The sequence below is a fragment of the Microcaecilia unicolor genome, chromosome 1, assembly GCF_901765095.1.
Source record: "Microcaecilia unicolor chromosome 1, aMicUni1.1, whole genome shotgun sequence".
NCBI lineage: Eukaryota > Metazoa > Chordata > Amphibia > Gymnophiona > Siphonopidae > Microcaecilia > Microcaecilia unicolor.
Window position 1 is genome coordinate 251,352,348 of NC_044031.1, and position 1,153,433 is coordinate 252,505,780.

A 1,153,433-nucleotide genomic window follows, 5' to 3' on the forward strand; every position below is an offset into this window, starting at 1 on the left:
ATAAAAGGAGAGCACGTTGACACAGCAGAACTGTGTTATATATATATAGGGGACGTCTCATAAAGTCACGTAGACACTTACATGTGTCTGGCTTATATTAAGCCAAAATGTTTGTGACAGCATATAATCATTGACTGCCCCCAACCTCCAATGGTGCACAGTATTTGCTTTTTATGAGATTGCTTGTGTTCAATTTTTAAATATATGTGTCTTAATATCACACTGTGTCCATATCACTTTTTTATATAATTATTTTTTGTGCACTCAAGGAGTTTTAGATCTTCAAAACCTTCAGCTCTGTTGTAGTCAACTAAATCAGTGCAAGCAGAAACATAAATATATATAACTTATCTCGGTCTTCTTAGAAGCTGCGAGTCACTTTGTATTGCTTTAAATCCAGCGATTGGAGTGTCCCTCGTGCTTCATAGACTTCACTTATCGAGTCCTGATCAGATCTCCGAGATCAATGCCCACCCGACAGGAGCCTGTTTCGCAGTTGTTTGCTTTGTCAAGGGCAATAGGCATATATCTATTAGAACACGGAGAACATATGCTTAATTTACATATCTGCTTGTTTTTACTGAATTTTTACATACCGTGTAAGACTATGGCGTCTGGTCTCACTTTAACGGTGCTCAGTATAGGCAGGATCTGATAAAAAATGGTGCTGGCGTTCGTCTTTTCAAACACATAAGCTCCGCCTATCAATCATGACGTAGGCATCAGCTGAATGTGCTAGCCATTACAGGAAACAATTCCAATGTAAATAAGTATTAAGTCCATGGGGTTCTAGTGTATTGAGGCGATAAATCCAACGTGTCTCTCTTTGTAACAATAACCTGTCAATATTGCCACCTCAGGTATTGGGGATAATGTGATCAATAACCATACATTTTAAGGACTCGCTAGGGTGTTGTTTGCTAATGCAATGTTGTACTAATGGAGCACCTACAATGTTGGCTGCTATACGTGATCTGTGCTCAACCATTCGCGCATTTAATGATCTTTTGGATTTGCCAATGTATATCTTCTTGCAAGGACATATGATATAATATATGATGTATGTTGTGCGACACGTAGTTTGATGTTGCAGTTGATATATTACGCCGTTGTGACAGAACTGGGTAGATTCAATAGTTAGGGCACAAGTTTTGCAGCCTGTTTTATTGCATTTGGTATGGCTGCCTTGTTGTCTGTTGGGTGCCGGTGCAGTTGTGGGAAGATCCGCTGGACTCAATATTTCGCTTAAATTGCGGGCCCGTGAAAAAGCTGTTCTCATCCGATAGTTTTCAAAGACGGGGATGGGCACGCATAATATCCCAGTGTTGTTTAATAATTTTAGATGCTATTTCACCACCTTGCACATATTGCATAACGAATGTCATAACTTGATCTTGAGACTCTTGTTTTGCATCCTGTAATAGTAAGTTTCTATTGACATATTTAGCTCTAGTATAAGCTCGTTTAAGGACCTTTTTGGGATATCTTCTGCGTAGCAATTTTGAACTGAAAATGTGAGCTTGTTGTCTAAAATCGGCATCTTCCATGCATATACGTTTGAAACGTAAAAATTGGGAAAAGGGCCGACTGTCACGAAGTGTTCTTGGGTGGCAGCTGCCGTATTCCAAAATAGTATTCCTGTCTGTAGGTTTTGAAGATCTAAAACTCCTTGAGTGCACAAAAAATAATTATATAAAAAAAGTGATATGGACACAGTGTGATATTAAGACACATATATTTAAAAATTGAACACAAGCAATCTCATAAAAAGCAAATACTGTGCACCATTGGAGGTTGGGGGCAGTCCATGATTATATGCTGTCACAAACATTTTGGCTTAATATAAGCCAGACACATGTAAGTGTCTGCATGACTTTATGAGACGTCCCCTATATATATATAACACAGTTCTGCTGTGTCAACGTGCTCTCCTTTTATAGATTTGCGTATCCCAGAAATAAGCAGTGGATTATCCCCAAGTCAATTTAATAATGGTCTGTGGACTTTTCCATTAGGAAGCAGTCCAGACCTTTTTTAAACCCCACTAAGCTAACCGCCTTTACCACATTCTCTGGCAACAAATTCCAGAGTTTAATTACACGTTGAGTGAAGAAACATTTTCTCTGATTTTTTATTAAATTTACTACTTTGTAGCTTCATCGTATGCCCCCTAGTCCTAGTATTTTTGGAAAGAGTAAACAATCGATTCACATCTACCCGTTCTACCCCACTCATTATTTTATAGACCTCTATCTAATCTACCTGCAGCCATCTTTTCTCCAATCTGAAGAGCCCTAGACGCTTCAGCCTTTCCTCATAGGGAAGTCGTCCCATCCCCTTTATCATTTTCATTGCACTTCTCTGTACCTTTTCTAATTCCACTATATCTTTTTGGAGATGTGGCGACCAGAATTGAACACAATATTTGAGGTGCTATTGCACCATGGACCAATACAAGGGCATTATGACATCCTCACTTTTGTTTTCCATTCCTTTCCTAATATTACCTAATATTCTATTTGCTTTTTTTTAGCCGCTGCAGCACACTGAGCAGAGGGTTTCAATGTATCATCAACATCGATGTCGAGATCCCTTTCTTGATCGGTGACTCCTAATGTGGAACCTTTCATTACGTAGCTGTAGTTCAGGTTCCTCTTTCCCACATTCATCACTTTGCACTTGCTCATATTAAATGTCATCTGCTATTTAGACGCCTAGTCTCCCAGTCTCGTAAGGTCCTCTTGTAATTTTTCACAATCCTCTTGCGATTTAACAACTTTGAATAACTTTGTGTTGTCAGCAAATTTAATTACCTCAATAGTTACTCCCATTTATAAATATGTTAAAAAGCAGTGGTCCCAGCACAGACCCCTGGGGAACCCCACTATCTACCCTTCTCCATAGAGAATACTGACCATTTAATCCTACTCTCTGTTTCCTATCCTTTAACCAGTTTTTATTCCACAATAGGACACTACCTCCAATCCCATGACTCTCCGATTTCTTCTGGAGTCTTTCATAAGGTACTTTGTCAAACACCTTTTGAAAATCCAGACACACAATATCAACCGGCTCACCTTTATCCACATGTTTGTTCACCCCTTCAAAGAAATGTAATAGATCGGTGAGGCAAGATTTCTCTTCACTAAATTCATGTTGGCTTTGTCTCATTAATCCGTGCTTTTGAATATGCTGTGTAATTTTGTTCTTTATAATAGTCTCTACCATTTTGCCCAGCTCTGACCTCAGGTTCACCGGTCTATAATTTCCCGGATCCCCTCTGGAACCTTTTTTAAATATCGTCGTTATATGGGCTGCCCTTCAATCTTTCAGTACCACTTGATTTTAAAGATAAATTACATATTACTAACAATAGTTCCACAAGTTCATTTTTTAATTCTATCAGTACTTTGGGATGAATACCATCTGGTCCAGGAGATTTGCTACTCTTCAATTTGTCAACTTGCCCCATTACATCCTCTAGGTTTATAGAGTTTTCATTTAGTTTCTCCGACTCGTCAGCTTTGAATACCATTTCTGGCATCGGTATCTCTCCCAAATCTTCCTCGGCGAAGACCGAAATAAAGAATTAATTTAATCTCTCCGCTATGGCTTTGTCTTCCCTGATTGCCCTTTTTACCCCTCGGTCATCTAATGGTCCAACCAATTCTTTTGCTGGCTTCTTGCTTTTAATAAACCTAAAAAAAATTTTTTACTATGTGTTTTTTGCCTCCAACGCAATTTTTTTCAAAGTCCCTCTTTGTCTTCCTTATCAGCTCTTTGCATTTGAATTGACATTCCTTATGCTGTTTCTTCTTATTATTTTCAGTCAGTTCCTTCTTACATTTTCTGAAGGATTTTCTTTTAGCTCTAATAGCTTCCTTCACATCACTTTTTAACTATGCCTGCTGTCGTTTGGTCTTCCTCCCTCGTTTTTTAATACCCGGAATATATTTGGCCTGGGCTTCCAGGATGGTATTTTTTAACAGCATCCATGCCTGGTGTAAGTTTTTGACCCTCGCAGCAACTCCTTTTTTTTTCTCCGTTCTTCACATTTAATCATAGTCTCCTTTTTGAAAGTTAAATGCTAACGTGTTGGATTTCCTGTTTATACTTACTCCAAAGCTAATATCAAATGTGATCATATTATGATCACTATTATCAAGTGGCCCCATCATCATTACCTCCTGCACCAGATCATGCGCTCCACTAAGGACTAGGTCTAGAATTTTTCCTTCTCTTGTCGGCTTCTGTACGAGCTGCGCCATAAAGCAGTCCTTGATTTCGTCAGGGAATTTTACCTCTCGAGCATGTCCCGATGTTACCTTTACCCAGTCAATATCGGAGTAATTGAAATCACCCATTATTATTGTGTTGCCCAGTTTGTTAGCCTCCCTTATTTCCGATAGCATTTCTACATCCGTCTGTTTATCCTGGCCAGGTGGATGGTAGTACACACCTATCACTATCCTTTTCCCCTTAACAAATGGAATTTCAATCCATAGGGATTCCAAGATGTGTTTTGTTTCCTGCAGAATTTTCAATCTATTTGATTCAAGGCCCTCCTTAACATACAATGCTACCCCTCCACCAATTCGATCCACCCTATCACTATGATTTAATTTGTACCCTGGTATGACAGTGTCCCACTGGTTATCATCCTTCCACCAGGTCTCAGAGATGCCTATTATATCTAATTTTTCATTTTGTGCAATATATTCTAACTCTCCCATCTTATTTCTTAGGCTTCTGGCATTCGCATATGGACATTTTATGTTTATTGTTCCTATTTACATCATGCTCAGTACTTGACAGTATTAATTGGCAATCTTTTTAATTAAAGACACCTGATCTACTATGGCCTCTTTTGCAACCTCACTATCAGGATTTTTTTTCTTTTTCTTACATTTGTACCCCGCGCTTTCCCACTCATAGCAGGCTCAATACGGCTTACATATTATATACAGGTACTTATTTGTACCTGGGGCAATGGAGGGTTAAGTGACTTGCCCAGAGTCACAAGGAGCTGCCTGTGCCTGCATTGGGAATCGAACCCAGTTCCCCAGGACCAAAGTCCACCACTCTAACCACTAGGCCACTCCTCCACTCCCTATCTTCTCTGTTTTGGTGATATCTTTAAAAGATACCTTATTCCGAACTATGCGCTTTTGAGTGATTGTCGGCCTTCCCCCAGTCTCTAGTTTAAAAGCTGCTCTATCTCCTTTTTAAGTACTGATGCCAGCAGTCTGGTCCCACCCTTGTTAAAGTGTAGCCCATCCTTTCAGAATAGGCTCCCCCTTTCCCAAAATGTTGCCCAGTTCCTAACAAATCTAAAACCCTCCTCCTTGCACCTTCGTGTCATCCATGCATTGAGACTCCGGAGCTCTGCCTGTCTCTTGGGCCCTGCATGTGGAATGGGTAGCATTTCAGAAAATGCTACCCTAGAGGTTCTGGATTTGAGCTTTCTACCTAAGAGCCTAAATTTGGCTTCCAGAACCTCTCTCCCACATTTTCCTATGTCATAGGTACCCACATGTACCAAGACAGCTGGCTCCTCCCCAGCACTATCTAATCCTATCTAGGTGACACTCACCTCAGAAGTCCGAAGCAGCAAACAGGACACAGCTCGTCAAATGTTGAGATTGATGAGCCACATGGTCTCGACAGCACATGTCAATTCCATGGCATGTCTCCACTTGAGGGAATCCCAGTGAACCCTAGCTTTCCATTGGTCTCAGGTTGCTGGGTGTCATCCAAATTCCTCCAGAGTTGATTCATGCCTTTCTCTATTGGACCATTCAGATTAATTTGACTGTGGGACTACCATTCAAAATTCTACCTCCTCAAAACATGCTGACAGTGTATCTGACCTGGGATGGAGAGCTCAAGTAGATGGGCTCCACACCCAGGGGACTTGTCAGCTCAGGAAACATATCTCCATATCAATCTCGAGCTCAGGGTCATTCGGAACTCTCTAAATGTGTTCAGAGATCGGTTGCAGAACCAAATTATTCTCATCCAAATAGACAACCAGGTTGAAATGTTTTATGTAAAGAAGCAGGGAGATATGGGATCCTACTCCATTTGTCAGGGTGCAGTGGGGATATGGCTGTGGGCCTCCTTCATGAGATGGTCCTCCGAGCCACAGACCTCCCAGAAATGGACAACTGCCTAGCAGCCAGACTTAGCAGGGTTTTGCAATTACATGAGTGGTCTCTCAATATGGACGTAGCCCGCAAGATCTTTCAAGAATGAGGCACCCCGTCAGTGGATCTTTTTGGCACTCCTCAGTTCTGTTCCAAGCTCAGATTGCATGGCAGACTAGAATCAGATACCTTTCTGCTACATTGGGGGTAGGGACCTTCTGTTTGTGAATCCTCGAGCACCTCTCATAGAGAAGACTTTGCTATAACTCAAGCAAGACCAGGGAACTATGATTCTGATCGCGCCTTACTGGCCAAGACAGGTCTGATTTCCTCTTCTTCTAGAGTTATCCTATGAAGTTCCATGGTGATTGAACTAGTTTCCGACTCTCATCACATAGAACGAGGGATCTCTTCTACATGCCAACCTTCAATCCCTGGCCCTCAAGACTAGGATGTTGAGAGAATAGAATTTGAAACCTTAAATTTGCCACTTTGTGTCTTCTGCATCTTGCTTGCTTCCAGGAAGGACTCCACAAGAAGTGTTACTCATTTAAGCGTAGGAGGTTTTCTGTCAGGTGTGAAGGCAAGGCCTTAGATCCCCTCACTTGTCCTGCCAAAAAATTGCTTGGATACCTCCTACACCTCTCTTAATCTAGAACCAACTCTGAAAGGGCTCATCTCAGTGCAATCAGTGCTTATCACCGTGTCGGGGATAAGCCCATCTCTGTGCAGCCTCTAGTTTCACATCATGCGAGGTTTGTTATTGACAGAGTCATAAGTACATAAGTACATAAGTAATGCCATACTGGGAAAAGACCAAAGGTCCATCGAGCCCAGCATCCTGTCCCCGACAGCAGCCAATCCAGGTCATGGGCACCTGGCAAGCTACCCAAACATACAAACATTTTATACATGTTATTCCTGAAATTGTGGATTTTTCCCAAGTCCATTTAGTAGCGGTCTATGGACTTATCCTTTAGGAAACCGTCCAACCCCTTTTTAAACTCTGCCAAGCCAACCACCTTCACTACGTTGTCCGGCAACGAATTCCAGAGTTTAATTATGCGTTGGGTGAAGAAAAAGTTTCTCCTATTTGTTTTAAATTTACTACACTGTAGTTTCATCGCATGCCCCCTAGTCCTAGTATTTTTTGGAAAGAGTCCCCTATCAAACCTCCATCTGTGTCACGGAATTTCATCCAGCTGATGAAAGCTCCTTTTGAGCTGCTTGATTACTGTCATCTGAAGTATTTGACCTGGAAAATTGTATTTCTGGTGGTGATCACTTCAGCTCGCAGGGTCAGTGAACTTCAGGCACTAGTAACTGATCCATTTTACTGCACACACTCTAATTTGCTTCTTAAAGTAGTGTTGGAGTTCCATCTTAATCAGTCAGTCATTCTACCAACATTTTTTTCCAAAACCTTATACCCATCTGTTGCGTTTTTCGAGGGCCTAGGCATTCTTTCAGGTCCTCGAGGCAGGACTGGAGTACGTGAGCCCTTAGGCCACTGCCGAGGAGCGGCAGCGGCAGGCAAGACCACCTCGGGACTGGAAACACAGAAGAGCAGTACTGGAACACTGGACTGGAGTAGTACAAGGCAAGCAACTAGAACAGATGAGACAGGAACAGCTTCACCTGCACCTAGCCACCGTTCCTCCGGAGTTGAGCTCCGAAGTGCAGGCGGCCGGCAGGACTTGCAGGATAAGGCAGGAACTGAAGATCCAGAGGACCCACCCTGGGTCTGGGATACACGAGGGCGACAGGGCACGGAACTAGACTCAGACAGGGTGCTGCTGCACAGCCACTAGCAAGACCCAGCAGACAGACCAAGGAACACAAGGCATACAGAAGCTAGCAGGAGCAAGGACTAGGGCAGCAACACACTAGGCAGAACGGGGATCAGGGAATACCCACAGGGTAAACCCTCTAGCTAGGTGGAGACAGGATACAGGAAACCACCCAGGAAATGCACACTAGCTAGACAGATACAGGATTCAGGATATACACTCAGGATATACAAGCAGGGTAGGCACACAGGCTAGGCAAGGCAGGGTTCAGGGTAAAGAGAGCAAACCAGGAATAACAGGCCAAGGGTCTTGGGCAGACAGGAGAACGGACAGAGTAAACCAGGACAAAGGCTTCACCCCAACCCAGGGTAAGCCAGGGACAGAGGCTTCACCCCAACACAGGGTAAGCCTGGAGCAGAGGCTTCACCCCAAACACAGGGTAAGCCAGGAACAGAGGCTTCACCCCAAACACAGGGTAAGCCAGGAAGGACCCGCAGTCCACAGACAGACGGTGGCAGGGAAGACCCCCCCACGGAAGGACAACAGAGACACAGACACAGAAAGAAGCTGGGCTGGAACCCAGAGAGAGGCTAAGCAGTAGTGCAGCAGACACTTACTAACCTGACCTGGCCTAAGAGCATAACACTTATGCAAAGGCCCTGACTGCAAGCACAGCAATACCTTATGAAGGCTCTCACTGATGAGTCACCAACAGTAGGACAGAAGCAGGAAGTACACTGACCCCAAAGAGAGGCTTGACACACATAGGAAGTGAGCCCACAGGAAAGACAAGCAGGAGCCATCTTGGAAGCTGGCACATTGTTGGTGGCAGCAATCTTAGATGCTGGCTCCCTAGAGAGGCATAGCCCACACAGGTGAGGTCTAGTGAAGCAATCAGCACAGAGACTAGAGACAAGACAAACACAGACAGAAGCCAGCAGAGCTGCTGACCCCCAGAAAGAAGGTAAGGCTGAGGGTGGTCACGGCCACAGACGTGACACCATCTTTTCAAGTGTATACTGCATACCTTGGAGATTGCAAGCAAGCCTTAGCCTTCTGGCTGAAGCGGACTAAAGCCCATAGATATTCATAAGAATATAAGCGTTGCCATACTGGGACAGACCGAAGGTCCATCAGTATCCTGTTTCCAATAGTATCCAATCCAGGTCGCAAGTACCTGGCAAGATCCCAAAACATTACAATATATTTTATGCTGCTTATCCTACAAATAAGCAGTGGATTTCCCAAGTCCATTTTAATAATGGCTTATGGACTTTTCTTTTAGGAAGCTATCCAAACCTCTTTTAAACCCCGCTAAGCTAATTGCTTTTGCCACATTCTCTGGCAACAAATTCCATAGTTTAATTACACATTGGGAGGACTTCCGGTGGTGCCATGAGCTAAGCAGCAGCAGCTAGCACGAGCTCCGGAGCCCCCGCCCCACCATTAACGAAAACACCAGAAATTCACATTGTTTCTCTTCGTCTAAGGGGAATATAATAACTTATGGACAGATATCTGAGGACTAACTCGGCCGGAATGGCGCAACGCTCCGTCAAAAAAGAAAAAATAAAATCGAATGGAGAAGAACCCAAGATGGCCGACGACATGGCGGCGGCAGCAAAAGAATTTACCGAGGTACAATTAGAACAATTAACTGCAGCCATCGCAAAGGCCTGGGAGCCCAAATGGGCGGCGTTAGACCGCAAACTTGAAGGCATTAACTCACAGCTTGACGGGCTAAAAACTCGGGTGGCGGATGCAGAGGTCCGGGTATCTGCACTGGAAGATGATTCGCAGGGCTACGCTCCAGATATCATTACATTAAAACGGCAAATCTCTGAACAAGAAAATAAGATCGAGGATCTCGAGAATCGCGCCCGTAGAAATAACATTCGTATTGTGGGATTGGAGGAATCCCTCCCTGAGCGCAACCTAGAAGTATGGCTAGAAAATTGGCTTTCTAAAGAACTTGCCTTAACAGACACAATGGGCACGTTGGTAATTGAAAGGGCCCACCGTGTAGGCCGGAAACAGGAGACTCAAAACAGGCCACGTGTTGTGGTGGCAAAGATTCTAAACTACAGGCACAAAATTGAAATCTTGCAAGGATTCAGACTTAAAAGAGACTCACTTAAACACAATGGGAGAAACATCCTCATTTTCCAAGATTTTTCGGCAGATGTACAGGAGCGGAGGAGGCAATATCATCCGTTGTGTACAACCCTGGTGGCGAAGAAGATACGTTTTGCAGTACAATATCCAGCGAGACTCAGGATCATGATAAAGGACACATGGCGGACATTTAACACAGAATCTGAAGCTAAAAAGTTTTTGGTAGATCAAAATATCATGGATCCTTTGTAATGTGGTTCTGGGTCCAAAGAGTAAGTGTACTTTTGGAAGGTTTGATGTGATTTACATGTATAATTTCTGTTTGTGAAGGTTGCCGTTATAGCACACAGGTGGGGTGGGGCCCCAGGCACAAGACGGGATTGTCTAATTCTTTCCCTTAAAAGTAAGGGAGGGGAAAGGGTTACTTGGAGAGGGAGGAAAAGTTGGGGGGGGGGGGGGAAAGAGGAATTCCCTGTAGTTCTGAAAATTTAGGTATGCGATGGAAGATTAAGCGGCAAATGAAAATGGATGGTTTAAAAGGAAGGAACGGGGTATGGAGGGTCCGAGGGGAAAACAATAAGTTAAAGAAACCCATTTTGAAACAGACCGCGCTAGCCCCTTTGAGTGAACGTGAGAGGATTATAGCATGCCAGCCCGAATAATATCATGGAATGTGGGGGGCATTGGCAACCCCATAAAAAGAGCAAAAATATTGCAAGCCTTAAACAGGCATAGGGCAGATGTGGCATGCTTGCAGGAAACGCGCTTGAATGACATAGAACACTCAAAATTGTGTAGAAGCTGGGTAGGAGAGTGCCTTTCAGTCGCAGCACAAGGAAGGGGGGGGGGCCTAGCTATCCTAATTAGGAAAAGAATATCGTGCACTGTAGAGGTATTAGAAAAGGGTAGACAGGGCAGATATCTCGCTGTGAAAATCTGGCTCCAAGGGATGGAATTCGTGTTAGTAAACCTATACGGTCCAAACAAATATATCCCTGGATTTCTCAGTGGATTGGCTAACAGATGTTTACAGTATAAAACAACAAAAATAATGGTGGTGGGAGACTTCAATCTAGTTTCAGACCCACATCAGGATACTACAAGCTTGTCATCATCTTATTATTCAGGGCAGAGGAATAAAGAGTTTTCCGCCTTTCAAAGAACATTGGACCTAGTAGATGCATGGAGGATATTGCACCCAGATGAGAGAGAGTACACCCATAGATCTAGAGCACACGGCACGATGGCACGGTTAGACCACACAATGGTAGAAAGATCACTCTTCCCTATGATAATAGCAGCAGAGGTGGGTCCGGAGGAGATATCGGACCACTCTTTAATTTGGATAGACTTAGAAGTGCCCACAGACAAGCAGGGAGGAGGGGGCTGGAGATTCCCAACGTTCTTATATAATGATCCACACTTTAAGGCATTTCTAGGAAAAAAATGGGAAGATTATGAAAAGAATAATAATGAATACACACAAAATAAAATCAGTCTATTCTGGGCCGCCTCAAAAGCAGTCATAAGAGGGGAAGTTATAGCTTATTGCAGCAGGAAAAAAAAAACAAGATTGGCGGGTATCTTGCACTTAGAACAAAAACTACAGAAGGCAAAAAGGAGATACACAAACAACCCTAATCAGGCAACACTAGATGAACTAAAAATTATACAAACAACATTGAACTCCTTGCTACATGAACGAGCAAAAAGGTCATCCCTTTATTATAAATACAGGTTACATAGATTTGGAAACAAATCAGGAACCCTCTTGGCGCGGCTCATCAGGAATTGGGGGGGGTCCAGGGCGATACCAGTATTGCGGGACACACAGGGCACAATCACTAGCTCTAGAGAACGTATCGGGCAAATGTTCACTGAATACTTCTCGAACCTATATGAAGCTAATACACAGTCACCACCTCAACAAACACAAAGATTCCTAGAGGGTCTGAAATTACCCAAGTTAGCAGACCTAGAACTCGAAAAACTAAATGCCCCACTGACTATGTCTGAATTACAACAGGCCATCAACTCTCATAAACTCCGTTCGGCACCCGGTCCGGACGGGTTTACAGGGGAATATTACAAACTACTCCCCCCCAGGGCACTATTGGCTTTGCTAGAATATTATGAAGAAGTGATCAACCGGGGTTTTTTCCCTAAGTACGCTAACGAGGCCCTGATCACGTTGATCCCTAAACCTGGGAAGGAAATGGATAGAGTGGAATCATACAGACCAATATCATTGTTAAATGTAGATATAAAATTACTTGCCAAAATGTTAGCTAACAGATTGGCAGACATTTTACCTAACCTAATAGGCCCAGAGCAAGTAGGATTCGTGCGGCAAAGACAAGCAACCCAAAACGTACGTAGACTATTACTGGCTATGGCAACATGCTCGGAAGAGAAGTGGCCAGCATTGGTGGTGGCCTTAGACGCAGAAAAAGCATTTGACCAGGTCAGTTGGGACTACTTATTCAATGTATTGGGTCAAATGGGATTTTCAGGATGGTATTTACAAGCACTCAAATCCCTATACTCCCATCCAACAGCAAGAGTGATAGTCAATGGGCTCCAAGAAAAAGAGTTCAAAATAGAGAAAGGCACCAGGCAAGGCTGCCCCCTTTCGCCACTACTTTTTGTATTATCTTTAGAGCCCCTAATGTGTGCATTTAGAGAGGAAGATAAAATCAGAGGTGTTTTCATAGGTACCCGGTGTGTCAAAGTACTGGCATACGCAGATGACTTGCTGCTGACCTTGACAGATCCAGGGCGGTCCGTAAAAGAGTTATTGGATAAAATTACACAGTATGGGAAACTCTCTGGATTTAAATTAAATGTGTCTAAGTCAATAGCGATGGGAATTGGAGCAGATGAAGGGAAAGACTGGGGAGATAGGTTACCTTTTCAACAAACGAGGGATCATATAAAGTACCTGGGAGTGGTAGTCCCAGCGGATATTAATAACATGTATGATCTAAACATCAGTAGGCTTCTGAGGGAGACAGACACCAGTCTGAAGGCATGGGCTGGGCTCCCTCTTTCGCTATTAGGCCGCATTGCTTTATTCAATATGATTGTAGCTCCCAGGTGGCTATATGTATTGCAAATGTTGCCATTGTATATCAATAACAAACATGAACGAAAGTTGAGGACTATGATACAGAAATTCCTCTGGCGGGGGAAAAAAGCCCGTCTTGCCTTTAACATGCTTTGTGTACCAGTGGAATATGGTGGCCTGGGCCTGACAAATATAAGGCACCTGAACATTGCTAGTGGCATGAGGACAATTAATGACTGGTTCCGGGGCACAACAGATTTTACTGATACTCCACTGGAGCTCGAACTCACAAAGGGGACTCATTTCAGCAACTATTTACACTCTACTGGGACGCCGATACCTCGAGTTTTGAAACGGACAAGGATTATGCCCTGTGCAGTGGCAGTATGGAAGTGGATTTGTAAACTTCATCATTTCTCCTCGAAAGTGACTCCATACTTACCAGTATGTGATAATGCAGCTTTTCCCCCGGGACAAATGTATGCGGTGTTCCATAGGTGGAAGAGACGAGGGATAAGCTACTTAATGCAAGTAATCACAAGAGAAGGTCGTATGCAGCCATTTACGGAATTACAATCAAAATATGGAATACCACAAAATGAACAATTCTTTTATGAGCAATTGAAACACTATGTGGCTTCACTGCCTTGGGAGTCTTTGGCAGAGGACACACAGGAGGAACTGTCCTCGGCGTTCTCACTTGGAGCACAGCAGAAAGTGCCTTTATCTTACCATCACCGCCACATAAAAGATACAGCGGAAGAGCCGGATTACTTGCGTCTGGCTCAACTGTGGACAAAAGACCTCCACACTGAAATTAATGCAGCGCAGATAAGGTCACACGTGCTGTCAATAAGGCGAACCACTTACCAATCAACACATTGGGAACTCCAATATAAGTTTGTGCTGCGGGCACATGTGCCCCCCAGACGAGCCTTTCATATGGGACTCTCCCCCTGGGGGGAATGCCCAAAGTGTAGAACAGAAGGCGCAAATTTGGGGCACATGTTTTGGCAGTGCAGCGTAATAGAGAGATTTTGGAAAGAAATCATCAAATACACGAATTCGCTTTGGAGGCAGCGTTGGATTTATAAGCCTACCTTTCTGTTTGGTCAACTAACAATGGGCCCCCACCTAGAAAAAGGTTTTACGTCATTTGTTCAGCGAGCAATTATTGTGGGCAAACAAGTTATATTAACAGAATGGTTATCGATGAGAGGCCCGACTCTCCAGCAGTGGAGGACACGTATGTTGTGGATGGTGCGAATGGAAAGACTGAGTGTGTCGGATGTCAATTCACCAATAGGAATACAATTTCAGCAGCGGTGGGCACCATTTTGGAGCACTCTAACCCCGTCAGCAAGAAGTTACCTTTTGAACTTGTAATAGCATATAATAGACTTTTAAGATTGACTGGTAAAGTGAAGGGAATGTTTCGTACTCTTTTGGGGGGAAAAAGGGGGGGAGGGGGGAAAAGGGGTACAAAAAAAGAAAAACAGGAGGTTAACAGTTGGATGACAGTTAGTCAATAATTGTGTTAAGAGATTCTATGTTTCTGTTCACCAATAAAAAAGATATAAACAATTAATTACACATTGGGAGAAGAAATATTTTTTACGATTTGTTTTAAATTTACTACTTTGTAGCTTCATTGCATGTCCCCTAGTCCTAGTATGTTTGGAAAGAGTAAAGAAGCGATTCACGTCTTACCCGTTCCACTCCACTCATTATTTTATAGACCTCTATCATATCACCCCTCAACCATCTTTTTCCAAGCTGAAGAGCCTTAGCTGATTCAGCTTTCCTCATAGGGAAGTCATCCCGTTGCGAGGCCCAGTTGACCAATGTTCATTGTTTTGGGTGAGCCTGGATGCTAGGGATACCCCAATTGTGAGAACAAGCAGCCTGCTTGTCCTCGGAGAAAGCGAAGATACTTACCTGTAGCTGGTATTCTCCGAGGACAGCAGGCTGATTGTTCTCACAAACCCGCCCTCCTCCCCTTTGGAGATGTTATTATGGTTGTTTCTTGTTTATATTCTTTTTGATTAAACTAAGGAGACACGCTCGTGCGGTGGGCGGGAAGCCTTTCGCGCATGCTCAGTCCATCCTGCTCGCGCGATGGAACGCTCCCGAAAGTCTTTATTTTTGCTGACAAAATTTTTCTTCCGGTTCCTGGGCCGCCATGGACGACGACCCAATTGTGAGAACAATCAGCCTGCTGTCCTCGGAGATTACCAGCTACAGGTAAGTATCTTCGCTATATCTGCCTGAAGGTGTCTCCCAAGTTTTGCTCACTTCCAGGCGAGATTCCACTAGAAGGTCTTATAGTTTTTAGTGGAGGAAGTTTGCCATCTGGTGTGAGGGCAGGACCATAGATCCTTTCTCATTTCCTGTTCCTGCTCAAGAACTGCTTGACTACCTTCTACACCTTTCTGAGTCTGGTCTATAAGCCAACTCTGTAAGGGCTCATCTTAGTGCAACTGGAGCTTATCACACTGTGTAGAGGGTTAAGTCCATCTCTGTTCAGCCTATAGTTGTTTGCTTTATGAGGGGATTGATGTTACTAAAATTCCTTATCAAGCCACCCACAGTACATAAGAACATAAGAATAGCCACACTGGTCAGACCATTGGTCCATCTAACCCAGGATCCTGCTTCCAACAGTGGCCAATCCAAGTCACAAGTACCTGGCAGAAACCCAGTTATTAGCAACATTCCATGCTACCAGTCCCAGGGCAAGCAGTGGCTTCCCTCATGTCCATCTCAATAACAGACTATGGACTTTTCCTCCAGGAGCTTGTCCAAACCTTTTTTAAACCCAGATACACTAACCGCTGTTACAACATCCACTGGCAACAAGTTTCAGAGCTTAACTATTCTTTCAGTGAAAAAATATTTCCTCCTATTTGTTTTAAAAGTATTTTCATGTAATTTCATTGAGTACACCCTGGTCTTTGTACTTTTTGAAAGAGTGAAAAATCGATTCATTTTTACGTGTTGTACTGTACTCAAGATTTTTGTAACTTCAGTAATATCCCCCCTCAGCTGTCTCTTTTCCAAGCTGAAGAGCCCTAACCTCTTTAACTTTTCCTCATTTGGGAGGAGTACCATCCCCTTTACCATTTTGGTCGCTCTTCTTTGAACCTTTTCTACTATATCTTTTTTTGAGATATGGCAACCAGAATGAAACACAATACTCATGGTGAGGTCTCACCATGGAGCGATACAGAGGCATTATAATATCTTGGATTTATTTACAATCCCTTTTCTAATAATTCCTTGCATCCTGTTTGCTGTTTTGGCTGCTGCCGCACACCGGGCAGAAGATTTCAGCGTATTGTCTACAGTGACGTCTAGATCTTTTTCTTGAGTACTGACTTCTAAGGGGGATCCTAGCATCAGTTAACTATGATTTGGTTTATTCTTCCCTATGTGCAAAGGTCTTCCTGCAATTTTTCACAATCCGCATGTGTTTTGACAACTAGTTTTGTCATATGTAAATTTAATCACCTCGTTCCGATTTCCAGATCAATTATAAATATGTTAAATAGCATAACCGGTCCCAGTACAGATCCCTGCGGCACTCCACTATTCACCCTCTTCCATTGAGAAAAATGGCCATTTAACCCTACCCTCTGTTTTCTGTCCAGCAACCAATTCCTAATCCACAGAAGGACATTGCTTCCTATCCCATGACTTTTTAACTTTCTCAGGAGTCTCTCTTGAGGAACTTTGTCAAAAGCTTTCTGAAAATCCAGATACACTACATCAACCGACTCACCTTTATCCACATATTTATTCATGCCTTCAAAGAAATGAAGCAAGACTTCCCTCGGCTGAACCTATGCTGACTCTGTCCCATTAAACCATGTTTGTCTAAGATTTCCTTTTTTGTGTAGGTAAGCTGCAGATATTTCCTTATGTTTCTAGAGCAACCCAGGCTAGGAAAACAGTTTCTTCAGTTTAAGTCAAGAGTTTTGGCTCTAGGGGTTACGTTTTTCCTAAAGTTTCCCTCCAAATGTGTAATTTATTTTCCTGATACTCAATTTGTCTTCTTTGAACCAGATCAGCTAGAAATGTTCTTGTTTGATAGGGAAGTTAAGTAGTCAACTTAGATTGGTGTTTGTCTTCAAGTTGGCCTTAGGATAAAGTCAGGAAGAATGATAGTGTTCAGAATTTTCTCTATTAATTTTATGTTTTAACTTTTTTTTCTTGTTTTTCTGATGACATTAGCACTACATCTACTGTTTCAACCACATATACCCTGATGATTGTATCATTTAGCAATCCCACTCAGCACAACTGGCATGTAATGCAGTGCTCTTTATTGATACTTGTATAGGTAGATATACAATCATCTATTTCAATCATAACTGTTGCAACATACCAAACCCCCTTTAAATATTAAAGCTAACAACATTAAGCTGATCAGATTACACCAATTTCAATCAAAGAAGCTTAGAAAAAGTAACTGACTAAGAAATTGCACTGATAAAACATATATTTAAAGCAAGCCAAGCTGTTTAAACAGTTGTTAAGTTCCTCACCTGGTTCCAGGCCTGTGCGGCCGATTCGCCGGCGAGGTGCGGTCTGGCTGAGATAGCCGGCTATCTTGGATGTGGTTTCTCCAGGATGGGTCTGTTTCTGTTTCCTGTTTCTGGCAGCCGTCATCTTGGTTGGATCAAGGACAGCAGCCATCTTGGCTAGCTCAGAAGGGGGCAGTCATCTTGGAGTAACGAGGTCAGGAAGGAAGCCCATATTTGGACATAGGCACCTCTGCTGATGGGGGCAGCCATCTTGAATCAGCTGCACATGCTTGAGCCTAATTCCTCCACTACTTAAGGCCCTGCCTTCAGTCCTTCGTTGCTTCGGCCTCAGTTGTGTTCGGGGTCCACGCCGGTGCTCCTTGCTTTCAGTTCCAGTGTTCCAGACCTCGGCTTGTTTCCCGGACCTCGCTTGTTTTGCTGCCTGCCTTGAACTTGGACTGTTTTTGACTACTCTTTGCCCTACGGATTTACCTGGCTTTTGGACTGTCTGTTTGCCTGCCTGTCTGGTCAGTGGTCATGCAACCCCGCCTGTTCCAGAAGTCCTGGTGGCTGCCCGAACCTGGGGGCTCAACTCCCAGGGAACGGCGGTCGCTCCCCAGGTGAAGCTAGGGGTTGTCTGGCTGCCTGACCGTGTGCGGTGTCACTCCATCCTAGCCGTGATCAGTCGGGGCACAAGGGCTCACATTTCTCCAGTCATAACAACAGTACATACCACAATCTAAATTCCATATGGAGCATCTTATCTCCTACCTTACATAAGTGCTTCCCAAGCTTAGTGCCAGTTGGTATCCCACCTGAGATCAGCCTCTGTAGAAAACATTTGCAAAGCTGCAGTGTGGTCCTCAGTCCACACATTCACATTTCATTTCTTCTTAGAACAGGATTCCTGACACAACAGCTGGTTTGATCAGAATTTATTCAGGATCTAGTATCTGACTCCAACCCCTAGGCGCATTTGTTTTAGTTCCAGGCTGTCCTTAAAAAAAAAAAAAAAAAAAAGGACTGTTGTTTATAGTTCCTACATTGTTCATTAGAGTATGCCTGTTGGAAGCCATATCTTTCCCTCCCACCCACCCATATTTTTTTTCTAGACAGCCTGATAGCTCCTGTCAATTAGAATATTGCTTCCTGCTTGTTTTCAGAGAAAATCTGTAGTAGATATTCTCCAAAGACAACAGTGTGCTTATTTTGACTGCTCTGCTTGGAGTTGCACTCTATCAGCTATTATATTAGACTGCCTAGTCCCCTCATGATAACGGTGGACGGGAACATGCATGCATGCGCAGTAGGATGCTTCTGGAAATAGAGAGCATATGTCAGGGCTCTGTCAGCGATCAGTCAGAATAAGCATCCTTGTTTGCTACAGGTGACTAACTGCTTTATCTCCTTGCAGGGCTGGATATTTAGCACAGCATGTAATATTTTTCACTGCACTACAGCAGTTTTTGATCTCTTGTCAGTGAAGGGACCAGTCCCTGTTCATTACTGTCGTTGCAGGACTATTGTAATACATAGAGGGGCATTTTTGATATGACGTCTAAGTCCGACTTTAGACATTTTGCAAAAACGTCCAAAATCTGAATAGGAAAGGAAGTTCATTTTCAAAAAAGGAAAATGTTTCTAACTATGTTTTGTGCTTTGGACATTTTGGGTTTTTTGTCCATTTTCGGGGAAAAAAATGTCCAAGTGCAAAACGTACAAAATCAAGCCATTGGGATATAGGAGGAGCCAGCATTTTTAGTAGACTGGTCCCCCTGATATCCCAGGAAAGCAATAGGGCACTCTAGGGGGCACTGCAGTGGACTTCATAAAATGCTCCCAGGTACACATCTCACCATTGCTCCTTTACCTTACCTGCTGAGCCCCCCAAAACCCACTACCATAGCCCTTACAGGTAAAGGGGGCACCTATATGTGGCTATAGTGGGTTTCTGGTGAGTTTTGGAGGGCTCAGTTTCTTCCACAAGTGTAACAGGTAGGGGGAGGTAGGGGCCTGGGTCCACCTGTCTGCAGTGCACTGCACCCACCACTAGACTACTCCAGCAACCTGCATGCTGTTCTAATGGACCTGAGGCTGGCAAGTAATGTTTTTCATCACATTTTTGGGGGGTGGGAGGGGGGGATTAGTGACCACTGGGGGAATAAGGGGAGGTCATCCCTGATTCCCTCCAGTGATCATCTGGTTATTTTAGGTACCCTTTTGTGCCTTATTCGTTATAATGAAATCAATGAATATCATGGGCAAACTCATTCCAACTGAAACTGAACACTGAAAAAACACACTGCCTCATCCTCTCATCTCAACATAACAAGTACAAACCTACATCCATAAACACACCTTCCCTACCTCAGACAGCCTAAAAATACTCGACATCATAATTGACCGCAACCTTACCTTTGAGAGCCAAGTAAACTCCGTAATAAAGAAAATGTTTTACTCAATGTGGAAACTCAAACGAATAAACCCTTCTTCCCAAGGGAAATTTTTCGAAACCTAATACAATCAGTGGTCTTAAGCCATACAGACTACTGCAACGGAATCTATGCGGGATGTAAAGTACAACTTGCAAAAAAAACTCCAGACTGCCCAAAACACAGCTGCCAGGTTGATATTTGTTAAAACACGCTTCGAAATCGCTAAACCCCTCCGAGAAAAGCTACACTGGCTCCCAATCAAAGAATGGATCATCTTCAAAATCTGCACCTTGGCCCACAAAATTATCTATGGCGTAGTCCCAGGATACATGACAGACCTCATAGATCTACCAACCAGAAACAGATTCGGATCATCACGATCATACCTAAACCTACATTACCCAAATTGCAAAGGACTGAAATACAAAACAATTTATGCATCCAGCTTCTCCTACTTAAGGGCACAACTATGGAATCGACTCCCTAAAGCTGTGAAAATAATCCATGACCATCTAAACTTCAGGAAATCATTAAAAACCACTGTCTTCAAAAAGGCTTACCCCACCTATCCAGCATAAATCCCCACACCCAGCAACACAACACAACCAGTGATCGTATTGGACAATATACAATCTTCATCCCTTCCATCCTCATGGTGCCTGATACACACCTACCTCACTTCGACCACAATATAACCTGTATTTGTTATCAACCGACTGCCGAACACCTGTATGGTACTATGTAAGCCACATTGAGCCTGCAAATAGGTGGGAAAATGTGGGTTACAAATGTAACAAACAAACAAAGAAATAAAAACAGGTCTGGCTCAAAACGTCTTAGTTTTAGTCCTGGACGGTTTTGTTTTGTTCCATTATGGCTGAAAAATTTCTGAGTCTTAGGAACGCCCAAGTCCTGGCCTGAACACGCCCCTGACACGCCCCCTTGAGATTTGGACGCACTTCTGACGGACCTCATAGAAAAACGTATAAAAATAGGTTTTGAAAATACTGATTTGGACGTTTTTGTGAGAAAAACATCCACTTTTTAGGCTTTTTTTCTGCTTTGAAAATGAGCCCAATAATGTACTGAGAAAGTCCGCTTACTGTTTCTTAATGCATGTTAAAAGAAAAAAAAATGCTTTACTTCCATTGCAATAAACCAATATTATGCCAAGTCTGGTGGCATTTAAAAAATGTGCAGACAAAAAAATATACACACAGATTTCCTTTACTATGTATCCTGCTTGTTTAGCATGCATTAACAAACTGGGTGGAAGTTATCAACATGGGTTACTGTTAAGATGTGTTATTGTATCAGTAGCACTAACAATTTTAGCACAGGTCCCACTTTATGCAGTGAGACATAATTACTACTTCTGGGGAGATTTTGTGCAAAAGTTTTGAAAATTCTGTACACAATTCTTAAAATTTTGCAAAATTCTACATTGTTTATTTGTAGTTGTTTTGCACAGAATTTCCCCATCGTAAGGCCTGAAATTCCTTCCTGTCTTTTTCCTCCTCAGCTCTAAGAAAACAGCAAGGCAAACGATCCACAAGATCCAAGATGGTAATGAAAACTGAGCAGATCAATTGGACGGTAAAATAAAATTTATTAAAAACATGTAAACAAACAATGCCCAAAGTGCCAGACACAGGCCGTGTTTTGCCTACACAAGGGCTGCATCAGGGGCTAAGTGGTATGACAGATGAAGATTACAATAGTGGTCATAAACTACAGCAAATAACCAGAAGATGGCAGCCTCCATCCGAGATACAGCATGGATTTCTGATGGAGGCTGCCATGTTCTGTTTTTTTAGATGTACTTTATGACCACTATTGTAGTAATCATCATCTGCCATGCCACTTAGCCCCGATGCAGCCCTTGTCTGGGAAAAGCACGGTCTGTGTTGGGCACTTTGAGCATTATTTGATTGCATGTTTTTAATACATTTTATTTTACTGTCCATTTGATCTGCTCAGTTTTCATTACCTGCTCAGTTCCATCTCTCCCTCTAACTCCCAGCAAGACCCCTAATTCTGTCCCCAAAGTCTTCTCCCACATGCAGTACCCCCACCTCTCATTCTCTCATTCCCCAGGCACTCACCCCACACTTTTCTTTCTCCTTCTCCTCTCCCAGCTATCATTCTATTTCTCCCTCCCTCCCCATGATACACTCTTAAGCTTGATTTTCCCCCCACACCAGTGGCACACACTCAACTTGCTCTGCCTTGTTCCCCTGAAACCCCTGAGCACGATCTCACCTTGCTCTGCCCCCTTCCCACCCTCCCCACATGACATACTCATCTTGTTCTGCCCCCTCCCACCCTCCCTACATGGTATATTCATCGTGCTATTCCCACCTCCCACCCTCCCCATGTCATACTCATCTTGCTCTTCCCCTCTCCCATCCTCCCCACGTGGCATACTCATCTTGCTCTTCCCCCCTCTCACCCTCCCCACGTGGCATATTCATTTTGCTCTTCCCCCCCTCTCACCATCCCCACGTGGCATACTCATCTTGCTCTGCTTCCCTTCCTACCCTCCCCATGTGGCATACTCATCTTGCTCTGCTTCCCCTCCCAACCTCCCCACATGGTATACTCACTTGCTCTGCTTCCCCTCCCACCCTCCCCACGTGGCATACTCATCTTGCTCTGCCTCCCCTCCCACCCTCCCCAAATGGCATACTCATCTTGCTGTGCCTCCCCTCCCATCCTCCCCACGTGGCATACTCATCTTGCTCTGTCTCCCCTCCCATCTTCCCCACATGGCATACTCATCTTGCTCTGTCTCCCCTCCCACCCTCCCCACGTGGCATACTCATCTTGCTCTGTCTCCCCTCCCACCCTCCCCATGTGACATACTCATCTTGCTCTGCTTTCCCCATTCTCCCCACGTGGCATACTCATCTTGCTCTGCCCCCCCCTTCCCTTCCTTCCCACGTTGCTTAGCCAGCATCTGCTGCTCTCCCCCCTCCCCTGCAGAGATTACGCAGCAGGAGAAGAAGATTGTGAACCCTTGACAGTGGGTCACTTCCTCTGCCAGCTTAGACCTGACTGTATATTGTACACTGCTGTGCTATACTGGCTATTAAGAGCGGTAAATTAAGCCTGGAATAAACTATAATAAACTATAAACCGTGCAGTTCAGATACACAGTCGTGTCTAAATGAATATCTGTTTGCAAGTTTTCCTTATGTCCTTTTTTAACTGCTTTATGTTAACATATAAGTGATTGCTGTCATTTTCAATTCTTCCTCTCTGTGTAGAGAGCACTGTATAGCGTGAGGTTAGTTATTCATCCATGTGAGCCAGCAGAGCAGGTTTCATGAGGGTGAATCTAATAATTTTTAAATTCTGACTATAGATCAGGAATCAGTATCCTCCTTACACTTTTTACTACCACAATTTTCCCTTTTTTTTCTACCTCAGTCTTCATGGGCATTCTTTGAATTTTTGGGTGCTTGCATGGACATTTCTGAATAACTGGTAATTTTATAAAGCTTTTTCTGTGTATGAAGGTTTTGCACACTGAAGAGGACTTTTAGAAATTTGCATGACTGCACACCATATGTAAAAAGGAGACACATGGAAAGGCTGCTTCTACTTTATGTAAGCTGCACATTGGCATTTTCTGGGGCATAGTTTGGATAAAGAGGAGATGGAGTTGTGATGTATGCATATACACACTTTACTCTTTTCTAAGAGACAGAGGTGATCCCTGAGGTACTCCGTAGTCAGTTTCCCAGGGTGGAGAGATGTTGGAGTTTGACTTTACTTGATATGACCTTGTGGTTAGGAACCCTTTGATCCATTTGAGTATATTCCCTCCAATTCCTATCTGTCGAGTATATTTAGTAATATATTGTGGTCTACCATATTGAATTATATTGTGGTCTACCATATTGAATGCGCTAGACATGTCGAATTGAAGTAGGAGAATGTTTTTACCTAGTGCAATTTCTTGCTTCAATTTGGCAAGGAGAGATACCAGTACAGTTTCTGTACTATGGAGGGGTCTGAAACCAGATTGTGATTCATGAAGTATTCAGAATTTGTCGATATACTCAGTGAGTTGTTTGGCTATGATACTTTCCATCAATTTGGTTGTCAGTGGGATGGATGCCACAGGACGATAGTTGGTGACATCATTTGATTTATTCTTAATGTCTTTTGGTAATGGTGTAAGTAGAATGTTTTTGTCCTTGGGGAATAAATTGCCTTGTTGGATAGGATGTAAGATCTGCAATGAATCGGTTAGGTGGTGATTTCATTAAATAGTTGGGACATGCGTTGAGTTGACAATGAGCAGATGAGAGTTTTCTGGTCATTTGTGCAACTGTTTTGTCTGTAATCTGGGTGAAGTTTGACCAAGACCGATCTGCTGGATATTCTGCAGAGTGTGGGTCTAGTTCATCAAGGAAGGTATCAAGGTTAATGTTTTCATGAGACATGGTTTTGCGTATGTTGGAAATTTTTTCTTTAAAGTATTTGGCAAGTTCTTCTGATGGTGGAGTGTTGGTATTTGATATGGTAACTGGTTTGGTGTCAAGTAGTTTGTCAAGTAGTTTGTCCAGTAGTTTGTATAATTTCTTCATGTCCTTGAAGTCTGTTCCAACTTGTGCTTTATAGTAATTCCGTTTGGATTTTTTAATCTCATTTTTGTATTTTCTTTGTGATTCTTTCCATGTGTTTAGTGTTTGGGCATTTCTATTTTTTCTCCATGCTCTTTCAAGTCGTCTAGATATTGTTTTTAGTTTTTTCGAATTGTCATTGAACCAAGGTGTTTTATTGTGTTTGTATGAGGTTTTTGTTTGTATAGGTGCTATTTCATTTATAACAGAGATGCATCTCTTTTCCCATTCTGCGAGGAAGTATTCAGAATCAGCTAAAACTGACCAGTTGTTGTCATATATCGATTGCCAAAATGTTTTTGCATCTAAGTGACCTCTTATATTGTATGTTGTTTTTTCTTCTACTTGGTGAAGTCCCTTCTTCAGCCAGTGTAAGGTTAAATTTAGTTTGAAGTGATCGTACCAAGGAATGTCCGACCATTTTTGTTCTGTTATTATGAAGTTTTGGTCTGTTGTAAATTTATGTACAAGTAAATCAAGTGTGTGACCTTTTATGTGGGTAGCGTTCAAGTGTGGCCATTTGAAGTCCCACAACTGGAAGAATTCCACGCATTCTTGTACACCGTTTGCGTTAGGGTCTTCTAGGTGGACGTTAATATCTCCTAAGACTAGTACATTTAAATTAGATGTACAAGAATTTGATATGAAGTCCATGAAATTTGTCTGGGCATTGTTCCATTTCCCCGGTGGTCTGTAGAATATGGCACAATTCAGATGGCCAGATAAGGTTTTATGTTGAATCCTGATTGAGGCAATTTCGAGTTGAGATGTAATTGACTTTGTAGTGGTCTCAGTGATGAAATGAGATCTGTAAATTATGGCGATACCTCCTCCTCCTCTTTTTCCCTCTCTGGTCCAATGTAGGATTTTGTATCCTGGTGGGCATAGGTCCAAGATTATGGGATCAGTTTGGTCATGTATCCATGTTTCATTGATGAACAGTAAATCAATGGCTTCATTTGTGATCCAGTCTGTTAATGTTTCTGTTTTGTTTACTGCAGATCTGGCATTAATGTAACCTATTTTAATGATATGGTATGGTATGGTTCTACTATATTTGGGATTGTGGCGACTTTTATTAGTTGTCGTTTGTTTATTGGTTTATATTTGTTAAATCTTTTTTTCCCAGTTTGTACAGTTTGATCATAATCAGATGATTTTCTGTTGTAGGTTCTATTGTCAGTTTGATGGAAGTTGGTGCGTCTGGTTATTCGTGGTTGGTTGTGTAGTATGGTGTGGCCATTATTGATTAGATCAGAGTTAAGGAGAAAATTCCTTAGAGTAATTTTACTGTGTTCATATTGGCTCCTGTAGCGGTGTCTTGAGTGACTTCGGATGGGTTTTTTTTCGGATGTTTTTTTTTTTTTTATGTATGTGTAAGGGTGTGAATGTGTGTTTGAGATATTGGGTATTTCTAGTTGTGATTATGAATAGGAGTATAAGCTTGACTGTCTAAGATTTCCTTTCATAGAGAAAATGGGATCTCTAGTAAGCTATATTGCTTAAGATACTTCCTGAGATTTATGTTGATTTATCTGGTTGGCGGCTTTCTGTGAAAAGTGTGTTGTACTGGAAAGCTTCTACTTAATTCTATTAAATGTATGGGTAAAGGTAAATTTGTTCTGACTCCTAAAATTCACACTTATAATTTTGAGCCGGTGATGGATTTGATCAGCTGCTTATGGCAGTGTTGGATTATGTGGCAGTGCCGTTGTTCTGTGACCCTCCCTCGTCTTTACTGCTGCGTTTGCTGGAGGCTCCTCCACTGTCTAACTAAGTCCCTCGGCTCTCGGTGCAAGCAACGACCACTCGGGTGATGTGACCAGACCCTGTGCAGTCCTCTGCTCAGCCTCGATCCCACAGCAACCCTGCTCCACTCCCACTCGTGCCCGCGCTGGAAGCTCTGTTAAAAAGCTAACCATGTGGAAGTACTTATATGGTTGTCATCATGGTTATTGATATTTTTTTCTGATGATCCTGTATATGAGAGCTAATTGAAGCCACCACTGTTGTTAATGTATAAGACAATTTTAAATCTTTATAAAATAAGTACATTTTTAGATTTCTGAATAGGCACCCTATTTATAAAGTTACCCTGCACCATGGCTAGAATTAAATACTGCATCTAGTTACTGTTTCTATAGATATAGTGTCCTCTGCAGAGAAAGCTTTCTGTGTATGCAGGTACCTGGAAGACTTTTTTAAATGTGATTTTTATATGCTTCTTTTTTTGTTACAGATAACAGCAATTGAACTTCAGGTAAGGTTTGCATTTTATTTGCTGCAAGTTAAAAGGCCATTTTGGTTGGCCCCTTCCTTCTTCAACCAAAAAAAAGCCTCTTGGTGGCATGGATGCCAGTGCAATACATGAAGGCCAGATGTCTGTCATTTTTGTTCTGTTTTGCCTTTAGACGCAGCTGGCACAGAAGACAACTCTAGTCAATGAGGCCAGACTGAAGGAGCAGGAGTTCAAGGAGCAGGTAAAGGGTGATATACTGGCTTCCTGTGGTACAACCAAAGCGGTTTACATTTTTTAAAATTTGAATCATTTTTATTGAACAAAACATTAACAGAGTCCGAACCATGTATCTACAGACTTTCTGAAATACAACGTCAATCCTTCAACATTCTCACACACCTTGAGTTATTTCTTTTTGTTGTTTCCACTCCTCCCTCCCCTATTTCATGCTTAATACATTCATCTGCCTATACAACATAACAATTAACAACGTATCATAGTTTCCTGTCTCCATTCCCCTGAATCTCCTTACCCTCCCCTCACCCACCCTGTTCCAACCCCAGCCCAACTTCCCCTATTGTTTCCTGCAATGCGAAAATCTTCAAAGGTTCAGCAGATAGCTGCGTGCTGCAGGTGAAATAGTGTCCCAAAATGGACGCCATCTCTGTTGAAACTTTTCACCCATCTTTGAATCAAGGTCTTTTATGGCCATACGCAACAAAAGTACCATGCGAGTCCGCCACTGTTGCCATGTAGGATATTGATAGGACATCCATTCAGTTAATATTGTTTGCTTGCCAACAATTATTGCTCGCAATGCAAATGCAGTATATCCTTTTCTAGGCCTTGTCCCCAGTTTAGGTTGTCCAAAGAGCAAAGACAAGTCATAGTGCCATGGCTGACCCCATATTCTGGTCACATAAAGTATAATCTGTTTCCAGAACTTCTGGATACCCACACAGGACCAATACATGTGGCCTAAAGTTGCTCCATCAGCGCCACACTTTGCACATTCCCCCCAGGGTGATAGTCCCATATAAAATGCTCTCTTCGGTGGGATGTGCAAATGCAGAGCCATCTTATACTGTAATTCCCAGTGTACAGTGAAATCTGTAACTCGTCTTATCTGCAAGATATGGGTTTTCAACTGTTGTGCTGTCACTGTATCCTGCAAATCTATTAACCAGTGTTGCGCCAGTCTGTGATATTCCAGCTCCAGGGCCGCGGTTTACATTTTTATTACATGTAGGTATTTTCTCTGCCCTTAGTGGGCTCACAATCTAAGTTTTTGTGCCTGGGGCACTAAAAGGTTAAGTAACTTGCCCAGGGTCACAAGGAGCCATAGTGGGAATCAAACCCAGCTCCCCAGGTTCTCAGTCCACTGCACTAACCATTACGCTCCTCCTTTACTCTAGTGTATGAATAGTGTAAAACAATGTGACTTGTGTTTTCCTTGTTTATATGTTTAGTTTATCAAGTTATGGCTGCTTGCATTTCCCTAGATCCATACGCTGGAAGACCAGTTGAAAAAGTATGAGAGAAATGTATTTGTCACACCGCTTGGAATGCCGTACCGAGGTGAGGAAGTTTTTCTGTTTTGTTAGCACAATTATTGGATGTAAGTAACAGATTCTTATAATTTCCTGTTAATATGCTCTTATATAGTACAATTATAGTACCAGTAGAAAAAAAATACTGGTACTATAATTGTACTTGTAGGTCAATCATCCACTAAGAACAACAATGCCTCTTAAAATAACTAAAAAATGTGACAGCCTAGCAGTGTTATAGAGAGAGAAATTATCACGCTGTATAACTCTCTCATCATTGAAATCTACTGCAGTCAGTCCTTCCTTCAGATCCCTAAACAGGTCGGGTTTGAAACATGATCAAAAATGTTAATCTATTATTATAATTTTATGTGGTCTATGTGGCCATCTGCCAGGGTTATGCCTAGATTGCTGGAATACAAATCATGCTATGTAAATAATTAACTACATATATAAATACCACAACAGCTTAGGCAATCTCAAGGACATATCTTGAAAATCCCTGCAAAAAATCATCATAAAAATAAAGGTCTATGATATTACATAAACATATAATTTTGCATATATTTATATTATTTTTGTGGTAGTCTCTTAGAGTTCAAAGCTGGTTATCTTTCCTATTAGGTTCTAATCTGCCTCACTAGGTTCAGGAGGTCGATCTACCACTTCTCCTCAGCATCTGCTGTGCTAAGACCTGGAATGGGGTTCTTTGTAATTAGTACCTCTGTTTCTGAGTCTGTTGGTGATCCATTGGCTACCTTAGGTACAGAAGTAAGTCCAGTGAAGTTCCTTTCCCTGTCATGGTTTCTAATTTAATATCCTCAACAGAAGTAATGACTGAGCAGAGACCGCAGTTAAGAATCTCCTTGGATGATATGTGTACAGTAGTGACAATTTACTGAATTTACTAAATCTTGGAGAAACTGACTGAATTGAACAGTAGAGTTGGTGGGGTGGAACACCGTTTAACGCAAATAGATCAACAAATTACCTAGTTTGACACTGCATATATATCTTCTTATGTTCTTCATTCAGATCCTTTTTCCATTCTTTGAAGGATACTCTTTTGGCGCTAATATACTCTTTTACTTCACCTTTTAACCATTCTGGCTGTCGTTTTTTGTATTTGATAATAGTGTCTTTTTATATTTGTGTGGAACATTATAATGGTCCATTTTTTGAGTGATTACAGCATGTTGTTTACGTCTGTTTTTTTAATTCACTGCATTTTAACATTTTATTGCAGCAAGACCCTCACTTCCATTTCTATACCTCACATTTTTTTCAATACTGCATGCTTTTGACACTTTTGTGTATTTAGGGTTGTGACTTGTTTGTTTGTTTCATTGTACGTTTGGATACTTTTACATTTTGCATTTTTCATGGCATACTTTTATTTTTATTATTACATAACTTTTCCCTTATTTCAAAGTTCTCCAATATGATTATTTTACATTTGGATTAAGGCAGCTTTTCATGCCCTGTTAGCAGAATGAGGTATGGGTTTTTATGGGTTTTTTAAAAACCTTTTTTAATATAATTATATGTTTTTGACCCTTTCTACCATGGCGGTCTGCAGCGTTGTCTGGTCTATATGAGATGTGCCTTTGCATTCCAGCTGTCACATATGATGTATTTACATTTTGGTAAGTTGTGCCTTTTTGCCAAAATGAGACTTAGCAATTTTTTCAGTCGCCATAGGTACATAAGTACATAAGTAATGCCATACTGGGAAAAGACCAAGGGTCCATCGAGCCCAGCATCTTGTCCACGACAGCGGCCAATCCAGGCCAAGGGCACCTGGCAAGCTTCCCAAACGTACAAACATTCTATACATGTTATTCCTGGAATTTTGGATTTTTCCAAGTCCGTTTAGTAGCGGTTTATGGATTTGTCCTTTAGGAAACCGTCCAACCCCTTTTTAAACTCTGCTAAGCTAACCGCCTTCACCACATGTTTGTTTTTATATATGGAGGTGTTATGGAGAGAACTACTTTAAAGCTGAAGGAGACCGTGTGGCATATGGTTCTCGACACGTCAGCGTTCAGTGTTGCAGTTATTCAGATAAGTTCAAGTTTTGAAATTAAAAATGTTCTGTATGAGAAGATTTTCAATTTATTATGCGTAGAGAAGTCTTGTGAAGAAGGATTGTGAAATTGTTATATAAAAAACTAGGACCAATGAGGAAGCTTAGCAGCATCATGTGTATATTTAGGCACTAAAACTATAAAATCTTTGAAAAATCAGCATGAATGCTTTTGAGTAATTTGAGCAGGTGTATGACACATGAAGGAATTTAAATAGTGAGATATGTTTAAAAGTAGACATCAGACACCTCTGCTTCTTTAGCATTAAAGTTGTTCGCAGTCATGCTACTTTGCTATGGCTATGCCGCTTTTTGAGATTTTGTATAAATTGGTAAGTTTGTTCACAAGCCAACATAATTCTCTAAACTTAGAGTGAGATTGTTACATTGTTTCCTCATCTAACATTTGTAGGCTAGCATAGCTTTTCAAGTATAGAGTGTTTTTGCTACATTGTTATCTTAAATGTGTGGGCTGTTTTAGTTTATAGAGTGGAGCAGAGTCTGCTTTTAGCTTTGTATAAACACACACCTTGCTAAGTCTTGTGTGAAACTGTTTTTGTTTTTATTTTTGTTTAAACGCACAGCTTACTAAGGTTTGAGCGAAATTGTTTAAATGCATGGACCAAGCGTATTTCCTCATTGGGCATTTTTCAATTTCATAGTTGGTTTTTACTGTGTAGCCGTTCGATCAAAAATGCATGATTAGTCTCCATTGCAATTTAAGTGGTATGAATCTTGTTTCAGTTTCTATTTAGTATAACACATTGCATTTGTTTTGCCTTTTTTATTGTAATAATCATTGCATAGATTTTTTTTTCTAGTTGCCAGAGAATGTGGTAAAGGCATTAGCTTAGCAGAGTTTAAAAAGGTTTGGACGGCTTCCTAAAGGAAAAGTCCATAGACCATTATTAAATTGGACTTGGGAAAATCCACTATTTCTGGGATAATCGGCATAAAATGTTTTGTAAGGCTAAAAGAGAATATGAAGAGAAACTTGCCACAGAGGCAAAAACTCACAGTAACAACTTTTTCAGGTACATCAGAATGCCTGGAAGGGAATCCGTGGGACCATTAGATCACGAAGGAGCAAAAGAGGTGCTCAGGGAGGACAATGCCATAGCAGACCAAGTTGGGGGAGTAAAGGGAGGTCATCCCCGATTCCCTCCGGTGGTCATCTGGTTAGTTTGGGCACCTTTTTGAGACTTGGTCCATTTAAGAAAAAATGGACCACATAAAGTCGGCCAAGTGCTTGTCAGGGATGCCCTTCTTGTTTCCATTATTTGTTATTGGCTGGATCTTTCCGGTTTTCTCTAGTAACCATCCTTCAACCCACTGGGATTTGCCTTCTAGGGTACTACAGGGCTCTGTATTGAGCCCACTGCTATTAGATATTTTCATGGACCCTCTTGCCACATTGATGCTTATGTACATGGGTGACATTCAGCTTTTATATTATTCGAATCCAGTAGAAGGTGAATCATTTAAGAGTCTAGATAAGTGTTTACTCATTGTAGCTGTATAGCTTTCCTCTCATTGTTTGGAGCTGAATGTATTGAAGTCTGAGACCATTTGGTTTCTGGATAGGCATAGTAGTAGTTAGTCAACAAAAGCATTACATTATGACTGTAGTACAGAAGGGTGTGTATATGTTGAGGATTATCCAGTGCATTTGTCCTTATTTGAATGAGGTGTCATCTTGGAACTTTGGTCCATGCCCGTTTCTTAAAAATGATTGGACTATATTGCTGCTCCCTTATGGCTAGAACTAGTTTAGGGAATTTGAAGCATTTGCAGTTGTTTGAACACTGCCACCTATGCTTTTGTATTGAGCTAAATCGTATGACACTGCAGCTGAAGGCTGACCATTGGCTATCTGTAACTGCTAGGATTAGATTTAAATCTTGATCACCTTTAAAGTTTACATTTATGCATAGGAGCCAACTTTTCAAAATGATTGGGAGTGCTGAATTTTTTTTTAACAGGTGGTGCATTCCCCCGTCCCCCCTCCCTCCCCTCCAAGTTCCAGGCCCCCCTTTCCTCCGAGTGCCAGTCCCAACCCCAGCCTGACCTCTTCTCCCACAACAGTCCTCGGTTGGTCCGTCCTCGCCTTCCTGCATGCCGCCCAGAATTTTAAAACTCATCTTACCTTGGGGTCCTGGTGCCAGCAGTGAAAGGCGAGCAGGCTCGGTGCTTCAGCCTTCCCTTCTCTCTCAGCTCTGGTCCACGCCCTTGTGGAAACAGAAAATGAGAGCGGGACCAGAGCTGAGAGAGAAGGGAAGGCTGAAGCGCCGAGCCTGCTCGCCTTTCACTGCTGGCGCCGGGACCCCAAGGTAAGATGAGTTTTAAAATTCTGGGCGGCACGCAGGAAGGCAAGGACGGACTGGCGGAGAACTGAGGGAGAAGAGACGCGGGCACCGGGCAGGTAGGCTGGCTGGGAAGGAAACTTCCGACTTCCGGCGGGTGCAGAGCCGGTCCTAGGGTTTCTGGCGCCCTCCTGCAGCCTATTAGTCGGCGCCCCTACACATCCAGGAGTGGGATCACTATGGCTCCGCCCCTACAGTAGTCACAACCCCTTTTACCAGCCATGGCGTCATTAAAAATATTACACCAGTATAGAAGAAAAATAACTTTTTGTACTCTAATTGACACAAACCAAATTGGCATACAGACCATGAATTATGAGAACAGACAGTCTTGTCAACTCTGAAAAACAATGTGTTAGCAAAATCTCAGAACCTAACAAACAGATCCCTATTCAGACACTTGGCCTTGCAGTCACACATGCAGAACAGAGATAGCCCCTCTTCAAATTCTTCAAAAATTAACCTGAAATCCTAAGACGTTAGACCCTGCATGCAGCACAATACCAAACAGGAAGAAACACGTTGCTATACATTGCAAAATAAGACAACAGATGTAGCAGATGTAAATTCTCAAAGTGGACATATTCCAAACACTAAAATGAAAATAAAATGATTTTTTTTTCTACCTTTGTTGTCTAGTGACTTTGTTTTTCTGATCATGCTGGCCCAGTATCTGATTCTGCTGCTATCTGTCCTCTTAACTCCGTTTCCTGGGCTTCCTTTCCATTTATTTCTTTACTTTCCTCCTTTCTTCTTCATTTCTTGCTCTATATCCATAAGTAAAAGCTGGGTCCTCCGCAGACTTGACTGTCCAGTGGATCCAGCTTCTGCCTATTTTCTCCATCCATGTGCAGTTTTTCTCCTCTCTTCCTTTTCCCTCATCTCATCTCCTTCCTCTCTCTTCCCTCACCTCCATCCATGTCCAGCATTTCTTCTCTATCTCCCCTCTATCCATGTGCATTTCGTTCCTGTCTTCCCTTCCCTCCCCTCCATCCATGTCCAACAATTTTCTCTCTGCCCTCCCTTCCATCCGCCCATGTCCAGCAACCCTCCTCTCTCCACTGTCCTCCCCTCCATCCACCTATGTCCAGCAATTCTCCTCTCCCATGTCTTCCATCCACCCATGTCCAGCAACTGCTCTGCCCTCCATCCATATCCAGTAATTCTGGGCCTGCCCTCCCATGATCCATGTCCATCGATGCTCCTCTCTCCCCACCTACATGCTCCATCCATCCATATCAAGCCATTTCCCTCCTCTCCCTGGGCCCTGCCCGCCCATGATCCATCGATGCTCTTCTCTCCCCACCTCCATGCTCCATCCATCCATATCAAGCCATTTCCCTTCTCTCTCCCTGGGCCCTGCCCTCCCATGATCCATTGCTGCTCCTCTCTCCCCACCTCCATGCTCCATCCATCCATATCAAGCCATTTCCCTCCTCTCTCCTTGGGCCCTGCCCTCCCATGATCCATCGATGCTCCTCTCTCCCCACCTCCATGCTCCATCCATCCATATCAAGCCATTACCCTCCTTGGGCCCTGCCCTCCCATGATCCATTGCTGCTCCTCTCTCTCCACCTCCATGCTCCATCCATCCACATCAAGCCATTTTCCTCCTCTGTCCCTGGGCCCTGCCCTCCCATGATCCATCGATGCTCCTCTCTCCCCACCTCCATGCTCCATCCATCCATATCAAGCCATTTCCCTCCTCTCTCCTTGGGCCCTGCCCTCCCATGATCCATCGATGCTCCTCTCTCTCCACCTCCATGCTCCATCCATCCATATCAAGCCATTTTCCTCCTCTCTCCCTGGGTCCTGCCCTCCCATGATCCATCGATGCTCCTCTCTCCCCACCTCCATGCTCCATCCATCCATATCAAGCCATTTCCCTCCTCTCTCCCTGGGCCCTGCCCTTCCATGATCCATCGATGCTCCTCTCTCCCCACCTCCATGCTCCATCCATCCATATCAAGCCATTTCCCTCCTCTCTCCCTGGGCCCTGCCCTCCCAAGATCCATCGATGCTCCTCTCTCCCCACCTCCATGCTCCATCCATCCATATCAAGCCATTTCCCTCCTCTCTCCCTGGGCCCTGCCTTCCCCTCCATCGATCAATGCTAGTTTTCTCTCCCCTACCCTCCTGCTCCCATGTTCACCTGCCCGCCCTCTTCTATTTAAACTTACCTCCGTCGCAGCGTCAGTGAAAGCACTGGCCGCCCGCTAGCTGCCTTTGCTTCGCTAGACAGTGTCCCGCCTTCTTCTGACATCATTTCCGTGAGGGCGGGACACTGTCGAGCGAAGCGAAGGGAAGGCTGCTAGCGGGCAGCCAGTGCTTTCACTGACGCTACGACGGAGGTAGATTTAAACAGACGCTCAGCTGTAGCCTGCGATGTCGGAGGGGTAAGCGGCAGCGGTGCCCTTCAGAGGTCAGCGCCCCCCACCCCTGCCAGTGCCTGAGCAGCTGAAAATATTGGGGGTGCTCGAGCACCTACAGCACCCACGGAGTCGGCGCCTATGCATTTATGTAATAAGCTATAAACCATATATGGGTTTGCCCATATACTTGTCTCCAGCAGTGGTGCCTAATCAGCTGCTATGACAACTGAGATTGTCTCAGGAGTATTTTGTTGACACTACTTCCCCCCCCCCCCCCACCCCCACCCAAAAAAAAATTAGGCTGTAGGATCATCATCCTTTTCCTGCAGAGTCCTTACTGCTTGATTTGAGAATGGAAATGTTTTAAGTGGTTTAAGAAGTGTCTCAAAATGTGGCTGTTTCCACAATTTGTTGGTTTTGTCTAGGTGATGATCTCTGCTTCTGTGGTCCATGTTTGAATTTTCCCTCCTTGAAGCATCCTTTTATTATTTTTTCAAGATTATAAAATCTTTACGTCAGATGTTGATGAGCTTTCATTATTCTAGTCCTTTATTTGTAATTTTCTTGTTTCATTTTTGTTCATTACTCAGATGTCTGCAGTATTGATTGCAGTATATTAAATGGTTTTAAGTAAATAAATATGCCCCTCTTGTATTTGGCATGTCAGAATCTATATTGATGTTCAGTTTCCTTCAGCTCCTATAGGTATCATGAATTACTGTTTTATATTCCATAGGGAATAAAATCAGCTGTTGCCAAGTTTTAAAAGTGATACTGCTGCACTTAGAAACTGAGTTACGGATGGAAGAGCGATCATCTTTTTTCTTTAACAATTCATATTTGTTTTCAGTGATTGATGACTTTTGAGGCCTGTTGGGAATTCTGTGCTGAAGTTTCATCTTTCTTGCTGAATCCTAATACCCTTTTGTTCACATTTTTTTTAATATTCATCTAGTCATATTATGAAATTATTCTGCAAACAAAATAGTAGCTGACAGGAATGAGAGTCAATGAATATGGGATCGTTAAAGGAGAACCCTTCTTCAGTGCAGCTAATTCGGTTGGAGATGTCAAGTCAAGGACAAAAGTGTGTCTTTGAACAATAGCAGATTGAGTTTAGGTAATAAGAGTTAAACTATGATAGAGAAAGATGTGGGAGCGGTGGGGGAAACTGTTGCACAATCCACTTCTGAATATTGCTGGCGAATGCAGGATAGTCTGTGATAATCATTTAGCTGATAAAGTATTTGTATAAGTTTAATGGATTTTGCAGTTGTAATTTTGGATTTTGTCCCAGGTAAGGTAATGGTTTAAAGATGCTGAATATACTGAAATCCAGAGGTAGCTACTGAGAAGTTATACGTTGGGAATTTTGATTATATTTTTCATGATAATTAGGTTGTATTTCCTCAATCAGAAAACAGTTCTACTCCCTCCCACCAAAAGAACAAGTGAGCATTGACTTATTTGAATATTGGTCAGTCACAAACCAAAGCCATTTTTGTGCTGACCTTTGAAGACATTTCCTGTGGGCCTCCTCTCTCTACTCGGCCAAAAATTGTCCCTTAACAACCTTCTCATGGGACCCATAAAGATGGCAGTTTTGTACACATTTCCTAAGGTTAAAAATGTGTGTTGTGTGTCAAATGGCCTCCTGAGCATTGCCCAGTCTCATATTAAAAGTGTGTGTGCTAACAGTACACATAATTTTAATGGCTGCAAAAGTGTACACATTGCTTCATGGTGCACATAAATTTGTCTCCTCGAAAAAGTGTATGTGCCCTGTAATGGGGTGTACATTTTCAAATTTTGAGAAAAGGGGTGTTTCTGGGATCAAAGGGAGATCAGGGATATGATTGTACATGACTAAATGCTTTTTCTCCCTGTTATTTTTTATGGACTCGTACACTAGTAACGGAGACACTCACTGTTGATTAGTTTAATGGGAAATAACTTGAAGCTCAAATTTCATCCTGTATTGTGCTATTAGTACACAAAAGTTTCAAGTTATAATGTTATAAAGTAAGGTAGAAGTGATATAAGAATATGCACAGTGTCTGTAGAAAGTCTACATTCCCCTGAATGTTTTTCACATTTTGTTTTTATTAGTGCGTCAAACCTGTATGCATTTAAATGGCACATACACCACACCTTTCAGGGAAAACATTTATTGGGCAGCAAAACATATACCCAGAAAACAAAACTGAAATGCAACACTTGGATAAGTTTCCATCCTCTTGAGTCAGTACTCAGCACATAGACAAACATGGTTTAATGGGACATAGTCAACATGGACATAGCAAAAGGAAATCTTGCCTTACCAACTTGCTACATTTTGTGAAGAATAAACATGTGGATAATGCTGAGTCAGTTGATGTAGTTTATCTAGATTTTCAGAAAGCTTTTGACAAAACCTCTTATGAGAGACTCTTGCCACTGCTTGTCCCGGGATTGGTACATAAGTATTGCCATTCTGGGATAGACCAAAGGTCCATCAAGCCCAGCATCCTGTTTCCAACAGTGGCCAATCCAGGTCACAAATACCTGGCAAGGTCCCAAAAAAGTATAAAACATTTTATGCTGCTTATCCCAGAAATAAGCAGTGGATTTTCCCCGAGTCCATTTTAATAATGGTCTATGGATTTTTCCTTTAGGAAGCCGTCCAAACCTTTTTTAAAGCCCGCTAAGCTAACTGCCTTTACCACATTCTCTGGCAACGAATTCCAGCGTTTAGTTACACGTTAAGTGACGAAACATTTTATCCGATTCGTTTAAAATTTACTACTTTGTAGCTTCATTGAAGCCCCCTAGTCCTAGTATTTTTAGAAAGAGTAAACAGATGCTCCACGTCTACCCTTTCCACTCCACTCATTATTTTATAGACCTCTATCATATCTCCCCTCAGCTGTCTTTTCTCCAACCTGAAGAGCCCTAGCCGCTTTAGCCTTTCCTCATAGGGAAGTCGTCCCATCCCCTTTATCATTTTTGTTGCCCTTCTTTGCACCTTTTCTAATTGTACTAGCATGGAATGTTGCTACTTGAGTTTCTGCCAGGTGTTTGTGACCTGGATTGGCCACTGTTGGAAGCAGGATACTGGGCTAGATGGACTATCGATCTGACCCAGTATGGCTATTCTTATATTAAAAAAACAATAGTATAGGAGGTAATGCTTTGTTTGAGATTGGAAACTGGTTAAAAGATGGAAAACCTTGAGTAGGGTTAAATGGCCAATTCTCTCAATGGAGGAAAGTAGATAGTGAGGTACCACGGGTAACTGTACTGGGACAAGTGTTTTTAACAAATTTATATATGATCTGGAAATAAGAAGGAGAACAGATGACACAAAATTATTCAAAGTTGTTAAATCGCATGTGGACTGAAAATTGCAGGAGGACCTTATGAGATTTGGAAGACTTGCCATCCAAACAGTAGATTCAATTTAATGTGGGCAAGTTCAAAGTTGGGAAGAGTAACCAAAATTATAGCTACTTGATGCTTGTTTCTACATTAGGAGTCACCACCCAAGAAAAAGATCTAGGTGTCATCGTTGACAATACGTTGAAATCTTCTGATCAGTATGTGATGACAGCCAAAAAAGCAAACAGAAAGTTAGGAATTAAGGAATAGAAAATAAAACATTGTGTGACCACGCCTTGTGTGTTGTTTACAGTTTTGGTTACCACATCTCAAAAAAAGACATAGCAGAATTACAAGGAAGGCCAACCAAAATGATTAAGGGGATGGGAGCGTATCTCATATGAGGAAAGGCTTAAGAGGTTAGGGTTCTTCAGTTTGGAGAATAGATGTTTGAGGAGGGTTATAATAATGGTCCACAAAATCCTGAGTTGAGTGGAACAAGTAAATTGAAATCTATTGTTTATGCTTTCAAATAGTACAAAGACTAGGGGACATGCCCATGAATTTACATAGTAATACTTTTTCACGCAATGAATAGTTAAGCTCCGGAACTCATTGCTGGAGGATATGGTAACAACAGCTAGCATAACTGGATTTGAAAAAGGGCTGGTTATGTTCCTGGAGGTAAAGTCCATAAACTGTTATTAAGGTAGACCTGTGGAAAGCAACTGCTTACAGGTGGGTCAGTAGCTCCTTGCTTTTTTGTATCCTTTGATCCTAAAAGGTTGGGAATTCCCATCACCAAGCATACAATCTCCACTTGGTTGGCTGACCCTCCTGTCCCCCTGCCCCCCCTGCAGCTACCCATGTCCAGCGACCCTCCCCCCCCCCCCCGGCGCATCAAACCCCCTCGCCACCCGCAGCTGCCAGTGGTAACGCTGTCCGGCTGCTGCTGCTTCTCCTGTTGAGCAGCAGCGGCCGCTACAAAAAGGAAAAAAGCGATAAATGTTTTTAAACCCAGCCCAAATCATTTGCAAATGCCCGAGTCTTAAAACGCAGTCTCTGCAGCCGCTCCTCCTCTCACCTCTCACGTCACTGCGCTCCTCCGGGGTCTTACTCCAGGGGCAGTGGCGTGGAGGCGAAAGGAGGAGCGGCTGCAGAGACTGCATTTTAAGACTCGGGCATTTGCGAATGATTTGGGCTGGTTAAAAAACATGTATGGTTTTTTTTTCTTTTTGTAGCAGCCGCTGCTGCTCAACAGGAGAAGCAGCAGCAGCGGCCAGACAGCGTTACCAGTGGCAGCTGTGGGCGGCGAGGGGGTTGATGTGCTTCGAGTGGGGGGAGGGGGTGTTTGATGGGCCTTGGGGGGGGGGGGGTTGATGTGCCGGGGGGGCATATCAGAGGCTTTGGAGTGGAATTCAAATCATCTTTTTCTGTCAGGTGCCTCTGTCATGGCAGCAGGAGTTAAGTTGCTTGTGTCGCTTTCGTTCATGTTTTTTTTTCCCCTGTTCTGTCAGGGGGTGGTTCGGGAGGGCGTTCGGTGAGCGTGGCAGGTTCGGGAGGGCGACAGTCTCGGTTGGTTTTTGTCCTTTCTTTTTCTTAGCTTTTATTTTCCATTAACGTTCAGTGAAGCTGCCTTTGCCCGCACTGCTGTTGCTTGGGTTCTCTGGATGACATCATCCAAGGCTTCAGTCCCAGGCACAGCCAATCAGAATGGAGGCACGGGCCCAGGCAGCTTCATGGAACGTTCATGGTGCAAATTATTATATAGGATTATAATTATGAACATGTGAAGATATGTGAAGAAATTGAATATTAAAGAATCAATTGTATATAGAGGAGTTTTTGAAGGATCATAGAAATTTGAGTGGGGACTTATCTGCAGTCTTTTTATCTCCTCCAATAATATAACATTAAAGGAAAAAACTTCAACTACACAACTACAGACGAAGCTGCTGTCTATGTATTTCTAAGCAAAATAACATATTTGGTTGGCTGTAGTCCAAGATTGATCTGTTGGAAAACATAAGTTCAATCATGTCACTCCTTTACTGCAATCTCTTCATTGGCTTCATATGGAAACACGATGTAAATTTAAGCTTTGTACACTTATCCACAAATTATTCTGTAGTTTTGTGGTAGAGTTATTTACTGTAGGAACAGCAGTTTGTCCTCTTAGATCTAAGGACCATTGTTTGCTGCAATTTCCTTCAGTAAAGTATGTGAAGTATAAGTCCTATCATAGCTCCGGTTTTATCTATTGTTCGGTGCAATGTTGGAACTCCCTTCCTTTTGAGTTGAGATTGGTTGAATCTTATCTACACTTTTGTAAATTGTTAAAGGCTTATCTGTTTACCATTTATTTAATGCAATTTTGTGCTTATGGTACTGAGATTGTTCTGATTGGTCTCTGTGTAACCATATTTTTTGTATCTTTTTTCCTAGTGATGGCCTAGTTTTTTTTTTTTTATTTAATTTGTAATCCACATTGATCCTTGGTTGGTATATAGCAGAATATAAATTCTGTTGTATTGTTTTCTCATCTCTTTTGTTGCAACTCAACCTACTGTTCTTGCCAAAAACTCTCATAGCTGCTGTAACCTCTTTGTAAGTGCAGGAGAGACTGGTTATCTATTCCTCCTAATAAGCCTCTTGCTATTTATGGGTCTGATTTTTATAACAAGATGCCTATGTTTGAAGTCCAAAGAGGTGTCTGTCTGAAGCCTGTTTTATAAAGACACATATGGGAAAATTTTGTAAAAGATATGGTTTCTTCAATATGTAAAACAGCCTTTGTGTGCAGAAGGTAATTTTATAAAGTTATTTTTGCATATATGTGGCCACAAATGTGCATAAATTTTCACCAGCTTAAATGGTTGCACCTGCAGTAGACCAGGTGAAAGTGTCCACACCTGCAAGGTACGTGTGATTTCTGCCATTTCTGCTAATATTTTATGAAGACAAGTAGGCACCTACTTATCTTTATAAAATACCATTTAGGCACCAACGTATCCTTTTAAACCAGATGCCCAGTTATAAAATTAACCCTTATGGCGCCTAAAATTAACATGCGCTAGGCAATTACGCCTAAGCATATTCTAAATACTACACGTAAATTTACGCACGGTATTTAGAATACGCTTAGGTGTAGTTTATGCGACTGAATCTACATGCGTCCATTTACGCCAATGAAAAGCTGGTTTAAATCCCTGGCCTATATTTTATAACAACACATGTAGATTTTGGAACACCCACAAAACGCCCATTTCCATGCCCCTAAGCACGCCCCTTTTTGCCTGCGTGCGTTATAATTTAGGTGCAGTACATTACAGAATACGCTTAGCAATGTACACACGTAAATTCTCATTTTTGCCAGTTAGTACTCGTTGTTGCTTGTTAAGAGCAGATAACAATGCATAACACCTTGAGGCTTATTTTCAAAGCACTTAAATGCTTTGAAAATGAGCCCCCTTGTTAAAACAAATCTACGTGCATAGTTATAAAATACACCATAATTTATGCACGCTATATAGAATCCGGGGGTATATGTGCCAGAGGCATTTGTTCTTTCCTACTGATGGACTTCCTAGCACATTATTCTTAATTTGCTGGTGATACATACTGTATGTCACTTGGGAACAGCATGCTGCTTTTCATGACCCTTAATGTAGCTCTTATCTCTCCAAAGGTTTTAATTATTTTTTAGAAGTAGTGTTGCTCAGCAATTTTGTTGTACTCTTTTTGGGTTTCCGGCTGAATTGAAACTCTTCTGTGTTGGGCTACAGTTCCAGGAATATAACTTGCCTTGAGTTTGAGTTTAGAAAGTCAAGTAATTAAATCTAAAATCCAAATGAGCCTACTTTTTCAACTTCCCAGGGCTTTTTCCTTTATTCTTAACCTGGCCATCGCAGCAGTAGTCCTCAACTAGGATCCACAAACCATAGCTTATTGTGAAACGTAGGCTAACCTGGACTCTTAAGTTTGGGTTATTAGACTCTCTCAATACTTCACCCCATAGGATATGTGAAGATGACTCCTAATTTGGCTTACTCTTTCTCTTGGAATGTTGTAGACTGTTTGTTTACAGTTAATTAGCCTGAGTAAGTGAGTGCATGAATCTTATTTAACAACTTAATCACTTTTTCTTTAGCTGACGGAAATCATCGGCACACTGATGTCTCTGTTTCTGTCTTTGGTGAACCCACTGAATTTGAATACTTGCGAAAGGTGCTGTTTGAATATATGATGGGTCGGGAGACAAAGGTAGGAAGTCCAAGAGACATAACCATGTGCTTTTGTTTACATCCAATCAATGGGAAAAAAGCGATTTTATGTTTAGCATAGGTTCTATATATATTCCTTTTCTTAGAACAATTTAACATTTTAAAAAGAAAGACACCTGCTTTCATCTTTCTAGTGTATTGTTTATATCAAGATTAGGCACTAAGGAAGTTGCTGTTGAAGAAGTTGTACAGATAAAACAGGTTAAAAAATATTGGAGCTCACAAGTCAACAGCTTAAATATAGCCTTCTCACTTGTGGTAAGCTCATGAAAAATGTGTTGCAGTGTGAACTGCAATATAAATGTTTACTTTGTTTGTAATTTCACCCCATAGAGCATTCAAGGCTCCTCTTCGACAGAATGATGCATGCTTGAAATGTCTACCACCCAGGGCTACCTTGGGTTATATATTTTAGGCTTGCCCAAGGGTGTTAGCTTTTTGGGACTGTATCAGTATACATCTCCAAGCTATGGCATTGTAAATGGCACTCCATCACATGCTGTTTGATAATATTCTTTGCAATGAGCCTGCCCAGAGAGGCTTTAAGGGGTTTGTGAAACGTGCTATCTTACTGGGTAAGAAATGTTTCTTGCAATTCTGACTTATATCGGACTTGCTCACATTGGACCACTGGTGGCCACTGATCATTAACCGGGCATCTCTGGAGCATCAAGCAATTAACAGACTTGGAATCATCTTTGGGGAGTCAATTTTGTCAAACTTGGGAACCGTTCTGGACTACACTTAAGCTGTTTGCGCGTAGTAGACTTTTGAAAACTTAATGGACTTTTATTGATAACAGTGACTTTTCTTAATACGTTGCTTGCGCACAGAGCCTTTGGTTTGGGGAGAGATAGAAAATGCATACAAAAGAGTTATAGTTTATGTGCATGGATATGCTTTTTGTTTGGGATTCACTGTAAGTGGAGATTGGATACATTCTTGTATCTGATTTGAGAACTGTTAATAAAAATGAAATAAAAAAATATTGCAGTAGGAAAAGCTTATTGAAGGTTAGGATTAGGACATTTTTCTTGCTGATAAATAATTTAAACAGCATTTTCATTTTTTTTTCTGATTTCATTTTATTGTCTTAGATTTCCTTTCATTTGGTTATCTTTTATTTTGTAGTTTTGAGGCTTTTGTGTTAATTGATGTCTGTATTTTTCTTACCGCAAGGCAATGCTGTAATCATACATGAGGGTGTTTAGTTTCCTGTACTAGACCTTCCTGAGATAGATTTTCACAACTACAACATATGCTTAAGAAAATATGGTGATAATGCAAATGCAGTGTAACTTTGGAGCCTATTTCTTTTGCAGATATGAATAAAAGTTTTTTTAATTGCAATTATGATCCTTTGAAAGAAATATTTTCTTCAGTGTATGCCATACTGCTCCTTTGCATTCACCTGCTAGTATATTTAGGCTCAAGTACAACAGGACACAGAAAACACTTATCCTGGATAAGTAAAGTAGAAAGGGGAAAAAAAAACACTGTCTGTGCAGGGCTGGCCTTAACAATTGCAGGGCTCTGTGCTGACCAGGTGGGGCTCGCTACCAAGGACTTAAGATTTCAAATGAGGTGTCAAGATTTATTTATGTATTTAAACATAATTCTTTAATTGCTGACTTCTATTGTAATAAGGTTCCTTTTAGTAAGCTGCGCTAACAGATTTAGCACGTGCTAACGATTTAGCTTGTGTTAATTGCCATGCAGTTGAATATCGTAGAAAAAAAATAAGAGGGAATCATCTCCACACCTCAAAGCACAGCGACAAACAGTGGAGAAGGCCAAAGTGGTCTTTAAAAAGGTCCTTTATTAACTCATAAAGTACAAAGAGCAGCACATTTCCACTCAAGAGACTCAACATGAGCCATGTTTCGGCTATGCTACATGCATCAAAAGTTCAAAATAAATCCAAATGTGCATATGTTGAATGTAAAGTATTATGAACAGACCACAATCTGCAGTATAGAAGCAAGCTGAAGTTAAAACACAAGCATCAGCAATCTCACTTTTACTCACTTTTACCATGCAGCCCATTTTATTCTTATGGGCTTCTTAGCATTTAGCACACGCTAAATCTGTTAGTACGCTTTAGTACCGTGAAAGGCGTTCGCCAAGTTGGTTGATAATTTATTTTATCATTCATCATTTCTTAACTATTGTTGTATATGATGTACATTGTTTTTACAGGCTTATAAATATTTTATCTCAACATATGGCTCTTATACTTATATAAATGGCAGTACTTCACTTTTTGTAAAATATACGTTTCATTTCAATCCATTTCTTATATATATTGTATACGTGTCTTAATGTGGTCACTCACCTCATCACACAATTATTTATAATGGATGTCTAGGGTTGTTATTTGCAATTATATTGACTGTAAATGTCCTATTTTTATGTACTGGGTTTATCCTATCCTTTATGAATGCTGAATATTCATTCTTCAAGGTTTTAAAAATATTGTTTATGTATCTCTTGTTACTGATTATTGATTATTTGCTATATGAGTTGTGTAACTTTATGTATATGGCACTGTCACACAATGTTTGGTAACACTGTTATTTTATATTCTTCAATGGTAACATCACTGTTATTGTATATGGTTTTTCATGTTCATCCTTGATATATAATTTTAGTTACTATTTACAGCACAATAGTATAACATTTATTCTCCGAGGACAAGCAGGCTGCTTGTTCTCACTGATGGGTGACGTCCACGGCAGCCCCTCCAATCGGAATCTTCACTAGCAAAGTCCTTTGCTAGTCCTCGCGCGCCCGCGCGCACCGCGCATGCGCGGCCGTCTTCCCGCCCGAAACCGGCTCGAGCCGGCCAGTCTTCTTACGTCCGCACTCGGTACGGCTGTGTTTTTGTCGTGTCGAGCCCCGGAGAGTCGACCTCGCGCGTCCGTTTTCTATTCGACGTGTTTTTTCTTCGGAAAAGTTCTTACTTGTTCGGGAAGTGCTCCGGAAACCCCCTTGGGTTTCGTTTGCCCCTTCCCGTGTTTCTTTCGTCGTCGGGGTAGGCCTCTTTTCGGCCTCGGTCGAGATTTTTCTTCCCTAAAATTTTGGTGCTCCAAATTCGTCATTTCGGATTTTGATTTCGCCGGCGTGATTTTTCCGCCCATGACATCGAAGCCTTCCAGCGGCTTCAAGAAGTGCACCCAGTGCGCCCGGGTAATCTCGCTCACTGATAGGCACTCTTCGTGTCTTCAGTGTCTGGGGGCCGAGCACCGTCCTCAGAACTGTAGTCTGTGTTCCCTGTTACAAAGGCGGACTCAGGTAGCGAGATTGGCCCAGTGGAACGTTTTGTTCTCGGGCTCTTCGTCGGCATCGGCACCGGGGTCATCGCGTGCATCGACGTCATCAGCGTCCGGATCTTCATCCTTGGCCGCCAGTGCATTGAGTGCATCGAGGCATCGGCCCTCTGCATCGGCGCCGAGACATCGGATAGCTGCATCGACGTCGGTGGTACCGGGACCTCGTCTCCTGATGTCGTCGGACGGTGGTGCATCGAGTGGAGTGCAGGCGAGGGCTGTCCATTCCCCTGCTGGTGGCGGTGAGCCTTCGGGTGGGTCTCCCCCTACCCTGAGGGCTCCTGCGGTACAGCCCCCCCGGGATCGACCTGCCTCGACCTCGGCCCCGAGGAAGCGACGGATGGATTCTACGTCCTCTTCGTCGGTGCCGGGGAGCTCCGGTGACATGCTTCGGAAGAAGTCGAAGAAGCATCGACACCGGTCTCCTCCCCGCGTCGGCACCGAGAGCTCTGGGTCGCCGAGGGAGTCGGCACCCAGCAGGCATCGGCACCGAGAGGACCGCTCACCCTCTGTTCAGGAGGTGTCGATGCGCTCCACTCTTGACAGCCCGGAACAGCCTCCACGCCCGGAACAGGTTCTGACGTCGACGCCTGCATCGACCTCTCTGCCTTTCTCTGCAGCCGCTCTGAACGAGAGCCTCCGGGCCGTTCTCCCAGAGATTCTGGGAGAGCTGTTGCGCCCTACCCCTCCGGTACCGGCGGTGCTTGCGCCTCCGGTACCGTCGAGCGTGGCGCCGGCTGGCCCATCGCCCGGGGTGAGGTCCCCGAGGTCGGTACCGCGTGCGGCTGCGGCCACCTCCCAGGAGGGCTCCCCGACTACGTCGGCGGAGGGAGCTTCGCCGATGCGGGCGAGGGAGTCTACCTCTCGACGCCCCCATCGTGGACGTGGTTCCACCGAGTCGAGCCGGGCGAGGTTGCAGACACAGGTTCGTGAACTTGTGTCTGACACCGAGGGTGAGGCCTCGTGGGAGGAAGAGGAAGACCCCAGATATTTCTCTGACGAGGAGTCTGAGGGTCTTCCTTCTGATCCTACTCCCTCTCCTGAAAGACAGCTTTCTCCTCCGGAGAGTCTGTCTTTCGCTTCCTTTGTCCGGGAGATGTCTACGGCCATCCCCTTCCCGGTGGTTGTGGAGGACGAGCCCAGGGCTGAAATGTTTGAGCTCCTGGACTATCCTTCTCTACCTAAGGAAGCGTCCACTGTTCCCTTGCATCATGTCCTAAAAAAGACATTGCTTGCGAACTGGACAAAACCATTAACTAATCCCCACATCCCCAAGAAGATCGAGTCCCAGTACCGGATCCATGGGGACCCAGATCTGATGCGCACTCAGTTGCCTCATGATTCTGGAGTTGTGGATCTGGCCCTAAAGAAGGCTAAGAGTTCTAGGGAGCATGCTTCGGCGCCCCCGGGCAAGGACTCTAGAACCTTAGACTCCTTTGGGAGGAAGGCCTACTATTCCTCTATGCTCGTGGCCAAAATCCAGTCTTACCAGCTCTACACGAGCATACATATGCGGAACAATGTGCGGCAGTTGGCGGGCTTGGTTGATGCTCTCCCCCCCGAGCAGGCCAAGCCTTTTCAGGAGGTGGTCAGGCAGCTGAAGGCGTGCAGAAAATTCCTGGCCAGAGGGGTGTATGACACCTTTGATGTTGCGTCCAGGGCCGCTGCTCAAGGTGTGGTGATGCGCAGGCTCTCATGGCTGCGTGCCGCCGACCTGGAGAATAGACTCCAGCAGCGGATTGCGGACTCGCCTTGCCGTGCGGACAACATTTTTGGAGAGAAAGTCGAACAGGTGGTAGAGGCTCTCCACCAGCGGGACACCGCATTCGACAAGTTCTCCCGCCGGCAGCCTTCAGCATCTACCTCTACAGGTAGAAGATTTTTCGGGGGAAGGAGGACTGTTCCCTACTCTTCTGGCAAGCGTAGGTACAATCCTCCTTCTCGACAGCCTGCGGCTCAGGCTAAGCCCCAGCGCGCTCGCTCTCGTCAGCAGCGTGCGCCTCAGCAAGGCCCCGCGGCTCCCCAGCAAAAGCAAGGGGCGAGCTTTTGACTGGCTCCAGCAGAGCATAGCCGACATCCAAGTGTCAGTGCCGGGCGACCTGCCGGTCGGGGGGAGGTTGAAAGCTTTTCACCAAAGGTGGCCTCTCATAACCTCCGATCAGTGGGTTCTGCAAATAGTCCGGCAAGGATACACCCTCAATTTGGCCTCAAAACCTCCAAATTGTCCACTGGGAGCTCAGTCTTACAGCTTCCAGCACAAGCAGGTACTTGCAGAGGAACTCTCCGCCCTTCTCAGCGCCAATGCGGTCGAGCCCGTGCCATCCGGGCAAGAAGGGCTGGGATTCTATTCCAGGTACTTCCTTGTGGAAAAGAAAACAGGGGGGATGCGTCCCATCCTAGACCTAAGGGCCCTGAACAAATATCTCGTAAAAGAAAAGTTCAGGATGCTTTCCCTGGGCACCCTACTTCCCATGATTCAGGAAAATGATTGGCTATGCTCTCTGGACTTGAAGGATGCCTACACACACATCCCGATACTGCCAGCTCACAGACAGTATCTGCGATTTCAGCTGGGCACACGTCACTTCCAGTACTGTGTGCTACCCTTTGGGCTCGCCTCTGCGCCCAGAGTGTTCACGAAGTGCTTGGCTGTAGTAGCAGCAGCACTTCGCAGGCTGGGGGTGCACGTGTTCCCATATCTCGACGATTGGCTGGTGAAGAACACGTCCGAGGCAGGAGCCCTGCAGTCCATGCAGATGACTATTCGCCTCCTGGAGCTACTGGGGTTTGTGATAAATTACCCAAAGTCCCATCTTCTCCCAGCGCAGAGACTCGAATTCATAGGAGCTCTGCTGGATTCTCGGACGGCTCGCGCCTATCTCCCAGAGGCGAGAGCCAACAACCTGTTGTCCCTCGTCTCGCGGGTGCGAGCGTCACAGCAGATCACAGCTCGGCAGATGTTGAGATTGCTGGGCCACATGGCCTCCACAGTTCATGTGACTCCCATGGCCCGCCTTCACATGAGATCTGCTCAATGGACCCTAGCTTCTCAGTGGTTTCAGGCTGCTGGGGATCTAGAAGACGTGATCCACCTGTCCACGAGTTTTCTCGAATCCCTGTATTGGTGGACGATTTGGTCCAATTTGACTCTTGGACGTCCCTTCCAAATTCCTCAGCCACAAAAAGTGCTGACAACGGATGCGTCTCTCCTGGGATGGGGAGCTCATGTCGATGGGCTTCACACCCAAGGAAGCTGGTCCCTCCAGGAACGCGATCTACAGATCAATCTTCTGGAGTTGCGAGCGATCTGGAACGCTCTGAAGGCTTTCAGAGATCGGCTGTCCCACCAAATTATCCAAATTCAGACAGACAACCAGGTTGCCATGTACTACGTCAACAAGCAGGGGGGCACCGGATCTCGCCCCCTGTGTCAGGAAGCCGTCAGCATGTGGCTCTGGGCTCGCCGGAACGGCATGGTGCTCCAAGCCACATATCTGGCAGGCGTAAACAACAGTCTGGCCGACAGACTGAGCAGGATTATGCAACCTCACGAGTGGTCGCTCAACTCCCGAGTGGTGCGCCAGATCTTCCAAGCGTGGGGCACCCCCTTGATAGATCTCTTCGCATCTCGAGCCAACCACAAAGTCCCTCAGTTCTGTTCCAGGCTTCAGGCCCACGGCAGACTGGCATCGGATGCCTTTCTCCTGGATTGGGGGGAAGGTCTGCTGTATGCTTATCCTCCCATCCCTCTGGTGGGGAAGACTTTGCTGAAACTCAAGCAAGACCGAGGCACCATGATTCTGATTGCTCCTTTTTGGCCGCGTCAGATCTGGTTCCCTCTTCTTCTGGAGTTATCCTCCGAAGAACCGTGGAGATTGGAGTGTTTTCCGACCCTCATCACGCAGGACGAAGGGGCTCTTCTGCATCCCAGCCTCCGGTCCCTGGCTCTCACGGCCTGGATGTTGAGAGCGTAGACTTTGCCTCTTTGGGTCTGTCGGAGGGTGTCTCCCGCATCTTGCTTGCTTCCAGGAAAGATTCCACTAAGAGGAGCTACTTCTTTCTATGGAGGAGGTTTGCCGTCTGGTGTGACAGCAAGGCCCTAGATCCTCGCTCTTGTCCTACACAGACCCTGCTTGAATACCTTCTGCACTTGTCTGAGTCTGGTCTCAAGACCAACTCTGTAAGGGTTCACCTTAGTGCAATCAGTGCATACCATTACCGTGTGGAAGGTAAGCCGATCTCAGGACAGCCTTTAGTTGTTCGCTTCATGAGAGGTTTGCTTTTGTCAAAGCCCCCTGTCAAGCCTCCTACAGTATCATGGGATCTCAATGTCGTTCTCACCCAGCTGATGAAACCTCCTTTTGAGCCACTGAATTCCTGCCATCTGAAGTACTTGACTTGGAAGGTCATTTTCTTGGTGGCAGTTACTTCAGCTCGTAGAGTCAGTGAGCTTCAGGCCCTGGTAGCCCAGGCCCCTTACACCAAATTTCATCATAACAGAGTAGTCCTCCGCACTCACCCTAAGTTCTTGCCGAAGGTTGTGTCGGAGTTCCATCTGAACCAGTCAATTGTCTTGCCAACATTCTTTCCCCGTCCTCATTCCTGCCCTGCTGAACGTCAGCTGCACAAATTGGACTGCAAGAGAGCATTGGCCTTCTACCTGGAGCGGACACAGCCCAACAGACAGTCCGCCTAATTGTTTGTTTCTTTTGATCCCAATAGGAGGGGAGTGGCTGTAGGGAAACGCACCATATCCAATTGGCTAGCAGATTGCTTTTCCTTCAATTACGCCCAGGCGGGGCTGGCTCTTGAGGGTCATGTCACGGCTCATAATGTTAGAGCCATGGCTGCGTCGGTAGCCCACTTGAAGTCAGCCTCCATTGAAGAAATTTGCAAAGCTGCGACGTGGTCATCTGTCCACACATTCACATCTCATTACTGCCTGCAGCAGGATACCCGACGCGACAGTCGGTTCGGGCAGTCAGTTCTTCAGAACCTGTTTGGGCTTTAGGATCCAACTCCACACCCCAGGGCCCTGTTTGTTCTGTTCCAGGCTGCACTCTCAGTTAGTTGGTAAATTTTTTTAGGTCAATCTCAGTTATGTCCTCGCCGTTGCGAGGCCCAATTGACCATGGTTGTTGTTTTGAGTGAGCCTGGGGGCTAGGGATACCCCATCAGTGAGAACAAGCAGCCTGCTTGTCCTCGGAGAAAGCGAATGCTACATACCTGTAGAAGGTATTCTCCGAGGACAGCAGGCTGATTGTTCTCACAAACCCGCCCGCCTCCCCTTTGGAGTTGAGTCTTCCCTTGTTTCTCTTTTGCTACATACGAGACTGGCCGGCTCGAGCCAGTTTCGGGCGGGAAGACGGCCGCGCATGCGCGGTGCGTGCGGGCGCGCGAGGACTAGCAAAGGACTTTGCTAGTGAAGATTCCGATTGGAGGGGCTGCCGTGGACGTCACCCATCAGTGAGAACAATCAGCCTGCTGTCCTCGGAGAATACCTTCTACAGGTATGTAGCATTCGCTTTATTTTAAACTGGGTCGTCCGTTACACTATAATAATAAATAAATCTTGTTCTGCCACAATCCTGACTAAATATAGGTCGCTTCACATACAACCTAGATACATCTGATTTCCCAATCATGCAATGGGTACTCCTAACGTAGATTATTTAATTGGTAAGTCGTTTTTTTTCCAGCCTACACAACATATTGTTTCCATATTTTTCTTCATATTCAGTTATATTTCCAATCATTTCAACTTTCACCCATTTTGTCAATAATTCAAGTAATTACATTACAATATCCAGTACAAAAGGTCTTTATTTGTAAGACACTGTTCATATTAAACACCTCTGTGCTGATTGTTCACTTGCCTCTACACGTCACTCACACACACTATTCACATAGTTTTTCCATATTTCCCACACTCTGTTTTAGCTTCAATGTGTGCAGCGCTTTTCATTTCAGCTACGTCACGGATTCACTTTATTTTATTTTTTTAGGTTTACTTCTGTAGATGTTCACTGGTTCCATCATGTCCCCTCCGATGTTTTTTGTTTTATACATATAGGATACATACATTTTGTATAAAATTATCTACATTTCCAGTACTCTCGTGGCACGTCATCGTGACGTTACAACCCTTGCTTTTCGCGCACTTTTTCTTTTAAAAGTGGGTCATTGTCTGACAGCTGTTTTCAACGCTGTTCACTACATTGCCTTGCCTACGATCCAGGCATACTTTTACAACAACGGTCTTTTTAAAGATAAGATTCATGTGTGACATAGTTGCTCTTAGTTATTCGTACCTGTATTGGTATACCTTAGCTACTACAATGATCGTGTCATTTATTGTTTTTTCCCTCTTTATTCACAGTGCACCGCTGCACTGCTACAGCACCTTTCTTTGGTCCACACTATTACTAGTGCCTACATTGTTGCTTACCACTGGCACACATGTTCATTTGGATTTTGTTTTTGGCCAAAAGGGTTTTGATATATTCAATTCATTTTATAAATCACATTTTCGTCCACAGTTTTTTTTGTACGATGGTGCAGCATAAACTCTTTTTTTTTTCTAGTCCGCTTTTTCCTACCACCCACTTTTTTAGACGTCCTGTTTTGTTCCCCCCACTGTGTCCAGCACAATTCGGTAGCTTTTATTCACTCTTTTCATTTTTATACCTCAGTTATCACAGTATATGGGTTATCTCTTATTGAAGTATACTGCCACACTGCTACGGCACGTTTTTCTGTTTACTACTAGTGTCTATATCAGTACTTAGCAAAGGTGCACAGGTTCATTTTTTTGCATCACATATTTTGCTTTACAGTTTTCCACTCACGTGGGTGCGGCATTTTTTTCCATACCGTTCACATTTTTCCACCATTATTATTATTTTATTATTTATCCGGACGTTATGTTTCCTTCACTAGTAGCCTTTTTTAGCGTTTGTATTTCCTTAGACATTTTTTATTATTCATTTTTTATTTATTATTTTTTATTTTTTCTACTTTTTATTCTTTCAAACCATCATAATTATTATATATAATTTTTCAGACCATTAGAACCAATCGTCGCCATTTTCTTGGCTTTCTTTCTGATATCAAGCATACAGGTCAGTCTTTTTAGAGTTTCCCATTTTAGTACAAACACACGTATATTCTTTACACTATCACAAGTCTGTGTGGATTTCACATCTTTTGGGTCAAACACATATAAGTGGGTGTTCAATTTCCTACCGGTAGATCACCAAGGCCATACTTCATGTTTCTCCATATGAGCATCTTTTTTCTTCTATACATGTTTATTACATTTGTTATATTCATTTTTTTGCTGTTGATAAGTTTGGTAAATATGGGTCAACGTGTACTCATGCAAAAACAATACCTTTCTGTCACATTTATGTTTCATTAATTAATTCCTTTATGATATATCAATGTTCTATCAGGTCCTTCATGGAAAACCTAGAAATTTTTGTTGCATTTATACCAGAAACAGATGGAGTATGATATACACATGTACATTTTATATATTATATTTTTCTTATTTATTTTATATATTTGTTTACTTCAGTATGTTCATGTTTTCTGTTTTAATTTTGTTTTTATGTTTTAAATTTCATTTTTCTATATATTGTTTTCAATCCATAGACTCCTGATGTAGGTCTTTTGTCCGAAACACAACGTTGTGTTGAGTCATTTTATTGTTTAATAAACTTTGCTTCATTTTCACTACTGCTGTGGTCCGGTCTTTGGGAATCCTGGTTCACATTCCCGCTTCCCTCTGTTTTTTTAAGTGGCTGAGAGTAACAGATTATTAGCAAATAAACTACAAATAATGTGCATATGGGTAGATTTGCAATACAGGAAAGAGACAAGATTATCAATTGGTTATTGTTATATTAACTAATGTAATAAATTCTGGAATGAGTTGGTGAAGAAATCAGTTTTTAGCAATTTTCGGAATTGTTAGTAGTTAGGAAGAAATCTAATAGATTTTTGGAGTTCCAACATTTGGTTCCAATATAGATGAAATCAGCAGAAGGTACTGATTTATATACCACATTTTAAAATTTGGTGGAAGAGGTTTAGAGAGTCCCTGGCTCCAAGGAAGGCTTTATGTAAAGATATTTCTATTAAATGGTTCATATAATCTGGAGCCAGTTTATGCAATATCTGGCATATAAAGGTTCATAGCTTGCACGAGATCCTGGCTTTAATGGGGAGGTGTCATGCCGCTACGGGCGATCCAGAGTACTGAACCCTTGGGCTGCTGCCAGCGACCGGCAACAGCAGGAAAACCACCCAAACTGCTGGAACAGACTTGGTTTGGCTGTAGTGGAGCCAAATACTGGAACAGACTTGACTTGGCAGAACTGGAACCAGATGCTGGAACAGACTTGACTTGGCTGGACTGGAACCAAAGGCTGGAACGGACTTGGCTTGGCTGAGCTGGAACCAGATACAGGAACAGACTTGACGTGGCCGGACTGGAACCAAAGGCTGGAACGGACTTGGCTTGGCTGAGCTGGAACCAGATACAGGAACAGACTTGCGTGGCCAGACTGGAGCCAAAGGCTGGAACGGACTTGGCTTGACTGAGCTGGAACCAGATGCTGGAACAGACTTGGCTTGGCCAAGCTGGAACCAAATGCTGGAGCGGACTTGGCTTGGCTGGACTGGAACCAAATGCTGGAGCAGACGACTTGACTGGACTGGAACCAGATGCTGGAGCGGACGTGGCTTGGCTGGACTGGAACTCAGGATTCACAAATTAGGCAGACCCAAGCAGGGTAGGGTAGAAGCAGGAAGGGAGCGGGAGCTGAGGAGAGACAGAACAGAGACACACAGGAAGGAGCTGAAACTAAAGACACACAGGGCAGCTAGATACAAACAGTAAGGAACTGAAGCTTAAAGACTCACAAAGCAGCTAGATACAAACATTAAAGAACAGAAGCTTAAGACACACAGGACAAGAACTAGCAGGGCTAGAACTGCAACAAACACTCCCAGACGAAAGCACATCTGAAGACCTCTGTTGCAAAGTCAAAGCCTGAAAGTTTCGAGGTGCTTAATAAAGGCAATTACAGATGAGGTCTCAGGTGAGGCTTGGCAGCAGAAACTTCGGGGCAAGTCTGGAGTGCTGGAACATCAGGACCGGAATGGAACCTGGAAGATGTCTGAGAAACAGGGAAAAAACAGTCCACAGCAACCACAAAGCTCGATCCCCCGGGGGCAAGGTGAGTGTCGGCATGGAATATAGTCACAGTCGTGACAGGAGCCAATGTAATCTAATTAATAAAGGAGTGGCTCGCTCAAAACGGGGTACTTTAAAAATAAATCGAGCAGCTGAGTTTTGTACAGTTTGGAGTCTTTTTAGGACCTACTCCTTACATCCCGAGTATATAGTGTTACAGTAATCCAACTGTGAGAACTAGAGATTGAACCAGTAGTCTAAGGGTTCCAAATGTAAAGTAGGGTCTGATGCACTTAAGCTTCCAGAGGTTTGTGAGTGATTTGAAAATGACCTGCGAGACATATTGTTCAAATGTGAGAGCTGATGATCAATGATAACACCAAGGATCGTCAGAGTGAATTCTATAGGATAGGAAGTTTGATCTTTCTATCCCCACTTCAGTACTTATTATTCTGTCATGTTCCCCCACTCTTCTTTTACCACCTCTGGCTCTCTCTCACAGTTACTCTCTGTTCCACTCCCAACTGAGCACCATCTCAGCTGTCTTTATTTCTTCCATGAGCAGTCTGACCTTCTTTCACACAGACCCTTCCCTCTGGTTCTTGTTAATTAGTGATAATTGGTTGTTAGCTAATTATCATGACTAATTGGCTTGTTGCTCAGTTTTATTTATTTATTAGAATTTACTTACTGCCTTTTTGAAGGAATTCACTCAAGGCGGTTTACAGTAAGAATAAATCAAACATGAGCAATAGACAATTACAGCAGTAAAAATATTCAAGTAACAATACAAAGTATGGCATAGTATACTACTTACAATGTCAACAAAATATGGAATAGAACATTTTAATTGACAGTGTAGGGTATAAGCAAAGGTGGAACATATAGATAGGTAAGAGTAGCAAGTGCACAGTTTGACACGTGCTACTTGCCGTGTCTTACATAGAATCCGGGGGATAGAAGGTCATTTTATAACAGGGTGTCTACTAAAACCAATGTTTAAGTTCCTATTTTAAGCCTATTTTTTTAAATGCATGTACCTACTTTTATTTATGAAATACTAGCACAAATGACCAAAATGCTATTTAATTAAAGGTGTGATCACGTATACCAGTTTTGTAGATGATGTTTGTGCCCATGCCTAGATAAGCATAAGAACATAAGCCTTGCCATACTGGGATACACTGAAGGTCCATGAAGCCCAGTATCCTGTTTCTAACAGTGGCCTATCCAGGTCACAAGTACTTGGCAATATACCAAAAGAGTAAAACAGATTTTATGCTTATCCTAGAAAAAAAAGTAGTGGATTTTCCCAAGTCCATCTTAATAAGGGCTTATGGACTTTCAGGAATTTATACAAACCTTTTTTAATCTCTTCTTAGCTAACTGCTTTTACCGTATGCTCTGGCAAATGAATTCGAGTTTCATTACACTTTGAGTGAAGAAATATTTTCTCCTATTTGTTCTACATTTACTACTTAGCTTCATTGCATGCCCCCTAGTCCTTATATCTTTGGAAAGAGTAAACAAGCGATTCATGTCTACCATTTTCACTTCACTCAGTATTTTATAGACCTGAGCCATCTCTTCTTCAGACTGAAGAGCTCTGGCTTTTTTTAGCCTTTCCTCATAGAGAAGTCATCCCATCCCCTTGATCATTTTCATCGCCATTCTCTGTACCTTTTCTAATTCTGTTATATCTTTTTTGAGATTCTGGAATTGCACACAGTATTCGAGGTGCGGTCTCACAATGGAGCAATACAAAGGCATTATAATATTCTCATTTTTGTTTTCTATTCCTTTCCTATTCCTAACATTCTGTTTGCTTTCTTAGTCACTGCTGCATACTGAGCATTTTAGCCAGAACATGCATACAGTATAATATTTCATAGTATACGCATTTATGTGCTACCGACAAAATATATGCCATCATATCTTAGTGCGTACTTCTCCACTAGTCAGTATTTTATAAGTCATCATTTTATGCAGATAAGTGGTTAAAATACCAGCATTTACTTGTGTTTTTAATGCCTAACTAAGTGCCCCCATGTAAAATTACCTCCTTTAAGGTTCAGTGCACCATCCAAAAATTGCTTGTCCAAGTTGTGGTAATATGGTTAACATATATACATATTTATATCTTTTAATTAATTTAGTGCATTTTAAGTTTGTGCATATTAGGTTCTGTATCCGCTTTGTTGCTTATAGGCTGATTGCTCTATTTTGCAGACCATGGCAAAGGTTATTACCACGGTGCTGAGGTTTCCAACTGACCAAACACAGAAGATTTTAGATCGAGAAGAAGCTCGAGCAGCGGTAAGTCCCTGTGGCCATTGTAGAAATTAGCAGGTCCAAATATACTATATTACATTACAGTAATTGAGAGCTGAAGTAATCAGAGTTTGCATAAAATTGTCCAAAAATCATTGGGCTGCAAAAATCAGTACCGGAAAAGATATTTGTATTACAAATTGCATTCAAGAATCCTTGGCCTAAAGAGTTTATTTTTTTATTTGTACCCCACATTTTTCCACCTATTTTCAGGTTCAATGTGGCTTATACAGTACCGTCAAGGTGTTCGCCAAGTCGGTTGAGAACAAATCCAAGGTTGTATAGTGATCGAATGAGGTAGTTGTGAAGAGTCAGGAGGGATGAAGATTGTATGTTGTCCAGTACAATCATTGGTCATGCTGTGTTGCTGGGTGAAGGAGTTTATGTAGGATCGTTGGGGACTGATTTACTAAGCTTTTTTCCCATGGACACAGAATGGAGAAAAAGCCTTACAAAATCAGACTCTAAGGGGCCCTTTTACAAAGCAGCTCACTGCAGGAGCTGGCAGTATTGCCACCTCCCAGCATGCCCCATTTCCAGCGTGATCAGTACATTTTTTTTTTACCACTATGGGGTTACCCAGTGGTAATCGAGCAGTACTACATGCTGCACGGTTACTGCCAGGTTAGCATGGGAGCACCTACCACCTCCTAAATAGGTGGCAGTAAAGGATTCCCCTGGAAATCGCCGCGCAGCAAGTGTTTATGTATCGCACGGGCATTTCTCTTTTTTGGGGGGGCTTTTTACCTGGTGTGGTAAAAGGAGCCTCAGTGCACAGTACATCCACACGCTGATTCTACTGCAGAGCCTCTTTTACCACAGTGTAGTCAAAGGGCCCCTAAGAGAGGAACTGCACCAACAGGAGATAGTGGCTTGGCCATGTCCCAGCAATGGCAGAAGCAGGACTTTAATGCAGGCCTCCCAGCTCATTATTCTAACCGTTAGGCCCCACTCTGTAGTCTTGGAATGGTGCAAAACAAGCTTCATGCATTAGCGAGCACAGCTTTTTGCAAATAAATTTATTTTCTAAGATATATATATATATATTTTTTTCACTACAAGATCTAAAATTTTGCTTTACAGATGTCTGTGCATTCTCCCCTACTGCTTTAGGTGCATTAATGATAATGGGGCCCTTTTACTGAGCGACAATAAGTCCAACGCGGTCTTACTGCTTGCTCTTTCAGGACTGCTGCTGGCCCAACATGGCTGCTGGTGGTAGTCCCACCCCGAGCGTGCGCCATTTCCAGGGGAAAAAGAAAATCTCCGGAAATGACTTGCATGGCGGTAACCCGGCAGTAATTGGGCATTGCCGCTCGTTGCCTGGTTTGCACCGGGTTAGCGTGGGAGCCCTTATCGCCACTTCAATGGGTGGTGGTAAGGGCTGTCCGTCGTGTGGCCATGCAGTAAGAGTTCTTTTACTGCATGGCCATGTGTGCTAGGGGGTTTCTACCTGCTGCAGTAAAAAGGGCCCTGGCGCATGGGAAAAACGGCCCTCACCACCAGTGCAGGGCCCTTTTTCTCACTGCTTGGTAAAAGGGCCCCTATGTGAGGAAATTATTAAAAAACGGATGAATACAACTAAACAAAATATATAGTATATAGCGCTTAATTGAAACCACTGACATGAGAGGAGAAAGCAGGAATTAGGTAGACATTCTTAGAAGTAACTTTTGGCATTGGTTATACAAGGTAATGGCGATAATATATTCTGGATTAGGGGACTATGACTCAGATCATGCCATCAAGGCAACATATTGAACAGAATTTAATTGTACTCTGTGATGTGTTTTCTACACAGAAACACAGTGAAGGAAAGAGAGATGTGCCTCTAGTAGTATATGAGGACCATCTGCAACTTGATTACTTTCTAGTTGCAGTTAGTTGTGGAGAGCAAAAGAATTGAACATTGATGTTCAGTGTTGCAAACAGATCCACATTACTCAGGATATTTTCCTGCATACAGTGACTCTGATTTGCGGCTTGTTTATTTGTGTTTGTTGTCCTGAAAATCAAAGATTGGTATCCTTGTCACAGATTTTGTTGAAAATTTGTTCCCATGAATTTGTGGATTTTTTTCTTTGAGACCTTGGCCTAATGAAGATAGCACCAACTTCAAAATTGGTTCATTAATGAAACTGAGGCTATCAATGGATTACCTCAACTGAAAGCACTAAAGCGCAGGGCCAATTCATTCTTTTGCAGGGCTACATTTTAAAAATGCATTGACTTAAAACAGATAGTTTATGTTGCCTTTACCACAGAGCTATGTAGGGAATGTTCTGAATGTCCAAGGCAAAATGACCTTTTCATCCCCTAAGCAAATGTTCAGGGAAAAAATAAGCCAAAGAGTGATAGTATTGGATTAAAATGATTTAAAATCCTCTGATTATTTTTCGCTTTTTAGTGAGTGAAATGGGAGAGAGGTTTGCTGCACTATGGCTTTCTTTGTGCTTGGTTTGCATGTATTTTTGTTTAAGGAAAAGTTTTGTTTAAGGAAGCAGAAAAAGAAACATTCATTTTATTAACATCCTGGAACTCTATTTCTCATCCGTTGGTTATTTAAGGTTGTAAAATGTAAGCAGTGGGTAATAGATGGAACGTTTTCAATCTATATGGGAACAATACTGGAACACCCTTCCTTATAGAGAATGGAGCCTACTACTCAGCAGTTTTGTACATCATACCCATAATTTGTGATATTTGTGTAAGCAACATATAGTAAAAGTTGTCTTATAGGATTTGACAATGGAAGTTGGGTTCCAATGTTCCTTTTGTGGTGAATAATTGACTCCTACTAGTTATCTATAGTGTACTTTTTGTCACATGGTCAAGTGCGTATGCTCTGTACCTTTCTGTATTTTTGTATCTTTTTGTATACTTTTGCTGGCTAGGGTATGAGGGGGGTAAGTATATGGTTTATAACTGAAAAAAATTGTTCAAGGTAGGCCAGATATATCACCTGGAGGCTGCACTTATGACATGTTCTGTTTGGCCATTTGGTAATGTTGACTCGTAGATAAAAAAAAAAAACAACTGCGTGCCATTACTTGCAGTCCTTTATTGATATGTTTTCACTTATATGTTGTGGTTATACCTAATAAAGAGGGTTCAAAAACAAAGTTCATAAAATATTAGGTTAAAACATATGCTAGCAATAAATGTATATTGGACTTGCATTATTTAACAGCTTACAGTAGAATTCTTGAGAACCTTTTCTGCTGACATTTTTTTCTACACTGATTGTTTTCTTTTTGCAGAAGACAGCCGAGAAGGCTAGTTAAAACTATGATATAAAATTAGTTGTATTGCATAATATGTTTACTACTGCTGTTTTTTGGCTTTGTGCTGACACTGTACTCCAAGTAAGCAGAAATATATCAAGGGTGAAGTAAAGAATTTCCTATGAAGTAAAGTTAATAGCTGTCCGGGGCATAGGCCTGAAAAGGGCATTTGCCCCTCTGTGTCAGTGGCACTTTTTTACAAGTGCCACATGGCCTAAGCAGCATCCTGGCAGACATTTTTCCTTCAAGGTGCAGGGGCTAGTAGCATTCGGAACATTTTAAACTAGAATTTTTGCAGGCCCAGTCGTTTGCTTTTAAATGGGTGGGTGTGATGATGTGCTGCCACTCAGGCCAAGTAGTACTTGTGAAAATGGTGCTGGGACAGAGCAGAAAGCACCCCTTCCAGTATGGCACATGTTTGGAGGAAGACCCTTTCCTGGTACCCTCCTACATTCTTGGGGAGGACCTCTTCTCTGAGCCTATGATAAACTGAGCCCTGAATTCAAGGTAATGCAGCTGCAGTAAGTAAGTTCCATTTGAAAAGCTTGCAGTTTGAGGGGAGGGATAGATAACTACAAGAAATGTGTGAGTCACTTGCAAAGATAGTTTAGTGATAGATTATTCCATAGAAGGAATATAAGAAAATCAGTTTCCCAGGGTATACTGAGACTATTAAGGCATAGACTTTATAGAATGCCTCTCTGGAACTTCAGTCAAAAAGTCGGAGAAAAGTTACTTGCAGTGGCAGGTGTTCTCCATAGGACAGCACGATATAAGGCCTCATATACGGGTAATGTCATCAACTGAACCTGTGAGGGAAAGCTTTTCCAGCTTAGCATGCACTAGGATGGCAATTGTTTAACTTGGTACCAAAATTTAGGTGCCCTAATGCCATGCGCTTAGCACCAATTCTATAACGACTTCTTGGTGCCAAGATTCCGTTATAGAATGCTAGCCTAAGTCAGCCTTGGTGCACCTAAAGTTAGACACCAACAGTTTTAGAGAGTTCTTCTTTTTCAAATTTTAGGATATTCAAACTCAAATTTTTATTTTGGATATGTGTAGTTATTGAGTTATCTTATACAAGTTTTGGTTTCCACCACTTTTGCTATGTTGGAGCACTCCTTTGTTTTGCTGCACTTTCTTGATTTGGAGTGACATTATTTCCATTGTTTTTTCATGTGGCTCTTTGGGATTCTGCCAGGTGTTTATGACCTGGATTGGCCACTGTTGGAAACAGGATACTCGGCTAGATGGACCATTGGTCTGACCCAGTATGGCTAGCTATTATTATGTTCTTATGCCCCTGTTACCTTTCAACACCTGTGCATAATGATATTTCTCCGAGGACAAGCAGGCTGCTTGTTCTCACTGATGGGTTGACGTCCTCGGCAGCCCCCTCCATCGGAACGTTTACTAGCAAAGGCCTTTGCTAGTCCTCGCGTGCCCATGCGCACCGCGCATGCGCGGCCGTCTTCCCGCCCGAAACCGGCTCGAGCCGGCCAGTCCTCTTTCGTCCGCGCTCGGTACGGTCGTGTTACGCCGTTCGTGCCCCAGAGAGTCGACCTCGCGCGTCCTTTTCGACGTGTTTTTTCGCTGTTTTTTCCTTGAAAAAGTTCGGGAAGCGCTCCGGTAGTGTTCCGGAAGACCCTTTCGGGTTTTCTGCCCTTCCCGTATTTCTCAGTTTTTGCCCCGTAAGTTTTCTTTCGTTGTCGGGGTAGGCCTCTTTTGGCCTCGGTCGAGATTTTTTCTCCCTCTAAATTTTGGTGCTTCAATTTTCGCCATTTCGGCTTTTGATTTCGCCGGCGTGATTTTTCCGCCCATGACATCGAAGCCTTCCAGCGGCTTCAAGAAGTGCACCCAGTGCGCCCGGGTAATCTCGCTCACTGATAGGCACTCTGCGTGTCTTCAGTGTCTAGGGGCCCAGCACCGCCCTCAGAACTGCAGTCTGTGTTCCCTGTTACAAAGGCGGACTCAGGTAGCGAGATTAGCCCAGTGGAACGTTTTGTTCTCGGGCTCTTCGTCGGCATCGGCACCGGAGGCATCGAGTGCATCGACGTCGTCAGCGTCCGGACCATCTTCCTTGGCTGCCGCTCCATCGACTGCATCGAGGCATCGGACCTCTGCATCGGCGCCGAGGCATCGGGCGACTGCATCGACGTCGGTGGTACCGAGACTTCGTCTGCTGATGTCGTCGGACGGAGGTGCATCGTCAGGAGTGCAGGTGAGGGCTGTCCATTCCCCTGCTGGTGGCGGTGAGCCTTCGGGTGGGTCTCCTCCTACCCTGAGGGCTCCTGCGGTACAGCCCCCCCGGGATCGACCCTCTTCGGTCTCGGCCCCGAGGAAGCGACGGATGGATTCTACGTCCTCCTCGTCGGTGCCGGGGAGCTCCGGTGACATGCTTCGGAAGAAGTCGAAGAAGCATCGACACCGGTCTCCTCCCCATGTCGGCACCGAGAGCTCTGGGTCGCCGAGGGATTCGGCACCCAGCAGGCATCGGCACCGAGAGGACCGCTCACCCTCTGTTCAGGAGGTGTCGATGCGCTCCACTCTGGACAGCCCGGAACAGCCTCCTCGCCCGGAACAGGTTCTGACGTCGACGCCTGCATCGACCTCTCAGCCTTTCTCTGCAGCCGCTCTAAACGAGAGCCTCCGGGCCGTTCTCCCAGAGATTCTGGGAGAGCTGTTGCGCCCTACCCCTCCGGTACCGGCGGTGCTTGCGCCTCCGGTACCGTCGAGCGTGGCGCCGGCTGGCCCATCGCCCGGGTTGAGGTCCCCGACGTCGGTACCGCGTGCGGTGCCGACAGCGGCCACCTCCCAGGAAGGCTCCCCGACTACGTCGGCGGAGGGAGCTTCGCCGATGCGGGCGAGGGAGTCTACCTCTCGACGCCCCCACCGTGGACGGGGTTCCACCGAGTCGAGCAGGGCGAGGTTGCAGACGCAGGTTCGTGAACTTGTGTCTGACACCGAGGGTGAGGCCTCGTGGGAGGAAGAGGAAGACCCCAGATATTTCTCTGACGAGGAGTCTGAGGGTCTTCCTTCTGATCCCACTCCCTCTCCTGAGAGACAGCTTTCTCCTCCCGAGAGCCTGTCTTTTGCTTCCTTTGTCCGGGAGATGTCTACGGCCATCCCATTCCCGGTGGTTGTGGAGGACGAGCCCAGGGCTGAAATGTTTGAGCTCCTGGACTATCCTTCTCCACCTAAGGAAGCGTCCACTGTTCCCTTGCACCATGTCCTGAAAAAGACATTGCTTGCGAACTGGACCAAGCCACTAAGTAATCCCCACATTCCCAAGAAGATTGAGTCCCAGTACCGGATCCATGGGGACCCAGAGCTGATGCGCACCCAGTTGCCTCATGACTCTGGAGTTGTGGATCTGGCCCTAAGAAGGCTAAGAGTTCTAGGGAGCATGCTTCGGCGCCCCCGGGCAAAGACCCTAGAACCTTAGACTCCTTTGGGAGGAAGGCCTACCATTCTTCTATGCTCGTGGCCAAGATCCAGTCTTACCAGCTCTACACGAGCATACACATGCGGAACAATGTGCGGCAGTTGGCGGGCTTGGTTGATGCTCTTCCCCCTGAGCAAGCCAAGCCTTTTCAGGAGGTGGTCAGGCAGCTGAAGGCGTGCAGAATATTCCTGGCCAGAGGAGTTTATGACACTTTTGATGTTGCGTCCAGGGCCGCTGCTCAAGGTGTGGTGATGCGCAGGCTCTCATGGCTGCGTGCCGCCGACCTGGAGAATAGACTCCAGCAGCGGATTGCGGACTCGCCTTGCCGTGCGGACAACATTTTTGGAGAAAAAGTCGAGCAGGTGGTAGAGTCTCTCCACCAGCGGGACACCGCATTCGACAAGTTCTCCCGCCGGCAGCCTTCAGCCTCTACCTCTACAGGTAGACGATTTTTCGGGGGAAGGAATACTGGTCCCTATGCTTCTGGTAAGCGTAGGTACAATCCTCCTTCCCGACAGCCTGCGGCCCAGGCTAAGCCCCAGCGCGCTCGCTCTCGTCAGCAGCGTGCGCCTCAGCAAGGCCCCGCGGCTCCCCAGCAAAAGCAAGGGGCGAGCTTTTGACTGGCTCCAGCAGAGCATAGCCGACATCCAAGTGTCAGTGCCGGGCGACCTGCCGGTCGGGGGGAGGTTGAAAGCTTTTCACCAAAGGTGGCCTCTCATAACCTCCGATCAGTGGGTTCTCCAAATAGTCCGGCAGGGATACACCCTCAATTTGGCCTCAAAACCTCCAAATTGTCCACCGGGAGCTCAGTCTTACAGCTTCCAGCACAAGCAGGTACTTGCAGAGGAACTCTCCGCCCTTCTCAGCGCCAATGCGGTCGAGCCCGTGCCATCCGGGCAAGAAGGGCTGGGATTCTATTCCAGGTACTTCCTTGTGGAAAAGAAAACAGGGGGGATGCGTCCCATCCTAGACCTAAGGGCCCTGAACAAATATCTCGTAAAAGAAAAGTTCAGGATGCTTTCCCTGGGCACCCTTCTCCCCATGATTCAGCAAAACGATTGGCTATGCTCTCTGGACTTGAAGGATGCCTACACACACATCCCGATACCTCCAGCTCACAGACAGTATCTGCGATTTCAGTTGGGTACACGCCACTTCCAGTACTGTGTGCTACCCTTTGGGCTCGCCTCTGCGCCCAGGGTGTTCACAAAGTGCCTAGCTGTGGTAGCAGCGGCACTTCGCAGGCTGGGGGTGCACGTGTTCCCATATCTCGACGATTGGCTGGTGAAGAACACATCCGAGGCAGGAGCCCTGCAGTCCATGCAGATGACTATTCGCCTCCTGGAGCTACTGGGGTTTGTGATAAATTACCCAAAGTCCCATCTTCTCCCAGTGCAGAAACTCGAATTCATAGGAGCCCTGCTGGATTCTCGGACAGCTCGCGCCTATCTTCCAGAGGCGAGAGCCAACAACTTGTTGTCCCTCGTCTCGCGGGTGCGTGCGTCCCAGCAGATCACAGCTCGGCAGATGTTGAGATTGCTGGGCCACATGGCCTCCACAGTTCATGTGACTCCCATGGCCCGCCTCCACATGAGATCTGCTCAATGGACCCTAGCCTCCCAGTGGTATCAGGCCGCTGGGGGTCTAGAGGACGTGATCCACCTGTCCACGAGTTTTCTCAAATCCCTGTATTGGTGGACGATTTGCTCCAATTTGACTCTGGGACGTCCCTTCCAAATTCCTCAGCCACAAAAAGTGCTGACCACGGATGCGTCTCTCCTGGGATGGGGAGCTCATGTCGATGGGCTTCATACCCAAGGAAGTTGGTCCCTCCAAGAACGCGATCTACAGATCAATCTTCTGGAGTTGCGAGCGATCTGGAACGCTCTGAAGGCTTTCAGAGATCGGCTGTCCCACCAAATTATCCAAATTCAGACAGACAACCAGGTTGCCATGTACTATGTCAACAAGCAGGGGGGCACCGGTTCTCGCCCCCTGTGTCAGGAAGCCGTCAGCATGTGGCTCTGGGCCCGCCGTCTCGGCATGGTGCTCCAAGCCACATATCTGGCAGGCGTAAACAACAGTCTGGCCGACAGACTGAGCCGGATTATGCAACCTCACGAGTGGTCGCTCAACTCCAGAGTGGTGCGCCAGATCTTCCAAGCGTGGGGCACCCCCTTGGTGGATCTCTTCGCATCTCGAGTGAACCACAAAGTCCCTCAGTTCTGTTCCAGGCTTCAGGCCCACGGCAGACTAGCATCGGATGCCTTCCTCCTGGATTGGGGGGAGGGCCTGCTGTATGCTTATCCTCCCATCCCTCTGGTGGGGAGGACTTTGTTGAAACTCAAGCAAGACCGAGGCACCATGATTCTGATTGCTCCTTTTTGGCCGCGTCAGATCTGGTTCCCCCTTCTTCTGGAGTTATCCTCCGAAGAACCGTGGAGATTGGAGTGTTTTTCCGACCCTCATCACACAGGACGAGGGGGCGCTTCTGCATCCCAACCTCCAGTCTCTGGCTCTCACGGCCTGGATGTTGAGGGCGTAGACTTTGCCTCTTTGGGTCTGTCAGAGGGTGTCTCCCGCATCTTGCTTGCTTCCAGGAAAGACTCCACTAAGAGAAGTTACTTCTTCCATTGGAGGAGGTTTGCCGTCTGGTGTGACAGCAAGGCCCTAGATCCTCGCTCTTGTCCTACACAGACCCTGCTTGAATACCTTCTGCACTTGTCTGAGTCTGGTCTCAAGACCAACTCTGTAAGAGTTCACCTTAGTGCAATCAGTGCATACCATTACCGTGTGGAAGGTAAGCCGATCTCAGGACAGCCTTTAGTTGTTCGCTTCATGAGAGGTTTGCTTTTGTCAAAGCCCCCTGTCAAGCCTCCTACAGTGTCATGGGATCTCAATGTCGTTCTCACCCAGCTGATGAAACCTCCTTTTGAGCCACTGAATTCCTGCCATCTGAAGTTCTTGACCTGGAAGGTCATTTTCTTGGTGGCAGTTACTTCAGCTCGTAGAGTCAGTGAGCTTCAGGCCCTGGTAGCCCAGGCCCCTTACACCAAATTTCATCATAACAGAGTAGTCCTCCGCACTCACCCTAAGTTCTTGCCAAAGGTCGTGTCGGAGTTCCATCTGAACCAGTCAATTGTCTTGCCAACATTCTTTCCCCGTCCTCATTCCTGCCCTGCTGAACGTCAGCTGCACACATTGGACTGCAAGAGAGCATTGGCCTTCTATCTGGAGCGGACACAGCCCCACAGACAGTCCGCCCAATTGTTTGTTTCTTTTGATCCCAATAGGAGGGGAGTGGCTGTAGGGAAACGCACCATATCCAATTGGCTAGCAGATTGCATTTCCTTCACTTACGCCCAGGTGGGGCTGGCTCTTGAGGGTCATGTCACGGCTCATAATGTTAGAGCCATGGCTGCGTCGGTAGCCCACTTGAAGTCAGCCTCTATTGAAGAAATTTGCAAAGCTGCGACGTGGTCATCTGTCCACACATTCACATCTCATTACTGCCTGCAGCAGGTTACCCGACGCGACAGTCGGTTCGGGCAGTCAGTTCTTCAGAACCTGTTTGGGCTTTAGGATCCAACTCCACCCCCCGAGGGCCCTGTTTGTTCTGTTCCAGGCTGCACTCTCAGTTAGTTGGTAAATTTTTTAGGTCAATCTCAGTTATGTCCTCGCCGTTGCGAGGCCCAATTGACCATGGTTGTTGTTTTGAGTGAGCCTGGGGGCTAGGGATACCCCATCAGTGAGAACAAGCAGCCTGCTTGTCCTCGGAGAAAGCGAATGCTACATACCTGTAGAAGGTATTCTCCGAGGACAGCAGGCTGATTGTTCTCACAAACCCCGCCCGCCTCCCCTTTGGAGTTGAGTCTTCCCTTGAAGTGTATTGTCTTGCTACATACGAGACTGGCCGGCTCGAGCCGGTTTCGGGTGGGAAGACGGCCGCGCATGGGCGCGCGAGGACTAGCAAAGGCCTTTGCTAGTAAACTTTCCGATGGAGGGGGCTGCCGAGGACGTCAACCCATCAGTGAGAACAATCAGCCTGCTGTCCTCGGGAGAATACCTTCTACAGGTATGTAGCATTCGCTATCTGGATGAGACCTTGATTTTCTCCAAAGAACCAGATCATGACTGCCAAGTTTGTCAAATATTGGAGTGACTGAGGAAGCACCAGTTATATGCCAAGCCATAAAAAAATGATTTTGACAAGAAATCTGCTGAATTTATGGGTTACATCATTCCGTGAAGCCATCTGGATGGATTCCCAGAAGATATGGCACAGTGGCCAGTTCCAAAGGATATCAAGAGGATCCAGCAATCTTTAGGATTTGCAAATTTTATTCCAGGATTCTCCAGGGTAACCACTGCACTAACAGACATTCTGAAGACAAGAATCCTATTCACTTGGGTTGGAGAGCAACAACAGTCATTTGATTGTCTCAAGACAGCACCTGCATGTGCTCCCATCCTCATATATCCTGATCCAAACACTCTTTATCACATAGAAGTGGATTCATTCAGAGGATGCTTGGCACTGTACTTTCCCATTGGAAAACACCAGGGAATCTTCTCCACTCATGCATGATCTATTCCTGGAAGTTAACTTCAGGAGAAAGACTTCAAGGAGTTATTGGCCGTTGAAGTGTTGCCACCTCCTTAAGAGAGCATGTCACAAAGTCCAGGTCTACACATCTCAAAAGAACCTGGAATTTCTGAAGAACTCTCAAAGTATAAGTTCACAACAAGCCTGGTCCCCAGTTCACCATGGGGGGATAAGGTCTGGGTCTCTACCAGATATAAAATTGATCCTCTGGTAAAATGGTTCAGAAATTCATGGGACCTTTTTGTGATCCAGGAACAAGTAAATCCAGTGGCATACAGAGTTCAACTTCAGCTAACCTTCTCATCCACATCATATTCCCTGTTACTTTTATTGAAACCTTATATAGTAACATAGTAGATAATGGGAGGTAAAGACCTGCGTGGTCCATTCAGCTGTGCAAGAAGATAAACTCATAACGTATGATATAACGTGATATAGCCATACTCGATTTTGATCTGCCCTTGCTATAATCAGGACACAGACCATAGAAGTCTGCCTGGCACTGATCTTATTCCCCAACTACTAGAGTTTGTTTGTTTATTTATTTATTTATTTATTGCATTTGTATCCCACATTATCCCACCTCTTTGCAGGCTCAATGTGGCTTACAATTCATCATGGGTACTGGAAATAGAAGTGAATATACATTAGGTTTACAGAGGGTTTGTGTTACATGGTGGTGAATTACATGATGGTGTTAAAGCAAAAGACATTATAAGACAGTACTAGAAGTTTAAAAGATTATACAGTTACACATGTTGATCTTTGTGATATATCTTGTCGAAGAGATAGGTTTTTAATAGTTTGCGGAAATTGGTCAGTTCATAGACCATTTTCAAGTTACGTGACAGTGCATTCCAGAGCTGCGTGCTCGTATAGGAAAAGGTAGATGCATGCATTGATTTGTATTTCAAACCCTTACACTTGGGAGGATGAAGATTGAGGGGTGTGCGGGAAGATTTTTTTGCGTTCCTGGGTGGTAGTTCTATTAGATCTGACATGTAGGCTGGGGCATTACCATGGATGATTTTATGGACTAAAGTGCAAAGTTTGAACGTGATGCGTTCTTTTAGTGGGAGCCAGTGTAGTTTTTCTCGTAGGGGTTTCGCGCTTTCGTATTTTGGTGTTACCATCAAAGCCCACTTCAGCCAATCAAATCTGTCCAGCATTAATCAGGACATAGAACATTGAAGTCTGCCTGGAACTGGCCTTACTTCATAGCTACCAGAGTTGCCATCTAAGTACCGCTAAAGTTTGTTTTGATTCCATTCTCTTTCCGTATAGGAATCCTTAGTGTTCATCCCACTCATTCTTGAATTTTTTAAAATTTTTGTTCCTACCATCTGGCATCCATTCCACCACTCTCTCTCCATGAAAAAGTATTTCCTGATGTTATGCCTAAATTGACATCCCTGCAACCTCAATTCATGTCCTCCCATCTCTGGAAATATTTGGTTGGATATTAATAACTTTCAGATACTTAAATGTCTGTATTATATCATTCCTGGCCCTCCTTTCCTCTAGGGTATACAATTTAATCTTTTGGTGCAAACCCCATATCATTTTTATTGCTTTTCTCTGAACCACTTCAAGTCTTTTTATATGTTTAGCAAGATACAGCCTCCAAAAGTAAACATAATACTCCAAGTGGGGCCTCACTAACAACTTGTGCAAGGGCATTAACACCTCCTTTATTCTACTGGTTATACATTTCTGTGCAGCCTAGCATCCTTTTGGCTATGGCCACTGCCTTGTCACATTGTTTCATCATCTTGAGATACTCAGACTAGACACATCACCCCAAGATCCCTCTCCTGAACTGTGCTTATCAGTCTCTCGTATCCAGTCTGTCCCATTTGCTTTGGATTTCTGCTTCCCAATTCCATACATTTCAGTTCTTCACATTAAATTTTAAATGCCAGACCTTGGGCCATTGTTCTCATTTTTTTCTTCTCCTTCTGGAGTATTTACCCTGTTAATAATATTTTTGTCATCCGCAAAAAGGCAAACTTATCCTTACAAGCAAAGCCCCTTTCTGGCTTGGCAGGTTGTGCCTCTCCGGCTAGTGACTATCCAGAGTTATCTTGAATTGACGATCAGTCAGAAAGGAGGAGAACCTTGAAAAGAGGAGTGAGTTACTAACTTAATCAAAAGCTACAGTAAGATCTAAAGAAATCGGGAGGGTGATATTGGCACAATCAACAGCAGAATGCAATTCATTGAGAAGAGAAGTGATAGTGGTCACAGTCAAGTGGCAGAAATCTGATTGGAAGGGTTGTAGTAGGATGATGTGACCCTTTCAATCAACCAGGGAGATGTATAACACTACAAGGTCTTTATTAAAGAACATCAAGCGGCTCGACACAGCAGCCGTGTTTCGGCGCCTATGCGCCTGCTTCAGGAGCCTTAAGGTGTTCCAAAGATTTATACAGAAAAGAAAATAAAGTTTTTTGTGTGGTTAAGTTATTGGATATAACAATCCAAACAATACGAAATGATACTTCCAAAGTCTGCAAACAGCAGTTTAGGTGCCGAAACACGGCTGCTGTGTCGAGCCACTTGATGTTCTTTAATAAAGACCTTGTAGTGTTATACGACTCCCTGGTTGATTAAAAGGGCCAGATCATGCTACTCCTCCTTTGTTTGCACTACTTCGACATAGGAATTGAGGGTTCCTCCACTTTCTGTGGTTGCTGCTCCTTTGGAAGGGTTGTAGGACATGTGATGCCTCTACATGTTGGTCAGCTGATTAAAGACCACCCTTTCAGTCAGTTTTGAGAGGCAGGGAAAATTAGAGATGGGTCTGTAATTAAAAGGGGTGTCAGGATCAAGGGAAGGCTTCTTAAATACTGAGTTTACGTATTTAGACAGCCATTTTGTATAGGTCATGAAGGGAGGAATTGGAACATGGACTGGGATTTTCACAGTTTTGATGGTATTTTACAAAAGGCTCTGCTGAACCTGGAGCCTTTTGTAAAATACATAGAAGGACTTGGGTAAATAAAAGTTTGTGGACATATATGATGGAAGCAGCAGTTTTAAAAAGCTATATATATTCAATCATCTCTCTGACCTCGTGTTCAACTTCCTTTAAATCAGTCACCTTACTTTCTTACTCTCGTACCTATCTATATGTTACATCTTTGCTTTACCCCTCACTATCAATTACAATGTTCTATTATGTATTGTGTTGACATGGTAAGTAGTATACTATGCCATACTTTGTATTGTTATTGAATATTTTCACTGCTGTAATGCCTATTGCTCATGTTTGATCTATTCTTACTGTATACCGCCTTGAGTGAATTCCTTCAAAAAGGCGGTAAACAAATCCTAATAAAATAAATATATGGAAACATCATGTAACATTTTCGATATGGAAGTGGCAAATTTGCAGTCTCCTTGAATAACACAATACCCCTGAGTTCTATAAATGGCAAAAAAATTTATGTGTGCAAATTTGGATGCATGCCCAATTTTCATGTGCAATTTAATTGAATAACAAGCCAATTAACATCAGTAATTGGGTCCTAATAATCAGTTCTAATTGGCATTAATTAAAATTTACACAGCTCGATCCGCGCATAAAATTTACATGCGGATCCAAAACGAGGGTGAGGCCATGGGAGAGTCATGGGTGGATCAAGGGCATTCCCACAATTCATGTGTGCTGTTATAGAATAAAGGGTATCCATGCTGAATTTAGTTGCAGGGATTTACACCAGGGTTTCATTGGTTTAAATGGTTGCTCCTAAAAGTTGTCGAGATTCCTGGTGCTAAACGCTATTCTATAAATGGCACCTAACTTTGAGTGCCATTTATAGAATGGTGCTAAGTGCTGTTTTTTTAGGCACCATTTATTGAATTTAGTCTGCAGAGGGCAATTCCATAACAGTGTGCACTTATGCCAGCATTAGAGGTTGTGTAAGTGCTCATTCTTAAATGCCAGATATACATGTGTAGCTTGTAGTATGCTATAAGTTAGGCATGTGTGAGTCCTTCCCATGCTGTCCCAAGACTCCTCCTATTTATATACCTTCCTATAAAATGTACACCAAGGGAGTCACGTGATGGGCTGAGGGAAGAGGTCGCATTCCTTTTCACTCTCGGGTTCTCCCTCCCTCGAACCCTCCACAAACGGGATTGACTTGCTGAAAAACGAAGGAACGTAATCGGAAACAAAATTAAGACACATGGACTCTTATATCATCCGCGAAACTAGAGCGATGACGGGGAAAACAACAAAAAAAGAGCCAGAGAAGCAGCGAGGGGTCGGCGAAAACAAGATGGCGCCGAGCCCTGCGTCAGACTCGACGCCAAGGTTCCACCAGGCTCAACTCGAACAGCTCACAGAAGCGGTAAAGTCCGCTTTGGAACCGCAACTAACCCAGATTGCTGAAAGGCTAACAAGCGTAGAAACGAAACTTGGTGAAACAACAAAAAGAACGGGCGAACTTGAAGCACGTGTGTCGGAAGAGGAGGACGCCGCAGTTAGCGCTGTGGCGTCGTTGCAAGAGATACAAAAAGAATTGAAAGCACAGGCAATGAAAATGGATGATCTTGAAAATAGATCTCGAAGATCCAACTTGAGACTTATAGGTATCCCGGAGTCGATACCGGATCGGTCTCTGGCGGAACAATTAGAACGCTGGCTAAAATCAGAATTTGCCCTTTCTGACAGCTTGGGCCCACTCTGCCTGGAAAGAGCTCACAGATTGGGGAAAAGACTTAATAATGGAACTCGACCAAGAGCAGTGATTGTTAAAGTACATAATTTTGTACATAAAGAGAAATTCTAAGGGGAGCACGATTAAAAATGGGATTCCTTAAATCTGGATGGAGTCAGTATTAAAGTGTTCCAAGACTATTCTCAGGCGTTACAGGAACGCAGGAAAGCTTTTACCCCGATTTGCAGACAACTTGCAGAGAGGAACCAACGGTTTTTGCTACTATATCCAGCGCAATTAAAAATCAACATGGACGGCACTTGGAGATCCTTTGGCTCTCCAAAAGAAGCTCAAGAAGCACTACAATTCCAGGATCATAAAAACTCTGAACAGGGGGGAAACAACAGTTGAAGAACATAACATAACTCTCTGAGAGCTAGAAACTCAGTAATCTAAAGTTAAGTCTAAGTTGGACGCCAGAACGTTGGTTGAATAGCTAAATGTTGAATAGTAAGTACTATATGAAGTAATTTACAACGCTGTGTTTTTCCTGCAGAGAGAGATGAACAAGTTTGAAATGTGAGCTACTATATATGGCAAGTGTGGAGGGGGGAGGGAGGAGACCCTACCATTGTTGACTCAGCACACCTGATCTAAGATAAGAGAGGGGAGTGCAAGGTTGGAGTCAAGGGGGACAGGGGGGGGAGGGGGGGGGGGGGAGGGGGGGGGGAGGGGGGGGGGGTCGGGAGAGAGGGGGGGATGGGAAGGAAAGTAAAGTGCAAGACTTTCTGGGACACAAATAGAGAACAACACGCTTTTGGACACATAGAAAGGGGAAGGGTAACAGAACAGATCACTGGAGGACATGTGGTTAGATAGGAAGGAACACGGGTGGAGCGGGCCCCGGGGTTCTTACTAAAAAAAAATTTCACCGCTACACGACACTGGACATAGTAATGACTAAGCACAATTTAGTTAGGTTCCTCACTTGGAATGTGGGAGGTATTTCATCCCCAATCAAAAGAACAAAAATTCTAGCAGCCCTTAAAAAACATAGAGCAGATGTATTGCAGGAAACCCGTCTCAATACAGAAGAACATCAGAAACTGAAGCGGGCGTGGGTAGGAGAAGTCCATGCGATTCCAGCTGAGGGGAGGAGTAAAGGAATAGCTATTCTGATCCGCAAGGGATTAGTGGCCAAATCGGAAGTTATAGAAAGAGATTCTCAGGGGAGATATCTGATGATTCATCTATGGATTCAACATCGAGAATATATGCTGGTAGCACTGTATGGGCCAAATCTATTTGACAAATCATTCTATGAGCGGGTGGCTCAGCGATGTCTCATTCGCAGAGCTATCCCCCTAATTATAATGGGAGACTTTAACCTCGTAGCAGATCCAACATTAGATTGCTCAGCACCTAGATGGGCCAACAGGGGAGGTATGAGATCGAGAGCCCTTCCACAATTCATGCAATCACTAAATTTGGTGGATACGTGGCGGACTCTTCATCCAGACACACGAGACTATACTCACTTGTCACGGGCACATGGCAGCTGGTCAAGGATAGATTACATTCTTGTAGATCAAAACATGTTTCATATGGTAGCAGACGCAGTAATAGGGCCAGAAGAGGTCTCAGATCACGCGATGACATGGATAGACTTGACAGATCCAGAATTATCTGGAGTCGGGGCGGGTTGGCGCTTTCCAACATACTTAGCCGCAGACACTGAATTTAAACGATATATACAAGATAGCTGGGAGGAATATGAAAAATTTAATGCAGCCCACAAAAGCCAGCCATCCTTGTTTTGGCAAGCAGCTAAAGCAGTATTAAGAGGGGCAATTATAGCCTTCACAGCTAAAAGAGAAAGGCGAACCACTAGAGCAATCACCAACCTAGAAAAAAGACTCCAAAAAGCAAAGCGTAGGTACATTAATAATCCAATTCATTCTTCAAAGAGCAAATGCAGTCTGCAAGAATAGCGTTAGATTCCCTCCTACAGGACCGAGCCTCTAGGGCATTAATACGTAGGAAATATCGGTTACAACGCTTTGGGAACAAATCGGGAGGCATGTTAGCACGCGTAATAAAAACTTGGGGAGGAAGCAGAGTAATAATGGCGGTCAAGGACAAGGAGGGCCATATTCAAAACCAAAGAGACAAGGTAGCGAAGGTGTTTCGAGATTTTTATCAAGACTTATACTCCTCGCCAATGCCCCACTCTACAGACTCTATTAATCAATATCTAGAGCGGGCAGGGCTAACCAAGCTAGGAGAGATAGAGTTAGAGGAACTTAATTCACCAATAACAGGGAAGGAACTACAGGATATAATTAAAACGTTGCCTAAACACTCGGCTCCGGGGCCTGATGGGTTCTCTAGTGTATTCTACCAAATGTTAAACCAGCAAATAATAAGACCTCTTCTCTCATATTATGAAGAGGTGGTGGAACTGGGAGAATTCCCAATTTATGCTAATGAAGCGTTAATCACATTACTTTTAAAGCCAGGAAGAAAAGCAACTCAGGCAGACTCCTATAGGCCCATATCACTAATCAATGTGGATACAAAAATCATGGCCAAGCTTCTAGCGAACAGAATCCAGAGAGTGTTACCGACATTAATAGAACCAGAGCAAGTGGGTTTTGTACGAAATAGGCACTCCGCAGTAAATGTGAGGCGCCTACTCATGGCAATGGGACAATGTAGTTGTACAGAAACAAAGGCAATCTTGGTGAGTCTGGATGCTGAGAAGGCGTTCGACAGAGTGGAATGGGAGTACATGTTTGCAGTGCTACAACACATAGGTGTCAAGGGATGGGCATATCAGGCGATTCAATCATTATACTCGGGGCCCCACAGCTGCAGTACTGATCAATGGTTTAAGAACAACTCAATTTTCAATAGCAAGGGGCACGAGGCAGGGCTGTCCATTATCTCCGGCCCTCTTCCTCCTTTCGATAGAACCCCTGCTGAGGAGCCTGAAACGAGAAAGGGAGATAGCTGGGGTAGTGGTAGGGGGAGAGACTGTGAAAGCGTTAGCGTTTGCAGACGACTTATTGATAATGAACCTCTAATCCAACAACGTCACTGAGTGTGCTGATAAGCAGGGTCTCCCATTTGGTAAGCTATCAGGCTTTAAAGTCAATCTAGAGAAATCTAGTGTTATGCACATCCAGACCAGCCCCGATGATATGCAGAGATTTAAATTCCCATTACGCAGAGCGGCAGAACCATCAAATATCTGGGGGTGCAGATCCCGAGCGACTTGTCCCAACTCTATAATCTGAATATTCAAAACTGCTGACTGAAACAGCAACAAGGCTGGGTCATTGGCAGGGGCTACCTCTCTCTCTCGCAGGACGCATAGCGTTGTATAACATGATGATAGTCCCACGCTGGCTGTATATCTTTCAAGTTTTGCCATTGTACCTTTCTAGTAAAGATGAAAAGCAGTTGAATGCAATGTTAAGAAAATACCTCTGGCAGGGGAGAAGACCGCGACTGCCTCAGACAGTGATGGAGATACCAAAAGAATATGGGGGAATGGGAGTGCTGAGCATGCGGCATATGACGGTGGCCTGTGCAATGAGACACATCAATGACTGGTTCCGTAACACATCAGATTTTTCAGCGACTCAAATGGAGAAAAACTTATTAAAACCCCTTCACTTTAGTAGTGCCCTTCATGGTTTGGGTAAGAGAGCATTCCCAGTTTTGACGGCCACTAACATTCTACAGACTGCGCAAAAAACCTGGAAGTGGATTTGCAGAATGCATCAATTCTCTTATAAAACTACTCCATACTTGACATTGAAGGGGAATCCAGACTTCCCTCCAGGAGATTTATACACGATGTTTAAACGCTGGGAAGACAAGGAATAATTTATCTTCAACAAATACTAACAGAGGAAGGGAAACTAAAATCATCTACAGATCTTCAAAAGTCAAAGCTGATAACTCCGAAAGATTATTTTCACTATTGGCAGTTACAACATTATGTGTCTAGCCTGGAATGGGAAGACCTAACAGAAGATGTCCAAGTGGAAGTGGCGGAGGCATTCTCATTCAACTCTCAACAGAAAGTACCTTTGAAATACCATCACAGACACATCAAAGATCATAAACTGGAATTGGACTATGATAAATACGCTGGGGAATGGGAGATTGACTTGAATATTACAGTAACGTCTGACATGTTCAAAAGACATGTCCTGACAATCCAGCGATCCTCCTTACTATCAGCACATTGGGAGATGCAATATCGATTTGCCCTTAGACTACACATTCCCCCACGGCGAGCGTTTCACATGGGAGCCTCCCCAGATGGAGAATGCCCCAAGTGTGGGAAGGAGGGAGCGACTTTGGGCATATGTTCTGGCGTTGTGCACAGGTGGAGGAATTTTGGAAGTATCATTTTGAGACAAGTCTCTAAATTGTGGGCTATAGATTGGCGATATTCCCCGTTGCTGCTATTTGGTAATCCTGAGGTGACAGCCCCGGTTCCGGGAGGCTGCATTGCATTCATAAACCGGGCCATAGTCATAGCGAAGGCATCAATTCTTGTAGATTGGCTTTCTCCAGATGGTCCCTCAGTACAGGTGTGGAGAATGAAAATGGTGGCTTTAATGCGTTTGGAAAGACAGATGTGTCAAGGCAAGCCAGAATCAGACTTGCAGCAATTCTTAAAGAAATGGAACCCATTTATACAGACATTACCACATGCTTCAAAGAGTTACCTGTTGAACTTCTAGTGACAACAGCTTGTATTCAGACTGTCTGAAAATATCCTAGATTTTGAAGGGAAGGGAGGGTAGGGAGGGAGGGTTTGATAACTAGGAAAGGCAGGAGAAAGGGGTTAACTACGGATTAAGGAGTTACACTATGGTTCAGGGTGGAAAGTGAAGCGAAACTTGATAATTCCACTATATAAGATTGTTTATTACTATACGTTCTGAAATAGTATGTGTGGTCTCTGTTAATATCAACTACAACGAGTTAAATATAAACAGATTTAAAGCAGAGGGATAAGAAACGGGGTTGGGGTGTCTGGGGATAAAAAAAAGAAATTTCATTGACTGTGAAGTGCTGACTGATGTTCTTGTACTAGATTAGTGTTCAAGTTGATGTTTTTGGTTTATATGTATTGAAATTTCAGTCAATAAAAACGATTTAAAAATATAAAATGTACACCATAGGGCTGATTTTCAAAAGAGAAAAACATCCAAAAAAGTGTCATAAAGCTGTTTTTGGACAATTTTCTTCTCAAAACATCCAAATCGGTATTTCCAAAACCTATTTTGCAGATGTTTATCTACGCAATTCATCTGCAGTGCATCCAGATCACAAGGAGGGGCATTTCATGGGCAGACTTAAGGCGTTCCTAACACTTGGACGTTTTACAGCCATAATAGAACAAAACAAAAATGTCTAGGACTGAAACTTCAACATTTTGGTCTAGACCTGTTTTTAGAAAGAATAAGGCACAAAAAGGTGCCCTAAATGACCAGATGATCACTGGAGGGAATCAGGGATGACCCCCCCCCCCCCCACCTTACTTCTCCAGTGGTCATTGACCCCCTCCCACCCCCCAAAAAATGTGAATAAAAATAGTACTTACCAGCCTCTATTACAGCCTCAGATGTTACAGCCAGGTCTATTAGAGCAGCATACTGGTCCCTGGAGTACTCTAGTGTTGGTGAGGGCGTGCACTGTAGACAGATGGACCCAGACCCATACCTCCCCCTACCAGTTACACTTGTAGTGGAGAACTGTGAGCCGCCAAAACTCACCAGAAACCCACTGTACCCACATATAATTAACATATAAGTAGTGTAAATTTTAAGGGGCTTTGATGTTAGCTTCAGAGCTTAGTACAAGAACAGTGCTGGGTAGATTTCTACAGTCTGTGTCCTGAGAAAGGCAAGGTCAAATCAAACTCAGGTATACATATAAAGTATCACATGCCATATAAAATGAGTTTATCTTATCTGCCGTCATTTACTATGTTATACTCCACTGTTAATTGCTGCCAAAGACAAACTGGCTTTTTGTTATACTGAATAGCTAGAGAGCTGTGTAATCTTACTTTAAACAAGAATGTGCTTTGGTCTAGTAAACCAAAAATCTGCAGACATCCCAATAATCTGGGGAAGAAGAAACAAGAGACTCCCCCATCTGCCTAGAAGACATATACCCAAGAGGCAAAACTCTTATCTACTACTACTACGTAACATTTCTAGAGCGCTACTAGGGTTATGCAGCTCTGTACAGTTTAACAAAAAGGACAGTCCCTGCTCAAAAGAGCTTACAATCTAAAGGGCGAAATGTCAAGTGTCAAGTGGGGGCAGTCTAGATTTCCTGAATAGAGGTATGGTGGTTAGGTGCCGAAGGCGACATTGAAGAGGTGGGCTTGAGCAAGGCTTTGAAGAATGGGCAGGAGGGGGGCCTGGCCTATGGGCTCAGGAGTTTATTCCAGGCATGGAGTGAGGCGAGGCAGAAAGGGGCGAGCCTGGAGTTGGCGGTGGTGGAGAAGGGTACTGAGAGGAGGGATTTGTCTTGAGAGCGGAGGTTACGAGTAGGAACGTAAGGGGAGATGAGGGTAGAGAGGTAAGGAGGGGCTGCAGATCGAGTGCATTTGTAGGTTAATAGGAGAAGCTTGAACTGTATGCGGTACTTGATCGGAAGCCAGTGAAGTGACTTGAGGAGAGGGGTGATATGAGTATATCGGTCCAGGCGGAAGATAAGATGTGCAGCAGAGTTCTGAATGGACTGAAGAGGGGATAGATGGCAAAGTGGGAGGCCAGTGAGGAGTAGGTTGCAGTAGTCAAGGCAAGAGGTAATGAGAGAGTGGATGAGAGTTCGGGTGGTGTGCTCAGAGAGGAAAGGGCGAATTTTGCTAATGTTATAGAGGAAGAAGCGACAGGTCTTGGCAATCTGCTGGATATGCGTAGAGAAGGAGAGGGAGGAGTCAAAGATGACTCTGAGGTTGCGGGCAGATGAGACTGGAACGATGAGGGTATTATCAACTGAGAGAGTGTAGGGAGAGGAGAAGTGGGTTTGGGAGGGAAGACAATAAGCTCGATCTTGGCCATGTTTCAGTTTCAAGTGGCGGTTGGACATACAGGTAGCAATGTTGATAGCGAGCCGATACTTTGGTCTGGGTTTCCTGCAGTGATGTCTGGTGTGGAGAGATAAACTGGGTGTCATCAGCATAAAGATGATATTGGAAACCATGAGAGGAGGTTAGGGAGCCCAGGGAAGAGGTGTAGATTGAAAAAAGAAGGGGTCCAAGGACAGATCCCTGAAGGACTCCAACAGAGAGCGGGATGAGGGTGGAGGAGGAACCATGAGAATGTACTCTGAAGGTACGGTGGGAGAGATAAGAGGAGAACCAGGTGAGGACAGAGCCCTGGAACCCAAATGAGGACAGTGTGGCGAGAAGTAGGTTGTGATTGACAGTGTCAAAAGCGGTGGATAGGTCGAGGAGGATGAGGATGGAGTAGTGACCTTTGGATTTGGCAAGGAACAGGTCATTGCAGACTTTAGATAGTGCCGTTTCTGTCGAGTGTAGGGGGCGAAAGCCGGATTGAAGCAGATCGAGGATGGCATGAGAGGAGAGAAAATCAAGGCAGCGGCTGTGAACGGCACGTTCAAGTATCTTGGAGAGGAAGGGTAGGAGGGAAATGGGGCGGTAGTTGGAGGGACAGGTAGGGTCAAGTGATGGTTTTTGAGGAGTGGTGTGACTAGCAGGTTTGAAAGTGTCAGGGACAGTTGCAGTGGAGAGAGAGAGGTTGAGGATATGACAGATGGGGGGGGGGGTGACAGTAGGAGTGATGGTGTTAAGTAAGTTGGTGGGGATGGGGTCTGAGGAACGTGGTGCATTTCGAGGAGGAGAGGAGATGGGCGGTTTCCTCTCGGTGATATCAGGAAAGAGGAGAAGGAGGCCTGGGTTGGTTGGTTAAGGGAGTGGGTTATAGGGTGAAGAGGAGATGGTTTGGTGGTGAATTCGAGGTTGATCTTCTGCACCTTGTTGCGGAAGTAGTCAGCCAACATCAAGTGACTCATAAGACTACACTACAACCACAAACAGGCCAGTACTTGGAAACTTGGGCCTAGTAAATACCAGATCAGCCATAAAAAATTTACTGTGATCCAGCATGTCATCAATGAATACCACTTAGACACCTTAGGAATAACTGAGACCTGCTGGATGAAAGCAGTGGTGTACCAGTGGCTGAACTGTGCCCCACAGGATTCACTATCCTGCACCAAGCAAGACAAGGGAAGTGGGGGTGGAGGGGTAGCAGTCCTGATCCGAGAGACAGTCAAACTGCACAGAGTCTCCGTCCCCACCTGTCTGAGTCAAAATGCCTACTAATCCAGCTGGGAAACAGGAACCAGTGTGGCTGCTTGTGGTCTACAGAGCACCTTGTAACACCATATCATCAGTGCAAGAATTTCTGAATCTGGTGACTGAGGTAATCTGAGCTACCCTAGGTTACTGATCATGGGAGACTTTAACCTACACATTGAAATTCCAGACACCACTACTGATGCCTTCCTTGATACAATCACAGTAATAACTAGGCATACATACAATTTAGATAGTGAAGGGAGTTATCAATCAACCAATCTCACTGTACTCAGCTTTACATGATAATAAGGAAGTGTTTCATGTGAAGCTGAGTATATGAGATTGATTCCTTGATACAATGACAGCTCTAGGATTCATTCAGGTGATCAATTCTTCAACCCATGAAAAAGGGCCATATGCTAGACTTGATGTTCTGCAAAGTGGTCAACATCTTGGAACACAAGGCTGGTGGCATAGAGATAACACCCCTATCATGGACTGATCATTTTCTAATCAAATTTCTATTAGGACTACATAAAACAGATGGGCCCAATCAAAGCTTGGAAGGAAGTCTGAGACATGTGAAATCTGACTGCTGAAAACTTCCTGGAGGCCTTGTCCTAACCACCACGTGGATGAAAAGATGATAACCGTGTCAGAACAGGTTGATATCTAGGATGCATGCTTAGCAATGGCATTAGAAAAAACAGCTCCTCTAAAGAAGGTCTTATGCTCCACAAACAAACGTTCACCTTAATTCTCCCCAGAACTAAGGGTCCTTAAGCGTCAAGGACGTGAACTTGAAAGAAAATGGAGAAAATCTCATCTAGATGAAGAAGGTTCACTGTAAGAACACATGACAATGTACCGCCAGGCCGTAACAACAGCCAAAAAACAATATATTTCTCAACACATAGAACAAGTTGCAAATTTAACCAAGCAGCTATTTGAAATAGTAAACAGCTTACTGCGAACCCCACAACAGAACCAGCCTTCCCAGTCACAACTAAGCAGCAATGATTTTGCCACTTACTTTCCCAGCTAAACTAAAGGTCTCCATCAGGATCTACAGTTATAAAAGATCAAACAATAGTGCCTTATAATAGTTGCTTACATATGGTTGCAGGGTAGGTGTAGAAGCTACTACATGTTAACAAACAGACTTAGCTTTATCACTGAACGTTCTAAGCAGTTGTGATGTTGAAAGTACAAGAAGCGTAAAAATGGTCAAAGTGAGTAATAATTACTGCAAAAATATATTTATGGGTTGTTGCAATAATTGTTGAGAGATGCCCATGTTTTCTTGATTTGAGAAAAGTTGAGAAGACTTAATGCTGTGGCATCTTCATATTTTCAGATAGTGCAGAGTTTGGTATAGTTTTTGAAGATAGCAGTTTCTGGCGAAGAAGCTCTGAGAATCACAATGGAGTAAGAGATGGGGACAGACTTAACCAGCGGAACTGTAGCATTGATTCTTTCCAAATATAATTCCAGTATAGGCAGAGGTTAGCACAGTGGAATAAGTGGGAAAAAGTGCCTGGTTCTGAAGAACATGACCAACAAAATTTTGAGGAAGAATCACTGGAGATTTTGCTCAGTTTTGCAGGGGTCCAGTATGCCTTGTGTAATATGAAGTAAGATGACTGTGTAATTCCAGCTGAGAGGGTAGATCTTATGGACCTGGACCATAAAATTTGCCAGTTTATGTTAACTGAGTCAATATTAAATGCGCTTTCCCAATATTTTTCCCAAATAATTACATGTAGTAATGTCCGATACTTGAAGTTCTTTATAAATTTTCAAGGCCGTTTTAGAAGTTGCTAATAGCGCTTGACACTAATTCGAAAAAGTATTGGAGAAAAGATTGTGCTCAATATATTAATACATTTTGATATACATGAGGTAAATGATAACTGTTTGTGATTCAGACTGTAGGAGATTATACATGGACTGAATAGTGCTGAATGGAAGAAAAGATCCATTTTGGGAGACCATTTACCAACAGATTCCCAGTCTTGTCAGTGTAAGCAGGATTTGTCTAGCTTGAGAGATGGATGTAATCAGAGTGATAAATCCAATGGGTATTTTAAGTACAGAAGTATTGCAAAACTGGGAAAGACCAAAGGTCCATCAAGTCCAGCATCCTGTTTCCAACAGTGGCCAATCCAGGTCACAAATACCTGGCAAAATCCCCAAAAAGTACAAAACATTCTATACTGCTTATCCCAGAAATAGTGGATTTTCCCAAGTCCATTTAATAATGGTCTATGGACTTTTTCTTTAGGAAGCAGTCCAAACCTTTTTTAAACTCTGCTAAGCTAACCGCCTTTACCACATTTTCTGGCAACGAATTCCAGAGTTTAATTACACGTTGAGTGAAGAAAACATTCTCTGATTCGTTTTAAATTTACTACATTGTAGCTTCATCGCATGCCCCCTAGTCCTAGTATTTTTGGAAAGCGTATCAGAACGCTTCACATCTATCCATTCCACTCCACTCATTATTTATAGCCCTCTATCATATCTCCCCTCACCGCCTTTTCTTCCAAGCTGAAGAGCTCTAGCTGCTTTAGCCTTTCCTCATAGGGAAGTCGCCCATCCCCTTTATCATTTTTGTCCGCCCTTCTCTGCACCTTTCTAATTCCACTATATCTTTTTTGACATACGGCGACCAGAATTGAACACAATATTCGAGGTGCGGTCACACCATGGTGCGATACAAAGGCATTATAGTATTTTAAAAAATAAATTGAAGGGAAGATTTTATGGTGTAAGAGACTGTTGATAATGTATACTTAGTCATTGAGGGTAACATAGTAATTTGAATGGATGTAGGGTAGACTTCTCAAAGATGAGCAAACGAGGTGTGTCAAGGAGTTCTCGTTGAGCAAACCATTTAGCATTTGTGGCATCTGAAAGGCAAGATACATTTTGAAATCTGGTAGGTTGATGCTTCCTTTAGATTTAAGGAGTTTCAGTTTATATAAGGAATGAATTTACTGATAGCAGTATTTGTTTTGTTGTAAAAATTTGAGGGAAAGTATAATGGAACCATGCTTATATAGTTTATTTTAGGGGCTAATGCCATTTTTATAGCTTCTGTTCTCCCCCACTAACTGAGATGTAAGGGGTGCCATTTAGTGAAGATTTCAGTGGTCTGTTCAGTAATGTATTCCATGTTAAGTTTCAGAGTTTGTTTAGAGGTGTTGCTATTTCAGACACCTAAGTATTTTATTTTGGTAGGCCCTCATTTCAAAGGATAGTTTTGTAAGTGATGTTTCAGTATATATGAGAAATACATTTTTCACTAAGACGGTGGCAGATGACTGGAACAACAAAGTTTATAAGATTGAAAACTTGGCAGGGTTCAGTGTATATGTGATAGACACTTGATGGTATGTCCATAAGGAGTTGTGTAGATTTAGGCGGCAAGCACACATATAATGCAGTAGTGTTCAAGTCATTTACAGGCATAAATAATAGTAATCCAGCTACATGCAATTCTATAAGTACAAGTCTATCTTCAGTGATGTGTACTTTGCAGGTGGGCAATCAATGGGCAGAGTGTGGATGGGGCATACACTTCCATTCATAAATTATAATTTATTTGTGTGTCTCTCCAATTCAGGTATGAGCATTTACACAAGCTCTGTAGTTGGTGTAAAAGGCTTGTTCTTAAAAACATATGCATGTTTTTACATGGTTACACTAGTATTCTATGAAGAAAAATAGACAGTTACTTTTCTTTATAGAATAGACACTAAATAGGTGTGTTCATTGTGCCTAGATATAGACACCATCTTATAGAGTTACCTTCATAGTCACCTTAGTGGCAGTGCAAGAGGGGATGACAGCAAATGGGTAAGACCTGTGCAAAACAGCAGTGTATGGACTGAGTGATCAAAAATAGTCCCTTTTTGCCAACATTTTCTGTTTTTTCTATGTGTTGTTTTTGTTGAACTGTAACCTAAAGAACTCGACCTAGAGGATGCATAGAAATTAATTTCTTTTGATATCCTGTATCTGTGATGGCTTTAAAATTTATCAACAGTTGTACATAAAGCATGTTTACTAACTTGTGTTCTTTCATATGTACTAACTTACTTCTTTCATGTAGGTCATTACCATTCCTGAAACAAAACCTGCTTTGATGGACTTGATGGACTAACCTTTTAATGAACTTACTATAAGAGATAAATAAACATAGGCTTTTGGAATTAGACCAAACTTCCCAGGGTAATCCTGGAAAGGCTCATTTTCATAAAGTGATAATCACCCAGTTAAAAGTCACTTCATCAAACGATAACATTTTACAAATCACTTTAATGAAAAAATTCTGAAGATAACAAAAATATTTGTATAACTTAAATTCTTACCGAGGACTGTGGAGGTTCTCTGTATATACTAACACTATACATATCTGAAAATTTTAGTTCATGTAAAATATTTATACAAATATTATTGGCTGCTTACTCAAAAAAATAATTGTGGACATAATATAACAATGATCACTTCAAGCACTGCTACAAGAATGTTTTGCTTGCACTTTTTCATAACCAGTGAACATGTTATTTTAAATTTACCTCATGGATTGATTTATGCTTATATGTGGTCATTAGTGTTAAGCTGTTAACAAAATTGTAAGTTTTATGTCCAGCTATACCTGTTGTAGACCACCTTGGGCGAATCTCTTCATAAAGGCAGTTAGTAAATCACAATAAATGAAATTTTGAAACATGTATTTCTAACATATCTTAGTTGATATGATTCTTTCACAGCTAATATTTTATAATGGTCCCTTGTGGATATTTCCTGTTTTTTCAGTTAGTCTTTTGGTCTGATTCCATGAGCTTTAAGTATATTATCATTTTTAACTTCCATATTGCTTGAACTCATATTATGCTCTTTATAATTCAAGTCCACTAAGCTGTTTTCTTCCTGGCTTTGTAGTTTACCGCACCTCGCAGTGGTATCTTCTGATAACCATCAGTCTGTCCTTAGTTAGCATGTGGGTGAGTGAAGCATAATATGATTATTATCTTTTTATATATAGAGAAAATCTTTGCATGAGATTAATCCTTGGTTTAAACTTTTTTAATGGTCAAAATGTCAGCAGCAAGTAGTTGGTTCTGTGATCCACTTATCCTGTTTACTGTACATTATTATGCCTTCAGAAACAGACCCATTAGACTTAATTTAAAAATGGCATAACATAGTTCAGTTTTGCTGGTTTTTTTGCTTAAGTCCTTGGGTAAAAGGAAATTGTAAATATGTGTTTAAAGTAATAATTCTTACTTTATTTTCTTTCTTTTTGGGGGTTGGGAGTTCAGGGTTTTTTCCCCCTTTCTCCTTGGCTTGAATAGCTAAGGTCACTTTGCCTGATGAAAGTCGCAGTTCCCTCTTAACAGAATCCTTCCTTTCTGAAATGCAGGGTTTCAGCTTATACTGAAACCTTCCATTTATGTTAGCTGTCTACCTGAGATCACCTGCTCAGTATCAGAATGGAATCTCTGCCGCACTCTGTGTAGGACAATAAGAAACCTGAGGACAACACATTCACTTGAATGCCTGGACCATATATATCCACGTCTCAGAAAAATCTCAAAGACAGGGGCCTGATGTGGCATCTCCTGGGGGGAGGGGTATGAATTTCCAGGCCCGGTGTGTTCAGTTAACTATACAGGGAGACACTATAGAGGCAGTTCTGGTTTTCAAAAATAATCATTACTGGGGACAAAAAAATTTTCAGAGAAAACTGTGACAAACAGTTTTTGTTGCACCTTTAAAGTAGCCAGTTACAAAGCAGAATAGGGGTTTCTGATCCTTGTTTGTTCTCTTTCCTAGGATACCCTCCTTTTTTTTTCCTCTGGACTCATAAGTTCACTTTGGGTTTGTGCTATGATCCTTGACTTCCCAAGGACCCTTTGTGATACCGGTTTTCTGAATTCTTGAATGTCTATTCACTTTTTCCTCATTCTGACTCTTGGACAGACACTGAATGTCCAGTTTATTTTCCTTTCTTATCTCCTTCCACAAGCTTGGCACCTGGCACGCACACTCCTTGCTACTCCTGCAAAAGATCTTCCTTATACCTGAAACTCGGATCATGGTCATCTTGTCCTCCCATTTAAGACAGATCCAGTGTGAGAAGTTTACTTCCTCGGAGCAGGGATATTTTCCATTGGTGAATAGACTTCCAGAAGTACCAGCAAAGAGATATCACTGTGTAATTCTCCATACTTATTTTAGGACCCTGGAGATGTAGAGCAGAAGAGTTTTCCCTTTTCTTCAAACTTCAGACTCCTTGGGGGAGACAGGAAGCTGATCTCCCTCCCTCCCTCCCTCACCTTCAAGCCCTCGCACTAAAATCTCAAACTGCACTCACCAACACCTTGAACTACACCATTGTAGCCCCTCTTGGAGAGGAGTGCCATGGAAAACAGTTCAGTCCACTTTTACACTGAAAAACACCTTATGTTCTCTCAGGGAACACAATAGATCTTAGGCTCCCTACACGTAGAATTAGGTTATCTTTTTTAGTACAGACACGTGTAATTCCATTCCTTTGTTTTATTCTTTGATGTTTTTATTTTAAACTGCTTTGATGGCACATTGTGAAAAAGCAGTATATTGAGCACCATTAAACATTCAATTAGAAACTGGATAAATAAAATTATTAGTCACAAACTGATGGTGCAACCAAGTACATCCAGCAAAAATGCTAGATCATGGATACACACCTATGCACATAAAAATAATCTAACACACCATGCATATAGTTGATTATTTTAAGCCAGTGTCAAACCATGCAGTGTTAGGAAGGAAAAGACTTCATAAAACTCCAAATAAGAGCAAGAGGCTTCTACTATATAGAGTTTCCAAATAACCATCAATCTAAATCTCCTCTTTTCAAAATTTTCTAATCAAAACAGTTCTTAAATGACTGCACAAAATTATATCTAAATCAAAATCTAGTGTTTAAAAATAACGTAAAAAATGTCTCTGGTGCAGCCTTGGTGAAATACTAGCCATGAATTCTTTTTTAAGTATATTTAAATTAATTTTCAGCACTGCTGTGATTTGGAAATGTTTTAGACTGATGGTGATTTTTGAAAACTGTAGGGAAGTCTCTTGCTCTCATTTGGATTTCTCTTAAGTCTTTTCCTCCCCTTTAAGAACTTTGTGATTGCGATTTTAAATTATTTAGGGGCCCTTTTACTAAGCTGTAGTAAAGGGACCCTATGCTAGCAGCAACAGCCATTTTGCTGTGCACCAGGGTCTCTTTTACCGTACAGGTAAAAAGGCTATAAAACGAAATGGCTGTGTGGTAAATTCGCACTTGCCGCACATCCATTTCAGGGAAAGCACTTACCACCACCCATTGAGGTGGCTGTAAGGGCTTCCAAGCTAACCGGGTGGTAACTGGGCAGCACGTGACTCTGCCCAATTACTGCCAGTACCCCCTGCCGTAAATAGGCACGTGCTGGGGGTGGAACTACTGCTGGCACCTGTATTGGACCAGTGGTGGTTCTGGGTTGCCATGCGCAACCTTTTAGTAAAAGGCCCCTAAGTGATATACGTGGGTGAGTTTTTACTTGGATCCAAGAGCATGCCAAGAATACAGACATAGGCCCTCACTTACTGCAGGCAGCCAAAGTTGCACTGGGAAAGAATTGGGAAACACCAGCCAGCGGTTGAACAGTGTCTGGGCCGAAACCTCAGAGATAAAAATACTGGAAACAATTGTAGCATCGTTTGAGAATAGTTATAAATCTATTTGGACTCCCTTCCCTGAAACAGTGAAAAGAATCTTTGAATTTGACCCATAACATCAAATTCTACAGCTAGGATTCTAGGACAAAGTATTAAAGAGACCGATCAACTCCATCAAGCCCCATAAAGCACTATGCTGAGATGTGCACTGTGTTTCAAGTCAATATTTTTTTTTTTTTTGGGGGGGGGGGGGTTACCAAAGACATTTCTATACAGAGCATTTGCTTGTCCCTTAAATTAGCTATAATAGTAACACAGCAACACAGTAAATGACGACAAAAAAAGACCACACGGTCCACTCAGTTGCCCAACATGATGGACAAAGTCACGCTCATCACTTTGTATGGCCCCAGACACCCATGCTTAACCACTGGTGTCAAGTCTCCATCATGCCCACCATATAGGCAGCCAAGCATGATGGAGTCTTGGTTATAACCAACATATCATCCCCAAGTATTGTTGATAGTATCCAGTCAAGATATCTTCCCTTCCCCTGAGCTGCACAGCACCTTCACTTGCAGCACATAACAAAAAAGTGATCTACAGCACTCCCCAAAGCTTCACCTGTTTTATCATTGCAGGACACAGACCGTAGAAGTCTGTCTGGCATCGACCTCAGTTCCTCCATTCTGGATTTGACTAATCTTCTTTCAGTGTTTTGCCATTTGCAGGACACAGACCTTAGAAGTTTGTCAGGCATCGGTCTCAGTTCCACTACTGTTACCCAAGATAACACCTTAACAGCCATGTTGCGTTTCCATTCTCTTTCTATTTAGGCATTCCCTGTGTCTATCCCACACATTTTTTTAATTCTCTCACCATATTAGCTCTACCACTTCTCCTGGAAGGGCGTTCCAGGCGTCTACTGCCCTCTCTGTGAAAAAGTATTTCCTGATGTTACTCCTAAGTCTACCTCCCTGCAACCTCCATTCATGCCTTCTAGTTCTACCGTGCCTACATCCCAGGAAGAGATTATTCAATAGCATCAGTCAAACAATTTTTCTATGTTAAAATCTGAAGTATTGAGGTTTTAGGATAGGACAGAACCTTAAAATAAGTTTTGCACTTCTAATTCTATAACACATGCTCAGCATCCAGAGAAATTCCATCACCAATGGATGCAGAACATGACTAGTACATTCAGATTTTGATGTCACCTCAGTAACACCACCAACAATACTACCTCAAATCCTTTAACCTTATATGTCACAGAAATGATCAATTTCTTACATTTATGGACCATCATAACTGAAGCAGGTATTCAGCCATCAGTAATCAGTTACTTCTGTGTTTAATCCATAAATTCCAAAAAATTTCTCTTTTTTATAAAAAATGTTTACATATATGCACAAAATCCCCAGTGTTATACCAACATTATACAGGTGTAAAACTAGTACTTTGCTAAAAAATGCCAGTTGCCAACACAATTATGTTTTGAGCAACTACTCTGTATCAGGGTAATCTTCACCATAGACACTTCAAGCTCAACATAAACACTTCAGTGCAGGTAAAAGCCCCTTAAAAAGAAATGGCCATGCGGTAAGATTACCGCTAGGTTAGCACCGTGCTATTTCTTTAGCACCATAAATGGCACGTGCTCGAGGTGGAATGTTGAAAAACTACAGTGCTAAAAAAGAAACTGATTATTCAAATTCAGCCATCTATATCATGACCACTGATGGTGTCGCTCCCATCGCAGTACCATTGATTTCATGATAGAATTTACCTTTAAAGAAAAAGTAATTCTGAATTAAAACCAACTTGCTAAAGATAGCAAAAATTCAGAAGTGCAATAAGTGGTCATTTCATTCAACAAAGCATTTTAAGCAGTATTCAGTGCTTCATGTTGAGGCATATGTGTTTATAGAGATGTTATATCCATAGAAACAAAGCATTGTATCATCAGCAATTCCTTCAGTATCTCTCAAGAGCTGAAGCAAATGAGATGTATCTGAAAGAAAGATTACACTTGCAATAAGTTTCAAAAAATCAATCTAAAAACTTTGAAAGCAGTTCCAAACACTGATCCCTTAGTGGAAACAATCAATCTCCAAGGTTTTTTCAAATCTTTATGAATCTTAGGAAGAAAATGTATAAAGGGTATAGAAGGATGTAATTCAATCAAATATTCCATTTCCTTTTTTGTTTATGAGATATTTATCAAATGCATCTTTCACCTTCTCTTCAATTAACTGTAACAAATATATGATAAGGTCATTATATAACTTTGATAAAAAGGTGGTCCAAAAATTGATGATAAACTTCTTCTAAATATAAATATTTATGCATGACCAATACTGGTCTCCCCCTTATCCACTTTTCTGATAATCAGATCCTCATCCAGATTAAAGAAACATCTCTTGAACAGATAAGTATCCTGCACCTGTTTAAGATCTTGCAGTTCTAATCCTTAAACATCAGTACATGCAGATCCATGTTCTTGGTGGAATCTATCAGGATTTGGAAGTAATTAAAGATTTCATGTAGTGCAGTAGGGTTGTTAGAAAAGTTAGCTTTCTTTGAAGTTTTTGTGAAATTTGGACCAAAAAGATATGCTGAAATGTTTATGGTGAAGACAAGCTTCGAAGCATTTATGGTGAAGATTACCTTGATGCTGAGTGGTAGCGCAAAAATGCCAGTTGCCGGCATGATCATGTTTTGAGCAAAGTACCAGTTTTACACTTTTATTATGTTGGTATATCATATATCACATTGGTGATTTTATACAGATATATGTAAAAAATAATATGCAAAACGATATTTTGTTTAAATGTATGGACTGTTCAGATTTGGTCACCTTACCTGCAAATTCTTAGTCCCAGGAGACGTAGTTTGCTCATTAACGCTGAAGGGAATTAAAAGGTGACTTTGGAGCTGGTCTAACGTTATAGGAGCTGATTGACAAGGGAGGTAGGAGGGGGGGGGGGGGGGGAGGGGGGTAACTGACAGAATGGATGGCTGGATAGGTTGTTAGTGGATTGCAACAAGGTGCATGACAGTTGTAAAGGCTATCATAGGAATGACCACACGAGCATTTGTTAATAATACGGTCAAAGGGGGGTTAAACTCACTAAGGTTTCGTAGCCATAACAGAACCTATGAATGGTAGCCAACACTGGTGGGGGAACAAGGTTATAATTTTAAGTTGATCTTTATGTATTCAGGAACGCCCCATTAGCAGGGGAATAAAGAATTTTAATTGTCCCAGTCTTGAATGCCCAGTGTTGCTTTTTTTGTTGTATACTTTCTGATGTTACATTACCCAGTCAACATCAGGGCACTTACCCACTAATGGTTAATGCAGTGGGCTGAGAAACTGAGGAACCAGGTTCAATTATCACTGCAGTTGCTTCTGAACCTGGGCAAGTTGCTTAACCCTCTATTGCCCCAGTGCAAAAACTTAGATTGCTAGCCCACTTAGCACAGAGAAAGTTTCCTTTATATAGGTCCACAGAGCAACTGCATTTTGAGTATTGTGTTCAATTCTGGTAACTCCATTTCATAAAATATATGTCAGCCCTAGAAAAGCTTCATAGAAGAGTGAGAAAAATGAGAAAGGGGATGGAACAATTACTGTTTGAAGAGAGGCTAAACAGGCTTGGATTCAGATTGGAAAAGAGGAAACTAAGAGAGATATGATACAAGTTAACAGGTACAATTGTTTAACCTTTTAAACAATACTAGAACAAGAAAACACTCCATGAAACTAACATGCAACAGATTGCAAACAAATCATGCAAGTGTTTTTCAGGCAGCGCATAAGCTATGGAATCTGTTGCCAGAGGATATGGTCAGGGCAGTGAAGTAACTAGTACTGAATGGGCCCCTAAAACATCATCTCTCCCTAGTTTAGGAGGGGGGAACCCTTCAGAGCTCTAGTAACGACAAGAAAAACACATTCCAGACTTAGGAGCATGTAGTTTCTATATAGAACAACCTACCTTGATCCAAAATACAAGCAGAACCTCAACAGCTGTGACACAAAAGATGACAGATCAGAGAGAGACATATGAAGGCAAAAAACTGAACTGAAAACCTCAAGAAATCAGAATGTATGTATAGCAATACTAGAGAAATAAAAACAAATGCAAGGTATTAGAGAGGCACATTTCCTAAACCTGACATATTCCACTTAATAAATTCAGAATAAAATACTTTTTTCTGTCTTTGTTGTTTAGGCATTGCTTTGATCCCAGTTTCTCTCTATTTTTTCTGTTTTTTTTCCTAACCCTCTTTCCAGGGTCTACTGTATTTTGACAGTTCTTCTCTCTCCGTATTCACAATCGGTCTTTCCTCTGTGTCCCTATCTATGCTATACAGCATCTCCTCTCTGTCTCTGTGTCCCTAACCTCTCCGTATCCCTGTTCTCATCCCATATTCAACAACTCCCTTATGCTTCTCTATTCCTCCCCCTTTGTCCATCATCGCTTCTCTGTGTCCCTGTCCCTTTGCTACCTCCATGCCCAGCATTGCTTCTCTGTATCCCTGTCCCTTCCCATTTGTAGCTTCTCCCCTCCATAATCCCTTCCTGTTGTATCCCCAGGCCAGCATTTTCCCTCTTTCCCCTGCCGCCTCTTACCCCTCCCAGGCTAGCATCTCTCCCTCCTCTGCCCATTCCCCCACCTCCACCTCTCTTCCTTTCGCTCCCTTTCCCCCCATTTCTTCTCCTCTCCCCCACCGCCAGTCTGATCTCTCTGCCCCTACTCCACTCCCCGCCCTCCTCCCCTAAAGGTCTAGCATATCGCCTTCCCATGGGTCTGACATTTTTCCTTCCCCCCTCCTTGCTCCTGTGAGTTCTGCATCCCACTCTGACTCCGTCCCTGCTGTACTCCACATCGTGGATTGCTGGAAGAGGCCCTATCAAAACAGGCTACTTGAGGCTGGCCTCAGTGGGGCCTTCCTTTTGTTGTGTCCCACTCACAGGAAGTTGCATCAAAGGAGCCTGGATGTGGCAGAGGGAAAGCCCTGGCAGGGCCGTCCTGAAGCAATCTGTTTTGATTGGTGTCACTGCTGGTGACCAGTCATGTGTGGAGAACCACAGGGGGAGTTGGGAAAAGGGGAGTGATATCAAATCCACCAGGGTGGGCAGAGAGGGGAAGAGTGATGTCAGACCCATGGGGATGGAGAGCAAGGAGCTAATCCATTAGAAGAGGGTACTTCAAGCAGGTTGCCCCAAACATTGGGCAGCCCTGGCTTTTTGCCAGGCTCCTGGGTCAAGGTCACTAATTGAACAAGTTTCTTAGGAAAACTCCATAAAAATTATTAGCCTGATAGACTTAGAAAAGCCATCACTTACCTCTTAAAATGAGCTACGAGAGACTGATCTGCTTTTCAGGATCTGCTGGGTAGTTCTTACAGACTGACTATTGTCAGCAACAAGATGATGGACTTGGTCTGACTAAGCATGGCTTATCTTCTTATTTTCTTAGCCTTATAGCTAGCTGCAAGAGCATTTGTAAGCAGCCACTTTGTCAAACCAGGAACAGCATCACACTTTGTAAACTGGTTTGATAGTGGTACAGGCAAGCATCAAAAAGGAGAAAAAGTCCCATGCAACAAAATACAGACGAAAAGGAAGTAGGTGAGGACCAAAAAAAAGGAAACCTTGGAGTCAATGAATGGCAAACATAACTATAAAAAAATAATAAGGTCTTTGCAAAACAGTAGTAATCCAGACGAAGGACTCAACACAGTGCTGTTTTTCAGCACAACCACCTGCATCAGGAGTCACAACAATCTGAGTGGTTCTAAACACAATTATCTTTTTTATTGGGGGTTAAATAATCCTCAAAAGGAAATTATTGGTGTAAGTGCTTTCCCTGCTATACACTCAAGTCCTTCTTCTAAACTCTTTACTGTTTGAGGGGATTTGTTTTACATAGACCTGTTTTTTTGTTATTCTTTTTTTATTACAATAAATTTTGTCATTCTTTGACTCCAAGGTTTCCTTTTTTTCACTTTTTATTGGTTCTCCCCTACTTCCTTACTTTTGTGATAATGGTGCAGGTCATAAGATCCAGGTTCTTGCATCTGATAATATTTATAGCTATTTTATAATTTCTTGGCACTTAAGCACTGAAATAGAGCATGTAATGAAAATATTTGCTAACCAGTGAGTGGATGGTTTATTATTCTGTTACTGATTTCCTGATGAAAACCTGAAATATCATCCCCCATAACTCAGGTATCATTTTTGTTCGCAGAACCCTTCCAGTAAGCCAGTTGACATAGTCACAGTAGTCAATAAAAATCCTACATTCTATCCTATGAGTAATGAGTCATCAAAAAAAATTATATAATGGGTTACATAATCTCAGAAATATAAAATCTGCCTAGCTCTACAACACAGTGACCATTAATCCGTTTGAAAATACACATTAAATATGGTTTTACCATAGTAATGCCAGCTTCTCCTCTTGAACCCACTAGAAACAACCTCCTCCCAACCCAGTGAACAGAAAACATCACCACCACCCATTTAAGTACCCCATCTCCAAGAGCAGAATGCACCCCATACTTAATCATTAAACCTTTCTCTCTCTCCCTCCCTGAAAGCACACTCCCTAAAATGGTCCTCCTACTCAATCTGGTGAGGTTCCTGAGTCTTAGGGACGAGGGCAATTCCTACTCACTTCTGCATCTCACATTCCACAGGCTGACTTCATGATCTGCTGTTCTGCTTTGCCTTGCATTCGTTTGGGGGGGGGGGGGGAATGAATTCTGAAGAAGCTGGGTTACGTTTGGTTGCTGATAACTTTGTAGAAAGGAGATCATTAGGGTCATCAGAGTTATGTTCTAAAGTTATAAATAAAGAATTATAAGAATTATTTTAAATGCCCTAAGGTGGATGACAAAATACATTTCTAAACATCCCTACATTTAATTTCCTAACAAAATACAACAAAGTACTAAAACACTTCATCAATAAAACAAGTGTTCACCTTCTTGTGACATCTCAGACATTGAGATTCCTGACACATCTCTATTGACAGATTATTCTGTAACACTGGGGTATGACAATGAAAAGCACAACATTTTGACATTAATGATCACCATAATGTGTGCTTTGCATTAATATGAACTGAGTTCATTTAATTGAGCTGTTATGGCATATGAAGTTATTCAAATGTTAATACAAGCATTCATGTTTAAAAATGTTTTAAAAATGACCTATGTTAGAAATTTTTAGTGCATATTAATGCCATTAACTAAATATGCTCCAAAGAGGCTGAATACTTCAGCAGCCTCCTGCGTCTGGCAAGGCAGAACACATTTACATTTAAAGCTATTTCCAAGGCTGTGTTTTGATTGCCACTATGCATATATTTCTGTTTCTTGCTGTCCTTGGGATGCCACTATAACTTGAGCAGAATTTCCATATTTGGTTGGCTTAATTTAAGAGTCAAGCCCAATAATTCTGTAAGGCAGGGCTTGACAACTCCCAGACACCAGGTCACCATAGCACCTAGGTTTTATAGCCTGAACAAATGGGTGTCTCCATTGTTCTGCAAAAAGCAGGTAGAATCTGCTGCCTGCTCTGAAGTCATTTACCCCCCCCCCCCCCCCCCCCCCACTGTGGCATCTCTAACATATGAGCACAAACTTCCTCCCTTCCCAAGTTCTTGGCTTGGTGCTGATCACAAGCGGAAGAAATGGACAGCTGCTGAATATGAGGCTACAGCCTCCTCTTCTGTCACCCAGTGTCGATTGCAAAATTTGAACCATGGGGCTCAAACCTTGCATTCAGTGCCAGATTGGCAGAGGAGGACAGAGCCCAATATACAGCCACACTCCTTTTCTTTCACTTGTGCTCATCATCTCAGCTTTGGCCAGGGATGGTGGTGGGGGGTTGACAGCTAGATGAATGGGTGTCTTTGTGCCACCAGAGAGAAAGCAGAGAGGGAGAGAGATCTGGGTGTTTGTATGTCATTGGGCAGGGGAGAGGGAAAGAAAGCTGGGTGTCGAGAGCTGGATTTTGAGTGCCATGTGTTGGGAGCGGTGAAGAGAAGAGTGAGTTTTGGTATCTCTGTGCTGCAGAGGAGAGAGGCTACTGCTTTTGGGGGGGAGGGGGAGAACAGATTCAGAGAAGCTACTGCTAGGGAGATGATGCCAAGGCTGCTTCTGCAGAGGTTGGGTTGGTGATGAAAAAAGACTTTAGGCTGCAGCAACCAGGAGCGGGTTGGCAAGAAACGGGGAGTGACTAAAACTGAGGCTTCTGGAAGTGGGTGGACAATGGAGAGAGGCTAGAGCTGTAGATTTGAGGAGGCAGATGGGTGGATGCCCCCCCCCCCCCCCCACCAGTTGCAGCTTATCCTCTCTCCCATTGTCCCACAGCAGCAGCCTAAAGCTTCTCTCTGCTACCAGGCTGCAGGCAGGTGGGTGGTGTGGTGAGCAGTATCTTCTTATTCACTCCTTCCCTGCTACTATAATAAACATCCCCTTGAGAACATTATGAATTAGCAATTTATAAGAAAGCATAAATAAATAAAATTCCAGTTATTCTAAGTGTGCCTTCTAGATTTTTGGGCTCCTAGATCCTAAGAAAATTTGTCAAGACCTACTTTAAGGTAATGTAAAGCAATAACCTGTAGCCTGTTGGACTAGTGCTTTATGCAAGTTTGTGGATATTTTGCAGAGAACATTAAAAAACAGTTATACAAATGTATAGAACCGTGTCTTCCAGCCATAAAGAATGACTTCATTGTAGACCATTGTGTTAGCTTCAGCCTAGTAACCCAAGAGCTAAAGGCAAGGATGAAAAAGAGGGGAGCCTAGCTCCATAAACAGATGTTTTATTTTCATATGATTATTACCCAGGGGATGGTGTTGCCCTGTTACATTTGATAATTGGAAAACCAGACATATGCCTCAAAAAACATAGCAAGATTTAAAATACTATTGCCTTCTCTGTCATTACCATTTTAGGGCTCTGAAAAATCACTTATGAATAGGCAGATTTCTTGAATTCTGACAACTATGAAAAAAGTCATAGGTACTACAAGTATGCATGTCAATCTCACCTGAACTGATAACAGTTTAGGTTAACTTCTTTTTGGATTAGTACCGTATTTTTCGGACTATAAGACGCACTTTTTTCCCCCAAAATTTGGGAGGAAAATGGGGGGTGCGTCTTATAGTCCGAAGGTAGCGTTTTTTTTACCTCCGTTCCGTACTTACAGGATTCCGTGTTCCCTGGTGGTCTAGTGACGTCGGGGCAGGAAAGAGCCCCCTCTTTCCTGCCCATCGCGCTGCTCTCCGTGCTTCTCAATGCTTTCCGACGGTCTCGGCGAGATTCAAAATGGCCGCCTCGGCGGCCATTTTGAATCTCGCCGAGACCGTCGGAAAGCATTGAGAAGCACGGAGAGCAGCGCGATGGGCAGGAAAGAGGGGGCTCTTTCCTGCCCCGACGTCACTAGACCACCAGGGAACACGGAATCCTGTAAGTACGGAACGGAGGTCCAAAACCCGGTCAAGACGCACCGGAGCACCTAGGTTTTAGAGGAGGGAAAGAGGAAAAATTTTTTTTTCCTATTTCCCTCCTCTAAAACCTAGGTGCGTCTTATGGTCCGGTGCGTCTTATAGTCCGAAAAATACGGTAGTTAGCAAAACATGATTTCAGGCATTGCAGGGAGGAAAGGCAATGAAATGGTTCAGTGTTGTTGTCAAGGACAAGGGCTAGGGTCAAAAGGGTAACTTTCCCTCTATGGTCAATGCATTCATTTCAAATGACTCAACTGTCATGTTTTGGCTGTCTGCCCCTGTACTATCTTATATCATACCTTATACTGCATATTAACTAAACCACTTATTCTTTCTCTTTCTGATTAATCTTTTTGTTTGTCATGCTCAATTTCCGTAAAATTTAATTTCAACAGAATTTAGTTATGTATATTATTTTTTTAGCACCAGAAACTCAACTTTGATTCATAATTAACATTTTCTTACTGTATTTTTATTTTCTCAGTCTTGGCTTCGAAATTCATCTTGAAGACCATTTTTTAAATGCTGACGATTGTAGGACGATGCTGCTTAGAATCTATTTTTATCTCTGCTCTTCTTCCAAGAAGGGGCAATAGAAGAAGACAATCTGTCATTCGGGGTCCCAGGAACAGCCAAGAAACTTAAAAAAATGTATTGGGCCATGAATACAGGAAAAAACTGCCTTTAAACATGAGGATGTTATTGCACTTTCAGACCATTTAATGACGAAATAGCTTTTTCTTTTTCGTTTTCTTTTTTTTTTTTTCAAGGATGTCTTCCTCTGGAGCTTTACAATGTACTCTTGTTTTAAAGAATTATATTTATGAAATAAAAATAAAAGGAAAATCTGGCCCCTAGGCTTGGAAGACTGATTGGGTAATTTTTGGTTGAATGGACTGTGCAATAATTTTGTGGGGTAGCAATTTAATGAATGGTTTATTTGTGCATTAAAATAAATTTTCTTGTTAATTAAATAGTTTAACTGTTTCCTCTCCCCCAGAATACCCATTTATTTTTGATTGTTAGCTATAGGCCTAATCAACATGCTTTCACTTATAGTGAAAATCCAAATTGCAGTACCTCATTTGTTTACTCTTAACTTTTGTACTTATATTTTCCAGAGATTAAATACACTACTGTAAATTGTAAATAGTTAATACATAACTGTATTATAAGCTGGTCTGTGACTGTTGCAATGTTGATCTGGGCAGAACAGAAATAAAGTTTTATTTCCTATACAATACTTGGATTTGGTTTGTTTCTTAATATTTTCTTTTTTTTTTTTTTTACTGTGATCTCTATTAAAACATTTTTAACAAACAGTAAAGCAAACTGCTATAACCAACCAAGGTGTTCTGTTATAGCTATTATCCAACTCAAATACAAATATCAGATGTATCCTCCCCCCACCCAGCAACTTCCCCACCCTTAAACTCTCTACCTCCCCCCTTTCTTCCCTCTATCCCTTATATCTAATACCCCACCCAAAATAACCTCATATAGGTGGTCTTTTACAAAGGCGTGCTAGCATTTTTAGCACTAAAAATTCACATGCACTAAACGCAAAGATGCCCATAGGAATATAATGTGCGTCTTAGCATTTAGAGCGCAGTAAAAATGCTAGCGTGCCTTTGTAAAAGGGGCCCATAGAACTTAACCTAGCACTTAATCTAGGTGGAGTCTACCTTAGGATCTACATTGGGACCACAGCCCAGGTTTCCTCATATTTAGCACTGTTGTCCCACAATGCAGAACCTTTCATTATTGCATCAGACTGTGGTGCAAGATGTGAATGCAGCTAGAATTATAGTTTAAAGTTCTGTGTATTGTAAGTTTGCTAGTGTTTAAGTTAACAGGAGAAACTGTGTAGCAGTTGTCTTAGATGGGTGTGTGCTCATCTCTAAGGTATGATTTCTAATTTGATGTAGGTGAAATGTAAATATATGCTGAAACCTATAGTTCCACTCACTATACTTGTATGGTTCCAGTTTTAAAATATATTAATTCCTGTCTTCTGCTTTGCCCCAGACAAAGGTGCATACTTAACATGTGATAAAAGCCTTCTATTTATAGGGTTTAATTTTCAGAACCTTTAATTTCAGCACATCTTTTTCTTTTAATTTTAAAACTGAAGCAGTCTATTAGGAAAAATAAGCTTCAAGTGGCAGTCTAGTTATTTTAAGAAAGGTTATGTTGTCTAGAAATGGTGCCTTGATATAAAAAGTTCAGAGGCCTTTTTCACTGTAAATACTCCGTTCAGAAGCTAACAAATTCCTGTTTTTAAAAGATTGTCTATCCTTTTGTGTCCATGACAAATAGATTCACCCCACCCTCATCCTGTGAGACTGTCATTGGAATGCTTTTGTGTTTCACTTAGATATTCTGATATTTGTCAACATTTGCTTATTTCTGATCTGAAGAAGGATTACCTTCGAAAGCTAATCAAAAAAATGTATTGTTAGTCCAATTAAAAGGGTATCATCTTATTTTCTTTTCTCTGTTTTGATTTGTTTCTATTTATTACCTTTAATTTTGAAGAAGAAATCAAAATATGGATATGTCAAATGCAGACAAATGAACATTCTTTTACACACCTAATAAAAGATGGCAAAAAAAGAAATCTATGCTCTGCCATTATGAAGTGTACGTCTTGTGTTTTTCTTCACTATATTAGTTGGTAGAGTCTGTCTGCAGCACTATATGAAGCTCTCTCTTCCTTCCCACTCATTGATCTGTCGGTGCCTCCTGTCATCACTTTTCGCTCACATTCCTGTGCCAGTCTCATTCCTCTATTCACTTCCTTCTACCTAATCCTTTGTGATGCCTCCTGGTTAAGTTACCTTATGACAAAGGGCAATGGCATTGTTATCATTTTCCTGTTTGTTTATTAAGAGGCTCTTTTACAAAGCTGTGGCAAAAAGTGGCCTTAGCGCCCCCTACTGTAAGGCCATTTCTACTGCAGTCGAAAAATGGATGATTTTTCTATTTTCCGATTTAATGGACATACACTAATGTTGCCATTAGCACATGGCCACTACTACTACTACTACTACTACTATTTAGCATTTCTATAGTGCTACAAGGCGTACGCAGCGCTGCACAAACATAGAAGAAAGACAGTCCCTGCTCAAAGAGCTTACATTAACAAAAATTAGTATGTGAGTCCTTACTGCCACCTATTTTTTAGGCGGTAGGGGTTCATGCGCTAATTCTGAGCTAATCAACATGTGGCAATTCTGACGCGCTAAGGGGGTCTTTTACTAAGCTGCGGTAGCGTTGTAAGCTCACAGTAGAAATCAGTTGGCAGTAAACAGTATTCCTATGGGCGTCTCTTTGGCCTCTTTGAAAATTTACTAGGGCTGAGTGCATAAATTTTTACTCAAAACTTCACTGAACTGTTAAATTTAGGAGCGTAAAACGTAGGTAGTAACAGGGGCAGATTTGGGGTGGGGAAAAGAAGTTAGGAGCTTGGCGGGCCTAAATTTATGCTCCTAACTTAATAGGGCACAAATTTAGGAGCTGAGCCTTTTTTGAACATCAGGCCCAATAGTTTTCCTATAGCTTGAAAAGCCGTAAGGCAGATTACAAGAATATCAATTAATAAACATCTCTATGGGGCCCTTTTACTAAAGCTTAGCACACTAACAGACATTAGCACACATTAAGGAGTCCTTTTACTAGACGGGGGCTGTTTTTTGCCCGCAGCCAGTAAAACCCGAAAAAAAATGTCCATGCAGTGAGATAACTCTCACCGCGTGGCCATGCAGCAAGGAGCCCTTACCACCACCCATTTAGCTGGCGATAAGGGCTCTGGTGCTAACCCAGCAGTAACTGAGCAGTGCGCGGCGATGCCCGATTACCGCCGGGTTACCACCGCGCTAGCCATGTCCAGGGGTTTTCTTTTTCCCCCGGAAATGGTACATGCTCAGGGCAGGACTACCGCCAGTAGCTGCTCTGTAAAAGGGCCCCTAAATGCTGTATATCCTATTTTTACCTATGGGCCATGTGGCACTTAGCACATGCTAATATTTTTTAGCACACTAAGCTTTAGTAAAAAGGTCCCTATTTGTGAAGCAGCATTTTAGAAAGGATGTACAAATTGGAATTGAGACATCCAGGTCAGGATGTGTCCAGTTCTGCTAGTATGTTAGAACAGGATCTAGTGATGTGGAGTCTATTCTAAAATACATAGAGAAATGGACATTTACGCATCTGTTATGCGCAGCAGGAGCATCCACTTTAGAACCATAAATGACAAAAATGTCAGCTAGACCAAAACAAGCATATAAATGTTTGTATGCCAGTACATGTTTATGTTCTGAATGTTTATGTAGTGAAATATAAACATTTATGTTAGCCATTTTAGAAACATAAATTTTTTTGTACCTAAGCTGTCAGAGTCCACTATTCCTTGCTAGTTTTACATTCAGGGGGGACAGCAGCCACCGATGGATTTAAGGGGATGTCTTCCCCTAATCTCTTAGCAGAGCACTGCATAAAATGAGGACCTTTCTGAAACCAAGGCATGCATTCTAGGTAGTAGGTGTAAATCCCACCCTTGATCTTTATGTACATAAAAATGTATTCCCATTCTGAAATGTGGCATACTCACATTTTTTTTTGGTCCGCCCAAAACATGTCCAGACCACATCCCCATGCCATATGCACATTTAAAAAGTTTTATACATGTATAAGCCAGCTTTTTTGGTTTAGACTGCATTCATTTAATTAAATATCAGATATACAAACAAGCCAGAATACAAAATAAACTATAGAAAACAACACAAAACCATTACGTAATAATAAAACTCAAAATTCATAACAGCTTCTGAAATGAAGAGACCTTCAAAGCTGTAGTAGTAAGCCCTCACTAAAATTATGAGGTTTGAAGATGTTATAATTTTATTTTTAATTTAGGATAAAGTAATGTGGTAGCTGTGTTAATAAAGTCTAATAAATGCAAATAAAACACAAAATAGAAAATAAGGTGATACCTTCACTGATTTTAAAATATTTTTGATTAGCTTTCAGAGAGCAAGACCTCCCTCTTCAGGTCAGGAGAGGATACCAAAACAGTATTATACTGACCTGAGGCAGGAGGTTTTGGCCTCTGAAAGCCAATTGAAAAGGGTATTAGGTTATTTTATTATTATTATTATTCTTTCTATTTATGTTACACATGCATTAAACTTGTTACATGCAACAATAGGAGAAATACAACATATTCTCTTATACAGAGTAAAAAAGACAAAAAGATTTTTAGGAAACAATATAATAACTTATTTATCCCTTCCTTAGACAACCAATAATGGGAGAGTGGCAAATAAGACGAATAAATCAAATTGGTATAACATTAACAAGTAAAGCCCAAGCCCTTACCCACAGCTATATTACATATACAGCCTATTAAACAGATGTTACTTCCCAGTCACATTCTTCAGGTCTATAAAAGCTCTAAACTGATCTAGTACAAAGAAAACATTACACGACACTCCAGATTGAGGGGGACTATACATTTGCAGGGATAAGCTAGAAAAAAGTAGCCCCCAAACATTTTCGTCTATCCTGAGTGGATTTGGTAACATCAGGAAATATCCATAACTTTTGTCCACAGAACCTTTGATGGGCATTCTTAAAGTACAACTTCAAAATTGCGATGAAATCTTGCTCAAATACCAATGAAACCAATAGTGTAGCCCTATTGGTTACTTCTCATAACGAGTCTTCTAAAATCTGGGAAATGTCACAAGTCATTAAATATCTCCTCCTCCTGGACCGGTTCCAAAACTTCAGGAGACCTCCCCTAGCTGCTTCTTCATGGGGAGAAAGTATATCTTATTTATAGGAGGAATATTTTGAGAGGAAATCTTTAAATTTTCAATGAGGTATTTCTTAATTCTAATGGAAGGACTCCAACAGGCCTTGGAAAATTTAGTATCCTCAAATTCAAACGTCTATTATGATTTTCAATTTGTTCAATTTTCTGATGTGTAATCAAATTGTCCTTCATAACTGCTGCCGTGTTATCCTTAATATTGGAAACATCAATTTGAGACTTTTGTCCATGATCATTAAAGTCCTGCTTTAATTTGTCCATCGACTTGGAGAGCTGCTCCACTGTAGAAACAAGGTTCGCAGTTTCCTGAATTGACTTTGTAACCGAGAAATTCAATCTCTCAATTGCCTGCCAGAGGGTGTCTAGTGTAACCACCACAGGAGGGTTCAACAATCCCTTCCTATCCAGGGTCACAAGTACCGCTGCTCAATGCTACGAGGAAAAGCCATTACCACTGGCCCCGATCTGAGCGACTTCCGCAAGGTTGGGGCCCATCTTCTCTTCTCGCGTCACAGTGGGGTATGGTGGTGTTTCGGCTTCCAGAGGTGAGAGCGTTGTCTCATGTTCCTGGAGCATTGAGGTTCCTCCCTCAGTGCTCAGAGCAGAACCCCCTTAGGTATTGATCTGTGGGTGCCGGAGTGCAAAGCTGTCTAGGGTTTGCTGTATCGGGGCGGAAGTAAGGGCAGGTAATGGTAAAGCCCTTTCTATCCCCTTTCTCATAGTATGAGGCATAGTAGGAGAAGCAGGAAAAAGAACCGAAGAAACTTCAGAAATCCCCTTTTCCTTCATCTCCCTGGTCTGGTATCTCTGTTTCCCTTCCCTCCCTCCTTGTACTGTTCTAGCAGTTCTCTCCCTTCCCTCCAGTTCTTCTCCCCCTCTTCCTCCCGTGTCCAGCAGTTCTCTCCCTTCCCTCCAGCCCCTTCTTGCTCCCACATCCAGCAGCTCTCTCCCTTCCATCCAGATCGCCTCCTCCCTCCCACATCCAGCAGCTCTCTCCCTTCCCTCCAGATCCCCTCCTCTTCCTCCCAGTCCAGCAGCTCCCTCCTTTCCCTCCAGCCCCCTCTTCCTCTGGTCCAGCAGCTCTCTCCCTTCTATCCAGTCCCCTCCTCCTCTTCCTCTGAAGTCCAGCATCTCTCTCCCTTCCATCCAGTCCCCTCTTCGTCTTCCTCCCATGTCCAGCAGCTCTCCCCCTTCCCTCTAGTCCCTTCTTCCTCTGCCTCCCATGTCCAGCAGTTCTCTCCCTTCCCTCCAGTCCCTTTTTCCTCTCATGTCCAGCAGTTCTTCCATTCAGTCCCCTCCTCTTCCTCTCATGTGCAGCAGCAGCTCGCTCCCTTCCCTCCAGCCCCTTCCTCCTCTTCCTCCCATGTCCAGCAGCTCTCTCTCTTCCATCCAGATCCCTTCATCCTTTTTCTCCCACCTCCAGCAATTCTCTCCCTTCCATTCAGATCCCCTCCTCCTCTTCCTCTCACATCCAGCAGCTCTCTCCCTTCCCTCCAATCCCCTTTCACAAAGTCCGGCAGCACTATCCCTTCCCTCCAGCCCCCATTGTCCCCCAACAAGTCCAGCACTTCTGCCTTCCTCCAATCCAGCCTGCCCCAATCCAACATCTCTCGCTGCCTTTACTCCCGTGGCTCCGGGTCCAGCCTCAAATTATGCTCCTCCCCGCCGCTGCATCGGTCCCTGCAGCTTTCTTGTTTGGGCTGTCGGTGGCAGCGCTGCGATTCACACAGGCAGCTAACCTCCCCCCTACCACATCCATCTGGCCCTGCGTAAACAGGAAGTGCATCAGAGAGGGCCGGATGGACGTGGCAAAGGGGAGCAGAGCTGCCTGTGTGAATCGCAGCACTGCCGGTGACGGCCCAAAAGAGAAAGCTGCAGGGACCGAGGCAGCGACGGGGAGGAGCAGAATTTGAGGCAGGCAACGCTCTCAGACGGCCGAACCTGGAGCCGTGGGAGAAAAGGCAGCAAGGGATGCTGGATAGGGGCTAGTTAGGGTGGGCCTTGAGCAAAGGTGGGTGGGCCTGGGCCCACCCAGGCCCACCTGTGGCTACGCCCCTGTTTTGCAGTGAATTTTGGTGCTGATTCGCAGGAGCTGAATTCTCACACCTCTATCTGCTAAGAGCTCTTGAATGCTCCCCCTTTTGTTTCTAGTTTGAAATTTTTCTTATTTCTCATTTATTCCTTTGATGTACTAGATGTTGGTTATTTTTCATTATATTTTTAAATTATATTTATTTATTTATGAACATTTATACCCCACTTTTTTCCACAACAAGCAGACTCAAGGTGGCTTACAATGTACAGGAATCAATTACAATTACATTAGATAGGGTAAAAGGAACAGGGTAGGAAGGGAAAAGGGAAGCGGGTCTAAAATGGACTGTGGAAGTAGCTGTCAATGCACAGCAGCCGGGACTGGCAATGTAGAAGACGACCCCAGCCTGGTCTGGTGACTAAGTGAGGCTGCAGGCGGCTCAGGCGGAGTACGCAGGAAGAAGATCCAAAGGTACTCTGCCTGTCTTAAGGGAAACTTCAGAATTCTGGCGTCTGGGCTTGGCCCTGTTGACTTTGTGGCTTGTGGTCAGATCTTGATGCAGGAGACCATCGTTTCATCCTCTGCAATTGCTCCCTCAAGACTAGAGAATATTACCTGATTTTGTTTATTTCTTTGTAATTTTCTTTATGTAGCTATTGAGAAATGTAAGTTTAATAAAAAAACTAATAAAAAAATAAAAGATATGCCCACTCTATCCTATCAAATGCTTTCTCTACATATAAGGCTACAAAGATTGCAGGAGAAAATTTGCTATTGGCCATGTGTAATATATAACAAAATAAGGGGGTCTTTTACTAAGGTGTGCTAGCGTTTTTAGCTCACACTAATATTTAGGGTGTCCTAAATGTTAGAGACGTCCATATATTCCTATGGACATCTCTAATGTTTAGCGCTCCCTAAATGTTAGCGCATGCTAAAAATGCTAGTGCATCTTAGTAAAAGAGACCCTAAATGATTATCTGCTCCCTGATGTCCCTTAAGAAAGTTGGCTTGATCTGAATGGATAAGAGTGGTGAAAACCTCAGCTTTATAGAACTGGGATTTAGATCTTAATGGAATATAAATGTCTAAGGGGAGGGAGTGGTATCAATGTGATGCTACTGTTAAGACAGCTGAGTATATGTTAACCTAGATTATTAGTTACTAGGGGGTCCTTTTACTAAGGAGTGCTGAAAAATGGCCTGCGGTTTTGGGTGCACGCAGATCCATTTTTCAGCGCACCTGTATAAAATGCCTTTTAAAAATTGTTGCCGAAAATGGACATGCGGCAAAGTGAAAATTGCCACGTGTCCATTTTGTGTCTGAGAACTTACCGCCAGCCATTGACCCTAGTGGTAAAGTCTCATGCAGTAACCAGGCGATAATGACCTACGCATGTCAAATGCCACTTGGCACGCATCCAATATGTGCATCCAAAAATAAAAATTATTTTTCGGACGCGCGTATCAGATGTGCACCAAAATTGAAATTACTGCAAGAGCCACTTGGTAGCCAGGTGGTAACTCCATTTTGGCATGCGTTGGGTGCACATAGATGCTTACGTGGCTTAGTAAAAGGGTCCCTAGGTCTCAATGCATAAATTGGGTCTTGTCCTAAAATAGCATAACCCCTCTTAATAGCAGCCCACATTGATAATGCCCCCTCTAAGTGCCAGTTTATGCATGTCTAAAAGGCAAATAGTGCTTCTGAAATTATTACCATAATCTCCTAATAAAATACAGCAAAGTATTCAGACACTTACTGAAAAACCAAGATTTCACCTTCTTTTGGAATCTCCAAAGATAAATTAAAATCTTTTTGCTATTTAAGCAAGTCGTTTAAATACCATATATTTGATGGTATTGAACTATATCCAGGAGCTCGTGGAACGTTGCTACAGACCAAGATCATTGAGTATACTGAATACTATTGTAACACCTTGACAAGTGATTGAATTTTAAGGTGTAGCTACTGAGGTCTTTTTTCCTCTTTTAGTTTTTTAATTTCTCAAAACATTATTTTCAATTGTTTAGGAAATGTCTTTGTTTGAGACAGGTTCGTTCATGATTTCTATTTGGAAAATAGATTTTATACGTATAGAAATAACAATTTTAGAAAGATGGAGATTTATATGTGGACATGCCATACATATCTATATGCCCACAAGTATAAAAGAAGCACTGTTTTTTACACATGTAGAATATATTTCACAAATATAAATGTACCGATTTACAACTACTATAAGTTATATCCAAATCCCAGCTTCACTTGTGTTGAGAGTCATGGCGTGGGGGAGTTATCAACGTGGGCTACCCTTAACACATATTATTTTACCACTATCTCATGTCATTTTAGCACAGGTCTCATTTTATACAACAAGGCCTGGTTAATAATTGAGGTTAGCAGTGAAATAACACATTTTAACAGTAACTGTTGTTGGTAACTCCCCTCCCCCCTTCATTAAGGAAAAAAAGAAATGTCTCTACAAATCAGTGATGAGGTTTACTCATAGGCATTGGTAGAATGAGGCATTATGACATCACAGTATCAGTTCTGGTTACCAGAGACTGAAACTCTTCATACTAACTTGTGATATTTGAGCACAGGTCCTGTTTTATGCAATAAAACCTAGTTACTAATAATTGGGGTTAACAGTAAAATAACATGTTAATGGTAGCCCACATTGATAACTTCCCCCTGATTCTGTTGTTGCTAACTGGAGGAGGTCTGATTACGAGTCTTTGGCCTGGTTGTTGTGTTTGTGTCCATGCTTGTCTGTCCTTGGCTACCTATTATTCCTCTGTGTGGTGTCCTATGCTTATTATTTCCTATTGTAGACTCCCTCTGCAACCTCCAGTGTTTTTCAATTCTCAGCCCCCCTCCCTCCAGATTTCTTTGTATGGGATCACCAAGCTGCCAAAGTAAGCATCATTCTTTTGTCTAATGTGATCCTTAAAGCCATTCTTTGAATTTTCCAGTGTCATCTCATGTTATTTATGTGAATAGAGGGAACCAAGCCGAGTGGCCACGCACCAAAACTACAATGAGTTTTGTTTTTTTTCTTGCACATTCTTTTATGAATCCTGGCCAAGTCTGCTTTTAATTTTTCACTTAGTGCTTTGTACACATTTTTATTTTTTAACACACTTTTAAAAAAAATTGGGTCACTTTATTGTAATGTGAGTTGGTCTGTTACAGGAGCTGTCCAGATTGAGTGGTGCTGAACTGCAGTGATGTGCTTTAGTAAACGCTCCATTACTAGTCAGTCTTGTTCTTGTTCTTTTGTTTATTTTAATTTGTGGAGAACAAATTACTCTTACAACTAAAATAAAAGCTTCACATTACTTCTATCTTTCTGTCTATTTTAAAATTGAAATATGATGAGAGAAAAGCAGAAATGATAAACAAAATACTTCAGCCTTGTACAGACAGCAGATTGCTGGCAAGGGTATATATAGAAATTACTCCATTTACAGAAGAGGGTGTTTATGTAGAACTGACAAGACTGAAGGTAGACATTCAGGTGGAATGTATCATATTATACTAAGAGAGCTCAGAGGGGTTCTGGTGGGTCTATAGCTGGACCTGTTCAATATATTACTGCATACTGGAGTGGTTCCATGAGACTGGATACGAGTAAATGTAGTTACTCTCCATAAAAGAGAAGAAGTTGGAGACTAAAAGCCAGTTATTCTTACATCAGTTGCGGGAAAATGAATGGAGATTCTACTGAAGCAATGATAGTGAACTACTTGCAGTCCAGTGTGTTGCATGACCTAAGGCATTATGGCACTTCCAGAGGCAAATTCTGTCAATTGGTTGACTAAGGAATTACATCAAGGACATATGCTGGATGTGGTTTACATGATTTCAGCAAAACCTTTGATGCTGTTTGACTTAGGAGGCTCATGAACAAACTGAGCAGACTGAGGGTGGATATCCAACAATGTTCCCTCTCAGCTGTGTGAGAGTCCTCCAACTGCATTCCTGCCAGTGGTGAATGAAGCTTCAATATTGTGTTTTCAATCACTAGGGACAGGCAAGTCCTCTGGAGTTCCTTAGAACTTGCCTGTCTCTTGCTATTGAAAATGTGATATTGAAATAGCACTCCAAGGCAACAAACCAAAAAAGGACAAAGATTCCCCCTATAGATAAATAAGAACAGCACAAAGTGTAGGGGTGGACCAATAGGTGTATGTTGGAAAGACCACCCCCCCCCCCCAAATATATATTTATATCTAGAGGGTCCACAAAAAGAAGTTCCAAATAGGCAATTATTGAACAAAGGAGGTCATAGAAAATATTACACCCCTTACATCCTTGCTCATTTTTTTACGCTCATTGAATGACTATAGATTAGTGTTACCACAACCTAAGAGAGTATTTTGGGAATCAACAAGAAATAGCACATTTTTTTCTTATTTTGGCACCATTTTTGTGGAACACTTTGCCCCTGGGGTTGTGCTCAGAAACATCAGTGAATGATTTTAAAACAAAATTAAAGACTCACTTGTTTACAACTTTGTTTGAAGCTGATGATGCACAGAACTAGTACTAGGTTTTAGATTTAGGATAATATACAGAATACATTTTATGTTTTATTGGATGATTAGAGAATCTGGTATGAGTGTTGTCCTTTCCTATATTGCTATATAGTTCCTTTCTGTGTTTTAATTGTTTTTAAAATCACCCAGACTTGTCTTTTTTTTTTCCAAATTTGGTGATACATCAAATATATGAATAAACAAACATATTTAGAAGAAGGACTCGACATGGTGATGTGTTTCTGTGTAACTGCCTGCATCAGGAGTCAGAATCATCTAAAACAAGGCAAGTATCAAAAATATAGAAATACATATATATTAATGTAAGTTTTTAGATGATCATCTGTAATAATTTCAAAATCTGTTAATAAAAACAAAGACAACATGGGCAATTTCACAGTCAGCCCCCCCCCCCTTTCAGCCACAAATGACATAAAAACAGATATTAATGGAAACATCAGGGCCATAGCTTTATTGTTCTTTACAGAATTTCTGAATAAAACATATCAAACACATTCATTGCCCCTCCAGCCATTGTTAAATATATCACTAAAATTCTTTTATTGTTTGACTAGACAGTAACATCTTAGTATTACAGACATCAAAATGTGACGTCCGGCCTTCCTGAAACCCTTGTGGTGATATAAAGGGCCGTTCAGATCAAAAACATCCATATATACTTTATACTGTATACAATTTTAGTCCTTTTAGTTAGCTGGATGGAAAGAACAGAATATAAAAAAACTCCAAACAGCCCAAAATACTGCCGCCAGACTCATATTTGGAAAAACTAAATATGAAAGTGCAAAACCCCTAACAGAGAAACTTCACTGGCTCCCACTTAAGGAGCGCATCGCGTTCAAGGTCTGCACGATTGTTCACAAAATCATCCACGCAGATGCCCCAACCTATATACTAAACTTCATGGACCTGCCTCCCAGAAATGTCAAAAGATCATCCCGCAAATTTCTGAATCTACACTTCCCCAGCTGTAAAGGACTAAAATGCAAGCTGATGCATTCAACTACCTTCTCTTACATGAGCACGCAGTTGTGGAATGCATTACCTACTACTTTGAAAACTATAGACGAAATAACCAACTTTCGTAAATCCCTGAAGTCACATCTGTTCAACAAGGCCTACAAAGAAAACCAACAACCTTACTAAATCCACCCAGTTATGAAAGTCTACTTTCTATACCTATCCGCCTAAATCTTCTCTTCCTTCCCTTATTTAATATTTTCACATCACTAATTGTATCTGGCATCCTGGAATGACAAAGCCATAACAGGAATCTGTAAGCTGAGTTCGATTCCCACTTCAGGCACAGGCAGCTCCTTGTGACTCTGGGCAAGTCACTTAACCCTCCATTGCCCCATGTAAGCCGCATTGAGCCTGCCATGAGTGGGGAAAGCGCGGGGTACAAATGTAACAAAATTAAAAAAAATAAAATAAATAAGCCACATTGAGCCTGCAAATAGGTGGGAAAATGTGGGATACAAATGCAATAAATAAAATAACTAAATAAATAAATAAATAAATACTAGCACTCAAATCGTTCTCAAGTGGTAAAGCAAGAGAAAATGTAGATTTGTGCTCAAATCTAATACATTATAGTCATTTGGCTGGAATATATCAGGAGATACCTTCACCTCCACCAAAAGCAAAGATATCAAATTCCTTGTCTTCAACTCCACACATCTGCTGCGAACCTGACATTTTTCCCCCAATAACTTCCAAAACATCTTCAAAGCCATCAAGAAAATATCTAGACCAATCTCCAAGAGATGAACCCCATCAGACCAATAAAGTCCAGGGCAAGCAACAGTTATTAGATTATCATGAACAAAACAACCTTTTAACAACAGGATCAACTTGTTCATTTCAGAATTCACCCTTTTCCTTAAACACTTGATGACTTTAACTTTCCAAGCACCATGCCACACTCTTCTAGGAATGACGTTTGACCAAATAACACAAATATTTGAAAACATAAATCTCCAAAATATCCTTTTTCATCTGCCTAGTGAGGTCCACTCCCTTAACGATATATAAATCGTTACTCTCCACAGTAACAACAAAATATAAGGCTCAGCAAACCAACACCTTTCATGCAATAAAATAGGGAACAATTGATCCTGATGGATTCCTCTGAGTCCCAACTAATAAATCCAAAATCCTTCTGCTGCCAATCCCAAATGTTTTTCCATTTTTTATTTTACCAGAATATATACGAATCTCCACAAATCCAAACCACAATCTCAAAAATGCGTGTGATAAACACAAAGGAATCCTGTATAGAAGGTGTGGAACCAAACAAGCTTAGCGGTGATTAGATGACAACAACAATAATTGGAAAGTGAAGCCAGTGCTGGGTAGACTTCTATGGTCTGTGCCCTGACTGTGGCTGGTCTGATTCAGCTTCTGTAACTGGAGAACAAGGCCAGTGCCAGGCATATTTCTTTGGTCTGTGCCCTGAAAATGGCAAGGACAAATCAAGATCTAGTATATGTATCATACCTTATACTCTGAGTTTATCTTATTGTGCAGACTGGATGGACCATACAGGTCTTTATCTGCAGCCATCTACTATGTTACTATGGGCTCCTTTTACCAAGTTGCAGGAAAAAGGGCCCTGTGGTAGCAGCAGTTTACCGTTGCAGGTAAAAAGCCCTAAAAAATGGCTGTGCTATAAGATTACTCTTACAGTGTGACATTTTTGAGCCCTTGGCCCAGAGGTGGCCGCATGAGAATCACCCAACCACCTCTGTCCCCTCAGAGCTAAGAATGCTCTCAAGAACTGGACCGGACCACACGTGGAGATGAACTGAGGGAGCTTTATTAGCAGCAAAAAACACAGGGCTAAAAGGGTAGCCAAACTGCACAGAAAGGAAAACAGGCAGTCTAGCTACAGCCTAACCTAGCTGAAGCAAGGCAAACATAAAATATAGAATAAGGTAAAGCAGAACAGCCTGCATCTCAATACTAGCGAACACAATGCAAAACATAAAGTATACAGTAAAGGTAAAGTGGAACAGCCTAGCTGTATAGGGAAATCAAACATAAACAGCCTAGCTGCACATCTCAATACTAACAGAGCAATGCAAACATATGGCATACAGTAGAACACAATACACTTGTCACATCCCCTACCTCGACGTCCTCGAGCAGCACGGGGCTCCACTGCAGCGCCGTCATAACCAGCGTGGCTGTCACGTCTCCTTACCTCGACATCCTCGAGTGGTGCGGGGATCCACTGCAGCACCTTCATAACCAGCACAGCTGACACATCCCCTACCTCGATGTCCTCAAGTGGCGCGGGGCTCCACTGCAGCGCCGTCATAACCAGCGTGGCTGTCACGTCTCCTTACCTCGACGTCCTCGAGTGGCGCGGGGATCCACTGCAGCACCTTCATAACCAGCACAGCTGACACATCCCCTACCTCGATGTCCTCAAGTGGCGCGGGGCTTCACTGCAGTGCCGTCGGAACCAGCACGGTGCACTTCCAGCCTCCCCGGACAGCGCTGCCCTTTGCCTGCTTGGCGTCTCCGCATTGCGATGCTCCGCACATTTGCGTAGCTCCGCCCCTATCATCCCATGTGGCCTTTCAGGTTGCTCCCTTTCCCTTGCTCCTTTCCTATTGGATACTGCTTGTGCCCTCCTCCTGCTCTCACCCTGCTAGGCTCATGCTGACATCAGACGCCAGCACTTTACCTGCTGATCTATCCTTGGGCTCCATGCTTCGGCTTCTACTTTGGTAGGTGTTACTACTCTGTAGTCTGCTTCTTCTGCTGGTCCCTCGTTGCTGACTTTGCTTGTACCTGGATTACTATCTCGCCTGCTGCCTGCCTGTTGACTTTGCTTGTACCTGGATTACTCTCTCGCCTTCTGCCTGCCTGTTCAACATTCCTTGTGCCTAGATTACTCTTTTGCCTGCTGCCTGACGGTTGGACATTGCTTGTACCAGGACCGTTCCCCTCCGGCTGGTTCCTCAGTGCCTCTCTCCTCAGCTTCCCGCAGAAGTCCTGCCGGCCGCACGCACCTGGGGCCTCAACCTACCTGTTACATTTGTGGAGGAAACAGCAAGCCCTCCAAAACCCACCAGAAACCCACTGTACCCACATCTAGGTGCCCCTCTTCACCCGTAGGGGCTATGATAGTGGTGTACAGTTGGGGTTAGTGGGTTTGGGAGGGGGGTGGGGGGCTCAGCACACACGGTAAAGGAGCTATGTACCTGGGAGCAATTTCTGAAGTCCACTGCAGTGCCCCCTAGGGTGCCCGGTTTGTGTCCTGTCATGTCAGGGGGACCAGTGCACTACAAATGCTTCCAGGATTACTTTTCACTGCCTGTATGGGAGGCTGAATGTTGTGGAGGGGTGGAGGATGCTAAGGGTGGCTGACACTGACTTCTCCCGTGCCAGTGTGCTCTCCCTCTTTCTCTCCTGCTGGAGCTCTGAGAACCACAAGAGGAGGTGAACAGGCTGCAGGATGCCATCTGTCGGTCCCCCGGGTGTCAGCAATTGATGTCTTGGACCTGTGGCAGAGCACACCCTGGAGCAGTGCTGGAGCAGTAGTGGAAGACACAAAGAATACAGAAAGTTCTTCGGGGCGAGGGAGGACCTGCAGCCAGGGTGACCCATAGACTCCAGCTGCTTCCCCCATTATTGAGAGCATCTGGCAGAAGGCAGGTTGGCCTCTGTAGGACTGTAGTGCAAGGGGACCATCCATGAAGAGGGGAGGAGTGCAGCCCATGGCTAAAGCTACACCTGGCTTTTATACACTCAGCTTGTATGTATGAAAGCTGTGTTTAGCACACGCCATTCTAAGCATGTGCAGAAAAGCCAGGCTTAGTGATTGGCTGTTCTGCACATGCAGAGTTTAGTGACTGGTCAAGCTGTTTGCTGTTTTTGCAAGCAGTTCATTTACATGTAATTTTTTTTTGCATGTGATTACTATTTCTATCTCGGTAATTTTTGAAACCTATTTTTCAGATGTTTTTCTATGCTGTCCATCTGCAGTGCATCCAAATCTCAAGGGGGGCATTTCAGGGGTTTGTTAAGGGCGGGATTTGGGCATTCTTAAGACATGGACATTTTTCAGCCATAATGGAACAAAGCAAAACCGTCCAGGACTAAAACTAAGATGTTTTGAGCTAGACCTGTTATTATAATGAATAAGGCACAAAAAGGTGCCCTAAATGGTCACTGATCCCCCTCCCACCCCCAAAAATGTCATTGGAAACATTACTGACAAGTCTCTATGCCAGCCTCCGATGTTGTACTCAGCCCATTAGGGCAGCATGCAGGTCCTGAGTAGCCTAGTGGTGGGTGCAGTGCACTGTACACAGGTGGACCCAGGCTATACCTCTTCCTACCTGTTACACTTGTGGTGGAAATTGTGAGCCCTCTAAAACTCACCAGAAACCCACCATACCCACATATCCTTTCACCCAGAAGGACTATTGTAGTAGTGTACAGCTGTGAGTAGTGAGTTGGGGGGAGGGGGGGGGGTTCAGCAGACAAGATAATGGAGCAATGGTGAGATGTGTACCTGGAAGCATTTGTTTGAAGTCCATGCAGTGCCCCTTAGGGTGTCTCCAAAGATGGGTAGTAGCAAAGTACCTGTACTTTGTTACAGTTCTTAAGTACAATTGGCAGTACTTTTACTTGTAATGAGTTACATTCTATTTTTTGCAATACATTTTACTTGTAATGAGTTACATTTAAGCTGTACTTTTGTACTTAGTAACAAAGTACACATTTGGAAAGTAGTTTTTAAAAAGAAGTTTATCCATCCTTCTGATTCCCCATCTACATGCTTTCCAAGCAATGTCAGAAGTGGCTTGCAGCTGATTGGGCCTGAACTTCCAGTCCCCAAAACAGCTGAGCTGGGACCAGAAATTTTGACCGAATCAGATAGAAGCCAGGATCTAACATCACCTGGAAACCCTAGTCCCCACCCTCTACACCTGCCCAGAACAGCTGTTGATTGGCTATTAGGAGTGGAGGAGTGGCCTAGTGGTTAGGGTGGTGGACTTTGGTCCTGGGGAACTGAGGAACTGAGTTCAATTCCCGGCACAGGCAGCTCCTTGTGACTCTGGGCAAGTCACTTAACCCTCCATTGCCTGCCGCATTGAGCCTGCCATGAGTGGGAAAGCACGGGGTACAAATGTAACAAAAAAAAATAAAACATTACTTTGCTGTCAGGCTCAGCTGCCTCCTCAGCCTGAACCACACCTTCACTGCACAGTCTTGCTCCCTCCCTCCCATTGTACCTCTGCTGGACTTGCACTAATAAACTACCATGGGAGACACACAGTTTAATCTTTTTCTACATATTTCTAATTTTAGTTTGTGGTTACTTATTCTATACTTTGTGAGAGGCTACTTCTGTTCATGTGTGAAAAAAGGCCGGGTATTCTGTTAGCATCAAGTGTCTGTGTAGGACTGATCTGTACTAATCCAGCTTGCTTTGTTTTCCAATAGGTGTATTAATGTTCTGCCCACTGCAATGATCAGGATGTTGTTTTTTTCTCTAGGAAGGACCTTGTGTCACCACCTGGAAGTTTGCTTGTAAACATACTAGATTCTGTGGTCCGATTTGTTAAGAATGCTTTTTACTTTGTAGTAGAAAAGTAGTTTAAATGGTACTTTACTACTTTTACTTGAGTATATTTTTATATTTCAATATATTTATTAGACTTTCATATATACACCAAGAACACTCTTGTACCACTACAGGAGAACAGTATTTACATATTATACAGGAAATAACAAAACTTCACAATTACTATACCGCCTCCTTCCTTAGTCCACACCTAGGAAACCCAAGCCACAGTTCTAGGAAAAGAATTGTAAATCAAAACCCCCCCTAAAGGGGAGACACAAATAAAGCGACTCAAAAAGGAGATGTAGAGGATTATTATAACTGAGGTGCTGATCTTATCTCTGCTCCAGTTACCAGAGAAGGGGCACCCGCGCCCCCCCGAGAGTCCAGGAACGTTTTCAACTGCAAAGGTTCAAAAAACACATACTTCACAGCCTCCATCTTCACCACACATTTACAGGGATAATTGAGCCAACAAAGGCCCCCCAACTGAAACACAGTAGGGCGCAGCTTCAGAAAAGCTTGCCGCCTCTTCTGCGTTACCTTGGTCACATCAGGATACATCCGAACTTGAACATTCAAAAACTTTTCCTTCCGAAATTTAAAGAACAGCTTCAAAATCTGATCTCTATCAAAATGAGAAATAAATGTCACAATAAGAGTAGCGCGCTCCTGCCGCTCCTCCTCACCCTCCAGCTCCCTAATGAAGTCCAAGGTGTCAAACCGCACAGCAGACTCCTCAACACCAGCCTGCACGCCCTGCACCACTCGTTTAAATGGTTGCAAATAATATATCTGTGAGATAGCCGGGCATGCTGGTTCCGGCACCTTTAACACTTCCAATAGGTATTTTTTAAAAGTCAGAATAGGTGCAGTCAGTTGTTGTTTAGGAAAATTTATCACTCGCAGAGTGTTAGCCCTCTGCCGATTTTCAAGAGCCTCAATCTTCCCATGTAACCACTTATTTTCTTTAATAAGGGTAGCGTGCACCGATTGAACTGACTTAATGGCCAACTCCTGGGCCTCAGATCTTTCTCCAACCTCCTTCAATTGCTGTCCCATAACAGAAATAGTCTCTAATGGTAGCTGTGAGGTCTGTGACAAAAGCAACATTTTCTTAGAAAGAGAAGTTTCCAATGTCAGCAACGCCTCCCATATTGTTTCCAGAGTGAAATTCGGCGGTTTAGGTAAAAGTGAAGACTTACATAATTCTTCAACGCTCCTCGCTGACCCCATGGAGAGACTGGCCCCCTCCTCCAGCAGTCTTCCCCCCAGAGCACCGCCTCCCGACATGCTGAACCTGCTCCCTTCCAGGGACTGCTGTCCTCTCCTATCCGATCCAGGTCCTGTCCCAGGGCCCTCCGCCCCCTCCTCGGAGGCCAGGAAACCCTGTCCGGCCGCATCTCGCACCGAGGCAGGCATGGGAGGCGGCTCCCTCACCTCCGGGCTAAGCTCCGTCTCAAGCGGCTGGGACGCTTCGCCTCTCTCCGTCCCTCCCGACACCGAGGCACCCGAACTCAGCTGACTTCCTCCCACCACAACGAAGCGATCCATTGTGCCAGAAGCAGGCCCTGCGGGCGCCGCTGAACCAGGCACCCGCTTGCCCTTCCGCTTCGGCATTCCTTAGGTAAGCTTTTTTTAGGCAAACGATCTCTACTGAGCTGCCGCGCTGCACTCCCTTCAGGCCGCCATCTTGGGTCTCTTGAGTATATTTTTAATGACCTTCTACTTTTACTTCAATACTTTTAAAGCTAATACTTTACTTTTTATTTCAGTACTTTTAAAAATTAACAAACCCATCTTTGGGTGCCTCATTGCTCTCCTGGGATGTCTGGGGGACCAGTCTAGTAAAAATGCTGGCCCCGCCTATATCCCAATGGCTTGACTTTCTATATTTTCCATTTGGATGTTTTGGGGTTTTTTATGAAAGTGGTCCCAAAAAAAACAACATAGAAAGCACAAAACTTCATTCAAAATGGTATTTAAAAAAAAAAAAAGACTTTTTCCTTTTTTCAAAAATGACCTTCTTTCCAAAACGTCCAAAGTTGGACTTAGACGTCATATCGAAAATGCTCCCTTTTGTCTGCTTTGTGGTGCTTTGGAATAGTTATTTTACTGTGCTTTAATGGGGATAAGATACCAGATATGTTCCTGGAGATCGGGTCTGCCAATTACTCATCATAGATTTTAGAGTGCTTAGAGGCAATAGAATTACATACTGTCAATAACTCCCCTTCCTCCGAGTGCCCAGCCTTCACCCAGAGGAAATGCTCAATGAGAAAGCGTAGCCACTCTAATGGCAAAACAGGAAATGTCCTAACATCAAGTACAAACCACTGTGATAAGAGCCTCTTCCCACTCCCTAACTGAAGAATAGCTGAACCCCATGTATGTGATATATTCCATTTCCTTAACCCACCAAATCTTCCCCAAACTCCCCCTCCCCCCCCAATTGTCTCCATCATATAGTGAAACAATGCCTGCTTCTATCAACAATCATGAGAGCAGCCAAAGAATTAAGACTATGTGTGCTGCCGGAGCCTCCCGCTCTACAGAGCCCCGCCCAAACGAGACACTTCCCTTAGACTCAATAATACAGCATAAAAAATATCACAGACATCAATAGGAAAACGTAAGCATTTTTAGGCAACATAGAGTTAGTTAGACTGCTTACCAGATAATTGTGAGTGTAGATTCCCTGCAGTTCAGTCTCTGGAAAGATGGTGACCTATCAAATTTTCAAAGGCCAAAATCGCCAGTTCATAGGGCGGTTTCTCCATCCCACTAAGCATGCCCTATGTTAAATGTAAGACCCAAGCAGTGAGAATACAAATACCATATATATTGATTGTGAATCAGAGAATTTATATATCCATGTAAGTCGAAGGAGATAGTCGATTCAGAAAATCTAGTGCTTTCTCCACAGAGTCAGAAGTCATCCACTCTCCCTCATGAAAGATCACTAAAAGTGCATGCTACAGCAGCATTGTACTGTTCTAGGCAACGTATAGAGTAGCTTAAACAGCTGGTATAAACCATCCCCAAGCAGAAGCTTCACCAGTAGACTCTCAATTCTTAAGCAAATCTTCTTTATTGTAGTACTTGGAATAAACAAAGAAAATCCAATTTACAGTTTGCTCGCTTGTAAAAGAATTGTGGCCTTCTGCCCATAAAGTCTGAATCTAGCCACCTCAGAGGCAAGGAGATGGCCAGAACCTCAGCCCAGCTGAGAGGAAAAGCTGCAACACTCAAGGAAAATAAGGGGGAGAACTTGGGGGAAAATAAATGGGGAATGACTTGGGGTAAGATGTCTTTGGGAGATGACTTGAGGAGATGGTGAAAAATCTTGATGGAATTACAGTAGATTAAGGAAGGATCAGCTCCTTGAACAGCTGCTGATCACAAAGGCATGCTAGGAAGACTGGGCTCTCTCACAGAGCCTGCAGGGGCAGAGAGAGAGTGTTGGTCCTAGCTCAGAGCTAACAGCCAATAGGGAACATTCACAAGGACTCAATCACAGGAACTGCAAACTATAGGAAAGTCTGTCCTAATACACAGTGCTATCTATTTCACAAACAATGCAATTAAATAGAAATAATACTCATATTAAATATACATCACAATATACCCTGCCTCTGTGAATATGGGGGCAGAACAAGCATGAACCTCATGTACTTTTCAAAGGTGTCATTGTGGACAATATATTAAAGTCTTTTGCTTCATATGTGGCGGTGGTGATAAAAAAGGGAAACAATGTTTGGAATTATTAGGAAGAAATCAAACATATAAATGACGAGTGATCGTACTCACCCACAAATGCGCAGTAGAGACTTCCTTCTCTGTCCCGCCCCCGCGTCAATACGTGATGACGGGGGCGGGACAGAGAGGGAAACTGCACGAAGAGGAGGGAGGGAACCACTGATATCGCTACCGCTCCCCCCTGAGGTCGCCGCTACCGCTCCCCCCACTCGGAGTTGCCGCCGCCGCCCCCTCTCCACCCGGCCCGAGCACTCTCTTTGGTATTGAACTTACATCGCCGACACGCAGCAGGCAGATCAGCTGAGCTCCCATCAGCCTTCCTTCCCTGCCTGTGTCCCGCCCTCACCAACATTACGTCACACGTTTCGGCGACGTAAGTTCAATAGCTAAGAGAGGGCTCGGGCCGGGTGGAGGGGTGGCAGCGGTGGCAGCGACTTGGGGGGCCTTGCAGCGGCAAGGGGAGGGGGCCTTGGAAAAACCCCATACTAGCCCGTTTTAACGGGCTCAACGGCTAGTAGAGAATAAAACAAAGATTATCATAATTCCTCTGTATAGCTCCATGGTACAACTGCACCTTGAGTATTATGTGTAATTCTGGTCACCACATCTGAAAAAAGATGTAGCAGAATTAGAAAAGGTTCAAAGAAGAGCAATCAAAATGATTAAGGGATGGAATAATTCTTATATGGGGAAACACTAAGGAGGCTAAGGATCTTCAGCTTGGAGAAGATTTTCCAAGGGGAGATATGATAAACATCTTTAAAATCCTGTGTGAAGTGGAACAGATAAAAACAAATCAATTGTTTACTCTTGTAAAAAGTAGAAAGACTAAGGGATACTCCGTGAAGTTAGTAAGCACAGTAGAGTCTCGATTATCTGATGTAAACAAGATTGACAGGTGGCTGGATAATACAAAAAAAGTGGAGGAGGGATAAAAGAAAGGTATATTGAATGCATAGTTCAAAAGAAGAAGCAGTAACAAGAGTTTACAAGCTTAATGTGCCCCAAAATCGTCCCTAGCACTGCTGCCTTTTAACTGAACAGGACACCAAAAAAAGAGAGAGAAACCCGTATGTATCTCATTAACGACGCTGTGATATCACCTAGGGGCCCTGTTTACTAAGGTGCGCCGCGTTTTTAGTGCACACCAAAATATTCCATGAGTGTCTCCAGCATTAGTGCGTGTTAAAATACTAGGACGCATACAGCGCGGCTAAGTAAACAGGGCCCTAGGTTCGTTGCATAATCCAGAATGATGGATAAGCAAAGGTCAGATAAGTGAGACTCTACTGTAACACATTTAGAACAAAGAGGAGAAAATATTTTTCACTCAATGCATAGTTAATTTCTGAAACTTGTTGTGGGGGAGGGGGGATGAGGCAAAATCAGTTAACAGAGCTGTTTTGTTTGGACAAAGTTCTAGAGGTGAAGTCCATAAACTATTATTAGAGTATACCTGAGGAAAGCCATTGCTTGTTCCTGGGGTAAGTAGTGGAATTATTCTACTTTTTGGCATCCTGCCAGAAACTTGTAACCTGGATTGGCCACTTTTGGAAGCAAAATACTGAGCTAGGATGAACCTTTGGTCTCGGCCACTATATCAGTTTTTATGTTCTTTTAATAGAAAACAGAGAATAGGACTAAGTAGTCTGTTATTCAGATGGAAAAGAGTACCCCAAAGATCTGTACTGGAACCTGGAGACAGCAGTGATGAGTGCAGTGATCAAATTGGAAGATGACACAAAATTATTCAAAATTGTTAAAACAGCAGAGTTACAAAGATTTACAGAAGGATGTAGTAGACTGGGCATCTAAATGGTAGATGAAATCTAATGTGGTTAAACGTAAAGTGAAGTATATAGGGGAAAATAATCCTAACCGTAGGTGGAAAATGTTGGGTTCTCATTTAGAGGTCACTACTCAAGTAAACGATCTTGGAGTCATTGTGGACAATATGTGAAAATATTTCGCGTACTCCATAATAGCTAATAAAAAACAAATAGCATAGGGTTTATTCAAAAAGGAATGAAGATCAAAACTGACTACCATTATGCCTGTGTCCATGGTACAACCACACCTTGAGTGTTGTGTACACTTCTGGTCGCCCCATCGTTTTTGAGATGGGCGTCCTCAGTTTCCATTATCGGCGAAAACCGAGGTCGCCCATCTCTAAGGTCAGCAATCTCAACATTTAGGTCGACCATCTCTAAAGTCGACCTAAATGTTGAGATTTGGGCATCCCTGACCGTATTATCGAAATGAAAGATGGACGCCCATCTTGTTTCGATAATACAGGTTTCCCCGCCCCTTCGCGGCGCTGCCTTTAGAGATGGTTGTCCCCATTTGATTATGCTCCTCCACGTGTATTCTATAATTGGTGCCTAGATTTAGGTGCTGATTATAGTATATGCTTAGTTGATATTTCAGTGCCTAAATCTATGCGCATCCATTTACATCAGCGAAAACATGGTGTAAATCCAAGCATGTAGATTTAGGTGCATTGGGCCATACTTTATAACTAGGTGCATACATTTTGGAATGCCCGTGAAACGCCCATTTCCCCACCCATAACCATGACCCCTTTTGCCTGCGCGCATTAGAAGTTTGTCACACATACGCTTAGCGACTTGTGCGCCTAAAATTCTAATCAGTGCCAATTAGTGCTCACTATTGCTTGTTAAGTGCTGTTTATCAGCGCTCAGTAGCTTGTTAAGTTATGCGCATTGTTATAGAATCCGAGTGGAAGAGGAGCCTAATAGTTAGTGCAGCGGGCTTTCATCCTGGCAACCTGGCTTCAATTCCCACTGCAGCTCCTTGTGACTTTGGGCAAGTCACTTAACCCTCCATTGCCCCAGGTACAAAGACTTAGATTGTGAGCCCTCTAGAGACAGAGAAAGTGCCTGCATATAATGTGTACAGCACTGTGTACATCTAGTAGCGCTATAGAAATTAGTAGTAGTGATTTTGGCACAGATATCTAGGTGCACTATATGGAATCCGGGGATAAGCGCACATTAACTATTTTAAAAGACTATTTTTTAGAGGGGGCATATCATGGGCGGAGAATGGGTATGGAATTGTTAACCAGCTAGCCTGTTCACATTATCGCTTGCTAGCTGGCTAGTGCTGAATTAACATGGGAGCACTTAGTACCTCCTAAATAGGAGGCTGTAAATGCTCCTATGGACTAATGGAAACATTAATGCAGGACCTGCAAAATAATAACATGAAAAAATACTGCCATTTTGAATCTGGTCTTGGCGTGCAAGAAAGCCCAGATTCTAACACCCTTTAGTAAAAAGTCCCCAAGAAAGGTTATTATTTCCCTGTTGGATTTTAGGCACTATTATATACCTGACCCATAGCAATGCAATAGAATGTAACTTTATGAATCGAGTCCCTTTTCACCAAGAATGATGAAAAGAACCTCTTTAAACTTTTTAGGGAGCTGGTAACATATTGTTCATCTGAACTTTTCACATAAAGTATTGTTTGATAGTGAGTCTGTGAAATAATAAACACGAGCTGGTGAGCTAATTCAAAGCAGATGTGCTGCAAATTCTTTGCTAATGTTTGATGATATGGTTTGAATTTAAATCACTGGATGAGTGACCCAGTGCTTGTGTAATCATCATTCTTTAGCTGATTCAGTTAAGTTCAGGCAAGCTACTGAATGACAGAGGGTTTAGGATACCTTTTGTGAGCCTTTTTGCTGTAAAAGTGAGCTATTCCCCTGCAACCTTTGCAGTAGTTCAAAAGGACATTGGCATGTGGTTCTCATCCTATGTTAATTAAATAAATGTGACAACCTGTGAAAAATTGCAGAAATTATTATTATTTTGTTAAATTTTACGCACACTCAGCTTTTGGGACAAGGGGAGGAGATCCTTCAGCCCAGTTCTCGCTGTCTCTCTCCTGCTGCTCAGGGAGGGGATCTCTGAGTCAGTGGTCATTGTACTAGGACCAGTTTTGCTTAACATATTTATTTATTTATTTATTTTTTACATTTGTATCCCGTGCCTTCGCACTCAAAGCAGGTTCAATGCGGCTTACATATTAATAGTGAATACAGCATATTGTTTGAGAAAGTATAAGTTAAGTAAAGCAGAATAATAAAAGGGATAAGTAGGTAGAGATAGGCAATGGAGAAGAGAGAAAGATGGGAGATATAGTCTGGATCAAAGTCGTTGTCATCTGGATATGTGTTGGGTAGATGTGTTCATAAGATTAGTCTGGGCCATTTGGATAGAGGCTTCCTTGAATAGATGTATATTCATTAATGAGCTGGAAAAAGAAGTAACGAGTGAAGTAATTAAACTTGCAAATGACACAAAAGTATGGAGGAGTAGCCCAATAATTAGTGCAGTGGGCTAAGAACCTGGAAAACTGGGTTCAGTTCCCAGTGTGGCTCCTTGTGACCCCTGGTATGTTACTCACCTCCCCCATCACCCCAGGTACAAAACGTAGGGGTCCTTTTACTAAGGTGCGCTAAAAAATGGGCTGTGCTAGTGTAGGCATGTGTTTCGGGCGCGTGCAGATCCATTTTTCAGTGTGCCTGTAAAAAATTCCTTTTTTAACATTTTTGCCGAAAGTGGACATGCGTCAAAATAAAAATTGGCTTGTATCCATTTTGGGTCTGAGACCTTACCGCCAGCCCATTGACTTAGTGGTAAGGTCTCTCACATTAACCGTGCGGTGATTGCCTACACAGATCAAGTCGGAGTTAATGCCTGATTTTCACTGCGTGGGAGAAAATAAAATATATTTTATGGCACGGGTCAAAAATGAAATTACCGCACAAGCCATACAGTAGCCGGGCGGTAACTCCAAATTGACACATGTTGGGCACCCGTAGGTGCCTACGTGGCTTAGTAAAAGGGCCCCTTATCACTAGGGACAGAGAAAGTACCTGCCTACAATATAAACCACTTTGATCTTACCACAAAAAGACAGTATATCAAATCCATGACCCTTTAAAAAAGGAAATATGAAAAGTAATGCATATAGGGGAAATCATCCCAATAGTATGTACTCAATATTGCATTTAATATCTTATCACTCAGGACAATAACCATGGTGTCATTGTGAAAAATACATCAAAATTATCTGCTCAGAAAGTTAAGAATTATTCATAAGGGTGAGACTGTGATTATCAGAATGCCTCTATATAAATCCATGCTGTGTGACCGCACCTTGAACAGGGTGTGTTATTTTGGTTTCCTATTTTTAAAAAAAACAACAAAATATAGCAGAACTAGAAAAGACAGAGAGAAGGATACCAAAATGATAAATGCGATAGAACAACTCCTTTAAGAAAAAAGGCTAAATGAGTTAGGGACCATAAAAAGTGGGTTAGGGACTGTAACAAATTGCAGAAAGTCCTTAGGAAGTTGGGAGACTGGGCATCCAAATGGCAGATGGTTTAATGTGGACAAATGCAAAGTGATGCACATTGGGAAGAATAATCCAAATCGTAGTTACTTGATGTTACAGTTCACCTTAGGAGTCAGCACCCAAGAAAAAGATCTAGGTGTCGTTGTAGACAATATGCTGAAATCTTCTGCCCAGTGTGCGGCAGCAGTCAAAAACGCAAACAGGATGCTAGAAATTATTAGGAAAGGGATAGAAAATAAGATGAAGAATATCACAATGCTTCTGTATTGCTCAATGTTGTGACCTCACCTTGAGTATTGTTTGCAATTCTGGTCACCGTATCTCAAAAAAGATATAGCAGAATTAGAAAAGGTTGAAAGAAGGGCAACCAAAATGATAAAGGGGAAGGAACTCCTCTCATATGAGGAAAAGATAAAGAGGTTAGGACTCCAACTTGGAAAAGAGACAGCTAAGGGGGGATATAATAGAGGTCTACAAAATCCTGAGTAGTGTAGAATGGGTAAAAGGGAATTGATGCTTTACTCTTTCAAAAAGTACAAAAACTAGGGGACACTCAATGAAGTTAAATGGTAATACTTTTAAAACAAATAGGAGGAAATATTTTCTCACTCAACAAATAGTTAAGCTCTGGAACCCATTGCCAGAGGATGTGGTTACAAAAATTAGCATATCTGGGTTTAAAAAAGGTTTGGACAAGTTCCTGGACGAAAATCCATAGTCTGCTATTGAGATAGACATGAGGAAGCCATTGCTTGCCCCGGGATTGGCCCAGGATTGGTAGCATGAAATGTTGCTACTATTTGGGTTTCTGCCAGGTACCTGTGATCTGGATTGGCCACTGTTGGAAACAAGACACTGGGCTAGATAGACCACTGGTCTGACTAGTATGGCTATTCTTGTTATGTTCTTATGACCCTTTATACGGTGTTGAACAAATTATTAATAGGGAACAACTATTTACCCTTTCAAATAGTAGTAGGACTTAGGGACATTCCATAACATGACCTAGCAGTGGATAGAAATTTAAGACATTGCTTTTCCCAGTCAATGTACAATAACTCTGTTGAATTTTTTGTTGGTGAATATGATCAAGGTTACTAGCATAGCTGGGTTTTAAAACATTTTGAGAGAGATTTCTGTAGAACAGATCCATTAGCAACTATCAGCCAGATAGACTTGAGTATTACCACTCAAGGAATTAGCAGTAAAGAATTAATCTTCCATTTTGGGTTCTGCCTTATAGGCTAGATTTTATATACGGCACCTAAAAAATCAGCACCGAAAAATACCTGCATAAACGAACTTTTATAAGTCATGCATAAAGTTTGATGCAATTTATAGAATAAACGCTTAAGAAGAGAGGTCATGCGTAACTGTCATTTGCACCAAAAAATGGAAAACAAGATACTGGGCTAGATGGATCATTGGTCTGACCCAGTATGGCTACTCTTATGTTCATATTCTGTTATTACACACGTAACTCAAAACCACACACCCATTCTACCCTGAAACGCCCATGACTCTCCCATTTCCACGCTCCCTTTTTGGGCCATACGAAAATTATAGGCGTGGATCCCATGCCTAACTTTATGCACTTTAGTGCCAATTAAATTTAATCAGTGCCAATAATTACTTGTTAAAAAAACAATTATTGACACTAATTGGATCATGATTCTATTAAATTGTGCGGACTGAAATAGCCAGAGCTACTAAGAGGGGCATAATCGAACGGCAGTGGCCAAAATAGCTGGCCAGCCATCTTCGGGGTTGGCGCCGAAAGTGGGTGGAGCCAACCGTATTTTCTAAAAAGATGGCCGGCCATCTTTTTCTTCGCTAATACGGTTGGGCCCAGCCAAATGTCAGAGTTTGCCGGGTTTGAGATGGCTGGCATCGGTTTTTGGCCATAAAGGCAATCTCAAACCTGGTGAAATCCAAGGCATTTGGTCGTGGGAGGAGCCAGCATTTGTAGTGCACTGGCCCTCCTCACATGCCAGGACACCAACCGGGCACCCTAGGGGGCTGTCGCGTGCTCGAGGACCTTGGCATACTGTCAGGCTTCTTCCCCGGGAGCACTGGGTTCGTGAGCCCATGGGCCACTACCGTGGAGCGGCAGTGGCAGGCAAGATCACCTCCAAGGTAGAGATGAGACAAAACTGGACCGGAACCCCGGACTGGAGTTCTACACCGGAATACACGGAACTGGAACGCACCGGACGGGTGCGCACTGGAGTGGAGCCCGCTGGACTGGAACACACTGGAGGGCCCCACAGGACTGGAACCTACAGGAGTGAAACCCGCTGGACTGGAACACACTGGACCTAGGCTTCACCTATGCTTGACCACCTTTCCCCGAGGGTTGAGCCCTCAGGTTCTGGCAGCCGGTAGGACTTACAGGAAAACCCGGAACTGGAACTTGCAAGCAGGAACAGCAGGAATGAAGATCCAGGAGTGCCCCCTGGCACCTAGGCGCAGGCAAGGCCGACAGGCAGGGACTGTCCGGGTTCTGGCAGTCGGCAGGTTTAAACACAATGACTAGTAAACTGTACCTAGGCTAATAGAAACGCTATACCCAGGCAAACCAGTCATACACAAGAAACATACACAGAGCACACTCAGGAGACTTGAAAGCTATACACCAGCTAACAACAAAGCTGTGCCCAAGCTAACAAGTCATGCACTGGAAACAAACACAGAGCACTAGCAAAGCTATACACAGGCTAACAAGCCACACGGTGCCTAAGCTGGCTAGTCTAAACAAACACAGAGCACTAGCAAAGCTATACACAGGCTAACAAGCCACACGGTGCCTAAGCTGGCTAGTCTAAACAAACACAGAGCACTAGCAAAGCTATACATAGGCTAACAAGCCACATGGTGCCTAAGCTGGCTAGTCTAAACAAACACAGAGCACTAGCAAAGCTATACACAGGCTAACAAGCCACAGGGTGCCTAAGCTGGCTAGTCTAAACCTAGGAACAAACACAGAGAACTAGCAAAGCTATACACAGGCTAACAAGCCACACGGTGCCTAAGCTGGCTAGTCTAACACTAGGAACAAACACAGAGAAGTAGCAAAGCTATACACAGGCTAACAAGCCACACGATGCCTAAGCTATCTAATCAACCATAGAAACTCACACAGAGCAAACACTGAAACAGTGTACAGAGCACTCTATACACCAGGGCCCTAAATGAAATGCAAAGGCCAGGGCTGTAGTCTCTAAGTGATTAATAAAGCCCTTCCACACCAGAGGCACAGCTGCAGCAATCACCTTGCATCCAAACAGAGGCTTGACACACAGAGAAGTCAGCCCAGCGGGAGCCATCTTGGATACTGGCATAGAGGAGTCGGCGGCAGCCATCTTGGAAAAGGCATAGCCCACACAGGTGAGGTTCAGTAGGGCAATCAGCACACAGAGCCAGAGAGAAACTAAGACAGAGACAGACACAGAGACAAGCAGAAGCCAGCACAGCCACTGACTCCCAGAAACAGGGTAAGTCTGAGGGTGGTCACGGCCACAGACATAACAGGGACACTTCTAAAAATTAAAAATAAAAATAGCTCCCAGGTGCATAGCTCCCTTATCTTGGGTACTGAGCCCCCCAAAACCCACTCCCCACAACTCTACACCATTACCATAGCCCTAAGGGGTGAAGGGGGGAACATACATGTGGGTACAGTGGGTTTGGGGGGGGGGGTTGGAGGGCTCAACATTAACCACCACAAGTGGAACAGGTAGGGGGGGATGGGCCTAGGTCCACCTGCCTGAAGTGCACTGCACCCACTAAATACTGCTCCAGGGACCTGCATACTGCTGTCAAGGAGCTGGGTATGACATTTCAGGCTGGCATACAGGCTGGCAAAAGTCTTTTTTTGGGGGGTGGGAGGGGGTTGGTGACCACTGGGGGAGTAAGGGGAGGTCATCCCCATTTCCCTCTGGTGGTCATCTGGTCAATTGGGGCACTTTTTTGTTACTTGGAACTAAAAATAAATGGACCAAGTGCAGCCGTCAAAATGCTTGTCTGAGCCGGCCATCTTTTTTCAATTATGGGGTGAAGCTGGCTATCTCATAACCATGCCCCTGCCCCGCCCCTCGCCCCCTGTCCTGCCTTCTGTACCCTCCCTTGAAGGTTGGCCGGCTTTCGATTATACAGATTTGGCCGGGATCAGGAGATCGCCGGCCATCTCCCGATTTGTGTCAGAAGATGGCCGACGATCTCTTTCGAAAATAAGCTCAAATGTATCCCACAGTGTGACAGTGAACACCAAGAGAAACTTACTTTATAGAAATATATTTTTTTAAAATCTTTATTTTAGAGCAATGGTCAATGTGAACAACAGCAAGAAAAATGCTACTGGACAAGGTACAGCAGAATAGTGAACCAAATGCCAATTATCACAGTGAAAAAACTCCCATGAAACACTAAGAACCCAATAAACACAGTTCCCCCACATCTAACCATTGAAGCAATTTTTATTTTACCCCACCATTCCAGTGTAACCCCCCCCCCCCGAAAACATCCCAGCCTCACATGCACAACCCCCCACACAACCACCCCATACACATGAAACCCCACCCCCTCATAACATCCCCACCTACTGTCTATGCTGTTGTGCAGACAAAAAGCAAAACTACGCGTTTGTGAGGAAAGTATCCAAAAATGTTTGCCACATGAAACAACACCAGCAAAATACCTTAAGAGCCCAGGAGCAAAGCTCCATAATCCCAATCAGGAGAGTGCTGAACAATCTAGGCCAGCAGTGGCAACACTGCCTTCAAATACGTAATATGTCACATTCCTAGAAAGAGTAGACCAGGGACCTCAGACAATAAACCATCCTTTGCCCCCCTTACCCTAGAAATATATGCTGTATGAAGTATTTTAAATTGTACCTCCTACAGGGCTACTGACTTAGGGGTCCTTTTACTAAGGTGTGCTGAAAAATGGTTTGCGGTAGTGTAGGCACGGCTTTTGGGCGCACACCAATCCATTTTTCAGTGCACCTGTAAAAAAGGCCTTTTTAAAATTTTGGACGAAAATGGACGTGCGGCAAAATCAAAATGGCTGCGTGTCCATTTTGGGTCTGAGACCTTACCGCTAGCCATTGACCTAGTGGTAAAGTCTCATGCGGTAACTAAGGGACTAGCACTTTCCATATCAATAATGTGAAAACATCATGTAGACACATCTAAAATGATGCATAGAAAAAATGGATACATGAAAGAGAATGCCTAAAAAAAATGTGAAAATGACGTACTAAAAAGGGGAGGTATTGAAAATGGTGTGGTAGAAAACATGAGAGTCTGTAATTAGAGGGTTAAGAGTCTTGCCAGTACAGTGTTTATAAAATAAGGTAAAAAAGAGGGACTCAGTACATAGGAAAGCATCTAACAATGTAATAGGTATGAAAAAGGAAAATTGTCCATGAATGTGCTGACTGTATCTGCCATGAAAGAGCACTTTGCCGTGAAAAATAAACCAATAAATTGTATTGTTGGTTTATATCCAGGAATAACTAAACAATGGCTCACCACTGCCAGCTGAATATCTATCCTTAAATATATAAACATTTTAGAGCTTCAAAAAAATTGTAATGAATTAGAAACATTGGGCTTCTTTTACAAAGGCAAATGAGAGGAAGCCCATTCAGTTCCTGTGGGCTTCCTCTCATTTGCCGTGTGGGAATCGCTAGCTCGGCTTTGAAAAAGAAGTCCAATAGTCTTAGTAAACTTCTGGGGTTTATATTTATTTATTTATTTGCATTTGTATCCCACATTTTCCCACCTATTTGCGGGCTCAGCGTGGCTTACATTACTTTGAGAATGATGGAAGTACAATTGGTTACAGTACGATTATGGATTACATTATGATGAGTTATAGAAGACAGAGTAGATACAGGATATCATTTGGGAATAGAACATCATAAGATAACAGTGGTGAGTTGAGAGGGGGACAAACAATATCGAGGGAACATAAAGGTCTAACATTCTTATTTGTGGGTAGGGTTTTAAGGGTGGTGAGGATAGGGGAGAAGAGACTTCAGGATAGAGTGTTTTGGTGCGTATCTATTAGTTTGTATGGACTTCATGTGTTTTGATCCTTGCCGTAGATTTTCGGTCAGTTTATAGATCGTTTTCAGATTGCGTGGTAGTGTATTCCAGACTTGTGTGCTCATGTATGCGAAGGTCGATCCGTGCAATGCTTTGTATTTTATTCCTTTGCACTTAGGGAAATGGAGATTGAGGAAGGTTCGGGAAGATCTTTTAGCGTTTCTGGGTGGTAGGTCTATTAAGTCAGACATGTATGCAGGGGCTTCTCCGTGAATGATTTTATGGACTAAGGTGCATACTTTGAAAATGATGCGTTTCTTGAGTGGTAGCCAGTGTAGTTTCTCCCGTAAGGGTTTAGCACTTTCGTATTTTGGTTTTCCGAAGATGAGTCTGGCTGCTGTATTCTGGGCTGTTTGAAGTTTCCTCAGTATTTGTTCCTTGCATCCTGCGTATAATGAGTTGCAATAATCCAAGTGACTGAGTACGAGTGATTGCACTAGACTGCGGAAGACAGATCTTGGAAAGAATGGTCTAATTCTTTTCAGTTTCCACATGGAGTAGAACATTTTTTTGTTGTGTTGTTCGCATGAGTCTCGAGTGTTAGGTGGCGGTCAATAGTGACTCCAAGGATTTTTAATGTTTCTGAGATTGGCAGATTTAGTTTAGGTGTGTTGGGGAAAGAGGTGTAGGTAGTGGCTACCCGGATGTTTTATACATTACGTTTGATTAGATCTATACGACCACTGCTTGAACATTTGGCTCACTATATTAGTCCACTCTCTTGTGATCTCAAAGTTAGGTTATTGTAACCTTCTCTATAAAGGGATGGGAGTAAAGGACCTTAAATGGTTACAATTATTTCAAAACCAGTATAAAAGGCCCGTTTCGGTAGGCAATGAAACGGGCGCTAGCAAGGTAATCCCCCCCCTGCAGCGTCCTTCCTGTCTCCCCTGCCCCCCCTGCAGCCACCCATCTGGTCTTAGGAACCCCTCCCCACCAACCCTCCTCTGCCCCTGCAGCCACGCATGTGCAGCGGCCCTCCTCTCTCCCCTGCTCCCCCTGCAGCCACCCATGTCCAGCGACTCTCCTCTCCCCCTGCCCCCCCTGCAGCCACCCATGTCCAGCAACCCTCCTCTCCCCCTGCAGCCACCCATTTCCAATGACCCTCCTCTCCTTTCCCCTTGCCCCCCCCTGTAGCCACCCATGTCCAGCAACCCACCTCTCTCCCCTGCCCCCCCTGCAGCTACCCATGTCCAGCGACCCTCCTCTCCCCCTGCCCCCCCTGCAGCGTCCCTTCTGTCTCCCCTGCCCTCCCCTGCAGCCACCCATCTGGTCTCAGGACCCCTCCCCACCTCCCTCTTCCCTGCCCCCCCTGCAGCCACCCATGTCCAGCGACCCTCCCCTCCCCCCTCGGCGCATCACCCAAACCCCTACCTCCCAGCGCATCACCCAAGCACCTACCCCCCCTCGGGCACATCAACCCCCTCGCCACCCGCAGCTGCCAATACTAACGCTGTCCGGCTGCTGCTGCGTCTCCTGTTGAGCAGCAGCGGCCGGTACAAAAAGAAAAAAGTCAAAAAAAGATTTTAAACCTGAAACACGGCTCCATAGACAGCCATCTGGCATTGGCTGTCATCTCTGCAGCTGCTGCTCCTCCTCTCCCCTCTGACGTCGCTGCGCTCCTCTGGGGTCTTCCTGCAGGGGCAGTGACGTGGAGGGGAGAGGAGGAGCGGCTGCAGTGACGACAGCCAATGCCAGATGGCTGTCTACGGAGCCGTGTTTCAGGTTTAAAATCTTTTTTGACTTTTTTCTTTTGTACCGGCTGCTGCTGCTCAACAGGAGACGCAGCAGCAGCCGGACAGTGTTAGTATTGGCGGCTGCGGGTGGCGAGGGAGTTGATGTGCTCGAGAGGGGGGGTAGGGGCTTTGGTGATGCACTGGGGGGAGGGTCTTGGGTGATGCGTCGAGGGGGGGTAGGGGCTTGGGTGCTGCGCCGGGGCGGAGGGGCTTGGGTGTTGCACCGAGGGGGGGGGGCACTGAGAGCTGATTGGTAGGCAGGGGGAGGAGTAGTGAAACACGCTCCGCGTGTTTCCCTACTCCTCCCCTTGCCTTGGAATCAGCTGTCAGTGACATCACTGATGTCAGTGCATTCTAAACTGCCTAGCAGACCACCTCCGAGGGAGCCACGGTCCCAGGCACATTAGAATGTTGGAGGTAAGAATTATTGTTTAGGATACTGATTTATGATTGATATACAGAATAGGTAAGTTTGATCAAATTACGCCTCATATGAAAACAGCCCATTGGCTACCAAAAAAAGGATCATTTACAAACTTCTTCTTTTGGTTTTCAAAACTTTACAAACAGAAGAACCCTTTTATCTTTATCATTATTTAATTCGCTATGTCCCTGCCCGCACTCTTTGATCTCTTAATCAAAATCGTTTATGTATGCCCAGTCATAAAGAAATACTTCATGAACATATCAGAGAATGTATTTTTTCAGTACAAGGCCCACTTCTGTGGAATTCACTTCTATCTCATTTGCATCTCCAAACATGCTTAGCTCAATTCAAAATACACTTGAAACCCCATCTTTTTTAGATGCGTATACATAAGGCGTTAGCCTGTGTGAATCCTGCAGAACATGAATTCCCTTGTGTGTATTCCTCCCCTTTGCTTTTCTATCAAATATTGTAGTTTTGTCCTTCTTCCCTCACTGTGGTGTGTTATTCAGACAGTTTCCCTCTATTTTTTATATTCATTTAGAATGTAAACCGCCTAGAAGGCATAGCTGTAGGCTCATGGATTCTATATAGTGCGCTTAGAGATCGGTGCTGAAATTGGCACGGATTCTATAACAATGCGTGCAATTTAACAACTTAACAAGCTAAAGAGTGCTGATAACAGCACTTAAGCAATAATGAGCACTAATTGGCACTGATTATAATTTAGGCGCACAATTCGCTAAGCATATTCTGTAACGATGTGCGCTGAACTTCTAACACACGCAGGCAAAAAGAGGCATGCTTATGGGTGGGGAAATGGACGTTTTGTGGGTATTCCAAAATGTATGCGCCTAGTTATAGAATATGGCCCAGTGCGCCTAAATCTATGCACAGAGATTTACACTATGTTTTCATTGGTGTAAATGGATGCACGTAGATTTAGGCACTGAAATACAGTGATACCTCGATTTTTGTCGATAATCCATCGAAAACAATCGGCGAAATCCGAAACTGACGAAACCCGAGGCAATTATTTTCATATGAAATTGTTTGGCTAGACGCGCGGGGTGATGCTCACAAAACGAGAAACGCGTGGGTCGCCCCTTGTTTTCGCAAAATTAGCAGCAAGGTCATGTGGGCACGCCGACGAAATCCGAGACAAATTTTTCACAGAAAAAAATCGACAATAACCGAAGTCAAAGAAAACCGAAGTACTACTGTATAAAGTAAGCGTATTCTATATTCAGTGCCTAAATTTAGACACTGATTATAGAATACGCTTAGTTGGCACTGATTTCAGCACAGAGTTTTTAGGTACCAGATATAGAATTTGGTCCAGAGCGGGGTAAAAAGCGTGAAATAAACTTGGAAACTTAGAAAGAAAAGGCTCCAAGACTCTATTCCTTTCCTTTCATGTTTTATGGTGATTTGACTGGGTTGGTCCATCACAAAAACATTATGACACATCACTTAAAAACATGTGAAACTTGGTTTTCCAATTATATGAATTATGGGCTTGTGTGACAAGTGGTTCCAGATGTAATCTGAAATAAAGATGGTTTGGAAGAGCATGAAAGGACCTCGAAACCAAAGTTTGAATTGGAAGTTTTCTTTTCTTTTTTTTTTTTTTATTTCTTTTATTGATTTTCAATACAGAGGTAAACAAGAGCTCACAACATAGCAACAAGTAACAATTTACAATACATGGCAAAACAGGAGCTCACATTCAAGAAACAACAAACAATTCCAAGGAGGAGTATGAAAGGACCTCAAAAGGAAGTTTTCAACAGTCCTTGAGATGCATCATACCTTTCAAAAAATAACTAATGAAAATGTGTAAAGTTGAAAAAGATGGTGTTGCTTTTTCAGTTTTCTGTCATCTATTTTTCTTTTTAGGATGGCTGCTGAAATATCTATAAGACCTTAGTGATTTTGATGCTGCAATGAAAAGAGACTTTTATTCAAGAGTGTATGGATACTGATGCTGAGTTAAAAGTAGAACCGAGCTGTATATATTTATATAGTGAGTTGACAGTGTTTATGAAAGTTAATATTCATATTGCCTAGCAACTCTGAAAAATTCACATTATCCCTCAGAAGCTAAGTGGGAGTCCTTGCTCAGACTTGAAGGAGCTGCTGATTGAAGTGGGTGAATATTTCACCACATGAAAATACTCCTGTGATTGAATAGTTTTGGATTTTTTCCTGTTGGTTTATTTTTGGCCTAGTAGTTTCATCCTGTTCTTTTAGGCTTCCATTTCAGTCTAAGCTGGCCTCTAGTCAGCTACAGTACCATGGCTATCATTTAGAACTGTGAGAATTGTTTCTGGTTGTTTTTGGTGTGCCATGACCTTGCCAAATTACTCTAATTTTAAGGGAGCTTCATTGGCTGCTGATTGAGCAAAGAATTACCTAAAAAATACTATTGTTATTATTTAAAGTACTTAGGGCGTCTTTTACTAAGGCGTGCTCACGGTTTCAGCGTGCGCTAAAATTGTGGGCTCACTAAACATTAGAGATGCCCATGGGAATGCATTGGCATCTCTAACGTTTAGCACGCCCACAATTTTAGCGCATGCCAAAAACATGAGCGTACCTTAGTAAAAGACGCTCTTAATAAGTTAGTTTCCTTGGTTATTGCTTCAACACTGAGAATTTATCAACTCGCTAGAGCACTTACTCTGAATTTAATAGAAATACCATCTTTTCAGCAGATTAGACTTGTAGAGTACCAGACTACAATGTTCAAGGTTATGGGACCAAAGCTCTGGAATGAATTGCCATCCTCACTGAGAGGGTTACAGAACTGTACTGAATTTAAACATAATTTTAAAACTCTTTGTTTCAGCAGGCATTTCAATATTAGAGGATAATTCATGAATGGTATAGTTTTTTGGGGAGTGAAATCATTTCTATAAGGCATAGTGTTGAGGTGGGGCATTTTATATATGATATGTTCTTTTGTAGTTTATTTCAGGATGCCTGATACTGAACTGGAAGTTTGAGGACTATATAATAAGATATCTGTTGCTTGTAATTGCTGTTTTGTTGAAAGAACATGTGTTGATAAGTACTTGTTTTGTTTTATGTTGTTATTATTGCTTGTAAACCACCTAGAATATTTGATAGTGTAGTGTAGAAACTATGCAATAAATAAATACATATGTATGTCTTTGAGTTTTGTATTTTTATTAAGGATGTTAATTTGTTCGCCGCCAGGGATTGTGTAGCTAATAAATATTTAAATAATAAAATAAAATAAAATATATAAATAAACTACATGAGAGCTTTATCTCTCTTTGACTCAGCCTACTCGTGACAGTTATTGATCAGGGCCCACAATTAGATTGTGAGCCCTCCAGGGACAGGGAAATACCCAGTGTATCTGAATGTAACTCACTTTGACCTACTACTGAAATAGGTGTAAGCAAAATCCCCAAAAATAAAATAAATAAAAAATAAATATGTGGCTCCCACCAAAAGACAGCTAACATTTATGTTTAGTCACTTTGGCCACTAGATATTGCCATCAACCCTGGGATTCTATATAACTCGCTGAGATTTCTGTGCAGAAATCAAGCTGAATTCCATAAGCAATGCGCATAACTTAGGGGCCCTTTCACAAAGCATGTAAGGGCCTACATATGTCCAGCATGTGCCAAATCAGCATTGCCGCCCTGCTACCGCATGCCTCAGGTGGTAATTCTGAATTTGGCTCATACCGAAAACACAAGGTAGAATATATTTTCTATCACATGGCACTTACCTGGTGGTAAATGGCAAAGGACATGTGCTGAGTGCCTACTGCTCAGGTAGCGTGTGAGACCTTACCACTAAGTGAATGGGTGGCGGTAAGGTCTCAGTCGAAAATGGATGCCTGCTGGTTTTTATTTTGACGCATATCCATTTTGTGGCCCCTTAAAGAAGGCCTTTATTCCAGGACGTTGCAAAAACTGGCCCTACGTGCACCCAAAAGATGTGCTCGTACTGCCACAGGCCACTTTTTGCCGCGGCTTAGTTAAAGGGCCCCTCAATTAATTAACAAGCTTATCAGCACTAATTGGCATTAATTAGAATTTACGCACACTACAGTCTAAGCATGTTCTGAAATGTGATGTGCGTAAATTCTAAATCGCATAGTTGAAAATGGGCATGGTTATGGGTGTGGAATGGGTGGGTCATGGCATTTCTAAAATCTATGCATGTTATAGGATACTCCTGCTCTCCTCCATGCTTAATTTAGGCATCAGGATTTACACCAGGTTTTAGTTGGTGTAATTGACTGGGACTAAACTTAGTCGCATGGACCAGTGCTCGGCATATTCCATATGCCACGTGGAAATTTAAGCCTAGTCTATCAAATTTAGGTGTACTTTAGAGAATACGCCTGTGTGGAATTTTCAGGTGCCATATCTAGAATCTAGCCCCAAGTGACTTCCTCCCCCTCAAGGAGTTGTATCTGTTACCTCTGTTGCATCCACAAGCAGGATTTTTTTAATATTCATTTTTATTTCAAATTAATTTTCAAAGAATGATTTAGGTCGTCATTTACCCAACTGCACTAGAGATTCCCATGCAGCAATGCCAATGAAGCCTGTGTTTTAGTAAAGAGACCCTTGATGAGTGCCTGCATTAGTGACAAGTGCAAATGTACTTTTCACTAAAGGGGTTTTGCTGGATTTTCAAAATGAAAGTCTGTAGGCATCTTTTCTTTGAAGGTTACCCCAATATAACTATATATTTATACCTGTTGTTTCATGCACATCATTTTTCTGGGTTTAAATATGTATAATCAAACAATTGTATATCAGGGAAAATAATAAAGCAAGATGCTGAAATCAGGGTTGCTTAACCTATTACCTAAATAACAAAAGCATCAAAATTAATTTCTATTACATAAAAACCATCACAAAAAACGTTTATATAATTATTGAAATATAAATCATATTGTGAAATGTGCTCAGTTCACCAATGTAATCACCTACCATAAAAGTGTATTCAAAACTCAAATTGGAGCCGACAATTTATATATGCAGTATATGCTTATTAAGCTACTCTTAAGCACAATTATTGTTTATATACTAAGAGGTCTTTGCTGTCCGCATTTAAATGCTTTGAACTAAAGTCCACATATCTGGTTCCAGATGACAAGCATATAATCGAGATGGTACATGAGCTACAAATGATTTTAAATATCTCAATATGCTGATTTTTATTTAAAACCATTTGTAGCTCATGTACCATCTTGCGTTATGGGTTCTCAACAATTTTTACAAGTTCTTCAGTGAGTACAGATATGTGATACTGACCAGATAATATTAGCAATTTTAGATGTTAAAGTTTTGTATACACATGTTCCACAAAATCAAACCATTAACATATCTTATTGATATTTATCTCAAGCATCAATTTCTGGGGAAAAATGAATTTACTCAAGCAGATGATTGAATTAATGATTAAACATAATTATTTTACATTTGAAAAGAGTTTTTTTTGTACAGGTTTAAGGAGTGGCCATGGGGACCACTAATACTCCATCAATAGCTTGTTCATATATGTCAGAGTTTAAGGAGAAATATGTGTATACATGTAGCGAATATGCATCTGTAATATTGTGGAAACATTATATAGATGATGTGATCTTCATTTGGAAAGGTACTGAACCACAGTTAATGTCATTTATACAATATTTGAATTTGATGTCAACATTTAATTTATCATACTGTATACTGCATAAGATCAAATTACATTTTTGGATGTTAAAATTCAGATGTTTATATTTAAAACATTTTCACCACAGGTATCATAAACCATCAGATCACAACACACTGATTCATTATTCTAGTTACCATCCAAAAAATCTTAAGAATAAAATTTCAGTGGGTCAATTCTTGTGCATGCAGTGCCTATGCTCTACACGAGAGGAATTTCAGCATCAGGCTGAATTAATATTAATGGTTCATAGGTTTACTCAACGTGGTTATCCACATGAAACAATTCAAAAAAATTATAAGAGGGCGAAATATGTACACAGAGAATGGCTATCTGCTCCTTCTCAACATTCTGAAGCAGATAGTTTGGAATGCATGCTTCCCTATTCAAAGTATGCTTATGCTATCTCCAAATCAATCCACACTTATTGGCATGTGTTGGGTATCCATTCTAGTTTGAAAATGTTTCCTAAAATAGCTTTGACTTCACATTGGAATTTAGGGGAAATGTTGGCATTTATCCCACAGCAAGTAGATGAAAATCTGGGCCACTTCAAATGTGGTCAATGTGTTTATTGCAAATATGCAATGGAAATCACTAATATACAGATTCCATATAGTACCAAACTCTTTCCGTTTAGACACCATACTGATTGTAACAGTGCACAGGTTGTGTGTTAATAAATGTTCATGTGGACCATATTATATTGGTCAAACACACCATAAAATAAAGGTATGCATAGCGGAACATAGAAGCAGTATACGCAAGTGCAAATATGAAGTCCCTTTGACTCAACATTGAGAACAATATAAACATTCCCTTAGTGATGTCAGATTTGCAGTATTGATAAGAATTGATTTACAATGAGGGGACAATATTTCCAGGATACTCATTCAAAAGGAGCAGCAGTTAATTTTTTATGGGATACCATTTCTCCAGCAGGTTTAAAAAAATAAGTGGAACGGGTTGTGTAAGTAGGCTTTTGGATTGGTTTATTTAAGGCGCATGCGTTACTGCTGACATACTTCAATATGTGGATTTGAACTTTATATCAGCATCTTCTGACGGTTGTTACCGCGGGATATTCGGAACTTGGACCTATGGGGGTTTCCCGCCTAGTAAGCGGCTAAAAACAGTATTGATTCTTTAATAATATGTTGTGGGTATAGGTGAAATGATGTTAGTTCATTGTTTTTCCTCCTGCTGAAGCTCACAGCAAAACCAGATCTGTTCTGAGGAAATTTGAGCAAAAACAAAAAGCACAGAGAGACCTTCAGGAGTAGAACAATGGGTGAAGAACCAATTCTTTATTATAGGGACCTGGCACAAGCCATGTTCACCTGCATAAGGGGTCAAACAGAATAAAAAATAATAGCAATAAATAAAAACATATATATAAAAATGATAATGATAAAACATATCTAACAATGATATTACATATAAATACATATCATATTACATAAAAACCTGGTGATTTACTCAGTATAAAAGATGAATCAAAAGATTAAAAAAAATAATAGACTAAAAATAATCATATTAACGTAATCATAATCAATGAAAACAAATGCCATTAATATACAATGAACAATAGACATATAAATTATATCGTCATAAACAGAAGAAACATTTAAAATACATAATAATAAAAGCAAAACATGACATCATGAAATAATGCTGCCCAGTTTACCATAAGGACTTGCAGGGTTGTTTGAAAATAGTAACAAAACTAGCCACTAAACAAGGAAAGTTGTAATAATGGCATTGCAAGATAGTATCAGTGAAAATAATAAGTAGAGGATTAACATATGTGTGTGCTATAATATCTCCAAAAATGACAGAAGGATAAACTATTGAAACATACTGAGACAAAATAAAAAGCTAGTATTAAAAGTGAACATTAATCAGATCTAACCAAACTGGATAATAAAGGATCACAAAGATGTATGACTATGATCAACACTGTTACAATCTAAAATCACACACATAAAACGCGCATCATGTGAAGTGAACCAATTAATAAGTAAATAAAAATGGAGAATTCCCAAACAAACATGACTCTCCACAAAAATGTCCGTTTGTGAAAGACACCCACCTAGAGTTGCACAATGGCTTACCGTTGCAAGTTCAATGCTGATAAAAAAACTTCTGAAACTAGAACAAGAAAAAAAAATAAAAGAGGAGGGTAAGATAAAAAAAAACAGATCTGCAACAGGAGTAATGTACCTAATAAACCTTAAAAAACAAGGCTTACTGTGTGAAGAAGATAAAACATTTAATCCAGAGGACACTAATGGTGCTAAGAAAAAAACACCAAAGAAAAATGAACAAGGCAGGAGCATATTGCTTCTAAATAAAAAAAATCAACTTAGTACTGTACACGTCACTAATGACGCGGTGATAAGCATTACTGATAGCAATGTTAAAATGTTAAAATAATCTCATACACAAATAGTCCTTGTCCACGGAACACCTTACCAAATGTAAAACTATAAGAGATTTCAAGAGTATACCACTTAATACAGAGCCAACCTCATGCAATAATGATTTTAACATACAAGGTTAAAAAAGTGGAAAGATAAAAATCCATGGTTATATCAGGAACCATTGTTGCCCCCATTTCAGTTCCTTTTATCTTTTTATAAAAACGTCGTTGGAAGCAAAAATAATTTGCTTTGAAGGCTAAGTTGTATTGCTATTATCTTTGTATTCTGTTAGACCTCTGATGCAGGCGAACATTCGCTGAAACACAGCCCATGTCTGGTCCCTTTAATGAAGGATTGGTTCTTCACCCATTATCCTATCCTGAAGGTCTCTCTGTTCATTTTGTTTTTGCTCTGTGTAATTGGTGTACTTTGTACCCTCTCTTTTTTTGTTGCGTTTTATTGAGGGATGACCTTCAGGAATTGAGATAATGTGTTAGGTTATTCAGAAGATCATCTGCAATACCTTCTTCAGGAACCAGAAGCCTTTGAAGAACAAGATAATGAATATTTGGCAGATAAATGGTATGACTTTATTGATTTAAGACAGGATTAAGTCAGATTCCAATTACATTATGTAACTCTTATCCAAATTGTAGAGGTCAGTGCATCCCTAGGGGACTCAGAATTCAAAAGTAGCCCCAATTTTTTAAAGATTATAAAGATTTTTTAAATAAGCAGTGTGCAGTGTTCTCTTGCTCTCATGATCCTCCTCCTTGAGACATCAAAGGAGAAATTTGATCATTTTAAAGAAGAAGTTGACAAATGAGTAGAGAGCCTCAAGGTAGAAGATCATGATTTTGAGGAACATCTAGCATCTTTATGTTCTAAACTAGAGAACTTTAGAAGAGATATTAAGAAGATGAAATATGACAAATATAAGCATGATGAGAATGATTATAGGAGAGGTAGTATCTATCCATGGGCTGTTCCTAAGAAGAACTTTAACAAACATAGATATAGTCACAAGGAGAGAGTTGTACCTACTCAAGAAGATACTACAAAGAATGGTAGAACATCTAACACCACTGGTGAGAGGGCCAGGAAGAGGATACAAAATTACTCATATGAACTTTTTATGTCCCCCAGCTCCACTTCTGTTAATGACTGCACTGTGATTCCAAGAGAGGAATCTAATCCCAGAGATTTTTTAGACAGACTTTGGGAGACAAGGAACCCCAAGAAAGACACAGAAAGGAGATATCAAGACAACCATACAATGAGAGACATATAAGGAGACTATCGAGCCAGCTACAGGATGGAGTTCAGAGGAAGGGGATGGGGGAGAGGTAGAGGGGAGAGGATGGAGGATGAACAACTACCGACGACAGTCATACTGGAACTCGACGCCCTAGTAATTAATTTATCAAGAATAGAATTAACAGACACTGAACTTCCTGTCCTAAAAAAAGGCCTTAAGTTTGTACCGACAACTACATATGACCCTTTACAGACAAGAATAGATTTGTTTCAGTTTCAGAGGAAACTTAAATCCAACACTATTATGCTGGGCAGATTCCATTCAATAATGAAGCTTCAGTGGTCAGATGACAATCCAGATGGATACCACTGGGACCAATTGGCCCTCTGATCACAGCTTTATACCAATGCGCACTAAGGGATTTGTCATGTTTGGAGAGCAAAAAGAAAAGTATTTTCTTTAATCTATCAAGGACAAAATAAGGACATCACAATCAAACCTGCAAACAAAGGTGGATGTATTGTCATCATGAATACGGAGGATTATGTTCAGGAAGTTAATACAAAACTATTGGTGGTTTGTGAACCACTGTTCCAGTCCAAAATGGTTTACAGTCCGGGCCACAGGTTCTCAAATCTGACCTGAGGGACCACCAGTCAGTAGGATTTTCAGGATATTCCTCATGAATATGCATAATCCACAATGGCAGGGTTAAATCTCCTTGAAATTAGTCCACAATATATCAATGTATTTCTATGTATGACTAATACATTTTTCAACAATTTTAATTCTTGATATTTTTACTTAGATAACTCACACCACAGTATCACAAATAATTTTGTTAATACATATATAACTTATCACACCTAATCATACATACTCTCCAAAGGACTCCCCAATGAAATATACATCTAACAGAGACAAACTATTATATACATCAATGGTAAGGACTGAACCCGGTGACCAAATTCACCTCTAATTCAGCATTAGATGTCGCCATGTCGATTGCTGAGAGTGTCGATGGTGTGCCTTGCGCTCTAATGAGGTTGATAAAGGTATTTGAAAAACACTATTTTTTTTGCATTTATATTATGGAGTAACTAGTATGCTTGTTGGTAATAGTGTGTATCGTTTATACAAGGTCTCCTGAAGAAGTTATATGAAACACGGCCTGTGTAGAGACCTATCATGGATTTGAAAGGAGTGTACGTATGAAGATGTTTCAAAAGGTGTTCTGATAAAAGACACGTTGAGCAGAGAATTGATATCAGCAGTTGCTTCAGTCTGAGAACATCTGAAAAGGCTCAAGTTCTGAGTATCAGTTGATTTTTTTCAATTTATCGAAATTATTGGATGGAAACACAGCAGTAACAATACTGTGATTGCAGCATCAACTGTATAATATATGAACACTAGTAAAAAAGACCCGTTTCTTAACGCAATGAAACGGGCACTAGCAATGTAATGAGTTCCTGCCATTAATGTTTCCATGGTTGTATTCTGAATATAATTGTTGTTTACATGTGTAAGATTTCTTTATATACAATATTTTTTGTGTAAACTGTGTTACAATGTGGTAAACGTTTTCCTTGTTCAGGCCCTTCAATCAGTTTAACAATCACATCAGAAGAGCTCCTTACTTGTGATAATGCAACATACAGTTGCCCATGTGAGAGACTGAGAGTGACAGTGTGTTTTACAGCCAGTGTAAGAGAGAGATACACAGAGTGATTTTGTGTGTGTGTGTGTGTGTGTGTGTATGTGATGTGTGTGTGTGTGTGTGTGTATGTGTGATGTGTGTGAGTGACAAAGTGATTAAATGTTTGTCTTCCCTTCCATTCTGTGCACTTGCCTCCACTGATGTTTGTACCTCCCTGTATATGATTGTTTGTTAGAGATTCAATCCACTCCACTTCCCTCCTCCAAGTTCCGTTCTGTCTGATTGGTGAGGGCGGGGACAGTGAGAGCCAATGAAATGCTGAACTACAGACTTACGAACCCTACACTGCCACGGAGTCAGCTTCAGAATGTTGGAGGTGCTTTTTATTATATAGGATATGAGAATGCTATTTGAAGCTTATTAAAAGTCTGGACATATGCTAATGCTAAATTAGAGGTGATTTTGGTCACCGGGTTCAGTCCTTACCATTGGTGTATATAATAGTTTCAGTGACGTTCCTAGGGTGGCTGACATCTGGGGTGGATCGCCGATGCGCCCCCCCACCCCCGGCGAAACGACGGACACCTCCCCCCCCAGCGAAACAACACCCCCCCGGGTGCATTTTTACCTGCTGGGGGGGGGGGGGGGCCGCACGCCTGCCGGCTTCGCTCGTTCCCTGCTCTCTCTGCCCCGGAACAGTAAGTAACCCGTTCCGGGGCAGAGGGAGCAGGGAACGAGCGCTGCCGATAGACGTGCGGCACCCCCCCAGCGGCGTGCACCCGGAGCGGACCGCACCCACTGCCCCCTTAGTAGTACAACTCTGAATAGTTTGTCTCTGTTAGATGTATATTTCATTGGGGAGTCCTTTGGAGAGTATGTATGATTAGGTGTGATAAGTTATATATATATTAATAAAATTATTTGTGATACTGTGGTGTGAGTTATCTAAGTAAAAATATCAAGAATTAAAATTGTTGAAAAATGTATTAGTCATACATAGAAATACATTAATGAATATGCATGAGAGAGATTTGCATATAATGGAGGTGACAGGCATGCAGATCTCTTAATCATATTCTCTTCCCCTCTACCATCTGTCCTCCCTTTCTCTTTATTTCTTTTAATTGTAAACCACCTAGATACATTGTTTATGCAATGGATGATATATCAAATATTTGTAAATAAAAATAAAATAATGGAGGGTGAAATGACTTGGGAGAAGTGGGATTTGAACCCTTGCTTCTCTAGTTCAGAAACCACACCTTCAACCAGTAAGCTACTCCTAAATCTCACCATAAACAAGAATGGAAACCCCAAACAACAGTGGGGGCTGAGGGGAGATATGATAGAGGTCTATAAAATAATGAGTGGAGTTGAACGGGTAGACGTGAAGCATCTGTTTATGCTTTCCAAAAATACTAGGACTAGGGGGCATGCGATGAAGCTACAAAGTAGTAAATTTAAAATGAATTGGAGAAAAGTTTTCTTCACTCAACGTGCAATTAAACTCTGGAATTTGTTGCCAGAGAATGTGGTAAAGGCGGTTAGCATAGCAGAGTTTTAGAAAGGTTTGGATGGCTTCCTAAAGGAAAAGTCCATAGATCATTATTAAATTGGACTTGGGAAAAATCCACTATTTCTGGGGATAAACAGTATAAAATATTTTGTACTTTTTTGGGATCTTGCCAGGTATTTGTGACCTGGATTGGGCACTGTTGGAAACAGGATGCTGGGCTTGATGGACCTTTGGTCTGTCCCAGTATGACAATACATATGTACTTAATGTAACTCCCAAAGAGTTCTCTTAAATATAAACCTCTTACAGTACTTTCCAACTATACATACTTTAATTCACGCTTTTATTATCTCCTGCTTGGACTAATGTAACTCGGTTTACGCTGGTATTACACAAATCCAACTACGTCTTCTCCAGACTCTATAGAACCCAGTTGCCTATTTATTATTAAATGCCAAAAAATACACTCAGTCACTCCTTTATTACTTCAGTTACACTGCCTTCCTATCTCATACAGATCCTGGTTTAATACTTATTGTATAATTATACTACAGGTGACATGTCTTTATTTTATTTTATTTTTTCTAGGTTTAATTGCATTATCCTCACCCACAAGGTCTTCACTCTGGTAGTACTACTACTACTACTACTACTATTTAGCATTTCTATAGCGCTACAAGGCGTACGCAGCGCTGCACAAACATAGAAGAAAGTCCCTGCTCAAAGAGCTTACAATCTAATAGACAAAAAAGTAAATAAAGTAAGCAAATCAAATCAATTAATGTGAACGGGAAGGAAGAGAGGAGGGTAGGTGGAGGCGAGTGTCGGACCTTTCCTCAGTCATCATTCCCTATACATCTGCCTGCTCCCTCCATTCTTTCGATGCTCACCATTTAGTCACCCCTCTCCTCAGTTTACATCTTATGAGTCTACTAGGTCTTCTGCCTTCTTCTTCCTGGCTCCTAAACTCTGGAACGACTTTCCCCCTCCAAACTTTTTCTCTCCAGATTCAAGTCTTCCGTTACAGCTCACTCCTTCCATCTAGCATTTGGCACTTCTCTGGACTAGCTTTGCAGGCAGTGATTCTGTGATGATTCTGTTGTTGTTTTGCGCATGTGTGTGTGCTTATATTTTGATTATTTCTTGATATTCTAATATGTTTGTCTCTTTCCCTCCAATTGTATGGAGTTCTTTTCTTTCTTTCTTTTCTAAACCGTTTTGACCTCACCTATGTAAAGGCAGTATATCAAGTGAAGAAATAAACATTAACATACATCTGACCTCAGAAATCTTTTATATATATGGAAAATTGAAAGAAAATATTCAAAAAAAGCTAACATTTTATACTTGTGTTCACAAGGGCTGCCTGGGAGTTTTCCAGAAACGTAGCGAGATCCAAGCTACCTTCAAAGAAGACTACATTTCCTTTAATATTCCCCCCACCCTCTTACCATTACTTGAAGGGGGGGGGGGGGAGAGAGATAAATGACCCTTGTTAAGGGAGGTAAAGACTGAAGGGGATCTTGAAGACTTCATTATACTATCTCCAGTGCTTACTGGGAGTTATTTAATGGTGCTCTAAGAAAATGTAAAAATCTCAAATTCACCCTCAATATAACCAAAAAATACAAGTGTATAATAGATTACAACACATTCCTAGGGGGGGTGGAGGGTTTAATCTGTTGAGATGATGAGGCAGCAAAATTATTTATGGCAGGGAGTTTTCAAATATCCCAAATCTATCTTGAATCTTTTTTCTCTGTATTCTGCATCTATTTTTTGTATATCCTGATTATTAAGTCATTCATGGCTTGTCTTGGTCTGGCTTCACACTAGCTGCCGCCTATTACCATTGCAGTGCCATGGGTTTTAACGGTAGCCTCAGACAGAAGAAACACAGGGAGAATCCTTTTTGGGAATAGCTGCTTCTGTTAAACTTGCTTTCAGTTGGGGAGAGGCCGCTGTTGGCCTCTAGAGGGCGCCAGTGCTCTAAGATTCAGCCGGTTGTGGGCAGTTCCGAGCAAGCGGCTGCCCTCCCTGCGCCTGGGACTGGAGTGAGAGAGAGTCAGAGAGAGGAAGTGTCTGCCCAAGTCACTAGTTAATCAGAAAACATCACGGGCTCCAGCCACAGCTAGCGCTTTCCTGCTGCGCTGTTTCTGTACTTTTGCATCTTTTCTCTTCAGCCCGTTACTTCTCTCAAGAGATAAATTTGATTTCATTGGACTCGTTTTTGATTAATCTCGTGTAAAGATACTTTTTCTGCAGTTTGCCTTCTTGGATCTTTTACTACTATTATTATTATTTTTGTGCAGGGAAGAAGTTGCATTTTGCTTCTCTTGGACACACAGGGAGGGGGATGGCTGGAGCCGGGCGCCGGGGAAAGAAGGGACTTTGCAAAGTGTTGCTAGTGTTCATCTCAGTGGGGCTGGTTTATTCCTACAACATTGATCTGGATCATCCGGTGGTCTACCAGGGACCCAACGGCTCCTTCTTTGGTTACTCAGTACTGGAGCACTACCACGACAACACACGCTGGTGAGTGAGAGCGGGGACCGATTGTTGGGGGAGGGGGTGCTGCTGAGTTTTTACTGTCTGCTGAGCAGAACGAGTCTGAAGCACTCCGGGGATCAGTGGGTATCCGGAGCATCCCCGGTGGGGGGGGGGGGGGGGGGGGGGGGAGCACTGGCAATTATATCCTGGTGAGCAGGGAAAATGTGGAGCATCTCTGGGAACAGGGAGTCAAATGGACACTTCAGCGAAAAGGCAGAATCTGGAGCAGCCCTGGGAGCAGGGGGATTCAGTAGCATCCCAGGATATAGGGAAACAAAATCCAGAGTAAACCAGAGCCCAGCCAGGGAGAAACTGGGGCATCAGTGCACCCCAGGGAAAAGGAAGAGCCTGGAGCAGTCCAGGGAGCAGGGACACTCCAGAGCATTTCAGGGTACTGAGATCAGAGACTACAATAAGGACCACAAAAATTGTATCACCCACGGAGCAGGGTGAGCAAAGGGCATCCCCACTTCTTATGAAAAGCCCACACCCAGAGAGGCCAGCATCCATTCCCCATGCACATCAGGGACTCATCCAGGAAACTTGGATCTCTTGTTCACCTCTCCCCCCCCCCCCCCCCCGAGTGCTAGTGCTTCTCTGGAGAGACACTTAGGGGCGGGAGGAGAAGGGGTTCAGTTCTTTTCTGAATGGTGTGGAGCTGAGATTGTTCAGGCTGCCTCCACCTTAGCTCTCTCTCTTTGGGAGAATGGTGTACACAGATAACCCTCTAAGCAAGGAGGAAATAAGCAGGCAGTAGTAAACGGTGAGGAAAGACAGGGATGAGCAAAGAAGCACTCCAATTAGACTTCAGCCTTGATCAAGAGGCAGTGGCAAGAGAGCCTGAATAGGCAGCCCAGGAACTGAGCGATGAGACTTCCTTAACCCTGTGATTCAAAAATGGGCTCAGACCCTGCCCTTTTGCAATTGCTGACTCTTAGCAGCTTTAAAAATTGTTTTGTTAGCTGGTTACTTATCCACATCTTGGGTATTCTAGCTTGGTTCACATGCAGAGACTTCACGCCTCTCCCCTTCCCATCCCACAACCCCCCTATGACACATTTTTTCTCAATCACGGCTCAATCTAGCGCCTCCTCAGATGAAGGATTGGACGCTGCACGTGAGCCAAAAGGCTGCGTAGTGATCCCAATCTGTGTCCCTGAGGCCAGAACACATGTTTATGTTCATCAGTGTGTTTATTCTTTTACCTTTTAGCAGCTGTGTTAACTAAGATGCCCTGGTGTTTTGTTTTATTGTATTTGAAAATCTTTTTTATTGAAAATTGGAAAATAGAACAGTCCCCAAAGTCCCCCCCCCTTACCCCAACCCCAATGGAGTAACAGTCAATACAGCAAAACCAGATGGAAAATAAACACTGCTTCTGGGGCTAGGACTCTTATGTCCTAGGTTATGCTGTATGTGGTGTGCGAGGTCCTACCCTACCCTCAAAACCCACCTGTAACCCCCCCCCCCAAGGGAACCCATTAAAAGAGTTATCTTACGGTTCTGCGTGAAACAAGCACATAACTAGGTGCCCTCCTAGGCGATAGTTGCTGCAGGTAGAAACCCAAAACCATAGTAACATAGTAAATGATGGCAGATAAAGACCTGCATGGTCCATCCAGTCTGCCCAACAAGATAAACTCATTTTACATGGTATGTGATACTTTATATGTATACCCGAGTTTGATTTGGCCTTGCCTTTCTCAGGGCACAGACTGTAGAAATCTACCCAGCACTGTTCTTATAGTAAGTTCTGGAGCTAACATCGAAGCCCCTTAAAATGTACACTCCTGCCCATCCCTATCTATTCAGTCACAATCAGGGCATAGACCGTAGAAGTCTGCCTAGCTCCTGTTTTGTTTCCCAATTACCGGCGTCGCCACCCAATCTCCGCTAAGATTCCGGGGCAAGAACTTCTTTTCTCGTCTAAGAGAGAGGTGCCCCCCCCCCCCTCGAGACTCCCAAAACATATGCCCTGGCCTTTTAAAGGATGGGAGGACTTCCTTTAACTCTGTTTAAATCCACTGTGGGTTTTTTGAATGGCTGCCTGGAACTGACTCAGATAGCTGCAGTTAACTTCCACTGGGTTCCTGGATAACAACTTTTTAGGAAACTTTTGGAGTCCAGTTTCAGGATCATTTTTTTTTACAGGTATTTATAGGTTCAATTTAGTTGAGCTATAGTGTAAATCAGGGCTGGCTCTAGAAGTGAGCTACTGCTTTCCGCATGTGGTTAAGCTTTTCAGCACCTAGGGACCTCTGCAAATGAGGTTCTGCAGCAAGTATTATACATTGTTTTTCTTATATGCTTGTTTTCACTGTCAGGGCCGCTGAGAGACTAGGCTGGGCCCGGGGCAAGGCCGCCCCGCCTCCGCCCCCCCACCGCTGCCACCCCCCATCACTCCCCCACCGCTGCCGCCCCCCATCACTCCCCCTGCCGCTGCAGTCCGTGTCTCACCTGCCTGCCTCCATGGCTCTGGGCCCCCTGCATTCAAGGTGGCAGTGGCAGATCGCCTCTTTTCTGGCCTTTCCTCCCTGTGTCCCGCCCTTGTCTGATGTAACTTCCGGTTTTCATGAGGGCGGGACACAGGGAGGGAAGGCCCGAAGGGAGGCGATCTGTGACTGCCGCTTCAAATGCAGGGGGCTCGGAGTCGAGGAGGCAGGCAGGTGAGACCGGGGACTGCAGTGCCAGCGGCCTGACTCCGGCGCCGGGCCCCTCTTAGAGGTCCGGGCCCGGGGAATTTTGTCCTCCCTGCCCCCCCCCATCTTGGTGGCCCTGTTCACTGTGCCTGGGAAGCCACATTGAACCAGAGGTTCCTCGGGATCATGTGTGGTAAAAATGTCATAAATAAATAAATATGTTTCTGCACATGCTTCTGCACCCCCACAGGCTGCCCTGCTGTAAATTTCTGAAGATTTCCAGGATAAATAGGGCTGTGTTAGACACTCTGGGGCCCAGGGCAGAAGTTTGGAAGGGTCCACAAAACGTTTACTAATATAGGGCGCTGTTTACAAAGCAGCGCTATCAATTAGCAGTGTGCTGAATGCATTCAGGGGTTTACTAAGGTGCGCTGAAAAATGGCCTGCGCTGGTGTAGACGCATGTATTGGACGCACACAGGTCCATTTTTCAGTGCACCTGCAAAAAAGGCCTTTTTTGCCGAAAATGGATGTGCAGCAAAATAAAAATCAGTGTGTGTCCATTTTGGGCCTGAGACCTTACTGCCACCCATTGACTTAGCGGCAAGGTCTCATGCGTTAACTGGACGCTAATTAGTGCGTGTAGACTGCCAGTTGCTGCCCGGTTAGTGCCATGTGGTAGAAAATAAAAACTATTTTCTGCCGTGCGTATTGGACATGCGTAGAAATTAGAATTACTGCCAGGGGTGTGCGGTAGCCGGGCGGTAGTTCTGATTTGATGTGCGTTGTACGTGCATAGGTGCCTACGCTTCTTAGTTAAAGGGCCCCTCAATTCCCAGGGGCTTCTTTGCATTCAGCGCATGCTAATTGGTAGGTGTCACTATGTAAAAGGAGCCCTTTGTATCTATTGTTTTATAAAATTCTTTAGAACAAAGACCTGGTAGTATCATTAAAACGTAATCAATTAGAGGAATGAATACCACTTTAATAGTATTAATCTGCCCCACCAAGAAAGAAACAAAGGGGACCATTTAGTTATTGATTCATCTATTATAGTAAGAATTTTGTTTTAGCGTTAATTAAGATAGTGGTAGCTCTGGATCTTTATTAAGCCATATACCTAAATATTTTAATTGTAATGGGGATCATTTAAAATTATGTTATCCAGTATTAGATTGGGTTGTATATGAATTGAGGGGCATTATTTCTGGGTTTTTTCCCCAATTAATTTTATGTCCTGAAAAGAGAGAAAATCTTTCAACAGTATTCATTAGGTATGGAATTGATACATGTGTCTGCGCTAAAAATAAGAGTAAGGCATCAGCATAGGCTGCAACTTTAATTTGGGTATTTGGGGGTGAATTATATAAATTGCACCTGAAAGATTAGTACCGAAAAAAACTTGCTTAAGAGCTATTCTGTAAGCCACGCCTAAAGTATAGCACCTAAGCACAGTGGTTGTGCGTAAATTTGGGCGCATCCATTTGCACCAACGAAAATGTACAAATGCCCCACCTAAATTTATACGTGCAACCTCCTTATTCTATAATTGCACGCATAACTCAAATCCACGCCCATGGCAACCTCCTTATTCTATAATTGCACGCGTAACTCAAATCCACGCCCATGCTCCACTCTGAGATGCCCATGATTTTCCCATTTCTGTGCCCCCTTTTCTGGGACATGCATAAAATTTAGGCATGGATCACACCAACAATTGCCCGTTAAGCCGATAATTGGCACTAATTGGCTCATTATTCAATTAAATTGCACATGCAAATTGAGCACATGTCCAAATTTGTGCTTACAATTGTTGGCAACTTTTATAGAATCAGGGTGATGATGTACCAGTGCCAAAAATATTTGGATTTTGATGTATTGCTATTAATAATGGTTCAAGGGCTAAGTTGAAATGGAGAGGAGACAGAAGGCCAAGACAAGGTTGTCCACTATGTAACTGAATATATTTAATTAAGTTAATGTTTATTAGTATCCGAGAAGATGTATTATGATAGTATTTTAAGCCAACTAGTGAAATTAGGGCCTAAATTAAACCATTCTACAATTTAAAAATAAGACCATTCAATGTGATCAAACTCTTTTTCTGCATCAGGGAGAGAGCCACATGTAAGTTTTTGTCTTGAGAAGCTATATAATTAAGGGAGTGGAATAATCTAAGATTATCACCTATGAATCTTTTTTTTTCATGAATCCTACTTGATTAATAGTTTACATCATTTCATATACCACTCTTCAAAACAGGCCAGAGTGGTTTAAGAAATAAAATACAAAGCAAGGAACACCAATCAATTAAGAAGATTCACTCACACCAGACACATAGAATTTACAACCCCACAACCATTCAAAGTCTTTCAAAACACACACCAAGTCTTCTGAGATACCCCAGGGGTCAGCCACCCAGACCTAAGGCTTGCCTGAAAAAAATGTGATTTTAATTTTGATTTAAATTGAACCAGAGAGGTCTCCATCCGTAAAGAAACAGGGAATTGGTTCCAAGCATACGGAGAACACCAAAAGTAGGCACTCCCTTATTTAACAGAGAGACGAGCCTGCTGAGTGCTAGGAAGAGCCAACAAGGCAAAATAAGCAGAGTGTAATGCTCACCGTGGATGATAGAACTGAATGAAAGGAGCCAAATAAGTTAGTGAACCCTCATAAAACACTTTGGGGGAGATTCTATATATGGCACCTAAAAAATCGGCTCTGAAATCAGTGCCGCCTAAGGGTATTCTATAATTGGTACCTAGATTTAGGCGCCGATTATAGAATACGTTTAGTTGACATTTCAGTGTCTAGATCTATGCGCATCCATTTACACCAGCGAAAATGTGGCGTAAATCCCGGTGTGTAGATTTAGATGCACTGGGCCATATTCTATAACTAGGTGCATAAATTTTGGAACGTCCATGAAATACCCATTTCCGCCGCCTATAAACACGCCCCTTTTTGCCTGTATGCATTAGAAGCTTGGCGCACATTGATACAGAATACAGTTAGCGAGTTGTGCACCTAAATCCTAATCAGTGCCAATTAGTGCTCATTATTGCTTGTTAAGTGCTGTTATCAGCGCTCATTAGCTTGTTAAGCTTGTTAAGTTACTTGCATTGTTTGCATTGTTATAGAGCCTGCACTGATTTCGGCGCAGATCTCTAGGCGAGCTATATAGAATCCGGGGCTTTATGGGTTAATAAAAGTTTATACAGGGGCCTAAACTCCATGGGAAGCCAATGGTACTGGACATACAAAGGCGTCACATGATCTCTCAGTCCTATTCCTCCCAACAACCTAAACCCGACATTTTGTAAGATATGCAACCTTTTTGAAAAGATAGTAGGCAATGCCCAAACAAACAATATAATCCAGCTTAGAAATAACTAGAGAATGCAAAAGTAGATGTGAAGTAGCTTCATCAAAATACAATTAGGATGTATAATTGAAGTCAAGATTTTATTAGGCTGAGTGCCAGTGTTTTAGTGAGAATGTTATAATCCAAATTAAGAAGGTCTATAGTTTTGAGGTAATGTATGGTCTCGTCTAGGTTTTGGTATAAGGTTTATAACAGCAGTAGCAAAATTGCACTGACTGAATCATGATACATAGAATTATAATATTCTAACAGAAGAGGTATAATTATAGATTGAAAACTTTTAAAATACTCTGCTGTGTATCCATCTGGACCTGGTGTTTTATTTGCCATCATTGATTTAATAATGAAGTTCTTTCCCGGTATAGAAGTTCCCAAAATTTCTTTCTGTTTGTCAGTGAAAGTAGGATGATCTAAAATTTTGAGGAGTCTATCATATCTGTATTATGATTAGATTCAGATTGAAAAAGACTATTAAAAAAGTAACTAAAGATTTTTCTATATCTACTTAAGAGATACATATTTGTGAATTGCTATTTTTAATGGAGGAAATGGCGTTTACCTACTAAGTATTTAGATAATAAATGACCAGCTTTGTTATTTCCAATGTATTTACCCAATTTTTGAATAAAAATTTCTTGACTGGTTGGTCTTTTACAAAATGCTAGGGACGTCCATAGGAATATATAGAGCACTTTTGTAAAAGAGGCCCTAAGTGTTGTTGATGAAGAGAATGTTTGATGTTTAGCTTCTAGAAGTTTCTTTATTAGAAGTATAACTGATTATGTCTCCTCTAAGAGTATCTTTAAATGTTTCCCAGAGTAATACAGCATCGTAGTAAGCAGGAAGACTGTACAGTAAGAAATATTTGATAAAATTTTAAATATGTTGAAGAAAATCAAGGTCAATCTCTATTGAGATTTCCTGGATGAGTCTATACCTAGACGTAATGTCAAAGATATAGCAACATGATCACAGATCAGTATTTGGAAAATTGTACAGTCAACCACATATAATATCACATTTTTGGATATAATGAGGAGCAGAGTAAAATGTATAGTCTCTACCAGTGCGCTTAAGCATCCTTCATGGGTCAGCGAGATTTAGATTGGAGATGAGGTTATGAAGCTCTCTCCATAAATGAGATTTTCCACATTTTGAAGAATACTAGCCAATATTCAGAATGTGGAAGGCAGGCAGGCTAAGTCCCTCAGTTGGCACTAAGCCCAGATATTGAATTCCGGTTTAAACTTAACTGACTATGTCAATATTCAGTGCTGGCTGGTTAAGTTTATAGCAGCCCAAGATATAACTGCTATTTAGGTGGTCCACTTTGGCCACTAAACATAACCGGTGAAGCGCTGAATATTCGCAGCTAGCCAGTTATATCGCGCGATATAACTTATTAGCTGCTATGTGCTAATGGCGAACTTTCAGCCGTGATACCTGGCTATCTTGTACTGAATATTAGTGCTTAGCCGGTTAAGTGCTATTTAACTGGCCAGTTAAATCGTACTGAATATCGGCCAGTGTCTATCTAAATTTAAATCTAAAGAGAGATTGAAATCACCAGCTACAATAAAAAAACAGTCATTATTTTCAAGCTAAAATTGGGGCAGTTCTCTGAAAAATCATGGTCACAAATAGATATTTAACATTATTAATATAGAGGGGCATAATCGAACAGAAACGCCTATCTCCATGGGCGTTTATCTCCGAGAACGGGTCCGTGAAGGGGCGGACCCAAGCGTATTTTCGAAAAAATTAGACGTCCATGTTTTATTCGCCAAGTTGTGAGCTGGGCGTTTTTGCTTTTCAGCGATAATGGACAATGAAATCGCCCAGCTCAAAAACGAATAAATCCAAGGCATTTGTTCGTGGGAGGGGCCAGGAGTCGTAGTGCACTGGTCCCCCTAACATGCCAGGACACCAACCAGGCACCCTAGGGGGCACTTTTACAAAAACAGAACAAAAGGTAAAAGAGCTCCCAGGTGCATAGCACCCTTCCCTTGTGTGTAGAGCCCCCCAAATCCCCCTCAAAACCCACTGCCCACAAGTCTACACCATTACTATAGCCCTAAGGAGTGAAGGGGGGCACCTACATGTGGGTACAGTGGGTTCGGGGGGGGTTGGACGACTAAGCATTAAGCAGCACAATTGTAACAGGTAGGGGGGGGGGATGGGCCTGGGTCCACCTGCCTGAAGTCCACTGCACCCCCTAACAACTGCTCCAGGGACCTGCATACTGCTGCCAGGGAGGTGGGTATGACATTTGAGGGTCAAAATAAAAAGTTGTGAAACATCATTTTTTGTGGTGGGAGGGGGTTTATGACCACTGGGGGAGTCAGGGGAGGTCATCCCCGATTCCCTCCAGTGGTCATCTGGTCATTTAGGGCACTTTTTGGGGCCTTATTCGTGAAAAAACAGGGTCCAGGAAAAGTGCCCTAAATTCTAGCTAAAAACGCATACTTTTGTCCCATTATCTGTGAAATGCGCCCATCTCTGTTCGGCAGATAACCACGCCCCAGTTCCGCCTTCGCCACACCTCTGACACGCCCCCATCAACTTTGTCCGCATCCGCGACGGAGTGCAGTTGAAAACGTCCAAAATCGGCTTTCGATTATACCGCTTTATTCGTTTTTGTGAGATAAACGCCCATCTCCCGATTTAGGTCGGAACTTGGGCGTTTTTCTCGTTCGATTATAAGCTGGATAGTCTATTACAGCTATCCATTTATTATCTAATATCTATCAATGCTTTTTGAGATTCAAGTTAAAAAGGAAATGTTTTGCTAAATTGTATAGAAACACCTGTCTTCTCGTGAAGTGCAGAAGAGTAAGCATGAGTAGAGATCCAAGGAAATTGTATTTTAAAACATTCTAATGCAGGTAAATGAATTTCTGGTAAAATTATAATATCAGGATTATGTTTTTTTTTTAATATAAGTAAAGATTTTCTTCCTTTTCACTGAGTGATTAAAAACCATTGACATTTCAAGATATGTTAGCATAGCCATAATCTAAAAATAAAAAATGAATTCCATCATTGGGTATAAAGTAATTTTGAAAGAGCCACCAGGAAGGTAAGAGAAAGGTATATTGTAGGAACAAGAAAAGAAATTGTAAACTTACACCATTGGATATGGAATGCAAAATGGATGAGAAAAGACATGATATGAAGAAGTATACAGGGAGTCCTCAACCATTAAACGGATTCAAGTGCCAAAAATAATCAAAAGAAAAATATGTATCAAACATGGATCGTATAATAAATACCAGATCTGGATATATCTGGCAAAGATGTAGAATAACATATTTAAAGAAAATTAGGTAGATCATGCATCAGTTTAAACATAAATCATCAGAACAGGCAACCATGTTAGAAAACGATTATGCATATATACACAAGTACACAAGTAATGCCACACTGGGAAAAGACCAAAGGTCCATCAAGCCCAGCATCCCATCCATGACAGCGGCCAATCCAGGCCAAGGGCACCTGGCAAGCTTCCCAAACGTACAAACATTCTATACATGTTATTCCTGGAATTGTGGATTTTTCCCAAGTCCATTTAGTAGTGGTTTATGGACTTGTCCTTTAGGAAACCGTCTAGCCCCGTTTTAAACTCTGCTAAGCTAACCGCCTTCACCACGTTCTCCGGAAACGAGTTCCAGAGTTTAATTATGCGTTGGGTGAAGAAATATTTTCTCCGATTTGTTTTAAATTTACTACACTGTAGTTTCATCGCATGCCCCCTAGTCCTAGTATTTTTGGAAAGCGTGAACAGGCGCTTCACATCCACCTGTTCCACTCCACTCAATATTTTATATACCTTTATCATGTCTCCCCTCAGCCGTCTCTTCTCCAAGCTGAAAAGCCCTAGCCTCCTTAGTCTTTCTTCATAGGGAAGTCATCCCATCCCTGCTATCATTTTAGTCGCCCTTCGCTGCACCTTTTCCAATTCTACTATATCTTTCTTGAGATGCGGCGACCAGAATTGAACACAGTACTCAAGGTGCGGTCGCACCATGGAGTGATACAATGGCATTATAACATCCTCACACCTGTTTTCTATACATTTCCTAATAATACCCAACTTTCTTTTCGCTTTCCTAGCCGCAGCAGCACATATGTATGCCACCAAAGCACTCTTCTATAAGCCACGGTTAAAGTTAGGTGCAGTTTATAGACCAGTGCTTACACATGAGAATTGCGTTTGAACCTACTGAAATGTGGTGCAAATATATTAGGTGTGTATCCCAGATATTTTATAATAATGCTCGTTAGCTTTAGGAACGCCTCCATTCTACCCATGGCCCTCCCATTTCTATGACCCCTTTTCAGATCCTGTGCTTAAATTTATGCGTGTAATGTTCAATGTAATTAGTGCCAATAACTGCTTCTTAAAAAGCCAGTCATCGGCATTAATTAGCTTGTTAATTAATTTGTGCATGCCTAAATTTGCGTGCACAGTTTTTGGTGACTTTTACAGAATTAAGGAGGGGTCAACGTTTATAACCTATACATATTAGTTCAATGAGAACAGGACAAATGTGAGCTCACAGATCAGAGGATCAAGCCTGAGGTAGTATCTCCTGATGTCTTCAAGAAAATAAGGCAGTATATCTGGAACACAATCAATTAAGTATAAAACAATAGGTCATTTTGACCTGGAATAATCTTATATATATTTCAGGTATCTAAAGGTGAATTGCAGAGAAATTTGTTATTGCAAATCAAGGGTTCAATACCAACATTCCAAGATAGATTAATTCAGTTTGAAGGCATGACGTTATATTCACTGCATTTTCCTCTGGATTCTGTATAGCGCGATTTAAGTTGCGCACACAAATTCAGTCGTATTCTGGATTTGCGCTCACAACTTAATTAGTTAACAAGCCAATCAGCACTAATAATTGCCACTTAACAATCAGTTATTGGCACTAATTGACATTAATTAGAATTTATATGCATAACTAGCTGTGTTCTATAATGTATTACTCATAAATTCTAATTTGCATAGTTGAAGAGGGGGTGTGGCTATGGGTGTGGAATGGGCGGGTCGTGGGTATTTCTAAAATCTATGCGTGTTGTTATAGAATACACCTGGTCAGTGTCTCATTTATACGTTGGTATTTACACCAAGTTTTACTAGGCGTAACTGCCCACGAGTTGCGTGTATGGACGCTCAGCGTATTCTGTAAACCGTGTATAAATTTAGGTTTATTCTATAAAGTACACCTACATTTAGAATTCCTTTCTAGAATACGCCTAGGCATATTTTGTTTCTGTGCCAATTTTTTAGGCGTGATTATATAGAATCTATTACTTTATGTCTATCAATAAAATCTTGTAGAAGATCAAGAACAATATAGGTAGTAGTTTTATTTGCATATATCACAATCATCCATATGGGGAACAGCACCCCAAATTTAGCTTCTAGATCTTTAAGGTCTTTTCTCATATTCAGGATTAATGAGACAAAGCCAACATGGATTTAGTGAAGGGAAATCTTGCCTCACCGATCTGTTGCATTTCTTTGAGGGGGTGAATAGACATGTGGATAAGGGTGAGCCGGTTGATATTGTGGATCTGGATTTTCAGAAGGTGTTTGACAAAGTACCTCATGAAAGACTTCAGAGGAAATTGGAGAGTCGTGGGATAGAAGTAGTGCCCTATTGTGGATTAAAAACTGGTTAAAAGATAGAAAACAGAGAGTAGGGTTATATGGTCAGTATTCTCAATGGAGAAGGGTAGTTAGTGGGGTTCCCCAGGGGTCTGTGCTGGGACCGCTGCTTTTTAACATATTTATAAATGACCTAGAGATGGGAATAACTAGTGAGGTAATTAAATTTGATGACGACACAAAGTTATTCAAAGTAGTTAAATCGAGGGAGGATTGTGAAAAATTACAAGAGGACCTTACGAGACTGGGAGACTGGGCGTCTAAATGGCAGATGATGTTTAATGTGAGCAAGTGCAAAGTGATGCATGTGGGAAAGAGGAACCCGAATTATAGCTACGTCATGCAAGGTTCCATGTTAAGAGTTACCGACCAAGAAAGGGACCTAGGTGTCGTCGTTTATGATACGTTGAAACCTTCATCTCAGTGTGCTGCTGCGGCTAAGAAAGCAAATAGAATGTTAAGTATTATTAGGAAAGGAATGGAAAACAAAAATGAGGATGTTATAATGCCTTTGTATCGCTCCATGATGCAATCACACCTCGAATATTGTGTTCAATTCTGGTCTCCGCATCTCAAAAAAGATATAGTGGAATTAGAAAAGGTGCAGAGAAGGTCGACAAAAATGATAAAGAGGATGGGACGACTTCCCTATGAGGAAAGGCTAAAGCGGCTAGGGCTCTTCAGCTTGGAGAAAAGGCGGCTGAGGGGAGATATGATAGATGTCTATAAAATAATGAGTGGAGTGGAACGGGTAGACCTGAATCGTTTGTTTATTCTTTCCAAAAATACTAGGACTAAGGGGCATGCGATGAAGCTACAAAGTAGTAAATTTAAAATGGATCGGAGAAATCTTTCTTCACTCAACATGTAATTAAACTCTGGAATTCGTTGCCAGAAAATGTGGTAAAGGCGGTTAGCTTAGCAGAGCTTTAAAAAGGTTTGGACGGCTTCCTAAAGGAAAAGTCCATAGACCATTATTAAATTGGACTTGGGGAAAATCCACTATTTTTGGGATAAGCAGCATAAAATGTTTTGTACTTTTTTGGGGATCTTGCCAGGTATTTGTGACCTGGATTGGCCACTGTTGGAAACAGGATGCTGGGCTTGATGGACCTTTGGTCTGTTCCAGTATGGCAATACTTGTGTACTTATGTAATGTTTTTTCTTATAAGTACAATTGTTTTCACTAGATTCAGAACAAAAAGTATTTTCTTACCCTGAAAGAGGATATGTTGTTTAGACTTCGCAGTAGTGAGAATTTTCAGAGCATGTTGGTAGCGAAGGATTTTCGCTACTGTAGGCCTTGGATGTTTAGCAGTAGAGGAAGGCCTTGAGGCTCAAAGGAGAGATCTAGTATTTTCAGGAGCTAAGAGGAAAGAAAGGCAATCATATCAGAGCCCTCTGAAATTTCTGTCAATCCCAAAATTCTGATGTTGCTTCTATGACTGCAGTTAGAAAAGTCCTCCAGATCGAGCTGAAGCTTCTGGATGTTGTTTTCATTTTGCTTAGTTTTCTGTGTTGTTAGTTCCAAAGTCTAAATTTTTTAGTTGTTAAGATAGATTAAATTTAGCATTGAAATTCTTCAGTTCTCTTTGAAGATTTTTGGTGAGTTCCAGGTGCATTCTAAGCAGTGGTGTGCTGGTAAATTTTTAACAACAGGCTCTCTCCCTGGTCCACCTCTGCGCCCCCCCCCCCAAAATAATTGCAGAGCTGGCTATACCCCGGGGGTGTGGGGGGCGGCCAACACATTACTCTCTCCAGGAAAATAAAATTAAATTATCCCAGGTTCCAATCTAATTCATGTTTAGTATGGGATAAAATGCCATAAATAAGTAAATAAATAAATATAAACTTTTAACGTTCAGCACCTGATTCTCAAAGTGGACATATTCAAAACACTATAATGAAAATAAAATTATTTTTTTTCTACCTTTGTTGTCTGGTGACTTTGTTTCTCTGATCATGCTGGTCCAGTATCTGATTCTGCTGCTCTCTATCTGTTCCCTTGACTCCGCTTCCAGGGCTTCCTTTCCATTTATTTCTTTTCTTTCCTCCTTTCTTCTTCATTTCTGGTCCTCCGCATACTTGACTGTAGTGGATCCAGCTTCTGCCTATTTTCTCTATCCATGTGCAGTTTCTCTCCTCACTTCCTTTTCCCTCATCTAATCTCCTTCCTCTATCTTCCCTCCATGTCCAGCATTTCTTCTCTCTCCCTTCCCTCCCCTCCATCCATGTCCAGAATTTCTCTTGCTCTTCCCTCCATCCATGTCCTGAAACTCTCCTCTCTCCCCTGCCCCTCTCTATCCATCCATACCCAGCAATTCTTTTCTCTTCCCTGCCCCCCTCTACCCACCCATGCCCAGCAAGTCTCTCCCCTGCCCCCTCTACCCACCCATGCCCAGCAAGCCTCTCCCCTGCCCCCCTCTACCCACCCATGCCCAGCAGGTCTCTCCCCTGCCCCCCTCTACCCATCCATGCCCAGCAAGCCTCTCCCCTGCCCCCATCTACCCACCCATGCCCAGCAAGCCTCTCCCCTGCCCCCCCTCTACCCACCCATGCCCAGCAAGTCTCTCCCCTGCCCCTCTCTACCCACCCATACCCAGCAGATCTCTCCCCTGCCCCCCTCTACCCACCCATGCTCAGCAAGTCTCTCCCCTGCCCCCCCCTACCCACCCATGCCTAGCAAGCCTCTCCCCTGCCCCCCTCTACCCACCCATGCCCAGCAGGTCTGTCCCCTGCCCCCCTCTACGCACCTATGCCCAGCAAGCCTCTTCCCTGCCCCCTCTACGCACCCATGCCCAGCAAGTCTCTCCCCTGCCCCTCTCTACCCACCCATACCCAGCAGATCTCTCCCCTTCCCCCCTCTACCCACCCATGCTCAGCAAGTCTCTCCCCTGCCCCCCCTACCCACCCATGCCTAGCAAGCCTCTCCCCTGCCCCCCTCTACCCACCCATGCCCAGCAGGTCTGTCCCCTGCCCCCCTCTACGCACCTATGCCCAGCAAGCCTCTTCCCTGCCCCCTCTACGCACCCATGCCCAGCAAGTCTCTCCCCTGCCCCTCTACCCACCCATGCCCAGCAAGTCTCTCCCCTGCCCCCCCTCTACCCACCCATGCCCAGCAGGTCTCTCCCCTGCCCCCCTCTACCCATCCAGTGATTCTCCTCCCTCCCCTGCCGCTCCGAAGCATGTCCAAAGATGTCCTTCGCTCCCACCCTCCCATCCTGCTCCCCTCCATCTTTTTTTAATTACCTCCATCGAAGCGCGTGCCATTTAAAGCCCTGCTGCATGCTGGCCGTCTCTCCAGGCTTCCCCTGCTTGCTTCGGATGATGTTCGTGCCTTAGTCCCGCCTTCACGAAAAAAGGAAATGATGTCAGAATGAAGGCGGGACTAAGGCACGAACATCATCCGAAGCAAGCAGGGGAAGCCTGGAGACGGCCAGCACGCAGCAGGGCTTTAAATGGCGCGTGCTTCGATGGAGGTAATTAAAAAAAGACGGAGGGGAGCGGGAGGGGAGGGTGGGAGCGAAGGACATGGTTGGATATGCTTCGGAGCGGCAGGGGAGGTAAGCATGGCCTGTGATGGTGCCCCCCTGCCATGCTTACCTCCCGCAATGGAGCCGGCTCGCCCCCAACAACAACCGGCTCGCAAGAGCTGTCAAAATTTAACAAGCGGCTCTTGCGAGCCGGTGCGAGCCGGCTCCAGCACACCACTGATTCTAAGCATGTCTTTTTTGTGAGTGAATCTCTGCTAGAATAGGGTCCGGCGGTTTCAATTGTCTCTGTCCGCCGTCTTGTCTGGAGTCAGAGGATTAGTTTTTTGGTCTTTTCAAATTGGAGGACACTGAGAATTGTTGATCAGATTTTGGAGTTTTGTTCTCTGCCATATCCAGAAAGTGGTGAGTGAGAGTAGCAAGATGTAAACAGATACAGTATATTTTGGCTACAATAATCAAACTCGATCAGGCTGAGGATCACTCATTCCATGCGTTTGTTCACATCAGGCTCTAAACTATGCACCCAGTTTGGAAGGATCCAAAGCCATCTGGCAGGCTGTACTTCAACTTCGGTAAGGTGTGGGGACCTCTGTGGCAGGGGGCAGTTGTTCTGTTTGCACCCCCCCCCCCCCCAAAGCTGACCCTGAGTATAAGACAAGAGTATTTACATCTAGATTAGATCTGAAAGATGAATCTTTCTGTCCTTTTCTCAAATGGAGCTGCATAAGGAAGAAATTGTAAGAAATTTCATAAGAAATTGTGCTGATTACCTGTATCAGAAAGAATTAGCTTTAAACTGTTGACACTATGATAAATTAGTGTCAACAGTTTAAAGCTAATTCATTCTGATACTGTGCTTATATCAGAAGTCATCACATTATTTGATTAGTATAAACCTGTACAGGCGCTTCCGTTCTGTAGCTTCTTGTATGCTGAAAGTACCTGATTTTTGGCTCAGTTTGAAGGAAGAGGATTTTTTTTTAGTTAGCCAGTCCAGTTGAGTGGAACCAACTAATATATACAACAGAAAAAGTAGAGATGGACACAATGATTTCCAACCAGGGAGTAAGAACCAAAACAGTCTTTATTAAGCCAAGCCATTTTTCTTAGGAAACAAACGAACTTTCTGGCATTTAAAAAGCTCTCGAAACAGCATTTGTTAGATTAGAGCATGCAACCTAGTGCTTCTGGACCAGTGACTGACCTTGCTTTATGTGGGAATTGAATGGATGCTGATTGAATTGAATATGTTTATTGATAGCCTGTTCAGAAACTATGATTAATAGTATTGTATTGTTAAAGTTTGTTTGGATAATTTAATTAAAAAAATTAGATAAAAAATTACCTAAACCGGTTCTTCAAGTGATTTAGACATAGTATAATTTGTACTGCGTCCTACCTCAATTCAGATTATCTGAACTCGTTCTTGATTTGGGTGGTGTATGAACTAGTTATAGTTACAGAGATGCCAAATTGTACAGAACCAGGAGGGAGGTTTAGTTAATCCTGGATTTACTACTATCGCTTATTTCAATGTATGCTATTAGAGGTATGTAGTACTATACACAAGAATCCCTGCTCCACTGAGCTTACAACCTATTCAAGGCAAACAGGTCAGCCCCATCCTGGTGCATTAGGAGACCTGCAGCCCTGATTCCAGTGGATAGAACTGGGAACTACAAAGCCCGCACTGCTTTGGGATGTGAGTTCAAAACCCTTATTGCCTCCTGGAAATGGGTAACTTGACAACTTTGTGCTCGATCTGTCCGTAGGATTTTTGATACCATTTATTCCCTTCCAGTTTTAATTATTGCTGCTCATAATTTTTGCAAGTAAAAAAAAATCAGCGTTCTCTTATTCAGGGGCAGCATGTCCTGTTAACGCATTCTTGTACTGTCCACAGTGAACGTGATGCCTCTTCACCATGTTAAGACATTACACTTAGGCAGGTGTTCTCAACCCAGTCCTCAGGACACACCAAGCTAGTCAGGGTTTCAGGATATTCTCAATGAATATGTATGAAGTAAATTTGCATATAATGGAGGCAGTGTTGATTCAATGTGGGCATGCTGAAAATCTGATTAACTTGTTGTGTCTCAAGGACTGGGTTGAGAATCCCTGTCCTTAGGAGATAGCGTTAAACAGGACAGGTTCCTTTTACATCCATCAATATGGTTTTCCTGAAAAATTATATAATATTAATAGACACTTGCAGAACTTTCTGGGGGACCCCACGGCTTGTCCTGCTCCCCCCTCCCACTGATGGCACTTGCTGCTGTTCCCTTCTTGTTGCAGTTGTGCTCCTGTTGCTGCCTCCTGAAGCCCATGTGGGTTGGGGATGCCAAAGTCAGCTGGATTGCAGCAGTGGCAGGGTACAGTATCCTTTAAATGGGGGAAGGGGCGTGAATGGTGGAGCTGCTTCAAGTGTTTTGTGATATCTGCAGGAGTCTTCTGATCCCGATGTCACAGGAGGTGGGGGTCCACATCCACTCACATCCTGCATTTTTCAGTAGACAGTGATGGAAGAGCAAAACATTCTGCTTCTCAGGGAAAATACATTCAGACAATATATGAATGGTTCTGAGCTGCTTCCTTGCTTTGCCTTTATGCCTCCAGGCTGCAGATTAACTCTTTCCTTCCCAATTTGAGCAAAGGATGCAGTTTACCAGTTCAGATGTGGCTTTTCCAGTGAATTCTGCTGATGGTATATACCTAATTCTTCCTTCCACTGCTTTAGTGTGAAGATAATCGTAGTGCTTTATTTGCCCACTGGTAGCGTGTGGGATTTATTTCTGAACCTTTAAGAATCACAGTGCTAAAGGTTGTCCAGAGTTTTGTGTTCCCAGACACTCAGGCTGGCTTTTGGTCCCGTGACAGTCTCTGAGACCCAACATTTCGGAACTAGGTAGCTGTTTCTATTCTAGAATGCAGGGGTGGACTGACAATGATCTGGGCCCTTGGGCAAAAAGGGCCATGGGCCCCCAACCACCTTTCAAAAGTGAATAAATTATATAGAAGGTAGGGCACAGTGGGCTCCCTGCTGTTGTGGGCCCTTGGGCACTGCCCTGTTGTTCCAATGGTCAGTCCACTCCTGCTAGTTTGCACTGGTAGAGGGAGGTGGATGGATCCCCTGCTGGTGACAATGAGATGCTCATATGTGACTCATTGGACTTTAGCTGCCATTGTGTCAGTGTCCTTGGCTGAGGTCAAAATGTCATAGTGACAAACTAGGAAGTTTTTATAAGAGCTGTTTCCTTTACCGCCCTGGAAGCTGGCCATGGGTGTTGGTGCATTTGCTGTTTGCTTTCCACTGCTTTACGGGAAGTTAGTGGCTTGTCTTGTCCACAGGGAAGCTAACACAGAGTATGGAGTGAATGTTATAAAACCCTTTCAGGCCAGGACAGTTTATCCTGCATGTGAGCTGGCCGCTGTCTTGCTCTGTAACTACCAAGGACAGATCACTCTTGCAGACCCTGGGGAAATAAACAGCTTTTAAAACACTTCTCAACCCGTGATCTAGGTGAACATCATGTTATAAGTTTTACAGCTATTCATTAGCTATCGTCAGTGTCCCTCTCATGTATTAAGGCTGAAAAGGAGCAAGCTGTAATAAACAACACAGCAACAATTCTAACTCTGTGGGTGCTGGATAAAATCGTTCCCTTCTGAAGATAACCAAGTCTTTTCCATTGCCATTTGCATTACTGGTGTGCTATGGAGATGAATGATTGATGCTTGAGGTGCATCTTGGAGTCCTGGTGCAGTTCTGCATACAAAACATTAAGGGGGTCAATATTCAAAGCAATTTAATGGTCCAGAGATGGCTTCTGGCCGGTTAAATCACCTTTTCGGGACTAAGCGCTAATTTTCAGTGCCACTTAACCAGTTAGTGATGAACTGAAAACTAAATATTTTGGGGGAATTTCAAGGGTAGAGTCAGCACTTGGCCAGTTAAGTGTCGATATTTAGCTCTTAACCAGCCAGGTTAAAAGCTTAAATCGGACTGCATAAAGGTCAGTCCTATCTTTGGGGCCCTTTTACTAAAGGGTTGGCGCACAGCAGCGGACTTACTGTGCGCCATTCTGGAACTACCATCAGAGCCTGGCAGTAGTTCTCACTCCCAGCGTGCGCCATTTCCGGTGCTACGGTAACTTTTAAGATTTTTGTAGCGCCGAAACTTAACTGACTCAGGCAGTGCTGTTCACTGCCCGGTTACTGGCGGGTTAGCTTGGGAGTCCTTACCTCCATTTCAATGGGCGGCAGCAGTAAGGGCTCCCCACCGAAATGGCCTTGCCACATGGCCATTTCTTTTCCCCCAAAATGCCCAGCCTTTTACCTGCTGCAGTAAAAGACGGCCTCAGTGTGCATCAAAAACACACAAAATAACACAGTACAGGCCTAATTTTATTAGCACACCGTGGTCAAGTCAGCAGGAACATGCATATGTGGAAGGCAATTCTGTAAGGTACGCTCAGATGTCAATGATGTGTATCTATTTAAAGAGTAGCACTTATATGCATTGATGGATGTCAAGAACTGGAAATTACACCTGCAGGGACTATGCAGTGGAGGAGTGGCCTAGTGGTTAGAGCACTGGTCTTGAAATCCAGAGGTGGCCGTTTCAAATCCCACTGCTGCTCCTTGTGATCTTGGGCAAGTCACTTAACCTTCCATTGCCTCAGGTACAGACTTAGATTGTGAGCCCCTCCTGGGACAGAGAAATATCCACTGTGCCTGAATGTAACTCACCTTGAGCTACTACTGAAAAAGGTGTGAGCAAAATCCCCCCCCCCCAAAAAAAAGAATAGGCACTATTCTGTAAAATGTGTGCTTAAGCCCCTTAGTGCTCAGCTGCATGGGGGAGGGGGTGTTAACCTGGGCATTTCACTAGCAGTGCATGTGGCTTAAAGAACAATGAACTGTGTTTGTGATGAGCTGAACTTAAGTGCACCCACTTACACCTGTCATTGAGTTGACATAAGTGGCCATGCCTATATTTTGGTGCGCCAATGTTGTAGGCGTGCCTCACCGCTGTTATAGACTTGCCACCTTAGGCACCTGCTTGTAATTACAAAATTCTCATGCAAATCCAGCAGCCATAGCATCTAGATTGAAGGCACAGCATGCTGGTATAAACGCACATGTATAATTTAGAGACTAGGCATGTAAATCATGAATCCATGCACGTTCTGCCCTAACTCCATCCCTGAGCATGCACGCACTGGCTTGCATTGCACATACTTTCGGCATGACCTAATTTTATCCAGAAGCGTAGCCAGGTTTGAAGGCGCCGGGGGAGCGGAGAGCAGTGTTCCACCAGTGCGTGTTTTAAATGCAACAGACCACATAAAAAAATAGGCGCCGTCACCTCAGAAGTTCGTTTTGGGGAATGGCCGCTCCCCTGGCGCTCCCCTAGCTACACAACTGATTTTATCAGTCCACTTACATGTCTACAATAGCTTTCTGAGTGCAAAACTGGAATGACCTTTGCCTTTGTCAGTCTTTAAGAATTCAGCATTTCTAAGTAGCAAATTTCCCATTTTACATGTTAAATTATTCAATCTTTATGCAGAATACACTATTAAGAGCTGATCATAACGCTGTCCCTTCATCTTTTCTTGACACCAGGCCTTTCCACTCATTTTTTATGCCTTTGCTTTTCACCCTCCCCCCTACATAGGAAGCATAACAGGGTGGGCCACAGGGGCTATGGCCCCCTTCCAATGTTTTTTCTCTCTCAGCATAAGCAATCAAGGAGTTGGGAAATTTCGGAGCAGGGCTTGGTTTCTTTGGATCTCCCAAGCAAAAAGGTGTTCTCCTACCCCAGGGTTAAACTGGGTGTCTTCTGCATGGCACTGTGTAGCAATTACTACCCGAGTCACCAGACCAGCCCCTTCAGGTTAGAATGAACCTGGTTTTATAAGCCGAACTGGAATTCAGCAGGTGATAGCTGGCAAGGCTCTGATATAAGGAGGAATTTTCAGTGTTAGTGAAAGTTTATAATGTGTGGCTGTGTTTTACTCACTTGGTATACATCAATTACTCAGCTGCTGGTCCTGGAACTGTAGCACAGTGTGATATAAATTAGTGTATTTAGGCTGGTTGCCATATCCAAAAATGAGTTGCTCTATACCCTCAAAGTCTGAAGTTCTTGTATTTCTGTGGTGACTTTGTCCATGCATTCACTGCCACAGGCTGATCAGTGAGCAGGCTGAAGACAAGCTGTGATCTCTGAAAGTAATGGCACTACACTAGGTTTGCCTTGGCAGGTCTACCGCGTTTTTACTTTATTCCGGATCTAGAGGTTGGGACTTCAGCAGATGTGCACACTGGGATTTGTGTATTCTGATAACCTTGCTGGTATGTTTTGAAGCAGATTCATAGGCGCAATGGTATTTACAGCTTTACACAGTTTCCCGACACTGAGAAAAGCTTCATTGAAGCCTGGGGCCAGATGGGTTACTCCTTGCTCCCCATGCAAGCTCTGTATTTCCTTATCTTCTCAAATCTTTCAGGTTTATGAGCTGTTAGCTAGATACAAGAGATCTTGACATTATGGACATGTGTATATCAAACAAGAAGCATCCTTGCTTTAATATAGTGGAATTGGTGAGCCTTCTCAGAACAGCTGTCACTTTTTTATCACACCTTATTTATTAGGGTTTATTTACTACCTTTTTGAAGGTCACTTTTAACTTTAAACAATGTTTTTATTGGAAAACAAACACCACAGTACAAAAAGTGTCAACACACGATATGCCATATAAGACAAAACTGGGTAATGACATCATAGCATGTTGACAACAACAACCAAAGAGTACAGTTCCCAATTTTAAAGGTAAGAATCCCAAACCCCACTCCAAGCTAATCATAACTCCCAACAACTTCATCATGTGCCAGAGGGCCCTGGTTCTTATAACCCTGTGTCTAAATAGAAAAGCACTAAACAACCCATCCCCATCCCCAACCCTAGACCCGCACCCTCCCATATTGAAGGTCTCTTTTTTTATGAATGTGATTTTATGTAAACCACTTTGAACAAGCAGTTTGTGTTGGTATAAGCAGCATAGAAGAATTGTAATAAAGAGAGAAATTCACCCAAGTTGGAGTACAGCAAGAATAGACCAAACATAGACAATAGACAATTACAGTAGTAAACATTCAATAACAATATACATGATGGCATAGTATACTACTTACAATGTCAACAAAAGACACAATAAAACATCTTACTAGAAAGCATAGGATGAAAATAGAGGTGGAACATATAGACAAATAAGAGAATAACAGAAGTTAGATGAAATAAGGGTGACTAACTTAAAGAAAAGTTGCACGTGGAGTCAGAAGGTGCAGAAAAAGAATTTCAGCTAGACTGAGGATGAAATGGTGCCATCCTTAAGCTAAAGCACTTTATTTGCTCTTGAATGTGCTGACCAAATAGGACAATGCTTTTCAACGCAGTCTTTGGAGAGTATCAAGCCAGTAATGTTTTCAGAATATCCACAATCAAAATGCATGAGATTTGCATGCACTTCCTCCTTGGTATGTCACAAAATGCCTAGCACCCACCTGGGCTTAAACCTGCAGCCACCTGGAGGGTCTGTCCCCAGCACTGCTCAGGCCCGCCTGCACCTGGGCACGTGCTTTATACTAGCTCCCTCCTCCCACTGACTGGGTCCCGTTTGCCTCTGGACTAGTCTCGCACTCTCAGGTTATTCCCCAGTGATTTCTAGGACACTGGGACCACACTCCAGGGGTCCAACAGCTTCCAGAAAGCACCCACAGACCCAAAAGCACAAACCAGGATTCTTAGTCCAGGACAGCAGAGTCAATAAACTAAAGAAAGGTTTATTGTCACAGAACTTCAACAGTGAACAGAAAAAGGTGAAATCAGCAGACAATAACAGGCAACTGAATATGGATCAATTATAAAACTATCTAAACATTTGTTTACTACCTGGGTAGGTCAGGAAATATAGCTGCTCACAGGTAATATCATATAACCACTCACAGGGTCTCTCAGTAAAGAGATCTTTCTCTCTCCGCTCCCTGGCTGAGACTGGGGAAAATCCAGTACCTTCAGGTTAGATTTGAAATCCATAATCAATCAGAGCCCGGGGCATCAATTTTGAAAGTAGCTGCCCAGTGGTACTGCAGATTGCCTTTTCATAAACTGAAACTGGAAGAGAGAGTCTTTTTCTGCAACAGCTTTAAAACTCAAAACAAGCGCCATCTGCTGGCCAATTAGGAGAAATACACTTCATGAAATAATACAGTTTTCAGTCTCAGAAACCCACTGTTTCATCACAGTATTCAAATATATCTTATACACATTCTTTGTGAATATCTTGAAAAGCTGACTGGCAGGGTATGCCCCAAGGACTGGGTTGAAGCACTGAAATAGGGATTCCTTGAGCTAGAAAAAGATGTACCTAAGTGTTATGGGAATGCTTCTGTTGAACCTCCTCCCCTCCCCTGACTGGTGGCTTGACCCAGGGCCACCGACAGACCCAGTCTGGCCTGGGGCAGGACCAGACCATTGTCCCCCCCACACCTGGAGTGCTGCCGCCCCCCACTGCTCAGACCACCACTGCTCCCTTCCCTTCCCATGACTGCTGCTGTCTTCTCCTGTGTGCCAGGAGTCAGGACCCGGATGATTGCATGAAGAAGCTTGCTGGTGCCGGGCCCGGGGAATTCCCCCCCCCCCCCCCCCCCCCCCAGTCCTGGCTTGACCTCATTCAGTTAGTGTCTGGCAACAGATTGGCAGTAATTCTTTGTGAGCCTGGCTTTTGGATTTCTTTCTATATAATGTGGATTACAACCTGTGTATTCCATTTTTTTTCAGAATTCTGTAATGCTTTCTAGTGTTTCTGTTCTGCTTCGTGTTATGAGTCTGCAGGGTCAGGGACTTGATACTGAAGCCATGTGAAGTAACTCTGCAATCACCATTGTAAGGTGATATTAATGCATTTGGTGCTTTTATTTAATGCGTCGTTAACACCTGCCACTTTGTCATATGCTTTTGGCTCATCGCATGCACCGTTCCAGCTGGTGTATGTGATTGTGTGTAAGGAAGCGAGGCCAGCAGTTCAGTCTTCTTCCCACACAAAAACTATGGATCTAAGCATTTGGCTGACCACCTTGGCTTCTTTCTCCCATGCCCCTCAACACTTTATTCTAGGAACTGAAAAGTCTTTGTGCTACTTTGTGCCCATAACAAGCAATTTCTAGCAAGCAAGGATGAATATCTGAATTTTTCTTTATTTTATTTTTCTTTATTTGGATTTTGTTCACACCTCAAGGTGAGTTACATTTAGGCACACTGGGTAATTGTTATCACCATGAATAGCACAAGCATCAGAAGGCCTTCAGCTCTCTTGATTCAGTGTGCTGGTTCGACAGTGATCACCTGACTGTAGTTTCTGAAGATTAGTACTGTCTCCTGAAACTGCCCCTTTTTCATGTACAAAAATGCTTCTCCCCTTTTTTGTGTGAACTGTCTGCAGTAATAAGCCAGTGTCTCTTAGGAGTTTTGCCACTTTAACCTTTATATTCCTTACTTGAACTCAGTGGCGTTCCTAGGGGGGCTGACACCCAGGGCGGATCGCCGATGCGCCCTGCCCCCCCCGGGTGCAGTGCCCCCCCTGGATGCAGCGCGACCCCCCCCAGTGAAAAGACACCCCCCCACAAAGGAACCCCCGCCCGGGTGCACGCCGCTGGGGGGGTGCCGCGCGCGCCTGTCCGTCGTTCGTGCCATGCTCCCTCTGCCCCAGAACAGGAAGTAACCCGTTCTGGGGCAGAGGGAGCATGGAACGAACAATGGACAGGTGCACGCGGCACCCCCCACCGGCGTGCACCCAGGGCGGACCGCCCCCCCTAGGAACGCCACAGCTTGAACTCCCATCATTTGGAATGGGATTTTGGATTTAGCTCATGCCTTCCCTGTCGCTGGAGGGCTCACAGTCTGTATGTGGGGCAATGGAGGGTGGAGTGACTTGTCCAAGATCACAAGGAGCTGCAGTGGGATTTCCACCAAAGCTTCTCTGGTTTTCAGCCCACTACTGTAACCATTAGGCTATTGCTCTGCTCCCCTGGTAAATGTGGTTGAAATTATGGACTTCATAGTACCCTCAAATCTTAGCATACATTGAGAGCACAGGTCTGTGTAAAGGTCAGAGACTTTTTTTCATTTGTTCTTTTTTCCACCTTTGGTCTTTGAGGCATCTTCGTACGATTATGCATCTGTAGCGCACTGGCTTGCTGCAGACACTGTGGTTTTGGGTTGGTGCTTTCACTGGTGGTTAGCTCCTAGTGAAGACTTACCACAGCCCTGCAGAACTTAGAAAACAAATACATTGCCCCTCTTTTAAAGTCTGAGTACAGCTTCTGTTAAATTAGGTCACAGAGGTAGATTTTGACTTTTCAAAAATGAGATCTTTTGGTAGAATGCTTGTGAATTGGGGAAGGGATAGCCAGAAATGAAAAATACATGACAGGCTGTTTTATAGCTGCAGATATTCACAGGAAACTACTTGCTGATTCCTTACCAATTGTCTATGGATTGGCCAACGAGGAGGAGAATCTATATATGGCACCTGAAAAATCTGCTTGGAATAAAATTACGCCTAGACATATGCTATAGGATTTAGGTGCGGCATATAGAATACGCTTACTTTATATCCCAGAGCCTAAAACTATGCACATCCATTTACACCAATGAAAACATGGCGTAAATCTCTGCATGTAGATTTACATGGACTGGGCCATATTCTATAACAGTGCATGTAAATTTGGGAGCACCCAGAATGGGTTTTAGACATGGCTGGAGCCTGTGAGGGAAACATTACTCATTGGCCTTCAGTCTGCAGCATAGCAGTAGTAAATCTCCAGCTATAAAATAATGAGTGGAGTTGAACGGGGCATGCGATGAAGCTACAATGTAGTAAATTTAAAATGTATCAGAGAAAATATTTCTTTACTCAACGTGTAATTAAACTCTGGAATTCATTGCCAGAGAATGTGGTAAAGGCGGTTAGCTTAGTGGAGTTTAAAAAAGGTTTGGAAGACTTCCTAAAGGAAAAGTCCGTAGACCATTATTAAATGGACTTGGGGAAAATCCACAATTTCTGGGATAAGCAGTATAAAATGTTTTGTACTTTTTTGGGATCTTGCCAGGTATTTGTGACCTGGATTGGCCACTGTTGGAAACAGGATGCTGGGCTTGATGGACCTTTGGTCTTTCCCAGTATGGCAATACTTATGTAGCTTTGGGATGGGCCTTCTTTGGTATATCTGTTAATAGTGAAGATCACTGACTAAGACATCCACAGGTTGTCAACATCTTAATACCGAGGTACTTCCGCCCCAGTGACTGGAGCAGTTGCTGATTTCTCAGAATCTCCTACTTTTAAGGAGGTTATTTTGTATGCTGTAGTATGTGCTCGATTTCTTTTTTTATTTGGTGTCCAGTCCACACCACATTTACAGGACCTCATATCTGACGGGACATGAGGACTCTGGTAGAGGTGGTTTTTTGTTGCACTAGTGTACCTATGCAGATGCACTTAAACACATATTTCCGACTTCATCAGTTTGAACTGCAACATCTTGCTTTTTGTTTGAACTAATAGAAATCTGAGTCATTCGACACCCTTATATTTCTGACACCCTTATATCAGGATCCTGGAAAAGATAAGACAGGGTGAAAAATGCCATTTGCCATAGATGCCCACAACCTCGTGATTTCCGAGCAGCTCAGTCCTGGCCATCTTATTACTTGATAAAACAAACAAGAGTTTCATTCCATTCCTGCTGAGGCCTGGTACAGTTTCCTATCGTATTCGTTGTCATGAGGTTATGGACGATGAGATGTAGGTATCAGTAAGATTAAATCCAGCTGTGCTGTCTAACCTATACTTCGGTTAATTTGTACATGTAGATAAAATATTGTAGTGCTTCTAAATCTTTTCCCTAACAGGGCTAAACATGTGTTGCTAATCTTGAGTTGGCTAGATGCAGTTCTAGTTTCTAGTTTCAGTAGCTTCCAGCTACAGTAGCAGTGGACGGATTTTTACATTTTCACAGTGGGGCTCTCGTTGTGCCCTTACCCAAAATGCTGTCAGGATTGTGTATTTTTGCAGTGAGGGCTATGTCTTAAAATTCTCTTACAAGGAGGGTAATTCTATAAGGCAGTGCATATTTTTAGGCTCCAAGAGTGTCTTTATTTGGAACCTATTTTATAAGGAAAACTGGGCGCCTACTTTTCTGTATAGAATACTAGTGTAATAAGTGAAAAATGGGCCTATATTTTAGGTGTGATCACTTAGTCCAGCCATAGAGTTGGTGTAAATTCTCGAGTCTATTGCTAAAGAACACATGTACGTTATGGCATTTTATAAATATAGAAAACCTCTAAGACTAGATAGGGAATTTCAAAGTTGATCAAAAATATATCAATACCCCTAGGAAGTTTGAAAAATAACTTTGTATTTCACTCACTTGTAATCTTCAAATTTCAACCAGGAAATCACTTAATAGAAATTAAGCTAACGGGACCTCAAAGCTCCTGATAGGGAAAATACATACAGTATTCACAATACACTATCCAAATTAGGAGGGAGTAAAATCATAGGTCCCCAGGGGGGGAAAAATCATCTGCAAAAACTCACAATTAAAGGAGAAAATCAGATTATTTAAAAAAGTGGGGAAAAAGTTTTTTTAATTCATCTGATTTTTCTCCTTTAATTGTGGGTTTTTGCAGATAATTCTTTTTTCCCCTCTAGGGACCTATGATATTACCTCACCCCTAATTTAGATAGTGGATTGTGAATACTGTATGTATTTTCCCTATCAGGAGCTTTGAGGTCCCGTTAGTTTAATTTCTATTAAGTGATTTCCTGGTTGAAATTTGAAGATTACAAGTGAGTGAAATACAAAGTTATTTTTCAAACTTCCTAGGGGTATTGATATATTTTATAAATATACACATGTAAATGTGCATCCTGCCCAAACTCTGCCCATTTGAATGCTCACCTGCAAAATACACACCACTGAATGTTAGCGCATTCTCACAGAATAGTGCTGAGATGGAAAAGGTCATATACACGCATATGCATCAACACGCACATATATGACATGTATAGTGAGCATTCTTCCCACCTAAATCTAGGTGACTCCTCATAGAATTACACCACTCCTCATAGAATATACTGTATGGTCCTGGAACACCACCCCCATCCTTAACTCAACACTATGCCATATAACAAAGAAGCCCAGGTGGTCTGCTGAATATTGAGGCTACAGCAATGAGAGGTTATTAGAAATGTTTGCATAGACAGTGGTTCTCAGATCAATCCTCAGTATCTAGCTAGCCAGTCTGGTTTTCAGGATATCCACAATGAATATGCAAAATCTAGCTCTGCAAGCAATGTCTAGAACAGCCATTCCCAAACCAGTCCTTGGGACACAATGAATATCCACAAGATAAATTTGCATGCAATTGAGACAATACATACAAATCTAACTCATGAATATTCATTGTGGATATCCTGAAAACACAAATGGGACTAGGTGTGCCCCGAGGACTGGGTTGGGAATGGCTCGTCTACAATGTATGTAGATCTATCTCATGCATATTCATTCCGTGTATCCTGAAAACCCTCGCAAGACTGTCGCAGGAGATCCTGGTGGCCATTTTGAGTACTGGAACATCTGCAGTACTCAAGAGAGCCACTGGGACGTCCCACAGCAGTCTTCTGAGGCTGCTGTGGGAAATTCTGGCAGTCATTTTGGCTGCAGAACCGGTGGGGACAAGAGCGTCTGGGGATTGTTCTTGCCCTGAAGACCCACTAGACCACCAGGAGGTTTAAAGGTACACCCGTGAAGAGCCTTTGGGTGGTGGGAGGGAAGGACAGGAATGTTAAGAGTGATCATGGGGAGGGGGGGGGGGGGACAGCGGTGACAAGAGTGATTGCGGGAGGTAGGGAGTTTGTTTTTGGCTGAAACGGAACGGCAAATTTCGGTTGCTGGTTTGGTTTCTGTTGAAACCAAGAATCCCTGTTTCAGTCGGCCTCTACACTAATTTATAAAGGTTCCTCTGTTGTTACTATAACCCATTCAGACAGAGGCTCAGTTTTATCTGGCATTTTACACATCTTTCTATTCGTGATTGACCTATTAGAGTCCATTCTTTAGTACTATGATTTTTTTTTTCTTTGAGTTCTCAAAAATATATGGGTTGGAATTCAATGCAATTTAACTGTTGCCTGCTTAAATCATGCCAACTAGCTCAGGAGCAGATATTCAGTGGCACTTTACTGGACATGCCGCCGATTTTCTGCTGTGACCATGGCAGCACTCTGGCTAGTGGTGGGGCAGTCCAGGGTCAGAATCAGGGTGGAGCCTGGGTTATGGCAGAAGTACTGATATTTGAGGCCAGTGCCCACATAGCTAACTGGACATTCTGCACCACCAAAAAAAGCAGCCCTAACTTTGCCCAGTTATCCCTGCAGTTATAGCACTGAATTTCGGCTGTTCCCATCTAGCTTCAGGGGCCGCCAAAGACCTAGTTAGGACCGAGCACTGAATATCCTGGTCTAATTTACTTGGTGGCGGTCAGTGTTTAAAGAAACACTGCCTCTGAGTGAATATTGGCTGAATAAATATTAAGATGGGTAACCTGATATCCTGTTCTGCCTTGTGAAATTGATTTCCCTTCTCATCACTTTCCAGGGTACTGGTTGGTGCTCCAAAAGCAGAGTCGAAATTTAGCACCTCCATGAAGTCCCCAGGAGCCATCTTTAAATGTCGAGTTCATACCAATCCTGACAGACGGTGCACAGAGCTGGATATGGGGCGAGGTGAGTAGTCTGCTAAGTGTTTTATTTAGGCAGAAAAAAAATCAGTGTTCTATTGGGGAAGTAAGAGGAAGGGGTGAAAAACAAAATGTGTTCTTTGCCTTATGTGTGGTATATGGTTTTCATTGTGTAATATTAATAAAATTGTTTGAAACATAAACTGATTGTAAAACTATAAAACTAAGTGCTGTGCCACATTGAAAGTTTGACTTGGGCCAGCCTGGTGGCTCAGTGCCATGCCACTTCCACTCTCTGGGTTGCTATGGTTGGAGATGCAGAAATAGCAGCCAACAGCCTCTGGGTAGGAAAGATCATGCTCGTTGCTCAAGGGTGACACCTAGTGGTTGGATTTAGGGCCCATGATTGCAGGGTTCTAGAAGGACTCCTGATGCAGGATCCTCAGCCCAAGATGTTGCAGTGACCAGACTAAAAAGGGTAGTTGTGTATGAAGGCTCATGGTGTCAGGGTCCCAGCTCTTTCCTGTTGAGCTAGAAGTACAAAAGAGCAGGAGGAAAATGCTAGGTTAAAAAACAAAAATCCTTGCACCTGCCACAAATCATATGTGGCTCTGGCCTGCAAAATTCTTGAGTCATGGAAATGGCCAGATGTTTGGCACTGGTCAGCCCAGAGCAATTTTTTCTCCTGAACAAATGCAATCCTCATTCAACCCCACAGAGTGAAATATTGTAACTATCAATACGGGTCTGGAAGTCATAGATCAGGTGCACAGAGGCAGTGTAGAGATCTGGCAAAGGAAATGTTTGTGCTGCATGGGTCCCTTGAACTGTTCAAGGGATGTAGTTTTGAGGCTAGATATTTGTATCTGTAAAGTTAATCACTGCTATGAAATTCTTACCAAGGAACTCTTGCCAATACTGAGTTTCTTCTCAGTTCTATAAAGATTGCCAAAACTCAGGTGTCAAGATATAGTGTGAAATTGTTAATTCTTTAATGGTATCTGAACACCCAGATTTTGTTATAGGAGCCGAGCATGTTGGCACTTAAGTTGTGGCACCTTAAGGGTAAATTCTACATATGGCGCCTTAAAAAACGGCAGCATAAAACCACGTGGTTAGCATGATTCTATACTTAGGCGTCGTTTACAGAATACTCTCACACACCATTCTTGCGACTAACATTTAGGCACACCCATTTAGGCCACCTAAAACCAGGCCTAAATACTTGCGCCTAAGTTAGGCACAGATTGGGTGCATTCTATAATAGTGCACATAGTTTTTTTTGAAACATCCAAACCCATCCATTCCACACTTATGGCCCCCTTTTCGACCGTGTGCATTAGAATTTACGCACACCGCGTTATAGAATACGCCTAGGAAGTTGTGCGCTTAAATTCTAATTAAAGCCAATTTGTGTCACTAATTGGTTGTTAAGTACCAATTATCAGTGCTAATTGACTTGTTAATCAGTTAAGTTGTGTGTTTAGTTTGGCTGTGCGGCCAGTTTAGTGCGCACAACTTAAGGTGCCATATATAGAATTTGGGGGTTATAGTATTCTGTAATTCAGTTGCATAAATGTAGCAGGGGTGTAGCCAGACAACAGATTTTGGGTGGGCCTAAGCAAGAAGTGGGTGGGCACCAAGTGTTTTCCCCCTCCCCCACTACGCTGGCGAGAAAACGCTTCTTTCCACCTTGGCAGGCTGCAGCAGGCATGCACTGAAAACTGAGCATGTGCAGGTGCCGGTATCGTGGAGAGTAGCGTTGTTACAAAGGTGATAATTGCAATAAATTAAATAAATTAAGTATATATAAAAGATACCATATACTCAGAACACAAAGAGACCGTATTTTTAGCTTCAAAGAGGTTGATTTAATATACAATTGCACACGAGAGGTAGGTTTTAAGAGATCTTTACAGATAATCTGTGCTTAAGTAAGGCAAGGTAGCAGGTCTAGATCAAAAGTTATGTTACTTACAAGTCCTTGTTACACAGTATGAACAGCATTAGGTAAGCACATGTTTGCAGGACAGGAGAGCTTCTGCAGTGAGTGGATTCCTGAGTTGCTTGCAGTTGAAGAGAATCTGAATCTTGGGGAAACAGCTTTTGCTTTTATATCTTGCAAGCTGCAGGAGGATATGCCATGTGGATCTTTGTCCTGGTTTCCTGGTTTCCACATGACCCTTGGGCATTTGCAAAGCATTGTGGTATCTTGGTCTCATGTCTTATGACATCACAAGACTTGCTGTCTGGATCTTGCTGACAAATGGTCTTTTGATGTGAAAAGGCTTCCTGCTCAGTCTCTGGAGCAGATACACATTACAAGTCCTTCCTTTCTGCACATGTCTGAAAGCTGATGGGAGGGGCAGGTATACATTTGACAAGCAAATGTCTTGTTTATGGTTTCCCCTCTGAAGTCTTTGTTTTCAATGGGGTATTCACACCTTTCCCACCTGCTTGTCTCCTTGCCTCTACTGGTTAGGTCCAATCTTTGTTGTGTTGATCAGAGGAATAGAGTCAATTTAAAACTTTAAAGCAGTCTTAAGTCTTTTGTTTAAGGAATGAGATTCCCCAAAGGGAGAGGGAAGAGGGCTTTTGGAATGAAAGCCAGTTCTGCTGCAGTGTATTTTTAAAAGCTGCACAAATATATTGGTATCTGATCCAACACAACATCATGCTACACATTTAATTCTGATGATTGGCTTATACCATAACAGCGTTTTCATTACCATCAGGGGGGAGTCTTCTGCTGGCAAAGCTTGGGATCCCTACCAGCTACCGCTAAACATGTGCTACTGGTGGGTGGGCCTGAGCCCTAAGTGGGTGGGCCCTGGCCCACCCAGGCCCACTTGTGGCTACGCCACTAAAATGTAGGACCTGCCAATTCCCCGCCCATGTACCTCCCCCTTTGCATTTAAGTGCAAAGCAAGTTGCATGCTAACATTATAGAATAGTTTAGTTTTGTTTATTGCACATTTGATATACTGTCTTTCAGACAAAATCAAAGTGGTTTACACAAAAAAAATCTGAAAAAAATTAAAAGAACTACAAATTTTTGATAGGACAATTGGAAACCAGCAAAGGGAGAGGAGCACAAAAAAACACCCCACTATGCACCGGCTGGAGGATAACCCATCTTCAAGAACATGGGAAAGCTAGGGAGAAGAAATGGGCTTTCAAAGAAGCCTTAAATCTTGGGTAAGACTGCTCGGCACAGAGCTCCAGAGGAAGTTCCATAAGGAAGGGGAAGCATAGAAAAAAGCAGAATTATAGGTTGATTTGAAATGGGAGGCAGAAACAGACGGTGGGCAGAGGCAGAGTTGAGGGCACGGGAAGGGACATAGGGAGAAATAAGAGAGGAAATGTAGAGGATCTTATAGGCGAAGTGAGAATCTTGAAAAAGACGCAGAAGATAATGGGTAGCCAGTGGTGCTTTACCAGAAGGGGAGAAACAGTCTGGTGCTGAGTGTGGGAGCAAGTCCCGCCTTCTAACTCCATCGTCAGACGCCGCGGGAAGTTTAAAACTGCAGCCAAGTACAAGAGCTCTCTTGAGCAGTGTGGAATTTGGCTCCGCACTGTGCATTGACTAGTGACTTTTTAGGACCACTAACTTTTCCATCTTCATTGCGGTGTGGGATCACACTCCACCCACTTCACCCTCCTGTCATCTGGTGCTGGGCACAGGAGCAAGCTCCGCCCTCTAACTCCATTGTCAGACACTGTGGGAAGTTTAAAATTGCGGCGCTGCAATACCTAAAAGCGCAAGCCGAAGGCACGCACGTGAATGCAAACCTTGCAGCACCAAGTGCAGTACCAGGTCTGAATTAATTGTATAATAAGGCTATTTTTGTTAGCAGTTTCTTACAAATTGTTTTTATAATATTTTAATTTATCTGGGTGTAGTGCTGTTATAGCACAATTTTGTCATGGAATGGTTCATATGGTTTATAATTTGGTTGCTTTTGGTAGGAAGGCAAGGTGTTAAGTTTAGTAATGCTAATCCCAGGTACAAAAACTTAGATTGTGAGCCCTCTAGGGACAGAGAAAGTACCTGCATATAAAGTGTACAGCACTGACTATGTATGTCTAGTAACGCTATAGAAATGATTAGTAGTAGTAGTAGCCAAATAGAAATATTTTGAACTGATTGTAGATTTTTTAGGAGAATGGCTGGTAAACCGGCATAAATGATGTTACAATAATCCATCTGTCATCAAGGTAACTGTAATCCGTATAGCACTAGTCTTAGAGGGGATTAGGACAAGATGATTTGAAGACAACCTAACTTCAATGGATTTTAGACAGTTCTGTAGAGAGGATAAGAATTTGTGTCCTGGAATGATAATAGAAGATATCATCAGCATAAAAATACAACAGCATGCTGGTTTCCTGGACTAAAGATGCTAGTGGACTCAAGAATATGCTAAAGAGAAGGGGGTGGGGGGGGGGGCAGTATGGAGCCTTGAGGAGCAGAGTGGAGGAGTAGCCTAGTGGTTAGTGCAGCGGGCTTTGATCCTAGCGAACTAGATTCAGTTGGGTTGCAATACCATACAAAATCTGAAATATGAGAGCACAGAGTTTGAATACAATCCTGGCCCTAATGGGAAGCTAATGCAAATGTATCAGCAAAGGAGTAGCCCTCTCAAAGCGTGAAAGACATGAAAGAGTATTGAACGAATGCCCAGGCGTGATTGGAAAATTACACGATATGCATGAGTGTGGTGGACCTATTAATTTGTCTTTCTAAGACTGTAAGTATAGGTTTTACATGTATGGTATGAGCTTTAATTGTAACAACTATGTGTTACCTTTTAAATGGGAGAGAAATGTAGTATTGATAATGCAAACAGAAATAACAATCAATCATCCATTTTTATTCAGCCTGTCCAAAATTATGCACGTTTCCTTCCTTGACTTCTGCCCTGGGAACATTCAATCACATCCTGGCTCAGCAGTGTTCAGAGGGGGTGATTCACTCAAAGATAGTCAGTGGTAAATGTCCATGAACAGATTTTGTATGTAGAGTTCTACAGCAGGATTACTTGATCCCAAATCCTAGCAGCAGTATTATAAAATTCTGGAGCTATTAGAGAGAAAATCAACACCCTTAGGGGAAATAACCAGGCTTCTAGAGGCACTCAGTCCATCTTGGATTGTTTCGGGCAACTGCTGTGAGCAAACCCTCCCCTGCCTCCCCCCCAAGCTGCCAGTATACCTAGGCACAAAACATCACAGAGCATATGCTTGGCTGCTAGAACATGCTTCAAATACAGCTGGGAGCAGAAACCCAAATGTATCCAGAACTGTCTTATAATGCTTTCTTGTTATTTCACTATTATGCTTTATCATTATCATGCAACCCAAAATCCTTCTGTAATACCAATTGTTTATTCTCTTCTCATTTCCACTATTCAAGATGTATTGTAAGCCACATTGAGCCTGCAAAGAGGTGGGAAAACGTGGGATACAAGTACAACAAACAAACAAACAAACAAACCAACCCAGGATGCATAAGTTACATCATCAAGAAACCAAGTTCTTGGTCTATGAAATATCCACAAATCACCTCTTAATTTTGTTGAGAACTCTAGAGCCTCATACAACACTCATAACCAGCACATTTTGACACAGATTCAGATTGCTGTCATTAGCATTGGGGTTGACTTATGAAAACAGAGGAATTTATCACTGAGCTCCGCTCCAGGAGATGACTGAGTGATCATCACCCTCCAGGAGTCAGGTGAGAGCAGGAAGCAGTTTTTAACTGGGAAATTGCCACTGCAGCAGTAGCATTATCATAGGCCTATTCCTCCATGAACAAAAAAACCCCAAAAGAAATAGATATCCATATGTGATAGTGGATTTTAATTTGGATATTGATAAGTATGTTGTGTTTACTTGGTGGATGGAGGAGAAAAGATGGATTTTGTGTAAAAGAAAAGAGGTTGTGGAGGACGTCTAAGAGAAAGGTGTGATGTATGGTGATGAAATTGTGAAAATGGGTCGAGTGAGTGAAGTGGGCCATAGTGGAGGGAGAAAGAAGAACTTTGAAATGGCAGTGGGACACAAGGGGGAATGTGATTGTTGGTGTGTAGGAGAAGACAATGGCAGAGAATGACTAGACATGAGAGAAGGGTACAAAGGAATATAATTGATGAGACTGTTGGAATAGGGATGAGGATATGGAGAAATTGGACATTCATGAATAACACCGATCAAATATATGCATATATGGCTGACCTGGTGGCTCAGTGGACCTGGATGTAGAAGACCAGAGATTCTCAGGTTAAGCCTTTTGCTGCCAAGTACAGGCAGCGCTCACAATCCTTGGGCAGGAGAGGAAGGAAATCCCACTCATTACGTAATAGTGACATCTAGTGGCCAGAATATAGCTTTGTTCTAGAATCTCAAAAAAGATATAGTGGAATTAGAAAAGGTACAGAGAAGGGTGACAAAAATGATAAAGGGGATGGGACGACTTCCCTGTGAGGAAAGGCTAAAGCGGCTAGGGCTCTTCAGGTTGTAGCAAAGACGGCTGAGGGGAGATATGATAGAGGTCTATAAAATAATGAGTGGAATGGAACGGGTAGACGTGAATCAATTGTTTACTCTTTCCAAAAACACTAGGACTAGGGGGCACGCAATGAAGTTACAAAGTAGTAAATTTAAAACAAATTGGAGAAAATATTTCTTCACGCAACGTGTAATTAACCTCTGGAATTCGTTGCCAGAGAATGCAGTAAAAGCAGTTAGCTTAGCGGGGTTTAAAAAAGGTTTGGATAGCTTCCTAAAAGAAAGTCCATAAGCCATTATTAAAATTGACTTGGGGAAAACCCACTGCTTATTTCTAGGATAAGCAGCATAAAATGTATTGTACTTTTTTGGGATCTTGCCAGGTATTTGTGACCTGGATTGGCCACTGTTGGAAACAGGATGCTGAGCTTAATGGACCTTCGGTCTGTCCCAATATGGCAACACTTATGTACTCTTACAGAATACTGACCAGTGGAAGAGTGTGCCTTCTTTTCCTTTTAGAACAGGCTTAAAATAGGCATCCTGTTACAGAATTAACCTTCATAGAGCCAAAAAAAAAAAAAGGTTGGGGGGAATAGATCCATAACCTGTTCCAGAAAAATGTTTGACGCTTGTACCATTTAATTTTCTCTCATCCTTTTCCCAGGTAATGATCGGGGCACACTGTGTGGGAAGACCTGCAAGGAGGACAGAGATGATGAATGGATGGGTGTCAGCTTGGCAAGACAACCAAAGGCTAATGGCAGTATTCTAGTAAGTCCTAGCTTTCTCTCCATTACACTAGAAAGATTGGTGTTATGAAGATGATGCCATTGCATGTGGCAGGATTGACAGTATTACTAGTGACAGAACCCAGCTTGGAGAGCTGGCTCCATTGTCCTTTGGCAGGAAGGAAATCTTTAACAGAGAGCCAGTGGCGTTCCTAGGGGGGCGGATCGCCGATGCGCCCCGCCCCCCGGGTGCAGTGCCCCCCCCGGATGCAGCGCGTCCCCCCCCCGGCAAAAGGACCCCCCCGTGAAAGAACCCCTCCCCCCGGGTGCACGCTGCTGGGGGGGTGCCGCGCGCGCCTGTCCTTCGTTCGTTCCATGCTCCCGCTCTGCCCCGGAACAGGAAGTAACCTGTTCCGGGGCAGAGGGAGCATGGAACGAACGACGGACAGGCACGCGCGGCACCCCCCCAGCGGCGTGCATCCGGGGCGGACCGTACCCACCGCCCCCCCCTAGGAACACCACTGCAGAGAGCTAACTAGAGACAATGCATCACTGAAATCCTACCCATTCAGAGCTCCAGGCTCATTATTTAGCTAAGACCTCTATGCACTGAAGCTTTGAAACAAACTTTTTTCCCTGAACATATATACCCCTGTTCATAGAGTAAAATACAGGTACTGCTAATTTTAACTGAAGATGCTTTTACAAGATACCATAAACTGTTTTGCTAGGATCTATTAGTAAAGAATAATTAAAGCAAACAAATAAGCCAGGACTAGGGTATTAAGAGTTTGCAATGTTGTGAGGAGGTCATGGAGCTAATTATTTTTTTTATTGAGTTTTCAAGTTAATTCCAACGTACATTTGAAATTGTGCAAAGATGATTTTAAGTCAAAATACATATATCAAAGGAAAACAAAATATTAATACATTTCTAACAAATTAGTAATGATCTATTACTCATCTTTAGTCCAAGAATTGGAGGCATTACACTATTCTTAAGGAAACCATGTTTAAGGTAGATTTAATAGCATCTAACACTTAAAGGGAAAAAGAAAGACGGCCGAGAAGGTTCACTGGGTTATATGTAGTTTATGGAGTCGATGTTATTACACTACTTGGCTATATCACTGGCTGCTCAACCAGCTTGGCTTCCAAAAAAGAATTTAATTGTTTAGAATCAAAGAAAACATATTCAACAGAATTAAATTTTAAGACACATTTACAAGGGAAGTGCATCCAGAATAAAGCACCTAGCTGAGTCACTTTTGGACGCAGTTTCAAAAACTCTTGTCTTTTCCTCTGTGTTACTCTGGAGATATCTGGGTAGATGGAGCTGATTTTTTAAGTGCAGCAAATAGCTCAAGAAAACATTTATTGCAATCTAAATTGTGCTTCCTGTGGTAACTGAAATGTAACCTGGCAGTGGGGTCGTATACTTTAGTTACATTTTAATTGTACTGTTTTAGTGTATTTTTATTGTATAGTATGTGTTTTATGTTATTATTTGATTATGTATCTACCTAAAACAGGCTAGTCCAAGTTCACTCCTCAAGGGTTGCAAACAGGCCAGGTTTTCAGGATATTCTTAACGAATATGCATGAGAAAGATTTGCATGCCCACTACATCCGTTGCATGCACATCTCTCTCATTCATATTCATTACATACAAAAATACCAGCTTCAGTGCTGCAAGAAACCTTCTCTAATTTGTATCAGTCACTCAATCCTTGATATTGTCAGTTGGGATCTCTGCCTCAATGTATCACCTCTTTCCACAATTGCACAGGACTTCGGTATCACACACAGTGTTCCAGATAAGCTTGATACTGATGTCTCACAACTTCATGCCAGTGTGATCCTTCATACCAGTGTGGTCTCAACATTGGCCTTGTTTCACTTAACGCTGAATGGGGCTATGGCAATGGTTCCCTAACCTGGTCCTGGAGGCACCCAAGCCAGTCAGGTTTTCAGGATATCCACAATGAATATTCATGAGAGAGATTCACATACACTCCCTCCACTGCATGTAAATCCATCTCATGAATATTTATTGTGGATATTCTGAAAACCTGACAGGCTTGAGTGCCTGCAGGACCAGGTTTGGGAACAACTGGGCTATGGAATAGAGTTTACCCCCCCCCCCCCCCCTTCTTTATGACCTCAGGACTTCCTAAAGATAAAAATGAAGATTTCAGCACTATGGCATACACTGGCCCACAGGGCATTGCTAGCTATGGGCACATGAAGTCCGTGCCCTGAATCCTGGATTTCCTCTCCTGGAGCTTTGTACGTGTCTGCATTTCTTGTCCCCAGTTGGCCTTCAGCAACACTCCAGTACTGGCCTGGCTCTCCCTCCTCTTCCCACCTCCATGTTCACGTTCTTCAATTTGCCACACAGTACGTACAACACGTTTTTGAAGCAGGTAGGCCTCCATAGAGAGTGGTGAACAGTTCAAAAAAGCTGGTGTATGAAGAGTGCAGCTGGAAGAGCAAATTACAAAAGGAGCTGGCAGACTGCAGAATGAAGAGCTAATTTTTAGAAGCTCTGGGCAGACAGGAAGATGAAGAGCTGTAATAACATACCAGTTTCCTTCCTCACAGTAGCCCCAGAGCTTGTTGAGGATATGGTTAAGAGCATGGTCCCCATATTACTGCTGCACTGACACTTCTACCTGCTCATTGATGCAGCCTCCAACATTCTTACAGCCTCATCCCTAGACCACTACCTGCACAGAGCATCTGGAGCTTCCTTCACCTCCCCTCTTCTCCACAGGCTGCTGTTGGATGCCTTGCACTCTAGCCTACCCCTTCCTTGTGGCCCTACATGCCTCAACTGTTCACTCAGGCCGTGGCACATAGGGCTTCCATGGTATTCACTACTCTGTACCCTAGCTATGGCAATCACTGTTGTGGTGGTCTTTTTTTCTGCAGGCCACGAGCTTCAGAGCCTTGCCAGAAGTGGGAGGAGTTCAAAAATACTCCCTGCTTAGCCTTTGCCACATAGACCAGGTGCCCCAACAAAAAAGCAAAGTGTCCCCAATTTCTAGGGTACTAATAGCCCCACTGTACCTGTTGCTCCAGAGCCCAGCCTTACACCTCCAAATACAGTATCAAATTAAGTATTAAAATTGTATGTTCATTCATGTTTTTAATGAGGCTGGTGGCACCCATTATGATTAAAACGATTTCTGAATCTCTGATTGCATTTCTTGGTATTTAAATTTAATTTGAAATAGGATTTATTTCCCACTTGTAATATAATAATTCAAAGCACTTATAATTTCAATGCAAATTACAAAATGCTATAAACACATTCATATGTCTTTAAAACATGACGCTTCTAACTATCCTGGATATACTCCATTTCACAGCCCATCCTTAAATTAACCTACAAATCCATACCGGTTGCCATCACCCATATTCCAATCTTAGTGGGCCCATTTGACCTACTATCACCTAACATTTGTTAATCTAGGATTACCCTAAATGTTCATAAACAAGGTGAAAGCCATCAGTTAAAACCATCCAACTATTCTATCAAGCTGTAGTAGAAAATAACTAAGTCTTTCATTTGTTTCTAAAAATGCTATGATTAATTCACTCCCTTCTTAACTCATATGGTAATTTAGTGAATCCACCCTGGGATCATCCAGCTGGGAGTGATCGCCTGCCAACACTTCCTGGTAGTTGGTATTTCCAGTAATGGATCATTCTGTGGAGGCGTGGCCTAGTGGTTAGTGCAGTGGACTTTGATCCTGGGGAACTGAGTTCAGTTCCCACTGCAACTCCTTGTGACTCTGGGCAAGTCACTTAACCCTCCATTGCCCCTGGTACAAAATAAGTACCTGAATATATTTATTTATTTATTGCATTTGTATCCCACATTTTCCCACCTTTTTGCGGGTTCAGTGTGGCTTACAATATGATATAAATGATGGAAATACAATTTGTTACAACTTGGTTATGGATTACATTGTGTAGAGTTAAGCTGCTTTGAATGTAGTTGCAAAAACCTCAGAAAGGCGGTATATCAAGTCTCATTTCCCTTCCCATAATGATTCCTGAGGAAAATATACCATCCCACCGAGACCCCAAATTATTTTATGGACAAGAGACAATATTTTAAATCTTTCCTTCAGTTGCACTGCAACCTGTGCAACTTGGTGAAATAGGGGAATGGCCGTATCCCATTTGTTTTTTGCATTCAGAATAATCTTAGTTGCAATGTTTTACATCAGTTGAAGCCTCAAGCTTTGCTTCTTGTTTAAAATAAACCCCTTTACAGTAATCTAGATTTGAGATTATCAGATACCAGTTTGAAACATGTATGTGACAGATAACTCCTTATCTGATGAATTAATTTCAATCTCAGTAGAGATTTTTTTTTCTTACCGCTGCTATAAAATCATTCTTAAACCAGAATTTATTAATTCACCGACTGTGGACCTCAGGCACCAGTGGGATTAGCATCATATTAACAGTTGGCTCTTTCAAAGGCTTTTGTGCCTTTGTTCCTCCTACGCATAATTTTGTCTTATCTGGGTTAATTATCAGGCAATTATTTCTTGTTCATATTTGCACAGTTTTTACAAATGTATTGAGGTTTTCATAAGCAACCTGTACTGACTTCATTACTGGAAACATCATCAGAATGTCTTCTGCATACGAATAATGGGTGACCTACAGTGATCCAAACAGAGAACCTAATGATTGTAAATACATGTTAAACAAAATGGAGGATAAAGGTGAACTCTGTGGTATTCGACTCTCTATAGAGTCCACTGCTTTGAGCAGTTATCACCATTCTTCACCATATAAGCTCTTCCTCAGGAATACCTTCTCCCAAATTCCCATATCAGGAAGCTTACCTAATATTAGCTCATGATTGACCATTTTGAATGCAGCTGACAAATCACTTTTGAGTTGATCACCCAGAAAGCCCCCAAGCTAAGAAAGATTGCAGATTATCCAATAATGTTAGCACAGCCTTAGTACTAAAAGGTGATCTGTAACCAGCCTGTCTCAGCTAATACCTTGTGAAATTCTAAAAATTCCTGTAGTTGCTTCACTGTAACAACCTCTAAGGGTTTAGACAAATGACGTACTTGCATAATTTGTGAGACTTGAAAGATCTCCCTTTAAATCCTTTACATGCAGCTTTAATATAATATGTTTAAAAGAGACAGGATATTAACCTTGGGTTAGTGCAAGATTAATGTTTTCAAGGCAGTTTAGCACATTTTTCTTTCTGATGTTTCAATAGCTTTGCTGGATAAGGATGCACTCATTTTCCTCTGCCAAATTTTACAGCAGAATGTAAGACCTCTTCAGTGCCCACCCTCTGAACTGAGACCACACATTTCCAGCTCTTATTACAGTTTCTGTTAGTGAAGGAAGATCAAAGCTGTACCCTATCATTCAACTGCTTATGGATAATTACCCATTGGGATTGTCGTTTCTAAGGGTCCTGTTTACTAATCTGCGCTAGAGGCACTCTAGCGTTTTAGTGCGTGCCAACCGAGTAGATGCCCATAATATTCCTATGAGCGTCTACACGGTTAGTGCATGCTCATTTTTAGCATGTGCTAAAACCACTATCGCAGCTTAGTAAACAGGGCCCTAAATATTTACTAGAATGCTTGTCTAATGCATCTTTCATGACAATCTCAATTTTTTACATTTTGGATTTCAGATTGTAACCAGCTGATAGATTTAAACCTAATTTTGATTTTTTTTAAACTTTGAAGCACTCAGCAACTCATTAGCTATTTTAAATAATTCCCTTAGATCCACTCTTTACATAAAAAACCTGCCTGCTTAATTGCTTTTGCTTGAGTAATTTCCTGTTTATGTAACTTTTTGTATTTTCCATTCCATCTGGTATGGCATTTGACCCGGTTTCCATTGTCTTTCCAGTCTCATGTGTTCTCTTTTCCTATTTTTTAATTGAGTAGAAAACCAAGAGGATGCTCGCTACCTAGATGAGCTAACCCATTTTATTGGAGCTAACATATTAAACTGAGAGCTCCAGTAAATCAACCACTTGGTCAGCTTCCATAGGCTGCAAATTACAACATTTAGATTTATTTATTATTTATTACATTTGTACCCCACATTATCCCACCTATTTGCAGGCTCAATGTGGCTTACAGAGTGTTATTATGACACATTCATGAGAGGATAATAGATATAGTCGGTGGTAAGACGAAGATATTTGAAGAAAGAGAAGGGGTGAAATTGGTTGTGTGGGTGGGTTGTGTGGTAATTTGTGTCTTTATAGGTTCTTTTTGTAGGCTCTGTTGAAGAGATGTGTCTTCAAGGATTTGCAAAAGTTGCTTAGATTGTCCATGGTTTTTAAGGTTGGGGGTAACGCATTCCATAGCTGTGTGCTTCTATACGAGAAGGTGGTGGCGTATGCTTGCTTGTATTTAAGACTTTTACAGCTGGGGAAGTTCAAGTTGAGGAATTTGTGGGCTGATCTCTTGGCGTTTCTGGGCGGTAGGTCCACTAGGTTAGACATGTAAAGTGGGGCATCTGCGTGAATGATCTTGTGTACGATCGTGCATATCTTGAATTTGATACGTTCCTTGAGTGGTAGCCAGTGAAGGTACTCTCTTAAGGGTGTCGCACTTTCGTATTTGGTTTTACCAAATATGAGTCTGGCTGCGGTATTTTGGGATGTTTGGAGTTTCTTAATAGTCTGTTCTTTGCAGCCGGCGTACAGAGCGTTACAGTAGTCCAAGTGACTTAATACCATAGACTGTACCAGGGTACGGAAAATGCTTCTCGGGAAGTAAGGCTTGACTCTTTTGAGTTTCCACATCGAATATTTCCACATCGAGATTCAATAACATTTGAAAATTCCTCCATATCAATCCTTCCCATTACAGGAATTTTCTTATCATACAAACTGAACATAATGATCTGTACACCTCCAAACTTCTGTAGGATTGTAGGAAAGGGAAGAGGCAATGCTGGACACATGGGGGGTAGGCAAGTGAAGGGGAGATGCTGAACATCTGGATAGGGGAATGGAAGGGGCAATGCTGGGGCCTTGGGGGAGATGGTAGGGAAGGGAAGATGCTAGACATCTGGAGAGGGGAATGGAAGGGGCAATGCTGGACCCTTGGGGGGATGGTAGGGAAGGGGATAGGCTAGTTATCTGGGAAGCAGGGCCAACCCAAGGATACTGGATGCCTTAGGTGAACTTTCCACCATGCTGCTATCTCCCCCTCCTCCCTGTTTTCCAGCTTCTCATCTCCTCTTCCCTACCCCCACCCCGCATCCCACATTTCCCCTCTTCCCTTCTCACTACCACCTCCTACCTCCTCAAGGGCCAGCACAAAGATTAAAGAAGCGTTAGTGCTGCATGGGCCCTGTAAGCACAGACTCCTGTGCTGAAACATTGCTTTGTCCTGCCACAGAGAGGGCAGGACAAAGCAGCACTGACAGGGACCACATAATGCTGATGCCTCTTTATATTTTTACTGCTGTTGTTTTCTGTTGCTTATATTTGACTTATTCTTGCTGTACACCGCCTTCAGTTAAATCCTAATCAATCAATCAATCAATAATCTATCTTGGGGCCTGCCTGGGAGGATGTATGGGGTTGGCAGAAAGAAGGGAAATAGAGAAGGCTGTCATCATCTGTATCAGAGCCACACTACTGCCTCCCAAATTCTGCCACTCTAGGTGGCCACCTAGTCTACCTGGTGCCTGGGCTGGTCCTGCTGTGAAGGGTAAGTTACAAAAAGAAAGGTGTTAAGCTTTACATCTGGGAGGGTAGGCAAGGGAATGGGTGATTCTGAATTCCCTTGAGGGGAAGGCTGGGGAGATGGACACCTGGTGTAGGAGAAGAAAGGGGGGAGATGGTGAACACCTGGGGGGAGGGGAGAAGAGAAGGGGAGATGGAGAGAAAGGGGGGTTAATAAGAAGCTGGGGAATGAGAGAGAGAGATGGGAGGCTGGGTGAGACAGATGAAAAGCTCTGGATACATTCAGTAGAGAGAGTGAGGATCAAATGGTGAGGGGTGAAATCTGAGTTGATGTTTTTCTTTCAGCTATTTTTTCTGTTTCTCTAAAATTGAAAGATCAATGTCTGAAATGGATATAGGGGAGGAAGTAAAGTCAAGAGAGAAAATAAATAGCAAATGGACAAAAGACCCTGTGAACAGAGTTAAGAGATAATAGAGGAAAGCAGAAACCAGAGTCTGAGAGAGAGAAAGAAAGAAAGAAAGAAAGAAAGAAAGAAAGAAAGAAAGAAAGAAAGAAAGAAAGAAAGAAAGAAATGATTAGAAAAATAAAATGGCTAGACAGTAAATGTATAAAATAATTTTATTTTCAATTTAGTAATCGGAATGTGTCAATACAGAAGCAAATGTTTCACTGTTAGTATTTAGTTGGTGTTATACTGCATGCAGAATGTATCATCTTGGGTTTCAATTTAATTTTTGTCTGCATATTCTATTATTAGTTTGTGGTAACTTATTTTGTATTTGAGAGTCTATCTGTGGTAAGCATGTGTGACTAAGGCCAAATGTTCTGTTAGCATGGAGTTTCTATATAGGGATGTATAGTAATCTGGCTTGTTCAATTTTTCCAGTAGGTATATTGATGATCTAAAGCCTACTGAAGTATTTAGTGTTGCCCTCTTCTGGGTAGCTTGCTTGTGAGCTCTGGTCCTGAGTGACTTATGCAGAGTTTTGTATTCATAATATGCCTGGTACTGTAGAGGGCTTATTTTGCTGTTACTGAGTTGAAACTAGGCATTATTTTTTGGGAGGTGAGTTCTAGGTGAAATGCCCTTCTGCTTTGCATACTTTGTTAGCTAAGGTGGGGCGTTCAAAAAGAAATGAAGCTGTTGGGGGTAGTGTTTGACTATAGGCTGTCAATGCAAAATCAGGTTATGAAGGTCATTCAGCTTTTTTTTTATGCAGGTCCATATGTTGTTTATATTGAAGCCTATGTTGTCACTAGGTGACTTTCAGGATGTATTACAGAGTATGATTCTTTCCAGATTGGATTACTGCAACGCTCTGTACCTCGAGCTGTCTAGTGTGAGGTGCAGGGCGTTGCAGATGGTTCAAAATGCGGCGGCTAGACTTGTGGTTGGGATTCCTAGGTCTGAACACATAACACCTGTTTTGAAGCGGCTGCGTTGGGTGCCAGTGCTTTTTCGAATTCGCTTTAAGGCACTGGTTTTGATTCATCATGCCTTGTATTCAGTGGCTTCGCTTTATTTTACTCAAACTATTCATACGTATTGTTCTCAGAAAGCACAATGCACTTATCTTTGGATACAGTAGCAAAAGTTCAGTATGTTGATACAAGCTTATCTGCCTTCTCTGTTGCTGGGGTTTGTTTATAGAATGCCCTCCCTGGACAATTTTGTGTATGCAGCAGTACGGTTCAGTTTATGAAATTGTTAAAAAGGCAGTTGTTTGTCAAAGATTTTATGTAGGAGCAATTGGTTATATTATTCATGAAGAGCAGTACTTGCAGTTTATGGTTGGTTTTGTGATATGTGTTATGCTGTGGTTGTTTTTAAGTTTTGTTTATTATGTATGATTTGTAAACCACCAAGGTTACAGGTGCTATATAAATTTTTAAAATAAATAAATAAGGGGAACTTCTGGAGATGCAGAGTACGGAAACAATTAACACTGTGACAGTTGTGACCAGTTGCACCCTTGACTCCCCCATTATAGAGAGAACCTAAAGGGATTGGAGCCTGGGCAGGATTCCTCAGAGGGGAATGGATCAGAGGCATGTTTATTCGGCTTTCTTCCCTAAAGGCAGGTTGTTCCCTTCAGGACCCTCTGAAATCCTCTCTGAGTCTAGGGAGACAATTAGATAAGCCATAAAAATATGACTACTGGAGAAGTAGCAACAAGATATAGGATAAAATTCTAGGAAAGGAAATGTGGTGATCTTTTAGGGTGGGACAGTTGCAGAAAAGTCCAAAGAAACAGGCAGGATCAGGCAAAGTGGGGAAAGGAGGCCCAGGAATTCTGGGAAATTGAAAACAGTAACGGAATTCAAACATGCATGGGATAAACATAAAGGAATCCTGTTCAGAAGGAATGGATCCTAAGGAGCTTAGCTGAGATTGGGTGGCAGAACCGGTGGCGGGAGGCGGGGATGGTGCTGGGCAGACTTATACGGTCTGTGCCAGAGCCTGTGGTGGGAGGCGGGACTGGTGGTTGGGAGGCGGGGATAGTGCTGGGCAGACTTATACGGTCTGTGCCAGAACCGGTGGTGGGAGGCGGGGCTGGTGGTTGGGAGGCGGGGATAGTGCTGGGCAGACTTATACGGTCTGTGCTCTGAAAAGGACAGGTACAAATCAAGGTAAGGTATACACAAAAAGTAGCACATGTGAGTTTATCTTGTTGGGCAGACTGGATGGACCGTGCAGGTCTTTTTCTGCTGTCATCTACTATGTTACTATCATTTTCACCCATAGGGAGCTCAGCAGCTCTGATATCAGACCCAGAACTAGGGAAAGGGGTATGGCTAGAACCTTCACTAGCCTAGCAGGAGAATATATATAGCAAGCAGCCTTGGTGTGAGGGGAAAAAGAGGGAGAGAAAAGCTAGACTGTATAGGCCTCAAATCCCAGGCCAAAGGGTCTGTTTGACCAGAAGTAAGCACATGTCTTCAAATCCCAGAGCTGGAAGGTACCTAAAGAAGCTGCTAAGGCAGGAGCATGAAACAGGCTGTAATCCTTAGAGGAACAGACCCTAAGGTAAAGCTGCAGAAAGAATTAGGCAGTGAAACTTAAGCAGAAGGGTGAACTCTGGAAAACCTATTTCTGCTGTTCAAATTGTGTATTTGAGAAATAATAAGAAATTTGCCAAGCACAGCCAGAGGGCAGGATCTTCACAGTGCCTCTATCCAGTTCCCAAACAGGAAGGCACAGATACGGAAGGGCATGGTGCAAGCCTCTGGAAAGATAGTGTTTCTCGAATTTAAAGTGCCCTGTAGGCAGAGATGGACAAAAGCCCTGAAAGATGATGAAAAGCAAACTATGGAAAACTGCAGGCATTTGCTTGCAGCCCTGATTAGGGAATAAAGGTGCTGCAGCTTTGGGCTAATTAGTCCAGCTGTGGAATTTTGCCTGGAGAAGCTGCAGCAGAACTGTGGTGGGTGGTTGTTTGGAACTTGTGCTGCATTCTGAATTAAATACTATACCTTAGATCCAGTAAGGGAGTCAGGAAAACCTGGAGTGGAGTGAAGTTAGTTCTCCAGCCTGAATGATGTTATTAATTTACAGTTTTGTCTAGCTGGTCTGTTTATTGTGTGCTCAAGGAACTGTCTAAAACGCCCTAAGAGCTAGCCAAGTTTTCATTATCTGGAAGCCGCTATAGCCAGAAATAGAAAGTTTTTGTTTGATGCTTACAAGATGTTCTCCTTGCTGGAAGTTTAAGCTGGATAGGTATAAAAGAATATATGTAATAAAGATACTTATTTACAGCGCAACCACACTTACTGCTTTTCTGGATTCTTGGTGTTTCACCTCCTACAAAGTCCAGTTCAACTTCTTGCAGACCCCTGCCCATCATTACAGGATCCCAGCTTGCCACCAGCAGGGGGTGACAGTTCAGTGTACACAGCTGCCAGTCTTTTTTATATTAAGAGGCCTAAGCTATATAATGCTACTGCTACAATTCGGGCAGAGTATAACCATTAATTGCAAACTTTTTATTTCTTTATAATATAGCCTGGGAATATAAATTGCTTGCTTTTTTTCTTGGAGCAAAACACTGACCAATGTTCTGAGTGAGGGAACCCTCACTTTCTCCCTGCTTCCTAATCCTAACCAGAGATCTTTTGAGGCCCTCCATTTTGGGTGCCTTTGGAAGGGCATCTTTTCCCTTGCCTCAGGTGGGAGATTGACTTTAGATGTGCTGGGAAGGGAGGAGGGGAGTGCACACGGCTGAAAGTTAACCTAGTGTCTCTGGCAGCAATGAGATCCATAACTGTTTCCAGTTCTGTGCTACAAAATCTGCATACATCTGTTTTACCAGTTTTTATTTTTCCTACACTGGTTGTTAAGCATCTTGTCCATATTCAAGGGAGGAAACAGGTCTATTGGGGACTAGGGCTGGGGGGGGGGGGGGGGGGGGGGGGGGGTGGAGAAAAAGAGACAGGCCCAGACAGGAGCATACAAAACTCCAGGAGAGAAGAACCAGGACTCTTCTTGAGAGAATGCTAAATCAGGAATGGGATGGGTGAAAAGAGTGGGGATGCCATGATTTGGAAACGGAGCAGTGAGGGTGGTCAGAAGGGATTTGGTTGTGCATTCCTAGATTAGGTGGGGAGAATGGGCACTCAGATCGTGTGGAGATCATATAGGAGAGTTGAGAAAACTAGAGACTCAGATCAAATGGGAAGAGTGAGAACTTAGAGATGGGTAAGAGGAATGGGGACTTAAAAACTGTACAGGGATTTGGGGGCAGGAACTCATCATTTGGGGGGAGGGGTTAGTTGAGTTGGAAGTATGAAACCTGGATATGGATAAGGTGAAGGTGAACAGAGGTGAAGATATGGTGTGGAGGGTTGAGGAGTAGTATGAACAAAAAGGACTTTGAAGGGAGTGAGAGGAAGTAAAAAGACAGAAGAATGAAGCTTGAGGAAGAGAAGATGAGCAATAAATGAGAAATGGGAGGGCTGGAGAAGAGATGAGTACAGAGGGTTTGGGGGGGAGTCAGGAGTAGATGAAGGACAGGAAAAAATTGGTTGAGGAAGAAATGGGATAACAGGAAAAGTAAGAGAGCAGGGAGATAAAGTGAGACATGACTAGAAGATGGAAAGCTGGTAGGTAGGTGAAAAAGCAAGTGAAGACTGGAGAACGAGGGGGGGGGAGATCTGAATGGATAAAGGGAGATAATAGAGAAACAAAAGAGGAGAGATAAAAAGGAAAGAGCATTATCAGAAGAAGAGATATTGGAGAAAGTGAAGAAGACAGACAACAATTAGAAGACACATAAGAGAAAAACAAGAGACTGGGACTAACGTGATTAGATTAATAAAATGAATAGACAAAGATAGAAAACATACTTTAGGGTCCATATTCAAAAGGAGTTTTACATTTACTGGTGGATGATAAACACAACTCCTTTAAAATACCTATTTTCAAAGGTACTATCCATATTGTACCTGGATGGGGTTAGGGTGGAGCATGAATAGTAACACCTAACTGTGTATATGGTGGTGATATTCAGCTTGTAAAGGCATAGCTATGCAGTTTATTTTAGGCCTGATTAACACAGTTAGTGGCACTGTATATATGTAGATGGGAGTGCTAATTATACCTGGAATATGGTGACAGCTGGTAGCAGGCCTAAACCACATGGCTATATGTATATCTACCAGCTGTCACTTAATTTCATGCATATTAAGCATCTTTGCCTATGTAGACTTGATGCTGCTGCTGCTGCACGTGACACATGGATTTATATATTGATCCTTATATTCCAGTCACAAACTTGGAAATGCCAGCCTTGGGAATGCACGTCTCATACCTTTACCTGTTGCCTGATAGAGGAAGTTGTGCTGCATGCAGTCTGATTTCGCAGGAATTCCATTTTGATTTCTATCTGGACATTCTAAATTGTACTTGGGTATTCTTTTGGTAATATTCAGCCTGTGATGGTCAGCGTTTTTAAGCCGTTTACCCCTGCAGGCTGAACTGAGTCTGGGTATTCAATGTATTTGTACTCCAGCATTTAATATCTGAGTTGATGCAGTCAACTGAGGGTTAACCAGCTTTTTTTTTTTGCTGCCCTAACTTTATCCGCTTACTTAACTGGTTAGCACCACCGCTAACTGGTTGTGCCCAAGCTCTGTCCCTGGACTGCCCTGGCACCAACAGGACACTGCCTGGGCAGTAATGGGCAATATTCAGTGGCACTAACAACTAATGTGCTGCTGAATATTGCCATATGGCCAGCTCAGTGGGGTTTAACTAGGCAGGAGTCTCTCCTGCCTAGTTAAAAACCCTTTTGAATATTGGACCCTGTCTTTTGCAGCATTCTGCTGGTGTGTATTTTGTGTGGGCATCTGTAGCAGTCTGGCTTGTCTTGTTGTTGTTGGGTTTTTTTTTTCTGTAGGAAGTGTTCTAGGGCCTGGTATACTAGTTCCTCTGTTTGCTTCCCTCCTGCCCCTTCCAGCTAGAACCTAGTCCAGTATTGATGTGTTGCTCTCGTCCTAACAAGTGTGGGTTGTTTGTCATTTGTATATTTACGTATTTTTTAACCTTTGTTATCAGCTCTGTTGTGTGTACTTGAAAGGTGGCATAGCAAAATTTAAATAAAATGAGCTACTGCATTAGTGTGTGTTAATACCATTAATGCATGTTGGTTGTAAAAAGTCACTGTTGCATAAAACAGGACTTGCAGTAAATAAAATCTGCTAATGTGTACAGTAACATGGTGACATCTTTTAGTAACTCTAAGCCACGTTTTTCAGAGGTGCCTGAAATATGGTCTCTTCTATGCAGTCAGAAGTGCACGTTATGAAAGTATGAATGTACTTTGTGAGGCTAAAATTTTGTTTAGCCACATTTGATTTAGGAAGAAACCTATGGAAAAGGTACCTAAGCAGGGCTGGACTTGCCAGTACAGGAAGAGGGGTATAAAGAATCCCTCTAAGAATGCAGGGTATGGAGGAACATGGGAGGCTTACTCTGAAAATGCATTGCACTGAAAAGGTGCACCTCCTCACCTCCTCTGTTACGGCAGAAACTGCATTTGCTATAAACAAGTGTCTTACCAAATCTGCCCCTGCTACCTGGCCTATGAGCCCTGGTGTCGCCATGTGCCTGAGGGAGTTTCCATGGAGTGGTGCATGTGAGAGACTGCATCTAGACAACTGTGTACTTCTGCTAGTGGAAAATCTGGGTCTGTGTGTAGGCCTCTTAAAATTTCCTCCATTGTCTGCATTTAAATGTGGTCATTAAGCACTCCACAGTTACGTTTGGTAGGGGGGAAGTTTCCTATGCACCTTTAGCGCAGGACAAACAGCAAACAGGATGGAGGAATGTCCCAATTACGAACAGAAGTCAGATATCTTCCAATAAATTTATTCTCCTTAAAAAGTCACATGAGTCATCTGGACCCGACACGGTCCGTGCTTCGGCTGTTATGCCTTCTTCGGGTATCACAGTTACATAACAGATACATGAACAATATGTAAGAACAATATATAAATAATATGTAAAAACATTATATGAAAAAACATATGAAATGCATTTAAAATAATGGTCAAGGAAAAGTTGGTGAATAGTGTAAGGAGTGTGATTAAATGTGAAAAAAAAATATATATAACTGAAGTGGTGAACGAGAATGATAGGTCAGTGGATTGGTGGTAAGGTCTCAGGCCCAAAATGGACATGTGCCAATTTTTATTTTGCCGCACGTCCATTTTGGGCTAAAAAAAAAAAGGCCTTTTTTGCAGGTGCACTGAAAAATGGACCTGCATGCGTCTATACCATCACAGGCCACTTTTCGGCGCATATTAGTAAAAGGACACATTATCATTTCTTAACAGTTTTTTTATTTAGGTCCACACTATTTTACTGCATTCAAGATGAGGGATTTTCTCCTAGTAGCCATGGTCACACATCCTCGGGTGTCAATTTTTACGCCCTTCACACTTTAGTACTTTTCTTTCTTGGTAGCTGTATGAGTTTTCACTCAGCACATCCCACATTTTCCAGTTGTCTCCATCTTACACTTAGTTTTCATCATTCTCATTCACCAATGATATATATTTTTTCACATTTAATCACAATCCTTACACTATTCACCAACTTTTCCATGATCATTATTTTAAATGTATTTCCTGTTTTTTTCATATAATGTTTTTACATATTCTTACATATTCATGTACCTGTAAAATAGCTGTGATGCCTGAAGAAGGCATAACAGCCGAAACATGGACCGTGTCATGTCCAGATGACTATGTGACTTTTTAAGGAGAATAAATTTATTGAAAGATATGACTTCTGTTCGTTCTTTGGGACATTCCTCCACCCTGTTTGCTGTTTGTTTGATTTTTGTGGAAGGGCTGTTGCTTTTCTTTCATTTAGTGCAGGAAACATTTTGCAAGGTCTGGGGCAGTGTTAGAAAGGTGGTTGAGAGGAAAGGTGTCTAGTAGCTCCCGTTCTCTCCCTCCAACCTGATTGGACTCCTAAATATAAAAAAAAAATAGCTCGTGGTCTAATGGCTCCCACCCCCTTTTAAACATTGGTCCTGACACTCCCAGCCCCCTTTCCCCCCCAACCTAAAAAAAAATGCCCTGGTGGTCCAGTGGCCTCTCTCCCTCCCTCTCAGGCACAGAAACAGTGGTGGTCCCGTACCACCCCCCCCCCCCGGCTGACTCCCTCCCTCCTAAGTAAAAAATTGCCCTGGTAGTCTAGTGGAACCCCCCCTCAGCTCATGTACCTATAAGGAGGCAGGAGTGATGTCATCTCCAAAATGGTGGTGTCACGCCCCCACCTGGTGCATTATGGGATGCTGTAGGCAGGGCCTATCATAAGGGAGTTTTTTCCTTATGTGGTAAGTCCCGCTCAGTGCATCCGAAAAGAGAGGGAGGGAGTCGGCGGGCAGGGGGGCGGGGCATTGGACCACCATTATTTTTGTACCGGAGGGATGGTGGGGGCCACGTGACCACCAAGCCCCCTTAGCTTACCATTTTCAGCATACCTGGGAACTTTTGAATTGTGGTCACCCTGAAATTGCTGTTGATCAGGGCTACTCCTCTCTGTTTTCTCACCCCCCTTTTTCTAGGGATCTTTTCAGCACTCTTGCCCATTTGCCCCTCCACTTGTGCTACCCTACTCTACTCTTAGCTGAGTCCCCAAATCTTGAAATTATTGAGCTCTCCAGCCCTTCCAAGTTTTTCTCTACATACTGCCTGTTCCCAACTGCATCCCCTCTCTTGCTGTGTCATTTTAAGTAATTGTTTTGCTTCCTTCCCCTCCTGCTTTTCTCTCTCTCTTTTTTTTCATGTGCCTGGGAGCAGGATCAGGAGGGGAAGTGGTATTATGCTGTTTCCTCCAGGCCCTTTCTTCCTATTTACTGCAGGCTGTCTGAAGAGAAGAGGTTGGAGCAGTAAATACTAGGGCTACAGTTTGATTAAAAATTTTGATCGCACAATTAAAGTTATTTCATTACTTACTTATTTCCCACTGCTGCTACTTCTGCCTCTGGGCAAGTAACCCTCCATTGCCCCAGATATAACATAAGCAACTGTATATAGTATGTAAACCACTTTGACTGTAACCACAGAAAGGCAGTGTATCAAATTCCATTCCCCTTCCCTAAAAGTCCGATAATCTCCCTCCCTTCCACCTCCAGATCTAACATTTCCCCTTCTCTTCCTTCCCTCTCTCTCCTCTTCCCCTAGGTCTATTATCACTTTCTTTCCTGTGGTCCAGAATCCGTCTTTCCTCCCTTCTCTCCACTCCCATCCACTGCCTCCTCTCCACTCCTATAAGCAGCGACACAAACTTTGTGGTGAGCAGCATCAAGCCTTTCTCTTGGCTGCTGCAGCTCACCACTTAACTTCCACAAGTGGCTCCTCCAGTTCAGCTCGCTGGTCTGCAGCTCACTCCCATCCCCCCGGTCTACGTTAAAGGTGGTCTTCTCTTGGTCCCCAGAAGTAGAAGTGCTTCTCATATGCTACCTGTGGTCTGGTCTGAAGGTTTCCCTTTGGCCCGTCCCACCTGTGACATCACTTCCTGTTTCTGCATGGGCAGGACAGGCCAGAGGGAAAGTTTTGGACCAGGCTGCAGGCAATATGCAATACTGCCACTGCCAGAGATCAACAGAAGACCACCTTTAAGGTAGACTGGCACGGTTGGGGGGGGGGGGGAGAGAGAGAGATGCCAGATTGTGCCAAGGACATGGAGTGGAAGAGAGCAGAAGAGATGTTTTGGAGAAGACAGGAGACACTGCAATGTGTAACTTTTTAAAATCGCGATTGATAATGAATGCACTAATCAGAGTTAACTGCGATTAACTTGCAGCCACAGACTGTTGATATTAGAATTAATTAATTGATTGATTAATATATATTCTTTGTGTAAATTCTAGGGTTCCTAGGAGCCAGGTTGGCTTAACAATAAGGGAAATTAGGTACATGCCTAGGATTAAAGCTGCAGTAAAAGAGAAATGATAGATCTTGACAGTCGCACTAACTCAAAGAACCATTAGCATGTACTTTTTTTCACAAGGAGGGTGGCGTTTTATGTAGCCTCTGTAGCCAGGTAAATGGCGTTTGGAAACTGGCATGATTTATTATACTATCATTGTAAATTAATGCAGATAAAAGGCCTATATGACTCATCCAGTCTTCCCAGTAAAATAACCAGTCACTCCATGTACGTTAATCCCTCCCATGCCTTATTTGATATACAAGTTATTTAACTGACTGTGAATTCAAGATGTAATTAAGTTTGCCTGGCAGGACCGTAGCAAGCTATGTGCTGGCGGTGCAGTCGCACAGGGGGCAAGGGAAGCTGGGGTTGAAAATCACGCCCCCTTCCATTGGCTTCCCTTGCAAACTGGATGGGGCGAGGGCATGTCAGCAGTGTTTGGGGCGTATCGCACAGGCCACATGTCGGACTTGCTGTGTTCCTGTTGCCTGGGGTACTTGGTACCTTGTACAGCTCCTGTTCCTAAGTTTTACTGTCAGAGACCGCATAAACTTTTTTGGACTGAGTGACTGACACATTTTGGAAGTTCTGGCTTGTCTCAAGATGGCTACCTGGATAACTTAAGATTCTCTTACCTACATACCCTGTCAGACAGAGCTAAACCTAAGTCTCTTTATGCTTCAGTCCTGCTCCACAGTGACATGGCCAGGCTACAAGTATTTATTTCCCTTTAATCTTTTTTTTTTCTTAAATTTTGTCCAGCTGCTTTGTTGCTAAAGAATGTTCATACTTAGAAGATATGAGCCATCACTTACTAGAAGTGTCTTGTAAAACTTATTGATGTTAAAGCTAACTTTCTTGTAAAGACCAGTAATTTGGGCTTGTAGCAGGGGCGTATCTGCGTGGGGCCTCAGGGGCCTGGGCCCCCGCAGATTTTGCCCTGGACCCCCCTACCGCCATCAACCCTCCCCCGCTGCCGTTCTTACTTTTGCTGGCGGGGGACCCCAACCCCCGCCAGCCGAGGTCTGCTTCCACCTGCCGCTGCCTTCAAAACTTCTTCTTCAGCCGGCGGGGGACCCCAAACCCCCGCCAGCCGCCCCGCGCTGTTTAAAATTCATCTTCGGCCTCCGTGGCCGTGCTGCTGGGATAGGCGGCGCTGTTGAAATCCACTTCGGAGTCTGACGTCGCAGCACGTACAACGTACAACGACGTCAGACTCCGAAGTGGATTTCAACAGCGCCGCCTATCCCAGCAGCACGGCCACGGAGGCCGAAGATGAATTTTAAACAGCGCGGGGCGGCTGGCGGGGGTTTGGGGTCCCCCGCCGGCTGAAGAAGAAGTTTTGAAGGCAGCGGCAGGTGGAAGCAGACCTCGGCTGGCGGGGGTTGGGGTCCCCCGCCAGCAAAAGTAAGAACGGCAGCGGGGGAGGGTTGGCGGCGGGAGGGGGGTGGAGAGACTAAGTCATTGGTGGCGGTGGGGGCTCGGCGGTGGGGGCGGCGGCGGGGGGGGGCGCTAAAATGTGCCCCCTCTCTCTGGCTCTGGCCCCCCCTACCGCCGGAGTCCAGATACGCCCCTGGCTTGTAGTAGGCCTCAGTTTCTGGAAAATTCTGATGCAAGAAAAATGGAGGGATGTTTAGGGATATGTACAGACAAAGCATTCCTCCCGCCTATCCTTTTCTGTGCCTGAAATAGATATTCTCAGTTATACCCTGCCCTGCTGAATTACCAGTTGTTTCTGTGGCACATGGCTCCCTTGGCAGTGGAAATGTATCTGTCTGTCTGCTGACAACAGCAAAGATGGCAAGTTATCTAGTTCCAGGCTGGAAATTTTAGGATAGTCCTGGTTTTCTGACCATTGTATCCTGGTGCATTATGGGACCTGCATCACTGATTTCAATGGGCAGGATCAGGCACTACAAATCCCACACTGCTTTGAGATGTAAATTTAACAGCAGGACTGTTCCAAAATCTATTCTGGAGCTGAGTAACTTGCATCTCTGCAACAGCTCCTGCGTTGCACCCTTTTCTAGTTTCAAGTTTTGTATTATTAATACCCTGCCAGGGCTGCCACAGGGAATCTCTCGCTTCCTTTCCCAAGTCAGTGTTGTAGGCTGATACCCCAAAAAAACCCCTGCTCTCTGCCCAGCATCTCTTCCCCTCCCACAGACAATATGGTCTCAACTCCCCCCGCACCCCGCATACCTTCTAAGTGTCACTTCTTCGCCAGCAGCGACTGGTGCACGCTACTCAGCACCAGCTCACAGCCTGCCTATGTGGAAACAGGAAGTTGCATCAGAGGGAAGGCCATGATCTGGCACTGAGCAGCATGCTTCGGTTGCTGCTCGCTGCCAGTGAAGAAGTGGGGTGTAAAAGGTTCATGGGGGGGGGGGGGGGGGGGGAGGAAGACCAGAAATTTTCAGCTGGTGAGGCTTAAGGATCCCCACCAGCCACATCATAGGTCTGTGGCAACTGGGTGGGCCTGAGCCATTGTCCCAAGTTCCCCTCTTTTCCCTGCATTCTACTGCTTGCCCAGGAACCCCTTTTCCTTGCCCTCCAACCATCTTTCTCCACTGCTCATTCCTTCTATGCACCCCCTCTTTCTCCTCCATACACTCCTCATCTGCATGCAGCTTTTTCTCCCTTTATTGCTTGCTCTGAATTCCCCCTTTCTCCTCCTCCTTGTCCAGTGCTGGTCTCCGGCATTCTGTTTCACTAAAAGGAGCGTGCTGGATGTGAGGGGAAGAGAGAGCAGGGTAGGCAATGCAGTGGTGCCGCTGCAGACCAGTGCTGGACAAAGTCTTCAGCTGGCAGGGGTTGGGGACCCCTGCCAGCCAACCAGGAGCCCAGAGCAAATTTGATCCCACCTAGCTACGCCACTGGTACACACATTACTACCCCACTGTACCCTACACCTTAGACATCTCACCCAAGGTTGATACACCCAAACAGTCTACTGTTTCAGGTTCCCCTACAACCCCCCTACATTTTAACTTTATTTTCCAAACATGAGCTAAACAGTTTGAACCAGTTCATTGGCGTTTGGAAGGAGAGATAAAAACCCAAAGGGGGTTCACGCTTGTTGCCGTATCTCATTACCTTGATGTTTTTTTGCTTTGACGTGCCTTGTGTCTCTTAAAATCATGTGACGGAAGTATGTGAGCATCACAGCTCATGTACAGTAATGTCTTTGGGTGGTTCTGTTGTTGGTCCTGTAAAAGATTTCACTAGCTTACAAAGAATTCCAAATCCTCATTCCAATTCTTCTGTGCTGACCACAAGTTTGTTTCACAGGAGGCTGAGGATCATGCTGTACCCTTTGACTCTTGTTCATCCCATGGTTATTCTCCCGAATGTTATTTTTCCCAGTTAAAGACATGACCTTCAAAGAAGCGGGTCCATTCACATTTATTGCTCTTCCCTGTGTTCTTTCCATGTTCTTTAGCAGACTTTAGAAGAGCGATTCATGCCTAGTATTAAAAGATCTTCAGCAAGATATCACTGGTATAATTAATTTATAACAAGAAACACATGACTTCTTTGTATCACATTAAGGAAAAAAAAGGACTCTGTTTGTAGTATAACAAACCCCAGAAGTTTCTGAGAGATTTTAGCAGATATCAGAATTCCATTTTTTAATTCCCTCTCCCGCCCTCCTCCCTTCCACTCCCAGGCTTTTCTTAGGCTCAAGGTACTCCACGTTCAAAAGATTTGTAGGAACAGCAGAATGGTAGTCCTTAGAAGAAAGAGACCCTAGTTTATAAAATAGGTCAGTGTTCTGTTGATGCAATAATTGAACTCATTCTTCAAACTTAATCTCCGTCTCAAATTAAGTGTTATAGTGTGTCAATAGAGAAACTGTGAGACATAGTACTGCATTAAATCTTGGAGGTTTGCCACATACTAATACCTTTATATATCCAAAGTGCTTATACCGTTTATCATTTAATTTTGTTCTGTCTTATTGCAGCAGCTCTGTTTTTATTGTAGACAGTTTTGCTGTCATACTTCATTTTTGCCATGTAGTCTACTTACTTGTGCTGTGTGCCAATCCCCACTTCCCATTCTCTCATTCTTTTCCACACTAGAAAAATGTCAAAATATTGTATACAGTTTTCTAGCAAGAATTGCATGGGGTTAAGCAGACTTTTTTGCGTGAAGTCTTAATAGATGTATGACTGGACTTAGTCTATATTTTGCTGTCTCTGTGGTTTCTATGATGGCAGATGAATGCAGCAAGACCGATTGAATCTTTCTGTTTCCCTCTTCTTCATAATCATAGTTCTACTCGGTCTCTGGCCAAAGAATTCTTGCAGGATTCCTAAACTTTCTGTGCTTTATCACCTCTCTGTTGGGAGTTGCTGCCCTGTGCATCCATCACCCCTTCAATGAAGAAATGCGTGCTTGTAGTATTCTAGAATCTACACCTAAGTCTTGTATTATGGCTCCTGTGTTCTAGAACTGTTTCTTTAGAAAAATCTTTGTGGTTTGTGCATTGTTTGTACTTTTGACATATTTTAAGAGTTTTCTCATACCCGTCTCCTTTCCTGTACGGCAGTGGTTCTTAACCCAACCATCAAGACACAGCATACTAGTCAGGTTTCCAGCATATTTATAGTGAATAAAGTGGAGGCACAAATGTATCTTATGCATATTCATTGTGAATACCCTGGAAAACAACCTAGCTGGGTGTGTATTGAGAACCATTGCTTTAAGGTATTTCATTCAGCTGCCATTCCTCTGGCACCTCCAGATGATGCTTGTGCTATTATTATTCAGGTCCTCCAGCCCCCCATCACTGCTGCTAAGTCGGAGGTGGGTTTGTGACAGCACTATCACAAAGCATTGCCATGATGGAGTGTCTGCATTGGCATGTGTGCAGCTGACATAGCAGTGCCTTGGATGTGCCTGAATAAACCATTCCTTAAATTCTCACAACACCTTTCTAGCACCTTGCATCTAATTCATCTAATTTCAGCTTATGTATTTAAAATCAAGTAATGACCTTGCATCTTATTCATTTACTTTCAGCTTAAGTATCTAAGACCATGTAATGACTACATCATAACAACACTCTGTAAGCCACATTGAGCCTGCAAAAAGGTGGGATAATGTGGGGTACAAATGCAATAAATAAAAAAGAAATAAAGTACTGACACATCTGCAAATATAGCCAACAATAACCTGTGATGTCACAAATGCTTTTAAAATATCATTCATGTAGCTTGGGTACAGGTATGGGGCCAATCACATCACAAGTCATCCAATCAGAGCTCTCAGTACATGCCTCAATTTTAAACCACATCTCCGCAGTATCTGAAGTGCTTTGTATCATGTTTTTCTTGTGCCCTTGCATTTAGAACTGGGCTTCTGTTGCTTTTAGAAGGCAATTCTATAACATTGCACCTATCTTTAGATACCTACCAGCCAATATTGGTGCTGAGCCCGGATATTCAGTGCCGGGCAATTTCTGTTGACCTGCATTGACTATCTGGGGGGTTTTTTTGGCCGGTTTAAATTCTGACCAAGTTAATATTCAGCACTGGCTGGTTAAGTTTATAGTGGCCAAAGACAGGACTGCTATTTAGGTGGTCTGATTTGCCTGCTAAACTTAGCTGGCAATGCGCTGAATATTTGCAGCTAGCCAGTTAGCCGCTATGCAGTAAGCGCCATCTCGCACTGACTGTTAGCACTTGGCCTGTTCAAGGTGCTATTTAACAGGCTGGGAGCTCTTCCTGGCTGGTTAAATAGTACTGAACATTGTTTGGCTAGACGGCACCTATGCGGTGCCTGTTCTATAAAAGAAAGTAGAATACTAGTGGAACAGCTAAATTTAGGCCTATAATTTAGGCGTGAGCACTTACAGTAGCCAGAGATGGTATAATGCATTTTCCTACATTGCTGAAACACATGTGTAAACTATAGTATTCTGTAATTTATTGTGTAACCCTGGGCCCAGCCCCTGCTCCAGGCAGGCTTTGCCTCTGTGTAGGCCTACCTGTGAAATGTGTGCTATGCGAAATATGCATGCGTTTACAGAATATTGCTTGGGTGGAAATTTGGCAGTTATGCACATGTGTGCACCTTTACACACCTGTATGCCACTACTATAATCATTTGCGCATGTAATTGTTAGTGTCTTATTTATAGAATTACCCCCTTAATGCAGAAACAGGCATTGGAGGCCTTTTCTGCCTTATTTTAATTTTGACTTTCCAGAATCATAGAACTGCTTTAATTGATTAATAAAAGGTTTGAATAAGAACTTTCTCACTATATGAATTTTTATATCATTGCATCAAGTAGAAATCAAGAAAAATAAAGAAAAAGCATATGGTATGTGTAAATATAAATATTTTGAGCTCTCCTGATACTACTGCTGAATGTTTATATAGTGCTATAGGATGCACAGAGACAGTCCCTGCACCATGGAATTTACAATCTAGTGAACAGATTTGAGGGCATAGAGATAAAACAAGAAAGCATTTATGGGTTAAATTGGTGAGCACTAAACTAAGTAGGCTTTGAGCTACAATTGAAAAAGGTGTGAGCCATATAACATATCTGTATACCTATATCAGATAGATTTCTATATGTAATCACCCATTACATGGAGATTACTGAGGGTGTTGGTTTTCCCTTGAGTCACTGGGTAGAGAACATGGGATGTGCATGAGTGGGAAGGAAGCCCAGGCCAGGGGGGTGTGGTATTGAAATAAACTGCAGAAAGAAAGTGGGTTTGTTATTTGATTGATAAGGGAGGTGGAGCTGGAGGTAATAAAGGCTCTGACTTGTGGGGGAAAGTGGTCTTTGGTTGCCTGTACTCCCGCAAGGACGTGTAGTGGAGAGGGGGATCCCAAAGTGGCTAAATAAACTCAGGCTGAATTGAGGAGTAGTTGGTGCTCCATTCAGTGACTACTGTGAAGGAGTGAGAGCTAAGGGTGGGTAAGGGGAACCCAGCCCGAAGCACGAATTAGGATAGAGGGAGCCTGTGCGAGGCCATGTTGCAACTCGAGAAATGCATCACTGGAAGAAGGACAGGCTAAAGGGTATGTGCTTGAGGAGATGAGGATTGTGATCAGAGGAATAAGGAGCAGGCTTGGGTTATCATCACCTTCTGGGCGGGATGGATAAAGGACAGGAGGTCTTGTATATTGTGTAAATATAGGGAAAATACAAAGAAGATTAAGTTGAATAAAAGGACTAAGGTTGTGAAGGAGTTATACAAATGGTTTGCCTGCTGCCTGTTGCAGAAAGTTCAGTAAAGTTGTGTGTGCATTAAATCAACATCCTTGGAGTATTCTGTAGTTTTGAAGTGGGAGTGAGGATACTTGCTCCCTGGACTGGTAAAGCATCATTGAACAGCCCGACTTAAAAATTTCCCAATCCCTGGATCTCTATTCTGGACCTTGACTCACTCCCAAGCTCAAACTGGAGGGACTAAGCTGAATGGAGAGGGTGGAGTGAGCGAAAGTGTGGTGAATAGAGAGAAAGTGGTGGCTGGAGGTTGGAACTGAGCTAGTGGTAGTGGAGAGACCCGGGTTACGTATATATCTAGATAGATAGATAGAATTGAGGAAGGGGCAGCTTTAATTGGGTGAGGCTTCTTTCTAAGAGGGTCCAGTGGAGTGGGTGGGACTCTAAGTTCTAGTTTAAAACTATGGTCTGACATTCTAAATTGACACTTAGACTTACCAGCATTTTAAATCTAGCATAATAGAGTTCTCTTCAACTTTAATCAGTTCACTTGGGAAGGAATGATGGGGTGGGAGTCACTTGAGGACAGGAATCATTTAAACTAATTCTATAAAGCTGGACAAAATGAAGACAACCAAGTTATGACTCAGAAAAAGTAAGTAGGTGGTTATAGATGGGATAACTTGAGGAAAGCGTAGGTTCAATTGAATAAAGTGACAAGGAAGGAAGCTTTTAAAAAGTCTGCCTAAAAGTCTGCCTAAAAGTCAGCCAGTAGATAATGTTAACAGATGGCGGTTAATTAGAGACAGGGATCGATTTACTTAATGGGTAATTCAGCAAGAAATTAAAACTTTGACCCCAGAAAAATCTGTGTTCTGGAAAACAGAGAAAGGAGTTGGTGGGAGGTCATATGTTGTATAAATTGGTCCAAGAAAGACTGCCTCAAGTGCTCCAACCATTGAGGTTGAGTACACAAGAAAAAACAATTCTGGTTAGAAGTCACAGAACTATTGTCAAACACAGGAGGAGAACACTCGGAAAAAGGGAATTTTGTTTTATTATGTGGATACAGTCGTGTAGCAAGACCTGCCATTTTGGATGGGCCTACAGTAAACATGGGTGGGCTCTTCCAAGTACTCCCAGCCCCCCCCCCCCAATCCTGCATTTCTCTACCTCTCCTTCACCCTCAAATCCAGCATCTGTCCTTCCCCTGCCCACAGCCATCATCTCTTCCTCTCTCTGAACCCCCCCTCCATGTTGTATCTTAGAACTGTTGCTGATAGCAGCAGCAACTCCTAACCGCTGCCTGTGCCTACTCCGCAGGTTTCCCTCTGCTGCATCTTGCCCTTGCTGATGTCGCTTCCTGATTCCTATCTAACGGATGCGGCACAGGGAAGCCTGCGAAGCAGGCGCAGTCAGCTGATATGAATCACTGCTCTCACAGGTGATGGTTCTGAGGTCGAGCAGTAGGGGAGGAAGTCAGAGAGAAAGGGGGAGTTGTGGGAGGGGGGCTGTGGGGGCGGAGTAGATGCCAGATGGGGTGGAAGAGAGAGAGACGAGGGAGTGAGGTGGCCACTGATGGAAGTGTTTGGGGGCCTCATTGGCCTCCAGACAGTGTGGTCTGGGCTAAGAATGTGTGAGCCCGTGGCCACCCACACCCACCCGTAGCTATGCCACTGTGTGGAAAGCAGGCCATAAGGTCTAAAACTGAGTATTCATGGAGGCATATGGTTAAGAAGTGCCTTCAGTTTAAATTATTACTATCTAAGGAAGCCTTCAGCTGTTATGATGATAAGCTCACCAATTTCACAGGTGGAGACAAAGAACAAGGAATAATCCGTGAAGGGGCATAATCGAACGGAAACGTCTATCTCCATGGGCGTTTATCTCCGAGAACGGGTCCGTGAAGGGGTGGACCGAAGCATATTTTCAAAAAACATGGACGTTTATATTTTTTTGAGCTGGGCGTTTTTGTTTTTCAGCGATAATGGAAACCGAAAGCGCCCAGCTCAAAAACAAATAACTCCAAGACATTTATTCGTGGGAGGGGCCAGGATTCGTAGTGCACTGGTCCCCCTCACATGCCAGGACACCAACCGGGCACCCTAGGGGGCACTTTTACAAAAAAAAAAAAAAAAAAAAGGAAAAACAGCTCCCAGGTGCATAGCACCCTTCCCTTGGGTGTTGAGCCCCCCAAATCCCCCTCAAAACCCACTGCCCACAAGTCTACACCATTACTATAGCCCTAAGAGGTGAAGGGGGGCACCTACATGTGGGTACAGTGGGTTTGGGGGGCGGTTTGGAGGGCTCCCATTTACCAGCACAAGTGTAACAGGTGGGGGGGGGGGGATGGGCTTGGGTCCACCTGCCTGAAGTCCACTGCACCCCCTAATAACTGCTCCAGTGACCTGCATACTGCTGCCAGGGAGGTGGGTATGACATTTGAGGGTGAAAATAAAAATTTGTGAAACAGCATATTTTGTGGTGGGAGGGGGTTTGTGACCACTGGGGGAGTCAGGGGAGGTCATCCCCGATTCCCTCCAGTGGTCATCTGGTCATTTAGGGCACTTTTTGGGGCCTTATTCGTGGAAAAACAGGGTCCAGGAAAAGTGCCCTAAATTCTCGCTACAAATGCATATTTTTTTTCCATTATCGGCAAAAGGCGCCCATCTCTGATCGGCCGATAACCATGCCCCAGTTCCGCCTTCACCACGCCTTCGACAAGCCCCCATCAACTTTGTCCGCATCCGCGATGGAGTGCAGTTGAAGACATCCAAATTCGGCTTTCGATTATACCGCTTTATTCGTTTTTGTGAGATAAACGTCTGTCTCCCGATTTGGGTCGCAATATAGGCGTTTTTCTATTTCGATTATAAGCAGGATAGTCACTTACATGTTGGTGCTGAGCATGCTGGCAATATATGATATTTGTAAATAAATCTGCTAACACAAAAGAAATGCTGTCTTGCTAACCCAGGAACCTGCCTGAGCCCTGGCAGGTCTCCGTCAGGCAAGCTGCAGTGGCAAAAAATGATGCAAATTAATTTCTCTTTGACAGCAGCTATAACAACAGTGACCTTCCATCTTTGATCACCAGGCTCTTAGGCGCTTTTCCCATTTTGCATTTTCCAAGTAGGTCTGGATACCTACTGATTGATTTAAAAGTCCCTCAGTTCCTTCTATAGCATAACACTTACATGCTAAATGGTGGCAGAAATACCTGCTGCTTTGTCTGCTCCCCTCTCCCCTCAAACTCTCCCTTCCCAGGCCCATCTCTTAGGAGCTTTCCTTTCTATCTTGGAGTGTTTCTGGAACTTTTGCAGTAAGATCATTTTTCTTTCTGGGCCCATGCTTCTGCTTCTGAAGAAGGCCTCTCACTTGGTCTGCACTGCAGCTATTTCAACTCTCTCTCTCTCTCATATAGACACACATTGTTCAGGTCATACTAATTTCTCATTATTTGTAGGTTTACAAAACATAGGTTTTAAATTATTTTTATTTGGGTTTAGCTTACAGCTTTTCAATAGTAGCTTGCCTGACATTACAATGAGCAGCAGTGGGATTTGAACTGGGTCTCTGGTTGTCAGCCTGGTTCTCGGAACAATAGGCCAAGGGGTCTCAATCCAGTCCTCAGGACACTCCTAGACAGTCTGGTTTTCAGGATATCCCCAACGAATATGCATGAGAGAGATTTGCATCCAATGAAGTTAGTGCATGCAAATGCATATTTGTTGGGGATATCCTGAAAACCAGACTGTCTAGGTGTGTCCTGAGGACTGGATTGAGAACCCTGCTCTAGGCAGCTACTTCTCTTCATTGGTCATAGTAACATAGTAGATGACGGCAGAAAAAGACCTGCACGGTCCATCCAGTCTGCCCAACAAGATAACTCATATGTGCCACTTTTTGTGTATACCTTACCTTGATTTGTACCTGTCTTTTTCAAGGCACAGACCGTATAAGTCTGCCCAGCACTAGCCCCGCCTCCCACCACCGGCTCTGGCACAGACCGTATAAGTCTGCCCAGCACTATCCCCGCCTCCCAACCACCAGCCCCGCCTCCCACCACCTGCTCTGGCACAGACCATATAAGTCTGCCCAGCACTATCCCCGCCTCCCACTACTGGCTCTTGCCACCCAATCTTGGCTAAGCTCCTGAGGATCCATTTCTTCTGGTCCAGAAATATATCTATAAACTTTGTACATTGTACATAACCATTAGCATAGGGGTGTGTATGTGTGTACAAAATTATATAGTTAAATCAGTCAAATAGCAAAGAAGGACCTGGGGAGCTTGACCTGGACAGAAGCATGGTGTAAGAGCTCCTCTGAACAGAGACTATTTTGCTAGAAAATTGCTGGATTTTTTTTTCACCAAACTTACCAATAAATATCCCTATTTTTCTATCAAAGAATTCTAAATCTGATCAGTACTATTCAGTTTCTTCTGGAGTAAAAAGACAAAAAACAGCACCACTGGCCCCTGACAAAATGACTGAAAGGGTCAAATTGAAAGTACAATATTCAGGCCTAGAGATAAGCAAAAAAAAATAATAATAAAAGATGGAAAAACTTAATGCAAAGCTAAATATTTCTCAGCATAACATAGAAGATCCGGAACAGAGAGCTACCAACCTGGAGTCCAGCATGCAACTTTGTAAGAAAAATGAAACAGATATCAAAAACATCTGGACCTGGAAGATCTCTTAGATAGAAACAGAAGAAGTAAGATCAGAATCCTGGGTTTACCAGAATTATCTGAAGGAAATGATTTGATTGCACTTCTAGCTGCATGGCTAACTGCTTTGATCGTGAACTGGAAATAAAGCACATAGAGTTCCCTCTAGGCTATTCGCGGGAAGGAAATAAACACCCAAGACCTGTAGTGGATGTTAAGGAAGTTAAGAATAGTTCGTAAATATTTTGAACCAAATACTTTCAGACTGTTGGTTCAGGCTTTACTATTATCTAAGCTGGACTACTGTAATATCGTTTATATTTGTTGTACCAAAACATTGATAATGAGATTACAGTTAGTCCAGAATACAGCCGCTCAGTTGATTTTTTTTTCCTTAAGCAGATTTGATTCAGCTTCAGAATTGTTGCAGAGACTTTATTGGCTACCCATATATGCAAGAGCCAAATTCAGACTTTGCACATTGACATTTAAGATTATATATTTGAGGCCCCTCTTTGACGAATTGGGTTACATTGCTGCATATGAAAACTGGAGTTAGAACCAGAAATGTAATGTTATTAGCTTTTCCTTCTGTTGGACAAGTTATTAAATTTAGGATAGTTAATTTTTCTCTTTGTTATCAAATTGTTTCAGTATGGAACACATTAACATTACAGCATCGTTATCTTGTCCAATTATTATGTTTTTAGGAAAGCTCTTAAGACATTTTTATTTACAGGAATCAATATGAGTTGATTTTAATGCTAGATTGTGTATGCTGATTTGTGTTCAGATTATTTTGGTTTTTATTATGAATTGCATTGAACCATTCGTGGTATTTTTGGAATATAAGCAGTGAATAACATATAACCTAACCCACCCCACCCTCTTCCTGTGAGACTGTCATTGGAATGCTTTTGTGTTTCACTTATATATTCTGATATTTGTCAACATTTGCTTATTTCTGATCTGAAGAAGAAGGGTTACCTTTGAAAGCTAATAGAAAAATGTATTGTTAGTCCAATAAAAATGGTATTGTCTTGTTTTCTTTTCTATGTTTTGATTTATTTCTATTTAATACCTTTAAAAGTGGACTAACACAGTTACCATACCACTTTACTCAAACATTTCTAAAAATCAACAATTCAGTTTTGCTATCCATCATCACCCTACGTTGAGCACATCCTTCTAGATGAAACACAACATTTTTGACATGTTAATTGTGCTTGCAATCCAAATCATTCTAGGTTGTTCAAAGACCACCACTACTCTAAATGACATCTTTTGGTGGCATACAATTTGTCTTTCTATAAATATGAACTTAAGGCTGTGGAAAAAAACAATAGGAGTGTATCTAGCATTTACTGTGGGTTTACTTTGGGTGTATCTATTTACTATGGGTGTATCTAGCGTTAACACATGCTAAAAACGCTAGCGCACCTAAAGTGCAGCTTGGTAAATAGGGCCCAAAATGTGTAAGATTTTGAAACCTCTTGAAACGTATATTTCACGGATTTAATATACTTTCTCATCAATGGGTATTATTGTTTTTCTGTTAATTATAAACGGATTATGATTGCAGTATTTCTTCCCGTCTGACAATGATATAATTGTGTTATTTTATCTTTTATATAGTTCTCTTCAGTTGTATTTTGTTTGTTATAAAAATTCAATAAAAGGTTTGAACTTAAAAAAAAAGATCAATCAAATAGCAGATGAAAAAGTGATCATCATTTTATAAAGATATAAGGAAAGAAAGATTTAGAAAAAAAATAAAGGCAAAACTGAGTAATAACAGAAATGTGATGCAGACTGATTTGCAAATAAATTTAAACTTGAAAAAATGCTATTTGGGATCTTGCAGTGAATTCTGTCTCTATGTTCCTGGCCTTGACCCTGGCTCTAGCCCTGTAAGAGAGTGGTCCTCTCTTAAAGTAGCTGCCCATACACTGGGACCTGCCCTTTCATAATAAAAGAACAATTAGAGCTATTGATAGTCTACATCCCTGTTAATTAAGGTGAGGACCCACCACCCCAGGCCTCTCTATGGCAGAAGTTCAGAACCCCCAGGACAAACCCCTCCAGTCTGGTTTTCAAGATATCCACAACCAATATTAATAGCATAGATTTGCATACAGTGGAGGCAGTGCATACAAATGTACCTCATGCATATTCATTCTGGATATCCTGAAAAATCAGGCATGTGAAGGGGGGAGGGGGTGTCCTGAGGACTACTGTGTTCTGGGAATAGTTTTTCTCCTTACTGATGTCCACTGGAAACAGAGAAGATCTAATGACATACAAAGAAAGCTGCTTGTGTTTGGTGAGGGGTTATTGTGGTTGTGCACTGTCCAGGTGTTGTATCTTAGGTTGTATGCACCATCAGGGAAGGAACTAAGGGCCCCTTTTACTAAGCCGCATAGGTGCTTATGCGCGCCAAATTGGAGTTACCGCCCTGTTACCACATGGCTCTTGTGGCAATTTCAGTTTTGGCGCGCATCCGCTATGCGCATCTGAAAAATATTTTTTATTTTCTGGCGCACGTAACAGACACGTGCCAAGTGACATTTGACACATGTAGGTCATTCCCGCCCACATTATTTACCGCTAGGTCTATGGCTGACAGTAAGGTCTGAGACCCAAAATGGACACGTGGCAATTTTGATTTTGCCGCACGTCCATTTTCGGCAAAAAAAAGAAAGAGGCCTTTTTTACAGGCACGCTAAAAAAATGGATCGGCACGTGCCCAAAACCCGCGCCTACACTGCCACAAGCCATTTTCAGTGCGCCTTTGTAAAAGGGCCCCTAAATTAGGTTGCCTTATACGTATTATATTTTAGGAAGCTGTCTTTGGCAGAATGCAAGTATTATGCTGAGTGTTAGCAGTAGATCTGAGGTACTGAGATCATAAGGAGCAAAACAGTAGTGAAGAGCAAGAGCCACTTGTGGAACCAAAGGAATTTTATTGCCAGCATCAACAGCATATACACAGCGACCCAACATGGCCATGTTTCGGCACAAACGTCGCTTGCACCAGGGGTCTATACAGTCTGTGATTGTGTTTCTGATTTAATGCGAAAGTGAACACTGGTCATAAATCCTGAGCCAACTGCAACTAATTCATGCTGCCCGACAGATGATAAGCAGAATGGGATGCTTGTGGTTTTTTTTGATGGAACTATATAATCCTTAGCTCAACTACAGTCAGTATGTTTTTTTTAATGAACCTATACCTATCAGTGGATATACCCTGATTAGTATTGATTGCAGAATAGAACTAATACACTAATTCCTGAAAACAGGTTTAGATAGCTAAGAGGGGCATAATTGAACGGCGCTGGCGAAATAGATCGCCGGCGATCTATTTTGGCGGCTGCACAACAGCTGGCCGTAACTGTATTATTGAAAAAGATGGCTGGCCATCTTTTCTTTCGATAATATGGTTTGTCCCAGCCAAATGCCAGAGTTTGCTGGGTTTGAGATCGCCTGTTTTGTTTTTCAACGATAATGGAAAAAAATGCCGGCCATCTCAAACCTGGCAAAATCCAAGGCATTTGGTCATGGGAGGAGCCAGCATTTGTAGTGCACTGGTCCCCCTGACATGCCAGGACAGCAACCGGGCACCCTAGGGGGCACTGCAGTGGACTTCATTAATTGCTCCCAGGTGCATAGCTCCCTTACCTTGGGTGCTGAGCCCCCCAAATCCCCCCCAAACCCACTCCCCACAACTCTACACCATTACCATAGCCCTTATGGGTGAAGGGGGGCACCTACATGTGGGTACAGTGGGTTTTTGGGGGGGGTTTGGAGGGCTCAACACTTACCACCACAAGTGTAACAGGTAGGAGGGGGGATGGACCTGGGTCCACCTGCCTGAAGTGCACTGCACCCATTAAAAACTGCTCCAGGGACTTGCATACTGCTGTCAGGGAGCTGGGTATGACATTTGAGGCTGGCATACAGGGTGGCAAAAAAGGTTTTGATTTTTATGTTTTTAGTGTGGCAGGCGGTTGGTGACCACTGGGGGAGTATGGGGAGGTCATCCCCCATTCTCTCCGGTGGTCATCTGGTGAGTTGGGCACCTTTTTGAGGCTTGGTTGTGAAAATAAAAGGACCAAGTAAACTCGGTGAAATACTGATTAACGCCGCTTTTTTTTTCCCTTATCCGCGAAAGCCGACCATCTGGTAGCCACGCCCATGCCCGCCCATGTCCTGCCTTTGCTATGCCGCCGACACGCCCCCTTGAACTTTCATTGGCTCGGCAACGGGAAAGCGGCGAAGGTGTCAAAAAAGCACCTTTCGATTATACCGATTTCGCCGCTTTTGAGAGATCGCAGGCCATCTCCCGATTTATGTCGGAAAATGGCCGGCGATCACTTTCGAAAATAAGCCTGTAAGTATATGAAGAGGATTTCACTTGAAAGATCAGCGAACAATGTGTGAGAAGAGGCTGATAATACACGTGTCCCTGCATGACATTTTATCATGCAAGGGAAGCGTGTATTGTTGTTTATGATCCTACTGGGACACGCACGGTAGTGACAGGGTCTTGATCCTGATTGACTATGGCAGGGATTGGGCTGATGTCAGAGGCAGATGATGTCAGATGCCAGACCCTATTTAATCCTACCTCTGCTTGCATAGGACCTCTAGTGTTAATTCCTTCAGCTGTAAGCTTACCTTGTGATTCTCTGTTATCTGTGCACATGGCACAGTGTGAGTTCTCTCTCTCTGTGGTTAGTCTTTAACCCTTTACTTTCTGTATTTACTGTTCAAGTCTGTGGGAGCTTGCTTCTTTGTCTACTTGTGCTGTAGCTCAGCTGTGAGCTGTTTCTCTGTGTGGTTTACCTGTTACCCTTTACTTGCTGAATCTGTTGTTTGGATCCTGTTTGGGTTGCTCTTCTGTTCAAACTCTGAACTGCCTCTCCGTGTGGTTTCCCTTTAACCCTTTGCTTGCTGTATCTGTTGTTTGGATCCTGTTTGGGTTGCTCTTCTGTTCAAACTCTGAATTGCCTCTCCGTGTGGTTTCCCTTTAACCCTTTGCTTGCTGTATCTGCTATTTGAATCCTGTTTGATCTGCTCTTCCCTTTAAGCTGAGTGGCACAGCCATGAGCTGCCTTTCTGTGTGGTTTCCCTTTAACCTTTTACTTGCTATCTGTTGTTTGAATCCTGCTTGGGCTGCTCTTCCATTTAAACTGTGGGTTCTAGCCCAGCCCTGAGCTGCCTCTCTGTGTGGCTTCCCTTTTACCTTTTACTTGCTGTTGTTGTTACTGTTAGGACCCGTGTGTTTGGTCTTGTGACCTTTCGTTGGTGACTGTGTTTTGCACAGTGTGCGCGGCCTAGTTAGTATTCCCTTCAGGGACTTTGCTCTGTTCCTTTTCCCCTTTTTTCTTGTCTGTTTGGGTTCTAGTTCGGCCTTGCAGCCCATACGTTTGGACTCTGTTACGTGTGGGTTCCGGTTCAGCCTTACGGTCCTGAGTGTTCTATCTTTCCTTTCTGGTGGTGCTCTTTGGTCTCCCTGAGCGTGCTGGGCTTTTTAGCCTTTTGTCTCTGTACTAGTGTGGGCTCAGTCTAACCTAGGCCTCAGCCTAGGTCTAAGGGCTCACAACCAAACAAAACAATTTTACATCTTGGACATCTTTCAGTGACTTTTGACAGTGGTCCTTTCTAATACCTTCTCTGTATTTCAGAATGGGTTATTCTGAATCTGTATTTACTGTATTGTTCATGACATAGTTTCCCTACTCTTGTCTATGTGTTATACAATTCTTACACATACAGTACAGATTCGAAATGTACATCAGATATATTTGCTATCTGATTTTGCACATCCTTTTTCCAGGAATCTGAAGGCTATTTCATACAAGAGGAATTCACCACATATTAATTCTGATCAAGAGCACATGGGAATTTATGTAATTTAAGATTATACGATACACTTTGCCTGGAATAGTAAGCTGAAAGGCGTGATAAACTTAAGCTGTCAAACAGAATGCAATTATACACACTCCTTTTTCTAATATATTCCTGACACTGACACAAAATTAAACGCAGCTGACTTTTCAGCAGTGGTGGCAACCAAAATAATTCAAACACCATATTACTAGCGTATTTCAGCGCTGCTGTACATTATAGATAGCAGCACTGAACACATGTATAATGCAGTTAGTGCCGCCATTACTGTAATCTGTTTATTTAGTTCTGCTGATCAACAGGCCTAAAAAGACAGTGTTGGCCAAAAAAGGGGGATGAGGACAGCAGCTTTATTGAGCAAGAACTAAAGACCTGACATGAGCTGTGTTTCAGCAATTCTGCTTGTGTCAAGGTCGTTCTCAGTTATGTACTGTAATCTGTAGGAGAACATTGTGCTTCCTTTAGTGACATCCAGCTATCATCCCAAACTGCAGAAGGTGAACCTTAATTGGAGTTAACAGCCAATTATTAGCTTTAATTGGTGCTATTTGGTACCAATTACCAGTCATGTGCATAACTGCCCTTAGTTGCTATTCGATAAGTTGCACGCTCAATTTCTAGAGCGTGCAAATTTAAGAGGGCATGGACCTGGGAGGGGCATGGGCAGGTCACGGATGTGTCAGGCAGTTATGTGCAAGGGTTATAGAATCAAGGAGGAGGTGATCCACCAAGGTGGATGAACACTAACTCCCACGAGAAATCAACAGTTAGAGGGAAGTGGGAAGTGGACCAATGACTCCAGGGAGACGGGATACTGATGTATAAAGTACCACTTTATTCACAGACTCAGGGTTATAGAATATCATTTATGCTCCTAACTGCCTACAGTTAGGTGCACCTAATAAAATTCACTATTTTTGACAAAAATAGTACAAACACTTTCAATTTATAAAAAATACAAAATATTTTTTTATGTGCTCATAGCTTTTCTTAAAGACTAGCACAGACTGACTTGGTCTTATATTATACTAATCCTTGTGCATGTTTTTCTTTATTCATACCATAAAATGCAACCTTATGAATAAACTAATAGTGAAAATATGCCACTTAGCTTAAATGGTCCTGCGGTTTCAAGGGGCAATTAGTTGCCTATGGACAATAGAAGACTAAGTTAGTCTGTGCTGGTCCTTAAGAAAATCTGTGAGCACATAAAAATATTTTATTATTTATCAATTGAAAGTGTTTGCACTATTTTTGTCAAAACAGGAATATATGGGAATTGTATTAGGTGATTTCACAGGAAAGTTTTTCCCATTGGTTTGTGATGGTTTTACAGTTAGGTGCAAGCATTTACACCAGCCAGCATTTACACTAGCCATTGAGCTGATGTAAGTGGTCGCACCTAAAGTTAGGTGTGTAAATGCAGACTTACACTAGTATTCTACAATGGCAGTTGCACACACAGCTGATCCTATATAATAAAAAGCAACTCCAACATTCTGAAGCTGACTCTGTGGCACTGTGGCAGTGTAGGGTTCGTAAGTCTGTAGTTCAGCGTTTCATTGGCTCTCACGGTCCCCGTCGAGGAAACGGAATGCTGCATAGTTGCCAAGCAAACAAACATGACGTCACAGGAACGAAGAACCAATCAGACAGAACAGAACTTGGAGGAGGGAAGTGGAGTGGATTGAATCTCTAACAAACAATCATATACAGGGAGGTATGAACATCAGTGGAGGCAAGTGCACAGAACGGAAGGGAAGACAAACATTTAATCACTTTGTCACTCACACACATGACACACACACACACACACACACACACACACACAATCACTCTGTGTATCTCTCTCTTAAACATTGTAACACAGTTTACACAAAAAATATTGTATATAAAGAAATCTTACACATGTAAACAACAATTATATTCAGAATACAACCGTGGAAACATTAATGGCAGGAACTCATTTAATTGCTAGTGCCCGTTTCATTGCGTTAAGAAACGGGCCTTTTTTACTAGTATTATAGAATTTGCACTTAGCAAATTTTTGTAAGGGGATGGAAGCTTAAAATACAAGGTCTTGGTGGTCCTTGTTGTCCATGCTACTGTTAATAGAGTTGCATGGTAAGATACAATGGCAGGCCAAGTGTTAAAACTGAAGTGATTATGGACGTTATCCAATTAATTAAACAAATAAGACTGATTTTTTTTTTAAAGTAGGGTGGGATGGTTGACAAAGAAACCTCCTATGCTATTTGTGGCCTGTGGGGTCAATAATGTACTGGAGGGTCTGTATTCTTGAATTGAATTTGAGGTTTCTTGGAACGTGTGTTTTTCCTTGCTCCGTTGAATTTGCTAAAGATGACACAGCTGTGCTTGGATTTGAATATATTCTTAGGGGCTCTTTGTTTCTTACCAGTTTTGAAAGTTGACACTCTGTGCACAATCTCCAAATCTCAAAAGAAACAAGGATAACCTTTCTCTACTGACTTTTAAATTAGCACTTCTGCATTCACTAGAAATCGGCCGGTTCAGACTATACAGTGAGGATTCTGTGTAAGCAATCTGGGCTTAGATTTATTCCATGGTCATAGTCTGAGCTTTTTCTTTTTTTAATTAGAGCACTCTGTATATTATCAATGACATGTGATTGGTCTTGAAAATATATTGAGTATTTAAAAGTAATGTTTTTATGACCTCGAGTAGGCTGTTATAGAATTTCCAATGTGTACTCACTTAAAAATGTAAGAACAGAGAAGTCATAGCAGCTACGTTTACCTGATGTATGTGTAGACCAGTGTTTCCCCTATGCCTGTGACCACGTGATTGTAGCCAATTGTGTGACCCCTGGAGGTGCAGGATAATGATGTTCCTATGGACAGTCTACCTGGATTGCTACCTCAAAAGTGGGTTCTGTGACCCCATTTGGGGTCCCAACCCACATTTTTGGAAGCTGTGGCATAGACATTCCTGAGGATGGACAATAGGCTGAACAGGGGTAGAATTAGCACTTCTGTTTGCGGAGATGTCAAGTTAGCCAGTTCCAGGCTGGAGATTTTGGGACAGTCCTGGATGTATGACTAAGGCTCTACTGAATATTCGTATTTGATTCAATTTGGCCCCGAATACATAATTCGTATTTGGCTGAATAGTGATTTAAATTCGAATACGAATAATGCAGGGCTCTACTGTGCTAAATCCTACTGAAATAAACAATCTTTGATTTCATGTTGCTTCTTTTATTATTTGTTATACGTTAAAGCTAGGTGCCCATTATTCATATTCGGCCAAATAATATTTTTCATTCTTCGTATTCGGCCATTTCTGACTGCTCCATCCTGTTGCATTATGAGACTTGCAGCACTAATTTCAATGGGCAGGATCAGACACAACAAATCCCACACTAGTTTGGGATGTGAGTTCAAAGCAAAGACTGGCCAACAAGTCTCTAGCCTGAAACTGGGTAACTTGGCATGTGTGTGTGTATTTTAGTAAATATATGCTTATGCACCTGTTCTTAATGGTGCAGGGCTTCTTAACCCAGTCCTTGGGACACACCTAGGCAGTCTGGTTTTCAGGATATCCCACGTGGAATATGCATGAGCTAGATTTGCATGCACTGCCTCAATACATCTGCTCTCAATTTCCCAGGGGTTCTTTTTTAAAAAAGGCATATAGGTGCATTTCCTTTATAAATAGTTGCACTTATATGTGCCCTGACCGCCTGGGGTCCCTGTTGTAAAATTACCTTCTACACGTAAAAGACACCTTTGTATTAGAGCCAGAATATTTTGCTCCTATTGTGGGTGGTTGATGATGGGTTTGGTTATTTGGATGTTTTATTGGGTTATTTTGTGATGTGGCCATTGTTGTTATAATGTTTTTGTTACCGTATTAATTATTTGGGTTTGTATTTACTGTGGTCTCTATTTGTTGTTTATAATTTATTATTCATAGTATACTGTTTTAGCGTATAACTTGAGTGCTGGTTTCTACAGATAGGCTGCAGAGAATACCTTCTCCTGCTTTAGACTTAGCCTGGCCTCAGAATGACATCCTATAGCATATCTCCTATCAAACTGAGCTCTCTCTTTCATCAAGCACTGCCATTTCCTCCCTTCCCCCCCCCACAGACAGTTTGAACTTTGTGGGTGTGGCTTGTATCTCTTTCAGGGAGAGAAAACTAACACTATTGTTGCCAGGGTTGCGGTTTTCCCGCCCAATTGGGCGGGTTTCCGCGAGCGGCTGTGGGAAACTTTCGGCGGCTGCGGGGTGCAGTTTTTTGGGTGGTTTTCCCTTGGCCGCTGTGTGGGTTTGGGCGCTTTTTCCGGGGCTTCTATTGGTCCAGTTTGGTCCAATAGAAGCTTTTCCGGGGCTTCTATTGGTCCGATGTGGTCCAATAGAAGCTTTTCAGGGGCGGGGTTGACGTTGGGGGCGGGGTTAATGACATCAGGGGCGATGCCAGGGACGGGGTTAATGACATCAGGGGTGACGCCAGGTGCGGGGTTAATGACATCAGGGGTGACATCAGGGGCGGGGTTGGTGACGTGGGAGGCGGGGTTTGACTTTGGGCGTTTTTTGGACGGGTTTAGGGCTGATTTTGGGCTGGGAACATTTTTCCCATCTGGCAACCCGTTATAGCAGCAGCTTCAGAGAGCATTTTCCATCTCACAGATAGGCTGCAGAGAATACCTTCTTCTGCTTTAGACTTAATCCCGCCCACCCTACCCCTCTACCCACCCACCCCTAGAGTGACAGGTCTTATATAACCTCCCTATCAACCCAATCATTACTTTTACCTCACCCAAGTACACCTATTTCTATTCTTCTATCACCTTCTCCCACTACTCCAACCAGAGTTACACCTGATCACACTGACCACCCTTCAACATCTTCGGTCCTTCTGTGACTGTTCTCTTGTGCTTGACTGCTTAAATACTTTAAATTTAAATGCTTTTCTTTTTGTCTATTAGATTGTAAGCTCTTTGAGCAGGGACTGTCTTTCTTTTGTGTTTGTACAGCACTGCGTACACTTTGTAGCGCTCTAGAAATGTTAAATAGTAGTAGTAGTAGAATACGATCAAATATATACATTGAATAAATAAATCACAGTTGAACCTATTTCATTATTTAATAGCTGATCCATGTATGCTGTAAATATATTAGTAAAATAAGTCCACTTGCCTGTTCTTTAGGGGAGCCTGTATATTTACCCATATTCTTTATTTTACATACCATGGTGTTCTTTATATTGTCTTGGGTGTCTGATCCATCTCCTGCGATGCTCTGTAGTGGAGAGCATGTCCGAAAAAGTGCTGTGATGCCGGGAGTAATGCTTCCCTGTGCTCTTGTTTGTAGGCCTGTGCACATCGCTGGAAAAATATCTACTATGAGACGGAGTACATCCTCCCCCATGGTTTCTGTGCCATCATCCCACCCACTTTGCAGTCCAATGACCGAAAACTAATACCTTGCTATGAAGGTAAGCGAGAGACTTAGCAATAAATATTTCTCATACCTCCTAATGTCTTTTTCTCGACAGCTTGCTGGTGCAGGATTTCCTTATGTTTCCCAAGTGCTCTATTGAGGGACTTCCTATATAGACACATGCAATTGGTCTTCATCAGCAAACCTCTCACTGTGTAATGGCTGTTTCAGCAGGGAGAAGTGCAGTATTCTCATTCAGTACAGTGCTCCTGTATATGAGGGGGACAAGGTAACTCATTCTAGGCTTTAAAATGAGGTTTCTTCGATTTCTGATATGATACAGTTTATGATTCTGCTTTTAAAAATAAAGGGTGCTAAGCCCTTAGGGCCCTGTTTACTAAGCAGCAGTGTAGGCGGGTTAACATTTTTAACGCGTGTTAACCATGTACGTGCCTACAATATCCCTATAAGCGCCTACATGGTTAGCATGTGCGCTAAGTGTAGGCGTGCTAAAAACACTAACACACCTTAGTAAACGGGGCCCTTAGTGCATGCTTAGGACACGCTAACAGGCTACCGCAGAAATGCCTTAAAGCGTTTGCAATATTTTGCCCATTTGCATGCACATTAATAACCCACATGTTGTGGATTTTTAAACAATACATTTGGGAGGGGCCATGTCATAGGCAGAGAGTGGGCATTCCTGTGTTATCCAGTTAGCATGTTATGATTAGAGTATGCTACTGGATAACACAGAGTTAACATGGGAACACCTAGTGCTCCTGCGTTAGTTTTTTGCAGGTTCCGCACTATAATGGGAACATTGGCGAATGACCTGCAAAAAAAAAAAAGCCCTACAAAATGCCGCATTAAGGGGCCCTTTTACTAAGGCATGGTTGGCCTAATGTGTGGTAAAAGGGCACTACTGCTGGATGTGATGAGGCGTCCCGCAGTAGTGTGAGCTGCAACGCACTAGTTCCATGGTAAAAAATATTTTTAATTTTTTGCTACGGGAGGTATGTCTGGGAGCGGAGAGTAGGCATGCCTGTGCTGAGTATTGTGGGAGCCCTTACGTGGCAGTAATGGCCATGCCCTAATGCAGAAATTAGCTCGTGGCCATTAAAAAAAAAAAAGCCGACTGCGGCCATTTTTCAGTTGCACTAGGCCAGTCCAAAACTGAGGAGAAACGAAAGTTTCTCCTCAGCCATTCGTATGTAGACTTGCTTTTGTGTTTTGGATCATTTCCTGCTAAATAATCCAATTATGCTTTGGATTATTTAGCAGGGCCACTAAACTATTTAAGTGGCCCTTTGTGGCCCTTTTATGCTTCAGCTCACGATGACTGGACATTCTGCTTAAGAATTTTCTGATGCAGTGCACAATTCATGGTTCCTTCAATAATAAGTTTTCCAGGTCTTGAGTCAGCAAAGCATCCCCACAACACACCAGGGGCAGAATGACCATACGGGCAACCAGGCAGTGACCAGAGCGGTGACTGGTTTGCGCGCGCCAAGTACCGATTACCGCAAGAACTGGCGTGCATAGGAGGAAATAAATAATTCATCCAGGTGTTATTGGCACACACCACATCTGAAATTACTGCCAGGAGGTAGTCTCATTTGGACATGCGCTGCACACGCGTAGAGCTTACCACAGCCTAGTAAAAGGGCCCCTAATTTTTTAATTGCTGCATGGCCATTTACTGCCCTTTAAAAAAATACACTTTTGCCTGTGGTGGTAAAAGGTGACCTCAGTGTGTGGCGATCCCATGCACCAATGCCACAGCAGGCCACATTTTACCATCATTTGGCAAAAAGGCCCCTTAGTCTCTATTTCTGGTTACCTATGATAAGTAGAAGTGATACTTAAAATAATCTGTTAAAGTGAGAAAACTTTGAAATCAGAAAGTCATGTTCTGTGACAGTAACTAAATTGAATGGAATAATTTCTCTGAAAAAGGTTTAGAGAGAATTAAAAACTGCTGAAGATTCATTACTCCCATTCTGGAAAGATTGGAGTTACAGATATCCTGATTCTCCTGTCAGGAACACAAAGTTAGTACATACACTCAGAGATAGGTAGGCAGTCTTTGTCCTTTTATTTTATTTAAAGGTAGTAACAGGTATGAAAGAATCCTTCATTTGGAAAAGAAAGACCAGCCCTAACAAAGAAGAAAGACAAGACAAAAGTTGAAATCAGATAAGTCTTGTCAACAAGTGCACACCACATACATCACATATAAGGACTGAATAAGGAAACACTTTAAAAGTTTTTCACTTAATTCAGAAAGGGACTGAGTAAAAGAAAGAGTTAGATACTTACCTGAGAAAGAGGTTTCTCCTATATACTTACTTGAAGAAGTTTCCTATATTTAAGAGAAGTTTATTGTACACCTAAAATAACAGAAGATAAATGAAAGAAAAAAATCAATTCTTTACAGTTAATATTACATGAAAGTACATAAGTAATGCCATACTGGGAAAAGACAGCGGCCAATCCAGGCCAAGGGCACCTGGCAAGCTTCCCAAACGTACAAACATTCTATACATGTTATTCCTGGAATTTTGGAGTTTTCCAAGTCCGTTTAGTAGCGGTTTATGGACTTGTCCTTTAGGAAACCGTCCAACCCCTTTTTAAACTCTGCTAAGCTAACCGCCTTCACCACTTTCTCCGGCAACGAATTCCAGAGTTTAATTACACGTTGGGTGAAGAAAAATTTTCTCCGATTTGTTTTAAATTTACTACACTGTAGTTTCATCGCATGCCCCCTAGTCCTAGTATTTTTGGAAAGTGTGAACAGACGCTTCACATCCACCTGTTCCACTCCACTCATTATTTTATATACCTCTATCATGTCTCCCCTCAGCCGTCTCTTCTCCAAGCTGTATAGCCCTAGCCTCCTTAGTCTTTCTTCATAGGGAAGTCGTCCCATCCCCGCTATCATTTTAGTTGCCCTTCGCTGCACCTTTTCCAATTCTACTATATCTTTCTTGAGATGCGGAGACCAGAATTGAACACAATACTCAAGGTGCGGTCGCACCATGGAGCGATACAACGGCATTATAACATCCTCACACCTGTTTTCCATACCTTTCCTGATAATACCCAACATTCTATTCGCTTTCTTAGCCGCAGCAGCACACTGAGCAGAAGGTTTCAGTGTGTTATCGACGACGACACCCAGATCCCTTTCTTGGTCTGTAACTCCTAACGTGGAACCTTGCATGACGTAGCTATAATTCGGGTTCTTTTTTCCCACATGCATCACCTTGCACTTGCTCACATTAAACATCATCTGCCATTTAGCCGCCCAGTCTCCCAGTCTCGTAAGGTCCTCTTGTAATTTTTCACAATCCTGTCGCGATTTAACGACTTTGAATAACTTTGTGTCATCAGCAAATTTAATTACCTCACTAGTTACTCCCATCTCTAAATCATTTATAAATATATTAAAAAGCAGCGGTCCTAGCACAGACCCCTGAGGAACCCCACTAACTACCCTTCTCCATTGTGAATACTGCCCATTTAACCCCACTCTCTGTTTCCTATCCTTCAACCAGTTTTTAATCCACAATAGGACATTTCCTCCTATCCCATGACCCTCCAATTTCCTCTGTAGCCTTTCATGAGGTACCTTGTCAAACGCCTTTTGAAAATCCAGATACACAATATCAACCGACTCCCCTTTGTCCACATGTTTGTTCACTCCTTCAAAGAATTGAAGTAAATTGGTCAGGCAAGATTTCCCCACACAAAAGCCATGCTGACTTGGTCTCAGTAATCCATGTCCTCGGATGTGCTCTGTAATTTTGTTTTGTAGAAATAAATATAGCTAGATCTACTTAAGAGTTATTCATACTTATCAGAGAAATATCCAGAGTACCTGAATGTAACTTACCTTGAGCTACTACTGAAAAAGGTGTGAGCAAAATCTAAATAAATAAATAAATAATCTAATCTTTGGATGGAATTTTCCCTGTTAACAGCTTCCTTAACTGGGTCAGTGTTGCCAGGTAGTCCTAGGAAAAAAACCCACATTTTGCTTAAAAAAAACAAGACCAAAACAAGCAATATCAGTTTTTTAAAAAGCCCAATGTTTTTTTTTATATGCTGTGAGGTTTAATCATACGCTAAAACACTCTATGATAAATAGCTGGCTAGCCTGGCTTGGCTTGCTTACTTGCTGGCTAGTTGGGCTGACTTGGCTGGCTTGCTAAGTGTCTGGCTTGGCTGGCTGGCCTCTTTGGGGCTGGCTTGTTGGCTGGCTGACTGGATGGGCTTGGATAGCTGGTTGGCCACAGTAGCACTGGAATCATAACTCCAGTGGCTGGCTGGCTGGGCTCGCTGTCTGTGCTTGACTGGCTTGCCTCTTTGGGGCTGGCTTGCTATGCTGGCTTGCTTTGCTGGCTAGCTTGCTGGGAAGGGCTGGCTCGTTGCACTGGCTAGCTTACTTGCTGTCTGGCGTGCTTGCAGGGCTTAGCTGGCTTGCTGGCTGCTTCTGCAACCAAAGTACAATGATCGGACATTCTGTCTTACTCGTGTTTCCAGTTTCCGCAAGGGACAGAAGACAGAGACTCTGATGTGTTTCTGGTTTCTGCATGGGATGGGTCACAGCACCGAAGAGAAATCGTCTCTGCAGAGACTGATGTGTTTCCTACTTCCAGTTTCCATATGGGACGAATGGCCAGGTCGCATTGTAGCACTAAAGAAAACTTGTTCAGAAAACCCCCCTCCTCCTTCATTCATTCATGCACTGCCTAACTGTGGCTGTGCGAGCACCTGCAGCTCCAATGAATATGTTCAAAGAGCTAGGATGAGCGGGAGGAAAAGGGTCAACATGTGCGAGCTGGAAGGGTCTAGATAATGGTTCACTGACCAGTTGGTGTAAGCACTTGCCGGTCTCCAGGGCAGTCAACACACACCCTCCATTCTGCCCTGCTGACCAATCAGCGTGAGCCTTGGCTGGGGTAAGATCAGTTGCGTAGATTAGGGTAAGGTCCTTCTAACTCCCAAGACCAATCAGAGGGAACACCTGCAGGTATAATGAACATGCGTGAGGTGGAAGCTGGCGCACGAAGTAACTCTGTATTAGAAACCTCATTTATTTCCCACTAATGGGAAAAAGTCCCAAAACAAGCGAGTTAACCCCCCCCCCCAAAAAAAAACAAGCTACCTGTGAATTACAAAAAAAAATCCTGCGAGTTAAAAATAAACGAAACCCAAATTCATGGGAAATAAGCGAGGTTGGCAACACTGAAATGGGTTGAAGAAACTATTTTAAACTGTCATGTGAATTCTCCAATGAGAGTATCTGTAAAAGAAAACTAATTCAGTTATTGTAAAAGTTCAGCTGAATTTATTAAAAGAAAAAGAAGTGAAATCAACCTTGAATCGTTAAGAACTGTTTTGCTGGGTTTATTAATTTTGGAACATTTTCCTATAGTTAATGGAATTTTAACTAAAATTTATTATATTTGCATATCTATCTTAATTAATAATTTATACAATCTATAGAAAAATAATGGACTGTCTTAAAGACACTATATTTATATTATAATTATATAAATCAGAGTGTAACATCTTTCTCTGCATATATTTGCATGCACTGCCTCCAGTGTATGCAAATAGATCTCATTCATATTCATTGGGGAAATCCTGAAAACCCGAATGGGTTGTGGTCCTCAAGGACTGAGGTTGCCTACCCCTATGCTAGTAGAATCCTTCACCTCAGAATATGGACAGACACTCACCTGGTACAAAATAGGGGACTACAAAAAAACATGCAGACAAAACCCTGAAATGGAGATCCCCAAGAAAGCCAGACTCTTTAAGCAGGGCAATATTGGTAAAAGAGAAACAGAAATGAACTTTCCCCAATACTTTGCAAATAACAATAGAAAAATGTACATTTAACAAAGCAGACACATCTCAGTCCTTAAAAAGTATTAAATAAAAATATATGTTTCTTTTCTACCTTTGCTGTCTGGCAATTTTATTTTTCTAAATGAGCTGGTTTTAGTCTCTTCTCACTTTTCAGGAGTCAGTCTTCTCCCAAATTCTTTTCCACGTTTGTCTTTCAATTTCTTCTCTCTCCTCTGTCTTCTACCTTTTTCTGTCTTGCACTGATCTTTCATTTTGTTTTATTCCTCCCACTTTTCTCTGCATTTATATCCACCTATTCACTCATTCGATTTTATTCTCATTCTCTCTTTCTCTCACCTTCTAGTCCTTACTCTCCTTTTCACGTCTCATCTACCAACTGGCTTTTCCCATCTCCCTCTCCAGCACTTTGCCCCTCTGTATCTCTCCTTCCTTAGTCTCCTATCCCCCCACCCATATTCTACCCACTTCCTTACTCTCCCAACGCCATCCCCTGTACTCATCCTCCTAACCAGTGGCGTAGCTAGGGGGGGGGGGCACAAGGGGAGCGGCCACTCCCCCAATGATTTCACATGAAAACAGTGCCTACCTCTGCTGGTGCTGAGCCGCCACACAGCAGCATGGACTAACACCGCTTCAGCGTTTTCGCTTTCACTACCCCCTCCCCCTTGGTCCCTCAAACCTGCTTTCTTTAGTGGCACGTCTCCCTGCTGCCCTTTAGCGATCACAGGTTGCCTGAGCCGGCGCCGAATGCTTCCTTCTGCTCCCCTCCTCTGACATAACTTTCTGTGTACGCGAGGGTGGGACGCGGCAGAGGGAAACATTCTGTACTGGCTCAGGCAGCTTGTTATCGCTGCAGGGGCTCCCTGCTAAAGAAAAGCAGGTTTGAGGGATGGATGGGGAGGAACAAGGAGGTTAGATTGAGAACAGGAGTTGGTATCAGCCAAGGAGATTGGACGGAAACAGAAGACAGGGTGAGCTATCTAGCCCATTATATGAAATAAAAATTGAATATCACTACGTCTTAAAAAAATGTGTAGCTGATAGAAACAGCAGTTAAAAACGTTGTATTTTGTGCTCATTTTTCTACACTATTCTATACAATACAGATTACGAGATTTCAGTGAGGATATCCTGTTTCTTGATGGGTTCATCTTAACTGTTGTAATCTGCCTTGGGAAGCCTGGTGTTATAAAGATAATGGAATATATTGAAACTAAATGGAAGTAAAATTAAAAACTCTCCTTTCATTGGGGCTCATGGAATCGCATTTTCACTTCATGTTTTGTAAAAGGTTACATTTTAGATACACAGATTATTCTGTTTTGAGAAATTTCACAGACAAGTGGTTTTATAACTCAAAATAAAATATTTTGTTTCATGCAGATTTCTTTTGTTTAAACATAACTAAATGCCATTGGCTTTCTTATATTTTGTTCTTGTGATGACTTATACTGTGCCAAAACTGAAAACTCATGATCTCTTCTATCTGGTCGATAATAAAAGGAGCTCATTGTGAACACTATCCACCCTAAAAGGTTGTTTTGTGGCTGTACATGAGGAATTGATATTGAATAAATAAGTTTGTTTTTGTTCCTAGTCATGCATCCAAATGTTATATAATCCTTTCAAGAAATCCAGTTAATCATTTATTAGTGGAACATAACCATAGAGGCATGGTATGGTTGCATTTTCATTATACTAGAGCCCAGCTAAGGAACAGGTTATTTTGAGCTAGTCTTCACTGGACCAAACTTGCTTTCCTTGTGCCATCTCCATTCTGTTGGATAGGCAGTGTCTTAAAAGGTGGAGGATAAAGGATTATATATATATATATATATATATATATATATATATATATATATATATATATATATATATATATCCCACATTATCCCAAGCAAACTTGGGTTACCACCCTTAGGATTTGCCTAAAGCAAATGACCTTAATATGTAATACTAGGTAGCAGTAATGAAACGGTGATGGAATATTCACATAGCAAGCAGCCTGAGCAAACAGATTTATTTTCCACTGATCACACATATGCCCATGAGGATTTTAACTGTTCCCTCTCTCCCGGCCCTTCAAGCCTCGCACTGGCGCCTATTTTACAAAAGTCTGCTCCCCCTGATGTCAAAACCTGGCTCTGCTGCTAGCCCTCATCTACCCTTCACTGCCTCTCATTCTCTTACCAGCCCCAGCTCCATCCTTGTCTGTTCTTCCTTCCCTTGTCTCCAGGCCTCACTTTTATCTCTTACCCTATACTCCATGTCTATTGCTTCTCTTTCACCATCTTTTTAATCCCATTTCCACCCTTACTCAACCCCTTCAGAGACCCATCCCCTTCCTAGCATACTGGTAACCATAAAATGATTTGATTAGTAATGTGTTTTTAGTAGATTGCCAGATGGCCATCAGGTTTGAAATTTCCTGCACTTTAGTTTAGCCTTCTCCCTCTCTCAGCCATCCAAGATCTTTTCTGTCTGTCTCTCTCCATCTGCCATGCATGACTCCCCTCCCCCCCCCCCCACATACACTCTCTCTCTCAGCCATCCAGGATATCTTCTGTCTCCCTCTCATGCCCCCTATTCCAACATGTCTCTTTCATCCTCTCACCAACTAATATCACCTCTCTCTTTTCCCCATCACATAACCCTTCTGTCTCTCATTCCCCAGCATACAACGTTACCCTTTTTCTTCTCCTCTATCTAGCTTGGCCCCACCTCTCACGCTCTCTCTCTTTCTGCCCTCTCCCTCAAGCAGGATCCCCTCTATCGCTCCTTCCCCCCCATCTGCCATGCATCTGTCCCGCCTCTTCCCTCTTTCAGCCATCTAGGATCTCTTGTGTCTCTCATCCCTTACTTTCAGCCCGTCTCTAGTACCCTCTGACATCAGCCCTAGTGCCCAATTCCAACCTTCTGTACTCAGCCATTCCCTAGCTCTTAACTACTTTCCTCTGCTTCCCATCATCTACTGGCCCCAGCTTCCACCTTGTTATTCTTCTCTCCTGCCTCCAATCCTTGTCTTCTGTCTCCTGTCTCCCCAAACCAGCTTCCCATTATCCCCTTATCATCTTTCCCAGCTTAATTTTCTTTTTTTTTCTTTTTATTTATTCAACATTTCAAATTTTCCATCCAAGAAATCTCTTGTACAGTAAAGTATTGCTATCCAACATAATTAGTTACATTTTTTTTTATCATTGAAGATGTCCATTAAGACAGCTTAACTCAAGTCCACAACGTTGGATCTAAGATTACATATGGTAGAGTAGTAAAGGAAATTTTTAAATTGAAGATTTAGTTCCTGAGATACTAAGAAAACCCCCTTCTTAATTAGAGCTATTTACCCCCACGATTCGTGTACCTGCAATGAAAACAGTGAGTTGAGAAAGTTCAAAAAAGACATATTTTACAGCTTGATGCCTAACTACACATTTACAAGGATATCTTAAGTAAAATGTAGCTCCTATCTGAAGGACACCTGGTTTAAATAAAAGAAATTGTCGACGTTTCTTTTGAGTTTCCCTTGTTACATCCGGGAAGATCTGGACTTTAAAACCCAGAAAAGATTTTTGTCTATTTTTAAAGAATAATTTCATCAGCCAGCCTTTATCTGGTGCAAGGTTAACAGTTACAAGCAATGTTGAAGGTATCACAATTTCAGTGTTCGAGGACTCCAAAATATCCAAAACATTCAGAGGTAAATTGTCCTGAACCAAATCTTTTTGTTGACCCTCCAAAATTTTTATTTTCTGGTAGATAGTACGCTTGAGAAAACGGAGGTATATTATCTTCTGAAACCCCTAAAATTTCTTTAATATGATGTTTTAACATCTCTCTAGGAGATGTAGAAAAACCTTTGGGAAGTTCAAAAAGCGTAAGTTATTTGCTCTTGTTATATTCCCCAGTGTTTCTATCGTCCCGCGGAGCAGTGGCGTAGCCAGACAGCCAATTTTGGGTAGGCCTGAGCACAATGTGGGTGGGCACAAAATTTTCTCTCTCCCCCCACTCCCAGCCAAGCATCTGTTCCCTCTTTCTACCCTCCTCGCCCTCATAGCCTATTTCCCTATACCTTTTACCTCCCACCACCAGCATCTTCCTGTTCCCTCTCCCTTCCCCCATTGTCCAGCATTTTCCCTTTCTCTTCCCTACCATCCATTGTCTAACTTCTCTTCCTGGATCCATCTTCCCTCTTTCTCCCCTCCCCCGCTTGTGCATCTCTCCTTTCCTCTCCTCTTCTCCACCTTCTTCATGTCCAACTTTTCTCCCGCTCCCTGCCTTGAGCCCCTGGTTTAACATCTCTCTCCCCCTCCCACCATCTCTCCATCCTTCCTTTCTCTCACCTCAATGCCATGTTCAACATTTCCCCTCTCATCTCTCCCTCCCTTCCACTTTCATGTCCAACACGTTTTTTTCTCTCATGCCCTTTCCCTCCCTCTCCCCATCCCACCCATATCCAACCATTCTCCCTCTCTTTTCCCTTGCAGCATCTCTCCGTCCCTCCCCCTATCTGTCTCACTCCCTCATCCCAACAGTGCTCCTTTCTCTCCCTGACCCCCCCCCCCAGCACACACACACACACACACACACACACACACACACACACACACACACACACACACAACAAACCTACCACCCGCCAGCATGCTGCAGGTTTTTTTTTCCCTCCCTTTCCCCAGACACCACTCACTGACATGCATGCTGCAGGCCTTCTTTCCCTCGGGCCCTCCCTCCCCTTCGGGCAGCGCCGCAGTCTACCTGTACAGGAAAGCTGCACGGCACCGGGTTGTCCTGCCGCTACGCTGCTGCCCTCCGCTCCAGTCATCATCTTTCTGGCACAGAGTTCTTCTGCTGCTTATCTGCAGCGGATCCGCGCGCTGCCAGGGCTGTATGCTGCTGCGACTGCTTCCTCTGCGCTGGCCCCGCCTTCCGCCTCTTCAAGAAGGCGGGGCCAGCGCAGAGGAAGCAGTCGCAGCAGCATACAGCCCTGGCAGCGCGCGGATCTGCTGCAGATTGTTGGATTATTTGTAGTAAATAATTAGCAGATTTTAGTACACACAGCTTCAGCTTTAGAAATGTTAATTTCTTTCTTCATCTCTCTCTCATTCACCCCTGAATAATTCACTGCTGAGTCACTTTAAAGTTGAAGTAACAAAACATCTGTTTACTCACAGTTTGTAGTTAGATTATAATCAGACAGGCTTATATATACATATTACTATACATTTGTATTATCAGCTCCTTCCATGTGCTTAGATGGTAATGGATGCTCACACCACCATAGATCCTCTCAGGTTAGGAGAGATCATGAGCTCCATGTGCTCCATGTGCTGCATCTGCTGCATCTAACCCCCACAGGAAGTTGCATAGCTGTGTGACCTCTCTAAGTAATTCACATCAGAGGTCACAGAGTAATCACAGAGAAATAATAGGTGACAGGCAATGCATGTAAAATACAATTACATTCCAACAAACCCCTTCTCATGCATAACTGTCATGCAATTATTTATTCATACAAAGTCCAAGCTTTATACGCAGATTCACAAAATGTTCTCTGGGTAACGGTTTGGTCATGATGTCAGCTGTCATCTCACTGGTGTGACAATAGTGTAGACTGATGACCCCTTCTTTCGCCAACTCTCGCACGTTGTGGTATTTCGTTGCGATGTGCTTGGTGCGTGACTGAACCTTGTCATTCTGTGACAGTCGGATGCAGCTCTGATTATCTTCCATTATCTGGATTGGTCTCTTTTCAGCTATTCCGAAATCCAGCAAAAGTTTTTCAATCCACATCAGTTCTCTGCACGCTTCCGATACGGCCACATATTCAGCTTCTGTAGAAGACAAACTCACAATACTTTGTTTATGACTGGCCCATGAAATTTGTACATTTCCATACATAAACACATATCCACTTGTGGATTTATAATCAGAATGATCCCCTGCCCAATCTGAATCACAGTAACATATTAGTTTTGGATTACTATTGGCTGAAATCTTTAATTTACAATCAATGGTACCCTTTAAATACCTTACCATCCTTTTAACTGCAGTCCAATCTGATTTGGTAGGTGAGCTGACCCTTCTGCTCAAAATTCCTACTGCATTTGCTATATCAGCCCTGTATGTGGTAGCTAGATATAAAAGCTTACCTATGGCTGATCTATATTGGATGTTATCTGGTAAAGGTTCTCTTACTGTTTCATCCTTCAGAAAATCAGTGATCATGGGAGTGCTTACAACTTGGGCATCTTGCATACCTAAACTTTCAATAAGCTCATTTATTTTCTGCTTCTGGCTTAGAAGATAAGAACCATCATTTTGTTTCTCAATTTCTATACCAAGATAGTATGACACATTACCCAGTTCTTTATCTCAACATTGAGGTTTAAACACTTTACAATGTCCTTGTACTCTTGCTCACTTTTGCTTGCAATGAGCAGATCATCAACAAAAGCTAAAATGTATGCATATTGTCCATTTCTGCACCTAGTGTACAAGCATTTATCTGCTTCACCTTGCTTAAATCCTAAATTTGTCAATATTTCATGCAATTTATCATTCCAACATTTTGCACTTTGCTTTAATCCATAAAGACCTTTGTTTAATTTACACACTAGCTGTCTTTGTTTTGTATTTATGAAACCTGTTGGCTGTTCCATGTACAAGTCTTCAGTTATATCTCCGTGAAGAAACGCTGTTTTCACATCAATGTGGTTGACTTGCATGCCTTTTGAGACTGCAATGCTCAGAAGTGTTCTGATTGTCGTGTGTTTCACTACAGGTGCAAACACTTCATCAAAATCTTCTCCATATTTTTGAAGATATCCCTTTGCCACTAATCTGGCTTTATACCTTTCCACTTTTCCTTGTGCATTCCTTTTTAACTTGAATACCCATTTGCATCCTATAGCTTTCTTGCCAGGAGGTAATTTTGTAAGAATCCAAGTATTATTTTTATCCAATGCATCAATTTCTTCTTGTGCAGCTTTATGCCATTCAGCAGCTTCTTCTGCTGGCATTTTCTCAATCTCATCCCATGTTAAGGGCTCTTGAGCTTCTGCTGACTTTGTTAGGTAAGACAGTCTTGGGGGTGGAACACCTTTGTTTTCCCTGGATGAGCGTCTGACAACAGGTTGGTCTGACCTTTCCGCATCCTCTAAATCTGAGAGTCCTTCTCCAATTGATTCCCCTTCTCCAACTGTACTGTCTTCTTCAATGATCCTTTCTGTGTCTGCTTCCTCTGCCTGTTCCTCGTTAGATACAGATGAGTTGCTTTCAGACATCTGCCTTGGTATGGCATTTATATACACTGGCATGTCTATTATGGTTCTAGTTTCATATTCTGGATGATAAGGCTCATCTGGGATAATCCAGCCTTTATCAACCCTTTTGTTTTCATCAAAATATGTAACATGTCTTATGCCAACAATGCCAGTTTTCAGATTCAAAATTCTATATCCTTTGTGTCCTGGAGCATAGCCAACTAAAATGCCCCTTTGTGTTGTGGAATCCAGCTTATGCCTTCTTTGCTTTGGTACATGAGCATATGCTGTACTTCCAAATGTTCTTATGTGTGACAGGTTTGGCTTCCTACCATGCCATGTCTCATGTGGTGTGCGCTCAGCGCCTTTAGTTGGCATTCTGTTTTGTAGGTACACTGCTGTGAGAATGGCTTCCCCCCATAGTCTTTTAGGGAGATTGCTATCTGACAGCATACATCTGGTCATTTCCACAAGTGACCTAAATTTTCTCTCTGCAACAGAATTTTGCTCTGGTGTATAAGCTACTGTTGTGATATGCTGAATGCCTTCTTGTTCTAGAAATGTGCGCATGCTTTGTGAAGTGAACTCACCACCATTGTCGGTCTGAAGAACCTTTGGTTTTCTTTCAAATTTATTGCTCACCATGGCTACGTATTTCTTCAGCATGTCTGTGACTTGACTTTTTTCTTTCAGCAAATAGGCCACACAATATCTAGAGAAATCATCCAAGAATATTAGCACAAATCTGTTATTTCCCAATGATGGGATATTAAACGGTCCACATAAGTCACTGTGTATTAAGTCCAGTATTTTATTACTCCTATTTCCTGTGTATGCAGGAAATGAGGGTCTCACACCTTTTTGAGTAACACAGTCTATGCATTTCTCCATTTTACCAGCATCTGCACTTATCTGAATGCCGGTGGCCAGTTGCTTACTGTAAAGATCCTGGATCACCTTAGAATCACGATGTCCCAGGCGGCGGTGCCAGATTTCCAGACTACATTTACCATCATTCTTCCTTACTTGCGCCATATGTGAGGCTTCACCTGAAATGTTCAGCTTATAAACATCATTATGCATAAAAGCTTCAGCATACACTTCATCATTTTTAGAGATTGTGCACTTACTGTTTTCAAAATGAATCACAAATCCCTTCTTATCTAATGTAGATACACTAAGCATATTACAAACTGCTTGGGGAATATACAAGACATCACTTACAGGAATTTCTTTAACTTCATTAGACACTTTGCATTTTAAGAATCCAATTCCTTTTGCTTGGATCTTAGCAGTCCCTGCGTTTGCAGTTTTAAGAATACCTTCCTCTGGACACATTTCCTGAAAGAAATCTTTACAATTGGTTAAATGGCATGTGCTCCCCGAATCCAAAATCCAAGTACTTTCATTTGAATTATTATTTACCATAGTCAAAGATTTTTCTGCCATTAGAAAGCCCTTGTGTTTATCTTTGTCCTTCATACATTTCCTGGTTTGAAAATTCTTTAGTTCCATTGGCTTAGGTGAGCTAGAGGGAGTGTTTTGTGTTTCCTTACACCATTTAGATACATGTCCCTCCTTTCCACATGAGTAGCAAATCAGCTTGCCCTTGGGTGGAGTTTTCCCATAGCTCCGCCTTCCTCTGTTCTTTGTCAAGAAATTTGTTTCATTTCTCTCTGACTTGCTTTGAGAACACATCTCCTCAGAATCATTTATTATGCATTCCTGCCTTAGTTTTGATGTTGTCTGTTCAAAAGATTGCCCTTCAATGGCCTCATTTACAGACCTAAAAACATCAAACTTCTTTGATAGTGAGGTAAAAAGAAATGCTCTTTTCAATGCATCACACATGGGAATTCCTGAAAGTTCTAACTTTTGAAATGAAGACATAAGATGCATAATGTGATCATTACATTTACTTTTATCCCTTAATTTGGTTTCATTCAACTCTGCTAACCAAATTGGTTGCTGCTTTGCATATGTAGTTGCATACATAGTTCTTAGTTTATATAAAATGTCCTTTGGTGTATCTTTTCCCTCCACTAATATGGCTTGTTTCTCTGAGAGAGCTTCCAAAAGCATGCACTTCACATAATAGTTTGCATTGTCCCATTCAGCCATATTTTCAGCTGTTCTGTCTTGGTCTAAGCATATATGTAATCTTTTTGCTCGAAGGAGACATATGAATCTTAGTTCCCACTGCTGATAATTAAACTCAGTTAATCTAGGCACCTTGAGAGAGTAGAACAATGGTGAATTTCTTCCCTCAGCCATTTTCTTAGCCTTCTGTCTGCTGTGTGGGGGGAGAGAGAGACAGACTGAATCTTTCCTTTAAAACTTAAGAGAAAAATGTGGCCTTTTTTTCTGCCTGGTAATATTTCTCTTCTTTTTCAATTCCTGGCCCTGGGCCCATAACCCTTTTGTTGGATTATTTGTAGTAAATAATTAGCAGATTTTAGTACACACAGCTTCAGCTTTAGAAATGTTAATTTCTTTCTTCATCTCTCTCTCATTCACCCCTGAATAATTCACTGCTGAGTCACTTTAAAGTTGAAGTAACAAAACATCTGTTTACTCACAGTTTGTAGTTAGATTATAATCAGACAGGCTTATATATACATATTACTATACATTTGTATTATCAGCTCCTTCCATGTGCTTAGATGGTAATGGATGCTCACACCACCATAGATCCTCTCAGGTTAGGAGAGATCATGAGCTCCATGTGCTCCATGTGCTGCATCTGCTGCATCTAACCCCCACAGGAAGTTGCATAGCTGTGTGACCTCTCTAAGTAATTCACATCAGAGGTCACAGAGTAATCACAGAGAAATAATAGGTGACAGGCAATGCATGTAAAATACAATTACATTCCAACACAGATAAGCAGCAGAAGAACTCTGTGCCAGAATGATGATGACTGGAGCGGAGGGCAGCAGCGTAGCGGCAGGACGACCCGGTGCCGTGCAGCTTTCCTGTTCAGGTAGACTGCGGCGCTGCCCGAAGGGGAGGGAGGGCCCGAGGGAAAGAAGGCCTGCAGCATGCACCGTTGCTGGGTGGGCCTGAGGCCAAAGTGGGTGGGCCCCGGCCCACCTAGGCCCACCCGTGGCTAAGCCCCTGCCGCGGAGATCAGTTGTATCTTTAATTATATCTTCCTGTGTCTTCTGTATATTTTCCATTTCTTTCTCCTGTTTTTCAACCCCTTCCTTTAAGCGCTTAAATTCAGTCAACAATTTCTAACTTTTTCTTTTGAGAAACAATTCATTGTTCTAATTTTTGAATTTGAGGAAACAGCTCCTTTCTCAGATTTACAGTTAGGACCAAAAGAGTGTCCAAGGTCACTTCAGCTGGTTTACTACTCAGAAAAGAAGGAAATTGTGAGGAAGGCACCATCCCAGCTCCATTTTCAACATCTTTTCTCTCACCAACCTATTACTTTCATTTCTAAGTCTCTCTCAACCCTGCAGCTCCCTCCTTTTACCCCATTATCAAGCCCCCTTCCTCCCACAAAGTACACACTCGCACACTCACTCGCTGTCGCTTCCTGTCCAGCTAATTCTCTCTCGGTGTCTGCCCAGTACTTGATCAGTCTTTGAGTCCCCACTCTCAACCCCTGTCCAGTTTTCAGCTCCCTGGTTCTTGCTGTCTCCACCCACAAGTTCCCACTCTTCCCCACTGAATAATCCCTGTTCTCCCACCATCGTCTTCATAGTCCCCTTTCCCAATACTAAAGTCCCACTCTCTCTTGGCCCCCTCCCCTTCCTGGTCACTCACCGACACCTCCTCCCAGCCACTGCCTTCGTGGGTCGCAGAGGCCTAGAAGAACACGAGTTTAGCTTCCCTTCCCCACCCCGTCCCTTACTCACTGACTTCTCGATTTGGCAGCAGATAAAATGAAGCCGCACACGGGGTCATATAGCCCTATGTGTGCTGCTGCCGGTTTCCCTCCTGAATCAGGAAATTACATCATGGGAGGGCGGAGGAGGGAAACCAGCAGAGGCGTGCATACCGCATAGGGCTATGTGACCCTGTATGTGGCTTCATTTTATCTGCAGCCAAGTTGGGGAGGCAGTGGCAGAGCAGAGACGGCTTAACCTATAGCGCATAGTCACAATTTTCTTTCAAAATGTGTTTGGGGGAGCGAACACTCCACCCTTCCTACCTCCTCTGAGAGGTAGGTCCCAACATTTCTTTAAAAAAATGATTAGGCAGTTGGAGGGGGATCTGAAGGTGGGCCATCATTTTATAAAAGAGATTTAGGGAATCTCTGGGGTGGCAGTCTTCATTTCCAAAAGGAACTTGTGAGTGGGTGGGTCCAGAGAGGTTTCTCTTTATTGAACAAGCTTTTACTTTCACTGGCCCTTTTTAAAAGAAATCAGGACCAAGTTGATGCTCATTATTATTGCCTTTTTGAGACAAGGAACGCTGATAAGGTTGCCAACTGGCTGGTATTTGGCTGGTCTGCTGGCTTTCAGAGAGGCTGGCAAACATCAGGATCCTAAAGTCAGCCAATGTAAAGTCCTTTTTTTTTTTTTGCTGACTATTGGTCTCAAGATCAACTTCCTCCCCTGCTCTGCAGATCCTTTCCTACTAAGAAGGGTCCCGTCTGAGGCCCAATCTCAGCTGGATCAGCCACAGTTAGTTGCCAACTTTGACAGAGAAAAACCCCACCCCAAATTCCTTGCCACACCTATTGTTGCACCCTTCTGCCTGTCCCTTTACAACCAACTATCCACACCAGAAGAAAAATTGACACGTATATATGTTCTATGATTATTCACAAACCCTGTCTGATATTATGATAAACTATAATTAAGTAAAGTTTTGATGTCCCCTCAGTAAGGTCAGCAAACAATCCCTCCACTGGAAAACACTATGCACAAGCACCTTACTATACCAAGTACTCAAAGAACAACCTTATGCGTGATAAAGCAGCACTGTAAATATTACACCGGGTCCTGAAACACCAATATACTATCTAGTGAGAGAACAAATGGGAGTGAACTTCTAAGGATCTTAACATCAGGGCCGTAGCAAGCTAAGTGCAGCCAGTTCGGCCGCACAGGGTACAAGGGAATCGGTCCATTGGCATCCCTTTTGCTGATGTAACAAAGTGGGTAGGGCAGGAACGTACCACATCAGTTGGGGACGTGTCAGGGCTTCCAAGAGACTGGGCCGGGCCCGGGACAAGGCCGCCCCCGAGGCCCTGCTCCCGCCACTGCCCCCCCCCCCAAGGTCGCCTCTGCAGTCCCCAATCTCCACCTGCCCACCCCTGGCCCCGTCGACAGCCCCCCTTCATCCGCCACTGGGCCAGGCTCCCTGCATTCAAATCACAGCGCCTCACCTCCGTGTGAAAGCGCAGCAGTGGCAGATCGCCTCCCTTTGGGCCTTCCCTCCCTATGTCCCGCCCACATCAGACGAGGCGATCTGCTGCTGCTGCGCTTTCACACGGAGGTGAGGCGCTGTGATTTCAATGCAGGGGGCCTGGTGGCGGACGGCCGATGGAGCCGAGGGCGGGCGGGTGAGACAAGGGACTGCGGCGCCGGGCTCCCCTTGGAGGCCCGGGCCTGGGGAATTTTGTCCCCCCTGCTCCCCTCTCGGCGGCCCTGGTTCTTGTTTCTTGGATTGATGGGGGCAGGGAGTCTGCAGAGGCAGTTTATACAGCCCCTAGTGGGGAAGTAATGCCTTTGCAGTTCACCAGGTTCTGAAGAGCTTCATGGCTTGAGCAGGGATGCTGGAGTGGCTGAACTAGAGGATAGGGAGGGAGAGGACAGAAATGGTGAAAAAATGGATTGCCATGGAAGAGGTTCTGTGGTTCCATAGGCTCATTTGGAGGTTTCGATTGAACACAAGACATAAAAGAGATTGCTGGGTGAAAGACAACTGATTATTTTTTTCACCCTGATATTTAAACATCACGGTCAGCATGTTTGTCTAAAACTTCGGCCACAGCATTTAATCGATATATTTTCAGTTCCACTATCCAGATTGCAGGCAACACTGAACATACATTTGGGAGTAATTCTCTACAGATTGCCAGAATAATAAGGGCAGTTATACGTGTAACTGCAAATTGGTGCCGATAATTGGTTGTTAGTACCAAATAGCAGTAATTGTCAATTTAGTTACATGTATAATTGTAGGTATTTTATAACCTGCATGCACAATTTTGCTTGCTAAACTCCAAATTCAATAAATGATGCTCAAAACTGCATGCACAAATTTGTGTGCACAATTTAATTGAATAGTGAGCCAGTTAGTGCCAATAATTGGGTGCTAGTAATTATTGACATTCGCAACAATTTGAACTTACACACGCATCTTGCTAGGCAGTATTCTATAAAAAAAAGTATGCATGATTTTTTTTAGCATGCAGTTGAAAAGGGGGCATGGCCATGGAAGGAGCATTGGCAGATCAGGGTGTTCACTATAGATGCACACAGTATTATAGAATCCAGAAGATCTGTCCCTAATTTAGGCAGAAAGATTTACACCTGGCTTCAGTTGGTGTAAATCCTGGTGCCCAAAATTGGACACGAGTCCTGGTGTTAAATGCTTTTCTATAAACATGGAAATACTTTAAAAACAAATAGGAGGAAATATCTTTTTCACTCAAAGAATAGTCTGGAACTCATTGCCGGAGGATGTGGTATCAGCAGTTAGCGTATAGTGGAATTAGAAAAGGTACAGAGAAGGGCGACGAAAATGATAAAGGGGATGGGCCGACTGCCCTATGAGGAAAGGCTGAAGCGGCTGGGGCTCTTCAGCTTGGAGAAAAGATGACTGAGGGGAGATATGATAGAGGTCTATAAAATAATGAGTGGAGTGGAATGGGTAGACATGAATCGCTTGTTTTCTCTTTCCAAAAATACTAGGACTAGGGGGCACACAATGAAGCTACAAAGTAGTAAATTTAAAACAAATCAGAGAAAATTTTTCTTCACTCAAGATGTAATTAAATGCTGGAATTTGTTGCCAGAGAATGTGGTAAAGGTGGTTAGCTTAGCGGGGTTTAAAAAAGGTTTGGCTGGCTTCCTAAAGGAAAAATCCATAGACCATTATTAAAATGGAGTTGGGGAAAATCCACTGCTTATTTCTAGGATAAGCAGCATAAAATGTATTGTACTTCTTTGGGATCTTGTCAGGTACTTGTGACCTGGATTGGCCACTGTTGGAAACAGGATGCTGGGCTTGATGGACCTTTGGTCTGGCCCAGTATGGCAATACTTATGTACTTATGGGTTTAAAAATGGTTTGGACAAGTTCCTGGAGGAAAAGTACATAGTCAATTTTGGGTGGGCCTGAGCCCAAAGTGGGCGGGCACAACATTTACTCTCTTCACCTCCCAACTCAAAATATACTTTAGTTCATGAAGATCTCCAAGCTCTGTTAGCTGAAAACTTCCTCCAAAGACAGCCAGAAATCCCTTTTACCAAGCTTGGCAGGCAGCAGTAGCAACAACTCCTTGAGTCACCAATTCTGACATTAGTTATCAGTGGCTCAAGGATGTTGTCGCCATCTGCCAAGCTTAGTAGAAGGGAATTTTGGCTGCCTTCAGAGGAGATCCTCAGCTGATGTAGCTTTGGGATCCCCACCAGCTACAGCAAGGGTAAGGACTAGTGTTAGACATTCTAGGGCCCAGGACAGAAAATAAAGAAGCCCCCCTTCCAATTTCCTCTTTTTCATTGCGTCCCCTCCAGTCTTCCCACCTACCTTTACAATCACACTGGCACTCTCACCAAATACAGAACAATGGATCACAAATTAGAAATAAAAATATGTAGACAAAAATTGAACTCAGAGCCTCAGTATGTACTGCTACTGTAGAGAAATAAAAATAGAAATGCATTTCCTTTTCTACTGAACATAATAAAATGACATCTGCTATGCACATTTCTGAAGCTAAAATATTTCAGTTAATAAATTCAAAATAAAATGCCTTTTCTATCTTTGTTGTCCAGTCATTTTATTTTTCCATCATGTTGGTTCCAGTTTCTCTTTTCCACTTTCCTGTCTCTCTGTTAATTCTTCTTCAAGCAGCTGCTGTTCGTGTTTCTCCACTCTCATTCCATTCCCTCACTACACTTGCCTCTGACCAGGGCCTGTCCTAGGGTCTCTGGCGCCCCCCAGCAGACTATGAGTTGGCGCCCCCCCCAATCTCCTTTCTCTCTTCTCCCACCCTGCCCCTGACCAGCGATTCTGCTTCGCCCCATCCCCCGCCATACCGCGCCGCCCCCTTGGTACTTTAAATCTTTAATTTACCTCCGTTCCAGCAGCCACGTCATTTGAAAGCCCAGCCCTGTCTCTAGCCTTCCTTCCCTCGTGAGTTCGTTCCCTCAGAGTCCCGCCCTCAAGGAAATGACATCAGAAGGCGGGACTGCGGAACGAACTAACGAAGGGAGGGAAGGCTAGAGACAGGGCAGGGCTTTCAAATGACACGGCTGCTGGAACTGAGGTAAATTAAAGATTTAAAGCACCAAGGGCGGCGCGGTATGGCGGCGCCCTTGAAGGCAGGTGCCCCCTGCGGTGCTTACCCCGCTTACCGGGTTTGACCGGCCCTGCCTCTGACACATTGATCTTTCATTTTAGCTATTTCCTTTTTTCTTTCCTGCTCTCTGTCCATTCAAATTTCATCCTCTAGCCCCTTTCCTTTTTACTTTTCAAATACCTATCAGATTTCCATCTCTTTCTTTCACCCACTAGCTCTCCTATTCCCCATCTCACTCCCCCAGCCTTCCATGTTCAATCTACTTTCCATTATCATATTTCTACCCTCTGTAATCACTATCCTCCTCTCATTCATTTCCTTACCACTCCACTTGGCCTCTCCCACTTGGTTCCACCATCCAATTGTCTCCCTCCTTCCAACCCTTCTAGCCCAGCATCTGCTCCTTCTTTCTCCTCTCCCCCCTCCTAGCATCTTTCTGTCCCTTCTTTCTTTCCTCTTGCCCCTTTCCCCAGGGGCCAGCATTTCTCCCTCTCTTCCCTCCCACCCATAATCCAGCATTTCTCCCTCCCTTCTACCCCTGGATCCAGCATCTTCCTCCTTTTTCCCCCTCTGGTGCAGCATCTCTCCTTCACTCTCATCCACTCTCATGTTCAACATCGTTCCATCTCTTTTTCCTCTTCCCTCTCTCCCGTTGTCCACTATCTCTCTCTCTCTCACCCTTGTATCCCAAGTCTAACATCTCTTTCCCCCTTGCAGCATCTCTCCATCTCTCCCTTCCCTCAACTACCATGTCCAACAATTCTCCCTCATCTCTCTCACCCTTTTTCAGCATCTTTCCCTCCCTTCCCTCTCAGGTCCAACGTTTCTTCTTCTCTTGGCCTTCACCCCTCCTTCCCTCCCCACCCAGCCCTACATTCAACAATTATACTTTTCTCCCCCTCCATGCAGCATCTCTCCCTCTCTCCCTCCATGTCCCAACAATGATCCCTCTCCTCTACCCGTCCATACATCTCTTCCTCCCCTCCACTCCCATGGCCAACAATTTTCCCTCTCTCCTACACCCCTTGTGCAGCATCTCTCTTCTCTCCATCCCCTCCACTCCCATGCCCAACAATTTTCCTTCTCTCCAAACTGGCAGCATGTAAGAAAGAATCACTGCATTGCTGCCAGCTGACCCAGAAGTCTTCCCTCTGCTGTGTTCCTCCCAGGAAATTATTTCATTGTTTGGGGGGGGAGGGGGAGATGCGGCAGAGAGACGGTTTTTGAGTCATCCGGCAGCAGCAATTATTACACGCTGCCATTGACCCTTTGATCAGGCGCAGCGGAAGAGGGAAGGCTTCTGGGTCAGCCAGCAGCAGCGATTCTTACATGCTGGCAACCCTTTGAACGGGAGCTCTGGCCTTGACAAGGGTGCACTCATAGGCGTAGACTGGGGGGGGCGAGGGGGGGCAATGCCCCCCCAAACGACGAGGACGTGGACTGGCGCTAGAATGGAAAAAAAAACCAAAAACAAGCAGGTACGCGCTCGTCTCCGTCCGCTTCGCTGCTTCCCTGCCCTCTCTGTCTGCATCCCGCCCGAAAGGAAATGACATCAGAGGAAGGCGGGACGCAGACAGAGAGGGCAGGGAAGCAGCGAAGCGGACGGAGACGAGCGTGTCTATCTATCCCCTCTCTTCCTACCCTCCGGCGCAGGCAGCACCAATCTTCTCTAAGCCTTTCTTGTTCCTGGCAGCGGTAGCGACGTACACGCTGCCTTCAGCTCTGCCCCGAAGCCTTCTCTTCAAGTTCCTGTTCCCGCATAGGTGGGAACAGGAACTTGAAGAGAAGGCTTCCGGGGCAGACCGAAGGCAGCGTGTATACGTCGCTACCGCTGCCAGGAGCACAGAAAGGTTGAAGAAGACTGCTGCCTGCACCGGAGGGAGGGAGGAAGAGAGGGGGTAAACGGAGTCACGATCCTGGACCTCGCGGGGGGGGGGGGGGGCAGCAGAGGGAAGATGAATGGGACTGGGAGGGTGGAGAGCAGAGGGAAGGAGTAAGAGATGGATGGGACTGGGAGGGTGGGAAGCAGAGTGAAGGAGCAGGAGATGGATGGGACTGGGAGGGTGGGAAGCAGAGGGAAGGAGCAAGAGATGGATGGGACTGGGAGGGGTGGGTGGGGAGCAGAGGGAAGGACCAGGAATTGGATGGGACTGGGAGGGGTGGGAAGCAGAGGGAAGGAGCAAGAGATGGATGGGACTGGGAGGGGTGGGTGGGGAGCAGAGGGAAGGACCAGGAATTGGATTGGACTGGGAAAGGAGGTGAGCAGAGGGAAGGAGCAGGAGATGGATGGGACTGGGAGGGGTGGGAAGCAGAGGGAAGGAGCAAGAGATGGATGGGACTGGGAGGGGTGGGTGGGGAGCAGAGGGAAGGACCAGGAATTGGATTGGACTGGGAAAGGAGGTGAGCAGAGGGAAGGAACAGAAGATGGATGGGACTGCGAGGGGTGGGGAGCAGAGGGATGGACCAGGAGATGGATGGGATTTGGAGAGGTCAGGCACAGCAGAGGGAAGGAGCAAGAGATGGATGGGACGGAGGGATGGTGAGCAGAGGGAAGGAACAGAAGATGGATGGGACTGGGAGGGGTGGGGAGCAGAGGGAAGGAGCAAGAGATGGATGGGACTGGGAGGGGTGGGTGGGGAGCAGAGGGAAGGACCAGGAATTGGATTGGACTGGGAAAGGAGGTGAGCAGAGGGAAGGAGCAGGAGATGGATGGGACTGGGAGGGGTGGGGAGCAGCGGGAAGGAGCAAGAGATGGTTGGGACTGGGAGGGGTGGGGAGCAGAGGGAAGGAGCAAGAGATGGATGGGACTGCGAGGGGTGGGGAGCAGAGGGATGGACCAGGAGATGGATGGGATTGGGAGAGGTCAGGCACAGCAGAGGGAAGGAGCAGAAGATGGATGGGACGGAGGGATGGTGAGCAGAGGGAAGGAACAGAAGATGGATGGGACTGGGAGGGGTGGGGAGCAGAGGGAAGGAGCAAGAGATGGATGGGACTGGGAGGGTGGGGAGCAGAGGGAAGCCTACTGGAAAGAAGACACTGCATAAAACAGAAGACACTGGGATCAAAGCGAATAGAAAAACTACATGATCAGACAACAAAGGTAAATAAAAGTTTATTTTATTCATAATTTATTAATTGAAATGTGTCAGCTTTTTGAAATGTGCATCTGTGATATTTTGCCTGTAAATTTCATTTCCTTCCTCCATATTAGCATATTCATTTGCATATGTATATATGCAAATGATATGCTAATATGCTCCGCCCATTTTTTGCCCCCCCAAATGAAACAGTCAAACTACGCCTATGGGTGCACTGCTGCCAAACTGGGTGGGCCCGTGGCTACGCCTCTGCTATTGAGCTGAACATGGGGGAAGCTATTGCTTGCCCTGGGATTGGTAGCATGGAATGCTGCTACTAATTGGGTTTTTGCCAGGTATTTGTGACCTGGATTTGCCACTGTTGGAATCAGGATACTGGGCTAGATAGACCATTGATCTGACCCTGTATGGCTAAGAACATAAGAATAGCCATATTGGGTCAGACCAATAGTCCATCTAGCCCAGTGTCCAGGTCACAAGTATCTGGCAAAAACCCAATTAGTAGCAGCATTCCATGCTACCAATCCTGGGGCAAGCTGTTGCTATTATGTTCTTATGTTCTTAAACGGGCCCAACTCGGATTGTTGTTTATAGAATAGCAATCAGCGTTCATTTTATTGGCACCCAAATTTGGATGCCATTTACTGACTCTAGTCTTAAGTGTAAAATTGTGCATGTAAGATTATAGAAAGAGGGGGACAGAGCAGTCAGCACTCTATCCGGATAGCGACAATATGTAGCCTGCTGTCCAGAAAAATTTAGGGCAGTGTCCAGAGAGTTATCAGAGAACGGACTGAATATTGCTGACTAGTAACAAAGGCCCATTTCTGGTTCTAATGAAATGGGCGCTAGCAAGGTTTTCCACTGAGTGTGTATGTTTGAGAGAGTGTCTGTGAGAGTGACTGTGAGAGAGAGAGAGAGAGAAAGAGTGAATGTGCAAGTGTGTGTGTGTGACAGAGTGAGGTTGGTTGCGACTGTGTGAGAGAGGGTGTATGTGAGAGTGAGTGTGTATGTGAGACAGTGAGTGTCCTCCCCTCTCCCCCCTCTCATGTCTCAGGACCCCCTCCCCTTTGGTTTGAGGATTCCCTTCCCCCCTCTCTGTTATTTGGGACCCCATTCCCCTCCCCTCTCCATAGTTTACCTTTCAAGTTGTAAGGTGCCCCCTTTCTTTCCTTTCCTCCCTCCCTCCCAGTTTCAGGGTTTGTCTGATTCCCCTTTCTTTTGTAGCGGCAGCAGCTCCTATGCTTGTTTTTGTGTTGAGTGTACCAAAGGGCTTCCTTCCTTAGTGTGGTGTTGCTTGGCTCTCTTCCACTCTTGTGGGTTATACTCCTGAGGCATGTCATAGGTTTGTTTGCTGGCAGCGCTGGAGTCTGACCCAATGCTCTTTCCCTCCCCCCTGTTGTGAGTCGCCAGTGGACCCTGTCCGTGACCCCCGGCCTGAGCCCTCCTCTGCCGGTGCCCTCCCTCTTTTTCCTGTTTTTCCGTTTTTGCGGATGGGTGGGGGGCGGGGCGGGGTTTTGTCTCTGAGGGGTCTCCTTGTGGAGGTCTGTTTCTGTTGTTACACCCTGGATTCGTTTAGGCATTGCTGCTCCCACGACGTCATCACGTTTGACGCGTGGGCGGAGCAGGCATTCATGTTGAAAATAAAACGCACCCTCGTTCAGATGCCCTACTGTTGTCGCTGTGTGTGTGGGGGGGCTGGAGGCCCTGCATAGGTCGCTGTTTCTTGCTGTGCGTTGGGGGGGGAGCATCGGAGGGCGGTGGAACAGGTGATTGGCTGAGTGTCATAGCCCCGCCCTCCACGTCATCACGTTGTGATGCGAGGGCGGGGCAGACACTCATGGGATCTTGCAACTACAAATTTACATTTAGAATGTTGGGGTTGTGAATTATGTGTGGATGGGGCGTGGCTGAGGGCGGGTCTATGAGTGAGAGTGAGAGTGAGTGGTGCTGACAGCCTAGAAGACTACAGGGCTTCAGTGTTTCCCTGCCACACAGTGAGGTTCAGAACGTTGGAGGTGAGAATATATAGATATCTGGATAATTTCTGGGAACACCCACAGGCCACTCTGGTGAAAGGATTTTCAGAAGCACTCTCCATATAGTGCTGCTGAAAATCCATGGATAGTGCTGGCCAGTACAAAAATCCAGATAATTATTCAGATATTTACTTTTTGAAAATTGATCTGTTTGTTTCTTGCCAATATCATTTCTTCAGTTTGATTTTCAGTTTTGTTCAATTTGAAATAACTGTTTCAAAAAGGCCTCTGGGATGGATGAAAACCGTGTTTCATGTTTGTCATGTCGTTTTTTGCTGGGCTGCTGCTATCTGACAGGGATTTTGCCAAGCATTGTAAAAAAAAAAAAAAAAGTGTCTGGGGCTGGACTTACAATGCAGGGGACTGCCAATGGAAAATTGGCAATGGGAGAGGATTACAGCACTGGCTTCATTGCATGAGAGCAAGTATACTGGAGTCTTGGGCCTGCTCTTTGCTTTATTGTTTGGCATTGAGCCTGTGTTTGTAGTAGCCAACACTGTGCAACCACATTATGTAATCTGTAAGAGATGTTTATTGGCAGTGGAAAATTAGATTTCAGGTTGAGTAGGGGAAAGGGTTTGAATGCAGAAGTTAGATCTGATCAAATCTAAGACCACCATCATCATTATCTACACATACATTCAGTCACTTTTTTTTTTCGTTAACATAACTGTTAACATTGCTGTACTTTCAGAAGTACGTCTTTGGTTATTTCTAGTATGGAGAGGCTGTGAATAACTTACATGGAAATGCAGTACAGCACAGTTCACAGTGAAGCAGGAGATGTCTCTAGATCGCACCCCCTGAACATTCCTCGAGAGTAGAGTGGAGACTCAAGTCTCATGGATGTCAAATGCTAAGCTGGGATCGTGAAACATATACAAGGGAAAATTGAACTAATTTTTAGTTTCTTTTAGTTTCTCAAAGATATTAAGCCATTCTTGGCATTTATAAGGATAACATACTAAATTGGCCTGGCTTTTTTTAGATTCTTGTACTTTGAGGCTTAATAGGGCATTTTATTGTTTCATGCTTATGTATGAATGGCTCATGGGATTTTTGAAGTCTTCCTCCTTCAGGAGAGTGAGTCAGCATATGAGGGAGGAGGAGGGACAGGCTTCATCATTTTCCAAAATGTAAATGGGACTTTGGGCTGTAAGCCAGTTAAGACTAAGCTGAGGTTTTTTGAGGAGGACTGCCTTTAGCTGTCTGCTTATATTTATGTGCTCTGGCCTGATGTGCATTCTGAGCCCTGTTTTGAAGTCTTGCTGTCTGTAGAATGACTTTGCTAGAGACTAATCTTCATAGGCAGTCGGTGGCCCAACTGTTTGGGGAGGCTAAAGGGGCGGGGCTAGGGGTGGGGTCAGGGGTGGAGCTTACATCCATAACTGTCTGACAACACACAGAAAAAAAAATAAGTAAAAATAAAATAGTCACAATTATTACCTTTTACTAAATTTAGATATTAGATATGTATCATATGTCAAAGAATAAAGTGGTTGCGCAAAGCATATACTAACCACAATCGCTCAACTGCAAAACACTATGCACAAATTTGTTCAAAAACACACTCAGAACCTTACTGTACCATAAATATTACACTGGCAGACCCTAATACACCAATATACCACCCATACGGAAAATGCAGACCATCAACAACATGAAACAAGGGATCATAATATCACAATTCTCATGTAGAGCCACAAAACACCATTTTAGGGTGGATAGTGTTCACAATGAGCTCCTTTTATTAACAACCATATGTAGATCCTTCAAGAGGTAGTGTGTCATGATTTAGGCTCTACACCCTTTCTGATGTTTTGATGCCACCTCAGTAAGGCCAACACACAATCTCTCCACTGCAAAACACTATACACATATTTGTGCAAAAAGCACACTCATAAACTTACCAAACCATAACAGCACTAATTCCAAGGACAGGACGAGCTACAGCCTTATGCGTGGAAAGGCAGCACTGTAATTACACCGGGCTCTAAAACACCAGTACACAACCTAGTGAAAAAACAAACCAAAACAAAAAGGGCTGCAAATACTACACGCTAGCAGAATACTGCACCTTGAATACACATGAAAAACACATGACAACAGATATGAAGGCAAAATATAAAGGCAAAATACTGAACTGGAAAGTTACCTCAAGAAGTCAGATCAGCATGTAGCAATACTAGAAAAATTGAAACTTACATGCAAAATATCACAGATGCACATTTCCAAAAGCTGACATATTCCAATTAATAAATTCTGAATAAAATACTTTTTTCTACCTTTGTTGTCTGATCATTTAGTTTTTTTTATTCGCTTTGGTCCCAGTGTCTTCTTGTTTTATGCAGTGTCTTCTTTCCATTTGATATTTTTTTCTCTCACCATGTCCACCATCCTCCTGTGTCCTTATGCGTCCTGTCTACCATCTGTAGCCCTGTCCCTATCCTTCCTCGAGTTTCAGTATCTGCCCTCAAAGTGTTCTGAACCAGCCCTTAAATTCAGCAGTTTCCCCTTCATCCATATCCAGCATTTCTCCTCACTCCCCTCCCCTTCATCCATCCATTTGCATCTACTTCCTCTGTCTTCCCTCCCCTCCATCCATGCCCAGCATTTCTCCTCTCTCCCTTCCCCTCCATCCGTGTGCATCTCCTTCCTTTGTCTTTCCTTCCCTCCATCCTTGTCCAACATTTATCCTGTCTTCCATGCCCTCCACTCCATCCATGTCCAGCATTTCTCCTCTCTTCCCTCCCCAGTGATCTCTTCTCTCCCCCTGCCCTCTCCTCTCCAGCGATTTCTTCTCTCCCCTGCCCTCCTCTCCAATTCCAGCGATCTCTTCTCTCCCCCTGCCCTCCCCTCCCCTCCATGTCCAGTGATTCTCCCTGCCCTCCCTCAGCTCCCTGACAGCCCTCCTCTCTGTTCCTTCCGCCCTCCCCCCGCGCGTTTAACCCTTTTAGTTTCAGGCGCAGTGACGGCAGTGGAGGACAACACAGCATCTCACTTCCCACACACAGTGTCTCACCCTCACAGAAACAGGAAATGCATCATTGCAGAAGGCAGGACACTATGTGAGGGAAGGGAGAAGCTGTGTTGTCCTCTTCACTGCCATCGCTGCGCCTGAAAGTAAAAGGGTTAAACACACGCGGGGGGGGGGGGGGGGAGAGGAATGGAGAGGAGGGCTGTCAATCGGGGAACTGAGGGTGGGAAGGAGCGGAGGGACCGTCCGAGAGCTGTCTGGCTGCAGTGCTGCTGTGCCAGGCATCCCTGCATTTGAGGGGGGGGGGCAGCAGCCAGGGGATGGTCAGCCTCCCCAAGCCTCTTATACGGGGCGCCTATGCTAACCTAACTTTTGGAAGGGAACCTGTGAATTACTCTCTTCATTTTGTTCCCCACCAAAGAAGAAGTGAAAATGGAGAAATGGTAGGTGACTGGTCAGAAAAGAGCAGCCTTTGTGAGGACGATGGTATTGCTAACAATGGAATCCTGTTACTTTCTGTATTCTTTTTGTAATGACCACTGCGCCTAATCTTTTATGTTTAAATCTGTTTATTGGTATAACATAGACAACAAGAACCATACAGATCACATCTGCCAATACTTGATCTACCAACCTCTCTCTCAGGTGGTTATCTAATTACTTCAATTATGTAGTTGCACAGTTCATAACCTCAAACTATATAACTGGGTGATAAAAGGATGTCAACATGTAACCTGTATTTAGTATTTCAATCCCCATTCTCTTACCCTCCCTTGCCCTCCTGCCCTCCCTTTTTTCTTTAATAACCCTTTCGGTAGTTGAGAGTGCCCAGACATATATAACGAAAGAAAAAAAAGGGGGGGGGGGAAGAGGGGGGAAGGGCGAACTTAGTGCAATACATATAATAACTTTAATAGGTTTGTCAATTCAACAGTCTGCTACGTGCCTGATGGGATAGGGTCAACCAAAATGGCTCCCATGTATCTATAAATCTACCACCTTTTATACTATCTAAGTCAGAAATTCCAAGTCTGTCCATCCTCAGTTGTTCCAACATATACAGTTTCCAACGTTGTAGGTTAGGAGGGGCGGACTGAAACCATACACACAGTATAGTCTTAATGCCAAATGTCACAGTGTAGCGGAGGAAAGAACAAAAACCTCTAGAGGCAGACATTCCTCCCTCTAATTGGCCAAACAACAACACTGGCCTAATAGTCACTGATTGTTTCCACCATCTTGATATCATTTTCATTAAAGATTCCCAGAAAAATCGGACAAGCTTGCAATGCCAAAACATATGCCCTAATCGTGCTCCCTCCATTCCACATTTAGGGCATTTTCTATCTCTAGAGATCCCAGCTTGACTCGCACGATGTGGAGAAATAAAGAGTCTCATGATAAACGTATATAATGTCTCTTTGTGTTGAATCGAGGTCATTTGCTTATGTATGTAAACAATAGAGTCTTGCAACACAGTATGGGTGATCTCCGTTTCCAAATCCAGGGATCAAACACACGCCAGCTCTTTGTATGGGATGTCTGGAGTATTGTCCTGTAGATATCTGTGGTGATAAGATAGTGGCACTCCCAGTGTTCCTCCCAAAGTGAGTGCTTCTGATAGCACCTCCTGAACATCTTCAGTTAAGTCAGTTCATTGATGTGAGTCTACATAGTGGTTTTTTTTTTCGTGCATGCTCTCGTTTTAATGAGACTGAGCATGCTCGTGCATGCTCAGAGTCATTAAAACAAGCATGCAGTGCACAGCGCGCTGAAAACAGGAGAGGAAGCAAGTGCGAGACCAGCACAGGACAGATAAACGCTTCAGCTGGCAGGGGGTTGGGGACCCTCACCAGCAAAGGCACCTTGTGGCGGAGGAGGGGGGGGGGGGTCGGAAGTGGTGGGGGAGGGGCGGCTGCTGAGGGAAGTGACGTAAAATGTGCCCCCCCACTTTGGGCTCTGGACCCCCCCCTTCCACCAAGGTCTGGCTACACCCCTGATGTAGACTGTGAAAAATTGCAGGAAGACCTTAGGAAATTCAAGAGTGGGTATCCAAATGACAGATGAAATTCAGTGTGGACAAATGCAAAGTGATGCATGCTGGAAAAAATAATCCAAATCATAGTTACCTGATGTTAGGTTCCACCTTAGGAGTCAGCACACAAGAAGATCGAGGTGCCATCGTGGATAATATGCAGAAAGTTTCCACCCACTATGTGTCAGTAGCCAAGAAAGCAAACAGAATGCTAGGAATTATTAGAAAAGGGATAGAAAATAAGACAAAATACTATAATGCCTCTGTGTCGCTGCATGGTGCGACCTTACTTGAGTATTGTTTGCAATGCTGGTTGCTGTATCTCAAAAAAGATATAGCGGAATTAGAAAAGGTTCAAAGAAGAGCAGCCAAAATGATAAAGGAAGGCTAAAGAGGTTAGGGCTCTTCAACTTGGAAAAAACATGGCTGGGGGGGGGGGGCTGTGTTGAGGTCTGTAAACCCTGAGTGGTGTAGAACAGGGCCGCCGAGAGATTGGGCCGGGCCGCCGCCCCCCCCCCCCGAGGTCACCGCCGCCCCCCTCCACCTGCCCCCCTCCATCCACCACCGGGCCAGGCCCCTCTAAATTCAAATCATAGCGGCTCACCTTGACCTCACTCCATGTGAAAGAAGCGCAGCAGCAGCAGTCTGCAGATCGCCTCCCTTCGGGCCTTCCCTCCCTATGTCCCGCCCTTGTGAAAGTTACGTCAGACGAGGGCGGGACACAGGGAGGGAAGGCCTGAAGAGAGGTGATCTGCAGACTGCCGCTGCTGCGCTTCTTTCACACGGAGTGAGGTCGAGGTGAGGTGCTATGATTTGAATTCAGGGGGGCCCGGCCTGGTGGTGGACGGAGGGGGGCGGGTGGAGGGGACTGCGGTGCCAGGCCCCCCTTGGAGGCCCGGGCCCGGGGAATTTTGTCACCCCCCCTCCCTCTCGGCGACCCTGGTGTAGAACGGGTAAATGTGAATCATTTGTTTATTCTTTCAAAAAGTACAAGGACAAAGGGACACTTGCAGTTACATGGTAATACTTTTAAAAAGAACAGGAGGAAATATTTTCAATCAATGACTATTTAAGCTCTGAAACTCATTACCAAAAGGTGGGGTAAAAAACGGTTAGTGTATCTGGGTTTTAAAAAAGCTTGGACAAGTTCCTGGAGGAAAAGTCCATAGTCTGCTATTGAGACAGACATGGGGCATGGAATCTTGCTACTATTTGGGTTTCTGTGAGGTACTTGTGACCTGGATTTGCCACTGTTGGAAACAGGATACTGGGCTAGATAGATCATTGGTCTGACCTAGTATAGCTATTCTTTTGTTCTTATGAGCAGGGCTGGTGTTAGGGGTGGAAAATAGGACAGTTGTCTTGGGCCCCCATATCATAGGGGGTCCCAAACCTGTCTCATGCTAAAGGAGGTATAGGCTGAAGGCCATCTGTTGGGCACCGTCTCCAGTTTCTACTGGGCCTCTGAATGTTTAACATCAGCTCTGCTTAAGACAGGAAAAATTGGGGTAATGGCAGTTAAGGAAGGGGGTGGTAAAGGGAGGTAACTGAGGTCAGAGGGTGGAGGATTGTTTTTTGGGGGAGGGTTTGTTAAATACATTAACTGCCATTTTAATGTATCTCGCTGTTTTCCTACTTGTTAAAAAAACACCTTTATTGAAATACAGTATTGTTCCTATACACAAGCTACATTTAGTGTGTGTTTTTTTCTAACACTGACATGGGATGGCAGGAATGATTCATGTTGCTCCGTATAGAGGCTGACAGAGAACAAAGTAAAGGGGTTGCTGGTATGGTGGGGGGTAGGGGCCATATAGGTTTATACCGTGGAAACGATAAGGGAAATTTTCACTCATTTATCACTCTTTGGGATTGGCCATCCTTAGTGTCTCTGAGATACCTCAAGCAAGCCTCACTCAACCTTTCCCTACAGATACTTTGGAAGTCTTCAGTGGCAGGAGGGGGATGGTTTTTCTCTTGCTGGCAACAGTGTCAAATTCCAAATAGTCTTGTTGAAACTCTGACTTGCTCTGTTTTGAACTTGGCACTGTCTCCCTCCTGTAGTTAGAATCATGTTACATGAAGGACATCAAAAACCAAAGTCTTACATTTTCCGTGAATACGATTTGAAATAACTACAGTATCCCATACTACTATTTTTCAATGCTGATTTTAATGGTGGTGGATACATTGAACATCCTCCTGAGTAGCAGAGACTAAGACAGTAGTATCTGATTTCAAGAAAGCATGGTGGGACAAGCATGTAGGATCTGTAAGAGAGAGGAGGGGAGAGCCTGCAATATGTTTGGGGGAGAGGATGGGCCATTTGGTCTTTATCTGCTGTCATTTTTTCTGTTTCTCTGTTTACTCTTTTTGGAGGGAGCTAAAGTTTTACAATGAAGAAAACAGAAGGCGTGTCTTTAAAAGCTTATTCTTGGTCACTGCTTTGTGTACATTTTTCTCATTTCTTTTGATGGTCTTCGTTATGTTTATGTTTCTTTTATTGTTTTTAATATTTATTGCAAACTGCTCTTTTGTATCTATAAAGGGTGACGTAGCAAATCTTATTAAACTAAACTATTTGAAATCCACCTTAGACTGGTAAGGATAACAAGGTTTTATCATTTGAAGTCTATTGGGTGCACAGTTACAGGACAGGGTTGGTTATGCATGTAACTTAATTGTCTAAGTAGCACTAAATTGGCACTTGATGATAAGTACCAATAATTGGCCTTAACAAGCATTAATTGGCATTACTTTACAGTTATGTGCATAACTTCCATTCTCCAAGGACAAGCAGGCTTATATTTCTCACAAGTGGGTGACGCCGACCCGCGTCACCCGGTCCAGAATTTACCAAACTCTAATGAGAGCTTTGTGGAGTGCGAGACGTGTTCCACTGCGCATGAGCAAGTGCCTTCCTGCCCGCCACAAGAACACAGTCTCCTCAGTTCTTTCTTTACCACGTTGAGGACAGGGCGTGTTTTTTTACCGTCTTCTCACATCACTGGGTCCCAGAGAGGTTTTTTGTGCCATTCTGCTATTTTTCGTTTATTTTTCCTTCCTTAATTGTGTTCCTGTTGTGGAACCCCCGTCCCTTTAAGTTTTAGTGATTTTGCCCAGGTTTAAGTTTCCTTTATTTTCTGTCATCATCTGTCCATGTTTAGACCTTGACTTCGGCTGGAAACTTTCCTTTTCTTTTTTGCCGTGCCATGCCCCTTTTTCAGGCACCATCATTTCATTTAATTTAGCCGAGGAAGTTTTTCCTTCCATGTCCACCAAGGTTCCTAGTGGCTTCAAGCGCTGTACCCTATGCAATTCGACAATCTCTGGGAAAGACACCCATTCTTGGTGTCTACAGTGGCTTGTGCCTAACTATAGCTCCACTAACTGTGTCCTCTGTCTTTGCATGAAGAAGAGGACCCAGGTTTCCAGAGTGGTTCAACGAGAGAGGATTTTTGGAGCCAAGTCCAGTTCCTTGAAGTAGGCATTGGCATTGGGGTCGGCATTGAGGTTGAGCATAGCACCAGCCATAGGCACTGACTCCGTGGGTGCTGTGGGTGCTCGAGCACCCCCAATATTTTATGGACTGGAAGTTCCCTTCCAGCCCAGCCAGAATTTTAAAACTACTACTACCCTCTGAGTTCCAAGGCCACCCCTCCCTCCGAGTTTGAGTTCCAAGGCCCCCCTCTGTCCGAGTTCCAAGGCCCCCCTCCCTCTGTCCGTCTGAATTTTAAAAGCCCTCTTCTTACCTCACGTCAGTGAAAAGCGTGCACTGCAGGCTCGTCGGCGCTTCAGCCTTCCCTTCTGTCTCTCGGCTCTGGTCTGGTCCTGCCCTTGCAGAAACAGGAAATGAGGGCGGGACCAGAGCTCCTGGGACGGGGAGCTCATATAGATGGGCTTCACACTTAAGGAGCTTGGTCCTCCCAGGAAACGAATCTTCAGATCAATCTCCTGGAGCTCCGGGCAATCTGGAACATGCTAAAGGCTTTCAGAGATCGGCTATCTCACCAAATTGTTCACCAATAGGATTTATAACTGAACCATTTGTAGGAACTTTTATTGTTATCAGTATTTACTAGCTTAGATAAATAAACTACTAAATTATTCCAAATACTGGGTGTCAATCTCTGTTGCCAGCATATCAGAGACGTCTATTGAGGTTGGGGCTAGGGGAGTGTGATAATTACTCTTGGACACCTTGTGAGCTACAGTCAGACCCCTATTTGCCTTACACAATAATAAGTCGTCATTTCCACAGAATGTTCCTACCAGTGAACAGAGTGAACTCTTGACCAGGGACAAATATATAATTCCCTTGGCACTGCAAACTTGAGGATCCTTTTACTAAGGTGTACTAACGGAGTTAGTGTGTGCTAAAATTAGTGTGTGTTAAGTGCCATGCAGGCCATAGGTATACAATGGACTGTGTGTTCGTGAGGAGCTGGCTATTCTAAAAGTAGACAGTGAGGCTTATTTTCAAAGCACTTAGCCTCCCAAAGTGCTTTGAAAATATACCAAAGTGATGCGGCCTGATGGAATACATCTGAGGATACTCATGGAACTTGGAGAAGTTCTGGCGGCTCTGCTGTCTGACCTGTTCAATGCTTCCCTATAATCTGGAGTGGTCCCAGAGGACTAGAGAAGGGCGGATGTGGTCCCTCTGCACAAGAACGAAAGCAAGGAGGAGGTTGCGAATTACAGACCGGTTAGTCTGACCTCAATGGTGAGTAAACTAATGGAACCACTTCTAGTGGAGGATTTTGAGGTTTCTTGAATTGAATGGACTGCAAAACCTGATATAGCATGATTTTACTAGAGGTAGATCTTGTCAGATAAATCTGATTGACTTTTTTGACTGGGTGACCAAAGAGTTGCACGGTGGAGGGGCGCTAGATGTGGTGTACTTAGATTTTAGCAAAGCCTTTGACACAATTCCGCACAGGTGACTGATAAGCAAATTGAATGCCTTTGGTATGAGACCTAAAGTGACTGACTGGGTTAAAAACTGGTTAAATGGAAGGAGAGAGAGGGCAATGGTAAATGGAGTTTGCTCTGAGGAAAAGGATGTTACAAGTGGTGTACCGCAGGGGTCAGTCCGTGGGCCGGCTCTTTTTAACATCTTTGTGAGTGATTTTACAGAAGGGCTGTCTGGTAAGGTTTGTCCCTTTGCGGATGATACCAAACTCTCTAATAAGGTGTGGATAGCATGAAGAAAGATCTGGCGAAGCTTGAAGAATGGTCCAAAAATTGGCAACTAAAATTTAATGCTAAGAAAGGCAGGGTCATGCACTTGGGTCACAAAACCTGAGGGAATGGTACAGTATAGGGGGTGAAGAACTCTGTATACGAAAGAAGAGCGGGACTTGAGGGTGATTCTGTCTGATGTCCTTAAGGTGGCCAAACAGGTAGACAAGGCGACGCTCAAAGCCAGAAGGACACTCAGGTGCATAAGGAGAGGGATTACCAACAGGAAAAAAGAGGTGATTGTGTCCTTGTACAAGTCTCTGGTGAGGCCCCATTTAGAATATTGTGTGCAATTCTGGAGATTGCACTTATGGAAGATATAAACAGGATGGAGTCAGTCCAGAGGGCAGCTACAAAAGTGGTCAGCGGTCTGAGTTATAAAACATATAGGGACAGGCTCATGAACCTCAACATGTATACGCTGGAAGAAAGGCGGGAGAGAGGGGATATGATAGAGACGTTTAAATAACTCAGTGGCGTTAATGTACAGGAGGTGAACTTTTTTCAAATGAAGGAAACCTCTGGAATGAGAGGGCATAAGATGAAGGTAAGAGGAAATAGGGTTATGACGAATCTGAGGAAATACTCTTTCACGGAAAGGGTGGTGGATGCGTGGAAAGGCCTCCAGGTGGAGGTCGTGGAGATGAAGACTGTGTTGGAGTTTAAGAAGGTGTGGGACAAACACATAGAAGTTAGTGGTTACTGAGGATGGGCAGACTGGATGAGCCATAAGGCCCTTATCTGCCATCATGTTTCTATGTTTCAACAAGCAAGGGTTGTACAGGATCATGCCCTCTGTGTCAGGAGGCTGTCCGGATGTGGCATGGGGCTTGCCAACGTGGCATATTCCTTCAAGCCACTTATCTAGCAGGCAAAAACAATACCCTGGCCGACAGACTGAGCAGGATAATGAAACCACGAGTGGTCTCTCAATATGGGCATAGCCCACAAGATCTTCCGAGTGTGGGGCTCCCCCTCGGTGGATCTGTTTGCCACTCAGATCAACCACAAGGTCCCTCGGTTCTGTTCCAGGCTTCAGGCCCATGACAGACTAGCGTCAGATGGCTTTCTCCTCAATTGGGGGACAGGTCTTCTGTATGCGTATCCTCCCATATCTCTAGTGGGAAAGACTTTGTTGAAACTCAAGCAAGACCATGGAACATGATTCTGATTGCACCGTATTGGCCGAAGCAGATATGGTTCTCTCTATTTCTGGAGTTATCCTCCGATGAACCATGGAGATTGGAGTAGTTTCTGATCCTCATCATGCAGAATGAGGGATCCTTTCTTCATCCCAACCTCCAGTCTCTGGCTCTCACAGCTTGGATGTTGAGAGCCTAGAATTCGCTTCCTTGGGTCTTTCGGAGGGTGTCTCCCAGGTCTTGCTGGCTTCCAGGAAAGATTCCACTGTGAGGTGCTATTATTTTAAATGGAGGAGGTTTGCCATCTGGTGTAAGAGCAAGGCCCTAGATCCCCTTGCTTGCCCTACACGGACTCTACTTGAATACATTCTACATTTATCAAAGATTGGTCTCAAGACCAACTCCGTAAGTGTTCACCTTTCAATTAGTGCTTATTATCAACGTGTAGAAGGTAAGGCCATTTCTGGACAGCCTCTAGTTGTTCGCTTCGTGAGAGGTTTGTTTTTTTCAAAGCCCCCTGTCAAACCTCCACCAGTGTCATGGGATCTCAACATCATTCTACCTAGCTGATGAAAGCTCCTTTCGAGTCACTGAATTCTTGCCATCTGAAGTACTTGACCTGGAAGTTCATTTTCTTTGTGGCTGTTACTTCAGATCGTAGAGTCGGTGAGCTTCAGGCCTTAGTAGTGGATGCACTTTATACTAAGTTTCATCACAACAGAGTAGTCCTCTGCACTCACCCTACGTTCCTGCCAAAAGTGGTATCGGAGTTCCATGTGAACCAGTCGATTGTCTTGCCATCATTATTTCCCTGACTTCAAGCCCATCCTGGTGAAAGCAGCTTGCACACCTTGTACTGCAAGAGAGCATTGGCCTACTACATGGTGCAGACAAGGCCTCGCAGACAGTCCGCCCAGCTTTTTGTTTCTTTTGATCCCAACAGGATGAGGGTCGCCATTGGGAAACACACCATTGGCTGGCAGATTGCATTTCCTTCACGTATGCTCAGGCTGGGCTTTCTAGTCTAGTAAAAGCAGAGTTTTTGTTCTCTACTTTTACTAGACTAGAAGGCACACATTACTTATCTATAAAGGTCTTTGTCAAGACCTGATCTATCTGGAAGTGCTTCATATCTGAAATCCTGAAGTAAATTTTACAAAAAGTAAGACTCCTGAGGCAGGCCTTGTGGCCGAAACACAGCGTTGTGTCGAGTCTTTCATCAATAAATGTTTTCAGCTCAAGATTGTCTCTCTTGCTTCCAGAACCTGTGGTCCATCACCCACTATTTCCTGTTGTTTAAAACAGCATTAGGCAGCAAAATTGCATATATGCATATAAGTTTTAAAATACTTATTCCGCATGATCTATACAATTCCAAGTGGATAAAATACACACAATAATAATCAAACAACTTATATAACAATACAACATACATACTGTCATTACTGAAATACTTATTTTCTCCTGATTCTTATAACACAAGACTCACTATGCAGAAAATCAATTTCAGACTCAACCATATGCCCGAATGAATAGATCTGTTGCTAGAATTCTTAACATTCATGTACACATGCAACAAGTGGGTACATGTTAGTGCTTAGTTTATAGAATTGCCCTTATGGAAGATGGGCAATGTTCAAATAAGCCACTTGTAGGTAAATGGCTTTAGAAACCATCCTCACTGGAGGTAATTTCCTAACAGGGTGCTTATGTGACATGAATATGCTACTGCTGGAGAGCTTGGCTACTTGATATGTTCCAATATGCTAGAGATGGGGTATAAGTTCTCCTAGCATGCACAAAGTCCATATGTGTATGCAAAATAACTTTTAATTGAAAAGGTATGTTTGCCTTTCTGAGGTTGTAGAGAGCTGCATTTTACAGCTATAGACTTTCAGGTAGCATGTGATGATTTAAAGGCATAAAACATTGTGGTAATAAATTGCGCAACCCCTTTTTTTGTGTGCTTGTGATTCTTGTCACCACAAAAGTAAATGAAAACACAGCTCGGTGCTGGAAGAGTTGTTGTGGTAGAAACTTGCTTACAGAACTACCAGGTCTTGAATTTCCGTGGTTCCCCAGAAATCCTGCAGGGTTGTTTCCTTGGCTCTCCTGCAACTGAGATGTGTGGAATGAAATGAGCAAGAGTGACTGACAGTGGCTTTCAGACTACAACAATTTCTGATTTGTAAAATTTGATTCTCTCTCTTTTAGAATATAAGAAGAAGTATGGGGAGGAGCATGGCTCATGCCAGGCTGGAATAGCAGGCTTCTTTACTGAGGTTAGTAGCGAGCACTGGCTGCTTCTTCATTATCACCAATGATTTATTTTTTTCATTTCTACTCTGCCCTTGTTATGATCAATATTCATATGCACTCAAGCCACTCTTTAACTACATTAATGAATTCCTTTCAACATACCTTTCACAACAAAATGACTATACTTTTTAATCAGGCTCTCCTCCGTGTGAGTTCCATTTAACCAAACAAATGTGATAACTAGCACTAGTCACAGAAGTGCAGTTTACCTGTACCCATGGAAGTTTTGTTTGCATTTGCTGGGTCCTCCTCCTCTCTAGGAGCAGACATCTTAACTGATAAGTTTTTTTAAAAAATCTCTTCAAGTTCTATTTCATAGGTTTCCCATGCTATTAAAGGCTAGCTTTTTGCTGTACTCTGTAGATTTATTATTTATTTTCAGCATTTATATTCCGCTGTTTTACCAATTCATAGTTACATACATTAATTATCAAACATAAAAACAAAATAAAATAAAATAATTATTAAAAACAAAAGTCATAACATCAGCATATCTCTTTCAATAAAAATATTACAATAAAGGTCAAAGCGTTCCATCAACAAACCAAAATCTGATTTTATCTCTTCAGGCAAACAGTAATGTATCATTACTGGTCCATCATTACAGTCATACATGAAGATGATCATACACTGATATTATATGCCTCCTGAAATAGCAAGGTTTTTAGTATAGATTTAAACTCCTTCAGGCCTTGGAAAGATTGAATTTATCAAGGAGAGAATTCCACAATTGTGGACCTTTTATATAAAAGCTAGAATTTCTGTATCCATCCAAAAATACTGAATAAAATGAAGCTACATCAAGAACATTAAACATTAATGAAGAAGCAATAACAGTTTTATATCGAATTCAATAGAAATCAAACAAAATAAAACATGGAAAAGAAAATAAGATGATACCTTTTTTATTGGACATAACTTAATACATTTCTTGATTAGCTTTCAAAGGTTGCCCTTCTTCGTCAGATCGGAAATAAGCAAATGTGGTAGTAGATAGTATATATAAGAGAAACATCAAAGCATTACTTTGACAGTCTGACAGAGTGGGAGGGTGAGGGTATGCATGGGGACATCAAAGCATTTCATTGATATTCTAACAGGATGGGTGTTGGTAGGTGAGAGGAGGGTTGGCATTGGCCCCATCTCTTTTCGGCCCCGACACTGTCCTATCTTCCCCAAATCACCTGACCCTGTTCTCTCCCACCTCTGCAATATTACAAAAAAATTCCCATGGCATACCCTCTTCCTCCCTCCCTCCCTCCCTCAGGAACAAATTGATGCCCTGATTGATATTTGAGATGGATTCCTGGTGAAATTTCTGGTGTAAAGGGGTAGATTTGGGAGTCATAATCATAAAGGCAATGCAGGAGGATGCACCAGAGCATATAGAAAAAGTGCAATGGGAGGGAAAAAAAACTAAGACAAATCAAAGTCGCATAATCTAAGTGAGGACAGAACATCTAGCACTAAGTGGTGATTTAACAATGTTAAAAAGAATAGTGGATGGCTCAAAAAGGATGAAGATTGACTAAAGAGCCAGGAACAGATTACTGAAGACTTTGGCAAGAGCTGTTTCTGTTGAATGTAGAAGGCAAAAGCCAAATTGGAGTTAAATCAAAGAATGGCTAGAAAAGAAAGTTAAGATGGTAGAGGTGAAAAGCAGGGGTGCAAAGCACATGTGAATAGTTTGGACGTGAACAGGAAGAGGGAGATGAGACAGTAGCTAGCAGAGAATGCAGGATCCAGTGAAGGGTTTTTTTGAGTTATGTAATACACAGCAGGAATGGTTGATGGTAGTAAGTGATAGACTGAGGAATTATGACAGATGGAAAGGATCAGAACAGAGGAGAGAGAGATGGGTGAGAATGGCATCAAAGAAACAGGTAATGAGTTTTGAGGAGGAGAAAAGATGTTCTGTTCCCTCTTCTGTGATTTTAGAAAAGGAGGAAAGGGCAGCAGGGTTGAAGGAAGGGTGTGGAAATGAAGTGGAAGAAGGGGAGATGAAGGCCACCTGGTGGAGCGCTCAAATTAACCTTATGAATCTTGTGGCAGAAGTAGTCAGCCATAGTTTGGGCAGAGAGTGAAGGCGTTAGAGGTAGAGGCACTTTAAGGAGGGGGTTGAGTTTTGGGAATTGGTGGGGAGGCTCAAAGGCAAGGGAATATGTCAGATGGACATGGAGGGGCATAATTGAAAGGGGTGCCCAAGTTTTCCTGAGTACGTCCTCGCAGGACGTCCTGGCGAAGGGGCGGGGAAACCCGTAATATCGAAACAAGATGGGCGTCCATACAAATTGCGAAATTTAGGTCGACCTTAGAGATGCTCGTCCCCGATTTTTGGCGATAATGGAAACCGAGGATGCCCATCTCAGAAACGACCAAATCCAAGCCATTTGGTCATGGGAGGAGCCAGCATTCGTAGTGCACTGGTCCCCCTGACATGCCAGGACACCAACCGGGTACCCTAGGTGGCAATGCAGTGGACTTCAGAAATTGCTCCGAGGTGCATAGCTCCCTTACCTTGTGTGCTGAGCCCCCCAAACCCCCCCAAACCCCCTCAAAACCCACTACCCACAACTGTACAACATTACCATAGCCCTAAGGGGTGAAAGGGGGCACCTAGATGTGGGTACAGTGGGTTTATGGTGGATTTTGAAGGGCTTACATTTACCACCACAAGTGTAACAGGAAGGGGGGGATGGGCCTGGGTCTGCCTGCCTGAAGTGCACTGCACCCACTAAAACTGCTCCAGGGACCTGCATACTGCTGTCATGGAGCTGGGTATGACATTTGAGGCTGGCATAGAGGCTGGCAAAAAACAATTTAAAGTTTTTTTTTTGGGTGGGACGGGGTTGGTGACCACTGGGGGGGAGTAAGGGGAGGTCATCCCCGATTCCCTCAGGTGGTCAACTGGTCAGTTCAGGCACCTTTTTGAGGCTTGGTTGTAAGAAAAAATGGACCAAGTAAAGTCGCCCAAGTGCTCGTCAGGGACTCCCTTTTTTCCATTATTGGTCGAGGACGCTACGGTTCCGACAAGCCCCTGGGAACTTTGGTCTTCCCTGCGACGGAAAGCAGTTGAGGACGCCCAAAATTGGCTTTCGATTATGCCGATTTGGGCGACCCTGGGAGAAGGACGCCCATCTCCCGATTTGTGTCGAAAGATGGGCGCCCTTCTCTTTCGAAAATAAGCCTGATAGTGGTCTTGCTTGAGGAGTGCAATAGCTGATTAAAAGGAGGTCAGTATACCCTGTAAAAGGGAGTAACATTAGATGGGGCAGGGAACCAGTGGAGCCAACAGCTGCACAATTGCTCCGTGCCACCCCCTTGCTGCTTGCACCTGGGGTGGATCGCTCCCACTGTCCCGCCCTTGGTATGCTACTGGCATCATCGCATCTTGGTGTGTACTTTCAGAATACCGTGTAGCTGGAAATTGTCATTTCCACGCACATGTCCCCATATGCATCTAAATGATTAGAATACCAGCATTTACGTTCATTATTCTGCCTAAATCTAAGTGGCTTCTTACAGAATTGCCCCCTGTGGGAGCAGTTCTATAAGTAAGCATTCCTTTTTAGGTGCCTTGATGATGTGCATGCAGAATCTATATAACGGCATCTGGGTGCCTGGATTCTGTTATAAAACACTACCATATCAAATTTTGGATATTCACATTTTTAAATTAACAGTATTCTATAAGTTGTACATGTGACTGGCAGCTCCATCCATGTGAATGCCCCCCTCCTTTAATTTACATGCTAGGCAGCTTATTCACACTCTTACAGAATACCACCTAGTTGGTTTGCTGACACATACATAAGTGTACACTTACCTTCAAAAGCAGGGCTGTGGAGTTAGTACACCAAACTTTCGACTCTGACTTCTCTACTTTTCTACTATCCGACTCTGACTTCAACTCCAACTCCTATTGTGATTAGGCTTTAAATGTTTGTTCTGGATCTAAAGTACTGGTAAGTATAACTTAAAATATTTATTACCAGTACTAGTATATGTATACATATATATATGTACAAATTTACGACATAATGTTGTAAGTTTTTTTATTTTGAAGCTGGAGTCAAGTTGGTGTATTTTTACCAACTCTGACTCTACCCAAAATTGCTTCAAACTCCTGCTCTACAGCCCTGCATGAAAGTACCAGTATTCTATACATTTATGTGCTCAAGTGGTAAGTAAAAGCTTCCACAGAAAAGAGTGGGAAAATAACCAGGCTGACCAGGAACAAACGAGGAGACTTCTTAAGGTAAATAGATGTTTATTGATGAAGACTCGACTCGGCACTATGTTTCGGCGGTGAGCCTGCTTCAGGAGTCTTCATATGTTGTAAGTTAAATGCCAAAGGTTAACAATCTTTGCTGTTAATCAATGAGAGGAGATGGTCTTGAAAAAGACCTTTGTAGTGACAAGGAAGATGCAGCATCAGTGAAGCAGGCTCACCGCTGAAATACAGTGCTGTGTCTTCATCAATAAACGTCTATTTACCTTAACAAGTCTTCTCGTTTGTTCCTGGTCAGCCTGGTCATTTTCCTGCTCGTTTCTTCTTGACTTGTGTACTGTGGGATCTTAGGGTTTCCCTGCTTAGGCAGATTCATACTGCGAGTAAACGTTTGCACCCAGTTAGAGAATTTCCTTTTCTATGTCTAGCAAAGCTATAATTTATAAAATGCACTCAAGTCGCAGCCTTAACCTGATTCTTGATGCAAACTTGGAGTGAAATAAAACTCTGAGATTCTGTTCCACTAATTAATGCTGGAAATGCTAGATCACCAACCATTAATTGGGTACCAGGTAGAATAGGAGAGGAACAGCCAGCCCATAATACTTTAGGGACTCTTGGTAAAATTTAGATGCACTAATGGAATTAGATGTGCTAAAGGCTAAGAAGCCCATAGGTATAAAATGGGCTTCTTAGCATTTCGCACATTTTATTGTTCAAAAGCCAGATTGTGATGATGCATCCACTCATTGAGAGCAGAGATATAATCTGGAAGGCCATCACAAAATCTAGGGCAGAACTGGAGGAGATCCATGGGCCCTTACCTAGGGGTTTGCAACCAAAGAATGTTTGTTTCTGGGAATGTTCCTTTTTTTTAATGTTGTTGCAGGAAGGAACAATGTTAATGTGCAGGCTTTCAAAAAGTGCACGTAGTCTTTCTAAAAGTGTGCACTATTAATGGCAGATGAAAAACACAAAATTTCATATTTTTTGTGCATGTTTACTAATAACAGGAAACGACATGGGATATGTTTCAAAAAGAGAGTGCATTGCTTGCCACAGTAGGGACTTAGCTCCCCTATCCAAGTGTCTCATTACCATAGCTGGTGTGTGGAGTGGAGGAGTAGCCTAGTGGTTAGTGCAGTGGACTTTGATTCTGGGGAACTGAGTTCAATTCCCATGGCAGCTCCTTGTGACTCTGGGCAAGTCACTTAACCCTCATTACCCCTGGTACAAAACAAGTACCTGAATATATGTAAACCACTTTGAATGTAGTTGCAAAAACCTCAGTAAAAGGTGGTATATCAAGTTCCATTTCCCCTTCCCCTGTTCACATGGAGGCATATTTTCAAAGCACTTAGACTTACAATTTTACGTGGAGGGGCATTTTTGATATGATGTCTAACTTTAGACATTTTGCTAAAAACATCCAAAATTCAAGTGGGGAATATAGCCATTTTCAAAACAAAAAAGTCTATATTTTTTTTCAAAAATGGCTGTTTGCTAGATGTTTTTGTGCTCTATGCATTTATCTTTTTGGTCCATTTAAAAAGAAACAACATCCAAGTGAAAAATGCACAAAATCAATCCATTGGGATGTAGGAGGAGCCAGCATTCTTACTAGATTGGCCACACAGACATCCTAGCAGAGCAATGGGGCAGCCTAGGGGGTGCTACAGTGGACTTCAAGTAAATTCTCCTAAGTACACATCTTACTGTTGCTCCCTTGTCTGCTGAGCCACCCAACCCCCCCAAAACCCAATACCCCCAACTGTACACTACTACAATTGCCCCGATGGGTGAAAGGGTCACCTGTATGTGGGTTTCTGGTAAGTTTTGGAGGGCTCACAGTTTCCACCACAAGTCTTAACAGGTAGGGGTAGGTATGGGCCTGGGACCATTTGTCTGCAGTTGCACTGTACTCACCACTAGACTACTCCAGGGACTTGAGTATAACATCTAAGGCTGGCACCTTCCAGATGGTATTCAAAGTAACCTCCACGGGAGCCAAAAACTCCAAGTTGATTTCTCTTAGGTGTTTAGGAGTAGTTCTGCCGATTCGGGTTCTGCTCTAAACGTCCTCCGTTTCAGCATATGCCTCTAACTCACTACTCCACTCCTTTGGACATGGTGGTTGAATAATTCGGGAGCGATGGAGTTGTTTTTTCCAGGTCCAAGAGCATCGACGCTCCTTCGCTGGCGCTAATCAAAGGACTCGCAGTTCGTCGCGCAGCGGTCCCGCACTTGCTGCTCGGGGACAAAATGCTGGCCATCGGCGGCTGACCGCCGGTTGTCCCCTTCCTCTCAGTTAAGGTAACTGGAATTGCAGAGAGGAAATTTATGTAAAGAAGACGAAACTTCAGAGGGCAGCTGGGCCGTTGGGCATATGAACTTCAGGTCGCCATCTTACCACTCTCCCAGTTTGGGACACTCTTTGTCTGGTTTCTCCTCAGAGGCCTGTCTAATATGGGTAACCCTTCAGCATAGCCCTCTGAGTCATTGAAACACAGAAGCCCCTCCACCACTACATTTTTGAGATGTGTAGACCAGAATTGAACACAATATTCGAGGTGCGGTCCCTCCATGGAGCGATACAAAGGCATTATAACATCCTCATTTTTGTTTTCCATTCATTTCCTAATAATACTTAACATTCTATTTGCTTTCTTAGCCGCAGCAGCACACTGAGCAGAAGGTTTCAATGAATCATCAACGACGACACCTAGATCCCTTTCTTGGTCTGTGACTCCTAGTGTGGAACCTTGCATGACTTAGCTATAATTCGGGTTCCTCTTTCCCACATGCATCACTTTGCACTTGCTCACATTAAACATCATCTGCCATTTAGACGCCCAGTCTCCCAGTCTCGTAAGGTCCTCTTGTAATTTTTCACAATCCTCCTGCGATTTAACAACTTTGAATAACTTTGTGTCATCCGCAAATTTAATTACCTCACTAGTTACTCCCATCTCTAGGTCATTTATAAATATGTTAAAAAGCAGCGGTCCCAGCACAGACCCCTGGACTTCCTTTCCGAATACTGTTATCAATCCAATGGACAGTCACCCCAATGTAAAGGTTTCTACGGGATGACCAGCAGTCTGTTGTGGTAGAGCCATGTGTCTCTGTTCACCAGCTTCAGCTTCATCGCTGCTTCAAAGTGACCCAGCTCATCCCTGTTTGGCTGGAGACCAGTAACCAATTCAACAAACACAAGTAACTCCACTGTTCTCATATACACTGAACAGCAACATTTAGGATGAGATGATCTACTGTTTGTGTGACCAGGTTTGTGATAGCAAAATTCTGTTCCTGGTTTTGCTGCTTCATTTGGTTTATTGAGGCATCATCATTTATATCTCACTTCTGCTTTTATTTTTATGTTTAACTGCAAGCATCAGATGTAACTGAGTAAAAGTAGTAAAAATTGTTGAAATACCTGTACATCTTTACAAGTAAAAGTGATAAAACTTTTACTTAAATACAGTAACTAATTACATTTACTTAACTACTATACAACACTGCCAGGGAAAAGCTGGGCTGAAAAAATGCCTTGTTAAATTATGCTACAGGATAAAAGAGGCTTAGTTTAGGTTTAGGATACCATCCAGCCTATGCTAAATATATAACACAGCCTAAACAATAGTTTTGCCTCCTTTGTATTTTTAGAGGCCAAAGAGTCGTACTGAAGGCAGGAAGGAAACAGGTGTATGGTAGGTGCACAGAGGTGATAATGATCCAGAGCAAAAGCAGCCATTTCCTGATTTCTCTCTGCAGTGTCAAATACGCTTTTCCCACATGTTTGCACTCAGTCTGAAAACATGTCTTTGTACTGTTCATATTATGACTTGCTTATTTCTAGGGACAAGCAGCATAAAATCTGTTTTACTCTTTTAGGATCTTTCCAGGTACTTGTGACCTTGATTGGCCTCTGTTGGAAACAGGATACTAGGCTTAACAGACCTTTGGTTTGTCCCAGTATGGCAATACGTATTTTCTTATGCTGGAACTTGGCAAATTACATGCTGAGCAGGCAGGTAGATTGCTATTAAACTTGCAATTACAACACAGTGTTGAACTTAGAGGATAGCTGACTATTGTCTAGGAAATTACTCATCCAAAGAGGCAAAGAGAAACACCTTTGTTGCAGAATGAACAAATGGCCAGGCGGAGGAACACTCGGTCAAAATAAACCCAATACATGCAGTACGGCTGTATCACAATTTGATATTATAAAACACATAAAACCTGATGCGGCCTTGTTTTGGTGATTGTGGCATCAGAGTATCTGTAAAAACATAGATAAATGCATATAAAAGCATATATAACATAAAATTGTATCAGTTACAAATAATACAAAATATCACTGAAAATAAAAACACAAATGAGAGAAATTAAAAAAGGATATAGAAGCCATACCACGCGAATGTAAATGTTCAATTCGTAACATGCATAATCAGTTTTTACAGTACCATGTCTATAAGTGAAATAAAAAAAGTTCATACTGACTTAACTGGCTATAGGTTACTCCATCAGTGGCGTTCCTAGGGGGGCTGACACCCAGGGCGGATCGCCGATGCGCCCCGCCCCCCGGGTGCAGCGCCCCCCCGGAACAGCACGATGCCCCCCCCGGGTGCACACCGCTAGGGGGGGGGGTGCCACGCGCCTGCCGGCTCTTCGTTTTCATGCTCCCTCTGCCCCGGAACAGGAAGTATGTTCCGGGGCAAAGGGAGCATGAAAATGAAGAGCCGATAGGCGCGCGGCACCCCCCCCAGCGGCGTGCACCCGGGGCGGACCGCTCCCCCACCGCCCCCCCCTTGGTACGCCACTGTACTGCATAAAGGTAGGACTGACTTTTATGTGGCCCTATTTATGCAGGTTTCTTGGCCAGTTAAGTGCTGAATATTGGCACTTAACCAGCCAGGTGCTCTGACTCTGCCCCAAAAGAGCCAGTTTTGAGTGGGCGCTAACTGGTTATTTTCAACAGCACTATCCAGTTAAGTATCACTGAATATGACCAATTAGCCATGAACAAGCAATTTAACCACCAGGAGCTGTTTCTGGCTAGTTAAATTGCTTTAATATTGACCCACTTAAAATTGTTAAGATACTTTATTGATCTCTGCTCCTTCTAAGTGACTTATGTTTGATAGGGTCTTCCACTACCCCAGTCTCCCCTCCTTCTCAGTCTCTCAGTGTACTTACAGTACATTTGTACCCCACATTTTCCCACCTATTTGCAGGCTCAATGTGGCTTACATGGTACCATAGAGGCGGTTGCCAGTATGATTGATAACAAATACAAAGTTGTGTTAAGGTCGATTGAGGTAGATGCGAATCAGGTGTTATGGGGTTGAGGGGAATGAGGATAGTAGATTGTCCAGTACGATCATTGGTTATGCTGTGTTGCTGGGTATGGGCCTTGGGATAGACCCTGGCTAACTATAGTCTCTTCCTGCTTCTTCTGTGTAATCACTCTACAGAACAGGTAAGTCCCATGTCCTCTGATAGACTTTTTCTCTTCTCAGTCCAAAGTACTGGGCGCTGCACTTGTACTTACAAATTTGTTAATAGCATAACAATAGTACAATAACCAAATTTAAACATAAATTCAATATATGAGAAACTTGGAAATGACACCCCACGTTTTGCCCCCTTCCTGTCCTTGTTTCCTCCTTTATTCTAATTGATTATTGTGAAACATTTAAATCATTTATTGATTGGCAGTATATCAAATATGAACTGTGAAATTAAATTAAACTACCACACCATAACATCTTTAACTCTCAGGACTCAAATTACAGCAACCTTATCTATTAGAAGGCAGCACTGAACACATTACACTCAACTGTTACTGGGAAACAAGAACATGCTGGGCAGTTAACAGAACCCTAGACAAGAACTACAGGTTAGCAGAATCCTCTATGCCTCAGTCAAACAGGCAGAACATGGGTAGATACTTACCTAATACAGAACAAAACATGCAGACAGAAACTGAACCAGAAACCCCAGTGAAAGCCAGAGTTTCAGAGGTAATGTAATAAAGGAGGTTTTTATGTATAAAGCCACAGGGATTACATGCGTAAAGTGACAAGGCACGTGCTACAAATCCCATGTGGCCAATACTCAGCTGGTGGTGGTCAGAGTTTTATTTTTTTAAACATTGACCGTCACTGGCTAGATTAGCTCTGGATATTCAGTGCTGGGGCATGTGTGGACCCTGGCATTGAATATCCAGGGCTAAATGGTGCTGTTCTGGCCACCGGAGCTTATGCAGGTCCCTGCTGATATTCAGCAGGGACCCACCTAAGACAGTTATATGGGAACAAGCTGAATATCGGCTTGGGACCTGTACACTACTGGGGGTCAGTGAAGGAACCTATTTTATGGAGGCACCTGTGTTGTTTTTATAAAATAGATGCCTTTTGGACATTTCACATAGGTGCTTTGTTATGAAATTAGACCATATGAGGGTAATGTTATAACCGAGCACATAGTTTAGTATCAGTAACTCTGCTGTTTAGTCCTGTATCCTGCTGCTAATGTCACCACCTTATTCTTCTATAGCTTTCATGTACTGTACTTTTCTTTTTTTATAAGTTATGTAAGCCACATTGTGCCTGCATTTGTGGGAAAATGTGGGGTAGAAATGAACCATAAATAAATAAATAAATTTTATTGATGTAATGATACAGAACAGTATATGGAGAATCTCCTCAGAAAAATTAATGCATCTCCAATCATGCTCATAACCACATTGGAATTTCAGTTCATATAAAGGAAACAAACATCCCCTAGAAACAGAAAAATGTAAACAGATAAAGACCGTATGGCCTATCCAGTCTGGTCATCCATGCCATATACTCTATCAGTCCCTTAGAGATCCTTTGTACTTGTCCCAAGCTCTCTTGAATCCACTTCCACCGGGAGGCGTTTCCACTAATTCACCACCCTTTCAGTGGCATATTTCCGCTGGTTACTTCTGAGTGTATCCCATTTTACTTTCATCCTATGCTCCCTCGCTCCAGAGTTTCCTTTCAATTGAAAGAGACTCGCCTCCTGGGCATTTATACCGCATAGTATTTAAATGTCTCTATCATATCTCCTCTTTCCCACCTTTCTTCCAAAGTATACATATTGAGATCTTTAAGTCTGTCCTCATACACTTTATGACGAAGACTACTGACCATTTTAGTAGCACCCTCTGGACTGACTCCATCCTGTTTATATCTTTTTGAAGGCACTGTCTCCAGAATTATACACAATATTCTAAATGAGGTCTCACCATGGTCTTATACAGGGGCATCATCACCTCCTTTTTCCCACTTGCCATTCCTCTCTCTATGCACCCAAGCATCCTTCTAGCTTTTGCCATTACGTGGTCTGCCTGTTTGGCTACCTCATCACATACAATCACACCCAAGTCCCACTCCTTTTTTTGTACACAAAAATTCTTCACCCCTAAACTATACCATTCCCTTGGGTAATGAATGACACTTCATTTTTTAGCATTAATTCTAAGTTGCCAAATTCCAGACCATTCCTCTAGCTTCACTACATCCTTCCTCATGTTATCCATACCATCAGGGTTGTCTACCCTAGTGCAGATTTTGGTATCATCTGCAAAGAGGCAAACCTTACCAGATAGCCCTTCAGCAATATTGCTCACAAAAATGTTAAAAAGAACCGGCCCAAGAACCGAACCTTGCGGCACAACACTGGTAACATCCTTTTCCTCAGAATGAGCTCCATTTACCACTACCCTCTGTCGCCTTCCACTCAACTAGTTCTTAACCCAGTTGGTCACTTTAGGGCTCATACCGAGAGCAGTCAGTTTATTTATTAGTCGTCTATGCAGAGCTGTGTCAAAGGCTTTGTGAAAATCTAAATACTCCACATCTAGCACTCTCCAGTTACTCCACAGAAAAGAACGGGAAATGCAGTATGAGGAAATTACATGGAGAAATGCACCAAGGTCATTTATGTGTGCTAGACTGCCACTAAAGCAAAGCAATAGTAGAGAATGCCACAAACCATGACCACAGCTTTTACCATACCTCTGTGGCTGGTTGTGGTTTGTGGCATCCTCTACTACTGCTTTGCTTTGTTGACTTTTCGTGGAGGCATCTACCTGTTTGTGTGTTTGCCTTCTGTTAAATTGCCACTTACATACACAGATGATGAAAATACCAACATTTATGCACATTGTTCATATCCCAAACCAGGAGCCACCTTATAGAATTACCCCCCAAGTGTCTATTGGAAAAATTCTTAATTCATACATAGGGCCCACAGTGAAGTGTATTTTAAGCAGCACCAAAATCTCAAATTGCCTGTTTCTAACAACTAATGCTTTCCAGTTTCATTTTTTTCCTATGTACTCTTCCTCTATTGGCATATTATATTTTATTTCTTAGAATTAGGATTATATTTTGAATAAACTTGCACATTCCCCCATTTTTATGGGTCTAATTTTTTCAGCCTCCTTCACAAGGCTTATGCTGATACTCTCGTGCTGTACTAGGGTGAGGCCTGCATGGGCTGTTCTAAGGATCAGTGCAGCAGTCTGACTGAATCATTGAAAATGTGGGTGTAGCTGGGTTAGGAGATTCCGGAAATGTCTGCTTCTAGTATCCCCTAGGAGCAATCAGAGCATGTCGAAGGAGAACTGAAACGATGTACTTGCTGGCTGAACTATTTGAAACATTCTTGATACACAGCTGCTTTCGGGTTAAAGGGAGTAGAAGGAAGTCGGAAATGACTTTACAGATAGCGGGATTCCAGAAGTGAGAAAAATCAACCTGAAGTATCTATTTAGAGCTTGCCTCCCTCAGAATAATTTGTTTTGATTTATTGCAGAGGCTTGGGTGGTTGGCAGCACGCCTCAGATCCCTAAAGTCATCTTTACATTTTGCCATGTGTGTGTATGGGAGTAGTGAGCCCACCTCTTTTTCATCCTTTCTGTCCAGGAAATGTAACTTATTCAACTGCACTTGTGAATTAACACCTGATATTAAATCTTATATTTATTTATTTTACAAGTGAAGTAAGATTTGAAAAGGTAAACTAAATTCCATGAATCATAAGCTATACTCATGAACAGCATTTCATTGCCTTGAGGAGTTGTCAGGTTTACTGTGAGCCAGTTGCCCAGCTGTATTGATATTATTAGAAATTACTTCTCTTCTAAGAGAAGATATGTTTCATAAATTAAAGAAGTGTTTATTTTATTTTTCCTGTATTACTGAAAAATAAATGTGAACATCTGAGTTCTTGGATACATTCTGGGCATAGGAACTGAGTTTTTGAAATGATTGGGGGTGTTAAATCCATTGGAAATTACTCCCCCCCCCCAGGACAAAGTCAAGGAGTTTGCTCAATATTTGGGGCTGTTCAAACACTCACAGCACCTATGGAGCTGGCTGCTATGATTCTGGGTAACTGATGCTTCCAGAAGCATCTGGAGCTACAGCAACCAGCCAAGGGGACGCCATTCTCACTGATTGCTCAAAGTTGGATTAGCATACTGCTCACAAAAGGAATTCCGTTTAATATAATTTTAAAAACATTTTTATTTTGGTTTTTGTCTTTCAGGAGCTGGTGGTTATGGGAGCACCAGGGTCTTATTACTGGACTGGAACAGTCAAAGTCTTAAACCTCACTGATAACATGTATTTCAAACTGAACGACGAAGCGGTTATAGCCCAGCGCTACACATACCTAGGCAAGTAGCACCAATTTGGAAGACATGAAAGTGGTGATCCCTGTAGAGAAAGCATCGGTTCATTGTATGCTATAGTACCAGGTTTGAGTCATCCAGCTCCTTGTAATGGCTGTTCGTTATTGCTGTAGACTGCCTGGATGTGGCCTGAAATGTTAGGATGAGAATCCCACGCTCTAAGCATCTTGATTTCGTCAGCATGGTCTATTATCTCCCTGGTTGGGACCTCTGAAGCAAACAGCAACTCTGGAATAGTTGGGAAATGCAGCAGTGATATTTCTTCTAAGATGTACTTTAATTCTGTTTTACAGCTACTAGTAATGATGAGATGCAGGGTCAGGCACTTCCTGCTGTTAATGTCCTGGTGGGATAATAATCCTTGAGTTTTACTTTCCCCTCCTCCCAGGGCACTAACTGTAAGGAAATGACCTCCTCATCAATCACTAATTATCTGCATTGTTAGTTTAGAATCAAGGCTGGTATTTAAAAATATATACTTACGAATATTGTAGGGAAAATGGCATCAGAATGATGTTACTGATCAGCTTACCAGTAGTAAAGTCATAACCACAAAGTTTATATCATTGTTTCAGTGTGAGAAAAATCATCAGGGTTAAGAACCCTTATCAGATTGTTTACAATATACATTCCAGCACAGGAAGCTATTTTTTGCTTTTCTTCAGAGAACTGGTCCGGTTTGTTTCTAAAGAAACCTGCCTTCCTTGGCTTCCATGTTGTACAAACATTCAGTAGCCACTGTTAATCGTATCCAGCTTACAGAGTACAGGACAGTGCGGTTGTACAGATATTGAAAGGGGGAAATAGACCCTGGTCAGCTGAAACTATTTTTGATAACCAAGAACTGCTTTTAAAATATAAGGTCACACATAAGAGGGAGCAGTTCAGAGATCTGTCACTTTACCCGATGAGTAAAAAATGTTTTTTGAACACCGAATTTGAAGTTTGCATTATTTCATAGTAAATGTTCAGGTGACTGCTAGATGGAGATTTCCCATGGCCTGTGAGACCTGCACTGCCCCCCACCCCAGGCTTTCTTCAGACAATGCATTTTCTTAGTTCAACTTTTGCAGGTAACTTAAGTCAAGGAAAACAAATGCCTACCATGAGAACCCCTAACTAACTTTAACACAACACCTACCCAACTTTATTTAGAATTTATCCTTCTGCAACTGTCTGAACAAATCCTCTTGTCTTCATTAATCTTCTTTGTAACACCAATTGTATTATTCAACTTGGTATGGCGATGCCATAACAGGTCTTTGTAAGCCACATTGAGCCTGCAAATAGGTGGGAAAATGTGGGATACAAGTGCAATAAATAATAATAAAAGAGAAATTCAAAAATTAGGGAGGCCAAAGTTGAACTTCTGGATGTTGCCATATTAAAGCACCCCTATAACAATAGCCCTGCGTGAACTAAAACTTGCACTTGTTTTTCATCTGTCCTGTGTATCGCATAAAATATCACACACAAGACGTTTGTAGCCAGCAGCAGTGCCAGTGTTAGCAGTTTAAAAATCTCTCCCATGAATATTCATTGTGAGTATCCTGAAAACCTGACTGGGGGGGGGGGGGGGGGGGGTGCCTACAGGACCAGGTTTGGGAACCACTGGATTAACTCATATCTTTTTTTTTTTTAGTAGTAATTAAAGGTGAATTACATTCAGTTACAGTAGGTATTTTTCTGTTTCCAGGGGTTTCACAATCTTAAGTTTGTACCTGAGGCAGTGGATGATGAAGTGACTTGCACAAGATCACAGGGAGCTGCAGTTATTGAAGCAGGATTTAAACCTTGGCTTTGCTGGCCACTGTTTAACTACTAGGCCATATCTCCAGCTTGGCCTAATCCCTATCCCTGTCCCTGTTCTTACACAGGCTTAGGGTTACCATTTTGTGTCCTCTGAAAAAGAGGACACAAATGTTTAGCCCCCCCATGCCCCCGCCACTCCCCTTTCAGATCCTCATTCCGCCCCCTTTCCCCTCCCCCGTCACATAGTCCCCTCCCCCGCGCCCCCCCATCACATACTCCCCTCCCCCCCATCACATGCTCCCCTCCCCTTCCTTACCATCTTCCCTGGTGGTCTAGTGACGTCTTCAGGGAAGGAAAAAGCCCCCTCTTTCCTGCCCGGAGCGCTGCCTGCCCTTGCCTACATCCTTCTCGGTTTGCTGGCGATTCAAAGTGGCCGCCGAGAGTTGAAGCGGCCTCGCCATTTTGAATCCCCAGCCGAGACCGAGAAGGAGGATGGGCAAGACAGTGCTCCGGGCAGGAAAGAGGGGGCTCTTTCCTGTCCCGAAGACGTCACTAGACCACCAGGGAAGATGGTAAGGAAGGGGAGGGGAGAGCCACAGCGCCAATGGATCGCAAACCGCACGCACGCCCTCCCGCACGCACGTTTGTCCAGAAATCTGGACAAACGTGCGTGCGGGTAAAACCCGCCGGACGCCCCGGACATGCCCCCAAAAAGAGGACATGTCCGGGGAAATCCGGACGAATGGTAACCCTACACAGGCTATAACTTGTTATTATTATAAGCTTTAATGCTGGATGGTGTCTGTTACCCTTAAAGTGCATGCTTTTTGTGCAGAGGGATATATACCTTATTGTTTGCCGATACAAAAAGCCTTATTGATTTTAAACCACACACAGAATTTTCCCCATAAATACTGTCCAGTTTGTTTCAGGCCTGGCTTTGTTCCACTGCATGTATAGAAATATATTTCTGATTTTTGTAGGGAAATCCAAATGAAAGTCAGTATCAGGTGATGAAGTAAAACCAGGACTGGATTAGTCTGTTCAGTTGACTTGGAGTTGGGTGGCATCCAAGCCATGAGCATTTTCTGGTGTGGTGGAATACATTTCCTAAAGAAATATGTCTAGAGAGAGAATACCTTAACAGTGATATCCAGCATGCAGTGGTCTGCATTTCTTTAAATCCTGGACTTTGGTGGCTAAATTAGACCCAGATATTCAGTACCGCTGTCTGGTTATGTGCCACTAAATATCCTATCAGGACCTGGTCAGCGCTAGTCAACCAGGTGGGAGCCTCTCAGGAGCACTGAGTGTTGTTCCCATGTTTTTATGTCTAATCTAATCTTTGGTGATTTGGGAGGAATTCTGAAGTGTAAGAGTTAGGTTTTGACAAGAACTGAATGATCAGCCCAGTGTTTCTCAGGCTGATCTTGGAGTATTCCATAGCGCAGTGATATTACTACTACTACTTGTTAGTCCCTGAGGGCCACCAACAAGTCAAGTTTTCAGGCTATCCCAAATAAATATGATCTCTAAACCAATTGACTATTGTTATACTAAATCACTGAAAACATTTTCATTTTGACTTATTAATATATCCCAATAAACACATTAAAATTGTGGTTAAGGTACTCAGTACATCCCCACAATTTCCCACTCCAATTTCATCCAACTCCTTGTAATGGCTGTTCGTCCCACTGGGACATTATCCTGCTTATTTTTGAACGACACAAATCAGGAGATGGCCGGCCATCTCGTTAAGCTGACCAAATCGGTATAATCGAAAGCCGATTTTGGCCGGCTTCAACTGCTTTCCGTCACAGAGCAGGCCAAAGTTAAAGGGGGCGTTTCGGCAGGGTAAGGAAGGCGGGACGGGGGCATGGTTACGAGATGACCGGCTTCGGCCGATAATGGAAAAAAGAAGGCCGGCTCTGATGAGCACTTGGCCGGCTTCACTTGGTCCATTTATTTTTAGGACCAAGCCTCCAAAAAGTGCCCCAAACTGACCAGATGACCACCGGAGGGAATCGGGGATCACTTCCCCTTCCTCCCTCAGTGGTCACCAACCCCCTCCTACCCAAAAAAAATTTTTAAAACATTTTTGTGCCAGCTTCTATGCCAGCCTCAAATGTCATACCCAGCTCCATGACAGCAGTATGCAGGTTCCTGGAGCAGTTTTTAGTGGATACTGCAGTGCACTTCAGGTAGGTAGACCCAGGCCCATCCCCCCCTACCTGTTACACTTGTGGTGGTAAATGGGAGCCCTCCAAAACCCACTGTACCAACATGTAGGTGCCCCCCTTCACCCATAAGGGCTATGGTAGTGTTGTACAGTTGTTGGTAGTGGGTTTTGGGTTTTTTTGGGGGCCTCAGCACCCAAGGTAAGAGAGCTATGCACCTGGGAGCAATTTCTGAAGTCCACTGCAGTGCCCCTAGGATGCCTGATTGGTGTCCTGGCATGTGAGGGGGACCAGTGCACTATAAATGCTGGTTCCTCCCATGACCAAATGGCTTGGATTTGGCCGGGTTTGAGATGGCTGGCATTAGTTTCCATTATCGGCGGAAACCAAAGGTGGCGATCTCTAACGCCGGCCAAAATGTTGAGATTTAGCCGGCCCTGACCGTATTATCGAAACGAAAGATGGCCAGCCATCTTCTTTCGAAAATATGGTCGGGTATGCCGCTTTACGGGGCCGGCCTTAGAGATGGCCGCCCATATAGATGGCCGGCCCCGTTCGATTATTCCCCTCTATGGCAGCTTGATGAACATCATCGCACCGTCAGTCCATTTATATTAATTGTTTTGACCATTTATATGCTGAAATTATTTCAATCTAAATACTTATCTTTGTTGAGATCATTCACGGCTGCTGCTTTGGGATTTCTGATGACTTGATCGACATTATTGAGACTCCTTGTTTCACATACAGAGGATTTACTTTGGATCATCTTCATATTTTTCATTTATTTTATTGTATTACACATTCTCCGAGGACAAGCAGACCTTCTTAATCTCACATCTGGGTGACATCATCCAACAGAGCCCGTTGCGGACACTGACTAGCTAGTAAGGTAGAAAGTTCTAGTAGTGTCCCACCGCGTATGCTTGTGCCTTCCTGCCCGACATGCAAGTGCAGAGCTGAGAGGATGTGTTTCGTGTTCTTTCCTTTATGCTGCACTCCTTGTTTCTTGTGAGTTCCTTCCCGTGCAGGTATTTTCATTTTTTTCATCTTTTTGTTATTTCGGTTTTTGCCATTCCATATATATATATATATATATATATATATTAAACAGTACTGTGCATATGTTTATCAGATGTCAAGCTTCTTTGGGTCACAACAGTTAAGTGCACGCTCCAGTTAACTGCATGTATTTCTTTGGTCCCAGACCCTTGCACTTAAGCGGATTGCACTGTATGTGTGTGTGTGTGTGTATATATATATATATACACACACACACACATACAGTGCAATCCACTTAAGTGCACTGTATGTGTGTGTGTGTGTGTATATATATATATATACACACACACACACACATACAGTGCAATCCGCTTAAGTGCACTGTATGTGTGTGTGTGTATATATATATATATACACACACACACACACACACACATACAGTGCAATCCGCTTAAGTGCAAGGGTCTGGGACCAAAGAAATACATGCAGTTACCTGGAGCGTGCACTTAACTGTTGTGACCCAAAGAAGCTTGACGTCTGATAAACATATGCACAGTACTGTTTATTATACGTACAGTATACAGTCTCCGTTAACTGAGGTTAGGCTTTCTTGAAGTAATCAGTCATAGTCCTCTGTACACTCTTGTATCTGTGAGTTCCATAGACTACGTCTGCCAGATGGTAAAAACTGCCTTCTTTTTTCTATTATCAGCCGAAGCCGGCCATCTCGTAACCGCGCCCCTGTCCCGCCTTCCATACCCTGCCGAAATGCCCCCTTTAACTTTGGCTGGCTCTGCGACGGAAAGCAGTTGAAGCTGGCCAAAATCGGCTTTCGATTATACCGATTTGGCCGGGTTTAGGAGATGGCCGGCCATCTCCCGATTTGTGTCGGAAGATGGCTGGCCATTTCCTTTGAAAATAAGCAGGCATATGTGTTTTAACTGGGCTTTAACTTGTTTTGAATATCAGTTGGTCTGTTTTATTTTTATATATTTTTTAATTTAACACCCCTTTGTTTAATTAACAAAGGCTTCATCAACAGTATACTTTGCTCTATATTCAGTGCAAAAAAGCAAGATCTTGGGTGTTTGTTTTCATCAGTACCTCACATTCTACAAGTAGATTTCTCTTGTTAGGTCATCTTTCTTTGTGCTAAGATAACTACACATAGGGGGTTTTTTACTAAGCCGCTGTAGCGTTTTTAGCTCGCGGTAGAAATAAGCTAGCGATAAATACAGAGACACCCATAGGAATATAATGAGCGTCTTGGTGTTTACCATTTGTTGATTTCTACCGTGAGCTAAAAACGCTACCGCCTGGTCTTTGAGCTGCTGTTTATCCATTTAATTATTGCTGTTCTTTGTATGTTGGCCTGACGCAAACATCGGTGTGATGTCTAGAACTCATGCAAAACACTGTAGCATATCTACTGACTGGTAAAGTAAATATGAGCATATTTCTGCCCCACTCAGGCTTCTCCATTGGTTACCTGTTCTTTCTATTCAGGGTCCCCTAGTTATCTGGTACCTCTTCTAATACCATACAGCTCCTTCGTTTCAAATTTATCTCGACACAATTCAACGTTCAGCCTTTAATGGTATTGCTCCAACTTACTGAATTGCTCTTCCCTTCTGTTTTATGCTCTGAACCCAACCATAAGAATTTTAAAAGTAATCTTAAAACATTTTTTTTTGTTTGGCCAGATTTTTGGTGAGTGTTTTGTAGTCTCCTGGGGACTGTCGGATATGTATCTCTTCTATTTTATCCTTCATAATTTTGCATATTGACCTTTATTGTTGTAAACTGCTTTGTTGACTTGAGACTTACATGGTTATTATATTCTAGCTTTTGAACATTGTTAGCCACTGTTTGTTTAGCTGTCATTTGCATGCCATTAGTGTACTGCATTCGAAATATGTTTTTTTAGCATGTGCATTAGAATTCTTTGTGCTGAAGCTTAGCACTCAGCTTATTGCATCAAGGCCCTTGCTTGGTTAAAAGCACTCATTTTCTTTTCTTGTTAAAGACATGGGTATTCTATAAGGATGTACAAAAATATTTAAGGATGTAGTCTAGCTAGGTTATTGCAGAACAATTAAGAGAAGTACATATAATTTTTTCACACTACCTCCTGGGGATAGATTAGAATTAGAGAGCTTGATGTGCAGACCAGATACTGTTGCCCTATAATTCAGCAGCTATTGAGGAGTGAGATAAATATAGAATGCCTTACAAGGGAAGGAAAAGCCAGCGCTGTCCCTAGCAAGGCGCCTTTGTACTTACTGGGAGTCATTTTTTATGGATGGTGGTAAACAGAACTGCCCATTTCAATTTTACCTCTCCCAGAGCAGAACCTCGGAAAGCCTTTGGGCAACATGTAATAACCTTTCTTTGTTGAAAACTTGGAAAACATTTACTTTTCTTGTCTTTGAGACACCTTTTATTTAAACATGACATAAAGGCCTCAAAGTGCCTACTTTTCATTTCCACATCAAGAGAGCAATTACCTTGTAGAAGAATCTATGCTGTTTGCCAGTGACCTTTCTTTCTGCTTAATTTTCTGCTTGTACACGCTACAGAGCAGCCAGACAGCTTCCCTTTAAATGAGATGTGTGTCTGAAGTAAACTGTGTTCAAGACTCGAAATAGAAATGTATTTGAAATTCATGTGATGGAAAAGTAAATCAGGACTGTATCGTTTTGTTTCATATTTCTTTTGTTCAGATGCATCCACCACGTATGGCCATTTTCCTCCATGCTTACAGCCCTTCTGCTTTTTTTTCTTATCAGTACCTCACTAGGAGAACAATTGAATATGTCCCATAGTTTCCTGCTATTACAATCTAGAGTTACATTTTTGCAAGTTCCTGTTGAAAGCGAAAGGCTGCCTGCTCCCTGTACCCTGACCCCCCCCCCCCCCCCCCGAGTCATCACACTCCCACATGTACTGTGATAACCTGCTTAGTGGGATCCAGATGGCTGAGCTGTTTCCCTGTATACTTTAAGTTCTGTGACTCTGTGCCCCCTCTTCTTCCATTCTCTTTACAGGATATGCAGTGGCAGCAGGACATTTCTCCCAGCCCACCACCACTGACATCGTGGGAGGAGCCCCTCAGGATGGAGGCATCGGAAAGGTACGACTTTGAGTCAAACAATAACAAAACTTGTAAGCAAATGAGATGCACATTGTTTCATCTGTGAATCAGTATTATCCATCACTCACCAAGTCAAAGGGATAAGGTGCCTCGAGGTCTTCTCAGCTCCCACTGCAGTAAGACACTGTTCCACTAGTCTGTTTTGGTCACGGTCAGGACTGGTGTTAGGGGGTGGCAAACATGGCAATTGCCCTGAGCCCTCATGCCACCAGAGACCTTGAGCCTGCCTCTTGGAGAAGGAGGCATAGTCTGCAGGTGAGCTTTGGGGCCATCTCCCCAGTTTCTGCCCTGTGCTCCTGCATGTGTAACACAAGCCCTGGTCAGTGCTCTCTTTTTGGAAATATTTCTTGTTGAATGAAAAAACAAACCTATGGGCCAGGTATTCACTGTTTGGCCAGTGTCAGGGTGGATTTTTTTTTTTTTGGGGGGGGGGGTAAGGGCGGGGCTGGGAGTTATGTAGGCACCAGCAATATTAGATTGTAAGCTCTTTGAGCAGGGACTGTCTTTCTTCTATGTTTGTGCAGCGCTGCGTACGCCTTGTAGCGCTATAGAAATGCTAAATAGTAGTAGTAGTAGTAGTAGTAGTAGTGCCGGTGCCCATGTGCCTAACTGAGCATGTTGTCATTAAATATCTGGGTCTAACTTAGGTTCAGTGGGTATGAGTAGCTGGACATCATCCGCGTAGATATAGAACTGAGTTTCCATTGACCAAATCAGCTCAGCTAGTGGCTCGAGATAGGTATTGAACAGATTAGGTGACAGTATCGATCCTTGTGGTACCTCACAGGTCAGTGCCCATGTGGCGATGAGTTGCTGCCAAACTTGGATTGTTGCCTGCCTGTCTGACAGATAGGATCTGAACCAAGCAAGTACTGTTCCTCTGATACCTGTTTCTGTCAGTCATGCTAACATATCATGTTCCACAGTGTCAAAAGCTGCTGAGAAATCTAGCTGTACTAAGACCAAGGCAAATCCCCTGTCTCGGTTTCTGTGAAGATCATCTAGTAAGGATACAAGGACCGTTTCTGTTCCATAACCAGGTCTGAATTCAGATTGACATGGATCTAGCCAGTTTCTCTCTTCTAGCCAGTCATTGAGTTGAACCCAGACTGTTTGTTTATATTTCCCTAGAAATGGGATGTTGGATACTGGCCGGTAACTTTTCAAGTTTGTCCTGGTCAAGGTTGTTTTTCTTTGGCAAAGGGTGAACCATTGCCCTTTTTAATGCTGTTGGTAGCTGCCCATTAGAAAGAGAGGAGTTCACAATTTTTGTGGCGCCTTCTATGAGGCCTATACTTGCCTGCTGCACTATCTTTGATTGGCAGGTGTTGAGGGATGAGGTAGTTGGCCGAAGGTCTCTTAAGATTTTGTCAAGGCTCTCTCCTCTGTCATTGGGTTAAAAGTGTCCCATCTGTCTCTGTCAGGAGGGGGTGAGTTTGTGCACTCCTGGTTAACTGATTGGAGACTGGGTGGGATTGCTTGAAATCCTGGCGAAGACTTTTAATTTTGTTGGCAAAGTATGCAGCAAAATCATTGCAGTTCAGTTTAGACTGGGCAGGCTGGTTCTGTTGTGGGGGTTGCAGTAGGCTGTTTACTAATCTGAACAACTGCTTGGTTGAATTGGTGTCCTGTGCAATGCATTGAGAGAAATATTTTTTTTGGTTGCTGTTAAGGCTTGGCGGTACTTTGTCGTGTGCTTCCTACAGTTTAGCCTGTCTTCATCCAGGCAAGATTTACGCCATTTCCTTTCCAGTTTCTGTTCTTTGTGTTTAAGGATCCGAAGTTCTGGAGAAAACCAAGGTGAGCATTTGTTAGTGGGGCATAAGACCTTTTTTTTTAGTTTTCTCTAATGTCTTGGCTAATTGTGTATTCTAAATATCAACCTGTTCTGACACTGTGGTTGTCTTTTCATCCATAGTCCAAGGCCTCTAGGAAATGCTCAATGGTCTGTTTTTTTTTTTTTTTTTGCCTGATCTCCTTCCAAACTCTGGGAGGTGCCATTTGTTTCAGGTGGTCAGTTAGGGAAAGTTTAATTAGAAAATGGTCTGACCATGATAGGGGTGTTATTTCAATACTGTTATCCCAGAATTCTGGGATGTCAACCCCTTTGTAGAATAACTTGTCTAGTATGTGACCCTTTTTATGGGTTGGAGAATTGATCACCTGTGTGAATCCTAGTGCTGTCATTGTGTCTAGAAAGGCAGCTGTGGTAGATGTGTAGATTGAAATCTCCCAGTAATTCAGTGTCACTTGAGTAATCAGGTCTAGGAGTTCTTGCACAGATAATGTGTTGTTACGAGGTGCTCGGTATACCATGAGCAACCAGATTGGTTTCTCTTCTTCAAGCTGGATTAAAAGAGATTCTGATTTATTTACCTGGAGGATAGAGATTCTGCGCAGTTTGATAGTATCCCAAATCAAGACTGCTACCCCTCCACCCATCTTCCTGGTCTTGGTTGATGTTGGATGTTGAAACCTGTTGAGCATAGTTCAGCCAGTGATAAACCCCCACTTTCATCTAACTAGGTTTCACTTATTCCTAGGATGTCAAGATGCTGTTCATGTATGACATCATGGATCACTGAGGATTTCTTTGCAGCTGATCTGGCATTCACCAGCCCTATAGTTCCCAAGGGTGGTCTGGGGGTGCTGGGGATAGCTTTCGTGTGGCAATGAGGTGATCCTTTAAGTACAGTTATGTAGGTGTTTCATCTCTTGCACTTTTGCCTTCTCTGGTTGGTGGGGATTATAGGTTCCTCTCCCACACACCACTGGGATCCCCAAGGTCTCTTGGTCTGCTGGACCCAAGGCACATTCTTTGTGTCAGAAGCTAGTTAGGCAAAATTTCACTGGGTGGCAGTGCAGTTCACCCTGTGGGGTCCACCCTGTGGATCAGCAGTCTTACTAGTTGGCAATGCAGAGAACAGACCTTTTTAAAGTTGTAAATTCAGACCAGGCCTGGGAGATCAGTGGTTTCCAGCAATACAGAAACAAATGGCTGTACTTAGCACTTCTATGTGAATTTCTTTGGAGACTTAATGCAGAGGAGGTTGATGGTTGACTATCAGGCTTATTTTCGAAAGAGAAGGGCGCCCATCTTCCGACACAAATTGGGAGATGGGCGTCCTTCTCTCAGGGTCACCCAAATCAGCATAATCGAAAGCCGATTTTGGGCGCCCTCAACTGCTTTCCGTCGCGGGGACGACCAAAATTCACGGGGGGGTGTCGGCAGCGTAGCGAAGGCGGGACTGGAGCCGTGCTTAAGAGATGGGCGTCCTTGGCCGATAATGGAAAAAAGAGCACTTGGCTGACTTGTTCCATTTTTTCTTGTGACCAAGCCTCAAAAAGGTGCCCGAACTGACTAGATGACCACCGGAGGGCATCGGGGATGACCTCCCCTTACTCCCCCAGTGGTCACCAACCCCCTCCTACCCTAAAAAAAAACTTAACATTTTTTTTTTGCCAGCCTCAAATGTCATACCCAGCTCCATGACAGCAGTATGCAGGTCCCTGGAGCAGTTTTAGTGGGTGCAGTGCACTTCAGCCAGGCGGACCCAGGCCCACCCCCCCTACCTGTTACACTTGTGGTGGTAAATGTGAGCCCTTCAAAACCCACCACAAACCCACTGTACACACATGTAGGTGCCCCCTTCACCCTTTAGGGCTATGGTAGTGGTGTACAGTTGTGGGGAGTGGGTTTTGGGGGGGGGTTGGGGGGCTCAGCACTCAAGGTAAGGGAGCTATGCACCTGGGAGCAATTTCTGAAGTCCACTGCAGTGCCCCCTAGGTTGCCCGGTTGATGTCCTGGCATGTGAGTGGGACCAGTGCACTACGAATGCTGGCTCCTCCCATGACCAAATGGCTTGGATTTGGTCGTTTCTGTGATGGGCGTCCTCAGTTTCCGTTATTGCCGAAAACCGGGGACAACCATCTCTAAGGACGACCATATCTAAGGTCGACCTAAATGTTGAGATTTGGGCGTCTCCGACCATATTATTGAAATGAAAGATGGACGCCCATCTTGTTTTAATAATACGGGTTTCCCCGCCCCTTGGGTGCCCCGTTCGATTATGCCCCGCTATAGGTTTAAGGAATCTGAGTCAGAATTTTAGAAATAGCAGTGTAGTTAAAATAAAACTTTTAACTCATGGATTGTAGGTATGCACTTTATAGTTTCTGGTTCTGATATCCTTGGATGGTCCAACTGATGCAGGTCGCTGTAGGTTTTTTTCTTTTTTGTTCAGGAGGAGGATTAGATGTAAATATAGATTCAGCTCAGATCACAGGGCATGAGGAAAGTATTTTGTAATATGAAGGGAACATAAAAGTTTCCTTTCTCTAGCCAAAATAAATGAAAGTTCATTGAGGACTGGTTGCCTCAACACACACTAAGCAGAAGTTAGTACAAGTTTGGGTTGTAAATAAGCAAAAAGTGTATTACTTAATCTAACTTGCAGAGCCTGATGTGAACCCAGCCACCCAACATGTTAATTCAAACTTTACAAACCAAAATAGAATAAACAAAACCTAAACTAGAAGAACATAAAGTGAGGCTTCAAGCATTGCAAGGTTATGATAAATCGCTGTCTTTTTAATGATAAAATTGAAAAATTTAGAAGAGATTTGAAAGCCTCCAAACAGAAAAAGTTGCAGCGGGATAAAAGAGATTATTCTGATGGTTGTGTTTATTCGTGGATAAGGACCCCAGAGGCACAAGATGGAATTAAAACTAAAAAAAAAAAAAAAAAGGTCAGGTTTGGCATCTCTTCGGGTTTATCCAGCGGGGAAGATGATACTAGTGACCAGGTGGGGGCAATCAGTGGTGCCCATCAGGGCAGAGGTGTTATGACGAACCAGAGGAAAGCAGGACCAGGGTATGGCCAAACCAGAATGAAAACCAGATGACGGCAAAGAGACAAGTCACTGTGATTAATTTATCTTCACATCAAGTGAATTGAGTGTTTTATCAAAAGGTCTCTCCTTTGTTCCAATGGCTAGGCATGATCCTTTTCAACTGAGAGTGGATCTGGCAAGATTTTTTCAAACTTTGCATTTACGTTTATGTTTTAAAGATGCCCTGATTCATGATAGTTTTTACTCAGGGGTTTGGCAAAAAAGTTCCTGGTCCCCTCCAGGACCTATGGACCCAGCCTTGGACACTTAAAAAAAACAAACTAGTGTTACAGGATGTAAGATTGAACAACAAGAATTTTATTACACAAAAAAATTTGTCTTATGCAGAATGACAAGTGTTAATTCAGTTGAAAAACAATAAAGAAATTGTGATTCGACATGCTGACAAAGGTGGAGCCATTGTGGTGTGGGCCATGAAAGATTATATGGTAGAAGCCAGAAAACAACTGGAGGATTGAGAAGTTTACCAGGTATTACAACAGGATCCCACGCAGGTTCTTCTTCGACAGATCTAAGGAATAGCACACGAAGGATTGATGTTAGGATTTGTGTCTAAAATTGAGTATACATTTTGATACATATTTAGTACCAAAAATTCATAAGAGCTTGGTTAATCCACCTGGCACCCCTACAGTGCTGGCACATGATTCCCTGTTGGAAAGAGTATGTAAATATGTGGATATTTAGACTTTGCTCACACCTTTTTCAGTAGTAGCGCAAGGTGAGTTACATTCAGTAGTTCCCTGTCCCCAGAGGGCTCACAATCCAAGTTTGTACCTGAGGCAATGGAGGGTTAAGTGACTTGCCCAAGATCACAAGGAGCAGCAGTGGGATTTGAACTGGCCACCTCTGGATTGCAAGACCGGTGCTCTAACCACTAGGTCACTCCTCCACTAGGTTTCTAGGACCTCAGTACTTTCCTATGTGTGAGATACCACTCATTTTCTTAATAAATTGACTCAATTGAACATTCAAACATCTTCTTGTTTATTAGTTACGCTAGATGTTCAATCTTTATATACAGTCATTCCTCACAAGAAGCTTTAGAGGTTTTATTGGTAGCTTTGGATGCTTGTCAACAGTACTTACAAATTATATTATACAATTAGCCGCAATAGTCATAAAGCAAAATTATATTTTGTTTGAGTATGAAAAGATCAAGTATAGCCATGGGAGTTTCTTTTGCACCATCTGGCAAACTTGTTTATGGCTGGTTTAGAAAAACAATGTATTTATTCTTTAGAGGGATTTGAATCAGTGATATGCTGGTGGCATTACATGGATGACATTTTTGTGATATGGCAAGAATCCGAACAAAAATTGAAAGAGTTGTGTGTTCATTGAACAACATACCTCCAAATATCCAGTTTCAACGTGAGAGCCATAGTTCCAGCATTAATTTTCTGGATGTTAATGTCCACTATGATAGTGGCACATTTAAAACTTCGGTGTATACTGAACCCATGGATTGTAACTCCCTTTTGTTTTTTGATAGGTCGCATCCAGCTCATATAAAGCAAAGTTTGCCAGTATCTCAATTTTTGAAATATCATAGGATATGTAATAATGTTTCCACTTATAAAACTGAGTCCCAGTGTCTTCAAGAAAAATTCTTGGAAAAAGGATACCCAAAGCAAGCTTCCAAATGTGTGTTGTTTAATAACAGATCTTTTGCTGCATCCCAAACAACGGGCGATATATTAAAAAAAAATCTGTAGCTTGTATATTATAATATACAACAATAACCCCAAGAATTGCTAAAATTGTAAAAAAAAAACATTGGGGGATCCTGTCTGTGCATTTACAGTTTAATCAAGTCCAATGCAGGATAGCATCTAATATAATAAAACGCACCGTGAACGTTCTGAAGACAACGTTCTGTGAAGTCGGAAGCTTGAAGCCGGAAGCCTGAGTTCTGAGGACAACGTTCTGTGAAGCCGGAAGCTTGAAGCCGGAAGCCTGAAGCCTGAAGCCTTGAAGCCTTGAAGCCATCTGACGTCACTCCCAGGCTGAGGCTGAAGGGTTCGTGGATTCGTGGTGTGAAGCCTTCAAGCCAGCCAGCCGTCTCTGCCCCGCCCTCGCGACAAAACAAACAAATCCGGAAGCGAAACGTCAGGGAAGGAGGCGGCGCTCCCGACGTCTAGCCTTCCCTTCGCTGTGTTCCGCCTTAAAAAGAAGGCGGAACACAGCGAAGGGAAAGCTAGACGTCGGGAGCGCCGCCTCCTTCCCTGACGCTTCGTTGCCGGAAACGCCACGGAGGTAAATTGAAAAAGAAGAAAAAACAAAACAAAACAATGCATGGATGCGAAGGGGGGGGGGGGGAGAGAAGAGGGCGGGCCAGGCTGGGACATGGGAGAGAGAGTAGCATGGATGCGAGGGGGGGGCATGGAAGGGCGAGAGGGGACTTGCTGGAAAAGGATGAATGGAGGCGGCAGGGGACAGAGGAGCATGGATGGGTATGGATTAGGAGGGCAGGGCACAGGGAGAGAGGGGAATTACTGGAAATGGATGAATGGAGGGGGCAGGGGACAGAGGAGCATGGATGGGCATGGATTGGGAGGGCAGGACTCAGGGAGAGAGGGAAATTGCTGGATAGGGAAAAATGGAGGGGCCAGGTGACAGAGGAGCATGGATGGGCATGGATTGGAAGGGCAGGACTCAGGGAGAGGGGAATTGCTGGATAGGGATGAATGGAGGGGACAGATGGGCATGGATGGATATGGATTGCAGAGCAGGCCTCAGGCAGAGAGGGGAAATGCTGGATAGGGAAAAATGGAGGGGCCAGGTGACAGAGGAGCATGGATGGGTATGGATTAGGAGGGCAGGGCACAGGGAGAGAGGGGAATTACTGGAAATGGATGAATGGAGGGGGCAGGGGACAGAGGAGCATGGATGGGCATGGATTGGGAGGGCAGGACTCAGGGAGAGAGGGAAATTGCTGGATAGGGAAAAATGGAGGGGCCAGGTGACAGAGGAGCATGGATGGGCATGGATTGGAAGGGCAGGACTCAGGGAGAGGGGAATTGCTGGATAGGGATGAATGGAGGGGACAGATGGGCATGGATGGATATGGATTGCAGAGCAGGCCTCAGGCAGAGAGGGGAAATGCTGGATAGGGAAAAATGGAGGGGCCAGGTGACAGAGGAGCATGGATGGGCATGGATTGGAAGGGCAGGACTCAGGGAGAGGGGAATTGCTGGATAGGGATGAATGGAGGGGACAGATGGGCATGGATGGATATGGATTGCAGAGCAGGCCTCAGGCAGAGAGGGGAAATGCTGGATAGGGAAAAATGGAGGGGCCAGGTGACAGATGAGCATGGATGGGCATGGATTGGAAGGGCAGGACTCAGGGAGAGGGGAATTGCTGGATAGGGATGAATGGAGGGGACAGATGGGCATGGATAGATATGGATTGCAGAGCAGGCCTCAGGCAGAGAGGGGAAATGCTGGATAGGGAAAAATGGAGGGGCCAGGTGACAGAGGAGCATGGATGGGCATGGATTGGAAGGGCAGGACTCAGGGAGAGGGGAATTGCTGCATAGGGATGAATGGAGGGGACAGATGGGCATGGATGGATATGGATTGCAGGGCAGGCCTCAGGCAGAGAGGGGAAATGCTGGATAGGGATGAATGGAGGGGGCAGGTGACAGACAAACATGGATGGCCATGGATTGGGAGGGCAGGGCTCAGGGACAGAGGGGAATTGCTGGAAAAGGATGAATGGAGGGGGCAGGGGACAGATGGCCATGGATTGGGAGGGCACGGCTCACACTCTCTCTCTCATATACAATGTCTTTCTGACTCTCACTCTCACACACTCGTCTCACACAGTATCACATTCACTCTCTATGTGCCACACAGTCACTCACACACTCGCTTGGTGTCATACACTCACTCTCACAGAGAATCTGTGTCTCACACACACTCTCTCTCTCACACTGTGTCTCACATACACACTTGCACACACTCTCATTCTCACATACACTCTCTCACAAACACACTCACACCCAGACTCACTCTCTCTCTCACACACTCACACTTTCACTCTGACTCTCAAACAGTCACTCTCACATACACTCTCCCAAACATACACACTCCAAGGAAAACCTTGCTAGCGCCCGTTTCATTTGTGTCAGAAACGGGCCTTTTTTACTAGTATGCACATAATAGGAATTTAGCTGATATTGTCTATTTCATATGTTTGGACAGAATAAGACATGATGTTTGAAGGACACAAAAAATGCGGATGTTGCACATTTTGTGGTAACATGGAAGAGGGTCGAGAATTCTTTTTGGCCTCTGGGACAAAAGACCATACAGTTTGTTGTTCCACTACATGTGTATCTACAGCCGTGGTATACATGATTTGCTGCCCTTGCAACATGCTATATATAGGAAAGACAAAACGACTTTAAAAATTACATTAACAGAGCATAAACATTGAATTACTACATGTAAATTGGCAGCTGATATGGTAGATATTGCATGGATTTTCAACACCAGTTTGGTGAATTGAAATGCATGACTATAGATCAAATTCGAGTGACCAAACATGGAGGTGACATTTAATGCTGGATTTACAAATTACAAACAATACAACTGCATGGTTTAAATGGACCTCTGGAGTGGGAAGCGTTCTTTTAGGTTTATATAAAGGATTTCTCTTTAAGAATTGTTCAAGTTTTGATCGGTTGAGACACGGCAGTGTTCTGTATTACACTTGTCGCCATCTTGGGTTTTTTAATCTGTTGGATAGTTTCCTCCTTCTGGCGCCGCTTTGGCAAAATAGAAGGGCCCCTGGTTGGGGTTTTTGTAAGCTCTTAAGATTCGGAACGTCTTGTGGCATATTGGCAGCTGTGTATTATCAGGCACAAGAAATACAGTGTATTGATAAGAGGAAAGTTAAGTACTGCCTCTTTGTCTTCACGGTCCATCGCGTCTGCCTCGGCGCCCTCCTGGTCTGCTACGGTTCTCCATGGTTTGTTGAATTTGGGGCGGAAGGCCGCCATCTTGCCTGCAGCTGCAGGTATTACAGCGCGCGAGCTCTCTTCTGATAATCAGTCTTCAGGAGTGCAGAGAGAAACGGAGGCAGTGTCCCTGGTGCAGTCTGGAGGGACTCAGAAGGGGGGTTTTCCCTCTGAGTTCGTCCTCCAGATGTACCAGGCGTTCTTGATGAAGAAGTCTGGTCTTGGGGCAGGAGTTGCAGGGGAGTCCTCCAGGTCTTTTCCTCCTTCAAAAAGACCTAGATGTTGGGATCCACAAGTGGATTTACTGTCTGACCAGGATCAGGATGTGCCCTTCCTGGAAGAGGAAGAAAGCTTAGCAGAGGAGTTTTGGGAGGACCAAATTCCTATGGATCCTGCTGCAGAACCCTTTCCCCAAGGAGAAGATCCTTCTGTGGCTAAGATCTTTCATAAGGAGGACTTACAGGAGCTCATTTCCTTTGTTTTCTCCACTCTGCATTTTGAGGAACAATACCCGACTCCTGAGGTTCGCAAGGTTGACTTGTTGGTCAAAGGCACTAGATCTTCAGGGAGAACTTTTCCCATGCTTAAAGTCAGACCAGCCAAAGTTATTCCACCTATTGTGGCTGCCAAACTTGGCCAGTCTGGTTTTGAAAATTGGCGGATAGCCAGTTATATCGCCCGATATAATCGGCTATCTTTAAGCTGATAACTGGCAATATTCAGTGCCAGACCGCCGGCTGGCACTGAATATCATCGGACAGCTGCTTAAGTGCCGTTTTAGCAGCCATTTGCTTTTAAATATCAGGCGGATTGTTTTGAGAAGTGTTATATATGGTTAATGAAGAACTGTGAAGAATAAGAAGGCTAATATTAACAATGTCAAACATATTTAACTTGTATAGTAGTGAGTACAGCATGCAAGATATACTGAACAATTAGCATATAACCTTGGGGTGCCTGCCCCGCCTGGCTGCACCAGTGGCCTTCGCCCGGTGATGCCAAACTGGTCCATCAAGAGTGACAAGGCCTCGTCACCACCAGCAACCTGTGGCCCGCCAGCGCAGCCGAGCACAGGAACCCCCACAATCAGCCTACATACTAGTACAAAGCGTGGGTGTATTGAAAGACTTTGTATACATTACAAGTATGCAATTAATGTATCTTGAGCAATACAGAACGGCCATTTATGCTGTTAATGCAGCTTATATTGATTTAAATAAAAGTCTATAATAAATCAGGGAGCTGTGTGCGTGATATTTGTCCATATAAGGGAAAGGGAAATGGGACTTGATATACTGCCTTTCTGTGGTTTTTGCAACTACATTCAAAGTGGTTTACATAATATATACAGGTACTTATTTGTACCTGTGCAATGAAGGGTTAAGTGACTTGCCCACAGGGCCGTGCCAACACAGTAAGCGGGGTAAGCACGGCAGGGGGGCGCCGTCCTCTGGGGGGCGCCGCCACACCATGCTTACCTCGCCCTCCCGCTCCCATTGCCCAACTGCCTGCCCTCTTCTCTCCCGCCAGATCCCTTTCCTTTTTTTTTCTTCTTTTAAATTTACCTCCGTCCGGCAGCGCAGCGTCAGTGAAGGAGGCGGTGCTCCCGACATGTCTAGCCTTCCCTTCGCTCAGTGTTCCACCTTCTTTTGACATCAAGGAAATGACGTCAGAAGAAGGCGGGACACTACGCGAAGGAAAGGCTCGACAAATCGGGAGCGCCGCCTCCTTCACTGACGCTGCGCCTGCGCTGCCGGACGGAGGTAAATTTAAAAGAGAGAAAAAGGAAAGGGATGTTGGGGGGGGGGGGGGGAGAAGAGGGTGGGCAGTTGGGACATGGGAGCGGGAGGGCAGGGGAGAGAGGAGCATGGATGCGAGGGCAGGGTTCATGGAAGGGAGAGAGGGGAATTACTGGATAGGGATGAATGGAGGGGGCAGGGGACAGATGGGCATGAATGGATATGGATAGGAGATCAGGGCTCAGGGAGAGAGGGGAATTGCTGGATAGGGATAAATGGAGGGGGCAGGGGACAGAGGAGCATGGATGGGAGGGAAGGGCTCAGGGAGAGAGGGGAATTGCTGGATAGGGATGGATGGAGGGAACAGAGGAGCATGGATGGGAGGGCAGGGCTCAGGGAGAGAGGAGAAATTGCTGGACATAGAGGGGAGGGAAGAGAGATGAAGGAGATGAAATGAGGGAAAAGGAAGAGAGGAGAAAAACTGCACATGGATGAAGAAAATAGGCAGAAGCTGAGGACCAGAAATGAAGAAGAAAGGATGAAAGGAAAGAAAGAACTGGAAAGGAAGCCCTGAAAACAGAGTTAAGAGGACAGATAGCAGCAGAATCAGATACTGGGCCAGCATGATCAGAAAAAGAAAGTCACCAGACAACAAAGGTAGAAAAAAATAATTTTATTTTCATTTTAGTGTTTGGAATATGTCCACTTTGAGAATTTACATCTGCTATCTTATTTTGCAATGTATAGCAATTTGTTCCTAAGAATATTGCTGACAATTCCTGTCAGTGTGGCATGTGGTGAGCGATCATTTTCACGGGGGGGGGGGGGGGGGGGCGCCAACTGATAGTCTGCAGGGGGGCACCAGAGACCCTAGTCACGGCCCTGCTTGCCCAAAGTCACAAGGAGCTGCAGTGGGAATCAACCCAGTTCCCCAGGATCAAAGTCTGTTGCACTAACCACTGTAGAAAGAAAAGATTGATAAATACTTTGAGTCACCATAAAATATAAAGTCAAGTTTCTGAGTCCTCAAAGGAGTGCGTGTTATTGTGAACGGTGATGCGCATAGGAGCCGACACTGTGGGTGCTTCAGCACCCCCAATATTGAGAAAATTCCTTGTATGTGTACAGGGAAGGGTTATTTCCACTTGGCTTAGCACCCCAAATAATTTTGGCTCCTATGATGATGTGCATAAGCGCCGGGTAAAGTAGTCCATATTGGGCTCCTAGTGGTTTCAGCAGGTCGCGGAGTACCAGGAGTCGTTTCCTCTTCTGTACCGTATTCTTGCTGAGGTCCAGAATGATCATAATCTTCGTCCCCTCCAAAGTAAGTGGTGATTTGAGTTTTGCTTTTTGTAAAATCTGCAGTACTTGTGGGTATCAGAGAAGCTTGATGGCGAAAGGGAACGGTTGATTCTGTGATCGTGAGGAAGACACACGATGTACGTGTTCAGTTTCCAAGGGGTGCTCGAACTTGATATCCATTAATATAGGTAAAAGATTTTCTAGGAATTTTATGGGGTTCGGACCTTCCAGTCCCTCACGAATGCCCAGAATACGTAGATTGTTCCTTCTAGAGCGGTTATTTAAGTCCTCTAAATCTTTGCACAGGGTAGTCAGTTCTTTCTTTTTGTGCTATAAAGCAGGAATGGCTTCCAAGTTAGCTGCACCATGTTGTAGTGCGAATCTGCATCTGTGATAGCTGGTTAAGTTCTCCAGTGTCATATATAACAGTTCCTTGATTGTCTTGCATAATTTCTTTAAATGCGTTAATCTCGTCCTTTAATGATTGCATTATTGCCTGCAAGGAGGGATCATCATGTTTCTCTGTTGATTGTGGTATCAGTCTCTCTTGTTTGGGCCATTTTGAGGCCTGGTAGTGCTGAGGCCCCCCACTTCAGTTTTTTAATTTCTTGAGGCCATAAGGATTATTGACCAGTTATATGAAGTATAAAAAGTGTCCACAGTGTATTGTGTCATAAGATGTGTAAGGATTCTTTGTTGGATTCTTAGGAGCTGTGAGTTCAGGCAGCAATTCCTACCAGGCTAGCTAGTGCCCCCCACCCACCCCCCAGGTTAAACCCTTTTGAATATCAACCCCTAAACAGTACCCCATAAGTCTCTCTTTTGGAAATATAGCTAGCTATTTATTGTTCTGTATAGAGACAGGGAGGAAATCTGTCTGACATTCATCCTGATTTTGCAATGAATCCTTCTCACTTTTGCAGTAGTTTAACATCAGGCAAAGTTTCTCTGTTTGTCCTGGTAGTATCACACCATTATGTAAACCACAAGGCCAGCTGTTAGCTGGCAGCAGTCACAGCTTGGGAAGGACAGTGTTAATTGAGGCCTGGTCTGGCTTCAGGTTCTTATCACACCACAGACAGGAAATGAAGCTCTTTAAACTAATATGGGAGCACTGCATCCCTGCAAAATCACATGAGCTGTACTTAATGCAGGAAAAAGTAAATTGAAATTACTTTTTGAAGTTGGATAATTGTGCTCACCATCCTTGTGTCACAGTTTTATAAACATTACTTTTTAAATGTACTTTATTAACAAAGCAAAAGAATAATGAACTGTTCAATCATAAGCCAGTTCTATATGCAGATGAAGTGAAACATAATATTTATTGGCCTGTACAAGTCTGAATCCATGTTAGTGTTTGAAGCAAAGTTTTGTCTAATTGTAACATGTAGCCCGGCCCAGCTAACATCGACTGTTTTATCCAGTAGCAGCATCTTTTTATATCCGGCCTGGCCTTCCTTTGCCATGGTAATTACTTCCAGACATGCAACCTGAGACATTCCCAAACCTTTGCTTTGAAATGTCCTAGAAGATGAGTTTCAAAAGAAAGGGCAACAAAGGCTCAGATTGTGGCCATTATTTTAGAAGCATATTCAGGCATGATTACCTACATCAGAAAGCTACTGTTTCCATGTGCTTATGTTTATTATCAGTCTTAACATACCACCATTCAGAAACATCAATGGTTATGAACAATTTTAGGGGGCATGGCTAGGGTAGGACTAAAATCTATACATGTATTCACCATTTTACACGGGGTAAAATTTCCATGCCAGGCTTTATACCAGCTCAAAAGCATGCGTAGCAGGGTTGGCCCAACCCATAGGCAAGGCTAGGTGATTTCCTAAGGCAGCAGCTTTTGGGAGTGGGGGTGGGAGCAATAAGCAGCTACAGTCAAAGCAAAACATTAGATCCTGACAGCTGGACAAACTCAAAGAACTCTCCTTGCATGCCATTAACCTGCATTTTTGTAGAATGTTTGTTGATGATCATGATTGAGTTTAATTAACAAAATTTTTTGTGTGGAGGGGGGCTTCAGGCTAGGGGCCTGAAAGTTAATTGGGGGGGGGGGAGGGAGTGGAGGTAAGGTTGAAGGTATGCTTAGAGTGTTCTGTACCATTTGCAGTGGCTCTGACATGTGAAGAGACGTTTTTGATATGATCAATGGCGTACCTAGCTTGCTTGCCACCTGGGGTGGGTTGCTGCTGCGCATCACCCCCACCACCCTTCCTCTTAAGCAAGGGAGGGTGCACAGAGCAGTCGTGCGGCTGTCGACTCTGCCGGTCCCCTGCCCTGGAACAGGAAGTAACATCAGAGGGGGCAGAGAACTGGTAGAACCAACAGCTGCACAACTGCTCTGTTTACCACCTTGCTGCCTGCACCCAGGGCAGACCTTCCCCATCGCCCCGCCCTTCGTGTGCTACTGGATATGATGTCTAAGTCGGAATTGAGATGTTTTGCACAAAATGTCTCAAAGAAACATATAGCTCACAGCCACAATCAAACCAGAAAACATCTACATTTCTGGCTCGATTATGACTTTCATCTACACACTTTCATGCTCAACATATCCATCTGTAAGTACCATTTTCCAAAAAAAAAGAAAAAGTCCCATAGAAAAACAGGCTATAGGAACGTCTGTCTGGCCATAGGCACCGACTCCGTGGGTGCTGTGGGTGCTCAAGCACCCCCAATATTTTCACCCGCCGGAAGTCGGAACTGGAAGTTCCTTTAGCCAGCCCGACCTGCCCGGTGCCCACCCTCTTCTCCCTCAACAGCCCTCTGCCGGTCCGCCCTTGCCTTCCTGCGTGCCGCCCAAATTTTTAAAAGTCATCTTACCTTGGGGTCCCGGCGGCAGCAGTGAAAGGCGAGCAGGCTCGGCGCTTCAGCCTTCCCTTCTCTCTCTCTCAGCTCTAGTACCGCCCGCAAGGAAGAGAGAGAAGGGAAGGCTGAAGTGTTGAGCCTGCTCGCCTTTCACTGCTGCCGCCAGGACCCCGAGGTAAGATGACTTTTAAAATTCTGGGCGGCACACAGGAAGGCGAAGGCGGACCGCCAGAGGACTGTTGTGGGAGAAGAGGTCTGGCTGGGGTTGGGACTGGCACTCAGAGGCAGGAGGGGTCTGGAACTTGGAGGGAGGGAGGGAGGGAGGGAGGAGGCGGCCTGGAACTCAGAGGGAGTGTCGCATTCCTTACCTGCGACTCTGCTGGAGGGGGCGCTGGTCGGGAGAATCAGTCCGACGCTGGTCATCGCCATCGCTCCAGGGGCGTTCTGTCGGTCGTCTGGGCTGCTCCGGCTCTTTGTTTTACGGCAGTTGTGGCTGGGGAGCGCCGGCCATGTTGGCAGCCCTGGCGTTCCTGAGGAAAGGGATCTTTTTTGGGGGCGCGGAGCCCAAGAACATGGAGGATTGGCCACTCGCGGCTGACGCCACCTCCTTCTACTGGTCGGCCAATCCGGGGCTCTTTGGTAATTGACTGGGTTGCTCCGCCTCCTCACAGCTGTTCCCTGCCCTCCTGATGGGGAGGGCTATTTTAGAGCAGCCTCTCTTTGCTTCGGCTTCTACTGTGTAGACTCCTGGGCGCTTGTTACTCTCATTGTTTCTTACTGCTTGTCCTGTTTTGAACCTTTGCCTGGACCTGGACTGTGCTTTTGCTTGCCGCCTGCCGTTGAACCTTTGCCTGGATCTGGACTGTGCTTTTGCTTGCCGCCTGCCTTTGAACCTTTGCCTGGACCTGGACTGTGCTTTTGCTTGCTGCCTGCCTTTGAACCTTTGCCTGGACCTGGACTGTGCTTTTGGTTGCCGTCTGCCTTTGAACCTTTGCCTGGACTCGGACTGTGCTTCTGTTTGCCGCCTGCCTAGAGACTTTTGCTTGGACCTGACCACTGCTTCTGTTTGCCGCCTGTCCAGTGACTTATTTAGACCAGACTCTTGCCTGGGTTCGCTGCTCTACTTCTTTACTTCTGGTAAGACGGGGGTTGTTCGGCCGCCAAACACTGTTTGGCACAAGGGCTCACTTCCTGTCATTACAGTTGGCGACAGGGAGGGAGGGGGTCTGGACCTAGGAGGAGAGGGGGGGGGGGGCCCGGAACTCGGAGGAGGGGGAGGGGGAGAGGGAGGAGAGTACGTGGGGAGGGAGAAGAGGATGGGAAGAGGGGGGAGGAGGACGGGGGAATGCACCACCTGTAAAAAAATAAATAAATAAAAATTTCAGCACCCTCAATCATTTTGAAAAGTTGGCTCCTATGTGTCTGGCAGCATTCCTAGTGAACTGGCCACACAGACATTCCAGAAAGGAAGCCTAGTGGTCAATGCAGTGGACTTCATGTGAAGGGACCCAGGTACAAATCTCAGCTAAACCCCTTCATATTGTATGATGAGCCCTCCGGGAACAGAGAACCTACCTACCTAAAGGTCCACCACTACAATAGCCCTCTGGCTTGCAGGTCACTATTATATATTTAGGTGCAAGAAGTATATTTATATTCCAGGAGGGCTCACATATTTGAGGACTGGACGACTTCCCTGTGAAAAAAGACTAAGGAGGCTAGGGCTTTTCAGCTTGGAGAAGAGATGGCTGAGGGGAGACATGATAGAGGTATATAAAATAATGAGTGGAGTGGAACAGGTGGATGTGAAGCGTCTGTTCACGCTTTCCAAAAATACTAGGACTAAGGGGCATGCGATGAAACTACAGTGTCGTAAATTTAAAATAAATAGGAGAAAATGTTTCTTCACCCAACACGTAATTAAACTCTGGAATTCGTTGCCGGAGAACGTAGTGAAGGCGGTTAGCTTGGCAGAGTTTAAAAAGGGGTTGGATGGTTTCGTAAAGGACAACTCCATAGACCGCTACTAAATGGACTTGGGAAAAATCCACCATTTCGGGAATAACTTGTATAAAATGTTTGTCCTTTGGGTAGCTTGCCAGGTGTCCTTGACCTGGATTGGCCGCTGTCGGGGACAGGATGCTGGGCTCGATGGATCTTTGGTCTTTTCCCAGTATGGCATTACTTATGCACTTATGTATGTACTTATGTACTAAAATGAGAGTTAAAGTGGGAATTGAACCTGGATCCCATTGTTCACTGTCCACTGCACTGACCACTAGGCAACTCCATCCACTTGCCTGCTGCTTTTTTAGGAATGGCCAAAATATCTGGAGCTGTCATATAGCCTGGACGTATGGTGACATTTATGGAGGGTGGAAGTAAGTCAGTGATCACTGGGGGATTAAGGGGGGTCATGCCTTAATTCCTCCAGTGGTCAGCTGGTCAATTAGGGCATCTTTTTTTTACTTAGTTGTGGCAGAAACAGGTCTAGATAAAAGCATATGTTTCTGCCATGTACCTTTTTTTTCTGTTCCATTATCGCAGAAAAACATCCAGATTGTAAGTCTGCCCAAAACACGCCTCCAAAATGCCCCCTTGCTATTTGGATGAACTCAGTGAAAAATGTCCCAATTCTGCCTTTTTGAAAATTGCAATTTAGATATTTTTGTGAGAAAACCATCCATCTGCCGCTTTGTGCCTCTCTTTTCTCTTTTGGAAATGAATGCCGTAGGTTTTAGAGTGCTAGTTTCAGCCAGGGCTTTACACAAGTGATTAATGGAGTCATTCTTCTTAATTCCCTGTTTATTTCCATCTCCAAAATAAAACCAAATTAAAATTGCAGCCTCCCTACTTATTTGTTGGCACATATGTTCAGGTTCAGTTTATTTTATATTCCGCAAATGACAGACAAACGTAAAGCAGACAAATTTTTAAAAAAAGATACAAAAGGGAATGTAGGCGGAGGAAACATTTACAGTGTAGTAAGGGGAGTTAAGGGGAGGAAAAATACAAAAGGGAGGATTATAAAAACAGCTCTATTGATAGTTTATAGACCTCTAGAAAAAATTTAGGATGGGGAGAATTGGTCTCAAATGTAGTAGAGAAATAGTAAGCCTTTATAAGCTTTTAAACTTACACATATAGGTTTGTAAAATGGAGCAGCTGCAGGTAGATGCACCACTTATGTGAAATCATCACATTGGACTGTAAGTGCCAACACCACCACATGGAAGCTGCCATGTTCATGCCGTTCATTTTTTTCATGTGTATCATTGTAAAATGGCTGCTTCTGCTGCATGTGCCAGCTAATACACATACCCTTCTGCAGGTGGACCTCTCAATTCTGCTCTGTGTTAAATAGAGTAACAGTCATTGCCATCCCTTCTTCACAAAAAATGTTTAAAACTATCATAATTGCAAGTGCTATGCAGAAAGGGTTCATTTTTTTTTTACATTCTCCTTAGCCAAGAGAAACTAGGGGGCTCATTTTCAAAAGAGAAAATGTCTAAAAAGTGGCATAAAGCAGCATTTGGTTGTTTTGCTTGCCAAAACGGACAAATCACTATTTTTGAAACCTATTTGCAAATATTTATCTATGCAGTTCATCTGCAGTGTGTCCAAACATTAGGAGGCATGTTGGGGGCGTGTTAAGGGTGGGATTTGGGCGTTCTTAACACTTGAACATTTTTCTGCCATAATGAAACAAAACAAAAATGTCCAGGACTAAAACTAAGATGTTTTGAGCTAGACCTGTTTTAATAACAACTAAGCTAAAAAAAAAAAAAAAGTGCCCTAAATGACCAGATGACCACTCAAGGAATAAAGAAATGATTCCCTCCCCCTTACTCCCCCAGTTTGACTGACAGCGGGATGGATGCTACTGGTCGGTAGTTGGTGATTTCATTTGCTTTTTTCGTGGTGTCCTTCGGTATCGGGGTGAGTAGAATATTACTCTTTTCCTTCGGGAAGAGACCTTTCTGAAGCATGTAGTTTAGGTGGGGTGTGAGATCTACTATGAAGCGGTCAGGGGCTGATTTCAGTAAGTAGTTGGGACATATATCCAGTTTGCAGTGAGTGTTGGCAAACCTTCTGAGCGCCCGTGTTACAGTATCAACGGTAAGGAGGGCGAAGTTTAGCCAAGTGCGGTCCGCTGGGTGTTCTCCATTTATTGGGTCCAGCTCATTTAGGAAATTTTCGATGTCTGTGTTGCCTTGGGGTAACTTGTTACGTAGGTTTACAATTTTTTCATTGAAATACTTTGCAAGTTTGTCTGCAGATGGGGTTTCTATGTTCGATGCAGTGACCCAGTTGTCCTTTGACACTCCTGTGTCTCTCCTCCATCTCTGTCTTTCTCTTGCCCCCTTCACCCCTTCTCACCCACCTGGGTGGTTTGCCTCTTTTCTTGCCAAACTGCCTTTCTGCTTCTTTGCCCTCCATCCCTGCTTCATCCCCCTTCTCTCCTTTCCTTTTCTGCTTTTCCTGTATCTGTTTCTTCCCTATGACATTCCCAACACCACAATGTATAAGTGGTGTGGGATGCTCCCTAGAGAAACCCTATTTTACATCCTCTTCTTTCTGGCTAGCAACAGTCATTTTCAGATCTTGTTGCCTGGGAGTATGCTCAATGATCTTATGATGCTTTGTGAAAAACTGGTCGCCTGCACATTTTGAAAGGGATCATAGAATGGACAAAAGTAGAGCAAAGAGTCGGTGGGCATGACGGTACAGTTTTGGTGTAGGAGCAGAATTGCTAGGTGGGAACAAAAGGGGTGGGCCTCCATAGCTCCTATCAGGGGTAGGGAGAGCAGGAGTTGTTGAAAGTTCTTGAGTCACCTGTAGGATTGGCTCTGTTGACTGCAGTAATGGTTGCTGCTTTTCTATGGGTGGCATGTTTTAATTTGGTTGATTTCTATCGATTACCTTTGGGTGGCAGAATTTGCACCATCTTTCTCTCATACTTGTTCATACTATATTCTCTTTGTGGCAGAAATGTTATGATGTGCACGTATGTGTGTCAGAGGAGCTCCAAATGTGTAAACCTGTTCCTTCCAGAGCTGAAATCCTAACAAATTTTATTTGAAGTCCAGCCTAGGTGAAGAATGGAATGGATTTGATGTCTTGATGTACTGTATTCATGTGACTGTTGTGGGATACTGCAACCGTAACCTTATTTTTCTGATGTATATTCTTTTTGTGTTTTTAAAGGTTTATATTTTCAGAACTGACAAGCGGTCTGGGTCTTTAATAAAGATTTTCCAGGCATCAGGTAAAAAGGTGAGCCATCAGTACCATTTTATATACAGTGCGTTGCTGTGATGATATGGGCAACATGAAGAGGGAACTAGCAAAGCTTTAAGGAATGCTCTTTAGTTTAGCATCTAAGATTTAATGTTAAAAAAATGCAGGGTCATGCATAATTCAAGGGATTGTGTGGTACTGTGAGTGAGGGCAGGCTGTGGACCCCAGTAAGGCAAGCCACAGACACTCCACAAGGTGTCCGGGAAGTGCTCCTGTTCACTTCACAGAAGGGGAGAAAACAATATTCAAAGCGCAGAGGATCTCTAAGGGAGAGGAAGGGATTGTAGAGCTTAGTAGTTGGTGTGATGGGCAGATTGGATGGGCTGTTTGGTCTTTATCTGCCATCATTTTCTTTTTTTCTGTATTTCTACACTATTACCGTATTTCTTTTGACATTTCTTTCCTTGTGTTGCTGCTGAAACATGACTCCTGGTGGTCAAGTCATATTGCATGCTGTTAGCTGCATTATTCTTCAGTCCTAGGATGGAAATCGAACCTTCACTTTACATTTCGATCAGACTGGACTGTATGGGGGCAGTTCTGTAAGTGGTCCCCTCCTGTAGAGCTCAACCTCTTCTTCCACCTCAGTCTCACTGCTTTTCTTCTTTCAAAGTCCACTCCATCTGTCTATTCACTCTTCTGCCTCTCTGAGTAGCAGCCATCTATTGACCCCCCTGATAAGTCCCTTTCTTCCTTTCTCACTGACATTGACGCCTGACTTTCTTTCTTTCTTGAATCTTCATTTCCTTTCCTTATTCTTGGGGATTTTAACATTCATGCTAATGATCCCTATAACTCTTATACTTCTCAGTTTCTCGCTTTAACATCCTCTTTCAATCTTCAACTGTGCTCCACTATCCCCACTCATCAGAATGGTCATTGTCTTGATCTTATCTTCTCCAACTGCTCACTCTCCAATTTCTGCGCCTCAGCTCTTCCCCTCTCTGACCATCATCTGATAACTTTCACACTTAAACACCCTCCCCCCAGTCCCATCCAATCTTAACTAATATATTTAGGAATCTTCAGGCTATACTGGCCCTTCTACTCTGTCCTCCAGTGTTTAAAATCTCTTCTCAACCACCATGTTATCTAAGTCTGTCAATGAGGCTGTCTCTTCATATAGTACTACTCTCTCCTCTGCTCTGGATACTTTCTCTCCCATTCCCTGTTTTGTAAGGTGTACCAAACCCCAGCCTTGGCTGACCTCTAGAATCCGCTACCTACGTTCCTGTGCCCGCTCTTTGGCTGAAATCCCATGTCCATGCTGACTTCATACATTTCAAAATCTTGCTGACCTCCTTCCAATCTGCTCTTTAACTTGCTAACAGGACTACTACATCCAGTTGACAAATTCTCTTGGCTCAAACCCTTGACATCTCTTTGCCACAATGAACTCTCTTCTCAAAGTGCCTTCACCTCCAACTCCCCCTTCACTTTCTCCCCAGACTCTGGCTGAGTACTTTGATAAGGTCCACAAGATTAATCTTGAATTCTCAACCAAGTCATCTCCATCTCTCCTTCCCTCAGTCCATTCTCTCAACCCTCCTTCAACCCCTGCCTCCTTTTCTGAAATCACTGAAGAGGAAATGGCACATTTTCTTTCCTCCTGGAAACTAACTACCTGTTCCCCTGATCCTATCCCTACCCATCGATCTTTCCTCTGCTTTTGACACTGTTGAGCACCGCTTACTCCTTGATACGCTGTCCTCACTTGGATTTCAGGGCTCTGTTCTTTCCTGGTTTTCTTCTTATCTCTCCTATCGTACTTTTAGTGTATACTCTGGTGGATCCTCCACTCCTATTCCACTATCAGTTGGTGTACCTCAGGTATCTGTCATGGGACCTCTTCTTTTCTTCTTCTGTACTTTTTCCCTTGATGCTCTGATCTCATTCCATGGTTTTCAGTATCACCTTTATGCTGATGACTCCCAGATTTACCTCTCCATAGCAGGAATCCAGGCCAAGGTATCAGCCTGCCTGTCTGATGTTGCTGCCTGGATGTCTCACCGCCATCTGAAACTAAACATGACCAAGACAGAGCTTCTTATTTTTTCCCCTAAACCATCCTCTTCTCTTCCCTCATTCTCTATCTCTGTGGATAACACTCTCATCCTCCCTGTCTTATCAACTCATAACCTTGGGGTCATCTTTGACTCCTCTCTCTCTCCTTCTCTGCACATATTCAACAGACTGCTAAAACTTGTCATTTCTTTCTCTGTAATATCTCCAAAATCCGTCCTTTCCTTTCTGAGCACACTACCAAAACCCTATCCACACTCTTATCACCTCTCATTTAGACTACTGCAACTTGCTTCTCACATGTCTCCCACTAAGCTATCTCTCTCCCCTTCATTCTGTTCAAAATTCTGCTGCACAACTTATATTCCACCAGTGTCACTATGCTCATATTAGTCCTCTCCTCAAGTCACTTCATTCACTCCCTATCTGTTTCCACATACAGTTCAAACTCCTCATTGATTTACAAGTGCATTCACTCTGCAGCTCCTCAGTACCTCTCCACTCTTATCTCTCCCTACACTCCTCCCCAGGAACTCCATTCACTGGGTAAATCTCTCTTATCTGCACCCTTCACTGCTAACTCCAGACTCCAGCCGGTACGTCAAGCTCCATATCTGTCTGTCTTCAAATCTAGGCTAAAAGCCCACCTTTTTGATGCTGCTTTTAACTCTTAACCCCTTCTCGTTCAGTACCCATGTTTTATCATTCCCACCTTAGTAATATCCTTATCCCTTATTTGTCCTGATTGTCTGTACTAATTAGATTGTAAGCTCTTGTCGAGCAGGAACTTTCTTTTCATGTCCAGCGTACAGCACAGTGTACGTCTAGTAGCGCTATAGAAATAAGTAGTAGTAGTAGTAGTAATGATGCGTAGTGAGAACCTACTTCCCAATATTCAAAACCATTTAACCGGCCAGAAATGGTACCAGCCGGTTAAATGGCACTTAACTGTCTATATGACAATATTCAGCAGGTGATAGCCAATTCCTGGTTAGCACCTAGGAGATAACTGGCTATATCACATGAAATAGCCTGCTATCCCCAAATATTCAATTCATATCTAGCTATTGTAAGCAGCCACATCGGTCCGCTTAAATATATGGTATATCTTTAGCCAGTCTGAATATTGACTTAGCCAGCTAACTTTAAACTGGCTAAAAATAAGCAGGATATTCAATTTCATTCAAAGGAAATGGCCTGGCATTGAATATGCTGGTTGACTGCCAACTGCGGGAGTTAGCTGGTTTCCCTACCGCGGACTGAATATCGGCCCCCCTAGTCTATAACAGCATCTGCGTGTCCAGACTCCATTATAGAACACTAGTGTAACCTGGTATTGGAGCGCCTTACATTTATGCGCTCACAGTTACACCTGCCATAGACCTGGCGTAACTGCAGTCATGTATGTGAGGCATTTTTGAAACCCCCTCAGTCCTACAAAATTTTAAAAATATACTTGTTGCTATTAAACATAGATTAAACCATGCTAGTTTAAAAAACAGTAGATGTGATGTTCCTGTTTGGGCAGATCCTGAATACTCTGTTGTGACTCGGCTTGGTTACAGATGGGCTCTTACTTTGGCTCCTCCTTATGTGCAGTTGATCTGAACTCTGACGGCCTTTCAGACTTGTTGGTTGGGGCACCCATGTATTCGGAGGTGAGAGATGAAGGACAAGTCACCGTCTACATCAACAGAGGCAATGTAAGTATAAGGAGTGCTGTGATAGGGATCATGGTATCTCCTGTAAGATTAGTGATATGACTGGCCGATAAGCCCTCTAGTCTTCCATATTCTTTGTGTACATAGATTGCTATATCAGCAGATGGCTGTTGCCCACATCCCAACACATCTTTCCAGGAAAGATTTTATTCCACTGATGCCTCTCAACTTTTTCCTTTCTGCCTGAAGACCCTTTTAATGTTACTTGTTTGGTACAAATATTGATCTGGTCTATAAATGCAGGAGCTCCCTTCAAGGTTCCTGGTTTTGAGATTTACCTAGAAATCTGAACACGGTTTAGATTTAGTTCACACTTCTATGGCTTATCCTATTTGGGAAGTCTGAGGAATGTTTGTAGATGATAATAGCTTTAGTTTAATTTATTACAATATTTTCTATACTGCCCTTGTGAATACTTACCAACATGGTTTATAATAAGTAACAATAAAGGAGTTTTAGGCAGGAAAAAGAGAATAAAAAGTCAAAATTAGTCAAGAACAAGGGCATGAAACAGTAGTTTGACCACAGTCCATCATATGAAGAATTACTGTAATCAGTGCAGTTTAAAATTACAGCAAGGATTAAAATAGGAAGACCATCATTATGAAGGTATACTCTGATGCCAGGATTGCACCTAAGTTCATGGTAATTAGGAGTGTGCAGGCTAAAAATGGTTGTTTTTAGTTTCCCATGTCCTTTACAGAGGGGCAGCCTACTGGTCAGTTCAGTGGACTTTAACAAATGGCACCCAGGTACAAATCTCATATTAACTCCTTTATTTTGTATTGTGAGCTTTATTTTGTATTGTAACTTCTCTTACTGACCTATAAATGCATTCACTCTTCCATTCCCCAGTACCTCTCCACTCTTATCTCTCCCTACACCCCCCTTCGGGCACTTCATTCTGTAGATAAATCTCTCTTGTCTGTGCACTTATCCAATATTGCTAATTCCAGACTCCGTTCCTTTTACCTCGCTGCACCTCACGCCTGGAATAGACTTCCCGAACCTGTACATCTAGCCCCGTCTTTGGCCGTTTCAAATCCAGGCAAAAGCCCACCTCTTTAACACTGCTTTTGACTCCTAATCACTGCTCACTTGCCTGTACCTTTTATCCCCACCTCTTTAATTCCCTTACCTCTTAATTGTTCTTTTGTCTGTCTTATTTAGATTGTGAGCTCTTTGAGCAGGGACTGTCTTTTCGTGTATGGTGTACAGCGCTGTGTATGCTTTGTAGCATTATAGAAGTGTTAAGTAGTAGTAGTAGTAGTAGTGAGCCCTTCAGGCACAGAAAAAAAACCTACTCTACCTAACTGTACAGCACTACAATAGCCTTCAAGCATGCAGGTTTCTCCTATATATTACTACTACTACTATTTAGCATTCTTATAGCGCTACAAAGCGTACGCAGCGCTGCACAAACATAGAAGAAGAAAGAAGGCACAATAGGTATTTTATTGTATTTGGAGGGCTCACAATTGTCACCAAAAAAGAACTAGTTATAGTGGGATTTGGACCTCAGTCCACTGCACTGACCACTAGGCTAAGAACATAAGAATAGCCATATTGGGTCAGACCAATGGTCCATCTAGCCCTGCATCCTGCTCCTAACAGTGGCCAAATCAGGTCACAAGTACCTGGCAGAAACTCAGTTAGTAGCAACATTCCTTGCTACCAATCCCAGGGCAAGCAGTGGCTTCCCCCATATCTATCTCGATAAAAGACTACGGACTTTTCCTCCAGGAACTTGTCTAATCCATTTTTAAACCCAGATACACTAACCATTGTTACCACATCCTCCATCAATGAGTGCCAGAGCTTAATTATTCTTGTGAAGAAATATTTCCTCCTATTTGTTTTTAAAGTATTTCCATGTAATTTCATTGCGTGTCCCCTGGCCTTTATACTTTTTGAAGGAGTGAAAAATCAATTCACTTTTACCCATTCTACTCCACTCAGGATTTTGTAGAGCTCAATCATATCCCACCTCAGCCGTCTGTTTTCCAAGCTGAAGAGGCCTAACCTCTTTAGCCTTTCCTCATATGAGAGGAGTTCCATCCCCTTTATAATTTTGGTTGCTCTTCTTTGAACCGTTTCTAATTCCAGTATATCTTTTTTGAGATATGGCAACCAGAATTGAACCCAATACTCGAGGTGAGGTTGCACCATGGAACGATACAGAGGCATTATAATATTCTTGGTCTTATTTTGCATCCCTTTCCTAATAAATCCTAGTGTCCTGTTTGCTTTTTTTGGCCACCACTACACACTGGCCAGAAGATTTCAACGTATTGTCTACAATGACACCTAAATTTTTTTCTTGAGTGCTGACACCTAAGGCGAACCCCAGCATCAGGTAACTATGATTTGCATTAGTCTTCCCAATGTACATCACTCTGCATTTGTCCACATTAAATTTCATCTGTAATTTGGATGCCTAGTCTTCCAGTTTCCTAAGGATTTCATACAATTTTTCACAGTCCACATGTGTTTTGATAAATTTGAATAGCTTTGTGTCATCTGTAAATTTAATCACCTCACTCATTGTTTCGATTTCCAGATCCTTTATAAATATGTTAAATAGCACTGGTCCCAGTACAGATCCCTGTGGCACTCCACTATTCACTCTCCTCCACTGAGAAAAATGGCCATTTAACCCTACCCTCTATTTCTGTCCAATAACCAATTCCAAATCCACAGAAGGACATTGCCTCCTATCCCATGACTGTTTAATTTTCTCAGGAGTGTATCATGAGGAACTTTGTCAAAAGATTTCTGAAAATCTAGATACACTACATCAACTGGCTCACCTTTATCCACTTGCTTATTTACGCCTTCAAAGAAATGAAGCAGATTGGTGAAGCAAGACTTCCCTCGGATGAACCCATGCTGACTCTCTCCCATTAAACCACGCTTGTCTGTGTGTTCTGTAACTTTATTCTTCATATTAGTTTCCACTATTTTGCCCAACTGTCTGTAATTTCCCAGATCACCCCTGGAACCCTTTTTAAAAATTGGCGTTACATTGGCCACCTTCCAATGTTCATTTACTATGGACAATTTTAACAACAGGTTACAGATCACTAACAAGAGATCAGCAATTTTTTGTTTGAGTTCTTTTAGTACCCTGGGGTGTATGCCATTCGGTCCAGGTGATTTATCATTCTTTAACTTGTTGATTTGGCTCAGTACGTCTTCCAGGCTCACTGATACTGCTTTCAGTTCCTCCGTATTGTCACCCTTTAAAACCATTTCTGCTACAGGTAGGTATCTTACATCTTCTTCCGTAAAGACCTAAGCCAAGAATTCATTCAATCTCTCCGCTATGGCCTTGTCCTCCCTGAGTGCCCCTTTTGCTCCTTCATGATCTAACAGTCCCATGGATTCCCTCACAGGCTTTCTGCTTCTGATGTACCTGCAAAAGGTGTTACTATGAGTTTTTATTCTCTTTTGCTATGAGTTTTTAATCTCTTCTAGCTTTATCAATGCGTTCCATCTAGCTTGATAGTTCTTTTGTTATTTCTTATTTTCTTCATTCGGATCCTTTTTCCATTTGTTGACGGATGTTCTTTTGGCTCTAATAGCCTCTTTCGTTTCACTTATTAACCACTTTGGCTTTTGTTTGCTTTTCTTTCCACCTTTGTTAATACATGGAATGCATCTGGTCTGGGCTCCTTAGAGTGTGGACATTGCTCCACCAGGCCAAGGTTGGTACAGACTCATTCACCTGAACCTGAGTATGGGGAAGAGTCTGAATGGGACCACTCATGGGAGTCAGATGAGGATCCACATTACTTCTTGGAGGAGGAGTCATATGGAATTCCATCTGATCCTTCTCGTTCTCAAGAGAGACAAAAATATCCAGCTGAGGTGCTCTCTTTCACTAGCTTTGTGAGGGAGATGGCTGTGGCCTTTCCATTTCAGCTGGAGATGGAGAAGGAGTCCAGAACAGAGATGTTATATGTTCTGGGCTATAAGTCACTATACCATTGCAACCTATCCTTAAGGATACACTGTTGAAGAACTGGGAATCTCCCCTCACAGTGCAAGTCACACCCAAGAAAGTGGATACACAGTATAGTATCTAGAAGGCTCCCAGATTTGAGAAGGCACGATTGCTACACAACTCCATGGTGGTCGAATCTGCTCTGAAACTGGCCAAGAGTTCTCGGTGTCACATCTCAGCGCCTCTGGGATGAGAGGTCATGACCTTGGATTTGTTTGGGAGGAAGATTTTTCAGTCCTCGATGTTCGTTGCCCGCATCCAGTCCTACCAGTTCTACATGAGTCTTTACTTGGAGTCTTTAATGAACAGTACCCTGACTCTCTCTCTTTGGAGCAGGCTGCAGAGCTTCACCAGCTGGCCAACAAGCAAAGGGAGTGTAGGCATTATCTTAGTCAGGGGCACCTATGATACTTTTGATGTTGCATCCAGACTCTCTGGCATGGGTGTAGTGATGTGCAGACTCTCATGGCTTCATGTCTCTGACCTGGAACTCCTGGAACTCCGCGTTAGGAGTTACGGATCAAGAAAGGGATCTGGGTGTCGTCGTCGATGATACGCTGAAACCTTCTGCTCAGTGTGCTGCTGCGGCTAGGAAAGCGAATAGAATGTTGGGTGTTATTAGGAAGGGTATGGAGTCCAGGTGTGCGGATGTTATAATGCCGTTGTATCGCTCCATGGTGCGACCGCACCTGGAGTATTGTGTTCAGTACTGGTCTCCGTATCTCAAAAAAGATATAGTAGAATTGGAAAAGGTACAGCGAAGGGCGACGAAAATGATAGTGGGGATGGGACGACTTTCCTATGAAGAGAGGCTGAGAAGGCTAGGGCTTTTCAGCTTGGAGAAGAGACGGCTGAGGGGAGATATGATAGAAGTGTATAAAATAATGAGTGGAATGGATCGGGTGGATGTGAAGCGACTGTTCACGCTATCCAAAAATACTAGGACTAGAGGGCATGAGTTGAAGCTACAGTGTGGTAAATTTAAAACGAATCGGAGAAAATTTTTCTTCACCCAACGTGTAATTAGACTCTGGAATTCGTTGCCGGAGAACGTGGTACGGGCGGTTAGCTTGACGGAGTTTAAAAAGGGGTTAGATAGATTCCTAAAGGACAAGTCCATAGACCGCTATTAAATGGACTTGGAAAAATTCCGCATTTTTAGGTATAACTTGTCTGGAATGTTTTTACGTTTAGGGAGCGTGCCAGGTGCCCTTGACCTGGATTGGCCACTGTCGGTGACAGGATGCTGGGCTAGATGGACCTTTGGTCTTTCCCAGTATGGCACTACTTATGTACTTATGTACTTATGTAGGTGATCTGACATGCCATGCTGATGGGACAACTTGTTTGGACAGAAAGTGGAAGAGGTCGCTGACCTCATTAAGAAACATAGGTTTGGATAACTTCCTAAAAGAAAAGTCCATAAGTCATTATTAAGATGGACTTGGGGAAAATCCATTGCTTATTTCTAGGATAAGCAGCATAAAATATATTGTACTGTTTTGGGATCTTGCCAAGTACTTGTAACCTGGATTGGCCACTGTTGGAAACAGGATGCTGGGCTTGATGGACCTTTGGTCTGTCCCAGTATGGCAACACTTATGTTCTTATGTTATGGATACTATCCACACTACAAATCAAACGCTCCAGTCCAATTTTTTAAGGTGTTTTGTCGTATAACAGAGAAAAAAGCCCTCAGAAGCCACTGGTAAATTACCTGTGGTTTAGTGCATAGTTATAGATGATTGATTTAAATAACTTATGCAGTGTTTCTATCACTGGGCAAAAAAACTCTGTTATTTTGTTTGTGGCTAAATTAAAAAGCCTCAATTTAATATTAACTGGCAGCACACAAAATTATGTTGACTGACTGCATTCAATACATCAGGCTCAGTTGAGAAAACCTGAATTATATCAGCAAACCGAAAAACAAAAAACTTAGCTTTAAGCTGGTTTCAAACACTTGTCATAATCCGTTCTACGGAGATCGCCGTTTCACCTAAGACCACGGCTTCATCAGGAACGGAATGCTGACCGTAAGTGGTTGCTGAAGTCTGAAACAAAGGTTATAAATCAATATAAATTGCTGTCAGAAAACAATATAAATGTAAACACAAAAGAATCACACCACGAGCAGGCATACTGATGATGAAGGTTCAATCTCTTTTCAGAAAATGGCGCCTTGGCGTTCTCATTAAAGCAGCTGGTTAATATGCTATCGTCGTAATGACGTATTTGAACGTTAGTAAAAATTGAACCAATCGATTGCATTGTTAAGTCCATTGGGTTCCAACGTGTCCCATTCAAAAATCCACTTAGCTTCCCTTCTTGCAAGTGCAATTTTGCGATTGCCTCCCCGATGGAATGGCTTAATCCAATCAATTGCAAGGCATCGTAAGTCTTCAAACTTATGCTTGTGTTCAATGCAATGTGCAACAATGGGTTCTTTGATCGCTGATCTTCTAAGGTTAGACCTGTGTTCGAGGATTCTAACCTTGAGGGATCTTGTAGTCATGCCTATATATTTTTTGTTGCAAGGACACGTCAAACAGTAAACAACATGATTGGAAAGGCAATTAGTAAACTGCAAGAGTTTATGAATTTTATTAGTTTTTGGATTTATAATCTGTTTGGTTTGCGTGGTAATATTGCAAATTGAGCAGTGGCCGCATTTAAAGTGTCCATAAATTCTGTTTTCATTTTTATCTGTCGAGAGTTTAATATCTGCGGGACTGAGGATCTCTTTGATATTTCTTGTCCTCGAGAAAGCAATACGGAGGTCCATATTTCAAAAACGTGTGATGTTTTCATAATCTCCCATCTTTTCTTAATCATTGTGGCGAGATTCTCACTATGTTCACTGAATTGCATTACCATAGTGAACTTATCGGAGTCTTGACGTTCTAAATGTTTGGATAAAAGTAAACTTCTATCATTGTATTTTGCCCTTCGATATGCTTTTTTCAAAATTGATCTACTATAGCCCCTATCTTGTAAGTTTGACATTAGATTGTTAGCCTGAACTTTAAACATATTGAAATCAGAACAAATCCGTCTGATCCTAAGCATCTGTGAAAAAGGAAGACTATCTTTCAAGTGTTTGGGATGACAGCTGGAACTATGTAAAAAAGTGTTCCGGTCTGTCTCTTTTTTAAACACTTTAGTAACAAAGCCCTCTGATGTTTTGTTAATTTCAACATCTAAAAAATGAATGTTGGTGGATGAATGTTGTTCCGTAAACTGAATGTTCTCATCGCAATTATTGAGCCATGTCATGAATTTCTGAAGATCTGTGGCTGTACCTATCCAAATCATGAAAATATCATCGATATATCTCCACCACTGTGCGATAATCTCAAAAAAAGGGGATTTGTCTATCCATGTGGTCTCATATTGGGACATATATAAATTGGCGATGGACGGAGCAAATGTAGCTCCCATTGCCACCCCACTTGTTTGTAAGTAAAGTTTATCAAGAAAGAAAAAATAATTTTCTTTCATCGCTATTCTTGCAAGCGAAAGGAGAAAATCGGTAGGGATGTGATGCGGTCTGATTCTGTTTTCAAGAATATTCCTTATGTTGTTTAAAGCTTCATCTTGGGGAATGGATGTGTATAGTGAGCATACGTCCAATGTAACCATGAGTGCATGAGGGTAATTAGATCCAACTTCTTCAATTTTTTCAAGAAAATGAGTGGTATCCCTAATATATGATGGGTATTTTGACACTTCTGGTCGTAGAAAAGTGTCAATGAAGGAAGATAAAGGTTCTAGTATGGAGTTTCTTCCCGAAAGAATCGGTCTGCCTGGTGGATTCTCAAGACTCTTGTGAACCTTCGGTAAAAAATACATTACCGGTATAGTTGGTGAACTGCGACACAAAAATTTTTTATCTTTAAAAGTGATATATCCTTCTTCTAAAGCTTTGGTGGTAATTCGATTAATCAAAGATTTGAGCCTATTAGTAGGGTCAAGCATCAATCTTTTATATGATTTGATGTCATTTAGTTGTCTTAAAGCTTCATTGATGTAATCACTCCGATTTTGTATTACAATACCTCCACCTTTGTCCGCCTTTTTAATGATGATGTTATTATCATTTTTTAAGGTGTTAAGAGCTCGCATTTCTTCCTTTGAAATATTGAATTTCTTGAAGTGCAGAAAACTATTATTACGTTTATATTTATCTAAATCACTGAGAATCATGGTTTTGAATGTATGCAACACAGGATTCTGTGAAGCAGGAGGTCTCCAAATGCTCTTTGGTTTTATAATGGTTCTGTCATAGGTGGTATCTTGACTATCAAAGAACAATTTTATCTCTAGTTTTCTAATGAATTTCTCTAAATCCACGTGAAATTGGAAATCCTTAAAATGTGTTGAGGGGACGTATGACAGACCCTTCAGTAAAATAGATTCTTCAACTGGAGTTATTATTCTGTTAGATAAATTAATAACGACAGATTTTATTTCTGAGACCGTGTACGGGGTCTGTTCCATTGTCCTACGTTCCCTCTTCTGTTGACTCTCCCTTGTCTGTTCCCTAAAAAAGGCTTTTGTCTATTGAAATTACTCACTTCGCCACTACTATTGGATGATGAGGAATCATAGAAAGAAGTGCTTTTCTTATTGGAAGGTAATTCTACATCGTCAGTTTGCATCCAGGGGTAAACTTTATTTGTGGTGTAATCTTTTTCGTCCCTGATTAATTTCTTGGTTTTGGATTTTTTAAGATTTTCCCGAAATTTATTCACATGATCTTTTAAGATTGAGTGTTGTTGATCAAAATCTATTAATGTGGTACTAGCCTTCAGTTTAGTTATTTCAGCGTCTAATTCTTCTTTTAATGTGTTTAAATTACTTTGGCTTTTTTCAATAATGAGTAGCATTAAATCAAGGGAACATTTATTCAATATTCTATTCCACTTATCAATGAATTCCTTGTCTTCCGTGAAACACTGAGGGGCTTTGTTGACACGAAGTCCCCTTGGAATTCTTTCTGTTTTGCAATATTGAATTAACAAACCACTGTTTAGCTCTATTTTAACAATATTTTTTGATTTTAAAGTAATATCACTCCAACTATTTTCAGTAGTTGGAGATTCTGAATCTATGGAGAAATCTGACGGAAAGCTAAGCAAGTTCTTGAATTGATCATTGGAAAAACTATAGCCTGTGCTCCATGGATTTTGTGACATACTGCTGAAAGACTATATCAAATAGTAACTAGAACAAAGTGCAGTTTACTGGAGCAAAAAAATACCACAGTACAAATCAAACGCTCCAGTCCAATTTTTTAAGGTGTTTTGTCGTATAACAGAGAAAAAAGCCCTCAGAAGCCACTGGTAAATTACCTGTGGTTTAGTGCATAGTTATAGATGATTGATTTAAATAACTTATGCAGTGTTTCTATCACTGGGCAAAAAAACTCTGTTATTTTGTTTGTGGCTAAATTAAAAAGCCTCAATTTAATATTAACTGGCAGCACACAAAATTATGTTGACTGACTGCATTCAATACATCAGGCTCAGTTGAGAAAACCTGAATTATATCAGCAAACCGAAAAACAAAAAACTTAGCTTTAAGCTGGTTTCAAACACTTGTCATAATCCGTTCTACGGAGATCGCCGTTTCACCTAAGACCACGGCTTCATCAGGAACGGAATGCTGACCGTAAGTGGTTGCTGAAGTCTGAAACAAAGGTTATAAATCAATATAAATTGCTGTCAGAAAACAATATAAATGTAAAACACAAAAGAATCACACCACGAGCAGGCATACTGATGATGAAGGTTCAATCTCTTTTCAGAAAATGGCGCCTTGGCGTTCTCATTAAAGCAGCTGGTTAATATGCTATCGTCGTAATGACGTATTTGAACGTTAGTAAAAATTGAACCAATCGATTGCATTGTTAAGTCCATTGGGTTCCAACGTGTCCCATTCAAAAATCCACTTAGCTTCCCTTCTTGCAAGTGCAATTTTGCGATTGCCTCCCCGATGGAATGGCTTAATCCAATCAATTGCAAGGCATCGTAAGTCTTCAAACTTATGCTTGTGTTCAATGCAATGTGCAACAATGGGTTCTTTGATCGCTGATCTTCTAAGGTTAGACCTGTGTTCGAGGATTCTAACCTTGAGGGATCTTGTAGTCATGCCTATATATTTTTTGTTGCAAGGACACGTCAAACAGTAAACAACATGATTGGAAAGGCAATTAGTAAACTGTTTACTGTTTGACGTGTCCTTGCAACAAAAAATATATAGGCATGACTACAAGATCCCTCAAGGTTAGAATCCTCGAACACAGGTCTAACCTTAGAAGATCAGCGATCAAAGAACCCATTGTTGCACATTGCATTGAACACAAGCATAAGTTTGAAGACTTACGATGCCTTGCAATTGATTGGATTAAGCCATTCCATCGGGGAGGCAATCGCAAAATTGCACTTGCAAGAAGGGAAGCTAAGTGGATTTTGAATGGGACACGTTGGAACCCAATGGACTTAACAATGCAATCGATTGGTTCAATTTTTACTAACGTTCAAATACGTCATTACGACGATAGCATATTAACCAGCTGCTTAATGAGAACGCCAAGGCGCCATTTTCTGAAAAGAGATTGAACCTTCATCATCAGTATGCCTGCTCGTGGTGTGATTCTTTTGTGTTTTACATTTATATTGTTTTCTGACAGCAATTTATATTGATTTATAACCTTTGTTTCAGACTTCAGCAACCACTTACGGTCAGCATTCCGTTCCTGATGAAGCCGTGGTCTTAGGTGAAACGGCGATCTCCGTAGAACGGATTATGACAAGTGTTTGAAACCAGCTTAAAGCTAAGTTTTTTGTTTTTCGGTTTGCTGATATAATTCAGGTTTTCTCAACTGAGCCTGATGTATTGAATGCAGTCAGTCAACATAATTTGTGTGCTGCCAGTTAATATTAAATTGAGGCTTTTAATTTAGCCACAAACAAAATAACAGAGTTTTTTTGCCCAGTGATAGAAACACTGCATAAGTTATTTAAATCAATCATCTATAACTATGCACTAAACCACAGGTAATTTACCAGTGGCTTCTGAGGGCTTTTTTCTCTGTTATACGACAAAACACCTTAAAAAATTGGACTGGAGCGTTTGATTTGTACTGTGGTATTTTTTTGCTCCAGTAAACTGCACTTGTTCTAGTTACTATTTGATACTATCCACACTCCCTCTTGGCGTATTCCATCTGCATCTTCTTCAGCAAGAAAATTTTGACTGGGTCTAGGCAGCGTTCCTACTACTCTGAAAGGCATAGGTTTCTACCTCCTGCTTGTTCCATTCAGGCAACTCAGGCCCAGTGTCCCAGGCCTCACCAACCCCATCCTCAGAAGTCCCAGCCAGCTCCCCTGTCAAATCAGGGCATGGGCTTTTGACTGGCTGCAGCAGAGTATAGCCGCTCAAAAAGTATCCATTCAGGTCGAGAGGCTCATTTTTTACCAGCACAGATGGCTCCTTGTAACCTCTGACTAGTGGGTTTTTCAAATAGTTTGTTTCAGGTACGCACTAAATTGGCATCAGAGACCTCCAAATTGCCCACCAATGAGAGTCTTTCATCAGCTCTCAGCATAAGCAGGTAGTTGCAGAGGAAATCGCTATCCTTCTACAGGTCCGAGCAGTCGAACTCGTACCACTAGGGGAAGAAGGGAAGGGATTCCATTCCAGGTACTTCTTGTGACCAAGAAAATGGTGAGATATCAGCCCATCCTAGACCAAAGGGCCCTGAACAAATTGCTAGTCAAGGAAAAATTCAGGGCGCTTTCCCTGGGCACCCTTCTTCCTCAGGAAAATTACTGGCTGTGCTCTCTGGACTTGAAGGATGCCTATACCCACGTTTCAATACTTCCAAGTCACAGGAAATATCTCAGATTTGAGTGGAGAAATGCCACTATCAGTATCGCATTCTGCCTTTTGGCTTGGCATCTGCAACTAGAGTTTTCCCTAAGTGTCTTGTGGTAGTCGCAGCATATCTACACAGACTGGGGATGTATGTGTTTCCTTACCTAGACGATTGGCTGGTCAAGAACCCAACTCAGAAAGGAGTCAAGGACTCAATGAGGATGACTATTCAGGTGTTGGAGCTACTAGGGTTTGTTATCAATTACCCCAGCTACATCTTGGCCCTCACAGCTTGGAGTACATAGGAGCCCTGATGGATAGAGCACAGGCTTGGGACTGCCTTCCTCAAGCGAGAGTGGATAGCTTGGTAATGCTTGCTCCACAGGTCCACAACAGCCAGCAGGTTTCAGCTAGGCAAATGTTGAGACTGATCAGCCATGTGGCCTCGACTGCATGTCACCCAATGGCAAGGCTCCACTTGAGAGTAGCCCATTGGACCTTAGCTTCCCAGTGGTCTCAGGTGACAGGAAACCTAATGGATGTCATTTGCATACCACCAGAACTGGCCCACACCCTTCTCTGGTGGGCAATCTGGCCCAGTTTAACTCTGGGACTTCCATTCCAAATTCCACCGCCTCTGAAGGTATTGACAACAGATGCATCCAACCTGGGTTGGGGAGCTTATGTATAGATGTGCTTCACCCTCAGGGCTGGTGGTCCACTTAGGAGGTTCAGTCCCACAGTCTCCTTGAGCTCAGGGCTATTTGGAATGCTCTAAAGGCTTTCAGAGATTGACTCCAGAACCAGATTGTTCTCATTCAAACAGACAACCAGTTGCGATGTTCTGTGTCAAAAAGCAGGGGGTACAGGATCCTACTGTTGTGTCATGATGCGCTAGGCATGTGGCAGTGGTCTCTACATCATGGTATGGACCTCTGTGCTTCTTACTTGCCAAGCAAGAACAACTGCCTGGCACACAGATTGAGCAGGATATTGCAACCACACAAGTGGTTTCTAAACATGGGCATAGCCCAGAAGATCTTCCGAGAGTGGGGCACCCCCTCAGTGGATTTTTTCGCCACTCATCTCAACAACAAAGTCCCTCAGTTCTGCTCCAGGCTAGGGGCATAGCTACGGGGGGGCTCAGGGGCCCAGGTTCCCCGAAACCTGGCTCAGGCCCCACCTAGTCAGGCACACAGGCTTTCTATACAGGGCCGCTTTTAGAAATGGCAGGTTTTACCCTGAGTCTTTCCCCTCTCTATCTCTGTTCCCCCTTTTCTGCTTCCTTCCCTACCCCCTCCAGTCCTGCATCGCTGCCTCACCCTTTCCCTTCCTCCCCACCCCCCATGGTCTTCCCTACCTCTCTTCTGTTTTCATCAGTGGCAGTGATTAGAGCAGGCTGCTTCCAGCTGGAGTCGGAGCTTTCTCTCTGCGAGGTCCCACCTATACAGGAACAGGAAGTTGCATCAGATTAGGCAGGACCCTGCAGAGAAAAAGCTCTGACGCCAGCTGGAAGCAACCTGCTCTAATCGCTGCCACTGCTGATACTAGAAGAGAGATAGAGAAGACCGCAGGGAGGGGGAAAGGAAGAGAGAGGGCAAGGGAGCGATGCTGGACCCACGGGGAGAGTGGTAGGAGGGGAGACATCATGAGAAATGCCAGACCATGGGGGGAAGGAAGGGGAGAGAGAGGGAATGATATTGGCCTGGGGGGGGGGGGGGGGGGTCAATGCTGGAAAAGAGGGAGATAAGTGCCAAGGGGGAAGGGCAATACTGGAAAGAAGGGGGCAAGGGGGGAGGGCAATGCTGGAAAAGAGGGAGATGGGGGCCAAAGGGGAAGGGCAATGCTGGAAAAAAACGGAGATGGGGCCTGGGAGGGGAAGGAGGGAAATACTAGAAAAGGGGGAGGAGGTTGAGAGGACAGATGCTGAACATGGGGGAGAATAAGGATAGGCACACAAAGGGGAAATGCCGGACCATATGGCTAGGGATGCAGATTGAAGATAAATGATGAACATGGAGAGAAAAGAAATGTCAAATGGACAGGAGACCCTGCAAGGACAGGAAAAAAAAAGTGAGAGAAGCAGAAAACAGACACTTGAAGCAAACTGAATGGGAAAATAAAATGCTCAGACAAGAAAGGTATAAAAAGTATTTTGAATGCATTAATTGGAATGTCAGCTTTGGGAAATGTGCATCTCTGATGTCTTGCATTTTAGTTTTTGATTCTCTGTTTTCTTGAGGGTTCATTTCAGTCTTTTTAGCTCTATATTACTAATCTGTGGTCCTTTGTTTCCTATTTGTTGAGAGTCTGTTTGTGTTTTTTGCATTTGACCAAGATGTGGTATTCTGCTAGCCTGTGGTTCCTGTGTAGTGATCTGTAGCAGTCCTGTTTTTTTTTTGGGGTGGGGGGGGTGGGGGTTCTCGCTAGGTAGTTTTTGGTGTGGGAGTGCTGGAGAGGGGATGAGAGGGAAATGGGGAAAAACAGTAGGTAGATGAGACGTGAAGGGAGGAGACTAATGACTAGAAGGTGAGAGAAAGGGAGAAAGAGGGTACATAAGTACATAAGTAATGCCATACTGGGAAAAGACCAAGGGTCCATCGAGCCCAGCATCCTGTCCACGACAGCGGCCAATCCAGGCCAAGGGCACCTGGCAAGCTTCCAAATGTACAAACATTCTATACATGTTATTCCTGGAATTGTGGATTTTTCCTAAGTCCATTTAGTAGTGGTTTATGGACTTGTCCTTTAGGAACCGTCCAACCCCTTTTTAAACTCTGCTAAGCTAACCGCCTTCACCACTTTCTCCGGCAACGAATTCCAGCATTTAATTATACGTTGGGTGAAGAAAAATTTTCTCCGATTTGTTTTAAATTTACTACACTGTAGTTTCATCGCATGCCCCCTAGTCCTAGTATTTTTGGAACAGACGCTTCACATCCACCTGTTCCACTCCACTCATTATTTTATATACCTCTATCATGTCTCCCCTCAGCCGTCTCTTCTCCAAGCTGAATAGCCCTAGCCTCCTTAATCTTTCTTCATAGGGAAGTCGTCCCATCCCCGCTATCATTTTAGTCGCCCTTCTCTGCACCTTTTCCAATTCTACTATATCTTTCTTGAGATGCGGCGACCAGAATTGAACACAATACTCAAGGTGCGGTCGCACCATGGAGCGATACAACAGCATTATAACATCCTCACACCTGTTTTCCATACCTTTCTTAATAATACCCAACATTCTATTCGCTTTCCTAGCCGCAGCAGCACACTGAGCAGAAGGTTTCAGTGTATTATCGACAACGACACCCAGATCCCTTTCTTGGTCCGTAACTCCTAACGTGGAACCTTGCATGACGTAGCTATAATTCGGGTTCTTTTTTCCCCACATGCATCACCTTGCACTTGCTCACATTAAACGTCATCTGCCATTTAGCCTCCAAGTCTCGTAAGGTCCTCTTGTAATTTTTCACAATCCTGTCGCAATTTAACAACTTTGAATAACTTTGTGTCATCAGCAAATTTAATTACCTCGCTAGTTACTCCCATCTCTAAATCATTTATAAATATATTAAAAAGCAGCGGTCCTAGCACAGACCCCTGAGGACCCCACTAACTACCCTTCTCCATTGTGAATACTGCCCATTTAACCCCACTCTCTGTTTCCTATCCTTCAACCAGTTTTTAATCCACAATAGGACATTTCCTCCTATCCCATGACCCTCCAATTTCCTCTGTAGCCTTTCATGAGGTACCTTGTCAAACGCCTTTTGTAAATCCAGATACACAATATCAACCGGTTCCCCTTTGTCCACATGTTTGTTTACTCCTTCAAAGAATTGAAGTAAATTGGTCAGGCAAGATTTCCCCACACAAAAGCCGCGCTGACTCGGTCTCAGTAATCCATGTCCTCGGATGTGCTCTGTAATTTGGTTTTTAATGATAGCCTCTACCATTTTCTCCGGCACTGACGTCAGACTCACCGGTCTATAATTTCCCGGATCTCCCCTGGAGCCTTTTTTAAAAATCGGTGTTACATTGGCCACCCTCCAATCTTCCGGTACCACGCTCGATTTTAAGGATAAGTTGCATATCACTAGCAGTAACTCCGCAAGCTCATTTTTCAGTTCTATCAGTACTCTAGGATGAATACCATCCGGTCCAGGAGATTTGCTACTCTTCAGTTTGCTGAACTGCCCCATTATGTCCTTCAGGTTTACCGTGAAGTCAGTAAGTTTCTCCGACTCATCCGCTTGAAAAATGGGCAGATAAAAAACACAAAAAAGAGAACAGTGAAAAAATAAAGATTAGAGCCCGACAGACATAGAGAAGCTAGAAGGAGAGAGAAGAAATGGAAAGGCAAACCTGAAAAAGAATTTAGGAGAAGGCTGACATAAGGAAAGTGGATAAGAGACCAGCCCAATTAGAAATAAAATTGCCCAGACAACAAAGGGAGAGAAAGGGATATAGTAGACATGGGGGGAGTAAGGTGACAGAATGGAGATGCTGAATTGGATTGGGGGGGGGGGGGGAAGAGAAGGGATGTACTGGAATGAGATGGAGAAAGATGCTGGCTTGGAGGAGGGGGGAAGAGATGATGATAGATCAGGTAGGGAGGAAAAAAGGATATTGGAGGGGAGATGCCGGACATGTAGTGAGCAGAAAGATCGGAGACACTGGAAATGGGGAGGAGTAAGAAGGGATGGGGACAGAGAGGGGATATGCTGGACATGGGAGGAATAGGGATATAGGGGCGATACTGACATGGAAGGGGAGAGGGGCATGGAGGGGTGCTGGATATAAGGGGGAGTAGGGTGACAGGGGGAGATGCTGGATTGAGGTAAGGGGAGGAGGATATGCTGAACAGAAGGGGGTGAAAGAGAAGATACTGGTCAGAGGAGTGAAAATAGATTGTGTGCTGTACTGAAGGGAAGAATAGAAAGAAAGAGTGCTGGAAGAGGAGAGAGTTATCAGAAAACAGGAAACAGGATGAAGAATGGGATGGTTGGGGTGAGGCTGGAGATGAAAAGCTGTAGGTAGATGTGGTTTTTAACAAAAGGAAGATTGAATACTAACGATGAAGTCAGCAGATTGAGAGATGGTAAAATAAATGAAGGAAAGTTGAAGGGAAAAGATCAAAGTCAGAGATGGATATAGGAGAAGAAGTGAAGAAGGCAGGAAGAGAGAGAGAGAGAAGTAGGAGATGGACTTGAGATCTTGTAAAAAAAAAAAAGTTAAGAAAAGCTAGAGGAAAGCAGAAACTAGAGACTGGGGCAAACATAACCGGGAAAAAACCAAAACAACAAAGGTAGAAAGAAGAATTCAGTGAATAGAAAATTTCAATTTTACAGTAAACTTACACTACTTTCTTTATAGTTTGAAGAGTTCAGGGTGCTGTTTCTGTTTCTCTAGTGTTGCACTGTCAGCAGAGTGTGGCTTCTTGGGCTTTAAGTTTAATTTTTGTCTACGTATCCATATTTTAAGTTTGGTTTGTGGTTGCTTATTTTGTACCTGGCAATGGTCTATTTGTGTTCAGTGTTTGTGACTGAGGCCAGGTAGTCTGTTTGCATGGAGTTTCTGTTTAAGCCTCTGTAATAATTCAGCTTGTTCCGTTTCCCAATAGGCGTATTGATGTTCTAGGTCTGACTGCAATATTTATTGTGTTGCATTAACCTAGGTAGGGTCCTTGTTGTGTTACTTCTGTAAGTTAGTGGTGTTATGGTAAAGTAGATTAGCTCTGTAGGTCCTGAGTGATTTTTGTATTATAGATACAGTACTTCACAATATGCTTGGAACTGGGACAGGATGTATGTTTCAAATTCGATAGCAGATTGCTTATGCCCAGGCTGGGCTGACTCTTGAGGGACATTTCACAGCTCAATGTCAAAGCCATGGCTGTGTTGATAGCCCACTTTGAGATCAGCCTTCATAGAGGAGATTTGCAAGGCTGCAACATGGTCTTCAGTTCAGAAAATCACTTCCCACTACTGTTTGGATCAGGATACCCGATGTGACAGTCAGTTTGAACAGGTAGTTCTACAGAATTTGTTCATTGTCTAGAATGCAGCTGTACCCTTCTAAGCCCTGATTTATTCTGTTCCAGGCTGCACCTACATAGCTAGAATGTATATAGTTTAAGGTTGATCGAAGTTTTAGTCTCAACTTTTTAAGGCTCAATTATCCTAGCTTTCTTGTTTTTGGTGAGCCTATTAGCTAGGAATTCCGAGATGTGAGAATAAGAGGGCCTGCTTGACCTACCTGTAGCTGGTGTTACCTGAGGACAGCAGGATGATTATTCTCAGACTTGCTGACCTGAACATGTATAACCCTGGAGGAAGGAGAAACAGGGGTGATATTTTTATTTGTACATTTATATCCCACTTTTTTCCACACGCAAGCGGACTCAAAGTGACTTACAATGTACTGATTAGGCCATCGCCAAATCAGCGGATACAGAATTACAAATCACAAAAGAAGGATAGACGGAAAAGGGTAAGAAGAAAAGGGAAAGAGCTAGAACAGACTGAAAGTAAGATGAGGTGATGCAGAAGTAGGCTATCCGAGACAGGCCGGTCAAAGGTGAGTCCAGTGCTGAGACGGTGCTGATGGCAAGAACAGCTTCCAGCAATGTAATCTAAAAGAGGGGCTGATGCAATACCCCAGAGGGGCCTTCAAGAGGGGGGGGGGGGGGTAGGATAGCTTGAGGGAGGGGTTACTGCCTGGGGGGGTTGGGGAGTTGCCACTAGGGGAGCTCTTTAAGTTCATGGGAGTCTGTTGGAGTGGCACAAAGGATGAGCTCTTGATTTTGGGCGGAGCTCAAGAGGGACTTTCAGCCTTGGGGGTGGGGTTCAAATATTTGAAAGGTATTAATCCGCAAACGAACCTTTTCCGGAGATGGGAAGGCGGTAGAACTAGAGGACATGAAATGAGATTGAAGGGGGGGGGGGGGGGGCAAGACTCAAGAAAAATGTCAGGAAGTATTTTTTCACGGAGAGAGTGGTGGATGCTTGGAATGCCCTCCTGTGGGAGGTGGTGGAGATGAAAACGGTAACGGAATTCAAACATGCGTGGGATAAACATAAAGGAATCCTGTTCGGAAGGAAGGGATCCTCAGGAGCTTAGCGGAGATTGGATGGCAGAGGCTGGGCTGGTGGTTGGGAGGCGGGGTTAGTGCTGGGCAGACTTATACGGTCTGCGCCCTGAAAAAGACAGATACAAATCAAGGAGCTGGTGGTTGGGAGGTGGGGCTAGTGCTGGGCAGACTTATACGGTCTGTGCCCTGAAAAAGACAGATACAAATCAAGGAGCTGGTGGTTGGGAGGCGGGGCTAGTGCTGGGCAGACTTATATGGTCTGTGCCCTGAAAAAGACAGAAACAAATCAAAGTAAGGTATACACAAAAAGTAGCACATATGAGTTATCTTGTTGGGTAGACTGGATGGACTGTGCAGGTCTTTTTCTGCCATCATCTACTATGTTACTATCAGGCATATTTTCAAAGCACTTTGGGAGGCTAAGTTCCATAGGTTTCTATGGAACTTTGGGAGGCTAAGTGCTTTGAAAATGAGCTTGTATGTTACATAGAGGGGCATAATTGAACGAAAACGCCTATCTCCATGGGCGTTTATCTCCGAGAACGGGTCAGTGAAGGGGCGGACCGAACCGTATTTTCGAAAAAAATAGACGCCCATGTTTTATTCAACAATGTGTGAGCTGGGCGTTTTTCTTTTTCAGCGATAATAGAAAATGAAAGCGCCCAGCTCAAAAATGAATAAATCCAAGACATTTATTCGTGGGAGGGGCCAGGATTCATAGTGCACTGGTCCCCCTCACATGCCAGGACATCAACCGGGCACCCTAGGGGGCACTTTTACAAAAACAAAAAAAAAGGTCAAAGAGCTCCCAGGTGCATAGCACCCTTCCCTTGTGTGTTGAGCCCCCCAAATCCCCCTCAAAACCCACTGCCCACAAGTCTACACCATTACTATAGCCCTAAGGGGTGAAGGGGGCACCTACATGTGGGTACAGTGGGTTTGGGGGGGTTGGACGACTAATAAGCATTAAGCAGCACAATTGTAACAGGTAGGGGGGGATGGGCCTGGGTCCACCTGCCTGAAGTCCACTGCACCCCCTAACAACTCCTCCAGTGACCTGCATACTGCTGCCAGGGAGCTGGGTATGACATTTGAGGGTGAAAATAAAAATGTGTGAAACATCATTTTTTTGTGGTGGGAGGGGGTTAGGTACCACTGGGGGAGTCGGGGGAGGTCATCCCCGATTCCCTCCAGTGGTCATCTGGTCATTTAGGGCACTTTTTGGGGCCTTATTCGTGAAAAAACAGGGTCCAGGAAAAGTGTCCTAAATTCTAGCTAAAAACGCATACTTTTTTTCCATTATCGCTGAAATGCGCCCATCTTTGTTCGGCAGATAACCACGCCCCAGTTCCGCCTTCGCCACACCTCTGACACGCCCCCATAAACTTTGTCCGCATCCGCGACGGAGTGCAGTTGAAAACGCCCAAAAATCGGCTTTCGATTATACCACTTTATTCGTTTTTGTGAGATAAACGTCCATCTCCCGATTTAGGTCGGAACTTGGGCGTTTTTCTCGTTCGATTATAAGCTGGATAGTCTCCCACCTCCCCTAGGAGTTGAATTTAGTTGTAGGCTTTTTGCTTTTTCACCTGACTAGAGGACCAGCATAATCGAACGTCGCCGGCGATCTATGTTGGCGGCGGCGCTACAGCTGGCCGGAACCGTGTTATCAAATGGCCGTCCATCTTTTTTTTCGATAATACGGTTTAGCCTGGCCAAATGCCGTGGAGTTCGCCGGGTTTGAGATGGCCGGGTTTGTTTTTCAGCGATAATGGAAAGTTATGTCGGCCATCTCAAACCCCCGCCAAATTTAAGGCATTTGGCCGTGGGAGGAGCATACAGCCTCTAGGACTTATTGCTGCTGTATAACTTTGGCACACCAGTTCACACCTGAAGACTAATCTCTCTGAAAAAGTCCTTTCTTGAAATAAGCACGTTTACTCACATTTAACTGCAGATCAGAGGTTGTGCCCCACTGGCAAAGAGTCCCCTGGTACTAAGATTAGCAGTAGGTCAGAGCTGGCACAATGGTGTACAATGCCCTCTTTCAGCACCATTCAAGGTAAGAACTACGTTCTCTAACGTGGGTAACACAGGAAAGAGAACTAAAACTGGCTTACAAAAATGGCCACTACCGCATGGACTACAACAGGAAACAAAACAGGGCACACTCTGACCCAGTTAGCTGGGGGGAAAAGCACCATGGGAGTAGAGTCCAGTACCCTACACCCACCACAATGCATTGCTAATGTGACTCTGCAGGGCACCTAACAGAAAAGGTGTCACACTCACCCGAGAGCCACATCGCAACCAGGGAAAGGCTGTCGGAGGATACAACACATTCTGCTGTCATGGAGGTGGGTACGGCATTTGAGGCTGGCATACAGGCTGGCAAAAAAGGTTTTTAGTTTTATTTTTTTAGTTTGGAAGGGGATTGGTGACCACTGGGGGAGTATGGGGAGGTCATACCCCATTCCCTCCAGTGGTCATCTGGTCAGTTGGGGCACCTTTTTGAGGCTTTGTCGTGAAAATAAAAGGACCAAGTAAAGCCAGCGAAATACTGCTTAACGCCGCTTTTTTTTCCATTATCGGCGAAAGCCGGCCATCTGATAGCCACGCCCATGCCCGCCCAAGTCCTGCCTTCACTAACACTGGTCTACAAAAAAAAACTTTTTTTCTGTAACAAGAACAAAACATACATTTTCTGGAAGATAATTCTTCCCTGAATCCAGATCTCATTTCAGAATTTCTGTATCAGCCTCAGTTTTCATGTGATAATGGTTTTTGTAAATGCTTGTGTCGGCGTATGTAGCTATTATATGTATCTGGCAAAATGACACGCTTCTGCTACAAGAGTTCCAAAAAAACTGTGTCAGTTCACAAAGAAATCAAAGATATAAGCAACATAAGAGTAAAAGACCAGTAAAAGATCATTATAAAAGACCATCCTGCTTATAATCGAACGAGAAAAACGCCCAAGTTCCGACCTAAATCGGGAGATGGACGTTTATCTCACAAAAACGAATAACGCGGTATAATCGAAAGCCGACCTTGGACGATTTCAACTGCACTCCGTCGCGGATGCGGACAAAGTTGATGGGGGCGTGTCGAAGGCGTGGTGAAGGCGGAACTGGGGCGTGGTTATCGGGCGATCAGAGATGGGCGCCTTTCGCCGATAATGGAAACAAAATAGCGAGAATTTAGGGCACTTTTCCTGGACCCTGTTTTTCCACGAATAAGGCCCCAAAAAGTGCCCTAAATGACCAGATGACCACTGGAGGGAATCGGGGATGACCTCCCCTGACTCCCCCAGTGGTCACAAACCCCCTCCCACCACAAAAAATGATGATTCACAACTTTTTATTTTCACCCTCAAATGTCATACCCACCTCCCTGGCAGCAGTATGCAGGTCACTGGAGCAGTTATTAGGGGGTGCAGTGGACTTCAGACAGGTGGACCCAGGCCCATCCCCCCCCTACCTGTTACAATTGTGCTGTTTAATGCTTAGTCGTCCAACCCCCCCCCCCCAAACCCACTGTACCCACATGTAGGTGCCTCCCTTCACCCCTTAGGGCTATAGTAATGGTGTAGACTTGTGGGCAGTGGGTTTTGAGGGGGATTTGGGGGGCTCAACACACAAGGGAAGGGTGCTATGCACCTGGGAGCTCCTTTACCTTTTTTTTTGTTTTTGTAAAAGTGCCCCCTATGGTGCCCGGTTGGTGTCCTGGCATGTTAGGGGGACCAGTGCACTACGACTCCTGGCCCCTCCCACGAACAAATGCCTTGGATTTATTCGCTTTTGAGCTGGGCGATTTCATTTTCCATTATCGCTGAAAAGCAAAAACGCCCAGCTCACAACTTGGCGAATAAAACATGGACGTCTATTTTTTTCGAAAATACAGTTCGGCCCGCCCCTTCACGGACCCGTTCTCGGAGATAAACGCCCATGGAGATAGGCGTTTCCGTTCAATTATGCCCCTCCATGTCACCCTCCTTGGAGAAATATTCAGAAAAAATAGCATGTCGGTCACGAAAAATACTTACTTTCGTATCGCAAGAAAGAAGATTCCATCCTTTTAATGTCAAACCTAAAAGCTCAGCCTGTTGCTTCGACAAATTTAAATCACGAACAAGATCGTTGAGATCCCCTTGTGTCAAAAAGTGGGGCACATCTGATTCACAGAGGTCCTGAAATGATGCATATCCCCTTCTCTGTTTTCTGCACGTTCGTCACTGTATTCATCTTCACTCACTATCAAATTCTCAGGAGGCACTGGTACTGGCAATTCTTCACTGTGACATACAGGTCTTATAGCAGATGGTAAGTTAGGATATTGCACAGTTTTCCTTGTTTTCGAGGTGATTCCTGCTATTTTTGTCAGACAGAAATAACAGTCTGTTGTGTGATCCGTTGGTTCCCTCCAAATCATGGGAACAGCAAAGGGCATGCGACGTCTTCCTTTTAACCAGCCTGTCAGGAGTGTAACACACATCAAACAGCAAATGTGGGAATCCCATTTGCGGTCCTGTTCACCAACCTTACACCCGAAATATAGTTCGTAGCACTTTTTTAGAAGAGGATTAAGTTTTCATTTTTGCGATTTCAGAGTAAACTTTCCACAGATATAACAAAAAGAATTTGGGCTATTTGCACAGGTACGAGGCATTTCTTCTGAAATGACACAAAACAGAAACCTTCACAAACGTAGAACTACAAGCAGTCACTTCCAACAGCAATTGTTGACTGAACTCTCAATGCTGAGATACAGGTGGCAACTGACGCAACAGAACATGTTTGAACATGTTCGAGCATGACTCATGGGCAATGTTGCCAAACCTCCCTTATTTCCTGGTGGTGGCTTTCTAAACTAAGGGTTTTGTATTGTAATTCCTAGTATATTTCAATTGTTTTTCCAACAATTACAACTGCTGAATTAAATTAATCCACAGCAGCTGGGCCGCCGAGAAACTTGGCCGGGCCCGGGACAAGGCCGCCTCGCCCCCGCTGCAGCCCCACCCCCGAGGTTGCGGCTCCCCTACCCCCTCCGAGGTCGCCGCTGCTGCTGCTGCTCCCCCAAGGGCGGGATACAGGGAGGGAAGGAGACCCGAAGGGAAGGAGAAACTACACTGGCTCCCACTCAAGGAACGTATCACTTTTAAAGTATTCACCTTAGTCCACAAAATCATTCACGGTGAAGCCCCTGCATTCATGTCTGATTTAATAGACTTGCCACCCAGAAACGCGAAAAGATCATCCCGAACCTTCCTCAATCTCCACTTCCCTAAGTGCAAAGGCATAAATTACAAAGTACTGCACGCATCAACCTTCTCTTAAATGAGCACGCAATTCTGGAATACACTACCACGCAACCTGAAAACGATCTGCGAACTAACCGACTTCCGCAAACTATTGAAGACTCATCTCTTTGAGAAAATGTATTGCAAGGATCAAAACACATGAAGTCCATACACACTAATAGAAATCATCAATACACTGTCTTCTGAATTCTCTTCCCCCGCATTTTCACCACAGATAAAATTGTAATACCATAATGTTCTCTTGCTATTGTCTTATCGCCCTATCAAATCCCCATTGTTACATTCCATTGCTCTATTCCCAAATGATATCTTGAGTTTGACTTTGTCTTCCCATAACTCTTCACAATGTAACCCATAATCGTACCGCAACAAATTGTATTTCCATCACTCACAATGTATTGTAAGCCACACTGAGCCCGCAAATAGGTGGGAAATGTGGGATACAAATGCAATAAATAAATAAATAAATAAGGGAGGAGTTCCGCCTCACAGGGAGATGAGAGGGAGAGTCGCACCGCGCGGTGATTTAAATACAGGGGGCCGGCCCGGTGGCAGACGGTCAGAGGGCGGGTGGGACTGGCACCGGGCCCCCCTTGAAGGCCCGGGCCCTGGGGATTTTGTCCCCCGCCCCCCTCTCGGCGGCTCGCACAGCAGGGTACCAAAATGCAGCGTTTTCAAGAATTTTTATAAAAAGGGTAGCGTGTCACAAGAAAACTGAGCCCGATAGGCAAAAACTGATTTCATTTTCGAATTCAGCACCCATGACTTAGCTAAGAACACGATTCACATTCTTTGTAACAAAAATGCCATTTACCAGTGTAATCTACCGACACTCCCCCCTTGAACTTTCGCCGGCGAAGCGACGGGAAAGCGGTGATGCTGTCAAAAATGCCGCTTTTGATTATACAGATTTGTGTCGGAAGATGGCCGGCGATCACTTTCGATTATAAGCTGGATAGTCTCCCACCTCCCCTAGGAGTTGAATTTAGTTGTAGGCTTTTTGCTTTTTCACCTGACTAGAGAACCAGCACTCATGCTTTGGGTGGGGAGGCAGCAGCGAAAGTGTGGTGGGATGCTGCTAGAATTTTGTACTGTAATAGCTAGTCAGCATTCGCACCGGGCTCAGTTGGATGATGTCAACCAGATGTGAGAATATTTGGCCTGCTGTCCTTGGAGAACACCAGTTATCTTTGCTTTATGTGCATAATTTTTGTTACAGAATACTAGCCTAAGTCCACATTAGGCTTAACTGCTTATACCACGTGAAAGGCTGGTGTAAATGCGCACACCTAAATGCTCTCGGTTACGTGCCTAACTGACAGTATTCTATAACTCAGGAGTTCTCAACTGACACACCTAGCCAGTCAGGTTTTCAAGAGTCCCACAATGAATATGGGAACAGACAAAGCAGTGGCCAAAAGGCGATGGCAACACACCAGATAAAAAAACCCAGCACAGTTGCTTTGTCAGAGGTAGAATCGCTCTCCAGGTAAATGCTGCATGTAACCACGCACTTCGGTATCGCCATTAACCACATATGGAGTTAACTAGGCTATACGCTGTTTTACTATTTTGTTGATGAAGATCATATTTTAGCCCCTGACGTAGCCCTTTTGTGCGAAACGCGGCCTTTGTTGGGCATTTTTAACTCTAGAATAAAGATTGATTTACACTACTTACTGATCTGATGTGTCTGTTTTCCACATTGGATTTTGTGGATCGCCTGCCTTGTTGTTTTCTGCTACCCACAATGACTATACATGAGTTAGATTTGCCTACCCTGCCTCCATTGTCTATCTCAGGCTTATTCATTGTGGGTATCTGGAAAACCTGACTGGCTTAGTGTGTCCCAAGGACTGAGTTGAGAACCCCTGCTATAGCCTTAAGTGCAAAAATGTGCACGGAATATTATAGAATGAGGGGGTATTAGTGCAATAAACCCAGAGGCCCCGGTGCTCAAAATTCCAGCATCGAATGGCTCCGTAAAAATACTACCAGAACAGTGCAGAAGAACAACGCCCTAATGCTCAACGCTAATGACATGCAAATATAAGTACATAAGTATTGCCATAAAGACCAAAGGTCCATCAAGCCCAGCATCCTGTTTCCAACAGTGGCCAATCCAGATCACAAATATAGGCATTCTCATAGCGCTGAGCATTAGGGAGTGCAGGAGGATTGTGCTTTGTGCATGCGCAGAAGAGTTCTGTAGTAAGCTTAGCTCCTATGTGCATGAACCTGGTAAAACCCGAACATGAAGCACACATTGGCGTCTGTTTTCTGCAGCATAAATATAAGCGTTAAATTTTTTTTTAGCTTTGACGCTTATATTTAGATGCAGGAAACAGACACCAATGTGTGCTTTTGCTTGGGTTTGCTGTTTCTCATGACCAGCACTTAATGGCTTGCACGGGCTTCCTCCTGCTTCCAAAAGCAGGCAGATTTTGCAGAGAGATTCATGAGAGAAGCATGAGAATCATGAGAAATCCTCCCGTCCAACAGCCTAATGCCTGCTCTGACGTGGCCTTATGTTTTGCATCGGTAAGGCAGTTTTGTTTCGGGTGCACTTTTCTGATCATTGGGGAGGAATACAACATGATCTCATTAATATGAGCTTGACTAGATTAGCATACTTCTTGCATTGTTTGTCTGCGCACTTGTTTATTCCCACGCTCCGGGCCTCTGAACATTCTGCGCAAGTAAATGCAGGCACTAGTCCGGCGCTAATGGCCTCTAGCGCCTGCATTTATTTTTGCGCATCGGGGCCAGAGACTGCTACAGACATATAAAAGTAATAAGACGCAAGCTTTTACATGACCTGTGTGTAGGCATGTTGAGTGCAGAACATGAGCGGAATCTAATTTTATGTGTGTTGCTCTAAAATATGCATGTACGTGCAAATATTAGCACCTGCTCCTCTGTAAATGTCCGCAGCTTCAGGCTTGGTTTGATTTCTGCCGCTTCGTTTCTAGTATATTATAAAGATACATATTTGCCTTATAAAATAAATGCCAATGTGGCCTTCAGATATAGGTGGCTTCTTATAGAATTACCTTCTTACTGAATCAAAGAGCCGAGGGCTGACATCTATCAGGAATTTCCATTTGCATGGAGAAAGGACTGTAGTTTTCAACCTAGAGGATTAATTGTGCCAAAAGAAACCAGTTCAGCAATGGTTCACTGCAAACCTTAAAGACAGTTTTTCTGCCTTGGCTGTTCTGCTCCCCCCCCTCTCTCTCTGTTTTGGAATTATTGATGCATAGTTCATTGTAGGCTTCTCTTTCCCACTGGTTGGTGACAATGCAGAGCAAGTCCTGGCCACGGAGATGTTGCATAGTAGAAGCTGAGACCCTCCCCCCCACCAATGTTTTATTTAGCTTATTCTGGGACTTGGAGACTTTTCTCTGTTCTATTCTGCAGTTGCTGCTTTCAGACGCACACACATGTTTCCTACAATTTTCCTGTTCCTCAGATTTCGGAGTGCAGGACATTTGGCTGCATTCCAAACACTGCTGATGTCATGGTCTAGTTTTAAATAAATCATACATTGCCTTGTGCTGAAATCTAATTGGAACTTATGGCCTGTCACCATAGGGTACCTTGATTGCTCTTCATTTTATTTTCTCCCCATCCCAGGCTCTGCAGTGTACAGGAAATAAGCTCTCAAGGCTGTTGCCTTCCAATCATTGGTAATGGTGCTTTTTATGAAAGGTTGGGATTGGAGCCTAGCTCCTTGTGATCCTGGGCAAGGCACTTAACCTTCTATTACTTCAGGTACAAACTTAGATTGTGAGCCCTCCAGGGACAGGAAAATAGTTACTGCACCTCAGTGTAACTCACCTTGAGTTACAACTGGGAAAGTCCTGAGCTGATCCAAATTCCTCCACTCACACAGCATGACAGGACCGAGTAATAATGGGATGCATATGTGCAGTGTGGAAAAAAATAGGGAGGGTCTCCCTACTCGCTCAGCTGGGGTAGCTGCTCCTTTAGCTCAGAGTAGCCTCTCTGATTGAGAGCCAGAGCGGTAGCCAGACCCTGAGATATAAACCTAGTCTGCAACACTGCAGAGTGCACAGCTGTGATAACCATAGGCTTAAATTCCTCTCAGCATCTGCTAATAATGCAACTGAATGAAGATTTACAGTGTAATAGTAGTACTTCTGGTGTATAATAACTGCTTTAACATGGTATCACAAATTGAAAATCCACAAATCCAGTCAAAATCTGAAGATACCTTATATTTACAGATGATGCAATTGTTATGGCAAGATGTGTACATTCAGACTGTTCTATATCAGCTCTAGTTCCCATTAAATGCTACTTTAATTCCCCACGTTGAACAGCTTCTGAGCAGATCCTTCTATGCATGTCAGAAGGCTTTATTATGAGGCTTTATTACATGTCAGAACTATTTAAAGTGTTTTTGGAAACTGTTCGGTGTAGAGGAAGGGCTGTGTTTTGCATTTCCAGAAAACCCACCCATTTGCCTCATGGGTGCCCTGGGTAGGGTTAAAAGTCACTGATGTGACCAGGTGTTTCCTCAGATGTGTGCCGAGCCCCAGCTCCTTGCCAGCAGGCAGACCCAGGGACCTTGTGACACTTGTTCCTCAGCTTTTTCTATTTCCCTTTTGCTAGGGAGTCCTGGAACAGCAGCTCCTTCTGAGTGGTGATGATGCTTACAACGCCCACTTTGGGGAGAGCATGGCTTCCCTAGGGGATATCGACGATGATGGATTCCCAGGTCAGTGCATTTTCATTCTCCAGTGGGCAGGCAGACGCCAGTTTTATTTAATTATAAATATATACTTCTTGTTGTCTAGGTCCAGAGCTTCATTACATCACTAGAGTTCGTTACAGCAGACCGAGAAATCATGGACTTGAAATCTGCTTCATAAAACACATTCTGCTTTTTTTGTATTTGAATGTTTATTTTGCAAGCAAAATGGATTCACAGACAGTGATGGAAAGTCAGTACAATTAAAGCCCCCCCCCCTCCCAAAAAAATTCCCGATACCCAGGAATGAAAAAACACTTTTTAAAAAAAATGTCAATGCACATTTATTTCTAGATTTATAAGAGAGCGAGTTAGTACACAGTTATAGGTCACGGGAACTGGAAAGCGAAGCCCTTCCCATGCCTTATCAGGTGAAGCCGCCCAAGGGATGAATGCATTTTCTGTGACCATCAGCATATCAGCTGGTAACATAAAAGGATGAAGGAAGGAAGTATCCCCATTTTTTTTTTAATGCTGGAACCGTTTTCTGTTGCTCCTCACCCACCCATCCATTTTGATAATAACATTTGGCAGGACGTGGAAAGTCTACTTGTGCTGCTCACGTGCAGTCCAAAGATAGGCAGGATGGCCATCGTTTAGCTGATGTGGAATTGGCTTTACGAGGGTCGAATGATAAAGCAGTGCAGTAGTCTTATTAGTTCAAAGAGGTATACGGTGAAACCTTTGTATTGAGACTAATATAATACATTTTTTCACTAGCTTTTGGGAGCTACAGTACACTCCCTTCATTGGGTCAAAATAGAATGAGCAGGTAAAGACAAATAGTAATATTACCTGAATATCCAAGCTGATGACAGCAATGGCGTACCTAGTGTATTTGACACCTGGGGCCAATCATTTTTTTAACACCCCCTCCTCTATATGAAAATATTATTTTTAGTAATAATCCACGAGTCACGCAACAAGGGTGTACCTAGGAAAGGCAGCATCTTGAACACTGCAGTGAGTACTAGAACATCAATATACCCATTGTAAAACTAAACTAGACATTAGTAAAAATAATCCTGCCAACACAAAACCATGTCTTTTTCACAAACAGAGAACACAGATACATCCTCACCAAGTATAGAATAAGTAACCACAAACAAAAATAGAAATATGTAAACAAAAATTAAACTGAACCCCGAAGAGGCCAGATTCCGCATACAATGCAACACCACAGAAACAGTGATGCATGTCCCCTAGTACTGTGCAAAATATAAAGATAGCAGACATAAATTTGAAAAAAACTGACAAGTACCAATCACCACTTTACAAATTAACAAATAGAAATAAAACAAAACATAGAAAATAAGAATACCAGTTTTTTGGACTAATATATTTTTCAGTTAGCTTTCAGAGGCCAAAACCTCCTTCCTCAGGTCAGTACAGTATACTGCTGTTATGGCCCTGTCCTGACCTAAGGATGGAGGTCTTGGTCTCTGAAAGTTAGTCAAAAATGTATTAAAATTAGTCCAACAAAAAGATCTTATTTTCATTTTCTGTTTATCACTACAGCTACAATACTACTTTATTCTAAAGCAAATAAATAAATACATCTTTTTTTCTACCTTTGTTGTCTCTGGTTTTTGCTTTCCTTGTCTTCTCTTCACTCTCTCCCTTCCTTCCAGCATCTGTTCTCTTTCTCTCTCCCTTTCATCCAGCGTCTGTCTGCTTTCTCTGCCCCTTCTATCCACTGTCTGCCCTCTTTCTTCCATCCTGTGTCTGCCCTCTCCCCCTTTCTTTATGGTGACTGCCAGCTTTCTCTGCCCCTACCATCCACTGCCTGCCTTTTCTTTCCCTTCTGTCCAGCCTGTGCTTCCCTCTCTCCTTTTTACATGGTGCATTCCAGCATCTCCCCCTCTCTTCATCTTTATCTCTCTTCTCCCTGTTCCCCATCTATATCCATCTTCTGCTTATCTCCTGTCTATTTGACCTTTTTCTCTCCATGTCCACTGTCATTCCCTTTAACTCCCTATTTCTCCTATCCATAACCTCCCCTATGTGTCCCTGTCCCTATTTCCCCCATGTTCAGCATCTGTCCTTTCTGTCCCCTTCCCTTCCCATGTTCCTCACCCTTCTGTCTCCCTCACTCCTGCACTCCCATCCCAGGGCCAGTATCTCTCTCCCTCTTCTCTCCCCTGCTTCATGGTACTGCATCTCATTCTTCCCCTCCCCAGATCAGGTTTTTCCCAGTCTCCTCTCCCTCATGCGTCCCACCTTTCTCTCCCCTCCCCCTTCCTTTTGATCTGGCATCATGCTCTCCGTTCTCCACCCCCCTTTTCCCATTCCCCTGTCATCACTTTCCTTCCTCTCTCCACCACCCTTTCCCGTTAGGTCTGGCATCCTTGTCTCTACCCCCTCTTCCCCTTAGATCTGACATCACATCACATCCTCCTCTCTCCACTCCCCTTTTCCTTTCCATTTGGTCAGGCTGGCATCGCTCTCCCTCCTTCCTCCCCTGTCCCCCTCCCCCAACTAGTGTGGTATCGCTCTTCCCCTCCTCACTCCATGCCTGCTCTGCTCCTATAGGCCTCCAAGCTTCTAGGCCCGCCAGCAGCGTCAGCAATGAAAGTGCTGCCTTCGGCCTGCCTGGAAACCTCCTCTATACAGCTCCCATGTAGGTGTGATGCTGTACAGAGAAGGCTTCCGGGGCTGGCCGAAGGCAAATGCTGCCGGAGGCCTTGAAGTGTAAAGACCAGCAGAGTGGGGAGAGCGATTCCGCACTAGTCGGGGGTGGGGTGGGGGGAGATGAGACACCCATGCAGTACTGCATCAGTCCGGGGGGAGGGGGGAAGATGTCCATGGCAGCACCACCAACGATCTGCACCTGGGGCGCCCGCCCTCGGTATGCCACTGGATGACAGATTACATTACAAGGGTGGTGTGAGAGCAGAGTAGTGAGAAGACTGATAGGGGATAGGATTACCTCTGATAATGGACATGAAAGTTTGTCTCTCTGGGGTCAATGCTCAAAGCCATATGCAGATGGGTCCACAATGCAACAGCAGCGTAAACAAAAACAGTGCTGCAATGCTTGAAACAAATCGTATTTACATATTATGCATGGCTAAATCACACTATTAAACAGAAAACTTGCAGCTAATGGGGGGAAGTTGGGGGGGGGGGGGTGAAGAACGTGCCTGGCACATGCTCACAAACGTTTTACGGTAAGCGTGGCTCTTGAGTGCACGCCCAGATAAAAATGGAAGTGTCAGCACACATCGGCAGTTCTTCCGTGCCTCACAAATATTACTAGCAGATGGAATTTTTGCAAGGCTCATATTAAGCTGCAGAAGAACAGGCATGGATGTGTGCTTTTATGTTCTGTTTTGCTCAGACACGCACAGGGGCCTCCTTCCAATTGTAGAAGAAGACAAAACTGGCAGTTCAATGTGAAAAACAGACAAGAAATTCTCTCCTAAAAACCTTTTATGCTGCCCCTGATTTGGGAAAAAACTTTTTGGTGTTATAAGCCATCATTTCCTTCTATACATTGCAGCGCTCCCTTCTGTACATTGCAAAAGAATACTTACTGGCCTTATTAACATCCTTTTTGAATACATATTAATACAATTTGCGGCCAGATGTACTACACATGTTAATACCCACACTCGAGCCCTCTGAGCATTCGACACACGATAACATGCACGCACACCCGGCATTAACCACATATATACACTCGCAGTATCTTTGAACATCATGGCCTCTGTTAGAGAAGGGATTTTGGATTTAGTTCATGCCATTTCAGTGGTAGCTCAAAGCGGGTCAGAAAACAAAGCAGTCGGTCCGCTTTCACTGCAACCATAGCGTTTTTATTTTTAGAGACTGTTCCCAAAATCTAGCTTTCTATTTTTTAACAGCCACACCAGCCTGTTTTTTTTTTTTGAAGTTTTATATCAGCTGGTGACACACTGCCCCTGACACAGCCATTTTTATACTGGCAAAACATGGCCATGTTGGGCATTTTATGTTGATTATGTGGTAGCTTTTAATTTATTAATAAAGACATTGTTTTTTTTACAAGGTCTGCCTCATTGTTTTAGCTCAAAGCGGGTTACATCCAGGTACAGTAGGTATTTCCTTGTCCCCAAGGGCTGACAATTTTAGGGGTTGAGATTGAAAAGCATTTATCTGGTTATTAATACCTGCTATCCAGATAAATGATATTTCTTGTGCAGATTACCCAGCTTGTCTCGGACTCTCTATAATGTTGGAGATTGTGGCTGTTGCCATTGCATTGGAGGGGGTGGGGGTGGGATAAAGTTCTAAAATATTGTGTTGTAGTACATACACATGTGGTCAAGGCAGTGCATATTTCTATGCATACTGTGTGCAAGCATTCTCTTGTCGTCCCCCTTCTCCTCCACTGCTAACTCCAGGCTTCGCTCCTTTTCTCTCGCAGCACCTTATGCCTGGAATAGACTTCCTGGACCTATACGTCTAGCTCCATCTCTACCTGTTTTCAAATCTATGCTAAAAACTCACCTTTTCACTGCTGCTTTTGGCTCCTAGCCACAATTGCCCTCCCCTTGTCCCTTCCTCCCTTCGCACCCATTACTTCCCTCACCTGTAACTGTCTTGTCTGTCTGTATTATTTAGATTGTAAGCTCTTTTGAGCAGGGACTGTCTCTTTGTATCAGGTGATCAGCGCTGCATGCGTCTGGTAGCGCTATACAAATGCTAATAATAATAGTAATTCCAGTGGAGTTCAAAGGGTAAATACTTGGTTCCTGTCAACAACACTGCTGATTATATAAGTTTCTCTCAGTCGTCCCTTCTCTGAGCTAAAAGGCTCAACATGTTAGCACTGTTACATCTAAGCTGAACGGGAGTCCTCCAACTGCATTGCTGCCAGTAGGGGGTAGTGCTTCAATATTATTTTCAATCCCTAGGGACAGGCAGGTTCCTTGGAGTCCTGAAGAGCTTGCCTGCCCCTCACTGTTGAAAATGTGATAGTGAAACAGCACCCCCTACTGGCAGAACTGTAGGTGGAGGACTTGCACTACGCTTAGAGGGAACAGTGCATGTTAGGACTCTTCATAATATAGGTCAAGCAGAGAGGAGCGATGAATGAGAAGAAACTGTTTTCACACTTAGTTTTTACCATCTATGAATGCCATCTTGTTTTCCATTCAGATGTTGCCATTGGTGCCCCAAAAGAAGATGACTATATTGGAGCCGTCTATGTCTATCATGGAGATGTGGAGGGCATTGTGCCTCAGTATTCTATGGTAAGTCTCTCGTTCGTGCACCTTAGAGCAGTAAGTTTCACAGTAACATATTGAACATCTGGAAAAATTCCTGAGACACTATACAGGAAATGTGGAAGAGGCTGCTGTTCTTTTCTTACAGGTTAATGATTTGGGGGCATTTCTTTTGTAGAAGTGAAGAGAATATATAAATAACAAGGATTGTCATGAAGTTTTATGCAAGTAGGGGCAAACACTGGACAGAGAATTATTCCAGTGAGGGTTAGAAGTTGATATATATATATTTTTTTTTTTTGGCTGCATTAACATTGGAAATGCCAACAACATGATGTGCTTGTGAGACAAATACACTTGGCCCTGTGTGATACATTTTAAGAACTAAAATAAGTAGGTATTATATGTACACTTAAGCAAATGTACATATAATACCTACTTATACCACAGAGTACGGAGTTCTATTACTGTATGATGTTCCCATTTTATTTTATTGTTTTGACTTTACAGCTTCCACTACAATTGCAATGTGCCCCAACTACAGCAATAGCAAAATGAGCCTTCATTTGGGGCTGCTGGGGTTCTCTCTGTCCCCATTTTTATTCTTTCACACTTCTTCCAGCCCATGTAGTATAGCCCTCAGTAGGGGACCCACAAACCATGGGTTCCCTTGATAACCAATATAGATAGATTCTGCATCCTAATTGAAGATGTCACTGTTGTTTAATGACTGCAGTCCTGTCCCTTCAGAGGCTCACTGCTAACTCTGCCACCTACATACATTTCTCTGGATCTGTCATTCAGATTAGCGAGTCAAACATAGGTGTTCTGCAGGGCCACCACTAGGCCATAGGGCTGCTCAGTTTTCTGGTATTTAAATTTGATGACGTGTCGAAAACCTTGGCTTCATATGATCGGCATGGAATGAGCGATCGGCATGGAATGAGCCAAACCTGGCTTTTCTCCCATTTAATGAATGTGTGTCTAGTTCTGCCTCTGTAAGAGAAATTGGAATGACAAGTCCAAGATGCAATGGAGTGAAATCCAAACAGGCTCTAACTATCAAGGTGACATGGGCAGTCCTATATCTAACTAAGGGGGTCTTTTACAAAAGTGTGTTAGCGTTTTTTTTCACGCACTAAAAATTAGCACACGCTAACCATATAGACACCCATAATATTCCTATGGGCATCTACATGGTTAGTGCATGCCAAAAATGCTAGCACACCTTTGTAAAAGGGGCCCAAAGTGAAGGGCAGGTTCTTTTCCAGAAGATCTCCTAGCCGTGTAGTGTACCTCTTGAGAAAATGGAATTTGAAAAAGAAAAAATGAAAACTATTGCTTCCTTGAAGTGACTTGTAATACCAAATACTATATAGTGTATGTATCAACACTATAGCCTGTTTTGGGCAGGGCAGTTCCTGGCAGTTAGGGGGCAATTCTATAAATAGGCGCCTGGTAGAGTTTATTCTATAAAGGAACAGAGGCACCTGCTTTCCTTTATGGCATAATAGTTATAATAACCAATAGCCTAGGCATTTGTAGTTAAATGCTGGATTTCATATAATTCCAATCAGAGGTAGCTACTATACTTCATAGACCTCCGTATACTCCAGTAATAACAGACAGTGTTATGGTGTGAGCTGGTAAACCTCAGTAACAACGCACTGTGTTTAGCCGTCTTATACCCAGTGTCTTACTTATTGCAGTCCTCACCGGTTTCTGGCCACCACTACCCTGTACAACTTGTTATCTTACAAAATCTCATTCAATGATTTCAACCACTTTATACTTTTCATGACAGTATACTTCATCTTCATGAAAAGAATAAAGTAGTTTAAACCATTCAATGAGATTTTGCAGGATAATAAATTGTACAGAGTAGTGGTGGCCACAAACCGGTAAGGACTGCAATAAGTAAGACACTGTGTATAAGATGACTAAACACAGTGCGTTGTTACTGAGGTTTACCAGCTCACACCATAACACTGTCTGTTATTACTGGAGTATACAGAGGTCTATGAAGTATAGTAGCTACCTCTGATTGGAATAATAGTTATAATATGCACTTAGAAGCTAGGTAATAATGATATTATGTACCTATAAGTTAGGTGTGGTAGAGCTGGCAGAAGTATGTCCGCCTACGTTCCGGTGATACACACGTACTTTATTTACGGGAGAGGCTGACAAAAAGGCGCGTTCATATCACCTGGAACTTAGACACACACATCTAACAAATGAGCACATATTTATTTAAGGTGCTAAACCAAAACACTGCCGAATTGGAATTTCAGGCCAGTTTTGGCACCAAAACTAAAATTCGGGTGGCACACCCAAAAGGGATTATAGTGTTGTTGATAAACTACAGTTGGTAACATAAAAGAATGAAGAAATAAGTAAATAAATAAATTCTCTTCAGAGAATCTTTCCCCCATGAAACTTATCTAAACAAACATGTATGATCTGGGGCATTTCTAGCGGTTTAGTACCCTATCTTCTCCAAACCATGCTGAGCATTCTGTATAGCTTCTAGCATTTGATAAGAAGGGGAGCCAGAATAGGATCATGATTTTTGTTCTGACAACACATAAGAAAGCTCTGTTATCTCTGCATTGGTACAATACGAGTGAGCGTAGAGATGTGTTATTTCGGTGTCTGCAGGCAGCAAATTTAAAATCACCCATCCTAGACCTATGAAGTAAGAAGTGTTGATTTTTCACTCTGGTCTTGTCTGTTCAAAGTGATTTTTTTTTTTTTTTGGTGATTGTTTTTTTTCCCCTGCCTGCTCTGTGTGTTTCCTGTCACAGGATGTCAAGCTGATAGTCATTCCTCATTCCTGGTGCACCCCCATCCTTTTGAGCTTGATTTTAAAGGGATGCTGTCTCCCAAGACTATTCTACAGTGATTGATATGGGAAGCTTGACGTTATTTTTAATTGATTTAAATGGCTGTCTGGCTGGATCTTTAACTATTTATTAACACGCTTGCATTTTAAAGGGACTCTTGTCATTATAGAGCAGATACCAGGATAATGTGCTAGTTCAATATCGCATCCTGTTCAGGAAATGTGCTGTAGTTTTTATCATGGCACTGAGGTTCCAGCGGGTGTGCAGTCATTGCTTCTAAGAAATGCCCTGTGAGGGACGTGCAGAAGTGCTCCTTCACTGTGCATGAAGGCAGCGTGTGAGAAAAAGGGGAGTGTATGGAATTTTCCAAAGACACTTTTTTTAAATGATAGATCAGAAGCATTATTGTACTTATTTTTATTGGACAATGATGTGCTATATACAGTGCAGAACAAAAGTAAGAAATTCATCTTTGCCTTTGTATGGTTATTTCAGTAAGGATTTTTACCCCCATCATTTTTTTAAACCGTTTTTCCTCTTTCCTCTGCCATCAATGCTCATGTCAGAAGAAGAAGGAATTCTCCTTAATGAGGCCTGGAAGGGAAACAGCCTCTGAAACGAAACCTTTCTGCTTTGCTCTGTGACTAGTAGGCCTCACCCCTACAAATAAACATCTTCCTCCAACCCCTACTGCCTTGCAGCCCAGGCATGTCACCCCCCCCCCCCCACCATGTGACTCTGTTCTGATAGCTTGAGGTACAGGAGATCCACATTTACCCCCAGATGCTGCATAGATTACCCAAAGTTGGGTGTGCACTTTTGGGCATAGAGCACAGATCTGTATGTAAACTAATTAGCTAATAGGCAATAGCAAACAATTCTTGGTGCTAACAAGCACCTAATTGGCAGTAATTAGGAGTTAAGGATAGATCTATCCTATGCCCTATTCTATAACATGTGTGCCTAAATTTCATAGTGCACAAGTCCAAAGGGGGCGTGGCCATGGAAGGGGCATGGGTGAGTCAGGGCCATTCCTAGAAATTAGGCATGATGTTATAGAATACCTGCATTTGCACGCCTAACTGCCATCAGTCGGGCTGCACCAGCCTTTGACAGGCATAAATGCTCGCACCCCAAGTTAGGCGTGAAATGTGCGTTAAGCTGATATTCTGTAAAGGTTGTTCCGCGCAGAGTGCCCTTTACAGCACCTGTCTTTGGGTGCCATTTAGTGAATCTAGCCCTAAGATCTCCTGTATATTAGCTCACATCCACTTTAGCTAATATCTAATAAAAACAAAGTTGAGAGCCTGAAGGGTGATTAAATTTAGAAAACTTTTCAGCCAAACTGTTTCTGAAAAGTGATAATAAGTATTGTTTTTACACTCTTTCCAAGCATGCCTAGTTTTTCCCAAGGGGGTGCTCTCCCCCCTTCATAGAAACTAATTCTCTATATCTAAGAATCTTTCTTTCTTTCTCTCTGTTCTGTGACCTTTGTATGAGGAACAAACTTTTCTTCCCCCCTTTTCTCTTCTTTATATAATTAGTATAATTACTTATAATTACCAGAGGTACTAATGTTAGATTTTGTAAGTCTGTCATAACTTTACAACTGATAACTGATGCTGTGCTGGTGGGTGAGTAATTAAAGACTTTTAATTCTCTCTAATTCCTGTTGAATTTTTTGCCTGTAATATTTTGTAACATGTTTAGAGAATAGCAAACCAAATACGCAGCCTAGTACAGTATTAAATTTAGGACTGTCACCCACATTTACTGTCTTAGCACTGGAAATCAGAACTAAGCATCTAACTTGTTTCCCCTGAATTGGTCTCACCTTCATTTTACTTGGCAAGGAGTTACCAGTATCTTAACAGACTTGACTCTTCATTCAGTTCTTTAATGCAAATATTTCAAAAATAAACACTTAAAATTGAGATGCTGCTGAAATAGTCACTGCCCGTGCAGTAGTGCTGTTCAATTTGATTTAGCTTAACTGAAATAGAGGGGCCAATAGCCTCAGACTTGTACTACTATTATGACAGAGTAACACAAACCGGCAGCAGCAATTGAACAAGGACTAAGTTTAATATGAACAACTTAGTGTGAGCAGGCAGTCTAACATAATGTTAAAAGGGAAGTAAGGTCGGGTCCTACATCTTCCAGTTTTTAATGAGAAAAATCATTTTGTCCGCTTTGGCTGGCTTCAGACAACTGTGTCTTGCAGCTATAATTTGTCCAGCAGCAGAAAAAAATTCCGAAGGTGCAGAAGTGGCTGGCATACACAGAAATTTCTGTGAAAACCTGTTCACTAGCAGCAGTTTCACTTGTCTTTGCTGCCAGAAATTAAAAACATCACCGCTAGTTTCCAATTGATCTTTGTGTTTATAGCAGGCAAGTTCCACACTGCATGTGGTTCGAATATCACTGTCATAGTCTGATTGTGATGGAAGCCTGGCTTTCTTAGCTGAAATAGTGGTATCTTCCACTGTTTCCCAGAAACAACGTTTGCGTTGAGGCTTATCCACATCCTGTGTTCCCAAATCTCCATAGAGGCTGTGCTACCTCCGACTGGCTATGGTACATCTGTGGTTTGCATTTTTACGATCTCTTGAGTTGCAACTGCAATGCATCTGATACTTTACCATAGGTTGACTTCAATCTTGGATCCAGGAAGCTGCTTAATCTGTATAAATTATCAAATAATATACTATGCAGTAACTTTTTCTTGTACCTTCAGTAACAGAGTCTGTTTCAATGTCATCATCGGTATCAACTTCCTCTCCTGATTCTTCCCCGTACCTTACATTGATTGAATTAATCAGGTGTTCAACCAGTGGCTGAACAACAGACACAGTAACATACTGTTCTCCAAATGCAATTGTTGTGGTGTCTTCAAAAGCCTGCAACACATCAGTGAGTTAAATTGTTGTGGTTTCTTCAAAAGCCTGCAACACATCAATGAGTTTGTGGGCCAGATCATAGTCAAGTGCTGCAGGTACAGCTTTGTTTGTGATTTTATTACTGCTGCTTAAAGCTAAACCAATGGGTTGCTGCAATTCAGCTGCACTTCGTAACATAATGCAAGTACTGTTCCAACGTGTTTTCACATCACCAATTAGTTGCTTCACTGGCATTCCCAGCGTTTCTTAAGCAGTTTTCCAACTTTCAGTGAGGATAGTACAGTGATGGAAAGTGCTGACAATATCACAGAATCTATTAATGACATCATAGATTGCTAGATGAGCCCATAACCCATCTTCCACACATAACTGCAGAGTGTGTCCAAAGCAGCTACGGTGAGTGGTACAGATTCCTTTTCGAATACCTTTCCCAACAGCTTTTTTCATTGACGCAGTATTATCCGTAGCATCTGCAAATATTTTGCCTTCTAACTTCCATTTTTTCACTGCACTTTCCAAGCCTTCTGCTATATTGTCACCTTTATGTCTCTCTGGCATGTACTGTGTATCCAGCACAACATTTATTGCATGAAAGTTATCATCTATATCATATGCCGTAATTGTAATATAAGCCGCCATGGTTCTGGTGGTCCAGAGGTCTGTGGTAATGCTTACGTATCTCAGACTTTGAAGCTGACTCAAAACACAGGTGGTCATCTCATCATATTTAGCTTCGATCATTAAGGTTTGACGTGATGGCACGGCATAACATCTGTTGAGAGCCTTAGAATGGGCCAGGTGTTCCCAAACATTTTCGGTTCAGAGCACCCCACCACCACCACATAGGTCTCCCTTTCCCTGCAGCCCCCTCTTCCCAAAAAGTCCAGCACACCATTCCCTGCAGCCCCTCTCCTCCAATAAATCCAGCACACTCTGCCTTCCCCAAATCCAGCATCGCTCGCTACCTTCTTTCCTGCAGGTCCAGGATCAATGCTGCTTCCTTCTCCTTCCCCCGCTGCCGCTGCAGTGCTTGCAGCTTACATTTTCAGGACATCCGCGATTCACACAGGCAGGCACTCCAGGGCCTTCCCAGTCTGCTGCATCCGGCCCTCTCTGACGCAACTTCCTGTTGCAAGGGCCGGCATTAAGCCCCTTTCTGTTCTTTAATAGAACTCTAACACTATATCAAAGACAATAGCGGCTGTGCCCTAATTTATGGGTACTTCTCCTCCAGTACCCCTACCTACAAACAAAACATTCCGTCCCATTCACTTGATAAACCTCTATATTCAAACAATTAAGCAGTTTACAATATATTCAGCACAATACAATGCCAATGACACAAGCTAGAACAATGACCAACTTGACTTGTACACAGCAGCTTGCATAAAAGAACATTTATTAAATCACAAAATAGTGTACAATTATAAAGAATTTTTGAGTCCTGGTTCTCCAAATGGGCTGGGCTTGAGGGACTGTCAGGAATGGATACAAAACTAGATGCATTATTTAGGCAGGCCTACATACTGCACAAGAACACACATAGGAATAACAAAATGTACACACTGCACAGTACACAGACTGCACACATACCTTCTGTCATTTGATTGTGACTCCTCTCGGAGCTCTTTTCCAGCATGGAGCTGTGGAATCCAAAAGCGCTGTTGTGCTCTGTGCCCAGCCAACCACATCCTTCATGGGGGAGAGGGGCATCGAAGGGGAAGGTGGCAATGTGGATACTGTGGAGGGGATGGGCCACTGCATCCTTCCAATTTTATAGGTGTGGGGGACAGGGGTGCCGAAGTGGAAGATGGGAAGGTGGCGTACAGTGAAGGCATAGGAGGTGCACATGCCGCGCAAAGGTGGTGAGAAAAAAATGATTTGGGGGGGGAAACGGATCGGCGAATCAGACAGCACTACCATGCAGAAGTCTGTTCTTCAATCCAGTGCCCTTAGACTGGAGAGGTTGGGAAATCAGTTACAGAGCTTGCTGGTGACTGTTATATAATACTGGTAAAACACAATGCACCCTCAGGGATTTTGAAGAGGACTGAGAGCAGAAGGATTGCAGGGCTCAGGCAAGATAAGATCTTCTTCTCTTGCTTTCCTCTTGAGGGGGACTGCTTACCCAGCAGGCATGAAGCCCGAGTCTGAGCCAATAAAAAAGTACATAAGTCAGTAGGAGCAAAGAACATGTGCTCAGAAAGAGCCAATAACAGTAGAACTAGAAAATATAGGAAGTGATAGCTCACAATACATTTCAATGGAGGCAGAACACAGGTGGGCATGCACTGATGGTTTTTTGAGTTAGTGTGACTGTCAGAACCCATTGTTTTGCTTTGTCTGCAGTTGCCCCTCAGAAGCTGCAGCCCTAAGTTAACGCCTAGTCGTGCCTAATGGTTAGGCTGGCCCTGTTGGAAAGCCTCCAGTGTCACCTCCTTTGGTTGGATAAATTAAAATACTGAGCATAGGGGAAATTTGAACCATTAGGGTTTTTCCTGCTAACTCCAAAAGTTCCCAAATAAAAGTCCATGTAGGTTCCAAACACAAAATGTCCAGCTCTGCAAAGTAATGGGTAAAATATGTTCAGTGCAGCCCATTGGTGAAAGAAATCTCAATTCAAAAACAAACTTATCGCCTGATATTTAGCGCTATTTAACCAGCCAGAACGGCTGCTGAATGCTTAAATAACGCTTAACTGGCTATCCACCAATATTCAGCAAGGGATAACTGTCTATCCCCTGCTGAATATCACCAGTTAGAGAACAGTGGATAGCTGGTTATATCGCACGGTATAACCGGCTATCTGCTGATGTTGAACTGCCATATTTGGCCGCTTGAAAACCTGTTGTATCTTTTGGCCAGTTTGAAGATAACCGGCTAACACTGAATATTGACTTAGCCGTTTATTTTGAAACCGGCCAAAAATAAATCGGATATTCAGTTCCGGTCACCGGAAACGGCCTGGCATTGAATTTTCAGGCTTAGCTCGACCGTGGGAGTTAGCCAGTCTAACTCCTACGGTCTGAATATCGGCCTGTTAGTTCTCAGCATTTTCTGTTTGCTTGCATATAAAACCTGAACCGGATAAACACAGCTTTTAATTTAGAAAAGCCCACCTCTGATTCATCCTTGGTCAGTGTGCAGCTTCCAGCAATCCAGGCTTAGTACTTCCAACTCCCAGGAATAGGGGAAAACCTGTCAAGTGTTCATTCAGCAGGCTGGGGACCACAGCCTTTCTCCAAGCTGGCCCCCGAGCTTCAGCCCTGCCTTCTCTTCCTCTCTGATCCAGACAGTAACTGAGAAATCCTGCAGGCTCAGGAACGGACCTTTTCCTCCAGCTGGCTTCCAGAGAGCCACACTCCCTCTCTCATCCTCTCAGACCCAAATGGTAGCTGAGAGACCCACCCTAGCGAGGTGCCTAGGACTCAACAAATCCACCCAAATTACCGGGTAACAATACAAGGCGGACTACTTACTTTATGATTGTCCATTCCTTCTCAGGTTATTTACCCCCTTCTTCCTGGGGAACTTGTCCAGCTGGGTCCCAGTCCAATCTGTTCCTTATGGGCTCTTTCTTTTGCAGTCTCCTCCTTGGCAGCTCTGTTTGGCTGCTGTCCTCCATCTCCCTTCCTGTCCCAATTCTCAGGTCTCACACAGGGTCTCTTAACCAGGGTAAGCCAGAAGCTGGAAACAGTCAAACTCTGGGGCGGAGAATATAGTACTGATAGGGGCTTCCCTGCCCCTGAGGTTCCTGGAGATCCTGGAACTGCCTGCTCAGGGACTGGGCTTCTTTCCTCCCCTTCACCATGGTAACCAAAGTCTATCCTGTGCTGAGTGAATCAAAGGAACAGTGCTTTGGAAGGAAATCTAAGGGTTTCTCAGTATGCCTGACACTTTCCTTGTCACACTGGACATTCTTAAATTGAGGACCAAGGAGGTTAGATTGAGAACAGGAGACAGTACGAGGCTATCTAGCCCATTATATGGGTTGAAGCCAGTAGGCGTAGCTTGCTGGTAGTAGGTGGAGTCACAAGTACACCCAAAACAATAATTGAAAGCAATAGTAAAAGATTATTAGAAATAATGCACTGCCTATGTGCATGGTCCATCTGTAAAAGTCAAAAGCTGTTCCAGTTGAATAGGCAGTGCCTTTTTTAAAAAAACTTATTTAAGCTTTTTAATTTATTTGAAATCGTTCCATATGTAGATATAAATATCATGAAATCCAAACTGACTATCACTAAAACAGCTTCAAAAATTATTGTAGCTGGTGGAAACAGTACTAATAAAAGCTGTATTTTGTGCTCATTTTTCTACACCAGTCTATACAATACAGTAATACATGGCCAAATTTCAGTGAGGATATCTTGGGTTCATCTTAACTGTTGTTGCAATCTGCCTTGGGAAGCCTGGGGTTATAAAGATTTTTTGGAAGTAAAATTAAACTCTTATTTCATTGGGGCACATGGAATCACATGTTTGCCTCATCTGTTTTGTATACATGGATTATTCTGTTTTGAGCATGTTTCAGGGACAAGTGTTTTTCATAGGCCAAAATAATACAAATAAATATTTTCTTTCATGCAGATCTCTCATTTGTGTAAACATAACTAAATGGTTTTCTTATATTTTGTCCTTGTGATGACTTATACTGTGCCAAAACTGGAAATACAGTGAGAATTCAGTAACATCCAAAACTTATTAATTAGCATTATAATTGTGTTTGCATTTGGGTAATAACTATGCATGATACCACCTTCTCGTACATGAGCATGAAGTTATGGAACACATTACCCAGAAACTTAAAAACAATCAGCGAAACAACTATCTTTCGCAAATCCCTCAAGACATATCTCTTCAACAAAGCATACAATGTAAACCCAGAACCTTACTAATCCACTGTTGAAAACCTACTGTCTATTATACCTAATAAATGCCTTCCTTCTACTCTCTACTTCTTCCCTTAACTAATATCGCTATAACAATAACTGTACCTGACATCCAGGACTAATTGTATTAACAAAATTATGTAAGCCACTTTGAGCCTACAAATAGGTGGGAAAAGGTGGGATACAAATGCAATAAATAAATAAATAAAAATAAATGCTGTTGAAAAACTTAACTTGAAGAAGAAATAAATATGTATCACAGAACTGAAAAATGTTGGTACATTTAGATTGACTCTGGATTCTGTATGAAGGTAGCTCTGCTCTCATTATTTAATACCTTTCTTTTAAATAGTAGTAATAAACAATATTAAGTGCCTTTTTATAATATACCACCGCATTCCACAAAACAAAAGGAGCAAGTTCCCACAAACCGTCTTGCTCTTTTGATCTAGGTACAGGAAAAAAAAGATTTTAAATGCTCCCAGGTTTCAACCTAATTCATGTTTAATGTGGGATATAACTGCCATAAATAGATAGATAGATAGATAGATAGATAGATAGATAGATAGATAGATAGATAGATAGATAGATAGAAACTCTGAATGTTTAGCACCTGATTCTCTTAACATGATGTCTGTTTTAGTGGCCCTTTATCAGGGGAAAAACATCTCTGCACCAATATAACACATGCTAGAGTTTCCCTATAACCAGTCCCTCCAAATGACACACTGATTACAATTTATAACAAATTACTACTCTACCTATGAGAAGTTATTCCGTTATTATCCTTCCTCTGTGTACATCGGTATGGTGCACAAGCCGGCATGTTTGAAAATATAAGTGAGATTAAATAAAGATGCTACCAACAATCAAGAACGACAACGTGGATGCAGCAGCTCATAGGTTTGTTTGCTTTGTTTTAAGTAGAAGCAGAACGACAACTGCGCAGGGAATGGGAAACATAGACTAACCTAAGTGGCTTCAACGTTTTGACGTCATGCCATCTTCTGTTCTCAGTCAAACCTCCTTGTTGAGGACAGTGTCTTTGGTTAAGTTGTTCTGGCCATTCCGTCCCTTTGAGCGGACACACTCATTCTGTCAATGCAGGTTGCTCTTGAAATTGTAAAACAGCAAACAGATTGAGCAGCCCTAAACTTGGGAATCACCCACTTATCTGCTTGACTAGATCCTGTTTGTTGATGGAAAAAGGAATGTTGCTTACCATATTAGGTATTTTCGATAGCAGGATTGACCACACACCCAGTCCCTCATGCCTCCCCAAGAGTCACTTAATAACTTATGCTTTGCAACTGAGTAGCTGAGGAGACCACTGTGCGTAGGAAAGGCCTAAAGTTGTGAGCTATGGGAGAGCAGTTCTGTTGTTGTGCCATCAGATGACATTGCCCACTTGTTTTATGCAATACAATATGACATCGCCTGCTTGTGTGTCTGATCAATCTTACTGTCTATGAAAAACCTGTTAGGTGAGCAACATTGCTATTTATTATCTTTCTATATTATTTGGAGCAAATATGTACCTTTTTATCAGGCTTATATATTCTTGGATCAATATTCAGCTGCTGTGGTCAGTGTTTTTTTTGTCTAAATGCTGACTGCAGTGGTCAGAGAAATCTCATTTAGCACCACTATTCAGATAGCAGCTAGTGCTGAATATCCGGATAATGCAGGCAGTGCTGGAGCTTATCTGGATGGTGGCAATATTCAGATAACTTAGGACAGCCTGTATGCAGTCTTAAGTTATCCAGCTAGAAGACAGTGCCTGGGCAGAATGTGAACTATCTGGAGACTGCTTCTGAATATTCTGGTCCGTGGCACTTTATCCGGATAGCAGGTGCTGCTATCCAAATAAGTGCTTTTGAATACTGACCAGCTAGTAGAAGTCTCTGTAATGTGTGCCTGCTAGAGTCCTTGTAGGAATCAGTGCAAGCCAAATCCGCAATTACTTTTGATTGCTATGCTGAAGTAGGGAAGCTTTTAAAAATATTAAACCAGACATTGGCAATGTAAGCACCTGCCTGTGTGGTGCCAACTTTTTGATAGGTGTTGGATCCTTGCCATTGCTGCATTAGCTCAACCTAGGCTGAGCAGCACCACCCCAGAGCAGTCACTCCAACAGGAGAATTCAGCTTGGTGTCTGCAAGTTCTAGAATGCTGGCAGGTCCCACCCCTTACATGGGTATCCATGGAAAAGCCTAATGGTTAGTGCAGTGTGCTTTGATCCTGACAACTTAGATTCCCACTGCTGCTCCTTCTGACCTTGGGCAAGTCACATAACCCTCTGTTGTCCCAGGTACAAAAAGTTAGATTGTGAGCCCTCTAAGAACAGAGAAAGTACCTGCATATATGTGTACAGCACTGCGTACATCTAGTAACGTTGTAAAAATGATTAGTAGTAGTAGTCTGTGGGCGGAAGGGACAGGACAACAGAGGGTCTGTCACTGTGTGGGCACTCACAGGCTTTGTGCTGAAAGTTCCTGCTGCTCCTGTGGGACCAGGACTGCTCAATAGTACAGTGGTGGAGGTGAGGAAGGACAGTTGGGGGGGGGGGGGGGGGGTTGCTTGCCAGACAATCCAGGAAGAACCTTCTCTAGTGACTTTATGAGCATCCACAATTTAAATCTGGCCCTGTGTTGAACACTGATCCCCTTTGGGAAAGGAAATACAAATCAGAACAAAAGTGTATTAATACTGCTGTTTGTTTTCACAGTCCACTGTGTATGCACTGTATGCCTATAATATGCTTTGAAAGACTTTATTTGGATATATGCTGGCAACAAGAAGGATGAACTGGAATAAATGACTAATCTCTGTCTTCTGTAAATAAATTCTTCTCCTCACACTAAGCTTCCCTCTTCCTGGTTTGCATTTCTTGTTTTGAATAGACGTCAACCTTATGCCCTCAAGTTAAGTCGAGGCCAAGCATGCTGTGAAAGACAGAGCCGCCATGAATCCCTTTTTATCAATTTGATTCAAATCCCGTGATTATTTGTTCTATATTTTCTGTTTCAGAGGTTGTCTGGACAAAGGATAAACCCACTGTTACAGATGTTTGGCCAGTCCATATCAGGAGGAATTGATATGGATGGAAATGGGTATCCAGGTATGTTGAAGAGGAGATAATTCTGACTCCTTTGTTTTTTTGGAAGGCATTTAAAGTTCTTTAAAGCTCTGCATGGCAATTTTCCTGCTGCTGCTGACATTTTCTGTTGCCACAGTCTGCTTGAGGGATGGAGGTAGGGTCTGTTGATTTTCTTGTATGATTCTTACCTCTATGGCACATTGCAGCTTTAGGTGTCTGACCTTTTCTGTAGTTAGAGTTTGGGGGGGGGGGGGGGAGAGGGGGCACCACCTTGTGTGAACTGGAATCATTCATTGGATCATAAACTTTGGCATTCCCTCTTCCCCCTTAACTGTGCGCTGTGTGTTTGTGGTGATGGGGACACATGATAGTCCATTTTGTGGAGTAGCCTAAAAGGTTAGATCAGCGAGCTGAGAACTAGGGAAGCCAGGATTCAGGTTCTACTAGTGTTTATTCTGAAAGGGAAATGCTATAGGAAAAACCTTCAAATTATGCAGGGAAGAAAAGAGGGAGGTGTTGGGTGGGGGATCGGACATGAGAGGAGATTGTATGTTTTGGGGGACTATGGCAGTCATATGCTTTAATTATTTTACGGCTGTTGATTATTTGCATTAACTAACACAATTAACGCATTCATTTTTAATTGTGATTAATCAACAGCTTGGGCTGGTGCCGTACATCTGACCTCCCCTCCCTCCCTGCTGGACTGGCAGTTCTCTCTCTCCCTTCCCACCTCCCTTTCCGGCCCTATTTAAAACTTATCTGGGTTGTGGGCAGCATCTGCAAGGCTAGCAGGCTTCACCTGCTGGCCCCAATAGCCTTCCTGCAGCTACACCCTGCCCTCCTAGAAATAGGAAGTTGCAAGTGAGGAGGTGGAAAGCAGCTGCAGGAAAAGTCTTGGGGCTGGTGGAGGAAGTCTGCTTGCATTGCAGGCACTGCCCATGACCCTGGAGGGAGAGGAAGGAAGGGAGAGAGAGAGCTGCTGGACCCCGGGGGGGGGGGGGGGGGTCGGGTCGGGGTTGGAGGCAGAGTTAACTCAAGATTAAAAATTTTAGCCATCAGAATAATCAATTGTCCAACATCCCTAATTTATTTATGATTGGGCCCGCATCACATTACATGCAGTGGCAGCATGGAGCACTATCTGGCACAGCGTGTAATGTGGTGCCAAGCGGCAACTGTTTACTCTGTATGTTAAATGTAGAGCAGATGTTGAACAGGGCCCTGCATTTGTAAACCGCATTGGTAGCATATCTTAAAAGACGATATACAAAAACTAATAAACATACCGCAGAAGCTTTGTTCTTGCCGTGCGCTAGTTATTGCAACTAATGCACACTAAGTGCAAGAATTTACACAGTTTAGCAAAAAAGCCCCTAAGAAATTAAACAAAGATACTAGAACATTGCAATGTAATTAGAGTTTCTGGGTGTAGGTTTTTATAAACTATACATTTAGTTCTCCAAGGACAAGCAGGGCATTAATTCTCACAAGTAGTAAGTGTGTAACGTGACTCTGCGTTGCCTGGTCCGGGCTTTATAACAAGTTTTAAGAGCTTTGTGGAGCATGAGGCACGCTCCACCACACATGTAAGGGTGCCTTTCCGCCCACTGCAATGGCGCAGTTACCGCAGTTGTTTTTCTACCGTGGTGAAGAGAGGACTGTGTCTGTAGTTTCTGTTCATGTCCGGTTTGGAAGAACTTCTTTTTGGTACCTTTTCAGCTTCTTTTTTGTGCGATTTTTTTTTTTTGCTTTGCTTTGTCAGGATTTTCTCCCCTTCACTTCCTGTACATTTTTAGATATTTTTTACCAGTTTTTAAGTTTCTTTATTTTCCGTGTTTAGGCCGCATTTAAGTCTGCTCTCCGGTCGATCTTTCCCATGAATTTTTCTGTGGTGCCTTGCCCTTTTTTCAGGCACCATCGCGTCTTTTGGTTTGGCTTTGGAGGTTTTTCCTTCCATGCCCACTAAAGCTACCAGTGGCTTTAAGTGCTGTTCCCGGTGCAATCGGATGATCTCTGGCAAAGACACTCATTCTTGGTGTCTTCAGTGCTTCAGATGAAGAAACAGACCCAAGTTGCCAGAGAGCCTCAACTCGAGAGGATTTTTTGAGCCAGATCTGAGTCCTCAACGTCGGCATCAGCATCGAGGTCAGTGGCGTCGGCATCAATGTCAAAGACTGCATCGGCATCGGGAGCATTGGTGTGTTGAGTGGGTCTCCATCTGTCTTGACGCCGCCTGCTGGACAGGGCTTCCAGGACTGGCCAGCGTTGGACTCGACCCCAAGGCTACGTGAGGATTCGATATCGGCACCGAGGAGTCTCAATGCTGAACTTCAGGGAAAGTCCAAGAAGCTTCGACATCAGTCGTCCTCCATGGATGGTACCGGGGACTCAGGGGCATTGAAGGATTCAGTACCTGAGAAGCATTGGCACCTGGAGGATCGCTCACTCTCTATCCAGGAGGTGCCGAAGCACCTGTCTCCAGGCAGCCAGGACCCGGCCCTCGATGAGCATATCCGGGCTTTGCTCCCTGAGCTGCTGAATGGCATTTTGCAATGGTGTGTTTTGGTATCGGGGATGCTTGTGCCCACCATACAGCCCATTGTGTCCCCACTTGGCCCTCAATCTGTGATGCGGCCTCCAATGCCAGCACCACGTACAACCCCAGTGTTGATTGCCACCCAAGCCGGTACCCCTTCGACGTCTGTGGAGGGCTGATGTGGATTTGGAAGTGGAGGACAAACCCAGGGCTAAGATGCTCAAGGTCTTGGACTATGAGTCCCCTCCTAGGGAGGCTGTGACTGTCCCTCTCCATGAGGTACTCAAGGAAGTCCTTGATAGGAACTGGGACTCCACTCTGTCAGTCCCTGACCTGCCCAAGAAGATTGACACCCCGTGTCAGATCCACAGCACACTTAGTTTTTATAGGCCTCAGTTGCCTCACAATTCCATGGTGGTGGAATCCGCTCTCAAGAGAGCCAGCAGTTCTAGAGACTATGCCTCGGTGTCCCCAGGCAGAGAAGCTAGGATCTTAGACTCTTTTGGGAAGAAGGTGTTCCAGATCTCAATGCTTGTGTCCAGTATACAGAATTACCAGCTCTTTACGAGCATGTACTTGCGTGACTCAGTGCGCAAGCTGATGGACTTGGCAGACTCTCTCCCATCGGAGCAGGCTGAATCAGTGCACCAGCTGGCCAAGCAGCAGAAGGCGTGTCGAACGTTCTTGGCCAGGGACGCCTATGACAACTTCAGCGTGGTTTCCATGATCTCTGCTCAAAGTATAGCAATGCGCAGACTCTCATGGCTGTGTGTTTCTGACTTGGAACAGTCGGTTCAGTAGAGGTTGGTGGGTTCCCATGCCTTGGGGATAACCTTTTTGGAGAGAAGGTTTCTTCTGTCTTCCACCGGGTGCCTTCTGCATCAGCCTCCTCAGCTAAGGGTTTTTTTGGCAAGTTGAAGAGAGGTGCCTATTACTCACAGAGACATAGGCGCACACAACTTCCTCTCACCAGCCTACTCAGGTTCAACCCCAGCGCACTCGTACTCGTCAACAGCGCCTAAGGCCCCTGCTGCTCCCCAGCCTAAGCGAGGGGTGAGCTTTTGACTAGCTCCAGCAGAGCATAGCTGCTGTCAGAGGTTGTGCTGGTCATGGGGAGGCTGAAATGTATCCATGAAAGGTGGCCCCTTATAACCTCCGACCGATGGGTTCTCCAAATAGTCTGTCTCGGGTACTCACTAAATTAGCCTCGAAAACCTTCAAATTGCCCACCGAGAGCTCATTACTTCAGCTCTCAGCACGAGAGGAACTCTCTGCCCTTCTACAGGCCCATGCGGTTGAACCCGTTCCACCAGTGGAAGCAGGGCAGGGATTCTATTCCAGTTACTTCCTCATGCAAAAGAAGACAGAGGGGATGAGTCCCATCCTAGACCTAAGGGCCCTGAACAAATTCCTGGTCAAAGAAAAGTTCAGGATGGTTTCCCTGGGCACCCTTCTTCCCATGATTCAGGAAAACGATTGGCTATGCTCTCTGGACTTAAAGGACGCATATACTCGCATCCCGATACTTCCAGTCCACAGGAAGTATAAGTACATAAGTAGTGCCACACTGGGAAAAGACCAAGGGCCCATCGAGCCCAGCATCCTGTCCACGATAGCGGCCAATCCAGGCCAAGGGCACCTGGCAAGCTTCCCAAACGTACAAACATTCTATACATGTTATTCCTGGAATTGTGGATTTTTCCCAAGTCCATTTAGTAGTGGTTTATGGACTTGTCCTTTAGGAAACCGTATAACCCCTTTTTAAACTCTGCCAAGCTAACCGCCTTCACCACGTTCTCCGGCAACAAATTCCAGAGTTTAATTATGCGATTTTGGCTTGGAACACATCACTACCAGTACCGCATGTTGCCTTTTGGCCTCACATCAGTTGCCAGGGAATTTACCAAATGTCTAGTGGTAGTCGCAGCATCTCTGTGCAGACTGGGAGTCCATGTGTTCCCTTACCCCGATGATTGGCTGGTGAAGAGCACGTCGGAGGACAGTGCTCAGGAGTCCATGTGGAGAACTATTTGGGTGCTGTAACTCTTAGGGTTTGTTATAAACTACCCCAAGTCCCATCTTCACCCTGCACAACAATTGGAATTCATTGGAGCCCTGCTCGATACGCAGCAGGTTTGAACTTTTCTCCCGGGCCCGAGGGTGAACACTGTAGTCACTCTGGCCTCTCAGGTTTGCTTGCATTGCAGGCACTGCCCATGACCCTAGCCTACCAGGTGTACCAGGCTACTGGAGAGCTGGAAGATGTCATCCGAGTGTCTCTAGACCTAGTTCATTCTCTGCTCTGGTGTACTGTTCGATCAATTCCTCAGCCTCAAATTTGGGAGCTCATGTAGATGGGCTTCACACTCAAGCATGGCCCTTCCAGGAAACAGGTCTTCAGATCAATCTTCTGGAGCTCCGTGCAACCTGGAATGCTCTAAAGGCTTTCAGAGATCCGCTGCCCAACCAAATTGTGCTATTTCAAACAGACAACCAGATTGCAATATATTACACCAACAAGCAGGGGGGCACTGGATCACGCCCTCTGTGTCAGGAGACTGTCCGGATGTGGCGCTGGGCTCACCAGCATGGCATGTTCCTTTGGGCTACTTATCTGGCGAGTAAAAACAACAGTCTGGCCGACTGAGCAGGGTAACGCAACCGCATGAGTGGTCTCTCAGTATGCGCATTGCGTACGAGGTCTTCCGAGCGTGGGGCATCCCCTCAGTGGATCTCTTTGCCACTCACCTGACTCACAAAATCCCTTAGTTCTGCTCCATGCTTCAGGCCCATGACAGACTAGTGTCAGATGCCTTCCTCCTGCATTGGGGGATAGGTCTGTTGTATGTGTATGCTCCCATTCCTCTTGTGGGGAAGACTTTGCTGAAACTCAAGCAAGACCATGGGACCATGATCTTAATCGGGCCTTACTGGCCTCGGCAGATCTGGTTCCCTCTTCTTCTGGAGTTATCCTCCGAATAACCATGGAGATTGGAGTGTTTTCCGACCCTTATCACATGGAACGAGGGATCTCTTCTATAGCCCAGCCTTCAGTCTTTGGCTCTCATGGCCTGGATGTTGAGAGCCTAGAATTTGCTTCTCTCTGTCTGTCAGAGGGTGTCTCCCGAATCTTGTTGGCTTCCAGGAAAGATTCCACTAAGAGGTGTTATTCTTTCAAATGGAGGAGGTTTGCCATCTGATATGAGGGCAAGGCCCTAGATCCTGTTTACTGTCCTACACAGTCCCTTCTTAAATACCTTCTGCATCTTTCCGAGTCTGGTCTCATGACCAACACCATAAGGGTTCACTTCAGTGCAATTAGTGCTTATCAACGTGTACAGGATAAACCCATCTATGGACAGCCTCTAGTTTTTCGCTTCATGAGAGGTTTGCTTTTGTCAAAGCTTCCTGTCAAACCTCCGCCTGTGTCATGGGACCTCAATGTCATTCTCACCCAGCTGATGAGAGCTCCTTTCAAGCCACTGAATTCCTTGTCATCTGGAGTACTTGACCTGGAAGGTCATTTTCTTGGTGGCTGTTACTTCAGCTTGTACGGTCAGTGAGCTCCAAGCTCTAGTAGTGGATGCACCTTATACTAAGTTTCATCACAACAGAGTAGTCTTCCTCATGCACCCTAAGTTCCTGCCAAAGGTTGTGTTGGAGTTCCATCTGAACCAGTCGATTGTTTTGCTAGCATTCTTTCCCTGACCTCATGCCCATCCTGGTGAGAGCACCTTTCATGCATTGGCCCACTATATGGAGCAGACAAGGCCCCATAGCCAGTCCGCCCAACATTTTGTTTCTTTTGATCCCAACAGGATGGAGGCCACCATCGGGAAACGCACTATCTCTAATTGGCTGGCAGATTGCATTTCTTTCTCTTATGCTCAGGCTGGTTGACCCTGAAGGGTCATGTCAAGGCTCACAATGTCAGAGCCATGGCTGCATTGGTAGCCCACTTGTAGTCAGCCTCCATTGAAGAAATCTGCAAGGCTGCGATGTGATCTTCAGTCCACACATTCACATCTCATTACTGTCTCGAGCAGGATACCTGACGCGATAGTTGGTTTGGGCAGACAGTGTTGCAGAATCTGTCTGGGGGCACACAAAATTGTGTCCCAGTCTGTTCCCTGAAAATGGCAAGGACAAATCAAACTCGGGTATACATATAAAGCATCGCATACCATGTAAAATGAGTTTATCTTGTTGGGCAGACTGGATGGAGCATACGGGTCTTTGTAGTGATAATAAATGATAGTAAATGATGGCAGATAAAGACCCCCCTGCGCCCGTTTTATTCTGTTCCAGGCTGCATTCTCACTCAGTTTGTATATAGTTTCAGGTTAATCTGAGTTATGTCCTCACCGTTGCAAGGCCCAATTGACCAATGTTTGTTGTTTTCGGTGAGCCTGGATGCTAGGGATACCCCACTTGTGAGAATTAATGGCCTGCTTGTCCTTGGAGAAAGCGAAGATACTTACCTGTAGTAGGTATTCTCTGATGACAGCAGGCCTTATATTCTCACAAACCCTCCTACCTCCCCTAGGAGTTGTCTTCTATTTTTATTTTTCTTGCCCTAGTATTTAACTGCAGTAACAGTGCCCTTGTGGCGGGTGGGAAGGCACCCACACGTGCAATGGAACATGTCTCATGCTCCACAAAGCTCTTAAAGCTTGTTATAAAGCCCAGACCGGCAATGTGGTGCTGCGTTACCCACTTACTGCTTGTGAGAATATATAGCCTGCTATCCTCGGAGATTATCCGTTACAGGTAAATATCTTTGCTGTATCTATTTTTGAACTGATTAAGGGTTCTTTGAGGGTACAAAATCAGAGCTTAATGGTGTTTGTGTGCACAGCCACTATATTGATGGTACACATGTTACTGAATAGTCAGCACAGGAGAAGCACAAAGAGTGGAGGGCCCAAGGTAGAAAGGAGGGATGAGAGAGTACTAGAAACAGTGGTGTTTTTTCTGGTATTTTTGTAGTATCTATCCAGTAAACCTCTTGGACCCTATACTCATCTGGCTGCTCCAGGGCATGAAGTCCTATCAAAAATGTGCACACCGCTAGAGACGTGGAAGCTTTCAGGAATGAGGCTTCCAAAGATTAATTTTTGTGTGACTGGTATAATGTACAGACAGTTGAGGAATATCGGTAGTAAGCCTTAGAAGCCCACCCTGGATCAGATTTCCATGGATTTCCTGTGTGCTTAAAATTGGTTCCACAACAAAAGACTGACAGACTTTTGATGCTGTTCTTGGGGAAATCCACTCTCTTTCTACAAGGTTTGATTTTATTTTTCAAACTCTGAAGTACCACTGGCTTGAGTTCAATTGAAACCAGCCTCTACATTTTCTGGTTGGAGGAGCAGCTTCTTGACTCCCTGCATCCCGAGAAGTCTGGCAATCTGACAGTTTTTCATCTCTGGTTTCTTTACATATGTTCTTCATGTTTTTGGTGAATTTATTTATTTGTTGCCATGCAACATAATCACAGTTGATTATGGCTTAGATGCGTGAGTGTTAGTGACAGATAGGTCTGTTGGAATAAGTTAAGTTGGGCAATGGCTTGTTTCCTGCATTTTGTTAAGCTGTTTTTTTTAACATGATAAATCATTCCTTGTAGATATAACCATCGGAGCCTTCATGTCGGACAGTGTGGTGCTGCTAAGGTATGATTGAATATACCCCCTTTCTTTCTAATAAATCTTCCTCATTTTATGTGGCATGGTGTCAAACTGTGGATGAGTAATTGCAGTTGGCTGCATTTATAATGAATTTTACTACATAAGAAATTAAGCTTTGAAACTGAAACAAAGAAAAGAAAAGCTCCAAGTCACAGAGATCAGTTTAATGATCTATAAAGGCAAGAAAAGTACAACCCCCCGGATTCTATATAGGGTAATGGACCTCCCTCCCTCAGACAGGTTGTTAATAATCAGAAGAGTGTGTCACAGAAGACTTTGAATATTCTACTTGTTAACCAAGCTTAGTTATAGGCTAGGTAGGAAGCTTAGGTCTAGTCAACACTGTATTCTGTCCATTCCATCTATTTTTTAGATGAGCAATAAAAAAGAGTGAGATCCAAAAAAAAAAGAGTCCAAGATGTAAAAGTCACATCAATTTATTAATAATCGTACTATCATAAGACAGGACTAGACACCGCTGTGTTTCAGCACAAAGACCTGCATCAGGAGTCCATCACAACTATTGATGTTATCAATCTAATAGATATATAATAATCGCTGTCTATGCTGTGTAAGAAGCACTATGACCTTCACATTGGCACACAGACTCTCCTTTTGTGCTTGAGGAAACATTTGATCTTTATTTCTTATTATTATATATGTGCTCACACTTTTTCCATTGAATGATATATACTACATTTGAAAATGAGCACCTGAAGGTGTCCCTTATGCCGAATGGACTAGATTCAGCAAATCGGGCTGAAGAACTGGTGCAGAAAAAAATTATGTATTGAACGCTAATCTATAAAAGGAATCCACACTTTATAGAATAGCACCTAATCTGTGTCTAACTTAAGGGACTGCATTTACGCCTGCTAAAACCATGTGTAAATACCGGCACCTAAAGTAGTGTAAATACCGGCACCTAAAGTAGGCATGGATCATACGTATTCTATAAAAATGCACGTTACTCATAGGAATGCTCCCTGAAATTACGCGCTATAGGAGTTATGCATACATTGTTATAGAATATGATGTATGCGTAACTCTCAGTTAAGGCAGATTAACGTCAGCAATGGGTTCTTAGCAACCAATTATTGGTGTTGATTGGCTCATAAGTTTGTGCTCAAATCAGCTATGCGCACTGATTTGCATGTGCAATGTTAGTTGCCATATATATAGAATCTGGGGGAATGTTTTTCCCAGTAAGTGACTGTGGGATCCTGTGAAATGTGTTGGCACAGTTTGCAGCTTGGCATATTGCAGGGACTTGTGCCATTCTTTTCTTTTTGAGCTTGTATTTGGATGTTTGCTTTTCACTAATTTGTGTTTTGGATTAGGTGGCTGTCGGAAGGCCAGCACTGGTGGAGCTGGGAATATCTCTTTCAGTAATTCATCTACCTTAGCTTTCTGAAGAGGCTAAAAGCTTTCCTATTTCCTAAGTCTGTTTTATAACATTTAATACGATGCTTTCCCCCTTATCTCTCATCTGACTTTCCTATAAGATTCTTTGATTTTATGTATCCATTCTAACAGTATCAGCTTTGTTACACTTACTATATAAACCGCACTGAACCCTAGTGAGGGGATTTTAGTGGTATACAAGACCTGATTTGATCCTCCTGGAGTAGTGGTTGTAGACCTTTTATGATTCTTCTCCGTTTTTCTAGCTCTGGATTGTATGTCACTACAAGGGGGACTCTCTCTGTGGTTTTCTTTTCTTTGTACTGGGTATTTTTGAGTTTGTATCCTATTTGAAGAATTCAGTAAGGATTTTGAGGTGTTTGTCTCTTGAGTCAGAGTAGATATGATGGTATTACATGACTTGACTGTGTATAATGGATTTTCTTGTATGTGAAGGGTGAAAGCTGGAGCGGTGGAGGTAGCTGCATAGGTTTCCTATATATAGATGTTTATATGTTGATGGAAACTATGGTGTTTAGAAAGCTGACTTTTTCTGGGGAATAATCAATTTTGAATTTGATTGTAGGACGGTATGAATTGAAAGAACTGTAAAATTGTTTGAGTGTCTCTTCTTCATAAGTATGTAAGTATTGTCACACTGGGACAGACCAAAGGTCCATCAAGCCCAGCATCCTGTTTCCAACAGTGGCCAATCCAGGTCACAAATACCTGGCAAGATCCCGAAAAAGTTCAGTACATTTTATGCTTCTTATCCCAGAAATAGCAGTGGATTTTCCCCAAGTCAATTTAATAATGTTCTATGGACTTTTCCTTTAGGAAACCGTCCAGACCTTTTTTAAACCCCGCGAAGCGAACCGCCTTTACCATATTCTCTGGCATCGAATTCCAGAGTTTAATTACACGTTGAGTGAAGAAACATTTTCTCTGATTCGTATTAAATTTACTACTTTGTAGCTTCATCGCATGCCCCCTAATCCTAGTATTTTTGGAAACAGTAAACAAACGATTCACATCTACCCGTTCCACTCTACTCATTATTTTATAGACCTCTATCATATCTCCCCTCAGCCGTCTTTTCTCTAAGCTGAAGAGCCCTAGATGCTTCAGCCTTTCCTCACAGGGAAGGAGTCCCATCCCCTTTATCATTTTCGTCGCCCTTCTCTGTATCTTTTCTAATTCCACTATATCTTTTTTGAGATGCGGTGGCCAGAATTGAACACAATATTCGAGGTGCAAAGGCAATATAACGTCCTCGCTTTTGCTTTCCATTCCTTTCCTAATAATACCTAACATTCTATTTGCTTTCTTAGTCCAAATATTAAACATGTCATCAATATACCAGTAGTATTTTAGGGGTTTAGTCTGATATGTATTAAAAAATGTCTCTTCCAGTTCTGCCGTGAAGAGGTTAGCATATTGTGGTGCCATCCTGGTGCCCATAGCAGTGTCTATGATTTGCAGATAGATATCTTTGTTAAAGTGGAAATAGTTGTGAATTAGAATGAAGTTGATTAATTTTGTTATAGTTTCCAGTGAGTATTGGTGGTCCAGGGTGGATATTTTTAGGAATTTATCACACGTGGCTATGCCATCTGAATTGGGAATATTGCTGTATATGATTCTATATCCATTGTGGCCAGAAGAGTATCCGGTGATAGCTGCTTGATGCTTTTTTAATTTGTTCAGAAAGTCTGTAGTGTCTTGTATGAAGCTGTTTGTCTTGTGCACAAAGGATTTAAGAATCCCCTCTATATGTCCAGATACATCCTGTTCCAATACCAGATATCACTGGTCTGCCAGGGTTTCCAGGTTTATAGATTTTAAGTAGCATGTAGAATGTGCTCACAGAAGGATGGTTCAGTATGAGTTTTTTTTTTTTTTTTTTTTTAAAGATGTGGCTGTATGTGCTTTGGAAATGTTTTGATATGATTTGATATGAAAGGCCTTTCAACTGTTTTGTATAATCCTGTGTGGGTTTTCAGTCAGTTTTCTATAGTATTTGTTGTCTGAGAGCTATCTGTATCCTTCAGTGTATTTTTGTGTGTCCATAATCACTACAGAGCCTCCTTTGTCTGCAGGTTTGACAACATTTTGGCTATTTTGTAGGTTTCTAATGTTAGCTGTTTCTTGTGGAGAGAGGTTGTACAGAATTATCTTTTGTTTGCTGGAAAGTTGTGATTTCACTCTGTATGAAACTTTCTGTGTAGTTCTCTAATTTATTGTTTTGTCCATTGTGGAATGAAATACGTGTTCGTTTAAAATTGTATACCAGTCTGTTGGAAATTTCTCTTTTGTGGAAATGCACTTTCAAGCGGAGTTCTCTAAAGAATTCTTCTAGGTCTGTGTACATTTGAATTTCATCTAGTTTGCTGGAAGGACAATGAAAGTCCTTAGACAGTACAGAGAAAGTATTTAGCTTAGTAGGGTTTAAAAAAGGTTTGGATAATTTCCTAAAAAAAAAAAAGTCCGTAAGCCATTATTAAGATGGACTTGGAAAAATCCACTGCTTATTTCTAGAATAAGCAGCATAAAATCTATTTTACTGTTTTGGGAACTTGCCAGGTACTTGTGAACTGGATACTGGGCTTGATAGACCTTGGATCTGTCCCAGTATGGCAATGCTTATGTCCTTATCTCATGCTGTGATAATTGGTAGTTGGAGAGTTTTACTATCCCCATTTGATTTGCATTTCCGTTAGTGTGATCAGTGGGAGATTGCCTGCTGGTCATCTGCTGATTTTCAGGATCTTCTGGTTTGTTTGAATTCTGATTCTCATATACTTCAGATGAATTGGAAAGTAAGCTTTTTTTCTTTCTTATAGACAGCAATGTATTGGTTTTTTGCTTGAATTTCTTGCATGTCCTCCTTCAGTTGGCTCATAAGCTAGGGATTTAGTTCCTGCATGTTACTTATGATTTCATCTCTTTGGATTGTTATCATTTTCTTATGTTTGTAGATTTGTTGTTTAAGTTAATTTCGTAGTTTCTGATTAGTGCATTTGCAGAGTTTGTCTGCATAGTCAGAATTGTAAGTTGTAGGTAAAGAATTTTTGATCTTGAGTCTTTTGGCAATGATATTTTTTTTGCATATTGTCAGAAAGTAAGGGTGACTGTTCAGTTTTGTTTTCTTTTTCTGCAAATTTGCTCATTTGCTTTCTCATACGGCTGAATTTGGTATCTTGAGTACAGTGGTGCGGTAGCCGTGTTAGTCCACTTTTAAAGGTAATAAATAGAAATAAAACAAAACGTAGAAATGAAAATGATACCTTTTTTATTGGACTAGCTTAATACTTTTGGATGCATTTGAGAACTAGGATATTTTTTTTAAACTTCAGTTCCAGTGCTATGGAATAGTTTTCCATTGAAAATTATGCAAAAAAAAAAAAAAAGGCTGGCATAATTGTGAACAGTTTTAGGCTTTCTTTGGGTCACTAAAAAATATGAATTCTGATCCTTAAGTTGTTAGGTATGTATTGAGCTGCTGCAACTAGTTTTCTGTGAAATTTTTAGTGGCTGTTATTCACTGTGTTTGTATTTATCATTATTTATGCTCATTTTAATTAGATATGTCTGTGTGTGTTATGATTTGTTCACCGTTATAGACAGTGACAAGAATGGCAAATATAAAGTAAACTGGAGACCTGCTTAGGAGGTGGGAGTGAGCTGGAGGCACTTGCAGTGGAATTGTGTGCTTTTTGAGGTTAGGTTGGCAACCCTTTTTTGGAATGAAAGATATAATTTTGTCCATCTTTTTAAGAAATGTCGTAAAATTGCTTTGGAGGTGTTGGTGCTGCAAGAGTCAGAGAGTTAACCAAAAGAACAGTTGTTCTAAACAAGAACTAGAATACTGTAGTAATTATAATAGATCTTGCAGTTAGAACATGAGGGGATAGTTCAGATGTGTTACAGCTCTATTTCATTTTATTTACTCCTTAACATATAGGGTAATAACATGCATTATGGTAATATTTAACATCTCTTTGACCTCATGTGCACTTTTCTTTAAATGTCACCTTATTTTCTGACTCCTCTTACTCTCTTATCTATCTATATGTTCCATCTTTGCTTATACCCTACACTGTCAATTAAAATGTTCTATTACGCATTGTGTTGGTATTGTAAATAGTATACTATCCTGCTTATAATCGAAAGAGAGAAACGCCTATATTGCGACCCAATTCGGGAGATGGGCATCTTTCTCCCGTGGGCGCCCAAATCGGTATAATCGAAAGCCGATTTTGGGCGTTTCCAACTGCAATCCGTCGCGGAAATGGGTAAAGTTGATGGGGGTATGTCGGAGGCGTGGTGAAGGCAGAACTGGGGCGTGGTTATCGGCCAAGGAGAGATGGGCGTCTTTAGCTGATAATTGAAAAAAAAGGCATTTTTACCGCAATTTTGGGTCACTTTTTTTGGACCCTTTTTTTTCAAGAACAAGTCCAAAAAAAGTGCTCCAACTGACCAGATGACCACTGGAGGGAATCGGGGATGAGCTCCCCGGACTCCCCCAGTGGTCACTAACCCCCTCCCACCAAAAAAAACCCACTTTAAAAACTTTTTTTCCAGCCTCTATGCCAGCCTCAAATGCAGTACCCACCTCCATGACAGCAGAATGTGTTCTATCCTGTGACAGCCTTTCCCTGGTTCTGATGTGGCTCTCGGGTGAGTGTGACACCTTTTCTTTTATGCGCACTGCAGAGTCACATCAGCAATGCATTGTGGTGGGTGTAGGGTATTGGGCTCCGTGATTCCACTAGCTTGTGGCAAATGCTCACGATGTTGGTAGTTGGTAGGCTCTACTCCCATGGTGCTTTTCCCCCTGATTACTGGGTCAGAGTGTGCCCTGTTTTGTTTCCGGTAGTCCATGAGGTAGTGGACATTTTTGTAAGACAGTTTTAGATCCCTTTCACGTGTTAGCCATGTTACAGAACTTAGTTCTTACCTTGAATGTGGCTGAAAGAGGGCATTGTACATCATTCTGCCAGCTCTGACCTACTGCTAATCTCAGTACCAGGGAGACTCGTTGCCAGTGGGGCACAACCTCTGATCTGCAGTTAACTGTAAGCATGCTTATTCCAGTAAAGGATGTTTTCGGAGAGATTGGTCTTCAGGTGTCAACTGGTGTGCCAATGTTATATAGCAGCAACAAGTCCTAGAGGTCTGCATGTATGCAGGTCCCTGGAGCACTTTTAGTGAGTACCGCAGTGCACTTCAGCCAGGTGGACCCAGGCCCATCCCCCCTTCCTGTAACACTTGTGCTGGTAAATGGGAGGCCTTCAAAACCCACTGTACCCACATGTAGGTGCCCCCTTCACCCCTAAGAGCTATGGTAGTGTTGTACATTTGTGGGTAGTGGGTTTTGGGGGAGGGGGGTTGGGTGCTCAGCACCCATGGTAAGGGAGCTATGCATGTGGGAGCATTGTCTGAAGTCCACCACACTGACCTCTAGGGTGCCCAGTTGGTGTCCTGGCATGTCAGGGGGGCGAGTGTACTACGAATTGTGGCCCCTCCCACGACCAAATGGCTCGGATTAGGACGTTTTTGAGCTGGGCGTTTTTAGTTTCCATTATCGCTAAAAAAAACAAACGCCCAGCTGAAAAACGTCCATTTTTTTGAAAATACGGTCTGTCCCCCCTCTTCACGTACCCGTTTTCGGACATAGACGCCCATGGAGATAGGCGTTCGCATTCGATTATGCCCCTCCACGCCGTACTTTGTATTGTTATTTGAATGTTTTTATTGGTGTAATTATATCACCCTAATGCATGTTAATATTCCATACAACAGTAATGAAAGGAAAGCACAGAATGCTAAATAACCCATCACTATGAAAATGGAATAAAGTAGTTTGTGGTGAACACTGCAAGCTGTGTTTATTCCTGCAAAAATACCTCTAGCAAAATGCTGGCATTTTTCCTTCCCAGGAACATTGAGACACAAAGCCGCACCCCAGTGCTCCTAGGCCACTTCTTAAAGGGGCTGGTGGTAGTAATTCCCCATGCCCCTTCCCAAGATGATCCCCTAACCCTACAGAGATTACTGATTTCTTGTAAAAGCTTAGTGGTGCTAGCCACTTGGAAGGAGATCAGTCATTTGCCGAGTCCAAGGCTGTACAGCAGGGGTTCCCAAAGCTGTCCTGTGTGAACCCCAGCCAGTCAGGTTTTCAGGATATCCAGAATGCATATACAGGAGTTAGACTTGCATGCAATGCTTCCTTGGATGCAAATCTATCTCATGCATATTCATTGAGTGCCCCTTTAAGTAACCACTATTTCAACCTTATAATCAAAATTATTCGTTTTTTTAAATTAATTTTTCATATGCTATTAACACATTTTATCAAGTTTTATCATGAGTAATATCAACTCTTATTTCCCTCTACACTATTAAAATTCATACACTCATTCATACTATACCTATACGCAATTCCACACTACATTTGAAATAGTGGTTACTTAAAGGGGCACTTAGTAAATATTTGGTAACCTCTAAAATTTAGTCGATCTCATTTAGTAGTATATTATACATATACATTGTGGATATCCTGAAAACCTGACTTGGGAGGCTCCCCCAGGACAGGTTTGGGAACCCCTGCTGTACACTAATGAGGGGAAGGTTAAGTGTGGCTGATATATCTTTGTACAGCAATGAATTCTGCATAGTGGAAGCCTTAAGACAAATTTCACCGTACAAACTGAGAGGTAGAATAGAGATCATGTTGGGCCCTCTGCTTCTTAAATGTCTGAAATATACTAGTCAATATTCAACCATCAGGGGTCAACAGTTCTTTAAATATTGACTGCCACCGGCTAAATTAGGCCCAGATATTCAATGTCAGGTCATGTCCAGGCACTGGCGTTGAATATCTGGTGGACCTGGAAATTATGCAAGTGCCAGCCAATATTCACTGCTGGTACCTGCATTGCTAATTGGGCAAAGATAGTACTACTTTGTGTGTAGTCCTATTTGCTTGGTTAGGTATGTGAGCTCCAGCACTGTATATCACTGGTGCCCACATATCTTCTGGCTCCGCCCTGACTCCATCCTGGACCACTCTGGCACCGCCTAGGTTGCCTCAGGGAGGTCAGAGCCAATATTCAGTGGCACTACCTGGTTAAATGCCGCTGAATATTAGCAGACGGCCTGCTCAGCATGGCTTCAACAGGTCAGGATCCTCTCCTGACTGGTTAAACTATGCTGAATATCAACTTCATAATTTCTAAGACCTGTGTTTGTTAAAATTTGGAGGTGATGATGGTCTTTGGCTGAAAAATTTGTATTATCAAAGATTCTCTCCTTAATTACCAACAAAATTCAAAACATTCTTATTATGTGTAGTCAAATATTTTTTTTTGTTACATTTGTACCCTGTGCTTTCCCACTCATGGCAGGCTCAATGTGGCTTACATATTGTATACAGGTACTTATTTGTACCTGGGGCAATGGAGGGTTAAGTATCTTGCCCAGAATCACAAGGAGCTGCGTGTGGCTGAAGTGGGAATCAAACTCAGTTCCTCAGGACCAAAGTCGACCACCCTAACCACTAGGCCACTCTTCCATACAGAGTATGATCATAATTTATTTTTGGGGGGAAGCCTTAGAAACCCATTCTCACTTTTAGTATGTAAAGGGACATCAAGGGTAGTCATGTCTCTGAAAGAATAAAACCTCCCTGTTTGAATCATTAAAACTCTGGTGATACTGAAAAGACAAAAGTGCGAGAGAGCCATTTGGATCTGAGACATAAGTACGCAAGTACATAACTACATAAGTATTGCCATACTGGGACAGACCGAAGGTCCATCAAGCATCAAGACACCTTGAAACAGCCATAGGTGAAACTTTAGCCACAGTCGGTGGGGTCTACAGCATGACATTCTAAGCACTTCTTTTTGGAAAGTTAAGTTTTTGATTTATTCAATTAGTCACAGTGAATGTGGGTTGACCAATAAACTAGTATTACACCGAGTTTTGATGATTCATATGGGGAGGTTTTTTCTGCCAGTGATGTGACTACCCTTGAAGTCCCTCTACATACTAAAAGTGAGGGTGGGGTTTTGAGGCTTTTCCCCCCCACAATGATTATACTCTGTGGTTTATATATTAAAACTACACATAATAAGAATGTTTTGAATTTTTTTGATAATTAAGGAGAGGATCTTTGATACTGAATAATAATCTCTTCTGTCCTCTGTTATATATATATATTTTTGAAAAATTTGCATTGACACAAATGTAAAGTGAGCTCGGAGCCCAAACCTTTTCAGCTGAGTGACTTTTGAGCATCTACATCAGGCTTGTCCAACCTTTTTCTATTGGGACTACATTTTATGTTTTGTAACATTTGGAGAGCCAAAGCATGCACCAATGTATTTTGCCACATGTTTTCTCAAATAGTGGCAAAATATGATGGTGCATTGTCTGCAACTTTCACCCGGTCTCATTCATGTAACTCTCTCCCCAGCTTTCACCCAATTTAGCTCTTGCTCATGTAAGCCCCCCCCCCCCCCAGCTTTCACCCAGACTCTCTCGCTCATGCAACCCATCCCTCCCAGTCTTTTCCTGCATTTGGCTTTAGGTGCAGAAGAAACAGTGAGATTAAAATGTTAGGAGAAGTGATCTAGGGGTCCTTTTACCAAGCTGTGGGAAAAAGGGCCCTGTGCTAGTGACGGGGGCTGTTTTTCTCGTGCGCCAGGGCCCTTTTTACTGCAGCAGGTAAAAGGCCCCCAGACAAACATAGCCATATGGTAAGAGAACTGTTACCGCATGGCCATGAGGTGGGGAACCCTTACCACCACCCATTGAGGTGATGATAAGGGCTTCCGTGGTAACCCGGCGGTAACTGGGCAGCATGCAGTGATGCCTGATTACCATTGGGTTACTGCCAAGCAAGCCATTTCTGGGAATTTCTTTTTCCCCCGGAAATGGTGCACTCTTGGGGCAGAACTACCACCAGCGGCTGTGTTGGACTGACGGTAGTCCTGATTTATTATTATTATTATATTTATTGCTCTTGTATCCCACATTTTCCCACCTATTTGCAGGCTCAGTGTGGCTTACAAAGATCTGTTATGGCATCGACATTACAGGGTAATAGATACAATTGGTGTTACATAGAGATCAAGGATGTCATAAAAGAATTAGCAAACAGTAATAGAAAGACGTTCAGTAATCCCGTGTTGGGCTTACCGATGCTTGGTAAAAGACCCCCCTTAGTAATTATGCAGGGGTTCTTAACCCGGTCCTCAGGACACACTAAGCCAGTCTGGTTGTCAAGATATCCAGCAAAAAAATATACATGAGAGATTTGCATTCAGTGAAGGCAGTGCTTGCAAATTTATCTCCTGCATATTCATTGTGGGTATCCTGAAAACCTGACTGGCTGGGTGTATTTATTTATTTAAAAATGTCTATTCTGCCTACATACTAAGCGGATTATAAATAACATACAATACAAATGCAGTCTTCAGATACTATGACATCTCCCACAAGGCAGAAACCTTAACAAAACATGTTAACATAAAAATGAATGTTCAAGTGTTATCTAAACTGACTCACACCACGACATAATCGTAGAGTTCCTCGCAAGTTATTCCACAACAGTGGTCCCGCTATGGGAGGAGCTGCCGCATGTGTTTCTGCATATCTGGTTTGTGCCAGTCTCTCAGTAGAAAGCCTCATTGCTGTTTCAGATCTGGTTGGTAAACTGCCAAAGCCTGTTGGAAATACCAAGGTGCGATTGCATATAAAACCAGATTGAATTATTGACAAACTTTTGTATTGCACTCGACGTACTATCGGCAACCAATGCAGTTGTTTCAACAATGGAGTAGTGTGTTTAAACCTCAAAGCCGAGGACTGGCTTGAGACCTACTGAGTTAGAGCAATGGGCAGAGGAACAGGGAGGCCAGAGTTCAAATTCTGCTGCTGCCAATACTCCTTATGATCTTGAGCAAGCTACTTTATCTTCCATTGCTGCATAAACTCACTTAGAATACAAGCTCCCTTGTACCTGAATACTTCTCACCACTGCATAACACTGTCTGTGATTAGTTGCCCTATAAAAATGATACATATTATTATTATTATAACTAGGATGTGTACATGGCAGTGACTGGTTGAAAGCGAGCACTGTGAATGTTTTTTTTAAATGTTTATTTAAAACCAAGTGTCTGCTTCTCTTCCTTAATTTGTAATTAGTGGTATCTGTCTACCAGTGTAACTAAATTATGCTGGGTTTTCTTTGTTTGCGTGCTCCAGAGCTAGACCTGTCATTACCATGGATGTCTCCATCTTCCTACCTCCATCTATCAACATCACAGCTCCCCAGTGCCATGACGGTGTACAACAAGTGAACTGCCTCAATGTTACTGCCTGCTTTCGGTTTAATGGCAAGCATGTTCCTGGAGAAATAGGTAATGCGCATGCAGCCTACTTATGGGACTGACAAAGTCCTGTCTTCTCTGACATCTTTTTCTTCATTCTGTGATATCTCTCTGCCTCTTACAGAAAGACACAAAGAATGAGTATCTTTTTATTTGTATGCGTGTTAATGTATACATAAAGGTTTGCTAAAGGATTGATGCCTCATTCTAACCTTTATGAAGCACACTGATGGGTTTTAGCTGCAAATCCATGCCGAAACGTGTTCTTGCAATGGCAGTGGTAACATGGTTCTTTAAAGAAAAATCAAAAACACAGGAGCAAAAATAGCAAAAACCTGAATCAAAACCAATCATTTTTGCTAAGTCACTTCAAGGGAGCTTATGGCTGGCACTCAAGCAGGCCAAATATTAAACAAAGGAGACCTCAATTCCCCAAGGGTGCCAATAGGCAAATGTAATAACCCCAACTAGGAGTCTGTTACTAACACTGGTCTCAATAGGTGCATGGAGAAGAGAGGAGGAAGAAACTCTATACAGAGAAAAACCTCTTGCTCAAAAAAAACAAACAGTGCACCACAAATGGTCCCATATTCACGTATGCAAATATAGACATGGAAATGAAGGATAATGAGTTATTTAGACACTATCCCCCTCTCCTAAAGTACATTACGAGGTGCAGTTTGTAAGTGGATGGGTTTTTTTTTTGCTGAACTGACCGTTTCTTCCTGTTCCTTAATATTTCCAGCTCAATTGGAACTAAGGCTGGAATCTAGGGTCATGAGCCTTCATTTGCAAATGTCCAGGGATTTTCCCCCAATTTTATATCCCCGCTCCTCCTACAACAGACTTAGTCTGATCAGTACAGTGCATTTAGGCGCCAAGAACTTGCACAAATGGCAAGAATACTGCTGTGGCATAGCCACAGAGGGTGGGGGAAACTGCCCCCCCCCCACACTTTATGCTCAGGCCCTCCAAAATTGTGGCACCATCCACTGGTATAGCTGTCGGTGGTCCTCAAGCTCCAGAAACTCTCTATTGCTGGCAGTCGTTGACATTCTCCATGGGTCACTGCTGCACTGCCCCCACCTCCACATACTCAGTTTTCATGCCTAATAACATATTTGCAGATGTATACCCAGTTATGCTGCTATCCTATAAAGGAAAAGGAAGTGCCTACTCTCCTTTATAGACTAGTGTTCACATAGGTGTCCTCGAAATGCCTTTTTATAGAATTGCCCTCTTTGTGTTCTTCAAACGCCACATTTTTTAATTAATTTGCATTGTTATCAAAGTAAGAGTGAGATAACAAGTCACTCAAATTATGTCCACATTTAAGGGTAAAAATAGGGACCCACTAAAAAACATAATGTCACTGTAAAATATCCTGGTGTTTTCTAATAGTCTGTTGAATCAACTGAGACTTCAGCTTGAATGGTAAAACACAAAAAAGGCCCATTTTAGATTGCTTATGGAGAGGGGGAATTGAGACATCCACATCAGTATTCACTCAGTTTCTCTAGTATTTTACAAAAGGCTCCACTAAACACAGAACCTTTTGTAAAATACCAATATTGGCACTGGCAAATATGTGTATTTTCCCAGCATGTACAGGGGCAACAGCGATTACAGCAAAATTTTGATGGGAAGGCATTTAAGGATAAGGAGATCCACGAGAAAACTCTAAAAGAAAAGCCACAAGCATAATATACTTCAACCAAATTTCCAAGTTCTTTTTCATATTGATGAAAGCCTTAAGTTGCTCTGGGACAAAGAAAACATATTTAGTCCCACCCAGCCTGACCAAACATTTACACGGGTATGCGAGAAGGAATGTTGCTCCAAGATTTCTTGTTTCTTGTTGTAACGGCAAAAACGCCTTCCTTCTGTCTTGTATAGCCCTGGTAACATCTAGATATATCCAGACTTTTTGTCCACTAATGCTTTAGAATTCTGAAAGTAAAGTTTCATTGCCAAATTTAAGTCTTTTTCAAAGACAAAACTCTTCCCCCCACCCACACACACTTCTGTGGTCTAAGGAGGACTGAGTATATAATTACTTGTTTCCTTTTTTCTTTTTCCTAATACTTTTTGCTATGTTTTGCTTTCGTGTTTCTCGACCAAATGGATACTTGTTTTATGTATTATAAAATTGCATAAATAAAAAAAATTTAAAAACTGACAGATAAAAAGAATGTGGTCTTGCAGCGATTTTCACATGTAAGTGCTGGCAATTACATATTCAGATGCCAATTTTGCAAGTTGTATCATAGTTACTGCGCTTATACCACCCAGTACTGACATCTCTCCCCCCCCCCCCCCCCGATCCCTGCTGATAGCATCAGCATCCTTCTTTATGCTTCCCACTTGGACTCCTGTCCCACCGCATCAGTACCCTTTCCCAAAACCTGGACACCCCCCCCCCCACAGCTCCTTACCAGGGGCTCTCCTTGGTGCTCTAGAGGGGAGCAGGAGTGATCTGTATATGCTCCTGTTTTGTTAAGCACCCGGCTTCAAAATGGCGCCGCTGACCCCTAATGTCAGTCTTACCGTACTACTGCTCAGGGTCTGGCTGTCAATTTAGTAGCTTGACCCCCTAGCAGTAGTACCATGAGATTATTGTTAAGGTATAGAGACACAATTTTGAACCCAGGCTCCTGAGCTAGGGGAGAGATTGGGGGTGAGGGATGGAAGGTATTGATGCTGTGGGGATGGGGGCTGTTGATGATGTCAGGTGGGGCAAAGGGGTCCTATCATCCTATACAACTGTTCCTTCAAACTGGCACCTGTGCATGCCTCAGGGCAGGCATGAAGACTGACTGGATTTTTTTTTTCTAATAGACTTGAATTCTTACTGTAAAATGGGAAGACCAAGTCTATTTGTTTGGCACACCCAAAGTATATGAAAGCCATGCCTCCGCTATGAACTCTCGTGGATCTCCACGGGTAAATAGCAACTTTCTGAAATTGCATTTATATGTGTATGATGATCTGCATGTGCAAATGCCACTAGTTACATGTGGAGATCTTCTAAAATTACCTTTAAACTATTTTAGATTCTGAAGGTTATTATACAGGTTGCAAGAGCAAATTTCTATTGCCCGCCAGGCATGTTTATAAGATCTTTTAATAAAGAGTAGGCAGATAATGACATTCAGAAAATATAATCCCAAGAATATAGAAGGAAAACTTACCAAACTTTTCCAGGACCTTGGCAATTCCACTCAGGGCTCAAACATCTCACAGCCACTAAGCTTTATGTACCCCTGGCCGAGTTGAACATCTTTAAACTAAGATAAATAAAGATTTAACTTTAACCGTTAAGAATTTGGCTGTGAAATTTAAATAAATACAGTGAAAGACCAGTGACGAAGCAAGTACATAAAGCTTAGTGGCTGTGAGATGTTTGAGCCCTGAGTAGTGCTGTTGAGGTTCTATGAAAATTTGATTCTTTTCCTTCTATATTTTTTGGATTTTGTTGAGGCGTAATATATATATCCTGAGATATTATACAGCAGTCTGTCACAAGGTTACAATTTGGAAAATCAAGCCATCAAGGTCACTTAAGGTTTAAATTCAGCTATTGTAGAATATAATGTAAGGTGAAGAAATCACCCCACAGATACATTTATCTCAGAGGGTTTGCATTGCATCTAGAATGTTCCAATAGTGTATTTTGTTCTGTGGGTTTATGATAAATTGACAATTGAAAACACCAATCAGAAAAATTAATGGAGATATCTAGAAAAGGACAGGCATTCAACGTATTCTATAAGCCATGAGGAAATGTAGGCTTATTCTATAAAGTACACCTAAATTTAGGTGTACTTTATAGAATACACCTAGGCATAATTTGTTTCGGCACCAATTTTTTAGGCGTGATATAAAGGATCTAGTCCTTAATGCAAAAGCACTCCTGCATTGTTTGCACACTCATTCCCATGTTATCAATTAGCGTTGTATTATTATTTGATAAATAGTTTGCACATGGAGTGTTAGACATACCTATAAAATGCTCATTTAAAAAAAAATGAAAAGAGGTTTTTGCATGCTATTCCTTCTATGACCAGCTGAAAAGATTCAATGTTTTCTGCTGTCTATGCCTTCAGATGTTATGTAGATAGAATGAATTGGAAATAGGTTGCAGAGATGGGAAACTGAAGATGTGACTTCTTGGCAGTTTCTCTCTTCCTGTGGAGGGAGGCTTTAGAAGTTACGCAGTGTAAAGGCCCTCCTTTGTAAATCAGGTTTTCCAATGACATCATGGGAAAGAGCTAAAAAATGCTAGTTCTGAAAGCATGAAAACTTCTGGGTAGGTTTGTGAAGTTTAATCAAAACCAGCAGCTGAATTGTGGGAGGGTTTTCAGTACAGATGGCTGGCACTTAAAAACGATGTTTTACACATACCATTTTAGTGCATAGGTTTAGTATCATTGTGATTTACATGTTTTTTTTTAAATAGATTAATTTTATTGATTTTGAGAGCTGGAATTTACAGGTACCCTGGAGCTTGTGCAGCTAATGAAGGTCTGGCTAGAAGACAATCGGTGATATAAGCATTTAATGTAGGTAGATCATCTACTTGGAGGTAAAGCCAGACACAGGCTCTAGAATTCGTAATTGTCAGTGGCCATCCAAAGGTTGTATTGTAGGATGAGGTGAATCACTCCATGCTGCTTTATGATAAGACTTCTATCGGAATGGTTAACACTTGACTGAGTGGTATAGATTGTACCTATATGAAAAGAAGTCACTTTTTAATCTCCTGTAGATATTCATGTAATGACTATCCTGCTTATAATCGAATGAGAAAAACGCCCAAGTTCCGACCTAAATCGGGAGATGGACGTTTATCTCACAAAAACGAATAAAGCGGTATAATCGAAAGCCGATTTTTGGACGTTTTCAACTGCACTCCGTCGCGGATGCGGACAAAGTTGATGGGGGCGTGTCAGAGGTGTGGCGAAGGCGGAACTGGGGCGTGGTTATCTGCCGAACAAAGATGGGCGCATTTCACCGATAATGGGAAAAAAGTATGCGTTTTTAGCTAGAATTTAGGACACTTTTCCTGGACCCTGTTTTTTCACGAATAAAGCCCCCAAAAGTGCCCTAAATGACCAGATGACCACTGGAGGGAATCGGGGAATACCTCCCCTGACTCCCCCAGTGGTCACTAACCCCCTCCCACCACAAAAAAATGATGTTTCACAACTTTTTATTTTCACCCTCAAATGTCATACCCAGCTCCCTGGCAGCAGTATGCAGGTCACTGGAGGAGTTGTTAGGGGGTGCAGTGGACTTCAGGCAGGTGGACCCAGGCCCATCCCCCCTACCTGTTACAATTGTGCTGCTTAATGCTTATTAGTCGTCCAACCCCCCCAAACCCACTGTACCCACATGTAGGTGCCCCCCTTCACCCCTTAGGGCTATAGTAATGGTGTAGACTTGTGGGCAGTGGGTTTTGAGGGGGATTTGGGGGGGGGCTCAACACACAAGGGAAGGGTGCTATGCACCTGGGAGCTCTTTTACCTGTTTTTTTGGTTTTGTAAAAGTGCCCCCTAGGGTGCCCGGTTGATGTCCTGGCATGTGAGGGGGACCAGTGCACTACGAATCCTGGCCCCTCCCACGAATAAATGTCTTGGATTTATTCGTTTTTGAGCTGGGCGCTTTCATTTTCCATTATCACTGAAAAACAAAAACGCCCAGCTCACACATTGTTGAATAAAACATGGGCGTCTATTTTTTCCCAAAATACGGTTCGGTCCACCCCTTCACGGACCCGTTCTCGGAGATAAACGCCCATGGAGATAGGCATTTTCGTTCAATTATGCCCCTCCATGTCATAACAAAACTCTGTAAGCCACATTGAGCCTGCAAATAGGTGGGAAAATGTGGGATACAAATGCAATAAATAATATTCTGAGACATTGTAATGATTGCAAATTGCTTGGTGGGGACAATTTTATAAGTGACTTGAGCATGCTGTTTTACATTATGAAGTAGGCACTTATAAAATTGTCTTGGGATATTCACACAAAAAAGGAATAGAGAATTAAACAAAAATATCATAATGCTTCTATATCACACCATGGTTCGACCATGCCTTGCATGTTGTATGCAGTTCAGGTTCCCACATCTAAAACAAAAATGTAGTGAAATTAGTAAAGATACAGAAAAGGGTGACAAAAATAATAAAGCTTCCAAGGAAAGGCTATAGCGGTTAGGGCTTTTCAGCTTGGAAAAGAGATGGCCAAGGGGAGATATGATAGAGGTCTATAAAATCCTGAGTGGAGCAGAATGGCTTAAACGTGAATTGATTGCTTGCTTTTTCAGAAAGTGTAAAGACTGGGGACACGAGGACATGAAGTGACTAAGTAATACATTTAAAACAAATAAGAAAATATATTTGTTTACACAGCACATAGTTTTTTTTATTTATTTATCAATATTTCAATCATTAAACAAGCAAAAGAATACTACTTGTACAGAAAAGTATGATAACATTAAGCATATAGCAATATTAAATAAAGCATTAAAGAAATGAAAGAAAAAGAAAACTTTTCCATTAATCATACTCGTCTACAATTAGACTCCAAGATTCCAAACAGTGGAGAATTAAGGAAATTGTAAATGCAAATTATAACCTAACGTGCCCATGGAATCCTATTATAATACGAGAGCCAAACACTAGATAGATCACCCCCCAGTGTTCCGTTTAGATGATACAAATGCTGCAAGATGGGAGGATTCATAAAAAACATATTTAACCGATCTGGAAAATTTGAATTCTCAGACCCATGAAAGTCTTTTCCTTATTTTTAAAGAATATTCTCAGTATCCACATTTTATCTGGTGCCAACACCACTGTGGCTACCAAAGTTGATGCAGTAACTAAATCTGTGTCTGAAGTTTCTAGAAACGTGGAAACATCCAACATTTGCTTATCTTGGGGTTGCTGGTTATCTACAGGTTTAGTAGGCAAATAATACACTTGCGAAAAAGGATGAATAATTTCTTCAGCAACCCCCAATATTTCCTTAATATAATTTTTTAACATTTCATGGGGGGGGGGGGGGGGGGACTGCAAATTGTTTAGGAAAATTTTAAAAAACAGAGATTATTACTCCTAGTATAATTTTCAAGCAATTCTGTTTTCCTCCTCAAATTAGACAGATCTTTTACTATATTACTTTGAAGTAACTGTATTTGTTGAAAATTTTTCTCTTGTACTTGAGTTTGTTGATTCAAAGATTTTAATCCAGCGTCTGTTTCTTTTAATTTCCCTTCTAAGATGGTCATATCTTGACTCAATGTTTGGACCTGGGGGCATAATGCTTTACCCAGGTCTGCAATTAAACACCATAAACTGTCCAGAGTTACCTCAGGAGGCTTAGAAAATGAAGTAGTAAATTGGGTGGCCAGTACCTCAGATTGCTGCTTAGAGTAGTCTCTCTCCTTACTTGTAGTTTCCATCTCCTCCGAAGCTGAAATAGCCGTTTCAGCCCTTGCTGGTAGAGTCGGTAGTTCCCAACTCCCCAGAACTCCCTCGGGATCGCAAACTGCCTCTCGTCGCTCAGCTCCAGCTGATCCCTTCACATGCAGGTCCGAGGACGCCGACATCGGGCCGCTGATTCCACGCGGCTGTGGGGGAGGGGCTCTCTCATTGGGGCTGAGAGAAACCTCCAGCCCAGAGATCAATCCGGTTCCTCCATCCACCCCAGGTTGATCCAGTGGGCTACTCTCCGACGTCGCTGGAGTCCCGGCTCGCTGCAAAAAGGTTTCAATGGAACCTATCAGAGAGGGAGGATTCTGCTGCAGAGAGGCTGCAGCAGCAGCCCGACCCCTTCTCTTCGGCATAGCGAAAAAGGTAAAATTGCAGAGAGCTTTCATGCACATCTGGTTCACACGGTGGCCATCTTGGAATCTCCATAGCACATAGTTAAGCTCAAACTTGTTGCTGGAGGAGGCGTTTGAAGCAGTTAGCGTAGCTGGATTTAAAAAAGGTTTGGAAACGTTCTTGGAGGGTAAAGTCCATAAACTGTTATTAAGGTAGATGGGAAAAGCCACTGCTTTGGATGGAGTTTGCTATAGTTTTAAATCCTTTTGCAGCGACAGTTCAAAATCATATGAGCATCAGCATCAGGTGCAAGAACTGTTTAGCCAGCGCTGAGCCTGCTAATGCAGCATAAATAGTCGCTTGTTTTTCCTATTCTCTTTCTTTTCTAAATTTCTGTGTTTACTTTATGAGTAGTTGTTTGGTACTCCAATGAGGGTTTTTGTTTAATGCCCCATCTGAAGTAATTGTAGAAGCTATTTCTGTACACTGATTTTTTTGCTTCAAAAAAGTTTTTTTTCCAATTTATTTGAATTTGAAATATATGTATAATAAAAGGCAAAAATAAAAAGTTAATGAATAATTTAAAGGTTTTGGCCACTGAAGGCAAATGATTGATTACATGCAGTAGCCTCAGGGGTTTGGAATAGCTTTGTGCTATAGGAGACCTAAGAGCCTTGCCACTGATGGATGTCTGATGCCTCCAGGTCCTTTCTCCTCTTTTTTTTAGTGATATGTTATAGTGCTCTTTGTTCCCTTGGGTATACAGCAATTTTTGTGGAGCAACACTTATTGCATTAACTTGGTGCTTTTCCTCCCCTTTTTTTCTGTTTGTTATTACTTCTTGGGATCCTGCCAGATATTTGTGGTCTGGTTTGGCCGTTTTTGGAAACAGGATGCTGAGCTAGATGGACCTTTGGTCTGACCCAGAATGGCAATTCTTATGTTTTTATGTTGTGTTGACGCATTCCCCTGCCAAGATGACTGCAATGGTTTTGCCTGTAGTTATATAAGTCAGAAACCCCTAGGATGTGTGTGGTTGCTTGAGTGGATCTTCTGCATGAACTAGAGCCTCAGCCTTTGAATCTAGTTAATGTCCAGTGTGGCACCTCCCTTGAGTTTTTTAGCATCTGAAGTGCATGTGAAAGTCAGAGGTTTTTTCTCATCCCTCTGCCTGATTGACGAAGAAAGGAAAAGCCATCAGCCAAAGGAGAAGAGAGAGAGAGAGAGGAGCACCAACTAGAAGCTTAACTACAGGAGAAGCTACTTTGGGGACAGAATTCTCATATAGAGGGAGTCTGTGTGGAAGAAGATCCCAGAGAGAAGGGAGAACCATATTAAGTTTCGGTCAGAGGGAACTAGGTTTGCGTAGCACTCAGGAAGCCACTAACCCAAAAGAACTAACACACAGTGAAAGGTCACAGACAGAGATGAAGGAAATATGATTTGTGACTACAGCTTTTACTGAATGTAGTACAACCTCAAGACAGAAAGTCTACATCAAAGCATTATCTGTTTTGCCCAAGTCACTGATAAAGGGTGTCTTTTAGTAAAGCTTAGCTCAACTTATCTGCATCAGGGCCCATTTTATTCCTACGGGCCTTGCTGCAGATAACTCTAGCTAAGCTTTAGTAAAAGACCCCCCCAAGTTATTTGAAATACCACATTTCTGTCTTGGAATACTTGTCTTGAAGTGTACACCTGGCACTTGAAGACAATTCTTTTCCCTGCAGAGAGAACCTACTCACTTGGAAAAAAGTGTGAATTCGCTGAGTGAAAAAGAGGAGAGGACTGGGATAAAAATGCTGTTTGGGCTAGGCCTTGGGATAAGAATTGACAGATGGGACCACCTATTTTTGTGTCTGTATCTCTATTCCATCTGTCTTGATTAGATTGTAAGTTCCAAGGAGCAGGAACTGCTTTTTATTGGTCTGCATGCCTTGTAGCGCTATAGCAATGCTGATGCTAATGAAAAACAGAATGGATCATAGTATCTGTAAACTTAGAGAAAAAGCAAATTTTTTGTGTATTGATGTTTTGGACGGGCAGTTACTGTTTTATTAACATAGTTGAATGTGGTCTACCTTTCTGTGGCCACAATCAAATCCTTGGGTTGCCTAACAGTAGAAATCAGCTTGGTGTTACTCACTGCCCAATTCAGTCCCTTCTTAAAGTAATACATAAAAATGATTACAATTAAGCACAAGCAAGGATCTTTGCAGGACTGTCACTAGCCTGTATGCTCTTGTACACAGGACATCTCAAAAAAGATATAGTGGAATTAGAAAAGGTACAGAGAAGGGCAATGAAAATGATAAAGGGGATGGGACGACTTCCCTATGAGGAAAGGCTGAAGCGGCTAGGGCTCTTCAGCTTGGAGAAAAGGCAGCTGAGGGGAGATATGATAGAGGTATATAAAATAATGAGTGGAGTGGAACGCGTAGATGTGAATCGTTTGTTTACTCTTTCCAAAAATACTAGGATTAGGGGACACGCATTTAAAATGAATCAGAGAAAATATTTCTTCACTCAACATGAAATTAAACTCTGGAATTCGTTGCCAGAGAATGTGGTAAAGGCAGTTAGCTTAGTGGAGTTTTAAAAAGTTTTGGACGGCTTCCTAAAGGAAAAGTCCATAACCATTATTAAAATGGACTTGGGGAAAATCCACTGCTTATTTCTGGGATAAGTAGCATAAAATATTTTGTACTTTTTTGGGATCTTGCCAGGTATTTGTGACCTGGATTGGCCACTGTTAGAAACTGGTCTGTCCCAGAGTGGCAATACTTATGTACTTATGACTATACCAGGTCAGACTGGAGAGGAAGTGTATGTCTTCTGGTCACAAGATCTCCCCTTCTGGGATGACTTCAGCGGTACTGTCTGCCACACTATAATTCCGAGACCTGTAGTATGGTGATGGTGGTGTTTTGTGTTCAGAGATGTATGTATTTATTATTTGAGGAATAGAGCAGCAGTTTGGTCCTCAATAGGACCAGCAGAAAGAAGCCCCAAGAGGAGATACAGTGTATGAGATTATTCCTTTTTGGGAAGGGTCATAATGGAAGTAGACTCTGGATTTCACTCAGAGAGGGATTGCCCCAGAATTTGAGAGAAAACCAAAAAGGAAACAGACCTTGTGAAGAAAAACACCCTTTATTAATTCATAAAAACTCCCAGAATTCAAATACAGTTGCCCGACATGGCCATGTTTTGCCAAACTCCAGCTGCATCAAGGGTAAAAAACCTGATGCCAAGCATAAAATGAAACATTTAGGTATACTTGGAATGAATGAATCCAAATACAAAAATTACACTTGAACTCCTAAACATAAATAAACATGTAGAAAAAAGCTTTCTGATATAATAACACTTAGCTGGTGTAAAACCTCAAACTTCACTAGAACTGGTCAGAACTGATAAAAAGAGTCAAATAGCACTAGATTACAAAGATGTCCATATATTACATGAGAGATAAAACAATAAATACTGGGAATAAACAAAAAAAAATCATAGGAAAATTCCACTTACAAGTTACTCCTCTTGGGTCTGTTTGGAAAAGTATTTAAACAAGCTTGCTGTAGCAGCCTAACTTATATGTTTTAGTCATGTCATACATGCATAATTAACTCCCAGTAATGATGAACCTGCAAATAATGTATAAAGTGGCTATTTGGTAGATCTTTTTTAATCTTTTATTTGCGCAAAAGATGGAAAACCATCTTCCACCAATTGTAATACATCCTCCAGGGTATGAACCCCTTTTGTCGACCACTGTTGGAAGGGTGTAATGCCCAGTTCCGGTTGAAATTGAAGAGTTCCCACCACTGCAGAGAATGGGGAGATACGACTAGATAGTTTCCAGGCTCTACGCCACCACCTCCAGGCCCACTGTAAGGACCTAGCTAATTTCTGTTAACCTTTCGTCCATGAGGATCCTCCTTTCATATGCATTATGGTAAGGCAATCTTAACCCTGTACAAGGGCAGTCCCCAATTCCCCTGGTGAATAATGGTGATCCCCCCCCTATATAATTCTCCTATCCAGTGGAGTAAGGCTGCCGCATTGTACAACCTGAGATCCCGGAGGCCTACATCTCCTCTGTCTTTACTCAAGGTCAGTTTATGATAACTCAGTCTATACTTCTGTAAATTTGTTTCTTCTCACTCTAGCATGTAGAAAGGGACCACCTGAATTGGGTACAACATTTTGGGGAAGGCTAATCTTAAGCAAAGCGTTATGACCCCAAATGGATAGGGCTAAATCTTTTCATTTATCACAGAGATGCTTCAAGTCTTCGCGTTTCTCCTGGGCATTTAACTGATACATTAATCCTGAGTCAGTACTCATCCGTATCTCCAAATGCTTCAAACTACCCTGAGCCCTTTTAAAAGGTAAATTAGTTACTCACTCCATGTACACAGTGTTGGCATACAACATTTCAGACTTGTCAAATTAATGTTTAGACCAGATAACTGCCAGATTGGTCTAGCATTTGCATGATTCATGGCAAAGCCTGCTCTGGAGATCTCAAGGACAAAAGTATATCATGAGCACAGATGTATCTTGTGTTCATGGTTCCCCATCATGATACCCATTATTTCTGCCATTGCGCTAATTTTAATTGCCAAGGGCTCTAGAGTGAGAATGAACAAGGGGGGAGATAGAGAGCAGCCTTAACGGGTGCCCCTATGAATTTCAAAGGAGGGAATGAACTACCCATTGATTCTCTATTGTAACTTTGGGTTAGTGCATAGTATTTGTATCTAGCGCCAAAACTGTGCTTCCGGATTATATTGACCCATTATCCAATCCATATATACTTAGGCTATCTGATTGAAAGCCTTTTTCAGCATCTAGGTTTATTAAAACCTATGATCCCTGTGCCACAACACCATGACCACTTGGATAACATTTACTGAGGAGTATTGCCCTGAGACAAACCCCATTTGGTCAGGGTGGAACAAGGTGGGTAAGAAATTAGTCAGTCAAGTAGCTATTATATAAGTCAAGATCGACTGGTGAGGGAAATGAGCCTGTAAGATCCAACTAGTTCTGGATCCTTGACCGGTTTAGGGAATATTATCACATGTGCTATGTTATGGTGTACCCGAAATTTGCCTCTAACACATCTTGAAAAATAGATTGTAAGGGTTGAACTACCAAATCTTCCATAAATTTCTAAAATTACCCCCCCCCCAACACCCATTTGGGCCAGGGGTCTTTGTCATTTTCAGCCAGCATATAGCCATGTGTATCTCCCCAGAGCCAAGAGGGGCTCCATGGACATGCAGCTTGGTCATCCGTCAGCCAGGGAAGACAAAGATCCAAGAAAATATCATCTCTTGTTTCTAAATCCTCAGGCTCACTAGCATATAGCTCACTATACAATTGCATAAAAAATTGCATTCTCTCATCTTGCTAAGTTATAAGTCCCTATGAAGACCTTATCATTGTGATTTATTTTCTCCCCTTACTAGGCTGATCTAAATTAGTTAAAAGTTGCACAGTTTTTTTGTCCCCATCTATGCATTTTATACTTGTACAGAAAAATATCCACCTCTGCACACTGCATTGAAAGATTATTCACCCTATGTTGCAACTGAACCATCTCCAACCGCTGTGTTTCTTTCAAGTTTCTAATATGCCTACTACTAACCTGCATTAGTTGGCAGTCAGTTCAAAAAGGTCCCTGTTTTATCTTGCAAAAATAGCAGGTAACTACAAATAACAGAGTTATAAAGCATAAGAAGAAGATATAAGTATGGTATGTTTGCAGCCGAAAGTCATCCGCTCAACTGAAACAATTTCCACTGAGAAAATGGTGGTGCTTGTTCTAGTAGGAATGTCATATAATGGCAAGATAGAATTAGCAATAAGAATACTCTAGATCTTCCTGTCCAGAGGTTCCATTTGCTAGCTTGTTGTGCTGCCTTCGCCCTGGGCTGTGAGAGTTCAATATAATAGTTCAGACATCATACATCAATACACAGTGTTAACTAGGGCAGATAGTCACAGGAGTCTTACTAAAAGTTAAAGAGTTAACCATCCCTTGGGATGTGACCATTCAAAAGTCAGAGTATAAGCCACTGGTCAGCACAATTCCAAAGGCTGCAACTTAGCCTCCCAGCGTTAGCTATGAGGAATTGAAATTGGCCCAAAACTTTTGTAATTCTGAAGAACTCCCTTTAACTAACCTCACCAGCAAAAAAAAAATAATAATAATTAATTAATTTTTTAGGTATTAAGGAAGAAATAGGTTTTTCCTTAAGAAAAACTGGGCTCCCCAAAAATAAACTGATTGTTCCCATATATCACAATACACTACAATGATATTTAAGAAAGAAAATACCTCCCATAGCAAGAACCTCAGCCTTCAAACTGAGGCAGGATTTCCTTTGAAATTGAGTGCATCTAGCGACATCAGGAAACATGGAAATTGCCTGTCCATTAAAAAAAATACAGATTTCTTAGACAAATACAACTTGAGGATGGAGAGCTTTTGATCTTCAGAATGAAAAACTACATCTAATGTAGCTCTTTTAGAAATTACGTTTTGAGAGGATTAAAGAAATCTGCAAATATCCAGACTATCTGGTGATGTGATTTGATCAAGGTCTCCTTCCTCATTAACTGTCTTTTTACCCAAAGGCATATAGTAAGCACTGACAATAGCTAATAAATCCAACTAAGAGTAACACAATACATCTTTTACATAGATCTTAAAAAGCTGAAAAGGAGAGACATAATGGGTTACTGGAAAGTTTAAGGGTCTCAGAATCTTTGCCTGAGATCTATTTTCAATTGCCTCTAACTTTATATTTACTGACAAACTGTCTTTCACCGACACTTCTACAGCTGCTTGCAAGTTAGACAACTGAATTTCTGATTTCAGTACATGATGTTCAGGTGTAGTTAATCTCTTTTCTTGTTCTGCTATTTTACCAGAGGACTCCTCTGTAAATTTGCAGAACTGAGGTAATGTAGACTCCAAACTTTTTTCCAATCTAGTCACAACAGCTAGAATGTCTTTAAGAGTAGGCTCGGACTCAGAATGAGTCTCAGTGAGCAAAAAAGAATGCCATATTAGAAACAGGTTTTGGGTAAGGAAACTTATACCCAGAGTTAGAACTTTCAGGCAATACAAGGGAAGGTATCCCGAGGAGACTCAACTTGATTGGGAATACTTAATCCATTAACATCAACAAGCCAATTTCTTTCCAAAGTTAGCCACAGTAATATTACTTTTTACCTTCTTCCACTTGCCCATTGATGACAGAGTTCCTGACTCACCATCTCCAAAGGTGTATGCCCCTTTAGGGCACATACCCATGGCTTTGTCCCACAGTAGGGCTGGAACTAAATAGCAGTCAAATCCTTGCTGCTGATGGTAACTGCCCTTGTAGCTGTCCATGGCTTGTCTGTGGTCCAGCACAATGATTACACTCTCTGGTCTGCTGCTTTCTGGGGTTTCCGCAGTAGGGCTGGAACTAAATAGTGGTGAGGTCCCCGCTGATGATGGTAACTGCCCTTGTAGCTATCAGTGGCTTACCTACAATCTAGTGTAGTGATGACACCCTCTAGTCTTATGCTTCCCCTCTGTTCATTATCTTTATTACCTTTAATTACACTTATACAAAGCTTTGGTCTGAGTGTCTGTTGTTACACTGACGATATTCTCATCATAACTCAAATGTTACCTAAGATACTAGAATTATTATCTCTCCAGAATGGTCGTATTGCAGTAGCCACCTTGTTGGCAGATCATCATTGGGCTTTTAAATATAAATAAAGCAATGGTCTGCTGGATTACATGACCCTGTGAATACCCTTCACTGAGTCTTGTTTATTGAGCACTTCTGTTGTACCAATGGATAGCTTAAAATATTTAGGAGTCATTATTGACTAAAACCTTAGCTCTTATGATCAAGTATCTTCACTGATTAAAAAAGAAACATACTCTCTGGTAGACATCTTTTTGATGAGCCTACTCTTCCTGTTTTACTGCATGTCATCTTGGTTTCTAGATTAGATTATGGAAACATTATGTATGCCGATTTGTCAAACAGCAATCTCAGACATTTGCAAACATTATAAAACTCAGCCATTAGAATATTGGGCAATATGAGAAAATTTGATCATATCAACCCCCCTTTTTCAAACATTTTCACTGGTTGTATATTCTTTATCGTATAAAATTCAAAATACTCTGTATTACTTATGAACAATGACCAATTTATCTGACTTTTATGACCATTCCATACATTCCTACTGGATTACTTAGGTCACTCCAGGACCCTACGATGGTTATGCCTCACCAACCTAGACCACAATGGGACTGTACTAGGGAGAAAGCATTTTTTTTGGGGGGGGGGGGGGGTTAGCACCCATGATGTGGAATGAGCTTCCAGAAAGAGATTCATACCGAATCAAATCCAAAAATGTTTAGGCTTTTATTGAAAACCTGTTAATTTTAAGAAAGCTTTTAATGTCCAATGGAATGGGGAGGAGGCATTTATTAGCAACCATGAAGAATACTGGTTTAACTCCTGTCTGATTGTATTTTATGGCAAACAACAGTGAGGCTCTTCAGATCTGCACCAAAACTGATTTAAAAGAAAACAAATTCCAGTTGTACTGCTCCAAAACAGTTTTAATAAAGTGATTGTATTTTATTTCTTTTTTTTCTCTCTTTGTATAAATGATTTATTTCTTTCCTATCATTTTCAATGGAGTTCCTTTCCTTTGATTTATTTTGTTTGATTATTATTGTAAACTGCTTTGTTCTTGCAAACGTTGAGTGATATATCAAATTTAATAATTATAAACACATCCAAACACAAATCATAAATAGAAGTTATTAATATACATATATAGTATACAAATCATACATTTCCAGAAGGAAACATTTATTATATTATATTAAAAGCCTGAAAAAAAACAAAAAACGTCTTTACCTGTTTCTGAAAAATACTTAGGTAAATTATATCTCTAATAGCAACTGATAGTGAATTTTGCAACTCAGGTGTAGCCACTGAGAAGATCTAAGCATATCTCCTATACTTTTTAACCAGCCTGAGGGCATTAGAAAGGACCTACGAAAATAGGGCATCATCAGAGTAACAGGCTGTGTGTATCCTATCCCTTTACACTCAGTTGTAAAGGTGTCATTCCTCCTGCTCTTTCACACCTTGCTGGAAATGTGTCATTTCTCCTGTGATTGGAGAATGCACCAGAAAACAGGAATGAACTGTATCCCTGGCTCAGCTTAACTATATTCTGAATAAATTGCTATAAAAGTTTCACTTATACACGGATGTGATCAGCAAATACACGAATGCTGTTCTGGAAGCCTTTGCTGGTGCATTCCAATGTATTGGGCTGCATTCTGCCAGTCCTTGCTGCTCAGTGTAAACCCACTTGATCTGCAGAGAATTAAAATCACACGGGGAGGGGGTGGGGGGGGGGGATGATTTGCTGTCAGTCCAACAAGTGTCATGTTCTACTTCTGGCAGCCTGCTCATGGTCTGGATTGTATAACTGCCTTAACTTGTAAACCACTCAAAACCACTCAAATGTTCTAATACATTATCTGAACTGCTCCTTCCAGTCACCCTGCTCCCTTCTCTGTGTTCATAAAGATGGGCATCCCAAAAGTTTTGCTTTGATTCAAGCGTGATTTGCATCATTGTTCATTTTGTTTTGTTAGTCTTCATTTTCATTTTGGGGAGTGATGACATTAAGAATGCACGCTTTTTTGAAAGAGAGTGCCCTCTTTGCAAACAGTGTGCACTATTTGCAGAAACAGCATGTGCTCTTTCCCAAATAGTTCACATATGTGTGCAGGACTTGCAAATGCACACTATTATTGGTGAATGAAAAAACAACAAAAATAAGGTGTGTGTGGGGGTGTGGGGGTTCTGCTTATTTTTGTTAATGAAATAGGACATGTTGTTGACATTTGCTATATCTTTGCAAATAGCCCATCCTTAGATGTGCAGCAATAGCAGGAGGCTAAATGGCACCCCTGGAGGTGAAGGTGGGGTCTCTAAGTTATGTGATTGCTGCTGCTGGAGCGAGGTGTGGCATATCACACTGATCCTTCACTCCCATCCTGACATCCCAGATGGACTTCTGGTTTTGCCCATGTAACTTCCCAACTCTATGAGATCAGATGGTTTCTGTCTGTACTTACATGAGGAGGCTAGGAATGTGTCCCTATATTTGGTGCTGCATTACTTAATAAAAATGATCTCAGGGCTCTAAAGCTATAAGTCATTAGTCCAAGTTGTGTCACGTGCCATACTCTTTCTGATAACATACATTTATTTATAATTTTGATTTCTAAATTGTTGCAAGAATAATGGTGATCCACCTATATAATTCTCGTATCCAATGGAGCAAGGCTGCCACATTGTACAGCCTGAGATCCGGTTGGCAATTTGCAATCATCAAATAATCTATATAATATTCTAGAAGTTATACCATTAATAATCCTTCCCAGAGCTTTGTTTTTGGCTAAGGTGCTGTACTCACATACAGGGGAGAGTGACCATACATGAACCTGCTCCCGCAGTAGCCATGTCCCCTGTAACCAGACTCAGAGCCTATGAAAAGGCATCCTTACACGTGTTATACCAGTCCTTACAGTACCCTTGTTGAGAAAAGAGAATAAGCCAGATTGGTACCTGGGGCAGCTTGTGCATGATTTGGAGGGGTATGGGGCCATGTTCCCAGACTGGGTGAGGGCCTCACCTGTATAAATCAGTAGGGACTGAAGCTCAGTGGTAGAGGCAGCCCTGACTTCTGGAAATCCCCTGCACAAAAACTACATGCTCCTAAAATACCTCACCTTGGTTACATATTTAGAACATTGATAGATCCTCATCAAATACATAATAGACGACCACATATTAGAAATAGAAATATGCAGATAAACACTAAACTGTAAACTCCGAGAAGCCAGTCTGTCTATGCAGATGGAGCAGTGGCGTGCGGTCAAGGCCTTCAGGGGATTCACTGAATCCCCAGCTCTATAAACTTGCTATTTTACCTTTGATCCAGTTGGTCCCTTCCCTTGTCAGCAATAGAGCAGATAGCATGATTTGTGCAAAGGAGTAATCCCGGTCAGTGGAATGCAGTCAGGGCCTTCAGGAGATGCACTGAATCCCCAACCCTTGGAACCATTAAGGCATAGGCCTCAGGTCCAAAAGTTTAAGGGAGAGGGGCCCTAATAGATGTGCTGAGGACTCAGAAGCCTTGGATTGCCATCTGTTTTGATTTTTTAGGATTTTACAAATTTGTAATTACTGGGCTCAAAGTCACAATGATGGCTAAGCTGTTTGGATATTTTTCACAGTTTAGCTCTCTGTGGCTCTCCAATCTTCCCCCCTTCCAGTGCAGAGAATGTGGTAGGATCCAGCCAGTAGGTGGGGGGGGGGGGGGGGGGGGGCTTCTTGTCACAGGAAGGCGGGGCTGAGCTGCAAGGGCTAGAGAAGCTGGAGGCTGAGCCCTGCATGGGGTTGTGGAACCAGTGAGTATTGCTGGGGAACAGGATTGCTGAAAGGGAGCAGGAATTTAAGAATGGTAAAAGTATGAAGGGTCTGCTGCAGGCTGAGGAAAAGAACTGGCAACAAATGGAGACACTGTACATTCAGATTTCCACAGCTGGCCTATTCACAAAACCAAAACTACATTTTCCATGGCTCATGTCTCCCAATTTTACAGTGGTTGGGATATTATGTGCTGGATACAGCATGTGGCTCCACATTCTCTTGTGAGTCGGTGCAGATCCATGAAGTTTTCTGGTGGACCAGTGGGGATTGGCTGACAACAATCCGGTTGATATTCAAAGCTATTTAAATGGCCAGCAGAAACTTTTGGCCATTCAAGTTGCTTGTCTGGGGATAACTTCGGATATTCAGCAGCACTTAACTGGATACCATGGCTGAATATTTGCAGTTAGTGCCTAAGTCCACTAATTTGTTGGTAGTCTGGGGGCAGAGTTAGTATTTAATTAAAAAATGCATGATCCATTTAAATGTATCCGTTCATTGAAAAGTAAACCTGTGTAACAGGTCGGGCTCCCCTTTCTCTAGCCATCTTCTGGTTCTGTAGGCCTGCCACAGTACAGTCTTCATAACCATTGTCACATCAGTCAAAACTTTTTAACGTCTTATTCTTTTTAAGGGCAAATCTTGATTAACATAAAAATAAATACAGTATTAGAACAACATAGCAGAGTGTTAACATGACAACATGACATAACAGATCCTGTCGTAAGATAATATATGTTCTGTCTTGTTTATGCGAGATTACTTCCACGGAATTAGAGCAAAAAGGTTTAACTGGCTCCCATATTTTAATAAAGTTATTGATGTGATTCAGTTTTTCAGCAATCCTCGCCCCATACTTATAAAGAAAATTGAGTTCCACCAAAAGGAGAATGAGACTCATCTTCGGAAAACCAAAATATGAAAGTGCAAAACCATTACGAGAGAAACTACACTGGCTTTCACTCAAGGAACGCGTCACTTTTAAAGTATGCACATTAGTCCACAAAATCATTCACGGCGAAGCCCCAGCATACATGTCTGAGTTAATAGACTTACCACCCAGAAACGCCAAAAGATCATCCCGAACTTTCCTCAACCTCCACTTCCCCAATTGCAAGGGCTTGAAATACAAGACGCTACACGCGTCAACCTTTTCTCACATGAGCACGCAGTTTTGGAATACACTGCTGCGCAACTTAAGAACGATCCACGAGCAAGCTTCCTTCCGCAGATTATTGAAGATCCATCTTTTTGAAAAAATTTACGGAAAGAGCCAAAACACATAAAGTCCACACTTACTGTTCATTAATGCATCATACATCCACTTCTGAACTCTCATCCCCCGTAATCTCACATCACTCATACCTTTACTCACAGAAATATGTACACCATATGTTTTTATGCCTTAATATTGCCCTTTAAGCTCCCATTGTCTCCTTCCAATGTTTCAATGTTTGTGTTCCATTGTTACATTCCTTAATGACACTTCGATTGTCTCGCATAACTCTGCACAATGTAATCCATAACCAATTTGTAACAAATTGTATTTCCATCATTCATTTCATATTGTAAGCCACACTGAGCCCGCAAAAAGGTGGGAAAATGTGGGATACAAATGCAATAAATAAATAGACCTTTGTGTTATCTTTCCACTCTGTAGCAATTGCCAAAATTATGTCTCACAATCTACTTTGATCAGCAGACAGGAATCGAGGACAACTAAAAGACTTAAAAATAATGATTTGAAAAGACAAGAGTTGATATTCTATCCGAAACTTGATTGCAAAACAATTTTAGATTGGGGCAAGAAAACAACATTGTGCCAAGCACGGATTTACAGGACCAACATAAATTAGAGGAGTCACTATTTAATCTACAGGGGTCCAGATAAATTTACGCATAAGAAAGAAGAGGGATTGCAGAATATTAGCAAATGCTAATGGTTTGTTAACTTTAGACCAGAAAGTGTACCATTGCTGATTAGTCAAAGAAAACGATAGGTCATTAGACCATATGTTCTGCAATTCTATGACATGCTGAACTGTGGAGGTGAAAATATTATATTATTTGGAGGCAGAGTTACCTTTAGATAGGGCCTCTGTAAAAATGGAATAGATATCCAGAAGCTCTGGGGAGAGATTGTTAAGTAAAGAAATGGAGGTAATGGCAGATCTGAGTTGGAGATACCTAAAACATTGTGAGTTGGGTAGAGAAATTTTTAAGCGTAAAGTATCAGATGACACCATAACCAAATAATCGGAGATGTCATCTACAGATTGGATACCTAGCAAGATCCACAAGTTATTAATTTTAATCTTGGAATTGTTCCATAAAGGTGTGTATTTAGATTGTGATATGGAAAGTTTATGAGTGGCATCTAGCCTTTTAATGTCTGTAATTGTATCAAGAATTATATCTGTATCAGCCACGATATTACCACAAGAAGATGTAGCCAATCTAATTTTTAAGGGGATAGGATGGGATAGCTGTTGTTCTATAGAAAGCTGCCATAGAGAAGAGGTTACTTTGGGAATGTCTAACATCCACCATGCAGCTGCTCTTAACAAGAAGACCTGATTATATAGTTCAAAGTCCGGAAACTTAATGTCCCCTTTGTCCTTGGTAGCCTTTAATTTCTGGAGCGCTATTCTAGGGGGTTTATTCTGCCACAAAAACTGAAGAGTTTTTCAATATTATTGAAAAATGATTTAGGAAATTGTACTGGAAGCATACTCAATAAGTACAAAACTAAGGGGGTCTTTTACTAAGCCACAGAAGCGTATCCCAGTATGTTATGTTTCCTGAATGGAAGACTTAAATATAAGTCTCAAGTATTTGATACCTGTATAACACCAGCATATTGGTATAAAGGGAAAATTGTCCTTAACACAATGTTGGGCCCTTTTACAAAGCTGCGGGAGGTCTAACGCGTGAGTAGTGATGGGGGGAAATGAAAAAATAGACTTTTACTTCAGCAGATTTAGCCCATACGCAGCAGAGCTTTAGAAGTGTTAACTCCCATTTTTTTGTTCTTTTTCTCTCTCTCTCTCTTTCACACAGACTCTTGAATAAAAGATTCAATTACTCTCTCTTCTTTAACTTCCAAACAAAAATGATGTTTACTTACAGTTTCTTCAGATAACTATTTACATCATACTTGCAGTAGACATGGTAAAACTACTGAATACAAAAATTCTGTCAGTTGGTTATCATACAGCTTGAAGAGAGATTGCTAACACCATTTTATGCTGACACAGACTGACTCACTCTCAGAGCAACTAGAGTGACTCAGACACACCCACAAGACATTACACTATATCCAATGACATCATAGCTCATAGAATTGTTGACAGTTAATGCATGCAGCACTTGTCTTTCACATATTCCTACATACCCCTTCACATGCATTATTGTCCAACAATTCAATTCTTATATATTTATTTATATACATACAGTCCTAGTTTTTCTCGTAGATTTTCAAAATTTCTTACAGCTAGCGGTTTCGTCAAGATATCAGCAATCATTTGGTCAGTTTGTTTATATTGCAAACTTATTACTCCTTGCCTTGACAATTCTCTGACATTATGGAATTTTGTTGCAATATGTTTTGTTCTAGACTGTACCCTGTCATTTATTGACAACCTTATACAGCTTTGATTGTCTTCAAAAATCTGTATCGGTCTCTGCTGTTCTATACCAAAATCTGTACACAGTTTTTCTATCCACATTAGTTCACGACATGCTTCAGACACAGCAACATATTCTGCTTCTGTGGATGATAAACTTACAATGGTTTGTTTATGACTTGCCCATGAAATAGATGTTTTTCCATACATAAATACATACCCACTTGTGGATTTGTAATCTGAATGATCTCCAGCCCAATCAGAATCACAGTAACAAATCAATTTCTGATTACTATTTACCGGAATCACCAATTTACAGTCAATTGTACCTTTCAAATATCTTACCACTCTTTTTACAGCAGTCCAGTCAGTCTTAGTAGGCTTGTTCACTCTTCTACTTAAAATAGACTTTTACTTCAGCAGATTTAGCCCATACGCAGCAGAGCTTTAGAAGTGTTAACTCCCATTTTTTTGTTCTTTTTCTCTCTCTCTCTCTCTTTCACACAGACTCTTGAATAAAAGATTCAATTACTCTCTCTTCTTTAACTTCCAAACAAAAATGATGTTTACTTACAGTTTCTTCAGATAACTATTTACATCATACTTGCAGTAGACATGGTAAAACTACTGAATACAAAAATTCTGTCAGTTGGTTATCATACAGCTTGAAGAGAGATTGCTAACACCATTTTATGCTGACACAGACTGACTCACTCTCAGAGCAACTAGAGTGACTCAGACACACCCACAAGACATTACACTATATCCAATGACATCATAGCTCATAGAATTGTTGACAGTTAATGCATGCAGCACTTGTCTTTCACATATTCCTACAAGTAGTGCGCTCAAAATTGGCACTACCACCTGGGTAGCACGTGTTCCCGGGGGTAATTCCTAGTTTGGCACGCGCCGAACCCCGCAGTAGAAAATAGTTTTCTATTTTCTACTGCGGGGGCATTCTCGGCAGTAATCAGCAGCACGGCCACATCGGCACGCACTGCATGGTTACTGCATGGGTAGCGCGTGACTCCTTACTGCTAAGTCAGTGGCTGGCGGTTAGGGCTCAGGCCATAAATAGGCACATGCTAGTTTTAATTTTTACGCATGCCCATTTCCTGGCCCATCAAAAAATGGCCCTTTCCCCAGCCTCGGTAAAAATTGACCCAAAAGATGCACCTACACTACTGCAGGCCACTTTTTACCGCAGCTTTGTAAAAGGATCCCTGTATGTCTTGTGGAAAAATCTTCATTTTTGCTCAATTAATGGTATATCCAGATAGTGTACCAAATTGTTCATTAAGTTGGAAAATGTTGGGGATAAAGGACTCTGGGGAAGATACATATAACAAAACATTATCAGCATAGGCAGAAAGCTTTACCAATGAATTTGCAGTATTTATACCCTGAATATACTGTGAGGAATGAATAGCTATAAGTAAAGGTTCAAAGGCAAGGATGAAAAGAATTGGGGAAAGGGGGCATTCTTGCCTAGTGCCATGTGTTTAGGTAAATTGTTTGATAAGTGTGTCATTAATAAACAGGCGGGCCATGTGGTGAGAGTATAGAATTTTAACCATGTTAATAAAATGTGCATCCAAGCCCAGCTAATCCAAAACTGAAAACGAAAGCTGCCATTCAGTATAATGCAAATAGGTGGAAAATGTGGGATACAAATGCAACAAATAAATTAATAAATAATCAAAAGCCTTATTGGCATCTAACGAGATAACACACACAGGTGTGGACATTTTTTGAGCAGCTAGAATGACATGGGAAAAAATCCTTGTATTATCAAAGGCTAGTCTATGTTTAACAAAGCCAGTTTGAGCTAAGTATGAGATTGCTAATTACTTTTGATAGCCTTTCGGCCAAAATTTTGGCATAAATTATACAATCGTAGTTTAATAATGATGTAGGTCTGTAATTTTTAGCGAGCAGCAGATTACTACCAGGCTTTTCTAAAATAATGATGTTTGCCTCCGCAAAAGAGTCTGTGCTTTCGGCAAAAATGGTTGTAAAAGTCTAGACGTTTGAGTGATATTAAATTTAAAAAGTGTTTATAAAATTTATTGGAAAAGCCCGTCACTACCAGGGGCTTTCCCAGATTTCAGAGACTTGATAGCAGAATTAATCTTGTCAGTTGTGATCGGACTATTAAGTTGTTCCAACTGTTTTTTGTGATATTGATGGATTTGGAAGAGAGTTAAAAAAATTAACAATCTGATCTTTAGTTGGGGGAACTATCCTGCTTATAATCGAACGAGAAAAACACCCAAGTTCCGACCTAAATCGGGAGATGGACATTTATCTCACAAAAACGAATAACGCGGTATAATCGAAAGCCGAACTTGGACGTTTTCAACTGCACTCCATCGTGGAAGCGTACAAAGTTGACGGGGGCGTGTCGGAGGCATGGTGAAGGCAGGACTGGGGCATGGTTATCACCCGAACAGAGATGGGCGCCTTTCGCCGATAATGGAAAAAAAGTATGCGTTTGTAGCTAGAATTTAGGGCACTTTTCCTGGACCCTGTTTTTTCACGAATAAGGCCCCAAAAAGTGCCCTAAATGACCAGATTACCACCAGAGGGAATCGGGGATGACCTCCCCTGACTCCCCCAGTGGTCACTAACCCCCTCCCACCACAAAAAATGATGTTTCACAACTTTTTATTTTCACCCTCAAATGTCATACCCACCTCCCTGGCAGCAGTATGCAGGTCCCTGGAGCAGTTGTTAGGGGGTGCAGTGGACTTCAGGCAGGTGGACCCAGGCCCATCCCCCCCTACCTGTTACAATTGTGCTGCTTAATGCTTAGTCGTCCAACCCCCCCAAACCCACTGTACCCACATGTAGGTGCCCCCCTTCACCCCTTAGGGCTATAGTAATGGTGTAGACTTGTGGGCAGTGGGTTTTGAGGGGGATTTGGGGGGCTCAACACACAAGGGAAGGGTGCTATGCACCTGGGAGCTCTTTTACCTTTTTTTTTGTTTTTGTAAAAGTGCCCCCTAGGGTGCCCGGTTGGTGTCCTGGCATGTGAGGGGGACCAGTGCACTACGACTCCTGGCCCCTCCCACGAACAAATGCCTTGGATTTATTCGTTTTTGAGCTGGGCGCTTTCATTTTCCATTATCACTGAAAAACAAAAACGCCCAGCTCACAAATTGTCGAATAAAACATGGACATCTATTTTTTTCGAAAATACGGTTCGGTCCGCCCCTTCATGGACCCGTTCTCGGAGATAAACGCCCATGGAGATAGATGTTTTCGTTCGATTATGCCCCTCTATGGGATCTATAAATCTCCGAGTAAAATTCAACAAGTTGGTCTAGAATTGCATTCTTATCTGTCAAAAGGGTATTAGAGTCTTTACGTATGGTTGCAATGCGTGTGTTTTCCTTTTTTCTTTTAGATAGTGGGCTAACATTTTACCTGCTTTATTGGAACCAGCATAATAGGAAGCTTGTTGGGAAAATAGTATTATACCAGCTGATGCGCTAAGTGCTTGATTAATTTGAAACTTCAGTTTTTGAATTTCCACCAATAATGGTGCATTAGGTGTTTTTTTTTTAAATAAGAGTCTTGTGGAATTTTAAGTTCCTCTTTCAAATTATTGATGGCATTTCTCCTGTATTTATTGATGTGAGAACTACATTTGATGATTTCTCCCCTCATGCATGCCTTATAAGCACCCCATACAACAACAAAGTCAACATCAGGAGTAGCATTATTTAAAAAGAAGTCTGAGGACCATTTAGTGATATTGTTGCAAAAATCGCTATTTTGAAAAAGCATGGAATTAAACCTCCAGCCATGCTTGGGAGAAACAGAATTTGATAAACGTAAAGTGATAGTAATGCAAGCATGATATACGTATAGGTTCAATGGACGAACCAGCTATGTCTTGTACTAATAATTTTGAAATAAAAAAGTAATCCAGTCTTGATAGAGAATCATTTGGCGTAGAATAAAAGGTGAAATCCAGGTCAGATCAATGATGGAATCTCCATGAGTTTAAAAGGTTCCAGCTTTGGAGTAGGTTCCTTAAAGATATGTTGGCTTTCAAAGGTCTAATCTTTACTTTAGACCTACAATCCATAAAAGGGCCCAATGGGGGGATATTCATATCTCCGAAGAAAACCACCTTATCAACCTTTAACAATGCCAGTTGAGCTGACAGAGAATCAAAAAAGGCAGCGTTGTCAGTGTTAGGAGCATATACATGAATTAGTGCCATTTTTATTTGATCAATCTGAATTGTAACAATAACCCATCTACCTTCTGTGTCACAAAGGTGTGACAGGACTGAGTATTGGAAAAATTTAGACAGCAAAATCGCTGTCCTATTCTTTTTACCTCTAGCAGAGGAAAAATAACAGTCCTGAACCCAGTCCTGCCTCAGCTTTCTAGCTTCACTTGCAGATAGATGGGTCTCCTGCAAAAACAGAACGGCAGGGTGAAACATTTAGAGATATAATAGCAGTTTCTTTTCCTTTTAATAGGGTGTAAAACCCCTTTCACATATAAAGATAATATCGACAAATCAGAAGACATAATAAGCAAATTATATATGACTAGTAAAAAAGGCCCGTTTCTGACACAAATGAAACGGGCGCTAGCAAGCTTTTCCTTGGCTCCCCTGCAGCTACCCATGTCCAGTGACCCTCCTCTCCCCCTGCCCCCCTGCAGCCACCCATGTTCCGCGACCCTCCTCTCTCTCCTGCCCTTCCTGCAGCCACCCATGTCCAGCGACCCTCCTCTCTCCCCTGCCCCCCTCCAGCCACCCAGGTCCAGCAACCCTCCTCTCTCCCCTGCCCCCCCCTCCAGCCACCCATGTCCAGCAACCCTCCTCTCTCCCCTGTCCCCCCTCCAGCCACCCATGTCCAGCGACCATCCTCTGTACATGGATCAACTGTGAGGCATGTTTTCTTTCCCCGGGTTCTGAAGTTGACATCATAATGGCTACGGTGATGTCAGCCTGATCTACGGAGCCGTCCTGACCAACTCGGAATGAGCCATGGTCCCAGGCAGCAAGTCAGAACATTGGAGGTGAGAATTATTATATAGGATATTCTACTTAAAAAGTCAAAATAATATTTCATCATGCAAAATAGGTCATTAAGTACCAGTAACACATAGAGAGCCATTGTTAACTTGTGAGAAAGTCAAGATCTGTATGAAAACAAGCATATAAAAACTATAAGAAAAATCAACGACATCAGGCAAAAATCACCTGCCCCTCAACTGAGGCAAAGTTCAGGGGTCAAGAACTAAGGTGGAGAAAGAGGTTAACTCCATGAATCTACTTAGAGCATAGATGATGGAGTGATCCAGGCTAGAAAAGACAGAGTGACATTAGGCAGAGGATATTCCTTGTGACTCATGTTCATCTAGAAATTTTTCCTTCAGTGCTGGTTCTGAGTATGACTTCATGGAATTACAATAAGTAACCTTCATGGTGGCTGGAGAAAAGAGCCCATATTTGGCATTGATATTTTTAAGTCTGGGACGCAGGGCCAAGAAGTGCTTGCGTTTATCAACAGTAGTTCTAGCAAAGTCACTGGTGATCATGATATATGTCCATTCCAAACAAGCTACTGCTTGGATTTAATAGCTGACGGTATTTCTATGACTTGTGAAAATCGAAGAATTTTACAGACTATAGGCCATGGATATTTCTCCGTGGCTGAAGCATGTGCAGGCACTCTATGAGCTCCCTCTAGTTCAAACGGACGGTCAAAATGCAAAGAGAGGAGTGATGGAATAAATGTTTCCAAGAAACTCACACATTTATCTTTTTTTGATCCCTCCAGGACCCTCAAAATTCTTACATTATTCTGCTGATTGCAGTTGCTGGCATCCTCCATTGTTTGTTGCAGGCTCAGAATTGTTTTTTGTAGTTTGAGGCCATGTCATCTTCCAATTGAGCGATTCTCATTTCTGCTTCAGTAATATGGTATTCAAAGGGAAGCAAATTTTGAATTAAACTGTATCATTTCTGCCTTAAGATCTTTAATAGAGGACGTGTTTTCAGACACCATTGTAGTAATCTCCTGCAGTCTGGCCACAACTTCGGACACGGAGCCGGTGCCTTCTTTTTATTCCATCGACTTCCATGGTCCGTTTTCTGCCTTTTGTTGGCAGAACTTGCTGCAAACGCCGCTTCTAATTTACTTTGATGGTGGAAGGCCATTGTGCAATGAAGGAATTCCAATTTGGAAGCCTGGTGAACATATTAATTATTATTATTATTTATTGCATTTGTATCCCACATTTTCCCACCTATTTGCAGGCTCAATGTGGCTTACATTGTTCCGTCATAACATAGTAAAACATAGTAACATAGTAGATGAAGGCAGAAAAAGACCTGCACGGTCCATCCAGTCTGCCCAACAAGATAGCTCATATGTGCTACTTTTTGTGTATACCCTACTTTGATTTGTACCTGTGCTCTTCAGGGCACAGACCGTATAAGTCTGCCCAGCACTATCCCTGCCTCCCAACCACCAGCCCCGCCTCCCAACCACTGGCTCTGGCACAGACCGTATAAGTCTGCCCAGCACTTTCCCCGCCTCCCAACCACCAGCCCCGCCTCCCACCACCGTCTCTGGCACAGACCGTATAAGTCTGCCCAGCACTATCCCTGCCTCCCAACCACCAGTCCCGCTTCCCACCACCGGCTCTGGCACAGACCGTATAAGTCTGCCCAGCACTATCCCCGCCTCCCAACCACCAGCCCCGCCTCCCGATCTCGACTAAGCTCTTTATGCTTATCCCACGCATGTTTGACAATCGCTATTTCCGGAGTGAGAGATACAGTGGTATTACAGTAAAGGGCTTAATTGATATAGTAGATTGAGCAGTCAGGTATAAGGAGTGCTTACTCGGAATAAGTGGTAGGGTGGTATTGCGTTAGAGTTCGTTCGTGGTAGAATGGGCCTTGGTAGTCAAGTATAGAGAGTTAGGTTTTATCCAGTTCAGGCTTGGATTTTGTTGTTTGGTAATTAGGATGGATCGTTGTTGTATGCCTTGTTGAACAAGCTGGTTAACCGATGAGTTTAATGGAGATTTCAGCGGAGCTCATAGCTTACATGTCCAACCTCATGTAGTGCTCGAGTGCCCCACCTTGACTTCTTATTCTTAATTACTTTTCTCAAAGTGTTTTTAGTGGAGGAGTGGCCTAGAGGTTAGAGCACTGGTCTTGCAATCCAGAGGTGGCCAGTTTAAATCCTACTGCTGCTCCTTGTGATCTTGGGCAAGTAATTTAACCCTCCATTGCCTCAGGTACAAACTTAGATTGTGAGCCCTCCTGGGACAGAGAAATATCCAGTGTACCTGAATGTAACTCACCTTGAGCTACTACTGAAAAAGGTGTGAGAAAAATCTAAATAAATTTTTGTTGAAATGTTATGTAGATCAGTAAAACAAACTTCTATTGTCTGGATTGTGGCGCTTATTTCAACTCTGGTGGTCAGTATTTTAAAAAAGAAAACACTGACTGTCCTAGCTGAATAGTGAGCCCTATGCTTCAAAATTTGTGACCATCTCTGGGAAAAGGTGACTAAAGTAGTGAGTCCAAAATGTTGAGAATGGATGATTTTTCATGTCTTGGGTCTATAAGTAGTCAGAAAAAAGTGTGAACTTCTGTAACTTTTTTTTTTTTTTTTTTCACATAAAAGGATTGGGTTTAGACTGTTGTATTACAAACTGTTTGCTGTAACAGAAATAATTAAAATCTCTTTTTTTTTGTTTCTGGTGACTTTAGTCACCTTTTCCCAAAGATGGTCCCATTTAGGATTGCTATTAATTTGCCTAGCTTTGGAAGCCTAATGTAGGTGCCTAGTGCAAGAATTCAGTGCTAAGCTCTTAACTTCTTTTTCCTTGCCCTAAATCTGCCCCTGTTGCCACCCACTTCTATGATCCTACATTTAGGAGAAGCAAGAATTCAGGCAATCAGCCCCAGTAAGTTTTCAAAAGGCCAATTTATTAGGCTAACCCTCAAAGGCAGCTAAACCCTTTGCATATTGGTTTCTATGTAGGGATAAATATTCAGCTGATGGCGGAGAGCTGTTTTTTTTAATCTGTCACTAGCTTTGTGCCCCAACTTTCAATTCCAGGCCATGTCCGGGCACTAGCATTGAATATCTAGGTTTGTGTGGCCGTCTATCCCATATCCAGTTAAGTGTGATATTCAGCTTTTAACGGCCTAAGTGAAGTTGGACAAAGATAGGACTAAGTTTTATGTAGTCCAATTTGTCTGGTTCATTTAGTCGGTTAAGGGGCCCTTTTACTAAGGCGTGTAGGCGCCAACGCACATCAATTTGTAACTACTGCCCGGCTACCAAGTGCCCCGGATGGTAATTCCATTTTTTATGCGTGTTCAATACGCGCGTCAGAAAATATTTTTTATTTTCTATCCCGTGTTGCTAACCTGGTGGTAATTGGCAGTGTACGCGTGCTGATGATTACTGCCTGGTTAACGCGTGAGACCTTACCGCTAAGTCAATGGGTGGCGGTAAGTTCTCAGGCCCAAAATGGACACGTGCCAATTTTTATTTTGACGCAAGTCCATTTTCGGCCCCCCCAAAAAGTCCTTTTTGCAGGCACACTGAAAAATGGACCTGCGTGTGGCCAATACACGCACCTGTTTATTTATTTATTTATTACATTTGTACCCCGCGCTTTCCCGCTCATCGCAGGCTCAATGCGGCTTATACAGTGGTGGAAATAAGTATTTGATCCCTTGCTGATTTTGTAAGTTTGCCCACTGACAAAGACATGAGCAGCCCATAATTGAAGGGTAGGTTATTGGTAACAGTGAGAGATAGCACATCACAAATTAAATCCGGAAAATCACATTGTGGAAAGTATATGAATTTATTTGCATTCTGCAGAGGGAAATAAGTATTTGATCCCCCACCAACCAGTAAGAGATCTGGCCCCTACAGACCAGGTAGATGCTCCAAATCAACTCGTTACCTGCATGACAGACAGCTGTCGGCAATGGTCACCTGTATGAAAGACACCTGTCCACAGACTCAGTGAATCAGTCAGACTCTAACCTCTACAAAATGGCCAAGAGCAAGGAGCTGTCTAAGGATGTCAGGGACAAGATCATACACCTGCACAAGGCTGGAATGGGCTACAAAACCATCAGTAAGACGCTGGGCGAGAAGGAGACAACTGTTGGTGCCATAGTAAGAAAATGGAAGAAGTACAAAATGACTGTCAATCGACAAAGATCTGGGGCTCCACGCAAAATCTCACCTCGTGGGGTATCCTTGATCATGAGGAAGGTTAGAAATCAGCCTACAACTACAAGGGGGGAACTTGTCAATGATCTCAAGGCAGCTGGGACCACTGTCACCACGAAAACCATTGGTAACACATTACGACATAACGGATTGCAATCCTGCAGTGCCCGCAAGGTCCCCCTGCTCCGGAAGGCACATGTGACGGCCCGTCTGAAGTTTGCCAGTGAACACCTGGATGATGCCGAGAGTGATTGGGAGAAGGTGCTGTGGTCAGATGAGACAAAAATTGAGCTCTTTGGCATGAACTCAACTCGCCGTGTTTGGAGGAAGAGAAATGCTGCCTATGACCCAAAGAACACCGTCCCCACTGTCAAGCATGGAGGTGGAAATGTTATGTTTTGGGGGTGTTTCTCTGCTAAGGGCACAGGACTACTTCACCGCATCAATGGGAGAATGGATGGGGCCATGTACCGTACAATTCTGAGTGACAACCTCCTTCCCTCCGCCAGGGCCTTAAAAATGGGTCGTGGCTGGGTCTTCCAGCACGACAATGACCCAAAACATACAGCCAAGGCAACAAAGGAGTGGCTCAGGAAGAAGCACATTAGGGTCATGGAGTGGCCTAGCCAGTCACCAGACCTTAATCCCATTGAAAACTTATGGAGGGAGCTGAAGCTGCGAGTTGCCAAGCGACAGCCCAGAACTCTTAATGATTTAGAGATGATCTGCAAAGAGGAGTGGACCAAAATTCCTCCTGACATGTGTGCAAACCTCATCATCAACTACAGAAGACGTCTGACCGCTGTGCTTGCCAACAAGGGTTTTGCCACCAAGTATTAGGTCTTGTTTGCCAGAGGGATTAAATACTTATTTCCCTCTGCAGAATGCAAATAAATTCATATACTTTCCACAATGTGATTTTCCGGATTTAATTTGTGATGTGCTATCTCTCACTGTTACCAATAACCTACCCTTCAATTATGGGCTGCTCATGTCTTTGTCAGTGGGCAAACTTACAAAATCAGCAAGGGATCAAATACTTATTTCCACCACTGTATAGTAACAAGAGAATACAATCTATAGTATCAAAATCAACAAAGGAGGTATGTGATAGGACAAATAAACATGGAGTAAATGGGATAAACGAGGTATGAGTGAAAGGATAGGGATAGGTAATGAGGTGGATCGATAAAGGAGAAGTTGAGGAAGAGCATAGAGGGTAAGAAGGTTGGTAGGAGATAATATCTGAGTCATTGTTATTAATGATTAGATGAACCAGTATGTAGATGGGTTACTTATGTTTGCTTATGATAGGTCAAGTCGTTCGGGTAAACCTGTTTGAATAGATGGGTTTTCAATAATTTCCTAAAGGGAAGATATTCACTAATTGACCGAATATATCTGGGTAGAGCATTCCAGAGTTGGGATCCCAGGTAGGGGAAGTTTGCATGGTAGGTTTTGTATTTTAGTCCTTTGCAATTGGGAAGGTGCAGGTTAAGGTATGATCTTGAAGATGTAGACATGTTTCTGGTCGGAAGGTTTAATAGATTGACCATGTAACTTGGTGATACAGGCCATTTTTCGGCGCACTTTAGTAAAAGGTGCTGAATATTTGCACTTCATGTGTGCTGACTCATTCTCTGGACCACCCACAAAATAGCTGGCCACAACTTTAGCAATTAGTCCCACTGAATATCAGCAGATAGCCACACACAGATGATTTAACTGGCCAAGAGCCTCTCCTACCCGGTCACATTGCTTTGGATAGGAACCTCAATGTTTATAGGAAGTCTACCAAGGAATGAATATTCCAACTACCATTTTCAAGATAAACAGGATTGAGGCCTTTGGGGGTAATTCTATAAGAAACACCTAGATTTAGCCTGCAAAAATGTGCATAAGTGACTAGAACTCTGACATGTACGCGTGTATGCGAACACATACGTGTGTGAATGTCATTCTGGCTATTCACAGTTCTGTAACATTAGGGCCATGGTATACTGTAGGTGATTGTGCCTAGATTATAGGTGAATTTTTGGCATGTTATGCTAGCATTCCATGAAGACAAGTAGGTCCATTGTAGGCGTTGTAGAATTTTATTGAATTACTCTCTTGGTGTTCAAATGCTGCTAAGAGAAATACCTCCATGGAGTAAGGTTGGGAGGGGGGTGGGTTGGTTTAATTTTATGTTGTGTGGTGTTTTGATTTTTGAATGTTTATAATCTGTATTTAGATGCTCTAGATTGCATTGAGCGGCAGTAACTAATATTGGGGCTCTTTTACCAAGCTGCGATAAAAGGAGCCCAGCGGTGGCACTGGCGTATGGATTTGGCACTCAACAAGGTCCCCTTTTATTGTAGTGGGTACAAGGCTTTAAGAAAAAAAGAAAATGGCTGTGCGTTGTTAAACTCCTGCCGCATAGCCATTTCCTGGGGGAGCCCTTTCCACCATCTATTTAGGAGGCGGTAAGTGCTCCCAGGCTAACCCGGCAGTAACCTGGCAGTGCTGCCCAATTACTGATGAGTAAGCCCCTGGCGCTAAAAATATAAAAATGTTTTTCAAGCACCGGCCGTGGCATGCAGCCAGACTCCTGCAGTAGCCCGGCGATAGTGCCAAATTGGCATGCAGCAAGTCCGCAGTAGACTTTTTGCACCTTTGTAAAAAGGGCCCCATTGTGATTAAAAACAACAAATAAATAAAACAAACAAACAGCCCTCTCTTTATTCATTTTGAAGGTTTTTTTTTTCTCTAATGGCAGGTCTGATATATAATTTGGTGGCAGATGTGGCCAAGAAAGAACAGGGCCAGCAGGCCAGGGTTTATTTTGTGTCTTCTGGAGAATCCATGGGCCAAGTCACAGAGAAGATGCAGCTCTCGTACATGGAAGAGAAGTGTGCGGACTATCCAGCCTATGTGAAGGTTAGTTGGTTTTACTTTTCCATCTCACATGTTAGGTTGTTAACTTGTCCATCACTGTGTGCTCTGAATATCCTTTTAGAATGATACCCATGGAATATCAGACCAAGTGGATTTGTTTTTTTTCCACTTTGTATTTGACTGTTTCCGGATGATTAGCTTTGCCTACAGTGCCTTTTTAAAGAATTATTGTTCACTTGAGGATGCAGTTTAGCTTTGGAAGATGGATAGGAGTAGCTCTTTACTTGCTGTCTAGCCGCATTGTACTCTTGTGAGCTTTATTGTTCTGTCCATTTAAGATTCCTTACTTCTTGGTAATGCTATTCTCGCATTTTCTTGTGCAACGTCTTGATGATGGTATTACATTTTTGGTTAGTAAAATGGATTCAACAGAGGAACTACAATGTATATTGTGCAACAAAGCACATAAATTCTGGAAAAAAAAAACCCTGGAACGCCCCAAAATACTAGCAGTCATGTCTCCTTACCTGAATATATGTAAACCGCTTTGAATGTAGTTGCAAAAACCTCAGAAAGGCGGTATATCAAGTCCCATTTCCCTTTCCCTTTCCTTGAATTTATGCACTATAGGATTTCTTTGTGCATTGTTAGAGAATACCATGTTTGCATAAATCCCAATTAACTCTAATAATTGCTTGTTAGCAGCCAATTATTGGCACTATCAATTAATTTGCATACGCAAATTGTCAGTTTATGCTGACTTGTGTGCGCAAATTTAGTTACCATATATAGAATCCAGGGGTTTCTTAGCGACAGCAGCAGATGAATCCAGAGATGTGTGGGCTGTGTCCATCTACCAGCAGGTGGAGATAGAGAGTACTGAACTGAAATGGTACCTGAGACGTCATGCGCCTAGTCCAGTCTCCAGCAGGCGAGTGTTCCTGATGTTCCTGGATTAGTGGCTGCTGGCTCCTATTCTGTTGTCAGTTCAGTGTTGCCTGGGGTGTGTGGCTGATCGGTACTGACTTTGGGGATATACCTGGTCCCACTAGGTCCCTTACCCACCCTCCCTCCTTACTGTTGCCCTTTTCCTTCTCCTCCGTCACGTTAAAAAAAAAACTGGGCAAGGAGACTGATAGAGTTGGGCAGCAACTGACACTTCCCTTCCACAGAACCCTTGATGGCAAAGCTGGGTGAGTGAGACTCCTCAGTCATTTTGGGAGTGCAACCCCCCCTCCCCAAAATCCGGTCTCTCCACAGAATGCTGCTCCCACTGTAGGGAGCAGAGAGCAGTTTCAGGGCAGTATCGGGGAGGTTTCGCTGGGAACTGGCTCTGGTGTCCCACGCTGCCAAAAAAGGTAGATGCCTTCCAGCCAGTACTCGACCTCAAGCGAGCCAACCGGTTCTTGAAGGTCTGACATTTTCACATAGAAACACTACGTTGGTTATTTCAGTGGTACAACCAGGTGAATTTCTCACGGCCTTGAATCTCAAGGAAGAGTAGCTACACATTCCCATTTGACCTCCTCACCGCAAGTTCCTTCATTTTGCTGTTCTTGGGCAGCACTTTCAGTTTCAAGTGCTCCCATTTGGACTAACCACCGCTCTTCAGACCTTTTCCAAGGTCATGGTGGTGGCAGCAGTGGCCTTCCTATGCCAGCAGGGCATACAGGTTCACCCCTATCTGGACGATTGGCTCATCCGGGTGCAGGAGAGCAGCTGGGCCACCACTCAGGTCATTTCTGTTCTTCAGTTATTGGGGTGGATCATCAATCTTCCCAAGAGTCAGCTGGTTCCCACAAGGATATTGTGGGGGTCTGGATCTATATGAATCTCAGCAAAGTGTTCTTACCGGAACACCGCTGCAATAAGCTGCAATTTCAGGTCCAAGCTCTGCGTTGGAACGCAGCTCCTCGGGTGTGGGAATACGTTCAGACTCTAGGATCCATGGCGGCATATGTACCCATTGCAACAGTCTCTTATGGGCCATTGGTCTCCAGTGTCTCAACGTTACCATCTGCGGTGTGGTTGGATGCCGGAGACTCACCGCAGTATGCAGTGGTGGCTTCAGAGGCCCAACCTTCGGCAAGGCCTTCAACTGGCAATCCCGCATTGGACGATTGTGATGACTCAGACAATGAGCTCTCGGGGTGGGGAGCTCACTGTCTGAGTCAGGTGGTGCAGGGCCTCTGGTTTCCGGAAGAGTCCCTGTGGTCAATAAATCGTTTGGAGCTTCGAGCAGTTCGCCTAGCTCTTCTGGCATTTCTACCCCTGGTGTCAAGCAAACCGGTGCGAGTGTTCTCAGACAACTTCACTACGGTGGCCTATATCAACAAGCAAGGGGGCATTTGCAGCACATATCTGGCACAGGAATCTCAGATGTTCGTTCAGTGGGCAGAGACCCATTTACAACAGCTGTTGGTGGCACATATTGCAGGCACACTGAATGTTCGGGCAGACTATGTCAGCAGACATGTGTTGGACCATAGAGAATGGGAGCTGGCAGAGTCAGCTTTTCGCTTGATCACTTGTCATTGGGGGATGCCAGTAGTAGATGGCGACTCATCTCAATACCAAGGCCCCTTGCTTCTTCAGCAAATGGCTTGGAAGGGATCGATGCTGTACTCCAGCTATGGCCGGCGCATGTCCTTCTCTACATATTTTCCCCTAGCCCATGATAGGGCGGGTTCTCTATCGAGTTCGACTCCATCTAGGAAGAGTGATTCTGGTGGCTCCAAAATGGCCCCATCGCCTCTGATATGTAGACCTGATCTGATTGCAAGTGGACAAACCCCTTCCCCTACCAGATCTTTCTGGACCCATTCAGATGGAGGATCCCTCCCGCTGTGGTCTTGAGGCCTGGCTCTTGAGGGACTGGACTAGGAGCATGCCATCCTAGGTACCACTGCAGGTCATTGCTACTGTTCTTCAGGGGAAAAAATGGTCTACCTCTGCTGCTTATGCCCGAGTGTGGAGACTGTTCGAATCTTGTGGATCGAGTGGTTTCTCCTTTTCAGACCTCGCTTCCACAAATTTTGGCCTTTCTGCAGGCTCACGCATGGTCTTGCTTACAATTCTCCTCTACAGGTCCAGGTGGTGGCTGTGGCTTGTTATCATGGCCGTTTTCTTCATTTTTCATTGGGAACACATCCGGATGTGGTGCGTTTTTTGAAAGGAGTGAGTAGGATGAAACCTCCGGTCCACTCTGTGTGTCCAGAATGGGACTTCAATCTGATGTCAAGAGTCTTTCAGCTCTCAGAGTTTCTGAACTCCAGGCGTTGTCGTGTAGGGAACCCTTTCTCCGGATTTCCTTGGAGGGTTATGGTGCATACTGTTCCCTCCTTCCTGCCTAAAGTGGTCTCGTCATTTCATCTCAGTCAGCCTTTATTCTTAACAGCCTTTAGAAAGGAGTCCTACCCTAGAGATTTTGCTTCTTTGCATCTTCTGGATGTTCGCCGGGTCCTTATTCGCTATCTAGAAGTCATGCGTTCCACCGATCGGACACCTCTTTTTTTCCTTCTAGTGGGTTACCATAAGGGAGTGGGGGCCTCGAAGACCACTGTTGCCCACTGGGTCATGGACACAATTGCATCAGCTTACTTGTTGGAAGGCAAGCCTATGACAGAGCATTTTAGGGCATGTTCTATGAGAGTGCTCTCGTCCTCTTGGGCCAAGGCTTGAATGCTTCCGTTATCAGACATTTGCAGAGCAGCAGTGTGGTCGTCCCTTCACACTTTTTCTAAGCATTACCGTTTGGATGTTGCAATGCACGCCAATGTGGCCTTTGAAGCGACAGTCCTTTCTTCGGGAGTGTTGGCTTCTCACCCAGCTTAAGGAATTCTTTTCTACATCCAAGACGTGTCTGGATTCATCTGGTGCTGTCGCTAAAGAACAAGAAATTATGTCTTACCTTATAATTTTCTTTCCTTTAGACACAGCAGATGAATCCAGAAGCCACTTATGGATTCTACGCAGTTATGTTTGTTGTTTGGGGGTTCTTGTTTGTAGGTTGTTGGTTGTTGCTGTTTCCTTTTCTTAGATATTCTACAATCAGTTTTTATCTCGTGGAGGAGGAGAAGGTTCTTTGTCTTTTCTGGGATTTCCTTCTGCTGTATTTGAATACTGACTGGACTAGGAGCATGCCATCCTAGGTACCACTTCAGTTTGGTACTCTCTATCGCCACCTGCTGGTAGATGGACACAATCCACACGTTTCTGGATTCATCTGCTGTGTCTAAAGGAAAAAAAAATTAAGGGACCTTTTACTAAGGTGCGCTGAAAAATGGCTTGCGGTAATGTAGTTGCAGGATTTGGGCGTGCGCCAATCCATTTTTCAGCATGCCTGTAAAAAGAGCCTTTTTAAATTTTTTGCTGAAAATGGACATGCGGCAAAATCAAAATTGCTGCATATCCATTTTGGGTCTGTGACCTTACTGCCAGAGATCAACCTAGTAGTGAAGTCTCACGCGGTAACTGGGCAGTAATGATCTACGTGCGCCAATTGCCACTTGGTGCGCGTCCGATACACACGGCTGACAATAAAAATTATTTTTCGGTTGTGCATATTGGACGTGTGTCAAAAGTGAAATTACCGCAAGAGCCACGCGGTAGCCGTGCGGTAACTTCATTTCAGCACACGTAGATGCTTACACAGCTTAGTAAAAGGGCCCCCTAATTTCTCGTTACTTTGTAAATGTAGTCAACAACTTATAGAATGGGGGGAGGGGAGTACAGTCTACAGTATGCACCAACACATTTCAATGTTATTTTAAAATAGCCTGGTTAGTTTTTATTTTATGTCAGAATGGTATTATGTTGCTGCTAATTGTTAATTGAATTTATGTTTATTTAATTTACTATATTGCATATGCCATACGTGATGGATCTAAGCAATGTACAATTGTAATTAAAATAAAACAAAATGTCCCCTTCCTTAGGCTTATGCTTTTAAGCTGTAAAATGGTGATATTATGGCACAATGAAATGGAATGGAAAATATGAAGTGGGTTTACAGTAGGGTTCACCTGAGGAATCCCATCTCATCAATGATGAGCAGAGCTAGTCCTGGTTTTTCCCTGTTACAGCTACAGACTTGTAGCGCTGTTTTTCTTAGAAAAATCTGATGCAGATTGCCAAAGAATCTGATGACATAAAGTCAGCTTGTAAATGTGAAAAAAAAGAGAATGGCTAGACAGATCTTTCAAAAATGTTAAACATTTGTCCTACTTCGGTAATACAATAAAATGGAAAATGTTCATCGTATTCTTTTTTTTTTCCATGACTGCCTGTTCATTTGTTTAAAAAAAAGACTATTTTTGGTTCTGGCTCTGCGTTGGTTCACAGGTTGATGTTACTACTGTTTTTCTTTCCACTCTTGACATTTGTTTAATGTTCAGAAAATATTTTTTATTTTTTTTGCTTCCATTGAAACTGGGTGTAGATATTCTGTGCCCGTGAGTGTTAAGCTTGTACTTATGTATGAGGTGGGTTGGGGGCTCTGAGACAAGGATTACAATGTTTACGGGTTTGAAAGGAAGCCAGCATAACTTAAAATTCAATAAGAATATTGCCCTCTTCATGCAAAAGGAGGACCTGGCTTTTTCCATAGCATGGGGTGCTGAAATGGTCTTAACATTTATTTATAGAGCGAGCTTTACTACTAGCTAGTTGACATTTAGCAGTCAGGCAAATGGTCTAAAATGATCTAAGCCAGTGGTGATATTTTGGTCTGATAAGGATAAGGGGATTTTTGGTTTGCTTTGTTTGTGTCTTTGCCTGTGACTCCTTTACTTTTGCTTGGCTATTTCTAAGTCCTCATATAAAGATACATTACACTGTTCTTGCTATTAAGTAAGTGAAAAGGGAATGGCTGAGTTGTGGGGTGTTTTTGCTTATGAGGATTGCAGAAATAAAGGGCAGCAAATGATGACACCTTTAATTGGTTTCTTACTCATCTATTGGGCAACATCACCCTTGGGGCTGACTCTAAGGAAAGAAAGTGCAGGGCTTGGTGTGCATCAGCCACGGTGGGATTGAAGGTAAAAATGGGGAAGGGGGGGGGGGGTCTCTTATGGTAGGGAAGGAATGCTCATTAGGACTGTCAGGTGCTGGCCTGCTGCTAATCACTCTGTAGCATCAAATTTTGTATCTCCTGACTCTGTAGGGCTCATGTGTACAAGCAGCAGCTCTGAGATTCCTGAGGCAGTGATAGGAAAAGGAAGTGACAACCGACATCAGGTGGTACAGCTCTGGTGCTGACAGGAAACTGTAGAGCTAGGAGTGAAGCGGCTATCTTTGGAGCATGGGGCACAGGGCATTTGTTCCTCACTTCTTCCTGCTTCCACCTAAAGAAGGCTCTGATCAATATTAAGTTATTCTGCACAGCCTGATTAAGGGAGCCTAGCTGAAAAACTCTAGTTACAAATGTGCTGAATTAGTCCAATAAAATAGCACCTACAACTTGCTTGGTGACTTGTCTGCCTGGTGCAAAGGTGGTAGATGTTACATAAGATTTTAGACAGTGATGGGGAGGAGCCGGTGACATAGGAAAAATGTGGGAGGGAGGTTCTGAAAGTCAAACATCCAGAACTTCCAGTGTGGCATTTTCAAATCTTCCCAGCTGCACATGCAGAATCCAAGGGGCTGCATGATGCAAGGTTCCTCATTGGGAGTCACCACCCAAAAACAGAATCTAGGTATTATCGTGAACAGTAAGTTGAATTCTGTTTAATATGTGGGGCAGCCAAGAAAGCAAACAGAATAGTGGGAATTACTAGGAAAGGAGTAGAGAATAAAATAATATTATAATGTCGCTGTGTCACTCCACGGAGAGACTGGCCTTCGCATCTCAAACAAGATAGAGTGGATTTAGTAAAGGTACAGAGAAAGACGACCAAAATGATTATGGGGATGGAACGACTCTCCTTACGAGGGAAAACTATAGAAGTTAGGGCTTTTCAGTTTGGAGAAGAGACAGCTGAGGGAAGATATGATAGAGTCTATAAAATTTTGATTAGGAGACATGCCATGAAGTTAGAGTAGTAGTATATTTGAAACAAATAAATAAACAAACAAACTATTTTTCACTCAACACGTAGTTAAGCTTTGGAACTTGTTGCCAGAAGATACAGTAAAATCAGTTAGCATATCTGAGTTAAAAAAAGGTTTGGACAAGTTTCTGGAGAAAAGGTAGATAGATACTTATGCACTCTTATTTGTAATAATTGTAAAATTATTATTCCGTTATTATGATTGCTTTGATATTCTACGTACCCATCTGTATCTATATTTTGAAATTCGTATCCTATAATGTGTACATGTTGCTACAACATTTTGTGAGCCACATTGAGCCTGCAAATAGGTGGGAAAATGTGGGATACAAGTGCAGCAAATAAAATAAAATAGACTGTTTTTAAGGTAGACCTTTCTGCTGAGAGAGGAAAGGTGAGATGCTACTGCTCTGCGCTATGGAACTGTTGCTTTGTACAAAAGTGCTGTTAGCTGCTGTCTTGGATGCACAATTGCAACATAAGGAGCAGTGTTTTTTAAACCCCTTTTGGCTTAAACTCCTGACACAGCCTTTGGGTAAAACATGGCCACGTCGGGTATTTGTTTAATAAATTGTTTATTTTCACGTCTGTTGGTTTGCTTCTTGCTGTTCACTGTTCTACCTATCTGTAGATCACTGCCTCTTCGGTAGGTTGTTTGGTTGGTTGGTTGCTTTATAGAATATTAGCATGACAGAATAGCGAGCATGGTATTTAGATGCGTCCACTTACACCAGCCATAGAGTTGTTGTAACCGTGGGTGTTTGAATGCCACAGATATTAACATATGTTAGAAACATAACGCACTACTATATAGCTGTGTCCGCATATTGTTTCATCAGTAGACATCCTTCCCAAACACTCCCTCACCTTCAAACCCAGCCCCTCCCTCAAAGTTATGTTAGTATAATCTTCAGGTGAATTCATTCTTCATGAATAGTGTCATACTGACCGTGATGCCCAGTTCTGTAAGGTGGGACCTGAGGTTTGTTTCCATTTAGCTGCCATCTTGTACTTGGCAGCAGCCATTGACTTGGTGTAACTGCGGTCACAGAAATGAAGCACGGGCGTTCATAACAGACAGTATTTTGTAAGTGGGAGGTATGCATATGTACTGCCCACATGTATGGCCCTTTGCACTTATGTGTTATGCCACTTGCATGGAAAAGCGTGCACTTATTTGTGTAAGTGCTAGGATTCTGTAAACTTGTATGTGTAATTTTGGGTTATAGAATTGCCTTTTAGGGCTTAGATTCTATATATGCCACCCCCCAAAAAGTGCTATTTTATGAGCCAGGATTAAAGTTAGTCACGGTTTATAGGATTGCGCTTATGCCCGGGAATCGTGCCTAACTTTACTTACACCAACTGAAATGTGATGCAACTGTACTTGCCTAAATTAGGCATGTATCCCTGTTGTTCTGTAACAATGCGCATTAATTTTAGGAATGCCCCTGTTATGCCCATGATCCTCCCATTTCTGTGCCCCCCTTTTTCAGATTGCAGGTAAACACCCAATTAAATCTAATTAGTGCTAATTGCTTGTTAAAAAGCCAGTTATTGGCGCTAATTAGCTCATTAGTCAATTAAATTGTGCATGCAAATTGGCTGCATGGCTAAATTTGCAATCACAATGTTTGACGACTTTTCTGTAATTAGGGTGTTAGTGGCTACCGCTAAATGTGCAAACCTGTTTAAATATTTGACTCAGTTCTTTTAAGTGGCAAGATCTGTACCCCATGGCTGCCCAATCATTGGGCAGTAGTAGGCATTGCCTACGACAGCAGGCCTGACAGACATAGAAAGTTAAAGAACTGGGGTTACTTTTTACCAGCAGTGAGGGTGAACAGTGTTCAAACTGCTCATTTACCCAGTGGTATTAAGGTGGTCATGATATTAGGGGGGAGGCCAAGGGGCTTGAAAATTAATTGGTGTGGGAGGTGCAAATCTGAAGATTTGCCTTGCACTCACCCTTCTGTACCCCTTATATAATTTCCCGAAAAAGGTCTAGCTTGCATTGCGTGCCTAATAAAATCCAGTCTCCGATATATTTTACTGAAAAGTTTCATCAGGGAAATGATAGAGAAAGCAGCACTGAATGCATCTTCAAGAACTGCTTCAACAGCTTGCTGCAATCCATGACATTATATTCCTAAAAAACAATTCAGAAAGAAAGCTGAAAGTACAACATACATTCAAAAAATAGACATACAAAATATTGGTTCAAAAAGATACTTTCATGGGGGCAACATACCATAAAACATGGTTCATCCACACAGATAAATGCAAATTCAGCATGAACAGATGTTGGGGAGCAATCTCACTTTTAAAATCTACAAATAACCAGTCCCCGACTACTTTGCCTGCACAATAAACCAATCCCACATGTGAGCCAGAAGGGCAGTGCAGGAGATGTATAACTAGAGTAAGTAATGTGCACTACTGTTTTTACTGCATGCTAACACTTTTTTTGCCAGCCTCTATCATACCCAGCTCCCTGACAGCAGTATGCAGGTCCCTGGAGCAGTTTTTAGTGGGTGCAGTGCACTTCAGGCAGGTGGACCCAGGCCCACCCCCCCACACCTGTTACACCCTCCAACCCCCTCCCAAAACCCACTGTACCCACATGTAGGTGCCCCCCTTCACCCCTTAGGGCTATGGTAGTGGTGTAGAGTTGTGGAGAGCGGGTTTTGGGGAGGATTTGGGGGGCTCAACACCCAAGGTAAGGGAGCTATGCACCTGAGAGCAATTTTTAAAGTCCACTGCAGTGCCCCCTAGGGTGCCTGGTTGGTGTCCTGGCATGTGAGGGGGACCAGTGCACTACAAATGCTGGCTCCTCCCACGACCAAATACCTTGGACTTGGCCGGGTTTGAGATCGCCGGCATTAGTTTCCATTATGTCCGGAAACCAATGCCGGCCATCTCTAAAGCTGGCTCAAATGATGAGATTTGGCCGGCTCCAACCGTATTATCGAAACGAAAGATAGTCGGCTATCTTTTTTCGATAATACGGTCGGGGCGCCGCTTCACGGCGCCTGCCATATAGATGGCCGGCGCCGTTCGATTATGCCCTCCACATTGGCTTGTAAAATAGGCATCTTCTTGAGCTTTCCCTGTAGACGTTCTGTTGTAAAATAACTCTCTATGCATGCAAAGCTTTGCAAGAGGAGACGCGGCTTGGTCCTTGGAGGCATTAGGCATTGGATTAAGAAAACATTTAGACAGTAATGTTCCTACCAATCAGCTGATTATCAGGAGAAGAAATGGCTTAATTAGTATATATTTTTGATAGTTTATTTTATTCTTTTATTTATATTTGTATTTTATTTTTATTTTGTTGTTTGCTTAAGCATCTCTATCAGCAGTATATAAAGCCTGAAATATAAATCAGCCAGTTTTTAGGTTCTTCAAGGACATATGGGCATGTGAGAGAATTTCACTAGCTATCAAAACAGTTATTAGACACTTTTATTGTTGATTTAATACATGATTATTCATTCAGAACAGGGGCTTTGTGAGGTTCCCTTACATGGGGTTGTGCCTTGATTTCCACCCATGAGTGATCCATAGCTGGGGAGCAAAAACCTCTTGTACATGATTCTGTCCCTGATTCCAGTGGGATCAGAAGTGCAGGACATTTCTCCCCCTAACCCATCCTTGCAGAACTTAACCTCCTTTCCTTTGAATGGGGATGTGCCTGTGAGCTTTCCAACTCTTAGCTTCTTTTAATAGAAGCTGTAATAATGACCGTCTTATTTTGTCTTTTCCATCAGTGGAGGCGGTGAAATCTAAGTCCACTCATGAAAGGTCTTTCTGCTTTTGTTCAACTAAAGTTTGGAATTCTTTACCATTAAGTATTCATTTAACTTCCAATTATATGTTTCAAAAGAAGTTGAAGACTTCTTTCTTATTATGTTTGTCAATTCTTGATTATTAGTTTTAATTTACTGTACTTCAGATTGTGATATATTTGGTATTGTTACCCTCTTTGAACCTTTGTAGGGATTTAGTGGGATACAAATCCTTGACATAATTTAACCATAAACATGCCAATATACCAGTATAGCTTGTCCTGTTTTGTTCTATCACTCCTGATCCTCTCTCCCCTCAGTGAGTAGGAGGAGCAGTACAGGATGATATGACAAGTGAATCGCTGTAGACTGCATGACTCATGCCATGAAACAGGTCTCGTACAAGAGAAGAAGTTAATATAATATTAAGCACCACTCTTGCTGGCTGAGGACAGGATAGATTCCAGGCACTCATCACGATATTAAAATATCTAATGCTGAAGGAAACAAGCAGAGAAAAGAGACAAAACTAAAAAATAAAAGAGGAAGGAGGTAAAAACTATGAATAGAACATAAGATCATAAGAAAAGCTGTCCCGAGTCAGACTAAGGTCCATTGAGTCCATTATCTTGTCTCCAACAGTGATCAGTCCTAGTTGTAAGTACCCAGCAGATCCCAAAGGGTCCCAAAGGTTAGATCTACTTGTCATAGGTCATTTCTGATCATGAGCATTGGCTCTCCCAGGTCTATCTGGCTAATAATTTTATATGTCTTCTTTCTCCAGGAACTTGTCTGATCCTCTTTTGAATCCCACTATTTTGGTCACCTTGACCTCATCCTTTGGCAAGGGATTCCACAGTTTAATTAAGAGCTGCATGAAAAAACTTTCTAGGATTTATCATCAGCCTGTTGGTCATTAGTTTCATGGAGTGTCCTCTAGTTTTTCTCTTTCCAAGCTGAAAAACTCTGACCTGTTTAACCTCTCTTGTGACAAAGCTAGCACTCAGGGCCCCACAGAGAAGCAGCTAATCCCTGAACTATGGTTCCCAGAAGCCCTTGCAAGCAGGAGAGAGGAGGGTAGCCCCAAAAGGGTGGAATGGATTTCCAACCGCAGCAGGGGGAGCAGTGGCTCAGTGCTAGGGGAGCCAGTTACTCCCTTCCCCACTAGAGGGAGAAGGGGAGGTGAAGCTCAGTCCCTTAACTGCAGCGCCGGTATATAATTCCCTCCAGCTGTGAGAGGGGGAGAGATTTCCAGGTGGCTCCCAGTCACCAGGAGGGAGAGGAAACTGATTGAGAGAGAAGCTGCCATGGAGTAGGTGGAGGACGGAAAGGGCTTGCCACTGGAGCTTCCCTGGGGGGGGGGGGGGGGGGGGGGGGGAAGAGTAAGCTGCCATGGAGTTTGAGAATGTAGATGTAATCCTGACCAGCACATGAAGGCAGTGTGAGAGGCCACAGGGGTGTGGTGCTGTAAGGTAGGAGGAAAGCTGCCAGCCCTGTTTAGTACAGGGTCCTCAGGGGTGCTGTGAAGAGGACAGGGTCATTAAGTAGCGGTTTCCTTTGAAGAGACTGTTTGTGAAAGGGTTGAATTATTGGGATGTATAGAACAGCAGGCTGAACTTTGACTGAGCTCTTCTGAGGGAGAGGGGAAGGTAGTGCAAAGGAAGTGGGCCTGAACTGTTAAGGAACTGAATGTTGGCTGGAGTTTGGAACCCGGCCTGAACCCTGTTTGTGAACTGCATTTCAATTTTGAGAGTGGAACTGAATTGAGAATAAAGCACTTTGGTCTTAAGTCCATGTGGCAGTCTGGTTCTTTGCTGGAAACCTGTGAGCCTAACAGGGCTGCCGGCCCCAACCCAGAGTAGAGGAAGCGGACCCCTTTACACTCTTCATAAGGGAAGTGTTTCATCCCCTTTATCATTTTCCACCCTTCTCTGAATCTTTTCCAGGTGTTCCATATTCTTTTTGAAATGGGCGGTAGGTACAACTACACCAAACAGAGGTATTTACGTGCGGAGTACCATTATTCTACAATTACACATGTAACTCAAAACCATGCCCATGACCCTCCCATTTCTGTGCCCCTTTTTCAGGCTGAGCGTAAATTTTAGGTGCAGATCCTACACCTAAATTTACGCATGCAAGTCCCAATTAAATCTAGTTAGTGCCAGTAATTGCTTGTTAAGCCAATTATTGGCACTGATTGGCTCATTCTATTGAATTGCGCACGCAAATCGGGAGCGCACTTAAATTTGCATATGCAATTTATGGCAACCTTTATAGAATCAGGGGGATAACTTATAGGAAGGTCTTTATAAATTACCTCCTTATTGTCAGACAGAGAATATTAATAACTCATCAGTGTAGAATATCCGGGGACTCAGTTGTCTAACCCAGACATATCTCCTGCATAGAATTTGCCTCTTGGAAGTAGCAGGATTTTGCCAGCTGATTTTGGCACAATTATGTCTTTTTTTTTTTTTAATTTATGGAAGAACTTTATAAAGCACGTCTCACATCAACACATACAATGAAAAATGTGCAAAATAACATCCAAGAAATATGAAAAAACATGATCACCAAAAACAACAGGGCTTCAGTCACTTCCATAGAAACAAATTTTACCCCCTTTATAAACCCCCTCCCTCCCTGTCCCTGGGTGGCACAATTATTTTGTATGCAGGATATACCACCAAATTTAAAATTGAATCCTAAATGTTTTGCATTAACAGCAGCTAAAATATATTTTTAGGTACATTTTGAGAGTAGCTTACTACAAATTTCTGTGGAGCTTGATCATGTACCCGTTCCCCCATCATGTGCAGTGAACTGCTTTTTACTGATATCCTAAGGATCAACTATCTTTGATACACTTACCAAAAATCGTGCAATCCTACCACAGGATCCAGCAGGCCTTACCCCCATCCTAGATGCAGCACTGAAGCCTCTTACCCTCCTTTTAGAGTATGACCCCACTAGGGACAAAGTACCTGTATATAATATGTAAACTGCTTCTTTACCCTTCACCCTTACAACAGGGTGATCCTTGTCTCGGCCCTGATTCCCACTGACCACTCTCTTAGATTCCCACAGCCAGTTTTAACCCAACCAGGCATCAAATGATAGCCCCGCCTGCTCCTCAGTCTTTGTGCCACTGAGGTGGAGTTCTGGGAAGGATGAAGCCCTGCTGTCCCTGAGGGCCCAGAGTGTACTGTTTTGCCAAACTGTACTGCAACCCAAACTCTGTGGGAATGGCAGAAAAACTCATTGTCTGCAACCTGGGGTCTCCAGGCAGCCAGCCAACAGAAGCTACCAGAAGGTGGAAGGGTAGGGGTAGAGGAGATTAATCATGATTGCAGACTATAATTATCAAAATTCCCCAGGGTGGGGAAGGGGGACATCAACAGGACTGAGTCCAGAATCTTTTAAATAGCTAGAAACTCCTCTGACAGGGAGGGAGGAGGCTGATCGGCCTAGTAGGGGATCACCCTGGAGGAAGAGTGGATTTGACCTGTAGAGTCAGAGGGAACATTAAAGAGCACAGACCCTTTAGTTATCCATTTGTCTTTGTCAGTTGTAGTTATTAATCAGAATGGTTCAAGAACCCTTGAGACAGGTTGTGATAACCTCAGAACTCAGTCTTACAGCTTTTTTGAACCTCTTAGAGTGCCTGCATTTAACTATGCTATAGGGTCTGGCAAGAAAATGTATGAAACACGGTTTTTTGGGATACTTAGTTTGGTACTGGTTGTTATAAGTTCTGGGCATAATAATTTTGTGGAGCATATTGGTTCTCACTTGTTTATTTCTGAAAACTCATTCCTCCTCATGTGGTCTTTTGAGTAAAATCTTGTGTGTCGGAACACGTGTCATCAGATTGCAGACTGTTTCGTAGAACATTTCACATTACCTGCTATCGTACCACAGTGCCACAGATGATATGGCATAAGATCCGCCAATCCAAATAATACCCTCTGGATCCCAGCTGTCAGCATTTGCTGTTGTGCATATATAACAGCAATCCCTTTCTCCAAAAATGCATGTTGACCAGTAACTTAAAACTAATTAAAGTTAAAGGATCCTAAGATCTGAACCACAGAACAACAGAATATAAACCTCTAGCTCACAGCTTCACAATATAATCATTGGTTTTTAAAATATTATTTTTCATTTGTAGCTGTAAAGAGAAATGTCTAGGTCATAAAACAGATGTTTAGCTCTTTGTGTTCAGAAAATGCTGAGAATGTATGGATTATCCAATGAAGGATAGAATGCGTCTGTTGGGTGTGATATTGGATCCTTTATTGCCTATGCAGGATCAAGTAATGTATGTGGTTAGATCTGCATTTTTTTGAGCTTCATTTACTAGCTAGATTGAAATCGATGTTATTAACATGTGATTTTCAGTTAGTGGTACAGAGTTTGATGAGTTCCTGTATTGATTTCTGCAATGTGCTGTATCTGGTGTTGTTTAAATCTAAGATGCAGGCATTGCAGATGATATAGAATGCTTCTGCTCGATTGTTAGCAGGTATGTCTTGGTTTGAACATGTATCCCCAATCCTTTGCTCATTGCATTGGTTGCCAGTACACTCTCGAGTGCAGTACAAGGTGACACGTTTGATTCATCAAGTATTGTACTCAAATTGTGTTCCATGGTATCTTAAAGATGTGATTGAAGTGTATCAACCGCCAAGATCATTGTGGTCTCAAAATTTGAAGTTATTAGCTTAAACTGCATACAGTAAGATATACTGGTACCCGGAATACTACCTTTTCAATAGCAGGTCCACAAATTTGGAACAATTTACCACGTTATTTGAGATTGTATAGCAGCAGGGATCAATATAGTAAATTTCGGAAGACATATTTGTTTGAACACGCATGGAGATGATACTTTTGTCTGTTTTATGAGTTTTGATTGTTTTGTTTGGCTTTATTGTGTGTGTAGATTTATAATCCACCAAGTTGTAGGCAGAATAGAAATTTGTAAATAAATAAATAAATACTAAGTTGCATTTGATGCAAACATGCGCCTAATGCAGCTTAAAATAGCGTACCACAGGACATGCTCAGGCGTCCTGCAGTAAGTGCCAAATGTGTACATGCTAACTGTGTGCTAATTTTTTTTTTTGGTTTTTGGGGATGTGCCCGGGGCAGAAAAAGGGCATTCCTGTGCTAATTAGTTAGCACTTACTAATGCAGCTGTGTTAACTGGTTAGCGCATGGATACCACATGAGCTCATACTGCCTACAAAATAGGTGTCAGTAAGTGCTCATGCGATAATTTATTTTTTATGGCTGTGCACTAATGACAACATTAGTGCCTGGCTATTAATAAAAAAAAAATAAAAAATCAGTCATTTTACTGCTGTGGTAAAAATCAGCCAGGGGCCCTTTTACTAAGGCGGGTAGGCGCCTACGCGCGTCCAATGCACATCAAATTAGAACTACCGCCTGGCTACTGCGTGCCCCGGGTGGTAATTGTATTTTTGACATGCATCCAAAATGCACGGCATTTTCTATTTTCTACCTCATGGCGCTAACTGGGCAGTAATCGGCAATGTACACGTTCTGACGATTACCGCCTGGTTAACACGTGAGACCTTATCACTAAATCAGTGGGTGGCGGTCAGGTCTCAGGCCCAAAATGGACGCGTGCTCGTTTTCATTTTGACGCACGTCCATTTTCTGCAACAAAAAAGACCTTTTATTGCAGGTGCGCTGAAAAATAGACCTGCACGCATCCAATACACCTGCCTACAAAAGCGCTGGCCATTTTTTGACGCGCCTTAGTAAAAAGGCCGCTTAGTGCATAGGAAAAACCCATGCAAAGATGTGCTACAGCCAGTTTTTGTTGCAGCTTAGTAAAAGGACCCCTAACTTTGATCCTCCATACTGATTTTGGAAGAGGAATTGTTTTGAAGAATATTAGAATGTGGAATAAGTGAAAAGTATACAGCTGAGAGAAGGTAAAAATCAGGCCTATGAGGAAGTTATTAAAAACAAATAACTTTTTCTGGAGAAATGTATCTTCTGGTGGACCTCTAATAAAGAGCAAGTCCATTTGCTAGTAGTTGGGTTTTCTTTATGGACTTTATTTGTTTAGAATAACCCTACATTATAAGAGAATATTTTTGAAGATATAGCAGGTGTTTTTGCTATTGCTTTGTGGGTAATTTAGAAAAAGCATGACGAATGCTGTTCCTCTTCTAAAATATGTACAAATATATATGCTTCTTTGGCAGGGCTAATTTGGTGTTGCAGACAACATTTTGTAAAAAAAAAAAAAAAAAAACACATTCAAAGACAAGAGTAGCATCAGTAGGGGTGCTGTGCTTGTAAAGGGAGCTACTTGCAGGGATAAGAGATGATGTTTGCTACTTGCAAGAACAGTTGTCAAATTTTGTAAATCTGCACATCTTCAGGGAGCTGATTGAGGAGCAGTCCTCTGAAACTCAAACTTTAGCAATTTGAGGTGGATTTGAATGCCAGAAGAGTACGCGCAATTCCTTCCTCAAGCACTCTTCCAAACCCCAGGTCAAAATGAGAATTAGGCCTGACTCGACAGAGAAAGTTTCCATGATCTACAGGGGTTTGCTGTTCTAAAACACCATTTTGGAAACCTACACATGTGAATGCTGCTGATTAACTACAGAGGTCACAATCTTTATTTAGTTTCAATTTGGAGGTGGAAATAAATCGACAGGAGATTAAGGAAAATATCTCCTTAATCCCTTTTGTAAAGGACTGGCTGAAACAGCTCTTTTAAAAACCATGTAAGTGCCAGGGAGCAGCTGTAAATCCTGATGGTGATATATTGGGAGCAGACATGTGCATTCCCTTTCTAAAATGGGGAATCCACATGTAGATTTCAATTCCAGCTAAGCACTGCCCAAACCACAACCCCTTGCAATTTAAATAGCAGGTTTCTAAAATCGGGCATTACACATGTATGTGATACACACATGATACAACTCACTTCACTATAAATGTGTTCCAGAGCACCAATAAATAAAAAAAACATATATTTAATTTCTATATTAGTAGGATGTATAGAAGGGAAAGCCTCAGAAGTTTAAATGACACTATACTAAGTGCTCATAATGCTTTCAGTCACGGGCATAAAAACCTTCTATATCAAATCACTCCAATATTTCAAACTGTTCTATCAAAAATCAATAAAGGTGTAATAAAAACTTAACCTTTGTGTTCACAATGGCATTGTGCAGGCCCTCATTATTTAGTCCCAATAATGGCTGTTGTTTTGCAGCGTTAGCACCGCTGTATCAGGTGAAACATGGGCATAAATAGCACACCAAAACTTTGATTGACTTTTGGAACCTGTTCCTAGTGAAGTGCATTGTGTTGTTAATAAACTTCACTCATTTTGATGAACACTTCCCTTTTAAAAAAAAAGAAGATATTTTTATATTCTGCTGCTCCTACTAATTCCCATCGATGAGGGAGGAGAGTAAGGGTCCCCCTCTTTCTCCCTCAATGATTTGTTATTGATACTCGACACCATTAGGTCACTGAGACAGTCTCTCCCTATTTTTATTTGGGGGGGGGGGAGCTTGAAGTTTCTTGGATAATTTATTTGACATGTAGTTGTGGAGGGTTGGGTTGGGTTAGGCTGGATGGGAGGGGGAAATAGGGGGGTCATTGTTAGGGGGCAAGGGAGTTATGAGCAGAAATTTGAATGACCTCATACAACAATTGATTCTTTGTTAATAGTTCTGTTGCTTGTTTAGATTCTCTTTGAGAATGTTCTACTATTTTGTTTGTATAGTGGTGATTCTTCAATACAATTGTTAAAACGTAAACTTTGTAAATGGTGATATTTACACAGGGGAAATTGCAAATAATGATTCTAATATAAGGGCCTTTAGATATGAGTAGTATGTTTTCTAAAATTGGTGATCTAATATCCAAATATGGTTTTTACTTGTGCAAATGGCAAATATGGTAAGTCTTCCAAAATCTCCTCCAAAATGTGCTACTTGAAAAAGTTACGTAGCTCTAGTCCATTTGTTGACTCCGCCAGTATCATGATGGATACAGCACTCAAACAGCAGCTCCAACTAAGTAATGTATGCTACTGTTTGATTGTTGCATGCTGGGATGTAACTTTCCTGATGCAAATTTCTTTGAAACATGGTCCCATGTCAGTATCTATCATGGTACTGATGGTCTCAACAAATGGATTTGAGGAAATGATTATTAGGTTGAAAGAATATGATAAGGCCACCCCTCTTCTGACTCACCTCCACCAGCTTCCTGTTCAAGCCCATGTTACATTCAAAGTGGCTTGCTTGATCTTTGGGCCTTTTCCTTACAGAAACAAGTTCCTGCTTATTTATTCAATTTGGTTGCAATCTAATCATACATGTCTGATCGTTACCTTTTACATTTTCCATCTGTTAAAAGGTACACGCTTCAAACAAACTTTGGATAGTTCTATTTCTTTTCAATCTGTACGAATTTGTAATAGTCTTCCATTTGATATTAAGCAACAATCTTTTATCTTGTTTTTCACAAGTACCTAAAGACTTATCTGTTTTCCTTGAGCCTGAAACAGCACACTTTATCTTTTTTTTTTTAATCAGTTTGTTATGCTTTATTTCTCTTAAGAATTGTTTATTCCCAGTGTTTGGTCTGCTTAATCTTACTGTATACCGCTTGTTTTTTTTTTTTTTTTTAATGAATGGGTTATACATACATGAGATGAGGTTAGATTAGATATTTGCGAACCAGTGAGCTAGGAGCTTGTATTAGAGATGGCGCATCAGGTGTTTCTTCCGATACTGAGATATTGTGTGGATACATAGGGGGTGGTTACATAAAATCTGAAACTAAACTGAAGTTAGAATACTAATGTGTTCACTGGATATGCAGCTGACTGTCCTCTTTCTCTTTAGCTTCTAAACCTTCAGCCACTGTACAGAGTCCCGACAGTTCCCTATTTGGAATGAACATGTGTTGCAGGGGGGAGTACATGAGGCAAAGAAAAAAAAATTGCTTAAATGTGAATTATATGAAACAGACTGCCCTTATGAGCAACAAGTTGATATACAACTGTCTCCCTAAATATCACAAGGGTGGCAGCATGATAAACTCTCACATGATCCCTGTGTTTATCAAAGAATGATAAACAGGCTTTGACCCCAGGGAGGGTAAGGAGGGCATGCCAGCTGAGCTGTACTTTCATGCAGCTGTGCTTCTTATGCAAAACCACCGGGCTCAGACAGATTCAAAAAGTCTCAGAAATGGTGTGTAAAATAATAATGAAGCTGGGAATCTCCAAACAGACCACTTTTCTTCCTGCATTTTGATATCATTTGTGGTGAAGACCTTTTACCTTTAGCAATTCTGAAAGCTATTAAAGTTGAAATGTAAAACTCTTATTTGCTCTCAAATGGGAAAACCTCCTCACTTGTTTTTTACATTTCTGTTCCTCCTTCCTCGGATACAGCCTCTTTGTCACTTTTATTTTTTGGTTCTGTGGGGCTCTGGCAGTCTGGTGAGAGAAGGGAAGCAAGAGATCTCTTGTGCGAACATTTGTTCTCATCCGGGCCCCCTTTCTGATGGTACCCTCTGTTGTAATGGCCCAGATCTTCTTTTCTATTCTCCGAGGTCTGCACAGGGGCAGTAGCTTTCTTTCTACTTCTCGTCACATGGTACTCTCATCTTCCCTTTGCTGCCCTGTTTCTCTGAGCCACAGCTAAAAGCAGCACCATGACCCTGCTTCAATGGGCCATGCTCAGTGATTCTGCTACTTTGTCATATGCTCAGTCCTGGAGCATATGTGCAGCAAGAGATGCTGTGTCAGAATTCTGCCTAACCCTCTTCTCTTCCTGCTTTCCCCTATTGGCCCCAGCACTCCACTGCTCCTTCACATCTGCCTTTGCCATGGACCCCCTTTCTCTGTACACTCTGCCAGGGCTAGGATTCAGGAGCTCCCTCCATCATTTCAGTGCTCACCAGCAGTCACTGGCTACCTTGCTGGTTTTGTGTAGGGTTCTTCAATCTTTAATCATTTGTCTCCGGAGGGTGTAGGGTTCTTAAATCTTTAAACACTTGTTTCCGGAGGGACTGTTTGTCACAAGATGTATGTGTGTGTTTGTAAGTTGGGGGGGGGGGGGGGGGGGGGGGGGGGCTGCTGAGATACACAGACAGGCTGGTATCAAAAGATAGAAATATTGTATGTGAGAAAGATGGCATGAGAAAGCCTGGTGGTATATGGTAGGAGACTTAAGAGAGAGAGAGAGAGAAAGAAAGAAAGAAAGAAAGAAAGAAAGAAAGAAAGAAAGAAAGAAAGAAAGAAAGAAAGAAAGAAAGAAAGAGAGAGAGAGACTGGTCACTGGTGGCATAGGTTGGGAGGATTCTGTGACAGAGATAGACTTGGGGGTATGATATCATTGCCATGAGTCAATAGGTAGTGTTGTTGGCTCTGCTCTATTTAGGGATCAAAGTGGGCCTCATGTAAATTAGTGAAGACCACAGACTTAGAGAGTAATTTTATGACAGGGTATCTATTTTATATAAAGACAACATGTGTGCTCATGTGCCTTTATAAAATAGCTTATTCAAACACTCCCACACAAATTTAACACCTGCTGCAAGCAGGAAGAACCTTTTCCCGGATCCTGTATAGGTCGCCCAAATGTGGGTGTGCAGGGCAGATACAGATGCAAATTAATAAGTTAATGAGCCGTTCACAATATATTATTGGTGCTAATTGAGACTAATTTGGACTTAGGTCTGCATCTGCCTACATGCCAGTTGATATTGTATATCTGGATTTTTCAAAAGTCATTTGACAAAGTACCTGATGAAAGACTCCAGAGGAAATGGTGGATGCTAAGTGCTATTCCACAGCAGCATCTACGTGGCCAGATTTTGTTATAGAATGCTAGCATAAGTCCACATTCATGTGCCTGTCAGATCAGGTTATTACAGGTTGATGTTTACTAGATTACTTAAGAATTTTCTTAGATATTTGCAGCTGATGCAAAACACAGTGGCTAAACTGCTGGTGGGATAAAGAAAGGGTGACTATGGGGCTCATTTTCAAAAGAGACAAAATGTCTAAAAAGTAGCATAAATCTGCATTTGGACGTTTTTCTTACAAAAACGTCCAAATTGTTCTTACAAAAACGTCCAAATTGTTATTTTCAAAACCAATTTTTAGATGTTTTTCTATGAAGTCCGTTAGAAGTGCATTCAAATCACAAGGGGGCATGTTAAGGGTGGGATCTGGGTGTTCCTAACACTTGGATGTTTTTCTGCCATCATGGAACAAAACAAAAACATCTAGGGTCATAAGTTGGACGTTTTGGTCTAGACCTGTTTTATTAATGAATAAGCCACAAAAAGTGCACTACATGACCAGATGAAAAATTAGAGGGAATCAGGGATGACTCCTGTTACTCCCCATGTGATTAAAAACATTACTTTCCAACCTCTATGCCATCCTCAGATGTTATACTCAGACCTATTAGATGTTATAATAGACTTATTAGAGCAGCATGCAGGTCCCTGGAGTAGTCTAGTGATGAGTGCAGTGCAGACAGGTGGACCTAGGCTTGTACTTCCCCTTATCTGTTACACTTGTGGTGGAAACTGTGAGCCCTCCAAAACTCATCAGAAACCTACTGTACCCACATATAGGTGCCCCCTTCACCCATAAGGGCTATTGTAGTGGTGTACAGTTGGTGGGTAGTGGGTTTTGGGGGGCTTTGCTGACAAGATAAGGGAGCAACGGTGAGATGTGTACTTGGGAGTATTTATTTGAAGTCCAGTGCAGTATCCTCTATTGCTCTCCTGAGATGTCTGTGTAGCCAATCTTTTTAGAATGCTGGCTCCTCCTACATCCCAATGGCTTGATTTTGTGTGTTTTTCACTTGGACTTCCCCCCCCCCCCCCCCAAAATGGACCAAAGTGATAAACGCACAGAGCACAAAGCATCTAGCAAATAGCCATTTTCGAAAAAAAAGAAAAGTTTTTCTGTATTCCCCTCTTGAATTTTGGATGTTTTTAGTAAAACATCCTAAGTTGGACTTAAGATGTCATATCGAAAATGCTCCTCTATGTAATCCATCTCGTGAACATAGTAACATAGTGAATGACGGCAGATAAAGACCTGTATGGTCCATCCAGTCTGCCCAACAAGATAAACTCATTTTACATGGTATGTGATGTATACCCGAGTTTGATTTGCCTTGCCTTTCTCAGGGCACAGACCGTAGAAGTCTGCCCAGTACTGTTCTTGTACTAAGTTCTGAAGCTAACATCGAAGCACCTTAAAATTTACACTCCAGCCCATCCCTATCTATTCAGTCACGATCAGGGCGTAGACCGTAGAAGTCTGCCCAGCTCCCATTGTCATAGCGAGAGCTAAGTTTAAGATGTTGTCCCAGTGCATACAACTTGCTGAGATATGTGGACTTTCATGCCCTGTGCTCTTTACATCAAAATCTCTTGATGACACATCCAATAAAAGAAGGGTAAATTGGAGTCTGCTTGTCAATCTGCTTTATATTAAGTTGATCCTATATGAATGAGTATTGAATCCCTATCCTGATGAAAAACAAAGGAACCAACAGAGTAGATCTTGCTGATGATACTTCAGTCTCTGAGGATTCCAAAATATCTGATATATTTTAAATCAACTGAAGCTTCAGCTGTTCTCTTTTCAGTAGAAGTTATATAGAAGATCTTCTACAAAGATGGAAAAACTGATTCCTGGTATTTCAATACTGATTGCAAAAACCTATGGAAAAACCTCTACCCAAAGTCAGTCTAGACTGCAGGAAATGAAGCAGACCTCTTGCATATTTTCCAAATTTTCAATTTTCCTTAACATAAAGGACTTAACCTTAATTAACACAGCCTGAGAAGATTTTAACTCAGTCACTGTTTTATCGATTACATCAATCTTTGAAGTAAAATAATTCACTTTAGTCTCCAAATCTTGCAGTTTGGAGGTAGAAGTCAAGGAGATAGAAACAAAAGAGGAGCAAACCTGATGAAGACTCTCCATCGCCAACTACAGCATGTCAAGGGTCACCACATTTGGCTTCACCAACAGTTTCAATGGGGCCAGAACAGCTGAAGAAGCAGGCAGAACTTCTACCTGAGTTAACAAACCTCTAGAGTCTTTCTCTTCCCCTCTCGTTGGTGTCCGAGTCATGCTGTCCCCTGAAGACAGTGCTATAGCTCCCATAAGTGCCACAGATGTATTCTCTTTTCCAGAGCTCAATTGCTCAGCCTAACACCCAAGGTTAGCGAAAACTCCAGCATCCTCCATATCTCGTGGTAGCTGAAAGTGCTCGGGGAATCCAGGTATCAGAGGAGTAGCGGGTCCATCAGGCCCAGCATTGAATATCCAGGTTTAGCGCTGACCGTGGGAGTTAGTCTGGCTAACTCCCACGTTCTGAATATCGGCTGACTGGTTATTAAGGGTTGGTTACTGTCTGTATAGATACTTGGGGGAGGGTGTTTTTTTTTTACTCTCTCTTTTTTAAATTTTGCTTTTTTAAATATCCATCTTCCTATGGATTTGCTTCCTTTTGGTTCCTCTCCATTATTTTGGACTATGGTTAAAGTTGTATTTCTTGTGTGACCCTATTTCTTAGGGTCCTGTTTACTTGGCGCGTTAGAATTTTTAACGCGCCTACAATTAGCGTGTACGCTAACCGTGTAGTTGCCTATATGGATATTGGAGGCACGTACATGGTTAACGCATGTTAAAGATGCTAATGTACCTATAATGCAGCTTAGTAAACAGGGCCCTTAATTTGTTCTGAACTTCTATTCAAAGTTTTTGATCTTTGATGTTATTTTTGTGAAATGCAAATTTTAAAAAATGAATGGAGGTATCATATTTATGATTTTCTAAAGACTGTCAGATCTTGACTGTTTTAGCAAGTTGTTGGGATTTGTAGTTGTAGAGTGATTTATGTTGCTACGAATTATTCACTGGTTTCTATGGGTTGAGTGTTTGTCTATGGTGGGATTTTTATGGTTTTATTATTTTGCTGTTTATTGTTGTGTAATTTAAAAAAAAAATTGTATTGCATGTTTTATGCAAACCACTTTGATCCAGTATTGGGATTTGTGGTCTGTCAAATCACTCAATCAATTAATAACTAAGGGCCCCTTTTACGAAGCTACAGCAAAAGGGGACCTGCACTAGCATCGATTCGTATTTTTGATGCGCGCCGAGGCCACCTTTTACTGCAGCGGGTAAAAGGCAGGTCTTTTTTTTTTTCAGGAAATGGCTGGCAGTAAGGGAAGCACTTATTGCATGGCCATTTCAGGAGGGTCACTTACCCATTGAGGTGGCGGTAAGGGCTCCTGTGCTAAGCTGGCGGTAACCTGATTACTGCTGGGTACGCAATATTTTTGTAGCGCTGGATATGATGTGCGCTGGGGGTGTGAACTACCACCAGGCTGCTGCGGTAGCCCGGAGGTATATCCCTTTTATCGAGCAGTAAGCCCACATTGGACTTACTTCTTTGTAGAAAGGGCCCTAAATAACTAAGGACAAAAGGCTTCCAAACAGGTTTTCTTATCAAAGACTGCATTATGATAGAGGTACATGTACATGCCTGAGACATCAATCTTTCAGTTTTATAACCATTTGTACCATAGTGCTAACAAGTGGCCAGCACTATGACTAGTGCATGGGTTTCCTCATGCGCTGAGGCCACTTTTACACAGCTATAAAATGGCTGCATTTTCTATTTCCCCATTAATGGCCATGCGCTAATTTCCCAATTAGCGAGTGGCTATTAGTGCATGAGCCCTTACCGACACCTATTTTGTAGGCGGCAAGGGCTCCCACGCTAACCATGCACTAATCAGTTGCTGCCCAGCAATGTAGCTGCACTAACCGATTAGCACTGGGCACGCCTACTCTGTGTCCCCCCCCCCCCCCAAAAGAAAAACATGCCCCAGGCATGGGAATCATGTGCAGATCCTAAAACTACTGTGGGAAGCCTGAGTGCACCCCGCAATAGTGCATTTTACCACAAGGTAATTTATTTATTTATTTATTTATTGGTCCACTTGTATCCCACATTTTCCCAGCTTATGCGGGCTCAATGTGGCTAACAAAGTTACAATAAGCACGTGCTAGTGCTTGCCTCAGCTTAGTAAAAGGGCCCCTTAGTAATTGTTTGATGTCTTAGTGCACCTGTTAGTTCTGAGGTTGAAGAATGGCTTTCAATGATTCTTGAAAAAGGGTGAGATGCTATAAAATTGTCATTAGTTTGTCTGCTGTGTGCAGATGTGCCAGCTTCTATAAGGATGCCATTGACCCCCAGTTCTTAGATTATGGTTGTATTTTACATGAGAGAGAGGAGGTCATTATGCTTCCGTGAGATAGTAGGCCATTTCCTCTGAGATATGAACCTAAGCATAGCTGTACTGTCCTCTCCATCTAGAAGGTAGCTCATTTCTTATTACCTGCTTGACACTCTTTTCCTTCCCACCACCACATGTGGAGGTTCTTCTGGTAAACTCAATTGGAGAATGACACCTTAGGATGGTTTGAAGAAGATCTATATTGCTTGTGAGGGAAATGGTCTTTAATGTTGAATGCTGCTGCTAAGGCAAAACATGTAGGGCACTGTTTACTAAGCAGCGTTAACGCATTAGCGTTTTTAGTGCACGCTAATGATTAGCACGCACTAAACGCTGTCACCCATATGAACATAGGGGCGACTCTAGTGTTTAGTGCGTGCTAAAAATGCTAGCAGGGCCCATAGTGTACAAAGAATTTTTGTCCATTTGATTTGTATGTTCATCTGAGGCTTCTCTAATTCCTGTGTAGCATTGTTTAACTGACTATAACAGTAAAAACACATTTATTTATTCATAACCCTACCTACCTCAGACAGCCTAAAAATACTCGGCGTCATAATCAACTGTAACATTACCCTTGAGAGCCAAGTAAACTCCTTAATAAAGAAACTGTTTTACTCAATGTGGAAACTCAAACGAATAAAACCTTTCTTCCCAAGGGAAATTTTTTGAAACCTAATACAATCAATGGTCCTAAGCCATACAGATTACTGCAACAGAATCTATGAACAACTCACAAAAAAAAACTCCAGACCACCCAAAACACAGCAGCCAGGCTGATATTTGGTAAAACACGCTTCGAAAGCGCTAAACCCCTCCGAGAAAAGCTACACTGGCTCCCAATCAAAAAACGGATCATCTTCAAAATCTGCACCTTGGTCCACAAAATTATCTATGGTGTAGTCCCAGGATACATGACAGACCTCATAGATCTACCAACCAGAAACAGATTCACATCATCACGATCATACCTAAACCTACATTACCCAAATTGCAAAGGACTGAAATACAAAACAACTTACGCATCCACCTTCTCCTACCTAAGTGCACAACTATGGAATGGACTCCCTAAAGCTGTGAAAATAATCCATGACCATCTGAACTTCAGGAAATCATTAAAAACCACCCTCTTCAAAAAGGCCTACCCCACCAATGCAACGTAAATCCTCACACCCAGCAACACAACACAACTATGATCGTACTGGACAATATACAATCTTCATCCCTTCCATCCTCATGGTGCCTGAAACACACCTACCTCATTTCGACCACAATATAACCTGTATTTGTTATCAACTGACTGGCGAACACCTGTACGGTACAATGTAAGCCACATTGAGCCTGCAAATAGGTGGGAAAATGTGGGGTACAAATGTAACAAATAAATATTTTTGTATTGATTCTGCCTTGTCCCTCTTTGTCTATGGGGTTGAATGTAAGAACCTTCCTTTTGGAACACTTCCTCTACCCAATTTCCAATAATATTGATACTAGGAGACCGCTTTGCCTCATGTGAAAGGGAAAATGACATGTGAATTGTAATGAGGTTTGACCTTGTAATCTAAACAGTCATACAAAGGGATTTATGTAGTATTCTCAAGGTATCTAGGGCTTCTGAGATACAGTATGTTGTATTTATGTATCATGGAATTAATAGCTAAAGTCTGCAAATAACTTGAGTTTGGGTGAATCAAGTCCAAAGTGGTAGTATCTTCTATAGGGTTCTAGGTCAGTTCCCACCTGGACAGTTCCTACCGGAGAGTTCCCACCCACCAATTCCCATCTGGACAATTCCCACTGAACCAATTCCCAGCCATAACTAAAAAAAAAATGCAAAACACACTAAGACAATTTCCCTTTACAGATCAACCCCCCCAAACATTTATACATCCCTTTCCCCTTCCAGACATGCAGCTTGTTTTGGGGGACAATGTCCCATCCCCCCAAACTACATCCATCCATGCAACCCCTAGGCAAAGGAAAAATATTTTAAATGCTCCCCCCACAGCCCCCCCTAAACTACACCCATGCAGGCAACCCCTAGGCACAGGAAAAAAAAATTAAATTCTCCCAGGTTTCAACCTAATTCATAAATAAGTAAATAAATAAATAAATAGAAACTCTGAATGTTGAGCACAACACATGCTAGGGTGTCCCTATAATCATCCCCTCAAATGACACACTGATTATGAATTCTAACCAATTACTACTCTACCTATGAAAAGTAATTCTGCTGTTATACTTACTCTGTTCACATCCATATGTTGCACAAGTGTACGGGGATGATGGCAGAGCCTCTGCTGTTTGGAAACACTTTTAACAGTGCCACAGTGCAATGCGATGTACCTCAAAGAGCGCCACAATTCAACGCGATGCACTGCCAAGAATTATGGGAATTCACAAGAGACTAGATACAAAAATGAAAACAAAAAGAAGAAGCTCCGGTTAAAATAAAAAAAGGATAGCGAGGGTGGGAAATGACTGGGTGGGAAAAGTGCTGGGTGGGAATTGTCCCCCTTGTGGGAATTGTCCAGGGGTGAATTGCCCTAGGTGGGAATTTGTCCTCGGGGGAGGGATTAGTGGGTGGGAACTGTCTGGTGGGAACTGTTCGGGTGGGAACTTGCCAGATACCCTTATCTAGTAGTATTCTGTTTCTGAAATGGATAGGCCTCGCCCACTGAATCATCTCAGTGTCATCCAGATAGTGTATGATGTCTGACATTTCCTTCAGGTTTTTTTTGTGTTTTTCTCTGGTTAGTTGGCTAGCGAGTGTTAGCAGGTTTGCAATAATGTCAATAAATTGTGTGTTGTCCATCTGAGAAGTGCTTGTAAAAGTGAGGTCAGCCTACTCCAGACATTTTGTGCTCCAGATGTTGAGATGAATTTCATGAGTAAAATTAGACTCTAATTATAGAATCTCCTTTAAAAGGGGAACAGATTAAGTATAGCTATTTATAACACTACTGGTACTGTGTCTTTCTGAGTGAGGGCCAGTGATTGTTTAATATACAAGGAAGTAACTGAGGTTTACAGACTGGAGGGGTAGATCAAGATGTGGTGTGCTGTGTGTGTGGAAGTAAAGTTCTTTTCTCCGTGGAACAGGATAATATATACACACACAGTTAGAGTTCTCTGCTTGCTGCCTGCTCGGATGTTCTGTCCCTAGCTTGACTGCCTTTGTTTTTTTAACTGTCTAATCACACTAGAGGCACTGCTTCCCGCTCTGAGTTCCAGCTGTTCTCAGTTTTTTTTTTCCATGCAGTGTTTTGGACGTCTCTCTCTCTCTCTCTCTCTTTCTTTCTCCAACCGCAGCAAGGAAAGCTTTTTCTTTCTTTAATTAGCGATGGAATCGCCTTGTGCTAACCCAAAGGGCCTGACTCCGGTACCAGTGGGCTTCAGCGCTAGTGCTGCGCTTTCAGAATTAGACCCAAAGGGCTCCATGACGGTACTAAAGGATCCCAGCACCACTGCACAAACCCTTTTTCAGCATATGGACATCTTTTGGCCGTTTTGAGATGTTTATCTACTCTGAAAATGAGCTCCATTGTCTCCTCCATCCCACTCATGGCCAACCACAGCTGGTCTGTTGGTTATTCATTTGTGTTGCTGTTTTCCTTCTTGTTCTGTTCATCTCAACACTATTAAGTAGACCTGGAGGTCTATAATAAGAATATAAGAATAGCCATATTGTGCCAGACCAATGGTCCATCTAGCCCAGTATCCTGTTTCCAACAGTGGCCAATCCAGGTCAAAAATACCTGGCAGAAACCGAAATAGTAGTTACATTCCATACTACCAATCCCAGGGCAAGCAGTGGCTTCCCCATATCTGTCTCAATAGCAGACTATGGACTTTTCCTCCAACAACTTCTTCAAACCTTTTTTTAAACCCAGATATGGTAACCGCTGTTACTATATCCTCCGTCAATGAGTTCCAGACCTTAAATATTCTTTGAGTGAAAAAATATTTCCTCCTATTTGTTTTAAAAGTATTTCCATGCAACTTACTAGTCTTTGTCCTTTTTGAAAGAGTAAAAAATCGATTCACTTCTACTTATTATTTTTTTTTATTATTTGTTACATTTGTATCCCACATTTTCCCACCTATTTGGAGGCTCAATGTGGCTTACATAGTACCGGAGAAATGTTTGCTGACTCCGATGTGAACAAATACATAGTGAGTAGGGGTAAGGTAAAGTTCATGTGGCACAGTCACATTAGGGAATCATATGGCGGTAGAGTTGTGTTGGGTCCATAGCGTACTTCAGTTCGTTGTGTTGCCGAGATCAGGCATTTAAGTTGGATCGGTAGGGTAGGCCTTTTTAAACAGGTTAGTTTTTAGAGTTTTCTGGAAGTTTAGGTGGTTGCACATCAGTTTTAAGGCTTTTGGTAATGCGTTGCATAGTTGTGTGCTGATGTAGGAAAAACTGGATGCATAAGTTGATTTGTATTTAAGGCCTTTGCAGCTTGGGTAGTGCAGGTTTAGATATGTTCATGATGATTCGAATGTGTTTCTAGTTGGTAGGTCAATTAGATCTGTCATGTATCCCGGGGCTTCCCCGTAGATAATTTTATGAACCCAGGTGCAAATTTTGAATGCAATGCGTTCTTTGATTGGGAGCCAGGGTAGTTTTTTGCGGAGTGCTTTTGCGCTTTCAAATCACGTTTTTCCAAATATAAGCCTAGCTGCCGTGTTTTGAGCTGTTTGAAGTTTCTTTAAGGTTTGTTCTTTGCATCCCGTATAGATTCCATTGCAGTAATCTACGTGGCTTATAACCATTGATTGTATTAGGTTGCGGAATGTTTCCCTCGAGAAGAATTGTTTCATGCATTTGAGTTTCCACATTCTACACCACTCAGGATTTTTTAGACCTCTATTATATCTCCCCTCAGCCTTCTCTTTTCCAAGCTGAAGAGCCCTAACCTCTTTAGCCTTTCCTCAAATGAGAGGAGTTTCCTCTTTATCATTTTGTTCACTCTTCTTTGAACTTTTTTTCTAATTCCGCTATATCTTTCATGAGATACGGTGACCAGAACCAAACACAATACTCAAGGTGAGGCTGCATCATGGAGTGATACACAGGCATTACAATATTCTCGGTCTTATTTGCAATCCCTTTGCTAAGAATTCCTAGCATCCTGTTTGCTTTTTTGGCTGACACCGAACATTAGGCAGAAGATTTTGTGTATTGTCTACAACACCTAGATCTTTTTCTTGGATGCTGACCCCCTAGGTGGACCGTAGCATCAGGTAACTATGATTTGGATTATTCTTCTCAATGTGCATCACTTTGCATTTGTCCACATTAAGTTTCACCTGCCATTTGGATGCCCAGTCTTCCAGTTTCCTAAGGTCTTCCTGCAATTTTTCACAGTACACATGTGTTGTAACAACCTTGAATAGTTTTGTCATCTGCAAATTTAATCACCTCACTCGTCATCTTGATTTCCAGATCATTTATAAATATGTTAAATAGCACTGGTCCCAGTACAGATCCCTGCAGCCCTTCATTTCACCCTCCTCCATTGAGAGAAATGGCTGTTTAACCCTACCCTCTGTTTTCTGTTCAATAACCAGTTCCTAATCCACAACAGAACATTGCCTCCTATCTCATGACTCTTTAATTTTCTCAGGAGGCTCTCATGAGAAACTTTGTCAAAAGCTTTCTCAAAATTTATATACACTACATCAACCGTCTCACCCTTATCCACATGTTTATTCATGTCTTCAAAGAAATGAAGTGAATTGGTGAGGGGAAGACTTTCCTTGGCTGAAACCATTCTGACTCTTTCCCATTAAACCATGTTTATTTATGTGTTCTGTAATTTTATTCTTTATAATAGTTTTCACTATTTTCTTTTTTACCTGGCACTGACATCAGGCTTACCGGTCTATAATTTCACGAATAATCCCTGGAACCCTTTTAAAAAATTGGTGTAACATTGGGCACCCTTCAGTCTTCAGGTACTATGGATGACATTAATGACAGGTTACAGATTACTAACAGTGGATCAGAAATTTCATATTTGAGTTCTTTCAGTATGTTGGATGCATGCCATCTGGTCTAGGAAGTCTGCTACTCTTTAATTTGTCGATTTGGCTCAGTACGTCTTCCAGGTTCACTGAGATTTCTTTCTGTTTCTCCGCATCATCACCCTTGAAAACCATTTCTGGTACAGGTAGATCTCTTACATCTTCTTCCATAAAGACCAAAGCAAAGAATTCAGTCAGTTTCTCCGCTATGATCTTGTCCTCCCTGAGTATCCCGTTTGCTCCTTCATAGTCTAATGGTCCCACAGACTCCCTCACAGGCTTTCTGCTTCTGATGTACCTGAAAAAGTTGTTACTGTGAGTTTTTGCCTCTGCAGCAAGTTTCTCTTCATATTCTTTTTTAGCCTTCTTTATCAGTGCTTTGTCGAGTATTTGGATGAGGATGCAGTGGTCGACCATATCAAAGGCCGAGGACATGTCTTATTGTCGTATGTTTCTGCCTTGGCTGATTTGTTTTCTGAAGTTGGTGATCAGGGCGGTAAGTGTGGATTCTGCGCTGTGTCCTGATCTGAAGCCTGATTGCAGTCATGTAAAATTGATAAGTTGTTCAAGTATTCAATGAGTTATTTATTGACTATGCATTCCAGGATCTTGGCACCGAGGGGTATGGAGGACACTGGTCTGTAGTTTTTGACATCGCTTTTGCTTAATTTCAGGTTTTTCAGGATCAGTGTTAGAATGATCTCCTTTTCCCTAAGGAATATGCCATCGGCTAACAGGTTCTTTAGATAGATTGTGATGTTTTCAAGGAATTGGATGGGGGGTTCTTTTAGTAGGTAGCCGGGACATGTGTCTAGTGAGCAGTGGGGTTTGATGGTTTTGAGTAGCAGTTGCCGAACTAAAGCTGTGTTTGGGAGTGAGAATTATGACCATGATCTTTCAGCATCGAGTGGTTTGCCTTTTCTGGTTAGTTCATCCAAATACAGATCTAGGTCTGGGACATCTTTATGGAAGGAGGCTCTCATAGTTGTTATTTTATCTTCAAAGTAGTTGGCTAGTTCTTGTGCTCCTGGTGAGTTTTCTGATTCGCATGTCAGTTTGTCTGTGGACATAAGCGAGTTGATTACATTGTAGAGTTTTTTTGTGTGTTTTTTGTAGTTGGATCCAATTAATTGTTTATAGTAGTTGAATTTGATTTTCCTCAGTTTCGCTTAATATTGTCTAATTTCTGATTTCCATTTTGTTTTGTTGTAATCTGGTCTTCAATTTTAATGGGTTAAACCAAGAGGAGACTGCGGAAAGGCAAACATTAAATTAATTGAGATTTGAACAAGAGGGATCAGTATAAGTGATAAGTTGTATGTCATCAGCAAAGTTCAGAGGTTGAATTAAGAGCACTAGAGGACTCAAACAAATTAAACAAAAGAAGAGAAAGGACTGAGCCCTGAGGTACGCCCATATGTTAGAGAAAATGTTTGTGAAGACGAGGCATGAAAAGATACATAGAGAGAAGCAGCACCGACCATCTTTTGTTTGCTGGCAGGCACTTACCAGGGCAGGAACAGTACCGAGCCCAGCTGAGGACCTCTTAGGGTTAAAATCTCTGCCCTCCTGAAGGGGCATGACCAAAGGGGATGGTTCCACCGCTTTGGAACCCCTTCAGAGCTTTGAAGAGCCAGGAATTTTGGTTTTTCTTTTTGAATTCTGTTTTGAAAGGCAGTATGGTTAAATGGAAGACTAAAATACTGGGCCTGGTTAACAACAAAGGGCCGATGGACCAACATCTAACAACTTTAAACCATACTGCCTCCTCTGATTTGAAAACTACGAGGCATATTTTCAAAGCACTTAGTAAGTGCTTTGAAAATATGCCTCTATGTCTCCTTTGGAAGCCTCACTCTCTTTAGGCAAACAAACCCCACCCCTCTCAATCTGCGGAGAAATTTGAGGTAGATAAGTCCTTCTTGCCTGAGGACTTTTTAGTCCTTACTCCTTAGTAATGTTAAGGACTTTGAAATTCCTCCTCAGACACCTAATCCTTTTGAGTTTGTTCCAGTTCCTGCTGCAGTGGACTTATCTTCAGGTATGTCTGCATGTGCTTCTTCTATGCCATTAGCTTCAGAAGTAACTTTAAAAGATTTATAGACAGTTGTCCCTCGGATGAAGAATACCTTGCAAGCTAATCTTGTTCAATTTTCAAAGTATACTCAAGATGTTCCAGATAAATTATCTGAACAGGATAGGAATCTGTCAGAGGTAGGAGAACAACTAAATTGGAATCTCAAAACTCTTTAATGCAATTGGCAGCTACTGTATCAGTTAAAAACAATTTATTCACTAATCTGCAGTTTGAGAATATTTCTAGGGCTTCTAATTTGAGATTACTACATTTTCCTATTACCCATTATGTGTCACCTTGAGAACTTTTCACAATGTACCTTAATAATATTTTGCAGTTTCCTTTGTGAGAAAAAGTGGTAATTCGTAGTGCATATTACTTATTTAAAAGTACTAAAGTGGAGAAAGAGGAAGGAACCTTGGGTACTTTCAATTCTCCAGATAGTTTTGATCTCTCCCAATTTTTAGAATCTTTTCAAGACATCAGAAAGAGGGCCACTTCAATTGTTACATTGCAATCTTGTAGGTTTAAAACAGACACTTTAAAAGCATATTTCCCCAAAACAACTTCCTTTTTGTGGAGAAGTGGTATACATATTTCCTGATGTTGCAAGGTCAACTCAATTAAAAGCTAAGGTCTTGGCTATAGGTTCAACATTTTTTCTTAAATTTCTTTGTAAATGTTTAGTCACCTATGAAATGTTCAATATCTATTTTTGACGCTATGCAGCTTGAGACTTTTTTGCAGGACAAAGTATTAAATAGCACAATAGGATTTGTTGTTAGTATTTTTCATTTTTGGTGGGAAGAGATAGTAATATGGGTTCTATGTAATAACTGGAGTGTCTGTCAGTGATTAAGTTCAGATTATTTGTTGTTCTTGCTCTTTTTTTTTTTTTTTTTTTTTTTGGGGGGGGGGGGGAATATTCCTTGCTGCATACCTTTAATGTGGACTTGATACCTATTTTATGGTTTGTAACATTATTACTTTTGATTTGCATAATTGTTCCTATGGTATTTTCTTGTGTTCAAATTGTGAAGCAAAGAATTGATATCAATAAAAAAAAAAGACTGCACTCTTGAAGATGTGACACTAACAGAATATGATCTACCAAATCAAAAGCGGTTGTGAGTCTAAGGAGACCACTAGGTTAATCTTCCTCCTATCAAGGAAACTACTGATCTTAGCCTCAACACCAGTGTGGTTTCTATACTGTGGAATTTGTTTAGGGTGAAGGATATTCCTCTTGTCCACACAGTCTTTCAATTGATTGAAAAGGGCTCGTTCTGTTAGTTTCACAATAAATGGAAGGTTTGATGTTGGCTGGAAGTTACTGGTAAGGAATGGTGCAAATGTCCCTTTAAGATGGACCTAATTACTGCGGTTTTCAATGAAAGAGGAAACTTCCTGGTGGTGAGAAAATTTGGAAGTACTAAAGGGTATAGATTCTGTAGGGAATTGTTCACAAGTTTAGAGGAAACTGGGTCTCATTCAGAGGTAGTTGGGGGAGACTGGGGAAAGTTTCTCTAAAGAAAAGGAGGTAATAAGATTGAATGACTCCCCCCAAAATGAAAGGACTGTATGAGGATCTCAGATGGCAAAGTCCTGGACATGTTTTCTTGTTACGTAATCCCTGGGAATTCCTGAGAGGCACAAAATGACCTTTTTGGCAGGGACTCTTGTGTATAGCTGCTTGGGGGTTGATGCTTTTCTCCACCACCCTGCCTATGCAACCTTTTTCCTCTCTCTCCCCTCCTGTATTCCCCTGTTCTTGCTTTCTCTCATTTTCCATCTCCCATCCCTTTGCTTCTCCCTTCTCTCTTTCTCTCTGATAATATGCCTGATTAACTGTATGTCTGCAATTCTTGCCTATCAAATATTGTAGTTCTTTTCTGTTTCCTGATGAATTTGATTTATTCAGAACTGCCCGGGTCTGCCAGTTAGGTTCGGTGGTATAGCAAATTTTTTCAATAAACTATAACTAAACTGTTCTAGTGGGGGAAAGGGAGGGGTATCCTGATTGCAAATGATAAACCTGGTGGAATGGAAATATTTTTGAAGTTCGGTAACATTAGATTTAAAAAGACAGCAAGTTGCTCAGTGGATCGAGGTAATCTATTGTCTAAAGATTTATGGGAAAGGCCAGAGAGTTTATTCTCAGTATCTTCGTCAATCTGAAAAAAATGTTTTTATTACAAGGCTTGAGAGGGAGAGGGAGAGAGAGAGAGAGAGAGAGAGAGAGAGAGAGTGTAGAATTCCACATAGTTGCCTGCACAGAAACAGAGCAGGAGGAAAAATCCTCTGACAATAGCATTTTGTAATAAAACGGTCTGTTTGGGTCTATCTGCAGGTGAAAACTAATATGGAGATCTGAATTATGGATCAGTAGGATTACTGTGAGTAGCACCAATAACAGAGCTGCTCTCACTGAATGCTGAAGTGTAAAAGGAATCAACCAATGAACACATAGGAGCCAACTATTTTTGAGCACCCCCAACATTGAGCAAACTCCTTGACTGTGTCCAGGGATGAGGTGATTTCCATTGGGTTTAGCACCCCCAATCATTTGAAAAAGTTGGCTCCTATGCATGAATATATAGGAGGAGCCATTGAGATGTTTGTTCCTGAAGAAGGGTAGATCTTTTTTGTTTTGTTTTGCAGAGTCCGACTTTGGAATGTTGAAACTTTGAAGCCTGACGTCTGCCCTCTGTGTGATCTGTTAATGTGATGTGTTAAAGGTTGTACTGCCTACTACAGCTGAATGTAGTCTGAAAGGTATGGGAGATCAGTAAGATGGGGAGGCACAGAAGAGTGAGGGGAGATATGCAGGCAATAGGAGGCATTCATTAGCGCATATAAGATTAAGGTGCCTTAACAATTTTAGTACGTGCAAAATTGATTTATTATGCATGCACTAACGTATCATCTAACAAATTTATAATGCATGTTAAAAGTATTTTTAGTAATATGAATATGTGAAATGAATAAAACAAATTTGCAAAAATAAGGGGGAAAAGTTAAATTTGCTAAAATGGAACTAAAAATTGTTTGCCTAGGTATGTGCCTAGTATAGGTATTTTGCTATATACATGTATAAAGGCCTGTATTTTTCTGAATACCTTCATATTTGACTCATCATCGGCATGCAGACTTTATATCTCTCAGAATAGCAAGTCACTTAACCCTCCATTGCCCGCCGCATTGAGCCTGCCATGAGTGGGAAAGCGCGGGGGTACAAATGTAACAAAAAAAAACAAACTTGCACCATGCAAGGAGATAGGCATACAGTAGGTGAGGGAGGAAGAGAGCAGCATGCAAGCTGAAGCCCGACATAGATCATGTGAAAATGTTTCTGAGTGCCATGAGAACTGCATCTCACTTTGTCGCCGTTTTGCAAGAGAGGATACGGGCATTAGCTTCTCCTGTGTGATATGTGAGTCCCTGATGGTAGAACTACAAGGGAAAAATATGGAGTGCTACAGATGAGTTCACAAAGGGACTGAAACAAGGACTGCAGCCATACATTTTCAATTAGCCAGAGGCACATTAATATTGCTGTACCCCCTAAGATTTATAGGCTTCTTTGTAAATGTTTGCTTTTGAGTAATCTCTGTGAGAGGCTGATGTGCAGTTTAGTACTCTTTGGTCCTGCAACATTGAGTTGAGCTAGAGAATACATATCAAATAGAGGAAAAGGGTTAGTTGTTTCTGGTTTCTGTTTTTTTTTTTAATGTTTCTTCTGTGCCTCACACTGATGTAAATAGCTCATCTTTTTCCTTTGGAGGCACTGTGGCCACAAATGGATGCCAGTTTCATGAGCTGGGAAGAATTCCCTAGAATGATGACTAAGAAAGGATAAGTGTCTTTGGTTAGGATTTGATTCCATCTCATTTATTTTCGTTTTTAAACTGCTTACCAAGTACTTCAGGTAGTTGTACACTTAAAACATTCATAATCATAAAAAGCAGTAGAAGACAATACAATTACATAAAAAACAACCCACAATCTATAAGCTGAATGAATAATATTAAGTCTTAATACTGTTACAAGAAATCAAAAGATCTTGAATGTTATGCATGGTGGCAGGTAACGTATTCCATAGTAAGGGCCCCTTTACTGAGAATATGCACACCTCAGAAACTGGAGGAAGACATAACAGCCCTTGTGAGCTGCACCGCAGCAAACAAATATAACACATAAAAAGTAAAACTAAGCAGTGTAAAAGTTAGACACATACACTTTGCACTCAGAACATCACTGGCAGCCAGGGCAGCTCACGTTTCTTGATGCCACTTTTTACATGTAGAGCTGCATTTTACACCAATTGTAAAGGTTTAATTATCAAGATCTTGAGACTGTGATGGAAGAGGCTTATTTGGATTTAGTGGCGATCACAGAGACATGGTTCAAAGAGAACTAAGACTGGGATATAGTTATACCAGACTATAAATCTGTTCAGGAAAGACAGGGTAGGAAGAAAGTGAGGGAGAGTGACATTATATGCTAAAGATAATATTAAAGCCACACAATTGCAGGACTACAGGGTAAGGAGAGGCACTTTGGGTCAATCTGGAAAGAGAGAATGGCAAATGTATTTACTTTGGTGTGATGTTGTGGAGGAGTGGCCTAGTGGTTAGGGTGGTGGACTTTGGTCCTGGGGAACTGAGGAACTGAGTTTGATTTCCACTTCAGGCACAGGCAGCTCCTTGTGACTCTGGGCAAGTCACTTAACCCTCTATTGCCCCAGGTACAAATAAGTACCTGTATACAATATGTAAGCCGCATTGAGCCTGCCATGAGTGGGAAAGCGCGGGGTAAAAATGTAACAAAAAAAAATATAGGCCTCCTTCACAGACAGAAGAAGTGGATAGAGATTTAATTGAAGACATTCAAAATATAGCTGTGAAAGGGGAAGTACTACTGATAGGTGATTTTAATATGCCAGATGTTGATTGGGGTATCCCTACTGAGGGGCCTTTTAGAAGCAGGGAGATCCTGGATTCTCTACAAGGGGAACTATTCCAGCAGTTGGTAATGTAACCCAAACGGGATGGGGTTATACAGGACTTAGTGCTTACTAATGGGGAGAGCGTTTCTGATGTTATAGCAGGTGATTATCTGACATCCAGTGATTACCAGATGGTGTAGTTTAATATTAAGATAATTATGGAGAGGGTTCATTCAAAAGTGATGGTTCTAGACTTTAAAAAAACTAACTTTATTCAGATGGGGGATTACCTCAAAGAATAGTTGTTTGGATGGTTACATCTAGAAGAAGTTGGAAAGTAGTGGGCAAAACTGAAAGGAGCTATTGTAAGCGGCAGAGGGTGGTGGTAAATGGAAACCACTCTGAGGAAAGGAAGGTGGGTAATGGAGTGTCTCAGAGGTTGGTGCTGGAGCCATTTCTTTTTAATATATTTGTGAGAGACATTACTAAAGGATTGGAAGGAAAAGTTTGCCTTTTTGTGGATGACACGAAGTTAGCCAATAAAGTGGATACCCTGGAGGGAGTAGAAACCATGAGAAGGGATCTCCAAACATTAGAAGAATGGTGAAGGGATTGGCATTTAAAATTTATTGCGAAGAAGTGCAGAGTGATGCACTTGGGGTGCAGAAATACAAAGAGATATACCAGATAGGAGGGGAGAGATTGGTAAGCTTGGCTCAGGAGAGGGACCTTGAGGTGATGGTATCTGAGGATCTGAAGGTGACAAAACAGTGCAACAAGGTTGTGGCAGTGGCCAGAAGGATGCTAGGCTGTATAGAGAAGGGTGTAACCAGTAGAAGAAAGGAGGTGTTGATGCCCTTCTATAAGTCATTGGTGAGGCCCCACTTGAAATACTGTGTTCAGTTTTGGAGGCCTTATCTTACTAAGGATGTAAAAAGACTTGAAGCAGTTCAAAAAAAGCGATGAAAATGGTATGAGATTTGCATTGCAAGATGTGCAAGAAGAGACTTAGTGATCTGAACACGTATACCCTGGAGGAAAGGAGAAACAGGGGTGATACGATACAGACGTTCACATTTTTGAAAGGTATTAATCCGCAAACAAACCTTTTCCAGAGACGGGAAAGGCGCTAGACCTAGAGGGCATGAATTAAGGTTGAAAGGGGGTAGACTAAGAGGAAAGAAGGTCTATGGCTAGAACAGCCAATGCACCTGGAAAGATAAGGAGTGGAGTGTACCTAACAGAGCCTATAGAGCTGCTGAATCTGCACTAGAGACAGCTGGAATGGGGAACCAGTTCTCTACCACAAATCCTTCTAAGAGAGAAAGAGAACAAAAAACAAACAAACAATCAATCAAGCCAGAAGAAATAGGAGGGGGCTCAGAGAACCAATAGGACAGAAGACCCCCATAGCTATGTAGCCATCAAGAAAAGGACTACTTACAAAGACTTTGTACCTGAAGGCTTAGAGAGCCCTATTTCCTGACGGAGACTACAGCTTTTCTCTGGAGAAAGGTCTAGAGAGAGTAAAGCTGTAAAAGACTTTTACTAGGAACCTCTACTAAGGTAGAGGGTTCATAACTTAGGAAACCAACTAGACTGTATGTGTTTGAACCTACTTTTGTTCTACTGTTGCTTGTATACAATTGCTACTAATCATTTGTTCCATGTTTTACCTGCTTCTTTCAAGTTTAAGTAAACCTTTTGGTTCAGAATTTACTATCTAATCTGAACTGACTTTGGGTGAAAGGAGAATGTTGAGTGCATGGATTATGGTGTTTTTTTTTGCCTCCCAGCTCTTGCTGGTCCCAGACCAGACCCTTCAAATACATTCTATAATTAACAAAAGTAACCAGCACTGATACTCAGTGGGCAAAAGACTACACTTATAAAGTGAGGTTTTGTTGAAAATACAATGTATAACATTTTACCTTTGTCACCCCATACTACAAGCACTCAGTTCTCAGTTAAAGATCCATTCCAACCCTTTGCATTCCCATTCAAACAGCTACTGAATGTGTTCTGATGGGCTCATCTGGAAACCCACTGAAGAGGTTGTTTAAACTTGTTCCGAAGGACTGGTCTGGAATCCCATTGAGGTTATTTGTAAGCATGGAGCTACTGAAAACTGTTTTGGTTAGTCTGGTTTAATGCCCAAGGGGACACACTAGACAAGGTAAAATTGGTATTCCACTTTGAACAGGATTAAAGTGTTTCTCTATGTATAACAGTGAAGATTTTTGACTCATTTAAAGGTTTGTGGTCAATTTATTCACATGCAATTTTTGTAACAAATACAAAGAGCCCAAGTTATGTTTCAGAGGCAAACCTTGTATAAATCATGGAGAACGTGTTGAAAGTTCGGTCTTACGGTGTTGCAATGGAATGTAGAAATAATGAGTTGAGCTCATGTGAGCTGAAAGTCTGAGAGCAGTTACACATTGTAATCTGAAGGTATGCAGCCTTACAGAGTCGCTTGAATCACTGGCGAGACACTTGAAGTGGCCATTGTCAAAAACAAAAATCATTGTGCCAGAATCCCTTGCTTAGTGTGATTCTTTAGGATCTGACCTCATCAGATTAGCGAAAGAGAGTGCACCGTGGTGCCTACTCTACATCATCTTCTTAAATTGTAATCTAGCAATGAGCAACCTCTTCCAGACCAAGGGGAGGAGGTGTGTGAGCATTATGCACAAGGGGCACTAGGTATATAGATCTGAGCAGTCTCCTTCAATCCTCCACCCTGTCTGCTGCAGTCTGTCTCTTTCTCTCAACTCCCTATAATATCTGCAGCAGCCTCTATTTCTGTCAGCTCCCCAACCTTTCTGCAGCAGTCTTTGTCTTACCCTTCCTATACACATCAGCCTCTCTCTCTCAATTCATCCCACTGTCTGAACAGTCTCTCACTCTCTCTTTCTTAACAATCCCACCACCCTATTCTCAGCTTTTTATCTCTCTTTCTTTCTCTCTCTTTTTGAGAGAGTGAGAGACTGCTGACAAGAAGATGGGGATGAAAGACACGGGGAAGCACAGGTGTCGAAAGACTGCTGTAGACAAAATGGAAGTTGAGAGAGCCCTCCCCTCCACACACACACACACTCTGTTATTCACAGTGTAATGGCAGCATAATTCAAGGGCCATCAATTCAAACCTTCCCCCCTTCCCCTTGAATTTTCCTTCTCTTTGTCTCTTTTTGTTACTGAATTGATGCGATGACTGCTCTTTAACTGAGGCTGTCCACATGGCTGCTCTACCTAGGCTATCTCTACTGCCCTTTGTCCCATAGTGCTGCTGACACTGCTGCTGCAACTCAGATGTTATCTCTACTTTTGGGGTGGACGTTGATCTTCTTTCTTTGGTGTCTGCCCATATGGTGATGCCACCTCAGCAATTGCCTCTGCATCACACATGCTGACACTACCTCCTCTTATTGGCCAGTGCCAGTTCCCCTCTGCTTGCTGCCACTGGCTCTACCAGACCCAGAAACAGGAAGTTACATACTTCCTGTTTCTGGGTCTAGCAGAGCCAGTGACAGCACGCAGAGGTGAATGTCCCTGCGCCTGCCTTTTGCTTGCTGCCGCTACAGCCATGGTGAGGAGAGAAGCAGGGGATCAGCGCACAAGCTCCAGACCATCTGCAGTTGGAATTCACGTTCACATTCCCGTTCCTGTTCTTTACAACGCTTTTCCCAGTCCTATTCCTTTCACTGCAGCTGATCTAGCCGTTATTGCTCTATCATGTAGATCTGTCGGATTTCAGCTGGTGTGGCATCCAACCCTGCCAGCGCATGGTGTACAGCGCTGCGTATGCCTTGTAGCGCTATAGAAATGATAAATAGTAGTAGTAGTAGTTGTCCACAAAGAGTGTGGTCTCCCCTCAGGAGAACTCTGCGCAGGCTGGTCCTGGTTCTCTCTCCTCGCTGGGGCCATCCGGTTGCTGTTGTATTAGGTCAGACATCTCTGGTGTCTGCTGGCTGCTGCCAGTCGTCATCAGCACACTGCTAATCTCCTAATACTACAAAAGAAAAAAAAAACTGAACAGGAAAGGGACCATGTTACTGCTGTACTTATTCACTGTGCTCTGTGTCTGGAGGTTACAGATAAAAAGACTCTGAACCACTCAGTGGATGGTGACCCTCACTCCATGCACTGAGTCTGACAATCCCACCATGCTGCCACCAAAAAAAGAAGGACAGGATCTGTCATGAAACGCCAAGCCACCCACCTGGGGTTACCCTGTGACCACTTAGAATGTCTATCCCCAGCACAGCTCAGGTCAAACTGCACCTGCCACTTGTGCTCTACACTAGCACCCTTCTCCCACTGACTGGGTCACAACTGCCTCTGGGCAAGTCTTCCGCTCTCAAATTGTCCCCTGTTCATGCCATACTGGGACAGACTGAAGGTCCATCGAGCCCAGCATACTGTCTCCAACTGTGGCCAATCCAGGTCACAAGTACCTGGCAAGATCCCAAAACAGTGCAATACATTTTATGCTGCTTATTCTAGAAATAAGCAGTGGACTTTCCCCAAGGCCATTTTATTAATGGTATGTGGACTTTTCCTTTAGGAAGCCAGAAAACCTTTTTTAAACCCTGCTAAGCTAACTGCTTTTCCTACATTCTCTGGCAACTAATTCTAGGTTACTGGGGCCACGCTCCCAGTGGTCCCACAGTTTCCAGAAAGCACTCAGAGACCAAACACACAAACCATCAGGATTCTTTATCAGTCCAGACAGGCAGAATCAACAAACTAAACAGGTTTATTGTCACACTTGAACAATGAACAAAAAAATGTGCAATCAGCAAACAATAACAGGTAACTGAAATATAGATCAATTATAACACTAACTAAGCATTTGGTTACTTCCTAAAAAGTACCTGGGGAGATCAGGACATATATAGCTGTTCACCAGTTATCAAAGTATAGCTCTTTTTTTTTTTTTTACGGGGCTTCAGCAAAGAGCTCTCTCTGTCTCTTTTCCCGGGCTGAAACTGAAGCAACAGCCAGCAACTACTGGGTAATTTCAAACTCCAGGCCAATCAGAACCCAGAACAGTCAAGTTTCAAATAAAAACTGGTTACATCAATACAGGCATTTCCTTTATCTGTGTGCTAAGAAAGAGAGGTCAGTCCTCGGTAACAGCTTTAAGCATAAACATGCACAACCTGCCGGCCAAACTAGAGAAATACACTTCAGAATTAAGGCAGGAAAGTATCCAGTACATTTTACAGGCTTAAAACACAATGTTTCTTCACAGAGAGATATAAAAATGTGAGTGGAGAATATTTGAAGTGGATTACGTTATACTCTCTTCCTACACACTTGTTATTTTCATAAACATAACAACTAGCAGACTGAAAACTAATCGTACAAAGTATTTTATTACACAACATACAATCAAGCTATGGAATCTATTGCCAAAAATGTGTTCAAGGCAATTAATATAGAGGGTTCAAAAGGGGTTTGTCAAATTCCTGGAGGAAGAATCCTAAATTATTAGCAAGGTAGGCTTGGGAAAGCCATCACTTGTCCCTTGAATGAGCTGTGAGAAATAAATCTACTTTTTGTGAACTAAATTGGCTTTTTGCTGGAGACAGGATGCAGGGCTCAATGAACCTTGGTCTGACTCAGCATGGCTTTTCTTATGTTCATTTACTACAATCCACAAATATGCCCTTTATAAAACACAGGTCCTCAGTGAAGAATCTGGGAGTCCTTATATTTTTAAAGCATTCGTTGGGGTGTGTAAACATTGAGCCCTTTGAGTGACATTTGCATGGGAGAAAAAGGACTTAAAATGGTTGTGCACAAAGTACGTTGAAGTGACATATACAGGCCAGCTGAAGCAGGGCCGCTGAGACGGGGGGGGGGGGGGGGGGGGGGGGACAAAATCCCCCGGGCCCGAGTCTCCAAGGGGGGGCCCGGCACTGGGGTCAGGTCGCTGGCGCTTCAGTTCCCGGTCTCACCTGCCTGCCTCCTCGGCTTCGGGCCCCGTGCATTCAAAGCGGCAGTCACAGATCACCTCCCTTCGGGCCTTCCCTCCCTGTGTCCTGCCCTCACGGAAACCGGAAGTTACATCAGATGAGGGTGGGACACAGGGAGGGAAGGCCAGAAGAGAAGCGATCTGCGACTGCCGCCTTGAATGCAGGGGGCCCGGAGCCATGGAGGCAAGCAGGTGAGACCACGGACTGCAGCGGCGGGGGGAGCGACGGGGGTCACAAGCGGCGCGGGGGGGGGGGGGGGCAGGGGGGGGGCGGCCTTGCCCCAGACCCGGCCTAGACTCTTGGTGGCCCTGAGCTGAAGGATTCCTTTTTGGCTGGCTAATAGTGTTGAGCTACTTAGTCCAGCCTGGAAACAGATTTCCACACAGTGGGTTTCTTAAATATGAAAGATAGTCTTTGCTGTAGAATACCTGATGTCAGACACTGTGTGAACATCAAAAACATATGCACTACCTGGTATGAAAACAAGTTGAGATACATATAGAGATGTTTTCCTTCTTGAACTTTGACTCATGTTAATAGATATATCTTTAGACAGAGTTTTTTCCATTATACTTTGTAGTTTATTAAAATTTGCTATACTGCCTGGGCTAACTACAGATCTAGGTGGTTTACAATTTAAAATCACATTTAAAAGAAGAGGAAAGGAACTACAATTATTGTTAGGATAGAAAGAACATATCACTCATATCAAGATCATTCAAACTCAGGGAGGGAGTGTAAAAGGACAAGAAGTGTGTATGGAGGGGGGGGGGGGGGTGGAGGGAAAGTATGGAATTAGATAATGGGAGTTGGATTGAGGAAGGGAAGGTGCAAGGGTAGTAATTCGTGGTAGATTGCAGTAGCAGCAGATCTAGGTGGGATTTTATGCTTAGTGGAAAAGCCAGGTTTTTATGGCTGTCTTAAATTTATTAAATGATAGCTTTGCACAAATATGGAGGAGGAGAGAATTCCAGATAAAGGGGACATAAAAAAGAATGCACAATATCTAGTAGATTCCAATTGTTCCAGATTAGGACTAGGGAAAACTAGGCGATGGTCAGTTATGGATCGAAAGAGGAAAACCGGTGCCAAATAATGAAGAAGTCCTAAGCTGAAGGCTTTAAAGATGAGTGTTAATAGTTTAAAAATGATCCGTTGATTTATAGGAAGCCAGTGATGTTTTTGAAACAGTGGAGAGACATAAGAATAGCTATACTGGTTCAGATCAATTGTCCATCTAGCCCAGTATCCTGCTTCTAACAGTGACCAATCCAGGTTATAGGTACATGGCAGAAACTCAATTAGTAGCAACATTCCATGCTACCAATCCCAGGGCAAGCAGTGGCTTCCCCCATGTACATCTCAATAACAGAATATGAACTTTTCTTCCAGCAACTTGTACAAACCTTTTTTAAACCCACATCCTTTGGCCGTGAGTTCCAGAGCTTAACTTACTTAAGTACATAAGTCTCCTAGAGTGGCCAAAACAGTATAATACATTTTATGCTGCTGATTCTAGAAATAAACTGTGGATTTTCCCCAAGTCCATTTTAATAATGGTCTATGGACTTTTCCTTTAGGAAGCCGTCCAAACCTTTTTTTAAACCCCGCTAAGCTAACTGTTTTTACTACATTCTCTGGCAACGAATTCCATAAGTTTAATTACACATTGAGTGAAGAAATATTTTCTCCAATTCGTTTTAACTTTACTACTTTTAACCAGTTTTTAATCCACAATAGGACACTACCTCGTATCCCATTATTCTTTGAGTGAAAAAATATTTCCTGCGATTAGTTTTAAAAGCATTTTCATGTAATTTCATTGAGTGTCTCCTGGCCTTTGTACTTTTTGAAAGAGTGAAAAATCAATTCACTACAACACTCAGGATTTTATAGACCTCAATCATATCTCCCCTCAGCCATCTCTTTTCCAAGCTGAAGAGCCCTAAACTTCATCATTTTGGTCGCTCTTCTCTGAACATTTTCTAATTCCGCTATAACATTTTTGAGTTACAGCGACCAGAATTGAGTGCAATACTCAAGGTGAGGTTGCATCATGGAGCGATACAGAGGCATTATAATATTCTTGGCCTTATTTTGCAACCCTTTCCTAATAATTCCTAGCATCCTGATTGCTTTTTTGGCACTGCTGCACACTGGGCAGAAGAATTCAGCGTATTGTCTACAATAGACACCTAGATCTTTCTTTTAAGTGCTGACTCCTAAGGTGGACCCTAGAGTGATTCTATAAATTATGCCTAAAGTTAGGTGTAGTTTATAGAATATGCTCATGCGCCGCTCTTGCGACTATGATTTAGGGCGCATCCATGTACCTAGCATCAGTTAACTATGATTTGGATTATTCTTTCCAATGTGCATCACTTTGTATTTATCCACATTAAATTTCATCTGCCATTTGGATGCCCAGTCTTCCAGTTTCCTAAGGTTTTAGGTCTTCCTGCAATTTTTCACAGTCCGCATGTGTTTTGACAACTTTGAATAGTTTTGTGTCATCTGCAAATTTAATCACCAAGATCCAGATCGTTTATAAATATGTTAAATAGCATTTGTTCCGGTACAGATACCTGCAGCACGCCATTATTCACCCTCCTCCATTGAGAAAAATGGCCATTTAATCCTACCCTCTTTTTTCTGTTCAGTAACCAGTTTCTAATCCACAGAAGGACATTGCCTGCTGTCCCATGAATTTTTAATTTTCTCAGGAGTCTCTCATGAGGAGTTTTTTTTTAAAGCTTTCTGAAAATCTAGATACACTACATCAGTCAGTCGGCTCACCTTTCTCCACCTGTTTACGCCTTCAAAGAAATGAAATTGGTGAGGCAAGGCTTCCCTAGCTGAACCCAAGTTGACTCTATCCCATTAAACAATTTTTGTCTATGTGTTCCATAATTTTATTCTTTATAATAGTTTCCACTATTTTCCCCAGCACTGAAGTCAGGCTTACTGGTCTGTAATTTCCCAGATCACCCCTGGAGCCCTTTTTAAAAATTGGCGTTACATTGACCACCCTCCAATCTTCAGGTACTATAGACAATTTTAACGACAGGTTACAGATCACTAACTGATCAGCAATTTCATGTTTGAGTTCTTTCAGTACCCTGAGGTGTATACCATCCGGTCCAGGTGATTTATCACTCTTTAACTTGTCAATTTGGCTCAGTACATCTTCCAGGTCCCTCTGCATCATCACCCTTGAAAACCATTTTCGGTACATGTAGATCTCTTACATCTTCTTCCGTAAAGACTGAAGCTTAGAATTCATTCAGTCTCTCTGCTATGGCCTTGTCCTCCCTGAGTGCCCCTTCATGATCTAACGGTTCCACGGATACCCACAGACTTTCTGCTTCTGATGTACCTGAAAAAGGTGTTACTATGAGTTTTTGGCTCCAAGACAAGTGTTTCTTCATATTCTTTTTTAGCCTATGTGAGTGGCGTGGTAGTCTAATAGCAGTATTCTGCAAAATTAACATTTTTGTATATTTGAACAGGAACATCCTAAATAAACTGTATTCCAATAACCTATCCTGATGACTAACCAAGAAAGCATTAGAGAATGAAGTGTCATGATAGAAATATTTTCTTACTGAATGCAATTGTCTAAGAATGAAGAAACCAGTTTTACATACTTGCAATATCTGTGAAGAGAAGGTGAGAGTCCATGTTGATTCCTAAGTAGCAGAAAGAATTGACAGGGACTGTTGACTCTATTCCATTAAACCATATTTGTCTATCAGGCTTAATTTCGAAAGAGAAGGACGTCTATCTTTCGACACAAATTGGAAGATAGGCGTCCTTCTCACAGGGTCGACCAAATTGGCATAATCGAAAGCCGATTTTAGGCATCCTCAACTGCTTTCCATTGCGGGCACGACCAAAGTTCAGGCGGCATAGCGAAGGCGGGACTGGAGCGTGCCTAACACATGGGCGTCCTCGACCGATAATGGAAAAAAGAAGGGTGTCCCTGCGAACACTTGGATGACTTTACCTGGTCCTCTTTTTCTTACGACCAAGCCTCAAAAAGGTGCCCTAAATGACCAGATGACCACCGGAGGGAATCGGGGATGACCTCCCCTTACTCCCCCAGTGGTCACTAACCCCCTCCCACTCTCAAAAAATGTTTTTAAAATATTTTTCCAGCCTCTATGCCAGCCTCAAATATCATACCCAGCTCCCTGACAGCAGTATGCAGGTCCCTGGAGCAGTTTTAATGGGTGCAGTGCATTTCAGGCAGGTGGACCCAGGCCCACCTGTTACTCTTGTGGTGGTAAATGTGAGCCCTTCAAAACCCACCAGAAACCCACTGTACCCACATGTAGGTGCCCCCCTTCACCCCTTAGGGCTATGGTAGTGGTGTACAGTTGTGGGGAGTGAGTTTTGGGGGGCTCAGCACACAAGGTAAGGGAGCTATGCACCTGGGAGCAATTTGTGAAGTCCACTGCAGTGCCCTCTAGGGTGCCCGGTTGGTGTCTTGACATGTCAGGGGGACCAGTGCACTATGAATGCTGGCTCCTCCTACGACCAAATGGCTTGGATTTGGTCGTTTCTGAGATGGGCGTCCTCGGTTTCCATTATCGCCGAAAATCGGGGACGACCATCTCTAAGGACGACCATCTCTAAGGTCGACCTAAATTTCACGATTTGGGCATCCCCAACCGTATTATCAAAACAAAAGATGGATGCCCACCTTGTTTCGATAATACGACTTTCCCTGCCCTTCGCCGGGACGTCCTGTGAGGACGTCCTCAGGAAAACTTGGGCGCCCCTTTTGATTATGTCCCACTATGTGTTCCATAATTTTATTCTTTATAATGATTTCCACTATTTTCCCCAGCTCTGAGGTCAGGCTTACTGGTCTGTAATTTCCTGGATCACCCCTGGAACCCTCACCATCACAGCTGGAGTTCCACATCACACCCCACCCTACCACATCTTGGCTTACCATGATCTTCTCTCCACTGCAGAGTCCATTAGAATGGGAGACCTGCTGGTATTAGTTCTCTGTGGTTTGGTACATACCTACTTGCATTGCCAAGGCCATGAGATAAATTCAAAATTAGCTATTATGTAAAAGTTGTTAAGAGCAAAAAATCTGAGGCAATTTATTGAATTTTCTAGACAGAGTGAAGACAGTTATTATGACAGTTATTGATAGTGTAACTGTGTATTAATGTCACTTTAGCAGCATGTTAGAACTGTTAACAGCGACTTATGTAGCGGTCAGTAGTCACTAGTATAATGTAATATAATATAGCTCTTGTATTCCACCAACTTCCAACAAAGGTTCAAAGTGGATAACAAAACATGAAATATAAGACACAGTAGAAAGAAAGATCATAAAATCTTAAATATATATGTCTTCAACTTTTTCCAGAAAGAAAAATAAGAATCTGTACTTTTGAAGTCTTTTGGCAAAGAATGCTAAAATTGAACAACTTGATAACAAACAGAACTTCCCAATAGCTTCTTATACCACATTCCAGAAAAAGAAGGGAAATAAAGCAAATGTGACTTTAATTCTCTGGGGTTTCTAGGGTTATGCGTGAAGGAGAAGAGACCAATTAATAAATTTAAATATTAAACAAGCTAATTTAACCAAAATTTGTGTGGGGAGTAGGCATCCAATGAAGCCTTATCAAAGATGGTGAAGCTCTATCATACTTCAATCGAAAAATCAGTTTTGCAGCCATGTTTTTGAGGATCTACAGGACAGGCTCATACAGTAACTAGATGGGATAAAATAAAAGCCTGAACAAAGATTGAGAAATGTTTCTCCTCAAATAAATAACGAACAGCACAAAGCTGATAGAGATTTAAAAAGACAGTCTGAAAAACCTGATTAACTTGAGGTTCCAGGTGTCGCGTCCCGCCGCGATCCTACCTGCTCTCCTGCCGTGGAGGGCGGGAGTCGGCGGCCTCCGCGCCACGGAGGGGCGTTCCAGAAGCGCCAGAGTGGAGGGGGGTGTTGTGTCGGGAAGGGCGAGTTGGCCCGGGACCGCCAGTCGTCGACGGCGACCACCATCGCCGGGTCTGGAGGCAAGCTTCGCGTCGCGCAAGATGGCGGCGCGGGGATGCGGGCACCGGGGTCTTCCCTGCTCCCGAGCCGGCGCTCCACCCACCAGGCTCCGGATTGGAGGGCTGAGGCCGGGGCTCCACCTCGGAAGGCGGGCAGCACCAATCCAGGCAACTCTGTTCACTCGGAGCTGGATTGGTGGGCTTCTTCCACGAGGGCGGGGCGGCTAATCGGGCTCGCTATTTAAAGAAGGAAGCTAGGCTGACACTTCGCTTCCGGTTCTGTTTTCGCTAGCCGTATCCAAAGACTGTGCTAAGAGACTTCAGGATTGCTAGCCGCCTTGCTAAGCCGTATCCAAAGACTGCGCTAAGATTCTTCAGGATTGCTAGCCGCCTTGCTAGCCGTATCCAAAGACTGTGCTCCGATTCTTCAGGATTGCTAGACGCCTTGCTAGCCGTTATCCCGAGACTGTGCTGAGAGTCTCCAGGATTGCTAGCTGCCTTACTAGCCACTATCCTAAGACTGAGCTTGTTGATTGCGAGCCCGGTCAGCCGCCAACCCCGTGGTTCCAGCAGTCCTGCTGGCCGCCTGCAGCTGGGGGCTCAACCCTTGGTGAACGGCGGCCGCCGCAGGTGAAGAGTCGGGGTTGCGCGGCTGTCCTCTGAGGTCCTTCGGGCCTTGCGGGGCCTAAGAGCTCACCAACAAAAGACGTGACACCAGGAATAAAGTAGTATTCAAAATTAAACCTAGAACCTTGATTTAGGAAGGGGGTGCGAGGGTTTAATTGATCAGTTAAAGTGGTGCAGGAACCAAAAAAGGTTAAGAATTCCCTGACTAGCCTTTACTTGCTTTTGGCACTGGCCCACTTCACTGATTTGACATAAATTGGCTGCTTTAAGAAAAAAGAAGGTGTTTGAGGGGCTGGAAAGGAGCGCCGGAAAGTGGCTTGTGGTAGTGTAGGTGCGGGTTTTGGCCATGCGCCGCTCCATTTTTTAGCGCACCTGTAAAGAGGGCCTCTTTTTTTTTGCCGAAAATGGACATGCAGCAAAATCAAAATTGTCGCACGTCCATTTTGGGTCTGATACCTTACCGCCAGCTATAGACCTAGCGGTAAAGAATCTGGGCGGTAATGACTTACGCGCCTAAAATGCTGTGCGCCAGAAAATAAAAAATATTTTTCAGATGTGCATAGTGGACACGTGCCAGAATTGAAATCACCGCAAGGGCCACACAGTAACCGGGTGGTAATTCCAATTTGGCGTACGTTTGGTGCGCATAGGCACCTACATGGCGTAGTAAAAGGGGCCCTAAATAAAGACGCACGGGCTACCGGGATTAAAGCAGAACAGTGGGTCTGTGCACAGGTACTGCGGGGAATTCATTAGATTTTCATATTTTATTAAGACTAAAGATGTAAGAGTGGATATTCAGCAGCAGGCCAGCCATATAACTTTACTCAGAATGTGTGTGTTTAGCTGGGGGAGGGGAGGGGTGGTTTAAAACCATGTACATGAACAGCCCTTGCAGCCAACTGCATAAATCCTCTTGAATATTACCCTGTACTCCCCCCCCCCCCCACCATGTACATGTGCTGTATTCTCTTTCCCTTCTCATTCATTCGTCCCTCTTTTTTTTTTGCCACACATCCTCTTTCTGTTCTCACAACTCTTTCTGCTTCCCATGTTTCTTTTCTGTTGCAGACAAAAGAAATTCAGGAAACTGGCGGACATGGCCATGTATGTTTGTATATAAAGTGGGGGGTGGAATTCTGTGCTTATTTGGAAAAGCTTAAAATTTTTTAAAGGAAAGCATCAGGAAAAAAATTTTGTTTCAAGATTTAAGTACCTTTTCTTTGTTGTTTTTGCCTTTTTCTTGCTTTTATGCCTTTGATTGGCTAGTTTTTAAGCCATCAGAAGTGGTTTAGAAATAATTTCCTGTAATTTGTTTTCCCTGTCACCTGTCATGGTGTGCTTCCTGTCTGAACTGAAGAGATATTGGGTGAAAGTCATGTCACAGTGCTGTGTGGAGTTCATGGAGTGGTAGAGGGCCTGAGGTGTGGCATTGGCATGAGATGTGGGTTCAGAGGCGCAGTGATGAGAGATTTTGGGAGTGGAAGAGCAGCAATTGCTGGTTGGGGGCAAAGAAGCAGTAGCTGCAGGTGGAGGAAAGGTCGGGGTGGGGGGGTGTGGGGGAAGAAATCTCATGACCTTGCTTGACAGGAAAAAAAAGTTTCTCTCTCTCAGAAGAGCTCTCACAACTTGCTTTATGTTTCTTTCTAGTTATGCAGATTTATAACTTTTTCCATTGTTTTTTTTTTTTTTACATTCCTCTGCAAATGTCTTGGCTGAGGTCTGGAATTCAAAGACTTCAGGGATGTTTTAATACCTTGTGATAAAGTTCAGTGCTTGTATCAGAGAGGCCATATCTCTCTCATTAGAAGTGTGTCATAATTATTTGAAGGATCCCTCTGTCTTTGATCCCCTTCTCTCACCACTGCACTGATCCTGATCACTGCTTTCATAAAGAGTGAGTCTAAGAGAGAAAATGCCAAGCAGATTAACAAGTAGAAAGAAATTTAATATTTCTGCAGTTTCTCCCCTTGCCCTGTTCCGTCTCCCATGCACAAAACCATTGCTTTAACCATTGACCAGAGACTCATTTTTAACCAGAAGTAGTGTGGAGGAGTGGCCTAGTGGTTAGGGTGGTGGACTTTGGTCCTGAGGAACTGAGTTCAATTCCCACTTTAGGCACAGGCAGCTCCTTGTGACTCTGGGCAAGTCACTTAACCCTCCATTGCCCCATGTAAGTCACATTGAGCCTACCATGAGTGGGAAAGCACGGGTACAAATGTAACAAAAAAAAAATACTAATATTGCCTACACTCTATCTCTTCAGAGAAAAGCAAATACCATTTTAAGCTGCTTTTCTGTCTTTTTTCATTTGCAAAGCAATACTACATATAGTTTTCCCAATTTATATATGACACATCTTTTTGATAAAATCTACGGAAAGAACCACAACACATAAAGCTCACACTCACTGTTCAGTTTTACATCAATACATCTACTTATGAATTCTTAACCCTAATCTCACTACACCCAAACATTTACTCACAGAAAAATGTATACCATTTGCTTCATATAACGCCCCTTAATTTCCCGTTGTCTCCTTCCAATGTCTCAATGTTCTTTCAATTGATTTACTCCTTAACGAATTTGATTTTGACTCGTTTAACTCTTCACAATGTAATCCATAACCTGAATTGTAACAAATTGTATTTCCATTATTCATAATGTATTGTAAGCCACACTGAACCCGCAAAAAGGTGGGAAAATGTGGGATACAAATGCAATAAATAAATAAATTAATGTGGGTGCATTGCATGAAAACTGTCACTGTTCGGACTTCAATGTCACTGTTTGGTGTGGTTCACCTTTGGTGTATCTGGTTATATGTAAGGTATGTTGTGGTGCTGCAAGGAGTTAAGAACGCTTTTCATTCCTTGTACTACTATATAAATAGAGAGGTAGATATTAAAAAGCACTTATGTGATCAGTAGTAGTGGCTTTAAAAAAAATATGAGCATAGGAAAGACGTTTGACCAAGATGGTGGTTTGAAAGTGCCATGAAATACGCTGACAGCCTGATTATGGTTTTTCCCATTTCAGCCTGACAGCTCTTCTACATCTGGATGCCTCATTGATGCTTTATAGTGAGCAGATCTAGTTCAGGTGCCCCCGTAGGTGTCTTTGGCTGGAGGCAGCTGTATGGCGGAGATGCAGTCTGCCTCCTGTGAAGCATTCAGCCTCCCCCCCACCCCCAGGAGAGGGAGCCTCCAGTATAGTCATGACATCTGAATACAGAGTCCACAGATGAAGGAGAGAGAAGAGACGTGGAACCTCTACAGTACTGGGAGAGAACTAAAGTGTTTGCTGTGGAAACATTGCAGGACGCGGTCTCATTGGCATCAGAGGTCGGAGCTATTGATGCTTGCTGAGGTGGAGAGCTCAGTGTCAGCTGGGCATTTGGATTCTTCAGCAGAAACTGAGAGTTTTGTGGAGTCTAAAGCAGGTGATAAGTTTAAAGTTGTTTCCCTACATTGGCCTCAGGTCTTTGATTTAGAAGCTGTTTGGAATGTTATCTCAGGCCTCTAGTATACACTGGAGGTGCAGTTACAGAAGTTGTCTTCACACTTGGAACTGCTTATCGGTGAATCATCACATAACAAAACAAGAATATGTGATTTGGAAACTAAGGGGCCCTTTTACCAAGCCACGTTAAAAAGTGGCCTGCGCTATCCCCAGCGTGGATGTTTCCCACACGTTGAATGTACTTTTAGCACAGTGGTAAAATGGCCCAATTTTTCATTTTTCCTAGTGGGTGAGCCCTTACTGCCACCTATTTTGAAAATTGGTTAGCATACAGTGATAAAGCTGCGCTAATCAGTTCAGAACATGCCTACTCTCCGCCCGCAGACCCGCCCCCAGTGCTACAAAATAAATTTGATTTCTTAGTGCTTGGGTAGTGTGTGTGCTGATCCCAAAACTACCACGGCATGCCTGAGCATACCCCACAGTACTGCTTTTTAACCTGCAGTAAGCACGAATTAGTGCCTACCATAGCTTAATAAAACAACCCTTAAAGTTGGTACACAAGATGAACAACTTCAGACACTTGAATCCCAGTGTGAAACCTGGATGAAAGATAGTGTGATCTTCTAAGGGGAGGTAGAAATTTAATTCAATAATGAGCTAATTAGCACCAGTAATTGGACACTAACAATCAATTATTGACGCTAATTGGCAGTGATGTGTATTTACACGTGCATCTTCCTAGTTGAGATTCTACAAAGATGCGTGCGTAAACTTTTAAGCATGGATCCAAAAAGGGGGTGTGGCCAAGGAAGGGGCATGGTCAGGGGTATTCTTATAATTTGTGCACAGTGTTATAGAATACAGCAGATTTGCGCCAAATTGAGGTTCAAGGATTTACACCAGGATTCAGCTGGTGTAAATCCTCGCACCTAAAACTGGATGCGGATCCCAGTGCTAAGCGCCATTAAACAACGCCCAATTCAGAGCACTGCTTATAGAATAGCACTTAGCGCTCATTTTTTTTTCAGCTTCCAAATTTGGGTGCCACTTACTGAATTTAACCCTTCATGTGTAATTCTTTCCAGCTTCCAATGGGTTGGATTAAAAGTACAATGCAAAGGGATGTAGCTTTGGAAAGAGAGTGAAAGCAGGCAAAACTCAGTGGCTGAACAAATTAATATAACTTTAAAGTGATATGTTATCTGCTACTAAAAATATATTTACAGTATTTTATACCACTAATAATATACAGAACTTGAAACAGATTTGTCTGTAAGTTTTCTAGCAGTCTTGCCAGGCTGTAAGAGCCACAGCTTCATACATCACTTTGGTTGCTAATTATGCAGTTCTTCATGTGCCTCTGCATTAAGATTGCTGTTAAGTGCTTTATTTATGCAGAGCTTGTCTGTTCATTTCATGCATCTTCTAGTTTTAGGGCTGTTGAGTGACAGTCTATTTAGCCAGCCTCTTAAATCTGATAAATGTGCTTTTCAGGAAAGGCCTCCCAGTTGTACATTGTGCCTACAGCTGAGAGCAATGGAATGGAGCTAACCTCAATTTAGTTTTATGATCATTTATTTAAATGTTTTGGCTGCTGTTAATATGGAACTCGATACTATTTCAGAGGCATAGGGTGATAAAGTGACTTGTCCTCAGGCAACACAGGCAGAGTCTTGAACTCATGCCTTAGGATTTCTCATGAATCGCAGTTCAGTGCTCCAAGTGCTTGAATCAGGGGCATAGCGACCATTGAGTGAGCATAGCAAAATGCCCAGGGCTGCCCAATGATAGAGGCTGATTGCTACCCTCTGTTTAGAGGCTGATTGCTACCCTCTGTTCTCCATTCCTCTTGTCACTTTTCTGTTCCCTTTCTGACACCTCCCCCACCCAGGTGTCCAGTGAGTGATCCCAGCATCAACCTGTGGCCTATTCCCTCCACCACATGGTCCTCCAGAGTCCCAGCAGCTGACCAGCAGAGGCAGTGATGTAATCACTTCTGCCTGCGCCTGGCCCCATCAGCGCCTTTCCTTTGCCACTTCTACCCACAGGAAGTGATATATCACAAGAGGCGGGACAGCAGAGGTGCACATGACAAGCTACAGTATAGCCGGTAAAATAACTGTAGGTAAAATTTTGCGCCCATGTTATTTGGGCTCAAGGCCACCCAAAATTGACAGTCTGGCTACTTTGTCTTGGATAATATTGTTTCCCCTCTTTTATATGTAACACCCCTTTATCTGGGCACTTCTGGGTTTGGGATCCAACCCAGGTGGAGCCTCCCAAAGGTAGTCTCCGTCAGACCCTTACTCTTGGCGCTCTGTGCCTTCTCCTGGGTTAGCGGGTGAGATGACCCTCTTCTCCCCCACTAATTCAGAAAACAAGTCCAAGTGTAAACTGTGGGAATCGAGGCTGGTTCTTAAATCCGACAGGCTTGGTAGATTATATTCTCTCAAGTCCAAAAACCACTCTAGAGTCAGCAGTTCATGCAAACTCAAACTGTTTATTCCCCAAATGGAACTGCTGTATTCTCTTTCCTTGTGTTTACGTACAGAGGCTTTTCACAAGACTATATACACTTTGTACAAACTCCTGTCCGTGCCTATCCCAGAAAATAGTGTCCCAAAAGCCATGCTCCTCTGACTTTTACAGGTCCTGACCCTCCGTCATCTGACCTTCCTCCAAGGTGACCTGTGCATTGGCTCACCCTGATCCTGGGATGGGCACTCCCCGGTTTCTATCCCATGCTCCCGGACTGGGTCTCTCTCTGTCCACCCATAGCTGTCCTACGTTACAGTTGCCACTTTGCTGAGCTACAACTCCTCTTTACAGCCAGTGGTTTATGGGATTCCCCTTATTCTTCCAGGTCAGTGGAACCAGTTAACCAAAGACTCCCCTAAAGGCCAAACACTTCTCCTTATGTCCTTCCAATCTCCTCCCCTCCTGTCACTCTTCAGTCTCATGGCACTATCTCTCTGCATTTTATTTCCAACCTACTTCCTTTGGGTTAGGCTCCCTCCCACCCAGGGACCTCCCAGTTACTCCCCACAGTGACTCTCTACAGGGACTTACTCTTTAGTAATCCCAAACCTAACAGGGGCTACATATAGATTTTGAACACAGCACTATACTATCTGTAGTGTCATTCGGTACGGATGTAGTTTATAACAAAAATTATCTAACCACCAAAAGCTCTGATCTACATAGCAAATAAATTATGAAAATAATAATAAACGACAGTTTTTTAGTTTAATGAGAAATATGTAGAGCGGGTGCAGCACTTACTATTGTAGCATAATACATTAATCACTGTGCAGTACTAATTAGAGTAATGAAAATAATATAGCCAGCATCTCAAGATCCGGGCTTCTCTGTGGCTGATCGTTTGTCTTGCTTCTCTTTAAGATCCTGGAGATGCATGGTAATTAAATCAGCCTATAAATTTTGCATACAGAGCTATTAATTGACCAAACAGCAGCAGACAAATTTCTATTCAAAAGATCTTTGCTTAAAGCAGAAAAAAAAGGCTTATACAAAACACTTTAAAGCATTTTGTGGTAATTTGCCTGACAGTGCATGCTAAAAATCTTTTCACATATTTTTCAGGAGGGGGCGTGTCATGGGCATGGAAGCATTATCCGGTTAATGTGTTATGATTAGCATGTGCTAATTGGATAACACTGGGTTGACACTGGAGCACTTGCCACCTTCTGTCTTCATAAATAGAAGGTGGTAAGTGTTCCCGCATTAATATTTTTTCTGGTCTTGCGCAATAATGGAAAAATTGGCATGGGACTGACAAAATTAGAAAACGAAAACGCTCTGTTTTACTACTGTGTTGAAAATGGGCTTAGTGCACAGGGAAAGTCCAGGGTTAGGGCGCACAGTCCACTGTGTGCGGCAACGTAGTAAAAGGGCCCTTTATGGAGGCAAGTTATCAAGATCTGGTAAAAGGCAGGCTTTTTACCACATCTTGATTTACCACAGGAGTCAGCAACTTACAGTACTGAAATACCACTGTTTGCTAGCTCCCATGGTAAATAAATAATGCTGCTTGCAAGCCTCACCTCACAAGCAGCATTATTCAACTGACCTGGCAGCATCAAGCTGCCAAGCTCTGGCTTAACAATGAGAGGCGACTCTGAAAGGAGCCGGTATCTTTAAATAGAAGAGGTGGCTAGAGCAGTCCTCCAAGCCATATGCCCTCTAGGGTCCTCCTTAAAGTGAAACCATCAACTGCCCCCCCGTCAAGCCTCCCATTCTCTTTATCCTACCGGGCCTCCCGTTCTAGAATCCCTGGTGGCTAGGGCTTCGGGGTTGATGCTTTTGGGGGGCTTGCAGTAGGGGTAGGGAGACGGCACACTTTAGGAGGAGGGGCAGTTTGGGGTGTCACTTTGGGGGAGAAGGGCTTGATTTGGAGGTGCCCTAAAGGGGCTTATGGCTTGGAGGGAGGCAGTCTTGCTACCTTTTCGATTTGAAGATGCCAATCCCTTCAACAACCTGGCAGCATTGAGCCAAGCTTGGCAGTTTGGTTGAATAACCCTGTATGTGAAGTGGTTTGCAAGCAGTATTTATTTACCTTGGGAGTCAGAAAACACTGGTATCTCAGTACTGGAGGCTGCTCACTTCTGTGATAAATCAAAGTGTGGTACCAACTTTCTTCCATAAAGTTTGGTACCATCTTTGAATAATGTCAGTGACAGGATAGTCAGGGTTTTTGTTGTTCTTGTTTTTCAAAAATAGTGATACAGAAATTTCAACATTTCTTCAGCACTCAAGACATTGGACAAAAGTTCAAGCTGTTCACATTTCACAAGCTTTCCATCTGGCACGGTTTCATTGTACTGTGTATTATTGTGGGCTTTGGAAGCTTTGCAGGTTTACATACCAACAGGGTTTTCAGTGCTACATTCTGCATTAGTGGCCAATGAAGTGGTGACCAGGAAAAACACAAGCCCCTGTGTGCAGCAAAATGTGGTTTTAAAGAGCTACAGTTACTTAGCCACAGAGAAGCCCGGATCTAGAGATGCTGGCTGTATTATCTTCATTACTCTAATTAGTACTACACAGTGATTAATGTATTATGCTACAATAATGTAAGTGCTGCACTCGCTCTACATTCTTCTCATTAATCTAATAAACTGTCTTGTTTAATATTATTTTCATAAGTTATTTACTGTGCAGCTCAGAGCTTTTGGTGTATAGATTATTCTTGCTATAAATTATATTCTTAATGACAATATAGATAGTACAGCAGTGTGCTTAAAACCCATAAAAGAGGAGAAACAATAATTTATTTGGTTTAAGCTTTTTTTTTTCTTTGCACTTCCTGAACATAGATTTTTTGTGCATGTGAATTGAAGTAATAATCAGGGAAATGGAGCAAGGCTTGATCATCGACCAAGACAGAGTGCCAATTTTGGGTGGGTCTGAGCCCAAAGTGTGCAAGCACAAAATTTTCTCTTTGCCCCTGCCCTCCTCCTTCCCCATCCCCCAGTGCCACCCCAACTCAAAATATCCAGTAGCCGGAACTCCTACCAAGCTTAGCAATCGGTGGCAGTGTCCCTGAGCCAACCGCTTGCACCCTGCACATGCTCAGTTTTCATGCATGCACAAAAACTGAGCATGTACAGCAGTTGACAGCAGCGGCAGCCCAAGGGTATTGCTGCCGACTGCTGAGCTTGGTTGGAGTAGTGGCTACCCGAGAAGGAGGTCTTTGGCTGGAGAGACTTGGGGATCCATGCCAGCCACAGCAAAGGTGCACCATTGCTGTGAGGTCCCCTGCCCACCTGGAAACACCCATGGCTATGTCACTGACAAACTGTCTTCTCGCTATGTTCCTGGCGCAGTTGTGAGAGAAAAACAGTTCAGAAGCAGCAGGCACTTGTTGATTAAGACAAGCTGTTACTGGGAAGCAGGCTGATACGGACTAATGTAGAGTGGAACCCTGAAATTATTTACAGAAGCTTCCTGAGCTGAAATCACACCCTCTAGTAGTGCCCCTGTACCACCCACTGCATCATGGACAGGGAACAGTTTTTGCAGCCACACTACTCCCACGACTCTCAGGATGGCCTTGGTTAGTTACCAGAAGCAGATCTCACAGCAAGTGTAAAAACTGCTTGCAAAACCAAAGGAGACAAGACCCTGTAGTGCAGTGGTCCCATCCACTTAAAGGAAAAACATTGTGTGTGACTGCAGTGGGCAAATAAAGGAGAAGCAGGCAAGCAAGTGGACAGGATGCTGTCAGGATGTGTGTCTTTAAGATCCTGGAGATGCATAGTAGTTACAGCAGCTTATAAATTTTGCATACAGATCTATTAATTGACCAAATAGCAGCAGACAGGTTTCTGGGGCTTGGAGGAATCATCACAGTGCAATTGAATTGCCTTCCCCTAGACTTTTGCTGCCCGCTGAGCATTGTCACCTGTGGGAAAACAGTTCCTGCAAATACAATTTGCAGATGAATCTTTTGGGAACAATGGGCCATATTATCCTTCCGGAGAAAGCTCCAATCTTTTTATGGGGGATAGTTGCAGTGGTGCTCTACTTATACACTCTGACTGGATCAACTGGAGTTTAGAGCAGTGGTTTTCAGCCCAGTCCTTAGGATACACCCAGCCAGTTGGGTTTTCAAGCTATCCTGGCTATCTATTGTATGCAGATTTATCTCATGCATATTCATTGTGGATATCCTGAAAACCCACCTGGCTGGGCATAGGTTTAGACCCATTGGTCTAGCATGCAGTGTAAAGTTAAGATCATTGAATGTGCTAACATCTTTTATTAGTCTTATTTTGTAAGTTGGCTCTAGAAGGGTCTCCTCTGTTGAGTGAATGAAATGGCTTGGTAGTTCTGTACCAGGGGTGGGCAACCTTTGGCCTGCCATTGAATTTTATGCAGCTGCCGAGACCATGGGAAGTATACACAGAAAAAGTCATTAACCAGAGCTTTGGCATATTTATATACTGTATTTTACAAATATTTTCAGAGTAGCCGCTCTGGCAGTTTGTTTCTGCCATTTTAGTGAAATTTTTATTTATTTATTTGCTCTATGGAGCTCCGTGTATTTCTAGTTCTGATGTAATGTAATGTGGCGGCCCTCCAGGGATAATACTGACATTCATGCGGCCCTCCTTGTTTAAAGGTTGCCCACTCCTATTCTATACACAAAATTTAACATGTTGTTGCTACATGTTGCAGCACATCCTTTTTTGTTCATGACAGTGGGGTAGCTACGTTGGGGCCACAAAATGGATGCACAGCAATTTTGATGTTGCCGCCCGTCCATTTTCGGCAAAAATTTTTCAAAAGTCCTTTTTTTACACGTGTGCTGAAAAATGGATTGGTGCGCACCCAAAACCTGCGCCTACACTACCACAAGCCATTTTTCAGCGTGCCTTTGTGAAAGGATCCCAGTGTGATTAAAAGTTCCATTTATTATTTGATATGCTGCAAACCAGTTAAAAAAAATCTAAGCAGTTTATAAAATTTAAAATAGGTTAAGACAATAAACTTATTTGAGTGAGTAAAAAGTATAAATTACAACAGAGATGGATGGCAAAAACGCTTTATTAATAATGTAATGCCTCCCGAGGTGGGTAGGGGGGGGGGAGACCATTTGATACTGGATTTAGTGAGTCCTAACACACTTCTGCCAGACATGGTAATGTCTTTTATGGAGGAAAGATTTACCTCCATGACTCAAGGTGGGAGACATGTAATGCTGTCACACAGACTCTGCACACAGAATTTGGTGTTCCAAAATAAATGTTTACCGAAAAATATCTTCCCAAGTTAAAACATTTTGGCACATGATACATTTTCTCCTGGTTTTATCCATGCCACAGTACTGCAATCAATAAGAGGGGGATTCTTTTCTATTGGTCAAGGCCTGAACTGGGGGGGGGGGGGGGGGAGGAACCGGGGGGGGGGGGGGGGGGGGGAGGAACCAGGGTTTGTTTTTAGGAACTGTATTTTAAAGAGCACTTCCAGTGCTGCTTTGTGGGGGTGGAGGGCATTTGATGTAATATTTCCTGTGGTGTCTCTTGAGCACTGGAGTACCTCAGCCCAGCACTTCTGCCAACCTTCCAGGCATCCCTTCATGTCCTTGTTGAAATTTAGGCTCCTGTTGGATCAGTGCATGTTCCTGACCACCCAAGTTCCCTTTGATGCTTGAATCTGTGCTCTGCTTTTCCTGCTCAGACTCCTTGGACAAAGCACTGGTAGGAAAACTCTCTGCTTTCTACCCTCTGTCAGACTGGGATCCTGGATAGCACCTCATTGCATTAGATGGTTTAACAGATCTTCTTTTCTTGTGCTCTAGATTCAAACAGCACTGGGACTCCATTTCACTCTGTAACTTAACCTGGAATTTCATTACCTTGAAGTCAAACCCAGAAGAGAAAGATTCACGTGTTCAGCATGGAGAATCTATGCACTGAACCTATTATTATCTCTGTATATAAAAGGCACCTCCAACGTTCTAATTGAAGCTTCCAGCCGGAAACTTGAGGTGGCATAGATATCCGGTTTAGCAAGTACACAAAGGAAAAGAGAGTCGTAAAACAAGCAGAGAGAAATAGCTGAGGGAGCTCATTGTTTTCTCAGGCACCTGGAGTGGTTGCCCTGGGTGATTAACAAGGTCAGCTGGGGTGCAGAGCTCCTTGCAAGTCAAGCAATTAACTCTGCCCTGAACTCTGCCCTGGGTGATTAACAAGGTCAGCTGGGGTGCACAGCTCCTTGCAACTAAAACAATTAACTCCTCCCAGAGTCTTAGGAGCTTTCCTTTACTCACCCACGCTGCTGTCATTGCCATACACTCTAAACCGAACAAACCTAGCAGCTGCTGCTCCACATTGTCGTTTTTAAATTGTTGCTCCATCAGAAACAAGTCTACAGCTGTTTCAACTGGGAGGGAAGGTGGCCCTGGAACTGGGACGGTGGGGACTCTGAAACTCTGAGGAACGGAGGGTGGGGGGACCCTGAAACTCGGATGCACCCTGGGACTGGGAGGGGGGATGACCCTGGAACTGGGAGGGAGGGGGGAGGGGGACCCTGCAACTGGCAGGGAGGAGGGAGTGATGGGCCCCTGGCACACACTCTGATTCTCATTCCCTCTCTCTCACACAGTCAATCTCACACACACTCTCTCTCAAACATACACACTCCGAGGAAAACCTTGCTAGCGCCTGTTTCATTTGTCAGAAACGGGCCTTTTTTACTAGTGTACAATAACAGACAGCAGCACAGTGTAAAAACAGAGACCAACTATGTAATCCTCTGTTTGTCACCAAGTAATCAAAACTTATTTATTTATTTATTTATTTATTTATTTATTTATTTATTTCAGGTCATTTATACCCTGCCTTTTGCCGCAGTTTTGCAGCCCCAAAGCGGCTTACAATGAACTAATTAAAATAAATACATTACAGTTACATTTCAGTAGTTAGGGTGGGAGAACAAGGTAAGAAGGGAAAGGTACGGGAGGCAAAGATGGATGGCAGAAGTCCAGGCGGGCTAAGAGGGATGATGGAAATCCAGGCTGACACGAATAGGTCCAGCAAGGTGATCCCCACATGGGGACTGCAACAGGGCCCAGGTGGATTAAATGAAGCACTGAGGAACCAGCAACAGCATGCAGAGGCCGGACAAAGCTGGAGGCAGGCATCAACTGCGACGGAGTCAGCAGAACAGGAAACAAGATGGCGGACTTATCCTAGTTTAGTAATGTAGATCTCAAGTACCAAACTAAAAATCCCCTTTATGTTCAAATGTTTTTATTGAATCAAAGGTGTGCAAGTAGAAACCATTCATATAACAGTTTGACATGTGAAGTACCGGTACATCCAGTAACTACACCAAGCCCTCTCAGTACAACCTGCTGTACACAGCCTTGGGTGAATCTCTTCTTAAAGATGGTTAATAAATCCCAATAAATAAATAAACATATCCACAGATGATTTTCTTTATATTTTTGTGAACAACATTATAATCTCCCTTCACTCCCTTCCCCCTCAGCATTGACATTCTAGGAGGTCTGCACTATGGGCTAGTTTTGGTATTCTTTCTGTAGCCTTCCTGATGTTCACATGTATGACATTAATCCGTAAATCCCTCACCCACCTATTCTTTATCCCACTAAATTTTTCAGATATCAGAAGTTCCCTAAGAATTTTATTCAACTTCAATATAGAAAACCTCCTCTCCTAAGAAACCGCAGAACCACCATCCAAATCTCTCTTGAAGCCCAGCAGTTTCAGTTGGGGAAGATGACACTGGAGTTGAATAGACACATGCAGATCACCTTACCCAGCTGATATTTCTGCTGTAACTACTGAAAACTGAACAGCCTACCCTCGTTGCCTACCAACTGTTCTAGGCTGTGAATACCTACTTGGGCCCAATTGCTAAACATTTATGTCTGACTTCCTGATGGAAAATCCATGTTCCCTGAAATGGATGTAAGACTGTGCACTCTGGGTTTTGCTCCTTTTTCTTCATAATTCTCAATCATTCTCTGTAGCCAAATCTCCCTTAAAGTTTGTTTAAGGGGGCATGAACTAAGTAAATAAAATTCCATGGTGATATAAAAGCCCTTTGATAATCTATGGATGTATAGTCCTGTCTGCCCAAGATCGAGTCTCGCACATGATATATCAGGCACACCCAATCAGGCAAGCCTAGCCAACCATACTTCCATAAGTCATACAGCTGTTCCAGTGGCAATTTTGCTTTCATCCCACCCTAGCAGAATTTTGAAAGCAAACATTTCAGCACTCTCAAATCCTTCTTTATCAAACAAATTAGAAGAAGCTGTAACACATAACGCCGTCTGGGGAAGAGCATCATTTTAAAGAGACTGATCTTGCCGCTTAATGTGAGTGGTAGCGCTTGCCAGCTCTGAAGTGGTCATCGCATTATCTCAAAGAACCAATCAACATTGCACCTATATAACTACTTTGTGGAGGGTATGAATTGGATGCTCAAATAATGAAAAGAGTCTTCCACCCACTGCAGAGGAAAAGTGCCCTCCCAGACCACTTGTACATTATCTATGATAGCCATAATCGCTGATTTATGCCAGTTTAAATGCAAACCTGATAAATCACCAAACTCATCAAAACAGCACATCAGCCTAGTTAAGGAATGTTTTGGGGTTGTAATATGGGTTAACTATCATCTGCAAAGGCTGCTAACTTAAAAGTCACCTCTGGATACCCTTTTAATTTCCTCATGCTCATTTACCATTTGCAAGAAAGGGTCTATCGTCAATATGAAATGAAGGGGAGACAGGAGGCAATTTTGCCTAGTCCACTGCTAGATAGCAAAACTGTCAGAGAACCCCATTCACTCTGACCTAAGTACAAGGCTGTTGTTACAAAGCCCAAAGCAAATCATTACATGTCCCCTGCAGACCATACTTCGAAAGAATTTGGAAGTTACAGTACCAGTTTGCCTGATTTGGAGGCTTTTTCTGCATCAAAACTAATAAGTAGAGACAGGATTTTATGTCTCTGCTCATATTCTAATGAGGTCAGCATATATTGAATGTCTTTTTTACTGCTTCCTTTAAGATTTTGTAAAATTCATCTCTGAAGCCATTGAGGCTTGGCACTATTTTGTATGGCCCATTCCACTTCATCTACTGATATAGGACTGTTCAACCACACTACATCTTCCACCTCTGTTGGAGGGGAAGGGGGATGTGTATGTTTCAGAATAAGTCTAATCCGTTACCTATATCTCCTCCCCTTTTTCTGTATACTCTTCAAGAAAGCCCTGGAATACCCTACTGATCCCTACATCTGAGTGAATCAGTTGCCTATGGTTATCCCTAATCCCTCAAATCTTTATATGTTCCACCCATTTATTGGTGACTTTAGCCAACTACTTCCCACATTTATTCCCAAATTTATAATACTGGTACTTGTAATAAAATGGCAATTTCCAAATTTTTTGCTGTATTATAGTGTTCAACTCTGCAAGTGTTGCTAAACCTGCAAATGCTTATGCTTGGAGAGGTGTAAACTAAAGAGCTAGTGCTTTTCCAACATCAGGATCTTTTTAGCTCACATTTTTCTTTTCTGTTCCAAGAACAAGCTAGTGTCTTCCTTCTCAACACTGCCTTGTCAGCTTCCCAGTACATGTGCATATTCTCTCCATTTGTTAAACCAAAACTCACTGAAGGCCTGATCTCCATACAGTCCCACAGGGGCCTGCCAAGTCCACTGCTGTCCAAGGTTCTTCCATTCTAACTCTGTCCAAATCAAGGAGTAATCAGATTCTTTGTAGGGACTAATAACCGATTTAACTATTGAGAACAGTTCAGTGCAGGTTAACAGGTAGTCAATTCTAGATTGTGTAGCATAATGCTGTTGAGAGGTGTATATATTCCATTTTCCCTGGGTGCAACAATACCTAGGTATTTACTAGGTCTAGCATCTCACAGAGTAAGGGGACTCCTTTACTGATATTCACTCTCTCTCATTCATGGGATTAGAGATTTTGTTCTGCATTGGGCCATAAACTGTAGTAAAATTCCCCCCTCCCCCCGAATAAAAATGAAGTTCTGGTCACCAAAGTCTCTAATAACCCATAGCAACTTGTGGTAAAACAAATTCTGAGGACATAAATTGCAACCAGCACTAAGCTACAACCTTCCACAACAACCTGGAACAGAACATATCACCCTATAAGGAGTTTTAACACTTTCTGAACCTGCATCTGTAGGTTGTTCTGGAAAAGAATTCACCCCCCCTCTCCCCCCCCCCCCCCCCCCACACACACTTTTTTGGTACCAGATGAGGCTCCCAACAACTCTTCCATTCATCATTTCTGCAGTTTAGTGTGTTCTACTACTACTTAACGTTTCTAGAGCGCTACTAGGGTTACGCAGCGCTGTACAGATTAACATAAATTAACATAAAGGACAGTGCCTGCTCCAAGGAGCTTACAATCTAAAGGGCGAAATGTCAAGTAGGGGCAGTCCAGGTTTCCTGAATAGAGGTATGATGGTTAGGTGCCGAATGCGACATTGAAGAGGTGGGCTTTGAGCAAGGCTTTGAAGATGGGCAGGGAGGGGGCCTGGCGTATGGGCTCAGGGAGTTTATTCCAGGCATGGGGTGAGGCGAGGCAAAAAGGGCGGAGCCTGGAGTTGGCGGTGGTGGAGAAGGGTACTGACAGGAGGGATTTGTCTTGAGAACGGAGGTTACGGGTAGGAATGTAAGGGGAGATGAGGGTAGAGAGGTAGGGAGGGGCTGTAGATCGAGTGCATTTGTAGGTTAAAAGGAGAAGCTTAAACTGTATGCGGTACCTGATCTACTACATTAAGGTGGGTTTCTTGCAGCATCACTATGCGTGCTCTGTGTTTCTGAACAGCACGCAATATCTTTTTGCCTTTTAATCAGGGAGTCTATACTCCTACATTCCAAGAAATAATTTTCTGTACTCACATCATGCCACAGTCTTTCACAATGGATATACAATCAAACCATTTCCAACCTGACTTTCTTGGGGGAATTATCCTAGCCTCCAACACCCCAGCTCCTGATTTGTGTTACCAAAGCTCATCTTCCCTTGTTGGTCCCAGACCTCTCCCTACTACCCTCCCTCACTTAATAGATATAGTCATGTCCTGGTACCCCCACCCCCTACCACCCTTCAGCCAAATCTTACCTTTTCTCACAGATATCCCCCCCTCCCAAAAAAAAATTATACACAAACATTTGTTACTGCTCCCCCATTCTTCATATTACCCAGTTGAATAATACTTTAATGGCCCTGCAATCCTGCCTCCTCTTCTGCCTTTCCAGGCCACAAGACCACCTCCCTATTTAGGTGTGCCCTCATCCCTTTAAAGACAACATCACAAAACCAGAAATATTGAACAGTATTGCCATTCTCAGTGAAGGAAGCACCATATACAGTCTTATACAGCCCATGTGAAACCCCAAACCTTTCTTCACAAACTCTCCCTGTGTCTCAAAATGACAAGGGAGGCAACATTTCCACCAGAAGGCACCTCCGGTGCCCTCCAGTTTCCCGTTTGACTCATAACCCTTTCTGTCATGTGCAAAGGTGCTTAACACAACAAACAATCAACTCTGCACCCCCTTTCCCATGTGTCACAAAACCACCTCTTGAGGGAGGGGTCCATGTCACCTTGCTCAAGGTGTGCTCTGCTACCAAGATTTTCCCCATATAGTCTGTGCAATAGAGAAATTAGTGTCCATCCCCCAATTCTATCCAGTGTAATAGCAGGCAGTGAACAACAAGAACAAAAAAATTGTCCAGGCCAAGACACAAACAGGGACTACCCAGTCTGGAGCTCACCCATCTGGGTGTGGGCCATGTATGGGATCAAGACAGGGATCAAGACAGGAGCACCGGAATGGTGCTAGCAACCTCTAGCAGCACTTTCACAGTACTACTGCTAGTGGTCTAACTTCCATGGTGGTCTTCAGGGAGAGCTTGAATTGGGGGGGTCTTCGGGAGAGAGGATCAGATACTGTGGCCTTCTGGAGGGATGATCAGATATGGAGGCCCTCAAGAGGCGGGGGGGGGGGGGGGGGGGAACTCACTGGCCAGCCCTTTTAGGAAGTGCCCAAGAGCTCTCAGGACGATAAAACAATGCTGGTTGTGAGGTTGATCGCAAGCAGCATTATTCATATACCGCGGGAGCAACTAACCTGGGTATTGAGCTGCCCCAGGTTAGTCATTTCTGTCGTAAATTAAGGTACGGTAAAAGCCCATTTTATACTTCATCATTATAAATACTCCCCTTAAATTCATCATTTCAAACATTTCTGACATGCCAAAATATATACTGCTTTTGCTGTTGGTATTAAGCCAGCAGTTACAGTATATAAATGCCTAAAATGAGTTTTCCATGTTTTTGTGCAAGCCATTCTTGTTCATAGTTATGAACGATGTACGCTTTTGCCAAGTAAAGCACACTGCAGAAGGGATTTGGGAGAAGAAGGGTCACCAGCTGCCACTGCTCCAGGGAATATAACAGATGTTCTATCCTAATAAGGTCATGATGTCCTGTTTTTTTTTTATAGGTTTCTGGTGTATTGGTGCTGTATGTCATTCATTCTACTGCAGCATTTCCGTAGAAGGCTCGGCCTGGTGGTATTTATAGTTACTCCTGTGCTAGATGAATCAGTCTTGTTGTAAACAAATGGACATGACAGATGATGAACATGTTCCAGAAATTCCACAACTGAAAGGGGATCTTTTATTGAAAATTTCAGTGTAAAATTGTCATGCGTTTCCAAATGAACAAGCAAGAAACCTCATTATCACATCAGAAAATCTTGACTCTCAGTTTTAAAATTGCTCCTTGCTACCAACGTGCCTGGTTAAAGTAGACATTGTAAATTAGGGGTCCAAGAGAGTTCTCACAATGTGTACAGTATGAGCTGACATACAACCCCCACCCCATTATAACAATTAGACGTAGACAGAAAACTCATGATTTGCAGACCTTTTAATTGCACCGGATAAGGAAGACAATCAAATAAACTGGTAGTAGATCTACTCAAAACTTTGAATGTTCTTGGGAACCTAGTAATGAGAAGATAAAACTGGTATCTGAAAAACTGGAGAGGCTGAGAGCACCTTAAAGACTAAGGTGGCAATTCTATAAAGTGATGCTTAGATACAGGGGCTCTAAGCACCTATTCTATAATAGCATATAGGTGCCTGATTCTGTTATAGAATACTAGCGTAGTTATGAAAATCTTTAAGGTATTATGGAAGCTTAGACAGATTAGGGCCAATTTTGTCTTATATATCAATCACTAGTGATAGCTCAGATCGCCTACTGTAATATAGTCTACTAGGAAAAAATGCCCGTTTCTGAGTGCAATGAAACGGGCGCTAGCAAGGGGCCCCCCTCCCTCCGAGCTACTTGCCTTGTTCGGGGTTTGCGTTGGCCTTGCGTTGCAGCCTTCGAGTGTTATAGCTCCGCCCTCGACATGACGTTTTGATGCGAGGGCGGTGCAGACACTCCAGGGCACACCGGATATCTCGGGTGCCTCAACTTCCGTGGAGGCTTCAGAACGTTGGGGTTGCCTTTTATATAGAGAGATGTGGGATGCAAAGATGCAGTATTAAGGAAGCTTCAGGTGGCTCAAAACTCTGCAGTTCAATTAATTTTTAGAGTATCTAGATTTTATTTGGATTTTGCTCACACCTTTTCAGTAGTAGCTCAAGGTGAGATACATTCAGGTACACTATTTCTCTGTTCCTGGAGGGCTCACAGTCTAATTTTGTACCTGACGCAAGGGAGGGTTAAGCGATTTACCCAAGATCTCAAGGAGCAGCAGTGGGATTTGAACACGCCACCTCTGGATGTCAAGATTGGTACTATAACCACTAGGCCAGTCCTCCCCTCCAAGATATGAGAGGATGACTCCATTGCATATGAAGTGCCAGTGGAGGCACACTCCATACTTAAACTCTGTTCTTTAACTTTTCTTATTTTACATGGTATAGACCCAAGCTACATGAATGAATTAGTCAATTACACCTCCCCACCCCGAAACTCAGTGTTATATTCAAGAGAATACATGATTTTACACTATCCAAATTGCAGGAAAATAGTATACAAGACAATTTACTCAGCTTGGTTTTATCATTCTATCAAATGGTGGAATTTGTTACTTATGGAAATTAGGATCCAAGAAAACTATATTTTGTTTCGTAAGTAGATACAACTTTTTTATTTAAAAAGTTTGTGTTAAATGAAAAGTTATCCTCTTCAAGTACTATTCCCTCTTTGTTAAATTATTAGAAAATGAATTTCTTGCAGTTTTTGGGGTGTATCAGCTACTTTATGTTTTGACATTATCTATAGGTCTACACTGAAGTTGTATTAGCTAGTTTCTTCTGATATTTTTGACAATAATTGTAAGCCACATTGAATTCAAGAGGCTGAATGGGTGATACAAGTGTTGTGGAGGAGCATTTTTGATATGACTTCTAAGTCTCACTTTGGACGTTTTGCAGAAAACGTCCAAAATCTGAATATGAAAGAAGGTCATTTTCAAAAATGAAAAACGTTTATCTTTTGTTTTCAAAAATACAAGGTTTTGTGATTTGGATGTTTTATTTTTTTGGTCCATTTTCAAACAAAAAACATCCAAGTGCAAAACGCACAAAATCAAACCATTGGGATATAGGAGGAGCCAGGTTACTTCCTGTTCCGGGGCAGAGGGAGCTGCAGCGAACAAACGAAGTTTAGCGAACTAGGAGGAGCAGGCGCGCATCGCGGCACCCCCCCCCAGCGGTGTGCACCCGGGGGGGGGGTCATTTCGCCGGAGGGGGGAGGTGTCATCTAGCAGGGGGGGGGGGCGTGCTGCACACGGGGGGGGGGGGGGGCGCATCGGCGCTCCGCCCCGGGTGCCATCCAGGCCAGGAACGCCACTGCCTGAGTTTTATGCAATGAATTAGTATCACTTTAATTCAAGACCCTTGGAATTAAGTAATAGATTTTTCTCAGAGCCTAAAGCATGCCTTGAAAGTTACCTTGCAAGTGTAATATTAATTTCATTTAATTTACTTCTTATATTCTGCATCTACCCATAGAGTTCAGTGCAGATTACAACAAGAGGCAAACAGGCAGACCCTGTGATTAATAACCATTCAAGATTTCTTATTAATATGAAATAGTCAATTCTAATTAAAAAGCTTCTTAAAAAGGAAAGTCTTTAGAGATTTCCTAAAAACAGGTAAGCTATGAATTTTTCTCAATTGTATGGGAAGAGAGTTCCATAGCAAAGGGGCCTGGTACATAAGACTAGCAGTATAAATAGTCTTATTTTTCAATTTTCTAGGACTGGGATAGTGAAGAAATAAGTTATCTCAGCCTCTATTTTTATTGGCCATTTGAACCCAACCAAGCAAATATTCTGGAGTAAGCCCATAAAGGATTTTATGAACTATAGTCCAGACCTTAAATTGAATTTGAACATCCACTGGTAACCAGTGAAGGTCCCGCAACAAAGGAAAAACACTATCATACTTATATGCAGAAAAAATTAATCATGCAGCCATATTTTGAATAGTTTGCATTTTCCTCAGAAGGCCTTTTTGACATCCTGCATAAAAGATATTACTATAATCAAAAGTAGATAATAGCAAGCTTTGTACAACCAATCTAAAAGTAGGAGAGTCAAAACAATTACAAATTCTTCTGAGTTTTCTCATCATAACGAATTATTTCTTAATGACTAAATTCACCTGGGAGTCTAAATCCAGAGTTCCTGATAGAGTAATGCCAAAGATCTTAATATGCTCTTCAAAAGCGAAATGTAAACTACTTAACTTCAACACGTTATTATTCCAAATATTTGTTGGTTGCCCTAACAAAAGAAACTTTGTCTTGTCCTTGTTTAGTTTTAGGCCATGAGTTTTAATACAGATTTCAAGGACTTGAATACAGACTCTTACTCTGATAGCCATATCCTCAACTGTCTTAGAGACAGGAAATAGCAAGGTAATATCATCTGCATAACTACAAACCTTTAGACCAACAGAACATAAGACCTGACCCAAAGCAGGCAATAATACATTAAGCAAGGTTGGTGATAAAGGAGACATAGGGCTATGTTCAATAAATGGCTCCCTAAATTAGGCGTTGAGATGGTCCATGGTAAGGTAGTATTCTGCAAAGGGTGCTCTGCACAGAGCACCTAACTCTGGGCACGAGCACTTGTACCTGCCAAATCCAGGTATTCTATAACATTGTGCCTTTATCCTGATTTGCCCATGCCCCTCCCATGATCATGCTCCCTTTGCCATTGCATGCTATGAAATTTAAGCACACATGTTACAGAACAGGTTGTAGGGCAGATCCGTGTGTAACTCCTAATTACCTTAAATGCTTCCTAAGTCCAATAACTGTTAGCACCTAATTGACTAATTAGTTTATATGCAGATCTGGGATCCGCACCCAAATTTGGGAGACCTATACAGAATATAGTGGATAATACCTGTGTGTCTGTATGAAATAGCACCTACGCAGGCACCCTCTTAAACCAAAAACCCTCTTATAAAATTACCCTTATGCTGCTGGACTTTATATAGAGTATCTATAGATCAGCGCTGAAATCCAACACACATAACATAATTGGCTTAACAAGCTTTGATAACAGCACTTAAAAAGCAATAATGAGCACTAATTGGCAATAATTAGAATTTACATGCACAACTCACTAAGCATATTCTGTAAATAACTATGCCTAAATTCTTATGTGCGCAGTTCAAAAGGGGTGTGGTTATGGGCGGGGAGATGGGCATTTCATGGGCGTTCCAAAATTTACGCATGTAGTTATAGAATATGGCCCAGTGTGCATAAATGTACGCACAGGGATTTACAACATGTTTTCTTTGGTGTAAATGGAGACGCGTGGAGGGGCATAATCGAACGTGGCACCCAAGTTTTCATGAGGGCGTCCTCGCAGGACGACCCCACGAAGGGGCGGGGAAACCCGTATTATCGAAACAAGATAGGCGTCCATCTTTTGTTTTGATAATATGGAGGGGGACTCCAGAAATCTCAACATTTAGGTCAACCTTAGAGATGGTGAACCTAAATGTTGAGATGGTCGACGTTAGAGATGGTCGTCCCCGGTTTTTGACCATAATGGAAACTGAGGACACCCATCTCAAAAACAACCAAATCCAAGCCCTTTGGTTGTGGGAGGAGCCAGAATTCGTAGTGCACTGGCCCCACTGACATGCTAGGACACCAACCGGGCACCCTAGGGGGCACTGCAGTGGGCTTCAGAAATTGCTCCCAGGTGCATAGCTCCCTTACCTTGGGTGCTGAGCCCCCCACCCCACCCCCAAAACCCACTCCCCACAACTGTACACCACTACCATAGCCCTAAGGGGTGAAGGGGGGCACCTACATGTGGGTACAGTGGGTTTCGGTTGGAGTTTTTTTTAGGGTGGGGCAGTAATGGGAGGTCATCCCCGATTCCCTCCGGTGGTCATCTGGTCAGTTCGGGCACCGTTTTTGAGGCTTGGTCACAAGAAAAAATGGACCAGGTAAAGTCGGCCAAGTGCTTGTTAGGGGCACCCTTCTTTTTTCCATTATTGGCCGAGGACGCCCATCTCTTAACCACGCCCCAGTCCCGCCTTTGCTATGGTGCCGACATGCCCCTGTGAACTTTGGTCGTCCCTGTGACGGAAAGCAGTTGAGGACGCCCAAAATTGGCTTTCGATTATGCTGATTTGGGCGACTCTGAGAGAAGGATGCCCATCTCCCGATTTGTGTCGGAAGATGGGCGCCCTTCTCTTTTGAAAATAAGCCTGCTAGTTTTAGGCATTGGGAAATCAACTAAGTGTATTCTACATATCGCGCCTAAATTTTTGTCTACATATAGCTTTTTAAAATCAATTCTCCCGCTGTACATGGCAGTAAAATACACATGTATTTGACAGCACCCTTATACTTAGGTGTGTCGTTATCAACGTGGGCTTCTATTAAGAGCTCTTATTTTACCACTGACATGTTATTTTAGCACAGGTCCCATTTTATGGCATGAGACCAAGGGCCACAGTAGAGGCACGTTAGTGTTTTTAGCATGTGCCAACCATTAGCGCACACTAACTATGTAGGCACCCACAATAATTCTATAGGCGTCTACACAGTTAACGCACGCTAATTTTGTGTACGCGCTAAGAACGCTAACGCACCTTAGTAAACAGAGCCCCTAGTTACTAATAACTGGGGTTAATGATAAAATAACACGTCTTAATATAACTTCTCCTCTTATTTTACAAAAGCTCTGCACTGAGCAGAACCACATAAAATAGGACTTCACAAGTTTTCCTCTGCACTGGAGCCTTTTTTCCAGCAAAGCTGAAAGGAACTATGTCTAGATGTCTTTTTTTTTTGTTAGGTGGGAAATCAAATTTTAAGATTAGTAGCCACGCTAACAGCCTGATGCTCAGAACTGCTGCGGTCAGCCAACAGCGCAGAAACCATACTGCTGAAACAGCATAGGAACCTATCTCGCCAATGCTCAAAGGAAATGATATTCAAATTATATGTGCTCTGTGAAAGCAAAAGCCGGGGGGGGGGGGGGGGGGGGTCATGCATGGCGCATGCATAGAAGAGTTTTGTGGTAAGCTCAGCTCCTGTGCCTGGCAAACCCAAATGTGAAGCACACAATGGTGTATGTTTTCTGTGCCTTTAAATATAAGCATTTTTGGGTTTTTTTTAACTTATTTATTTATTTTTTTAGGTTTTGCTCACAACCTTTTCAGTAGTAGCTCAAGGTGAGTTACATTCAGGCATACTGGGTATTTTTGTGTCCCTGAAGGGCTCACAATCTAATTTTGTACCTGAGGCAATGGAGGGTTGTGACTTGCCCAAGATCACAAGGATCAGCAGTGGGATTTGAACTGGCCACCTCTGGACGTCAAGATTGGTGCTGTAACCTCTAGGCTACTCCTCCCTTAGAATGCTTATATTTAAATTCAGTAAACAGGTGCCAATGTGTGCTTTCTCTTTTGAGTTTGCTCTGACTCGCACACATTTGTTTCTCACTAGGGGCTTGCATGGGCTTCCTTCTGCTTCCAAATTATGTAAAAACTGGCAGATTTTAAAGAAAGAATAATGAGAAATTTTCTCTTCAAAAACCCTAGCACTTGCTCTGAGCTGGCATTATGTTTTTCAGCAGTAAGGTGGCTTTGTTTTGTGCGCTGATCTCTGAGCATTGGGAGGGAATAGGAAATGACCTCTTTAACATCCGTTTGACTGCATTAGCATGCTATTTGTGCTAATCTTTGGCGCGCTGGTTGATTCCTGAACTGCAGCCTCTGAGCATTCTGTGCTTACTAATACAGGCGCTATTCAGGCGCTAACGGCTTCTAGCGCTCACATTTGGTTTGGAGCATTGGGTCATAAGTTTGGTTGCAGTACATAAGATATTCATGGTTAATGTGAATAGAATGAGAAAACTAAAAGGAAAAAGAAAAAAAAAAGTTAAACTCACCAGGAGGTCGTGCTAGCGTTGTTGGTGCTGGTGGCTGCAGTGCTGAACGTGTGTGTGAAGAAAATATATACTAGAAAAGAAATAATAAAAGCAGCAAGCCTGTTACTTCCTAGATTGTCATCTGACAATGCTGGTCAAAGTCACACAACCTTGACACTCTGGATTGTAATAGGCTCTGAGAAATCAAATGCAAAACTAGAGCACTCTGGGACAAGCATACCAGACATAGCATCCACCCGTTAGTTTGCATGGGGATTTGAGAGAGAAAAGAAGTCTTAGCAGAAAGTCGAAACAGAGAGCAGAGACTATAGTATGTCCTGGGAAGTTCCTGAGCAACCGAAGAGGACATCATCTGGAGCAAGAAGGTCAACACCAGCTGGGCCCCTTTGCAAGCAAGCATCAACTGCAGGCGAAGAGCTAAGTGACTGGGGTGGGGGGTATTTTACTAAAGATTAGCTCCAGTTATCTGCAGCAGAGCCCATTTTATTCCTACGGGCCTGCTGCAAATAACTCAACCTAACCTTTAGTAAAAGACCCCTTGGGTAACTAACTTCCTTTGAGCTGACAAGAACTGAGTGTGAACCCTGAAGCTAAGACTGACAAAAAACAGACATTATGACGGATATATACAAAGGGGATAAAACAAAGAAAGAGATAGAATAGAAATAAGTTCAATAAATATAGAACCTGGTAAAATTTAGTGGAGGTATTCAGTTTTTGACTGATTTAACTGAACAGTGTTGAGTAAATTTTATACGTACTTATCTGAGAAGAGTTCTTTAAACCCTGTCTTATGGCTGCCATGGTTCTAATGTAAAATCGTAATAGTTTGCAGTACACAATTTATAATTGAACATCATACTTGTTTAACAGTTGATTATTACAGCTTGTCAGTTTATATAGGCTATGTTGAAATTATATACCTAATTACAAAGTCAATAATAAATTAAATGTATTTTCTTTGCACTACCTGGTTGGTACTAAGTTTAACTGGGAGCCACTCAACCATGACATTTTTAATATGGAATTATACTGTTGGAGATGTTGGTAGAGGGGCGCTCACATTATAAATTTTTCATCTCTGCTAAAACATGGCTGTTGGGTTTTTGGACATTATCTTTGGAGTTTGGAGGTGATTGCAGAAAAGAAACCTTTTTTTAACATGAAAAAGTCATATTTTAACAGTTTCAATGGGTACATAATTAGAAGGTGTCTATTTCTGTCTGCTATCTTATCAAATTGCTATTAGCTGCTGTAACTTTTCATAACCATTTACTTTCATATTTACTGACGTGGAAGGTTGCCATTTATGAGCGTTAGGTTCGCTATGCTACAAATGTGATTTCACTGTTTTTCTTTCCCAACATTCTCCGAACACACGCCAAAAAAAAAAAACAAGAGAAAAGATTAACCGGAGTACAACTCTTTTAAAAGACATAACATAAATAACTTCACTTTAACCCTCAGACTTACATAATCACTTGTCTTTGGCATGAAGGCTGAAATTAGTATCTGACAAGAAACCTTCTCCAAAAAACACATTCTACAGGCATTAAGCAAAATAAACATTTTAAATATAGTATATGTTTAATTTAACATCGAAAGAATGTTCCAAAAAATGAGCTGGAAGGGCTGTGTATAATGGAGAGGGAAGACACTAAGGAACAGGTACTTTAGTTTCAGTATTAGAGCTTCACATCTAAATAAGCCCTCATCCCCTCCCCTCCCCTAGAGGAAGAAGTTTAATCTCTATGATTCACAGTGCAATTTTTCTAGCAAAAAAGGTGCCGGTACTCAAATGCCAGGCCACCCTTCAGGGGTGGGGTGATCACTGAGGGACTCACTCCACAGTAGCCAAGCCCCCTGCAACCAGTCACAGGCAAGGCAGAATTGGTGTCTTGAGCCTGAGCTCTTTCATTAAAACTTGTGGTCCATGGGTCAATTTTAGAAGACACTGGAAAAGGTGCCGGTACTCAGTACCCCCTCAAAAAAAGCCCTGATGATTCAGCTCCTAATAGGGCAGAGTCCTAAATTCATTACCCAAAGCCCAACATGCTGAGAGGCTTAAAAAAGTGGGCTTCAGAACAGATTCAGAAGCACTGTTTCTTGTATGGGTTGTCTGTTCACCAGAATAAAAAATACACAGAATTTACAACATTTAGCTTAGGTTCAAGCGTTAGAACATAGGAACATAAGAATAGCCATACTGAGTCAGACCAATGGTCCATCTAGCTCAGTATCCTGCTTCCAACAGTAGCCAATCCAGGTCACAAGTACCTGGTAGAAACCCAAATAGTAGCAACATTCTATGCTACCAATCCCAGGGCAAGCAGTGGCTTCCCCATGTCCACCTCAATAGCAAACTATGGACTTTTCCTGAAGGAACTTGTCCAAACCTTTTTTTAACCCAGATATGCTAACCGCTGTTACTACATTCTCCAGCAACAAGTTCCAGAGCTGAACTATTCTTTGAGTGAAAAAATTATTTCCTCCTATTTGTTTTACAAGTATTTCTATGCAGTTTCATTGAGTGTCCCCTGGTCTTTGTACTTGTGAAAAATCGATTCACCTTCACCCACTCCACACCACTCAGGATTTTAGAGTAGACCTCAATCATATCTCCCCTCAGCCTTCTCTTTTCCAAGCTGCAGTGCTGCATACGCCTTGTAGTGCTATAGAAATGCTAAATAGTAGTAGTAGTAGTAGTAGTAGTAGTGAAGAGCCCTAACCTCTTTATCCTTTCCTCATATAGGAGGAGTTCCATCCCCTCTATCATTGTGGTTGCTCTTCTTTGAACCTTTTCTAATTCCACTCTACCTTTCTTGAGATACGGCGACCAGAACTGAACGCATAGCCAGTTAAGTGCGATATTCAGCTCTTAACCAGCTATGGGGCACCACATAAAGATAGGACAGACTTTTATGTGGTCCTACTTATGTGGCTAACTTAGCTGGTTAAGTGCTGAATATTAGCATTTAACCGGCCAGGTGTTGACTCTGTCCCCAGAACGCCCCCCAAATAACAGATTTTGAGATATGCTTAAGTGCTGCTGAAATGACTAGTTAGCCTCAAACAAGTGATTTAATCAGCCAGGAGCCCTTTCTGCCTGGTTAAATTGTTTTGAATATTGATCCACATTAATCCTATTCTTATTAACTTGCTGTTTTTTTTTCCCACTGAGATGCCAATATCAATGTGGGACACGATCATGTCCAAGTATCTCAGAGCCAAGTGCTTCACAGCAGCACTGTGCCACTAGTATGATTAGCTCATTAGGATGTGCTAGCAGCAGAGGATACCAACTGTTTCTCACTGGTTTCTTCTCTCTACCTTCCTGCCCCCTTTTTGGCACTCTGTGAAAGTTGTTTTCTGCTGAATCCTGTTTTATAGGGACTTGACTATGGCTGAGAGGATTGCAAACTACAATCTTAAGAGCTGGATAAATGACCTGGTTCATCTTGAATTTCCTTGACATTTTGAGCATACAGCAAGATTCTTGGTATTCAGGAGAGAGTTTATAAAGCTTCCAAATTGAGTTTCCCACTGTCTTTTCAGAACTATGGTCTGGAATGAGCAGTTTAATTGAGAAATCTCCAATGGCTGCTAGATGTCTTTTGTTTTTGGCTTTTCCAGTATTCTTCTACGTGCTGCTTCCTAAGAGATCTCCACTGGACTGTCTCTTTATAGTCCCAATGAACTTAAGCTGCTTTTTTATACTTAACCATTCTCACTGGTTGAGAGGCATTCATGGTTGAGACCATAAGAACATAAGAAAAGCCATACTAAGTCAGACCAAGGTCCATCAAGCTCAGCATCTTGTCTCTGACAGTGTCCAATCTGGGGCACAAACCCCAAAAGATCAGATTTCTCATAACTCATCTCCAAGGATAAACAGCATCTTTTTCAGTTCCTGCTGACTAAGGGCCTCTTTTACAAAGCCATGCTAGTGATTCCTATGGGCTTCCTCTCATATACCATGCGGGAATCGATAGCACAGTTTTTTTCCCCCTCCAGGGCTTATGTAATCAAGAAGTTATGATTTCTTATCCTTAATTACTTTTGGAATATTTCTATAATTTGGAAAGCATTTAGCTTCTGCCACTTTTGCTTGACGAGTTACAATTTAAAGCATAAAATTACATGTTACATTTAGAATTCCCATTTTATTTGCATTAATAAAACATTTATACACATTTTTCTCACAGGATCTGAATTTCAACCAGATGCAGACATTGATTTGATACTATTCTTCCATAAGAAAATAACAAATTATTTGTGAACACTTTTTTTCTTTTTCATGTATTTTGAACATAGGGGGGAATTCTCTACATGGTGCCCAGATTTAAGCGCTGGGAAGATCTGTGCTAAAGAGGTATTTTGCAAAGGGTGCTCTGTGAGGAGCATCCTTTATAGAATACTAGTTTTGTATGGATCTTGCTCATAACTTTGAGCACCGCACTTACGCTTGCTGAACTGTGGTGTAAATGCTAGTGGCAGTTGGCAAAATGACTCCATTATATAAAAACATGCCTAAATTCTGGGAATGTCCCACCCCGCCCATGCCCCTCCCATGCCCCTCCCATGACCACACCCCCTTTTGAGTTGCATGCTATAAAATTTATGCGCTCATTTTATAAAATAGGGCACAGGGCAGATCTGCATGTAAACCCAAATGACTACTTATTAACTTACTAGCCATTGAGCCCGTGTAAACAGGCTAGTTTTGGAATGGGGGGGGGGTTCCGAGGGCCCCCCCCCGAGGTTGCCGCTGCCCCGCCCCCCCTAGTCACCGCCGGTACCCCCCCCCGAGCACTGTCTGTTATTGAACTTACATCGCACCACGCAGACGCAGCAGGCACATCAGCAAAGCTGCCATCGGCGGACGGGCTTCCTTCTCTGCCTGTGTCCCGCCCTCGTGTGACGTAACAAGGCGAGGGCGGGACACAGGCAGAGAAGGAAGCCCGTCCCGAAGGCAGCTTTGCTGATGTGCCTGCTGCGTCTGCATGGTGCGATGTAAGTTCAATAAGAAAGACAGTGCTCGGGCCGGGTGGAGGGGCGGCGGTGGCGGCGACTCCGGGTGGGGGGAGCGGTAGCAGTGACCGAGGGGGAGGGTGGAGCGGTTGCGAGTACGTCTGCGGCATGCGCAGTAGAGACTTCCCGCTCTGTCCCGCCCCCCTCATCACGTATTGATGCAGGGGCGGGGCAGAGAGGGAAGTCTCTACTGCGCATTTGCGAGTGACTACGACACTCGCCTTTTATATGTTTGATTAGTTTATGTACAGATCAGGGATATATGCCCAGATTTGGGTGCACGACTTTTGGCAACCTATTTAGAATTCGGGGGATAGTTCAAAGATTTGTGAGTATATGCTCACATCTTTTTTCATCTTTTATAGGTCATTTACTCTGCAAATTAATTTTCCCCTATACAGGTATAACAGGCACATTTAAACATGTTTTCCCATTGACTTTCTGAAATTCCACTGTTTAGTAGCGCTTTAGAAATGCTAGTTAGTAGTAGTAGTAATTCCTTTTTCCAGCTCTTTAAAATTGGAACCAGATTAAAATTGCACATACTGAAGTTTATCCATTTTATTATTTTTAATCAAACTATGATTTTACTATTCAATAGGATGACATGAAGACAGACTTAAAATCTCAATATGTATACTTTGGAAGAATGATGGTTTAGGGGAGTAGAGAATGACGGGGACAAAGTTTGTCTTCATCCCTGCAAGCTGTGCTCCTACCTCTTCCTTGTGAGTTCTGTCCCATCTCCTACCCTGTCCCTACGAGCTCTGACCCCTTCCCGATCCCCACCCCATTCCCGCAAGCTCTGACCCTATCTGCACAAGCCTCAAACGGTTATGTGGTACAACACCGGAGATATAAATTTCTGCCCTGGGCCCCAGCCATGTCTAACACTAGCTCTGGCAAGATGTACATTTCAAATCTGACATACTGTAATCACAAAATTGAAGATAAAATTATTTTTTAATACTTTTTGTTGCCTGGACAGTTTAATTTTTCAAATCATGTTGGTCTCCGGCTCTAGTTTCTGCTTCCCTCTGTCTTCTCTTAACTCACTTTCCAGGGTTTCCTGTCTATTTGATATCTCTTTACTCTCCATGTACATCATCCAGCTTCCATCTCTGTGTCCCTTTCATCCCCCATTTTCAGCATCTCCCTTCTCTGTGTCTCTATACTTCCTTATCTCCCCTGTGTTCATATGCCTACAAACTTTTGTATCTCCCTGTCCTCACCCATGTCTAACATTGCCCCTCTGTGTCCATATAGCATCCCCATGCAGCATATCCTTTTTGTGTCCCAGCCCCTATGCCTCCCCGCACATCATTTTCCCTTCTTTTCAGTTACCTCCCTGTGTCCAGCTTCTCCCTCTCTTCCTCTTCCACACCAATGTGTCTCTCTCTTCTCCAACCCCACCTATATCCCTCTCCTTCCAGCATCTGGTAAACCTGCCTGTCCTCCTTCCCTTTCTCCTTCCTGCTGTAGATTCAGTATTTGACTCCCTCTTTCTTAATTCCTTTTGGTCCTGCATCTCTTCCCTTCTCTCCTCCCTACTGCAGGTCCATCACCTCTCTCCTTTCCCTCCAGCCCCTCCTCCTCCCATGTGTCCAGCACCTCTCTCTCTTCTCTCCAGCCCCCCATCTCCCATGGGACTAGCACTTCTCTCCGTTCCCTCCAGCCGCCTCTCCTCCTATGAGTCCAGCACCTTTCTCCCTTCCCTCTAGCCCCCTCCCTCCTCCCATGGGTCCAGTACCCCCTTCCTCCCATTGGTCCAGCACCTTTTCTGTCTTCTCTCCAGCCCAGCCTCCCCTCCTCCCATTGGTTCAGCACCTTTTCTGCCTTCTCTCCAGCCCAGCCTCCCCTCCTCCCATGGGTCCAGCACTGTTCTCCCTTTCCTCCAGCCCCCTTCCTCCTCTTCCTCCGCCTCAGCCAGCACCTCTCTCCCTTCCCATCATTCTGCCTGCAGGTCTGACATCTCTTTCTACCCACTGCCTATAGCTTATGTTTTCTTGCGACCTGGCACAATTCACACAGGCTTGCTCCATGGCCTTCCTTCTGCTGTGTCCCGCCCTCACTAAAGCAACTTCCTGTGTAGCAGTCAAAACAGGAAGTTGCAGTAGAGAGGATGGAATGTGGCAGAAGAAAGTCCACAGAGCCGGCCTGTGCGAATCGCTGCCAAGCCACAGGAACATGTAAGTTGCAAGCAGCGAGTAGAAAGAGGTGACAGACCCACATAGAGGAGGATGGCAAGGGAGCAAAGTAATTTTTTTATTAAACCACAGGAACAAAGCTTTACCTTTCCCATGGGATGGTAAAAAGTTTTCTTTCTGCATCCGCAGTAATTCTGATTTCAGTGTTACCGTTATCGTAGATTTACCCCTGCTATCCACCCACATCCGGATACCCCTCAATTTCCAAACACCTCTCCCCCTCGCTCCATGACTGGAGCACTGAAGGGGACCTGCACCTGGCCCCAACCACCTTGGGGAAATATGGAGGGGCATTTTCAATATGATGTTCAAATCTAATTTTGAACGTTTTGCAAAACTCCAGTGCCAAATATGGTCATTTTCAAACCATAAAAATCTGTCAATTCATTTCATTTCACGGCTTCACTATTGTCTATTTTGATTACACATTCTCTGAGGAGTTCTGTGATGGTTCTTCTGTGTGGTTACAAAGAAACAACTTAAATTGCATGTTTATAAAATGTCCTTATATACAGTTTGTTGATCCCAGGCTGACCTGGTCCCTGATGCTCAATGTTCTAGGCCTAGCGCCATTTGTAGGCCACAGAGACAACCCTGCCAAGGTCTTATCAAGCAGTCACTACTTTCAAGAGTCTCACACACAGCAGAGCCACACTAAGGGGCCCTTTTACTAAGCCGCAGTAAAAAGTGGCTTGTGGTAGTGTAGGAATGGGTTTTGGGCGCGTGCAGAAGTATTTTTCAGCACATGTACCAAAAATGCCTTTTAAAATTTTTTCTGAAAATGGATGTGCGGCAAAATCAAAGTTGCCGCGCGTCCATTTTGGGTGTCTGACCTTACCGCCAGCCATAGACCTAGCAGTAAAGAATCTGCACGGTAACGACCTACGTGCATCAGGTGCCATGGCATGCGTCCACTACGTGCGTAAAAAAAAAAAGATTTTCAGATGCACATAGTGGACGCATGCCAAAAATTAAATTACCGCAAGAAGCACGCATGGTAAGTTCATTTTGGCGTGTGTTGGGCGTGCGTAGATGCTTACATGGCTTAGTAAAAGGGGCCCTAAAGCTTTTCAAAATCAATGCTTTTCAAAATCAATGCTTTAATATTTCTTAACAAAACCACCTTCATATCACTGACTTGGGATTCTTTCCTTTCTCAGTTACAACCATACAACAGGTAATTCCTTATTTCTCCCTTTTTATTTATTTACTAGACTTTGAGCCCGTAAAAACGGGCTATTATAGGAAGGGGGGGTTGAAAGGCCCGCCCCCACCGCCGAGTTCGCCGCTGCCCCTCCCCCTCCGAGTTTGTGCCCCCCCACCGAGCCGTCACCACCCACCTTCCACCCGGCCGGGCCCTTGCTCCGCTATTGAAACAGCGAGGGTCCGGGAACGCAGCACTGAGCTCTGCTGAGCTGCCGACGTCGGCCTTCGTTCTTCTTCTCTGCCTGTCCCGCCCTCGTGTGACATAATGTCGTCAAGGGCGGGACAGAGGCAGAGAAGAAGAAGGAAGGGCGATGTCGGCAGCTCAGCAGAGCTCAGTGCTGCGTTCCCGGACCCTCGCTGTTTCAATAGTGGAGCGAGGGCCCGACCGGGTAGAAGGTGGGTGGCGGCGGCGACTCGGGTGGGGGGAGCGTTAGACGGCGGTGTCCCTCCCTCAGCAATGCGCAGTACAGACCCTCTGTGTTCCGCCCCCCGTCATCACGTATTGACGTGGGGGCGGGGCAGAGAAGGTCTCTACTGCGCATTTGCGAGTGAGTACGGTCACTCGCCGTTTATATGTTTGATTGGGATTTATTAACTGCTTTTATTAAGAGATTCACTGTTTTACAATTCCTGTTTTACATGGCATTCCAGTCCAGGTTTTTTCTGACACACATCAGTGCCTTAATACAAAGTCTATGTGCTGGATCTTCATGCTCCCTTTTCCAGTACTACCCAGCTTTAACAGACCTTCCTTATTATGAACCTCTGCTTTATATTTCAGGATAGCCTTTTACATCTGCAGGTGAACCCTTAAGCTTTTCCTCTCTTATCACTTTCCTTCTAGAATCTGGATAAAAGAACAAATCTCCTCAAACTAGAGCCAGAGCTTCTTATAAAGCCAACTCACAGATCAATAGCTTCATGCATATCTCTTTCTTCCTGGATTAGTTTTCACCCTTTCACCCACAGGCTTTTAAATACCCTTAACTTAAGTAACTGACATGGCAGGCTGTTGGAGGCAAACCTCTTCTCCTTCCTCAGATTCTCAGTTTCCTACTGGGGAGACCAAACAACTCCCCAGGCTCATCTGCCTGTACCTAAGAAATCAAGCAAGGAGAGGGAACCTTACTACAGTGGTTAATCACCCACTCAGTTGGGGGAAATCCTTCCTCCTTTCCCCATAGGTTGTGTCTCTTTTAAGACACAAAACCTTCTTTTAAATTCCTCTGATAGCATTGAGATGGGTTAGTAATCAAGCATCTGGGAGCTTGTTAATTCACCCTCCTTCTGGATTTCTCAAGTACCTGCTCTTTCCCAGCTCTAGCCCTATTGCCTGCTGGGAACTGTAGTCTGGCTTTCTCCACCTTCAAGCACATGCTTCTTCCAATTTCAGCCCTACTGCCTACTGGGAAATGCAGCCTAAACCCCTGTTAAAAGGATCAAATTAAAAGTGCCTGTACTTGAACAGAGGACTTCCCCTGTTTTTTCCGCTTTTCTGGCTGCATCCATGGTGGCCTCCAGACTACGCATCACAACAGTTTACAATGTCAGATTGTCATGAATATGATGAAGTAACATAGTAAATGAGGACAAAGACCAGTATGGTCCATCCAGTTTGCACAGTAAGGTAGCTAAAGTTCTACCTTCTGCTCTGTACATATTAATTTCTCTCCCCCCCCCCCCCCCCCCCAATATTCAGCAGGTGGTGGACAGTATTTTTTGTCTGCCACCAGTGCTAAAACCGGAAATTCAATGTTGGGCCCTGTCTGGGCTTCTGCATTGAATATCCGATTTTTGTAAGACGGCTCGCACATAACCGGTTAAGTTAATATTCAGACTTTTAACCAACCGTGGCTGGTTAAATCTGAATATCGGGATGTAACTGGAGTCTGCCCCGGAATGCCCTCGACATAGCTTGAAATTTGGCGCTAACTGGTAGGGACAGGGCGAGGGAGTGGTATGGACAGGCCAAATATACTGACACGGATTCCTCATTTTACAAGGGAATTCCACATAGATTTAAAAAAATCTAGATGTCACGTTTATACCTTCCTCTGGGCACAAATAAGTGCCTGCTTAGGGGCAGATGTCAATGCCAGGGTCCAGCCCTCCAACAGATCCCCCCAGCATCAGTCCCTTTTGATCACCCCTGTCATCCTTCCAGGATGATTGGGAGGGGGGTAACTGGTGCATCAAGATTGGTATCACCATAGAGAGCAGGAGCAGTGATCGTAAAAAGCTGTTCCCACAAATATATGATGGAATTTTACTGTTCCCACTGGATGTGGGAAACATCAGCATGCAGTTCTGCAGGCTGAGTATAGCATAGCCTCTTGGAAAATACCCCCATGCATTTTGAATTTTCACCCATGCACAAAAACTATGCATGCACAGAGTACCAGCATCAGCTGCTCAGGAAGCAGCCACTGTCTGCCAGTCTGGGCACCTCCAGGAAAGTCTTCAGCTGTCAGGGTTTGGTGATACCTGCCTGTCACTGAGCCCACTTATGAATATGTCACTACTTGTGACTGCAGCAAATTTGTAGAGATTCAGCAGTGCCCCAAGGTGGTCTCTATTTTTCAATAAAGTGAGAGACCCTGAAAAAGGGAGGTGACGAGATTTGTTTTGCTTTTGCAGAATTATAACTCGGCATCCTGCAAATGCCAAGGGCAGCGTTAAATATAAGGACATTAAATTTGTCCTTGAAAAATTGTTTCCTGACCCTATCGGACTTTACAGTAAATTATTAGTCTTATTTATGTGAATTCTAGATTAGAGGCCTTGGACCCAACATTTTTCCTGTGTTCTAATCAGGAAATAGGAACAGCACATGAATGTGCTTATGCATCCTTATTGAAGCTCTTGCAGATTTTAAGGGAATTTCCCTCTACCAAAGTAATAAAGCATGACTAAAAGTGCTTTTACTTGATTTTTCTTTGGTTTTGCAGATATTTGGGTTATGTAAGATAGATGTCAATCAGGTCAATTTTTGGTAGCAGTGGTGATTTGTGTTCTTTTAAAATGCCAGCTGCAGTGTTTAAAAAAAATACACATGTAGCACTGCTAGGTGGCAGCATTAATACATATACCCCCAGATTCTATATAGTGCGGCTTGAGTTGTGTGACCAAATCAGGTTTTATTCTAATTAGCACACGCAACTTCAGCTTCAGTGTCTGTATCCAGCTTGAGCGGTAAGCACAAATGCCAGTCACCATGTGTGTGTGTGTGTGGGGGGGGGGGGGGGGGGGGGGGGGGAGGGGGCACTAGGGGAAGACAGAAGTGCTAGTCACTGTGGGAGGGAGGGAAGAGAGGGACAGATGCCAGTCACCATGGGAGGAGGAAGAGGGTGAGAAATGCCAGTCACTGTGGGAGGAGGAGGGACAGGGAAGAGGAAGAGAAATGCTGGTCACCATGGGAGGAGAAGGGACAGGGAAGAGGGAGAGAAATGCTGGTAACCTCGGGAGAGGAATACTTGAATATAAGCCCTCAGCTTATATTCAAGTTTAACATTTTCCCCCTTTTTTAGGGGAAAAATGTTATCTCGGCTTATATTCGGATGGGCTTATAGTTAAGTATATAAGGTATTCTATAAACTGATGCACATAAATTCGAAGACGCAGATTGGAAAAAAGGGTGTGGCCTTTGGCATGGATTGGGTGAGTCTTGGGCATTTCTAAAATATATGCGCGCCTACAGAATACTCATTTTACTTGGTGTAAATGCATGTGACTAAATTTAGTAGTGCGGATGGACACTAGGTGTATTCTATAAACCATGCTTAATTTTAGGCATAGCTTATAGAATACACCTAGGAAACTATTATAAAGAATAAAATTACAGAACACATAGACAAACATGGTTTAATGGGACAGAGTCAGCATGGATTTAGCTAGGGAAGTTTTGCCTCACCAATTTGCTTCATTTCTTTGAAGGCGTAAATAAACATGTGGATAAAGGTGAGCCAGTTGATGTATCTGGATTTTCAGAAAGCTTTTGACAAATTTCCTTATGAGAGACTCCTGAGAAAATTAAAAAGTCATGGGATAGGAGGCAATGTCCTTCTGTGGATTAGGAACTGGTTATTGGACAGAAAACAGAGGGTTGGGTTAAATGGTAATTTTTCTCAATAGAGGAGGGTGAATAGTGGAGTGCCACAGGGATTTGTACTAGGACCGATGTGATTTATCATATTTATAAAAGATCTGGAAATCGGAATGACGAATGAGGTGATTAAATTTGCAGATGACACAAAACTATTCAAAGTTTTCAAAACATATGCGGATTGTGAAAAATTGCAGGAACACCTTAGGAAATTGGAAGACTGGGCATCCAAATGGGAGATGAAATTAAATGTGAACAAATGCAAAGTAATGCACATTGGGAAGAATAATCTGCATCACAGTTACCTGATGCTAGTGTCCACCTTAAGAGTCAGCACTCAAGAAAAAGATCTAGGTTTCATTGTAGACAATACACTGAAATCTTCTGCCCAGTGTGTGGCCTAAAAAGCAAACAGGATGCTAGAAATTATTAGGAGAGGAAATATTATAATGCCTCTGTGTCGCTCTATAGTATAACCTCACCTTGAGTATTGTATTCAATTGTGGTCGCTGTATCTCAAAAAAGATATAGTGGAATTAGAAAATGTTCAAAGCAGAGTGACCAAAATGATAGATGGCATGGAACTCCTCCTATATGAGGAAAAGCTAAAGAGGTTAGGGCTCTTCAGCTTGGAAAAGAGATGCCTGAGGGGCGGTATGATTGAGGTCTACAAAATTCGGAGTGGGTGGAGGTGAATCGATTTTTCACTCATTCAAGAAGTACAAAGACCGGGGGACACTCAATGAAATTACATAGAAATACTTTAAAAACAAATAGGAGGAAATATGAATAGTTAAGCTCTGGAACTCTCTGCCGGAAGATGTGATAACAGCGGTTAGCATATCTGGGTTTAAAAAAGGTTTAGACAAGTTCCTGGAGGAAAAGTCCATAGTTTGTTATTGAGGTGGACATGGGGAAGCCACTGCTTGCCCTGGGATTGGTAGCATGGAATGATGCTACTAATTGGGTTTCTGCCAGGTACTTGTGACCTGGATTGGCCACTGCTGGAAGCAAGACACTGGGCTAGATGAACCATTGGTCTGACCCCATATGGCTATTCTTATGTCCTTATGTTAACTTAAAAACACAACTGAGATTCTTTAAGTACTTAAACGTATGGAATTATCTCTATGGAGTTTACTTGTCCAGAAAAAAAATCTACTAATAAGGTATATCAAGATAATGTGAAGCATTACTGGCAGATCTTGGTGGGGACCTTCAATAGTATACAGGGAGTTGTGGTATTAGGCACTTCCCCAAGAGCACTGAGACTAAAAAGCATTTATGACTTTCAGTTCAAAGAGGCCTGATGACACAAGCCCTGTGAACATTTATTTCACTGATGATCTTTGCAGCTGCGCTCTGAAAGCAGATGCTTTTATGAGGCAACCCAGTGGAAGGAAAATTGGTAATTGAGAAGAATTTAAAGTAATTTACATGGGTAAAAAGCAGTTTACCTGGGCAAAGTGGCCTGTCAGAATATGCCCTTCCACTATCAGCCTGAAAATGCTCATGGGTTTCTATTGTGTGTGTATTTTAGGCAGGGGTGTGCTGGTAAATTTTTAACAACAGGCTCTCTCTCTGGGCATAGCTGGCCCTGAAATTTTGGGGGGTTTTTTTTGGGGGGGGGGGGGGAATACATGCCTGTCTCTCCCCTCCTTTGTGCGGGCACGCTAGGCATACCTTTGCCGAGCCCCACCAGCCAATAAATGGACTGCCACCATTCTCTGCTGCTTGTTTCTGGCTCTGAGCAGCATGATGGAACCTTCTTGCGCTTGCATGAAAAGTCCCAGCCTGATGCTCAGAGTCAGAAACAAGGAGCAGGGAGCAGCAGCAGTCTGTTTACTTGGCTAGTGGGGCCAGCATCACTGCCAGCAAAGTAAAAGAGAATTCAGGATGGGGCCCAAGCCCACATTTTGGGAGTCAGTTGTTAAAGTAGCCATGGGGAGGCCTTCTTTAACAACCGGCTCCCAAAATTCGCGAGCCTGTGAGAGCCCGCTCCAGCACACCACTGATTTTAGGCCTAGTTAAGAGGCATTCTTGGGTTGAGTGGGGGAGGGGAAGGAGGGATGAGGAAAAGAGATGTTTAGGTCAGAGTCCTTATAAATAGCAGTACTCATGGGATTTCCAGAATTATGTTTAAATATGTTTATTAGTGCAATGAGAAACAAACACAATACTGCCCTTGGAGAAATACTCCATACATCACTTAAATCTTCTCATTCATATCAAATACAAAACAGTGCAAATACATTTTCCTTTTTCCCCCTTTTCCCCCCCCCCCCCCATCTACCCCCCCCTTCCTCTTGAACAGCTCAACTCCCCCCACCCCCCCAAATTCCTCCACCTTGTGTCGCACTCAAGAATTCAAAATCCTACTACGCGCCACAGCGGTCAGCGAGTCCCAGAATGGAGACCAGACTTGGCAAAGTCTATCTCCTGATGGTGATTCCAGGTCTTCTACACCCCTACGCTCTAATGCGCAGAGGTGTATCATGTTAGATCTCCACTGTTGCAGTGTAGGCGGATCCCCAGTTATCCACTGTTGAAGGATCGATTTCTTGCCGACCAAGACTGATTTTTTCATGAAACATTTAAGGCCCCGAGGAGCCATTGGTGACACTCTGAACACCTCAAACAATTGCGCTGGCGTTGGTCTCCAAACTACCCCCCACATCACAGACACATGCTGAGTAACCTGACGCCAAAACCCCAGGATCCTCGGACATTTCCAGAACATATGTCCTAGATCTGCTGGGGACTGTGCGCACTTCTTACATCTGTCCTCTATCCCCATCGCCGCCCTATGTGCTCTATGGGGTGAAATATACATCCTTAATACAAATTTATAATGTGTTTCTTGCAACGTCACATTCTCTGTCAGTCGTTTGGAGTCCAAAAGACAGACTTTTACCTTTTCCATCTGGAGGTTCATCGCTAGCTCCGTATTCCAGCAAGCGGTCAGTTTACCATATTCCACTTCTCCCAAGTGCTCCCGTAGTGAGGCATGATAGTACTTGAGTGGAACCCTTAATTGTGCATCTAATCCCCATATGGTAACCAATTGCTCCCACGCCTGTGGTGTCAAAGAGGAAGCCGGTAGGGACCTCAGATAGTGACGCAACTGGAACATAGAAAAGAAATTTAGTCCCCTAACCCCGTACTCCAACTGCAGTTCTTCAGAAGGCCTCAGGGTGCCCTCCGGATCATATAACTGATATAAATATTGCAAGTTTTTCTTCCCCCACCTAATAAATTCCTCTGAGCTGATGCCCGGCATGAAGTCTCTATTACCCTGGATTGGCAGTAACAGGGAGGACTCTGCAGACATACCGTAAAACCTACAGACCCACCTCCAAGTTTTCCTCAGTGGCATCACTATTGGTGCAAAGGCCGGCGGGGTCCGAAGATTCCCCGGCTTCGCATGTAACCAGGCACTAAAGTGGTCTGGGGCAAACAGCTTCGTCTCGGCTCCCGTACATGAAAAGTAAGATGATCCCCGGAACCAGTCCGTGAGATGACGCATGTTACTAGAAATCGAGAAAAGTCTGATACTCAGCAGACCCAGCCCCCCCCCTGTTTTTGGCAAGAAGAGCTGGGTGGCTCGCAGACGTGATTTCTTACCCTGCCATATAAATTTTGCTACCAGTCGTGTTACCCACCGGTCATCCCTCTGTGACAGACACAGCGGCACCATTTGGAGCATATAGGTCCACTTTGGCACCAAAATCATATTATATAATGCAATTCTCCCCATGAGGGATAACGGGAGCGCGTGCCAGCCCTGAAGTGTGTGTTGTGTACAGCGTCGAAGCGGCTCCACATTCACTTTATACAATTCCGATAGATCCGCTGGGATTAGTACTCCCAGATACTTTAAGGGCCCCTTGGACCAGGTAAGGGGGAATTCTCCTACCCACCTTTCTCTAATCGTACTCTGCACTGGGAATGCCACTGATTTCTGTAAGTTAAGGGTAAATCCCGAGAAGAAACTAAATTCTTCAATAATATCCAGGAGGCCCGGAACCGACCCAGAAGGGTTTGTCAAAGTCAGCAATATATCGTCTGCGAATGCCAAGGTTTTTACTGAGAGGGAGGGCATCTCAACTCCCGCTACCCCTGGGTCTCTTTGAATCGTACGCAGCAACGGTTCCAGGTAGAGCAGGAACAACAACGGAGAGAGAGGACACCCCTGCCTCGTTCCCCTCAATATCTGAAACTTAGGCGAACGGGTCCCATTTACCAGTATAGCGGCCTGGGGGTAAAAATACAAAGCAGCAATCGCACGAGCAAACCAGCCCCTCAAGCCCACATATTCTAAAACTCCAAACAGATAATCCCAACGAACTTTATCGAACGCCTTCTCGGCGTCAAGACTCACCAAGAGCAATGGTTCTTGAGACATATGACTATAAGCAACAGCCATGCACACTTTGCGGACATTAATAGAAGAGTGTCTACCCCTCACAAATCCCACCTGTCCCTCTCCCACCAATGTGGCCATGTGTGGACTGAGCCTCTCCGCCAACACCCTCGCTAAAATTTTTAGGTCCACATTAATGAGGGAAATCGGTCTGTACGATTCCGGGCGTTCTGGGTCCTTCCCCGGTTTTGGTATCAAAGTAATCCACGCCTCGTTGGAGTTCCGAGGAACTCCTCCTCCCTCCACTGAGGCTTCAAAAAAGGAGACCAGGGCCCCACATAACTGTGGCAACATACACTGGTAATATTCTGTCGTGTACCCATCCGGACCCGGAGCCGTACCCCTTTTTAACGCTTTAACCACTTTCTGGATTTCCCTAGCACACAAAGGAGAGTTCAACCGCTCCCTCACTTCCGCCGTTAAACGGGGAATACCTGAATCTTCTAAATAGTCTACCAAGTCAGGTCCACTCCGCTCGCCTGGATCGCTATAAAGGGATGCATAAAAATCATGTAAAATCTGTACTATCCCTCCAGGTCGGGTCTCACGTGTGCCATCTGGCTTTATCAAAGATGGGATGAACCTATTACCCCCCCACCTCTTTACTACTCTTGCCAGTAGTTTCCCTGATTTGTTACCAAATCTATGAAAAGTAAATGATCTGTGGAACATTTGTTTTTTAGTGCGTTCGTGTATGAGAGAATTTAATGCCGCAAGAGCCGACACCATCTCTTCCTTACTTCTTGATGAGGGGGCCGTTAAGTGTCTCCGTTTTGCTACCTGAAATTTATGTTCCAGTTGGACAATACCCCGGGCTAACCTCCTTGCCCTGGCACACATATATGAAATGACCTCCCCCCTCATAACTGCTTTTGAGGTTTCCCAATAGAGCAGGCCATCATCCTCGTGTTGTGAATTGGTGTCTGCAAACAACTGCCATTTTTGCCTAAGATGGTCTTGAAAATGTGCATCCCCCACTATATGTGATGGAAATTTCCACTGTTGACCTCTAAGTCTGCCCGCTCCCAACTCCATCTCCACCCAGATCGTGGCATGGTCCGAAACCTACATAGGTCCTATCTCTGCTTTCACAATCTGTGGAAACAAAGCACCCTCCGCTAAAATGTAGTCTAATCTCGACCACGTGCCATGTGCCCGGGACATGTGGGTGTAATCACATGCCGTGGGGTTAAGCAGGCGCCAGGGATCAATTAGGTTCAACGCCCTACACAGATGTTGTATGCCCTTGCCTCTGCTCAATGCTAGCCCCGCTGACGGCGCTGATCTGTCTAAGTTCCCATCCATCACCTGGTTGAAATCGCCCACTAATAGCCAGGGGGCAGTTGTGTGCTGAAGCCCCAGGTGAATGATGTGCTGAAAAATTGTTGGGTCATATACATTTGGGCCATAAATATTAAGCAAGAATATTTCTTGTCCCAGTATGTTCAAATGTATAAGGATATACCTCCCCTGTGTATCCCGGGTTACCACTCTGGCCTTACATTGCAGGGACTTATGAATCAGGATTGCCACGCCTCCTCTACGGCCTTTTGCTGGAGCGAAAAAACATTCTCCCACCCACCTTTGCTTGAGCTTTTGACTTTCCTCCTCAGACAGTTTTGTCTCCTGTATACATGCTATGGAAGCTGTGTGACGTTGCAAGGCATTTAAAATTTTTGTTCTTTTTATGGGCGAACCAATCCCAGCCACATTCCATGATATTAATCTAACCGAGTGCATCTAACCTGGATCCCAGAACTCCCTCCCTGCTCTCCTTAAATGCAGTAGTATTTGCAAGGTCCCTGGGTGCCCAGCCCTCACCCCGGAACCTTCCCCTCCTAACCATTCCACATAGCGTGTAGTTGCCCCTTCGCTAAAGTTCAAATTACTGTGCGACATTGCCATTATCCTTATTCCCCTCAAAACCCCCCCTTGGTCTACCCACCCTCCCTCCCCCCCTACTTTCTCTTCCCCTTCATCAACCCACAACTGTAAAACTCCCATAACACCTGAGTCACAACATGCTGCGATCCCCACTCCACCCCCACCCTCCAACTGCACATTTTCATCAACAGAAATTTCTTGAACAAAAACTTTCAGAACATTGCATATTTGCCCCTGCATTCTGCAAGTACATGATAGCTTACATGACCGACTGACCCATCAGACCAATGTTCACTGTCAGGTGGATGCCCCAGTTGGGTTTAAGTCTCTGTTAAGAAACTGCATGGCTGCTTGGTCTGATACAAACGGGATCCATTTCCCCTCATGTTGGATCTTTAGAGTAGCTGGGTACATTAACATGAAACGTTGATTTCTTTCAACTAGACGGGTACACACTGGATGAAACTTCCGTCTCCTCTCTTGTAAGCTAGTTGAATAATCCTGAAAGATTCTTATTTGTACTCCAGCATATGTCAAAGATTCCCTTTTCAGATGGTAGCCCCGGAGAATCTCTTCTTTATGGATATAATTCAGTACTTTTATAATGACAACTCTGGGACGCTGATTATTCTGCTGCTGTCTCCCAATTCTGTGTGCTGTCTCCAGACATAGCGGCCCCCGACTGTCTGATAGGGCAAATTCTTTCACGAGCCATTCTTCCAGGACTGTGCTCAAACTTTTCTCCGGAATGGTTTCTGGCAGTCCCACTAGCCGGAGATTACTCCGTCTAGCCCGATTTTCCAGCTCATCCAATTTGTCCACATGCTGTTGTAGTTTAACCTTAAGGCTTTCCACCTCCGGGCCACACTGCTGCCATGCGTCCTCCATCGCAGACACCCTCGTTTCCACCTCCGTTGCGCGACTCACCAGCGTTGCCATCAGCCCATCCACCTTCCCCAGGCGCTCATTTAATGATGTAAACCTGGGTTCCAGCGCCGTTTCCACTGCCGCTACTATCTGTGATAGCTGACGGGCCGAAAACTCCGCTTCGCTCCTCGGCGTTCCGGGCGCCATCTTGGATTCGCCACTCGTGCTTGCCGCCTTCTCTTTCTCCGTTTTTGCACTCTTTCTGGTTGTTCCCGGCGACATGGACACTAAATATTGGTCCATGCACTCCCAGCTAGCCGTAGTCTACCAGGTCAGTCGGTTTTCAGGGCTATTTGCCGGCGATTTCGGGCGGGAATCGGGCAGGGATCGCGGAGCAGTGCAAAAGCGTGGCTACTGCTCCTTCAGCATCACGTGACCTCCGGGATTTCCAGAATTAAAATGTGATCTTTTATTTTCACCCTGCTGCCCACATGAATACAGCAGGTATAAAGGATATGTGTGCTTTTCACACGAATTCTTTGTTAGCTAATTTTCTGTTTCACTTTGAAAATTACTGGCAAGAATATGTGGTAAACGTAGCTGTGTACTTTGCAACTACTGGGTGCTGTTTGAAAATTGGTTCCTAGATCAATGCTTCTCAACTCAGCCCTCGGGACAGTTCATACCAGTTCAGGTTTCAGGATATCCGCAATGAATATACATGAGATAGATTTGCTGTGCATTCAAATCTGTCTCTTGCATATTCGTTGCGGATATCCTGAAAGCCTGACTGGCTGGGTGTGCCCCAAGGAATGGATTCAGAACCACTGCCCTAATATGTAAATTGTTTATTGTCCACATTGGTGGGTGGTAGGCTTAACGGGCTTTTTTTCCCACTTCTAGCCCTTTTATTTTGCTGCTATGGATCTTCAGCATAGCAGAAAGCTGCACGTACTGGTCTATGATGCCATGAGCCTTATTTTGCTGATATGTGGCCGTTTTTACTTTTCTTTACTTTTTTGCACCCCCTTCACATTTATTGAAATTGTCATAGTGGCAGACAGTCCACAACCAGGAGCTAGAGACCAAGTAGTTAGGATAAACACGAACCAGGCAGAAATGCACATGCTTCAAATTGAGTTGGCTGAACTTCTGTAAAGACATGCATAACTGCAGTTCTGCTTTACCTGGCTGCAGTATTTTGAGTGGCATATTCTCTCAGGTCACTGTTCAGAAGCACTATCTGTCCAATATTCAAAGCAATTTGAATGGCCCAGAGAGGCTCCTGGCCATTTAAATTACTTGTCCGGGGCTAACATGTGGGCGTTCCGGGGCAGAGTTAGCAATTTTGTAGTTCAGTGCTGATAATCAGCCCTTTACCGCATAAGATAACTGCTTAAATTGGACCGTATAAAAAAGCAGTCCTTGCTTATGTGGTTAAAGGCTCAATAGTGCATTTAACTGGATAAGGTTTTGCAATCAATATACAACTGGAAATTCAGTGCCAGGCCTGGACATAATCTGGCATTGAATATCCGAGAATACAGCCGGTGGCAGACATAAAAATGATAATTGCCGCCAGCTGAATATCAACTGGAATGCAGATATTACTGCTGAATAGCCTTAGAGTGCCTCGCTACTGAGCTGAGAGTGTTGGGGTGGAGCATGAAGAGAACCAGGGCTGTCCCAGGAATGATCTGGATAGTGGCATGTCCAACTTTTTTTTTTTTAAACCCAGCTTACTGAACTGCTTTTACCACACCCTCTGGCAATGAGTTCTAGACCTTAACTACAGTGCACTGAGTAAAAAATATTTTCTATAGATGCCATTACCCAGTTGTAGTCTGGAAATTTTGGGCCAGTCCTGCATTTGTGATCATCCCATCCTGATGCATTTTAGGACTGATTTCAGTGGGTAATATGAAGCACTTCAGATCCCACAGTACTTTGGGATGTAAGTTCAAACCCAGAACTAGCTAAAAAATCTGGACCTGGGTAACTTGGCGTCTCTAGGAGTGGAGGAGTGGCCTAGTGGTTAGAGCACCGGTGGCCGGGTTTAAATCCCACTGCTGCTCCTTGTGATCTTGGGCAAGTCACTTAACCCTCCATTATCTCAGGTACAAACTCAGATTGTGCGCCCTCCTGGGACAGAGAAATATCCAGTGTACCTGAATGTAACTCACCTTGAGCTAATACTGAAAAAGGTGTGAGTAAAATCTAAATAAATAATTTTCTCCTGCTTGCTTTAAAAGTATAATGGTGTGTCTCCTAGTCCTTGTACCAGTTCTGCTCCACTCAGGATTTTGTACATGTCTATCACATCTCCCTTCAGCCATCTCTTCTCCAAATGGAAGAGCCTCAACCTCTTTAGCCTTAGCTCATATGAGAGGTTGCTTTCTCTGTAGATTTTCTAATTCAACTATATCTTTCTTTTCTTTTTCTTTTTATTTGTACCCCGCGCTTTCCCACTCATGGCAGGCTCAATTTCTTGAGATGTAGCGAGCAGAATTGCACACAATAATGAAGGTGAAGTCGCACTTTGGAGCGATACATAGGCATTATGATATTCTTTATTTTCTTCTCTGTTGCTTTCCTAATAATTCCTAACATTCTGTTTGCATTTTTTGGTCACTATCACACACCTCAGTAGATTTCAGTGTGTTTGTCCGTGATAACGCCTTGATCCCTGGATGATGACTCCTAATGTGGAACCTAGTTTTATGTAGCTATATGTGTTATTAACCATTTCTGCGGATTTACTCTAGATTTGCCAGCATGCATCAAATTGGCACTACTGCCCAGCTACAGCGTGTCCCGGGTGGTAATTCCATTTTTAGCGTCAGCCCAAAACACACGGTAGAAAATATTTTCTGTTTTCTACCACGGGGCCCTTACCCTGGCGGTAATCGGCAGTTGGCACACGCTGCGCACTTACCGCCTGGTTAGCGCGTGAGACCTTACCGCTAAGTCAACGGGTGCCATTAAGGTCTCAGGACGAAAATGGACGCGCGCTGGTTTTCTATTTTGCTGCATGTCAATTTTCTGGCACATTCAAAAAATCCCCTTTTTCCAAGCGCACTCAGGAAATGGACCAGCACGTGTCCAAAACACACGCCTACACCAGTGCAGGCCACTTTTGGGCATGCCTTAGTAAAAGGGCCCCTTAGTCTTTGAAGATTGACCATGTAATCCAATCCCTTGTGGACATGAAGACTAGAAAAGTACTCACAGCAAGACCAGATAATGTGATAACCCTCTACTGGTCAGTCAAAGAACAGCAGTGGAAGGAACTCAACGTAGCTAAATCATCCTGCCCTAGAAAGTTCACCCAGTCCTTAGCCTGCCCAAGTAGATATTTCTATGAAAATAGAAAATACAAGGTGGTTGTTTATGAATAAACAGACAAAAAAGTGTTCTAAATAGAAACCTTAGGGGGAACTGTATGTGTCTGCAGTTCTGTTTCTAGTAAGGATTCAAGGACTTAACTGCAGACTCTTTTAATGACTTTTTTTTTTGGTTGTTTATGTGGCTGCAACCTTCTGCATGGGGGTCTGTTTCTGATGCTTCTGTCCTCAAAGGAATTACAAGAAGCTTGAAGGCTGGGAGCATTAGAAAATAAACCATGAGAAGCAGAGTTCTGCTGTCTGAAGAATTCATCACTGTGACAAATCAGAAAAGGAGGCATTAATGATGTTATTTTTAAAAAACCAAATGTAAGTGCTGAAAAATGCATCTTTTCTTATTTGAGTACTCGGGAAGCACTTTTTAAAATGCTTCTAGAGCTCTTCAGCAAGTAATTTATGGCTGTCTGGTACTTGCTGTAGACTCTAATGGGCCTTGCACTCTGTGACACAAATTGAAATGACATACATAATATGTGAGCATGTCGAAAGCAGTATACTCTGATTTCAGGGCCCCCACCGTACCCAACTGGTGACAGATTGAAACATGCTGGGTACACTGCAGGGAGCAATTGTTAAGCAGGAGAGTATAGACCCTGATTTGGTACAGAAAATACTTGGATATTTGAAAGTTGAAAACATGTTGATAATGTTCTTTTAATTGAATCCTTCTGGTGCTTTTCATGTCTGTTAAGTTTTAGACTAGAAAGACTGAGTTTAATTTTTAGCCAGCATGGTCACCAGCTTAAGTTAAATGCTGATGCATATCTTTATATTCAGTGCTGTTAACCTAAACAGATTAAATGTCCTTTTAAGGGTAAATTCTATAAGTGGCGCCTAAAACTTGGTGCCGAAATTTTACATGCATCCTTTAAAGAATAGCGCTTAGGGCATAAACTGTGTCAAACTTTAGGTCCTGGCAATTACGCTGGTGTAAATGCTGATGTCTAAATTAGGTGCAGTTTAGCTGAATTCTGCATTTACGCACTTAAAATTTTGGAATGCCCCTGAAACGCCCCTAGCCATGCCCCACCCCCAAATTTACACGCATTAGGATTTATGTGCAGATCACTTTAGAATATGGTCTGCGCATAAATCCTAATTAAGGCCAATTAATGCCAATAATTGATTGTTACCAGCCAATAATTGGCACTGATTGGCTTGTTAAGCAATTAAGTTGTCCGTGCAAATTGGCTACGTGCGCTGATTTGGTCCCTGTTTATTGAATCAGGGGGTTAGTGACTGAATATCACCTCTATTTGGATAATTTTTAGGGATGTCTCCACCCCACCCCTAATCTAGCTCATATTTATACGAATAGTATCTGGCCTTTTCATGATTTAAACGACCCAATACTATCCGTATAGCTTAAATATATGAATAAGCAAATACAGTAGAATCTTGATTATTCAATGTAATCAGGACCAACAGTGATAGGATAATCAATAAGTACATAAGTACATAAGTAATGCCATACTGGGAAAAGACCAAGGGTCCATCGAGCCCAGCATCTTGTCCACGACAGCGGCCAATCCAGGCCAAGGGCACTTGGCAAGCTTCCCAAACGTACAAACATTCTATACATGTTATTCCTGGGATTTTGGATTTTTCCAAGTCCGTTTAGTAGCGGTTTATGGACTTGTCCTTTAGGAAACCGTCCAACCCCTTTTTAAACTCTGCTAAGCTAACCTCCTTCACCACATTTTCCGGCAATGAATTCCAGAGTTTAATTACACGTTGGGTGAAGAAAAATTTTCTCCGATTTGTTTTAAATTTACTACACTGTAGTTTAATCGCATGCCCCCTAGTCCTAGTATTTTTGGAAAGCGTGAACAGACGCTTCACATCCACCTGTTCCACTCCACTCATTATTTTATATACCTCTATCATGTGTCCTCTCAGCCGTCTCTTCTCCAAGCTGAATAGCCCTAGCCTCCTTAGTCTTTCTTCATAGGGAAGTCGTCCCATCCCTGCTATCATTTTAGTCGCCCTTCGCTGCACCTTTTCCAATTCTACTATATCTTTCTTGAGATGCGGCGACCAGAATTGAACACAATACTCAAGGTGCGGTCGCACCATGGAGCGATACAACGGCATTATAACATCCTCACACCTGTTTTCCATACCTTTCCTAATAATACCCAACATTCTATTCGCTTTCCTAGCCGCAGCAGCACACTGAGCAGATAATACAGAAAAAGTGGAAAAGGGATAAAAGAGAGGCATATTGAATGCATATTTCAAAGCTGGAAGCACTAACACGAGTTTACAAACTTAATGTGCCCAAAAATATTACCTCATTCAGTGTCCCAGACATCCAAATTTTTATACCAAATATCTTATGACTGCAGTAGATTAAACAATATATTTATTTTTTTATTTGGGGATCATCAGATCTAACTGCAGCACAACTCATATGAACAGTTTTGTTCTTTCTTTTCAAAGAAAATGATTGTGGTGCAAATCTTCATAAGACCTCCCTTTTCTAAATTTTTCTTTGCTTTTCTTATTTTAGTTTCAAATTTTTCATATTCCATAGTAATCCATTCTATCCACAATTGTAAAAAGTGAACCGCATGCATTTAGCACAACTTATCTTAATATGGTGGCAGCTTTAACTGCAGGAGAACCTCCACCGACGTGGCCAGGTTTCGCAAGGAAGAGGCTCTCATATCATGATTCCAGTGCTCCCGCATAAAGAAAAAATGGTTGCCATTTTTTCTTTATGTAGGAGCACTGGAATATGGGGGCCTCCAGGGTGGGGGAGGGGGTGTTGGCATTAGGATAGAGCTGTGATGTGGGAGAAGGGTGGCCTGTCTTTACAGGTCTGGTGATGTTGGGATTTAGTGCTGCCCCTACAGCAGGCACTTAGTTGTGCCTTAGACCAGGTCTAAATCCTAATGTCCAAGTTTCCCCATGCAGAATTGGATTATCTGTGTGAAACAGGGAATGCAGACCTATGTTACTGTCCCTTGTAGAGCACTCCCTCTCCCTGCCCTCCCCACAACTCCTTGCCATTTAGACATAGTGAGCTTCTTTACATCTGAATGGCCCTTCCTTTGCAATGGCATTTAAATGTCTGGGCCTCTCCAGTCATTTAAAGGCTGCCATTTAGATGGCTGGATGCTTCTAAAATACCCATCATAACGTAGCATAGTATAACTATTCTGAAACTTATTCCCCATATCTTTCCCGAGTCACAGTATCTTCTTACACTGCCTGGTGACGGAGACAGCAACTTGGAGACAAGACCAATAACAAAATTGTAAGTCTTATGTTAAACTGTACCTGCTATACACTGCCTTGAGTTAATCTCTTCATAAAGGCGATTAATAAATCCCATTAAATAAATTACTTGACCTGTTTATGACAGTGCTTTGCCGCCCTTTTTTGTATTCAGGTCATATGTTTGAATGTGCTTGATCTTGCGCCACACTGAACCAATTTCTGAATCTCAGTGCATTTTCATTACCTGCTGGTCCATAGTTACTTCACTGAGAATGAAAGGATATTTACTTTTAACTAAATTGGATAGGCTAAAATTTCCTAAATCAGAAAACTTTAGATGGTTGTATAGAAAGTGGATCTGTGGAAATGTAAGATGTCTAATGTTTTTGTCATTTTTCGCTTCATTCTGCCCCCAACTATATATGTCTTTATTTTGTAAATCTGCATCCATTCCTCCATCCATCACTTTTTAAATATATATATACTAGTAAAAAAGGCCCGTTTCCGAAACCAATGAAACGGGCGCTAGCACGTGGCTTTTTATGTGTGTGTGTGTATGTGTCACAGAGTTATTTTGTGTGTGTGTGTGTGTGTATGTGTGTGTGAGTGTGTGAGGGTGCGGTGTGTGTGCAGGTTGTTGATGTGTGTCTTTTTTTGTTTTGTTTTTTGCTTGGGGGTTGGGGGATGTGCTGTGCTGTGCTGGCAAAGTGGGTTGGATTGGTGTGTGGCTTTGAGGGTGTGTTTCTGTTGTATTGTGTGTGTGTGTGTGTGTGTGTGGTTTTGTCTGTCAAGGAGGTTTGTGGAGCGGGGTCTTTCTGTTGGTGAAATGTAAATGTGGTTGTAGGGGGGTCAGCCTTTGCTGAGTGTTGTTTTTTTTTTCCAGGTTTTTTTTTGTGTTGTGCTGAGGCAGCAGTGTTGTTTTAGATGGGCGGAAGGTAGAGGAGCACGTTCTTTGTCGGTATTTTTTGGCCGTTTCAGGGCTGCTATAGGGGAATGCTGGAAGAGAAATGTGCTGTTGGAAGCAGCGCCATCTTTTTCCATTGGGCTGGTGTTCTGGGCATCCTGGAGGTGGGTGACGGCTTGCCTGAGGATGGGGATGGTTGTTTTAAGTTGGCGGAAGGGAGAAGAGCACGGTCTCGGGCCGTCGGGGGGTGATCCGGTATGTTTGGTCCATTTCAGGCCGGCTGCAGGGGAATGCTGTAACATTTATGCGTTGCAGGAATCAGCGCCGTCTTTTTCCGGGTGTTCGGGGAATCCCCGAGGTGGGAGACAGCTTGCCTGAGGCTAGGGATGGTTGGGCATGTCCTTGGCCGCTTCGGCAAAAGGGGAAGAGGAAGGGGGTGGGGAGTTACCTGCAGCCGCCTGAGAAACTATGTGTTCTTTGTTTGCTTTGTATTATTAGTTTGCATTTCTGTTGAAGAAAGAGTGGATGCCTTTCGAATGATGGAGGTGGTGCGTCGGTGTGCGGTTGTTTCGTTAGTTTGGCAGCCAGTCTCCAGCGATTCCTAGGCAGGGAAGGAGTACTCCTCCCCCTTCCTTGGTAGCTGTTTGCTGCTGGCTGGGTCGCGGGTAATCCTTCCAGCTGGGCCGCAGCTTGTCCTGTTCGCCCACGTCCCAGATGGTCACGGGCACGTTGTTTTCAGGCTCCTCTGACTCCATGTCAAGCGATCCCAAATATAGTCTGTGCTATAGGCCCTCTGGCACTCTTCAATACTGGCATTAGGTATTTAAAAATTTCTTCCCCCCCCGGTCTATTTTTGCACATACCCACAGCAGGAATATTCTTCTCTCGTTCCAGCGGTGGTTCTGTGCTCTCCGTGCTGCACAGATAATGAGCCATTCTGCTGGGGAATGCTCCTCCCTTATTGTCACGTAGTTTCCTCTGATTGGTCCGTCTTACGTTGCCTAGTGTTGCCAGGGAACGGTGTTGTGATGGTCCTTTGTGTTTCAGAATGTTGAGGGTGTTTTTTCTGATTGGTCCGTCATGCAAGGGCGGGGCAGAGAGACATGGTCAGTGTTGTGGCTTCACCACCATGAATCCATGAACCCTTCAGTGAGTGACTGAGTGACTTCAGAACGTTGTCTTCAGAACGTTGAGGGTGAGTTTTATTATAGTAGATATTTAAGGTAATTGGACTATTAGTATTTGTGAAAAGCTGTGTAGAGACCATAGAGTGATGCTTATTTCAGAATTTGCAGAGAGCTCTACTGGAATAATGGAGTTTGACCTTGTTCTTACCCTATCAGTTTTGGAACAAGAGGATGGCTATTCTGCAAGTAATTGATAATAGTAGTAGGAGACACCTCTTGGAGAGAAACTATATGGGTATAGATGCTTAGCCCAGGGGGAGTTTCTTTGTCTTTCCTTGTTTTGCCTTCCTGGTCATTGTACCACGGAATGAGGAGAAGGGTCTTTTGCTCCTGCTTCCCTGGCCACCACACCAATGAGTTGAGGGTCTTTGGCTAACACAGTCACTATACTTGTTGAGAAAAGGAGTGGATAGCAGTAACAAGAACCGATAATACTGTTGCATTAACTGGAATGGAGAACCAGCCCACCAGCATGCCCTGCCAAAGGGAGAGAGAGAGAAGTGCTGAAAGTGCATGCCTGATGGAACAGGAGGGGATCATAAGAGAGAGTTCCTGAAGATCCACCATGAGAAGGAACCACAGGGGAAGGGACTACCTACTAAAGCGGGGGTTCTCAGTCAGTCCAGTTCTTGGGACACAGCTGGTTGGGTTTTCAGGACATCCACAATGAATATGCCTGAAATAGATTTCCTTGCACTGCATCCATTGTATACAGATCTATCTCAGGCATATTCATTGTGGACATCCTGAAAACCTGACTGGCTGGATGTGCCCCGAGGGCTGGGCTGAGAACCCCTGTACTAAGGACTTGCACTATAAGGCTTAGAGAGCCCTGAAGAATCTGATAAGAGGTGTACAGAGAAGCTTCCCTCTGGGGAAAGAGCTCCTTGTCTGAGAAAAGCTATAAAAGCTATAAAAGAACTTTTACCTAGGATCTCTAGTAAATACTGAGCATCCATAAGGAAACCTAATAGAGATTGTAAATGATTACACCATTTTTCTCTTTGTCGCTACTCGTATATTGTTTATGCTGGAATTTGTACCATAGTTTTGCCTGAAGCCAGTCCTGGCTTCGGCCCACCTACAAACTCTTACATTTTATTAAAAGTAACCTGCCTGATGCTCATTGGGTGAAAAAGGGTTACAGATGCATGAACAGATAGTTGGTGGGTTTGAAGCCTTGATGGGCTGCTGTGTGTTCTAACACACAACACTAGAGAGGCTTCTCAAATCCACAGCAGAAAACCATTCCAAAAAAAGAGTGGATCAGGAGTCCAAAATGAAATAAAAAGGTCCTTTATTAGGAAATAAATAAAACCTGACGTCCATGTTTCGCCCAATTGGGGCTGCCTCAGGGGTGTACAATTAAAAAACATAAGGGCAAGTACATTTAAACCTTATTCTATAAAATAATAACACAAAGAAGTGTGTATGGAATCCAGAAATGGGTTCACATACAGCCACTATATCAAAACAAACACCATCAGACATGAACTTATTTATAAGCAAGTCTGTGCCATAAGTGATTTGCCATGCACACTTCAGGATAACTCCAGACTCAGTTCCTTTTATCTTGCTGCACCATATGCCTGGAATAGAGTTTCTGAGCCAGTACGTCAAGCTCCATCTCTGGCCGTCTTCAAATCTAAGCTAAAAGCCCACCTTTTCAATTCTACTTTTAACTCCTAACCCTTATTCACTTGTTCAGAACCCTTATTTTATCATCCTCATTGTAATATTTCCTTATCTCTTGTTTGTCCTGTTTGTCTGTCCTAATTAGATTGTAAGCTCTGTCGAGCAGGGACTGTCTCTTCATGTTCAAGTGTACAGCGCTGCGTACATCTAGTAGCGCTATAGAAATGATAAGTAGTAGTAGTAATAATCCTTAATTTATTGAGATTTATTAACTACCTTTATGCTGTATACCCAAGGTGGTATACAGCAGGTTGTATTGAGAGGGCTTGGTGTAGTTACTGGATGTACTTCACATGTCAAACAGTTATTTATTTATTTATGACATTTATATCTCACATTAGCCCGAGTAGAACTCAGGTTCAATGTGGCTTACATAACAATGTTTAGATAATCTGTAGATAGATCCAAGAAATGCAAACACAATCTGATCTACATCAAAACTTTTAAAAATGTTATCTCTCAACGATAACAAGCAGTCTCAGTACTATAAATGGACTGAAATCCGTTCACCTATGCCTATGCCGTTCGCTTTTGAACCCTAGCTTCAGAGGTAAGATGGAACCAAGAGGCCCTTACGGCCATTTTTGGCAAGGACTCAAAGACCGGATCAAAGATGAACTGGCCGGCCAGGAACTTCCGAATGTTTTGGATGCTCTGATCACCCTCTGCGTCCGTATTGACGTATGGTTTCAAGAAAGATCACTGGAATGCTTTACTCGGCGCCGCTCTCAGAGACCATCTCCTCGGACGCCACACCCTTCTTCTCCCAAAGGTGCGGCAAGCTCTACTTCTGGAGTCCCTGAAGAGCCAATGGTAATCGGACAGCATTGCCTCTCTGAGAAGGAGAGGGCTCACCATCGGGACAATCAACTTTGCCTCTACTGTGGGCAGGCTGGCCACTTCCTAAGATATTGTCCGAATAAACCGGGAAATGCCTAGACCCAGGGTCACTGAAGGGGGTGGCTCTGGGTCGTTTTTCGCCTCTTCCAGATAACCTTGTCTCTGTTCCAATCTCCTTGCATTGGAAAGAATTTTATGTTAGCACCAAGGCTTTGATCGATTCAGGAGCAGGAGGAAATTTTATTGACGCCGGGTTCCTGAACCAACTAGGAGTGCCTTCAATTCCTTTCACCCCTACACTACAAGTGACCTCCATTCAAGGTTTAACTCTTCCCTACTCCATCACTCATGTTGCCCAGCCCTTGTAGCTGCAAGTTGGAATTTTACATAAGGAGGAGATTCAATATTTGGTGCTTCCCCGGGCCATTCATCCCGTTATTTTGGGCCTACCCTGGTTACAACAACAACACGCACCAAGTATCAACTGGACTACAGGTGATATCGGCAGTTGGGGTTCTCAGTGTTTTGCCACATCTCATACCGGTGGTGCTATCCCCGAGGACTATTGCTGCCTCCCTGGGAGTCTTGTGCCCATGTGATGCTTCTCTCCCCAAGGAATACCGTGATTTCCAAGACATCTTTAATGCACAGGAGGTGGTCTCCCTTCCTCCACAGCCTCCTTTTGACTGCCTAGTTGAGCTACTCCAAGCAAAATGCCCCCTCGGGGCTGGCTCTACACCCTTTCTCGGGAGGAATCTAATACCATGCGGGAATATATTCAGGAAAACCAGGAGAATTTGGATTTTGTGCTCCGGATGGTTTGTGTTAACTATAAGTGGGTATAATCTTCCAAAAAGCATTTATTGAAGAACATCTATACAAATCCTGGTTGAGAATGTACAAGCTGGTAGGACGTTTCTGTATGAGAGGTAATATAATATATCTGGAGTTCATTGATGTAATAGGGGGTTTTAAACGGGGTTTTGTAATGAATCATCATATATATTGTCTTGTTTGCAATACATTTTATTTATTTATTTATTTTTATTTGTTACATTTGTGTCCCACATTTTTCCACACTTATTTGCAGGCTCAATGTGGCTTACATAATTCCGTAACAGTGTTAGCCAGTTCTGGTAAGAACAAATACAAAGTGATATTGTTGTAGACTAAGGTTCATGTATGGTGAATACATTAGGGGAACTTAGAGAGGAAGAGGAAGAGTTAGGATATGCCCATTACGGTCTTTGGTTACGTTATGTCGCAGGTAACCAGGTTTTTTATGTTGGGTCGGTGGGGTAAGCCTTTCTGAACAGATTTGTTTTTAGTGCTTTTCGGAAATACTGTACATAAGTTTGTAATAACCTATTCTTTTTAGTGATCATGCTATATAATTGAAAAATAGTTATAGTGGAAGTTCTCAAAACATTTTTTGTATATTGTCATTGTATATATTATAACTGTCATAAAAATCAATCCACCCAAGCAAGACAAAATCAAGACTTACCCCAAGTAGAGAAAACCAGTTCATATTGTACAAATAAACCAAGAATATGGAGATCATATAAAACAAAATGTCTCACAAAGGGGCATGCCCCCTTTGGTTCCGTTCCTTCGGCAGTGGATTCTGCTGCTCTACTGGCTAGCTGTGACACTGAAAAATCATATAAGTTTTTGTTTAGGTAGCTATAGTCCTGGTTTCTATAGTATTTTATGTTACCAGAGATAAGGATATTTTTGACTTTGGGCCCTACCGGGCTCAGCATTCTTAGTCTGTCAGACCTGGAATTAGTGACATCTGGTGGGCAGGGCTTAGCCTCCACAGTACATCAATATTTCTGCCTGAAGAACTGAACAGGTAATCAACAATCCCAACAGCATGGGAGAGGTTCTCAGGACTCCGTCAATGGTGGCAATATCAATAAATGATTTTTCTCTCCTCTTTCTTTTACCCTTTCATCTAGTTTATCTTGTCCCTTAATTCTTCATTCTTAATTTACTGTTTTTTTTTTAAATTTTGTCCTTCTTTACTATTTTTTTGTTTCTTCTTCCCCAAACCAGCCATCCTCCATTTTTTTCTCTTTTTTCCACAATTCTTTTTTCTCTATACAATTTCTTTTTCTCTTTCCTCTTTCCTCATTCCATCCTGGGTGACTTCAGTCTTTTTATATCTCTACTTCTTCCTCTTTAATCTTTTTTTTTGTCCTCTGTAGTCTCTCCATTGCTTCTATCTCTTCCCCTGCTACCTATCTTCATCTGTCTTTCTCTGAATGAAGACGTTTTTTCCATTTTCCGTGCATCTTTGATGTATACATTTCTCATTCAGGGCTGCCGAGAGACACAGCCGGGCACAGAAGAGAACCGGACCACCCACCCCCTTACCTTTCTGTTTCTGCCTGTGAGGGGGGGGGGGGGGGAGCCCAGGCCTGGTGCCAGCAAGCCTCTTCCTGTCTGCCTGCTCCCACAGTCTGTCCTCTCCTGCTTCTGTCCGTGCTATCATACTAATGCAATCATCTGGGTCCTGGGTGGTAGGCAGGAGCAGGAGAGGACAGACCTAGAAGCAGGCAGGCAGGAAGAAGCTTGCTGGTGCCGGACTCAGGCACCCCCTTGGAAGCCGGGCCTGGGGAATTTTGCCCCTCTCCACCTCTCCTCTTGGTGACCCTGTTCTCATTTTGCCCACTGCAGCCTCCTCTCTCACTTTGTCCCTCTCCTGCACTCCTTTATGCCACCTCCCATAGCCTTATCACTCACTTTCCACCTCCTCTGCTGTTTGTGCTCTCCTATGGCCTCAGTCTGATGTTTAAAATTGTGGTGTTGGCAAGAGTATGGGGCTGTACATATTCAGATGTCAGACTAAAGTCAGCAGAGGAAGCAAACATGTGTATGAAGTACTCTCCCCTTGCCAGCAGGAGGTGAGAAGAAGTGGGTGAGAGGGAGGGGGGGGAATAGACCTGTGGGCAGCAGAGGATCACGTCCAAGAATCCTAGTGGGGTTATCACTGCTGCGGCACAGGAATGACTTTGCTGTGTTACACCAATGTACAGTAGTACATCGTGTGAGAAGTACTGCTTTGCGACATGGTACCCTTTAGTAACCTTAGTTATAGTATTGTGTGCCACAGTGTAAGCACTTTAAGGGAAACAGAAGCAATGCTTATTGTAAAGCCAGTGCTCTTGATTGGTTTCAGATGTGACTAGTTACATCTGAATGTATCTTCACTTTGTAAATATGCCTGAGTAGAATTGTTTTTTAATTTTTTTGGTTGCAGATGGTAGTACACATGAAGTGGTGCAATTAAGATTTTTTTTTCCACTGAAACAATTGGAATTGATGTGGGTAGAGAACTTTGGAAGGAATTCTCTAACTTAACACTTTGAAGATTTGATGTTCTAGCTATGCAAGCAGTAATTAGACTTTCTATTACAAGCCTGGGTGTCAGATGTTCTCCTCATTTAGACAGAATGTGTGCCGGATACAGAGCTGGGGTAATGTGTGAGTTTGAATTTATCTTTTCTTGTACCTAGTTAGACACTGGGCAACATGCCTCCCAGCAGAAATCATTCTTGCAACCTTGTTGTATGACCTCATCTAAAACAAAAACCAGAAAAAAGTGTTCCTTTTTATGAAAAGTTTAACTCTGAGATTCACAGTTGGTTGGAAGTCCGAGCTCTCCACTCTTTACCCCATAACCACACTACAGTCCCCTGGCCTGCAAAATAAGCTGTTTCCATCTGTCATGGAATTCATGTAGGATTGCTTTGAAGCCAGTGTGAAATGCAGTGTGAAGGAAGCTGAATGACAATCATACTATAAATATCACATGCTTCTCTTTTCTTCCTCCATTTACAGCATGGTACTATCATTTGAGTGCTGCCATATTTAGCTTTGCTTTTTTCAGAAGAGAGACTTAGCAGTTGGTCTGTGTGTGTGTGTTGCCCTCTAATTACTTGGAAACAGGGGTGTAATTTTCAGACTTTGGGGTGTTATAGGCACTTGGAAACTGATCCCATCTTTTGCACTGTCTGAGGTTATACAGTGACTGATGAGAGATGTGTGCAACTGTGAAAGCTGTGCATGGTACATTAAATTCTGCAGATCAGTAGACCACAAGAGCAACTTCGCCATGCAAATGGAACCAAGGCTATTTAAAATGTTGGGCCTTCTTCTTCCATGTTAGAGGCTAGGGCAGTGTGTTCTAGTGTAGAATTTTAAGAAATGAACAGAGTATCCTACCATTGTTAGCATGGAACCTGCTAGTAATAGTACAGAGTTCTGGTAGCCATACTGGTCTCAGAAAAAAGGGCTTCAATACCTTTTTGTTGAACCAGTCAAAAAGATGGTGTGGTACAATGAGTGTCTAAGACAGCGGTTCTTGGGGGCACTTCAGCCAGTCAGATTTTCAGTATATGCATGCAAATCTCTCTCCTAAATATTCATTGTGGGTATTCTGAAAACCTGACTGTCTGGGGTGCTACCAGGATCAGGTTTGGGAACCACTGTTCTAAGATCAGACAAGTCCTTGCTACCAAAGTCTCTTCAGTACTGGCCGGAGTAAACTCTGCACTGCAGTGCAGACCTTCATTCACCCTACAGCTGTTCAGGTCTGCTTCCTATACATACATAAGACATTCCTGCTAAAATTATTTGTACCTCCCTTCCTTCTGTTACTTGTTGGATGGATATGCAATATTTGTTATGTTCAGTTGCTAGAGCCACCAGCTGGTCTTGCTTGGATTTCTTTCATTTGTTACCATCAGATTGCACCTGACGGCAAATGCAGCACAGGCACTTCTCTGCCCAAAATGGAGTTTAAGAGAACTCAGGGCAGGTTTTTTTCTACTTGGAAATAGGACTTCTTGACCAATTGATACTTGCAGAATGCCTCTGACATCCTGCTGAGACTTCTATATTTATCTGGTACTTGCTCCTAATGGGTTGTCGCAGAAGGTGCCACTAAGTCAGCCAGTTATTTTTCATAATGTACTTGGGAGGGCTGGAACAGGGCCTTTCTTTGCAAATTATGGAGCTTGCTTTCTATGTAATCTGGGTAGAGGAGTGTGGTAGCCGTGTTAGTCCACTCTTAAGGTTATCAATAGAAATCAAACAAAATAAAACATGGAAAAGAAAATAAGATGATACCTTTTTTATTGGACATAACTTAATACATTTCTTGATTAGCTTTCGAAGGTTGCCCTTCTTCCACAGACAGAATCCCGCTTGTAGTGACATACAATCCAGAGCTGGAAAAACTGAGGAAAATCATAAGAGATCTACAACCTATACTCCAGGAGGATGAATTACTGAAAGAGATATTCCCATCCCCACCAGTACTGGCCTTCCGACAGCCACCCAATTTAAAACACAAGCTAATCAGAAGTAAACTTCCATCACAGACTGAAAAGGAACAGAAGGGCACACTTCCCTGTAATTTATCCAGTTGCAAACTATGCCAAAATATTTCACAGGACCCCAAAGTCATCCACAAAGGAAAGATATTCAACATAAAGGGATCTTTCACTTGCTCATCTTCCAATGTGGTATATATCATTCAGTGTAAAAAATGTAACGAAGGATGCTATATTGGAGAAACAGGCCAGATGCTTAAGACAAGATTCAATTTACATAGACATCATATGAACAATACTGGTGCCAGCAGGGTTCCCACGCCTGTTGGTCAACATTTTACAGGACCAGGACACTGTACCAGTGATTTCACAGTGAGAATCCTCAAAGGTAACTTTAAAACCATACAAGAACGTAAGACCTTTGAAGTCAGAATGATTGAATATTTTAACACCCAACAGAAAGGACTTAACAAGGATCTGGGGTTCCTAGCCCATTATAAACCATAAAGCTGTAATTCTCTGTTGATCACCCCTCCCCTCACCTATCCACACCCATCCTGTTAGAATATCAATGATATGCTTTGATGTCCCCATGCATACCTCCTACCCACCCCCACCCTCCCACCCTGTCAGACTGTCATAGTAATGCTTGAATGTTTTCACTTATATACACTGTCAGCTAGCACATTTGCTCATTTCCGATCTGAGGAAGAAGGGCAACCTTCGAAAGCTAATCAAGAAATGTATTAAGTTATGTCCAATAAAAAAGGTATCATCTTATTGTCTTTTCCATGTTTTATTTTGTTTGATTTCTATTGATAACATGTAATCTGGGGAAATGGTAACTATGATACTTTGAGGTTACTGAGGCATTTAAAGATAAGTCCCTATGATCATGTTTTTTCAGTTCCTGTGATATAAATTTCAATTACTAATTTACTTTCTAGAAATCATCTTGATGCTTATGCCACCCTAAGAATGTAGCTCTTCAAGGCTAGATCCCATCAATGGTTTAAAAAAAAAATCCCCCTAATTACTGTGAAGTGAATATGCTGGTCAATTGCACCTTAATGAGACTTGGCTGAAGGAGGAGGATGATGTTGATTTGTCCTTTGCACCTAGAACAATAGTGAGAGAGAGTCTAATTTTTGTGTAGGACATTTATTTCTGAAAATAGACATTCAGTTCTATATATTTATAAAACTCCAAATGGGTGATAGTCAAAACTATTTTAACTGGCTAAGAATGGCTCCTGGCTGGTTAAATATTGTTTTAACGCCTAACAGCAGTTATTCAGCAGGAGATAACTGGTTGTCTCCCGCTAAATATCCACGGTTAGCGGCTAGCCCATAACTGACTATATAGTGGAATTTATCCGGTTAGGCATGAATATGTTAAGCCGTTAAAATAGGCTGCATAAACCGCAGGCCTTTCTTTAACCGCTATGCACTTAACTGGTTAGTGCTGAATATCGGCTTAACCAGTTAAGTTGCTGTAGTCAAAATTGAAACAGATATTCAAAGCCAGTCGCTGGATATTGCCTGCTGTGGTAAAAGGTGCTCTCAGCGCACGTCAGAAACACACACCGACGCCATCACAGGCCCCCTTTAGCCGCAGCTTCATAAAAGGGGCCCTAAATGACTTACCCAGGGTCACACAAAGCTGCAGAGGGAATTGAACCTGATTCACCAGTTCTGCTTGCTTCACTAACCAGTAAGCCACTCCTCTCTCTACCTCCAGAAGTTTACGTGTATTGTCATTGTACAATATGGAATACACATGTACTTTGAAGGACTGTCCAAATCACACCCAGAACATGCTCTGTCCTCTCTGCAGCTCCCTTTAATATCTTCAAGCTTTGGCTCATTCATGTGGCCCCAACGTTCTAACTCATCAGCCCTTCTGTGGCTCCCAATAGTGTGCTGACAAACCCAGAGCATCAGGGAGGATGGTGTGAGAATTGATCCTTGGGGATGAGATTAATTTCTGGGTCAAACTGCAGCTCTAGTCCTTCAGCCATGGGCACGACGGAGACTCCAACATCCATTCTCTCAGTGGTGCTAAAAAAAATACCAAACCAAAGTCTGGGCTATTGTTAGGGCCAGTGGAGGAAATGCTTTCAGTTGGCCTTTTCACTTAACCACTACTAGAGAATATTCAAACAAGTAAAGCAGACTGCCTGCCGCCGTCTTAAACCTCAATTTTTTTAGACTGAGGCTGATGTGAAGATTGAGATACTTTTTACATGTAAATGATTTTCAAACCAAGTTGCAGTCCTTAGTGCAGCAGTTCCCAAACCTGGCCTGGGGGAACCCTAGCCAGTCAGATTTTCAGGATATCCACAATGAATATGCATGTGAGAGATTTCCATACTAGGGAGGCAGTATATACAAATCAGTCTCATGAATAGTCATTGTGGATATCCTGAAAACCTGACTGGCGGGGTTCCACTAGGACAGGTTTGGGAATCACTGCCTTAGGGGTCCTTTTACTAAGTGGCGGTAAGCCCACCACGGGCTTAACATGTGCCAATCTGGAGCTACCGCCAGCCTAATGTGGGTGACAGCAATAGTTCCGCCCCCAATGTGCGGCATTTCTGACGCAAGCAGAAATATTCAAAAATATTTCTGCAGGGGGTTACACCTTGGGGTAATCGGGCAGCGCTGTGTGCTACCCGGTTACCGCTGGATGGCCATGTCTTTTTTTTGGTCCTTTTATCTGCTGCAGTGAAAAGAGCCTCCGCATGTGAGAAAAATGGCCCCTGCTGCTAGCACAGGGCCCTTTTTACCACAGCTTAGTAAAAGGGCCCCTTAGTGACTAGTGTCGATTACTGTAATGAGATATATTTAGGACTGCTAACTTATATATTAAAATCATTGCAAATAACAAAAAATGTCATAGCCCGGTTGCTGATATCAGGAGCATGTGAGCCCCCATCTTCAAACCTTGCATTACCTTCCCATTAGGCAGCACATATCATTTAATATCTGCACACTCAAATTTTATCAGTTGTTGGGCCTGACTGAGAGAAGTGCTTGTTCATAGTGAGTCTGCAGGGCTACTCCATTCAATGAGAACTGGTATGCTGGAAGTTCTCTCAGGCCCAGATGCATCAACCAAACGTAAAAAAAGCTAAATTGTAAAAGCCATTACCAAATTTAAAAAACGAACAATGCTCCAAAAAAACAAGTCGCACAAGTTTGGTGCGGTATTATAAAGAACCATGCATCAATCCCCGTCGGTAATCGGCTCCTAAAGCATGCGCAGAGCAGCCAAGCGTTATGCTGGCTGCTCTGCGCATGCCAGAAATGTCAAAACAAAAAAAAAAAACAATATAAACACGTGGCTCCCCGCTTTCCCCTGCATAAAAAAATGTCTCCACAAACATTAACAAAGGATCAGGAGGGGGCAAAGGCGCTCATCAGGAGCGTCCTGTGTGGACGGCCTTGCCTCCCCGCCACCCCCCGCCAAGATCGCCGCTGCTCCCCGCTTCTCCGTTCATGAAATACAAAATGTTAAAAATCTAAACTTCTGCATCGCCGAGCCCCCCCCCCCCGCCCTTCCTGTCTCTCTCTTCTGCTACTGTCGGCAATGCTCCGCCTCCCGCCATCCTCCGCCTCAGGTCCCACCCCCCTGAGTTCGTCGCCGCCGCTCCCCCCCTCCACCGGACCCCCCTCTGCCATAATGGCTAGTGCAGCGCCTCTTACCTGTGTGTGAAGGTGCTGCACGGGTTGGATCAGCTGTTCTCGATCGCTTCTGTCTCCTCCGACGTCTCTCTCCTTCTTCCTGTCCCCGCCCGAGGGACCCAAACTATAGTTACATGATGCAAGGTTCTACATTAGGAGTCACTGACCAGGAAAAGGATCTAGGTGTCGTCGTTGATGAAATGTTGAAACCCTTTGCTCAGTGTGCAGCGGTGGCTAAGAAAGCAAATAGAATGTTAGGAATTATTAGGAAAGGAATGGAAAGCAAAAATTGTATCACTCCACGGTGTGACCACACTTCGAATACTGTGTGCAAGTCTGGTCACCGCATCTCAAAAAAGATATACTAGAATTAGAAATAATTCAGAGAAGGGCAACAAAAATGATAGAGGGTGGGACGACTTCCCTATGAGGAAAAGCTAAAGTGGCTAGGGCTCTAGCTTGGAGAAGAGACAGCTGAGATGAGATATGATAGAGGTCTATAAATACTGAGTGGAGTGGAACGGATTGATGTGAATTGCTTGTTTACTCTTTCCAAAAATACTAGGACTAGGGGGCATGCAATGAAGCTCCATCACAGCAGTATGCAGGTCCCTGGAGCAGTTTTAGTGGATGCAATGCACTTCAGGCAGGCGGACCCGGGCCCATCCCCTCCCTACCTGTTACGTTTGTGGAAGAAACAGCGAGCCCTCCAAAACCCACCAGAAACCCACTGTACCCACATCTAGGTGCCCCCCTTCACCCATAAGGGCTATGGTAGTGGTGTACAGTTGGGGGTAGTGGGTTTTAGGGGGGTTTGGGGGGCTCAGCAGACAAGGTAAGGGAGCTATGTTCCTGGGAGCATTTTATGAAGTCCACTGCAGTGCCCTCTAGGGTGCCTGGCTGGTGTCCTGGCATGTCACGAGGACCAGTGCACTACAAATGCTGGCTCCTCCCACAACCAAAGGGCTTGCATTTGGTCGTTTCTGAGATGGGTATCCTTGGTTTCCATTATCGCTGAAAATCAGAAACGACCAAGTCTAGGGACGACCATCTCTAAGGACGACCAAAATTTCAAGATTTGGGCATCCCCAACCGTATTATTGAAACGAAAGATGGATGTCCGTCATGTTTCGATAATACAGGTTTCCCCGCCCCTCCATCAGGACGTTTTGCGAGGAGGTCCTCAACAAAACTTGGGCATCCCTTTCAATTATGCCCCTCCACGTGTTCTGTAATTTTATTCTTTATAATAGTTTTCCACTATTTTGCCCAGTACCAGCGCCAGGCTTACTGGTCTATAATTTCCCAGATCATCCCTAGAACCCTTTTAAAAATCGGTGTCACATTGGCCACCCTCCAATCTTCAGGTACTACGAACGATTTTAATGACAGGTTACATATTACTAACAGCAGATCAGCAATTTAATGCTTGAGTTCTTTGAGTACCCTTGGACGTATGCCATCTGGTCCGGGTGATTTACTACTCATTAATTTGTCAATTTGGCTGAGTACATCTTCCAGGTTTCTTTCAGTTCCTCCACATCATCACCATTGAAAAACAATTCTGGTACAGGCAGATCTCTTACATCTTCTTCCATAAAGATAGAAGCAAAGAATTAATTCAGTTTCTCTGCTATGGCCTTGTCCTCCCTGAGCGCCCCTTTTGCTCCTTCGTGACCTAACGGGCCCACAGATTCCCTCACAGGCTTTCTGTTTCTGATGTACCTGGAAAAGTTGTTACTGTGAATTTTAGCCTTTGCGGCAAGTTTCTCTTCATATTCTCTTTTAGCCTTCTTTACTAATACTTTGCATCTGACTTGCCAGTGCTTATGTTGCTTCTTATTTTCTTCATTTGGGTCCTTTTTCCATTCTTTGAAGGACAATCTTTTGGATGTAATGGCCTCTTTTATTTCACCTTTTAACCATGCTGGCTGACATTTTTTATTCTTTCCACCTTTGCAAATACGTGGGATGCATCTGCACTGTGCTTCCACGATGGTATTTTTGAATAACATCCACGCCTGATTTAGTGTCCTGACTTTTGCAGCCGACTTAACAGTTGCTTGTTAAATGGTAGTTATTGGCGCTAATTGGATTGTTAAGATAATTAAGTTGCACTTGCAAATCAGTTTATTACCTATATAGAATCCAGGGGTTAGTGTGGATTCACATGCCCAAATTTGGTGTGGGGACTTACGCCTGCTGAAACCTGGTGTAAATGCTGGAGTGCAGCTAATGGAAGTTGGGCATATAAATGATCCTATTCAATATCACTGCGCCTAAATTTTGGAATCGCCCCGACCCACTCATGCCCCTCATCTGGCCATGTCATCTTTTGTGATGCATGTGAGACAGTTTAGGCACGCAATGTTATAGAATAGCGCATAGGTGGATCCACACTAAGTTCTAATTAGTGCCAATTAACATCAATAATTGATTGTTAATGGCTCATTAACTAATTAGTTTGCCTGCAGTCTGGGATCCGTGCCCAAATTTAGGCGACCTTTATAGAATCCAGGGGTCTCTGTATAAATGAATGTAGCCGCTTATTTTATATTAAAAATCCTAGCATAACCGGGTAGATGCACATTTATGTGGTTAGACACAAGCATTTAGGGATCTTTGTACCAAGCTGTGAGAAAAAGGGCCCTGTGCTAGTGGCAGAGGGCCCTTTATCCCACGCGCCAGGGTAGTTTTTTCTGCAGCTGGTAAAAGCCCCCCACCCCAAAGAAAATGGACACGCGGTGAGATAACTCTTACCGCGTGGCCATGTGGCGGGGAGCCCTTACTGCCAGCTATTGAGGTGGCAATAAGGACTGCCGTGCTAATCTGGTAGTAACGTCCAAGTTCTGGGAATGCCCAAATCCTGCTTCCAATACGCCCCCTTGTGATTTAGATGCACTGCAGACAAACTGCATAGAAAAATGTCTTAAAATGGCTTTTGAAAATAGCAATTTGGACGTTTTGGCAAAAAAAGTCCATCTACCACTTTGTGATGCTTTTTGTACATTTTTCTGTTTCTAAAATGAGCCCCATAGTCATATTTTTTTCTGCAAAAACTAGATAGATAGATAGATAGATAGATAGATAGATAGATAGATAGATAGATAGAGAGCTGCCAAGGGGTCCTGATTTTTGAGAGGAAGATTTTAGTACATGCCCCAGCCATGCCCACTCTGTCTTGGCATCCGCCCACTGTGCCTCATGTCATCTTTTTCTTTTGATGTAGGCATAGGGGAAAAAAAGATTTTAAATGTTCCCAGATTTCAACCCAATTCATGTTTAATGTGGGATATAAATAATATAAATAAGTAAGTAAGTAAATAAACTCTGAATGTTGAACATCTGATTGTCATAACATGATGTCTGTTTTAGAGGCCATTTACCTTGAGAAAAAAAAGTTTCTGCACAAATATAACAGTGCTACTATAACCAGCCCCTCCAAATGACACTTTCTAACAAATTACGCTTTCTAACAAATTACTACTCTTCCTATGAAAAGTTATTCCCTTATTATACTTCCTCTGTGTACATCTGTATACTGCACAAGCCAGCAATGTTTGAAAATATAAGTGAGATAAATAAAAACAAATGCTACCAACAATATGAGAATGACAACGTGGATACAGCAGCTCATAGGTTACCGTTTGCTTACTTTGTTGAAGGAGAAACAGAGACTAACCTAATGGCTTCAACTTTTCATCCCGTCTCCCTCTTTGATGCAGCCTCTGCAGCAGCCGCAATAACGAAAAAAAAAAGAAGCAAACTCAGGGCCGCATCAGCCTTCAGGCATACGCTGTCGGCTCTGCTGGTCCAGTGCCCCTGCTGACGTGAAGTTCAAGTTCCGGGGGCAGAGGACCAGCAGAACTGACAGCGCTTGCCCGAAGACAGTGCTGCGGCTCCACATTTGCTTTTTTGTTGTTGTTGTTTTGCTGCCGCTGCTGCATTGGGAGAAGCAGCAGCAGCGGTGGTAAGAAAACCCGATTCCATCTCAGCAGGAGACTTTCCTGCTTTGGTGGGAATTCGGGAGATGATGTGTTATGCCATTGATAATGATTTTTATTCTGTTTATAGTAATGATTAGTGTGTTGAGGTTTCTGAATGTTTAGTGATTGTTATATTGTACCTTGAGCACTTTTATGGGAGGCATACTGTAAAATAAACTGCTTGGATTTAGATCACACCTTTTTCAGTAGTAGCTCACAGAAAGTTACGTTCAGGTATGCTAGGTTATATAATGCTGAATTACCTAACTCCTGTGCTTCTCTAATCTTACAGCGAAAGGTCAATGATGTGATATCACCAATTGTGTTTGAAGCAACATACAGTCTAGGGGAGCATGTGATTGGTAAAGAAGAGAAGGAGCTGCCTGCTCTCAAACCCGTCCTCCGATGGAAGAAGGGTGAGAAGATAGCCCAGAGGAATCAGGTCAGTACATATAGAAGGGCGTGCAGTGACAAGAAGGTGCATACTTTTACACAACACATGTAGGCCTTTCTGAGGCATAATTTGAGTGGAACACAGGTGGAGTCATGAAGGAGATGTGTAGTTACTAAAATACACATTTGTGCACATACTTCACTCCTGTATTTGTTCATCTACGTTTTATTCACAGTTCTAAAGGTTTTTAAGAGTATTTTATAAAGGCTCATAATCGCCTATGTGTCTTTATGAATTAGCTTCAAAACAGGTGCGTACTTGGCCTCCCAACCTAGGCAACCTGTTATTAAAATTAGTTTCAGAGACCCTGATAGAAAGTTTGATGTGGTTACCTACTGCTTCCTCCACTTCTCTGTCTTTCTCATTCTACCATTTGTTTTTAATTTGTCTTATTAGGGCCTGAATTTCATGGTTGACTTGGATGTATTGAGCATTCTTTCTCAGGGTCTTGCCAGCAATACACACTGTGAAGTATGTGCTTCTTAGCTAGAACTTGAGCTATTTCTGTCTTTTTTTTCCTCAAACCGGTCCTGTTGTTTTCTCTTAACAAAATTAAGAACATCGGTAATTATAGGGTAATTATATTTGCTCCATGTCACTTCACAGTATAAGGGGCCCTTCTACTAAGTCACGTAGGAGCTTACACGCACCCAATGCGAGTCAATTTGAGGTTACCGCCTGGCTACCGTGAGGCCCCGGTGGTAATTTTGGTTTTTACGTGCGTCCGGAAAATAATTTTTATTTTCCTGTGCGCAGTGGAAACTGGGCGGAAATCGTCATTCTACGCATGTAGACGATTACTGCACCGTTACTGCATGAGACCTTGACGACAATTTTTATTTTACCGCATGTCCATTTTCGGCAAAAATTTTAAAAATGCCTTTGTTTTCAGGTGCGCTGAAAAATGGGTCTGCGTGCTCCCAAAACACGCGCCTACACTAGCGCAGCCCGTTTTTCTGTGCACCTTAGTAAAAGGACCCCTAAATCTCTGAAGCTCAGGAACTGTGAAGTCTCTTTTTTTTGTTCTTAGATCTTTATGTTTAGGAATGTTTAATTTCTTTGAAGGTCTTTAGAACATAATAGCCATACTGGGTCTGACCAATGGTCTGTCTAGCCCAGAGTATCCTGTTTCCAACAGTGGCTAAGCCAAGTCACAAATACCTGGCAAAAATCCAAATAGTAGCAACATTTGTTGCTACCAGTCCCAGGGAAAGCAGTGGCTTCCCAGTGTCTATCTCAATAGCAGACTATGGACTTTGCCTCCAGGAACTTGTCCAAACCTTTTTTTTAAACCCAGATAAGCTCATCGCAGTTACCACATCCTACAGCAATGAGTTCTAGAGCTTAACTATTCTTTGAGTGAAAAAACATTTCCTCCTATTTGTTATTTGTTTTCAAAGTATTTCCATGTAATTTCATTGAGTGTCCCCTAGTCTTTGTACTTTTTGAAAGAGTGAAAAATCAATTTACTTCTACCCATTCTACACCACTCAGGATTTTGTAGACCTCAATCATATCCCCCCTCAGTCGTCTCTTTTCCTAGCTGATGAGCCTTAACCTTTTTTAGCCTTTTATCATCTGGGAGGAATTCCATCCCGTTTATTATTTTGGTTGTTCTTTTTTGAACCTTTTCTAATTCCACTATATCTTTTTGGAGATACGGTGACCAGAATCGAACGCAGTACTCAAGGTGAGGCCACACCATAGAGTGTTACAGAGGCATTATAATATTCTTGGTCTTATTTTTGCATCCTTTTCCTAATAATTCCTAGCATCCTACGAGGGCAGGACACACTGAGAGGGAAGGGAAGCAACAAGGAGGCAAGCCTGCCTGCCTGCCAGCTGTTTTTACTGCCAGTTCGCTGTGACTTCGGGTAAATTAAAGAGAATCACTGGACATGGATAGGAGGGGAGGGCAGGGGGGAGGAGAATCGCTGGACATGGATGGCAGGGGAGGACAGGGGGCAGAGGAGAATCGCTGCACATGTATAAGAGGGGAGGGCAGGGGAGAGAAGGAGACATACTGGACATGGATGGGAGGGTAGGTCAGTGAAGAGAGATTTGCTGGACATAGATGGAAGGAGAGGGCAGGGGAGAGAGGAGAATCGTTGGACATGGATGAGAGGGGAGGGAAGGGGAGAGAGGAGAATCGCTGGACATAGATGGCAGGGGAGGACAGGGGATAGAGGAGAATTGCTGGACATGGGAGGGGAGGACAGGGGAGAGAGGAGACATGCTGGACATGGATGGAGGGGAGGGAAGGCAGGAAGGAGATGCACGTGGATGGGAGGGGAGGGCAGAGGAGAGAGGAGAAATGCTGGAAATGGATGGAGAGGAGAGCAGGAGATAGAGGAGAATTGCTGGACATGGATGAATGGAGGAGTTGGCAGGGAGAGAGGAGAAATGCTGGACTTGGATGAAGGAGAGGGGAGAGAGAATTATTGCTTTATTTGGATACAGGGGAGGGAAGAGAGAGGAGAAATGCTGGACATGGATGGAGGGGAGGAAAGAAAAAAGAAGAAGATGCACATGGATGGAGATGAGGGAAAGGGAAGAGAGGAGAAAAACTGCACATGGATGAAGAAAATAGGCAAAAGCTGGATCCACGTCAATTCCACGGAGGAGGACCCAGCATTTACTTATGGATGTAGGGCAAGAAATGAAGAAAAAAGGAGGAAAGTAAAGAAATATATGGAAAGGAAGCCCTGGAAACGGAGTTAAGAGAACAGATAGAGAGCAGCAGAATCAGAGACTGGGACCAATATGGATAGAAAAACAAAGTCACCAGACAACAAAGGTAGAAAAAAATCATTTTATTTTCATTTTAGTGTTTGGAATATGTCCAATTTGAGAATTTACATCTGCTGTCTTATTTTGCACTGGGTATACTGGAGCTGTAACAGCTTACAGAAATTATTTATAAAGAAAAAAAATCACGTTATTTTTTTCTCCTATAGTAGTATAATAGTTCTGTTTATATGTGCATGACTGGTATAAGGGGTGTGGCTAATGTGGGTGTGGCTATAACAGGGGTGGGGTCATATGTGGTGACCCCACCCATAATGAGTACCGGCACCTTTTTTTCTACAAAAAAAGCACTGCCTATATTCCAAGAAAGATGTGGAAGAAAATAGAGAAACCATGTACAATATGTTATGAGGGAAGCTCAGTAGGAGAACTGCTCTGCAAAGGAGGCTAGATAAAAATGGGCGATCATGGATTTAGTCTTTAGTGCAATAATGAATTTATCCAGTTCGCAAGGTCATATAATCCTTGGCCCAGTTCAGGGCTGGGTGACCTACATGGCTACAGAGGGAGCTCCATGTCCCATGTTCTGACTCAGAAAAAGGGCACTCCACTTAAAGACCACAATCACAATTTGCAGAAGCACTGGCTGCAGCAGACTAACAGACTATCTCTGGGGTGTCTGTCAAGCCGCACACTCCCAGTGCTGATCAGAGAGTCGGAGCAGGATGCAGGGAGCTGTGCAGAGGCACGAGGATGGAGACAGTGTTATGTTTAAGCAACAGCTACTCTGATATTGAGCTACTTCAGTTATTACAGAGCTTAGTGTACAGAACTGGAAAGGGAGGGAGGGAGGGGTGCAGGGAGTGACCTGAGCAAGGCGCTTTGCACACTCATTTACCCAAGACGGTGAAATATGAAGAAACCAAATCTGGCTTGGAAGGATAACATTCCATAGCCACTTATATTATAGTGAAGTGCGCAGGGATAACTGCCATCATCTATTACATTACTGTGAGAATCAAACCTAAACTGTGCTCAAGTCAAACAGGACCTTAAATAAAATGAACCGGCCCCAATGGAGCACCTCGCCGGCTATGATGCTGGTTTTTCAGCTGTACATAGGAATAGCCATACTGGGTCAGACCAATGGCCCATCTAGCCCAGTATCTTGTTTCCAACAGTGGCCAATCCAGGTCACAAGTACCTGACAGAAACCCAAATAGTAGCAAGATTCCATGCTACTGATGCCAGAGCAAGCAGTGGCTTCCCCCTTTTCTATCTCAATAGCGGACTATAGACTTTTCCTCCAGGAACTTCTCCAAACCTTTTTTTAAACTCAGATTCACAAACTGCTGTTACCACATTATTTGGCAATGAGTTCCAGAGCTTAACTATTCTTTGAAAGAAAAAATATTTCCTCCTATTTGCTTTAAAAGGATTTCCATGTAATTCATTTTGTGTCCCCTGGTGTTTGTACTTTTTTAAAGAGTGAAAAATTGATTCACTTTTACCTGTTCTACACCACTCAGGATTTTGTAGACCTTAATCATACCCCCCCTCAGCTGTCTCTTTTCCAAGCTGAAGATCTCTAACATTTTTAGCCTTTCTTAATACGAGAGGCGTTCCATCCCTCTTTATCATCTTGGTCGCTCTTCTTTAAACCTTTTCTAATTCTGCTATATCTTTTTTGAGATATGGTGACCAGAACTGAATGCAGTATGCAAACTGAGGTCGCACCATGGAGTGAAACAGAGGCATTCTAATATTCTTGGTCTTATTTTGTATCCCTTTCCTTATAATTGCTAGCATCCTGTTTGCATTTTTGGCTGTCGCCGCACACATAAGAACATAAGACCATAAGAGTAGCCATATTGGGTCTGCCTCAATAGCAGACTATGGACTTTTCCTCCAGGAATTTGTCCATACTTGGGCAGATTTCAGCATATTGTCTACAGTGACACCTAGCTCTTTTTCTTGGGTGCATCAGGTAACTATGATTTGGATTATTCTTCCCAATGTGCATCACTCTGCATTTGCCCACATTAAATTTTATCTGCCATTTGGACGCCTAGAGGCATATTTTCAAAGCTCTTAGCCTTCCAAAGTTCCGATTCCAGATCATTTATAAATATGTTAAATAGTACTCATCCTAGTACAGATCCCTGCGGCACTCAACTATTCACTCTCCTCCATTGAGAAAAATGGCCATTTAACCCTATCCTCTGGAGTGACATCTTACTTCTGTCTAGTCTGAATTCATATCATCAGTCTGTACCTCTTATAGTGTAGGTGACCTTTGTATCATGAATGTCTTTTTTTCTGAGAGAGGTGGTCCAGAAGATGGTATTGCTCAGAGGTAGTCTTGTACCTGCTTAGCTCCTGGCAAATGGTGGTGATTACAGTTCCATGTTCAGTGCGTTTGGAAATGATCTTGCTAATGCCATTGCATCTGAACACTCTGTTCCATGATGCTACATCATAGGCAAACTTGTTATTGATGTCACCTATCAATATCAATAATTTATAGATGTTAACCCCCTAATTTTGTATATAGCGCTCAAAGTCATGCGTGCCCAAATTGTGCGCACAATTTAATTGCTTAACAAGCCAATTAGCACCGATAATTGGGCGCTAATAATTATCATCACTAATTGGCAATAATTGGAATTTACGCGCATATCATTATAGTTGCTATTCTATAAAGATGGGCATGGAAACTTTTGGTGTGGATCCGAAAAGGGGTATAGCCATGGGAGTGGCATGGGCAGGTCGGGGGTGTTTCTTCGATTTGTGCACAGTTATAGAATTCGGGGGATCTGTTGGGCAGACTGGATGGACCCTACAGGTCTTTATCTGCCATTATCTACTATGTTACTATGTAAGAGCATATGCTGGGGCATTTCAGGAGTGGGCATAGGACGTTCCAAACACCTGGACGTTTTACAGCCATAAAGGAACAAAATGAAAACGTCTAGGGCTGAAACTTCAACATTTTGGTCTAGACCTGTTTTTAAAATGAATAAGGCACAAAAATGTGCCCTAAATAACTAGTTGAATCCCCCCCTTACTCCCCCAGTGGTCATTGACCCCCCCTCCAAAGATGTGATTAAAAATATTACTTACCAACCTCTATGACAGCTTCAGATGTTATAGCCAGGTCTATTAGAGCAGCAAGAAGGTCCCTAGAGTAGTGTAGTGGTCAGTGGAGTGCATTATAGAGAGGAGAGGACCCAGTGATATCCCACTGTACCTGTTACACTTGTGGTGGAAAGTTTTGCCCTCCCATGCTCCCCCAAAACCTACTGTACCCACATATAGGCGACACTTGCAGACATAAGGACTACTGTAGCGGTGTACAGAGAGTTTTTATATGAAGTCCACTTCAGTGCCCCCTAAGGTAACCCATGGCTCTCCTGGGATGTCTGTGTGGCCAGTCTACTAAGAATGTTGACTTCTCCTACATCCCAATGGCTTGATTTTCTACATTTTTCACTTAGACTTTTTTTGTTTTGAAAATGGCCCAAAAAGATAAACGCACAGAGCATGAAAGCATCTTGCATGTGGTCATTTAAAAAAAAAAAAAAAACACCAAAAACTCAAAGATAGATGTATTGCTGTTTCGAAAATGGCCATATTTCCCATTCGGATTTGGGACGTTTAGAGCAAAATGTCCAAAGTCCAACTTAGACATCATATCAAAAGTGCCTCTCTATGTATCTTTATGAAATACTAGCACAGAAATAGCTAAAATTGTAGCTCCAATGTGGCTGCATAAGTTTACATTAGCTCGTGTAAATGTATGTACCTGATGTACTCATGTAGGCGTACCTTGTGACTCTGGCCCTGCTGTTGTCATAGTTCTACCTCGAACACACCGGGGTTGCGTGTAAGTATGTGCCTAGTCATAGTGTATACTTGTATGTGGAGATAATTTATGAGACCATTTATGTGAATATAAAGGCATGTACATGTAAAAAAAAACTCGTCATTTTAAAATTACTCCCAAGTGGCTACTCAAAAGATTAAGGATATTTACAGTCTTCCAGGGCTTCCTTGTAGAAAGCGCGAATTCTGCGATATCTGCTCTGGCCAAATGAACTATTTTCTACTAATTATAAAATGAAAAAGCTGTGATGAAACACTTTAATCTTTTCTTTGCTTTTTGGTTTTATTTGTTTGCTTGTTTTCCACAATACCCTTTTGTTCTTTCTGCTCCTATACGGACAGGATTGTATACAGCGTAATTGGTGCCGCAGCTGTAACTAATCAAAGCAGTTATCAAGGTCAAGGATCACATGACCCCCTCCGAAGAAGCTGAACTCTGACTGACTTTTCTTTCCTCCGGCACTAGTGGGATGCTAGTTAGATTTTGTATAAGTTACTAAAACAATATAGGGTAATTCCACACATTCATATTTCAAATCGTCTGTGCCAGATATTTCTGTGTTTATCTTAGCTGGAGGGATTTCTGTCCTGGGTGGTGTATTGTTCAGCTACATGGCTTTTTCTGCACATTTTAATAAAGAAAATGTGTGAAGTTTTTTTTTTTTATTTATACCTGTTTCTACTCCTTTCTGTATTCATGATTGCTCCTTGGCTCTCACTGCTCTTGCAGTACATGTAGGTCTTAGAATCCTTACTCAGAGGATTTGTTGTTTTAATATTATCAGAATTCTTTCTCTTTCCCTCTAATCCCTGCAGCTTGAATATCTTTGAAAATTTAAGTTTAGAAGAGCAGGAATATGAACATAAAAAATGTTAGTGACATACAAGCAAAAAGGAACAAAAATGCTAGAATAGGTGCACACAGGGCTTTTGTTTTAGCCTGTATGCACGGCACCTTTATTCTTGCCTTCCAAAAATGTCCTATCCCACTCCATTACATTTCTCATTCAAAATCTTTCATCTTGTTTTCCACTTCCCCCCACTCCCCTGGCCCCTGATACTGCCACTCCCCTCCCCCAGCCCACGTGTGTCACTGACTCCCAGCTCAAGTGGGCCACTGATGCTGCCACATTCTCCCCTGGCCCATGTGGGCTACTGATGCTGCCACATTCTCTCCTGGCCCATGTGGGCCACTGATGCTGCCATATTCTCCCCTAGGCCATGTGGACCACTGATGCTGCCATATTCTCCCCTAGGCCATGTGGGCCACTGATGCTGCCATATTCTCTCCTAGGCCATGTGGGCCACTGATGCTGCAACATTCTCCCCTGGCCCATGTGGGCCACTGATGCTGCCACGTCCTCCCTTGGCCCATGTGTACCGCTGATGCTGCCACTTTTGCCCATCCAATGTGTGCTGCTGATACTGTCACATTCTATCCTGGCCTATATGGGCCACTGATGCAGGCCCCAGATTAAAAGGTATTGGGCTGATGATTCAAATCACCACCTTTTCTATGGATATGTTCCAGCTACCAGTATAGACCAGGACCGTTTACAAGATATCTCTTCTTATCCAGCACTTTTTGTTATCTTCCTTATTTATACTGTACTGTTTTAGGCAGATGAGTGTACATCCCCCTCTTAGTTCACAGAGAACATTTCTCCCAGGTCTAACCACAAAACTTTGTAATAATGTAACAGCTACCAGTACTAGCATGATTGCTAGTCCCCTGCATAGTCTGCCAGCCAGACCTGATAATGTGAGCACTTGAGTTTCTGCACAGACTCCTAGTTATTAATATACTTGCAGTCTTCTAGACATGTTATTTAATTCTGCCATTTCAGCCTGCCAATCAGTCAGTAATATGTAATTTATCTTTAAAATCAAGCATGGTACCAGAAGATTGGAGGGTGGCCAATGTAACACCGATTAAAAAAAAAGTTCCAGAGGAGATCTGGGAAATTATAGACCAGTGAGCCTGACGTCGGTGCCGGGCAAAATAGTAGAGGCTATTATAAAGAACAAAATTACAGAACACATTCAAAAGCATGGATTAATGAGACAAAGCCAACATGGATTTAGTAAAGAGAAATCTTACCTCACCAATCTAGTACATTACTTTGAATAGTTGAACAAACATGTGAATAAAGATGAGCCAGTTGATATTGTGTATCTGGATTTTCAAAAGGCATTTGACAAAGTACCTCATGAAAGACTCCAGAGAATATTGGAGAGTCATGGGATAGGAGGTAGTGCTCTATTGTGGATTAAAAACTGGTTAAAAGATAGAAAACAGAGAGTAGGGTTAAATGGTCAGTATTCTCAATGGAGAAGGGTAGATAGTCGGGTTCTTCAGGGGTCTGTGCTGGTACTGCTGCTTTTTAACATATTTATAAATGATCTAGCGATGGGAGTAACTAGTGAGGTAATTAGATTTGCTGACACAAAGTTATTCAAAGTTCTTAAATCGCAAGAAGATTATGAAAAATTACAAGAGGACCTTAGGAGACTGGGCATCCAAATGGCAGATGACGTTTAATGTGAGCAAGTGCAATGTTAAATGTATGGGTGTACCTACTACTAATCATTTCTATAGAGCTACTAGATGTATGCAGTGCTGTACACATTATATGCAGGTACTGTTTCTGTTCCTAGAGGGCTCAGAATCTAAGTTTCTTTGTACCTGGGGGCAATGGAGGGTTAGGTGACTTGCTGAAGGTCACAAGGAACTGCAGTGGGAATTGAGCCTAGGTTGTCAGGATCAAAGTTTGCTGCACTAACCATTAGGTTACTCCTCCTACCTGTTTGCCTTCAGAATTTAACCATATCTTACATTCTTCTTCGATCACTGCATTCTCTCAGTGACCATAGATTAGTTTTACCCAGCCCACGACTGGCACATTATGAATCAACTCAACACTGTGCCTTCTTTTTTGTTGCCCCAGTGCTTTGGAATTTGCTCCCGTTATTGATTCGAGGAGAGCTATTAAGACCTGGCTTTTTAACCAGGCTTATACAACTTGATTGGGGTAAGGGGTCCCAGTGTACTGTATCCTGTACTGAATATTGTCTCAGGAAACTATTGGCCGTCTTGGTATGAATGATTTCTACCCTTTCATGAATTGTAGTTCTTTTCTATTGATTTTTTTTAAATGTAAATGTAGATTGTAAACTGCTTTGTCCTGCCTTGTCAGTTAAAGGCGGCATACAAAGTCTGAAATAAATAAATATTCTGGAGATCAGTATGCATACTCCCAATTAGGTCTTTAGTTTGCTTCTCTCAACCTTCAGTCGTTGACTGCTTTTCTGGCCAAACTGAGGGGCCCTTTTACTAAGCCACGTAAGCATCTACGTGCACCCAATGCACGCCAAAATGGAGTTACTGCCCGACTACCGTGTGGCTCTTGCGGTAATTTCATTTTTGGCGCATGTCCAATACGTGCGTCTGAAAAATATTTTTTATTTTCGGACGCACACAGGTCATTACTGCCCAGATTCTTTATCGCTAGGTCAATGGCTGGTGGTAAGGTCTCAGACTCAAAATGGACGCGCGGCAATTTTGATTTTTGCCACACGTCCATTTTTGGCCAAAAAAAGAGGCCTTTTTTACAGGCGCACTGAAAAATGAATTGGTATGTGTCCAAAACCCGCGCCTACACTACCGCAAGTCATTTTTCAGCACACCTTACTTTCAAAACACCGAGTGAAGACTATCTATTTCCATTTGACATAAAACTTCTAAAATGTAGGGATCCCCTAAAAGCTATGAACACCTTCATAGGCAGTGGGAAGTAGAATTGAACAGGCCTGAGGGTAATGTTGACTTCTCCATAATAATAAAACGAATTCCCCAGACTTTCTTTAATTTGGAATACAGGGAATGTTGGTATAGGATTCTTCATAGATCATATTTTTCCCCTTACCGACTCTCTAAAATGGGGAATCCCACTCTCTGTCAATATATTAAATGTGGGCACTCTAGAGGGGGGGGGGGGGCATATGCTATGGTGCTGTACATTAATGCAGTCCTATTGCAACGCTATTGTTCACTATCTGTCCTCTATAACTGGTGAGATGATTGTGTTCACCCATGGTGACTGGTCCTTAGATGGAACAGGGCATTAGCTATACAGGGGATGGGCCCAAAATTATTAATCCAAAAATCCAGGGTGATAACATTGAAATTTGTTCTTCGACATTGGTTGCAAACCAGGGGCGTAGCTACGGGTGGGCCTGGGTGGGCCTGGGCCCACCCAATCACAACTCAGGCCCACCCAGTCAGCGCTCGGAAAATCGGGCACTTAAAAAAAAAATCAGTGAAGCCATTTGACAGGCAGCGCTTCGCGTCTGCCCTGCGTGCATTGCAAAAGAAGAAAATCGTCTTCGGGCCTTCCCTCACTGTGTCCCGCCCTCCGCCCGCCACGCCGTAACAGAATGCCGCACACCCCACGCTCCAGGTGGCTGTCTCCCATGACAGGCCCAGTCAGCCAGGTCCGTGGTGCAGGCTGCACTCACTGTTGCCTTGCAGCCCAGCTGTTTGACGACGACGGCAATGGTGGCGCTGGCTTGGCCTGTTGGCTGCATGAGGCCTCTTCTTCTTAAGGTAGGGACTGCGACCAGGCGACCACCGACACAGTTTCCGCGGCGGGTGCTGACTGTGTGTGTGTGGTGTGGGCTGCTACTGGGTGGGGGATGATGGATCCTGGAATTGGATGGGTCGGGTCAAGTCCACCTCCCTGGCACTTGCAGAAGCTGCTCACCTGACCCATCCCCGACACAGCACAGACAGGGCAGCCAGGAAGTTGGAGAAAACAGAAGAGGAGGTGTTCCTTCCTAAGATTTTGTTTTCTTTTTACTTATTTGGCAGCTTTTTAATTTATTTAAACGTTTCCTGTATCTAGGTTTAAGTAAATATCATAAAAACTGAACATCAGTAAAACAGCTTAAAAGTGATTATAGCTGGTAGAAACAGCAGTTATAATTCTCTGTATTTTATGCTCATTTTTCTATGCTGTTCTAAACAATACACATTGCAAAATTTCTGTGAGAATGTTCCTTGATCTTAACTGTTTCTGTAATCTGCCTTTGGGATTGGAAAGCCTGGTGTTATAAAGATGGAATATACTGAAATTCAATGGAAGTAAAATTAAACTCTCCTTTCATTGGGGCATATGGAATCACATCTGCATCTGGTGTCTGTTTTGGTGGCCCTTTACTAGGTGAGAAGAGGAGGGGAGGGGAAGAGGAAAGAAAGGAGGTGGAAAGGGAGAAGTGGAAGAAAAAGGGCATGATAGAAGGGGAAGGAGAAAGGGTGGTAGGGGAAAGGAGAAAAGGGGGAAGGAGAGGAGGGAAAAGAAGAAGAAGGGGGAAGGATGGAAAGGGTAAAAAGAAGAAAAAAGGGGAGAGAGAAATGAGGACAGGAAGTGGAAAGGGTCAAAAAAGGAAATGGAAGAGAGGGGAAAGGAAGGAAAGAAAAGGAGGGAAAAAAGAAAAATGGTGAAAGATGAAAGGGAAGATCTGGTTTCGTTTTACAATAGGTGAATTGATGTTCTAGTGCTCACTGTAGTGTTTAAGATGCTTTCCTTTTCCTTGTGTGACTCGTAGAAATAACTGCTTATGGTATGGTAGAATTGCTCTATAGGTCCTGAGTGTTTTGTATTCTCGGTATGGTGGTTTTAAGGTTTGCAACATAGGTTCCGAATATGTATGTGGTTTATGTTGCTGTAGGACAGCTGTTGGGCAGACTGTTTATTAAAAATGATTTAGGATCCCCAAAAAAAACTACTCACACCTATATATACATAGTGCCCACCCATATTAGCTCTGGGCCCACCCAAAATGTCAGGTCTGGCTACGCCACTGTTGCAAACTGAGTCACCTTCATATTAGGAGGTTGCTGTGTTTTGGAATCTTGAGGGTTAAGGGGCATTCCTAAATGTAAAAAACTCTTCCTGTCGGTTTGGGATCTTTATCTTTGTTCCCTTTCTCCAAGAGCAAGGAATTCCATCATGAGTATTTTGGATGGGCCCTGTAGACAGTTATAATCTCAGGCCTGGGTTGGGATTGGTTTTTTTTTGTAGAATTATTGTTGCTTTGGTGGTGTTGGATTGGAGAGTGGTGCTCGGAACGAGACTTTGAGAGATGGGGGGATTTGGAGATGAGATGGAGAGATCCCACTTATTGTATAATGGTGGGAGCTAAGGTTCGCTCTGTTATTTTGAAGTTTAAGGGGGGTTGGTAGTAGGGATGAGGGGGAGAGGAGTGGTAGATTTGCAGGTTCTGAGCTACTTTGTACCTCTCTTGCTTTATCTATGTCTTGGCCCACATTGTACTTGCACTGCTCAGTCTGGGTTGAGGGTTATTGGTTTCCTTATCTTTGAGTTAGTCATCAGTTTGGGTCTGGGTTTGGGGTTGGAGGGGATATATTGGACAGTATTATGTTGTAGGTGTTCTGGAAGGCTATAAGAAGTCCTTCAGTATTGGAATCTGGGTTGTATGGGGTGTGTTTTGTTGGGGAGAAGGGAGCAGGGAGGGAGTTGGGGGGAGGTTTCAGGGGGTGCAACTGTTGAACAATCTCAGTTTTTTGTTGTCTTTTATAAATTTGTTCACTAACAATTGTTTAACACTAATAGGGGGTAAGATGGGGGAGGTGATGTTGAGATGTATTGCAAAATAATGAACAACTCAAAAGTTTGATACTCTGTTACTTTTGACTGGTGGTTTGATAAAATTTTGTTTAAACTTGAAAGGGAGAAGTGAGAGGCTATTAAAGTTAAATGAACATCCTTCAAAGAATGGAAAAAAGGATCTGAATGAAGAAAACAAGAAGCAACATAAGCACTGGCAAGGTAGATGCAAAATATTGATAAGGCTAAAAGAGAATACAAAGAGAAACTTGCCACAGAGGAAAAAACTGGTAGTCATAACTTTTCAGGTATATCAGAATCAGAAAGCCTGTGAGGGAATCCTTGAGACCTTTGGATCATCATGGAGTAAAAGGGGCACTCAGGGAGGACAAGGTCATAGTAGAGATACTGAATGAATTAATTGTTTCAGTTTTTACTGAAGAAGATGTAAAAAATTTACCTGTACCAGAAATGGTTTTCAAGGGTGACAATGCGGAGGAACTGAAAGAAATCTCAGTGAACATGGAAGATGTACAAATTGACAAATTAAAGAGTAGTAAATCACCTGGACTCGATGGAATACACCTCAGAGTACTGAAAGAACTGAAACATGAAATTGCAGATATGCCTTTAGTGATCTGTAACCTGTCATTAAAATCATGGAAGATATCTGATGTTAAGCCTATTTTTAAAAAGGGTTCCAAGGGCGATCCGGGAAATTACAGACTGCAAGCCTGACGTTAGTTCTGGACAAAATAGTGGAAAGTATTATAAAGAATAAAATTACTGAATATGAAGACAAACATGGTTTAATGGGATTCAGCCAAGGGGAAGTCTTGCCTCACCAATTTGCTTTTCTTTGAATAATTGAATAAACATGTGGATAAAGGTGAGCTGGTTAATTTATTGTGTCTAGATTTTCAGAAAGCTTTTGACAGAGTCCCTCATGAGAGACTCCTGAGAAAATTAAAAAGCCATACAACTGGAGGCAGTGTTATGCTGTGGATTAGGACCTGGTTAATGGATAGGGTTAAATGGATATTTCTTTCAGTAGAGGAGGGTGAATAGTGGAGTGCCCCAGGGATCTATAATGGGACTAGTGCTATTTAACATATTTATAAATGATGTAGAAATGGGACCAACAAGTGAGGTGATTAAATTTGCTGATGACAGAAAACTATTCAATCTTATTATAATGATTGCGTACTGTGAAAGATTGCAGGAAGAATTGGAAGACTGGGCATCCAGATGGCAGATGAAATTTAATGTGGACAAATAGAAAGTGATACACAGTGGGAAAAACTATCCAAATCATAGTTATCTGATGTTAGATTCCACCTTAGGTGTCAGCACCTAAGGAAAAGATCTAGTTGTTATTGTGGACAATATGAGGAAATCTTCTGCCAAGTGTATGTTGGCAGCCAAAAAAGCAAACAGAATGCTAGGAATTATTAGGAAAGGGATAAAAAATAAGACAAATAACACTATAATGCCTCTGTATTGCTCCATGGTGTGAAAGCACCTTGAGTATTGTGTACAATTCTGCTCCCCATATCTTTAAAAAGATATAGTGGAATTAGAAAAGGTTCAAAGAAGGGCAACCAAAATGATTAAGAAGATGGAACTCCTCTCATATGAGGAAAGGCTTAAGAGGTTAGGGTTCTTCAGATTGGAGAAGAAACGGCTGAGGGGGGATATAATAGAGTTCCACAAAATCCTTAGTGGTGTAGAATGGGTAAATATGAATCGATTTGTTATTCTTTCAAAATTACAAAGACTATAGGACACTTCATAAAGCTACATAGTGATACTTTTAAAATGAATAGTAGGAAATAGTTTTTCATTCAATGAATAGTTAAGCTCTGGAACTCGTTACATGCGGTATATAGAATACACTGAGCGCTGGTCTACGTGTCTAAATTTAGTCACGGTCAATTATGTCAACTAAAACCTGGTGTAAATCCCGACGCCTAAACTAGGCATGGAGTGGGTGTATTCTATAACAACACACATATATTTTAGAAATGCCTACAACCACACCCACTTTTTAAATATGTGAATTTATGCACACCACGTTACAGAAGTAAATTCTAACGCCAATTAGTGCTGATAATTGCTTGTTAACATCCCATTATCAGCACTGATTAGCTTGTTAACTAATTTATGCACATTGTTTTGGAATACACTTTGGTTTCCATATTGAAATCTCAGCACAATAGAATCCCAGGGCAATTGTGTATGGTATTTGAGAGAAAGGTGCACTTATTTGCATGAATGACATCACAAACATTTATGCATGTATGTGCTTGGCAATATTCTATAAAATTGGCACACTAATTGCATGGCACGTAACAGCAAATGGGCTGACCAGTGACACATACATTTGCACTGTGTTTCAGTTGGTGCAAATGGCCACACCAAAAATTAGGCGCGATTCCGTGTCATAAGCACTATTCTGTAAACCGCCCCTAACTTTAAGTGTGGCTTATAGAATAGTGCTTTTTTGGAGTCATATATAGAGTCTAGCCCTTGGTGCTATGCATCTTGGTGCCCAGCTCTTGGTCCTCATTATAGAATAGCCCCCAAAGATGTTTAGAGAAAACAAATTAGAGCTTAAACTAGAAAAAAAAAAGAGACAGAGAGAGAACGGATTAACTTTTCTTTAATTCATCTAAGCAGAAATATCTCCAGATATCTTGTCTGAAAATATTGAAGATAACAGATTATACAATTTATTGACCTTTATCTGGAAGCACTTCAATGAATAGTGCATTTTTAAAATCTATTACCTAGTTCTTGTAAGTAGCAATATTTAATAACCTGCAATGATAGTACTATTAAGAAATTGACACGGATTAGACAGGGGCATTTAATGGGACTGTCTTCTTGTCAAGAGAAGCAGTGGTTCCATTACTGACTTAGTACATCAGGGAATGATATAATATGGTTAACAAAAGGGCAGCTTCAATGTGATCACAGCAAAGTTAATTGAAAAAAATGTGCAAGATTTGGTAATAGTTGTTGTTTTTACACAAAACATTTGTCATCAGCAAAGAGGTTTCCTCGTGACAGAATGTGATAAAATGTAATCAAGTCACTCTAGGGAATGCATAACATGCTCAAGACAAGTACATTACTTTGATAAGATATGATTGGGTTCATACAGCTGGCTGAGGGGGCAAAAATGAAAGAGGAAAAAAAACCACAAAATAGAATGAAGTGGCAGAAAACTAATCCAAAGATAATATTATTGAGGAATTTTGTTGGCATCTAATTAAGTTTCAATATTACCAGAACCATGGATTTTTCATAACAGTACTGGAACTGCTTGTATACTATTGTTCATAATCATCATATAAAATAAAAGGGCAGTTCTCCAGTATAAACTATGGGGCAATTCTAGAAATGAAGGGCTTATTTCCAAAACTAGCTAAGTCAATATTTGTTGCATTGGACTTAGAGGCTTTTGAAAATAAGCCCTTCAAATTGGCACCATATGTTAGGAGCCACAAAAAGCCTCACTTGTTACGTATTCTCTAATGACTTTTGAGCACGTCTAAGCCATTATGGAATACGTACTAGTGTATAGCAGCTTTAATGTACTGAAACTTAAGTGCAACCTCTTACACCCTGTGCCTTAACATTGGCTGTTGACACACATTAAGTGCAAGACCTTAGCACAATTTAGTTAATAGGCCTTTAGAAATAGCTTTAGATTGAATGGATTTATTTGGTTTTTTTTCCTGATCCTGGCCTTCACCAGCTAAAGTAGTCCCACATGCTGCTGAACAGGGCCCTTTGCTGTGATTTCCATATTTAGGATAATTTCAGAAAACAAAAGCAGACAGCACTGTAAAATAGTGATTCTCATGTACCCACACAAAGGACAGATTGTTCTACCTCTGTTAGAATGACAAATAATTGTTTCACTGCGCTGTATCCTGTGTAACCTTGGATCAGACGGAGCACAGTATCTGTGCAGGGTCCAGCACAGGAAACCGGGAAGGGATCCACCTTTAAATCTTTTAGCCACAGCAGGTTATGTCAGGGTGGGAACCCAGATAAGCAGTCCTAGCATGAATTTCAATTTGAGGTCTAGCAGCAGGTGTTTAGATGTTGTTCTACGTAATTGCCATTAATTTATTTTCCTGTGGGAGGAGGGAAATGGAGATGAATGATTCTTAATCTTAACTTCAAGGGTGTTTTTTTCCAGCAGCATAGCACCAAAGACTGCAGTAGAATTCAAAGAATCTTCTCATTTTAACATTAGTGTACAGGATTCAGATTATAATTTTGGATATTGGATCTTAGTACTAATAAACTAGACTTCATATGTCCAATATGCAGCAGCACTTGTCCTGGTAGAAATCGCTAGTACGCTCATAAGTGCTGCTCATCGGAGCCATGCCCAGGTTCTCAACAGCTGAAGATATTCTCTGATCACCCCAGCATTATTTGGGTACAGGTGATATTCTGAGCACTTAATATTTGTGGTACCCAAACAACTTCCAGCAGTCACTCTATACCTGGATATTCAACACTGACTTCTGGGTATTGGCCAGTGCTGAATATTTAAGTATAGATTTAAACACCATGGCCAGTGTTTAAATCCAATCCTGACCATGGTATTTAATTTTTTTTTTTTTTTTTTGGGGGGGGGGGTATATTTCCACCTGAAAATGCACAGAATTTAGACTGACACTACAGCCTGTTGATTAGGACATAACAGAACAGATTTGCTAAAGAGTTACTCCGTTTTATGATTTTGTGAAAATCCATATTAAATGGTAACTGAGTTCCCTGAGATCTGTGGTAGCTTTTTGCATTCTGGAGGTAAACAGATTAAACATTTACTGTTTAAACTTCTACTGGGTTTTAGCATTTTTCCAGTAAGGTTACTGAGAAGTAATTCTAACAGCACAATTAATACAGGGGCCCTTTTACAAAGGCATGCTGAAAAATGGCCTGCAGTAGTGTAGATGCGTGTTTTGGGCGTGCGCAGAATCATTTTTCAGCGCACCTGTAAAAATGCCTTTTTGTTTATTTTTGCTGAAAATGGATGTGCAACAAAGTGAAAATTGCCGCACGTTCATTTTGGGCCTGAGACCTTACCGCCAGCTATTGACCTAGCGGTAAGGTCTCATGCAGTAAGTAGGCAGTAATGGTCTACGTGCATAAAATCCCGATTACTGCCCGATTACCGCCTGCGTGCCAGAAAATACAAATATTTTCTGGGGTGCATAGCGTACACGCGTCAAAAATGAAATTTCCGCAAGGGCCACACGGTAGCCATGCGGTAACTCAAAATTGACGCAGGTTGGGTGTGCGTAGGCGCCTATGCGGCTTAGTAAAAGGGCCCCACATCACTTAGAGAATGGAAATTTCATGGACCCCTTTCAGAGGTGGTTTTGTGTAGGATTCAGGACTAAAACAGCACTGGTTAGATTATTAGATGACCTTCACATTGACATGATATATTATTGTTTTTCCTTGATTTTAATTTTGCCTTTGTAGCACCCCCACCAACCTAGCTGGAGCATCCTGAGGGCAGTCTGACGTTGGTTCATTACCCACTTGGTGCTCGGTGTCTCCACCTGAGGAAGAAAAGTGTTATCAGAAAAAAATCCAAAAAGACTACTGTGAACAAGGCTGACTAATAAATTAAATACTATAAACTGTACAGTCTTAATAAGGAACATGACTTTGTATAGGTTGTGTAGGTGCCTAATGGATAGCTACCCAGTTAATTGATCTGAACAATATCACTAACCAGAGGCTATAACTGGTCAGTACGACGAACTCCAGGTATTTAGTGACAGCCACTATCTGGATACTGCCACTGAATATCCAAATTCATTTTACCTGTGGTGGCTGGCATGTAAAAACATGGACGGCAGTGGGCTCAATATCAAGGCTAATATTTATTCCTAGTGTCCCTACAGGGTTATGAAGATGAGTTTCTTTGGTCTCCTGTCATGCCCATGTTTCATCTGAGGACAGAAACCTTTAAAACTTTTGTCAGAACTCAGCCCCCCTTCATTTTTCCTTATGCTGTATTATATGTGGCATGGAGGAGTGGCCTAGTGGTTAGGGTGGTGGACTTTGGTCCTGGGGAACTGAGTTTAATTCCCACTTCAGGCACAGGCAGCTCCTTGTGACTCTGGGCAAGTCACTTAACCCTCCATTGCCCCATGTAAGCTGCATTGAGCCTGCCATGAGTGGGAAAGTGCAGGGTACAAATGTAACAAAAAAAATATTCCTCTGAGTTGCATTCTCCATAGGGTTCACAATGCAAAAATAATGTGCTTAGGTTAGCACTAGTGCATATAATTAGATGTAAGAGAATTCTTGGCAAATTAATTGCTTGTCTTGGCCTTCAAGCATCAAGGGACCACGTCAGACTTCTGCTTAGTGCTCAGTAAGATGCTTGTTTGAATTGGAGATGCTCCTCAGATGTTTGGGTGAAGGTGAAGGGTGCAGATAGAAAGAGTCTGTACAGTCTTGAATGTGCATCTTTTATTGCTGGTAGTAAGATAATTCCTCCTCTTATGTTAAGGGTATTCAGAAGCCAAAATCAAACAGTTGAACATTAATATTCTTAGCAATACAGATGCCTCTAACAGTCATGGGGTCAGTACTCAAGCAATTTAAGCAGCCAGGAGAGGCTTCTGGCCCCTTACATTGCTTGTTTAGGGCTGTCGGCTGATATTCAATGGCACTTAACCGGTTAGTGCCGCTGAATATCACCACTGACTGCTAAACTCAAAGCCGACGATTTTGTGGGCGGTCCAGAGTCAGCACTTAACCGCCTAAGTGAAATGCCCAAATTGAACCGTATAAAACACAGTCCTATGTTTATATGGTATTGCTTAGGTAGCTAAGTGCTAAGTATTGCACTTAACAGCATAAGAAAGAGCCAGCTTCACAACCCACATATTCAGTTCTGGTGCCTGGACATGGCCCGGCATTGACTATCTAGGGATACCATTGGCAGTGGCTAAAAGCGCTCAATGCTGCTGACTGAATATTTGTCCCCATATTTTCAAACAATATACTGTATTAACTGCAGTGCACCTATCTTGTTTTGAAATACTATTTGAAGCTTAGGTAAAAAAAAATCTTCAGTCAATTTTGTCCTTTTGATATAATTTTATAAAGGCTCTTTTGTGTGTATTTGGCAATACAGGTGCATTAAAAAAACCCTCATAAAATTACCCTCCCCTCGGCCCTTGCATGAAAGCACTCATGATGACACGAATGTGCATACTTTTATGTGACTTTGGTGTAGGCAGATTCAGCAATAGAGCTGTGATTTACATAAGACTTTATGTGGATATATTTACATTTTCTCTCGAGTAGGTATAAATATGTACAAGTTCATTGTCGCAACAATTTTGGTTGCTTTTGTGGGGCACTTTTATAAAGACTCATAGTTGCTTATCCCCCAGATTCTGTATAGGTTACCCTAAGGGCGTAGCCAGACACCCAATTTTGGGTGGGCCTGGGCCTAAGATGGGTGGGCAGAAGAATCCCGTCCCATCCCACAGGTGATTTGGTCTCTCCTTCTCTCACCTGCATGCTATATGGTCTCTCAATACTACACCAGTCCAAAGAAAAAAGAACTAATCATGTGTGCAGCGTGCACCTGTGGGACTCGTTGTATTTTTTCAAAAAATTGTTCTTTGAATAATACAACGAGTCCCACAGGTGCACGCTGCACACATGATTAGTTCTTTTTTCTTTGGACTGGTGTAGTATCTAGTTGAATTTACCAAAGATTCTAATATTTAGGAGAGTTTCAGTGGTTTCAGTCATATGGTCTCTCAAAACATCCCCCCTCTCCCGCATATCTTTTAAATAGCAGATTTTCACCAGCAGTGAGCAGCAACTAATACACTCATGTTGGCCCCACAGCCTTCCACTGACACAACTTCCTGTTTCTGCATAGGCAGGAATACGTCAGAGGGAAGGCTGTGGGGCTGGTGTGAGTAATATGTAACAGCTGCTGCTCGCTGCAGGCGAAGATCTGCTATTTACAAGGTATGCAGGAAGGACAGTTGTTGGGAGTTTTCAACTGGTGGGACTTGGGGAATCTCTGCAAGCCACATCATAGGTGTGCTGCTACTGGGTGGGCCAGAGCCCAAAGTGGGTGGGCCTGGGCTCACCCAAGCCCACCCTTGGCTACGCCACTGGGTTACCCAAAGTTGGGTGCATAATTTTGGGTGCTAATTAGGCAATCACAACCAATTATTGGCATTAAGCCCTTAATTGGCAGTAATTAGGAGCTCTCCGAGGACAAGAGGCCTATAACAGATGGGTAATGTGGGTCCATGTTGACAATCCATAGCTTTGTAACATGTTTGAGCATGAGACGCACTCCATCATGCATGTGCGAGTGCCCTGCTGCAAGAGTGAGGGACCAGCAGTTCTCTTTTTTTCTGTGGTGAGGAGAGGATGTGTCGTTATCAGCTCCTCATAGCTAGTTCAGTTGGTCTTTTTGTGCCTTCCTTTTTTCTCTTTCTCTTATTACCTTTTCAGGGTTTGCCTTATATTATCCTTCTCCATATATTATTTTAGATTATTTTTGCCTTTTTTCTACGTTTTCTTTGTTTTTACCGTGCTTGCTAGGCTGCGTTTAGGCCTGAGCTTCAGTCGGGTTTTTCCCATTTCTCTTTTTTGGTTCTCTTCCCTATGTTTAGCACCATTGAGTCATTTGATTTGGCCACAACTGTTTTTCCTTTCATGTCATCAGAAGTTCCCGGTAGCTTTAAGCGTTTCACTCGGTGCAACAGGACCATCTCTGGCAAGGATACCCAGGGGTGGACTGACAGTGTTTTGGGCCCTCGGGCAATAAGGGCCATGGGCCCCTAACCACCTATCAAAAATGATTAAATTAGATGGAAGCTAGGGGAGAGTGGGCCCCCTACTGCTCTGGGCCCTCAGGCATTGTCCTGTTGTTCCAATGGTCAGTCCAGTCCTGAGGACACCCATTTTGAGGCCTCATCATACCCCTGCAAACTGTATTCTCTGTCTTCACATGAAGAAGAGAACACAGTTGGCCAGAGAGGCTCAGAGAAAAAAGATTTTTGGAGCCAGGTCCGAAGCGTTGGTGTCAGGGGCTTGTTTGCATCCCATAGTTAAATATTGGAAAATTTTACTTTAAGGTGTGAAACTTTTGTGGGTTTGTACATCAGCCATTGTGTACGGAAGACATTGATTGGGCTAGTGTGTCTTGTTGTTTAACATAAGGCATTTAAGCTCATATGAAACATTTTCTATCTTTCACAGACCATTTTTGAGAGGAATTGTCGATCAGATGATTGTGCAGCTGATTTGAAACTCCAGGGTAAACTCTTGCTATCTAGGTATGTGAATATTTGTGACATTCTACAGTTTGAGCTGCTGCTGCATAAGGATTGTCCAAATTACTCAGCAGACTTTTTCGTATGTACAGTTTTGAAAGCTAAAAGAATATTGATGGTTTGGCAATCAAATGTGGAGGAGAATATAATATACGGGTTAACAATAATATGAGGGCCTATATACTAAGCATTTTCCCATGCAAACTGGATTTACACTATATTTGTGGGCCCCCCCCCTATCTTGGGCCTTCCGCTCCCCCCACACTTCTTTTCTCACCAGTGCCCCCTCCCCCCATCATCACATTTCACTTATTGAGAAGTAGCAGGGAAAACTGCATAGCTTAGCTCTGGGCATGGCGATAGTAATAGTTTTTCAGTGAGTATGGGAAGCACATGCTTTGAATGGAGTGATCTAATGGTTAGTGCTGGAGAGCTGGCAAGTTTTCCAGTACAAGGAGGGACATTCTGAGTCAGTTCTGGGTTCTCCATAAACTGTCCTGGCACATTATGGGACCTGAAGAGCTGATTTCAATTAGATATCAAGAACTGCAAATAGAACAGGGAATTGGGATGTAAATTCAAAATCAGGATTGGCCAAAGTTTCTCCCTCCTGGAACTGGGTAACTTGGCAGCTCTGCAGCAGTGGGTTAAGAACCAGGGAAATTTGGTAAATCATTTTCACTCTCTGTTGCCTCTGGTATAAACCAGAGATGCCAAGGGTAGAATGCCCAAAGAGTGAGATTTATGGATGATGTGTCTGAGGTGTAAATTTACAAGGTTTTATGGATAGTGGTATAGTCGGACCTAGCAGTGGATACTCAGCGGCACTATCCAGATAATGCCGAGAAGGTCCACGAGTGGTGCTGGGCAAAGTTAGGAGTTATCCTGATAGTGGCAATATTTAAGGTGGACGTTATCAACATGGGCTACCGTTAAGACAGGTTATTTTACCACAAGTCCATTTTATGCAATGAGACCCTGGTAACCCATGTTGATAACGTTCCCCCTTAGTCCACTAAGTTAAGATGACAAAAAAGCTCTTAACTTTATCTGGTTTGTTATTCAGGAGAATATCTGAATTTAATTTAGCCATGGCAGGCAGTGCTTTAAAAAATACTGACTGCTCCGGCTGAATACTGACCCATTTGTAATTATTTGGCCTGTTGTACAGCGACACTTATCTAATAACAGGTGCTGCTATCTGGATAAAAGCCAACAACTACCATATAAAACTATAAATTTCATTATCTGGTGGAGCCAACATTCTTCACCAATATCTGGATAACTATCTTGGTATCTCAGGATTGCATAAAAGCTGTCTTAAGTTATCTGGGTGGTTGCAAGAGTAACGATGTTGAATGTCACTGTTACCCGGATAATTATGGCTCATTATTATTCACGGATATTAATGTTTATGTTTGGGTTTAAGTTAAGCACTGTGGCCAGCATTTAAAACAAACGCTGATCGCTGTGGCCTGATATTGGGCCAAGTAATCATTTGTGTAGCACGCTCTAGATATTCACAGTGTTGTACAGAGACAAATGAGGGCTAATTTTATGAAGGATGCTTATGTAATGTGAAAAATCCTCCCAAAATGCCTGTTTTATAAAGCAATGTAGATGCTTATATATTTTTACAGTATATGAAGTGCCCAGAACCAGCCCAGCAGTGCACAAATGGTCTTGAATACACTTACACCTGGTCTAGAAAAACGTAAATGTGTGCAAGAACACAGTGAGGGTAATTCTAAAAAGGCATTTTTGTATGTATATGATAGTATACACATGCAAAAAAATACATTGTATAATTGCAAATAGAAATTTGCACTGTGCACTATAACAGCAGTTTCCAAACTGTGCGCCACAACAAACCCACAGGAATGCCAAGGCAATGTTCTCTCTATGCCATGCAGCAGGCACACTGCAACCTGTCCTACCTCCTCCCGCTGCCACCCTCGCTTCTGCTGCTCCTGCTGCAGACCACCACAGCAGCAGCGGCGGCGGCAAAACAAAGGCAGCATTGTGTGCACTGTACATATTCATGGCTGCCAGTCCCACCTCTCCGATGTAACTTTCTGTTCTGGGGCAGAGCCAGCAGCCATGAATATATACAGTGAGGCTCCGCAGTGGCTGTCCTTTGTTTTGCCATTGCCGCTGCTGGTCTGGAACAGCAGCAGCAGCAGCGAGGGTGGTGGTGGGAAGGAGGTCAGTCACTGGTTGGAAAGATCAGAAAGAAGGGACAGATGTGGACGGAAGCGGGAAGAGTAGGGACAGACACTGGATGGAAGGGTAGAAAAGGGGTAGAAGCTGGATGGGAGAGGGGAAGAGAAGGGGGCAGATGCTGGATAGAAGTGAGGAGAGAAGGGGCAGATGCTGAAAGGAAGGGGGGAGAGGGAGCAGCCGCTGAATGGAAGTTGGGGGGGGGGTCAAACGCTGGATGGCTGTGGGGAGAGAGAGGGGACATACGCTGGATGAAAGGGTTAGAGAGAAGGGGCAGATACTAGCTAGAGCATGTGCAGGAGTGCTGGCATTGGTGGCTGAAGCATGCTGCCAGTTTACTCGCTCCATGGCAGCATGGAGCTTGTTTCTCGGGCAGCAGACTTCTTCAGCTGGCAGGGCTTGGGTATACTCGCCAGAAAAGGTAGGACTCATCGCCATTGGGGGTGGGGGGTGGGCGGAGATCTGAGAGGCAATGTGTGGCCTAGGGGCACCATGAACTGAGAAAGTTTGGGAATCACTGCACTATAACAATAATGCATGTACTTCTATGGTGCAGTTGCGAGTACACACCACCGCGGGAGGTGGTGGAGATGAAAACGGTAACGGAATTCAAACATGCGTGGGATAAACATAAAGGAATCCTGTTCAGAAGGAATGGATCATTAGGAGCTTAACCGAGATTGGATAGCAGAGCCGGTAGTGGGAGGCGGGGCTGGAGGTTGGGAGGCGGGGATAGTGCGGGGCAGACTTATACGGTCTGTGCCAGAGCCAGTGGTGGGAGGCGGGACTGGAGGTTGGGAGGCAGGGATAGTGCTGGGCAAACTTATACGGTCTGTGCCAGAGCCGGTGGTGGGAGGTGGGGATAGTGCTGGGCAGACTTATATGGCCTAGGCCAGAGCCGGTGGTTGGGAGGTGGGGCTGGTGGTTGGGAGGCAGGGATAGTACTGGGCAGACTTATACAGTCTGTGCCCTGAAGAGCATAGGTACAAATCAAAGTAGGGTATACACAAAAAGTAGCACACATGAGTTGTCTTGTTGGGCAGACTGGATGGACCGTGCAGGTCTTTTTCTGCCGTCATCTACTATGTTACTATGTTACTTTGTGTACATTGTGCACAAGCATGCGTAAATATCTGTGGTTTTATTTTAGCCATGATATATGCAGCTTTTCTGGGGCAGTTTTATTAAGACATTTGGAGTGGCATTTTAAAAAGGATGAACAAACCGAAGTGAGACATCCAGGTCAGGGCATCTAAGCTTTCACAAGGTTCTAAGGATGTACATGCATGACTGAATGTCCATGTAGCAGCTACATCAGGCAGGAGGACCCATTTCAGAAATGCACGTCGATGACGAACATCCCACCACAAAGATGTGTCAGGTTCAGCACTTCAGCATCTATGTGGGTGTGGTAGCGTGAGCCAGGATGAGACCTGGAGCCTGAGTAAAACAGAACCACATAGTGATTGCAAATAAAGAAAAATAACATTTATTAAAGCTGTAGGCAGGGGCCCTGTTCCACTCACAGGTAGGAGAAAAAGGCAATATGAAACTAGTCCGTAATGCAACAATGTCCTTGAGTGACCTTCTCCTGCAGGGCTACTGTTGTCTCTCAGCACAGTAGCACCCTCAAGTACTCCAATCAAAACACAAAATCTGCAAGGTTCTAAGTGAGGCTTGGCCTACCTGACTGTAGCAGTGGCAATTCACACATAGAGGCATAGGCCTTCTAGATCTCCTTAACCTTGCTGTGCCTGTAGCTTTTATACTTCCTAGTTCCTGCTCTTCTGGCTTCATCCCTCCCAAGTCACTTCCCCCTTGGGTGAGACTATGGACCTTAAGATGGCTTTGATACTGTAAAGAAGTATCCTTAAGACGAAGGGCAGTGTTGTATAGACTCCCTCACAGTGGGAATTTCAGACCACATAGGTCAAAGGACCACAAATTATACACGTGTAGCAGTGATTCCTTATTTCTCTCCCCACCCCAATCAGACCCCCCCCCCACCAATCTGAGATCCCCCCCCCCCCACACACACACATAGTCATCCCGTATAAGAGGCTTGGGTAGGCTAAGCCTCCTCAGCGCTAACCACAACCTTCCCCACCCACCAGAAACAGTCTTTCTTGCCCCATCCCACTGCTGCTATCCTTCCTTGCCATTGACACCAGTGCTGGACTCACACTAGTAAACGACCATCAGAGATGTACAGGACCATAGCTCTCTACGCGATGCTACTGCTTCCTCCTCTGCCAGTCCTTGAAGTTTACATCAAAAGAGGTGGGACTGACAGAAGAAGCAGTAGCAGTGCTTAGAGAGCTATGGTCCTTCACTGTTTACCAGTGCGGTCCCAGCATAGGTGTCATTGGGAGGGAAGGATCAAAATTGTGTTACATAGTAGTAATGGAGTAGGGGAGGGAGAGACAATACTGGATGGGGGAGGAGGGAGAGAGAAACAGAACAAGATTGGATGGGAGGGAAGGAGGAGAGAATGAGGTAGCGCTGGGGGAAAGGGGGGGGCGAGAGATGGGACAATATTGGATGGGAAGGGAGAGAGACACATGCACACATCCAATGCTAGATGGGCTGGAGAGAGTGAGAGACAGCAGAAAGGGGAAATACTGGGTAGAAGGGGGAGATAGAGAGGGGCAATGTTGAATGGGCAGGAGAGAGAGAGGCAGGAGCAATGCTGAATGGTGCAGGGGAGCAGGAGAGAGAGAGAGAGACAGGGGCAGTGCTGCATGCCAAGGGGAAAGAGACAGGCAATGCTGGATGGCGGGGGTAGGGGGAGAATAGACAGAGAGGAGATGCTAGATAGCGGAGGGGAAGAGAGAGAGAGACAGACAGTACTGTATGGGGGGGGGGGAGAGAGAGAGAGAGAGATTGGGCAGTGTTCAATGGTACAGGGAAGTGGGAGGGAAGAGAAAGACAGAGAGTCAGAAAGATGAGAGGAGATGCTGGATGGCAGGGGAGAGAGACACACACAGAAGATGCTGGATGGCAGGTGGTAGAGAAAGATAAAATGCTAAATGGCAGGAGAGGAAAAGGAAAGATTAGATGAAAGACTGGGGAACAGAGAAAGAAGAACGGAAGGGCCAGAGTGAGGGAAAGAGATAGAAAGCTGTAGGTGGATGCAGTAAAAATAGGGAGCTTGAAGACTGGATAATGTGAATGAAATCTGAATGGATAGAGGGGCAGAAAAAAAATGGAAGAAAGCTGGACGGAAAAGACCAGAGCTGGAGATGGATGTAGTGGGGGAGGTAAAGAAGGAGAGAAAAAAAGTGACAAATGGAGAGGAGACCCTTGAAAATAGAGTTAAAAGAAGACAGGAAAGCAATAACCAGAGACTGGGACAAACACGATTAGAAAAATTAAATAACCAGACAGCAAAAGTAGAAAAAAAAGAATTTTCTGGATGATATTCAAAGCAATTTAGCTGACCGCTGACTGGTTAAATCGCATGATTGGGACTAGCCACTAATTTACAGTGGCTATATACCTCTGAAATCATGGTTAGCACCTAAAACTCAAAGAGGGGGGGGGGGGGAGTTCCAGGAGCGGAGTCAGCACTTGGCCGCTTAAGCAGCCTGGTTTTGTGCATAAATGAGACCGCATAAAAAGTCTGTCCTTTTTTTATGCACTAATCCATGGCCACTTAAGGGCTTCTTATTGACTTAAGCGGCTATATGTTAGCCAGCTCAAAAATAACTGGCTATTCAAAGCCAAAGCCCGGTCAGGGCCCAGCTTTGAATATCAGGGGTTAAGTTTAGTGGTGCTGAGCAAAATGCTCACCGCCACCAGCTGAGTACCAGGCCCTTTATTTTTAATTTAGGATGAAGTAATGTGGTAGCTATGTTACTCCACTTTAAAAACTGGTGTCACCTTTTTATTGGACTAACTTATTACATTTTTGACTAGCTTTCAGAGGCCAAAACCTCCTTCTTCAGGTCAGGACAATATACTGCTATTATAGTATGTTTGTCCTGACTTACGGAAGGAGGTTATGGCCTCTGAAAGCCAGTCAAAAATGTAATAAGTTAGTCCAATAAAAAAAGAATCATCTTACTTTCCCTTTTTGTTTTATTTGTTAACTAGCCGTTCAGCCCGTAAAAACGGGCTAGTATAGGAGGGGGGGTTGAAAGACGCCGCCGAGTTCGCCGCTGCCGCCCCTCCGAGTTCGTCTCCCCCCCCCCCCCGGAGCCGTCGCCGTCGCCACCCACCTTCCACCCAGTCGGGCCCTCGCTCCGCTATTGAAACAGCGAGGGCACGCAGCACACAGCTGTACTGCTGAGCTGCCGTGGCCTTCCTTCTTCTCTGCCTGTGTCGTCGAAGGTGGGACACAGGCAGAGAAGAAGAAGGAAGGCCGACAGCAGCTCAGCAGAGCTGTGTGCTGCGTGCCCTCGCTGTTTCAATAGCGGAGCGAGGGCCCGACCGGGTGGAAGGTGGGTGGCGGCGGCGACTCCGGGTGGGGGGAGCGTTAGCGACGGCGGTGTCTCTCACAAATGCACAGTAGAGACCCTCTCTGTTCCGCCCTCGTCGTCACGTATTGATGCGGGGGCGGGGCAGAGAGGGTCTCTACTGCGTATTTGCGAGTGAGTACGACACTCGCCATTTATATATATTGATTGGAATATACCATTTTTTGAAATTTACATCTGCTCTCTTCCCCCCTTTTTGTTTTTCAAAGCCACGCGGTAATGCCAACACAGCCCGTTCACTTTGATTGGGCTGTGTCGGCATTACCGTACTGGCAGCTGCTAGAGCGGCTTTGTAAAAGGGGGGTTTATATTTTGCACAGATACAGGGACATGTGTCACTGTTTCTATTTCTATGATGTTACACTTTATACAGAGTCTGGCTTCTTGGGAGTTCGGTTGAATTTTTTTCTACATATTTCCATTTTTTGTGGCTACTTTTTCTATACTTGATGAGGGTCTCTACCTGTGTTAGTGTGTGAAAATGACCGGATATTCTGTTAGCATTGAACATTTTTGTAGGATTGATCTATACAATCCAACTTGTTTAGTTTTCCAATAGGTATATTGATGCTGTACTGCTCACTGCATTGTTTACGGTGCTGCCTTTTCCTAGGAAGACCCTTGTTTTGTGATCCCTGGAAATTAATTCTGTTATGGCATGGTAGAAGTTCTGAGTGACTTTTGTAGTGTTTTGTATTGATTCCTAATCAGGGCTTTTTTTGAAGGGGTACTTGGGGGGGGGGGGGGTAATGAGTATCGGCAACTTTTCCATTGTCTACTAAAATTGATCCATGGACCCCCAAGTTTTAATGAAAGAGCTCAGACTCTACACACCAATTCAGTCTTGTCATAGATTCTGTGACTGGTTGCATGGGGCCTGGCTATTATGGGGTGGGTCCCTCAGTGATCACCCCACTCCTGAAGGGTAGCCTAGCATATGAGTACTGGCACCTTTTTTGCTAGAAAAAACGTACTGGAACTGGATTTTGCATTTGGATTTAGCTCATGCCTCTTTCAGTTGTAGCACATTGTGAGTTACATTCAGGTACAGTAGGTATTTTCATGTCTCTGGAGGGCTTACAGTCTGTTTGTACTCAAGGCAATGGAAGTTTAGGTGACTTGTCCAAGATCTCAAGGAGTGGCAGTGGGATTTGGACCCTGAATTCCCTGGTTCCTAGACTTCTGCTCTAAGCATTAGTTATCGCTAATACAGATAAAACATAGTCCAAATATGTTTGGTAACTCAACAATAAACTAATGGCCAGCAGATCTGAAGCCTGGTGGCCATCTGGCAACCCACTAAAAAGCTGATTGATAAATCATTTTATGGTTGCCATTAACCACAAGATTTCTGATACTGTGTTGCTAAACGTCACTGTTCACTTGGCCAACAGAAAGATGCAGGACTAAGGGCTAGGGCTGTCTGGGAGCCTAGTGTTAATGTACTTGCATATATTTCCAGAATACTGCAAATATTGTTCTGTTTAATATGTTGTATTATTTTGGTGCCTTATCTTGGTTTGGGGTTTTTTTTTGGGGGGGGGGGGGGGGTGGGGGGTGGTGGCATATAATTCCTGGAGTATATTCAGTGTGCTTATTACCATCAGTAACAGCAGAACTGCACCAGAGCCACACAGTGAAGGAGTCTTTCCTTGCTGTGTTTAAATGTGCCCCCTGTCCTTTTACTGCTGACATAGGTGTTGCCCCCAACTCCAAGGATTTAAACTTGCTCCGTTCTGTTCCATCCTACCCCATATCCCGACCTTAGTGCTGCCTGTTTCCTGACTCTAGCTCCACTCCATAGCCTCATCCTAGCCCCACCTCACTTCAGCCTCCCCAAACAGCTGAGTAATCCACTGCCTATGCCCACCCCCCCAAATCAGATCATCCCAATCCCCCCACACTTGATCAGATCACCCTGATTCCAACCCTTATAAGTAGCCGCATTGAGCCTGCCATGAGTGGGAAAGCGCGGGGTAGAAATGTAACAAAAATAAAAAAAATAAAATAAATCCCTGAATCCCACTCCATGCTCTTCCCTCTAATGCAAAGCCCATCCCATATATCCAAATACAACCTCCTCCCACCATCCCTAGACCCTTCAGCCACTCTTGGCCTGAGGGTCATCTGTTGTGGTGTAGTAGAATGGGGTGAGAGTGGTCCCTTCCATTCCTGCCCCATCTTGCTCTGAGCGTCAAAATGGCACTGATGAGCCCTAGCAGTAGCCTTATAGTTCTGTGGCTAGGGGTCAACCTTCCATAAAAGGACAAATTGAAGAAGCAGAACTTAGTACAGGAAACATACAAGAGAAAAATATTTTAAAAATCAGATCATTCTGAAAACTGTTGGATTGTGGATTCCTTTTTCTCCAAAGATCCAGTGCCTACCACTGATGAGGACAAGAATGAAGAGGCAGAAACTATTCCTGCTGAAAATGATACCCCTAGTCTCACTAGTACTGCTAATAGTAATTGAAACCCTCCGTCTGGCATTTCAGAAGTTACAATTTATGTGTATGGCTCAAAGCTCAGGCGACCTTAAGCTTGTGTCAGTTATTGACAATAACCTGTGTGGAATCCTGTGGCCAATCAATGACTCTACAAGAGAATTTGAGCTCCTTTTTATTAAAGTGTATTAAGCCGCTAATGCAGGAATTAATGTGAACTGTTAGTGCATGCCCATGCCAACATCTAATGCAGTGGCTTGACCCTTACCCATTCTACTTCCAGCATTAACTGAGAAATGTGGAATTGGGTAGAGACGGGGTAGGGGCTATGATTTACACTTAACATGTTAACACAGCAAATAATATAGTTAATGGGATTAAATATATCTGTGTTATCTGCAAGATAGTAACAAACTGTAAATATCGTTTCTCGGTTAACTGTGTGGAAAGATACTGAGCATGTACACAACAGAATACACAGAAGCTTTACAGTTACATATGTTAAATTTGACACAAGAACAGCAACATTGTAACAGAGCTTAGTAAAAGAGGGGGGGATTTTTTAAAGATATGGATAGGCTAATAAGTGAAAGCATATTTGAGAGAGATGGAGAAAGAGAAAACATTGCTGAACGGGGAAAAATGGCCACAGAACTGCCTAATCTATTCAGAAAATCAGGGACAATGCTGCATTTTGCACCATGCTGTATGTTTGCTGTGTCCACTCAACTAGGCAAGGATGGCCTCAGTGAATGGAATGATGCCACCGCTTGTTTGAATGAAAAAGTAAGATTCATCTGAGTATAGATCTTGGAGGATATCTTTAAAAAAGAGAGGAAATTATCCAGGAAAATTTTATTGTAAAGCCACCCCCATGAACAAATAAAAGCATTGCATGAAAGTGTTCAGAAGAGTTCTTACAGTTGTTAAGGTTCATCATGGACTTGCTTTGTGAGAGACAGAAGAATATTTTGCTTTAACATTATTTAATGGCATTTGAAATGACTGCAGACTTTGATCCGTTTCTGGCCAACACATTTCATGGAAAGCCAACTTAAGTAATGGCAATATATCCTATAATTTATCTAACAGTGAGTGATGACCAATAAAAGATGTAAAAGATATTCTCAGAGAGGTAAAGATTGCAAAGCATTTATTTCTCCATTAGTATAGCTTTGACAACTGCAATTTCCCACTTTGATCGACTCACATTTACACTTAGATATGTTAAATAGGATGGCTCACCTATTGAGTGCTTTCTGGGCTTCATTCCAAAGCCAAATCATAAAATGGAGCAGCTGGCTGAAGCTGTGTGAACCACTGAAGTCACATAACCTGAACATCCTTAACTTCCAGACAGTTTTATGATAATGCCAGCAATGTGTCTGGTGTGTCTACTAGTGAAGATCGAAAGTGTAAATCTACATGCCATGTATGTGCCATGCTTTGGCTCATTCACTGGTGGAGATGTGTGCTACAGAATCCTACAAGAAGCATCGTTCTTCTACCTGCCCCGGCCTGAGTACTTCACAGTATTCACCAAGCATTGAGAAATATGGTATTTCCATTCGTCATTGCTGATCGAAACCGTAGCAGTAAAAAGACTTTATGAAACGTGTTGGTGAGCACATGAAGAAGTTTGCATCAAGACTGGGACCAAATAATTCAGGCACTGACGACAATTCAAGTGGACCTTATAGAACCAGTACCAGTATGCAATGAAGCAACTGCTCTTCTAATTCAGTTTGAAAGGCAAGAGATGGCAATCATGGAGATGATGTGGATCATAGCTTTGATACAGCTCACTGAGTCTTTTTTTTTTTTTTTTTTGAAAGATGCCTGGGAGGATTTTGGGAGCTAAGAAGTGATGGTCGTACATAAGTCCAGTCTAATGGATATGGAGGAGATAAAGCAAACTTCAATATGTTGAAGAATTTCTGAAATGATGAAGTAGAATTTACTAAACTAGACAACTTCAAGCTGGACACAAATTTGTAGATATCTCAGCTAGACAGAAAAAGTATTGCACACAGGATCATTATGTGAGGGGAGCCTGGATGGTTACAGGAAGGCATCTTGCTGTAGGATCAAGTCATCCTGATTAAGGTGGTGTCAGGCTGATCTTGATGGGGGGGGAGGGGAATGTTGAATGAATGAAATCAAATATGCCAATTGTTTCTTTCATTTACAGATTAGCATGGGGCATTTCTTGATATTGTAGGAAGGGTTTGAATGATGGGGAGTTGTCTTGATGTTGGGAGGTATTGAGGCATATTTTCAAAGCACTTAGCCTTCCAAAGTTCCATAGAAACCTATGGAACTTTAGAAGGCTAAGTGCTTTGAAAATATGCCTCATTGTCTAGTTGGGTGGATGGTCTAGTCTTGTTCAGGGGATGCATCAGACTAGGCTGATCCTGGGTGGAATAAGATCCCCTGTGCTAACTGACCTCCAGCTGTGGGACAGTTAGCATGGGGAATTGTGATGTTCACTGTGCTGACCCTACAATTTGTGTTAGCTTACATGTTCTTTTTGTGCACTCATTAAAGTGGTTTCATTTTAGCAGGCACACTAAAAATGTACAGGTCAGTATTCAAAAGCGCTTAGTAAACACCATTAGATGCTGACTGTATAAATGCAAATTTTTTTCTGTTGTTTTTAAAAAGTGCTGGATCTTCAAATGCATTCATTTTGTACGATTTCCCCACAACGTATGTTACTGTATTCAAGTTTATTCTTAATGTATGGTGTTTGAATATTTATTAATAATACATTTTTAAAATTTGACAGTTAAGTTCATGCCCAAAATGTATCTGTGTACTAAAAAGAGAGGCCAAGGATGTACTGCGGTAGGGTGTAAATTTATATATGTAGAGCATCAATATTATTTAACTTCTATCTACATATATTTATCCATTGAGGAGGACCACACAAATAACAGTCCTAACTTAAAATGGTTAAGTTATATTTTCAAGTTCAGAACTACATAGGGCAGCTAATATTGGGCATAAATACAAGTGGATAAATCTGCTTCTCCGAGGACAAGCAGGTCGGTTGTATTCTCACAGCTGGGTGATGTCATCCGATAGAGCCCATTGCAGACACTGACTAGAGAGATGAATGTAGAAATTTCTAGCAGCATCCTACCATACATGCACCGGTGCCTTTCGCAATTATTATATCCTTCCTCTTTACTTTATTCTGTTACCCTTCAATTTTTTTAGTATTTTTGGCTCTTCAAATTTCCTTTCTTTTTGTGAGTTGCTAGGCCCACTTAGGCTGGAGCACTGACCCTAATTTGAATGCTGCCCCTTTTTACAGGTCACAATTTAATTTAGCTTCAATTCTTTTCTCGATGTCCAAGGAGATCTCCAGTGGCTTCAAAAGGTGCACCCAGTGTAATTGGGTGATTTTTGTGATGGACCCACATTCTTGGTGCGAGTGCCTTGAGTCTGAGCCTACTCTGTTTACAAATGCAGTTGAGGGCACAGCAGGTCTAAGGTGAGGCATTGGCACCAGAAGCATTGATCTTGATGGCTGCTAAGACTTTGACTACCACTGGGAGTACACCGGCATCAAGGAGGTCTCCACCTCTCTTGACATCAGGCACTGAAAGTAGGCCCTGGGACCGGTCAGCATTGGAACCGACACCAAGAACGTGTACAGGTTTGACATCTTCCTCATTGGCACTAAGGGACTGCGATGCTGAGCATCAGGGGTAGCCGAAGAAGAAGAAGCATCAGTCCTCTTCGACGTACAGTGCCAGGAGCTCTAGGGCATTGGCTATGCTGGTACCCAAGAAATGCCAGCCCTGAGATGATAGCTCCTCCTGTTTAGTAGAGGTGCCAGTGCACAAGTTTCCGAGCAGCCAAGTTCCCACTTCTTGTTCAGCACCGACACCTTCTCAGGATGCCTCTCTCCTGGCTCCTTTTCCGATGCCTTCCTTCGATGAGCAGTTCTGAGCCATGCTCAAGGAGGAGCTGGTGCAGGTACTGCAGTTGCAATTTCCTCAGTTGTCAAGGGCACTTGCGCCAACTGTGGATCAACCCCAGATTCTTCCTGAGGCTCCATCCATGCCTGTGGAGAGATTCTCAGAGCTGGCACCTCGAAGGGTGTGGATGTTGACATCGACTCATGCAGTACCACACTTGACTTCAGGGGAGGAAGTTTCCCCGGAATCTGAGGGTAGGGCTGTACCTTGGCACTCTTTGAGGCATTGACATGGTTCCACTGAGCTCAAGCAGGCCCAGACTAACTCAGTCTGGTCTGAGTATGGTGAGGAATCTGATTGAGACTGCTCATGGGACTCAGAAGAGGACTCTCATTACTTTTCGGAGGAGAAGTCTTATGGCGTACTTTATGATCCCTCCCTACCTTAAGAGAGAGATGTAAATCCCCACCTGAGAGTCTCTCTTTCACTAGTTTTGTCAAGAAGATGGCATCCTATTTACATTGGGGATTGAGGAGAAGCCCAGGGCAGAGATGTTATCTGTGCTGAACTATAAATTGCCTCCTAAGGAAGGGGGTCACAGTACCACTGTACCCTATCCTTAAAAATGCACTGATGAGAACTGGGAATCTTCCCTCTCAGTGCAGGTCATGCCTAACAAGGAAGATATTCAATATCGTATCCAGAAGACTCCCGGATTCAAGAGGGCGCAATTTGCCCCATCATTCTCTGGTTGTTGAATCTGCCCTCAAATGAGCTAGGAGCTCCAGGATCATGCCTTGGTTCTCCCAGGTAAAGAGGCCTGAACACTAGACTCGTTTGGGAGGAAGACGTTTCAGGCCTCAATGCTTATTGCCTGCATTCAGTTCTAGAAGCTTTACTCAAGTCTTTATTTGCAATCTTTGATATGCAGTACACTTACACGCTTATTTTCGAAAGAGAAGGATGCCCATCTTTTGACACAAATCGGGAGATGGGCGTCCTTCTCGTAAGGTTGACCAAATCGGCATAATCGAAAGCCGATTTTTTGACACCCTTGACTGCTTTCTGTCACGGGGACGACCAAAGTTCACGGGGGCGTGTCGGCAGGGTAGCGAAGGTGGAACTGGGGCGTGATTAGGAGATGGTCATCCTCGGCCGATAATAGAAAAAAGAAGGGCGTCCCCGACTTTACTTGGTCCATTTTTTTTCACGACCAAGCCTCAAAAAGGTGCCCCAACTGACCAGATGACCACCGGAGAGAATCGGGGATGACCTCCCCTTACTCCCCCAGTGGTCACTAACCCCCTCCCACCATAAAAAACAAGTTTAAAAATACTTTTTTGCCAGCCTCTATGCCAGCCTCAAATGCCATACTCAGGTCCATCGCAGCAGTATACAGGTCCCTGGAGCAGTTGTACTGGGTGCAGTGTACTTCGAGCAGGTGAACTTGGGGGGGGGGGGTTTGGGGGGCTCAGCACCCAAGGTAAGGAAGCTATGCACCCGGGAGCAATTTCCGAGGTCCACTGCAGTGCACCTAGGGTGCCCAGTTGGTGTTCTGGCATGTGAGGGGGACCAGTGCACTACAAATGATGGCTCCTCCCACAACCAAAGGGCATGGATTTGGGCGTTTTTGAGATAGACGTCTTTGGTTTCCATTATCGCCGAAAACCGAGGACGACCATCTCTAAGAACAACCTAAATGGCAAGATTTGGTCGTCCCCGACCGTATTATCGAAACAAAAGATGGACGTCCATCTTGTTTCGATAATACGCGTTGCCCCGCCCCTTCGCGGCACCGTCCTTATAGTTGGGTGCCCTTAGAGATGGTCGTCCCCATTCGAAAATGCCCCTCCATGTCTTGCAAATTCTCTGCCATAGGAGCAGGCCGCAGAGCTTCGCCAGTTAGCAGCTGGCATTCAGAAAGTATTTGGCCGGGGGTGTTTATGATTCTTTGGATATTACGTCCAGACTCTCCTCCAAGGGGGTGGGAAACACCACAAACAGTATTGCTTTCTGACATTTGGCCTTGTGTCAGTTCCCAGGGTATTCACCAACAGCCCAATATTCAAAAGCATGTAACTGGCCAGGACCAGCACCTAGCCGATTAAATGCTCCGTAACTGACCATCCATGAATTTTCAGCAGGACATGGCTGGCCATGACCTGCTGAAAACTTGCAGCTAGCAGATAGCCGGTTATATCGCATGACGTATTTGGCCACGTTAATCCTTGGAAAATCTTTGGCCGGTTCAAACTGAACTGGGCAGTGCTGAATATCGGCTTGGCTAGTTAAGTTTGAACCAGCCAAAAATAAACCGGATATTCAATGCCGGTTACCAGAAACAGCCTGGCATTGAATATCCGGGCTCGGTGCCAACCGCAGGAGTTAGTCAGGCAAATGTTGAGATTGATAGGCCACATGGCCTCAACAGCGGATGTCACTCCCTTGGCGTGTCTCCATTTGAGAGAGGCTCAGTGGATCCTAGCTTCCCAGTAGTCTCAGGTGACTGGAAATCTAGCAGATGTAATCCAGATTCCACCAGAGTTGACTCATGTCCTTTTTTGGTGGACAGTTCAGACGAATTTAATTGTGATACTACCGTTCCAAATTCCATCTCATCAGAAGGTGTTAACAACGGATGTGTCCAACCTGGGATGGGGAGCTTATGTTGCTGGGCTTCACACCCCAGGGTCTAGGTCTGCTCAGGAAATGACTTACCATATTAACTTCTAAGTTCAGTCCATTTGGAATGCTCTAAAGGCTTTCAGAGATCAGCTACAGTACCAAATTATTCTCATGCAAATGGACAATCAGGTTTCAATGTGAACAGAAGGGGGGGTACAGGAGGTAGTGGGGATGTGGCAGTGGGACCTCCTTCCTGGAATGCTTCTCCGAGGCATGTACCTTACAGAAAAGGACAACTGCCTTTCAGACAGACTAAGCAGGGTTTTGTGACCTAACTAGTGGTCCCTCAACATGGGTGTAGCCTGGAAGATCTGAAAGTGGGGCACTCCCTTGGTGGATCTTTTTGCCACTTAGCTCAACAACAAAGTCTCCTAGTTCTGTTCCAGGCTGAGGTCACATGGAAGACTAGCATCAAATGCCTTTCTCCTATATTGGGGGAGGATCTTCTTTATGTGTATTTTCCAATACCTCTCCTAGAGAACACTTTGCTGAAACTCAAGCGAGACCAGGGAACTATGATCCTAATTGCCCCTTACTGGCTGAGGCACATCTGGTTTCCTATTCTTCTGGAGTCATCCTCTGAAGATTTGTGGAGATTGGAATGTTTTCTGACTCTAATCATGCAGAACGAGGAACCCCATTTGCATACCAGCCTCCAATTCCTGGCCCTCATGGCTTGGATGTTACAAGCATAGAATTTAAATCCTTAGATTTGCTGGAGAGTGTCTTTCGCATCTTGTTGGCTTCCAGGAAAGACTCCACTAAGAGATGTTACTTATTTAAATGGAGGAGGTTTGCCATCTGGTTTGAGGGCAAGACCTTAGATCCTATTACATGCTCTACACAAAAACTGCTTGAATACCTTCTACACCTCTCTGAGTCTGGTTTGGAAACCAACTCTATAAGGGTTCATCTCAGTGCAATTAGTGCTTATCATCTCCATATAGGAAGTGAGCCCATTTCTGTACAGCCTCTCGTTTGCTTCATGAGAGGTTTGCTATTGACAAAGACCCTGTCAAACCTCCAGGTGTCATGGGATCTTAATGTTGTCCTCACCCAGCTGATGAAAGCTACTTTTGAGGTTGATTCCTGTCATCTGAAGTATGTGACCTGGATGGTTGTGTTTTCAGTGGTGGTCACTTCAGCTGGAAGTCAGTGAGCTTCAGACCCTACCTTACACTAAGTTTCACCACAATACAGTAGTTCTCTGCAAGCACCCTAAGTTCCTTGTCGGAGTTCCATCTTAGTCGGTCATTCTGCCAATATTTTCCCCAAAACCATATGCTCATCCTGGCGAAAGTGTACTGCATACTTTATATTGCAAATGAGCCTTAGCGGACTAAAGCCCATAGACAGTCCAGCCAGCAGGCAGTCCTGAAGAACTTGTTCATTGTCTAGAATTAATCTCTCCCCCCCTCCCACCTGGCCCAGTTTTCTTTGGTTCCAGGCTGCATGTTCACAACTGGTATATAAATAGTTTCAGATTAATTGACTTTGAGACCTTTTGAGTCCCTTTTATCCCAACATTGTTGTTTTCGGTGAGCTTGGTAGCTAGAGAATCCCAGCTGTGAGAATACAACTGACCTGCTTGTCCTCGGAGAAGGCAAAGTTGCTCACCTGAAGCAGGTGTTCTCCGAGGACTGCAGGCCAAGTATTCTCATATGCACCCCCAACCTCCCTTGGAATTGAATTCATTAGTTACTTTACATGACTGAGGGACCCACGTTCGCACATCAGGAGAAAGGGCACCAGCGTATATGCAGTGGGACACTGTTAGAAATGTCTACATTCATCTTGTTAGTTGGCATCCACACCAGGCTCCATCAGATGATATCACCCAGCTGTGAGAATACTTAGCCTGCTGTCCTTGGAGAACACCTGGTATGAGTAACTTCACTTTATCTGTATGCCACAGCTGTGTTTTTGAATATTAATATATTAGTGTAGCTCACATTAAGTGGCATTTTAATGTGCACTTTACTGTTTTTCCTCAACATGTATCCTGTCAGTTTTTTAAATGGGAATTTTAGTGTTTTGGCCTCCAGAAAGCTAACTTTGTTTCTATGGAAGGTTTTCTGTAATATAAAAGACTGTGCCTTTTATGATGGATAGTGAAAGCATGATGGGACTGATTTTGCCAGACTTAGGGTCTGCATCACCTAGAAGCTTTCAGCAGGGATATTGATGTCTAGTTGGTTGGTTTACGGACCTTTTCCTGTGTAGTCTGAAATTATGAAATCCCAGTTCAGTAGTTTTGTTCCGAATAGTTTCCCCAAACAGTATTTACAGTTAGTAATACAGAAATGGTTGTGTAAGCATGAACTCCTCAAAAGAAATTGCAAACACTAGCAAAATAAACCATCACTTGCTGGGGAATTACAACTATATTATACGTGCTCAGAATCTTAGAACGACACGGATGAAAAGAACCCTACTTACCTCAGTGAAAAAATTAATATACTTTTTACATGGTTGCCAGTCCATTTGCCCCCCAAAAGCTTAATTGGGCCCTTGTCAGAGACCCTTTTTAGATAGCCACTGAGGTTGATGATAAATTTGCAAATGATGTGCATGTTAAGAATATTAATGTGGTTGCAAATTGCCCTGAGTTGTTTGAGAGAGGTGGTCAATAACTACAAGTAATGAATGCAGAGAATAACCGAGCTTTGCACAACTGTTAGAAACATACATATTCTCCTGTTATGAATATTATGAAAGCCATATGGTGAAGGCTTTTTTAAAATGGCAAGAAAGTGTATGGGTCTTTTTTGGCCCTTTGGTGGTGTAAGAAATGGAATTTCTTTTCTTTTTAGTGATTCTCAGAAATGTTGGTATCAAATGCTGTTAGTGGGGCTTAAGGCCTAGCAAAATTTGGTTTGAAATCTTGCTTCTGCAGACAGACCCAAAGGCAAGAAGTCTGAGAATCCATTTTTTAAACAGATACACAAGCTCTTAAGGAAATACCAGTGGGCTTGTACCACTGCATGAAATGGCTATTCTTTCAGAGCTCTCGTGCACATGTTCTAGTGAACAAACCAGATCAGTGCACGTACACTTTGCAGATTCTGCAAGCCATATAGAATGTGTAGCTCCTTTTGGTGATTTGCTTAATATACTTCACTGAATGTTACGCTGTACATTATTTTCTTTTGCTATCACTTTATAAAAAAGCAGATTTCCCATAAGGCATCTAGGTTGGAAAGGGGATGCCCAAATAGGGGTGTTCATAATTGCCTGGATATTTCATAATATCTGGTCTGGGGTTCCAGAATGGTATATACAGGTTGATATTTAGCAACAGGATAAGAAACAACTGACCAAAGGGTTTGTTTACTAAAAGTGTGCAGCACAGTCATTTTGTGTAGTGCACCTTGTGGTAGATAGCACATTGTAACAGTGTTAACTCACACTGTCAGTAAACGACCTCCTAAGCCATGTCACTGAAAACTGTAGGCTAACTTTAACCAGCTAACTCATCCGTTTCACTTTAGGACAGTAGTTTTTTTAACCAGATTTCACAGGTACTAAATGTGCTGTCCAGTTGAAGATTTAATCTATTCCCCGCAGACCTCAACTTCACCTCTCTTTAATGGGTAATCAGTTGGCTGGATGCTGAGTTGTCAAGACAAAAAAATAGCTGATTGCTGGCCCCAAAATTTCAAAAGCAAAAATATGTCTGGTGAACTCCCGAAAACATTGACCTTATAATCTGTAAACATCTGTTAAAAAAAAAAAAAAAAAAAAAAAAAATATATATATATATATATATATATATATATATATATATATATATATATATATACATATTGGTCCTGGGAAAAGGTATCAAGTCTCCAAGTTTACATCCAATAATACAATCTTTCAGCTGGAGAGTTAAAAGCATTCATAAATGAGAGGGCAAGTGTGACTTTTTCATTTTAAAACGTGAAATTGAGGAGCTGGCTGGGTGACGGAGGCAGTGCTTTGCATTGCCATGGTAAGGACTGGGGTCTGATCCTACTTTCTGGGAGACACAGCCATGCCCATTGCACAGTTGTCACCTATAATAATACTTACTATTTAAGGAGAAGCAATGGAAGATTTAATCTAATGTGTAACGGCGTTATTATAAAGGAGGCTTTACCTACTGCTGGTTGTATGAGGAAAAGATCTATTGAATTGAAAAGAAAATACTCTTGAAGATAATAGAATTTTGAGTGCTTCATTTGTGCTTGATCAAAGTGGATGAGTAATTAAAAAAGGGAATAATATCATTATTGCCTAAAGCAACATAGATAAACAACGCTAAATAACATGTTGCAAAAGGAGAACATCATAATAACTACGGACTAAAAGATGGACAATTAGAGAAAACAAGTACAATGATGTATTAAGTAGGTAGAACCTTTTGGTTGACACTGTACACAATAAGGTGGTTAGAAAGAAATGATTGTGTTAGTTGATGAATTAAATTATGACATTCATTTGAACTAAATATATGAGCGAGGCATTGTCTTTTAATTATTTGGACCTATAAAAATAGCCAGACTTAGGGTACACATCTACAGGGTCCTGGAAGGAGCTGTATTCTGTAGTCTGAACTGAGGACCATCAGTGCAATGGCTGTCTGAGTTGGGAGGGATTTATATAATAGGGGAACTTCCCATCCTACTTGCCACAAACAGATAATTAGAAGCACCATGATACCATAGCCCAGAAGAGGGTGTCAATGCAGGGCCGGTCTTAGCAAGTGCGGGGCCCTATGCAGACCAATTTGGTGGGACCCCATCCTAGCCCTGCCCCACCTAGCCCCACCCCTACCCTAGCTCCGCCCCCAGCCTAGCTCCACCCCATTGATAAGATTATTCCATTTTTAGAAAATTTTATTTATGAAATTTCAAATAAAGACAAATGAAGCTAAACTTGTACAAAAAAACTGATTGAAATAATAAGCACAATGCTATCATGAAACCTCCCCTCCCCAGAAATTATTCAGTTCAAGCCCACTACAATTAGTAGTTCCAATTCTCATAACAAAGGAGAATAAAGGAAAAATATTAAGAAAAGATCCAGTACTTTCAAATTCCTCTATTACTCTGTAACCCATCAAACCAGAGAGGCAAGTAGCCACATCAGTTACTAAATAGTTTGAACTGATTGTACCTACTTTATATCAGATTTTGCTACTTCATGATTTCCATTCTCAGATTTTAGCTTAGTGATCTTTTCTTCCTGTGATTGCAGTCTAGCTTACAAATGATTAATTCGAGGTGTCATATCATTAATTACTGGAAGCAGTGTTTTAGCTAAATCTGCTATTGCCATCCAAATTTTTATCAGGAGAAATATCTGCAGATCTATGTGAAAATAACCCAGATATTTTAGAAACAGCCTCTTCCAAGCCAGAAGATCTTACTTGCTCAGCTTCTCCAGCAACTAATGTTGTTGGGCCAAATTCCTCTCAGGGAGGCAGACATTTCCAACCCTTGCACCGTCCGCAAGCGTCGTTAGATGAGAGAGACACTTCTCCTGATCTCCTGCCTGCATGGAATCACCGTCCGCAAGCGTCGTTAGATGAGAGAGACACTTCTGATCTCCCTGCATGGAATCCGATTTCGATTTGGCATAAGTGCACAACTGTTGGCGTCAGCAACGATGGCTCACCTCACGTCCTCACCACTTCCGACCAGGCTCCAGCTTTTCCCGCTCAGTGACTCCCGCCCTCGCATCCGGAAACAGGAAATACATCAGAAGGCGGGACATTGAGCGGGAAGCTGGAGCCTGGAGGGGAGCCGTCGCACTGCAACTGTCTGTCGTCGGGGGCGGGGCCGTCGCTGCCTGGGCTGGCTCGCTGGCATCGCTCAGTTAGTCGCCGGGGTCCGGGGACTCGGGAGCTGACGGCAGGCTCAGCGGGCCCAAGCCAGGGGTGGGCGCCATGCTGGTGGTGGGAATGGGAATCATCTCAGGCGACTAAGGCGAGCAGTGGCGGAGGTCGGAGCGGAGGCACGAGCGAGGCAGAGTTGAGGCGCGGTGCCCCCTTAGGCGCGGGGCCCTATGCGGCCGCCTTGGTCGCCTCTGCCTAAGACCGGCCCTGGGTGTCAATACAGCTGGAAGTCTAAAGAAGCAGGAGGAAACTGCTGCTACCCCCCCAAAAAAGAGAAAAATCTGAGCTTGCATTAATTTATTTTGAAAGTAATTCACATACATAAATTCTTGAGTTACTTTAAAGAGAGACTGCATGGATTAATGCAGTGAAAAGATTACAGCTTGAACAGGTTAAATTTAATGGTTTATTGATTATATGTCATTTTCATTATGTGTAATGTATTTTGGTGTATTAGTTACTGAGCATGAGGGGGTCAGTTTCCAAACCATCCACACTGGGAGAAAAGCAAGGTATACCTTGCACCCAGGAACCCAATTCTCATAGCCAAAGCAAGTTTGTATTTTCACTTTGATAACTTCTGCAAGTAGTTTTTTTTTTTCTGGAAGAGTACTAAAGTCAGAACCCACAAGAAGACATGTTTTCTTGCTGTCTGTATAAGTCTGGACAGATCTATAAACTTGTAGACAAGGGCTGTTTCAGATACCATTGCTATTAGTGGGGCATCATTTGCTATATCTAATAACTTGGGCAAGGCTGAGGCCACAGACATTTATCTGGCTTTGATCAAACAGCAGTTTGGTTTCCGGTAAGGATTTGCATTTTATGGTCTGCATATACAGTGTGGTTTTACAGCCCACAGGACAAAATTGATGAAATGCATAGCATGTTTTTTTTTTAACCCATGAGACTTATTAAAACAGTAGCTTCTTGCCAACTCTTCTATATATGAATTCAGCTGAGATGGACAGACAGCTCTGTATCAAATGGAAAAGGTTAGGGCCAGCCTTGTGGCTCAGTGGTAGTGCACTGTCTTCTGAAGGAACCTCAGTTATATTCCAAACTTGGGTTTTTCCCTTTCCCAAGGCCTTGGTCAGGGCTGACGATATTATGGACTCAGTATTCAGGGCCCCTATTAGGATGGGGAGTCAGTCTTTGAACAACAGTGACAACTAGTGGCCACATTTAGGGCCAGTGATTGCAGGGTTCCAGAGGGAGCTCTGATTTATTGTCTCCAGTCAAGGTCTGCCAATGTAATGACTAGACAAATTATGACGCAAATATATTATCTTTGACACAGAGCGAGGCCGCCTTGAATAAGTAACCAATTAGTTCATATTATATCATGGAATGTATCAGGCATCATGTCCCCAGTTAAACTTAGTAAAATCTTGCAAGCATTGAAACATTATAAAGCAGATATAGCATGCTTGCCAAGAAACTAGATTATCGGACATTAAACTTCTAGTGTACCACGGGTGGGGCAGTGGGGGCGGTGTACCCGGGGTGCAGGCAGCAAGGGTGCACGGAGCAGGCGCATGACTGTCGGCTCTGCATCAACTTCCTGTTCCAGGGCAGGGGACCAGCAGAGCTGACAGTTGCGCACCTGATCCATGAACCACTTGCTCGGAGGAGGTGGTACTCCACCCAGGAGGGTGCTCCGCCCTGGGTAGCAACTAAAGTAGGTACACTGCTGCATTGACTGGGAGAAGTATTTTACTCAGCTTCTAAGGAAAAGCAAGGTGGTGTGGCAGTTCTGATCCACAAATATTTTTCAGGTCAAATCACTTTAGTTCATGCATCACCTCCTGAAGGTGCTTTTACAGGGTAAAATGTTTTAGCTACTGGACTTTTATGCTCAGACTTTGTATGCCTTTTTTTGGTATCTCGTTGATCATAGCTGGAGACTTTAACACCATCTTAGACTCCCAGTTAGATAGAACTAACATTAGGCAAGATCCTAGTTTAGGGGACAACAAAGCTATTCTGTACTTGTGTAAGGCCCTAAACTTAGTGGATCCTTGGAGGTTCTTATACCCAGGGAAAAGGGTTATATGCATTTGTCAAGAGCCCATGGTTCTCCTTTGAGGTTAGACTATATACTTTTATTGCAAGCTTGGACATCTAGATATTTAGGACCACACAATAATATGGGTGAACTTAACTCTAGAGGGTTTAGACAACATGTATAGAAGTTTGAGATCTCTTGCCTATTTACAACACAACTCAGACTTTCAAAAGTATTTAAGGAAGAAATGGTCAGACTACACAGCACACAATGCCCAGCACGTTGTTAACCCATTGTTATTATGGAATGCATCTAAGGCAATTATAAGAGGAATCATAATAGCATATGTCAGTGCCCAAAATAAACGTATTACTCACGGTATAAACTATGGAAAGTAAAATGAACATATGTGGCACATCCTTCTGCTATGCTGAAGGAAGAATTGGTGGCAACCCAGGTATCTCTAAACACTTCACAAATGTACAATGAAAATGCTCACTTACAGAAAGTATAAGTAATAAGACTGGTCTTCTGCTGGCACACTAGTCAAACAAAGGGGAGACTCCCGATACATATCTGGTCTTTTAGATTCTTATATTTGTAGTTAAAAATCAGCCAAATGAGATGGTTGATGTCCTCACTGAATTTTTATCTAGGTTATTCCAGGAAACTTCTCAGGTAGATGTGAATTACATCATGGATTACTTGCAGCATTCAGTTATCCCTACCCAGTCCCAGATACAGATTAGCCCTTAAATGCTCATTTATAGGGTAAGGAGGTCCAGAAAGCTATCAAAAGTCTTAAAAATATGATAGCTTCTGGGCTTGATGGATATACGCCTGAGTTCTACAAATTAATGATAGCATAAGTCTGTGGTCCTTTGGCAGCTTATTATGAGAAGGCTGTGGCTCAGGGGAATTTCCCAAATGAGTCTAATGAGGCTTTGTGTATTATTTTGCAATTCTCTCTGCCTCTGGGAAGTGGAGCCAAGAAAGTCTAAATCAGAATACTTATTACATTTTGGGGGCTTGTCATAGTCTAGACATGGACATTTACATTTAATATTGAGCAGATGTAAATGTGTGCATCTGCAATCTCGACATAATTTCTGCTGCTCAGGCTAGTATTTTATAAAGACATGAAGGTGCCTGTGGGGCTCATTTTTGAAAGAGAAAAACATCTAAAAATGTCCAAATCAGTATTTTTGAAGCCTATTTTTTTTTAGATGTTTTTCTATGCTGTTCGGCTGCAGTACATCCACATCTCAAGGGGGCATGTCAGGGGCGTGTTAAGTGTGGGATTTGGGTGTTCCTAAGACTTGGACATTTTTCAGCCATAATGGAACAAAACAAAACTAAGATGTTTTGAGCTAGACCTAAATGACCAGATGACCACCTCTTACTCCCCCAGTGGTCAGACCCCCTTCCACTCCCCCCAAAAATGTGATTAAAAACATTACTTGCCAGCCTCAGATGTTAAACTCAGGTCTATTAGAGCAACAACCCTGGAGTAGTCTAGTGTTGGGTGCAGTGCCCTGTAGACAGTGGACCCAGGCCCATACCTTCCTCTCCAAAACTAATCAGAAACCCACTGTACCCATATATAGGTGCCCCCTTCACCCATAAGGGGTATTGTAGTGGTGTACAATTGGAGGTACTGAGTTTTGGATGGGTTTTGAAGGGCTCAGCAGACAAGATAAGGGAGCAGTGGTGAGATGTGTACCTAGGAGCATTTATTTGAAGTCTACTGCAGTGCCCTCTAAGGGCCCCATTGCTCTCCTGGGATGTCTGGGGGACCAGTCTACTAAAAATGCTGTCCCCTCCTACATCCCAATGACTTGATTTTCTACGTTTTTCACTTGGACTTTATTTTTTTTTTTAATGGTAAAAAAATGTACAATGCACAAAACCTTGTTTGAAACGGTATTTTTTTTTTTTTTAATATGAAGATAGATGTTTTCTTTTTTTACAAAATGACCTTTTTTTCCTATTCGGATTTTGGACGCTTTGTGCAAAACATCCAAAGTTGGACTTAGACATCCTGTCGATAATGTCCCTTCACGTGTCTTTATAAAATAGTGCCTCAGTAAAAGCCTAATTGCAATTAAACTAGGGGCTCCCTTATAAAATTACCTTCCATATATCTAATGGTATGGAAACATTTCCTAGGAGGTAGTGGAAAGTTTCAGTGCAGTACATTTTATTTAATGTATGATTTGCAATTTCTTGAAAGGCTAGCAATGTGGCCCACAATTAATCAGCACACAGACTGACAAAGGAGCATCTATCCAAGAAGTTTACAGAATGTTTTCCATTGTTTGGATTATGATAGGGTAGAGAAATAATCAGGTAGTTTCCAGCTGACTAGTCATGTGTCATAAATCTCTTGGGAGAAAATGTCTATTGTAATAGTTTTTCATTGCCCCCTGAGCAAAAGGTGATTGCAGTATTCCAGTTTAAGCTTTACAGATGGTAATGATTATGAAGTCCACATGTGATAATTGAGCACAGAGCGGAGGACTGCATACTGAAGAATAGGATAATGATGATCACTGGACCTTTCTTAGTTTGAGGGATAAAATAGTTTGATTTTTCAAAAATCAGAGATCTTACTGAAGAACCATAATGTGACATGACACCAAATCCTTGTATCTTCTTTCTATTACTACTCATTAGTGAACCTACAGGAACACAGCACTGGTTATTAGTGAGGCTATGCAGTCTGAGAGATGGGTATATCTTTGAGATTTTCCAGAAGGGAATAGATAAATAACTATACATTTTCTTGCTCTACATACTTGATATCCTAGCATTTATCCGGAATCGAGAATAGATGTTGCTGACACATCTCCGCCCTTGACACTCCCCCATACCGCCCTGACATTCCTCTGCCTCCCTTTTACGTTTTTGTGGCTTAAATGTTTTGTCCTGCCTTTTGTAAAATACTGGCTTATACATTTTGGCTATTGGTACTTAATAATGTTTTGGGATCGGGATACTTAAAGCCTGAATAATGCTTCTAAAATGAACGCCTTAGTGCAGTGGCGAACCAAGGGCAGGGCGATCCACCCCAGGTATACACTGCAAGGGGGTGCAAGGAGCACCTGTGTGGCTGTCAACTCCACCAGTTCCCTGCTCTCTCTCACAATTACTTCCTGTTTCGGGGCAGGGAACCGGTGGAGCCAACCGCCGCTAGACTGCTCTCTGCCCCGTATAAGAGGCTTGGGGAGGCTAAGCCCAGCCCAGCTGCTCCTCTCTCTGCCCCTGGAGGAGCAGGAAGTTGACATCGACTTCCTGCTCTGCTCCGGGGACGGAGAGGAGCGGCTGCAGTGCCGGCAGCCCATGCTTGAAGGAAAGCTGCTACTGTTTGCAGTTCTCGTGTGCGGGCAGGCCCCTCTTCGGTGCAGTTCCTGCCCAACGCTCCTCCAATGCGGTTGCAGCTGCGTGGTGTCTCCCAGCTGATTCCTGCTTTAGGGGCATGTAAGTAATGCGTGTTACTTTTTTTTTTTTGTCGGGGCGCTGCTGCTGCAGAGGAGAAGCAGCAGTGGCCAACAATTTAATACCTGGTGGAAGGGTGATCAGGAGGCACTAGGCAGGTATGATGGGGAGAGAAGGAGGGGACATGGAGAAGGGCTGGAGTCCTGGAGAATGGGAAAAGCTGCTGAAAATGAGGAGAAAGTGGGGGGGGGGGGGAGGTGAAAGAGGGAAGACGCTGGAAGGAAGGGTAGGGAGAGAAACTAACAGCAGGAGAAACATTGAAGGATGGGGAGAGAGAGGGGCATGATGAATGGAAAAGGGTAGAGAGAGAGAGACATTGGATGGAAGGAAGGGGATAGAGAGAGAGATACTGGATGGATCGGGAGAGCAGGGGGGTAGACGTTAGATGGCAGGATCGGGAGAGGGGGTAGACGAATGGAAGGATATGGAGAGAAAGAGAGAAGTGGTAAACAGAAGGATGGGGAGATAAAGAGGGAAAACGGATGGAAGGATGAGGAGAGAGGGGGTAGACGGGACAGGGGAGAGAAGAGAAATCACTGGACATGTAGGGGAGGGCAGAGGAGAGAGGAGAATTGCTAGATATGGAAGGATGGAGGGATCAGGGGAGAGAGGAGATTTGCTAGATGGATGGATGGAAGGACCAGGGGAGAGAGGAGATTTGCTAGATATGGATGGAGGGCAGGGGAGGGAGGAGAGTTGCTGGACATGGATGGATGAATGGAGGGGAGTGAGGAGAAATGCTGAATTTAAGGCCTGGATCGGAACGCTTTGAGGGCAGATGCTGCAACTGGAGGAAGGATAGGGACAGGGTGCCACAGATGCTAGACAGAACGCATAAGGACACCGGAGGATGGTGGACATGGTGAGTGAAAGAATATCAAATGGAAAGAAGACACTGCATAAAACAGAAGACACTGGGACCAAAGCGAATAGATCAGACAACAAAGGTAGAAAAAAGTATTTTATTCAGAATGTATTAATTGGAATATGTCAGCTTTTGGAAATGTGCATCTGTGATATTTTGCATGTAAGTTTCAATTTCTCTAGTATTGCTGCATGCCGAGTCTGACTTCTTGAGGTAATTTTCCAGTTCAATATTTTGCCTTCATATCTTTTGATTTCTAGTTCCTTTTGTCATATCAGTTGTCATGTGTTTTTCATGTGTGATCAAGGTGCAGTATTCTGCTAGCATGTAGTATTTGCAGCCCTTTTTTTTTTTTTTCACTAGGTAGTGTACTGGTGTTTTAGAGCCCGGTGTAATTATAGTGCTGCCTTTCCACGCATAAGGTTGTAGCTCGTCCTGTCCTTGGAATTAGTGCTGTTATGGTTTGGTAAGGTTATGAGTGGGTTTTTGCACAAGTTTGTGTATAGTGTTTTGCAGTGGAAAGATTGTGTGGTTTTATAATATTTTGGAGGATCTGATGTTGAATTGTTAAAGGTATTAATTGTGACTATTTTACTTTTATTTATTTATTTTTCCTGTGTGTTGTCAGACAATTATGGATGTAAGCCCCACCCCCGGCACCACGCATAACCCCGCCCCCTTTAGCCTCCCCAAACAGTTGGGCCACCAACCGCCTATGCTGCAGCCCCAGGAGTTAAGAGCGATACGCTTGGGGATGGAGGTGATGCACCTGGGAGGTGTCGTGATTCGCTGGGGGGGGGGGGGGGGGGTGATGTGCCGGGGGGAGGCACAGCAGCAATCCGCTGTGGGTGGCAGGAGATCTAGAAACACCACTGCCTTAGTGGCCTTGATAACTGCCTGTAAGGAGCTTAGCCTTGTCCTGACAATCCAAACACTCTGCATTTACTTACATACAAGTGCGACCTGAAATGCTCTCTTTTCCTCTCCCTGACCTCTTCACTCTCCTGCAAGCACATACTGATCCCGACTACAGGACTGCCCTTGTCCCACGAGGGTTCACACAAACCCCACCAGTCCCAGCATTTTTCCAACGCGTGACACACACATAGGCAGATGCTCAAAATCTAGCCAGGAACTGCTCCTGTTATTCGCTCCTGGTTCCGGACTCAAAAAACAGCTTGGGTCTTTTGGGGGATTTTTCTTCATGTGGGCACATCTCCCGGTCTCATTCCGCCAGTTCCAGTAAGGCTTCAGGCCTACGACCTATTTCTCCCTTGCACATCCATGAGATTCCTGGAACAAGCTCAAATTTAGTCTGGTTCTTCAGTGCGGCTGTAGCTCTACATGGTCTTACAGCTCCAATCTTCAGAGGCATGCTCACTTGCGCACCAGTGACTGCATTTTCAGATTCAGCCTGGCAGCACAAGAATCTTCCTGTCACTGCAGCTCCAGCTGTACTCCCTGCCACTCCCTGGTAAATAAAAAATTAAGCAAAGTTACAGTATGAGAGAGAGAGAAAGAGAATGGGTGAAGGCTGGGAGTAGGAGAGTATGACAGAGAGAGAGAGAGAGAGAGAGAGAGAGAGAGACTGTGTGAAACCTTTGGGGGGGGGGTGAGAGGGAGAGACTGGGTGAAGCCTGGAGGGGGGTATGAGACAGAGAGACCGGATGAAACTTGGGGTGTAGGAAAGAGAGAGAGAGAGAGAGAGAGAGAGAAACTGGGTGAAGGCTGAGGGTAAGAGAGTATGACAGAGAGAGAGAGACAGACAGACTGTGTGAAACCTTTTGGGGGGGGTGGTGAGAGGGAGAGACTGGGTGAAGCCTGGAGGGGGGTATGAGACAGAGAGACTGCATGAAGCTTAGGGTGTAGGAAAGAGAGAGTGAGAGAAACTGGGTGAAGGCTGAGGGTAAGAGAGAGACTGGGTGAAGGCTGGGGTGGGTGGGTATGTGAGAGTGAGAGAGAGACTGGTGGGGACCTAGGCTATGGTGAAATGTGAATCAAAGCGATAATTGCCTCTTTGATTCACCTATCTAGAGGGTGATACAGTGGCGTAGGAAGGGGGGGCGGTGGGGCGGTCCGCCCCGGGTGCACGTGCTGGGGGGGGGGGGGTGTCGGCTTGCTGGTTCTCTGCTCTTTCTGCCCCGGAACAGGTTACTTCCTGTTCTGGGGCAGAGAAAGCAGGGAAGCAGCAGAGCCGACGCAGCTCCCAGTGACGTGCACTGGGGGCGGATCGGCCCTCCTGCCTGCCCCCCGCTGCAAGGTAGGGTGCGTTTCGGGGGGGGGGGGGCGCCGTGCCCTGCACCCGGGGGGGGGGGGTGCACAGCGGCAACCCACCCTGGGTGTCAGGCACCCTCGCTATGGCACTGGGGTGATATCACATAGGTGACAGCATCCTTTGGGAAGGGAGATTACTGGCTTCTGCCAGTGATTTGCAGAGGCACTGTAAGGAACTGATTTACTAAAGTTTCTTTGCCCACAGACACAAAATAGGAAAAGAGACATAAGGGGTCTTTTTTACAAAGCAGGGCTAGCATTTTTAGCTCACACTACAAATCAACAGGCACTAAACGCTGAGATGCCCATTATATTCTAGTCAGTAAGAGAATGTTCTTTAAGCATTATATTCCTATGGGCATCTCAGCATGAGCTAAAAACACTAGCACTGCTTTGTAAAAGACCCCCTTAATTGCTAGAAGAGGTACTGCTGATCTGGGAGGGGATTCCATTCTCCCCCCCCCCCCCCCCCCCCCGAAACCTCACTGGGAACAATGTTGGAAGGATGGAGAAGTAGTAGTGAGAGGGGTCTCTGCTTCTGGCTCCTAAGTTTTTGGGCTGGTTCCTAGATTTAATGAAAATTTGTCAAGGCCCGATCTATGGAGCTAGAGCTCAATTCTGTTGTACTTTTGATTGTTCATCCTGCAACTGAAAAAGAACATTCTGATGATGTGCAGGATTTCCAAGCAGGGAGCAGGGAACAATTGTCAGTTTCAGGCACACATGGAACCTCTGTTGCCACTAGATGGTAAGAGATGAGCAGAATTCCTTGTCCTAGCTCGACATATATGTATGTATCCACTTTGTTGATCACTAAAGCTGTTTCCTTGCTCTTGAATAAGTCTCCGAAAAAAAATAATCTGCTTCTTATTCTTCTCGTTTTGGATGTTTTGTTGGTGGTTTGGTGATAGGCTGCACCTCAACTACAGCTTGATTTGCTGTCACTGTTTCCAGTCTGTGTATTGCATTGTTACGCCCTTCCACTGTCATCAGATCTAAATAACTCTTCAGCCTTGGATCCAACAACGTTGCTGCCAAGTGTCTCTGTAACTGTAAAATAGTAAGTCCCAAAGAACAAACAGGCAAATGATCTGCAAGATCCAGAACAACAGAAAAAAGAGCAGACCATGTAAAAAGTAAAATGATATTTATTTCCAACTCATCCAAAAAGGCAAACAATATCCTTTAATCGCCCAACATGGCCATGTTTCACCCTGCAAAGGCTACAGCAAGGAAGAAACGAATACATAAAAGGCCATTAGATCTTGTAATTTATCAAAACACCTACAACTTAAATCTAAGGGCCAGATGCACTAAACTTAATGAGCCAGCAATGTGGTTTTTAAACTGGCTCTAGCCAGTTTAGCGCGCAAGTAGTAAACCGGGACATGCACAAAAAGGTTCTCTGAGCCATTTTCCTTTCACGGTAGCAGCTAACGAAAATGGAATGCAAATGAGCTAATTACTATTATAATGTGAATGCGATGTGATGCACTACCATTTCCGACCCCATGCACAAAAGCAGTCCCTACCTTTACCGTGGAAATTTTAACAGGACGTGTGGACCTGCCAGTTCTTCATTATCGCAAGTAGGAGAAGGGGAGAAACAAGGCAGGGAAGATGGAGCACAAAAAAAAAGTATACCAGCTTACACGCAGCTTCTTTGCATGTATGAAAGCCGTGCCATATATTTCTTTTTCAAATTACATTTTACTGGCAAGAAATGGGGTGGGGGGAGCAGAGAGGTTTTTCTCACTTTTTCTCAGCAGCGGGAGGCAGGGAGCTGCAATACAGGTATGCCCATCCCCCCAAAAAATGCTTTTGTGGTTGCCCCCCCCCCCCCCAAAAAAGGGTAAATCTACTGCTATCATACACACACAGCTTGTCTGTGTGTATGACAGCCGTCTGTAGCATGCGCAGGGCAGCCACGCATAGCGATTGACTGTTCTGCGCATGCTCAGCTCACCAACTTGCTTCCCCCATATCGCATACAAATGAGCTGGGTCGCAAAAGCAACGAGCAGCTCATTTGCATACGATTTTCTTTGTGAATCCCTCTGTGTTTCTAAATTGGTAAATTTTTACCGATTTGGAAACGCAGACGGATCCTTAACGGGACCTTTGTGCATCTGGCTGTAAATATATAAAACACATCTCATACAAATAAAGGAAGAACTACATACCTAGCAGGAGCAGTCCAATGTTTTCCATTCCTGGTTACTGCTAAAAATATGTATGAATAATTGATCAATTAAACAAAACTAAAGACAAAAAAAAACAAAACAAAAATCAGTCCCATAAAACAGCTCAGATGGATAAAGAGAATGCCAAAACAAAAGTTAAATATTCACCAATACAGCACTAAAAAGTAGCAAGAGGTTTGCTTTTACAAACAGCAGTTGCAGCACAGCCACAGCAACCTGGCATACAGGCTGCCTTCAAATGCAAACAGCTTCATATATTAGTGGGGTCAAAGTTTGCCATTATGTACTTCCTTCCCTAGTATTCAAGAACAAACTTTATTAATACAAATTGTCAGCAACACTTCACATGGCTGTCTGAGCTGTCAGTTGCTGGGACCACAAGATGTAGTGAAGGCTTAGTATCTGTTGATAGTTCTTTTGTAGCCCTGTGAAATGATTTCAACACCATAACTTCAGCCAGCAGGGAGTCATCAAATGTGCACAATTTGGTCAGGAACTGCTTGTTTGCACCTGGTTCTGTGGCAATTATTCTTATACCCCTCCATATTGTCTGCTCAAATTTCAATGTTAGTAGAACAGTGTTCCATTGAGTTGACCCCACGCACTGCTTGAGCATTTTCTTCAATGAACTGTTGATTGTTGTTTGCTTAGTGAGTGTAACTACCTCCTTGTACAATGTTATAAGCTCACTTACCTCACTGGATAGGTCATTTGGATCAGCTTCCATTTTTGGTGGCTGGGATCCATGAAAGTAGCAGATTCAGATTATGACCTGCACAATTTATCCATACCTCATCTCAAAATGCTGCTTTCATATTAGCTGCATTATCAGTCACATAGATGAGATTAGCTCAGTGGAGATTATACTCTGCCAAAGTGCTCGAAACAAATCAATGAATGTTCTCATCAGTTTGTTTATCAGTGGTCTCTCTCGTTGCCAAAATTGCCGAATACATGCACTCGTTTTCATCAAGATGAGCTCCTCTTTCAATTAATTTTTTTTTTTAGCTGATGTGTGCTCTGAATTTTGATTTTGGTTACCGTGCTGAAACTGACCCCAAATTCTTTTTCTGCCTTGTTTCAGCCAAATAGCTACTGGCATGGTTTGGGTTTTGGCTGTATGTTTTTGGTGGAAGCCAAAAATTAGTGCTTTGTCCTTTTTGTCTCCCTCCCTCCCTTCCTTCCTTCCCATCCCTTCCAAACAGGAGTTGCCTTTCCTTCCTTCCCACCTGTAGGGGCCCCCTCAGGCCTATCTTACAATCCCTAGCAGTCTAGGGGTGTAGTCAGAGCAGAAGTGATCCCCAGTTGCTCCTGCCCATGCTAGCTCTGCTTCAAAATGGCTGCCTTGACCTCTAGTGGCAATCTTGCAAGACTGCACAGCATCCAGTTTGAGAATAGAGCTGACATGGTCAAAAACGACTGGGGATTATTCCTGCCCTGACTACACCACTAGACCGCAAGGGATTGTAAGGTAGTCTGGGGGAAAGGGGGGGAACTACTGTTTGCATTGTTTTTATTTTTTTATGTAATGCGATTCCAGGTAATGCAGTTATGATCTTGAATAGTAGTTTATATGGTAAATAGAGTGCTCCAAATAAATGCTTTCGATACAAAGGTTTAGCAGGAATTTAAGTCTCTAAATTTGGGATGATAAGCTCCTTAGGAATTAGTCTGTCTGTGGAGATACAACATCAGCTGTCACTCCAAACATGGCGCAAAGTCAGCCACTGTAAAAGCACTGTGACTTTTAGTTTCAGTTTTCATTAGCTGAGGTCCATGTGTGTGAAGGCTGTTTTGCTTGGTGGTAAAATATGGTCTTTCATTGTTAAATTATTTTATATATTCTGGCTTGGTTACTATTTAGGTGAATCTAGGCTCTGTTGAGTATGATGAAGGTGCAGCATTTTAATCAAACTTGCAACGTGCAGAAGCTAGATTCTGTGAGAAAGGAACCTGCAGGGATTATTTTCAAGAACAAGTAGTGGCCAGTTCTAGTGTTAGTAGGGAAATGATATTACAATGAAATTAAGCTTATATATTAGAAAATAATTTAAGAAATGTGTTGCTCTTGATTGTAATTTTTCAGAGCATATAGTCCTCGCATTCAGTAACATCAGTGGGCTTTTTTTTTTTTTTATTCTGGATTTTGCATCAGGCTGGTATAAATGTCTGCAATGTAGACCAGTGTCTGGACTCCTTTACCTTATTTTAGGAAGAATCTGTATCATTCTTGTCTTTAATCAGTTTTATAACTAAATGCAAAACAGGAAACATCTCAATACTACTTCTCTTGTTACGTGCGCACTGTTTGGTTAGGCATAAAAATCAAGCCTTTTTTTTTCCTTACATATTTTCACAAAGGTACTGTCTCAGAGGATATTTAACTACATCTGTATTGACTTGGGAACCTAAACGTACCAGACTTGTCGTGAAGTCTTTGTTAAAATGACTCTGGTTGTCAGCCTGTGTTTGTAATTCCTGGGACTGGAGGGTAATAATTTCCTGTAGGTTTAGCAGAGGGCTGTGGACTAGAGAATGACATGGGGACAAAGTTTGTCCCCATCCCCGCCCTGTCCCTGTGGCCACTGTTCCCATCACATCCCCTCCCCCTCTATCCCCGTGGGCTCTATCTCTGTCCCCATCCCTGCAGGCTCTGTCCTCATCTGCACAAGCCTCGAACACTTATGATTTGATATTTAAATCTTTTTTATTAACATATAACAAGGAACAACTGTTGTTTATAAATCACAAATAAAAAAAGAAGAATAACAACGAACAACTATAATAACCTCTCCCCGCCCCCATCCTGCCACCCTCTACCCTTCCAACCCCAACAATAGCTGACTTCTACTACCCCAAGGAACCCTAATCTACCCTGTTAAAATGTCCAGGGGTACAAAATACAACTTGCTCTGTATGCCCTAGCAGGGGAAAAATATGCCCTATGAAGCACTGTTATGATTTATCTCGGGATTCAGTCTAGCTCTCCTGTCTTCCACAGTCCTTCCCACAATAGAAAATGTCCTCTCAGACGACATGCTGGTAGCAGGAATTTACAGGAGCCCCTGTGCAAGGTTTGCCAGTTTTGTCCAGCACTTTTGGTGTTTTTCCCCCCAAAATATCATTGTTTGCAATAGAGAATGACACAGGGAAGGGGACAAAGTTTGTCCCCGTCCCCGTGGGCTCTGTCCCTGTCCCCACCCTATCCCTTGGGCACTGTCCCCGTTCCCACAAGCTCTGTCCCTTCCTCGCAGTTAACTGTGTGTCCCAATCTCCATGGCATTCTCTACTGTTGACTACAAGCTTTGACTATACCCAGTAGGCCTCATGGTTCACATTCACACAAACGTTTTGGTTTCGGAATGTTTAGACAGTTTTGATAGCATTTTCGGTTTTGGACAAAACTGAAAACCCCGGTTTTGGTCGGCCTCTAGACTGTCAAGTTTATGAGTCAAGGTGTGCATGAGGACATTATCTGTCCCCCATCCCTTCTTGTCCCCATTTATCCGATCTGTCCCTTCCCATCCCCATTCACTTCCAATCCCTCCCCTTCCCTCTCATCCCTGTGGTAATAATGACTCTTTTGTCCTCATCCCTATGGATTTCTGCAGATATCTGCAGGTTTCTCATTGTCCCCGTCCCCATCCCCATGCACACCTCTACTTTGCACACACAGAACAATGACCACAGGGTTAAAGAGCTTGATTTAAGAATGTCATGAAATGTGTGGAAATATATGTTGAATGTACCAACAAATCTCGTATGCTAGACACCCACTGAAAGGCAAATAGAGGAGTGATTTGAAATTCAGGGAAATCTTGAAAACATCCCAGTGTTTCAAAATAATTGTTTTAAAATGAAGGGGAGAACACAGACAGAAGTCTTTTTTCAGAAGTACTCATTGGGACATGAACCAGCAATAAATCTCTGTTAGCATTTATAGTGAACATTTTATACACCTATTATACAGCTGTAGAATATCCCTGGTTTGTTTCTTAAAGTCTTCTCTGTCAGAACACAACCTTTTTAAATGTAGAAATTACCCAACTAGCACCAAGATTTTCAGATCACGATAGGACTTATAACAATTTTGCTTTACAAAAAGATATCAATATTGCTGAGATAAATAAATGTAAATCAGAAAACACTGTAATGGCCTGAGATAGCACGTCAGAATTCATATGGCTGCATGATATCTCAATAGTGTTCCTGTAATATCCTTTTAGATTACTAAAGGGCCCTTTTTTTAAAGCTTAGTGCACACTAACATATGCACCAAGTGCCCTGTGACCCATAGGTATAAAATAGGACATGCAGCATGTATTGTGTGTTAAACGTTTTAGATTGTAAGCTCTTTGAGCAGGGACTGTCTTTCTTCTATGTTTGTGCAGCGCTGCGCATGCCTTGTAGCGCTATAGAAATGCTAAATAGTAGTAGTAGTAGTAGTAAACTTTAAAAAAAGAGTCCCTAAATCGTTTTTCTAGCATTCTTTCATCAACATTTCTTTCTCTCTCTTTTTTTTTTTTTTAATATTTTTTGTGCACACCATACTCATAAGACGGGATAAGCGGAGTATGAGCTCAGTGTCTCAAATTTACTGTTAACAATCGCTTTAATGCCAGCATTGTGCCAAAGAGAGCCTCCCTCTGAAGCTAGTAGGCTACACTACTTGCATTTCATAACTGGATGAATAGCAGAGACACTAATTTGAAATTTAAAATGACCTACGATCTATATGAGATCCCGTTTCTTGACATTCTTATAAAAAAAGACAGATACTGCTTCACCACTACATTATATCGAAAACCAACAGACAGGAATAACTACTTACATTACCTAAGTTATCATAATAGATCACTCAAGGACAATTTAGTATATAGTTAATTTCTTAGGATAAAACAACTGTGCACAGCACCAGAAGAATTCATAACACAATCTGGGATTTTGAGTGACAGATTTAGACATAGGGGATACCCAGTACATTGTATAAACACTGGCTTAAATAAAGCCAGGAAAGAACAGCGGGAAAAATTGTTAAAACTGGTCAGAAATGGGTTATCCACCCATATCTTGTCTGCCCTCTCAGGTTTTCATATCTTTCAGTTGATATTCATAAAATCATATACAGACATTGGCATATATTAGAAACACATGCTTGTTTTAGTAACATTAAACCAACGGTTGCTTTTCACATAATCCTAACCTCAAAAACTAGTACCATCAACATTACCAGAAAGGGATCATATACCTCAAAAACATAATGGACGTAGACCGTGTGGGTCAAGGAACTGCTCTGTGTGGAACCATTCTTTGACTATGAGTACTTTTTTTCCATCCATTCTCAGGCAAAGAATATAGGTTGCGATTTGATAGTACCTGCAATACTAGTGGGATGGTATAAATAATTATCTGCCCATGTCAACTCCTGTATATAGGGAAAACAAAGAGGAATGTGAGGACTAGGATTGTGGAACACGGGAGCTGCATCAATAGACAGATCCGCTCTGCACCCATTGTTGAACATTGGATAGAGAAACATCATGAAATTGAAGATCTTAAATTTTTTGTTTTGAAGACACTAAAGGGTCCTTTTACTAAGGTGCGCCGAAAAAATGGCCTGCGCTGGTGTAGACGTGTGTATTGGACACGCGCAGGTCCAATTTTCAGCTCGCCTGCAAAAAAGGCCTTTTTTGGGGGGGCTGAAAATGGACGTGCGACAAAATGAAGATTGGCACATATCCATTTTGGGCCTGAGACCTTACCGCCACCCATTGACTTAGCGGTAAGGTCTCACATGTTAACTGGGTGGTAATCCGTCAGCTCACATACCATACCGATTACCGCCTGGTTAGCCTTGTGTCCCAGAAAATAAAAAATATTTTCCGGAGCACGTAGCAGATATGCATCAAAAATGAAATTACCGCCCGGGCCACGCGGTAACCAGGTGGTAGTTCAAAATTGATTCACGTAGGATGCGCGTAGGCACCTAGGCACCTGTTTACTAAGGCACATTAATGTTTTAACGCTGCTACAATTAACGCACACGCTAACTGTGTGGGCACCTGTAGAGATATTGTAGGTGTGTACATGGTTAAAGCCCATTAAAACACTAATGCACCTTAAACACGGCTTAGTAAACAGAGCCTTTAGGAAGAAATGGAGAGGAGGAGATCTAGATTTAGTATTCTTACAATTAGAACAAAAACTCAACTATGAATTGTGCACAGTGTCCCCACAGGGTCTTAACAGAGAGGTTGAGGTGGTACGTTTTCTATAACTACACAAGATTATTTATTGCATCAGAACTTTCTGATACTTTTTGTCACTTTACTTCCCACACAGTCAACGATATTGGGCATTTTTCAGTGGCCTTCACCATCATCATTTCTTTGGACCCTTTGTGGTCATTCTTTTAATTTCTTCAATACAAAAATACTCCAGTCCTATTTTATATCCAAAACCACTTTTTATTGCTTTTTATTCTTTTCATTTGTTTGTGTCCTTTTGGTTTATGTGCCAACACAACGATTTCCAGGTGGATGCGCTCATGGGTTATTTCAATTAGATATGGCATAATCATCCAAATGTTTAATGATGAATTATCTCTCTCTCTCTCTCTCTCTCTTTATATATATATATATATATATATATATATATATATATATATATATATATATATATATATATAATTTTTTGCCCTGTATAGCTTCAAGCAATATTTTATGTCATTTTCTGACTACACATCACATGGATGGCATTTTGGCTCTGCATCCACATAGTAGTCTTAGATGCAAATATATGCAATACCCTCGGTTATTGGGCATATTTATTTTTATTTTACTTTATTTTTTACTTTTTAAAAAAAATTTCTCACACTTTCATTTTGTCTCGTTGCATCCTTTCATCAGTGCTGTTTCACCTTTTCTAAATTGGTTCCCCCTTTTTTCACACTGGTTCTCCTTTATGACCCAGTCTGCTGTTCTTTGCAGTATTTGGCTCTACCTAGTTGTAACGTCATCCATATTTTACCAAGTTATGACTTTTTTTCATGTTTCGTTCTCTATTTTTAATTTGATTTTAATTATATACTTTTATTGCTTTCTCCTTTTTTTTTTTGTTATCCGTGATTTTATACCCACCCCATTATAGTGGTTTTATATCCTGACTCTTCCCATACCCATTTAGCCACGTCATTGTCATGCATATTCATTTTTCTTAGTTTTTATGGCTTACCTTTTTAGACATCGGCGTTTTGGCAGAGCAAATCCCTGTGGAGCACTCGGCCATGTCACGCCTTTTCTTCATCTAGTAGTATGTGTTTTGTTTGTGGCAGTATAAAGCTTATGATTTGTAGCAGGGTAGGATTTGGGACATTGATTTTTATCTTTATTCTAGAAGCCCTTAAATTCACAACCACAATGGTTTGCCGTTTTCATCAAGCACTATGTGGTTTTTAAACATGGGTAGAGAATGGATGATTTGGCATAAATATATAATACATTTTTTAGTTTGGGAGCTTCTGAAGCAGATAGTGGCTTGTGGTTTGTTACATATTGCAACCCTTTTTGTTCTTAGCAAGGTTACAAATGATTCATTATTATCACACCGCTATTTATATTTTGAAGCAAACAGTGACTTGCAGATTGTTACATATGGCTACCCTTTTATGTCCCTTTTTGCTCCTTAACAAGACAGTTACTGGTTTGTTATTTTCACACCAGTATTTATATTCCGTTTTTAGTAACATAAGTCTCTACACATGATCAAACTTCAGCAAGCTTTAAGAGTAGCAGCCAGCATTTTTTAGGAGAAGCAGTTGTACCTCTTATGTTTTTGATATATAATTTTAGTTTAAACTTGCTTTAGAAGAACACATTTTGGAACATTGTTGCTTGATTATGCCATTTACTTAACATTATGTTTTTGTTTTTATTTGGACATATTTTTCATAATTGGATTAAATTAGGATATGCAAACTTTTTTTTACTGATCCTCCCGAGTCTGGGCTTTAGTATTTGATTTAATTCCCAGCTTCATTTGAGTTTTGGTTGTTACAGCCATTTGAAAAATTTTGGTCACTATGAATATCTTCACAAAGTCCTTATGTTTTTTGTTTATATAATTGACTGTGTGGATGATCAACATGTGGAGTTTTCTTATTAAAATGTTTTTGTAGCCTTGATATCACCTGTTGATTTAGGGGTTAGGCAGTTTTTTCCATCACAATATAGGAATTGACCACAATTTTTTATAATACATTTGTTTGTTTTTTACATTTCATTATTTATTTTCATAGAAATATGCTGTTACGGCTATTCCATAAAGACAGCACATTTGTATGCTGTTCTGAAAAGTATATGTGCTGTATAATATATGTTTGTAATTCGGCCCTTTTTTGCCTGTATATGTGTGTTAGAGATTTTTTATTGATTGTGATCTCATTTCAAGTCTGTTGGATTATTATTCTATTTGCATTTATTTGTATCATTGTATTTATTTATTTGCTTTTATTAAGATACGCCTGATGAAGGCTCTGTTTGTCGAAACACTGCCTGTGTTGGGTTGTTTTATAAGCAACTCTTTTGGAGAACAAACTTTGGTTGTCCTGGACATTTTGGTTGGCTTTTTCCACTTCTTTGGTTTTGTTTTGGTTTACACAGGCAACACATTGAGGTGCATTTGGAGGTTCTTTTTGATCAAGTCAAGGGCCAAGATTTTAGCAAAAACTTTTTTTACTAAGCTACCAACAGCAATTTCTGATGTTGTAAAACATATGTTTTAAATTTAATTTCTGTGGGTAGATGTAGAATCTCAGGCATCCTGGAGGGTTCTGCATTTATTTTCTACTGAGAAAATAGGGGCACGATTTGCTAGTGTAGCTAATTAATTTTACTCAGAGGCCAACAGTGTCAACATGGGTTTGCTTTCCAAAAGCATGAGGTCAGCAGCAGGCTAGAGGAATGTGTTTTGAAGTCAAAATGAATGTGCCTTTCTCTCACCGTTTGCTTCATTGAGCATGCTAATTGATTCCCTATTGCACCCCCTAACTTTCAAGATGTGGACTCCACAGCTGATGCCTTATAATCAAATTTGTAAAGGTTGTTTCTAGAAGGCCTTGGTTCACCTTGAAGAAGTGCTACCTTAGTTACAGGCTGTACACTGTGAGGGTCCAGTTCCCCAAAATATATGAAAGAAATGTATGTTAGTATGAAATCTGAAAATTCTGCTGATAGCATCAAATATTTGTTCCTTATTGGGTCTCTTCGATTGAGGTGATTATACATTTGTCCTATCAGTAATTTATCATATGGAAGTCTGAGAGGCACTGAGCAGGAATGATTTAAAATGAAATGTCTAAGGAAAACTGACAGCTGCCATAATTAACATATTTCTTTCCTTGGCATAGGAATTGATATACCTTTTTTGAGGGGGGGGGGGACCCATGGAAATTAAAAACACTAGTCATAATTGTTAGCCTTTTACATTGGAAAAACCTGAGTATATCATAGAGAAAAAGGGAACAGGAGGTTCAAGCATGGAGTTGTATGTGCTATTTATCAACAGATCAGAGGCTGTCAGCTACAATGAAAGCTATTTATGAACAAGTACAAATGATCCTTTTTTTCTAATGGAGGGATACAAGACCTATCATTTACCTTTTCCTCAGATATAATTATAACATACAATTAACTGTAATGCCAATACATCAGTAATTAAGACCAACAACTTGTTTTGGGTATAAAACCGGTAGCAGCTTTGTTTATAGAACCAGAGCTAATAAAGAACAGGTAACATTATTTATTCAGTAGCAACACTTGACTACCTGCCATTTAACAACTAGGAGTCATAGCCAAAGTATTAAAACCTACAATTCCTTAACCACCATATCTGTAAGGCTGAACCCTCAAGACGTGGACCTTCACGTCTGTATTGAGTGGGGCCCAATGTACACCGCTGGGTGAACCTTGAGGCCCCACCTTAAGAGCAATGCCTTAACCCGCCATGCCAGTTAGGCTAAACCATCAAGATGTAGACCTCCACGCAGAGGTGCAGCCAGGTTTTGACGTCAGGGGGAGCAGGCGTTTCTAAAATAGACGCTAGTCAGTGTCAGGAAGGCAGCGGGCTGATGTTTTTGCTCGTGTGCGGTGGCTGTAGCCAGCAATGATTAACACAGGTTGCTTCTGCTGCATCCTGCCTACGAGGAAACAGGACATTACATCTGGAGGCAGGATTCAGCAGAGGTCCTGTAAAGGAACGTGCCGTGCCCCCTGTAAGCGGTCAAACAACTCAATGATCAGGGGAAGTAGATACTTGTTCTTGCTGGTGATGGCGTTCAATCCACAGTAGTCAGTACAAAGACGCAGAGAACTGTCCTTTTTCCCCACAAAGAAGAAACCTGCTCTGGCAGAGGAAGTGGAGGGACGGATAAAGCCCCTCGGAAGATTGTCAACAGTGTAGGCTGACATGGCTTGAGTTTCAGGGATGGACAGCGGGTAAACCCTCCCTCTGGGGGCATCTTCCAGGCAGGAGGTCAATGGGACAATTGTGTTACCGATGAAGCGGCAGAGTCTCGGTTTGATTTTTAGAGACAACATTGGCGTACGCCCTGTAGGCCTAAGGTAGTCTGGCTAGCAACGGCATTCTACAAGTGGCGATAGCTACCGCTGGAGGTATCACTGAGTTGAAGCAGCAATGTTGGCAGGACACACTTCAGGTGGAGAGCTTCCCCTTGTCCCAGTCAATCCCTGGATTATGGTTTTGAAGCCAAGAGAGTCCTGGAATAAAGGGATTAACCACAGTCTGGAGGACATACATGGAAAAGCTTCAATATGAAGGATTCCAATTTTCAGGTGTAGAGGCACCATTCTGGCCTTAATGTATCCCTGTATGTTCCCATATACCAAGGAGACTGGTACAGGCTTGGGGAGTTCTCAAGTTGGAATATTGTAATGTCGGACTAGCGCTTCGTTGATGAAGCTCCCTCTAGCTCTGGAATCAATGAAGGCCATGGTGGTAGGTGACATCTGGTCCATTTCTAGGACAGCGGGGACCAGAAATTGAAGAATCTTGGCATGAAGGCCTAATTATGTGTTCCCAGCCAGGGCTAGGTCCAAAGGTTTACTGGTTTTTTGGGAGGCATCTGAGAATGAAGTGGCCCTTCTGTCCACAATACAGACACAGCCCCTGGGATCAGCATTGCTGTTTTTCCTACTTGGAAAGAAAAGATCAGTCCACCTTTATGGGTTCTCCAGCGTCATCAGATGCGAGACTCTTAGGTGATGTGCGTGGGGCCCGATTGCAGAAAAATTGTACAGTACATATAGGGGGGATTCTATAAATGGCACCCAAAGTTAGGCACCAGGAAGATCTGCATTAAACTGGTATTCTGAGAAGGAGCGTACTAGTTTAGCGCAGATCTCGCACCTAACTTTGGGTGCAGCACTTAATGCCTGCTGAAACCTGGTGTAAATCCTGGCATGAAAACGACCCTATTCTATAACATCATGCCTAATGTCTAGGAACACCCCTGACTCACCTTCCCATGGCCACATCCACTTTTGAGTTGCACTCTATAAAATTTAGGCTCTCGTTTTATAGACTAGGGTGCAGGGCAGATCCATGCGTAAACCCAAATGAGTGCCAGTTAATACCAGTTATTGATTATTAATGGCTCATTAACTAATTAGTTTCTGCGCAGATCTGGGATCCACACCCAAATTTTGAAAACCTATATAGAATCTGGGGGATAAGGACGTGTGGGAATGGACATGTATTTTCCAGCACGCACAGCGGGAAAGCCACATGGGAAAAAAATTAGTGGCATGAACTCAGCACCTCGTGGAAGTGACACTTTCACACAGCTTCCACATGTAGCCAGCCTATTTTACAAACCTATGTTTATAAACACCACCAATTAAGCAGAGAGGCTTTAATTTTTGCTTCATTTTGGAGGTGGAAATATTTGTTGGAGGATTAAGTAGAATATATACTGAGGAAATCATAAGAGATCTACAACCTATACTCCAGGAGGATGAATTACTGAAAGAGATAGTCCCATCCCCACCAGTATTGGCCTTCCGACAGCCACCCAACTTAAAACACAAGCTAATCAGAAGTAAACTTCCATCACAGACTGAAAAGGAACAGAAGGGCACACTACCCTGTAATTTATCCAGTTGCAAATTATGCCAAAATATTTCACAGGACCCCAAAGTCATCCACAAAGGAAAGATATTCAACATAAAGGGATCTTTCACTTGCTCATCTTCCAATGTGGTATATATCATTCAGTGTAAAAAATGTAACGAAGGATGCTATATTGGAGAAACAGGCCAGATGCTTAAGACAAGATTCAATTTACATAGACATCACATGAACAATACAGCCTGTAGGGCCCCCACCCCAGTGGGACAGCACTTCACAGAACCAGGACACTGTACCAGTGATTTCACAGTGAGAATACTGAAAGGTAACTTTAAAACCATACAAGAACGTAAGACCTTTGAAGTCACAATGATTGAATATTTTAACACCCAACAGAAAGGACTTAACAAGGATCTAGGGTTCCTAACCCATTATAACCCATAAAGCTGTATGCCTCTGTTGATCACCCCACCCCTCACATATCCACACCCATCCTGTTAGAATATCAATGATATGCTTTGATGTCCCCAAGCATACCTCCGACCCACCCCACCCATCCTCCCACCCTGTCAGACTGTCATAGTAATGCTTGAATGTTTTCACTTATATACTCTGTCAGCTAGCACATTTGCTTATTTCCGATCTGATGAAGAAGGGCAACCTTCGAAAGCTAATCAAGAAATGTATTAAGTTATGTCCAATAAAAAAGGTATCATCTTATTTTCTTTTCCATGTTTTATTTTGTTTGATTTCTATTGATAACCTAGAATTGCCTGAAGATTGATATTTTAATGCTGTAAATCATTAACTGAGTATTTCCAAATGTTTTCCCATCATGTTTTGTCTGAATGAAATTTTTGCCTTTAGGGCACTTAAATTTGCAACCTTCACCATGTAGTTGCATCATCTTTAATGATGGGTCCGGGCTGAATAATCAAGGGTACCTTTGGTGGTAACAAGAAGGTAGCATGTGAAAGAGAGGAGTTGCTACAGTGCCTTCTGAATGAAAAGGAAGGGGAATGAATAACTTGTTCTCCTTTCTAATTACAGTGTGGATGAGAAAACTCCTTATCTAGCTTTGGGAGCAGTAAAGAACATTTCCCTCAACATCTCCATCACGAACATCGGGGATGACGCATATGACACGAATGTATTCTTCAATTTTTCCCGGGAGCTGTATTTTATTAAAATGTGGCAGAAGGTAAGAAAGGACACAGTCTAATTCAGCAGAACAGATGGCATTTCCTACAGTGCCATCTTGCAGTCCAAAGGATATAATCTTTATTGATTCAGCTTGGGCACTTTCCTGTACACACAGGGAGTCCAAATTGGACCACTGTATCATTGGAACAAGGATGAGTAGAAATATTTATGTTCTGTTTCACATAACATTTTTGTAAAGTGGATGATCCTTTTGGAAAAATCTTTTTGAAGTTTGTTGAACACCATTTTATTGTAGTCATATGGCATATGTATTCATATGATAACCTCTCATTATCAGGGATATCTTTTTTTTTCCGTTGTGTCTATTATTTATAGTCAGATCTTGCGATGGTTGAAATTTATTTTTGCAAGCTATTAATGTTGTTTTACCATTTTCACAGTTGACAGTCTTCCTTTAATCATGTGAGCAGAACAGAGAGGTGTGTTCTCAGAACATTAGGGAAAGAAAGCAAAAGATTAGTCGTATCTGATTATGGGCTCTGTTTACTAAGGTGTACTAGCGTTTTATAGAGGCAGATAAGTCATATTTTTATTTACATTTTTGAGGATGGGAGGGGGTCAGTGACCACTGGGGGGGGGGGGTATTGGGGGGGTCACCCCTGATTCCCTGCAGTAGTCATCTGGTCATTTATGGCACCTTTTTGTGCCTTATTCATTCTAAAAACAGGTCTAGATCAAAAGTGTTGGTTTTAGTCCTAGGCGTTTTTGTTTTGTTCCATTATGGCTGTAAAATGTCCAAGTGTTAGGCATGCCCTAATCCCGCTTTGAAACACTCCTGACACGCCCCCTTGTGATTTGAACGCACTTCTGACGGACTTCATAGACAAACATCTAGGTTTTGAAAAATACGTTTCTCTTTTTCGAAAATGAGCCCCGTGGAGGGGCATAATTGAACGAAAACGTCTATCTGCATGGGCGTTTATCTCCGAGAACGGGTCCGTGAAGGGGCGGACCGAACCGTATTTTCGAAAAAAATAGACGTCCATGTTTTATTCGACAATTTGTGAGCTGGGCGTTTTTGTTTTTCAGTGATAATGGAAAATGAAAGTGCCCAGCTCAAAAACGAATAAATCCAAGGCATTTGTTCGTGGGAGGGGCCAGGAGTCGTAGTGCACTGGTCCCCCTCACATGCCAGGACACCAACCGGGTACCCTAGGGGGCACTTTTACAAAAAAAAAAAAAAAAAAGGTAAAAGAGCTCCCAGGTGCATAGCACCCTTCCCTTGTGTGTTGAGCCCCCCAAATCCCCCTCAAAACCCACTGCCCACAAGTGTACACCATTACTATAGTCCTAAGGGGTGAAGGGGGGCACCTACATGTGGGTACAGTGGGTTTGGGGGGGTTGGACGACTAATAAGCATTAAGCAGCACAATTGTAACAGGTAGGGGGGGATGGGCCTGGGTCCACCTGCCTGAAGTCCACTGCACCCCCTAACAACTGCTCCAGGGACCTGCATACTGCTGCCAGGGAGGTGGGTATGACATTTGAGGGTGAAAATAAAAAGTTGTGAAACATCATTTTTTGTGGTGGGAGGGGGTTAGTGACCACTGGGGGAGTCAGGGGAGGTCATCCCCGATTCCCTCTGGTGGTAATCTGGTCATTTAGGGCACTTTTTGGGGCCTTATTCGTGAAAAAACAGGGTCCAGGAAAAGTGTCCTAAATTCTAGCTAAAAACGCATACTTTTTTTCCATTATCGGCGAAAGGCGCCCATCTCTCTTCAGCCGATAACCACGCCCCAGTTCCGCCTCCGACACGCCCCCGTCAACTTTGTACGCTTCCACGATGGAGTGCAGTTGAAAACGTCCAAAATCGGCTTTCCATTATACCGATTTATTCGTTTTTGTGAGATAAACGTCTTATCTCCGATTTGGGTCGAAATCTAGGCTTTTTTCTCTTTCGATTATAAGCTGGATAGTAACTTATGGAACTTTGTAAGTCTAAGTGCTTTGAAACTACTCCTCGATGATTCCAGGGCAAAGTGAAATAAAAATTGGACAGCTGTAACAATTTCTTTAACAGTGAAAAAATCCTTTTTGACCAAATGTGGAAATTAGTTAGTACTGTTACTGTCTATATCCTTATATCCCCTCCCCCTCCAAATATCTATTTTCATCTAGAAATTTTCAATTGTTGCAGTGATGGCAAACCTATGGCACGTGTGCCAGAGAGGGCACACAGAGCCCTCTCTGTTGGCAGGTGTGCCCAGCCACTTTCCTAGCGGAGGAGAGAGAAAAGTAATTACCTCAGGTTTTTTACATCGTCTGGCTCTGTTCTGGGCTGGCTTGTTTCCCTGTACCTCTCTGGCTCGCTTCTTCAATGTTCCGGGCTGCCGGCAGTGTCAGTGCAGTAACCACACTGCCTTCGGCGGCTCGGAAGCTTTCCCTCTGTTACAGTTTCCTGTCCCGCATAGGCGGGATGCTGCAACAGAGGGAGAGCTTCCGGAGCCGCTGAAGGCAGTGTGGTTACTGCACTGACACTGCCGGCAGCCCAGAACATTGAAGAAGCGAGCCAGAGAGGTACAGGGAAGCAAGCCAGTCCAGAACAGAGCCAGAAGATGTAAAAAACCTGAGGTAACTACTTTTCCCTCTCCTCCGCTGTTTCAGCAAGAAGCTTTCAAGTGAGGCAGGCAGCTGTTCAGCAAACGTAACCTTCATGGGGCTTGAAAGCCATGGAGACCCAGTCTCCGAGATTCGTCGAGGCCTTCCTTATTCAACACACACACTTTCCTATGTTCCCTGGCTATCATGGGATATTTTAAAGAATAAGTAGTGCAAATTGACACAGGGACTACCTGCAGGAAAGAATCGTAATGAAAACTGTTGATTGGTAGAGAGTGATGTGGCTGAAGAACAACATGGATGCTAATGAGTAAGTAGAACAAAGTTGTAAACTAGATGATCTGAATGGCAGGATGCAGAAAATGGTAGTAAATGACAATAAAATGACCAGTATCCAGGGCTGGCTTTAAGGTAGGGTGGACAGAGGTTGTCTCTGGGAGACGGTGTGCCACTTACCCCAGAACTGGCTCTGCCAGTAGTAGATGCTCAGAATATCCTGGTATGGGAAATGAAACCAAAACTGTGACAATTTAAGCATGTTTAAGACACAGTGCTATGAGAAGAGCAGATAGAGATACCAAGTAGAAGACAAAATGGAGATGGTGTGATGGTTTGCTTAGCTCGGTAGAACTTTAGAGGGTAAAAGAATAAATGTAAGCTAGTACACAGTATGGTAATATCCATAGGAGCTGATTCTGTGGGTTCTGTAGGTGCTTGAGCACACCCAATATTTTAAAATTTCCTTGTATGTATCCAGGGAAGGGTTATTCCCACTGGGCTTAGCACCCCCAATAATTTGGCAGGCAGCCAAGGTTAAGACAAGTTATCAGCATGCATGCAACAGCAAAAATGACATTAATTATTCAAAAGCATGCCAAATGCTTTTAAAGTTCTGTTATTCAGGTTAAATTGCCCTGTTGGCACTTTGCGATAAATAATTAGATTTTGGGTTGCTGTTTGGGCACTCGGTCTCTGAAAGGTTCGCCATCACTGGTCTATTGTATCACTGCTACATGAGAAATGTCCCATCATTTTACCCTCTGAGCAGGAATCTCATTATTTGAAGGTACTGAAATCTATTACTCCTTAATCCAGGAGTCTAAAATGTCAGCCCTGAATGGCCACAAACCCACCTGGTTTTTGTGATATCTCTAATGATTATGCTTAAACACTAAACCCTTCGGGGTTAACCCAAATACTCAATAACTGCACTAAATATTATTAAATATAAAACTACCCACAGTTATTCTTTACCTTTTATTTTGTATACTATTATCAATCAATGTTGCACATTACATAAACATAACATTACCTGTGTTCATCCACATTCATTCACATTCATACTAACACCCGTGCCGAGACTGCTAACTAATACAAAAATTGACTATCTACCAACCCCAACCTTATAATAGCTATCTCACATTCTCTTTTATCAGTGAATACTATATCAACTGATTGTATATGGTTCTGCAGTCCTATATATATATACTCTTAGCGCTGAAATCCAGTACTCATTCTGCTGATGAATTTATCACCAACCAGATATTAACTTCACAAGTTAACTCGATGAAATCATCACAGCCTCGATGTATCATTTCAAAGCTTCATGGTGGAATTCCAGCAGTAGACTTGCAAACACATCAAGGTTTATGGTAGAGTCACACCAACAAACTTTTAACACCATCCATATTCACTCCTTAATAATTCACCCAAACTCTACACAGTCTGTGTTTCGCTACTCGAGCGTCTTCAGGAGTCGGGTTCCTAAATAAATTAATATAATAGTGAAGTTTATGGATGAGGCAGGCTACCTATACTCTACAATACTACAAATTCAATCTACTTACACTTTATGAATATACTCATTTTTCAGATACAAGACAGGAAAGAACTCAACCGTCCATAAGCAATCACTCACAGCGTGCAACCGGTGGCGTATGCGTGTGAACTCCTGACCTACAACGCAAATTTAAATCACCCTTAACCACGCCCCTTCATTCAGCCACTCTACTTCTCTGTTTAAACCAGCTGGTTCATTGGTATCCCACATAAAAATTATGCGTTGTTCTTGACGTAACAATATCAAGGGAATAGGGGAAGTGGGGGGGGGGGGGGGACATCCCCTTGATATTGTTACGTCAAGAACAACGCATAATTTTTATGTGGGATACTATTGGACCAGCTGGTTTAAACAGAGAAGTAGTGGCTGAATGTCTGAAGGGGCGTGGTTAAGGGTGATTTAAATTTGCGTTGTAGGTCAGGAGTTCACACGCATACGCCAGCGGTTGCACGCTGTGGGTGATTGCTTGTGGATGGTTGGGGTTGGTAGATAGTCAGTTTTTGTATTAATTAGCAGTCTCGGCACGGGTGTTAGTATGAATGTGAATGAATGTGGATGAACACAGGTAATGTTATGTTTATGTAATGTGCAACATTGATTGATATTAGTATACAAAAATGATAGGTAAAGAATAACTGTGGGTAGTTTTATATTTAATAATGATTATGCTTGACATATATAATTACCTCTCAGTTGTATGGAAGCACATATCATGCATATTCATTAAAGATATCCTGAAAATTAGGTCAGATTCCAGCCCTCAAAGATCGCAATTTAACACCCCTGTTCCTGGTTTGATCAATCTTTTGGCAATGCGTAAGTTCTGGAGTCCCTTTATTAGCATAGTAAAATTTCATTGTACCTTTATAAATATTTGGATGTCTTTTCAGAGGATGATTGCCCCAAACTGTTTCCTCTACTCTCACTATTGTCTGATAAATGCCATATACATTGGTAGGATGATATTCTTCCTTGTATTTACCCCGATTTAACGCATGCCAACATTTAACAGGCTTTCATTACTGTTTTTCAAACTCTGCATACTTATTACCTTCCTGTTATAAACTGAGATCTTGTTACTGTTAAAAAGTCATAGCCAAGGAAATGCCTTTTGAGTGGCTGTTGTCAAGTGCCAAACACTTTAAAGGTTCCAGGATGATGAATTTCATAATGGAATCTCGTTCATTTCATTCTGGATGAGAGTTGTACTTCATGCGTCTCCAAAGTGGAGATAAGTACAGTGCTGTGATAGGAAAGTATTGTTCACTGCAGTAGAATGAAGGCACTATAGAGGAAAAGGATGGTGAATTTAAAAAAGAAAAGGAGAAAGAAGTCCCAAAAAATGACAACACACAGGATAAGGGAGAGAGAATTGACAGGAAGTGTATAGGTGTGGCCACCTTCCAGATTAGAAAGGAAATAGGATTGAAGGAGACAGAGAAATGGAGGACGAGGAGGCTTCAAGAAGGAAAGACCTTGAACCTCCTCTACAATACTTGAAGCTCTGAATTAGTGGGTGGCTTGGTAAGGCTTGGAATTAAAAGCCATAGAGAGGTAAGCTGTTACCTTCCTTTGCAAAAGCCACAGTGAATGGTGTGGGTAACAGCCCGGCCTAAAGCTGTTTAAAACATAAAGCCTTCAATTAGTCTAGAAAAATGTGCGAAGAAAGCAAGACATTGATTAACCCTTAGTGGGATTCAAAATTTCAGCTCCATAGGCCATGTCCAAATTACTATCTGAGGGCCTAGAAATGATCACCAAAGGGTTAATAGTCAGCTGGCAGCGCTCAGCATTTTGCTGACTGGCACCAGTGTTATGCCCAGAAAATTAACTCCAGGCCATATCCAGGATCTAGCATTGAATTTATGAGTTTGCAGAGCTGGCTACACCATAGCTGGTTAAGAGCGATATTCAGCACTTAACCGGCTATAGGGCACTGCATAAAGATAGGACTGCGTTTTATGTGGTCCTATTTGTGTGGTGACTTTGGCTAGTTAAGTACTGAATATTAACTCTTAACTGGCCAGGTGACTCCACCCCAGAATGCCTCCAAAATAGTTGGTTTTGCAGTAGGCACTAACTGGTCATTTCAGCAGTGCTAACCGGTTAAGGGCCTCTTTTATCAAGCCGCGCTAGTGGCTCCCATTGTGGTAATGCCGACAAAAACCATTCACTTTGAATGGGCTCCATCAGCACTGCCACGCAGGAACCACTAGTGCGGCTTGATAAAAGAGGCCCTAAGTGCTGCTGAAAATGACCGGTTAGCCCCAAGCAAGCTACTACTACTACTACTTACTACTACTTATCATTTCTATAGCGCTACTAGACATACGCAGCGCTGTACACTTGAACATGAAGAGACAGTCCCTGCTCGACAGAGCTTACAATCTAATTAGGACAGACAAACAAGAGATAACGGAATATTAAAGTGAGGATGATAAAATAAGGGTTCTGAACAAGTGAATCCTAGGCACAAAGCAAAGTAACAATGAAGTGATTCAGAAGAAAGTGAAAGTTCAAGTGACCCAGTTGTAGTTCACAGATAATCCCTAGTATCTTTCCCTCCTAATGTACATCCAATGTTGCACACATGATTGTTGACTCTGTGGTCCTCCATGTATTTAACAGTAACATAGGATAATACATACAAATGGGGTAATTCTATAAAGAAGATGCCAGCATGCAGCATGTAAATGAGCGGAATACTGTTATATATGTACTTAAGTGTAAATGGCAGTACTCGTGTTGTGTGCTATTCTATAAAATAGTAACATAGTAACATAGTAAATGACAGCAGAAAAAGACCTGCATGGTCCATCCAGTCTGCCCAACAAGATAAACTCATATGTGCTACTTTTTGTGTATACCCTACTTTGATTTATACCTGTCCTCTTCAGGGCACAGACCGTATAAGTCTGCCCAGCACTATCCCCGCCTCCCGCCACCGGCTCTGCCACCCAATCTCGGCTAAGCTCCTTAGGATCCATTCCTTCTGAACAGGACTCCTTTATAAAATGGCACCTAAATGTGGTTATTGTTTAGGTCTTTTTACCACCTCTCCAAATCTCCACATATCAGTTACCCATGATTTGTAGAGATAAAATACCAAGGCTACATGCTTATGAGAAAGTATTTTTATTCACTTACCAAGTATATTGATACAATTAATATTTTCTAATGGGAGGATAAAACTACTGCATAAATATGCTGCCTGTATCTATCGCTCCAACATACTGGACTAAAACAGCTATTTTTATACACTCGTGTTTAACATTATGCACGGTTTGAAGGTAGGCGTATGCATGGGATGCATTTTTATGTAGTCTAGGCATGAACATTTACACCAACTCTATGGCTGATGTAAGTAGTCACACCTAAATAATAATCATATATTTTTCCTGTTACGCTAGTATTCTCTGAAGGAAAGTGGGCACCTACTCTCTGTTGTAGAATAGGCAACTTCTAGGCTCTTAAAATAGGCACCCTTAATAGAATTGCCCTCTGCATGGGAAAACCCCAGTAGTGCAGCTGGTCTCTAGCATCCATGGATGGTTAAAAGCCATAGAGATGTTCGAATAACCAGAGACCATGGTATCCTCTAGGATAGCAACTCTCTTTTTTTCTTTTTGCTAAAGTTCATATAGAAATATAATGGCCCATATTTTAAAAACCGGCTGGTGAATTTTGGGGGTTTTTTAAATCATTTTTCTGGGATTCTCCTTGAGACTTATCTGCGTGTCTGCTGCTGAAAATCTAGATAAAGTTATCCAGATAACTTTAGGCCAGCCTTTTTCCCTGACCAGACTTACCCACATACTTTAGTTGGACTGCGCCCAGAGAATACCATCCAACCCCACCTCTACATATGCAAGTAAATTTTATAAGGGCAATGGTAAATTATACATGCTCAGCAATGCTGGAGGGATGGGGCAGGGGGTAATTGAAATCCAAAGATTTCTCCAGCTAATTTCCAATGCTAGTCAGCCAAATCTTTTGGACATTGATTTTATGGTTTATATGCCACACTAGCAAAAATAAAAATTGTTTTCTTTTAGCTCAGGTTGAGCAATGTCCAGCCAGAAATCTAAATGCTGGAATATTGAATAAAAATAACTTAGTCCCTTTAGTGAAAGCTTTTTTTTGTTTGTTTGTTTTTGCATGAAAGAGTTCATTGTTCTAGATTAGATTTTTAACCTCAGACTTTCTTATGGATCACACTGGAAAACTTTCACCCTGCTTCCCCCATAGTCAATGAACATTTTAATTGGAAATGAACCATAAAACAGAGCCCGCCTCTTTTTTTTTTATAAAAACACTTTGATGTCCAGTTTCAGAGTTGACTTGCTGTGCTTGGTTTTATTTTGGGTCTCTAGAATGTTGCCTCAGTGTTAAATTTATTAGGCTTTAATATGGTTATAGCTACCAAGGTGGAATATCAGCAGCCAGACACAGGAAGGAGAGCAAAGAGCCTCTTTAGAAATGGATTCTAGTAGACACTTTTATATTTTTTATTTTCAAATCTTTTTATTGAATTATGCAAAAAAGACAAGATCCACAATAGATACAAAACAAATGTGTGTGTGCAATTCAATCAGCATTCCATGAATATAAGAGTTCAGTAAAGAAACCAAACAAGGTAGTGAGCTTTGACTCTTATAGCTCCCTACCGTAAAACTTGAATAGCCACTAATCTGTCCCCAATCCCACCCCTCCCACTTCCCTTTTAGCATATGTGTGTAATCTGTTTTTCCAATCTTCTCAAACTTAAGAAAACATCTTCAATAATCGCATTAAAAAAGGAAGAACATGCAGCACTTCCACCTTATATTTATGAAGTTCTAGACACTTTTTACATTTTTCGGCAGTCCAGACATCTGTGTAATTGGTCTGCCTGGCCCCAAATTTACACAACTAGACATTGTGCCTTCTTTTCTTCTGCTCCATCCTTTTAGAATCCCTTCCCTTTACATATCCGTGCTGAGCCCTCATTTAAGAATTTTAAAATCAGGATTAAAGGCTTGGGGGGGGGGGGGGGTCTTTTACAAAGACGCACTAGCACTTTTAGTGCATGGTAACGAATAGCTTGCGCTAGAATCCTAGAGATGCCCATAGAAATATATGGGCGTCTCTAATGTTTAGCGCGTGCTTATTTTTAGCACGTGCTAAAAACTCTGGCTTGGCTTTGTGAAAGGACCCCTTGGCTTTTTATCCAGGATTTTTTGACCCACCATAGGATGCTGTTATTAGTGTTGGTCACTGCTATCCTGCTGTTCCCTCCCCCCATTTTTCCTAACTTCAACTTCTTCCTCCCCCGCCACTACATATTTCCTATGCTTTTTGTTGTTGTTAGGTGTGTATGTTCTTTGATACGACTGTCATGCCTTTCCTGTCAAATATTGTAGTACCTGTTTATCCTTTGGCTTGTTAATTTTAATTATTGTAAACTGCCTAAATCTGCTAGTTAGTCATGGCAATATAGCAAATTCTAATAAACTATACTGTGGCATTATGGAAAATGGCTATTCACATGATTTTCTGGGGTTAGATAATATAATTAAATTTCATTGCTGATCATCTTTTTCAAGCTGGGAGGGGACACAGCATCACTGGGTAGTTTCCTTCTCTACTAGTTTATACCACCAGACTCTTGCACTGATTTTGAAAAATACTGCAAAGGTAATTTGAGCAGTATTTAAAGAAGCAAGTAATGTAGGTTCGGCAAATATTCCACAACCTAAGAAACGTCAACAAATATAGAAGTGCGGCAGGAGCAGATCCTGAATGATGACTATATCTCACACCCATAAAATATACAGGGGACAAATGGCACAGAGGCTGGTAGAAAGGGATCAATAATCTTTAACTTAGTCACTAAAACTTTAGACACTAAAGGGCCCTTTTACTAAACTGCAATAAAATATGAGTTTAACGTATTCTAATGCGGGATTTTCCTATCATCCTAAGCCCAGATTTAATGCAGCATTATTGTAGGATTGGTTTTTTTTTTGCAGAACATGTGCTAATGTTCATATTTAGGGGGAATTCTATAAATGAGGCGTAAAAAAAATCAGCACTGAAAAAAAAGCATGTTAACACATGTTCAAATATCATACATTAAGAATAAACTTTGGTCACTGGAGTTGCGCCTGATAGAACCAGGCATAAGGCCAGCACCCAAAGTTAGGCACGACCTGTGCACTCTGCTAGTATTCTATAAAGGTTGGGCACCCTGTATAGCATATAGGCTTCACACGGATCTTCCTGGCACCTAACGTTCGGGGCCATGTATACAATCCGGTCCTGAGTGTCTAGTTTTAGGTGCACAGTTGTACATTTACCCTGGACCTGTTTAAAAACATAAGAACATAATAATAACCATATTGGGTCAGACCATTATCTTGGACTGTTTAAAGTCTTTTTTCCCCTGAAGCAGCTTGGATTGCAAAACAGGGACCCTCTGTTGGGATTGAAGAGATATTTTAGTGGAGTGTACAAAGCTAAGTGTTGTAGACAATTTATGCATATTTGCAACGTATGATTATGTACTGTTTTCAAAACAGATACTGTATCAGTAAGAGTAATTGCTTTATAAGGATGGTCTTGATCCAGATATTATAGTGGAGTTTTTTTTAATGACTGATGATTATTGCAAGCCGCCTATATATTGAAGGCTTGCTTTACAGATAGGTGTGTCTCCTTTTTCACCAAGGTCTTTTTTTTCTCTACTTTTAAGAAATCGCTATTTTTTTTTTAATGTGTGATTGGTATTCTACAGATTCCTTCAAAGTGTGGGTAATTGAAATCACCCATTATTATAATGTTGCCCAATTTGCCAGCTTTCCTAATTTTTGTCAACATTTGTTCATCTGTCTGTTCGTTTTGTCTTGGCGGATGGTAGTACAGCCCTACCAGTATACTCTTTCCCGTCGCACATGGAATTTCTACCCACAAGGATTCTATGCTACTGTCTGTTTCATGTAGAATATTTATTTTGTTTGATTCGGTTCCTTCGTTAACATATAGCACAACCCCCCTCCAATTTGATATACTCTATCATTGCGATATAATTTGTACCCTGATAACACAGTGTCCCATTGATTGGCCTTCTTCCACCAGGTCTCTGAGTTGCCTATCTTATCTAACTCTTCAATCTTATTTTTTAGGCTTCTAGCAATTGTATATTTATTTATTTATTTATTTGGATTTGCTCTCACCTTTTCAGTAGTAGCTCAACATGAGTTACATTCAGGTACACTGGATATTTCTCTGTCCCTGGAGGGTATATAAACGCTAACATGCCTCTAGCGCGGCTTAATAAACAGGGCCCAAAGTTTGCTTTTTTAAAATTCTGTCTCCATCAATAAACCTACCTTACCTCTTTTAAATCCTAACCTTTAAATCACAAAAGCACAGGGTACAAAAAATGTTCACTTACCCAGAGAACTGTCCTCTTCTTTATTGCTTTATCATTTTTAATATTATTATTTATTTTTATATTATCATTGTATTTTATAATGAGCCCAATGTTCAAAACGATTTAACCAGACAGGAGATGCTCCTGGGCAGTGTTATTGAATACTGGCTTTGACTGCCACTGTACCGTCCATAGGGGACAGAGTCAAGGTGGCCCTGGAAGTAATGTAGACACTGGTGATATTCAGTGCTTAAATAGTAGTAATAACTTGACTGATTAGCTATGCAGGTACAGCATTGAATATTGGCTGTGCCCGCGTAACTTCTGAGTATCACTGCTGACCTGGATATTCATTTCACCACTTCTTCACGGAAAGAATGGTAAATTAATGGAACAGCCTCCCGGTAGAGATGGTGGAGACAAAAACTGAATCTCAATTCAAGCAAGCTTGGGACAAGTACATAGGATCTCTAAGGGAGTGAAAGGGAGTGTAGATGGCATGGATGGGCAGACTGGATAGACCATATGCCTCCCAATATTCAAAACCATTTAACTGGCCAGGAACTGCGCCTGCCTGATTAAATGGCATTTAACCGACTTTCTGGCAATATTCTGCAGGGGATAGCCTCTGAATGTTCCCAGTTAGTGGTTTGCCGGCTATTGTAAGTGGCCACATTGGGCCACATAAATAGCTGGAATATCTGTGGCCAATTTAAACGTAACCAGATATCTCCTACTATTAACTTATCCAGTTAAGCGTAAACTGGCCAAAAATAAATTGGATATTCAATGCTGGTCACCGGAAACAGCCTCGCATTAAATATCAGGCCTGACCGTCAACCGCGGAAGTTAACCTGGCTCCCTCCGGCAGTCTGAATTTCAGCCCCATGGTCCTTATCTGCTTTCATTTTTCTCTATTTCTATGTTTCAGTGCTGGTGTCTGGAAATGGCCCAGCATTGAATATCTGAGTCTAAATTAGCCTGTGACGATTAGTGTTCACAAAAACACTCACTGTCGCTGGCATATGTTCTGGATATCACTGCTGACCTGGATAGTACATCAAACTTCTAAGTGACGAGCCCAACATATCCATCTCTCATTCAACTTGGAGTGCTACATGTGGTGAACAGTTCTCACTTATGCAGAGGTCTGAGATGTTTGGATGCATCTAACGGGGTAAAGTAGATGCACCTAAATTATGGATGTCACGGAGTCAAGAACCGTGAGCCCTTGTGCCACTACCGGCAGCTGCAGGCGAACCACCCAAAGAAGGATCTAAGCTGGAAACAGACTGGTACGAGTAGGACCGGAGCTGAGCGGAAGACAGGCAGGACTGGAACAAGCGGACTGGAGCTGAAGGTAGGTGGCGTTGGAGCAAGTAGGACTGGAACAGAAACTGAAGGCTGGTAGTGCTGGAACAAGCAGGATTGGAACAGAAGTTGAAGGCAGGCAGGACTGGAACAAGCAGTGGTGGAACTGAAACTGAAGACTTACAGGACTGGAACAAGCAGGGTTGGGATTGAAGTTGAAGACTAGCAGGACAGGAACAAACAGGGCTGGAATTGCAACAAACACACACAGACGGAAACTCATCTGAAGACCTCTGTTGCAAATTCCAAGGTGCTTTATAAAGGACCTTACTGATGATGTCACAGGTGAGAGTGAGGCTTGGCTACAGGAACACCAAAGTGAGGCTTGGCTACAGAAACACAAGAGTGAGGCTTGGTTGCAGGGATACCCGAATAGAACTGGCATGATCTCTGATACAGGATTGAGAAACAGGGAAAAAACAGTCCACAGCAGCCATAGGGCCTGGTTACCAGGAGGAGAGGTGGTAGGCATGGGACACGGCCACAACTTTGACAATGGCAACAGGTAGGGTCAATTCTTAATTAGGAAAAAACACCCTAATACTATGTTATCAAATTGGAATACTGTGACCCTTTCTGTTCTAAATGATCTTGCTCCTTTGGTTGTAAAGAAAAAGGTTAGATCATTATTTTTTTTGTGATATGCTCAAACACTTCAAGAACAGAAAAGGAAATGTAAACACAATATGCTCAAAGAAAATCTGGGAATACTCAGATAAATCAGCTTGGAAATTGCTAATTTGTCAATATAAATTAGTCATTGCTGAGGCAAAAAGGAAATATTATTCAAAATTAATTGATGTAGAAACATCTGACCAGAAATGTCTTTTAAATTATTCCTGTCACTTGCATCTATATTGTCCTTATACAGTTATGCAGCCTATCGCAGATGAGCAGGCTCCACATTTTATAGATAGTTAAACAAGCAATTTCTTGATAGGGGGATTCCTTTTGACAGTCACAAACTAATTCCTGTTGAACTTGAGATAGATATTCCAGTGGATAGAATTTGGGATTCTTCTACTCAGGTGACATCTTTGACCCTTGGTAAGGTCATTCACCCTTGGTAAATTATTACATTCCTATTGCTCACTGGATACCTGTTCCTCGTTTTCATTTAGGGATATACCCAGCCAAGTAGTGGTTTAGCTACAGTACATCTTTTGTAAATGTGGTTTTAGAATTAGGTTTTTATCCCTGTTTACTGGGTACTATAGCGTTAGTTCCTCTACCCAAGTTTGAAGGAACTGATTTAACTTCTGTAATTAATTATGGACCTGTTATTAGTATAACGTGGTTGGTCAAGCTTTTGGAAGTTATTGCAGTCTGCCTTTATTCGATTGATTGTTTGCATCTATTACAGTTTGGCATCAGGTCATTGCCTAGTACTGAATCTGTGCTGTTTGTTATGGCTTCATATGTTAAACAGTATTTAGGTCGAGGTCATCATGCTAAAACAATTTTTATTGAACAAATTAATAAAGTACAATATAACAACAAGAAACCAAGGTTGTTCAATATTTTCACCCCTTAATCCCGCCTCATTCCCTTCCCTTTCCTTTCTCCCAATAAAAAGAACACCCCATATAAACCAGACTCAAATACTGAAGGGCATGGAGAAAACCTACAACACAATACTGTCCAATATATCCCCCCCAACCCCCCACCCAAACTGTTAACTAGCTGAAAGATAACCAAGAACCCTCAACCCCAGAATGAGCAATGTAAAATATATTAACAGTGTAACACATTGCTATTAATGGCAAAGTAAAATTGCCATAACCAACAACCCCCCCTCCCCCCAGTAAGTACAAGATGGGCTGAAACATAGAAAGCAAGAGAGGTACAAAGTAGCACAGAACCTGCAAATCTACCACTCCTCCCCCCCCCCCCCCCCCCACACACACACTTCCCTACTACCAATCCCCCTTAAACTTCAAAAACTGGAATGGGGCATCATGATATTTTATTAAGTTTGTGGCATTTGATAATGTCAGTTATGGTTTGTTATTGCAAAGATTGGGTGAGCTGGGTATCTCAGGTAATATTTTGAATTGATTTTCATACTTTCTTTGGAAAAGAAAGTATTTTGTGTTAAATTCCGGCACTAGGTCTTCCAATTAAAATTCTACTTATGGTGTCCCCCAGGCTATAAGTACATACATAAGTATTGCCATACTGGGACAGACCAAAGGTCCATCAAACTCAGCATCCTGTTTCCAACAGTGGCCAATTCAGGTCACAAATACCTGGCAAGATCCCCAAAAAAGTACAAAACATTTTATGCTGCTTATCCCAGAAATAGTGGCTTTTCCCAAAGTCCAATTTAATAATGGTTTATGGACTTTTCCTTTAGGAAGCCATCCAAACCTATTTTAAACCCTGCTAAGCTAACCGCCTTAACCACATTCTCTGGCAACGAATTCCAGAGTTTAATTACATGTTGAGTGAAGAAACATTTTCTCCAATTTGTTTTAAATGTACTACTTTGCAGCTTCATCGCATGCCCCCTAGTATTTTTGGAAAGCGTAAACATACGCTTCACATCTACCCGTTCAACTCAACTCATTATTTTATAGACCTCTATCATATCTCCCCTTAGCAGTCTTTTCTCCAAGCAGAAGAGCCCTAGCCGCTGTAGCCTTTTCTGATAGTGAAGCCGTCCCATCCCCTTTATCATTTTCGTCGCCCTTCTCTGCACCTTTTCTAATTCCACTATATCTTTTTTGAGATGCGGCGACCAGAACTGAACACAGTATTCGAAGTGCGGTCGCACCATGGAGCGATACAAAGGCATTATAACGTCCTCATTTTTGTTTTCCATTCCTTTCCTGTGTAATCGATCTTACTCCATTCCTGCTTGATCCCCTGCATTCCCTCATTCCTCTCCCCTGTTGACCCCCTCTCTTCCCCTCCTCTACTCTCTACTCCATCTTGCATATGACTTATTGTATTGTACTCTTCCTTCAACGTTGTAAGTCACATAGAGCCTGCCTCGGTGGGATTACGTGGGATATAAATGTTCACAATAAATAAATAAATACCTAACATGCTATTTGCTTTCTTAGCCGCAGCTGCACATTGAGCCTCTCCACGTTTTCCTTTACTGTTTTAATGTTTATAAGAGTACCTTGAGTTCATATATTTCCAGTTTAAATGTACAGAATTTTTCTTATTCTGCTGATATTGTTTTATTAATACTTGTTCAAGATATGCTTTCCCAATCACTAGATAAAGTGAAAGAGTACATTGATTTAGTAAATCAGTGGGCCCAGGAACACATTTTGAAACTCAGTAGAGCTAGGACAAAATTCTATATTTTAGTAATACCCAGATTACTATTTCTTTAGACCTAGCCGGTTTATCCTCAAACAAGCCAAAGATATTCCACAGTCTGACAAGGCCAAATGTGGCTGCTAAACCTGCTTTAAAAATAGGCAGATAGCCAATTATATCACAAAATATAACAGACTAGCTGCTAACTGGAGATATTCAGCGGGGGATAGCCGGTTATCCCCCACTGAATATCATTGAATAGCTGGTTAAGCACTATTTAAACGGTCAGTAGCCATTCCAACCGGTTAAATAGCGCTGAATATCAGGCAGTATCTTATCTGAAGTGTTTCAGTAACTCAACATGGTGCTGATAGGCAGGAGCCAGCACGTCCAGGCCACAAGGGTAGATGCCATTGTCATTGGGAGCAATCAGAGGCACATTGCCAGACAGAAGGCATGCACAGAGACAACAACTGCATCCATCAAGCAAAGGCTCACCTGAAGGCCTCAGCTGCAGCAAATCAGGCACCTCTTTGGCCACCAGCATAGGGGGGCCTGAGAGAGGAATGAGGGGGCCTGGGCCCCCGAGTCTCCCCCGTAGCTATGCCACTGACTGAATTGGATAGATAAGGATGAATGGAAAAGAAGGATGGTGGACATATAGAGAAGCAATGTAAAAAGGAAAGAGTTCAGAAAAAAACAGAAAAGAAATACTGAGGCCAATGCAATGCTCAGACATATAAAAAAAGCATTTTTTCTGAATTTATTAATTGTAAAATGCCAGTTTTGGGAAAAGTGCATCTCTGATATCTTGCAGTTCAGTTTCTTCTGTTACTATGACCATTTTCTGTATAAGTCTTGAATGTGTTTGCTTTTTGCAGGGTTTGTTTACTGGAGTTCTGAAGGGATTCCTCCTTCTATTCCTCCCTTCCTCCCTCCCCTGGTCCCCGCTACCTTGGGAACCTTGGGAGGGATGGTGTTATAGGAGGCCTATCTTAATTTTTCCATCCAAGGCCCATTCAGTTCTAGCTATGCCACTGAATTCTCTCTAGGGGGCTTTGCAACTTTCAGATAGAGTTTTGGAGCATTTAATATCCAGTAGTAGAATAATTCCCATTTATTTTTGAGATTTAAGTTCCCAACAAAGGCCAGCTTTAGTCTCTGCTGGTCATGAGTATCAGACAGTTCAGATGACTTTCAATGGTTTATTCATTGTAGCAGGAGGTAGTAGTCTTGCGGGCTTATTTTCCTTGTAACCTGATTCTTGGAAGTTTGCAAGGCTTGTCACTGAAGGTCAGTACTTCTCTCCATGGAGTCTCTTTTTCCCAGTGCCAAGAGATGAATATCATCCACTTGGGCATTTTTGCATGCTGATTGTGTCAGATCCTGTTAGTTGGCTCACTGTCTTTAGTAGGACTGGATGACACTCAGTCCCTTTTCAGCTACTTGTTTACATATATCCTGCAGTTTTAATAAAGTCTGGTGGGAGAAAGGAAGATAACATTGAAAAACAAATAACAAAAAGCTTTACTAAGATCTTGTTTTGATAAACTACTCCAAATATTGAAGGTTACAGTTGCAAGTACAGGGGGAGCTAATTCCTATTCACTGTTTGAGACATTCGGGATTTTTCTTTCTATTTTGTTTTCCATAAGGCACTGTTGATGCTTCTTTGAACCTCCTGGTTAATGCCAATGGGAGAGCTTCACTTGCCTGTCTCTCTGTCTCTTAGGGGTTATGCTAAAAAGTGGCCTTTGCTATTTTGAGCACTTGGGTTTCCCGTGTGCTGAGACCACTTTTAGCACAGCAGTAAAATGGCTGCAGTTTCTGTTTTTCCATTCATTGCCATTCACTAATTTCCCAATTAGCACCTGGCCGTTAGCACATGAGCCCTTACTGCCACCTGTTTACTAGGGGGTAAGGGCACCCGTGCTAATTGGGCAGTGCATGGCAATTTACCCACGCTTCTTGATTAACGCAGGGCATGCCTACTCTCCGCTTTATTTATATTTTTAGCACGAGATTGGCACGCATCGATTTATTTCCTCTGGGTTTTTTTTGTACCCTTATCTTCTAGAATCAATATATCTTCATAATTTTGACAGGAAGGAGTTTGGTGATTATACTCACAACAGGCAAAGAGCAGGCACACTGTGTATCATTCCCAGTGGAAAGATCCAGGGCTTCCTGGGCAATTATTACAGCTCGTAGACCAGAAGACCTCATTGAGTGCTTCTATAATGCTCACAATAGCAGAGTAAAGACAACAGGTCGGAGGGGGGGGGGAGTTGAAGGTGGTTATAGAATGTGTCAGGAATATCCATAAGCATCTGCTCAAAGTATACAGGAACATCTGACAAGACAGAGACTCAGACTCAGTAACAATAGCAAGCCTAGTAGATTTAGAGCCAGAATTAACAATTTGAAATAGTCTTTTTGTGTGATTCATGACTGGCATTAGAAGTAAGTCTCTGAGTTCAGTATTCAGCAGGATGGCTGCCATACAAAGGTAAGTGGATTCTTTAGCTGCTTTTGTATTGGATTTCAACCAGCCTATGTCTAACTTTTAGTTCCATCCCTGGAGCATCTCCTTATCTATCTCCTGATTGCATCACTTTTGGCCGGATCTCAAGATGAATAACAATTTAAAACAATATGTTGTACAAGGTCATGTCTTCATTACCTGGGAAGCCAATTGGATTTACTCCTACCTCGTGCTGCAGTAAATCTGTGCTGGGTAGAAGCTTTGCAGAAGTAAATAATGAACCTCAAGGTAGGTTTGGACTCATTTTTAGCGGAAGTCGGACAATTGTTCTTAAGCCAGCACCATAAAGATCTTCCTTAGCAAACCAGAGTGTCAGGGTATCTCATAATGGCTGGGTCCCAGTATGTCTAATGCCAGTGCTAAGGTAAGTGAGCAGCTATTTGGGCAAGGGAGTAGGAAATGGAGTTGAGCCTGTTCATGGAGAGTATAGGTAAGGGTCTGCCTCCAGCACACTCTAAATTTCTTTTCTGAGGCTCTTCTATAGTATATAACTTTTAGGGCATTTGATATCACACTTAATAGGGAACAAATATCCGTAGTTGTGATGGTCAATATTGTTTTTAATTTACGTGTTCCCCCACATATTCTGATCTCATACTCCCCCAGACTGCTCTTACACAGTCCAGGAATTAACGAACTCCATAATCAGAAGGACTCGCTGGGATATAAGAAGATAGTTTATTACAATCTCACCAATAGCAGTACAAGCAAATCAGGTATTCATATGGTTGAGCAGCAGTTTACAACACGTTTACTGCCCTCTGGAGTCTTCTGAAGTCTTCTGTTCTAATACCCCTCAGACTGCTCCTTATGTACAATATTCAGACTTGATAGGGCTGATATTGAGTGGCCTGATATCTGGTTAATCTTATCGAGATAACTTTCATAGATATTCAGTGAATATATTTGATTAATTTAGGGCACTGAATTGTGTGGCCCAATTTAACTGATTAACTGGATTATGGTAGTATTAGCAGCGTCTGGCTTTATGTTAAACATGGCCCACTCACGCCTTCATCTCCACCCAGACTTTTTGTCCAGTAAACAATTTATGATTTGTCCAGGTGACTCTCAGTGTTATCTGGGCAGATCTTTTGGCCCGGATGTGATGGTCTGCAAGTGTCCCTCACACCATCTTTCCAGCAAATGAAGCACAGGAGTTCACACAAGGTCTGGAGAGAGGCAGTGCAGCCTAAACCAAAAGGGAAGGCAGATGCTGAGGCTGTGCTCACATCGAGCTCCTACAATTCAGGCTAAATAATACACTGTTTATTTACTGCTCACATTTTTACATACTTCTGCTCAGTCTATGTTGGGGTACAGTCCTGAGTTTATTTTGAGTTTTCTTTCTTTCATTTAGTTAATTTCATTGTTTTGTCTGGATAAAAGCTAATTTTTGTCTCTTGCACTTTACAAGAAACATAGAAACATGACGGCAGATAAGGGCCAAATAGCCCATCCAGTCTGCCCTTCTTCAGTACCCACTAACTCCTCCTTTTCCTAAGGGATCCCACATGCCTGCCCACGCTTTCTTAAATTCTGACACAGTCTTCGTCTCCACAACCTCCACCGGGAGGCCATTCCACACATCCACCACCCTTTCTGTGAAAGAGTCTTTTATTAGATTCCTCCTAAGCCTATTTCCTCTTAACTTCTTTGTATGCCCTATCATTCCAGAGTTTTCCTTCATTTGAAAAAGGCTCATCTCCTGTACCTTAACACCACTGAGGTATTTAAATGTCTGTATCATATCCCCTCTCTCCTGCCTCTCTTCCAACGTATACATGTTAAGGTTCATGAGCCTATCACTACATATTTTATGACAGAGACCGCTTACCAATTGGGTAACCACCCTCTGGACCAACTCCATCCTGTTTGTATCTTTCCGTAGGTGCGGTCTCCAGAATTTCACGCAGTACTGTAAATGGGGCCTTACCACAGACTTATGCAAGGGCATTATCACCTCTTTTTTTCCTGTTGGTCAACCCTCTCCTTATGCACCCAAGCATCCTTCTGGCTTTGACTGTCATCTTTTCTACTTGTTTGGCCACCTGAAGGTCATCAGACACAATCACCCCCAAGTGCCCGCTTTTCTTTTGTACACAGAAGCACTTCACCCCCTATATTGCATTGTGCCCTTTGATTCTTGTAACTTAAATCCATGACCCTGCATTTCTTAGCATTAAATCTTAACTGCCAGTTATTGGACTATTCTTCAAGCTTCGTTAGATCTTTCTTCATGCCATCTACACCCTCCAGGGTGTCCACCCTATTACAGAGTTTGGTGTCATCCGCAAAGAGACAAACCTTACCAGACAGCCTTTTTGCAATATCGCTCAAAAAGATGTTAAAAAGAGCCGGCCCAAGGAGCGACCCCTGCGGTGCACCACTGATAACATCTCTTTCCTCAGAGCAAGCTCCATTTACCACTAACCTCTGTCTCCTCCCATTTAACCAGTTTTTAACCCAGTCACTTTAGGTCCCATACCAAGGGCATTCCGTTTATTAATCAGTCACCTGTGCAGAACCGTGTCAAAGACTTTGCTATAATCCAAGTATACCACATCTAGCACCCCTCCCACATCCAACTGTTTGGTTACCCAGTCAAAGAAACCGATCAGATTCATCTTACACGACCTGCCTCGGGTCCTGCAGGCCATTCAATTCAAGAAACGTCATGATCCTCTGCTTTAGAAGTGTTTCCATTAATTTACTCACCACTGAGGTCAGAATGATAGATCTGTAATTCCCAATCGCCTCCTTACTTCCATTCTTGTGCAAGGGGACCACATCCGCCCTTCTCCAGTCCTCCGGGACCACTCCAGACTCTAAGGAAGCGTTGAAGAGATCTGACAGGGGACTCGCCAGAACATCTCCATGTTCCTTGAGTACCCTCAGATGTATCCCATCAGGCCCCATCGCTTTGTCTACTTTTAGTTTAGCTAGCTCCTCACAAACACAGTCTGCTGAGAATCGGTCCTGGTCTACCCCTCTTTAGCATCCCCAAATGTCTGAGTCACCAACCACCTATGTTGTAGCTATTGCCATTCCTTCCCTCAGACACTCTTCCTTTTGCCTCATGGGTGGGGCGCGGCAGAGAGAAAGGATCGGGGAGGCCAGAGGAAAGCCTGATATAATTGCTGCCAGCAACAGATATAAGTTAGTAAACTTTTGGCTAACATGAAAGAAACTGGATGCCAGGGATAAGGAGGAAGCAGGTAATGAGATTAGACCTACAGGAGAGAATAGAGGTGAGAAGAAGGAGAGACATGCTGCAGAGGAAGGTAGAGGAAGAGAGATGCTGCACACAAAAGGGAAGGGAGAGACATGCACATGAAAGGAAAGAAAAAGTAGAGGGAGAGACATGCTGCACAGAAGGGAAGGGAAAGGTAAAGGGAGAGATATGATGTGCAGAAATGTCGCTTTGAAGTGCTCACCCACATACTTAGCTGGCCCCCCTGTTGCCAACCCAAATATGTCTGTCTAGAGACGCTACTGGCTGTGGGTTCCTCTCTCCAGGCACTGTGAAGACTGATAATGTTCCAGTTTAGTTGGAGCTGCAGATGGTGCAAAGATGAGTCACAGGGTCAGCCCTCTACTCTTGTCTGAAATTTCTGTATAAGAATCAATGCCTTGCAGGTCTTTTTTTCACTATTCCTTTAAATTCATAAAGGTTTGTCAGACTGAAATATAGTATTTACTACTCATCATATTCATTTATTTATGTGATTGCTGAAAAATGTAATAAATAAAGAAGTCCAGTCAGCAATGCCAGGCTTTCTAAGTGAGACTGGGCCACGGGTTAAGCTTAAAACCAGATGTCAGCAAGGGACCAGGAGTGAGGCCAGAAGGACTGAAGTGTTCTCTTGCTTCTTATACATAGTTCTCTGTGAACAAATGAGTGATGTGATTTTATCACAAAGATGACATATTTGAAAAGCTGATTCACTTCAAATATAAATCCTTTAGTCGGAATACAGGTCCAACAGCAGCAGTAACTTTGGCGTTGCGATGGCAGCAGGCCAGGTTAAACTTGCTGAGCGTTAGGCAGCAGCTGTAATCAAAACACTAAGTTTGCAGGAAAAGCTTGATTAGTGGAATACAGAGGTGAGGTGACTGGGATCCAGACGGCAGCAGAAGAAGCAAGAGCAGCATACAAAATGCATGTGGCACATAACTTCTGTCTGCCTGTTGATTCTGAAGCCATCATTGAGATTGAAGTCTTGGTTGTTCAGCTAGCATTGATGTAACAACTGCAGCAGGATTTTGGGTTGGGCTATGGGCCTTGTAGCCTACCCCATTCCAACACCTATATTTGAAGATGAAAGCGAGAATACACCTACAAGACAAATATTTAGGCATAGCAAAGTAGAGCAATATTTGATGACACTATATAGTGATCAGGCCAGAAGACTGAATTTGCACATGAATCGCTGATAATCAGATAAGTCACATAAATTTGTATATCATAAGATGCACCGCTTTGGCAAAATGATCCATATTGGCATACTGATTTGTGATTTATGCTTTTATTTCAAGTAGTTGTGGAGAGTGTCATCTAAATCAAGGTTCATGGATCAAATTGTGGATATTGTGGGCCACATTTGAAAGACCAGAAAGCCCCCTTTCAAAGCAAGCATACAATAGCTAGATTAGACCTTTTGAAATTACCAAACAAATATAATGGAAGCAAAATTTTAAAAACTTCCAAACAAATAATAAATTGAAGCAGTGTCTTTTACCCCTTTGAAGAAGCTGGATTGGCTGAAAATATGGTGATAAGGATGACTTGCTTGAAGGAACTGGTCTTGTACACTCCTATAGTTTCTTTATCACCCTCCTAATTATCATAGTTTATCAAGAAGTTTTGTCTCTCTCTTTACTAGAAACTGGCTCATTCAACCTATCTCCCCCCCCCCCACCCCACCTCAAGAAAACTAGATACATAGTAATGTGCTTTTTTTTCCATCATGGCTGTTAGAAATGCTTCTTAGGGTATAGCAAATTGCCGTTATGAGGTGATTTGATGTCAATGTTCTGGTTTTCCCACTCTTTTCTGCCACTGTCTTTCCGATTTTGGTACATGGTGAAGGATACAGCTGAATGCTTTTCTTTCCTCTTGTAATGTGCTGATTTAGAGGCCCTGCATTTCAGATACTCATTGTCAGGCAAGCTCTGGTTTCTTGCAGCATTACCGTTGTAGATAAAGTTAGTTATATAATCTTAGATGCGTTGAAAGGCTTTCTGATCACTTCTTTGTTCACGGGACCTGAATAAAATGCTATGAAAATGGGGTTAAATAGACTCACTGGTGGCTGTCTTGGTTGTTCAGAAAAGGAAATTGCCTGCATGCTGTCATCTCTGGGTGCCATTTTCAGCTGGCAATGGGTATTTTATTTGTTGATTGAATAGTATTTTCTGCTAATATTTTGTTTCTACTGTGTTTCCCCGAAAATAGGACATCTTCCAAAAATAAGACCTAGTGGAGGTCTTGCTGCAATTTGAAAATATAAGGCCTATCCCAAAAATAAGACCTAGCAAGGGAGGCCTTATTTTTCGGGGAAACATCGGGGTCACCCCCCCCCCACCCTCGATCGGCGGCTCCCCCCCTCGATCGGCGGCTCCCCCTGCCCTCAGTCGCTCCCGGAACTAACCTCTTAAATGCTTCCTTTCACCTTCGCACTCGCCGCAAGCAGCAGGGCAGGCCACTCCTTCCTTCCATGTCCCGCCCTCGCCTGACGTTACATTACGTCAGGCGAGGGCGGGACACGGAAGGAAGGAGTGGCCTGCCCTGCTGCTTGCTGCGAGTGTGAAGATGAATGGTGAAAGGAAGCATTTAAGAGGTTAGTTCCGGGAGCGACTGAGGGTGGGGGGAGCCGGCGATCGGGGGGGGGGGGGAGCCGCCGATCGAGGGTGGGGGAGGCGACCTCAGGTGGGGGGTGACCCGATGTTTCCCCGAAAAATAAGGCCTCCCCTGAAAATAAGACCTAGCGGGTCTTGGGGAGCAAAACTTAATATAAGACAGTGTCTTATTTTCGGGGAAACACGGTAGTGGATTATTATTTAGGATTATAGAGAACTGTGATAATCTATCTTGAAATGCTGATGATTCTGATTCTGGATAGTGTAGAGCAGTGGCGTACCAAGGGGGGGCGGTGGGGGCGGTCCGCCCCGGGTGCACACCGCTGGGGGGGTGCCACGGCGCGTGCCTGCTCAGCGTTGGCTGAGTTCGCACGTTCGCTGCAGTCTGCAGCTCCCTCTCTGCCCCGGAACAGGTTACTTCCTGTTCTGGGTCAGAGGGAGCTGCAGGCTGCAGCGAACGCGCCAACTCAGCCAACGCTGAGCAGGCGCGCGCTGCGGCACCCCCCACAGCGGCGTGCACCCGGGGGGGGTGCTTTGGCGGGGGGGGGGGTGCGTCCGCGCTGCATCGGGGGGGGGGGGGGGTGGTGCTGCAGCCGGGGGGCGGGGCGCTGCCCCGGGTGTCCGCCCCCCTAGGAACGCCACTGGTGTAGAGTGTATATATAGTCTTGTGCAAAACTTTTAGGAAGGACTTAGTCCCACCCATAGCACATGCTGTTCTTCCAGTAACTGTTCTAACTCAAAGCCACTTCTGTTTTTTTTTTGTCTGGGCTTCTTGTCTGCCTTCTTCACTAGGGTCTGCCCATTATGTATCTCTATAAAGCAACATTCAGAGAAATGCCATTTCTTTTATCGGTAACATCATTTGCACACACTACAAACAGTGTCATCACAAGTAATGCTATATGTCCACAGTACATCATCATCATTGAGAACCAGAAGCTTATCACCTTGAAAAGCAAAATAAAGTTTCAGAGTTGTCCCCAAGGAAAACATGGGTTCAGCAATGAGCTGAGAACTAGGGAAGCTGGTTATAGCAGCATGAGCTAGGGTGGGGCTTGGAGCCTGGATAAACACAGCCACACAGAGGTTTAAATGTGAAACAAAACTATTTATTTGCAGGGACGTGGGTGACCTGGCTGTTCCCTTCACAGGTCAGGAGAAAATAAACCCCAAAATCAGTTCTTGTATTCATAAAGTTCTCTCCTGTGATCTGCTCCTGCAGGACCATGTTGTGTACTAGCCTGCCTCTCAAAAGGTAGCACAAACAGCTTGTCCCAGAATTATAGTACTGTTTCTCAAAACTGAGCACAAGTGGGTAAGGCTTGACCCTGAGTTCCAAAGTTACAATTTCAGCAGGGTTCTAAGATAAACTTGACCTACCTGAGTACAGATTCTATAGGTTACACTTCTGCAGAGGAGGCACAAGATACAGGGCTTCTTTTCTGTCCTTTGGGACTTCCTGACTGAGCTGTGTTGAGGATTTTTATCCCGCCTTAACCACGCCCTCCCTACTAACTCTGCCTTTTCATTACTTCTCTGCTCTGTAGCCTGACTTTTTGTGTGGCACTGTGAGGGAGTGTTGTTCAGGGGGAGCGGTAACTTCCTGTAGACTCCTTCACACTGTTATTCAAATTCTTTTTCCTCTCACTGATGCTCCTTGTGACTTTGGGCAGATCACCTCACCTTCCTTTGCCTCGGGTATGAATTTAGGGACCAATATTTATTTAAAATCATTTATCTGTATAGCAGCACTGCTACCTAGATAGAAAATGTTGGGTCAGTATGGGGTCAGAGTCAGGGTGCGCCAATTTTCAGCACTGCTATTCAGATAACTATCAAAACAACTTAGGACAGCAAAAAGCTGAATATCATTGCTATCTGAATATTGCTGATGGCTCATTGCTCTATTCAGAAATTCAGTGGCAGCCGCCATCTGGATTCTGTTGCTGAATATCAGGATTTTATTGGTAACGGTGGCCAGCGTTTAAAAAAGGCTTAGTCTGCCTGATGGTTAAGCCTGCTCCGTGCAGTGCCCAGGCTGAGGGAGGTGCAGCCATTGTTAATTTGTGACATCAAGAAGCCAGATGCCAGACCCACATTACACTTTACAGACAGAACCGCTGACCGTGGCTCCTGGCCAAGGTCTGTTGCGCAATGGATGGGCTAAGGGAAATGGGAAAGGATATAAAATTGGAGTTGGTAGCAAATGAAAGGCTCATTTGCACCAAAGTCCAAAGGAGGAGGAGGTTAAAGAAGTGCGAGTTATTGAATCATGTGTTAAATGATTTTTGAGAGGATTTTTCTGGAATTTATATTTATTTATTTATTTGTTGCATTTGTATCCCACATTTTCCCACCTATTTGCAGGCTCAATGTGGCTTACAATGTATCAATATTGGTAGATAATAGATTGGAAGATAACAATTAGTGTTACATAGAGAACCTGAATAACATAGTAGAAATTAAATAAGCAGATATAAGAAAAAAACAGTTCTAATTATAGGTAAGGTCTCGGAGATGTGTTACATTTACAATTGCTGATCTTTGTGGTATGCCTTGTTGAAGAGGTGGGTCTTCAGAGATTTATGAAAGTTAGTTAGTTCATAAATAGTTTTTAAGTTGAGCGGTAATGCATTCCATAACTGTGTACTCAGGTAAGAAAAGTTTGACATATGCGTTAGTTTGTATTTTAGACCTTTACAGCTGGGGAAATGAAGATTAAGGAATGTGTGGGATGATCTTTTAGCGTTCCTGGGTGGTAAGTCTACCAGGTCTGACATGTAGGCTAGGGCATCTCCGTGAATGATTTTATGAACTAGAGAGCATACCTTGAACGCGATGCGTTCTTTAAGTGGAAGCCAGTGTAGCTTTCCCTTAGGGGTTTAGCACTTTCATATTTTGTTTTTCCAAATATCTAGTGGTTAGTTTATTATATTGTTTGAAATGTTTTTGTAATTTATCTTTGGAAATTATAATAAAATGTTTCAAACAAAGGTGGACAGTTCCAACCGAGCTAGAGGTCCAAAGAAGATGTGAGAAATTGCCAGGATTATAAAGAAAAGAAAGATGTAATAATTTAAAATATTGAAGACCACGGTAATCTACAGTATCTGTCTCTGGCTGATGATTTCCCTATGTTGGGGAGTACTTTAGAATACTCTGCTCATGCAAGCTTATGTTATGCATCATTGCAAACTAACTGACCTGTTATGACAGGGGTAACTGTTTGTATGAATGCTTTCCTATACAGAGCTATGTCATCCAAAGATAAATGTGAATGTCCTGGCATTGTTCTACCTGTCATAAAGGGTCTTCATTCTGGTCTTTTGCCAGGAATGTGATATTAGTTTTGGCTCTGATAGATGAGGTTACCTTGGCCTGGTTGCAAGTTTATAGTTGCCGTTTGTTTTCCTTTCTGTAGCTCTTATGAATACAGCTATGAATTCTGTGTACAGATGTCTATAGGGGAATTAAAAGTTGTTCAGAAAAAACCCCCCTCATTTATAAAATAAAGTACCTTTCTAATAGTGCTTTGCCAATTTAATGGACCTGATTCTTAGAGCCCCTATGAATAAAGTGTGTTAAGCAGTTAACTTAGGAATTAGCACATGCTGTTAGAGCATGCCTGCACTAATAGTCAATGCATCTGGACTCCTGGCATACACAAATTCCTCTGTTAACTGCAAACGCGGAACGTGTAGCGACTGTGCCTTTCACGTGAAGAGAATTTTATAACCAGGCGTTTACAGTTACGTGTGCCTTGCGCACCTAAATGCTGAGAAAGTTGGTGCTTACACATGTAAGTATGCTCTGCGCCATTCTGTAATGAGGCATGTAACTACAAGGTGGGCATACACGTGGGTGGAGCAAGAGAGGGGCATGGGGGTCTCCACACATAATACAAAATTCACTCACGCCTGTCATTGACCTGGTGTAACTGGTCACACTTAAATTTAGGCACACCAATTAGAGTTTACCTGAGGATTATTGGATTGAATTTATTACTTATAACCAGCCCTTATCCAGGGTGGCGAACAAAAATACATATGTAAAATCACATAAATACAATTACAAAAACAAATTCTTCATAATACACAAGCAAAAAAAGAAAGCAGGAGGTAATGTCCAGGAGCACAGAAGCTGTCATAGAATTGGTGCTCAGCACACAGCATTAGCACGCTTAACCTAGGCACCCCCGTCAGTTAAGTGCCTACTTTTTTTTTTATTATAGAATACTAGCATTTGTCACCTTGTGAACCTGCTTTGCAGGCACAGATATTTACATCATAGAACTTTATACATATGGACACAAATAACATATAAACACTTTTCTCTTATTCCATTTTGATTTTTAGGACTGGAGTTTATAACATTGAAACAAAACCACTTAATAAATTTTGCTTTAGTAAGCATCTTAATATATCTGGTGTTAGTCATCCTTGTGGTATATTTAATCTTCATTAACCTATGATAAACCTAGCCTAGGTATTTCTTGGCCTCAGTATATCCTATGGGACATTTGGTCTAAGTGATCTCTATAGGACATCTTGCCCTTTTGAATTAAGGGTAGGTAAGGATCTTGCACAGAAATTCAGAGTCTGAATAGGGATTAATATCTAGGGGTTCCAGCTTATTCCCCTAGCTATACTGGCTAACATATTTCATGCTTTCTTTGTAAGTGTAGGAATAGCTTGGGTCATGATTCCTGGCACGCTCAGACTATACCTTTCCTGTGAAGAAAGTGTTTTTTCCTTTTTTGGTATAGAGTAGATGTGCAGACATTGTGCTGATAATAATTCTGTTTTACAGTTTCGCAGATGTTTATTCAGCTAGACATAGCGCTGCAAAAAAAAAAAAAGAATCTAAGACTTGATTCAGCTGTCAGGCTTTTGATGCTGAATGGGGACTTTGAACCCGGGGCACTGAGGGGGAGGGGACAAGAGAGCATTACTCTTTCTAGTTTTCTCTGTTTTGTCTTACCCCTCTCTTTTCCTCCTATTTTTTCTACAATGCTGGTCAGGCAAAACAAGGATAAACTATGTTATCTATTTTTTTGTAATCATTCAACTCGATCCTTCATTATTCATCTTCACTCTAATCCCAAAACTGAATTAGACCTTGGCTATTCTTTTATTCTATGAGAAATTTGTTCCCATCAAGCCTGAGTAGATGGTAAACCTAAGCAGGATTTTGCCTGCTTTGGAGTTGACAGAGAATTCGAAATGTGATAGTTTTAAATAAAAACATATAGGAATGGAAGCTGCAAACTTGTAGGGACATTCTTTAGCTCAAAAGCCAGATAAACTGCCCATTACTTTAGCCAGGTTTACAAAGGCCAGCTCCAGGGTGCTCATCCAGCATTACTCATACATAGACTTCAAAATGCAAGAAACATCAACAACATACTACAGGCCAATACTAAGTGTATGCTTGGGTTTAAAAAAAACCCCACAACAGCTGTAGTATTTAAACAGGTCAGGTATATTCAGCATCACTATCTAGATAGCAGGTGGTGCTGAATACACCTGTACATTGGTCAGTATCAGAGCTAGCTGGATAGCAAAGATACGCCTAAATATCACCACTAGCCAGATAAATTGGCGCTATCAGCTCTGTCTATCAACGGGTAGCGCCAGCTATGGGAATTATCTGGATACTGGATTCCATGGCCCCTATTTATTAAGGTGTGCTAGTGTTTTTAGCTAGAGACACCCATATATTCCTATGGGTATATTTAGTGGTAGCATGCGCCAGGGGCATAGCCAGACTTCGGCGGGAGGGGGGTCCAGAGCCTGAGATGAGGGGGCACAGTTTAGCCCCCCCCCCCGCCATTGCCGACCAGCCACTGCCACCACCACCACCAACAACTTTGACCCCCCTCCCTGCCGACGACCCTCTCGACCCCCCTCCTGTCGACAATCCGCCACCGCCGTCACCTACCTTTGCTGGCGGGGGACCCCAACCCCCGCCAGCCGAGGTCCTCTTCTTCCGGCACAAGGCTTTGTTCTGTTTCTGAGTCTGATGTCCTGCACGTTGTACGTGCAGGACGTCAGACTCAGAAACAGAACGAAACCTTGCGCCGGAAGAAGAGGACCTCGGCTGGCGGGGGTTGGGGTCCCCCACCAGCAAAGTTTGGTGGGGGAGGGAGGGTGGGGTCGACAGGGGGGTCCAGGGCCAAATCTATGGGGGCCCAGGCCCCCGTGGCCCCATGTAGCTACGCCACTGGCATGTGCTAAAAACGCTAGTGCGCCTATAGCGCAGTTTAATAAACAGGGCCCCATGTTTATAACAACCTTGAGCATATGATCCAATCATATTTAATGTTAGTGTGATGAAAAAGTCCCAAATAGCATATTTTTACTATATGCACAGAAGGGTAAATCGACTATATACGTAAGTACCCCATATAAGAGGCTTGGGGAGTGTGAGAGAATGAGTGGTATAGCAGCAGGTGTGCCTAAGAACACTCCCTCAATGAGGTTGCAATTTGATCAACTTATGGTAGGTGCTAACCTGCCATTTCAGAGACTGAGTCAGAGGGGTGGTGCTCAGGCCAGGCGGTGGTTAAATGTCCTTGAGCAGAGTGGATCAGAGAGGTCCCGCGGCAAGAGGTCTCCAGGAGAGAGATCCCGAGTGAGACTCCGAGTGAAGGAATCCTCCCTAAAGTGTTGGCTGGGCTGCAGTACCTGAAGGGGGGAGTCTCAAGAAAATGAGCAGTGGCTCTAGCTCAGAGGTTTCACCCTATAGAAGCACAGGGATTGCATGAGAAGGAATAGAAGACTGCAAAGGTAAAGGTGTGCCTTTATTTTTTTCTGTGAAGTCCCGGTGAGTGTCCTGTTTGAAGCCAGGCCTGGATATATGTATGAGTAACTGAACTGTACTTTCTTTTTTAAGTTCAAATATTTTATTTATAACAAACAAAATACAATTGAAAAGAACTATATAAAACATAAAATATAAATAAAACATAATTATATCGTTGTCAGAAAGGAAGAAATACTACAATCATAATCAGTTTATAATAACAGAAAAACAATCATAATACCCATTGATGAGACAATATATTAAATCTGTGAAAGATAAGGTTCAAGAGGTTTCTAAATTTTACAAATTTGATGGTATCTGTTGTTTTTTTTTCCATAGCCTTATGTTTGTATTTCTAGTGAAGTGCACTGTAGAGAAAGAGACCCAAGCCCATAATCCACTCTGTTACACTTGTGGTGGAAAGTGTGAGCCCTCCAAAACCTACCAGAAATCCACTGTATCCACATATAGGTGACACCTGCAGCCATAAGGGCTATTGTAGTGGTTTTGTAGAGCTCACCACACAATATAAGGAACCAGGGGTGTAGCCAGACTTCGGTGGGAGGGGAGTCCAGAGCCCGAGGTGAGGGGGCACATTTTAGCCCCCCTGCTATTTATGATCCCCCCCACCACCACCACCAACTTTGACCCCCCCCCCCCGCCAACGACCCTCTCGACCCCTTCCCGCCGCCACCGTCGCCTACTTTTGCTGGCGGGGGACCCCAACTCCTGCCAGCCGAGGTCCTCTTCTTCCAGCGCAAGGCTTCGTTCTGTTTCTGTGAGTCTGATGTCCGGCGACGGCGGTGGCAGGGGAGGGTTGGCGGCGGGAGGGGGGCGTCGAGAGGGTCATCGGCAGGGGGGTCCAAGGCCAAATCTACGGGGGCCCAGGCCCCCATGGCCCCACGTAGCTATGCCACTGTAAGGGAGTAATGAATTGATGTGTATGTGGGATCTTTTACGTGAAGTCCACTTCAGTACCCCCTAGAGTGCCCAACTGCTCTGCTGGGGTGTTGGTGTGGCCAGTCTACTAGAATGCGGCCTCCTCGTACATTCCAATGGTTTGATTTTGTATGTTTTTACTTGAAAGGTTTTTGGTTTTTTTTTAATGGTCCAAAAAGATTGATGCACTTAGCACAACAGTGGCTAGAAAATGGCCATTTTTGAAACAAAAAGATAGATGTTTTTCTGTTTTGAAAATGGCCATGTTTGCAGCTTGAGTTTTGGACGCATGCAAATTCCAACACCCAACTTTCACCAATTTATATAGAATCTGGGGATATATGGAAAGAGGATACACTATTTCAGAAAGAGGGCACATTCGTTTCCCAAGTTGGCACATGCACACTAGTTTGTGCATGTGCAATGGTTTGCAGATTGTGTGATGGTTCCACTGTCACTCTTTCCGAAGTAGTGTATTCGCTTTCCACGTAGTGCACATATATTTCCAGTGTGTACAATTATTGGTGAATGAAACATCACAACATGTTTTTTTCTGCTCATTTTCATTTTGTAACAACATGCAATGACATAGGATATGTTGTTGACATTTCCTATGTTGTTGCAAAGGACAACCCATCCCTAGTCTCAGCTGTTGCTCAATGGTAATATCTAGTGGCCTGAATGTAGATCCACGCTAACTGTGGACTGCCACTGTAATGGTTGGGGTGGAAGGAAGATAAAATAGGGTAGAAAGGCCCGGGTAGGTCTAATTAAAAGCTCGTGGTACCAGAGCCCTATAGATATTGGTTCTCATTTGAGCTGAAATCCTAAGGGAGCAAGAGGAAGCTGCCAAGCCTCAGAATGAGACTCATCTATGAACTCTAAAGAAAACAAAAAAAAAGAAATGAGTGAAAAGAAATGGATCAGTTATAATGCCTGTTAAGTTTCTGTTCTTTTCTGCTTAGTTGAGTTCTATAAGCCTGCTCCTCGATATTCAGCTCGCTGCAGTCTGCACGTTTGAAAACACTGACTGCTGTAGATTGATTTGTGCTGGGATATCTATTGCCAGCCTCTATTCGATAATCGGCACTGAATATCTGTGCTCCCAGTAGTTATTTGGATACCACTAATATTTAGATAACTGCCCTTGACCGCTGGTTACTAATAGAATAGTGCTGCAGCGGTTTCTCTGGGTTTTCAGCTGCACTATCTGGTAAGTGCAATTAACTAGACAGGAGCCTTTCCTGCCCACTGTTTCTCTAAGCTGAGTGGGAGTCCACCACCTACAGTCCTGCCAGTAGGGGGTGCTGTTTCACTTTCATATTTTTGATTTTGAGGGACAGGCAAGCTCTGTAGGACTCCAGGGAACCTGCCTATCCCTAGCAATTGAAAACATAATATTGAAGCATCACCACCCACTGGCAGTAATGCTGTTGGAGGACTCTCGTTCAGCTTAGAGGGAACCGTGCTGTCCAATGAAATTGTTTTCAATACATACACATAAAGCGAAAGGAGGTTGTTAGAAGATGTTTTTGAAAGCTCTCAGAAATGACATTCCTCTGGGACAAGGATACTAAATTTTCAGATGTTGTCATAAGCTTTTTCCCTCCAGCCTACTAGCCTTCTTTGCTCTTTTACTTTAATCATTCTTTTCCCCATGCGTTCACTCCTTGTCAATAAAAAAATGCAATGCTTTGATGGCAGCAGACAGAGGAATAATAATACAACATTGGATGCCAGGTTATTATAACAGGAAATAATTTTCAACCTATCACTTGGGAAATTTTGAGCACGAACTAAGGACTGTGATTACTTGATTCATTTCCGAAAGGAGGTGGATGAGGGGACATACATTAAATAACTTTCCCCAAACAAGCAGAGAAGCCAGGGTTGCTAAAATTGAGGGCATGGGGTAAGTCTGCATCATTTACCACGATCATGCATAATTGCAGAATTTGGGCAATTCATGCCAAAGAAAATATAATTATTTTCTAACTTTTATTATGGTGTATTGAAATATTTCTCTTCACAAACTGCCCTAAAAGAAGGAAACATTTAATTCAGAAAGCATGATGGGGATTGGAAGTTTTACTATTTGTGAGAATGCTAATTTATTGTGATGTTTTGTTTCTGTCTACTTGTGCGGTTCTTAGTAGGTTAAAGTACATTTATTTCTTTATGAGCTAAAGAAAGAAAACTTGCAATTTTTTCTCTGTCCTTTGAGCTACCAATTAATTTGATTCCCTAATAAGTTTACGTCAAGTGTGGTTTCAAGGTTTCTACAGTTTGCAGGATTGACTTTCAAGAAGTAAGGGACAGATGTATTCTTTTACAAAAGATAGTGATTTGAGCAGACTAGATGTTAATTTTATTTATATTCTACCTCTCTTAAATCATAAATGGATTATAGATCAACATTGATAACCCAAAAAACAGTACAATACATTGTCCAATGCCAATCCCAACCCACGTATCCAAATCACATTAAAATATAGTTCTTCATCATCCTACTTGTATACTGCCTTTTCTACTCTTATAGTAACATCATGTAATCGTTAACCAATTCCCCAAAGGCTTCTTCAAGAAAATAATGCCTTTAATTTTTTTTCTAAAGTTTACTACATCCTTCTGCATCCTCAGCTCCGAAGCTATCAAATTCCTCTGCTGTGAACCAGCCACTGAACAAGCCTGATCCTGTGAACTAGTAGTATGAATCTTTTTCGCCGAAAGGATCTCTTCATTCTGAGATCAGAGTCCTTCCTGTCTCGTGTGGTTATAAAAATTAGCACAAGGGCAACATTTGAAATAACACCACCAACATCTTAAACTTAGCTTGCCATTTAATTGGGATCCAATATAGGAGATCCAGAGAAGAAGAAGAAGTATTTTCATGGTATTTCATACCTGGATCACCTTCAGCACTCTCATTGTCAATCCAGCCATGCATTACAGTAGTCAAGAAGGGTGAAGATCAATTCCTGTAAAACTATTCAAAAATGCTCCAACAATAATGGGCTTCATATTCAGCTGGCGAAGATCAGCATTTTGCTGGCCACCACTGGTGTTAAAACCTGGAAATTCAATGCCAGGTCATGTCAGGCACTGGCATTGAATTTCCGGTTTTCCGGAGCTGGCTAAAGATAGGACTGGCTTTTATGCAATCCTGTCTACTTGGTTGTTAACTGTTGAATATTGGTACTTAACCAGCCAAGTGCCGACTTAGCCCTTGGAACACCCCCAAAATAGCCGGTTTCAGTTCGGTGCTAACTGGTTATTTTCAGTGGCACTAGCCAGTTAAGTGCCACTGAAAATTAGTGGTTAGCTCCAGTGAGGTGATTTAACTGGCTAGGAGCCATTTCTGATTCATTAAATTGGTTTGAATATGATCCCAACAATTTCAATTTTTAAGTAACTGGAGTTTAAAGAAAGCTTTTCTAATCATTTGATTAATTTAAAAGTCTGTTTGGCATCCATAATAATCTCAAGATACTACACCTCCTGATAGTTTTATATATTTATCACCAACTCTTGTCTCCCATCCTACATAGCCTCAGAATTCTAAGGCTTTTTAAAGTTCAAGGCTAAACCATTCTCTTCTAACCACTGGGAAACCATCAGAGTAGCATTTCTCACCTTACTCAGTTTGTTGCAAATCTCTGCTTCCTTCCTCATACACTGTTGTTTCATCCGCATGCATTCTGAACCTCCACCCCAGCTTCAGTAGACATACCAAGTCACATACATTTGGTGTGTGACACACGCATTCAGCTCCAGACATGAGCTCACATGCCAGAGCCCCCTCCTCTCACACATTCCAGGACGTGGTAGTACTCCTTCCTTCCTGCTCCTTGCAGCGCTGCCCTCCTATCTTCCAGGCCGCTGGCAACGTCAGTGTCGGTGAAATAAGCACACTGCCTTCAGTGGCCCTGAAAGCTTTCCCTCTGCAATGTCCCACCTATGTGGGGACAGGAAGTTGTAGCGGATTCTGGGCTGCCCCAGGCAGTGTGCTTAATTCATTGATGCTGATGCTGCCAGCGGCCCAGAAGATAGAAGGAGGGCAGCACTGCAGGGAGAAAGAGAGTGCTACTGTATCCCATGGGACAAGGATGGAGGAAGTGAAATGCCACACCTGTGGATTCTTCAGAGGGAAGGGAAAAAGAGAGATGTTAGACTGGGGAGGGGGGAGGAGGGAAGGGAAGAAGAGAGATGCCAGACTATGGGGGGGGGGGGAGGGAAGGGAAAAAGAGAAATGCTACACTGTGGGGGGAGCGGGAAGGGAAGAAGAGAAATGTCAGACTGTGGGGGAGGGAGAGAAGGGAAGAAGAGAAATGTCAGACTGGGGGGGGGGGGGGGGAGAGGGCAGGGAAGCCAGGGTTGCTAAAGTTGAGGGCATGGGGTAAGTCTGCATCATTTACCAAGATCATGCGTAATTGCAGAATATGGGCAATTCATGCCAAAGAAAATATAATTATTTTCTAACTTTTATTATGGCGCATTGAAAGAGGGCAGCACTGCAGGGAGAAAGAGAGTGCTACTGTATCCCATGGGGCAAGGGTGGAGGAAGTGAAATGCCACATCTATGGATTCTTCGGAGGGAAGGGAAAAAGAGAGATGTTAGACTGGGGAGGGGGGAGGAGGGAAGGGAAGAAAAGAGATGCCAGACTATGGGGGTGGGAGGAGGGAAGGGAAAAAGAGAAATGCTACACTGTGGGGGGGGGGGGGGGGGGGAGGCGGGAAGGGAAGAAGAGAAATGTCAGACTGGGGGGGAGGGCGGGGAAGAAGAGAAGTGTCAGACTATGGGGGGGGAGGGAAGGGAAGAAGAGAAATGTCAGACTATTGGGGGGAGGGAAGGGAAGAACAGAAATGACAGACTGCACAGGGGGGAAGGGAAGGAAAGAAGAGAGATGCCGGGGGGGGGGGGGAGGGGGAGGAACTGTGGGATAAACACAAAGGAATCCTGTATAGAAATAGAAGGAATGGATCCAAACAAGCTTAGCATTCATTAGATGGTTGTCATGCCTCAGGGTAAGCCCTTGGACCGCAATCAAGTTGATGCTACCTAGCCAACCCGAGGGATGGCTAGGCCCTGACTGATGGCGGGCAAGACACCCACCCAAGGCTGGACTGAAGACCAGTGTTAAAAGAATATAATTAACATACTCACGAACCCCAAGAGATCAAACAGGTTTATTTCTTGCAAGGAGACAAAAATCCAACATCAGTCAGGAGGTTGTCTGACTCAACCCCCCCCCCCACCCCCCGCTGTTATAAACCTTTCCCCTACAATGTCTACGTTCAATTTCACAAGGGAGGCAGGGTGTCTGTGTGTCTATCATCACAAATACATTTCAAACATGTTACAGTTCTAGACTGTTAGTAAGCTAGCCGGCCAAAAAGCATATCTAAGAACATTCAGTTCTACTTGTAATGCACAAGGTCAGAGCTGAACTGTTCCTCTTCTTAGAATCTATATTTATTTAGACATTGTTAGAATGATTAACCCTATATTAAAAAAAAAAATTTATTTACATTTCCCTCCTGTTTATCATTGTTACATATGTTTACTCAAGTCTCTATGATAGATTCCTTTCCAAGACTCTTTCTTTTGGTTCTGGAAATTCATGTAGTCTTGAGATTATTATATACCAATGGAAGCTATGTAGTCTCTAGAGGAAACCCAGCTATCGTCATCTTTATCATCAGGCTCTTCATGCTGGTACATGCTGTTAGTCTTAGTTAGGGTCACATCAATTAGTCTTTGGAGTAGGCAGCGAATACATGGAATGCAGCAGCATCTGCATGTTACCAATATGGCTGCAGCCAGAGCAATAGAGGTCAATACTGAAGTAATCAGGCCACTTCAACTTCCAAACCAATCTTCCATCCATTTGGCAAATGGGTCATTAAAGCCTGAATTCTCCGCCAGTTCTTTTGACAAGGCTGTCAGTCCAGCCAACGTCTTGGTGATACTTCCATCGGGAGCTGTATTGTTCGGAATATATGTACAACAAAACTCTCCAAACATCTGGCAGACTCCACCTTTCTCCGCCAGTAGCATGTCTAGTGCCAGTCGATTCTGCCACGTCATCATTGAAGTGGCATTCAGCTGCTCAGCAATTAGTTAACAAACCTCTGTTGGTTGTAATAGATGTAGTTGATCTAATCCACATTTTTATTAATTGTTACCCACCAGAAGAGGAAGGATTCAAATCCAGCAGTAACCTGGTTTCTTGCCTTGAACTCATTGGGTACCCCTCGAGGCACCCCAATGTCATCCACATACACATGTGGGTCGAATGATCCGCCAGGTGTCACTGCCCTCTTCATTCTGTGTGGAATTGATTTTGGCAGTTGCAGTGTTACTGTGGGTAACATATAAAACGGCATGACAACTTGTATTAATGCACACTCCCCGTGCCACATTTGTGGGAGATGGGGTCTAAGATGGAGATCCCCACACATCCACCAGACATCAGCTCTTCCTTGGTCTTGATTCTGGAACCAATCGATATGGTATTTACGGTTCTGTTTTCCCGTCAAGTTGACCCGATGATTGCAATATGAGTCTGGTAGTGGCTTCAGATTTTGTCTCTTTCCTCATCCTGCTCTAGAAAAGCAAGTGTAGTTACCTGGGTATGAGGTTACTGTTGGTGGTCTAATTCTTTAGTGGGGGGAAAAGGTGTGACATTATAAGGCAGGTTCCACTGGGTCGATAAGTGCTGTTATATAGCTGGACCATGCACTGCAATCCCTCAGGATCATCAGGACTCAATCTGAAGGGTATGGTCCCCAAGGAAGGTCTTGCCTTAGCACACGCCACACTGTCAGACTTGTTTATTTTCCCAGTAGTATAGATTACCCATGCCATCCATTCATTTTTTTTTCTTTCTGGTAATCTGTCCTCCCTGCTGGTGTTATAAGCATAGGCAGTATATCCAATTCTTTCCGGTTTCTGGCATTATCTTTCTCAATCTGCTTTTGAAGATTCCATTATGTCTTTCCACCAGTCCTGCTGGCTGGGGGTGGTAAGCACAATGGTTCCTCAGGTCAATGGCCAATTGTTTCCCTAATAGAGAAATGATGAAGTTTACAAAATGGGGTTCATTGTCACTATAAATTCTGTCTGGAATACCATACCATGGTATGACTTCTTTTATCAAAGCTTTAGCCACTGTCAGGGCATCAGCTGTTTTACTTGGGAATGTTTCTACTCATTTGGAAAACATATCAATGATTATTAAGCAATATTTCTTGTTTTCACATTTATTCAATTCAATAAAATCCATACACAAGTACTGAAATGGGTACTTTGGGTGAGGGAAGGTGCCCACTCGGGGTCTGAGTCTTCCCTGAAAATTGTGCTTAGCACAAAGCATACATTGTGAACAAAACATTTTACAGTGTTGTGAAAATCCGTATGCTGTAAATATTCTTGTCACTATTGTAACCATCCCTCCTGTTGAGACATGGCATAGCCCATGGCTCACTATTGCAGCATAATATATATATTTATTTTCAGTAGATAGGTAGATGTCATCTACAAGGGTGCCTCCTTTACCTAACCAAGATTGTTTTTCTTTTTCCGGGGATGCCTGCTGTATCTGGCGTAACATTGCCAGATCCAGGAAGGTTGCTTCTCTATCGATCTGGAAAAGAATGTCATGTAAAGGAGCAGATAGTGCAGCTTCTCTTGCTGTTTTGTCTGCAAAGGCATTTCCTAAAGAAATGGGACCTGTACATCTAGTATGGGCTGCATACTTACAAATAGCTATCTGCCTAGGAAGGAAGACAGCGTCCAGTAATTGAAGGATAAGAGGACATATTCATAAGATTAGAAACAAAAGCATTTTCTGGTAACAGCATTTTGAAATTCTGTGCTAATTTATACAGGTCTTATAATTTCTTTTCTATAAACAGACCATTAACAGTTAAAATAAAACAGTACATAGCTTATTATGTGAACAGAAACATTATCAAACATAAAACAATCAGTTGCTTTAGTAAGGTTGATGAACTGAGTAAAGGAGTTAACATATGAGTTTACCCCTAAGACCTAAGAATTAAACACATGTAATATTTCAGTAGACAAACATTTCTTGTAACTAAATTTAAAGGTAGAATCAGTTGCGTACAATCTTATTAGGGCAATAGTCCAGCAGGTCCGTGAAATCCTGTTTTGTTACAAACCTCACAGTCAAGCTACAGCAGATAATATGGTCCGTTTTTGTTTATCAGGGAGGAATGCAACCAGCTGGAAATAAGAAAACTGCATCACAAAAATTAGCATGCCATCAGAAACACAAGAGTGTAAACGTTTGCAACATATAAACTCTTTCAGGTGTACTGTGGGCAGCGCCATCGTGGTCCATGATATAAACTTTGACCAGGCACCCACTATAGGGTTAAATTAGAGTTCAGATCCTATGTCACATACGGGCCTTTCTCGATTCTGTAAGCCTTTAACCCCCTTTCGGTTGGCACTATGACAATTCCTAAGCTTTGAAGGAGGTCTCTCCCTAATAGATTACATGGGCAGACTTTGGATACAATTACGTGACATGAACTGCGTCTACCACTTTCAGGCTCAAAACCCTCTATTAATTTAGACAGCAGTTCCTTTATTATACTGCCACCTGCATTCTTTACTATAATAGTCTCAGAGAATAAAGGAATTAATTTTGCATGATCAAATTTTACAACGGTGCATCCAGCCCCAGTATTACACAGGAAAGTAATTTCATTATTCTTGACCATAAGGGTTATCTGAGGCAAGGTATGGCTTTCAAGGCAATTATAAACTCTTTCTAGTTCAAAACCAGTCATATAATGACTACAACTTGCATAAACTAAAGATTTTTTTTTTTAAGGCAGACCTTGGGAACATTGGTCTGTAGCCTTGAAAACTAGGAAAAATAATGCTGGCATGAGCCTGTCAGGAAATTATCTAGCGAAGAAACATACCACAGAGAATTCAGAAGAATTAATGGTAAGCTTTGAACCCAATCTAATAGGAAAAATAGTTTAGTTCAAAGGAAAAAAAAAACTGTACAATAAAGTTCAGGAATCTCTTAAAAGTTAGTGCTCTTAAACAAAATAAAGTTTCTGTCACGTAACTTAAAACAAGGCAATTATCAAAAGAACATGGCTAAATATGCAGGCAGCTGATATTTCCCTGAAAGAAAGCATAAACTGGACTGCTCTTATGGCCACACATACTTATGAAGGATAGCAAAAGGCAAGTTACGGCACTTTACATTGTACAATTTAATATCCTGAGCCGTTAAGGGAAGAACAGTACATACGCACACTTCAGAGATTTTTTTTTAATCATGCTCCCGCTTCCACAAACCATTTACAAGTTCTTCCTCCAATAAAGAGTGTCATGCACCTTTCAGTAAATCGCAGAATTAAAATTCAAATGTGAAAATAATAGGAATACGTGACATATTTCTTTAACAAATAGATTCAAGAAAAATAAAAAGACACTATTCCAAACAATAAAATTCAGTTAGTCAGAGTTTTTAAATCTAACCGGGTTGAGTATTCAAGTTCTGCTTACTCTCCATAAAAATATTCATTAGAAGGGAATCCTCTAGTATTCCCAGTAAAAAACACAATTTAAAATGATTAAAAACTCTCACGTACAATGCATTGTTTGCTATAGAATATATAGTTCTTCTCAACCAGGTCACCTCCACCTCTCCTTCCCTTAGTCCATTCTCTCAACCTTCCAACCCCTGCCTCCTTTTCTGAAATTACTGAAGAGGAAACTAAACATCTTTTTTCCTCCTTGAAACTAACTACCTGTTCCTCTGATCCTATTCCCACCCATCTACTTAACACTATTTCTCCTACTGTCATCCCTTTTATCTGTCATTATCCTCAATCTTTCAATGTCCACTGATGCCTTCAAACATGCCATAGTCACACCACTCCTTAAAAAACCTTCATTTGACCCTACCTGTCCTTCCAACTATCGCCTCATCTCCCTCCTCCCTTTCCTATCCAAGATACTTGACTTTCTTTCATCTCAAGCTATTCTTGATCAACTTCAATCTGGCTTTCGCCCTCTTCATTCAACTGAAACAGCGCTTGCTAAAGTCTCAAATGATCTGTTTCTGGCTAGATCCAAAGATCTCTATTCTGTCCTCATCCTTCTCGATCTATCTGCTGCTTTTGACACTTGATCACATCCTACTCCTTGATACGCTGTCCTCATTTGGATTTCAGGGCTCTGTTCTTTCCTGGTTTTCTTCGTATCTCTCCCAGCATACCTTTAGTGTATACTCCAGTGGATCCTCCTCTACTTCTATCCCACTGTCAGTTGGTACCTCAGGGATCTGTCCTGGGACCCCTCCTTTTCTCCATCTATACTTCTTCCCTTTGTACTCTGATCTCATCCTATGGTTTTCAGTATCATCTTTACGCTGATGACTCCCAGATCTACCTTTCCACACCAGAAATCTCAGTTGAAATCCAGGCCAAAGTATCAGCCTGCCTGTCTGACATTGCTGCCTGGATGTCTCAGTCATAGGCGCCCCGTATAAGAGGCTTGGGGAGGCTAAGCCCGCCGCCCGCCGCCCGCCGCCCGCCGCACCTTTAAATATTATATTTTTGCTGGAGTCATGGGCAGCGCCGGCATTGAAGGCATCAGCAGGCTCATCTCGGTTCCAGCAGCCTTCCCTTGCAAGTCGCATGATGGCTCCGCCCTCTTCTGACATATTTCCTGTTTCTGCGAGGGCGGAGCCATCATGCGACTTGCCAGGGAAGGCTGCTGGAACCGAGATGAGCCTGCTGATGCCTTCAATGCCGGCGCTGCCCGCGACTCCAGCAAAAATATAATATTTAAAGGTACGGCGGGGGGGGGGGGGGCAGGAAGGAAAAGAGGGCTGCCTATCGGGGAGCGAGGGCAGACAGGAGAGGAGAGGAGGGTTGCTGCACATGGTGGAAGAAGGGGAGAGGAGGGTTGCTGGACATGGGTGGATGGAAGGAAGGGGAGAGGAGGGTTGCTGCACATGGTGGATGAAGGGGAGAGGAGAGGGCAGGGGAGAGGAGGGTTGCTGGACATGGGTGGATGGAGGGGAGGGGAGAGGAGGGTTGCTGCACATGGTGGATGAAGGGGAGAGGAGAGTTGCTGGACTTGGGTGGATAGAGGGGAGGGCAGGGGGAGAGGAGGGTTGCTGGACATGGAGGGGGAGGGAGGAGTGAGGAAGGAGATGAGATGACGGAAAAGGAAGAGAGTAGAAAAACTGCACATGGATGAAGAAAATGGCAAAAGCTGGATCCACTGGACAGTCAAGTTTGCGGAGGACCCAGCTTTTACTTACGGATGTAGGACAAGAAATGAAGAAGATAGGCGGAAAGTAAACAAATAAATGGAAAGGAAGCCCTGGAAACGGAGTTAAGAGGACAGATAGCAGCAGAATCGGATACTGGGCCAGCACAATCAGAAAAACAAAGTCACCAGACAACAAAGGTAGAAAAGATCATTTTATTTTCATTACAGTGTTTGGAATATGTCCACTTTGAGAATTAGGTGTTCAACATTAAAAGTTTATTTACTTATTTATGACATTTTATCCCACATTAAACATGAATTAGGATGTTTTGTGGCTCTACATGAGAATTGTGAAATTATGATCCCTTGTTTCAATATTGTTGACGGTCTGCATTTTCCGTATGGGTGGTATATTGGTGTATTAGGTTCTTCCCAGTGTAATATTTATGGTACAGTAAGGTTCAGAGTGTGTTTTTGCACAAAGTTGTGCATAGTGTTTTGCAGTTGAGCGATTGTGGTTAGTATATGCTTTGAGCAACCACTTTATTCTTCGACATATGATACATAACTAATATCTAAATTTAATAAAAGGTATTAATTGTGACATTTATTTTTATTTATTTTTTTTCTGTGTGTGATCAGACAATTATGGATTTAAGCTCCACCCCTGGCCCCACCCCTAACCCCGCCCCCTTTAGCCTCCCCAAACAGTTGGGCCACCGACCGCCTATGGTCTCAGTGCCATCTCAAACTAAACATGACCAAGACTGAACTTCTTATCTTTCCCCCTAAACCAACCTCTCCTCCTCCCCCCCCCCCCAATTCTCCATTTCTGTGGATAACACTCTCATCCTTCCTGTCTCATCAGCTCGTAACCTTGGTGTCATCTTCGACGCCTCCCTCTCCTTCTCTGCACATATTCAGCAGACTGCTAAAACCTGTTGTTTCTTTCTCTATAATATCAGCAAAAAGTAGTAAGTTTAAAATGAATCAGAGAAAGATTTTCTTTACTCAATGTGTAATTAAACTCTGGAATTCATTGCCAGAAAATGTGGTAAAAGCAGTTAGCTTAGCAGGGTTTAGAAAAGGTTTGGATGACTTCCTAAAGGAAAAGTCCATACACCATTATTAAAATGGGAAAATCTATAGACAAAACAATGTGGGATACACAATGAGTATTATGTCGGGCAGGCCACAAACACTGGTGAGGACAGAAATGCTTGGGGAAAGTATAAAAGTCTTAAAGTCCAGAAGGAAGGGGCAACAGCGCTAAAACAAGAATGTCCTGTGTGATCTAATCATATAAGCAGATGTAATGGAATTATTAACAAGTTGTGTTGAGAGAGGACTGAAGAGAGCATTAAGGAGTGTAAGGAATAAGGGAGCTGTGAATGAAAGATGGAATCCTAGAATGGGCAATGGTGAGTATCTTGAAAAGAATATGATAAGAAATGAGGAGACTATGTTCAACATTCGGAATGGGGTAACCCTGTGGGCACAGTGGAAAGGTTTAGCAGAGGTATTTTGTGTAAGTTGTAATCACCTAATTTGAGAGAGACTAATACCCTGATTGAGAGAATTACAATAGTGTAAGCGAGAAAGAAAGACAGTATGGATAAGAAGACATAGCACTCAGGGTCCAAAAAAAGGTAAACAACACATTGTTGCCTCGTAGTGAAAAAATACTCAAGATTTATTTAACAAAGTTCAGACATTTATCTACATTGATTGCAAGGATGTGTACAGAATTTTTCAATATGATAGGAGACCTAGGATTGCAGAAGGGAGGGAAAGCAGAGACATTGTAATGGGTGGGGAGTAAGATTGATTGCCCCAGATGCCAAGTCAGGGGGTAGGGAATGGACTGCCCAAAGCAAACCTTTCCAGGGATCCTTTAGTCCCATGACTTTCCTGGCTAAAAGAATATATGGCAAGTAATAATTTTGCCTTTAAAGACATTTTCCTGGGTATTATAATGTTTTTCTTCGAAACTAGCATTTAGACATATAAGATGCTATCACGCTAGAAATGTTTCACATCCTGTGGTAGAGAACATCAGATAACCATGCTGACAGATATATAATCTGATCAGAAAATGTGGCTGCTTTTTTATTTTTAAATGAGTGTCCCAACACTTTTATTTCTGTTGAAGAAGCTGTCTTTATGAGTAATTAGATGTGACATTTTCCACTTTATCACCCTGCTGCAAGTTCAAAATGAACACATGGCCGTTTATTTATGTTGAAAATTACCTTTTTGTTTGTTTTATATGCATTCCTTAATATGGTGATTACTTCACACACTTATTTGTGTTAGTGTGAGCTGTGATCCACCCTTCTTTCCATGGCATAAGGTCCCTATGATGTGCAGACTGTTTTTCCGCTTCACCCAAAAGTCTCCAGTGAAAACACTGCCTATGATAAATTAGTTATAATGAAGCGCTTAAAATGAACCATCCTCCTAGTAACCAGGCATCTGTTTCTAAACAGTGCTCCTGGTTTCTTGTTAATTATTATTATTATTATTATTATTATTAACAATTCTTTTGCCTGACCAGCAGCTTCCTGCTATATTTGCAGCTCTCTGGAGTTTTCCCCATTGTATCCTTCCCTCCAGTCTGGCCATCACAGCAATGGCCCTCTGCTGAGAGGCAGGGTAGGGTGAATCATTTGGGGCCAACTCATCACAAAAGTGCATTTTTAAATTTCCACAAATGGGGCCTTACATGGTTCTGAGCACAGAGGAAGAAGCAGCAGGTAAGAAGCGCTGCTCGCTCACTATAAAGTCCTGAGTGGAGTGAAATGAGTAGACATGAATCACTTGTTCACTCTTTCCAGATGTACCAGGACTACAGGGCACATAATTAAGCTATTATATAGTAAATTTAAAACAAATTTCTCCCTCAAAATGTAATTAAACTCTGGAATTTGTTGCCAGAAAATGTGGTAAAAGCGTTTAGTTTAGCATGGTTTAAAAAAGGTTTGGGTGGCTTTCTAAAGGAAAAGTCCATAGACCATTTTTAAAATGGACTTGGGGAAAGCAGCATAAAATGTATTGTACTTTTTTGGGATCTTGCAAGGAACTTTTGACCTGGATTAACCATTGTTGGAAACAAGATACTGGGCTTAATGGACCCTCGGTCTGCCTCAGTATGGCAATGCTTATGTTCTTATGTATTTGACTCTTCTTGTCAAATGTTGGACAGTGCATATGAAGTGGGAAGAATAGATGAACCCCTGGTCCCTAATTCACCCCCACCCCCACTCTTCTTTATGCCAGCAGCAGACTTGGAGAAGGGAACAACCTGCCTCAGCAGCTACTGAATTAGCATATCTGAGAGAGCCCCTCCTATACATTTGGGCCCTAGGCATGTGACTAGTTTGCCTTTGCCTTAATCCTGCCCTGCTAGAGGCATGGACTGCAGCTGTCTGTATGGACCAGTAGATGTTAACTACAGATCAAAAGCCCCTTCTGGAGGTTGTGGATAACAGAGCCACAGAATCTGAGCTCCAGGTGCCTCAAGGATGAGAACTGGGTCCAAAAATTTAACCCAGACCTGTCACACTGCAGTGCAAAATGCTGCCACTGGACCATCAGGCAGATCCATTTGAACCTGATTATTATAGTCTTTGGAGGTGAACATTGTGAGTTATTTCCCTAAAATGCTTAGTAACATTATGATCTAATATGACACTTGGGCGTGCATTCATTATTTTCTTTTCCATTTTAGTTCATAAGCAAAGATGTATGCGAGAGAGAGGAAAAAGAACACCTTCATTCTCTATTTTTTTCAACAGTTTCAAATATACTGTCATTTAACTGATGTGATATTAGGATACCTTTAGAGACTGTGTAGAATAGGAGCCTCCATTTAGACCCCCAATGGCACATGGTGAGAGCCTCTTCTATAACGACATCTGGGTACTCAGAATTGAAAACTGGCATTGGCGCTACTAATATTTAAGTACCTGCAGTTGCAACAGCCATAGACCTGGCGTAACTGTGATAATGTTAATGCAGCAGGGATGCATGTAACTTACTTTATTGTGTATGTTACACATGAAAAGTGGGAGCCACATGGCCAGCTGACAAAATAGCCCCTGTAACAAAATAGCCCATAGTCCTCCACAAAAATAAGAAGTATAGTAAAAACTCTGTCTCCCTCCCTCTGGGGGTCCAGCATCACTTCTCCCCTTCTATCCCCATCTCCCAACATTGTCCAGCATATCTCTCTCTTCCTCTTGCCTACCTTCTGTGGTCCGGTATCTCTGCCACCCTTCCCCCCCCCCCCCCCCCCGGCAATCTTCCCAACGTTCAAGTGGTCCACCGGCAGCATCAACAAGCTGCATCGGCTAGCCCTGAAAGTGTTCTCTGTGATGTGTCCTGCCTACGTGAACATAGGAAGTTGTATCAGATGAGGCGGGACACAACAGAGGGAACTCTTCCGAGGCTGGCTGAAGCAGCTCGTTTTCCATGTTGATTCTGCTGGTGGCCACAGGAACGTTGGAGGATCGCCAGAGGGGGATGGCGAGAGAGATAATGGACCATGCAGCAGGGCAGGCAAAAGAAAGAGAGAGACATTCCAGACAGTGAGCAGTGGAACTGGGGTGGCAAAGGGGATACATACCTCGGCACAAAGCAGTAGCGGGACTCACACAGTTGCAGCAGCAGGAGCAAGAGCAGAAGAGGTAAAATGCTCAGGGGCGGGCCCTTTTGTCCAGGGGCTTATTTGTCAGGGGCCAAATTATGGGCAGGCCCTTTAGTCAGAGGATGATTTGCTGGGGGCCTATTTTGTCTGGGGCTCTTTGTCTTTTTTTTTTTTGTCGGGGCTATTTTGTGTTTGGGCCTTTTTGTTGGGGCTGTTTTGACCATGTACCGAGCCACATACATGCTCTGCCCATGTGTATGTCCTCTTACACTTACACTTCAAATCCTGCTGCTGCTCCTTGTGATCTTGGGCAAGTCACTTAACCCTCCATTGCCTCAGGTATAAACTTAGATTTTGAGCCCTCCAGGGACAGAAAAATACCCAGTGTACCTGAATATAACTCATCTTGAGCTACTACTGAAAAAGGTGTGAACAAAATCCAAAAAACAAACAAACAAAAATGCTATCCCAGTGGTTCCCAAACCTGGTCCTGGAGGCACACCAGCCAGTCAGGTTTTCAGGATATCCACAATGGGAAAAATACCAAATAGTTGGCAATCCTAACTTCTGAGCAAATCTCACAGGGATCCCTAAACATGTGGACACCAAGTATGTTCAAAGTACGCCAATGGCTTAATTTGGCCATGCTCATAGCATGTAGGGGTAGTTGTGGAGGACTAGTTTGGGGGTGGGATAGTTGCAGGGGATAGTTTATGGGAGTGAGAAAGTTTATGGGATGATGAGGGTAAAATTTTGGGGGTGGTGCAGTTTGTGGTATGGTGGGGTAGTTGGGAAGTCACCCAGGAATTTTTAACAGAGGGTGCATCTTCTGCACACACACACACACACACACACACACACACACACACACACACACACACACACACACACACACACACATCCCCCCCCTCCGGCTCCAGTCATCGCTCAGGCAGCAGCACTCATAGACTGCCTGCAGCCTGCACTGGGACTTTGTCTCTGAACTGTCCTACTCCCTTCACAAAACAGGAAATTGTGTCAGAAGGTAGGGATGATTCAGAGAGAAAGTCCTGGTGCAGGCTACAGGCAGCCTATGAGTGCTGCTGCCACTGCCCAGGCAAAGATTGGAGCAGAGATGATTTTAAGGCATGGGGGGGGGGGGGGGGGGGAGCAGGGGGCCATGTCTGACAGGGGTGCATATGCAACACATGAACCTCGAATAAATATGCCACTAGAAGCAGGGTAGTTTTTAGAAAGTGGTGGGGCAGTTTGCAGAGGATAGTTTTAGGGGGATGGGGCAGTTTGATGGGGTGGCAGTTGCCAGGGATCTTTTTTGCATGTTGGGTAATATGCAGGGTGGTATTGAAGTTGTATGGAGTAATGTTTGGAGATAAAGCACTCTGCAGGGGGTATATATTGAGGATGAGGCAGCTTGTAGGTTGCTGTGGCAGTTGTGCAAGGTAGTTTTTGGGCTTACTTTGGGTAGGTCAAGGTTAGTAGAGGGGCCTGCATCAGGGGGTAGGAGGAGGATCACTGGACCTTAAAAAAAAAGTTATGTGGGCCACATAAGACAGTTATGTGGGCCCTGGCTGAATATTGGCCAGAACCCACATAAGCTCTGGCAGCTAGCAGCAGAATAATTAGCCCCACCCTGGCACTGAATACCCAGGGCTAATGTAGCCAGCAATTGTTAGCATTTATAAAAACACTAACAGCTACCGGCTGAATATCAGCCAGACAGTCTTTCGGTTCTCTTTTAATTCTCTGTCCAGCTACTAGGCCCAGTGTAAATCAGCTCTCCAGAGGAATATCTGATGATGGAGGGTCTATCTTGGCTGATCTTCTGGGACTCTCCCTAGTCCCTGCTTTTTCTTTCTCTGGCTGGATTGTGTAGCACCTCTTTTCCTTTATCCCATACTCCTCTCTGTAGGATGTAGCGATGGACTGGTTCTCCGTTCTAGTACTTTGTGATCATAGACTGTGCTAGTCAGAGACCTTTCTTTTAGAAGGTAAGAAGGTGCTGAAGCCAGAACGTCAATAGATTGTGAACTCTTGCATTGGTTTTGTTGTTCTAAGCTAGGTGAGATCACAAAGCTTCAACAGCCAGCTAAACCATTCCCAAGTAAAAGCTTTACCAGCAGACTCTCAATTCTTAATCTAACTCTTCTTTAGTATAGCAATCATAGTAAACAAAGGAAATCAACTTACAATTCAATTGCTTGGAAAGAATTGTTGCCTTCTGCAAATAGAGTCTGTATCTTGCCACCTCAGAGGCAAGGAGATGGCCAGAACCTCAGCTTAGCTGAGAGGAAAAACTGCAGTACTCAAAGGGAAAAGTGTGCAAATAATGGGACTCAATCGGGGATAAATGCCTTGGGGGAAATGGTGAAGAATTTTGATGGAATCACAGTAGATTTAGGATGAATTAGCCGCTAGAACAGCTGCTGATCACAAAAGGATGCTAGGAAGACTGGGACTCTTTCCCACAGCCCCCAGGTGCAGATAGGGAGGGCTGGCCTTAGCTCAGAACTAAGAGCCAATAGGGAAAAGGAAACTGCTAACTATAAGGATAGCAGCCCTAATACACAGTGCTATCTATTACACAGACAATGCAATTGAATACAAATAATACTCATACTAAATATGCATAACAATGCATCCTGATACCATGAATATGGGGGCAAAACATTGGTATTAATGGAATGGCCAGGGACTCAGAGATAAAGCTTTGGTTCCGTTCCTGAGAGGTACAGTGGCCAGGAATTTAGAGCCAAAGACGAGGAATCTTACCCCTTCGACTGGGTATTTCCAGCCCAGATCTTCCCTCCAAGAGTTGTATCCTCTTACCCTGTAAGTCAGGAATGAAGACACAGCCCCTGTTCTAGAAACTGTGGGGTAAGAAAAAGGTCAGCATTCCTTTACTCTGGGACTAAAAGTTCCTGAGCTGCTCAGCAGGAAGAACCTTAGTTGTGTTTATATTTGAAATATATATATTTTTTTATTATTCAGTCTGGTTGAGTACAATTTAAGGGGGTCTTTTACAAAGGTGCGCTAAACCTAGAGATGCCCATAGGAATATATGGGCATCTCTAGTGTTTAGCGTATGCTTATTTTTAACGCTCGCTAAAAACTCTAACGTGTCTTTATAAAAGGATTCCTAAAAGCTGTACTTCTTGACATAAACATAATAGTTACATTTATTCCATTAACTACTTTTTAATGCTCACACCCGAATGTTTTTTGTTTTTTCCTAGTCCCCAGTATTCGTTTTCTTCACACATTCTTTTCCCAACTTCTCCCTATATTTAGATTTCATGAGGAATGAGGATGGCTTCTATAAAAGAACTTACAAATAAAATCTTTACGTTATCTTCAGTCATGATTGCTATTTTTGCCTTTGTCAACAAGTTCTGTGTTTTAAAAAGGCAGGTTCATCAAATAATGGTCTGTACCTTTCCTTCTGCCTGAACTTTATGGAAACGGGCGCTAGCAAGGTTCCAGGGCCCCCTCCCTCCCTCCCTCCATCCCTCCTCCGAGTTCCAGCCCCCCTTCCCTCCGAGTTCCATGCCCCCCTACCTGCCTCCCTCCCTCTCCGAGTTCTAGGGACCCGTCCCCTTCGAGTTCCAGGACCCACCCCTCCCTTCCCCTCTTCCCCTCTCCTCCTCCCCCTTCCCCCCTCCCCTTTGAGTACCAGTACGTGCCCCTCCCCTTCCAGTTCCAGAACCGGCCCTCCCCTTCTGGTGGAGTTCCAGAACCCCCTCCCACCTTCTCTCGTCCCGTGCCCCCCTCCCCCCACCTCTCGTCCTGTGCCCTCCGAGTTCCATGCACCCACTGTCGTCTGAGTTGCACAACCCTACACCTCCCTCCCTCCCTCTCTCTTTGTGGCCTCCGAGTGCAAGCAGGACGTGTGCGGCTGTCCCTCCCATTCGTAAGTGCCAGCCGTTCTTTAAAACGTTTTACCTCGTGGTCCGCCGCAACAGTGAAGTCGAGCAGGCACGGAATGGCGCTTCAGACTGCCTTCACTTTCGCTTCTGTTTCAGCTGTGCCTCTGGTCCCGCCCTTCCACAAACAGGAAATGAGGGACGGGACCAGAGGCACAGCTGAAACAGAAGCGAAAGCAAAGGCAGTCTGAAGCGCCATTCCATGCCTGCTCGACTTCACTGTTGCCCTTCCTGCTTGCACTCGGAGGCCACAGAGAGAGAGGGAGGGAGGCTCGGGGCAGTGGAACTCGGAGGAGGAGGGGGGGCATGGAACTCGGACGGGAGTGGAGGGAGGGGGGCATGGAACGGGGCGGTGGAACTCGAAGGAGAGGGGGGCCATGGAACTCAGACGCGAGTGGAAGGAAGGAGGGAGGGAGGGAGGTAGGGGTCATGGAACTTACACACACACACACATATACACACACACACACACACACACACACACACACACACATATATATATATATATATATATATATATATATATATATATACAGTGGGGGAAATAAGTATTTGATCCCTTGCTGATTTTGTAAGTTTGCCCACTGACAAAGACATGAGCAGCCCATAATTGAAGGGTAGGTTATTGGTAACAGTGAGAGATAGCACATCACAAATTAAATCCGGAAAATCACATTGTGGAAAGTATATGAATTTATTTGCATTCTGCAGAGGGAAATAAGTATTTAATCCCTCTGGCAAACAAGACCTAATACTTGGTGGCAAAACCCTTGTTGGCAAGCACAGCGGTCAGACGTCTTCTGTAGTTGATGATGAGGTTTGCACACATGTCAGGAGGAATTTTGGTCCACTCCTCTTTGCAGATCATCTCTAAATCATTAAGAGTTCTGGGCTGTCGCTTGGCAACTCGCAGCTTCAGCTCCCTCCATAAGTTTTCAATGGGATTAAGGTCTGGTGACTGGCTAGGCCACTCCATGACCCTAATGTGCTTCTTCCTGAGCCACTCCTTTGTTGCCTTGGCTGTATGTTTTGGGTCATTGTCGTGCTGGAAGACCCAGCCACGACCCATTTTTAAGGCCCTGGCGGAGGGAAGGAGGTTGTCACTCAGAATTGTACGGTACATGGCCCCATCCATTCTCCCATTGATGCGGTGAAGTAGTCCTGTGCCCTTAGCAGAGAAACACCCCCAAAACATAACATTTCCACCTCCATGCTTGACAGTGGGGACGGTGTTCTTTGGGTCATAGGCAGCATTTCTCTTCCTCCAAACACGGCGAGTTGAGTTCATGCCAAAGAGCTCAATTTTTGTCTCATCTGACCACAGCACCTTCTCCCAATCACTCTCGGCATCATCCAGGTGTTCACTGGCAAACTTCAGACGGGCCGTCACATGTGCCTTCCGGAGCAGGGGGACCTTGCGGGCACTGCAGGATTGCAATCCGTTATGTCGTAATGTGTTACCAATGGTTTTCGTGGTGACAGTGGTCCCAGCTGCCTTGAGATCATTGACAAGTTCCCCCCTTGTAGTTGTAGGCTGATTTCTAACCTTCCTCATGATCAAGGATACCCCACGAGGTGAGATTTTGCGTGGAGCCCCAGATCTTTGTCGATTGACAGTCATTTTGTACTTCCTCCATTTTCTTACTATGGCACCAACAGTTGTCTCCTTCTCGCCCAGCGTCTTACTGATGGTTTTGTAGCCCATTCCAGCCTTGTGCAGGTGTATGATCTTGTCCCTGACATCCTTAGACAGCTCCTTGCTCTTGGCCATTTTGTAGAGGTTAGAGTCTGACTGATTCACTGAGTCTGTGGACAGGTGTCTTTCATACAGGTGACCATTGCCGACAGCTGTCTGTCATGCAGGTAACGAGTTGATTTGGAGCATCTACCTGGTCTGTAGGGGCCAGATCTCTTACTGGTTGGTGGGGGATCAAATACTTATTTCCCTCTGCAGAATGCAAATAAATTCATATACTTTCCACAATGTGATTTTCCGGATTTAATTTGTGATGTGCTATCTCTCACTGTTACCAATAACCTACCCTTCAATTATGGGCTGCTCATGTCTTTGTCAGTGGGCAAACTTACAAAATCAGCAAGGGATCAAATACTTATTTCCCCCACTGTACATAAAATAGATGGATGTTCCAGAAGCCTCTCATGGATGGTGAAGACACATGCTCATCTCTTGTATTAATCTCTTGTATTAATCCTTGTCCTAATACATTTAAAACAAATAGGAGGAAATATTTTTCGCTTTGGAACTCACTGCCGGAGGGTGTGGTAATAGCAGTTAGCGTATCTAGGTTTTAAAAAGGTTTGGACAAGTTCCTGGAGGAAAAGTTCATAGTCTGTTATTGAGAAGAACATGGGGAAGCCACTGTTTCCACCAGGATTGATAGCACAGAATGTTGCTACTAATTGGGTTTCTACCAGATACTTGTGACCTGGATTGGCTACCGATGGAAACAGGATACTGGGCTAGATGGACCACTGACCCAGTATGGCTATTGTTATGTTTTTATGTGTTTATGTAATCTATTTTTCCTCATTTTACTTTTTCTTTTGAATCATCCTCATCGTTATCATTTTCTTGTTTTGTTTTTTCAGGAAGAAATGGGCACTTCCTGTGAATCGCTGGAGTCGGACTTCCTTAAGTGCAGCGTGGGATTTCCTTTCATGAGATTCAAGTCCACGGTAGCGTACTGATAAGACTCGTACTTTCCCAACAAATGGCTCTTTGGCCTTTTCAAACACCTTCTAGGAGGAAATGTGTGATGAGTAAAACTTGGTAAATCAAAATAATATGACCTGTGCTGATCATTGTAGGTTTTCCCAGAGTGGGCTGATTCACTGTGCTTCAGGGGAATAACCTTGCTCTCATTTTCCATAAGGTGATGTTGAAATAGTACTAAGCAAGTGGCAGCAGGAATGTTGCTGTTCCCATTGCAGCCTTTCTGCAGTGTTAGCCGAGGAAAACCTCTTTGTAGTTACCGAAACATCATTATCGGGTGCACTGTGGTTGGCACCCTAAAGAGTGCTTCACGATCTCTGGTTCTGTTGCTTTCCTTTTTATCTATCTTATTTATTTTTATTTTTAAAATGTATATACCGCTTATCTTAAGCGGCTTACATAATAAAAACATACATAACAATTCAAAAACAAATCTTGACAAGACACAACAGTACATCAAGAATGCCTAAGGTAATGAACTAATCTATGAAACAATCACAATGGCTTCCTTCTCTGTATAATCACTGTGGAGCTTCAAACAACTCGCATTAAAATATTATGTTTGCTCCCACAGTCCCTCAGTTCTTAAATTCTCTAATCCAACCCTTCATTTCAATAGTTTTTATCTTAGTGTCCTCAGTTGTGCACATTACCAAAATTACTGAATGGCAATGGTTCCTGCACACCTTTCTTCATCGGTACACTTTATCCACCCTTTTTTAAAACTTATTTAGCACTATTCTTCACTTTTATATTTTTAAAAAATTTTAATTATCAATACTCATCTTTGAAAAATACATCAAGCTCAGGGGTTGATGTTACTGCCCGACATGCATGTTTCGCCCTTAACAGGGCTGCTTCAAGGACTGCCCCCCATTGCCGTTTAGGAGCAGAGCAGAGCGCTAAACGGCAAAGGGGGGGGGGGGCAGTCCTTGAAGCAGCCCTGTTAAGGGCGAAACATGCATGTCGGGCAGTAACATCAACCCCTGAGCTTGATGTATTTTTCAAAGATGAGTATTGATAATTAAAATTTTTTAAAAATATAAAAGTGAAGAATAGTGCTAAATAAGTTTAAAAAAAAGGGTGGATAAAGTGTACCGATGAAGAAAGGTGTGCAGGAACCATTGCCATTCAGTAATCTTGGTAATGTGCACAACTGAGGACACTAAGAGATAAAAAACTATTGAAATGAAGGGTTGGATTTGAGAATTTAAGAACTGAGGGACTGTGGGAGCAAACATCACATTATAAGATAATGAACTGAAACTTGGGAATTGCAAAAAGCCTGCACATACACGTGTGTTTTGAGAACCTTTCCAAATTTCTGTACTGATGAACAAAATTGGATATGACCTGGTAAATGCATTCCATAATCTCGGGCCAGTTATACAGTAGGCACAAGCTGATGTTTCAGCCCAGTGAAAAGTGGTCAATGCTAGTACAGAAAGCTTCTTCAGAGTAGCTGAATGCAAAGAACATATGGAGGGGCATAATGGAACAGAAACGCCTATCTCCATGGGCGTTTATCTCCGAGAACGGGTCCGTGAAGGGGCGGGGCGGATCGTATTTTTTAAAAGAAAAAGACGCCCATGTTTTATTCGTCAAGGTGTGAGCTGGGCGTTTTTGCTTTTCAGCGATAATGGAATATGAAATCGCCCAGCTCAAAAACGAATAAATCCAAGGCATTTGTTCGTGGGAGGGGCCAGGATTCATAGTGCACTGGTCCCCCTCACATGCCAGGACACCAACCGGGCACCCTAGGGGGCACTTTTACAAAAACCAAATAAAAGGTAAAAGAGCTCCCAGGTGCATAGCACCCTTCCCTTGGGTGTTGAGCCCCCCAAATCCCCCTCAAAACCCACTGCCCACAAGTCTACATCATTACTATAGCCCTAAGAGGTGAAGGGGGGCACCTACATGTGGGTACAGTGGGTTTGGGGGGGTTGGACGACTAGTAGCATTAAGCAGCACAATTGTAACAGGTAGGGGGGGGATGGGCCTGGGTCCACCTGCCTGACGTCCACTGCACCCCCTAACAACTGCTCCAGGGACCTGCATACTGCTGCTTGGGAGGAGGGTATGACATTTGAGGGTGAAAGTAAAAAGTTGTGAAACATCATTTGTTGTGGTGGGAGGGGGTTAGTGACCACTGGGGGAGTCAGGGGAGGTCATCCCCGACTCCCTCTGGGGGTCATCTGGTCATTTAGGGCACTTTTGGGGGCCTTATTCGTCAAAAAACAGGGTCCAGGAAAAGTGTCCTAAATTCTAGCTCAAAACTGTTCCATTATCGGCGAAGGGCGCCCATCTCTGTTCGCCCGATAACCACGCCCCAGTTCCGCCTTCGACACGCCTTCGATACGCCCCCGTCAACTTTGTCCGCATCCGCGACGGAGTGCAGTTGAAAGCGTCCAAAGTTCGGCTTTCGATTATACCGCTTTATTTGTTTTTGTGAGAAGAACGCCCATCTCCCGATTTAGGTCGGAACTTGGGCGTTATTCTCGTTCGATTATAAGCTGGATAGGGATATACAACTGTATCACATCTTTTAAATACTGTGGACCTCCCTGATACAAAATCTGATAAATCAAAACTAAGGCCTTATGCATAATGTATTTCCCAGGTAACTGATGCAATTTCTGCAACAAAAGTGACACATGTTCACATTTCCTTAGTCAGGACCGTGCCAAGGGTCTATGCCGCCCCCCCCTCCGCAGACGAACTGTTGGCGCCCCCCCCCCCCCCCGCAGAAGAACAGTTGGCGCGCGCGCGCCCCTCTCCCCCCCCCGTGAAGATGATCGCTGCGCGCCCTGGGGGCCTTTAAATCTTTTACTTGCAGTCGCAGCAGCGTCTGTGAAAGCGGAGCGCTGCCGACGTCTCCCTTCCCTTCGCGCTCTTGGTTCCCTCAGTGTCCGCCTTCTTCTGACGTCAGAAGAAGGCGGGACACTGAGGGAACCAACGAGTGCAAGGGAAGGGAGACGTCGGCAGCGCTCCGTTTTCACAGACGCTGCTGCGACTGCAAGTAAAAGATTTAAAGGCCTCGGCGGCGCGGGGCGAGGGTAAGCACTGTGGCGGCGCCCTCCAGAGGTGGGCGCCCTCCTGCGGTGCTTACCCCGCTTACCGCATCGGCACGGCCCTGTCCTTAGTGCCAAAAATCAATCTTAACTGCAGAATTTTGTATCATTTGCAATGCCTTACACCAGTGGTTCCTAAGCTTTCTCAGGTCACGGCACCCCTAGGCTACACATTTCCTCTCAAGTTTCCCCCCCTCACCCCTGCCAAGGCCCCCTGCCCCCACCTCTAACAGCATTGAGTCCTACTTTTGCTGGGCAGGTACCCAAGCCCCGCCAGCTGAAGAGGTCCACTCAAGGCCCAAGCTCCATGTTGCTTGTGCAGCAAGCAAATTGGTCTATTTTTGAACCACCAGAACAGAAGAATGTGGGGACTATATATCAATGTCCAAAGTCATGTCCCAAACATAAAAATATTCAGCAGGAAATTTCAAAATCTATTCAAAACAGTATCCAGATCTATGTAACAAGATAGACCTCATATTCTTGTATACACATTTATAGGGATTATCAGATCTATATGCATCTCGCAACCATCTGAACAATCTTGCTCTATCGTTATAAACGAAATGGCGCGGTGGAAATCCTCATAGAATCCCACGTTTATTTTAATATTTGTTTTACTTTTGTTCAAAAAATGTTATTTTAAATTCCAACTTATCTTTAATGGCAGCAACATAGAGATATCAGGGAACCCCCGCCAACATGGCCAAGTTTCGCATACTGCTTTATCAAGGAAGAGGCTCTCATTATAACTTTCAGTATACTCCTGCATAAACAAGATGGCGAGATGCATATAGATCTGATAATCCCTATAAATGTGTATACAAGATTATGAGGTCTATCTTGTTACATAGATCTGGATACTGTTTTGAATAGATTTTGAAATTTCCTGCTGAATATGTTAATGTTTGGGACATGACTTTGGGCAAGCAAATTGGTGGCATGTTTTAACCACCAATGCCTGCATTCGCACGCATGCCCTCCTTCTCTTCCTCCTTTCCATCCAGTGTCTGCCCTCCTCACTCCCTTCCATCCAGTCTCTGCCCTCCCTTTCTCCCCACTTTCATCCAGCCTCTGCCCTCTCTCTTGCTCCCCCTTCCATCTAGCCTAAGCCCCCCCCCATTAACCCAGTTCAGCATTACTCCTTTCTCTCTCCCTGTTTCTTCTCCCTTATACAGCCTTTTCCCTTCTTTCTCTGTTTCTTCTCCCCATCCAGCATTACCCCATTCTCTTTTTCTCCTCCCTCATCCTTCATTACTCCTCATCTCTTTCTTTCTGTCTCTGGCTATATTTCTCTGCCCCTCTCCCCAAGCCAACATCACTAGTGGCTTTCTCTCTGCCTCCTCCCCCGCTTACCCTCTGCAGATTTCCCTGATCAGCAGCAGGCCAGAACCATCAGCTAATGTGAGGACCAGGGGACCATTGTCCTGCGTGTATCATCACTAGCTCTGCTGGTCACACCCCTCTGATGCGGAATTAATTTAATCGCTCCGCTACGGCTTTGTCTTCCCTGATCGCCCATTTTACCGCTCGGTCATCTAGCGGTCCAACCAATTCTTTTGCCGGCTTCCTGCTTTTAATATACCTAAAAAAGAATTTAGTATGTGTTTTTGCCTCCAACACAATCTTTTTTTCGAAGTCCCTCTTAGCCTTCCTTATCAGTGCTTTGCATTTGACTTGACATTCCTTATGCTGGTTCTTATTATTTTCAGTTGATTGTCTTCCATTTTCTGAAGGATTTTCTTTTAGCTCTAATAGCTTTCTTCACCTCACTTTTTAACCATGCCGGCTGTCATTTGGTCTTCTGTCCTCCTTTTTTAATACAAGGAATATATTTAGCCTGGACTTCCAGGATGGTGTTTTTGAACAGCATCCATGCCTGATGTAAATTTTTGACCCTCACAGCTGCTCCTCAAAGTTTTTCTTTTCACCGTTCTTCTCATTATATCATAGTCTCCTTTTTTAAAGTTAAACGCTAACGTATTTGATTTCCTATGTATGCTTACTTCAAAGCTATTATCAAATCTGATCATATTATGATCACTGTTATCAAGCGGCCCCAGCACCATTACCTCCCGCACCAGATCATGAGCTCCACTAAGGACTAGGTCTAGAATTTTTCCTTCTCTCTTTGGTTTCTGTACCCAGCTGCTCCATAAAGCAGTCCTTGATTTCATCAAGGAATTTTACCTCCCTAGCGTGCCTTGATGTTACATTTACCCAGTCAATATCGGGGTACTTGAAATCACCCATTATTATTGTGTTGCCCAGTTTGTTTGCGCCCCTAATTTCCTTTAACATTTCTGCATCCTTCTGTTCATCCTGACCAGGCAGACGGTAGTACACTCCTATCACTATCCTTTTCCCCTTTACACATGGAATTTCAATCCACAGTGATTACAAGAAGTGTTTTATAACTACATAAGCATCACCATGCTGAGACAGACCAAGGGTCCATCGAGCCCAGCACCCTGTCACCGACAGCGGCCAAAAGAACAAGCAATTTGTCCCACCCATCCTAGAAATACTGTATTCCCTCATCCATTCAATAACATTCTATGGCTTTTTCCTCCAGGAAGCCGTCCAACCCTTTTTTGAAGTCCGCTAACCACCTTAACCACCTTTTCTGGCAGCGAATTCCAGAGTTTTACTACACGTTGAGTGAAGAAAAACTTCCTCCAATTCGTTTTAAATTTACCACACTGCAGCTTCATCGCATGCCCCCTTGTCCTAGTGTGTTTGGAAAGCGTAAACAGACGCTCCACATTGACCTGTTCCATTCCACTCATTATCTTATAGACCTCTATCATATCTCCCCTCAGCCGCCTTTTCTCCAAGCTGAAGAGCCCCAGCCTCTTCAGCCTATCCTGAGAGGGAAGCCGTCCCATCCCCTGTATCATTTTTGTCGCCCTTCTCTGCACCTTTTCCAATTCCACTATGTATTTTTGAGGTGTGGCGACCAGAATTGAACAGAATACTCGAGGTGCGGTCGCACCATGGAGCGATACAACGGCAGAATAATATCCTTATTTTTGTTTTCCATCCCTTTCCTAATGCTACCCAACATTCTATTTGCTTTCCTAGCCGCAGCAGCACATTGAGCAGAAGTTTTCAACGTATCATCAATGACGACACCTAGATCCCTTTCTCAGTCCGTGACTCCCAACGCTGAACCTTGCATGACGTAGTTATAGTTTGGGTTCCTCTTTCCCACATGCATCACTTTGTACTTGTTCACATTAAACGTCATCTGCCTTTTAGACACCCAGTCTCCCAGTCTTGTAAGGTCCTCTTGTTGTTTTTCACAATCTTACCGCGGTTTGACTACTTTGAATAACTTTGTGTCATCGCAAATTTGATTACGTAACTAGTTACCCCCATCTCTAGGTCATTTATGAATGTGTTAAAAAGCAGAGGTCCCAGCACCGATCCCTGAGGGACCCCTCTAACTACTCTTCTCCATTGCAAATATTGACCTTTTAGTCCTACTCTCAGTTTTCTATCTTTCAACCAGTTTTTAATCCACAGTAAGACATTACCTCCGATCCCATGTCCCTCAAATTTCCTCTGTAGTCTTTCATGAGGGACCTTATCAAACGCCTTCTGAAAATCTAGATACACAATATCAACTGGCTCACCTTTGTCCACATGTTTGTTTACCCCTTCAAGAAATGCAGCAGATTGGTGAGGCAAGACTTCCCTTCACTAAATCCATGTTGACTTTGTCCCATTAGTCCATGCTTTTCCTACCATCTCTATGCTGATGACTCCCAAATCTACCTTTCTACCCCTGATATCTCACCTTGCATCCAAACCAAAGTTTCAGCGTGCTTGTCTGACATTGCTGTCTGGATGTCTCAACGCCACCTGAAATTAAACATGACCAAAACCGAGCTTCTCATTTTCCCCCCCTAAACCCACCTCCCCACTCCCCCCGTTTTCTATTTCTGTTGATGGCTCTCTCATTCTCCCTGTCTCCTCAGCTCGAAACCTTGGGGTCATCTTTGACTCTTCTCTCTCCTTCTCTGCTCATATCCAGCAGATCACCAAGACCTGTCGTTTCTTTCTTTACAACATCCGTAAAATCCGTCCCTTTCTTTCCGAGCACTCTACCAAAACCCTCATCCACACCCTTGTCACCTCTCGTTTAGACTACTGCAATCTGCTTCTTGCTGGCCTCCCACTTAGTCACCTCTCCCCTCGCCAATCGGTTCAAAACTCTGCTGCCCATCTCGTCTTCCGCCAGGGTCGCTTTACTCATACTACCCCCTCGTCAAGTCGCTTCATTGGCTCCCTATCCGTTTTCGTATCTTGTTCAAACTTCTTCTACTAACCTATAAATGTACTCACTCTGCTGCTCCCCAGTATCTCTCCACACTCGTCCTTCCCTACACCCCTTCCCGTGCACTCCGCTCCATGGATAAATCCTTCTTATCTGTTCCCTTCTCCACTACTGCCAACTCCAGACTTTGCGCCTTCTGTCTCGCTGCACCCTACGCCTGGAATAAACTTCCTGAGCCCCTACGTCTTGCCCCATCCTTGGCCACCTTTAAATCTAGACTGAAAGCCCACCTCTTTAACATTGCTTTTGACTCGTAACCACTTGTAACCACTCGCCTCCACCTACCCTCCTCTCCTCCTTCCTGTACACATTAATTGATTTGATTTGCTTACTTTATTTTTTGTCTATTAGATTGTAAGCTCTTTGAGCAGGGACTGTCTTTCTTCTATGTTTGTGCAGCGCTGCGTACGCCTTGTAGTGCTATAGAAATGCTAAATAGTAGTAGTAGTAGTAGCTTTTGAACGTGCTCTGTAATTTTGTTCTTGATTATAGTCTCTACCAATTTGCCCGGTACTGACGTCAGACTCACCAGTCTATAATTTCCCAGGTTTCCTCTGGAACCTTTTTAAAATACCGGTGTTACATTGGCCACCCTCCAATCTTCCGGTACCACGCTCGATTTTAAGGATAAATTACAAATCAATAACAGTAGCTCCGCCTGCTCATTTTATAGTTCTATCAGTACCCTAGGTTGAATACCATCCAACCCAGGAGATTTGCTACTCTTCAGTTTGCAGAACTGCTCCATTACGTCTTCCAAATTTACAGATATTTCAATAAGTTTTTCCGACTCTTCAGCTACGAATACCCTGCCCGGCACAGTTATCCCACCCAAATCTTCCTCAGTGAAAACCGAAGCAAAGAACTCATTTAGTCTTTCTGCTATTTCTTTGTCTTCCTTGATCGCCCCTTTTACACCCCGGTCATCCAGAGGGCCAAACAATTCTTTTGCCGGTTTCCTGCTTTTAATGTATCTAAAAAAATTTTTACTATCAGTTTTCGCCTCTAACGCTATCTTTCTTTCAAAATCCCTCTTTGCCTTTCTTATCAGTACTTTGCATCTGACATGACATTCCTTATGCTGCTTCTTATTTTCCTCATTTGGTTCCTTCTTCCATTTTCTGAAGGATTCCTTTTTAGCTCCAATAGCCTCCTTTACCTCACTTTTTAACCACCCCGGCTGTCATTTGGTTTTCCGTCCTCCTTTTCTGATATGTGGAATATGTTTGACCTGGCCCCCAGGACGGTGTTTTTGAACAGCATCCACATCTGTTGTAGGTTTATTACCCTCTCAGTCGCTCCTCTAAGTTTTTTTTTACCGTTTTTCTCATTTTATCATAGCTTTCTTTTTTAAAGTTAAATGCTAACATATTTGACTTCCTATGCTTACCTTTTTGAAAGCAAATTTCAAAGGCGATCATGTTATGATCACTATTGTCAAGTGGTCTCCGGACTGCTACCTTCCGTACCAGATCATGCGCTCCACAAATGACTAAGTCTAGAATTTTTCCTTCTCTCGTCAGCTCCTGTACCAGCTGCTCCATAAAGCTGTCCTTTATTTCATTGAGGAAGTTTACCTCCCTAGCATGCCCTGATGTTACATTAACCTAGTCTATAAGGAGGTAATTAAAATCACCCATTATTATTGTGTTGCCTAATTTATTTGCCTCACTAATTTCCTTTAACATGACTGCGTCCATTTGCTCATCCTGGTCGGACAGACGGTAGTACACCCCTATCACCATCCTTTTCCCCTTTACACATGGAATTTCGATCCACAATGATTCCAATAGGTCTTTTTTTTCCTGCAGAATTTTCAATCTATTTCATTCAGGCCTCTCGTTAATATACAGTGCAACCTTCGAAAGCTAATCAAGAAATGTATTAAGTTGTGTCCAATAAAAAAGGTATCATCTTATTTTCTTTTCCATGTTTTATTTTGTTTTATTTCTATTGATTACCTGCAGAATTTTCAATCTATTTGATTCAAGGCTCTCCTTAATATACAATGCTACCCTTCCACCAATTCGATCCACCCTATCATTACGATATAATTTGTACCCCAGTATGACAGTGTCCCACTGGTTATCCTCCTTCCACCAGGTCTCAGAGATACCTAAACTAGGTCTTGCAGTACCTGCTAGTCTATCTGTTAATGCTGTGGTACAAAGTTTTTAAAACTAGGGAAAAAACTATGGAAATTAGTTGATAAAATTTGCTTTTTTATATTTTAATTTTGCCTATCACTAACCTACAATTCCTCCTTTAAACCCCAATCTTTAAGTTCCCAAAGCACAAGCAAAATAGTGTTCACTTACCAGAGAAATGTCCTCTTCTCTCAGAACTTCTCAGAAAGAAAGTTCAGTGGGACCTTTCCTCTTTATGTAGTTTTGAATCTAAGGGACCTTTTTTAAACAGGCTCTTTGAAGCTAACTCAGCAACCTATGCAAATATTCTACTTCCCCACACCTTAGTTAACACCTAATTGAGTTCGCTGGATGTGCTACCTCTCCAGCAGCCAAAAAACAGAAAATAACAGCCTTTTAACAGCCAAAAACTCTTGTTCTAAGTTTCTACCTTTAGAAAAGGTTTCAGTTTAAAACTATTGGAAAAATGCCTATTTCTAGAGAAAATGTCAGTTTAAAATTATGGGACTAGGGTTGTTCACTATCCACCTTATAATTGAAAGAGAAAAACGCCTAGATTTCGACCCAAATCGGGAGATAGACGTTTATCTCACAAAAACGAATAAATCGGTATAATGGAAAGCCGATTTTGGACGTTTTCAACTGCACTCCATCGCGGAAGCGTACAAAGTTGACGGGGGCGTGTTGGAGGCGTGGCGAAGGTGGAACGGGGGCATGGTTATCGGCCGAGGAGAGATGGGCGCCTTTCGCCGATAATGGAAAAAAAGTATGCGTTTGTAGCTAGAATTTAGGGCACTTTTCCTGAACCCTGTTTTTTCACGAATAAGGCCCCAAAAAGTGCCCTAAATGACCAGATTACCCCCAGAGGGAATCGGGGATGACCTCCCCTGACTCCCCCAGTGGTCACTAACCCCCTCCCACCACAAAAAATGATGTTTCACAACTTTTTATTTTCACCCTCAAATGTCATACCCACCTCCCTGGCAGCAGTATGCAGGTCCCTGGAGCAGTTGTTAGGGGGTGCAGTGGACTTCAGGCAGGTGGACCCAGGCCCATCCCCCCCTACCTGTTACAATTGTGCTGCTTAATGCTTAGTCGTCCAACCCCCCCAAACCCACTGTACCCACATGTAGGTGCCCCCCTTCACCCCTTAGGGCTATAGTAATGGTGTAGACTTGTGGGCAGTGGGTTTTGAGGGGGATTTGGGGGGCTCAACACACAAGGGAAGGGTGCTATGCACCTGGGAGCTCTTTTACTTTTTTTTTTGTTTTTGTAAAAGTGCCCCCTAGGGTGCCCGGTTGGTGTCCTGGCATGTGAGGGGGACCAGTGCACTACGAATCCTGGCCCCTCCCACGAACAAATGCCTTGGATTTATTCGTTTTTGAGCTGGGCGCTTTCATTTTCCATTATCACTGAAAAACAAAAACGCCCAGCTCACAAATTGTCGAATAAAACATGGACGTCTATTTTTTTCAAAAATACGGTTCGGTCCGCCCCTTCACGGACCCGTTCTCGGAGATAAACGCCCATGGAGATAGACGTTTTCGTTCAATTATGCCCCTCTATGGCAACTAGTTAATAATGCTTGCTTTTCTCTCTCTCTTTCTCTCTATTCCCCCCTTAATACTAAACTAGGTCCTGCTTGCTTTTCCCTCTCTCTCTCTCTCTTTTTATTCCCCCTTAATACTAAACTAGATCCTGCAATGCCTGCTAGAGTCTATCTGTTAATGCTGTGGTACAAAGTTTTTAAAACTAAGGGGAAAAGACTATGGGGATTATTGATAAAATTAGTTTTTTTATATTTTTATTTTGCCTATGACTAACCTACAATTCCTCCTTTAAACCCCAATCTTTAAGTTCCCAAAGCACAAGCAAAATAGTGTGCACTTACCAGAGAAATGTTCTCTTCTCTCAGAACTTCTCAGTGTTCCAGCACAGCTAAAATGTTGTTCTCCGAGGACTTCCGGTCATGCGGTGAGCGAGGCGGCAGCAGCGGCTTGAGGCTCCGGGTGTACCCGCTCCAAAACGATATAAAAATTGCCTAAAACGGCGAACAAATTCCTCCGGACAGCCCTCCATTCGAATACCAGACCGCATGGAAAAATATTTAGGTAAATCACCTACCGAGATGGCGCAGAAATCCAGCGCGAAGACACGGGGTAAGGTAGCGAGCGGAGAAAACAAGATGGCGGATGTGGCGCCGCAACCGGCCCCAATATTCACAGATCAACAGTTAGAACAAATAACGGCGGCGGTGATCCGTGCCCTGAATCCCCGTTGGGACGCTTTGTCTGAGAAGTTAGAAACTATACAAGTTGGGCTGGACGGCCTAGAAACGAGAACTGGCGATTTGGAAGTGAGAGTCTCCGCGCTGGAAGACGATTCCCGCGCATGGGGCCCGGACACTACGCAACTGAAAAAACAACTCGCAGAACAAGCTGAAAAACTAGAGGATTTAGAAAACCGCTCTCGGCGCAATAACATCAGGATCGTAGGGATCCCAGAGAGAGTGCCAGAGCGGAACCTGACTGATTGGTTAGAGACATGGTTATCAAAAGAACTGGCGCTAACCGATTCCATGGGCACTATGACTATCGAAAGGGCACACAGAGTGGGAAAGAAAATGGGGAACTCACAACGCCCGAGAATAGTTGTGGCAAAAATTTTAAATTTTCGACATAAAGTGGAGATTCTTAGAGGATTCCGTTTAAAGAGAGACAATTTGCGTTTTGAAGGTCAACAAATAATGATATTTCAAGACTACTCACAGAAGGTTCAAGAACAAAGGCGAGCATTCCATCCGGTTTGCTCTGAACTGGCCAAAAATAAAATAAAATTTGCACTCATGTACCCGGCGCACTTGAAGATAATGCACCAGGAAAAGTGGCATCATTTTCAATCGGTTGTGGAATCACGGGCATTTATGTCAGAAAATAAACTAAGCAGCGGGACATAGATGGACTGTCCGGAGGGCAAGAATATTAGGTGATGTATGTAATGTTATGCCTGTAAAGTATTACTCTGAGACAACAAGGAGCGGGGGGCCCCTCGCCGACTAAGGGAGTCTTAATCCGTGGGTAAGCCTACGGAGCAAAGGGAGCAAAGAGGGGGGAAAGGGAAAGGGATAAGGGGGGGAGGGATAGAAGAAATGTCGGGGATTCAAGTAAGGAAAGATAAAAGGGTTCCAATAAGAAGATTACAGAAAGTAAGAGGGAGGCAAATTAGGGGCGAAAGACTGAGGCTGTTGGAGCAGAATAAAAACACACCAAGACAAGATGCACAAAATCACACAATGAATATATTTGGGGGAGACAGGGGTAGAAGGTCAATACAGAAGAATGGGACAAGTTTGTTAGGAAATCATACACAACATATGTTATGCCAGCCAGGTTAATCACATGGAATGTGGGAGGCATCACCTCCCCCATAAAGAGGGCGAAAATATTGACGGCTTTAAAGAGGCATAAAGCTGATATAGCATGCCTGCAGGAAACAAGGCTTACATACCTAGAACATGCCAAATTGCAAAGGCTCTGGGTGGGAGAGTGTTATGCGGCTTCCCCACAGGGGCGGAGAGGGGGCGTAGCAGTCCTATTTCGCAAGGGGTTGCAATATAGGGCCAAATTGTTGGCAAAAGGGGATCAAGGGAACTATATTATAATACAAATATGGTTGCAGGGCATTGAATTTGTTTTGGTGGGAATTTATGGGCCTAACCTCTGTGATCCAAAATTCTATAACATGATAATAGGCCAATGTCTTGAATACCAGCCAAAGCAGATCGTGGTGATGGGGGACCTTAACATGGTCGCAGACCCAGAACAAGATAGCACTAATCCCACATCCTGCCACTATACAGGTCAACGTATGCAAGAATTTGATAAACTCTCCCAAACTTTGGGGCTAATTGACGCCTGGAGAACACTGCACCCTGGGGAAAGAGATTATACCCATAGGTCTAGAGCACATGGTACCTTGTCTCGACTAGATTATGTTTTGATAGACCGGAGAATGTTCCACCTAGTAAAAACTGCAACTATAGGTCCGGAGGAGATATCCGATCACACTCTGGTTTGGGTGGACTTGGTCATGCCGGCAGACGACATGGGGGGCAGAGGTTGGAGGTTCCCAACATATTTATACACAGACCCCAAATTTAAGGCTTATATAAAGGCCAAATGGGAAGAGTATGCTTTGAATAACGATATACATGCACACATACAACCTACGCTATTTTGGTCAGCCTCAAAAGCAGTGTTACGGGGGGAGATAATTGCATACACTAGCCTGAAAAGGAAGAAAAGAGCACAAGGTATTTTATTACTTGAAGAGCAGATGAAGAAGGCGAAACGCGCACATATACAACGCCCCAATCAAGACTCACTAGACACACTGAAGGCTGCTCAGATAGCACTCAATACGCTGCTGCATGACCAGGAAAACAGATCTTTGCTCTATTATAAATATAAATTGCAGAGATTTGGAAATCGCACAGGGAACTTACTGACGCGGGTAATAAAAAACTGGGGAGGTCCTAGAACGGTGGCAGCCTTAAAAGATAATAATGGTAACATTACAACATGCAGGAAGGAGATAGGGCAGCTATTTACTGACTATTTTTCAAATCTTTATTCTGTAGAGCATGGGCCGCAGGGTACTCAACTTTCAGAATACTTGGCCAAGGCAGGGTTGGATAGGATTCCCCCAGCAGGCTTAGAAACATTGAACGGCCCCCTCACATTGTCAGAAATCCAAGCAGTTGTGAAATCCCTAAAGCAACATTCTGCCCCAGGACCTGATGGCTTTACGGGGGAATACTATAAAATGCTGCCCCCAGGTGCGATGATACCCTTATTGGAGTTTTATGAGGAAGTGATACAGGAGGGAACCTTCCCTAAATTTATGAATACGGCACATATTACATTAATACCAAAGCCGGGAAAACCACCTGAGGAGGTAGGCTCATATAGGCCCATTTCCCTACTTAACTTAGATGTCAAAATACTCGCAAAAGTGCTGGCAGAAAGATTGGCTCAATGGCTTCCCGTCCTTATAGGGCCTGAACAGGTAGGGTTCGTCAGACGCAGACAAGCAACCCACAATGTAAGAAAGCTTCTAGTAGCAATGGCAGCGTGTTTGGAGGCTAGAGACTCGGCCATGGTGATCAGCTTGGATGCTGAAAAAGCTTTCGACCAGGTGCGCTGGGATTGGCTGTTCCAAACACTGGGTCATATGGGAATTCAAGGATGGTTCGTGAAAGCAGTAGAAACCCTATATTGTGGCCCAGAAGCGAAGGTGATAGTGAATGGGACAAGTGAGCCGGCGTTTGCCATTGGGAGAGGGACGAGACAGGGATGTCCCTTGTCCCCCCTATTATTTGTAATTGCACTGGAACCACTGCTCCGGACGTTAAAATTTGCTGCAGAAATAGAGGGAGTTCCAATAACAGGCCAGGAAATAAAAGCCTTGGCGTATGCTGATGACTTATTACTAACTCTGACTAATCCAGATCACTCCCTGGACAAATTATTAGACAGCATAGGCCAATATGGCCAGCTGTCAGGTTTTAAACTAAATAAGGGCAAATCGACGGTCCTCGTCTTAGGGCCGAAAACTAGAACTCTTACCGAACACAGATTACCATTACAGTTGGCACATAGAGAGCTCAAATATTTAGGAGTGTATATTCCCTCTGATCTTACTACTTTGTACGAATCTAATGTCCGTAGGCTTATTAGAGGAACGGAGGGGAGATTGCGGGCTTGGACTCCCTTGCCTCTCTCATTGGGGGGAAGAATTGCACTGTATAATACGATGGTAATACCCCAGTGGTTATATGTATTGCAAACATTACCATTGTATTTGAAAAAGACAGATGAAAGACAATTAAATGCTATGCTCCAACGTTTTCTATGGAGGGGGAAAAGAGCACGGCTTCCCATAGAAACACTTCAGATCCCAGTGGAATATGGGGGGCTGGGGCTCCTTAATCTTAGATGGCTAAATGTGGCTTGTGGCATGAGACATGTAAACGACTGGTTTCGGAAAACACAAGAATACTCTAACACAGAACTAGAACAGAGATTGACATCAGGGGTTCACTTTAGTAACTACTTGCATGTTACGGGGGCAAGAATACCAAATTTATTGAAATCAACTCAGATAATACAGGTAGCCAGGGCGGCGTGGAGGTGGATATGTAAAATGCACAAATTCTCTACAAAAAACACTCCATACTTACCGATTTGTGGTAACGTAGCATTTCCTCCAGGGCAAATGTACTCAGTCTTTCGCAGATGGGATGAGAAAGGCATAAAATATATATTACAGGTAGTTACAGAAGAGGGCAGAATGAAACCATTCTCAGACTTGCAGGCAGAATTTGCCCTGCCGGACAGAGATGCATTTTATTATGGACAACTACATCACTATGTATCATCCTTGCCCTGGGAAGATCTGGCAGAGGATGTTCAGAAAGAACTGTCAACAGCCTTTACATTGGGGGCTCAGGACAAAGTGCCCCTTTCATTTCACCACAGACACATAAGGGACACAATGCCAGAACTGGACTATGGTAAACTAGTCAACTCCTGGCAACAAGACTTAACTTTAACCATATCATCGGAGACCATTAAATCATACATTTTGTCTATCAGAAGCAGATCGGCCTGGCCAATACACTGGGAGCAACAATATAAATTTGCACTTCGGCTCTATATTCCACCAAGACGGGCCTTTCATATGGGGCTCTCCCCTTGGGGAGCATGCCCAAAATGTGGAGGCGGTGGGGCAACTTTAGGCCACATGTTTTGGTCGTGTGAAGGCATATTCAAGTTTTGGGAAACCGTGGTGCAATATATTTCCAAACTATGGAAGAACAGATGGAAATGCGAACCGGCACTACTCTTTGGACAGCCAGATTTGGGACACCCAATTCCAAAAGGATATAAAATGTTTATCAATAAAGCAATCATTGTGGCACGACAAGTTATATTGCAGGAATGGTTGACAAACAAATACCCCACGTTATCGCAGTGGCGGACAACAATGATGAGGATGTTACGCTTGGAACGCATTGGAATAAAAGACATGGACTCGGATGCAGGAGAGGAATTGCAATTGGTGTGGTCACCTTTTTGGAACACTATGACTCCCGCAGCCAGAAGTCACTTATTGAATCTATAAGACTACCCGACTGATAATTACAAGGACATTGAGGGAAAGGTTACGGGAGAAGTTGGGGGAGGGAATGAAAGGGGATAGGTAGGGGGGAGGGCAGTGGGAGGGCAATGGGAAGAAACAGGAGACTTGATGATGGAATAATTAGCAGTGGATCAATGTTACGTTGTTGTATGTGTTTATTATTATCACTGAAACAGGAAGATGCTTGTCTTATAACAATGTTCACTTTTAAATCAATAGGAACTGTAAAGAAAGAGAGCTGATTGGGGGGGGGGGGGGGGAAGGAAGGGAGATAAACTGAAGAAAAGAGAAAAGAAGTGAGAATAATTTTGACAAATTGGTAATAACTGATTGCATTGGTTAAAGTATTATGAGTGTACATTGTGAGTTAATAAAGAGATTTAAACATAAAATGTTGTTCTCCATAGTTACTCTTTCTATGTGTACCCATGCCTTAGGTGTTAATACATACCAATCAAGAATCACATGCAGTTGGCTGCCCCAAAATATTTCCCAAGTGCTGGAACCCCCACCCCTTCTTTAGTTGACCTCTTGTACATTACTGGAGCAGAAAGCCTTCGTGGACACCTACGCCAGATAAAAGAGAACATTGTTTTCTGAACCCTCTTCAGATGAGCATCCAGAACATTAAATGATGCATAAATACCCACTCCACCCTATCAAAAGCTTTCTCTCAGCATCAATAGCTAAGAGTGTCATGGGCAATGACTGTGTTTGTGCAAACCATATCAGGATCAAAGTCCTTCTCACATCTCCAGTTGTCTGCCCTGGGATGAAACCTGATTGATCCTTTTGAACTAGAAAGGGCATGTGATCATTCAATCTATTATCTAACACTTTGGCCAAGAGTTTTTGACATCCAGGTTCAACAGTGAAATCGGCCTGTAAGAGCCACAAACAGTGGGATCTTTTTCTGGTATTGGAAGTACCATCACCCCTACCTCTAACATTGTGGGGGGAGGGGATCCACCCCATAATACCAAGTTAAACAAGTATTGGAACTAAGTGACCCCTAAAGTTTTTGTACAATCTGGAAGTCAAGCTCTCTAGCCCTGGAGATTTACCCAGTTTTAATGACGTGATAGCTTTCTTGACCTCATCTAGCTGATTTTCTCTGTCCATTGGTATAGAAGCTTCCTCCCCCAACTGAGATGAATCCAGTTGAGTTAAATACTTATCAATCATCAATCTCATTCGGGGTAGCAGTAATCTCTGATGTGTAGCTTCTGATAAAAGCACACAAAGCAGTCTCTCATTTGACCTGGCTCTATCATCAAGTTCCCTCCTTCTTTTATAGATACAATCTGGGACTGCAGTTGAATAGCTTTGAGCTGATGGACCAACAGATTGCTGGCCTTATTACCTTTCTTAAAATATCTCTGGTTTGCTAGTTGTAAGTCATAATTGTTTTTCCCAGCCCAAAAGTTTTTTTTAATTGGTCTCTCAGGGTATTCAGGCACAAGGAAACCTGAGGAGTTGGATTTCTAAGCAACTGCTGTGCACAAGCCTGAATCTCCTTACATAGTTAACTTTCTTCTTTCTTTTCAATCTGTTGGACCACTTTATAAGATGACCCCTGATATAGGCCATAAATCAGCGATTTTCAACCAGTGTGCCGCAGATTATCTACAGGTGTGCCATGGGACTCACAGTGGCTGCTGCGGTGGCTGGCAGGGATCCCCAAGCCCCGCCAGCTGAAGATGTCCCCAAAGGCACCCAGAAGCTCAGCAGCTGCTTCCTGAGCCGCCAACACCAGTACTCTGTGTATGCTCAATTTTCATGCATGCGTAGAATACCAGTGTCAGGGACATCTTCAACTAGTGAGCTTGAGGATCCCCACCAGCTCAGGTACTTGTATCTTGGAACTAGTTGTTTTGAGCTTATTTCTGTAATGCACACAGCACCCATGCACTTTAGATTGATGTTCCTCTTTCATATTTGAATTTGGAAGATTTTAGTGGAAGTGCACTTTATAGCAAATGAATCAAATTCTGAGCTAGTTCTGATACAATAAGTTTGCAAATACACATTTTAATATTTATTTGTCTAATTTACACATTGAATCTGCTGTTGGTGTAGCAATATAGCAAGTAAAAGAGCTCTCCTTCATTCTTTTGTGCTTTGTCCAAAAGTTACTTTATGGATTTTTCTTCCTGTGTGAGAGAGAGAATGTGTGTGTGTGCAATTTATCACCTTGTTAGTGTGCTATGAGATGAAAAAGGTTGAAAACCTCTGCCTTAAAGCCATCTTACAAGATGCTTAATGGATTTCTAGAGTAGCATTCAGCTCAAAATACTCAGGAATCAACTTGTATAAATCCCCCAAAACCTCCCCCTCATCAAGCATGCTCTCATTGTTTCCAGAATCGAAGTTTGACATCCGGGAGTCCTGTTTTATATGCTGTCCAAACTGGGGCATGGTCAGACCAGCAGATAGTCTGAATTTCTGACTGTTTAACACTAGATACTAGATTTTTATTACAAAATAAATAGTCTATCCTAGAATGAGACTTATGGGGTGGCCTCTGTTTAATTATCTCCTCATGTCCACCACTCCCAATCTCTTTATCAGAGACTTAAAGGCTATGTGGTAAGTCCTTTGATACTACGTGCCTGATGTGCTGTCTAAGGGTGGAAAAGGGGTTATATTAAAATCTCTGCCTATAATCCAACTGCCTTTGTCTAACTTTAGCAAGAGTTTTTCCAGTGATTCACAAAAATCCTGCTGACCTTTATTCGATGCATATACTGAAACAATATTATGTCTACACCCTTGGATATGTACATACCGGCCTGTGGGATCTCTTATTGTGTCAAAGACTTTAACTGGAATGTCCTTAGATATCAGAATTCCCACTCCATGAACCTTTTTATAGGGGTGAGAAGCTAAAATGCAAGTAGGATCATTTTTAACTCTAAGAAGACCTTTGGCTCTCCGTTTCAGGTGAGTTTCTTGTATCAGAAAGCCTGAAGCTGAGAACCTCTGCACGTCCCTGAAGAGACATTTTCTTTTTATAGGGAGTTCAAACCATTAACATTCATTGTAATTACTTTTAAATCAACCGTAATCACTCACATTCTTATAACATATATCATATAGGACACGGCATATTTTCAAAGCACTTTGGGAGGCTAAGTTCCATAGGTTTCTATGGAACTTTGGGAGGCTAAGTGCTTTGAAAATGAGCCCGTATGGGCCCCATTTACTAAGCCGTGCTAGAGGCGTGTTAGTGTTTTTAGCACCTTCTAACCATTACTAACTGTGTAGGTGTAGGCGCTAACTGTGTAGGTGCCCACAATATTCATATGGGCGTCTACACAGTTAGTGCGCACTAATTTTGTGCACGCGCTAAAAACGCTAGCGCACCTTGGTAAACAGAGCCCTATATTCATCAACTACACTCATGCAACATAACCCACCCATACTCTCTCCTCCTCCCCCTTATCAAGTAGGTCCACCCCAATTCTGTCAAGAACAGGTAAGAGTGAGAGGAAGGTCCTCACTGCTCTGGGATTAATAGCAAATAATGCAAAAACAGCCATCTGTCATCTCATAATAGTAGTGCAAGGACTTAACATGAGTGAACAAGGAGTGAAGTGCAACTACTTATACCCAGTAGTTCAAATACCAGAGTGGTGCATTTAACATGTACGCTCATTAACAAATGCAAGGACTAAAGAGTACTGGTTTCACTTGACACCACTGGATATTTGCAGTGAGGGATGAAGTTGATATATTGCAGAACTCCATGTGGCGTCTTCTGTAGCCCACCAGCCGATTTTTTTTCTCTCCAGGTATAGTGATGAAAGCATACCACAATGTGCCTAGAGTTATTGGCATGCTGCTGGGCCAGCGCTGTGTGCGCTGTATCTTTCTTGATATCTGTGGCTTTAAGAGTGATCCAGCTTTTTCCAAGAGCACCACCAATTTCTTTTGAACATCTGCTACACAGTCCACAAACTCCATGGTTTCAGGGAGACCTCTGATGCGGAGATTATTCCTCCTATTCCTGTTTTCAAGGTCCCCTTTCAGAGAGCTCTTGCTGTTGTTTTACCAGGTCCGCAAATCTTCAATCCAATTTGGTAGTTTGCACAGCCTGATCTTCAAGCTGCACCTCTGTTTCCTCGAAGCACTTGCCTAGATTAGCCATGTCGGCTTGCAGTTCAGAAATCAGTGCTGCAAGATCTGCTCTGGTGGTAGATATTTCTACCTTAATTTCTAGGAACCAACCCCCCCCCCCCCCCCCGAAGTTCTTCAAAGTTAAAAGTAGTAAGTTCTACTCGTTCAGTGGCTTGGTTCTCAGCTGGTTTAACAGTATTCTCAGTGGTACTGGCCACTGTGCTTTCTGGCTCATTGCATGGCTGAGATCCACCTTGGTAGGCAAATTCCTGAAGGTCTGCCAGTTTCTTCTTAGAAGCCATCAATTATTGCAAAGCACTGCCTTAAATGGTCAGCTCACTCGTTTTCCTGCACAAAAATGCTATGGAGAGGATCAATGGATTTAGATTTCCCAGATTAGGTGAGGAGTCATGGGTTTAAGCTTCCATTTGGCCTGATGGCTTCACTTTCTCTTCCGTTTCCTCCATTTTTTAACAATATTTCTGACAGTTGAAATTGCAAGTTGGAAATTTTTAGAGATGTTGGACAAATATGTTCAGTTTCTTTGACAGAGTGACCAGAGCTGGATCTGGAGAGTGGGACTTTCCCACACGCTAAGCCCATTTTTAGCATGTCTATAGGTCCCCATTAGCGTGCAAGACCTTTTAAAAAAAAAAACAACAACAACTCAGGAGTACATATTGCCTCCTATTTAGGAGATGATATGTGCTTCTGTGTTACTCTGCTTCAACCAGTTAATGCACACTGATTGAAACAAGCTAGCTAGTTAATGCAGACATGCCATTCCCCACCCAGGGCACACCTCCTTCCAAAAGATAATTGAAAAAAAATATTTACGCTTACCACCGAATTCCATAAAAGTTGCTAAAAAATCACGTGTGTAAATTTGGAATGAGCCAAAAGCACCAATAATTGAGATTAACATGCAATTATTGGTGCTAATTAAATTTAATTAAAACTTACGTGCATAAATTTAGGCGCAGGATCTGCGTGTAGATTTTACAAATGGGTCTAAAAAGGGGGTGTGGTCATGGAAAGGTCATGGGTGGATTGGGGGTGTTCATTTAATTTATGCGCATTGTTATAGAATAATGGGGGTCCGCTTCAAATTTATGCACAGGGATTTACACTGAGATTTTGTTGGTGTATATGATCACGCCTAAATGTAGTCACAGTTCCTGGCGCCAAGCACTATTCTATAAACGGTGCCTAACCTTAAGTGCCATTTATAAAATTTAGTCCTTAGGGTGCAGAAAATGCAAAATTACTGCAAAGTGCTTTAACACATTCTGCATTAAGCGTTTTCCCATATGCTTAGCACGCATAAGGCCTTTAACACTGTTTAGTAAAAGGACCCCTAAGTTAGGAGCATAAATCCTTTGAATATTAGGCCCAACAGAATTTCCAGAAATAGGCACTGAGAAGGTCAAAAGACAAATAGCCTTTTTGTATAAAATGTTTATTGTAATACCAGCCAAAGAATAACGGATTACTTTTACATCTTTTACAGTATAATTTTAGTGTTATCTTTGATACCAGCCATTTATCGGGGGAAGATGAGATTCTTGAGTTTCTCGCCACTGCTCAGAGGTAAGATCTTAAGAGGTATGTATTTGTGCTGCATTTGTGTAGATTTACTTTGAGTAGGATTACTTGATTGACTGTAGACTGGGTAAGAGGTCGTGCATTAGTAATGTAGTAAAATAGAGATTCATAGTTTTAAAAAAAAGGACTGCAACTCATTTGTCTAAAATTTGAGGTGGTGGTGGGGGGGGGGGGGGGGGGGTTGATGGTGGCATTCCTTTTAACCTTTGGGTTTTTCCTTTTTTATTGAGTAGAGAGATGTGGTAGCCATGTTAGTCCACTTTTAAAGGTAATCAATAGAAATAGAATAAAAATAAAACAGAAAAGAAAATAAGATGATACCTTTTTTATTGGATTAACTTAATACATTTTTAGATTAGCTTTCAAAGATAGCCCTTCTTCTTCAGATCAGAAATAAACAAATTTTGATAAGTAACAGCTTATATAAGTGAAACAACAAAGTATTTCAGTGACAGTCTGAAGGGATGAGGGAGGGATGGGCTAGATGAGAAACAGAGAGGGCTGAGAAGATGAGGGGACAGGGAGATATGCATGGTGATCAGAGGGTGACAAAGCAGTGACATTTCATGGTTTATAATGGGCTAGAAAACCCAGATCTTTGTTAAGTCCTGTCTGGTGGGTGTCAGAATATTTAATCATTTTGACTTCAAAGGTCTTGCGTTCCTGTATTGTTTTAAAGTTTCCTTTCAGTATTCTCACCATAAAATCATTGGTACAGTGTTCTGGCTTTATAAAGTGCTGTCCCACAGAAGTAACATCCTTTTTTATTGGAAGTCCATTGGCTCTTCCCTACTTTTTTGCTCTTTTAGACTCTGTTTCCGTAGGGCACTTCCGTTTAATAACTGGGTGCCTCTATATTTAGGCACGCAATTACAGTATTCTGTAACTAAATTGGGGAGCCCAGATATCGTTATAGAATAGGCACTCCCTGGAATTATCACCATAATCTTATCATTAGAATTTATAGTTGGATCTTTGAAGCCGAGTAAACTGTGCCCAGTTGTCAGAAGTTGAGATGCCGTTATGTGGAATGTTAGGAGGACTTGGGGTGCTACAGATTGTGATACTGCAAAATGACAGATCTGTCTTGGTCATGCTGATGAGTATTTTCCAGTTACAGCTGTTCACATTGTTGATCTGAATGGCAGCCAATCTAAACTGTAGTCTGATATTCATTTGCAATGTGTACTTGCATGCACACCAGAGGGTCAGTTAAATCGCTGTGTTTAATAAACTTATTTTTCCTTTCCCACAGCGGGAACCTTGAACGCGCTGAATCTCTGCACGACAACACCCTCACTCTGACTGTACCGCTGATGCATGAAGTGGACACATCGATCAAAGGGTAACTGGCCCAGTCACTGCAGAGCAGAAGCACAATCTCATCCCAGTGGAAAGCTGCATTCTTTTCTTGTTTACATATTAGTGGGCAGGCCAAAAGTCAGCTTTCATCTTGCCTTGAATTCCCAGGCTGTGAAAGCAAACTGTGGTTTATCTAACATTTTTTATTTTTACATCCTCTGCTGTAATTCCATCACAAACCTTTTTCCATAAAGCATATATGCTGAACAAATCCCTGATAACCATGCTTTTTTTTCTGATGGATTAAATAGGCAGAAGGAAGGGACAGGTTTATCATAGACACCAGAGAAGGACAGTAAGGTCCATCTACAGTAGACTGATTAGTTTCTGGTACAGTGCCATAGACCCCCAGTTGGTCTTGGCTTTTATTTCAAATTTCCTTGCAACCATATGAGAGAAGAAATGGAAGTACAGGTTGTGGGATGAGGATGAGAGAGAGAGAGGGAAGAGAATGAGGGAATAATGGCTGCAGTGGGAGGTGGGCAGGAAGGAGAAAAGAAGAAAAGCAGCAGTTGTGGCAGTTCTTGCAAATGGTAGGTGGAGGGGTACTGTTATTGAATTGTAATCTACTTTGTTGTTTTTTTGTAAATAAAAGGCAGAATAGCAAACAGTGGCGTAGCCAAGGGTGGGCCCAGGCCTACCCACTTTGGGCTCAGGCCCACCCAGTACTAGCATGGCTATAATGTGGTTGGCAGGGATCCCCAAGCCCCACCAGCCGAAAACTCGAAACAACTGTCCCTCCTGCATACCTTGTAAATAGCAGATCTTCACCTGCAGTGAGCAGTGACTGATGCATACTGCTCACACCGGCCCCATAGCCTTTGCTCTGATGTATTCTTGCCTAGGCAGAAACAGGAAGTTGCATCAGAGGGAAGGGTATGGAGCCAACATCAGCAGAATGTATTAGTTGCTGCGCGTTGCCGGTGAAAATCTGCTATTTAAAAGGTATTCAGGAGAGGGAGGATATTTGAGAGACCATATGGCATGCAGGTGAAAGGAGAGACCACATCATCTGTGGGATGAGGCAGGGTTCTTCTGCCCACCCATCTTGGGCCCAGGCCCACCCAAACTTTGGTGTCTGGCTACGCCCCTGATAGCAAATACCAACTGTAAACTACTGGCAGCTGGTTGCCATGCTTATGTTAGATTTTGCAGCAGTTGTTGTAACTGCAATTTTGTACCAAATGGGCAGAGGAAGGACAGTTGCCATACCGTGTATTGATAACAGTTAACAGCTTTCTTCCAAATACCTGTTCAGCATTCTGTGGAAAGTGCACCGAAGGTACAGATGCCAAACTTCAAGGAAACAAGAGTGTAGCTGCACGATGGCACAGACTGAAATGGCTTGAGGACTAGGGAGATCTATAAAAGAGGATTTGGTTTCTGAATGGGAAAATCTAAGACTGACATGGTTTGGCTGTTATCTGCTTTTTGCAGGTCTGTGACTCCGACTTCTTTTGATTATGGTGAATCAGTGGAAGCCACTCGCTTTGTTCAGCTGGAGGATCTGGAATGTCATTTTCAACCCCTCAACTTCACATTTCAGGTATATTACCTCTCATAGACTGTGCTGAATTAGAACCTCCCTTGCCTGGATCTCTTTGCTTTGTCAGGGCTCATTTGTTGTTTTGCAGGGCAAGCATTTTTTTTGTAAAATGATGGGCCCAATACTTAGTGGCACTTTTACCCAAATATGATAAGTAACGTTGACCAGGACCATACCCTGATTTTTAATGGCATTATCTAGATAATGCTACTGAACTTCTCTGCAGGGTGCCAGGGTGGAGCCTTGGTGAAGCTAGGTGTTACCCAGAGACCTTCAATATTCAGTGCCAGTATTTGGTTAACTATCCACATAACTTGTTGTTGTTAAGTGCCTTTGAGTGGGTGTTAATTCATGGCAGCTCTATGGCTAGTTGTCTGGAGCCATGTTCAGTATTCAGTCAAGCAGCTAATCATTGATAGAGTGGCATTGATAGCTGATGTTATTGTATCAATCTGTTGCATTGCCAGTCTTCCTCTTTGGCATTGACCTTCACCCTTGCCAAGCATGATGTCTTTCTCTAGTGATCTTCCTCTTGGCATGATGTGTCTGAAGTATGAAAGCCGTAGCTTTCAAATTTGAGCTTCATGAAGGGCAAGATGGCATCTGAATAGGAGGTGAGAGAAGCAGCTCCACTGACTCACTTTCTTTTTCCTGCTTACCTCAACTTCCTTATTGAAATTTATGCCTAAAAGAAGGGGCAGACAGAGGGTTTCCCCAGCACCTTCAGTGCAACCTCATCTGGGTCCGATGGATCGCTTCACCACCCGAGCAGGAGGAACAGGGTAGAACGCTTCACTGCAGGGAGGGACGGTGAGAGGTGAACCGCTCTCCCCGCTAGAAGGAGACATCACATTGAGCCTTGAAATGCGGAGTCCTCATGTGATGCCGGCAACGCTGCAAAGTGGCTGTCCCAGATCGTTAAGACCCGAAGTGGGGGAAACTGATCTGGGAGCAGGGGCAGACATTAGCAGTAGAGTACCGAGACCAACGCCGCAGGAATGTGACGCTGTGAATGCCACAGGAGGTGAAGGAATTGCAACGGAGGGGAGAGAGCCTGAGCCTAGGGGAGAGATTCGGGAAGTGAATCTGCTACAAACAAAGGTTCTAACGACAGAAAAGCCAGAAGTAATTACCTTGGGAAACATATGGGACGCCCTGGTGAGTCTGGAAAACTCTTTTACTCAAAAAATTTCCTCTGCTTTAAAGCCTATTCAAACCTTTTCTGATAAAATTGAAGTAATGGAAAAACAAATTCAACAAACTAAAGTGTTTGAACAGTCTATTAAAACAGAAACTGACCAGATTAGAGATGGCCAAGTGGCACTAATGAAAGAAAATTTACTTTTGCAAAGAAAAATAGAAAATTTAGAAAATAAACAACTGATGAAAACTCTAAGACTTATAAATTTTCCTAAAGTGCCATCAGTGGCCCCATTGTTAACCTTTAAGAGATACCTCACAGAAGTTTTGAAAATATCTGATCAATTATATCCGCCGATCTCAAGGATTTACTATTTAGCGCCTTATACTAAGCAATCTACAGATCAAGTGTTAACAGCAGGATCCGAAATACCATTTGAGGAGTTAAATTTAAACCTTTCTCAAACAATAGAAAATGAACTATTAGGCGTAGAAGCAGCTACCTTGATAGTGGACTTTTTGTTACAGCCTGATCGAGATTGGATTTTAAAGACCTTTTTTTCTCACCGAGATGATATGTTTCTTAATTGTAAAGTTAAGATATTTCCAGATGTATCTAAGCAGACACAGAAAAGGCGTCAATCCTTTTTGAAATTGCGTACTCGTGTCCTCCAATTAGGAGGAATCTTCTGGTTAAATTTCCCTTGTAAATGCATGATAAAATTGCAATCTGTTAAATATGTTTTCTATGAGAGTGAACATTTGCAGACCTTTTTGGACTCTAAACAAGGCCCGGCTATATCCTCACCGTTAGTAAACCCTCTGATATCTACTCCGTAAGAATTATAAGCACGGGTGGTATACCCCTACTATTTTCCTGGTATTAAGTATTATAACTTTGAATTGTGTCTTGCCTTTATTGTGGACTTTAGATATATATGTCATTTGAGAAAATTTAGTTATTTGTGAAATTTTTGAGTTATAACAGGTGACATTATTCTTTCTGTACAAGATTGTTTCTTGTGAATTATTTTGAAATTAATAAATAAATATTTTAAAAAGATTGAGCTTCACTAGTACTATCTACATGGAAGAAAGGCCTGGCAATCTACCTTATTTATTTATTTGTTGCATTTGTATCCCACATTTTCCCACCTATTTGCAGACTCAATGTGGCTTACAATAATACAGCATAACAAGTGCCAATCAAGTGTAGATAAACAAGGATCATGGACATCTGTATAGCAGCATTCTTAGAAAGTGGCCACACAGATATCCATGCAGAACAGAGGGGCAGCCTAATGGCTAGTGCAGTGGACATACACCAGGGCAAAATACAATCAAAGAGAATTGTTATTGAAACCCAGAAGAGTTGAAGAAAGTAATGATGTCCATTGATAAAGCAATACAAAATATAACATAAACAGTAACCTAACTTTAATTATGGAAGATATTGTGAGCATTGCATAGCGGCATTTACCTTATTTCTGACTCGCTGCTTCTTCCTGCTTGTGGGTTTAATTTACATAAGGCGTCTACCTCATTTAAAAGAACTCAAGGTCAGATCAGCCAATCATGAGTTCACAAATTACGTCTTTAATTACGTATCCTGTTCCCATCAGTAGGCAATCCAGGTCATGAGTAACCAGTAGAGTCTCCAAACTTAGCAAGATTCGATGCTTCTTAACCCCAGGGGTAAGCAGTAGCTTTCCTTAGGTCTGACTTAATAATGGTTCATGGATTTTTCCTTCAGAAATGTGTTTAAATCTTTTTTTTTAAACCCAGTTATGTTTACTGCTTTTGCCACTTGCTGTGGCAATGAGTTCCAGAGCTTAACTGTGATTGAAAAAAATATATTTTCTCCTATTTGGTTTTAAATGTGCTACTGTGCAACTTCATGGAGTGCCCTCTAATCTTTGTACTTTTTTTTTTTTTTTTAAGAGTAAACAATTGATTCACGTATATCCATTTCACTCCACTTAGGATATTATAGCTCAGTGTTTCCCAAACTTTTTTCAGTTCACGGCACCCTTCATGTGCAAACAATTTTTCACGGCACGCCCCCCTCCCCCCCCCCCCCCCCCCCCCCCGCCGGCCACACAGGTCTCTTTTTCTCTGTACAAATATAACAGTGCTAGGGTGTCTCTATAACCAGCCTCTCCAAATGACACACTGATTACGATTTATAATAAATTACTACTCTACCTATGAAAAGTTATTCCATTATTATACTTCCTCTGTGTACATCCGTATGCTGCACAAGCCAGCATGTTTGAAAATATGTGAGATTAAATAAAAAATGCTACCAACAATAAAGAATGACAATGTGGATGCCGCTCCCCCCCACCCCTGTGCAGCACAGAAGAGAAAAGGGAGACAGAGGGCAGGAAAAAATAGGATTCTTTCCTGCCCCCACAGCGGCCTCTACACTGCCCCGCTGCCAGCCCTGTCCGCCCCTCCCTCGATATACAACTGTCCGTCACGGCACCCCTCTGAGTTTGCTGCGGCGCACAGTTTGGGAAACGCTGTTATAGCTGAAGAGCCCTAACCTCTAGTCTTTCCTCATATGAGAATAATTTTTAAAACTTTGAATAATTTTGCTCCATCTTTACATTTTGTCACTTCACTCATCAGTCCCATTTCCAGATCATTTATAAATATATTAAAAAGCAGTGGTCCCAGTGCAGATTCTTGCAGCACTCCACCTTTCTCTATTTAGAGCACTGGCCATTTAACCTTCTCTGTTTTCTATCTTTTAACCAGTTCCCCAGTCCACAACATTGTCTCCTACCCCATGGCTATTTAATTTCTCAGGAGTCCCTCATGAGGGACTTTGTCAAAAGCTTTCTGAAAATCTAAATACACTAAATCAAATGGCTCACCTTTATCTACATGTTTATTCACAACTTCAAAAACTGTAGCTGACTGGTGAGGCAAGTTCTCTCTTGTCTGAATCCATGTTGACTCTGTCCCATTATGCCATGCTTGCTAATGTGTTCAATAATTTTGTTCTTTATAATGGTTTCTACCATTTTGCCCAACATTGATATCAGGCTTACTAGTATGCAGTTTCCCAGATGAACCTGGAAACCTTTTCAAAAGTTGTTGCTACATTGGCAAATGTTCCAGTGTTCAGGTACTATGAATGATTTTAATGACAGATTGCATGTTACCAAAATAATAGATCTGTAATTTCATTTTGAGTTCTTTCAGTACCTAGGGGCATATACCATCCAGTCTAGGTGATTTGCTGCTCTTTAACTTTTCAATTTTGCTTATTACATCTTCCAGTTCCTCCATATTGTCACCTTTAAATACCCCCCTGGTGGTAATTTTAGATTTGGTGTGCACCCATAATGCCTGGATGATTTATTTATTTATTTATTTATTTATTTCTCCCATGCACGTCATTTCCGGCAGTAATCGGCAGTTGATGCACGCGGACCGGTCACCGCACATGTAGCACGTGAGCCCCTTACTACTATATCAATGGGTGGCATTAAGGGCTCAGGCTAGTTTTGGACACACGCCAGTTTGTTTGACTGCATACCCTTTCCCCATCCCATTAAAAAAAAAAAGCTCTTTTTTGCAGATGTGGTAAAAACTGGCCTGGCGCATGCCCAATATACGCGCCTACACTACCGCAGGCCACATTTTACCGCGGGCTTAGTAAAAGGACCTCTTAGTCTCTTTGTTTTGTATTCCCTAATGGTCCAACTGACTCCCTCACAGGCTTTCTAGTTCTAATGTACCTGCTTATCCTACAAAGCTTATTTCTAGGATAAGCAGCATAAAATGTATTGTACTGTTTTAGGATCTTGCCAGGTACTTGTAACCTGGATTGGCCACTGTTGGAAACAGGATGCTGGGCTTGATGGACCTTCGGTCTGTCCCAGTATGGCAATACTTTTGTACTTATATACCTATGAGTTTTTGGCTCTATGGTAGCCTTTTTTTTAAATCAATGTTTTCCATCTAGATCCATGTTGAACAACACTGAGAAGATCAAGAAAAGATGGAAAGAATACACCATGCATCAGTGATACTGAGAGCTATGCCATTGGTAGTGTAATTACTGACAGGGCCTCCTAAGGCAACTAGATCTCAGCTGAGGTGGTGGACTAAAACATTGTGGGCAGAAGCAGTTTAGGAAAGTTTTGGTGGTAGAGGATCCCATCTCTGTAACAAGGCAACAACACTAGCTGGATAACTTAGGGCAGCAAAAACCTGTCCTAAGTTATCCAAGTGATTTACTGATAACTGCCAGCACTGCCCATTATATCTGGATATTCAATGTCGCTGAATATCTGGATATAATTTAAGCGCAGGAGCCAGCGCTTAAAACAATCACTGACCACTGTGGCTGAATATCAAGCAGGATGTTTCTAGCTCAGCATTTTCACAACTGTTGCCAGAAGCTGTTCCTAGCTCCAGTTGGTCCAATGATCAAGAGCTGGGACTGAGAACTGAACCTGTATCTCCCATGAGGCAGCAAACAGTACTGCTGCTAGTGTATCAGGCTTGCTCAGGCTAGAAACTGAGTTAAATTCAGCATTACAGTCACCAAGTCATTGTCCTATCTTTGCATGTTAAACTTGATATCGATTTCACAAGGTTCATGCCTTTGATTGATGGTAGCAAGCTAGCCTGGACTTTGATATCTACGCCGTGTCAAAACACATTGGGATTGATATTCAAAGCAATTTAACGGGTCAGGAGAGTCTCCTGCCTGGTAAATGATGTGTGTGGGGCAATCTGCTGATGTTCAGTGGCACTAACCCCCCCCCCCCCCCCCCGCGCATACCCCCTCCCCCCGGAGAGCATACCTGCGGCGATGGACGGGCGGGAGGGCCAATCCGCCCCGACTGCACGTTGCTGGGGTGTGTCGGCTCCGCGCTGGTTCACTGCTCTCTCTGTCCTGGAACAGGAAGTAACCTGTTCCGGGGCAGAGAGGGCAGTGCACCAACGTGGAGCCGACACCCCCCAGCGGCATGCACCCGGGGCGGACCGCCCCCCCCCCTTCCTACGCCACTGGTGGCCACATAGGTAACTGGACAGATAGGACCGCATAAAAAGCAGTTGTCCAATTAGATATTGGCACCAGTTCTGAATATTGGCACTGTCTCCATTGTGTGCAATTTTATTTCAATTGTATTTATCAGGGAGATTTGAAAAACCAAATTGCTCTGTGGTCTTCTAGGATTGTAATTTGGCACCATATCAACAAGCCCTTATGGGGTCTTTTACTAAAACTTAGCTCCAGTTAGCTGCAGCAGGGCCCATGTTATTCCTATGGACCCTGCTGCAGATAAGTGGAGTTAAGCTTTAGTAAAAGACTCCCTTAAGGAGCTGTCACCCCCATGGATTGGATGGAAGGAGGAGGAAGAGGAACTTGTATAGCATTAACAGTGCTAAGATACCAACATTTAGCAATCAGACAAAATTTCCTACAGCTACTTGAAGCATGTTGAAAGCTTCCTTTAATCTATAGAAGGAGCCATGGAGAGCAGTTCTTTCTGTAACATGAGATCTTGCATGCAAAGGGTTCTTCCTGTGGTCACCACAAGCACAGTAGCCAAACAAAGCTGCATTCTGAAAGTTTATGCTTGGCAGTTTTTAGTTTGTCTTGTCAGTATAGTTGCGCATCTGCCTTGTTGAATTTATTTTATTAATTTTTTTAACATTGCCTTCTGATTTCTGAGTCATAAAACAAAGGGTTGATTGTAGTGTATTAGAGCCAAGGTTTTTTCTTTATGGGCACTGCTCCTAGGCAGGATACCACCTCAGTCTTAATAGCTAACACATGTCCCTGTAGATAAAAGAGCAATTAAGTTCCTTCTGCAGGATCCAGGTCTGGGGGTGACAGGCTTTAGTATTCAAGATGGAGTGTTCAAACTTAATTTCTTGGGTTTCTGATTAAAAAAATAAAAGTATCTCGCAATACTGTACTCATTATTAAGGATTTACAGTAACTTTTCCACAGTCACAGTAGGCAGGAATTCAAGTGTAAAGATCAGCTATACTGTGTATACCTTGGAACATAAAGATTTGTTTCTTCTGAAGTATGAAGTTTTGTTGTGGAAGAATAGGATATGAAACCTTCTGTTTCTTCTCCCCTGTCCCCCATCCCCCATCTCCCATATCCACATTCCAAGACATGATTTTAAAATGCCAAAGAATTAGAAAGCAATTCATGTGAGCACTTTGGGCCCTGTTTACTAAGATGTGTTAGTGGTGTGTTAGTGTTTTTAGCGCGTGCTAAGCGTGTAGATGCCCATAATATAATATAGGCATCTACATAGTTAGCACACGCTAATTTTTAACATGTGCTAAAAACACTAGCGTACCTTAGTAAACACGGCCCTTTATTTGTATAGAATTTTGCATTAGATTCCTATGTTTTCTCAGTCTTACAAGCCAGCCTTCTGTTCATTCAAATGCTAGAATTCACTTTTTATGAAGTGGACTTGAGAGGAGGGGGGAGAGTGTCTGGAAGGATCTAAAGGATGAACATTTTGATCCAACCATATTTTGTAGTGTCATATGACTCTCTTAATTGGTTCTTTGAGTTTTTCTGCGTTCATAGAACCCACTGGAAAAGGGAAGAGGCTCATGTGTTTATTAGGACTAGCGTCTGCAGCTGCTGCGCTGTGTATGTTTTCACTGATGAAAAGAGAGTAGCCTACCTCCCTGTCCCAGGATTTGTTTACCACTTGCCCCTATATAGGACCATACATCTTACCTTTAGGGGCCTTCAAGGCCCTACGGAGGTGTTTTACTGTAGGTCAGTTCAATCTCTCTCCTTCACTTACCCAAATGAGGGCAGATCCAGTCCAGGTTTTATTTATTCATATATTCATCATTCTTATACATGCTGATTAAACAGAATACACAATGTGGTTTACATCGAAAGTTCAATATAATACAGAATGAAAAGAAGAAAAAAAAAACTTTCAGAAGCATTGAGATTTTGTCTTTTCTGGGAATGAGACCTTCTAGCGTCCAACCAGAGATTTTCCTGCTCCAGATGCCAGGAATCTTTTTCTTCTTTAATCCAGTCTCACAGCCAGAAACTCACCCTTTTGACCTACAAGACACTTCACAGCATGTTTTCTCTCCCCCCCCCCCCCCCCCCCATCTCCAAGAATTCTGTCCTCTGGCTTGGCATGACATTCCATAGAATTCACAAATCCAGACTCTCCCACAATGTTTCTCAAACCCAAACAGGCCTCTGAATAGGTACTCTCCCTCAAATCTTCTCTTTCTTGAACACTGCTTTTTGTTTTAATCCCACCTCGGTCTGATCTATATAGCTTCTTGAGTTCTACAGAATACATGCCTGGATGTTTATTCCGTGTTACTTAAAATTAATTTGTCTCAAAATCTTCACTCACTGCAAAATGAGATTTTATTCTTTTTTTATTATTGACATATTTTGAAATAGAAAGAAATTATGGATAAGCTAAAGAACAGAAGTGAGAAATGTCACCAAAGCATAATACAGCATTATCATAAAAACATAAGAGTAGCCATATTGGGTCAGACCAATGGTCTATCTAGTCCAGTATCCTGTTTCCAACAGTGGCCAAGCAGGGCACAAATACCTGGCAGAAACCCAAGTTGTGACAACATTCCATGCTACAAATCCCAGGGCAAGCAGTTGCTTCCCCATGTCTGTCTGTATAGCAGACTATGGACTTTTCCTCCAGGAACTTGTCCAGACCTTTTTTAAACCCATATATGCTAACTGCTGTTACCGCATCCTCTGGCAAAGAGTTCCAGAGCTTAACTATTCATTGCGTGAAAAAAGTATTTCCTCCTATTTGTTTTTAAAGTATTTCCATGTAACTTCCTTGAGTGTTAGTGTTTATATATCAAGTCCATCTTACTGGGGAGTAAGAGGAAAATCAAGCAAACAATACAAAAATCAAAAAGGGACCTGTGAACCCTTTACCTTTATGCCTGAGAAAGCTGGGACCTGAATAAAAGCCCATTCTTACTACCCTGATCATATCTTTGTATCAATGAAAAACTTTTCCAAATATTCAGGATCATAAAGGGCAAAACTAGAATCTTGAAATTTAATTAGACACTTGTATGGGACTGTGAAAGGGTATACAGAACACTGCCCCTCTCCCTTAAGAAGGATCCCTCAGGTACTGTGAGCCACTTTAAAACCCTTAGCCTTCCCCAGGGAGGATTTAAAATGGGAGGGGTGGAGCTGAAACCAGGAACTATAAAAGGCAGGCTCAGAGGGAAAGAGGGAAGGCTATTGCATACACCTTCACTGCTTACCTGTGAACCAGAGTCACAATAGCCAGGTAGGCCAAGTTTAATTTGGACCTTGTAGCTTTGCATGTTGGATCCAGCCTGAAGCAGACTGGCTGGTGAAATGTTAAGAATTGCTTTACCAAGAGACTGTAATGCATGCACTAGTTCTGCAGGAGCAGGCCACAGAGAACATTCTTCTTTATGGGCTATTAAATCATTTGCTTATAGCAAGGTCCCTGGCTTAGATGGCTATACCATTAAAATTTTGCAAATGTTTCAAGAAGTTATTGGTGAAACTACTAACAAACATGTTTAACAGCTTGGAGGAGGGAGATGAATTTCCCTATTCATGTCATTTGGCGGGGGTCACCCTTATTTTAAAACCGGATAAACCAGCCCATATCACAATCAAAAAAAAATGGATAAACATTCACTGGCTACACATATTTAGCTATTTATTTATCTAATGATTTATTCATTCATTTTATATGTATTTTCATTTGTTAAGGACTCCTGATGAAGGCATGTGCCGAAACATGGAACATTTAGAGTCCACGCTCCAGTGAGTGTCCATTTTTTTTGATTGTGCTGACTTCAAGAGTATAGAATAAAAAGACTGATTAAATAACTTCTTGATTCATCACCTTGGTCATTCCTGCCCTTTGGTTTGCTTCAAATTGGGAACGGCCATCCCTTCTTTCCCTCTCAATTGAAATATTACTGATCTCTGCACCTGTGGTGGTTTGTGCTTCCAGATTTTAGAGATCCTCTCATAAGCATGTTATTTTTTTCTGCCACATCATATCCTTTCTTGCGACTGTGTTGCTCCAGAAGGAAAAAATTGCTCAACATCATGAAAATGGTGCATTAGCAGGACCGGTGTTACCTGTTTTGCTGCCCTGTGCCAATGATTGCTATGCTCCTCCTGCCTCCAGTGCAATGGACCCTTCATGGGCTACACTTTCATTTTTTTGACATCAGTATAATAATGCTCAAATAACTATGGGGTCCTTTTACTGTGCTGCACTAAGCTCTAATGCATGCTTGTGCGAGCGCTATGTTATCTTTTAGTACTGGGGGTGGAGAGTGAGCGTGGCTATGCTAATTGGTTAGTGTGTGGGCATTGTCATGAGCTGATTAGCACAGGATCTGTGTGTGAGCTCTTACCACCACCAAAATAGGTGTCAGTAAGTGCTCATGCACTAATGGCCATGCGCTAAAGGGAAAATTAATGCATGGCCATTATTGCAAAAATAGAAAAATCAATTACCAGCAACGCTAAAAGTGCCTTAGCGAGCGTGAAAGACCTGCGTTGGGGATAGCACAGGCCACTTTTTAGCACTGCTTAGTAAATCTGCCTACTAATTTGACAAGTAACCAATCAAGAAAAGAAGTAGAATAGCAAGGAAAAACAGCTAAACTGTAAAATCTAAATAGACCACAGTTTTTTTTTAATAGGAGAGCAGATGTCCAGCTGAAAATGCTTATTTATAACCATTCTTTTGTAGTGCAAATGATATAAAATGCCCATCACAGTTTCCAAAATCAATAAAATGCAATGTGCATTACTCCAGATCAACCATCTAAACCATCAGCCCATATAATAAAATAAAGTTCTAACAATCATCCAAACGCAATCCAAAATAAATGAGCTTTCAGTTTCTTTCTAAAAGATATATATACTCTGACTCTAAAAGTAACTGACAAAATAGTTCATTTCACAATTTCACAAAGACCACTGAAAAAGTCTGTGCTGTAAAGCATGCAGGCCTGTTCCTTTTGGAGCTTCTTGAGCTGCATAGTTAACCAAGCAAGTTCTGAGCTTTGCTTTTTTTCAACAGTAACTTTAATGAGTGTCCGAACACCACTTACAGGGACTCAGAAGGCAGGATTGGAGTAAGGCTATCAGATTTCTGGTGGGTGAATCTGGGATACTTTTCCCCCTCCCCCTTGCCAATACTAAGCAAGCAGTTCTTTTTTTTTTTGGGGGGGGGGGGCAGTCTAGTGAACAGTCCACATAGAAAATTGAACTAATCTACTTTCAAAATATATCTAGAAGCACATTCTTTATTGTTGCAACAGAATATTTAAAATCCAGCTTAAAAGCCTCAGTGCTAGGGGTATGTCCTGGCCATGAGACAAATACAGTTATTATGCATCAGAAGAAGCCAGATCAGCCAACATCATCTAGCTGTTTCCAGTATGTAAATTCTCTGTCCAAGTCAAACTTTGAACTGAGTCCCAAAACATTTTACACCGATGAGTTATTAATATTCTCTCTCAGACAATAAAACATTCCAAATTTTTATGTTTTTTGGCTTGATTTTCGAGCTCAGGGTGCCTTTTTTTCTCATCCCCTAGTCTTGTTGCTGTTTTAATTTTTTTTCTCTCTCTCTCTCTCTCTCTCTGGTATCCTCGCAATGGAATAGCTTAATATTGGGGGGGGGGGGGGGGGGGGGGGGGGGGTCCTTCTTGCTTTGCTTCCTTCTTCTCCTCTGATTTCTTTTGTTCCTCCTTGTCTCATCTTTATGTTCTCCTCTTCCTGCCTGTTCTTCTTTCCCCATTCCCCATCCTTTCTCTCCTCTCTCTGCTATGCTGTCTTCACTCCTCCCCTTTAGCTTACTCGATTGGTTTGTAAATGTATTTATAAAAATGTAGAGACCACTTCCTAAGCAGTGGGTGTGGATGATAGGTCAGCGTGCACTGCCAGTACTTCTTCATGCTGCACCGACCTCATTTACAGCTTCTGCTCCACTGGCTCATTCAGATGTGTGATGTCAACCCTCCTAAGCTGTCGCCCTGTACAAATGCATGGTTTACACATCAGGTTGCACTGACTATAAATCAGTCCATTTTTTAATAACAATTTGTATGGGAGTTTGTCTGTATACTAATAAAAAGAAATTTGATATAAAGTACTGTATTTTTATTCATATAGAGGGAGATTCTATATATGGTGTTGAAATCAGTGCCGACTAAGCATATTCTATAATCGGTGCCTAGATTTAGGCGCCAATTATAGAATATGCTTATTTGATATTTCAGCACCTAAATCTATGCGCATCCATTTACACCAGTGAAAATGTGGTGTAAATCCCAGCATGTAGATTTAGGCGCCTGGGGCCATATTCTATAACTAGGCATGTAAATTACGGAACCCCCACGAAACTCCCATTTCCCTGCCATAACCACGCCCCTTTTTGCCTCCACGCATTAGAAGTTTGGCACACATCATTACAGAATACGCTTAGCGAGTTATGCACCTAAATTTTTATTAGTGCTCATTATTGCTTGTTAAGTGCTGTTATCAGCGCTCATTAGCTTGTTAAGCTTGCTAAATTACATACATTGGCGCCGAAATCAGTGCAGATTGTATAACAATCTCAAGGCACGCTATATAGAATCTGGGGGATGATGGTAAATTCTATAAATTGTGCCTAAAAAATCAGCACCAAAAAACCATGCACATAGCTCAATTCTGTAAACCTCACTTAAAGTTAGGCGCGGTTTATAGAATATGCTTAAGTGTCCGGTGCTGCGACTAAATTTAGGTTCAGCCATTTACACCAACTAAAAACTAGTGTAAATGCCCACGTCTAAGTTACACATGGATCAGGCATAATCTGTAACATTTTTTTCGAAACGCCCACTTTTGAGATCCACGTATTAGAATTTACCACCTTATAGAATACACTTAACAAATTGTGCACGTAAATTTGAATTAGTGCCAATTAGTGCCGATAATTGCTTGTTAAGTGGCCAATTATCAGCGCTGATTGGCTTGTTAATCAGTTGAGTTGTGCGCATAAATCAGTATATGCTCAGATTTGCATGCACAACTTAGGTCGCATTATATAGAATTTGAGGGATAACGTACCCACGCCTATACCAGTTTTTTTTTCTAAAGATGCACTAATTTCAAAACTAAAATATTTGATTGTAAGGGATTTTCTTTTTAGATTCTTGTTAGTGCATGAAACCTGAAAAAAAAACTAAAAAGAAAAAGCCTTAAAAACAAATGTGCTAATTTTGCAACTAGTGCATCTTAGTAAAAATACACCAGTATAGTGCACCCACGCATTTAGGACCAGATTGTATACAGTGGGGGAAATAAGTATTTGATCCCTTGCTGATTTTGTAAGTTTGCCCACTGACAAAGACATGAGCAGCCCATAATTGAAGGGTAGGTTATTGGTAACAGTGAGAGATAGCACATCACAAATTAAATCCGGAAAATCACATTGTGGAAAGTATATGAATTTATTTGCATTCTGCAGAGGGAAATAAGTATTTGATCCCTCTGGCAAACAAGACCTAATACTTGGTGGCAAAACCCTTGTTGGCAAGCACAGCGGTCAGACGTCTTCTGTAGTTGATGATGAGGTTTGCACACATGTCAGGAGGAATTTTGGTCCACTCCTCTTTGCAGATCATCTCTAAATCATTAAGAGTTCTGGGCTGTCGCTTGGCAACTCGCAGCTTCAGCTCCCTCCATAAGTTTTCAATGGGATTAAGGTCTGGTGACTGGCTAGGCCACTCCATGACCCTAATGTGCTTCTTCCTGAGCCACTCCTTTGTTGCCTTGGCTGTATGTTTTGGGTCATTGTCGTGCTGGAAGACCCAGCCACGACCCATTTTTAAGGCCCTGGCGGAGGGAAGGAGGTTGTCACTCAGAATTGTACGGTACATGGCCCCATCCATTCTCCCATTGATGCGGTGAAGTAGTCCTGTGCCCTTAGCAGAGAAACACCCCCAAAACATAACATTTCCACCTCCATGCTTGACAGTGGGGACGGTGTTCTTTGGGTCATAGGCAGCATTTCTCTTCCTCCAAACACGGCGAGTTGAGTTCATGCCAAAGAGCTCAATTTTTGTCTCATCTGACCACAGCACCTTCTCCCAATCACTCTCGGCATCATCCAGGTGTTCACTGGCAAACTTCAGACGGGCCGTCACATGTGCCTTCCGGAGCAGGGGGACCTTGCGGGCACTGCAGGATTGCAATCCGTTATGTCGTAATGTGTTACCAATGGTTTTCGTGGTGACAGTGGTCCCAGCTGCCTTGAGATCATTGACAAGTTCCCCCCTTGTAGTTGTAGGCTGATTTCTAACCTTCCTCATGATCAAGGATACCCCACGAGGTGAGATTTTGCGTGGAGCCCCAGATCTTTGTCGATTGACAGTCATTTTGTACTTCTTCCATTTTCTTACTATGGCACCAACAGTTGTCTCCTTCTCGCCCAGCGTCTTACTGATGGTTTTGTAGCCCATTCCAGCCTTGTGCAGGTGTATGATCTTGTCCCTGACATCCTTAGACAGCTCCTTGCTCTTGGCCATTTTGTAGAGGTTAGAGTCTGACTGATTCACTGAGTCTGTGGACAGGTGTCTTTCATACAGGTGACCATTGCCGACAGCTGTCTGTCATGCAGGTAACGAGTTGATTTGGAGCATCTACCTGGTCTGTAGGGGCCAGATCTCTTACTGGTTGGTGGGGGATCAAATACTTATTTCCCTCTGCAGAATGCAAATAAATTCATATACTTTCCACAATGTGATTTTCCGGATTTAATTTGTGATGTGCTATCTCTCACTGTTACCAATAACCTACCCTTCAATTATGGGCTGCTCATGTCTTTGTCAGTGGGCACACTTACAAAATCAGCAAGGGATCAAATACTTATTTCCCCCACTGTATATGGCACCTAACAAAAATTCACGTAGTAAACACTTCCGCCTAAGCATATTCTATAAGCGGTGCCTAGATTTAGGCACGGTATATAGAATTCGCTTATTTGATTTCCTAGCGCCTAAAACTATAAAAACATAGCATAAATCCCTGAACCATATTCTATAACTACGCGTGTAAATTTTGGAACACCCAAGAATTGTCCATAGCCACACCCCTTTTGAGCTGCGTGAATTAGAATTTTGGCATAGTTCACTACAGAATACGCTTAGCAAGTTGTATTGCCAATTAGTGCTCATTATTGCTTGTTCAGTGCTGTTATCAACCCTGATTAGCTTGTTAAGCCAATTAAGTGATGTGTGTTGTTATAAAATATGCCTGGATTTCCACGCGGATCTGTAGGTGCGCTATATAGAATCCAGCAGATAGCTCTCAGGGGGTGCAAGCAGTTTGTAAAAACACGTATAACGCGTGCATTATCCTGCAAATTCTACATAATGCAACTAGAGTTGTGTGCACAAATCTGGGTGTATTCTGATTTGTGCGCTTAGCTCAATTGGTTAAGAAGCCAATCAGTGCCGATAATTGGATGTTAGCAATCAATTATCAGCAGTAATTGTCACTAATTACAATTTACGTGCACTACTCACAAAGCTTATTCTATCAAGTAGTCCACGTAAATTCTACCATGTGGATCTCAAAAGTGGGTGTGGCATGGGAGGAGCATGGGTGGATTGTGGGCATTCCCAAAATTTATGCACATTGTTATAGAGTAACCCATTCCATGCCTAAAGTTTTTCATTGGAGTAAATGGCTGTGCCTAAATTTGAGTTGTGTAGACAGCGCTACATGTATTCTATAAACTGTGCCTAACTTTAGGTGCAGTTTATAGAATATACGTAGGCGCGTTTTTCATCCACACCGATTTTTTTGGCAACAAATTTAAAATCAGGCCCTATATGTGTGAAAATACAGTAATATGCTCTTATAAAGGAGGGGTCATATTAAAGAAACACCTCTTTGCCCAGCCTTGTGATACCATCTGACAAGAAGACAGTCAAACTCCTAAACATCTGTGTGCTTCAATTCACCCCATGATAACTAGTTAGGGTTTTAAAACTGAATAAAAGAAAGATTTAAAAAAAAAAAAGGTACAAAGAGGTGGTAAATCCTTTTTCTTCCACGGGCTGGAAATAAATGTATGTATTTAGAGGCTCATTTTCAAAGCACATTGACTTACAATGCTACACGTTACATATGTAGTTTTGTAAGTCTATGTGCTTTGAAAATGAGCACCTTTACCTTCTTTTATACTGCAGATGGTATATACCCATTTCAGTTTAGAATTATAAATAAAGTACAGATCACAAGTAAGAATTACAACAAAAATATAAAACACAGATGCCCTTATTTCAGAAGTATCCCCATGTTTACATAGCAACCTTGACATGTGTAGATGGACAGATACAAGGACAGACACTGCCGGTGTCATAGAGAAAATGGACACCATTTCATAAGGCATTGTGACTTGCCATTAGTTACTTGGCCTTCTGAGGAAGCTCAACTACAGAATGAAACGGAGAGCCCCGTTGGGCAGATTTAAAGCTAAGTGACATTATTTAGATCATTTAAATTCTATGCAATACTGTAAACTAGTTACAACTTATTTACATTCATTTGAAGTGGAGTTTTTTGACCAGTGATAAGAATGGAGTCATATAGATGCGGGCATTGAGTACATTATTTGTTCTGCTGCCACGCGGTGACTACTGAGGTCTTTTTCTCCACCTTACTAACTTGGTATCATGTGTAAACGCAACAAATCGTGATTAAGTTAGTTCAGATTATTTCAGCTCACTAATAGTACAGACACAAGGAAAAGCCATTTTTGCAAAGCTACCATTTGTTCATAGGATCCATACCAAGACCAATAGACAAGGGGGCGTGTTGAGGCATGGAGAGGGAGTGGTAAAGGCCAGCCAAGAACAGCAAAGTGTATTCCCCATTTTATAGGAGGAATGCACATCACTGGGAACAAATATAGATGTCGCCCCTAGACATGCATACATGCCTACTAGGAAGAGATGGTGTAAAGGCTGAGGTCAGCACCACAATCTGATCCTCCCACCCCAATGACAATAATTAGCCTCCCCTCAACATCAAGACCCCCCTCCTGATATTTGATCCCCTCCCTCAGCATCCAGTTTCCCACCCAGAGGCAACACCACCTCCCCAAGGCCCTTCTGCCCCTGGCAATAACACCCCCTTGAGGCCTCCCTGGAAAACCCTATCTCTCTTACAAACAGCCTTATCGGGGGTCTCTGGTATCTAGCAGGAGCAAAAGCCTCATGCTCTTGCTCTGAAGATCCTGATTCCAAAAGTGCAATAGTTTATAGTTTATTCACACTTCCTATACCTCCCAAGCTGACCAGCAGATCTGGGCGGTGTACAAAAACTAAAATATACAAAATAAAACACTTCAGGAAAAAAAATGCAATTTATTGACAGGAAAGGTAGTATCACTCAGACAGTAGCAGGCACTTAACAATATTAAGCAGCAGGTTGTTATATGGTATAGGGAAGGAGATAAAACAGGGAGGGGTGAGGGAACGAGGAAGGAAAAACTTGCCAGTGCTGATGATAGCCCAGAAGTCTCTTCTACTTACTGTTGAAAAGTCTGGTCAAACAGCTATGCCTTGAAAAGTTTCTTAAAGCTCTTGAAAGATAGTTCGGTCCTAAGGCTTAATGGAAGCCAATTCCTTTGGCCAGGGGCCACAAAGAAAAATGCACGGTGATGAGTGCTGTCAAGTTGTGCATGTTTTGAATGGGGAAGCACCAGTCATTGATCATTTAAGGAGCGGAGAAGACTTGGTGGTGAATATGGTATTGTGAAAATGGAAAGATAGTGTGGATAGCCGGTTCTATGTGCCTTGAAAACAAGTGTGAGTAGTTTGAATGCAATTTGTCGTTCTGTCGGGAGCCAATGAAATGTTTGGAGCAGAGGAGAGAAGTTGTGATAAAGTCACATCCAGGATAGTTGGCTTAAGGCAGTGTCAGGTTGAAATACAAGTCCCAGAAGGCATTGCAGGCAAGGAGCCAGGGGGTGAGATGAGGAACCCGGACTGGACTCCTAGTTGGGGAAGACATGGGTGTAAGCTGGCAGGACATGTAGATGGGCGGCCACTAGGGGGAAAGAGAGTTAGGAAACCCTGTGTGCAGGAACTCATCATTAGTCTAATGCTTTACTCAGCTGGTATGGGTGTGGGGGAAGCTAATGGAAGGAGAATGATTGGTTGTGAGAGCAGAAGTCAGGGATTGATTAGGTGGGTGGGAAGGAGTCCCAGAGGAGGAGAGAAGCAGTTGCTCTAAAATACTGAGGCAGGCTGAAATCCCTTGGGTGAGGAAGTACCAGAAGTATTTGCAGGCTGAAAATCTTTGGGTAAGGGAGGTCCCTAAAGTATTGAATTTACCAGTGAAGCTGATACAGGGTGAAATCCCTTGGGTATGAGGAGTCCCTAAAGTATTGAACTCTCCTGAAGGTAAAGAGAGTAGAAGGTAGAAACTGCTGCTTTGTGATTTAACTGTGATGATGAATTGAAAGAACTGCTTCTATTTGGAATTGAACTACTGTTTATTGTGCACTTGATAAAGAGCCCAAACTGGAGCTGACTGTGAGCCTGTATTGAATCCTGGTATGTGCTGATAGCCTACTGCTTAAAGGGGACTATTTGCCACACACTTGCAGGTGGCTTACTTGTGCTTAAGATTGAAGGTGAATGCTGCTGTTGGAACTGTGTATCAGGTCTACTAGAAACCTGCATGGAATAAAGTCTTTAAGATTGAAGTTGCGGGTGGACATTTAGTTCTTGACTGTACCAGGAGCCTGTGGCTGGAGGAGATTGTTCTATCCTTGGCTGCACTTAGAGGCACCTGCTTACAACGTGATCAAACTTTCGTGCATGACAAATACGTTTAATAGCTGCATTTTGTATGGAAAGCATCCCAGGTAAACAATATTGCAATAATCAAGCTTTGTTATTAATAATGACAATACAAGAGAATGGAATGTATCTGTATCAAAAAATCTGCGGATCGAACGTAACTGCTGGAGAGTAAAAAAACTGGACTTGCGTAGACTAGAGATTTGAGTTGAAAAAGTGAGACCAGAGTCAAGTATAATGCCTAAATAATGGATGGATTCAACAGGGGAGAATTAGGTGCCAAATAAGATTCAAATGGGTGGTGGGTATAGTAAGACCGCCAGGGAACCAACATGCCATAGTTTTTTCTTTACTTAAAACTAACTTATGGTCAGTTAACCAATTAGATATCTGTGTTAGGCAGTTATGAAGTGGTCCCAGGACTGGGTTATATGGATCAGTGGAGTACAGTGGGAGAATGTTGTCATCATAACCTTGCAGTATTACTGCTTTGGATAAGGCTGCCAAATACAGGCATTTATTCAACCCTTCCCATATGTGCATGAGAGCAGCCTTTTGAAATTGCAGGTCCCTTAGACACATCTGTCTTCTCTCCCCACCATTTCCCCCCCCTATTACCTTAGCACCACCGATCCCCACCCTGGCAACAAGATCCCCTCCCTCAACATCTGACCCTTCCCCATCATCAAGAACTCCCATTGATGCCCTCACCCCCATGGCATTAATACCCCTCACCCCCCCCCCCCCCCATCCCTGGCCATACTGGGAGTCACTGCAGTCTAACAGGATTAGGCGTGATGCCCACTCACTCTTGCTCCAAAGACCCTGGGTTCAAACATGGCTATTGCAATCTTTGTTGGTAATCTGGTTACTCATACTTTTCAGTTTTTCATTATTCTGTAAGAGGTCATTTACTCATGTAAGGCACATACATGACTAGAATGGAACCATTTAAATGCCTTCTTGCCCCCTGAAACTAGATGAATTCTTATAGAATTACCACCTATGTCAGTGGTTCCTAAACTTGGTCCTGGATGCATCTTAACCAGTCAGGTTGTCAGGATACCCACAATGAATATTGAAGAGAAAGATTTGCATTCACTGCCTCCCCTGCATTCAGATCTCTCTCATGCATATTCATTGTGAATATCCTGAACACCTGACTGGCTGAGGTGCCACCAGGACCAGGTTTGAGAACCACTGCCCTATGTAAATATTTTTGCTCCTATAGACTCTGGGCAACTTACAACAAGCCATTTCAGCACACAAACCTCTGTTCTATGTGCATAAATTGTTTTTAAAAGTAAATTAGATAAATGAGTCCAGTTTTTAATCTTCAAATGGAATTCCTTACATCAGCAGCACTCTGATAGTTTTAGTGAATAGTCGAAGAAGCAGTCTGCATAAGCATGAACTAGGAAATAAATTTTGCATTCTCTATTTATACAGCTCTGCAGGAGCAGTCTCCTCCCTTTTGCTTGTGGCAGAGGGCTCCTGTAATTAATTGGCATTGTGCACATCTACCCCAGTTACCTTTCCTTTCGCTATAAATAGAGGAGATTTACAGAAAACATTTTTTCCATTTAAATCTGGCTGCACAAAAAATGCATGTGTAAGTCGCTGTGTAATGGAAATGAAATTGTTTGAAATGAAAAGCCAGGAGGAGAGGGACTATCACTCATTTCTGTTTGTTACTTTCCGTTTTATAGCTATGACCCACCTCATGGATGTTAAATGCAACAAGCAGCGCGTGATCTATGGGAGACAGGCTGCTTAGATTACTGGAGCTATCTATCATGTAACCCGCAGAGCAATGGGCAGTGTTTTATTGTATAAATATTATACTGTTCTATCAACTGTAAAAGTATTCATACTGTACATTTTCTTTGGTTGCCTGGACTCTGCAGCAGAAGTGAAGGGACTGGTTAAACTTTGCACTCATGGACAGCAGAATGGGGTGGGCCACTGGGGTCATGGACTGACCAATATTTTTCCCAATACATCATCAGCAACTGGAGAGCTTGGGCGCAGGCTTGGGAGTTGGTTTGTTTGGCCTCTCTAACCAAAAAACTGTTCCTTCCATCTAGCTGTGCCATACGCTTTGAATAGACTTGCTCAGGTGTACATCATGCTTCGTTTGTGGCCCTTTTGAAATCCAGTCTAAAAGTCCACCATTTTGAGGCTGCTTTTAACTCTTAGAGGCACATTTTCAAAGTACATAGATTTACAAAGTTACATAGGTTACTATAGGGTTCATTTTCAAAACAGAAAGATGTCCAAAAAATGGCACAAAGCAGCAGATGGACATTTTTCTTGCAAATACATCCAAATCAATATTTTTGAAACACATTTTTAAGATATTTTTCTATGCATGTCTGTATAGGGGCGTATTCTATAAATCACAAAGGGGCGTGTCAGGGGCGGGATTTGGACAGTCCCACAACTTGGACATTTTTCTGCCATAATTGAACAAAGCAAAAACATCCAGGGCTATAAGTTGGACATTTTGGTCTGGACATGTTTCAGTAATGACTAAGTCATACAAATGTGCCATAAATGACCAGATGAACACTGGATGGATTAAGGCATGACCCTCCTTACTCCCCCAGTGATCACTGACCTCCCTCTCTCACCCACCAAAGGTGTGAAAGAAACAGTACATTCCAGCCTCTATGACAGCTTCAGATGTTATGGCCAGTCCTATTAGAGCAGCAAGCAGGTCCCTGGAGTAGCCTAGTGGTTGGTGCAGTACACTGTTGAGAAGGGGATCCAGGCTCATATCCCACTCTAACTGTTACACTTATGGTGGAAAGTGTGAACCCTCCAAAACGCATTAAAAAACATACTGTACCCACATATAGACACCTGCAGCCATAAGGGCTATTCTAGTACAGTACAGTTGGGTACAGTAGGTTTCTGGTGGGTTTTGGATGGCTCCCCATACAATATAAGGGGGTAATGATGAGATGTGTACCTCGGACCTTTTAAATGTAGTTCACTGCAGTGCCCCCTAGGGTGCCCCACTGCTCTGTTGGGATGTCTGTGGTGCCAGTCTGCTAAGAATGCTGGATCCTCCTACATTCCAATTGGAGCTGGTCCAGACCCTTTGTAGTCAGACTAGTGTAGCGTGCATTACAGTAATCCAAACTTGATGTTATCTTGGCATGCACAACTGAGATAAGACTTACCTTCTTAATGTAACGAGACAAGCAGCATAGTTGTCGCAAGAGATAGAAGCTGCTCTTGTAGGATACTTAGATTTCAGGGATCAGAGTAATTGTTGAATCTAGCTGTATTCCAAGGTTCCCTACTTGTGATTTAAGGGGGAGTTTATATTTTCCAAGAGATTCTGATGTCAGGTATGACCATATGAGCCTAATTATGTTAGGGACCCAAAGAAGCTCAGTTTCACTTGGATTCAGGCAAATGAGTTGATGTTAGACAGGTAGTTTATTCAGGGCTATGGGTAAGTCCCAGTAAATCCAAATAAATAAATAAATAGAATACATAAATAAGTCAGGTTCAGTGGGTATGAGTAGCTGCACATCATACTTATAGATGTAGAACTGAGTGTCCATCAACTGAATCAGCTTGGTTAAGTGACAGTTTCGATCCTTGTGGTACCCCACAGGTCAGTGCCTATGGTGGCAATGAGGTGCCGCTGAACAGTACAGACTGTTGTCTGTCTGATAGATAGGATCTGAACCAGGCAAGTACTGTACCACTGATACCTTTTTCTGCCAGACATGCTACCATGATATTCATAATGAACTATCCCTAAATTAAAAACCCATTTTTTCCAATTGGCTTTTGGGTCCTAATGCTGTAAGAGGTCTTCTGTAGCGGGTTGGTGAGTCTGTTTTCATTATTTTTTGTATTACTTTTGTATATGTATATTAACTAGCTGTCCCCGCTGGTGTTGCTTAGTGATAGGTTAGTACTTTGTAACTGAGAAAAGCAATATTTGTATGTAATAACACTGTATAAGTATGCTGAGGGGTGAGTGTGTGTGGAGGTGTGCTACTCTGTGTTGTGTGAGAACAGGTGAATGTCAGTTGGGGTGTGGTACTGAGGGGTGAGTATGAGTGGGGGTGTATTATTCTGGAGTGTGTGATTGGGGTTGTTTTGCTGAGGGAATGTCTGAGTACGGGTGAGTGTGAGTGGGGTGTTTTGCTGAGTGCTGTATTAGAATTGGTGAGTGTGAGTGGGGGTGTTTGAGAATGGCTGAGTGTGAAGGGTGTTTGAAAAAGGGTGACATTGACATTGAGTTTAATACTCCCTTAAATTAGAAAATGTGGAGACTGGATCCCTACATAGCACTAACTTTTCTGATCAATTTGTTTAGGTTGATTTTCTTGATTAGTTGTTTCTTTCAATCTAGCAAGTGTCTACTGTTTGGCTTTCACCGTTTTCCTGTCAAAACACAGCCGCCTTTTCAAGGGCATATTGAAATTCAGTTTCTCGCCCTTTTCGAGGAGTGTTCCCCTGGCGGGGTAGTAAATTCATACACACACACACCAGTCTGACCCAGTACTTTCTCCCTACCCTGTTCCCACCGGTGTCTGAACTTCCATTGTACTGAAATTGTTAGGAAAGAGGGTATTAGAGAATGAGTGAGGGACAACTGCACAGTTGCTGTCTGTGTTTCTCTCCATTAGTCTCTGAGCCCTCACCCTATCCCAAGCAGTCGAGCAAGTTGTTGCTTAGCTACAGCAAGAAAGAACTTTTCGACCTGCAGCCTATTCATTTAATGGATGAAGTTATTGCTCCCCCTCCCCTGAGTGCCCCCGTGAACTCAATCACTTCAAACTACATAATAACCTCGGCAATGGTGGGTAGAGTCTGCATGCTTGGTTTGGTGGCCATAGCTCTTTGGGGGCTGGAGGAGTTCGGACACGGACAAACAAACAAACACACGCATCTGCTGTATATATATAGATATTTTTATCTGCTACCGTAATCTTCATTTTCTGTTGTACGTTTGTAGTTATTCTTTCCTATCTACTAATGGCGTTCTTTTATTGAATTTTATTTTATTATTGTATTTTATGTGTTATATTGTATTACTGTATGCTGCTTTGACGGTATATCAAGTTTGAATAAACATAAATGTGATCTACAGTGTCAAAAGCTGCTGAGAAATCTAGCAGTACTAACACTGTCTCAGTTTCTGTGAAGATCATCCATGACAGTCCTTGTATCCTAGTAGGGATACAAGGACTGTTTCTGTTCCATAACTGGGTCTGAATCCAGATTGACATGGATCTAGCCAGTTTCTCTCTTCTAGCCAATCATTGAGTTGATCACAGACTGTTTGTTCTATAGTTCTCCGAAAAATGGGATGTTAGATACTGGCCGGTAACTTTCAAATTTGTCGTGGTCAAGGTTTTTCCTTTTTTAGCAAAGGACGCACCACTGCCCTTTTTAATGCTGTTGGTAGCTGCCCATTAGAAAGAGAGGAGTTCATGATTTTTGTGGTGCCTTCTATGAGGGCCCTGCTTGCCTGCTGCACTATCTTTGATGGGCAGGGGTAGAGGGAGCATTTAGTTGGTCGAAGGTCTCTTAGGATTTTGTCAAGGCCTTCCTCTGTTATTGGGTTAAGAGAGTCCCATATGTCTGTGTCAGGAGGGGGCGAGTTTGTGCACACCTGGTTAGATGATTGGAGATCGGGCTGGAAGGGATCCCCAAGCCTCACCAGCTGATGAGTCCTCTCCAGAGCCCCCTGTGCTGTCTCAATCCAAGGGTAATCAGGGGCGCATTTCCAGCCGCAGATGCCAGCACCCTCTGTGCATGCTCAGTTCAACCGGCACCCTTGAACTGAGCATAAGCGGGAGCTAGTAACCTGATTCTATAAATAGCGCTCAAAGATAGGTGCGGAATTGGATGTGCAATTATAGAATAGGGTCCATTGCACACATAAACTAATTGGCCCTAACAAGCACTAATTTGCATTTAAGGGTTATGTGCGTAACTGATTTATAGTGCTTATATCCTAAGAAGGTGTGGCCATGGGAGGGTCATGGGCGGGTCAGGAATGTACCCAGTATTTAAGGGCAGTTATAGAGTATGCACATTTACACATCTAAATGCTAGTAGGTAGACAAAGGAATGTAGACTTAAGCTAGTATTCTATAATGGCAGTTCCACGCAGAACTGCTGTTATAGAATTTGCACTTAGGACCCTAGTGCCTGCTTTAGGCACCATTTACTGAGCCTGCCTTTAAATACTACTGTATGGTATCAGTAGATTTCATGCAGCAACTGTTGGGAACTTGCCCAATGGTTTCTGCGTTGAATTTGCAGCTGCTGCATGGTAAAGGTCTGTGTAACCGTGGTAACTGCAAATTTTACTGCAGCTTAGTAAAAGGGCCCCTTTTACTATTATAGGTAGAGGGCTTCATATTGCTGCTGTCTGGATAGCTCTGGCACTGATCTCCCTATCTAGGCAACACTAGCCAATATCTGGATACTGAGGCTGATTATCTGGATTTTTTTTCAGCCATGGTGGCCGGCATTTAAAGAACACAGACTGCAGTTCATCCAGATAGCAAGGGGGCATGTTGTGGGTGTGTTTTGGGTGGGACTAGGGCGGGCTCAAAAGTAGGACGTCCATCAGGGATTTTTGAATGGGAAGAAACATCCATGACTAGAAAGTCAGGTCTAAGTTGCCCTAAATTGAGAAGCTGACCACTGGAGGTGGTTGCTGTCCCCCTCCCTCTCTCCTAAAAGTGAAACTGAAAAGGAAAACCAGGCTCTGTGTCAGCTGCAGGTATTATAGCCATTCTGAACAAAGTAGTAAGCAGGCCAGAGGAGTAGCCTAGTGGTTAGTACAATGGTCTGAGAACCAAGTCCCACTTAAATTTTTTTTTTAACCTTCCAGAAACAGAAAAATGCCTACTGTGCCTAAATATATAAGACATCTGGAAGCCTGAAGGCTTTTGAAGTGGCCAACATTCAGGTACAGTAGGTATTTTTTAGGTCTTGGAGGGATCACATTTATAAGTAAAAGAGTTATAGTGGGGTTTGAACCTGTACCCCTTGATATACAGTCCACTACAGTAGGCTACTCATCTGTTCTGCAGAAACATGTTTGTGGCCATATTTTTGAAAATGATGCCAGACAGATGTTCATGTCCCTGTTTTTTTTTGCCGTTCAAAAGAAAATGGCTATTCATTTTGGACGTTTTCAGTGCAAAAATGTCCATCTCAACCATAATCGAACAGGAAATCTAGATGTTTTTCCCATTTGATTATGGCTGTGAGATGGACTTGGGAGGGGGATGGAACGTTTGAGCAGCATGTTTTTTTGAAAATGCCCATCATGGTGTCCTTTGCACGTCTCCTTTCTGTTTCCCAATTAGGGTTTTACTTAACATCTAAATGACACACATTCATTTCATTTCTTTTTATTAGGTGTATTACTTTGCCAACATGCATTATAAGAAAAGAGGGTTATACAATTTGCCAAACAAGATTAAAGAAAAAAAGAGTAAGAAAAAAAAAGTATATTGGAAAACTCACAAACCCACATTTTGAGAATGCAGGATTAAAAAAGTAAGCAAATATAAAGCAAAAATCAAGAAATGAAACTTACAAGCTCAAAATACTTATGTTTTCTCTAACTCAGGGTAATTAGAGACGTTTTTGTTGCATATTTTGTATGGCTGGCTAACTGCATTGTAATTAATTCTAAATCTACGAATATTTTTCTTTTTTTCCTAATTACAGGTTTATAACACTGGACCGAGCACCCTACCAGGATCGGTTGTTCAACTTTTCTTCCCCAACCACCTTTCTGACACTGGATTTGAAATATTCCACATTCAGGAGATGATGGTATGTCCCTGGCAGAACAGAGTAACAACAAGCTTTATGATATAAACCCATGCTCTCATTCTAGACACCATGAATAGTAAATGTTAGATATAGAGTAGAAGGTTTTCTTGGAATCTAGAAACCTTTAAGGTAACCTACCTCTCAAACACTTGCTGCACTGTTCTACTGCAAAATAAGGAAACTCAGTAAATTCAGACCTAGAAAGAATGAATTACCAATTCTCCACACCAGAAAAAAAGATTTCTGTTTGGCACCGACCAAGGTTATGAAATCAGAGGAGGTCAAATACAAGGACCAAGATGCGAGAAAGACATTCTCTTAAACTATTTTAGGGCTGGTTGCAAGGTTTCTGGCTGACATAGGCAGCTTCAGAGTTTGGCACCCTCTCCTTAACCTCTGGCCACAACCACTGCAGCAGAATCCTCCTTTACCATCAGTCTGTGTTGACGGGTGTCCTATCATTCCCCTTCATGCACTACTGCTAACACACCTCTTCAAATATAAATTGAGGGGATCATGTTAGAAACAAGCATGTAGAACAGCCTTTTTAAAAATTGTTTATTTGTCACACAGAGCAAAAGGGCAAATAACAATTAGAATCCACAGGTAAACATCATAAGGAGAAGTTGAAAATATTCAAGAAAGTAAACAAAGCCAACAAATATACCCTGCCAGTTGTCTGTTATCCAGTGGGACTATTAGACATGCACAAGCTCTCAGCACATGTGCCTTTTTCATATTTTATCCCAGAACCCCCCCCCCCAAAAAAAAAAATAAATAAAAAACCACACCAAATACTTTGCAATGAAGTAAGAGGATGGTGAATCAGGAGATAGTGAAATAGATGGCTATTAGGAATCCCCCTATTTGGGAGAAAATGCTCTGTTCAATTTATAGATCATATAAGTGCACAACCCTTTTTCACTTATTCCAGTCCTGGAAGCCCCCAACTCTGGCTCAAAGGCAGGATTACCTATTAATGCCAAAAAAGGGGAGACAGGTGACAATTTCCAAAATTTACACCACCAAGACCATGTGTTCTGAAGTGAACACCCAAGAAAAGACATACCCACTCACCCACCCAGGGCTTCCAACTTATTGAAGTGCAGTCATTGGATCATAGTCTGTTAGAGTCTTCCCCTTATCAGGGGGCATAAACTTCATTGTACGATTATACGGTTCTTGTATCCATCAAATGAATGCAGCCACAGTGTACACTCTAATATCAGGTGTCCATATGCCACTGTTATAAATAGCCCCCAGATAACCTGAGAACCTATACAAAAAGAACTTACAAAATCAAATTGGTGAAACAAGTCTTAATTAATTTGTTGTTAAAAAAATACACTCTTGCAAGAATGGGTGTCTCTGAAAGCAAGCAGGCACACCCTTCCTTAATTTTTACAGTTTTTATATATTCTTTCTTTCTGATTACATTAGGTGTCTGACCCTAAGTTTCTCATTGGATATTGATCACATTTACCGCCTATTACATCAGTGCTGGTTATCATATGACAGTCCCTTCTGAAATTTTTCCATAAACAGAGCCTCTATTCATTGTTAGTTCTTCTGCTCGGTTTACATTTTCTTATCTTCAAACCTTCATGTGAGAACTCCGCATTAGTAGTTTCATACATGGTATGCTTCACCTTCCCCCAACCCCCCTTTCTTCTGTTCCCTTTTGTTAGAAATAGCTTCACAGTTTCATGGCCTCATGCTTGGATACATTTTTATTTCAGCTCTAAGGCCTGTCCTTGAAACGTTCATACATCTCTGTCTTGGCAGTTTGGGTTTCTTTCTCCCCCCCTCTTTCTCCTCCTTTCTTAGCAATTCTTATCAATTTGCACACGTCTCTTTAAACTAACACAGTTTCTTTGTTAGTAATTTAGAAAGCCATAATGTGGTGATCTCTGAAAGGGCCTACACAAATACAGTTATACCCTTACCCCTAAAGAGTTCATTTCTACCAGGGCATAAGCTATATATTCTATCTTTGCAATTAGGTTAAGTGAAAAAGCAATATATTTACACATTTCTCACACCACCCTGCTTGGGTTTCTATAGTGCTTAGACAGACTAATACGGGCATTCTTCCTCCTCCATAAAAATTATCTTGCCCCACCACTTCCACAGGGAGGCTGTTCCACGAATTCACTTCCCTTTCCATGAAGAAGTATTTCCTCAGGTTACTTTTGAGTCTATCCCTTTCACCTTCATCCTATGCCCCCTCATTCCAGAGCTTCCTTTCAATTGTAAGGGACTCACCTCCTGTGCATTTATGCCATATAGTATTTAAATGTCTCTATCATATCTCCCCTCTCACACCTTTCTTCCAAAGTATACATATTACGGCCAATATTCAGCCATGGGAGGCAAGCCGGCTAAGTGCCACAACTGGTGCTGAGCCCGGATATTCATGCCAGGCCATTTCCAGTGACTGGCATTGAATATCCGTTTGGGGATATTTTTGGCTGGTTTAAACTTCCAGCCAAGTTAATATTCAGCACTGGCTGGTTAAGTTTATAGTGACCAAATATAGGACTTCTATTTAGATGGTCTGATTTGGCTGCTAAACGTAGCCAGAAAAGCGCTGAATATTTGTGGCTAGCCGGTTATATCACATGATATAGCTGGTTAGTCGCTATCCCCCGGACTCTCTATATGGCGCCTAGATTTACACGTAGAAATACGCACGTAACTTAATTGGCGGGACAAGGTAACCAGCATTTTTAACGCCACTTAACAAGCAATAACGAGCACTAATTGGCAATAATTACAATTTATGTGCAGAAATCGCTAAGCGTATTCTGTAAAGAAGAACCTAAATTGCAAAGCGCACAGTTCAAAATAAACGTGTAGCTTAAAAGGAGCGTGCTTATGGCTGTATTTATGGGTGTTTCATGGGCATTCCAAAATTTCTGCATGTAATTACAGAATATGGGTCAGTGCATCTAAATCTACGTGCATAGATTTACACCAGGTTTTTATTGGTGTAAATGAATGCACATAGATTTAGGCACTATGTTAGCGACTAAGCGTATTCTATATACTGCTGCGCCTAAATTTTATAGAATACGCTTAGTTCTGCATGGATTTTTTTAGTGCCATATATAGAATCTGGCCTCATGCGCTAAAGAATTCAGCAGAGATAACCATCTTATCTCATGCTGAATATTAGCACTTAGGCAGCTAAGTGCTATTTAACTGGCCAGGAGCTATTCCTTGCTGGTTAAATAGCTCTGAATATTGGCCGGATTGAGATCTTTAAGTCTGTCCATATGTGCTTTGTGATGAAGAGACAAATTTGCAGACCCATAGTCAGCTGGATTTGAATCTGTGCTGGGAGACCCCAGTTGATTTCTAGTCCATCAATTTAACCACTCGGCTGTGACTACCACCTACTATTTAGTTTTTGACACTTTGATGAATAAGTTAAATATTAAGGGGATCATTTTATAAAGGTGTTGTGTGCATAGAGGCTTTTTTACATGTATAAATAGCTTTTATCAAATTACCCTGGGGTTACTTGCATAAAAATATGTATGGTGAGAAGGCACATACATTTGTGAGAGCCTACTAGGGACAGGGAAAAAACCTATTGAACCTGTATGTAATATGTAAACCGCTTTGCTTATGTCACAGAAAGGTGGTATATCAAGAATCTAATAAACATAAAAGCATGTAGGTGTGCTTAGGGGTGGTGTTTGAGCTAAGTCAGAGTTTATACACATCAATTCTGTAAATTGGCACCTAAATATAGGCACGACAGAGAGGCACACTTAGTACCAATTCTACAGCGTTGTCAAGGCATACCTAACCCATTATAGCAGTAGTGCTCAACCTTCATTCCATTGTAGCACACCTGACAGATGATGTTCACATCCGTGACACTCTGAACACCACAGTTCACGGCTGAACAACAACAACAAAAAAATCCTTTATATATCATTCATTCATTGCTGAAAATGATGTAAAGAAAGGTGGTGACTGCTGGATGGGGAGGAGCAGACCTGCAACATTTCCATTTGGGGCTGGTGGCAGAGTGAGCATTGTGGGTAATGGTGAAGCAGAAAGGACCAGTTATGTAGATTTCAAATACCTGATTCCCTGCCCTGCTATCTGCAGCCCAAAGGCAGAGTGTTGTTAAGAAAAGCAAAGGTTTGCTGTCTGTCACATATTTGGTGACACACCTCTTGGTCCAACACACTGGTTGAGAATCACTGCATTATCGAATGCTAGCACAAAACTGCTTTGGCGTGCCAAAATTGAGGCATGACAGCTTATGCCAGGTCAATGACAGACATAAGCTGGTGCACCTTACAATGCAATCATCTGATACTATGCTATAAGATGCACTTGTTTCTAAGTGGAACGTCTATGCTCCGCCCACTGGTACAGCTCATTTGCTGTTACGTACCATGTGACTAGTGCATCAATTTTAGAGACTAGCACCCAGCAAATAGGTGCTTAAATGTTCATTTGTAGCATCATTCATGTACATAAGTGTGCCTAGTCTATAAATTTGTACACACAATTGCCCCCGGATTCTACATAGCGCGACTTAAGTTGCTTGCACAAATCCGGTTGTATTACGGATTTGCGTGTGCAACTTAATTAGTTAACAAGCCAATTAATGCTGATAATTGCCACTTAAGAATTATTGATACTAATTGGCAATTAGAATTTACGTGTACAACTGTCTAAGCATATTCTGCAGTGTGATGCATGTGAATTGAAAGTCATGTGGTCGAAAAGGGGGCATGGAATGGATGTTTCTGAAATCTATGCATCATGCTATATAATAATTCTCACCTTCAACGTTCTGACTTGCCTGGGACCGTGGCTCATTCCGAGTTGGTCTGCTAGGCTCCGTAGATCAGGCTGACATCACCGTAGCCATTATGATGTCAACTACAGAACCCAGGGGGAAAAAAAACATGACTCACAGCTGATCCATGTCCAGAGGAGGGTCGCTGGACATGGGTGGCTGGAGGGGGGGGCGGGGAGAGAGGATGGTCGCTGGGCATGGGTGGCTGGAGGGGGGGCAGGGGAGAGAGGAGGGTTGCTGGACATGGGTGGCTGGAGGGGGGGCAGGGGAGAGAGGAGGGTCGCTGGACATGGGTGGCTGCAGGGGAGCCGAGGAAAACCTTGCTAGCACTCGTTTCATTTGTGTCAGAAACGGGCCTTTTTTACTAGTTTTATAGAATACACCCAGTCTGCACCTAATTTATGCATTGGGATTTACACCAAGTTTTACTTGTTGCAACTGCCCGTGACTAAATTTAGTTGCTCAGACGGGTGCTCGGCGTATTCTATAATCCACACAGAAATTTAGGCTTATTCTATAAAGTATGCCTAAATTTAAGCATTCTTTATAGAAAGGCGGTATATAAAAATATAATAATAATAATACACCTGTGTATTTTTTTTCAGTGTAGAATTTTCAAGCACCATATATTGAATCTAGCCCTTGGTGCTAACTTTGGGCCCCCTTTATGGAATTGCCCTATTACTTATAAAATACACATGTATTTTAAGCATGAACATTTACTTCTGCTCCCAAGCAGGCCTAAGAGACGGCAGCTTCAATATGCAATTTGCTGCTGCTGCTTCTTCTTCCTGGAGACCTATGCTTGGTCTTCACACATAGGTGACTTGTTAAGATTTTACCTTCCAGGTGGCTGAGCTGAACTTCACTGCTAAAATGTATAACTTTTTTGCCCATGCTTGCTCTATGCCAAATCACTCCTGTTTTCCAGCTGGATGAATTTGGTTGTTCTGCATATAGAGTGGCTAGATTTATTTGTAGAACCAGTGCAAATTGGGATTTTTAAAAAGCACTTATACTCTTGGCACCACTGCCAACCACATAAATGCTTTTGAATCTCAACCAGTGTGTGTTCACAGCTTTAAAAAGAATGCAAAAAGAAGTCTGTAGGGAAGAGGGGGCTGTGAAACGGAAGGCATTTCTAGCATTTCTTGAAGGACTCTTAGGTTTTAAGTGCTGAAATCTGCAACAAATTAACCATAGTCTTTCCAAAGACTGTGATACATTTCTGACAAGCATTAGATTACTTTAATCTGCCTATTCTGGGCTGCAGGATTAGAATTGTTATTTTTAGGATATTTATTTTGCCTAGAGGAAAAGGGTGAAGATGTGCATGAGTATGGAGTGACTGACAGCTGGAAATGGGGTTGATCTTGGCCAGTTATGCTGCTGTTGGATGACCTTCATCCTGACCCAGCGTGGGAGGAGGTGGTTTGGAACCACCTTGTAAACGATTCATGCTTAAACACTTATTCTTTTCCTGAGCCTGTACAATTATGGATAGTTTTAGTGAATCATAGGCCAGTGAATTTTGGCGGTCACTTCATTCTGTTACAGTCCAGAATTAGACTCACTTCTTTTGAGGGATCTGGATTAGAGCTAGAGAGATGCAAAGCAATATTTTTCTTTTGTGGTATTCTATGCCCAAAGGCATACCCAACCTATTATTTTCCTAATTCAGGATCTATGGAAATGTAAAACATGTTTGAGAAAACTTGTATTTTGGACCACCTGCCTGTAGAGGGCATTGGTGTTTTGACACCATATTTGATGTACTGAACTGATTCTTCAGTTTTAGTTTTAGCTGATTTTTTTTAGATGTAGAAGTATAGGCTGGCTGTAGGCCCCAGCTAAAGCAAACACATGCTTGGAGTGACATATTTTAGAGGAAGAATTTGTGGCCATCGTTTTGACAAATAAAGCCTAGGGATGTGACAAAAGTTATAATGTTCATTAAAAAAAAATTAAGGGCTGGCATGGAATAAAACAACAATAAACAATTCAGATGAAGTGACCAGAAATTGTTTGTTTGGGTTGGTATAAAACCTAGAAGGGCACTAGCAGAAGTTGTGCCTTCCCTGTTTAGCTTGGCCACTGTAATTTTATTGTGGGCATTCTATGTATTTATTTAAGACTGCTGTGTCCAGGTCGCTGAACATGCCAGTGTTATGCTAATACTTAAAGCAGTCTCAAGGTTGCTTGAGACATATGTGAATCTAATGACCCAACCATTAGGCAAAACTAGGCATTTTCCTAGGGCAGCAACTTCTGTGGGGCAGGAAACAGAAGCTGTAGTGAAAGCAAAACAGTAGATCTGACAGTCACACAACCTCAAAGGACCATCAATGTATACTTTTTACCTGTAGGAAGAGTGAGCAATTTTCAAATAGGGGAGCAAACACAAAAAAAAGAGAAAAGGTCCCCTATAGGAAAATACAGAAGAAAAGGTCCTCCCCTATGTCCTTTTCTTCTCAGTTTTCAAATAGCCCATATACCTGGGTAAAGGGCTTTTAGAAATTGCCATAATTTTTTGTCTGTGATTATATATAGATACTAGTAAAAAAGGCCCGTTTCCGAAACTAATGAAACGGGCGCTAGCATGTGGCTTTTTTGTGTGTGTGTGTGTGTATGTGTCACAGAGTTATTTTGTGTGTGTGAGGGTGGGGTGTGTGTGCAGGTTGTTGATGTGTGTCTTTTTTTTTTTTTGGTTTGTTTTTTGCTTGGGGGGGTTGGGGGATGTGCTGTGCTGGCAAAGTGGGATGGATTGGTGTGTGGCTTTGAGGGTGTGTTTCTGATGTATTGTATGTGTGTGGTTTTGTCTGCCAAGGAGGTTTGTGGAGGGGGGTCTTTCTGTTGGTGAAACGTAAATGTGGTTGTAGGGGGGGGTCAGCCTTTGCTGAGTGGTGGATTGTTTTTTCTGGGTTTTTTTTTTTGTGTTGTGCTGAGGCAGCAGTGTTGTTTTTAGATGGGCGTAAGGTAGAGGAGCACATTCTTGGTCTGTCGTTATTTTTTAGCCGTTTCAGGGCTGCTGTAGGGGAACGCTGGAAGAGAAATGTGCTGTGGGAAGCAGCGCCGTCTTTTTCCGTTGGGCTGGGGTTCTGGGCATCCTGGAGGAGGGAGACGGCTTGCCTGAGGACGGGGATGGTTGTTTTCAGTTGGCGGAAGGGAGAGTAGCACGGTCTCGGGCCGTCGGGGAATGATCCAGTATGTTTGGTCCATTTCAGGCCGGCTGCAGGGGAATGCTGGAACATTTATGCGCTGCGGGAAGCAGCGCCGTCTTTTTCCGGGTGCTCGGGGAATCCCTGAGGTGGGAGACGGCTTGTCTGAGGCTGGGGATGGTTGGGCACATCCTTGGCCACTTCGGCAAAAGGGGAAGAGGAAGGGGGTGGGGAGTTACCTGCAGCCGCGTGTGCAACCGAGTATTCTTTGTTTGTTTTGTATTATTAGTTTGCCTTTCGAATGATGGAGGTGGTGCATCGGTGTGCAGTTGTTTCGTTAGTTTGGCAGCCAGTCTCCTGCGATTCCTATGCAGGGAAGGAGTAGGGAAAAATGCTCCGCGTGTTTCCCTACTCCTCCCCCTTCCTTGGTTGCTGTTTGCTGCTGGCTGGGTCGCGGGTAATCCTTTAAGCTGGGCCGCAGCTTGTCCTGTTCGCCCACGTCCCAGATGGTGAGGGGCACGCTGTTCTCCGGCTCAACCGACTCCACGTCAAGCGAACCCAAATATAGTCTGTGCTATAGGCCCTCCGGCACTCTTCAGTACCGGCATTAGGCATTTAAAAATTCCCCCACCCCCCCGGTCTATTTTTGCACATACCCACAGCAGGAATATTCTTCTCTCGTTCAAGCGGTGGTTCTGTGCTCTCCGTGCTGCACAGATAATGAGCCATTCTGCTGGTGAATGATCCTTCCTTATTGCCACGTAGTTTCCTCTGTTAGGTCCGTCTTATGTCACCTAGCGTTGCCTGGTAACGGTTTTCTGATGGTCCTTTGTGTTACAGAATGTTGAGGGTGTTTTTTTCTGATTGGTCCGTCATGCGAGGGCGGGGCAGAGAGACATGGTCAGTTTTGTGGCTTCACCACCATGAACTGACGAACCCTTCAGGGAGTGACTGAGTGACTTCAGAATGTTGTCTTCAGAACGTTGAGGGTGAGTTTTATTATAGTAGATAAATGTAGATATATCTGCTACTTATCTGTACGTTGATTCTCCTGCCCCTCTGCCGCTGCTTGTTTAGTTTACATCATCACCACAGAAATACATTTGTATCCTATACATGTGGCATGTATATATTTCAACAGGAGACATGTGGTACACCATACCTCTCTCAATAAACATTAATTTTACTGACAGCTGACTCTGGGAAAGGACTGTTACAGTTTACTGTTTATTAATTTGATATAAAACAAGTTTATGTAGGCAGTGTACAATAATACAAAATGTATAATTAGATATGGGAGAATAAGGGCAAGAGATAAAGGAGGCCTAAGTTACAAAAAATCTTTAATATAAAATAATGTTTTATGTTTATTAAAACTTGTTATCGCTAGCGGTGTATATTATAAGTTAAAACCAGAATGAGATGAAAAGAATGCCATTATTTAAAACAGGACTGAGACAGCTTACTCACAGCATTCACACAGATCCTCTCTGCCACAGGCCAGCCCCACAAGCCAGAAGAGACTGTCAACCTATCTGGGAGGCTTGGAAAAAAAGTTTGAGTTGAGCCTTAAATTTCATATAGGACTGTTCAATAGGAATATAAACGGGCAGTGTGTTCAATAATTTAGGAGATAAAAAGTAAAAGGCCAAATGCTCAAGGTAGGCCTGTTTAGGGTTAAGGAGGACTAATCAATTCGGCATCCAAAGAGCATGGGCTACGGGAGGGAGTTTATGGGATAGTAAGGTTTGTAAGATAAGAAGGGGAACTTAGATAATATGCTTGATGAGTAAGGGAGAGAACCTTAAAAAGGATTCGGAACTGTAAAAGAAGCCAGTGCAGCCGAACTAAGAGGGAGGAAACGTGGTCATGTTTCTTGGCTTTGCAGAGAAGTTTGGCAGCACAGTTTTGGACAGCTGGAAAATGTCTCATTTGTGAATTAGGAAGCCCAGCGTAAACGATATTGCAGTAGTCAAGATGCGGTACTAGGAAGACATACATACATATGCATTACAGTGTGTAATAAATCAAAATCTAATAAATCACATAAATAGCGGAGAGTACGCAGTGGCATAGCAAGGGCGGGGCGGTGGTTGCGGTCTGCCCCGGGTGTCCGCGGGTGGGGGGTGCTCCGTCGCGTCTCTTCTCCTGGCACCGCCTGCCTTTTTCATTTTTTTTAAATCCGTGCAGCCACACAGGCAGCGCTTCGCGTCTGCCCTGCGTGTGCTGTGAAAGAAGTAAATCGCCAGCGCTGGCGTCGGGCCTTCCCTCAATGTCCCACCCTCGAGGAAATAGGAAGTTACCTCACAAGAGGGCGGGACATCGAGGGAAGGCCTGAAGCCAGCGCTGGTGATTTACTTCTTTCACAGCACACGCAGGGCAGATGCGAAGCGCTGCCTGCGTGGCTGCACGGATTTAAAAAAAAAAGAAAGGCAGGCGGTGGCAGGAGAAGAGGGCTCTGTGGCTCTCAATGGAGGGGGGACAGGACTGGGTCAGGAGGGGGGATGGGACTGGGTCAGGGGGGAGCTCAGAGGGAAGAAGGGGATTGGAGAGGGGTGGGGGAGTTCAGAGGGGATTGGGGAGGGTGGGGGAGCTCAGAAGGGTACTCAGAGGGGAGAAGGGGATTGGGGAGGGGTGCTCAGAGGTGAGAAGGGGATTGGGGAGGGTGGGGGTACTCAGAGGGGAGAAGGGGATTGGAGAGGGGTGGGGAAGTTCAGAGGAGGGGTGCTCAGAGGGGAGAATGGGGATTGGGGAGGGGTGGGGGTGCTCAGAGGGGATTGAGGAGGGTGGGGGAGCTCAGAAGGGTACTCAGAGGGGGGATTGGAGAGGGATGCTCAGAGGTGAGAAGGGGATTGGGGAGGGTGGGGGTACTCATAGGGGAGAATGGGGATTGGGGAGGGGTGGGGGTGCTCAGAGGGGATAAGGGGACTGGGGAGGGAAGTGCTCATGGGAGAAGGGGTCTGAAACTGGAACTGGGGGCTGAAAAGGGGGAGGGGCTGAAACTGTGGGGACTGGGAGCTTTAAAGGGGACAGGGAGAACTGGCTGGGGCTGAAGCTCGGGACTGGTGAGAGAAAAGGGCTGGGGTTGAAACTAGGGGCTGAAAAGGGGACAGGGAGAAGTGGCTGGGGGCTGAAGCCCAGGACTGATGGGAGAAAAGGGCTGGGGACTGGTGGGATAGTGGGGCTGAAAAGGGTGGCAGGTCGGAGATGTGGGCTGGAACTGGAACTAGGTGCAGGTGGAAAGAGGGGGCAGAGAGAGGGGGGACAGACCCTGGATGGAAGGGGGGAGCGTGAGGGAGGGCAGACCCTGGATGGATGGGAAAGGGAGGGCAGACGGATCGAAGGGGCAGAGAGAAAGGGCAGATGGTGGGTGGAAGGGGGAGAGAGAAAGAGGGCAGATGGTGGATGGAAGGGACAGAGAGAGAGGGCAGACACTGGATGGAACGGACATTAGAGAGGGCAGACACTGGATTTCAGAGAAAGAGCGAAGACATGCTGGATGGAAGGAAGACCGTGAAAAGAAGATGAGGAAAGCAGAAACCAGAGACAACAAACTGTAAATAAAATATATATTTTTTATTTTTTTGCTTTAGGGTATAGTATTGTATCTGTGTTTATGTGTTAATAAATGTTTATAAATAGAACATATAAATAAGGTAATCATTTTATTGGACTAATTTTTAATACATTTTGACTTAACTTTCAGAGAACAAAACCTCCTTCCTCAGGTCAGGATAGGATACTATAACAGCACTATACTGTATTGACCTGAGGAAGGAGGTTTTGGCCTCTGAAAGCTAAATGTATTAGTCCAATAAAATGGTATTTTATTTTCTATATTTGTTTTATTTCTATTTGTTAATTTGTAAAGTGGTGATCGGATTTGTTAGTTTTTTGAAATTTACATCCACTGTCGTTATATTTTGCACAGTACTAGGGGACATTTTCTGTTTCTGTGGTGTTGCATTGTATGCAGAGTCTGGCATCGGGGGTTGTTTAATTTTTGTCTAAATAGAAAGTTTATGATTACTTATTCTATAGTGGATTAGGGTGTATCTGTGTTTGTGAAAAAGACATGGCTTTCGGTTGGCATTGACTCTGCAGGATCGACGATCTGTACTAATCTGTCTGTTTTCGTTTTACAATAGGTGAATTGATGTTCTAGTGCTCACTGTAGCGTTTAAGATACTTGTGTGACTTGTAGAAATGACTGCTTATGGTATGGTAGAATTGCGCTATAGGTCCTGAGTGTTGTGTATTCTCGGTATGCCTAGTACTGGATTTGGGGGGGGGGGGGGGGGGGGGGGGGGGGGGTGTTAAAAATGACCGGCCCCGGGTGTCAACTACCCTAGCTACGCCACTGAGAGTACGTAATGTGGCAAAGCCTGATTTAAGAACAGAGGAATTTGGCTTTTGAAGGTGAGCTGTGAGTCAAAACAAACCCCCAGTCAGATAGTGGCAAGTTGTGACAGGAGCGATTGGAAGACTAAAAAGAAATGGCATCATTGGGGGGTTGATATTAAGGACCAGTGAGCCAGCATGCAGTAGTCTTGTATATTCCCTCTCCTCATTTCTACCTGGCTAATTCTTACATCTGTGCTGTGCCTTGGGCAATTCTGTTCAGTTTGTTTCTGTTGTCTGTTTTTTTTTTTATTCCACTGCATTTAAAACTGGTTACAGTTTCACAGCTAGCACAACCTGCAGATCTTGCTTCTTAGGCCCTTCTGCCCTACACGTCAGTCCAAACAGAGGTGTAGAAAGGTGGTTAATACAGCTTTGGAGATTCTACAGATACTTGGTTGTTTAGGCCCTCCCACCTTGCCCCTCAACACACCCCAAGGGTGACACTTGCTATATAGTGTGCCTAATCCACTGTTTATCTCCAGCAATTAATTCTATCCTAATTGCATCTTGTTTTTGAAAGCATATAATTTCTGATTGCAGTAACTTTCCAGCCTTCTGCTTTGGATCAGGTGACTTTCTTGTTTTTAGATTAAAAGGATCTCAATTAACATATACACCAGTTTGTTACTCTTTTATATACCTCTACTAGAAGGATATTAATTTACCTTCTCCTTCCTTTAAAATTGTTCCCATTAATAGGCAAAGAAGTACGTTAACTACATCAACAGAGTAAATCTGAACAAGTTCCTAGATTTCTCACAATAAATCTATATGCTTCCTGTGTCCCTCAGAAAAGCTGTAAAAAAATAGAGTTGGGACTCGGTAGCCCTTTGATTTCCTTTAGACCCACAGACACAAAAAACTCTTACTCTTGAAATATGGCAAAGCAACACTGTGCCAGTAAAGCTGCAGCTCACATTACAGCTATTGCGTCTGTCCAGACTGAATGCTTGGTCCAAGGCAAGATTTTAGTTTCATGTGATAAATGTATGCACATTGAATCCCTCTTGAAAGAAGTACAAGAACTAAGAGAGAAGGTGGCAAAACTAAGAAGCATCTGTGAGAACCGGAAATTCATCCCGGAGATGCACGTTGAAACATTGGGGATCTCCACCAAAGGGAGAGAAGATCTTGTGCAGAAAAAGGATAACTGAATACAAATCACCAGATGCTGCAAAATCAACCCCCAACTCCAATTTCTGTTGATCTGAAGAATCAGTTCGCAACCCTGGAGGCAGAAGAGCTTAAAACATCTCAATGATCAATAATCCCAAAGCTGCCAGATCAGTAGTCAATAAGAAGCGAAAGGTAGTGGTTGTTGGCGATTCTCTTCTGAGAGGTACTGAAGCACCCCTCTGCCAACCAGATATGATGTCCAGGGAGGTGTGCTGTCTGCCTGGTGCCAAGATTTGAGATGTAGCAGAAAGATTGCCTAGACTCACCAAGCCACTGTCCTATGCTGCCCATGATACTGTTAGGTATTCTATTGAACATATCAAATGTGACTTCATGGTTCTGGGTCAGAGGGTGATGCACCTAGGTGTTCTCATCGATCCTCCCTGTTCAAGGTAAAGGCTGAATGAGGGAATCTCGCATCCTGGAGCTAAATGTGTGGATGGTGTCAACCCGAGCACTTCAGTTTCCCTAGACAACGGGATGATTTTCCAAGAGCTACTAAGTGGTGATGGTGTCCATCTTTCAAGGAATGAATGAAGTGTCTTTAGTAACAGACTGGTTAAAGTACTAAACAGGGCTTTAAATTAAATCTGCTGGGGATGGGTGAGAAAAGCCCCAAAGTAATTAATAACCCCCAGTGATGTAAGGCATCAAATACCATTATAGAAAAGGGGAAAATAAGTATAATCTGGAAAGACTTGTATGCCAATGACCATAGAATGAGAAACACATTTCTAGATGTGCTGCAATGATAGAAGCCAACTTGGATTTAATTGCGGTCACGGAGACATAGTTCATGGAGAGCCACAACTGAATTATAGTTATACCTGGCTATAATCTATTCAGGAAGGACAGGGTAGGAAAAAAGGGTGGAGGAGTGGCAGTATATGTTAAGAATAGTATTAAAGTGACAGAACTGCAGGACGTACGGTATAAGGAAGAAGCACTGTGGATTAAATTGGTAAAAGGCAAAGGAAATGTATTTACATTGTTATAATATACAGGTCACTTCTCCGGCATCCAGAGAGGAGATGTGGTCGACACTTGCTGCTCTAAACTCTCTGATCCATGAACGAACTAAGAAGCAGCTTTTTCATCGTTCATTCACTTATCACCGGTATGGCAATAAGTCTAGTAAACTCTTGGCTAGAGTTGTAAAGAATTGGGGGGTGGGGGGTAATAGGTTTGTCTCCTCATTACTGAAGAAAGATGGTACGAGAGAAAATCAGTCGGCGGGAATTTTGCAGATTTTCCATGATTTTATGCCGCTGTATATGACACACCGGAATCTCAGGAAGGGCCCACAGTAGTAGATTATTTAGAAGACTCGGGAATACCGTGCTTATCGACGGAAGTGGTACGTCAATTGAATGCACCCCTGAGAGCTAAAGAAATCCAGCATGCGGTTAAATCACTTAAAAGGGGCACGGCACCGGGGCCCGATGGGTACACGCCAGAGTACTATCAATGCATGTTTCCCCTCTTTCTTTGAAATTTCTATAGCGGAGGGAGGGTTCTCTAGAGATGCTAACAAAGCACTGATTACCCTTATCCCGAAACCAGGAAAGCAACTAGATCGTCCAGAATCGTACAGACCAATTTCACTTATTAATGTAGACTTGAAGATCCTGGCCAAGGTATTGGCGGAACGTTTGTCACCACATATGGCTGCCATGGTTGGTGAGGGACAGGTAGGGTTTGTACAAGGCCGCCACTCATCCATTAATGTACGCAAGGTATGTTTGGCTATTGCACATAGCCACCTTATGGAAGAGCCTTTATTGCTGGTTAGTTTAGATGCTAAGAAGGCCTTTGATAAGTTGTGCTGGAAATACCTCTTTGAGGTTTTAGATTATGTGGGGCTGAAGGGCTGGTTTCGGCACGCAGTTTTGGCTCTTTACTTTAAGCCCAGAGCCTCTTTAGTAGTAAATGGTCTCCGCTCATCTCCATTTCCCATAGCTAGGGGCACGCGGCAGGGATGCCCATTATCACCTCTGTTATTTTTGCTTTATTTGGAACCCCTGCTGCGTACTATTCAAAGAGACACTGGGATATCTGGGATTATGGCACCTTCATTGTCGGTTAAGACACTGGCGTTTGCAGATGACATTCTATTGACTTTGACGGAGCCTCGACAGTCGTTAGATAATTTGATTAACGCCATAGAGGAATTTAGTTATTTCTTGGGTTTCACTCTCAACTTACAGAAATCCGTGGCTTTTCCCATTCAGGCGCAGATCCGAGAGAATTGAGAGGGAGAGTTCTCGCTCTCATGGTCCATGGGCCCCTTAAAATATTTGGGGGTGTTTATTCCTTCAGACTTATCATGTTTGTATGAAGCTAATATAGAACCTTTATAGGTGGGCTTGAGACAAACTCTGCAAAGCTGGCATTCACTCCCATTGTCCACTCTGGGAAGAATTGCACTTTACAATATGATGCTGGTGCCCAAGTGGACCTATGTCTTGCAAATGCTACCCATCTTTCTTAAACACAGGGATAACAAATGGGTAACGCGCATTGTGACGCGTTACTTGTGGCAGGGTAAGAGACCCAGGCTGCAGTCAGGCAAGCTCTTTCTACCCCGTTCCCAGGGGGGGATGGGACTACTGAATATAAAGTTGATTTCGGTTGCAAGTAACATGCGCCACCTCACTGATTGGTTCCGGGGATCTTCTTATTTTTCCTGCACTGCAACTGAGATAGGATTGTTTACTCCATCACATTTTAGTACCTGGTTGCATGTGCCACCAAGAAAATTGAGTACGCCTGCGGCCTATGCGCCGTTACTATTACCACTGCGAAGAACGTGGCGTTGGATTTGTCGCTCTTACGGCTTAAATGCAGAGTCATCACCATTGTTGCCAATACAGGGTAATGCGGATTTTCCGCCAGGCTCTACATTAGCGAACTTCCTCGCCTGGCAGGCAAGGGGGTTACAATACTTACATCAATTATACTCAGAAGAGGGTAAACTTAAATCCTTGGAAGATTTACAGGTGGAATATAGGTTAAAGGGACTCAACTTTTTCTCCATGTTTCAATTACGTCACTATATAAGGTCTCTCCCTTCTTCTTCCCTAGTGCAACAAGTTTGGGAAACGCTTTTAACCATTTTCGGCTTGGATGCTCAGTTGGCAATTCCCCTTAAGTATTATCATCTCACTTTACGGGAACATTTGGGGGAAATTGACTATGAGGGGTTGGTGAATAGTTGGAAAAGGTAATTAACAGTTGATCTTCAGGGGGATAAACTGAAGACATGTCTCTTGGGTATTCGAAAGTTAACTGAAAGTGTGGTGCTGCAGGAGATGCATTACAAATTTTTATTACGGATGTATATTTCTCCGCGTAGAGCATACCGGGCGACGATGAGAGCAGACGACAGATGCGCCAAGTGCGCCCAATCGTCGGCCGGTCTAGGCCACATGTTTTGGACATGCCCGGGGGTTTTTGAATTTTGGAAACGCTTATGTCAGCACGTCTCCTTGCTCTGGAGGGTGACTTGGCACCCTGGTCCCGCCCAATTGTTTGATATTTTTCGGGTGTCCCCATTCTCGCCCAGGGGCCTGAAGCCATTTTTAAAATGGGCAATTCTTATGGGTAAGAAATCCATCTTACAGCAATAGATTACAGCAGGGCATCCATCAATACAGCAGTGGAGATCTAATATGATTATTCTTTGTGCATTAGAGCATAGAGGTCTAAAGGACTTGTCTTCCGCCGGGGGGGCATGTTTCTGCCAGATGTGGTCCCCATTTTGGGACTCGCTGACTGTGGTGGCGCGTAGTAGAATCCTGAATGCATAAATAATGCAGTGGGATAGCGGCACAAGGTGGGACAGGGAAGTGGTTTGGGGGGGGGGGGGGTAACAGGGGGAAAACATTGACTATTGTGGCTATGCCTGATGATTTTCTTGTATTGAAATGCTAGTTATAAGTTGCATTTCCATGTTTGGTTGTACTGATTAGTATATTAAAACAGCAGATTTCATCATAATCATAACAGAGGTGAGTGACATCGTTAGGTGAAGGGCTATAAGAGTCAAGGCCCTTTGCAGTATATTATACTGAATGGTATTAAGCCTCATGCAGTAAGAAGATACGTGTACTGTTGATGACACCTTGTTGGACATTATGTCGATGACATCTTTTTGCACACTGTAAGAAGTAGTTTTACGCATGCAATGTTGGAGCATAATATGAGGGAATTTTAGAGTACGTATGTGGTCATGGGGTGGGGGTTGAGAGGTGGGGAGAAAATGTAAAACTGTATAGTGACATTAGCTACGATGATGACATATTGTGATTGTGTTCGGATTTGAGATTTTGTACAAGTTATGTTACCGTCAATAAAAAGGATTTAAACATAATATACAGGTCACCTTCACAGTCATTAGAAATGGACAGAGACTTATTTGAAGACATCCACAAAATAGCTAGGAAAGGGGAAGTACTACTGATAGGTGATTTCAACCTGCCACGTGGTCATCTAGAAACAAAGAGATCTTGGATTCTCTACAGGAAGAATTGTTTCAGCAGTGGGTAACGAAACCGATGCGGGATGGAGCTATCCTAGACCCGGTGCTCACAAACAAGGAAATTGTGTCTGATGTTACGGTGGGAGATCATTTGGCATCTAGTGATCACCGAATGGTGTGGTTCAATATTAAGACAGAGGAGGAGAGGGTTTATTCAAAATTGAAGGTCCTAGATTTCAAAAGAACTAACTTTGGTGAGATGGGGAAGTTTCTTAGGAAAGTGCTGGATGGGAACAGCTGAAGGAAGCAGAACAGCAGTGGATGAAACTGAAAGGAGCTATTTTAAAGGCCACAAACATTTATTTTAGAAAACTACATAAAAGGAAAAGAAGGCTGTTCCGGTTCTCGAACATAAAGGAAAGGTTACCCTTCATACATTACAAGGCGTCTTGGAAAATATACCTGGAGAAGCTGGAAAAGCTGTCAGGAATGTGAAGAGGCAAATGGAAGAATAGATAGCTGATACTGTAAAATTGGGGACAAGACATTTGTCAGATATATAAATGATAGGAGGAAGTGCCATAATTACATTTTTGAGACTCAAAGCTGAGGGGGAGGAGTATGTAGAAGCAGCTAAGGATAACGCTGAACTGCTTAACAATTATTTCTGTTATGTGTTCATGGATAAAAGGCTGGGGGTAGGACTGCAGAAAACAAATGCTAATGGGGATGGATGTATGGTGGACCGATTTTCATAAGACTCTGTTAGGGGAAGAGCTGTCTAAACTAAAAGTAGATAAAGTGAGGGGGCCTGATGAGATAGATCTGAGGGTCCTCAAGGAACCCAGAGTTGTTCTTGTGGCATCGCTGTCTAACCTCTTCAATGCTTCCTTAGAGTCTGCAGTGGTCCCGGAGGACTGGAGAAGGGTGGATGTGGTCCCTCTGTACAAGAGCGGAAATAAGGAGGAGGTTGGGAATTACATACCTGTCAGTCTGACCTTGAGAGCGGAAATAAGGAGGTGGTTGGGAATTAGATACCTGTCAGTCTGATCTTGGTGGTGAGTAAACTAATGGAAACGCTTCTAAAGCGGAGGATTGTGAGGTTGCTTGTATTGAATGGACTGCAGGACCCAAGGCAGTATGGCTTCACTAGAGGTGGGTTGTGTCTGGCAAATCTGATTGCTTTCTTTGGCTGGGTGACCAAACAGTTGGACGTGGGAGGGACGCTAGATGTGGTGTACTTGGATTTCAGGAAAGCATTTGACACGGTTCTGCACAGGTGACTGATAAAAAAAACTGAGTGCCCTCGATATGCGACCTAAAGTGACTGACTGGGTTAAAAACTGGTTAAGTGGAAGGAGACAGAAGGTAGTGGTAAATGGAGCTTGCTCTGAGGAAAGGGCAGGTATCAGTGGTGTACCGCAGGGTTCAGTGCTTGGACCAGCTCTGTTTAACATCTTCGTGAGTGATATTGTGGAAGGACTGGCTCTTTGTAGGTGATATCAAACTCTGTAATAGGGTGGACACCCCGGAGGGTGTGTATGGTATGAAGAAGGAACTAGCAAAGCTTGAAGAATGGTTCAATAATTGGCAACTAAGATTTAATGGTAAGAAATGCAGGGTCATGCAGTTGGGGTACAAGAATCCAAGAGAACGGTACAGTATAGGGGGTGAAGTGCTTCTGTGTACAAAAGAAGAGCAGTACTTGGGGTGATTGTGTCTAAGAAAATACTCTTTCACCAAAAGGGTGGTGGATGTGTGGAATGGCCTCCTGGTGGAGGTTGTGGAGAATTTAAGAAAGTGTGGGCAGGCATGTGGGATTCTTTAGGAAAGGAAGAGTTAGTGGTTACTGAGGATGGCACACTGGATGGGCCATTTGGCCTTTATCTGCTGTCATATTCTATGTGTCTATTTTTCAAGGGGGGGGCATGGGTGGGGAATGGCTGTTCCAGCGTTCTCCAGCTAGTGTGCTCTGATTAGCATATTCTAACTAGATAACATGGACTTAACACGGGAGCACTTAGCACCTCTTAAAGAGGAGGCGCTAAGTGCTACCATATTAATATTTTGCAACTGTTATTACATCTTTACATAGGGTCCCTTTTACTAAGCTTTGGTAAGCACTAATGTGTGCTTACCGTAGGTTAAAATGCACTACCGTGGCACATGCTCAGGCATTTCACAGTAGTTTTGGGATTGGCATGCGCTAAAAAATAGAATTTATGTTTTGGTGCTGGGAGCGGAGAGCAAGCGTGTTCTGCAGTACCTAATCATTAGAACAGCTACATTATCATGTGCTAACTAATTAGTACATGGTCAGTGTGTGAGCCCCTACCACCTATAAAATAGGTGTCAGTAGGGAATCACATACAAATGGGGAAATTACCACATGGCCATTAATAGGAATAATGGAAAATAGGGCCATTTTACTGCCCCGCTAAAAGAGGCCTCAGTGCATGCGAAAGACTTGTGCTGGGGATAGTGCTGGCCGCTTTTTAGCGCAGCTTAGTAAAAGGGCCCCTTAGTGAGGTACATGCTATGTTGGATCAAGGACGCATAGCGTTGGCAGTCTCCTTGGACCTGTCCTGTGCATTCAGTCTTTTTTACTCTCTTGTCTTTCTCAAATTGGCCCATCAGGTACATTTAGAAATAGTCTTGCTCATTTTTGTCAGATCATACATTTCATGTTAAGACTACTACAGATATTTCTTGGGTTTGGCCTTTGTCCTGTGGTGTACCCCAAGGGTCAATTATATCACCTGTTTTGTTTAATTTTTTTAAGCCACCTGGGAACTCTTATTCAGGATCAAGGTATTCAGTTTTATTTTTATGCAAGCAACATTTTATTAGTATATTACACTTCCTTGGAGGCCCCGGACCTTGCCCCCCTTCAGCATTGCTTGAACCTGATTGCAACTTGGCTCCAGAGTCATTTTTTCAAACTTAATTGCACTAAGACAACTACATAAGTACATAAGTAATGCCATACTGGGAAAAGACCAAAGGTCCATCAAGCCCAGCATCCTCAAGGGCACCTGGCAAGCTACCCAAACGTACAAACATTTTATACAAGTTATTCCCAAAATTGTGGATTTTTCCCAAGTCCATTTAGTAGCAGTCTATGGACTGGTCCCTTAGGAAACCGTCCAACCCCTTTTTAAACTCTGGCTTACAGGCAGTCTGGAATGCCCCTCTTTGATACCTCACTTATTCAACTCAAATATAATACCAATTACCTCATTTAGATATCTAGGTGTGATTATTCATTCCAAATTAACTTTTGTCCAACATATGTCAAGTGTGGTCAAGGTGGGTTTTTTTACGTTAAGACAATTACTTGCTGTTTATTATTATTTCTCTTTTGATACATTACATATGTTGCTCCATGTTATACTATTTTCCAAAATAGATTACTGTAATGTTATTTAAGCAGGTGTTCCAAATTATAGGCTCAAGTGTGTTGTCTGTTTCGTGTTCACCACTGATCAGATGATCCCTTTGTTAGCCCATTTACATTGGTTGCCTAAAATATATCGTTACCAATGTAAAATTGTGTTGTTAATTTATTGGACTTTTGGTCAACACACTCCTGGCTATTTGTCTTCGCTTGTTTTTTATTTATTTATTTGCATACTTGCAACGTAAACTTACAGTCCCAAATTTTTCTCATTCATTTCAATATTAACTTACTCCAGTTTGGCACACCAGCGATAAGCGCATAATCTGCTTAAGTGCAATATCTTGAACCACATTTGTTACAACTTCAGTCCTTTTAATTGCAATTTTCTTCATTCACTCTGGGGCTTGTAAAGTCCTAATGTCGCCTGAGCAATCCAACCAACCTCATTGACTGCACAGTCTGTGATGTCCAATTGCTGTGTGGCACAGCAGTTGAATACTATATCATAAGGCCTGAAGCCTATGAGGTCGGATGGGCAGTCTTCCCTCTTTCTTCTATCTCCTTTATTGCCTAGTAGCTTGTGATGTGCAGAGTGAAGAGGTTGTGTGACTGCAGTGTTTTTTCTTGTCCGCTCGCTGAGTGAAGGAGGAGGGTGCCCACCATTTTATTCCTCTTCCGATAACCGTAAACACAAGTTTGATTTTGTGTCTCTATCAAAACTGTTGGCTATGAAGTTAAGGCAAGTGCCTAAATGCAAGTTTGACTCGGTGTCTGTACCAAAACTGTGGGCTGTAGTGGCAGCAGAGTACCAAAAGTGTGTCCTGTAAAGTTGAACAGAGCACCTAAACGTTCTGCCTGTACAGTAATGGCCGTGCCACCACGCATGTGTAAAGTGCTGTCACTCGCAGATAGGATCAATGTTATAAAAAAACTGGACAATAAGGAATGTCAGGCTTTCATTGCAAAAAAGTATGGGGTGCATCCAAGCTAAATCTCACATATCTACAAGCAAAAGAACAAGCTTCTTGAAGATTGGCAGAACACCAATCTTGAAAGGAAACGCAAGAAAACTGGAAATGCAGAAGATGTGGAAGAAGCTCTTCTTCACTGGTTTTTTACAAGCAAGAAGATGTCAACTTACTGTCAGTGGTTCCCTACTGATGAAGAAAGCCAATAATTTGGCAAAAAACCTTGGATTGGATGGTTACAGTTCAACTGTTGGATGGGTAGAGTCATGGAAAGTAAGACACAACATGAAGTTTGACAAACAGCATAGTGAAAAACAAGAGATTTTTCTTGGCTCCATGGCTATGGAGGATAGCAAAAAAGAGAGGGTTCAAACGTACACAGCACAAAGCAGCACAACAAAGTACAAAAGGACCTCCATAACTGGAACAATGGTACAGTCTTTATTGGAAAAGAACTGACACGGGCAGTGTTTCGGCACACAGCCGCGCCTGCTTCAGGGGGGTCAAGTACAGAAAAACTAATATTCTTTACAAGTGTTGATGCAGATTGTACCAAGCACTCTCTACTTCTGTTCCGTGATGCCGAAAAAACCACCAAATAGCTATGGAACCAGTTACCAAAGGGTTAAATTCAAGGTGTTATTGAAGGCCTATTGTTTTCATATTGCATTTGGTTGACCAGTTTGGGGCCTGGGCTGAGTCAAAGACCTATATATTATACATTTATATTTGTATATGTATATTGTTATTATAGTTTGGTTTTTTTATTGGGATTATTGTTTTATTCTTTGTTTGTGGTGTGAATGCTTCTTATCCTATTCAGCTTTGTTGTACCTTTCTTTTATTATAGGTTGTTATTATTGTAAACTGCTCTGGTTTGCATGTCAATGAAGATCAGTATATTAAATAAAATTAACCTTAACCTCAATGGAAAAATTAGCATGGAATCTGAAAAAAAAAACCCTTAAATACTGGTGCCTTAAATACGGATTTAGTGTGCCAGAAAGTCCCACTTTAAAATATGCTAAGCCTATATTTTCCATGTTTTAGTAAAAAGGCCCCTTGATTTCTAAGCACATGTTTTTAATGCAGGATTTAACATGCATTAATTAACAGATACCTAAGAGAAAATAGTTAGGTGAGGTGATCAACAGTATCACTATTGATTTTAGTTTGCATTGGTTGAAACCAATGCAGCTTTTGTTTACTACTGAATAGTGATTCCCCCTCCCCACAAGGGAAATATTTTTATTTCCTTGTTCAGAACAACTAACAGTGCCAGAAGTGAGTCAATAGAAAAGCGGATAAAGATTAGATTGAATTTTAACTCTTCAGAATTGCTCAAGTAGATGTCTCCATGTCTTACAACAGCTTGTAGCATTTAACTTCAACATAAACAAGGATTCCTTCTTCTGAAGGGGGAAACAGGAAACATCAGCTGGATCCCGTCCTAGGGTCAAGGGTCAATGTTGAGTTATACAAGGGTGTTTAATTTTGTTCAGTTCACATCAGCCATGTTCCTGCATTTGGAGAGTCAGCCTAGTCATGAGTTTCTAGCTTTGGTAGTACAAAGGGAAATTAAACCCATTCACACATTCCCATGAAATACTTAGAGGAATCTCAGTGAAGCTCAGATTTCTGTGTATAACCAGTGCGACCAGAAATCTTGGCCTGTCAGCACTTCTAAATTAACTTATGCTGTCAAATGTAGGCTTGCTACTACTATGAAAGGAGGTGTTACTGATTTGTTTGTTTAGAAGTGAAAATTACACTCCATTGAGTATTCTCAGTGCTGGTGGGAATTTCACCCAGAAATCAAACATATAAACGGCGAGTGACAGTACTCACTCGCAAATGCGCAGTAGAGACCTTCTCTGCCCCGCCCCCACGTCAATACGTGATGACGGGGGTCGGAACACAGAGGGTCTGTACTGCGCATTGCTGAGGGAGGGACACCGCCGTCTAACGCTCCCCCCACCCGAGTCGCCGCCGCCACCCACCTTCTACCCGGTCGGGCCCTCGCTCCACTATTGAAACAGCGAGGGTCCGGGAATGCAGCACTGAGCTCTGCTGAGCTGCCGACATCGCCCTTCCTTCTTCTTCTTCTCTGCCTCTGTCCTGCCCTCGACGACGTTACGTCACACGAGGGCGGGACAGGCAGAGAAGAAGAACGAAGGCCGACGTCGGCAGCTCAGCAGAGCTCAGTGCTGCGTTCCCGGACCCTCGCTGTTTCAATAGCGGAGCGAGGGCCCGGCCGGGTGGAAGGTGGGTGGTGACGGCTCGGTGGGGGGGGGGGGGGGCGTGAACTCGGAGGGGGAGGGGCAGCGGCGAACTCGGCGGTGGGGGCGGGCCTTTCAACCCCCCCTTCCTATAATAGCCCGTTTTTACGGGCTCAAAGTCTAGTAGTAGTATAAAATCAGAGTGAAAACAAATCCCTCACTGAAAACCTTGGCGGATTGCTGTGTATCAAATATATCCTCTCCATTTGTAAGAATGGAAGTTCTGACCCTGTCTTATGCCAAAGGGTCTCTTGTCTGTTGCTAGTCATATTATTTCTTTATAAGGAAAGGGGGGGGGGGCATTAAATCTCTGTTTCAGATCATAGCTTTCCTGTGTAAATCACACTGACAAGTTCCTATAAAAAATATATTTTTGTTCCATCCCCAAAATAGCTGTGTGTTTATGGCTAAGACTATGCAATTGCATTAAGATGGAAAGTTGTTAAACTGTTTTGCCTGTGAAGTCCTAGGATTAGCCTCTAGCCCATATCCATTAATGTCTTCAGAAGCTCTTTCTTCACTAACAGGGCAGTGGCAACATGAAAATTCTCTTATCTATTGGCTGTGATAACTCATAGTGATGGTAGCTGTGCGCAGTACATTTCTTTGGGGTTCATCTAGGGCAACGGTTCTCAACCCAGTCCTCAGAGCTCACCCAACCAGTTGTGAATATGGATGAGACGATCTGCATACAAAGGAGGCAGTGCATGCAAATTCATCTCAGGCATATTCATTGTGGATATCCTGAAAACCTGACTGGCTAGGTGTACCCCAAGGACTGGGTTGAGAATCGCTGATCTAGGGGACAATTGTTAGTAGTTTGAAGGTCTGTAGTAGGCAGGGCTTTTTTTGAAGGGGGTACTGAGTACCGGCACCTTTTCTATTGTCTGCTAAAATTGACTTATGGTCCCCAAAGTTTTCATGAAAGAGCTCAGACTCTACACAACAATTCTGCCTTGTCATAGTTTCTGTGACTGGTTGCAGGGGGCCTGGCTATTGTGGGGTGGGACTGTAAGTGATCACCCCTCCCAGGGCCGTGCCAACACAGTAAGCGAGGTAAGCATGGCAGGAGGGCGCCCCGCCGCACCATGCTTACCTCGCCCTCTTCTCCCCAGAACCTTTTCCTTTTTTTTTTTTGTTTAAATTTACCTCTGTCCGGCGGCAGCGCAGCGTTAGTGAGAAGGAGGCGGCGCTCCCCCGCCCCGACGTGTCAGTCTTCCCTTCGCTCAGTTCCGCCTTCTTCTGACATCAGAAATGACATCAGAAGAAGGCGGGACACTGAGCGAAGGGAAGACTGACACGTCGGGGTGGGGGAGCGCCGCCTCCTTCTCACTAACGCTACGCTGCCGCCGGACAGAGGTAAATTTAAAAAAAAAAAAAAAGGAAAAGGATCTGGGGAGAAGAGGGCGGGTAGTGTAGCGATCGTTTTCGGGGGGGGGGGGGCGCCAACTGCAGGGGGGCGCCGGAGACCCTAGGCACGGCCCTGACCCCACCCCTGAAGGATGGCCTAGCATTTGAGTACCGGCACCTTTTTCACTAGAACAAAATGCACTGGTAATAGGGATTCTCAACCCAGTCCTCTTCAAAGTATTGTTAACCCCTTGGGATATGTAGCAAAAGGCAGTTTGAACTGCTAAGAAATTCTTTAGTTTTGCAGACTCTAGGTGAGACTAGGAGGCAGGGGCGTATCTGCATGGGGCCTCAGGGGCCTGGGCCCCCGCAGATTTCGCCCTGGACCCCCCTACCGCTGCCAACCCTCCCCCTCCGTTGTTGTCGCCTACCTTCGCTGGCGGGGGACCCCAACCCCCCCAGCCGAGGTCCGCATCCTCCTGCCGCTGCCGTTAAAAGAATTCCGTCAGCTGGCGGGGGATCCCCAACCCCCACCAGCCAAGCCGAGGTCCTTTCATTTCTTCTTCCAGTAAAGCTGGTGCCGCACGTCAGACTCAGAAACAGAATGAGCTCGGCTTGGCTGGCGGGGGTTGGGGGTCCCCCGCCAGCCGAGGTCCGCGTCCTCCTGCCGCTGCCGGCTGCCGTTAAAAGAATTCCGTCAGCTGGCGGGGTCCCCCGCCAGCGAAGGTAGGCGACAACAACAGAGGGGGAGGGTTGGCAATGGCAGCGGCTGGGGGGAGGGGGATTGGCAATGGCGGCGGCGGCGCGGGGGGGAGGGGCTATAATGTGCCCCCTCACTCTGGCCCTGGCCCCCCCCTACCGCCGCAGTTCAGATACGCCCCTGCTAGGAGGGCTTTGAAATGTGTTATACTTTATCCAACCACATAGGATGCAACTTTAACAATTAAAGGGGATCCTTTTACTAAGTGGCGGTAAACACAAACGTGTGCTTCCCGTATGCCAAAATGCAGTACCATGGAACCCGCTCAGGATCCCTGCGGTACTTGAGGCATATGCTGGGGGGCATGTTTGGGGGTGGAAAGTAGATGTTACGCATACCAACCAATTAGCACATAGTTAGCGTGTGAGCCCTTTCTGCCTACTTAAATAGGTGTCGGTAAGGGCTCATGCGTTAACTATGCGCTAACTTGGAAATTAGCGACTGCCCATTAATAGGAAAAATGGAAATGTGGCCTGAACTAAAAGTGGCCTCAATGTGCAGGGAAACCCATGCACTAATGATAGTGCAGGCCACCTTTTAGCGCAGCTTAGTAAAAGGGCCCCAAAATTTGAAAAAAATATTGAAAGGGTCTTCTTACACCAGTCAAAAAATGTAAGGGATGGAGAAACAGGGAAAACCATGAAAAAGTGTAAAACATCTTAAGAAATTACAACAGAAGGTCCTCGGGGTAATTGAAGAGTCTAGTTCCAACACCTGTTAAAAATACATTTTTTTCAAAAATAAGTTGATACTAGAAACAGACGACCTTGATAGATAGCCGTGGAGGGGCATAATCGAATGGAAACGCCTATCTCCATGGGTGTTTATCTCCGAGAACGGGTCTGTGAAGGGGCGGGCCAAACCGTATTTTCGAAAAAATGGACGTTTTTGAGCTGGGCGTTTGTTTTTTTTAGTGATAATGGAAACTAAAAATGCCCAGCTCAAAACGTCCTAATCCAAGCCATTTGGTCGTGGGAGGGGCCAGGATCGGTAGTACACTGGCCCCCCTGATATGCCAGGACACCAACTGGGCACCCTAGGTCAGTGCGGTGGACTTCAGAAAAAGCTCCCACATGCATAGCTCCCTTACCACGGGTGCTGAGCTCCCAACCCCCCTCCCCCAAAACCCACTACCCACAAATGTACAACAGTACCATAGCTCTTAGGGGTGAAGGGGGCACCTACATGTGGGTACAGTGGGTTTTGGAGGCCTCCCATTTACCAGCACAAGTGTTACAGGTGGGGGGGATGGGCCTGGGTCCACCTGGCTGAAGTGCACTGCGGTACCCACTAAAAGTGCTCCAGGGACCTGCATACACGCAGGCCTCTAGGACTGGTTGCTGCTATATAACATTGGCACACCAGTTGGCACCTGAAGACTAATCTCTCCGAAAATGTCCTTTATTGGAATAACCGCGTTTACTCACAGTTAACTGCAGATCAGAGGTTGTGCCCCACTGGCAACGAGTCTCCCTGGTACTGAGATGAGCAGTAGGTCAGAGCTGGCAGAATGCTGTACAATGCCCTCTTTCAGCCACATTCAAGGGAAGAACTAAGTTGTCTAACGTGGCTAACACAGGAAAGGGAACTAAAACTGGCTTACAAAAATGGCCACTACCGCATGGACCAACAGGAAACACAACAGGGCACACTCTGACCCAGTAGGCAGGGAGAAAAGCACCATGGGAGAAGAGCCTACCAACTACCAACATCGTGAGACCGTAACACAAGCTAATGAAATCACAGAGCCCAATACCCTACACCCACCACAATGCAATGCTGATGTGACCCTGTACTGCACCCGAGAGCCACATCTGACCCAGGGAAAGGCTGTGACAGGATCGAACACATTCTGCTGTCACGGAGGTGGGTACGGCATTTGAGGCTGGCATACAGGCTGGAAAAAAAGTTTTTAAAGTGGGTTTTTTTTTTGGTGGGAGGGGGTTAGTGACCACTGGGGGAGTCCAGGGAGGTCATCCCCGATTCCCTCCAGTGGTCATCTGGGCAGTTGGAGCACTTTTTTGGGACTTGTTCGTGAAAAAAAAGGGTCCAAAAAAAGTGACCCAAAATCGTGGTAAAAACGCCTTTTTTTCGATTATCAGCTAAAGACGCCCATCTCTCCTCGGCTGATAACCACGCCCCAGTTCCGCCTCCACCACGCCTCCGACACGCCCCCATCAACTTTATTCGTTTCTGCGACGGAGTGCAGTTGGAAACGCCCAAAATCGGCTTTCGATTATACCGATTTGGGCGCCTTTGCAAGACAAACGTCTATCTCCCGATTTAGGTCGCACTATAGGCGTTTTTATCTTTTGAAAATAAGCTGGATAAGCTGTGAAATTTGCACTGAAAGGCCTTTCTTATTTATTTTGAGGTCCTTTTACTAAGAGGTGCTAATGGATTTCCCCCCTCCCCTCGCAATCACTCTTCATTACCTCCCATCCCATATAACTACCTTTAGGCTCTCCCTGGGCCTACCTTAGGAATCCCTGGTGGTCTAGTGGCCTCTTCAGGGGCAGGAATGAACCCCACTTGTTCCTGCCCCAAGCCGCTGCTCCATCACAATGGCTGCCAAGACTTAAGTTCCAGAGAAGTTCTTAATTCATGCACAAAGAATTCCAAAGCACATGATTAAACCACCAATGAGGTCTCTATTTTGCCAATATTGCTTCAGGAACTGCAAACTAGTAGGAGACTCTAGGGAATCACCATTTCAAAAAATATTTTAAATATAGCAGACAACAGAATTCAATCAACAAACAGCATTTTATGTCCCCAACAAAACTTCCCATTAGTTGTAAAATAATCTTCCCACTGATCAAAAACCACCATATCAGTCATCATCCTTCCAATCAGACAATTTCATTTATAAAAATTATTCATAATCAATAAGGCTTAAAGAAAATTCAGAAATAGAAATCATTATAGCCAAGCAGATCTTCAGGTCAATACTGTTAATTAACTATAGAGCTCAAAGGTATTACATCAATACTGCATGATTTTTTTAATGAACTTTTTATGCAAGGAAAAGCAGTACATGGATGCATACCCAACATCCCACATTAACATACACAGCACATCAAAAACAAAAACCCCTGTCATCCAGCTTAAGTCCCAATACACTATTCAACTTTCCAGTATTCCCCCTCCCACAACCCTGATCTGTATTATTAATGCTGCAAGATTAATAAAAAATCTTCTCAGTGTTCCTATTTAGACCAAAAGGACCTAAAGGAGTGGCCTAGTGGTTAGGGTGGTGGACTTTGGTCCTGGGGAACTGAGTTCGATTCCCACTTCAGGCACAGGCAGCTCCTTGTGACTCTGGGCAAGTCACTTAACCCTCCATTGCCCCAGGTACAAATAAGTACCTGTATACAATATGTTAGCCACATTGAGCCTGCCATGAGTGGGAAAGTGCAGGGTACAAGTGTAATAAAAATAAAAAAAATTAATTATAATAAGGCACAAAATCCATCTCAAATTCTAAACACAGTAAAGCTTTACCTTGACTTCTGCCTCTCAGACTATTCTGTACTTGATCAATAACAATACACCACATCTCTGAAAAATCATGTTGTTTCTCATCCCAGTCTTTTGGAAAGACCAATCCAGTCAGGGTTTGAGGATACCTACAATGAATATACATAAAATAAATGTGCCTACAGTGGAGGTAGTGCATGCAAAATTTTCTCTTGCAATTTCATTGTGGATTGCCTGAAAACCTGATTGGTTGGAATCTTAGTGGACATTGGGTGGCAACGCCGGTAATTGGGAAGCAAAACCAGTGCTGGGCAGACTTCTACGGTCTGTGCCCTGATGGTAACTGAGTAGATATGGATGGGCTGGAGTGTAAATTTAAGGAGCTTCGAACTTTTAGTATAAGAACAGTGCTAGGCAGACTTCTACGGTCTGTACCCTAAGAATGGCAAGGACAAAGCAAACTCAGGTATAAATTTCACATACCATGTAAAATGAGTATCTTGTTAGGCAGACAGGATGGACCATACAGGTCTTTTATCTGCCATCATTTACTATGTTACTATTGAAGACTGGATTGAGAACTCTTGCTCTATACAATGGACAACCATAGGAGCATCAATTCTCTTCTTTTTAAGGCAATATTTATATTCAGTCGGTCTTGTTTTAATTGACTGGTGGTCTTCCAATGTATTGTTTGTTGCAGGGACAGCTGATGGCACATATACAAGTAGATCCTTGTTTTAATTTATATTATCTAATGGATTCAAAAATACATCGCCTTGTAACATAATTGCACAGGCCATACGTTCGCCACAAATAAAATGATGAGCAGCTTCAGTTAGATCATTACTAGATTATAGTTTAGTTGAACAAAGCAACACTTTCAAGTTTCTATCATGACTGTACGCCGCCATAAATTGTGTTGGAAAAACATGAAGGAACAGATAATATTGGCCAGTATGTTTTCAAAATAGAATTTTTGAAGAGTAAGGGGAATATTGCATTACATAAATTAATTGATTAATTTTAGAAAGCTGCTATTTATGCTTGGAGATGATCAGGACAGAGATTTTAAGGGGACATGGTTTGGTCGTGTTTAGTACGGGCCATACATTTATATGTATATAATCCATTGTATAATGGGAATACACATCTATGCAAACTAATTTCCCTGTCCACTTCTGCACCAGCAGCAAGGTTAAATAAAAGTGCTCATGTTGGCCCAGGGCATTAATAGGGGTTTAAGGGAGTGTTTTTCCTTAATCTTCCATTCCAATGGAGGAGTAGCCTAGTGGTTAGTGCAGTTGACTTTGATCCTGGGGAACTGAGTCCCACTGCAGCTCCTTGAGACTCTGGGCAAGTCACTTAACCCTCCATTGCCCCTGGTACAAAACAAGTACCTGAATATATGTAAACCACTTTGAATGTAGTTGCAAAAACCTCAGAAAGGCGGTATATCAAGTCCCACTTCCCTTTCCCTTAATTGTACCTTGAGTAGAGAGATGTGGTAGCCATGTTAGTCCACTTTTAAAGGTAATCAGTCTGATCTGACTAAGAAGGGCTACCTTCGAAAACTAATCAAAATTATATATTTTTAGTCCAATAAAAAAGGTATCATCTTATTTTCTTTTCTATGTTTTATCTTATTCTATTTCTATTGATTACCTTTAATTGTACCTTAAAAGTAAAACAAACAACTGTGAAATCAATCAGCTTTACAAACAGTTGCCAACATTTATACATGTAAGTCAAAAAATCACCGCTTTCATGTATAAATGCTGGTATTTGCTGGATTTTACCACCCTTTTTTTTTTGAGCAGCTTTGTAAAATCATGCCAGCAAAGAAATGTGTATTTGCCTGTGTCCTACATATTTTACGAGAGCCTCTGTATTTAGCAGAGCCTTTTGTAAAATACTGACAGAACAGAGCACTTCCTAACCTACACATCTCAATTCCTAAGTCAGTGATCTATGCAAATTGGTAATTAAATACATCTGTATTTGGAGTATCTGAGCTTCTTTCTACTCTTTGTAAGTTTAGCTTGAATGTATGAGAAAGAGGAGGTCATGACTGAGAATTAACTGTGAGCTCAGAGATTCTGTAATTTGACATCTCTTAATGCTTATGCTAAGCTGAAGGCTTCCTTTACACCTGTGCTCATTGTTTCCATATAGCAGAACAGGGAGACATTCTATTTACTGGAGACAGGCCATGAGGTAGACAAGATTAGGTAGTGAGGCCTTGAAAGGATGAGGACTCCTCAAAGAATTTAGTTAACTTCCTTAATGTGGTAAATTTTACTTTGCGTGAAAACTGTCCTGCTGTAAATAAACAGCTGACTGACAGTTTGACTGTTGTAAATGTTTGGGCCCTAGTAAACAGGATATCTGGAGTAATCTACAGCAAATGCCTTTCACAGGTAAATCATTCCTTACTGTCTTTTTCTGTTTGATTTGGTTTTGAAATTTGGATTTGGTTACGAATTTGTCTTGGTCAGCTTAACTTTAATGTTTTCCTTGCTTAAGGTCTTATTCTCTTATTATTGTGGTGAACCAGTGACTATCTTTGAAACAGGGGCACTGAGTATCTTCTTTCAGCTTTGAAGAGTATCATTTCTTCAGTGCAGACAGCCCTGGATGAACTAAACTGTGAATTCTATTTCCTGTGAAGTCTGTGAAGGACAGTTAGGCTGCCCTCATGTTTCAGAGGTCTCCATTCTGTTTGCTGACATGTGACATATCACTCAGTTTACTTCATTTTCTTCAAGATGTGAAACCCTATAATGCCCCTGATGGGATTGGCTTGGAGTTTTCCATTTGCCTTTGAAGTTCTAAGATTTATTTATTTTCAGAACTGAATATTAATTTTTATTAGTTGACTGTTTTATCCTTTGTTTCACTCCCTCTCATTCAGCTGGCCTGATATCACAATTTGCTGAGCACATATTCTAGTTAAGGGAAGTGAAAGGATTTGGGATTTAGCTCACACCTTTTCAATAGTAGCTCAAGGTGAGTTACATTCAGGTATGGTAGATATTCCCCTGTCCTCAGAGGGCTCACAATCAAACCCCCCTGTTTTCTAAGCCACGCTAGCAGCTGCTGGTGTGCTAATGCCCACACAACCATGGGTTGTGCCAGCATTTCTGTGCAGCTTTGGAAACCGGGGGGAAAGTTTGTACCTGAGACAGTGGAGAGGTAAATGACTTGCCCAAGACCACAAGGAGCAGCAGTAGGATTTGAACTCTTCAAGATGCAGTGATGCTATAGATATGGAGAGTTGAGTGAAACAAGGGGAAGAACACCCTAGAAGAACTATTATTTTGTCAGTAATAAAAACAGGAGCAAAAGAGACATTATTAATTAATCTAAAAAAAGATAGGGGCCTGGTCTGGTGTAGGCGCATGTATTGGATGCATGCAGGTCCATTTTTCAGCGTGCCTGCAAAAAAAGGCCGTTTTTGCCGAAAATGGACATGCGGCAAAATAAAAATCAGAGCGCATCCATTTGGGCATGAAACCTTACCACCACCCATTGACTTACAGGTAAGGTCTCGCGCGCTAACTAGACGGTAATCATCAGCATGCACTGCCGATTACCGCCCGGTTAGCACCACGCGATACAAAATGGAAATTATTTTCTGCCGCGCATTTTGGATGCGTGTCAAAATTAGAAGTACTGCCCGGGGCACGCAGTAGCCAGGCGGTAGTTCTAATTTGACATACGTTGTACGAGCACAGGCACTTGCACATCTTAGTAAAAGGGCCCCATAGTGATAAAAGTTCAATTTTGAAGGACCAGATTGATGATTAAGTGCTCATGGTTCTAGAAAAGTGATAATGTGAGTTGAGAGTATTTCACTAGAGTCACAGCAGCATGGACAGGGTCAAAGCACACAATACAAAAGCAACAGATAAACAGCACCAAAGGCCTTCAAGGTTGAGATAAACGTGTTTTTCTAAAGACAGCGTTCAATAAAGCTACGATACAAAGTACTTGGTCCATTTTACAGAACTTGGTATCTAGGAATTTAGAGTCATACTTTTATTTGACCCCTGACACAGGCGTTTTGCGCTGAAACATGGCCTGTGTTGGTTCAATGAATAAATGACCAGTGTTTATCTCAGTCTTGAAGGCCCTTGGTACAATATTTCCCTAGAGACATATCTACTCTGGAAAAGGAGTCAGATAAGCTAAGAAACCCTGATAAAACATGATTACTTAGGAACCAGACCTGAAAACAAATATTCCATTTTCAAATGTTCTGATTGTCAGAAGGAATAGGATACTTGATTTCAATGAGGTGATATTCAACCTGTGGCATTAAGTGGCTAGCAAGCCACTTCCAGCCATGAGCTGAAATAGTCCCAGCATTGAATATTCAGGTATAACCACCGACTCGGAAGTTAACCTAGCCCCAACCAATATTCAGACCGGTTCCCGGTTACTTTGCCACACAAAAGTGCTGTTTTACTGCCCTAACTTTATGCAATTACTTACTTATGCTGCTCTGCCTATGGTTTGCCCCTAACCTAGATGGTTAGGGGATGGCCCGTTAGTGGGGATACTTAATGGCACTAAGCAGTTAAGTGCTGCTGAATATTCCCAGAAAGCCCTACACAAATTATATAAATGGTCAGGAGCCTCTTCCGGCCATTTTAATTGGTTTGACTATCTTCCCCAATATGTTTAAAGTTGGTGTCATTGCAACATTTGTTTTCAGGGTTTGCAGTGTTTTCTTGTGCTCTGTGATTTGTTACATCCTATGTACTGTGAGAAATGCGTGTGATTGCCAAAACGCAGTAGTCTTGCAGATGCTTCAAGACTTCTATCTAATCAAGGAAGAACTTTATATTACAAAATTATTTTCAGGTTGTTGTAACTTTATTTGCCTAAATGCTGGGATATATTCAACATATCTGAAATATGCACTGGGGAAATATTTATTGATTTATGAGAAAGGAGGGGCTAGATATAACACTTTTATTTTAGTATTGCACGGTGTTTTACACATTATGGAACAGAAAATTAATACTATGCAGGTTCATGATTGTCAGTGCTCTACATAAGACCAATGATCCATCTAGCCTAGTATCCTATTTCCAACAGTGGCCAATCCAGGTCACAAGTACCTGGCAGAAACCCAAATAGCAGCAACATTCCATGCTACCAATCCCAGGGCAAGCAGTGACTTCCTCATGTCTGTTTCAATAACAGACTATGGACTTTTCCTCCGGGAATTTGTCCAAACCTTTATTAAATCTTAAATTCCAGCTTAATGATGAAACCACATATTAGATCCATTATTGAATCCTTTTTCTTCAATCTATGATTGTTTAGCAGAATAACCCATTTCATATTCTGTAGATTTCAGGACTGTTTTACAATGTCTGATTTTGACTATGCTTGATTATTGTAATTCCATATATTTTGGCTTTCCTCTGCAGAGTTTGAGATCACAGCATTTGGTCCAGTGTGCCTATTAGTTTGATTGTAGAAACTCCTTGTCACTCACATATTTCATCTACTCTTATTTCTGTACACTGTCTGCCAGTGACTTATCGCACTAGGTTTAAAGTGTTAATGTTGATTCAAAAGGCACTGTGCCATTACACTCCATTTTGTTTGTCTACTATTTTGAAAGTTTACAAACCAAGCAGAACCCTATGTTCCAAAAGCACACTGACTTCCTAGTTCATCTAGTCCCCAAATCCATTTTGCAGAAATATGAGCATGTGTTTTTTTCCATTGCAAAGCCGACAGAATGGAATAGCCTTTCTAGTGCCTTGAGGCTGGAAAGAGTTACTACAAACTTTAATAATTGTTTAAAGGCCTGTTAATTTCAGCAGGCCTTTGGGGTTTAAGATTTTAGATCTGGACAGTATGCTAAGCAGATGGCACATTACTGTCTGCACAAGGCATAATTCAACTGTTTATTAATGATGAGTGGTCCTTTGTTTTGTCTAAGTATTTTTTATTGTCTGTTAATTTTGTCCTTAAAATTCCATTGTAATGGTGCTGCTCTTTGTTCTGTGTTGTTTGTTATTGGATTATATATATATCTGTATACTCCGCTTATTCAAGGTAGACTATAAGGACTAGATTCAGTAAATGGTGCCAAAAAAAGTCACCGAAAAAATCTACAGAGAACGCTATTTTATAAATGGCACTCCAAGTTACATACCATTTATAGAATAGCCCTTAGAGCCGATTTCTGCACCAGCTTTGGGCACGAGGATTTACACCAACTGGAACCTGGTATAAATCCTGGCACGTAAGTTAGGCATGGATCCACGGTATTCAGTAACACTGTGCGCATCTTTAATGAATGCCCCTGACCCAACCACGCCACTTTCATGGCCATGCCCCCTTTTGAGTTGCATGCTATAAGATTTGCAAACGCGCATAGCAAGGTTCATGTGCAAATCCAAATTGTTGCCAATAATTGATAGCACCCAATTATTGACACTAATTGGCTCATTATCCAATTTAGTTGTGTGCATATCTCAGAATAGCGTGCAATTTTGTGTGTGTAAATTTGCATGCCATTTATAAAATCCTGGGGTAAATGCATAAATACATAAGTAAATTAATCCCTATTCTAAACATTGTACAGGAAAAGACCAAGGTCTTCACTGGTTGCCAATTGCTTTTAGATTTTGTTTTAAACTTTGCATGATTTAATTCCCATACAAGCATTCTGAAAATAGTACAGTGTTTGATTGTTCTATCTTTGAGGTTCTTGCACTTTTCTGTTACAGCAAAGGCAGCATGATCTCATGCTGGCACTATTCGATAGAATGAACTACCTTTTGAGGCTGTTTGTTGCAGAGGCTTGACATTTTTAAGAAACAGTTAAAGGCATTTTTATGTGTATCTATGTCATGAAAACGAAGCAATAATATATATGCTAATTCTTTGTTTGTGTGTGATTTGTTAAAACTACTGTGCTTGTTTAGTTTGTATTGTGGGCAATAAATGTTTTAAATAAATAAATCTAGAACATACAAAAATATGTAATGATGTTTTCAGGTTCTATTTCCATAACGTTAGACATGTTGAGGCCCAAGAAAGAAATTTGGGAGGCAGTCCCCAAAGCCTACCAGCAGGCTGTACCACCTTCAATTCTGTTCAGTCTTGGGGTCCAGTTCAATTGCCTTAGTTGTACCTCCCCGTCCCCCAGATGCCATCCCTTGAAGTAAGTTGTGTTCTCTGCTCTCTTTCATCACTGCTGCATTTAGGGGATCTTTTACTAACAGGCTCATTTTCAAAAGAGATGGACGTCCAAAAAGTGACATAAATCGGCAATTGGACGTCCTTCTCACAGAGACGTGCAAATCGGTATAATCGAAACCGCATTTTGGACGTCTTTGTCAGAAGTCCATCGCAAGGATGTCCGAATCTCAAGGGGGCGTATTGGAGGCGTGTTCGAGGTGAGACTTGGGCGTTCCTAAGACTTGGACGTCTTTGAGCCATAATGGAACAAAGCAAAGACGTCCAGGACTAAAACTTGGACAGTTTCACCTAGACCTGTTTTTATTACGAATAAGGCACAAAAAGGTGCCCAAAATGACCAGATGACCACTGGAGGGAATCGGGGCTGACTTCCCGTTACTCCCCCAGTGGTCACTAACCCCCTCCCACCGTCAAAAAACACGATTAAAAATATGACTTGCCATCCTCTGTGCCAGACTCAAATGTCATACTCAGGTCCATGACAGCGCATGCAGGTCCCTGGAGTAGTTTAGTAGAAGGTGCAGTACACTTCAGACAGGTGGACCCAGGCCCATACCCCCCCTATCTGTTACATTTGTGTGACAAGGCGATGACCATAGCGAGAAGGTTGCTAGGCTGTATAGAGAGAGGTGTGATCAGCAGAAGAAAGGAAGTGTTGATGCCCCTGTATAAGTCGTTGGTGAGGCCCCACCTGGAGTATTGTGTTCAGTTTTAGAGGCCGTACCTTGCGAAGGATGTTAAAAAAATGGAAGCGGTGCAAAGAAAAGCTACGAGAATGGTATGGGATTTGCGTTCCAAGACATATGACCAAAGACGTGCTGACCTGAACATGTATACCCTGGAGGAAAGGAGGAACAGGGGTGATATGATACAGACGTTCAAATACTTGAAAGGTATTAATCCGCAAAAAAATCTTTTCTGGAGATGGGAAGGCGGTAGAATGAGAGGACATGAAATGAGATTGAAGGGGGGCAGACTAAAAAAAGATGTCAGGAAGTATTTTTTCACGGAGTGGGTGGTGGATGCTTGGAATGCCCTCCCGCGGGAGGTGGTGGAGATGAAAACGGTAACGGAATTCAAACATGCGTGGGATATGCATAAAGGAATCCTGTGCAGCAGGAATGGATCCTCAGAAGCTTAGCCGAAATTGGGTGGTGGAGCAGGTGGGGGAAGAGAGGTTGGTGGTTGGGAGGCGAGGATAGTGGAGGGCAGATTTATACGGTCCGTGCCAGAGCCGGTGATGGGAGGTGGGACTGGTGGTTAGGAGGCGGGAAATACTGCTGGGCAGACTTGTACGGTCTGTACCCTGAAAAAGGCAAGTACAAATCAAGGTAAGGTATACACATGAGTTTATCTTGTTGGGCAGACTGGATGGACCATGCAGGTCTTTTTCTGCCGTCATCTACTATGTTACTGTGTTACATTTGTGGAGGAAACATGAAGCCCTCCAAAACCCACCAGAAACCCTCTGTACCCACATATAGGTGCCCCCCTTCACCTGTAAGGGCTATGGTAGTGGTGTACAGTTGGGGGTAGTGGGTTTCAGGAGGCTCAGTACACAAGGTAAGGGAGCTGTGTACCTGGGAGCATTTTATGAAGTCCTCTGCAGTGCTCCCTAGGGTTCTCGATTGCTGTCCTGGCATGTCAGGGGGACCGGTCTCATAAAAATGCTGGCTCCTCCCATGTCCAAATGGCTTGAATTTGGATGTTTTAGACTTGGACGTTTTTGAAAATGGCCGAAAATCCAAGGACATCCAAATCCAAGGACGTCCATCCATGGTATTTTTGAACACAAAGATAGACGTCCATCTTTTTCGAAAATGACCTTTTCCCTGCCTCTGAATTTGGACGTTTTACAAAGACGTCCAAATTGCAACTTAGATGTTTGTTTCAAAAATGCACCTCCATGTGCGCTAGCGTTTTTAGCTTGTGCTAAAAATCGGCTGGTGCTAAACATTGAGATGCCCATAGGAAAATAATGGGCGTCTCAGCATTTAACACAAGCTGATTTTTAGCATTAGCTAAAAACGCTAGCGCACCTTAGTAAAACACATCCTTAATGAGCTAGAGACTGTTGTCTTTCTTTAAATCTTAATGTTAAAGAGCCAGCATGTACAAGTGGAACAGGAGATGTAAAGATTATATCTTACAAGAAGGGACTCGGCTATGCCTGATAGTCTGTAAATTTCTCAAGCTGATCCCCTAAATCCTACTTGAGTTGCAGTGTTCCACTTTCTTTTAGTTTCCCCAGTGACCCTCTTATGACTTTTGCCTTCCTGTAAGAAGAAAAATCCCTAGCTATGTATCTAATATCCAAGAATTTTCTTTTATTTTGCCATTACTGTTTGCTGTTCTGTGCATAATACTCCGTAATACCCTGTGTTTATTCCCATCAGGATTCCCTTCTATATTTTTATGGGAAACCTTAGGAGGTCATCTCTGCTTCAGATATTTTTATATATTTACTGCAAGGTGATATTAAATATCCTGTGTATTTTCCAAATATGTATGTGCTTTAGATTATTTTAAAGTGCTTTCTGTAAGATGCTGCCATCTGATCTGACTAGACTCTGCCTTTGTTTCCGCTTTAATTTTTTTTGCTGTAAAACATTTCTGATTGAATAAGGCCTGTAGAAAATGCTTCTTGAAAAACGGTCTTCTTCAACAGTCACCTAACTTCTTTTACCTTTTTTTCTCCTGTTTATTTATTTGAGCCATTGCACTCTGTGTCTTAGAAAGCTTTGTGGTTTGTGTGAACCTCAAAGTGTTGGCAAGGCATAACCTGTAAGCTGCGAGGGATATTTCATCTGTAAAATGTATGACTGACTTTAATACAGAAATACTTACAACTCCAGAACTCCTAAATGTAAACTCTGTGTGCTTAGGTGGAATTTTGGCATTTGCACACATATGTGCATACATATACACACATGTGCTATTATTCTGTTATGCATATATTTGATGCCTAAATGTTAACACCCACTTTTAGGAGGTAATTCTGTAAAGTGGGTGTTAACATGTAGACATCAAATATATACATAAATGATTAGAATAATGGCATATATGAATGCACATATATCTTACATAGTATGTGTTTAACAGATTGGTATATAGATAGGTAGAGCATGGGCAGCAATCACACTTAACGCATGTATATCCAACATTTAGGGGTGAGCACTTATGCCAGCTCTAAATTATAAGAATGTTTGTCACCCGTTACGCTAATATTCTATAAAGCAATATAGGCACCATCTAGGCATCTATATATAAGCGTTCTGTTGTAGAATTGCCCACTTGTGCAGATTTTGATGCCAGATTATTCTAGTATTTTGGGAATCCGGGTGCCCAGATGCCATTATAGAATAGTCAATCCCTGTATAGATTGGATTGCCAAACAGGCAGTGACCCTCTTATAGATTTGCCGCTTCAGTGTCTGGTAACTGGATGAAAATCTACTTCTTGAATTTTGGGGATTAGGAGCTGTTCTGAGGGGGGGGGGGGGTGGAAATCAAGATTAGACCTTTTTTTGACAATATCTGGTTTAGGTGCAGGTACTTTGCTCAGAGATACAGTAAGAACTGGAGGGAAGGAAGGGAATCTCAGGGCTTCAGCAGTTTAAACTGGAATGGAATTTGCATTTTCTGTTGGACTACCAAATAATTTTTTTTTTCTTTAGATTGCTAAATGATTTATGAGTTGGCAGAATTTTTTTCCTGCTACCATCATGAGCCAGACTCAAGCCAGTGATGGAAGTATAAAAGAGTCTATTTCCATCTATATGTGCAGAATACTTCCACTTACACATTTCTGAAATAGTTACTGGTTTGGGTAGTGTGTTGAAGTAGACGATTTCTCCTGGATTCCATAAATGGTGTGCAAATTTCCTTGCGCATGCGCAACTAAATTGGCTGATGAGCCAATGAGTGCCAATTGGCTAATGAGCCAATGAGTGCCAATAATTGGATGCTAAGAATTATTGGCATCAATTGGCTACAGTTTGGATTTGCACACACATCTTGCTAAGCTCTATTCTATAAAGATCCCACGTGCAAATCTTATAGCGTGCAACTCAAAAGTAGATGTGGCTATGGGAGGGGCATGGGTGGGTTGGGGGCACAGTATTACTGATTCTCTGAGGACAAGCAGGCCATATTCTCACATGTAGGTGGTGTCATCCACATCACTCGGTGCAGAGCTTAAACAAGCTACTAGAGATTTAAGAGCATGCGCATCATCCCCACCATGCATACGTGAGTGCTTTCCCATCCTGTGCGGGAGCGCAGGACTATCAGTCTCTTTTCATCCACAGTGAGGAGACGAGATTGTCCTGCACTCCTCACAGCAACTGGTTCATGAACGTATTTGTTTGATCTTTGTGCCTTCCCTTTGGGGTTTATTTGCTCTGACATTTTGCTTTTCTTTCTTTGGAAATGTCCCTCTTCCTTCCCTTATAACGAAATTTCATTATAACGGAGTAGTTCTCCGCATGCACCCTAAGTTTTTGCCTACGGTTGTGTCGTCATTTGAACCAGTCGATTGTTCTTCCAATATTCTTGCCCATCCTCGCAAAAGCACACTGCACACCTTGGACTGCTATCGAGGATTGGCCTTTTACTTGGAGCAGACTAGGCCCTACAGACAGTTCACCCAACTTTTTGTTTCTTATGCACGCTCCACCAAGGTGCAGGATGCTGCAGTAGGACAAACTATCCACCAGATTCTATATAGTGCGTCTAGAGATCCGTGCCAAAATCTAGGCATATTCTATAACAACGTGTATAACTTAATTGGCTTAACAAGCTAATCAGCATTGATTACAGCACTTAACAAGCAATAATATGCACTAATGGGTAAATAATTAGAATTTATGCACAGAACTCGCTAAACATATTCTGTAATAAACTGTTCTTGAATTCTAATTCGTACAGTGCAAAAGGGGCTTGCTTATAGGTGAAGAAATGGGTGTTTCACGGGCGTTCCAAAATTTACGCACATTGTTATAGAATATAGAATATGGCCCAGTGTGTGTAAATCTACACACAGGGATTTAAGCCACATTTTTGCTGGTGTAAATGGAGACATGTAATTTTACACGCTGGGATATCAACTAAGTGTATTCTATATACTGCATCTAAATCTAGGTGGCACATAGAATATGCTGAAGTGGAAATGTTTACCACGTGGATTATATATATTACACCTTATATAGAATCTGGCCCTATATGGGTAAATGCTGCAGATGTCACGAACGGTGAGTTGGGCTTGTTGAGTGGGGCTTACGCAGGACACAGCATCAGTGTGAGAAACTCTTTCTATGTGATTCAGCTTGTACAGAAAAGTTCTATAGGTGAATTGCAATTCTTTAACTAGGTACTCAACAATGCACACACCTTTGCTGCATTTAGCTATACCAGATACACCAGGTCTATGGCTGGTGTCACCACAGGCACCTAAATGTAAGGCATTCCAATGACAGATTGCTCTAGTATTCTATAATGGAATATGGTGCTGCCATGTATTTATAGAATAGGCTCTCACCATGCATCATTGGGACACCCAAATGTAGGTGCCTCTTCATAGAGTTGCCTAAATAGTGGCTGAATATCATTGCTCTCTGTGTAACTTTTGCTACCTTCCCCAGACTGCCTCGAATCCCAGGACAATTAAAACATTTAACTATAGCTGAATAGTAATCTGTAGGGGTAAAATTTAAGCTTTAGTTTCCAGGCTGTTTTAAAAATAATGCATCAGTATTTGCTGCCTACTGTCTAATTGCTTTTGAAGACTCACCTTGTAGAAAACTGGGGAGCCCTTTTACTAAGCCGCGGAAGCGTCTATGCGTGCCAAAATGGAGTTACCACCCGGCTACCGTGTGGCTCTTGCGGTAATTTCAATTTTTTGGCATGCATCCAAAAAATCATTTTTATTTTCAGATGTGCGTATTGGGCGTGTGCAGGTCATTACCGCCCGGTTACCGCATGAGATTTTACCGCTAGGTCAATGATTGGCAGTAAGGTCTGAGACCCAAAATGGACACTCGGCAATTTTCATTCTGCCACACGTCCATTTTCGGCAAAAATTTTAAAAGGGCATTTTTACAGGTGCACTGAAAAATGATTCTGTGTGCACCCAAAACACAAGTCTACCGGAGGCCATTTTTCAGCGCGCTGTGCGCCTTTGTAAAAGGGCCCCTGGAATAGGCAAAATATTATGTTCTTATATACAATAACAGTTCTGTTGGGGTAATGAGCAAACAATGCTCAAGGCACCTCACTCTAGCTAGCTTGAAAGAGATTGTGGTTTTATGTTTTCTGTTTCTTCTCCCCCACCAGGTCAATCAGGAGAAGGGAACCTGTTATTTCAAGAAAAACCCAGACCCCTGTGTTGTTCCTCAGGACAAAGACAATATCTTCCACTCAATATTTTCTTTCTTTACAAAGTCTGGCAGGAAAGTGCTGGTAAGCTATCTGACACTTTTGGTAATAATTATTCAGGTCACAGCTTGAATATTCACAGTTTTGTACAGGCAAAGATGGGGCAGATATGGGACAAGGCATGACAGAACCAGGACTAGTGTGCATTGCAGATCAAGCAGTGAGGAGTGTTGTTGACCAAAAATGCAAAAAACTGTATAGCAGGGCAAACATTTTTGGTTTGTTTTCAATTCTCACATGGCAACTATAGATTTCTAATTTAAAAAAAATGATACCAGGTCAGGACAGCAGGGGGCTCCACTTTCCACTCCAGCTGCAATTGAGAAATGGAAGGAGATTTAAAAAGGTTTCTGGTCAGAGACCAAAAATGACCTGTCAGAAAAGTGCCCCCTGTCCTTCACATTTATTGGATCAATCCATGGGTTTCATGCAATCTGTGGCAAGTTCATGAATTCCTGATTTGGTGCTCCTTGTTTTTATAATCCAGGGACTGTCTTGTAAAACGTCATTCATCACTTGTGCCCATATGGGAATCAGTTTCTTTAATAATTCCGCAAGCCTCAAACTCAGCAGGATTTGCAGGTATAGATTGTGCTCTGATGAGCTGAGGTTCCAGTACCTATCTGTAATGTGTTTCAGACTTTCTGGGAAGTCAGAGGATTTCACCACAAAAAATCATCCCAAAACTCAGAATTTTCAGTATTCCCCCTAACTCTGACTGTGAATATACTGCAATGAGATAATAATCTCTTGTAAAACCATAGTACATGTGTTTGAAATATCAGTTTTCCAGTTTCATGACTAAATTTGGTCTTCTTTCTCCTCTATCTGCTGCTTTCCATGCCAGCATCGCATTTCAGCAAACCTGCATCTCTGATATACCTTCAGAATAGTGAGATTAGGCATTTTGGAGGAGTTTTTAAGAACATTACATATTGATACCTTCTCACTAATAGAAAGCAGAATGAAAGGAGCAGCCTTAATAATTTTAGTTCTAGTAGCAGCTCAATTACCACCAATATATTGTGCTCAAGTTTTCGTAAACATTTTCCGGTCAATATTCAGCTAGCGACGGTCAGCATGTTTTTAAAGGCTGACTGCCATAGGTTAGATTTGCTCTGTATATTCAGTGCCAGGCTATTGCCGCCACTGGCACTGAATATCAGGGGCAAATTTGGCCAGTGATGGCCGCCGGGGCTTATGTGGGTCCCTGCAGATATTCAGCCATGGCCATCATAACAAGTCGTTTTCTTAGAGGAAGACACAAGGGACAGGACTGAGTGGCCTTCGCTTCTGCCCCCAGTGATTCCCACAGACCACCAGGGACATCAGGTAGGCTGGGGGGGAGGGAAGAAAGGAGGGGGCTTTATCAGGGAACCAAGGGGGCTTTAATAGTTATGTGATTGCTTGCCAATATTCATCCAGTACCTGCATAGCTAAGCTGGCAGAATTAGGACAGCTTTTGAGCTGTCCTAAATTCACCCACGTAGCTACAGTATGTGAGTGCCGGCAGTGAATATTGCTGGCACCCACATAACCCTGGAGTCCTCCCTAACACCGCCCCTGACCTGCCCATTTTTTACATGGATGATCAGAAGCAATATTCAGCTCTACTGTCTGGTTTAGTGCCACTGAATATCGGGGGTAGGCGGCCATAGGTGATTTTAGTGGGCAAGAGATTCTCTTGCCCGCTTAAATCATTTTGAATATCGGCCAGATCATATGAATCATTGTCCTGCATTTGATCTAGCAGTTTTCTCCCGTGCCTTTCGGTTTCTAGCCCATTCATTACTGGTTTCATTTCGGTGGTGGTACCATGAGTCTTCATTTATAACTATATTTAATCCTCCATGAGGTATTCTAGTTCTCCCATCGGGTTCCTGCAATATTCTCCTCTTACTTTTTTCTCCCCCTCACCATTGTATACAAGCTTGAATGATTGGTTAGCCTACCTACTGTCCTATTCAATATTGTAGTTCCTTTCTGTTTTTCCTTGTTTTTAGAATTGTGCACCGCTGTAATCTGCCCATTAGCAAATGGCAGTATAGCAAACTCAAATACTATAACTATAATAAACTACATAGGAGTTTTAACCCTATTTTTAAAATCTTTTTCCAACTCACTAACTGTAGTTATTGGAGTGAATATCTTTGGCCAGGGGCCATGCACAGCACACCTTCCAGAGCCCTGAAATCTCAAGACTACTAAATTAATGTTCAAGCCTTTACTATTGAGCAATTATCAAGACTCCTTTTTTTCCCCAGAGGCTGTAAATCCCTCATTCTCAACCCAGCCAGTCTGGTTTTCAAGATGGCCTCAATGAATATACTTGAGATAAACTTGCATGCACTACCTCCATTGTATGCAAATCTATCTCGTAAGAATATAAGAATAGCCATACTGACCAATAGTCCATCAAGCTCAGTATCCTGTTTCCAACAGTGGCCAATCCAGGTCACAAGTACCTGGCAGAAACCCAATTAGTAGCAACATTTCATGCTACCAATCCTGGGGCAAGCAGTGGCTTTCCCTATGTCCATCTCAATAACAGACTGTGGATGTTTCCTTCAGGAAGTTGTCCAAACCTTTTTTTAAACCCAAATAGCTAACCACTGTTACCACATGCATATTCATTGTGGGTACACTGAAAACCTGACTGGCTGGGTATGTCCATGCACCAGACTGAGAGCCCCTGCTGTGAACCCTGTCTCAATGGTATCTCCAGCCCCTGTCTCCATCCCTCTCCCCCCCCCCCCCCCCAACTAGAGAGCAGAAAATCTGACCCAAGAATCAAGCTTCTGAGGCTTTATTTTATAAGCTATCCATGATTTCCTTTCATGACTGGCATGTGGACCTGAACCTACGGATTTACAGAGATTATTTAGAAGCAGTAAGAACCATCATTGACAGAGACTTATATTGGATTACTGGAAGAAAGTTAATATGAGGCACCCAAGAACTTCTATAAAATTTGATGATTAGACAAAAGCTATCCTACATGAATACCAAATACATAATGCAGAAGCACAGAAAATGCTTTCCCTTAAATATTTCTGTATTCTTCCTTTACCCCTGTTTGCCCTTTGAGCCGGGGATATTAGTAATACCATAATAGGATCTGTTTTCATGAACTTCTATGCTTTGGTTCTGCACAGTATGAAAGCTGACATAATTCCACTGACTTTTTATATCAGGCTTGACATACATTTTTGGAAAAAGTCCCTCTAGCAGATTCCACATTGTAGGCTCTGCAAAGGTTTACTGTAGCCAAGGAATATAAGCTACAGCGAAACTTAGTTATGAAATTGGATTAAGTTATGCGTTATTTTTACTAAAGAACAACTGCAACTTAATATTTCCTCATGCTAGCATCATATACAGTGTCAGCTAAAGTTCTCAATGGGTCTGTACTCAAATTCAAACAAAAACTTCCCTGACTCATTCTTTCTTAAAATTGGTAAGATAGATGTTATTTTATTTAAAAAGTGTTATTTCCCGTTTATGTGTGCTGTTTTCAAATCCTAAATAGAATCTACAAATGAATTATTTTCATTAGAATGGGTTTCGTTCTCATGTGGGCTACGACCTCAGGATGGAATTTCCTTTTCAGTTCATATGCCAGATAGAATTACGTTGTGTTCTAGTAGCTGCAAAGTTTTGAAAAATGATATGATTTTTGTTGTTGTTGTTGTTGTGTGTTTAAGCAGTTATCGAGTGGCACTAATTAGGAGTAACATAGTAGATGACGGCAGAAAAAGACCTGCACGGTCCATCCAGTCTGCCAACAAGACAAACATATGTGTATACCTTACCTTGATTTGTACCTGCCTTATTCAGGGCACAGACCGTACAAGTCTGCCCAGCAGTACTTATGTTGCTAATAACCGGAATTCAAAAAACTTCAACTTGTATAGTAGGGGTGTGCACAGAGCAAACATTTTCGGTTTGTTTTCAGTTGATATGAACTTTTTCCCCCTCATTGTTGGACTTTTTTCTCAGTTCATTTCACACATTTGTTTTAATAAAATGTATATAACGTGCTAGTTGATTTAGGGGCCCTTTTACTATTATGCATCATTTTTGCACTTACTGCACTTTGGGGCCTATTTACTAAGCTGTAGTAGCAGTAAAAAGCACTACTGCAGGACACACTGACGCATCCTGTGGTAGTGCACTGCTCAGCACACGCTAATCCCACACTGAGAAATATTTTTCATTTTTCAGCGCAGGAGATGCGCCCATAGGCGGGAGAGTAAGCGTGCCCTGTGCTATTCAGTTAGCCTGGGTGCATTGCCGCACGCTGTCCATTTACTGCAGAGTAGCGCAGGAGCTCGTACTGCCAAGTAAATAGGTGGTGGTAATGGCCACACACTAATTGGAAAATTAATGGAGGATATAGCAAATGCGCCCATTTTACTGCCACACTAAAAATGGATGCAGCGCCGGCCACTTTTTAGCACGGCTTCGTGAAAGGACCCCTATAGCAGCAGAAATGAATGTGTGGTAACTGTTGGGTCGTGCAGCCAGCAAGTCCTCTGCAGTTACTGCACTACAAATGTTTTTACTGCACTTTTATGACACCTTCCCCATCAATTCATTTTTCTTATTTGGTCAGCAGGTAGTGTCTGTCCTCTGCTTTAAAGCTGCAGCAGAGGTCTGTTTTCCTTTGGGCTTATCCTCCCCAAAGAGGAAAACTCCTGCAGTGTCATTAGCCAGAAACCCCTTAGTGTTAGTGCTCTAGGCCCTGATTTGCCCTGAAGCCTAAGATCTAGCCAGAATGTGCTGGCATTTTTCCAGTCTCAGCTGGGAGTGTGGAGAGTGAAGACCTCTGCGCTGAGACCCTGTTCAAATCCTATGAGCAGTTATTTTTTTCCTGAACTCCCCAGGTACCACTTAGGTAGTAAGACAGTATTTAGCTAGTTTTAATGTTGATTCCTATTATTTCACCGGTTAGTGTTTGCTGTTTACATCTGTTCACTGTTCTACCTCTTTTATGGTAATAAACCTAATAGTTTATTAGCTCTGTTGTCCTGGACTAATTAAGAATTCTGCTGGTTTGTGTTCCCAGTCTGTGGGTATTTTCTAGAAACTGTGAGACTCCTGGGCTTAGAAACTACTGGGAAAGTAACTTTGTGGGTGGGAAATTCACCCAGAGGCAAGTGGGACCCAGTTGGTGGGTGGAGGGTATGCCAGTGTAGGACCAGGTGCACAGGTGCGAGCAGTCCTGGGCAGTACTGGGACAGACCCTCTAAGTAGCCGCAGGGTCAGCCCCAGGTGGGTGTTAGGGGTAGCGCTTAGGCTTTACAAGAGAGTGCGGATGTACTTAATGTCTGCTTTTGAAGGCGGCAATATATATACCCATGCTAATTGCACAAGTGACAGTGCTTAGTAAGTATGTTTTTGTTTATTAAAAAGATTTGATATTCCACCATGTCTAATCATAGGTGAAAGCAGTTCACAAAGGAAAAAAAATATATATAATACATACATAAGAGAAAAGGAAAAAAAACCTCCAATAAAATAGGAAAAAACTTAGTCAATGCTAATTTAAAAGTCATAACATCATAAATTACAATAACAAACAACAACAACAAATAAAGAATAGAAAAGAAACAACAACAACAAATAAAGAATAGAAAAGAAAATAGTAGTTGCATCAATATACATGCTGATCCAGCATCACACAGAGGATGAATTAAAGGAGAGCTGAAAAAAGTGAGGCTTAAAAGGAACTTTACATTTTTTAGGGATAGTTCAGACCCCCTAACACAGAATTCAGTTAATATGGGAATTTACATATGCTGTCATAATCCCACAGTAACAGGTACCATGCGTGTGCAGTAACAGTATGCGCTAAGTCACATGTTAACTGCTAAACACAATTTAGGAAAATCGCTCCATAATGGGACAGATTCCATACATGGCGTGCAAATTTGGGCATGTGCCCAATTTGTATGTGCAATTTAATTGGTTAACAAGCCAACTAGCACTAATAATTGGGCCCTAACAACCATTTATTGGTGTTAATTGGCACAAATTTGGATTTACACATGCATCTTGCTAAGCACTATTCTGTAAAGATGCATGCGTAAATCCTGTAGCGCACATCTGAAAAGAGGGTGTGGTCATGGGAGAGGCATGGGTGGATCAAGGACATTCTCTAGAGATACATGCAATATTATGGAATTTGGGGGATCTGTGCCTAATTTATGCACCAGGATTTACACCATTTTTCAGTTGGTGTAAATTCTCACGCCTAAGAATTGGCAGAAGAGCCAAGATGTAGCTTGTTTTCTGAAGGTTAATTGGCAGGCTTCTCTACACATCTCAGATGAAATGATATTCCATAATTTAAAGGGTGCAGATGATAGTTGGGAGAGCCAAACTGTCCAGTGTAACTCTGTTTTTTTTTTAATTCCACACTGCATCACTAAGCGCTCCTTTGTTATGTTGCAAGATATATTAGGCTAGGTAGGAGTTACAATCCAGGCCTGATGTTAAATTTCAACATGTTTTGGAGGTCAATATTACTTATGCTTTTTTGTTGTTTTGTTTTTAAACCATGTAATTCATTAAACATAATGGCATTTTAAGCTTAGAGACCTTGCTTTGCAATACCATGTGCTGCTGGTTTTCAACCTAAGGTCATTTTGCAAGGATGGGCTGTCATTTGCAATGACACGGGAAATGTCAACAATGTATCCAATCAAAAAGAAAAAAACCCCCCACGAACAGGGAATACACAGTAGAAAAAGAAAAATCCGATACGCAAAGTAAATATATAGCAGGAGACATAACTTCTAGAATACAGACAATTTTTATAAAGATAATGGTCACTCTCTGTTATCTAAGCTGTGGCTCAGCTGCACCTAAAGCAAACAAATTTGTCTTCCTGTTTTACTGTGGACACCAGACTTAACTGTTAATAGTAGATGTATACATTTTGAGATTATTTAGTTTTGCACTTATTGCACTCACACAAGGATCTTGGTTTACTTGAGGATGTATTTAGGCATCAAATAAGAGCCCCAGATGGTAGGCTAATAGTTCTTGTTTGCCTTAGGTGCAGGTATGCTACGGCTTAGATAACTCAGAGTGACTATTATCTTTATAAAAATTGTCTGTATTCTAGAAGTGTTATATCTCCTGCCATATATTTATTTGCATGTGGGATTTTTCTTTTTCCAGCAACAGATCCCATGTCATTAACATATGAAAATGAGCAGAAAAAAAACTTGTTTGCTGATAATAGCATGTACCCTTTTCCCAATACTGCCCCCATTCAAACCACTGTGTGAAGTATCGTTAGAGTTACCATATTTTGCCCCCCAAAAAGGAGGACACATGCCCCACCCCCACCACACACCCCGCCCCACCCCTTTCACACCCCACCCCCCTGTCACGCCCTCGCTCTGCCCCCTGTCATATTTTCCCCTCCCCTCTGTCACACACCCCTCCCCTTACCTTACTACTGCCCTGGTGGTCTAGTGACCTCTTCGGGGCAGGAAAGAGCCCCCTCTTTCCTGCCCGGAGCACTGCCCTGCATACTTCCTTCTTGTTGCTGATCTCGGCACCGATTCAAAACGGCCGCCGAGAGTTGAAGTCTTGCAAGGTCACTTCAACTCTCGACGGTTATTTTGAATCGGCGCCGAGATCAGCAACAGGAAGGAAGTATGCAGGGCAGTGCTCCGGGCAGGAAAGTGGGGGCTCTTTCCTGCCCCGAAGGTGGAAGAGGTCACTAGACCACCAGGGCAGTAGTAAGTGAGGGGAGGCTAGCAATCTGCCCGTTTCTCCAGATTTCTGGACAAACGGTTAGGCGGGCGGGCCGTCCTATAGGACAGCCTGCCCACCAGCCTGCCCGTTTGTCCAGAAATCCGGACAAACGGGCAGATTGGCAAAACCCCCCCGGTTGCCTGGACATGTCCTTAAAAAGAGGACATGTCTGGGTAAATCCGGACATATGGTAACCCTAAGTATCGTACATGCACACTCTGTGCACCGTCTTTCAAAAGAAAACACCCTCAACAAATTTGTCCCTATGACAACAAAATGATCAAATGAAAATTAATAAAACATTCTCAGAAATGGCACAGGTAAATGGCGCAAAACGAAAGTTTTCTGGCTGCCCATCCCTACCATTTGGTTGGTTAGATGTTGACAATATTATCTGACATATATTTGGAGATGCCAAAGCACAAAAAAGCTTAATTTTGTCCAAGCTTGAAACCTGTGAGCAGTAGCACCAGTCCTCAAGGGCTTCAACTGTGGCTACTGTCCATTTATGCTCTTTCATTTACATTCATAATTCATTCAATCATCTTAAAGAAAAATGTATCTAGGATAGAGAGTGCATCTTACCTATATTTAACTTATGCTTGGATGAAAAGAGGCTGAGCGTTCAGGCTACAAATTCATAAGGGAGGACTTCCCAAACCTGCCCTTGGGACCTCACAGCCAGACAGATTTTCAGGGTATCCACAATGAATATACATGAGATAAATTTGTGTACATTGTAAACCTAATATCTGCAGATTTATCTCATTCATATCCATAGGGTAGGGGAACCCCACAAAGTCTTACAGTAAGTACTATATTACCCCTGTTCCACATGTAGCTAATGTTGTTTTCTGTATCTGTCTTAGAGCTGTGAACCAGATGGGCCCTGTCTACTTGTAAACTGTTACTTAAGCTCACTAGCAAAAGAAGAAATCCATACTATAGATATTTACATGCTGCTAAATACAGAGATATTGAAGAAGGTAAGTACCTTTCTTCTGATTTCTGCTCAAAGTCTAAACTCAGTGCCCATTACTTTTGTTCATTGCTTAGTCAACACTCCAGTGGGGGACAGAAGAAGCAATAATTTCGGACTTGGGAACCTGGGCCCCTTCACTTTGGGTTCAGGCCCCCTCCAGCCGAAGTGGTATGCTGCCCGAGCCCACTCCCATGCTGCCTGAGCAGCAAATAAGTTGGCAGCATGCTTCAGCCGCTGATACACGCCCTCCTGTGTATGCTCGGTTCAGCAGCATGCACAGAGTATACACAGGAGTGCCGACATCTGTAGCTGAAGCCAGCTGCTGACTTCTTTGCTGCTCAGGCAGCAGACCGCTTCGGCTGGTGGGGGTTTGGGCATCCCCGCCAGCAAAGGTAGGATTTAACACTGCCAGAGGTGGTGGGGGAGAAGAAATGAGAGGAAATGCATTACACCTTGAGTCCACCCCCAGCCCCCCCCTCCAAAAATAATGGACTTCTACCTATGTCCTTGAATTGCAGAACTATTTATCCAATCCAGGTGAACATCAGAGTTGATCAATCATGTTACTGGAAGGTTTGCGAAGGGGGGGGGGGGAGATGGGAAAAAGTGAAAATGTTAGGGTCTGGGGGAAGGGAGGAAGGTATTTAGGAGGAATTATTTATTTAAAGATTGCGCTTTTGCCACCCAGTGACTGGATCTGCCACAGGGCAAAAACCCCTATGCATGTAAATATTTAGCTGTGCCACGCTTGAGTCACATTGCTGGTTTCTCTTGTGCAGCTTGCAGTAGATTCGCCTTCATTCTCTGTTTCAGTTAACATACATGGTTTGAGAGATCTTGGCAGTTGGCTCAGAAAATCATGCTCACACCAGGAGGGGTCAATGAAAGTTTAACTCCTCCTTTTGCAGTTCAACTACAGTACACTCCTGAAGTTTGGTTTCTTCACGCCCTTTACTTAAAATACACACTGTAGCGCAGACATCACATCTCAAACAGCATGGAAATAGTGAGATAGAACCAGACTGTGCTGGCAAACTTAAAGATCTGCTGTGTTCTTCCTGTTTCTCCAGCAGTTGTTGACGGTCTCTATGAAATTATCTGAAGAGGACAAGGCAGTGTCCCAAACCTCCATTTTCACATGTACCTTTACTAGCAGTCTTGTCTGTTGCAAATTGTTAACAAATGCCTGTGATATGAGCTTATACACTTTATACCTGTGTTTCCCAAACTTGGTCCTGGAGGCACCCCGGAGAGTCAGGTTTTTCAGGATATCCACAATGAATATTCACGAGACAGATTTTGCGTGCAAATCTCTCTCATGAATATTTATTGTGGACATCCTGAAAACCTGACTGGCTAGGGTGCCTCCAGGATCAGGTTTGGGAACCACTGCTTTATACTGTATTTTTCCATGACGGTACTTAGTAAAGAACACTCCTAGACAGTGTTGCCAGGTGGGCGGTTTTACCGCCCAATTGGGCGGTTTTCCGCGACCCGCCGCAGGAAATTTTTGCCCGCGGCGGGTTGCGGTTTTTTGGGCTGTTTTTTGGGCTTCAGGGCGGTTTTTTGTGCGGCTTTTTCGGCCGCGGGGGACGGGGTTAGTGACTTGGGCGGGGTTAGTGACGTAGGAGGCGGGGCCAATGACGCAGGAGGCGGGGCCGATGACGGGGGAGGCGGGGCCGGTGACGGGGGAGGTGGGGCCGGTGACGGGGGAGGCAGGGCCGGTGACGGCGGGGGCGGGGTTGATGACGGCGGGGGCGGGGGCGATGACGCGGGGGTGGGGGTGTCAGGGGCGGGGTTTGAGTTTGGGCGGGTTTTGGGCGGTTTTTGTGCTGGATTGGGTGGGAAAAAAATTTTCCACCTGGCAACACTGCCCCTAGACTCCAGAATATCATCTGTTACCACTGCATTATTCAGGGGCAGAGCAGTGTTCTCTGGCACCCGGGGTCTGATGTTGGTATTTATCCCCCTTTGCACCCACAGCTACCTATTTCCAAGATGACATCAGGTCAGTGCACCTGGCAGTACAGCACTTCTCTAATTTACTCTGTAGGCCCACTGTGCCATTCTTGCCCTTGTAGTTTATGGCTTAGATCAGCTGTTAGTGCTCCATAAATTGCTGCAGTGCATCATTTTATTTAAACAATTTCTATCCCACACTAGCCTATCATTTTAGGTGGGTTACAGTAAAACATGCACAGTAAAAACTTAAAAGCAAACAATTAAAAAAAAGTTAACTGAATGTATAAATAAGCCCAGAATAAAAATAATTAAACAAATATGACAGCGTAACAAGTAATTCTGAAAACTGCAGGATGAAAAGGCTTTCATAAATGCACCTTAAGCTAGGGTTACCATAGGTCCGGATTTCCCTGAACATGTCCTCCTTTTCAGGCGACTGTCTGGGATCCAGACAGTTTTTTCCCAGTCAGCCTGTCTGCCCGGGTTTCTGGGCTGGAAGGTTGGCTAGCGGGCGAGCCCCCCCCCATCCCCCACCCCAGCCTACCGTAGCACACCCTGGTGGTCTAGTGGCCTCTTCAGGGCAGGAAAAAACTCCACTCTTTCCTGTCCGCAGCCACTGACCTCCCCGCTACCGCCGCTTCTTGAAAATGTCTGCTAAGACTTCAAGCAGAGGCCTCATCAGACTTTGCGGAAGTCTTGCAAGGCCACCACATATTCCAATAAATACATTTTATTTTTTATTTTGTTGGTCCATACTCTCTGATTTATTATTTTCCTTTGTTTGTTTTCTCCTAATCTTTTCCAGGGTTTCATGTTCATTTGCACTTCTACTTTCTCTTTGTTTTCTGCATCCTCTGTGATGTTCTTTTCATTTCATCTTTCTTCCATTTTCTTCTACCTCTCTGTCTACCCAGATTCACCCCTCATTATCTCTTTCTCTTGTGCCTGCTGCTGAACCACAAGCCAGGAACTGCTTATGATGCTGCCACACAAGTATTTATTTGTGGCATTTATACCCCGCTCTTTCCCGCTCAATAGCAGGTTCAGTGCGGCTTACAAAGTATGGTACAAGTATGGTGGTTTCAGTGGTAGGCCACCCCTGGCCATTCCAAGGCAATGGAGAGTTAGGTGGATTGGTGAGCTGCTGTAGGATTTGAATCTGGGCCCTCTGGTTTCCAATCTGCTGCTCTTACCATTAGGCTACTATTCCAGCCACTTCCATCTCATCAACCAGTCCTTCATCTGCTTCATTTTATTGTATCTGCCTCTACAATATTTCATCCTGTTTCTTATTCCCTTTCCACCTAATACCCCTCTTATCCTCACTCCAGTTCCCCATTCCTCTGCCCTATCCTATTCCTCTCCTCTCTATCTCCTTCCCCCTGTGTCTAGTATCTCCCTTCTCTCTTTATCCTATCATATCAGTCATCGCCCCAGTCTCTCTATACCACTATTCCAGCATATTATTTGTTTATCATATGAATAATAATAATATCCCTATCTTGCTCTATACCCCAGTGCTCAACATCTCTCTATCTCTTCTATATCCAGTAGCCCCCTCTATCCCCTCCCTGTGTCCATTGTCTTTCTTCTCCATGCCCCCCCCCCCCCCATGTCTAATATCTCTCTCCTCTCTCTGTCCCATTCCAGGGTCTGCATTTCTCTACTCTTTATCCCCTGTGTATCCTGTATCTCCCTTCTCTCTGTTTTTGCAGTGTGGCTTCTCCATATTTTCTCTCTCTCTCTCTTTCCTATCATTTTATTTCAATTTCCCCAGGTTCAGCATCACCCCCGCTTCCTCTCTCCCCTCATATCCAGGATCTCCTGTGTATCCCCCAGCATCTCCCTTCTCTCATTCTCCTGAAACCTGCATCTCTTCCCCTCTCTATCCCTGCTCACAGTCCAGCATCTCCACTCTACACTGCCCCCCTACTCATTCCAGCATCTCTCCTCTCCAGCATTGTTGTCACTCCCTGGTTGGCCAGCCCTGGCTCTTGTAGCCTCTTTCCCCTTCTGTCCAGTGTCCAGACGCTGTGATGTCCCCATTCCCTTTTGCTACACCACTGAAATTATTATCAAGAGGAAATCATTATCATAAATGATAAGGCTTACTGTCTCCATAGTTCTGTTTGTAATAGTGATGATTCAATCTTTTTGGACGGAATCCTTCAGAGATAATTTTGAGAATGTTTATTTTCAGGACCAGGACCTGGAAGAGGAGGAATATACTTGTATAAATATTCCAGAAAATTCTGTTGTAGAAATGAGTTAAATAGATGCAGCTTAAAGCCTCATTTACTAATCTAGTTTAACACAATTTAGCACATGTTAAGAGCATAAGTGTTGCCGTACTGGGACAGACTGAAGGTCCATCAAGCCCAGTATCTGTCACGATGGTGACTGTTTTCCTTGGCTGTGTTCACTTCGCCCTCTGGTGGCCAGAACCGGTGGCTGCCATAGATTGTCTTGCTGTCTCCCTATACATTCCATACTTTCATTCCAGTCCGGTCCAGATATTCTAGTCCTCCAGACTTGGTTGGAAGTTTGGCAGCTAGCCTCACCCTTAGCTGACTTGAGATTCCTGCAGCTGAGCCTCAGCTGCTGATTGCCTTTATTAGGCACCTGGCCCTTTCAGCAGGGCCTTTGCATTGACAAGGGTCTCGAGGTAACCCGTGTGCAGTTGCACTCTTGCCTTGTTCTTTTCTATGCTTATTTCTTGGTGCCTGTGTGTAGTTTAGCCTTGTCCTGTTCTGTGTTTAGATCTTGGTGCCTGTGTGTACTTTAGCCTTTGTGTTCTCTGTTTGTTTGTCTGCTAGGTTCTGCTTTCAGTCTAGCTTTATTGCTTGCTTGCTTGCTTGTATGTTTGTCTTTCTTAATGGCTGCTTGGCACCTTTCCGTCATTGCCCTAGTTCTTGTCTGTGTAGCCTAGCTTTGCGTCCTTTCTAGTCTGTCTTGTTTGGTTCCCTGTTCACCTTGGGCTTCTGTCCTACCCTGGTTAGTCAAGCTTGTCTTAAAGTCCTCTACCCTATATAGTATCCGTTCTTCCTCTGTTGGTAGCTGGTTGTTTTCAGCTTCAGTTCCCCTCCTGCTTGTGTCTGCCCTGCTTGCTTTCAGTTTCCTTCCAGCGAAGCCTGTTTGGAAAACCTGAATCCTGATTCCTATCCTGAACCCTGTTTTGGCCAAGCTTGTTTAAGAATCTTTTTCTAGTGTGAATTTATTGGTGTTCCAGCCTGCTTGCTCCAGTACCAGCTTTCTTCTAAGTCCTGCCGGCTGCCTGCACCCAGGGGCTAAACCCCTGGGGAACGGCAGTCAAGTGTAGGTGAAGCCTAGTTCCAGTCCGTGTGTTCTGGCTTGCTTATCTGCGTCTGCAGTCCCTGCTTTGCCAGTGTGCTAGCCCAGGGCTGGTTGGGGGGTTTTGCCTGCCGCTGCTGCTCCTCAGCAGTGGTCCAAGGGCTCACGAATCCAGGTTTATCCCTGAAAGCCCTGACAGTATCCTGTTTCCAAAAGTGGCCAATCCAGTCATAAGTACCTGGCAAGATTCCAAAAGAGTAAAACAGATTTTATGCTGCTTATCCTAGAAATAAGCAGTAGATTTTCCCAAGTCAATCTTAATGGTTTATGGACTTTTCTTTTAGGAAATTATCCAAATCTTTTTTAAACCCGGCTAAGCTAACTGCTTTTACCACATTCTTTGGCAACGAATTCCAGAGTTTAATATAGCTTGTTTTAAACGTACTACTACTTGCATGCCCCCTAGTCCTAGTATTTTGGAAAGAATAAACAAGCGATTCCACTCCACTCAGTATTTTATAAACCTCTATAATATATCCCCTCAGCCATCTCTTCTCCAAGCTGAAGAGCCTTAGCCGCTTTAGCCTTTCCACATAGGGAAGACATCCCATCCCTTTTATCATTTTCATTGCCCTTCTCTTTACTTTTTCTAATTCCGCTATATCTTCTTTTAAAATAAAACACACATTTACTTTATGTGCTAACATTTACACCTGCTCCCGAAGAGGCAAAATGCCTTCGACTTCAATCTAGCTATGATTTCTGTCAATTTATCCCTGGTATTTTATAAAGACTTATAGGAGTATATATGTGTGTGTTTTTTTTAATAAGCTAAAATAATTGATTTCTTGACCTTCAAATCTAAGCAACGAGATTACCCTGGGAGAAAATAGGAGACACTGATCAAACAGCCTGGTCTTCTTGCACAAGAAACAGAGACAATATCGCACAGAAATGACTTCAAAGCAGGCGCTGTTGAAAATGCTACTTTCTCACATCAGTGACATTTTACTCAGATGTGCTTGACCCTTGACACAGGCACTGTTTGCCGAAACAGGGCCATGTCAGGTCTTTTTGTGCATGAGCTACAGACGCTGGTTGAAATATAAGTTTCTTGGTTCTTTAGAAGTGTCCTTCCACCGCTTTTTGCTTTTGGTTCTTTCCATGGGGACCTTACCCTCCTCCGATATTTCACCCGAAGTACATAGCTCACATTATTGTATGCTAATGAGCTTTAACATTGTAACACTGGTCAGTAAATCAGGCCCTTGATTTTGAGATTAGCACATACTAGCTCTGTGCAATGAGATGAGAAAGCATGCTTTCATTTTACATACTGAAAGAGCAGACAGTACTAACTTAAACAGCCTAATTACATCAGTGATGGTAAGCATAAGCCTATTGGTGACAAGGTGTCGGATAACAATTTTTAAGAGCAATTTTTTTTCCTGAGGGCTAATCATGATTTAACATTTTGCAGACACTTCTACAGCTGATGTCTACAGCAGACTCTGTAATATAAGAACCCCAGATGTTACTGTAAAACTCTGACACAGAGCTGAAACATTATATCATTTCCAAACATTTCTGTGTAATCCTGGAGTGTAGTACAGTGCCACATGTGTAAACCTATAGTAAGAAAAAAATATATAGAACCCCCATCTGTTAATTAACCCGAGGAAATATATACTTCAAAAAAAGGTAGGTGGGGGGAGAAAGAGGCCATTTCATTGTACTGCCTTAAGCTAAAGTCATTTTCTTGGAAAGATGTGGAAATCATTCAGAAAAAAAGATGGCTACACAGCTTTTAAATTATTGCATGTCAGGATTTGTTTTATATCAATAAACAGTTTTATTACATTCTGCCCATGTGCTGCATCTGTTTGAGGGCCCTGATTAAGATTTATTGTGTTTGGGTTGATTTACAAATTCTATATATCATTAATATATACATTTCCATTTCACTAATCCTAGGACCTAGCTGTCAGCGGATAACACTCCGAAACACACAATTACAATCAAGTATTGTAAAACTGAACTAACAACACAAAACAGTACAACATAGCCAGACAAAAGAATATTTACGTATATCTGCTAACACTCTGGCCAAAAAAAAAAAAAAAAAAAAAAAAAAGATTAGTTTCAATTCATTCTTACCCACTGGAAAGAGTCAGTTGCTCCTCGCTTCAGGAATGGTAGAATTTAGTCTGCACAACTCATGAATATTTTATTTATTTACTAGTAAAAAAGGCCCGTTTCTGACACAAATGAAACGGGCGCTAGCAAGGTTTTCCTCGGAGTGTGTATGTTTGGGAGAGTGTATGTGAGAGTGAGTGTTTGAGAGTCAGAGTGAAAGTGTGAGTCCAATCCATGCTCCTCTGTCACCTGGCCCCTCCATTCATCCCTATCCAGCAATTCCGCTGTCTCCCTGAGGCCTGCCCTGCAATCCTTATGCATCCATGGCCATCTGTCCCCTCCATTCATCCCTATCCAGCAATTCCCCTCTCCCTGAGTCCTGCCCTTCCAATCCATGCTCCTCTGTCACCTGGCCCCTCCATTCATCCCTATCCAGCAATTCCCCTCTCTGCCTGAGGCCTGCCCTGCAATCCATATGCATCCATGCCCATCTGTGCCCTCCATTCATCCCTATCCAGCAATTCCCCTCTCCCTGAGTCCTACCCTTCCAATCCATGCTCCCTTGTCACTTGGCCCCTCCATTTTTCCCTATCCAGCATTTCCCCTCTCTGCCTGAGGCCTGCCCTGCAATCCATATCCATCCATGCCCATCTGTCCCCTCCATTCATCCCTATCCAGCAATTCCCCTCTCCCTGAGTCTTGCCCTTCCAATCCATGCCCATCCATGCTCCTTTGTCACCTGGCCCCTCCATTTTTCCCTATCCAGCATTTCCCCTCTCTGCCTGAGGCCTGTCCTGCAATCCATATCCATCCATGCCCATCTGTCCCCTCCATTCATCCCTATCCAGCAATTCCCCTCTCCCTGAGTCCTCTCCTTCCAATCCATGCCCATCCATGCTCCTTTGTCACCTGGCCCCTGCATTTTTCCCTATCCAGCATTTCCCCTCTCTGCCTGAGGCCTGCCCTGCAATCCATATCCATCCATGGCCATCTGTCCCCTCCATTCATCCCTATCCAGCAATTCCCCTCTCCCTGAGTCCTGCCCTTCCAATCCATGCTCCTCTGTCACCTGGCCCCTCCATTCATCCCTATCCAGCAATTCCCCTCTCTGCCTGAGGCCTGCCCTGCAATCCATATGCATCCATGCCCATCTGTGCCCTCCATTCATTCCTATCCAGCAATTCCCCTCTCCCTGAGTCCTGCCCTTCCAATCCATGCTCCTCTGTCACCTGGCCCCTCCATTCATCCCTATCCAGCAATTCCCCTCTCTGCCTGAGGCCTGCCCTGCAATCCATATGCATCCATGCCCATCTGTCCCCTCCATTCATCCCTATCCAGCAATTCCCCTCTCCCTGAGTCCTGCCCTTCCAATCCATGCCCATCCATGCTCATCTGTCACCTGGCCCCTCCATTTTCCCTATCCAGCAATTGCCCTCTCTCCCTGAGGCCTGCCCTGCAATCCATATCCATCCATGCCCATCTGTCCCCTCTATTCATCCCTATCCAGCAATTTCCCTCTCTCCCTGAGTCCTGCCCTCCCAATCCATGCCCATCCATGCTCCTCTGTCCCCTGCCCCCTCCATTCATCCCTTTCCAGCAATTGCCCTCTCCCTGAGCCCTGCCCTCCCAATCCATGCCCATCCATGCTCCTCTGTCCCCTGCCGCCTCCATTCATCCTTTTCCAGCAAGTCCCCTGTCTCCCTTCCATGACCCCCCCTTGCATCCAAGCTCCTCTCTCTCTCATGTCCCAGCCTGGCCCGCCCTCTTCTCCCCCCCCCCCCCTTCGCATCCATGCTGTCGTTTCTCCCCTGCCCTCCCGCTCCCATTGTTGTACTTTTGTGGCCACCCTCTTCTCTCCCCCCAACATGGGTTTTTTTTTTCTTTTATTGTTTTTAAATTTACCTCCGTTGCGGTTCCGGCAGCGAAGCGTCAGGGAAGTAGGCGGCGCTCCCGACGTCTAGGTTTCCCTTCGCTGTGTTCCGCCTTCTTTTGACGTCATCCTTGACGTCAGAAGAAGGCGGAACACAGCGAAGGGAAGGCTAGACGTCGAGAGCGCCGCCTCCTTCCCTGACGCTTCGCTGCCGAGCGTTGCGATTGGTTGAGTGTCATTGCTCCGCCCTCGACGTCATCACGTTTGACGCGTGGGCGGGGCAGACACAATGCGATCTCACCCCCTTCACTTAGAATGTTGGCTAACTAACAGAGGCTTCATTAGAACGTTGGAGGTGCGTTTTATATAGAGAGATTTATTGCACTTGAATCCCACATTTTCCCACCTGTTTGCAGGCTCAATGTGGCTTACAAAGACCTGTTATGGCATCGCCATTCCAGGGTAGAAAATACAGTTGGAATTCCAATGAGATCGACATAGAAGGATTAAGCAGACAGTTATAGAAGGGCGTCAGTCAGAGTGCGGTGGAGAGGTGGGGTGGAATGTGTAGCAGCAAAACGCAGTAACCATTATTTAGCATAATGTAAGAAATGTGATTTGCTGTGACTCTGAGAGCAGATTAGCAGATTACAAAGGCACGGTAGCGTTTTTAGCACGCGCTAATGAAATGCTAGAGATGCCCATAGGAATATATGGGCGTTTAGCTAACGCTTAATTTTAGTGCATGCTAAAAATGCTAGTTCGCCTTTGTAAAAGGACCCCTCAAACTGTACACTGCCTTGGGTGAATCTCTTCATAAAGGCAGTTAATAAATCCCAATAAATAAATAAATACATTTATAGAGAATCCTTCATAACTTTATATGACATTCTTTATATACTATCTGTGAATGCTGCACAATTTGTTTGTGTTGCTGTTTTATCATTGTTGGGTTTTACTACCATTTTATTGTTTTTGGTATTTCAACTGAAATATGAACTAATGCTGTCATTCATCCTTATAGTCGTGCATCATCAGATTCTGTGAATGTTATAGTTGTGCCTGTGTTTCTCTGACTGGGGAGTTGTTTTTTTTTTTTGTTAACTTCTGTTCCATGTTTTTAAATCTGTAGGATAGTTCATCAGTTATCCAGTTTATAACAAGGGCCTTGGTGAACGTAAACACGACGCTCAGAGCTTTAGAAGTGTCTAACGGGAATCCTGAAGATACAACAGTAAGTGAATCAGTGTAAGGGCAGGAGTCATCTGGGCATGCCCTCTATATTAACCCTGGTCTGAGTGTTTGATTTAAAATGATTTTGACAGCTACTGGAGGTTAAGCAAGTAGAAGATTAGTGGACTCAGTGAACCTCTGGTCTTTGTATTCTTTCAATCTTACCAAATATGCTGTTGTAAGGTATGGCATTATAAGCAAGCAATTTGGAAAGAGGCCTGAAAAAAATATAGAATTCCACAAATATTCTTAGTAATAATTGAGAAGGCAAAGATTAGGTTGAAATAAATGCACAGTGCAAGCTGAACGTGCCTGAAAAGGCCCTCCAAAGTTAAGTCATCGTAATGGAATGTAAAGCTCAGGAAGGTTCTTTCAGGGGTTGCTGACATCAGACAAAATGGTTTGTGTGATGATGTCAGCTGCTTTGCGACAAAGTTATCTCAAGTTTGTTAAACCATTTTACTAAATGATAACTGAATATGAGGGACACAAAATGTGATGGAGCAGGAATGATTCAAAAGGCATGGAGAAATCACACATAAACAACCTTACGCGGGACTACAACTTTCCCAGACACATCAGTATAACTTTCTTTAAGCTATGAACATTAAAAATGAGTTCTTTCTGTACCTCCAAGTCAGTCTTCATTCCTTCCTGATATAGTTCATATTTTATGCACAGTAAGGAAGTAATTCTTTAAGGGACTTGAGCATGTAGAACAGGGTTTTACATATTCAAGTGAACTCATAAAATTGCCTGGGAATATATTCGAGTATAAAGTCGGCACATAAACACATACCCCCGAATTCTATAAAAGTTGCAATAAATTGCCTGTGCAAATTTGGGCACATGCCCAATTTGCACACACAATTTAATTGAGTAACGAGTTAATTAGTGCTGATAATTGGCTTGTTAAAGCAATTGGCACTAATTAGATTTATTTGCAATTATTTATTTGTTGCATTTGTATCCCACATTTTCCCACCTTTTTGCAGGCTCAATGTGGCTTACATGGTACCGTAATTGGCATTAACCGATTTCGGTATGAACAAATACAAGTTGTGATTAATATCAAGGTGATATTATGGTAGAGTGAGATACATATATGGTAAAGACAATTGGGGAGAACTTAGAGAGGGAAAGGAAGAGTTAGCATATGTCCGTTACGATCTTTGGTTAAGCTATGTCGGAGATGTCCAGGTTTTTTATGTTGGGTCGGTGGTGTATGCCCTTCTGAACAGTTCTGTTTTTAGTGCTTTCCGTAAATTCATGTGGTTGAGTGTGGTTTTTACTACTTTTGGTAGTGCGTTCCACAATTGTGCGCTCAGGTAGGAAAAGCTGGAAGCATGGGTGGATTTGTATTTGAGTCCTTTCGCTGCTTGGGTAATGGAGGTTTAGGTATGATTGTGCTGATTTTATGGTGTTTCTGGGTGGTAGGTCAATGAGGTCTGTCATGTATCCTGGTGCCTCGCCATAGATGATTTTGTGACCTGTCGTGCAGATTTTGAATGCGATACTTTCCTTGGCACTAATTAGATTTATTTGAAATATGAGTGCGTAAATTTAGGCACACGTGTGGAAATGGGAGGTGGGAGATGGGTGGAATGGTGGCGTTCCTAAAAATTACACGCCACATTTCAGTTGGTGCTAGTGTCCGCACATAAAGTTTGACGTGTTTCCCAGGTGTAAGCGTTATTCTATAAACCGCACCTAACTAAGTGTGGTTTACAGAATAGTGCTTTTTTTTGGCACCACATGTAGGATTCATCCCATAGGGGGCAATTCTGTAACTGGCTGCCTTCATTTAGGCACCCCAAGGCCACATATTATGAACTTGTTCTTTAAAGGAACCTAGGTTCCATGCTTAATATTTAGGTCCCCACGATTACACCAGCCACGGAGCTGGTGTAAATGTGGGCACATACATGTAGCAAGGATGTACATCACTTACACCCGTGAAGGGTAAAATATGAATGAAGTGTATAGATTCTTTGCTTTCTTACCAGGCTACTAAAATAGGCAAGGAAATCTCCTCTATGATAGTTCAGGCATCAGGCTGTGTGCGTTTTAGACATCTATTTCAGATGTTTCACAATTATGGAAGGGCATGAATGTATTAGTTTTAATGAATTGATGATAATTTTATAATTCCTGGTTTGTCCAGTCTCTTTGTGTGCAACCCGCATAGTACTGTTACTGTGAGGTATTGCAGGCTATAAAAACAAAGCATTATGTTATGTTACGTTAAGTTATATATATAACTGGGAGACATGCCTGTGCCATGCTCATGCTCCGCTCCTGTGTACCCCCACCCACCTTGCAAATACCTACTATATAATTTAAGCAGGCTTTTCAATAATAGCAAGTAGACATCCTGTTTGCACCTATGCGGGTATGTATACACATATGAGACTTTGTTCAGTAAATGGTGCCAAAGTTTGGGCACCAGAAAAACACTGGCATAAAGGGAGTTCAAAGCTCTTTTTAGAATGGTGCTTAGAGCCCATTCCCGCGCCCAAATTTGGGCGTCAGTATTTACGCCAGCTGAAATGTGGTATAAATGCTGGTGCCAAACTCATGCCTTCTTTTGAGTTGTGCACTAGAGGATTTAGGCGCACTGGGTTATAGAATAGCGCCCAAGAATATGCGTACGCAAATTCTTAACAATGCCAATTAACTGCAATAATTGTTGACATCAATTTATTGCAGTTAATTAGCTCATAAGCCAATTAATTTGCATGTGTGTCTTCTATTAGCACCCAAATTTGGATGGCATATATAGAATACAGGGGATGGGATTGGTTTTATTCAATGGTGCCCATATTTGGACGCACTGGCAAAAATTGGTGCAGAGAGCTATTCTATAAAGGCTTTCCAAGTTGAGCGCTCTTTATAGATCAGCACTTAAAGCCTATTCCTGCTCCAGAATTTGAGCACCGGTATTTACACCAGCTGAAACCTCCTGAAACTCTTGGCATTTGGACGTGGGAATGGTGCTACTCTATAACTCCACGTGCAATTTTTTTTGGAACGCCTCTTCACTGTCTCTAGCCACACCCCCTTTTGAGTTGTGCTCTAGGGCAGGGGTAGGCAACTCTGGTCCTCGAGAGCCGCAGGCAGGTCAGGTTTTCAGAATATCCACAAAGAATATGCATGAACTTGATTTGCATACACTGCCTCCATGGTACACAAATCTATCTCCTGCATATTCATTGTGGATATCCTGAAAACCTGACCTGCCTGCGGCTCTCGAGAACTGGTGTTGCCTACCCCTGCTCTAGGGGATGTAGGCACGTGAGGTAATGGGAAAGGAGAACTACATTCAAACATAGGAGCCAGATTTTTAAAATTATTGGGGGTGCTAAGCCCAACGGAAATAACCCCGCCCTGGACACACGCAAAAAAATTTCTCAATAGTGGCGGTGCTCAATCATCCACAGCACCCACAGAGCTGGCTCCTATGCATTCAAATCGGTTTACATAGTATATACAGGTGCTTATTTGACCCTGGGGCAATGGAGGGTTAAGTAACTTGCCCAGAGTTACAAGACTAGCACCTAAGAAGATGCATGTGTAAATTCTTAATAATGCCTATTAACTGCAATAATAAGTTATTCACGTTAATTGGCACTGGTTAGGATTTGCATTCACATCTTGCTGCATGCTATTCTATAACACTGGGCACCCAAGTCCCATAGCGTGTAATAATAAATAATAATAAAAACTTTATTTCTAACCCGCTATATCTGAGCGGGGAACAAAATTACATAAAAAATAAAATAAACTGATACAACAATAAATGAAAACAAACAATAATAGAAAATCATACTTACTATAACTAATACAAACTTGCATATAACTACAACAACAATACAAAGTCAAGCACTGCTATAAAACAAAACACTATCATTCATCTAATGACCCATATGCTTGAATAAACATATGGGTTTTTAAATCTCATGCCCATACCCCTCTCATAACCCACCCATGGTCATGAGAGGGACATGGTGCATTCTACAAATTTATGCAGAGTGTTACAAAATACCACAGATGTGTGCCTAAATTGGGCACCAGGAATTATACCAAATTTAGGCATGTGAATCAACGCTGCACTCTATTTCGTAAAGGGTACTCAACCCTGAGCACCTTTTGTAGAATAGCGTTGGGTGCCAATGTGGGTGCCATTTACTGAATCTGGTTCTGTGTGTGTAAATGTTTAGAATACTAGCACTATGTACATATGATTTATTAGGCATTTTCTATACCATCTTTTGTGTGGCATATCATTCCCTGGATTCTATTTACGGCACCCAAATTTAGATGCCAAAATTTGCATGCTGATAGAAGATGTGCACGCAAATTAATTGGCTTATGAGCCAACTGTAATAAATTGAAGTCAAAGAATTGTTAGCACCCAATTATTGCTTTTAATTGGCTCATTACCCAATTTATTTGTGCCGGAGAACGTGGTGAAGGTTCACTTGGCAGAGTTTAAAAAGGGGTTAGAAGGTTTCCTAAAGGACAAGTCCATAAACCACTACTAAATGGACTTGGGAAAAATCCACAATTCCAGGAATAACATGTATAGAATGTTTGTACGTTTGGGAAACTTGCCAGGTGCCCTTGGCCTGAATTGGCCGCTGTCGTGGACAGGATGCTGGGCTCGAAGGACCCTTGGTCTTTTCCCAGTGTGGCATTACTTATGTACTTATGTATCTCAGGATTACGTCCAAATTTCGGTGCTCAAATTTGGATGCCCTTTATAGAATCTGGGGGATAACGTGCACATAAATGTAGGTACCTAGGTTATAGAATTGAATTTGTGTAAGGACCTGCCTAGTTTTAGACAACAAGAATGTGCATTTATGTTCAGTTTTCAGCTAAGCACTATTCTGTCAGAATTTGCCGATAGTGGTACATCCTTTACAAGTGGGCATTCACATGGGCAAGGTGCACCATTTACAGATGTACAATGATCTACATGCATTCTTTAATATTCTAGGCACATAGATTTACAATACACCAGCTCTATGGCTAGTATAAGTTATTGTGCCTAAAATATAGACATGCATATCTGTTATGCTGGTATTCGATATATATATATATATATATATATATATATATATATATATATATATATATATATATATATATATATATATATATAAAGTAGGTAAAAGTAGGTATCTGTTGGAGTTTTGGACATGTTGCTGTGGACTATGTGATAAGGTAAATAAAAGAGAAATGGGTTTTTCAAGACAGCCTAGAACAAAGAATCTTGCAACACCGGTCTCTTTATTCCTTCCCATGGCTCAGCACACCCTAATGCAAACTCCGAGCTGGCGAAGGGTTTACTGCGGGAGAAGCACCCATGTTTGGTGCACTGCCCGCTGAGCATTGGGGAGAAATTCAGGATGAACTCTTTAGCATGCATTTGTATGCTCATTTTGATCAGAGCCAGCGAGCTCATTGTTTCATGTGCTTGTTGGCTCTGAACATTCAGCGTTAGCAAATGCCTCTAGTGCCCGTATTTGCCTCTAAGCATCAGGGCCTGAGAGTAGAAGCTGTGGTCAGCCTGTTCAAGAACAACTTCAGGCATTTTGAAGCTTCAGCATGAAGAGGTGTCAATGTGCTGTTGCTACCCCAAAACTGCTGATGTTTGTAGGAAGGGAGAGTGGTCTGATGCCATTGTCCTTCTAACTCGGCTATTAGATTGCTCTCTCGTCAAGGGGATTGATGTACCATGGCTAGTCATAGTATCTTCTAATGTCATTCATTTCTCTTCCTTGGCAGATACTTTAGGCATATATGCTTGGTCTGGTTTTTCCCCTTTTTTACACCTTCTCTTCTGCCTTTCATCACTGAAAGTCAGTCCAATATGCCATGCTTACCTTTATATAGTACTTTTCTTGTAGGAAAAAAAGGTACCGGTACTCATTATGGGCGGGGTCACCATCTATGGCTCCACCTCTATGGTAGCCACACCAACACTGTCTTTGGCTGCTATAAACGTAACTGGCCAGTGCTGAATATTAACTTGGCTGGTTAAGTTTAAGCTGGCTGACAAAAAAGAAATTCTAATATTTAATAACAGTCATCGGAAATGGCCAAGCATTGAATATCCGGGCTCAGTGCCGATCGTGAGACTTAGCTGGCCTGCCTCTTGGGCAGAATATTATCCAGATCGTGAATATCTCTAAAACCTGACTGGCTAGGTGTGTCCTGAGAACTGGGTTGAGAACCACTGTTGTAGATGATAAGAACTTGCAACTTGTTAAGGGTCTGTTCGGTATAGACTTCCTCAAATTATTACAGATTTTCGATTTTCAATATGTATCCTGAAATCCCAGTAGTTATTTTTTTTTTCTTTCAAAGGACTTCCTGGCTGGCTCTTCTGCAATGCAGTGCCACTGATTTACTGAGCCAGTTTCAGAGGATCTTTAATTAAAAAAAGAATGGGAAAATTCTAGAAAGTAAAATAAGTCTGCTTGACTGATTTCTGAGACTTAGGGACTGTAGATAAATTCATAGCATGTAAGGAAAGAATAAAATATCTGTGTCCTTGAAATAATAGAATTATAGATGTGGCTACTGAGGGCAGACAACATATATACAAACTGCTGTGTGTGTAGATAGCTCCCCTTTGAAGAAGTGGCTAGTTTTTCTCAAGACATATACTCTCCATGGCAACCTTGGCAGAGCTAGGATGGGGAAGTTTAGTCAGGAGGACATTGTCAAGATCATGAAGGATAAAATCTCTAAACTGGGGGAAGTCAGAGAGGCTGAGGGAAGTCTCGAAGGCCCTGCTAGCAATATCTGAGAGACCCCATGTGTTCTATAACTTATAAGGTAGGACTGGCTCTCTGTTTTGTGTTGTTTTTTTTTTTTTTTTTTTAGTTATTATCCTGAATAAAGGACTTTTGATCTTTAAATTGCCTCAGTTTGTTTATAGGCCTCCAAGAGACCCAGGGCTTGAACACTCTCCCATGTTATCATATATGGTGTTAGTGGAGAGACACAAATCCCTCCACAAAAGACAGAAGTGTAATTTTGCCTAAAGGGAGTAGCCCTGCCCTAGAGAGGGACTAGAAGAAATGAAATTTGAGCTGAACAGGCAGGATTTTGTTTTAATGGTGCTAGTTTTGTGGGTGCAGAGCTGGATGGTAGATGTGTCCCAGTATCATCGGTCAGAATCTAGGATGGAAAATTTGTTGCACTCATTGTTAGAGGGGGAGCAGCAATCTGAGAACACAATACAGGTTTTGCAAGTACAAGTTGGAGCTGCGGTAGGTATTGACACAGCTCAAAGGAACGGAATCCCAACTGGAAATGTGGTCAAAAGCTATGCTGAACAGACAGAAGCCTCCTCTGGCTGAGATGAGACTCAGAAAGGATGAACTAGCCAGAGAGAGATGGAGAACAGATTTGCTGCAGGTACAGCAAGTATGAAAACCTAGTATAAAGATGCACTAGTTGAAGTGAGCCAGTTACACACCTAGCTGAGGCAGCAGAAATTTATAATGAAAGAGCTTTGCTGGAAGGAGAGGTAGATCAACCAGAAACACCAAAATCTGTCTGAGAAGAGAATGGGTGGAACTTGGAAGTAATAAGGAGACTGCAGAAACTGCAAGAACAGCTGAAGAAGAGTGTCCCAGCTGAAAACGTAGAGTTTGTTCACCAATGGAGTGAATGAGATAGCTGAGCAGCTGGTAGTCATAAAAGGGGAGCTGACAGTAATAGTAGTAAAAGATCAAGGCTCTCAAGACCCAGATGTATCTGCTGACAGTCAAAGCCCAGGGCTATCAGGCCAAAGCAGAGGCTTCAAGAGTAGAAGCATAGCATCTGTGATAGGACTTGGCAGCAACAGTACCATCTGTGACAGTATACTGAGCTGCAGAGGCACCTAAAATAATTCAAGCACAATGATAATGAGGCACAGGCTAAGGCCCTAGTGCTACAGGCCATTAGCACTGAGCCTTAGATTCAGGTGAAGGAAGCCATTCTCTAGGAGTATAACACACGAAAGAGAAAAGGTACTCTGGCAGGAATGTATACAGCTGGTTGCATCAAATGTGGAGTTAATTCAGCAGCTTCTGGACTTGCAGGACAAGGCCAGCACAGACTTTGTCAGTGTGCATGGGCACGGAGATAAAGTGGCAGTGCTGGAAAGTGGCATACAGAGACTGTATGTGCAGTGCCTGGCCCATCATGAATACAACCAAGGGTTAGAGCTGGACTGGCTGGAATCAGCAGGGTAGAGTGAAACCCCAGAGTTGAGGCACTTATTCCCAGAACAAGGAAACAAGACCTCTGAGCCCCAGCATCCAGACCCTGTTGGAAAAGAAACTCAGCCAAGAGCCTGCTAGTACTGGATCTCGTGAAATCCAGACTGCAAGGCCAAAGCTTGAATGGGTCAAAGGAGGAGAGTAAGTCCAAGAGAGTACAAGCTGAAATCAAGGAGTGGATGGAGTTAAAGAGAATCAGCAAGCCAGTTTTGACTTTGAGACATCTGTAATGATGTAATTCCCAGCACAGTGGTGAGGCTGGTGTTAAGCAATGACAGTGTACCAAAGGAACTAAGAATAAATTACTTGCTAATATTTGGAAGAAAATTTGGATTGATTTATGTGCTCTAATACAGCAGTTGTGGAAAAAGAAGAAGAAATATTTAATTCCTTCAAGGTCATTTAATAGAGGTTCATGATACAATGCGAGGTTGAGATGGACAAGTGAGTTCCAGAGCACAGACTGAGGGAAGTGAGCTACAGGGTGCAAGATCTGTGATGGATGGGGTGGAAATACAGCTGCAGAGGGCACAGAAAGGTTTTGGCAGTGAACGAAGAGATATTGAACCAACTCAGACATATTCCCCCTATCATCTTGGATGCCCAATTTTATGCTTAGTGTGCAAAGCTGGGTGCCCATTTTATAGAATAAAGCCAGTTAATGCCCGTTAACAACCAGTTCAAGTTTCAAGTTTATTCATGATTTACTACTTCGCCCGTCAAAAAACATGTCTGGGTTGCTTACAATCTAAAAGTTGACAAAAGAGAGCGAGAGATTAGAGGTGAGTAAAAGAAGAAGGGCAGGATAGAAAAGAAGGGGATATAGATGGGAGGGGTGTTGTTTGGTCCAACAAGCTCACATCCATGGACTGCAGCAAGAGAATGTTTTACGTTCCGTTCTAAAGGTCTGGAGAGATGTTTGATGTTGAAGAGATAGGGTAATTTGTTCCAGTGATCAGGGCCTTGAACTAAGAAGATTGCCTTTCTAGTATGTTGGTAGATAATTTCTCTGAATGATGGTGCAATCAGAAGGTTATGAGATGCTGATCGTAGATTTCTAGAATTTGAATAAGGGATAAGCTTACGGTATGATGGTTCTCCTAACTGATTGATTTTATAAACTAGTAGTAAGATTTTGTAAATGATACGGTGGGACAGGGGGAGCCAGTGGGCTGTTTTCAAGAGTGAAGTAACATGTTTAAACTAATAGCCAATTATTGGCTTAAATTGGTGTTCATTGGTGTGAATTGGCACCAATTGGTAGTTGTACAAACAACTGACCTTAGTCATTATTCTAGGGGGAGTGGTCATGGGACGGGCATGGGTGGGTCAAGAGTGTGCCGAGGAGTTACGCGCACATATTATAGAATACTAAGGGTTATGTGCCTAACTGCCAACAACTAGGCACGATCACTTACTGTAGCCTTTGACATGGCATAAGTGCTTGCTCCTAAAGTGAGGCACGAAAGTACAAACTTATACTAGTATTCTATAATGGCAGTTCCATGTGGAACTGCCATTATAGAATTCACACTCGGTGCACCCCATCCTTGAGCCTAAATTTATAGAATTTACTTCATTAAGTGCTGCTGAATGAGAGAAAGCCAAGGTGACTTTTGAAATGCTAGAAAGGGAAGGAAAGTTCCTGTAACATGTCCCCAGGATCTGGAAAAGTGTTCACTGCACAGCCCCAAAGAGTAGGGTTGACCTGGCAGAGGTAGGCGTTCGCTAGTGAAGATTTGGCAAGTAAGTATGTGGATGGGTTGGGTGGGGATGAGAATGGGGTGAAAAGGATTTGGTTGGTTGGTGAAGAAATGGTAGAAGCATCAAGTGGGTGGGAGGGGTGAGAAGGGGGGAAAACATTGAGTGAATGGGTGAGAGAATATGTGGAATGAGGTGAGAATGTGGGAAAGAACATCAAGTGAGTGGGCAGGGTGGTCTCTAGTGGAACAGGGAGTGGAGTTACCCCTCCACCCATCAATCCTTCACAGTTACCCCTCCAAAATGATCCCCTACCTCTGTCATCCATAAATAAAGCCCCCCCCCAAAAAAAACCATCCTCTAAGTTAAAGTTGGCACACAGAGACAACATAGCTACACACATTCACACAGAGCAAGGTTGGAAAGAATTCCATGAGCCATGCTCTACATGCTTTGCCCACTTCTTGTATAAGGAAACGTACCTATCTCTAGGCAAGCATGCAGAAATATTTATTTGGTAAAAAAAATTTTGTAATTGTATCCTTTGATATACACTGTAGTGGAAACTTTCTCTGTTCCTTGTAGCCATCCCTTCTTATATCCCCTTGTGGTATTCACTATTGCTCACACATCACCTTTGTGGTCTTTCCATACAAAAGACCATATGTTTCTCTGCATCTAGATGTTTTACAGATGTTCACGTTTGGAGAACAATTTAAGATGTGGGTTGGCAGAGAATTGCCATTTTTCTTGTTTTATTTTCTTAATTTATTCTGATGGAATGCAACAGTGAACAATATGAGTTATAAGCTACCATTATTCATAATATAACCAGAAACAGGTGAACAATACCATTGCATTGTACAAGTGACAGCTCATGGAGCTTAACATGTTTTGCTAGTTTTCCCAATTGTTTTAAATGTAAAATGTATTTGGTTGGCATGCAGTTCAAATATGTGAACTACAGATAACCTGGAAAGGACGCTCATTGTTTAATTTTAAGCTCTCTCTTGTATTCTGTATTGATTTCCAATCACAAAAATTTGAGAAGGTGCACTGCTAATTAGCTGTAATAGCAGTTTGCTCCGTTTCTATGGTAGTGATAAACATATGTGGCCATCTCTGGGGAAAGGTCCAAAATGTTGTGAATGGCTGATTTTTTTTATGTCAAGGGTCCATAAACAGTCTGCAAAAGTTACACGTTTGAACTTCTATAACTTTTTTATTTTATTTTATTTTTTCACGTAAAAGGATGGGATTTAGACTATTGTATTTTCAAACTGTTTGCTCTAACAGAATTCATTAAAAACTCATTTTTTGTTTCTGGTGACTTTAGTCACCTTTTCCCAGAGATGGTCACGTATACATTTTTTATCCATGTAAAGGGCAATTCTGTAACTAAGCACCTGCAGTTATGTGCTCCTTGCATGTATAAATACAAAGAAAATTAGCATTTATGCGTGTCCTAAGTGCTGTTCTATGAAGGCACCCCCATAGTGCTATAGCATGTAAACACAAGGGGAGCATATATGTGAGTAGAGCATGGGTGGAACATGAGCAGGGGTCTCACTTATGCATGTAAAGTATGCATTTCAGACATGTTTAGGAGCCAACAGGTGGGCCAACCCCAACCCCCGCCAGCCAAGGTCGTCTTCTTCGTGCAAAAGGCTTCCTCCTTCTGTTTCTGACGTCCTGCACGTACAACGGGCAGGACGTCAGACTCACAGGATGAAGCCTTGCAGATCAGCTGTCTGCAAGGCTTTGTTCTGTGTCAGAAACAGAAGGAAGCCTTGCGCGGGAAGAAGAGGACCTCGGCTGGCGGGGGTTGGGGTCCCCTGCCAGCAAAGGCAGGCGATGGGAGGGGGGGTCGAGAGGGTCATCGGCAGGGGGGTCCAGGGCCAAATCTATGGGGGACCAGGCCCCCCCAGGCCCACGTAGCTACGCCACTGTGTTGGGCACATAAGTATGAATCCTGGAAGTATTGACGAACCAATAAAGACTGCATTTATTCTTAGGATCTGCTTCTCTTTGTGTTTCAAAAAAGATGCCTTTTATATATTTATACATATTTTTAACAATAGTACTCTGTTTTAATCCAGTATGCTGCACAGGAAAGGGGTGCTAAATTAGTTTTGCAAAATTAAGGAAAACTATCTCAAGAGTATGAATAATAGTTAACAATCAGTACATCCCTTCAGTTCTGCAGCAAGATGTATCTGTATTGTTAAAAGTCCTCTGTTCCAGCCCTGAGCTGAGGTTCAGAGAGTAGGAAGGAAGGAAAAGAGCTATAGGTAGAATCGTTACCATAAAATATATCAGGAGTGCTCAGTGTTGGTCCATGTGGTCCATATCCCAATCATGTTCTCAGGATTTCCTCAATGAATATGCGTGAGATCCATTTGCAGGTGGATTTTCTCAGCAGGACCTCCCTAGATTTGGGGGAGTGGGAGCTCTCTGATGAAGTGTTTCAGCTTGTACTGAATCATCAGGGGCGAACATTTCTGGGCTTGATGACCACCAAGTGCAATGCCAAAGTGGAGAACTTCTTCAGCCGCTGGAGGGATCCAGGATTGTCAGACCTTGATGCTCTTCTCATGCTGTTGCCGGGCAACATTTTGCTGTATGTCTTCCCTCAGTGTCCTATGGTGAGCCAAGTGATCAGAATAATTGCACTACATCTTAGCCGAGTCATACTGGTGGCTCTGGACTGGCTGAGAAGGCCCTGGTATGCGGATCTCATCCAGCTTCTGGATGGGCATCCGGTTCGGCTCCAATGGGAGCAGGGGCTTCTGAGGCAAGGCCCAGTACTAATGGAGGATCCTTTCCCCTTTGGTCTTATGGCTTGGCCACTGAAAGGGCACAGTTGAGATGCAAGGTATGCATAAACTCAGTGATTGCTACTTTCCGAGCTCAAAAGTTCTCTACATTGGTGGCATATGCGAGAGTGTGGAGAACCATCGAGGGTTGGTGCTCGGAGAGGACAATTTTTGCCTTTCTCTTCCTTGCTTGCTGTTATCTGAGCCTTTCTTCAGTGAGGCTTGGAGACGGGTTTGGCACTGGGGTCATTGAAGGTTCAGGTAGTGGCTCTGGCATGTTTCAGAGGCCAGTTGCAGAATACTTCCCTGGCTGCACATCCAGATATTATCAGATTTTTGAAACAGGTGGGCCATCTACGGTCTACCTTCCATCCTGTATGTCCAGACTGGAACCTCAACCTGGTTCTTAGGGCTCTGCAGAAGGCACCATTTGAGCCTCTTAAGAAGGCTCCAAGGACCTGACTTTAAAGACAGTTTTTTTGGTGGTTATTGCCTCGACACACCATGTTTAAGTTTCAAGCCCCTTCTTGTCGACACCCTTTTCTCCAATTCTCAGAAGTGGGGGTGTTACTACAGGCTATTTCATCCTTCTTCCGAAGGTGTTTTCAGCATTCCACATTAATCAGTCTGTGGACCCTCCCGTCCTTTTACAGGGAAGATTGTAGTGATCTGTTTCATCCCTGAGACTGTTGGATGTGCATCGGAAACCGCTGAGCTAGCTTAATGTCACTAGTAGTTTTGGAAGTCAGACAGGCTCTTTGTCCTCTTCAGTCAGCAGAAACAGGGTTTGGCAGCATCTAAACCCACAATTGCATGGTGGTGGAAGGAAGCTATTAGATCAGCTTACATTCTAGTTGGGAAATAGATGTTTGCCGCTTTGTGAGCGCACTCTATATGAGGCATATGGCTGCTTCCTGGGCGGAGACTGCTTTGGTCTTGCTGGCAGAAATTTGTAGGACAGCGATATGGTCATCCCTTCCCACCTTTGTCAAGCATTATAGGGTAGATGTGGTGGCTCGCTCAGATTCAGTGTTCAGAGCTTCGGTTCTGCAGTCGATAGGAATGGGTGCCCGCCCTGTTTAGGGATTGCCTTTGAACATCCCAGAAGTGCTGGAGTAGTCGGAAAGGAATATGTGGAAGGAGAAACAATGTCTTACATGATCATTTTCTTTCCATTAGATTTTCACACTATTCCAGAAGCCCTTCCATTGATTCTGGCCTAGCAAACCTTCAGAAGTCTTGGTTTTTCCTGCTACATTGCTACTGTCATGCTTCCCAGTAGGGTTACTGTTCTCCTGGCATTTTTCAGTTGTATTGTTGAGGCAGTTTGGTTGGTTTAAGATTGTTGTTTCAGCCTTGACATTGTTCTCTTTCTTGTGTTCTACTTGTCTACTTAGATACTGAAGGGCTTTTCTGGGCTTATATGTTACAGCTCTCTTTAGTGTTCTCTACCTCCATCTGCTGGTTCATGGACATAACTATCCACACAAATTTTGGAATAGTTTGAAGGACTAATGGAAAGAAAATTATCAGGTAAGATATAATTTCTTCTTACTATCTCCTCATGAGGTGGCTATCTTGACAACTTGCACATGGATACAAGTATGGGGAAGAAGGAAGCCTCTGAAGGAAGGAGGATTAAAGGTTTCCACTGATCCTGGAAGTTTTAAGGCGGATTCAGTGACAAAGGGCCAGGGTTCTATGAGTAAGAAGTGCCTGCCATCACACCTGCGTCCAGTCTTCAGGTGTTGCCTGGTATTTAGGATGTTCAAGGAGAAAAACAGATCCATATTACATAGCAGAATCCCCAGACAGAGGTGAAAAGGAGTTTCCCTACTCAAGTGCCTGTAGTGCTGACTTACCTTAAGGACAGGTGAATTGATTGTGCCAGTGGCTGCACTAGTATAGGTTTAAGATGACTCAGCAAATATCTAGGCTACACAATTGATCGAGTTGTATGTGTGAGATAAATGTGCAAGTGCTCAGCTGACAAAGTTTTGTAAATCCAGGACAGCTCAGGATAAGAATACAGTACAGATCCCACAAGCATGGAGAAAAGGGGAGTTTTTTTCAGGTATCCCTGCAGTACTAAAGATGCACTGCAACTAGCCCTGGATGTGTAACTTACAAATTAACACAGGCAGCATCCCTCTCCACTCCAATTAACAACCCCCATCAACTATCACCACCAATAGCAGCACAATTAATTCACACTGACACATACAGTGGGACATCTGAGTTTTATGACACTCAGTGGTATACTGAAAATAAGACTTTTGCAGAATCAGTATTTCCCTTAATTATGACTTTAAACTTCATGGCGCCTGCTTCTTTTCTTCAACCCTTGTCATCACTCACCATAGTCCCACTGGGAAGGGTAATGTCTTCTGACTGAAGCTTTTAGTGATGCAGAAACCTTTGCCATCAGGTTTATATTTGTTTAATAAGAAAATAATTTAAGACAGTACAATTCTGTGTGATAGTGTAGATGTGCTGTGCATGGTGATGCCCTGAAATCAGAAACATGTGTTCACATCATTGTTCTGCATTGTATTCTATACTACCTCTTAGTATCATCCATTATCCTTTCCTATAATGTTTTTGGTCTCATGCATTACACCATAGGAGCTAACTTTTCAAAATGATTGGGGGTGCTGAATGAAAGCAACCCAATATTCTCACGCCACCTGCCACCACCAAAAAAGAAATAGTCTTAGACTACATTCACCTTTCTTTTCTTTTTTTAAATATATTTTATTGCAACAGTCAGATAAAACAATAACAAAAGAGCAGTACCAAATCGAAAATGAATGGTGTGCAAAATGAGTCTACTGTCTTAAGTAGTTGCAGGGTACAAGTGTAAAAGCTTGCACCACAGCATTTCTTATCAGCTGTGGGAGACAGTGGGAACTGCTGTGCTGATAGATCCTAAGTTCAAAACAGGCCATTTCTCTCATATTGACAAACCATAGCTGCGGATAGTGGTAGTGAATCTTCTGCCACCCAATAGGACAGAATCAATTTCTTAATGAGCCAAAAGAGCATTATAAAGGAAGTGGCACTACGAGGCCATGATGTCCTGCTCCACCACTTGTTCCTGAATACCCAAAAGTAAAAAGCCATAGTCCCACTCGGGGAAGCACTGGACAACTCATGCCAACACCGACAGTCTTGCCAAACGTGAAACAATATGTTATCAGAATCTCAGAACCTAACAAACAGATCCCTATTCAAACACTTGGCCTTGCAGTCACACATGCAGAACAGAGATAGCCCCTCTTCAAATTCTTCAAAATTTAACCTGAAATCCTAAGAAGTTAGACTCTGCATGCAGCACAATACCAGAAAAACAGAAAGAAGCACATTGCTATACACTGCAAAATAAGACAGCAGATGTAAATTCTCAAATTGGACATATTCTAAACACTAAAATGAAAATAAAATGATTTTTTCTACCTTTGTTGTCTGGTGACTTTGTTTTTCTGATCATGTTGGTCCCGGTCTATCTGTTCTCTTAACTCCGTTTCCAGGGCTTCCTGTCCATTTATTTCTTTATGTTCCTCCGTTCTTCTTCAGTTCTTGCCCTACATCCATAGGTAAAAGCTGGGTCCTCCGCGGACTTGACTGGAGAAGGTATAAAGTGGATCCAGCTTTTCCCCATTTTCTCCATCCATGTGCAGTTTTTCCTCCTCTTATCCCTTTCCCTCATCTCCGTCAGTATGCATCTCCTTCCTCTTTCTTCCCTCCCCTCCTTACATGTCCAGAATTTCTCCCCTCCATCCATGTGCATCTCCTTCCTGTCTTCCCTCTCCTCCATCCATATTCAGCAATTCTCCTCTCTACCCTGCCCTCCCCTCCATGTCCAGCGATTTCTCCTCTCTCCCCTCCCATCCATGTCCAGCAATTTCTCCTCTCTCCCCTACCCTCCCCCATCTATGTCCAATGATGCTTCTCTGCCCTCCCCTCCATGACCATGTGACTTGCCCCAAACCCCACCTGCCCCTCTTTTCCTTCCTGCCGCCCAGCATTTAAAACTTATTTTACCTCAAGTTGCGGCGGCAGTGAAAGCAGCAGGCTTACCTCCAGCCTTCCCTTCCCTCTCAGTGTCCCGCCCTCGTGGAAGCAAGACATTACATCAGAGGAGGGTGGGACACTGAGAGGGCAGGACACTGAGAGGGAAGGGAAGGCTGGAGGCGAGCACCCACAGCACCCACGGAGTCGGCGCCTATGCATTACACCTGTGGTCTCTAATTACTCTCATACCTCACACTGACATTATCATCTTTTGTCTCACCTAGAATCGCACTGAACCCTGGAAAGGGGATGTTAGCGGTATACAAGAATTGATTTGATTTGATTTGATTCATAGTCTTAATTATTTAGAATCAGTAACAGAAAACAATTTTGTGACTTAATTCACAAACTGATTTTCCATTACAGTTCTTCATACTCTGGTAATGACTTTTGTTAAAATAAAGTCCTCCTTCCTGCCCGGATGGTAGAGAAATATTTATGTTGAAATTTCACACTTGAATGTGTGTTCTTGCTACATTCCTGCTGAGGCAGGCCCATCTTTCATCAGCTCTTTATACTGTGCATGAGGAAGAGGTGGAGTGGGCCTGTGGTGGTTTCAGAACTACAGTGGGTTCACTTTCTGAAGAATTACAATGTGGAAAAGATTAATATTATTATTTCATTTTAAATGCTTTCCATGCTACATTGAGATCAGATGCCTCTCCTATGGGAAAGAAAAGCAAGTGGGGAAAGCATGTGGACCATGGGTCATATAATCCCTTCCAAACCCATTATATATATATATATTATATGTGTGTGTGTGTGGGTGTGTGTGGGTGGGTGGGTGAATGTATGTCTGCATTGCCTGTGGGTTGTTGGGTGGGTGGGTATGTATGTAAATGTGAAGGCAGTTTATTGAGTGGTTGGGTAGTAGCAAAGGGGACTTTTTTGGGTGGAGCAGTTGCAGAGGGTATTTTTGGGGACGGGTCAGCTAGCAGGGTGGGGGAGCAGTTGTCAGAGGTAGTTCTTGGAGGAGGACCGGTTATGTTTTGGATGTGAGGACAGTTTGCAGAGCGGTGGGGCAGTTGCAAGGGGTATGTTTTGGGGGTGGTGGCAGTTTGTGTGTTGGCGGGGCAGTTGTAGGAGACCTTTTTGAGGGTGAGGTAGCTGTGCAGTAGTTTTTTGGTGTGGGGCAGTTTGTGGGTGGTGGGACAGTTAGGTTTCGGGTGTGAGGGCAGTTTGCAGGATGATGGGGTAGTTGTGGGGGTCCATAATAGGTGTTGAACATTTTGCAGGGTGGGATAGTTGCAAGGATAGTTTTATGGGGTGGGGCAGTTTGTAGAGGATAGGTTTCTGAGGTGGCACAGTTTGTGAGGTGGTCCAGTAGTTGCAAAGGGACAGATTTTGTGGTTGGAGCATTTTTTGGGGTTGTGGGGCAATTGCTGAGGAGAGTTTAGTGGGTGAGGATAGTAGAGAACAAGGAGAAGCCGTTTCAAAAACGGAATGAACTGTTATGTTTCATTGTTTGTAATTTTGTATTCTACAGCAGCTGGAACTCTTTTTCCCATAAAAATGCACCAGGTCATTTTTTAAGGGACTTATTTCTGTAGAACCAGTGGTCCAATTTTGCCCAATTTTGAACTCAATCTACACAATATTCAAAGTGATTTAAACAGCCTAGAGAGACTCCTGGCCATTTAATTCGCTTGTCCATGGTTAACCATGAATTTTCATCAGCACATAACTAATTACAGCTGCTAAATATTTGTGGTTAGCACCTGAACCAAAACTGGCTAATGTGGGCATTCTAGGAGGTGGAGTTGGAGCCGGTGGTGGGAGGCAGGGCTAGTGGTTGGGAGGTGGGGATAGTGCTGGGCAGACTTATACGGTCTGTGCCAGAGCCGGTGGTGGGAGGCGGGGCTGGTGGTTGGGGGGTGGGGATAGTGCTGGGCAGACTTATACGGTCTGTGCCCTGAAAAAGACAGGTACAAATCAAGGTAAGGTATACACAAAAAATGGCACATGTGAGTTTATCTTGTTGGGCAGACTGGGTGGACCGTGCAGGTCTTTTTCTGCCGTCATCTACTATGTTACTATGTTATTGGGGGGGGGGGGTTACCAGTTTTCCTATGTGCCAAGTTCCATCCCATTCTGGTAAATTTTTAGAGAGTTATTTTGCCCCCGGATAGATAAACAGACACACATTCTCAACCCCTTTTGAATAATTTTTTTCAATTTCAGAGCATGATAATTTTTGTAACCCCTCCAGAAATATATTTTCTCTCTGTTCTGTGTATGTACGTGTTGTGTCTGAAAGGTAACATAACATAAGTATTGCCATACTGGGACAGATCAAAGGTCCATCAAGCCCAGCATCCTGTTTCCATCAGTGGCCAATCAAGGTTACAAGTACCTGGCAAGATCCCAAAACAGTAAATACATTTTGTGCTGCTTGTCCTAGAAATATATCACAAAAAAATATAACACTGAGTGTATAGAGATGAGTAACCTTAAAATAAGAGTTGTTGAAATAACTAGGTGGATTAGAGTCTCATACCTTGCACATGATTATTCACGTCTCACCCAATGGTGGATCACTTGTACATGCTCATTTACTAATCATTGACTCAACCTCCACCGCCCTACAGTTACCATTACATTCAGCCCCGTTAGTTCACAATTATTACGGCTGAATGGTATAAGAAACTTGTGACTTGAAAGCACGTAATGCAAAATATATCATATAATCAGCACTTAGCTTGTGCCGGCTGGCGAACTCTTGCACCCTGACAGGTCCCCGTTTCATTAATCTTTTTCAAGGGGGAGTAACGCCAAATCGAATTTCAGCATCTCTTAGCTTAGCTGTATGTGCTCAACCACTTTGTATTTCTCACTCTGGAAATGGCGATCGCCATTACGGAACAATGTAAGCCACATTGAGCCTGCAAATAGGTGGGAAAATGTGGGATACAAATGCAACAACTGTTTTAATATAGGGTTCAGAGACCCCCAAGAAGGCTGGAGTGACCTTAAATCTGACTCCATCTCTAAATAGCACTAGTACTGGGGTAATCAAGGAGTTGTGAAGTTCTAAAAGGAATTGCCACTAAGAGAGACGTTAGGTCTGAGGAGAAGATACCAGCCTTATGACAAACTGGATTTAGATTACAAGTTATACAATGCAGCAAAAGATAGCCTGATACAGCAAAAGCATTTATACTTACAGCCTCTGATCATTAAGTGAAGTCCACAGAACATCATTTGGGATGAGGAGTTTATTCGCCAAGATACAAGTCAAATCAGTGATTGACAACAGGCATGTACAATCAATTAATTATAGGAATATAATAATCCAGCTGCAAACAGGTGTTAATTAGTTCCTAATCTTTTATAATTTCTTTTACCAATTAAAGGTTTTACAAGGGAAAGCAATTAGGTAATTTGTCAATTCTGCTGGACACATTGGTTTCCCTTGGAGAGAGAGAGTGGCAACCCTTCTCTCTAGCTCAAACCAGGAAATACTCTGATTTTTATAGGTGCCCTCAGGATATGGATAATATGACAGTAGATATACCTGATTGGATCTATGCTAATGTCATGGTTACCACTGATTGGCTCATGCTAATGAGTAGCTTCTATCTTGCTAACATGGTTTTGTCTTTAGCTCGCTTGACCACAAATCTTAAGCAAGACCCTGCATCCAGCTACACCTTTCCTTTCTCACACCATGGCTGACCACAATCCTGCTCACAGGAAAGTCTCCCTCCCCTCTTGGACAGCTAGTTCCCTATTTTCTTTGCACCTGACATGACTCACTCATTTCTCAACTTGTTTTTCTAACTTACATTAGAGAAAATTCCACTTTGTAACAGATACGGCTTCCATCTTGTGCTGAAATCCTCCATTTTGTTTCCATATCTATTGACCTAACTTTTCCTAATTTAGCTTATTTAGGCCTCAATCCAGGCTACAAACTAGGCCATACTTTTCCAGTAAGCTCCCAGTTATGTCAGCCATCAGATTTCTGACTTAGCCAAGGTCTGTAATGGCCTGAGCTCTATGACTGGGCCCGCCACCATTCCAGTGGTGGGGGGGGGGGGGGGGGGGGTCTCTGGCTGTACCATAATTATACACAACAAAAAATAGCGGATCAAATCATGAAAAATGTAAAGAATGAATTGATCATAAATGGAGGACAGAACCTCAACAGGTGACAACATAATCTTGATCTTACATAATAAGATTACATACAATGCCACCATATTCTAATCATAGGTCCCTACCAACCTCCTTCCACAGTGTTCACATGAATTAAATGTGTAAATATATAATACAAAAAAGCAGCCAAAATACAGAGCAAGGCTACTTAGCTTTGTTGTAGCTTCATTGTAGCTCCCTTAGGGGAGGCCCTTAGTTTAAGCATTTTTCATGATTTGATCCGCTATTTTTTGTTGTTGGAAGATTATCAAAGCGAGCGGAGCTTTTGTTCCCATTGTTTTTTTTGTTACTTGGATACAAATGCAACAAATAAATAAATAAATAAGGAATGCCAAGCCAAATGCAAAGCGGAGATAAGGAGGGCAAAAAAGGGCTTTGAAAAAAAGTTAGCGTTAGAAGTGAAAATACATAGTAAATATATTTTTAGATACATTAAAAACAGGAAGCTGGCTAAAGAATCAGTTGGGCTGCTGGACGAAAGTGGTATTAAAGGGGCGATCAGGGAAGACAAAGCCATAGTGGAGAAATTAAATGAATTCTTTGCTTCGGTCTTCACCGAGGAGGATTTGGGAGGGACACCGGTGCCAGAAAGAGTATTTGAAGCAGGCGAGTCAGAGAAACTGAATGAATTCTCTGTAAACTTGGGGGATGTAATGGGTCAGTTCTGCAAACCTAAGAGTAGTAAATCACTAGGACCAGATGGTATTCATCCCAGAGTATTAATAGAACTGAAGAATGAACTTGTAGAGCTACTGTTAGTAATATGCAATCTATCCCAAAAATCAGGTGTGGTACCAGAAGACTGGAGGGTAGCCAATGTTATGCCGATTTTTAAAAAAGGTTCCAGAGGAGATCCGGGAAATTATAGACCGGTGAGTCTGACGTCAGTACCGGGCAAAATGGTAGAGGCTATTATTAAAAAATAAAATTACAGAGCACATACAAAATCATGGGCTGATGAGACAAAGTCAGCACGGATTTAGTGAAGGGAAGTCTTGCCTCACCAATCTACTGCATTTTTTTGAGGGGGTGAACAAACGTGGACAATGGGAGCCGATGGATATTGTATATCTGGATTTTCAGAAGGCATTTGACAAAGTGCCTCATGAAAGACTCCAGAGGAAACTGGAGAGTCATGGGATTGGAAGTAGGGTATGGATTAAGAGCTGGTTGAAAGATAGGAAGCAGAGAGTAGGATTGAATGGTTAGTATTCTCAATGGAGAAGGGTAGTTAGTGGGGTCCCTCAGGGGTCTGTGCTGGGACCGCTGCTTTTTAACATATTTATAAATGACCTAGAGATGGAAGTAACTAGTGAGGTAATTAAATTCCCAGATGACACAAAGTTATTCAGGGTCATCAAGTCGCAGGAGGCTTGTGAAAGATTATAGGAGGACCTCGTGAGACTGGGGCATTGGGTGTCCAAGTGGCAGATGATGTTCAATGTTGACAAGTGCAAAGTGATGCATGTGGGTAAGAGGAACCCAAATTACAGCTATGCCATGCAAGATTCCGCATGGCATAGAAAGGGATCTGGGAGTCATCATTGATAAGATGTTGAAACCTTCTGCTCAGTGTGCTGCGGCGGATAAGAAAGTGCACAGATTGTTGAGTATTATTAAGAAAGGGATGGAAAACAAACACGAGGATGTTATAATGCCATTGTATCGCTCCATGGTGCAACCGCACCTCGAATATTGTGTCCAATTCTGGTCGCCACATCTAAAAAAAGATATAAAGGAATTGGAGAAGGTGAAGAGAAGGGCGACGAAAATGATAAAAGGGATGGAACGACTCCCCTGTGAGGAAAGGCTAAGAAGGTTAGGGCTCTTCAGCTTGGAGAAAAGGCGGCTGAGGGGTGATATGATAGAAGTCTACAAGATAATGAGCGAAGTAGAGCGGACAGATGTGAAGCGTTTGTTTACATTTTCAAACAACAATAGAACCAGGGGACACAAGATGAAGCTAGAATATGGTAGATTTAAAACAAATAGGAGAAAGTTTTTCTTTATTCAGCGTGTAATTGGACTCTGGAACTTGTTGCCGGAGAATGTAGTGACAGCAACTGGCTTTACAGAGTTTAGGGGGGGGGGGGGGGGGGGTGGACAGATTCCTGAGTGAAAGGTCCATTGAACATTATTAAAAATCTTTTTTTGGGGGGTGGGGGGGGGGGAGGGTTGCCGGGTTCTTGAAGCCTGGGTTGGCCGCTGTCAGAGACAGGAAGCTGGGCTTGTTTGTATGCAGTAACTTACACATTACCTACTAGCATTTCATAGATCGAGAGTGGACGTTAGCATGTGCTAACCAAATAATGCAGGCTTGATGTGGAAGCACTTAATACCTCCTAAATAGGAGGCATTAAGTGCACTCACATTAATTTTTTTACAGGTACCATGCTAATGGGAACATCAGTGTAGAACCTTAAAAAAATGTCACTTTAAATGCCGGCTTAGTGTCCTGGAAAGTCCCACGTTAGAACAGGCTAAGCCCAAATTTTAACACACCTTAGTAGATGGGCTCCTTAGATAATTAACCCTTTAAAATATAGTAATGTTTAGATAATTGGGGTCACTCTTAAGCTGCCAATGTTTCTTTCTATATTTTCAGCAAACACTGTACATGCAGAATGTCCCTTTGCCTTAGGTTATTTTGCTTTATAATCAAATCATGTAACATCTGCTCTGTATTTTTCACTAGTTATTCAAATGAAATCATTTGAAAGATATAAAGATAAATAGTGTTTGAATGAGGGAATAGGGTTAGCAATATTCAAATGTTGCTGTGATATATATATATATATATATATATATATATATATATATATATATATATATATATATATATATATATATAAGTGTGCATATTAATAACACTATAGAATATGCAGTAAAAATTTCATAACTTTCATAGAATTATTTGTGTAGGAGTGAGGATGAAGCAGGAGCAGGACTTGCCAGTATGAAAGCCACTAAGCTCTGCTCAGTGCCCAGCAGCTTTTGGAAGCGAAGTCTTTGTAAAAGATCTCTTTGTACTTGCTTTGTAGGTGGTCTTTGAGGCCTTGCACAATCAGGAACCTCGTGGTTACGTTGTTGGGTGGATCATTGCCATCAGTTTGCTGGTGGGAATTCTCATTTTTCTGTTGCTGGCCGTGCTGTTGTGGAAGGTAAGCTACCGGATCACTTGGTGTACTATGAACTCAGAGCAAAAATTGATCCTCTGTAAGCATGTGCTCTGTTTGAAGATTAGTATATGTACAGTAGATCAGCCCATCATATATCATTGGATGTTTTATTTTCATTTGTATAAACTGTGTAGCTGGATGAAAATATCATAAAATAAATACGCTATTTAGGGATATATTAGGATTGACCCTAATTATTACTGGGATAGGTTTTGGGCAAATCTTACATCTTGCATTTTTTTTTACATGGACCAGATATTTCATTGAATTCCACAGGAAGAGCAGTAGTACTGCGTTAGGGTGCAAAGCCATTATAGGGCACAGCCTAGTTGGATGTGCCAAACATAAGGCATGGTCCTGTCAAGGAGATATGCTAGGATATAGCCACCCCCTAGTAGGGGAAGGAAGCTGCTTTGAGAAAGCTAAAGAATAAGAAAAATATATACCAATAAGCAGTGGTTCTCAGATCTGTCCTGAGGATGTACCAAGCAGTCAGATTCTCAGGATGTCCATACGAAATCTGCAAGAGGCAGATTAGAGGGACTTACTTTCCATACAAATCCATCTTACGCATAGAAATTGTAGATATCTTTTTTGGTGCTCCCCCTATAATAGGTTTGAGAACCACTGTTCCAAAGTGCTCCTCTGTTTCACAGTGTGTTCATACTTTATGTGGTATTTGTGCAATCATATTTTGATACCAGAGAAAGGATCAATAGAAATAACATCTTGGCTGTTTTGAATTCATTTGGGTTTCTCAGGAATCGGGCTGGAAAGCATCCTGAGTTCCATTGAGAAGCATAAAAACTGATGTATAACTTTTTGCCAAAAGATTGAATACATGTGGCCTTTCTCATCCTTGAGTCATCAGTGGATGCCTTTGAAATGCTGTGATCTATAAATTCTTTCTGTTTAAACAATAATGGCCTTCTATTGATATTTTTGGCATAAAGGCATACAGTGGTATTTGGCTCTGTCTTAGTATAATCTCTGATCAGAAAAGTAGTTTGGTGACTGGAAACTGCAATAAAAATTTTATAATACATTTTAAGTGAACTTTGTAGCTTTTAACTGTTTTGGCCAGGGTCACTTCTGTCTGTTAAAGTTCCAGGGCGAAAAGCCTAAATAAATATTTTTGGTACTAGAAATAATATTAATAGGGTAGTATTGACACTTTTCTTTTTGTTAAATACATAATTATCCACAGAGCACTGATAATGTTTTTCAGTGATGAGACTTACAGAAGCATTTTTATATTTTACACGCACAGGTTATGATACAGGACCAGGTTCATCAAGGCCTTTTTCTGTCAAAAAAAATATAAGACCTTAAATGATTCTGGTTTATTAAGGCCGTATACAAGCTTAATTTAATAATTAAATACCTGTGGGCCCAATACCCAAAGCCATTTAGCCAGATAACAGCAGCCATTTCCCTGGATGAATTGCTTAACCGTGGGTAATATGATGGGGGCGGAACGGGAAGTTTTCTGATTACTGGTGATATTGAACCCACTATCTGGATAACTATTTAGAAAAAGATAGATCAGAAAAAGTACTGTCCAGACTTTATCTGGATAGCCAGGCAGATAGCAGACTGAATGGCACCACTATCCAGATGGTGGCGGCACTTGGCACTCTACACAGATATTCAGTTTATTTTACTCCCATGCAGTGGCATTCCTAGGGGCGCTGACCGCCCCCCGGGTGCAGCGCCCCCCCCCCCCGGAACAGCGCACCCCCCCCCCCGTGAAAGAACCCCCCCCCCCCGGGTGCATGCTGCTGGAGGGAGGGGGTGCCGCGCGCCTGTCGGCTCTTCGTTTCCATGCTCCCTCTGCCCCGGAACAGGAAGTAACCTGTTCCGGGGCAGAAGGAGCATGAAAACGAAGAGCCGACAGGCACGCGGCATTCCCCCAGCGGTGTGCACCCGGGGCGGACCATCCCCCCTTGGTACGCCACTGCTCCCATGGCCAGCGTTGCAGCGGCTGAGTATTGATCCATGTGTTTATATGATTATAGGATTGAAATTTCACCAAAAAATCTTTTTGAATGCAATCATATAAAACCCAGAGAACAATGTTGTAAAAGTGGATTGCAGATATTGTGAAAATAATACCCCAACTTTATCATGATTTGAAAAACAAAACAAAACAAAACTATTTAAGTGTGCAAGAAGTAGAAATTTTCCATTAACGCCCTCCAGTCTACCCATAAACCTGCCTATAAACCCCTACTTACCTGTACTAGCCCATCTGTGCACTTCTGTTCCAGGCTGGCGTGAGGCTAGGCCAGAGCTATGTACCCCGCCCTCCCTCTCCATTTCCTCTAAGCCCATTGTGCTGCAGTTAAAATCTGTTTATAATTGCTGAGAAAAATAGAATAGCTAGCTGCACCCAGTCCTCGTCTGTCAGTTTATAAGGTGGATATCAAGGTTTCTGGCATCTACTGAATACATCATGGATGCATCCAGCTACTGAGAAGCTAATTTTGGGAGTTTATTTTATTTTATTTTTTTTAACTAGTAACTAGTCAGGAAAGGGTAGTGCAATACTTTTGTTGGGGCAAGGAAAGAGTCCCAACCCCCCCCCCCCCCCACACACACACACACATACCTCATTCCACCGTCTATAAACACAGTACTTGCACCTGCCTAGATGTTTTGCCTGTACTTTTCCGGTCATGGAAGCTGTCCTTAACAAGCTGCTCAGCTGTACTACTTTGACAATCACGAGCTGGCAGCATCATCCTGCCATGCTCATTGATACAGCTGAGCATAATGAAGTTCACGCCTGGAACAAGTTGGTTCAGCAGTGGTAAAGTCGAAGGACCGGGTCTATAATGAGAGAGGTTGGGGGAATTATATGTATGCAGTGGTTGACCCTGAAAAGAAAGACTGGGAAAGTGAAATACTCTAGTGCTGCCAACAGTGATCCAAAGGCTTCAGGGACTATTCCCACTGGCTGAATTTACATGTTTTGACATACCATAGGCTGAAGAACCCACAACTTGGTCTTTGAGGGCTGCATTCATTTCAGGTTTTCAGGATTTCCACAATGTATATACATTAGATCTATTTGCAGCCAGTGGAAGAAACGAATGCAAATAGATCTCATACATATTCATTGTGGAAATCCTGGAAACCAAACCGGGTTATGACCATCGAGGACCAGGCTTGGTATGGTTCTGTACTCACTGTGGTGTAGTTCCTTCAGCTGGCCTGGTAGAATTTTTATCAGCAGCCTTCCAGCTCTGACTCATATACTCTGTACTAGTGAGCTAATGGAAGAGTCTCAATAATGGACACAGCGCTGCATAACCCTGGCAGCGCTATAGAAATGCTAAGTAGTAGTAGTAGTACAAAGTACAAAATGCGAGAGAACTATGTATTCATGCAGGTGACAAGGAAACACTCATAGTAATCTCCATTGTTCTGCCTGTGGATTGTCTACAGATATCCACAGACATCAGCAGCCTTTTAGCATCTGCACTATACAAAGGATATCTAGATTATTTTGATCAGCTTACTCATTTCTCTCATCATGCCGCTTTGTCACAGATACCTTTGATTGTAACATTTCTTGGTTTCACAGGAATAGTTTGTTGGGTTTTTGTGGGTTTTTTTTTTTTTGTTTGGTTTGGTGAGTTTTTTTTTGGGTGGGCGGGGGTCTGTATTTTTTTGTTTTGTTGTTTGGTAAATATGGTTCTCCTTATTCTGTACTCTGATTTCTGTCTGGTCTTCTCAGCTCCTGTCCACATTTACACTGATTGTTTAGGAAATTTGATCCTTTATTTGATTTTGGTGAAAAATGCTGCCAAAATAGCTGCCAGGTTCTTGTGGGACCTCTGTGCACATGCCTTTCTTGTATTACTTTATTTCCCATTTTTGACACCAGCATATTTTTTCGTTGGAGGATATTATGTTAGCATGGACCTCAGCTGTGCCGATTACTCTGTCTGTCAGAATGTCAGAATCCAAGCTGACTGTCTATCTCAGAAGCTCCAGCTAAAATCTCTCTCTTTTTCACTCACAAGGGAGAACTGCAGGGTCTGCTAACCTCATGGGCCACTAAACCTAAAATGTTTCTTCTGGACCCCCCACCCCCCAAAAAAGAGAAAGGTTTAGGGAGTGGAAGACAGGTACCGAAGAAAAAAAATGAGAGGAAAAGGAGGCAGTGCATAATGGGGCTTGAGAAATAAGAGGCAAGAGAGGAAATAAAGGAGAAATATTTAGGAAGAAATTAGAACAGCTGTTTTCATTGTTCTGAGCAGAAGGGTCAGGGAGCCAGGAGGAGAATAAAAGAGGTACAGACAGTAGCATAGCTAGCACTGAATGGACCTCTATAACACCATGGTTCCCAAGGTAGTGGGGACTGGGAAACCCCTTCAGAACTCCAGTAAACAAATCTAGCAGAAAGCAAGCACAGCTATATAGAAAACATGTCATAGTAAGAAAAATAGAAAATGAAATGCAAGATATCAGAAATGTACATTTCCACAGAGCTGACATATTACAATTAACAAATTCAGGAAAAAATATATTTTTTCTGTCTTTGTTGTCTGAGTATTGCTTTGGTCCCACTTGTGTCTTTTCTGCATTTCTCTGTTTCCAGGGTCTCCTGCCTTTTCACTTTCTTCTCTATATCCATTATCTATCTTCCCATGGCGTCCCTATTTGTCCTGTCCACCATCTGCACTCTTGTGTCCCCATCTCTATCCTTCCCCCATGTTCAGCATCTTCCTTCTTTGCATCCCTATCTTACTCTGCTAGCATCCTCCCTCTGGTCGAATGTGGGTTGTACAAGCCAAGGAATGCAGAGAGGACTTGTGAACGGGTGTAAACTCACATGGATTATATTAAAATGTATGCTGATGGGGTAGCTTAGGTATTCCTGGAGTGCAGAGAGAATGACGCCCACTTTTAACGCATACACAGTGTGAGCATTTTTCCTCCAGGGTCCAGAGTAGCATAGAAGGTTTTGCAGAGGGGATTTCTGGTCTGTCTTCCACATTAATGTAACAGTTTTGTCTTGTTATGCAAGTGGAAGGAAGCCCTTGCAAGTTTTCAAGACAAATGGTAAGTAACAAGCATGTGTGCTTGTCTGAACAAAACTGAAAATGAAAGCCTATATTGGTGCCCATCCTTTAGTTCCTAAATATGAGTCTCTCAAAAATTTGAAGTGGAAACAATTTGTGCAAAGCTTATAGTTAGAACAGAAAAACAATCACTGACTGTGCTGACACTTTTGTTTTTGGTTTGGACATGCACACAAGAAGCCGTGCTTACCATAAAACCTTATGTGCATATGTCCGGCATCCCCCCCCCCTCCCAATACAAACATTTGTGGCAGATTTGCCATGTATAACATTTGTGATTCAATTTGCTTCCTTCATGCTGTGGTATTACCTCTGCTTACCCCCTGTGCTGCCTATTAAGAAGTTTTAAAGTGTATTGTGTGTTTATAGTGTGTACTGTTATTTTATTGTTTTAATTTTTCTTTTTTACTGCTGTAATTATTTATCATTTATTTTAAATTTGCTATTCCACTTCCTTCTGGTAAGCTTAAATGATGGGCAAGTCTATAACCAAGCACCTTTGGTTAGGTGCCCTTGCGCACGTAAATAGAGAGAAAGTTAGCATTTACGTCTATAAGCACTATTCTGTAAGTGCACACATAAGAGCTATAGTTTGTATCTACAAGGGGGAAGTACATGTGGGTGGAGAATGGGTGGGGCTTCCATTTACACATGTAACTTACAGTTATGTACATTCCAGCCTCATTTATGTGCCCAGAGTTATGCCAGGTCTATGATTGGTGTCACTGCAGGTGCATAAATATTAGATTCACCAATACCGGGTTATGCTAACATTCTATATTGACACGTTAAAGCCCAGATGGTGTTGCAGAATTTGATCCTATCATGCGTTAGCAGGCTGCCTGATTGGTCACACCCTGTGATAGAATTGTCCCTTTATTGTCTATGTCCAAGCTATTCTTGCTGTATACCACTTTGGGTGAATTTCTTTAAAAAGATGGAAAATAAATCCTAATTAATAAATAAATCCCAATAAATACATAAAATGCTCACATGATACAGCATAATCTAAACTTATGTGAAGCAACTGCACTACCATGCCAGTACTTCATCTGACAACCGTTGCATGAGAAGAAAGATTTTAAGGGTTTTAGTCATAGAACATTTGGTCATAAAATTTGGTGGACAATTGGTCATATAGGATGATGATCATAACTCATGTGGAGAGACATTTTAGATGTGACGTCTAAATCCGACTTTGGACGTTTTGCTGAAAACACTCAAAAATCAAGTAGTGAAAATGACCATTTTCAAAGCAGAAAAACGTCTATCTTTTTTCTTTGAAAATGGCCATTTCCTAGATGTTGTTTTGCTTACTTACTACGTCTATCCTTTTGGACCATTAAAAAAACCCCATCTAAGTAAAAAAAAACGCACAAAATCAAGCCATTGGGGCGTAGGAGGAGCCAGCGTTCCTAGTAGACTGGCCACACAGGCATCCCAGCAGAGCAGTGGGGAATCCTAGGGGGCACTGCAGTGGACGTCACATAAAAGGTGCCAGGTACACATCTCACCATTACCCCCTTATATTGTATGGTGAGCCCTTCAAAACTCAAAACAACATACTGTACCCAACTATACACCACTACAATAGCCCTTATGGCTGCAGGTGTCACTGTAAGTTTTGGGGAGACTGACACTTTTCACCACAAGTGTAATAGTTAAAGTGGATTATGAGCCTGGGTCACCTTCTCTGCAGTGAACTGCACTGACCACTAGGCTATTCCAGGAACATGCTTGCTGCTCTAATAGGAAGCTGTCATAGAGGATGGTATGTAATTTTTCATTTCCAATTTTGCGGGGTGGGCAAAAAGTAAGAATGAATGAAATCTGTGTGGACAGAGGCAGAAAAATAAAGGGAAGAAAACTGAAAAGAACAGATCAGTGTCAGAGATGAATGTAGTAGCTGTGAAGTAGACAGGAGGAGCTAAATTAATGCAAAAGTTCATTTAGACCTATGGTAATACCTGCTTTTTAATGTTCTAGGGCTGTAACAACTAGTATAAGTTAAGGCAAAAGAATTATAGATTATGTAAACAAAACTAATAACTAGTATTTGCTTTTTTAATGAAAACAAAACAGATTTTTTATCAATAAACCTACAAATTCCATTCTATCTCAAGCTTTAAATCACCAAGGGGCCCTTTTACTAAGGCGTGCTGAAAAATGGTCTGCGCTGATATAGGTGCGTGTTTTGGACGCGCGCAGGTCCATTTTTCAGCATACCTGGAAAAAAGGCCTTTTTTGTGGCCGAAAGTGAACGTTTGGCAAAATTAAAACCAGCACGCATCCATTTTCGGCCTGAGACCTTACCGCCACCCACTGAGTTAGTGGTAAGGTCTCACTTGCTAACCGGGCGGTAATCATCAGTGCGTGTAAACTGCCGATTAATATTTTCTACTGCGTGTTTTGGACATGCGTCAAAAATGGAAATTACCACCCGGGGCACATGGTAGCTTGGTGGTAGTTCCAATTTGACGCTCGTTGGATGCACGTAGGCGCGTATGCGCCTTAGTAAAAGGGCCTTCAAATTTCCCAGCAAAGTAATATTCATTTACCCAGAGAAGCTTTCTTTTTTCTCAGCACTCCCTCAGAAAAGAAGGGACCTTTTTGTTTCTGTATATCTTTGTTTCTTAGGAAATACTTCCAACAGCTCCTTTTATAATTAACACAGCAATTAGTCTGCCAGAGTGACCTTTGCAGCTATTTTACCATCCTAACAGTACCTGAGTGGCACAGTTTTCTCACTTTTTTGCAAAGGAATGAAAATATCCCTTTCTGTTTAAGGCAGTAGAGCAGAGCACTACAAAAAATGCAAAGCCAAAACAAGTTTACATCTGATAAGCAAACACCTACCTTTTAATGTTCTAGGCAATGGAGGGTTAAGTGACTTGTCCAAGATCTCAAGGAGTGGCAGTGAGATTTGAACCCTGGCTTTCTTGGTTCTCAGTCCACTGCTCTATATAGCTAGTACATATTCCAAACAAGTTTGTAACTCAGCAATAAACTAAAGGCAAGCAGATCTGAAGCTTGTTGGCTATTTGGCAACCTACCAAAAGGAACCTGATAGGCAAATAATTTTAAAGGTGCCAGTAACCACAGGATTTTTGTTACAGTGCTGCTGAACATCACTGTTCACTTGGCCAACAGAAAGATACTGGATTTAGGGATGACTGGGAGTCACGTGTTAAAGTACCTGAATAAAATTCCAGAATACTGCAAATATAGTTTTCTGTTTAATATATTGTATTGTTTTGGGACATTATTTTGACTTTTTTTTTGGGGGGGGGGGGGCACAAAATTCCTGGAGTATATTTAGTGTGTATATTACCACCAGTAACAGAGATAGATACAAGGAGAGAGACAATTGTTGAAGCTGCACTAGAAGCCATACATGGAAGGAGTCCTCCCCTGCTATGTTCAAAGGTGTCCCTACTGTCCCTTTACTACATGTCCCCACTCCTACCCCGAGGATTTTAACTTGTCCTGCCATGCCCCATCTCACTGTGCCTAGCTCTACCCCAGTTTAGTCTCCCTCAAAATCTGGATCACCTTGTGGGGGGGGGGGGGGGGGGGGAGGGGCTGGCGTTAAAGTTTTCTTTCCTGATTTTCTTGTTCATTAAGCATTCTGATTACCATAATTGCACTTAGTGATTGAAGACATTTCCCAGGCCACGTATTACAGAAACATTAACATAATGTGCATTATCTTTATCCATATGAACCATCTGTTTTCTTTTATGTCTTGTCATAGTGTAGGTCCTTTTTGCAAGACTTAAACACACATTCTCATTAAATTTTTAAAGAGAAAACCCTCCCCTAGTGTTCTGACCATACAGTTTAATCTTTTTTTTTTTCTTGGAAAAGTGGTAAAGGAGTTTGTGCAAACATTTGCTGAATGTAAGTTTTATTTGGATTAACCACAATTCATATAAACCAGCCAAGATCTTAATATCTCTAGCTATATATGTAAATCATTTCCATCTGTACTTCAGAAACCCACACAAATTTTGATGTCATTATTGTAAATTAGAACCTGTCCATAAATGTTGTACCCGTAAAATTAAAGGGTGATTTGTCTATGCAATGTGTGAATAATTAGTCATTTCTATTTAAGTAATTAATGCCATAACTGTAATTTGGAACTTACCCAACCTGCTGATCTGATTACACATTGGCAAACGTGATCGATTTAGACTTTGCAAATTAGATGCAGAAAAAGACTTGAGGTGTACTACTGTACTTTGTAAAACCAGTACTTTTTTGCAGGACAGAAAAAGAGAGTCAACATTACAATAGCTAAGAACCGCAGACTGACTGACATGTTTTACAAGTGTAGGAAAATCATGCAAAAAGGTTAAAGAAGTTTTAATTGAAGTGTAGTAAAGAAAGAAGGCGACTATTTTAATTCCTGGTCTGAAGGTGCAGCTTAGTTTTATAAGTGGAGATTATTGCTACAGGTGCTAGAGACAAGCTGGGGGTAGAGATGGCAAACATTAAGGATCTCTGACAGAGTGAGTGGGACTGTAGCGTTTAGTAGGTCACGTGGATGGGCAGACTGAATAGGCTGGATGGCCTTTAACCCCCTGTCATTTTCTATGTATGAGCATCATGCAAAAGCCACTAAAAGGCCAATGATTTCTGAAGATGATTCTTTAGCTTCATAAGTGAAAAATTTGACAAATCCTTCCATTTTGTCTTGATATTTTAGGAGGTAGATGTGACTGCAAACACTGATCCAACTTGCCTGATAAATTTGTTCACACTCATCCCTAAAGCATACTGTTAATATTTTGCAAAGCCTGATAATATATCCAATATCAGGACGTGAATATTTACCCCAGAATGTAAAACTTTTCAGCTATTTTGGGGCATTTAATACTGTTCAAACCAAAAGGGTATTCTGGTTAAAGTACTATATTTAAGCCTAAATCAAAATGGGCTTGGTTTGTTCAAGCTAAGCTTTCTTGATGTGGATTCACTAAAAAGCACGTAACTAAAGTCTTCCTTCCTATAGTTTATAGGTAGTTAAAGTAAAAATGCACTTAATTGTGCAAGTATGTTAAAAAATTAATGAACATATCTTGAGAGATGATACAGAAAGGGCATTAGCAGATCAACAAAGTGAAAAAAGTCAAATATTTCATCAGGAGTGGAGGAGTGGCCTAGTGGTTAGGGTGGTGGACTTTGGTCCTGAGGAACTGAGTTCAATTCCCACTTCAGGCACAGGCAGCTCCTTGTGACTCTGGGCAAGTCACTTAACCTTCCATTGCCCCATGTAAGCCACATTGAGCCTGCCATGAGTGGGAAAGCGTGGGGTACAAATGTAACAAAACAAAAAAAAAAGGCACAATGGGACTAGTGCCTGAATGCTAAGCTTATGAATTAGACACAAATTTTCCAGCACTTTTGTGCAGACAGCTTTGGCTTGTATGATTCCTTCTATGGATTTTTTTTTTCCTTTCAGCAGTTGCAGGAAATTAAGTCCTCATGCAAAAGATTTTTTTTTATTTCAAAAATATGCAAGCAATCTAACTTGCAGGCTTTTTACTCATTCTTGGCCTCCATTTACTTGAAATGTAAATGTGGCACAAAGTATACAGGCAACACATTAGAATTGCCTGTGATGATGCGAGGTACATGCACACATTGTCACTAAGTTTTAAAGACAAGACAAATGCTTACAAGATATACGCTGTAAAACTGCCTGTGTTCATGTCACTTGTTATTTGTGCTGCACACTAGTCAGGTAGAGGGCGACCAAAACCATAGTTTTCTGCGGCTGAAATTTGCCACAGAGAGTTTTAGTCAAAACCGGGCAGCACGCCTCCTCCCCCCAACCAAAAGTGGGCTGCATGGTCTCCGGCCTCCCGCCACCCCTCCCCCTCAAAAGCCACTGCTGCCACCACACCCCAAATCACCATCTGTAGGCCCTCTCAATGCTTACCGTAGAAGTCCTGATGGTCTAGTGGCCTCATCAGGGCATGAATGATCCCCAGGCACTCCTGCCCATGTCGGATCCAATCTCAAAATGCACTGGAATTTTCAGCCAAAAGCAAAATACGGCTGAATCCTGATTTTTGGGCTCATTTTGACACTGAAACCAATGTTCAGTCGGCAAAATATTAACAATATGCCTTAGGGATGAATGTGAACAAATTTGTCAGGCACGTTGGGTCAGTGTTGGTAGTCCTAGCTACCAGAAGCGGAGCCAGGATGAGGCAGGTTGACGGCAAGGGGGGAGCGAGAGCGGACTTCCGCTGGCGCAGATTTTCAGTGCAACAGGATGAAAAGAAATAGGCGCCAGTGACGGCAGAACTCCGTTCGGGCGAGCGGCCGCTCCCCTGGTGCCCCACCTAGCTATGCCACTGATATCTGCCTCCTAAAATATCAAGACAAAATGGAAGGATTTGTTAAATATTTCAATCGTTGGCCTTTTAGTAGCTTTTGCATGATATTCATACATAGAAAATGACAGGGGGTAAAGGCCATCCAGCCTATTCAGTCTGCCCATCCACGTGAACTACTAAACTCTTCAATCCCTCTCACTCTGTCAGAGATCCTTGATGTTTGCCATCTCTACCCCCAGCTTGTCTCTGCAGTCCTTGTTTCTAGCACCTGTAGCAATAATCTCCACTTATAAATGAGCTGCAGAAGTGGAGGAGGAGCCTAGTGGTTAGTGAGGCGGACTTTGATCCAGGGGAACTGGGTTTGATTCCTACTGCAGCTCCTTGTGACTCTGGGCAAGTCACTTAACCCTCCATTACCCTTGTACCTGTATATACTATGTAAATCACTTTGAATATAGTTGCACAAACCACAAAAAGGCAGTATATCAAGTCCCATTTCCCTTTCCCTCTGCAGTCAGGATAAAACAATGTACCAACATTGACAGAACACCCCATGGTACAGGGAGCAGATAAAGCACCACCATAATTGGTAGAAAGAAAGACCAATCATCAGAAGAGAAGTAAAGCTGCATCAACATTAGCATGAAGGCCCCTTATCACCGAGAGCAGCAAAATAACACCAACATTTGCAGGGATACTATAAAATCTCTAGGTATAGGGCAAAGAAATGCCAAGAGAATTAGGTCAAGGTTGGAATTTTATGGGAAAAGGAGCCTATTTGAGGGATGCGTGAAGGAGTATCCATAAACAGGTTTGTCGAAGAATTTGACAGCAAATACATACTACACAATGTGATGCCCGCAAGCAAGCCTTCTCTGGAGTAGCCCCCACACTCTGGAAGGCACTGCCTGAAAGGCTCCGCTTAACACAAGACTATCTATACTTCAGGAAGCAGGTGAAAAAAAGCTTGACTCTTCAACCAGGCCTTTAATGGAAGAAGTATTTAGTTAGTCTCACTTACACAGAAGGAGTGATTCGGGCTGCACATACTGCAGCAGGACATGTTTATCCACTCCTACCCTAGCTGAGATAATATTTGACCATCTCTCTGACCCCATGTGCAAATCTCTTTAAATCAGTCACCTTACTTTCTAACTCTTCTTACTCCCTTTCCTATCTATTTGTTAAATCTTTTTTTTACCCTTCACTATCAATTAAAATGTTCTATTACGTTTTGTGTTGACATAGTAAGTAGTATACAAACAGCCTTATATTTGAAAGTGATGGGCGCCCATATTTCGACCCAAATCGGGAGATGGGCGCCCATCTCGCAAAGGCGCCCAAATCGGTATAATCGAAAGCCGATTTTAGGCACCTGCAACTGCACTCCGTCGCAGGAACGAACAAAGTTGACGGGGGCGTGTCAGAGGCATGGTGAAGGCGGGACTGGGGCATGTTTATCGGCCGAGCAGAGATGGGCGCCTTCGGCTGCTAATCGAAAAAATGGCCGTTTTTAGCGCGAATTTAGGTCACTTTTTTGTACCCTTTTTTTTTTCACGAACAAGTCCCAAAAATGTGCCCTAAATGACCAGATGACCACCGGAGGGAATCGGGGATGACCACCCCTGACTCCCCCAGTGGTCACTAACCCCCTCCCACCAAAAAAAAACCCTTTAACAACTTTGTTTTCCAGCTTCAAATGCCATACCCAGCTTCATCACAGCAGTATGCAGGACTCTGGAGCAGTTTTTAGTGGGTGCAGTGGACTTCAGACAGGTGGACCCAGGCCCATCCCCCCCTACCTATTACACTTGTGGTGGTAAATGGGAGCCCTCCAAACCGCCCCCAAAACCCACTGTACCCACATGTAGGTGCCCCCCTTCAGCCATAAGGGCTATGGTAATGGTGTAGAGTTGTGGGCAGTGGGTTTTGGGGGGATTTGAGGGACTCGGCACCCAAAGGACGAGAGCTATGGACTTGGGAGGTATTTGACTTTTTTTTTAATTGTTACAAGTGCCCCCTAGGGTGCCCGGTTGGTGTCCTGGCATGTGAGGGGGACCAGTGCACTACGAATCCTGGCCCCTCCCACGACCAAATGCCTTGGATTTGTTCGTTTTTGAGTTGGGCGCCTTTGGTTTCCATTTTCGCTGAAAAACGAAACCGCCCAGCTCAAATCCGCACAACTCCAATGCATTTGCCGGGCACAAACCGTATTATCAAAAAAAAAGATGGACGGCCATTTTTTGCGAAAATACGGTCTGTCCTGCCCCTTCACTTACCCGTTCTCGGACATAGACGCCCATGAAGATGGGCGTTCTTGTTCGATTATGCCCCTCTATGCCATACTTTGTATTGTTGTTTGAATATTTTTACTGCTGTAATTGCCTATAGCTCATGTTTGATCTATTGTTACTGTACACCGCCTTGAGTGAATTCCTTCAAAAAGGCGGTAAATAAATCCTAATAAATAAATATACTATAAGAGAAAGAGTTGACTTCAAACTGGCTCCTCATCTATTTAGAGCATTTAAAGGTATACAAACCAAAAATATCTCCATTCCTTTGCATTTTACCCTTCTTCCAAAAATGAATATACAGCCTATCAGAAAGTTTAAATGACATTTATTCATGTAAATAGCAGTATTTACATATGAAAATGCCCTACACATCAAAATAGGCACTGCTTCCATGGATGCACAGTTTTGGAGGGGGTATGATTTGGTTGGGCCTGAAAAGTATCTGTGAGCATCCAATTTTTCAATGACATTACACACATATGTTACAAAATACAGAAGTCGGCATTCCCCCTTTTTTTCCTCTTACGTTTTCCCATAATGGTAGAAAAGAGGATAACGGAAGAGCACCACTGCCAACGTTCAGCATGCAGCTGCCATCTTGGGTTCCCCCTACAGAAGTCAGCATTTACGGCTCAGAGATATGTGTATCAGATCTGGGGTTTGCAGGAGTAATTCAGGAGGCAAATATGCTTATCTCTCTGATGTTTAAAGACACCCCCACACCACCCCAAATAAAACTTCCAACATATGTACAGTGGTGGAAATAAGTATTTGATCCCTTGCTGATTTTGTAAGTTTGCCCACTGACAAAGACATGAGCAGCCCATAATTGAAGGGTAGGTTATTGGTAACAGTGAGAGATAGCACATCACAAATTAAATCCGGAAAATCACATTGTGGAAAGTATATGAATTTATTTGCATTCTGCAGAGGGAAATAAGTATTTGATCCCCCACCAACCAGTAAGAGATCTGGCCCCTACAGACCAGGTAGATGCTCCAAATCAACTCGTTACCTGCATGACAGACAGCTGTCGGCAATGGTCACCTGTATGAAAGACACCTGTCCACAGACTCAGTGAATCAGTCAGACTCTAACCTCTACAAAATGGCCAAGAGCAAGGAGCTGTCTAAGGATGTCAGGGACAAGATCATATACCTGCACAAGGCTGGAATGGGCTACAAAACCATCAGTAAGACGCTGGGCGAGAAGGAGACAACTGTTGGTGCCATAGTAAGAAAATGGAAGAAGTACAAAATGACTGTCAATCGACAAAGATCTGGGGCTCCACGCAAAATCTCACCTCGTGGGGTATCCTTGATCATGAGGAAGGTTAGAAATCAGCCTACAACTACAAGGGGGGAACTTGTCAATGATCTCAAGGCAGCTGGGACCACTGTCACCACGAAAACCATTGGTAACACATTACGACATAACGGATTGCAATCCTGCAGTGCCCACAAGGTCCCCCTGCTCCGGAAGGCACATGTGACGGCCCGTCTGAAGTTTGCCAGTGAGCACCTGGATGATGCCGAGAGTGATTGGGAGAAGGTGCTGTGGTCAGATGAGACAAAAATTGAGCTCTTTGGCATGAACTCAACTCGCCGTGTTTGGAGGAAGAGAAATGCTGCCTATGACCCAAAGAACACCGTCCCCACTGTCAAGCATGGAGGTGGAAATGTTATGTTTTGGGGGTGTTTCTCTGCTAAGGGCACAGGACTACTTCACCGCATCAATGGGAGAATGGATGGGGCCATGTACCGTACAATTCTGAGTGACAACCTCCTTCCCTCCGCCAGGGCCTTAAAAATGGGTCGTGGCTGGGTCTTCCAGCACGACAATGACCCAAAACATACAGCCAAGGCAACAAAGGAGTGGCTCAGGAAGAAGCACATTAGGGTCATGGAGTGGCCTAGCCAGTCACCAGACCTTAATCCCATTGAAAACTTATGGAGGGAGCTGAAGCTGCGAGTTGCCAAGCAACAGCCCAGAACTCTTAATGATTTAGAGATGATCTGCAAAGAGGAGTGGACCAAAATTCCTCCTGACATGTGTGCAAACCTCATCATCAACTACAGAAGACGTCTGACCGCTATGCTTGCCAACAAGGGTTTTGCCACCAAGTATTAGGTCTTGTTTGCCAGAGGGATTAAATACTTATTTCCCTCTGCAGAATGCAAATAAATTCATATACTTTCCACAATGTGATTTTCCGGATTTAATTTGTGATGTGCTATCTCTCACTGTTACCAATAACCTACCCTTCAATTATGGGCTGCTCATGTCTTTGTCAGTGGGCAAACTTACAAAATCAGCAAGGGATCAAATACTTATTTCCACCACTGTAACTCGGCTCCTCTTAAATGACCAGTTTTGTAAAATCCAGCATTTGCGCGTCAGTGCTGCCAGTTACATGTTCAAAACCTTGACTGATGTTGCTCTTTTTTTTTCCCCCCAAATGTGTTGATTTCTAAAATGGTTGTCCCTGCTGTATGTGCTGCAAATGATATGTGTATTTACCGTGTCCTTCTAAGAAACACTCTATGTTCAAAATACGTATTTTTTGCACATACAGACTTGGACGCCCCTTTTTTTGTTGAGACAATATGTGCAAGGTAGAAATAAACCATCGAAGTGGAGAAACAGCATCCACTACGAGCAAGAAAAGGCAAGAGAGGGAGTAGCGTGAACAAGAAAACTCTTCCAATAAGGTCCAGGAGACAAAGAAAGTATAACTGACTTTATTCCATAAATAATGGAATAAAGCCAATTATACTTTCTTTGTCTCCTGGGCTTTATTGGAAGAGTTTTGTGGGTCATGCTACTCTCTCTGTCGCCGAGACAATATGTGCAAAGTCGGGTTTATGATCTACTTTCTCTCACTCCATCTTAAAACATTTTTGCATATTGCCATTCTTGGAGGGCCAGGAAATGAATGCAAGGTATCAGCAGTTATCTCCAGCCAGTGTTAGCACTGTAAAGCCTCTAAGATCCTTCAGTAATCGATGCAAGTTGCACATTTCTCTGTGGAAATCAGTGGTGAATTTTGTTCATATTTGTGGCTTACTGGAAATGAGGAATCCCAAAATAAATTTCTAGTGAGAACAAGGGAACCTATAGCAGCATAATCCCTGGTAGCTGTCTTGGAAAAATATATCTGAGATCCTGGTATCTAAGGATAATTGAAAAGCTGATTGTTTCATATGAAATAATTGCAGTTTTCTGTGCTGTTGTCAGAAGCATAGCAGATACAACTGGAGAGGTGAAGCTGTTAGCAACCAGAAAAGGATGACATTATTGGAACTATCAAAATTCAATTGTTGCAACCTCTGCACTTGAGAAATGTGGAGGGGCCTTTTTGATATGACGACTAAGTCTGATTTTGGATGTTTTGCAAAAAATGTCCAAAATCTGAATAGAAAAGAAGGTCAATTTTCCAAAAAAGTAAAACGTCTTTTTTATAAGTCCAAGTGCAAAATGCAGAAAATCAAGCCATTGGGATGTAGGAGGAGCCAGCATTTTTATCAGACTGATCCCCCAGACATCCCAGGAGATAAATGGGGCACCCTAGGAGGCACTGCAGTGGACTTCATAAACATGCTCCCAGGTACACATCTCACTGTTGCTCCCTTATTTTGTCTGCTCAGCCCCCCCAAAACCCACCACAACAACTGTACACCACTACAGTAGCCCTTATGGGTGAAGGGGACACCTATATGTGGGTACAGTGGGTTTCTGGTGAGTTTTGGAGGGCTCACACTTTCCACCAGATATGTGACAGTAGAGGGAGATAGGGATCTGAGTCCCTCAAGCCATGGTGCACTGCACTGACCACTATAGTACTCCAGGGACCAGCATGCTGCAGTAATAGACCTGGCTGTAACATCTGAGGCTGTCATAGAGGCTAGGAAGTCATATTTGTATTCACATTTGGGGCGTGGGGGAGGTGGTCAGTGACCACTGGGGAGGTATTGGGGGGTCACCTCCGATTCCCTCCAGTAGTCATCTGGTCATTTAGGGCACCCTTGTGTGCCTTATTCGTTATTTATTTATTTTGCAATTTGTTTATTGGGTTTCAATATAAACATAGTAGTGAATACATTTACCCCTAGACATCTTGATCCTATCAGGGAACCCATCTACCACTACCTAAAACGCAGAACTAACTAACTATTAAAGGAAGCTATGTCTTAAACTTCTATTGTCCCTTCTTCCATGCCTTGCAATAAATACTCTCACCATGGCCGTATTATTATCCTTCCTACTAATCTAAAAGGCCCCCCTCCCTATCCCCTCCCCCTCCCTCCCCTACTCCCACCCCTACCCACCCATTCCCAGGGAAAGTCTCTCATAGAAATTCACTTTCCATGTCCAAATGTTCAATTTACATGTTCAAAATGCGCCTTCTGCCTCCTGAGGGAATAGTCTGCCAGACTGGTGTCCAGATCTTATAGAAATCCTTCTCCGTAAATTTCCGGTCCCCTTTACAATCTGCCATTTTCTTTTCGAATCTCATATACTCTATCATCAGGCCACGCCACTGCTACAAGGTTGGCACTTTGTTTGTAATCCATTCAGTGAGTATTAGCTTTTGGCTGTTAGTGTTGCCCTATGGGTAAAACTTTTAAAGCCTGTAGGGATGGGACGCACCAGCGTCGGCCGCCCGAACAGCATCTGAGGGCCCTTCTTCCAAGTTGCCCCCCACATCTTGGATGTTGACTGTGTGAGAGATTCCAGAATCTCTGAATACCGGGACACAACCATAACATGTGGCCAAGTGTCGCTCCCTGTGCTCCACATTTGGGGCAAGCGCCATCTAGGGAAACTCCCATGTAGAATGCCCTTCTTGGGGGGAATATGGGTTCTCATTACGAGTCTGTATTCCATTTCACTATTCGTTATAAAAACAAGTCTAGCTCAAAATGTCTTAATTTTAGTCCTGGATGGTTTTGTTTTGTTCCATTGTGGCTGTAAAATGTCCAAGTCTAAGGAATGCCCAAATCTCACCCTTAACACATCCCCTGACGTTCCCCCTTGTGTTTTGAACGCACTACTGACGGACTTCATAAAAAAAAAGTCTAAAAATTGGTTTTCAAAATATTGATCTAGACATTTTTGTGAGAAAAACGTCCAAATGCTGCTTTATGCCACTTTTTAGACGTTTTTCTCTTTCGAAAATGAGCTCCATAGTAGATTGCATATTATTCATAAAATATCACTTGCATAGTAAAGGGGAAAGAGCTCATCCTTTACTTTAGAGATGACTTTTGTTCTATTCTCAAGAAAAAAATTAAAGGAGACACAGATGAGGGGTGGAAATGAGTAGCAAGAAACACATTTCACAAATATGCAGTAAAACAAACCAGAATGAACAGAGAGAATGACATACACTATTTGGCCAGATGTGGAGAGCAGCCCTGCTGAGATAAGTGGTAATGATGGCTTGCTGTAATTTATCCATAAATCAACTGGAATAAGGAAATGAGTATATCAGCTGAGGGAATAAAGTTTCTGGATAACCTTAAATAGAGTTATTTTGCTCAGCAGGTAAGTGCCCCCTGCAGATTAGGGGCAGTTTGTTATTTTGTCTCATTGAATCAAGAGGGAGTTATGAAAAACCTGTACATCATGGTACATTTGGGGAACAATGACCACACAATGCTAGTATGCATGTTCTATTCTAATATATTATATGCCACTAAATCCAGTCCTTTGTCCAGAAGTTTGACGAAATAAATACCAAAAAGGAAGATGAAAACCAATATGTAAAATGGTTAGGAACACATTCAAATTACTGGATAAAATAAACTGGGATATTGCATTTCTTGGAAAAAGCATGGTAGGAAAATTGGAGTGGGGGAGGGGGAAGTAAAAATGGTTTTGCAGAATTACTCAAAACCTTGTGTGCCATCCAAAAACAAATATAAGTGGGAGGGGGAGCCAATCCCCTTGAGAGTGAATCAAAATGACAGGCCCTTTAAAATGAAAGTGGCATGAGCCTTACACTACTTACTTATAAATTATGTGAAGCTATGAATCAAATCAGGGGCGTAGCCAGACACCCAATTTTGGGTGGGCCTAGACCCAAGTTGGGTGGGCAGAAGAGCCCCACCTCATCCCACAGATGATGTGGTCTCTCCTCTCATCTGCATGCCATATGGTCTCTCAAATATCCTCCCTCTCCCGCATACCTTTTAAACAGCAGATTTTCACCAGCAACGGACAGCAACTAATACACACTGCTGATATTGGCTCCATACCCTTCCCTCTGATGCAACTTCCTATTTCGGCTTAGGCAAGAATACATCAGAGCGAAGGCTATGGGGCCGGTGTGAGCAGTATGCATCAGTCACTGCTCACTTCAGGCGAAGATCTGCTATTTACAAGGTATGCAGGAGGGACAGTTGTTGGGAGTTTTCGGCTGGTGGGGCTTGGGGATCCCTGCCAGCCACATTATAGCTATGCTGGTACTGGGTGGGCCTGAGCCTAAAGTGGGTGGGCCTGGGCCCACCCAAGCCCACCCTTGGCTACGCCACTGAATCAAATCAATGTTTATATCCATTGTAGCACATGTTTGAGTGAATAACTGTTTGCCTGCAGCTTCTTTTGAAGTTTCTTCTAAAGCTAAATGACATTGTTTTTCCTGTGCACAAGTTTGATGCATTTTTTGGACTTTCTTGCTATATATGAACACTGATATTGAAGAGACTGGTTTAGAATTTTGTAAGGATGGTAGGGTCTGTTTTTTTTTTTGTAACAGGTTTTTTTTCTCCCGATTGGGAATAGTTTTCTGCTGTTTCGTTTTTTCGGAACTCCACCAGAAACAAGTGATTATAGCCACTTGGGAAGGGTCATCTATGTAGACCCTCTGTGGCAGTTGAGGTTTTGTTTATTTTAAAAAAAATTTTGACCTTAAAATTCAGTTCTCTTCCTTCAATGTTCTGAGCAAAATTACTTTTTAATATTTAGGATTTTGATTTTTGCTCTCCAAAGTTTTGTATTTGTGCTATTTAATTAATTACATCCTTAGAGGCCCTTTTACCAAGCAGCACTAAAAAGTGGCCTGCGGTAGCCCCAACGAGGATCGTGCTGCCGTTAAAAGGCAGTTGCTAATTTTCCCATTAGCACATGGCCAGTGGCGCGTGAGTCCTTACCATCACCTATTTTGTAGGCAGTAAGGGCTCACTCATGAAAGCTATGCTAATCAGTTAGTGCTAACCGATTAGCATAGCCATGCCCACTCTTCCCCCCCCCCCCAACACACATGTACTAATGGATTAGCATAGCCATGCTCACTCTCCACCCCCTAAAACACACCCCTAGCATGAGTAGAACGCGCACTTTCAAAATCTACTGCTGGATACCTGAGTGCACCCTGTGGTAGTGCTTTTCAATGTGCAGTAAGCACACATTAACCCCTTGGTTATTGTATGTATGCCCTGTACAGGGATCTCCCAAGTGATCTTTTTACCTGAGAAGGAACATGTAAAACAAAAGAACATCCTGTAAGAATAAATAGTAATGCGGAATGTTTTTTCTGTCCAATCTGTCATGAGCACGGTACTAAAGAATTTCAAAAGCAAGGTGGATACTGTTAGCTGAAAAGGTATTGGTGGATGCAGTGGTACAGTTTGATACTAGGAAAATGTGCTGGTTCAGGATTGCGTACCATCATATTTGTGTTCACTATTGGTAGTTCAGCAGAACTGGCAGGAGATTGGTGCAGTGTGGGGTGTTCATAGATTTTATGACATTGACTAGTCTCAAGGGGCATTTTTTTAATTCAGTGCACCAGCTAATGCAGGAATTATTAACCTGGGGCCCAAGGATCTCTGTAGGAGGTGATGGATGGGGCTTCAGGGAACCCCTGAGCTCGGTGCAAAAAATATATATAGATATAATATTTTTTTCTTTAATTTCCTTCCTGTGACTTTGAAAATTGTCTTTGTGAAAAATAATACTTTTATATGTCAAATTATATTAAGGTACTGTTTCACTCCAAGCAAGTGCAGGGTGGCATGGAATGCTACTGTGCATGGTGAGGAAATATACAGTCCTCATTTTTGCCATGTCTGTAATAATTTCCCATTGATAGAAGTTAAATAAACTTACCATGTCATTATGATTATGGACAGCTGTCATTGTTCGTATCAGATCATAGCATGGGCAGACTGACCATTGAGATTCTAGGGCAGTGCCTGAGGGCCCACAGCACTAAGAGTCCTACTCTTCCCTAACTTCCATTTATTTTAATCATTCTTGATAGATGGTTAGGAGTCCATGACCCTTAGGAGACCTTTTACTAAGGCGCAGTAGAAACTAGCATTTGCCTACCATGTGGCAAAAAGCACTGTCGCAAGACATGCTGAAGTACTCCACGGTAATATGCCCATCGGCGCGCGCTAATCCCGTGCTGAAAAATATTTTTTATTTTTCAGCACGGAAGGTGTGGCTATAGGCAGAGAGTAGACATGCCCTGCACTAATTGAATAGCATGGGCACATTGCCATGTGCTGCCCGATTACCACAGAGCTATTGCAGGAGCCCTTAGCACGGTAATGGCCACGCGCTAACTGGGAAATTAGCACAAGGCCATTAGAGAAATATAGGTCAATGTGACCATTTTACTGCCATGCTAGAAGTGGTGCGGTGCAAGGAAAATCCATGCACTAACAGCAGCGTTGGCCACTTTTTAGCGCAGCTTGGTAATAGGGGCACTTTAGTGTCCAAGGCCCAGGTTACTGTCAGTCTGCCCCTGTATCACATTGAATACTAAGCATTTAATGGGTAATATTCAGCCGGAGGTGGACTGTGTTTTGGTAAATGCGGATCCCCATGAGCTGAATTTGGGCCAGATATTCAGTGCCAGACCTAAGCTGGGTACTGACTGTGCACATGATCCAGGTCTTCAGTGGTGCTCAAAAAATATCCAGATACAGCTGATATTCTGTGCTGCTGTACCTGGATAAATAGCCAGGCATAGTTAAGTCAGTATTTTAGGAGGTCTTACTTGAATAATCTGCAGTGCCCTGATAACTGGATTCAACCCAGCTCCATCCCCAGACTGCCCCAGCACTAACTTTAGTTAAGTGCCCTTGAATATCTGCCCTTGATTTGAACAGCATGGTTTAACCAGGCAGGAGTTTGAGGGTTTGGTCTATCGGGATGTATCAAAGGAAACCCAGAGGAAGCTGAAGCACATTCTGTTAATGCATCCAGGCATGCTGCAGTGGGGGCACTCTCTCCTCAAATTCCCCTATATTCTCAGAAGAATGTTTTCCATGTACTTTCACAGCTATCTGAATTTAAAGTGGTTAGAAGATCGCCTGTGGGATTGTCTGAGTCACTCCTGGTGAATATCTCTCAGACATTTTGTAATATATTCTGAGCTTGATTGTTTCTGGCATATTGCTTATTCCTGTTTTGTTTTGTTTTTTGTTCTTTGTATTTCTTATTTCTCCCAGTGAACTTGTAACTCCACTCTTTTGGTGGACTTTTGGAGATACTGCCTTCTTTTGTGATGATTGGATAGTTTCCTTTTATAGTTCTGTGTACAAGAATTTTTGTTCTGTACAAGCCGTGCTTCATTTTCTAGGAAAAAAGGTGCCAGTACTCATACAGCGCCAAACATAGGAGGCGGGGTGACTATCCATGGCTCCGCCCCCATAGTAACTACACTCCCACAGTAGCCATGCCTTCTTTTACCTGCCACAAAGTATATAAAAAAGCAGCACTGCAAACACCAACACACCTTGATTGCCTAAGACCCCATCAGGGCAGGATAAATACCCAGCTCTTTACTTCAATCTCTAGGAGGCCAAAGGAAAGAAATCCACACACACACCACCAATAAAAAAAAATATAGATCAAAGGCCTTTGGGAGAGAGAACGGAGGGTCTCACATAATGGCAGTGAGGCCACCCAGAACTGTCTCAAAATCCCTCAGGTCATCTGCTCTTTTATTAAGAATGCATTAAGACATAAATTAACTGGTTACATCACAAATCAAGGGACACAAACTTTGAAAAATCATTGGCTAGATTATATTCTGCTTACATCTGTAAGTTCAGGGATTCAGGGTACTTTGTAAAACTGCTAGTGGTTCCAGTAAAAATCTAACATTTATAGGAATGTAGGACTATCATACATTATTCCATGCATCATTTGTATGCTCTGACATCTGCAAACATCACATTCACTTCCCTATTCTCTTCCAAACATGTTTATGTCTAATAAAAGTTTCCTACATCTGGTAAAGACAGCATTTAGTAATTTTCCATCTTATTTACTATACTAACATTTAACCTCTAATGTTCCACTCTATGAATGGAGGGACTATTATTTTCAAATATAACCTTAATATCATCAACCTCTAATTGGGAAAACAGAGGAAATAGGATTCTCTACATAGCACTATGTAACTACACAGCAAAACACCTCACATCGGTCACATATACACACAACATGAATACGGCTTAACAACACACAAAGTAAGTGATTACAAATTACAAACCAAAATGTGTCCTAAAAAAACTGCATTGGAAACCCCAAGAAGCCAACTGTAAAGCAGAATGTCATATCTCAGTCACACAAGTAAAACACAGACAGGCTCTTATGAAATACAGGCACAATAAATTACAAATAGAAATATACAAAGATTTTACTGAAACCCCAAGAAGTCACCACATGCAGTGCAACACCGGAGAAACAGAAACACAAATGCATTTTGTCTTCTATTGTGCAAAATGCAACCTCAGAGATGCACATTTCCCCCCTGCCCCCCCCCCCCCCCCCCCGGAAATCCAAGAAAGACTACTGTGAACAACGCTTGCTGAAATGTTAAACAGTTTATTGAAATATTTACAACCTACATTATATAGGAAACCAGTAAGACATTTATTTATGAGAAGTATTCTAATAAGCAGTTTATTAAGCATTCTGAATGAAAGGTATTCTATAAGCGACGTACTAGACAACCATTAAACTAGAGGTCAACTGAGTTTCGGTTTCAGATTCAGCACTGAAACCAGCCCGAAATCCAGGTTCAGGTTTTGGCTGAAAATGCCAGCACATTTTCAGCTGTAACCAAAACTCTTTCCCTCTGTGATTATACCCTGCCCCCCCCCAAGCAATCAATCTCTTCCCCCAACCCACCTGAGCACCCGTAGGCCCCTCCCTGGTCCTATCTGGAAAAGCCTTGGTGGTCTAGTGGCCTTTTTGGGGTAGGAACGAACCCCAATCATTCCTGCCCGGTGTTCCTGCTGAGTAGAAATGGCTCCTGAGACCTTCTGTGGCAGCCTCATTAGACTGCCGCGTTAGGTCCCAGCATCTATTTTGAGACTGGAACCAGCACAGGCAGGAACAAGTCTCCTGCCTGTTCTGGTCCCCATCTCAAAATGGCTGCTGGGACCTCCCACAGCACTCTCAGCAGCCATTTCTACTGGAACCGACCATGCAGAGAAGTAAGTGGCGGACGCTTCTGTGCCCACTACCCACCAACAATGAGGTAGGCCTAGGAGGAAGCCCTACTAGGGAGTAGGCTTAGGAGTGTGACTGCCACCAGGGTGGGGGCTTGGAAAATAGGCTGCTGCCAGGGGTGGGCTCTGGAGGGGGGATTTTTTGGTCAGGTGGGGAGAGGGAATGAGGACTGTTGAAGGGCAGTTTTGGTTTCTGCCAAAACCGAGCAGCCAATTTCAGTTGCAGATTCGGTTTCAGAAGAAACCAAAGATCCTGGTTTCGGTCAGGCTCTACTTTAAACAGTACTCTTGAAACCAGTCAGTCTCTTTACCAATGTGGCAGCTCTAAATATATCTCCCTGTTCCTTCATCAGTCATTTTAGTAGAGTGGCAATATTACCTATATCCCTTTGCCCCTTCACTGAGTCTTTTCTCTGTCCATCCCCACCATGTTCCCCAGATCTCACCCTCTTGCTGGATCACTCTGGCCCAGTGGCTGCTAGATGTTCTTAAGGGGCTGAGTCATTCTGGCTTGGTTAGTCTCTGCTGCTGAGCTTTCAGCACCGATTGCACTCCCAGGAGTCTCTACCGACTCCAAATACCAATTGTGCTCCCAGGAGCCTCCACCAGACTCTGCGCACCAATTGTGCTCCCAGGAGCCTCTCTGCTGCTGGGCTTCAGACACCGACTGTGCCTTTAGAGGCCTTCTGCCTCACCCTGAGCCTGCTTCCAAGGGCTGCTTTACTACTAGGCTCCCTCTTCTTCTTGATGAGCCATCTGCTGTCTTCAGGAGGAGCCTCCAGGGCTCCCTTCCCTGCCAGGTTCATAGTCCTGCTGTTTTGTGAGCTTGGCTCTCTCTGATTCCAGCCCTTTGGAGCCTGTGACCTGTGGTTACAGGGTTTACCTAACAGAGGGGAACCTCTCCTCTCAGGCAGAAAGCCAAGAGACCGGAGATTCTGTAGAAAATCTCCATATTATTGAATGACAAATGGGTCAGAATACTAAGGTCATGGCTAGACTGCCCCAAATATCTTCTAGTGAGGAGTTTTCCCGACCCCGTAACCAGCTTCTGTTACCTTTACTTACTGTATACGTGTCACCCCTGGTTAGATGGGATTTGATGATAGAGTGAGCCGGGTACAGCGTCCCTAAGGGGAGTGCCTGGGAGGAGTTTAGGAGGAAATAAAAGGGGAAACCTAGAGCAGAAAATTGTCCTTGGTTATCTGTGAGCCCCCTGCCAAGTGACCCATAGAGGATTAAGGGGGTGGGGGGTCCTGAAGTGCTAACTCCAGTTTGGCTAACCCAAAAGGACAGTTGCTATCAATTTCTTAGGAGCCAGAATTTCGAGCAGACTGGGGAGTCTGGCTCATAAATGGAGCTCAGGGTGGGACACGTTCTATCCACGGCCAGGCGTTCCCCATAAGGTGATACCCATGAAAGAAAGGCAGTTGAAGAGAAGTCCAGACCTGGTGGTAGCAGAGATTACCAGGGGGAAAAAGCCTGGAGTTCCATCTGGCCACAGGAAGACCCTAGGTGTTATTCTAGACCATCACCCATCCCAGTTTGACTGCAAGAGAGAGCGGGAGAAAGTGGGAGTGAGCTGAAGCAGCTTGAGAGCTCTGTGCCTAGTTCAGAGCTAACCCAGGTGAGACTCGGGTTACATATGCATTATTAACCCGAAATTTATTTAGCAACTTTAATGGGTAATCATCCCCAAAGTGTATAAGTGTTGATATCTCAGTCAAAGAGGTATCCTGCTTTTCAAAATCCCTTTGACCAGAGAGTTCTTCCTCTCCTGTGTCTCAAAAACCACTACTTATGTTCTAAATGCTGTCTGTCACAACCATTACTATCCACTCAAGTTGATCTACTGGTCCTTTCACCTGTAACTAGGTTGAGATTGTAACTTGCCCATTGTTCATCTTTCAGATTCATGGCCCCTGCTCAGAAAGCTGTCTTCATAACTTTAAATCTGTTTCATCAGTTGTTCCTCTGGTCCTTACCCTCCTCCTCTTGTGGGTTTGGTGCCTGATGTCTCTGGGCCAGCTCCCATCTCCCCTCCCTTTTGTATTTTTGTTTTATGTAAATATTGTTTTACTAGGGTATAATACTTTATTGTGTGCCTCCCTCCTTTGTGTTCCCTATGTAGTCTGACTAGCCCAGTTTCTTTTTTGCCTCCCTAATGTTAATTCTGTAAACTGCTGTGATGCCAAATTTATTTCTTGAATCACCATATATCAAAATTTGAATAAAGTAAAATTATCACCTAGGCAAATGGCTGTGAATATAGATCATTAAGGGGATCTTTTACTAAAATGCACTAGAATCTGGATTTAACTCATGGTAATGCGGGATTTTACCACATGCCAAGTCCAGATTTAACGTGACACTTTGGGGGGGATTTTTAAAAATATGTTGTATTGCATATTGTGCACTAATGTCATAGATTTAACAAGAGCATTTAACCGCCTCCTATTTACGAGGTGCAAAGTGTTCTTGCGTTAACTCTTCATTAGCCAGTTAGCACATGTTAAGTGTAATGTGCTAGCTAGTTAACACATACTCGCCCACTCTCTGCCTGTGACACGCCCCTTCCCAAAAATATTTTTTTAAAAATCAGCAATGCACAAGTTAATGCACAGAAACAGGCAAATAGTGTAAAACGTTTTAATGCGTTTGTGTGAGACCTTGTTTTTCTCGCTAACCACGTGTTAAGAGCTCAACACCCTTTAGGAAAATGGCACCTAAGTTTATTAGGTGCTTATGTTTGAAATTTCACAAAATGTACACCCAAGTCTATCACTGAGAAAAAGAATTAATGCCTATATTAAGCATCTAAGGATCTGCTTGTTGTATGAGGCCCATCCATGAGTATCCCGAACCTAATTACGCTTTGTGCAACCCCCCCCCCCCCCTCCCTCCAGCTCCACTTATTAAACTGTAGCCATGCGAGGGAGGCAATGGACAGAGAACAATTTTTGCGCCTCTGGCTCCCTTTGCACCCTATGCAGCCATACTGCTCACTCAGCCCTTGGGACAGCCCCGGTCCCATTTAGTTTATTTATTCTTTGCCTCACATATGGTAATCTTCATCCGTCCATTTTCTTGATGCACAAAGTAGTTAATCATTGCAGGCTGGCCAACTGATGAACTTCCTTGAAGGTTTCCTTTTGCCTTTTGTTGTATTTATTTATTTATAATAGCATTGATACCCTACATTTTTTCAATGTACATTGGATTCAATGTGGCTTACAAGTCAACAAAACATGGGGGTTAATGGTAAGTTACAAGGAAGTTGCAGGAGAAAAAAGGGAATAAAATACCATCTGGATTAGTTTTACGGGATGAAATAATTGAGTTAACAAAGAAGTTGCCAGAAAAAAGATGAAGGAGTAAAAGACCATTTGAGCTGGCCCTATTAGAGATGATGACTGGACTGTGACTAGTCTAAGTTAGGGGTCCTTGTACTAAGTTGCGTTGAAAAATGGCTTGAGGTAGTGTAGGCGCAGGATTTGTGTGCGCCAATCCATTTTTCAGCAAAATCAAAATTTCCGTGCATCCATTTTGGGTCTGCGACCTTACCGCCAGCCATTGACCTAGTGGTAAAGTCTCATATGGTAACTGGGCGGTAATGACCTACATACAGCAAATGCCATTTGGCGTGTGTCCGATATGCACATCAGAAAATAAATTTTAGCAGCGTGTATCGGACGCATGCCAAAAATGAAATTACCACAAGAGCCACGTGGTAACCAGCCAGTAACAACATTTTGGCACACGTTGGGCACATGTAGACGCTTACGCGGCATAGTAAAAGGGCCCCTTAATTTGGTTTCAGTTGTTGTCCTCATAATAGAATTTTCTGAAGAAGAAGTCTTCAATATGTTTACAGAAACTAAGCTGTATATCAACAATAACAATAAAAGATTTGTCAGTTTATCGTAATGTTTCATTTTGAATATTTGACATTATTCTCTTCTTTTTTTTTTCTCAATTTCCAGATGGGCTTCTTTCGCAGGAGGTACAAAGAAATTATTGAGGCTGAGAAAAACCGGCAGGAAAATGAAGAAAGTTGGGATTGGGTCCAGAAGAATCAGTGAATGGCCAGGGAAGTCCCAGTCATGTGACACATATTTGCTAGCTGATTGATTCCACTGTTGTATCTTCCATATGTGGAAGAAAAGACTCTTCTCCAGATTTTTCGGAGGCGCATTGATGCTGTGTTCTTTCTCATGCTAAGAAACTAGGGAGAATATCCTGAGGCCAACCACTTCAGCCATGTCAAGCAACTTGACCGGTCTACGCTTCCTAAAAGAGATGAACTATGAACTTTAGCAACCACACTGCAGTCCAGAGCAATATTTATGAATCCAACATGTGGTTTTACACCCTCAGGGGAAAACTGTTTCCTAAAAGTATTTTTATAAGTATAAGCCTTTTATACTGATTTTGTCTTTCCATTTGTATCGATGATTTATTTTTTCTGTTAAATATAGTTTATAAAGTTCACTCAAGCACTGATTTCTGCCTAAAATCTTAAGCAGAATATCAAATAGCAGATGCACAAGATTTGGCAGATGTGTAGATCCTATTTAACAAAATTCATATCTTAGCTGAAATTAATTATTGGGCTGTGAAGTAAAGAACCTCAAGTAACATCAGCATATGAGCTACAATAGAAAATATTGTTTGCTAATTTTGAAAGTGTAAGGAAATGTATAGCTATGTAATGGGTGGTGGTTGATATTGGCATAATGCAGAAACAGACCATTCACACATCTTGCAAATAGAGAGAGACAGAGTAATAAAGAATGTAAAAATCCACAATGTAGTCCTCCTACAATGAGGTACATACTGTATATTTAAACAATTTTTGCAATATTTAGGAGCTTTTTTACAAAGCTGCAGCAAAATGTGCCTTTACCGCGCCATTACATGAGTCTTTCCCAGCTAAGGCCACTTTTTCCGCAGCCATAAAATGGACAATTTTTTGTTTTCAGCATTAATGACTTGCACGCTAATGTTGCCACTAGCGTGTGACCATTAGTGCTTGGGCCCCTACTATCACCCATTTTGTATACGGTAAGGGTCACACGTTAATCAGCATGTGGGAATACCAACGCGCTAACTGATTAGCTTAGCCGCTTCCACTCCACCCCAACACATACCCCGTTGGTAAAAAAATTCAAATCTTTTTTACACGGTTTGCAAGCGTATATTTCAAAATTACCAAGGGATGCCTCAGCACACCCCACAGAAAACCCCTTAAAACTGTGGTAAACGTGTTAGTGCTTACCACACCTTTGTAAAAGGACCCCCAAATGTCCTGAGAAGGTCAAAATTCTAAGGGCCTTATTAAAAAAGAGCTTTTTTTTTTCCTATTCTGTGTATATATCTGTTGATGAATAAGGGGTTGATTTAAAAAATAAAACACACAGTACCTGACATAGCCAGCCCAGATTTTCTCAGCTAAATTAGAATGGTCTTCAGCCACCCTTAACTGACTAGATTTTTAGGTGAAGATTATTCTCAGTCACATTAACTGAAACTCAGCTGGCAAGATTTTGCGTACCTATTAAAATGTGTTGTGCATGTGGAGGATAATTCTATAACTGGGTGCCTGCATTTATGTGCCCCTTGCATACATAAATTTACAAAATACTAACACTTTCACAGGTAAGTCTACACTTCCTCCTGTAAGTACTTGCAGAATGCCTAAACACTATTCTGTCAGGGTATGTGTAAGTGGCATAGCATGCAAATACAAGGTGGACTTACATGAGGGGTGAGTCATAGAACGGATGAGCAGGAGGGAAGGGATTGGGTTTCAGGGTTTAGAATTATAATCAGGTGAGTGAATGGAAGTGATGACCAGGCTGTCAGGGAGCTGCATAGTTTTAAGACTGAGTGATGGTGGGGGAGGAGTAGTTGCATAGTCAGCAAGGGGGTGAAGACTAGGGCTGAAAGCTTGTTTACATCTGATCAGATAAACATTTCTTTGACTCTCCTAAATCTATATGCTTAAATTATTCCCCAAATTCTATATATGGCACTCAAAATTGTGCATACAAATTTGGACGCATGCCCAAAATGTGTGCGGGCAATTTAATTGATAAAATGAGCCAATTAGCTCCCATAATTGGGCACCAACAAATCAATTATGGGTGCTAATTGGCAACAATTTGAATTTACACGGACATCTTTCTAGTTGGAATTCTGTAAAGATGCATGCGTAAATCCTTACATGCTGACTGAAGCGGGGACATGGCCGTGGGAGGAGCATTCCAAGAATTTGTACTCAGTGTTGTAGAATATGGCCGGTCCATGCCTATTTAGGTGTGAGGATTTATACCAGGTTTCAGTTGCTATAAATCCTTGAGCGTTATTCTATAAATGGTATCCAACTCGGAGCACCGTTTATAGAATAGCGCACAGTGCTTATTTTTTTTTCAGTGCCCAAATTTGGGCGCCATATATGTTTAGTACTGAAAATCAACACCAGGGGACTGATATTCTAAAGACTATGTACTCACATTAAACCCTTTAAATTTAAGGGCATAAAAAGTGGGTGGCAACAGGGGCAAATTTAGGGTGGGGAAAAAATTAGGTGCTTAGCACTGATTTTCGTCCTAGGCTCATAAATTAGGTTCAGAAATGTAGACAAATGAATGCAAGGCCTACATTGATAAGCATGAACTGTTAAGCTCCCAATTAATATAAATTTTCAGCTGAAAACTTAAGTATGGCCAAAAACAGGGAACGAAGGTAGGAGCTCAGCTTTTTTTTGAACATCAGGCCCTAGGTTCCTAACTTGCTTCTTCTGACCTAACCTGTCCTGACCCCATTTGCATTTTGGCTATCTAAATTTAGGAAGCCATTGCAGTTTAAACAGTCACCTGAGTCCCATCGTTGGACAGCTAAGGGCCTAAAAAACAAATGGAAGGCTAGAATTAAAATGTATCCAAAAAGTTTGCTAAGGAAGGTTCAACATACAATGAAGGATGAATGTAGTGCCTTTAATGGTTGTCTTATTGTAGTGGAAATCTATGTGATCGTTGAACGTCCAAGCACTCAGGTGGTGGTTTAATAGGTTAGTGAACCATTTTTATCTGTAGACATTATGGATTTGATATTCAAAAAATGCTAAGCACCTAAATTTAGGTACCTAAGTTAGTTGGCTAAGGGGCCCTTTTACTAAAGGGTTGACATGCAGCAATAGGCTTGCTGCGCGTCAATCCGGAACTACTACCGAAGGAGCCCGGCAGTAGTTCCCACCCCCAGTGCGCGCCATTTCCGGTGCTACAAAAATATTTTCTATTTTTATAGCGCCAGTTCTTACCTGGTGGTAATCGCTGCCTGGTTACTGCTAGGTTAGCGTGGGAGCCCTTACCGCCACCTGAATGGGTGGCAGTAAGTGCTCCCCCCTGAAATGGCCGCTTGGTAAGCGGTTCATTTACTGCATGGCCATTTCTTTTCGAGAAAAAAAAAGACAGCCATTTCCCACAGCTTAATAAAAGGGCCCCTAAATTTGGCCAGTATTTTCAGTCGAACTTAGGAGCTTACATCTGCAAATTAAGGAGCCTAAAAGACATGCTTTGAAATTTAGGCTTGCCTAGTGCTGAAAAATCAAATCTATCCCTCACTACCCACTTTTTAAGATCTTAAACTTAGGAGCCTAGTGAAACTGTGAATATAAATGTAAATAGTCCTGGTAAAAAGTTCAAATTGGCCAATTTAGGAGGATACTTTCTTAAATTTAGGAACGTAAATCCTTTGAATATCAGTTGTTTTGTGTTTATTTCCTTTACTAAATAATGTACAGTTTCTCCTCTCATAATACAGATTGGTTAAGGCTGGTTATATGTCCACTTTTGAATAAATTCTTGAAAGATTTTAAAGCCGGATTATGATAAGCCAGTCTTCTTTTTAATTGAAGCTTTAGCTTCCTTTGCTTGTGAATATGAACATTGACAGCTGTACATTTTACATAAGCTGTGCACTCTGGGAGTTGAAGTACCTTTGGTGGAAAGCACATGTATAGAAGATGCAGAAGATTTACAAGGAGCATCTGGAAGGCAAAAAATATGAAACAGTTGCTAACTCTGTTTTGTTGGGAGGGAGGTTGGCCAAACCAACTGCCCATTTTTCAGCTTCCTCCCTTAAGCAGTTCCCCCCACTTCAGCACATACACTTGGCAATTAAGATCAGGCCAGATCTCCTCCTTAAGAACTTTAAAATATTACACATCATATATGCAAGAGACCATACACAGATGGTGAACATTTGCCTAGTTCTTGAATTTACATTCATGCATGTGTGACGTTAAGTTTATTCATATTTATTCTAGGCTTGATTTACCTTCTTGGAAGTTTAGAAAAACAGAGGGGGCAACGTTCATTCGGAGCTGGTGAGCGTTTTTCAACCACTGCCAGTACTATTTCCAGATGTCCAGTGCCGGACCATGTCCAGGCACTGGCATGGAATACCCAGGTTTATGTGGTCGGCTATCTTTTATGCAGTTAAGTGTGAAATTCAGCATTAACTGCATAAGTGACATCACGTAAAGGTGACTGACTTTTATGCGGTCCAATTTACCTGCTAAACTTAGATGGTTAGGTACTGAATATTGGCACTTAAATGTATAAGTGCTGACTCCGTCACCAGACTGTCCACAAAGTAGCTGGTTTTCAGTTTAGTGGTCTGTGGTGGCATTCAGCAGCACTAACCGTTGAAGTGCCACTGAATATCAGCAGATAGCCCTGCGCAAACGATTTATTGGTTAAGATCACTTTGAATATTGACCTCCAAACTTATAAATAAAGAATAAAAGATAGAAAGCAGAAGGGAGAAATTACAGCTTCAAAATTGGTCAACAAAGAAAGGACAAGAGCTGTGTGTCTAGACCCCACTGACCTTGCACCCTGACCTGCCCCATACTTGGTTAAAGAGTTGTCAGAGGAAATTATAAATTGGCTATCCTCATGTAAATTAATTACCAAAAGCATTCAAGACAGGTCGACGTGAATTGCTTGTTTACTCTTTCCAAAAATACTAGGACTAGGGGGCACACAATGAAGCTACAAAGTAGTAAATTTAAAACAAATCGGAGAAAATATTTCTTCACTCAGCATGTAATTAAACTCTGGAATTCATTGCCAGAGAATGTGGTGAAAGCAGTTAGCTTAGTGGGGTTTGAAAAAGGTTTGTATAGCTTTCTAAAAGAAAAGTCCATAAGCCATTATTAAAATGGACTTAGGAAAATCTGCTACTTATTCCTGGGATAAGTGGCATAAAATCTGTGTTACTCTTTTGGGATCTTGCCAGGTATTTGTGACCTGGATTGGCCACTTTTGGAAACAGGATACTGGGTTGGATGGATTTTCGGTCTGTCCCAGTATGGCAACACATTATGTAATGTTTTGTCAGAGTAGTTGTCAAGGCCTTAATTAAAGAATAGCAGTGTTGCTCTTTAGTGTGTTTATGCTGGCTTTGTGTCATGCTGGAGTTTCCATGCATGGTTGTTGCCATCATTTTGGGAAGGGACCACTGTGAATAATGTTAATGCAATGAAATTCCTAAAAAAAATGGGGGGGGGGGGGCAGGATTATGGTAATAGTTTGAAAGCAAACTAGATTTTGCTAAACGAGAGCCTGCACCACTGTGAAGCCCATATACTTTAATTGGTTCATCTTAATTCAGCTCAACTGGTTTATCAAAAATGGTCCTCAAGGTTAAAGTTTAGAGAATTCTCATCGAACTACAATTTGAAAGTATTCCAGAGCTGGAATTAAGTTACCTGTCTACAGCAAGTGAATCATAAAAATAATAGTCTTTGATTTGCACTATATATTTTTATAAGCATTATGAAATCAGTTTGCTTGGGATCCAGGATAAAGAAGTCTGTTGAAAGATAGTTTGATACCAGAGAGTGCAGTAGATAAAAGGCTAATTATATTTCAAAAGAAAAAGGAATGTCCTGGGGTAATGCCTATACTGGAGATCGAGAGATTAAGATATACCTTTTAACACAGACATTGTTAATGAGTGGCTTGCCTGATAAAAACAATGGGCCCAATATTTAAAAAGACTCATACCTTTGCTGAGGGCTGATGAATGTATAAGTCCACTCCTCTGGCCATCGACTATCAATGACATTTTGTGGAGAGTCAGATTGCAGGCAAAATTGTTCTAAATGCCTTTGGCATGGGGGAGATTCTATAACAGGGTGCCTGCAATTAGGTGCCTGGAGGGCACATGGTAGAAGCCTATTCTGTAAAAGAAAGTACACGGCTGGGTATATTTGAGTCTAACATTTAGGTGCAATCACTTATGCCAGCCATAGAGCTGGTGTAAGTATGAGCACCTCAGTGTGGCAGATACCAACCTAACATACAGTATTCTGGAAGTTATACGCACAAGTAGGAGCCCCATCTAGTCCCTGTTCCCACGTATACCCCCTTGCAAATGCTATGTAAGTTAAGTTGGTATTTGCAGAATAGTGTTTGGGCGGCATGCTGGCATATGTGAGATAAGTGTGCATATCGGTGCATAACGTTTTCATAAATGTTAGCACCATAGAATTGCCCCACATCCAGACAGTGCTGAAGCAGAATTGGGTACAGCAAGAGTGCAACAACTAACCAAGGGGCCCTTTTAATAAGCTGCGCTAGTAAGTGGGCTTAGCGTCTTTTCCATCCACTAGGTCTATTTGTAGCACAGCCTACAATTGGCCTTTTTCTGTTATTCTCTTTTTTTTTCTTTTTGTCATGTGCTAGTGTTAGAATTAAGACACAACTCAAAAATAATCCTCTTCCACTGAATACTACTGAATTAATATTTTTAATCAATTTTTATCTATTTGTATTAATTATATTAAAATTAGGGAGGAAAAGCCTCAACAGACTCCTTGGCAACAGAGCCGATCAAACATAGGAGTACTTACTGTCATCATAGGTTAAAAAAATTCACAAAGTCCAAACAAACTTTCAACTTAGCTTAGCTCGTGAGGATGCACAGACTCTTCCTGCTATCCACAGCCAAAGTTTTGAGTAAAGTGAGCTGATGTGCCATGGACCCTGACAAAGTCATTGAAACTTTGGCCATTTTTCGCCGTGGACAGTAGGAAGAGTTTGTGCATCCTCTCAAGCTAAGCTAAGTTGAAAGTTTGGACTTTATGATAAAATAAAAAAAATTTGAGAGGTTTTTTAGCCTATGATGACAGTGAGTACTCCTATGTTTGATTGGCTCTGTTGCCAAGGAGTCTGTTGAGGCTTTTCCTCCCTAATTTTAATATAATTGATAAAAATTGATTAAAAAACATGAATTCATTAGTATTCAGTGGAAGAGGATTATTTTGAGTTGTGAATGAAAGTAGTTATCCTCAGAGGCTCTCTAAAATTATTTTGTAGAGAATTAGGATGCAGCCGTTAAAAAAATTAATGCAGGAGCATTTACCATCTCCTATTTTGGAGGTTGTAAGGGCTAGTCTGCATTATTCAGTTAGCTCTCACTAATGTCAACATGCTAGTTGAATAGCACATCCAAGCTTGTTCTCTGCCCCTGACACTCCCCATCCAAAAACATTTTTTGTTTTTAAGGCCAAGCAGTTAGAGCGCTCAGCCTCCCCTTTTTTTACAAAGCTGAAGTGAATGGGCTGTGTCGGCATTACCGCACTAGCAGCCATTAGCGCAGCTTTGTAAAAGGGGGCCTCAGATAACAAAACTAGCATGGAATGCTTTAGCACATCCCATGCTAGGCCATTTTTGCTGCGTTAGCTGTGCGTTTGTGTCAATTGTAGCTTAGTAAAAGGGCCCCCACAGCAGAGGCGTAGCTGCTATGGGGCCAGGGGGCCTGGGCCCCTGTAGATTTGGCCCTGGACCCCCCTGCCGACGACCCTCTCAACCCTCCCTCCCGCCACCAACCCACCGCCTGCTACCTTTGCTGGAGGGGACCTCAACCCCTGCCAGCCGAAGTCTTACTTCGTTTGGTTTCTGACTGAGTCTGACGTCTTGCATGTACAACGTGCAGGACGTCAGACTCACAGAAACAGAATGAAGCCCTGCAGATCGCAAGGCTTCGTTCTGTTTCTGTGAGTCTGACGTCCTGCACGTTGTACGTGCAGGACATCAGACTCAGTCAGAAACCAAACGAAGGAAGAAGACTTCGGCTGGCAGGGGTGGGGTCCCCCGCTAGCAAAGGTAGGTGATGGTGGGTGGGGGGGTCAAAGTTGTTGGAGGTGTTGACAATGGCGGGCGGGTTGGGGGGGGGGGGGTCAGTGCCGGCAATGGCTGGCTGGTGGGCGGGCGGGAGAGGGGGTTGATGTGCCCCCTCACCTCAGCTCTGGACCCCCCTACCGTTGAAGTCTGGCTATGCCCCTGCCCCACAGTTCTACAGTAAACTGCAGCGAACATATTGCCACTATCTGCATAGCTTATGATGGTCACCAAGAACTGAATATTGACCCAGATGCTGATCAGATATTGTGAAATGATATAAAATTATAAAAAACATACAAAAACTAATAAAGTAAACTATGCCTATTGTATGATACTGTATTTCAGATGTCACCTATGGTTCAGTTTTTCCCATACTGGCTCGTAGTGACATTTTAGTGTCATTGCTTTTGCACTTCATGTTTCTCATATTGCTAGATGCAGAAATTTAGTCCTTTTGGAGGTTCTGTGAGAGGGCTCACAGTCCCAGAATGGTGGAAAAACCTTTGAAGAATTAGTTGTCTACATGAATAGAAAGAAATGTCAACTACTGTACTTCTCTAAAATGAATGCTTGTATTAAAAACTGTCCTTGAAATGAATAGTTGCATTTTTGCCAAAACAATATGGAAGAAAAATTCATTTATACATGAAAACTGCTAGGGCTAAACCATGTTTTTTGTGAATATGAGCACATATGATTATCTTTGCACAATTTCTAGGCATTATGTATACTGTATATGCTTCATAGCACAGATATATGGAATGTCATCTTTGCTCAGCGATCGAGGGGTAGAGATATTTCAGAACAATGATCAATGATTTTACAGCAAAGTTCATGTAACTTTATATACAGCAGGGTACTTGTACCAATTTTTATCTCCCTTTTCTGAATATTATTATTTTATTCTTTGAGATTGTAAATTTCTGTCATTACCTATTGTCAGGAGACCTGTCACTGTTAGCAGCTTCACCTTTAATAAAATTTATGTGTTCACCTGTTTTCCGATTCACATGCACTGCCTTAGAAATATCAAGTTTACAAATGAAGGAGATTTCTGTGGAGAGGATGAATAAAACAATGTTGTTAAATAATCCTGTTTCTGTGTTTCTTTTTACTACCTGCCTTTTCTTGGAGCAAGGAGGGCTGTTGCCATTCTAATATCTACTTGATTATTTATTTATTTGTTACATTTATATCCCACATTTTCCCACCTATTTGCAGGCTCAGTGTGGCTTACAAAGTACCGTAAAGGCGTTTGCCATTTCGGTTGATAACAAATACAAGATTGTGTTGAGGTCAGATGAGGTAGAAGTGAATCAGGCGTCATTATTCAGAAATAAGTCAACCAACAAATCATAACTTTGTGACCAGTATTCCAAGTTTATTTTACATTGACCCCAATAAAGAAGCCTAGTTCTTAAAAGGTTGCTTGAACATTTTTTGGTGACCTTTCCTTGGAAACGAACCTTTTCGTTTTGATTTTGAGTAAAGGAGTCCTTTTTTCTAAGCTGCAGTAAGTGTTAGTGTGTGCTTACTGGAGCTTAAAATGGCTTACCATGGGATGCACTCAGGTGTCCTGTGGTAAGTTCCAAATTGGCACATTCTGACCAGTGGCGTAGTTTGGGGGGGGGGGGGGTCACAGGGGCCTGGGCCCTCCAAATTGGCTCTGGGCCCCCGGTATGGCTGGCGGGGGTCCTCAACCTCCGCCAGCAAAAGCGTTTGCCCCACGCTGGTCTCACATCGCCTAGCGCCGCCGTGCATGCTCAGTTTCATTAAAACGAGCATGCACAGTGACGGTAATTATTTTTAATGGCCACGCACTAATGGCAACATTAATGCAGGGCCATTAATAGAAAAAATAGAAAATTAGCCATTTTCTGGCAGTGGTAAAAATGGCCGTAGCACACAGGAAAAACCTGCATAAATGCGCCCTAAAACCATTTAGTAAAAGGACCCCAAAGAGAATTACAGGCAAATGCATTCATGCAGAGGAATGTAGGAGTATGCTACCAAATCACTATTAAGAAGCACAGGCTGCTAGTTTATCTCTATCAGGAATAAGTACAAGTGACGTAGCCAGAAGGCAGTTTTTTACATGGGCCAATGGGTGGGCATGCATTTCCTCTCCATGCCCACGCTGCACTAATTAGCAGATATATGTCAAAAGCATTACATGCTATTCTAGAAAGTAGCACATAAGTGCTATGGGGTCCTTCTACAAAGGCGGGCTATTGTTTTTAGCGCACTAAAAATAAGTGTGCCCTACATACTAGAGATGCCCATATATTCCTATGGCCATCTCTAGCGTTTTGAGCACGTTAATCAGCAGCGCACACTAAAAGTGCGACTATGCCTTTGTAAAAGGACCCCATAATGCAATACTACACGGGAACATACACATGGGCATGGACAACTTCAAAGTTATGCACATTGGGGAAAATACTCCAAATCATAGTTACTTGGTGCTAAGGTTGACCTTACAACTCAGCACCCATGAAAAAGATCTAGGTGTCATCATGGACAATAGACTGAAATCTTCCGCCCAGTGTGCAGTGGCAGCCAAAAATACAAACAGGATGCTAGGAATTGTTAGGAAAGCGATAGGAAATATGACAAAGAATATTATAATGCCTCTGTATTACTCCATGGAGCGACCATACCTTGTGTATTTTGTGCAATTCTGGTTGCAGGTATCTCAAAAAGATATAGTGGAATTAGAAGGGAGTCACGTGATGCGCTGAGGGAGTAGGACGTGAGTTCCTGCTCTCCGAGGCCCAACGCCCGATATCACCAAATAACTTGTGATTTCGCCTCGCCTCGGATTAAATAGAAGGCATAAAACATCAGCTAACTAAGTGATGGATAAGTTTATGGAAAAACCAGCTAAAACTATGCCGGCACGCGGGGCGAGGAAAGACAAAGAATCGCTGAAGGCGGCTGGCCCGGACGTGGATTCGCCACAGAAACAAAGCGGGCCGCCTTTTTCGGAGGCACAATTAGCGCAATTATCACAACTGAACGCGGCAGTAGTCCAAGCGCTGGAACCCAGGCTAGAAAGAATATCGACGCAGATCGCAAACTTTGAAACACGACTTGCAGAGGAGTCGCGTCGGATTGGAGACCTAGAGCATAGGGTGTCTGAGATGGAAGACGCAAACCCTCCTATGCAGCAGCAGATCTGCCAGCTACAGACCACAGTGACAACGCTTACAGATAAGGTGGATAAATTAGAGAACCGAGGTAGGCGCAGTAATCTGCGGTTGATTGGCCTACCTGAGTTGATTGGGGATTCTGTACTGGCAACAGTTGTGGAACAGTGGCTGAAGGCAGAGTTCGCTTTGTCTGATCATGCAGGCGGCCTGTGTCTGGAGAGGGTGCATCGCATAGGCCGAATTCAAGATGGCCGCCAGGCCCCACGTGCGGTGATACTGAAGGTGCACAACTATCTGCATAAGCAAGAGATTTTGAGTGGATACCGCATCAAACGAGATGATACAAAATATGAGGGGCACCAGATCAGAATCTTCCAGGACTATTCTGCCTCCCTTCAGGAACGTCGGAAGAAATTCACGCCGCTGTGCCGCCGACTTCATGCGCTACAGGCAAGATTTATGCTGATATATCCAGCAGTGCTTAAGATTCGCCACGAGGGCCGCTGGAAAACGTTCGACTCCGCAGAAGCGGCGCACACATACATCACTGAACTAGCAGCGCCCAGCAGATCTGAACAGGCAGATAGGGGGAGAGTGAACTTTCTTCAATGTCTTCATCCCTTAAGAGGCGAGGTTCGAAAGTTTTGCACCTTTTAGGGCGGGGAGGCCTCGGGCATGGAAGGGGCACCTCTTTGAGTAATAGAACTGGATGTATAGGGTAAAGGAACTAGGCTGGTTTCAGGGGATAGGGGGGATAAGGGGAAGTTGTGGGAGGGGGGTTTGTTGGGAGAGGGATACACACATGAGACACATGTACACTTTAGAGTTTTTGACAGGGGTAGGCTGCCCGTACTTTGGGGTGTGGGAGGCTCAGTGGGCAAAGCAGTAGCGAACATGGAAAGTCCCTTGGGTAAGGCTGGGTGCCCGGGAGACTCAGGTCGGCAGTGCATCGTAGGTACCCAGTCACGGATCCCGCCCTGCTCAGAATAATGTGCGTTTAATATCCTGGAATGTGGGTGGTATCTCTTCCCCAATCAAGAGAACCAAGATTCTAACAGCTTTACACAGACATGGGGTGGGGATAGCCTGCCTCCAGGAGACGAGATTGTCCCAGGAGGAGCATGAAAAATTGAACCGACACTGGGTGGGGGAAGTGTTTTGCTCACCAGCCACGGGAAGGAGAGGAGGAGTAGCTATACTAATACATAAATCACTCATGTGTTCTGCTAAACTTGAGTTTAGAGATGCTGAAGGGAGAATGGTAGGGATAAAGATCAACTTACAGGGGAGGGAGATGCTAGTGGTGTCAGCTTACGGTCCCAACACAACATCCACAGACTTCTTCGCGCAATTACTGGCGAGATGCAGGGGGCATAGTACACTTCCATTGATCTTGGCTGGGGACATGAACCAGGTGATGGACGCGGCTTTAGACCGTTCCAAATACCAGCAATCGCGATCCTCCGCTCCACCTTCTGTATTGGAAACATTCTGTCAGGAAATGGGACTGGTGGATCCCTGGAGAATATTACACGGAAAAGAGAGAGATTATACCCATACATCCAGGGTCCATCGGACACAGTCCAGAATAGATTATGTTCTCATGTCACAGACCGAATTCCCCAGGGTAACAGAAGCCTCTATAGGCCCCGAGGAAATCTCGGACCACTCTTTGTCACTCCCCCTTGACAAAGTCAATACGAAACGGGAACCTGTCGGGGTTTTAAGAGTGCACCAATCTGCCTAAGATAAGTGCAGTGTGCATTATTGTTAAGTACATGAGTAAAAAAAGCAGTGCAAGTCTTTTTTTGTTAATATAATTGGGATGGTGGAGGTCGAGTCAATGATTAAGACATCAACACGTGTAATGTATTCACCTATTGAGTGAAAGCAATATTACCGAGTACTATATATGAGACTCTCCTTCACTTTAGTCTAAAAGTACTTAAGACTACCATATTTGCATTTACACACTCTGTGAACTTTGTTTGATATTTCTGGGATAAGCAGCATAAAGTGTACTGAGTTTTTTTGGGATCTTGCCAGGTATTTGTGACCTGGATTGGTCACTGCTGGAAACAGGATGCTGGGCTTGATTGACCTTTGATCTGTCCCAGAGTGGCATTTCTTATGTACTTATAAACCAATCCCCAATCTAGACTAAGGTTTGATCTGAGTACTACAATAACCTAGCAGTGTAATACCACTTGCTGAGTAATACAATATGTGCGAGAAGTCCCAGCATGCTGCTCAGAGCCAGAAACAAGCAGCATGGAGTGGTAGCAGTCCATTTATTTGGCTGGTGGGGCTTGACATCCCTGCCAGTAAAGTTATGCCTAGAGTGCCACATGGGGGAGAGGGGAAGACAGGAATATGTTGCCCCCCCCCCCCAGTCCACCCTTGACCTCCCCCTCCCCCCCCCCCAACTGCAGGGCAAGCTACGCCCGGAGAGAGAACCCATTGTTAAAAATTTACCAGCACACCACTGCCTGTGTATCAACTTCTCCAGAATTAGCAATTCTCAGCTGTTAGAGTTATTACTGTCTGACACATGGCAGCACAATTTTAATTTCTGAAAAGTCTGGTTTTTATTTACGGTTTAATTTTCAGGCAAACTTCAATGTGAAGCACTCTATTAAATGAACAAAACTCCTGATCATATTACACATTTCCTTTTGGAAATTGGGAACCTCAATCATTTGCTTTTGAAGGGGCTCCTCCCCTCTCTTGTGGCTTCCAAAAGAAAAAATTGCTTTAAAAAATAAAAAACTACCACACCAAAGGCATTCCTCCCACAGTCAAGAGTGCTGAACTGATCCAAAATTATGCTGCTGAAAGAATGGAACTTTATCACATGGCCCCCAGCCCAGCCCAGAGACACTACATATAGGTGGCCAGACCTTAAGTTAGATATTCTTTTCAAAAATTACAGGGCAGAGGGAAGAAATGTTTATGGCTGTGATTGGTGATCCTATACTGCCCTCTGGTGGTGACTGAGTTTTAATACATTATGTATTAGAAGAGCTCAGTTATTGTGCATGAGAAGGCCAGATTCAGTCTTCTTTAATGATAAGTAAATGATAAACAAAAGATAAACAGAATTCTGACTTAGATTCCAAGCCTATATACTGACCACAGCACAAGGCAGTCATTCTGAAGAAATGCCTTCATTATTTGGTTTAGCCTTTTCTTTTTGAGCTGGCAGTCCCCCACGTACCCTCCTCTTGGTTTTCTAGCTCAGTTGAAATCAGGGCTGGGATCTGGCATGATGAACCTTCATTCACAGCTACCCAGGGATTCTTTCCTTCCCCTCCCAGCTTTCATTTGCTCCAGTCATTGCAGTGATCATTCCTGGCTGGGAGCCATGCACCATATCTCCATTCAGAATCCTGAAATCGTGAGTCCTAAATTCAGTCCCTAGCTGTTACCATTGCACAATAGCTATGACCCATCGTCTCTCCTGTTCCAAATCACTGTTTCTTCCTTTTACCTTCTTCTCGCCTCCATTTATTCAATTCTCTGTTATCTTCCACTGCAACTGTAACTGCTGTCTTTAAACATGCAATGGAAGAGTAGCCTAATGGTTAGTGCAGTGGTCTGAGAACCAGGGGAACCAGGATCAATTCCCACTGCAGCTCCTTGTGGTTCAGGGCAAGTCACTTAACCCTCCATTGCCCCAGGTGTAAAATAAGTACATGTATATTATATGTAAACCACTTTGATTGTAACCATAGAAAGATGGCATATCAAATCCCACCCCCTTTCCCTTTATACTGTGATCATACCCTTCCTCAAAAAACAAAACAAAAAATCCTTCACTAGAACCTGCTTTCACCATTAGCTGTTGTCCTCACTGCTTCTTCCTATGGAGTCCTTTTATGAAGCTGTGCCGGCATCGGCGTGTGCTTTTGATGCGCGCTGAGGCCTCCCTTTTACTGGAGTGGGTAAAAGGCAGGTTTCCCTTTTCTTAAAGAAATGGCTGTGTGGCATGTGAACCACTTACCGTGCTGCTATTTCAGGGGAGGGGGAGAACTTACCATCACCTATTGTGGCGATAAGGGCTCCCATGCTAATCTGGCAGTAACCAGGCAGCGTGTGGCACTGCTCAATTACCGCCGGGTACACACCGGCACTAAAAAAATTGAAATATTTTTGCAGCACCAGAAATGGTATGCACTGGGGGAGGAAACCTCTGCCCCCCGATGCCACGTGTTGTGAAATAATATGGGGGAGGGAGGAGGGAGTGAATGGAATGAAAACCAAATGAAATTGTTTTTAAGAACAGGATAAAACAAACTTGATCCAACTTAAACATGATTTAGAAAGAAAAATAAAAAAGAAACAGTCTAAAGGCTAAAAATGCCTACTTTCTTTCCTGTGGGAGAAAAAAAGTTAAGCTACTACTACTACTATTTAACATTTCTAAAGCGCTACTAGGGTTACGCAGTGCTGTACAATTTAACATAGAAGGACAGTCCCTGCTCAAAGAGCTTACAATCTAATGGACAAATGTACAGTCAGTCAAGTGGGGGCAGTCAAATTGGGGCAGTCTAGATTTCCTGAAAGGTATAAAGGTTAGGTGCCGAAGGCAACATTGAAGAGGTGGGCTTTCAGCAAGGATTTGAAGATGGGTAGGGAGGGGGCTTGGCGTAGGGGCTCAGGAAGTTGATTCCACGCATAGGGTGAGGCGAGGCAGAATGGGCGGATCCTGGAGTTGGTGGTGGTGGAGAAGGGTACAGAGAGGAGGGATTTGTCCTGTGAGCGGAGGTTTCGGGCGGGAACGTAAGGGGAGATGAGGGTAGAGAGGTAATGAGGGGCTGCAGACTGAGTGCATTTGTAGCTGCACACATTCCTCCAAGGCTGTAGAGGGCGGTGTCGGGGGCTGGAAGTGGGCATGGCCATCTGCCAGAAATATGCAAATTAGCTTTGACAAATGCCGGTGAGAGTATACTACTTCTGTTAAGTGTGCACTCTTAGTGACATTGGTTCTGTAATGACAATGAAACCCAACAATACAACAGTAAGCAATCCCCTTGATGACACAGGAAATGAAACGAAATGAAAACTTTTGGAGCGCCCATCCTTAGTGGTCTTTACAATTGGTTTGATACAGTAAGTTGCGACTTAATTTTTTGGACACCTTAATAATCGTTGCTATTACCTGAGGGGCAACATCTTATTTTAGATAATGAGTGGCTTTTGGTAATTGTTGTACACTGTGTAACATAAAGACTTTACTTTAAAATTTGCAATTAAAATATTTTGGGTATGGAAATGCTGTTGACTAGGCTTAGATAAATTAATGAAGGTGTATGTATTAACTTAATTATACATACTGATATGACATAAAAGATTTCCAGATGAAAGCTTTATAGGCAAATATTTAAGGAGTCGTTTTACTGAAGGTGTTAGAATCTGGGCTTAGCAGGTCTTAACACAATACTTTCCTGTGTGCTAATTCCAGATTCAACACAGCACTTAAAAAAATATTTTCCATTTTACTTTTTGCAGACCAATGTTGCCTTTAGCCCAGTACCTGCAAAAAATGAATGCAGAAACATATACCTCTTCCTATTTAAGAGGCACTAAGTATTCCCATTTTAATTGCATGCTATCCAATTATCATGCGGTAATCAGAACGTGCCCATTCCCCACCCATGACGTGCCTCCTCCAATATATATATATTTCCTACTGTAGCGGGACACAGGGAGGGAAGGCCTGAAGGGAGGCGATCTGCAGACTGCCGCTGCTACGCTTCTTTCATACGGAGCAAAGTCGAGGTGAGGCGCTATGATTTTAATTCAGGGGGGCCCGGCCCAGTGGTGGACGGAGGGGGGCGGGTGGAGGGGACTGTGGCGCTGGGCCCCCCTTGGAGGCCTGGGCCCAGGGAATTCTCCCCCCTGCCCCCCCCTCTCGGTGGCCCTAGGGGCAATTCTATAACAGGGCACCTCTATTTAGATGCCCTAATACCACCCAGTGCAGTGGTTCCCAAACCTGGCCCTGGTGGCACCCCAGCCAGTCAGCATACCGACAATAAATATTCATTCATACTGTCATTTCCCAGCCTGCTCCTGTTGTTTTGCTGTTTTCTTGATTCCACTGAGGTGTTTGGCCCTGAAAGAAAAAAAAAAACCCCAAAACAAAAACCCCAAACTGAAAAACAAACATTAAGACCTCCCCTTTCACTAAGGCGCGCTCACGTTTTTAGCATGCACTAAAATTGGGTGCGCGCTAAATGTTACAGACGCCCATGCATTCCTATGGGCGTCTCTAATTTTTAGCGTGCTCCCAATTTTAGCACATGCTAAAAACGTGAGCGCATCTTAGTAAAAGACCCCCTAAGAGAAGAGAAAAAATTTCTCCCAACTTACCCCCTCTTATGGAGTCACAGGCTGTTCACTGTTGGTCTTGGATTGTTCATGCTACTGTTTTGCTCTGCTTCCTCACCTTGCTGTCTTGTTCTGTACTCAATATCTTGGGGTCATGTCAATGTTTGGGTGTTCTATAAGCTCCTGCTGCCTTGGCCCTCACTCGGTATCTTGAGGTGTTGATGCCTTTGATCTTGCAACCCTTGGCTAGGGTGCAACGATGGCAGTTGTGTGTTCCGTTATGGAAGGATGCAAGATTTAATTTCTTCTGCTCCTGATGCTTTGGCCTTCCTTCAGTGCTCCAACTCCTGCCGCCCTACTTCTCACTCAAGCCTTACCGTCAACACAAACTGGAAAGTGAGTCTACTCCTGGCATGAATGATATAAATCCTTCCAGTGATTAGCATAGAATACAGTTGTGCTTTCAGGGCATTTTTGATTTCCCAAGTTTGACACATAAGTTGTATTATTATTATTATTATTTTTACTACTACTTAGCATTTCTGTAGTGCCACTAGACATATGCAGTTTGGTACACAAACACATAGGAGACAGTGAGATGTATTTTCAAAGCAGTTAGACTTACAAAGTTCCATAATTACCTATGGCACTTTGTAAGTGTAAGGGACCCTTTTACAAAGCAGCGTTAAGCCCAATGTGGGCTTACCATTCGTTAAAAAAGAAAGTACCACAGCAGCCCGGCTGTACTTCCCACCCCCAGCGCACCATCTTATCTAGTGCTGCAAATATATATTTATTTTGGTAGTGCCGGTGTGTACCCGGTGATAATTGGGCAGTGGCCTGTGCTGCCCGGTTAATGCGGGAGCCCATACTGCCACCTCAGTGAGTGGCAGTAAGGGCTCCCCTCTCGAAATGGTCGCGTGGCAAATGCTTTACTTGCCACATGGCCATTTCCTGCAGAAAAGCAAGATCTGCCTTTTACCTGTTACATTAAAAGGGTGCCTCGGAGCTCATCAAAAACACGTGCCAACGCCCTCACAGGCCCCCTTTTGCCACAGCTTGGTAAAAGGGGCCCTTAGTGCTTTGAAAATGAGCCCCAGTATGTGTGTTGAAGTAATATGGCATGTGACACTAAAAAAAACAAAATGAAACAAACAAAAACTACTGGTCCAGACCAGAAAACGGACTGTAAAATGTGCAGGAACTTGCAGAGTACACTGTGGTGGCCTTACTGAGACAGTAGCAGAACTCTAAGCAGGTTGATTGCCATCCCTGTGTTAAAACCGAGGATACAACCAATATCAAACCTAAAAGACTAAAGACAACTCATCCCAGCCAAATTACATGTTACTTTCTGTAGTCAATAATTACATATAGTTGATGAGCACTAGATTTTAGCGTTTTAATACAATTAGTCATTATGTGGAGTCCTCACTAAAGAGTTTTACCCTCGGCAATCACATAGGAAGACTTATTATTTAATTATATATGTCAGTTTTTCTTCTTTTTCAACTATAGTTATATCGAAGTATTACAGACGTGCAGCTAATTTTGGTGCCTCTCTTTTGTTAAACAGCTTTTTACTTTACTTTATGTAATCGTTTCTAGTATTTTTCACTCTTTCATCTTTAAAGCAGCCGCACATTGAATCCATTAGATGTCACAATACATTTGGTGAGTTTGAAAGATCAGGCAATGCTCATTATTCCTATTTTTTTTGTGAGACACCTGACCATGTTTTATTCACGTTGCTTGAAAGACAAATGCATTCAGTTTAGAAAACCTCAACATGCCCTTTTTCAGTCATACAGTACTCTCAATATGCTAATGTATGTTCATATGGTGTTCTCTATACAATTTATATGAATGCTCACTTTACATATGTTATTATTTCTTTTGGTAATACTCATCATTTCCATTTTTTGTAAGACACTTAAGGATGATTTATTTATTCTGCTTGAAAGACAAATGCACTCAGTTCATAAAGCCTCAACATGTTCTCTTTTTTAGTCATATAATATCCTTTATGTGTTGTGGTAAGTTTACATGGTATGTTTAATACAATTTACATGTTCATTTACAATTAACAATGTGACAAGGCGACAGCTGTGGCCAGAAGGATGCTAGGCTGCACAGAGAGGGGCATAACCAGCAGAAGAAAGGAGGTGTTGATGCCCCTCTACTAGTCGTTGGTGAGGCCCCACTTGGAGTATTGTGTTCAGTTTTGGAGGCAGAATCTTGCTAAAGATATAAAAAGACTGGAAGCAGTGCAAAGAAAAACTTCAAAAATGGTATGGGATTTGCGTTGCAAACCGTATGAGGAGAGACTTGCCGACCTGAACATGTATATTTTGCAGAAAATGAGAAACAGGGGTGACATGATACAAACGTTCAAATATTTGAAAGGTATTAATCCGCAAACAAACCTTTTCTGGAGACGGGAAGGTGGTAGAACCAGTAGATATGAATTGAGGTTGAAGGGGGGGCAGACTCAGGAGTAATGTCAGGAAGTATTTTTTTATGGAGAGGGTGGTGGATTCGTGGAATGCCCTCCCGCGGGAGGTGGTGGAGATGAAAACGGTAATGTAATTCAAACATGCGTGGGATAAACACAAAAGAATCCTGTTTACAAGGAATGGATCTATGGACTCTTAGCGGAGATTGGGTGGCAACGCCAGTAATTGGGAAGCAAAACCAGTGCTGGGCAGACTTCTACGGTCTATGCCCTGATTGTAACTGAATGCATATGGAGGGGCTGGAGTGTAAATTTAAGGGGCTTTGACGTTAGCTTCAGAACTTTTTAGTACAAGAACCGTGCTGGGCAGACTTCTACGGTCTGTGCTCTGAGAATGGCAAGGATAAATCAAACTCGGGTATACATATAAAGTATCGCATACCATGAAAAATGAGTTTATCTTGTTGGGCAGACTGGATGGACCATTCAGGTCTTTATCTGCTGTCATTTACTATATGTTACTATATATGTATGCTCACTTTACATATGTCATTATTTTTTTTTGTGGGTTCCACCAATGATTTTTTAATGTATGCATCTTTATTTTTGATGTTTGATTTATATTGTTGTTTATGTTTGATACAGATCCCTGACGCAGGTGCTGTGTGCTGGAACATGGCCTGTGTCGGGTCACTAGTGGAAGATTGATTTTCAAGCCATACTATTAAAGGAACTGATTTTGAAGGCTCTTGGTGTTTTTTTTTTGTTTCTGGATTCTAATCTGCACTTTGGACCCTCTTTGTGTTGTTTTTCAGAACAAGACTCACCATCTAAACTGCGAGAGGGCTGACAGTGGTGCGTTTGTGCTGCCTGATAGCCCTTCTTCCTACTGTCTCTCCTTGCGAGAGTTGGCACTCCTTGAACAGCTGTGTTTTTTGCCAATATGCTGATATCTGATTCTGTATACTGTTATTAATATGTTAGCTTTTTGACCAATGTTTAATTGTTAAATTAATTTAATGGGTAACCCTCATAGGTGTGATAGTATAATCCACATGTGGGTTCTAATTTGACTCAGCTGTGTTTATTGGGGAAGAAATCGTTGTTGTTTTATATGTCCTCAGTGCAGCCTTCCTTATGCATTGGGAACCTATAATGGGTTTGGTCTTGGGGATTAGCCTATTGGTTGGGTAGTCAGTCTTTCTCTAGTGCATGCAGTTAGGTAGCATGCCTTGGGAGTGGGATGGGGGAGGGGGCAGGGTGGGGAAAAGAGGGTTTGCATGTTTGAAAATATCTAACTTTACCAGAGGGGCCTATTTTCTTTCTTAATTTATTGGGTGCTCGGGTTGGTTTACTTATGTATTCTCTTTCATCTGAATGGCAGGAAACAAGCTTAGAGTGGGGACTCTTAATGTGAAAGGCTTAAACTCCCTAAGTAAAAGGAGTTTCTTTTATAGAGAATTAATTCGCTTGAACTTAGACATCGTGCTTATCCAAGAAATGCATCTCTTGCCTAGGACTGAGTCCTTGTTAAAACATCCACTCTACACGTCTATTTTAGTTCTAATGAGGGGGGTCAGAAAAAGAGAGGGGTGGCGGTCTTGATCCACCGAAATCTAGCTTGAAATTGCAACACAATGCCAGAGATAGTGGGGGGCACTTTCTTCTGATTGTGGGGGAACTGCAGGAGTACGCTGTTTCTTTGATGAATGCTTATACTCCAAACAATAGGCAAGCGTTATTTTTGAGACATTTCAGGGATTTCATACAGGATCGTGCAAGAGGGTATTTACTGATCGGAGGGGATTTCAATCTATCTCTTAACACCTCAATGGATGCCACTCCATCTAGGCCAGCCCACACTAAAGGGGTCAAGAGAGCTCTAACTCTTTTGCTACAAGATCATAAACTCGAGGACCTTTGGAGAGTTTTATATCTGACTGCCAAAGGTTATTTGTTTTAATCTGCAGTCCATGATTCTAGCTCTCGGATTGATCTGTTCTTGGGGGACTCTTTTTGGTTACCCAAGCTAATTTCTAGCACTATTGAACCTATCACATGGTCAAATCATGCCCCTGTATATGTTGATTTTATTCTTAGAGAGGACACCACTTCTAAGAAGTTTTAGAGGTTGAATAAAACCCTATTGAATCATAAGGATGTTCAGAGGGATGCAGAATGTAATATTTTAGAGTATATGGAATTCAGTGACACAGGGGATGAGGGAGATGTTACTTTATGGGAAGGTTTGAAAGCTGCACTATGGGGAATATTTATTAAGTGTGTGTGTGTGGGGGAGGGGGGGGCTAGGCTTAAAAGGGAGAAGCTAGCTCGGGAACAGAATATCTTACAACAAATAGACACTTGAGCGATATATTGCTACCAAAAACTGCTCTTTTAAGATTGTAGCTGATAAATGTAGATTAACTTTACAAAATCTTCGGATAGCTAATATTGCCCACCACCTTAACATTGTTTGACAGCAGCATTGCGAATAAGCTAATAAATCAGGGCATTTTTTTAGCCTCTAAACTGAGGAAGGTACAGCTGCATAACCAAATCACGAAAATATGTAGTGCTAAGAATGAACTTCTGTTTCAGAAAGATTTAACTCAAGTAGATACTTAGAATTTTACCAACACCTTTATGTTCAAGATACGACTATAAACCCTTACCAGATAACTCAATATTTGAGGTTAATTTACCGTCATTAAAGGAGAAATGGGTCACTGCTTTAGATAGTGACATCATTACAACTGAGTTATTAGCCACTATAAAGAATTTGTCAGCGGGCAAGGCACTGGGTTTGGATGATAAACCGGGAAGGGATCCCATTTCTTGCAGGTCGTATCGCCCCATTTCATTGACCAATATTGATTTGAAAATTCTAGGATTGTCTCAGTTCTATTTTGCCCCACTTTGTTCACCCAGATCAGGTGGGGTTTATTCCTGGACAACAAACAACACATACTATTAAACAGGTTTTACACCTTTCATGGGAAGCGTGGTTGAGGGCCCGCTGAGAAGGCCTTTGACCATGTCCACTGGCAGTTTATATTTGAAGTACTGAAAAAATTTGGGGTGGGATTGGGCTATCTTGAATGGTTGAAATTACTGTATAGCAAACCTAAGGATTGCTTAAAAAATAATGGGGAATACATAGAGGGGCATAATGGAACAGAAACGCCTATCTCCATGGGCGTTAATCTCCGAGAACGGGTCCGTGAAGGGGCGGACCAAACTGTATTTACGAAAAAAATAGACGCCCATGTTTTATTCGCCAATGTGTGAGCTGGGCGTTTTTGCTTTTCAGCGATAACGGAGAATGAAAGCGCCCAGCTCAAAAACGAATAACTCCAAGGCATTTGTTCGTGGGAGGGGCCAGGATTCGTAGTGCACTGGTCCCCCTCACATGCCAGGACACCAACCGGGCACCCTAGGGGGCACTTTTACAAAAACAAAAAAACAGGTAAAAGAGCTCCCAGGTGCATAGCACCCTTCCATTGTGTGTTGAGCCCCCCCAATCCCCCTCAAAACCCACTGCCCACAAGTCTACACCATTACTATAGCCCTAAGGGGTGAAGGGGGGCACCTACATGTGGGTACAGTGGGTTTGGGGGGGTTGGACGACTAATAAGCATTAAGCAGCACAATTGTAACAGGTAGGGGGGATGGGCCTGGGTCCACCTGCCTGACGTCCACTGCACCCCCTAACAACTGCTCCAGGGACCTGCATACTGCTGCCTGGGAGGAGGGTATGACATTTGAGGGTGAAAATAAAAAGTTGTGAAACATCATTTTTTTGTGGTGGGAGGGGGTTAGTGACCACTGGGGGAGTCAGGGGAGGTCATCCCCAATTCCCTCTGGGGGTAATCTGGTCATTTAGGGCACTTTTTGGGGCCTTATTCGTGAAAAAACAGGGTCCAGGAAAAGTGCCCTAAATTCTAGCTACAAACGCATCCATTATCGGCGAAGGGCGCCCATCTCTGTTCGGGTGATAACCACGCCCCAGTTCCGCCTTCGACACGCCTTCGACACGCCCCCGTCCACTTTGTCCGCATCCGCGACGGAGTGCAGTTGAAAGCGACCCAAATTCGGCTTTTGATTATACCGCGTTATTCGTTTTTGTGAGATAAACGCCCATCTCCCGATTTAGGTCGGAACTTGGGCGTTTTTCTCGTTCGATTATAAGCTGGATAGACACCTTTCCATTGGGCAGAGGCACTAGACAGGGGTGCCCTATGTCTCCTCTGCTTTTCGCTCTTGTTATGGAGCCCTTTGCCCAATGGATCCAGCACTTAGATGATGTATTGGGTATCGTGATCAATGGAGTCTCATAAAATTTCTATGTTTGGAGACAATGTTATATTGTCTATCACTCACTATTGAACTTCTCTACCTGTCATCATGCATGAAATGTCTTCCTATGGCCAGGTATTGGGGTTCAAAGCAAACTTGGATAAGTCTGAAGCTATGAATATCAGTATAGCAGAGTCAGAGTGGCAAGGGATAAAGGAGAATTTTTCCTTTAAGTGCGTATCTGGCCGATTGAAGTACCTAGGTATTTACCTTACTCAGGACTCTAAACAACCATTTGAGGCTAACTACACTCCACTAGTCAGAAAAATTACATTATATTTACTAGAGTGGTCTCGTGGTGCTTTTTCGTGGTTTGGCCATATGGCTATTCTAAAGATGAATGTTCTCCTGAAATTTTTATATCTTTTCCAACCTTTTCTGATTCCATTAGATATTATTAAGAGATGGCAGAAGTTATTCTTTAACTTTATCTGGCACTCTTGTAGACCAAAGATCCTTAGATTCAATTGCTTCATAAGTGGGAACTGGGAGGCTTGAGTGTTCCTAACTTTTATATGTATTAAATAGCAGCCCACCTTTGGTATGTTTGGGACTGACAATCTTTGCCACGGTTTAAACCTTATGTCCAAACTGAACAATCTTACTATCATGATGATCTGTTGGCTCAGTTACCCTGGATCTCAACTGACACTCCAAAACATCTTGGGATAGTTAATCCATTCCTTTATAATGTTTTATGTGTGTGTCATGTGCAGGTATCTAAATTATGGGGGAGGAATTGGACTTCCTGGCTATCACCCATTACCTTGATAATTGAGACCCATATAGTACAGCATCTGGAAGGCTTTAAAGGCTGGGCTCATAAAGACCTCACTAGAGTGTATCAATTGTTTGACAGTAAAATATTAAAGTCTTTCACTGTGTTACAACAGAAATTTGGCTTGGAGGGTAGTGACTTTTATCATTACCTCCAGATCAGTCTACAATAGCCTATCTGGAGCTCTGTTACTTAGAGACTGGGATCTTTTGGAACAACTTTGGCATCACCATTTATCTTCCAAAGGTCTTGTTTTGGCCTTGTACTCTATCATCCAAACTACAAAGTTCTTGAAGCTCTGTTATATGTCTGCATGGGAGCAGGATTTTAAGATATCATGTGACCAATCTATCTGGGATAGTATCTTTCATAATAATTATAAGATGTCATTATCGGTTAAACTCAAAGAGCATAATTATAAAGTATTTTGTTGGTATCTCGTCTTCACAATATGTTTGGAACTTTACCTACTCTGTGCTGGAGGAAATGTGGACTATCTGGAACTTATTTTCATATATGGTGGGAGTGCCCCATTATCCATCTATTCTGGCTTGCAGTGCATAGGAAGACTATTTGCATTATGGGTTTTGCTACTTGGCCCTTCACTCCCACAGTCTACCTTTTGAATATTGGCTTGGATGATGTGCATGATGCATCCCAATGGATTCTTTTTTATTGCTTCACTGCAGCTAGATAGAGATTGCCAGCCATATTAGACTGGAAAAAATTGCTCAACTCCCAGCTATAATAGATTGGAAAAATAGACTCAGATATTTTTTTACTTATGGAAAGACTGACAGCTATACAGTGCAATAGAGAGCAGAAATTTATATACTCTTGGGCTCCTTTACAAGCCTATTTGGATTCTTGTTCATAACTGTTCCTTGCTATCTTAATATCCGTCTGGTGACTGAGGTTCTGAGTATTGTAAGATGGGCTGGGGGGGGGGGGAGGTAGGAGTGCTCAGGGTGATGAGGAATTTTAGGCTTGAAGACCTTGCATGTATATTAGTTGGCTTGTTGGATGTAAGCTTATATTGTTTTGTTCTGTTTTTTTGCTATGGATTTCCACCGTTGGTATCTTTATCATGTTTGAGGTGCTTCTTGCTACATAAATGCTTTAATAAAGATTTACATTTGAAAGAAAATATCTTGGAGGGACTTGCTAAATTGGAAGATCATTACCAGGAAGAATGTTTTTCTAGCAAGTAAAATTTCTACTATGGAAAAAGATTTAGGATATTTGCAAAAACATGTGGCTGATTTGGAGGCTGTATTTATGCAGGACTCACTGAGGGGCATAATTGAACGAAAACGCCTATCTCCATGGGCGTTTATCTCCAAGAACGGGTCCGTGAAGGGGCGGACCGAACCGTATTTTGGGAAAAAATAGATGCCCATGTTTTATTCAACAATGTGTGAGCTGGGCGTTTTTGTTTTTCAGTGATAATGGAAAATGAAAGTGCCCAGCTCAAAAACGAATAAATCCAAGGCATTTGTTCGTGGGAGGGGCCAGGATTCGTAGTGCACTGGTCCCCCTCACATGCCAGGACACCAACCGGGCACCCTAGGGGGCACTTTTACAAAAACAAAAAAACAGGAGGCTATGTAGAAGGTGAGGCAAGTTGACATCTAACTTACTCGTTATGTGTACATTGTTATTTGATCCTTACAAAGCAGGTGTCACTTGAATGTTGCTAGTACTAGCCTTTTCACATCTGGAAGTTTGGGGCTAGAGGGTGGTTGGGAGGAAGGGCGGGTGTTAGAGTTATAGGGAGAAGAAATTGAAAATTGCTGATGATACATGTGTTGATTGTATTGATTCAATATCCTCTTCTTTGAGAGTGTGTTATGTCACATAAGTTATGTGCGTACAAGGATGTATTTTTCAGAGTGTCATCAATAAAAACGTTAAAACATAAAAAAACAGGTAAAAGAGCTCCCAGGTGCATAGCACCCTTCCCTTGTGTGTTGAGCCCCCCAAATCCCCCTCAAAACCCACTGCCCACAAGTCTACACCATTACTATAGCCCTAAGGGGTGAAGGGGGGCACCTACATGTGGGTACAGTGGGTTTGGGGGGGTTGGACGACTAATAAGCATTAAGCAGCACAATTGTAACAGGTAGGGGGGATGGGCCTGGGTCCACCTGCCTGAAGTCCACTGCACCCCCTAACAACTCCTCCAGTGACCTGCATACTGCTGTCAGGGAGCTGGGTATGACATTTGAGGGTGAAAATAAAAAGTTGAGAAACTTCATTTTTTGTGCTGGGAGGGGGTTAGTGACCACTGGGGGAGTCAGGGGAGGTCATCCCCGATTCCCTCCAGTGGTCATCTGGTCATTTAGGGCACTTTTTGGGGCCTTATTCGTGAAAAAACAGGGTCCAGGAAAAGTGTCCTAAATTCTAGCTAAAAACGCATACTTTTTTCCCATTATCGGTGAAATGCGCCCATCTCTGTTCGGCAGATAACCACGCCCCAGTTCCGCCTTCGCCACACCTCTGACACGCCCCCATCAACTTTGTCCACATCCGCGACGGATTGCAGTTGAAAACGTCCAAAAATCGGCTTTCGATTATACCGCTTTATTCGTTTTTGTGAGATAAACGTCCATCTCCCGATTTAGGTCGGAACTTGGGCGTTTTTCTCATTCGATTATAAGCAGGACTGTGTCTCAGGAAGAAAGTTGAAAATTTAGAAAGTATTTATAGAAGTCAGGTATATGTCTACCTATTGATATGCTGAAGAAATACCTCTTTGAGGTTTAAAAAATTTCTGAGAATGCTTGTTCCCCAGTATCTCGAATATGTAATGGAGGTGACAGGCATGCAAATTTGTCTCATGTATATTAATTACAATCTATTACCACATCTATGGCTAATTACAAAATCTTTATTACATACTGTAAAGTTTATATTAAAACCATGTGAAAATGTAAAATTACATATATGTAGTGCTGTTATTCATACCTTATAAACATATACAGTGGGGGAAATAAGTATTTGATCCCTTGCTGATTTTGTAAGTTTGCCCACTGACAAAGACATGAGCAGCCCATAATTGAAGGGTAGGTTATTGGTAACAGTGAGAGATAGCACATCACAAATTAAATCCGGAAAATCACATTGTGGAAAGTATATGAATTTATTTGCATTCTGCAGAGGGAAATAAGTATTTAATCCCTCTGGCAAACAAGACGTAATACTTGGTGGCAAAACCCTTGTTGGCAAGCACAGCGGTCAGACGTCTTCTGTAGTTGATGATGAGGTTTGCACACATGTCAGGAGGAATTTTGGTCCACTCCTCTTTGCAGATCATCTCTAAATCATTAAGAGTTCTGGGCTGTCGCTTGGCAACTCGCAGCTTCAGCTCCCTCCATAAGTTTTCAATGGGATTAAGGTCTGGTGACTGGCTAGGCCACTCCATGACCCTAATGTGCTTCTTCCTGAGCCACTCCTTTGTTGCCTTGGCTGTATGTTTTGGGTCATTGTCGTGCTGGAAGACCCAGCCACGACCCATTTTTAAGGCCCTGGCGGAGGGAAGGAGGTTGTCACTCAGAATTGTACGGTACATGGCCCCATCCATTCTCCCATTGATGCGGTGAAGTAGTCCTGTGCCCTTAGCAGAGAAACACCCCCAAAACATAACATTTCCACCTCCATGCTTGACAGTGGGGACGGTGTTCTTTGGGTCATAGGCAGCATTTCTCTTCCTCCAAACACGGCGAGTTGAGTTCATGCCAAAGAGCTCAATTTTTGTCTCATCTGACCACAGCACCTTCTCCCAATCACTCTCGGCATCATCCAGGTGTTCACTGGCAAACTTCAGACGGGCCGTCACATGTGCCTTCCGGAGCAGGGGGACCTTGCGGGCACTGCAGGATTGCAATCCGTTATGTCGTAATGTGTTACCAATGGTTTTCGTGGTGACAGTGGTCCCAGCTGCCTTGAGATCATTGACAAGTTCCCCCCCTTGTAGTTGTAGGCTGATTTCTAACCTTCCTCATGATCAAGGATACCCCACGAGGTGAGATTTTGCGTGGAGCCCCAGATCTTTGTCGATTGACAGTCATTTTGTACTTCTTCCATTTTCTTACTATGGCACCAACAGTTGTCTCCTTCTCGCCCAGCGTCTTACTGATGGTTTTGTAGCCCATTCCAGCCTTGTGCAGGTGTATGATCTTGTCCCTGACATCCTTAGACAGCTCCTTGCTCTTGGCCATTTTGTAGAGGTTAGAGTCTGACTGATTCACTGAGTCTGTGGACAGGTGTCTTTCATACAGGTGACCATTGCCGACAGCTGTCTGTCATGCAGGTAACGAGTTGATTTGGAGCATCTACCTGGTCTGTAGGGGCCAGATCTCTTACTGGTTGGTGGGGGATCAAATACTTATTTCCCTCTGCAGAATGCAAATAAATTCATATACTTTCCACAATGTGATTTTCCGGATTTAATTTGTGATGTGCTATCTCTCACTGTTACCAATAACCTACCCTTCAATTATGGGCTGCTCATGTCTTTGTCAGTGGGCAAACTTACAAAATCAGCAAGGGATCAAATACTTATTTCCCCCACTGTATCACCACTAAACATATAGCACCAAATACCCTTTGCATTATTCCAAATCCAGCCCGCAACCCTTCTGCTCAGCGGGACAAATGAATGTCTCAATGAGAGAGGATGTACTTATCTCAACAGTCCTCCAATGATTTGTCATGAGAAGTCCACGTCACTCTGCACCAACCTGATGCGGTGCAGCCGTTATATATCCCAAGTATATACTCTATAGTCAGTATATTGCTCAATTGAGTCACTTTCAAAGATGTAACAATCCCCAAAATGTTACACCCAATCGGGTGCCACGGCGTTATATTTGACTAAGGCAAGGGCAGTAATGCTGACACTTGAGCCCATCTTTGAAAACTGCCAAACCCAAGGCTCCTCAAGGCGCCATCAGGGGTCAGATATCTTATATTGTCTCATAGACTAGCGAGCAGTTGAAGACTCCACACCAGGCTCACACACAACATCGCGGGTCAACCTATTGATATGCATGCGCGGGCGTCTTTTGGAATAATGTGAAGGGTACTTGGTGCTGTATGTCTACAAAATCCTGAATGGTGTAGAATGAGTAGAAGTAAATCGATTTTTTACTCGTTCCAAAAGTACAAAGACTAGGGGACACTCGAGGAAGTTACATGGAAATACTTTTAAAACAAATAGGAGGAAATATTTTTTTCACTCAACGAATTGTTAAGCCCTGGAGGATGTGGTAACAGCGGTTAGTGTATCGGGGTTTACAAAAAGTTTGGACAAATTCCTGGAGGAAAAGTCCATAGTCTGCTATTGAGACAGACATGGGAAGCAACTGCTTGCCCTGAGATTTGTAGTATGGAGTGTTGCCTCGATTTGGGTTTCTGCCAGGTACTTGTGACTTGGCTTGGCCACTGTTTAGAAAACAGGATACTGGGCTAGACGGACCATTGGTCTGACCCAGTATGGCTACTCTTATGTTCTTATGTTTAGTGGTGATATATGTTTACAAGGTATGAATAACAGCACTACATATATGTGATTTTATATTTTCACATGGTTTTAATATAAACTTTGCAGTATCTAATAAAGATTTTGTAATTAGCCATAGTTGTGGTGGAACATATATTACAACTATATTGAAATTGATTTACCCATGTTGTGTAGTAATGCATATTCATTAGGGATATCTTGAAAACCCGACTGGCTGGTGGTCTCCCAGGACAGTTTTGAGAACTACTGTTCTAGACTTCAGCTAAATCATGGGACTGCAAGCTTTTTATAGTTCATCAAGCATTTGAGTTTTTAAATAGATCTTGCATTATTTAGGACAGACTAAGGCAAATTTGACATTTCCCTTCCCTCTTAACAGAGCTGAACCACAGTGAGCCAGCCGATCCAAATCTACCACGTGGCTTCAGTTTTTCATCCTTATTGGCATAATGCTGACTTAGCATTTTAAATCATTGTTTGCTGGCTTAGATCACACATCCCTAACAGAAGCTGGTCTGCAGGGAAAGAATTGAGGTCCTTGAAAATGTTTGAGACTATTATCTTTTTAGTATGCAAATTGGCCTCCATGCACATCTTTTGGTGTCTGATGTAGACTTGCTGGAGCTGGCAATCTTCCTCAGTATGATGCACATTAAATGGAAAGATAGCACAGAGCGGCATGGGCGAGTCTAGTAAGCAGAAAAAAAGCTGCATCAACAGCAGTGTGTTTTTTTTCTAGCGAAAAAGCTGCCAGTACTCAAATGCCTGGCCACCCTTCAGGGGCGGGGTAATCAATGAGGGACCCACCCCACAACAGCCAGGCCCCCCTTCAACTAGTCATAGAATCTATGACAAAAGGCAGAATTGGTGAGTAGAGCCTGTGCTCTTTCATTAAAACTTGGGGACCACACGTCAATTTTAGCAGACAATGGAAAAGGTGCTGGTACTCAGTATCCCCCCAAGTACCCCCTCAAAAAAAACTCTGATCAGCAGTCATGGTGAGAATCGTGGAATGAAGGACCCAGCATTTTCAGTGCAACTAGTAAATTTACTCACTGGTTTCTGCAGTCAGCAGAAAAAGACATTTTGTGGTCCTTTACAGAGCTGCGGAAAAAGTGGCCTGCAGTAGTGTTGGTGCATGGGATTTTTGTACGCTGAGGACACTTTTTACCATGGCTGTAAAATGCCAGTTTTTCCAATGGCGTCCTTATTGTCCGTACACTAATTTCACAATTAGTGTGCAACTATTACTGCCTGAGCCCTTACCACTACCTATTTACTTGGTAGCTAGGGCTCATGCGCTAATCTCCGTTCACTGGGTAAATCTCTCTTCCAGACTCCGTTACTTCTATCTTGCTGCACCATATGCCTGGAATAGACTTCCTGAACAAGTATGTCAAGTTCCATCTCTGGCCATCTTCAAATCTAGGCTCAAGGCCCACCTTTTTTGATGCTGCTTTTAACGCCTAACCCTTACTCACTTGTTAAGTACCCATAGTTATTCCCTTATCTCTTATTTGTCCTGTTTGTCTGTCCTAATTAGATTGTAAGCTCTGTGGAGCAGGGAACTGTCTCTTCATGTTCAAGTGTACAGCGCTGCCTACGTCTTGTAGCGCTATAGAAATGATAAGTAGTAGTAATCTGGCGGTAATCGGGCAGCTTGTGGTGATGGCCATGCGCTGCCCGATTACCACTGGGGATGCCTACTCCCCCCCCCCATGCTAGAAAATAATTTTTATTGTCTTGCGTGGGAAACAGCATGCGGCAAGAGCAGAACTACCAGAGGGTGCCTGGGTGTGACCGGCAGTAATGCAGTTTTGTCGTGTGCTACCTGCCACCCTTTACCTGAGTTGTGGTGGAGGGGGCTCTTGGGATTTATGAAACACACAACAAAAAATGTGTATCATTTGAATGGAGCTAGTGAGAGCCCCTTCATAAGTTGATAAGAGATTAATACATATTTCTGTACTGAAGTGTTAGATGCTGCTTCGGATCCAACAGTTACCAGTGGAAAAATATTACCTGTTGTGTTAATATGCTTCTTACCAAAAAGCTTCAAACTTTCATGATGACCAGCTTCTTTCTTCCACCATGAGATCAAAACAATACTTGTTTATTGTTATGCAGGGCTAATAAAAATGCAACGGTTTCATCGTGTGCATAATTGTGGGAGAAATAAATACCTCTATTTTGCTGAAAAAAGAACCCCAACAATAGAAAAAGTACTGAAAACAAGCTTGCAAGAAAAAAAAAAAACAGACTTGAAGCTTCATTAATTATTATCTAATTACTTACACCAGGGTGGCATACTCTGTGAGATGATGAAGTTGTCAATTATAGTAAATAATTAAGGGGCCAGGTGCATATTTAATTTAACAAGATAAATAACTGCCCAGATGTTGTGTGCCTGTTGGATTATAATCAGGTAGGTTGGAAGGTTTGCACCATTTCTCAGTGGAAACCTGTTCTTGTTGCCTTGCTGTGCAGCAAGTATTAATGGGAAGGGCAATTTTTAGAAGCTACTTACCAGATAAATACCAATTTATCTAGATACTAGTAAAACAGGCCCGTTTCTGACACACATGAAATGGGCGCTACCAAGGTTTTCCTCAGAGTGTGTATGTTTGAGAGAGTATGTGTGAGATTGACTGTGTGTGTGAGAGAGAGAGAGTGAATGTGCGAGTGTGTGTGTGTGACAGAGAGAGAGTGAGACTGCTGGGTGTGAGTGTGTCTCCTCTGTCCCCCCTCCAGCCACCCAGCGATTCTACTTTTTCCCTTGCCCCCCTCCAGCCACCCACCGATGCTCTTCTCTCCCCTGCCCCCCCTCCAGCCACCCAGCGAATCTCCTCTCTCCCCTGCCTCCCTCCATCCACCCAGCAATTCTCTTATCTCCCCTGCCCCCCTCCATCCACCCAGCGATTCTCCTGTGTCCCCTGCCCCCCCTCCAGCCACCCAGCGATTCTCCTCTCTCCCCTGCCCCCTCCAGCCACCCAGCGATTGTCCTATCTCCCCTGCCCCCTCTCCAGCCACTCCTCCACTTTAATCAGCATATATTAAATTCCCCCCATGTGCTACAGAAAAGCACCGAGCACATCCTATATAATAAAACGCACCTCCAACGTTCTGAAGCCGAGAAAGTGAAGCCTTCAAGCCTTGAAGCATTCGTTCGCTCTGTAAGGCTCCAACTCGTCAATTACTACTACTACTACTACTACTACTTAACATTTCTAGAGCGCTACTAGGGTTACGCAGCGCTGTACAACATAAACAAAGAAGGATGGTCCCTGCTCAAAGGAGCTTACAATCTAAAGAACGAAATGTCAAATTGTGCAGTCTAGATTTCCTGGGTAGAGGTGTAGAGGCTAGGTGCCGAAGGCGACATTGAAGAGGTGGGCTTTAAGCAGAGATTTGAAGATGGGGAGGGAGGGGGCCTGACGTATGGGCTCGGGAAGTTTGTTCCACGCGTGGGGTGAGGCGAGGCAGAAAGGGCGGAGCCTGGAGTTGGCGGTGGTGGAGAAGGGTACTGAAAGGAGGGATCTGTCTTGAGAGCGGAGGTTACGGGTAGGAACGTAAGGGGAGATGAGGGTTGAGAGGTAAGGAGGGGCTGCAGATCGAGTACATTTGTAGGTTAGTAGCAGAAGCTTGAATTGAATGCGGTACCTGACAACACTTAGTTCCGGAACGTTGCAGGAATGCTTCAAGGCTTGAAGGCTTCACTTTCTCGGCTTCAGAACGTTGGAAGTGCGTTTTATTATATAGGATGCTTTCTTTCTAAAAATGCTCCCGCCCTTATTTGATAAAGCATATGTGTGGGATCAATACCATGGACATTTTCAGTTGGGCGAAACATTAGTCATCATTTTACTCTTTTCACCATTTGCCTACCCTACTGTTAGCATCATAATTGTTTTATATCCGTTATAAATTAGAGGTCCCGTTTCCTTTGACATTCTTTTAACAGCATTTATCCAAGATTTATCCTTTATGCTACCAAAGGCAGTTGCATATCTTTTCTTTTAGTTTAGCCTTCTATTTCTGTCCTGCTTCTGTTTTTTTTTTTTTTATTGACAGAGTATCACAGACTTAATAGTGACGGCCAAACTCGCTATCAGCATTTACTGTAAGTTTTATTTAGATACTACTCATTTCTACTCCTCAGCACTACAGTTTGTCTCACATATGTATTTCTTGACCACAACGTGTAATTCCTTTTGTTTTGATCTATTTTTTTGTACAATCTAGTTTTCATAATTTATTTATTTTATTTATTTATTGTTTGCATTTGTATCCCACATTTTCCCACCTCTTTGCGGGCTCAGTGTGGCTTACAATAAGATATGAATACAGAGAATACAGTTGATACAATTTGGTTATGGGTTACATTGTACAAGTTATGCGAGATAATCAAATTATCATTAGGAATATCACAATGGGACATCAACAGGGAGACTTTGGGAGGAGATAATAGGAAGTTTAATGGTAGTGTTAAGACATTTAGGCACATGGTTTACCTATTCCTGTAAGTGTATGTATGAGTAATGTGGAATTGGGGGGAATGAGAGATCTTGAGTGGATGTGTGATGCATTGATGTAAGTGAGTGTAGACTCTATGTGTTTTGGTTTTTTCCGTAGATTGACTCAAACAAGTGGGTCTTCAGTAATCTGCGGAAGGATGCTTGTTCGTGGATCGCTCTTAAGTTGCATGGCAGTGAGTTCCAAAGCTGCGTGCTCGTGTGAGAAAAGGTTGACGCGTGTAGCGTCTTGTATTTCACGCCCTTGAAAGTAGGGAAATGGAGGTTGAGGTATGTTCGGGAAGATCTCCTAGCATTTCTGGGTGGTAGGTCAATCAACTCGGACATGTAGGCTGGGGCTTCGCCGTAGATGATCTTGTGGACTAGTGTGCATACCTTGAAGGTGATGCGTTCCTTCAGTGGAAGCCAGTGTAGTTTCTCTCGTAGTGGTGTTGCCCTTTCATATTTTGGTTTTCCGAAGATGAGTCTGGCTGCTGTGTTCTGGGCTGTTTGGAGTTTCCTTAGTGTTTGCTCTTTGCCGCCTGCGTATAATGAGTTGCAGTAATCCAGATGGCTGAGGACGAGGGATTGCACTAGGTTACGAAAGACGAATCTTGGGAAGAGTGGTCTTATCCTTTTCAGTTTCCACATGCAGTAGAACATCTTCTTAGTTGTGTTGTTTGCGTGGGTTTCCAGTGTTATGTGGCGGTCGATAGTGACTCCAAGGATTTTTAGCGTTTCTGAGATTGGAAGGTTTAGGTTTGGTGTGTTTATCGCGTTGAATTCGTTGGTGTTGTGTTGGGAGGTGAGTACCAGGCATTGAGTTTTTTCTGCATTTAATTTCAGACGGAATGTGTCTGCCCATGTGTTCATGATGTGTAGGCTTTGATTGATTTCGTTGGAGATTTCTTTGATGTCATGTTTGAAGGGGATATATATTGTCACATCATCAGCGTATATATGTGGATTGAGGTTATGGTTTGATAGGAGTTTTGCTAGGGGGATCATCATTAGGTTGAAAATAGTTGGTGAGAGGGGTGATCCTTGTGGAACTCCACATTCCGGTATCCATGCCTTGGACGTGGTTGAGTGTGATGTAACTTGATACGAGCGCAGGGTTAGGAACCCCTTGAACCAGCTTAGGACATTTCCTCCAATGCCGAAGTATTCAAGTATGTGTAGTAGGATTTCATGGTCGACCATGTCAAAGGCGCTTGACATGTCAAATTGTAGGAGGAGTATATTGTTCCCGGTTGCTATTATTTGCTTAAATTTGTTCATAAGGGTGACTAGTACTGTTTCTGTGCTATGGTTCGACCGGAATCCGGATTGGGCATCATGTAGTATTGAGTGTTTGTTTAGATAGTTTGTGAGTTGTTTGGTTACCATCCCTTCGGTTATCTTGGTTATTAGTGGTATGGATGCTACTGGTCTGTAGTTGGTAATTTCGCTCAGGTTTTTCTTTGTATCTTTTGGAATTGGGGTGAGTAAGATTTTTCCTTTTTCTTTTGGGAAGAGTCCATTTTGTAGCATGTAATTTACATGATTCGTTAGGTCAGTTGTGAATTGTTGAGGGGCTGATTTCATGAGGCTGTTTGGGCATGCGTCTAGTTTGCAGTTGGATTTGGCATATTTTTTGAGAGCTTTAGAGATGAGGTCTTCTGGTAGTGGTTCGAACTCGGTCCAGGTTCTGTCTGCTGGGTGTGCTCCTTCTTCTGGGTCCAGACAGTCTAGAAGAGTGGCGTATTCTATGGGACTGGCGGGTATTTTGTGTCGTAATAGTATGATTTTCTCCTTGAAGTACTTCGCAAGGTTGTCGACGTCTGGTATATTTTCACCGTTATTTGTAACTGGTGTGGTATCTAGCAATTTGTTCACAAGGCTGAAGAGTTTATGTGTGTCTTTGTAATTTGGTCCTATTATTGTTTTGTAGTGTTGTCTTTTTGTTTGTTTTATGGCGTATTTGTATTTTCTGATCATTTAGTTAGTACAGCTCTAGTATAGCAGGATAAATACTCTGTTCCAGGTGGTTTTCTATTTTTTACTGTTTCTCATCACTTGTTAGCAATTTGAAATATTTATTATCTCCACTATCACTTTTCAGTTCCACACTTCACGTTCTTTTGTATCTTTCAGCACTATACCTTCCCGTAAATCAACACATGTTCTCTATGTACACTACGGTGTTTAAGCCGCAAATCTTCCACATCATTTCCCTTATATTTTTCAGTAGACATTCTTCATTCTTTTCCCTTATACTGGTTCATATAAACATTTTAGTTTGTCAGTTCATCTCATCATTTTATATCCGTTTCCTTTTGTCATACCACTTGTTCAAATCTGGTTCAGTATATCCATTTTTGCATTCTCAGTCTAGGATTTCAACTTAATTATCCCAAGTTGAGATTTTAGGCAACAATTGCAGCAATTTACAATTTGTCCATATACATTTACATTTGTATATTGTTAAACAAGTTTTTTATGGATATTGTCATGTAAGTCTTTTATATACATTTCCAATATGATTACACAAGTTTTGATATACTGGTATCAGTACGTGTAATTTGTTATAAGCATTTTTGTACTATTATTTAATTTTTGACCACTGTCTGATGTTTAATTGTTCTATTATTTTTTACCTCATTGTTTGACCATCTTTGAGTTACAGTTTTTATGCATATCATTTTTTTTCCATTTTATTCAGTGTCATGATTGCTATGTCTTAACATTTTAATAACTGATTATTATATTTTTTTATTGTGTTGTAGTTTTATCAATCTATTAGTTATATATTTATTACTTGTATTGTTTATTTTCTATTTTTGTGATATTGTTCAATTTTTTATTCTCTGTATTTAGACTGCTGAGGCAGGCCCTTTTGCCGAAACACGGCCGTGTCGAGTCTGTCGATTGATCAATAAACTCTATATTCAAGAGCATTGTCTAATCCTCCTCTTTTGAGTCACCTTTGCTGTTTCTTGTGTGATTGCAAGTCTGCTAGGCTTTTGTTCCTCTGTGCATACATCATCATCATCATCTACAACGTAAGTGAGCCAGAGGGCATGCATAGGTTGGTACTTAGATGGCAACTCCAGTAATTGGGAAATAAAGTCAGTGCCAGGCAGACGTCTATGGTCTGTGTCCTGATAATGGCTGGACAGAGCTGGAAGTGCTGGAGTGGAGCTTCTATGACAGCTTCAATAGCTGGAGAACAAGGCCAGTGTCGGACAGACTTCTAAGGTCTGTGACCTGAAAATGGCAAGGACAAATCAAGATCATGTATACATATATAGTTTATATTGTTGTGCAGACTGGATGGACCATACAAGTCTTTATCTGCCATCATCTACTATGTTACTATGACTTGTCAGGGGGAGGGCATTCATTTGCTGGGGGGGGATTTGGGAGGGATTGTTTACATGTCAGGGAGGGGTGGGAAGGGCAATTGGACCTTGCTGGGGGTGGGGAGGATGGAAGGGAGGACATTGGAAGCATGTGTCAGCTGGTACTGGAAATTATACGGTTGCTGATTGATATTCAGGGCCTGCACTTGCATATCTAAGCATATCTATCCGGGCAAAGTGAGGACCGCCTTTTATGTGGTCCCACATGCTCAGTTAGCTATGCGGGTACAGACACTGAATATTGCGAGTAACTGCATAACTCCAGGCTGCCTCCTTTAATGCCCCTGATTTGCTCACTCGGGACATGGCCCATGAGTGATGATATTCAGCAGCACTGTCCTGTTAAGTGCTGGTGAATATCGGTGGCTGGGTGGACACAAGCAATTTAAATGGGCAGGAGCCTCTCCTATCTATTTAAATCACTTTTGAATATCAGGCAGTTTAATTTTTTTTAATGTGCTTCTTTAATGAATGTTGTTTATTGTTATTCGACTATTGTAAACTGCTTTGATGCAGTGATGATGGTTAAAGGTGATGCATATAATGAAATAAATCAAACTGTAAGCAGGGGCATAGCCAGACCTTGTGGTGGGAGGAGGGGCACATTTTGGTCTGGCACCCCGCCCCCCCCGTAGCCTCGCCGCCCCCCCTGCTGCCCTGCCGCCCCCCCGCTGCCCTGCCGCTTCCCCCCCCCCCCCACTGCCCTGTCACTCCCCACACACTGCTGCAGTAAATAGCTGCTCAATTTCACTAAAAGGAGAGTGCAGGACATGAGGGGGAGACAGAGCAGGGCAGGCAACGAGGTGGCGCCGGAGACCGGCCCTGGATAACACTTGAGGTGTTGGGGGTTGGGGACCCCCGCTAGCAAAACCAGGGGCCCACAGGAAATTTGGGGGAGCCAAGGCCCCCGTGGCCCCACGTAGCTACGCCACCGACTGTAAATGGCACCTGTACATGGGCCTGGACTGGGAACCAAACCCTGGTCCTCCACATGGCCAAATGCAGCAATTTGCATTGAGTCACTCCACCCCTAGTCCTTTAAAAGCGCTGAAATATATATTCTTTCTTCTTTTTAAGCACAATAAGTAGCTGTTATAACTATCTGATCTAAAGATCTCTTTTAGAACCTCACTATCCCAGTGTAGTCTTGGCATCTGGATCTTATTGTCTGTAGTAAGCAGAAACATGTGCTTACCACAGCTTAAAAGGGTTTAAGGTAGGACGCTCTGAGGCATTCCGTGGTAAGTTCCGAATGTACACTCAAACCATGTGCTAAAAATATTTTTTTATTTTTCAGGGAGAGGGCCTATTTGGGGTGGAGAGTGGGTGTTTCTGTGCTAATCAGTTAGTGGATCCACGTTGCCTGCACTTACTGATTAGCACATGAGCCCTTACTGCCTACAAAATAGGTGGCGGAAGGGCTTATGTGTTAATTCTTTGTAATGGCTGCGCATTAATGGCAACATTAGTGTATGAACAAACTAACCAGACAGGGTATATAGCATACATGGAAAGTATACAAACAAAAAAAGCAACACTGGGCCTTCAAGACTGAGACAACAGGAGTCTTTTATTGAGATATGTCCCGACACGGGCCGTGTTTCGGCATTCAACAACGCCTGCCTCAGGGGTCTAACAGCAAAACATATAACAACCGATAAATAAATATAGTCAATAATTAAAGAAGATAATGAAAATAATAAGAAATAATAATGATGGCAAAATGCAAAACATGTTTAAAATATAATATAATGGAAGAATAGCATCACTGCAGGCTGTGTGCATACATCGATGTAGCTTTAAATTAGTCTTAAGAAGTAAAAAATATATTTATATAAAAAATCATATTATTCCCAAGATACTAAAATAATATTGTTAAATGAAAAATAAAAGCGGGTACATATATATCCTAGAGAGTCATACAGAAACATTAATTTTTGAATACATAAAGACAAATTATAATGATTATAAAACATTTAGGAAATCATGTATCAACATATAAAAAATATATATTTAATAGACTCGATAAAAATACATATAAATGTAATATCTACGTTCATATTTTAATCATAATTTAAAGCTTAATCAAGGATTGTTTTTGTCAAAACACATATAGATTCTTAAGATGCTAAAATAATATTGTTAAACAAAAAACATATATATATATATATCCTGGACAACTATGTGTGTACATTCATTTGTGAATATATTAGAACAAATTAAAATGCTTTGAAAATATTTGGAAAATCATGTATCAACATGAAAAGAATATATATTAATGAGACTCATTAGACATCAAAATTCATATAGATGTAATGTCCATATTCATTTGTTTATCATAACTATGAAGCTCGATCAACAATTGTTTTTTTTTATCAAAAACACATATAAATGAAAAACACAGATAAATTGATAGAACTGTAGTGGAGTTAATACTTAGTGTTTTTATGTAAATATTTGGCACAGCAAATAGTAAAAACTAAATTTTTATTATTGTTAAAAAATATATATGCAAAACCATAAGTTTTAAAGAAATATATTAATAATAAAAGCTGTATCTGAATAATTATAAAACATACTTATGGTGATTTGTTTAAAAGGTGTATTCAGGAGAGTGTCTGCTCAACAAGTAATCTATTAATGTGAGCTATTAAAGCTCATACCAGGATTTGATTATAAAATGGGCAAGATGTATAGGTCCAATGCCTATAGAAAAAAAACAAAGGATGAAAATAAAAATCCAAAAGGGTAAACAGCACTATTATTGGTAACAGTTGTGCCTCACATGATTAATTTATTCGATTTATGTCTAAAAACTACAAAACCGAGTTGCTGAGTGCTCAGTCCGTTATCTAGCAAAAGCCAAAGGTAGTTTTATAGAATTACTCTGTAAGAGCTAGATTTACTACAATGAACTTCTGCATTAGTTCATGCATGTTATTTACTATAGATTCCTTTTTATCCAAGTAGAGAGGCGTGGTAGCCGTGTTAGTCCACTCTTAAAGGTTATCAATAGAAATCAAACAAAATAAAACATGGAAAAGAAAATAAAGATGATACCTTTTTTATTGGACATAACTTAATACATTTCTTGATTATCTTTTGAAGGTTGCCCTTCTTCGTCAGATTGGAAATAAGCAAATGTGTTAGTTGATAGTATATATAAGTGAAGCTTCAAAGCATTTCAATGACAGTCTAGCAAGGTGGGGGTGGGTAGGAGGTATGCATGGGTACATCTTGCTAGACTGTCATTGAAATGCTTTGAAGCTTCACTTACATATACTATCAACTAACACATTTGCTTATTTCTGATCTGAGGAAGAAGGGCAACCTTCGAAAGCTAATCAAGAAATGTATTAAGTTATGTCCAATAAAAAAGGTATCATCTTATTTTTTTATCCAAGGAAACCTTTTAGGAATGTCCATTAACATTAGCATGCCTTGCATATTTGGTGAATGCAAAATTGATTTAATGCACATTAACCTATGCATTGAATAAATTTGCCTGCATTAATAAGTTCTAATGTGTGTCCATTTCTTTTTTTATTTAACTGATTTTGCGGAGATGTTCCAAAAATTGGCAGAAAGAATGTCAGGGTACAATTCAAGCTAATTAGCTTCTGAGATGCAAAATTATTCAGTAGTTCCTTAGCTGTGAATGCATGTATGCTGTGCACATAAAGGACTACATTCAGTAAATGTCATCCAAATTTGTGTGCTGAAAAAATATGCACGCTGAGCACTATTCTATAAATAGCACTCCAAGTTGGGAGCCATTTATAGAATAGTGCGTAGCGCTGGGATCCATATCCAACTTTGGGCATGAGGATTTAGAGCAAGTGAAACCTGGTGTAAAATTCTCACATGCAAATTAGGTGCAGATCCCCCCCCAAACTTTATAATACTGTGCACATCTTTACTGAACGCTCCTGACCCACCTATGCCCCTCCCATGGCCACACCCCCTTTCAGTTGCATGCTAAAAGATTTACGCACACATCTGCACTTAGCAAGATGCATTCACAGATCCTAATTGGTTGTTAGTGCTCAATTATTCCTAGCTATTGGCTTGTTATTCAATTAAATGGCATGTACAGATTGGGTGCACACCCAAATCTGCATGTGCAGTTTTGGCTGCCATATAGAATCCAGGGGAATATGCTGCAAAAATTTCAACTATACTTCAGAGAGGTGTAGCTAAGTTTTCATGAACAAGTCTGTAGCAAATTCAAATGAGTAAATTTTCTTCCAGCTTCATTTGCATAGAATGAAACTTCATGTGCTAAGGTCCCTATTTAACACATTGTAATAAAGTTTTGCATTTTACCGTGTGGTAATTGCCAAAATGAATGGTTGGTAAATGCAAAACCTCTGCTTTAACTGTTCAGGGCTTTCCCACCATTTTGGAGAGGACTCCCATGCAGTTAACACAGAGAAAACGTTGCTACACGTATTAACCCCCTATATACCTCTCCATATACTTTTTCATTATATACTTCTTCATTACCTCTCCACTCTCATCTCTCCCTACATTCCTCCCCGTGAACTACGCTCACTGGACAAATCTCTCTTGTTGTCCCCCTTCTCCTCCACTGCTAACTCCAGACTTTGTTCCTTTTCCCTCGCGGCACCTTATGCCTGGAATAGACTTCCTGAGCCTGTACGTCTAGCTCCATCTCTACCTGTTTTCAAATCTATGCTGAAAACCCACCTTTTCACCACTGCTTTTGGCTCCTAGCCACTACTCAATTGCCCTCCCCTTGTTCCTTTCTCCCCCAGTACTTCCCTCGCCCTTAATTGTCTTGTCTGTATATTTTAGATTGTAAGCTCTATTGAGCAGGGACTGCCTTTCTGTGTCAGGTGTTCAGCGCTGCGTGTGTCTGGTAGTGCTATACAAATGCTAATAATAATAATAATATAGTGCACCGCAAGTTAGGCACCTAACTGCACTTTGGCTCTGGTCTGTACATGAGCACTTATGTGCTTTGGTGCCTAAATGGAAAGAGCGGTGCATGTGGTCAGGGCATGGGTGTGGCAACACACTTAAGCGCCAAACTAAGTGGACCTTTTACAAAGGCACACTAGAATTTTTAGCACGCGCTAAAAATAAGTGTGCGCTAAACACTAGAGATGCCCATATATTCCTATGGATCATCTCTAGCGTTTAGCATGCACTAAGAACGCTACTGCGCCTTTGTAAAAGACCCCCCCTCAGGGCCTCTTTTACTAAGCCGTGGTAGCGTTTTTAGCGTGCACTAAGATTGGAGTGCGCTAAATGCTAGAGATGCTCATATACTTCTACGTCCAATTACACAGTATCGCTCTTATTTTCAGTGAGAGGCTCCTCTATATAATACAACATGTAATACCCAGCTCACATACTATATAACAAACTCTTCTTTATACTATTCATATAGGCATTATTATATAGGATCCATCAGACATCTCTGTCACCACCATTCAGGCTAATGTGAGCCAGGCACTTTTATGGTGGGCAGATATTCCTCATTTGATCCCATTAGATCCCAACTTTTATTATTATCAATCCAAACATTATTTTAATTTAAATTTTACTTAGCTTAAAATTGTATCAATCTCTCTTCCTTATTTCTATGTCTCCATAATACCCCCAATATATAAATGTCCAAATTACTTCTTTAATACAGGAATTACTGGGCACTAAGTTAGCACGCCATGCTGTAAATGCAGCCCAGTGCAATTAGTGCATTGTAATTACAGCTAGCCCCTAACTCCTGGATTCTATATAGCGTGCCTAGCATTCTGTGCCAAAATCCAAGGGTATTCTATAACAACCCACGTAACTTAATTGGCTTAACAAGCCAATCAGCGTGGTTAACAGCACTTAACAAGCAACAAGGAGCACTATTGGACAATATTTAAATTTACACGTGCAAATCACTGTGTATTCCTGTAATGTACAGTGAGGGAGCTGTATCCTTCTGGTGAGCAACTTTAATTTTTGAAATATCTGTTATGAGGCTGCACAACTGTTCTACCTGGGCTGCATGTTGGAAACCGCTGATGTATATGTTACATATACTTTCCTAGGTAAATAATTGGAAAACCGCAGATATATAAAGATACCCCTAGAGGTCACTCTAATGTAGGGATTTTCAATGAATCCTTGAAGGCACACAACTGAAGTACCAGAGAAGACAGTCTGCAGAACAGTACAATTCACCAGACTTGAGCTGGAATAAACATGGAATTTTGAAAAGAATACAACCTTGTGTTCTTTTTGTTACATTAACATTCCTCCCCATTGTTTTTCAAAAAATGACCACGGCAAGAGTGATCTCCAGTTGACTTGGTCTTGCTTCAGTTGTAGTAAGGGATAATTGCAAAGGTTTTATGCATCATAAGTGAACCTTCAGTCTCAATGAACATTCAGAACCATAGGGCTGCCCCTGAGGTTTGCATAATTGGCATAATCGAAGCACCAGTTATAAAAAAAACGTAGGTGGTAATGTTTTCCGTGTGGATTTTTTAAGCGCCATATATAGAATCTGGCCCAATACTAATAACTAACTAACTAACTAACTAACTAACTAACTAACTAACTAACTAACTAACTAAATAAATAAATAAATAAATATGTCTCTGCATATAAACCAAACACATAAATAAAATCCCATATGAAGATTAAAGTTTCCTATTTAAATGTCGGGGTCATTACCGAACTTTGCATATAAAGCAGTGGCTTTCAACGCAGTCCTCGTGGATAAATCTAGCCAGTTGGGTTTTCAGGATATCCACAATGAATATGCATGAGAGAGATTTGAATGCACTGCCTTCTTGATATGCCAGTTTCTCTCATGCACATTCATTGTGGATATCCTGAAAACCCAACTGGCCAGGTTTATCCACGAACGTTTATCTTTGAATGATTTTGAGCAAATGACAAGACTTTGGTTTAAGTTCATTCAATATTATTGAACTTGGAATTACAAGCGGCATGAGCCTTCTGAATTGGAGATACATCGTCTTTTGGACAGTAGTATAATCAGCTATAGCCTCTATTTAGGTCTCAGTGACTATTTTTAACGTGGAAGACTGCTTCCTTCATTTGAGTGTGAAATATTATGTGATGAGAAAATGTTTTAATATGGTTTTGAATAAAAGTATTGAATATTCTATTACAATGTATTACCAGTAATAATTTATTGAGTTAATGTTTACATTTCTGGTATTTATATTTGATATAACCTGTGAAAAGTTTTGTAGTAAAATGCTACATATCTGCCATATTGAGATCAGACTCCGGGTGGAAGGTTCTGATCTCAATATGGTGAACTGTAAAAGATGACCAACTTTAGCAAAAGGGGTACAGGCAGAAGATAATGGAACAATAGTGGCAATGGCCTTGGCAACAATTTCTTCTTCACTGTTCGCAATCACCAGCTTTCACTTTGGTTACTGCCAGAGTCCCCTGTTTCCCGAGACAGTTCAGAGATAAATTCTGCGGCACAATGGCAGGAATTAGCATAAACTTTACATTATTTAATATGTAAACATTTCATGAAAATGTGGGGTAAAAATGCACAAAAATAAATAAATAAATGATAAAACAAAGTGCTTTGATATCTTATTTTATTTTTGTTGTCTTTTATTCTTTACTCCATTTATTTATTTATTACATGTGTACCCTGCACTTTCCCACACAATGCAGGTTCAATGTGGCTTACATAGTAATTTGAAATACAAAGTCTAATTGTGAGAGAAATTAAACAGTAGTGAAACATGATAAAGTTGAAGCTTGATAATGTATGATTAGGATAAAGGAAGGTAGACAAGATATGATAGTATAGGTTGGGGGAAATGGGGTAAGGAGGAATATAGTAAAGGAGAGAATGGAGAGGAGATGGTTGGGATGATTTCCATTTTCAACTCCTATTTATTTATTTTTAAAACTTCCCATTGCTTTCTTTCTTCACCCTGTACTTGTGCCTTCCAAAGGGACTTTGCTCTTGACTGACAGCCACTGTTCCCTCTAAGTTAAGTGGGAGTCCTGCACCTATAGTCCAGCCAGTGGGGGTGGGGGGTGCTGTTTCACTGCAGAGCTTGCCAGTAGTAAGGGACAGGCACTCTCTGCTGGACTCCAGGAAGCTGTCTGCCCATAGGGTTTGAAAACCCAGTATTGAAGTATCAACTCCCACTGATAGCAGTGCAGTTGGAGGACTCCTGCTCAGCATCCAGGGAACAGCTGACAACCCCTCCACTTTCTTTCTTTTTCCCAGATGCTTCATCCCTTGCTATCCTATTTGGTCCATTCTGCAGCCTTCATCCTTCCGCCTCCCAGTTTTACCTCCTGCCTTTCTCTTACACACACTAACCTCCCAAATACTCAGCCATCTCACATTTTCCCCTTACTCACCCCTTCCCCTGGACCCTCCCTATCTTTACCCCCTTCTTTCTTTTTCAATTTCTTTCCTATTTTCTTCTTCCTTTTCCTATCCTCACCCTCTTTCCCCTCCTACACATCCTTTATCTCTTGTCCCATTTTCTCTGCCTTTTTTCATCTCCCACTTCTCTCATTCCTCCTCTCTCTTCTTTTCTCTCTTTCAATTTTTTGTATATAATCTGAGTGATCACTTTCCTTATCTTTTCCTCCTTCACCCAACCAGACCAATCCTCTGGTCTCCTCCTTCCTCCCCAGGATGATTCTCTGCTACAGTAAGTTCTATTGTATTACTTGCAGCATAATTTAGCTTAATCTTACTTCCTGTTTACATATTCTCTCCAAGCATGCAAATATAACAAGGGAAGGGGCTAATAGCAAAAACAAGAAAAAAAAAGAGTTTGCTTGTACTGTACATGCAGGAAGTAGCTGTATCTTTTTCCCTTTAAAGAAACACTGGTTATCATTCTATACGTCTGTGTGACGGAGTCTATAAGAAGTTACCGTTCCCCCTAAACAGCACTCCCTCACAGTTGCAGAGGTCACTTTAAAAACCACACTACAAGGAGGGCATGGCCCAGGTGGGATAAGAGTTCAGTGCAAAGCCTGATCAGGGAGGTTCCAGGTAAGGAATCCTCCAAGCAGGGGTGTAGGCAGATACCCAGTTTTGGGCAGACCTGAGCCCAAAGTGGATGGGCACAAGACCTGAGCCCAAAGTGGATAGGCACAAGACCCCCCCCCCCCCCCCCCCCCACCACCTGGCATTTCTCTCTCTTCTCTCCCCCCCAGGCAATCGAGGGTCTGTTAACTTCACTCACCCAACTCCTGGTATCTTTTAAATCCTTTAGTTCTTCACTGGCAGTGAGCAGTGTCACCCGCTGTTTGTGCTGGCCTTGAGCCTTTCCTCTGATGCAACTTCCTTTTCTTATGTTCCTGTAGTTTGTTTCAATTATTGTTGTTAAAATAAGGCTGCAGCAGCAGGATGGCCACAGAGTGAAATGGTTCCCTAATGGAAGCTGGATCTGACACTCAAATTAAGTATCACTTTGCTTCAGCCATAGAGATCTGAAGAAAAGCAGCAGCACAAACCTGTTCAGAAAGGAGCGATATTATTAGCAAAGAAAGAAAGAAAGAAAGAAAGAAAGAAAGAAAGAAAGGGAGCAATATTATTATTATCATTTATTTATTTTTTGATTATGAGCAGAGCAATGTGTCTGGGCTTCAAAGAGAGAAGCAGAATGAGAATATCTGCATGCAGAAGATGAAAACCAAAGTGTGTGAAAAAGGTATGCAAGCACCTGAGTTACGTTTGCAAAATATAAAGAAGTCTGTGAAAGAAAACAGTGTAAAACAGATTTTGTTCGTCGACAATTAAGTTGTATTGCCAAGTTTGGAAACATCTACGCGAGGCTGGTGTTTGGAGAGAGAAAAATATAGAGAGAAACAAAACTGTGCCAGGGAGTTTGTGAAAATGTGGAAGCTTTACAGAGAAGTACATTTCCTGAGACGGAGGATCCATAAAGGGATCTGGAAGGAATAAAACCTCAGACCCACAAATGTGCAAGTGCTCAGGGAGCATTGCTTTTGTAGAATATGTGAGAAAATAAATCTTTTGGGTGAGATTCATTCGGATAACAGTATGCTGGCCGTGTACAGGAAGCACAGAAAGGATTTGGATACTGTGTGGAACACTTAGGCTTACCTAGAGGAGGACAGGAGGTTCTGTGAGAATCAGCGTCACATGTGTTGCAACAAATACTAAGTACACAGAAGTGTTGAGAAAGAGTGTAGTGTTTGTTTAACAGCGAGTCTAACTGTAGCAAAAGATGAGACATTTTAATTAGATTTTCAGTCACATATTGTGTATATATAACTCACTGGTCTGGATACCTAAGACTGCATATTAATGGAAGGAAGTTATAAAGCTGTGGCAAAACGTGGGCTTTTACTATATTGGTTGATGACACCGTCAAGGGCAGGAGCCTCTGGGGATTGCGTTTGACTGGGGACCCACTAGACCACCAGGAATGTGCTATTAGACTTACAGGGGTTGGGAGTCCTTTGGTGGTGGTGGTGGTGTGTGTGTGTGTTGGGGGGGGGGGGGGACTGTCTAGGGGTGGAGCTTTAGAAATGTTGAGTAGTAGTAGTAGTGTCGTGATTGGGGACAGGTAGAGATGGTGATCGGGGATAGGGATCTTGATAGGGGTGAGGGTCTTGATTGGGAGAGTGGGCCTTCTGATCAGGAGGTAGGGGTCTTGATAAGGGGGTAGAGATGGTGATCTGAGAGGGTAAGCCTTCTGATTGAAGGGATAGGGTTTTGATTGGGGGAGAAGCACTGATGGCCCCTTTAAGATGTCGTCTGGGAGCATTGAGTTGGGGATTTGAGGCCTGATGTCCTCGGGTGGTAAAAGAACCCCGGATTTTAGCTGGGATTGTTTTATTGGCTATAAACATGGTTTATAGTATGGACCTGGTGTTCACTGCAAACCGTGTTCTTGAATTTAAATAGTAAAGAGCTGCTTGAATATTCAGTATGGATAATCTGAAAACCTGACTGGCTGGATCAGGACTGGGTTCAGAACCCTTGTGCACAGCAATTGTCATTTTAAAGAACTAGCACAAAACATGCCATTTTCAGATGGGAAATGGGTGGAGATCCATGATGTCATCCATGAACAGCATTTTGACATTTTAGGAATAAGTGAAACCTGGCTAGATGAAAGCAGGGATTTTCCAGTGGCTGAACTATTCCCAACAGGTTTCAACATCCAACATCAACCAAGACCAGGAGGACGAGGTGGAGGGGTAGCAGTCCTGATTTGGGATACAATCAAACTGCGCAGAATCGCCATTCCTCAGTTTAATGAATCAGAATCTCTTTTAATCCAGCTAGAAGGGGAGAAAGCAATCTGGCTGCTCATGGTATACCCAACACATTGTAACAATACATGTACAAGAACTCCTTGATCTGATTACACAAGTGACCCTGAATTACCCTAGGATGGTGATCATGGGAGATTTCAGTCTACACATCGAAACCCCCACAGCTGTCTTCCTGGACACGATGACAGCACTAGGATTCACACAGGTGATCAATTCGCCAACCCATAAAAAGGGTCACATACTAGACTTGGTATTCTACAAAGGAGCTGACACCCCAGAATACTGGGATAGCAGTATTGAAATAACACCCCTATCATGTACAGACCATTTCTAATCAAGTTTTCCCTAAGTGACCACCTGAAACAAATGGCACCTCCCAGAGTTTGGAAGGAGATCAGAGACAAGAAAAAGCTAACTTGAGAATTTCCTAGAGGCCTTGGACTATTCATGTGTGGATGAAAAGACAGCCACAGTGTCAGAACAGGTTGATATTTATTTATTTATTTATTTTTATTTTAGTTACATTTGTACTCCGCGCTTTCCCACTCATGGCAGGCTCAATGCGGCTTACATATACAGGTACTTATTTGTACCTGGGGCAATGGAGGGTTAAGTGACTTGCCCAGAGTCACAAGGAGCTGTGCCTGAAGTGGGAATCAAACTCAGTTCCTCAGTTCCCCAGGACCAGAGTCCACTACCCGTAGCTAAGACCTTAGAGAAAATAGCACCACTAAAAAAGGTCTTATGCCTCACTCACAAATGCTCTCTTTGGTTGTCTGTAGAACTTTGGACCCTTAAGCACAAAGGACGGAAACTGGAAAGGAGATGGCATAAATCTTGCCTAGATGAAGACAGACTAAACTGTAGGAATCACATGACAAAGTACCACAAAGCCTTAACAGCAGCCAAAAAACAATTTCTTTCAATGCATTGAACAGGCTTCCAATTCAACCAAACACCTGTTCAGCGTACTGCAACCACCACAGCAGAACCAGCCTACCCAATGAAAACTGAACTGCAGTGATTTTGCTGCATGCTTTGCCAACAAAATTAAAAGTCTCTGCCAGGATTAACAGGCAGTCCCAGCCGGTCTTCAACCAGCTAACCAGGAGTGCACAAACTCACCCGCTCCTGACACAGACTCTTAACCCAATAACAGAGGAGGTCCTTGACAAAATCCTAAGAGATCTTCAATCAACTACTTGCTTACTCAACCTCTGCCCATCAAAGGTAGTGCAGCAGGCAAGCAGGGGCCTCATAGAAGGCACCATAAAAATTGTGAATTCCTCTCTTTCTAATGGGCAACTACCAACAGAACAACCTTGACCAGGACAAACTTGAAAGTTACCAACCAGTATCTAATATTCCATTGTTGGGAAAACTTATAGAACAACAGTCTATGATCAATTCAGTGATTGGCTAGAAGAGAGAAACTGGCTAGATCCATGTCAATCTGGATTTCTCAGAAGCTTTTAATACTGTGGATCATGATATTATGCTAGTACGACTGGCAGAAACAGGTCTTAAAGGAACAGTACTTGCCTGGGTCAGATCCTATCTATCAGACAGGCAACAGTCCATACTGTTCAGCGTCACCTCATCAAAACCATGGGAGCTGACCTGTGGGGTAAGGATCGATACTATCACCTATTCTGTTCAATATCTACCTCAAGCCACTAGCCAAACTGATTCAGTCGATGGACACTCAGTTCTACATCTACTAGTAAAAAAGGCCCGTTTCTGACACAAATGAAACGGGCGCTAGCAAGGTTTTCCTCGGAGTGTGTATGTTTGAGAGAGTGTGTGTGAGAGTGACTGTGAGAGAGAGAGAGAGAGAGAGAGAGTGTGAATGTGCGAGTGTGTGTGTGTGTGACAGAGACAGAGTGAGACTGGGTGCGAGTGTGTCTGTGAGAGAGAGAGTGTGTGTGTGTGAGAATGAGAGTGTGTGCCATGGGCCCCCCTCTCTCCCTTCCTCCCAGTTCCAGGGTCCCCCCTCCCTCCCTCCGAGTTCCAGGGTCATCCCCCCCTCCCTCCCTCTGAGTTCTAGGGTCGTCCTCCCCTTCCTTCCCTCTGAGCTCCAGGGTTATCCCCACCCTCCCTCTCTCTGAGTTCCAGGGTTATTCCCTCCCTCCCTCTGAGTTCCAGGGTCGTCCCCCCTCCCTCCGCCTCCATCCGAGTTCCAGGGGACCGAGTTTCAGGTTCTCCCTCCCTCCCTCCCTCCGAGTTTCAGGGTCCCCCTCCCTCTATCCGAGTTTCAGGATCCCCCCTCCCTCCCAGTTCCAGGGTCATCGTCCCTCCCTCCCTTCCAGTTCCAGCACCCCTCTCCTTCTGAATTTTAGAAGTCATCTTCACTTACCAAGTCGGGGTTACGGCGGCCGTCAGCAGCGGTAAAAGGCGTGCAGGTTCAGCCCTTCTCGTTCTCTCAGCTCTGGTCCCTCCCTCATTTCCTGTTTCCGCAAGGGCGGGACCAGAGCTGAGAGAGAGAGAAGGGCCGAGCCTGCACTCCTTTTACCACTGCTGATGGCCGCCGTAACCCCAACTTGGTAAGTGAAGATGACTTCTAAAATTCAGAAGGAGAGGGGTGCTGGAACTGGAAGGGAGGGAGGGAGGAAGGGAGAGACAACGATCCTGGAACTGTCAGCTGACCCTACACTGCGCTGTCCTGGCTTTCTTACCCCTGCCAGGACCTATGTCAGCACCAGTGGTAATAATAGAAGATAAATGTGGGGCTTCATTGAGCCTGTGAGCATGCTGAAGATGAGCTTCAGATGTGTGATGCCCCCTGGGATGCAGACTTCCTGTTTTTTTGAGGGTGTGATGCAGCAGAGGCTTTGTCTTCAGCATGCTCACAGGCTCAAGAGGACCCACATTTCTGTACTGTTATTACTGCTGGTGCTGCTGCAGGTTTTGGGCAGGGGTAAGGAGGCCAGGATGGCGCAGCTGTAGGGTTGGCTGAAAGGTGGGGAAGTGAGTTTGATGCTGCTAAGATCTTGGACTGGGCATGGCTGGGGAGAGGTTGGAGGAGAACTGGGGCCATGTGGGGGCAGGAATAGGGAGGCAGGAAATAGTAGACATGGGGGAGAAAAGGGAGGCCATAGAGGAGATGCCAAAGATGAGGGGAGATGCTAGGTAAGGGGGGAGGGAGATGTTGGAGATGCTGGACATGGGAGAGAATAGGAAGATGATGAGATGCTGAACATAGGGAAAATAGGGAGATGGTGGAGATACTGAGCATGGGGGGAAGGGGGAACACAGGGAGAAAGAGTGGATGTTGGATATGTGGAAGGGAATATAGAGGAAGAGACGGGATGCCGAACATGGAAAAGGGAATACAGAGAGGATGCTGGGTCACAGGGGCGTAGCTACGGGTGGGCCTGGGTGGGCCCAGGCCCACCCAATTTCAGCTCTGGTCCGCCCACTCCCATTGCTCCCATTGCCGGCCACTGCTGCTTTTCCTGTTGAGCAGCAGGGCCGGCGCTACAAAAAGAAGAAGCGCTCAGCTGATTGAGCTGAGCGCCGCCGCCAACGTTAACAACGAGAAAAAAATGTAAAAAAAAAAAAAAAGCGCGGCACCGTAGGCAGCCTCGAAGCATTGGCTGCTGGCTCTGCAGGCTCCTCCCATCCCATTCCTCCCCTCACCCTCCCCACTGACAGTTTGAACTTCGTGGGTGTGGCTTGGATCTCTTTCAGGGAGAGAAAACTAACAACTTATAGTAGCAGCAGCTTCAGAGAGCATTTTCCATCTCACAGATAAGCTGCAGAGAATACCTTCTCCTGCTTTAGACTTAGCCTGGCCTCAGAATGACATCCTATAGTATATCTCCTATCAAACTGAGCTCTCTTTTTCATCAAGCACTGCCATTTCCTCCCCTCACCCTCCCCACTGACAGTTTGAACTTCGTGGGTGTGGCTTGGATCTCTTTCAGGGAGAGAAAACTAACAACTTATAGCAGCAGCTTCAGAGAGCATTTTCCATCTCACAGATAGGCTGCAGAGAATACCTTCTCCTGCTTTAGACTTAGCCTGGCCTCAGAATGACATCCTATAGTATATCTCCTATCAAACTGAGCTCTCTTTTCATCAAGCACTGCCATTTCCTCCCCTCACCCTCCCCACTGCCAGTTTGAACTTCGTGGGTGTGGCTTGGATCTCTTTCAGGGAGAGAAAACTAACAACTTATAGCAGCAGCTTCAGAGAGCATTTTCCATCTCACAGATAGGCTGCAGAGAATACCTTCTCCTGCTTTAGACTTAGCCTGGCCTCAGAATGACATCCTATAGTATATCTCCTATCAAACTGAGCTCTCTTTTTCATCAAGCACTGCCATTTCCTCCCCTCACCCTCCCCACTGACAGTTTGAACTTCGTGGGTGTGGCTTGGATCTCTTTCAGGGAGAGAAAACTAACAACTTATAGCAGCAGCTTCAGAGAGCATTTTCCATCTCACAGATAGGCTGCAGAGAATACCTTCTCCTGCTTTAGACTTAGCCTGGCCTCAGAATGACATCCTATAGTATATCTCCTATCAAACTGAGCTCTCTTTTTCATCAAGCACTGCCATTTCCTCCCCTCACCCTCCCCACTGACAGTTTGAACTTCGTGGGTGTGGCTTGGATCTCTTTCAGGGAGAGAAAACTAACAACTTATAGCAGCAGCTTCAGAGAGCATTTTCCATCTCACAGATAGGCTGCAGAGAATACCTTCTCCTGCTTTAGACTTAGCCTGGCCTCAGAATGACATCCTATAGTATATCTCCTATCAAACTGAGCTCTCTTTTTCATCAAGCACTGCCATTTCCTCCCCTCACCCTCCCCACTGACAGTTTGAACTTCGTGGGTGTGGCTTGGATCTCTTTCAGGGAGAGAAAACTAACAACTTATAGCAGCAGCTTCAGAGAGCATTTTCCATCTCACAGATAGGCTGCAGAGAATACCTTCTCCTGCTTCCACCCACCCTACCCCTCTACCCACCCACCCCTAGAGTGACATGTCTTATATAACCTCCCTATCAACCCACTCATTACTTTACCTCACCCATTTCTATTCTTCTATCACCTTCTCCCACTACTCCAACCAGAGTTACACCTAATCACACTGACCACCCTTCAACATCTTCTGTCCTTCTGTGACTGTTCTCTTGTGCTTGACTGCTTAAATATTTTAAATTTAAATGCTTTACTTTTGTCTATTAGATTGTAAGCTCTTTGAGCAGGGACTGTCTTCTGTGTTTGTACAGCGCTGCGTACACTTTGTAGCGCTCTAGAAATGTTAAATAGTAGTAGTAGTAGTCTTATGTCACTGCCCCTGGAGCGAAGCAGGGGCAGTGACGTAAGAGACGGGAGGAGCCTGCAAAGCCAGCAGCCAATGCTTCGAGGCTGTTTGCGGTGCCGCGCTTTTTTTTTTAAACATTTTTTTCTCGTCTTTAGTGTTGGTGGCGGCGCTCAGCTCAATCAGCTGAGCGCTTCTTCTGTTTGTAGCTGTGGCTGGCGGGCCTGAATCGGATGGCAGGATGGGGACTGGGGAGAAAGAGGGAAAACGGATGGCAGGATGGGGACTGGGGAGAAAGAGGGAAAACGGAAGGATGGGGAGAGAAAGAGGGAAAATGGATGGCAGGATGGGGACTGGGGAGAAAGAGGGAAAACAGAAGGATGGGGAGAGAAAGAGGGAAAACGGATGGCAGGATGGGGACTGGGGAGAAAGAGGAAAAACAGAAGGATGGGGAGAGAAAGAGGGAAAACGGATGGCAGGATGGGGACTGGGGAGAAAGGGAAAACAGAAGGATGGGGAGAGAAAGAGAGAAAACAGATGGGAGGATGGCAGAGAAAGAGGGAAAATGGAAGGATGGGGAGAGAAAGAGGGAAAACAGATGGGAGGATGGCAGAGAAAGAGGGAAAACGGAAGGATGGGGAGAGAAAGAGGGAAAACAGATGGGAGGATGGCAGAGAAAGAGGGAAAACAGAAGGATGGGGAGAGAAAGAGAGAAAACAGGAGGATGGGAGAGACAGAGGGAAAACGGAAGGATCGGGAGAGAAAGAGGGAAAACAGACAGAAGGATGGCAGAGAAAGAGGGAAAATGGAAGGATGGGGAGAGAAAGAGGGAATACAGATGGAAGGATGGCAGAGAAAGAGGGAAAACGGATGGAAGGATGGCAGAGAAAGAGGGAAAACGGATGGATAGGAAGAGAGACACTGGATGGAAGGATGGGGAGAGAAAGAGGGGAGATGGATGAAAGGATGCAGAGAGAAAGGGGCGAGACTGGAAGGATGTGGAGAGAGAAGGGACACTGAACAGAAAAGGGTAGAGAGATAGACACTGGTTAGAAGGAGGGAGAGAGAGACATTAGATGGAAGGATCAGGAGAGAGGGTAGATGGGTGGAAGGATGGGGAGAGAAAGAGGGAAGACGCTGGATGGAAGGGTAGGGAGAAAGAGGTGACACTGGATGGAAGGATGCAGAAAGAAAGAGGGGAGACTACTGGAAGGATGGGGAGAGAGAGGGGAGACACTGGAAGGATGGGGAGAGAAAGAAGAGAGCTGCTGGATGGAAAAGGAGAGTAGTGAAAGACTGGAGAATAAGAGGAAGGGGCATGGGGAGAACAAGGGTGAGAAAAAGATGAAAAGCCATAGGTAGATGAAGGAAATTAAAGAATGGATAGTAAGAATGAATTAAATCTGGACAGAGAGAGAGAGGCAGAAAAATATTGAAGAAAGCAAAGAAAAAGGAGAGAAAAATGACAAATGGCCAGGAAACCCTGGCAGAAGAGTTAAGCGAAAACGAAGGAAAGCAGAATCTAGAGACTGGGAGCAACACAATGAGAAAAAGTAAATGGCCATACAACAAAGGTAAAGAAAATAATTGTATTTTTAATTTAGGATAAAGTAATATGGTGTTAATAAAGTTTCAGAGACCAATACTTCCTTCCTTAGGTCAGGAGAGGATACCGTAACAGCATTATACTGACCTGAGGCAGGAGGTTTTGGCCTCTGAAAGCAAGGAAAGAAGAAACAAGAGTCTGGGAGCAACATAGTATGAAAAATCGTTGAATTGTCTAGGTCTGAAATTTAGATTGTACGCAGAAATGGATAAATCTATACAGGATACGTTTCAAAGACTTTGCTTGAATGCAGTGAATCAATGGCTACATGGAAATTGCTTAAAACTCAATATTGCAAAAACACAAGTTCTTTTATTGACTAGACATCCTTGTGATGATGTACCTGGAGATTTTATGACAAAGGACTTAACAGTTCCTATTATTAGTACAACCCAGAATTTAGAATAATTTTTGACTCTTCTTTATCTATGAAACTACAAGTTACTAAAATGGTTAGGCAAGTATTTATTTTAAAGATGATCAGAAAATTACGAGATCTTAGCCCTTCCAATTGTAGATTGTTTGTTCAAAGTGTGGTAAAGCCGTGCTTTGACTACTGTAATGGTTTATTGGTGTATTGGTGGGACTGAATAAAAATCTGTTGAAAGCTTTACAAATAGCTCAAAATGCTGCAGCACGAATTGTCTTAGGTTTTTCATAGTATTGTCACATCACACCTGTACTGAAGGAACTTCATTGGCCTCCATTAGAACAAAGAATTATATTCAAAATCTTATTGATGTTTAAGGTGCTATAGCATTGCAAATTTCTCAACCTGTCAGGACACTTAGGTCATCTAACTTGAATTTACTGGAAACACCATCTTTTAAAACCATTAAACTGAAATATCGATCTTCAATGTTTACAGCTAAAACTTCATTGAGACCACTGCAAAACTGTGCGGAGTATAAACGAGGTTTGAAAACAGAGGCCTTTGGAGGTTAGCTTAAAGAACAAATGGAATGAGTAGAATAATATAACATTAGTATGATTTTGAGCAGGGATTTCTTTGAGATAGAGCATTATATTTATTGTCTAATGAGTATATTTTATATATGTAAGATTTTTACATTATGATATTATGTATTTTTATTTTTGGATTATATTTTATTATGTATGTTGACTTGTTCACTGTCAAGTACTTTTGGATTGTGCCAGTAATAAATATTTTAAATAAATCAAATAAAATGACTAGACACCAAAGGTAGAAAAAGTGATTTTATTTTCAATTTTGAGATTGGAATATCAGTTTTTACATTGTATGTCTGCTAACTTTATATTTTGCACAGTACTGAGGGTAATTCCACTATTTTTTGGTGTTGCATTGCATATAAACCTAGCTTCTTGGGGTTTCAGTTAAAATTTTCTCTATAGATTTCTACTTTCTATCTATCTATCTATCTATCTATCTATCTATCTATCTATCTATCTATCTATCTATCTATCTATCTATCTATCTATAATGACATTTGTAGCCCTTCATTTTACTTGAAGATAATCCCCCTGATATTCAGCTGGTGACTGGCATTGAATATCCAGTTTCAGTTTTGGCCATGGCAATTTAACCAGCTAAGGGCCCAGTTTACTAAGGTGTGGTAGCGCTAGAGACACCCATAGGAATATATGGGTATCTCTCTAGTGTTAGCGCATGCTAAAAATGCTAGCGCACTAACAGCGTGGTTTAGTAAACAGGGCCCTAAGCGAATATTCAGTGCTAGCCAGTTAAGTTAATAGTGGTTAAAGGGGATATGAAACAATTGTAATAACAGCTTTAAATTTAAAGTTAAAGAGGAGGTAGTGCAGCTTAATTTCCTTGTTATATGTTTATGTTTAAATAATCTTCTCTATTCAACCCCCCTCCTATTATCATGTGGTCTGAGAAAGCATAACAATTTATATTGAAAAGTTTATATTAGCTAAAAGTTATTTACTCATTTTTTTCTTCCTTTCCTCTTCTTTAATGGATTTTATATGTTTGTATTTAACTTTGGTTAAATGTTAAAATGAACATATTGGCTGTATTTCCAGATGAGAATAATCTTGTCAAATAATTTGAAATAAAAATAATAGTGGTTAAAGGGGCGTCCAAATGAGACTACCGCCAGGCCAGTGCGCCAGGCCAGTGCGCCCTCCTGGTGGTAATTTCAGATTTTGTGCGCGCCCATAACACATGGATGGATGAATTATTTATTTATTTCCTCCTATGTGCACCAGTTCCAGCGGTAATCGGCACTTGGCGTGCGCCGACCAGTCATCGCATGTGTAGCACGTGAGCCTTTACTGCTAGAACAATGGGTGGCGTTAAGGGCTCAGGCTGGTTTTGGGTGCATGCTGTTTTCATTTTTACTGTAGGCTTTTTTCCCGTCCCATTAAAAAAAAGCCATTTTTTGTAGATTTGGTAAAAACTGGCCCAGTGCTTTTCCGATACACACGCCTACACTACCCTAACAGGCTTATTTTCGAAAGAGAAGGGCGCAGATCTTCCGACACAAATCGGGAGATGGGCGTCCTTCTCTCAGGGTCACCCAAATTGGCATAATCGAAAGCCAATTTTGGGCATCCTCCACTGCTTCCCGTCGCGGGGACGACCAAAGTTCACAGGGGCATGTCGGCACCGTAGCAAAGGCGGGACTGGGGCATGATTAGGAGATGGGCGTCCTTGGCCGATAATGGAAAAAAGAAGGGCATCCCTGACAAGCACTTAGCCGACTTTACTTGGTCCATTTTTTTCTTGCGACCAAGTTGTGAAAAGGTGCTCGAACTGACCAGATGACCACCGGAGGGAATCGGGGATGACCTCCCCCTACTCCCCCAGTGGTCACCAACCCCCTCCCACCCAGCTTCTATGCCAGCCTCAAATGTCATACCCAGCTCCATGACAGCAGTATGCAGGTCCCTGGAGCAGTTTTAGTGGGTGCAGTGCACTTCAGCCAGGCGGACCCAGGCCCATCCCCCCATACCTGTTACACTTGCGGTGGTAAATGTGAGCCCTCCAAAACCCACTCGAAACCCACTGTAGCCACATATAGGTACCCCCTTCACCCCTTAGGGCTATGGTAGTGGTGTACAGTTGTGGGAAGTGGGTTTTGGGGGGGGGGGGGGTTGGGGGGCTCAGCACACAAGGTAAGGGAGCTATGCACCTGGGAGCAATTTGTGAAGTCCACTGCAGTGCCCCCTAGGGTGCCCGGTTGGTGTCCTGGCATGTCAGGGGGACCAGTGGACTACGAATTCTGACTCCTCCCATGACCAAAGGGCTTGGATTTGGTCGTTTTTGAGATGGGCATCCTCGGTATCTATTATGGCCGAAAACTGGGGACGACCATCTCTAAAGTCGACCATCTCAACATTTAGGTTGACCATCTCTAAGGTCGACCTAAATGTTGAGATTTGTGTGTCCCCGACCGTATTATCGAAACGAAAGATGGATGCCCATCTTGTTTCGATAATATGGGTTTCCCCACCCCTTCACCGGGATGTCCTTAGAGATGAGTGCCCTTAGAGATGGTCGTCCCCGTTCGATTATGCCCCTCTAAGTCATGCAACATAGCTGGTTAGCAACTAGCAGCTAAGCACTAATATTCAGTGGAGATAACCAGCAAATTCATACTGAATATTAGTGCTTAGCTGACGAAGAACTATTTAATCGGCCAGGAGCCATTCTTGGCTGGTTAAATAGTGCTGAATATCAGCTGGAATCTGTGTTTTGAGTGTGTGACCAAGGCTGGGTATTCTATTAGTATGGAGTTTTATGTAAAGATCTGTAGCAGTCTGGCTTGGTCAGTTTTTCCAGTAGGTGTACTGATTGTTTTAGGGCCCACTACATATTTACGATTGCTGCCTTTCTTAGGAAGGGTCCCTGTCATGTGAGCTTTAGAGATTAGCACTAGAATGGCAGATTTACTCTAGGTACCGAGTGAATTTTTTGTAGAGTTTTGTATTACTTCACAAAATGCCTGGTACTGAGAGGGTTATGTTGGTGTTACTGAGATGCTACTAGAATTAGACAGTTATTTTGTATGGTAAGTTTAATGGAGAAATGTCCTAGCTCTACTCTACATTCATTGTTGGGGGTGGGGGGGGGGGGTTATATAGATGTATAACACATTTTTGGATTTAATACAGTATGAAGGAGCATATGTGTAGGGGCATGAGGAGAGGACTGTGGGTCAATGGGAGCTGAAGGGGGCAATGTTTTGTATTCTCCCCCCTTTTAATGTGACCTGCAGGCACTGAAGCCTTCACTGCTGTACTCACCACAGTCATTTGTTGAAGGTGGAGCATGGGCAGAGCATAAGGGGGGAAGAAGTGGACCATGGGCAGGGGAAAGTGGCGAGGTTTTCTCCTTCAAAAAGTTGATGTGTTCTCTAGCTTTTCATTGGCCAAATTCCACTCCAGTTGGTTCTTAGGGGCTGATGCACAAAGCTTACCATGCTAGGAGCGTATGATTTTGACTGTTTCTATCCAGTTTAGCGTGCATGTTATTTAGCGAGTAATGCACAAATGGGTTCTACTACTACTACTTAACACTTCTAAAGCGCTACTAGGGTTACGCAGCGCTGTACAGTTTAACAAAGAAGAACAGCCCCTGCTCAAATGAGCTTACAATCTAATGGACAAAATGTGCGATCAATCAAATTGGGGCAGTCTAAATTTCCTGACTAGAGGTAAAATGGTTAGGTGCCGAAGGCGACATTGAAGAGGTGGGCTTTGAGCAAGGATTTGAAGATGGGCAGGGAGGGGGCTTGGCGTATGGGCTCAGGAAGTTTATTCCAAGCATAGGGAGAGGCGAGGCAGAAAGGGCGGAGCCTGGAGTTGGCGGTGGTGGAGAAGGGTACAGAGAGGAGGGATTTGCCCTGTGAGCGGAGGTTTCGGGTAGGAGCGTAAGGGGAGATAAGGGTAGAAAGGTAATGAGGGGCTGCAGATTGAGTGCATTTGTAGGTTAGTAGGAGAAGCTTGAACTGTATGCGGTACCTGATCGGAAGCCAGTGAAGTGACTTGAGGAGAGGGGTGATATGAGCATATCGGTCCATGCGGAAGATAAGGTGTGCGGCAGAGTTCTGAACGGATTAAAGGGGGATAGATGGCTAAGTGGGAGGCCAGCGAGGAGTAAGTTGCAATAGTTAAGGCGAGAGGTAATGAGGGAGTGGACGAGAGTTTGGGTGGTGTGCTCAGAGAGGTAAGGGTGAATTTTGCTGATGTTATAGAGAAAGAAGCAACAGGTCTCTGGATATGCGCAGAGAAGGAGAGGTAAGAGTCGAAGATGACTCTGAGGTTGCGTGCAGATGAGACGGGGAGGATGAGGGTGCCATCGACTGAGATAGAGAGTGGAGGGAGAGGAGAAGTGGGTTTGGGTGGAAAGACAATAAGCTCTGTCTTGGCCATGTTCAGTTTCAGGTGGCGGTTGGACATCCAGGCAGCAATGTCGGATAAGCAGGTCGATACTTTGGCCTGGGTTTCCGCAGTGATGTCTGGTGTGGAGAAATAAAGCTGGGTGTCGTCAGCATAGAGATGATATTGGAAACCATGAGATAAGATCAGCGAGCCCAGGGAAGAGGTGTAAAGTGAAAACCAAGGACAGATCCCTGAGGAACTCCAACAGAGAGCGGGATGGGGGTGGAGGAAGATCCATGAGAGTGTAATCTGAAGGTATGGTGGGAGAGATGAGAACCAGGAGAGGAAATCCATCTTACCGATAGCGGTGGCAGGCAACGATAATCTTATGCAAATGTATTACAACAAGCTGATTAGTATTGAAATGAACATTCTGAGCGATGCACAGAAAGGAGTGCCTACCTCTAAAGTGCAAAATTTTCCATGAGGTCTGGAGATGTCATTGTGTGAGGATCACTGCTGGGAGAAGCACTCTGCTTGCATTTTTCAATAGCAAAACTTGTTCGAGAGCAGAGAACAGCTTAGAGGGGCAAAAAAACGAGTGGGGGTTGGGTGGGGGGGGGGGGGGGGGGGGGGTGTGCTTTCAGCAAATTGCTCTCAGGGTGACTGCCCCTTCCTCCTACAGCTTACTTTCCTTCCCTCCGGCTGCCCCAGATGATTTCGCTTGGGAGTCTCCTCCTAGCTGAAAGATCCCCAACTGACATCATAGGGGCTTCCCCCAGCTGATTGGCTGTCTGCTTGTTTCTCCACCCCCTCCTAGCTGACATCTTAGGGGCACATAGCCAATCGCCCGGGGGAAAACCCCTATGATGTCAGCTGGAGGGGAGGGCGGAGAAACAAGTAGACAGCCAATTGGCTGGGGAAAGCTCCTATGATGACAGCTGGAGGGGGCAGAGAAACAAGAAGACAGCCAATCAGTTGGAGAAAGCTCCTATTATGTCAGCTGTTGGAGCAGAGAAACAAGCAGACAGCCAATCGGCTGGGGGAAAGCCCCTATGATGTCAGCTGGGGTGGCTTTCAGCAAGGAGGAGATTCCCAAGTAAAAATCATGGGGGGCAGCCTGAGGGAATGCAAATAAAACTCAGGAGGAAGGTGGAGCCTTAAGTCCTAGCTGTATCTTCTTGATAGCCTTGAAAGCACAGATTGACTGCACAGAGCATAAAGTAGGAGGGTGCTACACATTTATTTCTTGTGGCAATGCTGATCAGAGAAACCTTAGTAATTTGCTATCCTGCTAGCAGCAGGTCAGCTACAGGTATATCAGAATTCAGAAAACCAATGTATTTGCATTCTGTGTTTAACGGCCTCTTAATAAAGTAATTTCTGTCATATTGGACCCTAGATATCTGCATGATACGCTGTAGCTATTATTACAAATGTTGTCTTGGTGGATCATAACTAGCCTTGCGATCAGTTCAGTGTGAGAAAAATTTGACTGGAATAAACTGAGCAAATAAGTCAATACGTGGCAACCGGAGATACTGTAAACAAACCTTCCTGCATTGTGTGCAAGAGAGCCTTTTGTTGCACAATATTATAATCTTGAGTCAACATCTCTAATTTATGCTTACAGGAACATTTAATTCTGGCATGCTGGGTGTCCTTCTAAGAAGAGCGTATTCCAGCACTTCTGAATGAGACAGAATGGCAGGAGGAAGGTTTGGACAGAGGGATGTAATCATGTTCTGAAATCAATGCCATCACTTTCTGTACATGAGAACCTGCAATGCCCACAGAGGAAAAATAGAGTTTATTTTTACGATGAGTGTGATATTTGATAAGGTTGTTTCAGCAGCCAGTCTGGAAATGATAGCGTAACTTATTTTTACTGTGTCATCTGACTTGTGCGATTTTTTTTTTTAGAGCATTCATTTTTTTTCCTATTGTATAAAAATGGTATCCAGCAAGTAGCCACTGGAACAGCTCCCCCTGGACAATTCTCAGTCACCAATTCCCCCCAGGACAATTGCCTCCTAGGACAATTCCCCTCTGACCAAGTCCTACCCTGGTGGAATCCCCTCCTGGGTATTTCCTACCCTCCCAGGTTTCACCGTTTTTCTTACCAGCATTCTGTGTGATGTCTTGTTTTCAACTAGCGGTCTTGTATCCTTTTTTTGCATAAGAAGGGGCTTTACATGGCATGGCGTGGCGTCGCTGGTTAAAGGTGAAGGTTTGAGTCACTGACAGTCTCTAAGGTCTGTGGAAAAAGTTAGTGTCTGGGAGTGGAACTGGGTGGGAGTGGGTGTGATTTTTTTTATTTTATTTGAAGCTCCAATGTAGGGTTTCACTGATCATTGTAGTTTTAAAAAACATTTTTTAGTGTGTTGAGTTGTGTCTGGGTTTTTTCCCCCTTTCAAGTCCATTACAGCTGTGCCAGTAATGTTTTGTGTAAGTTTTTTTGTTTTATATTATAGTTTATGCTTTTATTAATTTGGATTTTGGTTGCTAAAGGTAATTTCTGCATATCTGGAGACGGAAAGGGAAGCAAATAGATGCCAGACCATGTTGCCTCATAATTGTTTAGGGTGGGAATTGTCCTCCCTGGAGTGGTGGGAATTGGTTAGCTGGTAATTAACCCAGGTGGCAATTTTCCAGATGGGAATTGGTTAGTGGGAACTGTCTGGTGGGAACTGACCTAGAACCATAAAATTCAGTGTTACTTAATAACATTGGATGTGATCGTCAGCAACTTTTGTGTAGTTGGGTGCTGATTACATATTGCTTCTGCTCGAATTTTCTGCAGCCAACATCAGAGAAAATTGGACTATATAAATCAGTATACAGCCACATTTTGGGCTAGATTCTGTATATGGTGCCTGAAAAATCTGCGTGGAATAAACTTGTACCTTAGCGTATTCTATAAGTGGCACCTACATTTAGGCGTGGTATATAGAATACGCTTAGTTAATATCCTTGCTCCTAGAACTACGTACATCCACTTACACCAAGGGAAACGTGGTATAAATACTGGCTCGTAGATTTAGGCGCAGAGGGGCATATTCTATAACAGTGCATGTACGTTTTAGAACACCCATGAAATGCCCATTTCCCCACCCATATCCATGCCCCATTTTGGCTCCACATATTAGAATTTAGATGCTGTACATGTCAGAATATACTTAGCAAGTTATGCGCATAAATTCTAATTATTGCCAATTAGTGCTCATTATTGCTTGTTAAGTGCTCTTAAAAATGCTGATTGGCTTGTTAAGCCAATTGAGTTACGTGCATTGTTATAGAATATGCATGGATTTTAGCGCAGGAAAAGAACACAGCGAAGGTGACAAGAAAGATGATGCCAAACAAACTTCTACTGGGCTCAGAAAAAGTTCACAGCAAGAGTTTATTCTTAAAAAACTAGACTCGACATGAGTCGTGTTTCGGCCGTTCAGGCCTGCCTCAGGAGTCCCTGTATAGCAAAATGCTGTTGGATTTTGGCGCAGAACATTAGGCACGATGCATAGAATCTGACGGTCTATTCCTGTTATAAGGGGTAGTGTTTGAGGGGGGCTGGAGGCTGGACTAGAAATGATCCTTTCAGCAGCAAAATTCAGCTCATGAATAGGTAAACTAGAGGGTCCTTTCACAAAGCTGCAGGACATCAGACTCACAGAAACAGAAGCCTGCCCTTGCAGATCAGCAATGCGGCTGCGCCGGAGAAGAGGACTTCGGCTGGCGGGGGTTGGGGACTCCCGCCAGCAAAGGTACCTGACAGCGGCGGCGGGGGAGGGTTGGTGGCAGCAGGAAGAGGGGGTCAAAAGGGTTGGCGCCGGGGGGGGGGGTCAAAGATGGTGGCGGCGGGAGGGGTCAAAAATGGTGAGCGGGGTTAAAAATGGCAGGGGTGATAAAAATGGCGGTGGGTGGGGGTGGTAATGCGGTGGTGGGGGGTGGTGGCGGGGAGGTGGACCAAAATGTGCCCCCTTTCTTTGGGCTCTGGCCCCCTCCCACCTCAAGGTCTGGCTACGCCTCTGGTAAACAGGCCCTTAATTTGTACTGATGTCATTTGCTTAGCATAATCTGTGCACTTTTTCTGCCTTTTACTGTAGGAAACTACTCATTGGAGCAACTGTGTCTTAAGAGGAATAATGAGGTGAATTCTTAGTTTAACAAAGATACTGCATTCCTTGACTTGGAGCCAAGTCTGTCTCAAAAGCTTCAATGTATATTTATTAACAGTTTGCTTGTGGTTATTCAGGCTGCTACAGGCACAGATTTTGAAAAGCAGAGAGATATCTATATATAGAAAGTGCTTGGGGGCTAGAAATAGTGTCAGTGGAGTGTGGGGCGTGCATGCGTGTATGCGTCCAGGGCATGATTAAGGCATAGGCAAACTAGGCACGTGCCTGGGCCTAAATGCTTAGGAGATATGCTAACTCAATAGCTCCCTAGGTAGGATTTCGCCCAGGAAAAGTCAGCTTCTGGCAGAAAGAAGAGTGGGAGAGGGGGAAGGATCAGAGCCACCACTGCACACTGAGGTCTGTATATTCTCCTGACCTTATGTGCACTGCCTCCAGTCGGCAGGAATAGTCAGTCAGTTAAGCGTATTACCTGCTGTTTGTTCCTTTGCCAATTTTATGTGCAGGGCCCTGTTTGTGTACATTTTAAAATGTATTTATATGATGATGCACTTGTTTGTCTTGGCTCCCCCAAACAATTAATCCTGCCCTATGTGTATCAGCATACATAGACACCTCACAGGAAAAAGACAGTCATGTGGTGGATATACCTCAAGAACTCTGTCCCCCTCTGCCATAGGGGCAGGTGTGCAGTGCTGCCAGACTGCAGGAGCATGTGAGATGGGAGCTAGGGAGGAGATATTGAGGGAGGATAGAGATTGCATGCTGGGCAATGGGGAGAAAAGGGTAAGAGAGATGGAGAGAGTGGGGAGGAATGGATTGGGAGAGGGAGAAAGAGAGGGAGAGAATTTGGGGGGGGGGGGGGGGAGAAAGAGAATGGGGGTGGGATAAGACAGTGTGCCTGGGTGGGAGGTGGAATGGAATAGAAACAGATAATCTCTTGAGGGGAAGAGAGAGAGAGAGAGAGAGACAGACAGACAGAGAATATCTTGGGGAGGAAGAAGGGAAAGAAAGGAAAAGATTTGTTGCCTGTGCTTATAGGATGGAGAGAGAGAGAGAGAGAGAGAAATATGTGGGGTTTTTTTTTGTTGGGGGGGGGGGGTGATTGTGGAAGGAGAAGAGCAATTATCTGCATCAGGTTGGAAATGGGGGGCTGAATGGAGGGACCACCTCAAATGTTTTGTGAGTTTCTGCTAATTTAAAATATTTAGGGCTTCTTTTACAAAGCCGTGCTACCGGTGCACTGAATGTGAAGAAGCTCATGGGAATACAATGGGCTTTAGCATTCTGCATGCTGCTAATTGGTAGCGCAGCTTTGTAAAATGAGCCCTAAAATACCTGTTGACATTGAATTGTGTGATTCAATCATTATGTTGGTAAACATTCTTGCACTGCTAAGGATTTAATTGCTTGCAAAAGCTAAAAATGCCAGCACTAGCACATTTATTTTTAAATAATTCCATGAAGAAATAAAACTGAACTGCTACATTTCCCCTTTTTGATTTATATTTTTGACTATTTTTGAAAGAGAAAAATGTTCAAATAGTGTCATAAAGCAGCATTTGGACGAATTTCTTCTCAAAACGTCTAAATTGGTATTTTCAAAACCTATTTTGTAGACATTTATCTATGCAATTCATCTGCAGTGTGTCCAAATCACAAAGGGAAAGGGAAATGGGACTTGATATGCTGCCTTTCTATGGTATTTTGCAACTACATTCAAAGCAGTTTACATATATACAGGTACTTATTTTGTACCTGGGATAATGGAGAGTTAAGTGATTTGCCCGCCATCACAAGGAGCTGCAGTGGGAATTGAACCCACTTCCCCAGGATCAAAGTCTGCTGCACTAACCACTAGGCTACTCCTCCATGACAAGGGTGTTTCATGGGTGGGCTTAGGCAGAGCCGTAGCGAGGGGAGCTGACACCCGGGGCAGGTCGCTGCTGCGCACCTCCCCCGGGGTGCAGCATGGCGCACCCCCCCCCCAAGAGCGCATACCTCCCCCCCCGGAGCACATACCTGCGGCGAGGGACGGCGGGAGGGCCGATCCGCCCCGACTGCACGTTGCTGGGGTGTGTCGGCTTCACGCTGGTTCACTGCTCTCTCTGTCCCGGAACAGGAAGTAACCTGTTCTGGGGAAGAGAGGGCAGTGCACCAGCGCAGAGCCGACACCCCCCAGCGGCGTGCACCGGGGCGGACCGCCCCCCCTGCCCCCCTTCCTATGCCACTGAGCTTAGGGTTTTCCTAACACTTTTTGTGTCTTATTTGTTCTAAAAACAGGTCTAGACCAAAATGTCCAACACTTGGACATTTTGGTGTAGACCTGTTTTTAAAACAAATAAGGCACAAAAAGGTGTCCTAAATGACCAGATGACCTCCCTTACTTCCCCAGTGGTCACTGACTCCTGCCCACCCCCCCAAAATTTTGATTAAAAATATTACTTACTAGCTTGTATGACAGCTTCAGATGTTATTTCCCAGGTCTATTAGAGCAGCAAGCAGGTCCCTGGAGAAGTGTATTGGTCAGTGGTCAGTGGAGTGTAATATAGAGAAGAGAACCCAGGCCTAATTCCCATTCTACCTGTTACACTTGTGGTGGAAAGTGTGAGCCCTCCCACACTCCCCCAAAACCTACTGTACCCAAATATAGGTGACCCCTTCACCCATAAGGGCTATTGCAGTGGTGTACAATTGGGTATAGTAGGTTTTTGGAGAGTTTTGGAGGGCTCAGCATACAGAATAAGGGGGTAACGGTGAGTTGTATACCTGGGAGCTTTTCTGTGAAGTCCTTTGCAGTGCCCCCTAGGGTGCCCCATTGCTCTCCTGGGATGTCTTTGTGGCCAGTCTAGTAAGAATGCTGGCTCCTCCTACATCCCAATGGCTTGATTTTCTACCTTTTTCACTTGAACTTTTTTTTTCCAAAAATGACCCAAAAAGATAAATGCACAGAGCACGAAAACATCTTGCATGTGGCTATTTTCGGGGGGGAAAAACAAAAAAGATGTTTTGCTGTTTCAAAAATTTGGATTTGGGACGGTGAGTGCATAACGTCCGAAGTCCGACTTAGATGTAATATTGAAAATGCCCCTCCAAGTGACATTAACTAATATGCCCCTTAATATAGGAAATATGATACAAATGTTTACATACTTAAAAGGTATTAATGAACAAAGAAATCTGTTTTTAAGATAGGGAATCTATGGAACTAGATGACATGAAATGAAGCTGAAAGGAGGAAAATTTCAAAGCAACATCAGGAAGTATTTTTTCACAGAAAGGGTGGTGGTTGCTTTGAATACTCTGCTAGTGGAGGTGATGGGACCAAAACAGTGATGGAATTCAAAAAGGCATGAAATAAATCCAGATGATCTCTCTCTATATAGCAAGAGGCTGGACTAAAAGCACAAAGCGTTTCCTCTGAAAGCAAAAGAAAAAAAAATTCACACTTGCAAAAACTTAGGGGCCTTTTTACTAAGCTGCGCTAAAAAGTGGCCTGTGGTATCAGTAGCACTGGGCTTTCCCACGTGCTAAGGCCACTTTTAGCATCGCTGTAAAATGGCTGCATTTTCCATTTCTTCAATTAATGGCCATGCGCTAATTTCCCAATTAGCGTTTGACCATTAGTACAAGAGCCCTTACCAACATCTATTTACTAGGCAGTAAGAGCTCCTGCACTCACCGGGGCCCTTTTACAGAGCGGCAGTAAACCCAATGCAGGCTTACTGCTCGCTCTAATGGGACTACCGCATGTCCGATGCAGCCACTGGTGATAGTCCCGCCCCAAGCGCGTTCCATTTCCGGAGGAAAAAGAAAACCCCTGGAAATGGCTGGCACGGCGATAACCCAGCGGTAATCGGGCATCACTGTGTGTTGCCCAGTTAGCGCAGAAGCCCTTATCACCATCTCAATGGGTGGCAATAAGGACTCCCTGCTGAATGGCCATGCAGTAAGAGTTCTCTTTCCGCATGACCATGTGTGATGGAGGGCTTTTTTACCCTCTGTGGTAAAAAGGGCCCAGGCAAGCAGGAAAAACAGCCCCTGTCGCTAGCGCAGGGCCCTTTTTCCCGCAGCTTGGTAAAAGGACCACACCATGCATTAATCGCTTAGTTCATGGTTATGCAGCTCTGTTAACCAATTAGCACTGGGCACGCCTACTCTCCATCCCCCATACCTTTAGAATGCCGTGATGAGAAAACAGGAGATTACTTTGACACAGCGTACAGCGAAACATAGACCTATGTCGGTGGAACCGAGTCTCCAGTATGAACCCTACTAAAGTTGAGAAAGCTAAGTACTCTATTGAAGATTAATCATAATGATGTAATCTCTACATAATCTATAAATAGTGAGATTATATATAAAAGAAAAAAAGATAAAAAGAAAGATAAAAGACTTTGCAAAAAAATTATACTTGGATTAATGAGGATTGCGGTGGTGCCCCTTGAATTATGCTTGGCTCAGTCTAGCCAATATGGAAGCACACTACTGAAAGAAAATCGCCTAATTAGACCATAATATTTTGATTAAGTATTTATCTGATGTGAAGCTGAGTATAATTTGGTTGTTGATTGATGCACTCCCTTCATTATTAAAGAGTTATATATGCCTTGTGAATACACTGATCATATATTCCTGTGGGCATCTCTAGTGTTTAGCACGTTCTAAAAACACTAGTGTGCCTTTATAAAAGACCCCCTTGGTGCAGATAGGGCACCAAACAAAAAAACCTATTATGGTCTCACATACATACCTAACTCCTGTTGCTCTATCTTATCTAACTATATGTTCCATCTTTGCTTACACCCTACGTTGTCTATTAAAATGTTTTATTTTGCATTGTGTTGAAATTGGAGCGTAGCATACTGTGCCATACTTTGTATTGTTATTTGAATATTTTTACTCCTGTCATTATCTATATATTATAATATTTAACTTATTCTTGCTGTACTCCACTTGAATGAATTCCTTCAAAAAGGTGGTAAATAAATCCTAATAAATAAAAGGGTGGTAAATAAATCCTAATAAACAAAATAACTACAATACAGAGTGATGTCTAAGCCTTTTTCTTGAAGTCTGTGAAGAGAAATCCTGGTATATTTAAGAAAATGAACCTCCCAATATTTCAACATCATGGTCAGTGTTAAATTTAAATGCTGGCCATTGTGTTAAATTTACACCTGAATATTCCGCGCTGGCTGATATTTGGATATTGGCAATGAATATCCAGGCATAGTGGGACCAGCTGAAGGTATCTGGGTCCTGCCAATTTTCAGTGCTGGTAGCTGCAGGCCTAAGGGTAATTTAGGACAGCTGTTTTGTTGTTCTAATTTAGCCGGTTGTGTGGGACCTGGCACTGAATATCGGTGGCACCCAGATAACTTTTGGCTTGGCCACAGCTCTACCCTTGGATCACCGTGGCACTACCCATATAGTTCTAGGGCAGTTCAGTGGCAATATACAGAAAATTGAGGAATGGCCCCAGTGAGCGGGTCCTAAATCATTAATGTATGGAAATCCAGGTGTTCATATAACCTTTACTTTAGTCATTAGTTACCGATATAAACAAGACTGAGCCATTGTTGGATAAGTGAAAAGTCAGATAATATGGAAAACAATGGTAACCACTTAAAAAATGCACAGAAAACATACTGTATGCATAAAGAACAGGCATAGGGTATCTGTATTTAAAATATTCTTGTAAACACTAACCAGCAACAGATCAAACATGGCTTCCTTGCAGTGTGTAAAGCCGGAAAATAGGAAGAGAACTTGCGCACTTGTTAACAGCAACGCAATGACATCACTGGGGTGGGGGTCTGTCAGATTAACAAAGGTTGGATAACTGAGACTGTACATTGTGAAAATACCTTAAAAAACAAAACAATAATACGACAAAGGGTTCATGTTTTTTTCACAGAAGCTTTTGTCAGTTTCTTCTGACAAAGATTGATGCTAGTTTGGTTTCATACCCTCGCCTAAACCCTAAGTATTGCTAATGATCTTCTTAAACTCTTTGAAAGTCTAATGATCCAATAAAGTAACAAAGAGCACTGGAACCTGAGTTTCTTCATATTCCATTTCCCTTACTGCTGAATAATGAACAAGATATTTAAATATCTGGTTTCCGCATTCTACACGGTGGATTTAAAAGGGTTTGTGTTCTGGAATGTTCTTCCCAATTTTGAAATGCAGTCATTGTGCTAACACACAAGCAGGATTTGAAGTGCTGTGATCTGTCTGAGGTTTGCTTTGGATGATTTCCATTCTCTGCTTCTAGCCTGTGCCGAGTGATGTTTACCGTCCATCTGGTAAATGGCATCGTATTTTATCTTAACATTTCCATCTAATTTTTTTATTACTCCCAGGTCTCTTTCTGAAATGATGACAACTCTATTAATTATCCACAAACATGCCTTCTAGTTTAAAACCATCCTGCTCTTCCTATTTAGCCTTCTTCTCCTGAGACTCGACTACTTGCTTGTTGAAATATTCTTTCTACCTATCTAGACAATAGCAGGGGCGACTCAGAAATCATTAAGAACGCATTCAGGCGTATTTTCAAAGCCCTTGGATTTATAAACTTTAATAGGTTACTACGGAACTTTGTAAGTCTAAGTGCTTTGAAAATTAGCCCCTATTGTCTCTCAACATGAGAGCTGTGGTTACCTACATTTTCAATCTGAGATCTAGTTTTGAGGTATAATGAAATAATGGAACAAAATATAAATGGTTGAACTAAGAGGTGCTAAATGAATAACTGAACAGTAACATATTCTTTATATGCAGTTGACCTATTTATTGATTTCAAGAATTGACAGCATTAGTACGTGCTGATAATGCACGTCAATAAATATAATCCTGATAAATATAATCTGAATTTGGTGTTTTGCATTGCTTGGATGCAGTCTGTGTCATTTAACACCATTAAAATCTCTTGCTGTCTTGCTTGAACTTTTTAGCTGTTTTTATAATGCTGAATCACCTTAGAATCACTCTAGATATCTTCCATGATCCAGTTATTGAATCCATTGATTGAAGTGATTGGAATGAATAAGTCTAGTCTCAAAAAGATGGAAAAAAGGAATCCATCTCTGTGATGAATAAGTAAAATGACTCACCTTCATCACACACCTCTTTCCTGTGGCCTGACCAATGCCAAATATATAAGAGATATTTTTAAAATTTCGTATATACTACCTGAAAGCTATTTCTTAAAATACTTCTGTTGAGTGCAGTGTAAAATGTCAATGATTTCTTTTGAGGGTCTCAGATAGAGATAATAGCCACCAAGACCAGATCAGAGCCTTTGTCTGAAAATGGAAATTCCTCGTTCAGTGTAATCAACAACTTCTCCACGATGTCCTCTTCTAGGAAGGCCGATACACATATATAAAAACAAAGAAATAATTTATTCAAACCAAGATAAAAGCAGTACCCGACGTGGCCACGTTTCGCCCTCAGGCTGCGTCAGGGGTAAAACTACAAATAAAAAACATAAAAATAGTGATAACATCATCTCAAGTTATATATATATATATATATATATAAAACGTCATAACAGCAAATGATAAAATAAAGTACAATAAATACATTACACATTCACCTGTACTCATAAGAGATGATCCAGTGTGGGGACATTTTCCATGTTTGAATTGCTCATTTTGTACTGTTAATTTGAAAACTAAATGGTTTATTCACCCCATGACAGGAGAGAGATATGAATTGAAGCAATACTCCATAAAGGAACACTCCTGAACTATTACAATAAGGGGCTCATTTTTGAAACAGAAAAACATCCAAAAAGCAGCACAAAGTGGCTCATGGACTTTAAGTTTGTTCAAATCACTAGTTTTGAAACCCATTTTAAGATAGTTTTCTATGCAGTTCATCTGCAGTATGTCCAAATCACAAGGAGGTGTGTCTGGGATGGGATTTGAGCATTCCCAAAACTTGGATTTTTTTCTGCCACAATGGAATGAAGCAAAAATGTCCAGGGCTAAAAGTTAGACATTTTGGTCTAAACCTGTTTCAATCACGACTAATACAACTACACTAGTCCTCTTCAATAATTTACGGTTTTAACAGTTACTGCTTCAAACTTCATACTATCATACCAAAAAAAAAGGAAAATTTGAGGGAAAAAGCCTCAAAAAGACTTCTTTCTTTATGGCACTGCCTTCTTGATCAAGGAGCTATCTTTATCAACATTGGCAAAAAAAACCCTCCAACCTCCTTTAAAATTTATGTGAATGCTTTATACAAAATGTCAACTTGAGTAGATTTCACGATAAACTTATCTGCGCATGCTGCTCGGTACTGTCCAAACGCCACGGCCGACTATGGCCAAAGTTTCAAACCTTCTTTAGGGTCCGTGGTGAATCATTTTCACTGATTTGACATTTCACTAAAAGGAGCATGCCGGACGTGAGGGGAAGACAGAGTAGGGCAGGCAATGAGGTGGCGCTGGACAAGGCTTCAGCTGGCAGGGGTTGGGGACCCCCGCCAGCAAAACCAGGGACCCAGAGGAAATTTGGGGGGCCCTACATAGTTATGCCACTGAAATACACAGTTATGTTGCAGAATAGCACATGCATGTTTATCATGCCCCCCTCTTTACAAAGCTGCGCGGCAATGCCGACACAGCCCACTCAAAGTGAATGGGCTGTGTCGGCATTAACACACCAACAGTCGCTAGCGAGGCTTTGTAAACAGGGTGGTTGGTTATTTTAAAAATATAAGCATGCATTTTGCCAGTGCTGTCATGGAGACTAATGTTCCTTGCCAGTTTGTTTTTTTTATGGGGGGGGGGGGGGGGGGACAAATTCCATTGAGAGATGAAGGGGGCAACCTCCCCTAATTTCTCCAAGGAGTGCTGCTCAACAGAAGGGATTCTCAACTCAATCCTTGGGATACACCTAGCCTGTTAGGTTTTCAGGATATCCACAATGAATATGCATGAAATAGATTTGCAAACAATGGAAGCAGTGTATGCAAATTAATCTCATGCATATTCATTCTGGGTATCCTGAAAACCTGACTGGCTAGGTATGTCCCGAGCACTGGGTTGAGAACCCTTGTTTTAGGACATTGATGGTTTGTCTGCTTCTGAATTGGAGAATGTACATTTTTTTAACTTGCCACACCTTTGTCCTGCCCAAAGCATGCCCAGAACACACCCTTTTAACATTTGCACACACTTTGTTTGAGAAGTGCATATTCCAGCTTTGTAAAATGGGAATTTAGATGTTTATGCAAGATAATATACACATCTCAATTGTGAACAGCCGCCCTTCTAATTTAGGAGCTCAGTCCACAAAAAGAAAGGAAATGTGTTCCAATGACAAGGCCTGGCGGTTGAAAAAGCTATTACGAGTCATACTTAAGTGAGCCTCTTTAGGTAAAGACAATTTCACCAGGCTTGTATTGGAAGGCCACAACATATGAGAAGGGATATAAGGGGTTAAAGTTATTGTGTTGATGTGAATGACAGCGGGCCTGCAGCCAAGACAAATTGGAGCCACATCACAGGTGCAGGTAAAGGAAAATACAATTTATTAAGTATTTGGTAGGGGTCTTGTTCCGTTCACAGGTGGGGGAAAAGTCAAACATAAACCTAGTCTGCAACCATAGCAATGTTCTTTGGTAGCCTACTCTTGCAGGGCCACAGTTTACCTTACTGTTTCCCAGTCAGGTGATATGCCTTATTTGTCTCTGGCCTGATTCACCAGAGTTATCAAGGTAGTTTCTAGCAGTTACTTGGGTCAAGCACCCAAAGGTGAAAGGTTCCAAACTGAACTTGGCCTGTCTAACTGTAGCAGTTACAGTTCACATGTAAGTGGTAGAGGCAAATGCAGTTGGATGTCACACTTCTCTCTAGGCCTGCTTAAGCTAGCTGTGCTCTGGGCTTTTGTACTTCCTGGATCATGCCCTCCTGGCTCCACCCCCTCTGTGTCACTTCCCCCTTGGGCGGGGCTATAGGTTTTAAGATAGGTCTGACACTGTGAGGGAGTATACGTAAGGAGAAGTGGCATCATCCTATAGATTCCCTCACACTCATGAAAATGCTTTTTATCATTATCCTTAAAAAAACAACAACATAGAAGGCCTCTTAACCATCACCTGTTAGCTGCTAAATTAATTTTAATGGCACTCTCCTTTGTTTCTTTTCTTTGTTTCTTTTCTTTCTTTCTTTTCTTTGGCTTGGCAGTTTCTTCCTCCAAATTTGGGTTTACAGCTCAGTTGCAAAGGGTCTATACTGGGCTATGACACCATGAAACTTTAATCAAAACCATCCAAGTTTTTCCCCATATTTTTGCTATTTATTTATAATTATTTAGAGCCCATTTATCACAACATTCTTATAACAGAGGCAAAGAGGGACATTGAAAAAAAGATTGCATTGGAGGCAAAAACACATTGTAAATTTTTTTTTAGGTATATTAAAAACAAGAAGCCAGCAGAAGAATCAGTTGGATGGCTAGATGACTGAGGGGTAAAAGTGGCACTCAGGGAAGACAAAGTCATAGTGGAGAGATTAAATGAATTCTTTGCTTCGGTCTTCACTGAGGAAGATTTGGGAGAGATACCAGTGCCAGAAAAGATATTCAATGCTGACAAGTCAGAGAAACTGAATGCAATCTCTATAAACCTGGAAGATGTAATGGCACCATTTGACAAATTGAAAAGTAGCAAATCACGTGGACTGGATGGTATTTATCCCAGAGTACTGACAGAATTGAAAAATAAACTTGCAGAACTATTGTTAGTAATGTATAATTTATCTTTAAAACCAAGAATGGTACCAGAATATTGGAGGGTGACCAATGTAATGCCAATTTTTAAAAAGTTCCAGGGCTGATCTGGGAAATTATAGACTGGTGAGCCTGATGTCGGTGCCATGGAAAATGGTAGAGACTATTATAAAGAGCAAAATTACAGAGCATATTCAAAAGCATGGATTAATGAGACAAAGCCAACATGGATTTAGTAAAGGGAAATCTTGCCTCACCAATCTATTACATTTCTTTGAAGGGGTGAAAAAACATGTGGATAAAGGTGAGCTGGTCGATATTGTGTATCTGGATTTTCAAAACAGATTTGACAAAGGAAATTTGAGAGTCATGTGGTAGGAGGTAGTGTACTATTGTGGATTAAAAACTGGTTAAATGATAGAAAACATAGAGTAAGGTTAAATGGTCAGTATTCTCAATGGAGAAGGGTAGTGCGGTTCCCAGGGGTTTGTGCTGGGACCGTTGCTTTTTAACATATTTACAAATGACATAGAGATGGGAGTAACTAGTGAGGTAATTACATTTGCTGATGACACAAAGTTATTCAAAGTTGTTAAATTGCAAGAGGATTGTGAAAAATTACAAGAGTACCTTATGAGACTAGAAGACTGGGCATCCAAATGGCAGATGACGTTTAATTTGAGCAAGTGCAAAGTGATGCATATGGGAAAGAGGAATCCGAACTATAGCTATGTAATGCAAGGTTCCACATTAGGAGTCACCGACCAGGATAGGGATCTAGGTGTCATCGTTGATGATACGTTGAAACCCTTTGCTCAAAGTGTGGCGGCGGCTAAGAAAGCAAATAGAATGTTAGGTATTATTAGGAAAGGAATGGAAAACAAAAATAAGGACATTATAATGCCTTTGTATCACTCCATGGTGAAACCGCACCTCAAATATTGTGTGCAATTCTGGTCGCCGTCTCTCAAAAAAGATATAGTGGAATTAGAAAATGTACAGCAAAGGGCGACACAAATGATAAAGGGGGTGGGATGACTTCCCTATGCGGAAAGGTTAAAGGGGCTAGGGCTCTTCAGCTTGGAGAAGAGAAGACTGAGGGTGTTATGATTCTGTTAGAATTCTGCTAGTCAGACAGGGGAATGCTTGGGACTGCTCCTGATTGTCCCGTCAGGGGCTGAGCTAATGTCAGTCTGATCTACTTAAGCTTACCTTTCCCTACAACCCCTGCTTTGGCGTTATTCCTATTCTGCTGAAGCCTTCCCTTCGCTCTGTCTGATCTATTAGCTCTGTGTTTTTGTGGAGTTTGGTTACTCCTTACCTTGCTTGCAGTTTTCTGTTGCTTTGTCTCTGTCTGCTGGCTGCTTCCAGCCAGTGGCGTAGGTAGGTGGGGTGCAAGGGTAGCAGCTGCTCCCCCAATCAGATTTCAAAGGGAAATGGCACCTACCTCCATAGGCGCCCGGTATAAGAGGCTTGGAGAGGCTAAGCCTCCCCTGCTGTGCTCTGAGGGGTTTAAATTGTTGATTTACCTCCATCCTCACACCAGGAGCTGCAGTGAAAGCCCTCTAGCCTTCTGTAACCGGTTGTAGAAATTGGTTTATGGTTTAATTTGTTTACTTTACTGCTGGGAGAGGAGGGGGGGTTGGCTGGAGGTGTCCTGGGCTGCCAGGAAGATATTTAACGAGGGTGACTTCCTGACCTGCACTGAGGACAGATAGCGGCAGAATTGAATACTGGGCCAGCATGATCAGAAAAGTCACCAGACAACAAAGGTAGAAAAGATCATTTTATTTTCATTATAGTGTTTGGAATATGTCCATTTTGAGAATCAGGTGCTCAACATTAAACGTTTATATTTATTTACTTATTTATGGCATTTTATCCCACATTAAACATGAGTTGGGGTGTTTTGTGGCTCTAAATGAGAATTGTGATGATATGATCCCTTGTTTCATATTGTTAACGGTCTGCATTTTCCGTATGGGTGGTATATTGGTGTATTAGGTTCTGCCCAGTGTAATATTTATGGTACAGTAAGGTTCTGAGTGTGTTTTTGCACAAAGTTGTGCATAGTGTTTTGCAGTTGAGCGATTGTGCTTAGAATATGCTTTGAGCAACCACTTTATTCTTTGACATATGATACATATCTAATATCTAAATTTAATAAAAGGTATTAATTGTGACTTTTATTTTTATTTATTTTTTCTGTGTGTTATCAGACAATTATGGATTTAAGCTCCACCCCTGGCCCCACCTAACCCCCCCCCCTTTAGCCTCCCCAAACAGTTGGGCCACCGACCGCCTATGCCTAACTCACCTGCTGCTAAGCCGCCACACAGCAGCATAGATTTTATTTTAAACTTTGCTGCACTTCTTCTCCCCTTTCTCTCATCGTACCAAAACGACCGTCCCTCTTCTTTCCTCTCCTCAAACACTCCCCCCACCTGAGCCTAGCAGACTAACACCAGTGCTTTTGCTTTCTCTTCTCCCTCCCCCTCGGTTCCTCAAACCTGCTTTCTCTAGCAGCCCCTCCCTGCTGCTTTTTCCCTGCAGCAATCACAGGCTGCCTGAGTGAGCTGGAGTCTGATGCGTCCCTCTGCCCCGCCCCTGCCCCTCTGACACAACTATATATGCGAGGGTGGGATGTGGCAGAGGGAAGCATTCAGCACCGGCTCAGTCAGGCAGCCTGTAATCGCTGCAGGGAAACAGCAGCAGGGAGGGGCTGCTAGAGAAAGCAGGTTTGAGGGATGGAAGGGAAGGAGAAGGTCAGATTGAGAACAGAAGACGGTATTAGCCAAGGAAGTTGGATAAAAACAGAAGATAGCCAGGGTGAGTGAGCCTATCTAGCTCATTATATGAAATAAAAATTGAGTATCACTACAACAGCTTAAAAAAAATTAGTGTAGCTGGTAGAAACAACAGTTAAAAACTCTGTATTTTTTGCTCATTTTTCTACACTGTTCTATACAGTACAGATGAAATTCCAGTGAGGATATCCTGTTTCTTGACGGGTTCATCTTAACTGTTGTAATCTGCCTTGGGAAGCCAGGTGTTATAAAGCTGATGGAATATATTGAAATTAAATGGAAGTAAAATTAAACTCTCCTTTCATTGGGGCTCATGGAATCACATCTTCACTTCATGTTTTGTAGAAGATTACATTTTAGCAGGGGTGTATCTGCGTGGGGCCCCCGCAGATTTCGCCCTGGCCCCCCTCCCACCGCCAACCCCACTGACGTTGTTTACCTTTGCTGGCAGGGGACCCCAACCCCCACCAGCTGAGGTCCGCTTCCGCATGCTTTTAAAAATAATTCTTCTGCTGGCGGTGGACCCCAACTCCCGCCAGCCGCCAAGGTCAAAGTTCTTGTTCGTCGTCCTCCTCCGTCCGTGGCCATGCTGTACGCTGTTGATTCGGAGTCTGACGTCGCACTACATTGTACAAGGCCTTGTCCTAACACCTATATTAGGCCTTGGCCTGGGCTCAAGGGCTCATAAACTGAGCAACAGAGGAGAGATATGATAGAGGTCTATAAAATAATGAGTGGAATGGAGTGGGTAGATGTGAATCAATTGTTTACCCAAAAATACTAGGACTAGTGGGCACACAATGAAGCTACGAAGTAGTAAATTTAAAATGAATTGGAGTAAATATTTCTTCACTCAACGTGTAATTAAACTCTGGAATTCATTGCCAGAGAATGTAGTAAAAGCTGTTAGCTTAGCGGGGTTTACAAAAGGTTTGGATAGCTTCCTAAAAGAAAAGTCCATAAGCCATTTCCATATTAGTATTGTTGCAAGCTTTATTATTTAGAATGTAAATTGCACTGATCCCTGGAAAGGGGATATTAGCGGTTTACAAAAATTGATTTGAATTTCAATTATTAAAATGACTTGGGGAAAATCCACTGCTTATTTCTAGCATAAGCAGTATAACATTATTTATTTAGATTCTGCTCACACCTTTTTCAGTAGTAGCTCAAGGTGAGTTATATTCAGGTACACTGGATATTTCTCTGTCCCAGGAGGGCTCACAATCCAAGTTTGTACCTGAGGTAATGGAGGGTTAAGTGACTTGTCTAAGATCACAAGGCACAGCAGTGGGATTTGAACCAGCCACCTCTGGATTGTAAGACTGGTGCTCTAACCACTAGGCCACTCCTCCACTCCACATGTATTATACTGTATTGGGATCTTGCCGTGTACTTGTTGTTGGAATGTAATTGTATTTTACATGCATTGCCTGTCACCTATTATTTCTCTGTGATTACTCTGTGACCTCTGATGTGAATTACTTAGAGAGGTCACACAGCTATGCAACTTCCTGTGGGGGATAGATGCAGCACATGCAGCACATGGAGCACATGGAGCTCATGATCTCTCCTAACCTGAGAGGATCTATGGTGGTGTGAGCATCCATTACCATCTAAGCACATGGAAGGAGCTGATAATACAAATGTATAGTAATATGTATATATAAGCCTGTCTGATTATAATCTAACTACAAACTGTGAGTAAACAGATGTTTTGTTACTTCAACTTTAAAGTGACTCAGCAGTGAATTATTCAGGGGTGAATGAGAGAGAGATGAAGAAAGAAATTAACATTTCTAAAGCTGAAGCTGTGTGTACTAAAATCTGCTAATTATTTACTACAAATAATCCAACAAAAGGGTTATGGGCCCAGGGTCCAGGAATTGAAAAAGAAGAGAAATATTACCAGGCAGAAAAAAAGGCCACATTTTTCTCTTAAGTTTTAAAGGAAAGATTCAGTCTGTCTCTCTCTCCCCCCACACAGCAGACAGAAGGCTAAGAAAATGGCTGAGGGAAGAAATTCACCATTGTTCTATTCTCTCAAGGTGCCTAGATTAACTGAGTTTAATTATCAGCAGTGGGAATTAAGATTCATATGTTTCCTTCGAGCAAAAAGATTAGATATATGCTTAGACCAAGACAGAACAGCTGAAAATATGGCTGAATGGGACAATGCAAACTATTATGTGAAGTGCATGCTTTTGGAAGCTCTCTCAGAGAAACAAGCCATATTAGTGGAGGGAAAAGATACACCAAAGGACATTTTATATAAACTGAGAACTATGTATGCAACTACATATGCAAAGCAGCAACCAATTTGGTTGGCAGAGTTGAATGAAACCAAATTAAGGGATAAAAGTAAATGTAATGATCACATTATGTATCTTATGTCTTCATTTCAAAAGCTAGAACTTTCTGGAATTCCCATGTGTGATGCATTGAAAAGAGCATTTCTTTTTACCTCACTATCAAAGAAGTTTGATGTTTTTAGGTCTGTAAATGAGGCCATTGAAGGGCAATCTTTTGAACAGGCAACATCAAACTAAGGCAGGAATGCATAATAAATGATTCTGAGGAGATGTGTTCTCAAAGTCAGTCAGAGAGAAATGAAACAAATTTCTTGGCAAAGAACAGAGGAAGGCGGAGCTATGGGAAAACTCCACCCAAGGGCAAGCTGATTTGCTACTCATGTGGAAAGGAGGGACATGTATCTAAATGGTGTAAGGAAACACAAAACACTCCCTCTAGCTCACCTAAGCCAATGGAACTAAAGAATTTTCAAACCAGGAAATGTATGAAGGACAAAGATAAACACAAGGGCTTTCTAATGGCAGAAAAATCTTTGACTATGGTAAATAATAATTCAAATGAAAGTACTTGGATTTTGGATTCGGGGAGCACATGCCATTTAACCAATTGTAAAGATTTCTTTCAGGAAATGTGTCCAGAAGAAGGAATTCTTAAAACTGCAAACGCAGGGACTGCTAAGATCCAAGCAAAAGGTATTGGATTCTTAAAATGCAAAGTGTCTAATGAAGTTAAAGAAATTCCTGTAAGTGATGTCTTGTATATTCCCCAAGCAGTTTGCAATATGCTTAGTGTATCTACATTAGATAAGAAGGGATTTGTGATTCATTTTGAAAACAGTAAGTGCACAATCTCTAAAAATGATGAAGTGTATGCTGAAGCTTTTATGCATAATGATGTTTATAAACTGAGCATTTCAGGTGAAGCCTCACATATGGCGCAAGTAAGGAAGAATGATGGTAAATGTAGTCTGGAAATCTGGCACCGCCGCCTGGGACATCGTGATTCTAAGGTGATCCAGGATCTTTACAGTAAGCAACTAGCCACCGGCATTCAGATAAGTGCAGATGCTGGTAAAATGGAGAAATGCATAGACTGTGTTACTCAAAAAGGTGTGAGACCCTCATTTCCTGCATACACAGGAAATAGGAGTAATAAAGTACTGGACTTAATACACAGTGACTTATGTGGACCGTTTAATATCCCATCATTGGGAAATAACAGATTTGTGCTAATATTCTTGGATGATTTCTCTAGATATTGTGTGGCCTATTTGCTGAAAGAAAAAAGTCAAGTCACAGACATGCTGAAGAAATATGTAGCCATGGTGAGCAATAAATTTGAAAGAAAACCAAAGGTTCTTCAGACCGACAATGGTGGTGAGTTCACTTCACAAAGCATGCGCACATTTCTAGAACAAGAAGGCATTCAGCATATCACAACAGTAGCTTATACACCAGAGCAAAATTCTGTTGCAGAGAGAAAATTTAGGTCACTTGTGGAAATGACCAGATGTATGCTGTCAGATAGCAATCTCCCTAAAAGACTATGGGGGGAAGCCATTCTCTCAGCAGTGTACCTACAAAACAGAATGCCAACTAAAGGCGCTGAGCGCACACCACATGAGACATGGCATGGTAGGAAGCCAAACCTGTCACACATAAGAACATTTGGAAGTACAGCATATGCTCATATACCAAAGCAAAGAAGGCATAAGCTGGATTCCACAACAGAAAGGGGCATTTTAGTTGGCTATGCTCCAGGACACAAAGGATATAGAATTTTAAATCTGAAAACTGGCATTGTTGGCATAAGACATGTTACATATTTTGATGAAAACAAAAGGGTTGATAAAGGCTGGATTATCCCAGATGAGCCTTATCATCCAGAATATGAAACTAGAACCATAATAGACATGCCAGTGTATATAAATGCCATACCAAGGCAGATGTCTGAAAGCAACTCACCTGTATCTAACGAGGAACAGGCAGAGGAAGCAGACACAGAAAGGATCATTGAAGAAGACAGTACAGTTGGAGAAGGGGAATCAATTGGAGAAGGACTCTCAGATTTTGAGGATGCGGAAAGGTCAGACCAACCTGTTGTCAGACGCTCATCCAGGGAAAACAAAGGTGTTCCACCCCCAAGACTGTCTTACCTAACAAAGTCAGCAGAAGCTCAAGAGCCCTTAACATGGGATGAGATTGAGAAAATGCCAGCAGAAGAAGCTGCTGAATGGCGTAAAGCTGCACAAGAAGAAATTGATGCATTGGATAAAAATAATACTTGGATTCTTACAAAATTACCTCCTGGCAAGAAAGCTATAGGATGCAAATGGGTATTCAAGTTAAAAAGGAATGCACAAGGAAAAGTGGAAAGGTATAAAGCCAGATTAGTCGCAAAGGGATATCTTCAAAATATGGAGAAGATTTTGATGAAGTGTTTGCACCTGTAGTGAAACACACGACAATCAGAACACTTCTGAGCATTGCAGTCTCAAAAGGCATGCAAGTCAACCACGTTGATGTGAAAACAGCGTTTCTTCACGGAGATATAACTGAAGACTTGTACATGGAACAACCAACAGGTTTCATAAATACAAAACAAAGACAGCTAGTGTGTAAATTAAACAAAGGTCTTTATGGATTAAAGCAAAGTGCAAAATGTTGGAATGATAAATTGCATGAAATATTGACAAATTTAGGATTTAAGCAAGGTGAAGCAGATAAATGCTTGTACACTAGGTGCACAAATGGACAATATGCATACATTTTAGCTTTTGTTGATGATCTGCTCATTGCAAGCAAAAGTGAGCAAGAGTACAAGGACATTGTAAAGTGTTTAAACCTGAATGTTGAGATAAAAGAACTTGGTAATGTGTCATACTATCTTGGTATAGAAATTGAGAAACAAAATGATGGTTCTTATCTTCTAAGCCAGAAGCAGAAAATAAATGAGCTTATTGAAAGTTTAGGTATGCAAGATGCCCAAGTTGTAAGCACTCCCATGATCACTGATTTTCTGAAGGATGAAACAGTAAGAGAACCTTTACCAGATAACATCCAATATAGATCAGCCATAGGTAAGCTTTTATATCTAGCTACCACATACAGGGCTGATATAGCAAATGCAGTAGGAATTTTGAGCAGAAGGGTCAGCTCACCTACCAAATCAGATTGGACTGCAGTTAAAAGGATGGTAAGGTATTTAAAGGGTACCATTGATTGTAAATTAAAGATTTCAGCCAATAGTAATCCAAAACTAATATGTTACTGTGATTCAGATTGGGCAGGGGATCATTCTGATTATAAATCCACAAGTGGATATGTGTTTATGTATGGAAATGTACAAATTTCATGGGCCAGTCATAAACAAAGTATTGTGAGTTTGTCTTCTACAGAAGCTGAATATGTGGCCGTATCGGAAGCGTGCAGAGAACTGATGTGGATTGAAAACTTTTGCTGGATTTTGGAATAGCTGAACAGAGACCAATCCAGATAATGGAAGATAATCAGAGCTGCATCCGACTGTCACAGAATGACAAGGTTCAGTCACGCACCAAGCACATCGCAACGAAATACCACAACGTGCGAGAGTTGGCGAAAGAAGGGGTCATCAGTCTACACTATTGTCACACCAGTGAGATGACAGCTGACATCATGACCAAACCGTTACCCAGAGAACATTTTGTGAATCTGCGTATAAAGCTTGGACTTTGTATGAATAAATAATTGCATGACAGTTATGCATGAGAAGGGGTTTGTTGGAATGTAATTGTATTTTACATGCATTGCCTGTCACCTATTATTTCTCTGTGATTACTCTGTGACCTCTGATGTGAATTACTTAGAGAGGTCACACAGCTATGCAACTTCCTGTGGGGGATAGATGCAGCACATGCAGCACATGGAGCACATGGAGCTCATGATCTCTCCTAACCTGAGAGGATCTATGGTGGTGTGAGCATCCATTACCATCTAAGCACATGGAAGGAGCTGATAATACAAATGTATAGTAATATGTATATATAAGCCTGTCTGATTATAATCTAACTACAAACTGTGAGTAAACAGATGTTTTGTTACTTCAACTTTAAAGTGACTCAGCAGTGAATTATTCAGGGGTGAATGAGAGAGAGATGAAGAAAGAAATTAACATTTCTAAAGCTGAAGCTGTGTGTACTAAAATCTGCTAATTATTTACTACAAATAATCCAACACTTGTGACCTGGATTGGCCACTGTTGGAAACAGGATGCTGGACTTGATGGATCTTCAGTCTGTCCCAGTATGGCAATACTTATGTACTTATATACAGACAATAGCATTTAGACACACTGACATTAATTTACAGACACTACAATATGACAACGTGAAGCTATCAATTCATCCATTTCAGAAAATAACTACTTGCATTGGATTTAATTCAGTCTTTCCTGAAAGTCAGTGCGTGCGTGTGTGTATGTGTGTGTGTGTGTGCCATTGTTGGGGGTGGAGGGTAGGTGTTGTTTGGGTGCTCTGAATCATAACTAAATCTGCTATGATGAACCTGGATGAGATCTGTGCTGGCTTGATTCAGCTAGTCTAAAAACAAGCCAAACATGACTCAGCCTTGATTAATATTTTTATCCAGGTCCACCAGACAAAGAGAAGCGCAATATACAACCAGCTACCGCCATAAGATTACTGCCATGCATTTCAGGTTAAGTAGAAGTTATAGTTTGGTTTATTTGTTACTTTATATACCACCTCGAGGGTTAAGAACATAAGAGTAGCCATACTGGGTCAGACCAATGGTGCATCTAGCCCAGTATCCTGTTTTCCAAGCAGTGGCCAAGTCAGGTCACAAGTACCTGGCAGAAACCCAAATTGTGGCAACACTCCATATTGCAAATCCAAGGGCAAGCAGTTGCTTCCCATGTGTGCCTCAATAGCAAACTATGGATGTTTCCTCTAGGAATTTGTCCAAACCGTAAGTAACCCCTCCCCCCATTGTATGGGGGTACTGATAGGATGGAGCCCTGCTAGAAAGTCACTGGGGGGATTATCCTGGAGGTCCCTGAGTGGGAAGTAAGCCCAGCCCTTGGGGATGGATTAGGAAATAAAATGCAGCAAGATGGTGCAGTAGGAGAGATGAGTGGCATGCTGGGAGGAGTTATGGGGAGATAAAAGGGTTATTATGTGCGTATACATGGTATTTTGGTTGCTCTGAAATTTCCCCTACCTTTAGTTCAGAGAGAAGGTAAAGGGGAGTTCCCGGTTAAGATCGGTGAAACGCTGACTAAAGGAGGAGAGTCACTGTTGGCAGAAACAGAGACTGGAGATTGAGCTCTGGAGAGTGGTCATGTGGATCAAATCCAGGAGCCTGAGATGAGCTTCATCTTATTGAGGAGGTCAGATATTGGGATCCGGACCTGAGCCAGGAAGGAGTGTAGCCGTTTGGGAATCATTATCAAGAGAAGGGACAGGCAAAGAGAAGACTTATATAGAATGTACATGGTTGATTTGACATTCCTGTAAATACTTTCACCAAGGACAAGCTGATTTTGCTTGACTGTGTTGGACTATTATCTAATTTTTTTGAATTGACTGAGTTGCCAGTTGCAAATGAAATAAAAGTTCTAGGTATTTTTCATATAAACTGCTGGACTATGTAGTGATTTAATCTTGGAATGTGCTTTGGGAACCTATGGCCCTTGAAGGCAATTCTGATTAACTACCAGCTTACATCTCACAGGAGGTTTGTGACAAAACTGTGTTTTTAAGCCTGTAAATTGTATTAATTATTCCTTGAAGTGTATTTCTCTAGTTTGGCCAGCTGGTGGTGACGTTTATGTTTTGAAGCTGCTGTAGAGCCAAGGCTGCTTTTCTTTGTTTAAGTCTTTTGGAAAGGTAGTCTGCAGTATACTTTTAAACTTGTTGTTCTGGGATCTGATTGGCCCAGGACCTCATTTTCATTTGGAGTGTACTGGCTTTTGCCCCATTCTTAGCCAGGGAGAAAAGTGAGACAGGGAGAAAAGGTGCCTAATACTGCTCTCATCTTGGAGTTGTGACTTTCATAGTCTGTGAAAAAAAATTACAATCGTCAACCATATAGGTCTCGGCGTACTCTTGATGCTCCCTCAAGTACAATATCAACAAGCTGTTAAGAAGTGGCAAGAGTGCCATGAAGTCCATAAGGTATCTGTTTGAATTGATAAAATCTATTTGGTGTACTGAACATGGTCTTAACTTTGGAAGACGGGGTTACAGAAACCTACTAATACTCTTGTAAGATCATGGGTGATTAATTACTGAGCTGGCATGGGATAACCAACCAAATTCTGAAATGACATTAATCTGATGAAAGTTGATGCAAAATCTTTGAGTCCATCTGTTTTGTATACTATTACTATGGGGTTAGACCAGGGTCTCTTAGATTTTCCACTATTACCTCTATCTGATAAGTTCTGAGAGAAGGGGACATTTCTCTGGGTAAGGCTAAAGTGGCTAGGGCTCTTCAGTTTGGAGAAAAGACGGCTGAGAGGATATGTCTATAAAATAATGAGTGGAGTGGCACGAGTAGACATGAATCGTTTGTTTACTCTTTCAAAAAATACTAGGACTAGGGTGCATGCATTGAAGCTACAAAGTACTAAATTTAATATGAATCGGAGAAAATATTTCTTCACTAAACAAGTAACTAAACTCTTGAATTTGTTGGCAGAGAATGTAGTAAAAGCAGTTAGTTTAGCGGGGTTTAAAAATGTTTGGCTAGCTTCCTAAAGAAAAGTCTGTAAGCCATTATTAAAATGGTTTTGGGGAAAATCCACTGCTTATTTGTAGTAAAAGCAGTTAGCTTAGTGAGGTTTAAAAAGGTTTGGATAGCTTCCTAAAGAAAAGTCCATAAGCCATTATTAAACCAGGCTTGAGGAAAATCCACTGCTTATTTCTAGGATACACAAAAAGAAAAATGAATGGCTATGCTCTACCTTAAAGTAATTGTAGCATACACAAATTGAAAAAGGAGAGCTAATTGGCTCAACAGCAATTTCTTGAAAAAAGGGCGTCTCATCCAGTCACAGCGACACTTGTATGCGTCTGGCTTTTAATGAGCCTGTGTGCTCGTGACGAAATGTAATCATCGACTGCCCCCAACCTCCAGTGGTGCACTAGAATTATTTGCTGTGAAGTTCCTTATATTAAATTCTAAATATATATGCTTTGATATCGCATTCTAATCATCACTCTTTTTTTATTGTGATTTTTTCACTAGTGCATTCACGGGGTTTAAAGTCTTTCCTTACAATATTAGTTATACTGTTGAAGTCAAAATAAAGCGGTATGAAAAAGGACAAGTATAAACTTATCTCAATTATCCTTGGAAGCTGTGGGTTCTTGTGTTACTTTCAATCCAACGATTGTTGTACCCCTCAGGCTTCACTTATAGAACTTAATCCGGTCTCCGAGATTAATGCCCACCCATTAATCTCGGAGACCGGATTAAGTTCTATAAGTGAAGCCTGAGGGGTACAACAATCGTTGGATTGAAAGTAACACAAGAACCCACAGCTTCCAAGGATAATTGAGATAAGTTTATACTTGTCCTTTTTCATACCGCTTTATTTTGACTTCAACAGTATAACTAATATTGTAAGGAAAGACTTTAAACCCCGTGAATGCACTAGTGAAAAAATCACAATAAAAAAAGAGTGATGATTAGAATGCGATATCAAAGCATATATATTTACAATTTAATATAAGGAACTTCACAGCAAATAATTCTAGTGCACCACTGGAGGTTGGGGGCAGTCGATGATTACATTTCGTCACGAGCACACAGGCTCATTAAAAGCCAGACGCATACAAGTGTCGCTGTGACTGGATGAGACGCCCTTTTTTCAAGATATTGCTGTTGAGCCAATTAGCTCTCCTTTTTCATTTGTATTTCTAGGATAAGCAGCATAAAATGTATTGTAATGTTTGGGATCTTGCCAGGTACTTGTAACCTGGATTCACCACTGTTGGAAACAGGATGCTGGGCATGATGGACCTTTGGTTTGTCCAAGCATGGCAATACTTATGTTATCTCTTTTATTTCTTCCACTTGCCTGATTGCCTCTTGCCCCTTTGCCTCTGGTAGGCAGCAGGGGGCAGCCTATTCCATGTGCATAGCCCATTGTCTTTTCTCTTTCTTTCTCTGTTTCCTCTTTCCTGGAACCAGCCTGGCTTGGCAATCCTCCCAGGTTTCTCCCTTTCTCTGCCTCTAGGACTGGGAATGAGTGGTCACATACCCTTCTGAGGGATCTATGTGTTCTTCAAGTCCTTGTCAAATCCTTCCTAATATTAAATCATAAGGAAAGTGAATTACTTTTGCTGCATTTAGCCAATGTGTTTTCCTGATATCTATTCTATATTTTACATGTAGGAGATAGGGACAGTACACCATTGTTGCAGTGTATTTGAGGCCTATCTTGGGGCCTAGACACCCTTTCACCCTTTTGCTCTCAAATCCTATTCCATAGATTATGTGATACTATGGACTGGTTTGCCCCAGAACCTAACAGGGCCTTGACCAATACCCCTTCTATAGTTACCTCCTACATATAGACAGGTATGGAATCTATTTGGCTCCTGCTTTCTTCCAGCTTATTAAGCTTTCTCACATTCAGATACTGAGGTTGAAAATGGCCCTTTTGTTTAGAATTTGGGTCATTCTTCAATAGAAGTTTATGTGAACCTTTGGTTCTCTCCTCCTTTCCTGGACCACTACTGCTGTTTTTATGGACCTCTCAGTCTTTGAGCCAAAGCTCTGGTCACTCCTGGGGTCCCAGGGTGGTGACCCAAATTGTTCTATGATAGTGGGATTTTGTAAGCCCTAGGCACTTCTCTGGAACAGTTCCTGCTCACTACCCAAGTTGAGGTTTCAACCTTGTCTTCCTCCTCCTCAGTAATTGCTAAGAGAGAACAAGGTTAGGAGACCTTACTATCCACTGCAACATTCACTACACACTGTTTCAAAACCCCATGATAGGCCTCATTTACATAGGAATAACACAGTTCTTGGTGGTACCTTGTTGAAGAATTCCATCTCCTCATCTCTTTTCTCTCCTTGGGGCAGTTCCTTTGACTCAACCAGATAGAGAAGAGGAAGCTCTCTCACTTCTCCTGTCTGCTGAGTTCTAATTTAAATTGTGCTCCCAGGGAAACTCACCTGCTACACACCTCATTGCCCCATCCCAACCAACAGCTGAGTTACTACAGCCCTCATTTTAGAAGCTCTATTTGTGTTTTGGGCATCTGAAAATCAGCAATTAGAGATCAATAATCCATGGACATCCAAATTCCAATTTTATAAAGCTGGGATATGAACATTTAAAAGTGCAGAATGTCCTTATGACAGGGGGCATGTTTTGGGCAGGACTAGGGAGAGCCCAAAATGTAGACATCCAACTTTGATTTCAGAAGAGGAAAGGATATCTATGTCTAAAAAGATGGACATTGGTATTTAGACCCAGTACCCGATACATCCAGAATACAGAGAGGTGCTCTGATTAATCAGCTCTCTACTGGAGAGATTAAAGGATGTCACCCCCTTAATCCCCAGTGTGTGCTTTCCCCCTCCGAACGTGGAACTGTCAAGAGATACTGGAGAAGCTATGGATGTTCATGGTATGGTATTTTTAAAAATTTTCTTATACACCACTTGCAAGCCTGAAGGCTATTGAAGCAGAGTACATTCAGATACAGTAGGTATTTTTCTGTCCTTGGAGGGCTGACAATTAAAAAGAAAATCATAAAGGACTGTGGCTGGATTTGAACCCCAGGTCCCCAGGTCTTCAGCCCACTTCTCTAAACATCAATCTGTTCTTCCATTTTAGATATACATTTATGGGGCCATTTTATAACATACTCAAAAACTAAAGGAAAAGTAGAAACTATATCACTAATTATACTCAATTTTCTACTATAGACAACCCTGTATTGCAGGTGCCAATGCACATGTATATATGAAAAAATACGTGGAGAAAAAAAGACTTCAGAGCCCTCAGGAATAATTCTCTTTACAATGATATGTTTCAAAACAAGAGAACTCCTTACTTCAATCATTAGTCTTCACAAAAAAAACTCCACTCTTCTGATTCACAAAACACTAGTGCATGCACTTCAAACAATACAAAAGGTAGAGGCTGTTTCTCACGCCATAACGCCGGTGAACACTATCAAAATTGTAACTTAGCTTGTGTCTTCTAAATGTCCATTCTTTTCCAAAATGTCAGCTACAGAAACGCCCAACAGGAGAACCCTGTTTCGCCACCACCGGGCTATTTCAAGGGCTAGAATTTTCTTTCTTCAAACAATATTATTCCACCACTGCTTTGCCCCTTAATGGCGTCTTTAAACTTCGAATGGCTTCCTTACTCATTATATAACTGACTCTCCCCCGTCACTTCCTCTGACGTCATATCCTTCTAGACGTCCAATGCTTTCCAGGATCCCCAACCCGTCACTACAGGTTAGGAGTGCATCATAAAAAGGCTTTCCATTCTATCAATATATTTAACCCCTTTGGGATCACAGTTTGTAAAGAAAAAATCCATCGTTGTTCTTTTTGTCTAAGCATTTTTCTCACATCTCCTCTCCTCTCAGTTACAGCAATCTGTTCCAACACAATACAGCGTAGATCTGAAAATTCATGATTTTTCAATAAACAATGAGAAACCAAGGGTTCATATGTTTTTCTGGCTTGTATACAGTGACGATGTTCAATCAACCTTGTCTTCAACATTCGAGATGTTTGCCCCACATAATACAATTCACAAGGACATTTCAGTAAATAAATCACATTTTTTGATTGACAATCTGTGATGGCTTTCAGCATAATTTTCCTGCTAGTACGAACATCCTCAAATGCATGCTCGTTCAACATATTTGGACATACTGAACAATGGCCACAACCCCCATGATGGCCTATGATTCTGTCCCTCCCACTCTGTCTGTTCCATGTATCCGCTCGACACAAAACATCTTTTAAATTACTCTGTCTTTGATATGAAAACATAACCTGAAGATCCTGAAAACAAGGGTAAATCCTCAATATATGCATGTGTTTCTTAATCAATTTCACCATCTGGTTAGAATGTACATTGTATTTCATAACAAAGGCGGGCTCGAGGAAGAACGAATCGGGGTCAAATCCAACGGCCCCAGACAAGGTCACAAAGACACGTACAACAGTGGTAAATATATCCAATAGAACCCTGAGTGGTGATGAGATCAGTGTATTAAGCAAGGGTCTCACGTTTGTTCCCACGGGGTTTCATGATGTTTTTCAAATAAGGATGGAATTAGAGAAATTCATCCGGAAACTGAATTTAAAATTATATTTTTCCACATTGGATCAAGAGCATGTACCAGATAGATCTATAGTCAGTGAACCCTCGAAATGGACTCCATTAGGTGTTTTGGATGCTGGTTTGCTCACCTTTAAAAAATGTATCTTGCAAGAGTTAGAAGAAATGGAATGTACTCTTCCTAAACGTAGTTTAAATTTGCAAAGAAATGAACGTATGGCATTGGATAAATTAAAGAACGACACAGATATAGTGATTCGGAAAGCGGATAAGGGTGGAGCGGTGGTTGTTCAGAACACCAAGGAGTATATAGGGGAAATATATCGGCAACTCACCAACGTTGATACATATTTGGAATTGAACATAGACCCGTCGGATGAGATTCAACTTCAATTGCAAGACCTTTTAAAAGAAGGACGGAGTTTAGGTTTTTTGACCAAGAAAGAATATTCTTTTTTAGACTTTCAGGGTTTCAAAATTCCGGTATTTTATACTCTCCCAAAAATACATAAAAATATAAGAAATCCTCCTGGGCGACCCATTGTGGCAGCAAGAGGCTCATTGTTGGAGCGTCCTGCACAGTACATAGATAAGATATTGCAACCATTTTTGCAGAACATTCGATCTTATATCCAAGATGGTTCTCATTTTTTGAGGCTATTTGAAAAGAAAAAAACAGAAATAAGTAGCACCACATTGATAGTGACTTTAGATGTGGTGGCGTTATATACGTCAATTCCCCAAAACGAGGCTATTCAAATATTAGAACAGATTCTAGAAAGTAGGGCACGTCCTCATATGATTCCCACTAAGTTTATATTGGATCTGATTCAGATTACATTAACTAAAAATTATTTTACGTTTAATAAAAAATATTATATACAAAAAACGGGGATTTCAATGGGTGCAGCATGTTCACCCACGATAGCTAATTTATTCATGGAAGCCTATGAAACTCAATGGGTATATGAATCTAATTGGAAGAGATACATTAAAAGTTGGTGGAGGTATATAGATGACATTTTTATGTTATGGGACGGTACAATTTTGCAATTACAAGCTTTCGTGACATATTTAAATGGGTGTCATGCTAATATCAAATTTGAATATTGCAGTAGTGCTGTAGCCATTTCTTTTTTAGATGTACAATTGACGAAGATAGAAAATCAATGGCAAACATCGGTACATGTTAAAGCTACTGATCATAACACCACGCTGCATTTCCATAGCATGCACCCGAGTCACTGCAAAACTAACATTCCTTTTGCTCAATTTTTGAGGTACCGTAGAATTTGTTCCTCCACTGACATGTATCATCATCAGACATTTCATCTTCAACAAAAATTGAGGGAAAGAGGATATCCTGATAAATTGGTTAGCAAGGCAAGGAAACGTGCCTTGTTTAATCATAGAGAGTGGTTATTGCAACCTAGGAGACATAATAACGAGCGAGATGAAGTTGTTACCTTTGTTATGAAATACAATGTACATTCTAACCAGATGGTGAAATTGATTAAGAAACACATGCATATATTGAGGATTTACCCTTGTTTTCAGGATCTTCAGGTTATGTTTTCATATCAAAGACAGAGTAATTTAAAAGATGTTTTGTGTCGAGCGGATACATGGAACAGACAGAGTGGGAGGGACAGAATCATAGGCCATCATGGGGGTTGTGGCCATTGTTCAGTATGTCCAAATATGTTGAACGAGCATGCATTTGAGGATGTTCGTACTAGCAGGAAAATTATGCTGAAAGCCATCACAGATTGTCAATCAAAAAATGTGATTTATTTACTGAAATGTCCTTGTGAATTGTATTATGTGGGGCAAACATCTCGAATGTTGAAGACAAGGTTGATTGAACATCGTCACTGTATACAAGCCAGAAAAACATATGAACCCTTGGTTTCTCATTGTTTATTGAAAAATCATGAATTTTCAGATCTACGCTGTATTGTGTTGGAACAGATTGCTGTAACTGAGAGGAGAGGAGATGTGAGAAAAATGCTTAGACAAAAAGAACAACGATGGATTTTTTCTTTACAAACTGTGATCCCAAAGGGGTTAAATATATTGATAGAATGGAAAGCCTTTTTATGATGCACTCCTAACCTGTAGTGACGGGTTGGGGATCCTGGAAAGCATTGGACGTCTAGAAGGATATGACGTCAGAGGAAGTGACGGGGGAGAGTCAGTTATATAATGAGTAAGGAAGCCATTCGAAGTTTAAAGACGCCATTAAGGGGCAAAGCAGTGGTGGAATAATATTGTTTGAAGAAAGAAAATTCTAGCCCTTGAAATAGCCCGGTGGTGGCGAAACAGGGTTCTCCTGTTGGGCGTTTCTGTAGCTGACATTTTGGAAAAGAATGGACATTTAGAAGACACAAGCTAAGTTACAATTTTGATAGTGTTCACCGGCGTTATGGCGTGAGAAACAGCCTCTACCTTTTGTATTGTTTGAAGTGCATGCACTAGTGTTTTGTGAATCAGAAGAGTGGAGTTTTTTTTGTGAAGACTAATGATTGAAGTAAGGAGTTCTCTTGTTTTGAAACATATCATTGTAAAGAGAATTATTCCTGAGGGCTCTGAAGTCTTTTTTTCTCCACGTATTTTTTCATATATACATGTGCATTGGCACCTGCAATACAGGGTTGTCTATAGTAGAAAATTGAGTATAATTAGCCATTTTATAACACACATGTTCCTGTGCTGCCACAATGATGTTCATGTCCCCTGTTTTTCCCTGTTGGGTGATTCAGTTTGTAAAATGGATGCTCATGCTGTATCCATGTACTTAGAACAGGCGGTATGTCGGCAGATCCTGTTCTAAAATGCTAGCACCACCAGTCATCTACCGACAGGCACTTCCTTTCTAAAATGCCATCCCACACTTCTGGGATTAGTTAACATACTCCTGGAACCCTAAGGGACCACTGACAGTTCCTCCCTTTAGTACTGAAGTCAGAGCTGCCTGGGGGAACCATTTCTAACATACTTATCTCTTGTGCCGCTCTCTTCTACTGCTCCTCTAGCCCCTTACAGTAGCTCTGCCACAAGCTAAATAATAATAAAAAAAAAAAAAGAAACCCACATGTCATCACATTTCAATTCTGACAGATGTAAATTGGGTTAGATTGGTCTTGGAAACAAAAATATCTGACCCAGACCTGCCCCTATTATAAACCAGCATCTGGACTGAGTCATGGCTGGCTTTCTCTTTTGTAGTACAGACCTTTAAATTTGAAATCTGAAAGCTGCTTAATAAATAAGGTCAAATTGGCCTTTTCTTTCCATCATTTCTTGCTTTTCTCACAGCACTCTTAGAAGTCCATTCCCCTTAAAAGTCAGTGTGTGTGGCATTACAGAGAATCTTGCAGGAAGAGGTCTGGTGGATATATCATCTGCTCCATGTTTATACAAACTTAAAATGACAAGCAGTTAACAGAAATTAATTATATCTCGTTGTGTTTCAAAACCCTTCCTAACATAAGATAGGTCTGAATTGGACCCCCTACTGTGTCCCAGTCTTGGCATAGCAGGGATTAATATACTGAGAGAATATCATCACTCATAGCTCCAGCATGGTACTGTCACTCCATAAGACCACGCAAGGCTCCGGTTAATGCTCAACTGCTGTGCCGAACACATGCCAGAACGAAAAGAACATGGCACAGAAGGAATGGTTCAATTGGTTTTTGATACCCTTAAAATATGATTATATTTTCATTAGATATTCAGATATGGTTTCTCCTTCCAGTTGTTCAAAGTTGGCACAAGGCAGTACATAAGCAGAAGAAATGCCAGAAAATCAGAGTAGTATTTAAAAAATTGTGATAGCCTTTTTTAAATTGGTGTGTGATTTTTTATTTTGTTTTCAAATGCCCATGTGCAAGTAGAATTAAATAATATGTTGTTTCTTGCCTTGGTGACTGATAATATACAGATTTATGTGACTTGTTTGACTTCCGCTAATGAAATTGTCTAAAACAGATGGAATTTGAGGATTTAAGGGGTTTAAGGTGGCATCCTAATTGAATTACTATTTTTATTGTGACAGTAGTGTCAGATAAATGGTATAGCCTTCAATACTGTACTTTGTAAAGATAGCATGAAAAAGAGAGACCTGCAAATTACTTATTAAAGATATCTCTTATTCACTGTTTAACACATTTACTACACTTGATCTTAGCCAAAAGGCCAGGAAGTAATAATTTAACACATTTACCAGGTTTGCCCATAATGTTCTGAGTCCACTTGATCCAAACAGAACCCCCTATAGCTAAAGTAAACTATTCCGTGTTGACTTGGGCTAATCTTCCAGTTTTATTTTCCCATAAACAGGTGGTGGTGGTGGTGGTAATTGTACAAAGCATTTTTCAATGTGCACAGCATGTTTTAAGTGGCACATGGAAAATTATTTTGTGTTGAGGGGGGCTGGGGTCTCTAATGCACTGACTCTCAAACTCCATTTTCCTTTTCGGGTGACAGGGCCTGATCTCCTCACCACTCCATTAACATTTCATTTTTGCTCATTGATATGAATGAGGTTGTTTGTGCAAGTGCAAACAAACGTATGCCTATGGATGGATAGACAAACTGGTAGTTGGATGGATCCTCCCTAATAGGCACTACTGCTTAGGAAAAACAGACCTAAAAATGTGCAATTGCCTGAAAAATACTTGGGATGTGCAACAAGAAGGGGTCAACATAGATCCTCTATGAAAACTCTATAATCAACTCACAGACATGTCTATAAAAACTATGGATAGGCAATCAGTTCAAATGCGCGTCTTAAAAAGTTCATGCTACCTTAATGCATGTTAACCTACAAATCAATGTGCCTGAAGACAATTAATATGTGTTCAAAAGTTCTAAAACACATAAAAAAGTATTAATACAAATGTGTGAAACAAATAGAAAACAAATCTGAAAATGACCCAAAAGCAAATTGAAATTATTTTCGATGAACATCCCTAACAAAAACTAAGGGGTCCTTTTATTAAAGTGTGCTAATAGATTTAGTGCACACTAATGATTAGTGTGTGCTAAATGATAAGATGCCCATTATGTTCCTTTGGGCGTCTTATCAGTTAGTGTGTGCTAATCGTTAGCACATGTTAAATCTGTTAGCGCACCATAGTAGAAGGACCCCTAAGTTGGTTAATTTATCTGGGTACGTCAGACTGTTGAATGTGTTGACCTAAAGTTAACCAGATAGCTTAATATATATTTAACTAAAATTAATTGGATTTTCAGTGCCACTATCCCTTGAGTGGCCTAGTGGTGTGGTTAGGGTGGTGGACTTTGGTCCTGAGGAACTGAGTTCAATTCCCACTTCGGCACAGGCAGCTCCTTGTGACTCTGGGCAAGTCACTTAACCCTCCATTGCCCCAGGTACAAATAAGTACCTGTATACAATATGTAAGCCACATTGAGCCTGCCATGAGTGGGAAAGCGCGGGGTACAAAAATAAAATAAATAAAACAATTTGGTGCTCAGAACTGCACGTGCAATTTAATTGAATAACAAGCAAATTAGTGCTAATAATTGGACAATGATAATCAATTATTGATGCTAATTGGGATAATTTAAATTTACATGCATAAAGCTCTTAAAAGGGTCACAGCTATGGGAAGGTCATGGGTGGATCAGGGGCGTTTCTGCAATTTATGTGCACTTTTACAGAATAAGGGGGATCTGCACCTAATTTAGGTGTGAGGATTTAGACCAGTTGGTGTAAGTCCTTGCGCTTAAAGCTAGGCGCAGGTCCCGGTGCTAAGCACTATTCAATAAATGGCGCCTAACTTTGTGGCCCTTTTACTAAGGCATGCCGAAAAATGGCCTGCGCTGATGTATGTGTGCGTATTGGATGCGTGCAGGTCCATTTTTCAGCTTGCCTGCAAAAAAGGCCTTTGTTTTTGCCGAAAATGGATGTGCGGCAAAATAAAAATCAGCGCGCATCTATTTTGGGCCTGAGACCTTACACCACCCATTGACTTAGTGGTAAGGTCTCATGTATAAACTGGGCGGTAATCATCAGCATGCATACAATGCTGATTACCGCCCGGTTAGCGCCACGCAGTAGAAAATAGAAATTATTTTCTGCCACACGTTTTGGATGCGCATCAAAATTAGGATTACTGCCCAGGGCATGTGGTAACCTGGCGGTAGTTCTAATTTGACGTGCATTGTATATATGTAGGCATCTACGCATCTTAGTAAAAAGGGCCCCTTTGAGCACAGTTTATAAACTAGTGCTTTGTGCATTTTTTTGGCACTGATTTATAGAATTTGCTCCTATATGTATAGATAACATTTCACTTTGACTTAGATGGTTTAATTCAACTAGGGGATCCTGTAAAGCGCTGGAATTGAGTTTATTCCTAGATGTTGCTATGTCATTAATATAGATCCTATCAAGAGATGATGCCTTGACTCTAATTGACTTACCGGCACGAAACATCAAAAGTTCATCACGTACCTTCCTAAACCTCCACTACCCTAATTGTAGAGGACTCAAATACAAATCATTACACGCATCAACCTTCACATACCTCTGCACAAAAGCATGGAATAAACTACCGAATACTATAAAAACAACATGTGACTTGACAGCCTTCAGGAAATTATTGAAAACGCACTTGTTTGAAGAGACTTACAATAAGAATCCTCCTTAAGGACTTGATTATTCTATATCTAAGCCAACCACTTACTGATCCCTCTGAATTGATTATATTAGTCATATTATCATTATTGGTCATTATATTGTACTGCTTTCTATTATGTGTTATGTAAATCATTCTACAGACCTATCTTCCTTAATTCTTACATAGTAATATGTTAAATTAGAACAAACCTCTTACTCTGTTCATAATTATACCTTTTGCAATATAATGTAAGCCTCATTGAGCCTGCAAATAGGTGGGAAAATGTGGGGTACAAATGCAGCAAATAAATAAATAAATAAATAAACAAACTTCCTGAAATAGCATGGGATCGTACACTTGATCAACTGCAATTTTGTTTTCCACAACCCTTCCATTTGACTGAATATCCTTACTCGCTGAATTGTGCAATGATATTGTCACAGTGTGAACTGGCCCCAGTGGGAACCTAAATAGGACAAAGCACTATTCCCTCTGGCAATTGCACAATGTCGTGGGGTTCAAAGATGGCATCAATGGGCTCCATCACTGGCTAGACGTGGACCCTATATTTCACATTTCTGATCCATCCATTTTTAAGGGTAACTATTTTCTTTCTTAGCAGGCTGGAGGTTACCAGAGGCAGTGCCCTCTCTGTAGTTAAGTTCAGGAGTGTGACAGGCCCCCCCGAATGCTCCTGGCGTGCTCCTCCCTCCACTAATTTAAGTCGTACCAGCAAAGGAAGCCAATGGATAGGGCACAAGTTTGGTGCCCCAACTTCCCTTGCACCTGGTGTAGCTGCACCGGCCCTGCATAGCTAACTATGTCCTTATTCACAAATTCTCTATTTTTGTTTCCTGAAGGATAAACCATTGCTGCTCCAAAGGCTGTCAATAGGGTGAAATGTGACTGAGTGAAGCTACTAGCATCCTGTTTTACAATTTCCTTAATGAGCACTGCCGATAGTGACCATACTAATCTGCTGGAAACTCACCAGAACTGGAGCTACTAATGCTGTTATTGTTTTGGGTTTTTTTTTTGCCTCCAAACTCATAATAGTATTTTAACTAAAAAACATTGTACTAAATAAACCTGTGAGATATACGTAGATAAATCTTTGCAGATGTGAAACAAATACTACCGAAAATCTGAAAGACCTTCAAACATGTATAGTGTGGTATGTTTGCTATAAAGCATTACACTAGATAAAACTGTAATATTTGCAAAACATATATAAATTATCCCCCAAATATTACAGTTGCTAAAAATTGCATGCACGATTTGGGTGCATGGAATTTAAGGGGCCCTTTTACCAAGTTTTGGTAGGGTCAGGGCTTCTTTTTGAGGGGGTACTTGGGGGTACTGAGTACCAGCACCTTTTCCATTGTCTGCTGAAATTGACCCATGGGCCCCAAGTTTTAATGAAAGAGCTCAGGTTCTACGCACCAATGCTGCCTAGTCATACATTCTTTGACTGTTTGCAGGGGGGCTGGCTATTGTGGGGTGGATCCCTCAGTGATCACCCCACCCCTGAAGGGTGACCTTGCACTTGAGTACCGGCACCTTTTTTGCTAGAAAAATGCACTGGGTAGGGTTACCGCCTGGGTAGCACACACCAAATCAACCCTACTGCCAGGGTAGCACTGGCGCCCGGTGGTAGTTCTGAAGTTCTTATTTCTGCAGGGGCATTTCCGAAGGTACCAGCAGCGTGGCCACATTGTCACGTGCTGTCTGATTACCGCACGAGTAGCATGTGAGCCCTTACCACCTTCTAAATAGGTGGCGGTAAGGGCTCAGGCAGTAAATATAGAAATGATAAGTAGTAGTAGTAAATAGCCATGCGCTAATTTTAATATTTGTGCACTGCCATTTACTGCTCCATTTAAAAAAAAGGCCTTTTTCCTGCAGCTGTAAAAAATGGCCCAGCACGCGCCAATTTCATGTGCCAAAACTAGCGCAGGCCACTTTTTCCTGTGGATTAGTAAAAGGGCCTCTAATTGAGTAATGAGCCAATTAGCACTGATAATTGGCTTTTAAACAAGCAATTATTGGTGTTAATCGGATTAATTAAAATTTCCACGTGTAAATTTGAGACATAAGACATAAGCATCGCCACACTGGGACAGACCAAAGGTCCATCTAGCCCAGTACCCTGTCTCCGACAGTGGCCAATCCAGGTCACAATCACCCGACAAGATCCACGGAGCAAAGCATTTTGTACTGCTTGTCCCAGGAATAGTGAATCTTCCCCTACGTCCACTTAATAACATTCTATGGCCTTTTCCTTCAGGAAGCCGTCCAAACCTTTGTTAAACTCTGCTAAGCTAACCGCCTGCATGGATCCAAAAAGGGGGCATGGCCATGAGAGGATCATGGGCAGATTGAGGGTGTTCCCACAATTTATGCGAGTTCTTATAGAATAACGGGGATCTGCCCCTAATTTAGGTGCGGGGATTTACACCAAGGTTTTGTTAGTGTAAATGGTCGTGCCTAAATGCAGTCATGGTTTCCAGCGCTAAGCACTATTTTATACATGGTGTGTAACTTTAAGTGCTGTTTATAGGATAGCGCTAAGTGCATTTTTGTGCCATTTACAGAATTTAGTCCCATGTATTTCATATATGTATCAAATATGGTCATACCTGCAACTAAAAAAAAATTCTATAAATAAATGCCATAGACTGGTGGTAGTTCCAGCCCCAGCATGTGCCATTTTCCATGCTGGAGAAAATAGGGCTGTATTTTTTTAGCACGGAGTTAACTTGGCAGTAATTATTGGGCAGTGGGTGGCAGAAAGTGCTCCCCTCGCATGGCCATATGGTAAGAGCAATCTTACCGCATACCCATGGCTATTTTCAGCCTTTTGTATCCACTGCGGTAATAAGGGTTGTAGTGTGTGGTAAAAACGGCAGGGCCCTTTATACCACAGCTTGGTAAAAGGACCCCTTAGTGCTCCTTTTACAATGCGGCGCTACCAATTAGCCTGCAATGAATGTGAAGTAGCCCATGGGAACTGAATGGACTTCTTCACATTCAGCGCATGCTAATCGGTAGCACTGCTTTGTAAAAGAAGCCCTTAATACATAAATTAGTCCATAAACTATATGAATATGAAATATATAGATTACAATCAAAATGGAACAGAGCACTATCTAAAAAACAAAAACAGATGTATAAATCACAATATTAGAAAAACAGTACAAGTGGAATTGTCAAGGAAATCAAATTTTCCAACATTAAATGAGTAGTGCCACAAAAAATAAATATAAATCAAATCATATCATGTCTGTATTTATGCTATTATAGATGAGAAAAAAAAATCTCTCTCTATTCAATTAACTAACCTAGTCAGTACATGTTGGGATACGCAATTGGCTTCTATTACAGCAGTGGATAACAACTACACCACCGAAAGCTGAAAATCAGTAGTCTATGCTGAAATGACACAATGGAAAGAAAAAGAGAAAAAAAAATATTTTATATTAAAAAAAACAGATTGTCTTATTTGGAACATAAGTCATTAATACTGGCAATGTTTGATTGATTATTTAGTTTTATGCATAGAATGGTGTCTAGCTTCCAAGTATTTTACAACAGAATCGCACATTGGAAAATACCTCTCAATTTATCAGCTTGCTTTGTGCAAAAAGGTTACCTTGTTTAGCGATTAAAATGCATTCATTCACCGGCAATATGTATATGAACAAATTGTTGAGATTATGTATGTAAACAAATTGGTATTATTCAAATGTGATAAAAAAAACTGACACGATGTTCAGTGTATGTATTTTCACGGCTAAAAGGCAAACAGTTATCTGCAGTACTGTGTGAAAGCTTTACTTCTAAATCATTTCACATCTAACATGAATAAAATGGATAAGGCATCTCTTGATTCATTCAACACAAAGAAATGAATACAATTTGGAAATAATACCTTGTGCATAATGTCTGTAGAGTTGCGGATGCAGGCGTTCAAAGTGTGCGGGAAACACAAAAACGCTGTGCATGCTTCCTTGTTGCTAATTAAAACAAAAGCATGACCCCAATCTGATTGCTACAATGAAAACAATTTCTAAATTTAATTATTCATTTTTTAAAAATAAGCAATAATAAGAATGTTATGAGCTCAGATGCGAGACCAAACTGCTAGTTACTTTACTGTTAACCCCAGTTATTAGTAACTAGGGGTCCTGTTTACTAAGGTGCATTAGTTTTTTTAGCGTGCCTATACTTAGCGTGTACTAACCACGTAGATGCCTATAGGGATATTGTAGGCATGTACACGATTAACGTACGTACATGGTTAACACGCGTTAAAAACATTAACGCGCCTATAACGCTGTTTAGTAAACAGGGCCCTAGGTCTCATTGCATAAAATGGGACCTGTGCTAAATAGCACGAGTTACTGGTAAATTAACACATCTTAACAGTAGCCCACATTGATAACCTTTCCCCTAAATTGTGAATAGGGCTTCAACCTTATTTCTATGTCATTTTAAAATGACAGCATATCCCTACACCTTTTGGGAGTTTCAGTGACTCCAGTACTCAGCTGTCATAAAGTGGGGAAATCTTTCCAGTAGCTCTTCCTTTCCTCTTTTCCATTTGAAAGCTGCTTTTACATTTGTTTAAATTAATGTTCGAGTCAGTCCTGTATATTTTGGTTCTTAGAATTTAAAAAAAAAAAACCCCATTACTGTTTCAATACAGTTAGGAAATCGATGTGTGTACGCTTGGATGTAATAGGCGAATAGGGCTGGAAGGTGTCTATTTTTGGCCTTGTTTATAAAGACGCGTAGGTACATATAAATCTTCATAAAATACACATGTCGAACAGAAATGTTATTTATTTATTGGGATTAATTAATCACCTTTAGGAAGAGATTCACTCATAGTGGTTGTGCATAGATTGAAGATGTGTACATTATACCTGCTTGACAGCAGGGTGTAAGTATATGTGCGTACAACACACATGATTGTGCCTATGTTCTTAAAAACACAACAAATCATAACTCTGTCTATGCTACTCTCAGACTGGGTCCCTAAGCATGCCTACTGCATAAGTACTTACTGACTTCCAATTCTTGTACTTTTAGGCTGCACCTAATTTTGCCAGAGCCCATTTAAGCCCCATAAATCAATGTTTTATGTGTCAAAATGGTTTAGAAAATCTAATATTATATAACGTCCTCATTCTATTCTATTCCGCACCTTTTATAATGCTTTTAACAAAAATTTCAAAGCAGTTCACAACAAGAATAAATGTCCTATTCAGATATGATATACAAGTTACATCTTATTTAATTCCTCAAAAGATAAAATTACAAGGAGAATGTATAAGATTTTAAGAATTTACGAAAAAGACTATAATTAGATATTAATCATATGGAAATTGGTAGCTATTTCATATTTTTGGACCCTAAAAAAACAAAGGAATATTCCCAGGCAGATTTCAATGTAATTTTCCTTATAGATGGAATATCAAGAGTCAAAAGGTGTTGTACTTCTCCCTTTCCTCTTATTGTTCCAGCTCAGTTGGAACCTGTGCTGGGATTCTAGGTCCACAAACCTTCATTCACAACAAACTGGGGATTCCCCCCCCCCCCCCCCCACCACCCATTTTTTCCCTCCATCCTTCATTCCACTCTTTCTGGGTTACTCATTTCAGTGATAGTTCTGACACTCTTGTGACTGAGATCCTTGCTGAATGTGGTATCATTGGGTTCTAAATCTTCCGTGTGTGACCTTTGGAGATAACCATGACCTTCATCCCCATGCAAGGGAGAAGGAGCTGATCCAACAATTGAGCCGGTGAACACCCACACGACGGCACACAGCACCTCGACTGAGTCACCATGCCCCTCCCCTGTATTATTGATTTGAATGTACATTGTTGTAGTACTTTATAGCCCATTTGATCTCTAAAAATGAAGAAGACAGGAGATGAAACAACGAAACGTGTTTCATACTGAAGTTTCAGGAAGGCCTTTATCATATTTCTTAATAAAGAAAACAACAGCCTACTGTTTCTTTAAAGTATCTTTCGTTCTGTCATTTAGACAGAAGTGTCTATAAACTCAATGTTCCCTCTTGTCACCATGGTAACAGGTTTGGTCCTCCAGGGTGTCAAATAAAAAAAAAAAAGCCTCCATACTTCATGATCCAGTGCATATGTTTCTGGGGAGAGCTATTCAGATAACAGAAGAGAAAGAACTAAACTCTTCCTGTCTTTAAATGCAAGGGAAACAAACTTAGACCAAGTCTATTAAGTACCTTACAAGGAATGAGAGAGCCAACAGATGGACAATCCCTCACCCTGTGCTGCAGTATCTACATGATACGTTTTGGATTCCGACTGAAATAATCTCGTGACATTCCGGAAACTGACTCTTTCAAATAAGGAAATATTGAACTGCAAGGGCTTTCTTTGTGTTTGCAACCAGCAACATGCACACATTGCTATTCTGGGCCCTTCTCGGCATCACAAGAGTCAATTCAAGGAACCAACAGCTTTTCAAACTTTTTAAAAATAATTTAAAAAAGAAATCGAAAAAAAAAACTGGACAGAAAGTAATGTTAAATAGCATGGAGCATGACTAATGGTGCAAGCATGTTAAAATCACAGGGAAAATGTCCTTGGAAGACAAATGAATTTTCAGCAGAATAATTAACTTAATTAACAAATTTGCATGCATATTCATCAGGCTATTGAAGTCTTTCCAGCACAGCTTGATGAGCATTGGTGTAATAATTGTCTCATTTACATTCTGCAATCTACTACAATTTGGGGCAGACAAAAAAAAAGCACCAACAAAACAAAACATAAAAAACAACCAGTCTTTTCCCCCTTAAACTTTCCTTAGGATCCTGTCTATTCTCAAAAAACTGTGCAAATATTACACCATTCCCATTCGATAGCCCTTAACATGGTCTTTTCAGCTGAAGCCCTTTCAGAATTTTCTGCCTGCTCCCTCCCCCCTCCCTTGTTTTCTTTTCCTTTGGCACAGGTTCTCTTGTTTTGCCTCTGCTTGCCCTCCTGGGTAAATCTTGGCACCAGTTCCGACTTCAAATCTCCTGGGCTGCCAGACTGCATCATGTAAAAATTGTCATTTTCCTCTATCTCTGCAGGGCAATCTTTAAAGGCAGTAAGGTGTGACGCTCCAGACTGGCAGCTTGGCAAGAAAGAGCCCTGGATACCAGCGTATAGGAATCTGAAGGGCTTACTCTGACAGTTCACTCAGTACAGGGAACAAAAGAAATAATAATAAAAAGAAGCAAAACCGTTTTGTTTTATGCAGGTATATAGCCACCAGACCAGCAGAACAAACTTAATTACCAGTCAAACGATTGAATGCATTAAAGAGATTAAAAAAAAAAAAACACTGGCCAGATTGTAGGTACAGAGGAGCACACTTCCTTTGTGTTAAACTTTTCACCTCAGAATAATAAAAAAAAAGAATGTGAAAAATTATGCACAGCAGCAGGATGGACTGCAGTTCTATTTTGAATTCCGACATTCAGTCTATTTTGTAATTTCTTGCTTTAGAAGTCTTCTTGTGCATCACGGTATGATAAATCATAAGACGTATGAAGGATCTGATGTCAGCAATTTAACACAGAAGTATACATGTGCTTAGAGAGCATCAAAAAACAACACAAAACAAAAATAACAACCCCCTCCCTGAAAATAAGCCAAAATCATACAGCCTGTGATTTTTCCATCGGGCCTCTATCTGATTGATCATCTGCAATTATGAAATCCTTTGTAATTTTGGACCACAAACTGAGAATCACTGTACTGGAGTCAATGGTGTTAAAAAAAAAAGAGTGCGAAAAATTATGCACAGCAGGATGGACTGCAGTTCTATTCTGAATTCTGAAGTTCAGTCTATTTTGTAATTTCATGCTTTAGACAACCTCTTGTGCATCACAGTTTGATAAATCATATGATGTATGAAGGGTTTGATGACAGAAATTTAACATAGACGTATACATGTGCTTAGAAAGCATCCAAAACCAACACAAAACCAACAAAAAAATCCAACAAAATAAACACTCCCCCCAAAAATAAACCAAACTTGTACAGTCTGTGATTTCTCCATTGGGCCTCTATCTGATTGAACATCTGAAAGTATGAAATCCTTTGTAACTTTGGACCCACAAACTGAGAATCACTGTACTAAAGTCAGTGGTGAGGTAGTTTCTTCAGACTTGCTAGTGAGAAAAAAAATACTATCCCCCTTTGCAGAACATTTCCAATAAGCAAACCTACAGTAGTTAGGCAATTGGACTACTTGCATATTTTTAAGACCTTTTATTGGACTTTAATTGGTACCTGTTCACTTTTAGAAGGGCAAGCCCTATAACATTGTCTCTGTATTAAATTTGGCTCAGCCTGAGAAAAATTTGGTTTTCTGTGGGATCAATAGGGCTGCTAGACATTAGGGGTGGTTAGCTCCCAAATTATCATTTTGTTTCATTTCTACTACTACTTATCATTTCTATATTGCTGCTAGTCATACACAGTGCTGTACACTTGAAAATTACGAGACAGTCCCTGCTCAACAGAGCTTACAATCCAATCAGGACAGACAAACAGGACAAATAAGGGATAAGGACGAAGAATAGCAAGATTCTGGAATCCCAAAGAGCAGCAAGATTCCGGAATCCCAAAGACTACTACTGCTACTACTTATCATTTCTATAGTGCTACTAGATGTATGCAGCGCTGTATACTTGAACATGAAGAGTCAGTCCCTGCTCCACAGAGCTTACAATATAATCAAGACAGAAAAATAGGACAAATAAGGGATAAGGGAATTAACTAAGGTGGAAATGATAAAACATACGTGGGTACTGAACAAATGAATAGGGGTTAGGAGTTAAAAGCAACATTGTTTTGTTTCCTTTGGTTAGACTTCATTTTGGGATAAATGCCATTAAGAGTGCACACTCATTCCAAAGGGGACACACTGTAAACAGCGCACACTCTTTTGGAAAGGATGAGCCTTCTTTCCAAATAATGTGTGCGTGCACCATAGTTTGCGCATATATGCATTCTTTATGAAAAAGGATACTCTGATATCGGTGAATGAAAAAAACATAAAATGTCGTCTTTTCTGATAATGTTTTTTGTTAACAACATACAGTGACATGGAATATGTCTTCTTTTAGGTTTCCATAGCTGGTGTCATGATTATTGTGGTTGTCCGAGTCTTGCTGCATCCGAGTAAGTGGAACAAGACCGTCGACTGAAATGTCAGTTTTACTTACTCGGACGCAGCAAGACCGAGATGACCGCAACAATCGTGGGATATGTTGTTGACATTTCCCATGTCATTGCAAATGACAGCTCATCCTTATTAGAAACCTAGACTATCTACATATGAACAATGAGAGGATTATATCTGCTCCTAGTTTTTTTCTGTTTTATTTTTGTTAAAAAGGGGATATAAGCCAAAAGAGAGTTATGGGATACATATTTAACTTCAACAACAACAAGAACAACAAAACCCCATATTTATTATTAGAAAAACTATATCAAAAATGTTTTTAACCAATAGCAGAAGGAAGTTGCCTCTGAAGGCTACTTAGAACCACAGTCAGGCTCTAAGCATTGCCAAGCAATTATCCCTGAAGGTAATATTCACCCAGCAGCGGTCAACATTTTGTAATTGGGTGAATATTGGCTGACACCCAAATAACTATGTATAGGTTTTCTGGAGCATTCCAAGCCCCCTCTTACCCCTGGAAAAAGCCCCCCTTCCTTCTACTTGGGGGGTGAACATTGGCTGGCACCCAAATAACTATGTATAGGTTTCCTGGAGCCTTCCAAGCTCCCTCTTACCCCTGGAAATAACCCCCCCCTGCCTTCTACTTGGGGGGGTGGGGGTGGAGAAGTGGCCTAATAGTTAGTATAGTGGGCTGCAGGCCTGGGGAACTGGGCTCGATTCCCATTGCTGCCTGATTGTCAGCCAGGAAAAGCACTAATCATGCTCCACTGTGGGGGTCTTTATTTCACATCCCTATATAAGTTACTGTGAATACAGATTAAAGTCCCATCAAACAGACTTGCCATACACACAAAAAGATCCAGAACTACCTGCTCACCGCTGCTAACATTTAACGTCTTTGGATTATCTCTTCCAGGGTTTAATACACTGAAAAAGGAGTCAGATAAAATAAATGAAAACTTCTATGCAAATGAGCATCAAAGCTCCACTGGTGACTTCTAAACTAAACGATCCAGAACAGTCTTTTCCAGCTTCAGCCTCTAAGAAGCTCACCTTCAGGCAACTAAGGATAATTCTACTTTTCCCAGAAACAGTTAATCTAAGTATCTATTCAGGTTTCAGGAATCCATCAGTGTATGAGAAAAAGACTGGATGCCTTCCAAACGGTTGCAGCCAAGCCCTTAACAGCTCCTCCCCTAGGATAGTAAAAAAGCAGCAAACAAATGTTACTATCCTCTTCCCCCATGGCTGTTTTACATGGAGAAAAAAAAATCAAAGAATAAGATAGATTCACCTGGTTTCACTGCTGTGGGTAAGAGTCCCTATTTAGTACTGTACCATTATCCCAATTACTTCCTTTTTGCTCCTATCCTTGAGCTGTACAAAAAATTATGAGGCTGTCCAGGTCCATCAGTTTTTTCTTTCATTCTTTAGCCCAGAGTTCCTGCAGAGCTGGCTCAGGTGAGAAGGGTCGCACTTACTACCCTAACCATCCCTGGTAAGAAGTTATAGGGGCTCATGGGAAACATAGGCTCTCCCTCCTCTTGATTGGGGTATTGTTGGGTACAGTAATAATAATCCAGCTTCCTAAATATTCATGATCCTGCTGGTGTGCTCCCCACTCCCAGCTCTTAAAGGGCAAGACTCCTTTGGGTTTTCTGAACTCCCAGAGTTGCCTGGCCAAGCCCTGATTACACGAACAAAGGCAGTGCCAACTTCTGGATTAAACAAGGGAGCGCTGCCTCTTGCCATTATAGGGTCTTCTGTCTTGTGATACCTTCTCCTTTCTAGAGTAAACAGGAATATAGCCCCCTTCTGTTTCTTGTGAGTGTAGTGGGGTTTTACCCTCTTACTCATAAATGCATGTCCATGATCTCCCCTCCCCCTCCAAAGCTTCTCTGGAATGGAAGAAACACTGTTCTGCAATGTGACGGTTTTTATTCCTGGCTTCTTGTATGGCTGTTCCATCAACGGCCGTCATGTTCCATTACCTCATTATCATATACCCCACCACTCACATTCTTAGCTAAGGACCTAAATCATTGCCTTCTATCAAAGCATTATCATTACCTTGACATTTGTATTTTTATCTCTTTCTCCTTTTGGCTAATGGGTTTTAACATACAATTATCTACCTTCAACAACTAAGGTCTTGAGAATTCCTTTCTCCCTGAACCTCCAAACACTCTCCATAGGGCTATCCTTAAAAACGCTTTATAGTTGGTGGTCTTTTCTCTGAACCATATTCTGTGGCACCCCATTTCTTTGTCACTTTACCCAGACCCCTTTGCTTGACTTGACCACTGGGCGTCTGGGCCTGCGGTTCCTGACTTTTGTACACATTCCTTTTCATGGGCCTGGCCTATTCACTTGCCTAGTCCCCCCAAATTCAATAAAACACTTAATTTTCCCCAGGCCTTTTCGTCCAAAATCCTCCCCAGGCTTTCTGGCTCTGGGTTCTGTCCAAATACTTGGCATTAGTTTCATTTTAGACTTACTTATACCTGTTTTCTTCATGTCCTCCCTAGGTCCTGTAGTTCGGGGTTCCCTTTCTTTGTGACTTTGGGCCCCAGTTTCCCTAACTTCAGACCCCAGGACCTTGACATACTCAGAAAAAGGGGTTGAACACATTCTTTTCCCCTGGGCGAAGCCAACTCTTTTTATTCAGTTTGCGCAGCATGGCACTTTCTATCTCTGGGAATGCCAAATGCCTGACTGTTCCCCAGTAGACACTGGGAAGGAACTGCCTCCATTTGCTTAAGCCACCCTAATTTCAGGTTTACCTTTCTATGAAGCCTTTCCCCAATCCTCCTAATGATCCCTTTATGGAACTTTGTCCCTTAACCCCAACTGTGGTCCCAGACTCCACCTGATCTATTTTTTTTACCTGCACATCTTGGGCTCACCAGTTTCACTGGTTGGGAAATTGCCACCAACAATCCGTCCAAACGTCATCTGTGAACACTGCCTGCAAAATATGCGCTGTGCTTACAGAATAGTGCATAAATAAGAAATGGTCATTTGTGTTCATTTGAATGTACCTCACCTTGAGCTACTACTGAAAAAAGGTGTGAGCAAAATCCAATAAATAAATAAATAAATAAATAAATAAATAAATAAATAAATATGTATCAAACACTAGTGCATCCATGGCTAGAATACCGGCATTTAATCTCATTATTGCTTTCTAAATCTGGGCAGCTCCTTATAGAGTTACCCACTTAGGAGGTAGTTCTGTAAAGTGGATGCTAAGAATTACATGCTGAATATACACGTATATGAATAGAACAGTTACTGCCCATCATTTTGTGGCCATAACCCATTATAGTGGCCAAATAAAATTGTGTGACCCTCCCCCCTATGAAGGTGCAGAATAATGATGCACCTAAGGAGATCCAACTCAAGTCATGACTCCAAAAGGGGATTTTCTGACCCACAGTTTGGGAAGCTGTTGATTAGAATAATAATAATGATTATGTATGTAATAATTGTGATCCACCAAGAATTGTTGAGACCGAGTGGAATATAAATGTTTTAAATAAATAAATAGCACATATGTGTACACATGCATGTGTAAATACCACAATGCTGCCTAAGCATTATTCTAAGAAAGCAAAAGGGCAGATGGTCTGCAAACTCCAAGACGGAAAATCAACAAAGCAGATCGTTATGAAAAAATGTAATTTATTAATAGATATTAAAAATTATATACAGTACAGCCCGACACAGGCCCTGTTTCGCCCAGCAGGGCTGCTTCAGGGGCTACAAAACAGATAAAATGACGTTTTAAAACTCAATGCAGATATGACAAAAAATAGTAATTATTATAGTCACATTACATATATATGTATTTGTATATTGCATATCAAATACCTAAAGTAAATGTAACATGAAATAAATGTAACACAAATATATCTCACACATATAATAAATAACTAAAAAGGTGTAATTAATTTATCATAAATAAGAAACCATTCCACAATTATGTCACACGTATATAATAAATAATTAAAAATAATTAAAAAGATAATGAAAAGCAATAAAAAATATGTACATATATATATATATATAGAGAGAGAGAGAGAGAGAGAGAGAGAACTGCTGTTTGTGTCAACTATAAATGATCATGAATATGGAGCCATATTTACTTAATCAAACATAATAATATGTCCAAATTCTAATTTGGGTGTCTTGTTTTGCTTAAAATTAGAATTTGGACATATTATTATGTTTAAGTAAATATGGTCAGTATTCTCAATGGAGAAGGGTAGTTAGTGGGGTTCCCCAGGGCTCTGTGCTGGGACCGCTGCTTTTTAACATATTTATAAATGACCTAGAGATGGGAGTAACTAGTGAGGTAATTAAATTTGCTGGCGACACAAAGTTATTCAAAGTCGTTAAATCACGGGAGTATTGTGAAAAATTACAAGAATACCTGATGAGACCTGGGAGACTGGGTGTCTAAATGGCAGATGACGTTTAATGTGAGCACTTGCAAAGTGATGCATGTGGGAAAGAGGAACCCTATAGTTACGCCATGCAAGGTTCCACGTTAGGAGTCACTGACCAAGAAAGGGATCTAGATGTCGTCGTTGATGATACATTGTGTGCTGCAGCAGCTACGAAACCAAATGAAATGTTAGGCTTGATTAGGAAAGGAATGGAAAACAAAAATGAGGACGTTATAATGCCCTTGTATCGCTCCATGGTGCAACCGCACCTCGAATATTGTGTTCAATTCTTGTCATCGCTTCTCAAAAAAGATATAGTGGAATTAGAAAAGGTGCAGAGAAGGGCGACGAAAATAATTAAGGGGATGGGACGACTTCCTTATGAGGAAAGGCTAAAGCGGCTAGGGCTCTTCAGCTTGGAGAAAAGGTGACTGACGGGAGATATGATAGAGGTCTTTAAAATAATAAGTGGAATGGAATGGGTAGACGTGAAGCATCTGTTTACGCTTTCCAAAAATACTAGGACTAGGGGGCATGCGATGAAGGTACAAAGTAGTACATTTAAAACAAATCAGAGAAACGTTTTCTTCACTCAATGTGTAATTAAACTCTGGAATTTGTTGCCAGAAAATATGGTAAAGGTGGTTAGCTTAGCAGAGTTTAAAAAAGGGTTGGACAGCTTCCTAAAGGAAAAGTCCATAGATGATTATTAAATGGACTTGGGGAAAATCCACTATTTCTGGGATAAGCAGTATAAAATGTTTTGTACTTTTTTTGGATCTTGCCAGGCATTTGTGACCTGGATTGGCCACTGTTGGAAACAGGATGCTGGGCTTGATGGACCTTTGGTGTCTCCCAGTATGGCAATACTTATGTACTTATAAAGGTCCTACATTTCAAATGAACTAACTTTGCCGAGATGGGGAAATGTCTCAGGAAAGAGCTGTATGGGAACAGCTGAAGAAAGCAGAACAGCAGTGGGCGAAACTGATAGGGGCTATTTTAAAGGCGACAAACCTTTATGTTAGAAAACTACATAAAAGTAAGATGAAAAGAAGTTCCCCTCTGGTTCTTGAACATAGTAGCTGAAAAGGTAAGGAAAGAAGGTTAGACTTCATACATTACAAGAAGACTCAGAAAGAGGAGGACAGGCAAAAATACCTGGAAAAGCTAAGATAAGCTGGTTCAAATTCCACTGTTGTTACGTGTGATCCAAAATCCAATTAAATAAAGGGAGTGTCAGAGGCATGGCAGGCATGGACATCCTTCTCACAGAAACATCCAGGCATTGATGTCCTTCTTACAAACATCCACATTTTGGACATCCTCATATGGACGTCTTCAACTGCCATCGCAGGGACAGAGGCACATCAAAGGATATCCTCAACTGCCGTTGCAGGGATGGAGGCATAGAAATATCCAGTGTACCTGAATGTAGCTCACCTTGAGCTACTACTGAAAAAGGTGTGAGCAAAATCTAAATAAATAAATAGCAAAGGACATCCTCAACTGCTGTCATTGAGGCATAGCGAAGGACATCCTTCACCCATACTCTAAAAAAAAAGACAAAGTTTTTAAAGTTGTTTTTTTTTCTGGGGGGGGGGGAGGTGGTTAGTGACCACTGCATGCCTTTTTCCATTCAGTTAGTGCATCAGTTAGTCCACTGCAGTGCCCCCTAGGGTGCCCGTTTGGTGTCCTGGCACGTCAGGGGGACCAGTGCACTACGAATGCTGGCTCCTCCCATGACCAAATGACTTGGATTTGGTCATTTTTGAGATGGGCTTCCTCGGTTTCCATTATCGCTGAAAAACGGGGATGACCATCTCTAAGGTCGACCTAAATGTTGAGATTTGGGCATCTCTGACCGTATTAGCGAAACGAAAGATGGGCGCCCATCTTGTTTCGATAATATGGGTTTCCCCGCCCCTTCACCGGGTCGTCCTTAGAAATGGGCACCCTTAGAGATGGTCATGCCCGTTCGATTATGCCCCTCTAAATCTCCTTCCCCTGCATTCTAGCTCTTGGCAGCTCATTTAGCTAGGTTTTGACTCATTAGTGGTTCCGTGCTTGAGAATTATCTGCTGGTGTTTGTGTTTTATCCTAGACTCTTCCAACATGATTGAAAATTGTGAAACTTGGATCAGTTCAAATAGAATGGTTTATTGATGATCTTGGACTGTGTACATGATCAGAATGGAGATCAGATTCTAGGGTTGCCTTCACTAGGGAAACATCCATACCATGGTGACCCAAAGGTCCTGATGCCTGCCAAGTCTCACCCTGGGGCTACAATATTGTAAAGTTTCCCTTTTCCAAAACCCTACTCCTTCCTAATATAAAGGGCCAACCTGCCCCCCTATACCCCTGGGTTCCCTTAGTACCCCTAATACCCTGACTCATCCCAAGGGGTTTGGGGTGCAATGTGGGCAGGAGCAAGTCCCATTCACTCCAGCCCTGGTGACTGCCTATTTAAAAATGTGCTGGATGATCCCTTGTGGTACTCTTGTGGTAGTACCACTAGAATTCAGATTGTCAAATAAGGCATTAAAATATATATATTTTTAACATGTCGCCACAGCCCAGAATGCACAAAATTCCTGGCTGTGGCAAGCCATGAAAAATTCCCTGCATAGTATATCCAAGGATGTAAAGCTCATTTCCATCTTGTAACTAAGCTTTGCAGAAATGACTTTTAACTTGAAAAACATTTTCATGGGTTTTCTTACCTGGTTTTACAGCCTGACACTGACACAGACTACTCAATAATTACTGTGGATTCTTTTGGATTCGTATTAGGTAAATGAGACTTTTATTAGAAGTTCACTTTAAAATGAAGAGTGTATAAGTCATTATTGTCTAAGATACACAATGATTAAGATATATACACAATGATTAAGCTATATACCTAAAAAGAAACAATACCTATCTATAGTTAAAAAGAAACAATCATTACATCACTGATCACTACATCCAAGCAAAGATAGGAGTTTCTAGGCCAGGAAAAGAAGCAATAATAAACTATACATAATATTTATTTATTTATTTTATTGCATTTGTATCCCAATATACATACATCACTGATCATTAATCTCTTCATCCAGGCTCTTATCATCAGCTGGGGGGCCCATTCACAGTGATAGCCAGGAGTCTCTTGACCAGGAAATACAGTTCTCTGCGAAGTACGTAAGTTTTACTTACAGACGAGCTCTCCATTTCAGTGGCAAAAATTCCCCTTTTTATTAGGCTTAGAACTCAAGTTCAGAGCAAAGGATAATTACAGAGTGCTTGAGAATTTCTACAAAATATGCTTGAATGTGGGAATGTGGTCACATGTTTCTCTGTTCAGGTAACCAGCCTAAACTCGAAACATGCTCCACCTCCTCTACCATATTCCAAATCATTTTCACACAAACAGAATTATAAGCAATCATTTTAATGAGAGAGTGCACTGTCGGTCACTCAGAGTTGAAATGCAATCTTTAAAATCCTTTACAGTGGGTTAATACATAGGTCACTTCATAAGGGAGGTGTTTCTTCCCCTTCTCTGAACCTTTTCTAGTTCTACCATATCCTTGTATTAAAATTATTATTTTATTGCATGCATATTTAATCTGAATGTTTTTAACTGATATTGATTTGATATTATATTTTATTGTATTATGTTTTTAGATTTGATCTGTTTTTATTTTATATGATGTGATAGTGTTTTTAGATATGTTTTATTATCAAATATACAATGGTGAAGTTTATGTTTTACTCTTTATGTATTTTTATTTTGTAGTTTTTTTACCCCTGACGCAGCCTGAGGGTGAAACGTGGCCACGTCGGGTAACTTGTAATAAACCACTTCTTCTGTTACCCTCCTGTTCTATTTTTTTGTCTTTTTTGATCTGCTTTTTTTCTTTTGATTTGATAGGTAAGGGATCAATACATTCTTAAAAGCATCATATAATTCTACAGTAAGTCCATCCATGCAGGTGTTTTCCCTTTTTTTTTTAAAAAACTCTAATATGGCTTAAAGGATTTCCTTTGTGTTGATCTCTGTTTCTAGATAAGTATGGTCTTGGTCTGTTATTTTAAGTATATTAATATTTGATAAGAAAAGTTCTCTATTGGAAATATCAGATGGACTCTCTGAAGTATAAAGTAATTAATAAAATTTGGCAATTAGTTCCACTATGATTTGTTATGAATATTGCCATTTTCATCATATATTGCAGTAATTTGTTCTTTTTGTTTTTTTCCCTTTTAAATAGGATGCAAGAATTTCAGCTGCTTTATTAGATGATTCATAATAGGATGATTGCTGAATAAATATTTCACCTCTGGCTTTATTGCTTAATAGTTCATTATAGGTAAATTTTAACTTCATATGTATTTCACTCGTAATGAGGACCGATTTTGTATTAATCGTTCTTTAATATGTTTAATTTCAGGTTCTATGTTTTCAAGATTTCTTTGTGATTTATGTATTTTAGCAGTATAGGACATTATGAGGGGCATTTTTGATATGTCTAAATGATCAATTTCAAACCAGAACAATGTCCAACGTTTATTTCAAAAATGGTCATTTGTTAGATGTTTTTGTGCTCAGTGCTTCTGTCTTTTAGGACCATTTTGAAAAATAAAAAAAGTCAAAATAAAAACATACAAAACAAGCCATTGTGATGCATTGGGGGGGGGGGGGGGGGGGCAGCATTCTTAGTAGACTGGCCACAAAGACACCCCAGCAGAGCAGTGGGGCACCTAGGGGGTACCACAGTAGAATTAACATAAAAAGTTCCAGGTACACATCTCACTGTTATCCCCTTATATTTTATGGTGAGCCCTCCAAAACCCACCAAAAACCTAGTGTACCCAACTGTATACCACTACAATAGCTGTTATGCCTGGATGTGTCACCTATATGTAGGTATAGTAGAATTTTGGTGGGTTTTGGATGGCTCACACTTTCTACCACAATTGTACCAGTTAGAGTGGGATATGAGACTAGGTCCCTTTCTCTACAGTCTACTGCACCGACCACTAGGCTACTCCAGGAATTTGCTTAATGCTCCAATAGGACTGGCCATAACATCTGAAGCTATCACAGAGGCTGGTATGTACTTTTCTTTTCCACATCCTTGGGGGGTGAGAGAGGGTCAGTGAATAAGGGAGGGGGTCATGCCTTAATTCCTCCAATGGTCATCTCGTCATTTAGGGCACCTTTTCGTGACTTACTTGCGATTGAAACAGGTCTAGCCCTGTACGTTTTTCGTTGTTCCATTGTGGCAGAAAAATTAAGTTTTGGGAATGCCCAAATCCCGCCCCAACACACCCCCTTGTGATTTGGATGCACTACAGAGAAAAATTTCTCAAATACAAGTTTCGAAAATCATGATTTGGACATTTTTCAAAGAAAAACACCCAAATGCCTCTTTATGCAGTTTTTGAGATGTTTTTCTCTTTTGGAAATGCGCCCCCCCCCCCCCCCCAGTATCATCTCATAGTGGACTTAAAAGCATCCTATAAGGTAATGGCTATTGAGATTATTTTTTCAGAACAGAGAGAAGAATTTCCTAGGATTGAGGATAAGTGTGTTTCCTGACGTTACCAAAGATACGCAGAAGAGACGACAAAGATTCTTAATGATGAGACCTGGGGTAACCCAAATGGGGGCAACCTTTTTCCTTAGATACCCCTGCAAATGCGTTATCGAACATCAATCAAATAAATATGTTTTCTTCGATCCCATTCAGCTCTCAACCTTTTAAACATCTAAAGGAATTGTGACTGGAGAAAGATAATTGCTCTTTACAAGAAATGTTTTTTTTTTGTATCACTATGGTATTCAGCTACAACGAATTCCTGATAAAAGATATTGTTCTTATATTTGTTAATATCCATATCTGTATATCTTGAATCTCGATATGTGGACTTGAGTATTAGTTGGTTAAAAAAAGGTCTGACATTAGAAACATTTGTTTCCTTTCCTAATATGTTTGGATTGTAAACCAATTTACTTTTCTGAAACAAGTAGATATTTGCTTGTGATTATATAGTAAATTTAATAAATAAATTTTTTTTTAAAAAGCAGCATCCTATAAGGTAATTGGAAACTCAACAGGTCCCTCATTTAACTCAAAACTTTTTTCCTATATTATTATTCATATCATATATATAGTTTTCATCATTTAATATTGAACTGCCATATTGGAGGTGGGGATGAAGTTATATTAGCTAATAATTCAAGTGAGACACCAGCATGGTCTGATATTAATACACTATCAATAGAAGAATATATGACATTCGGTACAAGGTTTTTCCAGACCTAGAAAAAGTCTATCCTTGAAAAAGATTTATGGACTTGTGAGCAGAATCTAAATTCTAGTTCTTTTGCATGTTGAAGTCTCCATACATCTATTAGGGTCACTAATAAGATTGAAGTCCCCAGCTTTGATGACATTAGCATAGATTTTACTTATTATTTCAGTATGTAATTGTTGGAAAATTCTAAACACCCAGTTGATGGAGCATATATGTTAATTAAAGACTATATTAGTGTCCTGTTTAATAAGCTGTGCTGTAGGTGTGCTAGCATTTTTTTATTATTATATTTATTATTTTACAAACTATTATGCAAGTCAAATTCTTGAGCAGGATGAAAGCGGAAAAATAAATTATTGCATATCACTTAAAGAAAAATTATTATTCCTCTTTAGACCACATTTAGGGCGGCATGTACATTACATTGCTCAGGAGACAAGCTTAAAGAAATAATTTAATGGATCGAACAGAAATGCTTAACATGCTTAACTCCACCCTAACCATTACATATTCTCAACTTGGATATTACCAGTGGTCAGCTTTTTTGAAGCTATAAAGGCACGTAATTGCTCTGGAAGAAAAAAAACCATATTTTAACCCAGTGTATTTAACAACACATTTACATGGATAATTAAGATAGAAAGATGCACCCATTGCTAAAGTGTCCATTCTCAAAGCCAAAAAAAGCCTTCCTCCTTTCTTGTATTTGCTTTGTAACATCCGGAAAAATCCAGACTTTTTTTAACCGTAAAACAAAGTTTGCAAATTTCGAAGGGATAAACGCTTCACCGCCTCCAAATCTTGCTCAAATACAAATGAAACCAATAAAGTCATCCTTTCAGAATCTTCAGATAATGAAGCTTCTAAAAGTTCAGATATATTCAGTAAATCTTTCTTTTTTTTTCCTGATGAATCATTTCCAAAGATTCATCCATGGCTTTTTTAGTAGGTATATAGTATATCCGATTTATCGGGGGAATAGTTTCTGGGGTAAATTTCAAAAGTGTGCTAGCATTTTTAGCGTGTGCTAAAAATTAACACACTAATGCTAGAGACACCCATATATTCCTATGGGGGGTCTCTAGCATTAGCACACTAATTTTTAGCACACGCTAAAAAACACTAATGCACCTTAGTAAACAGGGCCCTTAATTTGGTCATTAGGAAAGTTAAGTAGAATCCATCTGCCATCTATATGATACTGGTGATCTTCTGGGAGAATTATTTGATGATTTATTAATTAAAATTGCCACTCCCTTTTTAATTATTTGCAGGTGCAAAAACATAATCTTTAACCCAACCTCCAATTAATTTACCAGATTCTATGTTATTTAGATGCATTTCTTGTAAATGACATAAATCTGAATTTGTCTTTTTAAGGTATCCTAGAACCTTTTTCCTCTTGATAGGGTGATTCAGACCATTATGCTTAGAGAAAATATTTTAATATTAGCCATGATACTCATTAGTTCTCTACAAGAATCTCTCTGTGTGAAATGAAATCATAAAATAGAGTCCCTGAAAGTAATATTAATGTTATAAATTGCCTGTCACTTCTTCAAAGTTTGCAATCAGGACAAAATAATAAGAAATTACTCCTTACATTCAGGATATAAGAATTATAATAAAATAATTTCCTCAGCATCCACCCCACATTGTCTACAGCTTGCGGAGAGCAACAACAACATGGTGTGTGGCGCTTAAACCTATCCCTCCCTCCTCTAATTGTTTTAAACTATAGATTAGTAAAACCAGCATTATCAATACCTGTAAGATAAGACACTGAACTTGATAATATTATAATGAATGATGTCATACAAAGATTAAATATAAATATTTTATAATGCAACATATAATGTGACTGAGTAGGAATATCATATGCCAAATCGGATAAAAATCAAATAGCCATCCAATGAACTCACTTGCATGGCAATGTTTATGTAAGTCTGCCTTGACACGATTTTATATATTCTTTCAAATTATTGGGATTATCAAAATTTTGAGTTTTATTAAAATGAGTAACTGAGGATCGGCTTTTAATTGAGGCCACACCAAGAAAAATTGTGAGTTTGAGCCATATGTCTTGCAAAATGTTGATTTTCGAACCATTCCAATTGAGATATGTGGAAGGGCATAATCGAACGCAAACGCGTATCTCCATGGGCATTTATCTCCAAGAACGGGTCCGTGAAGGGGCGGGCCGAACCGTATTTTTGAAAAAATGGACGTTTTTGAGCTGGGCGTTTGTTTTTTTTTAGCAATAATGGAAACTAAAAACGCCCAGCTCAAAAACGTCCTAATCCGAGCCATTTGGTCGTGGGAGGGGCCAGGATTGGTAGTACACTGGCCCCCCTGATATGCCAGGACACCAACTGGGCACCCTAGGTCAGTTCGGTGGACTTCAGAAAAAGCTCCCACATGCATAGTTCCCTTACCACGGGTGCTGAGCTCCCAACCCCCCTCCCCCAAAACCCACTACCCACAAATGTACAACACTACCATAGCTCTTAGGGGTGAAGGGGGCACCTACATGTGGGTACAGTGGGTTTTGGAGGCCTCCCATTTACCAGCACGTGTTACAAGTGGGGGGGGGGATGGGCCTGGGGCCACCTGGCTGAAGTGCACTGCGGTACCCACTAAAAGTGCTCCAAGGACCTGCATACACACAGGCCTCTAGGACTTGTTGCTGCTGTATAACATTGGCATACCAGTTGACACCTGAAGACTAATCTCTCCGAAAACGTCCTTTATTGGAATAACTGCCTTTACTCACAGTTAACTGCAGATCAGAGGTTGTGCCCCACTGGCAACGAGTCCCCCTGGTATTGAGATGAGCAGTAGGTCAGAGCTGGCAGAATGCTGTACAATGCCCTCTTTCAGCCACATTCAAGGGAAGAACTAAGTTCTGTAACGTGGCTAACACAGGAAAGGGAACTAAAACTGGCTTACAAAAATGGCCACTACCGCATGGGCTACAACAGGGAACACAACAGGGCACACTCTGACCCAGTAGGCAGGGGGAAAAGCACTATGGGAGAACAGCCTACCAACTACCAACATCGTGAGACTGTAACACAAGCTAATGAAATCACGGAGCCCAATACCCTACACCCACCACAATGCAATGTTGATGTGACCCTATACTGCACCCGAGAGCCACATCTGACCCAGAGAAAGGCTGTGACAGGATCAAACACATTCTGTTGTCATGGAGGTGGGTATGGCATTTGAGGCTGGCATACAGGCTGGAAAAAAGTTTTTAAAGTGGGTTTTTTTTGGTGGGAGGGGGTTAGTGACCACTGGGGGAGTCCAGGGAGGTTATCCCCGATTCCCTCCAGGGGTCATCTGGGCAGTTGGGGCACTTTTTTGGGACTTGTTCGTGAGAAAAAAGGGTCCAAAAAAGTGACCCAAAATCGCGGTAAAAACGCCTTTTTTTTCGATTATCAGCTAAAGACGCCCATCTCTCCTCAGCTGATAACCATGCCCCAGTCCCGCCTCCACCACGCCTCCGACACGCCCCCATCAACTTTATTCGTTTCCGTGACGGAGTGCAGTTGGAAACGCCCGATTATACCGATTTGGGCGCCTTTGCGAGAAAAACGCCCATCTCCCGATTTGGGTCGAAATATAGGCGTTTTTCTTTTTCGATTATAAGCTGGAGAGTGTGTCGTGCTTTCGATAGTATTTCAATAATTTGTGGGAATCTAAGAATTTTAAATATGAAAGAACAAGGACTTTTCATGTTGTCAGCACTGTGTGATAGATTCAGTGTGCTCTCTCCACTTCAAATGGCCGATTGAAATTTATATGTAGCAATTTTGGTATGAATTCCTTGATAAAAGATATTGATTCAGTCCCTTGATACCTGCAGGAAGACCTTTCTATTTGCCTCTTCTAGATTTGTCGTTAGAGTTAGCGAATCTCAGTTGCTGCGGCACTTGAAGACCTCGCCTTCCAGTTTTGAAATGTGATTCTCAGCCTGAATAATGCGCTCTAAACAAGAATTCATCTGTAGTGATAAATTAACCACATCCGACTGAAGTGCAAGTATGTTCTGTGTGTTGGTTTGTATAAATGATTTGATGGAGCTTAAGTCAGACATAACTGGTACCAGAATATCCTGAAATTCTCTTGGCATTGCCATTTTGATCAGTGTGGGAAGTCCTGTTTTATTCTCTCACCACTGTTACTTATGTCTATTTTGCTTACCAGCAGACATAATAAATAATAATTGTTGAACTCTGTTCAGTATTTAGATGAAAAATCAATTCTAGATTTAATGATTTTAAAGCATCAGGGTAGAAGAGAGAGTTATTTGTGGTGGCGGTATTAAGGTAGGGGGAGATGGATAAATGTTGAACCAGGGGAGATGGGACAGAAATCTGATAGGACTATGATAGGAAGAGAGAAGGACAATGCTGGATGTGTGTGTATGTGTGTGTGGAGGGGCGGGGGGGGGGGGACCAGAGAGGGGATAGGGAGATGCTGCAATAAATAGGAGGACAGAGAGGAGATGTTGGACTGTGAGGAGGAGGGGAAGAGACAGAAAAGATGCTGAGCTATGGGAAGGGGAGAGAGAGAGGAGTTGCTGGGCTATGAGAGAAGGGGATAGGAAGAAAGAGGAGATGCTAGACTACAAGGGGGTGGGAAAGACACTGAACTACAAAGGGGAGAACGAGAGAGAAGATGCTGGGCTATGAGGAAGTGGGAGAAAAAGAGAGGGGATATGATGAGCTTAAGAGGGAAGGGAGGAGAAAGAGGGGGATGATAGATAATAGGGGGAAAGGGTGAGGGATGAGGAGAAGCTGACTGCCATGGAGATGAGTGCTGGGTAAGAGAGAGAGAGAGAGAGAGAGAGAGAGAGGAGATACTCAGCATGGTAGAACCATTTAGGAGAGACCAGTTGACAAGGAGAACAGTGAGAGGAGGATGATGAATACAGAAAGTGGAAATGTGGTACTGACTGGGGAAATAGGAGAGCTAGGCGAGATGGAGGTAGAAGAAGGAGATGAGATGTTGATAGGCATGTGAAAAGTGAAAAGAAAATGATATACTGCCTTTCTGTGGTTGTTGCAACTACATTCAAAATGATTTACATTGTACATACAGATACTTATTTGTACCTGGGGCAATGAAGAGTTAAGTGACTTGCTGAGAGTCACAAGGAGCTGTAGTGGAAATTGAACCCAGTTCCCCAGAACCAAGGTCCAATGCACTAACCACTAGGCTAGTCCTCCACTTGAAGAAGGAGACTGAGGTGGCATTGTTTCTCCTTGTTGCAGTGAGTTGCCAACAGTACAAGGCCCATAACACCTGAAACACTCCCATAGCCTAAACAAGGTGTCACTTTGGGCCAGAAAGTTCAGTCTGTTGTGCCATGTAACTGAGGCATAACAATCCTCTCACATGAAGGCTGGCAAGAAATATTTTGGAGGAATCTAGAACATGTACATAGTGTAAATAATGTACATTGGTAAACACTTGGGAAAATAATTATACTTTACATTTTGTTTATATAGCTCTGTGGTCTGGTTATTATAGATATGTGCCTTTGATGTGATATGCATATGATGTGACTGCTATACAACCAGTTATGGCACATCCCAATGGAAGGGGGACTGCAGATGCCTCTTAATTGGCAACATAACATATGATGTGCTGGGAATGTCAAGGAAGCTGGAAATGGACGCTGGTGTACAGCTGCCTGCTCTAGAAGCACTAGAGAAAGGGTCAAAGTGGATAGGATAGGATATACTGCCTTTCTGTGGTTACAATGCAGTACTGCTACCTCGGGAAACTATAAGCCAGTAAGCCTTATTTCAGTGGTTGCTGGTTGGAAAGGTAATGGAGGAGCTGCTCAAGGAAAGGATAGTGAGTTTCCTGGAATCCAATGGGTTACAAGATCCAAGGCAACATGGTTTCACCAAAGGGAAATCTTTGACTGGCCTTTGACACGGGCCCTCATAGTAGGCTCATAAATAAACTCATGTGGGCTAAAGTTAGGACATAAAGTGGTGAACTGTATTGGGAACTGGTTGACTAACAGATGGCAGATGGTGGTGGTAAATGGAGTCTACTCAGAAGATAGAGATGTAAGTAGTGGGGTAGTACCTCAGGGATTGATACTGGGACTGATTCTATTTAACATATTTGTGAGCAACATTGCTGAAGGGTTAGAAGGAAAAGTTTGCCTTTTTACAGTTGACATTAAGATGTCTAGCACATGGCTATTTTCAAAACAAAAAGTAGGACGTTTTTGTGGTTTGAAAATGGCCATGTTCACTATGAGTTTTTTGGACATTTTTTACAAAACATCCAAAATCGGATTTAGATGTCATATTGAAAATGCCCCTCTACATGAACATATTTATAATTTTAGATCTTTCATTAAATGTTGATGCTTTTGTTATAATAACAGGGCATGCCCCAAGGTCTCTAACACCCCAATATGAACATGCAGTCATGCCTCCCCTTCCAGTAGTCCTGCATCTCTCCTTCGTTAGCCCCTCCCCATAATCCAGCATCTCTTTGTCCCCAGCCCTCTATGTATCCAGCATCTTTCCTTCCCTCCTCGCTGTTGTGTTCAGCATCTCTTCCGTTTCCCTTTTCAAGACCTTTGAATATCCACGTGTGTTCCAGGCCTACAGTGTCCCGCCTTCTTCTGTACAAACATCTGATCGGAGAGGTTGGGATACAGCAGGCCTTGAGCATACGGGTACTCAAAGGCTGCTACTGTGCTGCTGCTTTCTTGCCCACTGTTGTCCCTCAAATGCTGCTGCTCTATTAGATTGTAAGCTCTTTGAGCAGGGACTGTCTTTCTTCTATGTTTGTGCAGCGCTGCGTACGCCTTGTAGCACTATAGAAATGCTAAATAGTAGTAGTAGTTGTAGTAACTAGTGGCAAGACCAGCCCTGCATATGAATATATATACATGTTGTGTACATCTGCTTTAAGATTTTAATCTTTTAATTATTGTTTTTCAATAAATGCATTTTTTCTAGCCTTTTTACTTTTTATCATGGATTTTTTTTAATTGACATTTTTTTTGCTATTTGTTTTTCTAGAGAATGCAGTTTCCCTTTGCTTTCATTCGCTTACATGAGAAGAAAAAAATAGGCATTCCATGTCAGATTTCTGAAGTATTTTGGCTGGTCTATTTTGCTCCCAGTGATGGTCCTTCAAACAGTTCAAGGTCCCTAGAAAGCACAGGACAGGGAATCATGTTGATATTCTGGGCAAAACAATAAATCATCCCATATGTTTTATGTAGAGCAAACTAAGTGGTTTTCAGATGTGTTTATTAAGCAATATTTTAAAATCAAATTTTGAGGGCGCTTCCATTCCAACCCAATTAAGGGGGTTTGCTGGCTTTGTTTGCTTATCTTTTATGAAAAAATAATTGATTATAAAAGGTGTAAAACCAGGGACCCTCCCCAGGGCAAACAAATCAGATGGCACGAATATATTTACTTTACAGCGTTCACAATTGTCTGAGGAAAGAAGAATGGTCTGATGCGACTGTAACACACACGCACTGAAAAAAATGTCTCTCCAGATGCTGCAAAATCACAGAGCAGCATTAAAAAAAATCACAAAATCTGCAATTTTTATGATGTCCCTGCTTTGGATGCAATTTTCCTCGTGAGCTGAAGATAGGACTGCAAACTAAAGATGTTAAGGGCAAGTCTGTTAAATTGTGCAGTGTGTTGCTGTGGAGGCGGGTACAGGTGCAAATGTGCAATGAAGAGATGAAATTTGTTTTTGAACTATAGAATATGCAATTTCTTGTACCCAAGGTGACCTTTAATTTTCTTTATAGGCAACTGTGACAGATTTAGATGTAGAGGCCTTATGTGTGAGTGAATTCCTATTTTTGTTTTACAGTATTAGGACAAGGGCAGCCTAGCAGGGCACTGTGGAAAAATGCTATATGAGAAGAGGTAGTGGCAGTTGTATTTATTTTTGTTTTGCCCCTGATTAACATGATCGAGCATAATATAATTGCTGGAAATAGAAATACAAAGAGTGTGCACCAGTCTCCATTAATGAAGGCGGGAATAGATAGGATGGGAAAGGGGGGAGATTGTGGAGGGAACGTAAGTTGAGGATGACTCTACAGAACAATTGATTATTTGCTATTAAACTGCTGATTATACTGGGATATGAAATGAAACTTTAATAAAATTAAACATGTAGTTGGAAAAACAAACAAACTGTGCACCTAGGAAACAGATATAGAAGACAAATATTTTGCTTACACCTTTTTAGTAGTAGCTCAAAGTGAATTACATTCAGGTACACTGGGCATGTCCCTTTCAGACTCACAACCTAATTTTGTTGTGAGACAATGGAGGGTTAAGTGACTGGCACAAGATCACAAGGAGCAGCAGTGGGATTTGAACTGGGCACCTCTTGATTATTATTATTATTATTTATTTGGATTTTCCTCACACCTTTTTTTTTTTTTTTTTTTGGGGGGGGGGGGGGGGGGTTGCCGGGTTCTTGAAGCCTGGATTGGCCGCTGTCAGAGACAGGATGCTGGGCTTGATGGACCCTTGGTCTTTTCCCAGTATGGCGGTGCTTATGTGCTTAATCTCTTCCTCCTCACTCCTCCTTATTCTCCCCCTCCTCTCCATACTCCCTCTGTACTTTTAAATTCTTTCCCTTCTGCACATTCATAGTTTGATTTTTTTTTAATCCTGAAAAAATTACAAAGTCATGGGATAGGAGGCAAGGTTCTGGTGTGGATTAGGAATTGGTTATTGGACAGAAAACAGAGGGTAGGGTTAAATGGTCATTTCTCTCAATGGAGGAGGGTGAACAGTGGAGTGCTGCAGGGATCTGTACTGGGACCAGTGCTATTTAACATATTTATAAATGATATGGAAATTGGGATGATGAGTGAGGTAATCAAATTTGCAGATGATATAAAACTGTTCAAGGTTGTCAAAACATGTGCGGACTGTGAAATATTGTAGGAAGGCCTTAGGAAATTGGAAGACTGGGCATCCAAATGGCAGAAGAAATTTAATATGGACAAATGCAAGGTGATGCACATTGGAAAGAATAATCCGAATCATAGTTACCTGATGTTAGGGTCCACCTTGGGAGTCAGTAGATAATACGCTGAAATTTTCTTTTTAGTGTGTGGCGGCGACCAAAAAAGCAAACAGGATGCTAGGAATTATTAGGAAAGGGATGGTGAATAAGATCGCACGATACAGAATCCAGGGTTTAGCTTGTGCTAATCAGAACACACAAGCCAGATAACACAGGATTGCTCACTCACTGCCCATGACATGACACCTCTAAAAAATATTTTGAAAGAATAGTTAACATGTGCTTAGCACATGAAAACAAGCAATGCTTTAATGCATTTTGCGGTAGCCTGTTTCCTCACACTAAAGCAGCATTAAGGGTTTAACACCCTTTAGTAAAAGGGCACCTAAAAGAATTCTATGATCAAAAAGAGTTGCCTGGGAAGATTTGAGGGATTAGGCTCGCAGTCTAGAAGAAAAAGCAGCAATCTGTAAACACCAGGAATGCCGCTTGTATGAGAGCCCATGAAGCCATTCTAAGGGAGAATTTTGTCTCTGGATTGTGAAAACACAATTCAAGGCAAGAGATGAAGCAGGGAAATATAGAGAATCCAAACATGACTTTTCCCAAAAGCACATTGGTGTGGCCAAAAAAGATGAATCAATCAAGCAGGTTGAAATCAGAAACATTCCTTAGTTGATAACCAGACCTAGGAATGAAGTGGCAGTGAGGGTTTACTACTACAGCAGAAACAGATCCTCTAGTTGCAGTTACTGTGAATCTACATTAGTTGGTAACGGAGCTTATGTTATTGCAAGGAAACTTCATTGCTCAACAAAAAGAATCTTCCAGATCTACTAAAAAAAAAAGCAAATTCTGGTGAGTTAATATGTTATCATTGTCAGGAGCTGAGACATATTGCAGGGAACTGTATGAATAAAAGGAAACCAGTAGGATGCAAAAGAGAATCTTTGAAAACCAGTCTTTGGGCTGTAGAAATAGAGCAGAAAAAAAGAGGCAGATTTTACCAATGGTGCACCTAGGTTGGCTGCCACTCGGGACGGGTCACCTTTACGCCCACTCTGGCGTATCACTCACCTCCCGCCCGAAGCACATCATCTTCACCCCTTGAGGGTGCATGGAGAAGTCGCGCAGCTATCATCTCTGCCAGTCCCATGCCCCAGAACGCATCCGATATGCGCGTCTGAAAATAAAAATTATTTTTTCAGCCGTGTGCATCGGACATGCACCAGAAATGAAATTACCACAAGTGCCACGTGGTAGCCGGGCAGTAACTCTATTTTGGCATGCATTGGGTGCACATAGACGCTTACGTGGCTTAATAAAAGGGCTCCCAATAGCGAGTGGAGTTTTTTTTTTCTGATCTTTGATTGTGTGCTATGCTCAATGCATTAAACCTTTGGTGGCTTGAGTGGTTATGCTGAGATCTTTTTTCTCCACTTTTTTGGGGTGTGCAGATCAAATGATTCCTCTTAAAGAGTCAATCCACTTATCAAGAACACTGTCAAGAATTCTGAACAAAGCCAGAAAGCATGCAGTCTGAAATCTAACAGGGCAAATATAAAAGAAGGGCAGATATTCCAAAGGAAGTTTGGAAACTCATTCCATTTTCTGATTTAAATTCTTTTAGAAATGTCACAGAAAGCGGGTATCAGTGAAGAAAAACAATACGTGCCTGAAAGCAATGAAGCAGAAAAAGGACCAGAGAAGATGATTCCAGAATGGGGAAAACTAGTAAAAGAAACTGCACTGGACACAAAACAAGGAGAAGTGACTGTTGCTGAGTGCAAAGGTTTGAATGGAGAAGTTGGAGAACAAGAAATCAAATTAAGGATAGCAAATAAAGAAAAAGATGAATTTCCAGGAGGAAAAGACGCTGGCATAAATGAAGAGGTGAAAAGTGGAGTTCAAGCTGAACGAGAATGGAAAATAACATATCTCTTTAAATGAAGGAGAGAAGAAACTAGAAACAAATAGACAAAGAAAAGCTGCTGCTTACATAATGGATTTAGTGAAAATGTTCACAGTCAGGAAAAACAGCTTTAAAGCAGAAAGGAAAACTGGTAGCAAATGTAGGAACCAAGGTAGTGCTGAAGGCTTTCCTTAGAAATGCTGAAATTCATCATCTTCCTCCCTGTAAGGTTGGGTCTCAGTGGGAAATACATCACAAAATGTTGATTGTCACAGGCTTGCCTTATGATCTTTTGGATAACAAATCTACTATTGACTGTTTTCACTTTGAGCATGCTGAGGAAATGTAAAGAAGCTTTTGATATCAGTCCTTTGAGGAGGGATAAAGACCCTGGTGATGAAGTTTGTTTACAAATGAGGATGAAGATAATCTGTGAGACTTGGAAGCTGCAGAGTAGTAGCAATTAAGAAAAAGAAACAAAAAAGCATAATTCAGAAACAAGAACTCTGGCACCTTCCAGAAAATATGTTATGATCCAGGAGGAGTTATGCTCAGAGAGGAATATCAAGTATTCCTAAGACAATGCCAGTTGAAGAAAAAGTGCTTCCTATGTGTCTTCAGTCTGGCTGCATTAAAAGATTCCAGAAGTTGGATATTTTACAGTATTCTATGTTAGGTATGTAAATATCGGACAGGTCCATGAGCTGCCTATCAATGCCTTTGCATTTAGGTGCTAAGCGAGTTGAACGCTAAAGTTACAGAATACTGCTTAGCACCCGACTAGCGCTTATACACGTAAAAGTGACAGTCATGCACACAAGTGCTAGCATTCTGTAACTTACGCGCATACTCGGTACGTAAATGTAGATTCCAAATAATAGAATGAAGAGGTATGGGGCAATTCTAGTGCATGTGTTACATGCATAAATGTTTAGAATACTATCACATAGGTGCATATATGCCAACATGCTGCCATCGTGCTTTTCTGCAAATACCTGCTTAATTTGCATAGTTCATATGTGCAAAGAAGACATTCACAAAGCTGGAACATGGATAGGCATACTTACCCCCTAATTCTTACCCCCTAATTCTATAAAAGTCACCAAAAATTGTGTGCGCAATTTAATTGAATAATGTGCCAATTAGTGGTGATAATTGGGTTTTTAACAAGCAATTATTGGCACTAATTAGTTTTAATTGGCATCTATGCATGTAAATTTAGGCATGGGATCTGCACCTAAAATGTATGCATGATCTGAAAAAGGGGGCATAGAAATAGGTGGGTCATGGGGGTAACTGAGGTAACGGGGGCTTTCTTAAAATTAATGCACATGGGGATATACACCTAATGTAGGCAAGTACATTTGCACCATGTTTCAGTTGGTGCAAATGGCCATGTCTAAAAATAGGTGTGACTCCCAGATGTAAGCGTATTCTATAACCCACGCCTAACATTAAGTGTGGCTTATAGAATAGCAGTTTTTTTGGCATCGATTGTTTAGGTACCATATATAGAATCTAGCCCTTAATGCATATAGGGCCAGATTCTATATATGTTGCCTAGAAAAACCACATGGAAAACATTTCTGCCTAAACACATTCTATAAGTGGTGCCTATATTTAGGCGTGGTAAATAGAATGCGCTTAGTTGATATTCCAGCGCCTAAAAATACATGCCTTACATTTATACCAACAAAAATGTGGAGTAAATCCTGGCACGTAGATTTAGGTGCAGAGGGTCATACTCTATAACAATGCACATAACTTTTGGAATGCCCACAAAATGCCCGTTTCCCCGCCCATAACCATGCCCCTATTTACCTGCATGAATTAAAATTTAAGCGCAGTGAGTTACAGAATACAGTGAGTTGTGCACATGAATTCTAATTTTGCCAATTAGTGCTCATTATTACTTGTTAAGTGCGGTTAACAATGCTGATTGGCTTGTTAAGCCAATCAATTTACGTGCATTTTTACAGAATACACCTGTATTTCGTCACGGAACACTAGGTGCGCTATATAGAACCCGGGGGATAACTTACACAACTCTAGGACTAGTGTAAGTGATCATATCAAAATTTTAGGCACACATCTACCTGGTTAGGTTAGTATTCTATAAATTAAATTAGGGATCTACTTTCCTTTATAGAATAGGCTCCAAGTGTTTTTATAAAATAGGTTAAAAATACAGCTTTCCTGCCCTGTTAACCTAAGCACCCTGTTATAAAGAATGGAAGAGTGCTTTAGCAGAGTGGAGGAGTGACCTAGTGGCTAAAGCACTGGTCTTGACAGCTACAGGTGGCAAGTTCAAATCCAACCACTGCTCCCTGTGATCTTGGGCAAGTCATTTAACTCTCCATTACCTCAGATCCAAGTTTAGACTGTGAGCCAACAAGAAAACACCCACTGTACCTGAATATAACTCACCTTGAGCTACTACTGAAAAAGAAGTGAGCAAAATCCAAATAAATAAAATTACATTCATATTTTCCTAATATGCAATTTTTAATCCCTAGTAGCTCCACTGGGAAATCCTTTCATGCCTCTACCATGCTTTCTATAAAAGAAATAGTCCTATATGTTAGTATTGAATATTTTTTCTCAAGTAAATGCGTAGACGTGAATTTGCTTTTTTGTTAAGATGAGCACTGATAAAAGTCATATATGTATGCAGAAGAAAATGCGGCATAGACATTCTATTGAAAATTTGAATAAAAACACATTTAGGTTAAAAGATGAGCTTATCTGCATATATTGATTGTTGCACTATTAGGGATGAAAGTGTGATCTGGTAGAGGAAGGACAATCAATGGTACACTGTTATCAGGGTACAAATTATATTGCAATGATAGAGTGGATCAAATTGGAGAGGGGGTTGCCCTTTATGTTAAAGAGGGAATTGAGTCAAACAAAATAAGTATTCTGCATGAAACATAGCAGCGTAGAATTCTTCTAGATAGAAATTTCATGTGTGAAGGGAAAGAGTATACTGGTAGAGCTGTATTACCATCCACTGGGACAGAATGAACAGACAGATGAAGAAATGTTTACAGAAATTAGGAAATCTAGCAAATTGGGCAACATTATAATAATGGGTGATTTCAATTACCCCAATATTGACTGGATTAATGTTAGATCAGGGTGTGCTAGAGAGGTAAAATTCTTAGACATAATAAATGACTGCTTCTTGGGGCAGCTGGTCCAAGAATTTACAAGAGAGGGAGCTATTTTAGGTCTTCCTTAGAGAAGTACAAGCCATGGTAAGAGATTGTACCTTTAGATTGTAAGCTCATCTGAGCAGGGACCATCCTTCTTTGTTAAATTGTACAGCGCTGCGTAACCTTAGTAGCGCTCTAGAAATGTTAAGTAGTAGTAGTAGTAGTATGTAACAGTGTTGGATCTGCTGGGAAACAGTGAACATAACATGATCAAATTCGAGCTGATATCTGGAGTGAAGTCTCCAAGGAAATCTACTGTGCAGCATTTAATTTTCCATAGGGGGACTGACAAAATGAGGAAAATGGTTAAAAAGAAGCTAAAAGGGTCAGCCAGAAAGATTAAGACTTTAAAGCAGGCATGGATGTTGTTTAAAAATACTATCATGGAAGTTCAGACCGGATGTATTCCATGTATTAACAAAGATGGAAGGAAGAGCAAACGATAGCTAGCGTTGTTAAAAGGTGAAGTGAAAGAGGCTATTAGATCCAAAAGAGCATCTTTCAAAGAATGGAAAAAGGATCCAAATGAAGAAAATAAGAAGCAACAATAGCATTGTCAAGCTAGATGCAAAGCATTGATAAAGAAGGCTAAAAAAGAATATGAAAAAAAAACTTGCTGCTGAGACAAAAACTCATAGTAACACCTTTTTCACATTCATCAGAAACAGAAAGCCTGTGAGGGAATCTGTGGGACCATTAGGTCATGGAGGAACAAAAGGGGCACTCAGGGAGGACAAGACTATTGCAGAGAAATTGAATGAATTCTTTGCTTTGATTTTTATGAAAGAAGATGCAAGAGATGTACCTGTATTGGAAATGGTTTTCAAGGGTGATGATGCAGAGGAACTGAAAGAAATCTCAGTGAACCTGGAAGATGTACTGAGCCAAACTGATAAGTTAAAGAGTGAAAAATTGCAAAAAGACTTTAGGAAATTGGAAGACTGGGCAAGACAGATGAGATTTAATATGGACAAGTGCAAAGTGTTGCATTTTGGGAAGAATAATCCAAATCATACTTATTTGATGCTAGGTTCCAGCCTAGGAGTCGGCATCAAAGAAAAAGATCTAGGTGTCATCATGAACAATACACTGAAATCTTCTGTCCAGTGTGCAGAGGCAGCCAAAAAAGCAAAGATGATGCTAGGAATTATTAGGAAAGCGATAGAAAATAAGACAAAGAATATTATAATGCCTCTGTATCGCTACATGGTGTGACCTCACCTTCAGTATTGTGCTCAATTCTGGTCACTGTATCTCAAAAAATATATAATAGAATTTGAAAAGATTAAAAGAAGAGCAACCAACATGATAAAGGGGATGGAACTCCTCTCATATGAGGAAAGGCTAAAGAGGTTAGGGCTCTTCAGCTTGGAAAGCGATTGCTGAGGGGGGATATGATAGAGCGGTGTAGAATTGGTAAAAGTGAACTGATATTTTACTCTTTCAAAAATTACAAAGACCAGGGGATACTCAATGAAGTTACAACATAGTACTTTTAAAATGAATAGGAGGACATTTTTTTTCACTCAATAAATAGTTAAGGTCAGAAACTCATAGCCAGAGGATGTGGTTACAGTGAGAAGTATATCTGGGTTAAAAAAAGGGTTTGGACATGTTCCTGGAGGAAAAGTCTACAGTCTGCTATTGAGACAGACATGGGGGAAGCCATGGATTCTTGCTATTTGGGATTCTGTCAGGTACTTGTGACCTGGATTGGCCTCTGTTGTTAACAGGATACTGGGCTAGATGAACCATTGGTCTGACCCAGTATGGCTATTCTTATGTTATTACTTATTGCCTCCTTGATGTGTTGTTCATTCTTAAGCAGTATTTATAACTCTTAAGCACTGGTGAGGTAGCTGATCCTCTTCTGGGCTTTACACACATTCAGATACATGAGACTGTATTCACAACTTGTGGAACACTGTGGGTTCTTTATTCTCGGTCCTTTTTCCCATCTCAACATAGACAATACAGTGAAATCTTCTGCCCAGTATGGGGTGGCAGTCAAAAAAGCAAACAGGATACTAGAAATTATTAGAAACGGGATGGAAAATAAGACAAATAATATTTTAGTGCCTCTGTATCACTCAATGAAGTTACATGACAGTACTTTTTAAACTGAATAGGAGGAAATATTTTTTCACTCATTGAAGTGTTAAACTCTAGAACTCATTGCCAGAAGGTATGGTTATAATGTGTCACAGCCCTGCTGTGACTCTTCCCCCGATCCTCCAGTCACTCTTACCTCCAGAGGCTGGCCTCTGCAATGTTCCTGTGGTGTCCTGCTCCCGCTTTGCATTGCCTCTTGCTGTCCTCCTAGGGCATGCACGTGCTCCTAAAGCTCTCCTTTGCCGATCCTGTGGCAGGAGTCATTGGGAGTTGCCTTCCTGTGACATCTACAGTGGAGCCCTATTTTAGGGTGTTCAGGACTTTGGAGCCTTCACAACATTGTCTTCTGCCTTGCAAGGTCTTCCTGTTCTCCTCGTGTGGGCTCCTGCTGAGTCCTGCCTTGCTCCTGTTCTAGCCTTGCCTTGAAGCTCCAATCTTGCCATGCCTTGGCTCTGAGTCTTGCCAAGCTCCAGTCCTGCCTTGTTTCTGAGTTCCTGCCAAGCTCCAGTATGGCTATTCTTATGTTCTTCTGTACTCTGTGCCCCTGGTTTGAAAAGGAAATGGGTATATCAGATATACAATATCTTGTTGGATAGTAGAATGGCTCCTGAATTGCTCCAGTGCATCATTGCACAATGGAATACAGATTTACAAAATTTTGGATACCTCAGACTGGGAAGTTATATGGCCTGCTGTTCATTCTGTCTCCAAGTGTTGTCATTGGGTGGAACTAATGTTTAGACTGTTGCAGTAAACTGACTACTGTTCCCTATTCTATGTTCAACACATTAGCACCATATCCGACCTGTGCTGGAGGGGGTGATCAGGCAATTTTTATCATATGTTGTGGTCCTGCCCTGTAGTGGACCTTATTGACAGAATTTGTATGAAATAATTTGGGCAATTTTGGGGAAAACTTTCATACTTGGACCTCTTTGATTTTTAGGGTACTAGTGGAATATAGAGCTGCACAGGGCAGACTGGGAGCATGCAATCCCCTTCATTCATGCTGCTAGGCATATTATTGCCAAGTTTGGGAAAGGGGTACCATCCCTCACAAATTGGTTTTTCCCAAGTATTGGAAGTTGCTTTAATTGAAAACTATCGTATACTTTAAAGGGAAAAATTGATGGTTATAATAACATATGAAATAAGTACTGGAAGTTCCAAGAGAGCTATGTTCATAGAACTAGTCTCTATGACTTTTTTTGTTATGGTAACGGGTGAGGAGAAAGGGAATGATTTATGCCGTCCTGCTGATCGCTGTTTGGGATGTAATGTGAGTTGTTATTTGTACATTATCTTTCTGTAATGTGCACTACCTGTCAAGTTAAATAAACAGTTACAAAAATATTTCAGATGTCTCTGGAACATATCCTTAGGTGTAACCACAGGTGATTTAGGAAAATTTAAAAAATGAAGATTACACATTTTAATACTGTTTTCCAAATGTTCAACTTTACTCCAAGGAGTAACAACATTCTTTATCACAGTTGAATTAACTACAGCAAATTCTGAAATTTTCCCTCTGTGGCTCTCAGTCTGTTGCTCAACTCGTGCCAGAATTTCCTTCAAATTATTAATCTTCTCTTCATGTGCAGTAAGTTTAATATTTAAGTCTTGAATTTAGGGACTCAAAGCTGCACCTAGGGTTTGAATTTCTTTTCACATTATTTGTAGGCACAATATAGATGAATGTGGCAAACAGAAATTAAATGATGGAGAATCTATCTGCACCATACTTAAACCTTGCTGAGAAACTCCAGTAAAGAGAACAGATATAAATCCTTTCACGCTAGTGGGGCAGGCATGTCTCCTTGATGGCTGACCCCAATGTAGCTTCCTCCATTACTGAAACTGCAATCCTTTCACACACACACTGAATCCTCATGCTGCAATCTTTCCCTCAACAGCTGCTCCTCATTCAGCAAAGGAATAGTCCAGTTTAGGTTCCTCATTTGGCAGGGGTGGCAAGACATGAAACTTGGGACACAAAGGCATTTGAAGGCCAAATGATAGCATCAGATCTAATGACTCGGCGCTGAAAAGCTGACTACAGCTCCAAGAGTTCCAGGGAAGGCCAGCTCTGCACAAAATGGTCCATCGGCCCAGAAGAAACCACTGACTTCTATTCCTGTGGAAAAACTCAAGACTTGCCCTGTTTACCATTATAATATATAGAAAAAAGAAAACACAGGCTCAGGGCTAGGGTTACCATATGGCTCCAGAAAAAGGAGGACACATTGATCCAATCCGGGTTTTGCTTTTATTGAAAGCAATGGACGTAAAACCCAGACTGGATCAATCTGTCCTCCTTTTTCTGGAGTCATATGGTAACCCTACTCAGGACACAATTACTGCCATCTTGGTTTTTTTCTCTTAAGTTCTTTTAAATGTGCTAAAATTCGTTACACAATGCAAACACCCAGGTGGTACATTCCAACCCTGAGGACCTGCACCTGAAATAATCAGAGATTGCATCTCAGCAACTGAAGGAAGAGCTAAAAATTCCTTCTGTGAGGAGCACCTTGCACAAGGAGGTTCATAGTGATGTTTCAGTGGCATCAGATCTAAATTAGCAGTGCCCTTCACAAGATGAATTAACAAGCATAAGCATTTAAACTGTATTTGATACCTCATAGGCAACTAGTGTAACAATTGAAGTACAGGATTTCTATGCTCAAACTTCCTCAAACCATGTATCACTCAAGCAGCAGTATGCTGGAAGGCCAACATATTGAATATTACAATAGTCTAGTCTAATAACTCTCATTGGGGAGATGCTGGACATGGTGAGGGGGATTGAGAGGAGAAGGGGAGATGCTGCACATGGGGGTATGGAAGAGAAGGTGAGATGCAGGACAAGGGGCATGGGGGTGAAGTGAGAAAGGGAACCAGTGAGAGGTTGGTGAAAGGGAAGAGATAGAGAGTGGGAGGTCTGAGGTGAGGGAAATGAAAAGGAGTAAATAGATGAAGTAAAAAAAAAAGAAGAAGAGAAGATAGAGACTGTGCACTTAAAAGAAATGGCAAATAGGCAGGAGACCCTGAGTGCAGAGTTATGAAAAGACTGACATAGGTGAGCAAAAACAAGACAAATTAATTAGAAAAATAAAGTGGCCAAACAACAAACTTAGAAAAATAATTTTATTTTCACTTTAGTAATTTGAATATGTTAGATTTTGAAATTTACATCTGCTATGTTTATAGTTTGCATAGGGCTAAATAAATCTCTGTTATTATTTCTCTGGTATTACACTATATGCAGAGTGTGGGGTCTTGGTTATGTTTTGTCTACATAATTCCATTTCAGTTTGTGGTAATTTCTTTTGTAACTGGTGAGGTTCTATCTGTGTTCAGTGTGTGTAACCAAGACCAGGAATTCTGTTAGTATAGAGTTCCTAAGTAGGGATCTGTAGTAAACCAGCTTGATCAGTTTTCCCAGAAGGTGTATTGGGGTTCGAGTCCATTGCAATATTTACAGTGCTGGCCATTTTTGGGTAGCTCCTTCTTATGAGTGACTTTTGTAGAGGTTTGTATTACTTCTGTTCTGCACTTATTTCTGGGTGAGGGGAATTTCTGTGGATGCAGAATATATGTTTATATTTTCACTTAACATCGTGGTGGTCCAATGTGCAGGGTCAGAAGTAATTCTTTTTTATATTAGCATCCTAGATTATATAATTTATCTGCTACAATTTTTGCTGATTGCAAATTTTCTTAAATTAATATATTTATTTAATTTTTATTGTATAGCCTGGGGAATAGAAATTGCATTCTTTTTTCTTGGGGCAATTGATTGGCCACTGTTATGAGTGAGCAGACCCTCCTTCCACACCATTCCCTAACCATAGCTCTGAAAGGGCCCTCCGTTTTGGATGCCCTAGGCAACAGATTGCCTTGAGCAGCACCGGGGGGGGGGGGGGGGGGGGGGGAGGGGTCCACACAGTTGAAGGATTGCTCCTTGGTCTGATTCTGGTTAAACCTTTTTGTGTGTTGAAGAGGATCCCAATGTGTTGGGGGAGAGGGCCTCCCATGACTGTATAATCAGAAACCCATTTCCATGAATTATGTTTGGCCATGAACTGGGAAACCTTGTTATCTGGAGAAATTTTGGGGAAAAAACAATTGGAGATACAGATGAAGAAGTGGTGAATTTTTATTATGAGGAAGAAACTGTTTAAATGATGCTAAGCATCTATGGAAAATGTAGCAGGCTAGACATTTTAAATAAATAAATAAAAATACAAAGACTAGGGGACATTCAATGAAATTACATGGACATACTTTTAAAACAAATAGAAGGAAATATTTTTTCACTCAATGAATAGTTAAGCTCTGGAACTCATTGCGAGAGGAAAATTCATAAGTCTAATATTAAGATAGACATGGGGAAGTCACTGCTTGCCCAGGGATTGGTAGCGTAGAATGTTGATACTATTTGGGTTTCTGCCAGGTACTTGTGACCTGGATTGGCCACTGCTGGAAGCAGGATACTGGGCTAGATGGACCATTGGTCTCACTCAGTATGGCTATTTTTTCAGCAGCTTCTACATGGAAGTGCCATCAACTAAATAGTGAGACTGCGATTTGGTTTCATTTTGGAAATGGACATAAATTACATGAGATTAAGATGTTTGTTTTGTACAAGTTTGGGGTACATATTAGTTGGAGCACCCCATAAAGGACTGTATGGATTGTTGGTGAGTCTGGATAAGACACCTTTGCTTTGAATCCACCCCAGGAAGTAAGAGTATGTGTTACAAAGTGGAATAGAGAGAAAATCATGAAAAATGAAATTAGTTTGTGTGCATATCGTAGACATATGGATCTGTCTCTGAACAGGGGAGTCACACATTTTTTTTTGTACTAGCCATGAAGTTTCAGTGTCACTATGCAGAGCGAAGGCATTAGATCAAACTATATGGATAGCACTGATTTTCAGCCCTTTTTCATTTAGCTTGGTAGAATGCCTTCGCTCTGTATAATATCACTGAAACTTTGTGGATAGAGCACTTATGCATATAGCACCAGATGCTACACTGATAAATACCTTTGAATTTTGTGCCAATAATTTATATGTTTCACTGCTGAATTAGTAACTTTTGGGCTCACCCTCCCTCCTCAAACTAGATCCTTTTTGTTGTATAGCTTTGGATATTTTCCCCCTAATTCTATAAAAGTTGCATGCAAATTTAGATGCACAATTTAATTGAATAATGAGCTAATTAGTGCTAATAATTGGCTTTTTAACAAATTAGAAGAATAATATGGCAAATGCTAAGCAATTACAAAAATAGATTTGTACTACCAAAAATAGATTATCACCAAGATATATATATATATATATATATAGTAATTGTAGCATAGCAAATGAAGGCAGATAAAGACCTGAACATATACAAAGATATATGATTAGGCAAAACTATATAGATAAGTAATAATACAATTGATCACACCATTAATATCCTAAGGATTATTATGAGAACTTACATATGTCTTGCGTGAAATATACACTTAGCAGCTAATAATTCGCTGACCACCAATCCTTATATAAAAACAATGTCACAGATAAACCATGAACTAGCTAGTCCCTGACCATACATAGTAAATCCTGTTATCTCACCTTGCCGTCCATATTGCAGACTTCCAATGGTAAAGAATCAGATTCCTCCTCTGAGGCTCAAGCTGAAGCCCCAACGAGTCTCTCAGTCCAGGAATAAAGTCCCCCTCCTCCTCTTCCACTCCCCTTCCTTCTTCCTTCGAGTTCCAGGCCCCCTCCCTCCGAGTTCCAGTCCCTCTCTCCTTCCCTCTCTCCCTCCCAGTTCCAGCCCCCCCCGCTCCCTCCCTTCCTCTGTCTGAGTTCCAGGCACCCCTCCCTCCCTCCATATGAGTTCCAGGACCTCCCTCCCTCCCTTTGAGTTCCAGGCCCCTCTCCCTCCCTTTGAGTTCCAGGCCCCCCTCCCTCCCTCCGAGTTCCAGGCTCCCTTCTCTCCCTTCCTGTGGAAACAGGAAATGAGGGCGGGACCAGAGCTGAAAGAAGGGAAGGCTGAAGCGCCGAGCCTGCATGCTTTTCACTGCTGCTGCCGCTGTAACCCCGATGAGGTAAGATAACTTGTAAAATTCGGAGGGAGGGGGCCTGGAACTTGAAGGGAGGGAGGGGGACCCTGGAACTCTGAGAGAGAGAGAGAGAGAGAGAGAGATGCACCCTGGAACTTGGAGGGAGGGAGGGCCTGGAACTCTGGAACTCAGAGGGAGGGAGGGGGGCGGGCCTGGAACTCGGGGGGGGGGGGGGGAGGGACTTTTAAAATTCTGGGCTGGAGAAGGGAACTTCCGGTGGGTGAAATATTTGGGGTGCTCGAGCACCCACAGCACCCATGGAGTTGGCGCCTATGTTCTGGATACAGATAGCACAGTCTTTCGGGTGAGGCTGTGTATTGTAGCTGAGCTAACCTTGTCAGTTTGTTACAAAGTATGCAGTTCATTGGTGTTTAGGAAATCAGGATCTTGCTCTTTCTCTCACAGCCATCTATCCTCCAACAAGTTTTCTGGTCATCTTTTCTCTTCTTTCTCTTCAGTCCAACATTGGCATCTTTCTGGGTCAGATGATACCTATGGACCAATCTCAAATGTCGTAATTCTGTCCAGCAGAATTCATGGTCATGAAGAGAGGCTTTGTAATTAGCAAAGAAATTCTTATCAGATGGTAGCAAACCTCCCTCTTGATTCTCATTAATTAGATTGTAAGCTCTGTCGAGCAGGGACTGTCTCTTCATGTTCAAGTGTACAGCACTACGTACAACTAGTAGCACTATAGAAATGATAAGTAGTAGTAGTAGTAGCAGTCATTAAAAACTTGGAGCCATGGTCTCTATGAGGTGCTCTCCTTCGCTGTTCCCAAGAGATAACTGGAGGCTAGTTTGTAGTTAACAATCCAGCTTATTTTCGAAAGAGAAAAACGCCTATAGTGCGACCTAAATCGGGAGATAGACGTTTGTCTCGCGAAGGTGCCCAAATCGGTATAATCGAAAGCCGATTTTGGGTGTTTCCAACTGCACTCCGTCGCAGAAACGAATAAAGTTGATGGGGGCGTGTCGGGGCGTGGTGGAGGCGGAACTGGGGCGTGGTTATCAGCCGAGGAGAGATGGGCGTCTTTAGCTGATAATCGAAAAAAAGGCATTTTGACCGCGATTTTGGATCACTTTTTTTGGACCCTTTTTTTTCACGAACAAGTCCCTAAAAAGTGCCCCAACTGCCCAGATGACCACTGGAGGGAATCGGGGATGACCCCCAGTGGTCACTAACTCCCTCCCACCAAAAAACCCCCACTTTAAAAACATTTTTCCAGCCTGTATGCCAGCCTTAAATGCCGTACCCACCTCCATGACAGCAGAACGTGTTCGATCCTGTCACAGCCTTTCCCTGGGTCAGATGTGGCTCTCGGGTGCAGTACAGGGTCACATCAGCATTGTATTGTGGTGGGTGTAGGGTATTGGGCTCCGTGATTTCATTAGCTTGTGTTACAGTCTCACGATGTTGGTAGTTGGTAGGTTCTTCTCCCATGGTGCTTTTCCCCCTGCCTACTGGGTCAGAGTGTGCCCTGTTGTGTTTCCTGTTGTAGTCCATGCAGTAGTGGCCATTTTTGTAAGCCAGTTTTAGTTCCCTTTCCTGTGTTAGCCACGTTACAGAACTTAGTTCTTACCTTGAATGTGGCTAAAAGAGGGCATTGTACACCATTCTGCCAGCTCTGACCTACTGCTCATCTCAGTACCAGGGAGACTCGTTGCCAGTGGGGCAGAACCTTTGATCTGCAGTTAACTGTGAGTAAATGCGGTTATTCCAATAAAGGACGTTTTCGGAGAGATTAGTCTTCAGGTGTCAACTGGTGTGCCAATGTTATATAGCAGCAACCAGTCCTAGAGGCCTGCGTGTATGCAGGTCCCTGGAGCACTTTTAGTGGGTACCGCAGTGCACTTCAGGCAGGCGGACCCAAGCCCATCCCCCCTACCTGTAACACTTGTGCTGGTAAATGGGAGGCCTCCAAAACCCACTGTACCCACATGTAGATGCCCCCTTCACCCCTAAGAGCTATGGTAGTGTTGTACATTTGTGAGTAGTGGGTTTTGGGGGAGGGGGGTTGGGTGTTCAGCACCTGTGGTAAGGGAGCTATGCATGTGGGAGCTTTTTCTGAAGTCCACCGCACTGACCTAGGGTGCCCAGTTGGTGTCCTGGCATATCAGGGGGGCCAGTGTACTACCAATCCTGGCACCTCCCACGACCAAATGGCTCAGATTAGGACGTTTTTGAGCTGGGCGTTTTTAGTTTCCATTATCGCTAAAAAAAACAAACGCCCAGCTCAAAAATGTCCATTTTTTCGAAAATATGCTTTGGCCCGCCCCTTCACGGACCCGTTCTCGGAGATAAACGCCCATGGAGATAGGCATTTCTGTTCGATTATGCCCCTCTCTGTAATGTTTGCTTTATTGATACAGCTTTTCCCATATTCTATACTTGTACATAATCCAGTTTCTTTACTATGTTTCAGGTGCTGCATTAACTCCTTTTTCATACTGTAATCTTTCTCATACTTAGAGCATGCAAAATGTGTGTCTTTTATACATTTCCTATTGTTCTAATTTTCCCTTTTGACTGAAGGTTTTTTCACAGTCTGCACATTTAAATAGTCTCTCTTCAGTGTCATATCCCTCTGGTAAGGTCTCTGCTAGGAGGTCAGGTATGGGCTTACTATCCCGACACTCTTCTGGTAGACTGCACACAGCTAGCACCATAGCTGTGCGATTTGCATAGGTATTTAACATATTTACATGAAAGGTATGCTGCTTTCTTGCCTTGAGAGTCCATAGATATAACATAGTTTGTATCATTCAAGCACGTTATGACTTTATAGGGTCCCATCCAATTAGCTTGAAGTTTATTCTGATGAACTGGGACTAAAACAAGTACCTGCTGGCCCTCATAAAACTTTCTATTTTGGGTTTTACGATCATACCAGGTCTTTGGCTTAGTCTGGGCTGCCTGCAAGTGGTCTCTGACAAAGCCCACAAGTTCTTCTAATCTCGGCCACAAATTAACTACATATTCAATTACATTGGTGTCAGAGGTATCATTTTTCTCCTCCCAACATTCTCTTATTAGGTCAAGGAGCCCTCTCACCCTCTGACCATAAAGCAACTCAAATGGGGAGAACTCTGTAGACTCCTAAGGTACTTCCCTGTATGCAAACAGTAGGTAGGGCAAGTATTTCTCCCAGTCATGGTCTCCCGATTCTATGAAAGCCTTTAACATATTCTTTAATGTACCATTAAATCTCTCCACCAACCCATTAGTTTCAGGGTGATATGGTGTGGTATGTACAGATTTCACTCCACAGTGTGCCCACAGATTCTGGATCAGCTCAGACATAAACTGTGTCCCTTGGTCTGAGAATATTTCTTGTAGATATCCTACTTGGGAAAATATTTCTAGCAGGTCAGTGGCAATTTTCTCTGATTCTATGGAGGATAAGGCTACATCTTCAGGATATCTGGTAGCAAAGTCTACCACTGTCAATATATATACATGTTTTTCATTATGCCTACTTCTCTGTATCCAGGCTTGGTACCCCAATCCAGGAATACTTGAGCAATTGGTACAGTCTCTCTGGATCCATTGGCTAGCATTACCTCTGCAGTGCACCCTTGTAGAATAGCATCTTCCGGCACAAGCCCTGTTTGTAACAAAGTCATGCTAAAGCCAGTGTCCACAAGCCCAGCCACCTGGGTCTGGTTAGTGCCAGCAGCCTGGTTCCATCCCGGTTATGATGGAGTCCATCCTTTTGGAATAGGCTCCCCTTTCCCCAGAATATTGCCTAGTTCCTAACAAATCTAAAGGCCTCCTCTCTTTCTAATCACCTCATCCATGCATGGGGACTTTGGAGTTCTGCCTGGCTCTTGGATCCTGTGCTTGGATCATGGAGCACTTTTGAAAATGGTCACCTGGAGGTTTTGGATTTTAGCTTCCTACATAACAACCTAAATTTGGTTTCTAGAACCTCCCTCCCACATTTTTCTATGTGGTTGGTACTACATGTACCAAGCCAGCTGCCCCCCCCCCCCCATCACTGTCTAAACTCTAGGTGATGTGTGAGGTCTGCCATCTTTGCACCAGGCAGGCAAGTAATCAAGTGGTCCTCACATCAACCCAGCCATATACATGCCTAATAATTGAATCTCTAACTAATATGGCCATCCTAACCCTTCCTTCATGGGCGGAAGCCCCTGGAGACACATCCTCGATGTGAGAGGATATTGCATCCCCTGGGGGGTAGGTTGTGGCTACAGGATCATTTCCTGCCTCTCCAAGGTGATGCTCTCCCATCAGGTGACCTCTCTCCTCTATGACAGCACAGATGTTGCCAGAGCATTCATTTCTTCAACGTGTATATTTGGGAACTGGCCCCTCCTGTACATGCCGGCAAATAGATGTACACTCCTACAGATATTTTCTAACATGCAACTGGAATTGAGCACATCCTGATTGAACATCTGTTCTGATTCCTATATTCTATTTTAAATGGGGGTCCACATGGGGGAATTGTGGCCAAGATGATTTCCAATAAACAGTGTGAGTATGGGAAGAGTAGAGTGAGCAGGACAATAATGTTTTGTTCATTACAAACAAGCTTGCAGTTTTAAAAAATATATATTTTATTTATATCCCAAGAGTAAACAAATGGCAATGTCTCAGGGCATAATCTGAAATTTTTAGAGAGGAAGGGATACTGAAGAACTAAAACCAAATTATTTTGAAATGGGTTTTGCTTTGTTTTCTTGCTTGATTTAAAAACTGTACACCAATCCTGTAGATTTACACTAGCTTGAGCAGGTCGATATCTTGCATTAGCTGTATATAAGAAATTAAGGGGGTCAACATTCAGCACAGTTCTATCTATGCCTGGTTTGTTATCCGGGTATTGGCACTGAATATTGATGGAACCCAGATAACTTACAGGAGCTACTAAACACCTAGGCAGTTTGTGCTGGTACCTGGATATTTTCTGAATACTAGGTCTAATTCTGCTTGTAGTGGTCAGTGTTTAAAAAATGCTCCCTGTTGCAGGCTGAACATCAACCAGTATATTAAATGCAATAATTAGAAGCACTGCCAAAGCTCCTACATACTTTACACAACATTATTTTAACCAATTAGAGTTTTCCAAAACATACTTGTGTTAACACTATGGGGTCCTTTTACTAAGGTACGCTGAAAAATGGCCTGTGCTGTTGTAGGCACGTGTATTGAATGTGCGCAGGTCCATTTTTCAGCGCACCTGAAAAAAAGGCCTTTTTTGACTGAAAATGGATGTGCGGCGAAATAGAAATTGGCACGTGTCCATTGACTTAGCAGTAAGGTCTCACGCATTAACCGGGCAGTAATCGTCAGCATGCCTACACTGCTGATTACCACCCGGTTAGCGCCATACGGTAGAAAATAAAAAATAGTTTCAGATGCACGTATTGGAAGCACATAAAAAATGGAATTACCGCCAGGGGCTTGCGGTAGCCAGGTGGTAGTTTCAAATTGACACGCATTAGATGCGCATAGGCACCTACACATCTTAGTAAAAGGGCCCCTTTAAGCACTGCTTTGGAATTAGAATGCAGTGCCACATCAAATCCTCTCAGCCAATCTGATGGTCTGATGCAAAGGACTTAGCCACTTTCTCAGTTTTCATGATATCCTGTGTATTGAGATAATCTGATACAATGTTGCATTCTAATTCTGCCTAATGAGGCAATAATTAAACATTTTGACACAGGTAAATTCATGTTTATCCGCTTAAAAATAGGGTTTAAGTATAGCTAGATGGAAACTGAAGGCTAGATGAGGTTAAGTCACAGAAGGGAAAAGTACACTGTGACTGCAGTTTCAGATCACCACATGTCTAGCATGTACTTTATACCCGTTTCATTGCTGATGTAATATACATGGGATATTCTATGAACGTGCAGACCCACAAATACAAATACAAAGTACCCAGAACACTGTCAATTATTGCCCCCCTCCCATCACTCCCTACTTGAGAGTTGCAGTAGCTTTACCCTTCACTTAGCATCAGTAAAAATGCTAAAATATTTTTTTTTCTTTTTTTCTTTTTTTTTTTTTTACTTTTTAGGATTCAACAATTTTTATTGATGATTATACATAGCATATACATATCGCATCTTGTATGTAGGAAATCTCAATGTACACCAAAATTCTGTGCTTTCTATTTACATGTCATCATCTATTTTAATATTGATCTCTCCCCCCCCCCCTTCCCTCCCTTAAGCTCTGAAACCCTCATATTTACCAATATCCGTTTAACTTGAACTAATTTGAATATACAGACCTTTATCCAACCTTTCCACCAGACATTTACATTTACTCTGGAATTATTCTCCATATTCGTATTAGTAGCAATTATTGTCATCAATTGAAATTATTAGCCTCCTACAAGTGTCCACAGTTTTCAGGTGAGTCCGGAGACCAACTCCATAACATGTAAAGATTAAATTGTCTGGCAATGTGTTTCTCAAGTCCATGTCTACACATTCAACCCATTCATCGATTGTAAACCCTCCCCCCCACCACCTTCCCACCCTCCCATTCCCAGCCTCCCCTCTATTGTATCGGTAGCTCTCTCATAAGGAGTATTTCATCTTCTAAAAAATTGGTGAGTTCTCCCTTAATAGTCTCATTCTGTTACCTACCAATTGGGCCCCCCAACTGATTAAGAACAGCACTTCGAGCCCGTGGGGCAAGGTTATTTATGTAACATTTCCAAATTAAATAAAATTCTCTTTGTTTCTTGAATTTTAAATGCACCTCCCGTAATTCCATTAATAATAATGCATGCAGTCTATTTCGCCACTGCCAGTAAGAAGGCGTCTCTTGTTGAACCCAATTTGCTAAGATGCATTTTTTACCTATAAGATATGCCCTATATAACAGCAAATTATGATGAACAGCACCAGCCCCTCTCAATGGCCCCAATCCCAACAATGTGCTCTCCGGCTTCAATGGCACCTGTTTATTCAAAATACGTCCCATGAAACTATTCAGTTTTATCCAAAAATTCTGTATCTCTGGGCAATCCCAAAAAGCATGGAAATATGAACTCACTGTTTCCCCACATTTACTACAACTCTGTGAATCCACCCCCCCCATTTTATATAGTCTCGACTTAGAGGTGTATGCTCGATACAGTATTCTACCCTGGCATTCCCGAAGATCTGCGCTAGTTATTTTCTGTGGAATTTGTCGCATATTATTAATTATCATTTGCGTTGTTACTGCTGTCTTCAAATCTGTTGACCATTTGTATGACAAATGCTGGAGTTCTCTGTTTGTGTTATGTTGCATCAACCTTTTGTGAAGTAAAGATATCGATACTGCTTCCTCATTAGGCATTTCAAAAAGCCGATCCATCACGTCAATTACGTCTACCGCTAGCGCCCCACGAGGAAGACTCGCCACATAGTGGGAAATCTGCTGATATGCGAATTTATCCATCCACATTAACTCTCCTAACCCCAAGTTGTCCAACTTCCGAATAGCTCCATCTGGATCTACTATATCATGAAGCAGGACAATCCCTTTTTGACATCATCTTTTAAAACAGGAATTTTCTATACCTGGCAGAAAATCTCCATTCCCCAAAATAGGCAATAGCCTACCATAGTGTTCATCAAAGTGCCATTCCCGACCCAATTCTTTCCATACCATTCGGAGAGGTCGGATCACTATATTATTCCTTACGTGTGTTGGCAATGTTCTGTGGTGCGCCTGTAATACATATTTCAGCTTCAAAGGGCGTACCCACTCCTCTTCCACCCCCCTCGGGGTATAATGCGAAGTATCCCTCATCCAGTCTCCTATATGTCTCAACAAACACGCTCTATTGTATCGATACAGATCTAAGACTCCAAAGCCCCCCCTGTACCAGGGGTCCATCAGGTTCTGCCACTTTATTTGTGGCCGCTTCTTATTCCAAAAAAACTTGGAAAGCATGCCCATCATATTCTTCCAGTCCCTTTTAGTAAGATAGAGTGGCATAACCTGGAAATAATATAGCCACTTTGGGAAAAGTATTATATTATACAGGGAGACCCTCCCCGATAGGGAAATTGGCAGATCTGACCACCTTCCCAGCAATCTCCTTGTATATTCAAATAACTGTGTCCTATTTATTCTATATAATTGCGCCGGATCTCCCGGTAATTGTATGCCCAAGTATGTAAATGAATGATCAGTTCTTCTAAATGGACAATTCAAGTTACCCCAGTCCGTCTCCGGCATATATAGTGTTTGTACCTCTGACTTGTCTAGATTAAGACAAAATCCTGAAAAATCACCAAACTCTCTAAATAGTTCCAAAATATTTGCTAATGACTCCCTTGGGGTCTGAAGAATTACCAGCAGATCATCCGCAAAAGCAGAGATTTTGAATTGTTCAGTTCCCAAAGGCACTCCCTTAACGTCAGTTGTATGTATAATGTCTCTGATCAAGGGATCCAACACCAGCACAAATAAAAGAGGCGAAAGCGGACACCCTTGTCTAGTGCCTCTAGCAATGGCAAATTGTTTGGAAGCCACCCCGTTTACTAGCACTTCCGCCACTGGATGGTAATATATTGCTTTTATAGCCTCCATAAAAAAGCCCCGAATTCCATAGGCTTCCAGCGCTGCAAACATAAAATCCCAGCGCACTCTGTCAAAAGCTTTGTGTGCATCAAAGCTAACAAGGAGCGAGGGAGTCTTCGTCTGTTTAATCTGTTCCAGCGCTAGTAGGATCTTTCTCATATTCTTTGCCACTGAACGTCCCCTAACAAACCCCACCTGTGGGTCTGAGACCAAGCAAGGGAGAAATCTAGCCAACCTATTGGCCATTATCTTGGCCAACAATTTAGCCTCAAAAGCTATTAAAGATATGGGCCGATATGATTCTGCTCTATCCGGGTCTTTTCCTGGCTTTAAGAGCACTATTATCTGCGCTACTCTCAGTGATCCCGGTAATTCTCCCTTAAGCACATGTGCATTTAATACCCTTGCCATGCACGGTGCAACATCTTCGACCAAGAGTTTATACAACTCTGCCGAAAACCCATCCACTCCCGGTGTTTTGTTCAGTGGGCTACTTCGTATGTTCCAACTAACCTCATCCTCAGAAATTTCCGCTTCCAATACAGTCTGCTGCCTATCTGTAATTTGTGGTAAGTCTTTTCCTTGTAAATATGCCAGTGGCTCTAGTCCCTCATCCCCCGGTGGGGAATACAGCTCCGCATAGAAAGTTTCAAAGACCCTCACCATATCCTCGTTCCTATGATGTTTCACTCCCTGCGCATCCTGAATCTGTGTCACCCATCTCCTGCCCCCCACCTGCTGTACTAATCGCGCCAATAATTTCCCCTGTTTGTTAGCATGCTTGTACATCTGATATCTATAGTATATCAAAGAATGTTGTTCACGAGAATGGTTTACTTGATTTAATTCTACCTGTGCCTCCATGTATAATTTTTTTTGAGCAACAGAGCGTGTCTTACCATAGCTCTGTCGAAGGTGCCGCACTCTAGCCTCCAGTCTAATCATTTCAGCCTCTCTCACTTTTTTCTTATGTGCTGAGTATGAAATGATGTGTCCCCGCAGCACAGCTTTAGCTGCTTCCCAAAAGAGTATAGGATCTGATTGATAGCTGTCTCCATTGAGCTCTGCATATTCCTTCCATTTGTCTTTTAAAAAAGCATGAAACATTGCATCATAATATAACGCTCTTGGGAATTTCCACTGAAACCGGCTTCTCAAATCACTATCCCATTGCAGTGTGACCCATGTCATAGCGTGATCAGACACTTGTGCGGGACCTATCTCTGCATGTGTCAGTACAGTGGTAATGCTGTGAGACAGTAACAAATAGTCTATACGGGACTGCGTTCCATGCGCCCTGGAAAGGTGTGTAAAGTCCCGCTCCCCCGGATGTAACAGACGCCATGAATCCAACAGATCCAAAGCTGTGCACACCCATGGCACCCCCTTAGAGTAGTTCACCTGCCTGAGCTTCGAGGGGCCGGTGCTGTCAACCCATGGATCAAAGACCATATTGAAATCTCCTCCCACTATTATTGGGGTTTGCTCAAATTTTTGTATCTGTCGAACCACATTCTGGAAAAACTTTTTATCATACTGATTGGGGGCATATATATTAACCAGCAGAAGTGGTTTAGTCCCAAGTGTAACATGTTGTATAACATATCGGCCCTGTGGGTCTATAATCTTACGATTCAGTACACATTGCACCCCCTTACGGATCAATATGGCCACCCCTGCTTTTTTATTGAGAGCAGGGCTATCCACCACCTCCCCAACCCACCAGCGGCATAGTTTGCTGTGTTCTAATGCAGTTAAGTGCGTTTCCTGCAGCATGGCTATGTGTGCCTTATGTCTGTTCAATGTCTGCAATATCTTCGTGCGTTTAATGGGAGAATTTATCCCCCCCATATTCCATGAAATGATCTTTACCATCACTCCCCCTCAGTCAATCCATTGTGTATCATTTTTCCCAGTCATTCATTAATAAGGGAAAGAGGTATCCCAGCTTACCCCTCTCCCCGGTCTTCCTCCTCAACTCACCAAATTTTCTAGTCAATTCCCCAAGCTTCCCTCGTTTACTCCTGTGGTATTCCAGCCCCTTTATTCTTCCCCCTTCTCTCCCCTCCTTGCCGCTCCAATTCTCCCCTGTTCCCCACCCTCCTCCCCTTCCCCTCCCCAACTCCCTTCCCCATTCTGTAAGTTCTTTGTAAGAACTCATCACGTATAGATGCTCTCCGTCCCCCATGAATACATTCCCAACAGCTTAACACGAACATGTAATTAACCATAAACATAGCTATTACCCAAGCCCTCTTTTCCTCAATTAACCATCCATCTTCATTTGAACCTGTCCCCCCAAACAAATCTGTGCTTCAATCGCTCTAACGTGTCCCCCTGTTCAGCAAACTTAAACTTAATTCTATACCCACAGTCGCTTAAACTTGCATCTTCTGTGCGCTCCTCTGCGCTCTGGGGTGAACAGTATCGCCTCACCGGCTCCTGGTACTGGCCTGCTGCTCCTGCAACTCATGCCGTGCCTTCTTGCTGCAAATTGTTGATAAACTCCTGCGCCTTTGTCACCTCCGCAAAGAGCTTCTCTGTTCCACCATGTTGGATTTTCAGCTTTGCGGGATATATCAGGGCAAATCTGATTTTTCTCCGGTGTAGCTCCGCACAAATGGGTGAAAATTCTTTTCTGGCTGCTGCCACTCGTGCTGAATAGTCTTGAAAACAAAGGACTTTCTGTCCCTCGTGCTTCAATTCCCCTCCAGAGCGTATCGCCTGCAGGATTGCTTGTTTGTGTCCATAATGCAGAATTTTTAAGATCACCGCACGAGGCCGCGCGTTTCCCGCTCTCTTCGGGCCCAGCCTATGCGCTCTTTCAATCCTCAGCGGGCCCGGTAAGTTGTTGAGGCGTAAGGTTTTCGGGATCCAATTCTCCAAAAACGTGCCCAGCTCCGTTTCTTTAATCTGTTCTGGTATCCCAATTAGCCGCAGATTATTCCTTCTTGATCTATTTTTTGTAGATCATCAATCTTGTTTTCTAAGTCTGTGATCTTTTTTAACAAAGCCCCCGTTGGCTGCTCAGATTCTGTCAGGCGGTCTTCCACATCACTAATACGCTGCTGCATTTGATCTAGGTCGAGGTGGAAGCCGTCCAGCCGCTCATGTGCCGCATCCGCTCGGTCAAATATTGCTTGCAGCTTTTTATCGAGTGCTGCTTCCACCGCCGCTGTAACTTCGGCCGTGATTTCCGCTGTCCACATGGACCCCATGCTTGAACTTGGGGATTGTTGTCCGGCGGCCATCTTAGGCTCCGCGGCCGTTTTACTTTTGTCTTTCTCTTTACGCTGTATTTTCGCCGCCATTCGAGTTTTCGCTGTCAGTTCTTCCAGCCGTACAGCGTTCGATCTTACTCTTATCCACTGCAATAGCAGGTAAGCCAATTAGTTCGCGTTATAGCTGATTATTTCGTTAGATGAGTGGGACTGGCAGGAGCGTCTCTCAGACACGTCTTCACTCCTGCATCGCACCACGTGATCTCATGCTAAAATATTTTAACCAATGGATAAAACATTCTACATCAGGCTTGTCCGAGTTCAGTCCTTGAGGGCTGTAAGCAAACCAGGTTTTCAGGATATCCCTAATGAATATGCATTAATATATTTATAAAGGTATCAAAAATGTCAATATAGTTATAAGCAATTGTTTGCATATACCATATGCATATGACGAAGAAGGGCAACCTTTGAAAGCTAATCAAGAAATGTATTATGTCCAATAAAAAAGGTATCATCTTATTTTCTTTTCCATGTTTTATTTTGTTTGATTTCTATTGATAACCTTTAAGAGTGGACTAACACGGCTACCACACCTCTTTGCATTTACCACAAATAACCATAATCACAATATATAAACTTCATTAATAATATTCTTTAATAATATTTATACAATAAAACTCACGACCATTCTTCATTCATCCTTATCTATCTAAAATCATTCTCCTCATTTCCCATTCTTCCTCAGTAGTACAATACACATAAGTGGTGTACAAATTGCTTTAATATAATCCTAAAAAACCTTTCCAATGACCTAATTTTCAATATCTTTTAAAGTTATATCCTAAAATACAAACAAAATATCACACAGTATTCTCTTCCATTGATGCAGCAGGATGATATTGTAGCACAATGTGTGCCTCTCTTGTACTCTAGTCTTTTCCCATATATTATGCCCCTTTATTGTGAAAACGTTGTATAAATTGTATAAATATTATTGCAGAGTATTATTAATAAAGTTTATAGATTGTGATTATAGTTATTTGTGGTGCATGCAGTATAATGAATATGCATGAGAGAGATCTGCATACATTGGATACAGTGGGCATGCAAATCTTTCTCATGCATATTTATTAGGTGTATCCTGAAAACCTGGCCTATTTGTATCCCTCAAGGACTGAACTTGGGCAAATCTGTTCTCTAGATATCTCTAACATCAGACAAACATTTTTTTATAGGAAGCTAAAGGATCCTTTTACAAAACGGCGCCACTGATTAACAGTGCGCTAAATTTAAAGAAGCCCATTCAATTCTCATGGGCTTCTTCGCATTCAGCACACAGTAATCCATAGCGCCACTTTGTAAAAGGAGCCCTAAGTAAGCAATTCAAAGCCTTCTGAAGGAAAGTATAAAATGAATCTCCAGACAAAACAGTGCAAGATGGCATACTTTTATGATGTTTAAAATCAGCCAGGTCTTATGCACTGTATATCATTTCCTGAGCTGCCTTGACAAAGTTCTTGATATAGAGAAAGTCACCAATTCACAGAGGAATTTGATTACCTCTATCCATTACACAGAGAGGGAGAGCGATGGTGCTACTAAACCATCTGTCATCCATTTCATTTGCATCATCAACACCTGCCCTGTTTATCTGCTGCAATCTAGTCTTCGCTGAATTCTTACATTGCTTTAATAAAATAGAGAAATGTTGTTGTTAAAAATGAATTAATTTACAATCCTCAAAAGACTTAGCATTACTTCATAATTCAATTTGGTTTATAATAATCTGTTCCTTGCAAAACAACTTAGGACCCAGTATTGTCTAGGTGCGGCGACTGGAATAAGTTAAATCCCAGCCATAGCGATTAAATTAGTCTGTATATTCAGTGTAACTAGCTGTATAGGAAGCAGGGTTTAATATCTAGACAGTCCAGTCACCATGCCAGAACTATCCCTTGAGTGCAGGTCTGCTAACGAGCAGGCCCAAAGTACATTTTTTAGTTATCTGAATAGTGGCTGAATATTGCTGCTAAGTGGTTAATTTTCTAGCCCTGCCTTGTTCTGTCCTAAATCCAGCCCTTATTATATGAACAGTAAAAGGCCATCCAGTAAGATATTTGATTAGATACTATCCATATACGCCCAGATTATATCTAGCGCGCCTAGAAATTTGCGTCAAACTCCAAGCGGATTCTATAACAGCGCATGTAACTTAATTTGCTTAACAAGCTAATTAGCATTGATAATAGCACTTAATAAGCAATAATGAGCACTAATTGGCAATAATTTGAATTTACTTGTGCAACTCGCTATGCATATCTGTAATGCACTGCACCTAACTTCTAATGTGCGCAGACAAAAAAGGGCAAGGTTATGGGCGGGAACATAGGCATTTCATGGGTATTTCATGGGCGTTCCCAAATTTACACGCGTGGTTATATAACATGGATCTTTGTGCCTAAATCTATGTGCCAGGATTTATGCCATGTTTTTGTTGGTGTAAATGAATGTGCATAGATTTAGGTGCTATGATTACCACCTAAGCATATTTTATATACTGTGCCTAAATCTAGGCACAGCTTATAGAATACGCTTAGGCAGAAATGTTTTGGATTTTTTAGGTGCCATATATAGAATCCCCCCAGAGGGGGATATTTATTTATTTTATTTATTTATTTGTTGCATTTGTATCCCACATTTTCCCACCTATTTGCAGGCTCAATGTGGCTTACATATTACCGTGATGGCGATCGCCAATACCGGTATGAGAAATACAGAGTGGTATTGCGTTAGAGTTCATGAGTGACAGAGTAAATTAAATAAATAGTGCCCAAACATAGGTGCTCTGCATGAAGCCATAGGTGCCAACATTTCAAAATGATTGGGGGTGCCAAACACAATACAAATTCCCTCTCCCTGGACACATTTAAGAAGCTTGCTCACTATTGGGTGTGCTCAGCACTCCCCGGCATCCACAGAGCTGGCTCCTGTGCTTGGAATGATCTCTACAGAAGACTAGGTTGGCATGAATTTCATTTCTAACTTTGGGTGCGACCATTTACACCTGCTGAAGACTGGTATAAATGCTCTCACCCAACTGATGGCAGTTAGGTAGACAAAAGCAGGTATTCTATAACATTGCACCTAATTTCTGGGAATATTCCTGACCCGCCCAGACCCCTTCCATTGCCACACCATCTTTGGAGTCATGTACTATGATATTTAGGCACATATGTTATAAGGCGTGGGGCAGCTCCGCTCAGAACTCTTAATTACTGCCAATTAAGTGCTTGTCAACACAATAATTGGTTGTTATCATCTAATTAGCTAATTACGTGTGGCTCTGTGGTCTGCACCCAAAATTGCTTGTACAAGTTTGGGTGATCTGTACAGAATCCAGCAGATAAGGTCTCACAATCGGATAGAGAAATTAAATGTTCACTGGCTACTGTCGTTTGAATATTAGAGCATTAATTTCTGGGTCTAAGATCATTTATTAGACATAGCCCTGCACTGTTAGCTAGTGTGGTGAAGAGGCAGGGGGGCAGACCTCAACCTCTGTTCTGCAGTAGTCATTGAAGAAAATGTTTATGAACAACTTGAAAAAGACAGTGAGCAAAGTCATGGGGCTGGATGAGATACATCCCAGAATACTAAGGGCTTCTTTTACTCAGTGGCGTTTCTATGGGGGAGCGGTGGGTGCGGTCCGCCCTGGGTGCACGCAGCTGGGGGGGTGCCACGCGCCTGTCGGCTCCCCTCATTCCGTGCTCCCTCTGCCCCGGAACAGGTTACTTCCTGTTCCGGGGCAGAGGGAGCATGGAACGAGTGAAGCCGACAGGCGCGCGGCACCCCCCCAGCAGGTAACAATGCACCTAGGGGGGTGTCCTTTCGCTGGGGGGGGGCGCTGCACCCGGGTGGGGGGGCGCATCGGCGATCCGCCCCGGGTGTCAGCCACCCTAGGAATGCCACTGCTTTTACTAAGCGGCGGTAAGCCCAACGTGGGCTACACAGGAAGTACCGCCGGGCTACCTTAGCAGGTAGGCCACCCCTAGTGCACCGTCATATCCAGCACTAAAAAATTTATTTTTGTAGCACTGGACTGTAGTCAGCGGTAATCGGACAGTGCCCCATGCTGCCCGGTTACCGCTGGCTTAGCGCGGGAGCCCTTACCGGCACCTCAATGGGTGGAGGTAAGGGCTCCCCCCCAAAATGTCCACGCAACAAGTGCTTTACTTGCTGCATGGCTATTTCCTGTAGGAAAGCGAGACTTCCCTTTTAGCAGCTGTGGTAAAAGGGGGCCTCGGCGCATATGATAAACATGTGCTGACGCTAATGCAGGCTCTCTTTTGCCACAGCTCGGTAAAAGGGGCCCTAAGAGAGCTCAGGGAGATCCTGGTAGGTTCACTAATGATGGATTCAATAGATCCTTTACAGATAGGAGAGGTTACACAGGGTTTCTATAAAGGAAGGTTCGGTCCCAATTTTGTTTATAGAATGAGATTGAAATTGTGTTCTTGGTGCCTAAATGTAAGTGCTCCTTTATACTATACTACACTACACATTGCTTCTAGTCTGCAAATACCTAATCAGTTCGATGCGGATTACATAAAGAGAAATACTGGACCACAACCATCCAGGAAAATTCATATTATGACCTGACAATAAATCAATTAGCTCAGAAAACTTCTCAAACTGGCTGATAATACAAAGCACCATGATAATACGATCAAGCACATAAATATCATGGTGTTTTGTATTATCAGCCAGTTTTCTAATTAGAGTAATTGGTATTTTAACTACTATTGTACTTTTAATTGTCTCTTTTTGGTTTTAATTATTATATAATTGTTTGTTTTGTAGCCCCTGATGCAGCCCAGTTGGGCTAAACAGGGCCTGTGTCGGGCTTTCTATTTTCAATTAAATACTGTTTTTTTCATATAAGTATCTGCTTTGTCTGTTTTCCATCTTGGAGTTTGCAGATCGGTTACCCTGTTGTTTTCTGTGAAACAGCATGCAGGAACACATAAAAGACAAGTTCATGAGGGGTTGTTGCATATTTTGTGGTACCTTGTATAATTACAGCCCTTAAAAGTACATAATCTATATTTCTCGGCAAGGAATGCTTTAATAAGCCTTTAACAAGCCTCTTCCATGGACATCTAAAACTCAGTATTATGCTGGTTTAGTGTATAAGCAGTAGGAATGGGCTGTCATTTGCAATGACATATCCCATGTTGTTGCATTTCATTAACGAACAAAAAGAAGCAGAAAAAACACATTTTGATTTTTTTTCATTTGATGCTAATAGTTTTCACTCTTTTGAAAGTGTGTGCACTATTTGCCACAAGGGCACACTCTTTTGGAAAGAGTGTGCACACTTTACCGACAGTGCACCAATTCAAACCATTGCACATGCATGAACCACTGTGCATACGTGAATAATGTGCACATGTGTACATTACTGGGAAAAGAGCCACACTCTTTCCAAAAGACTGCACCCTTTTGGCAAATAGTGCACATGCTTTTAAAAGAGTGTGCACTCAACAACTTTTGTGATTGCCAAATGGTCAAACAAAAGTGAATAAAACAAACATTCCTGGAAATGACACAAAACAAAAATGTTCTGGCTGCCCAGCACTAATAACCAGTGCTTTGCCTAAAATTGCTACTAAGTTGTGCAGCCTGATTCATACGTGTAACTCCACCATGTACAAGTGTGCGTGGCATATAACTCTTCTAAAATTTAGTCTAAAGCTTACAAAGTTCCTAACCAGTGACTTAAAGCAAATACGTATTTTAAATTGTTATCTGTGCCTCACAAAGTCTATAATCTCTATGTATTACTTGAACAGTGAGCATGCATAGTTACACAAGGCATCATTATGCTGGAAGGACATTTGACCATAATAAGCTATCACTTAGTTCCAACCAATGAATACACTCTGTAATATGTCCAATTTACATATCAGTTGAGTGTGGATATGGACCCTTGATTTTCCAAATGAAAAGCCCATCATATGAAGTCTAATCCAATGGAGGCTCTTTATATAAGAGATGTTTCAATCACATGGCAAAGGAGCACAACTCCTGTGTCTAACAATCAGTTCCCATTCATGACCTCCTGTGGAATGTTTACCTTTCTGCCCTCTCCCAGGTATAACGGTACTAGTTACCTGTAACCTGGAATGTCCAGCACACCAGGGATTATGGTCCTAATGCCACCAGGTGGAGAGACAGAAAGACACAGAAGGCTATAGTAATATGAGAATAATTAGTAATTGTTTATTACACTTACCAATCAGGAATACAATTAGAATAAGTAATATAATTAATTAATTCTCATATGAGACAGCAACTGGGACACAAACGTGACCTCTGACATTAGCTCTCTGATTGCCTCTGTCCAGGATGCTCCTTTTATTCCCTTTTTTCCCATAGGCTAGTATTGGAAGTACAAAGTCAGCATTTTCTAACATATTCCAGCATATTCTAGTAAATTCTATCTTACAGAAGCAAAGTTCTTCATAACATATTTGCTTATCACAAGTAAGGTCAGTAAGGTTATCCTACTTTGCAAAAACCATCTTCCCAGCAACCAAAGTGTCTCTGCTTTCAAGGTCAGCAGCAAATTTCCCCTTACATTACTATATTCATGTACAGTATTCTCCTGCTACACATATCTCTGTTATAACTCCATATCTGCCTGTCTCTTCAACAGAAGGGCACGCTGACATGAGATTCACATTCTGTGTAATTCTTACTATTTAACTTCTCAGTGACTCTTAACCTGTTCATAGCCTGTTCACAGAGGCCTAGCTTTGCTCATAATTCTCAGTTACTGTTGTATAGTTATTTTATGGTTCATGACCTGCATGTCCCATATAAACAGGAGCCACAATATATGGCCATAATATATGGCTGTAGGTCAACAGGAACAGGCTGCTCAGTCTGGACTTGGCCTAGGGAATGTCTGAGGGTTTCATATTCAAAGCAATTTAACCAGCCAGAAACAGTCCTGGCTGGTTAAATTTTTTGTTTGGGGCTATCCACTTATATTCAGCAGCAGTTAACTGGTCAGTATTGCTGAATATCACCACAGACCACTAAACTCAAAGCCAGCTATTTTCTGGGCGGTCTCTGGGTGGAGTCGGCACTTATGCTGATATTCAGCACGTAAACGCTCACATTTACCCTGAGACTGTTTATAGTGTGATTGAAATTGTGTGCGCAAATCTGGTTGTATTCTGGATTTGCACATGCAATTTAATTACCTTAACAAGCCATTCAGCACTGATAATTGCCAACAAACAATTATTGACACTAATTGGTATTCATTAGAATTTACATGCATAACTCGCTAAGTGCATTCTGTAAAGTGGTGGGCGTAAATTCTAATGTGCACTGCAAAAAAGGGGGTGTGGTCATGGATATGGAATGGGTAGGTCATGGGTGTTCCAAACGATTACATGCAGGGTTATATATGGGCGTAGCTACGTGGGGCCACAGGGGCATGGGCCCCTGTAGATTTGGCACTGCCCCCCCTGCTGCCAACCCCTTCTACCCCCCTCCCACCGGCAACCCTCCCCCGCTGCCGTTGGGTACCTTTGCTAGCGGGGGTCCCCAACCCCCGCCAGCCGAAGTCCTCTTCTCTGGCGCAGCCGCGTTGCTGATCTGCAAGGGCAGGCTTCTGTTTCTGGACGTCAGACTCATGGACAAGAGGACTTTGGCTGGCAGGGGTTGGGGACCCCCGCCAGCAAAGTTACCCGATGTTGGGGAGGGTTGGCAGCGGCGGGAAGAGGGGGTCGAAAGGGTTGGCGCCGGGGGGGGGGGTCAAAAATGGTGGTGATGGGGTTTAAAAATGGCGGGGGGGGAGGGTCGATGGCGCTGGAAGGGGGCTAAAATGTGCCCCCTCACCTCGGGCTCTGGACCCCCCTCCTGCCGAAATCTGGCTACACCCCTGTTATAGATTACACCTGCTCCCCACCTAACTTAGGTGCTGGTATTTACACCAAGTTTTACTTGTCATAAATGGACACACCTAGAATTAGGTGCAGGCATGGCCGCTAGGCATATTCTATAAACCAGATAGGCGTATTCTATAAACCGCACCTAGATTTAGGTGCGGTTTATAGAATATGCCTAAGCAGAGATTTTTTTTCTCCGCCGATTATTCAGGTGCCATACATAGAATCTAGTCCTTAACGGTTAAATTGGACCGCATGAAAGTCAGTGCTATCATTATGTGGTGTCGCTTAGGTGGTTAAGTGTTGAATATCGCACATGGTACAACACCACAGCGAAGATGACTCAAGAATAGGCGGAAAATGCTTCAGATGGTCTAAAAGTTTATTGTAAAGCAAATGAGACATGACACAGCTGTGTTTTGGCCAAAAGGGCCTGCATCAGGAGTCTCTTGACCTTTACTTGAGAATCCACTTATAGTAATGTTTGTATTAGGGAAAAAAACAAATGAAGAGCTCCATGTGCAGGAGTTGGCAAGAGCTCACACAAGCTTTTATGTAGCAATCGGAAGTCCGTTTGTAAACAGTTTTTCCCTAATACAAACATTACTACAAGTGGATTCTCAAGCAAAAGTCAAGAGACTCCTGATGCAGGCCATTTTGGACGAAAACTGAGCAGTGTCGAGTCAGAGAAACTGCTTGTAATGGCGCAATTTGACAAATTGAAGAGTAGCAACTTGCCATCTCAAACCTGGCGAAATCCAAGGCATTTGGTTGTGGGAGGAGCCAGCATTTGTAGTGCACTGGTCCCCCTGACATGCCAGGACACCAACCAGGCACCCTAGGGGGCACTTCTAAAAATGTTTAAAAAATACACAAATAGCTCCCAGGTGCATAACTCCCTTACCTTGGGTGCTGAGCCCTCCAAATCCCCCCCCAAACCCACTCCCCACAACTCTACACCATTACCATACCCCTTATGGGTGAAGGGGGCACCTACATGTGGGTACAGTGGGTTTTGGGGGGGTTTGGAGGGCTCAACACTTAGCACCACAAGTGTAACAGGTAGAGGGGGGCTGGACCTGGGTCTGTCTGCCTGGAGTGCACTGCACCCATTAAAAACTGCTCCAGGGACCTGTGTACTGCTGTCAGGGAGCTGGGTATGACATTTGAGGCTGGCATACAGGCTGGCAAAAAAGTGTTTTATTTTTATTTTTTTTAGTGTGGGAGGGGGTTGGTGACCACTGGGGGAGTATGGGGAGGTCATCCCCCATTCCCTCCGGTGGTCATCTGGTCAATTGGGGCACCTTTTTGAGGCTTGGTCATAAAAATTAAAGGACCAAGTAAACCCAGTGAAATACTGATTAACGCCGCTTTTTTTTCCATTATCCGCAAAAGCCGGCCATCTGGTAGCTACGCCCATGCCTGCCAATGTCCCGCCTTCGCTTCGCCACCGACATGCCCCCTTGAACTTTCGCTGGTGCGGCGATGGGAAAGCGGCGATGCTGTCAAAAACGCCGCTTTCGATTATACCGATTTCACTGCTTTTGCGAAATCGCCGGCCATCTCCCGATTTATGTCGGAAGATGGCCGGCGATCACTTTCGAAAATAAGCCTGAAAGTTATTCAAAGTTATTAAATTGCAAGAGGATTGTGAAAAATTACAAGAGGACTTTATGAGACTGGGAGACTGGACATCCAAATGGCAGATGACGTTTAATTTGAGCAACTGCAAAATGATGCGTGTGGGAAAGAGGAACCCGAACTATAGTTATGTGATTCAAGGTTTAACATTAGGAGTCACTGACCTGGAAAGGGATCTAGGTACCATCATTGATGATACGTTGAAACCCTCTGCTCACTGTGCAGCGGCGGCTAAGAAAGAAAATAGAATATTATTGTTAGGCATAATTAGGAAAGGAATGGAACACAAAAAAGAGGACAGTATAATGCCTTTGTATCGCTCCATGGTGTGACCGCACCTTGAATACTGTGTGCAATTCTGATCACCGCATATCAAGAAAGATGTGGAGGGGCATAATCGAACGGGCTGCCCATGTTTTCATGAGGGCGTCCTCGCAGGACGGCCCCGCGAAGGGGTGGGGAAACCCGTATTATTGAAACAAAATGAGCGTCCATCTTTTGATTCGATAATACGGTCGGGGACGCCCAAATCTCAACATTTAGGTCGACCTTAGAGATGGTTGACCTAAATGTTGAGATGGTCGACCTTAGAGATGGTCGTCCCCGGTTTTCGGCCATAATGGAAAACGAGGATGCCCATCTCAAAAACGACCAAATCCAAGCCCTTTGGTCATGGGAAGAGCCAGAATTCGTAGTGCACTGGTCCCCCTGACATGCCAGGACACCAACCGGACACCCTAGGGGGCACTGCAGTGGACTTCAGAAATTGTTCCCAGGTGCATAGCTCCCTTACCTTGGGTGCTGAGCCCCTCAAAACCCACTCCCCACAACTGTACACCACTAGCATAGCCCTAAGGGGTGAAGGGGGCACCTACATGTGGGTACAGTGGATTTCGGGTGGGTTTTGGAAGGCTTACACTTACCACCACAAGTGTAACAGGTAGGGGGGGATGGGCCTGGGTCTGCCTGGCTGAAGTGCACTGCACCCATTAAAAACTGCTCCAGGGACCTGCATACTGCTGTGATGGAGCTGGGTATGACATTTGAAGCTGGCAAAAAAAAAATTTTAAAGTTCTTTTTAGGGTGGGAGGTGGTTGGTGACCAGTGGGCGAGTAAGGGGAGGTCATCCCTGATTCCCTTTGGTGGTCATCTGGTCAGTTCAGGCACCTTTTCACGGCTTGATTGCAAGAAGAAATGGACCAAGTAAAGTCAGCCAAGTGCTCGTCAGGGACGCCCTTCTTTTTTTCCATTATCGGCCGAGGACGCCCTTCTCTTAATCACGCCCCAGTCCCACCTTCGCTATGGTGCTGATATGCCCCTGTGAACTTTGGTCATCTCCGCGTCGGGAAGCAGTTGAGGATGCCCAAAACCGGCTTTCAATTATGCCGATCTGGGCGACCCTGAGAGGACACCCATCTCCCGATTTGTGTCAGAAGATGGGCGCCCTTTTCTTTCGAAAATAAGCCTGATAGTGGAATTAAAAAGGTAAAGAGAAAGGCGAAAAATGATAAAGGGGATGTGACAACTTCCCTATGAGGAAAGGCTAAAGCAGGTAGGGTTTTTCAGTTTGGAGAAAAGACAGTTGAGGGAGATATGATAGAGGTCTATAAAATAATGGAATGAGTGGAATGAGTAGATGTGAATCACTTATTTACTCTTTCCAAAACTACACTAGGAAGGGGGGGGGGGGGGGGCATGCAATGAAGCTACAAAGTAGTAAATTTTAAACAAATCAAAGAAAATATTTCTTCACGCAATGTGTAATTAAACTCTGGGATTCGTTGCCAGAGAATGTGGCAAAAACAGTAAGCTTAGCAGGGTTTAAAAGAGGTTTGGATAACTTCCTAAAAAAAGTACATAAGCCATTATTAAGATGGACTTAGGGAGAAATCCACTGCATATTTCTAAGATAAGCAACATAAAATGTATTGTACTGTTTTGGGATCTTGCCAGGTACTTATAACCTGGACTGTTGGAAACAGGATGCTAGGCTTGATGGACCTTCAGTCTGTCTCAGTATGGCAACACTTATGTACATATTCTTGCTAAATAGGAAGGGATACCCAGATGATAGGCTTTAAAATCCAAACAAAGAACTTTATTTGTGCACAAAATCTAATAGGCAGCCAGTGTAGGGAATGAAGCAAGGGAGTGATGTGGTCATGTTTCTTGGCACAATGTAAGAAGCGGGCAGCTGTGTTCTGTAAAGATTGTAAATGTTTCAGTTGTTGTTGAGTGATGCCTGCATAGACTGAATTACAGTAGCCTATGCGAGAAACTAGAAAACCTGCCTTTATTAAATGCTCTTCCTACATCTAGGGACTATCTCATCCTTCATTACCCAAGTTGTAAGAAGCTTCATTATAAATCTGTTCATAATGCAGGCTTTACCTATCAAGGTACGAAGATATGGAATTCTCTGCCTAATCCATTAAGATACATTACTGATTACGGCACCTCTTATTTCATAACCTGTTGAAAGCATTTTTATTTAGTAGATCTCTTACTCACAGTTGTCATTGTTAGCTCTTGGACGTGAACCCTGCTCTTGTTATTCAATAGTCCTGAAGTTTGTGTATTGTATTATTACTAATTGTATTGTACTTTTTGCAAATGTTTATTGTTAGCCACATTGAACCCCAACTTGTTTGGGATAAAGCAGGATATAAATGTCATAAATAAAATTTAAGAATTTTGTCCCAGTAGTCAAAATGTAGATTTTTTTTTGTATTGTGCCAAATCAGTCCCTGTTCATTTGGGTGCCATTTTTATAAACGCTACTTGACCGGGTGAGCATCAGGTGGGTTTACTTTTAGTAAATTTTATAGTTTGTAGGAATGATAGGACTGGGACCAGTCTGGGGCTGGAAGGCTGACTGGCACGTTAAGACACTCACTTTGCACTGTCTTTTCTCTAAGAGTACAGCCCAGAATTTAAGTTTTGAAACAAAGGGTTTACTTTAGCTTGGATGGTGCTTAAGATGCTTAAGAGAGACTACGTACAGGCAGAGTCAAAAAAAAAAGTAAGTCTCAACACTGGCAATCTTTAGTAAGTTTTTCATAGAAGCATCTTGTTTTGCAGAAGGTTTCTGGGAAAGTCCTTAAACAATTTTACTCCATCTGGACCCCTCCTCCAGACGATAGCTGCTCTCTAAGTATCTTTCAGTTTGGTAGGGCTCTTAGCCTTTTAGTTCAAAGTCCTTTGTAGATGATCCCTTCCTCAATCGGTTACTAGGCTTCTTTATTCTTGTAGCTCTTCTAGGGCTTTCTTCTGGTCCCCTCCTGTCCTTAAGGCTTGCTTGTTCAATTCTTCCTCCCTGTTGCCATGGTAGGGTGTGGTTGTGGATTGGCTCCAAACTTCAACAATCAGGGGCAAGTGCAGCAGCTTTATAGGATCACCATTCCTTCTTTCCAGGTGCAGGGGCTGGGTTAGCCTGAGACTCACTTTAAGTAGATGTGTATCAGCTAAGGTGGCAAGAAAAAAGCCTCGTCCCCTCTGTAACGGTACAATGGCTGGGGAACCTGGAGCCAGACAAGGGATTTGAAGATGGGCTGGGCATATATACGCTTGTATCAGCACAGTTTTCATCCAAGGGGTGCCTCCTCCTACCATTATCAATTGATAATCCAGCCCCTTGTTCCAGAAGCTGTGGGGGTATGTAAAAGTCAAGTACAATTCTTAAGTAGAGCCAGTAGAGGTCTCTGCAAGTAGATAAGGGAATAGAACCTTAGGGAAGCTACATGAGATATGCAGATATTTGTGAATTATCTTTATGAAGTATTTATAAATAAATAATAATTTATAGGGCTTTTTTGAGGGGGTACTTGGGGGTACTGAGTACCGGCACCTTTTCCATTGTTTGCTAAAATTGACCCATGGACCCCAAGTCTAATGAAAGAGCTCAGGCTCTACACACCAATTCTGCCTTGCCATAGATTCTGTGACTGATTGAAGGAGAACCAGCAATAGAAAGGTCCAAGTCTCCCATAAAAACCACAAGAAACAACAAAAAGAACAGAAGATAACCAAGATAGACCAGATACAAATTGCAAAGAGTAAGAGCACCAAAAAATCTTTTATTAAGACCCTACACGGTCCGTGCTTTGGCCAACCGGCCTTCCTCAGGGGTCTTGCTATGCTGTGGCACAGAACACTGCTCTGAAGACGTGTGTTCAACAGTAAAACTCCTGTGTAGTCAAAGCTCCCAGGTTTACCAAAGCAGCTCTTTATACATTTGGTAGCCAACTGGCCCAGAGTCCACATACTTCTCCTTCAGATAAAATCATCATAAATGCATGATGCACAACTGGTATTCTGGTCTTTCATGAGCTTCATATAAAAGTCTACTGCCCCGATCACTGTGCACGTGGAGTTCGGGTTCAAGGAGCATACTCCTCGGTGCGCTGTGTCTGCCTGGTATGAAGGAGACCTGGCTACTGTGGGGTGGGTACCACAGTAATCACCCCATCCCTGAAGGGTGTCCTGGCATCCTGGCATTTGAGTACTGGCACCTTTTTTTGCTAGAAAAAACATGCTGTATATATATATATATATATATATATATATATATATATATATATATATATATCTGTGTCACATAAGTCTTTAAATATTGACCCAACTTCTTAGTGCCTGTTATTGTGGGTCTTTTCGACTATCTGCCTGACCCATCTTTTTGCACATTTGCTCACAGATATGCAAACATATACATAGGGACACAAAAGAAAAGTGCAGGAGTGGTGAGCAGCAGGCAGCAGACAGGCAGTGAAGCGGGGAGGCTGAGAAATGCCAGGCACATCTACACCATGCTCTGTGCTCGAAAATAGAAAAATATTTTCCGGCATGGGAAATGCCACATGGCAAACACAAAACTACCACAGGGAGCCTTGGAATGCCCTGCAGTAGTGCCATTTTGCCATGCACTACCCATGTGGTAGCCTTACTGTGGCTTAGTAAAACGGCCCCTCATTGTATTCATGTTTATATTTGGCCATGTATATATATGCTTATAACAAAATTGTAAGTTTTATGTTAAATGGTACCTGCTGTACACCCAGTGCCGTAGCGAGGGCAGCTGACACCCGGGGCGGGTTACCGCTGCGCACCCCCCTGGGTGCAGCACAACACACCCTCCCCCATCCAGAGTGCACCCCCCCCAGAGCGCATACTTACGAGGGAAAGCGACGAGGGAAAGTGGCGAGGGATGGGTGGGAGGGCCGAACTGCCCCGAGTGCATGTCGCTGGGAGCTGCAGTGGCTCCGCTGGTTCCCTGCTCTCTCTGCCCTGGAAATGGAAGTAACCTGTTCTGGGGCAGAGGGAGCAGGGAACCTGCGGATCCGACACCCCCCCAGCGGCGTGCACCCGGGCCGGACCACCCCACCGCCCCCTTCCTACGCCACAGTGTACACCGCCTTTGGTGAATCTTTTTATAAAGGTGGTTAATAAATCCCAATAAATAAATAAATACACCACCACACATACAGACAGACCCTATATGCATACATCCTACCACCCTACTGAGGCATAGATCACTATACCTCAAGCCACCAACTCTCTCCTTAGATCATCATGAAGAGAGATGTGCTGAAACTATCAACAGAAAAAAAGGAAAACACCATTGTTTCTCACTGCATGTGTGTGCATTTTCCAACATTTCAGGTGTACAACCTCAAGAGTGGAGGAGTAGCCTAGTGGTTAGTGCAGTAGACCTTGAGCCTGAGGAACTGGGTTCAATTCCCACTGCAGCTCCTTGTGTCCCTGTGCAAGTCATGTAATCCTCCATTGCCCCAGGTACAAATAAGTACTTGTACATGCTATATGAACAGCTTTGAATGTTGTTGCAAAAAGCTACCAAAAGTCAGTATATCGAGTCCCATTTCCCTTTCCATGGAATTAGATTATTGAGCCAGGTATGCTTTTCCATCTGACTATAAGAGACACTTATAAACAGAGATTCCACTAGGCAAGCTGCTTCCACAGTAGCAGCTTAGTAAAGTGTAACACCTCTAACCCCCCTTTTTCATGAGGAATGGCTAAACATATGGCTACAACTAGCAGATTCTGAACACATCAGCTTGGCCCTGAAGCAACCTGGGAATGTCTATGCTTGTGGTTTGCCAATTCTTTTATTTTTACATATACAATTAGCCAAATGTTTTGAGATTTTCCTTTAAACAATGCAAGGCAAAGATTTCTCTCTGCATTTACCACAAGGAAAGAGTGCAAGGTTTACAACTACTCACATTTAATTTTCTGCATTTTGACTGCAAATTAGGGAAGAGAGTTAGAAAGACCACACTGAGATGCTTTCCTGTATAAATCTGTGGCTCCCAGGTTCCAATCCCAGTGTGGTTGAGGCAGCCTTTAATCTTGGTGAAGTAGATTAAAACAAACAGCAAATGCTATTGGGTAATACTACATTCGTTGCTCTGTTGCTTTGTAAAGTCCCAAACAAAAAATACAAATATTAATAGGATAACAACAAAGCAAATCTGGAAAATAAATGATGGTATTCCCTAGAGATTCTACTTGGAACAGGAACAGGAAAGGTGAATATTTAGAGTAATGAGGCAGACTTTTTGGACTCTGATGAAAAGGTATGCAAAGACTAATAAATATTCTCAGACAAAAATATCTGTCAGTTCTGACCGTAATCATGTGAGTTGATGAAAGCATACTTATGCAGTCAAACTTACAATATGGCTGTCCTGTGAAGACAGGTTAAACAAAATAGAGCTCGTCAGTTTGGAGAAGAGGTATCTGAGAAGTGATATCAAAGGGCTCAATATTCAAAATGATTTAAATGGCCAGGAGAGTCTCTTGGCTGTTAAAATCACCTGTCTGGTGCTACCGAGCAATTTTAGCGGCACTTAACCAGATACCGCCACCACATAAAAGGCAGTCCTATCTTTATACGGTTCTTTATAGCTGGTTAAGTGCTGAATACTGCACTTAGGGTCCCTTTTATGAAAGTGGCAGGGGTGTGCCTAGCTGTAATCGCTGCCCTAAATTGCCTACCACGGGCTTGTCACCTGGCAATTCAGCTCTACTGCCCCCACTGTATACCATTTCCAGTGGGTCAAAATAGTTTATTTTCTTTGAGTGGCGTGGGTGCGCGTAGCAGTAATTGCTGCCCGGTTACCGCCTGGCTACTACAGGAGCCCTACTGCCTCCTTAAAAGGAATCAGTAAGGCAGGGCCGTGCCTAGGGTCTCTGGCGCCCCCCCCCCCCCCTGTGAAAATGATCACACACCCCCCCCATGAAAATGATCACTCACCACTTGCCACACTGAAAGGAATTGTCAGCAATATTCTTAGAAACAAATTGCTATACATTGCAAAATAAGATAGCAGATGTAAATTCTCAAAGTGGACATATTCCAAACGCTAAAATGAAAATAAAATGATTTTTTTTCTACCTTTGTTGTCTGGTGACTTTCTTTTTTCGATCATGCTGGTCCAGTATCTGATTCTACTGCTATCTGTCCTCTTAACTCCATTTCCATGGCTTCCTTTCCATTTATTTCTTTACTTTTCTCCTTTCTTCTTCATTTCTTGCTCTATATCCATTTCCAGCAATTTCTCCTCTCTCCCTGGGTCCTGCCCTCCCATCCATGTCTATTCTTGTCCCTCTCTGCCCTTCCCTCCTCCATCCATAGCCAGCAATCTTCCTCTCTCCCCTCCCCTCCATTTCCAGCAATTTGTCCTCTCCTTGGGCCCCCATGTCCATCCTTGTCCCTCTCTGCCCTTCCCTCCTCCATCCATAGCCAGCAATCCTTGCCTCCTCTCTCCCCTCCCCTCCATTTCCAGCAAGTTGTCCTCTCCCTGGGCCCCCATGTCCATCCTTGTCCCTCTCTGGCCTTCCCTCCTCCATCCTTAGCCAGCAATCCTCTCTCCCCTCCCCTCCCCTTCCAGCAATTTGTCCTCTCCCTGGGCCCTGCCCTCCCATCCATGCCTCTCTGCCCTCCCATCCATGCCTCTCTGCCCTTCCCTCCGCGCCCTGGGGCCTTTAAATCTTTTACTTCCGGTCGCAGCAGCATCAGTGAAAGCAGAGCGCTGCCGACGTCTCCCTTCCCTTCGCGCTCTTGGTTCCCTCAGAAGAAGGCGGGACACTGAGGGAACCAACGAGTGCAAGGAAAGGGAGACGTCGGCAGCAGTGGCGTAGCTAGGGTAGTTGACACCCGGGGCCGGTCATTTTTTAACACCCCCCCCCCCAATCCAGTACTAGGCATACCGAGAATACAAAACACTCACGACCTATAGAGCAATTCTACCATACCATAAGCAGTCATTTCTACGAGTCACACAAGGAAAAGGAAAGCATCTTAAGCACTTCAGTGAGCACTAGAACATCAATTCACCTATTGTAAAACGAAACCAGACAGAATAGTACAGATCGTCGATCCTGCACAGTCAATGCCAACTGAAAGCCATGTCTTTTTCACAAACACAGATACACCCTAATCCACTATAGAATAAGTAATCATAAACTTTCTATTTAGACAAAAATTAAACTGAACCCCCGATGCCAGACTCTGCATACAATGCAACACCACAGAAACAGAAAATGTCTCCTAGTACTGTGCAAAATATAAAGACAGCAGATGTAAATTTGAAAAAACTAACAAATACCAATCACCACTTTACAAATTAACAAATAGAAATAAAACAAATACAGAAAATAAAATAATACCATTTTATTGGACTAACACATTTAGCTTCCAGAGGCCAAAATCTCCTTCCTCAGGTCAATACAGTATAGTGGTGTTACAGTATCCTATCCTGATCTGAGGCAGGGGGTTTTGTTCTCTGAAAGTTAAGTCAAAATGTATTAAAATTAGTCCAATAAAAAGATTACCTTATTTACATGTTCTATTTATAAACATTTATTAACACAGCTAAAATACTATATCCTAAAGCAAAATAATAAAAATATATATTTACAGTTTGTTGTCTTTGGTTTCTGCTTTCCTCATCTTCTTTTCACCATCTTCCTTTCATCCAGCATCTGTCTTCACTCTCTCTCTCTGCCATCCAGTGTCTGCCCTCTCTAATGTCCCTTCCATCCACATCTGCCCTCTATTTCTGCCCCTTCCAACCACCATCTGCCCCAGTCTGCCATCTCTCTCTCCCCCTTCCATCCACCATCTGCCCTCTCTCTCTCCTTTCCCTCTAGCATTTGCCCTCTATCTCTACCCCCTTCCACCCACTGTCTGCTCTTTCACTCCCTTCTATCCACTGTCTGCCCTTTCTCTCTGCTCCTTCGATTCACCATTTGCCCTCTCTCTTTCCCCCTCCCATCCATTCAGGGTCTGCCCTCCCTCTCACTCCCCATTCCATCCAGGATCTATCCCCTCTCTCACTGCCCCCTCTTTTTGGCTCCCAGTTCCCACCTGCGGCTGCCCCTAGTTCCAGATCCATTCATTCTCCCATCCACCCCTGCCCCAGGCATGACCCCATTCTCCCTCCTGCTCACTTTTCAGACCCCAGTTCCAGCTCCATGCCCCTTCTCCCATCTGTCTCCCACCCAGTCCCTTCTGCCCATCCGAGTCCCCCTCACCCCATCTGTCTCCCACCCAGTCCCTTCTGCTATCCAAGTGCCCCCCACCCTCACCCCATCTGTCTCCCACCCAGTCCCTTCTGCTATCCAAGTGCCCCCCACCCTCACCCCATCTGTCTCCCACGCAGACCCTTCTGCCCATCCATCTGTCTTCCACCCAGTCCCTTCTGCTATCCAAGTGCCCCCCACCCTCACCCCATCTGTCTCCCACCCAGTCCCTTCTGCCCATCCGAGTCCCCCTCACCCCATCTGTCTCCCAACCAGTCCCTTCTGCTATCCGAGTCCCCCCCACCTTCACTCCATCTGTCCCCCACCCTCACCCTGCCTCGTCTTCTCCCTGCCACCCGGTCTTTAAAAAGAAATTGCCGACGCGATAGCGAGCGCAGCACCTCGTGTGCAAGTAAAAGAAGCGGATCCGATCATCTCATTGGGCCTTCCTTCACTGTCCCGCCCTAGAGGAAATAGGAAGTTGCATCAGAGGAGGGCGGGACAGTGAGGGAAGGCCCAATGAGATGATCGGATCCGCTTCTTTTACTTGCACACGAGGTGCTGCGCTCGCTATCGCGTCGGCAATTTATTTTTAAAGGGCTGGTACGGGGGGGGGGGGGTGCCAGGAAGAAGAGCAGCTGGAGCGGCGGCACCCCCCTTTCTGGTGACACCCGGGGCGGACCGCCCCCACCGCCCCGCCCTTGCTGGCTGCTGCGACCGAGGTAAAAGATTTAAAGGCCTCGGTGGCGCGGGGCAAGGGTAAGCACCGCAGCGGCGCCCTCCAGAGTTGGGCGCCCCCTTGCGGTGCTTACCCTGCTTACCGCATCGGCACGGCCCTGCGGTAAGGGCTCTCCCAGGAAATGGCTATAGAGCAAGTGTTTAACTTACCGCACAGCCATCTTTTTCCTTTGAAAAAAAAAGCCTTTTATTAATGGCAGTGAAAGGGGTCCTCAGTGCCGATGCCAACACAGGGCCCCTTTTACTGCCACTTGGTAAAAGGAGCTCTTAATCAGCTATAATTTTGTCAGCTCCATGTACCTAGAAACTCAATGCCAGAGCCCTGCCATGGCCTGGCATTGAATTTCTGCATATAATGCCAGCAGTGGTCAGCAAAATGCTGATTGCTGCCGACTGAATATCTGGCCCAAAGACATCTATAAGATCATGAGTCAGGTGAAATAGACAACAACAACAACAACAACAACAACAATATTTTTGAATACTGTTGCAAACTGGATAAAAAGCTAATGATTGTTTACCCTTTTAAATGGTACTTAGATGAGGGCACACTCCATGAAAATAGCAGGGAGCACATTTAAAACAAATCAGAGAAAACACTTTTTCAATGCACATATAATGAAGCTTTGTAATTTGTTGCCAAAGGATATGGTTAAGGTGTTTAACAGAGTTGGGTTTAAAAAAGGTTTACAGGAGTTCATGGAGGAAACGTCCATAAAACATTAGGCTTGGGAAAGCCACTGCTTATCTCTGGGTGTGAACAATAAGGACTAGATAGATTCCTTGGGATCCTGCCATGCACTTGTGACCTGGAATAGGCACTGTTGACCTTGGGACCTTTGGCTTGATCTAGTATCTTATCTTCTCTTGTTCTTGTATTAATATTTTCCATATTTCAGATTTTACGTATCTTTAACATACAATCCAGGTAACACTGGACCTCAGTAGGTTTAAAGCAAATAATGGTGTTAAATTAGCTCGACATAGTGCACCCATGGAAAAGAAAGAAGTGGACTGATTGTCAAGCACAAGGGGTGATTCAAAGTGCAAAGCAAACCTTAGAGCCATTCACCTTGAATAACCTGAGACAGATGCAATTAAATGGGATCTAGAGAGAGTGCTGACATCTTTCTCTCACCTTCTAAATATATAAAGATAGAAAGATACAATAGATAGATAGATAGATAGATAGATAGATAGATAGATAGATAGATAGATAGATAGATAGATAGATATGGATTAATCTTCTAATTATTATTATTATTTGTTACATTTGTACCCTACATTTTCCCACCTATTTGCAGGGTCAATGTGGCTTACATAATACCGTAGGTGTACGCCAAACCGGTAAGGAACAAATACAAAGTGGTATTATGGTAGAATCGATATTTGTGTTACAGACATATTTGGGAATCGTAGCGAGGAGGAGTTGTGTTGAGTCCAGTTCTAGCTTTAGTTAGTTGTGTAGCAGGGTTCAGTCTTTTAGGTAATGTCAGTAAGGTATGCTTTTTTGAATAGGTAGGTTTTTAGTGATTTCCTGAAGTTTAGATGGCCGTATGTTGTTTTCACAGCTTTTGGTAGTACATTCCACAGTTGTGCGCTTATGTAGGAAAAGCTGCTTGCATAAGTTGATTTGTATTTGAGTCCTTTGCAGCTCGGGTAGTGAAGATTTAGGTATGTTCTTGCTGATCTGGTTGTATTTCTGGAAGGCAGGTCTACGAGCTCTGTCATATATCCTGGGGCTTCGCTGTAGATAATTTTGTGGACCATGGTGCACAAAATTTTGAAAGCGATACGTTCTTTAATTGGGAACCAATGCAGTTTTTCTCAGCGGGGTTTGGCACTTTCGAAACGCGTTTTTCCAAATATTAGCCTGGCTGCCGTGTTTTGGGCGGTCTGTAGTTTCTTTATAAATTGTTCTTTGCATCCTGTGTAGATGCCGTAGCAGTAGTCTATGTGGCTTAGTACTATTGATTGTATCAGGTTGTGAAATGTTTCTCGTGGGAAGAATGGTTTCAGACGTTTGAGATTCCACATTGAATAGAACATTTTCTTTGTTGTTGTTTTCACTTGGGTCTCTAGGGTGAGGGTTTGGTCGATTGTCACACCGAGGATTTTCAGGCTATCTGAGATAGGGAGGGTGTGGTCTGGGGTGATTATATTTGTGGGTTTGTTCACGTTGTATTGGGATGAGAGGATGAGACAGTGTGTTTTTTCGGTATTGAGTTTTAATTGAAATGCGCTTGCCCCTGAGTTAATAATGTTTAAACTTAGATTCATTTCGTTGGTTATTTCTGTCAGATTGTGAGTGTAAGGAATGTATATTGTGACATCGGAGGCATAAATGAAAGGGTTGAGGCCTTGGTTGGCTAAGGATTTAGCTAGTGGTGTCATCATTAAGTTGAAGAGGATCGGTGATAATGGTGATCCTTGAGGTACTCCGCAGTCGGGTTTCCATGGTTAAGATATGTTTGTAATTGATTTCACTTGATATGTTCTGGTGTAACCATCACACTTGCTCTATTCACCCTGTAGTTGCTTGTGCTGTACTCTGCAGGAGACTGACTCCATATACCTTCAGGTTTCTGGAGTTTGTTTTTTGGGGCTGAGCTTTGCAGTACTTTGAATCAGGATTCTGGGACTTGTGCCTGCTCAAGTATGGGTGGCTGGTTTCCAAACATATAGATGCTCTGTAAGCTGTGACAAATCCCCCTTGCAACCCAGAATTTACCAAATACCAGAAAGGGTTCAACAACAAACAGCTTTACTGGCACATACTTCTTAACTGTACTTGATACTGTAGTATATAATGGTTGACTATTAACCGGTATTATGCCTGGAAATTCAGTTCCGAGCCATATTTGGGCTCCAGCGTTGAATTTCTGGGTTTCTGGAGCAGGCTAAAACCATAGCCAGTTAAGTTCAGCACTTAACTGGCCAAGGTCACCGCATTAAGATAGGACTGACTTTTATGCAGTCCTGTTTATGCGGTGACCTTGGTTGGTTAACTGCCGAATATCAGCATTTAACTAGGCAAGTGCAGACTCCACCCCAGAATGCCTCCAAAGTAGCCGGTTTTGTTTTAGGTGCTAACCAGTCATGTTTAGGGACACTAACTGGTTAAGCCCCAAACAAGTGATTTAACCAGCCAGGAACTGTTTCTGGCCAGTTAAGTCGCTTTGAATATCGAACTCTAAATGGACATTAACATTAAGCTTTCAAATTAGTTTCAAACATGCTAGGTCAAATTACTCAATTAAAAAAAAGAGACTTGTAGTCAAAAATGGTTCAATAGCAAAACATCTCCCTGCATGGTATGTACAAAATTCATTTGGCGGACACTGTGAAATGTTTGAAACATTAGTTTCTTCAAATGCTCTGAAGGTAGATAAATCTTTAACATGATCTCTGTGCAATCTGGGCAGGGAAAATATCTCTTTAAGCTCTGCTTGAACAGTAGTCTTTTCCTGTCTGAATGAAATGCAGTCCATTCCCTTCTAAGCACCGAATGAAATTTAAATAGTTTACCTCTGATTCTTGGTAGAGATTCTTCCTTGTGTTACTGGCAGAATTATAGCTCAACTCTGAATTCATAAGAGCCTTTGTCAGTGAGAGTGGGCAATTCAATTTTCCTTTTTGGAAATCCTCCTGCTTGATGGAGTCCCTGGAAATCAGGTGCTCAAAGCTGTGGGTAGTTGTAGAGCAGATTTCTGTTCTCTCCTTTGGCTCCCTTTCAGCCAACTTTTTTTTTAATTGAAATTTTTAATCATACATACACATATGCAAAAGAAAACCAAAGTCCACATCATGGAGAGACCTGAAGTGAAAAATCAAGGAAATAATCTAATTCATCATAGCAAGAAAACATCATGCCAAATCAGCACCTATACAATTTACTACTACTACTACTACTACTATTTAGCATTTCTATAGCGCTACAAGGCGTACGTAGCGCTGCACAAACATAGAAGAAAGACAGTCCCTGCTCAAAGAGCTTACAATCTAATAGACATAAAGTAAGCAAATCAAATCAATTAATGTGAACGGGAAGGAAGAGAGGAGGGTAGGTGGAGGCAAGTGGTTACAAGTGGTTAGGAGTCAAAAGCAATGTTAAAGAGGTGGGCTTTCAGTCTAGATTTAAAGGTGGCCAAGGATGGGGCAAGACATAGGGGCTCAGGAAGTTTATTCCAGGCGTAGGGTGCAGCAAGACAGAAGGCGCAAAGTCTGGAGTTGGCAGTAGTGAAGAAGGGAACAGATAAGAAGGATTTATCCATGGAGCAGAGTGCACGGGAAGGGGTGTAGGGAAGGACGAGTGTGGAGAGATACTGGGGAGCAGCAGAGTGAGTACATTTATAGGTTAGTAGAAGAAGATTGAACAGGATGCGAAAACGGATAGGGAGCCAGTGAAGGGTCTTGAGGAGAGGGGTAGTATGAGTAAAGCGACCCTGGCGGAAGACGAGACGGGCAGCAGAGTTTTGAACCGACTGGAGAGGGGAGAGGTGACTAAGTGGGTAATCCTAAGGTGTTACAAATCCCTCAGCTAATAATTTCAAATATATCATCCAAAGAAAAAAATCACTTAGCTTCATTATCTAAAAGAAAATGCTCTAACTGAGAAGGATCAAAGAAAATATAACTTTTAAATCAGAAACCTTTATAATGAACTTGCAAGAGAACTTTAAAAAGAATGTTCCCCTATAGCAAGCACCCAAGACTTTAATTGAAGAAATTGTTTTCTACTCAGTTGTATGGCTTGAGCCACATTACTACTACTACTACTTAGCATTTCTATAGCGCTGCCAGGGTTACGCAGCGCTGTACAAGTTTAAACATGGGGAAGGACAGTCCCTGCTCAAGAGAGCTTACAATCTAAAGGTCAGGAAATATTTGTAATTTACCCCCTGTGACGGGGTTTATAGGACAATACCCCTCACCCTTAAGAAAAGTCCCTCTTTAATTAGCCTGGGCCACCTTAAGAGTGGAGATCATGCCCCAGGAGGAAGTAAGCCGGGAGGGGCAGAGTCACTATTGGGAAGTTCAAAAGATAGGGCCAGCCAGAAGTTAAGGAGGCCCAAGGAAGAAAGACATGAATCCCCACTGTGTGCTGCTGAAACACCCATTCAATAATCGTGACCTGACTGAGGTAAGCCATTGTTACTTTTTGAATTGACTTTGCAAGTCTATTTTGCAGCCTGGAGGGAGCCAGACCTGGAGTCTGGGAAAGAACCCAGAACTTTGGAGGCTGTATTTGGGGCATGGCAACCCCAACAGCCATGGATTGTGTTTGGCCTGCTGCCAGAGGCCTGCCTAACACTCTGTTGCTGGTCTGCAGAGGGTTTCCCACCCTGTGAAGGAATAAGCCCGCAAATCTCGTTAAATAAATACTTTCTTTTGTGTTTCATTTGTTTGTCTGACTGTATTATTTCACCAGTCACACCCACCCCCATTTGGGATGTCACACTCCTCACAAAACAAATAATCTTTCTTGTTAAAATAAGACTTCAAATTCAACACTTTGTCCTTTTCAGATACAAAAGAGACCAAGAAGGTTGCTCACTCTGTAAAATTGTCCTGAGAAGTTTCCAGAAACTGAGTTAAATTAAAGGTTCCTCTGGACACATACAGTAACATCAGGTCCACCATCCTTTCTTGGAACTCTGTTTTACATTAGAAGACATATAATAACATAAGGAAATCAAAATATAATCAGATTCTGATATTACCAAAACTTTTTTGAGATATTTTTGGAACAGAATTTCAGAAGAAAGCAATGAACAAACTGGAACATTTAATAATCTCAAATTCTTATTTCTAGTCTGGTTTTCTATGGCCTCAAGCTGCCTATGGAGAAACAGACTACCCTTAACGACAGAGGATCCCATATTCTGTAAAGCCCCACATTTAGTCTCTAGAGAAGTCAAATGATCTTCCATCCCAGCAAATCTTTTACCCATGGCATTCACTGTTGTCACCACTTGAGAAAAAAAATCACATAATTGAGAGACTGGTCCAGAAAGGAGATTCTCCAAACCACGAACAACCTTTCATATATCAATCAAAGTCACCTCTCCTTGAGGAGTAATCTACTCAGGTGACAAAGTCCCTTTCCACAGTACTGGTTGCAAAGAGGTAGGGGGTTAGAAACATAGAAACATGACGGCAGATAAAGGTCATATGACCCATCCAGTCTGCCCATCCTCTGTAACCTCTAATTCTTCCTGTTCCTAAGTGATCCCACATGCTTATCCCATACCTTTTTAAACTCTGGAACAGTCCTCGACTCCACCACCTCCACCGGGAGGCCATTCCACTCTTCCACCACCCTTTCTGTGAAATAATACTTCCTTAGGTTACTCTTAAGCCTATTCCCTCTCAACTTTGTCATATGCCCCCTCATTCCAGAGCTCTCCTTCATTTGAAAAAGGCTCTCTTCCTCTACATAAATGCCCTTGAGATATTTAAACATTTCTATCATGTCTCCTCTCTCTCTCCTCTCTTCCAGCGTATACATGTTGAGGTTCATAAGCCTGTCCCTATAATTTTTGCATTAAAGACCGCTTACTAATTTTGTAGCTGCCCTCTGGACCTAGTCCATCCTGTTTATATCTTTCCTTAGGTGTGGTCTCCAGAACTGCACGCAGTACTCCAAATAAGGCCTCACCAGAGACTTATACAAAGGCACTATCACCTCCTTTTCCTGCTGGTCATGCCTCTCTTTATGCACCCAAGCATCCTTCTGGATTTGGCCGTCACTTTTTCTACCTGTTTAAAACCTTTAAGGTCGTTAGACACAATCACCTCCAAGTCCCACTCTTCCTTCACACACTGAAGCACTACACCCCTATACTGTATCATTCCCTCGGAGTTTTGTGACCCAAGTGCATGACCCTGCATTTTTTGGGATTAAACCTTAGTTGCCAAATATCGGTCCATTCCTCCAACTTCGCTAGGTCCTTCCTCATGTCATTCACACCCTCCAGGGTGTCTACCCTGTTGCAGAGTTTAGCATCATCCGCAAAGAGACAAACCTTACCAGACAGCCCTTCCGCAATATCGCTCACAAAGATGCTAAAAAGAGCCGGCCCTAGGACCGATCCCTGCGGTAATCCACTGACGACCTCCTTTTCTTCAGACAAGCTCCATGTACCACCACCCTCTGTCTCCTACCATTGAACCAATTTTTTTACCCAATCAGTTACTCTAGGTCCCACACCAAGGGAACTCAATTTATTTATCAGTCGCCTGCTCGGAACCATGTCAAAGGCTTTGCTGAAATCCAAGTATATCACATCAAGCGCCCCTCTCACATCCAACTGTTTGGTCACCTAGTCAAAGAAGACAGTCATATTCGTCTGACACGACCTGCCACTAGTGAAGCCATGCTGCCTCGGGTCTCGCATTCCATGTAGTTCAAGAAATGTCACAATTCTCCTTTTCAGAAGCGTTTCCATTAGCTTACTCACCACTGAGGTCAGACTGACAGGTCTGTAATTCCCAACCTCTTCCTTACTTCCACTCTTGTGCAAAGGAACCACATCCGCTCTTCTCCAGTCCACCGGGACCACTCCAGTTTCTAAGGAAGCATTGAAGAGGTTCGTCAGCGGAGCCGACAGAACTTCTCTGAGTTCCTTAAGCACCCTCGGGTGTATCCCATCAGGCCCCATCACTCTGTCAACTTTTAGTTTGGCAAGCTCCTCACGAACACAGTCCTCTGTAAACGGGTCTTGGTCTAACATACATCCATCCCCTTTAGCCTTTGTTTTCTGCAGCCCTACCCCTGGTCTTTCATTCGTGAACACAGAGCTAAAATAATCGTTAAGCAGTTCAGCTTTTTCCTTATCATCTTCCACATATTTCTCTCCCTCAGCTTTGAGCCTCACAATGCTATTATGGCACTTCCTCTTGTCACTTACATATCTGAAAAAGGTCTTGTCCCCCAATTTTACTGTATTAGCCATCTTTTCCTCCATTTGCCACTTTGCTTTCCTAATAGCTTTTCCAGCTTCTCTTCACTTATTTAGGTATTGTCTCCTGTCTTCATCATTATGAGTCGTCTTATAACGTGGAAAGGCTAGCCTCCTTTCCCTTATCTTTTCAGCTACTACATTCGAGTAATGACATCATTTTGGTAATGACATCAGAGAAATGTTGGAGGAAGAAAATTTATCCCTTCAAAGGACCAGAGCAACCAAATAAGGTATTCCTAATGACCTCTGGACTCAAAGAGGACATAGGTGGGTGTGGAGTAGGTCATTCCCCACTATTAAGTGAAACTCTTGACAGAGGGGTAGAGGAGGAAACAGCTGAAGAATCAAATGGGCCCACCATGTGCTTGTCCATTGGACCAGATGACTTTACTCCAGCCTGAGCAGTGGGTCTCAGGAGGCCCTTCCTCGTCCCATAATAAAGAAAACAAAACCTTTGGAAGACATTCTCCTGGCTCCCAGCTCCCCTTGGCTTCTCTTGGGCTTTGAAGGAGCTTCAAAGTGGTTTACCCCTTTGGTCACACTCCTTTGGGCTACACACCTGCAGACATTTGCCTGTGGATGCATGCCATAGAAGCGGCAGGAGAGGGAGAGGGTGAGAAAACTCAGGCTGATGGCAGCAATGAGATGCAGGAAAGGTCTGAGACAGCAAGGGTGATGAGGAAGCAAGGACAGGTGTATAGCTGAAAAGGAAGTCCAAAACAGTGGCCACATCTGGCTGTAGGGGAAGTCTAAACATAAAAAGCAATGGCAATTGGCTGCTGGGGAAGTGGAGCAGGTGACTGGCTGCAGGGGAAGCCCAAATAGTGACAGTGATTGGCTGCAAAGGAAGCCCAAACAGTGGCAGCAACTGGCTGGAGCAGAAACCTAGAACAGTAGTTTTCAGGTTTATTAAAAACTTGCTATTCCGCATATAAATAAAATATATCTATGCGGCTTACAGACTAATTATAGGAGAGATAGAGGAGGGAAAACAGAGGGAAAAGGATAGCAAGGGAAGGGAGAAATGGAACTCCATTATTGATTGACAGAGGGTACAGCGGACAAGGGAAGGATAAATAATTCTGAGCTGACCAACAGGCATTGCCCCGGAGACAGTCCTAGCGTGTTGAAGAGGCATCTTAAAAAAAATGTTTGGCTGCAGGGGAAGCCCAAATAGCAGCAGTGATTGGCTGCCAAGAAAGCCTTGAACAATGACAGTGATTGGTAGCAGGGGAAGCGCAGCCTGGTGGCTGTGTGCATTTCCTGGTCACATGCTCCAACTATAACTTGACCCACTCCTGAATGTGTGAGAAGAGGGGTACTTGGCATTAGAATGTGTGAATTCAGCTGAATGTGTGTACGGCATGCCTAATGCAAGTGGCTTGGTATCTCTGTGGACTGAGTTGACAGGTTTTAGCTCATAGAGCCCCCCTATTCTGTATGGAAGATATGGGAGGAGGGGCGGGGAGGGGGAGAGAGGGGAAAGATGTAAACAAGTATCTTTTTTTGAAAGGTCTAACATGGAGTAGCCCAATGGTAAGTGTGGTGGGCTGAGCACTAGATTCAATTTCTACTGTGGCTCCTTGTGACCCTGGTCAAGTCACTTAACCCTCCATTACTCCAGGTGTGAAACTTAGACTACCCCCCCCCCCCCCCCCGATATTCAGCCAGCAGCGGTCAGCTTTTTTTAAAATGCTGATCATCACCAGCTAAATTATCTCCTGATATTCAGTGCTGGGCCATATCTAGGTACCAGCACTAAATATTGGGGACTAATTTCAGGTGGGTTGGGTGCTGGAGTTTATGCGGACCCGGCCGAAATTCAACTGGGGTCCGCATAAGAGTTATGTGGCTCCCAGCTGAATGTCAGTCTGCGGCCTGCATAACTTTGTTTTTCATTTTTGTTTTTTTATAAGAGCCCCAAGCCCCCTCTCACCCTCGACAATGCCTCCTCTTTCCCTCCCCCCAGCCTGTGGCAAGAACTCCCACCCCCCCGGCCAAACAGGTAGGCCCTCCCCCGGAGCCTACTTGTATCCCTGGTGGTCCAGCGAGGTTGTTAGGGGCAGGAGCTTAGCTATGCGGGTGCAGACACTGAATTTCTCTGACAGTGATGCCCCAGTGCCACCCCTGACCTGCCCACTTTTTAGTTGGGTGGTGTGTGGGGCTGTTCAGCAGCACTCTACAGTTAAATGATGCTGAATATCCCAATTTAGGGGGCAGGAAGTAATTTAAGTGTGCAGGAGAGGCTCCTGCCTGCATAAATTGATTTGAATTTTGGCCCCTATGAACTCACTAGGAACAGAGCAAGTACCTATACATAATATGTAAACTGCATTGGTTGCACCATAGAAAAGCAGTATATCAAATGAATAACCCCTGTTATAAAAGTTGAAATTCAGAAAAAGCTGCTATTTTGCCGCTGTTCTCCTACAGGAGGTCGGCATCTCATTGAGGATGAATAAACCCTATTACTATTTCAAAAGATGTTTTCCTCAATTTAAATAGAGGTTATTGAGGTTGGTTGAAAAAACTTAACATAAATCCCAAATTATTGGCCCCTGAATCAGAAACCTCAATAGCGGAATCTTGCTTAAAGGCGAGATTCAGCTTGTGCAGAGTGTCTATATACAAAGACATAAGCGTCTGATCAGCTACTGTCATTCCTGACTGCCAGGCACCAGCTTCAGTGCTGTACTTGAGAACGAAATGTTGCCAGATGGTGAGTGGGCTGAGTGTGTAGCCATGCTCACTGAACAGCATTTATGTTCCAATATCCCCTCCTGAAAGTGACATGCACAGAAAATATGCAGGATGTGTTAAAAAGGGACCCAAGATAGGACTGCAGATATTATTGGTCATAGTCCCATCCCAGCTTGCTTCTTTGCCTTGCGTTACCATCTAGTTAAACCTTGGATACCCCCCCCCCCAACCCCTAAATATTTCACCCGTGTTTATCTTTTAAAATGTTCTCAGCACTCTGTATTTCTGTACTTGTTATTACTCCAGATTTCAGATTGCTTAGTGTGATTCTCTTCTAATGGCTTTAGGCTGTTGTATTGAAATAATGTATGAAAAGATGGAGTAGGTGAGGATTGGAGACTGTATGGGTTTCTTTGTCAGAGGCTGACATCCAGTGAAGGGACTTCTGTGGTCTTGAAAGCTATGACTGCATTTTTGCATTATTCTTACACTAGTCCAATATAAGGGTATCATAAAAAAATCAAAGGCCCCTTTAGACACACACACCCATAACAGTTCTGGAAAGTAAAAAATATCATACACATTTTATAATATGCATTGTTTTTCTACACCTTTTGCAAATTTAACTAATTATCATGTTTCTTCTAATCCAAGGGCTCTATTTACTAACATGTATTAACTAGGGGTGGGCATTTAGTGCACTATTAATGAAAATAATTTTTTAAAATTTTAACTACAAATACATTTTGTAATCATGATCAAAATTTTTAACTCCAGCATTGCTTTCTTTACCCTGCCTATTCTATTTCACGTTGGCATAACATAACAGAGGGAAGACATCGGCATCAGTTGCAAGTAGCATGTGGGAATCGCTGCCGGAGACCCTATGAAGAGCCAGATAAATGTTAAGATAAATGTGTGTGTGTGTAGGGGGGGGGGGGGAGGGTATGCTGAACTTGTGTACTGAGGGGGGGGGGGGGGGTCAACAATAGGAGAGGAGAGAAATGGGTGTCTGTGTGACAGGGGTAACAGGTTTAGCAGCAGAAGGGGAGCCGAAGGGGAAGGATGCAGCAAGAAAGGATAAAGGTAGGTACCTATATGGAGGAGAGGGGAAGCAATATGCTGTGGGAAGGAAGTTTGTGTATGCAACTTTTCATTACATTCAGCAGGTTTAAAAATTTTCTATGCAGTGGGAATTTGCCAGTACCATGCCATCCAGTCCAGAGGTTCGACTAATCATATGATTAAAAATGTTAATACCATGATTACTTTTAAATAAAAATTTTAATTGTTGCCCACCCTAATTGAATAGCATGTTGTAAAGGATAATCAGCCACGCTGAACTGTTCAAAAGGGTGTTTGGGTCAACATTCAAAAAAAATTGAAAAGCATGCATCCAAAATGCATGCCATGATTAATCGTGATTAATCGCACAATTGAAATGTTCTAATCGCTCGATTAATTGCGATTACATTTTTTATTGTGCCCACCCCTAGTATTAACCGGTAAGTATTCTCAGTTGGGTGTATTTACTATCCTTCTAATCCCATAATCATAGGGGTCAATTTTCAAAGTGATTTATCCAGCCAGAAACAGCTTATGGCTGGTTAAATCTACCAGTTTGAGGTTAACCACTATTTTTCAGTTAGTGCTGCTGAAAAAAAAAACAGTTTGAGGGGCTTTTATTAAAGCTTAGCTCAAGTTATCTACAGCAAGGTCCAGACCCCCTTAGTGCCTACAGCAACACCAACTATTTGGAGGGTGGAGCAGGGTGAATTTGGCACTTGGCAGGTTAAATGCCAATGTTCAACACTTAACTGGCCAGGTTAACTGTATAAATAGGACCAGTTAAAAGTCAGTCTTCTTTATACGGTAACCCATAGCCAATTAAGTGCTGAATATCGTACTTAACCATCTGTAAATTCAATGCCAGTGTCCATACTGAGACAGACCAAAGGTCCATCAAGCCCACTATCCTGTTTCCAGCAGTGGCGAATCCAGGTCACAAGTACCAGGCAGAATCCCAAAGAGTAAAACAGATTTTATGCTGCTTATCCTAGAAATAAACTATCTGGTTGTCAGCTATCCCCAGGTGCATACTAGAAGGAGAGAGGCCTGTCCCCCAAAAGATAAACTAATCAAGGGTTGCCAGTGAGACCCACAGCTATGTCCTGAGGCACAGAGTGCCAAAGACAAGAGGAGTGAAAGGGTCATTGGAGGAGATCCGTTTCTTATTCTCTTGTAGAGAAAGCTAAGGGTTTGCCCACTTAGAAGTGCAGAAGCCTTTAGTGCTTCTACCAGAGTAAAGGAGTTTTGACATTATTTTTAACCTACAGTTTCTAGAACAGGGGCTGTGTCTTCATTCCTGATTGACATAGAGGGGCATAATCGAACGGAAACGCCTATCTCCATGGGCGTTTATCTCCGAGAACGGGTCCGTGAAGAGGCGGGCCGAACCATATTTTCGAAAAAATGGACGTTTTTGAGCTGGGCGTTTGTTTTTTTTTAGCGATAATGGAAACTAAAAACACCCAGCTCAAAAACGTCCTAATCCGAACCATTTGGTCGTGGGAGGGGCCACGATTCATAGTACACTGGCCCCCCTGATATGCCAGGACACCAACTGGGCACCCTAGGTCAGTGCGGTGGACTTCAGAAAAAGCTCCCACATGTATAGCTCCCTTACCACGGGTGCTGAGCTCCCAACCCCCCTCCCCCAAAACCCACTACCCACAAATGTACAACACTACCATAGCTCTTAGGGGTGAAGGGGGCACCTACATGTGGGTACAGTGGGTTTTGGAGGCCTCCCATTTACCAGCACGTGTTACAGGTGGGGGGGGGGGGGGGGAATGGGCCTGGGGACACCTGGCTGAAGTGCACTGCGGTACCCACTAAAAGTGCTCCAGGGACCTGCATACATGCAGGCCTCTAGGACTGGTTGCTGCTATATAACATTGGCACACCAGTTGACACCTGAAGACTAATCTCTCCGAAAACGTCCTTTATTGGAATAACCGCCTTTACTCACAGTTAACTGCAGATCAGAGGTGGTGCCCCACTGGCAACGAGTCCCCCTGGTATTGAGATGAGCAGTAGGTCAGAGCTGGCAGAATGCTGTACAATGCCCTCTTTCAGCCACATTCAAGGGAAGAACTAAGTTGTCTAACGTGGCTAACACAGGAAAGGGAACTAAAACTGGCTTACAAAAATGGCCACTACCGCATGGAATACAACAGGAAACACAACAGTTGCACACTCTGACCCAGTAGGCAGGGGGAAAAGCACTATGGGAGAACAGCCTACCAACTACCAACATCGTGAGACTGTAACAGAAGCTAATGAAATCACGGAGCCCAATATCCTACACCCACCACAATGCAATGCTGATGTGACCTGTACTGCACCTGAGAGCCACATCTGACCCAGGGAAAGGCTATGACAGGATCGAACACATTCTGCTGTCATGGAGGTGGGTACGGCATTTGAGGCTGGCATACAGGCTGGAAAAAAAGTTTTTAAAGTGGGTTTTTTTTGGTGGGAGGGGGTTAGTGACCACTGGGAGAGTCCGGGGAGGTCATCTCCGATTCCCTCCAGTGGTCATCTGGGCAGATGGAGCACTTTTTTGGGATTTGTTCGTGAAAAAAAAGGGTCCAAAAAAGTGACCCAAAATCGTGGTAAAAACGCCTTTTTTTTCCCGATTATCAGCTAAAGACGCTCATCTCTCCTCGGCTGATAACCACGCCCCAGTTCCGCCTCCACCATGCCTCCGACACGCCCCCGTCAACTTTATTCGTTTCTGTGATGGAGTGCAGTTGGAAACGCCCAAAATTGGCTTTTGATTATACCGATTTGGGCACCTTTGCGAGACAAACGTCTATCTCCCGATTTAGGTCGCACTATAGGCGTTTTTCTCTTTCGAAAATAAGCTGGATAGTAGGAGGATACAACCCTCAGAGGGGAAATCTAGGCTGGTATAACTACCTAGTCCAAGGGGTGGGGGTGAGGGGGAGATCTTGTCTTTAGCTCCAGCCTCCAGATCTCTGGCTACTGCACCTCTCAGCAAGGGGACCAGGGTTCTAGGTCTGAGTCCCTGCCATTCACTTAACACCAATGCAAGGGGATATATTCTAATTATTAATCTCCTGGCTGAAGCATCTATACTTACCTACTGAAAGAAAGGTCTTTGACTAACACAGTCTCTGACACAAAGTACTGGGAGTCAACCACAGATGCTGAAAGAGCTGCCTCTGTGAACTTGTGTTGTGGGTGAAGGGATTATCAACACCATGGCCAACTTGCCTCCGACAATCTGTGCATGGTCAAGGCTCACTGGGTCCCACCTCTTTTGAAATAGGATGTTTGGAGGGGGTGAAACCCAGAAGGTCATGTGCATTTATGGATTCTCAAAACCCTGTACTGGCCTAGTCTTCCAAAGGCACATTGACTGCAGCATTGGTGCCATTCCCCAAATGTGCTGCCCAAGGCAGATGCATAGTCCACTTATTGGTCAGACCAGCCTTGTTAGATACTTGAGTTAGCACAATTACCCATTGAATCACGGATGAAGACCCCAGCGACCCCAGGTCCAAATGAATAGATAGCTGTTACTAGTGCCTGCCTCTGAGCCTGTGTAAAAGCCATTGAAAACTGGGAGCTACACAGAGAATGTTTTGGCCTGTCCATGCCCTTGAAATAATCTTCATCACAGTGCATCTGTATTTTTAAATAGCATTTTTCTGAAATAGCTATTTTCACATGTATGCAATCTGCATGTGTATATGCTGTATTTTGATGTGTAGATGCTTCCACAATGACCTCCAATAACTCTAATCTTACCAAAAACTTTTATTTTTGTAATAGATGATTGGCATAATAGCTTCTCATTTTTATAATCCTATGTGGTATTATAATATTTGTGGTTTTGAATAGCATCTGTTTTGAGTACCATTAGAGTCCCATAGGTAGCGAGGAGATAATCCCCTGCATAATGTGAGAACAGCTTTGATCTGGTGTGTGATAGGGGAATCTGTGTTTCTTCATGAGTGAAATACTTAAAGTAATTCTCTTGGATAGGGGACCTTACATAGTACCTTGTGTATATGTTATAGATGCCACGTACACACCGATGCCTTGGGAACTCAAAATGTTATTTAGTGTCTATATAGATAAAACTATGACACAGAAGAAAAATCACTAGTGATAGGAATGATTACATAGGGAGAGAGTGCATAAAGGTATGTGTGTGTGAGAGAGACACACACACACAGACACGCAGAGTGAGAGAGATGACATCACAGCATCACAATATGAAGACATTTATCCATACAATTAGCCAATTCTTTGATACATGGTGAGATCCCTAAGTATTTTAGAACAAATAAATAATGCAAGAGACTTCGCAAACTCTATGTTCACTCCCAAAATGCTTATAGTAAACTGAATGTTAGACTTAGAGACTCAGAACCTGACAGATTGAGGAAAAAACAAACCATTCCGGCACATGCATAGACTAAGCTCTGCAACAGACTCTGTTACAACTTAACATACTGCTCGTTCAGGAGATCCTTCTCTCAGAGGTCTGTGGTATGTATAGATAGTAAAACAACAGCACATAAAATGAAAAAAAAAAATCAGACTTCCTTATAAAACAATTCTGAAATATCAGCATAAACCCTGTCAATCAACCTACCCTCTAAAAGCCCCCTGAAAAAACACAAAGCTTTCACTTTTTTTTCAGATTCTACCATAATCAGGATACTTGCAATTATGTAAAGGAAGCATATTCCATAATCCATGAAAAGGCCTTAGATCTAATCATTACTAGTGTTCCCAACCTGTACAAGGGTAAATCCAAAGGACTCACTCCCTCTGAATGACAAATGCACAATGACTGATGTTTCTGAATCACAGACTGAAAGTAAACTGGACCACCATCATGGACTACTCAGTGAACTATACACAAAGGGCTGGAATCAGTAAATGGCACTCAAAATTCAGTGCTGAAAAAAAATCAGCACTGAACAGTGTTTCATAACAGGTGTTCTGGGATGGATGGCATTTAAAGAATAATGTGCAGCGCTGGGATCTGCGCTCAGTTTTGGGCGTGAGGAGTTGCACCATCTGAAACCAGGTATATATCCCGTTGCGCAAGTTGGGCGTGGATCCGCACGATCCTATCACACATTTTAAGGGAACGCCCCTGACCCACCCATGTCACTCTCATGGCCCCGCTCTCTGTGCAGATCTGTGCAGAATCAGATGTTATTCTATTAATGGATGCGTAGGTGTGTTTTCACATGAATCTGTCGTTTTTGCCCCATTTTGGTACCTTTTTCCACACACAGAAACAAAACAAAACAAGGGGGTCCTCACAATTTCCATAAACAGGCAAGCAGCGACAATGAGGGTGAAAGTGAGGAAAGTTCCAAATGCCCAAGGCAAACAAGGAGTAAGAGCGTCTAAGAGTTTATTTGCCAAAAATATACTGAAACAAAGACCCTACACGGGCCGTGCTTCAGCACAAAGCCTTCCTCAGGGGTCGTGGCAGTGCAAATAAAGTAAGCTTCACAGAGTCTTTAAATAGGAAAAAATCTAAAATTACTGGAATATAACGCGTTGTAGAGCATAATGACCAGATGTCTCTGCCAAAAATTCGGTACAGAAGTAGTGCTTATCGTTCAGCACCATATGTAGAATTCTCCCAAAGGGGGCAATTTTATAATAGGGTTTCTACAAGTGAGTGGCCAGAGGGAAAGGGAAAGGGAAAGGGAAATGGGACTTGATATACCACCTTTCTGAGGTTTTTGCAACTACATTCAAAGTGGTTTTACATATATTCAGGTACTGGGTGTGTAGTAGAAGCCTATTCTATACAGGAAAATAGGTGGCAACTTTCTTTTACAGAGTATTAACGTAACTGGATATGTAGGTGCTTAACATTTAGGCATGCCAGCCATGGAGCTGGTGTATTAGTGACAAAGTAATACCTGTATCTCTTATAGTTTTCTGTAAGTTACATTTGTAAGTGTGAGTCCTGAAAATGCTCCAACTCTCTGCACACCCCCTTTGCAAACACATGCTATGTAAGTTACGCAGGTATTCACAGAATATTGCTCATATGAGCATAAAGTGTGCACATGTGTACATGCATATGTTAGTATGATAAACATGTATGCATACACCCCCAGATTCTATAAATGGTGACTAAAGTTGCACTGCAAATCAGCACACATAGCCAATTTGCACATGAAATTTAATTGATTAATAAGCTAATCAGCACCTATAATTGGCCACAAACAATTATCAGCACTAATTGGCACTAAGCATATTCTGTAAAGTGGGCCACGCAAATTCTAATGTGCAGATCACAAAAGGGGGCGTGGCCATAGGAGGATCATGGGCGTTCCTGAAAATTACACGCACTGTTACAGAATATGCCCGATCTGTGCCTAAATAAGGCATGGGCATTTACACCAGGTTTTAGTTGACGTAAATGGCTGCACCTACATTTTAGTCATGGGGACAGTTGCTGTACGTATTCTATGAACTGCGCCTAACCATAGATGAGGTTTATAGAATAGCGTGAAGCACATTTTTTTCAGAGCTAATTTTTTTGGGCACCAAATATAGAATCTGGTCCGTAATGCATACTCAAATGTTAATGCCTAATTTATAGACTTGCCCTAATAAGTTTTATTCAATCCACAAGCATTTTAGCAACTGATACGAGTGCATAAGAAAGGGAGTAGTATGATTTTCCATCCACAACCTGTAATCAGATGAGTTGCATTTTGGGCCACCTGCAACAGCCTCACATATTTCCAAAAAGTCCAACATATGGGCTATTACAGTAGTACAAACCTGAAATAACTAATGTGTGCCCAGTTATCCACAGCTGAATCCTTGGAAGGACATGTTTCAATCTCCATAACAACTGCACCTAGAAAAAAAAGCAATTCTTAGCATTGTCTCAATTTGGTACCTCATATGAAGCTGGTCATCCATCATCTTCCTCAGGTTCTATAGCCTCCTGATAGACTTGCAAACCCTATATGGAAAAGGCTTGATAGATTCATGGGGACAATTCTATAACTTGGCACCCTTACAAGAACACGCTGAGTAAATTTAGCAAATATTTCAAAGAATAGCACCACTTCCCTCTAAGCTGAGTGGGAGTCCTCCAACCGCATTGCTGCCAATGGGGGGTGGTGCTGAATATTGTGTTTTCAGTAGCTAGGGACAGGCAGGTCCCCTGGAGTTCTGAAGAGCCTGCCCGTCTGTCACTATTGGAAATATGATAGTGAAAGAGCAGTACCCACTGGCAGGACTGTAAGCTATTATTATTACAGCTATGAGCTTTGATTCAAGGCCTGAGACTTTGAGTCAGGATCTAACTGTAATCTGAACTCTGAAGTTCCAGTAAGACTCCTGTCTTGTCCACAAGGAAGGTGAGCCCTTAGGTCCCGTAAGGCCCTGAAGGACCTCAAAGGACAGCCGTGCAACCCCAAGTCTTCACCCGCGGCGACTGCCGTTCACCAAGGGTTGAGCCCCCAGCTGCAGGCGGCCAACGGGACTTCAGGAACCGCGGGGTTGACGGACTGACCTGGACTGGAACCGGGAGAGAAGCGGGCAGGTGGAAAAGAGATGTCCACAAACTGGCAGCAGATCAGGGCAGGCAGCTAACAGCATAGTCGGAGTCAGGCAAGAGGTCAAGGCAGGCGGCTAGTAGAGAAGTCAAAGTCAGGCCAGAGGTCTAGGCAGGCAGCTAGCAGAGATAACCAGGAAACAGTCCAAAGTCCAAAATCAGCAACACCAGGAAAACGACGGAACACAGGAACCACGGAGATTGGCCTCGGGAACAGAACCTGAAGCAATGTTCTAGCTCAGTTCCCTTCCTTAAATACAGTTCACATCAGCCACCCCGCCCCCGTAGGTACAGCCGACCAATCCGGACCTGGTTATCGGCAGAGCCCCCCGATTGGCTCTGTCCGATTCCCCAGGCGGGACCACCAACTTGGCCTCCCAATCCGGCACCTCAGAGGCGGAGCTCCGGGCCCTCCCGCCTGGGAGGGAAGAAGACGCCGGCCATCGCACCTCGGCGCCGCCTCCTTCAGCGGCGCAAACATAGCCCCCACAGCCGGCGACTGAGAGACCGGCGGCCGCAGTTGCCGGCCTCCGGTCTCGGTCCCGGACGGAACGGCCATCACTGCGGCGGCCCCCGGCTCCCCGCCGTGGCCTCCGGACCGCCACCCCTCGCCACAGAGGACGCTGGCTCCCGCCCCCCGCGGCGGAGGAGCCGGAAGGAGCGATGGACGCGACAACTCCTGAGCTGTTGGGACACACCATGCAGCAATATAAGGAAGGGCTATGGTGCAAAAACCTCATAAACAGGATGGTGCAGTTTACCAACAGGGCAGAGTCAGTTGCACCCAAGAAGTTATGGTCAGAAATGCAGAAATGAGTGGTCTCACAAGAAGATTCCAAGCAATGCTAAAAAAGCCAAGCATGTACGGTAAATGGTACCATATATGGTCACTAAGGTGGTGACTACAATATATTTTATCCAATAAGGTGTGTTACTGTTATTTTGTCTGTATCCTAAATGGTCATATTTCTTTGGAGTGAGACAGTCACAGCCAGCACCTTTGTGCAAGCAGGGCTGCTCTCCCATGAGAAACCAATCAATTGGGAAGTAATCCTATTGCATCTGAATTGGCAAGTAACCCTATTGCTTTCTCATAAGTATCCTTCAGTCTTTTATATCTGTAAATTGGCTTTAGCTGGTAATTTGGGGTGAGGGTGGAAAAAAAACATAAAATAAAGCATTATAAACTCAGACACAGAGAACACCTATGTGTAGCTGTGGTACTGTATTCCCATAAGCAATTGATTGTACATGTTGCTTGTATATTCTTTGGATTCTCAGATATAGAGGTAAATTTTGTGTAGCAATGTTCTGTACTCCCAGTGAGTTATCACTGATCTGCTAATTGTACAAATACTTGATAAGAAATAAGGTATCTAATAAAGAGCAAACTGATGCAGCCTTGGGTGATTTATTTCTTCCTAGGTATTGGTGGGTGAACCATCTTATTTGGGAGGGATAAATATACCCTAAAAAAATACAAAGTGGAGGACTCCAGCTCAGCTTAGAGGAAACAGTGAATAGCACCTAGCAAGTATGTAAATGGTTTTATTGACACAAATGACACAGTTAAGTGTTAGAATCCTATAACTTCTGGGGTCGATATTCAGCCAGTGGCACTCAGTGTTTTGTAAACTGCCACTGCCATTATGCCTGGACCTTCAACACTGGGCCATGTCTGGGCATTGAAGAATGATACACAGAAAACTACACAAGCATACTGTGTTGAAAATTAGGCACTAGAAAGATCAGTGTGGAGCCCCTATTCTATCCGACCTTTATAGAACACCAGTGTAGCGTGCAGGTCATGCCTAATTTTGAGCACCAGACTTTCACCTGATAGAAACAGGTGTACCTCCAGTGTCCAAAGTTAAGTGCTGAATATTGGCACTTAAGCAGCCAAGTGCTGACTGAGCCCCCAGAACATCCCCCAAATAACCAGTTTTCAGTTCAGCACTAACCAGTTAAATGCCGCTGAAAATTAGCAGCCTTGAACAGGCAATTTCTAACGAAGTAGTCCAAATTGTAAGGGACCAAAATATACCAAAAGGTTTAGTTGTGCTAATTGATATATCAATAAGCTTTGAGTGGTATTCCACTGTATATTTTGTTACTGCAAGTTTATAGGTTGTAGCAGAGTTCTGATAGATAAATTTTCTGAGGTTTTATGTTTTCTCCATTGACGTTCATTAATGATATAACTGGCATCTCATTGTGGACAGCTTGGAATTATTCCAGAGATCTTTCTGTTTAGAGTGGATAGCCATTGTTTGTAGTAGAGCTGTCTCCTCTAATATTGCTTTCAGAGAAATGCCTCATCTAGTAGCTTTCTCTTCCAGTGATAATGAAAAGAAGTATCTATTAATATAATAACTTTATCAGCAAAAGGTTTTTCCATGAGATTGCTTCAATTTCAGAGCTTCGTTATCTTTTCTGTGGACTCAACATGTTGATGAGAAATATTAAGTGAACATTTAAAAAGAAAGTGATCAGACAAGGGCACTTCAATTGTTGAAGTGTTTCCTATTGATAAAAATGAAAGACCATTTGAAAAGACTAAGGGGTCCTTTTACTAAAGCTTAGCATGCACTAATAGAATCAGTGCATGCAACATTCTAAGAAGCCCACAGGTATATAATGGGCTTCTTAGCACAGGCTAATTTCTGTTAATGCAAGATAAGCTTTAGTAAAAGGGTTCTTGGGTCTAATGTGTGGCCAGCTGTATGCATGGGTGTGTGTACATGTTGAACAAGACCAACGTCCTCAGTGAAAGAGAGAAAAGTTCTCATAAAGGGACCAGCAAGATCGTTCTAAGTGATAGATGAAATCCCCTAACAAAACTAAATTTGGTGAGGTAGTTTCATTGAAAATGAAACTTTAAAGTTCATGGAATAAGATGAAGGTGGAAGAGGCTGATATACAAGAAAAATATCCAAAGAGGAGGAGGCAATGAATCTGAAGGCAAGTATTTCTACACTGTTGCTAGAGGGATCAAAAGATCTTGAATGTTGAATTTGCTAGAATAGACCATTACTAAGCCACTTCCTTTTCTTTTCCTCTGTGATACAAAAATGTATAAGAAAAACCAGAGGAGGAGGCCTAAACCAAATAAAACAGTATTTGCATCTGCCAGCCATGTTTTTACCAGATGTGGAGGTGTATTTTAAAAGCACTTAGACTTACAAAATTCCATAGGTTACTGTCTAGCTTATAATCGAAAGACAAAAACGCCTATATTGCGACCTAAATCGGGAGATAGGCGTTTATCTCCCAAAAACGAATAACGCGGTATAATTGAAAGCCGAACTTGGACGTTTTCAACTGCACTCCATCGCGGAAGCGTACAAAGTTGACGGGGGCGTGTTGGAGGCGTGGTGAAGGCGGGACTGGGGCGTGGTTATCACCCGAACAGAGATGGGTGCCTTTCACCGATAATGGAAAAAAAGTATGTTTGTAGCTAGAATTTAGGGCACTTTTCCTGGACCCTGTTTTTTCACGAATAAGGCCCCAAAAAATGCCCTAAATGACCAGATTACCACCAGAGGGAATCGGGGATGACCTCCCCTGACTCCCCCAGTGGTTACTAACCCCCTCCCACCACAAAAAATGATGTTTCACAACTTTTTATTTTCACCCTCAAATGTCATACCCACCTCCCTGGCAGCAGTATGCAGGTCCCTGGAGCAGTTGTTAGGGGGTGCAGTGGACTTCAGGCAGGTGGACCCAGGCCCATCCCCCTCCTACCTGTTACAATTGTGCTGCTTAATGCTAGTCGTCCAACCCCCCCAAACCCACTGTACCCACATGTAGGTGCCCCCCTTCACCCCTTAGGGCTATAGTAATGGTGTAGATGTGTGGGCAGTGGGTTTTGAGGGGGATTTGGGGGGCTCAACACACAAGGGAAGGGTGCTATGCATCTGGGAGCTCTTTTACCTTTTTTTTTTTTTTTGTAAAAGTGCCCCCTAGGGTGCCCGGTTGGTGTCCTGGCATGTGAGGGGGACCAGTGCACTACGACTCCTGGCCCATCCCACGAACAAATGCCTTGGATTTATTTGTTTTTGAGCTGGGCACTTTCATTTTCCATTATCACTGAAAAACAAAAACGCCCAGCTCACAAATTGTCGAATAAAACATGGACGCCTATTTTTTTTGAAAATACAGTTCGGTCCGCCCCTTCACGGACCCGTTCTCGGAGATAAACGCCCATGGAGATAGACGTTTTCGTTCAATTATGCCCCTCCACGGGGCTCATTTTCGAAAGAGAAAAATGTCTAAAAAGTGACTTAAAGCAGATTTGACATTATTCTCACAAAAACATCCAAGTTGGTATTTTAGAAACCTATTTTTCAGATGTTTTTCTATGCTGTTCGTCTGCAGAGCATCCAAATCTCAAGAGGGTGTGTTGGGGGCGTGTTAATGACAGGATTTGGGCATTCCTAAGACTTGGACGTTTTTCAGACAGTATGGAACAAAACAAAACTGTCCAGAACTAAAATTAAAATGTTTTTGAGCTAGACCTGTTTTTATAAGGAATAAGGCACAAAAAGATGCCATAAATGACCACTGAATGGAATCAGAGATGAGCTCCCTTTACTCCTCCAGTGGTCAATGACTTCCTCCCACCACCTAAAAATATGATTAAAAACATTACTTACCAGCCTCTATGCCAGCCTCAGATGTTATACTCTGGTCTATCAGAGCAGCATGCAGGTCCCTGGAGTAGTCTAGTGGTGGGTGCAGTGCACTACAGACAGGTGGGCCCAAGCCCATACCTCCTCCTATCTGCTACACTTGTGGTGGAAATTTTGAGCCCTCCAAAACTCATCAGAAACCCAGTGTACCCACATGTAGATGCCCCCTTCACCCATAAGGGCTACTGTAGTGGAGTACAGTTGGGGGTAGTGGGGTTTTTGGGGGCTTCAGCAGACAAGATAAGGGAGCAATGGTGAGATGTGTACCTAGAAGCATTTATTTGAAGTCCACAGCAGTGCCCCCTAGGGTGCCTCATTGCTCTCTTGGGATGTCTTGGGGACCAGTCTGGTAAAAATGCTGGCCTCTCCTACATCACAATGACTTGATTTTCTCTGTTTTTCATTTTGACATTTTTTTTGTTTCGAAAATAGTCCTCCCTCCAAAAAAAAAAAAAACCCCAAACCAAACCAAAACCATACAAAGTACAAAACCTTGTCTAAAATGATATTTAAAAAAAAAGATAGACTATTTTTCAAAAATTACCTTCTTTTGTATTCAGATTTTGGACATTTTGTGCAAAACATCTAATCAGACTTAGATGTCATATCGAAAATGCCCCTCTATGTAACTTTGTAATTCTAAGAGCTTTGAAAATGAGCCCCATAGTGTATCTAGATGGTAGAGTGGGGATGATATATTTGAGAAAGTAATGACTACCTAATAAAGATCATATATTAAACTGCACATTTTGAAGATTTAAAGCAAGTAAAACAGTTGGTAATTAAGGGCAAATGGGAGCAGGAGTTCTACCTGAAACTAATAAGTTAGAATATTGACTCATCCAAAAAGGGTTTGCAAAATTGTCCTACACAGTGACATCTCACCCATAGCATCTGAATAAGCATACAATCTGTCACTATGGAAAGCAATAGATAGCCAAAATAATCTAAGTAGTAAAGAAGAAGGCTCCATATTAAGTAGTTGCGCTCCTTTAGCGCAAACCTTCAGCATGCACTAGGCACAAATAGATTGCTACTAAGCAATAACCAGTTAGCGCTGAAATAATTGGCTATTTTGGGGGTGTTCTGGGGGTAGAGTTGGCACTTGGCTGGTTAAGGGCTGATAACCAGCACTTAACCAGCTAGGTTAGCTACATAAATAGGACCGTATAAAAGTAAGTCCTTTTTGTAGTCAGTCTTTGTGCAGTAACCCATAGTTTAGACTAGTAGTCCACAAACTTTCTTTACTCTCTGTAATGTATATTAAGACTATGCTTTATGCTTAACTGCAGGGTACTTGAATTGACTAGGGATCATGCTCCTAATGAAGCATCGGTGAAACAGGGGCTCGCTGTAGAGCGTACCCACTAGTATAAGTTATATATCAGATAAGTGCCTTTTGTGTTTCTAATCAAAGTATTAGATAAAAATATTAAATAATATAAAAATAATAAAATATAATGAGGCACATATGGTGAGGTTTTTTTGACTCATGATGACGCTTGTCATTAGTTTACATTAGAAAAAAAACTAAATTTTCAAAAGTAAACGCTGAGCAGCATGATATCCACTATTGGAGAAGTGTTAGTGGTTATCGAGCATTGAAATCTTTTCCTCCCCATTGAATTAATGGTTTAGAGAGAGAAATACTTGCAAGTTGTGGATAGTGCCCTATATTTTTAACCAAGAGATATCTTACTATCTAACTGAATATCCAGAAAAAGATGTTCACATAAAGTTTCCTAGATATTTTTATCTGGATTGTTAGAGCTGAATATCAATCCCAGTGTTTTCTGTCAATATTTTGATTAGTAAAGAAAAAAAAGCCCTTATGAAAGCGGCAGGCTCTGTTAAAAGAGAAAAAAAGTTCTCAGCTTCTATCAAAAGTTTAGTTTCCATGCAACAAACTTATTACACAATTATTTTAATGTACATGTAATGAAGATTGTCTAATTGTATCATACATATCTCTGAGGTTACAATATGGTATAAAGCAATACTTGCTCATTAATTGAACTGTGCTTAGAATGTGGCGGGGCTTCATTAATAATGGGGCCTGTGCACTAACAGATGGACAAATTGGCAACTCACATGCATTCTCTGCCAATTTTACTGCCCTGGTTAAAATGCTGATTAACAGAGTATAGAGGTAATCCTATAAAGAGCAAGTCATGCACATAAAGGATCAGAATACTGCCATATATACATGAGTATGTGTGCACATATAATTGTAAATGCCAATATTCCAGTTACATGCCATTTTATAACATGGTGCCCAAATGTAACGGTCTGGAGCTTGCATGTGGGCATAGACATTGGTGGAGTCTGGGCAGAGTGTGGATGGGACACACAGTTACACACATAAAATATAGAATTCTATCATTTTTTGCACCTTGTTTAGCAATCTAGGCACAAACATTTATAACACCTTATTTAATATTTCCCTTGCCCCTCTTCTTACTGTCCAATCCGTGGGTTGCAATCCATACTGTTATGCTGACAACATCCAAATTTTGTATACGCTCTCAACACCCTTTCCATTACTGATGGACCTTAATGTCTGCCTTAACTCAGATTCCTCATGGTTAAAGAACAATTTGTTATTCCTTAATTTGTTCAAATGAGGAGCAAGACACTTTCCAAATCCCTATTCACTCAACCCTCCATAACCTTTCATTGATAATCAAGCACTGTTCTTCTCAGAAATGGTACAAGTTTTAGGCATCATAAAATGTGCCTGGTGGTCTAGGGGGTAATCCAGGCAGGAGTGATGCCCAGTCTATCCTGACTATGCCAGTACCAGATTTCAAAACAGCATCCATGACCTCTAGTATTCTCTAGGGTCCTGATATGGCACCTAAATGTAATGACATATTGTTTGCATGTGGGTATACACATGAGTAAAGTCTGCACATGGTGGTCCCTAGATCTTGGGAGGGGGGGGGGAATTTTGGGAGGAAGGGGTCTACCTTGGGGGTGCCTGAGGGGAGAGGGTCAGGAGGTAGGAATCCATGGGGGAGGGGCTGATATTGGGAAGGCTTCAGGAATGGCCTATCTTGGGTGGGGCATGGGCAGGAGGGGGCACTTCTTTTGTTAGGTGATCAGTTATAAGCACCTGATACTCAGCCTGCTACTCTGTAAGCTAACCAGGTAGTGGGCTGAATATCGCAACTGCCTGCATATATTCCAGGAGGGAACAGAGGCCAGCCGGAGCCCAGATATTTAGTGGGCTGAATATGATTGGCAAGGTCTTAGTCCATTTCTAGAATCCCATACTGCACTGTCATTCTCAAATCCGCAGACATAGGCGCCCCATATAAGAGGCTTGTACCGTTCCCTCGGATTTTTGTGACCCAATGCATGACCCTGCATTTTTTGGGATTAAACCTTAGTTGCCAAATATTGGTCCATTCCTCTAGCTTCGCTAGACAAACCTTACCAAACAGCCCTTCCGCAATATCGCTCACAAAGACGTTAAAAAGAGCCGGCCCTAGGACCATCCCTGCGGTACTCCACTGATGACCTCCTTTTCTTCAGAGCAAGCTCCATTTACCACCACCCTCTGTCTCCTACCATTCAACCAATTTTTTACCCATTCAGTTACTCTAGGTCCCACACCAAGGGCACTCAATTTATTTATCAGTCGCCTGTGCGGAACCATGTCAAAGTATACCACATCAAGCGCCCCTCCCACATCCAACTGTTTGGTCACCCATGTGGATAAAGGTGAGTCGGTTGATATAGTATGTATGAATTTTCAGAAAGCTTTTGACAAAGTTCCTCATGAGAGACTCCTGAGAAAATTAAAAAGTCATGGGATAGGAGGCAATGTTCTTCTGTAGATTAGGAACTGGTTATTGGACAAAAAACAGAGGGTAGGGTTAAATGGCCATTTTTCTCAATGGAGGAGGGTGAATAGTGGAGTGCCACAGGAATCTACACTGGGACTGGTGCTATTTAACATATTTATAAATGATCTGGAAAAGATGAAACAAAATACATGTGGATTGTGAAAAATTGTAGGAAGACCTTAGGAAACTGGAAGACTGGGTATCCAAATGGTAGATGAAATTTAATGTTGGCAAATGCAAAGTGATACATATTAGGAAGAATAATCTGAATTGCAGTTTCCTGATTTTTGGCACACGTCCGAAAATATTTTTATTTTCTGGCATGCAGGCGGTAATCGGCATTTGGGCGCAAGTAGACCATTACCACCTGGTTACCGCGTGAGTCTTTACCGCTAAGTCAATGGCTGGCGGTAAGGTCTCAGACCCAAAATAGACATGCGCCAATTTTCATTATGCCGCACGTTCATTTTTGGCAAAAATAAAAAAAAAGGCGTTTTTTACAGGTGTGTTGAAAAATGTTTCTGTGCCCGCCCAAATCCCACGCTTACAATACCACAGCCCATTTTTCAGCGCACATTAGTAAAAGGACCCATTAGGTTGCCATTAGCCTGTGGCCATTAAAAAGAATTACTGCGGGAGCACTTACCAAGACATATTTTGTAGGTGGTATGGGCTCATGCGGTAATCCTGCACTTACCAGTTAACACACTCTAATACGGATGCATTGAGTAGCACAGGAATGCCTATTCTGTGCCCCCAGACACGCCCCTTCCAACAAAAATTAAAAAATATTTTTAGCATGTGAGTAGTGCACGCAGATTTTGGAACTTACCACAGAATACCTTTAGCACATCCCACGGTAAGTCATTTTAAGTGGACTGTAGCGCTTATTAAAAATACTCCTCGATCTGTACAAGAATGAGTAGTTCAATATTTATTAAAATAATCACCTGCATTTCTTACTCATTAATTATATTGGGCCTGATACTCAGACCGTGGGAGGCAGCCCGTATAGATGCCACAATCCATGGATATTCAATGCTGGGCCATTTCCGGGCTAGAGGGCCCTTTTACAAAGGTGCATAAGGACCTATGCACGTGCAGTGTACATAAAATCGGCGTTACCACCCAGCTAGCATGTTCGCCTGGCGGTAATTCTGAGTTTGGCGTGCACTGAAAACCTGCGGTAGAAAATGATTTTCTATTTTCTACTTCAGGGGCGTTCCCAACGGTAATCGGCAGTTGGCGTGCACTGGACATTTACTGCGTGTGTAATGTGTGAGCCATTACCGCTAAGTCAGTGGGTGGTGTTAAGGGATCAGGTCGTAAATAGATGTGCGCTGGTTTTCTTTTTGGCACACGTCCATTTCCTGGCCCCCCCAAAAACCCTTTGTTCCAGTCGAAGTGGAGAAATAGTCCAGTGTGCGTCGAATACATGCATCCACACTACCGCAGGCCACATTTTGGCACACCTTTGTAAAAGGGCTCCTAAGTGAATATTCAGCGTTGGCCGGTTAAGTTTATAGCGGCCAAAGATAGGCCTGCAATTTAGGCGGGTCCGATTTGGCCACTAAACTTAGCCGGCCAGCACTTAAATATTCATAGATAACCAGCTGTCTCCCACTGAATATTAGTGTTTAGCTTGTTAAATGCTATTTAACCAGCCAGGAGCAGTTTCTGGATGGTTAAATAGCACTGAATATATCGGCTGGATTGTATATGTAAAGTATATTTTATAGTAAACAAAATTGTTGCATCCCATTTTTGGCAACCATGAAGGATTTATCTGTGCAGGATGTTTCCTGTTTATTGTCCATCTGCGATTCTCATTTTGCTAATTTGTTTTTCCAGAAAACATTCTCTGTCACTGCGACACATGAAACGTGAATGTTTCATCTTTTTCTCAACCAACTTACTTTTCTGTAAAGGAAAATGGGTGGAAATAAGAGAAAGCTTTCTGATAGACCACTTCCTGACTATGTACTGAAATCTTTATCACTCCACAGTTCAGATCTACATTGGAATTCTCAGACTCCAGATTTTTACCTGTAGCCGGTCTCTCACTTGGGGGTGATGGTAGCACTGGAGGTCCTATATAAGAGGAAATTATAGTGATGACTATTGTTTTAGATACTGTAGAGAGAAAATGACAGAGGGGTCCTTTTACCAAGCAGTGGTAAAAAGGGCCATGCGGAAGTGGCGAGGACATTTTTCCCACATGCCAGAGTCCTTTTTACTGCAGTGGGTAAGAAGCTCCTAAAAATAAAATGGCCATGCGGTAAGATTAATCTTACCGCGTTGCCATGCAGCAAGGAACACTTACCGCCACCCATTGAGGTGACAGTAAGGGCTCCCGCGGTAACCCAGTGGTAACCGGGCAGTGTGCAGGGCCGGGTTAGCGCCGCAGTAAAAATAACAAAAATATTTTCTGGTGCTCTGGAAATGACGTGCACTCGAGGCAGAACTACTGCCGGTGGCCGCATTGGGCAAGCGGTAGTTCCAGGTTGCCAAGCGGCAACCCTTTCCTAAAAGGGCTCCAGACTGAGGGGCCCTTTATTAGAGCAGGAATTATCGTGGATTAACTGTTACAGCACAAATGTGATAACCGCTTTTGTGCTATTTTTGCAATTTGCACTTGTTAATTTGCATAAAAGGGCATTTGGCTTTAGCGAGCATAACTTGGGCATAGAGAGAGAATACTGCAGTCAGCACATGGCAACTACCACATGCTAACTGACAGTTTGTCAGCTAGCATGTTTCCACTAAATAAGAGCTGCTAAGTGCATTCATGCTAACCGCGACCAAGGTACCTTGAAAGAGGTTTTCAAATATCTAGACTCTGGGCTTCCTCCTTTACATAAGATCTATTTTATGTCAGCTGTGACTCAGAAATAAACTACTATTGCACTGGTATCTTCTGTTGTGGAAGTTTCATCAGACAGTTTAAATAGACATTTTAATGTGTGACCTATAAAAGTGATGCTGGGCCTGAGAGTAGCCTAATGGTTAATGTAGTAGCCTAAGAACCAGGGGAATTGGGTTCAATTCCCAACACAGCTCCTTGAGACTCTGGGCAAGTCACTTAACCTTCCATTGCCCCAGGTACAAAATAAGTACCTGTATATAATATGTAAACTGCTTTGATTGAAACCACAGAAAGGCAATATATCAAATCCCTTCCCCTTTTCTTTCCCAATAGATGCCACGTTAAATTCGCACTTATCATACGTTATATACTTGCATTAAGGCACAGTAACTACAATATTTAATGCACTTTAGTAAAAATACCCCTGAGTTGATGAGGCAGATTGATTTTAAAACTGTAAAGAGTTGTGAATTTAAAGGATATGGTTACCAATTCATCAAAGTATTAGATTTAAGATGATGTGCTTAATTTTTAAGTCAAATTTTCAGGTTAAATTCAGAAGGGCTAGGAGAATTGCTTGTAATCCCTTCTTCTGGGAGAAGCTTATGTTTTTATCAGACTTTAAAATCAGGTTTTCTTGTATTGAAGAATATTCGACTAAAGTCAGTCTATGAGGGTTCATTTTCTTTTCAGGGAACACGATTTTGGAATATGATCCCTACAAATTTGAAAAAAATGCCATTTTACGTATCTTTTCTTAATCTACAGTTCCCCAGCTGCAAAGGATTAAAATACAGACTAACACATGCGTCCAGCTTCTCCTATATGAGCACGCAGTTGTGGAATGCCTTACCAAATCACTTTAAAACAATTAATGAAATAACTAACTTTCACAAATCATTGAAAACCTATCTCTTCAACAAAGCCTACCATGAGAATTCATAACTAACTACAACACATCACCATTCCTCCCTTATTCTGTCTTCTTTCTCTAATTGCTTGACCAGATTGACTTGTTATCCTTGTAACACCAATTGTATCTTTTGTACCCTGAAATGGTGATGCCATAACAGGTCTTTGTAAGCCAAATTGAGCCTGCAAATAGGTGGAAAAATGTGGGATACAAGTGCAATAAATAAATAAGTCTTTTAGGAAGGTATTGAAAAACCTACCTATTTAATAGGTAGTTGATACATTTAAAACTTTGACTAGCTGTTAATACTGTGTGATAATGTTTTGTAATTTCCCTCTTTTGTAGCGATCTCTTGTTTCTGTGAACTGCTATGAATCCTCTTTGGAATAACAGGCAGCATATAAAACTCAGGGGGGGGGGGGGGGGGAACGGACGGACATATTCACTTAGGCTTCTGCCACCTGCGTGGTGATTGTTGTGGTTGTTCATAGCCCCTGGGTAGGGGACTCATAGAGGGGCATAATCAAAAGGGGCGTCCAAGTTTTCCTGAGGACGTCCTCGCAGGATGTCCCTGCAAAGGGGCGGGAAACCCATGTTATTGATACAAGATGGTGTCCATCTTTCGTTTCGATAATACGGTTGGGGACGCCCAAATCGAGAAATTTAGGTCGACCTTAGAGATGTCGTCCTTAGAGATGGTCGTCCCCGATTTTCGGCGATAATGTAAACCGAGGACGCCCATCTCAGAAACGACCAAATCAAAGCCATTTGGTTGTGGGAGGAGCCAGCATTCATAGTGCACTGGTTCCCCTGACATGTCAGGACATCAACCGGGCACTCTAGGGGGCACAGCAGTGGACTTCAGAAATTGCTCCCAGGTGCATTGCTCCCTTACCTTGGGTGCTGAGCCCCCCCAACCCCCCCCCAAAACCCACTCCCCACAACTGTACACGACCATAGCCCTAAGGAGTGAAGGGGGGCACCAACATGTGGGTACAGTGGGTTTCTGGTGGGTTTTGAAGGGCTCACATTTACCACTACAAGTGTAACAGGTAGGGGGGATGGGCCTGGGTCTGCCTGCCTGAAGTGCAGTGCAGTGCAGTACCCACTAAAACTGTTCCAGGGACCTGCATACTGCTGTCAGGGAGCTGGGTATGACATTTGAGGTTGGCATAGAGGCTGGCAAAAAATTTTTTTAGGGTGGGAGGGTGTTAGTGACCACTGGGAGAGTTAGGGGAGGTCATCCCCGATTCCCTCTGGTGGTCATCTGGTCAGTTCGGGCACCTTTTTGAGGCTTGGTCGCAAGAAAAAATGGACCAAGTAAAGTCGCCCAAGTGCTCGTCAGGGACACCCTTGTTTTTTCCATTATTGATCAAGGACGCCTATGTGTTAGGCACACCCCAGTCCCGCCTTCGCTACACTTCCAACATGCCCCCGTGAACTTTGGTCATCCCCACGACGGAAAGCAGTTGAGGATGCCCAAAATTGGTTTTCGATTATGCCGATTTGGGCGGCCCTGGGAGAAGGATGCCCATCTCCCGATTTGTGTAGAAAGATGGGTGCCCTTCTCTTTCGAAAATAAGCCTGAAAGTCATCATGCAATGGTGACCTCAGGTGGCCAGATTAATGGCCTATGTTTGCCTGGTTCCAGAAGGAACCTTGGGGGAGGGCTTCTGGCTGCACTGTCATTGCAATGATTGGGCTAATAAAAACTGGAGCTGGTTATAAATGCATATTTATGGTACCAAATCCTACCTCGGTACCTACTGATCTGGAAGCCAAACAAAGCAAGAGCAAATGGCCAGCACCCAAAAGGTGTGTTTTTAAGGACAGTATTTGGGATAGTCAAAGAACAATAGAATCAAATGTTATTCTTTCAGAATAATATAATTTGAAATTTTACAATTTTTTTTGACATGACTGGCTGGGTGGCTGGGTTCACATCAAGCTCTGCAACTTAGATTAAATAATACATTTTTTTGCTGATTTACAACCCAAACGTTTACCAACTTCTGCTCAGTCTGTATTGAGGCACCAGCCCTCAATTTTACTTTGAACTTCTTTCATTTATTTTGACTGGAGAAAGAAAACTTATCTTCCCTTCTTATTACAAAAAACTCTCCTCATGCCCTGTGATCTGAGCTGAATCTATATTTACATCTAATCCTCCTCCTGGACAACAAAGAAAAAGTCTACAGCAACCTGCATCAATTGGACCATCCAAGCATATCAGAACCAGAACCTATAAAGTGCATACCTACAATCCGCGAGTTAAAGCTTTATTTTAACTATATAACTATTTCTAAAATTCTGAATCTGTTAGATTCCTTAAAACTAAAGCCAACCATCAACCTGCATTAAGGGCCAGATGCACTAAACTTAACGAGCCAGCAACGTGGTTTTTAAACTGGTTCTAGCCAGTTTAGCGCGCAAATAGTAAACTGGGACTTGCACAAAAGGGTTCTCCGAGCCATTTTCCTGTCACGGTAGCAGCTAACGAAAACGGAATGCAAATGAGTTAATTTTTTTAAAAATTTTATTTATAACAACTTAATTTTACAAGCACTAAAATAACTTGCCAGAAATACAGAGAAAATAACACATAAGAATTATTTCAATTAGGTAATTCTATAGAACACAAAATAGGGAGAGTGAAACAAGACAAGGAGATCAATTAAACAACAGTAAACAAAGAAAACGTGGTATTAACCTAATTATCCCCAGTTATTATTTATCTGAATCATTATTCCACATTGATCGTCTGGTTGGCTTCTTCAAACCCAAAACGGTGTATGGTCAATTTATTTCGTTGGAAACATACCTATTGTCCAATATTAGTGGAAATAATACACCTGATTTCATTTTTTTCTCTTTTAAAACCAGAAATTATTTAACATTACAAACACTTGAGTCTCTAATCCAATTCCCACTGATTAAGGTAATCCCAGTTTCACAGGCTTCACTCCTTTTGAATTAATATACTAAGAAGAATCATTTCAGAGGAAAAAACTTTAGGAGTCATACCCGGAACTCTGGGAAAAGAACAATCTCAATATTAATCATCTGTAATACTATTCATTTTGTTCAAAATTTTCTGGTCTATTATCATTTTCAAAATCTTAACTGTTTCCTACTCCTGTAGAACTTCATTTGCTGTATCAATTTTTCATTCTCAAAGGATTCGATTAGATTATCCATGTGACTCACTAATAAGATTATATCTGAAGCAAAATTATTTACTACCACCGTTAGGTCCTGGAGTGCCTTCCAGATGATATTCAATGTAACGTCCACGGGAGCCAAAAATTCCAAGCTGATAGCTCTTACGGGTTTAGGTGTGGCACCGCTGACACGGGTTCAGCTGTAAACGACTTCCGTTTCAGCATACACTCCAAACTCACTCCTCCACTCCTTTGGACATGGTGGTTAAATGATTCGGGAGCGATGAAGTTGTTTCCATGTCCAAGAGCATCGATGCTCCTTCGCTGGCGCTAATCAAAGGACTCACTAACTGTCACGGTTGTGCCCAGGTCCCTGGCTCGCAGTCACCTCAGTCCCCGGGGTTTAGACCTGGGGAATGCTGCAAAGTGATGGTTTACCGTTTCCCGTGTGCCAGAAAATATGCTGGTCCGGTCCGGATCTTCCAGCTCTCCAGATTGTTTTGGGAGTTTTTTGGAACCAAGCAGCACCCATACCTGGTGAACTCCCTTGTGACCTGCCTTTATTAACCACCTGGTAAGGTTCTTAGTTGCCTTGCAACAGGGTTCTTCAGAGGCGTTCCTTTGGTGGGAAGTGTTGCAGTGCCTTTGTGCTTTTCGTGTTGATGACTTTTATTCTGCTTGTTTTTTGGACTATTCTTCTGCCTGCCGCCTGCCCAGACCCGGATTGTTTATTGGACTATTCTTCTGTCTACAGCCTGCCCTGACCCGGCTTGTTTCTGGATTGCTCATTTGCCTGCTGTTTTTCCTGGAACCCAGCGTGTTTCTAGTGTTCCTGTTATTTGTCAGCCTGTTGCTGTGTCCTGCCTTGTCTTGCAAGTCCTACCGGCTGCCTGAAGCCCAGAGCTCAACTCTTGGTGAAAGGTGGCCAAGTGTAGGTGAAGCCTTACTCCAGTCCACTGTGTTCCAGTTCCGGTCTGCCTTATCTGGTGTTGGGGTGATTCTCCTGCTGCTGCTGCTGCTCCTCGGCAGTGGCCCAAGGGCTCACAAACCCAGGTTCCTGCTGTGTATACGTGACACCAACCCAGTCATCTGTGGACAGCTTGTCACGCAGCGGTCCCACACTTGCTGCACAGGGGACAAAACCCTGGCCATCGGTGGCTGACCCCCCATTGTCCCCTTCCTCTCAGTTAAGGTAACTGCAAATGCAGAGAGGAAATTTCAAGTAAACAAAGACAGAACTTCAGAGGACAGCTGGGCTGTTGAGCGTACGAGCTTCAGGTCGCCATCATTCCACTCTCCCTAGTTTGGAACACTCTTTGTCTGGTTTCTCCTCAGAGGCCTGTCTGATATGGGTAACCCTTCAGCATAGCCCTCTGAGTCATTGAAACACAGAAGCCCCTCCACCGCTACAAGGTGGTGTCCCTTCGGAGGGGATGAGCTAATTTTTATTATAATGTGAATGCGATGCACTACCGTTTCCGACCCCATGCACAAAAGCAGTCCCTACTTTTACCGTGGAAATTTTAACGTGAGGTGTGGACCTGCTGGTTCTTCATTATTGCAAGTAGGAGAAGGGGAGAAACAAGGCAGGGAAGATGGAGCACAAAAAAAAAATAGTATAACATCTTACACGCAGCTTCTTTGCGTGTATGAAAGCCGTGCCATATATGTTTCTTTTTCAAATTACATTTACTGGCAAGAAATTGGGGAGGGGGGGCAGTACTGATATGTAAAACATAAAAGTAATGGTGAGTTACCAAAAATGCAAGGAAGTTAAGGGTCCATCAAAGAAACAACATCTGTGGGACACAGGCTTGGTTCCACCCCCAGCTGTTCCTGCTGCTTCCTTCTATTGGCCGGCTGACATCCAAAACGCCCATCTCCCAGCTGGCTGCTGTTCCAACTCTTCCTCCCTGCAGGGCTTCCCTGATGACATCACTTTAGAGCTGTGATCTGATTGGATACGAACTTCCTGGTGTCCCTCTCCAGTAATGAGTGGGCGGGACATCCCAGGCAGATGCTGTCCAAATGGTTTAGCCCCTTCCTGATGACATCACTTTAAAGCTGTGAACTGCTAGAGCTGTTAACTTCCTGGTGTCCTCCTCCACAGAGAGGGGCTAAACCAATTGGACAGCATCAGCCATGGAAGACTCGCGGCCAATTCAAATGCCAGGGAAGTTAGAGGTGGAGGTGGAAAACAAGGTAACAGTTCACTGTGAAGTTCTGCTTGGATATTCTTTGCTCTTTACTGTTTTGCTATTAGAAATTTTTTTTATCTCATATCAATAAGAAAGGGGGATGTATTTTCTCCCTGCCCAGGTGTCACAGGTATCTCTCAGCCAGGATGGACCTGGCTAAGCTTACCACTATCTGTGATGGGCCACAGCCATCTGGACGTTGGGCCAGTGGTGTACCAAGGGGGGGGGGGCGGTGGGGGCAGTCCGCCCTGGGTGCACACCGCTGGGGGGTGCCGCGGTGCGCGCCTGCTCTGAGTTCGCTGACTTCGCGCGTTCGCTGCAGCTCCCTCTGCCATGGAACAGATTACTTCCTGTTCCGGGTCAGAGGGAGCTGCAGCGAACGCGCAAAGTCAGGGAACTCTGAGCAGGCGCACGCTTTGGCACCCCCCCCAGCGGCGTGCACCCGGGGGGGGGGGTCCGCACTGCATCAGGGGGGGGGGGTTGGGGCTGCACCCATGGGGGCGGGGCGCCGCCCCAGGTGTCCGCCCCCCTAGGAACGCCACTGCGTTGGGCCCTTCAATGATTCTTAGGATTCATGAACTATTACAGACAATTTATCCAAAATTACTCTACCATTGTGATCTCTTTGACAGCCATAACTAGGAAGGAGGCAGACCCTCGGCACTGGTCCTTGGAAGCATCAATGGCATTCGAGTGTTTGAAGCAGGCCTTTAAGACTGGGCCTATTTTTCAACATCCAGGCCCCAAGAGATGCTTCTTTGTGGAGGTGGATGCTTCTTCAGTCAGAGCCGGGGCCATTCTCTCTCAAGTCAATGCCAATGGCAAATTCTTACCATGTGAATATTTCTTGAAGAAATTCTCGCCAGCTGAGAAAAACAATATCGTAGGTGATTAGGTCATAAAATTGTCTCTTGAAGAGTGGCGCCACCTACTAGAAGGAATTGAATAGCCCTTCGTGGTTTTCAATGACCACAAGAATTTACTGTATCTCAAGGAAGCTCATAGGCTGAACCCCCGGCAGGCCAGTTGGACTCTTTTCTTCTCACGTTTCAATTTCCTGTTACAGTTTAGGCCGGCTGCGAAAAAAGAATGAGCATACGCCCTCTCACACATGATGGATATGGCTGAAGAGTCCACAGACCTGCAACACCTTATTGATCCAACCAAGATCCTGACCACCTCACTTCTCCCTGCTGGCAAGACAGTAGTCCCCAAGAAATGACAGGAGTCTATTCTTCATTGGGGTCATGATTCTAAGGTTGTTGGACATCCTGTTCCCAAGCGAACCCTTGAGTTGATTTCCCAGTTATATTGGTGGCTATTCTTAGGAAGGATGTACGAGATTATGTCCAAGCCTGTCCTACCTGCGCCCATCGCAAACCCAACCGGAGCCATTCCTGGGAGTTACTTCAACCACTACCACTCCTTGCCATCTGTGGGAACACATTACTATGGATTTTATCACAGATCTGCCTGTATCCGAACCATTGTTCTAAGATGGCTCATTTCATACCTTTGCTAGCTTACCCTCTGCCTCCTGCTTCCAGCACATCTTTCATCTTCATGGACTACCAAAAACTATTACCATCTCACCGTGAAACCCAATTTACTTCACGCTTTTGGCGCAATCTCTACCGGACCCTAAAGATACAGTTGAACTTCTCTTCTGGTTATCACCTCCAAGCCAATGGGCAAACAGAACGAGTGAATCAGATCCAGGAAACATTCCTGCAGACCCATGTATCTGCTATCCATGACGACTGGGCAGAATTGCTTCCTTGAGCAGGATTCTGTCATAACAATCAAGTCAACATCTATACTGGTGCATCCCTATTGCTGATTGTATATGGATAGCACCCTAGAATATCTCAACCCATGGGTCTACTTTGTGATGTACCAGCAGCAGAGAACTCCATTGCTTCCCTTATCCAGTTTTGGAAATCCATTCAAAAACATCTGCTCCATGCCACTCAGGTCTGTAAGAAGCACGCAGACAATCGGCAACGCCCCACACTCATGTTCCAGATAGGAGACCCGGTCTGGTTATTGACACAACACCTACACTTCAAGACATCTTCCTCGCAATTCGTCCTCCAGTTTATTGGCCCGTATCCTACTACTACTACTTATCATTTCTATAGTGCTACAAGGCATACGCAGCACTGTACACCATACATAAAAGACAGTCCCTGCTCGAACAACTTACAATCTAAATAAGACAGGTAACAGACAGAACAACTAAGAGGTAAGGGAATTAAAGAGGAGGCAATAAAAGGTACAGGGCAAGTGAGCAGTGGTTAGGAGTCAAAAGCAGTGTCAAAGAGGTGGGCTTTTAGATTGGACTTGAAAACGGCCAAAGGCGGGGCTAGTCGTACATGCTTGGAAAGTCTATTCCAGGTGTGAAGTTGCAGCAAGATAAAAGGAGCGGAGTCTGGAATTAGCAGTAGAGGAGAAGGGGACAGACAAGAGAGATTTATCAACAGAATGGAGTGCCTGAGGGGGGGGGGGGTGTAGGGAGAGACAAGAGTGGAGAGGTATTGGGGAGCAGCAGAGTGAATACATTTATAGGTCAGTAAGAGAAGTTTGAATTGAATGCGGAAACAGATAGCGAGCCAGTGAAGTGACTTGAGGGTGACTGGGTCCCCTCACGTATTGCCAATGGTTGCCACCTTCTTTACGGATACATAATGCTTTTCATGTCTCCCTGCTAAAACCCTTGATCTTGTGGACCACCACAAGCGTTCCCTCTTACCATTGCCTGTCATAATTGATCAAGGGACAGAACTAAATGTTCAGGACATCCTGGATTCCAAGCGAGTATATGGTCACCTGCAATATCTCACAGCAAAGAAAGGATATGGCCAAGAAGATAATTATTGGGAATCCACTACCCATGTCGATGTTCCTGCCTTGCTCCGCCAGTTCCACCACAGGTTCTCGCCCAAGCCTTGTTCACCTATGGGTCCCACAGGAGCTTTGAGGTGGGGGTACTGTCATAGTTGGAGGTGGCACGGTCAGCGGTGACACATATACCTGCGAAGTGGGGCCCTGATCCAAGGCAACCTGCGGCATCTGGCCAGGGGAGGAGTGGCGTCGCCATTGCGTACTCAAGGGGCATCTGTTTGCAGTTCCAGCTGGAGTCTGACAGAGCCATTAGGCACAAGCATGCACTCAATGTGCATCTTTTCTGAGCTGTGCCCTAGGCACAGTTGGGTGACATAATCCACGCAGCATCCTCTTTAGGGCTCCAAGATCCTGCCACACTGCTCTGGCAGCTGTTTTCTTCAGTTGCTACTTTGGGCTGCTCTGTGCCTTGCACCTTGGATCCTGCTGAGCTGAAACCCCTTTTGGACAGGCTGCTCTGTGTCTTGCACTTTGGTTCCTGCTCAACCGAAGCCCCTCTGGGACAAGCTGCTCTATGCCTTACACCTTGGTTCTTGCTCAGCTGAAGCCACTTTGGGACAGGCTGCTCCATGCCTTGCACCTTGGTTCCTGCTCAGCTGAAGCCCCTTTTGGACAGGCTGCTCTGTGCCATGCACCTTGGTTCTTGCTCAGCTGAAGCCCCTTTGGGACAGGCCACTCCTTACCTTGCACCTTGGTTCCTGCTCAGCTGAAGCCCTTTTGGGACAGGACTTGTGCCTTGGGTCCTTTTTTAGCTGAAGCTTCTTTGGGACAGGCTGCTCTTTACCTTGCACCTTGGTTCCTGCTCAGCTGAAGCGTCTTTTCTGAGTTGTGCTCTATGCACAGTTGGTTGACATCATCTACACATCATCCTCTTTAGGGCTCCAAGATCCTGCCTCACTGCTCTGGCAGCTGTTTGCTTCAGTCGCTGCTTTGGGCTGCTCCATGCCTTGCACTTTGGATCCTGCTCAGCCAAGCCCCCTTTGGGACAGGCCACTTCGTGCCTTGCACCTTGGTTCCTGCTCAGCCAAAGTCCCTTTGGGACAGGCTGTTCCATAACTTATACCTTGGTTCTTGCTCAGCCGAAGCCCTTTTGTGATAAGCTGCTCCATGCCTTCCATTGGATTCCTGCTGTATTGTTGTCTTGGGGAGATTCGTCTGTGCCTGGTTGGCTGTATCCTCCTCAACAGTTAACCAGTTGCCTATGAGCTTACTTCCTTAGTCATTACACAGTGCAACACTTGTACAGTATTAGAGATTAAGAGAAATTGCAATATAAATAATAATTATAATAGGAAATCCAATCCTCCATACTCCATATAAATCACCACTATAAGACATCCAAGATATTCAAAGAGAACTCAACTAGTAATTATTAAAAAATGAGAAAAAAGGGGACCAATGAAATCCACCCTAGTTGTAAATCCATGTTTCACAAAAAGAGTATTAAATTATGAAATCTGCAGATCTGCAAGTCGATCCCTAGATCCCTCCCCCCCCCCCCCCCGAAATCTTCTTGGAGGCCAAAAACATTGACAGTTGGGAAGGAACAACCCCTTTATTTTTCAGAAGCTAATCAAATTATAAATTTACAAGGGAACTTAAGAAAAAATGTTCTCCTGAATTGAAGAACTCCTGGGCGGAGCAACAAAAACTGGTTTTGTTTCTTTTGTTTTTCCAGTGAAACATCAGGAAAATTCCAAACCTTAGTATTAAGAAACAACATGATAATTTTTAAAGTACATTCTTATCAACCAATCTAAAAAAAATGCAATATTTTATTGCAGCTTTTTGACTACTCCCTATATCTAATAATTTCAAAAGGCCAGTCTGATTTTCAGGGTGTCTCTTACTATATGCATCCTAACACATATGAGTAGCCTAATAACAATCTGGTTACACACAAATAACGCTACACTTAAAGTAACCACTATCCAGTGTTAAAATGCTATTTAGAAAAGCTTTATTAAACACTACTAAAGTGCTCCAGTACAAAAAACAAATCCCTTTATAAAACCCAATACTCTCCCCATTGTTCTCACATATCATTCAAATCACATTCACACACGATTACACAATACACAGCTCAGGATAATTATTACTCCAGCATGTGGATATTTTAGCTGCAAAACAATAGCATCAGCTCAACTTAGAATTATAACTCAGAAAACTGCAGAGAAAACCCTGCTGCAAATCAATCATCAAATCTTCAACACTTGAACTGATGTTGTTCACATGTTAATACATAGTGATAATTCTTACAAAACGAAGTTCATTCAATGTCCAGAACTGTGCTCAGCTTGAGAAACTGCCAGTAGGTAAAAAAAACAGTTCCTTCTTGCAGCACAATTTTACTATTCCTTCAATACATACCATCCTACAATCAGATTCAAAATTGACTACTCCCCAGAAAAAGTCAATTTTTTGGACACCACAGTCTCAATCAGTGATGGCTGTATACAAACATCTATATACAAGAAACCCACAGACAGATGCAGCTACCTCCACAACTCCAGCTTCCACCCTTCACATACAAAAAGATCCATTATTTACAGCCAAGCCACAAGATACCACCGTATCTGCTCGGACCCAGAGGATAGAGACAGACACCTTGAAACCCTGACTGCATCCTTCAAACAGAAAGGCTACAACCCCAAAATAATCTCCAAGAATATTGCCTCCTCCCTCAAAACACCCAGGGACAATCTGATACAGTACAAAGAAAAAAAAGCCAACGACAGAATTCCCCTTGTAGTGACATACAACCCAGAGCTGGAGAAACTGAGGAAAATCATAAGAGACCTACAGCCACTACTTCAGGAAGATGAATTACTGAAAGAGCTATTCCCATCCCCACCAGTGCTGGCCTTCCGACAGCCACCAAATTTAAAACACAAGCTGATCAGAAGTAAACTTCCAACACAGACGGAAAAAGAAAAGGGCACGTTCCCGTGTAACACAGCCAGCTGCAAACTATGCCAAAACATTTCACAAGACCCCACAGTCATTCACAAAGGAAAAATATTAAACATAAAGGACTATTTTACATGCTCATCTTCCAATGTGGTATATATAATTCAGTGTAAGAAATGTAACGAAGGATGCTATATTGGAGAAACAGGCCAGATGCTTAAGACAAGATTCAATCTACACAGACATCACATGAAAATAGCCGGGCCAGTCAGGCCCCCACCCCTGTGGGCCAACACTTCACAAGACCAGAACACTGCACCAGTGATTTCACAGTAAGAATACTGAAAGGTAATTTTAAAACAATACAGGAACATAAAACCTTTGAAATAAGAATGATTGACTATTTTGACACCCAACAAACAGGACTTAATAAGGATCTGGGTTTTCTAACTCATTATAAAACACAAAGCTGTATTTCTCTGTTTATTTCTCTGTTTATTACCCTCCTCTCACCTACCAACACCCATTCTGTTAGAATATCAATGAAATGCTTTGATGTCCCCATACATATCCCCACCCTCCCACTCTGTCAGACAGTCAAAGTAATGCTTTGATGTTTCTCTCATATATACTATCTGCTACCTCATTTGCTTATTTCCGATCTGAGGAAGAAGGGCAACCTTCGAAAGCTAATCAAGAAATGTATTAAGTTATGTCCAATAAAAAAGGTATCATCTTATTTTCTTTTCCATGTTTTATTTTGTTTGATTTCTATTGATAACCTTTAAGAGTGGACTAACACAGCTACCACACCTCTCTTCTTGCAGCACGTAATTCAACGGGCTGCCAAACTTGGAAACCAGCCCTCTTCCTCGCTTTAGCTGCTACAGGAGTTCAACGTTCCTTAAGCACACAAATCGTCAGCACCCAACACAAATTTGTGTTTCGCAAAGTCGCGTCTTCAGGGGCGATGACTTTCAAAACTTTAGCATCATTTTGGCATTGCTCAGATGGAGTTCCAACCGACTGCCGGTTCACAGACTTCAACAGAGCCTACAAAAGTCACCCTCAATGAAACAAATCATTCCTTAAACTACCCAAGTACACCTAAAACACCTCTCACACGACCTTACCAAACACCTTTCCATCTGAATTCCTCTTTCACCTCAGCTTATGATTGACTGTTTTTTTTTTCAAATCATGTAACGACGTTTTCATTTCCATACTCTGTAAGCCACATTGAGCCTGCAAAAAGGTGGGAAAATGTGGGCTACAAATACAATAAATAAATAAATAAATAAATAAATAAAATGGTACCTGACTACTCAGAAATGTGGTACATGGGTTTTATAAAGGGATTTGTATTTTGTATTGGGAGCACTTTAGTAGTGTTTAATAAAGCTTTTCTGAATAGCATTTAAAGACTGGAAAGTGGTTACTTTAAGTATAGCATTATCTACATGCATGAGATTTATTTCTTTATTTTCAAATTTCTAACCCACTTAAAACCTAAACAATGCAACAATGGGACTAGTTTGCAGACTTCCATGATTGTAGTTGACATCCCTGTACCTACATTTTTATCTGGAAGGAGGATTATATTATTATATTTATAGATGCAGATTTACTATAGAATTTTGTAAAAATAAAAAGAAAATAATATGTACTACTCTTTGTAATCACTCCATTAAAAGATCCTTGACTCCATTGCCATGCTCTCCATAGTTAAACAGCCTAGCAAATGCTTCCTTTAGATTTGCAAGCTTCTAGAAATTTCACTTTGCAATTTAAAAATGAGAATTTATTACTCACTACAAAGGAGAAAGGGGAGGAAGGACATGTGGATGATTTGCCAGATGTAGCAGCAAATGTCTTAAAAAAATAATCCTAGCCTAATCTTGTTTTCAGATGGCAAAAGTTCATCCCTGAAGCTTAGACAGTGTGCTGTCATTTGAAGCGGGAGTTCTGCCAAAGTAGTTCTGATCTAATATGGAAATGAGATGCTGGCCTTGATACTGTGGCAGTCTTCTGAATGAGATCACCTGCACCCATTCCTCCAAGGAGGACATTTCAAACAGAGTTAGCTCCTTAAACCTTCTAATTAAAATGAGAACTCCCTACGCTTCCATGACTCAGCCTAGAGAAAGATTATTAGGAATTTAATAGGGAAAATATCACATCTCAGACCATCTGTGACCCAGTGCTCTATGAGAATTTCAAGAAAACTGGAGGGAGGCGGTGCAGACGCCAATGCGCGCTGTAGGAGTACTCTGCCGGAGCTGCAATAAATCAACATCGTTAGAGTACAGCCCTTTTCAAATTTAATTACTGTTACATAATTATTAGCAAAGCATCCTCCTCTGAAATTGTAAAACTCATTAACATCAAAAAATCCCCAAGCTCCTGGTGAAATTTATGAACTAGTTACTTTCTTTTCAGCTCTGGGAAAATTCAAATGAATATGCATTCCGCTTTTGGCTTTCACTTTCTAGACAACGTGGAACGGCGTTATGAATTTTAGTGTGCTTCCTATTAGCTGGTATTTACTTCATGTGAACATTTTCCCTGCATTTCTGTGGCAAGGTATAGTTTTTATAAAACTGCACGTTGAGTGTTTGAACTTCGTTTTCTACTGCATGCAGTTTCAAGCCGAAATAAAAATGGTTGGGTCTTATTCAGACTGCGTTATCAGAATTCAAGCTTAATGGCTGTTTTGCATTTCATAGCAGCACAAGAGATGACAGATAAAGGCTGCATGGTCCATCTATGCTGTCTGTTTTTCCTGTTCCATGCTATTCTGTGGATCTTCAATGAACCGCAATTTTATCTTCACTTTTCCAAAGCTAAGAAACCCTGTGATAGCTTTCTTGAATTTGTTGTTGAATTTTTCATCTCTTTACATCTTCTTGAAGAGCGCCCCATGCCTCAATAACTTCTGCCCTTTCCACTTCCCCAGCGGTACTTCTATAAGGCCTAGACTCCCCACTGCTTTGCTTTAGCTATATTCTTCTCTCTTGGTGCTTTGACTTCCCCACTTCCTTTTGTCTTCACAGAAATGGTTCTTTGTTGTCTTCCCTCTGTGATCTTTCCTCCCTTAGGGGCCCTTTTACTAAGCTGTGGTAAAAGGGGGTCTGTGCTAGCGTCAGCATGTGTTTTTGATACACGCTGAGACCCCCTTTTACCGCAGCAGGTAAAAGGCTGTCTTCTTTTCTTGAAAAGAAATGGCTGTGTGGTAAGCCACTTACTGCATGGCTATTTCAAGGGGGAGCACTTACCACCGTCCATTGAGAGGGCGGTAGGGGCTCTTGCGCTAATCTGGCGGTAACCAGGTAGCACGTGGCACTGCTCGATTACCGCCGGGTAAGCACTGGTGCTACAAAAATAGAAAATATTTTTGTAGTGCTGGAAATGGCACATGCCGGGGGTTGGAACTACTGCCGAGCTCCTGTGGTAGTCCAGTGGTAGTTCCTGTTTGGCACGGGGTAAGCCTGCAGTGGGCTTACCATCACTTAGTAAAAGGGCCCCTTGGTGTACTTTGCCGATGTCTCTTCCATGCATACGAAATTAAAAGACAGACATGCTGTACCATATATAAGAGCAAGAGTAAAAAGTACTTCAGGGGCAATTCTATGTGGGAGCCTCCTTTTAGCTTATTGTATTACATTAGTACATAAGTACATAAGTGTTGCCATACTGGGACAGACCGAAGGTCCATCAAGACCAGTATTCAGTTTCCAGCAGTGGGCGATCCAGGTCACAAGTACCTGGCAAGATCCCAAAACAGTACAATACATTTTATGCTGCTTATCCCAGAAATAAGCAGTGGATTTTCCCAAGTCCATTTTAACAATGGCTTATGGACTTTTCTTTTAGGAAGCTATCCAAACCTTTTTTAAACCCCGCTAAGCTAACTGCTTTTACCACATTCTCTGGCAATGAATTCCAGAGTTTAATTACACACTGAGTGAAGAAAATGTTCTCCGATTCATTTTAAATGTACTACTTTGTAGCTTCATCGCATGCCCCCTAGTCCTAGTATTTTTGGAAATGTCATATCCCCTACCTCAACGCAAGCAGCATCCTCAGGCTGCGCAGGGTCCTGTAGACACGCACACTTGACTGGCATAGCCCTGAGCCATGTGTGTGTAGTTCTTCTCTGGCTGCAGGCTCCTTGATTGTTTTACCTCCATGCACCTGTGTATGCTCTCTCTCTGCCTGGCTTCCCTTGCTTCTCTCCTATTGGTCTTCCAGTTCTTCCTTCCCCTGCTCTTGGCCTATGGCTGTGCTCCTTCTCCCTGCTGCTTCCTGCTAATGTTAGATGCCAGCACTTTATCAGCTGAGCTCTTCCTGGACTCCATGCTTCGGCTTCTACTTTGGTAGGTGTTACTTGCTCCGTAGTGTGCTTCTTCTCTACTTTGTCCCTTGTTGCTTACTTTGCCTGTACCTGGATTACTCTCTTGCCTGCTGCCTGCCTACTGACTTTGCCTGTACCTGGATTACTCTCTTGACCTGCTGCTGGCCTATTGACTTTACCTGTGACTGGATTACTCTCTTGCCTGCTGCCTGCCTATTGACTTTGCCTGTACCTGAATTACTCCCTTGACCTGATGCCTGCCTATTGACTTTACCTGTGCCTGGATTACTCTCTTGCCTGCTGCCTGCCCACTGACTTTGCCTGCACCTGGATTACTCTCTTGACCTGCTGCCTGCCTACTGACTTTGCCTGTAACTGGATTACTCTCTTGACATGCTGCCTGCCTTTTGACTTTGCCTGTACCTGGATCACTCTCTTGCCTGCTACCTGCCTGGCCTTCATGTTCACCACCCTGCTTCCTGCTCTGTCTCGTAAGTCCTGCAGGCCGCCCGCATCTAGGGGCTCAACCTCTGAGGAACGGCGGTCAGCGCAGGTGAAACCCGGGATTATCTGGCCACCAAGCAGAACCTGGTCCGAGTACCGGGCTCAACAGCGCTCTACTTGGTACAAGAGCTCGCAAGTCTGACAGAAGAGAGTAAACAAACGATTCACGTCTACCCGTTCCACTCCACTCATTATTTTATAGACCTCTATCATATCTCTCCTCAGTCGTGTTTTCTCCAAACTGAAGAGCCCCAGCCGCTTTAGCCTTCCCTCATAGGGAAGTCGTCCCATCCCCTTTATCATTTTCGTTGCCCTTCTCTGCACCTTTTCTAATTCCACTATATCTTTTTTGAGATGCGGCGAGCAGAATTGAACACAATATTCAAGGTGCGGTCGCACCATGGAGTGATATAAAAGCATTATAATGTCCTCATTTTTGTTTTCCATTCCTTTCCTAATAATACCTAACATTCTATTTGCTTTCTTAGCCGCAGCAGCACACTGAGCAGAAGGTTTCAACGTATCATCAACGATGACACCTAGGTCCCTTTCTTGGTCGGTGACTCCTAACATGGAACCTTGCACGATGTAACTATAATTCGGGTTCCTCTTTCCCACATGCATCACTTTTCACTTGTTCACATTAAATGTCATCTACCATTTAGATGCCCAGTCTCCCAGTCTCGTAAGGTCCTCTTGTAATTTTTCACAATCCTCCCTCGATTTAACTACTTTGAATAACTTTGTGTCATCAGCAAATTTAATTACCTCACTAGTTACTCCCATCTCTAGGTCATTTATAAATATGTTAAAAAGTAGTGGTTCCAGCATAGACCCATGGGGAACCCCACTAACTACCCTTCTCCATTGAGAATACTGACCATTTAACCCTACTCTTTGTTTTCTATCTTTTAACCAGTTTTTAATCGACAATAGGACACTACCTCCTATCCCATGACTCTCCAATTTCCTCTGGAGTCTTTCATGAGGTACTTTGTCAAACGCCTTCTGAAAATTCAGATACACAATATCAACCAGCTCACACTTATCCACAAGTCTGTTCACCCTCTCAAAGAAATGCAACAGATCGGTGAGGCAAGATTTCCCTTCACTAAATCCATGTTGAATTTGTCTCATTAATCCATGCTTTTGAATATGCTCTGTAATTTTGTTTTTATAATGGTCTCTACCATTTTGCCTGGCACCGACGTGAGACTCACTGGTCTATAATTTCCCTGATGTCCTCTGGAACCTTTTTTAAAAACTGGTGTTACATTGGCCACCCTTGATTTTAAGGATAAATTAGATATTACTAACAATAGTTCCGCAAGTTCATTTTTCAGTTCTATCAGTACTCTGGGATGAATACCATCCAGTTCAGGAGATTTGCTACACTTCAATTTGTCAAATTGCCCCATTATATCCTCTAGGTCTATAGAATTCCATTCAGTTTCTCTGACTCATCAGCTTCGAATACCATTTCTGGCACCGGCATCTCTCCCAAATCTTCCTCGGTGAAGGCCGAAGCAAAGAATTCATTTAATCTCTCCACTATGACTTGCCTTCCCTGATCGCCCCTTTTACCGCTCGGTCATCTAGCGGTCTAACTGGTTCTTTTGCCGGCTTCCTGCTTTTAATATACCTAAAAAAATTTTTACTATGTGTTTTTGCCTCCAACGTAATCTTTTTTTTCAAAGTGTCTTTTTGCCTTCCTTATCAGCGCTTTGCATTTGACTTGACATACCTTATGCTGTTTCTTATTATTTTTAGTCGGTTTTTCTTAAGGATTTTCTTTTAGCTCTAATAGCTTCTTTCACCTCACTTTTTAACAATGCCGGCTGTCGTTTGGTCTTTCATTCTTCTTTTCTAATAAGCGGAATACATTTGGCCTGGGCTTCCAGGATGGTGTCTTTGACCAGCATCCACACTTGATGTAAATTTTTAGCCCTCGAAGCTGCTTCTCTAAGTTTTTTTTCACCGTTCTACTCATTTTATCATAGTCCTCTTTTTTAAAGTTAAACGCTAACGTACTGGATTTCCTGTGTATACTTACTTCAAAGCTAATATCAAATTTGATCATATTATGATCACTGTTATTAAGCGGCCCCAGCACCATTACCTCCCGCACCAGATCACGTGCTCCACTAAGGACTAGGTCTACAATTTTTCCTTCTCCCATAAAGCAGTCCTTGATTTTGTCAAGGAATTTTACCTCCCTAGCATGCCCCAATGTTACATTTACCCAGTCAATATCGGGGTAATTGAAATCATTCATTATTATTGTGTTGCCCAGTTTGTTTGCTTCCCTAATTTCCTTTAACATTTCTACATCCGTCTGTTCATCCTGGCCAGGCGGACGATAGTACACTCCTATCACTATCCTTTCCCCCTTTACACATGGAATTTCAATCCGAAGCAAAGAATTCATTTAATCTCTCCACTATGGCTTGTCTTCCCTGATTGCCCCTTTTACCCCTCGGTCATCTAGCTGTCCAACTGATTCTTTTGCCGGCTTCCTGCCCCCCAACCCCCTAGTATCTCCTCAAATAGAGCCCTGGTGGTCCAGTGGGCTGTGAATCAACCCCCCCCCCCCTCACTGGTGGTCTAGCGGCCCTCTTCCCCACTCCCTACCTTTGTTAGAGGAGGGAGGTGTCCTCCCTCCTCTTCCATCGGCACCACCTCAAAAATGGCGGTGCCCAGCCTTGCCCAGTGCATCCTGAGATGCGCTGGACATGGCTTCACACCATGTAAGGGAGAAACTTGGGGGCTCTGATCATGGGGCGGTAGCAAATGCAGGCACTAGTACGGCGCTAACAGCCTTTAGCAACTATGTTTGTTTCTGATCATTGGCCCATAAGTGCTATTCAATAAACAACGTGCCTAAATCATTTAATCACAGATTCTATATATGGTGCCCAGATCTGCACACCAAAATGTGTGCAGGCTCCCAAGATGTGCACACAAATTAATTGCATAATGAGCTCTGACGATCAATAATTGGGTGCTAACAGCCAATTAATTAGGTTAATTGGCACCCATTAGAATTTGTTTATGCATCTGGCTGCATGCTGTTCTGTAAGGCAGGATGCTTAACTCCTATAGTGCATATTTGTCAAGGAGATAGGGCCAATGGAGGGGTATAGGCGTGTCAGGACATTCCAAAATGTTGCATGAATACTTATAGAATGTGGGGTCAGCACCCCCAAACGGGGCATCAGCATTTACAGCAGGTTTCAGCACACGTAAGTCTGGCACTCAACGTATGAGCATGGGAATTGGTGTTAGCTAAGAGTGATTCTATAAAGGGTGCATGCTTTTTATAGAATCACACTTAGCGCTGATATCTGCTGGTGCCCACTTTTGAGCGTGATTTGTAGAATTTCCTCCTTAGCGTTCAATTGTCAGGGAGGACATACGCATGGGCAGAGCATTGGCATGTCATGGGCATGTTGCCAAGCAATGTGTGTAACTAATAGAATGCTATCAGTTGCATGCATTGCATAGTTTATGTTTACATTTGAGTTTATAATGTAACCAGGGGGTTAAAGAAAAAAAAATATTTATACTTACCTGGGGGGAGCTCCGGGCTGGAGGTGGAATCCCAAGCGGGGATTCCGTAACCTGGGAAACAGTGATGCTGACAGTTGGAGAGAGTGAATTTGGGTCTCAGGGAGAGAGGAAGTACTGCGCTGAGTGTGGGTGAGAGAGGAGTGATTTGGGTGGAAAAAGAAAGGAAAAGTTATTTTAAGGGAAGTTGGGATAATTGAAGGTGGGATGGGTCTAGGAGAAGTGTTTGTTTTGTGAGGGAAGTGCCTTTTCTACAATTTGTGTGTTTGAAGGGGTTGGTGAGTGAAAGGTTTGTGAAAGAGGACAATCAAAATGTAATGAATATGAGAGGGAGGTTAAGTAGCGGGGTTGAGTAGCTATAATACATTTTTTTTTTGGGGGGGGGGGTGGAATTATACACTGAACAGGAAAAAGAATTTTAAAGGGCTGTGAGTGTAAAGTGGGAGTAGTGAGGTGGAATGTTCAGAGCTGTGCTGCTGGTGGAATGTTGGGGTTGTGCTGCACTGCTGAGAGAGACCAAACACTCTGATTGAGGTTAGGGAAGAGAAATCAACAGATAGGCGCTGGATAGTAAGGGATCTTTATTTATTTTGATTTCATTTAAATAGAGCCCACAGTTCCGCTGTTGAAAGCACCCCCTATTAGAGGTCCTTTTAAGAGGAAAGTAGGAAGAGTAAGGTTTTGCTTCCAATTATTTTAATTAAGAGTGAGGTGTAGGAGGAAGACCACAGAAAGAGTGAAGGAAACCGGACATCTCATGAGCTCCAACGCAAGCAAGTCTACATCTGGGGAAAAGAAAAGAGAAAACTACTACAGCTAAGTAACTGGTGACATTAAGCAAACGAAAATTAGTAAAAAACTTACACAGCTATACATGAGAGAAAATAACAAAATATACTTACCCTAAGTTCTTGGAAAGGAGACGTAATCGGAAACCTGTGGAAAGAGGAAAAATAATACAGGAAGAATCAAATTCTTGTTTTGGAAAGTAAAAGTTAATTAGCTAATTAGAAGGAGCTAGCAAAGGGTTAGGGGTTCAAAAGCACTTAACTGATGGTTTGTCATGCTGTTTGGGAGCTTAACCTGTAAAGAAGAAGAAAACATGTGTTAGTAATTTTGCTGTTTATTGTGGGGTTCATTCATTATAAATTGCTGTAAAAAGTATTCAGTAAATTTTCATTCTGCTTAAAGGTAATTTTTTTTATTACCAAATAAAGTAACGTGAACATTATTTAGCATCATTGTGTTTGGTGCCATTGAATTTTGGGAAGACAAACATCTAAATCCTAAATTTAGTTTTTTTTTCCTCTCCCGCCCTTTGAGGACGGGAGACGTGGTTAGTGTCTCTGCATCACTCCCGGTGTTCTGCAGTGTGTTTTCAGAACTTGGTCCGACTACTACCATCTGATTCTGGGAAATACTCAGATTTCACCCGGAACACCGGGGTGCATGTCAGAATTAAAAAGCTTGATATCCCGCTAACAATTAAAACAATACCAAATTAAAAAATAGACAAGAATGCCTAAATAAAATAAGAAAGCAAAAGACCAGTCAATAAGAATAATTCCTAACATGACCTAGGCACACGTATTGAGCTGTTGAAACAGACAGATCACCTTGAAACCCGAAAAACATCATGGTGGATGCATGAAAGCCCTTTCAAGAAAAAAAAGATTTTAACAAAACCTTAAATTTAATAAATGACAGTTCTGATTGGATGTAGGCGGGGAAGTGAGTTCCAAAGTGAAGGTGCAAGAAAATACAAAGCGGAAGAACGGGTAGATTCATAGTGTGCAATCCTGGGAGAAGGGAGAACTAACCGGTGAGAATCTAGTAGGCGAAGGGCACGAAGGGGGTATAGAGTTTTACTACAGAAGCAAGGTATGCTGGTGAACCAAGATGTAGTGTTTTATGAGTTAAACATAAAACCTTAGACAAACATTTGAATTGTACTGGGAGCCAGTGCAACTGGAGAAAAAGGGGAGTGATGTGATCATATTGTTGAGCCTTACACAAAAACCAACTGCAGAATTATGTAATCTTTTTAATCTACGAAGAAGAGAAGACGAAATTAAAAAAAAAAACTGAATTCCAGTAATCAAAGCATGAGATAACAAAAAAGTGTATAAGAGTGTGAAGAGAAATAGATCTAGGAATTGTCTGATGGAATGGAGACAACATAACCAGTAGTGCAGGTTAGTCACTCCCACTTACACCAGCATTGATCTGTCATAAGTAAGAGTGCCTAATTTATTGCCCACCAAGACGTATTCTTTAACTGCTTAGGCACGTCCTTAAGTTATATAGTTGGTACTAAGTGTGCCCCTTTGTGGTGCCTAAAATTAAGTAGGAACAGGAAAAGTAGGGTTGTGGACAGTCTTTCAACACAGGAAATGGATGCAAAAATGTTTGTTCAAATGTTTATTGAAGTAACAGCTTTTGTGATGCCATAGTGGTTTGTTCATTTCTCCACCTTGGTAGTCTTCTTTATGGCCTAAAATGAGGTACCAAAATATAGAATTGCTGCCATAGATTTTTTTTGTACTCTAGCGTGTTCTAATACAGAGTCAGAAATAACAGCTTGTAGTTTGATGAAAACTGCAAAAAAAAGGTAAATATTTTCTGTTCCCTATATCAGTTCAGGACTTTCTTTCAGTGCTGGCTCTTTCTCAAGTTTCAGCTTTATCTTTTATTTTACATTCTAGCAGAGTTGTTTTGTGAGTGCAATAAAGAGCATAAAAACTCTTTCTCTAGGGCACAAATTATTAATTTGAGAAAAAAAATTAAGTACAGGCATCTAAAATGACATAACCAGATTCTGTTTATAGGTGGGTAATAAAGAAATAGAAGTTTTCATTTAATGTCTCTAATTGGGTTTGGAATGCAATCCATTTCAGTTTCTAATGTGCTGCTCTTTCTGTCTCTGGTGGGATTTCCAGGCCCCACAGAATCGGTTTCACTACTCTGCTGTTGCATTGACTCCTTAAAAGGCGGCATGGGGGGTTAGAAGATATAGAGGGGCATAATCGAATGTGAACGCCCATCTCCATGGGCGTTTATCTCTGAGGATGGGTCCGCGAAGGGGCGGGCCAGACCGTATTTTTGAAAAAGATGGGCGTCCATCTTTTGTTTCGATAATACGGTTTGTGCCAGGCAAATGCATCGCATTTGGGTGGATTTGAGCTAGGCGGTATCGGTTTTCAGCGATAATGGAAATCGAAGGCGCCCAGCTCAAAAATGAACAAATCCAAGGCATTTGGTCATGGGAGGGGCCAGGATTCGTAGTGCACTGGTCTCCCTCACATGCCAGGACACCAACTGGGCACCCTAGAGGGCACTTGTAACAAGTAAAAAAAAAAATTAAAATACCTCCCAAGTCCATAGCTCCCTTACCTTGGGTGCTGACCCCCCCCCAAATCCCCCCAAAACCCACTGCCCACAACTCTACACCATTACCATAGCACTTATGGCTGAAGGGGGGCACCTAGATGTGGGTACAGTGGGTTTTGGGGGTGGCTTGGAGCGCTCCCATTTAGCAGCACAGGTGTAACAGGTGGGGGGGGGGGGGGGTGGGCCTGGGTCCATCTGCCTGAAGTCCACTGCACCCAAAAACAACTGCTCCAGGGACCTGCATACTGCTGTGATGGAGCTGGGTATGACATTTGAGGCTGGCATACAGGCTGGAAAAAAAAGTTTTTAAAGTTCTTTTTTTTTGATGGGAGGGGGTTAGTGACCACGGGGGGAGTCAGGGGAGGTCATCCCCAATTCCCTGCGGTGGTCATCTGGGCATTTGGGGCACTTTTTAGGGACTTGTTCATGAAAAAAAAGGATCAAAAAAAGTGACCCAAATTCTCGCTTCTGGCACCCTTCTTTTTTCGATTATCGGCTGAGCGCGCCCAACTCTCCTCGGCCGATAAACACGCCCCAGTCCCGCCTTCACCACGCCTCCAACACCCCCCCGTCAACTTTGTCCGTTCCCGCGAGAGACTGCAGTTGGAGGAGCCCAAAATCGGCTTTCGATTATACCAATTTGGGCACCCATGAGAGAAAGGCGCCCATCTCCCGATTTATGTCGAAATATGGGTGTCTTTCTCTTTCGAAAATAAGCTGGATACTGAGTTATACTCGGAGCAAAAACCCTGAGTCACATTTAATATCATTACCCAATATTCAGGCTCAGGCAATCAGCATTTTATAAACACTGGCTGCCATGGGTGTTTCTACACTAGTAAGTGTTTGCATCTGAAACATATGCATAAATTAATGTCTGCGCAGAAATTAAGGCACAATATATAGAATCCATCAGATAAGGGCTAATCACCAAGGTAGAGAGGCTTCAATAGGTACCCTTTAGATTTACTTGACCAATATACAGAATGAAGCAATGGTTAGACATGACTTCTCAAAGGAAGTATACCATCTGCTTAATCGGTAGTTTTGGAGAAGTTTCATAGTAAGACAAAAGGTTCCTTTGCCTTCTAAGCAGCCCTGTAGTCAATGATACTGTTGTGACTGTGACTTTACTTGTCCCTTTAGTGCTATATTATTGAAAACAAAAAGTTAGCTTCTTGGCTGCTGTATCAAAGAAGGAAAATGCATGATCCCTTGTCATGCTGTCGCAAAAAAATGAGCACATAATAAACTGTGCATTCCTTCATCAATAAATAGACCATGCCAAGAAGAAGCTGTTTTGCTTGCTGGCACCTGGGAGTTCACAGCCTGGGACTCAGCTTTATTCATTTTGCTAGGCTAGCTCTACTACAGCCAAAGGTGTTAATTTCAGTATTGCCACTTCTGGAACTGGAAAATATGGAACAAATTAATGCCTAGAGACTGTGAGAACGTGATCACCCATAATCACTCCTTTACCACTTTTGCTTCCTTTTAGAGTGTTAATATGCCTGAATAAAGTTGCTGTTTATTTTATGCTATCATTATATAAAGTCTTATTTTGGCATTGAAGATGAGTTCAATCCAGCTGAGAAAATGTGCAGCTAGATTAAACTTTGCTCACATGGTACTCTCCAAATTGTGCCATTTTTTTAAAAGATACTTTTTAATCAACACAGTGTCAGAGATTCACAGCATAAATATTGTAACAACAATAAAAAAAAGCTAATTCAACAACAGCAAAAAACAACCAATAAAAACTTTGTAGAGTTCTGTATTGTTTGTTTATTTATTTATACTTGTATCCCACAATTATCCAAAAATGAGTTTTGGTTCAATGTGGCTTATATGTAACAGTTGCTAGAGATTACATTGATTCAATTACATTTACAAGGTTGTATGATGCTGTTGTTTACAGTGGTTGGCAAGATAACCATTAGTGCGTATGGCATAGTCATTGAGTTTCTTGAGAAGATATGTCTTAGTTTATTTCTTATATGAAAAAATGTGTTACAGTTAGAGGTTGTGTTTTGTATTGTTGTTTCAGAATGATTAGTGCATACTTTACTCATAGAATTCCCTGAAGAGGTAGGTCTTTAGGTCTTTTCTGAACTGGAGGTAGTTCGTTCGTGATGCTTCTTATGATTATGGGAATTGAGTTCCATCATTTTGAGCCCGGGTAGCTAAATCCTGCTATGTAGATGGACTAGTATAGCACATTTTTGCAGTTGGGAAGGTGAAGCAGTAGGTAACCTCTGGTTCCTGGGTTTGCATATCTTGGTGATAGTTTGATCATGTCTAGCATGTAGTCCATAAGAACATAAGTATTGCCATACTTGGAAAGACCAAGGTTCCATCAAGCCCAGCATCCTGTTTCCAACAGAGGCTAATCCAGGTCACAAATACCTGGCAAGATCCCCAAAAAGTACAAAACATTCTATACTGCTTATCCCTGAAATAGTGGATTTTCCCCCAAGTCCATTTAATAATGGTCTATGTACTTTTTCTTTAGGAAGCCGTCCAAACCTTTTTTAAACTCCGCTAAACTAACCTTTACCACATTCTCTGGCAACGAATTCCAGAGTTTAATTACATGTTGAGTGAAGAAAATTTTTCTCCTATTTGTTTTAAATTTACTACATTGTAGCTTCATCGCATGCCCCCTAGTCCTAGTATTTTTGGAAAGCGTAAACAGATGCTTCACATCTACCCATTCCACTCCACTCATTATTTTATAGACCTCTATCATATCTCCCCTCAGCCGCTTTTTCTCCAAGCTGAAGAGCCCTAGCCACTTTAGCCTTTCCTCATAGGGAAGTCGTCCCATCCCCTTTATCATTTTCGTTGCCCTTCTCTGCACCATTCTAATTCTACTATATCTTTTTTTAGATATGGTGACCAGAATTGAACACAATATTCGAGGTGCAGTTCCACCATGGTGCGAAACAAATGCATTATAACATCCTCATTTTTGTTTTCCATTCCTTTCCTAATAATACCTAAAATTCTATTTGCTTTCTTAGCTGCAGCAGCACACTGAGCAGAAGGTTTCAATGTATCATCAATGACAACACCTAGATCCCTTTCTTGGTCTGTGGCTCCTAACGTGGAACCTTGCATGACGTAGCTATAATTCGGGTTCCTCTTTCCCTCATGCATCAAGTTGCACTTGCTCACATTAAAAGTCATCTGCCATTTAGACGCCCAGTCTCCCAGTCTCGTAAGTTCCTCTTGTAATTTTTCACAATCCTCCCGCGATTTAATGACTTTGAATAACTTTGTGTCATCAGCAAATTTAATTACCTCACTAGTAACTCCCATCTATAGGTCATCTATAAATATGTTAAAAAGTAGCGGTCCCAGCACAGACCCCTGGGGAACCCCACTAACTACCCTTCTCCATTGAGAATACTGACCATTTAACCCTACTCTCTGTTTTCTATCTTTCAACCAGTTTTTAATCCACAATAGAACACTACCTCCTATCCTATGACTCTCCAATTTCCTCTGGAGTCTTTCATGAGGTACTTTGTCAAACGCCTTCTGAAAATCCAGATACACAATATCAACTGGCCTTTATCCACATGTTTGTTCACCCCTTCAAAGAAATGTAGTAGATTGGTGAGGCAAGATTTCTCTTCACTAAATCCATGCTGTCTTTGTCTCATTAATCCATGCTTTTGAATATGCTCTGTAATTTTGTTCTTTCTAATAGTCTCTACCATTTTGCCTGGCACTGACGTCAGACTCACTGGTCTATAATTTCCCGGATCTCCTCTGAAACCATTAAAAAAAATCGGTGTTACATTGGCCATCCTCCAATCTTCCGGTACCACGCTTGATTTTAATGATAAATTCCATATTACTAACAATAACTCCGCAAGTTCATTTTTTAGTTCTCTCAGTACTCTGGGATGAATACCACCTGATCCAGGAGATTTGCTACTCTTCACTTTGTAGAACTGCCCCATTACATCCTCCAGGTTTACAGAGAATTTATTAAGTTTCTCTGACTCGTCAGCTTCGAATACCATTTCTGGCACTGGTATCCCACCCAAATCATCCTCGTTGAAGACTGAAGCAAAGAATTCATTTAATCTCTCTGCTACGGCTTTGTCTTCCCTGATCGCCTCTTTTACCCCTCGATCATCTAGTGGTCCAACCGATTCTTTTGCCGGCTTCCTGCTTTTCATATACCTAAAAAAATTTTACTATGTGCTTTGGCCTCCAAAACAATCTTTTTTTCGAAGTCCCTCTTAGCTTTCCTTATCAATGCTTTGCATTTGACTTGACATTCCTTATGCTGTTTCTTATTATTTTCAGTTGGTTCCTTCTTCCATTTTCTGAAGGATTTTCTTTTAGCTCTAATAGCTTCCTTCACCTCACATTTTAACCATGCCGGCTGTCATTTGGTCTTCTGTGCTCCTTTTTTAATAAGCGGAATATATTTGGCCTGGGCTTCCAGGGTGGTGTTTTTGAACAGCATCCATACTTGATGTAAATTTTTGACCCTCGAAGCCGCTCCTCTAAGTTTTTTTTTCACCGTTCTTCTCATTTTATCATAGTCTTCTTTTTTAAAGTTAAATGCTAACGTACTGGATTTCCTGTGTATACTTACTTCAAAGCTAATATCAAATTTGATCATATTATGATCACTGTTATCAAGTGGCCCCAGCACCATTACCTCCCGCACCAGATCATGTGCTCCACTAAGGACTAGGTCTAGAATTGTTCCTTCTCCCATAAAGCAGTCCTTGATTTTGTCAAGGAATTTTACCTCCCTAGCATGCCCTGATGTTACATTTACCTAGTCAATATCGGGGTAATTGAAATCTCTCATTATTATTGTGTTGCCCTGTTTGTTTGCGTCCCTAATTTCCTTTAACATTTTTACATCAGTCTGTTCTTCCTGGCCAGGCAGACGATAATGCACTCCTATCACTATCGTTTTCCCCTTTACACATGGAATTTCAATCCATAGTGATTCCAAGAAGTGTTTTGTTTCCTGCAGAATTTTCAATCTATTTGATTCAAGGCTCTCGTTAATATACAATGCTACCCCTCCACCAATTCGATCCACCCTATCACTATGATATAATTTGTACCCTAGTATGACGATGTCCCACTGGTTATATTCCTTCCACCAGGTCTCAGAGATGCCTATTATATTTAATTTTTCATTTAGTGCAATATATTCTAACTCTCCCATCTTATTTCTTAGGCTCCTGGCATTCGCATATAGACATTTCAAACTATGTTTGTTGTTCCTATTTACATCATGCTCAGTACTTGACAGTATTAATTTGCAGTCTTTTGTCTGATTTTTTTTATTATTTAAGGACACCTGATCTACTATGGTCTCTTTTGCAACCTCACTATCAGAATACCCTATCTTCCCTGTTTTGGTGATATCTTTGAACGATACCTTATCCCGAACCATGCGCTTTTGAGCGACTGTTGGCCTTCCCCCAGTTTCTAGTTTAAAAGCTGCTCTATCTCCTTTTAAAATGCCGATGCCAGCAGCCTGGTTCCACCCTGGTTAAGGTGGAGCCCATTCTTTTGGAATAGGCTCTCCCTTCCCCAGAATATTGCCCAGTTCCTAACAAATCTAAAACCCTCCTCCCTGTACCATCGTCTCATCCACGCATTGAGACTCTGGAGCTCTGCCTATCTCTTGGGCCCTGTGCGTGGAATGGGTAGCATTTCACAAAATGCTACCCTAGAGGTTCTGGATTTGATGTTTCTACCTAAGAGTCTAAATTTGGCTTCCAGAACCTCTCTCCCAGATTTTCCTATGTCATTGGTACCCACATGTACCAAGATAGCCGACTCCTCCCCAGTTTGGCATGTCCAGTGACATGCCAAACAGTATTTTGAAAATGATTGTGCTGGTTTTGAAGAATAGTCTGGCCTTGATCGGGAGCTAATGTAGCATTATGAGTATTGGGGTTGCTCTATCATATTTCGTCTTTTTGAATATCAATCTTGTTGCTGTGTTTTGGACGATCTGCAACGACCACAGAAGGTTTTCTTTGCAGCCTACATATACTTCATACACTAGTCTAGTTGGGACAATATCAGCATCTGTACTATAGAGGGAATGACTGTCTGGGGAAATAGTCTCTGATTCTTCTCAGTTTCCATAGTGTTTTGAAGCAACTTGTTTTGTTATAGGATGTCTTTTATGTTGCACAAATTTTCTCACAGATAGGATATCCTCTTATACCCTGACATACTTTACAGCCCTCCACTACAAATTAAGGTCTCCATAGCAATGAATAACCGACCTCTGTGATCATCCTTTGAGTATCAGTAAGCAGCACTTTACAGTATAAAATGTCAATTTCACTATTAGTTTCATTGAGAAATCACCAAGTTGTGCGTTACTTTTCCATTTGTCAATACTTCTTCCGTTCTTCTGTCTACAACCTTTATTTCTTTAACTCTCCCAACCAGTCCCCCATCTACTTCCTGCAGCTGTTTTACCAATTTTAATCCCCTCACTAAACTAACCCAATGAAACCCCATAGCCTCTATGACATCCGTCTCCTCCATCATTGATCCTTTGCATGCATATTTCCTTTAACAGACCCTTGACCCCCTTTTGATGCATCTTCCCTCCATTATTTCTTCCAGTCTTATTAATGGTTATTTAGCAGATAACTGCTAATCACCCATTCTTTCCTGAAAGACCCTAAATATGATTTGTCCTCCATCTCTAATTACAGACCAATTTCCAATCTGCCATTTGTGGTGAAGATCACTGAAAAATTGGTCGCCACCCAACAAACTGATTTTCTTGAAAATCTAATATCCTTCTCTTAGACAAACAGGTTCTGTGCACACTATTCCACAGAGTGTACCTTACTCAGACTTGTGGATTTTATCACAGTATATCTTTATTCAGGAAAAGATGTCCTGCTCATCTCCCTTGACTCATCTGCTACATCCCATCTAGTCAATCACACAATTCTTTGACAGCATCTTTCTGATCTTCATATTTCTGGCATGTACTTTTTTGGGATCTTGCCAGGTATTTGTGACCTGCATTGGCCACTGTTGGAAACAGGATGCTGGGCTTGATGGACCTTTGGTCTTTCCCAGTATGGCAATACTTATGTACTTATATATGTACTTATATGTTGTTTTGGTTTAGATCCAACCTCAAAAATAGAATATTCAGAGTTTTGTGGTCCCAGAAGTTGTCTTCTCCCATACCACTATCCTCTAGTGTTTCCCAAGTTTTCCATCTTAGGCTCTATGTTTTTCAATATTTATCATGTACCCCTTGCCCATTCTTTAGGCTTTACTGTTTTAAATTCTGCTGACAATATTCAACTGTGCTCTTGATTCTTTCTTTCCTGTTTCTCTAGATACTATCTCATCTAAATTGCATACAATTTCAGGCTGGTTTATTCTAAATGAGTTAAAGTTATAGAGAAATCCAAGCCATATTTTTCTCATGGTGCTCTTCATCCCTCCCCCTCCCCCGTATCCCCTTTCTCAAGTCCCTTTAAAAGACTACTTCAAGATTTTGGGAATCAGGGTAGGTAACGATTCTAGTTTTCTTCCACAAATCTCATCTACCATTCAGAAGTCTGGGGGGTTTTCCTCATTGAAATGCATACGATCTTTTCATTCTATCTTATATCTTCTTTTTCATGTATTTTGGTCTTGGCTCGTCTTATAGCAAAATTGATTTTTTGCATTTCTCTGTATTAGGGGCTCCCTTCAACCAAACTAAGATATCTCCAATTAATTCAGAATTCATGTTAAATTACTCCTAGGAAAGAAAAAGTTTGAGCGTGTCATTCTTTACTACAAATGGAACATTGACTTCCAATTACCCATCAAATTCCATTTAAGATTTTGATTATTTCTTTTCAGGTTTATTAGTCTCTTTCTATTTCTCTCTACCCTTCTAATATCCTATTTACCATTATGGTTGCTTCACTCTTCCTAGCAAAACCTTTTAGATCTCCCTTCTCACTGGATAAATAGACTGGGTTGTTTATTTTTTTTATTATTTACTACATACTTGATATAAAGGGAAAGGGGATGGGACTTGATATACTGTTTTACAGTCAACGTGGTTTACATATTATGCATAGGTACTTATTTTGTACCTGGGGCAATGGAGGGTTAAGTGATTTGCCCAGAGTCACAAGGAGCTGCAGTGAGAACTGAACACAGTTCACCAAGATCGAAGCCCATTGCAGTGACGATCCTTGGTCTGCTACCACCCGGGGCGGATTGCCACTGCACAGCCCCCCAGGTGCAGTGGCATCTGTCCCCCCCCCCCCCCATGGGTGCAGCACAACACCCCCCGCGCATCAACACACCCCTCCAGCGTATCACCCAAGCCCCCCCCCCCCCCCGGGTGCATTCTTACCTGCTGGGGAGCAGCCACGTGGCTGTCAGCTCCACTGATTCCCTGCTGTCTCTTGCCCGGAACAGGAAGTAACCTGTTCCAGGGCAGAGGGAGCAGGGAACCAGCAGAGCCAACAGCCGCACAGCTGCTTTCTGCACCCCTCCAGCGGCGTGCACCCGGGGCGGACCTCTCCCACCACCCTGCCCTCGGTACAGCACTGGCCCATTGCCTTAACTAGTAGGCTACTCCTCAACTGCTCCTCATATATACATCAAAGTGGTTTACACCATACAATGTAAGAAATAGAGGGGCCCTTTAACTAAGATGCGTAAGCGTCTACGCACACCCAAAATGAAGTTATCACCCAGCTACTACGTCGCTCTTGCAGTAATTTCATTTTTGGCACGCATCCGATATGCGCGTCTGAAAAAAAAAATTATTTTTGGACGCGCTTATTTGGGCACATACCAAGTGGCATTTGATACGCATAGGTCATTACTGCCTCGTTACCGCATGAGACTTTACCACTAGGTCAATGGCTGGCGGTAAGATCTCAGACCCAAAATTGACACGCGGGAATTTTCATTTTGCTGAACAGCAAAAATTTTAAAAAGGCATTTTTTGCAGGTGTGCTGAAAAATGATTCTGTGCATGCCCAAAACACACGTCTACACTACCACAGGCCATTTTCAGCGCACCTTAGTAAAAGGACCCCATAAAGTAAGAAAGTGAGAAACTACTACTGGTCTTGACCCTCACCAAACAGAACTCAGGTGTTATCGTGCTTGCTCCAATTCTTTGGAATGGTGTCTTCTTAAAATGTTTCTCTTTTGTCAGGCATTCCCTCAAAGACAGCTAGGAGCTCTTTTACTAAAATGTGGTAAGCAATTAATGCAAGAAATAGTGAGCATTAACTGCTGCAATGCGGCTGCATTAAACATCAACTCAAGGCTAGCATGTTTAATGTGTGCAACCTTTGTGTTAACGTGGAATGGGGCAATTCATGTAATATTCCCCCATGGCAACATTTGCAGCTTATAGAGTATCTTAGGAAGGGTCACAGATTTTAGTGAAACTGCTCTACCCATGTGCTTTAAGTCTATTTAACATAGTCAAAAGACTTTATTATAGTTAAAAGCTTTTTTTTCACTTGATTGGTGAATGGATTTCATCTATGTGATAATACTGACTTTACCCATAATTATTATTTTCCGTATTTCCAGCAAAAAACATATCTGGATGCTTGCCAGCTTCCCCTGATATAGTCTCTCCAGAGAGACTTTGTCAAAAGCTTCCTGAAAATCCAGACATACCATGGTGGCTATTTTAGAAGCTCTATTCTTGTTTTGGGCGTCTGAAAACTGGCATTTAGACGTTCATATTGCATGGACATCCTCCAAATCCCAATTTAACAAGGACAGGACATGCAGTATGTTCATACGGCAAGGGGACATGGTTTGGGTGTGTATTGGGTGGGGCTGGAGAGGGCCCTAAATATGGATATCCAACTCCGATCACAGAAGGGGAAAGGGTGTCTTTTGTCTCAAAAAATGGACAATGTTATTTAGACCTGGTTCTTATCACATCCAGTTTACAGAAAGGTGCTTTGATTGAGCAGCTGTCCATTGGAGGAATTAAAGATTAAGGCATGACACCTCAAAAGGGCTGCCGAGAAGGGAAGCAGGGGGGCAAAGTTCCCCACGCCCGGGCCTGCAAGGGGGACCCGGCGCCGGGGTCTCTCTCTCTCTCTCTCTTATGCTCCTGATGGGATCCGAGTGATTGCGTCCTGACAGGAGCAAGAGAAAGAAAACTCCAGCCCCGGCAGGGGCGTATCTGGAATCCGGTGGTAGGGGGGGGCCAGAACAGAGAGAGGGGGCACATTTTGCCTCCCTCCCGCCCCCCCGCCGCCGCCGCCGCCGCCGCCACTCTCCACCCCCCCACCGTCAACCCTCCCCCACTGCTTACCTTTGCTGGCGGGAGGCCCCAAACCCCGCCAGCCGAGGTCCGACCCGCAGTCTTCATATTTCGTCTTCCTCTGACTCCTCCGTGGCCAAGCTGTAAGTAACGCTGCTGATTCATTGAATCCAGTTCGGAGTCTGACGTCACAGCACGTTGTACGCTGCAAAAATGTGCCCCCTCTCTCTGGCTCTGGCCCCCCCTACCGCCGGATTCCAGATACGCCCCTGCCGGGGCTGGAGTTTTCTTTCTCTTGCTCCTGTCAGGATGCAATCACTCGGATCCCGTCAGGAGCATGAGAGAGAGAGAGAGAGAGAGAGAGACCCTGGGGAGGGTTGACGGCGGGGAGGGGGGCCAGGGCGAAATCTGCGGGGGGCCAGGCCCCTGTGGCCCCATGCAGATACGCCCCTGGGCCCCGGGCCCCCCTTTGGAGGCTGGGGAGGACCTGGAGCTTCCAACAGTGCTGCTCTCCTGCTCATTGCTGAATGGCTGCTTTTCCTCTGAGGCGCATGCTCGGTTTTGAAACCGAACATGCCCTGAGAGGAAAAGCAGCCGCAGGCAGTCAGCACTCGGGATCCCTGCCAGCCAAAGTACATCAATCCTGTGTTGCGGCAGCAGCAGCGATCGGAGGGGAGGGGAGTGGCAGTGGATGACATTTTTTTGGGGGGGGCAGCGTGGTTCAGTTTCTTGGTGGCCCTGCACCTCAGTCCTCCAGTGGTTGCTGTCCCCCTCCCTCTCCTCTGAATGTGAAACAGGCAAGGGATACCAGGCTCTATGACAGCTTCAGGTATTATGGACATTTTTAACAGAGCAGCATGCAGTGCTGAGGAGTAGCTTAATGGTTAGTGCAGTGGACTGAGATCCAAGGGATCCAGTTTCAAATCCCACTTTAGTTTTTTTTTTTTTTTAACTGTGAGCCCTCCAGGAACAGAAATATAACTACTGTACCTGAATATATAAGATATCTGCAAACCTGCAGACTATTGAAGTGGTGTAGAGTAGGTATTTTCTGTTTCTGGAGGTCTCACAATTAAAACAAAAATCACAAACAACTGAACTAGGATTTGAACCTGGGTCACCTGATTCTCAGCCCCACTCCTCTAGCCATCAGGCTTACCCCTCTGCTCTGATGTCTGTGTGGCCATTTTATAAGATGGGTGTTCCTAAGCTGCCACACAGGCATCCCTGTCCCTTGTCTTCCCTGTTCATAATTTAGGCGTTTCAGTTTGTAAAATGGATGTTCATGCTGGATGTTTCCAGTATGTGATCGTCCGTCTCACATGTATTTTAGAACAGGCTGTATCCTCTTCTAACATACATGTGAGATGGGCGTCCATTTGTAAAGTTCTGACTTGAACGTCCAGATTCTGAGTTGAACATCATTTCTAAAATGCCCCGCCACATCAACTGGCTCACTTACCCACAAGTATATTCATGCTTTCAAAAAAATTAACAGATTGGCCAAATCCATGCTGTCTGTGCCTCCTTATGTCATGTCTATCCATATGTTTAGTAATTCTTTTTTCAGAATAGCTTGGTGTAAGAGTGGTCACCCACTGCTATTACTACTTATCATTTCTATAGTGCTACTAGATATACACAGAGCTGTACACATTATTCCCCCTTGATTCTATATATCGTGCCTAGAGATCCATGCCAATATCCAGACAAATTTTTATAACAACATACGTAACTTAATTAGCTTAACAAGCTAATCAGCATTGATAACAGCACTTAACAAGCAATAATGAGCACTAATTAGCAATTAGAATTTATGCGCACAACTCACTAAGTGTATTCTGTAATGAACTGTGCCTAAATTCTAATGTGCGCAATTCAAAAGGGGCATGCATGGCTATGGGCAGGGATATGGGCATTCCGTGGGCGTTACTAAATTTACATGCATTGAGATTTTTTTCCTTAGTTATGATTTATATTGCTTTATTGTAGTTTTCTAATTTATTCAAGTTTATGGATAATTGTATACTTGATTGTATTGATAAAAGCATAAATACATTTTTTTAATGTGGGCACCTAGATTATAAACATTTTTATTTTCGAAAGGGAAGGACACCCATCTTCTGACACAAATCAGGAGATGGGCGTCCTTCTCTCAGGGTCGCCCAAATTGGCATAATCGAAAGCCGATTTTGGGCATCCTCAACTGCTTTCTGTTGCGTGGACGACCAAAGTTCCCGGGGGCATGTCGGCAGTGTACCGAAGGAGGGACAGTGGGGGCGTGGTTAAGAGATGGGCGTCCTCGGCCGATAATGGAAAAAAAGAAGGGTGTCCCTGATGAGCATTTGGTCGACTTTACTTGGTCCCTTTTTTTTTCACGACCAAGCCTCGAAAAGGTGCCTGAACTGACCAGATAACCACTGGAGGGAATCGGGGATCATCTCCCCTTACTCCCCCAGTGGTCACCAACCAGGGCCGTGCCTAGGGTCTCTGGTGCCCCCCTGCAGACTTTCGGTTGGCGCCCCCCCCCCCCCCCCCCCCCCCCCCCCCGTCCAGCAGAGCAGGAACAGAAGGGAGCAGGCAAGTAAGCCGGACCTCAGGAAAAAATAGCACTGTATGTATCCCTCATTGATAAGTCTCTGACTCTAAAGTTTAGCAATTTCATTAAAGCAAAATGTATTTTCACATATCACATCCTATCCAAGGAGAATGTTTTATATATGTCACCCGTCTGTGGTAAAACTTCACACAGTATCAAGATACCTCTAATATGTAGTCATGCCAGCCGAGGAAACTAACTGTGCTCAGCTCACAAGAGACAGAGTGAACATAAAATAAAACTTCATCCTTAAAAGATAATATCGGATGAATGCATGAAGGTGAATATGAATTCCTGTGAATGGAATCAATTTGATTTACAATAAATCAGATACTACTCCCTCATATATATAACAAAAAATTATTTAAGTGGAATGGAATTATTTGACTGTACTGGTAAACAGAAAAAAATACTCTATTGCATTCTAATCTCCTTTGCACCAAAGGATATAATTCAGATCAAACATTTATCTCTGATCAACTATCTCAGATCAAATATTTATTTCAGATCAAATATTAAGGTTTCCTTGCTTACAGTCACTTAAATCTACCTAGCCTTTATATAGCTTATAGGATTTAAACACTCTTAAACTGAAATTCACCCTTTTCTATTCTTCATAAACTTCAAGTAATCCTGAATATTCAGATCCTTTTCTCACTAGAGAAACTTCAATCGCCACCAATCTCTTTTCACTTATATTTTCTCATTTACCACAATCAGGCACTCTTTTATAACTTCAGTCACAAACACAGGAAGTCACAGCTGGATGTCTCTCTTGGCAAAGGACAGCTCTCACTCTGTTCACTTCCTGGGCAGATTTCTTAACAGAAGCTGATCATCCAATCAGAGAGCTCTATTTGAATGCAGATTAACATACAGACACTCATGGGAATGTTTAGTGAAAAACACCGGACTAATTTGCATATGATTTAAACAAATCTGAGCATATGACAACCAAGTACAGACTCCCAGCACCTGAATTCTGCAATTAGATTTAAGGCAAATACTTTTAAAACTTATTTTTAGCACTTTTAAAATTTCAGGTTCTCTTTAATTTGAATGCTGTTTCAAGCTCTGAAACTCACCCTGACTGAGGAGCTAGCCCCAAACTGAAGCATAAATAGCAATCTGGTTATATTCTCACATAACTTGAAGAGCATGCCTGCCTCAATTAATACTGCTCTTTTGCATGAAAAGGGGAGGGCAGCGGAGATAGGAGAATCACAAGTTCAGGTGAAAGATTTTGCAAGTGAGCAGACGGACGGCAGGGCAGTGGCGCCTCTCGAAGGCAAGCATGGCAGGGCAGTGGCGCCCCTCGAAGGCAAGCGCCCCCCTGCGGCGCTTACCTCGCTTACTGCATCAGCACGGCCCTGTCACCAACCCCCTCCCACCCAAAACAAAATATGAAAAAACATTTTTTCCAGCCTCTATACCAGCCTCAAATGTCATACCCAGCTCCATCACAGCAATATTTAGGTCCCTGGAGCAGTTTTTAATGGGTGCAGTGCACTTCAGGCAGGTGGACCCAGACCCATCCCCCCTACCTGTTACACTTGTGGTGGTAAATGTGAGCTCTCCAAAACCCACTGTACCCACATGTAGGTGCCCCCCTTCATCTCTAAGGGCTATGGTAGTGCTGTACAGTTGTGGGGAGTGGGTTTTAGGGGGCTCAGCACCCAAGGTAAGGGAGCTATGCACCTGGGAGCAATTTGTGAAGTCCACTGCAGTGCCCCCTAGGGTGCCCAATTGGTGTCCTGGCATCTGAGGGGGACGTCCATCTTGTTTTGATAATACGAGTTTCCCCGCCCCTTCGGCGGAACATCCTTAGAGATGGACGCCCTTAGAGATGGTCGTCCCCATTCGATTATGCCCCTCAAAATTGCCCTCTGTCTCCTAGATTCTATATGTGACGTTTTGAGTTGCAAGCACAAATTTGGATGTGCATCCAATTTTCACATACATTAATTGATTAACAAGCCAATCAGTACCAATAATTGGGCAATAACAAGCAATTATTGGCACTGTCAATAATTAGAATTTACGTGCGAATCTTTTTAGGCATATTCTATAGAGGTGCATATAACTTCTAGTGCCTCACGTGAAAAGGAGGCATGGCCATGGGCAGGTTGGGGGCGTGCCTAAATTTATGCAAGTTGTTATAGAATAAGCAGGATCTGTGCCTAATTTACGCATGGGGATTTACATCAGGTTTTCATTGGCATAAATGGTCACGCCTAAATGTAGTTTCAGTTTCTGGCGCTAAGTGCTGTTCTATAATCTGCCCCTAACTGTAAGCGTAGTTTTGGCAGTTTTCACACAAACAAGAGTCTGGTAGGATTGAACAAACGTTCAGTGGTGGCTGGCAATTTACTCAGACTGAACATTCCTGCTCATATATTGTGAAGACCACACTTTGACCCCTGAGGCAGGCGCTTGTATGCGAAACACGGCCCGTGTCGGGTCTTTTCACAATAAAGGACTGCCATTGTCTCTTTCTTGAAGGCCCAGTGTTGGTTTTTCTTGTTTATATTGTATGCTTGTATGCTGTATTACCCTCTCTTTTGTGATAGCGTAGTTTATAGAACAGCGTTAAGCACTCTTTTTTTGATGCCATTTATAGTCCTATGTGGATAGTACCAGTGTAAGCATATCCAGGGCGGTCCAGGAATTTATCCGGATAGTGGCAATATTCAGTCCATTATCCAAGAAAATTATTCTGATAACTTAGGACAAACAAAACACTGTTCCTAAATTACCCTTATGTTATCTGGGAGTGCATTGAACACTATCTGGATATGTTTCAGCATTGACTGCCATATCTGGATATTCATCGATGGCCACTATCCAGTAAATAGTTGGCTATTTTTTGACTGCCACAACCGATGTTTAAAAACAAAACATTCACTGTGATGTCTGAACATTGCTTTAGAATACAAATTTGATCTAATATATCTTTAAGAAAGTTTATTTCACTATTAGGCCATTTTCTGTCAGTCATTATATATATTTAATAACTCGGCTAGTTACTGCTATTGACACTGTATTTTATGTTGCCATATTTTATGTTGCCTGGGTCCTCTCCTCTTATTTGAAGCACCCTGCAAAGGGGACAGGATGTTACACTTTCAGGCAGCTGACACTTCCTTCTATCTAAAGCCACAGGCCTGCATTCAGAGTTCTGGGAATGGGACCAGCCGATACTGAGAGACCTTCAATCAGAGGATTAATTCCCCCATCATCCAGAACTCACCCTCTCCTTTGCTCCCAGGGCCCATGTTTTTTTGTCAGTGATCGCACAGTAATATATCAGAATAATCTTTACTTAAACCATCAGCAATGTATCTGAACACAAGGTTTAAAAGGGCAGATTAAACATATGGAAGAAAAAAATCTAGTGCCAGCACTTAATGAGTATCATAAACTGAACATATAAGGTGGAAATCAACTTAGGTAACTATATACAACTAGCAAAAAAATCAGGTGTGGATAATGAACATTCTTGGTCTTTCTGGGAAGAGGATATTTGGCACTGAAAAACAGAAAGTTACAAAGGAGTTTTGTATTTTTTTCTAATTGGATTACCCAAGGTAGTTCTCTGTAAAAAAAGATTTTTTTTAGCTTCCTTCCGTTTTTCACACTTTGGGCCCAGGTTCTGATTATGAATGCACATCCTTTCCTTTGAGCTCTGATCGATGATCTCCACGTTGATTTTCTATACAACTAAAATCTGGACAGGGAAGCGAGAGGCCTCCCTCCTCTATCAAGTGTGTCCCCATGCTTTTCCTTTGTTTCTATGCCTCGAAGAGGTAGGTGGGGTGGCCTTTATATTTAATAATATTTCATTGTACAGGACTTTCCTTCCTCCTGTATTATACTCAAAAGCGCTTGCACTTTTACCCTTATTCTGTACCAGCCATCCTTTGTACACCATGGAGGGAATTCAATAAATGGTGTGAAAATTTAGGTGCAAATCCAAGAAGACAGGAGGAGCCTCCACGGAAAGTCAAAGCAAAACAGCAAAAGTAGAAGCTGACAAATGCGCAAACCAATAGGGAGATAATCTCAAAAAACAGTTTATTCAGAATATTCATATCAATTTAGGTGCCAAAATACTTCAGCATTAAGCGTCGGATTCTATATTGTGCCTAGCGTTCCGCACTGAAATCTAAGCATATTCTATAACAACGTGCATAACCTAATTGGCTTAACAAGCCAATGAGTGTTTTTAAAAGCACTTAACAAGCAATAATGAGCACTAATTGGCAATAATTAGAATTTACGTGCAGAACTTGCTAAGTGTATTCTGTAATGAACTTCGCCTAAATTCTAAAGCACAGTTCAAAGGAGCCATGCTCATGGGCAGGGAAATGGGTGTTTCATGGGCATTCTCAAATTTACGCACATTGTTATAGAATATGGTCTAGTCCACAAAATTTTACATGCAGGTGTTTATGCCACATTTTCATTTCGTCCCCTTCATTCAACTGAAACAGCACTTACTAAAGTCTCCAATGATCTATTCCTGGCTAAATCCAAAGGGCTCTACTCTATTCTCCTCCTTCTCGATCTTTCTGCTGCCTTTGATACTGTTGATCACAGCCCTATTCCTTGACACGCTGTCCTCACTTGGATTTCGGAATTCTGCTCTCTCCTGGTTCTCTTCTTATCTCTCACAGCGTACTTTTAGTGTATACTCTGGTGGTTCCTCCTCTTCCTCTATCCCGCTGTCAGTGGGGTATACCTCAAGGATCTGTTCTAGGACCTCTCCTTTTCTCCATCTATACTTCCTCCCTTGGTACTTTGATTTCATCACACGGCTTTCAGTATCACCTTTACGCTGATGACTCCCAAATCTACCGCTCCACACCAGTAATCTCGTGAGAAATCCAGTCCAAGGTATCTGCCTGCCCCTATCCTTTCTCCAGTTTAAACATCTGCCCTCAAAGATCCACAAAAGGTTGATCAATCCACCAGGGCGCCCTATTGTTTCCAGCAATGATTCCTTGCTAATGATGCTAAGTCTACTATGAATGTAGTTGGACCCGAGAATCAGCTCTATGTTCTAAAACGTCCCCTAAAATTGTCAGCGCATGCTGCCTTGGTCTTCCCCGCCGGCGCTGCCTCGGTCCCTGACTCCCTGCAGCATTCTTGTGTTCACTCGTATCCGTCGCCGTCAGCGCTGCCATTCATTCTCACAGGCAGCTCCGTTCCCGCTCCCCTTTGCCCCGTCATTTAACAGGAAGTGCATCAGAGAGAGCCGGAGGAGTGGACGCGGCAAAGGGGAGTGGGAGCGAGGCTGCCTGTGAGAATGAATGGCAGCGCTGATGGCGACGGGTACGGGTGAACACAAGAATGCTGCAGGGAGTCAGGGACCTAGGGCAGGCAAATTGTGAGGGGATGTTGGGTGGGCCCGGGCTGGGGGTGGGGTTACGTGCAGGGGGGCAGGAAGGAAGGAGGGACAGTGGGAGAGCTCCTGGCTGCTGCGCAAGCCCTGCTTTTGTGAGGGCAGCAGCCAGGGGAACGTCAAGGCCAGGGGAACGTCAAGATTGGGCTGGGGAGGCTTAGCCTCTTATACGGGGCGCCTATGGGGACTGTCTTTCTTCTTCATGTTCAATTGTAAAGCGCTGCGTATGACTGGTAGTGCTATAAAAGTGATTTATAGTAGTAGTAGTAGTAGGTGCGCAGTTTTAGGCGCCGGGATATCAACTAAGCGTATTCTATATACTATGCCCAAATTTTATAGACTATGCTTAGGCAGAAATGTTTTCTCTGGATTTTTAAGCGCCATATATAGAATCTGGCACTAAGCGCTGTTCTTTGAAGAGTGTACTCCTTACACAGAATAGCATTTAGTGCAGATCCTACGCCTAACTTTTGGGCACTGGACTTATTCCTGCTGAAACCTGCTGTAAATGCTGGCACTCAGGTTAGGCGTGGTTAGGCAGTATTCTGTAATTCCTCACACAGTTTTTCAGACATGAGCCCCCCTTTTGAGATATGTGCCATGGGAGTTAGGTGCCCTGTGTTATAGAATAGGTAGTGACCGGGTTTAATAACCGATAACAGTTCTTATCTCTTCAAAGGAAAAGTGAAATGATATTAAAGTTTAATTGAGAGAATGTGGTGAACATGAGCGATTGTGTATGAATGATGTGAGAAAAAGTTTATAGGCTAGGAGAAAACTGTACTATGAAAATATTATATTTGGGTTAAAAGTAAAATAAAGATTTTGTAGAAATAATAAATGTAGCTACTTTTGTATGGATTAGATATCAAAAACTAGATTGAAATAAAGGGTACTCATTATTTAGATGATGCATTTTCATAAGGGATATCCTGAAAACTTGATCTGTTTACAGTCCTTGAGGAGTGAACATGGACAAGCCTGACCTAGATAAATGGCCTATTTGAAAATTAAAGTATAAACGGTATCCCTTTTTTTAAAAAAAATATTTTTCTTCTTTCTTCTTTATCTATAATAAACTCAAAGCAGAGAAAAAGACCTCATCAGTCCTAGCTTGGTGTTACTAGCTGCCTTAATGTGCTCTAATGCCAGCATTCTTTGGACTCCGTTGTAATCCTCGGTCTTAAAAAACTCTGCTCTTATATAGTAAGTAATGAATATTATAATCAATGATAGTCAATCGTGATCTTTTTTTCTTCTATATCAAATGTTAGAAACAATACTTAATGTTACTTAGCTTTTAATCTTGCCCTACGGGCTCTCCGTTTCTCTATGTATAATAAGCTTCATCAGGGGGGCCAAGCACTTTTGGCTAATCACGATATCTATAATCAAACAAAATGATACCATGTAAACCTTAATATAAATGATCATTCTTTAATATAAATATAAAATTACAAGCCATTAAACCACTAACCTTATAACATGGCGTCTCTGCTCCTATGACTCCGGTAGTGAAAAGCACTAACCGGAAGGAGCCTTTCTTATTTATACTCTCAATCAGATGTAATCAGCTCCAAATCGAGCTGTAACTGAATTGTATTCAATCAAGGGAACTCAAAGAAAGGCAGCCTATTCAATTAATGAATTTAGCCCTCTGGGTTTCTAGGGTTTGTAATGTATAGATCCACTTTTGTTCTCTTCTAATTAACATTTTGTCCCTATCACCTCCTCGAATGTTATTAGGAATATGGTCTATCGCCAAACATTTAAAAGAATCAAATGTATGTCCTTGCTCCTGACAATGTGCTACAATCGGAGCTCCTATCTTGTTCAATTTAATACATGAACGATGTTCGGTCATGCGTTGATGTAATCGACGTTTAGTCTTTCCTACATATATTTTTTGACAGGGACAAACCAAGATGTATACAACAAATGTCGATTGACAATCAGTCTGTGACCGTAATTGGTACACTTTGCCATCTACTGGATTTCTGAACTCAGTTACTTCTTGTGTGATATTACAAGTTTTACATTGTTGACATTTCATATGTCTCCCCGGTGTGTTATATTGAATTAAGCCGTAAATTAGTTGGACTCACAATCTCTTTCAGATTACGAGTCCTAGAGAAAGCAATTCTAATCTGTTGGTCATGTAGAATTGGATGTGATTGCATCATAGACCAGTTGTGTTTAATATATTCCTCATTCCATCTCCTCCTTTGAAAAACTGAATAACAAAGGTACTTATATCTCTGCTATCCATCTGTGTTGTGGTAAATTACGTAATAGTAACTCTCTATTATTGTGTTTAGCCCTTTTATATGCAGTTTTAACCACTTGTTTAGGATATCCACGTTGATTTAGATCTTTCTGAAAATTCTTAGCACATCTTTTGAAGTCGTCCTGATTCTTACAAACTCTCTTGAATCTTAGAAATTGCGAAAAAGGTAAACTGTTTTTTAATCTGATTGAGAGTATAAATAAGAAAGGCTCCTTCCGGTTAGTGCTTTTCACTACCGGAGTCATAGGAGCAGAGACGCCATGTTATAAGGTTAGTGGTTTAATGGCTTGTAATTTTATATTTATATTAAAGAATGATCATTTATATTAAGGTTTACATGGTATCATTTTGTTTGATTATAGATATCGTGATTAGCCAAAAAGTTGCTTGGCCCCCTGATGAAGCTTATTATACATAGCGAAACGGAGAGCCCCGTAGGGCAAGATTAAAAGCTAAGTAACATTAAGTATTGTTTCTAACATTTGATATAGAAGAAAGAAAGATCACGATTGACTATCATTGATTATAATATTCATTACTTACTATATAAGAGCAGAGTTTTTTAAGACCGAGGATTACAACGGAGTCCAAAGAATGCTGGCATTAGAGCACATTAAGCGCAGTAACGCCAAGCTAGGACTGATGAGGTCTTTTTCTCTGCTTTGAGTTTATTATAGATAAAAGAAGAAAGAAGAAAAAATTTTTTTTTTAAAAAAGGGATACCGTTTATACTTTGATTAGAAATTCAAAAACATTCAGCTCATCATTGCTATTATGGTGGAAGTTGCTTGCTGAAATTGTGTCCAATTAGATTTTTTTTTTTTTCTATTTGAAAATTACCCACTCTCCCTGTGGGTAAAAGTACACATTGATGGTTCTTTCAGCTGTCTTTTTGTCAGGTTCAATTGCTTTGCTTTTAATGGAGCTAATCTTTGCCACCCCTTCAAAAGCTGCCATCCTAGGTGACTACTTAGTTTTGGGTAATAGTTAAACCAGCTCTGCTCCTATCGCATGACTTTTTAATTTCCTTTGGAGTCTTCAAAGTATCAGTTACTTACAACAGCGCACAGTGAGGGTATTATATCGAGACAAGAGTTAAGATATTTATATAATCGGTTTCCAAAACCTCCTGCTATATATTTGCTCCAAAGGTTCACAGAACTTTGAGGAACCCACCGGGTCGGCCGATAGTGTCCAGCCGGGGTTCGCTGTTGAGCCTTTATCATAGTTTGTGAATTTTCATCTCAGACCCAGTCTTGTGCACATACCCTCTTGTGTCAGAGATTCAGGACACCTTTTACAACTTTTATAGCAAGTGCAGATAAGAGATAACCAACAATTGACATTGGTCACTTTAGATGTCAGAGCCTTGTACACCAACCTTCCACAGCAAGGTGCAGTGGAAGTGGTGGATCAAGTGTTGAGCACTTTACCGTTATCAGCTTGTAAGAAACTTTTATTGTTGGAAATGGCTAAGTTGGTAATCTATAATAATTATTTTGTGTATGAACAGCAGGTATATCATCAGATAAAGGGGGTCGCCATGGGAGGTACAGTTGCCCCCACGGTGGCCTGCCTTTATATGGCACAGTTTGAAAGCCTTCACGTGTACCCCTCTACATATTTTGAGGGTGTGGTGGGATGGTATAGGTATATTGACGATATTTTTCTAATATGGAAGGGTTCGAGAGCTAACCTAGAAGATTTTCTAGGTTATCTTAATCATAAGGATAATAATATACAGTTTGAACATCTTATAGGCGAGTCTGAGGTGAATTTTCTTGATATACATATTTCTTATGTTGAGTCTGGATTTAGTACAGAATCTTTCATAAGCATACTGATCATAACTCTATTTTACACTATCGCAGTCACCATCCAGTGAATTTAAAAAATAGTATTCCTAGTAGCCAATTGTTAAGAGTGCGGAGATTATGCAGTTCCAGGAAAGTGTATCAGCATCAAGCAGAGCAGATGCTGGTACGTTTTCAACAGAGAGGGTATTCATCTCAGATTTTACGTATAGCTGCCAAAAGAGCTTTTAATGTCCAGCCAGAGTGGTATAAGTCGCCCGGTACGCAAGCTGCTACATCACATTTAACCTGTGTGTTGCCTTACACACAGGTTTCCACTTCAATAGTTCGAATCATTAGAAAACATTGGTCAACTTTAGCTATACATCCCAAATTTTCACAGCTTCCTTGCTATGCCTTTACTCGTGGGCATAATTTGGGGGAAGGGTTAATGCCTCATATTAAAGATTTGAATTGATATGTAGAGCGGTAGGGCGAGAGAGAGCATTTTAGGTGTGGACAATGTGTATATTGTGTATATGCTTTGCAGATCACGGAGGTGTGTATCCCTCACACACAGGGACGAATGATTCAATTAAGAAATAGGACTAATTGTAATACAGTGAGGTGTGTGTATGAGATTACCTGCCCTTGAGGGCTGTGGTATATCGGCCAGATATCGCGTAGGGTTAAAGTTCGGATAGCAGAACATTTGAATATTATTCTGTCGCTCCGGATGGAGGCACCTCTGGTCTCCCATTGGCAACACTTGAATCATTGTGTACAAGATTTACCATTTGTGGTATTGCAGGTGGTGTCAGCAACGAGGGGAGGTAATGTTCCACAGATATTAATCAGGAAAGAACAGTGTTTTGATCTTTCAGTGGCACACTGTGGGCCCCTATGGTTTGAACAAAGAAATTGAATGGGTGGGGCTCTAATAGGTCACCATTTTTAAAGAGAGTTTTTCCTACCACACAGCTATGTGCATGTGTTGGCGTTTGTTTTGTGAGTGCCTGCAGCAGCAGGACTTTCCAGTTGGCCGTCCCAGCCACCCGTGAACGTCAGTAAATAGGTTTAATTTTGAGAGATGAAAGTGAATGAGGAGTTGAGTTGATCAGTAGTATGCTGTGTAAGATGTGTGTGTGTGTGTGTGTGTGTGTGTGTATATATATATATATATATATATATTGTGACAAGGCTACAGCCCAGAGGTACAAAATGAAACAACAAAATCTTGAACTACGTCTCCCAGAATGCATTGCCCGTCCCAGAAAAGGGAGCCCCAGGGATAGACAAGATGGGTATATACCAACTCTGACCACAAGAGGGAGGGAGAAGGAAGAAGCCCAGTTCCCTGGCTCCGTAATCAATACATGATGCCTCCCACCTGTAGAGGGAAGGGTGGGTGAGAAGCAGGTGGAGGAGGGGGTTAAGGCTGCTGAGCAAGAAGCAGAAGGAGGATGGAATGGGAGCTGGAGAGCCCTGAGGAAGGTAGCACCTAAAGGGGGAAAGCTATGTGTTTAAACGTTTTGATTTAAAACCTGTTGGAAGGAAGAAGCCTGTTTTGATTTGAACTGTTTGCTGTGGGGGAAGGGCAGAGGACTGGAAGAGTTATAAGCCTGGTTCCCCAGCTGCTCCTGGTTGTTGTGTAAGAACTATGGGAGCTGGAAACCCTGGTTGGACAGGAGGGAACAATTTTGCTGAAAGGCCAGCACTGCTTGTGATACGTACTGTGAAAAGGGAAGTATTTCCAAAGGGGACTATTGCAGCCCTCAAGAAAGGTCAGAGACTTTGGATTGCTGGGTGAGGGGCAGCACTACCCTGCCTGGGGCAGCCCTAACCAGGGCTGGACTGAAGCTTTTGTTTGTAACTTGGAAACAAAATAAAAAGAAAAGAATATTGAAAGTATCTGCTGGTGGCAATTGTGGGGCTTGGATTAATCCTGAGGAGACTTCCTTCCTCCCCCTACCTCCCCCTACTGGCGCAGCGGTCCCGTTTACAATATATATATATATATATATATATATATATATATATATATATATATACGTGAGGGGATGTGGTTTTACCACACTTATGTTTTAATCACACAGATTCCTGATTGTGCTCGGCAGCAGTAACACAGACCCCTGATGACACTTGGTTAGAGTGAAACACGGCACCGTGTAGGGTCATGAAGGATCGAAAGTGTTTGTGGAAGTTTGTACATAATAAGAGGGTCAAAGGATCCATTGAAGTACAAGCGTGAGCTGATGGGTTCCCAACCTCGCATGCTGCTTAAAAAGTATATAAGATTCTATTGAATGTGAAAGGAGTGGCTAATAAGCCAAACTGAATTAACTGATTACAAAAAACGTTTTTTGGGAAGATTCAGCAAATATATGGACATTTATGAACAACAAAGAATGATACGTTTTAAGAACAAAGAAGCATAAGATGCGGAGAGCAGAGACTGTGTAGTAATCTGTGGTTCAGTAAGGTAGAGGGGCACCATTGATGTATAGATTCTATGATATTGGCAGCTTGTGGGGGTGTTTGGGATGATAGCAATTTGAAAATGTTATTTTGTATAAGGAATAAGAGAGAAAAAAATATAGTATGCAGACTGTATGTGTAAGAATGTGAGATGAATGAGTATGGTTTTTGTGTGATTGATGAGTGAGTTTCTATATTATGTGTTTTAGGTTTATATATTACGATATAGGTGATGAATAAAAAATTTTCTGCATTGATACATAGTCGCGTTGGTGAAATATATTTTCGTTAGTTGACATTTACTTGGGTCTCTGTGTTTCTTGGTTTCCTTTATGGTCCTCTGTTGTGTTTGGTTGTCTATTGAGTGGTTTTCTTTTTTTGGAGTGCTTCATCCTGTTGATTGGGTTCTGATTGTTAATAGGTTGACCATGCTGGGTGACGCAGGTTGCATAGTATTGGTATGTTGTTGCTTTTCCCTTGAGTCAGGGCCTCTGCACACGTTAGTAACGTTATGGTTAGTGACCCTATTAGAATTTTTGTAATGTACATGTTGCTTCTTTGGAGTGTGGGTAAGGTTAGTGTGATGCCTGGTCTCTGTTTTTATGTGTGTGTTGTGTGTAAGTGAGTTTTAGGTAGGGTTTCTTTTGTGTTTAATGTGACCTCACCTTCAAGGATGTAAGTATATCTTTCTGTACCCAAATGTTACCTCAGATATACCCCACCAAAACGTAGATAAAGGTTCAAATATATTGTCACTAGTCTCGTCTTCCTATTTCTAAAATAGGAGGGGAATAAATCTAAAATAAATAACTCGATTAGGCAGATGTTTTACCTTTAAAGTTAAATAATTATTCAAAACTATTAATTTAACAACAAATTTCTACTATATTTGACAGTGTCTTTGTTCCTCCACAGACTACCAACCCCTTTCAGTACTGAACAAACAGAAACCTATCAGATAAGTATCATTTTAGAATAAGCAAACATGTATATTTAAACATGCATTTAACATCAAAAGTTTCATTTTAAAATCCCTCTAATATGTAAGAATTGATTCTTTATTTTTATTTACTTTTCAAGTTCTTCGTCAAAGGAGCAGGTAAGTATTAAATATATGTTTTTGTTTTTGTCCCTCTTGTTAGTCTTTTGTGTGTCAGTCCTCTATATACATGTATAGTGGAAACTTAGCTATCTCTTCCAGCTTTCTTGTATATCTTGAGTCTTCACCTTTCTTTTATCGTTGGGTACCTTATACCAGGTGACAACAGGAACCAGTGGAGCTTTTCAGGCAGTGCATTCCAGATTGTGGGGTCTACTCCAGAGAAGGCTTGCTTGCGGGTATCATACCATGTAATGTCTTTTGGAGAGGGTGTGGTTAGTGATAGTCCTTGAGAGGACCTTAATGTCCTTGGTGGTGTGTAGAGGATCATCCTATTGTTCAGGTACTCAGGGCTATTTCCTTTGAGGGCCTAAATGCTAACCGGCAATATTCAGCAGAAGATAACTGGTGATCTCCCACAGAATGTTGTAGGGTAGCCGGTTAAGTGCCATTTAACCAGTGAGGAGCCATTCCTGGCCAGTTATATGGTTTTAAATATCGAGGGGCTTGACTCTGCACAAATACTGCTGAAACAGCATTCATTTAGAGCCCAGACTTGGCTCTGAAGAAGGCAGTTAAACAATGGAAACTTTAAAGTGGTATGGCAGCATTTGGAGCAATACCCATGCTATGTGAGGGATATTTGAAGACTGTGATGCAAACTAATCAATAACCAAAAGAGTCTTCCACAAATGCAACATTAAAAAAAAGTAAATGAGAAATATTTGTGGAAAATTGAACTAAGTGTGGCTGTCAAAGATTTATTTGTATAACGCTGCTAAAAATTGAGCTCAACATTGCTGATTTCAAGAGAGACCTTTAGTTTTAGGGTTTTAAAATAATTTAAAACATTTTTTTTAAAGTTTATAAAATTTAAGAAAATGTATTGAGTGCTACATTGATCTTTGGATTTTTTTTTTAGGATCAATGATTGAGACTTGGAACCTGTAATTGGACAATTGAATGTTTGCAAAACAAGTACACATTTGGTTTCTCAGATCCTTTTTCCTCCTTCTCATTTAACATTTCTTTAATGTTGGTACTTGAGGGAGACTTTTTTGGTCATTGAGCATTTGGGAACATCCAGGCTATCCAGTTCATTGATATGTATAGAGCTTCTATTCTTAGGTGTTTATAAATTGTAATTTTATTTTCCAGACAATTAGAGGTTCCTTGAGAGAATTTAAAAAAAAACTCATGGCCCGATATTCGGCCAAAGTGATCAGCATTTTGCTGACTGCTGACAACATTATCCCCTGAGATTCAGTGCCGGGCTGTGTCCAGGCTCTGGCATTTAATTTCTGGGTATACAGAGCTGGTGATAACGTGGTGGCTACCTTTGCCAATTAACCGGTCAATTGCTGACTCTTGCCCCAACAGCAATCTCCCAAAATAGCTGAATATGACTGGTTAGCCCCGAAAAAGTGCTTTAACCGGCCTGGAGCTGTTTCTGGCTGGTTAAATTGCTTTGAATATCGACCCCTCAGTGTTTATCTGTGATTTTCTGCTGTAGATGCCATTGCTGGTATATGTTTGTGTCACTTTGGTGTCACCAGTACACAAAAGACAGACACAAAAGTGAAGTGAAATTCATGAGATGAGCCAGGGGAGGGGTCAGAGAGTAATAGGGGAATAGTGTTTTTCAAGTATTCAGCCAATGAACACCTGTTTAATTAATTATTTTGCCTCAGGGGTGTTTTATCAGTGTTTATCCATTAAAACCTAAAAACAGAAGCCCCAAATATGTAGTATTCTTGCAGGCTCTGGTTAGTATTTACCTAAGTGGACCACTTGGATAAACAGCTACTTATTTCCAAACAGTATTAAATGATAGATGTGAAAATAGAGGCAAGTTTCCAGAAGCAAAAGCAGAACATAATAGGGCTCTTACTAAAGCTTAGCTCGAGTTATCTGCAGCAGGGCCCATTTTATTCCTCTGGGCCCTGCTGAAGATAACCCAAGCTAAGCTTTAGTAAAAGACCCCCTAAGTTTTTGCACTTACCATGCATTAGTTGCACAAATTAACGCACGGTAAGTGCAAAGCCTATGCGGTAAATGCAGGGCGTGTGTTGAGCACAATACCACACAGCACCTGCACAGCTTCCACTTCATGTGGCGCAGTATGAGCCCTCTCAAAAATAAATAAATACAAGTACAACAGTGCTGCAGTGGTACAATCCTGACACATGTCCCCTCCCCCCAACATTCAGTTCTTCCAGATATACATACCCTATTTCCCCTCCCCAACACCTCTCAATCTGCGATCTTCTACCTTTGTGACATTTCACCATCCAACCCTCCCTGGCTCACCCCCCCCCCCCAAAGTTCCAAACTTCCTTATGGAATGATGCCTTCTAGTGGTAGTACTGTGAGATTAATGGTAAGGGTCATGACAGCCATTTTGCATCCTGGCATAGTCCCAGGACCATTGCTGTACCAACAGATCCCTTGGCAGGTCCATTGAGGGTGGTGGATGAGTGTGCAGCTCTGGGGAAAGGTGGCATTTTGGTGCAGGAATTGGTGTTTGGAACAGTAGGGGGTGGGTTTTGAGCCAGGGAATTGAATGGACATGATGTTCCAGGGGTGGGAGATCAGATCGGTGGGCGTGCTGGGAGGGGATTAGATGTCAGGGGGTGTTGGGGAAATTGGAGACTGAATGGAAGTGTTGGGGGAGGGGGGGCAGAATTGCATGTTAGGGACAAGTGTTGCCACATCTCCACTGTCAACAGCCATGCTAATGAACTGCTGATAGCACGAGTGCACTTACCTCCTCTTGAGGTGGCGAAACTTGCAGACGTGCTATAGGCAGTTGTGACAGCTAGGGTATGGTACCAACCAGCAAGCTTGCTAGCTGCACAACCAGCCACTCCTCTAAGATACCTATGTCATACCTAGTTCCTGCCCTACCCACGTAAAGTGGGTCCATGCTAATGCCTATTGCATGGTAAAACCTGTGCTAGCTGCTTACTGCAGCTTATTAAAAAATTCCCAATTTGTTTGGCTGCCCTTTTAAATTGTGAAAATCCAGATCATAATAAATTACCAGCAAAACCATATTGTCTTTCACATCTGGGGACATAATTCTCTAGCTATACAAAGTCTACAATGGGTAAAAATGAACTGCATGTCCTATCACATTTTTAATTCTGTGTAAGCAATGAGCACACAAAGTTTGTAAAATAGATTTCCCTAACTAGCAAACCTTGATTTCAGTGTCTGTATGTAGGTATATATTTATATGTGTGCATCTGCACACATATGTGCTTGGGTATCTATAAACAGATTCAAATTATTATCCTCAAGAGACACCAGCAGGTCTAGCTTCCAGAATACTAATAATACATATTCATGAGGTATATTTTGCATACACAGCAGTTACATTTGTACTGTTTATTGATACATGTTGGTTATTCTGAAACCCAGGCCCATTTTCAGCCCATGTGTAAAGAGATTTGAAAGTCTTGGTATATATCTGTGTTAACTAGCTCCTAAGCACAAAGTAATAGAGATTGTATATTATGGGGTTATGTACTGCACTGCATACATCTGGAACGTTTTATACAAATTATGATAACATAATATTATAGCTGGCCTGTGGAACCCTATGTAGAGTGCCATAGCGAGGCAGTGACTGTGACTCCGGCCCTGACCTCGCCACACTTACTCATAGAGTGGCTTGAGGACAGCATCCTTCCATGTTGGCTATAATGCACGCCCACCTAGGGAGTTATAGGGATAGTGCCAGGACAACGGAGTGGCACAGTGGAGTGATGTCATGGGCCGGAGTGCTTTTAGGCAAGCCCAGCCCCACCTCAAGTGCCTTTGCAACTGGTTCCGCTAGTCTCCTGGTTCCTGCTACCAAGTCCACTTGTCTCCTGGTTCCTGATAGCCATGTCCACCTGCTTCCTGGTTTCTGCTTGCCAAATCCACTTGTTTCCTGTTTCTGCTTTCTAGTCCTGCTTGGTCCCTGGTCCCTGCTTTGCCAGCTCCAGCCTTGTCTCCTAGCTTCCTGCTGTGCCAAGCTCATGTCTTGCCTCCTCACCTTCTACTCCAGAAATGACCTGTCTGCCATGGCCGGGTGTCCAGCTGTGGTCCTAGGGCTCACCACCAAGGTTCACAACAGCTTGCAAAAGCCAAGACCTCAACAGAGTCACCTGCTCAAGCTGCAACAATTATCCAAGGCTGTGCAAACGTTGACCCATCGGATGGACAATATCCAAAGGCCAGATGTAACTCTAGCAGCAGCCTCGCCTCCTGTTGCAGAAATAGAACCAGCTGTCATCCCTAGTGGCGTGGGAATCCGCTTTGCCCCACCTCCCCGATTTGATTGGAATCCAAAGACCTACTGGGGGTTCTTGAACCAATGTTAAATCATATTTGAATTACAAGCAAGAGACTTTGTTTCTGATAGGTCCTTCCTTAATGGTCTTGTTCTCACCTGGGCCTCCCCTATTTGGGAGAGGAATGAGCCTATACTAAGCAACCTGGCCAAGTTATTGTCCAGTTTTGTAAAATATTTGAAGAACCTGGCAAAGCTATCTCAGCAGCCATGGAGCTACTGAACTTATGACAGAGGTACCAGACCCTAGATTATCCAGCTTATTTTTGAAGTCCAATGCAGTGGCATTTTTGAAAGAAACGTCCAAATTGCGATTTGGACGTCTTTGCAAAACGTTGAAATTCAGGGGCGGGGAAAACTGTATTTTCGAAAAAAGACGGACGTCCATCTTTCGTTTCAAAAATACCATCAAAGAAGTCCAAATCCTTAAATTTGGACGTCCCTAGATTTGGACATCCTTGGATTTGGACGTTTCTGATTTTTGGCAATTTTCAAAACCAAAGACGTCCATGTCAAAAACGTCCAAATGCAAGCCAGCATTTGGACGTAGGCAGAGCCAGCATTTGTAGTGCACTAGTCCCTCTGACATTCCAGGACACCAACTGGGCACCCTAGGGGGCACTACAGTGGACTTCATAATATACTCCCAAGAACATAGCTCCCTTACCTTGTATGCTGAGCCCCCCAAAACCCACTACCCACAACTGTACACCACTACCATAGCCCTTACGGGTGAAGGGGAGCACCTATATATGGGTACAGTGGGTTTGTGGTGGGTTTTGGAGAGCTCGCTGTTTCCTCCACAAATGTGACAGGTAGGGGGCGTGTGGGCCTGGGTCCGCCTGTCTGAAGTGCACTGCAGTACCCACTAAAACTGCTCCTGGGACCTGCATGCGCTGTCATGGACCTGAGTATGACATCTGAGGCTGGCATAGAGGCTGGCACGAAATATTTTTAAGATTTTTTTGACGGTGGGAGGGGGTTGGTGACCACTGGGGGAGTAACGTGAGGTTATCCCCAATTCTCTCCGGTGGTCATCTGGTCATTTCGGGCACCTTTTTGTACCTTATTCGAAAAAAAAAAAAGTCTGGGTAAAAACGTTCAGGGACATCCTTGCTTTTTTCGATTATGGGTCAAAGATGTCCGTTAGGCATGCCCAAGTACCACCTTCGCTACTCCTCCGACACCACCCCTTGAAATTTGGACGTCCTTGCGATGGGCTGCAGTTGGAGACGTCCAAAATCGGGTTTCGATTATACCAATTTGGACGTCTCTGTGAGAAGGACGTCCATCTTCCGATTTATGTTGAAAGATGGACGTTCTTCTCTTTCGAAAATGAGCCTGATAGTAACCTATGGAACTTTGTAAGTCTAAGTGATTTGAAAATGAACCCTATAGTGATTTAGATTTCTAGAAACATTTCTTTTTTTCTTTAATTAAGGGCATGTCATGGCCCTGGCCATGACCCTAGCACTGGGTAGCGCCTAGTCCAGTTTCCTACCTGTCTTTCCTAGCATCCTGTCTTCCCTGCCCAGTCAGCAGCTAGCCTGGCCTTGTCTCCTGCCTGCCTTACCTTATTTCCTGCCAACCTTGTCTTGTTCTCTGTTTGTCTAGTCTTGTCTTAAGTTAGCTTTACCTTGTCCCCAGTCTGCTTTGCCCCATCCCCCAGATTTGCCTCTGTCTGTTTCTGTGTTCTCCAGGTCCCAGTTCTGCTGGGCCTGCCGCTATCGGCCTTCTCCATTCCTTCTGCTGCCAGTTGGGATCTTCCGGACCTCTGGGTTGGGAGGACAGTGCTTGCTTGGTGGTGGCCCAAGGGTCTAGACCTGTAACAGAGAGGAAGTAATCAACATGGGATGCAGTTAAAATGTGTTATTTTACTGTTAACCCCAGTAATTAGTAATTAAGTCTCTGCATAAAATGGAACCTGTGCTAAAATAGCACGTTAATGATAAAATAACACGTCTTAACAATAGCTCCATTAATAACTATATCTCTTATTGTTGGTATTACTTGGATTTAGCTCATGCCTTTTCATGGGTCATTTAAGGTGAATTGCATTTGGGTACACTAGATATTTCCCTGCTCATGGAGAGCTTATAGTTCAAGGGGGCCCTTTTGTTAAAATGTGTTAAAATATGGGCTTAGCGCATTTTTATTATTTTTTTTATTTATAACCATTAAAATTTTTACAAGCGATAAAACAACTTGCCCGAAATACAGAGAAAGTAATATATAGGAATTATTTAAGTCTGGTAATTCTATTCTCTTCCTTAGACCATTAAATATGGAGAGTGAGACAAGACAAGGAGATCAAGTAAATAGTAAACGAAAAAAAATGTGGTATTAACCTGATTATCCCCAGATATTACTCGTCTAATTCATTATTCCACATTGATCATCTGGTTGGCTTCTTCAAGGCCAATACGGTGTATAGTCAAATCATTTCATTGAAAACATACTTATTGTCCAATATTAGTTAGAAATAATAGATCTGATTACATTCTTTCTCTTTTGAAAACCAGAAGTTATTTAACAATACATATACTTAAGTCTCTAATTCAAATCCCACTGATTAAAGTAATCCCAGTTTTCACAGGCTTCACTCCTTTTAAAGTAATAATTGAGGAAATATTTCTGAGGAAAACTTTAGGAGTCATACCCGGAATTCTGGGAAAAACAATAATCTCGACATTAATCATCTATAATAATATTCATTTTATTATTCAAAGTTTCTGGTCTATTATCATTTTCAAAATCATAACCACTTCTTGCTCTTGTAGAATCATTTGTTATATCAATTTTTCACTCTCAAAGGGTTCAGTTAAATTGTCCATGTAACTCTCTAATAAAATTGTATCTGAAACAAAATTATTTACTGCCACCGTTAGGTCCCGAAGCGCCTTCCAGATGGTATTCAATGTAACCTCCACGGTAGCCAAAAACTCCAAATTGATTTCTCTTAGGTGTTTAGGAGTGGTTCCGCCGATTCGGGTTCTGCTGTAAACGTCCTTCGTTTCAGCATATGCCTCTAACTCACTCCTCCACTCCTTTGGACATGGTGGTTGAATAATTCGGGAGTGATTGAGTTGTTTTTTTTCAAGGTCCAAGAGCGTCGACGCTCCTTCGCCGGCGCTAATCAAAGGACTTGCCAACCCTTTCATCTGTGGGCAGTTCATCGCGCAGCGATCCCACACTTGCTGCTCAGGGGACAAAACGCTGGCCATCGGCGGCTGACCACCGGTAATTGCAAAGAGGAAATTTACGTAAAGAAGACGAAACTTCAGAGAGCAGCTGGGCCGTTGGGCATACAAACTTCAGGTCGCCATCTTACCACTCTCCCAGTTTGGGACACTCTTTGTCTGGTTTCTCCTCAGATGCCTGTCTGATATGGGTAACCCTTCAGCATAGCCCTCTGAGTCATTGAAACACAGAAGCCCCTCCTCCACCACTACAAGGTGGTGTCCCTTCGGAGAGGGGGGCTTAGCGCATTTTAACATGGGACTTTCTCACACGCTACACCGTTTTCATTTTTTTATTTGCAGGTCTGTGCTACTGTTGTCATTAGTGCACAGCAACTGCAAATAACCTCCTATTTAGGAGGTGCTAAGTGCTCCAGTATTAAGTCTGTGTTATCCTGTTAGCATGCACTAATTAGAATATTTCCAAGCCCCTTCCCCGCCCATGACATGCGCCCTCCACACAGTTAGGGCTAGATTCTATATATGCTGCCTATATATGTTTGATCTATTCTTACTGTACACCACCAAAAAGGCGTTAAATAAAATCCTAATAAATAAATAAATCGGTGCCGAGAAAACCTGCTTAAGCGATATTCTATAAGCTGAGACTAAAGTTCAGTACGGTTTATAAAATAACACTTAAGCAGAGAGATCATGTGTAAATTTTGGCATTGTAATTCGCACCATTGAGAATGTGGTGCAAGTACCCGCACCTAAATTTATTCGTAGAACACCCATATTCTATAATTACACTTATAACGTAAAACCACACCCCTGATCTGCCCTGAAATGCCTATGACCCTCCCACTTCTGTGCCCCCCTTTTTCAAGCCATGCATAAATTTTAGGCACAGATCCCATGCTTAAATTTACAGGCTCAGAAATCAAAGCGTATTCTATAAAGAATGCTTTCATTTAGGCGTATGTTATAGAATATGCCAAGCGCTGCTCCATGTTAGTCACGATAAGTTACACCAACTAAAGCCTGGTGTAAATCCCGGCACCTATATTAGGCATGGAGTGGGTATCTTCTATAACAACGTGCCTAGATTTTAGAAACGCCTATGACCCGCCCATTCCACGCCCATGACCACACTTATTTTTCAACTATGCGACCTAGAATTTATGCGCACCACGTTGCAGAATACACTTAGCAAGTAGTGCGCATAAATCCTAATCAATGACAATTAATGCTGACAATTGCTTGTTAACATTTAATTATCAGTGTTGATTAGCTTGTTAACTAATTAAGGGCCCTGATTACTAAGCTGCGCTGTTGGCACACAGACGTTTTAGTGCACACTAAAAATTAGCACGTGCTAATGCTAGAGACACCCATAGGAATATAATGGGTGTCCCTATCATTAGTGCGTGCTAATTTTTAGTGCACACTAAAAAGTTAGTTTGCCTACAAAGCAGCTTAGTAAACATGTTGTTATGGAATATGCTTTCCAAAAGTTCACGCTTTCCAAAAATACTAGGACTAGGGGGCATGTGATGAAGCTACAATGTAGTAAATTTAAAACGAAGCAGAGAAAATATTTCTTCACTCAACGTGTAATTAAACTCTGGAATTTGTTGCCAGAGAATGTGGTAAAGGCGGTTAGCTTAGCGGAGTTTAAAAAGGTTTGGACGGCTTCCTAAAGGAAAAGTCCATAGACTGTTATTAAATGGACTTGGGGAAAATCCACTATTTCTGGGATAAGCAGTATACAATGTTTTGTACTTTTTTGGGATCTTGCCAGGTATTTGTGTTCTGGATTGGCCACTGTTGGAAACAGGATGCTGGGCTTGATGGACCTTTGGTCTTTCTCAGTATGGCAATACTTATGTACTTATGATTTCCATGTGGAAATCGAGGCGTGATATATAAAATCCTGAGGTGAAGTCCCAATGAAATCTAATTAGTGCCAATAATTACTTGTTAGAGAACCAATTATTGGCATTAATTACCTCATTATTCTATTAAATTGTGTACAGAAATCGGGGAGAACGTCTAAATTTGCCCATGCAATTTTTGGTGACTTTTAAAGAATCAAGGGGTTAGCGTGTGGAAAAGGGGAAATTAGTGCAAAATGCTTTAGCACATTTTGTGGTAAGCATTTTATTGGGCGTTAAGTGTACATTAAAGTTTAATGTCCTTCAGTAAAAGGGCCTCTATGTATGCACCTGAGGCAATGGACTGTTAAGTTACTTGCCTAAAATTGCAAGGAGCAGAAGTGGGAATTTGAACCTGAATATCTGTCAACTAGATATTTGGGCTGCTTGAGAGGTTAGCTGGCTCTGTCCCATAGAAAACATACATGTCTTTGGGGGTCTTTTACTAAAGTGCGCTTGTGTTTTTAGTGTGCGCTAAAAATAGGTGCGCGTTAAACATTAGAGATGCCCATCTTTGAATTTTCTAGCACTGAGGTCAGACTGTTCTTTGTAAATGACAGACTTCCTCCTGAAACAGGGAGCTAAGCAAGAAAAGCTGGCGGCTTTACTGTCGTCCACTGGATTTTATGTTCAGCTTCTGTTGGTTGTCTTATACCAGTTTAATTACCGATAGCTCCTTTGTATCTTTCAATTTATTGAACAGCAATTTTGCATGCTAGTTTTTACAACTCTGTGCATTTGGCTATTGCAGAAGCGTTTTGTAAAACTGTCTGAAATTCTCCGTGTCACTATATTGCCACAATCTGCTGAAAGGGAAATTCTAAAATGACACCATGTGCAAGTTCTTTTTACATGCCAGAGAAGATTTGTAGTTTTGTGCAATATTTTCAGTTTCATACTACTGGACCTCTTAAACTGAAAGTATTACACGGCAAAGTATACTTCTATCAAGAAGGCTTGAAATCTCTGAACAGATTCCTGTGCTGCACTGCAGCAATCTATAGAAGGATGCTCAGAATGGAATATTATGGTCTTGCTAGCTTCCATGGACATCTTATCCCCAAGACCTTCATATCACAACTCTGATAAAAATACAAAAGCTTCGATTAGTTCCGCCCCAATTTATAGTGGTCTTTTACAGTATATAAAGATATATTTTCTTCATGTGTTTTTTCCTCTATTTGTATAACAATGGATATATATTTTGTGGAGGAGTAGCCTAGTGGTTAGTGCAGCGGACTTTGATCCTGGTGAACTGGGTTTGATTCCCACTGCAGCTCCTTGTGACTGTGGGCAAGTCACTTAACCCTCCATTGCCCCAGGTACAAAATAAGTGCCTGTATATATGTAAACCGCTTTGAATGTAGTTGCAAAATACCACAGAAAGGTAGTATATCAAGTCCCATTTCCCCTTCCCTTTTCTGTAGAAGGGGTTGATATTCAAAGTGATGTAATCAGCCAGAAACAGTCAGGGCTGGTGAGAGACTGCGCGTGAGGGGGAAAAGCAGCCGCAGGGCAGGCAATGAGGTGGAGAACAGCACTGGAGGAAGGCTCTGCTGGTGGCACTTGGGGACTCCCACCAGCCAAACCAGAGGCCCCCAAAGCCCTGTGTCTGTTCCTCTCTAGCCTCTAAGAGGGGACCGGCACTGGAGTTTTCTCTCTCCTGCTCCTGTTGGGATGTAATCACCTGGGTCCCGTCAGGAGCAGGAGAAAGACAGACCCCGGAGGCCGGGCCCCCCCTTGGAGGCTGGGCCTTGGGGAATCTTGCCCCCCTCTCTGTGGCCCTGGAAATGGCTCCTGGCTGGTTAAATCACTTGTTCAGGGCTAACTGGACATTTTCAGTGCCTATAACCAAATAATGCTGCAACATACAGCTGGTGAGTGCCTAATGCGAAAACGGCTATTTTGGGGGTGGTGTAGAGGCAAAGTCAGTACTTGGCTGCTGAGGTTAATTGGCCACAGCAACCACATAAGAATTTATAAAAGTCAGTCTAATCTTTATCCAGTTCACCATAGCCGGTTAACTGCTGAATATCGCATTTAGGAGTCCTTTTACTAAGGTGCGCCGAAAAATGACCTGCGCTGTTGTAGGTGCGTGCACTGGACGTGTGCAGGTCCATTTTTCAGCTCGCCTGCAAAAAAGGCCTTTGTTGGCCAAAAATGGATGTGCAGCAAAATAAAAAATTGGCACGTGTCCATTTTGGGACTGAGACCTTACCGCCACACGTTGACTTAGCAGTAAGGTCTCACGCATTAACCGGGCGGTAATTGTCAGCACGCGTACACTGCCGATTACTGCCCGGTTGGCACCACGTGGTAGAAAATAAAAAATATTTTCTGCCGCACATATCGGACGTGTGTAAAAAATGGAATTACCGCCTGGGGTACGCGGTAGGTGGACTGTTGTTTCAAATTGACGTGCGTTGGATGTGCGTAGGTGCCTACACACCTTAGTAAAAGGGCCCCTTAACCAGCTATGTTTTCACTGGCTCCACATACCCAGAAATTCAAAGCTGTATCTTGGACATAGTCCAGCACTGAATTTCCGGGCATAAGACCAGTGGTCGCCATCAAAATGCTGATAGCTGCCGGCTGACTATCAGGTCCTAAGAATGTATTTCTTGGTTGTATAATCTAAATGGCATGTATTTAAAAAAATACGAAAGCAAGCAACTGTCATGAGTAAAAGAAGATGGTCTTTCTTTTTTTCTTTTCTTTTTATCTCACTTCTGTTTAACTATGAGTCATGTATATACATTTTTTTCCCAGAATGAAAGCAAACAAAGCTTTGGCTTCCCAAACCTGTCCTAGAGGCCCCACAACAGCTGGAGGTTTCAGGATCACCTCAATGAATATGTATAAGATAAAATTTGCATGTTCTAGATCTCCAATGCATGCTGATTTGTGGATTCCTAGGACAGGTTTGGGAAGCCCTGGCCCCTCTAGATTATACTGGGGCATCACCTGTATGAGAACGCTCTGTGTGAAGGCTTCCCCTGGGAGAATTATCAATCAGTCAATCAACAAATCAATCACTATAATTTCTGGCAGGTATTATAAGACATATGATTAATTCTATTAGGAGATTTACTATTTCAATTGCACTACAAAAAATAAACTTTTCTCCAACTCAGCATCATTCCATTTAAAATAATATACCAGAAACTTAAATATCAATATATTCTGGTTTTGAGAAATATATTTTCAGTCTAAAAGAGTAGAAACAGGGTGGCATGAGATAAAAGGTTCATGCCACAACTAATAGAATGTGTCAGCCTCAATTAACTTGTTTTATTTGGTCACAAAGGAGACAAAAGGCGAGGAAAAGGAAAACGAGATACTGCATGGTGTGGGGGTTGCAGCTCTAAATTTGAAAAAGATGTGGAAACAAAAATTAATAAGAGAAGGAATAGAACATAAAAAGTCAAAGAAAGATGAAATGTCACGAGAAAGGCAAGTGAAGCAGATGGGAATCATTAAAATAAAAGAGCTGAGACAGACAAAAAAGATGAGTCTTAAGAAAAAAAATGCTTGGGGGGATGGGAGCAGGTGGGGTTGGAGGTAAGACAGATAGAAAGCTGAAGGGGAAATGTTTGCTAGCCATGCACGGAGAGTGATTCACACCAGAAGCTGGTGAAGGGATTGCAAAACAACTTCATCAAACATAGTGTTTTGATTTTTATCCAAAAATGTGCACTAATGTCGCATCACTTAACCATTTAAATTCCACGCAGCGGCTTTCGTTCTAAGAAAAAAAAAAGTCCAAGAATACCTTGAATTGGAGTTCCAAATTATCTGCCAAATTATCTGCATCAGATGAACCATGTGCATTTATTCTTTAAATACAAAATGGGCAAAAATATTTTAAAAATCTCAATACCATTGCTATTGCATATATCAGCGATAGAAATAATACTGGGTTGATGTCATATTATAACTGAGCCAACATTTTTTTTAGGTTCTGAAGACTGCCATAGCTCTAATTTCTAATTTCAGCTCTGCTAATTATTTTATTTTCCTGGGTGCGGTAGAACACAGATGGGGCTGTAATCCATACAGGCAAAGCTGGCTTTTAATAAACTGGGCTGAATAACAGACTATAAAACACCTATACATTAAGGGCAGGTATAACCGGAACACTGGTGTCCCTGCCTCTTTTAGCTGTCCCTACAGATTGCCCGTTAAAGAGAAATTGCTCTGGTACAAATGCACCCAGTCGATGTGAGACACTGGTGCAGATTTTTTTTTTCTATCAGTCTAACCTTCTGTGTTGATACATGAATTGCTGGTACCCATTTACAGGGATGCCAGATGATCAGTGCAGAACGAAGGTCCCAGGAGGACAGATCACGTGGCTTCCTCTGCCCTGTGATGTCACTAGCAGATGGCATGGGTACCAGCTCTGGCAGTTGGCATCAATGTCACTTTTTGGAGATCGATGAGATAGCGCAGATATCCACAGATCTAGACTCCACAAGATGATGCGGCATTCAGACTGAAAAGATCTGGAAGACAGTAAATGAAAACTGAGTGTTGAAGGAAGTAAATCCTGAAGGTAATTTAAATAAATGTATATGGATGTGTGTGCATGTATCTACATATACATAAGTATTCGTATATGTACAGACGCATATATACAGACGTATATGTATATATACATACATTTACATATTTATTCACACATACGTCTGTGTATATGTGTATATACTGTCTATATGTGTGTTCAGTAGTTGTTACTGGGTTTGCATGCATGTGTTTAAAGGTATCATTGTGTAATGTATTTACTATCACATCACATAACATTTCATTCTTATGATGTAAGAGCGTACTTGCATTGAGGTTATGTAACACTCCATGGCAAGTATGGAGCGTGGAAATGATTGGGAGACTGCATTTTTTTTTTCTCTCTCTCTCTCGCTCGCTCTCTGTTTCTTATTCTTCTCATGATAATACAAGGACCAGAAGTCCACCCGGAGTGAAATGTGTTTCTTGGTTTGCAGAACAGGACTGTGGCTTCAGCCCTGCACTGGTGCTTTAGAAATAAAGGAGAAATAAATATTAGAAAACAGAGACAATGAATTGCATGCAAAGTGCAGGTTACTTTGAGCGATTCAGTCGGGATTCTGAGCTCACGTGGAGACTGTCAGAGTGATTCCTTAGTCTTCTGTTGTCAGAGAATAGCTGTAGGCAGAAACAGTATAGTACAATGGGGTGTTTTGTTCATTCAAACGGTACTAAAAATGGGAAGAAAAAGATAAATTTTCTTGAATATAGATTTTTTTTTGAGGGAAGCTAATATGGATACGAAAACCCCCTTAATGAACTAGTAACATGCAGCATATTCAAACTACTGCTGATAAAAATATATATACTTAGAAATGATATGTTTCAGTTAAATTTAATTTATTGAGAATTCAAATCTGTCTGGAATATATATACATAGAGCAGGAGTCAAAAAATCAGGGTTTTTTTGTGCATTAGTTTACAATTCACTATATATATATATTTTTTTTCTTGGTCAACTTGTGTTGGAAAGGAGGGCAACTTGCATGCATTACCTACTGCCCAAGAAGCACCAATATCAACCCCAGGGGGAAAAAACCCCAGGAAAGTTCTTTCCTGCTATCGTTTGTTATTCACGGAGAGATTCCGCTGTTCATTTTGAAGTCTGTCTTCTGTCACTCTGCCCATGAGACTTTGCATTAATGAATTGCTTTAGATACATCATCACTTCCTTCAGTTCTACATCACTATGTTTCTGTGTGGTTTTGCCTCTGCTAAAAGCTGAGTGCACTAGTATACAAATTGTTCAGGCTTTCTCACATTTGATAGTTTTAGAAATTGGAATCATATTAATGAAAACCGATTTTATATTTAAATGTCTGTAACGTATTCTATAAGCAGAGAGCAGACCTATAAAAATTGAAAATTCATGTGCTCATAATTAGAAATTAAACTGAGAAACCAACTAACTGTTTTATTAATATATTTGTAATTTAATCTAAATATTGATTTATATAGTATAATCACCTTAGTAATAAATATAAATGTTTTCACACCTGCTTGTATTCTTTTCAGCTGATTTCAGATTTTAGAACCATGTTAACACTGCCATTTGATGAGTCTGTGGTAATGCCAGAAACTCATATCTGCAGAAAGTTTTCCAGAGAAGGCGAGGAGCAGAAACAAATGAAGAAGCCAGAAATCTGTGCAAAGCACATCTTGGTGCAGAGTAAGAACTTGAAAAGGGTGCCTGAGGAAGAAACAGAGAAGGAAGAAGAGGAAGAGGACAGAGAGGAGGAAGATGAGAATGGATTGCCCAGAAGGAGAGGCCCGAGGAAAAAAAAGATGACCAAGGTGAGAGTGGAACGGATTAAACTCCGAAGACAAGAGGCCAACGCTAGAGAGCGGGGTAGGATGCACGGTCTTAATGATGCTCTGGATAATTTACGGAAGGTAGTCCCCTGCTACTCCAAAACACAAAAGCTATCCAAAATCGAAACTTTAAGACTGGCTAAAAATTATATCTGGGCTCTTTCGGAAATCCTGCGTATCGGTAAAAGACCGGATCTACTCACCTTTGTCCAAAACTTGTGCAAAGGTCTTTCCCAGCCAACTACAAACTTGGTGGCAGGGTGCTTACAACTGAATGCCAGGAGTTTTCTGATGGGTCAAAGTGGAGAAAGTGCTCACCACTCCAGGTCTCCCTACTCTACCATCTATCCCCCTTACCACAGTCCGGAGCTCAGCACTCCCCCTGGTCATGGAGCCCTTGACAATTCAAAGACCATGAAACCATACAATTACTGCAGTACTTATGAATCTTTTTATGAAAGCACTTCACCTGAGTGTGCCAGTCCACAGTTTGAAAGTCCTTTAAGCCCTCCCTCGATGAACTATAATGGGATCTTTTCCATGAAGCAAGATGAAACCTTGGACTATAGCAAAAATTACAATTATGGCATGCATTACTGTGCAGTACCGGCCCGAGGTCCCCTTGGGCAGGGCTCCATGTTTAGGCTGCCTACAGACACTCACTTCCCATATGACTTTCATCTGCGTGGCCAGTCTCTCACCATGCAAGATGAATTAAATGCAGTTTTTCATAATTAACAAGGAAAATGAAAGTAAATGATGGGCATTCACCTCTCCCCATCTAATTAAGACAAAGCGGGTGCTTGTTCCCTCTGTGACTGACACGGCTCTGTTCAAGGTGTTTGCTGTGGTTTCTGAAAGTGTATTTCAATTATTGTGGTGAATTGTTTTGCCTGTAATGTCAAAAGACGATAGTTTCCGTTCTCTTTCTCCTAGTCTGCAAACACTGTGATTCTGCTCGTGACAGAAAGACCCCTGTTATTCATGGTATTTGTTGAGCGGTCTGCCTCAACAACACTGCTGAGAAATGCAAGGCTCAGAGCTTCACCATTCATAGTGATTTTAACTGAGCAACAACGGCACAGGTGCATGTTCAGGAATCAGGCTTGTGCAAAACGGGATGCTTCATCACAGAGGATTGTGATGCATCTTGAAACATTTGAACTACAACAAAACTCTGGATATTAAATTTGTTTAATTGTCACAGGACAAAGGAAAGTGACAGTGTCAGAAAATGCAGTTGAAGAGGTGCAGCCATATGCATAAACTATGCAATTTTCTTTATTTTTTTTTTTCGTGTGATGAAAAATAAACCAGTGATCACAGATGGTCAGGTGTTCAGCATAGCCTTTTGAGTATTTGATCAATCTATGCTGCGCATTATTTTGTGAACTGATATCACTAGCTTGGATCGGTTACCTACAACATGAATAATTTATTTAAAAAAATAATAATACTTCATTTTTGTATCACCCTAATTCCCTTTGTACAGGTTTCTTACAAACGATGCGTGACTTTGTTTTTCACAATCTATTTTTAAAGCCATTCAAGGTAACTGTTGCCATGTCTAAAAAAATCAATTCCTATTATCAGTAATATTTTGCAGTTATGTTGCTTATTTTAGGGGTGCAGAGCTGAATTTTCTTTTCTTTTAATGTTATCTCCATGTTTTGTTTTGTTTCTTTTTGGTGGGGGGGGGGGGGGGGGGGAGCAGAAGCTTATTTTGAAGCCAAGTATAGAAATTATGTTTACAACACATGCGAAGCATTTTAAAAATACGATCCATATGTAATGAATTATGTGCATTATATATACAGTACTGTAAACAGAAGTACAGTCGTTTTATGTGAAACAAATGTAATAAAGTACATTGCCCAGACAACCCTTCATAAACTGAAGGGACCGACTTAGAAATAATAATAATAAAAAATATGAGTGTCCTGTGCATGTGCTGAGTACACCTCTCGTCTCACTTACTACTGAATCTTTGGCATGTGCGACAATCGACCGAGTATCGGTATTTTTGTGGCATTATTTGTGACTATCCAGTCAATAAACCCAGTGTTGAAAAATCCTGGCATGCCATCTCATGCTTACGTTCTGCAGCTTATCAGTGGAAATCTTTATGCTATGCAAAATCTAAACACTACAAATATGCCTTTCTGAAGCCCAGAATCTCTCTTTAGTGCAGGGGTTCCCAACCCAGTCCTCAGGTAGCACCAAACCGGTCGGGTTGTCAGGATATCCACAATAAATATGCATGAAATAGATTTGCAAACAATGGAGAAAGTGCTTGCAAATTCATCTTCTTGTGGATATCCTGCAAAGCTGACTGGATAGGTGAGTCCTGAGGACTGAGTTAAGAATCCATGCTCTGGAGGACCTGGGGTACTGCTGGCATTGTCCATTTTTGGATCAGTGCTTAGCGCAATTGGCCTTGTTCCAAAATTCAATTTAAAAATGACATTTACAGGGTATCAGTCTATGGAAAACCATAGTTTCAGAGCTGATACAACTTCAAAGCAATGGATTGAGAAGGAAAACATTGTAAAAGAAATACTTCTTTTTTTGACATTTTATATATAAAATAAATGCTTCATTTCACATAACAAGGCAGTTTACCATTTAAAGTTCAGAAAACATAAAGGAATGCCATATTCATATATAGAAAAGCAGAAAGCATAAGTTAAAGAGAGAAATGGCGAATGTTGATAATGGGAACATTAACTGCTAGATTTTTCTCTCAACATACATGTTATCCAGTACCCCTGAGATACGCATAGATTCTGATTCTACTCAGGCGTACCAGAATAAGCTCATGTGCCACGTACACCTTTAAGGTTTCCTAAAGACAAGTCCTGAAGGCAGGTGAAATAAGCAAGCAAGAAAAGTATACTACCTGTGATTAGGCTAATAACGAGGGAATCGCATTAGTTTTACATCCTGTAAAGTGAACTTATTTGGAAGAAATGCGTCCCACACTGACGTTCTGCACCAGAATTATCTGCCCTGTTCAGAGATACTTTGCAAAACAGTCGTTTGCAGATTGGGATAGATCTAGCATCTTATTTTCTGCCCTTGTGCTTGTGTTGTAAGCTATTTGTGAAGAACTAAAATAAGGGTAATAATTGTGAGTGTATATATATATATATATATATATATATATATATATATATATATATATATATATATATGTATATTACTGGGGCATATTTTCTTCATTTAACTAATTAGAAACATCTCCACAAATTGTTTTATTTTATCCCGATCCCCCAACATATTTAAATTACACCTATAAATAATATGTACTGCTTTTCTTTTTGAAAAATGGCACACCGAATTTCACTTTTGGGACATGTGGTGATAAAATGAAATGCCAAGACAGCCTTCGTTATTCTAAAATGTGACTCCGATTCTGACCTTAATTTTGCTAGCTGTGATTCTCAAATTCTAAAGCACTCATCACTGTTACCATATAGCCCACTTCAAATTCTTTTTCAGCATTTTGTAAAACTTAATTCGGACAGATACTCAATGTGGATTGCTTCTATCCTTCTCTGAGGAGAAGTAGCCAGGCGTGTAAGATTATTTTTTTAAATTAGCACAGTTTCTTGAATTAAATATGCTGAAAACATTGCTTACCATATTGTCTCCATTTTCAATGCACAGTTGAAGTAAATGCACAGGTAGTTTGTGTTTGAAAATTCACCTAAAGTTATTAGGGTTCAAAATAGCCACACATACTGCTGTTGCTATTTCTGCAGGAAAAAAAGAAAACCTGAATATGTGTATAATTCAACATATAGGGCATCGGCGTGCTCACGTTTTTAGCGTGTGCTAAAATTGTGGGAGCACTAAACATTAGAGATGCCCATAGGAATGCATCTCTAACGTTTAGCGTGCCTAAAATTTTAGCATGCGCTAAAAACGTGAGAGTACCTTAGTAAAAAGACCCTCTGAATATACATGAATCATTTTCTTCTGCCATATATATATATATATATTTTTAGCAATTTAATTTAGTCACCTGGGTTGCAATGTTTAAGCTGCTCCACAGGGGTAGACTTTCACCCCAGTGGATCCAGCCACCTTACTTGGGGCATAGTTATCAAATGTGTGCTGCCATTAGGTGTTATTTAACTCATGCTATTTTAACACAGGTCCCATTTTATGGAAAGAGAACTAGTTACTAATAACAGGTTAACAGTAAAATACCACATCTTAACAGTAGCTCCATGTTGATAACCCCCCCCCCCCCCCAATTCTCTAGATCCACTTGAAAAGTTTCTTCAATCTGTATTAGAGCAGAGTGAAAATCCATTTAAAAGGGTAACAGTGTCGATAACCTAGGGACATTTTTCTAGGATGAAGAATCAGACACTCAAGACTAAATTACAGTTTGTTTTTCACTTAGGGGTCCTTTTATTAAGCTGTGGTAGAAAATGGGCTTAGGGGTCATTTTACCAAGCCGTGCTAAAAGGTGGCTGGCGCTGGTGTCAGCACATGGGTTCCATGTACTGTGGCCACTTTTAGCATGTCGTTTAAAATGGCTGCATCACCATATTTTTTTAGTAAGGGCCACACGCTAATTTCCCCATTAGCGTGTGACCATTACTGTGGGGAGCCTTTACTGTTACCTATTTAGGAGGTGGTAAGGGCTCCTGCTTTACTCCCATGCTAATCCTGTAGCATGCAGTAATGTGCCTCCACTACCCGATTAATGTTGGTACACCTACTCTCTGCCCTTGGGCACGCCTCTGGCACTGGAAAAGAAAAAAAATTTTCTAGTGCGAGATTAGCGCACGCTGAGCGGAATCTACCATGGGACACCTCAGCATGTCTCATGGTAGGCCCGTGTTAGGCCTACCACTCCTTAGTAAAAGGACCCTATAGTGCACTCTTACATGAGTTTTTCCCGTGTGCTAAGGTCCTTTTTACTACAGCTTGAAAATCAGGGCCGCCCAAGGCAAGATGCCACTTGAGGTGGAGCTGCATGCTGACCCCCCCTTCATGCCAAGATGCTGCCCCCCCCCCCCCCCGGCCAATTTATCTTGTCACGGTGACTTTCCAAACCCCACAGTGGCAACGAATCCCATATGCTGTCCTGCCACTGCCGGCACCCAGGAAGTTACTTCAGGTGGCCGCAGTAAAGGGAAGAGGTGGGTGCTGGCAGTGGCAGGGCAGCGTATGGGAACTGCTGTCACTGCTGGGGTTGGAAAGTTACCATGACCAGGTAGAACGCCGTGAAGCTGCCTCCTGAGATACTGCTCCTAAAGAGTGCCGCCTGAGGCTCTCGCCTCAGGTGGCCTAATGGTCAGGCCGCCCCTGTTGAAAATGGTTGATTTTCCATTTCCCCTATTAATGGCCATATACTAATGTTGCCATTAGCAAGCAGCCATTAAAAACAAAATTAGCGCGTGAGCCCTTACGCACCTATTTTATAGGTGGTAAGGGCTCGCATGCTAATCCTGTGCTAATCAGTTAGCATGTGGTAATGTAACTGCATTAACTCTCCTGTTTACTAAGCCATGCTAGCTGCTGCTATGTGTTAATGCCGACACAGCCCATTCATTTTAACAGGCTGTGCCGGCATTGCCGTGAAGCAGCTGCTAGCGCAGCTTGATAAACAGGGGCGTAAATGATTAGCACAGAAACACCCACTCTTCACCACAGACATGCTCCCTCCATGAAAAAAATGTAAAATATGTTTTAGTGCGTGGTTTGTGCACACGGATGAAGAACTTACTGCAGGATGCCTGAGTGTGCCCTGCGGTTAGCCGTTTTAAGCTGCAGTAAGCACGTGCTAGCATTTTCCACATCTCAGTAAAAGGACCCCCCCCCCCTCCCCCGGTTGGAAAAGAATATTGAGTTTGATTGAGCCAAAATGGAACCTTTGAAACATTTGCACTGGAGAATCGTCTGTCAGCTTCAGGGAGGAAAAAAAATTGCATCATGTCCTAACAAACTTGAGAAATATATTATCAACTAGAAATCCCAGTAGGCGCCTATTATGGGACTATTTAAAAGCAATGCCTATGTCTATAAAATAGCCTCACAAAACCTGCTGCAATTCAGTGTAAATGCACCCATGTACATTTCCACCTGCAAGAAAATGGTGGAAATTTATGCATTTGAAGTTCATGTGGGTGTGAACATTTTATAAAATACATACGTTCTTTGTGATTCTGCCTGTATTCTTGCAAACTCCTTTCCCCGATCACACCTTCTTTCATAAGAGCCTTTTCTGCAGTTAAAACAGAGTTTACCTGTGGAAAAAAGTTCAAATTACTCTCATTATTTCTTCCTCAATATGCAGACTTGCTCTTGACATCATCAATGTCCGAATTAGGCCAGCTTGTGCTCAGCTAATCAAGAACTCAGAGACACAGCTTAACGTAAGGTAGCTATTTAATGTGATTTACAGTAGTGTACACTATTGCTCAGATAATGTACCCTCTCTTTATCAATAGGTACAACATTGATGTTACCCCTGAAATGAAAAAGAAAATTAAACCCCCTCTTAAATGAAAAATATCATAAATGATGGGGGAAACCTAATACAATCACATTTTTGGCCTGCATACGCTTGAGGCCCCGTTTACAAAGGCGCACTAGCGTTTTTAGTGCACCCTAAAAATTAGCATGCGCTAGCCGTGTAGATGCCCACAGAAATATTATGGGTATCTACACAGCGCACGCTAATAACGTTAGTGCGCCTTTGTAAACAGATCTATTGTTGTTTAAAGGATACTATGTAAAGCACGACCCTCAGGTTCACATCAATCTTCAGTAACAACCCTACTGGAACACCCCAGTGTGAGCAGCACACGACTGTATCTCCCCACACCCTTTTCATTATGGCCCATAAGTTCTTCCAATCAAGCACAGAAATGTGGCAACAATATCGCTTTCTCATTTCCTTCCTACACATTTGTGTGTAAACTAGGGAAGGGCATTCGTTTTCAATGATATGAGAAAGATCAACGGCATATCCCGCATTGTTGCATGCCATCATCAAATGAAAATGAGTAGCCATGTTATCATGGCATAAACCACTGTGACAAGACTTGCCTTCTCAATGTATGGAGAGAGGTAGTGTGGTTGTCACAGAAGCAGCTCCTGAAGGTTGTTTGCATTTGACTGTAGGGGTTCACTATATTTGTATGTGTTGTATCTAAAGCTACCTTTGACTGACCTGGGTGAAGTAGTTGCAATTGCTGTAGAATTATATGATAATTGCATCCTGTTTCTTTATATATATCTTTATCTATATATTTAAATGGGATATAGCACTGGATATACCATGCATGTAGAGACCCATCCTAATTTTGTGTTGTTTTCCCCCTCACTCAGTCACCTGTACAGGTGTGGAAGGGAATTGCACAGGATAGTGGCAGTTATAAAACTTTTCATATATCTAATCTGTGCACTATAATTCTTTACAATTTGCAGATTTCCCCATTTTAATATTATTCTGATGTTGTAAGATTTTTTTTTTTTTACTGCAGAAAAATCAGAAGTAGAACCATTACACTAAATGGAAGTGTGGTAGGCAAGGAAAACACATGGAAAAGGCTGAATTATTAATTGCTTCTTTTGTGAAAACCATGATGAATTACGGCACTTGTTTGATCCCTTTCTAGCACTGATCTTTATTCTGTCCAGGGTCAGGGCAGTGCAAAAGCAAAAGGTCATCTGAGGTAAAGTGCCGAATTCCACTTCAGATGACCCTTTTCAGCACACATGCTGGTGGTTTAGTGAGACCTGGATCCTGCTTCCCCCCCATCCACAACACATGCAGACATCACAGGTGGTCCAATGGGCCCTGGATATCTGACTCCTGATCCCACAAAGTCTTCCTGGGACCCCTAACTCCCCAAAAGCCATCTCTGGAGGCCCAAGTAGGAGTCCTAACCACCTACCTCCCCAACCCTATAAAGCAGTCACCAATGGCTTAGTGGGCCTCATACCCCACCCAACCCCCAACCCCACTTCTACCTTTGGGTTAGGAGACAGGAGTAATGTCTACTTGCTGTTACCTCTGGGGCACTCCTTTTTTTTATTTTTTAATCATTCAATGTTTATTGACTGATTCAACAGCTCCACTATCTTGCCTAACCCCTAGCCTTCAAAGCTAAAAACAGTATCTTACAATACACTCTGTGGACAACCAGAAACCAATGCAGAACAGAGGGAATGTGTTCTCTGTGTCTAGGCAATATTCTGCACTATTTACAATAACCTCAGAGTCTTCTCTAACAAACCAAAGTGCAAATGATTATTGATGCAAGCCATCACATATTGATAGATCAGTTTTGAAAAACTTGCTGTTGCAGTATACTTCTGTATCACACATAATTTATATAGCTGATAAAAAGCTACTGATGTAACCTTTACCATCTGTACATTTAGCCTCAGTCTTTCATGAAAACTCTCTCTAAATCATGTGCTGTCTCTACCATTAATAAACCTTGCCCCGCAGCCTCCAACTTGGAAGGTGGGGAGGGATTCTTTCCCAAGGCTTTTTCCCAATAAACAAAATCTCTCTTTTTTACCTCATTTAAACAAAGTTTATTTACCAACAGCTAATCCCAAATTGTCTCAAGACATTAACTAATTTCCCCATATGTTACTTTCTCTATTCTTTCCTAATGGCACTAGCAGCTGAATTTCAACAGCATAAAAAGAAAGAAAAAAAATAATTCCCATCCTCTGAATCAAATCTGCAAGTAACCGAGAAATAAATGAAACAAAAGAGAGAGAGCACCAAGCCCTATGGAACCCAAAACAGGGGCAAAGCTACCACTAAGCAAGGTTGGGAAGACTACAGGAGCTAACAAAAAGTAGAAGTCTGAAAAAGCAAAACAAAACTAAGAAAGATCTGAGGCAGTGGTGGAAATGGCAGGAAACATGGCACACATTGTACCTAATTCTAACTGTGCTGCTGGGCTGCATATCCTGGTCTTCACTGCCCTCTAATCCCACCCCATGTGGTCAGACAGGTGATAAAGTATTCCACCAAAAATACTTGGGATAAATTAAACTAACCATTCACACACATAACCACTAATATAATTAATTAAGTTATTTAAATTGTGCTCAGTCCATATCCATTACACCCCATGGAAATCCATGGACACATATAGGATAGAACAACGTGCTATTAAGATAAATAAGTTTAAGCGGGACGAATTAGATTACACCAAAGGTTTTGTGTATCCTTGGATGAATAAGAACAAACGTTTCAATAAAGCAAGAGGTAGAAAAGGTAGGAAGGTAGAGTTTAAACTCTCCTCATCTAGCGATTCATCAGGAGATGGTGGTATGATGACCCAGGCCCCGGAACATCTTTCTGATCTACCGGAAGGTCGGGGCCAGACTCATTCAGCACTATCTGAGTCTTTTTTACGACTCCCTTCAATGGTGCCACAACAGGGGGGACAGCAAGATGACATGAGGGTAACACGCTCCAAACGACAGGGGAAGGTGCGTCATTAGGGGTATTTAATATATCTTCAAAACATCTTACTAGTGCTCAGTTGGAGGTACTGAGATTAGGTTTGTCATTTGTGCCCTTTTGTTCTTACGATGCATTTGAAACACGTTGCAGTTTGTATAGGTTTTTTCGCCTCTTGAGATTAAAAGTATTTTTTCAGCATCAACAATCGAGCCCTGAGACTGATTTCCCTTTGCAGGGCAGGATACAGTCTACGTGGGTCCCAGGGGGTATCCCCGATGCCTCTATTGTGGCTTTTGAAAGATTGGTTTTAAGAGAACTTGGTCTTCAAGAGACTAAAAATAATGATAAGAAGAATGGGCATAATTTGAGTAGAGATCAAAGGAAAGCCCTGGCAGATTTACTTGCAGACACCTCCCTTGTCATAAAACGGGCTGACAAGGGAGGGGCAGTTGTTGTTCAGGACAAATCTCAGTATCTCCGGGAAGCACTTGCTCAGTTGTCAAATGCAGCCCATTATCAGGTGCTACCTGCTGATCCCACCCTTCAAATTAAAAAGGAAGTTTTATCAACGCTGACGGAGGCCACCGTAGCTGGTACCATCACTCACAGGGAATTTAAATATTTATATCGGGAGCACCCCCGTGTCCCTCATATTTATTTCCTCCCGAAGATTCACAAGTCGCTGACTGCTCCGCCTGGTCGGCCGATTGTGTCCGGTTGTGGCTCCGTGTTGGAGCCACTTTCCGAGTATGTGGATCACTATATTAAACCATATGTAGAAGAAGCACAATCTTTTGTAAGGGACACGGCTCATTTGCTGGAAGTTCTTGATCAGATTAGTATCCCTATTACTAAACCAGTACTCTTAGCCACCTTAGATGTAGTGGCTTTGTATACGAATATTCCTCAGTCTGACGCGTTGGGGATTATAGGTAAATATTTATCCCCGTTGCGTTTATCATATGAGAAAATTCGGTTACTGAATCATATGAGTGAGCTTGTCGTCAAAAATAACTATTTTAGTTTTGAAGACATATATTACCATCAGATCAAGGGAGTGGCTATGGGCGCTACAGTCGCTCCGTCTATAGCTTGCCTCTATATGACCAACTTTGAAAATGAATATGTATATACTGCTCCTCTGATAGGTAAGGTTTTGGTATGGAAGCGTTATATTGGGACGGAACTGAGGAAGAATTCCAGCAATTTGTGTCGTTTCTCAATAGTGCGAATGCACATATGAGATTTACAGCTACTTGGCATCCTTCTGTTATCAGTTTTCTTGATGTAAGTATTACTTTACAGGAAGGAAAATTATGTACTTCTATTTACAGGAAAGAGACTGATAGCAATATGGTGCTCCACTACTCAAGTTTTCATCCCAGACACTTACGGGATAATATTCCTTCTGGCCAGCTTTTGCGATTAAAACGCATATGTACAGATAAAAAAGATTATAAAATACAAGCAGCAGCCATGTGCCAGCGCTTTTATCAGTGCGGGTATCCTGATAAAGTTATCCGGAACGCTTAAAAGAGGGCCTCCAATGCGGAACGTCAATGGCTATTGCAATCAAAGGATCAAGATAATTCATATCCTCTGGTTTGTGTACTTCCTTTTTCGAATATGTCCAGTTCGATCCGACAACTAATATGTAAACATTGGCATGTACTTCAAGTACATACACCCTTGGTAGATCGCCCTTGTTTTGCTTATAAGAGAGGGCGTAATTTGGGTGAGATGTTATCGGGTCGGAGTCCGGATCGGCATGAACAACCGGGACATTTTAAATGTGGATCCTGCACATACTGTCAGCATGTTCATGAGGGTAACAAAATTAGTGTACCCAATAATAATCATCGCAACTTTTTCATGCATAGCAGGACTGACTGTAATTCAGCTGGAGTTGTGTACTGTATATGGTGTCCATGTGGACTTTGTTATATAGGGCACACGAAGAGGAAGATTAAAACACGCATTGGGGAACACATTAGTAATATTCGTACCTCTAAAAGGGAAGCTCCTCTGTGTGAGCTTTGGAGTGAGTTTCATCATCAGATTACTGATTTGAAATATACAGTGATCCTTCAAATTAAGTTACTGAGGGGAGGAAATTTGAGTGATATTTTGATTAAAAAGGAACAACGATTTATTTATATGTGGGACACTGTTTACCCTCGTGGTTTAAATAGAGAGGTTGAATGGTTATGAAAAGTGGGGTTAGGTTTCCCTGTGTGTGATGGCCCCTTTAAATAAATCTGGGTGTTTCCAGCTACTTTGAGTCACTTTCTTTCTCTCGATTTCATTGGCTGCATGGGAACCAATGGGAAGGTCCCCTTAGGGTATTTGAACAGAGTGAGTTATTGGGCAGCTGTTTGTTTTGGAGAGCAAGGAGTGTTCCAGACATTTACCCGCTCAGGGTTAGTACCTGACATTGATGGTAATAATGAATTAGGTTTATGTAAGTAATTCAATTTAATTTAAGTTCTGAAATTGGAATGTGCATAAATATTTAATTATATTCTAGTACAGGGTGAAAATACTGTTTAGATTATTAATGCAAATTTATGTTTGTAGTTCCCTTTCTGAGGAAGATATTTGAAACTCAGCTTGAGTTCAAGGGAAAATTGAGATGGTGTTGAAGAGCATGAATGAACCTTTGATGAGATTTTAAATCACCTGCACGAGCACACTGGGTTCCTAAGGGAAGTGATTTCCTCTTTTTACATGTTCAGGTTCATTGAGTATGTATTTGTGGTATGTGTAAAATTTAGTGGTTATAACTAATTGTATGTGCTTTACAAGTGAATGTTACTTAGAACTGGGATTTACATTATAATTACAGTTACTTGCTTTGTGGTATAATAAGAACTATAGGGTACATGTTTTCATTGTACAGCTGATTCAATGAGATCTGGGTCTTAAAAGTTTGAAACATCGTTAACTGTAAGTTGCATCACATATAACAGTAGGTGTGTGCGCATACACTTTGAGGAGGTGGAACACAGGTTGTGCTATGATGGTTCCATCTAAACACTACCACATGTTCTCCTTGGGAACGCTATGGGTGTAATGGATATGGACTGAGCACAATTTAAATAACTTAATTAATTATATTAGTGGTTATGTGTGTGAATGGTTAGTTTAATTTATCCCAAGTATTTTTGGTGGAATATTTATATTTGAGGACTTGGGTAGTTTATCTGATTTATTCTTCCGTTTGAGTAGAGAGGTGATAAAGTATGTAAGAACTTCATCACTGGCTACCTCAGGGCTGAAGTCTCTCAACAAGAACAGTGAGATTTCATAACCCATACTGTAAGACTTCAGCCCATGGAAGCCCGAGATGAAGCGCTTAAACACTTTATTGGCTGCCTGGCTGCATATGGGGGTTGAGGAGGAGGAGGGTGGGTGGGTGAGGACCAGAATTGGAAGACAGTATTGTACCACTGCTACTCGTAAGTGCAATGTGTGCTTTGATTACCTTCTACTTGATATATGGCCTGAGGGAAAGATGAAGAGTATGGAACTAACATAGTAACATAGTAGATGACAGCAGAAAAAGACCTGCACGGTCCATCCAGTCTGCCCAACAAGATAACTCATATGTGCTAATTTTGTGTATACCCTACTTTGATTTGTACCTGTGCTCTTCAGGGCACAGACCGTATAAGTCTGCCCAGCACTATCCTCACCTCCCAACCACCAGCCCTGCCTCCCAACCACCGGCTCTGGCACAGACCGTACAAGTCTGTCCAGCACTATCCCCGCCTCCCAACCACCAGCCCCGCCTCCCGATCTTGACTAAGCTCCTGAGGATCCATGTACCCCCCAATACTGTCCCTGCAGACCAACCTTAGCCCCCACCCCCCAACATTGCACCCTTGACATCCTCCCAGCAGGCCTACCGCAGACACCTCCCCCCCCCCCCCCCAATATACCTCTGGCACCCTCCCTGCAGACTCTCTGACCCACCATCTTGGAAGCTCTTCTTAGACCAGTCCCTTCATGCTCTGACTGTGCAACTGACAGGTCTCTCCTTGATCTCTGACACAGATACCCACAAATCCTGCTTCACACCCTCCCTCCACTGCAGCACTGCCTCAGACACCCCTTCCTGATATGTACCACTTACACCCCCCCCCCCCCCCCCACACAAACAGAAGTTTGTAGAGCCTCTTGTAAAATAGTATAGGAATTTCACATATCCTGACTCAACCATATGAACTCCCCTCTCCACATTTTGGCTACAATCTGCCTCATAGGCGGTCTGGGAGAGTCCTTAGTTAAGTTTGCAAAATCAATGTTCCTGATGGGTTTTTCAAGATTCAAGATCCCACAAGCAGATAAGAAGGATGGTGAGGCAGTAACGATTTGTTGGGTGGGGAAATTCTGTGACCCTGCTGCCCTTCAGGCTGCAAGAGGAACTAAATATTTGTTAATATTTAGAAGTAGCCTCCAGTTCTCCATTTTGTTGGCAGCCCTTGATGATCTATTAGAATTAATTACTGTATTAGTGGTTGAAGGTGGAAACTTATTGATCCTGGGAGATTTAAATTTATATCTTACATAAGAAAATAAAAGTTGCCCTATTGGATCAGTCCAAGGGTACATCTAAAAGTGGTCAGTCCAGGCCACAAGTATCTGGTATAGTCCCAAAAAGTAGCAAGATATCATACTATTTAACCCCAGGGATAAGCAACGGCTTTCTCTAGGTCTAATCTCAGGAGACTGTAGTCTCTTCAGAACATCCTTGTCAAACTGTTATATCACGCTCGGAAATATGACCACGTCTCCCCTCTCTTTGTCAAACGCCACTGGCTCCCAGTTGACAAATGGATTATTTTTAAGACTCTCACACTTGCCTTTAAAGCCTTCAGACTAGGAAATCCCCTTTATTTATCTAGGCTCACTATTCCTTACTCCCCAATGCGTCTCCTTCGCTCAAACAACGTTTTGCCCAACTGGAATCTACTCGACACGGGGCTTTTTTCTTTGCAGCTCCTTTTCTTTGAAATTCTATGGCACTTCCAATCTGTGCAGAATTTTCAAGAAGTTTAAAGCTGCTTTAAAAGCTTGGTTGTTTTGCCAAGCGTTTGACTATCTATAAGATTTCTTTCCACTGTGCCACCGTTGATTCTGCAACTGTCCTCTTCGCCTCCCTCTCTCCATTCCTTCATCTCCCTTGTTTGTTTGTTGTTTTCTTGTTTTGGATGTGTAGTTTTAAGCTTTCCTGTCAGCTATTGTAGTTCTGTTCTGACTTTGCTTTGTTCTTAGACTGTGAACCGCTGTGATCTGCTAGGTAGCTAATGACGGTATAACAAATCTGAATAAACTATAACTATAAACTATAACTTAATCATGCCTAATGTTCCATTTGGGACACATGGAAAAACAATTATTGTAATTTCTTCTTTAAGCAAACAAATTTACTGTTATTGTGGAAAGAATTGTAAGATACTGTTTCAGATTAAGCTTATAAATGGTCTTGCAAAAATATTGAAATATCCAGTATCCAATTCTATAAACTTGCACATGTGACTTAATAGAATTAGCTTCTAATTGGCATTAAGTACCAATTATCAGTTATAATTGGTGGTAATTGGCACTGATTAGCAGTTGCACATGCAACTGCTCTTGGTCGGGATTCTGCAAATTGTGCACGCAAAATACATAGTGTGTAACTACAAAGAGGGTGCGGACCTGCAAAAGGCATGAGCAGGTCAGGGGCTTACCTACCACCTATGCACTCAGTCTATAGAATAGCAGCAGTTATGCGCCTAACTGCCTACATTTATGTATGAGCTTTCACACCAGCAATTGTTCTGGCGTAGATGCTTATGCCTAAAGTTAGTCACATAAATGTGAACTTATGCTAGCATTGTACAGTACATGTCCAAAAATCCAGATGCCAGAAATCTGGACTGCCTGAGAATCTTGACCTTTTAAAACTGCAACATCCTGACTGCCTGAGTATCTGGACTACAGGTGCTGCACTCCATCTCCCTCCGCTCCGGGCCCTGCCTGTGGCTCTCTCTCTCACTTCCCCACCCAACCTCCAGTGTACTTTTTTAGAAGTAAGCAAGTTTTTACTCAGAGGCTGCCTCTGGCTTGCACCAGGCCTTTCTCTCTGACCCATTCTGCCCTTCCAAAAACAGGAAGTTGCATCAGAAGGGGCAGGACGGATCAGAGGGGAATGTACAGTGCAGGCCAGAGGCAATCTGTGAGTAAGTCTGCTGCTGTCATTCATGTCTGAAAAGGTACACTGAGGATTGGGCGGTGGAGTGAGACAGAGCCACGGGTGGGGCCAGAAGGGGAGGGAGAAAGGGAGTAGCCACAAGGGGGAGGCCTTGGTGACCTGGATACCCCTCCTTTGGGCTCTGGCATGTGCTTAACCTGCAGAGAGAGAAGGAGAGAGAGGGACACTGGGGAAGAGATATACCAAGAGAGAGAGAGAGAGAGAGACAGACAGACAGACAGACAGACTGGATGAAGCATTTTGTAGTTAATCAATCAATCAACCAACAAAATTTGCCTGTTCTTCTCTTCTTTATTCTTCCTTAAATATGAATTTTAAAAGTACTGCCTGAGAATCCAGAAAATCTGAAAATCTGGACTGAACCAATCCCCAAGTATTCTGGACTTTTTGAACTTGTACTGTATAATAGCAATTGTGTGCACAATTGTCTATATCCCGCTTACATCCTAAGTAGTAATTTATACAATTTGTAAATCAATAAAGTCATTCACATTAAACTGATTATTGCTGTAAGGTAATGAAGTTTTACAGAAATATCCTTGCACGTGAGTGTGTTCTTTATTGTTTTTAATGTTTTGTACATTGATTACTGATTGCATGTTTTTATATTGACCTGATAATTGTGTGTCCCATATGGCATGCCAGGCACGTGAGGGTAGGGTGTTTGCGGTTCTGTTAGCAGCTAAAATAGTGAGCTATATTGTAAGAGATTAACAGGAAATATTTTGTGGAACAATTTGAATAGTATGAAAATCATAGACACTCCTTCTAAAATCAGTACCAGGAGATCATATTTTAAATTATTATGGCTTAGATATTTTGTACTGCACAATCGTTTGTTCATATTCCTTTTTTCATTTGCCAAATGGCTTCAAAAAGATGATACACAGTAATACAGTAACACACGGTAAATGACAGCAGATGACGACTTACACGGTTCATCCAGTCTGCCCAACAAGGTGACCAGAGCCATGCTTGCCACTGTGTGTGGCAGGGGCGTAGCCACGGGTGGGCCTAGGCCCACCCAGTTTGGGTTCAGGCCCACCCAGCAGCAGAGCGGAGGGAGCAGGCAGCGCTGATCCTGCATCTGCCTCCTTCTCTCTGACGGCAGCACTTCCCAGACGCTGCCTACACCGCCACGATCGCATGATCTACCTCTTCCCTCTGTCTCACTCTCAACAGCAGCGGTAGCGTCGCGATTCAAACAAGCTGCCTCCTGCTTCTAACCCGGAAGCGTCTCCTCTGCTACCGCTGCTGTTGAGAGTGAGACAGAGGGAGGAGGTAGATCGTGCGATCGTGGCGGCGGTAGGCAGCGTCTGGGAAGCGCTGCCATCAGAGAGAGGGCGGGCAGGTGGAATGGAATGGGAGGGAAGGATGCATGGGGGTGAAGGAGAATCACTGGACATGGATGGGAGCGGGAGGGGAGGGGAGGGGAGAAAGGAGAGTCACTGGGGATGGATGGATGGAGGTGGGGGTCAGGGGAGAGAGGAGAATTGCTGGGGATGGATGGATGGAGGCGGGGGGCAGGGGAGAGAGGAAAATTTCTGGGGATGGATGGATGGATGGAGGTGGGGGCAGGGGAGAGAGGAGAATTGCTGGGGATGATGGATGGATGGATGGAGGTGGGGGGCAGGGGAGAGAGGAGAATTGCTGGGAATGGATGGATAGAGGGGACAGGGGCAAGAACAGAATTGCTGGGGATGGATGGATGGAGGGGAGAGGAGAGTTGCTGGACATGGGTGGATGGAGGGGAGGGAAGAGGAGAGAGGAAGGTTGCTGGACATGGGTGGATGGAGGGGAGGGCAGGGGGCAGAGGAGGGTTGCTGGACATGGATGGATGGAGGGAAGTAAGAAACAAGATGGCAAGCGATCCGCAAAATCCAACGTGGAGACAAACAAAGCAGATCAATCAGTGATATAGTTCAAAACTTTATTTTCAGAGATTCGCCCGACACAGACTGTGTTTCGCCCACAAGGGCTGCGTCAGGGGCTAATAGTCCAAGCAGGACATGAGATTGAAACGTAAAAAACCAGCAGGGTGCTTTCCTCAGTCAAGATGAGGACATCAGCTCAATGCACAGGGTAAGTCTCTGGTCGCATCTCTCTTTATATCTGAAAAAAATTCTATATTTTGCACTGGTCACAATTTGGCTTCAGATCGTCAGTACGGAAATATTGCTGCTAAGTCTAACTACATATGTCAAACAATACCTATGCAAAGGTGACCAAGTAATTCTCCAGTTCACTATATCGGCAGCGTTAGATTCGGTTGACCACACATTGCAACCAAATGCCTGGATCATATAAGAATAATAGGAACTGTGTTCAAATGGTTCAGTGAATTCCTATCAAATTGAAGCTATTTTGTCAAAACAACCAACTTTCCAACTTCTGGTCTCCTAACCGTGGGGTCCCAGAGGGATCTCCCCTCTCACCTATCCTGTTTGATCTCTTTATGTCATCACTTGCCTCAATACACCAGGTACTTAATGAACTATTATTATCCTATGCAGATGACATCTTGCTTCTCTTACCAGTGACTGCTTCAAACATAGATCCAACTCAGTCTGTAGCAAATGGTATGACTGCTGTTAGCACCTGGGCCCTGACCAATAAAATGAAATTGAATGCACAAAAAACCAAGGTCTTGTAGTTCCAAAATCAGGGAGTTGAGATCCCATCATCAATATCTTTGACCAATTGTCAAATCTTTACAGTAAAATATGAAACCAGAGTACTAGGGGTCTTTCTTGATTCTTCACTCACCTTCTCTTCCCATAATAACCAGCTATGGAAGAAAACACTGTTCAAAATGTGACAGCTACATCTAGTCAGATCATTACTAGTCCAAATGTTAGTTTTACCTCACTTGTATTACTGTAACTTTCTATTTCTTGGTATTAAGTGTCAGTATCAGAAAAAAATGCAAATCATTCAGACCACAGCTGCTGGACTTATATACAGATTGAATAGATATACTAATGTTTCAACTCATCTAAACAAACTGCACTGGCTTCCCATAGCGGTAAGACTCAGATTCAAAGCTGCTTGTTTAGTTTTTCAAATCCTACAGGGCTTCACCTCTGAACTGCTGATTAAGACCACTTTGCTATGCATGTTCCATTCTAACTGACCGAAACAACAACTGATGCTAGCATCACTATTCCAAAAGACTATTCGAAATCAGAAGATTTTTAGCTCTCTATTCCCCATTCTTGGAGTCAAAATATGGAACGTTCTACCTATTCCCATAAGAACAGAAAACACCTACCTCAACTTCAGGAAGAGGCTAAAAACCTTTCTCTTCCCAAAGACTGTTTCATAACAATCCATCATGACTGAAGCCACACTGAGAATACCAGTGGCTACTGGTTCATGACTTTGGCAGTCTGTTCTACCATTGAAATGCATATTCAAATCTTCAACACCAGTCACTGATGCATTTCAAACAAGCTTGTCAGTTAGAAAATCTGGATAGAGTTTATTCAGAACCACATTGAAGATAAAGCCACATGCTGATATTGAAAATATATAGGGATTGCTGAATCAAGTGGTAGGCCTAAAAGGATTCAGTCATCACAAAGCTGAGATGTCATCTGTGCAAAATCCTGCAACAGTTAAAAGAACTAAAATTGAGAAGCCTGTACATAATTGGGTTATTTCTGACTTGCCAGATGCCTGCAAGCCAGCATACACTGAATAAAGAATCCCATATGCTGAAATTGATAGCACATCAACTGGTTTGCTTGAAAGATATTTAGATAATGAGGTTATCGAGATGTTAAGTTGATAAGACAACCAAATATGTGATGCAAAAGGGAAGGCATTCCTTCACTACAATGCCTTCTGAGATGTGGCTAATTTTTTTTGTGTTCTTCACTATTGGCTATGCCCCACTGTCTTTACTGGGAACTTTCTGATGATGTTCACAATGTCACCATTAGCCAGTCTATGAAACAAATGATTCTGAGGAATTGATGGCTATCATTCACATTGCTGACAATGATAGCCTGCCATGTGATGATCAAATGACCAAGGTTCGACCTTTGTTCTTGGTGCTGAACAGTTGATTTCTTCAGTCTTCATGAGCAGAGAAATTTTGCAGTTGATGAATCTGTGGTGCCATACTATGGAAAACACCCAGCTAAACAGTTCAAATGAGAAAAAAAACAATTTATTTTGGTTACAAGGTTAGGAGCATAAACACTCCGCTTGGATATTGCATTCAACTGGAACCATACCAAGGTGCTGGTGTTGTAAGCACTGAAGTTGGGCTAGGGGACTCAGTTGATGTAAACTTAGTCAAAATGTTACCAACAACTAGGCATGGACCAAGATGGCATCTGAGTAAGACATGGACTCTAGCAGCTTCTGCATATTGAACGATTTATTAGAAGTTTTTCTTTATTATCTTATTGCCCGACAATGCCTAAGCATTGCAGAAAGATTAAAGGAGAACCTCCTTCTCTTTCAGCTGCTGGAAGCCTTAGTCAAGCTGCTATAACAGCTTTTGCGGTGCCTTCCCTGGGCGCTTCTTCTGCTGCTGGTGGCAAGAGCCCCCGCTTGGACAGCGAAGTATCGATGAGCCCCAGCAGACCTGCTATGTTACCCAGAGTGAAGTCAGCTACTGCATGATGAGGAGGACGCCAGAATTTCTCCTGGTGTCACGAGACAGGCTGATCAATTGACCACTGGAGGAAAGATTTCATCTGCAATGCTTCTGGGAGCAATTGCGCGGCCTTCAGAGGAGTGCTTGACCTGAACACTAATAAGAGGAGAAGAGAAGGATGCGGAGAACTACTATCACAAGCAGGAGTTTTGCCTGCTTCTTTAGCAATTTTGGCCCCATTGAAATTTTTAGTGAAACAAAGTGGTGACCCTTGAGACACTATGGTCAGCTATGGAGAGTCTCCACCAGGTTACTCCTCTTTTGTTTCTATTTCCCTTCTACTTCCAAATTGCAAGATTTGGAGACTAAGTTGATGTCACATACTTCTAGGATTGAAGCAGTTGATAAAACAGTGACTGAATTAAAATCTTCTCAGACTGTTTTACGTCAAGATAAGATCCTTATGCTGAGAAAAATTGAAAAGTTGGAAAATATACATTAAGTTCAGAATTTAAGATTTCTCAATTTTCTGCAGTCAAGATTGACTTAAGTTAGGGGTCCTTTTCATAGATTTCTGCAATCGTTATTGAAGAATGCGGAATAAGTTTTTCCACCTTTTCAGAAGATATATTATATATCATCTAATGAAAAGAGAATGGCTGAAGCTTCAATGGATGTAAATATATCAACTATTTTGGAATCTTTAGACTGAAGTGTCAGCAAGATCTACTCTTTTGATGTCTTTTGTTTTTTTATCAGGACAGAGATTATATTATAAGACTGGAGATACAACATTCATGGGAGCTACAAGTATTTCTGGATGTTTCTAAATGGATGCAGTCTAGGAGGAATTACGTCCTGTTGTGGTTTCTTTAGGAGCTTCCTTCCAACTTAGGTTTACTTGGAAATGTTTTGTTTTTGTGTCAGAATAATCAATATGATTTTTATAAGCCTTCCCAGCTGAGGTTCTTTTTGGAAGGGAAAGGTGTAACTGTCACCTGAAGGACCCAGCCCTCTTTGGTTGTTAGGTCCATGTTAATTTTTTGGAAGGTTTTCTTACTCTGTTTTCTTGTACATTTTTCCTTTCAAATCCATCTTCCTATGGATTTGCTCTTTCTTAGTCCCTTGTGCAAAGGTGTATTTCTTTTGTGATTGTATGATCACTGATTTTTATTTCCTAATTTGTTCTGAATTTCTATTCAAAGTTTTGTTCCTTGATGCTAATTTTGGTGAAAAGCAATAAAAAAAATACCAATAACTTACGTCAGCTTGCAACTGCTACAACATTTGTCCAGCACTGGAATACATACGATAGGGACTGTGTTTGCAAATCATATTGAGAATTGTCTAGTAAAATATGTGGCTTTATTGAGGAAGAAGGTTTCATAGTACTGTGATTATTGACTGTGTACTGTGGCATTCTGGTGCATTCTGTATAGTCACTTTAGCACCCAGCTGCTGTGATGTTAAGCCACTTAGCTTCACCCAATGCTGGTGACAAAGAAATGAATACAGTAAAACTGAAACATGGATGAGATGGACAAAAAGGACCAGAATACGTCTGTTTACAGAATTTCCATTTGATTATGCAAATTTTGATGGCCATTATTATTATTTTTTGTTACATTTGTACCCCGCGCTTTCCCACTCATGGCAGGCTCAATGCGGCTTTTGTAAACTTACATAAGTATTGCCATACTGGGACAGATCAAAGGTCCATCAAGCCCAGTAACCTGTTTCCAACAGTGGTCAATCCAGGTCACAAATACTTGGCAAGATCCCAGAAAAGCTCAATACATTTTATGATGCTTATCCCAGAAATAAGCAGTGGATTTTCCCAAGTGAATTTAATAATGGTATATGGACTTTTCCTTTAGGAAGCCGTCCAGAATGCATGAATGCTTTACAGACTGACAGCGGCAACATGAAAGTAGCTATTGTATCAATTGGATTTTCAATGCAACATCTGCATCATGTACTTCAACCATTATACCCTCAAATGACCTTCATTCAGTTGACTACCAAGTCATCCAAAGCATTTGGAAAGTAGAGCAGAGCCTTCTTCTGGTGTTTTGGCAACTTTTGTTTTTCTAATAATGGCCTTGCTGGATGCCTTTCCCTCTTCAAGGAGACCATATGGAATGACATTTTAGAAAGGATGTCTGAATAGGAATATAGATGTCCAGGTTGATACATTGCCAGTGATGCTTTTGAATCTGCTGACAAAGAGCCTGTTCTAATATACATGGAGAAACAGATGACTGAGTGCTGGTTATATCCAGCATGAACATTCATTTTACAAACTGAAGTGCCTAAAATATGAAAGGGACAAGACAAGGATATGAATGTAAATGTGGCAGCATATTGACATGAATGTTATCAAATAGCCATATAGATGTCCCATGTGACGGGAATGTTTATGTCAGCCATTTATTACCATGAATGTCCATATTTCCTGAAGCTCTCATAGAGCCTGGTATCCCTTGTCAGTTTTGCTTTTGGGGGGGGGACAGCAGCTACTGGGGGATTAAGGGAGTGATCATCTTTTTGTCATAGACTTCCATTCCCCTTCTGAAATGGGGATTGGATATCCATATTTTGGCTCCTCCCTAGTCTCACCCAAAGCATGCCCAGACTAGAGTATGACCCCTTGCAATATGGATGTACTGCAGTTTTACACATCTATATCCCAGCAATATAAAATCAAAACGCTGATTTACAGACATCTGAAACCCGACTAGATCCTCTAAAATAAGGGCCTAATATTAGAGGAGGTGACAGATGTTAGCTTAAGATTAGGTGCCACATAAACTGATTTTAACAAGATATCTCCTTTCATAAAATATTAAGATCTATGTCTGTCTTTTCTTCTGGCCTTGATCCTTATCAGGATTGTTCTTGAAGAGTTTTGTCCCAGACCTCCAGGTATCTCTTCTTTCTTTGATAAGTACTAGGCTGTAAACTGGTAGGTTCCCTGAAGTGTGGAATGAGGCTCTAATTTGCCCAGCTTAACCTCCCCCTTATTTTAACCCTTCTATTGCTAATTTTAAATATAAAAACTCTCAACGATTCCACAAAAAAAGCTCAGCTTAAAACAAAAAAATGTGGAAACCAACTTAACCTTGAAAAATAACACCACCAAAAACAGAGAAACCTTTGGAACTTCCTTAAATTTAATTTTTTGATTTTTCTAAAAGGGAGGCGAAAAAGCCGCAGCAGTCACAGGTTAATGCTGTGGAAACTGGCCTTAACATATGTTTCCGGATTATATGGTCAAGGCAACCAACAAAGTGGGATTCAAAAGAGAATTGGACAAGTTTCTGGAGAAAAGGTTCATAAAACAAGTTTTGATAGGTAGTCTTGGAAGAGCTACTGTTCAACCGTAGAGATAAACTATGGAAAATAGATCTACTTTTTGGGGTCTATGAGGTAGTCTAGGAAGAGCCATTGTTCATCCCTGGAAATTAATTATAGGAAATAACTTTTTGGGATCTGCCAAGTAGTCTTGGAGGAGCCATTTTTCACTATAGAGTGTTAACCTCGCCCCCTGCCATAATATTTTCAGTGAATCACAGACTATGGATTATTTCCATTCTGCAATGCTGGCTTGGGATGTCATCATACTGCACTGTATTGTGCCTGAAAGACTTATGCTTACTCTGTGTCTGAAAGACTCTTGACTGTGACTAGGGCACTGTTAACATCTGTGCCAAGTTGGAGGCATGCAGTAACCTTGGACATGGACATTTTACTTATTCAGCCCCAGACTGCTTGGAGACTAAGGAATTTGAGGGCTATCCTGATGACATCAAAGACATACTTGTGGTCACCATATCTATAAGAACTGGGCATGGACCAATCATATATCATGATGCTATCATGATTTGAAGGGCATTTCTGATATAAATGATGCACCTGCAAAAGGCACAGGACTCCAGCACTCATCAAGAATAACAACATTACAGCTCAAGGACCAAGATCAGCAACCAGGAAGATTCCTACCACCTGCCTGCATTATTAGCTGCCTGCGTGAAGAGACAATCCGATACCAACAGACTAAGATGGTATACCTCTTATTCTGAAAGTCTGGGAACACTCTCGGCTCTTATTGTAGGAAGTGTGTGTTATTCCATCTAACACCTGTTTAATTTATTATTGTACATATTTGTATTAGTACAGACAACAATATTCCCACAATACACAAATCATTCACGCAACCCATACACAATATGCCTACCCAAAAAATGAAAGAATGGAACGGAAAACCTACTACTCACGGACACTATCAACAGAAAGGAAAAAAAGGACTTAACAAACTTAGATACCAAGAAGACAGACAACTGATAGAAATCATCACTACCTCGAACCCAACTGAACCCCACCAACTAAAACAAATAGGCTACATTAATGCCAGATCTGCAGTTAATAAAACCACGATAATAACCGACTGGATCACAGATGACCATCTTGATTTCCTACTTATTAGCGAAACTTGGATCCATGACTCCAAAGATCCCATAATCTTAGAGCTCTGTCCTCCAGGATACAAAATTACCCACTGGACAAGGGAAGGAAAAAGAGGAGGAGGAATAGCTATAATCTACAAATCTCAATTCACAATCACAACAACAGCAGAATCCATTCTTCCCCAACTTGAAATAGCCTCAGTCAGAATCAACCACCCAGCCCTTCTTGACCACCTCAACCTAATCCTGTTTTACAGACCCCCAGGCAATTGGCATGACTCCCAAACACATTTTATGGATTTCATATCGAACACTTGCGTTTCCACCCAGAACCTTATCATAGCAGGCGACATCAATCTTCACCTTGAAGATACTGGACTTAAGCAACGTACACAAATGCAAGGACTTCCTCCAATTATGGGAGCTCCAATGGCCAAACATGCAACCCACCCACAACAAAGGACACACACTAGATATCATTACCCACAAATTCTCATCAGAACCAAATCTGACACTAATAGATACAAAATGGACAGCTACGCCATGGTCCGATCATTACAGAGCAAACCTCTCCCTTCACTGGCGAACAAAAAAGGCACAACAAAAACAAGAACAACAAACCTATACTACGAGAGGCAAAATAGACCCACTAACATTCTGGCAACAATTCTACATCGACGAATGGACAACACCTACAGACTCACCCCAAATTCTCCAACAATGGGACGACAGATGCAGAACCATACTAGACAACATAGCACCGCTTCAAACCAGAACCTCACATAGAAAAAACTCAATACCATGGTTTAATGAAGAATTGAAAGAACTAAAAACACAAGTCAGAAGACTAGAAAGAGCATGGAGCAAGAAAAAAGACGAACCCACACTCAAAGACTGGAAACAATTACAAAGAAAATACAAATACACCATCAGACAAACTAAAAGAACATATTACAAAACCAAAATAGGACCAAACTACAAGGATACACACAAACTCTTCTTACTCGTAAACAAACTACTAAATACTACACCGATTACTTCTAATAATATGGACACTCCATCTGCAACCAATCTTGCGAACTACTTTAAGGAAAAAATTATAAAGCTCCGACTCATGATACCTACCAACAGAACTGATTACACAAACTTCCTCGAATGTCTAGATCCAATTACCTGGGGAATACCCAGCAGATCGATCATGGACCAACTTTGACACACTCTCATTCGACGACATCTCACAATCGCTTGGCAGATACGCCAAGTCACAATGCAAATTAGACATCTACTACTACTACTACTACTACTACTACTACTTGACATTTCTAAAGCGCTACTAGGGTTACGCAGCACTGTACAATTTAACATAGAAGGACAGTCCCTGCTCAAAGGAGCTTACAATCTAAAGGACAAATGTACAGTCAGTCAAATAGGGGCAGTCTAGATTTCCTGAAAGGTATAAAGGTTAGGTGCCGAAAGCAACATTGAAGAGGTGGGCTTTGAGCAAGGATTTGAAGATGGGTAGGGAAGGGGCTTGGCGTAAGGGCTCAGGAAGTTTATTCCAAGCATAGGGTGAGGCGAGGCAGAATGAGCGGAGCCTGGAGTTGGCGGTGGTGGAGAAGGGTACTGAGAGGAGGGATTTGTCCTGTGAGCGGAGGTTATGGGCGGGAACGTAAGGGGAAATGAGGGTAGAGAGGTAATGAGGGGCTGCAGACTGAGTGCATTTGTAGGTAAGAAGGAGAAGCTTGAACTGTATGCGGTATCTGATTGGAAGCCAGTGAAATGACCTGAGAAGAGGGGTGATATGAGTATATTGGGTCAGGCGGAATATAAGACGTGCAGCAGAGTTCTGAACAGATTGAAGGGGGGATAGATGGCTAAGTGGGAGGCCAGTAAGGAGTAGGTTGCAGTAGTCAAGGTGAGAGGTAATGAAAGTGTGGACGAGAGTACGGGTGGTGTGCTCAGAGAGGAAAGGGCGAATTTTGCTGATGTTAAAGAGAAAGAAACGACAGGTCTTGGCTATCTGCTGGATATGCGCAGAGGAGAGGGAGGAGTCGAAGATGACTCCGAGGTTGCAGGCAGATGAAACGGGGAGGATGAGGGTGCCATCAACTGAGATAGAGAGTGGAGGAAGAGGAGAAATGGGTTTTGGTGGAAAGACGATAAGCTCGGTCTTGGACATGTTCAGTTTCAGGTGGCGGTTGGACATCCATGCAGCAATGTCGGATAAGCAGGCTGATATCTTGGCCTGGGTCTCCGCGGTGATGTCTGGTGTGGAGAGATATAGCTGGGTGTCATCAGCATAAAGATGATACTGGAAACCATGAGATGAGATCAGTGAGCCCAGGAAAGAGGTGTAGATTGAAAAAAGAAGGGGTCCAAGGACAGATCCCTGGGGAACTCCAACAGAGAGCGGGATCGGGGTGGAGGAAGATCCATGAGAGTGTACTCTGAAGGTGTGGTGGGAGAGATAGGAGGAGAACCAGGAGAGGACAGAACCCTGGAACCCAAATGAGGACAGTGTGGCAAGAAGTAAATCATGATTGACAGTATCAAAAGCAGCGGATAGATCAAGGAGGATGAGGATGGAGTAGTGGCCTCTGGATTTTGCAAGGAACAGGTCATTACAGACTTTAGAGAGTGCCGTTTCTGTAGAGGGTGAAAACCGGATTGAAGCGGATCGAGGATGGCATGAAAGGAGAGAAAATCAAGGCAGCGGCTGTGAACAGCACGCTCAAGTATTTTGGAGAGGAAGGGTAGGAGGGAGATAGGGCGGTAGTTGGAGGGACTGGTAGGGTCAAGTGATGTTTTTTTGAGGAGAGGTGTGCCTACGGCGTGCTTGAAGGTGTCAGGGACAGTTGCAGTGGAGAGAGAGAGGTTGAGGATATGACAGATGGAGGGGGTGACAGTATGAGAGATGGTGTTAAGTAAGTTGGTGGGGATGGGATCAGAGGAACAAGTGGTGCATTTCGAGGAGGAAAGAAGGCGGGCGGTTTCCTCCTCGGTGATATCAGGAAAGGAGGAGAAAGAGGCCTGGGTTGGTTGGTTGAGGGAGAGGGTTGAAGGGTGAAGAGGAAGAGGTGCCTTGGTAGTGAACTCAAGGTTGATCTTTTGCACCTTGTTGCGGAAGTAGTTAGCCAGTGATTGAGGTGAGAGTGAGGGGTGGGGTGGGAGTGGAGGGCACTTTGAGGAGGGAGTTAAGGGTGGCAAAGAGACGACGAGGGTTGGCCCTGAAAGAATTGGTCAATTGGGTGTAATAGTCCTGTTTGGCAAGGAATAGGGAGGACTGGAAGGAGGATAGCATGAATTTATAATGAAGGAAATCTGCCCTACTAGCCTAATTAGATCTGCCCCTAAACAATTCAAAACAGACCTCATGAAACACAAACTACAGGCTTCAAAATGGTCTCTTCCCCATGGATAAAGGAAACATCTTACTTACTCCTCTACCTAAAGATGCTAAGAAAAACACAATGGACCTAACCAATTATCGCCCAGTAGCATCTATCCCACTCATAATCAAACTCATGGAGGGAATAGTGACGAAACAACTCACTGAACACCTAGATAAACACTCAATTCTGAACGAGTCCCAATCAGGATTTCGGTCGAATCACAGCACCAAAACTGTTCTAGTGTCTGCAATGAACTCATTCAAACAAGCAATTGCAACTGGCAACAACATACTCCTCCTACAATTCGACAAGTCCAGTGCCTTCGACATGGTCAATCATGGAATACTATTACATATACTAGAATATTTTGGAATAGGAGGTACAGTTCTCAAATGGTTCAGAGGATTCCTGACCACAAGATCATACCAAGTAACAACAAATGTGGACATATCAACCCCATGGATACCTGAATGTGGAGTCCCCCAAGGATCCCCCTCTCACCAACCCTCTTTAACCTAATGATGATACCTCTAGCCAAATTACTAGCCAACCAAAACCTCAACCCTTACATATATGCAGACGATGTCACGATTTATATTCCTTTTAAACATGATCTAAATGAAATCACCAACAAGATCAACCAAAGCCTCCAAATCATGCACTCCTGGGCGGATGCATTCCAGCTAAAACAACGCAGAAAAAACACAATGTCTTGTACTCACCTCACAACATAACACAAACAACTTCACCGCCATAACCACACCATACTGTTCTCTTCCCGTCTCACAAAATCTGAAAATTCTCGGAGTTACCATTGATTGAAACCTCACACTCGATGCCCACGTGAAGAATACAACGAAAAAGATGTTCCACTCCATGTGGAAACTCAGAAGAGTAAAACCTTTTTTCCCGAGATACATCTTCCGTACCCTTACAGTCAATGGTACTGAGTCACCTGGACTATTACAATGCACTGTACGCTGGATGCAAAGAACAGACTATCAAAAAAACTCCAAACAGCCCAAAATACTGCCGCCAGACTCATATTTGGAAAAACTAAATATGAAAGTGCAAAACCCCTAAGAGAGAAACTTCACTGGCTCCCATTCAAAGAATGCATCGCGTTCAAGATCTGCACGATTGTTCACAAAATCATCCATGCTGACGCCCCAACCTATATGCTAAACCTCTTGGACCTGCCTCCCAGAAATGCCAAAAGATCATCCCGCAAATTTCTGAATCTACACTTCCCCAGCTGTAAAGGACTAAAATACAAGCTGATGCATGCAACTACCTTCTCTTACATGAGCACGCAGTTATGGAATGCATTACCTACTACCTTGAAAACTATTGACGAAATAACCAACTTTCGTAAATCTCTGAAGACACATCTCTTCAACAAGGCCTACAACCCTGGAAATGAACTATGGGAAATATATCTACTTTCTGGGATCTTCCAGATACTTTTGACCTAGATTGGTCACTGTTGGATACAGAATGGTGGGCTTGATGGATCTTAATCTGACTCAATATAGCTATTCGTATGTCCTTACATGCTTAATAGAGGATTTTTACTGTAACGTATGTTAAATAATAAAGCAAAAATAATGCACAAACCAATTAATTATCACGGGGGGGGGGGGGGGGGGGGGGATCCAGCATGAGAATCAATGGGCATTTATCGAAATAGCAGCTGGCAGAAGAAATTCTCTTTGAGAGTGATTTTGTATCATCATCATCATCAAAGACCAGACTAAAAGTAGACCATTTTCTATCAGTAGGAATATCAAGGAGATCAATGTTACTCCTTCCCAACAGTAAAAAGAATTTGGTGTAGCATGAAAGGAATTATAAATGATCTCTAATTTATTTGAGAAATAAATAGCGAGATTGTTACTCAGCCAACAGTGAATGATGACAGACAATGTAGAGGGGGAGGAAATAGTAAGATGATTTATAAGTTGAAATAATTTCTTTAGACCAGGATGACCAATTCCCACCACTTCAGAGAAATATGTCTTTTTGGCCTCTTTAATTTGTTGTTTATAAGTGGTCAAAAGGTATTTCCATTGATCCTTTATAACAACATCACCCAGGGGCCCTTTTACAAAGGCGCATAAGGGCCTATGTGCGTCCAGCGCACTCCAATCAGCATTACTGCCCGGCTACCGCATGCCCCAGGTGGTAATTCTGAATTTGGTGCTCACCAAAAACATGCAGTAGAAATATTTTCTATTTTCTACTGCATGGTGCTTACCCAGTGGTAAACGGCAGTGGACGCAAGCTGCATGCTTATAGCCCGGGTAGCACATGAGACCTTACTGCTAAGTCAATGGGTGGCAGTAAGGTCTCAGGCCGAAAATGGATGCACGCTGGTTTTTATTTTGCCGCACGTCCATTTTCCGACCCCTTAAAAAAAGGCCCTTTTTCCAGGAAGTGGCAAAAACTGGTCCGGCTTGTGCCCACAAGACATGCTCGCACTGCTGCAGGCCACTTTTTGCCGCGGCTTAGTAATTTTCACCAAGCATGCTCAAGTTTACAACATCCATTAAATTCTCAGAAAACCATGGAAAAGGAATTGATCTGGAGCAAAGCCTAGTTTGCAGAGCTGTGATAGTGTCCAATATATTAACAATACTGTCTTTCCGATCTGATAGCAATGTTTCTGGGTCAGAGATATCAGTGATCAAGAGAGAGCTATTATGAAGGCAAAATACTAAACTGGAAAGTTACCTCAAGAAGTCAGACTCAGCATTCAGCAATACAAGAAAAATTGAAATTTACATGCAAAATATCACAGATGCACATTTCCAAAAGCTGACATATTCCAATGAATAAATTCTGAATAAAATACTTTTTTCTACATTTGTTGTCTGATCATTTAGTTTTTCTATTCGCTTTGGTCCCAGTATCTTCTTGTTTTATGCAGTGTCTTCTTTCCATTTGATATTTTTTTCTCTCACCATGTCCACCATCCTCCTGTGTCCTTATGTGTCCTGTCTACCATCTGTAGCCCTGTCCCTATCCTTCCTCGAGTTTCAGTATCTGCCCTCAAAGTGTTCCAAACCAGCCCTTAAATTCAGTAGTTTTCCCTCCATCCATATCCAGAATTTCTCCTCACTCCCTTCCCCTCCATCCATCCATTTGCATCTACTTCCTCTGTCTTCCCTCCCCTCCATCCATGTCCAGCATTTCTCCTCTCTCCTTTCCCCTCCATCCATGTGCATCTCCTTCCTTTGTCTTTCCTTCTTTCCCTCCATCCTTGTCCCAACATTTCTCCTCTCTTCCCTGCCCTCCACTCCATCCATGTCCAGCATTTCTCCTCTCTTCCCTCCCCTCCATCCATGTGCATCTCCTTCCTGACTTCCCTCCCCTCCATCCATTCATGTCCAGCAACTCTCCATTCTCCCTAAAATCACCTAAAGTCAATGAGTGAGAAAATCTTGTACAAGATACTAATATTTGCTCATAAAGCAATGAGGATACACGGGACCAAGTACCACGAGTTCTATAAAGCAGTAAAATGCCCAGAGATTCAGACACATGATCGCCTGTTAACTGTCAAAGTAATAACGCCAGGACAGGGCTCATAGAGATAGACAGAAACTCTTTAAAAATCACCACTAAACGCCCTCCCTTCTTTGATGTCCTAGGAGTTTGTAAGATATTGTAACTGGGTGAACATAAGTCCAATAGCAATGGATCAGAATATACTTGTAACCATGTTTTTACAGTAAAAGCAATGCCAAAGTCAGAGTCACCAATTAAATCCTTATTACATACCGATCTGGCATTTAAACAACAACAACAAAAGGAAATGGAAATAGGGGAAGGAGGAATTTGACTAAAAAATTCCAAGAGAAATTTTCTCAAGAATTGTATAGATAATCCAGTAGGCACAGCATAGTTCTTATAGTGGATTCTGTTCCCATAGATAACTTCAATATTGTGTGGCATTTGTTGTGGGCAATCCACCATAATCTTTTCTCTAGGCTTGCACTTAACCTTGATTTTACTCTGCGAGTATAAGAAATGATACCAGGAATATCAGTTACAATATAGCCATTAGTCAACCCTCCACTGTCAAAAGAAAAGAAAGAAAAAAACAGAACCAGCACATTTTAACATTCAAATACTAGTCCCTGTAATCAAATGTTTCTATAAAATTTGCAATGTTCAATAGTTACCAGAATAGTGTACAATTCTCTAATAAATGCACATCACTTTACAAAGGAACTTGTCTTTGGCTTGCATCTTAGGCACCATGCTCAGCAGCGCCACTCTCACATAGAGGCAGCATCTAACATCAGCAACAGGGGCAGACTAACCATTTGGGCAACCGGGCAGTGCCCGAGGACCCAGAGGCTCTAGGGGGCCCAGAAACTCTGCCCAGTTGCCCGCTGTCACACACTACAGCCCCCACGGGACCCTGGTGGTGTAGTGGCTGCTGCCGCTATTCACCCTGGTTGCATCGCTATGTTTACAAAAGGGCTGCAGAGACTACCGTGATCGTCCGTAGGAAGTCTTGGCAGCCATTTTGTAAACAGGGAGCTGCACTGGACAGAGTAGAGGCAGTGGGTGGGCAGGAAAGAGGGGATTTATTTCCTGCCTCTGAAGAATTCACAGCCACTAGACCACCAGGCAGGGGCGTATCTGGACTCCGGCAGTAGGGGGGCCAGAGCCAGAGGGAGGGGGCACATTTTAGCCCCCCCCCCGCCACCACCGACCCCCGCCCCCGCCATTGTCAGAGCCCCCACCGCCACCAATGACTCTCTCCGCCCCCCTCCCGCCGCCAACCCTCCCCCGCTGCCGTTGCTTACCTTTGCTGGCGGGGGGCCCCAACCCCCGCCAGCCGAGGTCCGCTTCCACCTGCCGCTGCCTTAAAAACTACTTCTTCAGCCGGCGGGGGACCCCAAACCCCCGCCAGCTGCCCCGAGGTGTTTAAAGTTCATCTTCGGCCTCCGTGGCCGTGCTGCTGTTGATAGGACCTGTTGAATCCACTTCGGAGTCTGACGTTGCAGCACGTACAACGTACAACGACGTCAGACTCCGAAGTGGATTCAACAGGTCCTATCAACAGCAGCACGGCCACGGAGGCTGAAGATGAACTTTAAACACCTCGGGGCGGCTGGCGGGGGTTTGGGGTCCTCCGCCGGCTGAAGAAGTAGTTTTTAAGGCAGCGGCAGGTGGAAGCGGACCTCGGCTGGCGGGGGTTGGGGTCCCCCGCCAGCAAAAGTAAGCAACGGCAGCGGGGGAGGGTTGATGGCGGTAGGGGGGTCCAGGGCAAAATCTGTGGGGGCCCAGGCCCCTGAGGCCCCACGCAGATACGCCCCTGCCACCAGGGCCCTTCAAGGTGGGGGGGGGGCAGGGGCAACACGGTGGGAGGGAGGCAGCACAGTGGAGGTGGGGGCACTGGTGGCACCATGCTTGTGGCAGCAGCATGACGGGGCAGCAGTTGCATGGCGGGTGGCCCAGAGTAGTCTTAGGGCCTGGGAGCCCAGAGTACTCTCAGTCGACCCCTGGTCAGCAATACTGGGTGGAGTGATCTTCCACACCCGGAAGAGAAAGGGAACTCACTGCCAGGCAATAGCTCATTGTCCAGTGGACCCAATCTGGAGAAATGCCAGAGATAGCAGATAACAAAAGCAGAGATGAAACTCAGGAAGCTCCCAGTGTTTCTATTTCAAGTAGAGGTGGTGTCTGATGTCAGCAATACTGGGCGGAATGACCTCTCATGCCTGGAAGAGAACAGGAAAAGGTCTTAACTTATTGCTAGGCAAGAAGTCAATGCCCAGTGATCCTGATCTGGATAAATGCCAGGGATAGCATGCAACAAAAGTTGAGGCTGGTAGTTGGATAACTACCTGGCTGTTCTCCTAATTTTATCCAGGTAGTTACCTGGTTAGTGACTGAAAATAGCAAATAACTGGGTAGCTCTTGGCCCTGCCCAGACTCTGGCATCAGACTGCCCCAACACTAATTGGATAGTGCCAAGGAAGTCTGATCAGATACTCAACAGTACTAGCTAGTTAAGTGCCACTAAATATCTGGGCATGACCCTGTCAGCGTGTTTTATCCATGTAGAAGCTGCTCCTTACCAATTAACTCATGCCAAATACTGGCCCCATTGTGATTAAAGTTTCTAACAGTACTTATGCTACCACTAGAGGTCACAGCAGCCATTTTGCTTAGAAACTGCCGGCAACAGGAGAGAGGGTGGTTCACTCCTGCTCCAAGGACCACTAGACCAACAGGACTGGTAGGTAGGCCTAGAGAGCCTGCTGGGGCTTGGGCAGGTGGGAAGGAGGGGATCAGATGGGTACTTGAAGGAGTAGGAGGGGGCATTCGATGGGGCAAGATGGGGAATCGGATGGTGCCTGGGGGAGGGGGAATATGTGGATGCTGCTTATGCAGGCCTTGGCTGAATATTTGCCAGGATCTGCACGAGTTAAAGTCGCTAGCTTCAGTCTAGTCAGGCTCAGATATTCAATGTCAGAACATGGCCCAGCACTGAATATCTGGGGCTAATTTAGCTGGTGACAGCATTTAAAAAAATACTGACTGCCACCAACTGAATATTGACCAGATTTTTAAAAATGAAAGTAAGAGGGAGGGCAGATCTTTATTCATGTTACTAAAAGCTTATTACTTAGCTTTCAAACAAAGAGAATACTAAGCATTTATAGAGTAGCCTGAATAACCTGAATGTGGTTTCCAAGACCAAAGTCTGCATATAAAAACATTCGTGACTTTACAAAGAGCTAAAGTCAAAACGTATGCTTCCAAAGTACTCAAAAAATTATATTAATTTGTACAATATATGCATATATATGCAAATAACTATAAAGAACAGCAAATATTAGCAACATTTCATCTAAAAGACCCAGGGGTCTACTTACTAATTGGTGGTAAAATAGCAGGTTTGCATACTATTGTGACACAAGAAAATTTATCATGGCATTGTAATCCATCTAAAACAAATTTTGAATCTTGGGTCATAGAAGCCAATGTGCTTACTCACATGATCTTTGTTTTTGCTGGAACAGAGAGTTTATTAGTCTTCATCCAATTTGACAGGCATCCATTGACATTCTCTGCAAAATCAGAGAAATTATCATATTGAGAGATACAAATTTGCAATTCATTGGTGTAATACTGTGTACTGAAACTTATGACCTTCTAATTCTCAAAAGACATAAGCAAATATTAATCATGGATGGAGACAAAATTGTTCCCTGTGGGACATCACCGATCAGATTAATAGGAAAAGACATCCTTCTTTTTCAAGAATGAGATTACACAGTATTTCGTCAGTGAAAAAACATCTAAATCACTGGGCATCTTCATTCCTGATACCATGACACCCAATCTAGATAACATAATTTGATGATTAATAGTGTCAAAGGTGGTCATTAAATCCAATAAAAATAGTAGTGGGGAATTCTTTCTGCCCATAGCTAACCTGAAATTATCAACTAAAGACACCATCATTGTCTCTATACTTTATTCTCAACATAAGTACATAATCGTTGCCCTTAAGGGACAGACTGAAGGTCTATCAATCCCAGTATCCTGTTTCCAACAGTGGCCAAAACAGTTTACTAGTACCTGGCAAGATCTTAAAACAGTAAAATAGATTTTATACTGCTTATCATAGAAATAAGCAGTGGATTTTCCCCACATCCATCTTAATAATGGTTTATGGATTTTTTCTTTTAGGAAATTATCCAAACCTCTTTTAAACCTCGCTAAGCTAACTGCTTTTACCACAATCTCTGGCAATGAATTCAAGAATTTAATTACATGCTGAGTGAAGAAATATTTTCTCTGATTTGTTTTAAATTTACTACTTAATAGCTTCATTGTGTGCTCCCTAGTCCTAGTATTTTTGGACAAAGTAAACAAGTGATTGACATCCACCTATTCCATTCCACTCATTATTTTATAGACCTCTATCATATCTCCCCTCAGCCATCTCTTCTGCAAGCTGAAGAGCACTAGCCACTTTAGCCTTTCCTCACAGAAAAGTCTTCCCATCCTTTTTATCATATTTGTTGCCCTTCTCTGTACCTTTTCTAATTCCACTATATATTTTTTGAGATGTGGTGACCAGAATTGAACACAATATTTGAGGTACAGTTGCACCATGGAGTGATACAAAGGCATTATAACATTCTCATTTTTGCTTTCCATTCCTTTCCTAATAATTCCTAACATTCTATTTGCTTTTTTAGCTGCCACACTGAGCAGAGGGGTTCACAGTATCATCAACGATGACACCTAGATCCTTTTTCTCGTCGATGACTCCTAATGTGGAACCTTGCATCATGTAGCTATAGTTTGGGTTCCTCTTTCCCACATGCATCAATTTACACTTGTTCATATTAAATGTTGTCTGCCATTTGGATTCCCAGTCTTAGAAAGTTTTCTTATAATTTTTCATAATCCTCTTGCGATTTAACAACTTTGAATAACTTTGTGCCATCAGCAAACTTAATTACCTTACTAGTTATTCCCATCTTTAGATGATTTATAGATATATTAAAAAGCAATGGTCCCAGCACAGACCCCTGCAGAACCCCACTATCTACCCTTCTCCATTGAGAATACTGATCATTTAACACTATTCTCTGTTTTCCATCTTTTAACCAGTTTTTAATGCACAATAGAACAATACCTCCTATCCCATGACTCTCCAATTTCCTCTGGAGTCTTTCATGAGGTACTTTGTCAAATGCCTTTTGAAAATCCAGATACACATGATCAACCAGCTCACCTTTATCCACATGTTTGTTCACCCCTTCAAAGAAATGTAGTAGATTGGTGAGGCATGATTTCCCTTCACTAAATCCAGGTTGGCTTTGTCTCATTAATCCATGCTCTTGAATATGCTGTGTAATTTTGTTTTTCATAATAGTCTCTACCATTTTACCCGACACCAATATCAGGCGCACCAGTCTATATTTTGCTGGATCACCTCTGGAACTCTTTTTAAAAATTGGCATTACAATAGTTCTACAAGTTCATTTTTCAGTTCTATCAGTCCTCTGGGATTTATACCATCCAGTCCAGGCGATTTGCTACTCTTCAATTTGTCAAATTGCCCCATTACAGAGATTAGATTCAGTTTCTCTGACTCGTCAGCATTGAATACCATTGCTGGCATTGGTATGTGTTATGATAACTGTTGTCAAGCAGCTCCAGCACCAGATCATGCACTCCACTAAGGACTAGGTCTAGAACTGTTCCCCCTCTTGTTGGTTCCTGAACCTGCTGCTCCATAAAGTAGTCAGTCCTTGATTTCATCAAGGAATTTTACCTCCCTAGCATGCCCTGATGTTATATAAGAACATAAAAATAGCCATACTGGATCAGACCAATGGTCCATCTAGCCCAGTATCCTGCTTCCAATGGTGGCCAATCCAGGTTACAAGTATCTGGCAGAAACCCAATTAATAGCAACATTCCATGCTACCAATCCCAGGGTAAGCAGTGGCTTCCCCCCATGTCCATCTCAATAACAGATTATGGACTTTTCCTCCAGGAACTTGTCCAAATCTTTTTTAAACCTAGATACACTAACCGCTATTACCACATCCTCTGGCAATGAGTTCCAGAGCTCAACTATTCTTTGAGTGAAAAATTATTTCCTCCTATTTGTTTGAAAAGTGTTTCCATGTAGTTTCATTGAGTGTCCTCTGGTCTTTGTACTTTTTGAAAGAGTGAAAAATCAATTCACTTCTACTCGTTCTACACTACTTAGGATTTTACAGTCCTCAATCGTATTTCCCCTCAGCTGTCTTTTTTCCAGGCTGAAGAGCCCTAACTTCTTTAGACTTTCCTCATATGGGAGGAGTTCCATCTCCTTTATCATTTTGGTCACTCTTCTTTGAACCTTTTCTAATTCTGCTATTGAGATACAGCAACCAGAATTGAACGCAATACTCAAGGTGAGGTAGCACCATAAAGCAATACAGAAGCATTGTAATATTCTTGGCCTTATTGTGCATCCCTTTCCTAATAATTCCTAGCATTCTGTTTTGGCCGCCACCACATACAGGGCAGAAGATTTTAGTGTATTGTCTACAATGACACCTAGATCTTTTTCTTGACTGCTGACTCCTAAGGTGGACCCTAGAATCAGGTAACTATGATTCAGATTATTCTTCCCAATGTGCATCACTTTGTATCTGTCCACATTAAATTTCATCTGCCATTTGGATGCCCAGTTTTCCAATTTCCTAAGGTCTTCCTGCAATTTTTCACAGTCCACATGTGTTTTGACAACTTTGAATAGTTTAGTGTCATCTGCAAATTTATTCACCTCACTTGTCGTTCTGTTTTCCAGATCATTTATAAATAAGTCAAATAGCACCGGTCCCAGTACAGATCCCTGCGGCACTCCATTCACCCTCCTCCATTGAGAAAAATGGCCATTTAACCCAACCCTCTGTTTTCTGTCTAATAACCAATTCCTAATCCACAGAAGGACGTTGCCTCCTATCCCATGACTTCTAAATTTTCTCAGGAGTCTCTCATGAGGAACTTTGTCAAAAGCTTTCTGAAAATCCAGATACACTAAATCACCTTTATCCATATGTCTATTTATGCCTTTCAAAAAAATGAAGCAAATTGGTAATGCAAGACTTCTCTTGGCTGAATCCATGCTGACTCTGTCCATTTAAACCATGTTTATCTACGTGTTCCGTAATTTTATTCTTTATAATAGTTTCCACTGTTTTCCCTGTCACAGAAGTTGGTTACATTTACCCAGTCAATATTGGGGTAATTGAAGTCACCCATTGTTATTGTGTTCCCCAGTTTGTTAGACTCCCTAATTTCTGATAACATTTCTACATCTGTTTGTTCATCCTGGCCAGGTGGATGGTAGTACACTCCTATCACTATCCTTTTCCCCTTTAAACATGGAATGTCTATCCATAGAGATTACAAGATGTGTTTTGTGCCCTGTAGAATTTTTTAGTCTATTCGATTCAAGGCCCTCTCTAACATATAATTTTAAACCTCCACCAGTTCGATCCACCCTATCACTACGATATAATTTGTACCCTGATATGTCTGTGTCCCACTGGTTATCCTCCTTCTACCAGATCTCAGAGATGTCTATTATATCTATGTTTTCATTTAGTGCAATATATTTTAACTCTTCCATCTTATTTCTTAGGCTCCTGGCATTTGCTTATAGATATTTCAAACTTTGTTGCTCATATTTACAACTTGCTCAGCAGTTGACAGTGATAATTTGCAGTCTTGAAAATCTGTCTGCATTTTATTTAAAGACACCTGGAGGGGCATAATTGAAAGGGCACCCAAGTTTTCCTGAGGACGTCCCGGCGAAGGGGCGGGGAAGCCGTATTATCGAAACAAGATGGGCGCCCATCTTTTGTTTCAATAATACGGTCGGGGATGCCCAAATTGTGAAATTTAGGTCCTTAGAAATGGTCGTCCCCGATTTTCAGCGATAATAGAAACCGAGGATGCCCATCCCCCGAAACAACCAAATCCAAGCCATTTGGTTGTGGGAGGAGCTGGCATTCGTAGAGCACTGGTTCCCATCTAACCCAGTATGTTGTTTTCCAAACAGTGGCCAAGCCAGGTCACAAGTACCTGGCAGAAACCCAAATCATGGCAACACTCCATACTACAAATCCCGGGGCACGCAGTTGCTTTCCATATCTGTCTCAATAGCAGACTATAAAAATCAATTTAATTCTATTCGTTCTACACCACTCAGGATTTTGTGGACCTCAATCATATCTCACCTCATCCATCTCTTTTCCAAACTGAAGAGCCCTAACCTCTTTAGCCTTTCCTCATACGAAAGGAGTTCCATCCCCTTTATCATTTTGGTTGCTCTTCTTTGAACCTTTTCTAATTCCGCTATATATTTTTTGAGATATGACGAGCAGAACTGAACGCAGTACTCAAGGTGCGGACACACCATGGAGTGATACAAAGGCATTATAACTTTAGGTGTGGTCATTTGCACCAACTGAAACGTGGTGCAAATCTTTCTGCCTAAATTAGGCTCATTTCCCCCTTATTCTATAACAATATGCATTAATTTTAGGAATGCCCCCATTCTGCCCATGATCCCCAAATTTTTGTTCCCCCTATTTGAACTCACACCTAATCTAATTAAATGTAATTAGTGCCAATACTTGCTTGTTAACAAGCTAATTATTGGTGCTAATTATCTGATTTTTCAATTAAATTGCGTGCACAAATTTGCACACGTAATTTTTAGCAACATTTATGGAATTTGGGGAATAGCACCGCTGAATATCGGAATAAACTGAAACATCTAGATTAGATGTTTCATATTTTTCTGACATCCTTCTCAATATCAGATTCCATATATATTAAACCACAAAAAAGGGAAAAAAGAAGAAATAGAGCAATTGTATTATAGACTTTTATGTCAAATTCCCTCATTATTCAACCCGGTTAGCTGCCACCGCCGCTGCTCACCCCGGATATTCAATGCTGGGTCATTTCCAGTGACTGGCATTGAATATCCAGGTTTTTTTTTTTTTTGCCAGCTCTAACGTATTCGGCTATGTGAATATTCAGTGCTGGCCGGTTAAGTTTATAGCAGGCAAAGATAGAACTGCTATTTAGGCAGTCTGATTTGCAAGTTAAACTTAGCTGGCCATGGCACGAATATTCGTGGCTATCTGGTTATATTGTGCCCTAAGCACTAATATTCAGCATAGATAACCAGCTATTTCGCGCTAAATATTAGCGCTTAGCCGGCTAAATGCTATTTGGTTAAATAGTGCTGAAAATGAGGCCCACAAAGAACAGTAAGAAAACACATACACACACTCTCTCTCTCTTTCTCTCTCTCTCTTTCTCTCTCTCTCTCTTTCTCTCTTACTCTCTCTCTCTTTCTCTCTTACTCTCTCTCTACCCCTTTTCGCCTCATCTGGCAACCGCTTTCCGGTCCAGCAGACACTAACATCTAATGAGTCAAACTTCCCATTTTCAGACTAATCAGTCGGCTGCACTAATTGCAAATGCAAATATGCAAATTTATATTAATTAATTACTCTGCTAATTAGTTCTGCAGCCTTACTTTGGGGGTAATAAATCACTGTACAGTGGAAAGGAAATAAGTCTCTTGTCCCATTTCACTCCCCCCTAAAAAATTTACATACACATTGAAGAAAAGAGTCTTACATACCCAATTTGTATCTATCTATATATAGCAATCTCTCTCTCTCTTTGTGCATGTATTGTATGTATATATAATTATTTAGTACATAGATACATGACTTTGTATTCATATAGAGACTCAAATGCAGGGAAAGACAAGTTATCCTGATGGGTACTTGTGAGTCCTTTATAGCAAGGTATACTTATGAATAGGCTTTTGCATCTTTGGCAAATGCCATTAGTAGGGTGCCTGTTAGCAATTTAATTATCATGTTATGAGCCTCAGATAAAGCAAATGTGCCATGCTGCAGGCTGTGACTCGGCACTCAGAAGTTCACACATTTTGCTGCAAATGCCTCTTACAAATGAAAGCTGAATAAACAGAAGAAAGCATTCAGCTCACGTCACCTTAGCAGATGTGCCTGCTTGGTGGAAAAGGGACCTTGTAGGCTGTATAAGACTGCACAAGAAGTGGTCAGTTTTATCTGAGCCAGAGACCTTCCATGGGGTCTCAGTTTTTAAAGACTCCATTAAAATGGAAATCTCAGGTTGCTTTGGATACTTTATATATAAACTGCTCCACCACAGCCCTGAATTGGACTGGGCTATTTTGCGTGGGGTGTTCATGGCATCCTAGTGGGTTCTTTGTTTCTATTTGATTCTCTGTTTTCAAAGTCACTACATGCAGACTGAGTGATATTGCCTTCACTGTCACTTCGAAATATTTTCTTGTTGTTGATGTTAACTTTAAACTGCCGATCTGTCTCCTGGATCTCATGGGTGCACTTTGGCAGTGTCGCTCCAGTTCAACTCCTAAATCTTATATGCATTTACCAAACTGTCATGTCAATTGAGTTTCCTGAATTTGAGTATGGAACTGCTCATCTGCCCTTTATCCCTTTCCTCTCCAAAGGGCAGCATGAGGGACAGAAAGGGGGGGGGGGGGGGATGAGGATTGGAAAGGAAAAAGAAAGAAAAAAAGAGAGGGAAGAGGAGAAAACAGACATAAGGAAGAAAGGGGAGGGGAGAGAAAAGAAAATTGCAGAAACTATAGAATAAAGGAAGTAGATACTATGAGAGATGAAAAAGACAAAGAAAGAGGGTGAAAATCTGAGGAAGAAGGAAATAGCAACTAGAGTGAGGAAGGGAAGATGGATAAAGGAACTGTGAAAGACAAAGGGGCCAATATTTAAAGAGATTTAAAAGACCAGGAGAGGCTCCTGGCTGGTTAAATCACCTGTGTGGGGGGTAATATTCAGCGGCACTTAAGCATCTAAGCTGAAACCTGCTATTTTGTGCGTGGTCCGGGGATAGAGTTGACACTTATGTGGCTAAGTGGTGATGTTCTTTTATTTATTTATTTATTTATTTATGTATTGCATTTGTATCCCACATTTTCCCACCTCTTTGCAGGCTCAATGTGGCTTACAATACATCATGAATAGTGGAAATATGCTAGAAAATAGACATTTAGTTTTACAGAAGGATCTTGGGCAACATGATATAAATGGTGCTTCAAGTTCAGCACCACTTATAGAATAGCACTTAGAGCTGGGATTCGTGCCCAGTTTTGGGTGCGAGGATTTAAACCAACTGAAACCCTGATGTAAATCCCCATGCCTAAGGTAGGCTTGGATCCCCCAAATTCTATAACACTGTGTGCAAATCCTAGAAATGCCCTTGACCCGTCCATGCCCCGCCTATGGCCGTGCCCCCCTTTTGGATCTGCGTGGAAACATTTACACATGCATCTTTATAGCATAGAGACTATAAAGATGCACATGTAAATTCCAATTATTGGTAATTAACACCAATAATTGATTGTTAGAGCCCAATTATTGGCCCTGAATGTCTTGTTAAGCAATTAAATTGCATGCACAATTTGGGCACATGCCCAAATTTGTGTGCGCAGTTTTGAGCGCTATAAATAGAATTAAGGGGCATATGTGTTAGCCAGCTACGTATGCCTAGATATTCAATGCCAGCATTGAATATCCCAAAATAAAGCCAGTGATGGCCAAAAAACCGCTGACTGCCACCAGCTGAATATTTACCCCAGCCCTATTTACTAAAGTGAGGTAAGATTTTGCAACTACCACAGGTTAAAAGCCCAAATTGATTTGTGTAACTGCAGTACCTCTGTGTTCACTGTTCAGGTGTTCAACATTTGCCATTCAGTTAACAGGGTAGAGTTTTTTTTAACTTAATGGCAGTTAGTGTGACGCTGTTCACTACACTTATTCAGGGGCATTAACTGCCCAGCAGTATCTGACATGCTAACATTTAATGTGTGGTAACTGCATCTGCACTCATTCTATGATGAAGCCCAGGCTTATGGTCTTCTCATTTCACACCCCCTTCTACATTAGTAAGTTAACAGGGAAATTAGTGAGCAATAACTGCTCAGGTATCACATTAATGGCTGGCATGGTTCATGTCTTAACTATCTCTACTTCAGGAAGCAGGTGGAAGCTTGGCTCTTCAACCAGGCCTTTAATGGAAGAAGTAACTAACTTGTTAGTCTCACTCGCGCACACACACTCGCACACACACTCCTACCCTAGCTGAGATAATATTGAATCTCTGACCTCATGTGCAACTTTCTTTAAATCAGTCACCTTACTTTCTAACTCTTCCTACTCTCTTTGCTTTACCCTTCACTATCAATTAAAATGTTCTATTACATATTATGTTGACATTTTAAGTAGTATACTATGCCATACTTTGTACCGTTATTTTAATATTTTTACTGCTGTAATTGCCCATTGCTCATGTTTGATCTATTCTTACTGTACACCACCTTGAGTGAATTCCTTCAAAAAGGTGGTAAAGAAATCCTAATAAACAAACAAACAAACAAACAAATAAATAAATAAATAAATAAACTCTGTAATTAATCTAGGTGCCTACATTTAGGCACCACTTGCACATATAAATGCCTAGAATACTAACACTTAAGTGTGTAGTGTACACTTACCCGTGAAAGTGCTACTAGAGTGCCCTGGTGCTATTCTGCACATACCCACCTGAGTTACATGACTCGTATTTGTAAGGGGAGCTTACACAAAGGTGGAGCATGAGTGGTGGCTCTCACTTACAAGAGAAACTTACTGAATGCTGTAAGTTACACATGACCCTGCCACATTTTGATGCCTGCAATTATGCTAGTTGTGGGCTCCTAAATGTTAGGTGCATTGATACAGGGTTACACTAATATTCTAGAACAGGACCTGTGTGCCCAGGCTCCATTATAGAATAGACACCTACTCCACATTCTCATGGTGTCTAAATGTTAGGTGCATCGATACCAGGCTATGCTAATATTCTAGAACAGATCCTGTGTGTCCAGGTTCCATTATAGAAAGGACTCCTACTGCACATCCTCAAGTGTCAAAATGTTAAGTGCATCAATACTGGGTTACATTTATATTCTAGAACAGAACTCATGTGTCCAGGTTCCATTATAGAATAGACTCCTACTGCTCATCCTTAGAGTGTCTAAATGTTAGGTGCATCAATACTGGCTTATGCTAATATTCTGGACCCGTGTGCCCAGGTTCCATTAAAAAATAGACTCCTACCGCACATCCTCAGGTGTCTAAATGACTGTGGGCTGTGGGTATCAGGCACTGTGGAGGAGGGAGATCGGAGGGATGTAGGGTTGTTGGGTACTTTGGTGTGGGATCAGAAGTGACTGGGGTGTAGGATACTTAGGAGGGTGATTGGAAGTGATAACGAGTGTTTTGGAGTAGGGTTAGAAGTGCCTGGTGGTGTCAGGAACTTTGGAGGGGGATCAGAAGCGACTGTGGGTATTGGATAATGTCAGCAGGATGGGGATTGGAAGTGCAGGGAGGGTGTGCCCCAACTGCTTTTGACTGCAGTCATGCTACCATACTGCCAGTAGTGTGGATGCACTTAGCACCTCTTGAGGTGGCACAAAGTGCAGCTACTCTATTGGCAGTCATGACAACTAGCACGTGATACAGACCTGCTTGCTAACTGTCATAGCTGACATGCCTCCAAAACATAGAAATCATGACCAATTCTTGCCAATTCCCACTTTACCATGCTGGCTGAATTTTTTTCAAACACAATACACCTTAGCATGGCCCCGTGCTAATGTGTACTGTGTGGTAAAACCTCCATTAGCTTCTTAATGCAACTTAGTAAAACTACCCCAAACATATAGGCTAATATATGTTGAATGAATTTTTCATTCCCTAAATTTTTTAAGGTGCACTAACCAACCAAATGCATGTGATTGAATGCATATCCTCTCACACTTAGAAGTGGATGGTATCTCTGGGCACATGCATGTTATAAAAATGAGTGCTCAGTTATCAACAGATCGAGGTTAGAGGATGGGGGAGGAGAAGGAGAGAAAGAGGTAACAGGGAGGTTCTGAGATCCTGATGGGGGAACCAGATTTCTGCAGTCTGGAAAAGTAGGTGCTCCTTTCCCCTCATATCAGTTCTCTGGATCTCTTTTTCTCCCTTCGTCTTCTCAACTCTAGCTAGTCCTCTCTCTTCCCTTCCAAATACAGATGACAGATCCACACACACACACATGTACACCTGATTCACCCAGCCCATTTCACAGAACACCCATCCACTCTCTAACTTCTACCCCCATTCCTTCACCCATCTTTCACAAGCCCTACATTCAGGAACTCCCAGTCCAAAACTGCAACCCTTCTTTCAGAATTTTGATTCCAAACTGCTATCCTACAGATCCACTTTTACAGTACTTGATCATGATGGAGACGGAATGTAACCTGCATGGAGTTGTAGATGCGGGCTCTGGCAGATTAGATGGGCAGACTAGATGGACAATGCATGTCTTTATCTACTGTCATATACACCATAACCCACCTTCTCCTCTTTCAACCAGCATCCTACTTCTCCATCTCTTTTCACCCCCTCCTTTCCCCACTATGTCAATCGTGTAGCAAGTGGAAGATAGCACTGGCAGTGCCTCCCTCAAGCCACGTCATTGTTAGCTGCTGCCAGGGCTCAACTGAACCCTCCAGAGTACAAATGGATCAATAGAGCCCAGGTAACAGGAAGGAAAGAAGCATCTTGAGGCACTACCATCACTCTCCTTCTTCTGCCGTTTCAACAACATAAGCAGGGTGGGGTTGGGGGGTGTGAGATAAGATATGAGGAGCTGAGCTATGGAGGAAAAATGAGCAGGAAAAAGGTAGAGTTCTTTTTTAACCTTATGATCCCTCAACAGCTATTTCACTGCACCCCCCCCCCCCAAACAGAACTTCATCATGCCCAGCATCTCTTTTCTCAGCATTTAAATTCCCCAATTTTTCTTTCCCCTTCTCACACTGATTGGGCTACATGATGAGGAGAGGATTGGCAGTGGCTCAAGCTACCTTCTCCTTCTCTGCCATCTGGCCTGGGTCTGACTGAATTGTTTGAACCTAGGGGCAGAGCTAGATTTACATAAGTACATAAGTATTGCCATACTGAGGCAGACCAAAGGTTCATCAAACCCAGCATCCCGTTTCCAACAGTGGCCAATCCAGGTCACAAATACCTGGCAAAATCCCCCAAAAAGTACAAAACATGTTATGCTGCTTATCCCAGAAATATTTTCCCCAAGTCCAATTTAATAACGGTCTATGGACTTTTTCCTTTAGGAAGCCGTCCAAACCTTTTTTTAAACTTTGCTAAGCTAACTGCCTTTACCACATTTTCTGGCAACGAATTCCAGAGTTGAATTACACGTTGAATGAAGAAATATTTTCTCCGATTCATTTTAAATTTACTACTTTGTAGCTTCATCGCATGCCCCCTAGTCCTAGTATTTTTAGGAAGCCGGCCAAACCTTTTTTAAACTCCGCTAAGCTAACCGCCTTTACCACATTCTCTGGCAACGAATTCCAGAGTTTAATTACACGTTGAGTGAAGAAACATTTTCTCTGATTCGTTTTAAATTTACTACATTGTAGCTTCATCGCATGCCCCCTAGCCCTAGTATTTTTGGAAAGCTTAAACAGACGCTTCACGTCTATCCATTCCACTCCACTCATTATTTTATAGACCTCTATCATATTTCCTCTCAGCCGTCTTTTCTTCAAGCTGAAGAGCCCCAACCGCTTTAGCCTTTCCTCATAGGGAAGTTGTCCCATCCCCTTTATCATTTTCGTCGCCCTTCTCTGTAACTTTTCTAATTCCACTATATCTTTTTAAAGATGCGGTGACCAGAATTGAACACAATATTTGAGGTGCGGTCGCACCATGGAGCGATACAAAGGCATTATAACGTCCTCATTTTTATTTTCCATTCCTTTCCTAATAATACCTAACATTCTATTTGCTTTCTTAGCTGCAGCAGCACACTGAGCAGAAGGTTTCAATGTATCATCAACGATGACACCTAGATCCCTTTCTTGGTCAGTGACACCTAACATGGAACCTTGCATGACATAGCTATAATTTGGGTTCCTCTTTCCCACATGCATCACTTTGCACTTGCTCACATTAAACATCATCTGCCATTTAGACGCCCAGACTCCCAGTCTTGTAAGGTCCTCTTGTAATTTTTCACAATCCTCCCATGATTTAACTACTTTGAATAACTTTGTGTTGTCAGCAAATTTAATTATCTCACTAGTTACCCCCATCTATAGGTCATTTATAATATGTTAAAAAGCAGCAGTCCCAGCATAGACCCCTGGGGAATCCCACTAACTACCCTTATCCACTGAGAATACTGACCATTTAACCCTACTCTGTTTTCTACCTTTTGAATGAGCCTTAGGTGGAAGAATTAAGATGGGTCTCAAAACATCTTG

At 42.7% G+C, this 1,153,433-nt stretch overlaps 2 protein-coding genes across 2 annotated transcripts; both read left to right on the forward strand.

Moving 5' to 3' along the window:
- The first annotated feature begins 150,596 nt into the window (after positions 1–150,596).
- On the forward strand, positions 150,597–836,870 carry ITGA9 (integrin subunit alpha 9). The gene is made up of 28 exons (XM_030205631.1): positions 150,597–151,006; positions 180,955–181,082; positions 188,217–188,323; positions 229,586–229,709; positions 270,040–270,107; positions 283,970–284,099; positions 292,096–292,181; positions 313,161–313,229; positions 316,841–316,978; positions 345,935–346,040; positions 351,213–351,307; positions 364,949–365,039; positions 373,187–373,232; positions 384,930–385,084; positions 420,079–420,239; positions 541,870–542,019; positions 564,582–564,658; positions 610,319–610,469; positions 665,559–665,645; positions 688,075–688,154; positions 689,425–689,514; positions 690,969–691,077; positions 717,844–717,951; positions 761,800–761,925; positions 770,544–770,660; positions 781,048–781,149; positions 805,224–805,343; positions 834,559–836,870. Exons 1-28 carry the CDS (start codon positions 150,828–150,830, stop codon positions 834,655–834,657), a joined length of 3,099 nt encoding a protein of 1,032 aa, XP_030061491.1. The 5' UTR covers positions 150,597–150,827; the 3' UTR covers positions 834,658–836,870.
- A 268,114-nt stretch (positions 836,871–1,104,984) lies between these two features.
- Positions 1,104,985–1,105,998, forward strand: NEUROD6 (neuronal differentiation 6). The gene has a single exon (XM_030190020.1). The coding sequence runs from the start codon at positions 1,104,985–1,104,987 to the stop codon at positions 1,105,996–1,105,998; it is 1,014 nt and encodes a 337-aa protein (XP_030045880.1).
- Positions 1,105,999–1,153,433: the final 47,435 nt, after the last annotated feature.

Coding starts and splice junctions, on each gene's coding strand:
- ITGA9 (XM_030205631.1), top strand. CDS start 150,828: ATGGCTGGAGCCGGGCGCCGGGGAAAGAAGGGACTTTGCAAAGTGTTG. Junction 689,515..690,968: donor GTGGACACATCGATCAAAGG/GTAACTGGCCCA, acceptor TGCTTTTTGCAG/GTCTGTGACTCCGACTTCTT. Junction 761,926..770,543: donor AGTCTGGCAGGAAAGTGCTG/GTAAGCTATCTG, acceptor TATCTGTCTTAG/AGCTGTGAACCAGATGGGCC.
- NEUROD6 (XM_030190020.1), top strand. CDS start 1,104,985: ATGTTAACACTGCCATTTGATGAGTCTGTGGTAATGCCAGAAACTCAT.